Source organism: Pipistrellus kuhlii, unplaced genomic scaffold (assembly GCF_014108245.1).
Source record: "Pipistrellus kuhlii isolate mPipKuh1 unplaced genomic scaffold, mPipKuh1.p scaffold_m20_p_3, whole genome shotgun sequence".
Taxonomy (NCBI): domain Eukaryota; kingdom Metazoa; phylum Chordata; class Mammalia; order Chiroptera; family Vespertilionidae; genus Pipistrellus; species Pipistrellus kuhlii.
In genome coordinates, this window is record NW_023425529.1 from 67,559,204 (window position 1) to 68,537,663 (window position 978,460).

Sequence of the window (978,460 nt, forward strand, 5' to 3'; positions counted from 1 at the left end):
CAATACATTAATCTTTCTAAATTTGACATAAAATTTTGCACAAAATAAAGGCATATTAAGAAATAGACAATACACCCCCATATTCATAGCAGCACAATTTACCATAGCTAAGATTTGGAAACAGCCTAAGTGCCCTTCAGCAGATGAGTGGATTAAAAAAACGGTGGTACATCTACACAATGGGATACTATGCTGCTGTAGGAAAGAAGGAATTCTTACCATTTGCAACAGCATGGATGAAGCTGGAGAGCATTATGCTAAGCAAAATAAGTCAGCCAGAGAAAGATAAATTTTACATGATCTCACTTATTTGTGAAATATAATGAACAACATAAACTGATTAACAAAAACAGATCCAAAGACAGAGAAGCATTGATCAGATAATGAAACCACAAAGGGAATGTAGAGGAGGGTGGGGGTAAGGGGAAGAAATCAACCAAAGGACTTGTATACATGCATATAAGTCTAACCAATGGACACAGACACCAGGGGGATGAGGGCATGAGTGGGGAGGATAGGGTGGTTGGGGGGTTAAGGACATATATGTAATACCTTAATCAATAAAGAAAAAAATTAAAAAGAAAAAACACAGAAAAAGATAATGAGAATAAAAGGAGAATTTTACAAACATTTCATATGGGGAAGAACTAAGAGTTTAATTAGAACTCTCTGAACCTTTTGCTCAAATTTTCTGTAAACTGCTCTTTCACTTATGTTTATTTTATTTTTTAATTAAAATTTTTGGGTAACAATCTATAATAATAAAAGTATAATATGCTAATTAGACCAGACATTCTTCCAGATGACCTTCCAGATGAAGCCTGGGTTTCGAGGGAAGCCCAGGGCCTGGGTGCCAGAGGGAAGCTGGTGCCAGAAGCCGGGAGAAGGAAGGCCTGCTCTTGCACAAATTTCGCCCATTGGGCCTCATAGTTAGTAAGATTACATAGGCTCTAAGTGGACAATTCTATGATGCATTGTCAGTATACTGCATTGTGTGCCCATGACCCAAAAGTCAAATCATATTCTACCGTCATCTATTTGACCACCTTTCTCTTTTCCTATCCCCATCACCATCCTTTCCTTCGTTAAACATCATACTGTTGTCTGTGTCTATGAATAAAACTGTTCCTTTAAAAAGTCTGTTAACAAAACATTTGAGAGGATGTATTTTTAAAAGAAAAAAGTTATTTTGAATTTTTAAAAAATGTATAATAAATACAGAATGCAGATGATGGAAAATAAACATATCTATTGCTCAATAGTTAATCATATCAATGTTTGTAACATCACAATAAATCTAAAAATCCAGGAAGAATTGTAGTAAATGGTAGTTTTTCTTCAGCAAGTACATAAACCTGTGGAATATAGGTTTGGTTTGAGGGCTAAAATAAGTAAAATATCAACTTTTAAAAATAAACCAAAAACAAGGGATGAACAGGGGCAATTAGAGAAAAATAAACTTTTATAAAGATAGATTTATATTACATAATTCAAACAAATTAGTTAAGAAACTAAAAACATCAAGAAATAGCACTTATAGCTGACAAGCATATGAAAATTATACATTTTCTGTTACTTAAGAATATTCAATTCTACCATCCAGAATAGAGGAGAAAAAAAGGGCAATAGATGAAACTAAATATAAAAGCAAATATCTTGGAAAACATGTGAAACACAGATAAAATAGGTGTAACCTATGCTTGTCAAGACAGGAAGGAATTGATTAAGCATCCAATCATCACATATATCTGAAACACCCAATATTCTGGAAGTCATATATTGAACACTCCTAGCTGCCCAACAGATTATAGGTAAACTATACCCTTCGAGCAAAGATGTGTCATTAGAGATCAAATCTAAAATCAACTACACCCTCATATTCCCAATTACTATGTCCGAATGTGAAAGCAGTGAAGGAAGAAAAAAATTAATTCATTTGAGATATGGTGTTAGAGGAAGGCTCTATGGATACCCTGGACCACAAGAAAGGAAAACAAGTGGGTCTGAGAGCAAATTAAGCCTGAAACATTTATGGAAGCAAAAACAACAAAACTAAAGTTGCCCTCCTTCAGGCACATCATGAGAAGGCGGGTTTCTTAGAAAAGACAATAATTCTGGGAACAAAAGAAGGCAGCAGGAAAAGAGGAAGAACAGATATGAGATGTATTGATTCCATTAAAGAAGCCATAGGAATGAGTCAGCAGGAGCTGAGCAAGACTGGTGAGATCAGATCACTGTAGACATCACTCATTCACAGAGTCTCCAGGAGTCAGAGCTTTTGATTAGGAGTATGTAGCATTGGCTTCAGACTCCTTCCATCTGCGGAAACCCCCCCTTCCAGTCTTTGTGACCATTGTAAATGGCATAGACTAAGGGCGAAGGGAGAAAAAACAAGATACATGAGCATTGTATAACTCAAGACTTATTTATATGATTTCTCTACCCAACGTTTGCCCTATCTTAAATAGGCTCAACTACTCCATCTTTTTCCTTTTGCTTCTTTTTTAAATTTTATTTTTATTTATTTTTTAATCTTCGTTGTTAAAAGTATTACATATGTCCCACTTTTCCCCCCATTGACCTCTTCTAACCTGCCTCTCTCTCACTGCCCCTGGCTTTCCCCATCCTATTGCCTGTGTCCATGGGTTATGCATACATGCATACACATTCTTTGGTTGATCCATTCCCATCCATCTACCTCCTCCTCCACGCCCCCCAATCCTCCACCCTTCCTACTGAGATTTCATAGTCTGATCCATGCTTCTATGTCTATGGATCTATTTTGTTTGTCAGTTTATTTTGTTCATTAGATTCCACATATGAGTAAGATCATGTAATATTTGTCTTTCTCTGACTGGCTTATTTTGCGTTGCATAATACTCTTAAGGTCTTGCCTTGCTGTCTTACTGTATGTATTTTAAATAATGAAGTAAAGCGTGAATTTCAAGCATTTTGATGAGAACATCAGTTCTGTGACTTCTGGGACTGACTGCCTGTACATGGCAGTGTACATGGAACACACCATTGCATCATTATTTCCCAATGGCACAGTACGCAGGTCCAAATATCAGCCGACAGCTATCAACAGTACCTCTCTTAGTCACTCTAGTAGAAAAATGTAACTTGCCCTTCAGGTGAGTAAATAAATACTCAAAGGTCCTCTAAATTAGTTTATCCTAGATTTTTTTTTCACTGAGGATTATTATTTTATTGGTTAGTAAAAGGAGGCTCAGAATAATTACTTTGTGATTATAGGAAAAAGAATTTAGTTTATAAACATGTGACCTTGGGCAAGTAGATTAATCTCTCTTTGCTTTGCTATTCTCTCTTTAAAATAAAGATAACTATATATAGCACAGTTGGTAAAACATAAGGCTATGCGATCACTCCTTTTAAGCATTTCAGGGCCTGCTACATTTTCTTTTCAGTTAAATAATGGCTACTGGTTTACAAAATAAGATATTTATATATATTTTTATCTATATTCTAAAAGCACCAATTATTTAAGTTATATTGTCAAATATCTTAAATCTCATAATGGTTTATACTTAAGTACTGAAAAATTAAAACTCTACTTATATGCTTTAATAAAAATATCACAATTATGTTGCAAAATTACAGAGCAAGGCTTTATCAACTACTCATAGCCCAGATCATGAAATCAGAGAAGCTGAAACTTAACATGATTCTTTTTGTGTGACTAGTGATTTGTAAAACATATAATGCATATACTTGCAAAGCTCCAGGTTATATGCAATTAAATATATTAGAACTTTTGGTACTTTTCTACCACTTAATATTATCAAAACTGACATCTATTGTTTGAAGGCAAAAATGTCTAAGCTTCTGAAAAAGTGTAAAATGTGTGTGTCCATCTGATTAAACAACTTTTTTTCCAAACTGGTAGAAAAACTTTTTATGGAATAAATGTGTTTGTACAGTGGTGACTATTTGTCACAGTAGGCTCTGACATTGGCATTAAAGCACCAACTATTTTAGACAATATGTCATAACCAGCCAGTTGGAGAGCAGTAACAAAATACTTGGCTAACCATTCTATACTAGAGACATCTGTTTAGCTTATCAAGTTAGTAACACCAGACACTACTATAATTCAGATTATCTAAATATCACAATTCATTTAGTTCTTAAAAGATATAAACAACAGTAAAAAATCATTTTATACATCTTAGATGTTTTAAACATTTGTAGCATAAAATGTTTATTTAATATATTAAGTGACAGAGCCAAACTATAATATTATATTTATATTACATTATATTTATATTTACATTTTAAATCCTATAATACAAAATTTATATTTTATTTATATTATATCACCTAACATTTTTGTTCATATTGTAAGCAAAAAACATGCAGAGTTTGATTTAATGAAGCAACATGTTGATGGGTGGTTTTTTTCTTTTCTTCAATCAAAAGTTTAATAATAGAGTATTTGCTGTGCTAACACTGTCTATTAAATGCTTCATTGACATTTTTAATCTTTAAAACAACCTTATAAGTAATAGTATTTCCACTTTATGGGTTGGTTAATTGAGATTTAGAGAAGTAATATAACTTGGCTAAGGTCAACTATTAGCAAGTGGCAAAACTGAACCTAAAATTTGGATTTAACACCAAACCCTGCATTTGTAATCACTGTAAGTTTTGTAAATAAGAAGTTTACATTAAATGTTCTGCATTCTGCTCATAGTTCTTGTTTGTGAATGGCATCTATTCTGTTTTTCTGGGAAGGAGGGTGATTTGCCTGATATTCTCTCAGTTTTAGAGCACAGGGCGAGCCTCAGGGCACCCATCCTAAGCAAACCTGTGGCAGTTGGTAACCCACCAGGAAGTAACACTTACCCTGAAACATTCTACTGGTTCACACATTTTACTCTCAAAATTCATAAACCTGAGTGAAAAGTAGGGGAGTATGGGGAATTATGAAGAGGACTTCATTTCTTAAGCACCAAGGACTGTATCTCAGGTAGAAGAGCATTCACTGTCTCCTTCCCTGGAAATTATGTCTAGAAACTTAGAAATGAGCGGTAGCCTCTTTAAGTAGCATTTTGCAGCAATACCATCAACTACCGGTAAATACAGGTTTTTGTGGCAGTCACATTCTACTCTTGATTGGGAGGGAATTAGGGGTGAGAGCAAAATATGTATTTCATGGAAGCTCTGAAGAGCAGCCTGCTGGTTCCTCCGTGAAACTAGTGATTTATATCATCGCCTAATTTCTTCGGAACTGTTTTTAAAGGGCTGCTCCACGGCATCCTCATTTCTCCGTATCACTTCTCATGGCCACCATCTGGAGATTGCAAAATCCATGAGATTCTGGCTTTAAAATCTTTCCTTTTCCTCTGCTTGGTTAGTGCTCCTCCCCCAGCTCCTCTGAAGTAACTGGCATGCTCTGTAGGTCTAAGTGCAAACCTATTTTTACCACAGTGTTTGGGAATCTCTGGGCACAAACTCTCTGCCCATTAGGTAAGTTACAGGTGCACAGGTTCTTGTTACTCATTTAGCTACCACCAGTTCAAAGCATTAATCTGACTCTTCTGAATTTTCCCTTTCAGGCAGCGGGGCTGCCTTCACCTGCTGTTGAAACACTCACTGCCTTCCTAGTTGATCCTTTCTCTATCAGCATAGTGGACTAGGTTCTTCTCATTTTCTTTTTCTCCTCTCCCAAGCCCCTTCTTTATTCTACCCTTTTCTCCTCTATTTTTTTTCAATATTGGAATGTTATGTGGGTCTAAGTGCAAACCTATTTTTACCACAGTATTTGGAAATCTCTGGGCACAAACTGTCTGCAGATTAGGTAAATTGCAGTATCATCATTTTCCTGTCTGTCCCCCAGTCCTACTTTCTCAGCTATAACTGAAACTGCTTTCATTGAACACAACTATGCAACAATATAGTCATATCCCTTAGACTTAACCCACAAAAATATCTTCGCCAGTTGATATAACAAGCCCTCATCCATGTCCATTTACTCCTTGAGCTTCCTCTTACAGTCATCTTCTCAATCTCCAGGTTTGCTATGAAGCTTCAACTTTGCTCCCTAGAAATACCAACCCAACATCTCAGCAACTTCTCTCTCCAGTCATTCTTTCCCAAGCTCCCCATTCATGACAAACTCTTCATGGTTCTAGACTTATGTAGAACCAAATTCCTTTCTATTCCCAGCTCAGTTATTTCATTGTATGATTTTTAAATTAATGTCTGTCCTCCATGAAAATATGTTAAGGGTAAAATATGTGAAACACTATGATTTAAGGTCATTAGTTTCAATATTTCCATTTCCATTATATAACATTAACAAATAAATCCCTAACTTTATTTTAAACATCAGTGTCAGTGGGAATTTGACGTGTTAGAATTGATTAAACTCTCACAGGCCCAAATGATTAAAATCTAGGCCATTCATCCCCAGTTCCAGGACTATTTCTCTTCCACACACTGTTTTTATATTGTTGTCAATTTCACCTTCCCTTCTACATTCAAACTCCACAAGAAAAGTGATCATTTTTTACTTTTTACCCATAGTATCCAGGACACTGTCTGGGACCCCAAAAATGTTGAATAAATGAATTTCAGTTATTATTATCTTAGTAATCTTTGCAACTATGCTATGTGATTATATTGGTTAAACACTCCATTTTAAGTTATTTTTACATTGTAAAATGCCGCATAAAAGTGTGGTTAACAGCACAGGATAACTTCCATAATGGGTGTTTGTCCTGCGTTGGTGGAGTTTCCAATCTGCAGCCTTAACTGCTGACATTACTGCAACCACGGCACTGGCGGAAATAGGAGAAACTGTCACAAAATACAGATCTTATTATTGTTTTTCTTACCTATGCTCTCTGCTTTTCCAAAAAAAATGATTCATTCTCAAATTTGATAAGGAATTATTCGGCTGAACAACAACAAAAACAGCCCCAAATGTCAACCTAACACCTATGGCTCAAAATAAAGAGACTGAAGAATTATCTTTTGAATAAGCGACTTGGCTGGAAAATGTAGCTAGTTCCTACATTGTCTGACCATTGATTCCTGGCATTGTCTTCACTCTATTCATTTTTAAAAAAATGAAGTCATATTGAACATAGCCTATAATTATCACTGCTTGGTTTCTATCTGGTTTTTCAGGCACTGACTATACAGGCCCGAACCAAAGATGATTCTCATTTCAAAGGCCACTTACAGGTGGCGTGGGTCCTTCCGGAACTCTAAGGAGAAAAAGAAAGGAAAGGAAAGGAACAAAGAGGAAAGAAAAAAAGAGGAAGGAAAGAATACAGTAACAAATGAAAAAAAAATAGCAAAAGAACAGAAGCGGCTCTGCAATAGAGCATTCGTAAGAAATGGTCTGAGCCCAAGCATAGCCTTGTGCACTAATGCTTATCAAGCAGTTAATATAGGCTACAGGCTTCACATGCCTATCATGTGATCAAACCCTCACCAGAATTCTGTTAAGCAACTGCAATTATCTTGAAGAAATTGAGATCTAACGCTTACCTAGGCACACATAAATAGAAATGAACTAAGCCAGGACTTCAAGGGAGTCCTTCGAATCTAGGGCCTCTTCAATTCATATCGTACTGCCTTCCAGCCACCATACTTGTGTGCATTGGACCATAGGGAAGCAGTAATCAAAGTTCTATTGCTTTGCTTGTGCTTCAGCATCTGCCTTGCCCATCTGACTCCTAGGAAACAACTGATTTGGAGTCAATGGACATCGAGCACACCAATGCAAAAGCTGTGTAGAACAGGAGCCATAACAGAGGCACCTTAGAGTGGGGGCCACAATGAGTCTTGAAACATCGTCTAGTTTTAGTGAAAGTCTCGTTTCCACGAAAAACTGTCTTTAAACAGTTTATTACATCTACTGCATTCACATCCTCTGCTCCACCCCTTACCTCATAGGTACTGCTGTGCCACCATAGAGGGTCAGATTTTAGTTGCCACCCCTCAAAAAAAAAAAAAAAAAAAAAAAAAGGATAGCAAAGGAAGGAATCTGAGCACCTTCCAACCCCCCCTCCAGCTCCCAAAAAACGATCTGACTGCCTTATTAAAAGAGAAGAAAGAGATTTACCTGCTGCTACTGAGGCTGCAGCCTGAAAGTCATGCAAACCCTTTGAAGGACTGTAATGGTTTTAACCACAGGAATAGCATCTTTTTGACAGACAGGAGAGAAAAGAACTGAACCACTCTGCAAATACTAACCAGGCTATTTTGGAGCAATGGCCATTGCCTTTGAAATCTTTCATCATGGAACTATACTTAGAATTCAGATGAGCCTGGGGGAGGGGAAAGGGGCAGTGTTAATCCCCAGTTGTTTTGAAGTTGTACTGTAAGCAGGTTAGCATTTGAACTGCCCTCCAAATGGAAGCACTGGACTCTGTGTTTAAATGGTAGTTTTTCTCTCCGTGAATTTTGTTTCAACCTGTTCTGCATATAGATCGTCACATCAGGCTGGGGGTGACACTTCTCAGTTTTCTTTTCAAACTAGATGTTCTCAGGAGCACTGGCGGTGACCACATTGGGAGACTGATGCTCCATGACAGCTAAAAGTTGGATTGAGTTTCAGGAGCTACTATATATAAAGCTGGGGTGACTTATGTCACCGCACTAATTAAATGCCATCTGGGTGGTTCCTCTGGGTTTTTGAGCCCATCACCCGGTTCAGACTGAGTCAGAGGCCAAGGAGGCGAACATGATGATGGACCTTTTCGAAACTGGCTCCTATTTCTTTTACTTGGACGGGGAAAACGTTACCCTGCAGCCATTAGAAGTGGCAGAGGGCTCTCCTCTGTATCCAGGGAGCGATGGTACCCTATCCCCCTGCCAGGACCAAATGCCCCCGGAAGCTGGGAGCGACAGCAGCGGAGAGGAACACGTCCTGGCGCCCCCAGGCCTGCAGCCTCCCCACTGTCCCGGCCAGTGCCTCATCTGGGCTTGTAAGACCTGCAAGAGAAAATCTGCCCCCACCGACCGGCGGAAAGCCGCCACCCTGCGCGAGAGGAGGCGACTGAAGAAAATCAACGAGGCCTTCGAGGCTCTGAAGAGGAGGACCGTGGCCAACCCCAACCAGAGGCTGCCCAAGGTGGAGATCCTGCGGAGCGCCATCAGCTACATTGAGCGGCTGCAGGACCTGCTGCACCGGCTGGACCAGCAAGAGAAAATGCAGGAGCTGGGGGTGGACCCCTTCAACTACAGACCCAAACAGGAGAATGTAAGGCCAGATGCAGCCCAAGCAGGGGAATGACATCCAGAGTCTGATTAGATGCTTTCTTTCCCCTGGGGCTTTACCATCCAGCTGCTTGGTCTCTTTCCCGGCCCCTTCCCCGCCCGCCCCTCCAGCCCCCTCTCTAATGAACCCCTGGTGACCCCTGGATGCGGGGTGCCCGACACAGGCAGGAAATGCGCACCAGGCCAGGCTCGAGGAAGCTGGGGAGACGTCCCCACAAAGCCACCCCCATCCCCCAAACCGGTGTTTATTTTCTAATCTGCCGCCTTGGTTTTTCCCCAGCTCGAGGGTGCGGATTTCCTGCGCACCTGCAGCTCCCAGTGGCCCAGCGTTTCGGATCATTCCAGGGGGCTGGTGATCACTGCCAAGGAAGGTAAGGAAAAGCGGGGAGCTGGCTGCGCTGAGCTGGGGGACACCCCGGGAGGGGAGGGGCTGGCTGCTCGCGCCGGGCGGACCGGGCTCAGGGCCACCGTGGGGACGCGCCCGCGGAGAGGCGAGCTTTTCCTGCACGGGGACCCTGTGCTCCCTGAGTTGCCTGAGGCCTGGAGCTGCTATGCCTGTGTGTTTTCTATGCTCAGGAGGGGCAAGCATTGATTCCTCAGCCTCGAGCAGCCTTCGGTGCCTTTCCTCCATCGTGGACAGCATCTCCTCAGAGGAGCGCAAACTCCCCTGCTCGGAGGAGGTGGTGGAGAAGTAACGTGGAGCCCGCGTTTGGAATGCTCACCGGGGCAGGAAGATCATCCCACCCTCTCTCTTTTGACGGACCCTTTGGGTTCCTTCCCATGACATCCGTGGGCAGGGGCCCAGACTGCAGAAGTTGAAGAAAGGGAATGAGGCACAAAGAAACTTCTCTGGCACTGTCGTGGGCGCTCCTCAGGTGCCTTTGGCTTTGCGCTTTAATTGTTTGGAGCGGCGAGTGGCTTAGGTCTAGCAGCCTTCCTCGGCTTACTGTTTGGTTGGTTTTATAATATATTTACTTTGATGGCGGTGATTCTTTTTGTGCCATGACCCGAAGAAGTTCATTCCTGTCTGAAAACAAAGTGGGAACGCTGCATCTAAATGTTAGGGGTATCGAATGTATATTTTGTAAATAATCTTAGTACTTTCATTTTATATGTAAACAAACCTAAGAAATATATATTGTAAAGTAACAGACATATTGTATATACAATGTGAGAGGATCCTGGTATTGTAATATTAAAAAAAAAAGAGTTTCTGTATGAATAAAGTTGGTCCTATTTTGATTCAGCAGGGGAAAAATATATGCTTGAGGAAGATAGAGAGCCCTATGCTAATTTAGACATCACACCAGCCCATTTATCTGGGTGATTTCTTAAAGGCTGACTTAAAGGGAGGAAAATGGGTTGTTTTTCTATGTCTGAACTAAACTGTTTCCTTTCCTATACATGAGGAATATCCAGGAGGAAATTATCTTTTTTATTATTAATATATATATATATATATATATATATATATATATATATATATTTCTGTATCAGCATACTTTCTCTTTCTTTTTCTGTCCTGTACCTGGAGCTCTAGGTAAGATTTGCTTACCCAAAGTTAACAACTGACTTTTCAGTCCAGTGAAATCTCATTGTTGCAAGAAATTACGACATAAAAACATTTTGCTTATTTTTCTAAAAGATCTTCAGCTAATTTAGACCAAATGACTTTCCCTCTTTGACTTTCTCCAGCCCCGGCCCTTGAATAAAAAGCATTGACCCGGAGTCCCCCAGAGGCTGCACTGCCAGGCCTCAGGGGCCCTCCCCAATTTTCCTCAACTAGTTGGTGGCAAGAAGGCTGGACTACCCTCAAGGCCTTGTGCGGCCTGGGTTAGTTTTCCAACAGAAAGAGAAAAGGAGACAGTCTGTTGAGGTGGGGTGGGTTTTGTAGAGGAAGAGAGGGAAGGGTTAAATGCTGAGGGCAAAGGACAACAACAACACACATGAAACCTCTTAGCTGGGCCAAACAGCAAAGCCCCAGAGAGGCTCGCATCCCCAGGAGCTCCTCAGGGTGAGGATTTTACAACGTGTGCCAGGTTTGTTTACCCTGTAACCTCAGGAAGGAGCGACCACCAAGAATCGCAGTGGGAAGTAAAGCAGAGGAGAGGGGTGAGCTATTTCTTTGGAATCACGACTTTTCTCCTGCATTCTGTAAATGGCAGCTTCCAGTGGACTCCCCTTCCCCACTCCTCTTTTCCCTCTCTATCCTAACAGCTAGTCAGTCCTCAGTTCGAAAATGTGAAAATCAAGTTGAATTCAGTACTTCCCAACCCAACCTTGCTTCCTAACACGCCATGTTGGACCTTCCTGCTGCACAACACAGTTTCAGACACCGCTACGGGCAGCGCCCCCTTCAGGCCTTGAGCAGGAATTGCCCATTTTCCACCTCAAAAGGAGCACTGAGGGTAACAGTCACTTTTGTTTTCTGAGCCTCTACTTTCTCCTAGAATGCTTTTAAAATGTGGAAAGTTTCACAGTGGAAACCGACATTAATGTGTAATCCCTCCCAAAGGTTTAAGAAGAGCAGGCAGGAGTGTTAGTGGGTGTAAGCGGCCTTGGCCTCTGTGGGTGCTGACAAACTTGACTGAATCCAGGCTGCTACTGGATAGCCTTGGGCTGTAATTGCTGCTCTCTGTGTCCATTTCTTCATGTGTAAAATAATGGGGACAATAACAGTACTCAACTCATGGAGTTGTCAGGATTTACTGATAGCGCACGTAAGTTGCTTAGGGGAAAAAAAACACACAAAAAAACGAGTGCACAGTAAAAACACTCAATGCCAACTCCCTTTGATTTTCATTTGTAAATATAAATTGATCATCAGGAGGCATTTCTTCCATCAAAAGCCACCCTTCGGATCCAGCCTTTGTAGGGGAAAGTGTCAATAACAATGAGACCAAGAGCAACATGAATGAGCCATTTGTAGCGTTTTACATTTCAGCTCATATCATCTTACAACAAGCTGCAAGACAAGTACGATTGTCACATCTAGTTTAGAGAAAAGGACTCTTTGGGACAGAGCGGTTCTTGTAAATAGAGAACCAGGACTCAGAGCCAGCTGCTATCAAAGGCTTGTTCTCCCAATCACCATGCACCCCAAAAAAGAAGCCTTGAGAAATAAGAAGGAACGCTTATTGTCTGTAGAATAAGTAGGCTCTCTTTAGCAATTATTCACCAAAACTTTGTCTTAAGAAAGATTATCTAGTAAACTCTACCTTAGAGTAATAATTTAATTTAAAAAGAAGTGGGAAAGCATTTCAAACGATCCAATCAGGACATGTGTGACTATGTCTGGGTGGTGTGTAGAACCATTGATCATCTTTGTTAGGTATCCATTATTTTTTCCTGAGGATCAATAAGATTTTTCCCTGAAATGTTTTTAAAAAAATCAAGTTCATGCCATTGTGAAGTCAAATATTATAATTGACCAAGTGGACTAATTTATGATTGCACACATATTTATAAAATTTGCATTTTAAACTGCTCAGTAGCAGAATGCTTTTTTCAGTTCATAGACTTTACTTGCTGATAGATGTGATTCAGTCTTTGCAAACCAAATCCTCTCTATCTCTCCTCGTTGGGTAATTTGAGAAATTGTTTAGGGTAAGTTTGCCCATAGAAGTCTCTTCGTTAAATAGAGCAAATATTTCCCAAAGGCTTCTTGTGACCTCCATTGCTATATAGTTAACATGTTAGGCTTTCCAATGAAATCCTTGGTGTGTTTGCAATTAAAGTGTTTTTATTGGCCACTAATGATGACAATCTTCATTAAGGCCAAAGCCAAAACAAATAGAGCCAGGGAAGCAAAAAAATCAAGATGTAATAACTTGGTAAAGATAAGTAATTGGGAATTAAACTGAGCCTCTTCTCAGAGACAGGCATAAAATTATCAAGTATGAAATAATGAGTGATTTTCTGTTTTATATTACTACAGAAATAATTTGTAAAATATGAACTGTCAGCTTTCTCTATCTTTAATTATCAGACCTGAATCATTGACTTCAAAGCCTGAAGGTCATAGAAATCCACTTGTCTAATATAATCTTTTTTCTTCTCTTCTTTTTTTTTTTTTTTTTTTTTTTTTTTTTTTTTACTTTTTCACGTTTGGGCCACTGTGGGAGTTGGTGCTGAAATTCAGTGTTCCCAACTACTCTTGTGACTGCCAGAGAAGTCTTGAGTTGCTAAAGTAATTTTTAACCTAAAAGTATTTTTTATTTAAAGTTACAACGTATTTATTTGTACTTTCTCTAAGTAATATTTTATCCCATTTACTTATCTCGAAATCACCCTCCCAGAAAATCATAGCTAAAATATTTTAAAAGTTTTAATTTGAACTTTGAATATATCATTTCCTGATTTAATGCATCAGTAAATTAGCAATAACACGGTTTTTCCTCAAAGAGCCAGCCCATCAAGACATTCATCCAACAGACCCCTGAGTGATTTTCTTAAACTCAAAAGAAGTGTTAGAAAAGATGACCCTTGGTCCTAGAAGTTTTATTCTGAAAAAAAAAAAAAAGCAGTTTTGTAAGCCTTGGTCAGAGTCAGCTGATGAGATGGAATGGCTATCCTTGTTGTTGGAACCAAGATAATGTTGCCAGAACTGGCTACTTTCTCTACTCTCAAGGCTGCTGAAAGTCCTTACTTAGGCCTTTGATCTCTCCTGGGAGCCTTCGAATTCAAGCAGAGGCCAATGTCTTCCTCAGCTGTCTTCTCCACAAACTTTTCCAGCAGCTTTGGCAGGTACTAATGTGTTTACTTAGGTGTTCCTGGTTCCCAGAGCGAAGAGCAGTTTGAAATTGTTTAGCACATTGTAAACTCATATATAATAAGCAAAAATTTCTGGAACAACTCCTTTTGTCCAAGAGTTGATCATTGTCTCAAGTAGAGGCAGAAGTGGATTGAAATGGATGTATGTCTCTGGGTATGTCTTCTCCAGCTAAGAGAAGTATGTAGCATTCCTAAGGGAGGCAAATTTTACTAGTAAAGGAAGCTCTGGGCATCATTTTGCTGGTGTTGTATGTCCATCAACACTAAGATTGTTGCCGTAATGCTTCAACCAAAATAGGTTACCTTAAAACACACACACACACACACACACACCCCAAAAACAAAACAAAACAGGTTGATTATTACTTAAAGGTCTATGCAATTAAAACCTTTAAGTCTAACTTGTAAGAAAATCAAACGTGATTATTTTCATGAAGAACATAAAATGTAAAAATTAAGTCATCTCTTTACTTCACCAGGACCCTGGTGGGCTTTCATTTATAACCCGTTGTCTGCCTTTTCTGAGGCTTCCCTAGCTATGCTGGCATATCCATCCTAACAACCTGATTGCTTAATTAAATACATGCGCGTTTTCTCCACTTGTCAGAGGTCCACTTCTCTGGAGAAATGGTGGAAAATAGTTCGTATTTTTATTATTTTCTATGAGGAACAAAAGCCAGAATCTAATGTGACTTTGACTAAAAGAGAATACCCGAATACCCAGCAGAGATTTTTAAGTGATTTTTAACTTTTTCATATTTCTCTGTTCAACTTCTCCACTCAGAAGATTTTTTTTTTCCTCTGGATTGCTCACCCAGCTTCCCATTTTCCTCTCACAGGTTTTCCCCTAGGAAAAAAGCAGTGGGGCCTCTCCTGAATTTGGGAGCCCTAGGCATCTTGGAGGTGCTGGCTTCCTTTGTATACTGCCTCCTGTTTTTTGTTTTTTGTGTGTTTTTTTCTTTCTTTTTTTTTTTTCTTTTTCCTCTGGCCCCTGACAGAGTTAAAAGTTCTCTTCTCTTCTCTTCTCTCTCTCTCTCTCTCTCTCTCTCTCTCTCTCTCTCTCTCTCTCTCTCTCTCTCTCTCTCTCTCTCTCTCTCCCCCTCCCCCCGCCCCCCCTTTGGCGCTCTGAGATCCTATTTTCAGCACTTGAATCCCAAGAGTCCTTAAACCAGGACCCTGTCACCCGCCTAGCAAGTCCCATTAAGCCACCAGACTCGTGTTTTCTTGGACTCTTTAGTTCCACTCGCCAGCCGCACTCTGGTCAATGTCTTTTGAGATCACCTTACCCAAGACAGCACTAACTTCTGAGAACTACCGCTACTGACAGAGCCTTCCTTCGGGGCCACAGCTCCTCCTCGGACCGGACCGAGTGCAGGGAAAGAAGTTCCCGCTGCGAGTTTCTGCTGCGCAGCGCAAAGCAGGCGCGCTGTGCCTGAGTGGGGAGAAAAAGAAAACAAACACTTTTCACCTTTAGAAGCCCAAGTTAGACAAAGGGATGCCTCGTTGCCAATACTCTGTGGCCTGTGGCTAATTACTACCTCCAAGTTGAACTTTGGTTACCCTCTTTAAAAAGGGAATCTAAAAACAAGTACTTGCCGTGGTATCATTGGAAGAAGTAGATGGATGAACACATACATGGATAGGGTTGAGAACGTGCCTTGGCGAACAGAAAAGTCTTCATAATGGTTTGCTACAAATATCCCACGCGGAGGGGTTGGGACAAAGCCCATTAGGTGCCTTGAGGAAAGAAAACAGCTGGAAGGCTTGCAGGAGCCTAACGTCCATCTCCCACCTAAAAGTTAAGAGCACATTTGTTTTTGCCCGAATCATAAACCTGCATGATAACTCTGTGGAGCTGAGGCCAGGGTGCTAACATCTGAGCTCCATCGCCAAAGGAGGTGCTGGCATTGCTTCCGGCCAGAACCTGTGGGATCTGGCTTAGAATTCCTGGGTGAGAGTCTCTCCCCACTGCAGTATCTCAGAGGCAGCCACGTGCACAGAAGGGAATGCTTTTACCTGGGAGGATACAGCCTTCATTCCCCCTGAGTCCTTTAGGAAACGGACTGTTATCTGGTATGACCCTGCGTGCTGTATTCCTTTCAAAGGCATCCACTTGCTAACAGTCCTGAATAAGGTGCGGCCGGATTTCCCACAGGCCAGACAATTAAGCAGCCCATCGGTGGGTGGGAAAGGGAGCTGGGTGTTCACGGTGTGGGTGTGGTGGTAGCGGTGTCTTTGCCTTAGGGACCACAAAACCTGGGCGGGGAGACTGCTACGAGCGCCCCCGTAGCAAACCTTAGTGACTGACACCCTCCCACGCCTGGTTTCGCTGCCCTCGTTCTGGAAAGCAGATCTCACCCTGAGAAGTTAGCACTTCTCTGGCCCCTGCGGACATGGGATCAGCCAGTCAGGGTTGCTTTAGGAAAATGATTTTAGGAAAAGTAGCGGGAAGGAAAGCACCACACTACCCCAAGTACCTTCGGAGCCACAACACTTAACTGTACTGGATGACTGTCGATCCCGGGAGAGAACAATCCCTCCTGTTTTAACAGGGACTGCAAGCTCTGATCCCAAGCCCCGGCTCCTTAAGCCTGTTTGTGTAAACCCTAATCAATTGTTTTCCCTACCGATAAGCAGCACCCCGAGCCCTAGGGATCTGGACATGGGCTAAGGCCAGAGGAGGGTTGGCAAAAGCTGATGAATAGATTTATTCTTGCTTGAAGGACAGCCCTCCCCTCTCCCGAAGTTTCAAAGGCCCCCTTACGATGGCTTTGCTGGGAGGCTTTTATCCCCGGGAGTGTGTGAAGTTACTCAGGGTTTGAGCTGGAAATTGTACACGAGCTGAGAGGGATCGCTGTCCCGGCAGCTGGGATGCATCTGTAACGGTGTTCGTTTGCCTGAAAGCAGAAAATTAGCGACCCCAAAGCTCAGCTTGGCTGTTTAGTCTGTGGCAAGGACCGGGCGGGGCGGGAGGAGAGGGAGAAAGGGGCCGCGCCCCAGGAGAGGGGGTTCACCTTCTAAAACAGCGGCTCTTCTAATGCAAATCCAAGAGGCGCGGCTGTGAGGCCCGCAGGCCCGATCGGGGTCTGGGGAAGGCCTGGCGGTGGAGGCCCTGGGAAAACGCATGCGGAAAAAAAGAAAGGAAGGAAGACTTTCCCCACCGCCTGGCGCTGGAGCACGCCTCCTGTCAGAGGGCACACTCAGAGGACACAGAGCTCCCGTCTGTCCTCAGTCCGCACAGGACTTAGACATGACAGCCTGACCCAAAAGCAAAATGGATATTGCAAACCACCCAAACTTAGCCCACGCCTGAAAGTGTCCATTTACGTTCTTAGCAACTGTTATTCCGGGCCACTGACAAAAAAAGAAACCCCGAGATAACTAAAGTTCCTTAAAAAGAGGAAAAAACGCTTAACAATAAGGTGATTCCTTTCATCCAGGCTGTGGGCAGGCAGGTGGGCTTTTTGCATTTCTCACGTTGGTGCGAGCCATGGCCAAGGGTTGGGATCCCTTCCCTCCTTTTGTCTGCCACACTCTGGATGCGAATCCATCTAGGGAGTGCAAGTGAATGGGCTGGGGGGCCGCTCCCCCAATTCCCCCTCTGCCCGCCCTGCAGAAAGGCAGTAAAACCATTAGCGTCTGTCCGAGGGGCAGTAACAGCGCGCTGTCTCCAGAGGGTAGGCGGGGGTTTGCCCAGACGGCCCAGAGGCAGGGGTTGCGGTGGGATATGCTAATAGAGCCTGGCCGCTGGGGCCGGCCTCCCTCCCTCAAGAATATATAAAGAGCCCTAACCCCAGCCTGGCCAACCCGGGCCGCCAGGCGCCTGCCTTTGCTAATTACCAGAGCGACCGACCAGGGAGCTGCACCGGGTGTGCGGTGTGCGGGGCCCCAGCCTCCAGGTCCTCCTCATCCCTCCTCGCTGCTTACTGTGCAGGGGCACCGCCTGCGCGGCCCCTGGGGATGGACGTGATGGAAGGCTGCCAGTTCTCGCCTTCTGAGTATTTCTACGACGGCTCCTGCATCCCATCCCCCGAGGAGGGCGACTTCGGGGACGAGTTTGAGCCTCCCGTGGCCACCTTCGGGGCGCACAGAGCGGAGCTGCCGGGCTCTGACGAGGACGAGCACGTGCGAGCACCCTCGGGCCACCACCAGGCCGGCCACTGCCTCCTGTGGGCCTGCAAGGCGTGCAAGAGGAAGGCCACCACCATGGACCGGCGGAAGGCGGCCACCATGCGCGAGCGGAGGCGCCTCAAGAAGGTCAACCAGGCCTTCGAGACGCTCAAGAGGTGCACCACCACCAACCCCAACCAGAGGCTGCCCAAGGTGGAGATCCTCAGGAACGCCATCCGCTACATCGAGAGCCTGCAGGAGCTGCTGCGGGAGCAGGTGGAGAACTACTACGGCATGGGCATGCCGGGACAGAGCTGCTCCGAGCCCGCCAGCCCCACCTCCAACTGCTCCGACGGCATGGTAAGGACATCCCTGGTACCCACCTGGGCACACCCCTATCTTTCCCCAAACTCCTCATGTGTCATTTAAACCAGGTGTGGCAACTAGATGTTCAGGGACCATTTGGTTGGCAGGTAGGGGTGGGATGGCAGTGGCTGTAAGAGAAGAGAGATGCGGCGTTTGGAAAGATGCCAGGAAACAGCTGTTGAATGGGACTTGCCTTTGACCTCTCACCAGGTTCTAGCTCCTGTGCATTGCAGGAGAGAGAGTTGTCCCGTGACCTAGGTGGCCGTGAATGATCAATCGCATATTTCACCGTCACTCAGTTGATTTCCAAAGTTAGTATACCCTGTCGTATACTAACATCTATAGAGACGTCTCCTCCAAGCTCCCACGGCCCCCAATGTTTGTAACTTAATGAGGAGACGGAAAGAAACGGATGGGCTGCCGTCCCTGCTCTGCAGAGGCCTGGCTGGAAGGAGATGTTGACGCATTCCTTACAGAGGGCGTCTGCTCCAGCACTGCCAGGTTTTAATGTGTTTTTGCCCTGGGAAAGTGTTCTCTCCCCGAATTAGTGTGGCTTCCTTCTCCTCCAATCCATTTTGCATGGTTAACCCAATGCACATGGCTGCTGAATTCCACCCCCTCTCCCCTTCTCTGCTGCTTTTCTCCTCTCCAAGCGCAGAGATTGACCTCCGTGCCCTGCAGTTTGGCGGGGCTAACCCTCCCTAAATCAAGGCAATGACGGTGATTGACAGTGGTCACTTTAGGGAGCATGGTGGGCAAGCACTGCCTTCCTCTAGAGCAGAGAATCTTTTGCCAAGACCTGAAAACAAACTTCCTTTTTTGTCTTATGTTGCAGCCTGAATGTAACAGCCCCGTCTGGTCCAGAAAGAGCAGCAGTTTTGACCGCATCTACTGTCCTGATATACCAAATGGTAAGAATCGATGGCTTTGGAAGAGTTTAAAGACAAGTTCACCTTCCCAGTTAGAACCTGTCAAAGCAGTCCTTCCTTCCACATAGCATCCAGGAAGGGAATAGATTGATGGTTCTTTTGCAGAGTTATTGGCAGAGCAAAAGAGACACACACGCAAACACACACGCAAACACACACACACACACACACACACTTATACACACACACTTTTTAAAAATAAAAAATCCACCTAACAGATACAAACATGTGCACTTTTGCTTGCAATAGTATTAGATGGACTTTTCACTCCCTTCATTTACTGCAGATGAATTGCTAAGTATTTGTTGAAGATTTCTACATCAGGCTTTCTGAGACCAGCTGACCCCTTGGGGTCAAAAGAGCTAAATTATGGCTTAAAAGGGCAACAGCATAAGCAAGGCTATATATTTGGGAATTTCTTTTTAATGATTTTCTCTTTGTATCCATAGTGTATGCCACAGATAAAAGCTCCTTATCCAGCCTGGATTGCTTATCCAGCATAGTGGATCGGATCACCAACTCAGAGCAACCTGGATTGCCTCTGCAGCACCCGGCTTCTCTCTCCCCAATTGCCAGCACTGATTCACAGCCTGCAACCCCAGGGGCGTCTAGTTCAAGGCTAATCTATCATGTCCTATGAACTAAAAGTCTAGTTTCCATCAGTTCTGCCAGGAGGACCTACAGAAAGACAGATGCCCAAAGAGTCCAAAAGCAAGTCAACTCACATATAAAATATTTCCCTTCCGTTGTAAATTTGTACATATTATCTTGCCACTTTATAAGAAATGTATTTAACTAAAAAGTGACCATTGCCATTAATACTTCTTTCTTTTTTCATCCTTCCTCTCCCCCCACCCCCCTTCTCTTTTATTCTTATTCTTTGCTTTAGATACTTAGTTCCAATAATATTATTTCTGATAGGGAGCAATTTATTGAAGGTAGCTTATTGCAATGCTTAAATTATATTTCTTATTAATATCGCTTATCAAAATATTACCTTTGGTGTTTAGATCTTTATTTTTTTCTTCCAAACATTAGAACAGCTGGAAAAGTTAGTTATAGAAAAATTTAAACATATTTAACTTTTTTCTCTTTAATTTTTTGGTTATATTGTATTAAATAAAAATATAATAATACTGTCTAATGGTATATATTTTATCTTTTCTTATGAGAAATACATCTTTTTAATGTAAGCACAAAATAGTACTTTGTGGATAATTTCAAGATTCAAGACATTTTGAAAATTCCACCATAAATAAAATTGTTTAAATGAAGAAATATTTTGCTTCATTTTTTGAAAAAATACCCCTAATGGAATTAGCAGTCATTGACATAAAACCTTTAAGGTAGGACCGAAAATAACAAAGCAGTTGGTTTAGATGATAAACCTGAATATTTACCATCTCATGACTCAGTTTATGTCCTGTTGATGTCACAAATTTAAAAAAAGCATGTTTCCATTTTAATAATATTTCAAGGGAGCCTGCTAAATAAAATTGTCCCTTTAAATGTTGTACCATTAATGTAAGTTTGTCTGTGTGTGTGGAGGAAGATAGAAATTATTCAGGACAACAATATATGCTTAAAATAAACAAAAAATTACACTATTTTAATACCTATAGTATCATAAATTATGAGTTAGGTAATATTTACTTTATCTATTTGCCTGAAAAAAGTATCCACTTGATATATTAATGTGTTAATGTTTTCAATAAAATATTTGAAAGTATTGAGCTGATTTTTTTTGTATCATGAAAGTGCTGCTTTTAAGAAACCATACACAAACTATATAATAAAGTGAACCAAACTGCAGTTGAATTCCTTTTTTTCACAGCTTTTTTGATGTTATTAATCATTGTGTGTGTGTGTGTGTGTGTGTGTGTGTGTGTGTGTGATGGGCATAGATCTTTTATTAGTCATCACTTAAGATAAAAAAAAATAGAACAATTATGTGGAAAGTTAGGCTGAGATTATTATTGGGATAATTTTCACAAGTTTATCATTGAGAGAGAGAAACACGCAATATTGTTGAAGCATCTAAAGTAACTGTGCACAGAGAGCACTACAAATCATTGTTTCATCTTCTAACTTGGACATTTAAAGTTGCCAAGGGTTTACAGTTATATTTGTTAACCAAGCAAAGTGGCCAGACTCTGCTACAGCTCGCCAATCATACTCTTCTCAGGAAGGTTTTTCCCTTCTTTCTGATGTGATTTTTTTTTCCTTGAGCTTATCCAGTTATAAGATTCAAAAGAATAGAAATTATTCTATAAAGGGAGGGAGAGGAGAGGGGCTGAATACAAAAATAATGTAGCCACTGTCACACTGTTAGCATCTGCTCTAGTAGGGAATACTGACTTTTAGCACACAGGCAAATCTTTTTTGTCCGTGATTTGGGAGTGTGAGGAGAATTTAAGAGAAAATGATAGAGATTCACATGTAGTTGCAATATAAGTTTGAGTTATTCACTTTTTTTAGACACTGTGTTAGGTACATTTTTCTCCTTTCTACATTTCCATAGCAGAGGTGGGGAACCTTTTTTTTTTTTTTTTTTTTTTTTTTGCCAATGGTCACTTGGATATTTATAACATTCACAGGCCATACAAAATGATCAACTTAAGGTTTGACAACCTTATTTGGTCAAACATTTAATTAACTCACACCCGGTGCCTTGGCAGGAGCAGACCCAATGATTTCTTGGGCCTTAGGGCTCAGGGGCTGGATGTTCCTCACCTTTGTTCTATGGAGAGGTTGCAGTTTTGCTGTTGTTCTTAGTAGAATTAGAATAAAAAGAACTATCCAAAGACCGGCTTGTTTTTTTAAAGTTCAGATGTAAAACACATTATCATCCTGAGTTCTATTTAATAAAAGTGAGCAGAGAGTATTAGGTGACTTTTAATTCAAGTGAATAAAAATTAACTTTCTTACCAAACCCCAGCTACTTCTATAACTGGTAGATGTGTTTGCTATTCTCAGTGGATATTATCATGCCTAAAAATATTTAATTAGAGTTTTCCAGCAGTCTGGATTTAATACAGGTATGATCAATGCATCAACAAAGACAATATTCTCCCTGCCAGCTTGCTCAGTTCATCTCATTTTCGGTGCAGTAACATTGAAGGCTGGTGTCTACTGGCAATCAGCTCAGCACAGCATGTCATTTGCAGTCATGCACACTATTCTGACATGGGGACTTCAGAAACTGGTTCTCTGGTAGCCCAGACACAAAAGAAGCATTTCCTTCTCCAAGAAAGTAGGGGGTGGGGGAAGGAGTGATATTGGGAAAGTATTCAGGTAAGGACAGGATTTTGTCTCCCATAAATTCATGAAGTCTATAACTGGGTTGCCACTGGCCCCTTATCAGACCAACTCACCTCATCTGATGGAAAAATATAACCAACAGTCAAATTTCTAGGAGCAACTAGGTAAATGTTCTCTTTACTATCTATAAACCTGATGAGAAGGGGGTTCTTAGGAAATAAGAGTGGGAAAAGATTCCTTTCTCCTCGTGTCTGGAAATGCAAGCTCATTGGGTTACACAGGAAACTGTCCAGTGAGGTTATGGAAATGGCGAAGTACTATTTGGAAGCTAGTGGCTTTAGTTATAGTTAAGGTGTATTGAGTGCTCCTATTTTTTTTTTTTTCTCATTTGAAAGATGCAAGTCAGAATAAATTAATGGCTGTATTATATGCATAAGTTCTTTAAGGTGGCATTTTTACAAATATTTTATCTGGGAATGGTGTTCCTTGAAAATTTTTCTTTGGGTTATAACAATTACTAGATTAAAGTAGTAATTAAAAATATCTGCCTTTCAGAGATGGTATTTCTGGGAATGATGCTAGAGTAAAGCTATTTGTAACTTCAGAAAAGTCCTACTCAAAAGGCAAAGTACTTCCGAAATATCACCACTGAATGTTCCCACAGTGTTGCAAAAAAACAAAAACAACTCTAAACGTCAAACATATTGCCTTTAAGAATTCTAATTAGATATTTTAGTTGACTACTGATTTAATTGTTTAATAATATGGTACATTTGCTGAGCAGAGATCTAGGATTTAATCCAAAGTCTAAACTATGTTTAAAATTAATAATGTATTGTACTTTTTCATTTTACTTGCCACATCTTTAAAATGGGTTAAATGACAGCTTATAATAAGATTATAGTTACCACTAAAATTATTATATTGTATTAAAATATAAAAATTATCTTTTGTAAAGAAAAGTAAACCTTATTTCCACTTACGATAATTTATTTCATTCAAAACTAAGTGGGAAATAATGATAAAACAGCAACTAGCCATATTGAGTACTTATAATGCAAACTAGAGGTGGGGGGTGGGTATGGTCCCTCAGACCAGCCTGATCTCTCACACAATCTGGAACTGCTGGCTCCTAACTGCTCGCCTGCCTGCCTGCCTGATTGTTCCTAAATGCCTCTGCTTTAGCCCCTGCCACCAAGGCTTCATCTAGAATGATGACCAGAAGGACAATTGGAAGGTCATTTGGATGTCCCATCTACAATAATTAGCACATTACACTTTTATTATTATAGATAAGAACATTGAGGCTTAAGAGCTTAATAATTTGTCCAAGAGCACATTATTTGGGCTGGCTATTTGGGCTTATTCACAGCACATGTTCCAGGAGGCTCAGATATAAATTATCGATACAAAGCTTCTTATGAAGTAATATTGGAAGTCCCAGAATATTGCATCTGCATTATTCTTCTGGTCAAGCAAATAACTAAAGCCAATCCAGAATCACTGAGAAGCACATTAAACTTCACTTTTCAATGGGAGAAATAGTAATTAATTTGTAGCCACATCTAATCTATCACAATAGCTAGTATATCTGTGCTGTCTCTATTTCCTTATCTTTCACATGTTCCACCCATTCACCAAATCTGGCTCTGCCTTTGTCACCATCCATGGTCAAGAAACCTTCAAATCCATGAACTGTTCCTGTGCTGGGCAAGTTTACATCTTCAGCCCAGATGCCTTCCTTGATCTTTAGACCTTTATGTCCAGCTGATCTTTAGACCTCAATGGCACCTCCAATTAAATGTGTTTTAAATTAAGTTAAACTCATGCAGTTCTGCCTGTCTCCCCTATCTTTTAACGTGGCTCCTTTTCAGTGTTGACTCTTCAGTGAATGATGTCACCAGTAATGTAAACATGAAACTTAGGACACACTTCTGATACTTCAATTTTCTTAACATCTTGTCTAATTCATTATAAAATTCTATGTATTTACTCTCCTAAATCTCTACTCTCAATATAAACAGTGGTTATCTCTATCCAGGAGTATCATAATATCCTCTTATCCTGGCCCCTTTTATTTTCTCTGGATCTCCCACTTCTGGAGACAACACCTAGTTTTCCTTTTCTCAGGCCATGTGATTCAGGTGGCATTGACTGTATTTCCTGGCTCCAGAAAAGAGCAAGTCAACAGGCCTGACCTTGAGTATGTCCTCTTCCTTGGCCATAATAGTTGTTTCATAGTCATGTGATCAAGTTGTTCCTTAAGTGATAGTCCCTGGTGATAATATGTGGTATTTTTTACTCTAGGTTGCCAGCTTGCATTTTATCTCTAAGAGAAGAGATTCTGCCTAAATATAAAGTCAACACAGTGGAAAGCTGAGCTGTAATGCAGAGAGTTGTATTTCTGAAAATGTAATTAAGTATCTGTATCCTAAAATGCCTGAATATCTGCTCTTGACCATGCTTTCCAATTTTAAAGTCAATAAATAATTTTTGTTCTTAATCCAGTGTAAGTGGGAACTTTGTTAATTGAAACTGAAGGAATCATGCCTAATACCACTCTGATCTTTTCTGCCTATTCTAGCCAGAGAAATCAACTCAAAATATTTATCTGATCATGTCAATGACCCACTTTCCTCTTATTTATTTCATATAAGTTAATGATAGACAAAACTTAATGTGACCTTTCAGTTTCTGCATGTCTATCTCTTATCTCTCTCTCTAGCATTATCTCTTTCTAGCGGTAATGTCAAGACCTTGCTCTCTTCTCTCTGAACAAGAAGGGACTTATTATCTGTCACCACATTCTCTCTTGCCAAAGGAGCTTTACAAATTCTCTCCATTTAGTCCTCTCCACCCTTTAATTCATCTAGTCAATTCCCAACCTCCTTTTAGATCTCAACTCAAGCATTAATTCTAAGGCAAATTTTCCTTGAACTCTTTCACAGGATCCAATCTTCTTATTCTATTATCTCAAAATACTGTATACCTCTTTTATGTTGTATATTTCATAATTGCAATTATTCAGTAATTCGTGTGATAATTAATATTTATTTTCTCTACCATGAAAAGCAAGGACCTATTCTTATTCAACCCTGTGTTTCCTGGACTATCATAGGATATTTTGTGTATGTATATGAAGGAATTCATATTGTCCAAGCATTTTTTATGAAAAGTACTCTCATTTTCCAAACTTTCTCCTTAGTAGACTTCCTTAGTACTATTTTCTACTTTTATACCAGTTCCCTATTTTCTGTTTTATGTCAATTTCTTGTACTGACATTTCTTATTCTGGCCAATCTTTGTATATTTGTTTCTTAGGGTTTCATTGTGTGGCCTCTTTTCTTTTTGGTCTTCTATGGACCTTTTCTGCTTTCATAGCTTTACCTCATATGGTAAAGATTTTTCTATCATTGCTTCATCGATACCTTTTCTAAGAGACACTGCTCCCTCACACAACTTCTGATTAGCATGATTGATCTTTTCATTAACTGTTAATCAGTTAGAGATGGATATCTGAGTGGAGGACAACAAATCCATAGATTGACCAACATGTATGAGATGCATAGTTTAATTGCAATGCATGAATTGAGATGAACAAATTCCTTTTACCAGAAGTTCAGACTCATAGAAGTAAATTACTATTTAATGTGGAAACTGAACTGAAAGGAGGGGTTGATAGGTCATGCATAGACTGAAATTATGTGGTAATATACAAGTTAGGTAAACCAAAAAGCCCATTGGTAGAGGGATAGAGTGAATTGAGCACCCACTATGTGTGCACTATTTGTAGTAGATCTCAAGCCTGGACAAAAGTTGAAGTTGCTTCCCACTAATTCACCACTAATTAGCTGAGGGAACTTAGTTAAGTTTCTGAAATTCTCAAAAGCTGTTTTCTTAACTGTAAATGTGGATAATAATACAATATAAATTATAGAATTTGTGAAGATTGCATGATATAAGGCATATATATGATATCTGTAGCTCAGTGCCTAATACATAACAAATACTCAAAAATTACAATTAATGAAAGGAAGAATAATGGTTGAGACTTCATCATTTAGGATGAAGATTCATAAGTGCCCAGTGTGGGGGATCTTTGGAACTATCCTGATTGCAAGACATCTACCTGGTGCTTGGGCCAAACAGATTCTTTATTACTCCAATGAATCCTATATATGAGATACTTAAGTGTAGTTGTAACTAAAAGAATCACATTAACCATCCTCCAAATATTAATCAGCAAGATTTCTTTAAGAAGGCCATTCAAAATTTAGTGGGCAACTGAACCTTTCTACCTTAATGGCAATCTCAACATGAACAAGATTGAACTCATCTTCTACATTCCCACTTTTGTGACATCATATGCATATGTGAGCATGCAAATTTAAAATATTTTTTTTATTTCTCTCATTTTCCCTCAAAGCAATTAATCTAGTTTTTCAGGAACATAACACAAAAAGAATTGTAAAAATGATAGTATTAATACCAATAGAAGCAATTTGTATTTTCTTAATAAGCATAATTTTCCACACTATAATTTATGGAATTAGACTAATTTCTATAGTTTTGCCTACATTTAATGGGATATGGTTTCTTTTCTACTTAAAAGAGTTGTTTTAAATTGAGCATTTTATAACCAATGGAATTTTAGGGTCAAGAATGTTGACCCTAAGCAAATGTTAAGAAAGGACATTTATTAAATACTACTTTTATATTAGGAACTGGGTTTTACATGTATTATTGATTTTGATCGCTAATAGATAAAAATAATTACTTCTTCTCATGGAGTGACTGATATCCCTGAAATGGTTTTCAGAGCCTCATATGCATAATATCATATATAACTAAGCATATAAACAGTTCAATGATATGGGCACTATCTACTCCAGACTAGAACTGGTGAAGAGCTTACAGACAGAAAGTAATGTAACGTGATTAATTTCTAAGTGAGGTCCTTGTAAACCCTCCACTTACGGATCTATGCAGCAACTATAGAATTCAGTGAAAAATTGAAACAAGGGAAGTATCTTAGGGAGCATCTAAAATCTTAAAAATTGGATGTATTTTAGAGGGAGAGAGTGGGTGAGGAAGTAAGGGGTTAACAAAAGAACTTATATGCATACAATAGTCTGGGGAGGGGTGAGAGTAGAGTGGAGGGGGGCTCAATAGGGGAGTGGGGAAGGGACATTTGTAATTCTTTCAACAATAAAGATAGTTTTAAAAAAATAGTTGTTATAATATTTCAGTATTTTGGAAATTGGAGAGGGGAGAGTTAGGAGGACTAATTAAGAGAATATTTGTAATGGCCTATATATGAGGTGACACTGTCCTTTAACCCCTGCTGAGTTATGCAGCACAAGGGCGGTGGGGTGTTTCTCAATGAAAGTTGTTGACTGATTGAACCACTGAGGTTGTGTCTGCATGATGCCAGACATCTGGATTTAGAGTAAAATCCAGTCACCCAGATGTGTCGGTTACATGATATGTTGCCATCAAACATTTAGAACTTTCTGACTGCCTTTACTTTTTCATCCATCAGAATAGCATTAAGCTAGCTCAGCTTGAGCATGTACCAATTGCTATTCCTTGAATTTTTACCAGGGACTGGTCATTAGGTTGCCAGGGTGGATGAATCACTAGAATGTGAATAGTAGTATAGCGGGCAGGTGAATATTGAAAAAAGTGAGAACTGGTAAAAGATGAAGAAAATGAATGCTTCATATGATCAGAAATGCATTTTAAACAATATTTGTTGTGTTTTTTCTTTTTTTACTCAAAGAATTTTCATTGGGTTGGGTGTCTCAAGCTTACAGCATTACAGTTCTCTAAGTAACTATTATTTTTTCACATCAAAGCTAACGCCTTGGAAATATTTCACAGATAATTAAATGTTAACACTTTCCTTCTGTGCACAGTTAAATGTGATATAAAAGTAAAGCACTAGAATACCCTATTGAGTTCACTAAAAGTAAATTTTATCCTCCTCAACAACTATACTGCACCTAGCAATGTATTTAAAAATCTAATTCTTTTAAAACTATATACTGCTGCAATCAAGTAATATGGTGGTAACATAAAATAAACAATACCTTTAATTTTTGAAAAAAATTGTCTCCAAAGCAAAATATATAACTTAGACATAAGAATATATTAATTTATCATTGAAGCTAATAGCATTAATCAAATTCATCCTATGCCCATATGCTAACCTGATTTGTTGAGAAGTAAAAGTTCGAGTAAAACAACTGGTTAACTGGATGCTTTGTGAGCATGGAAATAAGGAGATTAGCTGCTATGGGGTTGGCCTTTTTATTCTTGACTCGCTTACTTGGCTTTACACTCTGTGCATAAGGATAATATTACCTGGAAGATGAGCTATCTACACAGGATCATGACAAGGAGAATTAATGTAATTTCCTGGATAACTAAGACTCCATCAACTTTATTAGTATATTTTGGGAGGAACATGAGTTCTTTGCTAAAAAATATTAAAAGTGTGTGTTTTTTCTCACTAAGGAGGCTTTGAAGTTCCTTGAATGCAGAACCATTCTCTGTCTCCCTGATACATAGTCTTGCTTTAGACACATAAAGTGGATAAATAAATGGTCATTGAATACATTTCTATTCTCCTATCAATGTGTATACACACGTAGAATATCTATTGGAAGAATTCAAACTTTTTCCATCTCTAATTGCAGATCAGAACATCCATCCTATTTGTAATGTTTTAATCTCTTTCAGAAAGACAAGATATATGATAGGAATGGTCTCATACAAATTTAGAATCAATTCAACATGAAGAAATGAGTATCTGTAATTGCATCAAAAATGGTCTGCCAACATTTGAATGGCAGTAAAAAATTTTTAAGGTACATGAAGAATTTTGAAAGTCTTTCAGGCTTGCTATACTGGAGGGATAAATGTCTTTTACAATGACATGCTGCCAATTTAAAGCATCTAAAAATCCTTTCAGAATTACACATGAACAAGACTCATTTCACCCACCTCTGGGCTGGAATGTGACAGCTGGTTAAAGTAAGCATAGCAACCCCACACAACAATGTCAAACAGGATGAGTGGCTTAACCAATCAAAAATAGAGCATCAAAGTAAAACTGCTCAAATTGGATTTCTGCCCACGACAGAAAGGTTAAATGTTCTGTGCTAGTATAAGGTTCCTAGAATCCATGATACCACAAAGATCATGATAGTGAAGCCAACCGAATTCAAGATGTTACTAAACAGCTCAAAAGTTGTTTCATCTCACATAGGGACTTTTTGTGGTTTTCTGATACAATGAAGAAGATATAGAAAGCTATGTGGCCGAAACCGGTTTGGCCCAGTGGTAGAGCATCGGTCTGCGGACTGAAAGGACCTGGGTTCGATTCCGGTCAAGGGCATGTACCTTGGTTGTGGGCACATCCCCAGTAGGGGGTGTGCAAGAGGCAGCTGATCAATGTTCATCTCTCATCGATGTTTCTAACTCTCTATCCTTCTCTCTTCCTCTCTGTAAAAAATCAATAAAATATATTTTAAAAAAAGAAAGAAAGAAAGAAAGCTATGTGTATAGTAGTTAAGTGAATGAGCTATGATGTAAAAGAGACCTTGGTCAAGTCACAGGTTCCATTTTATAAATTAACAAGACTTTTCCTCTCTGTACTTTATTTTTCTCAGTCTTAACAGAATTCTTAATCACCTCTGCAAGTTGTTTTTAGTTGTGTATCAAGCTCTGAAATCAATTGCTAGTACATAGAACATATGCCATATCTGGATATAATTAATTTTACCTATTAGTAGTCTGAAAAATTTATATAAAATGCTGGGGAGGGGATTTTGAGGAATATTTCCCAATAAACTCAACTATTCTTGACCTGGGGATCTGACAAGTGGTTGGCCCATAGTCCAGTTTATTTTAAGGTTTTTTAACAATAGTGTTTGGTGGGATGTTGTTGAAGCACAAAGGCACCAAAAATACATTCCTTTGTTTTCCCTCTCTCCCTCTAAATCCCTTTTTAGAGATTAAATATCATAACCAAAACTTATGTTTTAGGTACAACTAGAGAAAATACAAACATATTAATTTTTCCTTTTTCATTTATTTCTGCATAGTAATAAATATTTCATCAAAATTTCAAAATTAATTGTTTCAAACTCATTTAACAAACTCTAGAATTTTCAGATATTAATCTTTATATAGAAATTTATATATTCACTGATATTAAAGTTATTTAAATAAATTACCTAAAATTATTATTTCTTTTATTTTCGTTAATTTACATGTTTTATTAAAATATTACTTTCAACACCAAAGACTATATGTTTCCAACCCATCTCCTTCCTGAAATTTGGTTTTCATTCTTTAAATTAGTAAATGAAGATATGATTTTATTATGTTTTCACAATATAAATTAAATTCTGAGATATTAATAAGTATATATGAGAATATAAAATAACTATGAAAACTGCTTTGTAGTAATTTTCAGAGAAAAATTTCTGAGTTACACTTTGAAATCACATTCTAGTGATTGGTATACTTGATCTACAATCATATTAAAATACAGTGTTCTTCAATCTATCTGGGTTTATATGGTTATTTCAGCACATGAGGAAAGATAATTTTTAATTCTTTCTGGAGTGTGGTAAACAAATTCATCTTTTTCTTTTTTTTAATTAATGTATAACAAAATTAGAATGGCAAGACATAGCTCACCAAAACTTAAATGCATAGGATTCTAATTGTTAATCTAATCCTCTCTGGAGGTTAATTCTTAAAAAATCATGGCTATTAAGTTTCATGTGTTATATTTATGGTGGCTCTTGGGAACATTGACAAAGGATTGAGTATCTCTGTTATGTCCATTCTAGCTTTACTCGGTGAGCAATATCACTTACTGGTAAGTTATACGAAAGACTTCTATTCTTATGGTGATAAGTTTTTCAATTACTTTACATGTTAGCTTTGAGTAAATGTTTAGTCAAAAGTAATGACGTTTTCTAAACTGTTGCAAAGACTGTCTGCAGTACTTGAACTACACATTCCTCACTATTGATGGACAAAGATTGACAGTACATTTGGATGAAAGGACTAGGGATATAATTGCCTCATTATTTTTACTTTTTTTCCAAATGGACACTTTATAAAAAAAAAAAGCAAAACAGTCCATAACAATTTATATAAACTCTATTTATATAATCACTAGAGGCCTGGTGAAAGAAATTTGTGCACACTGTGGAGGGTGGAGGTGTCCCTCAGCCCAGCCTGCACCATCTCCAATCTGGGACCCCTCAAGGGATGTTAAATTGCCCGTTTAGACCCAGTGGGATTAGGTCTAAACAGGCACTTGGACATCTCCCTCATAATCCAGGACTGCTGGCTCCCAACTGCTCACCTGCCTGCCTTCCTGTTTGCCCCTAACCACTTCCCTGCCAGCCTGATTGATGTCTAACTGCTCCCCTGTCAATCTGTTCTCTCCGAACTTCTCTCCTCTGCTGGCCTGCCACCCTTAACTGCCCTCCCCTGCAGACCTGGTCCCTCTCAACTGCCCTCCCCTGCTGACCATCTTATGGTAGCCATCTTGTCTCCACATAGGGGCAGGATCTTTGACCACATGGGAGCAGCCATTTTGTGTGTTGGAATGCTTATACACTTAGCATGCTTACACAGAAACCTTTGTGAAAGCTAACCTGAGAGTGTCTCTTTCCCTACTGCCCCAGGGATCCTGCAGACCATCCCCTAGGGCATTGTCCCATCCCTCACATTATTTGTGCTCAGGATATCTTCAAGAAGGAATGATGTTAATTTAAAGACACAGAAAAAATATTGATTTCAATTAAAAATGTATTTCAAGTCTATTTCATGGTACTAATAATCATAACTTTAGCATCTCTTTTAGCTTCTATGCAAATACTGGTTTTAGTTTACTGTAGTATGATAGCTTTTGTTGGTCCTCTTTGCATAATTTTAATTTTTATTAACTTTTTGTAATATTATGACAGATTGATTCAATATCCAAGGATCTAATCAATATTCAAATGTAGGTGTATTATCAGTGTATTTCTAGTATTTTTTTTTAAAACAAAGCTATCTCTCCCTGTATAAACAGGTTCTTAGAATCATTTGAAGAATATTTCAGAAGTCTTATGAAAATATTAGTCTATACTGAAGGCTAGAAATGTGTGAATAAAATCCACAAAATAACACAAGGACACACCCTTCATGTGAATTTTCTAATAGAATTACAGAAATTTTTCTTTCTAATGAAAATGATAGTCTGAGTGTAAGTGATGAAGAGAAGCTAAATGAAGAAAATGTTTTGGTGGGATGTTGCAGAAGCCCAGTGGCACCTGAAACACATTCCTTTATTTCCCCACTCTCCCTCTAAACCCATTTCTAGGTTTTGGCTCTTGTTTTTATTATAGTGGCATATACCTTCATGCTTGAAATATTCTCCCAGTGCATTTTGAACCCTAAATAACTGTGAGTAATGTCTGTAATGCTTGCCTCCTGAAGGACTTAAGCTGGGCTGCATAGTTTATAGATGATAAACTGGGAGTCAATCTTTCACTGCCATGATGTATTCACTGCACTGAGAACCATCTCCCTTGTAAATTAATTCTTGAAACGTTGGGCCATAAATGTCATCAGTCTCATTACCCAATCTGCTTCCAGAAGCAGCGACTCTGTCATTCTGCTGCAGGTGCTAGCTTCTAAAAGCAAGGTGCTCTGAACCAAACACATTAAACCATGACTCCGTTCTTAAGGGCAACTCCGTTCAAAGGCCTCTCTCCTTTATGCTGCTTGGCAAAGAGATTAATGGGTGCCATTTCTGATGCAACTGGCTTTAAGGTTTTCCTTTTGCCCTTTTAGAAGGAGGCACCCTTGAGTGCCTCTTACAAATATATTTCCCAAATGCTCCTTCTTTAGAAGAATATGCTAGGTCAGTCAGAATTCATCCTCTTCATTCCTCTGTTTGGAATATATGGACTTAAAATATAACCAGTTGTCAGGTCTTTCTGGAGTCGCCAGTGTGCAGAGAATTTACCTGGGATTATGTGCCGGGGTAAAAGGACTAGACAATCCCGAGCTGCCCTTGAGTAGCTTAGCTTTATGTAGGATGAGAAACGATCCTATCACGCTGAATCAGGGAACAAATAAGAAGTGAAACAAGTTTCAGCTGTTAGTTACTTGGGGCCCTCATCATACATTTTTTCAGTGTTTATTGGGGGGGAAATGTTCTTGGGGAAATAAGAGTAACATACTGGTTTAAATCCTTGACATTCATTTTGTTGAATGTACAGTGTTCTGCTCCTTTAAGCATATGATTAAATCTCAGTCTTGTGGTTGGAATTATGTCCTTGGGCTGTGACCTTCACAAATGCTTATCTTTCTTTATTTTCTTTCCCCTCAGGTGAAACAGCTAGAGGAGGTTAGAATTGGGTAATTGCTCTTCAGCCTACAGGACAAGACTTTAGAAACTTATTTTTCACTGAGGAGTAAGCCTTTGCATAAGTAGATGTCAAGCATTGAGGGGCACAAGTTTGCCACTCGTAACTTAAAGTAGTTGAGCACAAATTTAAAATTATTCAGTCTGACTTTTGCTTTCAGGTGAATGGCATCTGATACGTCCCTACTGACCACTTAAGAAGCAGGACATTATTTTAGTGTCCTTATTTTTGCTTCTTTATTGTCATACTTTCCTAAGAGCTCCTTCTGAAACGGAGATTGAGCCTCTGCACCTCTGTCAGCTGTCCTCTGAAGCTGTCCAATCTGTCTCTCTGGTTTCTCCTCATCTTTGGTTTTCTGCATTTTGAACATGGTATGTCTAGATGTTGAAAGCCTAAGCTATTGTACTTGGATCTGGGTTTTGGTGTCGGTCAGTAATTTTGGGAAAGTTTTTGGCTATTACTACTTCAAATATTTCTTGTGTTCACCTCTCCTTTTTTTCTCATTTTGAAATAATTCTGGTATTTCAATTACTAGTATGTTATACCTTTTGAAATTGTCACACAGTTCTCAGACAATCTGCTCTTTTATTACTATAAATTTATAATTATTTTATAATGACAGGAGGGACAAATTAAGAATATTCTTTTGTAAATTATCTGCATCACCTCTACCCATGAATTGGAGTACTGTTATTTGAAATATAATTAGGTTAGTCATAAATGTACTAGTGGCCTGGTGCATGAAATTCATGCAACATTAAAAGGGAATTAATTAGAGGAAATAATTTAATATTGCTATATGCCCTTTCCCTATAATTGAAGTGTCCAGCTGGTCCCACCCCCATTGGGCAACACCAAAACCCAGCTGACCACAACTCCATCAAGCCCTGTCTCACTTCCTGGTGCTGGGGTGGAGGTGGGGGTAGGGGGAATGGCCTCAGGTCCCCTGGCCCTGACCCATGCCATGCAGCCTCATCCAGGCCCACTACATCACAGTAACAAAACCCCAGACCTGCCATGCCATGAGACCCATCAAAGCACCTCAGTCGTTTGGTCATTACAGATGAAAATAAAGTCATGCAATTAAGCATGCACATTCATTTTCAATGTCTGATTTGTCTATTCTCTAAATTGCAAAATAAATAAGATCTTCAGCCAGATAGCATCATAATGCCAACTTCTTTATATAATGACACATACCATTCTCTCCACTCAGTATGCTCTATTTGAATAGATTACATGTATGTGGCTCATATGAAAGGCACTGCTGCTTGCTCTTAATAGAGGAACCATTAGCTCATTACCCAATGCCATAAAGCGGTTTAAATGGCATATACTGACTTGAAGAGCAGAAGGAAAAATACACACACACACACACACACACAAACGTTCAGTGCTGTGGAAGGCAGGATCCTCTCCCTTCCCCTTTCCTTTCCCCTCCCTCCTTCCCCCCCCCCCTCCTTTTCCCATGAACCTATTTGCGCTCTGCCTCAAAATCAACACATAAGACAAAATCAGATGCTATGATCTTCATTTTATAGTGCCATTTAACACACCTTTGCTTGGTGCTGTCAGGCTTCAGGGCTGGGGCAGGAAACACGCCAGGCATTGCTGGAAAGAATCAGCTCTCCTCTCTACATAGCAGAAGTCTTTTCATTATACAATGCAAAGCAGCAGCCCTTTTCCATTTCCCCCATCCCCATCCTCCCCACCCAGGGGCATAGGAAGGGGCTGAGAGGATATTTACTCTCAGCTCTTTGATTTCTCTTATGTAATTGAGCCAGGGGACAACGCCAACCAGTCAGGGCTAGCCGTACCTGGAAGGCAAGCGGCAGAGCTGACCAGGGGCTTTGACCAAACCCAAACTGGGCTTGGGATTTCCGGAAGCTGAAGGAGAAGGTTTAGGAAACTAGGGTGTGGTGGTCCCCAGCACGCTGTGTCGCATGGCAGCGGTTGGCTTCCCTCCACCCCTTCAGCTGGGGAGAGTTGAGGCTGGGAGTTGGTGAAACTCACTCACCCGTGGAAACCCGGACTTGGGCAGGGAGCAGGGCCTGGCGGCCAGAGGACATGGGTCACAGCAACCTCACAGGCAGCTCTTCCCTCACCCGGACTCCACAGTCAGGGGGGCAAGTGTGGGGACTGCTCCCAAAGACTCTAGGCCCCGCCCAGCTCCGCACCCCAGCTACCTGTTCTCCCCCTTTCACCCACAGGCACCAGCGTGGTGTGCCCCAAGGCTTGGTGTGCACATGCCAGGGTTGCAGGTTCAGGATGCTCTGCCTCCTCCTGGCACTTTGAGCCATAAGCACAGGCAGGTGCTTTCCACTCGGTCTTGGTCTTTGGTCACTGCTGAGGTTTTTGGAACTCTGTAGGCCACGGACAGCCAGGACCTTTGCTTCTGACCGAGTTGCACCTGCAGTCTGCCTGGGGTCTCCCAGCCCCGGGAAATCATGGGGGGCATGGCCGGCCTGGGCGAGCGGCAGGGGGTGGGGGGAGTTGGCTAGCCACCCCATCCTCAATTGGGGTGGGAGAGGCTGACCAGGGGTGGGACCAGGGGAGGGGCTGAGCTCGCTGATGCCTTAGGACACACTGTGCATGCAGCCCTGCCCACACCTCGCTGCTCTCACAGCCTTGGTGCTGCCCCTCAGCGCTCACCTCAGGGCTACGGGTCCACACTCCGCTTCCTGGGCATCTTCCCCTTGTTCCCTGCCAGGCCGACCTGACCCGCATCTTGGGGCGACTACAGAACCTTGTTCTCTGCCCACCAGCCCCTGCCCTGGCTGGAGCCCCCTCTGATGCACCCCGCCTCACCTCTGCACTCTTTGGGCTGCCCGCCTCCTGGCCAGCCACTTCACCAAAACCCAAAGTTGCAGCCAACAGGTGGAGGCCTGTCCATGCTCCCGGCCTTGCCCCCACCCGGATGCTGCAAGACCCTGCCCACCCACGCCTGCTGCAATTGGTCACTATGTGGCGAATTGCATATTATTAACTGACAATTTGTATATTATTATGTAGGATATTGCAATTTTTAGGACAATGACTAAATTTGTATAGTTGATATGCTTTTTAAATAAAGTAAAATTAATATCAAAAGAAAAAAATGAAAAACTGCAAATATAAATTCATGCGTAAAAGTAAACATTTGTTTAGAATGAGAACAACAAATTATGCAAAAATCTGACAAATACCATAAATATCACTAAATCAGAAAAATAAAACTATTTCTACCAATTAATTATCTTATGCATTTTATAATACCCTTTCCTGACATGTCTTTGCCTGCGTACATTTTCATCCTCTTCTCATTTGTCAATAAGTTTGTAAAACCAGTATCTATAGAGAAAATAGAAAAATAATTCAGTCTTTCTTCTATTATAGCTAATAGACTTCTTTATTAATTGATTGCAGAGGTGCCTGAAAGCTATGACCTTATACACGCAGACGAACTCACTTGTTATAGTGTGACTAAGTAGTATCTTTCAACATAGGGATTCTGTTAAAATTTTGTTATATTTATTTTAAAATGCATTATGTATTTTTAAATTGTATATAATGTATTATATTTTTTCCTTACATGAGAGAACTTCTGTTTTGACTAGGTCTCGATGGGAATTGAATCCTTCCTGACAAGTTTGTTGATCCAATGTGTAAAATAATGTTCCACACCATATATTTCTAACTTTGTTCCCACTCCATGATCTGTATACTTCCTCTGTGGGGACATCTTGGAGAGCTCACTAACTGTATGTCATGATAATTGAACCCTTGGCCTTAAGCCTTTATGTGACTGTGCCAAGTAATTTGGCACAATAAAAGCCTATATGGGGATAGTAAACAATAATGGAACTATCTCCCAATCCAAAATTAAGCATATTTCCAACTCAAATTCCCATTAGCTAGATCATAAAATTATCAGTAGATATTCCAACATACCCAACAGGAAGGGCAGTGTGATACTGTAAACTTCAAAATAGAGACAGCAATCTTTTTTTTTTAAATATATTTTATTGATTTTGTACAAAGAGGAAGGGAGAGAGAGATAGAGAGTTAGAAACATCAATGAGAGAGAGTCATCGATCAGCTGCCTCTTGCACACCCCCTACTGGGGATATGCCCGCAACCAAGGTACATGCCCTTGACCGGAATCGAAACCGGGACCCTTCAGTCCCTAAGCCAACACTCTATCCATTGAGCCAAACCGGTTTTGGCAAGACAGCAATCTTAATGAATAGTAGTTAAAATGTTTTAATTTTGCAAGTGACCATGTGAACACATTGTAATGGCACCTTCTAAGACCTTCTAAGGGACTTAGAAGTTCTTGCTTGATTTTTCCCATATTCTCTTTTCTTCAAAATTACAATCTATTGTCATGTCTGACAATTCCTCCTCTGAAATTTTTCTTGCAGAGCAACTCTTATATCTACAGGTTCTAGTATATAACCCTCTTTATGATCTGTCTCCTTGGTGTAGCAGCCCAATTTCCCAGGGCCCAGTATTCTCCTAATCCTAGGTATCTTTTAGTCTTTAGCTGGGCTAACAAAAAAGTCTGGAAAATTCTTAGAGGCCAGAAGCAAAGTAAGAATCAAAACCCACAGAATTCGCACGTGACTGAAGAGTATGTGGTGCTCATTTCAGTATTGCATAGAAGAGAGAACAATCTGATAAGAGAATGAGCGAATCAAAACAGGGAAGAGGAAAAATCCAAGAAAGCATGCAACTTCAGACTGAGCTCTAGTACCAGCTAGACCCCACAGGGAGCTCTGGAGTGTAAATCCTATCTCAGGATTTGTCCCTATGAAGACAAAATAATTTATCTTTCAGTCAGTCACAGCGCTAAAGAACTTTCCTGCTCTCTGCATTTGCAGGCAAAGTGGCTCCTGCCAAAGTCAGCAATTTACAAAGTAACAAGACACACTGAACCTGACATGGACCCACAGATAAGATCAAAAGAATGTGATGGGAATTTTCTCTCAGTTGGAGACAATGCTAGAAAAAGAGCCAGCTAGGTCTTTCAGAGAGGTAAAGTGGACATAACAGGATGGTTTCCAGGAGCTAATCCCTGCCTTCCCATACATATATACAATCAATACTACACAGCCATAAGAAAAGATGAACTACTGCCATTTGTGACAACATGGATGGATCTTGAGAATATTATGCTAAGCGAAGTAAGTCAGAAAAAGCTAAGAACTAAATCATTTCAACCATATGTGGGATATAAAACTGAAACTCAGAGATCCATACAACAGTGAGGTGGTTACCAGAGGGAGGAGGGTAGAGAGGGCCTAATATACAGTAAGGGAAGATGGTTTGAATTTGGGTGGTAGGCACACAGAACAATATTCAGATCTTGTATCATAGAAATGTACACTTGAAACCTATATATCTTATTAACCAATGTCACACAAAAATTAAAAAATAAAATTGGAAATAAAGCTAGAGATTTTAGAGCTATATCATTATAGATTTCTTCATTTTGTTTATTGTTACATGGATGAAATGACTTTGGCATGCCCATTCTATTGCATAAATATGATTTGATTAAATTGTACTCTATAAAATTTAAGAAGGAATTCTGGCATAATTAAGAGAGCAGGGGAGGATATAAAGATAATACACCAGTCTGTATTCCCACCAGCAGTGGATAAAGGTTTCTTTTTATCTGCATTCTCTCCAGCACTTGTTTGTTGATGATAGCCATTCTGATAGGTGTGAGATGGTGCCTCATTGTAGTTTTGATTTGCATCTCTCAGATAATCAGTGACTTTGAGCATGTTTTCATGCCTTTTAGCCTTCTATATGTCCTCTTTTGAAGAGTATTTATTTAGGTCCATTGCCCATTTTTTGATTGGGTTGTTTATCCTCCTTTGTTAAGTTGTATGAGTTCTCTGTAAATTTTGGAGATTAAACCCTTATTGGAGATAACACTGGCAACTATGTTCTTCCATATAGTGGACTTTTGTATTGTTCTGTTGATGGTTTCTTTTGCTGTGCAGAAGCTTTTTATTTTGATGCAGTCCCATTTGTTTATTTTCTCTTTAGTTTCCTTTGCCCTTGGAGCTGTATTGATAAACATGTCTGATACTTTGCTGCCTATAGAGACTGGTGCAGCCATTGTGAAGAACAATATGGTGTTTTCTCAAAAAATTAAAAATGGAACTGCCATTTGACCCAGTGATCCCACTTCTAGGAATGTATCCCAAGAAAACAGAAACACCAATCAGAAAGAATATGTGCACTCCTATGTTCATAGCAGCACAATTTACAATAGCTAAGATTTCAAAATAGCCTAAGTGCCCATCAGTAGATGAGTGGATTAGAAAACTGTGGTACATCTACATAGTGTAATGCTATGCTGCAATAAAAAAGAAGGAATTCTTATTGTTTACAACAGCTTGAATGGAACCGGAGAGCATTATACTAAGCAAAATAAGCCAGTCAGAGAAAGATAAATATCACATGATCTCACTCATTTGTGGAATATAATGAACAACATAAACTGATTAACAAAAATAGAACCAGAGACATAGAAGCATTAAACAGACTGTACAACCTATGAGGGAAGGCGGGGGATATGAGGGTAAGAGATTAACAAAAGACTTGTATGCATGCATATGATCAAACCAATGGACAGTCAGTAGGGGGTGAGGTGTGAGGGCTTGTATTTGGGGGTGGGGATGGTGGGGGAGAGGTCAAATGGGGGAGAAAGGAGACTCATGTAATGTTTTAAACAATAAAGGATTTTTTTAAAAACTGGGAATGAATATTTAAATTTTTATTTGACTAATCCTAGAAAAGAAATCCACCGTCAACAAGTTCTGCCTATGTAGAAAAAGCTTCTGATCAGCTTTTAAAACTGAGCTTTTAGAGGAATCCAAGATGGCTGAACAGGTAAACACCTAGCTGCAGCCGCACACAACAATTTCAATAAAATACAACTAAAATATAAAATGGACATTACCCAGAACTACAGGAAAGTCGACTGACTGGAAATTCTACAATGAGAAGCAAGGAGAAAACCAGAAGGAAGCGCGGAGGAGCTGTAAAAGCCCAAGGTACGGAGACAAGCGGCACGCGGAGAGGATGGAGCCGGAGAGGAGGGAGGACGAGTGCCCGGCTGGCGGTCCCAAACGGGAAGGAGAGAAAAGCTCCGACTGTGCTGGGCCCAGCTCCAACTGCTCTGAACCCCAATTCTAGGCCAGACCCTGGGGACCCAGGCTCAAACAGAGGGAGCTGGGCTGTAAGGCGGAACCCCGGGGGAGCGGCGAAAGGAGGTCCCAGAGGTGCTGCGGGATTGCCCTCACGGGAAGGAGACAGGGGCTCCAGACTGCTCTGAACACCACCTCCAACTCCACTTCCAACTGAACTGAACCCCAATACCGGGCTCAGTGGGGGAGAGCCTAGACTGTTTGCTAGCAGGCGAAAATCGAGGGCACCTTTCTCTCAGAGGCACTTGCAGCGAGTACTGAAGGACCCTGAGATGCAGGAGCTGCATAGGGTGGGGCTGATGGAAGCCAAAGCTGTAGGCTCCACCCTGAAACCTTGCCCCATCAGGGAAGCTGCGAAAATGCAGAGATGAAATAGATCACAAATGAAAGAAATGGAGGACAAAAAGCGACTAGATATAGAGTTCAAATCTACGCTTATAAGGTTTTTCAAGAATTTCCTAGAAAAGATCGATAAGACCTATGAGGATATGAAAAGGGATCAACTAGAATTAATAACGAATAAACAAGAAATGATAAGAGATCAACAAGAAATAAAGAATACATTGTCTGAAATAAAAAATATTATACAAAGTCCTAAAAACAGAATGGAAGATTGCAAGAATCAAGTCAAAGATTTGGAACATAAAGAGCCAGAAGACACTCCTCCGCAGAAAGCTAGAAGGCAAGAGAATCCAGAAAATTGAAGATAATGTAAGAAACCTCTGGGACAACTTCAAGCGAACCAACATCAGAATTATGGGGGTCCCAGAAGATGAGAGAGAGCAAGATATCAAAAACATACTGAAAGAAATAGTGGCAGAAAACTTCCCCCACCTGGTGAAAGAATTAGACTTACAAGTCCAGGAAGCACACAGAACTCCAAACAAAAGGAATCTAAAGAGGATCATAATTCAAATTCCAAGAACAAAAGACAAAGAGAGAATATTAAAAGCAGCAAGAGCAAAGCAGGTAGTTACCTATAAAGGAGCACCTATATGATTGTCAGCTGATTTCTCAACAGAAACCATGCAGGCCAGATGGGAATCGCAAGAAATATTCAAGGTGATGAATAGTAAGAACCTACAGCCAAAGATAATCTATCCAGCAAAGCTATCACTCAGAATCGAAGGTCAGATAAAGAGCTTCACTAATAAAAAAAAGCTAAAGGAGTTCATCAACACCAAACCAGAATTATATGAATTGCTGAAGGGGGTTCTTTCAGAAGAGAAAGTAAATAAAGATAAAAATTATGAACAACAAATATGTAACTATCAACAAGTGAATCTAGAAACCAAGGAAATTTAAAAAAAAATCTGATGAACAATATTAACTGTTGAATATAATAGAATCAGAGGTATGGAAGGGGAGTGAACTGGCGATTCTTGGGAAAAAGGGGAGAGGGGGATGTGGGAAGAGACTGAACATAAACTGTGCACCTATGGATGAGGACAATGGGGGGATGGGGAAAGGGCAGAAGGTGGGGTGGGAACCTGGTGGAGAAGAGCAATGGAGGGGGGGAAAAAGGAACATTTGTAATAATATGAACAATAAAAACTTATTTTAAAAAAATGAAACTTTTAAATAAGAGCCAACAACCAACAATCAGCAGATGTATGTGAAAGAAACCAAAATAAATAGAAAATAAAATTTTGAAGAAAATAGACTATGCAGAAAGAATAAAAATCTATAAAAATATCCCCAGAGAGATACATTTAACAAGTATCTGAGAGCCTAGCATGTGTCAGAAACAAGGGATTTAGTAGTAAATAGAAAAGACAAAAAGCTTAGCCCTTTAAAAAAAATATATATATATATATATATATATATATATATATATATATATATATTATTGATTTTTTTACAGAGAGGAAGGGAGAGGGATAGAGAGCTAGAAACATCGATGAGAGAGAAACATCGACCAGCTGCCTCCTGCACACCCCCTACCAGTTATGTACCCGCAACCAATGTACATACCCTTGACCGGAATCGAACCTGGGACCTTTCAGTCCACAGGCCGACACTCTATCGACTGAGCCAAACCGGTTCTGGCAAAGCTCAGCCCTTTTGATATTTAAAAATTACATTATTGTGAAATAAGAAATGATTTTAGGAAAAAAAATAAAACATTTGGAGAACAAAAAGGAGCTCATGGAAAAGAAAAAAGAAAAATGAAATATTCAAGGGTAAAGTTCCAGATACTTCTCAGAAAATACAAAAGAGGGAGCAAATAGTGGAGAAAGATTAGACATTTTATTGGATTAGTCTAAGTGGTTTAACATCCAAATAATAGGAGTTCTAAGACAGGAAAATAAAAAAAGCAGTGCAAAGGAATAATTTTTAAAAAATCAAAACATCTCTTAAAAGTTAAGAACAAGGCTTGTCAGATTAAATGTGTACATTGACTGCCCAACACAGTGGGTCAATACCGACTCAAACCAAGTAACATTAATATGCAATTTCAAAAGATTGAGGACAAAGATTCTAAAACCTTCCAGAGAGAAGAACACAGATTTTATACACATGGCCAAGATCAGAAAGGCAATGAATATCGATAGAGCAATACTCAAAGATAGAAGGGGGAAAAACAATGTCTTTATAATAGTGTGAAAATTATTTTTGATCTAGACTTTCTTTCAATTAACTGTGAAGGTAGATTTTTTTTACCACCCAGAAAGTTACTAGAGGATATATCATATTTCACCAGTAGGGGAGAGTTTACAGAACGAGTGAGACATAAACTCCATGAAACAAGAGAGCAAACAGAGGTGATGGTGAATTTTAAAGGGGCAGCTATTCAGCCATCCAATTAGGTGGGACAAGACAGAAGTGTCCACAAGAAACATCGCCAGGAAAAGAAGACTGAATATTATCTTTTATTTTTAAATGTATCAAGAAGAGAGTAACAAAACATTGGAGAGAGTTTGGAGATGCATTTAATGTAAATGTACAAAAATACTAAACAAAGAAAATAAAACAAAAATTAGTTCTATGGGGGGAAAAGGTTGTGCAGGAAGAAAAGAATAACCCATATAATGCATGCCCCCTCAGTGAGTAACATTTACAGAACCCTAAGACCCAAGACTGGGAGTCATCTGGAGTGAGGATGACATCATAGGCTGGTTGGTGGATTTTAATTCAGATGCCCGAAGTCAGTCAGTTATCAACTTAATCTGCTCACAAAATCTCAAAGGCTAATTATTTGATTGGGTGGACTAAAAAACTATGGCCACAATATTTTGCTGCATATCAGTCGTGGGCTGAGCTTGAGGCTTGCTTTGGCAAATAAAATGTTGTGTAAGTCATATTTACAGGTTCTTGAACCTAGGACTCCAGAAGCTGATAGCTGTTAGCTTCGTGCACTTTGAACTCTGAGACCATCATGCTGTAAAGCTCATCCACACCTCCTTGAGGGCAAAAGAGTACACAGAAAAAGACCTTGTCCTTCCAGCTGCCCCAGCTGAACACATACATCCCCAACCAGCAGACCAGCCGAATGTAAGCCCACAAGAAAGCTCAAATGAAACCAGGAGGATAGCCCCCAACCAACCCACAGGACCATGAAAAATCATAAATTGTTTTCAGCTATTAAAAATTGGGGCACATTGCTATGCAGTGATAGATAATTAATAGTATACTTTATTTATTTATTTATTTATTTATTTAATAGAGGCTCTGTGCACAAAATTCATGCATTTGTGGGGGAGGGGGAATCCCTCAGCCAGGCCTGTGCCCTCTTGCAGTCCAGAAGCTCTTGGGGGATGTCCAACTGATGGCTTAGGCCGGCTCCCTGCCTAAGCGGGCAGTCGGACATCCTGAGCTCTGCCACAGAGGCTGAAGAGGCTTCTGCCACCACCGCTACACTTGCCAGCCATGAGCCCAGCTTCTGGCTGAGTGGCACTCCCCCTGTGGGAGCACACTGACCACCAGGGGGCAGCTCCTGCATTGAGCATTTCCCCCTGTGATAATGGCCAATCATTCCACTGTTCAGTCGATTTGTTTATTAGCCTTTTATTATATAGGAAGATCTGGCCTCTGACGTTATTTCTGGCCATTAGCCCATTCCATTGCTTGACCTAGTTGCAGTCCTCCAATTGTGGCATTTACCTCTGTCTCTTAGTCTTGAAGACACTTTCCCTCTCTCTGGGAATAATCTTTCTTCCTAATCAGCCTGGCAAGTGCTTACCTAGACATATTGTAATACTGCTATTTCCTTGCAAAGTTTGGAATTTGCAATGTGGATCCCCTGTGACCAGGTCTTACTTGTTTTTGCTCAGCATATTTAAAACTTTTTTACCTTCCTCTCCCACTAGAATCTGTGCTTCTTATGCTGTGTTTCTGCATTAATTCACAAAACCTTCCCTTTTTTCTGGGCACAAGCTCCCTGACTGCTCCCACTGCCCTTGGCTGTGCTGTTTTTTAGGCTGGCGAAAACAGCACACTTAGGAAGGTGTTCACCTGGTCTCCACATTTGCTCAGCTGCAGGATCTCCTTCAGTGGATTTCTGAACTGACTGCCATATCTGGTTGGTTATTGAAATGTTGAAGCTTGTGCTCCAGGGTCCAGTAAAGAGCAATACCTCTGCTATGTGCTTGATAAGACCCTGTCTTCCTGAAGCTTTCAGACTTTTCTTGTGCATGTTTTTTGTTGTTGTTTTCTTTCTTTTTTTTTTTTTTTTACAGAGTTATGTTCTTTATTTCCCTTTGATATTCCCCTACTTATTTTAGAAATGTTCAATTCAGCTTTAATAGTTTATCCAATTCTCAAATTGCTCCCTTTTCTAGTGTAGATGGATGGCACCAGCACTATTTGCCATGTTGTTGTTTTCTTAATCCTTATCTGAGAATACCCAATGATATTTTATTGACTTTTACAGAGGGGGGGAGAGAGAGAAATATCTTATCTATGTGATAGAGAAACATTGATCAGTTGCCCAGCAAAGGTGCTCTAACCGGGATCAAAATGATAACCACAGCCTTTTGATGAGTAGGATGATGACACTGTAACCAAATGAAACCACCTGGTCAGAGCTATTTGCTGAATATAAATGTCTTTTTCTTTGTTTTCTGGTTCATACTTTATTTTTCTTACATTTTTCTCTAGATTTTGTGTTATTGGGGTCTGCCAGAGACAGAAGAAATATGAAGTTTATGGGACTGCTGAAAGCTCCCACAATGCAAACCAATTGTGTCCACTTTTACTTCTTCTGGGTCAGCTTGCCTCACCCAAAGCTAATCTTCCACTGGACAAACATTCAGATCAGGCATTCTGTTACTGTTCTGCCTGGCTTCCTTTAGGATGTCTCATCATGTCTGTACTTCCCCCTGGATTCATGTCAAAACTTCCTCTAGAATGTTTCTTCAAGGATCTGGCACTATATATGCAAGCCTGTTGACAATAACTGTCACTTTAAAGTTCACCAAGTAATTCTTGATATCTTTCTCAATCTTCTCAGTTTTCTTTTCTCAAGATCCAAATTTTCTATATTAACCTGCCTTATATAGCTGTCCTTTTTTTCAAGGGGATTTCCCACATGTGCTCACATTGACTCTGCAGCTTTTTTTAAAAAATATATTTTTATTGATTTTTTTTTTTTTAGAGTGAAAGAAGGGAGAGGAAGAGAGAGAGAGAAACATTGATGAGAGAGAAACATCAATCAGCTGTCTCCTGTATGCCCCATCCTGGGGATCGAGCCTGAAACTTGGACATGTGCCCTCACCAGGAATCGAACTGGTGACCTCTTGCTTTATGGGTTGGTGCTCAACTACTGCACCATGCTGGCTGGGAAACATTTGCAACTTTACTTGAACTAACTGCATGGTTCACAGTCAGTAACTTTCTGAATCTTGATTTTTGTGGAGCAGGCATTATAATCTGATTTTAAGATCTTCCTTTATTAGAAGATATTGAACCTTACTTATACTTTATGAATAATTGAACGAATTCATCTATCTATAATAATAAAAGCATAATATGCTAATTAGACCAGATGTTCTTCCAGACGACCTTATTGACGAAGCCAGGGATGTGAGGGAAGCCTGAGTCTGGGTGCCTGTTGGTGGCTGGAGGGAAGCCCTGGTCCTGGGTGCTGGAGGGAAGCCCAGATCCGGGTGCCAGAGGGAAGATGGTACCGGCATCCAAAGGAAGGAAGGACTACACTTGCATGAATTTCAGGCATCGGGCCTCTAATCTATATAATAAAAGCCTAAGCAACCACTATGACAGAACGACCAGTCGCTGTGATGTGCACTGATCACCAGGGGCGGACACTCAACACAAGTGTCAGTGCGCTCCCACAGGGGGAGCGGCCACTCAGCCACAGGTGGATTCACAACTGGTGAGCACAGCGGTGGTGGCAGGAGCCTCTCCTACCTCTGCAGCAATGCTAAGGAACAGTGAGCAGCTGAGTGGTAAGGAGCCTGCCACTAAGGAGCAGTGAGCAGTGTGATAAGGAGTGAGGGATCCCAGATTGTGAGAGGGATGTCTGCCTGCCAGCTTAGGCCCAATACTAGGGATCCCAGATTGAGAGAGGGTGCAGGCCGGACTGAGAGTCCCCCCATCCAGTGCGTGAATTTTGTGTACTGGGCCTCTAGTTTTGTTGTTTTGTTTTTTGAAATTTAGCTGGCCTTTATTTTTCTTTTGACTCCTCTGACATAAGCTACTCCTTAGCTTAACACCAGGGGCTGATGGCATTTGTTTTATTTTACATAGAACAAGACATAACCTTTGTTACCCATATATAACTGAAAACATGTTACTTTCCCACCTATTTAAGACACCCATTGCATAGTAGATTAGATTCTGACCAATCATTGTTCTTCCAACTAGATTATCTCTGTTAGTATAATGCAAATATTTGTGTGTGGTTTATATAATAATATTCTAGACATTGTTCTGAATATAATTTGCCTCACACAATTGTGTGTTTATTTTAATTTTCTTTATTGATTAAAATATTACATATGTTTCCTTATCCCCCCACTCAGGCCCTCACCTCCCTGGTGTCTGTGTCCATTGGTTAGGCTTATATGCATGCATACAATCCTTTGGTTGATCTCTACTCCTTACCCCCACCCTCCATTACCTTCCCTCTGAGGTTTGATGGTCTACTTGATGCTTCACTGTCTCTGGATCTGTTTTTCTTCATTAGTTTATATTGTTCATTATATTCCACAAATGACTAAAATCATATGATATTTATCTTTCTCTGACTGGCTTATTTCACATGGCATAATACTCTTCAGGTCCATCCATGCTATTGCAAATGGTAAGATCCCTTCTTTTTTATAGCAGCATAGAATTCCATTGTGTAGATGCACCACAGTTTTCTAATCCACTCATTAGGCTGTTTTCAAATCTTAGCTATTATCAATTCTGCTGCTATGAATGTAGGGCTGCACATATCCTTTCTGATTGGTGTTTCTAATTTCTTGGGATATATTCCTAGAAGTAGGGTCACTGGATCAAATGGTAGTTCCATTTTTAGTTTTTTGAGGAAACTCCATACTGTTCTCCACAGTGGCTGTACCAGTTTGCATTCCCACCAGCAGTGAACAAAGGCATCTTCGCCCGTATTTGTCATTTGTTGATTTGTGATGATAGCCATTCTGACAGGTGTGAGATGGTACCTCATCATCATTGTGATTTGCATCTCTCATATGATTAGTGACTTTGAGCATATTTTCATATGTTTCTTGGCCTCCTGTATGTCCTCTTTCGAAAAGTATCTATTTAAGTCCATTGTCCATTTTTTTTTTGATAGGGTTGTTTATCTTTCTTTTGTTAAGTTGTATGAGTTCCCTGTAAATGTTGGAGATTAAACCCTTTTCAGAGATAACATTGGCAAATATCTTCTCCCATGCAGTGGAAATTGCATGGGAGAACATATAATTTTGTTGTTTTGTTGATGGTTTCTTTTGCTGTGCGGAAGCTTTTTATTTTGATGTAGTTCCATTTTTTTATTTTCTCTTTAGTTTTCATTGCCTTAGGACCATGGTCAGCAAACTGTGGCTCGTGAGCCATATATGTCTCTTTGGCCCCTTGAATGTGGCTCTTCCACAAAATACCACAACCTGGGCGAGTCTATTTTGAAGAAGTGGCTTTAGAAGAAGTTTAAGTTTAAAAAATTTGGCTCTCAAAATAAATTTAAATTATTGTACTGTTGATATTTGGCTCTTGTTGACTAATGAGTTTGCAGGCCACTGCCCTAGGAGATATATGGGTGAAGATATTACTACAGCATATATCTGAGATTTTGCTGCCTGTGGATTCCTTTTTTTATGTTTTTCTGTCTTATGTTTAAATCCTTTATCCATTTCAGTTTATTTTTGTGTATGATGTAATTTGGTGGTCTAGTTTCATTTTTTTTTGCATGTATCTGTCTAATTTTCCCAACACCATTTATTGATGAGACTGACTGAAGACCTCTAGTTTTATATATTCTCTTTCATATCTGGAAGAAGCATTTTCTTGTTTTTTTCTTTATATCTGTTGACTGTGGCTTTGATGATCTAAAGTTTTTTTCTCTTCATATCTGTCTAATATATAATGTATGATATTAAAATTAAAAATGCTTTCTTTTCCTTAAGTTTAATTATTTGCTTTCCTTTATTTTTATTCTTATCCTGATCCTTTAGGAGAATATGGCTGAAACTTATTTTTTTCAAACAATTTCTTGATTTCCTTGAAACTGATTCTAAGAAGCATGTTTGCTGTTCCAGACATAGAGCTCTTTAATTAATTTCACAGTCTTTAGTTTTGCCAGTTTCATTGGGTTGTTTCTCTGTCTCCAAACAAGCAGAAGGAATATCCTCTTTATGTTAAAGAACTACATACTTTTATTTTTTCTAATTAGCAAAATTGACCATCCTAACATAAGCAAAATCATAGTCCGGATCTCTGAAATGAAAAGCTCTGATCAGAAGTTGTGTAGTGAAGAAAGCCGAAGCCATTTTGGGACCATGCGGTGATGGCAGAAAAGAGGATACATGTATGAACATGTGGACAGGGCTCATGAATCAAAAGATGTGAGAGCTCTTTGCAAAAGAATGCAGTTGAAGACAACAAAAAGAGGAATAAAATTTCAGGCAGCTGATCTTGCTTTGTCTGCTTAGGCCTGGCACTAATAATTCAAGGTTTGAAACTCACTACTGGAGTCTACTTGGAACTTAACAGCCTGTGCTGTTCAAAGTCCCGATCTGAAAGCCTGGCTCAAAAACAGCATAAGCAGCAAATATCTGTTTCTCTGGCAATGTTCAAAGGGAATGAATACATTTTTCTTTCTCTTCTGCAGGGCCAAGTCAGGATATAGTTTACCATCAAGCAACAACAGCTCGCATTCTAGAGCCCAAGCCGCTGACACATGCCAAGGTCACTGAGGCCCATTTTTTGCTGAGATTCAGTCAATTGCCCTAGGATAAAGAAACCATGAGCTGTGATGATCTGTTAAGATCAAAATAACCACGTAGCTTGCATTTACAAAACCTCTAGTCCGAAAGCCACTTACCTAAATCATGCCATTTTAAAGTGAACTACAGAACCTTAAAAGCATACCAATTAATACAATTTTGACCATCAATCTATTTTTAAAAAATAAACGTTTGATTATGGAAACCATCACCAAACTTTAAACTGTAGATAATATGTTTTCAGAAGCCCTAGACTAGACAATAATATCTATTTTCTCTGGAGGCAAAGAGACTCCTAAGGGAATTCATAAGGTGTTGGGCCTTGCATACTTAGTCCCTCCCTCCACATTCTCCAAACACCTGTCACTCCTCCTTAATAAGAAGCCTGGAATTTTTTGATTATACCACAAGTTCTCAATTTTGCTCCCAGTGACAATGTTTGGGAAAATTTTTGGTTGTCATAATCAGAGGGATGTTACTGGCATCTAGTGGGCGAAATCCGGGGGTGACATTAAACATCCTACAAAGAATAGGAGAGCTTCTACAACAAAAACATCTCTGGCTCACGATGTCAGTAGTGCTGAAGCTGAGAAAAACTGCTCCAAATAGAAATATAAAAGTTGAAAAATATTTTTCCTTAAATCCTAGATTTGCCATCTCACCAAAATTACATATGAAGGAGGTAAACATGATACTCCATAGAATAGCAGTGTTGGTAAAGAAGGGGGGAAATGCTAGAGGATAAAATGACAAATAACCTTTTCAAAATGATGTGTGTGTGTGTGTGTGTGTGTGTGTGTGTATTTGGAATGGTTAAGAGTAAACTGTCACCCTGGTTGGTGAGGCCCAGCTGGTTAGTGGCATCCCATGCACCTAGAGGTTGTCTGTTTGATTCCCATTCAGGGCATATGACCAAGTTGTGGCTTGATCCTCAATAGGAGGAGTGCAGGAGGCTTTTCATGGCTATTTTTCTCTTCCTATTCCTCTCTCTCTCTCTCTCTCTCTCTCTCTCTCTCTCTCTCTCTCTTTTTCTCTCTCTCTCTCTCTCAAATTAATAAAAACATATTTGAAAAAAATAATAAAAATAAATATGCATTATCTTTAAAAAGAAGAGTAACTGTCTACATGGCAGTATTTTAGGTGATTTTCATTTAAAAGTTTCCTTTTGATTTATATTGTGATGTTTTATCAATGGCTAGTTAATATATCTATAGTGATACATTTTAAGGAGAAAATAATTTCCTTTATTTGAGACATCCAGTCTGATGTCAAGTTGGGGGGAAGGTAATACATCCTATGACATGATTCTCAGCTTCCCAAAGACAGCAGGGAGCCTGTGTCTCCCAGTTGCAATATTAACAAAAAAAAGAGTACTTCAGATCCTGACAGTCCTGCTGGGAGTAAGGCAGAACTTGTTACAATTATTATTATTTATCTTTCATGCATCAAGGGAATTCTTACTGCTCCCTGAACAGAAAGGAACACATGACTCGGCAAATTCCTCATCATGAGTTCGCTGGCGCTTGTTCTCTGTCCCCTTTTGTGTCACATAATGGGGAAGACAGAGTTGCTTGGCTCTTACCATATTATTAATTCTAAATCACATCTGAAATGGGAGCACTGCAAAGGAGGATTTAGATAACAGCACATCAAAGAAGGAAAAAAAATGCAATCTAAAAATATTTGGTTTAAAACCTCATTCACCATGTGCCAAGTATTATTTTCTTTGACATGCTCTCTTGCCTGCCTTTGCAAAAACTATAATTAGAATAATTTCCCAGTCGTATTCAGTGTGAGAGAGCATGGTGATTTTGTGACCCAGCTGGCAAATTTATAGAAATTGAGGGAAGTCTAGTTCAAAGAAAGCTAGCATCATAAAATTCTGGAGTGAAAAGATAATCATGATCATTCAAATTAACTTCCCCCATTTTAAAAAACATAAACTGAGACTCCCAAATAGAGGTATATCTTGCTAAAAACTACGGAGTATGTTAATAAAAAGCTAGATGTCTTAACTCCTATAATAGTCCTTCCTCTTCTCTGTGACACTTTCTCATCTACTGCAGTATCCTTTCATCAAATATTCATTGAACATTCATTATAGGCCCTTTCGTAACACCCCCCTTCTGCAAAAAAAAAAAAAAAAAAAAAAAAAGCAGAGAACTCTTAAGGGGCTAGCAGTTGAGTAGCCGAAAGGACTTGTATGTTGATATTTACAAGAACAGACAATAAGTGATACATGACTTCAAAGAGATATAGCACCTATAGAAAAAGTAAGAGAAGTGAAATTCAAACTACTATTGAAACTAGAGAGATCATGTAAATAAGTGATAGAGGCTGTGTGTGATTGAAGGGATGAGTGAGGCCTGGGGCAGAGAGAGAATCCAGAGGCTGTACACGGTCGGCTCTAGCTACTTATCATTAAGAAGGAATGCAGGTTCATTTTTTTCCAAAAGCAACTATGACTCTCAACTTTTATCTGAAATCGCTACAATTTTGAACAGTGTCAATTGAAATTGTTTTAAAGTTTGTATGTGTATTGTGAAGAAAAGGGCAGGGGATGGAGATGATGAGGAGAAGAAAGTAAAGAGATAGACTGGAAAGATGATAAGAAACTTTGGGGTTGAGATGGCCATCAATGTAGAATGCCCAATGTCTAGTAGGTTTGTGACTGACAATCTCACCCCTTAGGGTTCTGTTATATTTTATATGATTTTTTTGGTTTGGTTTTAGAGTGAGGTAATTATTGAATAATCTACTTTGTATGTCTTTTCATTATCTCGATAACTGGGACCTCTTCCGAAACTAACAGGTTTTGTATGTGCCCTGGGTTCTTCCATTTGCATTTTTTCTTATAGATTGAGATGTGAAATATCTCTGCTGCTTTTGTGCTTCTCCTTTGAATTTCAATAGGCAGTGAATCTCTTTTGTGACAAGTTTGTATTGAAGCTACAAAACAGATGGGAGTTGGCTGGACATCATAAAGCATAGAGAAAAGCCAGCCATGAATTATGATTGCCAAGAAATCACCCAAAGTTATTCTATATTAACTAGCATGGAGTATACTGAAAGACCCAGAATATTGAAGGGCTAACACAGCTCATTGTGGGTTTTTTTTGTTTTTTGTTTTGTTTTTTTTTTGCCAAAGAGTAGCGAAAGCTTTTTGATAAATTTTAAGCACCTGCATTTCTTCTCCTCAGAGAGGAGGAAGAGGATTTCCTCTCTGAGCTGGACTGGTTTGGTTACAGAACAGGGAAATGGCTGGTTCTCAGGTCTTTCACCACCCTCAGCAGGAGTTGTCGTGCCACTAAAAGAGTAAGTGCTGTGCAATAGAATGGAAGACATGGATTCTGTCTTTTAAGGTACTTAAAATACAACATGTGTAGGAATGCATCCTATTTCATCCATGTATTGGTATAATAGGAGAGATTATATTGTTCTTAGCTCAAGGAAGGAAAGCACAGAGCGACTCATTATGGATAATTTTTCTAGTTTCCATAATTACTCTGTTTATCATTTGGGGAAAAAACACAACTAGGGTAAACATTTATTGGGCACTAGCTCTGTGCAGGGCAATGTCTCCTGCTGGGATTTGTCAGATGAACAATGTAGCTATTAAGGTATGTCATACTCTATTTTAGTTTCTAAGCCTGGGGATTGCCATTGCTTCTTTCTGAAATGCAATTCCCCTCTACTCATTCTTCAGATCTCAGCTTGAAAGTTTCTTCTGTCCAAAGCCTTTCCAGACTTTGGAAGGCTGAATTAAGAGCTCTTCCATGCATATAAGCCTAACCAATGAACACAGACAACAGGGGGGTGAGAGCATGAGTGGGAGGGTTGGAGGATAATGTGGGGGAGGGGGGTAAGGACACATATGTAATACCTTAATCAATAAGGAATTTTTTTTTAAAAGAGCTCTTCCAATGTACTTTCCTAAAAGTCTGTGTACATTTCAATCTGAACTCTAGATCTCTTGTCTCGTCGTCTAGCCTAACATGGAAACAGAGTTTTATTCAATCTTATAGCTTCAGTAGTTCTCAAAGTGCTTAGTACTGACTATATTGCACACACTCAATGAATGTTGTGTGAATGAACTAACGAATGAATAAACAAATGGATAAATGAATAGGTGGATGAATAAAATATACTCCCAAATAGAACGTAAAGGGAGTGATTACTTTCATCTGAACAAATCAGGAAGTACTTTACAGAGAAAGTAGAAATATTTGTTGGGACTTTAAAGTTTCTTTAATTAACTTTGTAAAGCTTTTTTAAGGATCTTGTCAATACCATATGCTTTTTCAGATAATAAAAACACAGTCCAGATCAAAACTTTTGAGGTCTCCACTCTCAGCCTTAGAGGATAGGGCTAGTGAAAATATAAACAACAAACAAACTAATAACTAATAAATTAATTAATAAGAACATTTTAGATAATGATAAGTGCTATGATGAATGTAAAACAGCATTATATAAAAGGGTGTGAATAAAGGCAAAAAAGAAATACAACTTTTCCAGAGTTAAGCTTAACCAAAACTATTTTTTAAATAAATCTTTATTGTTCAGATTATTATAGATGTTCCTATTTTCCCTCCCATAGCTCCCCTCCACCTGGTTCCCATCCCACCCCATACCCATACCCCTGCACTGTCCTCATCCATAGGTGTAAGATTTTTGTCCAACAACTATTAATACATACCTATCAACAAGTGAATCTAAAAATCAAGTGAATAAAAAATCTGATGAACAGAATAAAATGGTGAATATAATAGAATAAGGGGCATAGAAAAGGAGTGGACTGACAATTCTCAGGGGGAAGGGATGTGGGGAGTGTGGGAAAAGCTTGTTCATAATTTTTGTCTTTACCTTTTTCTTCTTCCTCTTCTTAAAGCATTCTCTTCAGCATTTCATATAATACTAGTTTGGTGGTGATGAACTCCTTTAGCTTTTTTCTTGTCTGTGAAGCTCTTTATTTGACCTTCAATTCTAAATGATATCTTTTCTGGATAGAGTAATCTTGGTTGTAGGTTCTTGCTATTCATCATTTTGAATATTTCTTAATCAAAACTCTTTATAATTTTAGGAACTAATTCTGTTCAACTTTTAAACTTCTTGCTATGAGAGGTGTCAAAGCTGTCTTCTCGAAGGCACACAGCACTAGCTGGGCAAAATCTTCAGTGTTTTGCTGCTCATTCCTCTCCACACTTCAATCCTTCTGCCCTATTACATTGTACACTCAATAAGATCCCTTCCTTCTGATCATGTAAGTTCAAAACTAAATTACAAATCTCTTAGCAAACAGCCTGTATTCATTTTTTTTTCTCACTAGCTAAGTTATACAGGAGAATACAAGGAAATAAGAAAGAAACCCAGGTGTTTTGTTTGGACTTAGAGTGCATGCACTAGGTTTTGGGGGTGGGCAGAGGTCAGCAGGCATGGAAGTGAAAAGCCTTCCTTCCAGATGGGAAGGACAACACTGTGGAACTGTCTTGTCTTTGAGCTTTCCTCATGGATGTGAAATAAATCTTTGACTAGCATGAGATGAATCCTGCAAACCCATTTCACTAATAAGAAAAGAATCTAGATACTGGTCAACCTAGGATACATATTAGAATTTAAAAATATCCAGCGGAAGCATTGAAGTGTCAACAGAGTTGTCAAAATCATCTCTTTGATCGAATGTGAGTATATCCAATTCAGGCATTTCATAACTCATACCCATAGGCATTGTGGCTATGTTCTATAAAAATCCCAAATTTCATTAGAACTATGTATGTTTAATGAGTCAAATCCCACTCTCATGCATTGCTTAATAAGCTGTACTCTTCCATTAGCAATACATAGATATTAGATACTAAGGCTAACAACAGGTCACGTTTGTTGCCTAAAACAATCACTAAGCATGAATTATAGTATCCATTATTCTAGCATCTGTATCACTAAGGCAAAAATCCAGTTTCATAGTAAAATTTAAGATGCCTATATTCCAGGCAGAGCTTCTCAATATAACTTGAGGCTTCCAAATTGAGCTTTTTCACTGAAAATAAGCAGTTAGGAAAATTGCCCTATTCCTTTAGGACCTAGTCACAGTACTTTCTATTCATTGATTCATTCAACATATATAAATGAAAGCTTACTCCATAACATGGCATTGCACTAATCGCTGGCATGCAAAGGGAGTGTACTTTTGAAGTAGAAAGATATTACGATAACCAAATAATTATGAAGATAAAAGATAAATTACAAATAATCTAATAATTACAAAATAAATACGTATGGTGTTTTAACAACAAGTGATAGGGACCCTGATACAGTTTAGAGAGTCAGGGAAGGCTTCTCCTAGGAAGAAGTAAATATTGTGAGCTTTAAGGGAGTTAACTGGGTGAATGTAGGGTGGATGGGCAGTGGGGTTGGGGAAAACAGTTCCAAGCAGATGTACACAAAGTCCCTGCACTGAACAAGGGTTCAGTCAAAAGGAATAAAGATAATTGTTTTGAGATGAAACTAGAAAGGTGGGCTGAGGCCAGACTTTGTAGAGACAGCTGGCCATTTTAGATATTTGGTCTTTATCTTAAGAGCAGCAGGAAGCCCTTGAGGAATTTGAAGCAGAAGAATGATATGTCAGGCATGTGTCATGTTTGAAATCAATTTTGTTAAGTATGCCTCATCCCACATTTAGTAAATATAAACCTATCTTGCGGTGCTTAAAGGTGGAAAGAAAGCTGTTCTACCAAGTGTTCCTTTGCTTGTAAGTATATTTTCTCACTAGGTGTTAAAGTCATAAATATGTTCTTTCCATTTTGGGCAAGCATACAGCATCTGGCTCAAAGGAGCTAAACACCTGTGGTGCCTCAGATATATAAATATACTTTGAAAAGTAAAGAGATTTCTGTTATATATTCATGATGAGTGACATAACTTGAAAAAAAATCTAATCAATGACACAATGGCTTATGGGACTTTGGGTCTAACTGATCAGTAGGCGGTTGATAGAACCAATTGAATGTGAGGCACTTTCAGAGTGCCCCAGTTTCCCAGTCAGCACAGAGGCCTGCTGGCCAGACTGGGAGGCACACTGACTCCCTCTGTCCCTGAGTGCAGAGAATGCAGAGCTGGCTGCACATAGCCACATGCAAACCATTAGGTCGCTGGTACCTACCTATACCAATAAGCAGACGAGAGAAGAAAAAGATGATGGGGTGTGCCGGGGACAGTGATAATAGAAGAGAAGGACATTACACTGACTGATGCTGATGGTGGCATGAGTTAAGAAACATAAGTAACCCAACTCCTGGCACTTGGGGTTCTCAAAATAACCACACAAACCAACAAGAATCATTCTTGCTACAGGGTGGAGAATGACTTGCAAGGGAGTCAGAGCCCTTGTGGTATTAATCCATTGTGATTGACTAGGTGAGATACATGGTAGATTGAAGCAAAGATGGAAAGAAATGAATACATTTGAAGAAGCTAGGGAGGTACAAATTCATAAGATTTGATGCTGCATTGGTTATTGGATGAAATGTAGGGAGGTTTTAAAAATAATCTAGGTTTCTGCTTCTGCTGTTATTTATTATTCACTAAAAAATGAAGTATTAGTATAGGAATTTCTTTATAATTTTTGGTTTAGTTGTACATTTGTAATTTTGGTCATCTAAATAAAGTACTTTCAGATAGTAATGTTCATAAAGCTAACACCACAATATTTTTCTTTTGACAGATACTTAAATTTTGTTTTTAAGGAATTAATAATTCTTATTTTCTAATTCATTTTAACCTCAGATAATAAAATCAATTAAAATGAGTCCAGTTAGCTCTTCAGATTATGTAAAGTTACTAGTTTTAAAAAATTAATCTCTAAAGCTTTGAGGTTTTGTACTTTGAAAAGCATTGCTTAAACAAATTGAAGTAGTGACAAATTAAGAGCAGAAAGTCTGATAACATAAAATAAAACCCAAAGCAATTATTTGCAGTTGGCTGAGGTCAATTTAGTTGAAGCATCTTGCAAGAGATAAGCACACACAAATTTAAAATGAAATTTAAAAGTAAGTATATCTATGTATTGAAATTAATCATTCCTGTTCCTGTTTTTCTCTTGTGCTCTGTAACTTTATGATAACACTTATCATCTTGTGCAGTGAATTATAATCATTGGTGTTGCATGTCTTTGTCTCCTATCCAATTACTAGAGGCCTGGTGCACAAAATTCATGCACTGTGGTGGGGTCCCTCAGCCCCGCCTATTCCCTTTCGCAGTCCAGACCCCTCACTCCTTACTGCCTGCCTGCTCATTGTTCGCTGCTCCTTAGCAATCGGCTGGCTGCTCCTTAGCACTGCCGCAGAAGTGGGAGAGGCTCCCACCACCGCAGAGCACTTTCCAACAATGAGCCCAGCTTCTAGCTAAGAGGCACCCCCCTTGTGGGAACACACTGACCACCAGGGGATAACTCCTATGTTTAGTGTCTGCCCCATGGTGGTCAGTGTGCATCATAGCGACCAGTTGTTCTGGTCACTGCTAGAACAGTCACTTGGGCTTTTATTATATAGATAACCTTTTCCTGGACAAAGACCTTGTCTCATTTTCTGTTTTGTCACTCACATTGCTTAGTGCTACTGTTCACTAGACATATGTTTGTTGTATTTAGTTACTTTTAAATAATAAATTTTAGCTTCTGCTTGCACTTTTTTTTTTTTAAATACCCTGGATCTAAACCAGTTTCCCAAAGAAAATTACTTACAAGCATCAGCGTATTTTGATGAACTTGATTGCTAGATGCTGAGTCACTGTAAAAGCTGTACTTATGTACCTTCTGAAACACCACTGAAAAAAATTGCCATGTTATTTTCTTTCTGATTCCTCACCCCCATTCTTATTATTTTTGTCCTGACCTAATTATATGCAGAGGTAATGATATGATTATTGTGTTTCAGCATCTCCTCCTGGTGTCTGAAAAGCAACAAGTAGGTAAGAAATTATTATACAAGTCTGTGGTAACAGAGGCTTGATTTTTGTCAATCTATATAATAAAAGCCTAAGTGAACATTAGGGCAGAATGACCAGTACAACCAGTCACTATAATGCACACTGACCACCAAGGGGCAGATGCTCAACACAGGAGCTGCTCCCTGGTGGTCCGTGTGCTCCCACAGGGGGAGTGCCCCTCAGCTAGAAGTTGAGCTCTCACTGGTAAGCACAGTGGAGATGGCAGGAGCCTCTCCCACCGCTGTGGCAGCACTAAAGACCAGTGATCCAAGCAGTAAGGAACAGTGAGCAGGAAGCAGGAAGGAGTAAGGGTTCCTAGACTGTGAAAGGGATATCCTACTGCCTTCAGACATCACCCAAGGACTCCCAGATTGCAAGAGGGCACAGGCTGGGCTGAGTGATTCCCCCACCACCACCACTACCACCAGTGCATGAATTTTGTGCACTGGGCCTCTAGTCTCATATAAAAGAAAAAACAAGTACATTTGTATGTGTAAGTACTTAGACAGTGATCAATAAACCTTCAATGTATCTTTATTCTTGTCTATACACTTTTCTCCTCCCACTCAAATATTCACCAAGTATTTGTTGTATATTGTAGGTAATTGGGACACATCAATGAATAAAAATTGCTGCCCTCGTGGAGCTTATATTCAAGTGGAGAGAAATAGACAACATAAAATAAGCAGCATAAAAGATGGAATGATAGAGAAAGTATAGAGAAGGGGAGAGAGAGAAATGAGATAAGTTGTTGGAAGGTGATGAGAACTAAGGAACACAAGATTAAGTAAAACAGGGTAATATGGGTTGGGAATGTGAAGGGTGTGAACAGACAGGTTTCAATATCTGCAGGAATTAGTTAAACAATTGTCTTGGGGAGAGTATTCTGGGTAGAAAGAAGAGCTAGCTCAAAGGCCTGATGGAGGACAGACCTGGTATTTCTGAGGAATAGCACAGAAGCCAATGTGATTGGAGGGAAGTGAGATAAATGAAATTGGTAAGACACAAGGCAGAGAAGTGAGAGCTGGGTCACAGAAATCCTTAAAGGGCATTGTATAAACCTTGATTTTTAGTCTAAGGGAAGAGTCATGACAGAATACTGAGCAGAGGAGAGAAACAATCTAAGGTATTTTTAAAGAATCTGGCTGCTGTGTTGAGCACAGACTGGGGGTGAGGGTGTGAAGTAAGGGAGATCAATCAGGAAAATCATTACAAGAATTCAAGTGAGAGATGATGGCTGAGACCTAAGATAATGGCAATGGAATTAGTGAAATGTGGTCAGCTTTTGGATATATTTTGAAGGCTGAGCAATAGAATTTCCTGACACACTGTGCAATATAAGAGAAATTGTGGAACTGGAGGCCATGCCAATGAATATGGCTTAAAAGCCTGCCAGGGGGAGCTGCCATCAAGTGAGATGGGAGGGTGCCAAAGTAAGGGTGGGGTGGTCAGGAGTTAAGTTTGAGATGTCTATTAATCATTTCACAAATTATCCTAGCATTTGTTAATTGAGAAAGAGCTTTGAGACTACAGTAAGTATAATATTTGCCTGTATAGTCAGTAACATCTCTTTACAAAACAAGAGGCATTTGTGGAAAGGATTGGTTGACATGCACAGGCTATTTAGAATGGCAATTACTGTCATATGAGTGTTTTTTAAGTGCAGTCCCAGGCATTAAATCATAGAGAAGCTCAGAATCTTCTGGTCCATTTAACAGAAAGCCTACCAAGGGTAATGATTCCAGTCACCTGAGAAGAGGCTAATAAGAAACCTTTCTTGCCAAAACGAATTTGGCTCAGTGGATAGAGCGTCAGCCTGCAGATTGAAAGGTCGCAGGTTCGATTTCGGTCAAGGGCATGTACCTTGGTTGCAGGCACATCCCCAGTAGGGGGTGTGCAAGAGGCAGCTGATCGATGTTTCTCTCTCATCGACGTTTCTAACTCTCTATCTCTCTCTCTTCCTCTCTGTAAAAAAAATCAATAAAATACATTTTTAAAAAAGAAACTTTTCTTGTAATGAAGATATACAACTAACAGTCATTAAGAGTTTGCATCATGTCAGACACTGTCCCATGACCTTACTTAAGGGTCACAGCAGCCCCATGAACTAGGTCTTATAACTATTTCCCCCATTTTGCACAAGAGGAAAAGAAGCCACACAGAGGATGAGCAATTTGCTAGCAAGAGGCAGAGCTGGGGTTTAAACCCAACAACTTGACTTCTGAGTCTAAAGTTCTGTATCTTGTCCCTTCAGCTTACCCATTCAAGCCCCAAAATTGCAGCCAGTTCTTGGAAGGATAACTCTGAAAGCCAATCACTATATCTTTGTGGTAATTACTGTAAGATCATGACAGCAGCTGTTGTGAGAGAGAGGAAACAGTCATGTGTATACGTGGCAACCAGGAAAGACAGGATCTGGCAGAACAGAGTATGTAATGTTTAAAGAATGGGAGGGAGAAGATTAGAATTCCCAAATTTCAAAGTCAACTTTTCCTGCTTAAGTCTGTCTAAGAATAATTACCCCTTGGAACAAGCCTTTTTAAATAAAAAGCCAGAGAGGGCTTTTATTACATTGTTATTAGTTTAAATTAAAGTAATGGTACATATCATCTTGATCTTGTGTATTAAATGATGATCTGCTTAAACTTGCCTAAAAATAAAATTTTATACTGCAATTCTTTTGATTTTACAGGTTATGGGCTGGAGTTCAATTTAAAATGTGCCGATGACACTTTAAAAAAAATGCAATCTTATTTGAGCAATATGGATGGACCTAGATGCCATTATGTAAGTAAAATAAATCAGACAGAGAAAGACAAATACCATATGATTTTACTTATATGTAGAATCTAAGGAATAAAATAATAAACAAAATAGAAACAGACTCATAGAGACAATGGACAAACTGACGGTTTCTAGATTGGTGGGGACAGGGGACTGGGTGAAAAAGACTCCTCCTCCATTGCATGAATTTTCATGCACTGGGCCTTGTACAGAATATAATCAATAATATTGTAATGACCATGATGGTGACAGTTGGGTACTAGAAGTATCAGGGGAATCACTTCATAAATTATATCATTGTCCAATCAATATATTGTACACCTGAGACAAATACAATATTTGTCTCAGGTGTACAATATATTTGTCTCAGGTGTACAAAATTTTCCGGTGACTAAACTCTTTTTTTTTTAAACATATTTTTATTGATTTTTTACAGAGAGGAAGAGAGATTGCTAGAGAGTTAGAAACATCGATGAGAGAGAGTCATCGATTAGCTGCCTCTTGCACACCCCCCATTGGGGGTGGGCCCGCAACCAAGGTACATGCCCTTGACCAGAATCGAACCCGGGACCCTCCAGTCCGCAGGCCGATGCTCTGTCCACAGAGCCAAACTGGCTTCGGCTAAACTCTTTATTGACACTTACAAGCTCAGATCAATTGAAAACTCACTTGCTTTTTTACAGCTAGCTTTGCTATGACTACAGAGAACATCTAGGAAAGTCTGTATCATAGATTAACTATGGTGATGTCTTACAATGTTCTCTTTCTTTATACTTGTCAAATAATTGTAGAAAGTGGGCAGGATACATGTGTAATCTTTACTTTCATTTGTTCTTGCTCACTTTCAGGAAGAAGAGACACTTGTCTTCTCAGTCCAAACCCACAAAGTCGTTGACAGTTGATAAAACTAAAGAATCATTGTGTTTATCAATACAATTTATGTCTTTGGCTTTATTTATGTGCCTTTTGTGGTAAGTTTTGACATTTTCATGTCTAAGTGATTGAAGATCCTTTCTTTAAAGGCATTTGTCTGCTACCTGGTGGTCATATTGAAAATTACACTTCCAAGCACTGGAAAACCATATATAATTTCCCGGCCACATTAAAAAATAATAGTCTTTCAAAATTGCATTCAGAAGTCCAGCATCTCTCTTTTAGCAGGTGTATCAGGTATTAGGTTAAATAATTGTTTTGTTAATTTCACTGAGGCTTCAAATGTCCCTTTTATAACCTAAATATTCTAACTTATATCCAGAGAAATTTCTATTTGTTGAATTTCTATTGTACAAAGCTATAGTCTTGGAGGTCAGTTGTTAGGAAACAACTAAAATGAGAGAAAGCAAGATTAAAGATTGTTCTGGAACTGAGAGGGAGACTGGTGTTTCACAAGATGCTTCTGAATTCCTAGAGTGGTAGAGTGGTAAGACTATGGCTTTCCTCTGCTTCCTCGTCTATTTTTGTCTAACGCACACGCACACACACACACGAAAAATAGGGTAGGCTTCCCTTGGTAGTAATTATTCACTTTTTATAGTTTGCCATTTTGATACCCCAGCCCAGAGCAGTATGGCTGCTGTTCAATCTAACCCAGGATGTCTGGGAGAAGACTGCATCAGTTTCCCTCTTTAGTTTTTCTCTCCTGCACACTAAGTCCCCAGATCCTTAAAACACATGCATTCCCAACCAGAGGAAACTTAAACCTACCCATCTGCAATTAACTCTGAATGAGCCGTAAGCTTTGGACCCCTCACTTCCAAAGCCCTGAGAGAGGCCCAAGCAAATGTTTCACATTATCATATGTTTTTATACAATTTACAAAAAATAAATAAATAATAAAGAAAGGAAGAAAAGGAAGGAAGGAAGGAAGGAAGGAAGGAAGGAAGGAAGGAAGGAAGGAAGGAAGGAGGGAAAGAAGGAAGGAAGGAAAGAAGGAAAAAGGAAGGAAGGAAGAAAGGAAGAAAGAGAAAAGAAGGAAAAAAGAAAGAGAGAAAGAAAGAGAGAAAGAAAGAAAGAAAGAAAAGAAAGAAAGAAAGAAAGAAGAAAGAAAGAAAAAGGACATTTTAATTTAACATTTTTCACTGTGACTGGCCCAATTCATACTCCCTTCTACAGTGGCCTTTGGCACTTAAGGGCACATTGAGTTGCAGGTACTCCATTTTAGTTGTAATTTAGAAAGATAGAGTGTTTTAATAAAATAAGTGAGGAATGATAAAATCTTGATGTGACTATATATGGACTTTCTTGCCATTTTAATATATATTTACTGCCAAAACCGGTTTGGCTCAGTGGATAGAGCATCGGCCTGTGGACTGAAGGGTCCCGGGTTCGATTCCGGTCAAGGGCATGTACCTTGACTGCGGGCACATACCCAGTAGGAGGTGTGCAAGAGGCAGCTGATCGATGTTTCTCTCTCATCAATGTTTCTAAGTCTCTATCCCTCTCTCTTCCTCTCTGTAAAAAATCAATAAAAATATTTAAAAAAATATATATATATTTACTGAGCTGAAAGAACTTTCAAATTCAAAGGAGTGAAATATAAAAATGTCACATAATGAGTGATAAATTGATAGAAATTAATCTTATATTATAACAACAACAACAAAATGAGATTCTTCCAAAAAAGAGTAAATAATTAAGAGGAAAAGAAAAGCTGGAATGAAAGTCTGAATGGGCCCTTGGCTTGATATATAATCTAATCAGAAGAGAGTATTTTACATGAACAAAATGGGAAAAGTTGTAAATTTCTTGCTTATTGGACAAGAAATACTGACAGAAATAAATTTAAAAACATTCATAATGAACTACTACTTCAATGAGGAATTCAGTAATAAGGTGTTTAAAGAGATGGAAGATGCTGACGACGCCTCAGCATACCAGCAGACAGCAGCTGCGGGTTGCTGAAGGATGCCCAGGACCAAACCAGAGACAGGCAGACCTGCATTACCGCCATTTGTCCACCAACCAGATCTGAAATATCATGGCTGGCATGTACACATAAGGAACTATCTGGCATTGAAATCAGGACGCAAAAGAACTGTTGGCCCAGAAAGGAACTCACTACAGACTGATTCATTTGCCTCTCAGCATAACCATTATGGCTTGTTTCAGTTTAGGTTCTTACAAGGGTATTTCTTGGATCGCATGATCTCACACATCTAGAGGAAATAATGAACAACACAAACAGACCCAGAGAAAGAGAACCAGCGATCAGACTCTCAAACCTCAGAGGGAAAATAAGGGGAGATGGGGGTAAGGGGAAGAGATCAACCAAAGGACTTGTGTGCATACATATGGGCCTAGCCAGTGGCCATGGACAATGGGGGGGGGGGGGGGGAGTTGAGGCATATCTAGGGAGGGGTTTGGGATGGGAATGGGGGAATAAGGACAATTATGTGAGACCATAATCAATAAAAAAAAAAAAAAAGAGTATTCAAGCCCTGGCCAAATAGCCTGTTGATTAGAGCACTGTCCTGATACACCAGGTTTCAGGTTCAATCCCTGGTCAGAGCACATATAAGAATCAACATATGAATGCATAAATAAGTGGAACAATAAATTGATGTTTCTCTCTCTCTTTTTTCCTCTCTCTCTCTAACATCAATACAAGGAGTACTGTCAATTCAAAGAGAATTAATATGAAGATAAGTTGCTGAGCAAAAATTGCCCTAAGAACTTACGTGTTATATATGACAGTGAGCTATCCACTGTTTAAAAAATTAATTTGACATTCCAAATAGCAGGTTATAACATTATTACAAAAAAAAAATCTTATAAACTACCAAAAATAAAAAACGAATTTTGATTGACCAGTTTAGAGAAAACTGCATAATTATTGTTCAATTCTCTCCTCATTTTTATAGTTTACTAGAAAAACTTAGTAAAAATGTTACGTAGCTTTTCAGGTCATTAAAATAATAAAATTATATAGCACTCCTAGATTTTATGGTATTTGTCAACTTCCCAAAATTTATAATTTCTTGTGATTTCTATTCTAAGTAAATATTCATTTTCACACCTTTGTAAGAAATTGCCTTTGTAATTTTTTTTTTTAAGTCTCAAAGTTAGGTCAAAACCAGAATTTACCCCTATGCATACTTTACTGTGGCTGTTACCATTTGTGGGTCTCTTCACAATTCTTACAAAGCAAGATCTTTCACGCAGTAGTGATTCAATTTTCTCTAAAAATAAAGTATGAGTAATGGCTTTATATTTAACTAAAAGTCCGCTCTTTTACATTTTATCCCCAGGTGCTTTTGTTAGCATAGGCAGCTACTTAGCAAAAGAGAAAGGAGCTGGATTGACTGTGCCTGTTTGAGTCTGGAAGCTGTACTTAATCAGTCTTAGGTCTGGAAGTTACAGCTTCAGATACCCAGGGGATAGCCACATCCCTACCATGGGGATTAACATCCCTCTCCCTGCCTCTCCCACCCCCAGCAGGGAGAAAGGACCCACTTTCCATTCTCCCCAGGTAACCACTGGTTTGTTCCCTGCAGAATACAAGGGAGATGAAGAACTAGTAAAGGGAAAATTCCTCTGCTGGGTGCATCCGCAGTAGAAACCAGACAGGGCAGCAGAACTTGGAGGCCTGGACAGTAAGAGTCAAGATGGTGACCATAAAGGGTAGGTCTCTCACTGGGGAAAATCTGGGGAATGAATCCAGTTGGAGCAAGGTGCAGAACCACAAGAGGTCCAGGAGAGGGATTGGCTAGGGGGAGGGCCTAACACAAGCCCAGGAAGAATTAGGAAGAAGGTTTCACAGTTTGAAAGGCAGGCTCCCTCCAAACAAGCAAATATATGAAGGGTTGTCATGAATCTCGGGGCAGTTGCTGCTAGAGCCTGCCCCTTGTCTACCTTTCTGAGGACCTATAATTTCCCTTCACTCCAATCAATCTTGCCACTACACTTAAATTTCTCTAGAATGTGTGCCCTCTGAAACTCATTCCTCAAAACACCTCAAGAACCCATTTTCACTAGCAACAAATTTTTGTCTATATCTCTGGTGGGAGAGAGACCTGCTTAAACCTTTAAAATTTGATACTCTTTATGTCTTTACCATTACCATTGTGGAACAGACAAAAAAGATCCAAACAGCCTTAGAACCCCATGTTCCTCCCCAGTATTTTGTAGGTAATGACAATTCTCATTTAATTTACTGTGCTTCCCATGATTGAAGTCAGCTATTAAGATATAAGTATTTGCCACGTCCAGTTTGGCTCAGTGGATAGAGCGTCGGCCTGCAGACTGAAAGGTCCCGGGTTCGATTCTGGTCAGGGGCATGTACCTTGGTCGCAGGCACATCCCCAGCAAGGGTGTGCAAGAGGCAGCTGATCAATGATTCTCATCGATGTTTCTAACTCTCTATCCCTCTCTGTAAAAAATCAATAAAATATATTTAAAATATATATATAAGTATTATACTATGAGCACTGGCCAGAGAAAGGTTAACCACTAGTTTCTACATATCAGGCATGTAATTTTGTGGAAAAAGAAATATGTGTTAGACCAGTGGTCGGCAAACTAGTTAATTAACAAAGCAGCAAACCACGGCTCACAAGCCACCGTTTGCAGACCACTGTACAGTTAGACCGTGTTCAATAATTTCTAGTCAGGGTGTATATGCTAATATCTTTACACTGTGGTGTACTTCTGTAAATATCTAAGTAGTACAAATTTCATAATGATATGTTGAGTATGATCACTCCCTAAATTTACATTTGAAATGAAAATTGTAAATTCAAAAACTTGCTTAAACACAGTAGGCGATTTTTTTTTAACATATAAATTTGTGCAACGTTTTGAACATATAACAATAGTAAATGGGCTTCTGTAATCCATCTCCAGCACGGTGGGCTTTTGATGGAACCAAATGCTGAATTTTTCACTTGGCAAACAATGTAGGGAGGGGAGAAGAGGAACTGTGGGCGTGGAAACCATGGTGGAACATCATGGTGGAAACCTCAGAGGTGCCTGCCTCCACTAGACAGGGGAAGTGGAAGCAACTAGAAAAACTAGAAAAGGCCTCAGCCCACAGCCCATTTTTTTTTTTTAAATGACCCAGTGGGAGATAATAAGTCCTAAGTGACGTATGAGGAAATGGGCGACCCCGTAGTACTCAGCCAATGAGGAACAAGGGGAGGGAATGAACAAATGGCTGTGTTTACTGCCCCAGGTGTACCTGTACAATCAAATGGACACCCACTCTCGAGAACTTATTAAAAGCCTTGTGTTCGCCACACTTTTGTCTCTCAGACCGTTACTTGAATTTGGACAGGTGAGCATTTCTCACATAACTACAACAGGCTTCTACGTGTTGGCTTATCCAGTTTCTTTAGTACGTTTGAAAAAAGCAAACTTCTTTTAGAGGTTTGCATGCTTCTTTCTGACCTGAACTAGGCATTTATGTAAACAGTACAGAAGGTGAGAAAACAGAACTAATAGTTTTCATTTTAGATTCAGGAAACACAGCATAAACGTTAACTGTGCTGATGCCTTGCAGTTGGGATTCTGACAAACCAGATACAAATTGGAGGTCCCAAAGGTCCCCATCTTGGATTCCATTACTTTGTCAGAGTTGCTGACAGAACTCAGAGAAACATGTTACTTATTAGATTACTGGGTTATTATAAAAGGAACAGCCAGATGGAAGAGACACATAGGGCAAGTTATCAGGAGAGGGCAGGAGCTCCCATGCCCTCCCAGAGAGCACCTCAGATCTCCATGTATTCACTATCTGGAAATTCTCTGAACCCTGGTCTGAGGTTTTATGGAGGCTCCAGTATGTAAACCTGATGGATGATTAGATCATTGGCCATTGGTGACTGAGCTCCATCTGCAGCCCCTCTCCTCTCTTGGGAGGTCTAGAGGGTGGGACCACCCCTCTAATCACAAGGCTGGCTTCACTAGCTACCAGCCTTCATCCTTAGTTAATCAAGAGGTTTTCCAAAATCCACTTTATTAACATAACAAAAGTCATCATTTCACTCTTTCCCCTGGAAATTCTAAGGGTTTTAGGAGCTTTGTGTCAGGAAAGGAGTGGAAGACCAAATCTTTGTTATTGTAAATCACAGTATTACACGGGCTGTTACCTTGATTGGTTAAATTTTGAAGCAAGACTATTCCTGAGATTGGACCTTATTCAAATGTAAGCACTCACAAAAGGATAAAATAAGTTTAAAATTAGACTTGTTATATAAATAGGTTTATTGAAGAAAATCTATACCTTGTGGTGTAAATTATGTTTTCTTGCTTTTATACAAAAAATCACTTTTTTTTAAAGGAACATTTTGTTGAACTTCTAGTCATGCAGAAACTACTGCACATTTCTTTCATGACCCTTTCTCCTTTCTGTCCATTCACTCCCTTCCTTAATCATTAAGCCCTTAGGACATCAGATTCTGGTCAGCACCGAACTAAAGAAAACTCAGCACCAAGCTAAAGATAACATCTTGATTTCAGTTCTGTTTCATCCCCAGGCCCATGAAAATGGAATCACCCTACAGACCAAATCCTCACAAAAGCAGACAGAACAACATCATGGCTGACATCAGAACCTGATACAAGGATCAAACAACCAATCAGTAGATCCCAGGACTTCAACTCCTTTAGCCAATATGTCTAATGATTTTTCCTCATTTCTTGGAAGCCATCAGGGAGCCAGGTCTTTGAGCATTAGCTTACCTGAGACTCCAGGTTTAATACCATTTCCTCAGTGAACAAGCCCTTACTTTAAATTGACTTCAAATTTCTGCTTGAGTTTGATGAGGCTTTGAGGCATAAAGGCAAATGGGTCCCTTTATGGTTTGGGAATGTCACCAGAAAGGCCTGGAGAGAGTCAAATGTGTGGGTTCTTAACTACATGCTAAAAATATTTCAGAAGATTTTGAGAGTATGTTACTTAAAGCTAGGTCTGTGAGGTAAAGGAAAGGCTTAGGCTAGAAGAAGCAATAGGACAGAGGCTAGGAGGGACTGCTTTGGCCCCCTAGAAACATTCTAGGAAAGAAGTGAGCTATGCCGGGCTGTAGGGACTCACTGAAAAGTAAACGTCACAGTAACAGAAGTGAACCAAGACATTGCTAGAAAGTCAGAGAAAAGGGGGCTTTGGTTACAGTGTTAGGGGGTTAGCCCAGGATGAGCTGCCACTGCTCACTGCTTTTTTGGTTGCAAGTCTTGTATGACCCTTAGAGTTTAGGAGAAAGAGAGAGCAAATGTATACACCCAGGAAAAAGAAGGGGAATGGGCATGCTCTAAGGAGAACATGAACAGGTGTTTTTATCTTGAGGGCTATTGTCTGTTTTATAAAGGCAAGAATTTCAGGGGAAATCTCAGAAGAGGGTCTCAGTAGAATTTTCTTTTATATTGTAAATCAGTGAGCTTAACAGAAGATGCCTTAGTGAGCCAATAAATTAGGAGTCTTTATTATGCAGGCAGACTCAGAGGAATATGTCTCTCAAATTCTGAGTAAAAACATGGGAGAAGCTTTTCCCTTTTATATCTTTCTAGCCCTTTGTCTGTCAAATATTGGAGTTCCAGTCCCTTTTGCAAGTTGTCAAAGAACCTATGTATGCTGAGTAGATATCTTGCAAGAAGCCTGTAACCTTGAGTACGACACAGTTCTATTTTATCCAAATGGCTAAAACACCTGGCATGAGAGTATGGGAGTATTGGTCCCTAGCCTACAAGATCAGACAGCTAAGTTTATATTTTTCATTATTGAAGCAAGCTAAAAAGCCAAGTTAATTTACAGAATAAGATACCATCTAAAAATAACAGCATTTTAAATAGCAGTTTTACAAAATAGAGATGTTTATGCTTCAATTCATCAGCTTTTCAGGTGTGTCCTTCAATGTTGATTCATCAACATGATCTTATAGAGTGATCAGGGTCATTCTCTGGTCAGTTTCACCTTCAAAAATTGTCACTGAAAGGGGACCAGGACCAAGGCAGGTCTGCCCCGTGTTCTGGAAAGTGTGCTCCTAAATGTCCTTGGTTAGAGAAGATAAGACCTCATGATGTACTATCTTGCTTAACCAGTTTGTTCAGCTATCTGTCTCAGTTTTCCTATTCCAGTGGCCTAGCTTCTTACTAACCTGCCTCATTAAAAAATCCACACCCTCCCCCCCCCTCCACCTTACAATCCTTTGTGATAATATCATGGAAAACTTTGAGTTTCTTATGTTTGTTGAAATTAAATCCAGTTCTATTTAAAATGGAATTCTTTATATTTGATTCAAAGTTCTCCAGAGTGTGCATTCGCTGTGCTATTCAAAGTGTGGCAAATAGATTTTCTGACCCATGAATATGCTACCAAAGAAAAAAAGTTTGTACACCTTGTGTTGACAGATCCAAACACTAGAAATCAAGAATTGCAGTGGATAAATATTAAGTATTTTATTATTAATGGTGCCATCCAGGAGAATGAGATGCTAATGCTCAAGCCCAAAATCTTGATGGAGTATGGACTACAGATTATGTAGGACAAAATGACAAGATACATGTGTTAGGAGGTTTGGGTTATGCTGGGAGCTGATTGGAGATGCGGTAAGGGTATGAGTCATTTCTTCAGGTCTTAAGGAAAGCTCTGAGGTCTGTTCTAACTTTTCCTGTCTGGTTTCTTAAGAAAATAACCAGGGAATTGTTTCACTTTAGGGCTTAGGAGCTGAAACATAGTTTATGGCAAGATACTATCTTTAGCCTGCCAGAGGTTCCAACTTTGCAATCATTAGTCAGATCTGGCTACTGTCTTCTGCTGCAGAGTGTTGCTGATTATCTGGGGGAAAGGCTTGGTCTCTGAGGGATACATACATAGAAAAATATTATTTCTAGAGCCAGGACTTAAAGATAAATTTATTCAAAGCCATAAAGACACTTGGTTTTCAAATGGTATGCTACTGGTCAAAGGTAAATTAAATTAAGTGAGAATAAGCATTTAGAAGTTCGTATAGTAACCTGACATTGATGTAGTGCCCACGCCTATCTCAGTTCCTTATCTAAGTAATATACTTCAACACATGGGCCCAAGCGCGTGGCTGAGACACTCTGCTGTGAACCCTGAGAGCCACAGGGAATTTAAATGAAATGGCCATTGGTCCCCATCTTCTTCCCGGGACCACATTCCCTTTAAGCCCTGCTGTCACAGGCCCTGCAAGAAGCTTTCCATCTTTATTCTTTTTGCTCATGTTATACCCTCACACCTCAAAGGACATGTTCCAAAGCTCTCCAGAAACCTCCCCATTGCACTCAGCTACAGAAGCAATGACACCATTTAGGAATGATAGATTTATGTTGTTTAACAAGCATTCAGCTAAGGAGTGAGTTTCTAATCTTATATAATAAAGAGGTGATTTGCAAATTGACCATCATGCCCTCACAAGATAGCTGCCTATGACCAGGCAGGCAGGGGGTTAGTGAGGGATGACCAAATGTCTGAACAGCAGGCTGTGTGGAGTGACCAGGCCAACAGGGGTGAAGGAATGTGAGGGGCAACCAGGTTGGTGGGGTGGGGGCAGTTGGGGGCAACCAGGCTATGGGGGGGGGCAGTAAGAGGCAACCAGGCCAGTGGGGGGTTGCAGTTGGGGGTTACCAGGCTGGCAGGGAGGCAGTTGGGGGCAATTAGACTGGTAGGGGGACAGGGAAGGGCAACTAGGCTGAGAGGGGAGCAGTTGGTGGCAGAGGGCAGGGGTGGTAGGTGGGAGTGACCAGGCTGTCAGGGGGGGGAGCAGTTAGAAGCAACCAGGCCAGCAGGGAGGGGGTCGTTGGGGGCAATCAGGCAGGTGAGCGATTAGGAGCCAGCGGTCCTGGATTGTGAGAGGGATGTCCGACTGCCAGTTTAGGTTCGATCCTAGGGATCAGAACTAAACTGGCAGTCAGACATCACCTGAGGGGTTTTCAATTGGAGAGGGTGCAGGCTGGGCCTCTAAAATATATATATATATATATATATATATATATATATATATATATATATATATATATATATATATATAATTTTATCCTCACCAAAGAATATTTTTTCCCATTGACTTCTAGGGAGAGTGGAAGGGAGAGAAAAAGGGGGAGAGAGACACATCAATGTGTGAGAGACACATTGATTGATTTTCTCCCAAACTTGCCTCTACTGGGGGGCCAGGGAACCTACAACTGAAATACATGCCCTTGACTGGGAATCGAACCTGAGAACCTTTGGGCCACAGGCTGATACTCTAACCACTGAGAAAACTGGCTAAGGCTAGTAATGTTTTCTTATAGTTATCCCTACATCTTTCTGCAAGATGATCTTAAAGCTCCCCTCTCTCACATGCTTCAGCTGGATGAAGTTGAGATGGAAAACTTTCTCTCCAAAAAGCTGCATTCCCTATACCTCTTTCACTCCTCTCTCATATAAATCTGTCTTTGTTTCTCAATTTACTTCTATCTCTCACTGCAGTTTTAATTCTTAGTTGGAGGGGAGGGGTTGGAGAGAGTGAGGCCAACTGTATTACCTTTTAGAAATTCCAAGGCTTTCTTTAGATTATGGAAATATATAGTTCTTATTTCAGCTTCTGTTCTTAGCCATAATTCTGTCCAATAGAAAAAAAAAATTTCTCTCAACATTATATCTGCGTTAGTAGTTACATTCTGTTTGGGAGAATAGGATTGAAACTATCTGTGATGGTTAATTTTTTGTGTCAACTTGTCTGGGCTAAGAGATGACCAGATATCTGCTAAAACATTATTTCTGCGTGTGTCTGTGATGATGTTTCTGGAAGGATTTAGCAGTAGACAAGAAAATAAAGATCACCCTCATTAATGTAGATGGGCAACTTCCACTTCAGTAAGGGCCAGCATTGAACAAAAAGGCAGAGGAACGGTGAATTTTCTCCCTTTAATTAATCTAGACATTCATCTTTCCTGAGCCTGGTTCTAGGGAGGCCTCAAGGGCTCAAACATGGACTAAATTACATTACTAGCTTTTCTGGTTCTTCAGTTTGCAGATGGCAAGTTGTGGGATTTCTTCACTTCCATAGTCTCATAAGTCAATTCCTATAATAAATCTCCTCCTATATATCTATATCAAGACCCTGGATCTGGCCTGCTTTGGCAGTATTTATTTATTTATTTATTTATTTATTTATTTATTGCTTTTTACTCAAGCTCTATTGAATTTTGGTTTAGGTATTTACAACAAAAAGAATGCTTCCAATTATCTGGTGAAGTGAGGAAGGTTAATATGAACCATCATCCCAGTGCTTTATCACTTCTAGTCAGGTTGACACTATAATATGTTGTCTAAATTAAGGTACTTTTAAAATATATATATTTTTTATTGATTTCAGAGAGGAAAAGAGACTGCAGCTTCAATGATGAGAGAGAATCATTGATTGGCTGCCTCCTGCACATTCCTTCCTGGGGATCGAGCCCACCACCTGGGCACGTGCCCTTGACCAGAATCGAACCCTTCAGTCCACAGGCCAACACTCTATTCACTGAGCCAAACTGGCCAGGGCTAAATTAAGGTACTTCTGAAAGCAAAGAGGGTGCTATTAATAATTACTCTGATAAGACTTTCCCCAGGTTTCCTAGAAAAAAAAACAAGCAAGCTTGTCTTTATAAGGCTAAGACCCAGATGCTGGGAAGTTATAATTAAAAAAATCCAAGTACAGACCCTCTATGGGTCTCCTGTGGGAGCTTGTCAACCTCTCACTCTTGCAGTCTTTTTAGACACAACAATGCAGTTAATAAATGAACACCCACGGGAACCAAGTTTTATTCGACAGGTTGCAATTAGACTCTGAAATTGTGTTGTGTTCATGTAGAATAATTCTTGAAGTTCTATTTGTAATTACTTTAACTTAAAGAATGAAAAAAGTGCATCTTAGTTCATTTGTGGGAATTTTCCGTTAGGATGTTGTGTTTCCTATCCTTGTGGGGGTTGGAGGGAGAATTAATACCATATTTATGTTAGATGTTGAATTTGTTTGGTTTATAAATATCACATTTTTATCTTTATTTTTTGTTTAAAATCATAATATTCCACAATTCAAGCTCTTTTTGCCTCTAAAAATATCTAGTGTTGAGTTCTCTATTCAAATGAACTTCTTGTGTGAGCTACAGAGAACTGAGATAGATCCTAAAATAACCATAAGCCATTCTGTGAAGTTGACAAGTGAAAGGTAGTTCCATTTAGAAATATTAAGCACTCATTCCATGCATAATTAATTACTGCAGGGGAACTGATGAATGTAAAGATACAAATGGGTATACTATAAGACAAGCTAAGAAAAAGACCTAAAGAAAGGCTAAAATATCACAATGGGAATTGATGATGGGTTAGATAACATCAGCCCTGGAAAAATTAGAAAAAGCTTCTTGGAAGAGGTATCATTGGAAATTGGCTTTTAAAATTGAAGATATTTTTCAGGCAGACATAAGGTAAGGAAAGAGGCATTACAGAAATAATCAAAACCTCAGGAGCAGGAAATTTGGGGCAGTTTTCAGGAATAGATAGTGGCCACCTTAAACTGCAAGATAGAACAGGAAGGCTAAAAGAGCAATGCTATGTAGAAGAAAAATACACATCATAAACTATACCTTTTCCTAATGTTAGCACATTTGCCTATCCCCACATATTCACACACCCTTCTCCTCCCTGCTACCCCCCACACACCAAGCAAATACTTTGGAGTTGGTGGGTTATAATCAGATGCAGTTTTGGTAGATATCTTCACCATACGACACTGTTATTCTCTCATAGTATTTAATTTCTTCAACTTGTGACATTTTCAGTGTCATGGAATCTCATGATAGGTATTTCACAGTCCAATGACCAGATTTTAATAGCATCACATTTCCTGTTCTGTATGTTGTACTTGTGGATAGGACACTATAATGTCCCCAATACCATACTAGTGTTTTGGTTCAGAGAATCTTGACTAAGAATCTGATGTGTGTAAAGGAATAGCTTTAGGGGGATTTATCTAGCATGAATATGTAGGAAAAACAAAGAGAAATGATGTAATTAGGAAAATAGATAAAAACTCACAAGAATTCTAGTAGGGTGCAGAACTAGTGAAATGAATAAGAGAATACAGTTTCAAGAGACTTTGTCAAGATAAAATGTAAAGAATCTAAGAATTGATGTGAATGAAAGTGAGAAGGAAGACTACATTTGTGCAGAGAATGGTAATATCTGTGGAAATAAAGTTGTCAAAAGGGAGACAGAGAGAAGTCAACAAGTATGATTTTTAAACATAGGCATTTTAATTTATCCTCTAGTGTATAAATTCCTAAAACATTAACTATTAGAAGGGTCTAATTGGTAGTAGGAAAGAATGGGATAAAAAGTTATCTTAAGACTACTCCTTGCTTCCTCCAATATGCAACAGCATTTAAGTTGCATCACATGCCCATTTAACTGAGAGGGGCAAAGAGAGAACAAATTTAAATAATGCATGCAATTCCTCTTTATGAGTCAATGATAGGGAACCATGAGTTTATATTTCCCACAAAAGGTATCATTTCCTGCTAGCCTCTGGAAGTATGGACATTGATGTACTAAATTGTAGTCAGGCCAACCTGAAGTTTGATTTTCATATTGGCTTCAGAACCTAACCACTCAATAGTATGACCCCACGCTATGGTTTGGAATAGAGAAACACATTGGATACGAAACTTGGTGTCCAGGTGCCTTCAGCATCTAAAAATCCTTTTACATCTATGCTTTAAAAGAAATTAAAGTCATTTGACAATGAAGACAGTACTTCCAGTCTAGTGTTTAATATTTTTACTTCCCAGCAGCATAATACCACTTTGGTCAGGTTGAACCACCGCACATTTTTGCAGCTCTTTCAGAAAAATAATAAAAACAATTGGAAAGACACAATCACATGCAATGGTGAGAAAATAGTACTACTGCCCATCTTTCCCTATAAATATGAACTATCCTTGGTTCTTCTTCACACTGTGTATTTATTATAAACCCTTGTAGCAAGGGATTTTGTTTCTTTCAGGGTTTTTTTTTTTTGTTTGTTTTTGTTTTTGTTTTTTTTTGTAGCACCAAATAGACACAGTAGCTAACAACCAATAATTCTAAAAAATCATTAGAATATTTTTAGTTTTCTGAACCTGTACTTTTATCCACTACCCTGGCTTGAAGTGTTCATGAGAGGAAGCTACACCATAAGATTGCGTTTTGTTTCTGCCACTTACATGGTTTGTTGACTCTAAATACTTTACAAATATCTTTTTGTATACTACTTTACAATTTCAAAATATTTTATATACAGTGACTCGTTTATTTTAATGTAAAGGTGTCCCCCAAACCACAGATTATGGTTAGATACATGAGCTCCTGTGTTACAGTGTATGGGTTCAAATCCTAATTCCACCTGCTAGTTGTGCGACCTTGAATAAGTCACATACTGTGCTTCAGTTTTCTTGTCTATAAAATGGAACCTACTTAATAGAATTGTTGAAGGGATTCAATAGAAAGTTTATGAAACTACTGAGCACAGTAGAACCCAGTAGGAGCTAAATGTTAGTTCTGAGTAAATTATACTTACATACCTCATTGGCATATTGGGATGGTGTATGGATAAACTAAGCAGCATTTTGAGTGGTGTGTTTAGAAAACCCAGCTCAGGAATACGTGCACGAAGTATTCATGATTTGCATGAGGTTAGGGATTTTAGTTTCTTTATCAAGGAACCTGATGAATAGGAAACTCTAGTTATTGCTAGTGTAAGTGTTGAGTAGTTCCTCACAGTAAGCTCCATGAGGGCACTGTGTCTGTCTTATTAGCCACGTATTTCCAGTATCAACTACATATTAATTACACAATGGACATTTGGTAAGTAAATAAACACATGAAAAAGTCTTAATAGTTGTGTGATTAATCTTAAATTCAGGTACATTCTAGAAACCAAATATGAGAGTGATCTTGTGAAAGCAAGACAAGATTTAGGGATGGTAACATCACTTACTATGAACTCCTTAGAAAAAAGTTAATAAATATCAAAGGGGATATTGACAATATGTTTGATGATGTAACTTTTCTTATTTTTTTAAAATAAAAACATATGTTTTATAAAATTTATTAATGAAATTCCATGTTTAGATTATCCTTGCTAAGGTTCTTTCATAAAGAACTAGAAAGGTTGAATTTTACTCATTATAAAAACTCTGAGTCCCCAAATCATTTGAGTCCTCAAATACTTAATGCCTTCAAAGTAATTGATTCCCATCTCATATATCTGGAAAATATTTATGAAGAGTCAATTCTAATTATCACTATGAAATTCTTAAATTATAGTGTTAATTTGTGTAAGTTGGTAAACATTTTCAAGTGATCAGAGGAAAATTTATTTATTTGTGTATTCACCTGTTCTGTCATTCATTCATTCAATGAATATTGATTGCCTACATTGTGCCAGACCTTATATATCAGATGCCAGGAATAAGGCAGTCCACAAGACAGTGACAGTCCTTTCTCATTGAGTCCTTGATCGAGAAGAGTCGAGATGGGTAGGACTATCCCAAGATTGGGGAGATGTTGCCTTAAGTTGGCCTCCTGAATCCTAGAGTGTTGATTTTCACTCTGCAATGCTTTCTACAGCTGGTCTAACCGGCTGAGTCTGTAGGATAAACACAAACTAGCTAGAAGTTGAGAAATTCAGGTATTATTCACATACCCACAAACATCTATAGATGTTTAAAATAATGTCCACAAAACATAACAATGTCTTAGAGTCCTACAGACACTACTGAGTTAAATAAACTGTTGTCAGACCCGTTTGATTTGTCCTGGTTGAAAACTGAATTTGTAAACTGGTGTGATTCATCTCTAAGCAAGTTCTTTAGAGCCAGCTTTGAAGTCCCAACTTTTTGTATTTAAATCTTAGCATTGTCTTACAAAATTCACATAGAGAATTTCCTATTGATTACATGAAGCATGGAAAGTCTTTTATTCTTTCCAAAGTCAATTGTAATTTGAACTCATTAACTCCCCAAGGATGTTCTATTTCAATTTCAAATGGTATCAGAATTAAAACATAAATGCCCCGTGAAAAAGTTTGGGTACATGTACTTGCTTTCAAAGTAAAAACAAACAAACAAACAAAAAAAGAGTTTAGAAAAATCCAGCCACCAACCTAACCGAGAGAAAGAACTAAAATTCACTGGGATCACTGATGAATAGTAACAACAGATCCCCTACTCCCTTAACTTTTAATATCTAATTTGTTTATTATATTAGAAACTGAGCTTCAAGTAAGAGTAACTATTATATCTTTAATATGATTTTGGACATAAGAATAGTGATTAACATGATCATTAATAATAAAGAGAATTAAGACAAGTTGTCATTTTTTCCATTCCCTATAGGTTCAGGGAGACTTTAGAGAACCACAAGTGTTCTAAGTCTTTTGCTTTTTAATAACATGTTTTTATTGATTTTAGAGAGAAAGGGAGAGGAACAGAGAGACAGAGACACTGATGAGAGAGAAACATCAATCAGCTGCCTCCTGCATGTCCCCAACTGGGGATAAAACCCTTAACCTGGACCTGTGCCCTGACCAGGAATCAAACTGATGATCTCTTGGTTCATGGATTGATGCTCAACCACTGAAACACACCGGTTGAGCTTTTATTTTTCCCCTCCCCTCTTTAAGTCTTGGGCGTAGTTACTTTTGACTAAAACTTTAGGGGAAGATTTACATTTCAACAACTAGATTTTACTAAAGAAATGTGTCCATTTGATTGGACACTTGTATGCAGGAACACTGGGATATGTACTTTGTTCTTAAATGTCTTACGTGTGATGGATTGCCCATCCACTGTGACAAAGGGCCTGGCAAAAATGTATTAGCATTTATCTTTATGCAAATGAAGCACAAAAATACAAAAACTTCTAGAAAACACAAATGTAAGGTATCTGCTCATTTGTTAATTGTTCTGTAACTCCATGAAAATATGTATATTGATGTTAAAACATGATAATTTAACATTAACCAAATACAGCTAAATAAAAACATACCTTAAGCTCCAAATTTATACAATGTATTAAAATGTGTTGAAATGACCATTTCCTCATTACAAAGGTTCAATGACTTCTCTTTCTGAGAATCAGTGGCATTGCCTGAATACCTTTAATATTTCTTTGTTAAATGATAACTAAAATATATGTTTTATTAAACTTTTCCTATAAAAATGAGAACTATCTCTTTCAAACTGAATAATACTCAAGTGGTCTCCATTTGTTCTCTTTAGTCATGCTTATTTCTTTTGCAAACCTATTTTACACAATATTCAGAGTCCTTAGCCTTGCCCTCCACCCAGCTCTGTCTAGTAAAAAATGATGTTTTTAAGCCTGAGAATCTGTTACTACAGCAGAATCTTGTTGAAGTTGGTATAACTCCTAGTTTCTTTGCTGTTTATCCTCTGTTGGGTGATGGGCTATGAAGAGTAGGCAGAACTTGGCATTGAGGACATCGTCACCTGACAGGGCAAACTAAAATGTGTGGGGTAATCCTGATTTGTTTATCTTCTTGAAAACAGTTCCTAAACTGAGCTTTATAGATTTTTGATTTGGAGGGCTGTCTAAAATGTGAGAATTCTATTTTACCTTTGGTGATCAATTTCTGCATTTGAGAAGAGGGGATATTCAAATACTTGCCTCAGTTTTAATGATCTACCTAGAATACTTCTACTGGATATTTATTCTTTTTTCAGGTACCCTTGTGTGCTTAAGATATTTAAATGCCCAAATAATTATTGCTCCCTATTCATTCCATAGAGTAAAACCAGACTTATGTGCCTAGGTTTACCATAAGCTAAAAAGTTATAACCTGTACATGTGGCTCTAACAGGTCATTTTCCAGTAAATTATAGATTCTGAAAGATGATTACCTCATTGTCTATTTACTTACATGAATTGTGGAATGAAGGCGGTATCTTTACCCCCTAGAAGCAGCAGTGTCTTTTCATTCACAATATTAGTATCACTGGTTCGCATATGCCTAATTTTAGAAGGGATAATACTTTGGATCATAGATTGCCAAAAATCTCCATTTTATAATTGAAGAAATTTATGTAAACTTTGTATGACATACATATTTGTTTATATATACACGCACACGTATTATAATTTAGTTTTTGTTAAAGCTGTAAGCTTTAAAATATCAAATAGACTTCTATTACAGCACATCAATGTAGGCAGAAAGAGTGTAGATTTCTCTAGAGCCTATCAATCAAAAATATAAAACCAAAAAATAATATTGAGGGCAGGGTTATATATAAATATCATATGAGGATCAGTTCATGAAACCAGGTCCTTTGCTAATAATATTCTCTTACCAGATTCATAATATTTGGTAAGGAAAGACCTAAGTTTGTAACAAATACACTCTAATAATATATATTTTGTGGAATAAATATACATTATATTCTGCTGAATTAATAATAGCTACAAGCAATGCTTAAATTAAAAAAAAATTACAGTACTAGATTTTTCTATCCTTGCTTCTAGCAAACTAAAGGTTAAGCTATATCAGCCTACTCTATTAATGCATAATAAAATTCAAGGAAACAAAATAAAAAGCCAATTGCTTCAAGAACCTGAAGAGTGTATAAATATAGTATAATCACTTGTTTTCAAGAAGGGCAAAAGATGTTGACTTTGCAATTAACTGAATTTCTAATTCTGACAGCTCAGCAATATGGACGTGAAACAGGTCAGGGTAAGGGGCAATGTGTAGGTTTTAAGTGGTGACAATATTGAACTGATGCAGTTTGAACTATAGCTTAATGAGGGTTTTGTTCATCTCTGGGAAAACTATAGACCCAAGGTTTACTTAATCCTGGCCCTGGTGATTAATCTGAAAGTCATGGACTTTATTTTTACACTATTTCAGTCTGCAGACGGGAAAACCTCTCCATGGCACACAGAGGATTCCCACTGCAGTGAACGGAAGGTCTGTGTGTGTGAAGAGCAGCAGGCAGCCCGGGTGCAGCCCAGATAAAGAAGGTGTCGAGGTGCCTTGGTAAAGAATTTACACACCACGCGTTCACAGCTTCTTGACAGGTATAATGATCAGTGTTGTCTTCTCTTTTTACTATGTGCTGGGATTCAGACGTATGGTTTCAAATTTGTGACTATCGGATGTTTGATCAAGTAGCTTTACTTCAAGTACCTGAAAGAGGAAAAAGAGTGAAGAGAAATTGGTGATTAACATTCATTTAACAATTTGCTAAAAATATCAATAGAGCATGTTCTCTTTGAGAACAGCGAGGATTATTTTGGGTTCTATCATTCATACACAATCCTCCATATATGAAAACAAAAACAAAAAACAAACACTGATGTTTGCAAAGGAAGTAATTGCTGAATGAGGATGGAAAAGACACTAGTTGTTCCCTAAAATGAAATAAAGAACACCAATTTGGAAACATCTTAAATGTAAAACATTTCTTCCTCCCAATTCCAGGTAGCTGGTTTTGTTGTTGTTGTTTGTTTGTTTTTCATGAAGGCAAAGAATAGTTAAGCTTTATATGACTCTGAGGGGCAGTTAGAGGTGTTCTCCGAAGCAGGTACGTATTAGGTCTGTTTCTTCTCCCACAAGACCAGCCTGACATCAGCTACAACAGAGTGAGCAGCTGCCCATATGGTCAGGTTTGGGGGAGCAGCCTCCCCAAACACTCCTGAGACCTATCACTCTTCCACCTTGATGAGACATTTCCTTCAGAGAGAACACTGGTTTTCAACCTTTGATTTTAAAGCTGCAAATATTTTTATTTCTATGAATGCAGAGCACAATATACAAAACATATGTTAACAAGTTGTTCTGGTTGATGTGAAAGTGTGTGTGTGTGTGTGTGTGTGTGTGTGTGTGTGTGAGTGTGTGTGCGCGCATCTATGGGTGTGGGGGGGGGTGTAGTGGAGAGGGGTACATGCACTCTCTAACTGCCATGCCTTTCAGTGATGTGGCTCAAAACCCGAGGGCTCACACAGTGGAACTGAAACCAAGCATGAGGCCACTGTGCTTCTTTAGAAGACACCTAGTAAGACATTACCTATGACATCACCTCCAACACGGGTGACTGTGATGACTACTACTACTAGGGTGCTCACTTACTAGGTGTACTAGTTACTAATGCAGATTTTTTTCAATAGATGGAGTTACACATATGTTGATATATATGTGATTTAATATGCATGCTATTTTGTTGTATTGACAGCAAGCTTCAAAACTTCATGTCAAATTTGCTGAAGGTGTTAACATCATAGATATTTTTATGCTTAAAAATGTTGATTTTTGTGCCAAAAAAAGAGCATTTGCAGGAAGTTTTAATTCATAGAAAAAGTTGTTTTATACTTTGGGAAGCTTGTAGTGAACATGCTCCATCTCAAGATACTTGTCAACACTGGTTTAAACACTTTGAAAGTGATGATTTTGATGTGAAAGATAAAGAACATGCAGGTCAACCGAAAAAGTTTGAAGACCAAAAATTACAAGCACTGTTGGATGATGATGCATGTCAAACTAAAAAACAACTTGCAGAAAGATTAAACATTGCTCAGCAAACAATTTCTGATCATTTACAAGCAATGGGAAAGATTTTAAAAGAAGGAAAATGGGTGCCACATTAACTGAATGAAAGACAAATGGAAAACCAAAGAGTCATCAGTGAAATGTTGCTTCAATGGCACCAAAGAAAGTCTTTTTTGGATCTAATTATGACTGTGATGAAGAGTAGATTTATTTTGAGAATCCCATACATGCAAAATCACGGGTTGATCCAGGTCAACCATCAATATCAAGGCCAAATCGCTTCGGAAAGAAGACAATGCTCTGAGTTTGGTGGGATCAAAAAGATGTGGTGTATTATGAGTTTCTAAAACAAGGTTAAATCATTAATACTGATCACTACCAACAACAAATAATCAATTTTGAACCAGGCTTTGATCATGAAACTACCAGAATGTGCCAGAAGACATGGCAAAGTAATTTTGCTTCATGATGATGCACCATTACATACTTCAAAACCAGTTAAAGACACATTAAAAAATCTTGCCTGGGAAGTATTAACCCACCCACTGTATTCACCAGACCTTGCTCCTTCAGATTACCACTTGTTCCGATCCATGGCACTTTCTGAACAGCACTTCAGAAGGTACGAAGAAGTGGAAAATTGGGTCTCTGAATCGTTAGCCTCAATACAAGACAAGTGCTATTGGGACGGTATCCACAAATTACTAAAAGATGGGGTAAATGTGTAGCTAGCAATGGGCATTGCTTTGAATAAAGCACTTTGATGTTTCTCTTGAAATTATCGTGTTTTCTTTGATTACAAAATCCGCATTAGTAACCTAGTACTTGCCACATGTTTTGGTAAGAGTTTTACATGCTTATGCTTATTTAATCTCCACAACAGACTGTTTTACTGAAACTTGGATTAAATAATGACCTGTGAGTCCCAAGTGACAGAAATTTAGAGATTCTGTTTTTAATAAATTTATCATACATATATTTACATGTCCCAAGGGAATGGATCTCAGAACAAGTACATTTTAAGAGTCTTGGATCTCCTCATCCATCAAAAAGGGGAGTGGGCCTGTGGGACATGCTGGAAGCTGAAAGAACTCTGTGCACCCATGATGTGGGCCACTGTAGTGTCCAAGGAGAAGAACCATCTGCCCCAAGTCTGCTCATATTTTCCTCTTTCCCAAGATTTATAATTCAATAGGTTAGTGTTTTTCCCCATATTAGTTTAAATTCCATTGATTAATTTGCCTTGCTAACTTTTATTTTTTTTAATATAATTTTATTGATTTCAGAGAGGAAGGGAGAGAGTGGAAGAGATAGAAACATCAGTGATGAGAGAGAATCATTGATTGGCTGCCTCCTGAATAACCCATGCTGGGGATGGAGCTCACAACCTGAGCATGTGCCCTGACTGGGAACCCAACTGTGACCTTTTTGTTCATAGGTTGACACTCAACCACTGAGGCATGCCAACCAGGCAGTTTGCTAACTTTTAAATGGGCCATTGTGGTAAGTAGAATAATGGACCCTAGAACCAGTGAGTATGTTATATGTTAGATTTCATGGTAAAGAGAAATTGAGGCTGTAGATGGAATGAACGTTGCTAAGCAGCTGATGTTTAAATAAATAGTCAGGTTACCCTATCTTAACCTGGATTGTCCAGGTAGGCCCCATATAATGAAAAGTGAAGAGGGCGTGAGAAGAGAGTCAGGGAAGGGGATGTGATGATGGACATAGAATTCAGAAAGATGCAGTGCACAATGCAGAGCAGTTCTCTGTCGCCATGCTGGTTTGAAAGATGGATGATGGGATCACAAGGCATGGAATGCAAGAAGCCTCTGGGAACTGGACAAGGCAAGGAAATGAATTCCACCCAGAGCCTCCTAGAACCCAGTGAGACTACGTTGGACTTCTGTCCTACAGAGGTACAAGATAATTAATTTGTGTCCTTTTAAGTAACAAAATCTGTGGTAATTTTTTTAGGGCAATCATGGGAAACTAATAGGCGGTGATAATGAAGTACTTTGAAGTATGGGGCACTGCTTTGAAAGTAAGTGGTGAGGGTGAGTTGGATAGCTCCAACTCCAATTAGTGTGAGAATGAATTTCCGGAAAGCCCATGGGAATGTGTCTGTGAGGAGAGACAGGAATCTGAGGGCAGGTGCCACTGAAGAAAGAGGCCAAGTAGCACAGAAGCTCTGAAGCCCATGTTTGTGGGTTTGAATCATTGCCCTATTGCTTACAAACTTCGAAAAACATTCTGTCAATTTTTTAAATCCAACCTGACTCGTTTCCTTCTTTAAAATGTGATTAAAAACAGTACCTACTGTGTTTCCCTGAAAATAAGACATCCTCCGAAAATAAGACCTATTTACAGGTTTCCTTCTGAGTGAAATATAATGCATCCCCCTAAAATAAGGCCCCCTGAGGTTAAACATGAGAGATTTGGTCCACTGATTCTGAAAGAAATGGGGTCACAAGAAATTCACCAGGAAATTCAGAAATTGGATTGTTATGATGATGTTCCAGAAGATGATGACATGATTATCATTGAATAAATGAGTAAATTCTTGATACTGTAGGATTCACAGTTTATCTGGTTTGTGTTGACAACTACCGTACTACCATACCATATACAGGTAATAAATTTCCTTTATTTTCATTTAACAATAAATGTGGTCTTCGCCAAAACTGGTTTGGCTCAGTGGATAAAGCGTCGGCCTATGGACTGAAGGGTCCCGGGTTCGATTCTGGTCAAGGGCATGTACCTTGGGTGCGGGCACATCCCCAGTAGGGGGTGTGCAAGAGGCAGCTGATCGATGTTTCTCTCTCATCGATGTTTCTGACTCTCTATCTCTCTACCTTCCTCTCTGTAAAAAATCAATAAAATATATATATATATTTAAAAAAAAGTGTACCGTATTCTTCTTCTTGAAAAAATAAGACATCCCTTGAAAGTAAGACCTAGCGCATCTTTGGGAGCAAAAATTAATATAAGACACTGTCTTATTTTCGGAAAACAGGGTACTATTCATAGAATTATTGTGAAAATTAAACCATTTAATTTATGTGACATTCTTTCTTTTTTCCTTCCTTCCTTCCTTCCTTCCTTCCTTCCTTCCTTCCTTCCTTCCTTCCTTCCTTCCTTTCTCTTCCTTTCTCTCTCTCTCTCTCTCTCTCTCTCTCTCTCTCTCTCTCTCTCTCTCTCTCTCTCTCTCTTTCTGGTTAATTTTCACCCAAAGATATATATCCCATTGGTTTTTAGAAACAATGGAAGGGAGGAGGAGGAGACAGAAGCATTGATATGAGAGAGACACATTGATCAGTTACCTCCTGCCCAGGCCCTGATTGAGCCTGAACCGAGGTAGGTACCCTTGACTGGAATCCAACCCAAGACCCTTCAGTTCCCAGGCCAACACTCTGACCACTGAGCAAAACCGGCCAGGACATATATGAAGTTCTTGCATCCAGCATTATGATGGTTATTTCTGGTCCAGTTTTTTGGTTTGGTTACTTTGGGTTCCTTGGATTTAGTTTTATTGGTCATCCTCTGAGACCTGGTCCTCCCAGTGAGCGGCTGGTAGCTCTGGCATGTTCCCTGGATCAGGCCAACCAGCCATGGCTGAGGCCAATGCTGGAAGGTATAGAACATTCAGTAGTGGACAAAATAAGGAAATGAGAGCCTGAATAGCAGGAGGACACAGAAAGAGTTGGTGAGGCCTCTGGCAAATGCCTCCTGCTTTTTGTACATCTGCTAAGATCCTGCCTGATTTTGAATGTAAATGAATTCTTCATCCTTGTTCCAGCAATAGAAGGTCAGAGAAATAAAAAAGGCTTGTGGCCTAGACTTCCTCATAATGCTGACATCTCTAGAAGTACTCCTCTTTCTTTCTATTGTTATTATTTGGAATCTAGGTAAAATATAAAGTATATATTTTCATATTTTATAGATGTATATAAAGTCAGTCTTTAAAAAATAAGATGTTTAAAGCTGAATTAATGTAATATTTCAAACACACTAATTCAAAAGAATATATGGATCTCTATGTTTATTACAGCAATATTTACAAAAGCCATGAATGGAAGCAACCCAAGTGCCCATCAATAAACTATTGGATACAATAGACTATTATTTGACCATTAAAGAGAATGAAATTTTACCATTTATGACAGCTTGGATGGACCTACAGGGTATTCTACTAAGTGAAATAAGTCAGACCAAAATAAATACCATATGATTTCACTTATATATGAAATCTAAAAAGCAAAGTAAACAAACAAAACAGAAACAGACTCAGTAACATAGAACAGATTGATGGTTACCAGAGGGGAGGAGGGTTGGGGGAAAGAGTGGGGGAAAGTGAAGGGATTAAGAATACACATTGGTAGTTACAGAACAATCATGGGGATGTAAAGTACAGCAGAGGAAATATAGTCAATGATGTTGCAACAATTACCTATGGTGCCAGGTGGGTACTTGCACTATTGGGGGGACCATTTTATAAAGGACATGATTGTCTAACCACTATGCTATATACTTGAAACTAATACAAAATAACATTTAATGTAAACTGTAATTAAAAAATAAAATTTTGAAAAGTGAATATAGATTTTAAACACACTAATTCAAAAGAATACATGGATCATACATTCTGTTTAAGATTCTATGATATAATTGTATAGTGATCATATCTACTACATTTTAGAAAATGTAATCTATTCTTTCTTATTAGCAAACATGGAAGCTGGAGAAAAAAACAACTGCATTTACTTAAATGGAGTTTAACATTAGAAATAGGTATAAGGGACATTCTCTCCATACAATCTGCATGCAACATATTTTTCCATTTGTATTTACCAGTTACCATGCTAATTACTCCATAATTCATAGCATCTCAGATTTTTTAAAAAGTTATTTCTAGAGAATAGAAATTATATTTTGTGGTATAAGCAGCAAGGTAATATCTGACAGGTCTTTTGCTTTAGCTAATCTTTTCTTGATTTGTCATACTTAAAAAATATCAGAGATCTGTTCAAAGTAAATATGTCACATTAGCTTCAAATGTCTTTGCAAAAGCCACCATAGCATGAGTTAGCAAGTGTAGCAAATCTCATTTAATCCTTAAAAATCTTAATTAATTAAAAGTTGAGTAAGAGCTAATGTAGGTCTCTGACTATAAATTCACCATAAAATCCCTGAATTACACTGGGTAGTTTTATTCTGCTTGTGCTTGAAATGGTCACCACATTTTTATGTCAAGGGTCCATGCCTGTGTAAGATTGAAAGTGTTGTCTTGGCGAGTATATATTTTTATATAAATGTAATGTTCACTTGAATAGAGCTTTACCACATCATGTGCAAAGAAAAAACATCGTTTGTAATTGCCTTTTATTACAAATGTTAGTCTTTGGTGGTGAGGCAGTAGGAAATTCTGAAGTGGTTTAATGAAGGCTGATAGAACAGAGAAATGATGTTGAGTTTATGGCCCAGCAAATATTTATGGCCAAGTTGTATACTTCCAAAGATGATTGAGTGAGCATAATGCTTTAAGTTTTTAGTCAGACATCAAAAGTCAGAATGGTAACATATTTCTTTCAAAATACTTCAGAAAAAAATTAACTGTGTTAACACTGGTGGTCCTGATCCAGCATCTAGAAGGGTTCATGAACCTGGAGAAGGCACTGTGCATAAATTAAATAAGAATCCAGAGACCAACATAAACATAATTTTGAAAGTCATTGGGGGGGGGGGAGGGCAGAGAAGCATGCTGAAGAAATCAAGTTCTCCTTGACTCAGGATCCCTTGCTTTTATTGACACAATTTGTCCTAAGGCAAGGTGGAGATATACACATCAAAGGGTAGGGTTAGGTACAGAATCCATTGTCAGATTGGGGAATAACCAATCAGATGTTTGGCCAGTAGGAGGCAATAGTATGTAGATTAAGGTGCCTTAGCTGTCTGGCAGCAAGCAATCAATATATGCATCCCTTTCAAGTTTGGGGAAATGCCTTTCAGTCATTCCCAGCAGGTGATAACATATGTGACTCAGCCCTTGTTGAGTCCCCAAGTTTCATCAACCTTTCGATGAAACTCTTGCAATTACGACATGCTGGAACTGGCTTCCGGCACTGTGGGCCAGTGGCATATCAATGAGAAGAATTGGTACAAGTCTATAATATGAGGATGGAAGAAAATGAGTTAGTGAAATGAGTGTCAATGCTTGACTAAAAAATAGTGAATTGTTACTAGCAAAGAGACGTTTAAAAGGATTTGAAAGTATAAATGTAAAAGAATGTAAAGTACCTTTACATTCGGAATGGATGAGAGAGAAGGATATGGACAAAATAACTTGTCCATGTGCATCCATGGCATTCCCTCTTGGTGATATCATCCTATTTCAAACCACCACATCACTTGTCTAGACGACTAACTATTAGCCTCCTAATTGGTCTCTGTTCTCACTCTTACCCTGCAATAATCTATTCTCTTGATAGCAGCCAGAGTTATCATGTTTAATACCTAAATCAGATCATGTCACTCCCCTCCTTAAGTACCTTGAGTGGCTTCAATTGCAATAAAATCTAACTTCCCTCAGTGATTTATAAAGCTTTCTGTGACCTGGCCCCCATCTGTTTCACTGTCTTCTCATTATTCCCTTGCCATCCTGGCTTTCTTTCTGTTTCTCAAATATCAAGTAGCTCATGTTAGCCTTAGAACTACTACACTGTTTTTTTCCTTCTCTTCTGCTCTTTCCTGGCTTCTCCTAATCAATTTCAAGTTTAATGTCACCTCCTTTGAGAAGTTTTCCCTGATCACCTAATTGAAAGTCGTGATCTAACCAGTTTCTAATTTTAACTCTGCAAAATACTGGCCCCTCTAGGATATTTTAGTTTACTTTTTTTTTATTAACTATCTCTTCTAATCAGGATGTAAGCACCAAGAGAGCGAGAATTTTTCTTAGCTCGTGCTGGTTCTTCAGCCCATTGAACAGTACCTTGCCCATCGTAGTGCTAAATAAAATTCATTGTTGAATAAATGTAGCTTTTAGAATGGAATGGAGGTTTAGATAAAGACACCAAAATAAGATATATATAAGATTAAAAGGCTATAAAAACAAGATAGATTGTTGAATTCCCAACTCTCTGAGGAAAAATCCCATACTTTTGACTTCTCCATGCAGCTTCTGCTTTTCATAATTGTCACAAAAAATTGAAAGTCTCATGTCATATCCAATGTTTCTGATTGTGCAAATAATAATCTGACATTGAAAGAGTTAAAATCACCAGTACCCCTTGTCATTTTTCTAAGAGCATTTGAACCTCATTTCAAACAAATATTTTCAGATGTCATAGTGTAGGGATATCCAACGATATAAGCTGTGGCCTCCAAAAGATAGCAAGATAAATTTATATGACTCCAGAATACCTGATGTTAGCAGATGAAATACCTGGTAGAGCAAAAAGTAAAACAATTCTGTGCTACTTGTAACTATGGTTGTGGGGACTCCACTGAAATTACTGGAGCTTCATCTAAAAAAAGTGGGCTTTCATGATACATTAAAGAGTTCTTTTGAGGGTGAGGAATAACATGTGAGAAGGGCCTAGCACATAGCAGATACTTCAAAGACTCTTAAGATTTTTTCCTTGAATTTTCTTAAGCTATATAGAAAAATATGAGTATTCTTTGCCACAAAGTGGAATATAGGAAAAGGCAGATGCATCTTAGGCACATTCTAAATGAACATCTAAAGATACTTTCAAAATCTTTCCTAGCATGGACAATGGCAAGTCTCTACTTCTTTCTTTTCAGTGAAACAGTTTCCTAACCAGTTGTATTTCAATATTCCAAAGAGGGTCTTCCTAGCCTCAGCACTAAAGGTTGTTTAGTCTGTGCGCTTTGCCTTAGTCTGTTACTGGCCATGGGAGTAAGCCGGGAGCTGGATTTCAGCCTCCACCATAGTCATCTGGCTTTGTGCCTGAGGATCTGGGTTTGCAGAGAGGCTGAATTTTCCTAATTTGTAAAAAGGTATCAAGTGCCTGTACCCGGTCCTCCCAAAGTATATTATTTTCCAAAATACCTTGCATTTACAAAGAATGTGGCTGAATGACACACTAAGCAGCATCTGTTGTGTTTACATTTTCTGAGATTATTGTTATTTGCTTGACTATATTTTTAATTATTAAATATAATAATTTTATCCCAGCTAAGAAACCATATTAAAACACACACACACACACACACACACACACACACACACACACACACACTAGCCCAGGTGGTGTGTCTCAGTTGTTGAGCATTGACTATGAATCAGGAGATCTCTCTTCCATTCCTAGTCAGGGCACATGCCCAGGTTGTAGGCTAGATCCCCTGCAGGGGCATGCACAGGAGGCAGCTGATCAATGTTTCTCTCTCATCATTGATGTTTCTATTTCTCTTTCCCTCTCCCTTCTTCTCTGAAATCAATCAAAATACATTAAACAAACAAACAAACAAACACTGGAATATGCAATGGACTTTCCCTGCACAGAGGAAGGCTCTTCTCACCTATGACATGTGGTTTTGCTGTGCTTGTTGCTGCTGCTGCTGTTGCTGCTGCTGAATTAGCAGTTGCTGCTGCTGCCGACGCCGTGCTGTCCGAAGCTTCTCAAAGCGAGCCTCCATTTCCTCCAGGACCTTCGGGGTATATCGCACCACCAGCTTGACGCTGTCCTTAGCAGCCTTGAGTAGTTCCACAGCTTTCTCATGATGTTCACCTTCTACACTCTGAAAAGACAGTGACATTTCTTAAAGTGGAGAATTTCCATGTTCATTTTCTTGAGTGACAAATCTGAAATTAGTATCATATTAAAATATAAACATTTGAAATTTTGAGAAGCCATGGCAAATAGGATTTATTGCCATCATCATTATTATTTAGTACTTTTCAGTTGAACTATAATCAGGTTAAGATTCACTAGGTCCGTGGTCGGCAAACTCATTAGTCAACTGAGCCAAATATCAACAGTACAACGACTTAAATTTCTTTTGAAAGAGACAAATTTTTTAAACTTAAACTTCTCCTAATGCCACTTCTTCAAAATAGACTCACCCAAGCCGTGGTATTTTATGGAAGAGCCACTCAAGGGGCCAAAGAACCGCAAGTGGCTCATGAGCCGCAGTTTGCCGACCACGGCACTAGGGAACAGAATAGATTGGGTGGGGCTTCAAGTGAAGAGGGTGAGAAATAATGACCTAAAATATAATGCTAACATTTAGAATGGCATTTCTAAATTTTATTTGGAAGAGTAACTGTACTAGTCAGGAAAATTTTGAAAAATTAAGAAATAGTAATAAAGGATGGCTTTCCTACCAGATATCAGTATTTATTAAGTATTTATTCACATGGGTGAAGTCGAGTGTTATTGGTGTATTGAGAGGCAGAACAGAGTCTAGAAGCAGACTCTGTCAATTTTATTATATGAAAAACATGGAATTTAGATCAAAGGGGAAAAGGATTATTAAATAATGATGCTGGAACAAGTAATAATTAAATGACCCCAAGCTCACAGTCAATGCTAAATATAACAAATTGATTAAATTTTAAATGTAAAAATAAAACCATAAAACAACTAAAATGTAACATAAGGGAACAGTTATCATCTTGCGTGAAAAAAATAATTCTTAAATAAAAATACCAAAGATAAAAAATTCACAAAATCAGATTTTAAAATTGTAAGTTTCAATTTCTCACACACCATAAAAAGGTAAAAAATAAACCAGAAACATATTTTCCATATGCAACAGTCAATTAGTTAGTATTCTTCAAATGAAAAACTCTCTTACAAGTCAATAAAGATCTAGCAAAATGGGCAAATTAATTGATGACAACTAATAATTTAAAAATTCAGATGTACCATAAATTTATGGAACAATGTTCAAATTCCCTAGTAATCAAACAAATATAGATTATACACAAAATATTTCATTTTTAATTTAAAAACCATAAATATATATTTCAAATGTAGTGTATTAACAAGAATGTAGGAAAATGGGATTCTCATACACTAGCAATAATTTCAAAAATTGGCATAATTTTTTGGAGGTCACTCTTATTATATGTCAAATATTTTATAATAAATAATTTTATTATCAGTGGAATGTATGAAGAATATAATCAAAGATGCACACATCCCTATAAAGTAGTTATAACAAAATGCAAAAAATAAAATTAATTCTTGGCTTTTGAGTTTCAAAGTAATCACTTGAACACAATGGCATAGATAATAGTTGGAGAAACTATCTTTACTAGTAGTAAAAACACAGAGAGACTTTTCCCAGACATGCTAAAGCTTCTCTGTGTTGGAATTAGGCAGAAGCAAGGCAAGGAGAGTTGTAAGCAGACATTTTAAAGGAGACAGTGCCCTTCCCTCTCAGCTATTCCCAAGGACAGATTATATAACCACCAATTTACAGGAAAGAAGTACGAAGGCCTGATTTGCTTGCTTTTGCTCAGAGAAGAAACTTCTATCTGATGAGACAAATAGGGCTGAAAGATGGTCAGCACACCTGAGAGTGGCACTGAAGTGGCAGAGAAGGTCGCTCTAAACAGGTTGAGCTTACATTTTAACCCAAGTAAAGGGGAAACTAAATATGGATCTCATACTGAGTGCATTTCAAACCCACTTCAGTTGTATCTTGTGATTCATATTCCTACTATTATTGTACAGATTAGATCAGGAGATTTAAGAGGTTGTGTTCCATTCTGTCATCTGCTTCAGCAAGGTGGATGTGGACTGAGATAAAAAAAAGGTTTGAATTTAGCAATGAGGCATTCAGAGACCCTTACGAACACTGCTTCAATCATTAGTCAGGAAACAGGCAGATATTAAGAGTTTAAGAAATGACCATTTTGTGAGCCCTGGGGGCAACTTATATAACCGCTCCTTCGCCAAATCTGGGTTACACAGAGAGCAAGGGTTATAAATAACTGATAGGCAGGATGAATTTTTATCCCTGGCTGAAGCTTAGAAAAATAGCCTTGTTCATTGACTAATCATTCTTTTCATTATTCACTCAATCATTGACTTGGTCACTCAGAGGTGTTTATTAAGCATTTATATATTTTTACTAGTTATAGTTCTTTAAAAGAACATAAAGGACAAAAGAAACTTTGTACAATACAAACTCTATTTTCAGTGTGCATGTAACTTCTTTGTAATTTGCCTCCACGTGACTTGTTCATGTATGGAATTCTCCTTTAAAAGGGAAACTGTGTGATTTGGTTATCCATTCCCTTCTCTCATTTATTTTTTAATATTAAAACTTAGGTGTTTATATGTTTCCCTAACAATGGTTCACTATTCTCTAGGCCCAGAATACTTTCTGGCTTTTGTTCTATTAGTTTTCATTTAATAGGGTTGGAAATTCTAGGCCAGACCTGGAGAGGCCCATTATCCCAGTGTAGGCCCTATGCCTGCAGTTTAGAGTTGCCACAAGAGGGCTGTGGGACCATTAGGCTCTCACCACAGTGAACAGCTGAGCCACACATGGCTGGTGTGCGATCCCATCCCTGCAGCACTTCAGGCTTACCCTCTCCCATCCCTGCTCTGCTGTCCCCAAGCACAGTTAGCTTATGAACAGCAGAATCCATGGTCTTTGAATAAAACATTTTTGCCTTGAAGCTCTATCTCTGGTTTCAACAATGACTCGGATTCTTTCCGGCTTCGCAGAGTTAACAGGTCTCCTGGTTTAATCTACCTTTTACTTTGTTCTCTTCATCAGTGCACAGAACCATTGCCTCAGATCCAGGCAGTGTCATACTTCTTCATTTATACTACTAACAGTGCTTAGTTAAAATAATATAAATTACACAATTGAACAGTATAATGGAAAATAAGAGGTACTGCTTACAGAGAGATCTGTAGAAATAGAAGAATGTTTGTAGAATGTATTATTTCAAACATTCCTTAAATTTGTTTTTAATTGTTTTCCAAAAAAATTCTTAACCCTTATCTCAAAAATTGTTCAGGGTCTCTCTTTGTCTCTCTTAAGGATATTTTGAGTGCTTATGCTAGTCTCCTTAACCTATTATTGATCACTGGAGTGCTTTTAGTCCCTTGGGATAACTTCTTAATAAGAATAAGGCAGTTTTATCTCTTCTTACTTTCTCTTTTAAGATAAGAACAAAAAAACAGACTGCTTTCCCATGGAGTTCTTGTTCCATGCAGGGTATCCACATTGACATACAAACACTTGTTAATAGGAATTCCTTTAGCCCTGAAAGTTTATAATTTATTCCTACTTTGGACTGAGTCTATATTTCTTTCTTAATACAAGTATGTCCACAGATCATGCATATATGCATGTAAGTTCTTTGGTTAATTTCTGACAGCATCCCTTCCCCCTTCCCTCTGAGCTCCATCCGTGCCCTGTTTCCTTGCCTCTGGCTTTTAGAGTTTTGTTTTTTAGATTGAAACTTGAGGAAGTCATCGACATGGATTAATTTAATAAGACTTTTCAACAAGCATCTATCTGGTTAAAGCTGGATGTAATTAAGGAGGTAAGGGCTGGCAAAGAAGGCAGAGGGATATGAGCATTCTCTAAAATACATTAAAATATACTAAGAATAGACATCCCTATCCTGAAAATATTTCTATCTTTTCCTGCTATTTTTTTTAAAAAAGGATACTCATAGAAATCAATATGGAAAGGAGGATCCAAATAATTTTATTACCACTTCCAAATGCATAAATAAAATACTAAAATGGCATAAAACTATAAAAATGGAAACTTCTGTAATGATGCCATATAGTAAAGGGATATATTTTTATTCAGAAAGCTGGGAAGAAAATAGTTCACTAAATAACCAGATACATATTTGTTTTGTTAGCAGTCCCATGCAGTAGTAAGCCTAGGGAGCTTTAAAGTTAGTTAATTTAATGGAAATTTAGCAACTCAGTGGCTGGTGAGTTAAACATGGCTGCATTCTGATTATTGAGTTGTTTTTCTATCCCCACCCATTATGAGATATCAAAATTGATAGCATTTTTGGTATGTCCAATTTTATGGTTGATTACAAATCCTCTTTAAGAGAGAATCTTGGCTTGCACTGCATACATGAATTTGCTCATGATATGTGCTCTATCCCCTGTGATAGTTGCTAAATTATGACCCTTGCAAGACTGCAAATGGAAGAAATGCCTGCCCTGGGGAGGAATATAGTTATCTGTGCATAATCACTGCACAATGGCCTATACCCAAGTCTATATGAAAGTCTTTCTCTGTGAGGTTTACATGAACATAATCCTGACCCAGCTTGCTGATAAATTGCTTAAACACTTTGTTGGATAACCGAGAGTTGGCTATGCCTATCAGTTATTCTAGGCTTATCTAGTCTAGGTTTCCACATAGGCTCCTAAATGACACATAATTCCTTTAGATTAAGGGCCAAATGGTGTTATCAGGGAATAAATGTTATCAATGGTATTAGATTATAATATATTTTAGTGCAAATAAGTTGCTCAGAAACTCAGATCATTATACTTGTAAAATCCCTTAGAAATAATCTTGTTATTTCCTTGTTGCTTAATGTATAAGGAAACAAATACCAAGAATGGCTGTGCCCTGTTCATATTGTAAATTTGTTAGTTGTACAGCTGGATTAGAACTCATGATTCTTGATGCCTGCCTTCTCAACAACCTCGTTCTGCCTTTCTAGATTAATTAACGTAGACCCTGGTAGACTGGTTTTTATGTGATGTAGAAGGATAAGAATTAGTGACCAAGATAAGATCTGTCAATTCTTAGCTCTAAACCTCACAGAGAATAAGTTGTGCAGTGAGAGAGCTGTGTGAGGCTACATGAAGAGCCCACTGTTAGTAGTTATGATCCTCAGCTTGGAAAGGTTCAAAAGAGTCAAAGACTGATGCACTTCTTTCCCACAAAGATTATGGTGGTTGATCATTATGATAGAGTTGCTCTTATTCAACGAAGGTGTTCTGATATTATGTTAAGTATGTGTGTCTAAAGTTATAAACGTGTGTGTACTTTAATGTTATTGAGCACTTATTAAGTGCTAAGCACTGCTAGCAGCCATATGTACATTATATCTAATCCTCACAACAACTCTATAGGAAATTTATCCTAGGTCCTCGGGTAGTAAGTAGAACAGATGGACAAGAACTGGAGACTAGGCTCTTACCTACCAATCCACAGGCTTAAAAAAGATAAGAAAGAGAAAGTAAATATCATTTGGTGGCTTTCTCTATTCATGTCTTTTTGAGAGCAGAAAGAGGGCTGGCTTAGGTAAGAAAATCTTATAATTGTGGCTTAGTATAGCTCCATAGTCAGCATTTTGGGTCATTTGAAAAGTTTATATTAATTGGGTTAATTAAGAATGAACTATTTCCGCACAAGCTACAGGATATTTAGAAAAAAAAACTTTTATGACTTTAATACTTTCCTTTCTCAAATATGTTAATTTCCTGTTCTAAATGTACTGCTGAAGAAAAGTGGCAAGTGTATAAAAAGCACCACACATATCCCTTGGGAAAAATATGCTAATGCTCTCTCATAGTACTTTCTTCCTGCCTAAATATTAATATCTGTTTCAGTGTACAGTAATTTATCAGTTTATAATCATTCTGCTGTCACTAGACTGTCCAAGGGCAGGGTGACCCTTATTATTGTATGCTCAGTAAATAGTCAATGAATAAACCCTATCTATCTATTTATCTATCTATCTATCATCTATCATCTGGTTAAGTAGCCAGTACTGAGTTTGAATTTGAGCTTCTGCACTTATCAGCTTTGTGAGTAAAACAAGGAACATAGTATCTCTAAGCCTGAATTTGCTCATCTGTAAAATGGGTATCACAGAGTATCTACTTAATAGGACCATTATGAGCATTAAATTTAATATACATAAAGCACTTTGGAAGAGCATCTGGCTCTTGAAGAGATCCAACAAATACTAATTCTTTGTTGGACAATTTCCTCTGTGATAACCTTGCTGCAGTGCTTCAAGTACTTAAAGACAACAGCAACAACAAAATCTAATTTGCCTTTGCAGGAGGTAGAAGTTTCTTTTATGTTATCTAGGAAGCAAACATTTACAAAATAAATTAATAGTGTACAGAGTTCATTGGAAGAATGTTTAAAACTACTTAGGCAAGTCAACTGCTTCTGATCACATTCAAGTAACATAGAAGCATCATTTCCATACATACAATTGATATTCTAATTACAAATGATCATTATTTGTTTGTGAAAAACGGTTGGTCTCAGTCTCTCCACAGTGTCACACTCAGTTAAGGTAAGGATCTTGTACAAGAGATTCACTTGATAGGTCATACTGTGTGAGCGAACCTGCAAGGGGAAAGTCATCAAATAACCAAACACTGCCAAAGAGCAAAGAGGTTAAAAGGGGGAAAGCACATATAATTACACATATTTTTATCCTGTGAGAGTAGTTATAAATATAAAAGTTTGGGAGAAACCAAGATGGCGGCATAGGGTAGACACCTAAATGCAGCATACCACAACAAATTTGAATTTAGAACTGGAAAACAGGGGAAACATCGCATTGAAGTGCCGGACGGCTGGCTGAGAGGAGGCTCTACCATCTGGGAAGGAAAGAGAAGGCACGCTGAACCTCAGGAACTGTGAAGATACAGAGAACTGTGTGCGTGCGAAAAGGCAGCTGCCTGACTTTGCTGCTGGCTTATTTGCAAAGTGCGAAGAGGGCTAGCCGAGTTCGCTACTGACTTACTCCCTGCACGCAGTGGCTAGCTTTCTTGTTCGGGAAGAAAACAGAACCACCCTATTGCTCTGATAGACGGCCCCAGACAGGGAGAGGCCAGACTGTCAGGCAATGGTGGTGAAGCCAGCGGCCATTAATGCGGGACTCAGAAACCAGACCCTCGTAGGGAGGGGCTGAATAAAACTTGTCTGCACCACCCGAGACTCGGTCCCATCCAAATGGAGCACAGAAGCCCTTCCAGTGGCTAGCTTTCTCGTTCGCTGCAAATAGGACTCTCCTAGGGAGGGACAGACAGGAATCCAAAGCTTGTCTGCGCCTATACCAAAGAGGTGCACGCACCTGCAACCAATCTTGCGAGATTCACCAAAGCTTGGCTGTGCCACCCCGAGACTCCGCCCCATCCAAGTGGAATACAGAAACCCTCCTAATTGAGACACTTCTGATCCTCATAGCCAATTGGCTTGGAGATCAACACTTCCCAGTGATACCAACAACAACAAGGCTTAACAACAAGACTGCACACACAGCCCACAAAGGGCTACACCAAGACTGTCCACCTCAGGTAACTGGGAGGCTGACCCACTCAACCATATAGGACACCTTAGCACACAAAGCCACCCTGCCAACTCAGGGAAGCTGTGAAAATGCCTAGACAAGGAAGCAAATCACAAACAAAAGAAATGGAGGGCAAGAAGTGACTGAATATAGAGTTCAAAACCATGGTTATAAGGTTTTTCAAGAATTTCCTAGAAAAGGCCAATTAAAATAAATGAGACCTATGAGTAGATGAAAAGAGATCAACTAAAAATAAAGAATACATTGTCTGAGGAAAAAAAAATTATACAGAGTCCTAAAAACAGAATGGAAGATCGCAAGAATCAAGTCAAAGATTTGGAACACAAAGAGCCAGAGGACACTCCTCCACAGAAGCAAGAAGATAACAGAATTCAGATAGTTGAAGATAGTGTAAGAAACCTCTGGGACAATTTCAAACGAACCAACATCAGAATTATGGGGGTCCTAGAAGAAGAGAAAGAGCAAGATACCGAAGGAATACTGGAAGAAATAGTAACAGAAAACTTCCCCCACCTGGGGAAAGAAATAGACTTACAAGTCCAGGAAGCACACAGAACTCCAAACAAAAAGAATCCAAAGAGGACCACACTAAGACACATCATAATTAAAATTCCAAGAGCAAAAGACAAAGAGAGAATATTAAAAGCAGCGGACTGACGATTGTAGGGGAAAAGGGGAGTGGGGAGTGAGGGAAGAGCCTGAACAAAAACTGTGCACCTATGGATGAGGACAATGGGGGGTGGGGAAAGAGCAGAGGGTGGGGTGGGAACCTGGTGGAGGGGAGCAATGGAGGGGGGGAAAATGAGGAACATTTGTAATAATCTGAACAATAAAGATTTATTTAAAAAAAAAAAGAAAGAAAGAAAGAAAAAAAATATATAAAAAGTTTGGCATGTGAATGTGAAGAGCAGCAGGCCCAAGGACAGAAAACCTGAAGGGAGCAACAGCTTAAAGAAAAAATCAGTGGCAGAAATTATATATTACCAATTGGTTGATCTCAAGCCCACCTTTCAGATCTGTAGACTAAAATTGGAAACAGATGCAGGTACTACATCTCAAGTTTTAATGCTTTATGGTAACTCTGCTCAACTCCTGCTGTTCTAGCACCAAAAGACTGAAAAAAACAATTCTGATGGTTGTTGGGATAAATATTAAACACATCCGCATCCACACACAATTGTACACAAACACATATATACTCATGCACACACACTAACCACACACACGTATGCACATGTACACACATACATATGTCTATATGCATACACACATGCTTTACATATATACATACAATATATACTTATACGCATACACACACACAACCATTGTCAATAATACAAATGTGAGCACTTTGAAAACAGAACAAAGCTGTGTGGGAAAGTATTCCTAGAAAATGAGATCTTTAGATCAGTCTGTTAATGTTTGAGTGGCAGGTTTTATCTAGAAAGTCAAGATTAGAGGGAACTCTTCCCAGTCATGATTCAGACTGATCTGTGCCTCCAAAACACATGTTGTGCCTGCCCACAATCTCCCAGCCACCGCACTTGGTGATACTAAATCCCCCAGGGGCAAGGCCTCCTGCAAATGTTCGGAAGCAGGAGGGTCTTGTTTGGCACAAGGGAGGAGTCGGGAGATGTGATCACCACCATCCCCCACATGCCCACCAAGAACTGCCTCTCGTACTAGCCACTTTTACAGCTCACTGAGAGATGCAAATATGTCTCAGCAATTAAGTTTAGTGTCACTTCTTAATCAAATCAATCCTCAAACCGACCCTTAGTACAGCCAAGTGACAGGGCAGAATGGCCAGTGATTGGGGTCCGCAGATCTTGGTGGGAATAGTAGACAAATCCCTGAGGAGAACTATGACCTCGAGAGCCTGGCCTCTCCTCTGTGCCTCAGTTCCCAAGGAGAGACAGTGCCAGTTTTAGGAGTGAAAGTCCCAGGAAATGCCTCCGTCCCAGGCAAACCGAGACAGGTGGTCACCTATGAAGACACAGGAAGATGCTGCAAAGATTAAAGAGTGAGGAGTAGTGTCTCTGGTACATGATATTTGTTTTTGTGTTTGTTTTTGAAGTCAGCAGCCCTTGGGGAATTTGAATTTTCAGTGGTCAGAAAGGGTAGCAATTTTATCAAAAGAAGCATGGGCCCTGGCTGGCATGGCTCAATTAGTTGGAACATCGTCTGATGCACTGAAAGATCATGAGTTTGATTCCCAGTCACAGTACTCAAATTTCAGGTTCAATGCCACTGATCCATGTATATCTCTCACATCAATGTTTGTCTCTCTCCCCCTGCCCGTTGAACACAAAAGGACATGAGGAAGAGGAAGGCAAGTAGAGATCTGAGTTAAGAGAAAGGTTAGAAAAAGTAGCTTTGAGGCCACCCATGTCATTTTCGCTCTCTGCAATTCTGCCAAGACCCCAAGGCAGACCTGGCACCATGGAGCATGATCGCCTGCCACTGCAGAATCCCAAGGATGATGGAGCTGGACTTAGAATGGCAACGCTAATTTAGAAGAAGTTCCCAGACTCAGGGGAGAGTTTTTACATGTTGATGAGCCAGTGCTGCAAACCTGGACCCTGGCTGCTATCCCTGAGGACCAATACCAAAGCCCACCCTTCAAGTAGTCCCCACTGACTTTTATGGCAGGTGGGTTGTTATTGTGGTGGGGACAGGGCTAATGCTGCAAGGTTCTATGACATTTTTTTCAACTTACAAAAACCCACATGCGAGGTTATAAGATTGTGGGAAACCTTATTTTACTAATAAGCATGGAATTCATCATCCTATCTTCTATCTAGATATGACAGCATGCATTATGCTGCAGGACCCAGAATTTTGTCAGCCAGAATAGCTGATGTTTTTTTTCTCCCTTCAGCATCTTATTCTAGTGATCTCACAGAGACCATAATTTTCCAAGGGGTGTCACAGAGACAATAATAGGTTCCTGAAATTATTCAAAGGATACACTCCATTATTCAACCTGTTTCAGAATCCTAGGTGCTCAATTAATATATAGCAGATGGGAGAAACCCCACAAATCTAAATAGAAGTTGTCTGAGTCCAGAGCTGTCAAATATATTTCCTGTGAAGTGTAAAGCAGCCGGGACCTTTATGTTGCTGTGTGCCATAAATAAAACACGTTAATCATAGCTATAACATCTAATTAAATTGCAGAGACTCAACAATGCAGATGCCTTCTTGCAGGAGAAGTGGAAACTAAAAAAAAAAAAAAAAAATCAGGCTTACTGTCCAATATCTCTCAGGCTCTGCATATAAATGACTTTTCCAATTAAAAGCACACCCACAGAATATTCTTGGAATTTGTCACCAGTGACTTGTGCTAAGATTTTCAGGTAGGTCTACCAAATAAAACTTACTTATTTAAAATGCTCTAACTGGATCTAACCTCCAAAGATTCTTGTCTCCCCTTCTTTCTGGTTCCTGCTATCACCAGCCATGCAGTCACCCCAACTTAATACCCCAAGGACATCTTTTTTAGTAACTCTCCCTTCAATCCACCGCCAATTAGTTATCATTCAGGTTGATAGTTAACCCCCATTTACCATCTCATCCTTGCAATTTCTTGTCTGGGTTATAGAATAACCATTAGCTTCTCTCTCTCTCATATAAACTCTTCTCCAGATTTTGGTCTGAATCACACAGTCTCTCCAAGCTCTGGTTTATAATACAGTGAAGAGTGGAAAGGACACAGCTGTGGTGGATGCTGTCATTGGTGGGACTGCGCTGCCTTGGTTGTTTCTCCCCTGGACCCAGCACAGTGCATAGTCCCTCCCAGCACTTATTAGTTCAGGGAAACCTGGCTTTGAGGCTTATGCCCGAAGGTCACCAACTGTATGATTCAGGACAAGTTATTTCATCTCCCTGAACCTGTCACCACACATACTAAACAGTGGAGTAACATTTTCTTCAAAGATGTCCTTTAAGATTTAACGAAATCCTTATGTAAAGTACTAAGACTAAATCTGGCTCACAGAATGCACCCAGTAAATGCAGGTACCCTCATTTTCCAAAAATGAAAATGAAAATGCCCTATAGCATGCAACACTTCCTTAAAGAGGCAGACCCAATTCTGTTTTTTATATTTATCTGCAGTATATGAGCAACACCATGCTTTTGATTTTACCACATATCTTCATTTTTCCATTATTTTTTATTTGTGTGTTTTTTATCCTCACTCAAGGATATGCTTATTGATTTTGAGAGAGAGAGAGAGAGAGAGAGAGAGAGAGAGAGAGAGAGAGAGAGAGAGAGAGAGAGAGAGAGAGAAGAGAAACGAAACATTGATTGGTTCTCTCCCCTAAATATCCCAACCAGGCATTGAACCCACAACCTAGGTATGTGCCCTGAATGGGAATTTAACTCGCAACCTTTGTGGTATATGAAGAAGCTCCAACAAACTGAACCAACCAGCTGGGGCCATACTTTGTTTATTCCCTTAGCCTAGAAAATCCTTTCTCCATTCTGCTGTCTTAGTAAACCACCACCACCCCCTCCTCATCATTCCAAGTTCACTCCAAATAGCACATATCCTCTAATATGTAATTTTCCTGCCCAAAATAAAGTGCTAATACCTTATAATGGCCTACAAGACCTTCACTCTCTATTCCCAACCTGCCTTTCCAACTTCATTTTCTAAGACTTTCTCTCTCATTCATATCCAAAATCACACTGGAGGTTTTGTTGCTGTTGTTGTTGTTGTTTGGTATTGTACATGCCTGGGTCATTCCTGCCAGGATTTTGTATCACTAGTTCCCTCTCACAAAGTCCTCAGGTAAAAGAAGATCAACTTTACCTTTAGTTAGGGAGGTGCAAATGAAAACCAGAATGAAATAAAAATGAGTCATTTACTTAAAAAAAATGGTAATGCATTGTCAAGGATTTGGTGAGACATGTATGGAAATACAATATGGAAGTAGAAATTGGAGGTCAATTTGGCAGTATCTGCTAAATGAATTTATGCCCATATCCTCTTAACCTAGCTTACCACATAGCAGTATTCACCACCCAAAATAGTTATTCATATACATAAAAATTTTCATTGAGGCCATGTTCATAATCACAAAAAAACCAATTGGGTAACAAACTCAATATCTATTAGTAGGAGAATGTTTAAATTAACTAGGGTATCCACATACTGTAGAATACAATACAGCAGATTGCAAAACCTAAGTAAGTACTGACAAGGCTCAATATCCAAGAAGTACTTCTAACTAAGAAAGCAAGTCATAAAGTAAGTATATGAAAATACTGGTGTAGAGGGAATAATGGGGGGATATGGATACATATGTAATACCTTAATCAATAAAGAAAAAAATAAAACATTGGTGTACTAGTATTTGTTTTACAACTTACATATAATAATGATGATGATGATGATAACAACAACTAAAATTCCTTGAGATATTCTCTTATCTGCGTTAAATTTATCAAAATAGTTACACTCCCTAACAACCTGGTGGGGGGTGTGATGTTATCACTCCATTTTTGTAGATGAGGAAAATGAGGCACAGTAAATTTCAATGGGCACACCATTAACGGTTTCCAAGTTTGGCCTTTTAGCCACTGCAGTATCGTGAGTTTATCTCTAGGAATTAATAAAATAACTGTACGTTTGTGTGCTAGTGTGCATGTGCACTTGGGTGCAAGGGAAATGTGTGGATGAAAGCACATCACCAGAGTGGTTCTTCGTGGGGGAGAGAAAGGAACCGGAGTGGAGGGAAGTAGAGGTGAGTGGTTAAAGGGACTTTTCAATCTGATTTCAGTCTTTTCACCAGGAATTATTTACAGATCTCCTAAGCACACAGTCCCATTCTTCTGGTACAATTTGTTTTAATGCATTAGTGCAGCAGCATCATGAGGAAAATGAAAATGAGAGGAAACGTCATCTTAGCACAAACTAGAGAAGGTGAGGCAAAGGGTAATTTTCTTTAAAAAGTGCTTTGAGACACAGCTTTGAAGTGATTTGAGCAAAAATCAACTGTGACTGAAACTGCCTGGGTAATTTAGGTGAAATGAAGGCATTTTTAGCTGCATTACCTCAGAAATTATGAATGTAGAAATGTGGTCTGCGGCTGCTTCAAAGCCCCAATTATAAGGGGTTGCCACCAAAATTCTGCTGAAAGGACCGGGATGGAATGCTTTTTCTCCTGATACCCTTCATGTGTTGAAACCTGACTTTTTTTTCCTTCCATTTCTCCTCGGCTGTTTATTTATCCGTGCTAGCATTACAGTGATATGGCCTGGTAGATCATTCATGCTTAAGTGTGAGTGCTATAAATCCAGGCTTTCACGGAATCGTGTCCGACTGGGAAATGAGGAGAAAGAATATGAAATACTGCATGTTTAAATTTTTGCTTTTCATCTAATGGCTCCTAAGATGAAAAACTGCAGTGGCTTTGAGCTTGATAGATGTAAAATCCCAGAGAGAGTTACAAATCAGTCAACTTAGCAATGTTTTTGAAAATGAAATGAGTTGGCTTTCTATTTCTCCTTTGCTATGGTTATTATTGATCCTCTCCTTCCTTTCCCCCAAATAAGTGTGTTATAACAAACAAACAGCTATTCCCTGCATAATGAGGTCTGTTCCCTCTTGTAGATGTAACATTGGTTTCCTTGCCTCTAATTCTGGCCCCTTCTAAGCCACTCTTCACATAGCAATCACAGCATTCATCCTAAAATGCAAATTGATCAAGTCACTCTCCTGCTTAAAATCCTTCTGAGTCCCCGTATTGCTCAGATACAGCTCAAAGTCTTCAGCTCAGTGTGCCTCATTACAAGCTGGCCCCTGCTTATATTTTCAGCCTCATTTGCCAACTCTGAACTCTCCAAACAGAAAAATAGGCAATTTTCTCTAGTGTCTGGACTCTAATATTGTTCTCTCTTAATATGGCGCTTTCACACACACACACCCCACAACCCCCACCGCCTCCAATCACCTACCCAATACCTACTTGTCTATGAGCTTTTCTCCACAGGAGGAACTGCCTCTGACCCTCCTATACGTGGGGTTAATGCCCCTTCTATGATCTCTGAGGGAACCCCATACTTTTCATTATTTATAAAATAACTCATGTTGTAAAGATGATCTTCCTTGCCTATTTCCTCCCCATTCCTATAAGCATGAAATCAGGGGTATTTATTTTTTATTTCATTAGTGACTAAATGCCAGGCCCAATAATATTTTGCCAAATGAATGACTAAATAAGTATTTAAGTTTTATGGATTGGTTAATGTTTGTTCAACAAATTTGTGACTTAACTATGTTATCACTTCTCTGAGAAAACAATGATCTCTTGTTTAAACCAATGACTGACGCCTCAATATTGAACTAGCAGCAATTATCACAACACTAATTTAGTACTCATTATGTGTTAGGAACTATGTTGTATCATAAAAACAAGGTAGCCACTAATATAAGGTAACCAGATGGCCCGCTTTTGGCAAGACAGTCCCGATTTTTAATAATTTGTCCCACAGAGTTTTAAAACAGTCCCGATTTTTGGAAAGAATGCACGACAAGCTAGGGAACGGCGGGAAAATGGGAAGGGAATATACGGTTTTAGGCGGCCATGTGGGCTATTTACCCAGAATATGAGTTTTACATTATTTTTGTTAATTTTATAATGTTAAACTTTAATAATAACAAATAATTGTTGAGAACTGATTATAGAGAACTGCTTATCAAAGTTCGCATTGTTGATCAGTTATTAGAATTTGACCACCATTGTTTGGACTTAATGAACAATGGCATTTTTTGGGATTGGCAACGACAAAACGTTTTGTAACTGTCTCTCAGATGATACACATCGTACTGCGTGCTAGTAAGCTAGTTAAATAAGTGATGTTATTACAAATCAGCTATTCAGATAATTTAGGTATGTAATTTATTTATTTATTTCATAAATACATAAATTTTCTTGAATTTAGCAGAAGTGACACTTATGACTATACATATTTTTTTATTTATTCTATTTGTAAATTGTACTTACGTTGAAATTAAAAATATATATATTATAATACTATTTTTGCATTCTATGAAAATTTTTATGGCTCCATATAGACCAAATTTTTAATCAAGAATTACCCCCCCCCCCCCCTTGTCAATGGTGTCCCGCTTTACCAATGTTAAAATCTGGTCACCTTACACTAATACCATCTCTTAGCAATGTGGAAACTAAATTTTAGAGAAGTTACCAAATTACTCCTCCAACTCCATAAATCACAAGGAATTAATCTGTGAGAATTAAATGGCCCAGTGCACTCAATGCTTAGCAAATGCCTGGCCTGTTAGCTGTCAACACAAAGCTTTTCTGTTCCTTTTGTTATCAATTTTTCACTACATTTGGGGAACTGCCTCCTTTATTTCTAAACCTAGTGTGTGGGGATTTTTAAGTACCATTTTAATGTAACTTAAGTAGAAAATATACTTTTAAAAGTTGTAATTTTTTAATTAGCAAAAACTTTAATTTTTTTTTCAGTGAGGTTCTATCACTTCACTCATGTCTAGCTTCCTTGTTGCTGCTCCAATCTGCCAATGCTTTTCCATCCAAAGACTTGGACTCTTTCCTCTGGGTGGAATATTCTTCCCTAGATACTCAGGTGGCTCACCCCCTTACCTCCTTTAATCCACTCTGCAAATATCACCTTCTCACTTAGGCTACTCTGCCGAGGCACTTTCATACCCTAGCACTTCCTGTCCTCCTTACTCTCTCTCTCTCTCTCTCTCTCTCTCTCTCTCTCTCTCTCTCTCTCTCTCTCTCTCTCTCTCTCTCTTCTTTAGTAGTTGCTTTCATCTAACAGTAAATGTATTTACTTATTTGTTTTGCTTATTGCTTATCTACCCTACTGAAATATAGACTCCATGGAGGAAAAAAAAAAATCTTTCTTTTATTTTTCTCTATCAGAGAATCCTGACTGCTTCAAATAGTGCCTGGTATGCTATAGATGCTTAGTAAATACTCTTTGAATGAATAAGTGAATATGAAGACTGTGTCCAGGAAATGTTATCTAAACTTGTTTGGACACATATATGCTATAGACACACAGGTCATTGATGAATACTTTGTCAGCTTTCTGTCCTATTTAATATCTCTCAAACTAAGGGATTGGTGGGATAACTGCAGCTAATCTGTTAGAGAAAGCAAAAAACCATGCGGAGATCTAGGTCAAGTAATCCAACAAGGGTAGTTCAAGTTACAAATCTGACTCAAGTCCCTGCATACCTACAAATAATTACAAGTGCATAACAGGAATTCTTGATGATTCTATTTGATTTGTTTTATTCATAGAATAATCAAACATGCCTACTAAAAGTTGCACATAATTAAATGCTTGATGGTTTTCCTTAACAAATAAATACATTTATTAAAGACCACACAGGTTTAAAATGATTGGGCTTCTTTGTGGAACACGCAAAATATGTCAAATTATAGTCAATACAACCAGAGGACTGCCCTGGTAGTTCCCTTTCCTTTATCTCACATCCAATCCATTATTACCTCCAAAATAGTTTTCAAATCTCTACCTTTCTCTCCATCCCAATTCCTCTACTTCCAGTTAAGACCTTCACCACATCCCTCCAAAACTCCTAAGAGAATCCTAGTTGGTCTTGCCACCTTCAGATTTCCCCCACTTCTACACTCCCGCAAGCTGGCACTCGCCAGAACAAAGCCATGCTCTGTTTGCCACTTCCTGCCACCTTCAAATGGCAAGACCAGGCTCCTTCTCATGGCTTAGGGGACTTGTCCTCTCCAACCCCCATACCACCACACCTTGCCTTACTCGTCAGTCACACAGCATGCTGTTTCTTATATGTTACTGCATATGTGGTCCACATTGCCTGCAGTATTTTTTAAAAATATATATTTTATTGATTTTTCCCAGAGAGAAAGAGAGAGGGATAGAGAGTTAGAAAAATCAATGAGAGATTGATTTTGCTGCCTCTTGCGCACCCCCCACTGGGGATGTGCCCACAACCAAGGTACATGCCCTTGACCGGAATCGAACCCGGGACCCTTCAGTCCCCAGGCTGACGCTCTACCCACTGAGCCAAACCGGTCCTGGCTGCCTGAAGTATTTTTGCACCAACCCACTCACTCTGACATTTCCCTGGGTGACTAGTATTCTAGTATTTAACCTATAAGGTCCTACATATCTTCTATAAAACCAGAAGGTTTTTGTGTTGTTGTTGTTGTTGTTGTTGTTTTTAATTCTGAATTATCTGCCAACACTGTTGGCTTTCCCCAATGGCAATAACTGGCTGGAACTGCAAGGCAGCATTTCCTGTTGAGATGGACACAATTTCCACTTGGTCATCTCCACTGTTTTGTATAATCTCCTCTTGGACACACAGTAGTCAAATTTATCACTCCTACTTCAAGGAGAGCCCTTTGCAAAACCAAATTCAGTGCAACCTCATGCTTCCTTGGCTCTCAGAGGTAGAAGCTCAGAGACAGTATAGGATCCTCAACTTTTCTAATATCACATCTTATTATATTTCTGAATATATAATGACTAGTGCATATGTGGCAATGAGCTCAGAATGAAAAAGCTAAGCTGAGATTCTGGTACTGGGTGATGAACCAGGCTAAGCAAGTGCTAGGAGATCAAATCTGGTACATACCAGCTTTGCAGTTATTTAAATTAAAAAAAATAATGACAACATATGCATATTTTAACTCCAGGAGGTAAAGTCTCCGCCTGGGTTTGTATTGAAAGTTACATTCTTAAAACTTAAGTTGGTGATAATAGTCACACACATAGGAATAGAAATATAACTTCTTTTGAGAAGAGTTTAGGTGCCACTGGAGGGATGCAATGCAATTTACATTTTAGAGTAAAGTCGACAGTGATAAAAATTACCAACTAATGACTCTGTGTCTACAAGAAAACAGAGCAAACAAAGAAGGGAAGGCCTGTGGTTCAAAATGACATACCAAGCAACTTCTTTTTCTTTTTTAAACTTTGATTTAGATTTTATTATTTTTAAATAAGATGTTTTTATTCATTTGAATCTTTATTATCAATATATATGTGTGTATATTCTTAAATTGAAATGTTAGCTTGTATCAGTACTATAAAACTTCTTAAAACTGGCCATACCCTTTGGCTGAACTAAGAAAGGTGAGGTTCTGCACCACAACTGTCAAAACTCTCTTGCTGCATTTCCCACATCTGAGGCCCAGCTCCTTACAGCTGAGTTAGAATTTGAGCATCTCACATGAATCTCCCAGGAAGCACACTTAATTTATGACATATTCTTTGAGTTCCCTTTGTATTAGTCTCTTTTCTTCTTTGAGAAAAATCAAGAAGACAATGAGATCGAAATCCATTATAAATAACTGTGTGCACTCAGGTTTAATTTGGTTTGCATCTCATTAGGTATACTTATGCAGCTGTGGCAAATTAACAGCATTCTAGCTCTGCTTTAGGTGGGTGCTGGCAGTCCATAGACTTACGCTGAATAAGTTAGAAGAATGATCCTTCTCAATCAAGTTAGGCATCAAATGAATCATAAAGCATAGCTTTTCGGCAATAGAAATTGGATTCTCCACCAATGGTTGAAACAGTAACTGGTAATTGGGTTTGGTAAGTTCCACAAAGCATGAATGGTGCCAGAACTTGACCTAGCACAGAATTTAAAGGCAAACTCTGTGTTCTCCTGAGATGAACCACATATTTCTCAGCCAATATTAAAAGGATGACTCCTGCAGTACTTAGATTTTCTGCTTTTGTACATTGAGACTTCGTCACAATAGTAAATATGGGAAGACCCGTCTAGGAGTGTAATTTGAAAAAAAAAAAAAAGCTGTTTAATAATAATATACAGGAATGTAGAATGTGTTTTGTGGAAAGATAAGGTCTTATTTTTACCAGTGTTATACTTATTAATTCTCTCTTTTATCCTGTTCTGAAAAATAGATAGAACAGGTGTTACATCAGTTTTGCAGATGTACAGATGCCAAAAAAATCCAAGGACTTGTCAATACCTTCTGATACACTTATTCAACTGCTTCTGAATTAGAATAGTCAATGGGGGACTTTTACTGTCTCCTGAAGTTAAACAGAGAGCAGAGGAAATAACTTAGTCTGAGTTGAGAATGAGAAGTCTATTTGCAGAAATTATAAGATAGAAGGAGGATATTATATGCCTTAAAGCAGTGTTTCCCAAAGTGTGGTACACATACCTCCAGGGGTACGGAAGAGTTTGATGGGGGTATGTGTTGCACCAGAGTTTGGTGGGGATATGCACTGCACCGTGCTTAGCTGCACCTAATTCTACATTCTCATGAGTACGAGGGGTACTCTGCGTTATGAAAATTATAGAAGGGGTACACATATGTCAAAAGTTTGGGAAACACTGCCTTAAAGGAAAGGAATTTATATTAACAGTTACTAATAATAATAATATTGTAAATAGTTAATAGTAATGAACAGATATTGTATTTTTAAATAGTACCCATCATAGTGGCAGATACTTTCACATACTTTCAATTAATCTGCAGAGCAGCACTTTGAAAAAGGTATTGTTATTTCTTCTTTATGGACAATGAAACAAGTCTCAGAAAGTAACTGATCATATTATGGTTAGAATATCTTAAATTTCTCAGAAACTAGAAGAACTCAAAATGCAATGTTTCACTTGAAATGTTGAAAATATCAATTGACAATAAAGTAAAAGTTTTCCAATGTCTATTAAACGTATCAATAGAAAGACAAAATGGCTCTTAAAGTTATTGTCAGAACTTAGTGACATGGTTTAGAGTACATAAAAACTATAATATGGAAATAATAATTACTGAAACAGAGAAAAACATTTTTTCTTTCTTAATGAACAGTCATAAAGATATTAAAAATCCTTAATGTTTCACTAGATTTAAAAGTTGGACAAATTAACATTCTTTTTGTACTTAAAACAAAATAGACATTTTTGTAGCTCCTCTATTACTGGGCCACATCTGGCTCCCAACCAACTCTTTAGCTATCTTATCCGACTCTCCATGCCCCGTCATTCTGTTCTTCATTCAGCTGCTCCTACAAGGCAAGTCATGAACTTCCTTATCTGGGAACCTTCTCACAAGCTCTTTCTTCTGATGATGACTGACGCTTCCTGGCCCCCAGCCTCAGGTTCAATGTCACCACTCAGAAAGGCCACACCTAACACTGTTATGATAGTGCCTCTTATTCTCTTACATGACGCCTTATTTTCTTCCCCCTCTTCCCCTTTAACACTTGTCATAGCATTTAATTATAAGACAGTGTTATATCCTGAAGTATAAATCTGTATTCTTTGTGTATTTCCCCTCCCCCATTGCTTCCTTCAGCCCACACCTGGAGTAAAAAAAAAAAGACTCAAAATTAGTTGAACGCCTTTAGCTGTAAGGTAGAAAGAAATTTTTTCACCATCCAAAGACTTGACAGGGTTTGGGGCTGGGAGAAGGAAGGCAATGAGGCGGAGGGGCTTCATTGAGTATAAAAGATAAAAGTACCCAAAGTGGGAGGGAAGAAGGAACGTGCCCAGGATCTGTGGACAACTGGTCCCTGTACCTTGTCCTGGACACGTGTAAACCCTCTGGATTTAGGATCTAAACATATTTAGAATGCTGGATAATGGCCCTCAAAGACATCAAATCTTATTCCCTGGAACTGTCATTGTTGCCTTAGGTGGAAAAGGGGTCTTTGCGGACGTGATTAAGTTAAGGCTTTGGGGATATTATTCTGCATTATCTTGGTGGGCCCTAAATGCAAGCACAAGGGTGCCCACAAGGGGGAAGTAGAGGAACATTTCACACAGAAGAGAAAATAATGTTCCCATGGAAGCAGAGATCTGAGGCAGCCGCGAGTCAAGGAGTGCAGGCTGCCGCCAGTGGCTGGAAGAAGCGAGAAAGGGAGTCTCCTCCGGAGCCTTTGGAGGGAGCACAGTCCCGCCCACCTTGGGTGTGGGTCTCTCTAGCTGATTTCTGACTTCTGTCCTCCAGAGCCAAGAGACAACATTTTTTTAAATTATTGTTTAAGCCCAATTTGTGGTAATTTGTCACAACAGCCATAAGAAACTTAATACACATGAGGAGTAAAAACCTCATTATTTGACCAATTAGAACTGAACTGAATCACTGGGGGAATTTCCTTTAAGGTGGGACACAGGGTGGATATATCACCAGTTACATATACACGTATATGCATATATTTATTATTATCATCATCATTTCTTTCCTTCTACCAGGCAGAAAGTTCCAAGAGAATTGTAACTTTTTCTGCTTTGTTTACCATATATATCCAGGGCTTAGCTCAGCTATCACAAAATAACTACTCTACAAATAATTGTTGAATGAACAAAAAACATTGTGAAAATAGTATGTGAGGAAAACACAAACAACAAATGGTAAGAAAATGATGGCATTAACTATGAAAAAGACTGTACCAGCAACTAAATTGAGTAGTCAACTATCTACTATCAGCCATCTAAATGGAGATTTAGGTCAGTCTGACCCCATGTGTGGGAATGCTCTCTAGCACCTGGAGATGTATGCTTTTAAACTGGCTAGATGTGAGTGTGTTCTTCCACTGATACATTTTCAATCAATTTTATCAACACAATCTCAGGGTATTGCTCAAAGATCAAGTTGGTCTGACAGTGTCTGAGAGTTAATCTGAGAAGTAATATACCTGGTGCTCATTCAGGCTGCTGAAATCACAGGGCAGGGTGAAAATGTAGCACTTTTGGCTGGTGAGCTCTTGTTACTTGTTCTTTTAGGATAGCACAATACCTCCCTGTTCCACTTTCTAAATGAAAAGGACTCTTGTCATGAGCCAACTCAGAATGAAGGGGACTCAATGCCACCTGCTTAGTGTTGCAAAATATACTGGATTACCCTGCCTTGTTTGTGCCATTCCAAAGGTGAATGCAATAAAACAACCTAATTGTACTTGTCTTGGCTCCTTCACAATTGTGAATGGAGTATCACATGTTGCCATTCAATGAACAAAAATGTTCAACATTTACCTGAAATTCCAGTCTTCACTTCTATTTAATTATAACCCCAAAATCTCCCACTCAGATACCAAAAAAGGTAAAGAATCTGTAAATGACTGCTAGGCAGAGAGAGGATGTGAGAATTGCTTTACTTGAGGCCTTAGCCTAGAACTGAGGTGGGGCTGCTCAGCCCAGGCCTCTGGGGCAGCCCAGGCTGAGGCTCTGCCTCCCCCTCTTTCTGTCTGCCTGTGCTCCCCTCTAAGTCAAGGGGATGTGCAGAATGAGTGTGCATCAAGCGCTACACAGGCTGTTCAGGCCACACTCTGATTCCTGGCACAAAGTGGAGTGATGAGTTAGGCAGGTATGGGACAGTTCAAATCTCCATTCCCTTTCCGTATTCTGAGCCATTTGAATTCAAGTAATCTCCTTCTCTCAAGATGTGACTATTTTTAAGTTGTCAATTTTTTTAAGGTCATAGGTTCTTAGGAGAATTTGAGAAAAGCAATAGACCCTCTCCCTGCCAAAAAAAAAAAAAAAAAAATGCTCTGATGTAAACCCATAAAGATGAAGACTCCTTGATCTTTCCTATACCATATATGAAAATACTAATTGAGCAATGACTAAGATGCTTATTTACCCTTCAATTATCATGAATAAGGCCAGATGCCTGGGTAAGAATTCCCAGCTGTCATTCAGAAGCTGAGTGACCTTGGACAAGTTACTTGGTCTCTCTCTTCCTCAGTTTCCTCATCTGTAAAATGAGAGCGCTAATAATAGCACCTACTGCAAAAGATAATTATGGGGAAATCATAAAGTCATTATGTAAAGTGCTTACAGTGGTGCCTTGAGCTTTTTTGTTTGTTTTTAAATGCATATGGTGCTTCCATTGCATTTCAGGGACTGTTCTAAGACTAAATACAAGGCAATGAACAAAAAATTACTGCTGACAATGGGGCAGGCATTTTAAAATGGAGCTTACATTCTCACAGAAATCTTAGTTTTTCAGAGCAATTTAAAAATCTTTTTATTTGTGTTTTCTCTTTGTTTAGATAACAGAGAAATAAGATTTTAATACACATTTCCTCTTGATGTGCTGTAGCTTCAAATCCAGAGTTTTAACTTTTTGGTGGGTTTTTTTTTTTTTTTTTTTTTCCATCCTCATTCCACACCTGACAGTTTTCCTGCATAAATAATTTGAGCTGTGAGTACTCACTCTTAACTTGGCATAGATATTTATAAAATGGAAAAAGGCAAGATTCCAGGAAAACAATTTTTTCTGTTCCACCCCTAAATTTTTGCTCATTCATCTGTTATGCTTAAAAATCAATTAGCACTGTGCATACACTGTATTGATGGCTTTATTTAGGATTAACTAAAGAGCTGGGTGGATTTAACTACAAATTTCTTACCAATGATGCTCTAAAAGTATGCTTGGATTTCAGATGCTAATGAAGGCCTCCTTTCTCTATGACATATTTTTAAAGTTCTTGTGATTTTATTTTATCTTTTTGTCCTTTGCTTCCTGCTTCCCACCTGCTTTTTTTTCCCTCAGTGCCAGTAGGATATCATACGCAGGTTGATTCTTTTAGACATTCTCCTTTTAAAATACTAAGTAAATAAAAATATAATAGGTATTATATTGTAGTACATTTATACTTTTTCTATTTTCTGTTCAGGAAAAATGTCTCAGTTGTGTGCATAGAGACTAGGTGGAGCCTGCTTACCTGTATAAGGAGATGTGTGAATGTGTATGTATGTGTAGGATTATATGGCAGTATAGACAAAAATCTCATCTGAAGACACAGAATCAGATTCACAGGGTTAGAATGAACTTTGAGCCGCCTGTTCTAGCTCTACACAGTGCAGAAATTTTGAAATATTCTTGCCATGGCCATATAATCTCTGATTAGAACATCAAATGAGGGACACATACTATTTCATGACTTCAGTCTTTCTCTGTTTATAGAGCTCTAAGTGTTTAAAAGCTCTGTTCTAATAAGCTGAAATCTGCCTTCCTTGTGACTTATCCACTGGTCTTGGCTCTGCCATCTGGTGCCTCACACAGTGCAGTAAGACTGAAGACAGACATCATTCCCTTAATGTTTTCTTCTCTATCCTAATAGCTCAAGTCCTTCTTTAACTTGTTATTGTGCAGGACTGCCAATTTCTGAACTAGCTTATTATTCTTTATAAGGATGGAACCAGGATTGGGCAGCCCAATGAGCTATGAGCTGAACAGCATATTCAAGAACTGGACTAATATCGCATATCTGTGTACAATATTTGTAGTCATGGCCCCTACAATCACATTAACATGTTTTTGTTTTTCCCAACTTGCCTCATATTTTTTTAAAAGCAATGGAAATCCCCCAGGCCTTTCGTGTTTTTTTCCAGGTTATGATGTTTAGCCATTTCTCCTTAATTCTGCACACAGGTAGCTAGTTTTCTGGGTATAGGAGCAGGACTTCATGTAGATTCTTAGTCAGTTAGGCCTATTGTGCCATGCTATTGAGATTTATATATATATATATATATATATGTCTGGACTCTCTCACTAAATTTATCTACTGGCTCCACCTCAGCTGTTGCCTTTATAAAAATCCTTTAGTCTTTTCTCAAAATTGCTGATGAAACACTTGGGCATAAAAGGGTGAACAGGAGATCATTAAATAGCTATAAATTCTATCTACAACATTTTTACTTCCTGTTAATGTTAAATTTTTATTGAGAATTCAGCTTTAAGTTTTTACCGAGAGTTGACTTTAGCAGCAGCCATACACAAAAGGCCTCTGTATTTTCTATAAAAATGCATTAGATGATTCAATGTCTCATTAGTAAAAATCTCATAGGAAATTTCTTTTGGAGCTCAGGGATAGTAAAAATAAAAATTCTTCTAATGAAAGCTGAGCTGGTATGAGTTTCCTTCTTTTGGACTTCTAAGATGCTTTATCTTTTCAAATGTTTAAAGATCTATGGAATAATTTCTTTACTTTCTAAGTAGGGCACTAGGAAATTTCCCCTAGAGTCCTGAGTGGTTGTCAGTCCTACCAATCATGCTGTTCCAGAATGTGCTCTCAGTTTAGAATGGCAAGTTCTGAAAATGTTCCATATTAATTTCCCCAAATGGTTCTTTAAGTGTACATAGTAATATTTGATCATTTGCTAATATTTTCTCTCTTTTTCTTTTTTGGCCCTTTCAATATAGAGTAAATTTTTTAAATTAAATATTTCCATTTGACTGCAATTATATTAAAAAGACTTCTGGATGAGTGTTATTAGCAAAAATACGGCAGAAGTGCGTTCTCATTGGTGAAATGAGTGACTCATTATCAAGCACACTGTACGGAACTTTGCCTTGGATTAACCAGTCTCTGTGTGACTGTGGGAAACCCACTGGGCCGTGCAGTTTCTCACTGACAGAAGGAAAACCAGCTCTTGATGAACATTTGATAAATATTAGACACTGTTAAGATGTATATAAGTTACTTTTAAATATTTTAAAATAGGTCATTTATAATGTATGGCTTAATTATATGGATGTACAATATCTTAAACACCAAATTTAGAAGCTTTTTTAATCAATCCAAGGTGGTCAGATGGCATTATATCAGAAAGGCAAACACTTTAGAGGATGGCTTCTATAAAAGCATTTGTTATATCTATTTCAATGAACAAATAATGTTTTGCTTATTAGCAAAAATATGGCAGAAGTGCGTTCTCATTGGCAAAATTAGTGGCGTAAACCTTCCTATGATTTCACCAAACTTATTAAAGAGGTTGCATGAATCTATTAAGCTTTTTTTTTTTTTTTTTTTTGCTAATAAATGTTTGCTAAAATATGGCTGTAAGTTTAGTAAAAGTTGGTTTAAGGCTTACTTTTAACACAAGTACATTAGTATGATAATAGGAGAATTGCTAACATTCTTCAACCTGCATTGGTAACCACCCTTTTCTATCAAAGATGTGTGTGACCAAATGATCACTGGACACTTCTCAACAGATATTTTGTCTTATTTTAATCTTCATCAGCACCCTTCGAGTCACTACTCCCCTTATCCATATTAGGAAATTCAAGGTTAGGGGACATTAATCCATAATCATATAGATACTGGTTGGCAGAATCTTATGTGTCTGATTTCATTCCTCTAATCCCCTCACCCACCACTCCCACTCCCACCTGGTTATTGCCAGGAATGAATGAGTAATTATTAAAAGCTTACAGGTGTGTTCTCTGCAGGTGTATAGGTTAAATAAAGACTTTTTAGCTCACCTTGACAGATAGTTATAAGTCAAGAACCTATTAAAGTGATTTCATATGTATTTATTGTTGCTTTATATAATTTCAATTACTATTAAAATATTTTTTGTTTCTTTTTTGTACTTTTCATGTTTTAAAACCCATACCTTCTTTTTATCTACCCGATATACTCAGAGAAATTATGAATTCATACTCTGAGGCACAGATTAATTACTTTGTGACATAATTACATGACCAAGCTCTTGAGTAGTTTACTAGAGTTTGACTCTGAAATTATCAGTTGAAACAGGTTTTGAAAAAGTCACAGTTATCTAAACGTCAATAAAAAGCTCATCTCAAAGCATTGCTACATAGAGAAAAGTAAATGAAATGATAATTTTAGAATTCAAATGCTGAAATGATATATAATATCCATGGGCTGATGATTTGAAGCACATCAGAAACCAGCAGAGTTGAATGGTTTTGGGATCTATAAAACTACTAGTCAGGCTAAAAATTAAAAAAAAGAAATAAAACACAAGATATAAATACAGAATAATTCCCTTCTTAGTTACCAATAAAATATTACATTTTAAAATGAATTTTATTTTAGATAGTCTAAGCAGAAATCATGTGTCCACAGAAAAGCTCACAAATTGATTTTATTTATTAAAATCTTAAGTTCTTAATAAAAAGATCTTAGATTAATAGAAAAATAATCATTGACATGTTCCTATTTATTCTTCTGAAATGTGTATTTTTAGTTTATTTATTTTTGATGTAGGTAAAAGTTATGGGGATAAAATTATTCATTTTAGAGTAAGCTATTTTTTTAGCAACTCATTATTACTTGGAAGTATTGGTATCCAAAAAAAAAAAGTATGTTTTTACTTCTTTTATTTTAAAATATTACTTACTTTAGTTTACTCTAATTTCATGTAAAAATGAATAAATAAATATATAAAAAATAGATAATATAATCAAATATTCAGAGGCTGGCATATTTTTATTATACTATTGTTGCAAACTTGGCTTAAAGAATTACCTGTGCATTACCTTTTCCCATATATATTATTATGTATATGAAAATTATCCTTCCTCTTTAATTAAAATTAAAAATTTAGGGTGAAGAGTTTTATCTTTATTTTTAAAATGTATTTGCTTATAGTAAATTGAATAAAGAGAAATTATTATGTTCTTTATTAAGTCAATTAAAGTATATATGGGAGAAATTCTACGATTTGGGATGATTTTCCAAGTAGTTCATATACATCACATCTGGACAAAATGAAATGAGACATAAAAACTGTAAAATCAGGAGAAACCAAGATGGCAGCATAGGTAAACACCTGAACTCGCTACCTTGCATAACCACTTCAAAATTCAACTAAAAGACAAAACAGATATCATCCAGAACCATGGAAAGGTTGGCTGAATGAAAATTCTACAACTAGAAGGAAAGAGAAAAGCACACTGAGACTCAGAGGAGGTGCAGAGGTGTGGAAGTGAAGTGCAAAGGTATGGAGGCATGCTCGGGCGGAAAAGGGCTGGCAACTGAGTATGCTGTTGTCTTTTTCAATCGGGAGGGAGACACAAACTCCCAATTGCTCTGAACTCCAGTTCTGGGCGAGTCTGGGGACCCAGACTCATACAGGGAGAAACTGGACTGTCTGGCATCAGGTGGGACTCGAGGGAGGCTTTCTCTCAGAGGTACTTGCAGCAATCATTGTTCCTGCATGGTGCCGCGAGACACAGAGACATGGAACCTCTTCCAGGCAGGGCTGACAGTCAGCCATTACTGTTTGCTCCACCCTGGTGATTCCCTGAGACCCCATCCCACCCAATTTACAACCCCACCCAAGCTGTGCACAGAGGCTTTTTCATATGAATGGACTGGCCTTTTGCAATTTAAATAACCTAACAAACTGTAGCTGGGTCAGAGAGTCCCAGAGCTTCCAAAAGAAGGCCCAAGGCTTCAGAGCAGCTTGCATTGCTTCAAAGATGGGCCTCATCTGGGCACCTTCAAACCCCAAACAAAGAGAAGGAATCTGTAGATATCTCTGTAGCTCCTGCTAGGTGGCCTGAGGCAGTGGCTGACTTTGCACCTCCTTGGAGATCCAAGAGTCAGTGTACCCAGTGGTCATAGTGAGGCCATCCAGATTACAACTCTTCAGATCCATAAGAGACACACTCAAGGGGCAGACTCTGTGAGCACCAGTGCCCCACTGAAGCAAGCCTTGCTCCATAAGGTGTCTCTAGCACAGAAGTTCTTCCATTGTAGATACAGCTGAACCTCACAGCCAATATTCCTGAAGGTCAATTTCTCCCAGTGAGACCAACAACAATAAAGGTTTAACAACAATAAGACTATGCACACAGCCCACAAAGGGTTGCACCAAGAGTGTCCACCTCAGGTTAGTGGGCCCTATAGGACACCTAGCATGCAAAGCCACTCTATCAAGTCAGGGAAGCAGCAAAAATGTGGAGACAAAGAAACAGGTCATAAAAGAAATGGAGGAAAGCAAACTATTGGATAGAGTTCAAAACCACGGTTATAAGGTTACTTAAGAATCTTCTAGAAACCTCTGAGAAATTTAGTGAGATCCTCAAGGATATGAAAAAGCACCAACAAGAAATTAAGCATACACTGACTGAAATAAAGAATAATGTATAGAGATCCAACAGCAGACTAGAAGATCCCAAAATCAAGTGAAAGATTTGAAATACAGTTATGAAGAAGCAAAAAGCACCCAACCAGAAAAGCAAAAAGGATCTAAAAACATGAAGATAGTGTAAGGAGCTTCTGGAACAACTTCAAGCATACCGACATAAGAATTATGGGGGTGCCAGAAGAAGAGAGAGCAAAATACTAAAAACCTATTTAAAGAAATAAAGACAGAAAACTTCCCCAACCTGGTGAAAGAAATAGACTTACTGTATTTTTCCGGCGTATAAGACGACCCCCTAATTTTACAGTTAAAACATAGGTTTAGGCCTATATTCTCTGTATAAGACTACCCCCTACTTCCGAGGCAACACCAGTTCTTTTTTTAATAGACCGCCTCTCTGACTCTGGCCAATCTGAGCAGGCTTTTTACTAGAACACAGTGTAGCTTCGGGTACAGAACATGTATAATTTGCATGCATAAAAGCCTGCTTGGATTGGCTAAGTTTTTGAGCCGGTCTATTAAAAAAAGAACTGGTGTTGCCTCGGAAGTGGGGGGTAGTCTTATACAGCGAATATAAGCCTAAACCTACATTTTAACTGTAAAATTTGGGGGTCGTCCTATACCCCAGAAAATACGGTACAAGACCAGGAAGAGCAGAGAACCCCAAACAAAAGGAATCCAAAGAGGAGTACACTAACACACATCATAATGAAAATGCCAAGGACAAAAGACAAAGAGAAAATCTTATAAGCAGCAAGAGAAAAATGGTTAGTTACCTACAAGGGAGTACTCATACAATTGTCAGCTGATTTTTCAACAGAAACTATGCAGTCCAGAAAGGAGTGGCAAGAAATATTCAAATTGATGAACAGAAAGAACCTATAACCAAGATTATTCTACCCAACAAAGCTATCATTCAGAATTGAAGGTCAGATAAAGAGCTTCATAGACAAGAAAAAGTTAAAGGAGGTCAACACCACCAAACCAGTATTATATGAAATGCTGAAGGGTATTCTTTACGAAGAGGAAGAAGAAAAATATAAAGATAAAAATGATGAATAACAAATACAAACCTATCAATAAGTGAATCTAAAAATCAAGTGAATAAAAAATCTAATGAACAGAATAAACTGGTGAATATAATAGAATCAGAGGCATAGAAAGGGAGTGGACTGACAGTTCTCGGGGAAGGGAGTGTGGGGGTGTGAGGGTGCGGAAAGAGACTAGACAAAAATTGTACACCTATGGATGAAGACAGTGGCAGGGGGTAAGGGCATGGGGTGAGGTGGGGAATCAGATGGAGAGGAGCTATGGGTGGGGGGGGGGGAAGAGGAGCAACTGTAATAATCTGAACAATAAAGATTTATTTTTTTTAAAAAGGTAAACAAAATATGTTTAAAACCTGTAAAATCACTATTTTTGCTAGTTTAATATCCATCAATACTTAGAAAGCTGTTTGGATACAAGATTATGATTTGTTCCAGGGTTTCAACACTGACTCCAGTAACAGCAGTGCTGGGGGGCAGGGGAAGAGGAGGAGAAAGGGAGAGAGAATGTGCTTAAAGAGAAAACTTCTGGTTATGTTATGAACATACCACTCCATTCACTGATAGCAGCTGGTCTCCTCTTTTGAGGCCTCCGTGTCTTTCTGCCACCCCTCCAGGAATGATGCGAGAGATATAAATGGGGGAATTTTGCTCCTTTCCTCCCATCACGTTAAAACCAAGGCCTTCATCAGTCTTTGGCAGTTCGACTACCCGAGGGTGGGAGTGGCCTTCACTAGCAGCAAAAGCTGCAACTGTTGCCTGGAAGACAAGATGGTAATTTGGTAGTAGAAGGAAGGAAGGAAGGAAGGCTAACCCTATATTTTGCAGTGGGTAGGTCAGGCAACTCCTCATATTTTCATAACATTTTTTCCTGTGAAGGAAAGAGCACAAAACGGAGAGGCTTTCTTCATTTAGATGTCATTTTTGATTCCTTTCCCTTGGTAAAGACAAGTTCAGCTATTTCCAGCTTTCTAGACATTATCCATAATGATAATAATTTGCCTTGTACAGAAATATCTTTCCCAATTACCTCATATGGAATACCTCCTATTCTTGCATTCCAGAAAGGATTGGTCCATATGCTACCTACATATGGCACATATACTATAATTATTATGTATGTATGGTGACTATGGGCACCTGAAGGGCAGAGTTTGTGACTTCCACTTCTTTGTATGACACTAGTCTAACCTGGTGCTTGCACACAAATCTTCATAAATATTTATTCATTACACTGAGGAACACTTAAATGTATAAAGTTGGTAAATATATCTATAATTTTGCTATTGGAAGACTGCCTTAGCAAATTTGGTGTTTTTGTGGGGATATCTAAAAAAATAAAAGCTATAGTGAAATAATAGATTCAAACAGATTATTTCTCATCAATATTTCATAAAATGCATGCACATGGGGGTGGGGTCCCTCAGCCCAGCCTGTGTGCTCTTGCAATCCAGGAGCTCTCGTGGGGAGGGCCTAAGCCATCAGTTGGACATTCTTAGTAATGTCATGGGTGTGGGAGAGGCTCCCGCCACCTCCACTCACTGACTTTGAGCCTGGCTTCTGGCTGAGCAGTGCTCCCACTGTGGGAATGCACTGACCACCAGGGGGAGCTTTTGCATTGAGCATCTGCCCCCTGGTGGTCAGTGCATGTCATAGCGACGGGTCATTCTGCCATTTGGTTGATTTGCATATTAGCCTTCTATTATATAGGATTATTTTGAGAGGTCCTCTTCTCTGGCACAGGTTTTATCCCCTGACATTTTACATTAATATTTCAACTACTGTATTAGCAATGTAGGCACAATGAAAAGTCTATGGTATTATACCTAGCTGTACAAAATATCATTTAATATGGATATTATCATATTTTTTAATTCATTACTATTAATTTTTGAAAATAAGTTGAAGGAAACAACTTACCATTAGTTCCAACCCTTCATGGAAATAAAATTAGAGCAATGATGTAGTTCCTAACAAGAAAAGATTCTCTGCCTGCTTATTTTCCACCTCCATTAACCTTTCTTAAGCATAGTTGATTCGATGCCTACTATAAGTGATTCACTCAACACTATAAAAATATTGATTTGCAACTACTGTACATTCTTTTCCACACACAGCATTATCACATCAATTCAGCATTATGCTACTGTCTGCATTTAGTGAAAGATAGTGAATGATATGGAAATAATGTTTTTAGCTTCATGCATTTGCTCATGCAAACCTTGTTGTCATGCATAGATTTAATGGCTGACATGGATGCAATGCAGACAGCCCAGAAACAACCAGAAAATATTGGCTATTGCAACATTATGCTGCTATCCTGCTGTTCTACATGAATAAGAAATGAGAATGGTAAAACATTACATAATTCACTTTCCCCTTAATTAAACCATAGAGGGATCATTTTTTCTGTGTGTGTTCCACTTCAGTACAAGCAAAGCATGATGTAATGATAATAGTATCCTCTTTTTGTTTGGGTTAAAAAAACAAACAAACACACTGACAAATCTATCGTGTTCAGTTACAAAAAGGAAATCAAATAAGAGGTGATGTAACACAAAAAAATTTAAATGAAAAATTCTAATTTTTTCACCAGTTCTTCTTACACACGATTAAAAACAGAAAAGCTTTTAAAAAGCAAGTGTGTATGCATTGCAATATTCCTGTATTTGAAACTAAGAACTGCATTAGTGATTTTAGTTTTTAACTATCATTTCCTAATGATTTATTTTCCAGATAATTTCCTGATTCTATTGCTATAACATTTCCATTAGTAGGGCCTCTGCAATATCTGGATTCAAGTTTTTACAGAGCAAATGTGGTGACTACCACAAAAGGTGACAGGCCTTCCCTTTAGGTCAGCATCACATTCTTTCAGCTTCCCACTGCCCAGCTGAATACATGGACGAATCCTACATCGTTGGTTATCAGGTGGGTTCTCTCAATGATTAACTTAAGTCAGATCTTCATACTTGATTAAATAAATCTTCTTGCACTGAACAAGGAGCAGGTTCTTTTGGATCAGAGGAATGTGTTAGAAAACCAGGTATTATTTCATACAACAAGTGAGTAGATTTGCTTGTGCCAAATGGACATTTAGTGAGTTTAATTAAATCATTCTCCTTTCTTAAGCTACAGAAGCAGCAGAAACGTTCAATTTTTCCATTAGGATTTTTACCTGGGAAGTAGTACTGGTTCTAGACTCTGGGCTGCCACTGATGTCTAAATTCTCTTACAGTGTACACACGAGAATACCTGAAACACACACGCGCACAATCAATTACTAGATCACTGGGGTTAAGTATATTTTTAAAATTACTCAAGCCTTACCTTTGCTGTGGCCCTGGCACGGAATTCGGGACAGCCATTAACAGTTATCGTTTCATGCATATATTGATACACCTAAAATGTTCACATAATAAAAGAATGTGTAAGAACATTAAGAATAGTAATTCTTTCATTGCAGACAATATGATACATTTTCATTTCAGTACAAAAGTTCCCTATCACAAAGTAAAATAGGTCTGAATCAATTATCCTGATGCCTTGGGCCAAAAATCCCTCCTATTTTTATTTTATTTTTTTGGGAGGGGAGGGTTAGGGGGTAGAGAATGGAGTTTGGGGCAGAGGAGGCAATCACTTTTATTCATAGGTTTTATATTTGGCTATCCATATTTACCAAATATAGAAACTCACATTTATTCTTCTATATATTATAAAAATTACTTTGTTGGTAAAGATATTTTACCATTATATATAGCTCTATCAGTAAAATATGTGATAAAAATGTACTTCTTGAATCTATGTAACACTTTCAAAATAGTTTTCCAAATCAATATTCCACAAAACCAGGACAACTATCTTTTCTTTGCGTGTTGGCAGGTATGTTATTATTCTTGACACACTCAGAATTCATAGACAAAAATGTATTCAGAAGGAAGACAAGTATAGTAAGAGGTCTTTAAAACTAGTAACGTAGAGCAAAGTGCCAACTATGGGCTCAAATTACCATTTCTTTTTAAGGTGAAATAGTAAGAAGGGAGTAGAATCTGGATGCAAATGATGCTGAAGAAAGAATAAAGGTTATGCTGACTAATAGATCTATGTTTAAGCCTTACATTAATATAATTGGGATAATTATTATTATTATTATTTAATGTTTTCTACATTATTTGGCACTGATATTTTGGGAAGAAATTTCCTAGGACATGAAGTTCATCCACACTTCATGAAAAGAATTGATGGGCCGGCTGATGTGATTCAGTGGTTGAACATTGATCCATGAAACAAGAGGTCACTGGTTCGATTCCTCGTCAGGTCACATGTCCGGGTTGCATGCTCAGTCCCCAGTAGGGAGCATGCAGGAGGCAGCAGATTAATGGTTCTCTCTCATCATTGATGTTTCTGTCTCTCTCTCCCTCTCCCTTCCTCTCTGAAATAAATAAAAATATATTAAAGAAATTTTTAAAATTGCTGTTGTGAGGAAGACACTAGATAGGCCCTCCTAACCCAAACTGCTCTGTTGAGCATTGCTGGCTCATGACCCAGTTCTGTCCAATGAAAATTCAACTGAAAGTAGAGGAGAGACTTCTGTGAAAGTTTTGCTCTCTTAGTACAAGTTCTGTTCTCTTCCCTTCTCTACTTCTTGTCCTAAGTGTGGATATAATGAATCCTGGCAAGTAGCTGCTTTTCTCTCAACTTGCAACCAGGAAAAATAGTCCTATATTTAAGTTACTAAAGTTCAACTTTTTACTAATTTCAGCCAAGAGAATTCCTAATTGTTATAGTATTCAAATAAATCATATATAGAAATATGTTGTCTTTCAAGTTGGATATCTTCTATCCCTATCAGATTCCAAAACTTACGTTATAATTTGTTCATTAGGAATTGGTGCAGATTGTTAACCTGAGGGCTTAGAAACTGATAAAGGATAAACTAAAATTGAAGTTTAATAAAAGGGGTGTAGAGACTAACTCTTTGAAAAACAAAAGACAAATTGACAGGGAGAAAATAATTGCAAAACACATAGCTGATAAAAGTCTCATATCCAGAACACATAAAGAATTCTCCAAGGTCAATAATAAGAAAACAACCTGATTAAAAATTGGGTAATGTGTTTGAACAGGCATGTCATCAAGGAAGATATATGGGTGACTAATATAAAAAGATATTCAACATAGTCACTAGGGAAAAACTGAAATTAAAACAATAACTAAGTACATCTACACACTTATTAGAATGTCTAGTTTAAAAAATACTGACAATACCTAATAAGTACGAGAATGTTGAACAACTAGAACTCTCAAATGTTGCTGACTGGAATGGAAAATGGCACAGCTACCTGAGAAAATAAGATAACAGTTTTCTACAAAGTTAAATCTGCACTTACTATAGGGTTCAGTTATCTACTTCTAGCTACTTATCTAAGATAAATGTAAATGTATGTTCATTAGCCATGGTCATGTCATTACAGTGTCGGCCTGAAAGTCTGACTCTCAAAGGCATGTACCTGGGTTGTACGTCCCAACCTTGGCTCTGGTTGGGGTGCAGGCAGGAGGCAACCAATCGATGGCTTTTTCTCAGATTATGTTTTTTTTTTCTCTCTCTCTCTTCTCTGTCCCTATTCCCCTCCTTCCCTCTTTTCCACTCCTGAATAGCAATGGGAAAAAAATATATATCCTCAGGCAATAATTAACAAAAACATTTAAAAAAAAGTGTATGTTCATTAAAAAAAATTAGATATAAACATATATAGTAGCTTTACTTATCATTGCCACAAACTGGAAATAACTCAGATAGCTTTCAACTGTGAATGAATATTTAAATGCAAGTATATCAATTAATACAATAGGTATTGGTGATGGTTACGTGATAGTAGGTGATTATCAAAACTTTTAGAACTATATGCTGAAAAGGGGAAATGTTAATTATACTCCATGTTAATTATACTTCAATAAACCTGACTTTTTAAAAGTGAAAATATTCAAAACTTAATCATAATTTTGGAAACTAAAAATAAGAGCTTTGAAACACAAAGACCTATATATATTTAAGAAAGTTTTAATATAACAAAACGATGAGATTAGCCCTCGATGTTCAAAATTTGTAAATGTGCAAAGCAACAGATATATTTAAATGGTTGGTTATATGTCTTTCAAATATAGGATACTCCAGATTTTGTGCTACTTCATTATGAATAGGCTGGCTGCTAAAATGTCAACAGAATTACAATTAGGATTAAATAAATCCTTCTATATCAGTGACTGGCAAAAATAAATAAATAAATAAATAAATAAACTTTTTAACAACATTGTTAAAAATGAAAATGATATTAGACCAAGTTACTTCAAGGGAGAGAAAAAAAAAGACATTATCAAAATTATTAGAGAAAATTAATAAAAAACAAAATCCAAATGGGAAAATTATATTGCCCAAGTCCTACCATATTATCATTGGGAAAAGTATATAGCCTAAGTCCTACCATATTATCATCTTCATTAAGGCTTACTAAATGGATAGATCCTATAAAAAAAGCAAGCAAGCCCTGGCAAGGTGTTTTGGTTTGTTGCAGTGTTGTCTCCATGAACCAGAGTTGTGGGTTCAATCCCCAGTGAGGAAACATACAAGACTCACCAATAAATGCATAAATAAGTGAAACAACCAAATTGATGTTTCTCTCTCTCTCTCTCTCTCTCTCTCTCTCTCTCTCTCTCTCTCTCTATATATATATATATATATATATATATATATATATATAATAAAAGGCTAATATGCAAATAGTCTGAATGGTAGAACAACTGGAACCGAACAACTGGTCGCTATGACATGCGATGGCCACCAGGGGAATGCATGGAACATGCAGGCATCAGCTGTGGTGGGATGGTGTAGCAGATGAGTAGGGTACCAGACCAAGATGGTTTTCCAGTAGTTGTCATCAGATCGAGCTTCTGGTGAATACTAAAAATTCTTTGCTCCCATATGCTGCTGGCACCAGAACCACCACTCACACCGGCTGCTGGTACCCGGCACCAGTCCTAATCGCTTTGCGCCATCAGTGGGTGCATGTGGCAATGTTGGCCCTCATCTCTCCTGAGGGCTTCTCCACCTAACCTTGCTCTTGAGGGTCGATTGGGGCCACAGCTGCTGCTCAAACCCGCTGCTAGTGCTGGCCCCAATTGTGCTTTCAGCAGGTGTGAGCAGTGCCATCAGTATGTGGGAGTCGAGGCAGCGGGAGTGGGGCTGCAGGCAGACAGGTTTGATTGGGGACATGTTGGGAAGAGCTGGGTGGGGGCATGGATGATGGGCCAAGACTCGCCCCTGTACCTACCACAGCCTTGCAACCTCACAGCCCACAGTTCCTTTCAAGGTGCATGAATTCATGCATTGGGCTCCTAATAGATAGATAGATAGATAGATAGATAGATAGATAGATAGATAGATAGATAGATAGATAGATATAGATATAGATATAGATATAGATATAGATATAGATATATAGATATAGCAAGCAAGGGTGATAAGCTTATCTTTAATAAGGGCCTAATAACCAGGAAGGCTTGGCTCAGTGATTGAGCATGGACCTATGAACCAGGAGGTAACAGTTTGATTCCTGGTCAAGGCACATGCCCAGGTTGCAGGTTTGATTCCCAGTAGGGGGCATGCAGGAGGCAGACGATCAGTAATTCTCTCATCATGTTTTTATTAATGTTTCTATTTCTCTCTCCCTCTCATTTCCTCTCTGAAATCAATAAAGAAGTATATTTTTTAAAAAGCAAGCAAGATTGTACTTTTTGCTAATAAAAAACAATGTAAATAGTAAGACTGATATTTACATCTATACTTAGCTATAATTTCAAGTGGGCTTATTGTTTTTCAGTTTGGAGACTTGGAAAAGAGTTAAAAAAAAAAGTCATTTGATGGAGTATCTAACTTTATTTTATTTTATTTTTTAAGATTTTTTTTCATTTATTTTTTATTAAGGTATTATATGAGTGCATATCTTACCATTGTGCCCCCCTCCCCCATACATTCTCTCCATCACCACAGTTTTTCATCCATTGGTTATGCTTATATACATGCATACAAGTATCTAAAAATTTAAATATTTTCATAACAAAAGTAAAGATTTAGTCCCTCCTCATCTTTTTATAATTACAGTCAACCTGAATGTTTGGACAACATCATTTACAATATTATACCACTACATTTTTTTACCATAATACTAGAGGCCTGGTGCATGAAATTCATGCACTGGGGTGGAAAGGTAGTCCCTCAGCCCAGCTTGCACCCTCTCCAATCTGGGACCCCTCAATGGATATTTGACTGCCAGTTTAGGCCCAATTCCTGTCAGTTGGACATCCCTCTCACAATCCAGGACTGCTAGCTCCTAACTGCTCATCTGTCTGCCAGCCTGATCACCCCTTGACCACTCCCCCACCAGCCTGATCAATTCCATGCCAACCCAATCTCCCCCAATTGTCCTCCCCTGCTGGCCCGATCACCCCCTACTGACCTCCCCTGCTGGCCTGGTTGCTCCTAACTGCCCTTTCCTGCTGGCCTGATCATCCACAACTACCCTTCACTGCTGGCCATCTTATGGTGGCCATCTTTGACCACATGGGGACAGCCATCTTGTGTGAGGGCATGAGGGCCAATTTGCATATTACCTCTTTATTATATAGGATAATAAAAATGACAAGTTTTCTGAAAGCAGGTTTTAGGACAAAAAGGGTATCTAAAATAAATCTTTGCCTCTAAATTCCATTGTACTTAGTGGAGTGAAAACCAGTTATGCAAAAATCAAGTACTCTGAAGTGAAGTACTGCATTTGATATGGCTGGAATAAAATAGAAATAGAGCTTACATCACTGAATACATAATCTACTTATTTTAGGAAGTTTTGTAGAAATCCAGATCAATCAAAAATTGGTTTATCTACTAAGAAAAATATATTCCCCAAACACCTAATTTCTGCCTTGAGTTTTCCTTCCATTTTGGGAAAACAGCAGCCATAAAAATATTTATATGTTCAAATAAATAAATAAATAAATAAATAAATAAATAAATAAATAAAATCATATATAGTTTCCATATGCTTTTGTGACTATGGAATGTTTCAAAAGTGCCATGCTTGAATTCCTGTAAACTAAATAATTTAGGATATAAAATTTAATGTTTAGAACCAATGATTATTTGTGAGAGAAAAAATTAAATGGCACACTGGTTACAAATCAAATCTGCTACAGTAAGACCATCAAGGATCAAATCAATCCTGTGAAAATCGAAGAAGGTAAAATTTCCAGAGCAATGTATTTGTCTGCATCTCTTTATATGGCCATCAACTTTGATGGCAACATGCCACCCACTGGACAAGAAAAATATTGATGGGTATGAAGAAGACAAGGACAATACGTCTCTATTAGGTTGAAAGGATTTACAAAAAAGGATTTGGTCATTAAAGCAGACGTTTGATGATATTACTGGTAAAATCAATATGGCGACTGGCATTCCTTCCAGAAATGGGGCATGGACTTGAAGAGGAAGCATTTCTCCTGTGTTCAGTGACAACAGTGCCATGGAAGTTCTCTTTATTACCTCAAACTGGGAAGGGAAACACAAAAAGACTCTTGTAGATTTTAGTCACAAAGCACCCCAAAGGACCTTCTTTCTGAAAGTATGTTTCATTACTTCATTGCTATTGTTTTCACGCATGCTGATACAGAACACAGTAAATGCCTTTGACCAGACAGAACTTCCTTTAGTACTGAAGAAGACACTCTCAGTTAACACTTATTGATACAAGTATTGTCTTCAATAAATAAATTTGGCCTTCATACAGTGTCCTACTTCAGTTGTATCCATACAGAATACATCTGGTAAGCAAGTCATCATAATAAAATAGCATGATTTTTAAAAACATTTTTAAATTTATTACTCTAAATATTTTTTTTAATTTTTCAATTACAATTCATATACAGTATTATATTAGTTTCAGGTGTACAATCCAGTGATTAGACATCATATAATTTACTAAGTGATCACCCTGATAAATCTAGTCCCCATCTGGCACCACACATAGTTATTACAATATTATTATTTTTTTTAGATTCCACCTAAGTGAAATCATATGACATTTGTCTTCCTATGTCTGGCTTTTTACTCAGCATGATACCCTCTAGCTCCTGCCATGCTGTTGCGATGGCAACATTTCATTCTTTTTTTTGTGTGCGTGTGGCTGAGTCATACTCTATTGACTATATGCACCATTCTTCTTTATCCATCCATCCATCAATGGGCACTTAAGTTGCTTCCATACCTTGGCTTTTGTAAATAATGCTGCAATCAATACATGAATGCATATGTGTTTACAATTTAATGTATGGGCTTTCTTTGGATAAATACTCAGACATGGAGTTGCTGGGTCCTTCTTTGTTTCTTGCTATATAGCTTTTGTTTTAAAGCCTATTTTGTCTGGTCTAAGTATTACTATCCCAACATTTTTATTTGTTTGCTTCCATCTTCATGTAAATCTTTTTCCATTCCTTTATTTTCATTCTGTATGTGTCTTTCAATCTGAAGTGAGTCTCCTGTAGACAGCATTTGTAAGAGTCTTGCTTTGTTATCCATTCAGAGGGCAGCGTTACTTGTCATTAAAAACAGACAAACAAAAACACACCACTGAATCTTGAAGACTGAAAACAAATGTGACATGCTGGCTCTCCCACTGACATGTTAGCCTCTGCACACCTGCTTACGTACTGCACCAACACCCTGGTCAGTACCCAGGACCTGCATGAGCCACAGTTTACTCATGGCTAAGAATTCAGGTGGGGGTTACCTGCTTTGCAGCAGATGGTCCTCTCATTTTATCTTCCACCTTCTTAGACCAAAAACAACAACAACAACACATCTCAGATTCAGACTGGAGGAAAAGGAGTGGGAGAGGAGAGGTCCACTGAGACATCTGAGCCCAGACTGCATTCTCTAACGGTTAACCTATATTTTACCAGATAAAGTTTCAGTAGACAGGATTTGTGTGCGTCCCATGCTAAAACAAAGTTGGTCATTTGTTTCCTATTTGGTATGGTCCTTTCACCTGGCTTCCTTGGTTGGTAACGCCCTGAGAATGAAGGAGGAAATGAAGAAAAGGATTTGAGCATGCCTGGACCTCTGGCTATGGTACCAACATTTTTATAATGGTATTTTATTTCTTTTTATTAAATTTATTGGTTGGTATTGGTTAATAAGATTATATATGTGTCAAATTTACATTTCTATGATACATGATCTTCATATTGCACTGTGTAGCCACCACCCAAAGTCAAATCCTCTCCCATCGCCATGAATTTGACTCTCTTTACCTTTTACAAAGCCCCCAACCCATTTTCCCTCTGCTAACCACTAGGCTGTATCTATGAGTTGTTTTGTTTTACTTTTTCTTTTCATTTGTTGCTTTCAGTTTTATATTCTACATATTAGTGAAATCGTATAGTTCTTAACTTTTTCTTTCTGATTATTTCACTTAGCATCATATTCTCAAGGTCCAACCATGTTGTCACAAATGGCAGTATTCATCTTTTCTTATAACTGAGTAGTATTCCATTGTATATATGTTCATGTCTTCTTTACCAGTTTACTAAATTCTAGTATTTTAAAGAAATAGAAAGAAAAATTGTCAGATTTGAATGAAGCTACAGAAAACACTGAATAGTCAAGCAATCCTGAGGGAAAAAAACACAAATTGGGAGATTTTACATTCCTTGAAATCACACAGAGACAATAATTTAAAAAAAAAACAAAAAAAACAAACAAACAAAAACCACCACACATCAGCATGTTATTGTCATAAAAAAAAAAAAAAAACCCAGACACACAGACCAATGAAACAGAATTGAGCCTAGAAAAAAACCAACGGGTATGGGCAAATAATTTTTGATAAAGGAGCCAAAAACATAAAATGAAGAAAAAGCCACTTCACTAAGTGGCGCTGGGAAAATTGGAATGGAAATAGGCTGTTGTTTGTATCCATGTAAAAAAATTAATTCAAAATAGATCAAATGAGATTACATAAAAGAAAACATAGATACTAAACTTATGAATCTTAGTTGTGGAGAAGATTTTATGAATTTAACCCCACAGGCAAGGGAAGTGAAGGCAAAAACAAATGAATAGAATTATACCAAACTAAAAAGATTTTTGCACAGCAAAAGAAACCAATAACACAAAAAGTCAACCTACTGAATGGGAGATGATATTTGCAAACAACAGTTCCAAGAAGGGGTTGATATCCAAAATATACAAAGAACTCATACAACTCAACAACAAACAAACAATGCAATACAAATGGGCAGAGGACCTGAACAAACACTTCTCTCAAGAAGATATATGAAAAGATGCTCAAATTCTCTAACTATTAGAGAAATGCAAATCAAAATTACAATGATATATCATTACCTCAGGCCTTTTAGAAAGCCTATTATCAATGAGACAAGTGTTGGAGAGGTTGTGAAGAAAAAGGAACCCTCATTCACTACTGCTAGGAATGTAAACTGGAAAACCACTATGGGAAAACAGTATGAAGGCTTCTCAGAAAATTGAGAATAGAGTTTCACATGACCCAGCAATCCCTGTCCTGGATATATAACCCCCAGATATGAAAACATTTCTTTGTGAAAACTTACCAACCCCTATGTTCATTGCAGCATTATTCATGGTGGTTAAGACATGAAAACAATCAGTGTCCTTTGATACATTTTTTAAAATGTAAATTCTTTAAAGTATTACACATGGCTTCTTTTCCCCCCATTGACCTCTCCTCGGTCATTCCCACCACCCCAGCACATGCCCGTTACCCCCCTACTGACTGTGTCAACAGGTTATGCTCATATGCATGCATAAAAGACCTTTGGTTGATCTTTTACCTCCCCACACCAGCCCCCCTACCTACCACCCCATTCCCTCCCTTGCCTTCCCTCTGAAGTTTGGAGGTTTGTTCAATGCTTTTATATCTCTGGACCTATTTTTGTTTATGTTGTTCACTAGAGGCCTGGTGCAAAAATGTATGCATTGGGGGTGAGGGGTGTGTCCCCCAGCCCAGCCTGCACCCTCTTCAATCTGGGACTCCTCCAAGGATGTTCAACTGCCCCTTTCGGCCTGATCCTGGAAGAATGAGGCCTAAATGGGCAGTCAGGCATCCCTCTCACAATCCAGGACTGCTGGCTCCCAACTGCTCGCCTGCCTGCCTTCCTGATTGCCCCTAACCACTTCTGCCTGTCAGCCAGATCACCCTCTAACCACTCCCCTGCCAACCTGATTGCCTGCAACTGCTCTTCCCTGCAGTCCCAGTCACCCCCAAATTCCCTCCTCTGTCAGCCTGGTCACCTCTAACTGTCCTCCCCTGCAGACCCAGTCCCTGACCTCCTGGCCATATTGTGGTGGCCATCTTGTGTCCACATGGGGGCAGCATTCCTGTGTGTTGGGGTGATGGTCAATTTGCATATTACTCTTTTATTAGATAGGATAGAGGCCTGGTGCATGGGTGGGGGCAGGCTGATTTGCCATGAAGAATGTCCCAGATCAGGGCAGGGGTTCCCTTGGGGCCTGTGGTGGTTTGCAGGCTGGCCATGCCCCCCAGAGACCCACGTTGAGGCCTAGTGTCTGGGATTTATTTATTTTCTATAATTAAAACTTTGTAGCCTTGAGTGAAGGCCTGGTTGAGTAGAAAGCTTGGCTTCCTCCATCATCAGAGAAACCCAAGCTTCCTGCTCACTCTGTGACTGCAGCCATCTTGGTTGGGTTAATTTGCATACCCAGTCCTGATTGGCTGGTGTGTGTGGTTTCTGGCGTAGCAGATGTATGGTTAATTTGCATATTACTCTTTTATTAGATAGGATTATATTTCATAAATGAGTGAGGTCTTATGATATATCTCTTTCTCAGACTGGTTTATTTCACTTAGCATAATTCTCTCCAGGTCCATCCATGGTGTTGCAAATGGTAAAAGTTCCTTCTTTTTTATAGCAGCATAGTATTCCTTTGTGTATATGTACTGCAGTTTTCTAATCCACTCATCTGCTGATGGGCACTTAGGCTGTTTCCAAATCTTAGATATTTTAAATTACACTGCTATGAACATGGGGGTGCATATATCCTTTCTGATCAGTGTTTCTTATTTCTTTGGATATATTCCTAGAAGTGGGATTACTGGGTCAACTAGGAGTTCCACTTTTAATTTTTTGAGGAAATTCTATACTGTTTTCCACAGTCGATACACCAGACTGCATTCCCACCAGCAGTGCACAAGGTCTCCTTTTTATCCACATCCTCAGCAGCACTTGTGATTTGATGACAGCCATTCTGACAGGTGCGAGATGGTACCTCGTTGTCATTTTGATTTACGTCTTTCAGATTATTAGTGACTTTGAGCATGTTTTCATATGTCTCTTGACCTTCTGTATTTCCACTTTTAAAAAAGTGTCTATTTAGGTCCTTTTCTCATTTTTGATTGGATTATCTTCTTTTTGTTAAATTGTATGAGTTCCTATAAATTTTGGAGATTAAACCATTATCAGAGATAACATTGGCAAATATGTTCTCCCATGCAGTGAGCTTTCTTGTTTTGTTGATGGTTTGTTTTGTGTGTGTGTTTTTTTTGTTGTTGTTGTTTGTTTGTTTTGTTTTTTTGCTGTGCAGAAGCTTTGTATTTTGATGTAGTCCCATTAGTTTATTTTTCTCTTAGTTTTCATTGCCCTAGGAGCTGTATTAGTAAAGATATTGCTACCTATGGATTCTTATAAGATTTTTATGGTTTCTCATCTTATGTTTACATCCTTTATCCATTTTGAGTTTTTTTGTGTATATGGTGTTAAGTTGGTGGTCTAGTTTCATTTTTTTGCAAGTAAATGTCCAATTTTCCCAACATCATTTATTGAAGAGACTGTCTTGACTCCATAGTATGATCTTGCCTCCTTTGTCAAATATTGATGACTATAATGGGTTGGGTCTATTTCTGGGTTCTCTGTTCTGTTCCATTGGTCTATATGTCTGTTCTTGTGCCAGTACCAGACAGTTTTGAGAACAGTGGCTTTGCAATATAGCTTGATATCTGGTATTGTGATCCCTCCAACTTTGTTCTTTATCAGGATTGCTGTGGCTATTCAGGGTCTTTTTTTATTCCAGATTAATTTTTGGAGAGTTTGTTCTAGGCCTGTGAAATATGCCATTGGTATTTTAATGGGGATTGCATTTGATCTATAGATTGCTTTAGGTAGTATAGACATTTTAAAGTTGTTGAGTCTACCAATCCATGAGCACAGTATATTCTTCAATTTGTTATGTCTTCCTCTTTCTCTTTTTTCAAAATTCTGTAGTTTTTGGAGTATAGGTCCTATAGTTTTCTCAGTAATCTCCTTAGTTAAGTTTATTCCTAGGTATCTTAATTTTTTTGTTGCAATCCCCATTAAGCATTAAGTTCTCTATTTATTTTAATAACTGGCTTATATTACCTAGTGGTAAATGGAATTGTTTTTTTAGTTTCTCTTTCTATGAGTTCATTATTGGTGTATAAAAAGGCCATAGATTTCTGGGTGTTAATTTGTATCCTTCTAGACTGACAAATTTATTTATTAAGTTTAGTAGTTTTTTATGGAATCTTTAAGACTTTCTTTCTAAGACTTTTATGGAATCTTTAAAACTTTAGTAGTTTTTTATGGAATCTTTAAGACTTTAAGACAATATCATGTACCTTCTTTTTAAAAATATATTTTTATTGATTTCAGAGAGGAAGGGAGAGGGAGAGAGAGAGAGAGAAGCATCAATGATGATGAGAGAGAATCATCGATCCACTGCTTTGGTCATGCCCCCTCCCGGGGATAGAGCCCACAACCCCAGTATGTATCCCTGATAGGAATCGAACCTGGGACCCTTCTGTCTAAGGGCCGAGGCTCTATACATTGAGCCAAATTGGCTAGGGCCATGTACCTTCTTAATAGCATTGAAAACTCAAACTATTTCTCACAGCTCACACATTTATTTCCAAGATTAATTACATGAATCAGATTTCCTGCTCCAATTTGATAAATGCCATTTATGATTTGCTTTAAAGGATATTAAGTAAGTTACAGTAATAGATAAGTTAAATTGAAAGGGTCTGTGATTTTTACCAGTCTTGTGTCTTACAGTGAATTTATGTGAAAATGTTATTACTAGATTGAAAAAATATAGTCTCAAATTACAAGTGATCTTCAATGCTTAGATTTAGATCAATTTGAGATGAAGAACATTTTGGACAGAGTAATGCCTTTAAATATCTTCCCATCTGCCTAGCCAAGTTACAAAGGAACTGGGATTGTTTCTGAAATGTTGTTTATAGCTTAATTCTAATGAGTAGGACTCATGAAAAAAGTTATTTATTATTCTACCTTCTAAATGATGGAAGAGGGATCAGAGGATCTTTAAGGAAGGTCTTTTGGAAGCACTTAACAAAGTGGATTTAATGCTCCCTCCTGAGTGACAGTAAATTTCACATTCTTTAATTTGTTTTTGGCTCTGTAGGAACTCATTAGGGAAGCATCAGGGCTATTGATATGTTACATAACACAGTCCTTAGAATTTCTATCAATTTTGAAATTTCCAGAAGTTATTTATATCACTTGTTTTAAATGAATTGAAATGACTATGCCATGCACTTCATTTTCCAAAGGGAACAGAAAATACTTTGTTCAGTTTCATAATTTCACAACTAAATATTCTATTACATAAAAGCAGAAAAATTTATTTGTGGAGTCATAAAACTAAAGAATTACTATAATTTTTTAAGTGGTGCTATTAAGCATTAAGTTCTCTATTTATTTTATAACTTGCTTATATTACCTAGTGGGTTAACACATTTAGCTTTCATAGGGTAGTACAAACTAAGTATTTTGTGAAAATCGTTTAATAACTGCAAGGAAAAAGTGAGATTACAAATAACTGAGCATTTCCACAGGGTCCACATGGCAATTGGCCAGGCCACCAGGGAGGAATCTCTTTCCTTATGGTTCACTAAAAAAAAGTATTTCCTTAAGGCAGCTGTTCTGGTTCTGTCCTTGTTACACAACCAGAGTCCCCTGTTATAGGAGATGTCTGAGCAAATTTTGGGGGAAATGTCATTTCCAATTAGGATAGCACCATTCAAAGAGATTGGATCTGTATTTTCTTATTTTAAAATGTAAAACTCAAACAAAGTTCGGGGCCTAAATCAGAGTCCTTTTACTGATTGAATTAGGACAATGGGAAATCTCATTAAGGATCCCAATGCACTAGGACACTGGTCGGCTAACTCATTAGTCAACAGAGCCAAATATCAACAGTACGATTGAGATTTCTTTAGAGAGCCAAATTTTCTAGACTTAAACTTCTTCTAACTCTAGTTCTTTAAAATAGACTCATCCAAGACATGGTATTTTGTGGGAGAGCCACACTCAAGGGGCCAAAGGGCCACATGTGGCTCGCGGGCCTCAATTTGCCCACCCCGGTGCTAGGATATTGGCTCAGCAGGCTTGAGATGACCGGTGTAGCTAAAAGTTTTCAAGAGTTGTAAAATCAGTCCCTATTTCTTAAAATAAGTCTTTATCTGGAAAATAAATTAATCATTTTGGACCAATTAGGTTAATGTTATTGTCATATTGGCCATATCAGCTAAACCATGAACACTAAAGAAAAAAAAATTAGCTCACATATTAAGAAGCAACCTCAATATTCCAGTGATTGAATTAAAATTACTATAGCTAACAATAAAATTAACAGAGGTAGCACTAAAAATACAGAATGTGCAACTAAATTTAAATTTCAGAGAAACAATGATAAATTTTTGGACTTCATAAACAGATTATGGTTGGAGGGAAACTATTTTAGTTTGGTGGGCAGGAAAGGTTAGATACAAATCAGAGCAGAATAGTGAGTTCAATTAAGGAGTAAATTGAACAGAATTCGGTGATGGTAAGCTTTGAGTGAGAACAGATAAGAAGGGTTTCAGTTTGGTCATGTGAGCAGAATAGGGGATAATAAGTTTGACTTAGCTAATGTTATTTGAGTTGTCTTGTGATCTCTAAGAGATGTTCAGTATTCAGCTAAATACATATTATTTAGTTGGAAAATGAAGCCCTTGGTGTCTATGTTATCCTCTAGAAGAAATTTAGACTGAGTGGTAGAGATTTTTGATGGGTTCCAAAATCTACTTAGGCAACCTATAAACAAAGCCTTTGTCTTGTTTAACCTCTAGAGGTAAGGCATAGTATTTTAAATTTAAATAACTCACATATACTCTTTTTAAAATGATATATATTCAGGAGAAAGGAAATACGAAGAAATAAATGTTTAAGTGATTTGACAATAAAGTAATTTATATATATGTTACAGAAAATCTGTATAATAGATAACTATACAAGCAATAAATTTTAAAAATTATATAATTCTATACCAGGATGCAGCCACTGTTAACATTTTGGGGGACATATTCCTAGTCTGTCTTATTTATTGACTTAAAAAATAAATTTCTACTTACTCATGATATACTTTTTAATAATTTGATTTTCACTTAAATATTGGATATAGTTTCCCTATGTATTAAATACTCTTTTTCATTATCTTAATGGTGCTATCATATTTGATCTTATGTGCTATAACGTATTTATAAAAATATGTTTGAAAAATGAGGGTGCTCAGTGGGTGACTCAAATTTTTCACAACTCTGCAAATTAAATAATGACTACAAAATAAAATTAGGAAGTAGGTGAATTCACAAATATAGAATTCATGAATAATGAGGATCAATTGTATAAGGATAATTCATAGAAGAAACTACAAAAGAATATCAGAACTGGCTCCTCTTTCCTGGCTCATTATTATGAAAACACCAGACTATACACTTTATGGAGAGGAGTTTTCCATTTCATCTTTTCTCATGTGTTCTAATAAATTCAACTTATGTTCAAGGCATTAGACTTGGCTCTGTATAATGAATTTCATAAAGTGCATGTTATGACTATAAAACAGTCGCTAAGTTCTAATTAGGGACCAAAGATAACCCTTAGGTTTTAAAATGCACAGGTTTGATAAAAAGAAAGAAGGAGAAACGAAAGGGGATTTAAAAACTGCTGGCATTAAGACAGACTTCTGTTAGAGTTTTATTTCAAGTTCATTCATTCAAGGACTAAGTGGACACTAAGAAATAATGACTTTGTTCTCTGTTTTCTTAAGATTAAAGAGGTAACTGAAATAGAGCAAGTAAATAAACGTAATTTTTGTTTATCAAGGTAAAGCCTAAAAATATTCCAAGGCTGGTCATACAAAAGAGTAGTCAATGTATCTTCTCAAAGATAAGAGAGAACAAAATCACCTATCCGTTAAGTGTACATAAACTGCTGTAAGGACAGGTTATTTTTGCCTTAAATTATCCAGATTATTTCCTTCTCCATTTTTGGTGAGCTGTTTACTTACATGACCTAACACCTATGAAGGCACAGTCTCCCAAGTACGAGAGAAGGGAGGCTCATAATAACCCTCATGAAGTAAATACGTTTTGAAAGTAAGAATATTTTGATGTGGCCCATCTGATGTGGCATTTGACTTATTCCTCTGAACACATATAAATACATTAAAACACCACTGTTTCACAAACAAGCAATGGGTACAACAAAACATGTCTTATCTTCACTCTGTTTTGTACCCATCTGGAGGTGTGGGTCAGGCTTGTTGTGAAGCTCATGAATAAGGTGGTCATGCTTGGTGCTTAAGAAGAAGGTATGTGAGGGAATGTAAATACAGCATAGGGGATATAGTCAATAATATTGTGATAAATGTGTATGGTGCCAGGTGGTTACTGAAATATCGGGGGGAACACTTTGCAAAATATATGATTGTCTAGCCACTGTGCTGTCTACCTAAAAAAGATGCAAAATGATATTGGAAGTTAAAGAGAAAAGAATAGGGTAAGTGCTAATATATCTTCAAGACCCTGATTTCAATCCTTTTGCATAAATAGCCAGAAGTTTCCTTAAATTTAGGAAAGTCCATACTGCTTTCCATAGCAGCTGCATTCCTACCAAGGGTGTAAGGGTTCCAATATCTCACATCATCACCAACACTTGTCCTTTGTTTATGCTAGTCACAGAGAAGCAAATACTGCATCATTCCATCCAAATGAGTCACAAATAGGAGTAAGTTCACAAATACAGAATCCATGAATAATGAGGATGGATTGTATAATGATAATTCATTTAAGAAGGTACAGAATGAGGAATATCAGAGCAGGCTCCACTTTCCTGACATTGTCCTGGCATTGTTACGGAAACACTAGATGATGAAAAGGAGTTTTCCATTTCATCTTTTTTCATGTGTTCTGCTAAATAATTCAAACTAATAGAATCAAGGAGTGGAATGGTGGTTACTCGGAGTTGGAGCAATCGGAAAACGGACAATTACTAAACAATAGCCATAAAGTTTCAGCTAAGCAAGCTGAACAAATCTTAGAGTTCTGTACCTATATTCAACAACATTATACATTGCATACTTTAAAATTATATCTCATGTTAAGTATTTTTATTACAATGTACTAAAGGTTAGAGTAAGTACATTCTTGTTCAGATCAATTAGAAATTCTTTTTTTTTTTTAATATATATAGCTACCAGTGATTGGTAAAAGGCTTGTTTTTGAAGCACACTAAGCAAACATTCTCCTAAACCCCAAAATATATCTAGAGTTTAGTTTTGCAAAAATCACAGCGGCATTTTTCCCCAAAACTTCACATTAATAAAATGATTTGTTACATATGTCAATAATACCACAACTTTAAAAATATTTATTAAGTATTATTTCCACAGATCTTTCATTATTTCCATGCATAGAAACCTCAAAAGACAAAAATTACACTCAGAAGTTTAAGGGAATAATAGTTATAGCAACTGTATTTAATTATTTTTGTTGTTGTTGTTGAAACCAATTCAACTTCTCTAGACATAAGGTTCAAGATGACATAGCAAGTCAAATTCAAGAGTCACTTTATAAGGCTTGACCCCTCTACTCTAATCATAACCCCAGGGCACTGAAAATCCCAGCTCCCCGTGGATCTGCTTAAGATTTTGTTCAAGTTGGTTTTATCTCAAGACCAGGAAAAAAAGAAGCCAAAGGAAAGGGTCACTTTTCTGCTGTAACAGAAAACAGCCAAAACTATGTGAAGAAAATAATGGACTATTTACATTTGCCATCTAAGGATGAAAGCATTTGATTTTTTTTTTTTTTTCAGTAATGATTTTTTTTTATTTGCCAGGAAACAGGCTTGTGTTTTCATCAGGGGTATTGTTGGAAGATCCCCACAAAGAAAAACATCTGCATCATTATCACAACTGTCAGAAAAATCATCTGGCAGGCAAAGCTGTAAATGCCACTTGTCAGAGGAGATGCTAACTCATTAAAAAGCCCAAACCTGAAAATGAACTAAACTTCATTTAACTTTTGAAAGTGATATGCCAGGTTTAATTATAGAATGCAAGAAGTAAGATATATTAAAAAATGCAACACTTTTATATGAAAACATTTCACATGACCTTTTTCTCTCTGGAAGAAAAAATAGGTCAGTTTTATCAACATGGAAGATAATGTGAACCTGAATGTATTATTAATCTGCCCTCAGGCATGACAAAAGTCTGCCTTGTATTTCCATATCCTTCACATACAATCTTATAAGAGCCCAAGTTTTGAAGGTGTGGGAGGGGAGCTTAGAAAGTTTTAATTAGGTTGAGGTGTTTCATTACTATCAACCATCAGTCAGGTAAGTGCTCTCAATTCAGACGGATGCAAAGACTCTCTCTCAGCCAGTGATTATTCCTGTCACCTTGCCCATTCATTTTAATCAGAGATAATTGTCAACATAACTCGTTTAAAACACACACACACACACACACAAAAAAAAAAAAAAAAAAAAAAAAAAAACCCCACAATAATCTTGCCAGGCTAGTGTCGCTCAGTGGCTGAGCATTGGCCTATGAACCAGGAGGTCATGATTCGATTCCCAGTCAAGGTACATGCCCAGGTTGTGGGCTCAATCCCCAGTTTGGGTGTGCAGAAATAGCTAACCAATGATTCCTCTCATCATTGATGTTTCTATCTCTCTTTCCCTTTCTTCTCCTCTCTGAAATTATATATATATATATAATGTATATTTTAAAAATCTTCTTATTGCTTGCCTCTTTCTAAGTCAATAGTGTCCTCTTTGTATACTTACTGCCTATATAAATGCATATTTCTAATCTTTTATTTAAAGAACAAGATTGGGTAGTCACTTTTCTCATCTGTTAAGCAGATTACCTGTCTGTATTATAATATTAAGGAAACTACACACTGATATGCCAGTGAAATGCAAAGCCCATTCATTAATTTCCCAGGCTTGTTTTTTTTGTTGTTGTTGTTGTTGTTGCTGTTGTTTTTGTGTGTGTGTATTTTTTTTAAATATATTTTATTGATTTTTTTTACAGAGGAAGGAAGAGAGAGTTAGAAACATAGATGAGAGAGAAACATCTGATCAACTGCCTCCTGCACAACCCCTACTGGAAATGTGCCAGCAACCAAGGTACATGCCCTTGTCCGGAATCAAACCTGGGATCCTTCAGTCCACAGGCTAATGCTCTATCCACTGAGCCAAACATAAGCTTGTTTTTTTTTTTAAACTGAATGGCATATCCTGCTGTCTATGAGACTAGGTATGGGTAGCATCTATCCGGCTTTTATCACCTTGCTTGAAGACAAAGTAGGAAATGAAAGTCCCGTCCAACAAGTATGCAGTGAAGAGGAATGGGATCAAGGAGATGTGTGAGCTATGGAGAACATTTCCCCCAAAACTAAAAGTTGTTTTTCCCCCAGCAGCTGTCACATCAGATCATGATGTAGTGTGATCACAGACAGTGTCCTATTTTAGGGTACCAAAACATCCCCTCTTGAACTGTAAGGTGACACTGAGGTTATCAGCAAGATTTGAGTCCACTGCACTGTATTTTATGGAAGTGTGACCAGAAAAGGCACTGCCCTCTGGCTCTGAGATAAGGGGATGAGTAGGTGACTTGCCACTCTGTGATGACTACCTTGAAGAGGTAGAGGAAGAGGCCACTTCTCAAAATAAGCATAGAAAATGTTCCTTCTATAAATTGATTGTCATAGAATTGTTGCCAGGATTCAGAGCGATTGGGTTTGTTGCCCGTGTCTCCTGTGTGGAGTATAAAGTCGCTAAGGGCTCTTTCTTAGCTCAGCGATTTTTCAACCAGTGTGTCACAGCAGGCACACCCGTGTGCCCCAAGATTTCTTAAAACATGCAGCACCTGAGTGTTTAGACAGGGGCACTGACCTCTTTTCCCTTACTGTCAAATGGTTTTAAAATGACAATAGACAATGCAATAGCCATCTGTTGTGAATGAATGAAAATTACCCCTACTTTTTGGGTTTTTTTTGTTTTTTTGTCAGATTGGCAAAAACTTATAGTTTTTGGTGGAACTTTAGATATTAGTAGTGCCGTGAGATAAAAAGGTTGCAAATCAGTTTTAGATGGTTTCCTAAATTCAATCCTACAATAATCATGAACCAGGCAAGAAGTTACAATATGACAGGGTCTTAATCTATGATTCACCAGTAGTTTAAAAAAAACAAACAACATTTTGTGTGTGTGTGTGGGGGGGGGGTGTGAATGTGTGTGTGTGTGTGTGTGTGTGTGTGTGTTTGGGAGGACTTGCCACAGCTGACACAGATAATAAATCTCCCCTTCTTGATATTATTGTAAGATAGAAACCAATCTTTGTTTCTATTATGTCCACACTATCTTCAAAGAGCAAATTTTATAAAGATGGAAAGGTTGTTTCACTTTTAATTACCTTACATAAATTAAATTTCAGATAATTAAACAGATACAAAGCTTTATAAAAGGAAATAATCAGTAAGACTACCAAGAATAGTAAGTACTTGATTGCATTTGAATATCATTCAATTAGATTGCTAAGTAACTGACTTGGAGTTCCTTCTGAAAACTATTAAAGCATTTTTCTGACACTATTGTTTCTGGGTTGTTGTTTTGTAACCCAGTGCAGCTACTCATACCAATAATGGTATTGTTTTTGTTTTTTGTTTGTTTGCTTGTTTTTTGTGTGTGTGTGTGTGTTTTGTGTTTTTTGTTTTTTTGTTTTTTTGTTTTTTTTTTACTTTAAATAATGTTGTTTCAGATAGGAAGCACTCAGATGGAAATAACAAAAGATAAAATTCAAAATGGCCCAGACCAGATGGCTCGCAAATGTTGCTGCATAATGGAATCACCTGGGGACCCTTCAAAAACACTGATGTCTGGCTCCCACCCAACATTCTGATCAAATTGCAAATGGGTGAGAGCTGGGCAGCAGGATTTTAAAAGCCCTCTGGGGTGCAGTCAAGTTTGGGAACCACTGGCTCAAGCACTGAGGATGCCTAATCACAAGAAAATTCAAGGTAAAGTGAATCCAGAGAATTCGATTAAAGACTTAATCTTGTCATCAAGGCCCCAGGTTTTTCCTCCTCGGAAAGGCTTAGGAAGTCAGCTTTGTCTTTGGAGGCTTGTTCTTTTGTGGCCCTCAAAGACTCTCAGGGTCCCACAAATCCTTTAAAATAGCTCTTATATGCCCAAGCCAGTTTGGCTCAGTGGATAGAGCGTCAGCCTACGAACTGAAAGGTCCCAGGTTCGATTCTGGTCAAGGGCACATACCCAGGTTGTGGGCTTGATCCCCAGTGAGGGACTTGCAGGAGACAACCAAACCATGATTCTCTCTCATCATGGATGTTTCTATCTCTCTCTCTCTCTCTCTCTCTCTCTATCTTCCTTCCTCTCTGAAATCAATAAAAATATAATAAATAAATAAGTAAATAAATAAATAGCTATCACGTATTTCTCAGAAACTGTCACTGGGACATCCACTCAGGCTACATTGGCAAGACCACCCTGGGAATAAATCACTCACTGGGACTGACACTCTAAAACCAATCAGATTTAGCCAAGCTTGGGGTCACCCTTCCCTGAGTCATGTGGAGTGTAGGGATGAAGAGGTAGGGGGTGTACCATATTTTCCGGCTTATAAGACGACGACCCCCTAATTTTTAGTTAAAACATAGGTTTAGGCCTATATTTGCTGTATAAGACTACCCCCCACTTCCGAGGCAACACCAGTTCTTTTTTTAATAGACCACCTCTCTGACTTTGGCCAATCTAAGCGGGCTTTTTACTAGAACAGTGTAACACTGTAGAATATACAGCGAATATACGCCAAAACCTATGTTTTAACTGTAAAATTAGGGGTCGTCTTATACGCCGGAAAATACGGTAGGCACCTGAATAAAATCATATTTTCTCCCTGTAAGAAAAAGTGAAAGAAGCAGTTTGGTAGGAAAGCCAGAATATCTATCTGCTCTCTCCTTTTCTCCACGTTCTACTCCATTCACAGCTTGCCATCTATTTGGATAGGTTCCCCCTTCCGCAAGGCTTCCATGATTTTTTTTTTTTTTTTACACACCTATCTTCATATGAACATTATGCTCCATAAAAATGAGCCATCATGGCGACATCAGGGCTCAGAGGAATATCAACTGAAAACAACCGCATTCTCAAAGCATGTCTTAGCGGTAAGGGCTTATAGTAAACATTGATTATTTTTAATTGATACTTTGCTAGTATTTGCAGCCCATCCTCCGCAGGCCTAGAAATGTGTAAAAAATTTCTTCAGCAATTTTTAAAAATTTATCTTTATTGTTGAAAGTATTACAGATGCCTGGTTTATTTGCTTGTTTGTTTGTTTTTCCGTATTGACTCCCACCCTGGTAATAGATGTCTTCACCATGGTGGACAAGTGTTTCATATTACCAATGTAATATGCCCAGAGTGTTTCTATTTACATTTAAGGACTTACAATCCACATAAAAATATGTACCCCTGAAGTGTTACTACACTGACAGCAAAGCAAAGAGAGAGCCGGAAGCAGCTAGATTAGGCCTCTTGCAGCGAAATAATGGATGGATGGTTAGCAACCCGGAGGCACGAAGGCACGTTGGTGGCATTTCTTCTCTCCAATAGTGCTGACGTTGCCCCCAGGAGAGTGCAACAGTAATTATGGAGGCCATCTGCCTAGCGCCAGGGTAATCACTCACAAAGTTCCTCCAGCATGTCAGGGTTCGCCTACCCAAGGATGAAGAGACAGTGTGCTGGTCAGACAGGAAAGAACTTGACGGGATTACACCTTTCTTCACAGCTGTGTGTTATGTGTCTTCTGGTATAATTTAGGTCTACGTTCCCAGGAACTAAATAATTCAGAAACCAGGAGGTGGCGAGTATCTCATTTAACTGTCCCCTGAATAAAGATCTGAAATGCTGCCTGCCAAGCTGCTCAGCAGACCTGAGGCTCAGCTTTAGTGAACTAAGTGAGCATATTCTGGTGCAGCCTGCTGGATAAGATCACGAAGGCCGGCATTTGCCTCTGGGCCGGTTAACCCAGGGGTTCCCATAAGGCATAATCACTATCAGTAGCACGGCACACTCATACTTGAGGAAAACCGAGAGCAGGGATTGTTCTTCAGTGTCAAAAACCAGAACCCCTGCATCTTAGCTGCACTGCACTTGACACTTAAGGAGGATGGACAGCGATGTGATGCCCAATCTAAACAAAGACACAATTGCCAGCAAGAAGCTGCAAGGTGAAGCAGAAGGCGAAGTTAAGGTGGCCCAAGTCTGGGCTTAGATGGAGAAAAGGCATTGGCATTTATCTGTTTAAACCAAGGTATATTAAGCTTTACAAAGAAAAATGACATGTAGTTCATGAGACAAATGAGCAGAAGCCTACAAAGCTCAAGGCTTCATGGGAAGGGATTTAATATTAAAGATGCATATGGTTTTCTGGTCACACATAAATGGAGCATTTCAATCAGAATTAGAGAATTTCTCAGGGGGGTGGGGGCGGTCTGGGAACAGTGGAATATGCCTATCCCTCCTACCCAACTCAAACGGCTTGAGTAGACTGCGTAGTGGCTGGATGTAACTGATCTTCAGGCAATGGGCGCTGCATTTCATCAGAGCACTGTGGGATAAGCTCGGCAAAAGTCCGCAGAGGTTTGGGCTGAAAATGGTTACTACTGGCACCCTCTGACCTTTTTTATTTATTGTATCACAGGTATACTTAGAATGGATATATCCTTAATTGTAAAAGTGTTGGAAATTATTTCACTAAATAACATCTATTTTTGAAGATTCTAAGAAGTAGATTGCTATATATATATATATATATATATATATATATATATATATGTATATATATATAGTTAAATTACTATATAGCTACTAAAAGCATAACTAAATTGAATAATGTCTAAATGTCTAAGTTAATAGTTTTTTGCAAATTGTCTTCTTTTCAGTCTAAGAGAACACTACACTTGAATGCTTTCAAATCTGGCCCAGGGGGTACTGAATTATATAACAGTATTGCATGTAAACCAACATTATCTATATGTAAAATGCCAATATGCTAGTGTCTAACCATCCAACCAGTCACTATGATACACACTGACCACTGAGGGCAGACACTCAATGCAGGAGCTGCCAAGTTGTAGTGACTGGGCAGGGGCAATTCTCGGGTGATGCACCCCAGAACCAGAGAGAAGGGTGTCTGATTTCCTCGTGGGGCTGAGGGATCCCACTTTCTGCCATGGGTTATGCTGTTGCTGGGGCACTGTTGGCCCCAAATCTGGTTTCCTGCACACTTGCATATGCATTCTACACCCTATATGACAGCAACTTTGCAGAGTGCCCTCTCGTACTCTGGGACCCCTCAGCGAATGTCAGAGAACTGGTTTCATCCTGATCCCCACAGGCCAGGCCGAGGGACCCCACCTGCCGAAGGGACCCTGTTCACTCCACAGATGGCAGAGAGGGACCATGGGAGGTTGGCTTCAGGGTGTGTCCAGTCTGTCTCACTCAGTCATGTCCCACAGGCCACCTTCTAATTAATTTCCTTTCAATGTGTATGAATCTGCACTGAGTCACTAGTAAAATATAAAATGATAGAATCAAGTATTTCCAGTAAGCATTGCTTATGAACTTTGGGATGTGTTAAGAGGTACCCAGATGACTGAAAGAATGGGAAACTACTCTTTATGAAGGAAATGAAAAGATATGAGGATAATTAAGTCAGAAAGAGAAAACTTTTTAAGTTGTAAGGCTCCAGAAACTTTTGCTAACTCCTAATAGATTTGGGATTTCTCTTATAATTTCAATGTATAAAATATTGCCCCTTAGTTATAAATGCACAAACTGACAAAGAATATGCCATGGGAATCCAGTCCTGTACTTAGCACAACTGGTGCCTCTGTGCATGTTAGAAAAAAATTGGTCATTCCTCAAGACACAGCCATCTGTCAGGAAACTAATGATAAATATTCAAATCCAGATGAGCATGAAAATAAATGGAGTCCCTAAAGTGTACAGGGCAGTCTTGCCTGGTGCCTTTGAGGAGTTCCAGAGGAATTGCTAAAGTAAGCACATTCTCTTCATCGATAAGGAGCAAGGTAAATCCTGCCAGTCCAGGTGATCAGGACTGATGCTATACACAAATACCAGACAAGTCCTGGGTGGAAGCCAAGCCGCTGCTGCCAAATAAACAGAGGTGGGGAGCTCAGCAGGCATAGAGGAATGAGGAAAGGTTCCAATGATGCACTAAATCACAACAAACACCTAAGTGTTTGGCACCATCATCTATGGCTTACTGGGAGATCACAGAGGAAGACAATCTTGTAACTAGACATTATGAGGAGAAAAGTTATTGAGCCAAGCCTAGGGCCAGACTATGTATGTCAGAGACACGCACTTCCCAAAGAGCTCCTCCAGGTGCTGGCTGCCCATTGAAAATTAATATTTATTTGTATAGGAAAGATTTATTTATTTAAAAAATATTTTTATTGATTTCAGAGAAAAAGGGAGAGGGAGAGAGAGACAGGAACACCAATGATGAGAGAGAATCATTGATTGGCTACCTCCTGCATGCCCCCTGTTGAGGATCAAACCCACAACAGAGGCCTGGAATGAAACTGTGACCTCATGGTTCGTACGTTGATGCAAAATTAATTTGCATAGACAACCAGAAAAAATATTTTTTGTTGCACTATCATAGGTACACTCAGATTCACTCATGTGGGACATAATTTACCATCTAAATAAAGACTACATGTATGATATGTTTGCATTATGTTTAGCAGCAAATAGGATTCTAAAAAGTTATTCTGTGTGTGTACTTTAGAAAAGGTCAATGGAAATTTCTGCTTTGGAAAAAGCATTTGCAGAAAAATAATCTAAGCCCCCAGGTCATTTAACTAGTAAATGCTACATTTTTTTTTTTTTTTAAAGAACCAATATCATAGACAGAATTAAACAAGCTCAGGCTAAAAATAGTGGGGTAAGTGCATCCATCTCATTCTCCTTCTTCCAGACACATCCTATCTAATAAGAGCAATATACAAATTGACAGCACCTTCACTACACCCACAAGCTGCACCCACCAGCCATGCCCACCAGCCAATCAGGAGTGAATATGCAAATAAAACCAACCAAGATGGCTGAGGCCTTGGAGAGCAGGAGGGAGGCTTGGGTTTCCCCTGCAATGGAGGAAGCCAAGCTTTCCACCTGCCCTTGCCGGTAAAGCCCTCCACTTAAGGCTACAAAGTTTCAATTATAGAAGGTAAATAAATCCCAATAGAAATGGCTGCTGCACAGAGCAAGCAGAAGGCTTGACTCCACTCCAAGCTACAAAGTTTCAATTATAGAATATACATAAATCCCAGATACCAGAGCCTCTGCTTGGGTCACCAGGAGGCATGGCCGGCCTGCAAACCACCACAAGCCCCTCACTCAGGCCGCCTCACACCCAAAGGGAACCCCCACCCTGATCCAGGACACCCTTCAAGAAAAACCAGTTGGGCCCCACCCATAAACCAGGCTATTCTATCTAATAAAAGAGTAATATGCAGCCAAAACCAATTTGGTTCAGTGGATAGAGCATTGGCCTGCAGACTGAAAGGTCCCAGGTTCGATTCTGGTTAAAGGCATGTACCTTGGTTGCGGGCACATCCCCAGTAGGGGGTGGGCAAGAGGCAGCTGATCAACGTTTCTCTCTCATCGATGTTTCTAACTATATCCCTCTCCCTTCCTCTCTGTAAAAAATCAATAAAATATATTGGGGAAAAATGGTAATATGCAGACTGACCATCACTCCAACACACAAAATGGCTGCCCCCATGTGGACACAAGATGACCAGCAGTAGAGGGCAGTTGGTAGGGACCAGGCCTGCAAGAAAGGGCAGTTGTCTGTGATCAGGCCAGCAGGGGAAATCAGCTGGGAGGGAACAGGCCTTCAGAGAAGGGCAGTTGGGGAGGACCCAGGCCTGCAGGGGAGAGCAGTTGGGGCAGACCAGGCCTGTAGGGGAGAGCAGTTAAGAGTGACCAGGCCTGCAAGGGAGGGCAGTTAGGGAAAAATAGGCTGGCAGGGGAGCAGTTAGGCATCAATCAGGCTGGCAGGGGAGTAGTTAGGGGGTGATCAGGCTGGCATGCAGAAGCAGTTAAGGGCAATCAGGAAGGCAGACAGGTGAGCAGTTGGAACCAGTAGTCCTGGATTGTGAGAGGGATGTCATCCTTCAAGGGGTCCCAAATTGGAGAGGGTGCAGGCTTGGCTGAAGGACATGTCCCTCTCCACCCCACTCCACACCCCATGCAAGAATTTCATGCACCAGGCCTCTAGTTAGAAAATAAAGGCAGTGGGATAAAAACAGGTAAAGAGAAGATATCAGTGGTTACTTAGTTTTTAATATCCACATGAAAGAGAAGGTGAGGGAGAAGGGTGGGAAACAGGAAATGTCTCTTAGAGAGCACACAACATAGAGAGAATTTTCTTTCCTAAATAACTTACATTAAAATAAAATTGCATATATTGAATTGCAGTGTGTGAAACAATATCTCTAACAGTTTATCTCTATTAGCAGAGCAAATCAATAAGCTTAATTACAATGCAACTCTTTTTAAATCCATTGAAACATGTTATATATTCAAATTAGATATTGTATATATATATATATACTCTCCTTTTACCCTGATTTTTAGCTGCCAATATGTTCATGAATACCTAATACACTAAAATATGGCTCAATAAGCATATGTTTTTTTAATAATTATAAATACTGCCTTTTGAAAAGGAAATCAGTATTTGTAAATACCTGACCATTGGCAGTGAATAAACAAAGTAACCAAATCCATGATTAACTTATGAATACTTTGCTTATAAGTTCATGTTTAATTAATCATCACTATGAAATATCTTTCAAAATTAAATGCATTTGATGGTCAAATACCTTCTACAATCTTTTAATAAACATACAATGTAAAACTTCTTATCACTGGGAATTGAATGAGAGCAAATCATCATTTTATATTCTACAAAATGAAAATGTTCTTTAAAAAGATCACATTATTCAATATTTCTTTTTCTCATTAGCAGATCATTATAACTATTTAGTTAACTAAATTAAAAACAGAATAAATATTTTGAGATTATTTTTATAAAGCTATAACTTAACAAGACCCAATTTTCATTACATAGAAATTCAATTTGAGGAAAACTCATTTGCATAGTCACATGTTCAAATATGCATATACTTCAATTTGTCTTTGCATTTGTTAATGCAAATATTATAAAGCCATAGTTATAAGTCAATTTCATTTTTTTTATTTTATACCATGATGATTAAATTAATATTTTAAGTGGATTCTTTCTTGCCGAAGTTCATTCTTTCTAAAATGAAAATATGGGTATTAATTTTATTCAGTGATTCTATTACTTTCAGTCCATAAGTCCACATTTCTCCCTCCGCTGTAATAGTGGGCCAAAATTAATTAAGGCAAACGAACTTTCTAAATGACTCTTCCTCTGAACTGTTGTTGGAATAGTTGCTTATGCTTGACAAGGTATTTTGCATGAACTATCAACAATGTGATTTAAATCACACTCATAATTGTAAAATTTTGAAGCACAATAATGAATAAATCATTGTCCTCTCATAGACCTATCTTCAAAGATTTAAAGTATTTATTGTTGAAAAGTTTTTTTGAACTACTATGGTGTCTTTATAATTTTCTGAGACTTTGACTTCTTCCAATATTGTCTGGCTATTTTAATTTTTATTGAAGTATAATTAACACAAATATTTGTCATATCTAAAGGAAGGACATATTTTATAGCTTGTTTAGGAATGTCTAATTTACTTAGCAATCACAATTCTCTGAATGTGTAGTGGCAGTTGGTTATTATCTGTCCTGGACACTGAAGTAATTACTGTCCCATCTGTGAGGAAATCAAATGATTTTCAATGAAATGTTAATAGACTCCAATTATAACTCACTTTCTGGAAGACAATGTCACAGATACCTGATAGTCAAGCAGGTGCCATTGAGGAGATTGAAAGGAATCTTTTCCATCAGGAACCCCAGGAGATAAGATTCTTTAATGTTGTTGTACTGTCAGTAACCTTTCCCACACTGACTCCCTATGGGTTTATATTCCTTGAAATAGTTAGCCCTGAAAATTCTTTAGAAATATGTGTGTGGCACTGTCATCCTTGTATGCCAATTGATATTCGGGTAGAACCTGAAAATTATTTAGAAGAGTATGAGAAGAAAATGATGTCAAGGAAATCAGCAAAAAAAAAAAAAAAAAAAAAAAAAGGAAATCTATTCTATTGGGTGTTGGAGAAAGACTAATTTCCCTCTCCTTTCTTGACCTAAAAGAAAAAGGAACATTGACAATTAGCATGGAAAATACACATCTTCTTATTGTCATCAAGTAATGCTTCTGTTGGCTATCCTCCATGCCATCCTTATCACCTGTGTCCCTGGGCACTGGTCCCATCTTTCCAGAAGCAAGTCTGAGGGGAGGAGGAGCATCTACCTCTGCTGGCCCCTAATCCCTCTCTCAATGACTCTAAGGTAAATGGGGTTTTGTGTTGTTTTTGTTGTTGCTTGTTGGTTCTTTCTTTGATTTTTCTATTTGCTTATTTCTTTGCATAACCCCTGAACAACTTGGAAAGATGCTTTTCATAATAATTGCTGTCTCTTGCCCGTCAACTGATAGGTCTAGGTGTTCTGACTGTACCTCCACGTGCTAGCAAATGGGGAATAGATAAGTAAGTAATTTGGGGCTGGACTTTAGGCAGCAGGGCAAGTCTGGGCTGGACCACTGCTAACCTAGGGAAACAGCAGCATGGAGAAAATGTAGTTCAAAAGTTTCCAAGTGTCAGGCTTAATAAATATTTGGGGTCCCTTTTATGGTCAATAAGAAGACATGAAAAGACAAGATAGTTTGAGAAGACAAGGGTACATGTAACATCGCTTCTATTTTTATCTAGAAGAGCAGGGCTTCTCATTAACATTGTGGTTATGGGTTTAACAAAAATTAAACAATGTGATTTGACTCTAATGCTCACTTACTAAGAAAAGGACTATAGGTACTTTTGAATAGACATGCATATTTGTGACAGATCCTAAAACACACTTGCTAAAGTTTGGTCTTAAAAATACTAGATATTCCAGAAGGGGTTGAAATTTTCTGAAACTGCCATAACGTGTTTTGATTATATAATTCCAATTATATAATAATTAGTAACTCATTTTTCACATTCCCTCCTGGAAATTTGAATAACAAATATATGAGAGAATATATTACTAAACCACAAAGCATTGTCATGTGTTAAATGAGGCAAAGAAACAACTAGAGGCAAAAATTCAAAATAATGCTGTTGGTACACACATGGGACACAGATATGAATAAGAATTATGAAAATGGGAATCGTGATGCAATTTCCCAATTATTTTAGTTTAGTGCTGATAAGTAGTGAAACGATGTTTCATTGTTTTTACATTTCAGAATGTTCTGGTTTTGCCACTGATCATAGCAAGTGGAACTAGAACTAGATCAAGATTCAGGAGACTTTGTTCTGGTACTAACTCAGGCACTCACTGGTTTGAAAAACAGCTGATGCTTTCCAGATCTTACTTTCTCATCTGCATATTAAGAGGATTTAACAGGTCAAGGTACCAAATGGATCAATTTCAGGGCTTCACTAACCGACTAGTGACATGTACATAATCCCTGAAAACAGAACAAAATTTAATCATCAAATTCACGAGGAAGTTTATGACATTCTAAAGGCTAAGAACCACAGGACTGGGTACTTTCTAAGGTTTCTATTTCACCCTGTACATATTACAAAATTCATACATTTACTAAATGAAAATGCACAAATTTGCACATTCATACCAATATATACAATACCTTGAAAGTTCGATTCTAATTACAGATCAATTGTCAAGGTTAGGGACAATTTTTATTTTTTAATTGTATTTTTATTGTTGCCACTATTACAGCTGTCCTCATTTCCCTCACTTTTGCCTACCTCCACACAGCCCACCATCCCCTCTGGCTATCACCCCACTGGGGTCTGTGTCTATGAGTTATGCATGTATGATCTTCAGTCAATCTCCTCACCTTCTTTAATCAAGTCCACATACCTCTGTCCCCTTTACATTTTTAATAAAGTTTTTATTATAATTACATATCACCTTTCAAGGTTAGAAGCTATTTTAATGTGAGTAAAATCTTATTCTGAACTAGAGGTATAATCATGTTTTATCTGGAATTTGTATAAGCTCACTTAAAATTCAAGCCTTATGAAAAAAAATATATGTTTGTGTACTTATGAGAATGAACCACCCCTTAATGAATTTCTTCATGCATCCAACAAATATTTATTAAATGCTCATTATTTGGCAGACACAATGCTAGGTGCTAATTTTGCTGTGATGATTGAAAAACTGCCTTCAGTCAAGTAAGATAGATGACTTGACTTAAAATATTAATTAACCTTGATGAAAGAAATTAAAAGAGACTCACAAATCATGAATGCGGAACTATTCCCTGTTTGAAATCATTAGACTATGTTCTTTTTTTTTTTTTCTTTCCCCATTGGACCTCAGGTGCAAGAAACAGAATTGGAATTATCATAATCTTTAGTTATGGCATATATTCATCATTGTCCATTAATTCATGGATGGCTTGTTTTTATTAATTTACTTTAACACAGACAAACACACACACACATACACACACACACACACACACACACACACAAACACACACACAATACACACCTCCTACTGAAACAAAAGCTTAGGTTCACAATGAGCTAGGATTAAAACTATGCCCTGCCCCACTCAAAACTGATTCTCTTGGCTCTCCCAAATGATATAAGTAGGGTGATAATGAAGGAATAAGTTGAACAATTTGTCAGAAAATCCTAAAACAGATCCACGTGTATTGTCTTTGGTGTATGTTAATGTGACAGATCAGGGAGGATATTATGGATTAGTCAATAAACAAAGTTCAAATAGTTACCCTTATAGATAAAAGTAAAAATGGAATCCCTATTTCATACTATTTACAAAAATCAACTCCAGGTGAATTAAGAAAAAACTATCCAAAATAAAGTTTTTACTTTTCGAATAAAATATAGGTGAATATCTTTGAGATATTAAGTAATATACCAGAAAAGTATTATTTTAAAAAATGAACAATGTGAATATTTAAAATTAAGAATTGTATTCATGAAATACATCTTAAAAACAGGTTACAGCCGAAACCGGTTTGGCTCAATGGATAGAGTGTTGGCTTGGGGACTGAAGGGATCCGGGTTCGATTCCAGTCAAGGGCATGTACCTTGGTTGCGGGCATATCCCCAGTAGGGGGTGTGCAAGAGGCAGCTGATCGATGACTCTCTCTCATTGATGTTTCTAACTCTCTATCTCTCTCCCTTCCTCTCTGTATAAAATCAATAAAATATATTTAAAAAAACAAAACAAAACAAAAAAACAAGTTACAAAGGAGAGCATATTTACTACACTACCAGTAAAATAATTAGTAACAATAACATATAAAAGTGTATCTAAGAGCACAAATCAGTAGAAAAATATGTGACTATATGTTTCACAGAAAGAGAAAGATATATGAACAATAATTACAATATATTCAACAATTTGATGGTCACTTAAATGTAAATGATGACTACAATAAGATACCATTTTAGTATATTCAGTTGGTAAAAGATTAAATTTCTCAGATGCCAAGTTTTAGAGGTAATGTGGATATACAATTTCTACCATATTGCTTATTGGAGTATAAAATGGAGTGGTCCAGTTTGACAATGATTTTACAGTATCTCTTAAAGTTCTTAAAGCTGAAAATTTTTACACCTAATGATCCAGAAATTCCACTTCTAGATATATACCCAAAAGAAGTCTCAGTCATCTAAGAAGAAACTCGTGTCTCTTTTTTTAAAATCCTTACTCAAGGACATGCCTAAAGAGAGAGAAAGAGAGAGAGAGAGAGAGAGAGAGAAAGGAACATCAATGTGAGAGAGAAACATTGATTAGTTGCTTTTCATATGTTCCTGAAATGCAGGTATGTGCCCTGACCAAGATTTGAACCAGCAGCCTTTTGGTGCACAGGATGATACTCAACCAACCGAGCTTTCCAGCTGGGAGGAAATGCATGTATAATATTTTACTAATAGCTCTGATAACCATAGTGCAAACCTGGAAATAACTCAAATGCTTGTCCGGGAGAATGAATTTAAACTGTGGTATATTTACACAATGAAATATCACCCAACAGTATAACAAATGAACTACAGCAACAAGAACAACAACAAAGAAATGATTGAATCTTAGCAGTATGATATTAAATGTAAAAATATGTCCACAAAGATTTCATCAGCATGATCTAATCTAATAAAAGGGTAATATACAAATTAACAGTCACTCTGCAACAAAGATGGAGGTGACCCTAGCAGCTGGGGCAGGACTCAGAGGGAGGGAGCACTGTAGACACAACATGGGGCTGCTGGGCAGGGGCTGCCCTCAGTGGCTGCTGTGTGGCTCAGGGCACGCTCCTAGTCCAGCAGATAGAGCCCAGCAGACAGAAACCCAGTGGACACAAAGCAGGGGACCCTCTGCGCATTAGCTGCAGAAGAAACACCTTTTCTGACTGCTCATTGGCTAAGTTCCCTGTACGCTGCCATTAACAGTGTTCTTGGTAACTTGGGTAATAAGAATCCAAGAAGGTGATCTAAGGTTTTTCCACCACACTCCTGGAGAAAAATACTAAGGTCCGCTGCTGGAGGGCTAAGAAATGTCATATCCTGCCCTAGCCAGTTTGGCTCAGTGGATAGAGCTTCAGCCTGCCGACCGCAGGGTCTGGCTTTGATTCTGATCAAGGGCGTGTACCTAAGTTGCAGGCTTCTCCCTGGCCAGTCAAGGCTCATGCAGGAGGCAACCAATTAAAGTGTCTCTTTCACATTGATGTTTCTCTCTGTCTTTCCTCTCTCTTCCAAGCACTCTAAAAATCAATGGAAATATATCCTCAGGCGAAGATAAAAAAAGAAAGAAAGAAATGTCATATCCTATGAAAGACACATCTTGAAAATGCCTAAAGAAAGTTGTCACTTTTTGTGGTGAAGAGACTGGAGTCCGTGTTGATGAAAACATCGTGGCAGCTGCAGCAGTGGCAGCAGCAGTAGGGTGATGGGACTGGCACTGTCACCAGCCCTGTCACCTCCCACAGGGGAAGGCCAGAGTGTGGCTTAGGTACGCTCCCTATGTTGAGCGGGCCTAAGCCGTCAGTAGGACATCCTCTGAGGGCTCCCAGTCTGTGAGAGGAGGCAGGTTGGGCTGAGAGACACCCACCTCCAGTGCACGAATTTCATGCACCAGGCTTCTAGTACCTTTTATAACATTCTAAACAAATTAAATTAAAATAGTATAATATTTGAGGAAAATATACAAGCACACAGACTATATAAAAAGCAAGGAAAAAATGATTACAGATATAGTGGTCAGTTTTCAGCCCTAAATCTTGTATGAAGGAAGGCAGAAAGGTAAAAAGTTAATAATTGCCTTGCATATGTTTGAGTTATGAATGACACTAATTTCATTTCCTTTTCTATACGCAAATCATACTGAAGGTTAACAGCACACCTGATAAAAAGGCCTTTTTTTTAACTTAAGATTCGTTTTAGAGGGCTTGTGCAAATGGACTTGTCTCTACATATGTTGGCAATACCGAATAAAGAAAAGGTTAAATGACTTGTTCACTGGGGGGCAGTGGTTAAGGGTGGGGGGTGGGGGGGGGGAGACAAAAACAGTTGTTGTGCATGTGCCAAAAATAGAAATTCTGATTTCCAGTTCCATGATGTAAACAGAAGGAAGAACATTCACTCTATCTGGTTGATAAAAATTCAACTACTTTGTGAACTCTATTATTTCAAACTGTAGTGTAAGTATATGTAATTACAAGCTTCTGGAAAGAAGTACTGTTTATTTTATCATTTGAATAGCAAATTGAAAAACTTGAGTGGAGTTTTTACCCAACAGAGTCATTAAGACTATTTGTGAAGGTCTGTTTACATATCTTTCAGATCAATGACCCATTAGTGCAATTATAGTCTAGGATGGTTCCTGCCATCAGACTCTGTTCTTGCTACCAGACAGTAGCATGTTGACTATATAAACATGCCTCAAATAGTAAAAATATGTCTTTTCTCTGAAAAAGTATAGAAATTCTTTTTTTCAGTGATATAGTCATTTTGTTTTTACAGTTTCTTTTAATAAAATTTTAGATTATATTCTGCAAAAGCTCAATAAAATGACATTTATTTTTTATTATTTTATCAGTTTAAAATATTAATAGTAGCTGTCTTCCCTTCCTATTCATATAGTCTCACATAATCACATATTCCTACCACCCATACATGCCAGTCTTACATAATGCCATATAATTTACATGAAAAAAAATGGATTACTTGCTACGTAACTATAGATTGATGGAATTGAAAGGACCTTAAAGAAAGAAACTAACTATTCAAGTAATCTTTCTCAACTGATAGCTGAATCCCATAGTAGAGAGTAGTCTTCATTTTGAGGGTTAAGAGTGGGAATGGGAGAAGATATCTTAGACTCTTTTGAGAATCTAATGATGTTATACTGTTATTCCAAGAAAAACACACTCATGTCTCAATATTCATGACATATTTTTGCCTTAGACATTGACTTATTACTTTTTTTAATAGAAATTAATGACTGTTTTCTGTAAAAAAAAAAAATCCAAATGAACTAAACCATATAAAAAGAAAAGTCTGCCTGTTTAAAATATATTTCAGTGAGAAGGCTGTTAAATTTGGCTTGGAAGAAATTAAAATTTGGAATTATCCTTTACATGGAAATATTAATGTCATTTTTAGTGCTCAATCAATTTTGAGTCTCTTTCAATAACAGCAACTGTTCAAAGTTGTAACTCACATCAAACAGAATTAAATTTCCTATCAGAGCAGAGTAGACTTGGGTCAAGACACCTGTGCTTTCTCCACGACACTTCAAGTTGAATTGAAATTCTGTAAAAAGTCAAATGAAGTTATTTTTGGAAAGGTTGGCATCAACAATGCAGCCTGTGTCAGCAAGGAAAGATGTTTGAATCCTTTTTTCAATTTTAAGTCATCTAAGCAGAAGTAACATTTAAAAGAGTTTTACAGTCTTTCCAGAGGTAGCTATTCCCCATGAATAAATTGACAAGGCTTTCTCCTTTTCCACTCCCTCTCCTTTGTAGATATCCACCTTTCAACATGGGAAATGTCACACATTTTGGGGTCTAATCTCTTCCTCCAAAATGGCAGGTGTTTCCAGCAGCACCAGACATGTTCGGGAAATCTGGAATCTAACCACTACCCTCCTAAGTCTACAAGAAGGTCAAACCACTGATAAACTTCTTTAAGATATTGTTATCAAATTGTTCTAAGATATACAAATATACAACAATCCTTTACTTAAAATAAAAATTAACAGTAAAAAGAACACATTTTGCTCCATTTCTAAATAAAAATGTGAAAATACAGGTTCCAGGCTCTGGCTATAAAATTATTGGATGACTTTTCATGAAGGAGAAAGGCGTTCTTCAGGATAATCTTCAGAGTCTTTGACATTAATGCGTGCTGGAAGTAATAAGTCTGTATAAAAAGTAGAACCTATGTCTTCACCAGAATAATCAAGCTGGATGTTTGACCCAGAAATTCCATATGCACCTCATATGTACATATCCTATGCACTTCACATGTACATATAGTATCAAGATTACTCTTACATTAGGAATTTTGCTTGACAAAGATAATTCGTTGTTAGAACAACTTGGATCTTAAAAATATACATAGAGTTGGTCTCTTCTCTCTCTCTCTCTCTCTCTCTCTCTCTCTCTCTCTCACACACACACACACACACACACACACACACATGCAAGCACGCACATGCACACACATATGCACACAATAGGACATCAACATTCATCCTATCTAATAAAGTGGAAATATGCTAAATGGCCCTCATGCCATTGCAAAGATGGAGGCATGCACAGCCAATAAGGAGGGAATATGCTAATTGACTGTCACACCCTTAAAGATGGTGGTGCCCACAGCTACAAGATGGTGGCGCCCAGGCCCCTCAGCCCAGTTGGACTGAGCCTTGCTGCGTGCCTGCCTCTGGAATCCCCCAGCCCCCCAGCTGCTCAGAACTGGCCCAAGTCCCAGGCAAGCCTCAGATGTGGGTTGCCCAGCCACAGGTAACCAGGGCCAGCCGAGGCTTGCACTGTCAGCAGTGGCAGCAGCAGAGGTGTGATGGAGGCATCACCTTCATCTGATCGCCAGGTCACCTCCCACTCTAAGGGCTCCAAGATTGTGAGAGGGGGCAGGCCAGGCTGAGGGACCCCCCCACTCCAGTGCATGAATTTTCATGCACCAGGTCTCTAGTATGATAGATAAAAATCAGAGTTTTACTGAAACAATCACTTTTTTTCATCAAATAGCATGCCAAGTGGGAATGGCACAGCTGTTATTTTGACAAATAGCTTCAAAACATTAGCAAAATGTCAGAGTTCAGAAGTAGGTTATATCAAGTGAACAGAGGAACTCTTTTATTTTTGTTTTGTTGTTGCCCTGAACAACCAACCATCTCAAACATTTCTATAGTACATAATTTAATAAAGTTTTCTCCACTTTTTTATGGTACCTTTTGCTTGGAAAAATCTCAAGACACGTTCGGGCAATTGTAAGTTGTGATAAACTTCTAGTCTTTTAAAATTGGACTTTTGCTCCAGAAAATAAAAATTCTATATAGTGTAATATATTTTCTGGATTCTCAGAAATAAGCTTCTTTGATTTCTTGTTGGCAGGAAACTTAGCACACAAGAAACAGTCTAGCTTTTGTGTCCAATCACATTTAGCAATGCAAATAAAACCTAGGGAAATGAAGAGCCAGCAAATTTTATTTCCTTTGTCATTCCCCAACTTAAGCTAAGTTCAATATGAATAGAAAGAGCTATACAAAAACATAATGTCTGATATTATTGTTTCTTCTGATGACAGTAACGCTATTCTGGATGTCATTATATAACAAAGATGATAAGTTTACATAATGGATTCATGCTACTCTATTCATGTTGAAAGTAAAACATTCAAAGCATATGTTGCCATAAAAATATTCTGCACACAAAGAAAAACAAACAAACAAAAATAAAGCAAATATACATTTGCTTTGAAATCAAAACTCTTACTCTTAGGAGGTTATTCTACCTGGAACAAAGAATAAAAGGACACAAAACTATGACAGGAGCAGGACATTACAACCTTTTCTTAGGTAAGGGTACTCTACACTTAAACATCACATACAGGCTAAAGGAGGTAATAGCATTGAAAAAGGGGAACAAAACAATAGCCACTGCAATTCATAAAGGAACTCACAGTATAAATAAGGATATTTTGTGACAACAGAAACATAAAAGGGAGTAAAGATCTGAATTTGCAAAGGGAGGTGAAAATTAGATGCATGCAGAACAAAGCCGCTGTATATGTGAAACTCTTTTATATAAACCTAATAACTGCACACATACAAAATTGATACATGTAACTTTTAAAAAAAGAGGAAACATCTGTAATACTTTCAACAATAAAAAAGTGGAGGATTCTGGAGATGGTGGCTGATAGGACTGCAGGAGGGAGATAGTGTGACAGAGTAAAGAAGCAAGAGGAGCATATATGGACGTGTGTGGTGTGTGGGTTGGTGAGTGAGGAGCAGATAGGTATCTCGGGAGTCCCAGGGACTGACAGATTGGCTTGCCTAGATGGGGAGCCCCTGCTTCCGCAGTGGGCACCCCCTCACCAGCTTGGCTTTGATGCAGAAAACATGCTATCCTGTAGAGGGGAGCAAAGGAAGTCAAGAGTGCTGCCACATGGACTGACCTCAGATAGCACCCCCAGACCTGGGCTGGGAGCTGCTTGCCAGCTATAACCTTTGTGGAGACACCACTTTGCTCTGGCAGTGAGCAATGCAATGTGGGTCCCAGACGTCTCCAGGAAGAGCACATCAGCCAGACCTCTGGAGCTGAGCCTCCTAACCAGAGCCCCAAACCAGCATCCCCAGGTCCCACACTGTAGGTTATAGCGCTGTGAATAGAAGCCATGGGTTCCCCACTCCACGCTCCATCCCAGATCCCAATACAGAACCTCAGCTGGCTGTGTGCTACCCGCCTCCCCAGAGAGAGTCTTAGCCAGGCGAGCATCTGCCTCTGATACAGACCGAGCACACTCCAGCTTAGGCAGAGTGAGTGCCCTGCTCCTTGCAACTGAGCACGCTCCGTCATCAGCTTAGGTAGAGCCCTTGCAGGGTGAGAACTCCACCTCTGGCACAGACAGGGCCAGCACCCAGCCACCAGCATAGACTGAGTATGTTCTGCCTGCAGACAGAGCCCTCACTGAGGGAGTGCCCCACTCCCAGACAAAGACAGAGCGCACTCGGCCAGTACAAACAGACCCTTTGGTTGGGGCGCACCTCAGTCTAACATAGAACTGCTGCCCAGTGTGTGCTACACACTTGGCAGAGGCAGAGCCTTGAGCCAGTGGGTGATCTGCCATCAGCACAGACAGACCTGTCACCTGGCACATGCCCTACTCACAGCTCAGGTCAGAGCTGCTGGTAAGAACTGGTGTTCCAAGCACCAGATCACAAGTCCATACTGCAAGTGCAGGGCCAGAGAGACCTAGGGCACCATCTTGCCTTAGGGGCTGGAGCAGCACAACAAACTGCATGCCACAGGACAGGTAGCAGAATTAAATGAAACAGAGAACAAAAAGCCTATACAAAAAATTAATGCAACAGAGAGCTGGTTCTTTGAAAAGATTAATAAAATGTACAAAACTCTGGCTAGACTCACTGAGGGGGAAAAAAAAAAGAACTCATATAAAGAAAATCAGAAATTTAAAAAAGGAGTTATCACAGGCATCAATGGGAATACAAAGAATCAGACAAGAATAATACTATGAAAGAATGTATACCTCCAAATGTAATAACCTGGAAGAAACGAAAAAGTTTTAGGAAAGTATAGCCCTTCTGTACTGAATCATGAAGAACTGGAAATCTAAATACTACCCTGTTTCCCCGAAAATAAGACAGTGTCTTATATTAATTTTTGCTCCCAAAGATGCGCTAGGTCTTATTTTCAGGGATGTCTTATTGTTCAATGAAGAAAAATACGGTACACATTTATTGTTAAATGAAAATAAAGGAAATTTATTACCTGTATACGGTACGGTAGTACGGTAGTTGTCAACACAAACCAGACAAACTGTGAATCCTACCGTATCAAGAATTTATTCATTTATTCAATGACAATCATGTCATCATCTTCTGGAACATCATCATAACAATACAATTCCTGAATTTCCTGGTGAATTTCTTGTGGCTCCATTTTTTTCAGAATCAGTGGACCAAATCTCTCATGTTTAGCAATAGCACTGTCTTTAAATGAGTACTTCTTGTCAAGGTAGCCTGCTCGCAGTGCATTTGCAATGCAACTGTCAGTGATTTTCTCCCATGAATCCTTCACCCAAGTCACAACTTCTTGCAGTTTAGGTTTCACAAAGTTTCCACACTGATTTCTCTCCATTCTATTTTCAATGTAGTCATTAATTTCCATGCACAAATTGTCTTTAAATGGCTTGTTTATTGCAATATCAAGAGTCTGGAGATAAGCCGTCATTCCTGAGGGAATCATTATCTGATCTATTTTTTTTTTTCCTGAAGAAATGTCTTCATGTCTTTAGTGTGGTGAGTGCTGGCTGCATCCTAGACTAGCAGACCTCTTTGGCTCCCTCGCATAACAAGCAGCAGCATTAAGTCGACCCACTTCCTTATAACTGCTTATGTGGCCCAGACTTTTTCAGTTTCAAGAATAAAAATGCCCAAAACACATTCAATCTTTTCCTTCTTGCCCTTAGAAATGATTAAAGGTGGGATTTTAGTGCCATCCAGACGAATTGCCAAAATACAGGAAACGTGCACTTTCGTAAGCAGTGGAGGGAATGTACATTAAGGAGGCACCCTTCTGTTCAATTGTTGTTTGAGATGATTGGCTCATAAACACTGCAGTTTCATCCATAGCAATCATGTTGGAAAGATTGTATTTAGAAAAGTCAGCATCATCAAAAAAGGACTTGAATGCAAGTGCTCGCTTAATAACTTGAGTATCTTCCAACCTAAACAATGTTGTACCGGTAGATCTTCTTAAAGACAGTTCACTTTGCTGAAGGAAATTATCCAGCCAGTGTTGTGATGCTTTGAAGTCTTCGGGGGCTATGTCAAACTGCGGTGCCATTACAAGGGCAAATTCTTGAATCTGAGCCCTATTCACAAGCAAAGCCTTTGCTCTCCTGTCAACAACCCATTCACAGATCAGGTCTTCCAGCTCAGAAAATAATGGTTGCCAACCTGATCCACACTTGCACTTTTTAGCATTTCCCTTGTCCACTTGTTCAATGAGGTTACCATACTCTGCTCGCCATTTTCAGACCAATCGGATACTCAACATCTTCTATTTGCTGAAAGCAGTAAGATTTTGGCCCCAAGAGTCTTCCATGATTCCTTTCTTGTACTCCACAAAGTAGCTTTTTCTTTTTGCACTCATTTCTAGGGGTAAAAAAAAAAAAGGAATTGGGGTATCAAGGTGGGGGGAGGGGGATCACTTAAAATGACACAGGGGGGATCAAAAGGGGGAATCAAAATGGCACAGGAGAATCAGATGTGGGATTACCATTTTAGTAACCCCTTTTGATCCTCCTGTGTCATTTTGATTGCCCCCTCTGATCCTCCTGTGTCATTTTAAGTGATCCCCCTCCCCCCACCTCTGTGCCATTGAACACCTTCACCAGACATCCCCCCTACCCCTTTATCAGACATTTACCCCCTGGGGCCTGCCTGTGGACTGTCACTGGGCTTGATGGGGCCTGGATCTGGGCTGGAGCAGGGTCTGCCACTGACTGAGAACCTTAAGTCATCATGAGGGCAGCCGCAAGCATCAGGTAGTGTCACCAGAGACAGACAGGCACTCACCACCTTGGCCGCATCCCATCTGCTCTAATCCTCCTGTTCTTCTACACACATCTGCAAAAGTCTCCTCCTCTCTTCGGCCCCAATCTCATTGCTCACTCCGACCTCCGCTCCGCCTCCACACATCAGTGACATCAGGACTTTGCATATTGTCACTGGTTGCTAGATGCCAGTCGGGGCGGCCCTAGCGACCAGTTTACGATAAATTAATTTTCATTCTGAGACAGAGCCTAGGGGGCGCCTTATTTTCGGGGGGCCTTATTTTCGGGGGGATGCCTTATATTTCACTCAGAAAGAAACCTGTAAGTAGGTCTTATTTTCGGAGGATGCTTTATTTTCGGGGAAACACAGTAGTAGACTTATCAACAGTGAGGGAGTTGAAACAATCAAAAACTTCCCAACAGCCTGGCCAGCATGGCTCAGTGGTTGAGCATGGATCTATGAACCAGGAGGTCACAGTGGGGTTCCTGGTCAGGGCACATGCCTGTGTTGTGGGCTCCATCCCCAGTGTGGGACTTGTAGGAGGCAGCAATCAGTGATTCTTTCTCATCATTGATGTTTCAATATCTCCTTTTCCTTTCCTCTCTGAAATCAATAAAAGATATATTAAAACAAACAAGCAAACAAACAAAAAAAAAACCAACAAAAAAAACCTCCCAACAAATAAATGTCCAAGACCTGATGGCTTTACTAGTGAAGGCTACCAAACATTCAAACTCTTCCAAAAATTGAAGAAGAGTCAATACTTCCAAATATATTTTATGAGGCCAACATAACCCTGATACTAAAATCTGACACCATAAAATAAAACCACAAAACAATATATCCAATGAAAACAGATGCAAAATTCTGAAACAAAACACTAGCAAATCGAATACAAAAATACGTTAAACAAATAATACATCATGATCAAGTGGGGTTCATTCCAGGGGCTTAAGGATGGTTTGACATATACAAATTAATTGATGTAATATACCACATTAACAAAATGAAGACTAAAAGTCATATGATCTTATCAATAGAGAAAAGGCATTTGATAAGATACAACACCTATTTATGCGTACAACACTCAATAAAATGGATATAAAAGGAAAGTACCTCAACATAATGAAGGCCATAGATGACACACCATCAGCTATTGTCATACTCAATGGTGAAAAATGAGAAGCTTTTCCTCTAAGATCAGGAACCAGGCAAGGATTTCCACTCTTACCATAGTAGTGGAAGTCCTAGGCAACTACTAGTAAAAGAAATAAAAGGTATCCAAATTGGGAATGAAGAAGTAAAATTGTCCCTTTTTGCCAATGACATGATTTTGTACATAGAGAACCCAAAAGATTCTACCAAAAGACCATTTGAAACATCAACGAATACGGTAAAGTTGCAGGATACAAAAATCAATGTACAAAAATCCACTGCTTTCCTATACGCTGAGAATAAAATTTCAGAAAAATAAATGCAAAAAACAATTCCTTTTGCAATTGCAAAAGAATAATATACCTAGGAATAAACTTAACAAAGGATGTGAAGGAGATATATATATACATACATATATATATATATATATATGTATATATATATATATATATATATACACACACACACACACACACACAATGATCATAGGCAGCTGAAGAGGTAGGAAAACTTGATGATTTAGATAAATAAATGCAAAAAACAATTCCTTTTGCAATTGCAAAAGAATAATATACCTAGGAATAAACTTAACAAAGGATGTGAAGGAGATATATACATATATATATATATATATATATATATATATATATATATATATAATGATCATAGGCAGCTGAAGAGGTAGGAAAACTTGTTGATTTAACAAGTTTTAAAAACAATGAAATGGAAAAATATTCTGCATTCATGGGGAACAATCTCCATAATTAAAATGTCCATATTACCCAAAGCAATATACAGATTTAATGCAATCCCCATAAATATCCAAATGACTTTTTTAAAGAAATAAAACAAAAAAAAATCTAATTTATATGGAACCACAAAAGAACCTGAATAGCCAGAGCAAACCTAAGGTAAAAAGAACAATGCTGGAGGTATCACACTCCCAGACTCCTGGCTTCAAATTATACTACAAAGTGATAATAACCAAAAAGAGCATCATATTGGCAGAAAAACAGACACCCTACCCAACTGAACAGTACTGAGAATCCAGACACAAGACCACATGTATATGAGCAAATAATTTTCAATAAAGAAGTAAAAAAATAGAAGAAATCCTCTTCTATAAATTGTGCTGGGAAAGGGTTGTCAGGTTCAGAACTGACAATAAAGGAAAGAAATCATCTTCAATAAATTGTGCTTAGAAAGTTGGAAAACCACATGCAAAGGAATGAAACGAGACCAGCAATATTCACCTCGTGTGCTGCTGCACACTGATGTGCCGCAAGAATTTTTAAAACATGCAATACTGACTATTTAGTCAGGGATACTAACATCTTTTCTCTTAGACTTTCAAATAAAATTACAACAGCTAACACAACAATAGTCATCCAGTGTGAATAAATCAAAAATTGTGCCTTTTTTTCTGTCATATCAGCAGAAATTATATTTTTTGGTGTGCCAAGGATTTTTAATAATTAGTTTATGTGTGCCATGAGATGAAAAAAGTTGAAAATTGCTGAACTGTTTGTCCCCATAAACAAATATTAACTCAAAATGGATCAAAGATAAATATAAGTTCTGAAACAATAAGTTACAAAGAAGAAAACATAGGCACTAAGCTAATGGACCTTGGTCACAGAAAATGTTTATGAATTTGATCTCAAAGGCAAGAGAAGTACAGTGGAATCTCAGTTCTCAAACCTGACTTTTGTTCCAGAAAACTGTTCAAGAAGTGATTTGTTTGAAAACCACATCATTTTTTCCCCATTAGAAATAATGCAAATTGAATTAATTCATTCTAGACCCCCAAATGATTCCCATTTTAACCTGCTTTCTGTACAGTACATGTTTAATGTACTGCTTAATCTATAAACAAAACACTCCTTTCCTTAAATTTATCAAACCACCCTCTGCTAGCCATAAAGGTATCATTTTCAGCACTCATTCCAGGGGTGTCTTCCAGGAAGTCAGTACCCAGCATCTTTGCTTTTTCACATATTGCAGCCTTCTAAATGCTGTCACCAGCTAACTGCTTTTTGCTTATCTAAATCAACAAGTTTTCCTACCTCTTCAGCTGCCTATGATCATTATTTCTTTCACACCCTTAGCAACATTAGCATTCTTTTTTAAAATACAAATTCTTACTGGACTTCAGAGAGAGGAAGGGAGATGGAGAAACAGAAATGTCAGTAATGAGAGAGAATCATTGATTAGCTGCTTCCTGCTTGCCCTAATCTGGGGATAGAGTCCTCAACTGCAAGGTGTGCCCGTAACTTCCTTGTTCATAGGTCTAAGCTCAACTACTGAGCCACACCAGGTGGGCATCACTGGCATACTTGACACCCTCTTTGTGTTCTAAAATTGTGCTGATCATCTACTTCACCAGCAAAACAACAACAACAAAAACAAAACAACAAAACAAAACCCACATGAAAATATTCACAGCACAATTTGCTGAGATATTATCAGTAAACTGACTTGCATTCTCTCCTTTGTTTGTGGCCTGAGAGACACTTTCTGTCATGCTGAAACATCTGCATGAAAGGATTGTCAGGTCCAGAACTGAAGTTTTGTTCCACATTTGAGACATTTTTTCCATGAACAACTTTTTTGAGATGGGAGATGTTTGAGAACTGAGACTTTAAAGGTAAAAATAAATGAATGGGACTATTTCAAACTAAAAGCTTCTGTACAGTAAAAGAACCAACAGTGAAACAAAAAGGCAACCAGCCAAATGGGAGAAGATATTTGCAAACAACGTCTCTGACAAGGGGTTAATATCGAAACTATATAAAGAACTCATTTTTCAACACCAAACGAACAACCCAATTTAAAAAAATGGGCAGAGGACCTGAACAGGCACTTACCCCACAAAGAAATACAAATGGCCAACAGATACATAAAAACATGTTCAACTTCACTAGCTATGCAAATCAAACAAAATGAGCTACCACCTCACACCTGTTTGAGGCCTATTATCAACAAGAGAAATGATAAAAGTACTGGAGAGTTTATGGAGAAAAAGAAACCCTCATTCACTGCTGGAGGAAAGGTGAGCTAGTATGTCACTATGGGAAACAGTGTGGAGGCTCCTCAAAAAATTAAGAATGTGCCAAAAGTGGTTTGGCTCAGCAGACAGAGCGTCAACCTGCGGACCGAAAGGTGCCGGGTTCCATTCCAGTCAAGGGCATGTACCTTGGCTGCCGACACATCCCCAGTAGGGGGTGTGCAGAAGGCAGCTGATCGATGATTCTCTCTCATCAATGTTTCTGGGTCTCTATCCCTCTCCCTCCCTCTCTGTAAAAAATCAATAATATATATTAGGAATGGAATTACCAGCAACCCCTCTTGTGGGTATCTACCCCCAAAATTTGAAAACATTTATTTGGTCATTGCAGCATTATTCACGGTGGCCAAGAAATGGAAACAACTGAAGTGTCCTTTGCTAGGTGATTGGATAAAGAAGATGTGGTGCATATATGCAAATGAATACTACTCAAAAACATAAGAAAAAATGAAATACTGCATTGGTACAACATGGATAGACATGAGACTCTCATGCAAAGTGAAATAAGTCAGACCGAAGAAATTAAGAGCTATATGATTTCACTCATATGTGGAATACAAAACTGAAAGTAACAAATAACAAACTAACAAACAAAAAACATACAAAGTCTTATAGACACAGACAACAGAATGGTGGTTACCAGAGGGAAAGGGGGGCTAGTAATGGAAGAGCAAAGGTGGTCAAATAAAAAAAAGGCAGTGATAAAAGATGATTTGACTTTGGGTGGTGGGCCCACAGTCTAATATACAGTTGATGTATCATAGAATTGTACACTTGAAACCTATATAATTTTATTGACCATTGTCACTCCAATTAGTTTAATTAAAAAATAAGAGGGATTAAAAAAAAAACCCACAACTCTTGCTCTAAACTAGTGATCTGACATACAAAGATCTAGCCTCTACTGTAGTTATAGGAACTTCCTACATTACCAATGAAATCATTGTTTGGTACTGGTAGTTATCTTTAGTTACCTGTGTTCTTCTATGTATCATCCAGTGGTCTAGCCCAGTGGTCAGAAAACTGTGGCTCTGTTGACTGATGAGTTTGCTGGCCACTGGTCTAGCCTAGTTACTTCCCTCTTTCATTATCCTACCAAATAGCAAATGACAAGCATCATGTTAAACACAACTTTCCTCTTTTTGTGGCTAAATATTACCAAGTCCTTAATTCCTTGTCTTATGACATGTTATTCTTACTATTTTGAGTGCCTTAAAATAAGACCATTCCATATTGTCAACATATTATTAAAGTTTGGAACCTCATTGGAAAGAAAAAACTGGGAATAGGAACAAATGGGACATAATCTAGAAGCAAACACAATCTATGATACAAATGTCTCAAATTTTAAAAAAAGCATGGACCACCTAATGGGCATGGGTATTTACATTGGTTACCAATTTCATATAGTGTTAAGAAGGTTTATCACAGCTTACTAAACATACGACATAATTGTTTAAAATTAATTTTGTTTTACCACAGTAGCTAAAGGGATGAAGCTGCATATATCCTTTATTCGAAGTATATTTGACTTAGTGGTTGTGCATTAGCAGTCAGAATAACTTGGGTTATTCTATGGTACAATAACTCTAATATCTTGGAGGCTTAGGTTAACAGAGGTTACTTCTTATGCAGGTAGCACGTTAGTGACAGGTTGGCTAAAAGCCTATACTTCTCATTTTCTCACTTTGCAACCCAGGCTGATGGACATTTATCTTCTAAAACATCACTAGTCACTTGGCAAAGGGAAAGACATAGCAAATCATGCACTGATTCAAAGGCTTCTATGAGAAGTGGCACAGATCACTTCCACTCGCATCTCCTTAGCAAAAGCAGCTGTCATGGCCAGCTCTAGCTGAAGGAGAAGAGAACTGGACTATTTTTCAGCAGCCCTACTATCACAAAATGATAGATTCCATGCGGAGTCGGTTTATTTTCTTATTCTTCAGTTCTACTTCATTAGGAAACACTAAAATACGCTGGTCACTGCCCACGGACGGCAGTTTATGATGACTGTTATTTAGTTCTGCATTTTTGGGTCAAATGTGCATATGACAGTCATAAGCGTGGGAGTAAGTCCTTACCCCAACCTCTCTAAGCAGCACCTCACTCGCCAGGTCAATGAGCACATCGCCCGGGAGAGCAGGAAGCCTAGATGTTTTAAAGTTTGAAAATTATGGTGGTAAATAGATTGCCAGTTCTGTTCTGATTATTGTCGTTTTAGAAAGAACTCCTTTGTATTCTGTTGCAGAAATTGGATGTCTTCTGAAAATATGACCACTCATATACTATTGATTTGTTTTCCCCCTCTAAGGCCCAAAGAATATAAAGTGTTGGGGGAAAGTCCATCTCTTGGCAATAGCTATTTGAACAGCAATTCAATTTTCTTAAAAAATTATTTTATCTAAAAGCAGTATTTTATAATATGTATGTTTCAACCCTTAAATTTCTTTATGTTTAATGTATAAGTTTAGATCATTCAAGCTAATTAATACAGCAATGAACAAAAATTTAAGGAAGCCACTTAAAATCACAGAAATGGTTTTCATTGGGACTATCGGTACCATAAGTTTTGTTTTATTCTCACTCAAGGATATGTTCATTTATGAGAGAGGGAGAAAGAGAGAGAAGAAGGAACATTAATGTGTGAGAGAGAAACACTGGTTGCCTTCCATACATGCTCTAACAGGGGGTCAAACCCACAACCCAGGTATGTGCCCTGGTTGGAAATTGTACCAGTAACTTTTCACTGAAGAGAGGATGCTCCAACCAGCTCAGCACACTGGCCAAAGCAGTACCATGAAATTTACAACTTTATGTTTCATTCAAAAATGTGCATGAACTTTCTCCTGTCAGTCATCACCTCTTATGATGGAAAAGCAGCATTGTGTGCCAGCCCATTTATCTGTCCTGTTCTCTGAAATTTCCTATACAGAATAGATGCAATTTAATTATTAATTAGGTCCTTTCCAGGTCCTTCAGTAATAAAACACAAGCAAAGTAAGTATCGCCTACTATTATCAGTATTCTATGAATAAATCTTTATGTGGATTGGCTTTCAACTGAAAGATATTTATTAATAAACCAATGCCTTTCTTAGTTATATATACAGATGGTCGTATTTCAGTACTGATGTACCCAAGACGTACAGATTACAGAAAAATAGTTAAGGAGACAAAACATCTAATCACTTTTAATCATCCATTTTTAGGCCCAGCCAGTGTTGCTCAGTGTTTGAGCCTGGATCCATGCCCCAAGAGGTCACTGGTTTGATTCCTGGTCAGGGCACATGCCTGGGTTGTAGACTCTATCCTCACTAGGAGGTGTACAGGAAGCAGCTGACTGCTTTTTCTCTCTCATTGATGTTTCTATCTCTCTTTCCCTTTACCTTCCTCTCTATGAAATCAGTAAAAACATATTTAAAAAAAATTTAATCATCCACTTTCAGTAAAAAAAACTAAATGAAATTTCATTTAACTATTCTTCAGCTGATTGGTATCTCTCTCTTTGATGTTTCTAACTCTCCTTTTTCCTTCCTCTCTCTAAAAATCAACAAAAATATATTTAAAAAAAACATTTTAATCAACCATTTTCAATAAAAAAAACAAAATTTCATTAAACTATTCTTCCCTGATAAGAGCTGCACATATACCAAAAGCTGATTAAGAGGTTTAATCAAAATGTAAAACAAAATATGGGATTGCTTCAGTGTGTAACAATATCTACTGTTATGCTTGTGTAAGGCAATTAAAAATTTGGCATTTATTGCCCTACTTTCTTTTTGAGTGTAATGTGGATTTTATAGTCATGTTGACAATGACATGACCTGTCCTGTTTTTGCTCTGACAAATGCAACTAAGAATAAAACCACTGTACTTTTTGTTCTCTTTCTCTACCAGTCATGAAAAAAACTGTAACTTTTATACTGGAAAGGATTAACCAGCAAATATTTCTCAAAACTCAAATAATGTAACCACAAAAATTTTAAGCATTATTTGAATAAGAAACCAAAGCTTCTCATGCCAACATAGCGGTCAATACCCTACAGACAAAGAATGAAAGGATTCTTGGATCAGTAAAATTTAATTTTTAGATATTCACCATTGTAATTTTGAGATTATTCATCATACTTCCTACTTGCACTTTTCTTTTTTTATTTTTAAATTTTCATTGAATTTATTGTGGTAACATTGCTTAATAAAATTATATAGTTTTCAAAATACAGTTTTAAAATAAATGACAGCAAACCTTTCAAGAGTTTTGACCAGACTTAATTAGATTTCTACTGGTCTCTGTGCCTGGCCGGCGTGGTGCAGTTTTTGAGCATCAATTTAGGAACCAAGAGGTCATGCGGCCATGGTTTGATTCCTGGTCAGGGCACATGCCTGGGTTAAGGGTTCAATCCCCAGTGGGGCATGCAGTAGGCAACCGATGAATGATTTTCTTTCATCATTGATGTTTCTATCTCTCTCCCTCCTTTCCTCTCTGAAATCAATAAAAAAAGAAATTGTAATAAAAAGTCTCTGACTGTTGTGAAAAAACAGATGTGTATTTGCAGGAGTAGAAATAAGGGAATTCAGCAATAAAAGAAAGAATAGATCAAGTGAGAAATGAGAATATGGCAGAGAAGAAGAGAGTGAGAGAGATATTAGGTGTAGTAATAATTAATGTCGTTTTCTAATACTTTTTTAAAATCTAATTTATTTAAACAATACAACAAAATTTAATCAACAATATAGTTGCCGTTGTTTTCTACTACTTGTGCCCAACGCTCAGGAAGCATATTAATCCCTCTGTGGTAAAATTCTTGTGATTTTGATGCGAAAAATTTGGTCAATGCATTTTTGAGGCATTCTTCATTATTAAATTTTTTTCCAAGAAGAAAGTTTTGCAAAGAACGAAACAAATGGTAATTGGAAGGGGCAATATCAGGAGAATATGCAGGTTGAGGGAGAACTTCCCATTCCAACTGGCACAGTTTTTCAGCAGTGATTCTTGCCGTATGCGGTCGTGCGTTATCGTGGTGAAGAATTACGCCCTTCCGATTAATCAGCGCGGGTTCTTTTTCTCTTAAAGCTTGGGCTAACCTTTCCAATTGGGCACTATACACTGCACTTGTAATGGTTTGGTTAGATGGTAAAAGTTCATAATGAAGAATTCCTTTAAAATTCCACCAAACACACAACATCACTTTTTTCGCATGCAAGTCAGGTTTTGGCGTGGGCTGCGGAGCCTCATTTTTGTGCAACCATTGAGGCCGCCTTTTCAAATTAACATCCAGCACCCATTTTCCATCTCCGGTAACAATTTGCTCTAAAAATGGCAAACGGTTTTGACAAGAGAGGAGCGAACTGCAAATTGTGACTCTTTGATTACGGTTGTTGTCGGTCAACTCATGAGGAACCCATTTTCCAAACTTTTGGACTTTGCCAAGTGCACGCAATTGATTGGAAATTGTTTTTTGTGAACAATTTAAAGTTGTCGCAAGCTCTTGTTGGGTAATTTGAGGATTTTGCACCAAAAGAGCTTGAAGAGCTTCTTGATCAAAATTGGACACACGGCCTCGACCACTCTTGTCATCTAACGAAAAATTTCCCTCGCGAAATTTCTCAAACCAACGCTGGCATTTTCTGGCGCTAACTGCATCTTGACCAAGAGCACTAACAGATGTTTTTTTGCAGCCTCACTTGCTTTTTTTCCTAATTGGAACTCGTAAAGCATGCAGTGCCGAATATGCTCTTCATCCGCCATCTTCTTAGCCCTAGTTTTGCAACAAAAACCAAACCAAACACAAACTTTTTCAAGCAAAACTTGTTAATTGCACTTCACACGTTCTGTATATACCACGTGTTTGACGGTTATGTCAATACAAGTCAACGCCAAGCAAGATTTTAAACGAATGTTAAAAAACGACATTAATTATTACTATACCCGATAGAAACACCGTGATGAGGGAGAATCATTGATCGGCTGCCTCTTGTATGCCCCACACTTGGGATGGAGCCCACCAGCTGGGCATGTGCCATGATAAGGAATTGAACCATGACCTCCTGGTTCATAGATCCACACTCAACCACTGAGCCCACGCCAGCCATGCCCTGCCTCTGGTTTTGCAGTTGTGGCTTCCTGTGACCCAAACGCTACACTACCTCCAACCCCTTGATATATATGACTCATTCCATTACTTTTAACGGGTTATTTTTGTATCATTCTAACTTAGGGAATAGTGCCTTAATCCTACTCCCTTAATCCTTTTTTCTTTATCTCTATAGTTTTGTCACTCTCTGACATTGTACTGCATATTTATCATCATTTTCTCACTGGAATATAAGTTCCATGAACGTAGGGACTTTGCATTGATCACAAGTCAAGTTCCATATATATATATCTGATGTGCTATATCCTTTAGTTAGTCCTGTGGAATGTTAAAAAAGTGATAGAATATCTAAAAATGAAAAGTTAGCCGCCGAATCTCAGGGAAGTAGGACTCTGTGAAGGAAGAAAAGGACGTATAGGCGATTTAACCTTGGTATACTCTACACTACAGAGTGACTGCAGGAGTTTAAACAAGAGGAGGCCCATGGGGTTTCTCATATCTTTTCTCACTGAGCAGCTGGTGTCCACGAATTCCTCACTGAGAAATTTCCTTGCAGCTTTTGGTCAAATTTATACATTAAAACTTGGAGATAAAATTATGGGTATTTACTCAAGCTGTGGTCATTATAAACAAAAATGCAATAGTCAACAACTTTGTAGATAAAGATTTAGCACAAGTACACTCTAAATCAAAGCTCAGCAAAATCCAAATGTAACCACATTGGGTAGGCTGCACTTTAAATCTATAGTGACAGAGGTGTTGTATGTCTCTACCTTAGTCACCTGGATTGTTCCCACCTAGGGACTACACATAGTTAGGATTGTTGCAGTAAAAATAAATAAACAAATAAACAAACAAATAAATAAATAAATAAATAAATAAATAAATAAAATGTACATTGCCTTGGCAAAGTGGCTTGTTGGTTGAAGCATCATCCCATGTATCAGAACATTGCAGGGTTAATTCCTGGTCAAGGTACATACCTAGGTTGAGGGTTTGATCACCTGTTGGAGGCGGAGGCAGCCAATTGATGGTTTCCTCTCTCTCTCTCTCTCTCTCTCTCTCTCTCTCTCTCTCTCTCTCTCTCTCCTTCCCTCCCTCCCTATCTCTCTCCCTCCCTCCCTCCTTTCCTCTTTATCTCTTCTTTCCTCTCTTAAAAATCAATGAAAACATTGAGTGAGGATTAAATAAATAAATAAATAATTTAAAATGTGCATAGCCACATGCAGAGTTGCAAAGAGGGAGGTGTATGACTTCTGCTACAGCAATCTCTCTAGGTAGTCATTGGGTTCCACTCTTTGGGGAAGATGTAAGGTACTTGATTATTAGGAACTTTTACCAAGGCATATATGCTGGATTTATGGACTTTAGGCTCTAATTAAAAAATCATCACTTAGTACCTGATGGGGAAGGGGTGATAGGTTTACTGAATATATTTTCATTTAAAAAGCAACATAGCATATGTCTCTCAAGTGAACTTGTAAACAATTAAATTCATTAGTTTACAAGTCAATTCTACCACAAGTCAATACACTATTCAGATGATCATTATAACACATTTTGTTTTGTTTTGTTTTGTTTTGTTTTTTTCACTTTAGGAATCCTAAAACCATTAGCCAGAAGAGCATTACAAAGTTTTGTTAGAAGGTCATGGCAGCCTGTTTAGAGATTTTCCATTATTGCACCAGACCAGCAATTTTCAACTGATGTGCCACAAAAATGTTTAAAATAAAACACCTGACTATTTAGTCAGGAGCACTGACCTCTTTTCTCTTAGATTTTCAAATACAAAAATGACAACAACCAACACAATAATAGCCATCCGGTATGAATTCCCTGTCTGGAATGGTAAATTATAGGTCATATAACAAAGTTGCATCTTATTGGTCAACTCTCATAATAAGGTTGTGTCTGTTTGGTTAATTCTTGGTACCAGAAATTCCTATATACAAGTATAGGCACCTGCTTTTTTTAAAGTAACTTTGGGACAAAAAGGGTAGACAATTACTATTATTATTTTTTACAAATCTATCAAATTATACTTATTTTTTGTCAGATTGGCAAAAACCATATATTTTGGATTGCCAAAGAATTAAGTAATTACCTTATGCCATGAGACGTACTAGTAAAAGGTTGACAATCACTGTACTAGCAATGTTTGGATAACTATTACTTTAATCAATAGGCTATTACTCTTTCAGATTTGCCTGTGAAAGACTTAGTTGAATATTCTTTCTTTTTAATATATTTTATTGATTATTTACAGTGAGGAAGAGAGAGGGATATAGAGTTAGAAACATCAATGAAAGAGAATCATCGATTAGTTGCCTCTTGCATAACCCTACTGGGGATGTGCCCGCAACCAAGGTACATGCCCTTGACTGGAACCGAACCCGGGACCCTTCAGTCTGCAGGCCGACGCTCTATCCACTGAGCCAAACCAGTTTCGGTTTAGTTGAATATTCTTTAAAGAAAATCTCAGCCCTCATTAATTATGGCTATTTCTAACTGAATTTCCAGATAACTTCATATGACTGCTAAATAGTTTACATGTAATAGTTAACCTGCAAAGGTAGTCACTTTATTGGTACCATAAGATAAACATTGGGTTTTATATGACCATATAAATCCTGACTGAATCTAAATAAAGAATTTAACAGATTAAGTTATATTTTATCATCTGTCCAAGGAGCTAAAAATGGAAGGCAAAGATGTAGTTCTCATCTTAACTATTTCAACTGTTTGTGTGGAAAAGATATGTCTTCCATTCAGAACACATATGGCTGAACATAGTTATAGAATCTTAGTGTCATACCTCTCGAATAGCAGTACAGAACTCACTCTGAAGCACTTTCTTAAGGGATTGTAGCTTGTGCACTGGGACTTCTCCGGATTCCTGTAGTTTTTCCAATAATTCAATTGCTCTGGCAACATCTGAATTAAAAAAAAATGAAGTGAAAAGATCTAGAGTAACTGTGTCTCATCAGCAAAGTACCATCATTCCAACTGAATAGCCATGACAAAAATTAAGTGGAATTAACTGCAAAATCAGAATTTACAATTCATAGCTTATTGATCTAATCTTTTGATTAAAAAGTCATTTAAATCTGTTCCACACAATTTGTCACTGAATACATTTTCTTTGATGTCATTTCATGTATAATATCTGTCACACAAATCAGTTTGAATATTCTTTCAGAAAAAGAGCAGGAAACATGTCTTATTTATTCTGATACCCCTATAACCAAATGAGTTCTGTCAATTTTCTTTCTGAGATGGTTTCTCAGTTTGACTTTTCCTTAATCACACCACATTTATCACATCTGCAGTTTTACCTTTATTAGTATAATGATTTGATTAAAATGCATCTCTTACACTTGTCTATAAATTCCTAGGTGGTAGGAATTTATCTGGTTTGGTCATCACTGCATCCCCAGAGTCTGGTATAATTCAGTGAATAAATATTTGATAATGAATGAATTAGTTGATGGCCTCTCTTCATTTTACCGCCATTGCTTTATTCCAGGCCTTTACCATCATCTCTTTTCTGTCAAACTTGAATCTTTTTTTTTCTCCTCCAGCCTCTTTATACGGTTCACAAAGTAATCTTTCTAAAATAAAAATCTGATCATGTACCCACCTATCAGCTTTTAGGACAGTACCAAGCAAAAATGTTTTAATAACAATTAATTTAAATGTTCCTCTTTCACTGAACAATATCCAAGGTTACTCTGTCAAGAAACATAGCATTTTATGGTCATAGCTTTAAAATTCCCAGGTTGGTTTTGCATTGCCAAGAGAAAATGCTATGATAAAAGGCCATTTAGTAATGCCTACCGTGGTCTCTTCTGCTTCTGTTGCTATATGTAAAAAGTCACTGAAAAGTCACTTAGGTGTTTATGTATAGAATCGAGGTTTTTCTCCCTGGTTGGCTGCTAAGTGGTTAGAGCCTCAGCCCTCAGACCAGAGGGTCATGAGTTCAATTCCCAGTCAAGGGCATGTACCGGGTTGCAGTTTGGATCCCTGGTCTCTCTCTGTCTCTCTGTGCCTCTCTCTTTCTCTCTCTTTCTGAACTCACTATCAAATGAGAATGGAATATTACAGCATAGCTACCTAAAATAAAATCATTATCACCTCAGAATTCGGGTGGGATTTTCATAGGTGTATGTATCTAACCAAAAAATTTAACCAATAAGTTATTTAAATGAAAAATTTTTCCTTGACATATTGCCAAATGGTTTGGCAATGGTCGTCCAAAGAAGTACAAATCATGAAATCAATGTGACACTGCCTTTTCAAAAGTCAACATAGTCAATTGGACAATACCAGCCACATCCACAGTCAATAAGTTACAATCTAAGAATTTTATGCATTTCTAATTGCACAAGAGTCTCTACACCTATATGTCCTCAGATAGATGAAACTATCAACCTGTTTAAAAATGAGCTTTAAAAAACAAAATCCTGGAACTAGCTCTTCTCTGCTTATACTCCATATTTCCAAACCCACCCTGTCTTCTAAGCGAGGCCATGGCATTGTCTCTCACATTCACCCCCACAAGCAGTTAGTCAGTAAGTGCTATAGATTTTATCTCAAAAATGCTTTTTGAACAGAGCCCCTCTGATTCATTACTTCAGGGAAGCCTTTGTTATTTTTTGCCAATAGTACTAAAACTAACTGTTCTTTAAATCAATCTTTTCTTTCTCAGTCCATCTCCCACACTGCTTCCAGAACGATTGTTCTGGTTGATAAACCTCATTATTCTACTCCCCCATATAAACCTCCTCTGGCTTCCTACTGCCTCCAAGATGAAGTCAAGACCACTTAGGGTTACACACAAGCCCCTTAACAACTGCCTCTTCTGACTCACCTCTAGAGACCTCCTCCTGCCCATCTTATACATGGGCCACCCAAAAGTTCTGTTATTCTAGGATCTGTCACAGAATTGCATGCTTCTATGGCTCTGTACATAGCAGCCCCTGTTCTTGGAATGTAATTTATTTATTCATCTGGGAGTGTTAGGAACTGTGCTGTGCGAACGGCACACAGTGGTAAAGGAGTCAGCCCATTGCTCTTGATTTCATGGAATTTACAAACCTGAGGGGTCATAGACATGCAATAAAGAGAGTGTGTGCTATGAAAGAATTCCTGCAAGTTAGTGCATGGACGTATAATAAAAACATTTATCCTCATCCATGAGGTCAGACCTCTTTGTGGCAGTAACAGCAGCTAAGCAGAGTCTAGGTAGGAAGTGCAGGTGGGGAAAGGGGGAAGAATGTTCCAGGAAAATAAATGCAAATTGAAGTATTGTCAAGAGAGTGTTGGGCATTCAAAGAACTGAGAGGACTTAGACATGTCTTCCCTGTTTTTCCAAGGCAGATTTAGGGGCTACCATATCTGTATTCCTACAGGTCTTTGTTCACTCATCCATTGTAATAATTTTCTCCACAATACCTGTTTGAAAAAAACAAAACAAAGCAAAACAAAAAAGATACCCTTGCAAATCTATAAGCCTCTTGAGTTATTAGGAATAATACTGTATTTGTCATTGTATCCATAGTTTAGTGCAGATTACTTAACAAATATTAGGTGTTTAGTACACATTTGTTGAATGAATGACAAATTAATAAATGAGACTGGTTCAGAAAGGCAAGGATTAGAGATTTATGTTTAGGTGGACATGTAAATTCTCATGAGACCATCCCTGTCAGCCTTGGTCTAAACTGGCTTGGAGCCAGTGTGGGGAAAGCCTGAATCTGTAGACTAAAGGGTATTAAGTAAGTACTCTTGGGGAAGTTCACAACCTGATAGTCATCAGTTTTTAACCTTGGTTGCACTCTAAAATGATCTGGAGTGCATTTAAAAATGATTAATGCCTAAGACCCACCCCAAACAAACTGAACCAGAATATTCAGAACAGTGTGTTCTCCCCTTGGCTGTAGATTGGTATCACATGAGAAGCTTTAAAAACTACAGATCCCTTGGGTACCTCTTCCCTGCCCCGGAGGGTTCTGATGTGATTGGCTCAGGGTAGAGTCTGGACATGAGGCTTTTAAAAGGCCTCCAGGTGATGCGAAGGTTCAGCCAAGGTTGAGAACCCCTGGCCTAGTTGCATGGCTATTTTTATAGCCCCGGCGTGATTCTAATGCACAGTCAGGGCTGAGAAGCTCTGGTACAGATTAATGGTTCTAAATCATGAATGTGCCCAAGAATAATCTAGGCGAACCTATTAAAATGGGTTCCTGATGCCTCAGCTCCACTTTAGAGAGATTGATTCAGGAGGTGTGAGGATGAGGCTCAACATTTTGCCTTTTAAGCAGATGCTTGGTGATTCTGAAGTTGTGGGTTCACAGATCCCATTAGCAGAGAACATAAACAAAATGAACTCTCAGCCCCAGCACTACAGGAACTCTTCTTGCATTTTCTGTTATTCTTTAATACCCTATGCTACAGGATACTGAATAGGATTCTTCCAGGAGAATAATTAAAAGCCCGTGAATAAAAGTAATTAGTGCTAGTTATCATCCATATTCGCAACCAGTATTCCTTAGCAAAGGCTGCTCATTAGAATCAGTTGTGGAATTTTTAAACCAGCCTGCTGCTCCAGACCAATTAAATAAAAATTTCTGAAAGTGGGATCTAGTCATCAGTTATTTTTTATAGCTTCCAGATGATTCCTATGACCATCCAAATTTGAAAAATATCAGTTCAAAAAGAGCCATCAAGGAAACCAGACACATCCCATTAAGACTTATTAAAAGCTGAGCCAGCCCTGCTACATTATACCATAGGCCTTTTCCAGTCCTTATAAACACATAATTGTGAGATGAAAGAAAATTCATGGGGATTTGCTAAGTCATCAACTTATATAGCATACTAGGTCTTTTGCTTCCCTTCTAGCAACAAAATGAGAAGTGTTCCACCAGAACCCACTGTAGCCATTGAGGGTGCCTGCAAGAAGGGAGACAAGGATCTCTTTCCTGGTTGCACAGGCAATGGACTTGATCTGCCTCCCTCTCTGCCCATCTGATCGGAGGCACAGAACTGAGGAGCAGCGCTCACGTGGACCTGAACCAGCTTGCTCATTCCCACCCAAGGGTTATGGGATAGGCAGCAGTTGCTAAAAGGCCAAAATAAGTCTGAAAACCAAAAGTGATGTTTAGGTCCCCCAAGCCCAGACCTGGCTGGTGCTGCAAACAAAGAGGTGGGGATGACAAGCAGGATAGGAGTTCTGATTCCCTTTAGGTCCCTAAAAGCGCCAGAAATCTGCCTGGACCTGGAAGGCAGCAAAAGAAGCCTTTGAATCAGCAAAGTACTTGTTCTTAAACGACTGCGATAAAGAGTGTGGAGTTTATTTGTGAGTTCCCTGAAGGTTCTTTTTCAGAACTTCCTTACACTTATTTTATGAAGCTATCAAATCTGGTTACTGGCATATAAGTCTGGGTTTACTAGCACAGCTCAGATTGAAAGAAATATTAGGGAGACTGATTTACAAAACAACAGAGCATGAAGTTCTCAGAAACCAAACTCCTCTTGTCTGCCAATTCTCGGGTTCATACCTCTGCCATTTATCCCATTATTTAAGCAAGATACTTAGCTATTACCCTTGACTCCTCACTCTTTCTTACACTCGGCATTCCATTAATCCTCACTTCTAAAAGCAACAACAATACACTTTTATTTAATGTCTATGAAGCAAGGGTCATTGTATGCTAAAAGCTTTACATCTTTTAACCCATTTTATCCTTAAAAACCCCATGTTATGCAATGAAAGAAAAGTGAGGTTTATAGAGAATTTAAGTATCTCAATAATAAATAGGAGATCTGGGTTTGGAATCTGAATCTAAGTGATTCAAAACCATGTGCCTTTTATTTTTATTCCAATCACAGTTTTTCTTTTAGCAGCCTTTCCCTTCAGCATTCAGTACTTTTATAACAGCTCTGTGCTCTGCAGGCTTTTGGTCAGAGGCTGAGCTCTTAATCCTTCTTCCCTCAATAATGATTAATCCCTAGTCCATTCACTGATACAGGCATACCTCAGAGATATTGAGGTTTAGGTTCCAGACCCCTGCAATAAAGCAAGTATCCCAACAAAATGAGGCATAATCTTTTTGTTGATGGAAGTCCTTGTCTTCAATTTGTAAAAATGCCAGCTTCTTTATGTGCAAAAACTGAAGTGCAGGAGAACAAGAGGTATCTGTACACCCTTCTCAGTTGGTACTCCCTGGTCATCAGAATCACCTGGAGAGTTCTCAAATGAAATTGAGGAACAGCTCTCAGCTTTGTCTATCCACTGGGGTAACCTGGGAGCACTGGGGAATTACAAATGAAAAACAAATACCTAGATCCTTCCCACATATATATTTCTGACCTCATTTTCCTGGACTACGGCCTGGACATTAAAATTTTCAGAGCTTCTCATGTTCATAAAGTGTGGTGCTGTTGAGACTCACTCATATGGACTCTCAAAGCACATCCTGGAGACACTAACAGCAATGCTACCCATAATACTAATTGCTGACACACGTAGTGTTTAGTAGGACTTTGATCTAAACATCTTCTTTCTCTTAACAGCACTATGAAGTCGGTATTATTATTATCCCCATTTTATGTAAAAGGAAAATGAGACACATGGAGTTAAAATTACTTCTCCAAGGAAAAAGCCAGTAAGTTGTACAGTTAGGATTTGAATTTTGGCATTATGGCTCTAGAATCCGGGCTGTATTTGAGATGTGCCTCAGGAATCCATATCCTTAAAATCATCCCCAGCACCTGTTCCCCAAGGTTATACACAGAGATTAAGTAAATCTGATCAACAAATCTTTGCTTGAAGGCTGAAAATAGTGGTTCTCAAATTTTTGTCAACATAAAAATTTAACTCTGGACCATTTACTGAAAATTGAGATTTGGATAATAATAATAATAATAATAATAATAATAATAAGAAGAAGAAGAAGAAGAAGAAGAAGAAGAAGAAGAAGCAGAAGCGGCGGCGGCGGCGGCGGCGGCGGCGGCGGCGGCGGCGGCGGCGGCGGCGGCGGCGGAGGAGGAGGAGGAGGAGGAGGAGGAGGAGGAGGTAGAGGAGGTAAAGGAGGAGGAGGAGGAGGAGGAGGAGGAGGAGGAGGAGGAGGAGGAGGAGGAGGAAGAGGAGGAGGAGGAGGAGGAGGAGGAGGAGGAGAAGACGATGATGAAGAAGAAGAAGGGGAGGAGGAGGAGGGGGGAGGAAGGGAGAAGGAGGAGGGGGAGGAGGAGGCAGCCGCCACTGCCCTGGCTGGTGTGGCCCAGTTTATTGAAAGTCATTGCATGCACCAAAAGTTTGCAGGTTCCAGGTCAGGGCACAAGCCTAGGTTGCAGCTTCAGTCTTCTGATTGGGGCATGTGTGAGAGGCAATCAATCCATGTTTATCTCTCACATCAAAATCTCTCTCTCTCTCTCTCTCTCTCTCTCTCTCTCTCTCTCTCTCTCTCTCTCTCTCTCTCTCTCTCATCAATAAACACATCCTTGGGTGAAAGTTTTAAAAAGAGGTAGAAGAAGCTAAGCACGGAGCTTGAAGTCTGCCTTTACTAGTGATCTCAGGTGGTTCTGATGCAGGAAGTGGCTCACAAATGCATGTTACAGGGTACTGACAGTTTATTATGTGACCCAGAACAAAGGAAGTTGATGGCTATCATTTATTCAGTACTCACTTGCCTTATTTAGATCATGTTATTAAGTTCTCACGAGTGTATGAAAGGATTTCTACTGTTTCCACTTTATAGTTAAAGTAATAAATAAAAATAACAACAAAGAAGTCTCAGAAAGATGAATTATCTGCCCCAAGGCTATACATCTAGTAAATAACAGGGCCAGGTCTCAAAACCAGATGTGTTTGACTCCAATGCCCATGTTTTTATTTATTTATCTATTCTGTCTCAGAGAAAAGATTAAAGATCAAACGATATAGATATGGCAAATTAATTTTTTAAATATAGCATCATGGTCATTGTAAGGAGGGGAAAACAGTCATAATAGTGACCAAAGTCCCCAAAGGTAACTCTTCAACACCTTTTGTTATCACATTGAAAAATCATCAATCATCATCAATTGCCTATGATGATAAGGTAATATGTTTTGGAAATTTTTTCTTCAAAACAGGTTGAACACTCTAACTAGAAACAACAACAAAATACTGCAACTTAAATGTGTGATGAACTCCAGTTATCAGGAATAGTCCAATTATCATCTCTTTCCTTAATGATGAATTTTAATTAAGTTGGTTGACATTTTGACTGCCAAATTGAATCCGTGATTTATTAGAATGTGGAATTTGGATGAAGATGGAGCTGGTCACTTAAAGCATATTGTTCACTATTTTCATTTAAAAATGTTTAGATACAATATAAGTTATTTGACCCAAAGCCAAAGAAAACCAGGGTATTCCTTGCTTTCTTCTACTGCAAAAGCTAGAAAGCAAACATACTTCTCTTTCTAGACTCTTGCAATTTGGCCAAGTTGTTACAAGTGTAAAATGTCATTGGGTATGGTTTCCAGGAAAGCTTTTCGTTTTCTTTTTTCATTGAATTTATTGGGGTGACCTTAGTTAATAAAATTATATAATTTCAGATATTCACCTGAATAGTCTCCTTCCAAGAAAACTTTTTAAATGGACAAACTGCTGGCCTATGCCTTCAACATTTCAGTCTTTGCACCCTTCCTGTGTCCCTATTCTCTTGCCAGCTACGACATCTTAAAGTGCCCAGAGGTGAAAGAGCCATTTTGTGGTTATGACAATGATTTTTACATGCTAAGAAAGGTGGGGCAGGAAGAAGGAAGTTCCTTAATGTAATCACTGAGCTGGTATACTAGCCTTGAACTGTGCAACCCCATGATTCTTATCTATGTGACAAATACGTGCTTTACTATTTGATTTTTCTGTGGCTTGCAACCAAATACAAGCTGGCACAAGAGCACATGACTTTAAAAGCACTACTTTAGGCAGCGGTGATACAGTTTATGCTCTAAGAAACTAGTCACCAATGGTGGTCCTTTAATTAAATAGCCATGGGGAGCATCTTGAGAAGGTAACATTTGGATTTAGACTTGCATGTTGGAAAGGAGCCAGAGTCATAGGACAGTCCAAAGGAGAATGACCCAAAGAGAATAGCAAGGCCAGAGACTCCACAGTGAGAGGAGCAAGCTTGGTTGTTAGAAGAATAGACAAAACCAGGGTCAGTGGAACATGGTGCGTAAGGCAGAGAGCAATAGCAACAGTGTCATGCTGGTAAATGATTAACAATCAGCTCTCCTAAATAAATATTTACAAAAAAGCAAAAAAGCTCTGATTTGTAGTATTTGCTGATTTCAGTAATGTGAATACTCCCACCGTTGTCTGTTTCAAGCTACCAACATGATATCGCTAGCTTGCAAAATTCCTGACTATTTGACAATAAGTTCTTAAAACAAGAAGGCACCAGCCCCAGCACTCCACTAGCTAGAAGGCAAAGTCTGAGAAGTAAACAGGGCCAGGTTTGGTGTCAATATTTCGTAAGAGATTACAGTTTAGTGCACTTTGCTAAAGAAAGCCATTGAAGAGATTTTACCAGAGGGATGACATCATCTTATTCACATTTTATAAATATCAGCATGACTTTTGTTTGGAACATGAATTAAAGTGGACCAGTGGTATACACAGGAGGCCAGCTGGGAAGAAGGTTATTACACTGGCCTTGGCAAAAGGTGGTGAAGCCAGACTGGCATGGTGGCAGTGGGGAGGGTAACGGATGAACAGCACAGGTGGGCAGAAGAAGAATCATCACCCTGAGGGTGCACAGCTATATGATGAGGTCTCAACAGGATGCTTCTTAAGCAGAAAAGGATTATTAGTAATACAGTCACATGCCTTAATATTTCATCAGTAATTGTGGCTGTTGCTTTAATTATACTCAAATGATGGCAACAACTTTATTGTTGACACTACTATAGACGTCCTTTCCCGCCCCCCCTTTAACTGCCTCCTCTTCCCTAGCCCTGGCCCCTCTTCCCTCTAGCCATCACCACACTGTTGACCGTGTCTAAGGGTTACACATATATATTCTTTGGCTAAATTTAATAAGTTGCAAGAATAATCATCACCCTGAAGACAAAATTATTTTTTAAAAATAATAAGAGGGTAGTACTTTCCCCTGTTTCCCGCCCCCTGTCCATATAAAATCCATTCATTCAGAGTCAGTACAGGGTTACGTATGTTTTATCACTGTGACAAATAGTTGAATAATATGGGATAAACCTGAAAGTCAGAGAGACCTGGGAAATAAAATGTAGCAACACTGACTTCATATAGTCACCATAAGGTCTAAATGAGAATGTAGTTTAATGAGATTTTAATAGAGTGCCTGGCATCCTATATAATAAAAAGCTAATATGCAAATTGACTGAACCGGTGGATCGACCAGTCACTATGATGTGCACTGACCACCAGAGGGAAGACACCCAATGCAGGAGCTGCCCCCTGGTGGTCAGTGTGCCCCCTCTATCAGAAGCCTGGCTCCTGGCTGGTGAGCACAGCAGCGGTGGCAGTAGCCTCTCCCACCTCCATGGCAGCGGGCCTACGCCATCAGTTGGACTTCCCCCGAGGGCTCCTGAGAGGGCACAGGCTGGGCTGCGGGACTCCCCCAAATGCAAGAATTTTTGTGCACGGGGCCTATGATATAAGATCTAGCTCATCTTTTCTCCTAAGCCTTTCTCACTCCTAATCCTTGCTGAGTGTTTACTTTTCATTCTATTTGTGATAATGTTTTAAGAGAAAATGTAAAATTATGGACAGAAAATTATGCTATCCAAATTTCTTTGATAAGGTAATTAGATGTCCTTTTTTAAAAGACATACTCTTGAAATAAAATTCTTTCAATTACAATCTACATTTAATGTTATTTTGTATTAGTTTCAGGTGTACAGCATAGTGATCAGACAATTACATACTTTATAAAGTGTTCCCCATGATATTAATATTTTCAATACCCACCTGGCACCATGCATGTTTTTAAAATATTATGGACTGTATTTCCTATGCTGTATTTTATATTTGCATAACTATTTTGTAACTACCCATCTGTACTGCTCATTCCCTTTACCTTTTTCACCCAGTTCCCCAACCGCATTCCTTTCTGGCAACCATAAACCTGCTCTCTGTATCTATAAGTCTATTTCCATTTTTTTTTGTTTATATTGTTCTTTACATTTCATATATAAGTGAAGTTACATGTTATTTGTCTTTCTCTGATTGACATATTTCACTTAACATAATACCCTCTAGGTCCATCCATGTGTTGCAAATGGTAAAATTTCATTAAAAGACATACTCGTATTTGAGCAGTTAAGTAAAATGGCTATAAACACTATATCTAGCCTTAAGTCAGTATTTCATGCACAGTATTATAGAAGCTATTATTAAGACTACAGTTTAAATGGTGTATGTAAAATACTGGCTTATCACTAGCTTCATCTAAAAATTGGGCCAAAGAATACCCAGTTTAAAAATCTAATGCTGTACAACAGAGAATGTGTACCAACAAAATAAAATAAATGGCCAATAATGCTCTGTACCTCCATTGCTGTGATATGAAAGGAAACTGTCAATTTACAAGTTACTAATGAGACATAACCATCAGAGTGTCCCTATCCTCAGAAATTCATCTCTGCTTTAATCTGACAACAACTTGCCATGTTCCTTAAATGCAGACTAACTGGTAAATCCTCCAATTGAGGAGTGACACAATTTAAATGTGCTCAAATTAAAAAACTTTACTCATTATGCTGTTAAAATTATCCCAATTTATACTTATAAAATGCCAAGTGACCTTCCCTTCATGGGATTTGGGACGACATTTATGTATATCACAGAAAAGTTTGATAATACTAGAATTTTTAAATTAGAAATTTATAGAATGACAAAATCCTGTCCCAGGCTCAGCTTCCAAATGAAAGGCTGTAGCAGCTAAGAGATTCTCTCAAATGGAAGGTAGCTATTTCGTTTGAAAGTGATAGGCAATAAACAAACCTTTGGGTAGGCAAAGCTTAAGCTATGGCTTTCTTTGTTAAACAATCTCTGTTATGTGGCTTTGATGAATAATGTGTTCCCAGTGTTTCTAGTAACTCTGTTCAGCATTTTGTTCTTTTACTTTTCTTTTTCTTCCTTTCTTTAAAAAAAAAAATCATCTAATTTTCCCAAATAGCTAAAATTGAGGCTTGATTTGCCTACCATTACCAGATCTCAGGAAACCAAAAGTCCCACTTTCATTTTTGTTTGAGCTTTCTCTTATCTCTATTGTGTTTGATGTCTTTCATTTTCTTCTATAATTTTACCTCACTTTTCTATTTAATCTTGCATATATGTCTTTATATAATAATAGCCAACTACAATCTTCCTAATCACATTCAAGTTAACTCATTTCATTTTCACTTATTTCTAGCCTCATGGCATCCATGCAAATTGATTATGTTTTATGAGTCTATGAGGGATTAGACCTGGCCAATCAGTTTTTGCGTGGCTCAAAGAAGCTCAACAAACTACTGACCTTTTTTTTTCTTCTAAATACTAAATCACCTGTATTCTATTAATTTTTATATATATTTTTATTGATTTTAGAGAAGAAGAAAGAGGGAGAGAGAGATAGAAACAACAACTCACGCATGTGCCTGATCTGGAATCGAACTATGACCTCCTAGTTCACAGGTCAACTCAACACTCAACTATTGAGCCCTGCCAGCCGGGCATCTATTAATTTTTATATATGCCATTGTATCCCACACATAATAATGACAACTGTAGGTACTTAAAAATTGTTTACCCAATATAATTAATTGTACGAAATTATATTTTCTCATTATATTTATATAAGTATTTGTATTCACTAGCTAACAAAGATATTTGTGTTAACCTCTATTTGACAAGATTTAGATTTCTTACAAAATGTAAATTATGAGTGAGAATTTAAGGGACTGAACTCCATCTTTCTGTAATGCTCAAATTTTATTTATAAATGGGAGAAGAACTAATAAGTACGACTTGAAAGTGGAGCAGAGGTCATTTTAGCACTTGTGAATATTTTTAAGGCAATCTTATTTTTAAGCTCTCTGGGCAGTTGTTTTGTTTTTGTTTTTGTTTTTATCCTCATTTGAGGATATTTTCCCATTGATTTTTAGAAAGAGTGGAAGGGAAGGGGAAAGACACATGCTCTGACTAGGTCCAGGGATTGAGCCTACATCCTAGGTACGTGCCCTTGACCGGAATAAAATCCAGGCTGATTTGCCTACCATTACCAGACCTCAGGAAATCTGAGCCAAACTGGCTAGGGCTTTGGGCAGTTGTTTTAAAGTGCATTGCCCAAACTATAATTTCTATGCAGACAAATTGTTTCTGAAGTTTCTTGGGGGGAAAATGCATTTAATGTGCAGTTATTCATTAGCTCGTTAAGTACACTGGAGATATTTCTGTAGAAACAGACTAGCAATATGACACCACCAGCTATAAGGAGGCCTGCACATCCACACTATTCCTTGTTTACATTTCATCTATGACCTCACTTCATTTTAGATGCAGCAGGATAAAAAACCAGACACCATGCACAGAGCTTTCAGTTTAAATTGAAGTCTCTATATTTTACCTTTCCTTCCATAATTCCCTATTTAAAAGATTATTAAAAATTCCAAGTACAAATCAGGAAATTTCCTAATTCACTCAAGGTTAGTTAAATAATTATTGTCAGGCATCCTAAAACACTAGACATAAAAAGATGCATACCTTTCGGCTCCATGAGTTGCAATATTTCCCTAGCTTACAAACACCAAGCTTTTATATAGGTACTGATCCCATCTGTGCATATCATAAAAATGAGAGTTTTTCCTTGTAATTATTATTAACAAATCCCAATTCCCTTTTCCATAGAGCTCAGGAAGTTGGAAGGGAGAGGTTTTATCAGGAAATTGCTGGAGAGACACCCAATCAAATGGGGTTTTTCAGAGAGCTTGTTGTGAAGAAACCTTACAAATTTAACTTTTCATGCCCTCAAATATCTCCTATACTAGAAAAACAGATGAATGTTTTTATCTAAGCTGACACTTTGATATATTATTCTGCTATCAGGCTCCTTAATAATATGTTTCCTCTTTTACCTTATCACTACTATATCATACTGTCATCAGTTTCTTAGTTACTTGGAAAATTGTATGGTGAAGTTAGTGTGGTGCCATCCACATCTTTTAAAGATGCTGAGAGGACAAAATGAAGCATGGTGTTTGTATAAACCGTTATGGTGAATAGTTTATGTATTTTGTTGAGAGCATGATTACTATCAAGTTGAATAAAAGATTATTAAAAATTCCAAGTACAAATCATAAAATGATGAGTTTTTCCTGATTATGTTAAATTCCTAAGGGCTTTCTCAGATTTTCTATTGATGTTTCTTTTTATAAACCAAACACTGGAATAGAAAAGGAGGAAAACGCAGGCCAATCTGGCTCAGTTGATCATCATCCAGTACACCAGAGCATCGGGGTCAGATTCCTGGTCAGGGCACACACCCAGGTTGCAGGTTGGATCCCTGGTTGTACAAGAGGCAATCGATGTTTCTCTCTCACATTGATGTTTTCTCTCTCCACATCTTCCTCTCAAATCATTAAAAACATATGCTCCAGGAGAATTTTTTTTGAAAATGGAGAAAAAGGCATCTGCATTGTAAGCTATTAGTGACTAATTAAGTGTTATTTTGTCATAAGTATAGTTATTTGATGGATTGAATAATTTAAAGATCATCAAACTTGAGTGCTTTTTTAAAATTAAAAAATAAACTCCATCTTGCTGAATTTATAGAGTAAGTATGAATCCTAGTCCTATGCTTTAGATATATTTTATTTGCTTAAAAATCATCTAACACATTATGTATGTTATAAAGACTATTATTAATCATTATTTTTCTAAATTTAAAATAAAAGCTTTCAAAGATTATGCACAATGATTTAACAAATGAATTATTTTAGCTTAAAATAGAAGTAGTTATTTTACTTAATTTTCTCTAAGCCTCAAAATTCATTATTTTACTAAGAATTATAATCACCGCCGAAACTGGTTTGGCTCAGTGGTAGAGCGTTGGTCTGCGGACTGAAAGGTTCCAGGTTCGATTCCCGTCAGGGGCATGTATGTTGGTTGCGGGCACATCCCCAGTAGGGGGTGTGCAGGAGGCAGCTGGTTGATGTTTCTCTCTCATTGACGTTTCTAGCTCTCTATCTCTCTCCCTTCCTCTCTGTAAAGAAATCAATAAAATATATTTTTTTTAAAAAGAATTATAATCATGCATGTATGATAATTCCATTTCTTTAAAATTTTCATTTTGTGAGAATCATTCTCTCTGTTATCAAATCATTCTTTATATTCAAAGTAATAGAATTCTGACTCACCTACTGAGTTACCAAATATTTTTCTATTAATTTTAACATATGCTCTGGAATAGTACAAATATTTTAGAAGTGTCTATTGTTTAAACACCAGGTCACTGTAAACTCATCTGCACCAGGGTCTTTGTTAGGTATTTAGCTTTTCTTGCCAACATTTGTTATTGGGCTTTCCCTGTCCTCCAACATTTCAGACTCAACATTTTTTTTTTAATATTTTAAATTGATTCTTTAAAGAGAGAAGAAGGGGCAGAGAGAGGGGAGGAGAAGGGAGATGGAAGGGGAGAGGAGAGGGGAGGGGATACATTGATTGGCTGCCTCCTGTATCCTCCTCTACCAGGAATCAAGCCTGCAACCAAGCCATGTCTTGACCAGGAATCAACATTTCGGAGTATGGGATGGTGCTCCAGCCCACTGAACCACCTGACCAGCAAATCAAAACATGTACTCTGCTTGCTCTATTAATTCTATTTTCTTTGTGATAATTTTTGAGATAGATACCTTTTAAAAGCTGCTCATTCTCAAAAAGTTGGTGATTTTTTTGTTTTCATTTAATATTTATACTATTTAAACTGTATGATTCCACAATCTAATAGGTATTCTCATCCAGCTGTCAGTAGGTACAGTTTCCAATATCGAAGACTAAAAGGTATGCAAGTGGCAGAGGAAAAGCCACTTCGGCAAGGAGGAATAAAGAGATGGTTTGCACTGGGTGGGATGGTTCAGTCACTCCTAGTCTTGAACATTTCTTAGTCGCCTGAAATATCAATCATGAAGCCAGAACTAAAACTAAGATACTCTGAATCCCAGGCCAGATCTTTTTCCACTACATTATTCAATGATTAACTGATATTGTTGAGACTTGCATTACATTTGGCTACAATTAAAAATAGCTTGCTGTATACACAAATATGTGCCAATTATTATTCCAGCATATTAAAAATCCACATTCATATATATATATATATATATATATATATATATTAGATCCATGTTTATATTTTTATGAAATCAATTACACCAGTATGTTATAAGAGTTACAATAAAACCATGGGTCTTGACCAGAAATCAACCTGATTAGAGAAAGACTAATGAAAATTATAAAAATAAATGCTATATGCCGAAACCGGTTTAGCTCAGTGGATAAAGCGTCGGACTGAAAACTGAAAAGTCCCGGGTTCGATTCTAGTCAAAGGCATGTACCTTGTCTGCAGACACATCTCCAGTAGGGGGTGGGCAGGAGGCAACTGATTGAAGTTTCTCTGTCATCAATGTTTCTAACTCTCTATCCCTCTCCCTTCCTCTCTGTAAAAAAAAAAAAAATCAATAAAATATATATTTTTATAAAATGCTATAGTTGTAATACCCTTTTTCCCCAAAAATAAGACAGTGTCTTATATTAATTTTTGCTCCCAAAGATGCACTACGTCTTATTTTCAGGGGCTGTCTTATTTTTTCACGAAGAAGAATATGGTACACATTAATTGTTAAATGAAAATAAAGGAAATTTATTACCTATATACGGTATGGTAGTACGGTAGTTGTCAACACAACCAGACAAACTGTGAATCCTACAGTATCAAGAATTTACTCATTTATTCAATGACAATCATGTCATCATCTTCTGGAACATCATCATAACAATCCAATTCCTGAATTTCCTGGTGAATTTCTTGTGACTCCATTTCTTTCAGAATCAGTGGACCAAATCTCTCATGTTTAGCCTAGTGGGGGCCTTATTTTTTGGGGGGATGCCTTATATTTCACTCAGAAGGAAACCTGTAAGTAGGTCTTATTTTCAGAGGATGTCTTATTTTCGGAGAACACGGTATGCACAGTTGTATATGGAGGTGATTCACCAGAATATATATCTGTATGCACCTACTGATGCCATAGATGGGTTAAATGTAAATGAAGAATGCTAATTTTGCTTGATTTTTATCAAAAAGTTATCAAATGTAGGAGAGAGACTAGTATCACAGAGTTGGAAGGAACTTCATGTTCCAGCCTCTACTTCTTAAGTATAAGGAAACTGAGGACAAAGGACATCAAATGATTGGCCTGAGATTTTGATCATAGAGATAATTTGCAAGGATGAATGTTTATTATCAAATGGAAACTAATTACTGGAGAGAGAAGACTGAAGGCACTGAGACTAGGTAACAGATTGTGCATGAGGAAAGAGCCATTTCTAAGCTGTTCTGTACTTGAGACAATAGTGACTCAGAGTCAAGTTTCCTTAAAAAAAATCACACACAGGAATGAGCCCTTTAAAAAACATTCTGGTAAAGATATTGTGGAGTATTTTTAATTTTATTTTCCATAAAGGTTAATGGTTATGGATATATTTTCATATACTTATTTACCATCTATACATTTTTGGTGGAGTGTCTATTCAAATGTATTTTATTTTTTATTTTTTAAAAGTATTTTATTTTATTTTATTATATATATATATATATATATATATATATATATATATATTTTTTTTTTTTTTTTTTTACTGATTTTTTTTACATATATTTTATTGATTTTTCACAGAGAGGAAGAGAGAGGAATAGAGAGTTAGAAACATCAATGAGAGAGAATCATCGATCAGCTGCCTCCTGCACACCCCCCACTGGGGATGTGCCTGCAACCAAGGTACATGCCCTTGCCCAGAATCGAACCCAGGACCTTTCAGTCCACAGGCCGATGCTCTATCCACTGAGCCAAACCGGTCCCGGCTGTATTTTATTTTTTAATTGGGTCATTTATTTTGTTTAATTATTGCGTTTTATGAGTTCTTCATGCATTCTAGATTCTTTATCAGATGCTTTATAAATACTTTATTCTAATCCTTGTCTTGTCTTCTAAATTTCTTAACAATAAATTTCAAAGACAAATAATTTTAAATTTATGATCATTTTTTTATTATTGTTCTTGCTTTTTACATTCAATCTAAGAAATATTGGATTAACTCAAGGTCTCAAAGATTTTCTTTTATAGAGATACTTTCTTTTAAAAGAATATACTTTTAGGACTTACCTTTAGATTTATAACCCATTTTGAGTTGATTTTTGAGTATGTTGTGGTTCAATATTTTAGCATATGGGTGTCTAATTTTAATAGTAGTATTTATTGAAAGGATTTGCTTTTCTCCATTGAGTTTCCTTAACATAATTGTTGAATATCAATGGCTACATATCTATGGGCTTATTTCTGAACTCTATTCTGTTTTATTGATCTACATATCAATATACTAATATCACACTCTTTTGATTACTATGTTTATACTAAGTTTTGAAATATAGTACTCTAAACCCTCCAACTTTGTTCTTGTTTTTCAATTTTGCTATTCTATATTCTCTGCATTTTCATATAAATTTTGCAATTAACTTGTCAATTACTACCAAAACAAACAAACAAAAAGGCTGCTGACTTTGTAACTGAGATAGTGTTTAGTCTATGTAACAATTTGGGGAAAATAACATCTTTACAATACTGAGTCTTCTGATCTCATATAGTATACCATCCCATTTATCTAGATCTGTAATTCCTCTCTTCAATGTTTTATACGTTTCAGTATACAATTCTTACACATCTTTTGCAAAATTTAACTCTAAGTATCCCATCCTACCTAATAAATGAGTATTATGCAAATAAACCATCACTCCACTACACCCACAAGCCATGCCCACCAGCCAAACAAGAGCAAGTATGCAAATTAACCCAACCAAAATGGCTAAGGCCATGGAGCAAGCAGGAGGCTTGGGTTTCCCCACCAATGGAGGAAGCCAAGCTTTCTGCCTGCCCTGGCTAGCCCAGGCCTCCACTTAAGGTTACAAAGTTTCAATTATAGAAGATAAATAAATCCCAACAAAAATGGCGGCATCTATGGAGCTGGAGAGAGCAGGAGACTTGGGTTGCCCCCAATGATGGAGGAAGCCAAGCTCTGCCAGCCCTGGCCTGCTTGGCCTCTACTACAAAGTTTCAATTATAGAAGATAAATAAATCCCAACAAAAATGGCTGAAGCCATGGAGCAAGCAGGAGGCTTGGCTCCACTCAAGGTTACCAGGACCTCCACTTGCATCGCGGGGGGGGGGGGGGGGGGGGGGGGGTCGGGAGGGGCATGGAAGGCCTGCAAACCACCACAGGCCCCTCACCCAAGCTGCCCCATACCCCAAGAGAACCCTCACCCTGATCCAGGACACCCTTCAGGGCAACCCAGCCGGCCCCCATCCATGCAGCAGGCCTCTATCTTATCTAATAAAAAAGTAACATGTAGATTGACCTCCAACACACAAGATGGCTGCCTCCATGTGGCCAAAGATGGCTGCACTCATGTGGATACAAGATGGCCACCACAAAGTAGCCAGCAGGGGAAGGCAGTTGGGAGGGACTAGGCTTGCAAGGGAGGGCAGTTGGGGCAATCAAGCCTGTAGGCGAGGGCAGTTAGAGGTGACCAGGCTGGCAAAGGAGGGAAGTTGGGGGCAAACAGGCTGGCAGGGGAGCAGTTAGGCGTCTATCAGGCTGGCAGGGGAGTGGTTAGGGGGTGATCAGGCTGGCAGGCATAAGTGGTTAGGGGCAATCAGGAAGGCAGGCAGGCGAGCAGTTGGGAGCCAGCATCTCTGGATTGTGAGAGGGATCCTACTGGGATCAGGCCTAAACTGGCAGTCGGACATCCCTTGAGGGGTCCCAGATTGGAGAGGGTGCAGGTTGGGCTGAGGGACACATACCCCTGTGCACGAATTTCATGCACTGGGCCTCTAGTGATTTTATAAATATTATAAATATTGCTATTTTTTAATTTAGTTTCCAATTGTTCATTGCTATTATATAGAAGTACAATTTATATTTTTATTTAACCTTGTGTCTTCTCACCTCACTAAAGTCACTTATTAGTTTTAGTAGCTTTTTGGTAAATTTTAAAATATTTTTACATAGACATTTATCTATAATAATAAAAAGGTAATATGCTAATTAGGCCTGACATCCTTCTGGATGAAGTCAGCTTCAGAGGAAAGCCACCCGGGTCCTGGGTACCAGAGGGAGGCTGGTGCTGGCAGCTGGAGGAAGAAATTTTGTGCACCCGGCCTCTAGTTTTATGAATAAAGATCAATCACTCCAGCTTCCTCTGGCACCATGTTCTATTTTAAATTCTTATTACAGTCTCATTCTTTTTTTCTGTCATGTTCAATCTTGACATAAAGCCTTGTTTTTCTTTTTGTCTGAGACCTTTTTCCTACACTCTCTATCAACTAAATGCTTATTCATGCTTCAGATCTCAAGTCAAATATGACTTCCTCAGGGAAGCTTTCTCTAGAACAACTCTCCATGTTATCCTTTTCATTGTTAGTTTTCATTAATCCAGCTAACAAATATTAACTGCCTACTATTAAATGCCTACTATTGCCATGATTCTTTCATAGTACCATATAGTTTTACTTTTTACTCTTTATTATTATTGTAATTTTACATTTATCTCCATAATTATTTGTCTTTCCTATAGATTGTAAGCTTCATGAGAACAGACCATGATTATTTTTGGTTCTCCTTTGATGTCCACAAAATATGGCAGGCACTCATTAAATATTTATTGAATAAATAATGAGCCAAAAGAAAATACCAGTCCAGAAGATGAAGGAAGTGTTTTGGGATAGGGTTCTCTGGCTCAAAGTTATTGAACACACACATCTCAAATGATTGTTTACTACTTTATAGTAATAATTCAATCTATATACATAAAAATGTATCAGAATTATTTTTAAATGTGATTTTAAAAAAATGTAAGAGTGAAGTTTGAAGGTTGGGCTATAGACTCTATAAATGAGGAAATTTAAAATTTACAAATAAAGCATTTATTTATGTAAAAACATGCTAGGACCTCATATTAGATTTAAAAATAATTTTATATTTTCCTGTCAGATAAAAATTATTTAAGCCCATAGAGTACTAATTGTCCCAAAATTATAATTGTAACTTTTCTAGTTCATGAGTCATTAGGATCAAATTGACTCAAAATAAACAGGCAAATGCAATAAACTTTAAATGACTTGTTCAACAAAGCCTTGAATTTATAGTAAATGATTTGGTTTTGTACTATTTTGGAGACGAATAAATAAAATAAGCTTAGCTTTGTTTTATCTTTCAAACATGAAAAACACGATCTGAATGCTCTGATCTGAGTATAATATCACATTTTTTAACACAAGACAAATTACTCAGACATAAACAAGTTTAATTTGAAAGGCATTATTTTTCAAGTGGTTTTAACATAAACCACTCCTGCCATAATTTACTGAGTAGTTTTATCTTATCTTTAATTACACATTCACTGAATACCTCATCTCAGGTGCAAAGTAATTCATCACATTTTACTCTTGCTTTAAACACATTTACTCTTCTGTTACATTTATCAAGGGTATCTCTAACAGATACGAGAAAAAATTAATATGTCTCTCTATGGAATCCCTTTTCTTGTGCATGAATCTCAATGTCAACACTTATTAATGAATATAAACAATGCAAAAGAAAGAAGAAATTATCGTGCTGATTTATAAGCACTGATTGAAGAAGCCTTATCGTTTTTTCTGACACTTCAAGAAGAGAGTGCCAGTTCAAGTGTCATAGAAGTCCGAAAGCAGGGAGTGAAAAAAGTATATCGTTTACCTGAAAAATCATTGTTTATTTAAAGGCATTGTTCTCATGTATGAGGCTAGATGATGTACCTAACATATGACTATTATATTCAAGGAACACTTTAAACTGAATTAAATATGAAATAAATATGACTTCTGATAATGAATCATAGATCTTTCAAAAATATTTATAGAAAATTTGTAAAATTCATATTTTTAAATTAAACAAATGCTAAAAATTACTCAAGCCAGTGTCCTTAAAAATGCAAAAAGAAAGCCTGTATGTGAATTGAACCATTCATTACAATTGCATTTCTATTATCACACCACCCAATAAATTATAAAATTAAGATAACTAAGAATCCCAAAATATGAATGTGTTATTGCATCCCAAGAAAAAAACATGGTGGGCTTTTATGAAAAAAAAAAATCAAGATTTATTGTTTTTATTTGCAATTAAAATGTCAAATGCAAGAATTCACGTGTCAGGGGAGAGTTGAAGAAAACATAGGTACTTAATTCACAAGCTACAAAAAACAGTATAAAGGCGACCATCTGGGGAGAGCTGGCTGACTTCATTTTCCTATGAATTTACTGTCTGCTCCATATTTATCCTCCAAACTCTATATTCTGACCTTGAAAATGCATCTACATGTTTTGTTACATGGATTTCCTTATGAACATAAATGCATGCAGACCTAATTATGAAAAGAATATTAATACGAAAAAGGACATATTGTGTTGTATTTTACTTAATCTCAGTTTGACAATTTTTTTTTTCAGTTTTTGTTTCAGGTGGCGGTGCCTTTTCAGCCTTTCCACTGTTCTGTAAATTCTTACATTTTCCCTGATGCACCTGCATGTGCTGACAAGCACAGTTCTAACAAACGAAGGTTTCTCTGAGAACACGGGGCTTGCAATAAAGCCCTGAAGGTAGATCTCTGAGAATGTCAAGGACAGGAGATGTAAATCTAGGATTATAATCCTTATGTGGAAACAGTGGATCATCATGAAGTAATACTCACAGGAGGAATGACAAAGCTAAACAGGGATGAATCCCTGCTTGTCAGAAAACACTGATTGCCCACTGACTATGTCAAGATTTCTGAAGGATGCATTGTTCTTTCCTGCCATGGTGAATTAATATGCTGAACAGAAAAAAATATATATTTTACATCACTTTTCTTTTTATATCTTAGCCTGAATAGTGAAAATTATGCTATTCACACTAATAAAAAAAAAAGTACTTATTTTCAAGTACTTGTTGCTGTATCTTTTCTAAAACTAGTCTTTTGCTTGATTCCTGCAATTTTTATCAAGAAATCTGTAGCTATTATTCTTCAATATCCTCAATTTATGCTCTAACCATTTCAAGATTATTCTTCAGCACTATAGACAAGTGTCTGTGCTTCTGAAACTTGTTTCCAGCCTTAAATACTGTTCCCAGATCAAAGCACCCTGATTTTTACTTGTTCATTCCCCCTGCATTCTAAAGTTCATTGTGTAAGCTAAACTCATCAACTTTTTGAAGCAATATGTTTTCCTTTTGATTTTTTTCTTTGCTTATTTTCTCACCTACTAGTCAATAAGGCATGCCTATAGTTATCTTTTTCTTCTTTTCCATTCCCACAATCCCTCTGAAGTCCAGGTCAGGTCATCCAGATTATAACAATACAATACATAATTGTCAAACCATTCCAAGAAAAGTAGGGTCCCTTAAACAAAGAGTACCATATTCCACAGGATTTGGATATTCAAAAAGTATAGCAAGGCTACAGTAAAGGAATATCTTTAAGTTTGTTTAACCCAATGTTGGGAAACCCATATTTTCCTAATTCATTTACCATAGATTTTTTTTTCAAGAAGCACCCAATAAAATACCCCAGAATAATATTTTTAAACACTGATTTTCCCCATCCACTCAATTCTATAATCAATATTTTCATATTAGATAGTAGATATATAACTCATATCATTTCCCTTTTCTGCTCAAATTTTTCAAACACTCTCAATTATCCATCAAAGAAAGCTAAGCACCCCTATCTATCTGAAACCTACATGTTTCATCTGATCTTTCATGGCTTCATCTCTGTAGTTAGCCAGAATTCAAGCTTAGGATATCATGTTGTACTACAACTGCTCATCTTCATATCAAATAAATGTGCTGCCTCAAATAGATGCATACCAACACTTAGCAATGAATCAAACTTTCACACACAACTATGGTACTATAGACATCTCTTTAAAGACTTAATGATTTCCTGATGCTCACCAAACTTAAATCAGTCTACTTTGCTGAAGAAAAAGACACTTACTTTATTTTCTCCATTGTTTGAAAAACGCTGCTATACATAATTAAAGCAACCTGTTATGAATATTTTTAGCACATTAATTTGCATATTTCAGGTTTTTCTGAAATAAAGACAGTATGCAGTGCTTAGCATAAATGAGTCAGCAGAGAAACTGGTAAGTACAATAGATGTGGAATGATCATATTACCCACAATCACTTCCTGCTTTCACCAGCGTCAAAAAACATATTCTTGCTGAATTTCTTTTAAAGTAACATTTGTTGAAAATATTTCTAAGCCATAACAAATTTCAGGTTATAATTTTATCAGAAATAGTACTTATTTGTTCAAGAAATATTTCATTGCTCATATGCTTTGGGTCAAGCATTCTACTCTGCAAAAAGCAGTCAACAAGATGGACATAGTTGTTACCACATATATTGAAGTTCTTACTATTCTTACACACACAGGAGTTTCAAGCATGTTGAGCATTGTATTTCTCCCCAGCTACCTTACTATTTCTCTACTCCCTTTGAAAGCCAAAGTTCTTGGAAAAGTTGTTAATACTGTCTCTAAATATCTGTGTCTATCTCCTGCGAAAACTGCTCCAATAAAGCTTTCGCCTGCTATTTCAACAAAGTGTCAAAGACACCAGGGACCTCCACAGCTAGACACCATGACATCAATTGCCAGAGGACATCTTACCTCACTCCTAGCATTTCACCCAGATAATCCTTCCCATCTTCTTCAAAGTTTCTGATCACCACTCTATTTTGGTTTTTCTCCCTGGCTAGTGCATGCTTATCTTATCTATCTTTAAATGTTAGAATTACCCAGAGCTGATTCATCAAATATCATGTCTTTTTATCCTCCAGATGGCTTTAAATGCCATCTATATGTTGATAATTCCCCTATTTATATCTCCATCCTGGACTTTTCTCTTGAGTTCCAGAATTTTATCTACAGCTGCCAACTCAAACTCTTTATGTGGGTATTTGATATCTTAACGTGACCAAAATCTATAATCCTCCTAGACTAGCCCCTTCCCCTATGTTTTTCTATAACCTTCCCAATCTCAGTAGAGTTAAGCTTCACCTTTTCAGATACTCAGGCCAGACACTATCATCGACTGCTTTGTTTCTCTCAAACCCTATTTTCAATCTTTCATCAAATCCTGCTGGTTATGTCTCCCAAATGCACCCAGAATTTGACCATTTATCATGACCTTTCCTGCTACTACTACCCAGATCCCAACCACCTCCACCTCTGATCTGGATTCTTTTCATAACTTTGTAACTAATCTCCTTGTCTACCCTTTACCCCTTGGTCAACATAGCAGAAAGAGTCTGCTCAAACTAAAATCCCTCTTGTGGTTTTAATATTTTAGCTTAAGAGCCAAAGTGTTTAAAATAGCAAGCTCCAGCCTTATCCAGTCCGTGGGTGGAGTTTCCTACCTCCAGTGCTCAGTTCAGCTCCACAGGAATATCCACACAGCCGTGTAGGAGGCCCTGAGCTGGCTCTCAGCAGCCCATCTTGACTTCTGGAGGCGGGCTAGCCACAGCTTCTGTGTGGTGACCTCACTGCGTGGGGTCCTCCCTGCCCGGACTACCACAGCAGTACGGAAAAGAGCTGGTGCTGATCTTCTACTGGGACGGCTGGGCTGGACCCAGCTCCCGGCTGTGGCCCTCATTTCTGAAAGTCACAGGTGCCGCGTGTTGCCCCCTCTCAGCTGTTCCTGGGCTGCACCTCCAGGACTGGGGGTTCCTAGGGCTATCCTGCCTAAGCCTGCAACCTGACCCTTGCCCTCTCCACTGTCGATCCCATTGAGGACTGAAAACTAAAATGACATCACTTTTAAAAAAAAAAAAACACACAAGTTTTTAAAAAATCTCTCTTTGACTTCATCTGTTACTACTACCTACCATTTCCTTGTTCACTCCACCCAGCCACACTGGGCTCATTCCTGTTCCTATACACCTTTAGAGATTTACTGATTTTGACATTTACTAGTATACTTGCTGTTTCCTTTGACACAGGTCTTCCCAGTTTTCATCCAGCCAATCCTTCAGTTCCTTACAATGTCTCTTTTAAAACATCTAATACAAGCCTGGCTGGTGTGGCTCAATGACTGAGTATAAGCCGATGAACCAGGAGGTCATGGTTCGATTCCTGTCTGGTTTGTGGGCTCAATCTCTTTGGGGGAGGGCATGCAGGAGGCAGCCAATCAATGATACTCTCTCATCACTGATGTTTCTATCTTTTTCCCTCTCTCTTCCTCTCTGAAATCAAACAAAATACATTTAAAAATAAAAACAAAAGATAAAAATTAAAACAAACAAAAAACACCCTTAATTTAATACTTAACAACTTCCCGGGTCCTCCATGTATAAGGGCAGACCCTTATTTCCTTGGCTCTCTCTTCCCATAATCCTGCTTCATGTTTTCTTACTCTCCTATGATTATATGAAGTGCTGTATACGTGTTTATTTACTTCTTGTCTGCCCTCCTCCCCTGCCCACCAGAATATTAGCTTCATGAGAATTGAGATCACATCTGCTGCGTTCACTCCTGCATCCTCAGGGCCTAGAACAGGGGTTGGAACATAGTGGGCACTCCATAACTATTCGTTGAGTGAGTCATTGAAGGAATTTGAAAAAGAACATTATAAGGTGCTGAAGAAACATAAAACAAAGGAATCCAACCTAGGCTGAGGGAACAAGAAAAGATTTCAGGAATCAGAAACGTGAATGCTAAGAAGACAAGTAGGCGTTTCCCAGGATAAAGTGGAAATGAAGAGCTTCTCACAAAGAGAACAATATTGCCAAGACCTTGAGTTTATTTGTTCATTCGACAAATATTCACTAGGCACCTATCATGTACCAGGGTATGGTCTAGGCATTTCAAACATCAGAAGTAAAGAGGAAAGGCCATATATACAAGTTAAAAAAAAAAAATGTGGATGTGGTCAGTTAAAAAAATGCTATGAAAACAAATCTGGGATGGAAAATAAAAAATGATGAAAGTAGGGAAAGAAGACTGCTTAAATATGGGTAATACTTCCCAGGAAGTAAAGCTTGATCAGAGACTGAATGAAGCTCATTATTAATATCTGAGGAAATAGCATCTCAGGCAAAGGAATAGCAAATTCAGGAGAGCATGTTTACAAATGGAAGGAACTCTGAAACAGTGGCCATACAGAGTGGTAAGAGGGAGGCTGGAGGACAAAACTCTGGAATCCCATTCTAGAAAATGCAGCTGGCCAGCTGTGCTAAGACTCCTGGATAGCAGGAAGCCACTGAAGAGTTTAATGCGCTGAATGGCACCATCAGATTCATGTCTCAGAAAAATCAAAACTAAAGGCAACCCTCATAAATAGTTCCTGGGTATTTAAATACTTAACCCACAATAGCTTCCTTTCAGGTTCAACAATCATTTCTAGTATAAGTCTATAGCATCAGATAAAGTGAAAATAGTGCTATTTAAGTGATTTTTTTCTTGTATGTAATGATCTTATTAATAAATGTGTTTTTTTTAATTTGTTAAAACTTTAAAAATTTAATGTCATTTTATTTTTCAAAAATTTTTAGCATTCTTGCCCTAACCAGTTTGGCTCAGTGGATAGTGTCGGCCTGCGGACTCAAGGGTCCCAGGTTCTAGTCCGGTCAAGGGCATGTACCTTGGTTGCGGCACATCCCCAGTGGAGGACGTGCAGGAGGCAGCTGATTGATGTTTCTATCTCATCGATGTTTCTAACTCTCTCTCCCTCTTCCTTCCTCTCTGTAAAAAAAAAAAAAAAAAAAAAAAAAAAAAAAAAAAAAAAAAATCAATAAAATATATTTAAAAAAAAAGATTTTTAGCATTCTTTCCCCATATTTTGCAATAATCTATTTTTAAAAATCACCTATTTTTGGTGTCACGTTCTTTTCTTATAGTTTCTATTCTCTTGAAATATATTTTTAATAATTATAAATGTGCTTATTTTATAGTCTCTTTCTTCTGTCAAGCTTTTTTTGTTTTTCAGACACTTTCTGCTCTCTGAATTTCTCTTCCTTCTGCCAGAAACACAAGGCTCATTTACATTCTAGTCTGTTGTGACCACTCCAATGTTTTATTGCTTTCTGTTGCTACTGTGTAATTAACTGTGAGCATGCCTGTGTCAGAGATTGTATAGTCTATGAGAAACCAATGGAGCTAGAAGTTTCTGAAGAGTGCTGTCTTTCATTTTACTTGCTTTGATCTGTCCGAGCTTAGGACTCATTTTATGTATGTTTCTTGGGAGAAACTTTCCTTAACCAATTCTGTGGTGTATATTCAGACTCCAAGCTAAGCAATGCAGACTGGGGAGTGGTAATGGTGCAGATCTCACCCCATGGTCTTGCAATGCCCCAGCCATGGGCTTATTGCTAAGTCTGGGACCATTTGGCACCCTTTATTTTCCCCTCCCTCACTTTTACTAAAGTGTCAGGTCAATATCACTATGGTTCCAGTCTTCACTTCCCTTTTCAGTTCTGGAACCTAGGGGTGACACTTTTTCATTTGCAATCTAAAGCTATAGATAGTCTTTTAATTGTTAAGTTTTATCTAGCACATCTCGGTGTTTGTAATAAGGGAGGTTCTGTGTTAGCTCAGCTTGTCATGTTACAGATTCATTCAAATTAGTCTCTAAATTGGAATTTAATTTGGAATATGAGCAACAACATAAAGACAGTCTGCCTGACCAAATAGTTGCTCAGATGAGCAAATAAGTAGCAAAAATTAGCCAGGCTGCAAAATGCTTTCAAAATCTGTCTTCCCAACTGGGAATAAAATGTCTTACTCAACTAGGTTAGTGTGAATCATACAGCTCACACAGGATGAGTTAATTTTGCGAAAACAGTAAAGCATATAAAAACCCGTCCTAGCAGAGCATGGGCAGAAGAGGTGTCATACAAGTTGGTAGGAGGAATTCAGCTAAAATTTAAAACAAATGGATGAAAGCTCAAATGTGAGCAAGTATGAGAGTATAGGAACTCTGTGGGTAGTACTGGCGGAGTTTTCTCCACAGACTTTCACTGAGAGCTCAAAGACTGGAAGTAAAGACCATTACAAGTGGGAGAAAGTCAAAGCAAATCCTTAGTGGTTCTCAACCTTTCCAATGCCGCGGCCCTTTAATACAGTGCCTCATGTTGTGGTGACCCTCAACCATAAAATTATTTCCATTGCTACTTCATAACTGTAATTTTGCTACTGTTAATGAATGGTAATGTAAATATCTGTGTTTTCCGATGATCTTAGGCTCTACAGCTAGCAGGGTCGCCTAAGACCATCGGAAAACACACATATTTACATTATGATTCATTAACATGAGAAACTATATTAAACCGCTAGCAGGGTGGCAGCATTAAAAAGATTGAGAACCACTGCAAAGACAGTGAAGTCAGAAAGCAGACCTATTTCCAGGATCCTATACCAATACTATTTATTAGCGGCCCCCCACCACTGGGTAGGGAACTCCCCCATACAAGACCCTCCAACCAGGACAGTTTGGTCTAGTACACCCAAGAGAGCCAGAATCACTAAGAAAGCCCGTCTTGTACGCAGGCACAGGGCCTTCCTGAGGCTGAGGCTGGGGTAGGACAACAGAGAGGCGCCTTGGTCTCCCAGCATCAGGCTAGTAAGGACCAAATAATAAGCAACAATAGCCTACCTTTGGGGGAGGTAGAGAGCAGAGAGAGCACTCTGGGACACAGGTACTCAGGGAAGATTGGACGCTGAGCATGGAGCTCCTCAAATAGTTAAAGGTAAATAGAAAAGACATTTCCTCTTCTCATTTTTAATGCTCTAAAAGCAGAGGTTGGTCAGTATTTTCTCTGAGTCAGAAAGTACAGAGTTTAAGCTTTACAGACCAAATGGTCTCTGTTGCAACTTGCCATTACAGCATAAAAGCAGCCATAGACAATATATAAATTAATAAGCATGACTATATTCCAGTAAAACTTTACTTATGGACATTGAAATTTGAATTTAATATAATTTTCACATTTCACATAGTTTTTCAAACATTTAAAAATATAAAAAGCATTCTTAGCTCACAGGCTGGATTTGGCCTGTGGGTTATAGCTCATGACCTCTGGTTAAAAGCAAATTAGTAACAATGAATTATAGGTTTATAGACTGCATAAAAAAAATAGTACGAGTGATGAGAGGAAGCAAGTGGAAGTTTATTGATGGATATAAACAATGCTATTTGAAGGGAGAATGTGACAAATTAAACATATATATTGTCAACCCTATGGCCACCACTACAAACAAAACAAACAAAAAAATACATAGCAAGATTAACAAAGTTCACCATCATTTTTAGATGAGTAAAGTATTATCTAGCCAGTGTGGCTCAGTGGTTGAGCATCGATCTAGGAACCAAGGGGTCACCAGTGTCCTCCTTTTAAGACTAAGTTTTTAAGAATGTCTTAAAAAGCAGACATTCTCACAGTTCTGGAAGCTGAGAAATCCAAGATTAAGGAGCCAGTAGATTCAGTTTCTGAGGAAAACATTGTCCTGAATTATAGACTTCTGCTCTCTGGAAGTGTCTTGCAATAATGGAAAGAGAGTTTGTTCTAGTTTCTTCTTTGTCTAAGGACATTAACCTCATCACAAGGGCCCACCCTTATGACCTCATTCTAAAGGCTCAACCTCCAAAGTTTATCATATTGGGACTTGGTGCTTCAACACACGGATTTTGGAGGGGAAAGATAGGGGAGACACAAACATTCAGCCCATAGCATACACCCAGTCTTAACACTCTAATTCCCAGTTATCATTTGGATGCTAAACTGGCAATACTTAGAAACTATGTGATATCAGAAGAAATAAGTGTCTGCATGGCCAGAGAATACTTCATTTATCTAGAGGCATCTTATCTGTCAACCTCAACGAACTGAAGTAGGTCTGAGAAGCTGGAGTGATACAGAATTTCCCTATGAGCAATCAAAATAAACATCTCGGCATGGCTTCTGTGACATGCATGAGATTTTACTGCCTTATTTGGCTTAATGTCCACTATCCCTTTACAAAACCCCATTTACTAGAGAACATATGCCATACCAGAGAAGGAAATGAATCGTCTATTTTTAGGTTAAAATGTTTTTAAATTAATAAATTTTGGCTTAAAGGAGTCAGCTTGTAAATTTTACTTAAGTAGAACATGCCTTATACATTTAATGTTAGACAAATACGGGATTACTTGATCCAGTGAAATATATATTAAATCTCAAGACATATATTTTAATGATGATGGGTAAGCAGAAAGTGTTTATGCCCTTCAGGACATTTAGAACTAATCTTTTCTTTTTTTTCTTTTTTTTTAATCCTCAGTGGTTTAAAAAACCAAGCATGTTTTTATTAATTTTCAGAGAGAGGAAGGGAGAGAAAGAAAGAGGGGGAAATATCAATGTGAGAGAGAAACATTGCCTCCTGTACTTGCCCTGGCCTGGATCAAACCCACAACCTAGGTATGTGCCCTGACCAGGATTGAACTCACAATCTTCTGGCGTACAGGACAACACTGCAACCAACTGAGCAACCCGACCAGGGCAAGAGCTAATCTTGAAGGGAAAACAGAAATCTCTTCATGCTGCTATGTTCTCCAGTCCCTCTCACTTACCTTAACTGAGGGCAAGGATTGTTGGGAAAGGGGCTTTGGGGCACTATTTTCACAGTCCAGGTCTGTGGAGAAGCTCTGCCCCTGCATTACAGATCACGGAAAGGTAACCTGAATGTCACAGCCATCACCTCTTGGGTCCCTGGCACAGCATGGGAAGAAGGAATGAAATACCGCTGGCACTTTCTTACAATTCTATCTATGGGCATTTTGATTTTTAGGTTTAAGAGATTAATAGCTGCCATGAATAATAAGCACAACCATTTATTAAACACCTGCTGTTTTCGCCGAAACCGGTTTGGCTCAGTGGATAGAGCGTCGGCCTGCGGACTGAAGGGTCCCGGGTTCGATTCGGGTCAAGGGCATGTACATTCATTGCTGGCACATTCCCCTGAGTGGGTTGTGCAGGAGGCAGCTGATCGATGATTCTCTCTCATCGATGTTTCTAGCTCTCTATCCCTCTCCATTCCTCTCTGTGAAAAATCAATAAAAAAATATATTAAAAAACAAACAAACCAAAAAAAAAAAAAAAACACCTGCTGTTTTCTAATAATTCTACTAGACTTTTCAAATACATCACTTAAATTATATTAAAAAAATTATTCTTTACCAACATTTAATTTACATTCTTTTTGTAAGAATTGGACAAAGTTCTTGCCCTTTTGTCCTTGGCTACTGCTGTCCCCGTGTGCCTCCTACCTGTCTGCCTGCTCTTTGAAGCCTTTGCAAGCACTTCTGTGTTGGTGCCCTTACAAGTCCAAGTTCTCCAAGGCTTGTTACAGACCCTGTTACAGACCTATGTACTTGCTCTCCCCGGTGTAGTATGGTGATTAAGCTCAAGGCCTCAAGAACCAACCAACCTGAGCTCCTATTGCTTGCCTCTGTTGCTTTATTTAGCCTCTTTATGCCTCAATTCCCACATCTTCCAAACACTAACGGCATCTGCCTCAAAGGCCTCTTGTGAGGACTAATTGAAATGAAACATGAAAAGCCGGAAGCACAATGCCTGGCATGTTGTAAACGCTCATTATGTGTGAGCTGTTGCTAAAATACTCAAACTATGTTATCATAAGTTAACTGTCTGATGTCTATCTTCCCTAGACTGCAAGCTTTCCCCTAAGCCCTTGGTTTGGGACCTGTCACAGACGAAATTCTCATTCACTTCTCCTTGAATGGCTAATTGAAGGAAGAACCAAGGGAGTATATCGCCATGCAACGTGGGTGTCTTTATTCCCATACTAAGAATGAAGAAAAATGAGTTGAGTGTAAGCAATACTCTCAGCTTCCCTAGATAGTAAGTGGCAGAATTGCAATTCATCCCCATATCTGTCTACTGCACTTCCCATTTATTGCACTGGGAAACGTGCAGGCTCTGGGGAGAAGTGGGGAGGATAATCACTCATTACTGAGCACTTACTATGGACCTGGCAGAGCTCCTGGCACTTGCATATGTTTTCTCGGTTAATTTTTACAGCAACCTGAAGAGGGACGGAGCATTATTACATTCAGTTCCACAGTTGAAAATGAAAGTAGAGAGAAGATAGTGACAGGCCAAGGTTACATAGCTGGGAAGAGGCAGGAAGAGGGAGGGTTTGTATCCAGATGTCTAGACCCAGAGCGCACACCCTGACTGGCACATGTTTGCCTACTTTAGTGTCTCGTGATGCTTTCTAATCAGATAGCACTGAAAAGGAATTAAAAAAAAAAAAAAAAAGTCGCTCTTAGTTATATTTTCCCCAGTCAACTATTTAATACACTTTTGATATCTTCATATAAATAGAATAAAAACATTGAACATCGACAAAAAGTCTAATCCCTATCCTAAACAATTACTGAATCTTAAATTCTGTTTGTAACAACTCTCCCAATTTGTCATTCCATTTTTACCTATATATTTCCAGTAATCCAGTAATAGGATGTACACTAATTCCCAGGAGAGAATAAATTTTGAAGAGAATAAATGTAGGGACTTTCTTTTTGAATAAAAAATCTGCATCTTGTATCTCTGCTCGCTTACCTAGTTTAAACCCTGAAATGATGCAGCACTTAAAGACAAACCTCTAATATAGTCAGCACACATTTGAGCACTTACATTTCAGGCACCTATGTAGGCAATGGGTACACAAACTTGTGTGTAAATAACTTATGGTGACAGCAGCGTAAAAGAAAAATTTAACTTTGTGTAGTAAGTGCTCTCCCAGGATTATGTAAAAAAGTATTATTGGAGCATCAAGAAAGTAGTGATTTGGGGGAAGAGTGGATTGGCAGATTAGATGAGTAGGAACCTTTTTGTTTTGACCTGCAGGCAGATCCAAATGCTCCCTGCTTCTACAGAATACTAAAATACTAGTAAGCAGGCCCCCTTCCTGTTCGTATGTGTGTAGGCAACAAGCATTATCTGTCCCTGCGCCTGGCAGCGGGGTGGGTGTATATGTCTTCTAGGACTCAGGGAAGAAATAATTTTCATTGTTGAGAAGTTAACACGTCAAGCCTGTTCTGAGTACTTTCTATGTATTAACTTATTTAAAGCCTGCTTCCTGTGAGGTCTGTCCTATTTTTATTATTTGCCATTTTACAAATAAGAACACAGATTGGAAAGCCGTCTAGTGTTTCCAATCCCGGCAGGCTGCTCTGGAGTGCCTGTTTGCCATTCTAAGCCTCCTCTGCCCCAGCCCAGACTGTCCCGATGGCCTGACCTAGGCCCTGGCCCTGCAGGAGGGCTCCAATGTGCTTGAATGGAGTCCTGCGGGGTGGTGTTCAAGGGGCAGGACAAACAGGAAAAGTGAATAGCCTGGGCTGGCTCCCTTTTGCTGATGAACTAATGAATGAATGAATGAAAATCACATTTCATCTCCACTATATTTTATCTCTTTTATTGTAACCTGTTGTTACACACACACACACACACACACACACACACACACACCAAAATGGAGGCGCTATTGCTAAGCTATGTCAACAAACAAAAACTTAATAACTTAATAAGTAACCTGATTGCAGTTTCAGCCTCTCCCAGGACTGGAATTCTAAACCAATCAATCTGGAATTTCCTGATCAACACTGGTGGGGTCATCTGCCTGGTTAAACCCCCATCCTTTCCTTAAAGGAAGCTGTCCCTGCCTAAAGTAATCTACATTTTTAACTTCTTTCTCACCCTCTTTCTGCTTACAAACAGCTGCCATTTTGCCCAGCTCGTAAATGTGTCTTTCTGGTAGCTACATGGGATGCTGCCAGATTCAAGAATAATTGATAAAGCCACTTAGATTCTTAAATGTTCCTGGTTGGATTTTGTTCTTTAACACTGTCATTCAAGCTAGGTAGAATTTTAGAACAGTGATATGGTTGGTTGAAGCGTTTGCTATTCCGTCCAGTTCTAGGTCACCTGTAAAAATCGTCTGTTACCCTAGTACAAGATATTGATAACAGTGCTGCATAAGACAGAGAAGGAAACTGCCTTGGTTTAGTGTTTCAACCACTTGAAACTCAAGGGAGCAACCATCCCCTTCACACACCTCCACATTCTCCACCAGAATTGTGATGTCATGAGTATGGTATGGTTATGGCACATGCTTATAATTTTGACAAGATCTATCCTTAGTGATCCCATGTAAGCTCTGTGGGATTACCACTTTTTTTTCTAAATGCCAGTATCCCACTCTGATATGAACATGCTTTAGATTTTTCTGACAGGTAGATTGGATTACAGTGTCCTTCTCACATTTTTGGAAGCCAAAATATTTGTCTGTGAACAATTACTGCTCTTCTCCAATAGTTTTCCAAAACCACTTCCAGTGGTCTCTCTGCCATTCTCTAAAACTCAGCTGTCTTTTTATTTATTTTTTCCCATCTACTTTGGGCATTTAAATCTTATTGCAATTCTGAGATCCCATTATTCTATCCTTTTTGTTTAAAGATAATTCTTTGATAGAAAAAATTATATTATGCCAAAATATATTAAATATTAACACACAATGCAAGTAAACAAAAATAGCAAAACCAGTTGGACTTGAAGTAGCTATAGTGTTTTTAGGAGGAAGTTACGACCAGTTTAAGTTATAAGTTCTAGTTTTCTGTCCAAAAAAGGTAACTATCTAAATATAACAGCAAAATAATTCTCAATCAACATAATTACTAAGTTGTCCTTGACCATATATATTGTTATTAGCAAGTCTTCAAATTCAGCCAGCATACTACTTAGTAAGCTCAATGATATGTATGACCTTAAGGCTATGCTTACATTTGCAAATACAGAGTGATTTCAAATTAAATTCACATTAACTTGCTTATCAGGACATAACTTTATCATTCATCCATTTGTAGTTAAAAAATAAATAAGATGAAACAGAGTATCTTGTGTATTGTGTATGTGGGGGGTGGGGAGATTCCGCTGGGGCCCCACCCACTCACCTTATTTTTAAACCTTTTCAGTTGTGTCCTGGCATTAAGTTGCTGGATTTACTAACAAGTTAAGACAGCATGCATATTCAAGCAATGGAAGTAGAGCTACAAACACAAACACCAACACCAACGCTTCACCTCTTCTTTTAGCCCTGGAAAGCTTTCCACTTTTAGGAGTCTGCTACACACACAGAGGCAAGGTAACAACCTAAGACAGGTTGGAAGGCTTTCTTTCCCATTAAGAATGACTCAGAATACTGGGCCCAACTAAATCAACTTCATTCATTCCTTCATCCAAAAGACAAATGTTGAGTATGCCACTTATATGCCACAAATGTGTTGGGTTCTACACCTCTGATCTGATGAAAACTATATCCTAACAGAAAATATTAAGGCTTAAAATAAAAATTAAAAAAGAAAAACCTCTAAGCGGCACTGGCTTTATACCTAATACAATCCCTAATATCTAGTACACATATCCTCACTTGATAGTCCCCTTTCCCTAGTTGTGATTCCTGGGGGGGAAAAAAAAAAAAAACACTCTAAAAGCAAAATCATTAATTTCGTAACTGAGCAGAGCACACCAAATCCATCTTAGGGCTTAGATAGCTGACACACCACATTAGAAGGCACTCACCACATTCATATTTCTTTTTCTGGAAGCTCTGTCATTAATTTCTCAATTTCTTTTCCATTTCAAAGCTGTGTACAAGACTCCCATTAAATGCAAAATACCTTTCTCTAATAATGAAATTGGAAATTTGGGTCCTTCTCTTTCTAACTTTTCATTATCAAAAAGGAAAGAAAAGGTAAATGTGACAGAATTCTGACTCCTGGATAATGGCCTAGAACTACATAGTGAAAAAATAAACACTCAAATATTGATTTGCTATTTTTAAAAAGTTCAATAACTTTTAATGTTTAGTGACACCTACAGAAAACACGAGAAGGCAAGCAAGCAAGCACTTAATGTTTGCAGACTAAAACATATCTGACTGCTGATGTGAGAAGGCTTTAGGACAAGAGGCATACATATAATCAGCCCCTCTCTCTTTCCTTCCCATCACAATTACTGGGTGAAATATTTTTAAAGCAACATAAGAACTAACTTACAAGGAGAGAGAGGGGAGAAAGGGCAAGTCCTTTTGGACTGTGAGCAAAAGCAATTTCCAGGCAAATACAGATCTTATAAAAACTGGTGAATACAGCTTATTAGAAAAGCTATGGGCTTGCCCCAAGGCTTGAATCTGGATATACATAAAGTAATAAGCTCTGCATGTGTTGAAAAGTGAAAGGAAGAGAGAAAATTTTTAATATATCACAAATGTTATGAAAAGTGTAGGGCCATGAGATTTTCGTTTGCATTCAATTCTTGCTCTCATATTATTTTTCTCCATAAGGTCGAAACCTACAACATAAAAGTTCTTGGTTTTCGAATTTTTAAAGGATAAAAAATGTAAAGTGGAAACACATCATGAGTTGTTTAATCAATATTTTGATGTAGGACATTTTAGAAGCCAAGAAATCAAGATTTCCGTTTACACTTAACGCAAATTATCCAAGTTGAATTTAATTCACGGAAAAGTTATTGTAGATGATGGTTGACGACAACATTTTCTCTTACATAAACACCAAATGAAGATTGTAAGCTTCTAGTCATTTCATAAAGTCTCAAGTATTTAAGCTAGCACAATATTAATTACTCCTCAAAATTGTCTTAATTATCCATTTCTCTCCACAAATTGGCTTTGTATTATTTTTATAAGCCATTATTTTTAAGCCATTCTGTTGAAAATTAGAGAGAAATGGTAGAAGTGAAATTTTGAAAAATTCTATCTTTACTTTTTTCTGACCTTGAAATAGAAAGTGAAAAGAGTGTCGGAGCAACTGGACTTAAGAAAGTGCTTGAGTCCATGAAATCTTTTACATAGTGACCGACTGCCATGTTCTTTGTTATGAAGGTGTTGAGTGTCAAGGCTGGTACCTTGTTTTGTTCCCTTGAGTGTAACTGAAGGTCATTTCTGATTTTAGAGACTGAAATCTGGGTAAACTAACCTCTGCTGTAGGGAAGAATTGCTGTGAATGCTTTAAATTCTAGAAGAGAAGATCCACACTAATCTCCTTATCAGCATCTTTTGAGTGCTACTTTCTACATCACTGTCTAGTATTAAATACTACAGGCCTGGTACATAAAAATTCATGCACTGGAGTGGGGGTTTCCTCAGACCGGCATGCCACCTCTCCCAGTCTGGGAGCCCTCAGAGGCAGAAGGCAATCAGGGGAAGGTGACACTCCCTCACACCTCTGCTGCTGCCACTGCTGGCAGCACAAGCTTCAGCCAGCCCTCGTTACCTGGGCCTTGGGTGGCCCTGGGTGGCTGGGCAGCCGACACCTGAATCCTGCCTGTGCCTCAGGCCGGTGCTAGGCAGCTGGGAGGCTGAGGGAACTGGAGGACTCTGGAGGCAGGCGCACAGAGTGGATAGGCCTGCCTAGGGGCAGGCCGGACCTTGTCAAATGCCTGCCACCCTGATGGGGTTGAGGGGACTGGGCACTACTATCTTGTGGCTGTGGGCACCACCATCTTTGAGGGCATGGTAGTCAATTAGCATATTCCCTCCTTATTGGCTGTGGGTGCCACCATCTTTGAGGGCAGGGCAGGCAATTAGGATATTCCCTCCTTATTGGCTGTGGGAGCTGCCATCTTTGTGAAGGCATGAGGGTCAATTAGCATAATTCCCTCTTTATTAGACAGGATTAAAATGAAAATGAATATATGGCATATTATGACTCCTTAGATTTCACATGTAAATTTATGCATAGTGATACCTATTTAATTTACATTTGAAAATCTAGTTATAACATATGATGCTTTAGATTAGGAAAAAGAAGCAAAACACAGATCTATAGATTTTCTTGGTATACTTATAACCAAGAAAGGATACATAGAGTGTTATTATTTCTTGGGAATATTTTTTAATCATTTGATTGGTTATAGATGTATTAAAGAGATAATAGCTGAGTTGTACATATATAACTGCTCCTATGTGTCTTCTTCCCTCTTTCCAGAACACGTGTTTTCCTAAGGATCTTGTTAATACATCAGAACTGTTTAAATGCTGCTTTCTCAGTGAGCCTTCCTTAACCAACACTGTCCAAATAGGTCCTTCCCTACTTTCCTCTATCCTTATGCCATGTTATTTGCCTTATGAACACTTCATATTTTCAATTAATCTAAAATCCTATGTATAAGTTACATCATTTAGCTCCTGGCTATCAACTCCTCACATCCCAGTTTCTATGACTCTCCGCTGTGCTCACATCTTCTCAGCAATTCCCTTGATGGTCCCAGGGTGCACACGGGAGGTTCTCCTCCAGAGCACAGCTGCACAGTTCGCTCCTACGTTTCATCAGGTCTCTTCAATGTCACCAGCCCAGAGGGCCTTCCTTGACTATCATACTTCAATCAGCAGCCCCCACTACTCTCTCGGATGCAGTCTTATTTTTCCCACTGGCAAGTATGGTTGTATATGTATGGGTTCAATGTGCAACTTCTTCATTAGCATGTACACTCCATTAGAACTTTATCTGCTTTGTTCTTTAGTACTACCACATTGCTTAAAACTGTGCTTGCCATAGGCTGTCACTCAACACTTATTTGTTGAATTAATTAATTCCTTACTTATTATTTGTTTCTCCCACTAGACTCTTAAGGGCCATAAAAGCAGGAACATTGTTTCTGATATTCCTATAGCATCTTGTATAGATTAAGTTATAAATAAATGATGAATGGTTTGCTTATGTGTGCATTTGTGTGTGTGTGTGTGTGTGTGTGTGTGTGTGTGTGTTTAATCTTTCTCTCTGGGTGGATTCTAATTACAACAAAGATGAATTATGTCTGTTTAGCTCACCATGCATGCCAATCCCATAGTGGGGTCTCACACATAGTAGACATACAATAAATAAATGAAAAGTCATCAGGACTGGGACCAGAATGAATAGGAACCTATTGTGCCAATAGCTACCCAGAGGCCTCCACCAAGTTACTATGAGGTGTTAATAGCAGGTGGAAAAGAGTCTAGAACATGCACAGATAAGTGAAGACCTTAAACTGTCCTTTCAGGGACCAGCCTGGTCCTAGCAAAGGCTTGCTTCCCAGACAAGACCCAAGAAGCTACATACTCTGAGTGTCTTCCTTTCAGATACTTTTATATTCTGGGAGGAGTAAATCTTAATTTCAATCCATAGCTTTGATCAGTTTGCTTAAAACTTTTGCTATGAAGATTCCAGATAAATCAATTTATGGTGCCAAAGGGCATCAAATAAGAAAGAAAGAAAAATTAGATTGTAACGTAAAGTCTGCCAGTACCTAGAATAGTATCCTGTCCTTTCTTGCATGTTTTTCATTTGAAAAAATGAAGATGATAAAAAAGAACTGGCTCTGAAATTATGGACATGGATTCCGGTTTGCTGAGGTATCCTTGGAGATTTTGTCAAACATCTTCCTCCCTCTCCCTTTGCCCACCAGCTACAATCCCCCATGGCTAATAATCACAGCCTCGGTGAGCTATGGTAACTGATAGTAATTGTCAAGCATGTAGGGAAAAAACAAAACGTTAAACTGCCAGCCTATGTTCTCCCTGCCATCCTTTCCAGGGCCAAAATGTTGTGAATCTATAAACGGTGCTTCAGTTCACTACCAAATCCCTATGTTTAACAGTGATTAAGTTACTGCAGTCCTTCGTTCACTTAGACTAATGTGTGATTTTTCTACTGTGATCAGGGACAAGGTCAGACACTAAGAACACAAAGATGAGTTTAGAAATGGTCTCTTCCTTGAAGGAGCTCTCTTCAATGAGGAGCAAGATGCAACAGCCTGAGAAATGTTTTGATGGAGCCAAAGCAGCAGGTGACTTCAGCGCACATCAAAGGACATCAAAACAACCTGGGCAACTGGGGTGAGCTTGAAAAGTCTTCCAGTGGGTGACCAGAAACTGAGTCCCAATGTTAATGAATCAAATTAAAGCTGCACAGTGTCAGAATCATCGCAGCCAAACTCCTTATGTTGCGCAGTGGAAACCTGATGCCCGGAGAGGCTGACTAACTCATCCAAAGTATCAGAGTTACAACTATAATAGTATTTGGCTTCCCTCTTTTAAGAGTCTTTCTTTCTTTCTTTCTTTCTTTCTTTCTTTCTTTCTTTCTTTCTTTCAGAATTCCTTATTTCATCAGTTTAATGATGAAATTAGTTGATTAATTATATTTTAATGACAGAGATAAAAATACTTTTATATAACGGTTTCATGCACAGCAATCCTACCAATAGCCCATCATCCGTAAATTATAGACTTTGCACTGAGCTGTTGGTGAATTAATTTATTCAGCTGCAACCACTGTCTCTCCCAGATTGCCTCTTGAGCTGCTTTCTGCATGAAACTAATCACACTGGGAAGGACAGGGACAGCCTGGCTGTGAACAAGAACAAACTTTAAGGAGAGATCTTGGTCCGATTGCATTTCCTCTCCACAACTGAGGGAGGCATCTAAAGGCTAAGGTAAAACCGAAAAGTGAAACATTTTCAGTAGTATGTAGTAGTATATAAATTGCTCAGGTATACAATTTTCTTGGAATTTTTCTTTTTTCTCCTTCTGTAGTCGATTTACTTGAGCTATTTAAAGACTGATTAAGTAATGAGACTATATAAGAGCTCATTACATTAAAACAGAAATACTTAGAAAATACATAATTTCTCGTAGCTTGCCATCTGTGTGGCTCTTAGTGGCAATGGATTTATCCTGCTTAGTGCAGATGATTATATTGGAGTGAAATCATGGGTTATACAATGGATTTCTGAGTTCTTTTACTACTGTTATTAATTTACAAGTTTGCAAATTAACATTTCCCAAAAATAAAAATAAAAAATTTTCAACTTTTAGCCCCCAAGCCAAGTTGCTATGGGCACCAAATAAGATCTGTTCTGGCGCCAACAGATTGCCCTAACGTCACCCACAATCTCTCCAAATTAAAAACCTCCCTGGCTTTTCCACTGTACTCGCAGCAGGATGCTCTTTTTGCCTTGTCCCACAGTCCAGTTTAAGCCGCTACAAAGAATATTTTCAGAGGCACATCAAACTCAATCATTTTCCCTCTGAACACACCATTTCCAAACGGCCACCCAGGGTCCTAAGCCCGGCTTCTGCGGAGGGGGACAGGCAGGTGTCCTCCTCTGCAGGGTCGCCGGTCTGGGGCGCCTTCACAACCGGACAGGGGACGCCAGCAGGAAAACCCAGCCTCGGTGACAGGTATCACCCCTCCCGGGTGCAGCAGAGAAGCCCGATCCGAGCGGCTGCCTTTCCCCTCAGGCTTGAGGAGGACTTGGAGAGAAAGCAAACACCGCTTCCCCATCAAATCAGGGCGCCCAGGGTGGGTGGCAGGTCAGAAGTTGAATTTCCATCCCATCTGCGCTGCGTCCTGGCGCATCCCGCAGCCCGGGCACGGCGGCGGGCGGATCCGGGTGGGAGAGGACCGGGCTGGCGGGGCAGGGGAAACTGAGGGCTGCCGCTGCCGCGGCCGGGGAGCACCGGGCGGCGGGGCAGATGCGCCCCCCTCCACCTCCGGAGCCAGGAATAAGCGGACTCGGCTGCAGGGACGATGCGCCCCCGGCCAGGGGACCGCGCTGCCCAAGCTCCGATTGCCCTTTTGGCCCAGAAACTCCCGCCGCAGCAGCCCCGCGCCCGGGCACCGCTGCTCCGGGGAAGCTGCCCGGGCACCGGGAGCCGGACCTTCCATCGCCCCGGGCGCAGGGACAAACTTCCTCCTCCCGGGTCCCCCCGGCCGCGCTCTCCGGGTCCCGGGCTGCAGGCGCCCCTGCCCGCCGGGCACCGCACGGAGAGCCGCCCCCGGCGCCTCCGCAGCCCCGAGCCCCGAGCCCCGAGCCCCGGGCGCCGCGCATCCCGCAGCCGCTCCGACAAAGCCGGGCCCGCGGCGCCCGGGCGAGGGGCTGGGGGCGGCGGCGCGGGCTCCGGGGCCGGGGGGCGCCCCTCGGCCGGCCCGGCGGGGCGCGGCGGGCAGGGGAACGGGGAGAAAGTCTCCCGCTCCCGGCGCGATCGCCTCGCCTTCTCCGCCGTCCTCGCTCGCTCGCTCTGCTCCCCCCGCCGAGCCGGTCCGCCCGTCCCGGCGGCAGTCGGCGGGGACCTGGGCGCGGGCGGAGGGGAGGCGGGGGCCTGGCGGCGGGTCGCCCCCTTACCTCGGTCCAGGGTGAGCGGCTGGACCGCTGTCAGGGTCGCCATGTCTGCGGTGCGAACCCAAGTGACGCTCGGCTCCGGCGGCAGCAGCAGCGGTAGCAGCAGCCGTTTTTAGTGAGAAAAAGAGGAGGAGATTGGGGGCGGGGGTGGGGAGGGAAGCCGGAGAGGAAGGGAAGGAGGGGAGGGGGAAGGAGGGGAGGTGGCGGCGGTGGAGGAGAAGGAAGCTTGGGTGGGTTGGCAGCCAGATGGAGACACAACTGTCGGGCTGCGGACAGACCTTCAGGCTCCGCGAGAGGCGGAGCAGGTACCAGCTCCTGTGCCGCCGGCTCCGGGAGGAGGGCTCAGCCGGGGAACTTCGGGGTGCCAGCCCAGGGAGCTCACAGGGGTGCAGCTGGGGTGCTGCTTTCTTTCAACTTTCCAGTGAGATGAGGTGGTCAGAGGATGCGTGCCCCAGGGGGGAGGGAGAAGGGTGGAGAGGGATGGGGGCAGGGAGGTAGAGAGGTGATTTTTTATTTTTATTTTTTTTTTCCAGATGAAGAGTATTTGTCAAACCTGTAATCCCATCCCCTGGGGAGAAAATGCTTCTAGTTCAGAAATGTTGGGATCTGTATGTAGTTGCTGTTAATTTCTGTTATTTTTTTATTTATTTATTTATTTTTGGAATGTTGGCTTATAACAGCATCAAGATAACGGACTTAAGGCCAGGGTTCTATCACTATGTCTTCATGGAAGGCCTGAGTGTATTGCCTAGAAAAGAACTTATCTTAAAAGCAAACTTCTTAAAAATGGTTTTAAATAAAAAATAAAAAACAACACCTAGAGAAGTTCCATGACTAAGTTTGTAAAACATGTCTTTAGCAGGTTTCCAGGTTGATCTATGTAGCCAGGGGCTATTCAGTTGTCATTTACGAACATGTATGTCAGGAACAGAGCTAGGAGTGTTACGTGCCATGTGCCCTGGCCTGACTTAGGAATTGAATACAGTTCCTACTTTCCTGTGGCTTATGATCTAGTGGGATGGGATGTTATTGAAAGGGTGAATTAGAGTTGATCAGAATTCAATTGCTAAAACCTTCAGGTACTGGCTATGACTGCTTCAACTGCTTTCACTATATTGCCACCACAGGGACTCATTTCCTGGTAAAGAAATCAGTGTATAGAAATCTTATATAAGCATAATGGTGATGGCCCTGGGTTTAGGATTGGAAAGGACAAAGCTGCCTCCATTCCCTTCCCTAGAACAGAGCAGAATTGTTTTTGGCCAGCAATATGTTCTGTTTTAAAGCAAAATATTTGTATATGATCCATATCATTGTCTTCTAATGACAAAAATGGATGATTTATGAAGATCTTTTGCATCCATGGCCTACATTTTTATTTATTTTACTTATTTTAATATATTTTTATTGATTTCAGAGAGGAAGAGAAAGATAGAACACCATTGATGACAGAGAATCATTGATCAGTTGCCTCCTGTACACCCTCTATGGGGATTGAGCCCACAAGCCAGGCATGTGCCCTGGGAATTGAACCATCATCTTCTGGTTCATAGACTGATGCTCAACTGCTGAGCCACACTGGCTAGGACATTGGTCTACATTTTTTTAAAAAGGAAACAAGACTTCACCAATGATTTGAGAAAGTAAAAAATGGCCATACATCCAACAGACCCTAAAAACATCCCTGAAATAGTTCCATGTGCCTACATTTTCACTGAGTGTTTTAGAAAGAATGTGATCTTGAAATTCAAGTCTTAGCTATCTCTTCTCTAGAAATCACATGACTCCTCACTGATCCCCAGTTTCCTCATCTGTCAAACATGGGAATAACCTTCACTCTCACTGAGAGTCTGTAAAAGAGGAAACTAATTCTGCCTTTCAATCTTGCTGAGCTTTGTGAGGGTCTGCATGTGCTTTGAAAGAGTAAGGCATATATAAATTTATACATACAGCAAACACACGTCCCACCTGAACTGTGTGGCAAGCACTCTGCTAGGCCCTAGCCTTGCAGAGATTAATGAGATGTCGCCCTGTCCCTGGACAGGGCTGGGTCCAGGCTGGGAGACAAATGAGCAAGCTATGCATGCAGCCAGGGCTCTAAGCATCACAGAAAGGAAGCACTATGGGACTGAGGAAGAAGCAACAATTCTGCTTGATTTTCATTATTCACATCCCCTAAATCAAACAGCAGAGAGAAGTTGAGTTGTGCACAATAAAAGCATAGTATGCGCCAAGGCCTTGCACGAAATGTCAACCCTCATTCAATAATTGAGGATGAAAAGAACACACAAATCCCCTGGCTACTAATGAAGGTCTTTAAGAACATACTTTATTATGAATACATATTTGAGCAGCTTCATTCATAACTCTAAAAGCCATAATTGTTCCTATTTCAACACAAATCTGAGATTGTAAGGCCCATGATGGATTTTTATCTTCATTTTCTAAGGTCTCCCCAACACCAAACATTTAATAGTATGTTTCTAGACTTATGCCTTGAGCTCCCTAATTGAAAATTTGTTCTATCATTCTTACTGCATTGACAATGTAGGGTTTTTGTAGAGACTGAAAGGGAAAGCAAGAGGAAGCATGAATAACCATACATTAATTGGTTGTTATTTCTAATAGTGAGAACTTCAATGCCTTTAGCTGGTGCCTATGCAGGTATAGAAAATGAGTAATAATCATTATCTGTTAGGATTTATTTTTTAATGAAGAGTGAATAACTAACTACTATCTCTCCAATAACATAATATGTGAATTTCTATTTAAGACATCACAAGAAAATTCCTATAATCTCTTCTTTTGCTTGGGTAGATATGACCATACTTAGGTCTCTTGAATAATTGCTTGGACCACTCCTGTGCCACCCATAGTGTCTCAAGGTCAATGTACTTGATCTATTCATATTTATGCTGCTCTGTTTGTGTATTAATCATGGAATTGTTAAAACATACATGATTATACTTTTAGCTATTTGGTTATGCAATCATTAATTACTATTTTTCATTAGTAATTTAGTTCATTGGCACCTGTGTTTTTAATGGAATTCATTCATTCAAAATATACCTATTAAGCACTTTATATGTACCAGGCATCATGCTAGGCTGTTTTCTCTTTCCTCCTCTTTTCAACCCAGAAAAAGTAGTGTTGTTATTTCATTTTATAGATAAGCAAAACTGAGACTCAGAGGTTAAGCAGTTTAGCTCAGAGGTTAAGTAACCCCTGTTTAATAGTGTCTATGATGTTCATTAAGAAAAAGACTTTAGCCCAGCCAGGTGTAGTCAGTGGCTGAGTATTGACCCGGGAACTAGGAGGTCACCAGTTCAATTCCCGGTCAGGGCACAACATGCCCGGGTTTCGGGCTCTATCCCCAATGGAGAGCATGCAAGAAGCAGCCGATCAATGATTTTCTCCTGTCACTGATGTTTCTCTCTCTCTCTCTCCCTCTCCCTTCCTCTCTGACATCAATAAAAATATATTTTAAAAAGAAAGAACAAGACTTTGGCCTGGCCCAAGTGGTTCAGGGGATTGAGCATCACCCTCTGTCCTCCACACTGAGAGGTTGCTGCTGCCCAGGTTGCAGGCTAGATCTCCAGCGGGAGGTGGACAGGTAGGCGGCATCTGAGTCACTTTTCTATCTTTTTCTCTCTCCCTTGACCTCCCTCTCTCTTTAAAGTCAATGAAAATACATTTAAAAATAATAATAAAAATTAAAAAAAACCTTTATTTTGTACTTTTGAAGATTTCCTGATTTCAGCATTGTATTTCAGAGTTTCTTTCTCTTTTGTTATGTCTGAGATATATTTAAAAGAGGGAGAATGCATATAGGAAATTTAAGCTAAAGTAAAAAAAAAACCTATGATACAGGTTTTATTTTATATAGGTTAATATTAAAATTACTATCTACTTCGAAATATAAAATCTCTTGTTTTTAAAAAAGCATTCAAAGCTACATTAAGGTCCTTTTTTACTTCACTGAATCTTTTTTAATTATATGTGACAAAATCAAGAGGTTTGCATAAAATGCTAGCATACCAAAAAGATGCGTTTAGTTAGATTATAAATGGAGTGTAACAAGCACAGTTACATATGAGGAAAATAACACCTTCAAACTGGAATTCTTTCAGTCTTTGGTGTTAGAAATTATTTTTGACTGATTCAAAATATCACGTTGTCTTCCTTACCAGTAATTCTCACAGCTTTGTCAAAATAACACTAGATTAAGCTGAAGTGCCAACCTATACTTTGGAACACAAATGGATATATAGGTGGTTATTTTTTAAACCATTACCTATAGAGAATTTTACTATATTTACTTTATCCTTAGGTTTGTTTGATAACTATTTTTTTCCTGCTCATTCAACAAATACTTAATGTACTTACCATCTATGCACTGTTTTAGGCACTGGGATTTCAGTGAACAAGAAAAAGGCCCTGATTGTGCTGGGGTGAAAGAGACGGTAAACAAAGTAATAAACAAACAATAAAGAGAGTAATGAGTGAGGAAGTACTATGCAAAGAATGAACAATTTGGGATTTGAATTGGGTCTAGAATAATGTCAGAAACACAAAAGACAGAGCTAAGGAGAAGGGCATACCCAGGAGTAGGAGAATAAAGCCAGGGACAGGAGAGCAGGCATGTTGCATGTTGCAAGTTTGAGTAGTTAAATTTGGAGTATAAGGGGGAAAAAACAAAAAAACCTAAGGGCGGACATTGAGAGTCAGATTATAATAGTATAATTAATAGAAATAGAATGAACTTGTTCCTTAATAACTTTGTGTCTACCATAGAAGGAAATGTACAAGTACAATCTGGTTTGAGAGGAAAAAAACAAAAAAACTGTTGCAGCATCTGCATTAAAAATTACTAACAGAATAAAATGAGGAGTTACTAATTCAGAGTTGGATTAGAAAATTGAAGATGAAATGTAAATATTAACTGCAAATTCTAATTACTTTTACTTCTTTCAAAAGAAATAGAAAAGAGCCTTGAGAGAAGAAAATCTGTCATCTGAATAATTCCTCAGTTGTAGGGTTTTATTTGCATTATTTTATACTAGAGGCTCGGTGCATGAAAATTCATGCACAGGGGGGGTTCCCTCAGCTGGGACTGCCCCCTGTCACAGTCCAGGAGCCCTCAGGGGCGAGAGGTGACCCGGCAATCAGGGGAAGGTGACGCCCCATCACACCTCTGCTGCTGCCACTGCCAGGAGCACAAACTGTGGCAGGTCCTGGTTACCTGAGCATCAGGTGGCCCATTTATATACATATAAATGTATATGTGTTAAAGGTATAGAGGAAAGAAGGAAAGTCTGGATTCTGTGAAGGCTTGCTGGAGGCCCTTTACATTCACTTCCAGGAGAAACTTGGAGATATTTCTTTCCTGTATGTAGATTATAAAATATTAAACCTTTGAGCAGAAAGCCACTCTTTTGCAATTTTGAATTAAAAGATTGCTAACTGGTGAACCAGAATCTTCAAAGACATTTCGTGAAAAACTAAAGAAAAATGAGGGATATGATCATTATAATTAAGTATCTGTTTTGCTATTACCTTGACCTTGGGAAAAATCACATTGCTCATTTGGGACTTTAGCTTCATTTACAATATGGATTAAGTGGCTTTTTTTCTTAAATCACCTCAATTCCTGACTTTATATTTTTAATCCAGCTAAACTTATTTATTTATAATTCTAGTACTATGAAAATGATTAAGGATATTCAGCAGAAATAGATGAAAAGGCCACCTTCGAACTCTTCCCAGATTAAGACAGCGCAGGACAGGAATTAAGGCTAGTAACAGAATTTAGTTGTGCTGAAAAACATGCATGTCAGTAATTAGCAAGTTGAAGAGCAAAATGCATCATTAGTATGGACAGCACATTCAAAAGAGGCTTCCAAACTCTTATTTTTGTCTTCTGATGCTCTAATTTAAAGCAAAGATCACTACAATTTTAATTAGTTTGCATTTAAGTCTGATATGCTGGGCCCAACCTGAAGCATAAATTATCTTTTTCTTAAAACTTATCAGTGGGATCAAATTATGCTTTTAAAATAAGTTCATCACTCTCGGGTTCTCTGCCTTCCCTGCCTGTTGGCCCTTAACTCCTTGTACATGTAGGTGGGACTTTCTGATGCTTATTATCTTACTTTGCCATTCCCCAAGTCTGCCCTTTGGCAGTGCATTGTCTCTGAAAAGTTTCCTCTTTGAAAGATTTCTTAATTTTACTTCTTGCTCAAAGCATTTACTTACATAATCAATAACATTATGGCTTCATTTTGGCCTCTTAAGAATTTTACTAGGATGAGAAAAATTGAGACAAATAAGGATGGCTTTTATTCTGAATATCTTCAGGTTCCTGTCACCTGGATTTTGCATAGATCAGTAGTGGTTAATTAAGCCAAACACATGTTTTTATTTAAACCCCAAATCAAAGCAATCTCAAACAAATGAAGAAAGCAAGCTAACCTCTCGCCATTTTTATTTAGGATAGGCAAGTAAAGTATTCTATTTAATATTTGATATACTGTATGTGTTCTCTTTTTAACAGGATTTTGTTTAGATATTTTAAGTGTAAAATAATGCACATGGATAAAAACTCCCAAAGACCCACTCATCACATGAAACCAATGTTAATAGGGTTATTTTTGTGTGTGTATTCTTTCATAAAATTCATACACACACACACACACACACACACACACACACACACACATCTTTTCAAAAATTCAGATAGCATTACTATACATAGTATTTTACATCTTGGTTATTGTATCTAATGATATCTTCATATCAACACATATAGATTAAATCATCCTTCTTAGCTTCATAAAATTCCATTCAAATTGTTTCATGTGGATGCACTTTAAAGTGTTTTTAGATCTTCCCCATCTCAAACAGTGCTATAAATGAAACATTTTTCTTGTATATATCATATTTAAAAGCATGAATTCCATTCATTTATGGCCTTGTACTTTTGTATAATATGGCCATTTTCAGTAATATGATTCCAGGTTATAATACCTGTGGCCATTTTATTTTTGCTTCATTGTAGGCATTTTATCACATGTCAATTGATAGCTCAATAGCAATGTGATATTTAATTGAGTTTCTAAAACCAAAATGACAAAGTGATTGGGAAAACAACTAGTTGCCATTGACCATTAATTCTGTTTAAAATATGTAGTATGATACAGATTCCAGCAATTTAGTAAGTCAACAATGATTACCATATTTTTCAACTAGGAAACTACCAGCATATATGTCTAAAGCAAGTTAAAAAAAATTTAAAGCAAAAATCTAAAAAAAAAAAAATCTACTTTTAGATATTTGATTGTCTTTTATTTTCACCAAATAAAATGTGATAGGAACACAACAAAAGCACAAGGAAATGTTTAAGTACTTTATTTTTCAAACAAAATAGCACATTGATTCTCGTTGGTGAAAAATATAAGTAAAAATTAAAATGAGAAACATTTTTTTCACTCAATGTTTTTATTAGTTAGTACTTGAAAGAATATTTTATAAGTGCATGTAGTGCTCTCTACTGGTCTTATCTTTATTGCAACTAAATCAATGCCAAATTTGTATATGTAGGGGGCTCCATGAAAATCATCTCTACCACAAAAGACTACTAGTTCTTCTATTTTTATTTCTATTTGGCTTCCACTTTAAATGCATGTATGTGTGCAGGTGTGTGCACGTGCACGCAAGTATTTATCCTCAGTTTTTATACTGAACTCAGTATTGAACTCTGCAAATGAATTGTTGCAATGCACTATGACAAATTATATATTAAAGGCTAAGTGATCCATCGTATGTCCATTTGACCGTCTGACTGACTGACCGGCCGGTACATATGACACTAGTACTATGAAAATGATTAAGGATATTCAGCAGAAATAGATGAAAAGGCCACCTTCGAACTCTTCCCAGATTAAGACAGTGGAGGACAGGAATTGAGGCTAGTAACAGAATTTAGTTGTGCTGAAAAACATGCATGTCAGTAATTAGCAAGTTGAAGAGCAAAATGCATCATTAGTATGGACAGCACATTCAAAAGAGGCTTCCAAACTCTTATTTTTGTTTTCTGATGCTCTAATTCAGTGTTTTTCAACCTTTTTTGGGCAAAGGCACACTTGTTTCATGAAAAAAATCACGAGGCACACCACCATTAGAAAATGTTAAAAAATTTAACTCTGTGCCTATATTGACTATATATAAAGTAATTCTCTTGAATAGGAATCAAATAAACACAAAGAAAGTATTTTATAATTACTTTATTATGAAATATTAAGTAAACAAAATAGTGAAAAATTATAAAATTCTTGTCTTGTCTGCACCTACGGCACACCAGGCAACATCTCGCGGCACACTAGTGTGCTGCGGAACAGCGGTTGAAAAACGCTGCTCTAATTTAAAGCAAAGATCACTACAATTTTAATTAGTTTGCATTTAAGTCTGATATGCTGGGCCCAACCTGAAGCATAAATTATCTTTTTCTTAAAACTTATTTATAAATAAACATTGGCAATTTATAAATAAACATTGACTTGTGCAAGCATGATACATATAAAGCTCTCACTGGTGCCAATCACACACAATGCCAGATGTATCTGAAGACCGAGTATTGGCACTTTGTTGTTGTTATATTATGTTGTTATTTATTAATCAATTCATCAATCATTTTTATCAATGTTATTTTCATATCATGCTGTTATTTTTATATCATGTCTTTGTTGTTTTTATATCATGTTGTTATTGTTAATTTATTAATCAAATTATATATTATTTTCATATACATTTTACTAATTTTCTTTTACCTCTGACACGTCTATTATAGAGAAAGGGCAAATAGCGATATTAAAATATTTTGTATTTTAATTTTATAATACTATATTATATATACTATTTTGACATGTAATTTTTTGCAATAAAGTACTTACTGCACGAATCTTTCTTCTAATTAATTTCCTTTCAATGTGCACGAATCTGTGCACCAGGTCACTAGTTACATAATAAAGTGATAATACAAGATGGTTGTAGATCTTTAATGTAAGGCATAATGTTCTCCCATTCAGGTAACAAGCAGTGGCTGCGTGTAAGGTTCTGCTTCCCGTGGGCCCTGTAGATGACTGGTGAAGCCTACCAGGAGGAGAATGGGCGGCTACATACTCTGCCATGCTTAGGAGACAGTGACTACCATCATGGGCCCTCTCCTTTTTCCTCTCTGCCACTCCTTCCTGTACCACACTCCAAATAATAACAAATCACCTACTGCTGCTGCTGTTTTTAAAGCTAAGCAGGAAATTTTGTTACCAATAGTTAAGAAAGTCATTTGTTTTAGAATAGTCTGTGTGGGTGGGGAAAGGAGGGAAGGAGGGAGGGAGGGGGGAAGGGAGAAAGAAAGGTAGAATACAGGTTCCTATACATTCATTTTTTCATTATATGGTTTCACGTCAAGTGGCTACTATGTACCAAGTACTATATTTACTAAGCACTAAAGATAAAAGATTATTCAAGACCATCAGTACCTTACTGCAGTTATTGGTAATTGTGGAATTATTTCTAAATTAAAATAGTTATAAACACTATGAAGGAAAGTTCATGATGCATAATCAAGGTGTTTCAACTAACCTGGGAATTCCGAACATACTTCTCCAAAGATGGGCAGTTTATGGTGTGCCAAGGAAACTTGAGCATCTTTACATCCTGGGAAGAAGCAGCTAGCAGAGACGGAGGGTTGAAGATATAGTAGAAGCAGAAAGAGATAGCATATGGTTACCAGGAAGGCAGGTGAGGGTAAGAGGGATCTGGAGAATAGGTGGCAAGATAGGCCTTGGTGAGAGAAAAATACTTCCTTCCATGGAACCTGAAGAAGAGATGATGGGCACCGTTGCAGGTAGGTTTGTAGAATGTGTGAAGAGATTGAGGGAGATTCCGTTGGAAAGCTTCCACAATTTTGATAATGGCCTACGTGTGCTAGAACCAAAGAACATCTGAGAAGAACAGAGAGGTTTTGAAATAACTACCGAATAGGGTTCACAAAAGTGGATTAAAGTCCATGTTTAGTCAGTCTTTCAGGGATTTTTCTCCTCCTGGGATAATTGATAATGCTTGGGTCATGCAATTCCTGCTCTGGAATCCCTTACATAATGAACTATGGACTCTGTGAGTGACTTTGTGAATAATTCTCTTTAATATTTATCAAAGAAAAATGACACTCTATACTTTAGCCATTATTTAGTGTCTTCGCTTTCTTCTGAGAGCACTGAATTTATTAGAGGAAAGTGCTCTTCGCCATCATGAGAGCCTGACTGAGTAAAACATGGGTGGAGAGAGGACTTACAACTCTGGGATTTTCCAATATGGTTAGCATTTACCCGAAGCAGAGATTTTCCACTGGTGGGCCCCAGTACACTGATGTGCCACAAGAATTTTTAAAACATGCAATACCTAACTGTTTATGTCTGCCAGAAGATGAAAAAAGGTTGGCAGTTGCTTATCTAAAGCAATGCCTACTCTTCGTGTTTTTTACTATTAACTTTTGGTAAATTATGCTAGGCCTACTAAAATACTTGTTTAGAGCTTATTTCTATTTCTTTATGACTGTTCTATAATTACTTAGCAAATATTTACATGCATGTATTTGGTTTGTGGGCAAAAAAAACCAAAAAAAAAAACCAACAGCATTGATATTGATATTATTGAATAAGTTGCATCCAATCAAATAATGATTTTTCTAGGAGCTAAAACTGAAGCCCAGGCCACAATCAGCCAGTGCTTTATATATTACACAATATTATAATACTAGATTGTAAATTTCATGAGCAAAGTGACAATGTTTAGTTTGCCACTATATACTCATTGCCTGGCATATAATTGATGTTTAGTAAATATTAACAAATTAAAGAATAATTAAATAACCATATCACCTAGCATTTTATAAAGGAAAATTTGTTCAACTATATTTATTGACTACTTGCTTTATACAAGCATATTTGTATATTCTTTTGAGATATACTATATATATATATATATATATATATATATATATATATATATATATATAAAAGCCTAAGTGACCAGACAGTAGCTATGATGCACACTGACCACTAGGGGGCAAACACTCAATGCAGGAGCTGCTTCCTGGTGGTCAGTACACTCCCACAGCCAACCTCCCATGGCCAGCCAACCTTCTTCTGTCCCTCCTGTCCAGCTGGCCAGTCCCAAGTGGCCCAATCACCAGCCAGGCTGAGGGACCCCACCGGTGCATGAATTCATGCACTGGACCTCTAGTTTATAATAAAAGGATAAATAAAATTTAGACCCAAACCTGCATGAATTATTTTTCTGTATGATATTTTATTTTATTATTTTTATTAATATATTGATTAAGGTATCACATATTTGTCCTCAACCCCCCATTCCAATCCCCCCCACACTCATGCCCTACATGAATTTATTATCTGCAAATGAGGGTAAGCATGTTAAATACCATGACATACAGACTTATGAACAAAGTATTAACATGGGATATAGAAGTCATCATGAAAAAGTTAGCATATGCTGAGTCTAAAAACCGGAGAATGTTTTTAGGGAAAGGTAGGGTTGAAAGACATTTCAGTTGCACTGAAGGGAATGTGCAAATGTATGGAGTCAGGAAACAATGATTTTTACTTTATTTTTGAAAGAGTCCTCTTGATTGAAAAATGGAAAACATGAGGGAAGTAATAAAATATGAACACTAGAAATGCCTGGGAACCAGGAACAGGGAACCAAAACCTAGCATTGTCACTGGAGATAAAATGTAAAAAGAGCTAGCTGACCTTGATGGCTCTGAATGGTCAGAGGTATTAACTCATTGTATAGTTGAGATAGTGGTGATTGAGGCAACTTTAATTTGTTAATCATATGTAAATGTAAGTTGATTTTCTGCTGTTGGAACTTCCTCCTTAAGAAATGTCTTTCTTTGTTTCAGAATCTCAATAAAAGGAATGGTAAAAGGCTAGAGAGCGGTTAGTCTTCCCACTAGAGGTAGACTTCCCGCCTGGCCCCCATTTTCCCAAATTAACTCTTTTCCAGTCTCTCTCTTCATTTTAGTGTGGGGCCTTCTCCAGAAACCGGACCCTGAGTGGGCCCTGAACCACGCGGGTCGTGTTAAGGGATCCCACATAGAAAGAAGCTGGTAAAAAAAAAGAGGGGGGGCGGGGATAGTGACTACTGTAGGAGGCTTAGGATCCACATTAACAGAGTTTCGAATTTATTCAGAAGACTTTCCAAACTTTCTGGGCTGGAAGGTGATGTGAGATTCTTTTAGAAATAGCACATTAAAATCTATTCTAGAAAAATTATTGCAAGTTTCAAATAAATATTAATAGAAGGTCAAAATTATTCATTTCATCTGATGATGTTCTTGTCACATCTGAAGAGAACAATCCAGTCTGAGGCCATAGAGACAGGCCTTCACATCAAAGGCTTGGCTCATTGTTTGCAGGCACCTTTCTCTTCAATGTTTATCATGGTAGATAAGAGAACACATATTACTTTTTTGAGGGCTTGTGATTTGGGCTGTAAAAGAATTGTTTGCATACAAAGATAAAATACAGTGACTTAAGTTTGAAATCCTGAGGACTTGAGCTTTCTTAACAGCCACATTCTTCTTAACATGTCAAGTAGATGCCCTCCAATAGCTCTGCTCATTTCTGAAATAATAATCATAGTATCTTACCCATATTTTATCCCTAAACAGTATAAAAAGAGCAACACTCATATAATGGGGAAGAGAAGAGAGATTGTTATGCAACTAGGATATAAACAAACACTGGTATTACTTAAAGGATGACATGCCCATTAGGGAAGGCTTTCAGAAATTATTGAGAAAACCTCTTCATTTCAAGATGAGTTTTGAAATAATGATTATTAGTTAATTAGGTTGAAATGTTTTAAAGAACATGAACTAGAGAGAAGAGAGTAGCTACAGAGATTTAAAAGGTGGTGCGCTGAGTCATTCATGCCATTTCTGTTATAAGCATTAGTAGCAGCAATTTTAAAATTAAAGATGAAGCTTGGGGAAAATGGAAAATGTCACTGAGCCTATAGTAATTATACAGGGTGGTTGGCAAACGTAGGTTTACAGTTGTGAGTAGAAGAAACACATCATTTATTCTTATATTATTACTCATTATTTATTGCCTTATTTGTGTTACAACTGTAGACCTACTTTTGCCCAGCCTGTATTATCAGGCAAAAGTATCTTTCTCTCCTTACCTCAGGCCTTAATGCGGACAACATTCCCACCATACATTTTTAGCATCGTAATGTGTTTATACATAGTGACTGGTATTTTTATTCAGACTAGTGGATATGTAAGACAACAACTCAAGTATGTATAAGACATTTTAATCATAGATATGAGATTTATCTTTCGTGTTCATATGGGATGTATATAAATATTCTAGCTGTTAAGCCAAAGTATTTGCATTTGATGTCAGTGGAACTTTCACGTTAGCAGATGAGATAAAATATTTAGGGAATAGGAGAGATGGTAAATGAGCAAGTTAACAATTTCATGTTATGTGCAGCTCATAATTGTAGCTCTGTGAAGAGCTCCCACTGAGCCAATGAAAAGTGTGCGTAGAGGTTAGTGCCATGTTAATTGTTGCATTCAACATCATTCAGGAGAAAAAGTGGAGCTAAAATTGCAGCATTTATATTTCTGCCCTTCAGTTTTCCTTCATCTCTATACTTGTTATATTTTCTTCACTGGTTATTATTTATATACCATGTCTTATTTTTTTCCCTCCCCTGACTCCTTGGGTTATTGAAGAAATATATATTGTAAGTTGACTTCCAAGGCATTTTAAAAATAAAAAAACTACCATTCATCTCTTCATTTTCAGTATAAAATAAGAAATATAGTTTCTTATGGAACTATATTACCAAGTAACCTCATTGAAATATAGATTTTTGTGAGGAAAGAGGCACTTTACTAGATGTCTTCATTGCATGCTAGAGATTGTGGTACACCACCAATGCTAAACCTACAGGTAATTTTAATTATCACCTGACAGGTCATTTTTCTTTTTTAGTAGTTTCCCAGTCCTTTGGGAACCACCTAGTCATTGACTATAAAAATTGGTTGTGATTTTTTTTTTCTTTCTCTGTAAGAAAAGAACTTCTGACTCCAAATATGCAGCTTCAATAATTTAGCTTTTATATTCCCCTGGGTCCTCATCTTTACAATGTGATTTAGATGTGGGATACAGGTTAATAATGTGTCAAGGTTACTACTACCTATCATCAACTCCTTGTTTAAATTCTCTTTACATTTGAGGCTTCAGAATACTATCATCACTGTTTTAGTAGTGTATTAATTCAGAAAGTTAATATTTGTAAATTAAAAAGTGCCTGTATTTTGATTTTCATCTACTAATATATTCTTTTCTTCATGCTCTAATTTTTCAAATTTTCTACTCCTGCATTGGCTTTTACTTTCATCCTTTATATAAATATAAATATTGTCTTTCCAATTATTTTATTTTTTGCTAAATTTGGAAAGCATTTACACAAATCACAAGGGAACTGAAGGTAGCAAGGAGAAATATAAAACAACCTTCTGTGGATTGTAAATCATCTTATTAAATGAAAAATTCCTGCCGAAACCGGTTTGGCTCAATGGATAGAGCGTGGGGACTGAAAGGTCCCAGGTTCGATTCCAGTCAAGGGCATGTACCTTGGTTGCAGGCATATCCTCAGTAGGGGGTGTGCAAGAGGCAGCTGATGGATGACTCTCTCTCATCGATGTTTCTAACTCTCTCTCTACCTTCCTCTCTGTACAAAATCAATAAAATATATATTTAAAAAAAAAGAAAAAGAAAAATTCCTTTTTTTAAAGGGGAATAAATAAAACTTTTCTCTTTTGTTTTCATCTTTCAAATAGAGTTCTAGAAAACAACCTTCATCAGGTTACACATTTTATTGTATAGTTTAGTGAAACAATTACAAATTAAATTTGTAAGCTTTTGAATCACATGTAAGTTTAAAATTGTGGGCAAAAGTGGAGATGGGGATAGTGTAACCACATGTGTCAAACACAAGGCCCGCGGGCAAAATCCGTCCCGCCAGGCCTTGCAATGTGGCCCGCACCGCGCTGTCATCACTGCACTCCGCTGCGTTTCCATCACAATGACAGTTTATGACTGTTCAGTAAACCATTCGGCACGCGATTTAGGCTGGATTTTAGATTTTGGCCCCTTCTCTGATTGAGTTTGACACCCCTAGTGTAAACAATAAAAATAAAGTAAACAAAAAACTTTAAAATTGTCATTGCCTGGCTTTAAAAAATCAAGTAATATTGTCTTTTAATTTTTACAAACACAAGTGCATTCTATGTTAGAAAGGCTTATATATTTATGTTGTTCACAGGCTTATTTATGGTTTTGATTTTTCCTCCCATTTATATGGAAACCATGACTCAGACATTCATTTTCCTGGGCATACAAAATACATGATTTATAAAATATAAACTAATTACAACATGTTAAGATGTCCTTCTAAAACTTGGCAACATCTTTATCTCCATCAGATAAACTCTTCACAATGGGCATCACCTTAATGCCCTGAGGGAATAGAAATGTTTCCTCCAGAATGAGAGGTAGATTGAGCTTCTTCATCTTCTTGGTCTGGAATCTCTACCTCCTACAATAGTCATCGAATAATATCCTGATGTTACTCATGACTTAGACATTGTTATTTAGATACAATAGTACTTAGCCATCAAACCATTGTGTAATTCCATTTGTATCATTGGATCATTTAAAAGTTAAAGTTGGGAACTCTTTTAAAGAAAATATTAAATGTGGAGATATAAAAATAGTATATATGCCGAAGCCGGTTTAGCTCAGTGGTAGACTGTCGGTCTGCGGACTGAAAGGTCCCAGGTTCGATTCCGGGCAAGGGCATGTACTTTGGTTGCGGGCACATTCCTGGTAGGGGGTGTGCAAGAGGCAGCTGGTCAATGTTTCTCTCTCATTGACGTTTCTAGCTCTCTATCTCTCTCCCTTCCTCTCTGTAAAAAATCAATAAAATATATATTTTTTAAAAATAGTATATAGCCAAGACTGGTTTGGCTCAATGGATAGAGTGCTGGCTTGGGAACTGAAGGGTCCCGGGTTCGATTCCGGTCAAGGGCATGTACCTTGGTTGCAGGCATATCCCCAGTAGGGGGTATGCAAGAGGCAGCTGATCGATGACTCTCTCTCATCGATGTTTCTAACTCTCTATCTCTCTCCCTTCCTCTCTGAACAAAATCAATAAAATATATATATTTTTTAAAATAGTATATAGACCACTGAAATTTAGTCCCCAGCTTTTATCTAGCAGCAAAAGAAAGTTTCACATCCACCAGAGTGGCTCAGTTCTTGTGCATCGAAAGAATGCCTGTTCAATCCCTGATCAGGATAGGACATATGCGGATTTGGGTACATATGGAAGGCAAATGATCAATCAATATCTCTCTCTCACATGATCTCTCTTTCTCTCTCTTCCTTTCTCTCTCTCTTTCTCTCTCTCTCTCTCTCTCTCTCTCTCTCTCTCTCTCTCTCTCTCTCTCTCTCTCTCTCCCTCTCTTTTTCTTCTCTTCCCCCACCTTCCTCTCTAAGCATGATCTCTGGTGAGGATTAGAAAAAATGAAAGTTTCACAATGACAAACAAATGCATTTACCAAATTCAAATAAGACTTTTATAAACCTCATCTTGTATTCATTAAAGTTCTAAAGTGTAAATATCAAGACATAATTCTATACATCTAAAATGTTTTCTATGGATTTAGGCAAAAGACATAGTTTTACTAATAATATTGGGCCTGTTGCTGAGAGTTAAACCAATACTGGGAAATATAGACATTTCCTTACTCATTTAAAGGACAAAAACTGAACATGGACAAGACTATATTTGGGTTTTGCTTTTATCTTTTGTCCCCACATCTAGCACATAAGAGTGGGTAAATAATGAATAAATGAAAGAAGGAAGGGAAATAGGAAATGGACAAATAAATGAATTTATGAAAAATTATTAAGGCTTATCTGAATAGGCAACAATACTGATATAATTATGTTTCTAAGTACATATTTATTTTATATCTTAAACTAGAGGCTCAGTGCATGAAAATCATGCACTGGAGGTGAGGGTCCCCAGACCCGGCCTGCCTTCTCTCACAGTCTGGGAGCCCTAAGGGGTGGGAAGCAACCCAGAAATCAGGTGAAGGTGACACCCCATCACACTTCTGCTGCTGCCACTGCCAGCAGCACCAGCCTTGACTGGCCCTGGTTACTTGAGCCTTGGGTGCCTGTGCCTCGGACTATCTCTGAGCAGCTTGGGGGCTGAAGGGACTGGGGCACTCCAGAGGCAGGCATGTGGAGCAGCCAGGCCCACCTAGGTGCAGACCTGGCCTTGCCTTGCACCTGCCACCCCAGTGGGGTTGAGGAGATTGGGTGCCACCATCTTATGGCTGTGGGCATTGCCATTTTTAGGGTGGGGCAATCAATTAGCATATTTCCTCCTTATTGGCTGTGTGTGTCACCATCTTTAAGACAGTGTGAGGGTAATTAGCATATTCCCTCATTATTAGATAGGATTGTGTGTACTAACAGCACTACAGCAGGCAGACAAGTCTTACCTAAAGCTTCTGAGACCTAATAAATAGGTAAGTTATCTGTATTTGGCACATTCAAGCACCCTGCTAGGGAGGGTGGACTTCTACTTACATTGTCTCTGCTTTACAGGCTGGCTGTAATTTGCAGGTGAGACTGCTTCTTCCCAGGGTTAAGTTCTAAGGCATCTGGTAAGGCAAAATTGCCCTTGAAATCCTTTATATCACTCATAAAACTTGATTTAGGGTATATACTTATATATAGTAATTTGCAAGTGCATTAAAATTTGAAGAGACCTATGCTAAACTTAAAACAAAGTCTAAACCCTTGGCAGGGAATGACCCAGTGCTCAGTGACAGGATGGCTTAGAGGTTAGGAGTACCTGCTTTGAAATCAGTCTGTGAACATGGGATGCTAGATCCATTGCTTACTATCTGTGTGGCCTTGGCCAAAGGACTTAATGTCTCTTGCTCTGTTTCCACAGCTGTAAAACTGGACTACAATTGTACTGACGGAATAGGCTGTTGCGAAGATCAAATGAGAGAATCTGTGTCTGGATTACAGTACTTGTATTTGCTATTCCTCCTGACTTTATGTTGACTATAAAGTTCCTAGTAGAGAACAAATGATGGATGAGAATTGTATCAATAAAATGTTTCTGTTTGCCTGAAGGATTTACTCTAATCTGCTTTAATAAATCAGCTTATATAACTTAATAAATATAAATAAATTGTCCACTGGGAGGAGGTAATGAGGTAAAGTGTCCCCTGGCACACAGTAGGTAATGCATGCTGGGTTTCCATCTAAATTATGTGTGAGCAGATGGACGTGCATACTATTCTTGGAAAAAATATAGAAGTGACCTTGACTTCCTGCATCTATTTTTTTAGTCTGCCAGTATATTTTGAGGCCTCACTGAACAGGAGTCAGTCTCATGTTCTTTAGTATTAGTTGAATATCAAATGGGGGGTTAGGTTATAAATCCATCTGAAAAGTTAAATGTATATATAATATACATCCACTGCACTGAGATCTACCAGTTTACATCTACTGCATAAAATGTTTTCACTACTTGGCCAAAAAGAAACCTCCCTGACCATTGTACCTAACCAAGTTTCAATCACATATCCTCACATATCCAACCCAGATAAGCTAGAATTCCCAAAAGAATGGTTTCTCTAGGTGCTTTGCCTTAAAACCACTAGTTCTGTTATCTGCACACACATAGATAAACCCTCACCACACACACACCACACACCACATCTTCTGTAAGTTCAATTACTTACACTTGACCTCTTTGCTGCCAGCCCCTCCACTGAACTTTTGTTGAGTAGAGACATCAGCTATGGGATTGACCAACTCTCTGTTGTATATGGGCAAGTTGTGTCCTTTCCTACTGAAAAGTGCTGGCAGATAGGTTCCTCGCATACTCAGTTTAAATATATCAATTATTCAACCAATATTTATTCAGCGAGTCTGAGATTATGTAGTGCCCTTAGGATGCTAATAGGTGAAGATACACTGATTTCATCACACTTCTGGGTTGGCAGAAAATTATACTAATGAAAATATAAGTCACCAATGCAATTCTGTAGCTAACTTGCCTTTGTAGGATGGCCAGACCAGAATGCTTCCTCTATAATGTGAAAGACTAGTGAGCATTCAGGCATATATACTATTTGTATATGAGTGTCAAATACAGTTATTTGAAAAACAATCAGGTTTTGGTTTTTTATTTTTCTGTTCTGCTTTTCATCTGTGAAGGAGAAAAGAAACAAAGAGCATGACATTTTTTTTCTTAATTTTTCTCATTCTACAGCAGTTGTATGATCTCATTTGACGTTAATCTTTCATTTTTACTTTAAATTAGACAATGAGGATAACACTATTTCATAGGCACTGCATCTGTGTGCCATGTTTAGGTAAATATTATAAATTTTAATTACCTTTTCTCAAAGTTTATTACAATGATTTATAAGTATCTGGACATTGTATAATGTCACAACAATGTTTCTTCTCTTGATGCTTTTCATTTTTATTACATAAAGTAAAATTCTATAATCACAAGTAGAACAATAGATACTGTAATTGAGGGCCTATTATGTGCCAGGTACACTCAGAGTATTTACTAACATTTTAAAATTTAATCTTCCCTTCATCTTTATGAAGAAGATATTATTACTCTCTATTTACAGATAAATAATTCAATACACAGAGAAGCTAAGGAATATAACCACTCCCTCTAACAAGCCTGATTTCAAAGCCACTTCCCTTTTACTCTGCCCTACTCATACCTCTCAAAAAACCACATTTAAAAACCCACCATGGACCATATCAGCTTTTCATCCACTGTTCAAAAGCTAACTCATCTCGCACTAGCCCCATCTATTCCTTATTGGTAGTTCTGATATTATTTTTCAAGGTTGGCAATTGTTTAAATGTCATTGGGCCAATATCACTTCTTTGAATAAGACTCTAATGTGGACAAAGCAAGATGAGAGAATATAATTACATAAAACAAGAGAATCAATGAGAAGATTGATTTCTTTGATGCTAAAATGGATTTCTTATAAAAACTAACACACCCAAAATGCTTGCTGTAGCTTTTCTTGCAAATACATTTAATTTGCCCTTAGAATTGAGTCATGATTTGAATGGATCACAAATATGAAGTAAAATGTTTCTTTTTCAATTTAAATCTCCTTACTTTTTTCATACAACCTGTGCACATCCCTAGCTCCTCTTGAAAATCCTTGAAGCATTCTCAAGGCACAGGATCAATGTCTTAAAAACTATTTGTCTTTTGGATTTGGCTATTTCGATGACTATGAAGCGCTCTCTTTAGTTCTTTCTGTCTTAATGCTTTGTCCTGTTATCCAAATGCCTCTGAAAAGTTTAGTAGTTTGGGAAACAAAAAAGAACCATATGCTTTAATCTTCTTAGCTGGCAGCTTTTCGCTTAATAGTATTTCCTGACTGCTTTAAAAGTAACTTTTGAAAATCTGTGTTCTCTAACATGAGAACTTTAAGCCAGGGAGAACCAGGAATATTATGTAATGCCTCTAGGATGTTCCCTGCAATCATTTCCTCATTGCATCCTGGATCCCATATCTCTCCTACCTTATTTTTATATTCATTTTTAAAATTGTATTCTGTAATTTTATTATTGCTGTGGATGCACTGTCTCTCCAAAATTTATGTGTTGAAATCCAAACCCCCCAATCTGATGGCATTTGGATTTGGGCCTTTGGGAAATGATTCTGTGATGAGATGGAGCCCTCCTGAGTGAGATTAGTGCCCTTAGAGAAGAGAGCCTGGAGAGCTCCCTCCCCCCTCCCACCGTGTGCAAGAACAGAGCAGGAAGAACCAGGAAGCAGACCCTGGCCACACACAGAATCTTTGGGTGCCTTGACCTTGGACTTCCCAGCCTCCAGAACTGTGGGGAATATATTTCTGTTGTTATTAAGTCACCCAGTCTATGGTATTCTTAGCATCCTGAAATAAGACAATTATAAAACTTCCTATTTCTCAACATATTTAAAATAGTGACAGAAAACTTTTTTAACTTGTGTCCAAAATTATTAAACACCAAACATTCAGGATTATTATTCTACCTTTTTTGTTTTTAACAACTTTACTGAGATAATTCACATACCAAAACTTCATCCATTTAAAGCACACAATTAAGTATATTTACAGCCATTACTGCTATATAATTTTATTATATTATCATCATCCCTAAAGAAAACACCATACACTATAGCAGTCATTTCTCATTTCAGCTTCCTCAAATTCCTAGCAGCCATTAATCTTCTATTTCTATAAATTGCATATTCTGGAAATTTAATATAAATTTAGTGTCTGCATTTTTTATTTTTGTCCACTTACCATGATGTATTAAGGTTCATCTATATTATAGCAAATGTCAATACTACATTTCTTTATATGGACAAATAATAGTCCCTGTATAGATATATTTTTTATCCATTCTTTAGCTGTTTTGGGTGTTTCTGCTTTGTTGCTATATGATTAAGGTTGCTGCAAATATTCATGTATGAATTTTTTGTGTGGACACAGGTTTTTATTTCTTTTAGGCATATACCTTTGGAGTGGAATTGCTGGATCTTCTGGTAAATTCATACTTAACAATTTTAGGATCTGCTAAAGTGTTTCTAAAATGGCTGCACTGCTTTAAAATCCCTCCAGCAAAGTGATTTTCTTGGACTAATTCAGTGTTTCTTTGTTGTGGACAGCTAGTGAAGTAGCTTCTCAGTTAACGTACGGATCAGCTAATGATTAGACAGAGATTTTCTCAAAGGCCCTGAACCAATAAGTCTCCCAGTGTTTGCTGAGGGTCCTGCTTGAAAATTAGGGTGCGCCTTCAATGCTCCAGCACACAATCAAACTCCAACTTAGTCTTCTACTTGGGCACAGCATTAGCCAAAAGTGATAAATTAGGGCCTTCTCAAGTCATTCCAGGCCATATGCATAACCCTGCATATGTATATGACCTTCTACACTTTCAGGAATAAACCGGACCTTTACAAATCCCCACGTGGATATCTCATTCTCCAATTTCCCTTTCCAAGATTTTTTTTTTTTTTTATCAGCCTCTTATTAGGTGCAGCTAGTATACCTGCTTTAGGTAGCTGCAATGTTGGACAATTACCACTAGCTGTTTTCTACAAATACACTAGCAATATGACACACAAGGCAGTTTTGAGTTAGGTCAAATAAAGGCAAGTCCTAAAAATGTAGCTTGACTTTTAGCAGCTGCTAAGTTCAAATAATAGCACTTCTCTGGAGATGGGGCCTTGGGAAACTTCAAACCCACTCTGTCCCATCCAGTGGCTGCTAGGCTGTTGCTGTTGCAGCTGTAGAGTTGTGAGCCTGGTGTTTTCAATGCTGCTATGGAGCTAGGAAGAGGGTGACATACGCAAGGCAGGTGGAAATGCCACCGAGCTCATTGTTCTTACTGAGATTTAGCCATTTTTCTTTCATAAAATATTCTGTCCTTGTTGCAAGCTTTGGTTAATTTCCAGGGTAAAAAAATGTTGATTTGAATAATTATTGTTAGTATTTTCATTGTTTTTGTAGGGAGCGGATTTTCAGATATTCTTACTCTTCCATTCTGATAGTGGGTCATCCCTTCTTGAATGGCTCAGTTATATCCCAAAGTCAGCATTTCTCCTCTACATCATCTTTCTCCACATTTTAATCTTCTTTTCTACTTTGTTTTAATGAATAGCCCCAAGACCCTTCAGGTTGCACTAGTCAAAAATTCAGTGGCTAATTTTTATACAAGTTTCTCTTTCTTTTATCTCCCATCACCAAGTTTAGTGCATATTGCTTCCTAAATGGCTCTCAAATTTATCTACCTTTTATCATCTTTAGGGGGGAAAAATCAATCATCAAAAACTGACTCCTATATTTTATAATAATTCTTTAACTAATCAACCTGCATCCAGGCCAGACCTACCTGATCATGTATCTATATAATAGACTGCATGACACTTTTTAAATACAAAAGTAGTTATATCACTTTTGGTTAAAATCCTTCAATACTTTCCTGTGCTCTTAAGATAAAAGCAAGCATTCTTACTATGATCTTCAAAGTTCATACATGGTCAAAACCATGTTCCACCTTAATGTAGTATCATATATTCTTCCTTCTACCTGAGAAATTCTGCGTCTTCTATTGGTCTAGTGAACTTTTCTTTATTCTTTACTAGTAGATCTGGTCTCAAGTGTTACTCTCAGAGAAGCTTTATACAACTTTTGCTAAATCACATAGCACCACGCACTTGTTCTCCCCAGAAATTTCTACAAGAGCAGTTTCACATTTGTTTATATGATTATTGAATATGTGTCCCTTCTATCAGCTTATAAGTTTTTGAGGACAGAGATCCTTTCTGATTTTGCTCATGGTTTTATCTCCAGAGTTTTAGTACAATGCCTGATGCAAATTTGATCAATAAACTTTGCTAAATATAAATGAATCTTGATAAATGATCTGAGTTAAATATATAATGGGAAAAGCAAAATTAATTCCTTACCTTTTAGCCAAGACAGTAGGTAGTATAACTATCAAGCAATCAAAGGAATCGGTCTGTCTGTTTCAACTTTAATGTTTTACTCTTCATTAAAATAAATATTAGTTGCTTTGGAAAAATATTCAAACTATAGACAACAGACCAAAGCAAACATGTGCAGAATTTATATACTCAACTTGGAGTTAATTGATATAATCAGATTATAGCACATTGTATAGATTTCTATATTTAAGCATTAACATAGAGTACCAATAAGCTAATAATTTTTTTCTATTTAACAGATATTCTTTGATTTAGCATCATAGAATAGATTAAATTATTATATTAATTGTTTGAGAACTGTCTGTTTAAAAATTATTTACTGGGCAAGGGTAGGGTGATCCTTAATATTCTTTTAAATTATATCAGGGTAAGTCATTGAAATAATTGACTTGTGGTTAACTCATTTGCAAAAATATGTCTGTTGAAGGGAATATCATCAGTCTCCTGAAATACTGCATTGCTTCCTTAAATTTAAGTATTGATAGATTGAAAAATATATTTCCTGGAGATTAAATCAGGGTTTATTAATTTGCTTCTAGAATCAGAGGCCCAGTGTATCAATGATAACTTACTCCAACATGACCTAACCTAGCCCTTATGAAATATCAGTTTCTCTTTCAGAAAGATTGCCAGTATGGCTTAATTTGGCTTAGAATCATCATTTATAACTATGCATGCCATCACAAATTTAAAATGTTTCTGATGACAGCTTTGAATTTATTTGCTTAACTTTTTAAAGCATTCAAACTTGAATGATTTCTAGAATAAATGGTGTGTCAACTTTAGTTTCTTTTTGGCATAGACTTGCCCTTGCAGTATAAGCTGCACATTTTTCTACCTGAGAAATTCGAAAAAACCTGGGGACTTTTATTACTTAGGGAAATATATTGGAGGGTTAGCGTATTTTTTCCCTCGAATGACAGAAAAACTTGTTTTCTTTCTTAGTATGTTGATTTTCCCTTCTAACTATACAATGAACTGCCATTCTATTGTATTAATCACTCTAATTTCCCAAATGCTGTGCTAAATCTTACTGTTTTGGGATAGTTTACAAAATACAATGCCTGAATTAAATATGTCTCCAGTAGATTTTACCATTTAACTGTATCCTTCTATCCTTTGTACTGCTATTACATATAACATCTGAATGACTTTATTATATTTCAGAGCATGACTGTTACTTCCTGCTATTTTGTCTTTTCTACTTGAAATAGAGTTTCTTATTTCTCTAGTATTTTTAGGATCAAAGCCTATTAGTTACAAATTCAAAAGCTGAATCAATCTTCAAGTAAAAGTACAGTATATTACTGTAAAAAGGGAATATATACATTTGGAGCTCTTTTGTTCATTTTAGTCTGCTTGTTAGATCTATATGGCGAAATAATTTCTACATCTAAATGTGTAAGATATGGCCATCTAAATATAATAACTGTTCCCTACCAAATCTTTCACTAAATATTTTATTTTAGAATCATTTTCTATTTACAGAAAAATTATTAAAATAGAACAGATAGTTCATATACCCTGAGTGGCCAGATTATTATGACCACCTGACTTTTGTAGGCAAATTAGCCGTACACTGCATTGTATGAGATATGGAAGCCAAAGGCCTGTTCAAACACCTTTGCTGTCTGCAGTTACCAAGATAAAACATCTCCAATTCTCACAGGAAAACAAGAATTAGACAGTCAAACACTGGAAAAGTCATGTGGTCTGATAAATCACGTTTCCAGTTGTATCAATCAGATAGCAGTGTGACGATTTCGCAGAAACAGCATGAAAGCATGCACCCCACATGCATAAGTACAATCCTTCAAGCTGGTGAGGGCAGTGTTAGGGTTTTGGGCATGTTTTCCTGGTATTATTTGGGCCCTTTAATTCATGTGGAACAAGGTCTAAATAGCACAACATATCATGTTGATGCTGTATCCCAATGGAGTTGCCTCTTTCAACAAGACAATGTGCCATGCCACAGTGCTCATATTGTGCAGCAGTGATTTCTAGAACATGAGGGAGAGTTTACCTTGCTTAGGTGGTCCCCATAATCACCAGATCTCAACCCAATAGAGCATTTGTGGGACGAAATTAAAAGAGCCACCAGGCAGCTGGTTCCACAACTATCAAATCTCACAGAACTTGACAGTGCTATTCATCAGGCATGGTGTCAGATTTCTCCCATCACCTTTCAATATCTCATGGAATCAATGCCAAGAAGAATCACCATAGTATTGAAGGCAAAAGGTGGCCCAAATGAAGTACTGATGGGGTGATCATAATAATCTGGAAACTTAAACAGTTTCCCATATTATTTACAGCTTACATTTCCATATTGGTTATAATAAATATGGCAACAATATTGATACTAAAATCATATTTCCTCAATTTTCACCTATTATGGCAACAATATTGATACTATAAATATGGCAACAATATTGATTCACTTATTATGCTTTTTCTGTTCCAAAATTTCTTCCAGCAAATCACTTTATATTTGGTAGTTATGTCTTCTTAGCTTCCTTTTGTCTGTTAAGGTTTCTCAGATTCCCCTTTTGTTCTGATGATTTCAAGGAGTACTGGTCAGATATTTGTAGAATGCTCCTCAGTTGTGTTTGTTTTTACATTTTTCTCATGCTTAAACCTAGTTTACATATTTTGTAAAGGAAGATCACAAAGTAGCTTTCTCACCCCATCATATCAGAGTGCATTCTCTCAACCTGACTTATCACTCTTGATGTTAGCCATGACCAGCTGGCACAGGTAGTGTTTGTCAGTTTCTCTACTATGAAGTTACTCTTTTTCCCTATTTTTCATACTGTATTTTTTAAGGAAGTCACTATGCACAACCAAACTTAAGGAGTGCACTGGTATATTTCACATCCTTGAGGGCAGAATATCTATAAAAAGTATTTGGAATTTTTACTGGAGAGTTTTCTATTATTTTCTGTTATTTATTTACTAGAGGCCCAGTGCATGAAATTCATGCAAGGAGGTGTGGAGGGGTGTCCCTCAGCCTAGCCTGTACACTCTCTAATCTGGGACCCCTAGAAGGATGTCCAACTGCCTGTTTAAACCCAATCAGTGGGATCAGGCCTAAACAGGCAGTCGGACATCCCTCTCACAATCCAGGACTGCTGGCTCCCAACTGCTTACCTGCCTGCCTTCCTGATTGTCATTAACCACTTCTGCCTGCCAGCTTGATCATCCCCTAATCACTCCTATGCCAGCCTGATTGATGTCTAACTGCTCCCCTGCCAGCCTGTTTGCCCCCAACTTCCCTCCTCTCCCAGCCTGGTCACCCATAACTGCCCTCCCCTGCAGGCTTCATTGCCCCAAACTGCCCTCCTTTGCAGGCCTGGTCCCTCCCAACTGCCCTCCCCTGCTGGCCATCTTGTGGTGGTCATCTTGTGTCCACATTGGGGCAGGATCTTTGACCGCATAGGGGCAGTCATATTGTGTGTTGGAGTGATGGTCAATGTGCATATTACTCTTTTATTAGAAAGGATAGAGGCCTGGTGCATTGGTCGGGGCCAGCTGGTTTTCCCTGAAGGGTGTCCTGGATCAGGGTGGGGGTTACTTTGGAGCCTGTGGTAGTTTGCAGGCCAGCCACACCCCCTGGTGACCCAAGCAGAGGCCCTGGTATCTGGTATTTATTTACCTTCTACAATTGAAACTTTGTAGCCTGGAGCAGAGCCAAGCCTCCTGCTTGCTCCATGGCTGCCACCATTTCTGTTTAGATTTGTTTACCTTCTATAATTAAAACTTTGTAGACCTGAGTGGAGGCCTGAGCCCACCAGGGTGTTCAGAAAGCTTTGCTTCTTCCATTGCTGGGGGAAACCCTAGCCTCCTGCTCTTTCCAGCTTCGTGGCTGCTGCCATTTCTGTTTGGATTTATTTTCTATCATTAAAACTTTGTAGTCTTGAGTGGAGGCTTAGGCCTGCAAGGGCAGGCAGAAAGCTTGGCTTCTTCCATTACCTGGGAAACCCAAGTGTCCCTCCTGCTCTCTGTAGCTGTAGCTGTAGGTTGAGTTTATTTGCATACTTGCTCTGATTGGCTGGTGGGCATGGCTGGTGGGTGTGGCTGGTGGGCATGGCTTGTAGGTATAGCAGAGTGATGGTTAATTTGCACATTACTCTTTTATTAGGTAGAATTTATTAGGTAGGATTCAATCAGATATGCATGACCTCATGGAGATTTATTTTGGATTTAGAGTTATAATCCAGTACAATTACTTATTTATTCACATTGTTTCAGCTTTAGCCATCAGGAATACCTTCATTTCTTGTTGTTGTGTTTTTGTTTTTTTAGCACTTCTTTACTTTCTAGCACTATAGATGCTTCAGGCACATTATGTACATTTTCTTCCCCAGCCATAAAATGAACCATTTCTCCAAGGAGTCCTGGGTTCCTTTTTGCTTAAGAAGAGTATTAGAAACCAAGATCTGGGCACTAGATGTTCTGTTATATTTTTTCAAGCTAAAGGGATGGAGCTAGTATTTCTTGAGCTTCTACTATAATCTAAGTCAGAGATTACCAAATGCTTTCTGTAAAGGATGGAGAGTAAAAATTTTAGGTATTGAAACTATATGGTCTCTGCCTTTGATGTGAAAAAGCAGCCATAGACAATATGTAAGTAAATAGGTATTGTTTACCAATAAAACTTTATTTATAAAAATAGGCTAAATATATGCATATGTGTATCTGTAGTATATGGAGGAGGTCTAACAGAGGAGAAAAAGAGAGAGAGAGAGAGAGAGAGAGAGAGAGAGAGAGAGAGAGAGCTAGGAATTAAATGAATTAATTCTTAGAGGGAAAGAGTCAGGAATTGAGCCCAAGTGGTGTGATTATAAAGCCGGTGTTATTTTTATTTCACCTTAGTGTCTTTCAGTTGACTCTGCAAATTCTAGCCCTGCAGTTCTTTGTGTTTTCTTTTTCCAGCTTTCGGAAAGTAGTAGACTGTTTCATGCATAGACTAATCAGATGTCAGAAGCGATGTAACTGTAACAAAGAGGTTGGTTCTACATGCTGTACTTGGATGTTAATCTCATTTACTTTTGGTCGCATGTTGTACACTTATAAACTCCAGGTTATTAATAAATAGATCAACCCTGGACACAAAGCCGTTTGCTGAAATATGCTGTTTAAAAGGGTCATTCAAAGTAAAGACATATTCCGGCTAATATGGTATTTGGCCAGTTAGGTATCACTGTAACTGTCTAATGAGGAGCTGCTTGTTTGCCAGTAAAAACCAGTATGTGAAGATAACAAATTCAACAATAGTCCTCTCCAGAGATTAGCAGAGGAAACAATAAGGAAAGATGGATATGATAATTTCAAGATGGACTTAAAACTGCCAAAGAAAGGTAAGAAAGAGAACCAAAGAAAAATGAAGACACCCTAATGTGAGCCAAATTGATTTCTTAGAACATTGTAAATCCATAGCCTCGCCAGATACTTTCCCTGTATATGTTATGCCATTTCCAGACCATTTTTCAAATTATTCCTCAGTGGGAAACCCTCACATTCACAAATCCTTTTATGAATTCATAATTCTAGATGCAACATTCCTCTTACCAAGGCGGTCAAGCTCCTGGAAATCAACAGCATTTACTTCAGCTGTGGAATGACCTAGTCTGCAGTGCATATTTACTCCCTCAAGCTATTATAAGTCACGAGTAATCAATAAGGAACTGGAGAAATATAATGTATTAAAGGCAAATCACACAATACTTCTAGATGCATTAGCCTTATGCAGGACATAAAAATTCTCCTATTATTGATTATACATTTTTCTAATTGTTCAAAAGTTGTTCTCCAAAATACCAATGATTTTTCTTAGACTACTATAAAATGAAACAAATTTCTCCTCCCATTAGGCCATTAATCAGTGATAGATATAAATCTATAGTGGTGTATTTAAATGAGACACCAGCTCATATAACTATTGAGCATTCATTATATATATATATCTCTGGGTCAAGGACAAAGTCTATGGGGAGAAAAAACTAGAATAGGGGATTAGAAAAGATGCATAGGAAGGTCACATGGTTAGAATTTTTTTGTTACTAGATAATGTTTCAGAGAACTGACATTAGTAATATAATAAAACATAATATCATAACATATGATAAAATAGTAATAGTTGTATTCAGTAGTCAGAAAAGCACAAACCACTCTAGGTATTTCAAATGCAAAGCAATTTGTGCATTGAATTAGTTACAAAGTTGTAATGGAGGAATGAACAAAACTCAAAGGTTTACCCATTGATCCAGAGTTGGTGCCACTCCTGCGCTGATACCCATCCTTGCCATTACTTTGTTAGAAGCTCTGTGTCTGGAGATATTGCAATTGATTGGGAGCCTGGGCACATTCCCACAGAAAGCTTGCATGACACTGCTGCTGCCACTTCCGCTGAAGGCATCTCCAAGAGCTCCTCTCTTCCTCTTGTTTTACAGTCTTCTGAACCCAACTAGCAAGGAAAATACAGTTTGCAGGCTACCACTCCTGCAATTCAAAAGTGGGTATAGAAAGGCAAATCTGGAGCTATGCCCACAGAAAATAACCAAGATGCATACAATATGATATGCAACAATTTAAGTATTTTAGATAGATGATGGATAGATAGATAGATAGATAGATGATAGATAGATAGATCGATTATAGATATATACCTATTTCACCACTGAAGAAACTGAGGCATAAAGAAGCAAAATAATATCAAATTCATATAACTATTAAGAAATGAAATTTAGATTTGAACCTAGGTAATATAATTCTAGAATTCATACCTGCCATCATTCTATTACAAACCAGCAAGCAAGGTGCATTGGGCCCTCATTCATTTGCCCAAGGAAAATAAACCAGTTTTTCCCCAGGGGCCCCTTTCTGAGTATTTCTGAAACATACCAGTCTAGGTATCACATATGACCCGGTCTTCATGTACCATTGACATCATCTAAACTTGATCTATATAGCCCTCCCTCTTTCTTTAACCAACAGTCTCAATGACAAGTTATTTCAGATGGTTTTCTTGTCAGTTCACCTTCCCTTGAGCACCTGCTACCACTTCATTGGCTTCCGCATGAGGGAAAACTCTGCTCCTTGCCTTTCTCCTACTTGACATGAATGCCTCACCCAAACATGGAGCAGTTCCTCTCTTTAATTTCCCACAACAAAGCTAACAATGAGACTACCATTTGGCAGGATTTTATTGTAAACGGGATATAAAAGCTATCAGAACACAGGATAAATTACAATTACCATGAAATGAGACTGCTTTTGGAGTGGACTAGTACAGGCCTATCCTTAGAGTCCGGCCACAGGGAATGCCCTGGCCTGGTTTCTGACCTGCCTCTCAACAGCCAGGAACAAGTTATTCTTACCACATGGTGTGTTTCTGAGTCTATCTCTGTTCATCAGAGTCCTGGCCCACTGCCTAAGCTCCAGTTAGAGAAGGAGTCCCTTTCTCACCCAAATTTAAGATGGAATTTGCCAGATTTTATTTCCCTTCCCTTAATAAGAAAAGATATCCAAAACTTAGGATGCAAAGAAATAACTATATGGCCTTCCTAGATCATAGTCTAACACAGTCCAATGTGTCTGTGCAAAACTTACCTAATTCTCTAAGATGATTCAATTTATTTGATTTACTGTTGATAAGGTTTCATTCTCTGTGCAGTTAGATGTTAACCTTTAGAAAATTGTTAAATTGCAAATAAATTTTGTCCAGTTTAGACACAAATGATTTCTGTCTGATAGAAAAGATAACCCCAAAGGTTATGTTTTATGGTCTTGGAAGATATTTAGTATTTCATCTAACAATGCCATATCAGCATTTTTCTCCCTTTCTGTTCCTATACATACTTTGGCCTTTTCTATACTCTATTGGACCAGTTTAACCTCTGGCTTAATCTTTAAATTAGGTTTTTAAAATGAGCTTACTTCATATGTTTGTGAGTTTTGCTTGCTTTGGCAGCACATATACTCTTTTCCATGAGTCATATTTTCAACTTTTAGAATATTATATTTCCATACCCTTATTGGTTTCTAACAGTATTAGTAAAAATAGAAGTGCCCACTTTCTTTACCAATTATTAAGACAAATTCTTAATAATTTGGGCTTTCTAATGCAAGTTGCAGACTAATTAACTTCATTTAACAAGAAAATGGTTTGGTGTAATATTTGTTTTCTTTTGTTGTTTTGTTTTTTGTTGTTGTTTTTTATCACTAATGAATTTAATTCCAATTTAGGGTTACTACAACAGCAAAACAGAAGTGTAGCTCCAGGAGGCAAAACCGCTGCCGCAGCCGCCGCCCCCTTCTTCTTCTTCTTCTTCTTCTTCTTCTTCTTCTTCTTCTTCTTCTTCTTCTTCTTCTTCTTCTTTTTATTGATTATGGTCTCACATAATTGTCCTTATTCCCCCATTCCCATCCCAAACCCCTCCCTAGATATGCCCCTCCTCCCCATCTCCCTCCCCACCCCCCCAGTTGTCCATGGCCACTGACTAGGCCCATATGTATGCACACAAGTCCTTTGGTTGATCTCTTCCCCTTATCCCCATTCCCCCTTATTTTCCCTCTGAGGTGTGAGAGTCTGATCGCTGGTTCTCTTTCTCTGGGTCTGTTTATGTTGTTCATTATTTCCTCTAGATGTGTGAGATCATGTGATCCAAGAAATACCCTTGTAAGAACCTAAACTGCAACAAGCCATAATGGTTATGCTGAGAGGCAAATGAATCAGTCTGTATTCAGTCCTTTAGTGTCCCAATTTCAATGCCAGATAGTTCCTTATGTGTACATGCCAGCCATGATATTTCAGATCTGGTTGGTGGACAAATGGCGGTAATGCAGGTCCCCCTGTTTCTGGTTTGGTCCTGGGCATCCTTCAGCAACCTGCAGCTGCTGTCTGCTGGTATGCTGAGGCATTGTCAGCATCTTCCATCTCTGAATTGTGTCTCTTCTGTCTTCATTGGTGTAATATTTGGATCTGTGAAATACAGAAATTCTGCAAAAGTTTCCCTAAACAGAGCAAGATATTTCTCAGCACTCCTTGAGCTTAGAGAGTGGTTTCATTATTTACTTCTTACTGGAGAACCTCTTTGTTTATCTTAACTCCCCTACTGTGTCTTGTTTTAACAGCATGTGAAACCTGTATCCCTCTCAAGTGTTGCACCTACTATTTAATTCCTGGTTAAAGATTAGATACTCATAATCATAAGTGACTTTTTACTTATGAGTAACTTCCCAAAGAAGAATACATAACCTTTATAAAGGCAAATACTTGGCAATTTGATGGCATCCTTTGTGACTATACAGAGAGAGCGAGAGGGAGAGAGGGAAGACATTTTGGACAAAGGAACACATATTTAAATAGGGCTCAAAAGGTCCAAATAGTTTCCAAAGTCTCTGTCAAGAATAAAGAAGAGGCAGAGTACTTGCTTTGTTTATAATTAACTAAATAGCTTAATGTGTTCCCACTTTCCAATAAAGTGGCCTGTGCAAGGACTATCTGAATTCCACCATTTTCCCCCAAGTTCCTTTCTAAGCCTGTTTTTCTAATTTCCTCTGATCTCAGAATACAAGTGACATTTTTTCAAAATTGAGATCTAAAATGGCTAACAAGTATTTTTCAAGAACTTTTATTGATGTAAGCTTAATTTACAGTGCATCTGTTTCATCCCAACCACTGTTCTAGTTGCTGGGAGCAAAAGTGCACACACAATTCATGCTTTTGGTCTTTTAAAGGATGCATGCAATTGTCTGGCTCATTTATTTGTCCAAGTGAAAATATTTCTGTAGGCAAGGTGCCTTGGGACAACAGGATAAAGATCTATCAGACAAGCAGGCAGAGTATCCATTCCCAGTGCTATTTCTCCAGAGTAATGAGAATTAAATTCAATTCCCAATATTAATCTACATTCATTTTCAGACTGGTCATGACCTCGAAACCATGAATAGCCACAATTTAACTGGTGGGCTGAAGAACCCAGCTGGGACTCCCCTCCAAAGATATACTAAAGCCATAAAAAAAATAAATTCAACCCAGTTGCAGCCACATTTTTTTCAATCACCACAACTGCCCCCACCCATTGCACACAGCATAGCTTATTCTGCTTGAGGGATCAATGGATTATCTGTTGTTTCTAATAACTTGCATCGTTGCTCCTCTCTATTGTGGATAAAATGGAGGGCTGAAAATAGCACAATTAAGGCTGAAGATAACGCAATGGCTTTTAGAAATCAACATGAAGGATATAATTTGTTAACTCTAGATAGCCATCGACTTAACTGCTTATAGTTGTAGCACATGGTAGAAAGGTGTAGGTGTGTTTCTGAGGTTAGCAAACAGGCCAGAAAATATGCCAGTGAGTGCTGGCCCATGAGGAGTTACTAGAGTTATCAAAAATAATAAAGTCAAAAGGAAAAAAAATCAGTAGCTCTTATTCTAAATAACCTGAGTCAGAGGATGTGATAAATCACTGATTCTTATATTGAAAATATATAGAATATGTTTATGACATTTTATTTAAATTAAAGTTTAAAATGTTATTAAAAACCATTGTACAGTTCCTAAAAAACAATTAATGTTAGCCAAATTTTAATTTGTATGTAACATATTTCTATTATTTAAAGTCTTTCTATATATAGTCTTTCAAGTAACCCAGAGCATACTCACATATATTATCCCATTTATCTTCATAATAGTCCCTATGAGATAGCAAGCAGGGGTTATTATTATCACCAGCTTGAAAATGGGAAAGTGAAGGGACAATAGGTTAAATGAATAGAAGCAGGCATCAATTGAGCATCAAAGCTTCAAAGCCCTGCAAAATAAAACCATGCTTACCGTAGTTTACAATTTATTTATTTTTAATTATGGTTTCCCAGGTGTTTTAAAGGCAGTATTCATTACCTTAGACTTTATCTGGTAATTGTAAAATGCAGTGGTTTTTCAATTACCCTACAGGCTCATATTTTATTTCTAGAGTGATAGTTCACATAAGAAAAAAAATACCTGAATAATGTGCATCTAAACATTCATAAGATTTTTGGTCAATAGTTAATATATGAAGAAAATTCAACAATTTTTATTTATGCACCAATGCTTGCATAATTAATTTATGGATAAATGTTAAAATGCAATTCACATTTTCTTGTTTGGGCTTTCCTTTTTTTTTTTTCTTTTTCTTTTTTTTCACATGTGGGAGCCAATCTCTGATGCAGGAAAGGTTAGAGAGAGATCTTGTCATCAAGCCTTTCCTAGCTCCTATATAATATATGTGGCAGAGTCAGGCCCATTTGGGCTTTCCTACTCTAAATATACCTCAGATGATTATTCACTTTCAAATGTGTCATATTGAGAGATTTCAATCAGGATGCAAAATGGCTAATTCAGATCACTTTTATAACCTTGGTTCAAATTAAAATTTGGGGGAAGGTCTAATATACGTTAGTCACAAAAAAGAACAACTAAATCCAGACAATAAGAATCTCTAAACCTTGCCTTAATATTCGTCTGCTATTGTGCATCAACCATGGGGAATGGCTTAATTTATGTTCTTGCCTGAGGGGGTACTCCACAGAGGCATTCAACCTGTGTTCCACTATTTGACTCTTCCCTTCATCTCCTTCCTGTATTTACATTATCTTTTCTTTGCTGATCTTACCATATAAAAAATCTTTTATAAAAACAGAGGCAAGAGGTTAGAATTCTTTATTTACTTTCTTTTCTATTTTTTTTTTTTAGTGAAAGGTGTTATGTATGTACAATTCAAATATGATTATAGCATAGCATCGAATATGGTTATACCATTTCCTGAATAACAGTTTCTAGAAGGGGATTCAGTAAATGGCACCTTTAGCCATTTATCAACTTGTATGTACTGCTTTTCTGAGAATATGCACACTGCTCTCTTGCACTGATAACTATACTTAGAGCAATGGGGCCTCTGCGTCCATGTCCTGGTAAATGCTGCAGAATGACTTGAACAGAGCTGAGGACTGTGTAACAGGTCAGAGGTTGTTGCCCTGGTGAAATATTCCAAATGGAAATGAAGGGCACCTGGAACAAGGAAATTCACATAAAGGAGCCAGCACATTGCCTGGGCAGCCATCAAAGACACTAAGGAAACCCTGGTTACCTGTCTTCCTTCCTTTTCAGATTGTAGGTGGCAGCTAAGCCACTGACCAGTTTATGGAAATCTGTGTGTGTGAAAATCTCAGGTGGATAATTTTTAGATTACTGTGCACAATAATGGCCTTTCTAGGTGACAGTGGAACACTTAAATCAACTGTGCATTTAGTTGTGTTGACCACTTAACTATGTACTAGTACCATGCCTGGCAAAGTGAGGCTCACAAGCCACATGTGGCTTTTTGGCCCCTTGAGTCTGGCTCTTCCACAAAATATCATGGCCTGGGCAAGTCTATTTTGAAGAAGTGGCATTAGAAGTTTAAGTTTAAAAAATTTGGCTCTCAAAAGAAATTTCAATCGTTGTGTTGCTATTTGGCTCTGTTGACTAATGAGTTTGCCGACCACTGCACCAGTAGCTTCTCTAAATGACTATTTCATTTGCTGCCAACAAAGAACAAAATGTCCTTGGTTCTTCAAGGCACTTGAACTTCTAATGGACCCTTTTTGAAATTTCATGTTGATAAGAATAATTCTATTTTTTTCACATATGTCAATAAAAGCACTGTGATAAAAATAAGCCCGTTTAATGAATACAATAGTGATGATTTTCCAGTGCTGAGATGCATTGGCTCTGCAGCTCTTCATGCCTGGAGCCAAATGCAGAAAGTCAGATGGTGATGTGATTCACCATATTCATAAACCCGAATTACTCTGATGTTTGGGCTGGATTTCGACGAGGTCTGGGGACGGGGGTTATGATGTGAGCGGCAAAACAGGGGGAGTTGATCAGGTCTTCTGAAGTCAATCTGATCACCTTCCTCCCCAAGTTCACTAATACCTTTGAGGGCAATTACTACTTTCTGCTACTTTTGTTTTCATTTTGCACAGCGTCCAAGGCAGTGTGAGCTCACCCGGAAGAGCACACTGTGCTCACACTAATAAAATAAGGAGTCTCCCCTGATCACCTACCGTATTTTTCGGACCATAAGACGCACTTTTTTCCCCCCAGAAGTGGGGGGGAAAAGTCCCTGCGTCTTATGGTCCAAATATAGCCTACACATATACTTTAAAAAAAAAGTTTTTTTACTTGCCTGGCTCTGTGTGGTCTCTGTGTGCTTGCCCGGCTCTAAAATGGTTCTAAATGCTGCTGTTTACTTTACAGGGTTGATTACATGTGTTTATGACTGTGATGTTGGGTTTTAATGCACATAAAATATTTTAGGACACTATTTGTTTCAGAATCTTTTTTTCTTCATTTCCCTTCTCTAAAAACTGGTGCGTCTTATGGTCTGGAGCATCTTATGGTCCGAAAAATATGGTAATCTTAGAGTGACCCGCGTCCTAGGCACTGCATAACCCAGAGCCCTGTTTAATTTTATTTGCAGCCCTTATCACTAACTGGCATGTAGGAAACTGCCTGAACTATTATCTTCACAAAGTAAAATTCTGTTCAATGAATACATAACTGAAGAATAATAAGGTCTTTAAGGTTTTCCTCATCAGAAAAGCAATTATTATTGGCAGACTGACCTGTTTAATTTTGTGTAGAGCTATAGACACATGCCTGGGAAATAATGAGACAGTTTTGCTCTTATCACTCTGAATTCCCTGAAATGAGAAAAAGCAAACCAGAATGATCCAGCCTTCTACATTTCTTAACATCTATGAGTACCATGAAACCAAAGGTGTCATAACTCAGGCTGGAACTGAGTTCAAATTACTACTAATAGCAATTATTTTGAAGAAGTAGAACTTATTTGTAAGAAGAGTACTGGACTAGGGAAGGATTGAGTCATTAGAATCTACCTTTTATCATATAAAAGTCAAAATAGATAGAAATAATGGATGTTCTCCTTGTCATAGCTGTGACTCAATTCTTCCCTAATCCAGAACCCCTCTTACGAGTAAGTTCTACCACCTGAAAATAATTATTAATGGTATGTCTACTAAGTTCTCTTTTTCAGTGGTCTAGTTGATGTAACAGGATCTTTTATTGAACTAAAGAAGTGATCTTTCCATGTGTATAAAGAAAATGGGTGTCTATTATTCAGAATATGCAATGTTATGTTGCAGTAGTAAAAACACTAAAATTGTAGTCATTTAAAATACCTTTTCCTACTTACTTATACGTGAACATGAGTTAGCCTAAGAGCTGAGTATAACATGAGGATTCAAACTGAGAGACATTCTGCTAGCTTACAAGTCAAGTCACCCTTATAATGTGATCTTCCCCGTTTGCTTTGGCAGGGAAGAAGAGTGCAAATATTTGCTCCTCACTCTGAAAAGCTTCTATCCAAAAGAAACAAAGACAGTCATTACAGTTGCTCACATTTAATGTACTGAGAGTCATATGGGCATTCCTAACTTTAAGAAGATATATTTTCTTCTTGTCCATTCCAGAAAGCTCTAGTTATCTATAATAATCTATAATAATAAAAGCATAATATGCAAAGCTACCAAATGACTCAACAGCAGAACAATGGGCTGGACTACTTTCCAATGACCACACTGTGACACCCACTGGTGCTAGGCCAGCCAAGATGGATGTGATGCAATTGGTTGGGAGCTGGGCCATCACCCCATGTTTGCCCTGCAGAGGGTGGCCCAGGCCACCAACAGGCAGATTGCAATGGATGGTCAGGGCCTCTCTCTTCAGGGGTGATCCATCATAGAGCCCCAGATGGGTAGGTAGGGGCCTACTTCTTTGGGGTGATTGATCACAGGGCTCCATGACAGTAAGAGGGAACAGATTTCATGCACTGAAGCTCTAGTCTATATATATAAAAGGTTAATATGCAAAGTGACCCCTTGGGAGTTGGACTGGGAGACAGGGAGTTCAATTGCTTGCTATGATGTGCACTGACCACCAGAGGCAGGTGTGGAATGAAGGAAGACCCCAGCCAGTGGTGGCAGCTGGGGAAAGGAGGCCCAAGCTGGCAGCAGGAAGGCACCAATCAGCCCTGATGGCAGGCCAGACCCTACCCATGCAAGGATTTCATGCACTGGGCCTCTAGTATCTTCCATAATAGCTTTTAGCATATAAGAATGATTACAATAGAAACTGGTTGTAGCAGGGCAATGAAAAAAGATATGGAGAAAAAGAAACCTTCAGCAGAAAACAATTCAGAGAAATAGGCAGCAAGAAAATGAAAAATGGGTATGTTGCAGTCAGTAAAAATGAGAAGTGTTATTTGCAACCCTTCTTTCCTTTTGCTTTCTTCCCCTTTCCTTGTTTCTCTCCTTCCTTCTCTCTTCTTTCCCTCTTTCTCTCTTTCTCTCTCTCCATTTCCTTTTGCCTCTCTTTTTCTCTTTCTTTTCTTTTATCTTTCCCTCAATGTCTGGTATGGGACAAAAATATTGCTAGTAATTTGTGGTATATAACCAAAAACAAGATAGCGCATTACTAATGCCTCAGATGATACACCTCACTCCATACCTGTCTTGGGTTCTTTTATTTTTTAGGATGACAATGATATGATATAATCACATAAACTAACTTTTAGTTTAAGAATGTGAGACCACTTTAGCATTGGCTCTCACTGAGGTCACACGGCATGACTTTCCTAACAGAAGAACTAGGAATTAGATGTGTATTTGGAGAGTCTGGGAGTCCCCACTGTATCACCTTCCTCCTGTCAGTGTAGAGATGGCATCTTCATCAGCACACTGTGGCAGCCAGCAGAGCAGGTAAAGTGTTGGTGTGGTTCCATCACACTGTCCCCAAATGGAGGCCTACTACCTGTTAAGTAGCTGAGTGACTGAAATCATGGATCCTTTCTGTCATTCAGAGATGCTCAGCTGGTTCATTTCAATTCTTTGCAATCAATCACACTAAATGCAAACCAACATGTATACCATCACAAAATGTATTTTTATTTTAGGGTCTAAAAACTTTAAATTTTCTCACTTCCCAACTAGAGAGTTTCAACAACAGGTAAATATTAACCTAGAATAGTCCCAGGATTTTTTTCTGGCATAAGCACACACACTATGTAGAGAATCTTACCTAATAACAGAGAAACATGTAAATTGACCGTACCTCTGCTACTGCCCACAGCCAATCAGAGTGAGTAAGCAAATTAACCCATCAAAGTTGGCAGTTAATTTGCATACAAACGTGGGTCCTGGCAGCCTCCTTGGCACCCAGGTCACTCCCAGCTGGCCATTGGAGGGGGGTGGGCACCCTTCCCAAGTCTGTGATCAGAGGAGCGGGGCAGGAGTGGGGGCACTTCCCAAGCTTAAAGCCTGGAGCAGAGACTTTAGGCTTGAGAAGGGGCCGAGCCTGCGACCAAATGCAGACCATCAGGAAGTCAGCATTGGTGTAGCCTGGTGTCCCAACACTGACTGCCCAGGTGGCTGAGACCCAGAAAATGAGTCAGGGTCTGATCTACAGCCTCAGTGGAAGCTATTGATCAGTGTACTTACCTCTCTCTTTCTCTCCCTTTTTCTTTCTGATCTTCACCAGCAGCCAGGCTTTTCTTTCTCTCCCAGCCTCCTTAGGGCCTGCTGTTATGCCCTGCCTCTTTGATCAGGCCCAGAGATAGGCCTGGAGATGCTGACTGGCATGGGAACAGACCAATCAGAACCAAAGGTGGGTGCTGTGGGGAACCAATGGCAGCCTAGGAGATGAAGCTTTTGATGCTGGCATAGGAACTGACCAATCAGAACCAAATTGGCCAGCAGAAGAGGGCAGTTGGGGGCAACATGAGGCCTGCAGGAGAGAGCAGTTAGGGGTGATCAGGCTGGCAGGCAGAGGCAGTTAGGGGCATTCAGGCAGGCAGGCAGGTGAGCAGTTAGGAGCCAGTGGTCCCAGATTGAGAGAGGAATGTCTGACTGCCAGTTTAGGCCTGATCCCTAGGATCAGGCTTAAATGGCAGTCAGACGTCCTGCAAGGGATCCCCAATTGGAGAGGGTGCAGGCTGAGTTGAGGAGATCTCCCCCCCTTTGTGCATGAATTTTGTGTACCAGGCCTTTAATTTACAATATAAAAGGTAGAACAATAAAAAAAATGAAAAATTATAATAAAAATAAAGTTATAGCCAAAACCGGTTTGGCTCAGTGGATAGAGCGTCAGCCTGCAGACTGAGAGGTCCCAGGATTGATTCTGGTCAAGGGCATGTACCTTGGTTGCGGGCACATCCCCAGTAGGGAGTGTGCAAGAGGCAGCTGATTGATGATTCTCTCCCATCGATGTTTCTAACTTTCTATCTCTTTCCCTTCCTCTCTGTAAAAATCAATAAAATATATTTTTAAAATAAATAAATAAATAAATAAAAATAAAGTTATAAAGTGCTAAGTTCATATATTTGTATAATTCTTAATAATACAAGTAAAAAAATAATAGCTACCATTTTGATGAGCATTCCCATGTGCTAGGCATTCTATCAAGTCTTTTACAAGAACAATTTTATTTAATATTCACAACACATCAATGATGGAGGCAGACTTGCTAACACAATGATGCAAGAATCAGTGAGAGTAGAGACAAAGTTCTGTCCAAGTCTTCCTGAAGAAATCAAACCAACAAAGCCTTCTTCACACATGTGATGTTTGGAGGCAAGACTTGAAGAATAATTAGAAGTTTGTCATACATATAAGCATTCCAGGCAGTGGGGAAAACAAATTGGATAAAGATAAAATATGAAGAATCACAAATGTCCTTTGAACCATGCTAAAAAGTATACATTGCATAGTGTAGAAAACCATCAAAAAATTATGAACAAAGGTATTATTTGTTTATGTCAAACATCCAGAACTGAAATATCATTGCTGACATGTACACATAATAACTGTTTGACATAGAAATTGAGACTCAAAAGAACTGTTGGCCCAGAAAGAAACTCACTTACAGACTGATTCATTTGCCTCTCAGCATAACCATTATTGCTTGACTCATTTTAGTTCTTATAAGTGTACTTCTAGTATCACATGAGCTCACTCATCTAGGGGAAATGATGAACAACATAGACTGATGAACAAGAACAGCATCAATCAGACTGTCGGATCTCAGAGGTAAGGTAGGGGAAAGTGAGGATAAGGGAGAGAGATCAACCAAAGGACTTGTGTGCATGCATATGAACCTAACCAGTAGTCACAGATAACGGGGGGGTAGGGGCATGTGTGGGGAGGGGTTTAGGATGGGAATGGGGGGTATGAGGACAAATATGTGATAACTTAATCAATAATGTAATTAAAACACACACACACACACACACACACACACACACACACCACCACCACCACCACCACCACCCTGTGGTAATAGAGGACAGATTGAAATAATACAGAAGGGAATTACAAACTCCTTTAATATATGCAGAAATATAAATCACAAAATTGATTGCCAAATAAAAAAAGATGGCCATGACTGGTTTGGCTCAGTGGATAGAGTGTCAGCCTGCAGACTGAAGGGTCCCAGGTTTGATTCCAGTCAAGGGCATGTACCTTGGTTGCAGGCACATCCCCAGTAAGGGGTGTGATGTTTCTCTCTCATCAATGTTTCTAACTCTCTATCCCTCTTCCTCTCTGTAAAAAATCAATAAAATATATATATTTTTTAAAAGATGAACTTCAGGGCCACACAGAACTGGTAGCTATAAAATTACATAAATGGATTCTTCATTTTTTGAAATTGCTGAGTCTCAGGAAGCTAGCAGTGAACCTGAGGTCTACAGTGTTTTGTTTTTTTTTCTTCTTTTTTTTTTTTTTTCTGACCTTTACTCTTCCAACATACCCAAAAGTTTTCTAAGATTCTAGTTCCTTGTATTAAATCTCATCCTTCTTAGATTATTTAGAATATTTTTTTCCTACCTACCAACTCTGTAATCATGGGAACATTATTCACCCTTTTGAGTCTGATTCTTCATCAATGAAATGGAAACAATACTTACCTCATATACCTGTTTAATGATTTAATAAGATAATGAGTATAAACACTTTAACTTAATGCCTTAAACATAGTATGCACTAAGAATTGTTAACTCTTATTATCATGTAAAATGCATCATACAGTATCTGACACATAGTTTGTTATCAGAAATGGTAGACTTTGCATGTGTATTTAGAGACATCAACATTTCTATCAATCTGTCTACATGTCTCGGTTATAGAAACAGAATGTACTATAAAAAATGGGCAACTTAGTGAAACCAACATGAACAGAAAATAATACTTAGGCAGCTCTTTTTCTAAGTTGAAAAATAGAAACTATTTTCTACATGCACTCTCACAAAGACTCAGCGCTCCAAAAAACAACAGAGAAGATCCCACAATTGTCTATGATGAGACATCTGGTGAAAGCAGAAAGAAATTTTGTGGGCTGTGGTTCTGCAAAGATAGAAAATAGAGTCCATTATGCCGGCACTGAGACAGTGATTTTCAGCAAGAACCACAAGTGCAAGACTTTGTCTTTTGTAGGTATCCCAGGTAAAGCTACAGCAGTACCAAAGCAAGGAAGATGGCAGCATGAGAAAGCTGCTTGTAATAGTTGTTACAAAACAAAGTTTCTTAAATGTGTGAATACAATTTTGATTCCACAGTACTTGAAAATATGTGTGTGGCATATCCCTGAATATAAATATATCAGTAAAAATTTTTAAATATATTTTAATTCATTTTGGAGAGAAAGGGCAAAGGAGACAGAGATGGAAACATCAATTATGAGAGAGAATCATCTATCAGCTGCCTCCTGCACCCACTACACTGGGAACCTAACCCACAAAGAGTGCATGTGCCCCCACCGGTAATCGAACCCTGACCTCCCAGTTCATTGGTCAATGCTCAACCACTGAGCCACAACTGCCAGGCTATATCATTAAGCTTTAATAAGAGGAAAAAAATATTCTAAATAATCTAAGAAGGATGAGATTTAATACAAGGAACTAGAATCTTAGAAAACTTTTGGGTATGTTGGAAGAGTAAAGGTCAGGAAAAAAAACAAGAAAAAAAAAACACTGTAGACCTCAGGTTCACTGCTAGCTTCCTGAGACTCAGCAATTTCAAAAAATGAAGAATCCATTTATGTAATTTTATAGCTACCTGTAGCCCCAAGGTGGAAAATCTGCAGGGTGGATAATTCTCAGAGGCTTCACTTCTGAGAATTGCTGGTGCTCATGTCTATCTCACTATTGATTCAGGAGCAATGCTTTTCATTTCTCACATGAGTGCTTTTTATTGGTAAATCTAGGCCATAATCCTGTTGGCAAGGGAAACAGACAGAGAATGGAATGATTCAGGAATGGTGCTAGGTTAGCAACAATTAGACATAATAATGGAAAATAATTTTTATATTGGTTTAGTATGTTTATTCATACTTACGTTTTAGAGATGAATAACAAACAAATAGAAATGCTAGCTATAGACATCAATAAGTTGGATAATTTTTTCAACAAACAGTGCTGGGAAACTGGATATCTACAATTTTTAAAAAATGAAGTTGAACCCCTACCATATACCATATATAAAAATCAACTCAAAATGGAGCCAAGACATAAATGTAATAATTAAAACTATAAAACTCTTAGAGTACAAAAGTAAATCTTTATGAATTTGGATTAGATAATAGTCTCTTAAATATGATACCAAAAGTACAAGTAGCAAAAACAAGAATAGATACATTCATATTAATCAAATTAAAAACTTTTTGTTTCAAAAGACAGCATCAATAAGCAAAAACAAAACACACACACACACACACACACACACACAAAATAAATAACAACAAAACACCTAAAGAAAAAAAAGATACTTACAAATCATATATCTGAAAAGAGACTTGTATCCAGAATATACATAGAACCCTTGTAATTCAATAATAAAAAACAAGTGGTCTTATTGTAAAGTGGCCAAAACATTTGAATAAAGATATTCCCAAAGAAGATATACAAATGGAAACCTTGCAACTTTAACACCACATATTATCTTTTTCCATTACTTTCAGTAAGTAAACAGAAAATAGTATCCAATTTTGTCTAAATTTATATTAATTTGATTACTAATAAAATTGAACCCTCTATAATAAAAGCCTAATATGCTAAGTCACTTGTGTCAAACACAAGGCCCGTGGGCCAAATCCGTCCCGCCAGGCCTTGCAATGTGGCCCGCACCGCGCTGTCATCACTGCACTCCGCTGCATTTCCATCACAATGACAGTTTATGACTGTTCAGTAAACCATTCGGCCCGCGATTTAGGCTGGATTTTAGATTTTGGCCCCTTCTCTGATTGAGTTCGACACCCCTACGCTAAGTGTCCAATTGTCCAGTCGACCATTCAACCAATCAAAGCATAATATGCTAATGATACACTAAGGTTGCTCAACTGCTTACTATGATGTGCACTGACCACCAGGGGGCAGAAACTTCGACTAGTAGGTTAGCTTGTTTCTGGCGTTCAGCCAATCAGGACTAAGCAAGATGGGCAGGACATGCCCTGGAGCCCTTCCATGGTCCATCCCTGGCTGGCCAACTCCTGAGTGCCTCCCCTGCCTGATTGTGTGCCAGTGGGGTCCCTTGGCCTGGCCTGCACCTTCTCGCAATCCAGGACCTTTCGGGGATGTCAGAGCCAGTTTCCACCTGACAGAGTTGACTGACTGGTCGCTGTGACGCTCACTGACCACTGGGGGGCAGATGCTCAACACAGGAACTGGCCCCCAGTGCTCAGCGCACTCCCACAGCAGGAGTGCTGCTCAGTGGCAGCCACTTATTCCCTCAGTAGTCTTGTAGGTCCAATCTCTGGAGAACAGACAGTGCAACAATAGACCAACATTGCCAGCATGATCCTGACAGTGCTTCTGGCCTCCTGGAAGTCGGCCTCAGGCACTGTGGCCACTTCTCCTCCCTAAACACTCCAGTAAGGAAGAAACAACATAGAAACTAGAAAGGTAAGTAATATCCTGATTTGGATAAAGTAATAGAATATGGGATCTTTCCTCAAGGAGAGAGTGATCACACCTGCAATTGAATAAGAAATAATTGGAATATGTTAGATTTTTTTAAAATATATTTTATTGATTTTTTTACAGAGAGGAAAGGAGAGGGATAGAGAGTTAGAAACATCAACATTGATCAGCTGCCTCCTACACAACCCCTACTGGAGATGTGCCCGCAATCAAGGAACATGCCCTTGACGGGAATCAAACCTGGGACCCTTCAGTCCGCAGGCCAACGCTCTATCCACTGAGCCAAACTGGTTTTGGCTGCAATATGTTAGATTTAAGAATGTTATTTTATTGTTTTAACTGTTGTTTTTAAACTAGAGGCCCATTGCATGAAGATTCCTGCAATAGGCCTTCCTTCACCTGGCTGCCAGCATTGGTTTTCCTCCAACACCTGGGACACAGGCCTTCACTCTGGCCTCCACCTTCTGCCTTTGCTTTGGCCAGAGTCTTTGATCTGGCTAGAGCCTTTGCTGACTCCTGCCAGACTCTGCAGGCTTCTCACTGACTCCAGCCAGAGCAGCCAGAGTCTGGAGTCTTCACTTCGCTCTGCTGGAGCACCACTCCTGTACCTACCTTTGCCCCTCACCCTCCCCTTCCTACCAGGCGTCCTGCCCCTCCCTTCTGCTCCTAACCTGGAGCAGCTGGGGGCAGGACTGCCACTATCTTTGTTATGCTAATTTGCATATTCCCTCTTTATTGGCTAATGGGTGTCATGGAGGTATGGTCAATTTACATATTTCTCTTTTATTAGTGTAGATTTAAATTCAGGTAGTCAGTCTACAAGGTTGCTGAATGAGCAAAGGAGTGGCTGCATTGCATATTATTTTTTCTAGAGCAACCAGCACGCAAATGTATTTCCTTTTCTCGGTGTCCTCATATCACAGTGACCGCAAGTTTAGAAAATACATTTCCAAGAATTTTTTTGCCAGCATGCTTCTGGTTTAGAGTTTGCCAAGCAGAGGCCACAGAATTTGAAAGAAGCAGAAACAATTATTCTTTGTCCAGTAAGGATAATGCATGACTTTCAACAGATGCAAACGCTTTGCAGCTCCTTATGCCCTGGCACTTGTCCATCTGTGTACTGCTGGCTGCACGCATTAGTGGAAGTTTCCTGAATTCCTGGAACATCCTCATCTTCTCAGGCTGGTGATAAAACTGAGAAATGGTGAGTAATCATTAGTGCTTTCTCTAATTGCTCTCTTCTCACTCTAACTGTATATGTGTAAGCCACTAGTTCACAGTATTAAATTTCTTTCTGCTTGAACTCCCAAAGTGGCTGCTTTATTTTTCTGATTCCTAGCTGATACCATAAAGTTGTTTAAATCAATCACGAACATTGGAGATTTGCCATGACTGCTTATTTTAGCCTGAGCTTTTTCAATGAAAATGTGATGAGCTCCTACCACACTGAGCAGTATTCTTAAATAGGCATTACAGAATAAGAAATAAGAACCTGCCCGAACTGGTTTGGCTCAGTGGATAGTGCATTGGCCTGTGAACTGAAAGGTCCCAGGTTCAAGGGCACATGCTTGGGTTGTGGGCTTGACCCCGAGTAGGCGGTGTGCAGGAGGCAGCCGATCAATGATTCTCATCATGGATGTTTCTATCTCTCTTTCCTTCCCCCTTCCTCTCTGAAATCAATAAAATATATATTAAAAAGTTTAAAAAAATAAGAATCTATTAATTTGAGGAAAAGGATATCATAAATCTCTGATAGTGTATAACAATTAATTTGAGCTAATATTTCTTGAATGCTCATCTTGTGCTAGACTCTGTTCTGAGAACTTTCTGTATCTTATTTCACTTAATTCTTACAACTCTATAAGGAGGCACTATCATTACCCCTACTTTAAAGATATAAAAGCAGAAGTTCAGTGAGGCAACTCACCTGACATTGCCCAGCTCAAAAAATGCTAAAGATTGCTTTTGCATCCAGGCATTCTGACTCCAATGACTTTATTCTTAAACATTACAATGTGCTGCTTTGTAATGCAATAAGTAAAGGTCAATAAAAAGCACACATAGTCAATAAAAGTGGTTAAAATGAATAAAGTAGATGAGCATAGGTTTTCTATAAATTACAATGTTTTCATAGGCTGCATGTGTAACATAAATATGCTCCTTTCCTCACCTATCTGTCTGTGCTTCCCAGTGCCCACTGCTATTCTGATATTGGGTACTCATTAGAAATGTGATGATGTGTATACTAATAGCTAACATTTATTGACCAGATATTGGCCAGGCATGGTGCCAAACATTTCACAAATGTATTTCATCCACTCCCCACCAGAATCTTATTATTGCTCACATTTTACAGGCTGGAAAGTTGAGGCCTACATGATTAAATGATTTTTCCATGCAGTGATAATATAAATAAGAACCTAGCCTATTCACCCCAGAACCTGGCACTTAGCCACCAGGCAGTCATGTTTCGGAAGCTGGTACTATGAAGAAAATGCATTCATGGTCCATAGAGAGAGTCTTGATATCTTGAAGGCATTGGAGAAATTCAAATCTAAACTTCTCTGTCTTTTCTTCTCCTCTCTATAAATATCTCTGTGAAAATAAACTCATGCGTAAGACCTAAATTAAATGAAAGTGGCAAAGAAAATGAGGCCACTATTTTCTAAAAGAAAATCTACTTCTTGTTTTGTGGGAAGCAGATTTGAATAGGCCTTTGCTTCTGATGGAGAATTCTGGACCGATTTCCTGAATGTTGAAAATTTTGTTCTCTTAGTTTAAAAGAAAATGGAACTAACAAGGAGAAGAAAAGGCTGTGCACATGTAAGGCAACATTTTGGAGATATCTTGATGTTTGAAGCAACCAGAAGACATTTAGTTACCTTTTTATCACTCTCTTTCTCAGGAGACATAAACATCTACTTCAGACTGGTAAGGGGATGAAACCTGGATCCAAGGCCTTTGAGGGTTCAGACTCTAGAACTCCAAGAAGAAACAAGGACTGATAAGCATTCTGATGCCAGAAGACTGGCACCCCACCCTTTTTCCTGTGCTTCAGTTTGATCTGCATGAAGCACATCAGCTTGAGAATAGCCCAGTGCCCATCAGCTGCCAGACTGATCCAAATCTCATCTCTAACACACCCCTGAACAATGCTTTACTTCTCTAGAGGCCATTGCTTGCCAGGTATCTCCTTTTGTATTCTTTTAACATCTTATTAAACTTTGTGGCACTAAACACAATGATGATATATTTGTAAAATTATTCCTTTTATACTTGTCTTCCTCTCTGGCCTGGGGATTATGTCATATTATAGACTAACTAGAGGCCCGAAGCACGAATTCATGTATCACTGGGGCCCCTTGGCCTGGTCTGTGGGATCATGCTGAAACTGGCTCTCTGACATACCCTGAGGGGTCCTGAATCACGAGAAGGCACCCCACCAGTGAAGTGCCTGATCAGGGCAGGGGAGGGATGTGTGGGTTGGCCATCTGGGGAGGGACCACGGGAGGCTTCAGGGTGTGTCTGGCCCATCTCACTCAGTTCCGATTGGTCGGAGCTCAGAAGCAAGCTAACCTACCAGTTGGAGTGTCTGCCCCTGTTGGTCAGTGCATGTCATAGTAAGCAGTTGAGCAGCCTTAGCATATCATTAGCATATTACACGTTGTTGAATGGCCGACTGGCTGATCAAACACTTAGCATATTAGGCTTTAATTACCGTATTTTTCGGACCATAAGACACACTTTTTCCCCCCCAGAAGTGGGGGGAAAAAGTCCCTGCGTCTTATGGTCCAAATATAGCCTACACATATACTTTAAAAAAAAAGTTTTTTTACTTGCCCGGCTCTGTGTGGTCTCTGTGTGCTTGCCCGGCTCTAAAATGGTTCTAAATGCTGCTGTTTACTTTACAAGGTTGATTACATGTGTTTATGACTGTGATGTTGGGTTTTAATGCACATAAAATATTTTAGGACACCATTTGTTTCAGAATCTTTTTTTCTTCATTTCCCTTCTCTAAAAACTGGTGCGTCTTATGGTCCGGAGTGTCTTATGGTCCGAAAAATACGGTATATAGGAAGAGGTTGGCTTAGTTGTAATTGTTGTATATTAATCAAAGGCTATAGCCACATAGTTTAAAGAAAATAGGGAGAAGAACATTTTCAGGAGATAAACTAGTGAATGTAGTTTTATGTTTTAGGATTTGGATGGATATATCACTGAGCAGGAAAATAAAATAAATTTTTAAAAAAAAAATATATTTTATTGATTTTTCACAGAGAGGAAGAGAGAGATAGAGAGTTAGAAACATCGATGAGAGAGAATCATCAATCAGCTGCCTCTTGCACACCCCATACTGGGGATGTGCCTGCAACCAAGGTACATGCCCTTGCCCGAATCGAACCCGGGACCTTTCAGTCCGCAGGCCGACGCTCTATCCACTGAGCCAAACCGGTCCCGGCAAATAAAATTTTTTTTAAAAACCCCTCAGGTTTGGAGCACGCTTTGTTAATAAATCTAATTCTGTTGTTACATGGATATTTGGGCAGGAAACTGTCAAAACACTAGGTTAAAGATAAATTTAGTTTGGAGACACTTAACATATGCATATTTAATGGTGATATAAATAATCAATCCAAATAATACTCAAATACCTAATTTTGCACAAAAAAGGGTAAATGCTAAGTCACACAATTATTTTATTTCAAAACCTTGATTAAACAAGCATATTCTAATCAAGATTAGCAGTACCCTTTCCAGATAATGGAAGATATTACTACGTTTCATAAATATATGTCAACCAATGAGTGCCCTCTGTTGTGAATAATAAAAATGAACTCTGGTTAACTTTAGCAAAAAAAAAATTAGATCTACAGAAAAAATTCAGGAATTCTGAAATAAAATCTCTACAAATCAGACTTCCATTGGACAGATTTTGGTCAGAACTCCACAAGCTTTTTTACTACAGTGAGCTCTCCAGACTGCAGGGGCACTGTGGCATACTGGGAACTAACTGGACTTGCTTTTACCAATTCCCTGAAAGGTCTGGGCAAGTTATGTAGGTAACTAGGCACGAGTCACTTTAGGAACGCAAGTAATTAGGCAGATGTCAGCTGGGTGAGGTAACACACTGAATCAGCATCCATGGGAGGTGTGCTCTTATTGATACCTGCAGCCCAGTTTCACTCCCTCTTTTGTGGAGCAGCCTTATCATCTATTTCCACTCATGTTCTTACACGTTTACAGACATATCAAAGTTTTGAAATTCGTTGAGCCTGTAGGAACCATGTTGATAAGTGCTTCTAATTGGAAGCCTGGAGATCATGAAGGATGAACCACTGTCTATGAAGGAAATTGGCTTAACTGTTTACGTAATACTCTCATGAAAGAAAGTTATAATGTTTTAAGGTTGGTGGGACTGGAGAATTAGGTATTTCAAGTCTTCCCAAATCTCATCAGTATAGTCATCACTATTTTGTCCTCACTCTTTTTCAACAAATGCCTTAATGTGTAAGCCAGAAATGCATCTTATACAACTTAATTTTTTCTAGTATCACATTTTTAAAAGTCAAAAGAATTAGATGAAATTAATTTTTATCATTGATTTAACCCAATACACCCAAATATATTATATTTTGTCATATAAATAACATATAAAATAATAATCATATATTTTACACTCTTAAAAAAAGCACTAAGTATTTAATATCCAGGGTTTATTTAGCTATATGGAGCTAGTGGTACCATAATGAACAGCACAGGTCTTGTTCTCTTTCTTTAAGCTTTCCAGTTATCCCACCCTACAGTCTTGAATTCCTCATGCCTGCATATATTTGTTGCCAGATTTCTACCTGTGAATAGCAAGAGGAGATTTTACTCCCATTTAGCAGTTTTTAGGCCATAACCAATCCAAGAATCCTCATTTCTCTAAGTATCCGCTATCTACAATCTACTTCCCAGAAACGATTTCTTCACCAGTGCTTTTGTCATGTGCAAAAACACCAACTCTGGAGAACTTAAGAAGAAGAAAACTTTAAAGACTCCATCAAAAAACTACTAGACTTAATAAATGAATTTGTCAACCTAGCAGGATACAAAATTAACACCGAGAAATCTATGGCTTTTTTTATACACCAATAATGAACTAAAAAAAAAAAGAAACTAAACAAAAAAGCCCATTTACCATTGCAACACAAGAATTAAGGTATCTAAGAATAAACTTAACCACGTAGGTAAATTTCTTATACTCAGAAAACTACAGGATGTTGAAAAAAGAGACAGAGGAAGATATAAACAAGTGGAAGAATATACTAGTACCATGTTTATAGATTGGTAGAATCAACGTCATTAAAAAGTTCCTCCTACCCAAAGCAATCCATAAATACAATGCAATCCTTATTAAAATGCCAATGGCATATTTCAGAGATATAAAACAAGTACTCTAAAAATGTATATGGAACCAAAAAAGACCCCCCAAAAACTGCAGCAATCTTGAGGGGGAAAAAAGAACAAAGGTGGAGGGATCACAATACCAGATATCAAGTTATTCTACAAAATCACCATAATCAAAATATACTGGTACTGGCACAAGAACAGGCATATAGATCAATGGAACAGAATTCAGACTGCAGAAATTGACCAAAGCCATTATGCTCAATTAATATTTGACAAAGGAGGCAAGAGCAAACAGAGAGTCAAGACCATCTCTTCAATAAATGGTGTTGATACATGCAAAAAAAATTGTGTTGATACATGAAGCTAGACCACCAAATTACACCATACACAAGAATAAACTCAAAATGAATAAAAGACTTAAATGTAAGTCATAAAACCATAAAAATCTTAGAAGAAACCATAGGCAGAAAAATCTCAGACATCTCTGTCTGAGTGTATTTTCTTGTTTATGGCAAAGAAATTTATGACTCATAAATATGCTGAATAAAAACTAAGGGTCCTTCTCTCCTGCATGGCTAGTGCTGCAAGGAAAGGGACAGACCCACTTTGGTAAAAGGACAGGGAAACGCTGTAGTAGTAAAGACAGGCTTATAGTTTATTTTGTGTTTTTTTTTAAATAAATACACTTTACATTAAAGAAAACCTAAGGATTTACTAAATAATTCAAAGTGAGAGTTTATTATTTTGTGATCAAATTTATATTACATATTTTAAATTTCAAAAAGTAATATTTCTGGTTTTAACAAGTCAAAAAAATTTTTAAAGGTAAAAATCTGTTCTAAGATAGCCATTATTAATAGTTTGAAGGATGTTTTCAGTACCAGGAGTGACATTTCAGAGCCTTCACTGACTAAAGTATTTTGAAATGATAAGAAAAAGCCTCCATCAACAACTTAACCCTCTTAATTTTGATGTCAATGCATTAAAGTATCTAAGAAAGGAAATCACTTAGTTCTGAGAACAGCTTTTAAAAATCATAAAAAATATTTGTTATAGTGTCAAGGCAGTAGTATTCAACCTTCATTTTTAATAGAGGAGGAAGACCATCACCGCAGTCACTATTTGCATTACTTTTAATATTACTATACTCAGACGCAAGAGGGATTTTTGTTGCTATTTGACTTGTCATCAGTTTCAAAGGTTAGAAAAATGATGTACACTGTGCCCCAATCCTGCCTGTCTTTCATTTTCTCAAAATAATGAAATGAGAAAATGGCAAAGACAGGGAACTCTCTGGGATCAGGGGACTGTGTTAAACCTCATCGCAGCCAACCAATAAAGCCTCCTAATGAAGAGGAATGTGTGCAGGGCACAGCCCAGCTGAGTCGTGATCCCAAAGCTGGCAGACACATCGCAATGGAGAACTACAGAAATTTAAAAATAAGGTGCAATCTAATCTTGACTGACTCTAGTGGGAGAATGACACAAGAAAATTCAGTGCTGAATGTTATAAGTTTCAGGCTATTTTTCTTAATTTTCTCAGCAAATACCTCAGTATACTGGTTAGATTTTAGACTTATCAAAAACATTCATTGATAACTAACAGAATTTATGGCTAGTACACTATTACAGAGTTGGAATGTAAAAATATATCTAATATTACCAAAATTTTTCAGCTGTGATTTTACTTTTTCTATTTTCACCTCAATATGTAGTAATATTTTTATTAAGTGCCTATGATGAGCACATTCAGAATACCTAATATTAAGCCATATAACTAGGTAATTAAGGCAACTTCTTTATAATGATTTGGAATGCCAATTTAACAAATGTGTCCTGGCCGATTATATTGGAAGCAATTTGATGTAATCAGCCAGCTAAGTGACTTATCTCCACCTGGCATATTGCTACTTCCTTCATCCTACATTAGGCACTAGTGCCAAAATGAGCGATGATTGCAGCTGCTTTGATATTGATATCCATAGCTACTCAGTCATAGAATCCTTTGCTCCATTAGACACTTAGAAGCACCTTAACTGGTAGAGAAACCAGCTATATTGGAAGTCTTTATTTCCCAGAGTACTATGTATGCCAGCCAGAAGACTGGGGAGAAAAACAAAAGAGACAAAGCTGTCTGTAGTGTTTTACATGCAGAGTGGTCTTGGCACTGAAAAGCCAGACACAATGAGGATGCTAAATGAGACAGCATCTGAGGGGAAATGGAGAGGCAACCTACCACCAACACATCTGGTTCAGTTTTCTAGCTTCACAATATTCCAACCACTCACAACGCATTGTAAACATGAATCCAGAGTACTGAGAACTTCTTTCTTATTTCCTATCTCAAGATCCTGCCAGATATTATGGCTCTATACAATTTTGTATTACAAGGGAGTACAGAAACTCACATATACTGACTTTTGTTGTCAAATTTTACTAAAAATATTAAACAGCATCTATATACAGTATATAAAAAGCCATCGACCAGAACACTGTAATGTCCAGAACAACTGGTCAGAGAACCAACCCGATTGGCGCCCACCACCCCATGGGCCCACAGCCCCTCTCCCCAGCCAGCCCCATCCCATATCGCCCCCCCCCCCCCACACCTCGATCAGGGGCAGGGCCTCCAGCCAACTGCCTGTGGCCCCTTCTCCTAGCCAGCTCTGCCCCAGATAGACTCCCGACCCTCTCACACTGATTAGGAGCAGGGCAGGGCCTGCCGGCCAACTATCCATGGCCCCAGGTCCCTGGTCATCCCCCTAACCCCATTTGGGGGAGGGATGGCCAGCCCACCACTCACAGACCCTCCTCATGGTTGGCCCCACCCTCAATCATCCCCCACCAACCCAATTGGCTCTCAGCCCAGCCAGTTCCTCCCCTGATTGGCACTCCCACCCCATTTGAGGGTGGGGCCAGCCAGCCTATTGCCCACAGCCCCTCCCCACAGCCAGCCCTGCCCCCAATCAGCTCCCTCCCCACGTCTGGCCAGTCCCTGATCAGGCCCCAATCAGGGCAGGCCACTGACCAACCTCCCACCATCTCCTCCTCCCAACAGGCCCAGCCCTGATCCCCCTTTTGGGGATCAGGGCTGGGCCTGTTGGGAGGCCTATTGGGTCTGGGCCAGCCAGACCCTACCCATGCATGAATTCCTGCACTGGGCCTCTAATATTATATAATATAATTAAACAGTTTATTCAAAAACATCCTCCATTATTTCCTGTAACAACTGCATTTATATGTCTTTGCTTACAATGTCCTTATCATTTTGGATTTTGCTATTTGTTTATTCAAACGGTATTTATTGAGAACCTAGAACCTTCCAGGAATAATTTTGGTAACAGTGATTAGAGCATGAACAAGAGCATTAGCATCTTTGACATCATAAAGTTTAAATTTTAGAGAAGGGAGACAGACCACAAACAAATAATAAAATATAAAATATCAGAGGGTAATAAATGTTCCAGCAAATAGTTAGGTTCGAGGCAGAGAACATTGGAGGAGTATTTTTAAACAGAATGGCCAGGGAAGGCCTTGCCAAAAAGTTAACATTTTAGTTACGACCTGAAAGAAGAGAATGATCAAACAATTAAGTTATTAATAATGAAATGGTTTGTACGACTGAAGATGAATTACATAAAATGCAATAATGTAGGTATACAACAATAACCACAGTGTTATTGTCATATTTTGACAGAAGTATTCATTTTACTCTTTGAAGCAGATGCCATATAGCAGCTCTAAACTATTAATCAAAGAACTCTGAATTAAAACTGTGAAATAAGAGTGTAAAAAAACCCACAATATGCTGAGTTCAAAATTGTATCTAAAATTAACCAAGCAGAAGGTATCAACATTTAAAGGTAATAATGTAGAATAGTTCAAATATACATGCAGTATAGTATTATTAGACAGGTTAGTCCTTAATATAAATATACCACTAGAATTAGCCGAAACCAGTTTGGCTCAATGAATAGAGCATCGGCTTGGGGACTAAAAGGTCCCGGGTTCGATTCCGGTCAAGGGCATGTACCTTGGTTGAGGGCATATCCCCAGTAGGGGGTGTGCAAGAGGCAGCTGATCGATGACTCTCTCTCTCATCAATGTTTCTAACTCTCTATCCCTCTCTCTTCCTCTCTGTACAAAATCAATAAAATATATATATAAAAATAAAAAATATATACCACTAGAATTATTTGAGACAGTTTTGTTAGTTGGAGGAGAAACTATACAGCTGTGATAAATATAAGTTTAAATATAGAAGGCTGATATATAGCTTGGATAAGAGTGGGTCAATCTTGTATATTGATCATTATTTATAGCTTAAAATAAAATAAAAACATGAAAATTAGAAACCTGATAATAATTTTAATTGAGCTATATTTTATACCTACAATAATAGTTATTAATTTCCTTCCTCATTTAATAAAATGAATAGCATTTCATATACAATTTTGATTTGACCATATTCATAATCAGACCAATCTCATAAAAACATCAAAGGTCATATGAATAATAAAATTTATAATAAAAAATAGGTCATTCCAGTGATTTACATAGTTTTCTAAATATTAAAGATATTCAAGAGAGCTCACTGTGTTTTTCTTTGGATTCATTTTATTTTTATCATTATCCACCAAAGTACTTTGTAATCCAGCTACAACTGTTAGTACAATTCCCTAGGTGTAAACTCAACTTAGCTTTTAAAATGTTAATCACACATTCTTTGAATAGACACAGGATGCCTGAACATTAATTAACCTAAAGTTAGATTAGTTGATGAAAATTTTTAATTTAACATTAACTTTAGTAGTGATTAGATGCTATAAAAAGTATATCAATATATTTAATGAGCAGAGATTTTAGTGGAGAGAAAAAATCCATTCTGTCATAGCAGATTTATTAAGTCACTATAAATATTTTATAAATTCAGTTCCAAAAAAGGAGCAATGGCTTATTATTTATCTTCTCATTGCTCTCCTAGAAACAATATAAAAAATCAAGGGGAGTGAGAAAAGGAAAATTCAAACACTCTATGTTCTACAAAACTAGAAAGTGTGGAAATTCTGAAAGCTATCATTCTATCTAATAAAAGAGTAATATGCAAATTGACCATACATCCGCTACACCCACAAGCCATGCCCACCAGCCCATCAGAGCTAGTATACAAATAAATCCAACCAAGATGGCTACAGCCACAGAGAACAGGAGGGAGCTTGGGTTTTCCCAGCAGTGGAGGAAGCCAAGCTTTCTGCCTGCCCTTGCCAGCCTAAGCCTCCACTCAAGGTTACAAAGTTTCAATTATAGAAGGTAAGCAAATCCAAACAGAAATGGCTGCAGCCATGGAGCAAGCAAGAGGCTTGGCTCTGCTCTAGGCTACAAAGTTTCAATTGTAGAATATACATAAATCCCAGATACCAGGGCCTCTCCTTGGGTCGCCAGGGTGCTTGGCTGGCCTGAAAACCACCACAGGCCCCTCACCCAGGCCACCCCATACTCCAAGGGAACCCCCACCCTGATCTGGGACACCCTTTAGAGCAGGGGTCTTCAAACTACGGCCCGCGGGCCACATGCGGCCCGCAGAGGAGTCTGATCCGGCCCGCCAGGTTTTTTGGGCAGTGAGCGCAGCCGAGGTGTTACAGTAGGAATTAGTAGTTCATATAGTCCGGCCCTCCAGCTCTCTGAGGGACCGTGATCTGGCCCCCACTTTAAAAAGTTTGAGGACGCCTGCTTTAGAGCAAACCAGCTGGTCCCTACCCATGCACTAGGTCTCTATCCTATCTAATAAAAGAGTTACAGCAGTATATGCAGATTGACCATCACTCAAACATACAAGATGGCTACCCACATGTGGTCAAAGATCCTGCCCTTATGTGGACACAAGATAGCCACCACAAGATGTCTAGCAGGGGAGTGCAGTTGAGGTGATCAGGCCTGCAAGGGAGGGCAGTTAGGGGTGATCAGGCCTGCAAGGGAGGGCAGTTAGGGGTGATCAGGCCTAAAAGGGAGGGCAGTTGGGGGCAATCAAGCCTGCAAGGAAGGGCAGTTAGGGGTGACCAGGCCAGAGGAGGAGGGAAGTTGGGGGGGGACCAGGCCTGCAGGGGAGGGTAGTTAGGGCCAAACAAGCTGACAGGGGAGCAGTTAGGCATCAACCAGGCTGGCAGCAGAGTGGTTAGGGGGTGATCAAGCTGGCAGGCAGAAGTGGTTAGGGGAAATCAGGAAGGCTGGCAGGTGAGCAGTTGGGAGCCAGCAGTCCTGCATGGTGAGAGGGATATATGACTGCCCATTTAGGCTAGATCCTAAATGGGCAGTCAGACATCCCAAGAGGGATCCCAGATTGGAGAGGGTGCAAGTTGGGCTGAGGGATACCCCCTCTCCATGCATGAATTTCATGTACCTGGCCTCTAGTATATAATAAAAGGCTTATATGCAAATAGGCTGAACGGTGGAACAACCAGAACAACTGAACTACCAGTCACTGTGACGTGCACTGACCACCAGGGGGCTTGTGTGGAACATGACAGGCATTGGCCGCGGAGGGATTGTGGAGCAGGCGATCAAGGGTGCCAGAAGAAGGCAGGGCACCAGTTACTCTCATCATGGGGAGCCTCTAGTAGTTACTGAAATTATTTGCTCCTGCATGCCAAGGTCGTGCCTGGAGCTCACACCCACTGCCAGCACCGGCCCCACTTGCACCTGCAGCTGGTGCCAGAGCCATTGCTGGCACCGGCTGCCAGTGCCCAGCGCAGATTAGAATCACTTAGCCCCATCAGCAGATGAGAGGGGCAGCTGCCAGCCCTGCTCGCCCCTGAGGGCTTCTCCACTTCCCCCTGCTCCTGTGGGATGACCAGGGCAGCAGCTGCTACTCACACCTGCTGACAGTGACGGCCCCATTTGCACCTGGGTGCTGCTGGTGCTGGCCTTAATCACTCTGTGCTGTCAAAGGTGTGAGCGGGGCTGGCACCATCAGTGTGTGGGAGCTGCAGCTGCAGAAGCAGGGCTGCAGGCAGACAGGGGAGGGGCCGGGTGGAGAGCAGAGAATGGCTGAGACCCACCCCTGTGCCCACCACAGCCTCATGGCTCACAGTTCCTTTCAAGGTGCATGAATTTTTGCACTGGGCCCCTAATATGCACATAAAACAAAAACATATCAACCCATGGAACTTGCAGGAGAAACTGTCATCAAAGGATGTCAGAGAAAACTGGGGCCTTATTATGGGCAAGTACCAGACATTAATGGTAAATAATCTTTCTCAGAGGAGGATCAAAGGATTCTATTCTATGCATGAGAAGTTTATATTCTAGTTTTGAAAATTAAGGTAATTAAAATACAGAATAGAGAGTTTAGGATTGTAGTAAATTTTTGTCCTTACAAAAAAACAAAACAAAAAAAAAAAAAAAAACACAAACAAAAAACAAAACAAAGAAGCAAACAAAAAATTCATACAACAGTTCCAGAATATTTCCAATAATTTTTTCTTGCAGGCCATAGACTATACCATATGCCAGAAAAGTGCATGTTAATGGTTTTTAAGTTGTATTTTGTCTGGAAAATAAAGGTAGTAATAGTCAAACATATTATACCATGATGGTGTTTAAGTCTCTAAACAAAAGGCAATTACTTGGGCGCTTCAGGCAGCAACAAAAGGAAACCATAACTCTGTCAAGGAAAACAGTTGGTTATTCAGAATTTCTGTTTCTATAAAAGAAGGTCTCATTCACTCTCTAAATACTGTTTAAATTTAAGTTAAATTTCTGGAGAGTACTGGTAATCTTTTGTCAGAATTTTCAATTGCCAGGAAAAACAGAATAGAATTCATTAAACAATAATTGGAAAAATAAAGTTGGAGATTGAGGTAACTGGTCCAAAAGTACATTTTAATGTTAATTAATTACAAACATGGATTTTGAAAAAACAATTATTGAGCACTGCCTTGTACAAGCTCTTGTGATGTGCAATGAGAAGAATGAAGAAAGAAACAAGATCAGTCTGCCCAATTGTCTTCAACATTTCTTGAAATGCAGATCTCTGAGATGAATTCTATCAGTATGGGCTTATCTAAAAAAAATGTATTTTATCTTTATTGTTAACTAATATTTATGCAAGACATCGATTTCTGATTTCTATTAATACATTAATAGTGTCATTTCATGTTATTTTTTATTTTCCTAGTGAGAAATCAGTCCACTTAATTTATATTGTTGTTTCCCTAAATGCAATATATCTTTTTCCCCCTCTTACTATTATACTTAAGACACTGTTTGTCATTGATATTGATTTGTGTTTTGATTAGGTTTTCCCTCAGTGTACTTTCTTAGTATTTATTCTGTGTGGCATTTAGCTGAATTTCTTGTTATTTACCAAATTTGTAAAAAATTTCTACAAATGTTTTATGCTCTATTCTCTCTTCTCTTTTTTTTAGAACTCTAGTGACCTGTATGCCACACCACTTTTTTTCTTTAAATCTCAGTTTACTAAATGTCTGCTCATTCTTTTTTGCAAGTTTTTCTCTGTCTTCAGATTGGACAATTTCAACTGATATATGTAAAAGTTCACTGATACACTTCTATTGTCTCCAGTCTCTTGTTTACCCCACCGAACAAGTGTCCTGACAATGAGTCATGCTCCTGTTTCTGTTAAGTCTAGTACTTTTTATTACGTGTTAGACATTGTGAGCAAAATTTGTAGAAAATGTGCACTCTGCTATTTTCCTCTGAAAGTGTTTTTTTGTTATTGTTCTAACAGTTAAATTACTGGTCATTCTTCTTAACCTTGTGGAGGTTTGGTTTAATACTTTTGCTCCATAGTTTTAACATCTGAAATTTATTATTTTCATAACTGATATTTTACTAAATCTAGCTGAGATGTGCCTGGGAGTAAATATAATGAGAACAAAAAAAAAAAAACACACTAATTAATTCAAACATAGATTTAAACAGTAAGAGAGAAGAAGAAAGCCAGCTTGCCTTACCATTGCCCATAGGATAAATGCAATATCCTGAGATTGAAACACATTTCTCTTTCACAGTAAAATCCCAGATGAATTTACCAGTTTTCTCCTTTCTGCTATATTCTATTAATGCCCAGCAGTAGAATCAGACTCAGCACAAGACTCAGAGCTTTTTGCAAATGCTGTTTTCTACACCAGGGATACTGTATAGCTAATATATTTTAAGTACTGTTCATATGTTACTCAGAAAACCTGTCCTAATTCTATTAGGCAAGATTAGGTTCTGCTTCCTGAGACCTCCCACAATACTTCATTTCAAGTCCCAATTACAGATTCTATCTCTGCATATCACTTCTCTAGAGGATTTTTTCTTGAGTAGCCTTTCATTTATTCAACAACAGCTATTCTGCACAGAAGAGGTGCCAGGAATTGGTTTGGATGCTCAGGATGAAGTAATAAATATAATACAAATGATTTGGGGCTCAGAGTTTAGTGGATGTTGTATCTGGGTTTTATCTTGAGAAACATACTGGACAGTGATTAAAGGAAAGGACTTTGGAACTAGATTGTATTGTCTGATGCCCATCTCTACCACTTATGAGCTATGTGCCCTTCAATATGTTACTTAACTTCTCTGCATCTCATTTTCACCATTTGCTAACTATAGATAATATATCATAAGTTTCCTGGGAACACAAAATTAATTAAAATGTTTAAAATATTTAGAATTGTACCTGGCATATAAGAACTCAATAAATATTTGATATTATGTTTGCCTTTCATACCTAGTGTGATGTCTAAAAATAATTAAGTATAAAGCACATACTGTTGAATGAATAATAAATGAATGGATATCTATGCTTCTGGATTAAAAATATATCAGATATTAAAGACATTTTTACATTGCTTTTCTCTTTTCTAACTATGTTTTACATAAAAAGCCCTGGCTAAGAAATGTTCTAAGGATTAAAGAAATGTTCTAAGGATTAAAGCTCTGAGTCTTGTGCTGAGTCTGATTCTACTGCTGGGCATTAATAGAATATAGCAGAAAGGAGAAAACTGGTAAATTCATCTGGGATTTTACCGTGAAAGAGAAATGTGTTTCAATCTCTATTTGCACCTCCCCTACAGCTACTTCCATTTGCTCATTCATTCCTTCTAATTAATTAAAAACAAGTAATGTGACATTCCTTTTCCTTAGGCATTACAAGCTAGATGGAAAAATAATATGTATTTAATTACATATAATAAAATGCAATACACAATGAGTACATGGGGGAATTAAATAAATCACTAATTTGAAAGCATACACTAACTGGTTGCCAAATGTTAATTTGAGTTATATAAAATTACTAGTATTTTGATGGCTTTCATTATTCAAGTGGAAAATTTCTATGGCTCAAAATAATAGCAGATAATAAAAATATATATTCCATATATGCAAATAATGTCATTTCAGAGGAAGGGAAACCTTTTAATCAGGATGACCATATAAAATTTTAGAAAAATAGGCAAATATAATTTGAAAAAAAGGTAGAAAAGAATCAAGTGTTTCAAAATAGTGATTCTCAAAATTTGGTCTCACAATTTTACATAAGCATAGAAATCAATGATCAAAACACAATTAATCTGAAAGAAGAATAGCTATGTATTTTTTTAAAATAGTTCTTTCATTTCAATTACTTTATTCTTCACATATATATTTTTTCTGAAGTTGGAAGGTTGAGAAAAAATTGTTCAAAAAGAATATTGTTCTATCTCTAATAAATATTCTTATAATTACATTTTACAGATATAATTTCATATATCTAATAATTTCAAACATCTATATACAATATGATAATACCTCCCCCAAGTATTTTTACTCCTTATAACTTTTAAAGTAATAGACTAAGCTGTTTTTCAATTCTCTATTGTGTAGCACTAACATATTTTCCGTTAAGAAATAAATAAATAAATTGTTCTCCTTAGATGTTTACTTAATGAAATGCAAGAACATGCATTTCCAGGCATCAGCTCTTTGTTCAAAAGAATGTATTGAATGAATAGAAGGAGGCCAGAACTAAACACTGTGTCAATTTAAAAGAATAATTTTCAGTAAACTTTCATATTTTAAAAACTGTAAGTAATTTAAACTCAAATAAAAGATACACTGTTTATATCTCTTACTTGAAGTCTTGAGTTTGTACTTTTTTAAGAAGAAATTTTCTGCCCAGCCAGTGTTGCTCAGTGGTTGAGCATCAACCTATAAACCAGGAGGTCAAGGTTTGATTCACCGTCAGGGTACATGCCTATGTTGTGGACTCAATTCCCAGGAGGGGGAATGCAGGAGGCAGCCAATCAATGATTCCTTTTCATCATTGATGTTTTCCTCCCTCTCCCTGCCTTTCTGAAATCAATATATATATATATATATATACATTTTTTAAAAAGAAGAAATTTTCAAATGATGTGTGTCCATTATTTATGATAATGCCAATTATCCAAGGAAGAATTTTGAGTAGATTTCATATAAATTTTTATGGTTTTATATACTGATAATATTATTTCACTACCTTCAAATGACATAAAAGTAAACAAAATAGCTATTTAGGTTTTGGAACAAAATATTATACTAAAACAATGTGTTTTGTCTAAAGTACTTATTCAAAAATTAATATGCTAACTAATTCAAACATTATTCTTTTATAGATCTCAGTTTCATTCCTGAAATAAAAGCAAATATGTAAGAAAACAATGGCATTTTACTAGTAATGTTGTGGAATCTCCTCTGATTTAGATCTGAGTTGCCATTTAGCTCTTTGTTCATCACCACCTGGGGAGTGAGAAAAATTAGACTGTCTTTATCAGCTCTAAGGTTCACGGTATTAATATTAAAGTCACAAAAAATTCTGAAACTACTGTAACATTGACTTAATAGAAAATGCAAAAGATTTGCCAGAAGATAAGCTATGTGTCTTATCTGTGTCTTTTACATAGTTTAATCTTAGTCTGTATACATCTCTTGTGTTTAGGGAAAAAAATCTCTTATACACATAAAAGACATATTAGTTTACCAGAAACCCTTCCCAAGACAGCAGAAAAGAAATATAACTCTCCTCAGCATTTAAATAACCTGTGTGAAAGGATTAAAAATGTAGTCTTTAACTTTGACCAAAGTATTTATTTTTCAGTTACTCCCACTTGTAAAATAAATATGATTTATAGAACCAACCTTAAGCAAATCTGTGAAGAATCTCTAGGAGGACATCTTCCTGCAGCCCCCACACTTAATCTTCCTGCTGGGCTCCTCCTTCCATTATTCTGATTGTCTTTCCTACCTGTGGTAGCTGTTTCCCACCAGCACTGAGACTAGTTTTCAACTGACTCTTCTCTTTATGGCAGGCAGGCTCTTCTCTTTATGGCAGGCAGGCAGCAGTTTAAGGTTTATCTACATACAAAACATACAAACACATAGATAATGTTTATGAGTTTATTTGAGCCAAACTGATAACAATGGCCAGGAAGCAAAGTTTCAATGGATTAAGAAAGTGCTCTAGAGAATGGCAGGTGTACAGTTTATTTTATACATGACAATGAAAGGAGGAGAATAGAGAAGGTTACCTAAAATCCATTGGTGGTAGATTAAAGGGGAAATCTCTGGAACTGAATAAAAGTAAAGCAGAGAGACACGCCTTTTTCACATTGGTGGGTATAGGATAGTTAATGATTTAACACTGACAGCACAGAGAGAGGACATGCGGGAACAAGATAACAATGAAAGGCTCTCTGGTGAATGTGCCATGAGGGGTGGGGAAGAGGAGTGTACTCTCACAATAAGGAATGATGCAAAAAGAGTGGACGGGCTCACTTAAGATAAAGATTGAAACTTGTCAAGGAAGCTGCAGGTCTAGGACATAGCTACCCACCACTGACCTGCGTGTAGTTACAAATCTTTATGTTCAAACCATCATATGTGACTACTTTTGATATGGAAAATGGGAGGCCCATCATGCTGTCCTCCCTTGAGCTTGCCAGGTTTAGTATGTGGCACCTTTTTTATCCACAGGTATGATGCTACCCAGTGAAAAATATGTAGATTTTAACACTGAGGACCCAAACAAGTGAATACCTAAATGATGAACTCTGCTTAAATACACAATATCATTGAGGTATTTAAGCAGAGTTCTCAGTGGTTGTGAATTGACCTATGAACCAAAAGGTCACAGTTTGATTCCCGGTCAGGGCACATGTCCAGGTTGTGGGCTTGATTCCTGGTTGGGGCAGGCAGGAGACAGCTAGTCAATGATTCTCTCTCATCATTGATATTTCTCTCTTTCTCTTCCTCTCTGAAACCAATAAAAATATATTTTAAAAAAGAAATTGAATCAGTAACTTAAAATATTCACAAAGAAATAAAATACCAGCCTTTACTGGTAAGTTCTTCTAAAAGTATTAGGAAGAAGTAATACCAATTAAAATAAAACTTCTTTGGAATATAAAAAGAGGGACTACTTCCTAATGTGTGAGGACAGATAAATAGAATATTGTTGCCAGAGAATTGAATGGGTAGAATTTCTCCATTACTCATGTGAGTAGGATTCTTGTGATATCTTGAGAAAAATAATTTTCTAATTATATGGGGAAATTGGTGGGTTTTTATTTGTATAGAGTTATATTATTCGGTTTACAAAGTCTCAGGTCTTTTTTTTTAATATATTTTTATTGATTTCAGAGAGGAAGGAAGAGGTAGAGGGAGATAGAAACATCAATGATGAGAGAGAATCATTGATCATCTGCCTCCTGCATGCCCCCTACTGAAGACTGAGCCTGCAACCTGGTCATGTGCCCTTGACCAGAATCGAACCAAGGACCCTTCAGTCCGCAGGCTTATGCTCCATCCACTGAGCCAAACCGGCTAGGCCAAGTCTCATGTCTTATAAAACAGTACTGGAAAAGGTTTGGCTGGGGCCTTCAGCAGAGTTTCTATTCCATGGTGGAGTTGAGTCTGGCAGAGCATTAGGCTAGATTCAGGCCATTAGTCCATTGTGTGGGTCCCACATGGCCATGAGCCACGTGGGCAAATGCAGGGGAGTGTAGTCGCTGCCACAAGAGTCCCAAGAGAGCAAGAGGACCAAGAACACAAGAGAGCAAGAAAGGCACCCCCTATGTTTAGGAGTTTAAGTAGCTCATCTTTATGAGTTTGCAGTGGCCACACCTCTTTTGTCCCCTGACTTGTTCCCAGGTATGATTGACAAATAAGCATCTTTCCATGTCATCCAGACCTCCCTGGGCATGGATCTGATGTCCAGTCCCTTCCCCCAGCAATCTACTGGAAACAAATCTAAAGAGTGTTAGTCTAGCATTCTGGCAAAGCTGTACCAAATGGCATGCCTTTCCTTCATTTCTTTTCTGTTCATTAATAACCAGATTATTACAATTATATCAGTATTAAAACCTGACAAGGATAATATAAAAAAGAAAAATTACAGGCCAATATCTCTCATGACATGCAAGCAAAACACTTAAATAAAATTAGCAAATTAAATAAAGTATGATATAAAATAATATATTATGTATTATCATGGTGAAGAGTAATTTATTTCAGTAAAGTATGGTTGGTTTAATATTAGAAAAGTTATCAATATAAATAAACACATTAAAAGAATAAAATATACTCATGTTAATATATGCAGAAAAAGAATTTGATAATATTCAATACTCAGTCAGATAAACAAACAAAAACTCTTCATAAATTGCAATGGAAGGGAAGTAAACCTACTCAATTGGGAAATACAGTTTCAAAAAAAAAAGCACAGCATCATACTTAGTGGTGAATTTAACATTTTTCCCCTTAGGTCAGGAATAAAACAAGAATGGCACTATTACCACTTCTATTAAACTTTGTACTATATGTTCTTTCTCATAAAATAAGCATGAAAAAAGTATAACAACTGGGGGAAGAGAATTAGCTAACATGATTTTGTATGTATAAAATCTAGTAATATTTACAGATAAACTAGTAAAAGTACCTGTGTACATTTAGCAAGATTGCTGAATTCAAAGTTAATATGCAAGAGCACTTTTATTTCTATATGTTTAAAATAGGAATTAAAAAATAATACTAACATATAATGATAAAATACATAATTCTTAAGAAAAAAATCTTCCAGTGGATGTGCTAAACCTCTGAAAAGAAAACTACAAAATATGGCTGAGAAAATTTGAAAATGGCATAAATAGAGAGACTATAATGTTCATGGGTTGGAATATTGACTACTTCATACTGTGTAAAACTTAAAAATGAGCCCTAAAGATTCTCACTTTTCCATAATCTCCTCCTCATAACTGAGTAGGACCTTTAACTTGCTTCTCCTTCAGACTATGTCAAAGGTGAAGGAATTTCACAGATATAATTAAGGTCCCTAATTTGTTTAAGGTAAGAAAAGGGCAATTATCCTAGGTGGGTCCAAATATTCACATGAGCCCTTCAAAGAGGGGCTCATTAGAAGCAAAGAAGGAAGAAATCAGAAATTATTTCCTCTGATCTTAAAGAAGTAAGCTGCTCCCTGTTCTACATAATCAAAGAACAAATACTGATTTCTGACCTCTGACCCAGGCCTCAGGTTAATTGGATACAAGTCACATAACCAGTGAGCTGGTAAGGATATTCATGGCACTTAGCATGTTTGATGCAGCAGTCAAGGTGAAGTTATACCCACAATGATCCAAGCCACAGCCAACTCCAGGATTCACCTTACACCAATAGTCCCGGAGACCCCAGAGCTCCTCAAGAACATCGAGGCGGATGACTGCATCCGGTTCCACCTGTTGCGTGCCTCTGACCCCTGTCTGTCAGCCCCTCTGACAATCAGGCCGTGGTCTGCCAGCTACTCCATCAGTCACACCTTCTGTCTTCCTGGAAGTCAATATTGTTCCCCAGGTATTTCTATTGGCAACACAGAAGGCAAACCCTGTGTAAACTTCACCACAGGCATTGGTGGATCAATCCCATTTACCCCCAGTGTCAAGCCTTCAGCAACACAAAAGGAATCAAGGAGAAAATCTCAGTCCAAGCCTACAAAATACAAACACCTTTGAGTTTATCCAGAATGATGACACAGACAGGGGCCAGTTTCTCACCTGCACAAGCTGTAGGTGGAGCCAGCTTGATTAGGTGTGCCTGACCTTGGGCCAGGACTCACCCAAGGGGAAAGCCGGTGTTGATGAACTTTTGGTCAAAACGTCATTGTAGTACATCCCCACCCACCTTGCTCACTCATACACTCCCCTAAGAACAGGGCCAGGTGGTAAAGAAGAGCCAGCAGGAATCTGGTTCTCTCTTTCTCCCAATCTCTCCATCTTCTTATCTCTTCCACCTTAGAGGGTATCTAGGTTGTCTTGTACCATTTATTTCACTATTCCTCCCTCCGGGCCTGATTTACCAAATGCAGATTTTAAAAATCTTCATCAGGTTTTACCTGCCAGAAGTGTTTAATTTAGGGCTGCCTTCCCCAAATAGTATATATTTCTTCTTGCTCTAACTTCCTTTCCTCCTTCTCACTCTCCTCTTCAGCTGTCTCTTCAACTTCCCTTTTCTGTCTCACATCCCTTTTCCTAGCCCTCAATTTATTTTACATCTGGAACAGGACATAGTCAATTTGTTGTGCTACCATGATTTTCACAACAATTAGTCAAAGTGATTTATGCAGAAAGAAAAAAGGAACAAACACTTGGAAGCAAACCCTGAGCTTCAGATCAGATATAAGTCCCTGCCAATAGTTTGACTGCAACCTTGTGAGCCCTGGCTCTGGGCAGAGAACCCAAAAATACCATGCCCAGCCTTGGGACTTTAGAAAATTAGATAATTAATGTGTTGTTTTAATTCCCTAAGTTTGTGGTAATTTGTTATGCAGCGATAGAAAACTAAAACACTAAAGGTCTTACACCCATCCAAATTAAATTATCAATTGAACAAAATCCCAATAAAAATTTGAGCATATTTTTAAATGAAAATTAACAAGCTAATTATAAAATTTATAAGAAAATGCAAAAGATTTATATGAGTCGAGGAAATTTTGAAGAAGAATAAAAATTGATTACTTATATTACTATATATTAGACATATAAATGTGAATTTGTGATATTGTCACAAAGATAGACATGTAGATTAAGGAAACATAATAGAGTTCAGAGATAGATTCCCACATATTTACTCATCAGTTTTGTGATAAGAGCAACATTGGAGTTTGTGATATAAAGATGGTCTTTCCAATGAGTGCTGCTAGGTCAGCTGGATATTTATAATTAACTAGAGGCCCAGTGCACAAAATTCGTGCATGAGGGGGTGTCCCTCAGCCCAGCCTGCACCCTCTCCATCTGGGACCCCTTGGGGAATATCCAAATGCTGATTTAGGCCTGATCCCACTAAATCAGCATTTGGACATCACTCTTGCAATCCGGGACTGTTGGCTCCTAACTGTTTACCTGCCTGCCTGATTTCCCCTAACCACTCTGCCTGCTTGCCTGCTCAGCCCCTAATGCCCCCTGCCAGCATTCTCGCCCTAACCGCCTCTGCCTCAGCCTCACTACCATGGCTTTGTCCGTAAGGATGTCCAGAAGGTCTCCCAGTCTAATTATCATATTACCATTTTATTAGTATAGATACTAGAGACCAGGTGCATGAAATTGTGCATGGGGAGTCCTTCAACCTGGCCTGCATCCTCTCCAATCAGGGACCTCTCGGGGGATGTCCAACTGCTGGTTTAGTCACAATCCCTGCTAGATCAGGCCTAAAACGACAGTTGGAGATCCTTCTCACAATCCTGGACCCCTGACTCCCTAACCACTCACCTGTCTGTCAGCCTGGTCAAACCCAACTGTCCCCCTGCCGGCCTGATTGCTCCTAACTGTCCATAAGAAAATCAGACATCTGGAAGATGTCCGGTCACCTGGTCTAATTAGCATATTACTCTTTTATTAGTATAGATGAGTGAAACTTGATGCAAAAAAATAATTTAAGATAGATTATAGATATAAATATAAAAGGTGAAATAAAGCTTCCAGGATAAAGTATAGGAGAATGTCTTTATATACTTGAGGTATGCAAAGATTCCTGAAACAGTTCACAAAAAGCAAACTATAAAATAAAAGATTGATAAGTTGATTTTTATGAAATTAAAGATAGCTATTTTATAAAGGGCACAGTTATAAACCAGTGACTATACTAATTTACATACAACTAATTTACATACATCCACCAGAAAAATTATCTTTTGAATTTTTGCATAGCCTCAAAGTATCTTCCTTTCCAAATATCTATATATATAAAAGCCTAAGTGACTATTACAACCAGTTGACTGAATGACCGGTTGCTATGATGCACACTGACCACCAGGGTGCAGACACTCAAAGTAGGAGCTGCCCCCTGGTGATCAGTGCACTCCCATAGCCAACCTCCTGTGGCTGGTCAACCTCTTGTGGTCCCTCCCCCCAGCTAGCCAGCCCTGATTGGCCCCAATCAGCTCTGATTTTAGGCCAGGCCGAGAGACCCCACCAGTGCATGGAGTTTATTAATATTTAAGGGAAAAACAGTAACATTATATTGGAGAAACATGTCAGGCACTACCTTAACCAAGTGACCAAGGTTAGCATCCCAATAACAGACAGAGCAACATCATGCATATAATGATATGATCCACTGAGTAGGGCAAATAACCTCTGTGGTAAACTTCCCCAAGACCCATAGCTCAGACCTAATCATGAGAAAATATTAGACAAACCAAAATTGGGAGAGATTCTACAGCATACCTGACAATTACTCTTCAAAAACAATAAGGAAATATCATCTCACACCTGTCAGAATGGCTCTCATCAACAAAGGACAAGTGCTGGCAAGGATGCAGAGAAAAAGGAATCCTTGTGCACTGCTGGTAGGAATGCAGACTGGTGCAGCCACTGTAGAAAACAGTATGGAGTTTCCTCAAAAAACTAAAATGGAACTTTTATTTGACCAAATAATCTCACTCCTAGGAATATATCCCAAGAAATCAGAAACACCAATCAGAAAGAACATATGTACCCTTATGTTCATAGCAGCACATTTTACAATAGCTAAGATTTGAAAACAGTCTAAGTGCCCATCAGCAGATGAGTGGATTAAAAAAGCTGTGGTACATCTACACGATGGAATACCACGCTGCTATAGGAAGGAAGAAACTCCTACCATTTGCAACAGCATGGATGGACCTGGAGAGCATTATTCTAAGCGAAATAAGTCAGAAAGATAAATATCACATGATCTCAGGCATTTGTGGATTACAATGAACAACATAAACTGATGAACAAAAACAGATCCAGATACAGAGAAGCATTGATCAGACTATCAAACCTCAGAGGAAAGGTGGGGAAGGGTGAGGATAAGAAGGAGAGATCAACCAAAGGACTTATATGCATGTATATAAGCCTAACCAATGGACACAGACACCAGAGGGGTGAGGGCATGAACAGGTTTGGGGTGAGGGGGCAATGGGGGATAAAGACACATGTAATACTTTAATCAAATTAAAAAAAAAAACCAGTGGTACATTTACACAATGCAATGCTATGCTGCTGTATAAAAGAAAGGATTCTTACCATTTACAACAGCATGGATGGGCCTGGAGAGCATTATGAAAAGCAAAATAAGCCAGTCAGAGAAGGATAAGTATTATGTGATCTCACTCATTTGTGAAATATAATGAACAACATAAACTGAGGAACAAAATTAGATCCAGAGACATAGAAGCATCGAAAAAAACCTCAAACCTCAGAGGGAAGGCAGGGGAGGGGTTGGGATGGGGGGAGACTTGAGGGGAAGAGACCAACCAAAGAACTTGTATGCATGTAGCTTATAGCTCTCTGTGTCAATATTTACAGTGGAAATTATAGATACTAACTGGTTAGCTTCTTGAAATAATTCTGTGGAGAGAAAGATCAAACATGCTAAGAAGAGAGAAAGAGCATTGACAGTTTCTGATGGGAGCTCAGAGTGTCAGTTGCTCTCTAATGAAAAACACATGAAGAACTACCTATTGACACTGTGTCCAGGGAAACGATGATTATACTTCTGAGTATGAGTCCTGAGTTGTTTTTGTTTTGCTTTCTTTCTATATTCGCTATCACATCTTTTTTTTTTTTGTGAAAGAATAAGGATAATGACAGAATAAGGATAATGACAGAATACTTCCACACAGCAATATTTTATTACTGCAGTATTCTGTAAGGCTTGCTAATTAATCTGGTCTGCCCTCCGAGTATAAGAATCTTAACTACAATTTCTGATAGAAGCTCTTATTCCCAGAATAATGTTAGGAAGATTTCTTGGACTCAAAACACGAAAAATTGAATGAGAATAATTCAGCTCACACTACAGAGAAAACCAAGTGTACCAGGCAGTTAAACACAATTAAGTAACTATAAATAATTCACAAATTTTCCATTTTCATAGCGAAGGCACTTCCTCGGACCCTTAGACACAAAGTGAAGGAACTGTCTCTTTTTCTTTGTACAGCCTCTGCTGGTTTCTGTATGCCCCCATGTCCTCCACTTCCACCAAGCACTGATACAATGCTCCTCCCTTCCATCAGGGAGATTATTACTCATAGCAAAAACTGATCAGTGTGTGATAGATTTAATCCTTCTCCCTTCTTTCCTCCATTTTCCTCCTTTTCCTCCTTCTTTTATCCTATGGGATTCTAACTCCTGGATATACGTAAGTGAATCATTTATAGACATTTAACCCTCGCTGGGCCAATCAGATTCCCTCTTCCAGGAATGTGAAACAATGATTCAGAAAGAGGTGAGCAGTCTTTGTGTGTACGTAAATATGAAGCTGTAGTCTCAGAAGACCCATGCTAGTTGAAGAGCTCTAGATTTATCACTTAGTAGTGATGTGTGTGTGTATACGTGTGTGCATGTGTATTGGGGATGGCAACATAAGCATTCTTTCTTGTGGTGATCTATTTAAACTACAAAAATAACCCCTTGAAGCATAGATTTCTATCAGAGAGATTTATTGAAGGAGTCACCATAATGTGTGCTACTACATGAAGGAACCTAACAGTCCTTCACAAGGAATGTCATCATTTGAGGATGAAGAGAGTTAATGCATATAAAAAGTTTAGAACAGTCTCTGGGAAATAATAATGACTCAATAAATTTTACCTATTACTATAATTATGAAAAGCTGGGTTTGGTGAAGCAACAGAATGTCTTAGAATTAAAAGAGGTGTGGGAAAAGGGAGAACAAAAAAAAAGAGGAAAGACAAGTTTATCAGAATATGTGAAAACTGTCTTGCGAGTTCAGGAGTGTAGTCAGAATAGAAAATAAAACTATACAGTGGCTCAGTTCTGAAGAGGATACTTGAGTAACTGTGCAATGAGGAGTTTTAAGCTCTTTAATTTCATGAAATAAGTTTCTGAAAAATCATCCATTTTCTTTCAATCCTTTAAAGTATCCAGCCAAAATTGATGCATTTGAAAGTGTATCACAAAATAGATGCAATGAACTAAGAAAAAACTAGTGACGTTTTTGTTGCCAAATCAACCATTACTGGATGATTAATTTAAGTTAAAAATATTTTTTCATGTAAAAACTGAGGTAGGGCATGAGCAAAAAATGTTTGAAATCAAATTATATGACTTGGCTCTCTATACAGGCAAATTCAGCACATAAAATAACAGCAGTCCAATCTAGTCCTGTCCTTTAGAAAAATTATTCCCAAGATACTATATATAATCTTGCATTATATTTCATTTTTCCTGCTAATAAAATCATCAAATGAAATGAAAACAAAGTAGTAAAAGTATTAGAATAATCTTACCTAATGTTTATGTATCTTTTATTTTGTGTCAGAAGCTCTGGTTGGTGTGTTACAGAGATTATTTCTTTCAATTTTTCTTTACCACCCTATCAGGCAAGCTGCAGGAGACATTGATTCTGGCATCCCCAGCCACTATTCCTGTCTTTTCCTCATTGTGAAGTTACTACGTGATCTGTTTCAGATTGAGTCTACCTTTAGATCAACACATTGGCCTAAGTTGGCAAGAGTACTCCTCCCTACTCTTTGAGTTAAAAATAATTTTAAAGGGTAGGCATGGGCACCTAAGCTAATTAAGTCTGGATGAAGCTTGAAGAGCTTGTATCTGATGGTTATGAGAAGAGAAAGACCCTCTTATTCTGGCGTGAGTAGTGTGAGATGGGAAGCTTACAACTGAAGCAGCCATTTGTTACCCCAAAGTAAGCCAACATTGGCACAAAACTCAGAAAAATGGAGCCAAAACTTTGAGCAAAGCATACCTGAAACCTCTGAACTCTTAATTTATGTGAGCCACTAAATTTTGGTTTTTAAGTTTGTTTTGAGTAGTTTTTTAAAACTTACAGCCAAGCATCCTAAATGAGTCATACGCACATTATTATCCCCATTAAAGGGGGAAAGTTAAATTCAGAAATGTTATCCTCATTTCATGGGCTAAATTATGCAAATATGTATTAAAAATAATTACTTTGCAAGACTGTTATCATTAATACTTTTTATTATTACATAGTATTTAGTAGTCATACTCAATCAAAAGGTCAACAGAAACTTGTAAATATTCTGCTAAATAATACACTATAATACTTTTTCCCCCCAGTGCAGTAACATTACAATAATCCTTGTTTCCTTTAGTCATATAATTTTGCAAACTGGCAAATAAATGAAAATGTAAACACCCAAGAAAATATTTTTTTAGTACTAGGATTTTGATTCTCAAAGTCAAAACTCCAGAGTCATGATGTTTAACTGATTCCTAAATGATGAATGGAAACATTGCATTCACTAACAGCACATTTAAGGATGGCTGGCTGGAAGTGACCTGGGTGCCCAGGAAGTTCCTGGGAGCCAGGTATATATGCAAATTAACTGTCATCTTTGTTGGGTTAATTTGCATACTCACTCTGCAAATTGGCTGTGGGCATAGTGAAAGTACAGTCAATTTACATGTTTCTCTATCATTAGGTAAGACTAGAAGCCCAGTGCACAACGTTCATGCACTGGGGCGGGAGGGGTCGTCCTTCAGTCCAGATTGTGCCCTCTCATAGTCTGGGAGCCCCATGATTGATCACCCTAAAGAGATAGGCCCTGCACACCTGGCTGGGGCTCTGCAATGTATCACCCCCATAGAGGGACACCTTCCCTCCCCCTCCCACACAACCCACTGGCCAGTGCCCTGGGCCTCCCTCGTTGGGGCAATCATGGAGGCCCCTGATTGATCACCCTGCCAGCCAGTGACCTGGGCCTTCTTCTGCAGGGTAATCATAGAGGAATGGCTGAACCCCCAACCAATCTCATCGCACCTGCCTTGGCTGGTTGGTGTCAGAGCATAGTCATCAGAAGGTTGTCTGGATGGTCATTCTGCTGTCTGGTCAATTTGCATATTACACTTTTATTATAGATATACTAATTACCATGTGCATGAATCTGTGTGCCAGTAGCTCTCTGTGGGGCTCTCTGTGGCCTGCAAAATACTTGTCTTGTCACCAGGGCAATGACGCAAGTGTTCTGCAACCCAGTCTGCCCAGAGGCCATCCACAGCAGGGGTGGAACACTTGCCTTGTCGCTGCAGCAATGAAGCCAAGCATTCTGCCAGGCTGCTCATGCTGCCCATTCCAACTGACTGCCCTTCTCCCCCCTCCCCCCAGGACTGGGGCACTCAGACAGGGCTGAGAGGACTGGGCACCACCATCTTGTGGCTATGAGCACCACCATCTTTGTGACAGAGTGATGGTTAATTTGCATATTACCCTTTTATTAAATAGGATTGGAATTTTTAACCTGAAAAGCATGAATAATTACTTTAGTTCTCTATTTTTCATGTGCTTCATAGATCATAAAATCCATATTTAAATTTCACTCCTTTAAATTAACTTTGCTTGCATCCCAATAGACTAGCACTGCAGAGCATAGATTAAATGTGTTTTTAAAAATTGCTTTATAATGCATTATCTTCACCAAAGTAAATTAAGGGTCTCTTTCAAAGAAAAAGAATGCATGTATAGTATGCTAATAAGTTAAATGTTTATTTTTATGATGTCCCATTTCTATTACAAATAACAATGGCTTTTAAAAAATAATAAAGAAAAAGAAAAAAGAAAAAAAAGCAGAACAAATTAATAGTCTAAAATAAAATCTGAGCCGAAACCGGTTTGGCTCAGTGGATAGAGCATTGGCCTGCAGACTGAAAGGTCCCTGGTTCAAGTTTGGTCAAGGGCATGTACCTTGGTTGCGGGCACAACCCCAATATGAGGTGTGCAGGAGGCAGCTGATTGATGCTTCTGTCTCATTGATGTTTCTAACTCTCTATCCCTTTCTATTCCTCTCTATAAAAAAATCAATAAAAATATATTTAAAAATAAATAAATAAATAAATAAAATCTGAACAAGTGCAGAATAAGGCAGTATTTGGGGTAGGGGAATGGCAATTACTGCCTTTGGGTATTTGCTGCTTATATGTTTAGTATGTGTACAATGCCTGTAGATTAATTTATACAAAGTAAACCAGATCAGAAGTACAAGCCTCTCTAAAAGAGATGTACAGTGGTGCCTCGCATAAAGAACGCCTCGCACAGCGAACGCTGCACACAACGAACTTCATTTCATGATTCATACAACGAACTTCGTTTTACACAACGAAGTCGCCCGAGCTTCCACGACCGCTTTGCCCGAGCTTCCACGACTGCTTCGCCCAAGCTTCCACGATCGCTGCCATTGTATTGCATCCTTCCGCGCAGGCACTGCAGGCAGTCGTTAGTCACTGCGCTTAACTTAAGCACGTATCGCGGCAATCATTCTTCCTTACGAATTAAATCACGCACGTATCACGGCAGTCGTCCTTTTAAGTTAAACTCAATATTTTTTTTATATCATGGCTTCTAAAAAAAGCAGGAAGGTGATTTCTGTTGAAATGAAACAGGAAATAATTAGAAGGAGTGAATGTGGGGTAAAACAGTGTGACCTCGTCAAAGAGTTTGGCCTCAGCAAGACCAGCATTTTCACCATTTTGACAAATAAGGATGCAATCAAATCAGCCAAAGTAGCCAAAGGAGTATCAAAACTATTTCATGAAAAACATAGGTCTTCAATCCACGAGGAAATGGAGAGGCTATTAGCGATTTGGATTAAGGACAGGCAGGTGAAAGGTGACGTAACAACCCAAGATATTATCTGTCACAAAGCCAAGAGAATTTATGATCTAAAGAAAAACGTCCCTGGAAGTAGCAGCAATCAAGATAATGAAGAAGAATTCAAAGCCAGCAGGGGGTGGTTTTTTAGATTTAAGAAAAGGTGTGGAATCCACAGCGTTACTATGTACGGTGAGGCTGGCAGTGCTGACAAGAAAGAAGCAGAAAAGTTCTCTATTAACTTTCAAAAATGTATTAAGGATGAAGGATACTGCCCACAACAAGTGTTCAATGCCGATGAATCGGGTCTTTTCTGGAAAAGAATGCCGAGCAGAACCTTCATTACAAAAGAGGAGAAGAAATTGCCAGGACACAAAGCCATGAAGGACAGACTTACCCTTATGTTTTCGTCTAATGCCAGCGGAGACCTCAAGATCAAACCTCTATTGGTTTATCACTCTGAAAATCCAAGAATTTTCAAGAAAAATAACGTTATTAAGTCCAAACTGCCCGTCCATTGGAAGTCCAATCAAAAAGCCTGGGTGACCCAAGTTATCTTCAACGAATGGATTCTGGAAACCTTTGCTCCTGCCGTGAAGAAATTCTTGCTGGAAAAAGAACTGCCGCTCAAAGCCCTTCTGATACTTGACAATGCCCCTTCTCACCCAAAAGACCTAGAGGAAATATTGCAGGAAAATTATCCTTTTATCAAGGTGCAGTATTTGCCACCAAACACCACATCCATTCTTCAGCCAATGGATCAGCAAGTTATTGCGAACTTTAAAAAACTCTACACTAGAGCCCTCTTTAATAAGGTGTTTGAAGAATGTGAGTTTGGTGGAGACAATATGACTGTCCGAAAGTTTTGGAAGGAGAAATTTGATGTCCTTATGGCAATACGACTTATACAGAAGGCCTGGGAAGAAGTGTCACAAAGGACCCTCATTTCTGCTTGGAAGATGCTTGTGCCTTCGTGGACCCAGGAAGAAGCAGTAGTTGATGACACAGAAGTGGTGAAGGACATCATCACAGTGGCCCAAAGGTTGGAATTAGAGGTAGAGGAAGAGGATGTAGAGGAGCTTATTGAGGAACACGAAGAAGAGCTGACAACTGAAGAGCTCCAAGCACTTCTGGTCCAGCAACAGGACAATGCTCAAAGGGAAGCGTCATCTGATAACGAGGAGCAACAATCAAACAATCAACCAATCCCAACTGCTGACATCAAGAACATCCTGGTCAAATGGAAAGCAGTTCAGGAGTTTACCAATGCCCACTATCCGGATTCAGCTGAAGCAAACAGGATCAATGATCTTTACTCCGATACTCTTGTCCGTTATTTCTGGCAGATGTTGGAGAAAAGAGAAAAACAAACGACTTTGGACAGGTTTTTCATGAAACCATCGGCCAAAAAGCAGAAAATGGATGAAGATGTGCAAGATTCGGTAGACTCTACTTAGTCTGTCTTAAAATTAAAAAAATGTGTGTGTGTTTTTTTAAAAAAAATTATGTTTTTAGATGTATCTAAATAAAAATAATAACAAAAAATTTATCTTTTTTTATGTCATCTTAGCATATTTTATGCTACAGAACGAATTATTTTTTTTAACATGTATTGTTATGGGAAAACGCGTTTCACATAACGAACTTTTCGCATAACAAACTTGCTCCTGGAACGAATTAAGTTCGTTGTGTGAGGCACCACTATATATTGTGTATGAACTATCTATCATCTTGTGCCCCCGAAATTGGTTCTAACAAGGGGCCATATTAGTATGCAGGCACTTGTGTTATATCCCTTTTCCAGTTTTTGTTCTTGGAATGAGGTATCCCCATAAAACTCATTAAACCTCCTATTTCTGCAGCTGACAATCCACTCAGGTATGAATAATCTAAGCGGTAAACAGAAAGTTGATATAAATATGCAGGCATTTGTGATGCATCATTAAATAATAGGTAACTAAATAATTGAAAGTGAATCATCAACACAAATTTCTTTTTCACTTCTATTATGTTTAGTTATGAGAAACTCTAATCTGGGTTTTAAACACTGAAATGTATGTTAAAATTAAAATTGTCAAGTATTCATACAGACCTAAGATATTATTAGTATTATGACTACTTAAAGCATGGTGATGAGAACATTCAAATGAATAATGGTAAGTTTCTTTTTCTTGATTATCTTTAAGATCATGTCTTAGATACCAGGCAAGAATGGGAGGAAAGGGTCATTATTTAATAAGTTCTTTGTGCATATTTGATTATCAGTCAGAAAGAAATAATCTGGGATTTACAAATCATGCAAACTCAGAAAACAGATCACCACTTTGAATAAGTCATTATGTAATATATCCCAAGTAAACAAACTGAAAGAAAAAATATCTTTGTAAAATTACTACTGATAGAGCAATTAACATTAATCAGATTGGTGCAAATTAATATTTGATGACATTCATAGGAATGTAGAACTCAGACTTCATTGGTGATAGTGTCAACTTGAAAATGTCCTTAGAAAAATAATTTGGCAATAGCTAATGAGTAAAAAAATGAGCACACCCTGTACTCCAGTACCTGCTCTTTTAGGTGCCACACCTGCCTTTGAGCACCAGGATGCCATTTGCAGTATTGTTTGTATTAGTGAAAAACTGGTTTCCATATGATTATCAAAATACTAATTGGAACCATACCTCACATCATAACTCATAAAATCGAGTCCACATGGATTAAAGACTCAATTATAAGAGCAAAACTTTATAAAATGCTGAAGAATATATAGGACATTTATGTTTCTTATTGGGACAGGAGAGAAAAAAACCACAAAAACATTAACACCTCAGGCATATGTAAAAAATTGTTGAAAAATACACTACATAAAAATGTCAAGTTTTGTTTCAAAAAGAGAACACTGACATTGAAAATAAATAAATAAAATTCTGGAATTTAAAATAGGATACTTAAACATGCATATAGCAGAGTAGTGGTTTTCAGAATAGGTGAAAGAATTATTATGATCAAGCCCTGGCCTATAGGCAATGGTTAGAGCGCCAAACCTCATACCAAGAGCACATACTTGGGTTTTGGGTTTGATCCCACCCTTAGTCAGGACAAGTGTGGAAGACAATTAATCTATGTGTCTTTCTCACATTGATGTCTCTCTCTGTCTCTCTCCCTTTGTTTTTCTTTCACTCCATTCCCCTCCCTTATACTTTTTTTAAAAATCAATGGAAAAAATCCTCTGGTGAGGATTAACAAAAAAGAAGGCGAAGGAGGAGAAGAGGAGGAAGTGAAGAAAGAGGAGGAGGAGGAGGAAAAAGAGGAGGAGGAGGAGGAGGAGGAGGAGGAGGAGGAGGAGGAGGAATTATTATCAATACTATCAGTGAGAAAAAAAAAACAATGCAGAAGAAAATAGGTAAAGGATGTAAGTAGGTAATTCAGAAAAAAATATGATAAAAATCATATTTAAAACTCTAAACTTCATTAGTAATCACAGAGATAAAAATGTAAATGTTTTTATACAATTTCACACAAAATAGACTGGCAAAATTGTAACAGTCTGACCATAAATATGTGGATGGTATAAGAGAATTGTTGAATCTCCTAACATATTGGTGTGAATGTAAACTAGCATAACTATTCTAGATAACAACTTGGCAATATTTAGTCAATTTAAAGATGTGCACACACTTTGATAAAGCAATTTTATATCTAGGCATATACCTCAGTGAAACTCTAGCACATATGTTCCAAGTTATAGGCACAAAATATTCATAAGAGCATTTAAATAATAAAACGTTTTTTTTTTTTTAAATTCTGTTATCCCATTTCTGAATTTTTGAAGACTGATTTTATGTGGTATTTTTATGCGTTTATTTCTTATGTGATTTTCTTGATACTTTTATCTCATTCTGAGATAGTAGGTAAGGTTTTAATATATATTTATTTGTCTACCTATCTATTTAGAGGATGACTTTTCTGAGGTCTTTTCATTGTATGGGTGTGCTTTTGTTCTTTAGTCTCTTTTTACTTACGAATATGGGATTCAGCCTTAATATTTTTTGCATGCTTATTTTTGTGTGAAATTCATTTTCCCAACCTTTCAAGGGAAGACTTGACTCAGATATGTTTTCTAATTTCACGGAGCTTCCTCTTCTGTGGCTTTTTATAGCAACCTGCTTCCCGATATTCCTGGCTCTGCTCTCTGCTCCGCCTTTTACCCAGAGAGACCTTTTGTTTCCCTCTGTCACCTATGCCATGCTTAGTCTGAATTCCATTGCCAACACCTACTCCCTGTGATCCTGCCCTGAAAATTGGCCTTGGCAGGGCATGTTTGAACCTTATTAGCATATTCCTACTCCTTTAAGCTTCCTTAATGCAGGCCCTGGCATTTACCTCCATTTGGAATGTGCCAAAACTCCACCTCCTGACTCCACCTCTCACAGTGCTTCCTAGTGAACATCTGTTGGCTGCTCCAGTTTTCTATTTTCACACCGACGCCTGTGCATCTATTGTTTTATTTCCTACTCTTTGTGGCTCTCTGTGTATTTGGCATTATCTCTCTCATAGAGTCCTTGCTGTGGAAGAAGCAAGCTGCCATATTGTACGTTGCCCTATGGAGAGGCCCATCTGGCACGGGCGGGAGGAAGGCCTCCAGCCAACAGAGCGTGAAATGGAACACACATAATGCTACTTTAAGAAAGGATAAAGGGTGCCTTTTGTGCACTGATATGAAAATAAAATCAATTTATTGTACGTTTTAAAAAGCAATGTGCATACAGTGCATACATGGCATAATTTATTTATACATCTAAGACATTTCAGGAAGGCTACACAAGAAGCTAGTCACCATGGGTACCTATTTTTGGTGGCTGAGGTGGGTGGATGGAAACTAGGTGGCTAAAGTACAGAGGTGGGAAGGAGTCTTTAAATTCTCTAAGTAGTGCTTCATGCATATGGACTTTGGTGGCATCTGAATGGATTACTTATTCCACAAGTGAGTTAATTGTTTGAATGCTTAAAGGAGAAAATAAAATATATACCAGAAATGCATGTGCTTTATTGAAAACAAAACATAATGTTGATTAAAAGAAGCAAATTTAATTCCATGTGGTATATATATGTGTGTTTTTAAACAGGCAAATCAATTATATATAGCTTATTGATATTTGCTTATCCTATGTAATAAAGAGGTATATGCAAACTGGTCAGTATCCGAGTCACTATCAGTCAACAGGTTGCCCACTCACAGGAGCTGGGGGGGCGGGGCGGGGGATGTGGATTTCCACCCCCAAAGCTAATGTCATCTGCCTGCTTGAGTCCCTGCCCAGCGCTGAGGTGAAGCTGCATGAGGGCTGGGCTTGACAGGGGACCTCAGGTCACACCCCCTGCCCCATGGGGCTTGACCAGACACCTTAGGCCATGCCCTCCCCTTTCCCCACCTCCCCCGCCACCCTGATGCCAGGCTGTGAGACTTCAGGCCCCGCCCCCTGCCCAACAGGGCTTGACAGAGACCTCAGGCCACACCCCTTACCTGGCAGAGTTTGACTGGGGACCTCAGGCTGCACCCCAGCTCCGGCTCCTCCGGCTCCGGGCCAGGAGACTTCAGGCCATGCCCCCTGCCCTGGGACCAGGTTGGGAGGCCTCAGACCGTACCTCTCACCCCAGCACTAAGCCAGGGGTCTTCAGGCTGTGACCCTGCCTAGTGGGGCTTGACAGGGACATCAGGCCACACTCCTCACCGGCGGGGCTTGATGGGGGACCTCATGCTGTGACCCTCGCCCTGGCTTCAGGCTGGGAGACCTTGGGCTATGCCTCCTTCCCAGCGCTTGACCAGAGGACCTGAGGCTGCACACCCGGCCTGGCAGTTTTGACAGGAACCTGAGGCTGTGCCCCTCACCAGGCACCGGGCTGGGGGACCTGAGGCTGCGCCCCTGCCTGGAGGGGTTTGTCAGGGCTGGGGCCAGCCGAGTCTGGGTCTCACCCAATGGGGGTGGGGCTGGCCGGGGCTGGGTATCCTCGTTTTGGAAGAGCGTGTGGGTGGTGGGTGGCGACATAACTCTAGGTCCTGTGGCAAGCCCCAGACTCTGACAGGAGGGAAATTTTCATATACATTTTACTAATTTTCTTTCATCTCTGACACTTCTAGTATAGAGAAAGGGCAAATAGCAATATTAAAATATTCTAATTAATTTCCTTTTAATGTACATGAATTTTGTGCCCCGGGCAACTAGTCTGTAATAATAAAAGGGTAATATGTTAATTAGACCAGATGTCTTCCAGACATCATTTCAGATGTCCTTCCTAACCAAGCCAGGGCCAGAGGAAAGCCAGCCCAGATCCTGTGTGCCTGCAGCTGGGGGAAGGAAGGCCTACTCTTGCTCAAATTTTCATGCAGCGGGCCTCTAGGATAGTAATAATTCAAAAACATGCATAGGAATGATACGGTCCAAATTGTAGCTAATGTTTATTTCTGGAAAGAGAAAGAGGTGAAAAGAATTGGGGAAGGGATCCTTCTTGGTGGCTCAGTTGGTTGGAGTGTCATCCTGTACACCAAAAGGTTGTGGGTTCAATCCCCAGTAGGAGTGTGTATGGGAGGCAAGGGAGGCAATGGATCGGAAAGCAACCAATCTCTCTCTCTCTCCCCTAATCTTTTCCTTTCCCTTCCTCTCTCTTTAAAATCCATAAAAACATATCATCATGTAAAGATTTAAAAATAATAATAAACTTAAAATTGGAAAAGGGGAAGTCAGGTAACTTCAACTGTATTTTTAACACAGTCATTCACATTAGGTCATATAGATTTGAAAAATATAGAGATGGGCAGAAACATGGAAATTCATGGTGTTTTAAGTAAAGGAACTATTTTAGAAAAGTCATAAATATATTTTAATGATATTAACATTAACTGGGATTCTGTAAAAAATGTACAAAATTTAATTGAATAGTCTTTGGACCTGTTAAGAAGATTCAAATGGGAACAAAAGCTCATGTATCTATCTTTAACATTGGGAACTATAAAAATGCTTTTATTAATAATGCCTATTGATTACTAATTATTTTACCAAGTCAACTTCATTTTGCATTCTTAACAACCAGTCAATCTGTAACATAGCTGAAGTTTACTTTTTTTTTTAATATATATTTTATTGATTTTGTACAGAGAAGGGAGAGAGATAGTTAGAAACATCGATGAGAGAGAGTCATTGATCAGCTGCCTCTTGCACAACCCCCACTGGGGATGTGCCCGCAATCAAGGTACATGTCCTTGACCGGAATCAAACCCAGGACCCTTCAGTCCCCAAGCCAATGCTCTATCCATTGAGCCAAACTGGTTTCGGCTGAAGTTTACTTTGAAAAGCAAATCATTGTAAGCTCACTGCAACAGTAAAAACCAAACCACAATAAAACAAATATTGTATTTCAAAGAAAGCAAAGCCATTTACATCGAAGATGAATAATTTTTATAACATCAACTTTTCTGGAATTTAGAGGTCTTCTAGTTCAACCTATTAACCCAATGTAATCTCTTGGAAGGATGGAATTTCAGTTTGTATTTTTATCCAATTGGTCCTAATATACTCTCAAAAGCAATGCAGATCAAACTCAAATTCTCACTGCATCAAATCTTTCAAATATTTGGAAATTGTTTAAAATATATCTTAAGTCTACCATTTCTAAGCTGTACATTCATAATTCCTTCAAGTGTTTTTAATTACAAATAATCCAGACCTTGGTAAATTAATTTTTAAGTGCTTCAGTTTGTCAAATTCCTTTTAAATTTGATCCTCAAAACTTACTGCATTACTACTCGAGATGCATAATTTGAATCAAAATGTCAACTCCTTACCAGAAGTAGGAAGATAAATCAGGCTTGATGGATATCATGGTGAACCAGATTGCCTACCACTGTCTAAAGTGGGTGTATTAGTCAGCTTTGGTTAAATGATGTGATAAATAATCCCCAAATTCCTATGGTTTATAACAACAAAGGTTTCTTTACTGCTTATGTTACAGTGAAGATTAGCATGGGTACTCTACTCCAGGTAGTAGTTCAGGGATCCAGGCTTCTTCCAGGCAGTGCCTCCGTCATCTCTTTTGACCTTGAAGTCTTCCAACCATCTCCTCTGTACAGTCAGACATACAGGTAAGAACTTGAGCATTGAGAATCATATATAGACAACTTTTTCAATAGTCATGCCTTGAAGTGACATAAATAACTTTTAACTACATTTGATTTATTTAACTCGATCAAAATATAAACCTAATTTATTGAGAAATATGACTTAGTTGTATGCTCAGAAAAAGAAAGGAAGGAAGGAAGGAAAAGAGAGAGAGAGAATGAGAGAGAGAGAATGAGAGAGAGGGGGGGGGAAGGAAGGAAGGGAGGAAGGAAGGAAGGGAGGGAGGAAGGAAAGAAGGAAGGAAGGAAGGAAGGAAGGAAGGAAGGAAGGAAGGAAGGAAGGAAGGAAGGAAGGAAGGAAAAGGAAGAGAGGGAGAGAGGAAGGGAAAGAAAAAAGGAAAGAAGATTGATTTCGTGAACACATAGCATTGTCTCTTCCAAACAGATGACAGATACGGTACTCAACTCATGCCTATTAATAACATGTGAGCATGTTGAACCAAGTTGTCAGACCTTTGAATTTTCAGGAGAACCTAGAAATTTAGTTTCTTTGTTTTTTTAACATAACATCTCCTAATTTTTAAATGTTGACTACTAAATCACTCTTTTAATGACCTTGTATGAACCAAAAATATATATCTAAAACTAGATGCAGTCTGTAGGCCAACAATCTGCAAACTTTGACTCTATTAAAATATCATATGCACTGAAACCGGTTTGGCTCAGTGGATAGAGCATCGTTATGCCAACTGAAAGGTCGCAGGTTCGATTCCAGTCAAGGGCATGTACATTGGTTGCGGGCACATCCCCGGTAGAGTGTGTGCAGAAGGCAGCTGATCGATGTCTCTCTCATTGGTGTTTCTAACTCTCTATCCCTCTCTCTTCCTCTCTGTAAAAAATCAATAAAATATATTTTTAAAATACATCATATGATTGAACACTGAGAGGATCAAAATTCAAGATTTCTTCTCCTGAGCATCATGGCTACAATTGGCACTCATAAGAAGAGCTGGTGTGTGATTCTATTGGAGGCAGGAGGTGGGATGAATTTTTGTAGATTGTGTGTAACAAGGTAATACCCAGTAAACCAGGATGAAGACTCAAAGGCCATTTGATCTAGCAAATCACAAACCAGAGCCAGGTGAAGCCAGTAGTAAAGTTGTGCTCCATGGCCTCTTGAAATCTGCAATGCAGGTACAGAAAGACCACACACAAACATAAGTCAGTGACTGCAATACAAAGCAAGCTGGGATTTGTGGTTTGACTGAATACATCACAATTCAAAGAGCTAACTCATCATTCTGAGGTAGGGAATCTAAGAAAAGGTTTGTGAGATAGGGAAGATTTGACATAGAACATGACCGATTTAATATTGAAGAACTTGAGAATATTCACGTAGTAAGTGCAAATGTGGTAAAGAAGAAATAGGAATTCTAAAGAGCTGAATTAACTTTAAAGTTAATTATCGATAGCTTCATGAGTGGTGGAAGGTGCTAATTATCTCCTAATTACTCTTCTCCCTTTCTTCTCAATTTTTACCTGAGCACACAACTTCCTTGCCTTTAGGTTTGATTATGTGTCTCAATTTTAGCTAATGAATATAAGGAGAGCAGGGTGTGCAACTTCTAGAAAATGCTCTCAACGAACATCCTTTTCATCTGCCCCTCCTGGTCGCTGTTTAGAAGGAACATCTAAATGCTAAAACTACAGGAGCTCCCACAGGACCATGAGGTGGCCTTGGGAATGGAAGCCCTTTAACGTGTCAACAAGACAGAAGGCTGGGCTGGAAATCTTTGGGCTCATACGGGAGAGAGAGAAAAATGGTCTCATTTCTATCACAGGTATTCTTTTTTGTTCATTATGGTTTTATCTTAATTTTTGCTTCTCCCCCAAATACTCAAATTTGAACATATTTTACCTCCTTGAGCTGGAATTTCCTTCAAACGAGGGAAGTAAATTTATCAAACGGTTCTCTTGACATCTTCATATTTTAACATACATTGATTTAGGAGGAATTTTTTAAACAATCCATTTAAAAAATCATACCATGTCACAATTTGCATCAGCATGTATAGAAATGTGACAAATTTAGTCATGTACTCAAGTTTTTTTTAAATGTACAGGGATTTCTCTTTGAGAAAAATGCACGATGCTTTCCAATAGAAATTGGAATAGAAAAATATTCCAAATCTTCACATTCATTAATATGGCACACAAAACAGAAACATACACCATTAATGATAGTATTGAAATTTTTATAATTGATTTTTGAAATAAATGGTTACCATTAGCTTCTATTAGGCCAACATTCCCTAAGTACATTTGGTAGAATGTAAACCTTCAGAAGAACTCAACAACAGATGTATGCTGGGGTGACATCACAGTTCACACTGCTTTCATCCATATTTCCTTTTGAGGCATTCACCCAACATTAGAATAGGAAAAGCTCTGGGCCATCTCAACCAAGCAGATAAACAAAAACATTTATCTTTGTTTAATCAGTTACTGCATTTCTATAACACATTTGACCACAACAATATTTTTCTTCAGAAGAGGGCATGGGAAACAGTTCTAGAAGGCATTCTTTGCCAGAATTCTCTCTGTATACCCCGCTGCTTCCCCATTTAGGGAAGTAAACAAAGCCCCAAGGTAGCAGATAAGTTGAAATCCATTTGCTAGTTCACAGCACATTCTGCTAGAAAGCTGTTTGTAAACCACAGCTTGAGGTTCTCAGAGAAAAACAAGAACGATCAGGGAGCTCAGTTTAGAAATTGCACATATATTTTGCCTTATGGGCTGTGCCTTTAGTAGCAAAACAGCGTTGATTCTGAAGACTCATTATCATGTTATGAGAATAGTCAGGCATTTGACATACAACCTGGACTTTATGTCCTTGGAAAGAGAGTTTAAGAAGAGAATTTTAGTGCTCGTTTCTAGGCCTTTGCTTGGTCATAAACCTTATAGTTCATGTGGGCAATAAATATTTGAGTTTTTTAATATTGGTAAAAGTGGAAGCAGGGGACTAACTTCGATGAGAAAAGTACAATACAAAACTAAACAGCTAGGACTTGGAAGCATCTCCATTTTTGGTGCAGATTAATTTTTTGTTGTTCTTTCAAATGTTTTGTCTATGAAGAGAACAGACATCTTCTACAAGGACTAGGGGATGCCATCTGGTGATTTTACACAATTTTACTATTTAAAAAGCTCTACTTTTCCCAATTGTAAAATATCTAAAGACTCATTCTTTTTAGTTTTTGTGATTATGCCAAGGTAAACAAATTTTTCTTTCATTTCCTTTTAGCATTAAAAAAAAAAAAGCTAAAAGCTATTTTCATTATTTAAAACACCTCCATAAATTTTCCATAGAAAAGTAAGAAATGGGAAGAAAAACTGATACATATCAATAGTAAATTGATAAGGATGCTGAGAGTCCAAAATACATATTTTGAGAATGCTGTCAAAAGTTATCTTAATATATTTCTCCTGAAATCATAACTATTAAAAGGCTACTGAGGACCATGTTATAAACATCTGGATTTGGAATAACAGAACAGATGACAGGTTTTTATTTTACTCAATTGCTTTATAAATGGATGAATCAAACATTCGGTAGAATTTTTATTTCTATTTCATTTGCACTTATAGATATAATTACATAAAATGGGGTGCTAAGAACAGTAACAGAAGAGTTTTATAGAAATATAATGATAATGTAGGATTAGTTATTTAAAACTGCCATTCCTGAGGAACACTCAGAAATCAGGAAATGGCAAGTAAAATATGAAACTTTTGCTCAGAAACAATTGTCACCTTTACATTTCAAAACATAGAGATGACCTGCATAGCTGTTTTGGGTAGTGATTAGCACTGATGTATGTTGACAGGTTAAAACAAAAGGTAGATTGTATAGGGAAGAAAGAACATCTGTAAGAGATCAGACAGCAGACTGAGAATTTTGTTTTTTAGCCAGACTGAATTTCACTGGGTTGTTAATAACTTGATTGGAGGTGACCATTGTGCTTATTTTTGGAACCTATGCATTTTGTAGGATAACAAAATGTGATAGTGCATATATAACGCAGACTGAAAAATACGTTCAGTCATAGACCTGAGCATTTTATTTTCAAGTTTGATTGAAATGTTGACCTGCCCACAAGAGTATTTCATGAGGTCCTTGAACTTATGAACCCATGCCATCCTACATGGCTGCTTTAACATGGGTAATGTTTGATTGTTTTCTCTAACCACTGACATTAATTTGTGTACATAATTCATGATATTCTACTTTGAAACCCTGCATAATATTTCGTTTCAATTTAAAATCTAGTCCTCTAGGGAGGACAGAGACCATTAAATTTTCAAAGCTTCTCAATGCTATTCCTGTATCTAATAGAAATATCCAACTGAACATAACCAATGTGATTTCTCCTGGGAATCTTGCTGTACCTTATTACACAATGCCCGTTTTCTGAAACATAATGTAATTGTAATTAATCTCCAGCTATTACATTGCTGTTCTGGCCTTTAGAGATGACTATTTTTATGAGAATAAATTCTAAAAGTTTCTCAAGAAACAGAGAGACAATGACTTATTATTAATGCCATTCCTGCTGTGATTGTAAAATGAATTGCTTCAATAAATGAATTACTTATAATTTTTTTCTTTAAGTATCAAAGGGAATATTTTCAACAATATGTATTTTAAGCTATAATCCTACTAAAGAGAAAATTTAAAAAATCTTACTAAAATAAAAACACTTACCTACTTATTTTCAGAAACAAAATATCAAGCATAATTTGACTCTTAACATTTCAGAGTCATTTTCATTATCACCAATTTAATCCATGGCTTTAGTATGGTTATTTTTCTATGTCTTCCCTTACTATTATTTACTTATACATCATTTTAGTTTGCTGAGCACATGGGAAGTTTAAAGAAGATATTTGCAAAATGAATGCATGCATTCTCAAATGAAGCTTTCAATTCTACTCTTTCTGATTTTATGTGGACAGAGAAATAAAATAGCAAAACTTGTTGGAAAAGTGCATTCATTTCATTAATGTTAAATCATAGATCTAGCCAATAAAAAAGATTGATGGATCTTAGAATACCAAATATTTCAAAGGATCAGAACTTTATCCACTTATTATCAGGTTCTCAGAATTGTTACAGATGTTGAAGTTGCCAAAAGATTGTCCATTACAAAAATAATAACAATAATAATAATAATAATAATGTTATTATCAATGAGAAAATAACAGATAATAATGCATTGTGTTCTTGGTCAATACTATTATATTAATAAATTTAAGTATTGTCTTAAGAAGTTTTTATATCCTATATAATAAAAGGCTAATATGACCGAACAACAAACAACTGGTTGCTATGATGTACATTGACCACCAGGGGGCAGGTGCTCAATGTAGGAGCTGCCCCTTGGTGGTCAGTGCACTCCCATGGGCGAGCACTGCTCAGCCATAAGCCAGGCTCATGGCTGGCAAATACAGCAGTGGTGGCAGGAACCTCTTTTCCCTCCTGAGTAGTGCTCAGGACACCTTGGGGGGTGTCCAATTTAGGTGGGGAGCGGGTCTAAGCTGTCAGACATCCCCTGAGGGGTCCCAGACTGTGAGAGGGTACAGGCCAGGCTGAGGGACGCCTCCCCCCCAGTGCACAAATGTCGTACACCGGGCCTCTAGTTTATAATATAGATGAAAAGTCTCATATAAACTTCAGAATCTACTGACTTTGCCACAATCAGTCGTAAATAATAGTATTTTCAGAAAATAATAATTGAAAACTGCAAATTAGTGAGCACTCCCTTACGAATTCTCCAAATTATGTTATATAATCCCAAACTTTAATCTCTGATTTTATTCTTACCAATATTACCTGAGTTGACTATATTGATACTTTGTTATATCTACATTATAGAGAACTAAGATTGTCTCTAAAATTCATTTGTTTTCACATACTAAAAGCCTCTTCCCAGCCCCCAATGATGTTGAATTGATTAGGTCAGTGATAAATTAGAGAATGGTGATCAAACAGAAACAAAGAAAGATTATCTATCTCATTAGATAATCATTTTTAGAGATTATCTAGATACTGGGGCAATAGTCTTTACATCCAGATTGTTGAAGTCCTTATAAAAATAATATAATCACATTGGTACAATTATTATATTTTTTGTGTGTTTTTTCTTTTCTTCTAGTTTTGATAATTTATTCTGTAATAAAGTTTTAAATAATTGATACTAAAGGACTAAAAAGTTTTAAATTTTAACCTATGATGCTGATGTTAATAATTTTAATTTTATTTCATTATTTTTCCTGAAATTTTTAAGTAAAATGAAATGGGTATATATTTTTTATTTTTAAGTAGATCTCAGTGAAATATGTTTTATGAAGTATAATATAGACATTCTGTGGTGCTGATATAATCTCCAGTTGACAGACTATCTTGGATTTATACAGTACCTGTCCAAGAGCTAGAAAGCATAGTTTCTAGAACCTCATTTTGTTTCCAATCTCTTCCTCAGCCCCCCAAATTTGAGGATGTTTCAACCTTTTTTACAAAATCTGCCCTTGGGCCAAAACTGGTTTGGCTCAATGGAAAGAGCGTCGGCTTGCGGACTGAGAGGTCTCAGGTTCGATTCTGGTCAAGGGCATGTACATTGGTTGCGGGCACATCCCCAGTAGGGGATGTGCAGGAGGCAGCTGGTCGATGTTTCTCTCTCATCGATGTTTCTAGCTCTCTATCCCTCTCCCTTCCTCTCTGTAAGAAATAAATAAATAAATAAATAAATAAATAAATAAATAAATAAAATATTTTAAAAAATCTGTGCTTGGGGGGAGGCAACTGGAGGGGGTTAATGGAGAAAAGAAGGGACATATGTAATACTTTCAACAACAAAGATTTTTTAAAAATCTATGCTTCATTCTGTGTATGGGTGCTGAGTGTTGATTTGCTTAATAGTCTTCAGTTCAACAACTAATACCCAAGACCAAGAAAAAAGGAGGATCAGTTCCCCACATTCTAAAGAATCCTAAGAATAATTAAGAAGTCTTGAAATCCCTGACAGTTTATTACAATGCAAATAACTCAGCCATCCCAGATCATTGCCTGGTGTCTATCCCAACATCAAGTCTTTTAAAGTGGAAACTTAGAGAGTAGGGAGAGCCAGAATTGATCCAAGTTATGAATTAACTCAGGGAAGAAACTGTGGTTTTTCACTTTTTGGCTTTAAGAGTAAAGAAATAGTGCTCACCAAATCCAAGAGAGAAGGCCTGAGGAAGTGCCACCCCCAGAAATTAAAGAAGTCAGCAGGGTATCTTATACAACACTTACTGATGTATTCCTAGCTGTTCAGGCACAAGATAATTAGATTATTGAAACAAATTGAATTGATCTATTAAAACTTTCTTATAACTATATACTTAATAGGCATTTTTTTCTGAATTGAACTATTTCAATATGATATACAATTAATCATAAACAACATATTCAATGAATGTTATCCCAAAAACTAAAAGTAAACTTTTATTATAAATTAAAATGTTTATTAGAAATGAATCTGCTAATGAGGTTAAACTATTTTAAAATATTAATATATGCAAAGACATATAATACTTAATGTTAGACTGCAACAAGTTCAGGATCTCCTCTATTTTGATTTTTCATTTTATAATTGTACAGACAAAAAAATTGGTTTCATTAATATATTGATAGGAATGAGTGTATTTTTAATATAACTCAATTACTTGAATTTTTCCTATTAGAAGTAAACTCATAGTAATCTATCATCAAAAATCAATATTAACAACCTATTTACACCCAGCTGACATGGCTCAGTGGTTAAGCGCTGACCTATGAACCAGGAAGTCATGATTCGATTTCCAGTTGGAGTGCATGGGTTGTGGTCTTGATCCCCAGTAGGAAGTATGCAGAAGGCAGCAGAACAATGATACCCTCTCATCATTGATTTTTCTATCCCTCCCTCTCCCTACCTCTCTGAAGTCAATAAAGATATATTTTTGAAACAAAACAAAACAAAACCTATTTACTAGTATATCAACTAGGTCCTCCTTCAGTTTTATTAAAAGCAAATAATTTGAAAACCATTAACTTCAAAAGAATTTGTTAGCTAGTGGGCAAAATCATTTACTTTTTCTATTTCTGGGAAGTACTTTGCAATGGCTTTTCCAAGGTTTATTACACAACTATTATCTGTAACTGTTACTCTCATTAATGGCACCTAGTTTAATTGAACAAGAGCTAAGAATTCTACAGTATAACCCTCACCTTTGCCAGGCACCATTTGTCCTAAGAACTTTATTAGTTTGACCATGTGAAACCACTGTCTCTAGAGGTTAAAAATGGTTGAACATGGAAACTTTATTCAGTTTAAACTACCTATTAACTACTCAATCCTCATCACAACTTTAGGTCCCGTTGATATCCCAATTTAAGGATGAAAAATCAAAGTATGGGTAGGTTCAGTCACTTACCTAAAATCTCTTGGCTAGAAACTAGTGAATTCAGGATTTGAATTCAAGTTTTAGTGCTCTGGGTTGTTCTCTTATCTACTAAATTACAGCTGCCCCTCCCCTCACCCCCATATACTCAGGAAGCTTTGAAAAATAAAAATTCTTAATTTTAACACACATTTTCCAATATATTTTTAATAATAGGTTTCAATCTTGCCAAGTGCTTTAAATAAAATTTATAAAACTTTGGAGTTGCAGATTTATCTATATTTAATTACGAGGCAATTGTCAAGCCAAAAAAGCCATTAATGAAAATACTTTCTGACAAGGAAAATCTAACTTCATTTTTTAATTTAAATAAGAATTCTAGTACTCATTTTGAAAAGCATTTAAAAAACCACTGAGAAATACGATACAGAACATGTCTCCTTAATAAGAGGATATAATAAGTCCTCTTAATCAAGACCTCATTAATTCATATAATTTATAATAGCCTATAAAACAAAATTATAAATCGATATGGTATTTATTATTACTTACTAGAGGCCCAGATTCATCCCTCAGCCTGGCCTGCGGGAATCAGGCCAAAACTGGGTCTCCAACATCCTCAGAGGAGTCCCAGATTGCAAGAGGGCACAGGCCAGGCCGAAGAATCCCACTGGTGCATGATGGGGGCCAGGGAGGGACAGCACAAGGGCTGAAGGATGTATCTGGCCCCAGGGTGTGTCTGACCTGTCTTGCCCAGTCTCCATCAGCTAGACCCCAGCAGCAAGCTAACTTACCAGTTAAAGCATCTGCCCCCTGATGGTCAGTGCACATCATAGCTACCAGTCGAATAGTTGGATGCTTGAACAGTTGCTTAGGATTTTTTATATAAAGATTTTTAATAAAGTAATGAAATATGTAATTCAAGTCATAAATTATTTATTGACCCAGAAATAATTTTCTGGTTAAATGAGTGTACATTCATGTATCAAAAACTCTGATGCTTGGCCACTGAGAGCAACTAAATTAAAATCTATAATAATAAAAGGGTGATATGCTAATTAGACTAGACATCCTTCCAGATGAAGCCGGGTCTGGAGGGAAGCTTGGGTCTCAGGTACCAGAGGGAAGCCAGTGCTGGCAGCTGGGGGTAGGAAGGCCTGCTCTTGCACCAATTTCTTGTGTCGGGCCTCTAGTAATATATTACAAAGACAGAAAGAACTCTATGAGTTTTATTAGCCATGGTGATTAAATTTTCTTGTATCTAAATAAAGAGAAACTTTTCTATTGCTCAAAACTGAGCAGTCTGGCAGCTAGCGAGCACACACACACACACACACACACACACACACACACACACACATATATATATATATATATATATATATATATATATATATATATATTTAAATATATATTTAATGATTTCAGAATGGAAGGGAGAGGGAAAGAGAGATAGAAACATCAATGATGAAAAAGAATCATTGATTGGCTGCCTCCTGCATGCCCCCAATTGGGGATTGAGCCCACAACCCAGGAATGTGTCCTTGACTTGAATCGAACCTGGGAGCCTTCAGTACACAGCTGATGCTATATTCACTGAGCCAAACCAAAGGGCAATGTATTTTTATTTTTATTAATAACATGTAGAGAATATAGTCATTTTATAAGACAGAATAAGAGGAAGGTTAAGTAATTAGAGTAAATATTTCATGATGTGACTTGATACAATTTCTTAACTACTTTATTGAATAATACATACCAATTCAGAAAGAAATTATAAAAATTTTATCTATAGGTTTTATCCAATGTCTCTTGAAAATTTTTGGAAGTCTCAAAATATATTCTAATTATAGTAAAAGTGATGTAATTTATTAACCTACTAGGTATACTGCTTCAACTCTTCAAAGTTGTTCTTTTTTCCCCAGATAATGACAAGTTCCAGCGATGTGTGCTGAGAAAAGCTGAAAGGAACTGCTTATCTATATCCTATATATATAAAAGCCTAAATGACCCTTATGCGGGGTCGACCGAACAATTAGTCGACTGGTTGCTATGACTCACACTGACCACCATGGGGCAAATGCTCAATGCAGGAACTGCCCCCTGGTGGTCAGTGAACCCCACAACCAACCTTCTATGGCCCCTCCCCCTGGCCTGCAGGCCCTGATTGGCCCCCATCAGGACTGGTAGAGAGAAGCCCCAATCAGCCCTGATTGCCAGGCAGTCTGAGGGATTCCACCCATGCACCAGACCTCTAGCATTTAAATAAAACTTAAGTTCATGTATAAATCTGTTTCCAGAAAATATATTTCTTTTTTTTTAAAGTATATTTTATTGATTTTTTTACAGAGAGGAAGGGAGAGAGATAGAGAGCTAGAAATATCGATGAGAGAGAAACATCGACCAGCTGCCTTCTGCACCCCCCCCACTGGGGATGTGCCCATAACCAATGTACATGTCCTTGACCGGAATCGAACCTGGGACCTTTCAGTCCGCAGACCACTGAGCCAAACCGCTTCGGCCAGAAAATATATTTCTTAATTATATGTTATTTGTTTTGCTATTGTGGAACTCCCTCAAAATTGATGCATTCTTTGACAATAGTGGGGAGCTGGAAGAGGTGAGATCTTTAAACCACAATTATCAATTATCCATCTGTTTTAAATGCCAGTTTACCTTTAACAGAAATATCTATTAGACTAAAAAAGACACAAGTCCTAAGATGATTTATGCTTCCTTGGTTATTTATTGACAGTGATTTGTTTTCTTGCACTGATATTCTGAAGTCACTTTGATGTTCAGAGAGATTTTTGAGGTGAGACTTTTGTGAAGCAGGATAGAAGAGATTGGGAGGGGGGGGAAAGGGGGGAATCTGCTTTTAAATTTCTTTCACAGATTTACTCTCAGGAAAGAACACATAGGAAATTGAGTAAATGGATACTGATACTCTTTAAGCTGTCATTGCAACTTTATTTCTTTTAAAGTCTTGATGTTATTGTATAATGGTTTGCATACCTAGGTTTAAAGACTGCTCCAAAGATTATTGTAAAGGCAAAATTTAGAGAAAACTAAAACTCTCTGCATGTACCCAGCCAAGTCCACACCCTTCAATAACCAAATTAATAGTTGGATAAATAAGTGTGCATGTGCACATTTTACATAATCTAATATTCTTTTATAATCATGCTACATTTAAATTAAGCATGCCTTGTAATTTCTATATAAGCTGTTTATGGTTTTATTAGGCCAAAATATGACATAATAAGACTGTTCTTTCATTAATTGTATATTTCCCAACCTTGGATTGGGAAACTGTATCTGTGGGTCCCTAAGGGTCTGAGAAATTCTGATTAAGAGATTTAGTCATTAAGATCTTAGGCCATCAAGTCTATCTTACCTGGTTTAAATTACAGCTTCCCACTTGCTAGCTGTGGATCCTTGGGCAAGTTCCCTTCCTTCTCTGAATTCCAATTTTCTCATCTGTAAAATAAAAAATATAATGTAATCCAAAATGCTCACTTCTTCTTAGGTCGAATTAATTAAGAGAAACACTTCATTCACCCCTAAAATCAGTAAGCAAAAATGTTATTTCAAAATAACAGAGACTCCTTGTAATTCTGATGTTTGGATTCTGGGTGTAATTCAATAAAAATAATGTATAATACTTTCAAAATAATTATAAATACTTTTGTTGGGTCATCATGATCTAACATTTTCTATGCATTTGAGGAATGAGAAACTTTATATTGCTAAAAACTAATTAGTCTAGTAGCTAGAATATAATTTTGGTTTTTAAAATAGAAAGCAAAAAATATGTTATTTTATAAGGTGAAATACAACGGGGATTAATTCTAATTGGAATGGTATCACAAACTTTATTCTTTTTACTCGAGATTACTAAGGTTATTTGGGGTCTTTTGTTGTTGTTGTTATTCCATATATGTTTTTGGAATATTTGCTCTAGATCTGTGAAGTATGTCATTGGTATTTTAATTGGAATTGCAAAGAATTTATAGTTTGCTTGGGATAGTATGGACATTTTAATGATGTTAATTCTTCCAATCCATGAACATGGTATATGCTTCCACTTATTTGTGTCTTTCTCAATTTCTTTCTTCAGTATCTATAATTTCCTGAATATAGGCCCTTTACTTCCTTGGTTAAATTTGTTCCTATGTACATTTTATTTATTTATTTATTTTGCTATAGTAGTGACAAAATCTTTATATCTTTATGGGTAGACTATCACACAGCATTCTTATCTTTTTTTTCCTGCATGCTCTTGAGGGTTATTGTTGTGTGTTTTTTTTTATTTTATTTCTGTATGTTTTGTCATATGCACTCACTCATTAAGGCAATTGACACATCAGATACAGTCTCCACCAAATATTTATTTATTTATTTATTTATTTATTTATTTATTTTAATTTTTAATTTTTTTCTATCACTACTTGTTCCCTCTATACCCTCTTTCACCTCCACCAACCCCTGTCCCTTGTATTCACCACATGGTTGCCTGTGTCAATGAGTTCTTTCTCTTTCTTTTCTCTTTTTTTGGCTCATCCCTCCACCAAATATCTATTAAAAGCCTACTATGTAACAGTACTCTGCTAGATATCATGGGTACAAAGGTAAGTCAGATCCTTACACTCACAAGTTGAAGTATAGGATAAAGTATGATATGTGTTAAGTGAAAGAACATACACAGAGACACCTACTTACTATATTTATTAAAAAATTTCCAGGCAATGCAAAGTGCCAGTAACTATTTGAAGGTTGTAGAGGAACTGTCCAAGCAAATAAGTAAAGAATCCTCTAGCAATGTGAAAATAATGTCTATAAGCAGAGGGAAGTGATAACCAGTCATAAAGAGAATGACTAGAGATGAAAAAGAGAAAAGCACACCCATATGAATCTCTGGGGGGGAAAAAAAAAGCCATTTTGTATGCTGTTTTCTCTGTTTGGAACACTCTTCTACCTTCTTTCTTGCCCAAGCCCTGTCTATTCCTGCATTTCTAAGTTTAAAATGCTTCTCCTCTGAAAAGCTTTCTCTTGCTCACCTCCCTTCTCCACCCTTTTTACAGTACTTTCTTATCATTAACTAGTGACCTGGTCCACCGTTTCCTGCACATTGAAAGGAAATTAATTAGAAGATGGCTGGCTGGGTGGGACTGGGTGAGATGGGCCGAACACACCCTGAAGTCAACCTCCCACAGTCCCTCCCTGGCTGGTCGCACCTGAGATGGCGCTGTGGCTTGAAGGGCATCTGCGGAATGAGTGGGCTCTTGGGCCTGGCTTGTGGGGATCCAGGGCCTGGCTTGTGGGGATCCAGCTGAAATCAGCAGTCTGACATCCTCTGAGGGTCCCAGAGTGTGAAGGGGCACTCTGCAAAGTTGCTGTTGCTCAGTAGATCCTGCATTGGGCATCTGTCCCCTAGTGGTCATTGTGTGTCATAGCTACCGATCTGATGGTCAGGAGGTCATATAGTCACTTAGCCATATAATATCTATCTATCTATCTATCTATCTATCTATCTATCTATCTATAGTTATTTGTTATTGTTCTCTCCTTTTTGTTTTTATTTTTTTAAATATATTTTATTGATTTTTTTACAGAGAGGAAGGGAGAGGGATAGAGAGCCAGAAATGTCAATGAGAGAGAAACATCGACCAGCTGCCTCTTGCACACCCCCCACTGGGGATGCGCCCGCAACCAACGTACATGCCCTTGACCAGAATCGAACCTGGGACCTTTCAGTCTGCAGGCCGACGCTCTACCACTGAGCCAAACTGGTTTCAGCTGTTCTCCCCTTTTCAATAAACTATAAGTTCTACCACAAAAGTCTTGTTCTTGTTGTGTTTCTATTAGCCAACAGAATGCCTGGCATATACTTGGTGTCTAATGTATATGTTGAATAAATGAATGAAAATGACCACCTGTTTAATGCCAAGTATGCATAAAGCACTATACCAAGTACTTTATATGCATTATCTCACCTACTTTTCCCAGTGGTATTTCCATTTTACACATGAGGAAACTGAGACCAGTGATGAGAGATTTGCCCCAAATCACACAGCTAATAAGAGGCAGAGGACTAAAATCAAGAATTGTCTGACTCATAAGCCTGAATTCCTAACCTCTGTATTGTAATAATTTCTTCCTGGTCCTCCCTATGGTGTTACTCTTTTTTTTTTTCTTTTTTCTTTTTTTTTATAAATGATCTGGGGTTTATAATTTGTTTGGCCCACATGAAATGTTATAATAGTGAGTGGGGGAAAAAATCATACAACTTTAAATGGTCTTATGTTTCCTTTATTTCTCACATGTGCTTTGACCAGGTGAAATTTCTAAGTGTTGTTGATTTGAACGTATGGTTAAATATAATTTTTTTTTAATTTTGACAATATAAGGGAAAAGAGGTCAGTGTCCTTGATAACTAGTCAGGTATTGCATGTTTTAAAACTTCTTGTGGCATACCAGTTGAAAATCGTAGAGCTATAACAAAGACCAGAATAGAAGGGTTAAAACTTTAAAACTTTATAAGCATAAATCAAATATCACTTTTGTTTTTGAAATTCATTTAATCTCTGTGTTTAGAGTAAAATCTAAACTCCTTTCCAGCTGAAACCGGTTTGGCTCAGTGGATAGAGTGTCATTCCGGTCAAGGGCATGTACCTTGGTTGCAGGCATATCCCCAGTAGGGGGTGTGCAAGAGGCAGCTGATCGATAACTCTCATCTATGTTTCTAACTCTCTATCTCTCTCCCTTCCTCTCTGTACAAAATCAATAAAATATATTTTTAAAAAATAATAATAAGCCGGGACCGGTTTGGCTCAATGGATAGAGCGTCGGCTTGGGGACTGAAGGGTCCCGGGTTCGATTCCAGTCAAGGGCATGTACCTTGGTTGCGGGCATATCCCCAGTAGGAGGTGTGCAAGAGGCAGCTGATAGATGACTCTCATCGATGTTTCTAACTCTCTATCTCTCTCCCTTCCTCTCTGTATAAAATCAATAAAATATATTTTAAAAATAATTTAATTTAAAAAATAAAATAATAATAATAATAATAATAATAATAAACTTCCTTTCCATAGACTATAAGGTCCTTAATGATCTATTAATAGTTCCTCCTCTCATTCTAAATCTCTCAACCTTTTAATTTCTTTAACATTACTGGTCAACTTTCTAACTCCCATATATGGTAAGCTGGTCCCAACCACTGAGACCCTGCATTTGTTGGCCTCTCTGTTCTTCTATCTAAAGTTCTCTTCTGCCAAAACCGGTTTGGCTCAGTGGATAGAGCATTGGCCTGCGGACTGTAAGGTCCCAGGTTTAATTCTGGTCAAAGGTATGTACCTTGGTTGTGGGCACATTCCCAGTAGGGGGTGTGCAAGAGGCAGCTGGTCGATGATTCTCTCTCATCAATGTTTCTAACTCTCTATCCCTCTTTCTTACTTCCTATAAAAATTCAATAAAATATAAAAAATAAAAAATAAATTATGTTCCCACTGGAATTCACGTGGTAATTTCCCCCCATAATTCAGTTCTTAGTTTTAATATCACTTCTTAAGGATGTTACTCACCCTTTACTTCTTTAATTTTCATCATAGGCCACATCCTTATGTAAAATATTATTTATCTATTGTTATAATGTGTTAGGATATAAACATTTATTTTTAAAAGTTTTTCTGAGGTGTGAGCTATTATTATATGAAGGCGGATTTCCACCTTAACAAGAACCAATGGAACAAGCAGAGTCTGGGTTAAAACAGAGCAAATCAAGCTTTCACATTGTGCAATAACTCTTAAAAAGCACACTTCTATACATACACATTCCACATAGAGACAGTATGCCACTAGTTTGATTACTCACTCAAGTAACTTGTATTATATTAAGACATGTTTACTATGTGTGGGGACTGCGTAAAATATTAGATTAAACTAAGATTATAAAACCTAGTTGTGCAAAGGGTTAACAGCCTTCTGCGGGAGAAGGGTTGGTAAAGGAATAATCACCGCAGTATAATAGAGCTATAACAACGATATGAATAAGGGAGAGGGAAGCAAGGGCTCATCTGCTTAATGTGATCAGGGAATGCATCCAGGAGATGAAGATATTTGTACAAAATCCTGAAGCGAGTGTTTGAAAGCTTGCCAAGGCGAAGAAGGCACTGGAGCCAGAAGGAAGATTTGTGGGGATCAAAAGGAATTTCATTTTACAGGGAACTGGGAGAAGCCAGACACACATAGAGCACAGATGTGTACAAGTTAAAAAAAGACAGTGTACGCAAAGTGTAGAAAGGCTATTTGGCAACACTGTTAGTAACTTGATGATGGACTGCAATTCTTTATTGTGCAATTCTTTATTTAGCAAGACTCTTGCTAGCAGCAATCTCCAGTCATGACAAACGAAAAGTATCCAAGCTGGTCGCCAGTCATCCAGCCTCTTGCTATTCACACCCTCGTATAATCTCCTCCTACATTACACAAGAGTTTGTCTGTGTGACCAACAGCATAAAACAGAAATGGTAATTTGCCATTTAGAGACTGCATTATAAAATATTCTGGAGTCCCTTGGTCTCTCTCTCTCTCTCTCTCTCTCTCTCTCTCTCTCTCTCTCTCTCTCTCTCTCTCTCTCTCTCTCTCACAGACACACACACACACACACACACACACACACACACACACACACACACACACACCCTCAACCACTCATGTCACTCTAGGCTCTAGGAAATGCAAGGGGTCTGGAACTAAAGGCTCCTGCCAACAGCCAGATTCTCCTGCCCATGAACCAGATTCTCCTGCTCATTCTGATGACAGTTAATTCTGACCAATAGCCTGGCTGTTCTCATTAGAGCCAGAACCACTAGCTAACCATTCTGATTCCTGATCCACAGAAGTTCATGTGAGACAACGAACAAACAAACATGTTGTTTTAAGCTGCTAAATTAGGCTATATACTACTTGTCAGACAGTAGTATATAGCAATACACTACTCACTTCCAAATGCCCCCTAGGGGAGTAGTGCAGATACCAAGTGAAACCAAAGGTCTATGCTAAGGGCTCTGGACTTTCCCCTAGAGGAGGTGGGGAGTTGGGGATACATTTTAAGCAAGAGATGTTGATTTATGTTTTAGAATGACTCCCTTTGCCTTGAACACAGTGTCTTCCATTCCATTCTTTGGTCCTTGGCTACTGCATTTTCACCTACCTCTTAAAAGGCTTAACAAACTACATGGTAATTGTCTATTTGTTTTACTCCTGCCTAGATCTTGAGCTTCCTGCAAACAGAGTTGGTTCTTAGTTGATTATTAACCATCTTTTGTGTCCCTGGAAACCTGCCTGATGAGCATGTTGAGAAGCACTTAGTATTTACTTGTGATTAATTGAATGATGGAGGGTAGGTAAACCTGCAGAAAGGGAGTTGGGTTAGCAGGCTATTATATTAATTCACGGGAGAAGTGATAAAGAAATGTATTTTAGAGGTTGTAAAGAATAAGAAATTAGTCATTTAACATAAACACACACACACACACACACACATTTACAGTAAGTTTTGCAGGTGTAATCTTCTATCAAAATACCTAAACCTTTGTACTATTTGTGTTGTTATAGCTCTTAAGCAGAGATAAAATGAGGAGATACCAGTAGCTAAAATAGAAGAGCTTAGTAATATTACTTGAAGTTTGTTGTTATAAAACAACAATACAAAAAAGGATGAAAAATGAAATTAAATAGCCAATACATTTTTGTGCTTTTTCAATTGTGATGAGTTGATTTGCTAGTATACCAGGCTGATACAAGTTTCAGTGGGAATAAGCAATATAATGTTTTACATAAGTAGACTCTATATCCACATAGAGTTATACTTATAAGTACATTAGAGGCAAGAAATTTGTGCGAGAGTAGGCCTTCCTTCCCCAGGCTGCCAGCACTGACTTCCCTCTGGCTCCCGGGACCCGGGCTTCCCTCACAGCCCAACTTCATCTGGAAGGTTGTCTGTTCTAATTAGCACATTGTGTTTTATTATGATAGGAGCTATAAAGAAAGAAGCCTTATATTCACATCAAGATAAAGGAGAATCTGAATGAAACAAAAAGAAAGTTCAAGCAAATAACAAAGAGATGTCAATTAGAATTGCCTTATACTAAAAATTCTGAATACATTCTAAAGCACTGGATAAATTGTACAAAAATCCCCTTTAAAGTAAATATCCCAAGCAAGTGTAAATTTGTTTTTGTTCAAATATAAAATCAGTTAGGAAATGCTATCAACAGATAAAACAGAAAGGTACCACAGGAGTCATCTAAGCATCTCATCATTCAAAATAATGGTTGCAAAAAGGTGTTAAAATAACCAATACATATTCCATGCTTTTCTCTCTCTCTCTCTCCCTCTCTCTCTCTCTCTCTCTCTCTCTCTCTCTCTCTCTCTCTCTCTCTCTCTTTCTCTCTCTCTCTCTCTCCCTCTTTTATCTTCAGTGCTTGAAATAAATAAATGAGACACCTGGCTTCATGATCTACCTAAAGTCTTGTCTTTATCTCTATATTTCATTCCATTTTACACTAGTACTTCAGTTGAGGTCATTGTTTTGTCTTACAACCCCAAAATTAATAACCACTTCCTTGTTACATAAGAGTAGCTCTTATTTTGGCAAACTGGCCTTGAGTTTCATTTTCTAGTTTAATTTTATATCCTCCCACCACACACACACACACACACACACACACACACACACACGCACAACTGGCAACTTAATGTGATGTTAACAATCAATTACACTTTATGAAAAATATTATTATAAAGGATATTTTTCCTTTTCATTGTTTTTCCCTAACAAAATCATTTGCTATACTTAAAGTTTTTCAGGTGTAATCCTCTGTTATTATAAATATTTAAATGCCACATGTTGGTTTTAGTTTAGAAATATGAAAGAGAAAAGGGGGAATTTCTTAGGAATTATCTATGCAGAATAATTAAAGTGATCTCTCAAGGATTTGTATGATCTGATTAAAATATTAGTAATTTATTGGATTTTTTTTTCATCACAACTGTAATGATGAGATATTTTTTCCTCAATTGCTAAGCAGATGAAGAGATAAAAAAACCAAGAATTTGAAAACATGATTGGAAATCTTTGCCTAGGTTGTTCCTGTCCAGTTTTCTTTTTCCTTGCAAAATAGAATCAACTAAATACTTTTTGTTAGCTAGAAATAAATTTTGGTTACATTTTTTAAAATCAGAAATAACAATAAACCTGATGGATGAATCCCATACCTTATTTTATTTGGTTGTTAGAATAAACTGGAGTTGTACAGAGTCTTCCCTTCGATTGGAATGTTATTCATTTCATTAAAACAATTTTTTATACACATGCAATTCAATTTATTTACTTTACATCTTATAATTCTAAAGGCTTAACTTGTTTGTTGTTATAACAGCTTCAAAACATCACTTGTTCTAACCCATCAGATGATGCAACATAATTTGGCCCTTTCTTGTAGCTGGAACTCAGTCCTTTGTTTCATTCCAGTGATTTCTGGGACTCTCTTGGATTTCAGTGCCTCCTGCTTAGCTATGGTATGTTGTGTTTATAACTTGCTATACATGACTTCACAGTCCTCCTTTCTCTTCAACATATAAACCATGTTGAAAGGATATTCTTATATTCAGCATACTTATTATTATAGTTCTTATTTCTGGAGGGCCAGACAACTTGGGGATAAAGAGAGCTCTCCAGACAACCTACCCTATTTCCCCCAAAATAAGACAGTGTCTTATATTAAATTTTACTCCCAAAGATGTGCTAGGTCTTATTTTCAGGGGATGTCTTATTTTTCCATGAAGAAGAATATGGTACACATTTATTGTTAAATGAAAATAAAGGAAATTTATTACCTGTATACAGTACTGTAGTTGTCAACACAAACTAAATAAACTGTGAATCCTACAGTATCAAGAATTTACTCATTTATTCAATGACAATCATGTCTTCATCTTCAGGAACATCATCATAACAATCCAATTCCTGAATTTCCTGGTGAATTTCTTGTGACTCCATTTCTTTCAGAATCAGTGGGCCACATCTCTCATCTTTAGCAATAGCATTCTGAGACAGAGCCTAGGGGGGCCTTATTCTCGGGGGGGGGGGGGTGGCTTATGTGTCACTCAGAAGGAAACCTGTAAGTAGGTCTTATTTTAGGAGGATGTTTTATTTTTGGGGAAACACGGTAGTTGCTTTGTAAGCTTCATGATAAAACCTTTCTTTAGAACTCAGACTACTGACTTCTTCAAAGGGCCACTCCTCCCCATACTCTTCCTCTTCCACCTCACTGTCACTTGAATCATCTGGATTGGAAGAACAATGTTTCCAGACAGCATTTTTCTTCAAAAATGCTGTCTTAGCATTTAAAAATATGGTTCAGGCCTGGTTACCTGCGTTGAATATTTGATTCCTGGACTTTTTCCTTGATCTGTTTGTTGCACAGTGATGGCTCTTCATTTACCAAGGGCATTTGCTCAGGGGATTTTTCAAGCTCTGCCTCTGGCACCAGCTATGATCACACTGGGTGCCTTCTTCAACTTCATTAAACTGGGTCAACTGGGCGGCCCACTTCCTCTTCATACACTTTCCCAGGGAATAGTCTTCACTGTCACAAGGGTTATCAAGTACACTCCTACTTCCACATGAACTCTGTTGTGAAATTCCATTGTGCTGCACCTGCTGAAGTTCAGTTTGAGACCCTTGGGTTCTGATCTTTCTCCATAGGCACTACAGTCCCAGATCACAATACATAGGATATAGGTCTTCAGTGAGGTGTAGTGGGCCATGGGGATTGAGATACTGGGAAGGCCCGGTACTCATTGGGAACCAGTAAACATGGAAAATACAGATTTATATTTCTGACTCTTGCCCTAGGAAATGAGAATGGCTTATAGGCAGGATTCTGGTACCAGAAACTTGGGGAAGGCTGCTGGGCCATGCAATAAAGAGATCTGGAGTTATTTTCCTCAGAATGTGCATTTTCTTCTCACAGTTCGTTTTCTAAGCTCTTCTAGTTTGAAATCTGCAACTGGGAGTGCCTACAGTGGCACAGCAACTGTACTTTAGAAGTTTTAAAAATATGTTTTAGACTATGAACATCAGCATAGTTCCCAAAAACCCTTTGCTAAATCGGGATGTTTCTGAAGCCTCAAATTTCAGCTCAGCTTGCCTTTGCTGCAGAGATAAAATACTTTGTGCAAACACTTCCATGTTTACTTGACAAACTTTCACACTAACCAAGAAATTGGGTATATAGGAACATTCTTTTTTTTTTTGTCATAAGCAAAAATCTCAATAGCTCTAATATTTACCTACTTACCCAAAGTCAGACATTTGACTTTTCACAAATTTATGTGAAAATATGAATTATATGGCTAGCACAGCACATGAACAGGGAAATCTACCATTCTCTTTAAATTGTGTTTGCTTTAAAAACTTTTCCTCTCTGGCAAGTTTTGCTTGTACTAGGGAGGGCAAAATGTAGCCAAAAATTGTAAAGTGGAGTAAATGACTTGTAAAATTTCTGTGTCTTTTTTTCCCTTTCAATTCTAACTTTGCTCTGCTTTCCTTCTGTTTTATTATTAGCATTTTTAACATCTTTCTTTTAGGCATTACTAAGTATTCTGACTTCAGGTTCCTCTATTCTTCTCATTTTTTATAAAGCAGACTTTATATGCTATACTCTAATTTTTTCTGCACCCTCTCCATAATTATGCTTTCTCTATGTACTAGAAAGCTCTTCTTGGATAATCTGATTAATTCATCTTTGTTTAAAGCAGTGGTTCTCAACCTTTCTAATGCTACAAGCCTTTAATACAGTTCCTCATGTTGTGGTGACCCTAATCATAAAATTATTTTCATTGCTACTTTATAACTGTAATTTTGCTACTGTTAATGAATTGTAATGTAAATATTTGTGTTTTTGATGGTCTTAGGCAACCCTGCTAGTGGTTCTCAACGGCTGCTGTAGATAATTTCTAAATTAAAATAATTTCTTTAAAAAATATCTGATTGTACAATTTTAAGTATGGTAATAAAGAATGAGCTTTTTGGTTTTATTTTTTTGGATTGATTGGTTATTCACAGGCTTTGCTGCTGTCCTAAATTAGTTTGATTTGCTACTACCAGATGTTAAACACATATCTAAACTTAAGAATACAGTTACTAAAATTACAGTGTAGGAATTAATATTTTATTTTAATTTTTGTTAATTATCACTGAGGATATTTTTTTCATTGTTCTTTTTTTTTAATTAATAAATCTTTACTGTTCAGACTATTACAATTGTTCCTTCCCCCACCCCCCCATAGCTTCACTCCACCCAGTTCCCATCCCACCATCTGCCCTTACCTCCCACACACTGTCCTAATCCATGAGTGAACAATTTTTGTCCAGTTTCTTCTCGCACCCCACATCCCTTCCCCCGAGAAATGTCAGTAAACTTCCTTTCTATGCCCCTGATTCTATTATATTCACCAGTTTATTCTGTTCATTAGATTTTTTTTATTCACTTTATTTTTAGGTTTACTCGTTGATAGATATGTATTTGTTGTTCATAATTTTTATCTTTACCTTTTTCTTTTTCCCCCCCTCTTCTTAAAGAATACCCTTTAGCCTTTCATATAATACTGGTTTGGTGGTGATGAACTCCTTTAGCTTTTTCTTATTTGTAAAGCTCTTTATCTGCCCTTCAATTCTGAATGACAGCTTTGCTGGGTAGAGTAATCTTAATTGTAGGTTCTTGCTATTCGTCACTTTGAATATTTTTTGCCACTCCCATCTGGCCTGCATAGTTTTTGTTGAGAAATTAGCTGACAATCGTATGAGTGCTCCCCTGTAGGTAACTAACTGTTTTTCTCTTGCTGCTTTTAATATTCTCTCTTTGTCTTCTGCTCTTAGCATTTTAATTATGATGTGTCTTGGTGTGGTCCTCTTTGGATCCCTTTTGTTTGGGGATCTCTGCGCTTCTTGGATTTGTAAGTCTATTTCTTTCACCAGATGGGAAAAGTTTTCAGTCATTATTTCCTCAAATAGGTTTTCAGTATCTTGCTCTCTTTCTTCTTCTGGCACCCCCCATAATTCTAATGTTGGTATGCTTGAAGTTGTCCTAAAGGCTCCTTACACTTATCTTCATATTTTTTTATTCTTTTTGCTTCTTCTGATTGAGTGTTTTTTGCTTCTTTGTATTTCAAATTTTTTACTTGATTCTTGCAATCCTCTAGTCTGCTATTAGATCTCTGTACAATATTTTTTATTTCAGTCAGTGTATGCTTAATTTCTAGTTGTTCCTTTTTTCATATCCTTGGGGGTCTCACTAAATTTATCAGCCTTTTCTAGAAAATTATTGAAAAACCTTTTAACTGCTGTTTTGAACTCTATATCCAATTGTTTACTTTCTTCCATTTCTTTTATTTGTTACCTGTTTCTTTGTCTCCACATTTTTGCTGCTGAGATAATAGAGTGGCTTTGTGTGCTAGGTGTCCTAGCAAGGCCCAGTGACTCAGCCTCCCAGTTATCTGAGGTAGACATTCTTGGTCCACCCCTTTGTGGGCTGTGTGCACAGTCTTATTGTAGTTAAGCCTTGATTGTTGTTGGTATCACTGAGGGGAGTTCACCTCCAGGCCAATTAGCTGTGAGAATCAGCTGTGTCTATGCTAGGAGAACTTCTGTGCTGGAAACACCCTTATGAGACAAGACTTGCAAAAGCCTCTGTGCTCAGCTTGGATGGAGTGGAGTCACAGGGTGGAGCAGACAGCAATGGTTATGGTTTCCCATCAGCCCTGCTCTAATAGGCCCCTGTATCTCAGTGTCCCATGGTAATCACTGCAAGCACCTCTGAGAGAAAGCTGCCATTGAGTTCTGCCTGCTGCCAGATAGTCCACTTTCTCCCTGAATGAGTCTGGGTCCCCAGACTTTCAACTGGAACTGGAGTTCAGCACAGTCAGAAACTTTAGTCTCTCTCCCGCTTGAGAAAGCCAGCCACACACTCAGTTGCCAGGCTTCTCTATGCGTGTTCCAGTACCTCTGCCTCCTGCAGCTCCTCCTCTGAGTCTCAGTGTGCTTTTCTCTTTCCATCTAGTTGTAGAATTTTCACTCAGCTAGCCTTCCTGTGGTTCTGGATGATGTCCGTTTTGCCTTTTAGTTGTAGTTTTGAAATTGTTGTACAAGGCAACAGTTTAAGTGTTTAACTATGATGTCATCTTAGTTTTCCCTCTCCATTGCTCTTTATTTATTTATTTATTTATTTATTTATATTTATTTATTTATTTATTTATTTTGCTTTAAAATGAAGCTTTTATACACAGTTATACATATATGTACAAGCAGCTCTGAAGACCAGACAAATAACTCACATTTTGGAACCTTGGAGGCTCTACAAATTACACTGGGTTTCAACTAGTCATTAAACCTTAGGTAACAGCATCTAGAGCCTTGGCCTTAGAAAGAAGAAAAAACAAAACAAAACAAAACAAAAAAAAAACCAGTGGCAAAACACGACACTCCTGGACTGTGGGAAATAAAATTGTGGGAGGGACATGATTGGAAGGAAACCACTAAAATTCCACTCATTCCAGGTTCCTCAAATTGGTACCAATGGCAGCCACCTCTGGGTCGGTCACCTGTCCTCTCATAAAAGCTTGACGGAGAAGGAAGAGCAGCCTTTCTCGGCCTGAGGGTTGTTCAGCACTTGAAATGAGCTCCGGATCAGCTCTTGGCAGAAGTCCACATGGGCCCCTTTCACGAAGGCCAAGCTATCAGAGTCAACCACCACTCATGCCCCTCCCTGTTCAAATACCCTGTCATCGGGGTTGATCCCTGTATCCAGTGAAAATCTGTACTGGAATCCGGAGCATCCACCTCCCTCCACCTCCAGCCTGAGGAATTCTGCCCCTTGGGTGATTTCCAGGAGCCTCTGGAAGCAGCTGTTGGTGAGGTGGATCTGCCCTTCGCCAGCCTCGGGGTCGGTGGATGCCGCGAAGAACCTGCTCCTCCACCAGGGGGTGGCCTCTCGCAGGGCCGCCGCCTTTAGGGACAAGCCCCTGGGGGCCGCCATCTTCCTCTCCATTGCTCTTTAGAGAGAGTGGAAGGGAGGGAGGGAAAGGGTGAGGGCTGTGGGGGTATAGTGAGAGAAAAATATTAGTGTGAGAATGATATATGCATTGGTCACCTCCCGCATACACCCAGACTGGGGGCCAGAGATCAAACCTGTAACCCAGGTACATGCCCTTTACCGGGAATAAAAACTGAGACCCTTCAGTGTATTGGGCTGACACTCTAACCACTGAGCAATACCTGCCAGGGCAGTGTAGGGAATTAATGTATTTCCCAAGTTTCCCCACTTATTAGATACTAGGATTCAAATTGAGACTCAATTGAGATTCATATGCTTAGTGATCAGTCTGACCAAATGACAGAATGACCAAAATGACTGATCAACCACTAGCTATGATGAGCACTGAGTACCAGGGAGCAGTCACTCAATGCAGGAGCTTCCCCCTGGTGGTCAGTGTGCTCCCATGGTATGAATACTACTCAGCTGACCATGATGAGTGGCTGCTCCTGCAGCAGGCCAATCCTCACAGGCCACTCCCCACCCCCACCAGTGCACAAATTCCATTCACTGGCCTTTAGTCTTAATATAAAGGCCAATGATCTACCCTTAGGCCCTGGACTGCATTTGACACTATTTCAGATTTCCTTTTCTAGCTCCAGTAAATATTTTTATTGCTACTGTCCACTCCTGCTCCACCCGTACACTACATCCTAGCCTTTGTTGGACTGTGCCTTCACTCATGCTCTCTCCTTGACCTGTAATGGAACTTACATTAATAGTCTATTCTGTACAATTACTCAAAACAAGACAATGGACAGTTGACACCCCCCCCCCCACTCCCACCCCATCTGTGGTTTCACTTTCTGCAGTCTGTTACCCATGGTCAACCGTAGCCAAAGAACTATTATTTGGGAAATTACATAAATGAACAATTCATAGCTTTTCCATTATGAGCTGTTTTGATGAACTTTCACACTGTCCCAGCTCCATCCTGCCTGGAATATGCATCATCTCTTTGTCCAGAGTATCCAAGCTGTACACATGCTTCCTGCCTGTCACTCATTCACTTGCCATCTTGGTTATCAGGATTGTCTTGATATTGTGGTGCTTGTGTTCAAGTAACCTTCACTTTATTTAATAATGGCTCCAAAGTAGAAGAGCAGTGATTCTGGCAATTTGAAGAGAAGCTAGAAAAGTGCTTCCTTTAAGTGAAAAGGCATGTATGTATAGCAAAAATATCACATATATAGGTTTCAGTACTATCTAAGTTTTCAGGCATCACCTGTAGACTATTGTACTGTTGAGCCCAGAGAAGATGGTTTCATCTGTCTATGTGGGGGTCTACCTTCACCTTACACAATCTTTTAATTAATCCTTTAGTTTTTAACCCCTTTAACCTCCAGTTTGAACCTTGACAGGAACCCCAGGCCTCCAAACCATGAGAAAATCGTTTTCTCCTATAAAAGCAGTTAAATTCAGCACTCAACCCTCCTTTTAAGTCGTAGACAAAAAAATCCACCTTTCTTTTCCATTCTCCCATTTGGTTTATTCTCTTCTGTTCTCTCTCTCTCTCTCTCTTTGTGTGTGTGTGTGTGTGTGTGTGTGTGTGTTTTAATCCTTTTTCAGTAGGGTCTCTAGATGAAGAAAAACACATCTGGGCATTCAATTTGTCATATTTTATTGGAAGTCTAATTTTAAAAAATATATTCTATTGATTTTTTACAGAGAGGAAGGGAGAGGGATAGAAAGTCAGAAACATTGAAGAGAGAGACATTGATCAGTCACCTCCTGTACATCCCCCACTGGGGATCTGACCACAACCAAAGTACATGCCCTTGACCTGAATCAAACCTGGGGTCCTTCAGTCCCCAAGCAGATGCTCTATCCCACATGTGTCAAACACAAGGCCCGCGGGCCAAATCCGTCCCGCCAGGCCTTGCAATGTGGCCCACACCGCGCTGTCATCACTGCACTCCGCTGCGTTTCCATCACAATGACAGTTTATGACTGTTCAGTAAACCATTCGGCCGGCGATTTAGGCTGGATTTTAGATTTTGGCCCCTTCTCTGATTGAGTTCGACACCCCTACTCCACTGAGCCAAACTGGTTTTGGCTGGAAGTCTAATTTTTTAAGATAAAAAGAAAATTAGCCTGATGGTAAAATCCTGGACTTTAGAATCAGATTCCCCATCTTACCAAAGTCAGGGACCTCAGAGGAAATGGTTGTGTTTGTGTAGTGTGCTGGGGTAAGGTCAGAACTGAAGCTGACGGTCCCTGTGCAAGCCCTCCACCTTGAGACAAGGGTGGTCCATCTCAGGGCACACATGCCTCACTAGGTGGTTGGGTTGCTCTGAGCATCAGCAAGGTTTGACTCCTGTTTGGTTTGGTAGCTGCATGGCCTTGAGCAGGTTAACCTCTATTTGTAAAAGTGGGGGTGGGGGTTATAATTCCCACTTCTTAGTGCTCCTTTGAGAATTGGAGAGGCTAACATATTTGAAAGTGGGAATGCCCTATATACACACAGTAGGTCAACGATTGTCTGCATCCTTTCTTCACAGCTCCTCCAATCAACCTTACCTCACTGTGCAGGTGCTCACATACACGTATTTGTTAAGCAAATGCTAACGTGGACACCACTGTAATACAACAGAGAATACTTTGGGGCCAGGGGATCTTGTATGCCAGAGAGCAGCATTAAGCAACTGAGCAGAGGAAAGAAGGGAGCCAGGAGGTTAAATAGCTTTGATTCAAATGGTGACAAATGTCTTCATTATTGGAAATCATTTTGATTTGAGGCCAATAGAAGGAATAAAGCACTCTGCAGGAGTCAGGGAAGTCTAGTGCCTTCTTTCTCAGCTGAAAGGAAATAGCCCAGGTGGCTAGAGATTCTTGTTTGTGTGCTTTGCAATAGATTTATCTCTGTTCTGCTTAACCCTTATCTTTTCCTGCAGAATAATCTGTTTACAACTTCTCAGGTTTACAATCCTTCCTAGGGCCAGGGCATTCCACTATTTCTCACCTCAGATTTGGAAATGCACATCTTTCATTTAAAACAGAAAATATTACCACTCCAAAATGGAACTTGCTTGGCAAACTCCTAAGGCAAATGAGATCGCACATGAATTTCACTAACATGTGAAAAAATAAAACAGGAAAGGAGCTTGAAGAATGGTGAACCCAGATACTAATTCTTATCGCCTTTCTCTTTTAATTGTCTTCAGCTTCTTCTTTCCTCACATCTTCATTCCCCGCCCCGCACCCCCCCCCCCCCCCCCCCTTCGCCCAATCAATAAAAGGCCCACAGAAACTCCAAAGAGACAAATTGTTAGGGAGGAAATGTAACAAGTCCATTCTTTTCTTTTGCTTCTAGTCGGTTGGGAAGTCCAGCCAGCCAGCAAGTGAAGCCCTTATCTCATGGGGTTATCTACCCAGGGGCCAGTCTTTGATCCCCAGAAAGCATTTCCCAATTCTGACCACAAAACCTCTCACCACTCCTCCTCCTCCCTCAGCTGCCAGGAAATCCTGGAGCAGTCTTTGCCCCGGAGCCGCTGGTGTTTTTAATAAGCAGGGGTTGAGTTGAGTTGAAACTACACATCAATTAAACGCACACTTCAGGGGCCTCGCCGCACACCCCGGGGTGCTGGCATCCGCTGAGGCCCAAGGGCCAGGCCGCCTTCACCCCCAGCTGGCTCTCCAGAGATTTGCCCGGGGAGGTGATCACACTCGCTTTTGCCTGAGAACTGAGTGAGATGGGCCCGTAGGCTTCACCCCGGGGCTGTGTGTGAGGGAAGGGAGGCCGTGCTGCAGCTTGAGGGCGCTCTTCCTGGGGACCTCGAGGTGGGCAGTGCACGGATCGGTTGGATTTCTTGCAGGACCTCCCTCACCGCGTGCAGAGCAATGGGACGCCTCCCCCTCCCCCCTCCTGCCTCCCTCTCCCCCAACTCCAGCCTGTTGCTTCCTCTGCGGCTCCAGGTCGGTTTTTCCCGGCGACTCTAGTGTGACTTCCAAACTCCGAGGCTGCGACTCGCCCCGCAATTAGCGCCCGCCTCCCGCCTGCTGCCCGCGCGCCCCTGGAAGCCTCCTGCACCCCAACCCAACCGCCGCCCGAGGGGTGCGCTCCGGGGGCCGCCGATCGCAGGTCCTGCAGGCGGTGGGGGGCCGCTGGCGGCGATGAAGCCGTCCTGGCTGCAGTGCCGGAAAGTCACGGGCGCCGGGGGGCTCGGGGGCCCCCTGCCCGGGCCCCCCCAGGCCAGGGGAGCCGGCCCGGCCCGCAGGGCCTACGTGGCCCCGGGCCCGCGGGGCGCGCTCGGGGGCCGCGGCTGCCGCGCTCTGTCCGTGGGCGGCGGCGGCGAGTACCGGACCCACTTCGCGGCCTCGGTGGCCGACCCCGAGCGGTTCTGGGGCAAAGCCGCGGAGCAGATCAGCTGGTACAGGCCCTGGACCAAGACGCTGGAGAACAGGCACCCTTCCACCAGCTGGTGAGTGACCCCTCCGCCCGCCCTCCCCGTCCCCGGCCTCGACGCCCCCTGCTCGCGAGGGAGCCCGGGGTTCCATGGGGAATGGGAATGGAGACTGCAGATGTCAGTGTGTGTTTCAGTTCAGTTTCACAGCTTTTCTTGCCTTCTCTTGAGGAAGTCGGGAGCCCAGTTTCCCGTAGGCTGATGTACCTGGATTGCAGGGCTCTGCGCGGCCCTGGGATGTTAAACTGATGAAATCGAGGGCCTGTCTCCAGGAACAGCACAGCCCAACGTGGGAAGAAGCCCTGTAAACAAATGCAAGCACTCTATTAAACCAGGGAAATATGGCCCAGAGGCCTTGGGGAAGAAGGGGATAGAGGAAAGACTTCAGTAAGTTCACACCCAAGTAGGGTTGGGGTGGGTGAGTGTGTCTTCTCAAAGTACTCAAGTACCTAAGTCTTTGAGACCGGGAGCTGGAAATCCGGTTGGAATTTGATTGTTTCTGATTGTGTTTTAACCGGAGAGGTGGGAGAGGGGCTGTCCATCATGGCTGGGCCCGGAAGGGTTTTTATATGTCATGGTAAGGAGCTCCAAGGCCCTGTTCTGTGTAGAAGCCGGAGTATGAGAATGCCCAGAAAGAATGCACACAGTGGTGCTAGAAACCACGGTAGGAGCAAAGGCTTTTCTTCTAGAGCAGCAATTATAAGTAGCTAGAAACACTTTTTATATTACAACAGTCAGAGATCCATGACAGCAACTTGCTAGAACAGTAAGGGTGAGACACAGTCCGTGAGAAAGAACTCAGAGTTGTGGCTACTTTTTGGGACACGCGCTTCACAGGTATGACTGTGGTTGCTCGCTCTCATCTGCCAGCCATCAGGGAGCAATGTTTCCTGAGAAAGTTTTAGAAGCACTGCAAGAAGCTTTCCCACTCCCGAGTTCCCAGCAGTGAGATGGTCAGGTTTGCATCTGACAAACGTCCCCTGTTGAAGGCAGGGAACTTGGAGCGGGGAAGGGTAGATGGACCAGAGCTGATCTGTGTTGCCACCCTCCCCTGCCCTGTCCTGTTTGAAAATGTTGGCATGGTTTTCCCTTGAGAATCTGAGGGCCTTTCCCCTCCCACTTCTTATTTTGACAGCAGTGTTTGACTCATCCTCTTTACATGCCTGGCAATGACCCAAGTACTAGGCATACACCAATGAGTAATATATGGCCCCTGGTTTTTGGGAATCATGATGATTGAGAGCTGGAACCAGAATATTGGGCTGGAGTCCTGGCTTTTGCAGTTACTGGTTGTGTGTTCACAGGCATGTTACTTAATCTTTCTGTGCTTCAGTTTTCATATATATATATATACAATATATATATATATTGTATATATATATATATGTAGAAGTAATATAAAGATTAATTAAATAAAGAAGTAAGACCACAGCTTGAATGAAATAGGCCCTGTAAATGTTAAAGGAAGAATATGTATAATATTTTGCACTCTCATACCACAATTATTTTAGGAGCAGGAAACCCTCGTAGTGTTTCTTAGAAAAAACACAGATTATTTCCTCTCCCAAGGGTGTGTTCTCAAAGTTCTCTGCCCACATGTCTGTCATCAAGTATGGTACTGAAATGACTTATGTGACTATCTCTTCCAATACACTGTGCAAAGAACTCAAGAAGTCACTGGGCTAGTCCAAACTAAAAACGATGGCCAAACATAAGGCAGTGGCCAAGTATACATGGAGGAGAAAGGATAACAACTGAATGATGTTATTTAGTCAAATATTATTCTAACAATACTATTCAGTCAAACACTACTGGAAAGAATAGAATCTTGAGGAAATCTTTAAAATGGGTTCAAAATGAATAATAAGGATTAGAAGTGAGAAGAGGTTCGGAAGATCATTCCAGACAATGAAAACAGCATTTGCAAAGGTCTTGAATTGTACGGTAGCTCAGTAAGTTCTATAAACTGAAAGCAGGCCATTATGGCTGAAGCTTAAGGAATGACAGGAAAATTATCAAGAAATGGAAGAAGAGAACATATTTTGAGTGGTCTTAGAAGTCGTGCTAAGGATTTGAACATTTTTTTCCTCCCACATAACACATGCCATACGACATGTTTAAAACATGAGTGTCCTACTCTTTTTGCACTGGAACAAGACAGCTGTTAGTTCAACCCTGCTACCAGACTAAATGGGTCTATTTGGGCACATTTAAGTGCAATCAAACACATGAGGAGTTTGCAGCCAAGAAAGTATTAGTTGAGAAAATGGTGCCAAGCTTGGAGTCTCAGGTAAACTAACTTTCAAAAGTCTGGCTTCCCAGTGGCTTCCAGGGCATGGGTGAGATAGGGGGAAGTCATTAATTGTGGAGGTTAAAGGAGTTGGGATCCTGGGTTCTTCTGATGGGTTGGGATCAGGAAAGGGAGGAGATGATCTTTGTATCAGGTGCTGATGTCAGCCAGAGCTCTGTTCTGCCTGGTTTCCTGAGGTGGTGGGCCAGATAGGGGAGAGTCTTTCTGCTTTCATGGGCCTGGGACTGAAACTCAATGAAGACTAGATGCTATATCTTTACTGTGAAGGAAACTCTGTTTTGTGGTCAACAGACCTGAGGTTTTGTTCTTAAGACACATTGATAATGAACACAATCTGAAGTCCTAAGGACTTAATGATTAAGGAAGGGAGTGGACTCTGACAGACAGAGAAAAGTCCAAAGGAGAAAGGACCACGTTAAAGAAATGGAGTTTCTGTGTAGTTACAACCCCTGCTCTGCCACTTACCTTGAACTATCTTCAGTATTTTCATGATGTTAGTATCAATTTCTTAGGATTGTATGTGGGGGAGGGAACTTATGAAATGTCCAGGACAGTGCCTGGCACACAGTACTAGGTATTCATGTTTCTAGACTATGGGAGAGATAGTCTCATAAACTAATGTGGTTCAGGAAGTTTTCAGAGTAATGGTAGCTTTTGAACTGATCATAAAGTGGGACTTAGGAAAAAAGAAAAACTTTTTTTTTTTCTTTAATGTGGGGAACAAACATGGCAAAGGCATGGAGATATGAAAGAACAAAGTGTGCTTGGAGTATATATAGTATTACAAAACAGTTGGCTTGTAGTGGTTATTTTGAAGTACTGGTAATGGAATTCAGAAGGTAGTTTCAGGATGGTTTAAGAAGACTCAGCATGCTAAGGAGTTTGCATTCATTCTGCAGGCTACCAGTCACAATCGGACAGACTGCAGAAAGGTTTTGTTTGATCCAGATGCTGGGTGTTTTTTTGTTTGTTTATAAAAATTATCAGTATTTAAACATTGGAAGATCTCATCTAAAATTTAAGTTTCCTTTAACAAGTCACATTTTGGACTTCTCCTGAAAAGAAAACAAAAAGTGGACCATCTGTCAGCAGTGGGTCAGCATTCTTCTGTGGTAACACTTGGCTGGAACTGAGTAGCTGCTGTTCCAGGCAAAATTAGACATAGTGACTGGCTGGCTAGGGTGCAGGGAAGAAAAGAAGTTGTGGTGACTGCAAGAATATGAGTCAAAAGTCCAAGTGGAGGAATTGGTTGCAGAATTAAAGATGATAGTTTGAAAATGTGAGAGGGAATTAATGTAGAATTATGGTTTTGACTATAAGTTGCAAAGAGATGAGAGTTAAAGCCTGGTGGATGTTGAGTGTAGGGAGACAAAAAGGAGGAAGAAAAAAAACTGTGGAATGGTTGGGACTTGTTTAAAGAAATAGAAGCAAGAGTAGGGTATTTTTGTGTCATGGAGTATGAGAAAGAGGAGAGGTAAAAGCAGGGAAGTCCATAGAGGTCATGGACTCTAGAGATCTTTTGAGGCTTTTGAGGACTGAAAGGTCAGTTTTGACTCGGAACTCATCAGTGACTTTTAATAATGTGATATCAATGGAGAGATGAAGGTTAAAGCCCGAACAATGCATTTCAGAGGGAACTGATGGTAGGTAAACACGTGGATCTATTTGGCAGTGACCGAGGGAAGGGGGATAGGATGACAGCAAGTGAAGGTGCCTAGGTTGCCTGAAAGATAGTTTCCTCACTCTCTGTACTTTTCTCCTCTGCCCCACTTAGGAGGAACCCGTTTAAAGGCAGAAGTGAAAAAAAATCTTTGAAACAGGAATAAAGGGAATCTTGCTTATTTGAAACTATTCCTCATCAGCGGGGCTCCCTGTTTTTGCAAGTTGAACTTTGTGGCTTATTATTATATTTTTCTTTAGATACTAGAATGAAAGAAACAAGATGGAAGTTTAAAAGATGGAATGAAGAGCAGATCTATATGCTCCTTTTATAGACTATTCAGCTAGATAGCTAAACATTTGATTGTGAGATGGACAGGGAACTAGGGAGTGGGAAAGGGATGAAATAATATTTGTTCAGTTTTTTTAAGGTTGTCAGGCAACAGGTCAGTAAGTTGTTCAGAGGGGAAAACGTCTTTATCTTGTACTTGGGACTTTTCTATGAGTTTGACATTGTTTAAAAGGAAAACAAATAAGGAAAGTATAATGTGAATTTTATATAATCAGAAAGTAATTTAATTCCCCTACTCAATTTTGGTTCTTTGGCAGTTAGTTAGGCACATTCAACTGTTAAGGAAATTCAGTCTTTTTTAAAGCCTTATTAAGATTCTCTGAAATTCCCTTTATGTGTTTCAGAATTTAATATTTAATTCTTTTGAAGGTCAGACTTTTATCTAAGAATGAAAAATTTGCCCCCTTTTGACAAACTCTAAAGGAAATGATTTTATTCATAATATTGTGTACAGTATACAGTATAGGTATACCTAAACTTAAATATAACATTTTTTTCTAAATATAAACATTTTTAGAAGACACAGGGTCAGCATGAAAATGGCCCGTTGGAAATACAGTACTCATAAAAAAGCCAGTTGTATAAGATGGGCCTCACTTTGTTTCTGAAGGTCAGCAGCTTGGTGCTGTGCTGTATCTACTTTTCTCAGTGTGTCCTGCAACTGAGCCTTCAGGACAGAACAGAGCGAACTGCAGGAATGCTGCAATTACATAAGCAAGGGTGGATTGCCTGGCAGAGGGCATCATCAATGGACAATGGAAATTCAAGCAGCTGCTACCAGTCCACTAGCAGGTGTGGGGGAAAGCCAAGCTCTGAGCACCTCCTGGAAGGTGGCTTACTTTTCCTTTGTTCATGCCACATACTGTCATTGAGATAGAAATCCAGTGGTTTGAGTCATTTGCTCCCTCTCCTTCTCCTCTTCCTCCTTAAAAAATGAATAAATAAATAAAATTCCACTTTCATAAGCAAAAAGCAGCAACTTCATGGAGAGCATTACTTTTCATTGTGGTGTTACATTTGCAAGAGAAATATGTGGGAAACCAAGACATCTTTGTGGTTTTATATATATATATATATATATATATATATATATATATATATATATATATATATATATAAAATATATAAAATATATGTGTATTGTATATATAAAATATATATATAAACATATATATGTTGTAATAACTCCTTAAAATTATGGTTTTAGGAAGCATATCTGAATGTGGAACTCAAATTCTTTAAACTATGTATAGAGAATTTGTTATAAAAGGTTTAATTATATTTGCTTTCACTGGCATTGTGGCTAACTGATGTAAGAGACAGTGTATAACAAGGAGAGGTACTATTATATCTAGGGAAGTTGAAGTTGAAGTTTTGAGTTTTAAATAGTCCAGTTGACAGTCTTAGGATGGCTAAAAAAAAATCTTTCAAATTTTAAGTTAGTGTTTCATTTATGACTTTTAAGTATTAAATAGTGAATTTTACTAATTTAAAAAACAAATTGCTCTAAATGGGAGAAGAGCAACTAGTCTTGTAGGTGTTTGACTTAAGACTAATTCTGAACAATAGGCACACCTTCTCCTTAGGTTTTGAAGAATAACAACGTTTCCCAAGTATAATCTTTTAAGATTTCTCTCCTAAATGAATAAATCAATTGAGTAAAATAAACTTGGGAAGATTAAAAAAAAAAAGAAAGAATGCTAAGTATCTACTGTGGATATGACCAATATAGATATTTGCAAAAAAAAATTTAGTATGATAGATTGATTTAAAAAAAAATTAGTAGCTAAAGCAACATAAAATCAGTATTATTGACTACTAGAGGCCTGGTACACAAATTCCTGCATGGCCTGGAGAGAGATCGAGGGTGTTTGGCCAGTCCTGACACCTGGTCAAACTCCTGGTTGAACTTCCAGTTGAGGGTACAATTTGCATATTAGCCTTTTATTATATAGGACTGGAGAGAGGCCAGGTGAACAAAATTCGTGCACAGGGAATGGGGGTGTGTCTCTTAGTCCAGCCTGCACCCTCTCCAATCTGGGACCCCTCGAGGGATGTCCAGGTAGGATTGGGCCTACATGGGCAGTTGGACATCCCTCACAGTACAGGACTGCTGGCTCCAAACTGCTCGTCTGCCTGCCTGATTGCCCCTAACCATTCCCCTGCCAGCCTGATCAATGCCTAACTGCTCTCCTGCTGGCCCAATTACCCCTAACTGCCCTCTCCTATACGCTTGGTTGTCTCCAACTGCCCTCCCTTGCTGGCCCAGGTAACCCCTAACTGCCCTCCCTTGCTAGCCCGGTCACCTCTAAACGCCCTCCCCTGAAGGCCAGGTCCCCCCAACTGCCCTTCCCTGCAAGCCTGGTCCCTCCCAACTGCCCTCCTCTGCAGGCCTTGTCCCTTCCCTCATTGGCTGTGGGCACGGCCATTTTTACAGCAAAGTGACAGTTAATTTGCATGTTACTCTTTTATTAAATTAGCTAAATAACTGAGTGAAAGTATTGGAGCTTAGAAAAGTCTACTTTTGCACTAATCTCACTTTGCTTTCTCTACACTTTTTCTTATTTTTATAGAGCTTCATTGATTCTCAATTGAGAGTTAAGTGCTTTTCTAAACCACAAATGCCCTGATTCAGCCTTCCTCCCAACTCACCCCTTAATCAAGGCTGAATGAAGTTTGCCACTGTCACCAATGGAAATTTATCAGAGAGCCTATTTTGGTGAGTGAAGGGAAAAGTTGAGGATTGTTATTTGTGGAGAAAACAATCTGATTCTGATTTGTGGTTAAAATGTTGTCTCCACTCTTTGAACTGCACCTCGCCTCAAACTATCATATAAAGGATTGTAAAATCCAGGCTGCAATGGGTATTATTGTTCAGCAATATCTGTTCTCCTCTACTTTTGAGCGCAGGAGAAGAGAGAATCTCCCCATGTCAGCGTGGTTATGTGATTAGCTTAGCTATGGCCGTTAGAGGAGTAAGGCGTGTCAGTGTTTCAAAGCTTTGTGCCCTCTGGTCTGTCACAGTCATTGTGGAAGCACATGTAGCATAGCAGTAGTCTGGATTGCTGAGCAGAAATGCATAGATGACAGTGCTTTGGGAGTCCGCTTGAAACTGCAGTGAAGCGTAAATGAGAAATAAACATTTATTCTTTACGAGTTACAGAAAGTTTACGGTTATTGTAGCGAATCTAGCCCATCCTTATTGATTGAGAAGAAATAACAACTGTATAGGGTATTTAAAATGAGTAAGAGTGCTAATGTACAGAAGTAGTGTCTAGCATATAGTTAAAACAGCTAAGCTTTAGTTGTATTCATGCTATGAGCCAGGTACAGTGCTAAATGCTTTAATTTATTTAATATTTATAACAATCCTGTCAATTTAAAAAAATATATATTTTACTGATTTTTTACAGAGAGGAAGGGAGAGGGATAGAGAACTAGAAATATTGATGAGAGGAAAACATCGACCAGCTGCCTCCTGCACATCCCCCATCGGGGATGTGCCCGCAAGCAATGTACATGCCCTTGACCGGAATCGAACCTGGGATCTTTCAGTCCACAGACCTATGCTCTACCACTGAGCCAAACCGGTTTCGGCAACCCTGTCAATTTTTATTCTCATGTAATGGGAGTAAAAATAGAGATGCAAAGACTTTAGGCTACTTGCCTAAGCCTATAAAACTATTGAATAGCAGATCTGCTGAAACCGGTTTGGCTTAGTGGTAGAGCGTCGGTCTGCAGACTGAGGGGTCCCAGGTTCGATTCCAGTCAAGGGCATGTACATTGGTTGCAAACAAAAAAAACTATTGAGTAGCAGATCTAAGATATCAACTCAGGTAGCTTGAATTTAATATCTAGATTCTAAGTACTACATTATATTGTGCTATAACAATAGTCTCAGTTAATTTTAGTTTTTCTTTCTTTTCTTATCCTTTCTCCATTGAAACCACTAAAAGCAACTTTAAGAATCTAAATCTACATCTTTGTAACATTGGGAAATATCACTATTAAATATAGAATGAGATGCTTATGTTTTTTTTTTTTTGTTTTTTTGGGGGGGGAACTATATTTTATACATAAAATATTTAAAATATGTAAAATAGTCCCAAAGGGGAGGGGAGGGGAGGAAGGCTCTATACTAATTGTTACCTACTTTAGAAATATTTCCTGGACAGTAGAAAATAATATTATTCTCCTCTAGTAAAAATGCTCTGTTGGTCCTAACCAGTTTGGCTCAGTGGATGGAGCCTAGGCCTGCAAACTGAAGGGTCCCAGGTTTTATTCTGGTCAAGGGCATGTACCTTGGTTGCGGGCACATCCCCAGTAGGGGGTGTGCAGGAGGCAGCTGATCAATGTTTCTCTCGTTGATGTTTCTAGCTCTCTATCCATCTCCCTTTCTCTCTTGGGGGATGTCGGACTGCCAGTTTAGGCCCAATCCTGCAGGCATCCCTTAAGATTGGACCTAAACTGGCAGTGAGACATCCCTCTCGAAAACCTGGACTGCTGCCGAAGCCCGTTTGGCTCAGTGGTAGAGTGTCGGTCTGCAGACTGAAAGGTCCCAGGTTTGATTCCGGTCAAGGGCATGTACATTGGTTGCGGGCACATCCCCAGTAGGGGGTGTGCAAGAGGCAGCTGGTCGATGTTTCTCTCTCATTGACGTTTCTAGCTCTCTATCTCTCCCCCTTCCTCTTTGTAAAAAATCAATAAAATATATTAAAAAAGAAAAAAAAAGAAAAAAAAAAAAGAAAACCTGGACTGCTGGCTCCTAACCACTCTCTTGCCTGCCTACCTGATCATCCCTAACCACTTGCCTGCCTGCTTCATCTCCCCTAACCTCTCACCTGCCTGCCTGATTGCCCCTAACTGCTTGCATGCCTGCCTGATCACCCCTCACTGCCTCTGCCTGCTTGCCTGATTGCCCCTAACCATTTGCTGCCTACTTGATTGCCCTAACCACTCTGTATTCCTGCCTGACTACCCCTAACCCCTGTTGCCCCAGCTTCATTCTGAAAGAAGTCAGGAAGGTCATTCACCTGTCTGGTCTAATTATCATATTATGCTTTTATTATTATAGATGTGTCTTCCACTCTCCTCTCATTTTACAGGGATATATCTTCATTGTTTTCCCAGAGTCAACTTGCACATGTCTTCTTGACAAATACCTCTTTCTTAAAAAGCACATCACCTTGAATCTTATTTCCCTTTAAGCTACTTTGGCAAAGAATGCTCAATATTTATCTCCTTTTGTCACTATACATTCACTGTAAATGCTCACATTCTACAATGCTTAGGTTTTACCAGTAATTTATCAAATCACCAAGAGGTCATGGAAGGGCAGGGATCAGGTCTCAGTCACCTCTGTTATCTCCATAGTGGAATGAACATAATTGTGTATAAAAACTTTAACATATGCAGATTAACCTTTTTTCCCTTTGCACTCCGAACCATTCTGGACATTGGCTACCAGCTACTTGACGCTACTTTGCGGCGGAAATGTGCGTTGAATTAACTCAATTCCCCGTAATCACTAATAAACTGCAATGTCCCCCCTGAGAGGGGACATCCAAGTGATGTGCTAGAATTCCGATGTCCCCTGAGAGGGGACAGCGGAGTGCAAAGGGTTAAAAAAAATATTTTTACTGATTTCAGAGAGGAAGGGAGAGGGAGAAAGAGATAGAAACATCAATGATGAGAGAGAATCATCGATCAGCTATCTCCTGCATGCCCCCTACTGGAGATTGATCCCACAACCCAGGCATGTGCCCTGACCAGGAATCAAACCCTGACCTCCTGGTTCATAGGTCTACATTCAGATTAACCTTTTTTATCCATCTTTTAATCTTGATTGAGATGGATAAATACATAAATTGCATCTAGATATCACTTGAATTATCCATCCTACCAGAACCCAAAATGACCCATGAATGAAAGCATCAAAGAGTTGGAAATTCTCTTCATGGCTCTAAGTTTTATTACAAGGCAATTGGATGCCTTTGCTCCTCTTTAGCTCATTTATATTTAAGTTGTAGTAGAGAATATTTTACATTGGCATAGGTTTCTTAGTCATCAAGCCAAAGAAACTTATATTGCAAGGAGGGAAATACTTTACTTCTGTGATATACCAAGTACCCATGTGAGTATAGATTGGGAAAGTTGTCTCTTTGGCACATATCAGACTCTTAAGTATTTCAGATTTAAGAGCTGGATCAATATTATGTTACTAGATTGTTATTATGTAGTACATATGTTAACCAAATATATCAAATTTTAATGACCAAGTTAAAATTGGTGAATAAAAGTGTTAAAAGGAAGACAAATACCATATGACTTCACTTGTATGTTGGATCTAAAAAATGAACCAAAGCAAACACACACACACACACACACACACACACACACACACCCCAAACAAGTTTACAGATATAGAGAACTGATTGGTGATTGCCAGAAGGGAAGAAAGGGATCTGGGTTGGGTGAATTAGCTGAAGGGGTCAAAAGGTTCAAACTTCTAGTTATAAAATAATTAGCCATGGGAATGTAATATATAACATGATGATCATATTTGGAAGTTGCTAAGAGAGTAAATCATCACAGGAAAGAAAATTATAAGGAGGTATGATGATGGATAGTAACTAGACTTATTGTGGTGATGATTTAGCAATTATACCAATATTAAATCATTATTTTTCACACCTGAAACTAATATAATATTACTAAAGGTCTGGTGCATGAATTCATGCACAGGTGGGGCTGCTGGCCCTCCCCGATGGGGGCTTATTGCGGGAAGTGCTGGCTGTGGGGTGGGACCATGGTTGGCCAGGGGGAGGGGCAATGGTAGGTTGGGGGTCAATTGGAGCCCTGATCGGACCAGTTGGCCACCACATTGTGAGTCATAGTGACTGTTCCGATGCTTTCGTAGCTCTGGTTGCTTGGCTTTTATATATAGGGATATGCAAACTGTTCTTCAATGAAAAAGAGAAAAATGGGTTAGCAATCAGATAATAAAAATATTACTTCTTTTAGGACACATTTTATGGAACTGCCAAAAATGACAACACTCTAACATTTACGTTATTTGGAACAAAATCTGATTTTATTCTGATGAAAGCTTGAATTTAAAAAAATGTATATATACAGCTGATTTTATTGTCAGTTTAAAATATTGGGCCCTGATTGTTCAAGATCTTGTACATATGTCTACTATAAACATTCTTTTTAAAAAATATATATTTTATTAATTTTTTACAGAGAGGAAGAGAGAGGAATAGAGAGTAAGAAACATCGATGAGAGAGAAACATTCACCAGCTGCCTCTTGCACACCCCCCACCGGGGATGTGCCCGCAACCAATGTACATGCCCTTGACCAGAATCAAACCCGGGACCTTTCAGTCCGCAGACCGACGCTCTACCACTGAGCCAAACTGGTTTCGGCTATAACCATTCTTTAAATAGTTTAAGAGCTGTTTGACATATGATTGTAATTATAGGCTTAGCAGATCTAATTTGATAATAATTGTATTTTAATTTAAGTTATAAAAGGATTAATGTTCATGTTAATATAAAAATTTAATATAAAATTTATAATTAATAAAAATACCTTTAATCAGGAAGTTTTTCTCCCAAAGTATCTAATTATTTGAAAAACTGATCAATGTTTCTCTCTCATTGATGTTTCTAACTCTATCCATCTCCCTTCCTCTCTTGGGGGATGTCGGACTGCTGGTTTAGGCCCGATTCCTCAGGCATCCCTGTGAGATTGGGCCTAAACCGACAGTCAGACATCCCTCTCACAGTCCTGGACTGCTGGCTCCAAGATTGTATGGAAGTAATAATACAGTTGCATTAAAATCTCTTAAATTCTAAAGGATGATCATACTTTATATGTATTGTGTGTGTGTGCATATGTGTGTGTGAGTGTGTGTAAGGTGTTATAGGAGACAAAACATATGATAATAATAACTACAATAATATCCTTTAACATAGTTTTTTAAACTTTTCAAGAACATAATTCCTTTAAATTTTTTATTTTATTTTTAATCCTCTGAGGATATGTTTTTATTGATTTAGAGAGAAAGGAAGGCAGAGGGGCAGAGAGAGAGAAAAAGAAAAAGAGAGAAATGAATGTGTGAGAGAAATATCAATCAGTTGCCTCTAGTAAGCACCCTGACTGGGGATCGAACCCCAAACCTGGGTATGTGCATGGACCTTTTGGTGCATGGACAATACTCTAACCAACTGATCCACACTGGCCAGGGCAAGAACTTACTTTCTTAAAGAAGAATTTACGGAAGGTTAAGTAACTTGTTCGTGTTCACTTGGCATGCAGGTGGCAGATTTGGCATGAAAAAACAGATCTGTTAGACTTCGGAGTGCATAATCTTCTAATTGTGTCGTATTTCCTCTCTAATTAATCTTGTTTTGTCCTCATAATACCAGTGTTACAGATTAAAGTCAATACATGCATATCTATTTGTTGACCTGTTATAAAAGGTTTTTTGGTTTTAAAATTTATTCATTCATTAACTCATTTGTTCCCTCATGTATTCTTTCCTTCTTTCTCTTGTTCATTCAGAGAAAGGTTTATTAAATGTCTTCTGTGAGCCAGGCACTAATCCAGGCATTGAATGAGAGTCTATATAGTGTATAACTTTGAAGAACAATGTCATATATCAAAGGAAAAAAAGTGTTTCTGCTTTTAATAACAGTTTTCATTTGCCTGTTTAATAAAAGCAGAGTAATCATGAGTGGTATGGACCATTTAGTTGGTGAATAGCAGCCGTTCTCTAACTAATGAATACTTTAACAGATACTAGTAAAAGACGCCGAGTTTAATTTTATCCCTTTGTGTAGCCTCTCATTTGTCTCTTAGATGAGAAAAAGACAAGTAAGAAACAAAAAGAGAATAAAAGGAACTGATGGGCTTGGTTAATATTAGCTAGATAATGAACTTCTGGATATTTGAGCAGGCTTCAATGTATTCAAGTTTCAAATTATTGAATGTTAATGGACAATTGTCTATTTACGAATGTGTAGATAGTGGGGTAGTTGTCAAAGAGAACAAAGATGTAGTTTGTGACATAGTTCTCGGATTATTTTGAGGATAAGGCTAGGAAAAAAATCAGAATAAATTTTTTTTGTCTACTTGCCTTAACATTTTAATTTATGCTCAATAATATCTAGTTAGTTATGTTAGGTTTATCTTTGTAGGTATGTCTATGCTATGTTTGTTTCTGTGTGTCAGGCTGTTTTGGTGAGACGTGAAGGTTGGAAGTCGGATGAAAGATATAGTGTATTCAGAGGTTTATGAAGATATGGTTTGAGACCTAGGTTTGACTAATTACTTGTTTTTAAAAAAAATGTATTTTATTGATTTTTTTTTACAGAGAGGAAGGGAGAAGGATAGAGAGTTAGAAACATAGAATGAAAGAGAAACATCAATCAGCTGTCTCCTGCACACCCCACACTGGGGATATGCCCTTAACTGGTATTGAAGCTGGTAGAACCCTTCAGTTCGCAGGCAGACACTCTAGCCACTGAACCAAACCGGTTAGGACTTGACTAATTACTTTTCATTGATATTTCTTTATTCAAAAATAATTCTGATTGAAATTTAGGTTTATGTTTTCTTATGTTTCACAAAGAAGTATTACTTTACATTTTATTTAAACTTAGAAAAGCCAAAAATGATGGGAAAATCAGCTATAGTTCAATATCTAAATATATTCCCAGTTTGTATCTCAGTATATTTCCATTCAATCTTTCATTTCTTTCTTTTAAAATTTTTATTTTGGAATAATTAAAGACTCACAGAAGTTTCAAAAGTAGTACAGAGAAGTCCTTTGTACTCATCACTCAGCTTCCCCCAACGGTAACGTCTTATATAACCATAGGTCCTTATCAAAACCAAACTTGATATTGGCAATACAGTTCACTAGACTACAACCCTTGTTGAGATTTACCATTTTTTGATTGCTCTCATATTTTTGCATGTGTACATGTTTGTCGTTTTGAAAACTATAATCTATGCATGTTTGTCAGTCTGGGCTCTATGTTTCTTCTTACAAAAAATATAATTATATTACCCATACTACTTGTTGTCTCCTTTTTTCAGTTATAGTAAGTTGTGATTTTTTTCATTCCTCTATTCTATTTCATTATTTTCAATGTATGCAGAATATTTTAACTTACTGTTTGGTTATAAATGTAAATTTATTTCACAATCCCATTATGTTGATATTTAAGTGGTTTCCCTTTTTTTTTGCCATTATGAATAGGCAGATATACTTGCATCTTTGGACAGAATTCCAAAGATTTCTCTCTCACTGTCTGTCTCTTCCTCTCTCTTTCTTTTCTTCCTTTCTACTGAAGAATTGTTAGATTTCTGAGTCAAAGGAATTTATATATCAATACTTTCTGATGTACCGTATTTTCCGGCGTATAAGACGACACTGTGTTCTAGTAAAAAGCCTGCTCAGATTGGCCAGAATCAGAGAGGCAGTCTATTAAAAAAAGAACTGGTGTTGCCTCGGAAGTGGGGGGTAGTCTTTACAGTGAATATAGGCCTAAACCTGTTTTAACTGTAAAATTAGGGGGTCGTCTTATACGCCAGAAAATACGGTACATTGTCAAATTTTTCTCAGAAAAGATCAGTTAATGTTGTGAATAAGGTCCCAGAGCCTTTTTCCTTACGAAATATTTAGAGAATAAATAAAGGTAATAGTTTAGTAGACACTGAATACTAGGCTCTGTAAAATCTCAAAATTGTGTCATGTTGGCTTCAGATTTTTTTATTTAAGCAATAAAACAAAATTGATGCTCCCTTTGTATTTTCCCCAATTGCATAGTCTTTATAGAAATAATCTCTGAAGCATTTAAAAGGCTCAATGAGAAGAACAATTTCTTCTTCGATATTCTAAAATGATTGATGGTGTTCCTCCTCTTTAATAAGAGCTTGCATTACACACCTCTCTGTGGACAGGAGCTGTGTTGTGCAGAATGAGTTAATGAATGGGGTGTTGGCCTTCTGGGGCTGTCTGCCGCAGGAGTTTCATCAGAACGAAGTGTGCCATCATGCATGAGTTACGGCCTTAAAGAGAAATAAAAGGACAGGTAAGGCAACGATACAATGTGGAAACAGAAAAACACGCAGTCCTACAGTCCTAAGGTTTAGAACATGTTAGTTTCAGTCTTGACACATTTCTCCCCTCTCTTCTTTCCTTTCCTCCTTGACCAGTGTGAGATAACACCATGTCAGAAAGTTGGCTTCCTCCTCCCTGCATGGTGCTAGGCTGCAATCTCTTCTCCTCTCTCCCCGTTGCCTTTGTATTTTTGTCCTTTCTCCATCACTTCATTATTACTGTCATCAGTATTAAGTGCTGAGAGACATGCATCTCCTCTTCTCTCCAACAAATACTCGTTGATAATGGAGAATGTGCCTCGTCTCTGCCCCCTCCTGGTGCTCTGGATAGCTTTGAGGTTTGCAGGTTACTTTCTTGGGCCTCTGTGTGCATCCTGGTCTGTAGGTGTGGTTTTCTGAGAATCTGCACTGATTTGAAGTTTGTTTCCTTATCATGACTTATTTTTTAATTCATTCTTGAGGACTACTGCCCCTAAGAGTGTGTTAAGTGCTCTCTTGAAAAGGGCTGTCCAATGAAGTTTACTTTCCTTGAAAATGTACTTTTAAGTTTATATGCCTTTAGGATTATATTTAAATGTTAATAAATTTATGCTTTGAATTTTAAAGGTGTTTTGAGCTTATCTTTTACATTGACCTTTATTATTAATTTAATTACAATTTTATCTTTTTCTTTTTTTTAAAAATATATTTTATTGATTTTGTACAGAGAGAAAGGGAGAGAGATAGAGAGTTAGAAACATCGATGAGAGAGAGTCATTGACCAACTGCCTCCTGCACACTCCCTACTGGGGATATGCCCGCAACCAAGGTACATGCCCTTGACTGGAATCGAACCCGGGACCCTTCAGTCCCCAAGCCAACGCTCTATCCATTGAGCCAAACCGGTCTCGGCAATTTTATCTTTTTCTTTTCTTGTAATAAACCAAGTCTTATTTCCTTTTCCTTCATTTCTCCGTTTCCTGCATTCTCTCTAGAATAAAAATAAAACAAGGCAAAAGGGTGTCCCCACCTTCTGTTTGGGATTTAACTGTCAAGCCTGACTCACAGCCGGAGGATCTTTAAGATTATTCATTTATGCCTTCTCTCTTCATTGACAGTGGATCCAGTTCAGATGACAGGGATTGATTTCTTGAAAGCCTTTCTTTCCATTCTTGTTCCTGTTGGCTGCGTGCCTCACCCTTGGCAGTTGACGCAGTTTTAATCCGAGATGATCTGGCCCCGGCGCAGGTGTCCCGGCTGTCCTTTCATGTCCAGATGGGGCAATCGGTGGCCAGAGCTGGTGGGATGGGGCCAGTGCTGAGTGTGTGTATTCATGGATGCAGGATCAATAGGGCTACAGAAGTCTCTCTCTTTGTGTTTAGGTTTCTGTTAAAATAATTGGTCCTATAGTGATAGGTGCTTTCCAAGTACTTTCTCAAAAACAATATCCCTAGTGGTTAAATTACCATAAGGTTATAATGCTGCCCAAGTAGGCAATTTCCCAATTTGGAGGGTTTCCTGGAACAGTCAGTTGATACTGCTGAAGGCCAAGTGTCTCATTTAGATGGGATGTCACTGTGTGGCTAAGGCAATAGGATGCCCTCTAAAAAATGCTTAAAGCCTTCTCTGTTTTGAGCTAGTCATTGTTTCTGCTGAGCATTTACCTCATGAGACTTTTTCTTATTTGTGTTAATGTGTCAGAAGAGTACTACTTCCATTCACATTCATTCACATCTGAAGACACCTATTTAAAAATAATTATTGACCATTTGTTGTGTGCCTTTAATGAGGTAGCTCATGGTATCTGGCCACAGGATCTAGTGTCTAGTGAAAGTACAAGAATTACTCAAAAAGCCCACCGTCATATAAAATCAGAGATTCATTACATTTCTCTTGGAGTTAGTTAGCACTAGGTTCCAGTCTGCCATGTGTATGTTGTATAATTCCGGGAAGTTACTTGACTATGCTGAGCTTCATTTCTTATATGTAAAATGGGAGTAACATTGTTTTCTTCAAGGGATGGTGAGGAAATTGAACGATTTGATGTATGTGAATAACAAAACTCAGAATCTGGCACATTATTGGTGATTAAAAAATGTTAGCTAGCCCTCCTACTTTAAAACTATTTTTTTTTCTTATTTGAAATTTCCCTTAAGGAGAACATATATTTGGCACTCAGAGATGAAAAAACAAAACAAAACAAAAAAACCCTTCCATTTCCTTTGACAGCATCCTTCCTCCTACTTCTAGTTCCTTTTGATTTGATTTGTTTCTACAATAGTACTCTCCCCCACCATGTCCTTACTTACCATTACATCCGAGGCTTCTCAATAGTTATTGATTCCATTTCCTCATTTGCCTCTCAGATGTCTCTCAAGTCTGACCTGAAGTCTATGTCTGAGCAAGACATTCCCCTGCTCAAAATCCTTCCATGGCCTGCCCTTAACAAGGCATTCAAGGCTTAGAAGACAAAGCTCGCACTGATCTTTCATGCCTTAGCTCATGTTATGCTCTCACCCCACATACACATCTCTTGTTTCAGCAGCACTCATGAACCTGTACTTCCAAAACAGAACCTGAACTTTGCCTTACTTTGGCACTTGTCTCAATTGTCATTGCCATGGAAGAAACAAATAATGTTCTCATTAATTTACCACCCGTCTCCCGTTAGCTACCTACACTTTTCATCCTTTTAATAGAGCAGTTGAAAGATTTGTACAAGCTAAAGAGAATTCAGAGCATCTTCCTTCTCTTTCTTTCTTTTTAAAAATATTGTTTATATTGATTTTAGAAACAGAGAGAGGGAGAAAGAAAAAGATCTATGTGAGAGAGAAACATCTATTGGCACGCCCTTTATTTGGGGATCAATCAAAAATCCTGGGCAGAATTGGATTGGTGGCCTATTGTTGCATGGGACTACCTCCAACCATTGAGCCACACTCCTCTTTCTATCCTAACTTCTTGGCTGTGTTATCTATTCTCCAGGTCCTCCTCTCCCTTATACTTCTGCGTCCACTGCAAGGAGGGGCTAGTCCTCATTGCTCTATCCCAATTGCTCTCCCAAAGATCATTGATACCTATTTGTTGCTTAACTCAATGGATTGACTTGAGTCCTTACCTTAATTCATCTCTCTTTAGTATTTGACTCTGTAGACCACCTTTGTGTCTTCGAAATTCCTTAAATTGCACTCACTGTCCAGTATGTGGCTATTGAAATTTAAATTTAAGTCAGTGAGAATTAAATAAAATTTAAAATTGAGTTCTGCAGTCACATTAGTCAAATGTGGCTATTGAACACTTGAAAGGTGGCTAGTGTGATTGAGGAGCTAAATTTCAAATTGTATTTACTTTCAATTAATTTAAACTTACATTTAGCCAGCCATCTGTAGCTTGTGGCTACCCTATTAAGTGTGGAAATAGAGAACATTTCCATGATCACAGAAATTTCTATTGGGCAGTCCTTATTTGCTAAAGTTTTTAAGTGGCCAAATAGTAAATAATTTTGGCTTTATGATCTAATAGGTTCCATTGCAGCCTCTCAATTCTACTGTTGTAGCAGCCACAGACAATATGTAAACAATTGAGTGTGACTGTGTTTCCATAGAACTTTTCTTTTTCTTTTTTAAAAAAAATATACTTTATTGATTTTTTTACAGAAAGAAAGGGAAAAGAAGAGGGATAGAGAGTTAGGAACACCGATGAGAGAGAAACATCCATCAGCTGCCTCCTGCACACTCCCTACTGGGGATGTGCCTGCAACCAAGGTACATGCCCTTGACCGGAATCGAACCTGGGACCCTTCAGTCTGCAGGCTGACTCTCTATCCACTGAGTCAAACCACTTAGGGCCCATAGAATGTTTCTTACGTACATAGGGGACCAGATTTGTCATGTATCTGTAATTTGCTGACCCCTTTTAGAGTCCTGGTTTCTTCATATATATCTTTTAAAATTTCTTCCTACTTTTCTCTAAAATTTTCCTTTTTCAGTCCTCCTCTATTTCTCAAATCCCTCCCTCCTTTTCACCTTTATCACAACTTTATTGGGGAAAAAATTTCTAAATAGTCACCCTCTCTGTGTGTCATGCTCCTGTCCATCATACACATTGCCACACAACTGTACTTTCATAACTTGTCTAAGCCAGTTTCCTCATTCCCTAAATAGGGATGTCTTGACTGCCTGTTTAGGCCCCATTCCCAGGATTATATTTATTACAAATTAGTCTACATTTTAAATGTGTCTAAAATGTAGGTATAAAGTACTCTCATGTTATGAAAACAGAGTAGTGGTTGAGACTTGAAGCCTGACTACTTGACATCCAATCCCAGCTTGTGACACATCAGTGTGCATCTTGGGTAAGCCACTAACCTCTTTGTACCTCAGTTTCCTCATTGGTACAATAAGGATCCTGTTAGCAGACATGCAGATTTGTTATGAGAATTAAATTAATTAATCTGTGTTAAATGCTTTTAGCATTGTTTTGGTGCAAAGTGTTGTGTTGTTTATTTTATTTTATTTTATTTTCCTGGTTTTAAAGATGAGGGAGAAAGACCTGGACATGTTAATTTGCCTGCAATCATGCAGCTAGTAAATTACATGTCTGAAATTTGAACACTGGTCCTTTGACCTTAAAGCTCAGGCCTTTACACTCTATTACATCCCTTTCAACATCTACTGGCTCCTTACCGTATTCCATTAGAATTAATCTCTTTTTTGCTCTGTGCTTTCATTAATTTGTTGGAATTAATCTCTTTTTTGCTCTGTGCTTTCATTATACTCAGTTTACATCTGTACAAGGAAAATTGCCACATTTTACTTTGTATTATAGTTATTACAAATTAGTCTGCCTTTTGAGAGTGAAGAACATGTTCCCAGTTATATTTTTTTTCATTCCTTCACAGTCTCAAGTCTAATCAGCAACAAATTATTATTAAATTTGTTTAGTAGAAACACTTTGAAAGAGAAAATTATTATAGATAGAAACTTCATCAATGGCCTGGGATTCCTGATTCCCAGTGCATTCACACTAAGAGCCAGTGACTGCAATTTTTGGCACATGCACACACAGGAACCCTGAGAAAATTATTATGGATAGAAAATTTATCAATATATAGGTGGTTGAAGTCTTCTGATAAAATAATGAATTGTTTCTTATAAAGACTCCTAGAGGCCTGGTGCACAAAATTCATGCATAGCGGGGGTCCCCTCAGCCCAGCCTGCACTCTCTCCAATCTGGGACCCCTTGGGGGATGTAGGACTGCCTGTTTAGGTTTGATCCTCAGGATCTGGCCTAAACAGGCAGTTGGACAGCCCTCTCAAAATCCAGGACCACTGGATCCTAACTCCTTACCTGCCTGCCTGATCACCCCTAACTGCCCAGCCCCCCCCCCCCCCCCCCATCCCATGGCCTGGTCACCCCCAACTGCCCCCCTTGCTGGTCTAGTCATGCCCAACTATCCTCCCCGTGCTGGCCTGGTTGCCTTATGCAATGTGCTGCTCAGTCATTTGGTCACCCCTCACTAACCCCATTGCTGGCCTAGTCGCTCCACACAGCCTGTTCAGTCATCTGTTCAGTTGTGATGGTTGCTTAGGCTTTTATATATATAGACTAGTAGCCCTGCACACAAATTTGTGCACCAGTAGCTCTCTGCTAGGCCTGGCCGCTCCTTGCCTGCTCCCCAGAGGCTCTCCGCAGCCTAGAGGCCCATCCGCAGCCAGGTAATGAAGCAAGCATTCCCCCAGGCTGTTCACACTACCTGCTCTACCTGCTCTCAGCAACTGCCCCTGCTCCCCTCCCCGGGACTGGGGGAGTCCGTCAGGACTGTGAGGACTGGCACTGCCATCTTTGTGATGCAGTGATGGTTAATTTGCATATTACCCTTTTATTAGATAGGATATATTTATCACTAGTATGTGGATTTAGTATTTTATTATATAGATAATCAAATGCACTCATCATCTTTTTATTTATTTATTTATTAAATTGTGAAAAATAATGTGACTTTTAAAAATGAAATTGTGATTAAATGAAGACCCAAATAGGAGATCATAAAAGAAGGAAATTGTAATATGATCCAAAGAAGGAAGATAGTATCAGAAGGTTAATTTGGAGTTGGACTTTGCAGTTATTTAACAAGGAATATATGCAGACTACAGAAGTCAGTAGCTGAGCATCAGGTTGCTGTGACATTGTGACTACTAAATGAGGTTGTGCTGGAGGAAGCTTTAACAGTTATTCTATGCAAATTGCAATATGACCCTTTCTGAGTTATATGGGTCACATTGTTGGAAGTACATTACATTTTATTCTTGAAGTGGGTGGAAGTGGTTGAGAGCAACATTTTAGATTTTATTAATTCAACTTTCCATAGCTGGGTAAATCAAATTCACAGACTAAATGCTATCAATTTTCCCCTCTAAAAGAAGTAATGTTTTTTTTTAGTATCAGGTTTTATTTCATTTTATAATGTTTAAAAATTGATTTCATAAATGCATGCTTAAATGACAAAATTTTAGCTCTCATCAAAGGGTAAGTTAGTTGGTGGTAATCTCTGGGAACTGATGGGGCCCAGAGGCCAAGACTGTGGAACTTGTCAGGCTCCCAGCCTCTTAAAAATCCTTCAGACATCTACCACATTCATTGGCCTAGCCCGTTGTGTAGGCCAAATACACACTCCAGTGGGACATTTGATGAGCAAGGCCAAAGTGAAACACAGAATGGGCTAAAGTCTGGTATTAGGTACTCTGAAGTCTGATTCTGGTTAGGCTGCAGCAAGGAAGAAAATAAGTCAAATTGAAACAAGATTCCCTTCCCTCCAAAGAGCTGGGTCTAAGTTTTTGTTTGTTTGTTTTTAAATATACTTTATTGATTTTTTACAGAGAGGAAGGGAGAGGGATAGAGAGTTAGAAACATTGATGAGAGAGACACATTGATCAGCTGCCTCCTGCACACCTCCTACTGGAGATGTGTCTGCAACCAAGGTTCATGCCCGTGATTGGAATTGAACCTGGGACCCTTCAGTCCACAGTCTGAGGCTCTAGCCACTGAGCCAAACAGGTCAGGGTCCAAGAAAGTTTTTATGCTAGATATTAGCTAGTAGGGGTTAGTGAAGAAAAGGCAGGGGAAAATAGAAAAGTATGTGCAAGAACAAATTCATAAGGAGTTTCAAGAACTTTCTTTTTTCCAAGCTCCTTCTCAAGACCCTCAGCAATGCCTTTGTCAGTTCAGACATTGACAGCACAGCTTGACTTCTAACATTACTGTAGTGACTATATAATTATACTAGTTGAGGTTCCTTGTATTTTGGTTGCCTTGGGTTGTATCCTATTGCTTCAAATTATAAAATATGACAATTTTAAAGTTTGTTTCAATTTTCCGAAATTAATGAATCTTGACTTTTTATGAGTCCGGCTACACGAGATTTTGCTGCAGGAATGAACAACCCTCAAATCTCCCTGGGTTAAAAAGCCCAGGTATGTGTCACTCATATGAGTTTATCTTAGGTTACCTGGGAGATTTGCTCCATGCCATCCATCCTCACTCAAGGATACCAGTCAATAGTTACCACTTGGACTGTCACTTGTTCTTGTGGCTGAAAGAAAGAAGGAACTTGGTAAACATACATTGGATCTTAAAAACTTCCTTGATTACTTCTGTGGCCATAGCAGACTTTATGGCCATACCTCATTTTAAGTGGGTGTGAAAGGGCAGTCTTGTAAGTGGCTAGAATGAGGGCAACCACAATCATAGTGGACAGCAGGAACAACGATGTCAAATTTATAGCAAATCTATGTGATTTGAAGTTCTGTGTAACCATTTATTATGACTGCTCAGCTACCTGAGGTTGATTTTGATAACAAAAATAAATAAAAAGAAGGAACAAAAAAGTTTATGACCCAATTTTAGTTTCTTAAACCCAAGTTTAGATGTTGTCATAAGAAATGTTCCTTTTTAATAGATTAAGTTGAAAAGAGGTGCTTTTATTTCATTAAAACATTTTTTATTAATGTTAATATTACTGATTATAAAGTTGATGATTCAATAAGACTAAAGCCAAGCAATCTTGACTGCTTTAATTTATATTTTTATTGAAATGTACTTAAATAATCCATTCAATACATAAATACATGTTCATAAAAATTAACACAAAAGTATTTATTAGATAAAAATATAGACTACCTCTTCTCCATACTGTCCCTCAATTTTTTTCTTGCCCCAAATTTACCACTATTAGCATTATCTTGTCTATTTTTCTAGACTCTTTCTTGTTCTGTTATGCAGTACAGAGAGGAACATAAGCAACTTGCTTTGAAAAGTACATTTGGAGATATATATTACTTCCTAAATTGTTGAACTAATTTATTTGGTCATCAACATTATATAAGAATGCCAGTTTCTCTTTACTCTCACCAACACTATTTATTATACCTTTATATTAATCCAGTGGTGGAAAATGGCATTTCATTGTTTTAATGTTCATTTCCTGATTGTTGGTATATTTATTATTGGCCATTATTGACTTTCTTTCTGTGGATAATATGCTGAGATTTTTTGCCATTAGGTTTTAATTTTTTTCTCATTGATTTTTAGGTACACTTTAAGTATTGAAGTTGCAAATATATCTTTCCCCTTGTTATTTGTGTTGAAAATATGTTGTCTTTCACTTCATATCTCTCTCTCTCTCTACCTCTATCTGTCTCCATCTATATCTCTATATGTGTATATATCTCTATCTCTATTATCTATCTATCTACCTATACACACACATACACTCTTCTGAGTTCAAGATGTAGGTAGCTGAGTGGAGTAGAATTCAGAATCCAAGAAAAGATCCCCTTCACTTGTTAATTAATTCAGATTTTGATTTCTGGAGTCCTTCTTCCTATGACCCAATTTCCAGGGATTGTTTAAGAGAGAAGAGAGGATTTTTAGGTGGCAATGGTGTGGAGGGTTTTTAGGTCCTCTAGAAGTAATACAGAAGTAATAAAATCTGTTTCTGTTCTGCAGATTTTAAAAAAACTAGAGCATCCATGCAGAAGCTCTCCCTATTTCAGAAATTTAGACTCTAGGCTGTTAACCATTTGTCTGATGTGTTATGTGTGTATGTATGTGTGTGTAGGCAGATGGTTTCTTTTGTCTTAACTAGAGGCCTGGTGCATGAAATTGGTGCAGGGAGGCGGTGTCTCTCAGTCCGACCTGAATCCTCTCCAATCTGGGACTCCTCAGCGGATGTCCAACTGCTGGCATCAGACATTCCTCTCATAGTCTGGGACTGCTGGCTCCTAACTGCTCACCTGCCTGCTTGTCTGATCACCCCTATCTACTCTGCCTACCTGCCTGATGCACCTAACTGCTCCCCTGCTGGCCTGATCATCCCTAACTGCCTCTATCTTAGCCCCCCCCCCCCCCCCCCCCCGCTACCATCGCTTTGTCCAGAAGGATGTCAAGAAGATGTCCTGTCTATGTGGTCTAATTAACATGTTACCCTTTTTGTACCTGCCTCTGATTTTGAATTTAGTTCAAGTTTTATTGAGTGATTTTTTATTTTGTTTTGGTGAGTCTTATTACATGCTTAGCTAATGTTTATAGGTTTCTTGTGAATGTAATATATGGCTTTGGTTGTGTAAATTCTTCTATATTTTTCTTTCTTTTCCTAAATATATATATTTTTTATTTCAGAGAGGAAGGGAGAGGGAGGGAGACACAAAAACATCAATGATGAGAGAGAATCATTGATCAGCTGCCTCCTTCATGCCCCACATTGGGGATCGAGCCTGCAACTTGGGCATGTGCCCTGACCAGGAGTTGAACAATGACCTTCTAGTTCATAATTCAATACTCAACCTATGAGCCAAGTCAGCCAGGCTATATCTTTATTTTCTTTTTTTTTTATTTTGACTTAACAGTGAATAACATGGTACAGAATTCTTTCTGTGTTAGTGCACTCAGATCTATCATGTTTCTCCTGATATTTGGACTTACTCATTCCACTCTTTCTGCTTCATATATTTCAAAAATTGCCACTGTTCTGACCAGTGGTAGGACCATTGCTAGTGGTTCCACTGTTGTCAATTTAATTTTATGGTGGCTTTTCCCCCTGTTTTTCAAGTAGTCTATAGGGTACACTTCAGATTACTTAAATTTTTCTGCATAAGGGATATGGGGCAGGAGTGGGGTAAAGAATATGAAATTATTTTGTTTCTTTTCTCAGTGGAACTACAAGCTGAGTTTAAATAGCTAGTCACAAGACTCTATTGACAGCACATTCCAGTGGTTATATCTAAAAACTATCTAGCCCTCACAAAGACTCTCATCCATCTATCTATCTCTCTATCATTCATCTATCTGTCATCTATCATTTATGCATATATAATGCAAATACATATAGAAAGAATGAAGTATAATAAACGAATGAGGACAGTAAAGGATAAGTTAAAAAATGATGCTAGAAAAATTGACTATTGATAAGTAAAAAATATAATTGTACTGCTGCATCACAATATGTATGCAAACACATACCAAATAATACATATGTGTAATATATAATATGTAACATGTTGCATATATAATATGTACATACACAAATAAATTATTGATGTATTTAAGATTAATAAAAAAAGAAACAAGAAGAGTAGAATTAATTATCTTAGAGGAAAAACTTGCAAAAGAAAATAATGAGTTTGACTACCTAAAAATTATAAAATTTTTAATGTCTTAAACACCATGGATTAAAATTAGTGAAAAATTTTAGAAAACAATTTGTTACAACATCAGACTTAAGTTCAATGTCCTATATAAAGTGCTTTAAAAACATTGAAAAGATATTGTACTAAATAGTAGTAACCAAAGAAATCAAAACCATTTTTACTTCTCAAATTGTAGGTTGAGAATAATCTGTGCTTAGGTTTGGGCTCTCATTTGTGAAGAATCTAAGCAATGGGTGGGCTTGAGTAGTAAATTACAAAAAACAAAAGAAAGACAGTAGCCAGATATGTTTCTATAGGTTTCCCAGCCTGGACTTCTCTGACTCTGGTGATAAGGCTATTTCTCTCAGTCTCCAGGTCTGGGGAAGCACCTTTCATAGGGGAGATCTATTCTTGCTTCCAGGAAACAAAGGATGGTTAAGGTGTCCTTATATTCACTGCTTTTCAATTAACTTTAATTCTAAATAACCGATATGCCAATGTGCTTGCCTTATGCCTCAACATTCCTAAATTCTGATGTGACCTGGTATATCATCAGTCATAATTCCAGCTATCTTTTCATAATCGGTATATTACAGAAATAACAGATATTTTTGTCAATTTATTTTTGAAAAACTATATTTTTATTGATTTTAGAGGGGAAGGGAGAGGAATAGAGAGGTAGAAGCATCACTGAGAGAGAAACATCAATAGGCTGCCTCCTGCACACCATCTACTGGGGATGGAGCCTGAAACCTGGGCATATGCTCTTACTGGGAATCCAATTATGACCTCTTGGTTCATGGGCTGATGCTCAACCACTGGGCTTCTTTGTCAATTTATTTGTGATGACTCTCATCTATCTTTAAAAATGGGCATTTTTAAGTTTTGTTATTTATAGACAGTTACTATTTTACTGTGATGCTTCATCTTTAGAGGAATTCATGGAAAGGACTCTGACAAATACTTTAGAATACAAGTCTCTGATGACTTTCAGGTCATACCTCTGAATTTCATTTAAGGAAATTTTTCTCTTAAGCTATGTGTGACTTAAAAGCAATTTGATAAAATAATCTTTATGATAAAAAATGAAACAATAACTTTTCACTCTACCTTATCCCCCATGGAATTCAGAAATTCAATTAGTATTCTTATTTTCATAGCAATGCTGTTATTTGAATGAGTTCTGGAAGCATCTGCTCTCCTTGCAGACAGGCTACTGCCTTTATTTTATTTTATTTTTTATTTTATTTTTTTTAGCTAAAATTCTATTACATAAAAGTATCCCTGCAATAGGGAACCTCTCTCTAACTTCACAATGACTGGAGCACTCCTTTTAACAGGTCTATGATGTCTGGCTGGCTCTACAACAGTTTCACTGTGCCTACTCCCTTCAAACCCTTACTTTAGTCAAATTTCATTATCATAACTCTGTTATCTGGGTCCCATAAGGATTTATTTTCACTTGTACTTGGCAGAAAAGTCTGTGGTGAAATTGCTTAAATTATTACCTACTGGAAGTTACTGCACAGTTGGATTACTGGTTGCATCTATTTCATTACGTAGTCAATCAGAGACTTAGGATTGGTCATCACCCTTAAATTTACATCACAGAACAAAATGAAAATTGCCAGATGATGTCTCTGATAATAAAGAAATAAGATTCTTGAGAATTTTATTTCAATGATGGTGTATTGGCATAAATGGACAGAAATTTGCTAAAATATTAGGACTTTAGGGGATGTTGCTGAATCTATCAACCAAAACCATGGCTGCTCTAGAGGTCACTACCTCTGTGCTTGAATAAATTTTTCAGGATAAATTGAAACACAGTCTCAAAAAATCAGAGAATAAGGCCATTGGTTATAGGTGCCTCTAGAAAGCTTTTGGTCTTTTGACCTGTTTAAAAGGGATAGCCTCATGGTTTAGAATTATTCTATTTGGAATTTGTGTCCTGTTGTTAATTTTAAGAATAATTGCTATTATTAAACTTATATCTACTATCTTTAAGATAAGAACTCCACAAGAATAATGGTAACACAACATTTTGAATTGATTTTTAATCCACATAGGATCTTAGATGGACAATTAAAGGACAAGATTGAAAATGATTTGACTGTCTATGCTGAACTCTGCTAGCTTTTATTTCATAGGACTGGATGACTAGCCTTCCTCAGCTTTGGCACACCTATTGTTCAAGTGTGGTCTACAGGCTCCAAAGAAAACCAATTTCTCTCTTACATGAATATGACATACCAGGAATGAACATTCCTAGTGACAGGAGATCACAATGTGAACACATGAGGAAACTGAGAAAATACACTCCAATGGTTAATCTGTGATCCTTTTGAAAAAATATCTTGATCAGAAGGGGGAAATGTGAAAGTTGACATAAGTGGAGCCATTTTAAAATGGAGCTGGAACAGCCATTGCAGAGGAACTGTCTTGTATGGCCTGCTTTATGAACTTTGAATGGAACCAAACCACCCACATTTTATGTCAGCAGGAGTGAGAATTTCTTGTTGACAGGATTGACAAAAGTGAAATTTTACCTATTGATCATTTCACTTGACCAATCAATGAAGTACAAATCTAGCTTTGTTAGTACCAATGAACTCCTTTAAAACCAACTTATCTCATCTTCTTTCCTTTTGACATACCTCCGCTATGCCCACTAGCCAATCTTGAGTATGCGAATTAACCCAACCAATATGGCTACGGTTACAGAGCTGGAGCTAGTGGGAAGTTTGGGTTTACCCTGGTGATGGATGAAGCCAAGTTCCCACCCACCCTGCCTGGCTCTGGCCTCCACTCAAGGCAACAAAGTTTCAACTGTAGAAGATAAATAAATCCCAACCAAGATGGCGGCGGTCATCGAACTGGAGCAAGTAGGAGGCTTGGGTTTTCCCTGGCAATGGAGGAAGCAAAGCTTCTCACCTGCCCTGGCAGGCCCTGGCCTTCACTCAAGGCTAAAAAGTTTCAATTATAGAAGATAAGTAAACCCTAGATACTTGCTTTCAGATGGCTCTACCTTCCGCTCAAGGAGCTGCTGAAAATAAATAAATAAATAAATAAATAAATAAATAAATAAATAAAGGAGGAGCTGGGAGCTTGGGTCGCAAGGGGGCATGGCCAGCCTGCAAATAGCCACCAGCCCCTCACCCAGGCTGACCAAGCCTTACCCCCCTAGTGGGGACCCTTACCCTATGGAGGTGTGGTTGGCCTGCAAACCACCACAGGCCCCTTGCCCAGGCTGCCCCATGCTCCAAGGGAACTCCCACCCTAATCCGCGACACCCAGCCAGCCTCCACCCATGCACTAGGCCTCTATCTAATAATAGGGTAATATGCTAATCAGACTGGGAGACCTTCCAGGAGACCTTCCAGATGTTCCTCTGGATAAAGCCATGGTGGCTGGGCTGAGATAGAGGCAGATAGAGGCCAAGAGGGGAGGGCAGTTGTAGGTGATCAGGCCGGTGGGGGTGGGGCTGTTGGGGGTAAGCAGACCAGCAGGGGGGCCATTAGGGGGTGAGCAGGCCATCAGTGGAGGTCAATTCGAGGTGATCAGGACAATAGGGGTGGCAGTTTGGAGTGAGCAGGACAGCAGGTGGGCAATTAGGGGCAAGCAGGCTAGTGGGAAGGGGATGTGGGGGTGAGCAGGACAGCAGTCAGGGCCATTGGGGGTGAGCAGGCTGGCAGTGGAAGCAGTTGGGGGCTAGCACACTGGCACGGAAGGCAGTTGGGGGTGATCAGGCTGGTGGAGCAGCATTTGGGGTGAACAGGCCCGGCAGGCAGAGTGGTTAGGGGCAATCAGGCAGGCAGGTGAGCAGTTAGGAGCCAGCAGTCCTGGATTGCAAGAGGGATTTCCGATTGCCAATTTAGGCCTGATCCCTGTAAACTGCAGTAGGACATCCTTCCAGGGGTCCCAGATTGGAGAGAGTGCAGGCCGGGCTGAGAGACCCCTCCCTTTGCTATGCATACATTTCGTGCATTGGGCCACTAATGTGTGTGTGTGTGTGTGTGTGTGTGTGTGTGTGTGTGTGTGTGTATAAACCCTAACCTAAAAATATTTTGTTTCTATTGACATTTAGAGAGAGACAGAAACATTGATGTGAGAGAGACACATTGATTGGTTGCCTCCCACACACTCCCCAACCTGGGCGGGGATCAGGCCTCAACTGACATATATGCCCTTGACTGGAATTGAACCCACAATCCTTCAGTCCAAAGGCCTGAGTTCTAACCACTGAGAAAACTGGCTAGGTCAGTATTTTTGAACAAGTATTGTAGTGCTCACACTTGATAATTCAGAACGATTATATTAATCACTTCCTGTGCTGTGCTATAAGGTAGTAAAATTCAGTATTATTGGAGCATTTAGCATTTTTTGATTGTGATGAAATGATCCCTCCTACTGCTACATTCTGAACCTGCTCCTTTGTAATGCTGTCACTGAATCTGTAGCTATTCTTAATTCCCTGCTTCATTTCACCCAAGGCTCTTTGAGTGAAGACTTGAAGGTGATACTCAACTATTTAACAGGACTTTTTCTTGTTGCTTCACTATTTCCCCCCTGTTATTTGGCATTGTTATAATGTTTGCTGGTCTGACAAATGGAGCATTTTTTTGTGCTTGTATTTTTTATTTTAATCCCCTCCTCCTCAAAAAGTGGTAAATAGCCTTTTTAAAAAATGAATTGTATTTTCTTAAAAAGTATCTTCATCTATACATGATGTCTGCATTTTCATAGGAAGACATTGATCAACTATGAGGTGAAAAGTACTTCATTGCAAAAGTGTTTAAAAATTAAAATTTTATGTGCATGCCCATTTTTTATTCAAATGATGAAGCATTTCCAACATGTGGAAGGAACTCACCTATTTTTTATGCAATTGGAGATATATTTAATTGAAACTAATGTTCTACCTATCTATCTATCATCTAAATAGCTTTCAAAGTAGACTTGAGTTTTCCAGTAAGCTTGTTTTTTTAGTCTGTACCCAGTCTTTAGTCATACATCAACCATTTGTTTCCTCAGCCTACTGTGTCTGCACTTATATACAATTTATTTTATCAATGTAGATTATTTTATTGCTCTATACTCTAGTTTCATCCTAAGCAATACAATCCACAAAAAATATCACCTAGAAGCACGAGGTATTTTTTTAGTCCACATCAAAATAAATACACAATCATTAAAATAAAATAAAAATGCCACTCTATCATCTTATATATCCAGTTTATAGCTTTCATTACCTAGCATAACATGAGCAGGAAAGCAGTGTTTTTAGGGCAATTCTACCAAACTAGAAATATACGAAGCTAATTAAGCAACAATACCTTTTGAAAAGAGTCATTTACTTTTACTTTCCAATTATTTTTCAGGTTTGTGGAAGGCATGCTTAACATTTGTTATAATGCCATTGATCGTCATATTGAAAATGGCAAAGGAGATAAGATTGCTATCATCTACGACAGTCCTGTTACAAACACTAAAGCAACCATTACCTATAAAGAAGTCCTGGAGCAGGTAATATCATAAATTTTCTGTATGTTATTTAGAAGTCACAGGGAAATTATTCAAATAGCATACATGATCACTGTATACCCTTTACTAAATCCATTGACATGTTGCCATATTTTTCTTTTGATGCACAGTGGACTTAGAGATGTGTTGACTCTTTCAAAGTGTTTTTATCCTTTAAAGTTGTATTTTACGGAACTGGAAATCCCTAAAAATATGTTTTAAACCTCTCTGGTCTTTGTTTTCCATCTCCACTGTCATCACCTCCATCCAGCTATTCTAATTCTAGCTTTTCTACTACGGAGGCTGTCTCCTAACTTCCTTATTACCACGTCTGCTCATGTCAGATCTTCACCTAAACCAACACCAGAGATTTTTTTTCTTCTAAGAAACAACCTATTTCTTTACTCCACTTAGAATTTTTCCCCTAAAGATTATTGTTACCCAGGAAGTAAAATATGGACTGCTGTGATGTATCAGATATGTTGGATTCTGATCACAGCATCCCTCAGAGTTTTATTTCCCAACGTTTGTGGCCATGAACACAACTGTATTTTCACCCTGGGTGTCCTCTTCCTCCCTCCGGCACTCCTGGCCTTTTCCAGCTCTTTGCCTGCGCTCATTCCTTTCCCCTATTGATTCTTTTGTAGTTTTTCCCACCTGTGTAGTTCTTAGATGAATCGTGATATTGACAGATGAGTTCTGAGACTCTCTTTGAACATTAGGGTAGAGATGAGGTTTCAAAGGCAATCATAACAGTGTCTGGGTATTGTGGACTGAGGGAGAGTTATTTTAGCTCTGTGGGGCATTTATTTATATCTGATTTAAAGGGAAATAGTGGTGTAGGGCAGGGTACCTCAATCTTGACACTATTGACATTTTAGACCAGATAATTCTTTGTGTGGGTGCTGTTATGGACATTGTAGGATGTTTAGCATCCCATTTTCTACTCATTAGATGTCAGCAGCACCGCTCGCCTGCTATGATGATCATGAAGAACTCCAAATGCTGCTAAATGTCCGCTGGCTGGCAAAATCACCACTAGTTAACAATTACTGGTTGAACAGTCTGTTATGCCAGGGTTTTCAAGCATTTATTTTAAATTAAGGCTCTTTGAATCACATTTTCTTCTTTTGCCTTTTTTTTTTTTTTTTTTTTAACCTATTTAGGGTTTCCATTCAGTTTTTAGAAAGTTTGCTCAACTTTCCCTGACTCTGAAATTACATCCTTTTGTGTCCACAATGTTCCTGTGTAGCCTTCTAAAAGAATTCAAGAAAGGCAACTGATACAAAACAATGAACTCCCCATTCTGACTTGTTGCTAACCGGCAAGAGAAAATAAACAGAAGCCAGTTTTGCTCAGTCTGGGTGACAATCCCAGCTTCAACTGATTTAAAAAACATGGAGGCATTCATTGAAAGGGAAGAACCAGACACAGAAAAATGACACACCGAAAGGTAGAAGGGGGCAGCATGGAGAGTTGAGAGCCCACAAATTGTCTAGAAATTAGAGTTGCTTACTTCAATTAATTTCCTTCTGGACTGACAGAGTAGGAATTGGGGCCCTGCCTCCCTTTAGTACTCATACGTGGGGAATTCCAATCTGATAAGAAGTGATAGCCCAAGACAGAACAAACAAAATAGTTCTGAAAATACACTATTGGATACTTTAGATTGGTCTCTAAGCTGGGACTGTGTATTTTCTGAATAAATTATACAGAGAAAGAGCTTCTCTCAGGGCTGAGGAGGATATGCATGCCATTACCAAATGACTTCGTTATTACATGAGGCCCTGCCTTAACAATTCAGCATCAGTTTCCTGATAACCTGTTATATTTCATATTTTATTTTAGGTTTTCATTTTTAGCTTATAGAGAAGGTTTATTCTTTGTCTCAAAACTTATTCCTCTTTAGGCATATTGCCACACTCCCGTTTTATATTATTAGGCCTTACATACTAGTAAATCTTAATTGGTATACAGATTAGAAAACTAATTTACATATTAGAAAAAATGTTATCTATATCAACATATTATAATTGATATTTAGCCAAACATCAGAGTCAAAGAAAAAGCTTCAGAGAAACCTAAAAACAGAAGAGTTAAATAATGGTGATGGTTCTTCTCATTTTCTGTTTTCTTTTTAACCAGTGACTACATGTGTATGATGAATACTTGTCCACATTTGTCTTAGAAGCTGTTTTGCTCACTCATCTTGATTTTCTAATATGAAGTGTAGCTTCAGACCCTTCTGCGGTTTGTACTGGTTTATTGGTTTCAGTTCAGCTTGTCATCGAGTACTTAAAAGGTCTGTTTCTGTCTCCTGCTGACAGCCTCTGAGTCCCCAGGCTTTGTTTCTCCAAACACTGAAGGAGGATCTGCTAGGCAAGAGGGACACATTATGCTGCATTGCTGATCACCAGTTCCTGGTTGCCCGAGGCCTTTATTTCATTAAGTAGAGCAAACAAAGAAGGATTTAATGGGTAATGCCCTTGCGAACAAACGAAAAGAAGAGCCTTTGCATTCTACTTGTTTTAATCTCCCCTCTCATTTCTACTGGGAGCTTCTGGCTAGGTAAAACTGTACCTAGTATTTCTTATTTAATTAGTGAACCAAATAATTTAAGGCTAAATTGGTTTAGTGACATGAAAGAACTGAAGATTTTACAGAATGGTTTAGCATTAGAGCTTCTTCCAAAATTGCCATCTTTATGTAGATCTGATAATGTAAATAATCCTTTTAAGATATTTATAGAGAGATTTGAGCCTGGTTTAAGATTCAATATTTATTCAACAAATATTTATTTTATATACCAAACCCTGTTAGGAGCATACAATACCAGGTAAATGGACCCGTTCCTTATTTTCAAGGAGTTACAATAGCATGTAAACATAGTAAAGCATATGATGGGGGTAGTGTTATATTCTGTGGGAACACATGGGAAAACCCTCAGCTCAGCCAGGAATTCATAGTGTTGGTATGGCAAGAACAGCACCAGGTGTGAGACCAGTGGGGTAAGATAGGACCTGGGTTCAGCAACCTCATTACTTGAGTTCTGGCTAAGAAAGAATTCAGAGCCAAGACCCAAACTATAGAAGATTTATTTAAAATATCACATAAGTGGGAGAAATGAGTGGTAGAAGAAATGAGCTCAGGAAACAAGTGACAGAGGCAAAAGAAGGGTCCTTGGGGCTTATGAGAGAGGAAAGTAAAGGTAACGTGCCTGGGGGGAGTTGAAGGGGATTAGGAGGGGAAATGCCTGGGGTGGGGCAGCTCCTGGGAGGAGAGAGTACTAGGTCCTCTGTCCTAAGGGTTTTGAGGGTGAGATTTTAGGGGAGGTCCCGGGAGAGAATCTCAATAGAATATACAGCAATTTTCCAAGTGTGTCCCTTCAGGATCGGGGTCTCCACTGATTGGTCAGCACCAGGGCAGGGGGTCATTATTCATTACAGCTGGTCCTAATCTTAGCCTTGGGGTCCCTTGTCTGGGGGTCATTATTCATTACAGCTGGTCCTGATCTTAGCCTTGGGGTCCCTTGTCTGGGTTTGTTGCTTTTCTGGCTCTGTAACTGAAACACAACTGAGGCCTATCTGTTATCTCTAGGAAAGAAAGGTCAGAGGATCCAAACCCCATGACCAGCGATATGCTAGGGGAGGGAAGGTTAACCAGGGGGTGAGGTTCTTGTTTTTCCAGTTTTGCCCGTTGCTTGGCCCCCAGGGCTTTCCGCCCTGGTGATGTTCTGTACCTGGCCCATCATCCGTGCTCAGCTTATGTCTAACTGCCTACCATAATAGGACACAGAAATGCTTTCTGAAAGAGTCAATACCTAACATTAGCACAGAGGACCAAAAGTGGGAAGGGAGAACTTGGGGAGGAGTTCTTGCAGCTGAAGGAGCAGGACACACAAGGATACTCAGGGCAGAGAAAGCCTGGTGCCCACCGTGGATTTGGTGGAAAGTGCAGCTCAAGTGATTTTAGGGAGAGAGAAGCCTGGAGTGAGCCAGACTGGAGGACTGAGAGTACCACACTCTGAATTTGCACTTTATCCTGAGGGCAGTGGAGAGAAAAGAACAAAATCCAACTCTGTGACCTGTGGTTCATTGTGACCTGGATCCTGTGGCCACTCACTCCTGTGGCCATCACGCTGTACTGCACTGCCCAGCTGCCCTGCTTCCTACTGCCAGCTCTTCTGGCCGGCTGCATTCCCCCTGAGCGCCTTTGTACTTCCCTGCCATCTGCTGGAAGTAGGTGAGTGTCATTTTCTCTTTTAGGATGTAAGTTCCATGAGGGCAGGGATTTTTGTCTTGTTCACAGGAACAGTGCTTGGTACATTGTAAACATTTGTTGAATGATGAAGGAATGGAAGAATGAAATACCATTTGAGATTTCTAAGTGACTCTAGTTTCCATTATTGCAGAAACTTCTTATCTTTAAATTGTATCAGTAATAGAACTTGATCTTTTCAAGTAAATACTAACTTCTTAATATCTGAAAAAGATTTAGTTTTTTTTTTAAATATTTGGCTTAGAAATTCAGGAGGAATATTTCCTCTCGGTATTCCAGGAGATGGATAAATGTTTGTTCTGTCCTTTTCCTAACTCTGTTCAAGTTAGTAGCTATATCAACTCTCAGTAAAATAAAAGGTGTGAGTGTGTGAAAGTTTCTTTGTATGTATTTGCATATTTCATATATAGTGTTTATCATGTTTAGAAATTCCTACATTGAATTTAATTTGTTCAACTCTAATTTTATTTCAAATTTACCTTTGTACCTGGTAAAAATTTTTTTATTTATAGCAATACAATTGTACATTTTTTACACTTTTATTCACTAAAGAACACAATCCCCTAAAGGGCATTTGATATTTAAAAAAAAAAAAAAATGTATGCAGGAGAATTTGATAAAGCCCAGTGTGTGCTAAATTTTCCTGATTTAATTTAATCTGAAAGTGTCTGCTATCTCACTGAAAGTAATTTTTGGAAATATAATTACAGCAGTGGTTGAATTATGAAGGTTGAATAATTTAGAGGAGACAATTACTCTGAAATCTAGGCTCATGTCCCATGAGAAGTCCTCCTTCCAATCTCTGCCCTTTGGGATTCTCTCTTCAAAGTGTGGATTCCATTGTCTCAGAAATATGTCAGGGTGAGGTGATATCATAGCCTTTTGTCTGTCACAGCATCAGTACTTCCTCAAGTAAAAACCTAAAACACAAAATCTAGACAATGCAGAAAATCAGTCCTGCTGGTGGTTGCCTTGTTGAGGGGATAGGACACAACAGTGCCCATTACCAGTTTCCTTTCCTTAAACTTCCTAAAAAAGTAATAACAACTTCATTTGTGTAACTGTCAGCTCCACTGAAAACTATCTCTGTACGGTAAATCACCCTTTTTATGCTTGGCATATAGGTGGGTGACGCTAGTGTAAAACTGAACTCTTGGAGTGGTTAATGCATGATTTTTCCTAACATGTGATTTGTAAAAACCTTTTATTGAAATGTAACATACATTCAGATTAGTGCATAGATTATAAGGGCAAAGCTTATAGATTTTCACAAATAAAACATGTGCATGCAAGGAGATCTGTCACATAACCAGAGACAGAATATGCCCAGCCCCCTAGAATCCCTTATCATGCTTCCCCTTAGTCATTCCCCCCTCACACCCTCACATGATTATATCTAGACATTAAAAGACCATCTATGATGAGGCTTACCTGTTTTGAACTTTTGAATCTATATATATAAAAGACTAATATTCAAAGTGTCCCCTTGGGAGTTGAACTGGGGGACTGGGGATTCAATCACTTGCTATGAAGGGTGCTGACCACCAGGGGCAGCACAGAACATGGTTGGCAATTGGCAGTGGTGGTGGGTGCTGAGGGAGCGAGGGATGCAGGAGATGGGGAACTGTGCGGTGGCAGTGTGTGGGTGGAGAGGGAAGGAGGAGGTGGGGAACCTGATCAACCCTGATTGCTGGCCAGGCCTAGGGACCCTACCCTTGCACAAATTCAATGCATTGGGCCTCTAGTAAATTGAATAATAGAACATGCTTTTTTGCATCTGGCTTTTTTTCACTCAACAATTTGTTTATGAGATCCTTTTATCTCATTGCAAGGGGTTGTAGTTTGGTCATTTGGGTAGTGACTAGTTTTGGGCTATGACAAATGCTGCTGCTGTATATATGTTTGTGCACTGACTTTTGTGATGAAATGTATGTATTTGTTTGGGACTGTCCTCAGGAGTTAGATGGCTGGTTGATGGAATGTGTATGTGTTCAGTTTGAGTAGATAGTGTCTTAACAGTCTTCCAGAGTGGTTGTACATCCCACTTCTGGTATATGAGCATGCTGGTTGTCACACTTAGCATTTGGAATCCCAAGTCTTAATTTTGGCCTTCCTGATGAATGTGTAGTGATATTGCATTATGTTATTACTAGCGGCCTGGTACACTAATTTGGTCCCTCAGCCAGGCATGCAGGATTGCGCCAAAACCGGTTCTCCTACATCCCCTGAGGGGTCTTGGATTGTGAGAGGACACAGGCCAGGCCAAGGGACCCCATCAGTGCATGGTCAGGGCTGGAGAGGCTCTGACCAGTAGGTTAGCTTGCTTCTGGGATTGGGAAAATTGGGACTTCAGCGTGTCTGGCCTGTCATGCTCAGTCCCAATCGTCCCGATTTCAGAAACAAGCTAACCTACCAGTCAGAGCGTCTACCCCCTGGTGGTCAGTGCATGTCATAGCAAATGATTGAACAAAGTTAGCATATCATTAGAATATTATGCTTTGATTGGTTGAATGGATGACTGGACACTTAGCATATTAGGTTTTATTATATAGGATTTTTTAAAGAATATTTCGTTGATTTTCAGAGAGAGTGAAAGGGAGAGGAAGAACAAAACATCAATGAGAGCTAACATCCACCTGTTGCCTCCTGCATGCTACATACATGGGATAGAGCCTGCAATCAGGGCTCTTCATCAAGAGTCAAACCAGAAACCCCTGGTGCACTGGACTGTGCTCAGTCAACTGAACCACATTAACCAGGGCTGTGTTGTGGTTTTAAATTGCTTTTCCCTAATGTCTAGTGAACTTGAGCTCCATTCCCTTTGCTGCTTGGCCATTTTTGTTGCACTTTTCTCCAGAGCCTATTCAGATATTTTGACTATTCATTCTTCTGTGGCATTATCACCATCTTATCACCATCTGTGCAAAGCTGTGGTGGCACAATCCTCTTCCGCCTCTGCAGCAGCACTACAGAGCAGTGGCAGCAGGCACAGCAGGGCAGGGATGAATGGGAATGGGGCAGTGCCTGGCCCAGGCTGGAGCTCCTCTCCGGCCACCTGCCACTTTGCACACTACTACATCCTTCAGGGGATATCGGACTGCCAGCCCCAAACCAGCAGTCCGACATCCCCCAAGGGGTCCCAGATTGCGAGAGGATGCAGGCCTGGCCGAAGGACCCCACTGGTGCACAAAGCCATGCACTGGGCCTCTAGTATAATATAAGTGAAAATACAATGTAATCAAAGAAAAATATTAAGGTTAGCGAGTGATGTGGGCTGCCATGTTATCTAAGTTTGTAGAACACTTCTTGTCTCTGAGGAGAAGAGACAGTGACATAGTGATGCCTGGAGAGAACCATGTGAAGATCTGAGTGAATGGCCTGTCAGGCAGAAGTCTGGAAGCAAGAATAGACAGGTCACTGAGGAGAACCAGGAGGTTGGCTGTGGGAGGAGAGTGGCGGAAGATGAGGTAGGGAGAGTGTCCAGGAGAAGGGTCATGTTGGGCCTTGCAGGCCATGGTAAAGATTATACCTCATTCTAGATATAGTGGAAAGCTCCATGTTGTTAAATAAATCATTTTGGCTTCTCTGAAGAAAAAAAAAAAGACTGTAGTGGGCAAGATTGGGAACCAGGAGATAACTAAGGTCCAGGAGAAAAACAAATAGGCATTACTTAGTTTAAACCCCCCTAACAATAGCCACATTTGCTGATCTGTAGGCAATTAAAGAGTAGGGTGTGGCTTGTGCCATGTGGGAGCTATTTCATGTATGTATGCTACCTGGCATCTCTGACTGCACCTACTGGGTTTGAAAAGAGTCTGATTCTCCCTGTCATAGAGCAGCCACTGTAAATGCCCTACTTGCTCCCTGTCTTTCGAGGTGTTTCTCATGTTGCACTCCAAGGAAAGGTTTCTACATAATTTTTACAAATAATCCTGGGAAAAGTGCTTTAGTTCTCTTTTTTTCAGTTATACTACATAGTAAAGAGGAAATATGCTAATTGACTCTCATACCATCACAAAGATTGTGGCGCCCACAGCTAATAAGGAGGGAATATGCTAATTGACTGCACTGCCCTCAAAGATGGCAGCACCCATCACCAATAAAGAGGGAATATGCTAATTGACTGCCATGCCCTTAAAGATGGCGGTGCCCACAGCCACAAGATGACAGTGCCTAGTCCCCTCAGCCCCGCCAGGGTGGCAGGTGTGCAACAAGTCCTGTGCACCTGCCTGCGGAGTCTGCAGTTCCCTCAGTCCCCAAGCTGCCCAGGGCTGGCTCAAGGTGCAGGTAAGTCTTGTATATTGGCTTCCCTGTCACCCAGGGCAGGCCTGAGGCTCAGGTAACCAGGGCCAGCAGAAGTTTGCATTGCTGGCAGTGGCAGCAGCAGAGATGTGAAGGGGCATCGCCTTCCCCTGCTCACTGAGTTGCCTCCCACCTCTGAGGGCTTCTGGGCTGTGAAGGGGAAGGCTGGCCTGAGGGACCCCCACTCCAGTGCATGAGTTTTCTTGCACTGGGCCTCTAGTATTACATAAAAAATCTACTTGGGTGATTTTCATAGTTTAAAATTGCCCAATAACTGACATCATTTAAAAAAAAAATCTTAGCCGGGACCGGTTTGGCTCAGTGGATAGAGCGTCGGCCTGCGGACTGAGGGGTCCCGGGTTTGATTCCGGTCAAGGGCATGTACCTTGGTTGCGGGCACATCCCCGGTGGGGGGTGTGCAGGAGGCAGCTGATCGATGATTCTCTCTCATCGATGTTTCTAACTCTCTGTCCCTCTCAATTCCTCTCTGTGTAAAATCAATAAAATATATTAAAAAAAAAAATCTTAAATGTTAAGGTGAAGGCTAAGCTGCTAAAACAAAAATACCCAATAGTATAGAAGCTAACATTTTTTAAAAAGCATTTCTCCTGCAAAGATGACGAGGGTCAGTTTGGCATGACCCAGATAAAATCTTATTGTCCCTTCATCCCCAAGTTCATTGCCATCATCTTCATTTTTGAAGCTGAGACAAAGTTATGGATCTCCCAGCACTTGGGATAGCAGAGGATGATGCAAAGAATCTGACATGCTGTTTTAAGGCCTTTATGATGTCCTGGCACATCCCATTTGGCCATTGTCTACAAGAAAAACTGAGATATCTAGTCAAGTTAGAGAAAATTTGATGGACAATTAGGCGTTTCTGCCACAACTATTTTTTACATTTTTTAAAAATACATATTTTATTGATTTTTTACAGAGAGGAAGGGAGAGGGATAGAGTTAGAAACATCAATGAGAGAGAAGGATCGATCTGCTGCTTCCTGTTCACCCCTTACTGAAGATGTGCCCGCAACCAAGTACATGCCCTTGACGTGAATCGAACCTGGGACCCTTCAGTCCCCAGGCTGCCACTATCTCCAGTGAGCCATACTGGCCAGGGCCTATTTTTTTTACGTTTTTTTAAGGCAAAATATATACCAGGTCTTATTTATAAACTAGAGGCCCTGTGCACAAAATTCATGTATGCAGGTGGTGGTGGGGGGGTGGGTCCCTCAGCCCAGCCTGCACCTTCTCTTATCTGGAGTCTCTCACAATTCAAGTCTGCTGGCACCCAAATGCTCACCTGCTTGCCTTCCTGAATGCCCCCAACCTCTTCTGCCTGCCATCCTGTTCACCTCTAACTACTCCCCTGACAGCCTGATTGCCCCTAACTGCCCTCCCCTGACAGCCTGGTCACCCATAACTGCCCTCTCCTGCAGGCCTCGTCACCCCCAACTTTCCTCTTCTGGTGGCCTGGTCACCACTAACTGCCCTCCCCTGCCAGCCTGGTCACTCCCAAATTCCCTCCCCTGCTGGCCTGGATCCCTCAACTGCCCTCCCCTGCAGGCCTGGTCCACTCAACTACCCTCTTCTGTAGGCCTGGTTCCCTCTAACTGCTCCCTGCTGCTGTCCTGGTTGCCCCCAACTGCCAACCCCTGCAGGCCTGGGACCCTCCCCAACTCTCCTCCCCTGCAGACCTGGTCCCTCTCAAATGCTCTCCCCTGCTGGTTGTATTGTGGTGGCCATCTTTGACCACATGTGGGTGGCATCTTGTGTGTTGGAGTGATGGTCAATTTGCATATTACCTCTTTATTATATAGAATGAGTGTAACCCATTAATGTCAATATATATTGAGCTCAAGGAAACAACTAGAAGTTAAAAATAAAGTCTCATTCGGTAGTGTGCTAGACATAAAGAAGACTATCTATCTTTGGTGATATGTACTCCTCACTCACATATTGAATGTCTGTGGTGTATCATTTCTTTAGTAGGCAGTGGGGTCAGAAAGATGAGTAAGATAATTTTCATCTGGTGAAAAGACAAGACCAATCCTATATAATAAAAGGCTAATATGCACTCGGTCCCCTTGGGAGTTTGATCGACTGGGAGTTTGACTGCTTGCTACAATGTGCGCTGACCGCCAGAGGGCGCTGTGGAACAAAGGAGGGCCCTGGCCAGGAACCAGCAGTTGGGGAAAGGAAGGCCCTGATTGGTCCTGATCACTGGCTAGGCCTAGGGACCTTACCCATGCATGAATTTCATGCACCAGGCCTCTAGTTGTATGATAAAGTAGCAAGAAAGCTTTGAGCATTTGTAGCACAGAAGAAGGAACCAACCTGGCCCTAGCAGGTCACAGAAGGCTCTGCTGAGGTAGTGATATATTAGCTAAGTCATGATAGAAAGATAGAAATATCTGCTGTGGACATATCTGCCAACAGGTGTCTCTGGAGGACTGCTGCAGGTGTCAAGAGTTGGAGCTGACATCCTTAATGATTAAGTTGTGCACTCTGAAGACAAAACTGATTGTCTCTGCTTGTCGAAATTCTCGGCCAGCAAGATGAATTAAAGGGGAAACAAAACAAAAAGATTATTGAAAGGTAAAGAGGGGAGACAGGCAGTTTTCTTTTCCAGAATAGGAAAAGAAAAAAATTCTTTCTACAATTGGAAATGGGAGGAATTAATAACATTTATTTTCTTATGTATTGACTACCATATCTGCCCCTAAAATATAGTCAGCAACGTGAGGACAGTGGAATGCATCAACACTTTTAGTGCCTGACCTTTGCATGAAACTGTGAAATAATTTGACTTGACATAATTTTTATAGCAAGTAGAAAATAAAACTAATTAACATAAATTGAAGACATCTAGTGGCTTGAGTGATGCAATAAGATATAAGGATATATTCATATTTTGAGTCTATGAAACATAAAATTTTTATGTAAAACTTTGAAATCAATAAATATGTAGATACGAGAAGTGATAGTGTTAACATTTTATTTCATTTGGCAGTTTTATGCTCACATATGTGCATTTATAATAATTAAGTAAAATAAATTTGAATAAATCAATGGAAGGTTCCATTCAGTAGAATTATTCTCAAGATTAGAGAACTTGGGGAAATTGATTATTTATTTTCTCATGCCATACTTGATTTAAGATAATTTTGTTTCCATTACAAGACTGAATTACATTAACTTTATCATATATAGTTTTTATGGGAAATTTGATCCATTTTTATATGTATTTATGATAAAATCTTGGCATATGTGATGAACTATGTTTGCTTTGTTTATTAGTTACTAGTGAATGGGGGAATTTTTCATTTTTAAAAGATGTATGGCTCCTTTTGTTGAGTGATGTTAATGCTATTGGGCAGACCCAGCTATTGCAGTGATCTCACGTCCTTCACCCCGAGGGTATTTCACAAGTTCTCTCTGAGCCCTTGGTCTATATTGATTGACTTTCAGGATGTATTGATCAACAAAACATAAAGGTTAACAGGAACATAGACGAATGCTAGGAAGTGTGGTTGATGCAGCCCGGGTAGTTGTCATGTTTTACATACTGTCTGTAAAAATGCCAGAGGTGTTTGCTTAATTAAAGCTTTGATTAAATAATCAGTGCAGGGTTGATGCAAATGGTGCAAGGTCCCTGTTCACATCTTGTGCTTTTTCATGTTTTTCTTACTTTGTGAGGAAAAACGCAAAGAAACCATGTTTTTCTCAAGATTGTGAGATATCCAAATACTGTATAAATGAAAAATATTCTTACATAGGTTTTGTAATGGCTTATATTATTTTTATTTTAAGTTAAAACTAGGCATTGATATTCTTTTTTACTAGTAAACTTTATACATATACAAAGCATATCTGACTTATGAACAGGATAAAAACAAATCTAGATAGTCTCAGTCAAGTTCAAATTGACAATATTAATCTCATTGTAGTGAGTGATGTTTTGCAGGAACTAAATGACTTATTGCAAGGTGCTTATGGTTCTGAGTGCTGCACCCCTAATGCTTTAAGTTTGGCCACATTTTTCCTGTGATGTCTTAATTCTCTTTTCATAGTAGTAGTTATAAAGTCTTCTATTTCACAACTATATAGTAGCCCGGTGTAACAAATTTGTGCATGGGGAGGAGGAGTGTTTCCTCAGCCCAGCCTGCACCCTCTCCATTCAGGGACCCCTAGGGGGATGTTTGACTGCTGGTTTAGGATGGATCTGTGACCGCAGACTCTTAATTGCTCACCTGCCTGGCTGCCTGCTCACCCCTAACTGCCTCTGCCTGACTGCCTGATTGTCCCTAACCCCTCTGCTTGCCTGCCTGATAGCCCCTAAGATCTCTGCCTGCCTGCCTGATCGCCCCTAACTGCCCTCCCCTGCCAGCTTGATCTCACCCACAATTGCCCTCCCCAGTTGGCCTGATCTCATCCTCAACTATTTTCCCCTGCTGGCCGGATCTCATCCCCAACTGCTCTCCCCTGTCAGCCTGATCACCCCAACTGTCTCTGCCTGCCTGATTGCCACTAACTGCCCTCCTTTGACAGCCTGATCTCACTTCCAACTGCCCTCCGCTGCCAGCCTGATCTCACCCGCAGTGGCCCGCCTCTGCCATCCTGAACTCTCCCCCTACTGCACTCTTTACCTTGACCCCCACCACCATGGCTTTGTCTGGAAGGAAGTCAGATATCCAGGAGATGGCCAGTCAATCTGGTATAATTAGCATATTACCCTTTTATCATTATAGATAGATTATATAGGATAGGATTGCTTAAATGGGAGGTGGGGGATTTTTTTCAGCAGGAGGAGATGCTCTTGGCAGACAAAAATATATAATTCCTAAATCTGGATTGATAGCCAGCAATATGCACTATACTGCCAAACTGGTCATTGAAAAATTGAACTGCTTTCTTACACAAAATCTAATCCGCAACCTCCCTTACAAGCATGTAGGGAAATATTAATTACTACAGCCTTTATGTTTATTGAAGGAATATAGCCATATCTGGTTGATTTACATAAATTTGTACTAAATTGAATGCTCTTTATTAATAATATATAGTATATTCAATAACTTTTTAAACATACATTTGGAAAAATTTGCATGTTAACCAGATTATGCTAATTTTTTCAGATATCTGTATAAAGATATTTGAATGCAAAATTGTGAAAGTGACTTTTCTATTAGTTGAACATTGTGTTTCATTTTAGTCCAGGCGGACTACATTTTTAAAAATGTAATAAAATTTGCGTCAGGACTTGGAATATTTTCTTCTGAAACTCCCCAGGAGACATACAGAAAGTAATCAACTTTGAAATGAGCTAAATTTAAAACATTCATTTGAGAAATGTTAAATTAGAATTTGCACTGTATTCCCCCATCTATTTATGAATAGTACTTTTCTGAGTGGTGCTTGGGTTCTAATCTAGCCACCAACGTGCTTAACACATCATATAGCCGAAATAGAGTGCATTCTCAGTGAGAACAATAATAAAGTTAATATCCTTGCAATGCTCATAAGTAAGGGACAGAAATAAAATGTATACAAATTAAAAAGTTTTGGAAAATTGGTGCTAGAGAAAACCAGGTTTAATTAGAGGAACGTGAAGAGTCCAATAGGAAGTTTGGAGAGTTAAAGATATTGATGTTCCTGTGAAAGAGATGAGTGGAGGTGATCTGTGCCATGAGATGCTTTAAGCTGAGCTATGGGGTGAACAGTGGAGGGGAAGGGAAATATAGTAGAATTTCCCCAGGACAATAGGAGGTTATGTGAGGTTCAGCTAGACACAGATGCATAAAACAACCCTGGAGTTAGACCTTTTTGGTAGATGGGGGTGGAGGGGAAGAGTAAGGACATATGTAAATTGGAGTTTAACACTTTCAGAGTATGTATCTACTTTAAAATTCTGGTATTCTTACATAATGTAACAAAAACACATTTTCAGAAAATTGGCAATTTTAGACACAATTTCCATGTAAATACTAAATGGTTCTGACTTTGTATAGTCACCCACTAAGGGTCCCTTCTGTTTTCCTTCCCTACTTACACTGTTAGATTCTAAAGTTTTACTGTTACAGAAGACCAAAGAAATACCACGCACATTTCCTAGAGAAAGGGAGGGACCCCGTTTATTAACTCCTGTGGACTCCGGGAATAATTTCCAAATCAGAGGGAAGAAACATGCAGAGAGCCTGTCCACGCATATCCCACTGGGGTCCTTGACTTGCTGATATGGTTCCGCCCCCTTCGTGGTCCTGCAAGAAGGCCCCAAGGCGTCAGGCCACATAGATGGTCAGTCCTGGCACCAGCACAACAACCCTCCCCTCCCAGGGCAGTGCATTATTCACAGTTCCTTGGCCTCTGCATTTAGATAACAAGTTCTGCCAGACCAGTTTCCTCCTCATTCCCCGCCCCCCTTGTCCACAGCTTCTTTTAGCCTGTGGAGCAACGGATCCGCAGGGGGTGTTTCTGGTATCCAGGTGTTCAGTCCTGCAACCTTGAGAGCGGTAGGGGTGGTCAGGGTATGTGGTACCCTCCAGGTAGGAGTCATTCCTTGGGTGGTCTTTACCCAAACAGAGTCACCACGTTGGAAGGGATGGACCGGATCAGAAGGTTGTCTTGGCTGTGCTTCTGGATTTTTCTGAGTAGACTGTAAAGCCTGTAAGAACTTGAGTAAAAATTAGTCATGGATTTCAGCCTTTTCCCACCAGAATCTATACAGGCCCCACTGGTTTCCAGGGCAGCCTTTCAGCCCGGTTCCCTGTTGCCTCTGTGGAGTCCCCGTGCCCTGCAACTGCACTCGGCATGTGAGCTGTTGCAATCTCATACCCGCCATCAGCACAAATTGTCACTGATTCTTCTCTTGCCACCAGAGAACCTGAATAAGGGCAATCAACTCGGCTTTCTGTGCCGAAGTCCTGTGGGTGAGCGCCTGAGATCAGATGGTTCCGTCCAAAGCAGCCACCCCCTGGCCCCGCATACCTGATTCCTCCCTGAACAGAACTGCTCCTGCCCATGAATAGTCCTGTTACAGAAAACCGAAGAACAAAGCAATACTTAGAGAGATAGAGTTACATTTATTATGCGCGGGTCCAGAGGAAAATGTCTTAAATTCTGGGCCCCAACATGCAAGAATTTTCCCTATTTATATGTTTTTACCTTCTTTGTCTCCCAAATATGGGGTGTTTCTGGTCCCTTTTGCAAGCTCTTAAAGAGCCCGTATGTGCTGGGCCTTGAGACCTCAACCAGAGACATGGCCTGGCACCCACACTGATAACTTCATCCAGGGAAGGTTTAATGGCCTTTCTGAAGTGGGAGTAGTCTCAGCAAGCAAGGATTTACAGAAGCCAAATAGCAGGGTTAAAATTTCAAGCAGCAGTTTTTATATGAGATGGGTGCTTCCGTACCTCATCTGTTGATGCCAGTGGGGTGTCAGTGAGGCCCAGGTGGGCTGTCTTTGCAAAGTCGTCGACCTCTAAACAGTTATGTAGAGGTCCTTAGGGTCATCATCAGGAAGGAGGCTGGTAGCAGAAGAGCCTGATACTGGATGACTCGAACATTTGACATCCAGCGCTCCTGTGTGCTCCCAAACAAAGCCTCAACTACAGAGCTGTGGCTGTTACCGCCCAGAGGCAAGCAGGCTAACCAGATGCAACAGGGTTGAGTCTCTTGGACATATCCACTGTCACTCGTATCTTATGATAAGTTTGGCCAGATGAATTAAGACTTTCTAGTCTTTTATTATCCAGAAGCTCTAATTTTTTTCTTCTGGGCAGTTAGTAATTTCACCCACTCCTCTAGTTAGACAATATTTATCTAAAATACGCATCTAGATTAGATCCATATATAATACTACCAGGGGAATTATTAGCAAGGTGATCTTAGAGCCAAAGATGGGTCCTTTATGATAAATATAATGAGAAAAAATGTACTAAAGCTGATATTGACAGAAGAAGGAGACCTGTGGGTGGCCAACAAAACATTAACTTCATTGTCATAGCTTAGAATCAGAATGTTACTGCCCAGTAGGTAGGAAAGATTATCAGGTACCTAAGTTTTATCATATCTAATAAAGGAGGGTGGTCTAGAGAGGCAGATACTGTTTCCACTAGGAAACCATAAGGAGGATAATAACAATATAAACATTTTTAAAAATACATTCAATCAATAACAATTAGGTGATAGAAGAACAAGGTTTAAGTAGCATCATTTTGTGAACATATAAACCTTGTTGACATCTAGGGAAAGTGGCAGTCAGAGCAAAGTTTTGAGGGACATTGTGTAATGGGTTGAAGTGTGCTGCTTATGGGTTGAGCTCCATGAGAATCTCAGCCCTTGAGTCGCATTCAACCCTTTTATGTGCCTCAGTTTCTCTCCCAGCTTTTAGTTAGAACGTTTTCATTTCAAGCCATCCTTTGTGGTTACTTTAGGTCTCTGAGTTTGCAAGGCTGTCACATAGGCCTTCCCTAAGCTATGGTTAAAATGTCATAATATGGTGAATCTTCTTAGAGAAAAAAAAAAATCACATAACTCCAGATATTATAAATTTTTTTAATATTACTATAAATTCATGGTTCTCAGTATCCACTGGGATTTCAATGCTGCATTTTCATCTTTTCTTTAGCATGTCTTTAATATGTTTTGTGTCTGCTCTCCAAAGTCTACTTTAAACTTCTGACCTTTCCACCTCCATGCTTTAAGCTTGTCAGGGAACATTAATTCAAACCAAGGAACCAACATTCTGAATGGCATCACTTTCTAACCAACCAGTTACTAAAACCAAAAACCTGGACCCATTCTTAAACTTCCCTTCCACTTCCTCCTCTGTATCCATCAATCACCAATACACCCTACCCTAAGTATTTCTCAAATTGTATCATTTATTTTTATCTCTATTGTCACAATCCTATTTCTTGAAACAATCATTCCATTGTAAAAATATGGAAAGTGCCTAATTCTAAAGAGGATTTAACACTTTCAAATTTTTACTGTGTTCTTACGCTAATTCTATACTTACCTGGGCTAAATAGAGTTCAAAATGATATGATATTGAATCTCTGTATCTCTTCAGTCCTTCTCACTACTCACTTCACCCTAAATTCTTGCTCTATCCTTTCTGAATATCTTTTACTTTCTCAGGCAAATACCTGATTTAAATGACAAGTGCCATGAAATTTAAGAATTTGACAGAAACTAGCAAGTGAGTAAAAGCAGGTGGAAGTAATTATTATTTGGCCATTAATGCCTAGAATAGAAAGATGTAAAATGGTAAAAAAAAAAAAAAAAAAAAAAGGAAGGCAATCTTTAACTACTTTCTATCCCTTTTTATTACATATACTGAACTATTGTCATGTGTTAATAATAAGCATCAATTACATTCTTCATTTCCATTTTTTTAGACCTTGGACTTCTCCTTGAAATAGGATTATTTTCTTGGTCAACAATAGCCAAATTGTTAAATAGAAGTACATTTTAAAAAATTAACAAGATGTCCCTTTCAAGATGTGATAAATTCTGATGACTTATTTATAAATCACAGCATGTGAATATTATAGAAATAGAAGAGTACATTCTTTATCAAGCCTCTGAGCTCATATGCACAGAGAAATGTTGGATTGAACTAATTTTGAATGAAATATAGTCTAAAAATCACATTAGTATTGAAAGCATACAGATTATTGAAATTGTGGTTATTTTGAGCCAGAACTAAATGGATTAAACAATTCACTTTCATTTTGCTTGCAAATACATAGTCTTAAAATGACTAAATATTGCTTGAAACCCCCTTGAAGAAAATGGAAATGAGAAAAATGATTATTCTGAGTAAAGATATTTATTCCTTCATTTGGAGAAAATTAGTTGAGAAGTATGTTAGTAAATGTATTCTAACGCAATGGCAAATAACTGTTTTGAACATAAGATTTTACAATTTTTCTTTCAAAACTTCATAGAATTCCATTTTTAAATATAAAATATATTTTTCACTGTGGTGTCGATGGTGATAATAAGAATTTTCTGAGACTTACATGGGAGAATGAGTGGTTTTTATTTGTGTGGAATTATATTGCTGGGTTTCCAAAGTCTCATTTCCCTTCATTCGGTCCTGGAAGAAGTATAACTGGGGCTTCAGCAGAGCTAAAAACAAAGCCAGTGTCCAGAGTTTCCTTTCCATGTTGGAGCTGGTCCAGTTCAGCATCTGGCTAGTGCAGTCAGTCCATCAGTCCATTGTAGGTGGGATCCACATGGCTGTGGACCATGTGGGAATATGCAGGGGAGCCAGGAGAGCATGCCCCCTGCAACAGGAGTCCAAAGAGTCCTGAAAACAGAACAGCAAACTTCTATTTTTTTTATATATATATTTTATTGATTTTGTACAGAGAGGAAGGGAGAGAGATAGAGAGTTAGAAACATCGATGAGAGAGAGTCATCGATCAGATGCCTCTTGCACACCCCCTACTGGTGATATGCCCGCAACCAAGGTACATGCCCTTGACCGGAATCGAACCCGAGACCCTTCAGTCCCCAAGCCGACGCTCTATCCATTGAGCCAAACTGGTCTCGGCAGAACAGCAAGCTTCTATTTAGGGGATTAAATCTTCCAAATCTTCCCATGCTAGCAGTGGCTATGCCTACTCTGGCCAATGACCTGTTTCCACATGTGACTGACAGACAAGTACCTTCCCTATTTCACTCGGACTTTACAGGGCATCTATTCTCCCCCTGTCAATGCCTTTACCCAGCGATCTGTGGAGAGCTGACCTGGGAGTGTTAAACTGCAGCTTTTCCTGGCCAAGCTGCACAAATGACATGCCTCTCGCATGTGGCTTTCCCTTTGCTCCTTTCTTGTTATTAACAAGATAATTACAATGGTATCAGATTCACTATAAAATTTTATCTTCTGTAATGTGTGTCCAAGCTGAAAAATCAAAACATGCGTATGATATGTGTGTGTGTGTGTGTATACATGATTGACTTAATATATTTAAAAGTAAAATGCAAGCACTTTAGGTAATCATCCTTTTCTGTAGGAAATTCTATAATTCTGAAGAACAGCTCATTTATCCCTAATTTTAGTAAACTGTTTTTTCAGATATTGTTATTGGTTTTTAAATTAGTTCAATTTCCTGTGATTAGACCAGGGTTGCAATGCGACATCATTGCAGCTTGAAAACATGCTTTCTCTTGTCTTCTCTTTGTATGGTTTTCTTTACATGGTTCTGAGTTGCCACTGATGGCTGCCTGTTTACTATATTTTGGACACCAACACTATCTTTGTCACATACACATGATTTTCTTTCAATGGACACATGGGCTGTTTGTGAAGCAAGTGCTAATATACTCTTTAGAACACAGTATTGGGTCGGTTTCCCTAATGTTTATATTTGGGTTATGGGCATTTGCTCATGAAATTATACTAATCCACAGACTGCTTTTGAATGAAGATTTTGCAGAGTGAATAAAAAAAAAACTTTATTGAAATCTTCATTACTTGTACTAGTATGCTTTCACTTTATAATTCTCTAGAGGCCCGATGGGTGGGATTTGTGTAAGAGTAGGCCTTCGCAGCCCTGGCTGCCTCGGTCCTTGTGGCCCAGGCTTTGTCCCGAAGGTGGTCCAGAGGGTTGTTCCACTGTTTGGCTGTTCGGTCCATTTGCATATTATGCTTTAATTATTATAGAAAATTTAAAGTTTTACTTTGCAGGTAAAACAAATATATGTTTTATATTATGTTATGTTACATGAATATCTGCTGTTGCATTTTTCAACAAGAATGATCAGTAATTTTATAATTGCTATTTATGTATGCTATTGTCAACATCAGAAACATCCAAACCTGCAAGAATTTTTGAGTTTATTTGAGGCAAACTCACAATAGTTGCCATGAAACAAGATGTCAAGGGATTGAGAAAATGCTCCCTGGAATGGCAGTTTCACTGCTTACTTTATACATTAGAATCAAAGGAGGCCGCCTAAGGCGGGCTACATGAAATTCACTGGGGATAGATAAGGGAGGTGGGAGAAGGCAAAATAGGGAAATACCCATTTTGATTGATTACCCACTTGACTTGCTTTTAGGTAGGACATTTTAATTTCAGATCATCTGTCTGGTTACTTCAGGCCTCTGAGATTCCAAGGCCACCATGCGGGCCTCTCCTGAGTTTGTCAGGTTGAATATGTGGCCCACTATTTTTTCCTGGACTCTGAATTTATTTGCTTTAATGGCCATGTCTTTCTTATTTTTGCATCTGCAGACTTGACTTCGTATAGGACACAGAGCAGATATTATACACAGAATTGCATCAGTGACAGGATACTTCATATACTCTTAGTGGAAAGAAGTGAGCAATGTCGTATCTAAATGAATATATCCGTGTGTTTTGTGTCTCCAGCCTTCCCTTCACAGCTGTTATCCTCATTCTGGCAGAGGAGCACGGCGTGGCCATGATTGCAAGGGATATGCATTGTCTTCGATGTCGGCATAAAAAACAAATTTAGTGGTGTGTGCCTGATGTGAAGCTATTACCGTATTTTTCGGACCATAAGACGCACTTTTTCCCCCCCAGAAGTGGGGGGAAAAAGTCCCTGTGTCTTATGGTCCAAATATAGCCTACACATATACTTTAAAAAAAAAGTTTTTTTACTTGCCCGGCTCTGTGTGGTCTCTGTGTGCTTGCCCGGCTCTAAAATGGTTCTTAATGCTGCTGTTTACTTTACAGGGTTGATTACATGTGTTTATGACTGTGATGTTGGGTTTTAATGCACATAAAATATTTTAGGACACTATTTGTTTCAGAATCTTTTTTTCTTCATTTCCCTTCTCTAAAAACTGGTGCGTCTTATGGTCCGGTGCATCTTATGGTCCGAAAAATACGGTAAGTTGTTGATAAATTAAAACACATTTTTAAGAAGGTACAAAGATGAATATGGATAGGATGAATTGCAGATGATTTAACTTTTTCCTCAGTTGAAAAACAATATGCTATACAAGATATATGTAAACATATTTTACCTTTGGAAAAATAATAAAAATTATCTCTATACTGAGTCATTTATGGTAAGATAAGAATATAGATACCATTCAATAAAAATAATATTCATTTTTCTTCTCTTGATAATTCTTTAATTTGAAGGTCAGTAAAAACAAGGTGAACCCTGAAATAGCAATCATCAAATTGCCCTTTGTGTTAAAATGTCATAGCACTTTATTTAAGTTATTGTCAACTCTTGAGTGACTAGGATTTCTAGATTTTTCCCTCATATCCCTCACTGTAGTCTACACTTACCTTCAAAATGATTTTGTTTGCATCTGAGACATGACTATTAAATATTTTGCTCTGGGGCTCACATTAACCAACTCTTGATTTAATATTCATAAGAAATATTTTAATGAAATATTAAATATTTTAATATTAAATCAATTTTCATTTATTTTTTTTTCTTGCTGTGAGCTAGTGTTTTATTTTTCATAAGCCTATTTACCAGAAGTCTCACCAGAAACATATTTTCCCTTTCATTTTCTCATATATATACACATATATGTTTTAAATTTAAAAGTTACAATAGATAATTTTACTGGAGTGACATTTATCCCTAGCAAGAACTACAAAATAACTTTTCTCTATTGATTATATGAAACTTTTGTCTTTAGGGCATCTGTGATGTGGTTAGCAAAATATCAAAACTCTGAAGAGTAGCTGCAAAAAGCAAGTTACTAGTAAACTAGGCCAAATGACCGCCCTCTAGCGGTTATAGAGATCTGGTGCAGCCTAATTTGACAACTGTCTTCTGGGCAGTGATTAACAAACAACTCATGTTTACATGAGCTAAGCAGATAACATAAATGGAAGAAGTGGGTGGGAGAAAAATCAATTATTGGCATGTATCTTATTCTGTGGTTATGAAAGTATGGTGTAAGCACATAACATAAACAGGAGTAGAAAATACATTTTAAATTCAGAATGGAAAGAAAAATGCAAGCTCCTTGATAAGTAGATCCAGGGAATGGCACACTGAGCAGCTAGCTGATCACAGGTTCAATTGATTGTTGTCATTCAAGAACAGGAACCCATTGCTGTTAGACCTTCCAGTTTCTCTAGAGAAACTAGAAAGCTGGATTTGTATATATAACCGTCTAATTTTTTAACATGTTGACTCACATGTATTTTGGAATAACATTTGGCCAGTTTTAAACCTTTGTTTCAAAAAAGGTCTTAAATTTATTCATTTATTTGTTTGTTTATTTGTTTGCTTGTTTGTTTATTTTGTTAATCCTCACCTGAGAGTATTTTCCCATTGATGTCTAGAGAGAATAGAAGGGAGAGGGAGAGACACATAGAGAGAAACATCAATGTGAGAGACACATTAATTGGTTGCCTCCCAACCCTGCCTGGACCAGGGCCAGGGATTCAGCCTGCAACCTAGGCAGATGCTTTTGACCAGAATCAAACCTGGGACCCTTCAGTCCCAGGGCAGAAGCGCTATTCACTGAGCCAATCTGGCTAAGGCAGTCTTGAATTTATTTATTTTACTTGGTTTAGAGAACGGAAAAAAAATTTGGCATCTTTCAACAACATCATGAAGTAGAACTGGAACATAAAGTTGCTGAATTATGGAGTCTTGTTGAATATTATATTTTATTTTATATTATATTTTATTCACCAACAGACACTGTGGAGATGCCGAGGTTATACAGAGATTGCACACAGATGTGTGGATATGACTTTTCAGTGTTTACCTTGGTTCTGAACTCCGCACAGAATTTAAGTGCATAATTTATATTATTTTCATGTGTCCTTCTTGTAACTTTCTATAGAACAGCTTTGAGTTCTTAAAAAGTTGCACTGAATTTAGATAGTTTGCAACGTAGGGGAGAGTAAGATGCTTACATAGTTGTTACTTTCTTTCACCAACATTCTTAATCTTGACCACATCTTTCCCCATTTGAACAGAGGAAGTGAATCAAAAGGAAAAATAATTAAGAATGATCAGGATTCTGATCCTTTAAACTTGTTCAGCTCAGCCGGGTGTAGCTCAGCAGTTGAGCATCGACCCAGCAACCAAGAGGTCACTGGTTTGATTCCCAGTCAGGACATTTGCCCAGGTTGCGGGCTCAGTCTCCAGTTGGGGGTATGCAGGAAGCAGCCGATCAATGATTCTCTCTCATCATTGATGTTTCTCTCTCTCTCTCCCTCTCTCTCTGAAATCAATAAAAATACATTAAGAAAAAAACCAAAAAAAAACAAAAATAAACTTATTCAGAAAGTAAGAGCAGCAGAGTGAAGTGAAACGAACCTCAAAAAGCCATGTGACCTACTTCCTTCTTTCAGGCCTTCTCTGTTCATTATCTGGAACAGTCATATTTAAAGGCAAGGCAGATTCCTTCCAGTCACCCACCAGATCCCTGCAGGCCCTTTTAGCTGTCTGACCTGATCTACAACCATATTTTTACCCCCCCCCCCCCCCTGGTTCCAGATCCTCTAGTCTCCCTGCTGTTCCCTTTTGTCATAACATCTGATCCCCCTGACACCTTTGTATGGGTATTCTCTCTGCCTGAAATAGTAGACTCCCAGATACACACTTATTCTCAACCTGCCACATGTCTTGGCTAAAATGTCACTTTCTAAGCGAGGCCTGTTCTGAAAATTATACCCCCTGCACTTCCAATCCCGTCTACTTTGCTCTACTTCCCCCTGCTCAATAGCACTGATTACCTTTAATATAATGCATAATTTACTTATGTTTATTATAAAGGAGAGGCCAAGTGCACAAAATTCATGCAAGAAGAGGGGGAGATCCCTCTCAGCCCAGCTGGCACTTTCTCCAATACGGGACTCCGAGAGGAATATCCAACTGCTGGGGGATGTCCTAAACCAGCATACGGACTCCCTCTCACAATCCGGGACTGCAGGCTCCTAATCACTTACCTGCCTGCCTGCCTGGTCACCACTAACTGTCCACCCCCCAACGCCAGCCTGATCACTCCTCACTGCCTCTGCATGCTGGCCTGATTGCCCCCAACTGCCCCCCTGCCATCTTGGTCATCCCACACAGCCTGCTTAATTTAGTTGTTTGCTCATCCCTCACTAACTCCCCTGCTCTGCCGGCCTGGTCCTAGGCAGCTGTCTTGTGAGGGTGTGATGATCAATTTGCATATTACCTCTTTATTATATAGGAAGATATTTCTTTTGCTAAGATATAAGCACTCTGGGGATAGAGACCTTTATATGATTTTGTTTACTGATGTTTCAAAAAACAGTTGTCTGGCATATACAGATACTCAATATATATTTTTAAAATGAAGGAAGGGTGAATGTCTTATTCACTTAGGTCTGGGCATACCTCCCACAGGAGGTAATTGCCCAGGGAAATGTTTTTTGCAATAAATTATATCATGTATGGACTTATGATCTATTTTGTTTTTATTACTAGAAATTGCAAAAACACATGTTAAGAGAATAAAGACATTTGTATATTTGGTCTCAGTATAGAAGGCAGTCACTTTGTATAGGTAGTTAGCATAAAAACTATGAAGAAAAATAATTGACTTGAGGCAGAGAGCATGAAGTCAAAAGAACTGTGATGGTATCTTGGCTATAGCAGTTTTTAGCTCTCTCACCTCTGATTAGCTATTTATTATCTCTGAGCCTCAGTTACCTTATTTGTAAAACAGAAATAATAATATACTTTGTCTTTTTACCTTATTAGTGTATAAGTGATTTGTTTTCTTTCATACTTGCCTTCTTCAATAGTTAACCCAACATATATCTAAATCCATAATCATTTTAATTTTTCATTCATGTGACTGATTTACCTTTAGAATAAAAACTCCACCGGAACAAGTCTGTCTTTGCTTTTCAATATTGTGTTCCCAACTATACAAACAACATATGATATGTAATAGTTGCTCAGAAAACATGTTGTTATATGAATAACTAAGCCATTCAAGCCATGAAGTTCATATGGTCTGCTAATAGTAATCTGTTTGTAGTCATTTGTTATAATATCTGTTATTATTGTCACTATCCAAACCATCATTATCATCATCATCAAATATGGTCTCAGGCTTCTTTAATTCACTACCAAGGTGGCGGTCATCTTCTTGTGTTACCTACTTAACATTTTAGTGAAAGAACACAGAAAAGACTTTGCTCATCTAATGATTTTGTTACAGGTCTCTAAGCTGGCTGGTGTTTTGGTCAAGCATGGTGTCCAGAAAGGTGACACTGTGGTCATCTACATGCCCATGATCCCTCAGGCAATCTATACCATGCTGGCATGCGCCCGGATAGGAGCCATCCACAGCCTTATATTTGGGGGATTTGCATCCAAAGAACTGAGTACCCGCATTGATCATGCAAGGGTAAGTGCTTTCTTTGGGGAAATCAAGCAGTAGTATGTACAGTACAGCCATATCTGTGGATGAATCATCCAAGAGTGCTCTGTACTTATTAGATCCTCCTTTAATACAGGGTACTTAAAGTTTACTGTTTCTTTGGCATATATCTGTTAATCAAACATTTATTTTTGCATCAGTAGTACATGAAAGGCACCTTGCTAGGTGCAGTGAGGAATATAAAATATAAGTTCATCTGATGTATATTTGAGTGTATAAGACAAGTAAAATAACAAATTTATTTATTCACCATATATGTAGTAAGCTTCCACTATGTGTTTGGCGCTATCATTGGAACAGGATAGTAAATGATTCTTATCAAATAGTGGGACACATAACTAGTTTTATACTCTACATGCTCCCAGAAATGGTGGGGTAGCACAGAGGATAAGAGGGGGTGTCAGTGAGGAGCAGGGTTGCAAGTTTAAATTGGATGCTAAATAAACTTGAGAAGGGTACCTGACATGGAGGACTCATAAAATAAAGTTAGCTATTATTATTTTATTAATTTAGAGCCTTGATTAGAAAATATTTTTGTATGTTACAGAGGGTAAACATTTTAAGCACATGGGTTACATGGTTTCTGTTGCAACTACTGAGCTGTTCTGTCATAGCACAAAAGCAGTCTTAAATGCTACATAGAAAAACTCATAGCAGTTGGCAAGGTGTGGCTCTCAACCATAGTTTGCAGACCTCTATTTTAGTTGGATGGTCAAAGAAGTGAGATTTCTTTTAGTTGGATGGACAAAGAAGTGAGATTTCTTTTAGTTGGTGGTCAAAGGAAGTGAGATTGTACTTAGATCTTTGCTACAATTCAGCTAGTTGAAGAGAATGACCTCACAGGATCCAAAAGGAGAGAAAAACAATATACCGTATTTTTTGGACCATAAGACGCACCAGTTTTTAGAGAAGGGAAATGAAGAAAAAAAGATTCTGAAACAAATAGTGTCCTAAAATATTTTATGTGCATTAAAACCCAACATCACAGTCATAAACACATGTAATCAACCCTGTAAAGTAAACAGCAGCATTTAGAACCATTTTAGAGCCGGGCAAGCACACAGAGACCACACAGAGCCGGGCAAGTAAAAAAACTTTTTTTTTAAAGTATATGTGTAGGCTATATTTGGACCATAAGACGCAGGGACTTTTCCCCCCCACTTCTGGGGGGAAAAAGTGCGTCTTATGGTCCGAAAAGTACGGTAAGTCTAGCATTAGAGATGAGAAAGGGTAAACTTCATTTGGAGGCTAGTGAATAGACCAGTGTGACTGAAGAGGGACAGAAGGTGACCTTGCAAAGGCAGTTTCTGTCTGAACTGGATCCTGTAGACCTTATCTAATCAGAGGTTTTGAGCAATCACGTGTCCTGTTTTAAGCAATGTTAAGAGGAGGCAAGTCTTCCCATATGATGAGTGGGACAGAGGGGAAAGGCTAGAATAAGAACCTTCAGTAGGTGGTCTGTTTGTGAAGCCATTGGTGATGTACAGGAGAGTACTAGCAGTGGAGAGCTGAAGAAAGGAAGGTTGTTTGTTATAGGAGTAAGAGATGATTGTCCTGGCTCATGTGCTTGGGCATTGCCCCAGGGACCAGGAGGTTGTCAGTTCCATTCCTGGTCAAGGGTGCGTGCCCAGGTTTTGGGCTCAATCTCCAGTGTGGAGTGTGTGGGAGAGAGCAGATTGTTGTTTCACTCTTATATAGATGTTTCACTCGCTCTCTCTCCCTTTCTCTCTCTCTAAAAGCCAATAAACTATTTTTTTAAATAAAGAGTAAAAGATGATTTACCTTAGAGTTTTAAAATCCCAGGATCAGACACTCCTTAACAGGGAAGGAACTAATGTATACACACAATGTCTGTAGATTCTATTACATTTTGAAAATTAAATGTCTTTTAATAGCTATTGCCTTTATAATTATCCAAAGTATGTATACACTTTTGAAATACTCTGTATATTGAAGGTCCCCTGAGTGCCAGGCATACAGTGAAGTTTTGCATGTCTGACTTCATTTGGAATAGATCATTTATTAGAACTAGAAGCTGGTTTATGGATTTACTGGCTGGATTTCTCTCTCTCTCTCTCTCTCTCTCTCTCTCTCTCTCTCTCTCTCTCTCTCTCTCTCTCTCTCTCTCTCTCTTTTCTCTAAAGCATGTTGAGTTAGTGCTTCTGAAGGAAAATCTAGAGGGAAATATCAGTCAATCATTGACCTGCAGATCAGTGGGCAGTGGGGACTTCTCTGAGGAAGGTATAGACTCCAGTTTTTTACCTGCAGAAGTCTAAACACCATTTGGATAAAGGTATGAGATGTATTCTTTCCTTCTTGTGAAATTTCATATGATGTGAGGAAACTGAGATATATAAAAAATAAGTATTTATAAAATATATGCTGTACCAGTGAAGTTGTTATCTAACACACACACACACACACACACACACACACAATTTTAAGAAGTTTATTCAATAAGTGCATTATTTTATGGGCAAGACTTTTAATCATGTCAAATTAAAAGCAATAAGATGGAAATAGAGATGTATAGCTGGGGTATTTTGATACAAGTATTAGTTGAAATCAGAGATGATTTTGATGTCATGGTTTTCAAATAAATAGGCTGAAGAAAAAGCTATATTTTAAACAGAAGATGGAAAAATATATTGTAATAAGTCAGTCAAGACTAAATAAAACTGTTAGTAACTCTCAGTTCTTGAGTTTGGCAAAGAAAGAATTTAAAATCCTCGTTCAGGAAGAAGTTTATTTAGCATGCAGAGCAAAAGTATTCTGGAAGAGAAGATTAGAACGGGTTGCTCAGAGAGATGCGTTGGCCTTTTAGAAAGAAAGTCACAGAGGCAGAAGAAGTGGCCTCAGGAAACAAGTAACAGAGACAAAAGGGCAGTTCCTTGGAGATAGGTTCAGGGGATTAGCCCTGGATAAGCTGCCACTACTCACTACTTCCCTGCTTGAAAGTCTCTGGGGAGCCCTTATCACTTAGGAGAAGGAAAGCAAAGATACAAACCTGGAGAAAGAAGGTGCAGCCATGTTCAAGAGAGCAAGTGCCCACTGGGTCCTTTGTTTTAGTTTTTTAATCTACTTTCTGAAGACTGAAATTTTAGGGAGCTCTCAAGTGAGGATCTCAATAGACTACTCATCAGCTTTCCACAGAGTCTCCTTTAATATGCTGAGTCATCAAAATGAGTGTATCAGAGTCATTCTCTGGTCAGTTTCACCTTAAAAAAATGTCACTAAAGAGGGACCAGGACTGAGGGAAGTCTGCCCTTGCAATTTATTATCTGGCTGTAAATTGCTTGGCCAGTTCAGCTATTTGTCTCCGTTTCCCCATTCCACTTGCCAAGGAATTTTCATAGTTTCTTACTATCCTGCCTCAAAACCTCCAATAGTAGACTAATAGAAATGTGAAAAAGGATTATTTTTGTAATTTTGACATTATTAAATTATTCAAGTTTTTATATATTCTAGATATTTTTAATTTGATATGTAATTTTTATTTATTCAGAATTCTAATCTTTGGGAATGTTATCTAGAATTATTTTTGTAAGAATTAAAGATATTAAAATGTGAATTATAGTCAAATGTCTGACCTTTAAAATAGGATAAAAGGAAATAAGACTAACCTTTTTTTTTTTTTTGTCCTTTTAAAAGGCAGCTTGATCTAGGAACAGAGATATTTCTGTAATCAGACAGAAATGGCCTCTTTCTCATTTCACCACTTCTGACCTGGGGCAAGCTATGTAGCTGCATGGAGCCTCAGCTCTGTGAATATTAAATGATATTCAAGAAGCAGAAAGTACTGTATATGCATATATTTGCCATAATATAAACCTTCTCTAGATGAAATGTGTTGTAACCAGAAATTAGAATTCAGGGATAGATGCACTATCTCTGATTGATTATCTGCCTCCTGAATAATTTATTATCTATTTGCTTTGGATTTCTTGGTGAAGAAATAGTGTATGTAAAAGAATAATGATGTGTTTATTTTTGCAAATTAAGGAGAATTTTGGTTCAGCTCCACAAATACTTATTCAGAGCTTATGGTATGGCAAGCATGGTGCCAGAGGTAGCAGACGTGGAGGTGAAAGGGAGAGCTCCATGTGCAGTGGTGGGGATGAAGGAACACTGACATCTGGGGACATCTGAGGCTTGCCCAGAGCGCACTGAGGGAGGGAGATTAACCTAACTTCTTCTGCCTCTTCCAGGAGTGCCTTTTGGCACCGTCCGTGTACACCTTCAGTAACTAGTTGTCAGGTGAAGAAAAGTGTTGAGTGTGTCTCAGGGACAGAGGCAGGTCCAGGCTTCGTGGGGTTCGAAGCCTAAATCATTTACGGGCTCTTTTAAGAAAAAACTATGAAAAAATTACAAATATTTATAGAAAATGAATATGTATTTAGAGTGAAAAAAGAATCATAAAAGAATTATTAGAGATTTGGGTTCCTTCCTTCTGTAGTCTCTAGGCATTTAAGCGGAGATGCTTACATAAAAACAAAACAAAATAAAACAAAGCCAAACCAGTTAAAAATACTTCCTGATAGCAACTGGGCTCCCCCCACCTAGCCCCCTCCACCTAAGAAAATGCTTCAACTTCAGCACAGCCAACTGTTACGGGGCCTCGGCCAGTGAGGGGGCCCTTGGTTCATTTTACTGGTTCATGGCAAATCCGCTGGCCTAATGATTTCTTCAGAAAGAATTTTTTTGCAGCTCATTCTAAGTAGCTGAAAGCATGTTGACATGTAATTTTGAACTGGTAAGTGAGATTTATGTGGGAAGTGGTTAGGTTTATAACATTTAAAAAGGGATTATTGGTTTTTAGGTCATTTATTTAGTCAATAGAGAACAAAATTATTCAGGCATTTGTTTAAAAATGCTAAACTGTTTGTCTGCACTTGAAATACTGTGATCATCTTAAATAGGGTTGTTAAGCTTTCTCATTTTTTATTTTTAATTGTAGCCCAAGGTGGTGGTTACAGCATCCTTTGGCATTGAACCTGGAAGGAAGGTAGAATACATGCCACTTCTAGAAGAAGCGCTGAGAATTGGACAACACAAACCAGATAAAGTTCTCATTTATAATCGTCCAAATATGGTAATCTGAATATTGAATTTGTGCTAAGGATGATTCTTGTTTTGACCGTTTAACACAAACCCTTAATTTATGAACTATTAAATATACTTCCTGAATATGCTTTCTATTTTTGGCAAAAAAAAAAAAAAGATATGAGTGTTACTTTCTCTCTTTATAAAAAAACAAACTAGCTTAAAATAAAAAGATGGAAACACAGAAATAGCTATATTATTAATGAGTTGATTATCTTTATAGTTTATTGCAGTGGTCGGCAAACTCATTAGTCAATAGAGCCAAATATCAAAAGTACAACGATTGAAATTTCTTTTGAGAGCCAAATATTTTAAACATAAACTTCTTCTAATGCCACTTCTTCAAAATAGACTCTCTCAGGCCATGGTATTGTGGAAGAGCCACACTCGAGGGGCCAAAGAGCCGTATGTGGCTCGTGAGCTGCAGTTTGCCAACCATGGGTCTTTTGGGATATCATTTATTAGTATAAATTATTGCCATAATAATAGTGCTAGTAACACTTGCTGACTGCCCACCATATGATTTTTAAGACATTCTACTAGTGAATCATTTTAAAAATCCTCTGGGTAACTGAGACCTAGGTGATAGCATTATTCTTATTTTAAAGAAAAGGAATTGGAAGAAGAGAGGGAAACTTACCCAGCTAGTGTCAGGGTCATGACCTGAACACATGCACTCTGATTGCCTGCTTACTCCCTAAGCTATCTTGCCTTGTGGAAAGGTATGATTATTATGTATGTAAGTTTTTTTTTGTTTTTTTTTTTTTAATTTAGAACGGTTTTTAGCCCTTAAGTAAAAGTTATATTTAGGAAAACAATATTTGAATATTCTAAACAGATACCTTACTCTGTGATCCATGAAGGGAAAAAAAGCAGTATAATACATCAATGAATATATTGTATATTACAATTGCTTTTCTTAGTAAATTGGACCTTCTTTTTGCATTCAAGCACATATTCAGATATTTATAGTAGGACCAACTTGGATTTCTAGCAGATTAAATTTTTTTTGCATAAGAAAAATTACCAGAGTGTAAATGATCCTGTATAATTTTGTGGAACTCTTGAGAGCTTATCTGCAAAAAAATGCTTAAATGATAAGATATAAGAACAGAGAGCAGTAAAAATTATGTCATTTTGATTACCACCTAGCAATTCTCTTCACCACATTAAATTCATATGTAAAGTTTTACCAGTTGTCTGTGACTCATGAACTGTTGCACTCAGTGATTTTAATATTCTTACTATGTCAAAGAAGAATTTTAAGTTTCTTTCAGATGACCTCCAGCATATTTTTAAAAAAGGTTTGTTGCTCTTAAATCAGGGAATGCAATGTCAGCAATAAAGAAGTCTTTGAGTGAGAGAAGGTTAGAGAAGGGAAGGAACACACACACACCCACACAAGCATTTATGTGGGTATGTGTGTGCTATTCACACATGTATGAATTCATGTAGAATTTATAAAGATCTTATGCCAGGTCTGATGCTGGGTACTTTCAAATACTTCTTATTTAATTCTCATGAACCCATAAAATAAATGCTATTACTAGCCTCATTTTGCAGATGAAGCAAGTGAGTCATGGAGACATCATAGCCCAGAGTCATACCTAGTAAGGTGGTGGAGTCAAGTTTTGAATTCTAGTTAAGTAACTTTTAACCAACATATTTATTTTATTTTATAACACACCAGTGATAGATATGAATGTTTCCTAGTAAGATTTTTCTAGTGCAAATCTCTTCTCTTTCCTCTTAATGAGTAGAGACACATTCTTCCTCCACCTCTCCCAAACCTCTACCTCTCCCTTACATAACATCCATTTCTCTTCCTTTCCCTTTGTTTTAAAGACCTTCCTTCTATTTTGACATAGCTTTATTTTACAATAGATGAAGGCTTTGGGTGTGTCTTGTTCTTCATTTTAGAACTGCTGTACAAGCAGTAATTAAGCCCAATGGACTGATGTTACTTTGGCTTTAGAGAGACACAAATTGAAGCTTAGTGGAATCTTTCATTAACCAGATTTGCTTTTTGCCAGAGGAGATAAAAATCTGGCTGACCCTCCTAAGCCTCAGGCAGTCGAATTAAAAGAATATCCTATCAGTCAGTTCTACTGTTGCCCCAATTATTGCCTTTTAAGGATGTTAACAACTAAGAAGGACTTGTGTATAGAGGTAAATGTATATATGTAAAAACTAGTGTTGAATTTTTCCTTTCTTCCTTTGATCACATCTGTTTTACACACATGCCTGTGTTTCTGAGCCTGAAAAATAACCTCTCATTCAAGTCATCATTTCACTTGATTTACAATTATTTTTATGATGACTCAGTTGGCATTTTTAATTGTGCATTGTGATTTTATTTAAAGTTCTATAATATGATGTCAAAGGCTTGATAATTTAAAATTAGTTATGTTTGTCTGATGAATAAAAACAAATGAAAAAATATATAATTTGGTCACTTAATTATTTTCACTTATGTAAGTGGTATACTGGGGTTTTTCAAAATGAGGCTGGAGATGCCTCAAACTTCGCCTTCAATTTAAATTGTTTATTATCAGTGTGTTTATTCATATAGGCATTGCAATTGCGATGTTATATTGCAGTGTTAATTTGTAAATGTTTGCATTTAAAAATAGGACCAATTTAACAACACTAAGGAGCCCCCCAAAACAAAAAATGGTTGGCTTTTCTAAATCTTCCATAGTTTCTGGGTTTAGCCTCACCTTTATGAATGATGATTACCTATATTCTTACTAACTTTCACCAAGGAATTCATAGCCTTGCCTTGTGCCTATATTAACAAGTTTACCAACTGTAAGCTTCCTGATCTTGAGTTTAGTTATCATTTCAGAAAATAACTCGACATGTACTGGGTCTTAAAACTACTTAAATAGATGTAACTCTCCATGAGGATAATTTTTCCATTAGCCACTTCCTTTCTCTTTACCTATCTGGCCTATTTCACTAGCACAAGTTGTAAAGAGGTCTGTCTACATTCTTTTAAGGTATATGGGTCTAACTCATGACTCTATTATCATAAAGTTTACAACAGAGCTTGGTTGTAAGAACAAAAATAAAAACATTTCTACTATGTGAATCAATGACATGATGGAGCAAAATCTGCATAGCATTTTAGATATGTCACATACCCTCATTAATTTTCAAAACCGATTTTTCTTCTTGTAAAAGCAAAAGCAGATTTCCCCCCTACCCTTGAAAATGATTTAATATACTCCCATTTTGACAGACAGCCACAATATTATTCCTAAATGACCCTTGTATAAAAATAAATCTTAATGGGTTAGTTGACTTTTGATTATAAAGATGATAGTTCCAAAGGAAAATAAATTGGTTATAAAAAAGAAAAATTAGTTAATAAAGTTAGTAATGAAAATACATTTATGAAAACATGAAACTCAGTTAAGCTTTGTTGATGAAAACATGACTGTATCACATTGAGTTTCTTAAGGTTAGCCACAGATTCGAAGCCAATGTCAACTGTTGGACTTTTTATGAACAATTATCTGAGATATTTATAAATATGATATTTAGTGCTATATAGATAGCCTAGATTGTAAGTCAGATGCTCAGACTAACATTCTTCTCTGATTTTAATCTTTGTTCAATGCCTTTTCCTAAATTTTTGCTTCCTAGGAGACAGTTCCTTTGGCTCCAGGTCGTGACCTTGATTGGGATGAAGAGATGGCAAAAGCACAGTCACACGATTGTGTTCCTGTTCTTTCAGAACATCCACTATATATTCTTTACACATCTGGAACAACAGGTTTGCCCAAGGTATTCACTCTCTTAGGGATAAGTATATAGTGGCAGACTTCTTTTACCCAGAAAATATTTGTTTACAAGCTGACAGTGCTTGCAGACTATACCTTGAAGTTTAGACTTAGGTACTTTATAGTTTAAAGAAATGTTGTGTTTAAAAACAGAAAAGTCCTACTTAATAAAAAGATAATATACAAATTGTCCCCTTGACCTTGACCGGGAGTTTGACTAGGGGGCGGGGCTGGCTGGCCAAACACCCAAGCCCCTCCCCCTGGCCAGCCCCAATCGGCCCCTCCCCTCACAATCTGGGTGGGCTGGCTGGGCCCCACCTGTGCATGAATTTGTGTAGCAGGTCTCTAGTATGAATTATATTTAAGGTCAAGGATTTTGCCCCATTTCCCCCCCCAAACTTTTTACTTATATCAGTGATATACAATTGCTTAAGCTATTAACATTAATAGAGATTTGACTGAATATCAGTTGGTTTAATAAAATTTTATAAAAATATAGTTTAAGTGAACTATTTTTTATTGTTTTTAATATATTTTATTGATTTTTCACAGAGATGAGGGGAGAGAGATAGAGAGCCAGAAACGTCGATGAGAGAGAAACATTGACCAGCTGCCTCTTGTACACCCCCTACTGGGGATGTGCCTGCAACCAAGGTACATGCCCTTGACCGGAATCGAACCTGGTACCTTTCAGTCCGCAGACTGACGCTCTACCGCTGAGTCAAACCGTTTCAGCAGAGTGAACTATTTTTTAAATTTAGGTATAACTTTTATACAGAATGGGATTGATTTTTGATTTAGGGGAGTGTAATTTTTTGTTATAAATACAAGTTCAAGAATTGGTGTAGACAGTGTGAACAACAAGCAATTTATCCTGAGTATTGAACCCTTTGATTTTTAGTACTGAAGACACTCAGGATTTTTAAATCTGCTTACCATGAAAGGTGTCTTCACAAAACAAAGTTAAAAGCATCAATATTTATGAAGATGTCAGATAACAAATCCCACTTCTGCCTGGTATTGCCAAACAATACTGTTTCTGTGTACAATTTCATAATGGCTTGCAATATCATCTTCCTATTCATCTCTATTAGAGGGTTCAACACTCATTGAGTCATAGAATTTTGGTGGGGGAAGGATTTTTACAATCACTCACATCTGAGAGGACAGTGGTCTTTTGGTTAATATTAGTTTTCTATAGCATCAGAGTTTTAAAAACATAAATGGTTAATAATCTTAAGAAAGGAAATTAAGATGTTCCATATAAACACACTTGCTATGAATAAGAAAACAGTTCATAGGGGAATATAATCTCACTGAGGAGAGAGACCATGCTTTGTGACATTTTAGTCTACCATTGTGTGCTTTGTATGTAGTTGGCATTCATAAATGTCTGTTGAGTGCATAAATAAATAAATAAATAAGGGCATACACATAAAGTTATTTGTGTCATTGTAGGATCAAAGCCTAAGCATTCTTTTGGAAAACAACTTGGGTCTTTAGAAAAATATTTGTTATACTGAATAGTCTTAAGCCCTGTTCAAGTCATCTGCTGGACAAAATCTTTACCTTTCACTTTTTGCAGTTTTACATTATGTGCCAATCACATGGCATCCCATTGAATGCTTGGCTTTAAAACAAAAGCAAGTTTTAATCTAATATAAAATTTTCAACATGAAAGAAACCTAACCAAAAACAAAACAAAAAGAAACAGAAAGAAAGTCATTTTAGCTCCTTAAAAGCCACAGGAAGGTGTGTGCAGGAGGCCACTGATGGATGATTCTCTCTTATTATTGAGAGAATAACTCTCTCTTCCTGCCTTACTCTCTCTGAAACAATAGGAACATATTTTAAAAAAAATATATTTTACTGATTTTTTTACAGAGAGGAAGGGAGAGAGATAAAGAGCTAGAAACGTCGATGAGAGAGAAACATTGACCAGCTGCCTCTTACACATCCATGTGCCCGCAACTCAGGTACATGCCCTTGACCAGAATCGAACCTGGGACATTTCAGTCCACAGACCGACGCTCTACCACTGAGCCATACCGGTTTCGGCTAGGAACATATTTTTTAAAATAAAATAAAATAAAAGCCTGAAAGAATCTTATAAGAGCATTTATATCACCTCAATATTTTACATTACTCTGAAATTTAATGTGACCTGGATGAGGGGACCTTTATGGGAGGACTCACAAAGGAACTCAGAACAGACTCAGCCAGTGTAGTAGAAAGAAAATAAAACAGTATGGAGAGTGTTAAATCTAACACGTGGTGGTTCCAAATAAGGACATATATATCCAAATAAGGACAAATCCTAGTTATTACAGGATTACAGGGTTTCTCTGGGTCAAGAATTTCTCTTCTAGAATTCTAGATATTCAAACGGAAGATCATTTGAGGTTCTAATTATTCTCATTTACTCTGTTGTTGCCATAAGGAAGTTAATCTGTTTCAGTGACTGGCAAAGGCTTGAATTATTTGGTGATCTTTAGTCACATTGAATTTAGCTCAATTAGTATACATTCATTGAGTTTTCATTCTGGGCTAAACAAGATAAAAATATGAGTAAACCATAGTCCCTTCAGTCTAGTGAGGTTGAAAAAAAAAATATATATATATATACACACAGATAATGCAAGATGGGCTGTTTTTTTGTTTTTGTTTTTTAGGAAATACCTTTATTTTTTTAGAGAAAGAGGGAGTGAGCGAGAGAGAAACATCAATTTGTTATTCCACTTATTAATACATTCACTAGAGGCCCAGTGCATGAAATTCTTGCACTGGGGTTGGGGGGTCCTCTCAGTCCAACATGCACTCTTTCGCAGTCCTGGAACCCTCAGGGGATGTCCCACAGAAGGATTAGTTGTCAGTCGGACATCCTTAGCACTGCTGCAGAGTCAGGAGAGTTTCCCACGTCTGCTGCTGCGCTCGCCAGCTCTGAGTCCGGCTTCTGGCTGAGCAGTGCTCTCCCTGTAGGAGTGCACTGACCATCAGGGCACAGCCCTTACATTGAGCATTTGCCCCTTGGTAACAGTGTGCTTAATAGCAACCCGTCATTCCACCGTTCAGTCGATTTGCATATTAGGCTTTTATTATATAGGACTGGTTAATTCTTGTATGTGCCCTGACCAGAGATCAAATTCACTACCTGGGCATATTGGACAATACTCTAACCAACTGAGCTATTCAACCAGGGCTGAATGGTGCTCTTGCTCTGAGAGGGCAAAGCTGTTTCTCTTCAGTAAAACATGAAATTCAATGGCACCTGAAGGATTATATTCAATTTATTCATCAAATATTATTGAGACACACATAGGTGTCTGACTCTCCTTTTAGAAGTGTATATTCTCTAAATATAGAGACATAGGCGCCAAATAACTAAAGAGCTCTGCAGTATAAGTGCTATGAAGAAACATTAAGTGGGGTAAGGGGGCAGAGTGATGGGAGAAGCGGGAGTACATTTCTATCAGAGAAAGCTCTTGATAAGGTGACATGGAAGGATGAATAGAAGTTCAGAGAGTGACATCACAGCGGGGAGGGCGTCCAGGCAGAGTGGGCCGGCATAAGCAGAGGCAGGAGTGTGTCAGGGAGCTTTCAGGATGGAGAGTGCGGGCGGTGCGAGGGAAGAAGTAATCGCTGGATACAGGTGAGAGCCAAACACTCTTGGAGTAAGAAGTTTAGGTTTATATTCTGTATGTAAGGGATGGAGGGCACTAGTATTTTTTAAGCAGGAGAAAAAACATGAAGGAAGGTAACCCTGGCAACATTTTATTGGAAATATAAGCACATATAAACAACAGAGGCAAGGATATTTCAGGTTGTTTCATTAGTTTAGGACTTTATTTAGGACAGCTCACTTAATAGAGAGGAATCAAATTTGGTTCAAGGATAGGACGGAGGCAGAGGAGGAGTCCAAGACTTTGAACTTGAGAACATGGGAGAACTTTTGAACATTTCCTGAGCTAGAAACACAGGAGGAAGAATTAGGGCTGGAGAAACCTAGAGTTGTGTGTGTGTGTGTGTGTGTGTGTGTGTGTGTGTGTGTTTGTGTAACATATTGAGTGTGATGTGTCAAATTTAACATAAAGATGCCTAGTCAGTAGTTGGAGGTGAATAACTGAGTCCAAGAAATACATCTGGGTTTGTAGACACTGGTAGACCCTGTGATCAGTGTGAGGTTCGATGTTTACATCAGGGGAGTCGGTAAATTTTGGAAAGTAGGATGCATAGGATGGCAAGAGAAACTAATCATCTCTCAAGATCACTAAAAAACAGTCCTCTCATCTCCTTAGTGATTTTGAATGCCCGGAGATTATACATTGCCCAAAGTCATTTCTTAAATGATCTCTTACTCCTGCAGTTAGCTCCCAGCATCTTTTTTCTTCATAAGAGTCTCACTTCACTTTCAGTAGGTATAATCAGGATTAATGGGATCTGAAAATTTAATTTTTGAGTTCTCAGAATAGAAGTACAGGAAAGATGAGCCCACATTCATTTGTGCAGCATTTAGATATAAATTTTATGTCATCATATAGTTTGATTTCTCAATCTTTAATCTTCATGAGGAAAAATAATGTTAGCCTATCCTGCTTAAAAATGCTCATTTCTCCTAGGCATATAGAAGATACACATAAGACAGTCTGTTCTTTGGTTAGAATTTGCAGTTATATTTAGGGCATATTTGCATCTCTGCCTCTGCCAGCCCTGAATTTGTCAGGTTGCTCTATGACAGGTTAATCTGTTAGCTGCTGCGAATATTCCGGCAGCCACAGCCATGCTGCTTTGCATACATTTCTGTCTTGTGGGCCTCTATCCTGTTTGGTTAGGTTGCCAGCATTCAAGATACTTCAAAGAGCTTCATCATAGAATTCCTCATCTGGGTGGGGTGCCCTTTGGGAAGTGGGAGATTTAGTGACAGTGGTATTTATCTTCTTTTTGCTTGATATCACGGAGGGATAGTGAAACCTATTCTATACACACCCATCCCCACACAAAAAAAGTAAGGAATAAATTCAGTACCAAAGGAGAACATGGGAAAAGAAACCAAAAGGAGAAGCTTGAAAGGAAGGCATGCCAGGAAGGAGTAGATAAAGGTTTTCCTCCTGATGTGCATTTATACAGCTTATGTTACTTTATTCCTGCACATTAGGGGACTTATTCATATTCCCTACACACACACACACACACACACACACACACACACCAAAAAATAAAATAAAAATTAAAAATTAAAAAGTCAAATATAAAAGCAGTGAAGTTTCTTATCTGTGCTACAGCTCCTGTAGTTAAAATGCTGGATTTGTTTCACAGTCCATTGCCCATTACCTCACAGTTGTTCAGATCAATAAAAATGTCTACTGCTCATAGATGAGGCACCAGAGCTTGTAGCAAGGGATTTTATGTTTGCTGAAATATCCTAAATGGAACCATTCCATTTCTGCTGATGTGATTCACTAAGTTCTACAAGTTTCAAAGGTTTTCTCTGAACCAAGAAGACTATTTTTAAAAAGATTTTTCATACATGTGCTCCTTCAGTTAACATTCAGTCATTAAATCTGTGGACAAATGTGTTGAAATACTATTCTATGCCAGACACTGTGGAAAGACAAAGGCATCACCTCACAACATCAGCGTAGTGTAGACCTAGCGCTGGGTCTGGCATTCAGTGCTCGGAGGAGGTGTGCAGGCCATGGGGCACGGGGCCATGGAGGAGAATGGGACGCAGTTACTGCAGGATTCTGGACAATGTCCAGCAGAGGTGGCAGCACCTCTTCTTTTTGCTTGATATCATGGAGGGATAGTGATGGGCTTTACGGCTTGTGTGATTTCAGAAGAGGGGTGGGGGTGGAAATTTACCCTAGGAAGAGGGAATATCATCCACTTAGCCATTAAAAGAAAAGAATAATGTCGATGTATTGAATTTTTTTAAGTTATCAGAACCATACCTTTTTTCTTCTCAATTTGCCAACTTCAACCATTGCTTAGTGATGGATTTTCCTTCTTCAGGCAAAATGTTTTTCTTCTTTCTTCTTGCTTTATTTTTTTCCTCCACTTGTCAGGATGAAATTACTAATATATGAAATAGATATAAACATGCATAAGTAAAGCGTATGTAAACACGCAATACATGTAGATAGATACACACACTTACATACGTGTGTGTGAATAAAAATACACTGAGTGCCCAGATTATTATGATCTCTGAATGCATAATAATCTGACCACTCAGTGTGTGTGTGTGTGTGTGCGTGTGTGTATGTATGTATGTTTATTAGAGGCCTGATGCATGAATTTTGCATGGGTGGAGTCCAGAGGGAGGGGACATGGGCAGTTGGCCGGCCTGCCTTCTGGTCAAACTCCTAGTCAAAAGGACAATTTGCATATTAGCCTTTTATTATATAGGTTATACACTGAATGGCCAGGTTGTATGCATTTAGAGATCATAATAATCTGGCCACTCAGTGTATATATCTCATGTATGTAAACATGTACATTTTCCTTGTATAAGCCTTCATCACAGACTTGGGTCACAGAGGGGATCAATTTAGGAAACAGTTTTGTCACATATTCCAGAATTCTATCCTGAGTTTTTTGAGATTTTCCTCTTATTTTTATAGATCAATTTAAAACATGTTTAGGATGAAGAATTTCAATCTCTTTTTCTTATCTAACACCTCAGTCTTCCTTCCTCTTCTGCCACAGCTCATATTGTCCTAACTGTTTTAACTCGCAACAATCAAAACTGCATAACACTTGATATTTACCTGGTTTCTGTTTTACTTTAACGGTGGTCCTATTTATGGTGTTTTATGGCTGTCCTTGTCTTCAAAGACAGCTCATTAAATTGTGCACCACCGGGAGCTATCTGTGACAATTCTCTGGTCCCATTCCTGGGTAATTAATGGTTAGCCTTTCAATTTATTTGTACAGATTGAATTTTTTAAAATACCCTTATATTGAAAATGGGTTTTATGATTTTTTTCTTTTTTCTTTTCTTTTTTAAAAGAGCACATTCTCATTGTATCCTTTCCTGTTTCTGAGGTAGAATTCATTTTTATGTCTTTATTTGTGGAATGTAGTGTTATTCCCACCTGGCTATCTTTCAAGTTCTGCAGAAGACTAAGTATAATGGCCACTTCCACAGAAAGCAGAGCAGTACATTGGCAGGTTACGGAGCTTTTCTGAGAATATATTAGGTCATCTACTGTCTTTTAAGGTATATAGAGTGCAAATACAAAAAAAGTAATAGCAGAGACTCAAAAGAGTAAAATGCAGTGTGCTTATGTTTCAGGGTTAAGCATTGATATTAAATAAGTATTTTTACCTCATACTCAAGTTTCAAATATATGTTCAGATACCATTGTTAGTTTTTAATCTATTTGATGTACTTAAAATATGATGATTTTTTAAAAACATGATTTATATGTTTTCAAAGGCTCAACAAGTTTGCTCTTTTGCATTTTAATTATCATTTCCTATAAAGTTGGATTATAAACAAGAAACAAAAATACTTTCTTTTTAGTCACATGTTAATAGCAATACTATAATAAACTTTTTTAACATAAGCTTTTAATTTTTTTAAACTTTTAACCTTCTTGTAAAAGATCTGCATGGAGAATATGAAATGATGCACTTCTCTTTTCTGCACCTTATTAAATACTCAGAAAATTGTAAACTATTATCTGCATATTTTGGAGGCAATACTAAATTTCAGATCTAGAGTCTAAATTAATGAACAACAAAGTGATACTTGATGGAAATTATTTCACTCATCCCTTAACAAAATAAAAGTAAGTGGATATCAAAGACCAATAAAAAGCAAATATGGATTTTTCTCTCTCCTATAGCTCCATTTTAATTGCTTTTAATGAGAATCTTTGATGGTAACCTATATTTTGACATTTCTACTTTTTGGGTGGGATTAGCATAGGGAGAAATAAAAATCAATAATTGCTAGAACTAAGGAAATAATTTTGTTAATAAGAGTTTAAAATATAGCTATTACACTTTTTAATGCTTTTCCGTGCATGATCTCATTTTAAGACTCACTTTTTTGAGGGGCCAAATGTACAATTTTACAAGCAGAGTAGCGTTGGCAAATATACTTTAAAAAGTAATCACTTGAGAGGTAAATAGAATTTTTATAACCTATCCTTTAAGTTTTCATCTAAATTTCCCAAATGAATTTCTACTTATTTATGTCATCCCAGGCTTTTGATTCCTTTTTATCACTTCCAGTTGATTAACCTTACCCTCTATACTACGTAATCTAAAATTGGACCCCTTATAATATTTATGTCATTGATACAAATGAGCTCTGAATGCAGAGACAGGAGGTGGAGAAAAAATTCTAAAACATTTTGAGTGAAATCATTACTGACATTATCCCTGTTTACTGTAATATATGAATAACTTACTTTCTATTAAAAAAGTTCACTTTTCCCTCCCATGAAATGAATACAGTTTTTTAGAAAAGAGCTTTTGCAAGTTGATTACCATCAAATTCATCAAGCTATTCTATTAAACCATAGGAAACGGCCTTCTCAATAGGACAAAGGAATCAGCAAAATACATGAAAGATAATACAGAATAAATTGAGGAAAGAGCTGCCCAGCTTACATGGAGAGATGCTTAAGATTTCTAATTCTCCCAAGGTGATCACAAGAGCCAGCTGCATGCTAACTATGGCATACAACCCAGAAAGTAGCTGTCAGATGTCAACAGAGTGATATTTGCTAAGAGACCTGGTGTTGCTGCTAGTAGATAAAATGTGTTCCACGGGTTGGTGCCAATGTTTTATTAGTGGTACCGGGGAGAGCAGAAATTTTAGTAACTGACAGAAAGTCAATTTCTTTTGTATTCACTCATTTATGTGTGTGCGTTACAGTTGCAGAACTAAGCCAAAGCGGTGCAATTAGGTACACTAGGACCACATGTGCCCTTTGAGTAAAATAATTATTTTCTGCTCAGTGTAATTATTGTTGATCTACTAGAAATGCTTCATATTGCATTTGAGTGAAATATTGAATATTTCTTAGCAAGCATTCACCTTCCTGCTTTAAATAGTAATAACAGGTCTTTTTTTTTTTTTTTTTTTTTTTTTTTTTTTTTTCAGCCAATGATGATTAATGTTTAGAGTGAAGCAGTAAACAAAATCAATTATTAAATTTACCATCAGTTCTTATTTATCATGATACTTTGCTCAGTTTCAAGTATGACTCTGTATAAAAGTTGCATATGTTCAATGTTGTGGATAGCTGCTAGAAGCTGGTTCAATCCCTACTATAGCACAAAATGTAATATAAGGCAAATCTGTCAGCCTTATATCCAACCCACCAGGGTTGATTCCTCAGAGTTCCAGAATTCAGCACTAAAGAATTGCTCAGCTCAGTACTAGCATGAGCCTCAGTGCAGCATTGTAATGAGGCTCTGGTTAGAATATGTCTTTTTCTTCTTCTAAGCATACTAAAATGTAATAACATTAGGGGATAGACATCTTATGTTAGTCTTTAGTTTAGACACACAGCTACCTTTGGTCTTTCTGTGTCCTTGATTTTGAGTTTCCATTTTTGTTCTGGAAATATACCTGAAAATGTAATGTTGTAAATTTATGTTACCACTAGAATACATTTTTATTGCATGTGATTCTGTGAAATCATAAGTTTTTCTTTAGAAGGTCAAGAATGATCTGTGAGAATGGACTCTGCAAGTGGACTGATGTGGACAATTTATTCTGTGTTTGTTATTGGAGGAGCCAAAGAAGAAATGATTCAGATACAATTATATAAAAGCCAAAGTGATTTGTAGCTTAAGAAAGATGAAATACTTTGAACAGAAACTTTTTTTAGGTAGATACTAGGAAGACTGAGACTCTTTTAACACATTATTAATTTTAATTTTATTTCTTCTCATTTAGGGTGTGGTTAGGCCCACTGGAGGTTATGCTGTAATGCTAAACTGGACAATGTCTTCCATCTATGGACTTCAACCTGGAGAGGTAATCATGGATGTAAATTTACTTTACATGACATTTCTCTGAGTAAGATACATGCATTTTATTATGTTATATATTTTCAGGTGTGGTGGGCAGCTTCTGACTTAGGCTGGGTTGTTGGACATTCCTATATCTGTTATGGACCTCTTCTTCATGGGAACACAACAGTTTTATATGAGGTAATAAAATGAAATTAATGCAACATATCTAATATTGTTTTACTGAAACATTTTGGGAAGTAGTTCTATGTAAGAGTAGGAAAATTAGAATTGGGATAGGGGACATTTTTATATCTTTATTTGTGGGACAATGCCATAAAAAAATAAATTCTGAAAAACATACACTAAAAACCTGATGTCTATCCCTAATTGATTTCTAGAAAATATTATATTAATACTGACTTTAGAATCTTAAGAAAGAAAATAGCTATCCTAAAACAAGCAACAAAGATTCACCTTTTCTAATAGGATTAATGGGTTTCCAAATGTATGATGTTTTGGTTTTAGGTAGATGTTTTCACTGTTTGCTTTAAGATTCTGTTGCATAGATTAATGTCACCCAGGAATAAGATTTCTGTGTTTATATTAGAAAAATTTTGCTCATATGATCATTATGTTTAATTTTATCTGTGCCTTTTATAAATACTTAAAACACATATTTAGAGCTTCAGGAGGGCAAATTTTAGAGGAATAGCCAAATGGTAGTTTACTAAATCAGTGTTGAAATGAAATTGGACTTTTGGTACAAAAAGCACAAGATAGGAAAATATGAAAATCTTTATCTTAGTTTTATATTAAAAATAATTGCAGAAATGAAATATGAGAAACTTGAGTTGGTTGCAGTTTATGTGGTTAAGTCCTTGTGCATTATAATTGTCCATAATTCAAAGGAAAGCAGTTGGTAGGATTGCTTTTTAAAAATGCCATATATAATGTTATGGTCTTATTTTATTCTTTCACATTTGGAAATTTGTGTTCAGGTTAATGGGTAGGAGAAAAAATAATTAATTTATTAGAAAGCATCTGGAGCCCTAGCCAGTGTGGTTCAGTGATTAGAGCATCAGCCCTAGGATGGAAGGGTCCCGGGTTCAATTCCTTGTCAAGGGCACATACCTGGTTGCAGGTTTGATCACCTGTGGGGTGTGTGCGGGAGGCAACCAATCAATGTGTCTCTCTCACATCGATCTCTGTCTCTCTCCATTCCCACTCCCTTCCATTCTCTAAAAAAAAAAAAAAACAAACAAACAAAAAAAAACAAACACACACACACACACACAAACAAACAAAAATATCAATGGAAAATATTCTTGGGTGAGAATTAACAAAATAAACAAGTGAACAAAAAACATCTGAAAGAAGGGGACTAGGATGAAAATAACGTCAGATGAGAAAGAAATAAAGGAATTGTGAAAGATCAGTTTGAAAGATAAAATATTTAGGGTGTTTACTAGTATATGTTCAGTATCTTTTGATATTCAAAGAATTGCTATACATAAAGGAAATAGTGTAGTAATGCAGAGTTACAGAGGCCAATATTTTGGGAATAATTAGAGATAAATTTGATTGTCCAGAAGTAGAATAGACACCTTCTTAAATAAAAGGTTCTCTTTTATGTAAAGTCTCTCAATATCAGACGAGGAACGTGGAGGAGGGAATTTTATATGTGGGATATGGATAATAGTATTAGACCATGTCAAGGTTCTTTACAACCTTAAAATACTGCATGCAATGATTCTGAAAAAAATTAGAGACTATTTTTTATAATTGTGGAATCCTTACAGTCATCACTTGAAGATATTAGTGTTCCTTAATTTTTACCTTGCGGGTTTTCTAAATGGTTGGGGGGGTAAGTCAGATTTTGACCCATTAAACCACCTCTAAAAGGGTTTTGGTTGTTTGTCTTTATTTAGATAATGTGTTCAAGAACAGTGTAGATGCTCTATAAATACTTGTTTTTGCAGAAGAGTGAGTAAAATAAGCTACATTTTTAAAACTTTTCTCTGCACTCTGGTTTCTTTCCTATGACTTGTAAACATATTCAGTTCTCTGTAATAACAAAACTAAGCCTTTTAGATAATTTCCCACTTCTAGCTAGCCTATCTTTATTTTCTTCTGCACTAAGATCCTTGAAAAAACACTCTACCCACACTGTCTGAACATATTCTTCATTCCATGGGAGTCCAAGTTCTGTCCACATCACTTCATTGAAGCTGCTATATAACAGAAGCCAACAGTGACTTCGTAAGTGAAAGGGCCTCTTTGATCTGATTTTATTTTTCTCTCAGTGGCATCAACCCTGACAGCTCCTTGCAGTACATTCTCTCTCCCTCTCTCCACTCTTGTGCTCCATGCCCTTTTCTGTTCATGCTGTTTCTTTGGCCTGGCATGACTTTCCCTCTGATTTTCTCATATCTTGTTAATTCCTACGAACCTTGAAGACTGCTTATGTGTTATCATCTCTCCAGAGGCTCCTCTCACAGTCTTTGGCTGTACTCAGTGCCTCGTTCCATGGTTCTCTTGTTCATTGAGCATATGTCTTTCACTGAGATGACCACATTGCACTGAAACGATCTGTTTATACCCGTATAGTCTGAAACCCTTAAAAACCAGTCTCTTGGCACAATGCATAGCATGCATAGAAGTACTCAATAAATGCTTACGGAACCAAACAGAGCTCTACTTTTTCTAACTTTTTGACAGTTTGTCCTTTTGCTGTTTTAGTTTCTCTTACATTGATCATTAATATGGGGATTTAGTAGGGTCTTGTTCTTTCTCTAGTTTTTGAGGTGTAAAATTGGTTTGTTTGTTTAATATCGCTTTTTAAAATGTCAGCTTTTGTCACTATAAACTTTCCTCTTACTATTGCTTTTGTTGCATTCCCTAATTTTGGTATGTTGTGTTTTCATTTTTATCTGTCTTGAGATACTTTAAAATTTTTTCCTGTGATTTCCTTTTGAACCCAGTCCTTATTAAAGAGTTTTTTTGTTTAATTTTCATATATTTATGATTTTTTCTGTTTTCTTACTATTACTGGTTTATTGTTTCATTCCATTGTGGTCAGAAAAGATATTTGGAATGATTTCTTATTTCTTAAATTTAAGACTTGTTTTGTGACCTGACATATAAGCTGTCCTGGAAAATATTTCATATGCTCTTGATAAGAATGTGTATTTTTCTGCTGTTGGGTAGAAAGATGTTAGCCAAAAGGTACAAAATATTAGTTATTTATTGTGAATAGATTCTGGAGATGTAACGTACAGTAGTGCTGTATAGTTAATTATAATGTATTGTATACTTGAAATTTGCTAAGAAGGTAGATTGTGTTTTCACCACAAAAAAAGAAAAAAGAAAAAAAAAAGAAAAGAACAAAGGAAAGGAAAGAAAAAAGAAAAGAATGGTAACTATGTGAGGTAGTGACTATATTAATTAGCTTGATTGCAGTGATTATTTCACAATGTACACATGTATCTAAACATCAAGTAGTTCAGCCCAAATACAGCCAGTTTTTATTTGTTCATTATACTTCAGTAAAACTTGGGGGAAATGATGTAAAACTGCACATATATCAAATGACACAAAAATATATTTTATCTTAAATTTAAAAAAAGAAATCAGTGTACTCTTTTTGGGCTTAGTGATACTTAGAATAGATTATTAGTTATTCGACACCTTAATCTAGGTTGGCATTACATCATTAATTGGTTGGCATACTTGATCTTGATATGGCAAATGTCATGTTTGTGTGATAGCATTCTCTTTGGAAGTTTTCAAGGAATGGAAGCTTGCTCTGATTGTACATTAGCTTGCATTTCACAAATTGTTAACTTCAAGCAGCAAACTACTTTGATAATCTCTTCAGAGTATGCTCACTAGATTAGCCAGGGCAGATGGTTGTCTGTTAATAATTAAATAATTAACTTTGAAGATATGTACTACATTTGCCTACTCAGGCAATGAATTAGTTAGAAGAAGTAGAGGACGTAAGATTCTGAACTGTGATGTGGGAGCATAGTCACTTGTCTGGAAACGCGAATATCTGTGTTATTCGTCTTTCTCTGCCTTTATTTGCCTCTATAACCTTACGTGAACTAACTCAACCTCTTCTAGAATCCACTTCTTCATCATTAAAACAGAGGGTGAACACATGTTCTCTCAATTCTATACATCTGTGGATCTGCTCCAAGGTCATTGTTTTTCTTTTTCTATAATAAGTATATTTTTTGATAGCATGTTTTAATGTGTATGTCTCTGGAATTCCAATTTATATTCATAGTGAGTAAAGCTGACTCTTCAAATGCATTTAGTGAAGAAAGGTTTCATTTTAAATTAGTTAAAGATTTTAGTGTTTGAGAGGAAGCATACTATGATTCCTGAAATGTGTACAAATTGTTTGGCTTCAGACAAGTTACTTAACTGCTCTTAGCCTCAATTCTCTCCTGTATAAATATAAATATTAATTGTGCTTTCCTTATGTGGCATTAAATTGGTGAATCCATGAAAAGGCCTTAGAATAGTTGCCAGGATATAATAATACAATAAAATGCTATCATAAGCTACTGTTGTTATTTAGAAATATGAATTTGTTCTTTCCCAGAATAGAATTATACAATATAAATGCCAATCTTTCATTCCCATGTGAGACAGTCACTGTAATGTTTGAATTTTCAGATACTCAGTATTTCTTCTTTCAGTCTGTTTGTCCTCACAACTGAAGCAGTCATCACAGCACTAAAGCAACTCCCTCGGAGCCCATTAATTCTCTCTAAGCGCCCTGCAAAGGAATCAGCACACAGGATGTGTTGATCCTGCTACCAACAACTTTGAAGAATGAGAGGCAGATGCGGAAAATAACCCAGTGGTCTCTCCCTTCAAGAGTCTGTTCTTTTAGAGTAGAATTTGTGAGAGAAATAAGAGTGGCCTTGAAGTCTTTCATCTGTGAATAATGCAGTTCATGGTTTACCATTAGCCATACATTTATAATCTTTCATTTTTATTTTTGTTGAGCTTTATCATTACTAATTTTACACTGTGTATATAAATATGTACATACAGATACATATATATGTGTGTATATATTATATATATATATATATATATATATTTATACTTCAGAATATTAAGTTTGATATCTTATTGAATGTTCTTTTTCTGAATGCATAGGAGGAAGAAATAGTTTAAATAATCTTGTCTTTTTCTCTTTATAAATGATTACTGTAAAAATGAGCTCTACTCTCCTTTATTTGTATAGGAATCAAATAAGATAATGTATGTGAAATGAGTTTGAAGTCCTCAATTAATATGATATATTTGTATACTATATATAGTAAGATATAACAGCATTACTTATATACACATTTTTCAAAATATTAATAACTATTACTGCTGTATATTCATGGACAGAACTTTAAACCTTTTCTAAGTTTGAACATTTTATATTTTAAATACAGAGGATAAAAACTACTTCCAGATGGCTTTTGCATTGAACACCCTTGTGAAATCATCCCCAGTGTATCTTTCATGCATATGTCATCTACTTCTGTCAATGCTGCTCTGGACCCATAGTCTTCGTAAAGTCATCCTATAGTGTATTTTCCTCAAATGGACCCTCCGATTTAAACATTATAATTTTACCTGTATTTATTGTAGTTATCTTCTTTTTATAAGAACTTTGCCATTTCATGTTAATGTTTGTCTAATTTTATTATCCCTATTTCAGGGAGAGAGATCTGCTTCATTCAGGCAGAGGGATATGTTACTTCATTTAAGAATAGTAGACACAGTGTTGCTAACTAGTGCACTCAGTAGGCACACATCATAGTCCTTTGTTTTCCCCAGAAAGTAATGGAAAATGATAGTCTTTTAATGTAGTATATCACCAATGTCCCTCTCTGTATCTGTGGAATGAGAAAAAATAGTGACTCTGATTCAGGCCATATAATGTGATTTTCTCAATTGGGAAAGATTGTGAAGCTGATGCCAGCATCTTTTAGATTTCTCTCTCACTCAACCAAGTTGTACAAAGTTATTTATTGTTTAGCTTATTTTTCTTTATGTGCGCCTGTGTTTTATGTTGGCGTAAGCAAGTTCAGCTATTGTCATAGCTCCATCAGTAATATTTACTTACTGGTGCCTATCTTGCTAGGGACTGATAGGGAAACAGAATAAAAATCAAGTGCACTCCTTGCACTGAAAATCCAGACATACATATATATATATATATATATATATATATATATATATATATATGTATGTATAATTTATTTATTTATTTATTTATTTATTTTTTTGTCTGGATTATAAAGAGGACAATATAGAGGACGGAAAGCAAACAAATCAGGACTAAAACCTTTTTTACTCTATGTAATAGGTAAAAGATATGAAAAATTTTCAGAAACTACAATGAGCCATGGCTTGTGATAAATTCTCTATATTTAATTCTTGTACCTGTTTGGGTGCAGTTTTTGATGATTGAACTAAATGAAGATCAAAGAAAGTAAATAACTTGCTTTAGGTCACATAGCTTGTCAATGGCAGAGTTGGGATGCCACTCTGACTGAAAAATACATCCACCAGCCCCTTAAAGGAAGTTTATAGACTATACTAGACAGAGAAAACTGTGGATAAGACAATACAAATCATAATAGGAGCTACTATTGATTGAATGTTGGGTAATAGGAACTCTTCTAAGCACTTATATACAAGGCCTTAATTAATTCTCTCTCTACAAACCCATGGGGCAAATATTTGGAGCTCCTGTTTACAGCAGAAACTGAGGATCAAAGACATTAAATAACCAGATGGAGCTAGGATTTAAAACAAGGTTTTCTGGCTCCAGGTTTAGTGCTCTCTTGCTACATTTTAGAGACAAATAATTGGGAAGCCGTTAAGAAGCGCAAACTCTGTGGCCAGAACCAGTGAATGGTCTGAACATTAAAAAGGCAGGATGATGGGGATTCGGGTGGATATTACAAGAAAGAAGTAAACAGGACGTTGAACATAGCTGTGATGTCTTCAGTTAGGACAACTTACAGAATGGCAATTATCGACTGAAATACTGCAGTGGAGTCACGACTATTGTGCTGGGGAATGGTACCTTCGCTTTTGGTAATGTTGAGTTTAAAGGTGCTATTCAGACATTTGCATGCTGCCGGGAACCAGGTTCGAAGCTCAGAAAAACTTTCAGAATTACAGATGTAGAAAAGTTAGTAATTTAATCTCTAAGGTGATGAAGATACTCAGAGAAGTGAAGTTTAGAAAGGGTCACGATGCAAATTGAGAATGAAAAATGGGAGAGGCTGTAGGAGAATAAGAAAAGCAAGGTGTCCTGGAGCCCAGTGGAGGGGAGGTTTTTCAGAAGGTAAGGCCTCAGCAGTGTCAGTGGTGCAGAGAGAGGTCTGTCCAGGCAGCAGCTGAAGAGAGTTTTGGAGATCAGGTGTCATTAACCACCTTGATGAGAGCAATTTTATAGGAAGGTTGATTGTGTTTATTTTGTTTATTTTGCTTTTTAACATGGGAACATAGGTGCACGTTTGAGGACTTTTTTATGTAAAGGAGGAGCCAGGCTCTGTACAACCGCAGGTTGAATGGCAGTATATATGCGTATGGAATAGCCACCCTTTATTTTTCTGGGCAGAAAGCTGGAAGTGTAATAAAGCAAGATGCCATTTATTTTCTCTGCTTACAGCAAAGTCTCACTATTCACTATAAATAAAAAGAAAACCACCTTAATTGGTCCCTCTAGTGCAGAACAGCAGAGTGATTGTACATCAGCATGGAAGAATTCAGAGATGAAAGCTAGAAGTCACGAGTCACCAGCTCTCCTAGTGATAAATGCTCCCTGTGACTGCTGAGAATGGTAAATATGTCAGAGTCCCTAATTAGCTCAGTGCTGGTCCTGCAAGATTACCAGTTCCAGTGCTCTGCTTTGTTTACCTGGCATCAATACTTTAGAGTTAAGCATCTTTTTAGTGAGACAGGTAGATTCTTATGGCTTACGTGGAAGCAATGGCCTGTTCACTGGCTCAACATGGCCAACTCTCAGAGCTGGGAGAAGGCAGGGGAAGAACCAAACCAAAAGGGACAGATAAATTTTTCTTAACTTAAAAAAAAAAAGAAGACATTATTAAGGTATAATTGACAAAAAATGGTAGGATACTTAAGGTGTGCATTGTGATGATTTTAAACACGTGTAAATTGTGATAGCATTGCTCCTACCTAGTTAATTAAATCATCAATCACCTCATTTATTTATCTGTGTGTTTATTTTGGGTAAGAATATTTAAGTTCTACTCTTGAAAGTTTTAGTTATATAATACAAATCTTATAGCTGAAAGTTTGTACAAAAGAGATAGATTTAGGTAGGATCAGGCCTAAATGGGCAGTCGGACATCCTCTCACGATCCAGGCCTCTGGCTCCCAACTGCTCACCTGCCTGCCTTCCCAATTGACCCTAATTGCTTCTGCCTGCCAGCCTGATCACCCCCTAACCACTGCCCTGCCAGCCTGATTGATGTCTAACTGCTCTCCTACCAGCCTTCTTTCCCTGTAGTCTTGATCATCCCCAACTTCCTTCCCTTGCAGTCTTGGGTTCCCCCCAACTGCTTTTCCCTGCAGGCCTGGTTGCTCCCAACTTCCCTCCTCTGCCAGCCTGGTCACCCCTAACTGCCCTTCCCTGCGGGCTTGATTGCCCCCAACTGCCCTCCCTTGTAGGCCTGGTCCTTCCCAACTACCCTCCCCTGCTGGCCATCTTGTGGTGGCTATCTTGTGTTCACATGGGGGCAGCCATCCTGTGTGTCGGAGTGACAGTCAATTTGCATATTACTCTTTTATTAGATAGACTTTCTCTGAAAGGATCTTGGAGCCATGGCCTTGGAAAAATCTTACCTATTGGGTCTGGAAGCCAAAGCACATTCTTAACTAAAGAAAGGGAGGACTCAACATGAGGAATTACAACTCTGTGGTATCTACAGAAGACAATAAAGAGAGATTGTCAAAGTAGAAAGCTTATGAAAAGTATTAATTCAAACCATGTAACATTGCTAATATTTGACTGGCTTTGTTTTACAGAAATGACAGTTTCATATTATCAACTAATAGGAGTGCCATGAAGACAGGCTGGTTGAGGATCTCAGATTGGCATAGGTTTTTGGTTTTTGAGTCTATCTGTAGCCCTTTGATGGAGGTGGGTTAAAAGGATTGTATAAAGGGACATCCATCCTGTGGAGAAGAAAATGAACAGATGTTATGGTCTACCTACCTATCCATCTGATTCTAGCATCATTCAAGCTAAACACTGGCTCTCATATACCTAGAAAACCTGAGTTTTTGCATTCCTTTCCAGATCTGACAAAAGCTCTTAACTTCTATCACTAGGAAAATGACAATGTACACATTCAAATTTTTTTTTCTAAATATTCATGAACTTCCCTGAAATCCAGATCAAGAACCCTTCATCTAGATAAATTAAGATAAAATCCTCCTGAGCAGTGCAAACTAAAATCTCTGATGACAAGGTTAGCTGTAAAAGGTCTCCGGGCAACACAGAATGAGCTGCTGGGCTAGGCAAAGATGTAAAGGTTATTACATTTTTGGAAAAATAGATGCTAGGTCTACAATTCATGAAATGTATGTCCAGTCTAGAGTCTTGTTTATAGATCAAGGCATAAAGAATGTGAAACAATGAAGTACTTCTCCCAAATTACTTTCTCAGTATGTGACCCCAGTAATCAAATTGCAATTATTAGTACATTACTTTATTAATATTCAGATTGGCTCATTTATTTATAACAGATAGAAGCAGCAAAGGCTGGTATTAGATTCTAGGCTTCTCCACTAGGGCAACCAGGCAGGCAGGTATTCACGAATAATGTGGTGTAGGCAGTGCCTACAGTCTAAGGACACACTGGTTCTCAATCCTGGCTACAGGCTAGAATCACTTAGGGCTTGCATAAACCGAAACAATGCCCAGTCCTAACTCAAAGCCAGTTAAGTTCAGATCTCTGGGAGTGGGGATTAGGTACTGATACTTTCAAAGGCATTCTAAGAAGTTCTAATGTACTTTCAGGGTTGATCATCACTGGATTAGTTGTTGGTATGGGTAAGATAAAGGAGGGTGATGCTGATGAAATGATGGAAAGTTTCTAGAAAATAACCAAGCAAGTTAATCTGATAGAAATTCTTAATCATCATATTGTATTTATAAATAAAATTTTCCCCCTTAAAAGGGAGCCTGCTTTAGTAACAAATTCTATGTCTGGGAGTCCCAAGGCTTGGGGCAATAATCCCTTGTAGCTTTAAAGCAGCAATAACGTTTTCAACATTAGGAAAGTTCATGTGAATTATAGAATAAAGAATTTTAGGGTGAAAAAGGCCCATTTTTGAAAAGGTTATATACTCATTTGGTTCATATTTCAAAACCCACAAGAGTATAGAGTTCAAATCTCACTTTCTAGTTTCTAGATATTCAATTTCTCTCACTGGGAAGCACTGAATCTTAAATGTACAGTGGTTAATTTATGTATAAAATATCTTTTCTCCTTCTTTATACAAATGGCATTGTACAGTTGGTATGTACAATATTTGCATTTTCCTTTTTTCACTAAGCAATAAATCCTCAAGTTAGATGTATACCCAAACTCCCATCATTGATACAGGCAGGATGCATGTAGTAGGACTCAGCAAATGCCATTGCCAATTCCATTCATTACTCCCCCAAAATAAACAAGGCAACACTGCTACACCTGTCTACTGAAATGAAATTTAGGACTAGTCCATAAGGATGGTGCTGTCTTCACCTTAGAAATGCTATAGAAAATGCCTTTGCTAACAGTCTCAGAAGTGTCCTAAAAAACGACCAGGTATGTTTTTAATCCTACCACAAAAAGAGCCAAAACTGCAGTTGACTCAAAAGTTTTTTAAAAAAATATATATATTTTATTGATTTTTTCACAGAGAGGAAGGGAGAGGGATAGAGAGCCAGAAACATCGATGAGAGAGATACATCGACCAGCTGCCTTCTGCACACCCCCTACCGGGGATGTGCCCGCAACCAATGTACATGCCCTTGACGGAATCGAACCCGGGACCTTTCAGTCCACAAGCGCACTCTATCCACTTAGCCAAACGGTTTCGGCAGACTCAAAAGTTTTCAAAATTTGAGAAAACACAAGTAGCTTTGAGTTCAAGCTGTAGATAAATTGAAATCATTAATAAAGTGATTTTTTTTCTCCTGAAAGGTTTAGCTCTAGTGTTTTATATCTTTGTTTTGCTAAGTTGCTATATTCTACTACTGTCCTATGTTGAAAATGTAACCTCATTGGGAATTATGTGAGAAGGTAAGACATTACCTGTTTTTTTTAACTCAGGACCTGTCATTTGTGGCCCATAAATATTAATACATTAAATCATAAGTAGTAGAAACTTATAAGTGCAGATTAATTTCAAGATATTTGGTAACTGTCTTGTTTCAGTGCTTTGTAACTAACCACTTTAATAATATGGGCAATTGATCATCTATGAACCTCTGATGTAAAAATTTCATGATTTATAACATCTGGAAGCTTATAACCTCTGCTCCGCCACTATAGGGATTGCTTTTTGCCTTTGTTTTCTGGGCAGCTACTAACAGGGTACACTTTAGGTTAGGGGAAGGAAATAAAAGCAAATGGCAAGGACATAGATTTGAGTTTTGAAGAATTTTTAAATTACTTTCACCTTTTAGGCACATTGCTGCTTTTGGTGTGTATGTTGTTTGTTAAAAATTCCTACAGTCTTAGAATTTTCTCATTTTAAATTTGAATAGTAGTTAGGCTCCTGCCTCTTACTGAATACAAGTTCTGAAATTAGCGCCATTTTTTCTCTCCAGTAGTTCAGCATAATTAGTGTGTTACTGGTTACTTTAAAGGGATGATATTGTCTATTTGTGCATATGTGTGTGTGTGTGTGTGTGTGTGTGTGTGTCCGTGCGCACGCACGCGCGTGCGCGCATGTGTATGTGCAGAAGGGCAGGAGAGAATAGTATTCAATAAAATCATTAAGTTCCTGAGTCACTTTCATTTAGAGCTCATAATGAAAGTGGCTTACAGGCTTTGCTTCATTTTTCTAAAGCTCTAGTAGTGATAGTTGTTAAGAACGTATGGGTCCTATATTTATTACTTTATTCTTTCCCTTTATTAGACACAAATAGTTTGTACCATCTGCTGTGTAATTTTTAATAATATTATGTCACACAAACACCCATAATTACCAGAATATAAATCATATTAGAGCAGAACCGTACCGTTTGTTCATAAAATTATTTCTAGCATTTAGAACAGTGTGTAGCCCATAGTAGGTGCTCAATAAATGTTCATTAAGTGAATAAATATATTAGCACTATCTAATTTAGTATGACTTGTTTTTATGTGGATGACTAGAGGCCTGGTGCTTGAAATTTGTGCACTGGGGTGGGGGGTCCCTCAGCCGAGCCTGCACCCTTTCTAATATAGGACATCCCTCTCATAATCCAGGATGGCTGGCTCTCAACCACTTGCCAGATCACCCCATAACCATTTCCCTGTCAGCCTGATTGACTCCTAACTGCTCCCCTGCTGGCCCTATTGCCCTTGACTGCCCTCTCTTGCAGTCTTGATCGTTCCCAAATGCCATCCCCTGTAGGCCCAGTCACCCCTAACTGCCCTCCCCAGCAGGCCTGGTCACCACAACTGTCCTCCCCTGCCAGCCATCTTGTGGCAGCCATCTTTGACCACATTTGACAGTGTGAGGGTCAATTTACACATTGCCTCTTTATTATACAGGATGTTTTCTGATGCAAGATCTTGCTCAGTATTGTATAGTATTACCTAAAGTGTTTACATCATTCAGAACCTAATGTTTGTATTAATTCACAGTTGTTTTGGGGAACAATAAGTACTTTACTATAGCATAATATGTTTTTTTTAAAAGTAAATCTTTATTGTTCAGATTATTACAAATGTTCCTCATTTTTTCCCCCTCAATTGTTCCCCGCCACCAGGTTCCCACCGTACCCTCTGCCCTTTCCCCACCCCCCATTGTCCTCATCCCTAGGTGCACAGTTTATGTTCAGTCTCTTCCCACCCCACCCCACCGCCCACTCCCCTTCCATACCTCCGATTCTATTATATTCACCAATTAATATTGTTCATCAGATTTTTTTACAATAAATTCCCTTGGCTTTTAGATTCACTTGTTGATAGTAACATATTTGTTGTTTATAATTTTTATCTTTATTTTCTTCCTCTTCATAGAGAACCCCCTTCAGCAATTCATATAATTCTGGTTTGGCGGTGATGAACTCCTTTAGCTTTTTTTTATTTGTGAAGCTCTTTATCTGGCCTTCGATTCTGAGTGATAACTTTGCTGGATAGAGTATTTTTGGCTGTAGGTTCTTGCTATTCATCACCTTGACTATTTCTTGCAATTCCCGTCTGGCCTGCATGGTTTCTGTTGAGAAATCAGCTGACAATCGTATGGATGCTCCTTTATAAGTAACTACCTTCTTTTCTCTTGCTACTTTTAAGATTCTCTCTTTGTCGTTTGCTCTTGGAATTTTAATTATGATGTGTCTTGGTGTGGTCCTCTTTGGATTCCTTTTGTTTGGGGTTCTGTGTGCTTCCTGGACTTGTAAGTCTAATTCTTTCACCAGGTGGGGGAAGTTTCCAGTATGTTTTCGGTATCTTGCTCTCTCTCTTCTTCTGGGATACCCATAATTCTGATGTTGGTTCGCTTGAAGTTGTCCCAGAGGTTTTTTACATTATCTTCAACTTTCTAGATTCTCTTGTCATCTTGCTTCTGCGGAGGAGTGTCTTCTGACTCTTTATGTTCCAAATCTTTGACTTGATTCTTGTGATCTTCCATTCTATTTTTAGGACTCTGTATAATATTTTTTATTTAAGACGATGTATTCTTTATTTCTAGTTGATCCCTTTTTATTTCTAGTTGATCCCTTTTCATATCCTCATAGATCTCATTTATTTTATTGGCCTTTTCTAGGAAATTCTTGAAAAACTTTATAAGCGTGGTCTTGAATTCTATATCCAGTCGCTTTTTGTCCTCTATTTCTTTCTTTTGTGATCTGTTTCCTTGTCTCGGCATTTCGCTGCTTCCCTGAGTTGGTAGGGTGGCTTTGTGTGCTAAGATGTCCTATGTGGTTCAGAGGGTCAGCCTCCCAGTTACCTGAGGTGGACACTCTTGGTGCCCCCTTTTGTGGACTGTGTGTACAGCCTTGTTGTAGTTAAGTCTTGATTGTTGTTGGTATCACTGGGAGGAACTAACCTCCAGGCCAATTGGCTGTGAGGATCAGCTGTGTCTATGCCAGGAGAAAACCTTATTCTACTAGACTTGGAAAATTGCAATAGCCTCTGCTCAGTTTGGATGGGTTGGAGTTTCAGGGTGGAGCCTACAGCCTTGGCTTTCATCAGCCCTGCGCTATGAGGTTTCTGTGTCTCAGTGTTCCTCAGGGTCCTTTGGTACTCTCTGAGAGAAAGGTACCCTCAAGTTTCGCCTGCTATCAAACAGTCTAGGCTCTCCCCCAATGAGCCCTGGAACTGGGGTTCAGTGCAGTTGAAAGTGGGGTTGGAAGTGAGGTTCAGAGCAGCCTGGAGCTTTTGTCTCCTTCCCGCTAGGGCAATCCAGCTGCACAGTCTCTGTGCACAATGTGCTCTCCTCTGGGACTTCCTTTTGCCGCTCCCCTGAGTTTCTGCCTTATAGCCCAGACTCCCTCCATATGAGCCTGGGTCCCCAGGGTCTCGCCCAGAACTGGAGTTCATTGCTCTCAGAACTGGGGTTCAGCACAGTCCAGAGGTTTTATCTCCTTCCCACTAGGGAATGCCAGCCAGGCACTTAGCCGCCCCCTCCTCTTCAGCTCTGCCCTCTCAATGCGCGCAGCGTGTCTCCGTACCTTAGGCTTTTACAGCTCCTCTGATTTTCCTTCTGGTTTTCTCTTTCTTTCTAGTTGTAGAATTTCCAGTCAGTCAACTTTCTTGTAGTTCTGGATAATGTCCATTTTGTATTTTAGTTGTATTTTTTTTGAAATTGTTGTGTGAGGTTGCAGTTAGGTGTTTACCTAGGCCACCATGTTGGTTTCCTATGTGTTTTACTTAAGATTTGAGATAAAATGGAAATCCATAAGAAAATAAAATGTTAAAATATATAAATAGTAAAGCAATTCTAAAATAAGGAAGCATCATATTCATAGCCTTGAATGATCTGGGAATGGACAATAAAATGCAAAGTAACTGAACAAATTGAGATCAACAAAAAACATTGTAAACTTTTATGTATCTCTCTTTCAGTGTTCTAATAATAATGGTATGTTATCTCATTTTTAGACTTGGTAAATATAATACTAATGAAAATTTGGCAGTGTCAGAATTGCAACAATCATTATAATTTTATATTATTTATAAAAGAATGGCAATGTTTCTAACTAATATTTTTAATACTTTAATCATTATTGTTATCTTTAGACATAATTAATTAAAGGCATTGTAAACTACATCAAATTGTGCCCTCTATGTAGATAGTCATTATGGGATAGCATTTTCATTATGATGCTCATATCATCTTTTAGTAATGAACTTCAGTTGGATGTAAAATATCTTACTTAAGTGGAGGTCAAACTACTTTAAAATATTATCTCAGTGCTTTTAGCTTATTGAGGAAATATTAGATCAGTGATTTATTCTGATTTAGCAGGCAAGAAAATGTCAAGTCAATTGCATAAGGTCATCTGACAAATCATTCCTTATGAGGTTAAGATCAAGTTTCCCAAAGTCACAATCTACTGCACAAGGAGCTGATCAGTGCCTAAGACAGATCAAAGAAGTAAAAGTCAAGTGTTTACCTTGTTTGGTTAGAAAGGATAAAGTTGCTGACTCATTTTTAGACCACTGTGATTAAGGCTTCAAAATGTGTTAGTCAAATTATGTACATGAGTTGCCAGGTTGTATACTGTGTCAATGTTAATCTACATGGAGTGGTGATGAAATAAAATGCAATCAAGTCTTTTGGGATAGCTGAGATAATAAAAAATAAATTTCTAGTTGCAATAATACTTTCTTTCGTATTTAAAGAGCAAGAGAGCCTAGCTGGTATGATTGAGTGGTTGAGCATCGACCTAAGAACTAGGAGGTCATGGTTTGATTCCCAATCAGGGCACGTGCCCAGGTTGTGAACTCGATCCTCAGTAGGGCCATGCAGGGGGCAGCCGATCTATGATTCTCTCTCATCACTGATACTTCTATCTTTGTCTCCCTCTCCCTTCTTCTCTAAAATCAATTAAACTATATTTTAAAAAAGGAGCAAGAAAAAAAGCAATAGAACATAAGGAAGTCCTAAAGAACTTTTTAAATTAATGTAATTTTCATTAAAGAATAATAAAAACAACTATGAAAAAAAAAAGTAAAGTCGAAGCCATGCCCTATCAATGAGAAGTGAATAGTAAATCTATATTATTGAACAGTTATGGTCTACCTTATATTATCATCTTTCACTTATTATTCTCTGTGAGGAGATCTCTTAGTTTACTGCCAGCAAACTATTCCCTTCTTCTACCTTAGTTCAGTGTTTCCCAAGTATGTTTTCCCAAAAGATCCTTGGAGTGTTCAGATTGGATATGTAGTCAAAGTTTAAGAAATGGTACACGTATTAACATGCCAGGCACGTGGATATAGAAACACAGAAGCAGCAGCACAGATGAGAATGGATTGAAGAATAAAGGGTATGGCAGAGCCAAGATAGATTTTTGTGGGCCATTTCAACTTTTTGCGGAATTATTTATTGGTTTAAATGACATACTCACTTTCCACACTGCAGAAACATCAGTTAAAAATGCTTTGTGTTCTTTTTAATTGCATCATTTGTCATAATTGTTAGATTTTTATGCATGAATTTTGACTGGACATGTATAATGTCATGTTGAGGCTGTAGAAAACATGCATTTTGGGATGTCTTATTGAATTTTTAAAAAATTCATAGAATTTGCTATCCTTGAAGAGAGACATTTAATTGAAAAGATCATTGCTCAGAAATCACTGTGATTCAGATTTTTATCTCTTCTCAGATATTTTAAGATTTATTATTGTCACTTGTAATAGTGATCATGAAGAAAAAAGATAAGTTAGCAGTTGCTTATACCTAAATTTCTCCTTCAGCCTACCATACAAAACCATAGATTTAATTTCTTATAAAATAAGATACTATTAGTTTACATTACAAACTCAAAAAAAAAAATCGGAGTTTGAAAAGCTTTTAGGTTGTTGTAATGGGACAAACGACCTCTGTGATGCCTGGGTATTTGGTTTGCTTTATTTATGATGGAACATGGGAATATTTTTAAAGTAAGATTCGTTGAGAGTCCCAGTTTATTAACATTTCTGTGCTAAATGTATAAGTATGGACCCGCCAATGAAATATGAGGCATTGTACCCAGTGACATTTCAAATTGATCTCGTTGCAGGGGAAGCCTGTGGGGACGCCGGATGCTGGCGCCTATTTCCGCGTGCTGGCGGAGCACGGCGTGGCTGCCTTGTTCACAGCGCCCACGGCAATCAGAGCAATTCGCCAGCAGGACCCGGGGGCAGCCCTGGGGAAGCAGTACTCACTAACAAGGTGATGGGATGAGCAAGGCAAATTACATCAAAAACTGCAATCTGGATGAATGACTGAGCATTTGATTTTTTTCTGGCATTGCAATATCTTCTGTGGAGAGGGCCAAAACATTCTGAATGATATTAAGAATGATTGTTCTAAACATATCTTTGAAACACCTGGGATTATTTTAATTACACCATGGATATTTTTAAATACCACACCATGCTTATTTCAGTGCAAATATTACCAAAATATTTTTAAAACTACTCTGCTTATATTTTTCTTAAAGTAAAATGCTGACTATAAATTAAAATGCATACATACAAAAAATAAAATAAAATGCATGTATACTTGCATTTTATATAGATATATACTTATATAATCTATCTCTAACTCTGTATATACTTGTCTTTTGAAAATAAAATAATGGTTTTAATAGAAGAAAAATATTGTTCTATTTTACATATACAGATAAAATATGAATTTTATAGCTCAAATTACCTTTGTTGAAAGAATGAAGGAACTTATTTTTATTATTTTATAATAATATGCTGTGAATAGTTTAGATACTTTTGTGCTGGCTTATTGATATCCTCTTTAGCTTAATGATATATGTATCTAAAGATAATTATAGCAATTTGTGTTTTTAAGGCAGTTTCCAGCATTGATTCTCATTGAACTTCTTTGAAATAGGTCACTGCTATCATAAACTAAAGGAAGAGATTTTATTGTTTACTCAAGTCAGAAACTGTGTTTGCATGAAGTTGGTTTGAATTTTTTAAGTTAAAAACCAAATGTTCTTAATTTTGTGTTGCTATGGCCCAAAGAAGGAATTAAAAATAGATAACACACACCCATTGCAGATGTAAGCAATCAGTTTGTGCAGGGTCAGTGGTTTCATTTGTTTCCTTTTCCTTTTTTATTTTATGAAAAAGTAGATCTGTGTTTACATCAAATTTACTTATCATCCAAAGAGTACTTTCTTATTAAATTAAAAGGTATTCATAAAATGAGTCCTCTATTATAATATTTATACTAACCCTCTGTTTATTCACTCAATTGTGACATTTCAATTAGGTTTCCCTCATTTTAGTCAAAAGGATAGAAATATAAACTTTGTAAATGCATTTGAGGCTGTGTATAATCTTCACATCTTAAGACAATTCCAGGGCTTTTGATTGTGGTTTCTTGCAGTGTCTCTTTACTGACAAATGCATTCTGATTGCAGGGCATTCGTTGTGTGACCAGCAAACTAAGGTTGCTCATTTGCTGCATCGTCTTCTTTTCCTGTTTGTATGTGGTTTTAGATGCCATCTTTTTTGTGAAGGCAGGAACTGTTTCTAATCGCTTAATGTTTAAATCATCAAACAGTCCCAAATGGCTATTAAGTAATCGTTTTTCCAAAGGATACATAAAGATATGGAGTCAGATTTTAGCGTAAAAGAAATTGCAGTAAGTTCCTCCTCCTTTGTCTTTAGGCACCTAAATTATTTATGATGATGTGCACGTTTCTAATAGGTATTTAGGAATGAAGACTCTGCAAACACACTCAATTATTCAAGTTACTACCACTAATAAGTGCAAATATTCAAAATCTCCTATGTGCTAGGCATAAGCAGTTTATTTTTATCTTGCTTTGTCATAATAAAAAGGAATTGTGGTTATCTTCATCATACAAATGAGTAACATTGGTCCCAGAGTGTTTAAGTAACTATTTAGAAAGAAAATAATTCAGGCAGTTTGACTAGGCCCCACATTTCTAACTACATACCACAAACTTTTTTTTTTCATGAGAGGTAAAGTAAGAAACTTAATAAAGCCTAAAGATTTTTATCTCCTGTGGGACAAAAGCAACTTTTACTTTTCATATATTTTTAATCTATTCAGATATAATACCTTCACTGAACTACTTTAATGGATTCTCATTTGTGGACTAAGAGAATGTTAGAAACAGAAGGGATTTCAGAAATCCAACTATCTCATTTTAAAAACAAGGAAGCTGAGGTCCAAAAAAGGTTAAATTTAGTTTAGAAACAGAATAAATACCAAAATTCAACTCTTCTCATACTTTTATACTTATGCTCAAGACCTTTTGTACTTACGTAACCAGAACTATATATTCGTTTTATCATAGTGGACTAGAGTTTGGAAAAATAGATTAGAAGTGGTCTAATGTAACCATTTCATTTTACAGTTGAGAAAACGTTGTCATAGAGAGGAGAAATAGCATCCTTTGGATTTCTCAACTACTATGGGGCAAAGCTGGAACCAGGCAGTACAGTATGGTAGTTAAGATTCTGACTCTGGAGTTAGACTAGCTGGTTCAATCTACCATTCCTGGCTGTGTGAGACCTAGCCTCCCTCCCCTACTTTATTCCTTGTAAAGAGTAATAAATAGAATATTATGAAAATAAAAGGTATCTAAGTCATGAAAAGCACTTGTAACAGTTCTTAACATAGAATAAGTCTTAGCTATTATTATCTTCTGCTTTCTAATTCATTTGCCTTTTATATCACATCATAGTAGTTTATTTTCCTATGGTTTTCTAGTTCAATCTTAATCAAGTTAGTAAATACAGGAGTGGGCAAAAGTAGGTTTACAATTGTGTTTGATTATAGCAAGTAGTCTATAAGAATGTGTAAATAATGAAGGCCTGCAATTGGAGCATTTATGAGATTATACATAAGTGTACTTCGCCATTGTGACATTCCTTTGAGTTAATAAAGCTATTGTAATAATCATAACCTGAATGTGTTTTCCCATATGAACAACTGTAAACCTACTTTGCCCAGTCCTGTATTCAGTGCTGGGATTTCCATTCAAGATATCACAGTACCTCATACTTCATACAGTCTTTCTTTTCCAATTACTTAGCAATGAGAGCTAATTCAAAAGAGAAAAAAACCTAGCATCAGAGATGGCTAAAAAACAAAACAAAAAAAATTCTATAGACTGGAAATGACTGGATTAGAAAGTGGTAAGGCTGGTTGTATTCAGATGGATCTCAGGTGGAAGTGCCATCCAAGTACTAAGCAGGTCAGATATAAGTAAATTCTCATTGGACATGCCATTTGGAGGTTGTAAAACGTAAGTTGAGGCTATAGATAAAATCTATAACCTACAGAGAGAATCAACAGAACACCAAAAAGGAAAATCAAACTGATGCTAATAGATTTCAAGCAACAATTGTGAAAGATCTTCAAAGTGCTGAGGGAGAATTGTCAAACTAATTTTTTTTTTTAATTAAAGACTGAGGGCAAAATAGACAAATGTTCATATGGACAAAGCTAAAAGAACTTAAAATCTGAAGACTTCCATAAAAGGAAAAATACACATGGGGAAATGGTATGGGTTTAAAAAATAAGTAACTGCTAAAACCAATAAAATATTTTGTTGAATTTATATATTTGGCATAATAATTATGATGGGATATTGGTGTTTAAACAGAAGCCAAAATTAATGTGGTAAATAATGGTAACAAAATGGTGGAGAGTTTTTTTTTTTTTAAAGTACTTTGAGTTTTCTCTTGAAAAAGTAATTTTCTTCTCCTGAGGAAATAGAATAAAGGAATGAGGGGGGTAACTACAGGAACACTGATGGCTAAAAGTCATGATGTTTACCATGTGAACTAGGAGTTGATGAGGCATCACTGAAAATTATTAAAAAAAAAATAATCTATTTTTATTTAACTTTTTTGGCATAAGAAAAGAGTAATTTTCACTGGTTTGGTAGTTTATGGACCTTGAATGAGATATTCATTTTAGTTTTTTTCTGTCCCTACTTTATTACCTGCAAATTCTTCACTAGAATTTATCTTTTAGCTCTTTATTCATTTTAGTGCCGCTTCCTATCCATTTTGACTAAAATTAATTTGATAACACTAACATTTTTCTCTTTCCTTTTTGCTTAATTTTCAACTTTGTTTTAATCTAGAATTTTACTCAGTTTTACATAAAGTTAGGGGAAGGCATATAGGTCTCCTTTCCATTAATGCCCACCCCTCCTTTTTCCTACTCTGCATATTGCATATTATCTTCTTTGCTTACATTTTTAGTATTATAAATTTGGAAGTAGATTCATTTTTTGTGTGTGTTACCATCGGAATATCATCCAGATAATTAATCTATTATTGTAGAAGCCTAAGCAACTGAAAGCCTGGTCGCTATGACGTGCACTGACCACCAGGGGGCAGATGCTCAATGCAAGAGCTGCCTCTTGGTGATCAGTGTGCTCCCACAGCAGGCTTACTGAGTAGCTGCAGAGCCAGCAGGGCCAGGATGAGCAGGAGTAGTGCAGCTCTCCACTGGGCTTGGGCTCCTCCCCGGCTACTGCTACTTCACGCACTACTACATCCCTTGGGGAATGTCAGACTGCCCACCCGATCCCTGAAGCCGTCAGGCTGACATCCCCCAACGGGTACTGGATTTCAAGAGTGTGCAGGCCAGGTTGAGGGACCCTACCGATGCACGAATCCATGCACCAGGCCTCTAGTTAGTCTATAATTATCAAGGGTAGCACTACCTAATAAAACTGAGCTCTATAATAAGGTAGGCACTAGCCCCATTCACTACTGTACTGCTAAAAAAATGATAGTTTTAGTTTTTAAAAATTTTAATTGATTTAAGTTTTAAATAACCACAGGTGAATGATAGTTTGTAATGTATCCAGGGAAAGGAAGTGTCTATACTAATTTTACATTTTTCTAAATCACCAATGATTTCAAATTTTTTTCTTATCTTGATTTTAATGGAAATAAAGGATTCTCTATCTTGCAATGAAGCTAGCTGTCACTTTTACCATTTAAAAAAATACATATATTTTATTGATTTTTTTACAGAGAGGAAAGAAGAGGGATAGAGAGTTAGAAACATTGATGAGAGAGAAACATTGATCAGCTGCCTCCTGCACACCTCCTACTGGGAATGTGCCTGCAACCAAGGTACATGCCCTTGACCAGAAATGAACTTGGGACCTTTCAGTCTGCAGGCTGACACTTTATCCACTGAGCCAAACTGGTTAGGGCACTTTTATCATTTTTTATTGAATATCAAATATTTCTGTATTGCTTTAGTGCCAGCATAAAGATTACTACCATAATATTAATGTAATTCAAATCTAAGGAAAGAAAAAGAATAGAATTGTAGTAGACAACCATAACAATAAATACTAAGTTTTAAGATATGTAATGTTAAAATTTTCCATCAGATAAGAATTCATTGCTAGTGCATGGCTTATTATTATAATAATCTAATTATTTAATTGTAATTTACTTGGCAGGGATGTAATGCCAAAATTAATTAAACAAAAATTATGATACAACTTGTAAAAATGCTGGAATATTAAGTTATTGTTTCTTCATCAGCCAAAAATTATTTTGTGCCAACAGTTTTAATTGACAATGTTTAGCATCATTTTTATTAATAAATACTTTTGAGGTTCTAGACTTCAGTTTTATTGTATATAGAAACTAAACATATAACTCTGGGACATCCAGAGCTCTTAGAAGTAATCTATGGTTTGACAGATGGTAAAAATGTGGCCTTTTATAACTATAAATCTCTTCCTTTTTTTCTTTATTTATATTATTGGCATCAGCCAAACCGTCATATTATATATTTTATTACAAATGATCAAGATGCATAATATCCTTTTTAAAAAAAATATGTTTTTATTGATTTCAGAGAGAGGTAGGGAGAGTAGAGAGAGATATAAATATTAATGATGAGAGTAATATCATCAGTTAGCTGCCCCTTGCAAGCCCCCTCTGAGTATTGACTGAGCCTGAAACCCAGGCATGCCCCTGACCTTCTGGTTCATGAGTCCACGCTCAACCACTGAACAACACCAGCCAGGTGAATATTGTTTATTTTTTCAAACAGCAAACTATTAAAAAAGTTTCAGACTAATAAAGACACATGTATTATTAAAATATATTTTTATTGATTTCAGAGAGGAAGGGAAAGGGAGAGAGAGAAACATCAATGATGAGAGAGAATCATTGATCAGCTGCCTCCCACATGCTCCCCACTGGGGATCCAGCCCAAAACCTGGGCATGTGCCCTGATTGGAATTGAATAGTGACCTCCTGGTTCATAGGTCGATGCTCAGCTACTGTGCCACCCTGGCTAGGCTACACTTGTATTATTGATGAAAAAGGAGGCAAAAAAGATAAAATATGTTCTAGAAAATAGTTACATTTTCTTTCCTTTTATTACATTTTAAATGAAATACAAAGAATAGTTCTTTGATCAATTGGAAAACTATGTTTGAATCCTCCTGCAGTCATAAATGGCAAAATTACAATAAAACCCTAATATATACAATAACATGTGTGTATTCTTTTCATTGCTCAAATTTCCTGTGATATACAAAACCAATATGATACTTTTAACTTAATCTAAATTTTAAATCATGTATCAATTGTCTGTCTCAAAAGTATGTGTGACACAACTTGAAGCAGCACAAAAACAATGGAACTACATTTTCATTCAGTCTTTTCTGCTTTTGTCATGATTACCTGTGTTTGCCTCCCAATTATGTTTTCTTACATTTTACTTTTATTTAGGATTAAGTATTTGAGAGTTTTTTGTTGTTGTTGTCTTGTTTATATGTTGGTTTTCTTCTTTCAGTAACATACAATGTATTCTAAAAGGATTTTAAAGGAAATGAGAATTGTCTTGTAGAGATAATAAGTCTCTTTGCTCATACCGGAATAGTTCCATGTCTGCCTCCTCTAGAGCTTCCTAAAGCAAAAATCTCCCTGTGCCATTCTCCTGTTTAAAATTGTTAATTGCCTTTAATTAGCTTCTCGCTTCCTTCATGATGAAACCTAAATTTATTAGACTGCTCTAAACCCCTTCACGATGAGGCCTAGGCCTGACTAGTGGCTAAGTAATTGGAAAATATGCCACTAGGCAACTACTGAAACATTAGTTTTTAAATATATATATATATATATATATTATTGATTTCAGAGAGGAAGGGAGAGGGAGAGAGAGAAGCATCAATGATGAGAGAGAATCATTGATCTGCTGCTTCCTGCATACCCCCTACTGGGGATCCAACCAAAAACTCAGGCATGTGTCCTGGTCAGGAATGGAACCATGACCTCCTAGTTCATTGGTGGATGCTCAGCCACTGAGCCACACCAGCCAGGTTCAAACATTATTTTTGGCAGTGTCTTGCACCATTATATGAAGTCCTGTAACTATGACAAGTTATTGAGCCAAACCAAACCAAACGCAAAATTTTGCAAAGCTGTTGTGATGACAGTCTTCTTATAGAATCGTTAAATAACAGGTTATCATTTGTCTTTGCTGCATTTATTGTCACTTGTACACTCACACAGGTAAATGCACTCAGATACAAGTAGGAAAAAATATTGACATAATGGTTTGAGGAGGAATTGTATATATAGTGTTAACTAAAAAGAATTATCATCCTGGTGAATGTAGGAATTCTGCTTCTTCTTCAGGAAGTCATGTTCTAACTGCATTATTCTATTTGGTGGCCACTAGCTATTGTGGCTGTTGAGCGTCTGAAATGTCCACATTGAGACTCTTGAGGCCAAACTGCACCTTTAGGGTCATGATTATTTATAACAGTTAAGGAAGATATTAAAGTTGACCTCATGGGAGTTTCATCCTTCTGTTCTTTTAATCGCTCATCTTCTATATTATAGCTCTTGCAATTTATGTAATCCTCTCTTCTCTTCAGAGCTCTCTTCAGCAACTTTAGTCAACAAGCCATGGACTTTCTCTCTCCTCTTGACTGTTACCACCCTTGAGTGATTTTTAATATCTTGAGGATAAATTTCTCTATGAATATACTTGATTTAACCAGTATTCTCTCTGCTACCATGAAATTCCCCTCTCACAACTAGGTCCTCTTTTTTTTCTGATTCTACAGTGCATTTGTGTTAATTGATTTTTTTAAAAATTTATTCTGTGACCTCACTGTTATTTCTTCCTTTCTCTTATCCCCCTATTTTTCCTAGTAATTTTCTCCATCATGGTTATTCCTACCTTGTTTCCCCATTTCTCTTGCCTTGCTTAGATTTCCAAACATTGATTTGCCATCCCTTCTTTTCTGTATTACACCCAACCTGTGCTATGTCAACTTAGACTCTTATGTTACTGATTGAGTTACCAAGAAGTTGCTCTTTAGTTCTTTCACTTTTATGTAATACATTTAAAATTCCCCAAAATAACCAAGACTTTTCTTTCTTCCAGCCATTGTTCCTTTGTCAATTTCCATGCTCTTACAAAACAACATGCCTCCTCTTTTACTTAATAGAATGAGTCAAGCTGACATAAACTTTGCCAACTCCCCACTGTACTTCGTCTTTCTAAGCTTCTAGAAATGTTTCAGTCTCTATGCCGAAACCGGTTTGGCTCAGTGGATGGAGCATCGATCTGTGGACTGAAAGGTTCTGGGCTCAATTCCGGTCAAGGGCATGTACCTTGGTTAAGGGCACATTCTCAGTAGGAGGTGTGCAGGAGGCAGCTGGTCGATGTTTCTCTCTCATTGATGTTTCTAACTCTCTATCCCTCTCCCTTCCTCTCTGTAAAAAGAATAAATCAGTAAAATATATTTTAAAAAATGTTTCAGTATCTAAAATTCCCAAGTATTTTGACTGGTGTTGAGGGATAAAGATAACTGTTCCTAAGGGGCTCACAGTGCACTGTGGGGAATAGATAAGAAACAAATAATTATAGAATGAAATGTGTTTATAGCAGAGACAGGAAATGCATGTTGTTAGAAAGTAAAGAGAATATTTGAATCTCCATGAATCTTCATGAGATGATATAAGTTTAGGGAATGGCAATAAATCTTCTGTGGCTGTGTTACATTGGGTAGGCAGGTTTTCATTTATCTGATTGTTCTTTTACTTTGATGATATAAATTAACTCTTCATGCACACATCCCTTTTCTTGACAGGTCATAGACATTGAGAATGGAAGAAAAGTAGTCATTCTCTCAATGAACCAGCAATAGTGTCAAACCAATTCTATTTTTCTATTTCATTCTTTTTATTTTGTGGCATAGGGGCTTCCTGCCAAAGATTCTTCATTTCTCAGTAGCCATGTATTCCTTTCCATAAGAGCCTTTTTAAACTTTGGAGGCCATAATGGCATTTACTTTATACATCCTTGGAATAGGGGAAATATGTGCTTGAAATCAGAGTACTCGTTACCAAATGAACTGATAAGAAAGAAGCACATGCATCATATTTATGAGCATAATTGTTGTTTTAGCTGAAACTTGAGAGTGTATTTTGTGTGTAGACCTAAATAGAACATAGCAATCAAAGTTGTAGCTTCAGTTAGCAGAGATAATGTCAAGGGGGAAGAGAGGTTTTCATCATTAAGCATTAGATGAAGATGACAGATTATGATAGAGATCAACTTGGTTGCTCTTTTCAAAGCTGAGAAGCTAGCCAAGACCGGTTTGGCTCAATGGATAGAGCATCGGCTTGGGGACTGAAGGGTCTTGGGTTCGATTCCGGTGAAGGGCATGTACCTTGGTTGCGGACATATCCCCAACTGCCTCAGTGCAAGAGGCAGCTGATCGATGACTCTCTCTCATCGATGTTTCTAACTCTGTATCTCTCTCCCTTCCTCTCTGTACAAAATCAGTAAAATATATTAAAAAAAAAAAAAGCTGAGAAGCTGTAGCTGTGATTAGTACTTTTGAAATACCTCTCTCCAATGCCATGATGTGTATTAAGTTCCATTTGGCTCAAAACAAATCATGCCTCTCACCATTTTGCGGTATGATATACTGGTAATATGGCTGCTTTCTTCAGAAAAAAAATTAATGTGGTTAGGTTGTATAATGTTTAAAAGAATGTAGATGAACTTATTTAGATTTATTTTCAAGGAGTAATTTGAATTCACTTTCTCTCTTATATTTAGGTTTAAAACATTATTTGTGGCTGGAGAACGATGTGATGTTGAGACTCTGGAATGGTCCAAAAAGGTCTTCAGAGTACCCGTCTTAGACCACTGGTGGCAAACTGGTGAGCATTTTCTAAATATGTACATAGACATTGCAGAAATGCTAAAAAAAAAAAAACCAAAAAAAACCCAAACAAACAAACAAAAAAAAAAAAAAACCACTGCAAGAATTGGAGGAAATTCTGAACTTCGACCATCAAGCACAAACTCAGCATTCAGATGGTTCTGATTTCAGCAGAAATAAGCAATTGTTTGATTATTCTATTGCTAAAAATGTCTTCAATAAATTACATTGGTGCCACCATTCTCTTGGTCCTCAGGTGAAAAGTACCAAACACCTCTTTTGCTTCTCCTTCTCTTTATTTTCTATATCCAGTAAGTCACTAAACTTCAGATTTTTCTTTGAAGTGTCTGTTGCCTTCATCCTTCCTACCTTCAGTACTCCCATTGTCTTTGTGCTGTGGAAGCCTCATTATCATCTGCCCTGATTTAAATTACTCTCATCACTCATCTCAGTTCTCTCTGCTTTCCTGAGCTCCCTGCCCACTGCTCTAAGAGGTTTTTTGTGTGTTTTTCTTATAAGCACTGTTTCTCTCATAGGATTTCCTGTGGTTGTCTGGCTCTCTTCTTGTGCTCTATAAAACTGAATATTTCTGCTTAACATTCAAGGCAGAAAAATGTGTTTTTCTTCAACACACACACACACACACACACATATTTTATATAATTATTTATTAACTTAATTGATTTATTCTCAATATTCCTCCCCCTAAGTGACCCTTGAAAAACAAACTGTCATATTAAACAGATAGAATATAAGCTTTGGTACAAATAAAACACACACACACACCTTTCTGCTGCTTCTTCTGAGGAAAAATTGTGTACATATGTGAAAGTCAGTAGATTATTTGGAATCCGCTCTGCTCCTCATTGAGTGTAGGAATTTTGTTGGGTTTCCCTCTGAGCTACTGAGAGTAACTATGACCTATGAGAACCTTGTAGCTTTCATATGTACATATTTCAGTTCAATTCTACTTAAACCAGTACAACAGATCAAACCCTTTTATACTAGTGTTTATAGAATATCCATCTTATGAGCAACTAGGGAAGAGTATCAAATTTGGATTAAACATTAATCAAGTTTCTTTGCAAAAATTACATCTGATTTTAAAAGTTTATAATCTAAAGATCAAGTGAGTGACTAAAACTGAAGTTCAGTGTTTGTCATTTTAGAACTCTGCTTCTGACAAACTGTAGCTTTTATATTATCTTTTTTGATACTACTCTTAGGGGGGAAAAAGTGTGTTTTCTATATGTCTAATACTAATGTAAAATAAATTATCATAGCAGAAAAGTTGTCCCTTAAATAAAATGAGAATCAGAGTTTCTATTCCCTTTAGTTTGATTTGTTAACTAAAAGAGGAACTTCTTCTTTTTTTTTTTTAATATATTTTATTGATTTTTTACAGAGAGGAAGGGAGAGAGATGGAGAGCTAGAAACGTCGATGAGAGAGACATATCGACCAGCTGCCTCCTGCACACTTCCCACCGGGGATGTGCCTGCAACCAATGTACATGCCCTTGACAGGAATCGAACCTGAAACCTTTCAGTCCGCAGACCAAGGCTCTATCACTGAGCCAAACCGGTTTTGGCTAAAAGAGGAACTTCTTATGTAAATTTGTAACTATTAAGGAAATAAAAAGATAACATTGAATTCTATACAATGCTATGTGTATAATAGAAACACATAAAAACAAGTGAAGAATTATTGCCTCTCTAAGGAAGAGTGCTTATTGAATTGGTGCACCTCCTGCTTACCAGGAGAGTTTAGCATCATTATCCTAAGCCGAAAGAGAACAATACCCTGTCACCTTTGAGATGGTTGCCCTTTGGTCTAATGGAAGTGTTGTTCCCAACACTGAAGTGACTGACTTTACACAGATGCTTGCAAACAGGTTTCTGTTTTTATTTTTTCCTCCTGAAAGTTGACTATTCCAAAGCTTGCTGAAGGAAAGCAACACATTAACAAATATAATTATAATTCTTTTACTTTTTATTGATAGATTTGTGTATAACAGCCTGTGCAGATATATGTAGTTAGAGCATTCAGGCATACAGGAAAGCTCACTGAAGCCTGAGAAATAAGCATATGAGGTCCCTGGTGGGTATTGAGTTTCATGTGAATTCCAAATTTTTCTTTAATGTATTGTTCAGAGGGAATTAATAGCCACATTATGTCAGTGTGCTATCACTTTAATCAAGTTTGAATGGCTGCTCATTACTGTGAAAAACAGAGTGGATCTCTGCTAATAATGACTGATTCTTTCCATTCCTCCCATTCAACTGCACAGCATTTGATATTGTGTCCAATTAAAGCACACAAATACTTGCATATGGACAGTATGTAGGTAGCTTGCTAGCTAACTATGTAATTTTATACTTTATAAAAGAAATTCTCCTGAGGTGATGTAGATGTCAGCTACTAACAAAATGTAGTTAGAATCTTTTCTCATTTGCATGGAAAAGAAATTATTATTTTCCAAGTTTTATGTTTTGGTAAATAACGGTGGAGTGACACTAAAGTTTACCATTTGCAACCATTCACCTCTCCTAAGGTGATATCAAATTTATCTTAGGTGACTTTAACTTAATGTTAAATCACCAGGGGGAAAAGACAAATACTTGTGGATTACACTTAACTCTTAGGAAAAGGAAAGAAAAATTCAACATTTCTAGCATATATATGAATTTGCTAAAGTTTTACATGCCAAATAGATGGTAGAACACTTCTGTAAGAGATATTCCAGTAAAAATTGGATAACAGGTGAGGGAATGTTAAGCTTTTCCCAAAGGAATACTTTTCTTCATTTCAAATTTCAAGTTTTTCACTAGGTCTCTATCTTGTTATTGACATAGAAAATGATTTTTTAATATAATTGTGTAATTTATGAGCCTTCCATATGATGTATAATTTATGAATTTGCTCTCTGATTACATTAATATGTGTGTACACATGAGTTGTTTAGAAACTTGGGTGTGTAATTGGAATTAGTAAAGGATATGTTAAGTAACTAAAATGTATGAATAAAAATCGATTTATTTCTGTGACTTGGATTATAAGAAGGCACACACAGTCAATCCACTTTATTACCATGTAGGTTTTGTTACACGTGAAATCTGTATTAGCAACAGCACATTTCCAGTGACTAACATCCCCTTTTGGCCCACTAACACCGACTTTGAGATCTGATTTGAATAATATCTAAGATTCTAAACTGAGAACTAATCATGGAAAATTCAAGAGCAGATCAATTTTTCATAGGAGCATTTAAATAAATAATTGTCTCAGTTCAGCACCACTGAGGCATTAAGCTCTTGTTTTGGATGCTAACGACGTAAGCGTTTCATGCTTTCATGAAGGAAACTGGTCTTGCAGTGTGTAGAAAGGTGAGTTGTATCTGTTTGATTCATGAATCTGGATAAAAGATAAATTGTTGTCACTCACCTAGGTGTTTCATCTTCATGATAACTTATAGATAAGGTGATTGAAAGCCTCTGGATTATTGAAAAGATTTTTCTTTTTTGTTTTTTACAAACATATAGAAACAGGGATGCTATGACCATAATTTAAAAAGGGAACATTAAGAGAACAGATAATTGTTCCATCAAGATATGGCAATTTGTATGCCAAAAAATAAAGGGACAGAATGTCATTATCCTCAGGAGTGCAATGTTCTGTTATAGATCATTTTTAGTTCTAAGAGCAGCTTTTCCACAAATCAGACAGGAAGCACAGCTTTAGAAGAAAAAACTGTCAGTTCAGTGCACAGTGTTCTTCAAAAGGATTTTGTTTCTTATTCAAGATGACTATTAAGGAATTGTTTTTCTTATGAGTGAATGACCAAGTTCAAATAAGAATTAAATTTCAGAGACTGACTATGAAACCCAAAACATATTAGAATTCATTCCTTTTTGAGGTTTTAGTTTTCTTCCTTTCTCCCTTTCTCCCTTACCCTCCCCTTCCCTCCCTCCCCCTTCCCTCCCTCCTTTCCTTCCCCTCCCTTTCCCTTCCCCTTCCCTCCCCCCCTTCCCTCCCTTTCCTTTCCCTCCCCTCCTTCCTCCCCCCCCCTCTTTCCTCCCCTCCCCTTCCCTTCCCTCTCCAGTTTATTATACAACCCCAGGGGCCTAGCACATGAAATTCATCTTCCCCAGCTGCCTGCAGTCAGCCCCACCCCACACCTCCACCTACCCCTGGTTTCCAGTTTGCCATCTGGTTACCGGCGCCTGCTGTCCGGGAGAAAGGGACCAAGAGGTGGTCAGTGCACCTCATAGTGACTGGTCCAGCAGTCATCCTGGTCATTCTGCCGTTAGGGAATTGCATATTACTCTTTTATTATATAGAATAGAGGCCTGGTGCATGGGTGGGGGCTGGCTTGTCTTCCCTGAAGGAGGCCCCAGATCAGGGTGGGGGGTCCCCATTGGGGGGCAGGGCAGGCCTAGGCAAGGGCCTGTGGGCAGTTTGCAGGCCAACCACACCCTAGCTTTGTCAGGAAGTACATCCGGAATGACTTTGATCTATCTAGTCTAAATTAGCCAAGACCGGTTTGGCTCAATGGATAGAGCATCGGCTTGGGGACTGAAAGGTCCCGGGTTCGATTCTGGTCAAGGGCATGTACCTTGGTTGCGGGCATATCCCCAGTAGGGGGTATCTAAATTAGCATGTTAGTCTTTTATTAGTATAGATGACACTGGTTTAGAAATGGTAGTTTGACATCCCACTTTTAAAAAAATATATATGTTTTTATTGATTTTTAGAAAGAGAGGAAGGAAGAGGGAGAAAGATATAAATATTGATGTGAGAGAAACATTATCCTGCACACCCCAGCCCATAACCCAGCCATGTGCCCTGACCAGGAATCGAACTGGTGACCTCGTGGTTCATGGGTCGATGCTCAACCACTGCGCCATATCATCTGAGCTGACTTCTCACTTTTTAATGCTATTTAATCCTAGGTAGCAACACTTTATTCCTTCACTTGCTATCAATTAATCAAAGACAATAGCTACAAAGTTAGAATATTCAAGTTCCATAATGGTGTTTATAAGGGGCAACTTGGTAAATGCCTTAGATCAAAAGAATCCATGATTCTTTCTACCTGCTGGCAGGACATATTAATACTGTGTGTTCCCATGAGGAGATATAGAGCTTATGTTGAAAGTGTTTCAAGTATCCTTAGGTCCAGCAACTTGAGCCGCACTGTGTGATTTTGTGGCTCCTTTATTTGTTTTGTTTCTGTCACTTCAATGGAGGACTAAACTTTTTCACAGAATTTTTAAAACCCCATGGAGGGATTTCAGTGGGAAAACAGTCACCTAATGGATTGAGACACTGGTGACGATTAAGGTTATTGATCTTACTTTATCTGCCTTGAGCCTTCTTTGCTGAGTTCCTACATCTTGCAGTAATCACAGTATTTCTCGCCCTGTTTGATTGACCTGCTGCAGTTTTAATTGCGACTGCTAGTTCTGAAGTAACCATATTCTATATATAGCCTAAATCCTCCTCCTTTGAGGAGGAATCTGATAATTCTGGATTTTATTAAAGTGGACCCAAAGGCTCCAGCAAATTCAATCATGCCAGTTTTAAATCAAAATCGTTGATCCTCAAAGCACACACATCCTCATACTGTGTTATTAAAATGTGTCAAGGTTACTTGATGTGATAATCCTTATTTTTGCAGTTTGGTAAGACATATTTCCTGAGAAATGACAACTGGGACAATAGTTGTGAACTCAAAAATTGGTTAGGCTGGCTCAATTTGGTCCTCATACTTTGGTTTATCTGGAAAGATCCATTAACTCAGGATTTAAAAAAAAAAGACAGTAATATATTTTGCTTACAAGAATCAAAAACACAAAATGGAGTAAGTCTCTATAAGTTTAATGGTAATTATCCTGGGGAGAGATTTCTATGAGACAGTACAGACTCAAATATAGCACTGACTCATTCCTTCTAAGTAGACTAATTGTGAATACAGCCAGGATTTGAAAATTTTATAGGTAGGGTATCAAAGTTTAAGTCACTTTTTTTTTTTTCTGAGTCATTCTTTTCCTTTGTTACCCTTGTATTATCTAACATTTCACTTTTGTGCATTAGGTTTGATGTACTTATTGCAGAAAGGTTTAAATCTGTCAGTCTGTAGTTCTAAGTTCAGCTGATAATGGGTAATTTTCTCCATGTCTGGAATTCAGCACCGGAAGCTCTATGACACTTGTTATTTCTACCTTTTCAAGAACATTTTACAACTATGGGCTAGATATGAATGCTTTTCTTCTAATGAATACATACCTAGCTTGTGCCCCCTGCAAAATCCTGTATATTTTTTCTGCAAAATTTCTTCCCAGGGTGAACACATATGACTGACAAGACAATGAATGAGGAAAACATCTTGTGACATTACCTGGAAGACTCAATCTTTAACGATTTAAAATCTTTACTCTATGGTTTGGGAACCAGTAGTCCCAATGCTCCTCTGGCAGCAGATCTTGGAGTAAAATATTACTTGTTCAATCAAATGCTGTCTTCCTAGGTTTTACTTTACAACTTTCTGTGATTCCTTACTTCTGGGTTTTACTTAACTTCCGAGCCCATCAGATTTGGGCTATGGTGAAAAGGTTTCATTAAAGTACATTTTTGGATTTTCAAATGGGTTGAAGCAGACTCTGGCATGCTCACTGTGGACATCCAAGGGCTGGGTTGGCCTGAACTGGCAGTGCCATTGCCCCATGGACTGGGTTGTTCAGTGTATACTTCATGCTGCTTTCTAATAGTACAATGCAATCTTTGGTAGTAGGAATGAATCACTGCCCCATTTTTCCTTTTCTCGATGTAATGGTCAAAAAGAAATGTATATCTTTTTTTTCCATTCATGGAAAAGAAAATGTATATAATTTAGCATGCAAAGTTGTTATTGAGGGGAAAACGGTTACATGGACACAATGCCATCTCAGCAATGTTCAGCTAGTGATGCTGACGGTATCCATCTGGTGAGAGAGAAAAAAGAAAAAGAAAAAAAAAAGACCTGATGTTTGTTATCTGTGTTGCCTGGCAACCACATTTTTTTTTTTTTTTTCCCATTTGGAGCAGTCTTTACTTTAACGCAGGTAATTTTTACTGATAATTTGAGAAGCAGGAGCTTAGAGGTAAACTATGTGAATTTGGTTTGTAGAGGGAATAATCTTTTGCCAAATGTTAGCTGGGCTTGATGAGACTTTTTCTTTTGAAGGTGAATCACTGTTTACAAATTGTTAATCCATCTGAAAATAATGCCCCAAGACAAATAGCGGTCATTGAATCAGACATTTTCATCTTTATAGCATTAAACATAGAAATAACTTCATGTCAGGTATTTTTCAAATGTGATTACTATACATGAAGCAGTTAGAGTAGGTAGAATTGCTTTTAAGAATCTCTATTTGTGTTCATTATTACATCAGACAAGATACTAAACACTGGGAAATCGATTAATAATACAAAGTTGGTTTGGTCTTTGAAATATCATCTATTCTAGATCTGCCCTTGGCAAGAATCACACTTATTCTGATTTAGAAAGGTGAAATATGTCAAGTGTTTGTAGATCTTTATCAAGAAAACTCCTTCTTAAACCCTTCCTTGACAAACCTTACAGCCTGAAAATTTGCATTTAAACTCCTGCACTGGGGGTCTGTCGGCCGCACAATATACCTCCTGATTCTTCTTTTGCTGTTAGTTCTTATTTGGAAAACAACATGATTCTTCTTGGGAAAGTGAAAAGGCAGTGAAAAGTGATGTGGAACCCTAACAGCACTGTGTTTAAATCCTGGTTCAATAACTTGGATGGTAGCTTCAGGCAAGTCCAAGGTCTGCTCAGGCTTTTTCACAGGGGCCTGTAGAACGCTTGACATGAAGTGAAATATATACAAACAGTGCAGCAGAGTTGCTGGTGCACAGTAACGCTCACTAATATTTTTCTTTTCTTTATTCTCCATAAATAACCCTTCATGAATGTAAAGGCTGTTTTAGTTCCATGCCCTGTCCACAATCCAGACTCAAGAACACTTGGAACATAAGAGTTCAATTTATAGATGAGGAGAGCAATCACAGATAAATTTTCCAAAGTCTACTTGCTAGTTACGATTAGAACTGGAACTCTCATTGTTCTGTGTTGTCCAGACTTCTCTCTCCATATGTCTTATTTTACACCTTCACTAAATCTGTATTCTTATCTAATTCAACTGCAGGTTATTTATGAGTTTCTCCACAGTCAGAGGCAGCGTGCTGGTAAGGGTGTGGGATAAGACCAGTGTCTCACAGTTTGAATTAATGGGCTGCCTCCAGTAGGAAAAGGTAGGCCGCTTTGAATTAAGTATTTTAAACTTTATCCTACCATCTCGCTGACACAAGGATTAAATTGATTTTCTTTCACGGGTACGTCTCATTTTTTTGCTTTCTTTCCGATACCACCATTCAAGTTATTTATGGCTCAGTGTATAGATTCACAGGTGGAGAGAAGAGTTTCTTTAGACATTGCTTCTATGCCCATCACGATGCTGTGATTCATATGCCTCCGTGGTACTAGGCTGCTGAATTAGTTTAGTTCCAGGACTTCAGTTCTCTGCATGGGCCAGCAGCTTCTCAAGCCGTATTGCTTAAATGTAGTGTTCCTAGAACCACAGTGGAGGCAGGACAGCAGGGTTCCGGATGCCCAGGAGAGCTTATGTGCAGAGCTGGATGTGCAAACTGGCCACCGTGTTCTTAACCCTCACTCATATCTACTCTTAATTCTTACTTGTGAAGCAAATCCTGGGGCTGTCTTCTCCCACCCCTCCCCCCAACAATCACCAAGAGCTTTTGTTTGATCCTGATTATGCCTCAAATTTAGTCTCATCTTCCAGGACATTAGAGCAGCAACATCTAGCTGATTTCCTGCTCCGGGTTGGGATTGTTGGTGCAGTGCTCTACTTTGCTACTGAAGAGGTTTTTGTAAAATGCAATTCTGAGCAAATTGCTTCTGCTACCCCCCCCCCCCCCCCCCCCGTCTCCCAGTGTTCCTGGACTTATCCAGATTCCTTAACATTGCATAAAAAACATGTCAGGATCTGCCTCTGCTCATCTATCTCATTTGTTTCTTATTATCGCTTGTCCACCCACCATCCGCAAGCTTTGCTCTGATGAACAACTAGCAGGCATTCCCTACCTGGTCTAATTTCTCTACCTTGGCACACCATGTCTGTTTCTGTTTACCATGTCTTTTCACCCTGGATGCTCCCTTTCCCCAAAAAAATACCTTTCACTGAGTGGTATATATTTAATAAATATGTATTGAAGGACTGACTTTTAATTATCATTCTTGGAATAAGAAAAGATTGCAACAGAAGTATAGCTGTAACACACAAAATATTTTTCTTTTTTCCCTGAGTCCTCTGTTTCTTCTGTCCTTTTGTTCATTATGGGATTGCATTCTGTGATTTGCGCTTTTTTTTTTTTTTTTTTAAGTATTCCAATCTCAATAATGGGAACTGAAGCCTAAAATCATGTAAAAATATGCATTTACTTATCAGCAAACAGTTCCTGAGGATGAAATGTCCAGGACTGGACTGTGTTTGGTCCTGCTGACACAGTGATTTTCAAGCACACAGACAATATCTGATTTCAACTGTCACAGGCTAGGAGAATGTTTCATATAATTATGTGCACAATTCTTTTTAAGAACTCCACTCACTCTCTTTTGAAAGATTTTGTGGTATTTTTAGTGGCAAATGTTCTAAGAATCTATTATTTTCTAAAAAAGAAAAAAAACCTAGTGGCCTAAAACAACAACCATGTATCTTGGTTTTGTGTCACAGCTAGGGGCAGAGATCAGCAAGGGAGTTTGTGCTCAGGGTGCTGTTGGTTGAGACAACTTAGAGGTACTTAGTGATGAATTGGCCGGAATGGTGGGTCCAAGAACACTTCATTCCCCTGCCTGGGAATGGCTGGAGATTGTTGATAGAAACACCTGCCCATGGCATTTTTAAAAAAATTATTTTTATTGATTTCAGAGAGGAAGGAAGAGGGAGAGAGAGATAGAAACGTCAATGATGAGAGAGAATCATTGATTGGCTGCCTTCTGCATACCTCCCACTGGCGATTGAGCCTGCAACCCAGGCATGTGCCCTGACCTGGTATAGAACCCCAGCCTCCTGGTTCATAGGACAGTGCTCAACCACTAAGCCACACCTGCTGGGCTGCCAGTGACATTTTTATCTTGAAGGATTTAGAGTAGGAGGCCATCTTACATGATACTCAGGTTCCAGAAACAGTGTTCTAAAATTCTGAAGTCCTGTGCCTGGAAACAAGGTATCATTTCCTCCCCCCCACCCCCCTGCTATTTGTCAGATCCTTCAAAAGGTGACCCAAATTAAAAAAGAGAAGACCTGGGTCCTATGTGTTAAGAGGGGTAGCAAATAAATTGCAGCCCCTTTTATCCCCACTGTGGACAAATGCCAATGTTTTGGATAGAATTTTTAAAAATATATATTTTATTGATTTTTTTTAACAGAGAGGAAGGGAGAAGGATAGAGAGTTAGGAACATCGATGAGAGAAACACCAATTAGCTGCCTCCTGCATACCCCCTCCTGGGGATGTGCCCACAACCAAGGTACATGCCCTTTACTGGAATTGAACCTGGGATCCTTGAGTTTGCAGGCCAATGCTCTATCCCACATGTGTCAAACACAAGGCCCGCGGGCCAAATCCGTCCCGCCAGGCCTTGCAATGTGGCCCGCACCTCGCTGTCATCACTGCACTCCGCTGCGTTTCCATCACAATGACAGTTTATGACTGTTCAGTAAACCATTCGGCCTGCGATTTAGGCTGGATTTTAGATTTTGGCCCCTTCTCTGATTGAGTTTGACACCCCTACTATCCACTGAGCCAAACTGGTTTCAGCTGGATGGACTCTTTTGAACTCTTCAACATAATATCCCTTTTGTTCACTATTCAGAAGTAACTTCTGTTAAAATGTTAATGTGTCTTGCCCAGATGTTTATTTTTGCTCAGTGTATATTACAGTATTTTTAAAAAAGATTATATTGGGTTTTCTGTCTTACAAATTTTCTAAACAACATTTTGTGGGAATTATTTCCAATCAGACATATTTTAGGGTGTGTGAATGGCTTTGCATTACTACTTGATATAAACTATTCATATTTTTGGATAATCTTCTAAACTTTAATATAAATAATATGTGATGAATGTCATTGTTGCTTAATATTTGTGAACTTCTCCAAATATTTTCTTGTATTTATCCCTTACCTGGAACAACTGGGTTAAAGGGTATTTGCATTTTTAAGGATTTTTTAAATTGACAAATTGCTACTTCAGAAATGTTGTATTCATCTATATACACACCAACACTTACATAACAAAAGTGATCATCTTGCCCTCGCTGGTTTGGCTCAGTGGATAGAGTGTAGGCCTGTGCGGACTGAAGGGTCTTGGGTTTGATTCTAGTCAAGGGCATGTACCTAGGTTGCAGGTGCAATCCCTGGCCCTGGTCAGGGTGGGTGCAGGAGGCAATCAACTGATGTGTCTCTCTTAGACTGATGCTCTCTCTCTCTCTTTGTCTCTTCCCCTTCCTTTGAGTCTCTCTGAAAATCAATGGAAAAATGTCCTCGGCAGAGGATTAACAACAACAAAAGTTATCATTGTTGGTTTGTGTGGGCCATTTTTCATATACCAGGCAGGTAGGCCTTAGCATTTCTGTAAGTCTAGTGAATTCTTCTGTGAATTGGTTCCTGATGCTGAGAAAGCCACAGGAATCTCTACCATTAACCAGCTATTCTCATAGCTTATGTCTGCCCATGTACTTCTTCCCATACATCTCTCTCAAAACCCCAAACAAAATTAACTTGTTAATTAACCCTAAATGATGTGCAAATATGTAAGTAAATCTTATTTGCATTGTTGTTCAAAAGCCCTCATTAGCTTATAGCATCACCCAGACTTAAAGCTTAAAGTCTTATAAGGACTTTGAAGTAGTTGTTTTGAACATGTTTGTATTGATTTCAGAGAGGAAGGGAGAGGGGGAGAGAGAGAGAGAAACGTCAGTGATGAGAGAGAATCATTGATCAGTTGCCTCCTGCACACCCCTACTGAGGACCGAGCCTGCAACCCGGGATGTGCCCTGACTGAGAATTGCACTGTGCCTCCTGGTTCAGCCCCTGAGCCATGCTGGCCAGGCTGAAGTTGTCTTTATGATCTGTCTCCTCATTTACCTCTCTTGAGCTTCTTTTCTATTAATACTTTCCTCATGTATATATCCTCAGTTCTAAGGACAGATCCACACCTATAATAGTTGCTCAATAAATATTTGCTAATAGGTGATACATACCACCATTGTTTCCATTGCAAATGTGAGAGACGGGGTTCACACTCTGTCACAGGGATTTTTGTTCCTCTGAAAACGCAGTGTGTGTGATTTCTCTTCCCCTCTGTTTCCCCTCAGAGACTCGCAGGAGGAACCTTGTCTGTTTCATTCTTCTTCTCTGAAAGAACTGTGCACACCAAGTACATTTTCTTGGTTGGGCCTCAGTATATTTTTGCATGTATGCACACATACATAAACACACAAGCATTAGCATGGTACACAGCATAGCTTCCCTTTGAAAATATAATGTACATTACCTCTCTTTCCTCCCTTTAGAGCAGGGGTGGGGAACCGTTTTGTTTTTTTTCTGCCAAGGGCCAATTGGATATTCATAACATCATTTGTGGGCCATATAAAATATCGACTTAAAAATTAGCCTTATTAGGCTAAATTAGCCAAATTAGGCTATATTTGGTCAAATATTTAACTAGCTCAGCCCTAAAATGATTTCTTGGGCCTTATGTGGCCCACTGGCTGGATGTTCCCCAGCCCTGCTTTAGAGTGACAAGTGTTAAGGAGAATTCATTTAGGTAACAGCTCACTAATGCAGCAGGGTAGAGTGAGGCAGTAAAGACTCATACAAAACAGTGAAGTGTCTGTATTAGCTTCTAGCGCAGTATGCATATAAACGTGCCAAGGTAACTTATCCTTCACATTCTTCAATTCCCTGCCATCTTCTTCCTGGTTGTCTCTCATCTAAAGGAATTGTGCTGTTGAATTGCTAAGCATTGTGTGTTTCTAAGTTAGGGGTCTTTGAAAAGATTGCTCCAAATGAAGTACTGAATTCTCTTTTTCAAAGAAAATGTTCTGTATTGTTTAATGCAGCTGTTTCTCAGTCACAGTGTCACGCCTGGATTTCCTGACTCCCTCGATAACTGCTCACCTGTTCACTGTAGCCTGTATAGTGTGAAGCAGAGGTTTTTAGAACATCGTTAAAATGGGTCTTGAGGAGGCCATCGGAGTTTGGTTAAGGGCTGCAGCACGCCTGGGGGCTTTCCTTAACCAGAGCCTATTCTGCACATGTACCAGCCTGAGAGCCAGGTGGTTATGAGGTTTGTGCCCACACATATGCGTGCTGGCTCTACGGGTGGTTCAGTTTTAGGGCCTCAGGAAATTCAGAGATATAAATGTTCTGTACAACCATTATGGTCTTTCTCATCCCACTTTTGTCCTAAGTATGATTCCTTATTATGCTTAGAGTCCTAGGAACTCTCACTTGTCTGATTGCATCCTTTTAATGTAACTACCTTCCATGTGTCTGTTTTCTTTTCTTTCTAATCCTCTAAATGAATACCACAATAAGGTTAATGAGATACTTAAAATGCTAATGTTCAAGGTATAAAGTAATATCATATAGTTTAAGTCACTGCCCTTAAAATTAATTGAAAATAGCCGAAACCGGTTTGGCTCAGTGGATAGAGCATCCGTCTGCGGACTGAAAGGTCCCAGGTTAGAATCCAAACAAGGGCATGTGCCTTGGTTATGGGCATATCCCTGGTGGGGGGTGTGCAGAAGGCAGCTGATCGATGTTTCTCTCTCATTGATGTTTCTAACTCTCTATCCCTCTCCCTTCTTCTCTGTAAAAAAAATCAATAAAATATATTTTAAAAAATAAAATTAATTGAAAATAATCATTTAAAAATATGCTTTTCATAGTCCTCTTACAAATATGAACTGTAACAAAACAGTTGAAGGTTAAAAGGTTATAAATATGTAATCACTATACAAAGATGCTTAAGAATCTCAGGAAGTATCCTATACAGTAAAGAGGTAATATTCAAATTGACCATCACTCTAACACACAAGATGGCCACCCCTCTGGGGTCAAAGATAGCTGCCCCCATGTGGACACAAGATGGCCACCACAAGATGGCCATCAGGGGAGGGCATTTGGGAGGAATCAGGCCTGCAGAGTAGGACAGTTGGAGGGGACCCAGGCCTGCAGGGGAGGGCAGTTGGGGGGGACCAAGCCTGCAGGGGAGGGCAGTTGGGGGGGGACCAGGTCTGCAGGGGAGAGCAGTTAGGGGCAATCTGGCTGGCAGGGGAGCAGTTAGGTGTTGATCAGGCTAGCAGGAGAGTGGTTAGGGGGTGATCAGACTGGCATACAGAAACATTTAGGGGCAATCAGGCAGATGCAGGCAAGTGGTTGGAAGCCAGATTGTGAGAGGGATCCCAGATTGGAGAGGGTGCAGGCTGGGCTGTGGGACACCCCCTCACAGCCCTGAGCACGAATTTGGTGCACTGGAACTCTAGTGTATAACGTTAGCTTATTTAGGCAGTGCTTCACTGATCCTTCCTTATGTCCTTATTTAAGACGAGGTTGTATTCTTGCCTCCTCTTCCACACTCACTGATCTTACAGGAAGAGCAGAGTGCTGGTGTCTCCTATAGGAAACCACAGTGAGATGAGTTGAAGTGGGGTGCAGTTAGGGTTTGAATGTAGTGATCCTTTGTTTTCTTTTAGGTGGCATGAACTAGAGCCCTTAGAAGGTACTGTGTAGGGTCTTCAGCCATCTGTTGACAAGTTGCTGAGAAGCCTTATGTTGTTAAGAAATGTGGTGAGTTTGAAATTCAGATGATTGGACTACCCCTGTTGACAAACTAAACTTGATAAGATTTCCTTTATTTTTATTATTTTTAAAAATATTTTTTTTATTGCCGACACCGGTTTGGCTCAGTGGATAGAGCGTCAGCCTGCGGACTGAAAGGTCCCGGGTTTGATTCTGGTCAAGGGCATGTACCTTGGTTGCGAGCACATCCCCAGTAGGGGGTGTGCAAGAGGCAGCTGGTCGATGTTTCTCTCTCATCGACTTTTCTAATCTCTATCCCTCTCAATTCCTCTCTGTGTAAAATCAATAAAATATATTAATATATATATATATATATATATATATATATATATATATATATATATATATTATTGATTTCAGAGCGGAAGGAAGAAGAGAGATAGAAACATCATTGATGAGAGAGAATCATTACTGGGTGGCTCCTGCACGTCCCGCACTGGGAATGGAGCTTACAACCTAGGCACGTGCCCTGATCTGGAGCTGAACTGTGACCTCCTGGTTCATAGATGGACGCTCGTCCATTGAGCCATGCCAGCTGGGCAAGATTTCAAACAGCAGGTTTACATTAGCAGCTGCTTCCCACAAGGGTGGGAGGGGGAACAGTGGCATTTGAAGGCGGGTATCTCCTTTCCCAGTGTGCCCCAGCATCTCTGTTTCCTATGTCGCCTGCTCTGTCTGTGCACCTGCCTTTCAGAACCTCACTCCACGGGGCTGCTTCCTGTATCACTGCTGCCCTTGTCTCTCCCATCAGTTTTGGGGGACAGCTGAAGTGAGCACTTAGTTGTTGAAAGCAAAGGGGGAAATGCTGTGGACCCTTCTAATCCCGTGGATCTCCTCCCCTGCTTTGGCTGCACTGGAGGAAGAGTGGCCAGGAAGCGGCATGGCGGATGGGTCCCATTTCATAAGATACACCCCCACTTTCTGTCTTGCTGTGAAAAGAGACCCGAGAATTCTTTGCGAAACATCAAAAACGTCTGCTCTGGGTACTTGCTGCCCCTCCTCAGCGGTGGCCATATGGCTTAGCACCGTGAGCACCGGGCTGTGACTTAGGGACTGTGTCTTAATGTTCAAGAGTCCATCTTCCGTTATTGATGCCACCCAGCTGAGCCACCATCCGCAAAACGTGAATAATAAACTGAATGATGCCGGAAAGTAAAGAATAGTAATAAATTCTTCCCGTCACCATAAAGTGATACAAAACGGTGTGATAAATTATGATAGGGCCCATCTTGGAAGGAAAACATTCTGCATACTTAGGAAGGCAGAAGATTACTTTGGACTTGACTGGGTTGGCAACTAGTCCCTGGGGTGTATGCATGTGTATGATGTTAAGCGAGTAGTTCTGAAAATGTTCACTATCAATCCCCTCTTATCCTACTCCTTCACAGATACAAAGCTCATACCTAAAAGATTCTGTTTAAGTTTAAACTTGTATTTACTAATAATAACAAATGAACGCTTCATAAAACTAATCACTTTCAGAGCTAAGTTATAATGTAAGCACTGCTATTTTTCTGAGTGTTACCATCGGAGCTAAAGAAATTTAACATTTTTGCTTTTCAGTGCAGGCTAATTGTCTCTGGCCTTGCTGAAATAAGCAGCATAGTATTGATATCTTTCTTCCCATGTTTCAGGCCTTCTAGAAGCCCGGGGAACACAGACCCAGAGCACTTTGATACAGCATTGGTAAATTTATAATAGCTTCAGATGCCAGTGTTTCCAGGCAAAGGCAGTTCTTCAAAATATTAGAGTATGATATTCATATAGTTTTAAAAAATGGTTGGGTTATGTATTCCAGAGACGAAGCTATAAATAACAGAAATATTTTGCACGTTACTCTGATAAAATGAGAAAATACAATAACTCTCGGTGAGTTAAGAGCATCTTTTCTAGAGATCTTTTCACTCCTAACATGTGTTGTAAACCTCTCCCAGTCACACAATTCTCCATTCTTGGCACCTGCCATTCACAGCCGAAAACACATGTGAGGACTTTCTTTCTCTTAAAAGAAGCACTATTACATGCGTTATTCTGTGTCTTCAATTTTTAAAATGTCGATATAGCAAAATTAATGGACTTTTTCATTTTTAAATAATGCGTTGGCACTATTGATCTTCTCATGCATTTAAATTCTTGGTGACAAACTTGGTGGAGAAGGACAGAGAACACACTGAAGAAATCATGATCTCAAATTGAAACATTAAACAATAAATATTTCTTTTTCCAGAAACTGGATCTCCAATTACAGCGTCATGCATTGGATTAGGCAATTCGAAAACACCTCCTCCAGGGCAAGCAGGAAAGTGTGTGCCAGGATACAATGGTGAGAAATGCCCCTGATTTTTAAAAGTATCTGAGGTTAAAAATTTTGCCATTTTCTTGTGAATAGTGAGTCATATTGCATGAAACATGTTAGGTGCTTAGTAATGAATGAATACCTGTATTTATAAGGAATGCCTTAATTTTTATTAGCCAATTTGATCATAAATAAGATGATAAACTTCCAATAACATGTTCTAAATGGCATTTTAACCAAGAAAATAGCATAATTTATAAGACGTGTTGAAGATATGGATGTGATACAAAGAACAGACTGATAATTGCCAGAAGGGAGGAAGGTTGGGGGACTGGATGAAAAAGGTGAAGGGATTAAAATGTACAATTGATTGTTATAAAATATTGATTGGGATGTGAAGTACAGCATAGGGAATATAATCAATAATATTCTGATAGCTATGTATGATGCCAGCTAGGTATTAGGAATATCAGGGGAACACTTGGTAAAGTATATAATTGTCCAACCACTGTCTAACCACTTTGCTGTACATCTGAAACTAATAAAAATAATATTGAATATAAACTGTAATTGAAAAATAAGTTTCCAATTTAAAAATATAATATAAGGATGTAAAATTACTATGTTATGAAACCTGCTAGGTACTCAGTACTTTATATACATTATTTTATTTCATGCTGAAGTATATTTAATTCAGAGATATTAGGACCATTTTAAAGATGAACTAACTGGTGCCCAGAAAGACTAAACAGCTTTCCAAAGATAACATAGCTGATTAGCTCCTGAAGACAATGCAAATCATTGTGTTTTACTTATTTTTGTTTATTTGTTTGTTTTTGTGACAAAAGCTGCAGTTGCGTGTGTTGTTGTTTTTTGTTTTTTTCCCCATTATGCTACTTTTTTAAAATTTAGGAGAGATGATAAGGCTTTTGAACCGTCTGGCTCGTGATAAATATAAAGAGTAAGGACTCTAAAATCAAAAATCTTCTCATCCACAATATCCTTCAGTATTTGTTGTTAAATTGTTGGTAGTGATTATAACAGTTCAGTACATTCCCTCGGGCTCCATTCCCTAGCTGCATAATTAGGAGCGTCATCTAACTTTTCAAACCTTCCTTTCCTTACTCCGCCTGCTTCAGAGGGCTGCCGTGCTGTGATGGCACAAGGAAGCTTTAGCACAGGTCTGCACGCAGTCTAAGCTGGGAAGGGCCTGACATCTCAGAGCAGCCAGGTGGACTGACTCGATGCAGACTCAGACATTCATTTTTCAAACAAAGAAAATGAGGCGCCCAAGTTGGCATTTGCATAAGGTCACACAATTTAGTTTAAATAGGTTTGTGAGGAAATCCAGCTTTGTGGAAGAGTATGATTCCTGCATATAATTCCTATTTGCACGCAAATTATAAAATTGAAAGATTTGTCTTCTGTTTCTCCAACATGAAAACATTCTATTTTCCTGCTAGGACAATGACTAGTTAAAGTAATGTGGATCATTTGGTTTAACCCAGCAGGTATATTTATAAAAAGACACGTAAGATATTTTTTTTAAAGGGCAGAAATAGGTATTCTGTGAAATCCAGGCTTGGAAAGGCGAATCCAGTGTTAGTGAAACCCTCCCTTTAAACAGTTCTGTCATCCTTACTCCTTTTGTCAGAAAAATTGCTGTAGTGCTGAGCCATCTATAGACACTGAAGATGTGGGAGATGTTGAGCACATTTCCCTTCAGTAGTTTCAGTGCCGTTTTCTTATCCAGCAGAAAGGATGAGTTAAGCTTTGATGCCTCATGGAATTTCAGTACAGACATTTTTTATTGTCTGAAAGCCATTACAGGTTACACATTAGAACTAAAATATTCATAACCAAGGAAATAGTGACTTTATGACTCACGATCTTTATATGTTTGATGGCTTTTCAGAGATTCAGAAGAATAATGTAACATTCAATATTAGAATAAAAAGCAGCACTTATTTGAGAAAGGAAAAAATACAACTTTTTTGTATGTGTGAAAAACATTCAGTATAACATTCATTGAATATCTTGTACAAGTGTGTCACTTTATTTCCACCCCCAAATAATTCTTATACCAACACCACGAGAAAAGAATCACCCTCCCTTTTTGGACGGGAAAATGAAGGGGTAAAAGGCTGTGCGCAGGGACACATAGCAAACAGCCGCTGTTCTGGGATTCCGGGACACAAAGATGAAGTAGGCTTGGCCTCTACCCTTCACGAACTCACAGTCTAGTGAGAGACAGATAGCTGCCCTGCTAATAACTGTCAGAATGGAATTTTAAAACAAAGTGCTCTGGGCACACAAAGAAGGGAGCCATTAATTTTTTTTCTGGGGAGAATGCCCTTCTTTTCTCATAGCTTCTTCCAGTGGAATAACCTGGATGGATGAAGCTACATAAAGAATCTATTAAAGCTTAAAACATGATGATACATCCTCATTTCCAGGTTCTACTAAGGTTACTGAAAGTGGATAATGCTTTGATCTAACATCATTCAGGATTTTAACAGTATAACACAGAAAGCACTGGCATAATATTTGGGAAGGTTAAATTGACCTGTAAGGCTTGTAAGTAGATATGAAGTCTTACATCAGAAAAATAGGGTTTCCAGGCTTTTCAGTGCTTTATGTTTAGTGCTTGAAATATTTTTTTGGTATATTTTAAAACTTTACTTGTTTCCTTTAATTTTTGAAAAGCTGAACATATTTTTAATGTTTTTTTTTTTAGTAGAATAGAAGGATATGTTTAAATGGATATGAACATAGATTGTGAAATTACTAGTTTGTTTGAAATATAATGTCTTTATGGAAAATTCTAAGGAGAATTCATGGTCTTGTTAGAAATCAAAAGCATGTATTCTACATTTTTTTGTGAGACATTTTCATTTACACACACACTCACACACACACACACACACATATAAATAAACTAGTGCCCTGGTGCATGAAATTCATGCACATTAAAAGAGAATTAATTAGAGGAAATATTTTAATATTATTATTTTCCCTTTCTCTATAATATAAGTGTCAGAGATGAAAGAAAAGTCATAAAATATATATGAAAATCTCCCTCCTGTCAGAGTCTGGGACGTGCCGCAGGACCCAGAGTCAAGTCCCTGCCCACCAGTGCACACCTCGAAATTGCAAGAGACCAAGACCCTGGTGGCTCCATCCCTGTCAAGCCCTGCAGGGTGAGGGGTGTGACCTCAGGTCCCCCAGCCCCCTGTGAGAGTGCGAGGGTGTGATGACCATTTGCATATTAGCTCTTTATTATATAGGATGGTCTTACAGGAATTAAAAGATGCCTCTTTTTAAGCTACAGTTTTGAGTGTTGAATATAGAAAATAGGGAAACATTTATGCTTTAAGGTCATGCATTTTTAGTCAGAGTATTTATTTGTATTTTATTTTGCAGTTATGATTTTGGACGACAACATGCAAAAACTAAAGGCTCGGTGTTTAGGAAATATTGTGGTAAAGTAAGTAAAATTGCAATACTACTATTTATAAGAGCAAGAACATATATTAATAATAAAAGGGTATTATGCTAATTAGACCTCATATCTTCAAACGTCATTCTGGACATCCTTCCTGACAAAACCAGGGTTGAAGGGAAGCCGGCCAGGGTCCCAGGTGCCTGTGGGTGGCCTGGGGGAAGCTGGCCAGGGTACTGGGTGCCTGCGGGCAGCCCAAGGGAAGCCGGCCTGTGTCCTGGGGGCCTGCGGGGAGCCGGAGGAGGGAAGCAGCCTGAGTGCCTGCTGTTGGCCAGAGGAGGGAAGCCCGGGTCCCGGGTGCCAGAGGTAAGCGGGTGTCTGAGGTAAGCCAGTCTGGCAGCCTCGGGAAGGAAGGCCTACTCTCACAAATTTTGTGCATTGGGGCTTTGGTTGATATATAATTTTAAGAAAATGAAATGCTTGCAATGAATGATATTATTAGTGAGGAGGTTACAGAATGAGCTTGAATACTGTTTGCAAATACAGAGTGCCAATACTTACAATGTATTCATGTAAGTCCCATAAATTAGAACAAATTTAGATACAAACTTTAAAAATTGTATCTAAAATTTTTATATATATGTATATATAATATATGTATAATATATATATGTATATATAATACACACACACACACACACACACACACACACACACACATATATATATATATATATATATATATATATATATATATATATGTATGACTTTCCTCTTTTTGACAAATATTTTAGGTTGTTGAACCAATTTGGTTTATTGTTGTGCATCGCTGTTTTTCCTTAACCCTGTTTTATTAGCATTTTAACTTTCTCTGCTTAAAAATGTTTACCCCATTCTAAGCCTCTTAGTTGTTTTTTCAAAACTTATGTTCATAAATAATTCTGAATGAATATCTTTGTCTTGCCCTTTCTCCCTTTCTGATAATTACTATAGTACTGAATAGTGTTCTAAAAGTGTAATTATTGAGTCAAACACTAGCACAATATAAAATTCCTGACTCATCAAGTATAATTTGCTGTTAACATTTTTTGTCATTGTTCATTTGATAGACAAAGTGCTAAAATTTTAAAATATTTAAATGTGCCTTGATTAAATCCATACTTTAAAATTACCTTGCTGATGGAAGCTGAAGTAAAAATTGACTAAGCTGGGAGACACATAGAATGTATCATTGTCTTTTCTTTCTTTATAAACAAATTTTTACCCGGGACCGATTTGGCTCAATGGATAGAGCATCGGCTTGGGGACTGAAGGGTCCCGGGTTCGATTCCGGTCAAGGGCATGTACCTTGGTTGTGGGCATATCCCCAGTACTGGGTGTGCAAGAGGCAGCTGATCGATGACTCTCTCTCATCGATGTTTCTAACTCTCTATCTCTCTCCCTTCCTCTCTGTACAAAATCAATAAAATATATTAAAAAAAAGACAATTAAAAAATATATATAAACAAATTTTTAAATTGCTACCGAGAATATGATTTTGTTGATTTAAAAAAATACATATTTTATTGATTTTTTTTACAGAGAGGAAAGGAGAGTGATAGAGATTTAGAAACATCAGTGAAAGGGAAACATTGATCAGCTGCCTCCTGCACACCCCCTTCTAGGGATGTGCCTGCAACCAAGGTACATGCCCTTGACTGGGATCGAACCTGGGGCCTGTCCACAGACCGATGCTCTATCCACTGAACCAAACAGTTAGGGCTGTTTTTATTGATTTTTGAGAGAGAGAGAGAGAGAGAGATTGGTTGCCTCCCTTTCACCCTCTGACCAGGACTGAACCTGCAACCAAGGTATGGGCTCTGAGCAAGATTTGAGCCCACCACCTTTTGGTTTGTAGGATGATGTTCCAACCAACTGAGCAACCTGTGTAGGACAGAACGTGTCGTTTAATAACTGACACTATTCAACGTGCTTCATTAGTTGCTTTAGTGCTTCTGACTTTGGAATTTCCACTGAATGGTTTAGTAAAATTTACTGATATGGTTTGAGTAGAATGAGCTGCTATAAATAAAGAACATTGCATGTCAAGTCTTCTAACAGGTTTGTTTTCCCATTTATTTGGAATAGTTTTTTGTTGTTTTTTTACTTGGCATTCTCATATTGGTAGCAGATTGTCTCTGGTTAATAAAACATTTTAAATTCTGTGAAAAGTAAATGAAAAATAGTAATTTAAAAAATATTTCTTCATGTAGAAGTACTTTAATTTTACACAACCCTAATAAAGGAGATACACATTCTGATTCTTACGTTATCAGTAAACATATAAGCATTTATCACTTTTATTACAAGTTTAAATTTTAAAACATTTTTTTTGTAAGTGGAAAAGTTAAATGTTGAATATGCTAATTGTTCTCATATTTTTCTGAATCAGGATGCATATAAACATAAGGCTAGTTGAAAATTGACCTGTACGGGGGAAAATGTTGTGGATTGCAGGAGGGCTTGCTAAAGAATTAATCGAACATGGTTTTGAGAGCCTTTAAAAGCACTCCAGCAGCATACATTTTTATATAATCTCCCAACTGTAAGCGAGTCACCTATTTCATAAAGCAACTGTTGCAAGATCTCAGTGGTGGCACTTGATACCAGCACAACTTTAAAGCCCTCATGTGCTTGCCCTCTAATTATCAGTGGCTTTGCTCCATATCCATTCAAAAATAATATCCTCCTATATAATAAAAGCCTAATATGCAAATTGTCTTGACTGGGAGTTCAACCACTCATTGTGATGTGTGCTGACCACCAGGGGGTGGCGCAGACCGTGGTGGGTGTCGGTGATGCTGCACTAGCAGAGGGCGGCAGTGGAGGTGCTTCCAGTCCTGATGGGCCCAGATGAGAGCAGGACCACAGCGGGATGGTGGAGCAGGTGGTGCCAGATCAAGGCCAGTGTGAGCTGGACCAATTGTCCCTCTAGTCGCCCTTCCAATTGCCCTGCAGACAGTGATGGGGGCAGGGCTACTGCTTGGCTCTCAAGAGCTGAGTGCCTGGCCCCAATTGATCCCCCTGTAGACAGGATGGTGGAGCAGGTGAGGGGGTGGCACTAACACTTCCATTACAGAGCAAGGGCAAATAGTAATATTAAAATATTTCTTCTAATTATTTTCCTTTCTATGTGCATTAATCCATGCACCTGGACACTAGTAATATACTAACACCCCACAGAAACTATAATTACTTTTTCTTGAAGCCATTAGTATTACTTCAACTAATTGAAGTAACATGACTACTGCCAAAAGCATTCTAGGTTTAGATTGCTGCCAATTCAGACTGATTTTCCTATCTCTCTATTCATAAACAGGGAATTTTATTGTTCATATCTGGGATTTTTGAGATTTCATTATAAATTATTTGAGGATACAATGTATAATGACATGCAGTAGACTTTGATTCTTAAGTTAATAGTGAAACGAGGTATTTGGAAATTTGATCTAATATATATATATGTGTGTGTGTGTGTGTGTGTGTGTGTGTCTGTGTGTGTGTGTAATAACTTTTTCTGAATATTTTTACTTTACTTTCTAAATATAATTATACACACACACACACATATATATACACACACACATATATATATATAATTATATTTTAAAAGTAAAGTAAAAATATTCAGAAAAAAAGTTATTACCAATATCTTTTTTTTTTATCCTTTGTTCTCCTTTCTTTTTTTAAAATTTCTTTATTGATTATGGTATCACATAATTGTCCTCATCCCCACATTCCCATCCCAAACCCCTTCCCACATATGCCCCTACCTTCTGTTGTCCATGACCACTGGTTAGGCTTAAAAGCATGCATACAAGTCCTTTGGTTGATCTCTTCCCTCTTCCCCCCACCCTCTCCTACCTTCCCTCTGAAGTTTTACAATCTGATCTATGCTTCCCTGTCTCCAGGTCTGTTTTTGTTCATCAGTTTATGTTGTTCATTATTTCCCCTAGATGTGTGAGATCATGTGTTATAAGCAATACACTTATAAGAACCGAAAATGAGACAAGCCATAATGGTCCTGGTGAGAGGCAAATGAATTAGTCTGTAGTGAGTTTCTTTCTGGGCCAACAGTTATTTTGAGTCCCGATTTCAATGTCAAACAGTTTCTTACGTGTACATGTCAGCAATGATATTTTAGTTCTGGAGGGTGGACAAATGGTGGTGATAGAACAGTTTTTGAAACATTATTTCAGGAATTCATTTTTGTCTGTGTGAGCAAGGATCTCCTTTTTAAACTCACACATCCAGTATCCCGATCTACCTCCTTGACCTAACAATTATTCCTGCATTCCAATGGCTGCTTGTAGTACTCATAAGATGTTCTCATATTTAGCATCTAATCTATCAAGAAGAATTGTTTGCGTCAGTCCATGTATTGTCTGGTGTGCCTTTTCTAGAATGGAAAAAGGCCAATGAATTATTTTTAAAGCACATAATAAATAAATGCTAAATTGAATTAAATGAAAAAAGCACACCTTCTTAACTTAGTAAAAATTATTGTGATGTTTAAAAAACACAATGTAATGTAGAGATAATCATTCTTTGTCTGTGGACCACACTTTATTTTTTTAATTAATTAATTTTTCTTTGTAGAGAACATTTTAAAGAACATGTATTATCTGGAAGCAGAGTCCTTTCCAGAGACCAGCTATATTACTGCTGAGTCCCCTGGTGTCCTGTAAATGGTGTTTGATTAGGGATTATATACAGTGTCCAAGGTCCACAAAATATCTGAGATTCTAAACTCTAAGAAATGCATAGATCCCCAAATTTCAGAAATACATAATCAACATGTTTAATTAAATATCTATAAAATTTTACATTATAACAACTTCACAGTCAATTTAGTCTTCATATTTTTTATTTTATTTGCAAATAATTTTTAGGCTGTACTTTCTCACTTCTCATGATTCTCATATATGTACAATGGTAGCTGGGAAATAATAACCAATGACATTTGAAACTTCAAATGATTTCAAAAGCAAATTTACAACTTACTAATTTTTAGAAAATGTTCCAGTTCATATGGTACATTATTATATTTTATTTTATTTTCATGGATGAGGGGCAAGGCCACTAGTAATAAAAAGGATTAAGTCCATGAAGGGCTTAAAACTGCTGGCATCAAAAGCTACTATTTGGCATGCTCTGTATAATAATTAAGGGGAATAGCCTTTGAAAGAGAAACATTTTCTAATGCTATTTATGTTCACTAATTATACTTACAGTGATTAGGAAGAATAGAGGGGAAAATTTGCATGGAAGATTTGAAAAATATGGGGTTCAAACTACATTAAAATAAGTCAATAAAAGTAATGACACTGTTTTAATCTTAACTTTTTTTGCTTTTTGTAAATATTCTTGTTTTACAATAAAAGCTATTGTAAATAGTATAAAAAAGATGGAAACTATTTCTGGCACTCTCTTTAAAATTTGCAGCTATAGTAATATTTCCATACTTCATAAGATACTAAATGTAATAATTCACTTTATTATATTAAGAATAGAGGCATGGTACACGAATTAGTGCACAGATAGGGTCTGGCCGGCCTTCCCAGATAGGGGCTGATCCCAGCCAGAGGGAGAGGACATAGGAAGTTGGCTGGCCCTCCCCATCCCTGATTGGGGTGGGTCTGCTGGGGGGAGAGGCCGCAGGAGGTTGACTGGCTGGCCCTGCCCCCATTGGGCTGGTTGGGTGGCTAGCCACAGTGCACATCATAGCGATCGGTCTTTCCCATCATTCCTGTTGTTTTGGTCACTTGGCTTTTATATATATAGATGACTCATCCTAAATCACAAAAGTGATATGTAGTCATTTTGAGAAAAGTGCTTGATCCCCTTTGGTATTTCAAACTCCTTTGTTAAGGCTTTCTAGAAATCTCAGCTTTACTCTCCTGGGGATTCCTTCACTGGAAGGCAGGCATTTTAGTGATTTCTAAGCCATTGCAGAGTTTAGAATCCTGCAGTTTTCATAGATTACTTGCACTCACAGGATTAACCTTTCTCATAGAAAATGACATTTCTGCACAGTTATTAGAAAATTCTTTTGATTTTAAAACTTACTCCAGGCAGTTAATTTAGTAGGAAAGTTAGGATATCTGAATTACTATGAATACAAAATGTTCATAAATTTTAGAAGGTGCCCCTGCAATTGCATCTAGTACTCTAAATTGAGAAATAAAAATAGGAGTCAGTAATTTCCAGTCAACACAAAGCGGAGCATGGGGGAGCATTTTAACCATAATTGCCTTCCTCAGTACCACAGCGCTCACTGTTATTAAAGCCATAGGTCTCTGGCTCTTCCTCTTTCCTGGGCAGACATTTTCTCCAACTAGATCCAGTGGTTGCTATTGGAAGTGTGGCTTGTTTGCCTCCTGCTGTTTCCATGCCCTGTGCCCTGAAGGCAGTGACGGGTTGTGAGAGAGCTATATGACACCATCCCACTGCCTTTTACTCTGCTGTCTGCCAATTTCTCAGCCTCCAAATATTGAACTGTGGGCCCTTAATGATGTTAGTTTCCATCTTTACAGCTTAGAAGGGTGATTTAGTCATTGTGTTGCTGTCTTGGGGGAGGGTCAAAACAGCTTCTTTTTATCAGTGTATCTTTTGAGCAAAATCAAGAATGTTATATAATTCTAATGCTCTTCTTTCCTAAATCTCATTTACAGATTTCAGTATAATAATTTAAAGCCTATAACAACACTGTTATGTGGGCAGTGGGGTAGGCATTATCCTCATTTTAAACCCAGGAATCTAAATATCATTAGTAGTTACATAGCTAAAACTCACATTTATTACCTTCTCATTTGTCTGCCCAGAGAGAAAGAAGCTATGGCCTCGTTAATTTCTTCTGAGAAGATAAAAAGCAGCTTCATATGAAAACCCTGAGTAAAGCCTACAGAAACCATAGGAAATATTGGCAATACTTCAGATTCTCTAGGGAACAGGAGTTATATGTTCAGTTTACTTCTGTTACCACCTGGGTTCCTGATGGAGCAATGACTTCAGACCATCTTTTATCTGGCATTGATGGCTGCTGCTTGTATTGGGTTAGGAAGAGCCCAGGGGAGGCCCAGCTGTAAAGCAAGGCAGGCTGGTGCTAGTGCCAGGTCTTGGGCCTTTGATTGATAGGTTTGAGGCATGCTGACTTCAGCTACTGCTTGTTTGGGAGATTTTAGTAAAGTCTGAAGCCTGAGCCAGGACAGGCAGTTCAGATGGAAAAGCAGCTGCAAACAGCCTGGTTGGGCCTGTAAATTAGATGGGTGGGATCTCGGAGAATCACCAGGGTGGAGGGAACAATGTGAGCTAGGCTGATGGAAACTCAGACTTGACAGCTTGTCAGCTTAGGGATAAGGTGGGGTCTCAGCATTGACCCACAAGAGCAGCCCTGTCTTAGAGAAAGCTGCCACCAAGTTCTTGCTTTGATGCCAGACAATCCAGTTCCTCCCTGTATGTCCCTGTATCTCCCTGAGTCTTTGTCCCAAAGCTGGAACTTAGAGGGAGCATATTCATGTAAGTTCATCTGCTGGCCCTTTATGAGGAATTTCCTGGGTTTCTGTCAGGCTCCCTGTCATTCAGCCACAATCCCTGCTGTGTTTTACAGCCTGGAGTTATGGGGACTTCTTTTCCCAGCTCTGGCACCCATGAGCTGGAGGTCTGGTGTGTGACTGTGACCCCTTTCTCCTCACAGGACACCTCCACAGCCAAGATATTTCTGCAGGTTAAAATAAGTCACATGTGGGTGTTGGACCAGCCTGTTCCTTACCTCCTACCAGTCTCAATGTGCTCTTTTTTACTTGTCTAGTTGTAGGACTTCAATTCAGCCAGCTTTCAGGTGGTTCTGATTGATGGTTGTTCTGCATTTTAGTTGTAATTTTGATTTGGTGTGAAAGCCTGTGACAACCAACGTTTACCTACACCACCATCTTGGTTCTCAAAAGATTGGTCTCTTTGGGAAAGGACATTCTCTAAGAGGAACTCCTGATTCATAACTTGAGAGAGTTTGTAACAAAACTTCCCTTTTCACTCTACTTGGAATATTGGAAGAGTTGGGGAAAATATCACAGGGTGGTAACATTTGATTTGGGGTTTGATGGATGAGTATAGGCAACAACCAGCATATATCTTAGTATTTTCATAAGTTTTCCTTCCGTATGCCACTCTAATGTATTTTTGTTATTAAAATCACACACACACACACACACACACACACACACACACACGTCCTTTTTCTATCACTTCAGAAAAAGAGCCCCAGTGTAGACTCTATTCCAGAAGGAAGACCTGAATGTAATATAAAATGATGATTAGGATAGCAATGAGGAAAGTGATCATTTGGAATATCTAAAAAAGTTCTGTTCTCTGTGCTCTATAGCTCATACACACATCACTTCTGTCTGGAGGTTATTGCTTCTCTTATTTTTTTTTATTATTTATTTATTTTTTTTACTTCATTGATATATATTCACAAATTCTGGAACCCTCTCTTTTCTACTTTTCTTAAGGACTTCTAAAGTGCATCTTCCAAGATTCTTTCTTTAGAGTCCCTTTTTTAATATTCAGATAACAACATCTGAATTTTTAAAGACACCAGAGTTTATTAGCGAAGAACATAGAGCATTTGTTTATTTTATACTAGTAATTACCAAATGCAATTTCTCATCTTGCCTTTTAGCATGTTCCTCAATTATATCTGGCAATAATGAAGTAGTTTTCTGGGAGAATCTGAAAAATGGCTTGTGATAGATACTTAATGCCATTTCCAACAGCTCTGTACCTTGGCTAGTGTTAAAAATCTTTTCTTCTAAGTAAATCTAGCAGGATAGGGTTTAACCACTTGCTGTTGAACTTCCCTGACAAACATCTTAAATGTGTACATATTGTTGTTATTTAATTTACTTGATGGACAGACATCATTCATGACAGCCTCCCTACTGTATTCAAAAGAACACTCATTTCTTGTAGTGCACAATAATGCCAGGATCTTCTTGAGTCTGAAGCCAGAGTTTACATCTTTGTATCCTCAGAGTCTAACACTGTGACTGAGGAACAAGCACCCACCATTATTGATTGAATCAAGAAAATAAATGCATGGGTTAATGCATGCATACATGATAAATGAATAAATTAATAAATGAATGAACAACACAATTGAATAATCCCTCTGCTGTTTTCTTCTCTAACTTCAGAATTTTCATCCTTTTCACATTGGCCAATTCTATTCAAATCTTTGTCATCCTAAATCAGCCTCTCTACATTAAACCACTGATTCATATCTCTCCTTCCAGTGACCCACACTTTTAAATAGTATAGTCTGACTTCACTGCCTCCACTTAGGTACTTCCTGTTTACTCCTTAATTACTTTAGTATTGCCTCCTTCACTCTATTTAAATGGAAATCCTAAGGATACCCAAAAATACCTTAATTACTGATTCCATGACTCTGTTGAATTAACTTTCAAACATGTGCACTTCATTTAACCATGTTGAACACTCAGTCAATATGAACACTCTGCTCTGGTGATTCCAAAGATACTATTTCTCTTAGTTCTCATACATCTCTTATTTTTACTTTACTTTGTTCAATGTTTTTATTTATTTATTTTTTTAATACTGATCTTAAAGACAAAGGAAGGGCGACAGAGAGTGAGAGAGACATTGATCAGCTATCTCCTGCACATCTCCTATTGGGGATCCAGTCTGAAGCCTAGGCAGGTGCCCTAACTAGGAATTGAACCAGTGTCCTCTTGGTGCATGGGATGACATTCAAACAACTGAGCCACACCTGAGGTCAATAGTCTTCTTCTTTTGGTTCTTCTTTAACACTAGTATTTGATCTTGAATTTCTCCTTATTCTGCATTCTCTCCCTAGAACTACCCTTGACACATTATTCTTAATTTTCAAGGTCTATAGATATAATATTCTTATGTAGACTTCTCTCACAGGAAAGAGAGATAGTATAAAAATACATACTGTTTCTGTTCTTCAGAAAATTTATGCAGATATTTAAAGTTTTGTGAACCAGCTAAGATTATCAGGGATCTTTGAAGAATAGAGACGGTAAATGTATTCAACTTCTGGGAAGTGTAAGATATTCCCTTTCTTGCCAATAACATTTGTATTGAAAAATGTGAAACTCTTGGTCCCATATATACTCATTGAATTAGGTACATATTAAACCACCAGGGAATATTCAGTACACTACATATTAACTCGTTTGGATAATTATTGTAAACATTTAGGTATCTCCATTTACAGTGACAAAATAGTGTCTAGATGCTGGTGGAACAAATCTTGAATTTAGAGAGATAAAATGACAGAGATGCTTTTTAATAGTCTGTCCTTTTATATGCATCATGCTTAGTAAGGGCAATGATATGTGCTTAAGAATTTGGATCAGAATATCTGTATATCACCAATCATGTGGGAACTAAAAAACAGCTGCTCTCATTAAACCTGACATGTGCATTCTAATGTGCCTCAGACCCCACTACTCTCTATTGTCCCCAATCCAGCCTGAATGTCAGTTGTCACACTTTGTTATAGTTACCTTTTACTTTTCTTATTGTAGGGAAATATGTTCTTATACCGCTGTGTGTGTGTTTTTTTTTTTTTTTACCGTATTTTCCAGCGTATAAGGAGACCCCTAATTTTACAGTTAAAACATATGTTTAGGCCTATATTCGCTGTATAAGACTACCCCCCACTTCCGAGGCAACACCAGTTCTTTTTTTTTAATAGACCCCCTCTCTGACTCTGGCCAATCTGAGCAGGCTTTTTACTAGAACACAGTGTCGTCTTATAAGCTGGAAAATACGGTAAATGTTACCATGCCCTGGCTGATTTGGCTCAGTGAATGTGGTGCTGGCCTGTGAACTAAAGGGTCCTGAGTTCAATTCCGGTAGGGGGCACATGCTCAGGTTGTGGGCTTGGTCCCCAGTGGGGGCCATGTGGGAAGCAGCCACTCAATGATTCTCTCTCATCATTCATGTTTCTGTCTCTCTTCCTCTTCCTTCCTCTCTGAAATCAATAAAACTATACATATTTTTTAAAAGTCACCAAAAATGAAAGAATGAACTATGCATCATATTTAGAATGGTCTCCAAAAATGTATACACACTTAACAGTTGATAGCTCAATTGATGTTTCTTTCTTTTCAGATTTAACACATTGGAATTAATAATTATTCAAAGTATATATATATTGGGATATACTGTATTTCTTGGAAACAACTGAAAATTACTTGTCATTTAATGTGCAAGCAGAATGCCTCTCCATAGGTTTATTGTTGCTGTTTACATTTAGTTGGCTTTACTCATGAATTATATTTCTTTTGGTCCCTATTGGATTTTGATTGCATTTTGATTCATCATCTTTTCTTAGTGTCCCCTTTACTTCTTTATCCTTGAAAATGTTGCTAGTACATTTAGAATGATTTTTAGTGGTTGCCATTGTCCATTTTCAGTTGAATATTTAATCTTATCAAATAAAGAGGGAATATGCTAATTGACCATCACACCCTCAAAAAATGGCGGTCCCCACAGACAATAAGGAGGGAATATGCTACGCCCTCAAAGATGGCTTTGCCCACAGCCACAAGATGGTGGTGCCCAGTCCTCTCAGCCCCGCTGGGGCAACAGACAATTGGCATGCCTGGGCCCATTCCCAGGCAGGTCTGGCTGCTCCGAGTGCCTGCCTCTGGAGTTCCCCAGTTCCCTCAGCACCCCCAGCTGCCCAGGGCTAGCCCAAGGTGCAAGCAAGCATTGGATGTCTGCCGGCATCGGATAGCGGCTTCCCAAGTGCCCAGGGCCGTACAAGGCTCAGGTAACAGGGCCAGCCGAAGCTTGCCCTGTTAGCAGTGGCAACAGCAGATGTGTGATGGGGGCATTGCCTTCCCCTGATCACTGGTTTGCCTCCCACCCCTGAGGGCTCCTGTACTGTGAGAGAGGGCAGGGTGGGCTGAGGAATGCCCCCCTCTAGTGCTCATTCACTCATTAAGGAATATTTGGATTGTTTCTAGCTTTAGGCAATTATAAATAATGCCAATATATATATATATATATATATATATATATATATATATATATATATATATATATGTATTCAAGTATAGGGTTTTTTTTTTTTTTGGTGCAAAAATTACTTTTTTACTTATCCTGCCAAAAGCAATTTGAATTTTCATGCACTGTGCCTCTAGTAATTAATAATTTCACACTGGGTTATAGAATATTAACATGGAAAACTGATGAAATAAAATTATTTACTTGACGGTTTAGAAGGATTAACATAACAAAATTAATAAGAAGGACCTGAGGGGATTACCTGCTTTCTGCTGAGTTTCTTCACGAACAGTAATAGTAACAAAGGCAACAGCAACAACATAGCGACATCTCTGGAGTTTTTTTGTTTTGTTTTTGTTTTTTTAACAAATCACAAAATACTTTCACATACATTTTAAAATATTATAAGAAGTAAACCTAAGAAGGGAGATCCTAATGGGAGGGTGGACGTGGTGGTAATGGGCAATTGCAGCTGGATCCCACTTGTAACCTGTTCTCATTTTTTGCTTGACAGAAAATGAGATTACAATTCAGTGCTTCCCATTTCTAAGGGTGGGGTGGAGGGTGCATGAAGTTGCTTCATGTGAGCAACTTCGTGTTCAATTTTCTGTCTACTTCATGTTCAGTTTTCTGAGCATCAGCCCTGTGAAGTAATAGTTTCACTTAGTATTTTACATAGGCGGCTATGTTTTTGAAAATCCTTAAGTTTTACAGCATCTAAACTTCCAAACTATAAAACATCTCAAATGTTTCTGCATCCAGAAAACACATTGGGTGATGATTTTTGTTAGGTGGCACTTCCTATAGGGAACTGATATAAGAATCTATTAATTTATTTGTAAACTATTGCACAAAGATTCATGCAATAGGCCTTCCTTCCCCTGGCTGCCAGCACCGGTTTTCCTCCGCAACTCAGGACCGAGGCCCTCACTCTGGCTGCCACCTTCCATCTTTGCTCTGGCCAGGGTGCTGCTCTTGTAGCTCTCTTCATCCCCACCCTCCCACTCATAGCAGGTGTCCCGCTCCATTGGTGCCTATGTATGCAAATTAGCCCACTATCTTTGTTGGGTTAATTTGCATACTCACTTCTGATTGCTTATGGGAATCATGGAGGTATGGTCAATTTGCATATTTATCTTTTATTAGTGTAGATAGATGGTAAATAAATAGATGATAGGTAATAGATAGATAGATAGATAGATAGATAGATAGATAGGATATTAAGCACTTGCTATGTATATAACACCTGTTTGGTCATATGGAGGAAAGAAGGAAATATAAGAGTGTTATTGATGGAAATGGGGTTCTTAGAATGCTGCTGGAGTAAGAATTTCTGGAGTCCTCCATGGGAGGGTGAGGTATGATAGAAAGTTTTGTTTCTGTGTAATTACACCCCTGAATTCCCAAGGTCCCATTTCCCTCAGTCCCATCATAGAAGAAGTGCAACTGTGGTTTCAGCAGAGCTAGAATCAAAGCTAGAGTCCAGAGTTTCTGCTCCATATTGTAGCATGCATCCAGTCCAGTATCAGGCTAGCTTAGTTGTGTTCCCCAGTGGAGTTCATCAGCCCATTGCATGTGGGGTCTGCAGAGCTGCGGGGCCACAGGGGAACACAGGCAGGAGCAAAGCCACAGTGACCAGAGAGCTAACAAAGTGGTGAGCCAAGAGCCAAGAAGCCACAGAAGCCACACAAGAGAACAAATTCCTTTGTCTAGGGCCGTGTTCGGCAAACTGCTGCTCTTTCGCCACCTGTGGCTCTTTCGCCCCTTGAATGTGGCTCTTCCACAAAATACCATGGCCTGGGAGAGACTATTTTTGAAGAAGTGGTGTTAGAAGAAGTTTAAGTTTAAAAAATTTGGCTCTCAAAAGAAATTTCAATTGTTGTACTGTTGATATTTGGCTCTGTTGACTGATGAGTTTGCCAACCACTGGGATAGGAGATTATATATTTCCAAATTCCCATGGACTTGTAGTGGCCCTGCCCCTCTAGCCAAAATCTGTGTTCTAAGGTTTGACTGACATGCATCTTCCCTATGTCAATGACTCACAGTGCATGCACTCACCTCGCCTTTGGGGGACCCTTTCTCCAGTGATCTGCAGGGAATGGGCCTGTGGCTCCCTGGGAAGTGTGAAATTGCAGCTTCCTGGTAGAGCTGCCCAAATGACATGCTTATAATATTTGGCCTTCCTTTTGCTCCTTTCCTCTTTAATAACTGGCTAATTACAATGGTATCAAGAGGAAACTAATTGGAAAAAAGAGATATATACTCCCTAGGTTTGCATGGTCATGAAAAGAAATAATTGAAGGGAGAGGAGTGAGAGAATTCACAGATTGGGGAGGCACATTGCTTGTGAACAAGATTGTTTATGGGATGTTTAATTGGCCTGTTCAAGATAACTAAGAAAGAAGTGAATTTATTTGACCACGATAGAAGGCTATTTTTCTTAAAAAGTAATTTAGTGATGCATTTTTGGCTTTTTAAATAAATGTTATACTTCTTTTTGAAACAGTGGTTGCTGCTAATAATGACTCAATGCCAAATGTGTGCCCTTCCCAGAAACCTCAGCCATCCCTCAATGACTCTGCTAAGTAGAGGTCAACTATTTCAGCTTCAATTAGATATGATCTATCCAGCAGATTTAAGGGTTACATCTTAATTATAGGACTTGAATTGTAATAGTCTATCACACTAGAACATTATTAGTTCTAATCTTTTACTGCTTTTTTTTTTTTTTTTACTACTTTTATAATAATTCTAACTGCTCTGTTTTTATTTAAGGTTGCCATTACCACCTGGGGCTTTTTCAGGACTCTGGAAGAATCAGGAAGCGTTCAAGCACTTATACTTTGAAAAATTTCCTGTAAGAACTTTATTATACTTTCTTTTCATCTTCTTATAGACTTCTCTATAGTTCTTGGCAACTTGCTCCTTAAGAATGTAAATGACAAAGCAACTTTGAAAAGATGTCTGGACCAGATTCCAGATTTCAGGGATAATAATGCCCAAACTACATAAGTAAGTCACTTTTATATTTATTTTTATTACTCTCCAGACATAAATTTTCTCAGTTTGTTTTAGCAACTTCTCCTGGAATTTAACAGCCCTTCTGTGTCGAAAAGTTTTTGTGAGAGTAAAACTTAGTTGTGCTCTCTATATTATTTCCTCCATTGGACTCCGTCTGAGATTGAAAGCACCTGATCAGAATTGTACACTGTCATTAAGACCCCTTGACCACTTCTGCTCCTGGTTATTGAGCAAAAAACAATTGACTTGTCAGAAGTTGTATCTTTCCATCTCTTTTTGTATTTTTGACATTCTTTTCTGTGTATTCTCTGAGTTATTTATTTTAAAATCACATTTAAAAATACAGATACAGGATAAAGACAGTGTTCTCAACAACCAGCACCCAGTGAACTGGATAACAAATAATGTCGTCCTGTTTTCTGTTTTACAATGAACCTGCTCCTCTGTGCCATGGTCATGTGTTTTATGTCTGTTACAGAACTTTATTGATAATACACATCAGGTCCCACAGTCATCTTTTTGCTATCATCTCATTTCTATTTCCTCCCTTGAGAGAGATACGTGGTCTTCACTATGCACTAGGTAAAGAGAATGTTCACAGTTTCATTAAAAGGAAAAAGTAAATCAAAGTATTTAGCATTCTATCTTTTTTATTTGTGAGGGAAGGACAGCTAACTTAATCAACTATACAAATGACAAAAATTAAAATAGCTTCCTTTAGAAAGAGACCTCACAGGTAAATGGCCTCAGTGGCCAAGATTAAACATAGTCCTGAGGGACTGGCGAGGAAGATTTGTTAGTATAGTGGACATTAGTCCAGTAGATCAGACCAGTCCTCAGAATACTGGCATGATTAATTACAACCTGCCAAAAGCAAATACTCCATGCATGTAGTTTTAACATGATCACCTTTAACACTGAAAGCTTTTTCAATGTCCCAGTTTATGTTTAAACTATAAGTAGTTTAAACATAACTGTACTCTGTCTTGTTATCCTGATCTCAAATTGCTCATCTAAGGGGTTAATAGCAGAGGATTGAGTGACTTGACCATAGCTTAGAAGTAACAGAGCTTATATTTGAACCCCTGTAATCTGGCTCCAGAGTCCACGCTCTTGAACTAATACCTCACTTTCCTTCTCTAATAGTAATTGCAGTCCTTATTGCAATTAGTGCCAATTATTGAGGACTCATGATGCACCAGGGTCTTTCCTCTTTACATGGACCATCTCCTTTATGGCTCAAAAAGCCTTAAAAGATGAGCATACTGAGCGTGAGGAAGATTCAGAAACAGAAATAGTGACTCACTGGGCTCAGTTCCAAAGCCCATGCTCCCAGACATAGGTGTCAAGATAACTCAGAGGCATTAGCTACAGAATATTTATTTATTTTTTAAAAAATATATATTTTATTGATTTTGTACAGAGAGGAAGGGAGATATAGAGTTAGAAACATCGATGAGAGAGAGTCATCGATCAGCTGCCTCTTGCACACCCCCTACTGGGGATATGCCTGCAACCAAGGTACATGCCCTTGACCAGAATTGAACTCGGGACCTTTCAGTCTCCAAGCCGAGGCTCTATCCATTGAGCCAAACCGGTTTCGGCATTTTCTTTATACTTACTCTTGATTCTTCATTCTACAATATATGACTTTTGGACCAGTGAAGAGGTACTGCTCCCTGGAGCTGATTAAAAAATTTAATTTCATACTGACTACTTTATTATGTTTCACTGGAGCGAGATTTCAATCCTAATCCATGTTAATAAACTGTGCTCTGTTTTATAATTATTCATAGAGAGATTTAAAGCTTTTAATTATTAGCACAATTAGAGAATAAATCTGCCAAAGAATTACTTGGCAATACCAAATTGGAAATGTTGAGCTATTACTTTTCACTTTAAAAAAAGAAATTTATTCATAAGCTTTACAACTCTAAGACCAAAAGCTTAATTCAAAATACATATAAGAACATTTTAATTTATTCTCGGTTATTAGTGAAGCAAAGAGTTTCTATTAAGCTTTCAATAATCAAAAGTAATTTAATTTCATAGGTTAGTTATAAAAAAAAGTCAAATGCATACAATAAATTAATTTTGAGACATTTTATACATTTTATCAACCTTGAAATGATTTTATTACCCAATAGTATATGCTAATTAGAGATTTTTTTATTCTGATTTTCAGGGATATTATGACACCATGGATGCTGGTTATATGGATGAGGAAGGTTATTTGTATGTTATGTCACGAGTTGATGACGTGATAAATGTTGCAGGTCACAGGATTTCTGCAGGTGCCATTGAAGAGGTATTGATGAATATTGATCTTCTATGCTGGGTACTGTTTTGGAACAGAGCTGAGCCAAAGTCAGTACTGAGTTTAAATTATTCAACCTGGAAAATCACCACACCCTTCATTTCAAGGAGAGGCTAGGTTACTCTGCTATCTTACCTTCTCCTGTGGTTATTCATGTTCTCTATACACTCCACCATTTCTGTCCTAGTGATAGTACGAAATTTTTATGTATATGTTATTTATGGGGCGGTTTATATACACTTGTCTTTTGATACTTGCTCCTTGATTGCTTCTAGCTTCTTGATTTTTCTCCTGCTTCATAACCAGGTTTGTTCATAGTCTTAAAGTGGTGTAAATTTAAACATTTTATTATACTATTAAATCATGAGAATTTTTTGCCAATATATTTTACACAAAGTCCTGAGAAGAGATTTTTAAAATGTTTTTAATTTTTTACATTTACATAAAGTAAAATTCACTTTTTTGTTGTATAATAATACAGGGGTTTTTTTGTTTTGTTTTTTTGTTTGTTTTTTACTTATATATATTTTATAACCATCACCATAGAAGGGATACAGAAAAATTTCAACACTATCAAAGAATTCCCTCATGTCATTTTCATTCTCTGACCCTCTCTATTTCTAACCCCTGAATTTTTTGTTTCCTTGTTTACATTCTCTAGAATGTCCTATAAAGAAATAACACAGTACTAGTACGTAACTTTTTGAAACTGGGTTATTTCACTCAGGAAAATACATTTGAGGCCATGCCAGTAACTGTGTATATCAGTAATCTGTCCTTTCTTTCATATTACTGTGCAGTATTCCATCTATGGCTGTGCCAACCAGTTAATGTACCCATTAAGCTGTGTTTTTCAACCTTTTTTGGGCAAAGGCACACTTGTTTCATGAAAAAAATCACGAGGCACACCACCATTAGAAAATGTTAAAAAATTTAACTCTGTGCCTATATTGACTATATATAAAGTAATTCTCTTGAATAGGAATCAAATAAACACAAAGAAAGTATTTTATAATTACTTTATTATGAAATATTAAGTAAACAAAATAGTGAAAAATTATAAAATTCTTGTCTTGTCTGCACCTACGGCACACCAGGCAACATCGTGCCGCGGAACAGCGGTTGAAAAACGCTGCATTAAGGGATATTTGGATTGTTTCTAGCTTGAGGCAATTATAAATAATGCTGGGGGGAGGGGCTGTAAGGGGCGGCTAGGTCAGTGGGTGGGGCAGTATGAGGCTACCAGGTTGACAAAGCAGGGGCAGTTAGGGATGACCAGGCCAGCAGAGGGGAACAGTTGGGGGCGACCAGGCCGGCAGGGGGGCTGTTCAGCTTTTCATTGCTGGGATAAACCTCACTTAGTTGCAGTGCATTATTGTTTTCGTATGCTGATTTAAAAAAGGGTAATATTCATTGTTCTGAAGTTAGTTTTGTGTGATAATTATAAAGCAACTTTATATTTTATGGATAATATTTATAGAATATTGTCATCTCTTTTCCATTCTTTCATTTAGAATCTATCTGGATATTTATGCTTTCTGTGGATTTCCTGTAGATATGAAATAGTAATAGTTGAATCTTGTTTTTATCTTTATCCACTTTTTATATCATTTACATTTTAATTAATTATTGATATATTTATGTCTACTAGTTTATTAGCTGTTTTGTTTGTTTGTTTTGTCTTTTCTTTTTTCACTTGCCGCATATCAGCTTTTCTCTCTTCTTTTAAGTCATTTTTGTAAATTTAGTTTTTTTCCCTAAGAAATTTTGTTTCCATTTATTCTAAAAGTGTTTGCCCATACTTCTTGGACCATTTGTTAATTTTATCCTGAATGTGCAAAGATGTGCTCTGGATAATAGACAGATTTCTTAATAATAAGTGTGTCATCACCTTCTTACCCCAGATCTTAATCCTAGGTAACCCATGAGAGCTGATGGGAAATGTCCCTACACAGTAGCCAGACACTACCTAGATGAGAAATAAGGAAAAAGATTTTTCTCTGCTGATAAAGAGGAAGGAGGCAGCTACCTTTTCACCTCCTGGAAGAGCCTTGTTGAAAATCTAAGGGCCTGAATCAAACTTCAACTCTTTGATATGTAAATAAAATCTCTCCTGGAGCAAGATAACCCTTTGTCTTCAAGCTTTGCAACCTAGAAATGTTTCTGAGGCTTCATCTTTTTGACATGTAAATATCTAGGAAGAGAGTGAACCAGTCTCCCTAGAACCTTGGGAGTTTAATCTAGGGGTTAAGCAATAATCATTTGGTCCTCTCAGGGAAACTAGAAAAAGTGTATTATCCTGTTAGATCAGAGCAATTAACTAGACAAATATCTGCAACTCTGATTCTCATGGGTATTTTAAAATTCTCAGGAGGCCACAATTAAAATATATATATATTATTGATTATTTTACAGAAAGGGAGAGGGACAGAGAGCTAGAAACATCAATGAGAGAGAAACACCAACCAGCTGCCTCCTACACACCCCTTATAGGGGATGTGCCCACAACCAAGGTTGCCCTTGACCAGGAATCAAAACTGAAACCTTTCAGTTTGCAGGCCTACGCTCTATTCACTGAGCTAAATAGGTTTCGGTGGCCAGTTTTTTTTTTTTTTTAACAGAGAAATTCATGCAAATTTTATTCCCCCACTGTTGTAAAAGCTGCATTAAAATATTTGTCTGGTGATTCTAATATTTGGGTCATCTTGGGTTTGCATGTGCTCATTGTCTTTTTCTTAAGCAGTATTTAGTTTTTCTCATTTTTTTCGTTTTCTTTGATTTAAAATTTTTCCATATTTTTTTAATTATTAATTTTCCTCGTTTTGTTTTTTTGTTTTTTTAATGTCCAGTAATTTTAGATTTATATCCTGAATATTTTGAACATTGCATTATGAGATTCTGGATTCTGTATAAACTATCTGAATTTGTGTTTTTACAATTTTTTTTTTTTTAGCAAGAGGTCAAGATCATACCATATCTCCTTACCCACTTTCTGTGGACTGTGCTTTCAGCATCAGTTTAGTCTTCAAAGCCTTTGCAGTGCTACTCTAGTTCATCTCATACGTGTCTCTCCCAAAGGTCAATCTGAAAGTTAAGTGTTCAGAATCTTCTCTGTGCTGACTCTGTTCCTGAACTAAAGGGGGCTGCTTGCCTGTGCGCATCAAAGGTCAAGCAAATGTGAACAGGAGTTTGCAGCCAAGAAAGTAAAGTTTTATTTTTAAGGAACTGGTGCCATACTGAGTCACAGGTGAGCTCCTGCTCAAAGACCTCTTTTGATGGCTTCCATGGGATGGTTACATAGGGGGAAAGCATTAATCATGGTGACTAAGGGAGTTAGGGTCATGGTCAGGGTCATGGTCTCTACTGTTTGGGCTGTGCTAGGGTTGGGGGTAGCTGATCAGTGCATTTAGTCTTGATGTCAGCCATGGGTAGCTTCATCTGGTGTTGTAAGAATGTGATCATTCCACTTTTCTGGCTCTGGAGCTGAGACACAGTGAAGCCTAGATGTTATATTTAATTTTATTGAAACTTGTCTTGGTGGTCAATAGCCCAAGGCTTTGTTCCTAAGACTGTTTGATGCTGACCAGGGTCTCATTGTCCTGAGGGCCTTACTGAGGAAGGGAGTGGTCCTGCAGGAGGAGACAGCTAAGTCAGGATCCTGGATGAGGCCACTTTGAGTCACAAGGAAAGCAAGGAGAAAAGGTCCTATTAAAGAAATGAAGTTTCTGCCAGTTACAATAAAATATCCTTTTCTCTAGCTCCTGCCTCTACACAATCCATTCCTCAGTCTCTGATTCCCAAGGCTCCTCTTTCTGCTCTTTTGTAAAGAGAGCTAGGGCTTTAGTGCTCAGTTCTGCAAGGTCTGTCTGTACAGTGACTGTGGGGAGAGAGAGGGACTCTGTGCCCTTGCCTGCACTCACTGGGTAGAGAGCAAGGCAAGTCAACAGGGATCGGCTCTCAGGGACTGGATGGCTGCCGGTGGCAGGGCAGGTGGTACCAAATATCCCCAGGCTTGGTCCAGGGTGTGTGGAGACAACATACTTGCTGCAGTTCTGTAGGGAGAAAGAGGGCGCTTCGTTGCTGATGTTCATCGGGAGTAGGGAGGATAAAAGTAAAGATATGTGTCCCAACGTCTCTGCTTTCTTTTCCTGGATCTCTGGATAGACACAGCATGCGTTTCTTGGGGCTTTTTTGTCTGTATTCATAGCACATTTGGGATTACTCTGGCACCCAGGCCAGAATATATTGGAGGCAAACCCTACCAACAAACAAACCACAAAAATGTAAAACCCTCCAAGCCAACCAAGCAACCAATAAAACCACCAAACTAAACAGGAGCCTCACCATCAGGCTGTATGTCATGTTTTGGTAGAATTATCTGATCTGTAATTTACACCAGAGATTTTTCATTGTAATTAGTGTAAGCGATAAGGTGGGATGTGTTTATTCTGTCTTCTCTAGAACCAAACAGAGGATAGTTCAGACAGAGTGGGGCAAACTAGTTTAAATGAAAGCAAATATCTAAAGTAGCGTGATTAAAATGCAGTGGGGTCAGAGTATGCAGAATCCAAAGTTTAGTTCCCTTCCTATGATTAAGAGATGATCACCTTATTTGAAGGAGGTATTATCTTCAGCCTAAATTTAATAGCGTAACACTGCCTGTCAAGTGACTTTTTAAAAAAGTGACAATGAGAAGTTACAGTGAAATAATGGACTAATTCTGGCGAGGGGGTATCCATTAAAGCCAAAACTCTATTATTATATATAATGGAGCAGGTTTTCTGAATGCATATGTTAAAAAATTGATAGCTTAGTTAGTTTACCTGTTTTTACTTATATAGACACTTTTGTGTTACTAAAATTAAGTATGTATGAAATTTTTAATTCCACAGGAAAGTTTCCTATACGTATTATAGTAATTTTAAATTTATACTGAATAGGACTAGTATATATGTGCTTTCTCTGGTCCCTCTGAGTAAACAAATGCACACGTCTGGGGTGTGGCATGGGAACGTCAATGAGCAGTGTTAAAACTGCTGCAGAAAACCATGCCGTGTGACAACAGAACCAATTACCTCTCACAGTGCGGTGTGACCACGTGCCCATCATTCACTGGACATTGTTTACAAGTGGTGACTCTTGGGTTTAAATTTGCAGACTACGGTTGTAGATATGAAATATTTATGTTGGAGAAATTACTGCAGTGGTTTTTTTTCCCCCTAACATATGGCCTATTTACTAAAATTTGTTACAAATAACTGAATTAATAACAAAAAAAGTAACCTGTTAATTTGATTATTAGCAAATTTTGGTTAACAGAGTTTTAAAATTAACAGGGTCTTAATTTTCACATATGACATAATGGAGCAAAAATATTGTCTGTTAAATCTAAAGACCATTAAATAGAGGTCCACAGAATTGAGGATTTACTGTATTTGAGTAAAAGGAAAGCATTTTAGAAAATGGCTTAGAATATGTGACCTTTATGTGCATACACAATATTATCTTGTTTTTAACTGACTCTGGATTTTGTGATAACTTGAAATTGAAATTTACGCCTTGAGTATTTTAGTGTGATGGCAAAAGGTGGTTCTGGTTCTATGAACTTTTAATTTCTTGCTTGTAGGAGATTACTTCCAGTATTTACTTTCATTTATGGCTGACTCAGCTAATCAAAGTATGAGATTACATATGCACAGATCTTAATATCAATCAAACTTCTTTGTTCTGTTTTTAGAATGAAAGGAGAGGGATCAACTTATTTAAATATATATTATACTTTAATATGTTTCTGCTGACATTTTTATCACAATATGTAACAGCAGAACGAGCCAGGCGAAAGGTAGCCAGTTAAAATTGAAAAGCTGTGCTGGAATCAATGGCATTTAACAGTACTGTTGTCACCGAGTCTTGGAATTCTTACAGCACATAACAGGACATCTCTCAGCCTTCAAGCTTTTTATGAATTAAATGGTTAACTCTTTAATTCATATTGATGTCTAATAAGAAAGTATCTCAGTTCCCATCAGGTTTGTCTTTTCTTGGGATCCATTGGAGAGAGTTGTAAACTAGCGTGCTTTATTGGCCTTTTTTTTTTTTTTTTTTTTTTTTTGTTCAGCTCCTAACACAAATGCTTAATACAGTGACAGTTAAGATGTATGTGAAATGTTTACAACATTGATGCTATAACCAGCATTTATGAAAGTGCTCAAACCTTACCGGATATATACCGGTAAATACTTTTCCAGAATTCTCAGTAGTGAATGCTAGATTTCATTTTGCCTGCATAAAATAAGACTTGAGGGTTTTAATCTCTTGGAAGTCTCATTTGTAGAAATTAAAAGTGAACAGCGTGTTGTTTCATATATGGTGAAAATATCTGTGCTTTTCCATCTTCTCAAAATAAAAATAAGACTTACTCAAACAGAAATTCTATTAAAATTGTTAATATCCAAAACATTTCAGGAAACCCTATGTTAATTTCTGTTTTCATCATAAGAAAGTAGAGTCCTAAGAGAGATTTTATAAATTTAAGAGGACATTTTCCTTGAAGATACCAATGTGTGTGAGGTCTTCTGTAACTGTTAAGTAATAATCACATCTATTTGAACAGTTGATTAATATTTAAAAGCCTAGCATCCAGCTGGGTTTTGGGGACACTTCAGTGGAAGCTCAAGGTTTTTTTTAAGGAAATTGGATCTGAAATCTAGTAGTTCAGGTCTTCTGAGCCAAAATTACTAGCTTCAATGTGGTGCTTCGTGCTTGGTTCTCTTCCACAGTGTGAGCAGATCTTTTCATGCAGACATATCTCCGGGGAACACATTGGGCTTCCTGTTTCATTCTTTCTCTGGTTGCTTAGGTTCCAGTTTATTAAATGTATCTAGTAGTATCTTGGGGAACTTGGAAATCTGGTGTTAAAATATTGCTTTTAGAGCCCAGGGCAGTGTTCACATATAATTTGCCTTTTGATTGTTGTTCCCACCAAGTTAGCTATCTTGTTCACTGTTTCAGGAATGATTTCTTCAAGATTGAATAAAGTGCATATTCAACAAAGAGGCCATTAAATTTCACTTCTATACAGCATTAACTAATTCCTGAATTTACATAAATATAAAATAGCTGAATATTTTCCTTAGTATAGCAATATGATTATTGATGAAGATGTGGAATCTGGAGATTTTCTAGGTGACTCCAATGTCAGAGGAAATGAAGAAACATTCCTCTTCTTCAGCTCCTCACATCTTATGGGGTGCATGATTTAAATAATGTTTTATTAAATGAAAATACTCATTGAAGTATTGAAAAGCTGATGTAATATAGCTGATTAAAGGTGCAACCATTCAGTTCATTAAAATTCACACAAAAGTTGGCAGTCACCTGTAACAATGAATAACAGACATTTATCAGACCTATTGCCATCACCTATTGATATACTTACTTTTGGTGAGTATATTTAAGTTGTATCTTTTTAAAAATATATATTTTATTGATTTTTTTACAGAGAGAAAGAGAGAGATAGAGAGTTAGAAACATTGATGAGAGTCATCGATCAGCTGCCTCTTGCACGCTCCCTACTGGGGACATGCCTGCAACCAAGGTACATGCCCTTGACTGAATGGAACTCAGGACCCTTCTGTCAATGCTCTATCCACTGAGCCAAATCAGTTTCAACTTAAGTTGTATCTTTAAATTACCATTTAAGTTGTATCTTTAGAGGGGATTTGTTTATTAACCACAGATTTGTCATAGAATTTAGTTAATTATTTGTTTTATTTATTTCACAGTCACTTTCTTTTTAAAAAATTATCTTTATTGTTGAAAGTATTAGAGATGCCCACTCTCTGTCCTTTCATTGATCCCCTCTACCCCACACCTGCCCCTCCCAAGCCTTCATCACACTATCGTCTGTGTCCATGGGTATGCATATATGCATATAAGTTTCTCAGTTACTCTCCCCACTGTTGGGTTTCTTGTCCCAGCATTATGAAGGGTTCAACAATCTGGAGAAAGGCTGTGCATAGATTCAATAAGGAGTCCAAAAATGAAAGATAGTTTTGAAAGACATTGGTGGTCAGAGGAGCTTCAGCTGAAGGAGCTAAAGACTTCCCTTGACTCAGGACCCATGCTTTTTATTAACACAATTTGTCCTAAGGCAAGGAGGAGATAATACATTTCAAAGGGTATGGTTTCAAAGAGTAGGGTTTACAGAAGCATTGTCAGATTGGAGAATTCAGGTGTTTCAACAACAGGAGGCAATAACATGTAGATTAAGATGCCCTGAGCTGTCTGGCAGCAAGCAATTATCCTATTCAGGTTTGGGAGAGATGCTTTTTAGCCATTCCAACAGATGATTACATATATGACTCAGCTCTTGTTGAGCCAGGAAGTTTCATCAACCTCTCGATGAAACTCTTATAATTATGACATGCTGGAATTGGCTTCCAACACCCCACCACCCCACCACCACCCCCCAACCCTGTCTTCCCTCTCAGATTCCTCAGTCTATTCCATGCTTCTATGTCTTTGGATCTATTATATTTTATCCATCATTTTTTTTGTTTTTGCTTTTGTTCATTCCATTCCATATATGAGTGAGATCATGTGACCTTTGTCTTTGTCAGACTGGCTTATTTCACTAGCATAATACTCTCCAGGTCCCTCCATGCTATCTCAAAATGTAAGAGATTCTTCTTTTTTACAGCTGCACCATAGAATTGATACAAAGGGAATGTACAAACGTGGCTTTTGATTGTTTTTCCTCACAGGACATTTGGCTCACCCCTGTCCCTCAAATGTTGGCAAGGCATATTTTGATATTTTCTTTTATAATGACTCAATTGTTGAAATCATTATTTGGCATGTCAGTATGGTTGGTGGGGCCAAAATAGAAAATTGGTTGGCTCCCTTCCTTTATGGTATCTTTTTAACACTGACAGGTCAATATAATATTTTATCCACAATAATAGTGAACCTCATTTACAGATGGCATGCAATTATGGAAAGAGATAATCTCTCACAGATTTTTAAGAATTTATGCACAGTTAGAAAAAAATGGGAAACTTTGAAATTATAGAGAACTGTGTTATGTATTACTTCTGATTTTAAAATACTCTCTGCCCTTATAGAAAACCGGTCAAAATTTCCCTACCTACGGTACTTTTAAAAACACTAAGATTGCCCTAACCGGTTTGGTTCAGTGGATAAAGCATTGGCCTGAGGACTGAAGGGTCCCAGGTTCAATTCTAGTCAAGGGTATGCAATAGGGGGCGCGCAGGAGGCAGCTGAGGGGTGTTTCTCTCTCATCTATGTTTCTAACACTATATCCTTCTCCCTTCCTCTCTGTAAAAAATTTAATAAGATATATTAAAAAACAAAACAAAACCCACTAAGATTGAGGAAGGCAAAATGTTGAGCTTAAAATAACAATGTGAAAGAATAACAAATTGGAAGTTCTGCTGTTTAATTTAGTTAAAATTACAGTCATATAGGTTAAGTGACAAAATATCTGAATGATGCTTTTTTTTTTTTTTTTTTTTCACTGAGTTGAACTGATATCTTGGCATTTCAAAAACTTAGATACAGAGGCTCATGGCACCAATGAACACTGTAATAAGTGTTTGTTGTTGTTGTTGTTTTTTGTGTGTGTGGTTTGTTTTTTGTTTTTTGACACTTTTAACTCTGATTAGCCAAATAAAATTGTTTTTCTCTATTCATAAAAATAGGAATAGTAAATCAGAATTATAGAATTGACCCCATCCCATCTCTATCCTACCTGCCACAGACAAAGTAATCTCCTCCATGAACTGGTGACTACCCAAACAAATCCATGGGAGTAAAATTTGTTTCTACTCTCAACACACAAGTCTAAAAAGTAAATAAGACCTTAACAAATGGGAAAGCTGCTGGAAGCATCTGAGAGTTCAAATTGAAGCAGAGGGAGAACATGGCATTGCATTGTTGAGTATGTGCTTTAGTCAGGCCCAGCTAATGGAAGGAGGGCATGGGTGTATTTACCTTAGCAATGAAGCTAATAAAACATGAAGCACAGAAACTATTTATTTAACAAGTTCTACCCTCAACAATATAGAAGTCAAAACCTGTGTGGATGTGCATCCTTGCAACTCAAAATTTCAAAGGATGCTAACGATAGGATAGAGGAGAAAGGTTGACCTGTATGTTTAATTAGGGCTGTGTGAGGTAGCACACCAGTTTTATACCAAAGCATCTAGCAGTTCACTGAGTTTTCCAGTAGCTTGAAGGAGAGAATGTTAATTTTTTATTTGGCTCAATCAAAAGAGAAAACGTTTCTTTATTGAAGGTTTGGGAGTTGAAAGTGAAATGTCCCAGACTCTGTTGATTTCTCTCCTACCTGTCTGATTGTGCCTTTTTAGTCAAGTTTATCAGCTTCTTTTTTTTCATATAGCCATTAGCTGTTGCAGTTCCTTAAGGCTTTCACTCTTTTTCTCTCACTGCTTTCTCCCGAATTTGTCCATGTCCACAGCCTTCATTAGCATCTAATATTAATGCTGTTCAAATATGCATCTCCAGGTTGAGCCTTTCCTCAGCTCCAACTGCTTTGGCCTGGATGTCCCAGCACTCCTTAGTAAGTTTCCAAGACTAATCAAACGATCTTTCTTCTCAGGCCTAGTTTTCAGTAGCATTTTCTTGCTTAGAAAATGACATCACTACCCAACTAGCTGCTCAACCGAATCATTCTTAACTCTTCGCTTCTTTGTGTTCTATATCCAATTTATCACCTGTATCCGTTTTACTTCTAAATAAACGCTAGAATCTTCAGTCCCACTGCCATATCCTTGATCTATTCCAGGAGCCTCTTAGGTGGTTTCTCTGCACAAACTGTGATACTCACTCATCAATCTGCTACTTACCCTCCACATGCGAAACAAGCTTGTGTTTTTCAAAATCCTCTCGGAGGTAAAGAAGCTAATCTGAAAAGGCTGTCTACTGTTATGTCCAACTACAGGACATTCTGGAAAAGGACTTTGGAGACAGTGAAAAGATCACTGGTTGCCAAGGATTAGGGGGAAGTGAGGGATAAATAGGCAGAGCACATTTATTTATTTTTAATTTTTTTAGGGCAATGATGCCATTCTGAAAAATACCGTAATGGTGGATACATGTCTTAAAAACACATGGAATATAAACCAAGAGTGAACTCTAAAGTAAACTATGGATGAGGGTCATGATGTGTCAATGTTGGTTCATCACTTTAACAAATATACCATGTGGTGAGGAGTTTTGATGGTGGAGAAAGCTGTTCGTATACAGGAGCAGGAGGTGTATGGGAACTTCCTGTACTTATGCTGTTTTCTGTGAACCTAAAACTACTCTAAATTATAAAGTTAATATTAAGAACCCATCTGATCTTGCATCTCTTCCTCAACTCCTGAAAGTGCTTTATTACTATCCCAATGCTGCCACAACTGCAGTTGGAAGTCTTTGCACAGCCTCTCTTTACCTCTGCAGCTTCATCTTCTCAGCCTTGCGCCTGCTTTCCAGCCACGCTGGTTTCTTTCAGGTGTGACTGTACATGTATAGTCCTTCCTCAGGGCTCCCTCCTCTGCCTAATCCATGTCCACTAATCCTTTAGACTGGAGCTTATTGTCCCTTCCTAAGGGAAGGCTTCTTTGACATCCGTATCCTTCAGCCAACTTGGTCACTTTTGCTCTATTTCACATATAAAAACAGATTAATGCCCCAAAGCCCTTACACTTTTATATTTAGACATTTATGGTAACCAAATATTTATGCTAGATCATTAGTATTGCTCTCCCCTACTAGGCCATAGGCATCATGAGACTGTGCTCTGCCTGACTTTGCTCACCATTGAATCTAGTGCGCTGGCTGGAACACAGGAAGTATTTAGTCAATCTTTGTTGAATGACTGACTGGAAGAAAGAATAGAACTTCTAAATGAACTGTTGGTATCTTGTTCACTGTTTTGTCTAGTCATTGGAGATTTGCAGTCACTGAAATATGTATTACTTTTTCAGAAAATAGCTTTTTGGATATTCACTTTAAGACCCTGAGAGCTTCAGGTGAGCATATGAAAATGGTTCCTGGACAATGTGATCTCTTGATCTCAGGGCTTCACTCCATGTCCAGTCTCTTGTTTTGGAAAGTCTTCTCTGGTTGGGTGGTCACTCAAGAAAAGAAATACTCTAGTCTTTGCTTAGTAACAGATGCAAAAATACAAGCACTCTGTCGCTAGTCCTGGGGCTGCCATGGACTCCTGGTAGGTGAGCTTTTGGTTGCCAACACTAAAGCCAAATCACCATGAGGCTGTCTTTTTGGTTGCAATTAGTTAACCTGTGGTGTCTCCAACATATTTTCCCTGACTTCACTAATAAACAATTGAGATGAAGAAACAAATTTCTTACTTTCCAGGTAAACTAAGCAATTTGTCTTAATTACTGTCAGTCTTTGTGAATGACTACTCTGAGGATCCTAACCATTCACACCAGTAGTAAGATATGAATTGTGAATTAGTAGTAATTTTCACACAGACAGGTATGTGTTTTTTGAGTTATCTGACATGTACTTAGTTTCCCAGTTAAAAGAATTTACACACACACACACACACACACACACACACACACTTTAAATGAATGCCTTTCCTTATTACAGTCAGTCCTTTCCCATGGCACCGTGGCTGACTGCGCTGTTGTTGGCAAGGAAGACCCTTTGAAAGGGCATGTCCCCTTAGCCCTCTGCGTGTTGAAAAAAGGTGAGAGCTTTGTCCTCCCTGACTATTTGGGTCCTGAATGATTAACTAAGGTGAATTCACTGCTGCCCATCTGACCCTCTCCCTAGGTATCAATACAACTGAGGAACAAGTGTTGGAAGAAATTGTGAAGCACGTTAGACAGAGCATTGGCCCTGTGGCTGCTTTCCGAAATGCAGTTTTTGTCAAACAGTTACCCAAAACTAGATCGGGCAAAATTCCACGGTCAGCTCTGTCTGCCCTTGTCAATGGCAAGCCTTATAAGGTAAATTTTCAATAATGTTCGATGCTGAGTTTTGAAATGGTTTATCCCCATTTCTTTGGCATCAGCAAAGTTCTTTAAAATGGTCTCAAGCATGCATTGCATCCCTAAAATACACATCATAGCACTTTTTTAAATGTTAAGTGAGAAATTGCATAACCACTCTGTAGGGATCATGGCTTTGGAGAACCACAGATTAATTAAGATCATATGTTTTGAGAATATAAGAATCAGTGTGTGAAAATATTACTATTGGTAAGTATGTTAGTTAAATCCAATCAAACTTATGGAAATGCAATTTTTATTGAATTACATTTTCCTTCATTGTATTCATTAATGGCTGTTAGTGAGAAAGCAAGTAATCAAGGCTGGCTACACATGTTTAAACTCTTTGCATTAATGAATATGCTAATTGTATTGAGTGAAAATTATTATAGGAAACTTTAGGCTGATCCAAGCATATGTATTTTAAAATTTGTCTGCATAGTATACCTACTGAGATATGCATATTTTAATAGTAGAGTAGTGCATGAGCAAATGCAAAATTTTTTATTTTTATTTTATAGAGGAATATAGAAAGTCTCAAGAGGAATTCTGTAGAAAGTAGATTGAGGACCATTAGTTTTGCTTACAAGACAGTTTGTTTTGTCATTCTGCAGAGCTGAGGGACATTTTTAAATATTAGGTTCAATGTTCCCTATTTTTGAGCATTTACGTATGAGTATTAAAGATAATGGGGAATCCAACATTGCATGTAATTAATTATAGAATGTATGAAAGGGCTTCAAGGATATGCACTCATACCTCTACTTCCTTTTTCAGGTAACGCCTACGATCGAAGACCCCAGCATTTTTAGGCACATAGAGGATGTGCTCAAACAGGGATCATGACCTTTTTGAGTCAGTTTTCTAATTGGAGTCAAGTTTTTTGAATTATTTCATAGAAATAACTATTTACATCGAAATTACTTACAAGCTGAAATGTGAATTGTGAAGTGTGGTCTTTAAAAAAAATGCACTGGAAGACTAGTGATTACACCCAATTAGCATTGTTATGGATTACTGTTAACACGACTCATTATAGGTTGTCTAGCCCTTTAGTTTTAGAAAAAACATATCTAATGAATGATTTTTAAAAATTGTACCTTCCCAAAAGCATTTTGATTCAAAGTGACATTAATATAGAGCCACTTCCTCAAAATAGGCATCTGCAGCTTTGACCCAAAACCTAAAATTCAAGTTGAAGTGAAAAAAATGACTACAACTTTTTTTAATGGAAATTTGGAATATTTTTTAATGTTATTGAGTTGCCCACATGCATGGTAACTGTATAATCGGTGATTTCCTAGGTAGCTGGATCTGTCTTGTCATTTTCTGAGGGAAGGCTGGCTTTCTGGATGCAGCTCTGGGTCAGGTCATTTGTAACTTAGTTAAGGGAATCCTGTGCCTGGCCACAGGTCTGCAGGTCATTTAACCCTTTCTCTGTCATGGAGATGAGGGTCTTTTGGAGCCCCTCCCCTTGTTTTGGTTCTCAGTGGACTGTACCTAGTGATTTCAGCTTATGGAAACAAGGAAGTGCTATGAAATGGGGTATACTGGCAAAAAGAAAGCTCTTCAGGAAGAAATGTAGAAGTTTTTACATTACATAAAGAGAAACAAAAATAAAAGATTTTTATGTAAAATCTCTAGTTTTTAAATAACCCATTAAAAGTATTGTGACATCCAAACACATCTTTGCATTTAAACTTCTATAAAACCATTGATATATTTTTTAAAACATTGAAAATGAATCTTTGTTAATAAGCTTATGATAATGTTACAATTAATCAGAGTAGACAATATGGGTAATTAATATTTGATTTACATAGAGTTGGACATGTTATCTGTAATCAAAGAATTCATTTAAACACAAAAATATACCATGCCATTGCGTCTTTGATAGTACTCAAAGTATTCCTTAATCTTTCAGTCCATCAAGAACATTATTATGAAGAACAGCTGCTGTCCTAATATGATAGTCTGGGTACATGAAATATATGTCAGAGATATTAGATAAAGAAAATATTTACTTTTCTGTTTTATAAAATTGCTTACAAACTGTATAAAGACATTTTTAAAATGTGTGCTTTTTACTTGGACCATAGACTATTCAAATAAATGACTTCTTCAAGTATATTTCTATTTGCTTAAATTGGCTTTTTGATGGTTACATTTGGAAAAACTATATTCATCTAGCTGTTTTTGTTAATTATTTTAGTAGCCTTAATTAAACCAACTAGACAGACATTCAGTTTATAATTTGAAACTGTTGAGTTTCTTAAAGTGTAGCTTATATTGGGTACAAATAGACCATTTGTTATGTCTTAGCATTTAATTGTATTACCTTACTTTTTCATGTGAGATTCAGTTAATTTGAGATGGAATTCTTTATCTGAAACTGTATCATTTGCAGGGAATAATAAATTCAAGGTATATTACACAGATGCAAAAAGTGTGTAAAGGGTTACAACTTTGATCTCTTGCACATTTTCCTTGGTAATTGGAAGGGACACTTCAGAAGCAAGCTGGAGCTATTTTCTAGTTGAGTGAAACTAAAACAATGCACAAGACTTTTCTGGTGTCTGGGAAAGTAGCTTTTTCTTGTGTCTGGTTGAGGAAATATATCTCCTTTGGAGGGTCAGAGGATGTCACGTTTACACTAATAATTATGGGACCAGAAAGGCACTCAAGTCATCAGATTGCTTAAAATTTGGGGTGGGGGTTGTGGGTTCTATGTTAATACTTATATCATAAAGCACTTTTACTACCTAAAATATTCCAAATTAAATGTACCTTTAAAAATAACAATATGTTACTAAAAATGCAATCATATTTAAATTTGATTAAATAAATTCTGTATGATCTTTCATATTTTCATAATTTTTTACTGTAAGACATTGGAAAAATTAAATATTTTCTTTTAAAATCTATAGAAGTGTTTTTCAAGTTATTTTGCTCATGAAAATATATTGGATATATATAATTAAGACCTGTTTTTCATTTAAAAAGCAGTTTGATTTATATAAAATTGTATTTGTAAAGACTTAGATTATTATGTGAAAATCTATAATATTGCTAGATGGTCATTAAATGGATTTTAAGTGGATTAAATGGATTTTAGAATCTGACATTTATTATCCTATAAATTAAAAAGTATTTTATGCTTGTATGAGGCACATAGCTGGATCTATTTTTATCCCTATGTATTTGAGTCTGTTATAAATGATTACTGTTTCTTGTTTCTGACCTCTAAAGGGGAGAAATTTCTGTGATTAAATCCTGTATAAAGAGTAGATACAAATGTAGTTTATATTGTTATAATATAGTTTTTATATTATATTTCACTTCTGGGAGTCAGCATCCTCATGTTCAGATGAGTTGAAAGCTCTTTTCCATTGTTTCTGCCCAGGCAACATTTTTCAGAAAATTGTAAAATCACTCTCATAAGCAAGTTTAGTACTCCCCCTTGTGGCTGACTCACTTTTGAGGAGATTCCCTACTACAAGAATGATTTTCAGTAAATTGTTCAACTTTACGTGACTAGAAAACAAAGCTTAAACAGAGGATTGGAAGTATTCTTTTTTATTGACAATGGAGAGGGCTTTTGTTACCATTACTTCATGACTGAATCTGTTTAAACAAAAACAGACATCAAAACAAATGTAATGTACGTGCAAACATAGCAAATTAAATACAAAAATGAAATTACTCATGACAGGTCTTGCACTTAATAAGATCAAACAGCAGAAAATCAGCAGATAGATAAATGTTTTCTTAAATAGGTTTTACTCTGAAATCTCCCATATAAACAAAGAATAAACAACAGCAACACCACCAAATAAAGCCACAGGGAAGAGATTACTCTTCTATACTTTATACACTGTATATGTTAATCATTCTGTCTTCCATTTATTTCCTCTGATAAGACTGACTTCAGGGAAGTCGAAACAAGGCCATCTCGGCTGAAAGCTTATGACATTGGATAGGACTGGCTATCGCCCTGATACACTGACAGGGGAGGGCTGCGGGGTTTGCTTTCTTCCAGCGGAAACGAGCCTGGGACTTAGCAGTGGTTGGCCTTCACTGAACAGTTCTTGCTGGCAGTTCAAGGTATTTGAATGGACATGTGGTTCTTAGTAAAGAAAAAAAAATTATTGGTCCACAGGTAACAAGAGAAGAATGTTTTTGTCTTTATAAATCTTTTCAAATATTTTTTTTTGACTCTTGTAAACAGTTTGGTTTTGTCTTGTATTGAAAAGGAGATCGAGCCGTCACAGTGCTATATCTAAAGAGAAGAGGACATCCCTGATTGCCTTGAAAGGTCTATTTTTGGCTCCAGTTCCAGGTTAAATCATTCCTTTGTACATGATCAGAGGCAGGTTTTCAGCTTTAAGTATTGACAGACTTTGAAGGTGAAACATGTGGAGGCATGAAACATGCTTCCAGGAAACATACCAATTTGACCGTTATAATTCAAAAACTGTAAAAATGGTGGAATGGTAAAATACAAACAGTACTTGGTATTGTCAAATGTTTGCACTTGAGACTCCATGAACCATATATTTTATTTTTAAAAAAATCATATTTATATCCATTTACATAAGACTTACACAGTTAAAAAGAAATACATACACAGTAATACATAAATGCCTAGTATATTACAATAAAACATGAAAAAACAAGTGGCTCCATTTCATAAAAGCATCTGTTGTACAGAAGTTATGATGTGGATGATGTTTATTATTCAAATGACTTAAGCATTTTCTTACAACTGTAGTGAACTAATCAAACATAATATCTGACTCCCCCCAAAATCACATTTTCAGTTTAATAAACCATTACATGTGGTTATTTCCTTAGAATTCAGTTTTCACAAAGGTGTTCACTGCTCGTCTTCTTGGATGGTAGTGCACTTTAGGTAGGGTAGACCGAAAAGACGACATCTAGAATGTTCAATGGACAGTGTTAGTTTACTGTTAGTTAGGTCCCAGGCCGAAAAGTCCCCTTCCCCGTTACACCTGCTGCCGCCATGCAGCCTGCCTCCTTCTATCCTAAGAGACAATGAACAGGATATCATCTAGGATGTAACCAACAGCTGTATGTAATGAACATTTGCTCTCCTCCAATTCTGTGCAGGCAAGCTTAATAAATAACATTTGCTCAATTCTGTGGAAAGTATGATGGGAATATATATTAAAAAAAATGTTCAAAGAAAATGTCAGCAGCCCCTTTGAAATATTTACAGCTTGCTTAATAATAGGGCATAGTTGACATATTCCTTGGAATAGATTTGTATTCTAGCTCATATATTTTAGAGCTCTTTTGGAGATATGTTGGTTTAATTATGACAATAATATAATGATGATAAATTTTAAAGGATCTGGGTCAGGGATATAGCATCATTGATTTTTCCCCCCGTCATAATATTTTTAGGAAAAGTCCACAATTACTATTCCTGACAGAAAATAATAATGTATTCTAAATTATTTTAATGACAAAATTGCTAATGTGTCAAAATAAAAATTGGTTGTCCTAGATTAACCTATTGTAAATAAGAAGCTTTTTCCCATTGAATGGTAAAAACTAAAAAATATGAACTTGAATGCCATGCACAAAATACAGATCGCAAATAGTTGAAGAGTCATCCAACCCATCAGTCAAGAGTTAAGAAGCAAGCACTACTCAACATATTAAGTAGACATTTGTGACTTAGTGAAGTATTCATTTCTTGGAAAATTATGTTATATATAGAAGCTATTCCAAACAGTATTTTAAAAAGCTTCTCATTTAGCCAAATTAGCCAAATTATTATATACTTTAGATCATGCCCAATTAGATGCCAAATTGCATGCTGCAATTAAAATTTTAATGTTAGGGTTTTATATTCTGCAATTAAATCTCTTATCTGAAGGCTTTTTGTTTTATTAGCAGCAGCTTCAAATAGTGACCTAAATAAGGCAACATATCAGCTCCCAAATTAGGCCCCAAAGACCAGCAATAAGTTGTGTGGAGCTTTGTGTTCAAGGCAATGAACAAACAGCACAAGATGAGCTGTTCCTCTGCCTATAACTGCTTCCTCTCCCTTCTTCGTGCATACATTTTCTTCTAATTATTGCTCTACAAAGTGTTTTTCCAAGATATTAATTTATTGTGAATGGTAAAGTATTTTGGTAAAGTACAGTTGTAGGTTAAAAAATGTTTTGTGAGCACTTGACATTTATAATCTAGGAAGCCACAGTTTTTTCTAAGACTGCGAATGAAACTCCATTTTGGTATAGATTTGCATGTCAATTCCACCAAGTAATATCTCTGTAAATATACATGCCTTACCCCTTATGATTACATTTCACGGTTTTCTGTTAGTCCTGTCCACAATTCTTACAAAGTAATTTAACTTTGTTCCTATGCTTTAAGCCCGAGATACTTAAAATTCATATTTAATTTCAACAAATATAAATCATAGTGGTGAAAAATAACATACTAGAAGTTCAAAATTCTCAGTTATGTTTTCGTTTTTAATATGAAATCATCTCCAGATCATTTTCCTGTCTCTGCCACTATTTGGCTCTGAAAAATCACTCCCTGTGTATTTCAGCTTCCCCTATTAAAATATTCACTTAAAAGTATTTTTCTGTAAGCGCCAAACTCTCATCAATTATTGCTATAGTGTCAATATAATATGCTACTATAAAGTAGAGGACTGTGGTAGCAACCCATTGGTGTGTACGAAGATAGTGACAGGCCTCCGACAGACAAACAGACCTTGACCCACAGCAGACAGATGGTGATAGAAAATCCTAGATGAAGAGTTAAAATATAGAGTCCTTTCCACCCTCTAGCAATTCAAAGGGGTTATCTCACCTCTGTTCTGCTAGGCCATACCAAAGAGTATTGTGTATAGTTACTAGACTATGTAGGTTCCATTTTTGTGGTGGTTTGGTTTTTGTCAGCCAGGGAAAACTACTCACAGCAAGTCAGTGCTGCCTCCTTTGAGTGGCTTGTCAACATGAGTATGTGCGAACAGTGGAGTTGTCTAACCTCTGCAGTCTTGAAGAGGCAACTGCAAATGGAGAAAAGGGCTTTAGAGGGACTTGGACGATTGAGCACAAAATTTCAGATGAGAAAGATTTCTTTTGCCTGCATAAAGGGAGCCTGACCTTATCAGTAGACACTCTTTCTCTCAGATGTAAGCCACTCACATTCCTTTTCTCTAGACCAAGTTACTAATGAAAATGTATTCCAGTGTGGTTCAACTGAGCTTTCAAGCTGTGCATTCTCCTGAGGTGAAATCTGCAACAAGAGCAGCTCCCTGGGGCCCGTCTGCTTTTGCAGCAAAGATGGCTCGTGGAGAATGTAGTAGGGCGAGTGTTTTCCCTGCAGAGTATTGAAGGGGTTCTACACTGACTTTAATTATGTTAAATCACTCATAAATTTTGCTAGCTTGTTCCATAATATTAACAAGTTAGAAAACATGTGTCTCAGAGGTCATAGTTCATGTGGGAATGAATTTTAAAGGCCATGGTAACTGTCAACTTGGGAAGAAACAGTTCTAGGTGATTGCCGAACTAGAGTGGGGCTATTTGCCTTTTAATGCTTATCAAACAGAAATAACATTGTGACTACATGCCTAGTTGTCTCTCCTCCTGAATAGTGTGTGTGTGTGTATGTATGTATATATATATATATATATATATATATATATATTTTTTTTTTTTAAGTAAATAACACAATTCTCATGTCCATAGAAGAAAATGCTCATTGGGAAATGACTGTTGGTTTTGTGTTTAATTCTATTCTCATGCTTGTGCTTGTTTATTTATGGCCTTCTACCTTGGTCAAAGGTGAGAGTATCTGATGAGTCTGAGTTCCTAAGGTAACATAAAACTTGAAATATTTGAATATGTGGATGATAATGGAGTTAATTTCCATTTACTACCTCTAATTAAGCACATTATTTATCTGAGGAATAGAAGAGTAAAGAAACACAAATCATGCTGATGCTTATTATTCTTCCTAGATGTGAACATTAGCCAACATTGTTCTTTTTAGGACATTATAAATCATTGTTTAAATGTGAATAAGGTGCCATGAGCTCATGCATTAGCAGTTTGCAAAAGAGTCTGTTCTGATGAAAGCAAAGCAAACTTCAAGCAGAGCAAACCAACTTAAAACAATTCCAAAAAGCTATGCAAGGTCAAAGAACGATATTAGCATTTGCTAAACAAGCTTTTCACTTTATAAGCAGAAATGCAAAACATCTGTACCATCCGTCGCCATTTTCCTTGACTGCCCAGACGTTGTGGTTAACCTAAATCCGGCTGGTAATGTTTCTGAGGACCCAGGCATCATGCTGATCCCATGTACTTCACGGGGAGGAAACTGCCTTCTCCAGGTTGATCCACGCCTGAAATTCTTGTCATCTGTCTGCCAGTACAGAGTTAAAACATGGAACATTGATTATTTACATTCAGCCCATCAAGTATCCTATATAATAAAAGCCTAATATGCTAAGTGTCTGGTCATCCGTTCAATCAATAAAAACATAATATGTTAATGATAAGCTAAGGCCACTCAATTGCTGGCTATGACATCCACTGATCACCTGGGGGCAGACAGTCGACTGCTCAACCAGTTGTTTTGATGTGCACTGACCACCAGTGGGCAGGTGGTCAACACAGGAGCTGCCCCCTGGTGGTCAGTGTGCTCTCACATGGGGAGCACCTCTCAGCCAGAAGCCAGGCTCACAGCTGGTGAGCACAAAAGCGGTGGCAGGAGCCTCTCCCATTTCCACAGCAGAGCTAAAGATGTCTGACTGATGGCTTAGGCCTGGTCCCCAAGGGAGCTCCCAGACTGCAAGAGGGTGAAGGCCGGGCTGAGGAATGCCTCCCTGCTCCTCGAGTGCATGGATTTCTTGTAATGCTTTATTTTGATTATAAAATGAAAATGCAGGAAATTTGAAACAAATGTTTTTATAAAGTTTTCATATGATTTCAAATCCAGTGTTTGTCATCTATAAAAGGAAACATCTTTGAAAACCTAAAGTAAAACCCCAACATTTTCCTCAAAATTATACTGTGTTGCACTTTATGCCAACAGGTTTTTTGTACAATATACTTAGTAAAATAAGTGTTGGCTCATATACTGGAATAATTATTTTAAAATATTGTTTTTATGTGTATAATATATATATGTTATAGGAATCTATATTTGACATAGCCTGGCTCATATTGGATACTATAATATAACCCATATTCTATGTAAAAAACTCCGTTTGTCACTTGTTAGATTTTAGCAGATATAGAATTAATTTTTTATTTGTTGAAAAACCTGTGCAGCCTGGGCAACATCCTATATAATAAAGAGGTAATATGCAAATTGGCCATCACTCCAACATACAACATGGCCATCCCAATGTGGTCAAAGATGGCTGGCCCAATGTGGACACAAATGACTGCAAGATAGTTGGCAGGAGAGGGCAGTTGAGAGGGATTAGGCCTAAAAGGGAGGGCATTTGTGGGTGATCAGTCCTGGAGGGGAGGGCAGTTATGGGTGACTGGGCCAACAGAGGAGGACAGTTAGGGGGAACCAGGGCAGCAGGGGAATGCAGTTGGGGGGGGGGGGGAGGCAGGCCTGCAGGGGAGGGCAGTTGGGAGTGACAGGCCTGCAGGGAGGGCAGTTGGGGGTGACCAGGCTGGCAAGGGAGGGAAGTTAGGGGTGACAGGGCCAGCAGGGGAGGGCAGTTAGAGGTAACCAGGCCTGCAGGGCAAGGCAGTTGGGGGGGGGACCAGGCCTGCAGGGGAGGGCAGTTAAGGGCAATCAGGCTGGCAGGGGAGCAGTTAGGGGATGATCAGGCTGGCAGGGGAGCAGTTAGGGGGTGATCAGACTGGCAGGGGAGCAGTTAGGGGGTGATCAGGCTGGCAGGCAGAAGCAGGGGCAATCAGTCAGGTAGGCTGGTGAGCAGTTGGGAGCCAACAGTTCTGGATTGTGAGAGGGGTCTCAAATTGGAGAGGGTGCAGGCTGGGCTGAGTGACAACCCTTCTCCGCCCCCTGTGAACAAATTTTGTGCACTGGGCCTCCGTCATTATAATAAATGCATGTTCCCTTTAGATGCCACTAAAAGCATAATGTAACTCTGGCTGCTGATTCTATTATTATATAAGGATGACACTTTTTCCCCCTCTCTGTGCATACACAAAGTTCCTGCACAGACACAATTCTTTTCTCTACATTGATTAGCACCAATATGTAATTTAGCATTTAATTAATATCATTCTTTTATCTAATTCTAAGGAAAATATTAGTCTCCAACATAGATCTTATCTTCTTATATTACTAAATTTCTCATCTAGGGAAGGACTGTGTATTCCTTGAAGTTATAGCTAAGAAAGCATGCTTGAACCAGTAACTCAGGTGACTTCATTTTAACATATGGAATGATTGACATTCAGCTGAAATCACCACTGTTATATTGATAAATAAATAACACTAAATGGGATTTTTCATCACTGATTGTGAATTTAATTAAATGACACACAAGGTCACTTGTAATTAATATATCCACTGTTCTCTTAGAATTCTTATTATTAACATCAAAATTTTGCTTAGAGTTGGTAAACATTTTACAGTTTGAGAAATGTCTGCAACTCCTCCTCTGTTTGGTTTTACATTGACCTAATCTCCAAATGTTCACAGATGTAGCTAAGAAGCAACATTTCACAGATGTGGTCTCTCTGACTTCTTGAGTCTTGGAGAAGTTGTTGCATCAACACAGATATTCTTCAGTTCTGCATAACACCAGTTTCCATTGTAGGAATAATAACTCTGATAATGTATGAGTGAAGGGCTCAAAACTAAGCCATCCATTTAAGAATTTAAATCATGATTCTTGACTTCTCTTTCCACATAGTGTTACTGCAGAAAGTTAATGGGAACAATAAAGTGGCTACATCATGGGAAAAATCCATGAGATGAGGTTAAAATATATCCTCTCATTGAAGTCAGAGTCTGTGGAAACACATGAGTTCTCAAATTATTTCAGTGAATCTGAATGTGATCAACCCCACAAACAAGTACACTCTGGTTGTAGGCAAGCTGTTTAGTTCATTTGTTTATACTCAAAAAGAACAGAAAGGAGAGAGAGAGAGAGAGAGAGAGAGAGAGAGAGAGAGAGAGAGAGAGAGAGAGAGAGAGAGACGGAGAGAGAGAGGGAAATAGGACAGAAGAGAATAGAGGGTTTGAATGATAAAATCATTTGCTGTGTCTTTAACAATAATAAGCAGCAGCTATATGATTTAAAGGCAAATAACCACATCTGATTGAGGACATTCCTCTTGTGACTTTCAGGAATCAGCTCTATCAATCACCCAGGCTATATCCCTACCAGACAGCTCCTTCAGCTCAGTCTGCATTTTAAAATGCAGCAGCAACATGGCAGGCCCTTAATACTTTTTATTACAATGTTTCTGAAAATTTTAAGCAAGAAGAATATTGTATTTAAAAGTGTGTATGGGTGTATGCAGACTATCTTTTATCCAGCAATTAATAAGGATTTAAAAGATTAGCAATCTACTTAGCCAATTAAATATTAACTGGCTTTAAAAAATGTTACTCATTATCCTGATTGGACAGGAGTATGAATTTATAGGGCGTTAGCTGAGGTCAGAACTGTAGAGTTTACCAGCCTGCAACCTCCTCCACAAAGGCCGTTTGGGGTTAATAATACCAGCGTTATCGGCCTGTCCATTTAGATGTGGAATCATTGCATCATGTTAGAGTTTTTTTGGTTCATTCACAAAACTATTTTAATCAGCTTTTCTTTGTAGCCAAGAAAGAGCTGCAGCTTGTGACACACAATTACGCATCTCTTCAAGCTCAGTTTCCTCACTGCTTCCTAAGAGACCGTGTAAAACTCAGGGCTATTAAAGTCCACAGTGACTATCAGCAGAGTCTGCTAATGTCACTTTTCTTTCTTTCTTTTATTTTAAAAAAAATACACTTTCTTTTTTTTAAATAAATATATTTTATTGATTTATTTTACAGAGAGAAAGGGAGAGAGATGGAGAGTTAGAAACATCAATGAGAGAGAAACCTCGATCAGCTGCCTCTTGCACACCCCTACTGAGGAATGTGCCTGCAACCAAGGTACATGCCCTTGACAGGAATCGAACCTGGGATCTTTCATTCCACAGGCTGACGCTCTATCCACTGAGCCAAACCGGTTTCAGCTATACTTTCTTTTTAATGTACTGATTTGAGAGAGAGAGACATAAATGAGAGAAAGACATAAATTTGTTGTTCCACTTATTTATGAATTTATTGGCTTATTGTATGTGCCCTGACCAGGGATCAAACCTGCAAGGTTGACATTTCGGGATGACACTCTACCTACTGAGCTATTCTGCCAGGTCCCTTGTATTTCTTCATCTTAGAAGGCTACTTAGTTGTTTATTATTTTTCAAATTGTTTAAACATGCATATATGATGTATAGGGATTCTTACACTCAGATCCTACAACTGGTAAAATGTTATTCGTATATTTTTAAGGAAGACTCAATATTGCTATGTATAAAAAAAAATTCCCCATTTATTCAAAGATGTTCTCTTCATTTTAATATCCTAAAGTTTTCTGTGAAGATATTCTGATATTTAAGATATAAGCACATTTTTTATTAAAAGCTAAATTTATTAGAATTGGTGCTATCATTATTTATAATTTTTAAAAGATGTTGCTTAATGTTATTTTGCATTCACAGCTCATGAAAAGCAGTCTTGTTTTGAATTGCATCTTAGTGTTCCTAACTGTAGATATGATATTCATGACTTCATGAAGTTCTTTCAAAAATAAAATGAGTAATAAAATGTAATATTTGGGAACAATGCTGGGAGAAGTTCTAGATCCTATCCATGGAGCATCTGATTAATTTAGCGTACTATTCCTGGAGAGCCGTTTTGCTTGTACTCACAGGATCCTTTTGAATGACAGATAAGGACTTACCTCATCCAGCCGGCGCTCGGTGCCCAGAGCCAGGAGGTTATTGTATTCCCTTTCCAGAATCTGCCTCGCCTGTTGACATCAAATAACAGTCACCAACACTGAAGTCACATTGCATTTAAAAAAAAATAGACATTCTATTTATCTGAGAAAGCATTACAAACCCTGCTGCATTTATGGTGTCTTAAGTTTTTATTCATCCATATCTATTTACAAGCCATTATAAATTTAACCTATAAATAAAAGGTAGGGCAACTTGCTTGCATCTATGAACAGTAGAGAAATAGCCTCACACAAATGTCCTCCCTTGGCTACTTTATTGAAACGGAAACTTTTCTATAGAATTTGAAAGACATAAAAACAAAATAAAAAGTGAAGTTAGTGTGCCAAATTTTGGACAAGTCCATGCAGGAAGTTCTCAAACCTGGTCAATGATTACCATTTGAGGAAACTTTAGGTAAGATTCTTGTGACTAATCTCTTTGATACCTGATTTATTAGGCCTGTAATATAGGCTATAGGATTTACTTTAAAATGTTAAGGAATTCCGGTGATTCAAACAATTATCCCGATTTGGGAATCCATGGCATCCCCAATGCTAAGTGCCTGTATAACCCAGATATGTAAATAGAAATGACTGCCTTGCAGGGAGGCAGAGACCCAGGCCATCTGTCAGGGACACTGTTTTGGGGAATCTGGCATTCAGAGGCCAGGTTGGACCACATAACCTCCAAATGCCTTCCAGCTTAATTGTATGATAATGTTTTGGATAGAAATTCAGTAAGTTGAAATGAAAGCCCCAGTGACATATTTCAAGGGTTGAGCTGTCTCCTTAGGAATCATTAAATCCTTCCCCTCCCTTAAGTTTTGCTTGCTGTGATGTAAATGAGGCACTGCCTGCAGCTCGGAGGGCTTGCCTGGGTGTTCTGTGTTGGAATCTGCAGTAACAAAGCCATGCTGCTGTAGTCAAAGTTCTCGTCCAGGGCGATCAGTGATCCATGCACGCCACTCTCAAGGATATTATTTGCATATTCTCGAAGGCCAATTGCTTGGATCCAGCGAATAACTCGGTCATTGCTCCATACCAACACATCTAGGAACAGAGGTGCATCATTTTAGGCTGCAATATTTTGCATAATAAACAAAATTACTGGCTGAAATGGGCCACCGGCATTCTGGCCAACTCAGCATTTATGCTGATTTCTCTGTCCACTCCCAACCTGACTGGACCCTTTAGGTTGCATGTATTTACTTTTCTAACAATGAAGCGTTTGCACGTTTAACCTATAAAAAATTGTCACTTTTAAGAGTTTATTGTCACTAATATGAGAGCCCTTCCATCACATGGAACACAAGGTCTGTGTGTCTTGTTTTCACTTAGAAGCTCCAGGGTCTGTCTGAAGTTCAGTATTTTTTCCACCAGATGGGGATATTTCTTGATACACAGCTTCAGTAAAGAGAGCAAACCGAGAACCTAGAAAGGGTCTTCATCAGAGTTTTTTAACCACTACGCAAACATTTCCTATAGACTAGAAGACACTTCTTTTTTCTCACCCGAAGTAATAAATCAGAGACCAGAACAGTAATATAAAACAAGAACTCACTAGTTTGATACTTCCCTGCTAATCTGGCAATTCATTATTTAAAATCACATACTAATGCAAAAATCAATCACTCAGTCAAATCACAAGTTGATTTTCCTATTAGCTTAAAAAGTTGTATTTTACTGAGGTATGAAACACAGTAAATTTTATTTTCTGAAACTAAAACCTTCAGGGAAAAATATCATAAATCCTTTTTTTAAGAGGAAAACATATAAAGGTGTATTTTTTTTCCATTTCTTTCCATTATGAGTTGACAAAATGCTATCAATGACCAAAATAGAAAGAATAGATTGTTCCATAGGAAAAAAATGTAAGGAACTTAAGAGGAAATTAGAAAAAGGAATGGAAACATTTTCCTAAATCCTATAGAAAGGCAAGTGAAATTCATAAATTATTATTACAGTAAAAGTACATTTTTCTGTTCATTTTTTTCTAAATGAAATGTACACCTTTTAGAAAAAGTTTATACTTTTTCTAAAAAGGTATTTTGAAAATTAGTTTTCAATGTATCCCATTTAAAAAAGCAAGGTAGTATTTTTTGAAGGGAAGGTGAGAAAGTGTATTTATATACAACATTTTTCAAAGGCATTACTAATTTGTCTTAATGTATTCATTTAACCAAGTGAGGTTTTCTTGTGTATAATATTAAAGCCATAAAATGATAGTGATGCCTTGGTTTCACAGAGGTTCTTTCATCTCAATTAGGTTCAAATTTTTTTGTTAATCCTCACCTGGAGATATTTTTCCCATTGATTTTTAGAAAGAATGGAAGGGAGAGGGAAAGACACACAGAGAGAAACATCAATGAGAGAAAGACACATCAATTGGTTGCCTCCCCCATATGCCCCAGTGGGGATGAAGCCTGCTACCTGGGACCCTTCAGTCCAAGGGCCGATGCTATAACCACTGTGTACTGGCTAGGGCTAGGTTCAAATTTTTAAAAATATATATATTTTATTGATTTTTTACAGAGAGGAAGGGAGAGGGATAGTCACAAACATTGATGAGAGAGAAACATCGATCAGCTGCCTCCTGCACACCCCCCACCGGGGATGTGCCAGCAACCAAGGTACATGCCCTTGACCTGAATTGAACCTGAGACCTTTCAGTTCGCAGGCCGACGCTCTATCCACTGAGCCAAACCGGTTTCGGCTAGGCTCAAATTTTTAAACATATTTTTCCAAATCTCCCATATCTTTAATAACAGATTTGATCAATTTCTCATATTTTTAGTCTCTCCCACTATGATTAGGAAAAGCACTGTTTAGAATTCTGTATCTAACAGATTGCTTGTCCCCATTTGTTTAATTCTTTTTCTACTTCTATGTTTAGATCTGTCTGATTTTGCTTTTCCTATTTTAAGTCTATTTATCACATGCATATAAACTTGCCACATCTTCCCTTTTATTATAAAATACCCATTTTATATTTAGTAATGCTTCCTGCCTTAAATTCTATCTTCTGATATTAGAAAAACCACAACAGTTTTCCTTAGTGCTTGCTTATCACCTTTCCTATGAAATTATATTTATGGTTGGAAAGAGCATATAATTGTTTTAATTTTTTCAATGGTTTCTTTAATCAAATTAGTTAATTCCCTTTCACTTGATATTATTGTTCAGATATTTGAGTTTAAGTATACTATATTTCAATTTGCCTTACCTGTCTTTTGTTCTTTTTCTCTCCTTCCTTGCCTTTTTACAAGCTAAGTCATTTAAAATTTATTTTATTCTACCACTTCATTAGCTTTTAAAGCCTGTAATATGCATCATTGATTTGTAATCTACTATAAATCAGTACTTTTATCACTCCTACATAATGAAAAGAACAATTTAGTTTAATTTATTCCCTTCTTGCCTTTTGCATTATAGTTGTTATAATATCTATTATTTCTATATGAAATTCAAATTCCATATACATTACTATTTATTGCTTTTATTATCATTATTAAAATTTCCCATTCATTGCTTCCTTATATTTCAAATTGTGAATTTGATTCTTGGCTTTATCTACTCTATTATTGATTCCTAATACATTATTTTTCATCTTAGCTAGCATATCCTTCATTTATGACTGGTCCTTTTTATGCTGTTGAGGTTCTTACTGTGTTCATTGAGCATCCTGAAAAGCACTGTTTTGAACTCTGCATCTAATAGATTGCTTGTCCCCAAGTTTTTAGTTCTTTTTCTATAGTTTTATTCTGTTCTTTCATTTGGGGTATGTTTCTTTGTCTCCTCATTTTCACAGTCTCCCTGTGTTTGCGTTTATGTATTAGGGAGAGCTTTACAGAGTGGCCTAAGGTAGTAGGTGTCCTGCACAGTCCAGTGGCACTACCTCCCAGATCACCCCAGCTGGGTACTCGAAGTGCATCCCCCATGAGGGCTGTGTTCACTGTCCTCTTGTAGTTAAGCCTTGATTGCTGTTGGCAAGTCAGTGGGAGGGATTTATTCCCAGGCCATTCATTTGCAAGGACTGGCTATGATCCCTGACCTCTGGCCAGCAAATAGGATGTAGGTTGGTTAGCGTTATACTTTGGTTATATTAATCTGCTACTGTTGATAGCAACTGATCAGTTCTAACGCTGAGTACAGTTGCACTTCAAAAAGTTGGGCAGATATGTACAGCTGACAGCAATGGTTATCTGGTTGTTTTCACTAAAAGCAACATTTTTAAAAACTCACAGGATAATAGTTTTCTCAAGAAAACAACAAAACTGTCCAGGTTTCTTTCTACTAAATGGATTGTAAATAGGAAGAGTTTGTTCTTTTTTAGAGCCGGGTTTATATTTTGATTGTCTAAGAAATATTAAACAGTCACCATTTTTTTAATCAAATATATTGAGATAGAGTATGTTGTGAAATGGCTGTAACCCATAAGGGCTGCCAAGATTATCTCAGAGATAGTAAGACCCCACCCCCAACAGATTTATGGTTTAGAACCAGCTCAATCCAAAACAAGTGACTAATTCCACCCTGTGGTAACCCTAGCCTCACTATTTGCTCATTGCAATACATTAACATACTAAAAGGCATACTATAGTGATAGGAAGCAGAAAGCCCATATAGGCACAGAATGGCCAACTGTGCTCTTCCAAAAAGTCTCCACCCTTTCCCAGAAATTTTCTGAATATTTCTCCCCCTTATTGAATGTCCTGCCTCTCGCTTAAATGAGCCTCAATGAATGAAGTAAATCTTACTGGGGGCAAGGGGAAATATGTTCCCTCTGTGAAGTAGCCTTCTGACTATCTCACTGCTTCACTAATAAGCTCTCTTCCCCTTTAAACTCCACACTGGCTAGCCTTTGAATTCTTTCCTGCGGGGAAACCAAGCACCCACACTGGGTGATGGACCTTTGGGTTCTGGGACCCCTGAACACCTGTGTCAATATGTCTAGTCAAAAATTCCATCTCCGCAACTGTAGTTAAGAGTCATCAAGTATATAAAATAAGCCACTTATTTATAGGTTGAAAACAAATAATTTAAACTCTTCTTCTTCAGAACAGCAATATATCTTTTTTTCCCCATTTTATAAATCAAATCCTTTTATATAAATCTGTTTCTAAGCAAAATTTATGTCCTGTCTTTAAATCTTTTTAGAGACCCTCCTGGACCTAAACAATAAATGGCCAGAGATCAGAGCTGACTGTTTCTTAGCAACAAATTAAATGTTAGTATTATACATTCTTGATATTCACGTGGTCTCTTCACTTTTGAAAGCTGTTTATTAAGGTCAAGGTTAATTAACACTTCAGATAATAACAGAGATCCCCTAGTCACAGTCAAGAGTTATTCTTGTAAATGTCATCAGATCAGTTACAGGAAATAGGGGCTATTTATAATCTCACTCACAGCTACTTATCATAGGAAGTTGAATGTGTTTAATCTTAATGAATTATGGAAGTTTATTTTCCTCAGAGCTACACTCTAAACAGCAACTGTCAAATACTAATACAATATTTGATGTAGTGCCAAATGGGTAATTCTTCTTCTTTATGTCTATCTATATATGAATATTCCATGTGGTGGGACCAAGCATAAATAAAATTTACTAGGAAAATATACTTCAGAAAGAAAACTAGAAAGTGGTATCCCTTAAATTCAAATGATAGAAACCAAAGATGAATTACAAAAAATAAATTATATACAATATTTCTCTGAATCATAATGAGAATGTTCTATTAAAAGTTTAACAAAAATATATGGAGGCACCTTTAGAAAAAACCCCAGAATGTATAATTAATAAGTTCAGAGGAATAAATTTCAATTTAAAAGATCATTTGAGATATTTACCAAATGAGATATTTACCTTGCAAAGATATGATATTCTTTTCTGTATTTTAATCAGAAAACTAATGAAAAAGAAATAATGATGACACAATTCTAGCCAAACACTTAGGTTACTTAATGATCATTGTAAAACACACAGCATTTTAGGTTTATAAAAGTGAAAGCTAACCACCTTCTCCCAAAAAGGCATCTGAGATGAAAGAAAGTATATTACCTTTTATTTCATGTTGGCTTGCTTCTCGTCTTCTTTCCAGTTCTTTTCTGTCATAATTCAACCTTTTCAAGCACATAATCCCATACTGTAAACTTGTTCTGTTATTTTTTAAAGTAAAAACATGTTAAATATCTCAGCAGATGAAGAATGTTCCTTGATTAAGCAGAGTCAACAGTGTGCACTACTTTTAGGACAACTGGTTAATACACTACATCTGTAATTAAATTATTTAGTATTGCGGGAAAATAAAATTATAGTTATCTAACTAAGCACACAGTGTTTTTAAAGAGAAAAAATACTTGCAAAATGAGAACAGTACAGTCATGAAAATAATTATGGATTATGTCATTTATTCATATGCTTTTGTCTTCCATTAGGCTATATTGACAAGTGAACATGTCACTCTTTTGAAAATAATTTGAAGAGTCACTATTATGGAGTCAGAAAAGAATATATATGAAATTTATATTCTCTTTTAAAGTTAATGAGGACAGAATTATAAAAATATCAATAAGTGAAGTGATGAGATAACCAAATACTAAGATGAACAGCCACCAACTCTAAGTGATACAGAAAGTATGTGAAAGGAACAAATCGGCAGATATTCGAACTCTGGAATAAAGAGCAGAAGCTTAACTGATCCTTAAAGAATCAGGTGCAAAAAAAGAGTTATTAAAGAAAATGGAGCATCATGATCATGGGGCTGCAGATGAAAGTTTAAATGCCTGGTGATACTCAGGTACACTATCTGGGGTTAAAATCCACGGTAGGAAGCCAAGAGAAATAATATTATATAGAGAGAGTGGAGTTCTATTAAGGAAAGCTTTGCATGTAGTGTAAGTGTGGAATACACCCAGATGCTACAGATTTTATTAGGAGGAAAAAATTTTCTGGTTTAAGAAAGAATAATCTGGTAGCAAAATAGAAGATGAGAAAAAGAAATAAACCTAGGAGACAAGGAACTCAATTAAGGTGCCAGTGATGCCAAAATAATGGTCATAGTAATACAGTTGCCACGGGCATGAAAAGTAAGCCCAGAAACCAGAAATGTCTAGAGAGAAGAAAGGAAGAGATCCGGAAATAGCAGATATAAAGGATGTGGAGGACTGTACTAAATAGGAATCTTCAAGTTTCAAGAGGAAAGAACATTGATCATTAGTGATCTCTTAGGTGTTTGGAAATACACACAAATTTTATACCTACACATTGGCCAGGTTACCTAAATGTAATGGTCATAATTAGGATGCAATCCTAAGCTCTGCACTTTAATAAAGACAATGTGGAGCTCAAAATATTTCACAATTAGAAAATGAAATCTGTACTGGGTACCATAGGCTGAATTATGTTCCCCCAAATTTATATGTAAGTCCTAATACCCAGTAGTACTTCAGAATGTGGCTGTATTTGGAGATAGAGTCTTAAACGAGGCAATTAAGTTAAAACACAGCCTTTAGAGTAAGCCTCATTCCAGTCTGACTAATGATGTCTTCACAGGAAGAGGGAATTTGGGCAGACAGACAGGAATGATGCAGGTGCACATGCAGAGCAGAGACAATGCGAGGACACAGGAGAAGGCGGCCATCTGTGATGTAAGGGGAAACCAATCCTGCTGGCACCTTGATCCCAGATCTTATGATTCCAGAATTGTGAGAAAATAAAGGTCTGCTGTTGAAGCCACCCAGTCTGTAGGATTTTATTATGGCAGCCCTAGCAAATTAACTCAGTGGGCTACTATAAAATGTCAATATAATAAACATCATAGACATCAGGCTGCTTGAAGTTAAATCAATGGCTCTTGGCAAGTTTCTGGCAACATTTTATATGTAATATAAGGTTGTGCTATAAAAAGGATATATCTTATTAAAACAGTGTCTGACAGACTGTCATCCATGGGCTAAGATCATGAGATGCAATATGCAGTTAGGTATTACCTGCTATACATCAGACCTAAGCACAGAATGAAGATGAAGCTTGTGTATTTACTGTCTGGAACAAACCAGAACCCTGCCATTTGAGTAACTTTTAATTTTTAAAAAAAGAAAACTTGATTATTATAATAATTATTTCTACCATAATAATAAAGTGATTAAAAGTCCATCTAAAAAAAAGTAGATCTAGTAAAGAATTGGAAGAAATACAAGTGTGTCATCAAATATTCTAGTATGCAAGGATCTAATGCAACTAGGCAACATGTGAGGGCCTAACTGCTCAGTGACAGGGAACTCATTATCTCACAATGTGTATGCTGCAGGGCAACTGAGAGTGATCCAAAGTTTCTATTGCACACAAATCACTCAGCTTAGTACCTACACCTACATGTTCAACAGAACAAATATGATTCTACTATCACATATTCAAGCATAGAGAACTTATCTGAAGTCTTGCCATATCCAAGTTAAATGTCTTAAATTTCTTCAACCTTTCCACCAGACTTTTATCACTTTATCAAGAATAATTTAATTGTAAATTATATTTAATTTGTAAATTAATACAATTTGTCATTGTCATCTCACCATATGGTAGGACTACTCTTATGCCTGCCAATAAACACAATCTGAATACGCCCTGGCGAGTCATTAACCCAAACTGAGGTATTTGTGTCAACTACAAGTCACATATCTTTCTCACTTGAACTGTTTTTAAATCATGGATTTCCTATCCAATATTTTAATGATTTTAAAAAACTATGTTATGTCCCTTGAAGGTAGCTCAGTTAGTTAAAGCTTTATCCCATATGCCAAGACTGCAGGATTGATCCCTGGTGTGGGCACATACAATATTCAATCAATGAATACATAAATAAGTGGAGCAACAATATCTTTTTTTAAAATATATTTTTTATTGATTTTTTACAGAGAGGAAGGGAGAGAGAGAGAGAGCTAGAAACATCGATGAGAGAGAAACACCAACCAGCTGCCTCTTGCACACCCCCCACCGGGGATGTGCTCACAACCAAGGTACATGCCCCTGACCGGAGTCGAACCTGGGACCTTTCAGTCTGCAGACCAATACTCTACCACTGAGCCAAACTGGTTTCAGCAGCAACAAGATCTTTATCTCTCTCTCTCTCTCTCTCTCTCTCTCTCTCTCTCTCTCTCTCTCTCTCTCTCTTTCATCAATAAATACAAAAGTGTTATATTTATCTGTACCTCATTTAATCCATCAGTGTTAATAACTCTATTAATATTCAAAGTATTTGCATACCTTTGATTAAAGAGTCCCAATTATTATCTTTTTATACTAACTAGATGTCATCATATATGATTTTGAAATTTTTTTAAAGAGAGAAAGGAAAATGAGAAACACTCATGTGGGATAGAAGCATTGATCAGCTACACCCTGCCTGGGATTGAACCCCCAGCCTAGCTTTGTTTCTTGACCAGGAATCAAACCTGAAACCTTTGTGGGGTATGGGATTATACTCCAGCCAACTGAGCCACCTGGGCAGGGCTGTGTATCTGATTTTTATATCATTTTCCTTTTAGTCCCTAGTTTACTGTTGGACAGGATGTGACCAAATACTTTCCAAAGCTAAATTCATCTATATTTATGTTTATTAATTTACCATTTTAATCAACCACACATAAGACACATAATCCAACTGACATTTTTCACATAACCCTTAAATGTAAAATGTTTATGACATGCTATTATAGCAAGCCTGTTTTTACTGCCTCGATGGCAAACAACTTGAAAAAGAAATGTATTTTATTCATCTGTGTCCTCACAGCTGTCTCATAATCCATTCAGGATTTTTCCCCCTGAAAATTAATGTACAAATGAGTAAAAGCACTAAAAGATTTATACAAAAGCAAAAACACTAAGTGTTTTTTACAGAATCAATTTTTTTTCTAGTATATCCCTAAGTTATGTAATTTGTAACCACATATATTTATAGTTAAAACTAAATTAATTTTATTCTTTGTAAATAATTTTATAATATAAAAACATACATAGGCAAAATCACAAACATGAGGTTTCCAAAGATAACTAAAAATTATGCTGTATAATTTTATAACATATAGTTTGATAAGCTTTGGGCACATAATATGCACCCAGTGGTACATTAGATAGGCCCTGTAATTTTGCTGCATGAAAATATTTTGTCAACTAGATGTTCACAGAATAACAAATATCTTTATTTCCTAAATATTTCTTTTTGACTTAGTTACATCTCTTTTTGATTTAAGCAGTCATGCACTGCTTCAATATGTACATTATTTATTGTTTTACTTTAATGACTCTTTGGAAGAAACCTACCGATGGAAACTATCCACCATTTTTAAATGGACACGGAGATCCTTTTTTGTTAGATGATCTAACATTCTTGCATCTACCAAGCACTCCATAAAGTAACTTCTGTACTGAGGTAACCCCAGGCTGGGAAGCCATTCATTTCCAATCCACTCGTGGTTCATATCTCCATATGCCAGGGTCTGTAGGAAAACCGGACACTAGAATTGTTTTATAGCAGTCAAGTTTCTTAGCCAATAAAATGAGATGGTAATTGGGGGGTACTATCTACTATTATTGCTGATATTTAATTACTCTGATATATGGAAACAAGGCTGAAATAATATTTAACCTCTAAGATGCGATTTACTTTGATACAAAGTGGAACTCCGTGTACATGTAACAAGGCACTTGTCTATAGAAAATGATGTTTTTCATTTTGTATTCTCAAAAGGAATTACATTTTATACAAATGTGCATTTTTAAATGAAAATTAGAATTAATGATAGAATACAAATGCTGAGCTTAAGGGCTCTTTATATACATAGGTTTAGTTAATTTATTTTATTTGACAAATTAGCTAATACTCCACCATTTGCTTCTCTTTGATGATGTGACATTGCTATGGTATAATGGCAAATCATTTTGATGTGAAAGAGAAAACAGTACATGAATAAGAAAGGAGCAACAAGGCTAGAGAGACAGAATGCTGAAGTTTTAGGTGGACAATTGTCATTACCTAGTGAAGCATGAGCCGTATTTCATAAATATGATTGGAAAGAACCAGTCTTTTTTTTTTTTTTTTTTAAGAAATCAATCTATATAGACTCTTTCTTAAAGAAGTAGGGCATTTTCAAAAACTAAAAATGGTAATCCAATTCTTAAATATAATAAGATGAACTGATCTTATCAAATGGTGTTTGTAAGAGCCAAAATGAAAAGTAGAAGCAAACATCACCTCTAAACCAATTTTTAGTAAAGATTATTAATCTCTTAATTTTATAGTGTTTGTCCTTATCACATGACAACTGGAATTGTATATTTCTAACAAAAATCTAGGTGCTTCTTTTTTTTAGTGTATTCTTAAAAATGATTACATTCTTATCAAATCAAAACCTAATGCAGTGCTAATTTACTGAATGTTTAAATGTAGTTCTTAATAATAACTACTGAAGTTTTCCTTATAGTTAAGGTTTGAATCTCATTAAATAAAACACACATTATACAGCTTGATAGTGAGGATAGGTTCTGTGAAGTATGACCTTGGGTGATTTCATCATTTTGGGAACATCCCAGTGCGTACTTACACAAACCTGGAGGGTACAGTCTACCGCACACCTAGGCCATGCTGTAAAAGCAGCCGTTCACTGACCAAAATGTTGGTACATGACTGAAATTCTTTCAGCTATACAGCATGTGGAATGCTAGGAAATGCACAAATTCCTTGTGAACATGCTTGCTCAAAGTGAATATGTGTGTCTTCTATTGCCATCCTAATAAATGGGAAAAGCTTTTGACTTGCAATTGCAATGCTGACAGAATCCCCACCACCACCCCAATCTTCCCACACTTCCCACTATTCTTGAAAGTAAATCACATCTAATATCCCCCACCCTTATATCCAACTTGAATGATCCCTGATTAAATATATTCACAGGTAATTTCAGAGAAATTTAAGTTACAGTTGAATCTTTTGAAGAATAAATGAGAGTTCCCTTTAAAAAGAGGCCAGGTGTAAAATGATAATCATCCTCTTTGCAAAATATGGTGATCTAAAAGGATATATATAATTAAGCATAATAAGTATAAATGCACGTTAGCCTAATTTTAGGCGAAGGGAAGATTTAGAATATTGTGTTATAAAACAGTTTCTTACTTTATATCCTCACAGGGAACTAGTGATACTGTTTTAAAGCATTTGAGTTTCCTACCTGGGCCCAGCTTCCTTCCTCAGATTCTTTCTGTGTTAGCAGCAGAGAGTGATTAATAAAGCAGATAAGTGTAAATTAATTTCAAATTATTATAGTGAAATTTCTAAAAAGCAAAACTGTTATTGAAAGTGCTAATTATGACAGAGGAAGCTAAAGACAGATTCTTATCCAGATCACAGCAATCAATTTGGCAGTTCAAAAGCAACTACTAATTATTAGTTTCTAATTAATTCTAATTAAATATATATGACACATGGAATTTTCATGATACATTTGATCTGGTAATTCTAAACGCTTTTTAATTTTTAAAAGTGTGTACTTTCACAAATGTAATGAATTAGAATAAAAAATTCTGATTATATACATAGAAACATAATACACAAATGTGGACATATACACATATATTATAAAATATACGTTATAAATGTATAGCCTGCTATACTTCTTTGCAGTCCATTGTTTTAGACACACACACACACACACACACACACACACACACTTATACAAGCATACACTCACATATATGATGGATAAATCTTATATGAAGTAAATTAATGAAGTGGAAAAATAACTGCATCCCTCTAAGGAATTTTTGTGATAATCAAATAGATTTTTGCAACAGCTAAAACAAGAAAAATTAAAAAAAGACAAAACTAACACAACAAACTAATCCAAAAATAGAATTAGTATTGAGCACTGGCATTTTTATCCACCATAAATAGGATAATACATTTTTAAAATAGGGATAAAACTGAAAGAAGATTCAAATTGTTAAAAAGTTGGTAAGAATAAAATGCATGCTGTGTTCAACTTTAAGTTTTAAAAATAACCATATGTAATATATTTTTAAAAGTAGACAATCACAATCAGTGTCACCAAGAATTTTTTAAGCCTGTTTTTTGAATACTAAATAACAGAACATTTTTTTTTTTTTGGAGGGGGGAAGGAGGATAGGGTAAAGTGCTCTCTTTGAAATGCTAAAATACAAGAAATAAAATGATTGCATTAAAAATTAGTATTCAATCTAAATTTTTCTATTACAAGTTTTATTGGGTTTGGTGATATGTATTAAATGTGAATGTGCCCAATACTAAGTGATATTTGTTACCAATGTTGCAAAATGGATACATAAGTTGGTACTGAGTGGTGTTTGCATATTACAGATGCTTATGACATTAACCACATCATCACAGTCTAGCACTGCTTCACTGAAAAATGTCAAAGTGCAGAAAAACTAAACCCATAACAAAAATGCTGGTTATTATTACATTACACCGCAGAACCATACCCCATTATGTCAAGCCTTCGTGAACAAAACAGTTTTATCATCCCAATAGCTGCAAAGTAACTTGTCTTCATGTTCAACAGAGCCATATGGACTAACCGTTTTCGCTGGAGCTGCAAGAGTTTCCATTTCTTCATGGGTCACCCAAACGTTGCCTGAAGGCTGCAGTGAGGCCCCGAGGGAAGCAGTGGAACCAGGGAGCGAAGCATGCAAAGAAGAAAGGCAGAGCCACAGTAAGTCAACACCACAGCAGGCCTAGCGCTCCTGCCGCTATGCACGAGAGCATCGCTGGTTTGCTCGTGGCTCCCCTTTTCTTCTGCTTAAAGGGATTAAAAGAGGTTTCTGTGAAGCTCCTGCAAGACAGATTTAAAATAATACTTTTGTGTTTATTAATTTGGAAAATGGCTTAATCAAAACTTCCCTTTCAAAGATATGTGGCTATTGTAGCCACAGAGAATGGAATGAATTTGAACTGTAGAAGAGTGTATTTTTTTTCTTCTTCAGAAAACAAAGGCATATACGTTTTGATTCCATTCACAGAGTTTTGATTCTTCAATGTCCTTGGAAAGAGAAAATTGGTTGTCAATGAAAAGCTAAAAGCACTCTTATAACCTGTCTGAAAACCAAAGTCAACTTTTTCCAAATGTATTCTTCCTTTTACAATTCAGTAAATGTGTTGTTTCCCTCTATTCTTATAGAAGAAAAGGAAGTGGAATGCTATTTTTATTTAATAGAAGGTATTTTCCAGCTTTACTATATACTGTTAGAAATTACAAAATCTATTTCCTAATTTTTCATCAGTGTCCTCTATCATTATAGAGAACATGATGTAAAAGAAAATCTTCTGTCCAGCAGGCACTATTCTACTATAACACATAATTTACTTTCCAAATAAAACAACCCATGATGTTTGTTCTATACACTGAATAATGTACAATTTCTAAACCAAAGTCCACTTAGTAACACAAAGGACCGGGCATATCGCTGATGGTAACGGCCACTGGGAACCACTTTTCATGAAATTCCACCCGTTTCACCGGGAAACATCTCCAAACATTGCAAGGTCATCCAAGTTACAATGGAATTTATATTTTACCCATTGCTTGTTACTTGCATAGAATGGGTTTAGTTTTAAAGAATTGGAAATAGAAAAGTTGATATCCCGACATGTCACCCACATAATTCTCTCTAGTCTAGCCTTTGCAAGCATTCGCATAAGTACCATGTTTGAATTTCCTTCTACTATAAATAATACAATTTAAAATAATTTTAAAAATAACTACATATAAACTAAAATGATGTATATAATTCAATATGAGAAATTTCACATATAAAAATTACACATAATTGAGTAACAAAGGAGAGTTGAGTAGTAAATACTCATAATTACAAGTAAATCATATGGGCATAAAAACAACCCTGAACAGTCATCATATATATGTTCAGAATTCTCATTTCTCTATCATTTGGAAATTGGAGTATATCTGATTATTTCTATGGGATGCAACTGTACACACCTGTAAAGTATACTTAGAATACAAGAGCCATCCCTGTCATTAAAACCCTCTCTCCTTTACCCCTCAATTTCTGGGAATGATCTTAATTTAAACATTATGGACCTCATGATGAGTATTATGCTAAAAAGAACTTCCCACTCATCTGTCACATGCCCTTTGTACCCAGTGGTCACAGAGCTCTGCCCAAGTGCCTGTGCTGTCTTCAAACTGAGCTTCAGTGATCACCTGATGGGAAACTCATTTAAGCCCATCTGTATTTACCATGATTTCTGCAGCCTCCACCTTGACTGTGAATTCAAATAATGATCTCCCTCCCCATCTAAGGAACCTAAAATGCATACATGTATAATCTAGCAGGCTATCTTAAAGTTTATATTTGCCAATCTGTTACCAAGTTCTTGGATGGGCCAAGTGCTGTAAGCCATGGTTTGAATCTGTACCTCTATATGCAACATGAGAATATGTCTAGAGCAATTTTCTACGTATGGTTGGCAAACCTTCTGAAATTATATGTTACTCATTCATCTTTGATCTTTAGTTCTACTAGTGAGGAACACTGCCTGCTCTAGAATCTTATAAAGTTACTCACACAATAGCCTCTATACAGCTCAATCAATTATCCATTAGTCGGGGTTTTAACAAGTTTATTTTATAAGGAAGTCCAGATGTAGCAAGATGTTCAGACTTCTTTCTTTTGCTACCAACTTAAGGGATGGAATTTACATGTAGGTAATTAATAAAGGGTTGAAGCAGAGCATGAGAGTTTCAGCAGAGAGCTTATCTTAGTGAACAGCTAGAGTAAGAGGCTTTGAGCAACCCTAGATAATGTGGACACTGGTGCCTTGGTCCAAGGACAGAGTACAAAAATGAGGCTGGAAAGGCATAAAGGAGAAGCATCCCATCGTTGGTTGTGGTTCTTTGAGCGTCACTGAAGATCATCCACTCCCTGCCCTTGGAGCTGGAGAATGCAAACCAGTAGTCATTTATTTTTCTGTGATGTTAATACCATCTGAGTCTAACAAGTGATTGATTTGATTTCAATTACAATTTGTGAAATTATCTGGTAATTTAACAAATTATAATCAGGAAGCTTGCATTCTACAAATTCCACTTCTCAAGTAACTACCATAGGACATTTCCTAAACCTCTCTAAATTTTAGACTCTACTTCTGTTAAGTGGCTAAAACCACATGCTTCATACTAGAAAAACACTGAAAAGTTTACATTATAATGTAATATATTCTGATACATGCTGGGACTATGATGATGCAGGTGAGATGCTGAATGAACTTAATTTAAGGAAGTCTCACTTTCAGGGGTTTGCAAGTGCAGGGTCAGCAGCTGATAGTGAGTGCCTCCTTAAATTTTGTGTTTGAGATGACCCCTGACTCAATTAGGTCCAGATGGATTGAATATTTCGACAGTATTATCAAATAAAAACTAAGAGAAAAATTCCTAAAATATGTTCAGGATTAAAGGACTTGTCAAATAAAATCATTCAGAAGGAAATTATGACATAAAAATAAATGTCAAAGTGAGCTTAAGAAATAAATCATAAACATTAATTAGGGTTAAGTAATGTATTCTCTTGATGTCAGAAGAATAACATTAGTAAAGCAGCCAGAACCTCAGAATAAACCGTAACCTGACCTAGTTGGAAGTAACTTCTGTTACTATTTATGTCATTCGAAGTATTTTTTAGTTTTTGATTGTACTAGAGTTTTGTTGCATGAAATCGGTGCACTGGCAGGGTCCCTAGGCCTGGCCAGTGATTAGGGTCAATCTGTGTGGTGACCTGGGACCTGCACTCACACCCATCTTGGCCTGGAACCACCCACTCACCTGCTTCACCGTCCTGCCATGGTCCCATTCTTGTTGGGACCCATTGGGGCAGGCAGTGCCTTCACTGCCACCCACTGCCAGCACCTAGTTGCTGACACCTGCCTTGTTCAGCATTGCCCCTGGTGGACAGCGCACATCTAACTCCCCTCGAACTCCCACCCTTGGGGACAATTTGAACATTAACCTTTTATTATATAGGATTCCAAAGTACATTGACTTGAAATTTACTTTCACATTCAAAATGGCCTAGATCCACATTTTTCTTATTTCTGAATTTATGTTTTTCATAAGAAAAAAACATATTTTCCATTATAATCAGTATACCTCATCTTATTCACATTAAAGATTGAGTTTTATGAGGTTAATAGTAATGAAAGGGGGAACTGAAGCAGATTGGATGGATGCTATAAAAGAGAAGAAAAACTGGTGGAGTACAGGAAGCAGGAGATGCACTTGTTAGGATCATAGATTCTGGGGGAAAACCACATAGGAGTGTGCCCTTGGAAAGTCACTTAACTCTCGATACATCAGTTTTCCCATCTGAAAAACAGATGCAACAAAAGGACCTACCTTCCCAGTGTTGTCGTGTGGTATTATTACATTTAAAACACTTAGAATAGGGGCTGACACTTAATGTCAGATATTAGTACAATATCATTAGAAATCTTGTTAAGCAATCTGTGCCCAGACACATGTTTAGTTTAATAAATGATCTGTCTTCCCCCTGTACTTTGTGCTGATTGATGCCTATCTTATGCCTTACATATCTGATCAAACTTGATGAATTATATTTTTACCAAAGATCATTTGTATTTGCTCACAATCCTATTTATTTCCATTGCACTTTTTAAAAATTAGGTGACTTAAATATAACATAAAGTAAAAAATAAAGAAATTTGGCCTATGTATAAGTTGAATTATTTGAAAAGCCTAGATAAAGGCAAATCTTAAAACACATTATCAATGAGATACAACTTGGTCAAAGTTGGGGAAGAAATTGTAAATATCTAGGAGGATTTTGCACTCAAATAGCGTTTTGAGTATAATAAAGTTATCACTTTAAAAAGAAACTCAAACTTGTGAAATTGATGATGCTTTATGGATGAGGTTATGAAAGAGGGATAATGTGGAATTCCAGGCAATGGAATCATACATACTCAAAGAAAGTATCAGGTGTTTCATCTCAATTTGAGAGTTGTGAACATTTACATATTTTTACTTAAGAAAAAATATTTAAAGATTGTAACTTATTCTTTATGACATACTTTAAAATAAAATATTCATTGAAATTAATGATGGTGATGTCAATTAACTGACATCTGCATGCCTATTCTATTAGGTAAAAGGCCTTCTACAGTAATACCAGGTTAGAAAGAAAGAGAACTGGAAGATTAGGACTGGAGAAAGGAAATAATCAACGTAAACTTTAGATTTTCCTTTTGATGGTTTAGTCCATTTTATCTGTACAAAAAGGAGGTAGAATCAGGCAGGAAGTTCTATTCAGCTGGAAAAGAGTTCCTTGTCATTTCCTCCTGAGCATTTGAGTGAACAAACAAGATACACCTGGCTGAGGAATCCAAACTCAAACCTAAACCTACAGAACTTGAATGATCTGGAATACTGGATTAATTGTAGTTTTCTGAACGACATTAAAATATTTATTAAAAAACAACAACACTGTTTTCATGTTTACTTGATGCAGCGAATTCATTACTAGAAGTTTAGAAGTTTAGTTTTAGTTTTTTTTCTTCTTGAAAAGCAAATCATATTTGATATATATTAGAAATGAGTAACTACCTCCATGTAGATGAAATAGAAGAAAAAAGAGCACTCAGTAGATCATTTTAAAAACAAATAGAAATTAACTTTATCTCATGTAACTTGAGCTAATATTTGGCAAAGGGCATATATCTCCTGTGAATAAAGAACTTTTAGACATTAGTAAAAAGATGAAAATTTCTACAATCCTACAGAAAAATGGAAAATATTATAAATAGGAAATTCATTAAATACTAAATCAATAAGCATATAAAATTTTTTACTTCACTAATAATTTAAAAAATATAAATTTAAGTAATGTTAATAAAAGGGAATGTTAACAAAAGGGAAATGAAAGGCCTATACAATACAATTTGGCAACTAAGGGCTAAAAATAATAAGAATATAAATGCTCTATACTCAAATATTGCTTTGTCAATAACCACAGCTTATGCACCAACATAACTATATATATATATATCCACTATGGTATTGTAAACACAATGAAATTTTTAAATAAGCAGAACATCCACTATTAGGGATTTGGTTAAATAAGTTATGGTATTTCCATGAAGGAGATGTATAGCAATTAAAATTTATATCAGAATTGCATATTTATTAAATTGAGGAAAATGTTTATGCTATATTAATAAGTTTTAAACAAAAATAAAAATAATTCATTTTTATCAAAATGTAAAGAAAACAGACTGAAAAGTTCTTTGTCCAAAGTTAAGAGTGACAAAAATGTTTAAGATTAATTAACAAACCTGGTAGAGGGGAGCTATGGAGGAAAAAAAAGAGGAACAATGGTAATAATCTGAACAATAAAGATTTATTAAATTTTTAAAAATTAATTAACAATATATGACTAGTCTTTCAAGTGCTGATTCCTCTTCGAAGCTTATTCAAGCAGACGTGCTTTCTCCTTCCATGGAATCCCATAGCATTTTGCTTCTATCTCACTTTTAGAAATTAAAATATTTCATCTCCTGCTATAACCTACTCGTAAGCATGTCTTACTTTCCTCGCCATAGCTGCCCTCTGTGAAGTCAGGGCCATACACATTTCAGTCCCTCTGTAATGGTGGGTAGGGTGACTTGTGAAGCATCATTTTTAAGAAGGATACTTACTGATTCTCCACAATTTGCCAGGCACTGAGTTAAGGCTTGGGGGCTATGGGTAATCTGATAATATTTTTGCTTGGCTTAGTGTAGGATGAATCAAGGAGAGAAAATGATAAAATGGTTTTTCTAAATACCCAGATGGAAACTCAGGAAGAAAACCAGAGCCGGGTGTGGAAGCTAGCGGGAGCTTTGTATAATAGAAACGGGACATCCAGGAATCACTAGATAAAGGTGAGCTGGAGAAGGATGGTAATCCTGGATGGGAAGATGAAAGACCAATTACAAACACCATTAATCAACCAAGAGCACAAAAGCTTAGGAAACTGACAGAAGTTCTGTGTTGTTGGGACCTGATCTAAGGAAATAAAGTTTTTGGGTGAACTGAGGCTAGAGTATGAAGTCTCATACGCTCTTTTCACACTTGATTGTTGGTTGAACAACCTAGCATCCACTCACCTTTAATAGTTTTTACATTCCTTTAGTTTGCTTAGGTCTTTTTAGAGAAATAGTGCTTAATTATTCTATTTTCCACTAAGAATTAAACAGGATGCTAAACAGAAAGGATAAAGTATATTCTATTTTCTGTCTTGAAGCTGGAACTGCAAATGCTCTTCATTTTGCAAGGCTAGAAATTTTTAGTAATTTGGTATGCAGTTGCTCTTGGGAGGAGAGTGTTGATATAAACCAGCTGTGATGCTTCTTTCTCAGTTAGAAATTGTTGAGGAAACCCTTAGATTTGTTTATTATTTGGTTTATAATAACTTTACTTTAATGGCCTGCTCAGTTTTTGTTTTGGATTATTTTGTAACTGGAGTAGCACTTCAGCTATAGTATACAGCATTTATATATAGTTGAAAATATGTTATGTATAAGTTTTTAAAATTATATATTTTCCACAGGTAATTTAAGAGGAAGTTAAAATGGAATTATGAAAGAAAGACAGAAAGGTTTTTAAATTTTAGGTATTTCTGGCACTAGAATCTAGTACACTGGGAAAGAATATAAAGGTAGATACAGTAAAAATGAAGCAAATTCTCTAAAACCACTTAAGACCACATATAAAAACTGCATCAACATAATATCCCTTTACTATCTTTTATCCACCACTGAAATTTACTTTCTTCTTTCATAAAATATTATTCTGTATAAGAAATGGGGCCAGAGAAGTCCAGTTAACATTAGAAACCACATCCTTTATTAACAAAATATATAATTCAGGACTAGACAAAGGAAGAATATCATTGAGAGTTTGTCTAAGTATTTAAATTCATCAGCTTGTGTGCATATTTTTAGACATTTTTTTATTTCCTAACTTTAGGATATGGTAAAATTGTGAGAAGAACAGGGATTTATAAATGAGAAGCTAATAGAGTTTGAAGGGAAGTATCCCACTTGGTATTTATAAAACATCAAATAGTTTTGTACTTTCATAAATATGAAAATTGCATCAGAAGCTGAGCATTAAATATTGTATCTTCAGAAAACACTAATGCCAACAGCTAGTCACCCGAGGTGTTGAATTACATTAAAAAAGGGGACATCCTGAAAATGAGTTTGCTTTGGGTCTAGTTACATAGGAGGAAAAAGGAAAAACAAACAAACATGTTAGTCTAGAGACCAGTTCAAAAGTCTATCTCGGTTGCAGCCTTCAAATCTGATAGCAATCACAGCTCCGCAGTTGAAAACCTATTGAAAGGAGCAGCAAGGTTAATGAAGAGCAAGCTGAATCTCTCCAGAATAATTTAGACTGACGTGGAAATGTGTGCTGCCCCCATTCTGCTCTGGGGACTCAGAGATGCTGTTATTCACCCAGCCCTCTGAGGGGGAAGGAGCACAAACTGACTCACAGTTCGGGATGTTGGAGGAGCGGAAGGACTTGTTAGGGAAACCATCTCCTGGATTGCTAGTCGGAGCTTTAAGCGATGCAGGGGATTGCTGATTCCAATTTCCCTCTGGATCTCAGTGTCTGACAAAGCAGACATGATGGCACCGCTCTTCACATTGGCTCGGCAGGCTGCCACGTACCAGGCAGGCATTCCCAACCAGAGCTGTTGGATAGAACAAAATACATACCAGATTACAATAATAATTAAAATGTTAGTGTCTCTTATGTGCCAGGCACTGTTCTAAGTACTTTCCATGCACAAACTCTCTTGTTTCTACCATCCCGTGAGATAGATGCTATTATTTTCCCCAGAAGAGACAGATGAACAAAGACATTAAGTAACTTATTTTAAAACTTCAGGTACACAGTGATGGAGATGAAGATTTGAAATTGAGTTTCTGGAGTCTGCAATGTAACAACTAAGTTTTATTATTTGGGATAAAATTAATAGTTGTGCAACACAAAATCCTCCCTTGGAGTTAGAACAAGAACAGCTACAAGCTGCATTTGGTAAAGGCTCAATCAGTGTTTGTTGAATGACTGACTTCAATTTATATTTCTCCTTTGGAATTTTGAGTGTGAGAAATTCTGTCACAGAAAGAGCCAGCTACCAGCTCCAGGCCCATAATTTTGATCAAAACCTGTCATGTAGCTAAGCTACATTTATCACGCATCAACCTACACGATGTAATGCTTGTGTGAAATCAATTAGATGTTCTATATGAACAAACTCATGGAGAATGAAATGTGCTAATAAAAGACACTAAATTTATAAATATCTGGAAACCTTTAACAAAAGAGAGTAACAACATGAATAATGAATTAGAAATTAGGGATTTCAATTTTTCAAGTTTGCTATAATGTTCTTCAGAGATTTGGAGATTTGAATCAGTAGTGCAATGAGCATAGCACAGTGATTGACATGCCTGAGAATTGGTGTCCATGCCTGAGAATTGGTGTCCATCCAGTAAGCCCTGGATGGACACCAATTCTCAGGCATGTTATTGCATCTGAATTACATATACTTAGAAAATGAATGTTCCCTACACTTTCCCTCATCTTGAGTTATGGGTAAAAAGCCATGCTTTTACTTAACTCTGAGGAAGAAGCAAAGCACATGCAAATGAACAGTTTAAACCTTGCTTTTTTCAATAGCCAAAATACTAAGTTTAGAGGGCTGTTTATTTGTTGATAGGAACAAATAGAGCAAAAGGAGAGAATGAGAGTGAGAAAAGTAAGAGGAAGACAGAAAACAATAAATCAGCAAAATGCAATGCCAAGAATCAGAAAGCCTGGGCTCTATCTAATTCTGTCCCTGTTATCAGTGAGTCATGTGACCCTCTAAACCTCAGCCTTATTTTTCTCATTTGTAAAGTGAAGGAATTCAGCCTCATTACTCTAAGGCAGTGTTTCCCAAACTTCTCTCATGATGAGAATCACCTGGTGGAGTTGTTAAAATACAGATTCCTGAATCCCAACTAAGAAGTGCTAAACTAGAATTTTTGGGAACATTTGTTCCCAAATGGCTAGCAAGATACTGCATTGGGATTCAGGGATCTGTATTTTAACAACTCCACCAGGTGATTCTCATTATGAGAGAAGATTGGGAAACACTGCTCTAAGGCATTGTGTTGGGCAGCTTCTAAGATGAATCCCATTGTTAGCTCCTCTTTCTAACATTCCTGCCCTTGTATAATCTTGTTCCTTTGTGTTTTTAAGAAACAGACAATGATAAAAGTGAAGAGATGGTGCTCTCCAGATTAGGTTATAAAAAGATCAAGGTTCCATTCTCCACCTCTTTCCTCTCAGAGCTCTTGTTCTGCAGGAAGCCAGCTTCCATGTTGTGAGAAGCCCCATGAAGATGCCCACATGGCAAAGAACAGATGTTTCTGGACAATGGCTAGCAAGATACTGCATCATGACGGTGAAAACCCGAGTCAGCTTGAAAGTGTATTCTCCCCAATCCAGCCTTGAGAACTCTGCTGCACTGGTGGTGAGAGACTGAAGAGAGGTCATAGCTAAGCCATGTCCAGATTCCTGACCCACAGAAGTCATGAGGAAAAATAAATGCTCAGTCAGGAGGTAAGTTGTTACATGGTAATAGGTAACTAATACAGATATCATTTATTTAAAAAAAAGTTTGCCACATTGAAAGGCTTTTTTCTATAAGGGAAACAAAAAGCCCAAGTCTTTGAGTCAATGTGGGTTAGGCTGTGATTGAAATAAAGAGAAAGGAGAGAGGGGATCTAGTATAGTGCTTAACTGAATCTTTTATATACTCTTCCAGCAGGTTAGGCCAATGAATTGACCTCACCTAGACAGATATGATTAGATATGACCGAAGTTGGTACTTGACCTCTTAGTTTATAAACACAGGTTGTTCAAGATAACTAAACATCTCCATATACCTTCGCTGGACCCTAGTTATTTTCCACTTCCTCTCTTTTAAGTAAGATATTTGGATTTCAAAACTTCGCCAAAACAAAACAAAAACAAACAAAACAAAAAACAGAACAACTTGTGGAAATGTTTGGATTTATCCAAAGGCTTGCCAATACACTGTTATCAATGTAATCCATGATTACACTTTTAAAAGTTTTGGTGTGGATAAATGGTGTATGAAGCCTCAGGCTTACTTCTCCGCATCATTCTTAGCTGGCTGTATGCACAGGAGGAGCTAATGGAGGTGAGAGTTGGGAGCTCTCATTCAGTGGATCACCCTGCTCATTTATCTTACTTATTCCATTTTATAACCCAAGTCACTTTAAGAAGCACATTATGGGCAATTTCAGTATGCTCAGATATGTTTAATTAGCACAAACTTTACTGCCTGTCCTTTCCTAGCCCTTTAGAGTCAGTAAATCTGTTTATTTTATTTTATTAAAAGGATTGCTTTCTTCACTTGCCAAAATAGCAGCTAACTCTATGTCAAAGCATAGCTCATTTTATTGGAATGAAGCTGATCAAAGAAAGGCTATAAAATTTGAGGGGTGCTTCCTTAAGCATTTTGTTGTATAAATTATTTCTAAAATATAAAAACTTTAAAGACATGTTTCGAAGAAACAGCTCGATTACTGACATGCTGAAAATCCCCTGGTAGGAGAGAGTAAAATAAAACAAGACAGAACTTCTTTCTTCCGGGCCAAAAAAAAAGTTTTCATTTTTTAAAACTCATAGGGGTTTTCATTTTTTCTCATTGATCAACTCTTCTGCTCTGTGTATGATATGCTAATGAGTGTGGGTAACTTTATAATCCCAAACCACTGGAAACAATGAGCTCTAATCGCCTCCGGCAGGCAGGAAAAGCCTGTGTTCCTCTTTGCCCTGATGCTGGCCTATCCCAGAAGCCCACTCTACTGAGCTAAATAGAAGGGGCAGCGAACACTCCAGATAAGTAGCACGAGGGACCCCTTGTGGTCAAATATGTATTTCCGGAATTGTCCTACTTGGCTCCTGATGCCCTTCACCCTGCTCAGGTTTTACTGAATTTTCCCAGGCCCCTGTGTTGTGCAGGGAATGCTGACTGTAGTGCTTGTTTCATCATGACATTCAGTTTAGACACAGAGAAAAAAGGAGGGGAGGGGGACATCTTCTGTTTCATTCCAAGTTGTTAAATCTAGCTGGTCCCTAGGCGTTAGAGAATTGGGCTCAGGAATTATACTATTAGCAAAGGAACAGTTCTCTGCAGTTAGGTGGCCACGGTATCTCTAGGGAGAATGTCAAAAATGGCTCTTCTTTGTAAACTGCTGATGAGAAAGGACCCTGGACTGATGGGGTGGGACCGATGTTTTCTTGCAACAACAAAAGTGTGGCTCAAAAGCTGATTATTCCCTTACTCTAGACATTAAGAGGGTGGAATTTAGAGAAATTCCCTTTTATCCACTGGGTATATCCTTCTGCCTCAAGCACAAGAAAGCAATACAGTTAAATTGCAATGTTCACAAGTCCCTAGAAAAAGCAAATATTTCTTTTCTGAGATGTTACAGCCTATTGAAAAGCTACTTCAAAACCTGCCTTAACCTCTCTCTCTAAAAAAAACAATAAAAACAACTACCACATGAGTGATTGAATCAAGAGCCCTCTGGTTTAATCCTCTTACCTCTAGCCATGCAACCACTGTGGGCCCATCCCACTGGGCGAAAGGCAAGCCCTTCCTTCGAGCTTCCTCTAGAAGTTCATGCCTGAAGTGTATGACAGATATTAGTCAGATAACATGGCAAAAGGTGGCTGTGGTTATTTTAAATTACATTATTTTTAAGTAAATTAAATAATCCTTTATAAGTTTTTTTTATGAGATAATATAGAATAACAGAATTCCTCAGAGTAATCCATGCAAACCACTCTTTGATTTTATTGGAAATTAAACAGTGACATCTAAAAATAATTTTCCTAATATTTAGTCACTAAAATTCAACCATTAAATGTTAATGCACTAAGAAGCTGAATTATATTATCAGCAGATATCTTATCCCTTTAACAAGAAAATGGCCCACATAAGCATATTCAAGTATACATTGTGGGCTCTAAATGTGGTTTCTCCCATCTGCCTTGCTCGTTTTCCCTTATTATTTCAATGGTAGAGGAGGTGCCTGTATATAGAGGCAGAAGATAAATTTGGTCATTTAGCTGCATTCTAAAGATGTGCTTAGTTTTAGAATTCTCTCTTTGATCCAGGTGGCCATCTTAGAAGTTAGTTCTTTGATTAGACTACAAAGTTACTTCTCATTTGAAGAGAAATCTAAAGTAAATTGACTTCTATCACAACAAAGAATGAAACTCAATAATATACTCTTTTCCATTTATAACCACTTCCATTTCTAATGAAAGCAAAACACTTCAATAACAACAAATGTTTGTTTCTGACAATGAAAAGTTGTAAAGAGTCTTGACAAAAGCATCTATAATCACGGTCCCTACTCCTGAGCCTTTAGAATTGACATCCATTTACAATACCAATTTGCGTTTGCTTATTATAGACATAGCAAGTCTGTTTTCTTGCTATATATATCTGGCCAGAACTATATTAAAAAATGTATGCTCTGTTCCTTAGTATGCTTTGATCTTATACACAAATAAAAAAATATATAATAATTGGGTTTTTTTTGAATGTGTATATTTTGTGCTTAGGAATCTATAATTAATATCATATATCAACTCCAAAATAAAATATTTATTTTCTGTCAATTAATTAATTGCTTATTATAGTGGACTATAATATGCTAAAATACATGATCCAAAATGAGTTCCAACAGGAGAGCTTTTTGTGTTTGCAAAGGATGCTATCAAAAAGTATGTATTGTGGAAAATAAGCAAGAAGACAAAACAATATTGAAGTTATAGTGGCTGAAGAGACACATAAACCAACTGTTGTTTCAGTTGATGGGATAGCAAGAAAAGCATGGGTACATTCTGCAAGTAAGCTATGCAGCACCTGGCAAAGGCAAACAGCAACACGGATGCCCTGAATCCCCAAAGCTACCAAGGGCCTCCTCACCTGGCTTGCTCTGCCATCACCCATTCCCTTAGGCTTCCTCATGCCATCCCTTCATTGAAAACCAGATTCAAATAGCCTAGTCTCCCTGTGACCGGTATATTGAGAGAAATGGGTTGAAGTGGGTCAGACAACCAACCATCAGGTACTTATTGAACATCTGAGGAAATAGACATGGACTCAGTTTTCCAGGAGGTCTCTGGTTAGATAAAAAAGTAAACACACAGAACTGTCTGAAAACATAATGAAATACACAAGTAGGTGTTAAAAATCAGTAATGCATATTGTGAGTGTGAGGATTTAATAAAGGGGGCTAATAGCCTGGGAAACAACTGGTGAAGTCTTTCTGGTAACTAAGCTTCGAAAGGCAGGCAGAAAGGAGATGGGGATCGTGTTCCAGGCAGGACAAGCAGTAAGGGCGGAGAGGCAGAGGCAGGACTGAGCGTGGAATATGTGCAAGGACATTTAGAGAAGTCCTCCTTTAGAGCAGACCTCCACAGAGGTGACGAGCATTAGTAAGAGTTGTAATTTATAGTACATACATTATGGAAAGGAACATTTTCACTTATGTGACAGGTGAATGTCATTAAAGTGGAAGTAACAAGCATACATTTATAATAGTCTTTTCTACATTCAATAAAAGAAAAAAAAATATGCACTCAACACTTAGAAAGCACATAACATTTTCACATGCGAATTATATGAGTTGTCTAAAAGCCATTTTTAAAGGTTAGAAAACTTTAATTGTGAAAGTTCTGTCTAGTTTCCTAATAAAATTACACCACACAAGATAAGAGTTGAAACTTAAGTCAGGTAGTGTAATCTCTACTCATAAATTTTCAATTACTTCCTGTATTACTGAGAATAAAAGCCAAAGAGGCTCAAAGAATCTACCCTACTCTCTTCATCTTTTTGGCTCATATCACCTGATGACACTGGTGTCTTTGCTGTTACCTGAAAACAGCCCAGGCCTCTTTCTGCCTCAGGACATTTGCACCTGCTATTCCCTTTGTCTGAAATTCTTGTCTTCTTTATATCTACATGGAGATACTTCCCTATACCTACCTGAAGTCTTTACTCAAACGTCACCTTCTCTCTGAATGTCTCTTACCTTCCCTCCTATAATAACCAACAGGCACTTCTTATCCCTATTCCTTGCTTTATTATTTTTATTTTCTAACTTAAAGTGCCATTTATTCCTCTCTGTCCTATCCCAATAGAAAATAAGTTGAAAGAAAAGTGAGGTTTTATATATTCTGTTGGGAGGTAAATTTGAAGCATCTAAAACAAGGTCAGGCACAAAAGAGGTACTTAGTAAATAATTGTGAATGTTGAATATGTAGACAAAACCTTCCAGTAAGGTACTTTTGTTTCAGTAAACTGCATCCCATAATGTATTTTTGTAGTTCAATTTTTGAGCCACTTTGTCAGAATAGTATCCATTCCGGATGATTTCAAAAGTTTGACCTGGTTTGGGATTCGTGATGAAAATCTGGTTAAGAGTCAATCCAGTGTGCTTAATAATTATTTTCTCTTTCTGAACAGATATTTTACCATACAATTTTTTTGAAAAATCATTGGACAATGTGGCCCTTCAAAAGTTCTTTTTGTTTTGTTTGTTGTGTTTAAATCGTATGCTCTCATAACTTCAGTAAGAGTATGCACTTCAGTTTTTCTTTTAACATCTGTATGCTGAAAATGTATATCTTAACATAATTATTCCAAACAGAAATATATCATAAACCTCAATCAGTTGCCTTAGATTATTGATTAGCTAAATCTACATATTTAGCTCCATAAAATGAAGAGCTTCGAATTCAACATTAACATATTTGACTTGATTTGGGAAGCACAGCACACTGTGATTTTGTGTGTGTGTGCAATTATATGTTTTTATTGTATATTGTATTATGGTGCATTTTTACATGCAGTGCATATAAAAGTTCATTACATATTTAAGCAGTGTTTGATTTAGAGTCTAGGAACACAAGCTAGGTTGTTCAGACTGAAGTGATTTGATTACATTAAAACCAGAGTTCACTCATATTGAAGACTTTTTTCTTCAAGTTGCTTTGAAATGGAAGGCATAGTCTCTGACAGCACAATGAATTTATGTGTGAATTTGAGTTGGGATTTACATAATTTCTTTCTTCACTTGATTTTAAATGTAAGGAAAACCATGAAACACACACACACACACACACACACACACACACACACACACACGATGGCACAATACAATTACTCATGCTGTTACTGAAAACTAGAGGGGCTTGCATTACCTTCCATTAACCATTTTCATGTGTTCTGTTCTCCCAATTGGGGACTTACTAGAGGAACATTGGTAAATTTTCAGGTTATTTGCATACCATTTAGACTAGATTACTTTAGTACTTCATTTAATTTAAGCCCTCTTTAACTCCAGTTTGAAGTTTCCAGTTTCTATACTGCTGATGTTATTCATATTTTCTCATGATGTGAGAGTTAAAAAGTGAGAGTAATATTGGTGAGTACAGAGCACATACCTAGGTCACCTTAGTCACTCAAGGGAATGCAGGAATTAAGTGGGAAAGTTGGGGCTTAAATTCTTGTTTTCTGACTCCTAATTCAATGTTGTTTCCACCTCAAAATTTTGCGCAACATTGTTTATTCTATCTTCTCCTCTCATTTTAGCCACCTAAGCTTCCTTTTAGCAACTGTACTAAGGAAACTATTTTGATATCAAAAATGTTTAAATTTCAGGAGCATGTGTGAGACAAGAAACTGCATTTTAGAATTAAGGCAATTATATTGATTCCTTAAGGTCCATAAATGACAACACCTTATTCATTCATTATTCTTAAAATTTCATTCAAAAGATATACAGAAATGAAGTTTTATTTCTTGGGATTATTTTCCTTATGAAACTTAGAAATCATTAAAACATGGAAGATTAAGTGATAACATGAAAATAATGCTTTAAAATTCATTGTCAAAGTATTTATTAATTTGAAAATGTAAGTTCGTACAACTTGCATTAGGCCAACATAGCTACCAACACTCTAACCGTAGCTTGTCTTGCATTTTTAAGAATACCTATTAGAGTTTTCATTAGTATTATGATTTCCCAACTGGAGTAAATATTGCATTGTTTAAAAAGTAGTAGAATAACTACAATTTGAAATTGTAGAAGAAAATAAAAAAAATGTAAGCCATGCTAGTGAACTAAGTAATATTATAAAGCACATGACCTTATATCAGTACCAAAAATATCCATATAGCCAATTACTAAAACTCTCCACAGCTTCCTGGATAATTGCATCTCATAGGAGCTATTTTATTTTACCCCCCCCCCCCCAACTTTTGGCTTTGAATTTAAGAGCAATATGTCTCCCCATCTAAAGTGTTAAATAGCTCCCCAGGTTACCAATGCAAAGTTCACACCAATGTAAATATTTTATAAAATTATAAATAATTTGTTTTACTTTGAAGCCCAATTTGTTTTAGGAATAACTAGTATACACTAATTCAAAAGGTAAAATTTGAAACTGTAATCTGGATAGTATAAATGTTTAAAACCTTAAAAATTAACCCATGTATAGGAAACAATGGAAAGAACACAAAATGAAATGGTTCAACCAAAAATAAGATTGACTTTGGAACCTGAGTGTAAAGGTGCCACTAGGGGAGATCTAGCATTTCCCCTCTTTGTGTAAGTGCAATTGTAGTGATTGACAAAAATTCTCTCTTGACTACAATGTCAATGCAGAACCACAGAGCACCGGGAAACACACAGGTGGAGTTAGTCATGCAGCACAGTTGAAAATACCCCAACAGCTTGCAACTATTAATATTACTTAGGTCTCACTGAATGCCACAGTAACTCGCAGAGAATGACTTGGGAACTAAAGGAGATGATGTCTGGATATCTGTAGACGTGTCTAAAAGAACCAAAACACAGTTGCCTGGAAGGCCAACATAATTAATTCAAATATGAACATTTCTCTGAACCAATGATTCCTTTGATGTAGAAATAAATACAGTTCCCAATTTTTGTTTTTGGTCAGAGGCAGTGCAGCTTGTGTTACAACTGAAAAGAGAAATACTAAAGATAAAACAAAAAAGAGGATGATGCTGAAAATAAACATGTTCACCAGCCATGGTGATTCAACTTACCCAGATGTGCTTTTCATGAGATGGAGAAGGATGGATGGAAAAGAAAAGCACACAAATGTTAATGCATACATTTCAATTCAAAGAAAGCCGTGGAATAAAATAGGAGCATTATTTCAGATGTGTGAAAGCTCAAATATGAGAAAGATATGGTGTCTTATTGTTATTTCACCATGACACACATACTCACTGCGTCCAAAAGCATGACCAGCCTGAGGGGAGTTCTAATAGTTGACCAGTAAATCTGTCTCTCAAAAATGAGCCACTCTGAAACATGCTTGACCACATTTTCCCCAGCCTCTAGTACACCCTGGGAGAAAATCAGGCACCTGTCAAAGGACATTCTTTGCCTTAGTGCACTCCTGGGCTATTTTACAAGTAGAAGCAAATAGCTCACTGCATGGCTTATACAGCCATATAAGCCTACTGTTAGAGCTCCAGAAGTACAGAAGACTTTGGAAGAGGCAGCAACTTGAAGAAAGAACTGGTTTGAGCACCAGAAGGTCTGTGTTCTAGTTCTCACACATGATTAGGTCAAAATTACTAGAAAGTTCTGATTTTGAATTTCCTCAGTTTGGAGCAAAAATACATTTGTGCATTCCAGGTCAATACTTTTATTATACTATCAATTTCTATAATAATCAGTATTTTTTATATTTGTATATAGATATGTGCTAGTTAGTAATCAGAACATGAAAAAGTATAAAATAATTATATTATTCTTTGCTTGCCACACTACTTCTTCATTTATCTGAACTGGCAGAATAGTGTGCCAATTGAATCCCTTTCAATAGAAACATTTATTTGAGCAGATCTTTATAAATATTGTTATGAGGAAAAATAATGAATGAGACTGGTTCATCAATATCAGAACTCACCCCAAAAACAACATTGACTTAAATGTAGTGTTTGAAGGTGCCCACCTGTTCCCTGGATATAGTAGAGACATTGGGAAAATATGGAATTTAAATAATTCAACAAAAAGCCATGGAAATATTATTTTAAATTTTCTAGACAAGCATACTATACTAAATATTAGAAAAAGAAAACTTTACTACAACTCATAAAACATATTCAATGTAACAAAATATGAAGAAGAAGTTCCTATCTCAGAAATAAGGCAAATCAGAGTTTTCTTGCTTATTGCATTATCATTATAAAGAAAACTTATCATGGCAATGGAACACCCTGCACGTGCCTCCTTAAACGCATTCATTCAGAGAAACCATGTGTTACTTTATTAAATGGGCATCACAAGAAATATATATTCTTTGACCTCTAAGTTTTCAAAGAAACAAAAATAATTGTCCAAACAAGTTGGCACCACAATGTCCTAAGCAAGTAAAGTAATACTTTTTACATCATCCACACAACAAAGAAAATTAAAACAAAAAAGAAATAGCTTCTAAGTGATTAAGGTGATTTTCCTATCAACAAGCCTGTGAACTTTTTCATGAGCTTTGAAAACAAGGCAATTTCTGAGTTTACACAAAAACTGGCAACAAAATTTGGGCCACTTATTATCATGGACAAAATTATCTTCCATAGCCTACCAGTTATCTAGAAATTACTCTCCATTAAAACAAGCAGGTTAAATCTGCACAAAGTAGAAGATTAATATTCCTCACATCTTCATTTATCACTTTTGAAAAAAGAAAATTTGTGCCAATAAAAATACCTTAAATATAAAACATGAGAAATAATGAAAACAAGTGGAAACACAAATAAAAAATATCGCTTTAAGTTCTACTATATATATTTCTTACCAATTTGTGTAAGTTATCTGTTTTCTTATAGTTTTTATAAACTTTCATCACCTCCATAGTCAATTAATTTAAGAGTCACTTTGAACAGGTATCTCACTTGAGAATATTAGGTATTTTAACTCATGACTTTCTAAAATATATCTTTTGCAAAAAACAGAAAGCTAATAGTCATAAGTAACTCAGATATTTTTGTGGTAATAAATTATAAATTTATATCAAATATATATATGCGAAGATAGTGTTTAATTTCTGCTATAAAATTAATACATTATTTCCTAGAAGCAGTTATTTGCAGTTACATATAACCTCAGTATTCTCCACTCCAGATTTCCAAGGTTATGATAATAGCAAGAGAGATTCTGTCAAGAATAAATGTTCTTTAGTTAAATTTATTTAGTCCAATAAATTTTAATTGACATACAAAAGAGCCCGTTAAGTTACCATCTAATGAATAAGATCAAATCCAATTATTGGCATAATGTTTTCCTTGGGAACATCAGCACAACAAGAAGACATTACCAGCTAACACATGTGTTATATTTCAGAACAGGCACTTTACACGTCAGTTGTCTTATTTTCTCTTTCTAGATCACCTATTAAATGAATGGGCTTTCACCTGTTCATGAACAAGTTAACTTTGGATGTAAAATAATTCACATTTCCCATGAAATAATTTACTAAATAAGCTTTACATGTATAATTTAATTGCCTCTGGCTTTTGAAGGGTCAAGTTGATAAGTTAGAAATATTTTTAAATCAATTATTAGCGCCAGATTGAAGAGTGAATGGGTAATAACTGGAGTGAAAAGTGGAATGAAGAAAAGATTTTTTTTTTTTAATAGAGTAAACTTGAGAATGTTTGAATGGTGATGGCCATACATAGAAGAGAATAGAATTTGAAGATCTAAAAGCAAGTAGTAATAGGCTCAACATAACTGAGAAAAAGGGAAGGGCTCGTCTTAAGTAAGAAGACAGAAGTCTAGTTTCCTGTAATAATAATAATAATAATAATAATAATAATAATAATAAAGCATTAGGGCAAATGTTAGTGTGCATTATACAGTAAATAAATCAGAGTACTCAGCTGTCCTCTTTATACTCTCTTTCTAAGGTAGAATGTGAGCTCATTTGCAGAAGTTGCGCATTTAAGCATAGTGGAAGACTCTAACAAAAGTTGCAGAGAGTAGAATTGGTGAGAGGAACATATCAAGATTACTGGGCAGCACTGAAATCCTAAATGAAGCTGGCGCAAGTTTCTGTTTCCTTACTGTAATTTTCTCCAGAAGCACAAAGGAGCCCAAATATAGACATGGAGAATAAAAATTCAATTGTGGCTGTGTTTATGACACATGGATATGAGCAAAGGAAAGAGAAGTAAAAAAAAAAAAAAAAAGGAATATTTAGTTGTGTTGAAATTATGGACATGGTATCTGAGCTGAAAAGGGAAAGAGGAGAGGACAGAGAGGGGCTAATGCAGTGTGCAGGAATAGAAGTCTATAAATACAATAGTGGAAGAAGTCCATAAAGCATGTTGAAAGGAGAAGACTCCAGTTTGAGAAGAATGATATATTTAAATCAGTACTTCTGTAACAGAATGACTCGGGATAATGACGAGATTTGGAATATGACCATGGGGAGCTGGAGGAGAGAATAATATTGAAAGTGATGAAGCTCTGAAGCTTAAAGGCCAGGCAGTGACGGGTTGAGCTTTGTGGATAAGAGCACCCCAGGCTAATGGCAGGAATGGCTTTATATAGCAAGTCAGAATGACAGGATACAGATAAAAATAGATAGCCAAGCACATTTCTTCTAATCCTTGTATATGAAAGCAAATGGTTCAGAGGTTTTACGTTTGGTTCATCGTGACACTACTTTAGTATTTTCTTTAAAGTTAACACTGACTTCAAATAGCTTTTGGAGATATTTTTAAAAGAGGTTAAGAATCTTTATTCTTCTAAGAATATTGTTATTCATTTGCCTAGCAAACTTAACTCAGTGAAGCCCAAAATAAAACATTTGATAATATAGAATTAGAAAGAAGCATATTTAATGGTATGTTTTTATGTACATAACAATAAAATATACATATACATATATATTTTTTGAAAGAAATGTATTGGTAAAGACTTTTTGAAATAAAACCCTAGCAATAGGACACGAAGGCTCATTACTCTTCTTAGAAATGTGAAGACAAGGAAAAGAAACTTGCTTCATGAATGGCTAATTTTAAATAAATATTGAAACCATATCTTCAGTGACTTTTTGAAAAATAGAATACAGAGCTAATGCAACATTATATATTTTTAGAAACGAATATGGAGAATTCTTTCTAAATTAAGATGTCAGCAGTTATGTAAATGTACCTTAATTAGTAGCAGTTTTTCTTTTTAGAAAAGGAATTAAATCATCCTTATAATTAGACACTGACTTTGTAAGCTTTACTGGAATAAATAATGTTAGATTGATTTAAGCACACATTTACATTTTATGTTGCTTATTTATTAGTGATAATTACTATTGTTATATTAAGCTTTGGAATATTATGTGGGGTTAATTATATCAGAAAAAGACAGTTATATTCATGGCTAAATCTTGTGTTTTGAAATTACCTATCTTTGTCTTGGTTTAAATATATCTCTTGATCATTTTAAAGGAGGGGATGAAGTTGGGTAAAAAACTATTCTATAGAGGAAAATATATGTTACTTTTTTAGAGTATAAAGAGAATGAGGGACTTTTTTATTCCTTAATAGACTATTTTAAATTATATAGAGATTTAAGGTCCAGATAAAAGACTGGACTACATATTCTTTAAATTGTGGCCTTATCCTACCTAATTCAGATATAATCTAGGCTCAGGAGATCTGCACTTTTGTGAACCACAGTGTCTGGAAATATATATAATAATAAAAGCATGTGTGGAAGGGAATAGCAGTTTCTACCTCAAAGGCATTGTAAAAATTAAGATGTAATACAACCTAAAATGTATAGAATAATAACTGGTGTATTATAACTGCTCTATGTGATTATTAAGTATTTAATACATATAAAATATATTACTATCATTACTATACAAAGAATGAGGAGGAAAAATGGAACAGAATACATATGTACTAGGGTATAGGAGTAATCATAACAAGAACTAGATATTAAGCATATTAAGACCATAGCATGCCTGATTGGAAATAGAGGCAACAGAGATGGTGAGATAAATAGGGACTAGATAATGTAGAAATTTATGGTCTACATAAAGGCATTTGGGATGTATCCTACGGCTGCTAAGGAATGGTTGGGAAATTTAGGTAGGCTATAAAATATGACTTAGAGCTCTTTAGCAGAAGTGCGAGGAATAGATTACGGAAGGCAAAACTGAAAATATAAAGACTGTTTTAAATGGTATGAGAAAGAGAAGAAAAAAATCAACATGCTTGAGAGATTTTTTTTTAGAGAGCTAGTATATGGAGTGATGGTACATGAAGGTGATAGGAAGACAGAGGTGAGAGTGACTGGTAGTATACAACAGAGGTGAGAGTAATAGTGGTACATGCAGGTGCATAGAGGGAGAAGGAAAAGGGAGAATAGGGATGAAACCCAGGTTTCTGGCTTGGTCTTCTATGTAAAGGTCACTGCCCTAGTCCTGTTCTATTTTCTTAGATTTTCTTCTTTCCCACACAGCTTCTAATCACATTTAGTTATTCAGAAACTATAATTTGATTGCCTACAATATGCAGCACTGCAAGTGTTTTAAAAAAGCAGAGGTTCTGAGTTCAGTTCTCCAAATTATATAGAATATAACAAACCCCAAAGCAAGGACAATTTAAAGAGCTTAGAACCCAATCTCACAGCTGAAATTGGAATCTTCTTTATCATAATCTTACTACATACACATGCTTGGCAGGTCCATATTGGACAGAAATGTGAGAAATAACTCCAGGTGGTCAATTCTTTCTTCTCAGATCTGTGATCGCTATCAGTTCTCATTTAGACTTAACTCAAATTTGTTTGTAATAAACTCTGCTTTTGGCTCAAGATTTTATCACTAAGCCTTAAAGAAAACGTCTGATTACTTGTCTGCTTGGCAGCATTTGGATATTTGCTGTCTACACTCCACATATTCCTAGTTATTTACTAGAATAACACTTTGTGGAGAAATAGTTTGGTGTAATTTTGCTATAATGATCAATACCTCTGAATATATGCTGCCTCAAATACATCTGTTTTCAAGCTTATTTCCCAGAAATTAACACAATACCTGGCTATGATCTGGTCAGTAAATAGATTTTTGGCCTTATTAATTACTTTATGGATATTGAACGTCATAAACTTCTTTGCCAGACATTGCTAATTTATAATTTTTGCAAAAAATTTTTCTTAGGAACTGAGGTAACTTTTTACACATCCTCTTACACACAAATAATATGTATAGTAATGAAATGGATATAGAATTATATAATTGCCTTTATTAAACTTCATCACATTAGATTTGGATCTCTTTATAAAGGCCTTCCTTAAATGAAAATATTTATATAAAAAACTTGACTATATCTTCTAGCCTTAAGAATAACAAAAATAAATCATTTATAAAAGTGCTGAGTTGGCCACTTATTATTTCACTCAGTCATCATCAGTTAATTTATTGTCGCTCTGATTACAACTACCCATCAGTTATAAGGGCATTTTACTAATCTCATTCCATGTTTAGAAGTATCTTTTAAAAAGTATATGGAATACCTTGCTGAACTCAACACATAGTGTTTCTACAGCATTTTTCCTCATCTGCATGTATAGAAAATGTTGAAAATTTTAAGGACACAGCTTAGAGTTAAGAAACTCCATTTATTCTTGGTGATGATCTGATAAATGTTTAATCTTTAGTTTGAAAGCTAACAGTGAGGTGAACCAATCTTTAACTTGGAGAACATCTTTTAAATAAGAACATTAGGTGGTTTTAGGCTTGTGGTATTTTTCTTATCATGTTGGAAGACCAGGGACTTAGAGAAGGGATCATGCCCCCTGAAATACTTAGTATAATCATTATCTTCATGTCTGTCTCTAATATCAAACAAGCAGACAATATAAATTTATTTAGAAAAGGCCTCCCTTCCAGTATATATAGCTATCTTGAGTTTTAATTTCTTATCACTAATTCTTATTTTATATTTTCTATAGACAGAAAATATGAAGAGTTTCTAGGGCTTCTGTTCTATTTCCTCTGTAATCTCTCCCTATATAAAAGCCTAAGTAACTGGCCTATCATCTGACCATTCAACTGTCTGACCAGTAACTATGATGCACACTGACCACTAGGGGGCAGATGCTCCATGCAGGATTAGAAACCACAGATATGGAAACATAGAACAGACTGATTAATCTCAGAGGGAAGGTGGGAGGGGCAAGGTGAGAAGAGATTAATCAAAGATTTTATGTGCATACTAGAGGCCTGTGCACCAGTGAGATCCCTTTAGCTGGCCTGTGTCCTCTCGCAATCCAGGACCCCTCAGGGCCATGGTTGGCAAACTGTAGCTCGCAAACCACATGAGGCTCTTTGGCCCTTTGAGTGTGGCTCTTCCACAAAATACCATGGCCAGGGTGAGTCTATTTTGAAGAAGTGGCATTAGAAGAAGTTCAAGTTTTAAAAATTTGGCTCTCAAAAGAAATTTCAATTGTTGTATTGTTGATATTTGGCTCTGCTGACTAATGAGTTTGTCCACCACTACCTCAGGAGAGCTGGTTTCGGCCAATCTCCACAGGCCAGGTGGAGGGACTCCAATGGTGCATGGATTCCTGCACTGTGCCTCTAGTCTATTAATATTGTACTGTGGATTCAAAACAGCAACTCCATTCTTACTGTATGTTTTTTCTTCCTAAGTAGATAAAATATATAGAGAGAGCACTTGGTTTCCTTAGCTTTATTTTTTTAAAAGAAATTTCAATGCATATGAGCCTTTATCCTTTGGTTGTTACTACTTTTTAGGTTCCAGGGGATTCTTACACTGCCCTTGTTTGGAGCCAGGCAGGACTCTCCATGATCAGATGGCAAGGCCATGATTGTCTAGGTTAGTGCAGGTAGAGAAGACACACTCCTAGAGTTCCAACTAGGAAGTCGGGACACATTTTCTAAGAGAGAACCTTGTCTTTAGGTTCTGAAAAATTCTACGTTATTAGATCCTTTTGAGTCAGTTGCCCAAGAGTGTTCTCCTATAGCCATGTCTGTGACTAAATGAATCCTTGACTATAGTTAACTGACTATATTTACAGATGCTTCTCCTAGGAAATTATAAATGTGAAATAGAAGTTATGAGTATTGACAGCACTCTAGAGAAATATTTCATACTTTGCTATTGTTAAAATTTTGAAGATGTCCTGATTCTGTTGTTTCTGCAATCTCTGAAATCTCTAATGCCCTACCAGAGGACTCCCCTTTTTGCTTAATCTCACAAGTTTAAGTTCCTTTACCATGCTTACAAAATAGACATTTGTGGGGCAAGTGAAGACATTTACCTTCCATATATACAGCACGACTTAGGCGGGAAAATGCATTCAAAGCCTCGAAGACACGTCTTACAAAGTAACCTCTAAGCACAGCCTGTTTTTAAATTTAACTTGGCAGATTGGCCCTTAATAAATATTTATTAAGTGAAAGACTGTCGTGGAATTTCTGTGATACCTTTATGAATATTTTCAGTGACATTTGTTTTGCTCAGAGATAGCTAATCTCGGAACCTTCCAAATACCAAAAGATTAAAAGTGTGGAGTCTCAAACACATTATTGATTATGCACTGAAGAAGACCCTTAGGATTGCAACAGAAATAAATTAACTAAATCTACAGAGCTTCACTTTTATGTCTTTGAAGCTCTAACATAAAGATTCATTGATAATGATTAACTGTGACTGCCATGCTCCAAGGATAAACTCTTCTTGAGAATACTGCTGATAGCTAGGTTGGAATGTTAATTTTTTTTACTGATGTTGAAAAATTGATTTCAAATATAAGACCTATTTTTATTTACTATGTTCAGAAGAACATAGCAAATAAAACATATAATAATATGTTATCTATATTATAACTAAAGATTAAAAATGATAAATTAGTCAATATATTAATATTCATTTGCTATCTGTATATGAATTCATCTCAAGATACCAATTTTAGCATGAATATATGTTTTTGTGAAAAATTGTACAGTGTTAAAATGTAGTGGGAAAATGATAGTAGATAAAAAATAGATATAAAATTTTCAGAATTGATATTTCTGGAGATCAGTAACCATCCACTGGATATATATGAATTTTAATGTGTTCACTGCCTGTCAAGGACTGTCCGAGTGCTAAAAAGGTGTAATGCTATGAAACAGACAAATTCATCTTCAATGCCGTAGTATCTGTAAAAATTAGTTTCTTGGAAACAAAGTTGAATCTTTATGTCAATATGTGTCTAATAAATCTCCAGATTAAAAGTATAAATTAGAAAAATTAAACATAAAAAACTTTTGATTATAAATATACTTAAAGCATTTCTGAACCCCAAAGATAAAGAGAAAAATCTTAAACTTTCAGAGAGAGAAAGAGTGTATAAAGAAACCCTACATGTTAAATAGGAAAGAATGACAAGCAATTGTCAGTGGACAAAACTGGAAGCAAGAAGAGTAATACTTTCAAAGTTTTGAGGGAAAACTATTTTAAATCAATAGTTTTACACCTTGGGCAATTACCAACTAATTTTAGATGTAAAACTTATTTTCAGAACTCTAAGTATTTAGGGAGTTTGCCACACATCCTATCATCACATTCTCAGAAAGGTGATATGGATAATTGGCGGTTAAATATATTCCAGGAGAGAAGAGTGAGGTAAGAAATCTGGTGAGACATTCATACAAACACATTTGACATTGGTATTTCAAAAAGTTCTTCCTAAGGCAAAGATGCTAATGACATAAAATTTCATCTCCTTCCTTATGAGTTTATGGTCCTTGATTCCAGATTAATGGATTGATGGACTCAGTATATTGTAGATGCTATTCTATAGGCGTGGGCAACACTTGCGCATGTTGGAAGCCTGTGACTATCTAGCTCTTTCAGTGTCAAGTAAGTTTATCAAATTTGGGGATTCAGTGTTAGGAAACTCTTTTTTTCCATATACTTAAGTCATGTTCTAACAGCTCTTTCAGCAATAAAGCTGGTATTGTGATCTCTAATTGTTTGATTCCTTTCTCCAGCATGAAATAGACTCTAAACTTTAGTCAAAGAGCAGAGCTTCTATTTACTGAGTCCTAAAACACCACATCTATGTTCTAAGTGAAATTCAGGGATTCATGGAGTCAAAGAACATTCAGAAATTGAGGTTTTTGATGTGACAGACCATGTAAGCTTTTGTCCCTTCAGTAGGGCCTATTATATCATGCAGTTATTTTTTGTAGCTGTGGTTGACCAGCTTGAACAACTTTACGTGTTAGCCTAAAACATTGCTGGAGAGGTAAGAAAGAGAAATACGTCCCTGAAGATCGGGTGACAGGTATAAAAGGAAAGAGGACAAGTTCTTAGGTCCTGTTGTTTGTAATGTGAACCTCAGAAATAGAAGGGATGTTTAGTTTGTGTTAAATCAGAAAAGTGCTTATAGTCCAATTAAATCAAACAGAAGCTCGTGGACAAGATCTCAGAGAGTAGTGACCCTAGAGAGTAGTGACCCTCCAGTATTGATCAAAGTACTTTGTTCTGGAATCATTACATTTTTGGCCACTACTTGATATCAAGAAAATTGTGAGAAATCATATTTCTAATACTGAGATCTATAATAAGAATAAGTGACTAAATCCTTAAAGATTAGGAGCTATACCATGTTGGCTACAGAAAAAATTGGACACATTTTAAGGGTGAAGGCCAGAAAAATTAATGTAAAGTACTCAAAGCAGTGCTGTCAGTTTGACACAATTATTATTGATATTAGCAGCACTCTACATAAACCTGCTGGAAAAAAATTAAGGAATTTAAGTTTTAAAGGAAATTATAGCAGAAATAAGGCATAGTAAATGTGAACCTTAAGAATAATAATAGATTGACTTAGGCTAGGTTAGATGTTCTGATGAAAGAATAGCACCTGTGTGATCATACCCAACTCAGAAAGGTGAAGGTTGATAAGATGTTTTGAATAGTGGGTGCTTTAGCAGATCCAGTATTGTTGATTTTCTATTTCTCATCATTGGACAATAGCTAGAAACATAAGAAAAACAAATGCCTGTACCATAAAGAAAAGTTAAACTATAATAAAGTAGGAACACAGATCTAGTAAGCTTTTCTAAATCTTGTGTGCTCAATTTGCTGGATGGTAAATGTACCTCAAATTAGACTTTTCTTTGGGACTGGCAACATTACAAATTTCTGAACTTTGCAAAAATTCGGAATGTCTTGAATATTGCTCTATGAACGTATGGTTTTTAAAAATGTGCCATAACTAACATCTTTAAAGAAAATTATTCCCAATTAAATTAAAAATCACAGATTATTCATCCTAAAAACCTGATGTCCTAGGAAAGTTAAAAATAAAAAATTTTCTCCAGATTGGCCAATTCCTTCAGAGACTAATGGATCTGTAATAGCAATTTTGGGACAATAAATATTGATCAAAGTACTTTGTTCTGGAATCATTACATTTTTGGCCAAAGACGAGAATAAAAAAATTGTTAGGAAAACATGGTCATAGCTACTAAAATGTACAACTCATAGTGTTCAACTTTTTGAAAGAAAGTTCCATTTTATGGTTTTGTTTATCTTTCTAATAAAATGTACTTGAATTATTTTCCATCCTGAAAGAAGATTAATTCACATGAAAATTTAACACAGAAAATTGTATTCCTTGAAGCACATTTAAAAAGGACAGAGGATCTTTAGAAAAAAAGAACAATGGAATTTTAAATAAAATTTTAAATACTTCAGAAAATTTAAGAATGATTTAACTTGTCTATCTTAAATAACTCATTACATGAAAACACTTCACCCTTTAGAAACCCAGAAGCCACAGTATAGTGTCATACAAGTCCTGAATAAGTGTTAGCACTATATATACTCTCACACATCCTGGTTATATATTTATGGTCAAAGGGTTCTTGCTATGGGATAAACAATAATAAAAGAAATACTATCTTCCATTGATTAACTTTGTTGGATTCACTTCAATCCAAGTACTATTACTCAATAGAAAATTTACTAATACATTTTAACTTGTATTATATTAAGTAATGCTTCCAATATTATTCTTATATTAGTGACAATATTCTATTTAATACATTTTAAAATCATATTTTGCTTAAACATATTGCAAATTAAACTCAAAACTCTTAATTTTCAAACTCAATCCAGAACTAAAATCAGCTTCTGCTATGAGGGTATATAGGATTTGAAAAATAACTCCATAACATTAATATCAAATCAATCCAACAGTATGTAAAGTTAATAGTATATAATAATAATATATATTTTTAAGATCATTGCATAATTGGGATATTTAACTTTAGTAGCCATCAAAAGAGACATTTAACTTGTTCCCATAAAAAAAACAATGAACTATGTAATGCATGCCTCAATATCAGCCTTGTATGCAATGTGAAAGGTGGCCAGATTTCCATTATATGTAAGTATTTCATTGAGAGAAAAATAAAATATAACTTTAAAAATATATATATACCTTCATTGATTTCAGAAAGGAAGGGAGAGGAAGAGAAAGAGAGAGAGAAAGAGAGAGAGAGAGAGAGAGAGAGAGAGAGAGAGAGAGAGAGAGAGAGACATCAATGATGAGAAGGAATCATTGACTGACTGCCTCCTGCACATTGGACCAAGCCCACAACCCAGGCATGTGCTCTTGACTGGAATCAAACCTGGGACCCTTAGGTCCACAGGCCAATGCTCTATCCACTGAGTAATACAGACTAGGGGGAAAAAAAACTTTTAAGAGAAGTAAAGGAGGTCTATTAGCCAGACTGGGTTTTGACTCTTCTTATTCCTTTAGATGTAAAGTAATTTTCAGAGAATAAAGTTAAAAAACCTTTAAACTTGAAATAAATTTTAAAGAATCTATCAAAGAAGATTTTTAATTTTTCTCTCTCAATATATAACCTTAAATTTGAATATAACAATCCTTGATAGGAATAAATAAAAATAAGAGATTTCAAGCATATTATAGTATTGTTTAAATATGCATTTTGAAGTATAATTAACGAAAGAAAATGTTTGCTAGTATAGAATGCTACTGAACATTTCATTGTATTTTTAAAATATGTTTTCCATGTTACTTTTATTTTCTTCACAGTATTTCTACTGAATTTGGATAAATACCTAATTTTTATAAATAGAAAATTAATGAAACAACTTGGCTAGTGAGTTGTTCTGCAACTTTTAAGTACATATTTCCTCCTTCTTAGTAAACATCTGCAATGCAAGTGAGCTGGCAACATATGAAGTAAGCTGATTAGTCTGAATGTTATAACCATGAGAGCATCTATGTTAGAATCTCTGTTACAATGATGACTAGAGCCATGAACTGCTGCAGAGTAACCAGCCAATAGATTCTGGAATAAAGAGAAATTCTTTAGCTTTTAAAAATATATTCTAAAAGTGCTGTTTCCTCACTGAAAAATGTTATTATGTATCAAAAAAATGTTATTTATGGATCTACTTGCTTTCCAATTGCTGGTGGGACTCAAAATTTGCCAATTTTGCAAGTTACTTAAATGTTCCATATTATATGTGAATGAAAAGATGTACTATCAGTTTCCTGACAGATGCAAAACAATCTGCTGTAAGTTTAAAATTAGTTTATATTCAATCATTCAGAGGAATTTCTCCTTTTAAATATTCCATCTTAAGAGGAGCTACTTTGTCATGAGAAGAAACACAAAGATGAATGAGATACTCTCTCATTTTATCATACTAATACAGCACAGTACTGAATGTCACATCAAACAGACTATTACATTATTTGTAAGGCTGCATTTACATATTTTAATATACCTGTGTTTAGAAATAACACAACTATATTTAGAGAAATGTTATTTCAAACTCTAGCCTATTAGAACAAGGAAACTCAAGACCTGAATAGTTTTAGGAAAAACCAGGGCAATATCCATCCGTCGGTTGTTTTCTTCTAACTAATCTCTTTTTTAAATACCCTATAAGCTATGCAAAAGTGTAAATTAAAGTTTAAGAAAGGAGAGGAAAAACATCTCCAAACCTACTTTTTCTTCAGTCTTCTATCCTTCTCAGCTTGAGTTCCGAGTTTGCCTAACCCCAGGGACTCCTGGGCCGCAGCTTCCGTCTCCATGAAGCCTCCTGTGAAGAAGTAACTATACACGTTAGATTAAACATATTGGGTCAATTCTGCAATGAAGTTCTTAAAAATTTATTTGAGCAACTGTTTACGATCACATTTTCTCCTCACTCCCACACACATTTTTGAAAGTGTTTCTATTTCCAAACCAATATGCATAAACATACACTGAGAGAATTGGAAAAAAAAAATAGTACCTACTGTTAAAACTATTCAGTGGTAACTCAGAGCAACATAAAACATGTGGCCTGTATACTTATAAACACATGAATATATAATTTGAAAGTCTTGTGATCTCCTTTTAATGAAATAAGAGCAAATATTTGTGGAGTATTGAGTTTTTCAACATTTAAAACTTTTAAAAATGTTTTTATTGATGTCAGAGAGGAAGGGAGAGGGGGAGAGAGATAGAAGAATCAATGATGAGAGAGAATCATTGATTGGCTGCCTCCTGCATGAACCACACTGGGATCAAGCCTGCAACCCAGGCATGTGCCCTGACCAGGAATCGAACCATGTGACCTTCTGGTTCACAGGTCAAGGCTAAATCACGGAGTATGGTGGCCAGGCAACATTTAAAACTTTTAAAAGACTTCTTATTTAATTGGGTTAATTGATAGTCCAGTGAGTAGAAACTCGGGAGTGTCTTCAATTCCAAGTAAACAGAATGGAGAGGCATTGCCTGATTTCTAAAAGCTTTTCATTTCTAGTTTCTGGAATCCTCTTTTGCTCACTTGCATGATTCCTATACCCTGTAGCTTTATAGGGATTTGGCCTAAACTGGCAATTGGACATGCCTCTCACAATCCAGGACTGCTTGCTCCTAGCTGCTTACCTGACTGCCTGCCTGATTGCCCCTCACTGCTTCCATGCCAGCCTGATTTCCCTTAACCACTTGCATGCTTGCCTGATCCCCTCTAATCACCTCTGCCCCAGCCCCACACTCGGGACCTGGGATTCCCTTTGGCTAGCCCCAGGGACCTGGGACCCAGGACGGCTTTTCCTGGGACAGCCACAGAGGACAGTGGGCAGGTGGCTTCTCCTTCCCCTAGGCCACAGCAGCAGCTGCTGGCACCCCCGGCACCACTGGCAGGCAGCTTCATCTGGACATGGCTTTGTCAGAAAGGACGTCCAGATGGCTGTCTGGAAGACATCTGCCTAATTAGCATATTACCCTTTTATTAGTATAGACTAGAGGCCAAGTGTATGAAATTCATGCCGGGGGGGGCGGGGGGGGTGGGGATCCTCAGTCCAGCCTGCACCCTCTTCAATCTGGGACCCTTCGAGGGATGTCCAACTGCCCGTTTAGGCCTGATCCTGGTAGAATCAGGCCTAAACAGGCAGTCAGACAACCCTCTCACAATCCAGGACAGCTGTTTTCCAACCGCTCTCCTGCCTGCCTTCCTGATTGCCCCTAACCACTTCTGCCTGCCAACTTGATTACCCCCTAACCACTTCCCTGTCAGCCTGATTGATGTCTAACTGCTCCCTTCACAGCCTTTTGCCCCTGACTTCCCTCCTCTGCCAGCCTCCTCACCCCTAACTGCTCTCCTCTGCTGGCCATCGTGTGGTGGCCATCTTGTATCCACATGGGGGCAGGATCTTTGACCACATGGGGGCGACCATCTTGTGTGTTGGAGTGATGGTCAATCTGCATATTACTTCTTTATTAGATAGGATAGAGGCCTGGTGCATGTGTGGGGGGAGCTGGTTTGCCCTGAAGGGTGTCCCGGATCAGGGTGGGGGTTCACTTTGGGCATGGGGCAGCCTGAGTGAGGGTACTGTGGTGGTTTGCTGGTCTGCCATGCCCCCTGGCGACCCAAGCAGAGGCCCTGGTATCTGGGATTTATTTATCCTCTACAATTAAAACTTTGTAGCCTTAAGTGGAGGCCTGGGCCAGCCAGGGAGTGCAAAAAGCTTGGCTTCCTCCATCACCAGGGAAACCCAAGCCTCCTTCCTGCTGTTTCCATGGTCACAGCCATATTGGTTGGGTTTATTTGCATCCTTGCTCCTGATTGGCTGGTGGGCTTGGCTTGCGAGTGTAGCATAATGATGGTTAATGTGCATATTACTATTTTATTAGATAGGATTATAAGAGAAAGTTTATTTAGAAAATTACAGAGATCTTAGAAGTGAGCCAGCAAGCTCAGGAAACAAGTTACAGAAGCCAAAGGGCCTCTAGAGCAGAGGAGAGTTGAAGGCAAAGGTAAGGAGTCTGGGGGAAGAAGAGAGGGAAGGGAAAGGCATGGCTGTGCTCCTCGGATAGAGCTCTTTTTACTCATTTTTCACAGCTTTGCTATATTAGGCTCTACTTTCTAATTCTCCATTCTTGAAGATATTTTTGTTCTTAATTATGGCTCCTTTTCTTGCAATGTCTGTCAATGGCTTCTAGTCTTTATCCTCACTATTAACATCAGCTAGGCTTAGCCATGAGTTTTCTGTTCTTCTTTTTTTTTTTTTTTTGTAGTCATTATTATTAGGGCTCTCTGCAGACCTGGGAGAATTGTGTTTCCCAGGTAGTAAACTAATGAATGTTAAGATCCTATGGAGCAGATGATTCCCCCAGAAGCAATAAATGCTTTAACATCTCTACCTTGTCTTCACATGCTATCACCATTTTCATAAGCTTTAGGTTAACTGCTTCTTAGCAAGGTACTTGATTGCTCTAACTCCTAGCCTCCTACTTGACCCTGGAGTTTAGATAATTTAATTTGTGTGTGTGTTTCTGCTTCAAATTGTTGTCTTTAGAGCTCTGTATTTCCAATCTCTCCAGTTAGGTGACTTTATCTTTAGTCCAACCATTTCCTTTGTTTGATAATTTGGTTTCCCATTCCTGACCCCAGCCAATAACCCACTTCCTGACTAACCACAGAAAACACCGAAGTTGTTTCTAGCACACTCCCTTTAGAGTTTTTTTTTCTTCCATGTCACTTCAGTACCCTTTCTCAGGTATCAGTTGTATTTGAAACTCTAGCTGTATACCTTTTCAATTCTGTAGAAAAATTTCATTATATTTTCTTAGTAGAATCAAATGTATCTAGGGAGAGAAAATTAATAATCTGAACTCCTTTCTTACATTATGTCAGTATCTTTAATAAAAAACATATACTGTATTCTATGATGTCTGTTACCTTGAATTAATTTTTAATTTTTATTCACTTATGTTCAATATCCTCAAAAAGTTATAAATTTGATGAAATAGTCATGTTTTTAATTTCACTAAGTTACTAAACTTGTTCCATGGTATTAGGAGCTCAATGAGGTAGGTACTTCTTATTAAAATGGTTCCAAGGGTATATTGTCTGGAGCACTAGACTAGGTAGTAAGAGCTGGGAACTAATACCTTTAACCATTATTAAACTCATCTCTTTTTTTACATAATATGGAGTGTGGAACATTACATGATCTTAGATATTGTCTAACTCTGAAAGTCTGTAATTTTAAAAATACACATGCATTTTATAGTTAACAATTAATAGTATATGTTTTGTTAAAAAAAAAAAAAAGGTTGTTTGATATAGGCTTAAATGTTGGAGTGTCATAGATTCAGTATTACTAGATTTGAAGTAGATCTTAGAAGTCATCCAGTCAAACTATCTTTCCAATGCTTGGATCCCCTCCACAACACATCTTCCTAGTATTTACCCAGCTTTTGCTTTATAATTTACCTAGTTTTCAGTAGCCAAGAAGGCCTTATCTCAAAAGCCAGCTCTTTGGATATAATTCTGACACTTCTTACACTGAGATGAAGATAATCTTTGACTAACACTTTGGTTCTAGTTTTGTACACTCACTTAACAATGGAAAAGCCAACAGCTCTTCCATATAATAGCCCTTCAAATATTTGCAATCAGCCATACTTTTGTGTCAGCAAGAAGAATAAACACATTCATCTATGTGTCTATTCCTCACATGAGTTCAATCCTGTACATGAGTTTAATCTTCCCCTCTAACCTTCCTCCAAGGTTATGATATGCCTCTAAGAGTGCAGTAAACAGAATGGATACTATTCCTTGGCTATTATCTTATCACAGTGGAGTAGCATAGAAAAGTCTTTCATCCCAATGCTATGTCTATTAATGTGGCCTATCTTTATTGACTAATATATTGACTTTAGAGTTACTTGAAATTTCTGAATTTTTCTTAGAATAATGTTTAGAATCAAATATTTATGAGCTCCCATATTTTACACTTTAGACAGTATTTATGAATAAGTTTATTTCTTAAATTTTATTATTCATAACCATATTAGCAATCCATAAATCAGATATCTGTGTTGTTGAAATGTTCATGTCTAAGCAATTAGGGGATGTGCTGAATGAGGAGCAAAGAGTCATAACCAACCCATGAGAGACGTTGAGCTATGTGGCATCACTATATTAATTGGCATTATTACAGCAGTGTTCCTCAACCAATTATAACTGCCACATATTTTTTCCATCATCCACACCCCATTTTGACATCTTGTCCACTACCTTTCCTGTTCTGTTACAGAACAACTTTGTCAATGAAACAAACAAGGTTTGTTTGACATGGCTATTTTTAACACAGCTTAATTTGCTTTGTTTCAAAATAGATTAATGCTTTCTGATAAAATTAAAAATCAAGTCAGTCAGGTTTCTAATTACTGATGCATAATCCTGAATCTTGAGTTTCAGAGCCCCTGATAGTAGCTGTTTGGACAGGATAAACACAGAATATAGCAGGCAAACGTTCCTGGGCCAGAAACATGCAGAAACAGGGGTGCCATTAGGGGCAATCTACATTGACTGGTCGGAAGTTTACCTTATTAACCTGTTACATTGACTGATCTGAAGTTTACCTTTTTAACCTGGATTTTCAAATTGTTACATAAGGCAAATAACACCCCTTTACAAATATTCTCTATGAATTACTAAGAATTCCTTCCTTGTCGTTTATTATTTCTTATGGAACCAAGTGAACATTTTTATAGTTTTATTTTGACAGTTTTATTTCTCCACACTATCAGCATAGCTATGCTCAGGCTAATTTGTATTTCTCTTCTTGTATGAGATAAACTACTCAATCAACAGTTCCAAATCTTAGGATATGATTCAAAATTTTGACATGGTTCTTGGACATTATCATTCCTCAACACATTGCTTTCCATGCCATCCTTTCTTATCTTCCATTGTCATTGGTAGACAAAGAAAAACAAAAGAGAAAACTGAGAAATAGAATGAAATAAAAAACAGATGGACACTCAGCAGTGACTGTAGTGAGTAGCAGTAGAAAGTCAAGCACACATACTTACGGAGCTGCCCAAGCCGAGCTTTTTCCTTTTTACCAAACAAGCGTCCTATCGAAGACTTGATGCCCTTCTTCTTCGGGGCCTTGTGAAGAGAGTCTTGGCTGCTGTTGGCACTGCCAAGCCCGAGGCTGTCTGGCTCCAGGGAGGCAGCTAAACTACTGCAAACCACAAAGGAGGGCAAATGCTCATTTTAATGCAACATCCACAAGATACTTAGACAAGACTTGCTTCCTTTATAAATGTATGAAAGGAGAAACACATGGACTTCTGAAGTTTTCTCCCTTTCTGCCCACCTTTCCTCTTAATCAAACTGAAGTATGGTTTCACATCCTAGGGCCCCGAGCCACCAAATTTTCTCTAAAAAAATTTATTTTTGTTCCAAATGATATTTTCCCTTCTTTTTTTTTTTTTTGTACAATCTCAAGCTAATCAGGAAACATAGGTGCCTTTATTAACTACATGTTAAATGACCTATTATTTAGCACTTGACCCTTTACCTATTTTTTTTTCTCTGAGTGCTTTTAAAATCTTAAATTTAATAACATATGATAATAAATTTAAATATATCCAACAATGAAGTTTAATGGATGGTTTCACTGAATTTTCATCAAGCATTCTTTTTCTCAGTTTTGGATCCCAATTCACTCAATTTAATATCATCTGAATGGGATTCAGAACTAACAAATCATATACCCTAGTGATTGTTGTATACTTTTTCTTGTAGTCCTAAGGTATTCTTTGATGTACATGATGAGCTGAAATGACAATCAAACAGTTGGTCTAGGTTCCAATCCTGGTCAGTGTATTTGACACTGTATTAATAGGAGAGGTTCAATAGATATTGCCCTCATTTTTTTTTATACAGCTATTCAGTTGACAATGACATAATACATTATTTAACATTACTTACTCATTTTAATTAATTTGAGTTCACAATCCCTAAAATCTATTGCTTTTCTTATGTGACAATATAATTCATGTTTTTGACAGTGAAGGAAGTATCTATTTTGAAGCATCAGAAATTAAAAATAAGCACAACAGAAATAGTGCTTGCCAAAACAAAAAGCTCTGTTTTCAAAAATATTTGTTGTAAAACCTATACTATTTAGAAGGCAGATTCTTGAAGTTTTAATCATTATTATGTTCACTTACGTCAATTAGGTATCTAGAGATGTTGCAATTATTGACAGAAAAAGGACATTGCAGTTAAGATTAAATTGCATGCTTACATTTATTTATGTCATTAATGATTATATAGCTCTGCTTGCAATTTTTTAGGTAGATGGAAAGGACAATATAAAATGTCATTATGACAGATGGTATATTTCCCGATATCTTTTCCTTTAATATTTTGTAGAATTTGTGTGTGTGTTGTGTTTCTTTCTAGGAACTTTCTGCCTGAGGAGCAGCAGCACCCAAAGGGTGGTGTGCCTAGTCTGCTAAAGGGAAATGGGGCATAATCATGGACTTTTCAAACCTTAATTACTATTACACTCCAAGGCAAATGTATAGTCTTGTCCTTGATGGGAGCAGAATATGCCACCTTGGGAAGTACCACTTTGGCCTGCGGATTATTTTAAGCTGAAGACAGCCGGAGTCCAGCACTCCCAGGAGAAGCTTTATACCTCCCCCATAGCTACCCAAAAGAAATTAGGTCAGGGCCTGTACCAGTAAGAGAGCTATTAAGTGAGAAAACTTCTTTTATCAGAAGGACTTATCTTCTTCTTAGCTCAGGCTAGTATGTAAGCCTCAATATAAGACAGACTGCCAGGGAATCTCTTAATTTTATGGGGCTCCCATATGAATGAAATATGTTGTTTTATCCTGTTAATCTGCCTAATGTCAATTTAATTTAGAGCAGCCAAAAAACCTAAAAGGAAAGAGGTAGAAAGTTTTCTGCCCTTACATCCTAGAATCCCTGTAGTTTTTGTTACTCTTCCTAATAAGTTCCTCATAGAGCCCGATTCTATTTCAATAGAAAATATACACCAAAAATAGGAGAACTATTCGTTTTCTTCTGTTAAATTTATTGCAGTGACATTGGTCAATATGATCATATAAGTTTCAGGTGTGGGTTTCTATATTACAAGACCTGTATAACACCAAACAAAGTCAAATCTTCTCCTGCCACCATATATTAGAATCCCCTTCTCCCCTGTCTCCTTCCCTCTGGCGACCACCGCACTGCTGTTTGTATTCACTAGTTTCAGTTTTATATCCCACATTTGAGAGAAGAGCTATTCTTACAAATATTGGCTAATAACAGGACCACAAATGTAAAGTTAATTTTAAAACTAAAAAATTGATCTCAGAATGAAAATTTATTCTTTTCACAAATATTGTGAAAATTGTGATTTTGTTTCTATTTATTTCACAAGTTGAAATATATATATTTTATATATAAGCGACAATCAAAACTGAACGGATGATGGAACAGGTTATGTGGGGCGACTAGGCCAGCAGGGGGGTTAGTGAGGGGCAACCAAATGACGAAACAGCAGACTACATGGGGTGATCAGGCCAGCAGGGGGGGTTAGTGAGGGACAACCAAATGACCAAACAGCAGACTACATGGGGTGATCAAGTCAGCAGGAGGGTTAGTGAGGGACAACCAAATGACCAAACAGCAGACTACATGGGGTGATCAGGTCAGCAGGAGGGTTAGTGAGGGACAACCAAATGACCAAACAGCAGACTACATGGGGTGATCAGGCCAGCAGGGGGTTAGTGAGGGGCGAACAGATGCGTGGGGCAACCAGGCCCACTGGGTAGGCAGTTGGGAGGGACCACGCCAGCATGGAGGGCAGTAAAGGGTGAACTGGCCAGTAGGGGAGGGCAATTAGGGGCAACCAGACCTGTGGGGGGGCAGTTGGGGGTGGCCAGGCTGGCAGGGGGGACAGTAAGAGGCAACCAGGCCAGCAGGTGGGAAAGTTGGGTTTGACTAGGCTGGCAGGGGGGGCATTTGGGGGTGACCAGGCCAGCAAGGGTGCCATTAGGGGTGATGAGGCAGGCAGGCAGGTGAGCAGTTAGGAGCCAGTGGTCCCGAATTGGTGAGGGGGATATTCATTTGCAGTCGGACATTCCCTAAGGGTCCCAGATTGGAGAGGACTGGAAAGGGTGCAGGCTGGACTGAGGAGACTGCCCCCTTCCACAAATTTCCTGCACCAGGCCTCTAGTGTTACATAAAATTTTAAGCAGTCTATCTGACCACACTGAAAGGAAGAGGAATGTTTTCAGGAGGAGCGTGGGCACTGTGTTCTGTGCTGGGAGAGCCATACCTTCTGGCCTCATTGTGGTAGGAAGAAGGGAGGGTGTGAGTCATCCTGATGGTCCTAGGGGTCGGGGGAGGGGAAGTTTCACATTTAATTGTTGCTTTATCCTCCCGACCGTCTTCTTCCACCACTGCAATCTACAAGCAAAAACAATACATTCAGGTGAACTTTTTAAATTTCAACTGAAATGAAAAAAAATGGAGAAACATCAAAGCAAGGCTATCTGAGAGAATCTAACACAAAAACAATAAAATAAAAAAAACCTTGTGGCATATAGGTTTTACATATATAAATTCACATTATTAAAGAGTATTAATTTAATAACTCTTTAAGAGTGTAGACAATCCAGTTACAGTAAATATGGACCTACTACAAAAAAATCCTTAAGAGTAAATAAATACCAAAGATCAATATACAGGTGTTATGGTCATAAGTAGCTAGTCAGTATTAATAATAGGAAAGGAGCAAAGAGGAGGCCACACATTATAAGCATGGTCACCTGGGCAGCTTTACCAGGAAGCTGCACCTTCACGCTCCCCAGGGAACCACCTGTCCATTCCCTGCAGTTCACTGGGGGAAAGGATCCAACAAAGGGGAAGATGGTTGCTTGTGCAGTGAGTGAAGTCAGCGTGACATAGCTTGCTGTCTATCTAACCTGAGAAAAATTACTGGCTAGAGATAGAAGCACTGCAAACACATGAAATTCTGAAGGGTTAATGGCTAAGCTACCAGGTATAATCTTCTCTGTTGTCCTCTTGCCAGCTCTTGAGCTCTCTCACTAGGTGACCCACACTCACCTGTGTGCTAGCCTGCCATCTGGCCTGAAGCAGCACCATGGCCCACCCATGTGGACCCCACATGCAATGGACTGCAGCTGGGAACACAAGCTATGCTAGCCAGATCCCGGACTGGACTGTGCTTGAATATGGAGCAGAAACTCTGGGCAGTGGCTCTAATCCTAGCCCTGCTGGAGGCAAGACTGGACCTTTTCCATGGCAAGAGAGAAAAATGGAACCTGGGAAACAAGCCTAGGTGCTTTAATCCCTAGGAGCGTTATTTTGGAATCTATTTTCATACACCAGAATATAAATAAGTTACTAAAATTAGAGCAAATTTACTAAAAAATGCATAGTCAGGCTATCATAGCATGGACAACTTTTCAGTGGGGGACTTTTGAAGTGAGAACACAAGCTGTCAAAAAATAACTTTATCAGATTATGTTTTAAATTGCTCACACTAAAGAAATGTATTCAGAGTGTTTAAAAATGAGTTACAGTTTAAATAAAAATACTTTATTTTTAAAAGGACGATAATAAAAGGTTGAAACATAATCCTTGCAAATTGTTTCATCTCACTACTTGCCATGAGAAAATTGGCAAAGGCAGACAGAAACCCCTAAGAAGATGAGGTGGAAGGGATTTCCTTAAAAAACACTGTATTTCAGAATCCAGAACAAATCCTGATTGCATACATTTTGACAGAGATAGAGATATAGAGCTGTATTAAAATAAGACTTTTCAATAATCAAGCTATTTGCAAAGCTATGTTCCCCCCCCAATAATGCCATATTTACTCCATAGCATCATTGTGCATTAAAAATACACGTGGTGATAGAAAAACTGTGGAAAGCATAGCTTAAAGAAATAGTTGTGAAAGTTCTGATGAAAAAAATTCTAAATATGGCTATAGCAAAAGTTTTAAAGCTGTGTTCTCTTTTTATGTCTATGCAATGTCTTGCTTGTTTCTACGTTAAGTTATTTTGCTTAAATGTGCTTATATATGATGGAGACCTCATGTTTTGGAGAAACTTAATGAAATTGTTTTTCAGTGCTTTTGTCATCCAACCTCTCAACAGTTTAGGCAGGTATCTTCATATAATTTTTTCTCTCCATTTCAGCTAACAGTGTCACCCAAAGAACCTGTGTTAAGAACTATTTCCAGCATTATATCAATGCTATGGAAAACACTTTCTGAACTCACATTCCATTTCAACCCATGAAGTGTGTTTCCATACTCTTCCTAACATGTATTTATGGTTCACAGTCCATGATCTAACCACCATTGTTTTCCACTTTGTTTCTGCTAAGCATGATGATTTCTGCTCCCAGGTTTTCTCCCGAAACACATTGTTATAAAATAGCCTCCTCTCTTCGATCTGCCAGTCAAACTATGCTGACTTTTTGAATACCAGCTTTTAAGAACCCTGTACACAAGATGTTTCTCTGAATAATGCTGAGCGCTCACACCATATAAACAAAATTGAAGAGAAAGGCTTTGAAATCAGAGCTGGATTTGAATCCTGGCTTCTTCTTTGAGGTAATTACGTACTACATGTTCTAACTAAGAATAAATGTCTTCATCGATAACATGGAGGTGATGATTCTTAATTTAATGTTTTCTTTTGAAGTGTAAATGAAATCATGCAGGTAACTCCTTACCCTGATATGCAACAATTTTTAGCTTGTAGTCTTTCTATAACTTACCTTTCTTACCAATCAATCACCTGTTCTCTGAATTCCCTGAGGCTGAGTTTCTAAAAAGGATCTTGCTTTGTAATTTTTCTTTCTTTACCCACTGAAATTTTACTCGGATTTTTTTTTTCTATGTTCCCAGCGCTGGAGTCCATTTTATTCCCTATTTCAATATTTATACTCTTGATCTTGTTCTGAACAGGAAAGCAGTGTATTAACTTCATTTGTATATTTTCTATATTCTTGATGCTCTGGCACCTGGGGCCATCCTGAGCCAGGAGAGATTGCCTTTCACAGGGCTAGCTCAATCTCAGAGAAAGCAAACCACTTCCCTGGAGTGGGCCTTCCACATGAAAATCAATCAATCCAGATATGAATCCCACACCATCTTACCTATCTGCTCTTACACTCCAGGAAGCAACATTCCTCGGCCGTAATCATCTGGGTCAGGCATTAAACAACTAGAGACAGCCTCTCTTCCAAGAGCCCACCAAAATTATTCAAAACAGCCGATCCTAACCCTACTCACCTTCTCTTTCCCATAGAAACCATAACAAAGCCTCCTGCCCATGCTTTCCCCCACTCTCTCTGTCTCCTGACCCACACTGGCTCCCCTGGGCCCTACATCCATGGTGAGCCCATCCTCTTTGAAAAATTAACAAGTCACCTTTCATTGCAGTTGTCTCCTGACCTGCTGGCCTCACCATCCCTGTATAATAGTAAAACCTATATTTGCTATTGTTCTAGTAGAGATAGTAAACTATATATTTTTTTGTACCAACAGTGCTCTACGTCTTCTGTAGAAAATCAGGATACTTAGTCCACATAATCTAATGATTGACCCAAAAAAGCATGAGAATTTTTTTTTTAAGACATTTGCTCTTATGGTCATGTTTAAATAATTCAATAATGCTAAAATGCTTTTACTATTTCTTTTTGATGTTACTATAGTATTTAAACTACAAGGAATATAACTTTAAAGCTTTCATAGGAAAAAAACAATATTCAACTAGCAGTCAAAGGAAAGTGTTTACAGTACCTTTCTCCGGTGTTTCCTTAGATCGCTTGGCTGTGATGGGTAGTAATAAAAGCAACATAAAACACAACTAGTTAATGATTATCATTTAACCGTTTACACGTTTAAATAGTATCTATAATTTGACTTTGTTTTTTTATTCCATATTTTCCTAGATAAACTTGTTAATATTTACTTGTTAAAATCATTATAAGAGCACTCCTCTCGGAGGACACTATAGAGAGGGAACTTCCTGGGTGGCATGGGTAGGGCCTGTCACCTGTGCACAGGCATCAGCTAGGAGACATGGGCCCCGGAAGCATAAAGCACAAATAAAGAGAGCGAGCGAGCCAGAAATAAATATGGAACTAAACCCTTCCCGTAAAATAGAAACGGCTATGTCAAGATTGTGCGTAAACACATATTCAGTCCCTATACATAGAGTTTACAAACACTGCCTTTTGCCCCATCTGAGCAGAGCCTTTGGCCTCCCTGGGGCAGGCGGGCTGATCCTGAGGGAGCTCAGTCTTCCTGGACTCTGACGCATCCCCCTTCCAAGCGCCACAAGCTCAGTATAACATGTTTCTGGAGCTGCTATTTTCTTGTCAATGTCATAAAGAATTAGTTTTAGGATATTTTATAAAGCTAATTCTTTATGATTCCATATGAACCTTATTCACCTATCTTTGTTGCCTTTTCTAATGAAAATAAAATGATTTTTTGTTAAATGATTCCATTATACTTTACATTTTATTTGTTATTAGAAAATGGGTAGGTTTACCCCACCCAGTGCTCTAATTAGATATTGCTAACATGTCATTTATGCTTTTGTATTAGTAGTGAGGTAAAAGTGGATACACTAACAAAAATAAATGCAACAAAAAAAATAAACATGATTGCAAAACATATAAACATAGACAACACAATTACAATGTATTTGCAATCTACATTCTGTCCCTAAAATTTCTAATGTTTCTCTGAATATTTAAATATAAATTATACTCAACAATATATATTTTCCTCCAAATATTTACATTTTCTACATGTAAAAGAAAATCTGTTTCACTATTGTTATTTGATGACGAAGTTTCAGGAAGTAAAAAGGACTTTCTGGATTTCATTTCTTGTTTATCTGGGTCAGATATTCAACATTGTTAACCCTCAGAAAATGTTCTAAGTAATTTTAAGTACTGAAATTATAGTGTGATAATGTTCACTTACCACTGATTTATTTATAAATGACTACTCAAGAAAATTCATGAGAGCACTGGTACCCTTGTCAAACACACAAATGCCACATCTAAATATTAAAAAATATTTTATCTTATTACTATAAAAATAATAACACTATCAAGGATTGTAATACTAATGTTCATGAAAATACTTAAAAGTTCAAAACACTATGTCGTAAAAATATAAGTAAATAATAGTAGTACAGAAACAACCAGTTTCCTTGCCTTGAATGCTGACTAAATTATGTTCTTTATTACTTAACTGTAGTTGACAAGAAGGTCATCGATATGCAGCATGTACTAACAGGCAAAAACTAAGCCAGAGACAATGTCATTCTAGTTAATAAAATCACAGGGATGTCTAGATTTTTAAAATAAGTAGATCATAATGTAGCTCAGTTACTGCCTTAGTATATCTTAGTACATTGGCTACAATTTTGCTCTGTATCTGGTTGGAGTTGGTTCTGATTGGTTAGTCTTTTTTTCTGAATGGCTATTGTCTGTGCTTCTGTTTTTAATATTAAGCATATAAGTCAGCAGAGATTAGAGGATTCACTGCCTTAATATCTTAAGGAGACAAATGTTTCCCTTTTTTTTAAAAAAAAAAAAATTCACCATTTCTCTTCTATAGATTTTATTTCAAGGAAGTCCCATAAATACAAAGTTTGGTGTGGGCAATATTGCCTCACCATATAAATAGTTTTCTATCTAAGTTCTCAATTGCATAATCAAAGAAAGAGATACCTACATTTATATACATTACAGAAATGTCATCAAGGTAAAATGAAAACTTAAAAATCAATTATTTATAAGGTAGTTTTCATCTATATAATTCATTAGCCATATCGCAAATGATTGCAACATATTTATTTAAAAATGTCATTAGAAAGTGAATTAAACATCGTGGCAATATATTACACACACACACACACACACACACACACACACACACACACACATTGTGGACTTTTATAGAAGTTTCACAACCTTATCAGAAACACAGTATACATTTCAGATTTTTCTGTAGTGTGATTAATTTATCCTCCATTAATTCAGCTTGTGCTGGATTTTACAGTGTATCAACTATTAATTTGCCTATTTGTCTTTTAATTAACCTGTTCTATTTACTTACTATATAACCTAGGGCAAATTACATCTATGTAGATTACACATCCTCATCTCATAATGGGATTAATAACTGTCTCTACCACATAGATTGTTGTAAAAAGAAGAAACCTTAAAGTACACAGAAAGCCCTTAGCCCAGTCAGTATCAACTAATGTATCATTAATCCTAGTGGCAGCAAAGGTTCTCTGGACGCGTCAGCATACCAGTGTCATGACTCCCATCCGATCCATTTCCCTGGCAGGGCTTCGCGGGGTGAGCTTTGGCGTTGAATGTCCACTGGGGGGCGACGAGCTGGCCAGTGAGGACGCGGTGACGGAGGCAGTGATGGAGGTCCCTGGGTGGACTCGTGCTAAATTCAGGCCTTCCAGACTCACACTAGCTACTCTGTTCTCAATTTCTTCAGCACGTAACTCTGTAGATTCTTTTTCTTCCTGAATGAGCCTGAAAGATACAGTTTAATTTTGATCCATTATATGCCCTGATAATGCTAATGAGTCAATAAAAATTCTGTGAATATCTTATGTCAAATCTACTAGTTTCATCTTTTTCCCCCCCTCTCTCTAGGGAAGATAATTTTCATTAAATCCAAGGGCTTCCTGGCTGAAATTTAGAATATCACTTTTTAAGTGACACATAATTCCTCTCCACTTCTATATTATTTAGCCTGAAAAACTCCTTGCCTGCATAACTAATTTATGCCATTAATCCTAAACTTACATTTGAACTCCTGCACTGATAAGTGAGTCTTAGAAACTCAGATTCCAACGAAGTTATTAAATCTTACCTCCAACCCAATAACAAAGTGTAATTGGTAAAATCCTAAATAAATGGTCATTCATCATTTTCATTTGGACAAATAAATGACCAAGCCATTTTTCAAACATTAATGTTTAATCTTTAAATAAACACCATGCAATTTAATAATGTGGAGATGTCCCTAACTGGTTTGGCTCAGTTGATAGAGCATTGGCCTGCAGACTGAAGGGTCCGAGGAAGTTTGATTCCAGTCAAGGGCATATGTCCGGGTTGCGCGCTCGATCCCCAGTAGGGGGCGTGCAGGAGGCAGTCAATCAATGCTTTTCTTTCATCATTGATGTTTCTCTCTCTTCCTCTCTGAAATCAAAAATATATTTTTTAAAAATGTGGAGATGACAGATGTTAGATAACTATAAAATTAAACTATTGCTATAGATCCTTTTGAAATGACAAAGCTTAAATAGAAACAAGCTTCAAGAAGGTATATATATTAGCTGTACAAAAACAAAAAAGAAAGAGCTTCTGCTAGGTTGAATAAGTTCCTATTCAAGTTGAACCTATACATATTTTACATATTGTTATAATGAAACCATGTACTAGTCTAGCTTGTTTGAAAAAAATGGGGACAGAAACCTCCTGAGAAATTTCCTTTTACCTACAAATGGCTTATTGGGATCTCCAATGACATATAATCTTTAACCTCAAAGTTATGATCATTGAAAGTTTTCAGAAAACAGTTTGGCAGTTCCTTATAAAATTTTACATAACCTTATAATTTGATTCAGTAATCATGCTCCTTAGTATTTTCTCAAATAAGTTGAAAATTTATGTCCATATTAAAACCTATACATGGATATTTAGAGTGTCTTTATTTAAAATTTCTAAAACTTTGAGGCAACCAAGATGTCCTTCAATAGTGAATGTATAAACTGGAATATTAGTCAGCACTAAAAAAATGAGTTATCAAGGCATGAAAAGACATAGAAGAGCATTAAATACATATGACTAAATGCAAGAAGCCAATATGAAAAGGCTACATATTATATGATTACAACAATATATGGTACTCTGGAAAAGGCAAAACTATGGAGACAGTAAAAAGAGCCATGGTTGCCAGGATTTGGGATGGGGAGAAGGATAAATGGGCAGAACACAGCAGATTTTAAGGCAGTGAAAATATTCTTTGATACTATATTGATAGGTAGATGTCATTATACATTCTTCCAAACACATAGAATGCACAATAACAAGAATAAGCCATAACTTAAACTATGGGCTTCAGGTGAATATGATGTGTCAATTTAGGTTCATCAGTTGTAAGAAACATACTACTGTGATGTAGGGTGTTGATTATGGGGAAGAACATGCATGTATGGAGTTAGAGGAAATATGGGAAAATCTCAGTACTTCCCCTCAGTTAAATTTGCTGTGAATCCTAAACTGCTCTAAACAAATTTAGTCCAATAAAAATATTAAAAAGCAAATTTTACCTTAGTTATGTTTTACTTACATAAAAAATTAACTTCTGCTACTTTGAAGTTTATTTTCATGGGTGCACTTTACCTTGAGTCAAAGATCAGAATCTAAAATAAAGGCTTTATCAAGTATCAGACTATAGCATCATTAATGCATTAAACACAAGCCAATGGAAAAACTTATTCCTCTTAAAAAAATGAATTGTTTTGTACATTAAAAATGATGGTGGATAATGACTCCAGAAAAATCTGGTGATGTGATTCTGTTGTTCAAAGAATTTGTAGTTATTAATGCTAGTATTCTATTAATTGTAAAGGAAAGTCAAACCTAAAGAAATAAGTCGAGTAAGAGGTACATCAAAGTTTAGTCAAACAGAAAATCGAATGTTGCCTTGATGTTCAATTTATTTGGAAAAAAAATACATGTCAATTCATTGATCTTTCTAATCCTGATGTAAATGTGGAAAGCAAATGAAATAACTAAATAGATTCTCTTTAAAATGTCCTAGAGTGTTGGAAAGGGAATCTCATAGGAACCATAGACAAGCTGAATGAATAAATAAAACAACAAAAGTAAATTGGACCAATAGTAGCTAACTATAGATGAACAGATTAATGATGGTTGCAATGATAAATGAGTTTTAAGTGATTTGATCTCTTTCTTTAAGAGAATCAATGAGTCCAGCAGATGAGTCTCAGTGGTTGAGCACTGAGTTAGATTTCTGGTCAGGGCACATGCCCAGTTTGCAGGCTTGATCCCCAGTAAGGGGGCATGCAGGAGGCAGCCCATCAATGATTCTCTCTCATCATTAATGTTTCTATCTCTTTCTTTTTATTCCTTCTTCTCTGACATCAATAAAAATATATATTTAAAACATAAAATTAAAAAAAGAGAATCAGTGAACTGAAAGAAGCCAGAGAAAAGGATTTAAAAGAAAAATATTTTGTGAAATAATTAATTTGTGAAATAAGAAAAATTCTAACCAGAGATACATTCCAATTACTCTTAACATAATACCACAGTTTATATTAAGGTGCCTATTTCTTTTAAATGTTGCTATGTACTCAAATTTTATGTATTTCTTAATGTCTTACAAGCAGCAGCTATAATATTTTACTCTACATTAAGGGGGACAGGGATGAACATATTAAAAGACAATAGTTTGAATTCATTATTTGGGTATCAACTTAATTAGTCTAGGCCATGATTGTTGCTGGGGATTTCTACGCTAATGCAAGAAAGTTGAGTCCCTGGAGTAACATCACCTGCCATTGGGAGTGTGTATTTTTTTTTTTTTTTTTTTGGTGTGTGTGTGTGTGTGTGTGAAAACAAATATCACAAGGATGCATACTTGATTTTTAATCTATTTAGTGAATTCAACCATTAGCTGCAAAGCATCAGGAAGTGTTATTTATTTAGAACTCATGATTTTTCTATTTTTCTATTTATAATAATCAAATATTTATGAAGCACTTTCTATTTATCAAGCAAAGTGGTAAGTTTTGGAAATAAAACAGTGAGCAAAACCAGATATACCTCCTAGCTCATATATAACAAACATATGATCTAGTGAAAACAAAGAACTGAAGGATAGAAAAGTGAACTGAAGGACAGAAGTGATGGTGAGATGTTCATGGTGAGTAGTATAAAGTGGGTAAAGAGTTAGGGTAGAACAGTGTGGATGGAGGAGAATATTCCAGAAGAAAAGAATAGTCACAAAAAAGGGAATAGATGGAACATTTAAAGAACAGAAAGTCATGTATAATGGAACATGGACCAGGACAGGTGAAGGGAAGAGAATGTTGAAGTAGATGGGGCATTGCAGACCATCAAAGAATTTTGATCTTTACCTTAAGAGAAACTGAATGGCTTAAAAGAGGAAAGTACCTCAGTACATTTGGGTTTTAAAAAGTCTGCTCTGACTGCAGTATCAATTTGACACTAGCTTGGAACTCCAAATACTACAAAGAAACCAGGTAAAACTATTATTGTCATCCATATGAGAAACTACTATAATGTACAATATGGTGATGATAGTGGGGAACGAGGTAAATTTGAATCAAAGTAGGAGGTCAACAGATTAAAGTGGAGTCAGAAAGAGCAAATAAAGGCATTGTTCAAACTAGTAAAAAAAATGCTCATCAGTTGTAAAAACAAATTAAGAATAGTTTTCTAGTTTGAAGGAAAACAAATCCACTTGACACAGTAGGGCTCTTCACTGGGATTAGTCAATAATAGAAACAGACCACGGATGACATCGGAATTCAAGAAAATGCATAAGTTAAAATTTAAATGATCACAGTGACATTTCTCAATACTTGAATGTTAAATTGTACAATTTCTACTCTACTCTTTAAAAATCATCCATTATCTATATAGCTTTTTAAATATCTTTTTTGAAATAATTCAGTCATGGTTAATTTCATACCAATGTCTACTTTTAAGGAGTCAGGAGCACATGAATTTGCATGCTATTTCATACCTTTACATCAGTGTTAGATGTACCTTGGTAATGTATGTTATCACCACCAATACCATTTAAATAGTAAAATTTTAAAAATATATTTTATTGAATTTTTACAGAGAGTAAAGGAGAGGGACAGAGAGCTAGAAACATCAATGATAGAGGAATATCGACCAGCTGCCTCCTGCATAACCCCTACAGGGGATTGCCCGCAACCAAGGTACATGCCCTTGACCGGAATCGAACCTGGGACCTTTCAATCCCCAGGCTGACGTTCTATCCACTGAGCCAAACTGGTTTTGGCAGTAAATCAAATTTAAAGAGTGCTTTAAAATTCATTGGAGAAGATTTAATATTTACCTTATTCTTTCATACCCCCTCATATCATGTCTGTATGTTTCATGTATGTTCCTTACAAAAGCTACCCTAATTTTATATAGGATATATATAGACATCCAGGGAATGGTGTGAAAATGCATATTCTGAAGTGAGGTATGAAATTCTGCAGTTCCAATATCTTCCCAGTTGAAGCCAATGCTTTTGATATAATGATCATATTTTTAATGTCCAGGTCTCCTAATTATTACCGCCAGAATAACTAAACTCACCTGATTTCTTTGTTGATAGCATCCAATTGTTCCTGAAGCATCATAGCTAGAGTCTGGGCATCAGAATGACCACTTGGAGAGAGAAGATCCATTGAGCTAAAAATTGTTTCTCTGTCATCATCATCAATATCAGATATTTCTGTGTCACTTTCAAAAGGGTGGCTGCTTAGCACTCCGATTTGTTGAGTTCTATTCCACTCATGATCTCCAAGAGATTTTACCTGAATGATGAACAATTATAGTATTGATAACATTATTCATTTTCAAAGCAATATTTTAAAAAACAACACAAAAGCACACATGCTTTTATATATTACTTGGCAAAAGCTGAACTGATTATTAACATTCTAATGAATTAGTTCAATAAAATAACTCCTTGGCATTTTATATATGAGAGGTAGTGTCTGCATTTTAATATAAATAAAAATAATAAATGTAAAACTTCTCCATGATTTCTAGCTCAACCCCAAACTGACGTACGAATTACTTTAAAGCATTTGTGCTTGTAACGTTTCTCTCTCTCTCTTTTTTTTTTTTTTTTACAAATTAACCCTTTCTATTGACATGTACTCAAGCATTCCCATTTCTTGTACTAATTCATCTTATCTACACTTTTGTATTATAGACTCAGAATACTAATATTATCACACAGAAAATTATACATAAATTCTCTCCCCAACAGTCATTTACATAAATTGAAATAAATATTATTAAAAATTTTGCAAAGTAATTTTATTTCATTTCCATTGCTCTCCTACTCAAATGCCTGATTAATTTTTTTAAGCTCAAGGCATACCAACATTTTAACTGATATAATAAGAGCTCATGTGAAGGAAAGTCCCGAGTAACCAATAGACCAACGTTTTTGAAGCTGTAATCTCAAAGTATGAGAGGTTTAGGAGTAAAAGTGAGATCCTATAGTTTTCTGCTGTTTTAAAAATTTTTTTTCAATCTTGTGATGATATAATGATATTGCCTTGAGCATTTATTTAAGATTTAAAAACCTGAATTAGCTTTTATTTCACAAATTGTTTTGGTACAAAGTATTGATAGTATTAATTTATTTTTCATTAAAATGAGAAAAGAACTAAGATGACCTTAATTTATTCTTCTATTGTTTATTTATCTATCCATTCCACAGATACTGATTGCCTTTTATGAGGCATGAATTTGTACGTGACATATAGGTACTAATTAAAAAACAAAGTGTTAAAAAAGAAAAAGAAATAAAGGGTTTGTATAAATAAAGACAAGTAGTTATGTAGTGTTTTGGACACATGTAGAGGGCCACCTGGGAAGGCACATGGGCAATTTTCCTTAATTATCGTCAGTTGAACTCAAGGCGTAGGCAGAGCCATGCCCTGGGAACATATTTCCCCAAGATGGTAGAATGTTGTCAACTTGGCCTTCATATCAGCCCAGGTATTGGCAGGGGTGGGACCAGGCATGCTAGGGCCTACTTAAGAATGCAAATAAGTTGGTGAAAACTTCCTGGTATTGGGGTATAAAATAAATGTACTGGGAGGGGTCACCACTGTCGCCTTCCTGCCTCTCCAGCAGACAGGATGGCGGCCCACCCAGCTCCCAGCTTAAAATCTCTCTCTGTGTCTTCTCTGTTTATTTCTAATATTTCTCAATCCCTGTCGGCCTCCACTTAGAACTGGTTTGTCCATCTCTCTTTCCATGCAGGACACGGAAAAGGAAGATCCCCGCCATGTCTGGCCCCCGCTGCATTTGGCCCCAGCAGACACATACAAATGGTTGGGAAGAACAAATATACTTAGGGCACTGAAGAATTATGTTCTCTATCAAATGCAACTACATACTTACTGAACACGCATAGCTTACAAAGTTGAAGTTATTGAGTGAATGTAAGGCTAGCACTGCAGTTGATCTTGGACAATTCTCTGCAAACACCTTTGATACTCTGTGTACATTTTACTCAAAGTGCTTTTACAGTACTAATTACAATTAAAATATTTAATTAATTTTAATCAACAGTATGAATGCTATTGCCTAGGTTCCCAAGCAACCAAAAAATACAATTGCCAAAATAGCATAATGGATAGAAGCATGGGATTTAAAATAATGCAAACATAAGCTCATGTTTTGAATCTATTACTTTACTGGCTGTGTAATTGAATACAAAATTTCTGAACTTCAATATTTTCATATCTTAAATTAACATAAATATGGTACTCAATTCATAATATTATGTAGATAAATACATGGGAAATGCTTAGTTGAACTTCTGGCATACAGTAGGGGTTTCAGGTTTGTTATTTTTTTAAAACATAGCATATGTCACACTAATAAGAATGTTAGCATTTTTTATCTTCCAAGTATTAAAATTCTGTCCAAAATGAAATAACGTATTTACTTAAAACCATCAGAGACTCGAAATAAAAAGTTTAACCTTTGGCTCATCTCTTCTCACACCCATGCGGCCTCTCCGTGGTCTTCTTATTACTTTGGTGGTTCTGTAGTCAGACTGGCTGTCCACGAGGGAGCCAACAGAATAGCGCAACTCAGCTGAGGGGTCCAGGTGAGTCCTGGAAAAAATGGGAAATGTGAAACATAGTCAGTCACAGTTAAACTTATCAGCAAATCACTATCCACTTCTTAACTGGCAATAAAGCCTCAAGGAAATAGACTTAAAGAAAGAAAACTGATGAATTGCTCTGACCCTCTGAGTTCACTCCAGAGGTTTATGTTTTCACTTGTGAATCTCCTGTGACTCTTGCACATTATCACACAAAAGGCATCCATAAATAATTTAAATATGAATTTTCTTAGAGTAAGCCAGAAATCCATCCCTCTGCTTCTAGAATGTCCTCCATTATCCTAATTATCCACATCTTACCCTTTCTTCAGAGTTCAGCCAAATCAGGTTGTCTCCAGACACTCTGAAACTTATTTTACTTTCTTTTCAAATGAAATACTAGAAGTGAATATCAGTTACTAATATTCACTAACTTTAGCTCATTTCATCCTACCTCCTCAACTGGATAATCAAACATGAGTCAATGAAGTTATCATGCACCATCTGTTTTCTTTATTGTTTCTTTCTTAATTACATGCACTCAAAAGCATGGAGGTCCAACAAATAATTGCTATTTAATAAATATTTAGTTATACTGTAACTTACTACAAATGCCATCAGTTTAGCTTAGTAATTCCTATTATACTTTATACTTTTGATGTGATTTACTGTACACAAAATCCCTTTGATTACTTCTCATTTTATCTGCAAAGTAAGCTTATGGGATAGTCATAAAAACAGTATTTTATATGTAACTCATGTAAAATATATACACAATTAGAATCTTATTAAGAAAATGGGTTTTTCAAAATCAAACAGATAATAATTATATATCTGAAACCTAAGAATGCTTGGTGTAGTGTTATTTCTACTACAGTCTGCTGCATAGAGGAAAGTTGTACTGTGCCGTTCTGTAATTGTGAATAAATGTCACATTGCTAGATGGCCCATGATGATTCACTGTGGCAGTGAACTTTTAGACAACACCTCTAGAACTCTGCATTCCTGAGATTGAAAGTAAAACAATGAAATGACCATTGGATCCTATTAAAATACATTTAATTTGTTAATTTAATAATATTCATTCATTGCTATTTTATCAGCTCTTTTTTTCTCTTCTCTGTCATCATAATCACTATCACCATGTGAATTAATTTCAGTTCATAGTCAGAATACTTTCTTTAAAATAAGCATGATTTTTCTAAAGTAAAGACCTACCTATTTAAAAAAAATTGGATGTATTTATGTTTGAAGAAAAACATAAAATACTGAATGTTTCATCAGAACTTACACTGAAAAATATAAGCTCCTTCAGAATTATTTTTTAATTCAGATTTTTCATCAGAACATCTGAAAAATGCTTTATCAGATATTCAATTATTCAACAATACTGATTGAGAGCACACTGTATGGCAGTTTTTTTGTTTGTTTTTAAATATATTTTATTGATTTTTTTTACAGAGAGGAAGGGATATGGAAAGAGAGTTAGAAACACTGATGAAAGAGAAACATTGATCAGCTGCCTCCTGCACACTACCTACATGCCTTTGATTGAAATCAAACCTGGGACCCTTGAGTCCACAGGCAGATAATCTACCCACTGAGCCAAACCTGTTAGGGCAATATATGACCATTTTTTAAAGTCCTGAGATTATAGTAATTAAAAACAAAAATATTAAGAATATTAGCTTTAGCCCTCATGAAACTAATGTTCTTAACATAAGCATATGACCATGAAACATGAACATCTAGAAATCTGTGGTGTCAAAAGTTTCAAATAGCTGATGTCATTGTATTCCTCAATAAATAAATGTTAAATGAGTGAGCGCTTCTAGAGTTTCTTATAGAATTTGAATAAAAGGCTCTAAGCAAAAAAGAAACTTATATCGATATATTAATTATTGAATTCTATCTAGAGAGAAACAATTGTCTCATTGCTTCTTTTTAAAGATTAGGTATTGAGTCAAAGTAGTTAAGTAAAGCTAAATCAACTTGAATTCTTTAGCAAATATAATTTTGCTTTTCCTTTTTATGTGAAACCAGAGGCCCGATGCACAAAGATTTGTGCAAGAACGGGACTTCCTTCCCCTGGCTGCCATAACCACCAGCCACCTTTCTGCCTTCCCATGCTGCCCAGAGGCCTGGAGCAGCGAGGGTAGTGCAAAATGCCTCCGTGGTTATCATGGCAATGATGCAAGCATCCCACCCCACCTACAGCTGCATGACTGTGTATGCAAATTAACCTGCCATCTTTGTTGGGTTAATTTGCATACTCACTTCTGATTGGCTGGAGGGTGTCATGAAGGCATGATCAATTAGCATGTTGCTCTTTTATTAGTGTAGATTACTTTACCAAAATAGTTATATACTCTTTGACTATAAATGACCATAATCAATGAGATTTCTTCAGTAACATTTCTGCATGTAGAAAAAGAGCTGATACTTCTTCACATAATAAGATGCAATCTACCATACAGTTCATTTTTCATTTAACACTAGAGGCCCCATGCACGAAATTCATGCAAGGGGCTTGACCCTCCCAGCCCCAGCTGCCTCTGCTGGCCCTCACAGTATCAGCTTCATTTGGAAGGTTGTCTGAACGATTTTTCTGTTGTCTGGCCTAATTAGCATTTTAGTTCTTTATTATATAGGATTCTTTTTATATCTTCTATCTATATAATTAAATGCAGAATATGAAAGGTAGTGATTTCAACTTTTATTGCATATCTGCAGAAAGGATTTCTAAATTATACAATTATTTTTGAATGTAGAAACTAAATTGGTGAGGAGTCAAAATAAGGCAGATACATGTACTTGTCTATTTTATTTAAGAATATATTAACCACAAGGAGATTCATATTGGTTTTTAGTCAATTGCAGATAAGCTTTTAATTTAATGTTACCTTGATATTGTGGGTTCAATTAAAGAGCCAGTTCTCATTTTCAATTGGTCAAGTTCAGATCTCAGCTTTTCAATTTCTTCTGCTAATCTTTCCTAAAAATCAAAGAAGTGTTACTCAAATGATATGCAAATACCAATAATACCAAAACTCAATTATAATAAACCAAGCCAGCCAGCCACCAAGTTTAGTGGCTTTTTAAAAATGGAAAAACTAATGGATATAATTTTATTAAAAATACTCATGAAATTAAAGCATGCCTGAATTTTCTCCTTGTAATGAAAATGTGAACAGCAGAAATCAGCAAAATGCTATCTACAGTTACTGGAATTCATCAATTTTTAATTAAACACACACATACACACACACACACACACACACACACAAACAGGCATACTAAGATTGTGACCAGCTATGTTTACATCACTTAAAAATATAGAGTAGAAACCATAGCTGGATTAAAAAATAAGAAAAGATCCTATTTATGCAGTCAATGAAGGATTTCTATTATTCTGTAAGGGTAGGAGGACATATGAGTGAAAGAGAAAGAGGACTGAATTAAAAGAATGAGAAAAAAAATGAGTTAAATTATCAGTTTGATAATAGTACAATTATTTGTGCAACTGATAATTTTCTCAGATTGGCATTATCAGTTTCAAACTAAAAATTTATCAAGAGTTGTCTTATAGCCTTTAAGTGCTCATGTAAGCACTTAATTTTGTTTTCATAATTATAAATTTTATAATATAAACTAAAGGCCTGGTGTACAAAATTTGTGCACTGGGGAGGGGTCCCTCAGCTTAGTCTGTGCCCACTCACAGTCTGGGACCTCTTGCTCCTTGCTGCCTGCCTATTCACTGCTCCTTAATTTTTGGCTCACTGCTCCTTAGTGCTGCCCGTGGAGGCAAGAGAGGCTCCCGCCATTGTTGCTGCCCTCACCAGCCGTGAGCCCAGCTTCTGGCTGAGCAGCACTCCCCCTATGGGAGCTCAATGGCAATCAAGGGGCAGGTCCTGCGTTAAGCGTCTGCCCCTTGGTGGCCAGTGTGCATCATAGTGACAAGGCAAGTCATTCTGGTTGTTCCACCATAAAGATCGCTTAGGCTTTTATTATACAGGTGTTTAAATGTGTCCTTCTTGATTTTCTATTGCTGTTTTTTCCCCTCTCTAAGTGGCCTGTGTTTGCCATTTTACTCGACTCATACTTTTTTCTCATTGCATTATTTTTTTGTCAGTGTGAATTTTGTAAAGCTTCTCATATCTATTATTTTCAATCTTACTACCACCATTCTACCCTACATCCTTTTTATTACTTGTCTGAATATTTTACCAGCTTCCACGGAGGTGATGCTCCCTTCAATCTTTTCCCCACATATTCTTCTGTTAATTGTATCATTCAAAAAATGATGTATAATTAGATCAATACTTTAAAAAATATTAAACAGTTTCTTATTATACTTATTAATCAGTTTGTTATTTCCACTATTATGCATTAAGAACCTCTTGTGTATAGGCCCCTAGGGTACAGTAATAAACTAACAAATGTCCTGCTCTCATGTAATTTATAATTTGGCAGAAAACACAATAAAATAATATTGTTTTAAGGATGTTGGTATGAAGGAGAAAATAGGAGAAACATGGAAAGGCTATTCAATAAAGTGATATTTGAGTAAGAACTAAAGAAAGGGAGACAATTATAAACACTGGAAAAGACATGGCAGAGAGAAGGAACAACAAGTACAAATGCCTCTTAGTGGGATTATATTTAGTGAGCAAAGAGGCTAGCAGAGCTGGATTGGGGAGGTTAACAACAAAGGCAGGCATGCAAAATGTAGAAAGTAGAATTACAAGGTTTGAGAAGAGTGGTCCTGAATGGCCTTGTAAACCATTAAAGCTTTTGGCTTTACTGAGTGAGACAGGAAATTACGAGAGGATTTTTGAGTTGAGAAGTGGCATGACCATTTGGATGGCTATAAAATGAACTTGAACTGATTGGGAGGAAAGGAAGAAATGCAATTATTAGTGTTCTTCCAAAAACATAGGCAGGAGAATTATGGCTTGGACAACAATGGTGTTATGGAGAGTATGGCTGTTTGGTCATATTTTGAAAATAGAACAAAATTTGCTATTAGACTGAATGTGATTAAGAATACTCATAGGCTTTTAACCTGAGTAACTAAGAGAAAGAAGTGATTTACCTAGAAGATTGCTGATACTGGTGGTCAGATTAAATGGTGATGTAAGGGATTAACCTGTTAAATTTGAGTTGTCTATGTCTCTAAATAAAGATATTAAGTAGACTCTTTTTTAAAAAAGTAGATCCTTGCATATATGAACTCCTTCAGGGTAGGAAACCCAGTAGGAGATCTAAATTTTGAAGTACTCAATTCATAAATAGTATTTAAACCCATAAATTCGAATGAGTTCACCAGGGACTAAACAGAGAAGAAATCCAAGGACAGTCCTAAGAACTTCAAATTTAAGAGATCAGAATAAAGAAGAGAAAAATGGAGAGAAGTGGTTGTGTACACAGGGGATTTTGTTGGATAATGCACTATTGAGAATTGAGTAGGAATATCAAGCATTATAGAAAATATGGTTAGATTAGAAAGTGTGCTTGACTATATGAGATAATATTCAGAAATGAAGTATTACATGAATTTGCTTCTTCTGGCAATTGACATGAACAAGGATGTGAAGCATGGAGTGATTGGTACTGCTGGTTGCTTAGGCAGACTGTTGATGCTAAAACGCTGAGGTAGGTTGGTGGTGAGGGAGTGGGTTCTGAATATCTTGCCAGGAACACACAGAGTTTTGGATAACATAATACTGCATAACAGGATCAAGTCCAAAATTTACAATCTGGTCAAAATCTAATTCTTTTTCACACATACCAGTCTCAGCAAACTTCTGATGATACAGCAAATCAACCATCTTTGTTTTCTCTGTGCTATTACATAGGCTCTCTTCGCTGTCCTACCCTTCTCTATATGAGAATATATCTGCCTTCTAGAGCCTGAAGAAACGTCATTTCCCTCTATGTAGACATTCTCAACTACTTCAAAGAGAATCGATGCTATCTTCTAAGCATCATATTATACTGCTCTAGTAGATCTATCTTTTGGGAGATTGTGTACACATTGACTGTGAGACCGAAAAGTTGTTTTCTTTTTTTAAAGTATTACATATAGTATTATATATGTCTCCCTTTTCCCCAAATGACCTCCCCCAGTCCACTCCCACCCCCAATATGTGAAAGGGAGCAGACTGGGCTGAGGATCTCCCCTCTCCCACCCTCAGTGCACAAATGTTGTGCACGGGCCTCAAGTATGTACATAAGTTCACTGTTTAATCTCTTTGTTCACTATTATCTTTATTCTTTTAAGTTTTCAAATACCTTTCATATGTTACACTTGTCTGTCCTTCCTTCTCATTTCATTCATTCCTCTTTCCCTCCCTCTCTCTCTCCCTTCTCTCTTTCTATTCCAACTTTTTTTCAACACACATTTATAGATCATTGCATAAGTTAGTAATTTTATACTATTTTATTTGCTTCTGTCAAATAATAAAATAAAATTAGGACAAAATTGCTAACAAGAATCTTACAGGCTAATGGAGACTAAAGATATATTACCAATCACAACGTTGTGTGTTTTTTTTGTTTTGTTTTGTTTTTACATTTCGTAATGTGGCTCTCATCTTCCTCTTCTGCCACATATCGTACAATTGAAGTAATGATTCCAGCTGAACCATTATGCCCATTATTATTTAAGATATCAAATTCACTGCTCACACACTCCCCCACCAAGCACCTGCAAGCATGCTACATGTATTGTATTTGAAAAGCTTGCAACACAGTACTACCTTTTCTTAAAGTTTTAGTCAAGTCCCAGTTCCCTAAAGACTTCTTTATAGCAGGAATGTATGGCTATCTTTCCTGCCTGTAGTAATTATTGTCTATTTTACTAATTTGACACTCAGTATCTGCTAATTTGCAGCCCATTGCTTTGTCAAAGGTGTGTTCTCTCTCCTCAATTAAAATTTTCAGCTACTTGGAACTAGAGTCATGTTTGAAAATATATCTTATAATTCATATGCATAATAGGTATTTAATACATTTCTTCTAAAATGATAGACACAAAATTGTGTACATTTTTATTCCATTTATAAAAAGCACAAACAAGTCAAAAATCAATTTTTTTCTTTAAGAAGTCAAGATAGTGATTACCCTTTAGTATTTCAGTAGTGATTGTATATTAATGGGAGGGGGGGCTTCCAGAATGATGATTTTTAGTGTGTTTAGTTTGTAAAAATTCATCAAGCTTTCCCAATATATATAAACTCTTTGTATGTATAATATAACATTTAAAATTCTTTTAAAAAGAAGACATCCTAAAATATTTCTATTGAGACTTACTTTATAAAACATTCACCAATGTGAAATAGAAAAATAGGTAAAATGTAAGTTTTCATAATACCTTATCATGTAGAGATTCTTCTAGATTCTTCCTGAAAGTTTCTGATTCTTGAATTAAAACATTCTACAGAAGAAGAAAGAAAAATAGAAATAATTAACAAACTAAACAGAAAATAGTTAAATATATAAACTATTTTTATCCCTCAAGAATCTTATTCATCATTTTTTTCTGCATTTACTTATTGATTTTCTTGAAAACCAAGTTTTAATGGAATCTTTAAACATTGCACCTTAACATTCTGAGAAATACATACTTTAAATGGAATACTTTTTTGGTAACATTTGAATTGACAAATGGACTTAATATATCTTTATATTTCTGTGTGCCTCCTCTCAGTCACTATAAAATTTGAGATAACTAGGTTACTCTTAAATAAGAAAAAGGTCAATATTGTCCAGAGGTATTGTTGATAAAGAATTCAGATTGTTTTTATTATCTGAAAAAAGAAGCAAAGATAAGATCATATTTTTATTTATTTATTTTAACATATTTTTATTATTGATAGTATTACAAATATCTCCCATTTCTGTGCCTTTCCCCCACTCCTCCCAGTACTTATTTTTAAATGCTCAATTTCTGGAATTCTATTTCAAATACAAAATTATCAATTTATATGATAGTTAATTTTATAGAGAAATAAAAGTAAAATTTAATGATTTTAAAAAACAATGTTATACATCATAACATGTGAACATACTGTAAGTTGCATTATAAATATTTTTAAAAAATCCTTCCCATAAAAGTATTATATTATTGTTGTAAGCTTTATAATGTTCTTATAGTACTATAAAGTGTGATTTAAAACCATGCATTGTTTACAAGTTTACAGTTAAATTAAACTAAGAGTGTAGTAATTGGCATGGTCCATTCATTTGGAGTTGAATGAGAAGAAGGCACACCATATGAACCCCTAATGGGTAAATTAATCAAAATACTTTAACATTTTATTGAAACCTGTTTTTTTTCTATTTTGGTTTATTGGATGATGCAGGGGGGAATGTATACCTCAACTAGGGACTGGCACTCAATCTAAATTTCCAAAATGATTTGTGCATCTAAGTTTTATCCCCTATTTTTGTTTATACCTTGGAATTGGAAACCAGCTCATATAACTCTTGCTTGTTTGGAAGCTGCCTGCTGTCAATGACACATATGTAAATGTGAATGAAATTGCAGGCTGTACAGAAGCACTTTAAATACAACAACAATGCAGCTAGAAATATTGCATGCCTAAATTCTGTACTGAGATTGACATTAAGCTCACCCACAGTCTGGCTTTTTTCCAGTGATAGATTCGGTTATTTAAAACATTTGAATAATTCAAGACAAGCCTCCTTGTACACCCCAACGTATTTATTTTTGTCTTACCAGTCTTCTTCTTTGCATACCAGACAAAGGACAAATGAAATATTTTTAACACAAAAGTGCAGCACATTTAACACAATTGTCTCAGATGATCATGTTAATATGCAAGATTTATGTAATAAAATACTTGATATTTATTTAAAAATTGATCTTATAAAAAATAAATAAAAATAAAAATTTATTTTTTACATTATTACAGAAACAGTTCATTCACTTCTAAGAACAATCTTTTTTTTAATTAAGGAAAACCAATAACTCCTCTGATCAATATAATGACTCCAGCTGTATAACAAAGGTGAGCACAAGAACACTATGAAATGTTCACATGATTCTGCTCTGCTGCCATGTTACCTTCTCCTCTAGAGCAGCCATTCTCTCCTTTAAGTGTAGCTGTAAGCGTTCATTGGACTCAGTCAGAAGTCTGTCCACAGTGTCGGATAACCTTTTGTTGTGTTCCTCATTCATTTTCTCTCTTTGCCTAGCCTTATATTCAAGAAAAAAAAATACATTTGACATAAAATCATTAAATAAGTACCTGGATTTGTTTTTACATTTCCTCTAGTTTAAAAATGGATTTAATTTTATGTTGATTTTAATTAAATTGCTAAAAACTTAATTTATTTAAAGTGTACAGGGCATATCCACAACTTTTTAAATACAACTCATGATCAAGAAAAACGTTCATTTTTTTGTATATAGCATATAAACCCATAAACTGATAATTTGAGGTAGAGGTGCTTAGCAGACATACTCTTTGAAGTTCTTGATTTTTCTCTTCAAGTTGACATTCCAGATGTCTCATACGTTCTTCAATATTTCCATGTCTCTCTTCAGCCTGTTAAGAAATATGAAGAATGCACCTGACATGCAAGTCTTGATGAACACATTTCCTCTAAATAAACTGAAATAAAATGTAAAGCAAGCTACTACCAACCGCAAATGTAGTTTTCAAAAATAAACTTTCATTAAACAGGCAGCTGAACAGCATTGCTTGAAATGTGTCAGCTACAAAGGCCTGTTACATCCAAGCATCAGCAAAACATCGGAGTTATTTATGAGCAATGAAATCAGCCAAATGTAACATGCAGACTGTGCATGGTTTGAACACAAACCTGCCATTGTCCAATCTTAAGCTCCTGAAGCACTGAACTGCACAGATGGTCGATTATCAATAAATAAAAGTAACATAATTTTAATAAATGAAAAGAAAAACTTAGATGGATTCTATTTAGCAATAGAAAGTAAAGTCCAGTAGGACTACCTTCCTACGTATGGAGATCATTTCTTGTAGTTTAGCTTCCATAACATATTGATAATCATCAGATGAGGTAGAAGAGGTTGGATCAGACTAACAAGTCAAGGAAAAGGAGAGGGACAAAATAGAAAAATCAGAACTAAAGACACTGACACCAAACAGAACACAGCACAGAATGCTTAAAAGAAAAGTGTGACAGCAAATTTAATATTTTAATAGACAGAATTTTATGTGGAAAGATCTACACTGATATCTGGTGAACATAATGCAGTTGATGGTTATAATTGAAAAACAATGGTATGTTTAAATAAAAAGCTACCAACCTAAGGTATGAAAGGTTAGTGATGGCTGGCGATGACAGACTACTACAGAATGAATTAAAGCAACTCTGAAAGAGTCATGTAATAATTGGAATTATGAGAAACCAAACACTAGAATATATCTCAATAGATTTGTTAAAAGATTTGTATTTTTGGTTTGCTTATCATATTACTTAAAAATGGAAACAATGTATCTCAATGTTGAGGAATATGCCAAGTCAATGACTCAGATAAAATAAATTTGGAATAAAATTTATTATAAGCTCAACTCTGTAGAAATCAGAGAAAAGCTAAGCCCCAAGGTTAATTGTTAGTAGTATTGTCAATTCAAGCAGGATTGGGTTTCCTCAGCAACAGCAACAAAATGAATTGTGTTCTCTAAATACACCTTATGTCTGTATGTCCTCAGAGATATTCTTAATTTGAACTTTTAAATGAGTATTATTAAATCTTCAAATTATCGAGGTGACAATATAATGCTGAGAGGACAAGAAAAATTATTTGTGAACTCTCCTGAATGGAACTAGTGACTACTCCAAAACTGTTTCTGCATTGATTTGTTGCTATGGAAACAAAATAGCGTCCTAATATTATAAGTAGCATCTTGCCTTTGCGAGCTGAAGTTTCCCCAGTGCCAAGGTTAGTTACATGTCTTAGAGGTGATTGCCAGGTTACCACAGATGCAGACTGTTTAACACATGTGACATTGCTGATAGCTGAGTTGTATTAGTATGTTAGACACAGGTTACATGTAAAGGTACATCAACATGTTCATGATAATTACAAATTAAATAATTATAACCTCAAGAGTATTCTATGTCAGGACAACAAAATTCAACTATAGACCATATTTTATTATATTTTATATATTTATTCTAAAACAGTGAAACTTACTGTATGCAAATATAGGGCTATATGTAAGTATATCATTCAGTACCTGAAAAGAAATAGTCACCTATTCATGTATTGGTTCACATGCATATGTACTATTGTGTATAACAAGTTCCAATTTAATCTATCAAATAACATTTAACATTTAACTGGAGTGCATACACAAGTTATAGTTCAACATTTACAGTTTTTAATTTTCCTTCTGATACTCTTATTTTATAAATATGAGAAATAATAAAGAAATAACAATAACCATATTTTTTCCTTCAAATTCTAAGCAGAAGCAAAACAGAAAGCTATCATAGTCTCCAAATGTCATAAATGGTTTTATAACAGCATTTACCACTTAGAATTAAGTCAAGAATACATTTAGTGAGTCAAAATGTTATTGAAATTATATAATCTAAATTCATAAAAGTATTTGTAATTAAAAAAATATAATTTAACAGATAGTGGTATGAAAATTAATCATACCACTGATTCAAAATAGTCAAGACATAAACATTTCAATTTCCAAAACTGTATCTTCAAAAATACAAGTCTAGTAGCCTTTCAAGGTACTTAAAGGTTTTACCTATATCTATCTTAAATAAGGAAAATACATCAAAACACTATAAAAATTCACTTCAGAGATGAATGAGAATTCTGTCACGTTTAAATATCTATGTCATTGCCGATCTTTTTACTTGCACTAAAATGAATAAAATACTTTGTGGAATTAAGATGAATTATGTACTTACTGAAGAAATATGCATTATAATTAAAGAAATAAACATCATAAATAACAAAATTGGGAGACCAACGTATTTATTAGTTAATTGTGTTTATACTCACAAAAGCCAAATTTTAAGTTTTATCCATAGTTCTACTTCTGATATTCTAAAAATCTTAAATGAGGTTTACCTCTTCCCTCACACACACACAGAGAGAGAGAGAGAGAGAGAGAGAGAGAGAGAGAGAGAGAGAGAGAGAGAGAGAGAGATACCCTTATCAACCAAAGAATAGATTTGGACATCATTTCTGAACAAACACTGGGATCAACTTCAACCGCTGTTGATTTATGTTCACCTTCTCCTTATAAAGACTGCAGCTTAAGCAATTACTGTAAACACCAGCATCACACAAGAACAATCTGATATTTTTTACATTCTTTGATGAGATATAGAACTTATCTTGTGTTCACTCTTATGTGGCACAGGACAATTCCAAATCAGCTACTCAGGGGGGAAAATCACATAGGCAGAAGTAGTTTTGGGAAGAGTGTGGATATATTTGGAAATGAAGAAGAATTGACAGTTATAGAAAGGAGAACCAAAGAGAAGGGGGGAAAAATAGGCAGCTAATAATAAAAGTAGAAAAATACATAGGCCAAATAAAATGTCTGTGGGTTGTTAAGAATACCATTCAAAAGATAGGAGCGAGGAGCCTAGGTTTAAAATAGTCAAAAATATTTTATTTTTGTCAATAGTCAAAAATATTAAGAACTAGAAAAAGACTATGATGATCAATAATAGCGAGATAAGAAAAACAAATTGCCATTCAAAAATAAATAAATAAAGCAAAGTCTAGAGACATCCCCTAATGGCCTTGAGAACAGAGGGCAAGAAAAAGTATCAGCAGTGACACTTTTTTGTTGTGGCCATAAAACTTGGGGGAACATATGAAAGAATGATTTTCAAATATTATAAAAATGTTACCGAGGGAGTGTTTTGATGACAAAAAAATCTCAGCACTAAAGAAGCATGTATGATGAATTAAATGCAGCAATCATCTGAAAATGGTATATCTGAAATATTGATATAGAGTCAGCCAGAAGAGAAATCAGTAAGAAGGAGCAGCAGAGTAAATTATACAATTTAAATACTTTTTAAGAAGAATAACATTTTACTGTAAAAAGAAGAAATCAAAAAGGTCCAGATAGGAGTAAACTGAGAACATTATTTGGGTACACAAGTGAATATATGAATAAAAAATAAGAGCCCAAGAGAATAAAAAGAAAGGCAAAAAAGTGAGATATAAAGTTCAAGTTAAAAACTATTCTAAATTAAGAATTCTCATGAATATTCAATTTAAAGTTTCATATGTAAAGTATTGCCTTTTAAATTATGTTTTATTTTCAGTCTATCAGAGGTAAATTTGGGTCAATTTTATGATGTATTTTAAATTGTGTTTGATTAGAAAAGATTCCAAACTTTCTTGTATTTTATGCAGTAAATATTGATGATTATTTTACACTAAAGTTTTACAAAAGTTTTTTTTTAATTATTATCTAGCCACTTAGTTGCCACTAACATAATTCAATTCAATAAAATAACTCTTTATAAAAGCTTCTTGAGTTCCTCAGATAAAAAGACTAATTGTACATGTCTCAGTCCATAATACAGTAATTGAAAATATCTTCACAAAAAATAGAATGCTACTAATATATTTGCACATTTTGACATAATTTAGAAAGGATATTTAAATTAAATGATAAACTTATCTATATATTAGAAATCACACATTTCTGGAATTGCCAGAGGAATTTATGGCAATGCTATGTGACTATGGAAGGATCGGATTGGAACATTACCCTAACCACCTAATGTTTAATTCAGCTAGTTCCTCCAATACTTTATAGATAACTAACTATTCCAATATTTGCTAACTCTGCAATACATTGCCAAATTTTTGCCTATTTTCTACCCGATTGACTTCCCTATTTTAATTAATAGGTATCAGTTTACTGTTCTTCTTTAATTATTTACTTTTGCAGGAAATCAAATATGTGTACCTACTCTTATATTGCAACATCGAGAGCTTTGAATAATCCCTAATGACAGAATTTGTAATTTGTAGTTTACCCATTTCCTTGCAGTGAAGGAAACAACTTAGCACACAGTAATGATTGTGAAAACCTCTAAAATATGCATATATTTTCAATTGATGTTAAAAGTCAAGCATGCTTTTAGTAAAAAATACGGACTTTTATTTTCGTGATATGCATATGTACTTTGAAGCAATGGCATTTCGTTTGACAGTGAAAGATAATAGTTTTTTAAAGGTTACAATGGTTGCAGAATTCTAAAATATGAAGATAATTGCAGAATCTAATGGCTATAACACAGCAGAAAATATGAACATTCTTCAGAATACTATGGATTTTATTTAATTTTACTTTTTAATATTTGTCTTTTATTTTTATTTTTTTAATTTATTGGGGTGACATTGGTCCACATGATCATATAGATCCCAGGTATGAGTTTCTATGTTACAGGATCTAGATTTTGCACCATGTGTCCATCACCCAAAGTCAAATCTCTTGTCACCATAACCCCTTATTCTCTCATTACCTTCCCTTTGGCAAATCACGATTACAGTGAGATACCACCTTACACCTGTTAAAGTGGACATTATCAATAAGACAAGCAATAACAAGTGTTGGAGAGGTTGTGGAAAAAAAGGGAATCCTCATGTGAATTTAGACTGGTACAATTACTATGAAAAGTAGGATGGCAATTCCTCAAAAAATTAAGAGTAGAGCTACCATACAACCCAGGATCCCCTTTCCTGGGGATATACCTGAAAAACTTGAAAACATGTATTTGCAAATATATATATGCACCCCTATGTTCATTGAAGCATTATTCACTAGATAAAGAAGATGTGGTACATATACACAATGGGATACTATTCAGCTATACGAAAGGATAAAATACTGCCATTTGCAACAATATGAATGGAACTTGAGAATATTATGCTAAGTGAAATAAGTCAGTCAAAAAAAGCAAAGAACTATATCATTTCATGCAAATATGAGATATAATACTATGGATTTTAATTGGTTCAGAAGATATTGTATCCACTAAAACCACTTTTTGACTATTTAATGGCTGGAGACCTTAGACTGCTATAAATCTAACTTCCAACTCCTAAACATTTTTTTCTTACTATAATCAGAAATGAATCAACTGCTTAGATATTTCCTACATTTATTGTATCAATTTATGTTCAGCATATTAAAATATGTATACACATATTAAACATCATGTATATACATGTTAACTATCTTCATTATGTATTTATATTGTGATTATTCTGATGCACAAATATTGCCATGGGAAATTACTATAAGGACATGAAATTTTATTTTTGTTAATGTTTAAGTAGACAAGGGAGTCATCACAGTCATATATTAATCATTCATGTCAGTATAAATAAGATATACATAGTATAAAAAATTCACCTAGATATAAAACCAATGTAATAAATATTAGATGAACTTAATTTTCATAAAGACTGAAAAAAAATCTTTACCGATCCCATTTCGATCACTAGTCATTTCAAGGAGCACACCTAAGCTGACCGAGTGTTATATTGCAGTACCTTTGTCAGGGCTGCAATTCTCTGAGCCAGCTCAGCCTCGACTTCAGGCAAGGTCTCAGCTTTTCTCATGGTCTGCTGCAGCTTCTGCTCAGCGAGCTCAAGCCGTTCTTGTAACTGTCTGTTCTTCTCTTCCATCTGAAACAGGGGAGGGAGAGAGACACTTAAAGGGTCACCGTTAGTATAGCAGACCCCATTCACTGGGGGGTTTGGACTTCAGCCATTATCCTAGACTTAAAATCAGCTGCCACATTTACCGTGCAAAAAGATCATTGCCCACGTGTTTTTAATAAATATATTACTCAACCACATTCCTTAATAAAATTTAGCGCATTAAAACATTTAGAAAAGCCCTTACCAATGGCGGCAAAAAGAAAGGAAGTTAACAGTGAATAATACTTGGACAAATGGAATACAAATCAGTACTTACACTTCTGATGTACCATATTAGCATAATATTGGAAATCAGATAATTAGCTGGAGAGGGAGAAGTAATTGCTATAATGGTTTGGTTCAAAAGATGGGATTGGCAAAGATTTTTTTCTGTTGAAGGGCCAGGTAGTAATTATTTTAGGCTTTGTGTATCATAAAGTTTCTGTTCAAACTTTTTGATTCTACTGTAGTAGCACAAAAGCAGCCATAGATAATGATTAAATAATGGGTATGACTATGTTTCAATAAAGCTTTATTTATAAAACAGAGCTATAGTTTTGTCACAGAGGATAGAGCTTGCCCACTCCTGCTCTGGAGTGGAGTAGATTAGTTTCCATCACAGACTCTGGCAACTACCAGCTGTGGGACCTTGAGAAAATGTTCACGTCCCTGAGCCGTACTGTCGGCAGAATAATAACTGTGCTCACTTCACAGGTGGTGGTTAGATTTAAGTGAGGTAATACATGTCAACTACTTAGCACAGTTTCTGGTTCATGTTTATTGATAGATCCAAAGAAAATTTTCGTCATTATTTTTATTATTATTAAGAACAGTTTCTAAATTACCTACTGAAAACCACGTGTTTGGTTCACACCATTCTAAATTTTAGAGAATGATTTGATTGTGAAGAAACAATTGTTGCCTATTTAATTTACTCAGCATCTTGTGAGAATGGTGGGAACACACACATGGACCAGAACAACAACACAGAGATACTGAACCTGCCGGAGGATGGCCTCTTTATTTGCTAACTCGTTTTCTAGTTTATCATTCATATCGTGTATGGAGGTAGATTCTCTCTGAGCACTGAGGTAACGCTTCTCCAGGGTTGTGATCCTTTCTTCCATATCTTCCTTCTGTGCCATGGCCTACAATTAAAATAATTTAAAAAAAGTTCAAATCAGATTCTCAGATAGTTTAACTTAATGTCTTTGTTATTTAAATAAAAGACTAAGCCCTGGAAACCATTGCTTTATTGAAGTAAATATTAATTTATTTCATTTCACTAGAGGAATGTAAGAGTTCATGTGAGTTTTCCCTAATTATCTGTCTGAATTCTTCTTACATCTTGGGTTAACTGAAAGCTTTCTTTCTCTGAGAATGCAATTGTGTACATATATCTACCATGAAACTCATGTTGTCCTTAGTCACCCTGCCTACCCACAAATCAGCTCTTCTGGAATTATTTGGCTTTGGAATGACACCAATCTCCCTAGGGATTTAGGATCATTCTTGAAAATTTCTTCACCCTAGCTCTCACTTTAATTAATTAATTGGTTAATTAGTTAATTGAATGTGTCTTTGTTGAAAGTATTACAGATGGCTCCCTTTTTGCTACCTCATTGACTCCCTCTACCCCACTCCTGCCCAGCCCATTCCCCAAACCTTCACTATCTCTCCATAGGATATGCATATAGCCGAAACCGGTTTGGCTCAGTAGTAGAGCGTCGGTTTGCAGACTGAAAGGTCCCAGGTTCGATCCGGTCAAGGGCATGTACATTGGTTGCGGGCACATTCCTGGTGGGGGGTGTGCAAGAGGCAGCTGGTCGATGTTTCTCTCTCATCGACGTTTCTAGCTCTCTATCTCTCTCCCTTCCTTCTCTCTGTAAAATATCAATAAAATATATTTTAAAAAAAGGATATGCATATACATCCCACCATCCTCCCCTCACCCTTTCCCTCTGAGATTTGTCAGTGTGTTACATGCTCCAGTGTCTGGATCTATTCTGTTCATCAGGTTTTTCGTTCATTAGATTCCACATATAAGTGAGATCATATGATATTTATCTTTCTCTGATTGGCTTATTCCACTTAGCATGATATTCTCACTTTAATAGCCTAACCTACCATCTTGCTATTGGTCTTTTTCCTGCTTACCGATTCTCCACCCAACTGACCAAGAGACATTTCTAAATGCCAATCTGGTCATATTGTGCTCCATCTTTAATGTAAAATCTGAGCTACAAAGTTTAGAAAAGAAGTAGCTTTATGACCTGACACTCCTCTGGCTCTGTGTATTGGAATGAATCATGTTCTCCTTATAAGCCCTCCTAAATTCATATCCATCCACAAGGACCTGTGAATTTGACATTATTTGTAAATAAGGTTTTGCAGAAGTAATCAAACTAAGATGAAGTCATACAACATTAGTGTGGACCTTAAATCCAATGACTTGTGTTCTAATGAGAAGAGGGAGATCTGGGGACACAGAGACATACAGAGAAAAGGGCAGTATTCAGAAGGAGGCAGAGATTGTACCAGCTAAGAACACCAAGGAATCTCAGCAACCACCAGAGGCTACAAGTGGCAAATCAAGATTCTTCTCTAGATAGAGCCTTCAGAGGTAATATGGCCCTACAGAAACTGAACTTATAGCCTCTAAAACTGTGAGAGAATGAATTACTGTTGTTTTAAGTCACCCAGTTTGTGGTAATTGTTACCACAGCCTCAGGAAATTAATCAACCCTGTGATTTCGTTTCCGCCTGGAATTCATTTTTGTTGATTTCTCTGTCTAGCTCAGTTCTGCTGACCTTCAAAGCCCAATTAAAGACTGCTTGTTAATTATGTGAATATTAAATTCAAATGCATAAAATCCAAGTAATCCATCAAGTTTGCAAAAACATCTAGATTATATTTTTTGACATTAGGTACACAACCTTAGATTTTAGCCATCCCAAACAACAGTTACTATTTATAAAACTTTTAGTTTAAATTTTGACTCTTTTAATATAATTTTAGTCCAATGATGGCAGGGTATCCCTTCAGAGCACATACAATTGTTAATATTGAATCCTTTTAATTTCATTCAGAACTCTGAGATATCTTGCTAATGTTTTAGCTCAAAGACAAAATTCTGAAATTACTGTGCACATATAAAATTTGCACTAAACTTAATGAGAATAAATTCAGTAAAAGGCATAAGTATGCTTCTTCAGAACATGGATCCTATAGTAGTACATACTTGCTGTAAATTCTAGTTTTTGATTCATATTACCTTTGTTATCAGGTAAATAGTGCAATGTTGCGTAACCTCCCTTTTTTTGGGCATGTGTGTGAAATATTGGTACTTACTATATAAAGTTGTTGTAGTATGTTTGCTGTGATGTTGAAATATTTTGCATGGTGTCTCATGAAGAAAACACACTCAATAAATAATCCATAACTTTTATTATTAACTGGTATTATGCCTATAATTAACTGACATGGTTGTGCCATACATTAAATGCAGGAATCATTTTATGTGGCTTTGGTTTTACATTTTGGGTCAGTGATTCATGTGGGAGATTCCATTTTTAACTGTAGGCTGTGTTGGCAAAAATAAATTTTGAATTTACAAGTTCAAGAAATATCTTTTCTCTGTGTGTCACTCGGTGGAATTTCTAAAAAAGAAAGCTTTTCCTCATCTCTGAAAACACTATCTAAAAAAGGAGAAAGATTAAATTTATCTCTTGACCTGAAGTTTATTATATCAAATAAAAATAATTCCATAAATCTAGCAAAGTGAAGAATACAATTCCATATTTCAGATAATAGAAAAGACAAAATTTATTTAATCACTTAGCAACCTTTTGAAGAGCTTTTATAGAAAGTTGGAAATGTAAGCTGATTTTATTTGCAAAATAAAATATAATTTAAAGACTTCACAAAAAATTCTAACTCTTTGCATATCAACATATCTAATGTGATATTATATTCAATGCCTGATTAATAGCTTACTGATGAAAAAGTGCAGAGCTAAGCTTCTGTCATGAGATTGTTTACTTTTTTTTTCTGTTTTTTACTTTTGAAAACTAAGGCTTTTACAGATAACTCCCCTACTCTTTTGCATATTAGTAGATTTCTTGATTTGTTCTGAACATTGTATTTTCAAACATTGCAGGAAAAGTAGGTTTTAGCTGAACTTTCAGTTGTTCTTTTGGATCAAACACCTGAAGATAACCAATAGTAGTTGCTCCTAAAAACATTTTCCCAACACTTTTGATGAAGCAGTCTGTGTTTTCCAAACGTATGCTATGCCTAGACTTGATCCAGTCCCCCTACTTTAGTAGGTCACAATCAATTTGTCAAACAACTAAAACTGAACTTCAAGTCAAAATAAATTTAGATAGACTTATTTCTTGATAAAGAATTACAAAACAATTTGAAAGCAGTAATGAAGCATACTAAAATAATTCATTTCAGATATATTTGATTGTTCTCACATGCAAAGCAAAATACACTTCAGTTTTCATTATATGGTTAATTTTTCTTATTATATAATTTTTTTTAAATTTGATAACTATTTATTGTTTATTCAATACTAGTGGCCCGGTGGACAAAATTTGTGCATGGGGTGGAGGGGCATCCCCTCGCCCAGCCTGCAACATCTCACAACCCAGGATCGCTGGTTTCTAACTGCTCATCTGCCTGCCTGCCTGATCACCCCTAACTGCCCCCTTGTGACCCTGATCATCCCTAACCACCTCTGCCTATTGTCTTGATCACCTTTAACTGCCCCCCCCCTTCTGCCAGCCTGGTCACCACCAATTGCACCCCTGGTCGCCCCACACAGCCTGCTATTCAGTTATTTGGTCATCCATCACTAACCCCCCTCCTGGCCTGGTCACCCGACACAGCTTGCTGTTCATTTGTTTGGTTGCCCCTAACTGGCTCCCTTGCCAGTCTGGTTGCTGCCAACTGCTCCCTGCCAGCCTGTCATCCCACACAGCCTGCTGTTCAGTCATTTGGTTGCCCTTACTGCCCCCCTGCCAGCCTGATCGCTCCACATAGCCTGCTAGTCAGTCGTTTGGTCGTCCCCCATTAACTCCCCACCCCCCCACCCCCCCGCCAGCCTTGTCACCCCACACAGCCTGTTGTTCGGTCATTACTGTGAGGGTATCCTGACCAATTTGCATATTACCCTTTTATTAGTATAGATGTAAATCATACTGTGCTAGCAGAGGTAGCAAGATAAATCACCTTAACTTTTTTTCTACTAAAATATTTGCAATCTAGTAGATTTTGTGTGATCACAGTTCAAGAATGCATTATTATTCAGGAAAATAAAAGCTAAGTCTGGAGCTATGAGTGTGAGTAAATGATTCCTTTTTAAGTATGGGCTTTGTATATCTTCATGCTTATTGAGAAAAATGATCAAAAGAATGATCATTTAGGGATAGTTATATTGTGTTTGAATTTTTAGGACAGTTTCTATCACTGAAGTAAAAAATAATGCCTGCATCTCACTGATTTTGAAAGCTAATCAAAGTGTAAGAACCACAGGCTTTGAAGTCAGGCTTGTCCTATGTCTTCCTGGTACTGCGGCCTGAGGGTGTGGGGAGGTCAGTGCATAGGCCTTGGACAAGTCACTTCATCTCACTAAAACCTTAGATTATTCACCTGAGAAAAGAGGGGTAATGACAAGTATCTTCTAAAATGTATATTTTATTGATTTTTTTAGAGAGAGGAAGGGAGAGAGATAGAGAGCTAGAAACGTCGACGCGAGAGAAACATCGACCAGTTGCCTCTTGCACACCCCCTACCGGGGATATGCCCACAACCAACGTACATGCCCCTGACCGGAATCGAACCTGGGACCCTCCAGTCCGCAGACCGAGAGAGGCTCTATCCACTGAGCCAAACTGGTTTCAGCAACAAGTACCTTCTATATTGCTTAGATATAATGCACCTAAATTATTTTTCCTGTTGGTCCTCAAGAAATTCATAGCAGCAAACCAGAAGACTATGGCCTGTGACATGAATCTGAAAATATTTTATTTGATCTTCAGTGTCTTCACACACACACACACATACACACACACACACACACGTGATGCATGCGAGCAGAGTGTAGGCTCCTTGTCCAGGTTTCATTCACTCTGTTACCTTCTACTATCCAGCACCTGGCCCTTCATACAGTTACACTGCCTGTCTGGCTCTGAAAGCATTAGTGTTTGCAACTTCCCTTCAAAGGTGAAATAAGGCAGACATTCCTTTCTTATGAAACTCTTCTAAAGTACAACTACATAAAAATTGTAGAGTTGATAAGAATAGTTATATTTTAAAATAATTCATCTGAAGGCAGAACAGCTTACATATTAATAGAAGGGATTTCCAATAAAAGAACACCTGGCACCAAATAATTGAAAATATTTTTTGTCACCTACATTCAAAGACTTTTAGAATCAAGGAACTATTTTTACATCAGCAATAAGAAAGGGGGAGCTGGTGATGCTGGGGTCTACCTGTGACACTGGATTAAATAAGCGTGAATAAAATAGATGAGTGTTAAATGAAAGGAAAACAGCTAAATCTCTAGGACTAAGAAAATAAAAAAACAACAACAGAATTTTCCTCAAGAAATTGTCTTGGTAGTGTATTGGCCAGAAATCTCAGTATTCTTTAACAGTGATATAGAAGAGAGGTTAATTCATTTACTTTATAAATTCTTTGAGTTTGGGTTGTGAGGAGGAGTTAAGATAAGAGACATATCTATAGACTGTTAATTAATATAAGGGTATAGAGCTCTCAGTATCTTTATTAGTGCAGTGGTAGAGCAATCTACCACTTCTTGGGACATGTATCTTTTTCTGAGAAAGTAGACATTGTTTTAGGACTTTAATTCTGGTCTTATCCATGCCTTTTGATGTGGACATCAAACATCTATAAATATTCATCATCTCCATAAAGGTGTTTGTCTATCATATGCTCAATAGTTATGTAAGTGATTCGAATGGAGCAGTAAAACAAAACAAGACAAAACAAAAAAAAATTACATCCCTTATAAATTTTTATGCCTAGTTGAAAGGCATATGATAAACAAGTAAATCAGTAAAATATAAAATATTTCTGATGCAGTAATGCTGTGAGACTAAAAATGAGAGAAGGGGGTGGGTATGTATGTGTAAATAGCATGGATAGGGAACACTTCACTGAGAAAACATTTTAGCGAAAGGAAGAGAGATAGGAAATGTAAAAGAAAAGGCCTGGCTTGTTTAAGAGGCCCCTTAACTGAACAGATGGGGATAAAATGAAAGATTAGAAGGTGAGTTCTAAGAGGTCAGACAGTACATAGCTTGTAGGTACTGCAAGTTTTTTGATTGCAATGTAAACAGAAGAGGTATCAAGGACAACTCCAAGGATTTTAGCCTGAGCAACAGGAATAGGGTTGTCACAGGTTCAGATGTGTAGGACTTCGAGTAAGCCTGGCTTCCTAGGGGAATAGCAGAAAAACAATATTGAGAAATCTAATTTTGAGAGACCCATTGGAAATTTAGACACAGGCATCAGGTTTCAGGAGAGAAGGATAAGCTGGAGATATAGAGATTCATAAGTCATTAGCTGGTTTTTGGAGCCATGAGACTGCATGCACTTACTCAGGGAGTAAAGGTAGACTGAGAAAGGATAGCTCTCCATGAATGGGCAGGAAGCTGAGCCAGAAAAGGCGGCTGGCATGGGAGAGTAAGCAGGCTGGAGGAAAATCAGGCAGGTTCAGTGTGCTATTAGCCAAGTGAAAAGAGTGCTCCAGGGAGTGAGAACTGGATCAAGTGCTTCAGAGAACTGAGAAGTGGTCCCTAGATTCAACAATAGGGAGGTCAAGGACAATGTAAGAACAGTTTGAATAGGACAGTATGAATAAAATAAAATGAAGATAAAATGGTAAGAAAAAAAAACCTGGCTACACAGAGTAGGTTAAACTTCAATAAAAATAGTTAAATATATACTGAGTGGCCAGATTATTATGATCGGTGAAACCTAGCACATGAATTCGTGCATGGGTGGGGTCCTTCCAGCCTGGCCAAGGGGTGGGGACATGGCAGTTGGCTGGCCTGCCTGCTGGTTGAATTCATGATTGAGGGGACAATTTACATTTTAGCCATTTATTATACAGAATATACACTGAATAGCCAGAATATCATGCATTCAGAGATCATAATAATCTGGCCACTCTGTATACAAAAGATATAAATTGTCTAAAATATATTATTTAAATGAATATGTAAAAATGGAAACAGAAAGTCACAAAATAAAATTTTCATAAATATAATCTTTTTGAATAGAGTGAGAAAGTGAAAAACTTCTAAACTTTTCACCTTAGCTAATAAGATGATTTGAAAATGTTATAAATAAATAATATCATTGTGTCTTTTGTAATAACTTTCCAGTATTCTCTTTTAAAGAGTAGATAATATGATGTCAAGTCTAGTGAGAACTGGATGTATAGAAAAAGGACAATTAGCACATACAAACATACACATTCACATTCATAGACACAAATCCAAAAACGAGAGGGGAAATTTTTATGAGACTGACTCGCTACTTACTGCGCTAACGAGGCACCTAGAGAGGGGAAATTTTTAAAATGTCTTTGAGTAGTCCCATATCTAAGAGCCGAACAACTCACAATACATATTTATATCAATGGTAGTTTAAAATGAACAGCTCCACAATTTTTAAAAAATCTTTAAAAACTGTAAACAATTTTTTTATTATATCTGAGACTTGATATCAAAATTTCTTTCTACATGTATTTAAAGGAATGCTGAAGTAAACAATATTTACCTTATTGAATAAGTTTCATAACTAACACAATACATCCCAGATTATGGTGTTTTGAGATGAAAAGAGTATTACCACAGAGAATATTATAGAAAAAGCACCTCAAAGATAGCATTCAGGAAGTAAAGACTGAAAGTGTTATTAATCACTCACCTCCCTGATGTCCCTCTGATATTTAGTGTTCATTTCTTCCGTTTTAATGAGATCCTTTCTTGCTGTCTCTGCTTCTTGTTCTACCTCTCCCACTCGGGAAGAAAGTGCTGCTAAACGTTCTTTCATTTGGGCCATTTCATAGTTTTGCTTTTCAAGCAATTCCTGTAGTTCCACTATTTGACTAGTGTCATCAGTTGAGTCTATAGAACCATTGGACAAACGCTGCAGGAAAAGGAAAGACATAGTGCATAGGATTATTTCATCTTCAATTTACAATTCATAAACTTAAATAATGAAATGGATACAGCTTTTACACTGAGAAATAGTAAAAGAGTTAATTTAGGAGGAAAACTAAGTCTCTAACAAGAACTCTTAATTGACAACAAAGAGGTAATATGCGAACTGATCCTCATGTCCATGTTGTCACAAGATGGCTACCACCGTGTCGTCACAAAATGACCCTCGCATATCATCAGAAGATGGCCACCACAAGATGGCTGCCCATATTATCACAAGATGGCCACTTGCACATTGTCACAAGATAGCCACCAAAATATGGCTGCCCCCATGTCATTACAAGATGGCCAACAGAGGAGAGTAGTTGGGGGAGACCAGACCTGCAAGGGAGGGCAGTTGGGAGTGATTGGGCTATAAGAGAGCAGTTAGGTGTCAATCATGCTGGCAGGGGAGCGGTTAGGTGTGAATCAGACTGGCAGGAGAGTGATTAGGGGGCTATCAGGCTGGCAGGCAGAGTGGTTAGGGGCAATCAGGAAGCCAGGCAGGTAAATGGTTAGGAGCCAGCAGTCCTGAATTGTGAGAGGAATATTCAGTTTATGCCCAATTCCAGATTGGAGAGGTTGCAGGCTGGGCTGAGGGACACCACCCCCAGCACACAAATTTTGTGCACTAGATCTCTAGACTACATATAAAAGCTTAAGTGACTGGATGACCAGACAACCAGACAGCCAGATGGTAGTTATGATGTGCACTGACCACTAGGGGGAAAACACTCAATGCAGGAGCTGCCCCTTGGTGGTCAGTGCACTCCCACAGCAGGAATGCCATTCAGCTGACTGATGGGCACCAGCTGGCAAGCGCAGCTGCAGCAGGCAATAGGCTTTCCCATGGACACTCATCCTGTGCGCCCAAGCAGCAAGTGTAGTGGGGCCAGCATGAATGGAATTGATACCCAGCCCGGGCCCAGGCTCTTCCCTGGCTGCCTGCCGCTTCATGCACTACTACATCCCCCAAGCAGTCCCAGATTACAAGAGGTTCACGATTCCCTGCACCAGGCTCCTATTTAGAATACAAAGGTAAATCAGTGATTTTCAAACAGGGTAACAGAGGCATTGGAACTGAAAGGTATTATATATTTACTAGAGGCCTGGTGCATGAAAATTCATGCACTGGAGGGGGGTCTCTCAGTCAGGCCTATCCCCTCTCACAATCCAGGAGCCCTCAGGGGCTGGAGGTGACCTGGCAATCAGGGGAACGTGATGCCTCCATCACACTTCTACTGCTGCCACTGCCAGCAGTGCAAACCTCAGCCAGCCCTGGTCACCTGAGCCTTGGTGGCCCTGGGCAGTTTGGCAGCTGGCATCAAGGCTTGCCTGTGCCTCAGGCCGGCCCTGGGTGGCTGGGGAGCTGAGGGGACTAGGGGACTCCAGAGGCAGGCACATAGAGTGGCCAGATTTGTCAGGAGGTAGGCCTGGCCCTGCCGTGTGCCTGCTGCCCAAGTGGGGCTGAGGGGACTGGACACTGCCATCTTATGGCTGTGGGCACCACCATCTTTGTGAGGGCCAGATGGTCAACTAGCATATTTCCTATTTATTATATGGGAGTAGAGGCAATGGCCTGCAGGGATTGGCTGAAACTAGGAGTCCTACATCCCTGAGGTCTATATTAGTGCATGAAGTAGTGCAGATGGCCTGGGAGGAGCCCAAGCCTGAGCTGGGCATCCTCCTCCTCCCTCTCATTCCTGCCCCGCTGTGCCTGCCACTGCCACCACTCAATAGCACTGCTGCAGAGGCAGGAGAGGCTTGTACCACTGCAGCTGCACTTGCCAGCAGTGAGTCCCCAGCCAGCTCGCGTCTTGGCAGCAGCTTGTCAGTCCCCAGCCAACTCGCGTCTTGGGGCTACTGCAGAATCTCAATCTCCACAGGTGAGAAAGATCCCCGCCCACCAGACCCCTGCCCCAGCCCAAGCCCTCTGTGGTGCACTCCACCCGGCGCTACTCTGTGCCCCTTGGGCCACCCGCCCCCTAGCTGGCCACTTCACTGAAGCCACACTGCTTGCCTGGGAGCCTCCTTTCTGTGTGCCTGTGGACCTCCAGGCTGCAGCTCCTATCTGGCTGCTTCACTGAAGCTTCCTCTTCCTTCAGGTGCTCTCCTCAGACCCCGGGGAGCTTGACTCTGGTGGCCTTGCCCCTCCATGGCTCCCTGCAGCCTCCCCCCGCACTGGGTTCTCCCAGGCCGCCCCACCTGTCAGGTTGCTGCCAGGGAACCCTGCTGTGGACAGGGGGTAAGGGATGGGGAGTAGCTCCAGTAAAGTTTAGTAAAAACCCCAGAATAGTGTTGGTATTTGGCTGTGGGCCGCAGGGGTGTCTGCTTGAGTGGGACAAAATTGTGCTTAGACCCGGAGTGCTGCCCCCAGCCTCACAGCCCCGCCCACCCTGTGAACGGTCATGATATAATGGCATCCTGTGTAAATATAGATAGATAGATAGATAGATAGATAGATAGATAGATAGATTATATATAAGATCCTATATATTAAAAGGCTAATATGCAAATCCACATAAGGACTGGTGGAAGGACCAGATGGTATGACACACACTGACTACCGAGGGCAGATATTCAATTCAGGAGCTGCCCTCTGATGGTTAGTGTGCTCCCACAGGGGGAGTGCCACTCAGCCAGAAGCCCTGAGCAAGGCTCATGGCTGGTGAGCTCAGTGGCGTGGTGGGAGGCTCTCTCACCTCCACAGCAGTGCTAAGGATGTCTGACTATTGGCTTAGGCCTGCTCCCCATGCTCAAATTTGTGCTCCCCCGAGTGCACAAATTTCATTCACTAGGCCTCTACTATATTATAAGTAATATTACATTTATGTAACAGTATATTATCTATATATATAAAAGCCTAATGTGCTAAGTGTCCAACTAATTGGTCGACCACTTGGTTGACTGCTATACCAGTCACTGTGATGTGTGCTGACCACCAGAGGGCAGGTACTTCGACTAGTAGTTTAGCTTACTGCTGGGGTCCAGCCAATTGGGACTGGGTGAAGTGAGCTGGACATGCCCTGGAACCCTCCCCTTGGTCCCTCTCCAGCCTCTAAAATATTTATTCTAATTAATTTCCTTTCAGTGTGCATGGATTCATGCACTGGGCCTCTAGTTATTAAATAATAAATAAGGGGATAGAAAACATGTAATATTTTCTATTTTTACTCAAGATCCTGTGTGCAACTGCAAGTTTCATTTTCAATTCAGTGACACTGGGATGAAGAACTAATACAACATTTTCTTTTAAAGAATGTTGTCCCCCACTGTGAATGTGACTTAGCTGGAACAAGTCTTGATCTCTATATTGCTATCAAAATAAAAGTTATAAGTGCACAAAAATCTATGGAAAGAAGACTGAAAAGAATTAAGTACTTTGAAATTGACTTTTCCCTTTCTGAAGTGGCTGCTAGAGTGACCCATGTCTTCAAAAGCATGCCTACAGCCACATTGAAAAAGTTTTGTGGTAAAGACAGTACAACAATTAGACAGAAATGGTGCTAAGAGAAAAAGAGCCCAACCAAATTGAACTAAAATGAGAAACAAGAAAAAAGTACAATCAATTCCACTATAATGCTTGTTTGGAAAATATAAGTTTGTTCCAACACAATAGATATATTAAGAAATAATCTGAACATAGGTAAATTTTGTGTCCTCTTACACATTGTTTCATCTCTGAGAATCACTGGCTAAATATAGAAAACTGCATCTACCCAAACCAATCAATGTAGAAACACAAAATACACACCTGCACCTTTCCCAAACATCTAGCACTGACCTCAGTTCACTGTTTGCTGAGAGACAAACCATCTGCATCTGTGTTATAAATTTCTGTCTGATTTCGGATAGCCCTCCTTCCACCATCACACATAACTCACAGCTATAACTTTTTTGTCAACAATTCCATCAGCAAACTTCAGGTCTTTTTCAAGGTAAAGAGTCCTATTTATCAAAGCGTTTATGCTATTCTTGACCATGTGACATATGTAAAAATGCTACCATTTTTTATTAGTTTTATATCTCTTTTTTAAGTCACTGGTAAGGTTTTTAATGTGTGCTGCAAATCCCTTTTACTCCTTAGCCCTGTGATTTTTATTTTGCAATTTTGCACAGTTCATGAAATCATTCAGGAATGAGCAAAGAGTCCACTGAATGTCTATACATTATTTCTTTGAACCACATGTGAATCTACATGATCTCAAAATAAAAAGTTTAATTAAAAGTAAAGTTATGTCCCTGGCTGGGTAGCTCAGTTGATTAGAGTGTCATCCTGATACAACAAGACTGTGGGTTCTGTCCCCAGTCAAGGCACAAACATGAAACAACCAACAAATGCATAAATAAGCAGAACAACAAATCTGTAATTCTAAATCTGTAATTCTAATTCTATCATCTCTCTCTTTCTCTTCTCTCTCTCTCTCTCTCTCTCTCTCTCTCTCTCTCTCTCTCTCTCTCTCTCATCAATTAAAAAAAAAAAAGAGCAACTGACTACAGGAAAAAAGGGGAGAGCAAAAACAGAAAGCAACATAAAAACAGTGAGAAAGCCCTAGCCAGTTTTGCTCAGTGGATAGAGCATCAGCCTGCAGATCGAAGGTTCCCAGGTTTGATGTGGTCAGGGGCACATACTCCAGTTGCAGACTCAATTCTCATTAGGGAGCATGCAGGAGGCAGCCAATCAATGATTCTCTCTCACCATGAATGTTTCTATCTGTCCCTCTCCCTTCCTCTCTGAAATTAATAAAAATGTATTTTAAAAAGAGTGAGAAAAATGGGCAAAAAAAAAAAAGATGGAGTCAGACTTAAAATAGTATTTTAAGATGTCAGTCAGATCTACAAACCTAATACTTTGAAAATACTTCGATAGTATTTTAAGATGTCAGATCTACAAACCTAATACTTTGAACTTTAGTTTTGCAGATACTGAACCTCTGATTATCTAATGAAATGATAAGAGATATTAGAACATTGTAATAAGAGATATTAGAACAACTACATAAGAATGTTGTCCTTACTACATAAGGACACTGTAGTAGGTTGTCAGATCCTTCTTTAACATCTTTATTCTCCTCTCTGGTGAGATTGTTACCAGCTGAGGGATTGGGGCTGAGAATGTCCCCAGGAATTGCTCTCAGGGGAAGGGGACCGCCATTCCTAAATTGTGCCCCTCGCCCTAGGTGTGCATTAGTACATACAATGCAGTGCTGCATTATTGGGAAACTAATGAGAAACAAACTTAAACAGCTTTTATGGACACAGCATGCGAAAACATTGATAGTGACCTTTATGCAGCTCACAACTAACTACACATTGAACTGGAAAAGCCAGTTTCTGATCACTAGGCAGCAGTTGAGAACTGGTTTAGGAAAGAAGGTGAGAGCCAATTTCCAGTCAGTTATGTCCAAATTTGTGATAACTAAGGAGAGAGAGAAACATCAGTGTATGAGAGAAACATGAGAAAAAGGTGGGGCCAAAGAGTAGAACTTAATAATTCATCTTCCTGATGCCAAAATTTCTGTTGGACTTCATTGTATCACAAAATTGAAGAGTTCATGGGCATAGATGGTAAGCAGAAGCAAAGTTGATTGAGAGTAGAATGACTCCTTGTAGCAAGCAGGGAGCAGGCCCAAAGTGGGTTGCCTGTTAAGCTTCTTTGTCTAGGCATAGATATATACTTTGCTAGCTTTTAATTGGTTCTTTCAAATAATTCTGCCTTAGCAACATCTTTAGTTTTGCTTATATGCCTCACTGCCTTGTGACTGGTTATCTGCAAGCTGCCTGCCTTAATAACATCCATATATTATAAAGGTCAAATCTCCAGTTACCCTTCTTTTCCTGCCTTCCCGGGTTGCCTTAGCACCTCAACTGCCATCTCTGCCTTGGCCCTGCCACCATGGCTTTGTCCGGAAGGACATCCAGAAGGTCTCCTGGTCTAATTTGCATATTATCCTTTTATTAGTGTAGGTGAGCATCAGCAATGTATCAGGGTGAAAGAAATGTATATATATATGCCGAAACCGGTTTGGCTCAGTGGATTGAGAGTCAGCCTGTGGACTGAAAGGTTCCCAGGTTCGATTCTGGTCAAGGGCATGTACCTTGGTTGCAGGTACATCTCCAGTGGGGGAGGGGGGGTTTGCAAGAGGCAACTGATCGATAATTCTCTCTTATAGATGTTTCTAACTATCTATCCCTCTCTCTTCCTCTTTGTAAAAAATAAATAAAATATATTTTAAAAAGGAAATGTATATATATATATATATATATATATATATATATATATATAATTAGGGGCCAAATCAATTAGGGATTCCATAGGCCAATAATAAAGTCTAATTGTGAATATATGAATGAGTCCTAAACCAGGCATTGAACTAGGGAAGAACTTTGGAACATTCTGCCAATATGATGCGCTAACAAATATTTCCTTTCATTCTAAGAGATTGTTATGCTCCTTATTTTACTTCAAATCCTTAAATTTGAATTTACCTCCAAATCCCCAAATAAGATTATATCATTCATTAGAATAATTCCAAGTAACAATATTAGCTATTATTTATTGAGTACTTGCTTATCCAAGAATACATTGCTGGTAATTTTTTGTCTATCAGTATGCATGGGTTTTTACATTACTCCATTTTGTTAACATTTATTAAGTTCTGACTATGTTTTAGGCACTGTTCTAAGTGTATTATGTGTATAAACTATTTTATCTCTATGACAACCTATTGAATACACAAAAGGAAATCTAATCACAGAGTGTACTTTGTTTAATGTAAAACTACTTAAAAAAGTAATTTGGTTAAGATCTGAACCCAGGCATTCTTATTCCAGTGTCACATTACCAAGACTCTGTTCTTTCTCTTTTCCTTCCACTCTCCTTTCTCCTTTCTTTTGTCCATTCATGGTTTCATTTATCCTTTCTTTGATTCAATCACCAAAACGTTACTATCTGTTTTGCCTCTACCATATGTCACCAGGTTGGAGGCTTAGAATATGAAATTTCTTGCCTTAAAATAGCATAGTGTGGGGAAAGAAAGAATAAACCAAATCAAATAACCAAACAATTAACAACAAAGATAAAGTTGACAAAGCATTTAAGCACTGGCTAATCCAAAGGATTCAAAGCTATGACTTTGGGGCATTTTGGCTCATCTATACTGTGTTTGTTAATCTCCACCTTGCTTTTCAGCTCTCAAAAATCAAACCTGGCCTCAGACTTTAAATCTTTACCTACAGATAGATTCTCAAGTACAGAATTCACAACTGTTGCTTTTAATTCCCCATCGACTTAAATCTGTTTCTTCATATATAAACTATCTATTTACAGCCCCTGCAAATCTAAAACCTAGAGGAAAGCAGAAATTATATTTGTACTCCATACCAGTTATTCTCAGCCATGACCACACATTTGAATCCTTGGCAGAATGAATAAAATTACCGAATGGATGCTACTCTAGACCATATCTGTGGGTGAGGTCAAGACATATACTTGATTTTACTCTCTAAGTAATTATAATGCTTAGTTGGGGTTAAGAACCATAGATCTATATTATCCAGGTACTTTTCTAACTACTGTTTCTAATTTAGTCATAAAAACCTGAAAAATTGTCTGACATTAAAAGGGAAAGAGTAAAAATAAATCATAAAATGAGTAATGAAATGGTTGTAATAAAAAATATGATAATAGAACCCCAAATTAGTATTTATTCTAGTATTAACTAGTTTAAATATTTAGTATTTAAAATTAAAAACAAAACTTGAATTCATTCTTTATTTCTGAAAAATGAGAAGGATCAACCTTTTAAGAAAGTTGACCATGTCTTGGCTACTGTGAATAATGCTGCAAAGAACACAAAAGTGCGTATGTCTTTGCAATAAATGTTTTCAAAATTTTCAGGCAGATAACCAGGAGAGTGGTTGCTGGGTCATATGACAACTCTATTCTTAATATTTTGCAGAACCTACATATGGTTTTTCATAGTGGCTGTACCAGTTTTCATTCCTTCCAGCAGTGAATGAAGGCTCCTTTTCTCTACAGCCTCTTCAACACTTGTTATTACTTGCCTTGTTGATAGGAGCCATTCTAGCAGGTGAGAGGTGATGTCTTATTGTAGTTTTGATTTGCGTTTCTCTAATAGCTAGTAATGTTGAGCATCTTTTCACACATCTGTTGGCTATTTGTACCCCTATGTTCATTACAGCATTATTCATGGCCAAGACACAGAAACAACGGAAGTGTTTTTTGATAGATGATTAGAATAGAAGATGTGATACATATGTACAGTGGAATACTACTCAGCCATAAGAAATATAAAATATTGCTATTTGCAACAGCATGGGTGGGCTGTGATAACATCATTTTAACCAAAATAAGTCAGACAGAAAAAGTTAAGATCCACATGATTTCACTTATATAGGTTCCAAGTATACATTTCTGTGATACATGGTCTGTATATTGCATTGTGTGCCCACTCCCCAAAGTCTAATCATCATCTATCAACATGTATTTGATGCCCTTTACCCTTTACTACCCCAGCCCTCTGGTAATCACCATACCATTGTCTGTACCCAAAAGTTTTTGTTTATTTTTCTTGTTTGTTTATTTGTTGTTTTCAGTTTTGTGAACAAGTATAAAATTTTTTATTTTTTCAAATTATAAGCCATTTTTAATTACCACCAAATTTAAAAGTAAATATATTTTGCCGGGACCGGTTTGGCTCAATGGATAGAGCGTCGGCTTGGGGACTGAAGGGACCCGGGTTCGATTCCGGTCAAGGGCATGTACCTTGGTTGCGGGCATATCCCCAGTGGGGGGTGTGCAAGAGGCAGCTGATCGATGACTCTCTCTCATCGATCTTTCTAACTCTCTATCTCCCTCCCTTCCACTCTGTATAAAATCAATAAAAAATATATTAAAAAAAATAAAAAAAAATAAAAGTAAATATATTTTTATCAGAGGAAAAGCTGTTATTTTGAAGTTCTGATATTCTCATAATGTTTAAATGAAAATATAATTCATTTTCTATATCCCTTGTATATGGCTTGATGGAAATATATTCCATTTTATGGTATCCTAACTCTAAATAAAATATGAGTAATTTTTATTCAATGTTAATGTTTATGTTAATTTTGATTAATGATCAATGTTAATACTCAGAAATGTAATAATAACAAAATATTTTTATATTATAACATGAAGTGAACATATTAAAGATTTCAATAAATAAATAAATAAATAAATAAAGATTTCATGTGGAAAATATTCCCCTGTCACATGTTAATGATCAATATAGTTAGAAGATATAAGGAGGTGAAGTACGTATAATGAAGAATTATTTGTTTTATTTTTGTTTTCAATTACAAATCTTTAAATGTCTCTTTGTTCAGCTATAGAATAAAGGAGTAACACCGGAGAAGATCTCTTTTCTTCCTGAAAGAATCGCTAAGCAGTCCTTTTTGATATGCACATACGTATAAGATAAATAGGTACCCCTGACCCAGAGGAAGAAAATTTCATGAAACCTGACAAAATGTCTCTTGCACTGCGTCTTCACATGAGAGGAGAGGAGGAGGATACTTCTCTTAATTACCAAAAGCCCTCAGGAGAGAGAGGGAAACAAACCAACAAAAGACTGGTCTCCATTCAGGTGTGAAGTTCAAAGTTATTCTGAATTCTACAGATGAAGACATTTGGCTGGATCAGAAAGTTCTCCAAGAGTTCACAAGGAGAACTTACCAGGCAGAAAGTAGGACTATGGACTGGGACCAGTGTCCAATGCCTGGCCTTTGGTTCCAGCCCAGGTGTGTGTGTGAGTGAGGAAGACTTTCCTGGATCAGTCATCTTGATGAGTTTGGGAACCTAATTGGAACCAAGGCTCAAACTGGCATAACGTGAAGAAGGCGAAATCCTCCCTGCATGACCAGTCTAATAGGGGATGACACCACTGCTGTTGGAACTTGAAAACTGGGTCAGTGACTGGTCGGGCATAGTTTTATCTAGACTAGGGGTGTCGAACTCAATCAGAGAAGGGGCCAAAATCTAAAATCCAGCCTAAATCGCGGGCCGAATGGTTTACTGAACAGTCATAAACTGTCATTGTGATGGAAATGCAGCGGAGTGCAGTGATGACAGCGCAGTGCGGGCCACATTGCAAGGCCTGGCGGGACGGATTTAGCCCGCGGGCCTTGTGTTTGACACATGTGATCTAGACCATGACACATGAGTGGTGGGCCATTGTAATGACACAGGAATGGTGTTTGACTTTGAGGAGCCCCTATTTTCAAAATGATTCTTTGAAGACTCAAAAGAAGCAACTTCAGTTTAAAATATGGGTGCTCAGCATTTACATTATCACATTTGCAAGGTCTTTTTTCACAAAATGGGGGGCGGGGAACAGATGCTCTGACTAGTAGGTTTGCTTGCTGCTGGGGTCTGGCTGATAGAGACAGGCTGGGCATGCCCTGGAGCTTTCCCAAAGGGGACAGATGCAATGAGCAGGTGGGTGGTAGGAATGAGGGATTCCAGACTGCAAGAGGGTGCAGACCAAGCTAAAGGACCCCCGCCCCCTCACCAGTGCATGAATTTTGTGCACTGGGCCTCTAGTTTATTATATAGGCCCATACAAACCCTGAAGATCAGCTAAGTTATGTTTGGTCAGAAAGTGTTGGCTTCCAAGTACCTATCACATGGTAACAAGGGGTATATGTATCAACCATGGATATGTAATTTCCTTTGTTCCCATGAACTTCTTACCTCGCAGAGAAGAGCACATGTGGCTAAAGCAAGATTCCATAAGCTGTGGCCCCAGAGCATGGCTCTTGCTCAGTTGTAAGAGCCATATTTATAGTGCTCAAACATTTTGAATGCCACCAATTTGGAGAATTGGTTCAGAGTAAAATTAATTAAAGAAGTTGTGGGAAAAAGTAAAGAATTTTCTTAAAAAGCATATTCTTGTATGTAATAAAATAATCAACTTCAGGAAACAAGTAAATATGTATAATTATGAAATATTAAATGACTGCAAACAATCAGATTGGGTTAGAGACATTTTTTAAATCATCAAAACACCTAGAGAAATCAACCTGTTATGAGGGAATGTAAGAGCACACTATTGTCTGGAAGTGAGAATACAAGGGTCCTATAGAATTAATATCTATAAAATTAATAAAAGAAAATACCTACTTTGGAAATCTAATATGTGAAAAAATGAAAAATCCACATAAAATTGTAATGCAACTGATTGCCCCAAAAGTATTTAATCAGGATGCTTCCATGTTTTAAATACTACTGTGTGTTCCTATTGTTTTGAGGATAAAATCAATCTCCTTGCCTGGCTGGCATGGCTCAGTGGTTAAGCATCCAGCTATGAAACAGGAGGTCGTGGTTCGATTTTTGATCAGGGCACATGCCCAGGTTGCAGGCTCGATCCCCAGTGTGGGGTATGCAGGAGGAAGACGATGAATGATTCTCTCTCATCATTGACTTTTCTCTCTCTCCCTCTCCCTTCCTCTCTGAAATCAATAAAAATATATTTTAAAACATTGGGCTCCTCACCGCAGCCTACAAGGACTTACTCACTGCTGTTCTGTCTCCTGCTGCTCTCTCCCCATCCATTAGGCTTCAGTTACCTTGTCGCCTTTCCTTCCAGAGAATGTGTCCAAGAAGCTCTTTCACACTGCGCTTCCTTTGCCTCGGAACCTCTCAGTTTAAAGTGCCAGGTGAAACCCCAGCTTGGTCCTAACGGATGTCCTTCCTTGTCATGACTATGTAACATTATCCCCACACCTCCCCTCCTTGGTTCACATTCACTGCTTTTTAAAAAACATTTTTTTCTTTTGACCTTTTGACCCCCTTTCACCACTTATATGCATTTAATTGTTGCCAGTGTCCTCATCTGTCTTGCTCATTACTCTGACCTACCTAGACCAGGACCTCTTTCCAGGCACCTTTAATAAGATCGTCACAAAACACTTGTTAAAAAATGAGTGCACATGAAAGCCCATGGTATGAAATACTAAAGTTACACTATTTAATGCTTGTAATCAATGTGCCAAGATTTTTTTCACTCATTGCTAGTGTTTCTATTCCTTGCAACAAAGCTGTCAGTTAGGCGTATTTCCCTGCAACTGATGCGCAGGGAGGCGGGAGCCTACCGTCACGCACACACAGCTGGTAATTGGCAGAAATGGAATTCGCATCCAGGTCCGAACAAATCAGTGTTCCACTCTGTCTCTCTGACACCCCCAAACAGAAATAACTGATCTCTTCTTTAAACTGTAGTATGTATCATTTTGAAGCCACTTTATCAACTTCTGTAATATTTTTTGGGGGGAGGGGCATATTTATGTCTCCTTCTAGTTTCCTGGTGAATTTATTACTGGGACTATGTCTCCAGATTCTCCATCGCTGTCTAGCATTCTGCTTATCCACATCACTTAACATTTACAGCAGGAAAAAGTAGTTGGAACTGCAGATTATACGATACAGGATACAGGAGTGTTATCATCTCTACAAGAGTAGCATGTTTATTGAATAAACAAACAAACAAAAAAACAGCAACAGAAAAAACAACCACCTGACAAATTAACCGTCTTCTAGAAAGCAACAGAATGAAAGCTCTTGAGCTCAGCTCTGAACTCCTAATGAGGTAAAATTTTTGTGTTCTGAAAATTTTTATTACCCAAGAATATTTATACTCTTTTAGAACAACAAATTAAAAACATTTGAACTTGTTTCAGTTCAGCTTATATTTTCTTTTCACTTTTTGTTTTGAAAATGTTAATGATTCCACAACATTTCTACGAATCATAGGCCTGTTTCAGAGTGTGGTCTTATAAGACTATTTTTATCAGCTATTTTGTCAGCAGGGTTCTCAAGCCACAGACATAAAATATCTCCTGTGGTTAATAACCCAGACAGACTAGTAACGTAATTACTAGTAACTTAATTAGATTGTAACTTAGTTACAATTTAAGTAACTTGACTGCCCTAAACAGAGTAATCCATGTGACTAGGATTCACAAGTCACCTTCTGACTGTTCCATACTACCTCACTTTAGTTTGTCATTTTTCCCCCAACAACCATTTTGCAATTTATACATGAATGCAACAATTATCCTACACTGATAAATTTCATTATGTAGATACTCCCTCAAAATAACATGCTCTTTTTCTTTGTTTGAATATACCTTTGGAGCAGTTCTAAGTAAAAACTGTTAGGATTTAAATGACAATGCTATAATATTTGTTATTCAATAATATTAATGTAGTTTAAATAATCAAATTATAGCAGATAATTTTGAAAAGAAAAGATACTTTACAATCTTATATTTGTGCAATTGAGGAGTATTTACTTAAGGATGATAAAGTAAAAATTAGGATATTGTTTCATATTTTATTAAGAAATGTCAGGCCGAAACCGGTTTGGCTCAGTGGATAGAGCGTCAGCCTGCGGACTGAAAGGTCCCGGGTTCGATTCCCGTCAAGGGCATGTACCTTGGTTGCGGGCACATCCCCGGTGCGGGGTGTGCAGGAGGCAGCTGATCGATGATTCTCTCTCATCGATGTTTCTAATTCTCTATCTCTCTCTCTTCTTTTCTGTAAAAAATCAATAAAATATATTAAAAAAAAAAAAAAAGAAATGTCAGAAATTAGGAAATGAATAAGTTCTGAGGATCTAATATACAACATGGCGATTATAGTTAACAATAATATTAGTATATTGTATGCTTGAAAATTGCTAAAAGAATAGATCTTAAATATCCTCATCTCCTTTTCTACACAAAAGATAACTATGTGAGGTAGTGAATGTGTTAACTCACCTTATTGGAGTCATTTTATGGTTTATCCATTTACCAAATCATTACATGTACATCTTAAATGTACACAATGTTATACACAATGTTAAATGTACACAAAATTATATCACAACAAAGATGAGAAAATGTCAGGCAAGGAATTGTGATATAAATAAATCTTTCGGAGAGCTTTCTTGAATCATCTCAGGTATCATATAAACTAAAACACAGTTTACTTTTAAATTTAAAAATTATGTATACATGACATATTTTAGCTTCACTTGGAGGATAGGGATATGATATATTAAACAATATTAGTATATTATTATCCCAAAGCATTTAGAAATTATCCTTCTACCCAGCCAGCATGGCTCAGTGGTTGAGTGTCAACCTATGAACCAAGAGATTACAATTTGATTCCAGGCCAAGGTCATAGCCAATCAATGATTCTTTCTCATCATTTAAGTTTTTATATCTTTCTCCCTCTCTTCTGAAATCAATAAAAATATTAAAAAATAAAATAATTTTTAAAAAGATTGAGTGACTTTATTTCTGGGTTCTCTACAGCCCAAGTGTCCATCAGTAGAAGAATGGATAAAATAGCTATGGTATATGTACACCAGGGGTGTCGAACTCAATCAGAGAAGGGGCCAAAATTTAAAATCCAGCCTAAATCGCGGGCCGAATGGTTTACTGAACAGTTATAAACTGACAATGTTAACCAGAAATGTGAATTTAAAATGAGTGGAACAATCTTTTCCTTAACAGTGCTGTTAACCAACTCACATGCTATCAAGCAAAACAGTAATATTGGTATCAAGCAAAACAGTAATATTGGAATGTACCTAAAATGCTCATTGTTTTGTTTTCTGGCTAGATGTCTGACACCGTTTTCCCCGGATCAATGAGTCAATGTTCGGTTTTATTTCTTGGGCTGTAGCAACCCGCAAAACAGCATGGAGGTTGTCATCGGTAATACGTGATCTGTGCTTGTTTTTGTTCAGATTCATTATTGAAAACATCTGTTCACAAAGATAGGTGCTCCCGAACATGGATAGAATACGGGCAGCATGAAGTTGGAGCTCTGGCATTGAGTCAGGGGGCAGTAGAGGGTAGAAGTCCTCAATTTCACATCCTGAAACCTTGATTTCAGGCCACTGTCAGACTGAAGCTCGATTATCTCCATCTGAAGGTGATGGGGCACATTGTTGACATCAACTGAAAAAGGATTGGCAAAGATGTCAAAGCCTGAGTGCTGTGTTCTAAAGTCAGAGAAGCGCCGCTCAAATTCACTTAGTAAACGGCTAACTTTGGTAGCCAGCCGACTGCAAGGAAAAGTACCAGAAATAGTGGTTGAGATACTCAAACAAACGGAAAAGTGGGCAAGATTGTCCTGTTCCAGTTGGGACTTCCATAGTTGAAGTTTACGCTGGAATGCTGTGATCATGTCAGACATCTTCGTGATGACTTGTTTGCGTCCCTGCAGCTTCAGATTCAGTTGAGCGAGATGCTCGCATATGTCACACATCATAGCAAAATCACATAGCCAGGCGGGATCCGACAGTTCAGGCAAGGGCTTTCCTTTACTTTCCATGAAAAGAGCAGTTTGTTCTCTGAGCTCAAAAAATCTTTTGAGGACTGCGCTCTTGCTCAGCCATCTTACTTCTGTGTGGTATGGCACATCTCCATGCTCTGCACCCACCTCCTGTAAAAACTGCTGGAACTGGCGATGACTCAGGCCACGTGCCCGTATAAAGTTAATAGTTTTAATGACTGTGGTCATTATGTCATTCATGTCCAGAACTTTTCCACACATAGCCTCTTGGTGGATAATGCAATGATAAGTAATCAAGGGTGTGTGGCAGTGACTTTTTTTGCATTCTTTCCTTCATTAGTCCAACCAAGCCTTTCTTTTCTCCGCACATTGAAGGTGCGCCATCGGTAGTTAGCCCCACCAACTTTTCCCAGGGTAATTTAAAATTATTTATAGATTTCTCCACAGCCTCAAATATATCTCTACCAGTCGTCGTCCCATGCATGGCAGCTACATCCAAAAGTTCCTCAGTGACAGAGAGGTCGGTCTTTGTAGCACGTATAAAGATGGACAGCTGCGCTGTATCAGTGTTGTCTGTGCTTTCATCGATAGCAAGTGAAAAAGCGAGATAACTGCATGCCTGTTTGGCCAGCTGTGATGATAGATTTCCTGAGAGTTCTTGAACTCTATCTGCAATGGTGTTTCTTGACAAACTGACATTTTGAAAACTCTGTATCTGGTCTGGGCATACTTGCTCACACACTTTTAGCATGCATTGCTTCAAAAAGGCACCCTCTGAAAAACACCTTGAAGTATGGGCAATTTCTTCAGCCACTATAAAGCTTGCTTTCACTGCAGCATCATTTTTCGCTGTAGCCTTTGTAAACATTTGCTGCTGTGATTGTAGTTTGCCTTTTAGTTCTTTAACAATTTTATGCTTTTCTTCCAAAGTATATTTGCCATACTTAACATTATGTTTGGTGTCAAAATGACGACGTATATTGTACTCTTTCATCACTGACACTGTCTCATAACACAATATACACACTGGTTTGCCCTCTCTAAGCACAAACATGTATTCATTTTCCCATTTGTCATTAAATTGTCTGCCTTCACCGTCAACATTTCTTTTCCTGGACATTTTGGGATCAATATTGGCAGTAAAAGATGTAGTTTATTGGAAATCTGCGTTAGAAGGAAAAAGTTGAAAACTGCACAGGGATAGCTTGATTTGGCAGATGGAGTGGAGAAAAAAAAAGTCAGTCAATAAATGCCTGGCTGGGTACAGATAGCAGATTCTGTTGCGATTTTTATGCCTGCACTTTATGCCAGGAACTGGCAGCTTCTGCTGTGTATTTTTTATGCCCGCACACTCACTCTCTCCTCTGCTCTGCCACCCGCACAACCACATCGGATGCCGGACTATAGGTCACGCCTCCTGAATCTCGCGTGACTTGTTATCTATGCGCATGCGTAATAGATAGCAAGTATGGCTGCCGGTGAGGCGGCTGGCGAGATCACAAGCCTCCTATGTCACCGCGCGTCATTGTGATGGAACGCAGCGGAGTGCAGTGATGACAGCGCGGTGTGTTCCACATTGCAAGGCCTGGTGGGCCGGATTTGGCCCGCGGGCCTTGTGTTTGACATGTGTGATGTACACAATGGAATACTACTTGGCCATTAGAAGGAAGAAAATGTTACCCTTTGCAACAGCATCGATGGACTTGTAAAACATTATACTCAGTGAAAAAAGCCAGTCAAAGAAAGACAAGCACTGTATGGTTTCACACATATATGGAATTTAATGAACAAACTGGTCTGCCTGGCAAAATTGAAACAGACTCACAGATAGAGAGCGGGCAGACAGTTCTAGTTGGCGGGGGATTGTTAGGGAAGGTGGAGGGATTGAGCAAAAAGGGGAAAAAAGGGACAAGACTCATGGAAATAGGCAACACTATGGTGATTGTGGGTGGGGGGAAAGATAAGGATATGAAAGAGGGCATAGAAGTGATAAATGGTAATGGAAAAAATGAAATAAGAACTAAATAAGAACTAATGGACAGGGACAATTGTATGGTGAGTGCAGGGGGCTTGGAGGTGCACAGGAGTATAGTTGGGATAAATAGTGTTGAAAAAAATAAAGAAAGAGGGGGGAAAAAGCATGGGCGAGAAGCAATATCACAGAATTTCTCTACACTGGTTGAAATGCCTTCACAAAAAAAACTGGAAGGCAAAGAAAGTTAAAGACAGGTATTCAGAATCTTATATATATATACTCCTCTACCCATGGAGTTCATAAGATAAACATCAGTTATACATAAATCCTTGTCTTATTTCTGTAATGAATTTCTGAAACTTAATCTGACATGAATTCTTACATTCTATAATGCTTGGATATTTAGGATTTATATCTTAAACAATATTTGATGCTGAAGAAGTACTAGAAGAATTCTTCAGCATCAAACAGTTTTATTTTAGTAGACAAGATGTCAAGGTTTTATGTCTTTGAAAGGCATCTTTCTCTAATTCTATTCTAGATGATTATAAATATAGCATTGTTACAGAAGACAATATTTTATAGACTTCTAAAAAAAGACTAGATGACTATAAAGTCCATTTTTATATCCAAATGAGTGTGATTCTATGATTCTCTGAGGAAAGGGATAGCACTGTATTACTGATGACATAATTAAAATAAAGCAGCAATAAATAAAATACATATAAGTAAATATAGTATTCATAAAATAAAATTAAATAGTAATAGAAAATTACATGTTAGTTTTCTAAATTTAGTTTCATGTGCAAATGCCTTATTCTAAAGATCTTGGTGATTTATTTACTGAATTAGTGTCAGTTCATTTATCTGAAGAAAAGATAGATAATATTATTCAGATTTGAGATACAGCTTATAAAATCTATAATTTTATTTTAATATTTATTTTAAGATCTGTAAAATACATGAATAAAGCTTAAAATAATGAAACCTTAAATAAAGGGCTGTTTTCTTCGTAGCCACAAGACATGATGGTGGTCTCAGAAATCAGTCCAGTTTATTAGGCTTCCTTTGCTTTTTGACCCAAATTTGTAAACATAAGAAGTCCTTCCATTTATTTCAACTGGGTAAGTCTGGAAGTGCTCAGTTTATCTTCTAGTAAAAAGTCTAGTGCTATTTGTTCTGTGGCTTCTTAATCTCTATGTTTTAAAACCCCTTGACATTTGCAATAACACCAATTTATCTACTTGATTCATGTGATTTTGATGATTAAAGAGTTCTACCCAATGATAAAACTCCTTGAAGACAAATATCAGGAGACTGCCTGAACCTTGTACACAGGATGTGAACAGGCACCTGATTCCAGACCTACCAGCCATAAACCTTCTTCCTCTTGAGCTGGATACAAGTGGTTCAGCACTGAAAAGGGCCAAACAGACTTCTGGGTTCCTTGGCCTGGGTCTAAGCCCCACCTAGAGAATCACTCCCTTCCAAAAAAAGCAGTGAAAATCCCATGACTTAGATATTATTTTGTGCAATTTATCATAAATTGATAAGGTCTCCTCAAACATAAAAAAGTAAAATAAGAAATTATCAAAAAGTTTTTGTAGTGATAAAGCACAGATTTTTGACAACTGTACATAATACCATTTATAAACCAAAGTTATTGTTCTTGTACTTTAAAAAGTCCTAATACATAGAGAGCCAGGGTCTGTAATATCTAAAACGACTGAACAGACTTGAACACCAGGCTGTGTGTGGGCTCAGCTGGGCAGGACTGGCGAGCAGGCTGAACTGCTGACCTCTTGGTCCCCGCTGGGTCACAGGTGCCATGGTGACCCAGCACTGACTACAGCCACCAAGGCAGGTGTGATGTGATTGGTTGCGCCCCCCCCCCCTCACCCCACGATTGCCCTGCCCACCGCCACTGCCCAGCTCCCTCTGCTGGGCAATCAATCATGGAAGACTGAGAGAGGGCTCAGGCTGCGATGAAAGAAACGCCCCCCTCACCAAAGTACATGAATTTCATGCACTGGTCCTCTAGTTACATATCGATATGACTGAATTATTTTTAAGATAATCAAATTAATAGTAAGTAATGAGAAATTCATATATGTATAAGCATAAACACACATATTTTTGAAAAATCCTCAGTTAAAGATATTTTTATTGACTTTTAGAGAGAGGAAGAGAGAGAGGGAGAAACATAGATGTGAGAGAAAAACACCAGTTCATTGATCCGATGCCTCCTGTACTCTCCCCGATAAGGGACTGAAGCCGAAACCTGGGTATGTGCCTTGACCAGGAATTGAACCAACCACCTTTTAGTATACTGGATCATGCTCCAATCAAGTGAGCTACACTTAGCCAGGCATAAACACACATATTTTTAAGAGAATCAAATTGAGAGCAATAAATGAAAAGGAATCATCATGAACTTTTGACAAACAAATAAAAATATAACAATTACATGGATTTTATATTCCTGTCAAATGATGTATAGCAAGTAAGCATTTCCATGTAAGAGCATGCTATATAGGTCATACCTTTTCATGAACTTTCTGGCCAGGTTCCATCCCTTCAAGATGTTCTGACTCTGTGGATCCCTCACTTGATGCCATTTTCCTTTGTATATGAACATTTTGTTCACGCAAGGCAACAATCTGTAAAATAAAATGACAAGCTTTTAAAATCCAAAGTAGAACATAAACTATAAAAATTTTGAATTTTCTTGAATGTGATTAAGATCTAATGAATGCAAACAATCAGAAAATAAACATTGTTTTACTCATTATTATTTCAAAAATATTTCCAAAGATGATTAGCATTTTGAATAACATTTGTAATATTTATAGGAATGTGAAAATTTTCTTTAAAAAGTGTCTACTTGGAAAATGTATCTATCAGGTTGGAAATGTACCTAAATAAGAAGTATGATCCATGTGTTGTTAAATCAGAAATTAACTTCAAAAATTAATTTATGAAATGTGATAAAATTTGTATTGGTCTATATTTTTGAAGTATATAAGAAATATAAATAAAAAGATTGAAAGCTGAAGACTAATTATTAGCACAATCATTAACCCTAATAAATAATGTATCTGCAATTTGAAAACTAACAAACAAATAAGCTGGACTTAAATACTTGTAGCACTGTCATAAGTACTTAGAATTAAATTGGTCTCACTGTCTTATTTTAGTGACCATTGTCGTAGCACAGCTAGTCCAAATATAGCAGTTAATTAAGGAAAATCACTAACCAATAATCATCAAATAAACAAAAGACATAAATTAGTTGGGTGTTCGCACTGCTACCTGCCCCAGCTTCAGTGCCCAGATGGACTGTGATGTGTTCACAAGATCAAGTGAACTTGCACATGCACTCCAGCACTTGCAAATATGGCATGTCATTTTCTAGGGGCATCATCACACCATGAATAACTATGTAAACGCCATTTCTTCAAGTACTGAAATCACTAAATGACTAGCCCCCTTGCTCCCATTCTTGCTCATCTACAATCTGTCTTTCACAAAGCAGCCATATTTACATTAATATTGTGTCATTTCTCAGCTTTCTAAAGAATCTCAATGTCTTCCCAACTTATTGAGTCTGCATTGAAATTTCTTAACAAGGTCTCTAACTTCCAACATAATCCCTTTGGCCACAATTACCTCCTTTCTGTCCCCTAAACAAACCAGACTCTTCCTTACCAGGAACTGAGAAACATGATCTTCCTGCCTGAATATCCTTCCCCAGCTCAGAATAGCCAGCACCATCCCAGCCTTCCCAACTCAGCTGACACACCACCCACCCCTCAGAGAAAACACGCCTTGATGTCAAACACTTATTACAATCTCCCTGTCTATTTCTGTGGGTGTTTCACTTATTAAAATGTAATATTTCATTCCCTATTTACTCACTTTGCTTTTTTATTTAATTAACAGAAGAACTAATAATATTTCATGCGAAAATAATTTTCAAAGGAATGTCTTATTGGGAACATTTTTATATGAAGCATCAATCATATTATTATGTGCATAGTACTCTATAAAAATGTGTTCAGTTACATAATGAATGAATATGGAAAAACAATGAGTGTAAAACCAACTCACCTGGAAATAACAAAAGATAAAGATTTAAAGTGTTTGAGAACTCCTTCAGAGATATCCTTTCATGTTAGTGTAGAAATGGATTAAATAAAAAGGAAAACCAAAATGAATTAGCCCTGCACATATCATTCTTATATAGGCAAGTTGTGCATTCATTTTCATCCACTGAAGGCCCATGGAAATGTAGTCAGGAGACATTTCCACAATCATTTTAGCTGATCAACCAGGACTTGTCAAGTGTTCATTGACATTTGTTTCTAAATGTCCACCATCCCTTCATATTCCTTTTGGTAACATCTCACATTTCTATTAGAGAATTTCCTGATTTCCCTTTCAGCTCTGATCCTAGAGGGACTGTCACTCAAGGGGTCAGAGCTGATGGCTAATAGCTGGGCACATGATCCAAGTCAGGGCAATTAGCATGTTCCTTGAGATGCTTCTGGCAGAGGTATGGGGGGAGATTCTCTCTGCTCTGGAAGAAAAGCTGGTAGTAGATGATCAGGGAGCTGTTTGCCATTATTGTAGTTCTGTCTTGTGGAGAAAGCAGGGGGCTGAGATAGAGTCCTGATGAATTTTTCTGTTTCTGATTCCAGCTTGTTGTTATTATGGTTTTTTTTTTTTTTTTAACTTCTTTTGCCATTTTTTAAAGATCATCCATGGTTTCTCCTGACTTCTTTTTAAATTTTATTTTTCAATTACAATTTACATTCAATATTATTTTGTATTAGTTTTAGGCATACAGACACTATAGTGGTTAGATAATCATATGCTTTTTGTAAAGTGTTCTTCTGATATTTCCAGTACCCACCTGGTAACATATATTGTTATTACAATAGTATTGACTATATTTATCTTTACATCTGGCATTTCAGCATAAAAGCCAAAAATTTCCCCTTTGTGTTCAAAGTAGTTTGGATAGTTTTCTGTCCCTTGCAACTAAAAGTGTCCTTGCCATGTATCTTTCTTGCAGGCTTGATCCCCTACCCCAGTCCAGGGTGAGTTCCAGAGGCCATCAATTAATGTCTCTCTCTCATCGATGTCTCTCTCTCTCTCTCTCTCTCTCTCTCTCTCTCTCTCTCTCTCTCTCTCTCTTTCTCTCTTTCTTTCTCGTCCACATTCACCTCCCTTCCCTCCATTCTTTCTAAAAATATCAATGGAAAAAATATCCTTAGATGAGGACTAAAATGATAATAATAATAATAATAATAATAATAATAATAATAATAAAAGTGTCCTGCAAATATAGTAGGAAGCATGGAAGACAACACAGCCTATGGAATTGCTAAGAGGAGATTTTGGAAAATTCTAATAATTTACCAGGCACAATGGGAGAAACTTTTTCTTATATAAGAGCTCTATATATTCCTAGTACTACAGGTTCACTGTTTTTGTCCAAAATATATCTGGAGGAAGATGGAATTAAGACAGGAGACTAGAAAAATAAAGCACTTCAACTAAAGCTCTGGCCTCTGCATGCTTCTATCTTTCTGGCATTCTGCTTGAGAAGCTCTGAGCCCATACAATGGACTTCTGGTGGTCTTTCAAGTCTGAAAAACTCCCTAGCTCTCATTCTTTGTTTCTACCAAACTCTCTCTGGGATTCTACAGATGCTCTCCTATCCCCTTGTCTTTGAACAACTGTTTTCCCTGCCAACCTGGAGAGATTCATTTACTTCACAAATTTTCATTGAGCACAGGCATTGGGGGAAAACAAATCAAGAGGAAAGAAGAAATTCTAGCCTTAACAAAACTTTAATTCTTGTCAGAAGAGAGAAACTATAAACAAAAATAAATAGCATACATTTTAAATGGTGATAATTGCAGACTGTAAATGAAAGCATGGGAAAGGTGCTGTGAGATGCAGTTTCCTTAGGAATTGGGTGCTTCGTGGGTGTAGACCTGAGGACATGGGACAAAGACAGCAATGTGGATATCAGGCAGAGGGTGGGGAAGATGTAAATCCTTATTGAAATCAGAGTTTGAGATTCATGCAAATGTTTCATTGAGTTCTTCAAATAATGTAAAATGTCCTTTTCAAAAGGAAACTAAATACCAGTGAAAATTGATGCTTTAGAACTTGAGGTGTGAGGAAATATACAGAAACATGTGATTTTTTTTAAAGTGATTTTGGAGAAAATACAATTTATATTCCTAAATTCTGAAATTTCTCGAGTTTAAGATGTATTAATCCATTTATTTAACAAATACTCATTAATCACTGTTCCAGTATCAGACACCACTGAGAAAAAGATAGATCAAGCAATGAAATTGCATTCTAGCAACAATAACAATAAAAAAAACATAAAAAACAGTAAGGTAACAAAATAGCAATGAATTGTCAAGCTCTTAAATGTGTTTGAGATTGTGCTAAACACATTATAGAAATTTGCATCTTTAAAACAACTGTTTACCTCTACTGTGCTTTCTAACCAAGTTTGAGATTTCTTCAAAGCAGATTTTGAGACAAGTAATAATGAGCATGTAGTTTATTTATCCCTAAATAATCTTGGTTGAGTCCTGATCTTTTTAGGTGTAACTGGCAATATGACCTTGTTCATATTACTTAAACTCAAGTTCTTGCTCCTTTTCTACGAGGGATAATGATACTGTTTAGTTTTGTACTGTAAAGTACTTAGTCAACTTTGGTGTACATTAAAAGTTTATTACATAATGACAAAGACCCCCATTCACCTCTTCAACTTTATCTTCCTATCCACACTTTGTGTTCTGGCTTATTGAAGGTATTGCTTTCACACACATAGGAAATGTCATCTTGACTGGGTTTTTATTCATTTGGATTACCCTTGGTGAGATGATAGAAAAAAATATACATATATTGGTCTCTGCCTCTAATATCTGGCATAAAATCCCTAAGACCTTTGTAAAGTCCTACATGATTAAGGGCAGTAGGAGCATCTTTTGTTTTATTGAGATGACTCTGGGTGTGTTTCTGGATGGAGGCTGGTCACCAGAAGACCTAAGCTATGACTGGAAGCTTGACAGTTTCAGTCCCATCCTCCATCCTCCAGAGAGGGGAGAGGGACAGGAAGTGGAGTTGTTTGATCATGCCTATGTAATGACGCCTCCATAAAAATCTCCGAAGTGCAGGTGTCAGAGAACTTTCAGGGTGCTGATGAATCCAGGTACTGGAAGGATGATGCACCCCAATTTCACAGGGACAGAAGCTTTTGCATCCAGGATGCTTCCAGATATTGCCATATGTATCTCTTCATTTGTATCATTTAACATATCCTTTAATAACATGTAAACATAGTTGGAGCTATTTTCCCAAGTTCTGTGAGCTGCTCTAACATATTCATCAAACCCAAGGAGGTTGAAAGAACCTCTGATTTAAAGCCAATTAGTCAGAAGCACAGGTGATAATTTGCACTTGCCATCGGCATCTAAAAATGTGATGGTAGCAATCTTATGGGACTGAGCCCTGAGAGATCTGACACTATCTCCAAGTGCATAGTGTGAGAATTGAGTTCAATTGTAGGACACCAAGTAGTTGTCTCAGTGAATTGCGTGGTGGAGGACAAACTCCCACGTACCTGGTATCAGAAGTGCTGTGGATGTGGTAGCAGTGCAAGAGTAAAGGAGAAACATAGGAGGTAGACTAGGGTTTTCTCTACACACCCTTCCTCTTTTTAACTGCCTTTTAGTCACCTTTTAGTTCTTAGTTTATATGATACTCACTTTGGGATGGGTTCTGAGACCATCCTACCTTCCAGGGATTTAAGTTATGTCATCCCTTAGTATTCTCCAATGACTCATGTCAGCCAAACATCACTCTGTATCACAGTTGGCTGTTAGTTTTCTTACTGCCCATCTTGGCACTGAGAGCCTTGAGATCAGAAGCTGTATCTGATTACTTATTCCCAGTCCTTAGGATAATGGCTGACAAATAAGAAGCACTCTAGAAATGTTATGAAGTTTTAAATGACAGCAAACCATGTGAATGAAAAAGAACTGTAGGGAGTTGGATAAATTGAATGGAAAAGTAATCAAGTATTTATGCATGGAGAAAAAAAAATTAGTCATCCATATAAAAAACTATGTAAACTTAAAGTATTTCCCAGAGTTTATATTACATGATTCAGGGTTAAAAAAGAATCTTCAACATAGAAGAATTGATTGGGGAAATTAAGAAAGAAAAGAACATAGACTTGTAGTATCATGGCAAAACAGCTTAATGAAAGTCAGAAAGAGATAGGATGGAAATATAAAGTAGTGGGCAATTTCATCATGTCTTAAAATCCTTACAAGTATACTGCAGCCTAGTTAATGTGTTTCAGGTGCATTGAACTACATGCTGTGTTTATACACATTAGATATAGAGTCAATTGACAACAGATGGAAAAATGAAATTACAAGGGTGTCTAGGAATTTACTTATATTAACATAATTCTTAAAGTAGGAAAAGAAAATAAATGTAAAATAATTTAGTTTTTACTCCCTCCCCCATCTTCATTTTTGAAAATATTAATGTACAGGATATTTTCTGAAGTTAAGGAAAAAAGAAAAATAAGAGACAGGAACTTTGAAGGTAAATTTGTAATTAAGAACTACTTGTAATAATAATGGCTGCTATTTCTTGAACATCTATGATATGCCACCTACGTGCAAAGTAGTTTGCATATAATATCTCATTTAATCATCTCAATAACCTTATAAATTGTATATTATTGTTTTTATTTTAAAAAGCATAGAGGAAATTCCTAGCATAGAGGAAATGAGCAATATACTTGAGGTCATAAGAAAAAGAAACTGCATAGACAGATCTCCAAACCAAATCTGATACCTTCAAAGTTTATATTTATAAGCATTATTCTATAATGACATTTAAAAATAATAAAATAATTCACAGGATACACAATCCAAATATTTATCTAGTTGCTACTGTTCTGTGGGCTGATAGCAGGGCAACTGACTTGCCCTGATTTGGCAAAATAATTTGGATACAGTTAGAAGATGTCTCCCATGATACCTAGGAATTAAAATCATGCTGTTTACATTACTTATCATTTTAAATTATAAATCTATGTGTCACAGGCATTTCAATTTACCTTGAAAATTTTCCAGCTACTTTGAAAAATAAATCATGTCTAGGCCTCATGTTAATTCTCCAGGGATCTGGATTCTGAGGTCTTCAAGTTCATGGTTGCCTTTACCTACTTAATGACTTTCAGACAGTGCTTGCATTTAATTAACAAAGATTATTTTCATCTATTTTTACCCCAAGCTCAATTAACAATTTCAAGAGTGAGACTCACAGAAGTCTCACCACACCAACACATAATTTGCTTCTGCACACATACTTATTTTAATTAAGCTGAATTCTATGCTTAGATTACACTGAGGTTGCAATATAAAAACAAAAACAACAAAAAAAGCAACTATAAGAACAGAAGGGGTTTACAATTTCCACTTAAGTAACACTCCAGCCACAATAGTTTGGATTTGTGTTCTTATATTATATATTAATTAAGAAACTATAAAAATGGAGAAGTAAGGTGCTCTTTGGCAGGGGATACTCCTTGCTTTATGCCATTAGGCTTAGGAAAGCTTCCATAGGAATGCTCTGCTCTGGAATGGGGTAGGGGGAATCTGTAAGAGTCTTTTCGGCTCCTATCCTCGAGTGGTGGTGAGGACTACTTTCGTTTTGACTCTGCTGGATATGAATCAATTTTTGTTCAAATAAACTCTTAAAAATTTTATTATGCCTCAGTTTAACTTGTAACATGTCTCACAGTGGGGAAAAATAGGACTTACCAAAGGTATGGGTTATTATAAATGACACTTTGGCATAGAATAGAGGGTTCCCTCATGATGTTCCCACTGTCACTCCCCCAGGCCTCTAACCCTCTAATGTGACTTGGCCTTCACCTCAGGACAGAACAACTGACTACAGTAATTATCTCCCCCCTCAAAACAAACAAACAAAAAAACCCCAAACAAATAAAACCCCAAAACAGCAAGAATAAGGAGTCCAAATTGATCAAAGAAGAGAGTCACAGCAAACTTAATAGTCCAAAGGGTCCAGAACTAAGCAGTTCAGAGTAGCTCTGTGAATGAGTCCTTCATTAAAGTTTCAATAAATGTTTATTTTTTATGAAATATCAATATCTTAAGATAGGAATAAAAGTTTCTACTTTCATTGCTTTATATATACTCAAAAGTATTAAAATGCTTTGAGAAAATGCAGAGTATGAAATTAATAAGGTAAACTTATGTAATACTAATCACGTCTCTGTCATCTGCTTATTCAAGTGAGATTTATCCACTGTCAGGAACTTTTGGATGTTTTACAATGAAAGTTCTGCTTTCAAAATTCAAATATGCTACATTTCTATCAATAAATATTGTACTTTTTTTTTAAAGTCTCCTTTAATTTAATCTCTCTTATCTGAGCATTAACCATGTCCTACCCTTCTTTGCCTCTGAGATCAGACAATAAATTTGGTGCATTCAGGGGATTTGAGGTGATGGGGAAATCAAGTTCTTGCTCAATTATATCGTTTCAGTTATGTGAGATGAATGAATTTGAGGGATTTCCTATACAACATGTTGATAGTGCCTACAGTTAACAAAAAATAAGAAGAACAAATCAACAAAAGAACACAACATTTTTGGAGGTGAAGGATATGTTTAGTACTTTGTGGTGTGCATGCACAAACTAAAAAAAATGCACATTACATATGTGCAATGTTGTATATCAATTATATCTCAATATCACTTATAAAAAGAGATGGCCAAGCATATTAAACAATAAATAAAATTAATCTCTTTGAAGATGGAACAGATTCCCCTTTCAGCACCTACATGAGATTTAACCTCCTCAGCCAGGCATGGCTAACACTATAAGTATACACTTCAGGGTTTTTTTGTATGTGTTTTTTTCCCCAGTCAGAGCTGAAGTGACAAAATTATAGGCTGTGTCTTAGAACAATTCTCTTTAGCTTTAAATGAGTCTCAAGGCGGGGGGTTGGGGGGGAAGGATTTCAAAGTGCTTGAATTATACTTGAGAAAATACAGAAGGTGGAAACAATATCCATTAGTCATTCTTGCATATAAAACAGCAAGCTAGGGCAAGAGAAAGAATTTACCCATTTAGTGCGTTCCTTAAAATAACAAAAGCACAGTAAACCCATTATTCTGAACAATTCCTTTAAAAGTAATCCATTTGCTTGGGCTTTAATGGAATTAATCATATGTTGTATTCTTTTGGGTGCATTTCAATTTTATTTTTATGTGATTTTTAAATGTGAACATATTTAAAAAAATGTCAGCTTGTAAAGGGAACAGAACTTATGTGGTCTTTATGCTTTATTTTTATAGGTAAAGAAAATGAAGCTTACAGAAAATGAATGAATGATAAATCTCTCCCTGTCCCCAACAAATTTCCACGTCATCAGTCCCAATGTAGGACACACATTCCACCTCTTACATGCCAGTTCAGTCATCTTTAAAATGAGTTGGACAGTATCATGGCTAAAAACATCAGCATCAACATCAATAACAGTAATATTTACTCTTTGCTAAGCACAGTCTTAAGCACTTGGCATGTAAAAACTCACTTATACCTCACAACAACCTCACCAGATAAGTCCTATTATTAGAATGGAGGTAATTGAGGCAGAGAGGATGTCAGGAAATTGCCTGTAGTCACAGAGCTAGCAAATGGGAAAACCACTTCAGAGAAATAAACCCCCCCAGGCTGGAGACCACAGCTCTGGTCCACTGTGTGTCTGCTCCTTTCCTTTCTTGACCTCAGCCATCTTCTCTCAGCCAGGGCAGAATATCTTCACAGCACCCAATTAAGTATTCTGTATAAATGAAGGTTTAATACTTGAAACTTTCACCCACTTGCCCATATTACCTCCTAACTACTCCTTGCTGTTCATACAAAATGATGTATTCTTTTGCTCCTTCTTATTTCTATTGTGATCCTTACCTCACTGCTTTGTAATCTCCTGTTTATGGGTAATATACTCTATGTCTTATTTGGGTCAAGGTTCTTAGTAGCAGTTCACAGTCACTTTCATCAAAATCACCTACAATACTTGTTAAAAGTATGGAATCCATTTAATGAATCTAAATTTTAAGATGCTTCCAGGTGACCCTTATACACCCTTTAGTCTGAGGACTAACACATGAATTCTTCAAGTGCAGTTTTTCTCCTGTCCCTTTACTGGAGGCAGAGGCAGCAGCCCAGCGAAAGGCTGCTGATGGCCGGTGACAGATTGGGCTCTAGGGCGTGACCTGTGTGATCACCCAGTGCAAGGGGGATCCGCTTCAGGCTCCTATTTTTGTCAGGCCTGCAAGCTAAAAATGGTTGTGCATTTTTGAATGACTGAAAATCATCAAAAGAAAGAGAATACTCTGTGACACATAAAAATTATAAGAAGTTTTGTTTCCAGTGTCCACAAACTCATTTTTATTAGAACGTGGCCCGGCTCACTTTTCACATAATTGTGTATGATTGCTTTCACTCACCAATGGTAGAGGAGTCTTGATAGAGACCATTTGGCCATTGAACCTAAAATATTTATTAGCCCTTCAGAGTTTATGTGCATTCTTAAAAAAAAAGAAAAGAAGAAGAAAGAAAACTGTTCAAATGAACCCAGTGAAAGTCAGAACTATGACTCTTACTCCTGATTTTTAGATTTATGCCCTCTTGTTCACTTAAACACATTATTTCTAATATCATTTACCGTATTTTCTGGCGTATAAGACAACCCCCTAATTTTACAGTTAAAACATAGGTTTAGGCCTATATTTGCTGTATAAGACTATCCCCCACTTCCGAGGCAACACCAGTTCTTTTTTTAATAGACCGCCTCTCTGACTCTGGCCAACACAGCTACACTGTGTTCTAGTAAAAAGCCTGCTCAGATTGGCCAGAGTCAGAGAGGTGGTCTATTAAAAAAAGAACTGGTGTTGCCTCGGAAGTGGGGGGTTGTCTTATACAGCGAATATAGGACTAAACCTATGTTTTAACTGTAAAATTAGGGAGTCTTCTTATACGCCGGAAAATACAGTAAATCAGAAGAAACATTGGATAACTTGATAATGGAACTGAAATACTGAACTTAGTGAATGTATTTTTCATATATGATTTGGTATACTTGTGTCTGAAAGAGGAATATTTTGGCTAACATGATGAATTAGTTAATCATAGAATGACCAGAATGATTGGTTGACCAGTTGCTATAATGTGCACTGACCACCAGGGAACAGATCCTCAATGCAGGAGATGCTCCTGGTGGTCAGTGCCCTCCCACAGCCAACCTCCCACAGCCCCTCCAGCATTAGGCCTGGTCTCGATGGGCCTTGAAGAGGGGTGAAGCTGGCAAGCCAACTTCCCTTGGCCCCTCCACCTTGCGGGGCTGGCACTTATTGGCCCTGATGGCTGGCCAGGCTAAGGGACCCCACCCATGCACAAATTCACACACTGGGTCTCTAGTTTTAAAAATAAGTGTGGATAACATTTTCAATATTCTACCCATAGTTTTGTAAATTTTTTCACAGACTTTATCACTAAAATTATTTTTAAATTTATATTTCTAATATTAGTTCTTTGAGGGCTGGGGTTCTTTCTTTTTCTTTTTTTAAATCTTTATTGTTGAAAGTATTACATATGACCTCCTTTCCCCTCATTGACCTCTTCTAGCCTGCTCTGGTCCCAGGCCCTCACCATCCTATTGTCTGTGTCCATGGGTTATGCATATATGCATGCAAGGTCTTTGGTTGTTTCTGACTTGGTTACCTATATGCCATCAAGGCTCCAAACAGTGCTTAGTACTGTCCAGTAGATAATACAGAGCACTGATTAACAGCATGAACTATGAAGTAGAATTGTGGTTCCACTACTTTTTGACAGTGTGGACTTAAGTTATTTTTCATCTATTGTATATGCCTCAGATTCTTTCCCCATCCTCTCTCTTCCTCTATCAATGCTGACATTTGTAACATCAATCTCAAAGGTTACTAATGTGAAGATAAAATTAAATAAAATGTATAAAACACTTAGAAGAGGGGCTCCTATGCTTTAGGTAACTTGTAAGTGCTGGTGATTGTTTTACTAAATGTTTACTGAATGATTATTGTTTCTGCTAAATATAAGTATGATATTGAAATATTACCTTTCTATACATTTTATAAAGTTTTTTCATTGTCTAGTTTTTTTAAATTTTTATTTCTACTTATTTACTGCTGGTATGGGCATGCAATTGATATTTGTGTCTAAATTTTACAAAACTTTATTAAATTTACTAATAAATTCCAAGCACTCTTTTTCTGGAGTTAATTTTTCATGTTCTTTGAGCTATAATTTTCAAATAAAATTGTAAGTCTTTAAAGTATTAAAGTGATGTTTTGATATATATGTACATTGTGATCAAGCATTCTTTATATTCTGTGTTCTAGATGTTATTTGTTGAACTTCAATATTCATTCTCTTACTCGTTAGCAATAGTAATCCTTCATATGGCCATGTAAATACATGGTTGTACTTGCTGGTCTCTTTTATAGCTTAGAGTGATTGTGAAACAAGTTTTATTAAATGAAAGCAAAAATCATTGGTACTACTTCCTTATCGTGCCTCTAAAAGTTATGTTATCCCTCTATGTTTCTTGATCTGCTTGCATATCCTGTTGGCTAGAAGTGGTAGGCATTTCAACCCAAACAATTATGGCAAGCACTTCAATTGAAAGATACAAGTCATGTGTGTGTGTGCTCCTGTGTGTGTGTGTGTGTGTGTGTGTGTGTGTGTGTAAAGCCAATAAAAATTGTGATAAACTCTATTAGTAAGAAAAGATAAAAGAAAGTTACACAAATGGATCTTATGATATAGAACCACCTACATAGTTTGGAAACACCATACTGAGTTTGTGAACAGTTAAATTAGTTACTTTAGCTGTTCCAGAAAGTATATCTAAGATGATTTACTCTACCAGTGATATGAATAATTATGATATAAATAGAATGTTCTTTCTTACATTTCAAGGGGTCATGGTCCTCAGCAATAAATTCAATAACCATAGGTTTTCTACCATCATGGTAGGAAGTATGAAAAGATAACTGTGCACCTGGTCTGAGCACCATTTTGGACTCGGGTGATTACTATGAGGTGATCCGATGGACAGATGGAGTTTAATATTCTACTGCAAATACCAAGTAAGACAAGGTGATGTAGAGTTGGATATTAGCTAAGACATGCATGAGACATATATTCAAGTCCCTTGGAGAACTGGGTTACGATCTGAATGACTAAGGCCAGGAAAGGGGATCAGCGTATAAGTTGGTGATCATTAGTGTCCTCTTGTAGCAAATCCAGGACTCAATCTTGGCCTCATAGGTTCTTCCACATTGAGCTTAAAGGTGTCACCCCCTGAACCTTATGTTTAATACCTGGAAAACTGTTTTGAGTATGTTAGTTTCATTTCTGGCTAACAGTCCTACATTTCAAAGCATATTCCAAAAGTTCTAAATAATGTTGGGCAAAAAGCTTCTGAACACTTACATGATATTTTAATCACAATTTCATGGGAAAATTTTATGTGTCTCCCAACTTATTTTCATTAGAGAAGTAGGAATCATCAGCACAATTTTTATCATTAGCATGCTATTTATCATTTACTCATTGTGCTAGACTTTTTTTTAATTTTGCATTATTTAATTGCTACAAAAGACTTTCAAGTAGGTATTGATCTCATCCAATTTTTACAGATAGATATTTACAGGTTTGAAATGAAAAATGGCTTATCTAAAGTCACATAGCTTACATATGGCAGGCCAGGGAGTCAAACCCATGTCTGTCTGCTTCAAAGCCCATGGTTTTCTCTACCAAGTTTCCCATCTGGTTCTCATTTATAGGCTCAAATAAGAATCAATTATATAAGTTTTTTATTTTTTATTTTGTTGAGTTCAGATAGTTTGGATACATTTGAATTTTTTCAATTGTTTATATATGACATATACTTCTATGTCTCTTCTTTGGTGACAGGTTTCTATGCATCAGAAAGAAATTTTTAAAGCACATCATACAGCAGATTGCTCTACTTCTATCTAATTTATATATATGAAAGCCTAAGCAACCACGTGACCAGCCAGTAGCTATGATGTACACTGACCACCAGGGGGGAGTTACTCAATGCAGGAGCTGCCCCCTAGTGGTCAGTGCGCTCCCACAGTGGGGGCACTGCTCAGCTGACTGACGGCATCAGATGCCAGGCTGATGACTGGCAGACACAGCTGCAGTGATGGGAACCTCTACCACAGACACTGCTCCTGTGCACCGCTGCTGCTCAGGTGCAGTGGGGCCCAGATGAGCGGGAGTGGTGCAGTGCCCAACCTGAGCTTGGGCTCCTCCCTGGGTACCTGCTGCTTCACCCACTACTTTGTGCTGTGCAGGATCGACATTGACAGTGGGCTGGAGCCCAATGAGCTGGCAGATAAGGCCGGGCTGCAGTGGCATGGAGGTTCACTGATCCCCACAGGACAGGCCGAGAGACCCCACCAGTGCATGAATCCATGTACTGGGCCTCTAGTCTTATATAATAAAAGCCTAATATGCAAATCAACCAAACAGTGGGGCGACTGGTTGCTATAATGTGTACTGACCACCAGGGGGCAGACATTCAACGCAGGAGCTGCACCCAGTGTGCTCCCACAGGGGGAGTGCTGCTTGGGCAGAGCTGGGTTCACAGCTGACGAGCACAGCAGCAATGGTGGGAGCCTCTTCTGCCTCCCCATCAGTGCTATGGAGCAGCTAACCTAGCATTAAGGAGCAGTGAGCAGGCAGGTGGTAAAGAGGAAGGAGTCCTGGACTACAAGAGGGATGTGGACTGATAGAGGATGCAGAGGCAGTTACGGGCCATCAGGCAGGCAGGGGAGCAATTAGGATCATCAGGCTGGCATGCAGAGTGGTTAAGGACCATCAGGCAGACAGGCAGGTGAGTGGTTAGGAACCAGCAGTCCTGGATTGTGAGAGGGATGTCTGACTCTGGGATTGGGCCTAAACCAGCAGTTGGACATCCCTCGAGGGGTCCCAAATTGGAGAGGGTGCAGGCTGAGCTGAGGGACATCCCCCTTCCCCGGGCATGAATTTCGTGCACCAGACCTTTAGTATTAAAATAATAGCTTATTTTCCTCCCCAGCCCTTCTGTTCTGGATACAACAGAAAAATCAGTGAGGATACAAATTTATCCAATCCCTTGAAAAGATAACGCCTGTATTTATGGGAATCAGTGGATCATAATGCAAACTTCGTGAAGATATTTAAAAAGGAGAAATTCAAAGAAATGAATAGTATACAGACAAGGGCAGTGGCTCAGTCATTCACTAGCTGTGCATTTTGGGTGAGTTGCTTCAAGCTTTAGAACTGCGTTTTCTGCATGTTTAAAATGGTGATAGTACTTTCTGCTTTATAAACTCTCTGTTAGTAACAGTAATTATCTCATGATGTGGGGGTCCGTAGACCTGAAGGGGAGGAGAGGTAAGTGATTGAAGCTGCCTGGCAGAATTCAAAAAGGCAGCATTTCAGTAGTGCTTGATTTGGCCCAGCATCTCAAAAGCATAAGCTCTCCCAGAGATATTGCTATCGCACTATACTCTAACTGTATTGCATTTTTTTTCTTAAAAACTATATATATATTTCCTCTCCTCTTTCCTCTTCCTCCTTTCCTTTAAAAAACAAAACAAAGAGGATTTTTAAAAATTTTCTTAACACATATTATGATTTTATTTGCAGATCTTCCTTATTTCACATAGTGCTTTTTTTTTGGTGTAAAATAACATGTTGGTTCTATCAACATATTATGAAAAAGAAGATATTATCAATGGTAAGTGTTCTTAAAAATACTCAACTAAGATATAAAGTTATGATGATTGATAGCTGTATAATAAATAATTTGGCTCTGCCCAAACAGAGGCCAGGTCTCTGTCCTCAGCTTTTGGGAAGTAATCTATCAATATGTTACACCTGCTAGAAATAGCTTTGTTTGGTGTGGAGTCTAGATCTTAGGATGGGGCTGGCCACACTTAATAGTGTTACCTTAGGTGTAGGTTATGCCAGGATGACCTTACCATATGATTTAGGAGGCTTCAAATCTTGAACTGGAGGCTGAGACCAATGACAGGGACTAACAGTTAATGATTCTTCTACAATGAAACCTCAGTAAAAACTCGGGACACTCAGAGCTTTGGTGAGCCTCCTGGGTTGGCAGTGCTCTGTGTGTATTATCACATATCAGTTCTAGGAGAGAAATGCATTCAAGTACAATGGACATTTGAAACCCTCCCAGACTCTGCCCTATGTGCTTCTTTCTTTAGCTAATTTTGGTTTATAACATTTCCCTATAATAAACCATGACCAGGGCCTATGGACACAGATAATGGGGCAGTGAGGGCCAGGGGTGGGAGGCCAGGGTGGGCTGGAGGGGGGCCAATTGGGAGAAAACGGGGACATATGTAATACTTTCAACAATAAATAATTATTTAAAAGATAAAATGAAAACAATAAAAAGAAAATAAGCCATGACTGTGAGTATATTAGCTTTCAGTGAGTTCTGTGCAGTCTTCCTGATGAACTACTGAACCTGAGAGTACATTTGGGAATGCCTTGTATGCAGCTGGTGCCAGAAGTGCGGCCAGTCTTGTGAAGGATTGTGCCCTCAGACTTGGCAGGTTGGCTCAGCATGGTAGTGGTGTTATGGATTGAATGTTCCTGTCCCCTCAGTATTCGTATGTTGGATCCTAACACCAATGTGATTGTGGTAGGAGATGGGGCCTTTGGAGTGTGATTAGCTAATGAGGGTGGAGCCCACCTGAGGTGGATTTAGTGTCCTTACCAAGGAGACCCGAGAGGTGCCTCTCGCTCATTCTGTATGCGAAGACACAAAGAGAATGCATCATCTGTGAACCAGGAAGCAGGCTCTCACCAGACACTGACTTTGTCAGCACCTCGATATTTGACTTATCAGCTCCCAGACTGCGAGAAATAAGTGTTTGTTGTTTAAGCCAACCAGACTATGCTAGTTTGTTGAAGCAACACTTTCCCCAAAAGGCTAAGACAAATAAATTACATATGTTATGTACCAGGTGATGAAATATGTGATGTTTTCTGCTACAAAGTTTTTAAAAACTAAAATCGTGAACAATCAAATTACTATTTACAAAAAATAATAAAACAACAGCAACTACAACAAACAGATTAAAGCAATCCATTCATCCTTTTGATAATCATTTCCTTTCAGTGTCCCAAATGTTTGATTATTTGGAACTTTCAAATTTCTCAACATTTGAGATTCATTGTTCTTCCCCTTTAATAATGAAATGGAAATAAAGCCATGCTGCAGAAATCCTCTCATCTTATTTAATGTAACTTGAAGTCTCACATTTTCTACACTGAAAACAATGACCAATACAATGCTCTTATGCCATGAACTTAAGAAAACTAGCCAGAGCCACTGAAATCTATACCAAATAAAAACATTTAGCTGCAAGGTTTAAAATCCAGTAATCCAATTCATCCAAATAACTTCACACACTAGATGTTTTAATGTGTGTGTTTTTCTACAGAGTATAGTGTTTAATTTCAACCCAATATTTGGCAGTTTAAAGGTATGTTAATTTTTGATTAACTTAGACAACATCTGTTTTGTTTTGTTTTCCTCTGTCAATATAATAAAGCTATGAACCTTGAAGTAATCCATGGAAATATAACAATATAGAGATGTCATGATGAACTTAAATAACTGGTAGAAGAAAAACTGTGAATTTAGGGAACACAGTTTTCATATATACATATTTTATTTTATTTTTTATTAAGAGAAAGGCCAAGCATTCCAGTGGCAACTGTTAAATATTCTAATTTAGAGCAAGACATTCTGGCTTTCAATTATTTCTAACTAGGGATAACATCTGTAATATTTCACTTAGTTCCCCTAAGCCTCAGTTTCCTCATTTACAAAGTGCTAGTAGTAATTATGCTTTCCACATATAAGTGAAAAATGTATGTGCCTATATGCATGTTTGGGGGAAGTGTTTTATAATACTTAGCATAGCGCCATGCATAGAATAATCTCCTCCTCAAAATTGTAGATGCTTTTACTATCAATATTAACAATTGCATAAATAAGTGAATTGCAAGTCATTTCTAAAATTCAGGTAGTGGTATAGAATCTTTCTATTAACAAATATGGTACAGTATTTATTTACCCAACAAAAGAAAATTTAGGCCTGGGTATAAAATAAAATAATAGTATTTTGTTTATCCCCAAATTTAAATTGTCAATTGAAAAGAAATTTTATCTACTTGACTACTAACTAGCTGATGTTGAACTTTGAGCATAATACTAGTAATACAACTTTAGTACATAAAGTTTACAATATACTTTCTTGTATATTATTTCATCCAAAGGTCATGAAATTTGAAAGACCATTCCAAAATTTGTTCATATTACATTTCACAGATGAGAAAACTGAGGTACATAAAGGTTAAATAAATTACTAGGTGTTACATAATTAATAAGTGATAAAGGACCCAAACTAGACTCTTTTGACTTCAATTTAAGCATTCTTTTATTTTTTACTTTGAAACTTGTTTTTTAATGAATTTCATGAAAATGTATTACACTTAATTTTAAAAAAATACTTCATCTGTCTCATAAGAATACTTTGTAAACACATGGGTAAAATAAATGGGCCAATTAATGAGGTTTATGATCAAAGCATTAATATAAAACATAATCTTGTTATTTATATGAAGAGAAAAAAAGCAGTTTAAATCTCCATGGGAAAAATAAAACAACCAGAAGAAGATAAAAATAAAACTATCACAAGAAGAACACATCCTAAGCTTTTATCAAAAAAGATATCTATTCAAAACAGAGGAGTCTGAAAAGACTGCAAACAGACTTCAAATTTCTTACATACAACAGGAGATATTTTTAACCTATATTTTAAACAATTGCTTGGCAATTGTAAAAATAGTGGAAATGGAAAATAGTAATTTCTTTAGCTCTCTTTTCATTGTTAGGTTTTAACATAGTTATCATAAGGCATCTTGATTTTCTTTTATTTGGACCTTGAGAGCTTGTTTGGAGGTTCTAGCAGGGGAGCGTAGCTATTCGTATACCTTGACCAAAGACCCGTCCTCTCCTCTTGGGGGAAAGTGGTCCTCTTCGACCGAGCGCGCAGCTTCGGGAGGGACGCACATGCATCGGTGAGGGAGGAAGGGGACACCCTCCTAGCCAGCCAGATCAGCCGAATCAACCCTGGCGATCAATGGGGTGACAGATGTCACAGCCAGATCGCCCTCACATCTGATTTTCTTTTATTTGGAAAAAGAATCTTTGTACTGGAACAGTAAAATTATCAATGGCAAAAAAATACATTTTCTATTGATAATAATAATGTGGGTAATTTCGTTTCTATAACTATCTTTACAATGCAATATTATTATAAAGGATAATCTCTAGAGATATAATAAGAAATCATAGGCATTTGTGAATAACTGCTAGTTTGTGCAGAAAGCAATATAAAGCAAAAAGGACATCATTCAACTACCATTAAACTCTTCCATGAAATAAAAACAATTAAGAACTATATAATTTTCTACCCCCAAATAATACAATTCCAATAGGGAAAATTGGTTCCACTAAGTGAATCCTTTGGAAACTCCTAACAGTTGCAGGCAAACTAAAAACATCACATCGGAGAATTTTATCGATACATTAACTTCTAGAGCTGCAAGGACAGCAGTACCTTATGCAAATACTGTTGTCATTAAACAAATGCTATTTCTTGGTAAGTTTAGCCATGGTGATTTGCTTCAAATGCTAATCAAACAAAAAACTTGGTTCTGACTAATGGAATTTACTAATAATGAAAATAGTTTTATACACTTACTAATCATGAAAATAAATAACTCAGCTGAGTTAGGATATTAGTATATGTTAGAAAGTTGTAAGAGTAGTTGTTATTATAAATACAGTGATAAACAAAACTATGTCTGCTTTTAACTCAAAGAAAAAATAGAATTAAAAGAACAGAAAAAGAAAATGAGCAATTGGCACAGGGTCTATCAAGACAAATAGCATCAATTTTAGGATTCTGAAATAATTTAATAACTTCAGAATAATACTGTTATCAGTTACTCCAGTTCTTTAATAAGTATTGCTCAACAACTCCCCCACATTCCACATTATTTTGGGGGATTATATTAGCCATTAAATTCCTTTCTGTCTACATATAGCTGAGTTACTTATGGATTTCAGAAGCATCCTGATTTTTACCTGTTAAGTTTCAGGGCAACATTTCACCTCTGGATTTATTCCAGTGACTAAAGTCATCTGAGACAACTTTAACTTCATATTTGTATCTCTTTCTTTCAAATTATTATGAATAACACAACTTCATAAGTTTAGACAAGGAAATACTGTGGTGGAATTGTAATAGATTGTGTTGTGGAAACATAATGAATTTCCGTTACACATCCCCTTCCCCTTTCCCCATTTCTCAGAGGAAGCGGTTCTGTTACTTATTACTGGTTTGAAATCATGCTTATCCTCTATTATGTTGCCCATTAATAACACCTTTCCTTTGAATGTTCCATCTTTCTTTCTCTTGGCTATAAGCATTTTCAATAGGCTGTCTCTTATTATTGCTTTCATATTGAGGCTTTAATTTCCACTTTTCTGTTTTGCAAACTTCTTACAAGAGTATAGCGTCTCACGTTTAAAAATTTCAGACTCAATTTCCTTTTATCACAGCTATTCTCCTTGCATTGCAGTTACTGAAACTGTCTTTGCAAGCATTTCTAGTGAATGCTTCTAATGGTAAATCTCATTGCCTCATATTAGACATAATCCTATATGCCTTCATGAAACTTTTGATACTGTTGCTCACCTCCAATCCCTATACATAAAACTCTTTTGTTTTTCTTTCTCTCTCCCTTCCTTCCCCCCTCCCCCCCACCCCCACTACGTTTACTTGCTTCAAAGACTCTGAGTCACTTGAGTTTCCAGGTTTCATTTCTCCTTCCCAGCTTCTTATTGGCTTTTTAAGGTACGGTAAGTCCACTTTTTCTCCTATTTATTCACCTTTTCCATTCCTTTCCATAAATTCAACAGAATACTCATTTTTAAACCAACTCCAAAAATTGTTGTGACCATTAAATGGTGAGATGAATTTAAAGCAATAGCCATGCTCCATGCATGGATTTATTAACCTCTCAAACATGCGTGTTGCCTCAACCTCCTCCCACTGTTCTGATCCAATATTCTTCTGAATGTAAATGGTACTTTATTTGCCCATGAAAGTTCCTTATTTTTTAAATAAGTGTTTATTGCTGAAAGTATTACATTGCCAACCCCCTGTCCTCTCCCTCTCTGCCCGCTCAAGCCTTCAGCACCCTATTTTCTATGTCTATGGGTTATGCATATACGTTTATGAGTTCATTGGTTGGTCTTCCCCCCACCTCCTATCCCTGTACCTCCCCTACCTTCCCTCTGAGGTCTGACAGTTTGTTCAATGTTGTTATGTCTCTGGGTCTATTTTTGTTTATCAATTTATATTGTTCATTAGATACCACATATGAGTGAGATCACGTGATACTTGTCTTTCTTTGACTGGCTTATTTCGATTTTCTGAAGAAATAGAACTTCAGGGATAAGGCTGCTTATAGATAAGGTAAAATTGAATGTCAATCTCTTTAAGAAAATTCTAATTGAAAGTTATTAAATTAAATGGTTGGAATAAACAGAATATACAACATATAATTCAGCCTGTAATTATGTATCAATTCTTTTTTATGTATAATGCTATCATGTAGAAAAGCTTTTAAAATAAGCACATCTGTGTATCACTGAAAATTAGTCTGTCAATTAAATTTTTCTATAGTTTCAGAATAATCCATGTGTCTACTTTAGTTAAATAATTTAAAAAGCATACAGACTTCTTCTAAAGGAGAATGCATAATTTTAGAATGTAATCTATTTAGTCTTCTTTTCACTTGCTTTGATTTTACTTTGTTGTAGTTTCCAATTTTAAGCAGTAACAAAAATATAATCAGCATGTGTGGGCTATTGAAAGAGGCAAAAAATAAAAGCAAATTTCACTATTGCTTTTTTTCATCTATATCTATATTTTCCAGCACTGTAAGGACATAAGCAATGATAGACAGGTGTAATGCTTCTGTTCTACACAGTTTAGTATTTTCTCACACTAGCCCCTCATTTCTTTAAAAAATTTTCTTTCAAAAAATCTGAACTATAAGCATTGTACATTTACTATCATATATATTTTTACCCTTAATTTTTATAGGTACAATTGGTCTGCAAAATTAAAAATATGTTCATATCTCTTCCCTCCTTACAAACTCTGTTGGCTCACCATTTTCTGCAGGAGAGAGCCCGGTCCAGCCATTCCTAACTCAGATCTGCCTGTCACTGCGGCTTCTTCCCCTTCCTTCCTGCCGGCTTTCTCTTCCTCCAATTCCATTTGGTGAGTGCTCTATAGTCACCCTTCAAATCGAAGGTAACTTTATTCTGCTGGAATATTTTTAAAAATACGTTTCCAGCTCTACTGAGATGCAACTAACAAATTAACAAATACCATTGTGTAAGCTTAAGGTGCAAAATGTGGTGATTTGATATATGTATGTATTTAGAAATGATTATCACAAAAAGGTTAAATAACACAGCTATTATTATTATTATTATTATTATTATTATTATTATTGGTGGTAAGAACATTGAAGCTCTACTCTCATCAAATTTTAAGTATGCAATATAGTACTGGTGACTATAGTCATCATGTTATATATTAGATATCCTAATCTTATTCATCTTGTAAGGGAAAACTTGTATCCTTTGGCCAATGTCTCCCCATTTCCCTCAACCCCTCAATCCCTGGAAACTACTAATCTACTCTGTTATTATGAGTTTGACATTCTTACATTCTACATGAAAGTAAGGTCAGACAGTATTTGTCTTTCTTTGTCTGTCTGACTTATTTCACATAATATAAGGTCCTTAAGATTCATTCATGCTCTTGAAAATGGCATGATTTCTCTAGGACTTTTTTTTAACCCCTTCTGCTTTTCTTCATCCATGACCATATAATTAACTACTCTCTTTTGTAATACTAAAAAAAGTAAGTAAACTTTGTACTTATTAAACCTTGCACTTACCTTAATTTTTACATTAGTCATACTATATTATAATTAATTTTTTGTGGTAAAGTGTACATAACATAAAATTTAATATTTTAAACATTTTAAATGTACAATTCAGTGGTGTTATGGACATTCAGATTGTTTTGCAAACATCACCATCATCCATCTTCATAACTTTTCTCGTCTTCCCAACTTGAAACTCTGCTCATTAAATAAGACACCATTATAATTAATTCTTATCATGTTTATCTCCCATACTAAAAAGAATAATTGCTTTATTAATATTTAAGTTTTATTATTATATATTTTGATCCCAAGTAGTGAACATACAGCCTGATTAACAGAATATGCCAATCAAATGTTTGCTGAATTGAAATGTTATTATCAAAATCACATATCAGATCATTACATCAAGTTATATCAGACTAGAGGCCTGGTGCATGAAATTTGTGCATAGGAGGGTGCCCAGCCTGCACCCTCTCCAATCTGGGACCCCCTGGGGGACCTGATCCTACAGATTGGGCCAAAACTGGCAATTGGATATCCCTCTAACAATCCGAGACCACTGGTTCCTAACAGTTCACTTGCCTGCCAGCCTGATCACCCCTAACTGCCTCTGCCTGCCAGCCTGATTGCCCTAACTGCCTCCCTGCACTGGCCTGGTTGCCTCCAACTGTCCTCTGCCAGCCTGGTCATCCCAACCAGCCTGCTATTCATTTGTTTAGTTGTCCCTTGCTAACCCCCCTGCTGGCCTTGTCACCCCATGCAGCCTGCTGTTCAGTTGTTACTGTGAGAGCATTGTGACCAATTTGCATATTACCTTTTTATTAGTATAGATTATATCAACTCTCCAGTTCTCACCTAACACTTAAACACACACACACACACACACACACACACACACACACACACAACACATCCTTTTAGTAATATTCCTTTTACAAAATAAAAACAAATAAAATCAAAACTATATCTTCAGTGCTTTCTCATTTTATAAAATATGAATTCCAAACTGTGATCATGTCATCCAGGCACTCTAAAATCTGAGTTTTATCAGTCTCTCCACCCTCCCATCTACATATTTTCACAACTTAATTCTTACTAACACATTATGCATAATTATAGAAGCAACCAATTTCAGGTTCTCTTAATCATACTGGCTGCTCAGCCTCAAATGTTTTCTATCACTTTTGAAGCTAAATCTTAGACTTTCTTCATAGGTGAGACTTGTCTAATCAGAATAAATATGCTTCTCCTCTCTGCTCTTCTGGACTTCTAGCTTTGCACTAAATTACATTTTACCAATATGTTTATATGCGCATCTCCATCACTTGAGAGCAAATTACATGCAAATTTGCATATTTTTTTACTTATTTTAATTTTTCCTACTCCTTTTCTGTCAGAGACTCAGATGATTTTCTGCATATGGTAGTTGCTCAATAATTATATTTTGAAGGAAAAAATCTTACTAATTTGATGTACATGATCAATGCATTGGTGTTTATTGAGCATGCTTAAAGTTATTAAGACTCTCTACTAAGGAAATAGCTAAGGAACAATGTGAGAACACTGGTTACCACACACTCTATACAATGAAATTTGACAAATATATATTGACCACAAGGGTCATATCATTGTACTGAGTGAAACAAATAAAAATGAGCAACATGCAGTCCATTTTCTCAGGGAACTAACAACCTGACTTATTCAGGCATATAATTAACCCTAATTCTTGGAGAGCAGTCCTAGTAAGTGCTGAAGCAATAAGCTTTAGCAATTTAAATTAAGGAGCAAAGGCTGCTGGCAAGAAACCATAAAATATTTCATCAAAATTGTGATGATGTCTGAACTTGAGTTTCAATGGGGAACTATAATTTCAGTGGGTGAATTAGAGTTGTGGAGGCATTCCAAGAGAGACATTAGCATAAGATTTAGAGGAAGCAAAATTGTGGGCTGCTTTCAGAAACAATGAATACAATGATTGAACAAGACCTTAGTAGAGGCAGTAAGGATAGTGGAAGTTAGAGCTGGATTTAAAGGTTAGGGCCATTGAAAAGGTGCTTGATGGTATATTAAAGGTCTATGTAATACATATCATTATATATTAATATAGTACACTATATAATTATGTTATTAATATATTAATATAGCACACATATGTAAGTTTATATTATATATTGAAATATGTTATAAAAATAATCATTATGATTGGATTTTGCTTAATAGGTTTAACTGTGAAGAATTATATAGCAGAAAGGGATAGGGGATGAGCAGCAGAAATCCTATATAATAAAAGGCTAATATGCAAATTGACCAAATGGAGGAACGACAGATCATTATGACGTGCACTGACCACCAGGGGGCAAATGCTCAACACAGGAGCTTCTTCCTGGTGGTCAGTGTGCTCCCACAGTTGGAGCTCTGCTCAGCCAGAAGCTGACTCACACCTAGCAAGCACAGTGGTGATGGTAGGAATCTTTCCTGCCTCCAAAGTGGTGCTAAGAAGCAGTGAGCAGTGAGAAGTCAGGGGTCCCGGACTGTGAGAGGGTGCAGGCTAGGTTGAGGGATGTTCCCCATTCCGCCCCAGTGCACGAATGTTGTGCATCAGGCCTCTAGTCTATTATAAAAGCCCAGGTGTGAAATAATAAATATTTAAATTATGGTGGCTTTAATGTATGTGGAAGATGATGAGAGTAAATAGATTGGGAAGGGTAGATTATGAAACAATTAAATATATGGATTGGAACTTCCTCAATATAGAGAGTTATGACAAATGCAAAGACAAGCACATTTTCAAATCAGAGAGAAGTGTCACATTAAGAGCTCATCTGTAGTATAGTATTATATAACTCCTAGTATTATTCTGCTCATATAAATGTACTTAGCATAGTGCTTAGAGGTTTAAAGTACTCAATAAATATTAGCTATTATTATTAAGTGATCAATAAAACAATCAAGTATGGAAAATGACATCTTACTCTAAAATATGTTTATTGTTTTATTTGTTTATAATAAAAAGTAATTAAAATTCAAATGCTTCAAACACATAGAGTACATATACTTGCAAACACAAGAAACAACTAATAATAACAATTTGGTATATATACCTAATTTTTTCTATGCTCACAGTAACATATTTTCATTATTATTATTATTATTATTATTATTTGTATTTATACAAAATTAGGATCATTCTAAGCAACTTCTTCCTTTTAGTAAAATAAAATGTTTTTGAACTCTTTCTAGAACAGAACATATATAGTTGTCTCATATTCTCTTTAATAATGCTACTTATTTCATTGCATTCAAGTGCCATAGAGAATTTAAAGGACATGGTAAACTAGGTGGAAATTATGGCTCAATAGTGCATATGGTGCCTTTGTATGTATTAGAAAATCAATCTCTGTAGGTAATTACAGCCCTGAAGGTGCATATCTTGATTAGCACATCCTGAACTCTTCAGTTGCCATTTCTGGAGCAAAGTTTCAGAGCCTCACTTGAATGTACAGAACATTTTTATTTCGGGGTTAATTCCAAGTGGTCCCACTACGCCTTTGTTTATAACAAATAGAAACTTTACCATTGCCACATTAAGCAAGACTTTCAAATTAGTAGTCACCAAACCTTTTGTTTGCTTACCCTTATTAATAGAATATTTGATTCACCCAAGATAAACATAAACGAAAATCAAAACTAACAGTGACAAAATAGATACACTTAACATTTTCTTCCTGCACACTCTAGGAATTAGCACACATATCATCTCTCCTGAAAGGACCGAGTTCTTGTCATTACCCATTATCTTAGGGGTTCTTTTCTCCATCCAGTTTGCTAAGCTTTCTGGTTGCTAAAAAGCTTTTTCTTTATATATTTTAAACTCTTGTTCCACCGTTTATGCTTTTTAACACTGTTAGTGTTTCATTCACATGGAACTTATTCTTCCTGAAATTAAAAGTCCATTACTTCTGATATTTAAATTGTTAAACATGGAACAAACAAAAGGATATGTAAACTTCCTCAATTGCCTCAGCTTATTTTAAAAAGCAGGGAGTTTGTATTAGATTTTTAGCCTGATTTGGAAATGTGTGAATTTGTTTGTGTGTGTAGTGTAAATGTGAATATTATTTTCTTACACATTTTTTGATAATACATAATTAATTACATTAACCTCCCAATTTTTTACTGGTTTATTAAACAATTCAATAATTGTTGAATTATTTTATTGTGCCCACTACTAGTAATAACAATATTGACAGTATAAGAATAAAGTTCTAAGAAAAAATCCTCATTAATAAAGTGTATATGTGTGAGAGTGTGTGTGTGTGTGTGTGTGTGTGTGTGTGTGTGTGTATATAAGAGAGTGGGAAGAAAAGAGAGCAATAGAGCTATTAAGCTGTATACACAGATTAAATTTGTTATTGGTACTTATACATTTATTATATAGTCTAATGACCCAAGTTCACTTGTGCACTAATAACCAAGAGGTAAAATCTTCTAAAAAAAAAAAAAAAAAAAAGCTATGTAATACATTCAACAATAAAGATAAATTTTAAATAAATATCTCTAATGTTAAAAAAAAAAAAAAGGAAAAGAAAAAACAGCTCTTTAAATCTGAGATGATTACAAAATACTTTCTTAAAGTCATGGATTAGATTAAATGAAATGGATTCAATGATGCCACTAAACATGGGCACAACGTTTTTTAGGAGATAAGAAAAATAAGGTCCCGAGGGAAAATATATTTATATCTCTAAAGAATTAATTTCATTTGCAACATTATCTAAGTTTAACAGAAAATTTTCATGTTTTTCAATTTTGGAGCCAAGTTTTGCTTCTCAGAAGGACCGGCATTCTGATTGCAGTCTTTCTCAATCCTCATCTCACTAGTTCATCTCACTAGTTCGCATGTCACTAGCTCTTGCAAAGACTCCTTTCATCTCTCAGTGACAGATCTGAATCACCGGAAATGAGAAAACAAGACTGGCAACCAGTTTCAACAGGCCTTGTTCAGTGGCAGATACAGAATGTAATTTATTCTGTGTGACAGTTTTAATAAATGTGACATAAAACACAAGGGATATCATGTTAGCAATATTGCACCTCAGAAGAGGAGAAAGTTTGGTATGTTACCTCCTGATTAGCAGCAGCTAGTTCTTCTTCCAGTGCAGAGACTCTTTCTAAAGAAACCCTCAGTCGCTCCCTTACCTGGAAGAAAAACCAAAAATGTGCCGTAATGTACATCTCATACATGGTAAACTGCTAATCTGTTACTAACATCATCAAAGGCAGTCACAGTTAGCTGTTTTCCCACTATTTATAGTCCTAAGCACTTGGGAATATGATGAATACATTGTCACCTCATAGTGCCACTGTGTCAAAAGAGATTTCCTTCTAACTAAGTCCTTTTAGTGTTCAGAGAATAGATTTTCCGGTGGGTTTGGAGATTGACCCATCTTGCTCTCAATTCTGATTCATAGTAAGTGAAGGCCAAATTTAAAAGTTTAGTAAGATTTAATGAGGAATATAGGTTAGATAATATATGAAATAGATAAAAACCTACAAAACAATTTTATTTTATTTGTAAATGTGTTTTTGAGAGAGAGAGAGAGAGAAAGAGAGAGAGAGAGAGAGAGAAAGAGAGAGAGAAATAAAGGGAGAGGGAGAAAGAGAAACATCAGTGAGACAGAACCATCCATTAGCTGCCTCCTGCATGCCTCCCACTGGGGATCAAGCAGCAACCCAGGCAACTGCCCTGACCAGGAATGGAACCGACAACCTCTCAGGTCATGGGATGATGCTCAACCAACTGAGCCACCTGGCCAGGGCCATAAAGAGCAATTTTTAAGTTGCAGTTAAAACATTCTTTTCTAATTAGCAAACAAACAAAAAGTACTGGTGCCCTATAAATATAAAATCTAATTTGAAATTTACAAAAATCTCAATATACTTTCATACTGTACTAGTGGCCCGGTACACAAAAATTGTGCACATTAAAAGGGGATTAATTACTGGAAATAATTTAATATTGCTATTTTCCCTTTCTCTATAATAGAAGTGTCAGAAATGAAAGAAAATTAGTAAAATGTATATGAAAACCTTCCTCCTGTCAGAGTCTGGGGTGCACCAAGGGACCCAGAGTCAAGTCCCCACCCACCCACATGCACTTCAAAATCGTGTGAGACCCAGATCCAGCCACTCCCTGCCTCATTGGGCTAGAACCATACCCAGCCAGTTCCACCCTTGTCAAGCCCTGCCAGGCAGGGAATGTAGCTCAGGTCCCCTGGCCCAGCACCAGGATGGGGGAGGGTAGAAAGGTGGCCTGAGGTCTCCCTGCCCAGACCAGGGTGGGGGGGGGGGCATGCCTTGAGGTCCTTTGTCAAGCCCCACCAGGTGGGGGATACAGCCTGAGATTCCCTATCAAGCCCCACCTGGGCGGGGGAGGGTGTAACCTCAGGTCCCTGCTGATTGCTTGTTAAGGCTCCTTATGGGAACTTGGTCTCAGCTGTGGGTGCAGCCATCTTTGTGATGGAGTGATGGTCAGTTAGCATATTCCCTCTTTATTATGATAGATAGGATACTGTTATCTGATTTATATTCAGGTGACAACTATGCTTAAATCCTAAAATAATCTTAAGTAATAGATAATAAGTAGGCGAAACCGGTTTGGCTTAGTGGATAGAGCATCAGCCTGTGGACTGAAAGGTCCCAGATTCGATTCAGTCAAGTTCATGTACCTTGGTTGTGGGCACATCTCCAGTAGGGGCTGTGCTGGAGGCAGTTGATTGACGTTTCTCTCTTATCAATGTTTATCACTCTCTAACCCTCTCTCTTCCTCTTTGTAAAAAATCAATAAAATATATTTTTAAAAAGAATAAGTATATGAGTGGAGATCAACATTAGTTATTTTCATTATGCTCAAATTCTCTGCAAATTGCTAATACATATACATAAAAATGGATATTTAATAACAAAGACAATTATGCAGATACTTCATGATATCTAGGCATACTAGATGGACTGCCAGGTATCAATTGTTCATATGAACATATCCAATTGTTCATAAAAATGTTATGCTGGTTTGGCTCGGTGAATAGAGCATCAGATCTGTAGAACGAAGATCCTGGGTTCAATTCTAGTCAAGGGCACATGCCAGGGTTGTAGACTTGACCTTCAGAAGGGGGTGTGCAGGAGGCAGCCAATCAATGATACTCTCTCATCATTGATGTTTCTGTCTCTCTCTCCCTCCCTCTTGCTCTCTGAAATCAATAAAATATATATATTTTAAAATGCATAAAACTTATTCTGATTAATAACTGAACAAGAGATACTTGGAAGAAACTTTTTTATGATCTAACTTAGGAAATACTTTTGTATGAACATCTTAGAAAGATTCCAAAAAAGCAAATATTCCCCAGGCATGAAAATAGGAGGACATTGATATGTGTAATGCAGATATGAATAAAGAATTTTAGTAGTTGTAATTGGTGTTTAACAAGGATGATTGTAAAGTTTTATGCCTACTTCCTAAAATACTGCTATGAAGAGGTTAAGGTACCATATTTTAAAAGATATATTAATACATTGGAATGATTCTAAAAGAGTCATCTGAGTCATATAAGAGTGCTGAAACCAGGCTATCTTATAGGTTAAATATTTATATTTCCATTATACTGAGCCTTCAAGAAAACAACATCACCCCTCAATAAATTTAGAACAGCATTAAAACTTGATATTATATTATTCATAAAGTAATGAATCTGAAGCTGTCTTTACAAGAAAATAATTTCTGAATATATTTTGAATTAGTGTTCCAAATGTAAACACTGCTGATATAAATATCAATACATTAGATGAAGTTTTACTCACATTTATATTAAGATGATTTGTTCTCTGTATATAATTCACCAAGCACTAATACTAATTTCTTTTAAACTTAGTAAAGAAACAATATGTAGGACAAAAGGGTAACTTTTCCAGGGTTTAAAGTTCACTAACATTTTACCTTGTGCGCATAGGTAGAACTCCATTGATAAGAAAAAAAATAGAATATCTGACAAGCCTTTCGCCTTTTTGCTCTGCTCTGAGCATAGCACCAACAGGATGCCATAATTACCTTAATTATTTTTGTTGTATTTGGTGTTCTTTTTCCCCCCTAAATATAAGTACACAATTTATAGCCTTGGTTCTAAGCTTAACTTTATTATTATTTTTTACTAATTGACTTTGTTCCATTAATCAATTCCTGCATAGTCTTTACATTAAGATATATTGATTGCTTATTTAGATTGGTATAGTATAACCCTCAAAATATATACTTTATGTATGTATAGAATAGCTGATATATAATCTCATTTGTTACATCTGTATTCTTCATAATGCTATAAAATAATTATGTGGGGGTTTTTCCTTCCCAGACGATGTTTCAAAGTCACAGAAATTGTATCCCTGGAAATTAAAATAAAATAAATCCCTAAATACAGCAAATGTGTTTCAGAATGAAAAGAAATTTTGGTGGGATAAACATACATTTAAATAAGTATAAAGTCATGGCAGGATTTCATTTTGGAATTATCCATCTTGTAACAACACCATTGTGAGGAAATCTTCAAATAGCAAAAGTTCAAACCCAGTTTTGGTACTGTTATATTAGATCACAGAAATTAATGGGGAATGCATATATATTTGATATTTTTGCTATAGTTGCCATATATTCATTGATCTTAGCTAAATGTAAAAATCCTACCTTACAACTTAGTGGATGTATGAATAAGGACATTAGTAATGAATACTGCCAGTCATTGTAATTGTCCATAGCATACCCAAGCTTTTATTTAGTGCTTCAGATGTTCTAAACCCTATATGATAAAGTTGGTAGTTTCTTGCTCTCAAGATATGGTTAATTGCATATTTGATCTTCTATTTGTATTTTAATATAATGCTCATAAATTAAATTGAAATATTGTACTTTTTTATGTCTGTTTCTGCAGGTAGTCCTATCATCATGAGAAGATTTGACCTATTCTTAGAAAAATTATCTATCAAGGTGCTTAGGCACATATTAATTCCTCAAAAGCTAAATGAAACATTTATTTTTAAAATATATTTTACTGATTTTAGAGAAAGGAAGGGAGAGAGATAGAGATAGAAGCATTGATGAGAGAGAAACACCAGCCAGTTTTCTGCATGCCCCCTACTGAGGATGCAGCCAGCAACCAAAGTACGTACCCTTGACCAGAATCGAACCCAGGACCCTTCAGTCCATGGGCCAGCACTCTATCCACTGAGCCAAATCGGTTAGGGCTGAAATACTATTGAAAACAGCACGAAGATCAACAGTGATATCTTTATATAGTTTTAAAGTTTTGTCAAAAGCTGAAACTTACTCATGTTAATATCGATAGTAATATTCATTCAACACTCACTGAGCATTTGACACATACTGAGTATGAGCTAAGAACTTTGCATGTCAGATCATACCCAATCTTCATGATAACTCTCTGAGGTAAGTGCTATTATTCTTTCCTCAAAAAAAGAAGATGCTTAGAGTTGACACGTGTGCATGTCTGTCCAACATCAGAGCCCAAAGTCATCATAGTTTTCCTTTAGGCTGCTGAGTATTATTTAGTTGATAATCAGTTCAGTTGTCCCTAAACTTACTAATATACAAGACACACATATTGAGTTATTATATCATATTATGCTTCGGGGGCCATGTCATAAAATACTTTAATTATACTGAATTCACTGAACTGATAGTAAATTATTTCTATATTCTAGGTTGTACAGCAATCATTTTCTTCTAAAATGTATGCACATCTATCAGATAATTTGTTTTAAAAGCTGTTTATTGATTCCTATTTATTCCTTCATAAAAGTATGCCTCACTTAAATGATGTAGGATGCTTCTAGAGAGCATCCCAAACCACACATTCTCAAGAACCTTTATTCAAGTTAGGTTAAATTTTCTCTGAGCAGGGCATGTTCTTTGTATACCTCTGGGATATATTATATATTGGCCATAGTGTTTAAAGTATCTTTATTTCTCTGCTTAAAAAACCCTGACACATTTTTAATACTCAGATCAAATGTTATCCCCTCTATGAATATATTCATGTCTTCCTTGTCACTTTCTCAAGCAGAATAAGTCACAATTCTTTCTGTGACTCCTTATCGCATTATGTACATCTTAGTAGTGCCTGTTATTGACATGTGAATCTGCAGTACTAATTTTAAACTCCTCAGCTGTAAGAAGAATGTATTATTTATCTTTTTGTGCCAAATATCTGCAAGGAGTCTGACACATAACAGATATTCTATAAAGTCCTGCAAATTCTTAACAATTTACTTTTGTAATAAGAAAAGGGATACAATATGAAACAACATTAAATATATTAAATGATGATTTGATAAGCAATATTTGTTGAAATTATGATTATAAAGAATCATTATATAATTTTCATTTTGTTTTATTCAATATTCATATAAGTCACCTCTCAGAGCTAAAATGAAAAATAAAATAATGTATTTCTAATTAACTGGAAAATAGAACTATAGTTATTATTATGAATATATTCCACATAATCCCCAGCTCAGAGAACATCTGAAAGACCAATGATAAAAATATATATGTATATAAATATTAAATAGAGCAAGAAGGACTGCATGTCAAAAACTAGATATAACTGGGTAAGAATCCCTAGTTTGGATTTTAATGCTCAGAACTTTTCTGATAGCTTACAATGAAGTGACCTAATTTCCACTTAATAAAATCCTAAAGCTTTATTAATTTTAAATGTTCATTCTTTAAAATTTACAAAATGGAAACTATGTCATAAACCTTACTAATCTGCAAAGGATATTATCATCATATTGGCTTATGTCAGGAGAATTTATCTGAGGAACAGCTGAAATGTATGGCTACTTAAAAAAAAAAAAAAAAGACCTAAAGTAGATTTTCTAATAATACATTATGCTATTATATTCAGAGGCTTAAGAATGTATTTTCAGAACTATGATATTAGAGACCTATAAATATTGTACGGTTACAATATATACCTCAAGATATGCTTAGTTGCCAATTAGTTGTCTCTAATGTTGGCATCAATATATATATATGCATTTCAGAGAGAGGTGGGGCAAGAGGAAATGAAAAAGAGAGAGAAAGAAAAGCTGAATGATAATATTAAATTTCAACTGGCAATAGGGAGTTGAACCATAATGTAGCGTAACAGAAGCCTATATATATCCAGTGACATTAAAAACATCCACATAGTTATGAATATTACCAATAATGCACAGTAATCCTGTTGCATTTATTGAAACTAATTTTCTTATAACTCAAAGTTATTCCTCTGAACAGACTGTTAAGGAATCAGGAGTGTCATGGGATGAAGAGAAGGAGCACAGTTGCTGCAATCCTCAGCAAAAGCACAGTTAAGCTGAAATCTTTTGCCATTACTATACTTTGTATTTTTAGTAAAGTTTGTTTCTTTTTTAATATAGAAGTAAAGTTGACATGTAAAATTGTAAGAATCCTTTTCCAATACTGTACCTTTTCATCCAAGGCCTTGTGGTGCTCAAACAAAGATTTCAGTGCCTTGAGAACCTCAACTTCACTGGAAACTCCCGAGGGGGACTGGGCTTGCCGTTTTACCACCGTCATTCTCAGTGACCTTTCGTGTCGTGACACAAGGCACTCCAAATGCTCCAGTAACAGCTGTTGAGTTTAACAGAAAATAGAATTATTTTATAGTTTTGAGTCATTAATCCTTAAAAATGACTTCTACCTTAAAAGATTGCAGGTTTACATAATATCTAGTGATAACCTCAGGTTATAATACAAGCAAGTGGCAAAAAGTGCAAACCTGAGTCCACACCAGTCTTCATAAAATACATTAAAATGAAATAGCATTGCAAGAGGGCATAGAGGAGATAAAAGGTGATGGGGGGGGGGGAAATAAACTAAATTGCATTTTTATTATATTAAAAATTACTAAATTTAAAAATATAATGTAAATTGCATACGTTCTTTAGGAAAATCTAACCATTTGAGTATGGATTCAGTAGAACACAACATAATATGTGTGACTTACTATGAAAATTATTAAAGAACATTGCACAATGCATGATGGCTTTGTTAATAATGTTTAAAGTCAAAATTAATTCCGTTTATATTTGGTTATTTAAAAGTTTTTATTTGAAGGAAATGTGCATAATAACCACATGGCTTTAAATGTGATTGTAATGATAATCACATGTTGTATAGTGATTACAGTAATAATCACAATTACAAGTTGCTATAGTAATTATATAGTGATAATCACTAATAATTTTATGTACAATTAATTTTTAAACTATATCATAAAAATGTATGCTATCAACTGGAACAGAGTAACTAAAATTTGCAATAGTCATTTTGGAAAAAGAGGTTAAAGGACAATTTTTAAAATCATTTTTTAATTACAGTTGACATGTAATATATACTGTATATTAGTTTCAGACATAAATAATTTTAAACTGAATAGTCTAGAACCTTCATTTACCAGTGTGGCCTCTGGAGCCATGATAGAGGTCAGGGATAGATAGAAGTCGGGTTGTTTCAGTATGTTACAGACTCTATGCTTTGATTTTTTTCTAGATAAAATTTGCTTTAAATGTTTCGTGACTTAGAATATCACCTTTACTTTATTTTATAAGGGAGTTCTGCCACTAAAAGCAGATATACATGAGAAGAAAATTAAAAAAAAAACTACTGGGTTATCAGTTATTGAAATGTTACTATTGAAGAATAACACATGACCAGTCGGTTTTATAGGAGAGCATTTCAGGATGATGATGGAAGTGTAGGCTAAAAAAACGGTGTCTGTGCAAAAGTAAAGCAGAAGTTACTCAAACAGGATGAAAAAGCAAATAGAAGATACTGGGGTGGAATTAAAAATCCCAGGATTTTTTCCGAAAACTCACACAGTAATGGAAATTTTTGATTTTTATAATGTCATTAGACTCAGTGACACATATTAGTATCATATTTCTTAATGTTTAAAAAGTTAACTTCTCTACATTTACTGTTTCTAATTATGGTCAGTGTCAGAAAACATTGCCATGCCACTGACATAAAGAAACATAAAATCCTGAGATTCTAAACATATACAAATCAGTAGTTAGAGGTCATATTTAAGGGTCAAAATAATAGTAATAGAAATTCTGTATGAAGATGATACAAATATTGATATTTCAATGTTTTTCTTTTATTTATTCTATAGATACATGCCAGAATGTATTAAATCCAATCAGTTTCAGGTAGGTTATGTAGCATTTTATGCACTTAACCTGCCTGTTTCTCCAACATCATCCGGTGTTCATCTTTCCCTGGCAAAGCATGCTCTAACCACATGTGCCTACTTTGGGATCCTCGATATGCTGGGCCTTTGCGTATGTTGAAACTTCTGCCTGGAATACTTTTCCTTTGGCTCATCACGTGACCAGCCTTTTCTCATTCTTTATTCTCAATTTAAACATCACCCTCGTAAAGAAACACTTGCTTGATACTCTATGTAAAGTAGGTCTTTCCTCTTCCCAGCCTCCATAATCCTCTATCTGAATCGCTTGCCTATTTTCTTCATAACATATCATGCTGTGTAATTTCTCAAGAACAATTTCACTAAATTTTATTCTATTTCCTCATTAAAATATAAACTCCACGAGTATGGGTACTGTTTATCTCGATTTACTTGATCTCGGTATTTGAATATTGGCTTATCGATAGTTCCTGACATTTATGGTAGTAGATACACAGTATTTGTTGAGTGGATACATGTCGGTAATACTGTTGTTTAGAATTTTAATATGGAAAAGGAGCTAATAAAAGTTAGATTGTACTGTAGACGTGACAATTGTGGTTGCCCCAAATCTTATGAACAAACCTTGCATATTTAATAGTTGCCCACATTCTGAATGTGTGTCTCAGTAACATAGGATCCAAAAAACATTTCCCAGTCATGGCTACCACTAGGTGGCAGATATGTGACTTAAGAGTCAGCTAGCCAGAGCCACCACATGCACAGGAGGGATTCTGAGGGGTGAGATGAGGAAACGTGATGGGCAGGGCATCTGTTTTGCTGGCCCAGGTAGTAGCCAAGGGTGCATGTTACTGGAACTGGGGTGTGAGGAAAATTTACAAGACTAAGAAATGTGGTCCTAGAACTTGTGCCTGGAAGCTCAGTTTAGAAGTTTTTATATACCTTAATTACTAGTTATTTCTCCTTGATTAAAACAGCTAAGCTGTACTCTTATGTGCAACTAGAAACTCTCATCTATAATAATAAAACCAAATGTATTATTATTAATATAAAACAGACTCCTTACATGCTTAAATGAACTTATCCTGAATACTCTTCAATACCTAGGAAAATATCCTACATAATGTATTCTTAGTACTTGATGATTTAAATTAATGACAAATATAAATTATCTAGCCTAGATAATGTGGCTACAGATATTCTAATATAGCATGTATCTATGAATTTTAAGCTTACAAATGAAAATAAATTAAAAATAAAAACAACTTATCCAAGATACCGCTAAAACTCTGCTAATTGCACCTTTTCTTGAAGCCACACTTTCATATAATACTTAACAAAGCTTGCAGAGGTACTAAGAAAATTTTCAGGGACTATATGAATGGCCATTAATCCTATATTGGAGTTCACTTTAAATGACCACAGCATATATATGTATACAAAGGAGGAACATGTCATATGTGCATGCACACATATGGAACCATTAGAAATTTTTGAATTAAATTTCTAAAACTATACATATTCATATTAATATCTGAATTTGATGTAACATTGTGCACATTTTCAATCACAAGTGTCATTGAAGTAGAAAGCACCCATATATGCATACACATGTATCTTCACCTGCTTTTCACTGCTAGGGTCTTCTTTTTTCTCAGTTGGATTGTATTTTATAGACATTGAGAAAATGTCTTTGGAGGAAGTTTATTAACTTTTTCAGGAATGGAAAGCTTTTCTTTGGTAGTGGCAGGTGTCTGTATTTGAACATTTATATAATTCCTTTAGATAAAAATAAAAGGGCATAGTAAGAATTTATTCAAATTAGATGTTTAATTTGAATTAAGGACAATTTGGTCTTAGTTTTAGTTTATGACCCATGAGATGAAATTCCAGATTTATTATTTCTGACTTTTGAAAACAAAGCTTTCTTTTCAAAGTTATGCAATCATTACAACCATCCTTTGAGATCTTCAGCCACAAAAACAGTTGAAACAGTTCCAAAGCAACAACAAAAATTCTCCACTCTGAGCCCAGCTGGCATGGCTCAGTGGTTGAGCGTAGACCTATACACCAGCAGGTCAAAGCTTGATTCTCAGTCAGGGCACATGCCCAGGCTGCAGACTGGATTTCTAGTATGGGGTGTGCAGGATACAGCCAATCAATGATTCTCATCATTAATGTTTCTATCTCTCTCTCCTTCTCCCCACCTCTCTGAAATCAATAAGAACATATTTTTTAAAATTCTCCACTCTGATATTAAGAGATAGTAGCTATATCAACATTTTTTTTTGTTTTCCTTTATCTCTCCATTAATTCAGATAATTTTAAAAAGCCATGTAAATTTTAGTAATCAAGTTGAGTAAGTTGAAATAACATCAGGAATAAATTATTTTCTCTAAATATAATTTTGTCTAAGTATGATCAGAGTTTAAAGAATGACAAGTTTTGTTTAATCACCTTTTTCTATATTTTATTAGTATTGAAATATTAATCAATAAGGCTTGTATAATAGTTTCTGTAAATACTTGCTATAATATTTGTACAATCAAGTATAACATTAGGATGCTTTTATTTGGATGTCCTCAATTCAATTACTTGAGGCAGTGGGATTTAAGAGCAACTCTAGTGATTACTTTGATTTCTTTCATTCACTCATATTTCTTTCATTCACTCATAAACCAGTTGTTTCTGTAGTGACAATGTGATATATAGCCACAACTTTCAGCTTGGACATCACAATAAATGCCTAGTATATTATTGTTTTTCTAAAATAAATTACTGAACAGATTAGGAATCAATTACGAAAAAAACCAAAACAAAAAAACAAACAAACAAAAACCCAAAACACACACACACACACACACACAAAAAAAAAACAAACACAAAAAAACCCTCTGCTCTTCCCTAAACACAATTTGTCATAGCACTTACGATTTGTGAATGACATAGGAATATGATTTCTTAGATACATAATAGCCAGTGGTTAAGCTAAGCAGTGGATTCCCTGGGTATGTCACCTAGCAGTTACTTATTATGTTAGTTTTCCCATCAGTTAAGGGGGGAAAGTGGGATTGCCAAAAGGTAAAGTGTGTTAGACATGTGAAACCCTTAGAAAAACATTTTGTATTTAATTAATTTAGCTATTATATTATTATCATTTTTATTACTTGATGTATTAAATAAACTTTATTCATTCAACTCCATTTAAACCTTCCATTTTCTATTTGAAAGGAGGTATACTTCATCCAAATATCAAACGGAGGGCCCCTTCTGCTCTATTTTTTATGATACCCAAAAATAACACAAATAACTCTATCCATTTATGAGTTATCTTTGTAACTGTCTTTTTGTGTTATTTCAATCCATATGTTAACTACTCAAGATAAAAGGACAAGTTTATGAGAACCATGGAAATTAACCAGGCAATTCTACTTTAAACTTTCTCACAATCTAACACTAATCAAAATTTTTTGCAGGTATGAGAAGAAAATACTAGCTTGTTTCTTTCTCTAAATGACCAATAAGTAGGTGTTTATAACAAGGGGAAAAACACAACATGTAGAAGAAAAATGATTACATAAAATCTATAAAACTGTTAAATTTAGCAACACTTAATAGGGCATTATGAAAGAAGAAAGAGCTATGGCTAGTTTTCAGCCATTTATATTTTTTGTGAGATGAAGAAGGTCAGAGGTGGTTATGTAACTTATATAGTTGTCATATAATCAATACTTTACACAAGGAAGACTTCATAAATTCATTTTTCTTTGACATAATCAACAACAAAAAAATCCTCTGTACAACTGATTTTAAGAAAAGTAGAAAAATTTTTTCTAGGTGGAGGATAGGTGAAAAGTAAAAGAGATTAAGAAGTGCAAATCACCAATTATAAAAAAAAAGTCAAAGGGCTGTAGGGGATATATATATATATATATATATATATATATATATATATATATATATATATAGGATATATGGCTAATAAGCTAAGTGTCTGTGTGACTGGTTGATATGATATACACTGACCACTAGGGGGCAGACGCTCAGCACAGGAGCTGTTGTGACATGCACTGACCATTTACAGAGAAATGACACCATGGACCTGCGCCCACAAAGCAACACTTGGCTTCCCCCAAGTGAGACACAGGCCCGCCACCACTCTGGAGCCACAGCTCACCAAATTGTAGCCAACTCTGCCAAGACCCTATGGCGCTAAATGTGACCCCCAGTCCAGCCCAGCCCAGAGACAGTGGTTGTGGGTGCCGAGTAATGTAGCAACTCTTGGCTTCCTCTCCCTCAAGACTAGCCTCCTGGGAGTTTCTTCAGCCCAGAACATGACTTGCTTTATAGCCAGGTGAAAACACTTTACACTGTAACCAAATGTCTGTGAAGTATTTTCCCATCCCTCATCTCATTTGATCCTCACAGAAGCCCTCTAGTAGGTAGATAGGAAAATCAGTGGAATCCTATTTTTTTTTTTTTCATTAGCTGGAAAATGGAGATTTACTAGTAGAAAGCTTAGAAACTTGACCCAACTGAAAAAAAAGTAAGAAATGGTGGACTTTGGAAATAACTTCACGTTTCCTCACTGTGCAGAATACAGTCAAACACTGCTGCAGTTAAATATTTAACCCTGTCTCTCCCTGCGCGATCTACAATAATAATCTGCTCCATGTTGATATTTACTGTTGTGTTGCTGACAATTACCTGAAGGAGAAATTGGGCTACCTCACTAGGCTGGAAAAAGTTTAGCTAAATCAAAAGCAGGTCTAATTAAGCAAGTTTATTCTATCTATAATAATAAAAGTGTAATAAGCTAATTAGACCAGACAGCCAAATGACCTTCCAGTCGTCCTTCTGGATGACCTTGAAGAAGTTGGGCTATGAGATCCGAGGAAAGCCACTGTGGCTGCAAGGGCTGAGTCAAGCCGCCCAGTTGAGAGGGCTGAGCCCCTTGCATGAATTTCGTGTATCAGGCCTCTAGTATAGTCAATAATACTGCACTAACTATGAATGGTGGCAGATGAATACTAGACAGATTCTAGTGATGACTTCTTAAGGTACATAAATGGCTAATCACTAATTTGTACACCTGAAATTATTATTTGTATGTCAAAATAATTTTAAAAGAAAGAAAAGAAAAACATTCTTCAGGTCTATCCATGTTTTCAAAGTAACTATTATTCATGTTTAAAATTAATGACTTCAATTTCTGCTGTCCTAATGGAACTTAATACTTGTATTTTGCTCACATTGACTCCTGAATAGGTATTTCAAATATAGTTTGCCTTAGTTCTTTTATTATCCAAGTTCCTTTGCAGATACAATAGTCACAGGTACTTTTGGGCCTCTTGGGATATAATATGGTGAAAACCGTGTGGATGCTGTCCCCAAACCTCCCAGTTCTCTGAAATTAGTCACAAGTAACCAGAACTGACACACTCCATACTATAGTGATTAATTCTTAGGCAATGTCTCATATAAGTTGTAGTAAACCTAGGAGTTTTTTCATGGATTTAACTTGAGTAATTATGTTGAAGGCATTGTGGCCATGGGTACAGCTCTGGAGTTATTCTGCTTAGTTTTCAAACCCCTTATCTGCTATTTATCACTGCATGACTTCTGGCAAGTTATCTTCCCTTTTCTGAGCTCAGCTGACTCATCTGTAAAATGGAGATAATTATAACATCTCCCACATAGGGCTGTGGAAAGGAGTCACAGTGATGTGGACAGAAAGCCTACATAAAGCAGAAATACATACACAACCAACAAGAGAGTTTCTGTGCATTTTAAAGATGAGAAATAGTTGAAAGCCACCTGGAGGTTTGCATCTCCCTCCATTTTCAGCTTCCGGCTCCTACTTTTACATTTGGGATATCTTGCTACATCAGGGAATGTAGCCAAAAGTGTTAAAATAGAGAGCAGTGAAAAAGGGCAGAATAAAGCTTGTGGCAGGAATAAACTTTAAATTTGGGTGGGAAAAATACAGTGTAACTTAAAAGTCAAGGGCAGGGCAACATATACAGGGAGAAAGAAAAAATTAACCTGACCCCTAAATAACATGATTTAAACTTCTCATTTTGTTCTATTTGGAGCAGTTAGTCCATGAGACTGGCTCATCAAAGTCGCAATAAAAAACAGTTTCTGTGTGCATACGTATAAAACAAGCCCCTGATGAATAAGGAGATAAACTGAATCTGATCATATAACCATTGTTTATGCAGCACTATCTCTCATTAGAGCACTAGCTCACTGTTTATGAAGCTATGATTTTTATATTGCTCTTAAGACCAAGCATAAAATGAACAAGTACATTAACTATACCTTGCTTTCTCAGACTTAATCTGTTAGAACTCTAACATTTAAAATACTTTTCACTTACTTTACATAAATTTGAACTATATCACACAAAAGTATTTTTTTCTCTATGTTTATTAGTAGAATAGCTGCTCTCATTTATGTAATTTATGTATTTTATTAAATTTAGTGACTTCATAACTAGAAAAGACGGCATCTTTAATCACATTTGGAACTTGAATGTTAAATGTCATGAGATTGAAATAATACATGGGTTTCCAAGAGGAGACTATAGTAATATTCCATCAGTTTCCAAAACTCAGAAATCAGAAATGTAAGTCTCCATGACAATCTTCTAAAACAGAAAAAGTTTGTCTCTTTTAACTTGGGGATTTCTGTTTCAGTGGTTTTACATTTTAAAACTTGAAAAAATATATAAGTAAATAATTTGCTCGGTGAGGTAAGGCCAGGGCCACAACACTCCCTCATATTACCTCATAATTGAAACTCACCCCCTACCCCCCCACCTTCCCCTGTGCCTATCTCCAGCCTCTGCGGCTTTGGGTCTCCCACTCCAGTATAACACTCTGAAAGTTGAAATTCTGTATTGAAACCCAGCCTTTCTTTTTAAAAATTGAAGAAAGCAAAAGGACAAGGGAAAAGGACATTTTCTAAGGCAATGTAGTGATTTAGTAGCCAAAACTCTAATTTAGGTTTCCTGTCTTCCTGTTTTGAGTTTTGTAGTATATTGTCCCTTACTTTAAATAACGGACTGTAAGTGATGCCTGCGTAAAGTCTTCCTGAAGTTTTCAAATATTTATTTTTTATGCACATTTGAGAGATAAAGCACTGAATTATATATAGAATCAATTTCAAGGAGAGGCAGTTTTGTACTTACTCTTGTGTTATTTCTTTCAGCTTTAAGTTCAGAAATTTCTTCTTCCTTTTCTAGAAGTTGTTCCCTACATGCATTTAATTCTTTTGTCAGTGCAGCAAATTCCTGAAAAGGGAATAAAACATATTTGAAGACACATTTCAGATTAAGAAAAAAAAAGAAAAAAAAGATTTCAACATACATTAAAAAAATCAAAGTCTAATCTTTTGAATGTAAAGAATGGAAAAAAAATGACTCAAATGATTAGCTCTATACACTAACAAAAAGAATAATATGCAAATTGACATGCATTCATCATGCCCACCAGCCAATCAGGAGTGAGTATGCAAATTAACACAACAGACTTGGATTGTTAATTTGCATATGCAGACATTAAGTAGCCAGGGGTGGGACACTTGCACTGTTGCCATGGAGATGACACAGCTATTCCACACTGCCTCAGCTGCTTCAGGCCTCTGGGCAACATGGGTAAGCAGAAAGGCGGCTCCAGGTCAGAGTGAAAAGGAAGCTCTGGCAAGAGCAAAGGAGGTGCCAGCTGCCAGGCGGAAAGAAGGCCCATTTTTGCATGAATCTTTGCATTTGGCCTCTGGTATCTAGTGTGTGTGTGTGTGTATTATTAAATTAACTTGATTCCAACATTCAAAGAATTTGAATCCATTATATTTAACATACACATTTTATTTTAGTATGATGCTTAGATGAATGGATAAAATATATTTCAAGATGTATCAGATATATCATACTGAACTTAACATTAGTATGATAATGTATTAATAATATAGAAATTTAAATTTGGCTAATTTTGTTAACCACTCAAAAAAATCTTACACTTTTATTCCTATAGTTATAGAGCAATGTTGTGACTGGATAATCAAAAAACACACAACAAAAATAACGCCACCAACACCAACCAAAAAATTCCTATTAACTGTGCTATTTAGACAATAAAAAGTTCATTTACCCATTAACAAGTTGAAGAAAGAAAATGTTCTACTTACAAAATAACAAGTGGACATAAGACTTGATAACATTATCTAATAGTCTCTTACTAATTTATATTAATACATAGCTTTCCTTCTTAATCGTAAGCTCCATATGAAATGGGACTTTGTCTGACTTCACTGCTACACTCCCAACATCTAAAACATAGTGAGTGCTTAATTAATATTTATTTTAATAAATAAAAATGGGTCACATTATGAAAATTTGGAAGTTTTAGAGTATTCCTCTGTGCAACAAATGACACTTTGAAGGAACCTTCAGTGTCTGCCTTCCCTCAAATTCAATCAGACAGTACAGGGTGGGGCAAAAGTAGGTTCAGATTTAGAGTCATGAGTACAGTACAGGAAACACAGAGTTCATTCTTGTATTATTACTTATTGATTATTGCATTATTTTTCATTCAAACAACTGTATGTTATATGAACAATTTTGCAACTAAGCAGTTTAGACAGAGTAAAAATTACTTTAAAAGGAGATCAATAAATCTAATTTGCCTATTCTGTTACTCTTTAAGTAGACATCATTTTAAAATATTTTTGAAAAATAATAAACAGATCGATATTATCATTAAATAATTTAGAGTGAGTCTTAGTAATAAAACTGGTTCTTGTCAAATATTTAAGTATTTGGAAAAACTTAGCTTCAGATTGAGAAGGCACTGTCAGAAGTTTAAAAAAAATGGGGGAAATAAGTTTGGTTAATGTAACCTCCACAAAGGCAAATTTAGTATAAAGTAAACGAATGTGCTGATTATACAAAGCACTGGGAAAGGTTGAGGGTTTATATTTTTGCTTGCATCAAACTGCTTATTTTGCTGAATTTTTCTGAGTGGCTTCAGCCCAAGTGAGCAGTTCGAAGCCATCAGAATAGAAGGAGAGGTTAGAATCAAGATGAAAGAGTCCCCTGTTCCATTTGGGCTGGCCTTACATATAAAGGCCCCCCCCCCCCATTACTGCTGCTTAAATGCTGTTGATATCCTCTGATATGTTATTTAACTGTAGAATGGAAATAAACAAGTAGAAAACAATAACATAATAAACATTCACATAAAAATTAAGCCTTTGTATAAACTGCATACTTTGATGGAGAAAAGAAGAAAGAAACCAAGGTCCTGTATTGTGCATTATTAACACACTAGAGGCCTGTTGCACAAAGATTCGTACAAGAATAGGCCTTCCTTCCCCTGGCTTCACTCCCAGCCACTCGGGAACCTGCAAGCTCTTGCTCCTGGCTGCCTGGGAGTTTGCAAGTCCTCACTTCTGGTGGAGTACCACTTTTGTGGCTCCCTCTGCCCCCTCCCTTTCCCCTCATAGCAGGCATCCTGCCCAGTCTGGCCGCTCTGCATGCCTGCTCATGCAAATTAACCTGCCTTCTTTGTTAGGTTAATTTGCATAGCCATTCTTGATTGGCACCATGGAGGTATGGTCAATTTGCATATTTCTCTTTTATTAGTGTAGATAGTCATTTAGCCCTTTCATGGTTTGGCTCAGTGGATGGAGTGTCAAGCCCCAGGACTCAAGGGGCCTGGATTTGATTCCAATCAAGGGCATGTAGCTCAGATGCAAGCTTGATCCCTGGCAACCAATCAATGTGTCGCTTTCACATGGATATTTCTCTCTGTCTCTTCCCCTCCCTTTAACTCTCTAAAAATCAATGAAAAAATATCCTCATGAGAGGATTAATAACAACAAAAAAGATGCAAATATATAGTCACTTAAATGTAATCCTATGCTCATGAATATTATGATAAAACAGAAATAAAACATAGCATTTTAAGAATCATATATTTGGGTAGATCTTTTTGGAGATTATCTTGCTATATACAGAAAGGTTAAAAAAACAAAACAAAAGAAATTGAATATTTCCAGGTAGTGAAATAATACATGATTTTTTTTATTTCTTCCTATGTATTTCTATTATCAAACTATCTGCAATGTAGAAATACACTTTTATGTATAAAAAATAAGAGAAAAATATAACTCTGCAAGTGCATTCAGGTATTCAAAATTGAGTGATGAAGTATCAATGTAGATTCATCAATTGTAAGAAATGTACCATGACAGAAATTAGTCAAGATGCTATTGGTGACAGATGGTTTTGCATTTTTTATTTATTATCATGGCACTGGTTATGAGTAAGTTATTTAGTGACTCCATGTATTAAAATTAGACTTACACTTATTGACTTCTTAAATATTTCAGGCACTACTTTCACATTCACTATCTCATCTTGCTCTCTAATAACCAGTGAGAGAGTCTCATTCCTATTTTATGGTGGAAGAAACTTGATTACTAAGAATTAAATTCAAGTTCACAAAGCAAGTCATAGAGAGTGAGTTAAGCCATGAACTTGGTTCTCCAGACTGTTTGTCCAGTGCTTTTCCACTATACCATTTTAACTTCAGTTGTTCATTGGGTTTATATGATTCAGATCTAGGGTGCATTTAGCAATACTTTTTTTCTTATCTGAAGAATTAGATAACCATTAATTACAATTACATTGCATGAACCTTCTTAATTAGTTCAAAGGGAGGGTGGGAAACTAGGAGACCCAAGGCAAGGTACTCCTTCCATGCAGAGGAACAATTATTAGACAGCATATTCTGCATATCTAGGACTGCTATAGATGCAAATACTTCACATGGAGTTAATTATCAAATGATTTTATACCTTTCCTCTGATTTTTTTCCCTACTCTACCTACTTTTCCATCCATACTGTGAATAATTAAGTTTTTATATAAACTTTTATGAAATAATATCAGAAAATACAATTAACATGGATTGATATGCCTGGAACTCTGCCAAGCAATTTATATAGATTATCTAATTCATCCTAATAAACCCCAGAAAAATACAATATCTCACTAAATAAAACTATATATTCTTATCAATCTCATATCCCCAAAGTTAGATACTTAGTAGCTGGACTTTGAACCCAAACAATCTATTTCATTCTAAGTGATGACAATACTAGTACATTGTTGTTGTTTTTTTCTTCCTGATCATGAGCATTCTCCTTCTAATTTGACCTTTCTGTCAATGTAAAAATTATATATTTTTTCAAGATCACAGAACTTTTCAGAGCTTCCTAGTTTTAAATACATAAAATTTAAACAGACTTTAAAGGATCCAGGGACATACAGGGAGGGACTAAATTATCTGGCATCAGAACATAAACTCGGGGAGAGGGACGCTTTCCCTTGGAAAGGGGTGCATCCTTATGGCTATCAGCTGATTTCTCAACAGAAACTTTGTAGACCAGAGGCGATTTGCAAGAAATAATCAAAGTGATGAAAAGCAAGGGCCTACAACCAATATTACTCTACCCAGCAAAGCTATCATTTAGAATTGAAGGTCGGATAAAGAGCTTCACAGTCAAGAAAAAGCTAAAGGAGTTCATCACCACCAAACCATGAAATGCTGAAGGGCCTTTTTTAATAAAAAGAAGCAGAAAATGAATATATATATATATATTATATTTCAAAAATATGAACAATAAAATGGCAATAAATACATATCTATCAACAATTGAGTCTAAAAATAAATAAGGAATCTAATGAATTAAATAAACTGATGAATAAAATAGAGCCAGAGGCATGGAAACATGGAACAGACTGATGAACTACAGAGGAAAGTGGGGAGGGGGAGGCAGGAAGATATTAATCAAAGATATTATATGCATACATACATTATCCAGGGACATAGACAATAAATAAGTTGATGAAGGCCTGGGGTGGGGTGGGATCTGAGTGGAGGGTATAATTGGGGAAGAGGAGATGGAAGAACATCTGTAATACTATCAATAATAAAGAGTTAAAAAAATAAAAGAATTTGGAATATCCAAATTTCCATCTACAATAAAATGGATGAATTAAGTAAACTAAATATATGTAATGGAATATTCTACAAAGATCAAAATAAGCAGGTGAGATCTTTATATAGCAACATGGAAAGATTAAAAAATATACTTTATGGTAAAATATAAAAAAGAAAGAGAACACAATGATAACAGAGTATTGGTAGAAGCTGAATACTGTGAAGAATAATGTGAGAAGAAAACTTCATTTTTACTTCACTATTTCTGATTTCAATGGTGCTGAGTTTGCTTTGAATCACTCAGATGGGAGTCATAGATCCGTTACCAACCACAAATTATACTCAACAACTTTTCAGACTAATCATTGTGTTCCCAAACATAGTCTGCCAAAATTCTTACTTGCCCAAGAACCAAAATTACTTTCCCTACTCTGTATTTTTCCTGGAATTTTAAGAAGCAATGAGGACACACAGTACTATATAAGTACCCACAGACCAAAGGGAATGTACTGTTCTTTCTCAGCATGTATTCATGCCCATCACACACACACACACACACACACACACACACACACACACACACATGCACTACCTATGTATTGGGCACTATTCTAAGTGCAAGGGAAAGGGTAGTCAAAGAAGCAAGTTAAAGCCCTTGCTCACGGTAAGGGTAAGGCACTCAGGCATTCACCAACCAAACATTTTACTCAGGAGTGCATCATTTTTAGCTACATCAATCCCCCTCTATGCTAGTTCAATTCATGATGTCTCTGAAGGTGTCATTTCTTATTTACCAACACAGTCATCTAATTTTCTTATGCTCCTAATTATAAATTACAAGTCTCTTAAATTACATAAAGTTGCTCATTTTCAGCTAAATTTCTAGTGTTACTGCCTTTCCTCATCCTTCTTGAAGTCTTATTTCTTGAGCATTTATTATAGGCTAGGGCTTTGTAGGAACTTTACATCTGTTACATGATTTAGTATCATGGCAGCCTTTTTAGCCTATAATACAGGTAACACAATTTGTATAAAAAGGTTTAACTCCAGCAAGGATCATGAAAGTATTTGGCAATGTCCATGCAGGTATCAACATCCCTCGGGCTCTTCAAACCCTAGAGCACAGGTAACCTTCCTTTTTATCTTAATGGTGGTTTCATCAGTGCATGCTGGCATCCAGCTAAGGGTGAACTTGAGTAATGTAAGTGGCTGAGCTGTTAATGTTTCAAATAATAGCTCTTCAACAGTGGGTTATTCTCAATCTGTTTCATGCAAACAATCTTCTCTTGTTTTGGTCCCACATGTGTTATTCTCAAAGTGAAAAATAAAAGGGCAAAATACATATTTACTCAGTTCCTGTGCCTACTTAGATTTCATGGAAGTAACCTGATCAGAAGAGTGTACAGAGTCAGAGCATCCTCTGTCATCCTCCTCCTTCTCTTCTCCTCATGCTCTTTCCACCCTGTAAATCACCACAGCCCACCAAGCTGCCCATCATTGGGCAAGTGCAGAACATTCTATTTTTATATTTTCATTGATTTCAGAGAGAAAGGGAGAGGAAGAGAGAAATAGAAACATCAATACTGAGAAAGAATCATTGATTGGCTGCCTGACAGCCCCCTCCCCAAGCCCCATCCCCCAAGGCTTGAGCCAACAATCCTGGCATGTACCCTGACCAGGAATTGAACTGTGACCTCCTGGTTCAAAGGTTGACACTCAACTACTGAGCAACATCAGCCAGGTGAACATTTAATTTTTATACATGTGTACCTTGAAGTCCATTTTTAAAATATTTAATATTAAACATAAGAGTACTGAAAAGAGACTGTTAACTTCCCTGACTCATTACAGAATGATGTGCTAACTCCAGGAGGTTTAGTTGCAGGGAGGGAGGTATATTTTCTCATTATTGAAATGTTTAAAAGGCCTTGGTTTAATAGGTGAGTCCTCACCTCAGTAAAGCAGGTCAGGAGATGCTGCATGGCAAGAGGGAAAGTCAACCTTTTAATTTCAAGTCATTGACAGAAGTCTGCAGAGCAATCTATGACAGTCCATTCATCACAATTACAGTTTAACATTCTTTACCTAGCAATAAAGCCTGCGTTCTCTAACCTTGTGGTTACTAAATGAGTGAACTGATAATGGCCTTATTCCTGCAGTTGTATATCTAAGTATAAACCAGTGTGAGAAAGAAGAGTAAAGTAAAGGATGAGTTGGAATTCAGCTTCACTGAGCACCACCAACACTCTCACCAACCACAAAAAAGCAATCTTTTAAGTTTATTCTCCAACCATCTAACATTTGTGCAAATCAAAACTAGCTCCGAGGGAAGCATATGGCCTGAAAGTATGCTGACTTGACCATCTAGCACTTAAATTAGACAAAACTAACTGCTTCAAAATGTTTTTATAATGACTTCCTTAGGCTATGCCCCCAATTTACTATATTTGGGTGTCTTCTCTTTTGGAAATTGAAAATTCTGCTAACAAATTCTATTTGTAATACTCTGTAGGAAGCTTTGGATTTTAAATATGTATATTTTTGGATGAAATTGCACATAAATTTACATATATAAAATACATCCTCCCCCACACCATAGACATAATTTTAGAACAAATTAATATCAGAAGTACTTCATTGGATAGATGAAACCAAACAATAAAATACCATATATTCCTTAAATTTCATATGTACACATATCTCTGAATATTGGTTATAAATTCACCAGACACTTTAGAAATTTACTTTAGAAACCATTTAGAAACACGCACATTTGTTTCATAGAAATCAATACCTCACCAATGTGTGTGTGTGTGATTTTTTCTATACTATGTTACATAATCAAACACAGTGTTAATGACCTCCGGTATTCTAATTGCCTCCTAGACTTGCAGGAGCTCAGGGTACGCTGTCATCCAAAATTATGTGTGACACAGCCTTGTCTCATGGTCAGCCCTGGGCTAGACAGCTTGAAGGCAGAACTTCCTACATAGCTAATACAATTTGACAGGCACAACAGGACTCCTAGAGTTTCACAGACATTGTTGAGTAAGGATGCTCAATTATAAAAAAAAAAAAAATGAGATTCAAACACCATGCAGATAATATGTTGTGCTTCCTTGATTTTTGTGTGTCCAATCTCCAATAAGAGAAACTTAACAAAACAACAAAAACTATTTTGTTTTTTCCTTAAAACTGAATAGTAGAAGATTTTTTTTTAATGCATTAATAGTGACCTGAGACATGCAAGTCTACTTAAAATCAAACATGCTATGACAGCTCTCTTATGTTATGTCGACTTAGGTATTAGGTAACTTTTGTTTTAAAAAATCCTTTAGTCAAGGCAATTGGCATCAAAAAGTCCAAAAAGTGGATGTTGGTCAAAATCAAATGTAGGTGCTGTCAGGCAGCCTCAGGCTGTCTGGATATCAGGCAGTGTTTCTACTCTGCTTCACTTACTACACTCCCACTGAGATGTGCCATCTTATACCTTATCTCTGCTTCACTTCCTGGACTGTAATTTAATATATGCATGGAGCTGCCCCAGGTATCAGGTGCTTTTTAACAGCAACTGGTAGAGAAGCTTCCTTTCAGTTGTTGAATCCTGGAGGGCAGGCCATGTTATCACAGGTTGGTTGGGAACATATTTAGAAGCAAGCTAGTTTTTTTTTTTTGTTTGTTTGTTTGTTTTTTTTCACTTCCCTCTAAATTGACATTATAACTTTAGTGGGTCCTAGGTACTTTTGCATTTGTAGGCCCATTTGTTCATAAAAAAATATTAAAAACTGTGTTTTATTACTCGGCATATAGAGAAATAAATATAATCCAGACTGGTTTATATTCATTTTTTCTTTTAGTTTTAAAGGTAATTGAAACATGTTCATGAAAAGTAAAAATTATTGTGAACTTTAAGCAGTGCTTTCACTGTACCTAATGGGTAAATTGGCTTTATACCCTGCCTGCTCCAGGGAGTCACTGTGCCATGGTCTACCCAGTACACAGGGCGAAACAGCTAGGCTCATATTGAGGTCCGATAGCCTCAGTTGTCTTTCTGGGAAATGCAGGTAGCATGCTTTCTTATGAGATGAGAAAGGTTAAAAAAATGAGACTATTCGTCCATATGATTCAGCAGCCATGCTTCTCGATATTTACCCAAAGGAAATGAAAACATATCTACAACAAACCCTGCACATGGATGTTACGGCAGCTTATTAATAGTTGCCCAAACCTGGAAGCAACCAAGATGTCCTTCAATAGGTGAGTGGATAAATAAACTGTGGTACATTTAGACAATAAATTATTAATCAGTGCTAAAAAGAAATGAGCTATCAAGCCATGAGAAGACATGGAAGAACCCAAAATGAATATTATTAAGTAAAAGGAGCCAATCATACATACTGCATAATTCCGACAATATGACATTGTGGAAAAGTTAAAACTATGGAGATAGTGGTTGTCAGCCGTTGAATCAAAGGGGGTTGGGATAAATAGGTGCAGCACAGTGGGTTTCAGGATGGTGAAAACACTCTGTAGAGTGCTATAATGACAGATTCATGTCATTATACATTTTCAGACCCATAGAATATGTAACACCAAGAGAGAACCATAATGTAAACTATGGACTTTGGATAATAATGATGTGTCAATGTAGGCACATAAATTGTAGGAAATGTGCCATCTGCTGTGGGGTATTGATAATGAGGGAAGCTACACATATGGTGGGGGGAATTGGTATATAGAAAAATCTATGTACCATCCTCTCAGTTTTGTTGTGAATCTAAACTGCTCTAAAAAATAAAGTGTTAACATAAAAAAAAAGGAGAGCCTTAGTACAAATATGACTAGCATAATTTCTGGTTGTAATAGATGTCCAATAAATTATATACTCTCAATAATTTTGGACCTACTTGTAGTTTTTTCATATACAATTTTGTTTTCTTCCAACACCAAATTTTCTATATCTAGATAGTATATTTCATTAGATGCTTCATGAAGTGCAAAAATCATGCAGTATTTTTTCATTAATGGTAGCTGAAATGTAACTTGAGTCATGTAACTGACTAAAATAAATAACTTAGATAAAGTTCACTGTTAAATATCCCTCATTTTTTTTTGGGGGGGGGATCCTAATATTACTCCTAATAATCAGAGACAGTATGACTTCTTTTAAGAGTTACAATAAAGGAGGGTCTCACTGTATCATTAGTAGACTAGCATATTAAAAATGATTGACATTAATATGATAAAGTAAAAATACCCAGCACATTTTTAAAATATATTTTATTGATTTTTTTATAGAGAGGAAGGAAGAGAGATAGAGTTAGAAACATTGATGAGAGAGAAACATTGATCAGCTGCCTCCTGCACACCCTGCCACTGGGGATGTGCCCACAACCCAGGTACATGCCCTTGACCAGAATTGAACCTGGGACCTTTCAGTCTGCAGGCTGATGCTTTGTCCACTGAGCAAACTGGTTTTGGCCCCAGCACATTTTTATGAGAGAAAATGGCTTATTGTACTCCTTTGTTTCTTTGTACTTAGTAAATTCTTGCTGATCAATTAATTCAGTTTTTATTATCTGGAGCACATCAAATAACACTCTATGTTCTCTTTTAAAAAGAGAACATCATGTTAATGTTTAAAAAGATGAAAACTATGAGAAAATTCTCTGGACATCATAAAACTGTTTTTAAAAGCCCCCTAGAACACATCTCTGAAGTTATCTATTATTCTCCCCACATTCTCTTATTGTCTCTATTACTACCCTGGGGCTCACACAACTCTCAAGATGTTGTCTGAAGAATGAAATACAATGACAGGATAAAAGGTATTTGAAGTCTCAGTGAACTCTTGTGTTGGTTGTTACGAGGTGCTGTTTGAGAGGAGTCCAGCTGTCTGCAAGTCTGGCCAGAATCCAGAAGTACAGCCTACTACACTGGTGAGAAGGTTGGACAAGGAAGACTCTGCTCCTTTGAGCGCTGGCTCTTTGTTTGCGTAGTTTCCCAAACCTAAATTTGAACAGCTGCTCTAATTTCAAAATCCTGTCCCTGTGTATGTTATTACTGGAATGAGAAACACAGACTCAATGGCCCAGAACCAATACCAAAGTTACCCACATCAAGTATCCTTCCCCTTTAACCTATTCCAGCTCCCCCTGTTCTTTTCTCCCAAATGTTATAGAAAAAGCTCTTTAGGCTTGATCTCATAGTATCAAACATCCTATATAATAAAAGCCTAATATGCAAATTGTCCCCTCGGACGGTCATTCAGGAATTCAATGGGGAGTTCGACCACTCGTTATGTTGTGCGCTGACCATGAGGGGGCATCAGCAACACAGCACTGGCAGCACATGGCAGTGAAAGCACTAGTGAGAGTGGGACCACAACAGGATGGTGGAGCAGGTGAGTGGGTGGAGCCAGGCCAAGGCAGGTGCGAGTGGGGGCCTAATCGCCCAGCAGATGGTGACCAGTAGCAGTGGGGCAGGGGGGCCAGGAGGGAGGCTGATAGATCACTGTGCAGACAAGATGGTGACGTTGGTGAGGGGGCAACACCAGGCCAAGGCAGGGTGCTAGGTGGGGCTGTGGGGCTGCAAGGCTGGAGGCATGAGCTGGGCTGTGAGGTTGGGAGCACAAGCTGGGACCTAATCGCCACAGGCCACCCTGTGGGACCCCACCTATGCACAAATTCATGCCCTGGGCCGCTAGTGTAAAATAAGAGAGAGTAGGACCATCAGAGACAAATCCTAACAGAGAAACCATGCCTTCTAGTTTCTTAACCCAATTCATGATCTCACCCTTAATCTTGACTTATCTTTATACGAAGAGAAGGAAAATATATTTTATCTCTACTGATTACCAAAGGATATTTTATTTATTTGATGCTTGAAACATTTGAAAATTTATTAAAACTCAGCATTCTAATATAATAGTAAAATCACCTGGGCCAATAAATATTGTAGCTAAAGCGTATCAGGGCTAAGTCATTGCCAACAGAAAATTCTATTGCCAGATGAGGCCAATTTTCAACAGCTTTCGCAGTGTAAAGCAGGAGGCATGTTTGACAAGATTCTACAGATTAATTTCAAAGGCTTTAGCATCTGGTTACATAACACCTGCTGTGGCGAACACTCTCAGGCACACAAAATAGCATCCAAACTGAATGTTTAACTCTCCCAACATGGCCCAACAAAGCTCAAACTCTAAACAAAACTAAATCATGTCTCTCTACCAATTAACAGTTATAATTATATAGCAAAAATATTTGGGCTATGACATTCTTGCTATTCACTAAGTTAAAATGGTGTAGTGGGCACCTGTTCAGTGTGACTCAGCTGGTTGGAACATTGTCCCATAAATCAAAAAGTTGCTGGTTTGATCCCCACTTGGGAGACAGCAAACCAAAGTTTCTCTCTCATATAAATGTTTTCTCTCTCTTTCTCTCTCTCTCTTTCTCTCTCTCAAAAAAAGGTGTAATAGGTGCTATCCTATATAATAAAAGCCTAATATGCACATTGTCTCCTCAACCAGGAGTTTGACTGGGTGGGAGGCTGGCCAGTGAACCTCTCAGGGTCCCCCCACCCCCGGCATGCCCAGCCTAGATCAGCCCTAATCAGGGCAGGCTGGCCGGATACCGCCCATGCATGAATTTGTGCACTGGGCCTCTATTAAAAGTTATAAGGTATATCTAAACATATTGCCCTTAGAGAATTGTACTGTGTGTAGCATTTATAAGAGTAGAACCTGGCTCAGAGAATAACATTTGTGTTCCATTATATTATTTGTCAACGAGAAGGGGAGAGGATGGCACCAAATAACAGAAAAGAAAGACCTAAATATCTAAACAATCTCAGTCTGAAAGGGAGTCCAGGCTCAAAGAGGATAGACATTTTGGAATAGGGATAGAAACAAGCATCTGTGTGTCCTGAAAGTGTCAGGACACACTAATGCAACATGTGTCATTGAATGTTGAGATAATGTCATAAGTTCTGAGTCCACGAATACCAAAAAAATGCTCTTAGAATAGGTAACTGAATTTTGTGTGTGTGATTTCCTTCAAGAAGAGATTTGCTCTTTTCAGACCAGTTTGGACAGCAGGTCTGCTTGACAATTCTATTTCTTTTTAAAAAATATATTTGTATTGATTTCAGAGAGGAAGGGAGAGAGAGAGAGAGAGATAAAAACATCAATGATGAGAGAGAATCATTGATCGGCTGCCTCCTGCAAGCCCCACACTGGGGATCGAACCCGCAACCCAGGCATGTGCCTTGACCAAAAATCGAACAATGATCTTCTGATTTATAGGTCAATGCTCAACCACTGAACCATGTCAGCCAAGCCTTATTGTAAATTAATAAACTGACATTTTGATCATTTGCTTCCTGACTCCATGAAATATTGAATGCTAATATGAAGAAGATCCTGTAATGTTTTCCGTCATTATAATGTGTATAATGGAGAAAAAGACAGGGTAAATGAAGGTAGCTGAAGCAATTACAATGCAATACAATAAATGTGTTAAACGGGCTATATCTAGGGTGCTCAGAAAGCACAGGCACAGTTCAAGTAATCTATGTAGAGGGTATGTGTAGGCAGGGAGCATCTAAGACAATATGTGAAAAATGAATAAGAATAAGTGAGGCAAAATATATGCTAAAAACAGTTTTTCCCCCCCAGATTTCCAGATCAAGGGGACAACAGCATGAATGATTTCTAAAGTAAAAAAATAAAAAATTAAATAAAATAAAAAAATCTAAGTACACTTAAATGATAATACTTTTACAAATAACCATAGGGGTAAGTCATAATTTTGGATTAGGCAATGTTTCTTAAATATATTAAAAGCCCAAACAACATAAGAAAAAATAGATAAATTGGACCCATCTGCTGTGGCCTGAATTGTGTTCTCTCAAATTCACATGTTTAAGCCCTGATGACCAATGTAATGGTATTTGGAGATGGGGCTTTGGGAGATAATACAGTTTAGATAGTGGTGGGGCCCTCATGATGTGATTATTGCCTTTATAAGTAGAGAAAGAGGCACCAGACTGCCCCTCTTTATTTCTCCTTCCCTCCCTCTTTCTCTTACATATGAGAACACAGCCAGAAAATAGCTGTGTATAATATAAGCCAGCAAGAGGACTTGGCCATGGTGGCACCCTGAACTCAGATTTTTCAGCCACTGGAACTGTGAGAAAACAAATCTGTTTAAGTCACCCAGACTCTAGTATTTTGGTGTGGCAGCCTGAGATGATTAATACAACATAAAAATTAATAACTTTTGCACTTCAATCATCTATATGTTTATCTATTATAACTCACTAATAAAAAGACAAGTAACCCAATTAAAATTGTGCAAAGGACCTGAATAGACAGTTCTCCAAAGATGTATAAGTGGCCAATAAGCAAAATAAAAGATTTTCAACATCACTAACCATCAGGAAAATACAAATTAAAATCACAATGAAATATGACTTCACACCCACCAGAAAGACTATAATCAAAAGATAAATAATAAGTGTTGGTAGAGATGTGGAGAAGCCTCCTACACTGCTGGCGGGAATGAAAAGTGATACAACTCCTTTGAATAAACGTCCATCAGTGTTTCAAACAGTAAAAACAGTTTTTATATGATGGAGCAATTTCACTATTAGGAATAAATCCAATAAAGTAGAAAACATGCCCACACAGAAACTTGTGTGGATATTTATGTCAGCATTATTCCTTAAAACTAAAAAATGGCAAGGACCCAAATGTCCAACAATTAAAGAATGGATTTGAAAATGTAGAAATAAGCTAGTCAGAGAAAGACAAGTACTATCACATGATCTCATTCATATATGAAATCTAATGACCAAAATAACCTGTTGAACAAAATAGATCCAGAGACACAGAAACATGGAACAGACTTTCAAATCTTAGAGGAAAGGTTGGGGAGGGTGAGGGGAGGAGAAGAGATCAATCAAAGAACTTGTATGCATGTATGCATAACCATGGACATAGACAGTAGGATGGTAAAGGCCTGTAATAGTGTGAGCAATAAAAACAAAACAAACAAACAAACAAAAACCCTTCCAGCTCAAGAGGCAGATGTGTTTGAATTGCAGGTCCATCTTTTTGAAGCTGTGTATCCTTGGGAAATTTACTTTTTTGCGTTTCAATTTATTCATCTTTAGAAAAAGGATAAATCACAGAACCAAACACAGTCTCATTAGGCTGCTATGAGACTTAATTAAGCTATTCATTAGACAAGTGTATTTGATAAGTATTAACTATTTATTATTATTTTTTTATTACTGGAAAAACTCACCACTCACATCTGTGAGGGAGGCTCATGTCACAGATGATTCTAGAAGTAAGTTGTATGTCTCCAAACCCCATCAATCCATTGGTACTGACATTGTTACATTCACCATGGGCTGCCATGGCTGGTATTTGACATCCATGCCCTCAAGTTCACCCACAGAATTCTATCCCAGTCAATTTCAGTTACTTCTGTTATAGCAAGAAAAACAACACAGTGCCATTTGGACCTAATGTCATGATGATGACAGCTGCCAGATAGTGTGGCTGATGTTTATAAAGAATCTGGACAGAGCTGGACACAAAGAATAATTTATATAAATGCCCATAAAAAACAAAAAATTAAAAAATAACATATACACAAATAATTTAGAATGTGTGAGATAAAATATATAATATATATATATATATATATATATATATATATATATATCATACTCGCAAAAAATTTAAAATGTATGAGAGGGTAATAAGTTCCATAATCTGATTTTATAGTTAACATTTCCATTTCCATTTCCATTTTTATTCATTTTAACATTTAAATTGGTGATTTAAAATAAATGTAATGGAGTTAATTACTTTGTGAGTATACTAATCATTACTGAGAATTCCAGCACTTAGCCAAAGAAAAGTTCTCTTATACAACAATACTATACAGAATAAATCAGAGCTTCAATGGTCTATCTTTCATTGTCTTTTCCTCTTGTTTTATTATTTTAGGTTTTTAAAAATATTTGTATTTGGAAAACAGGATAAGACAAATATACAACATACAGAGGATACAACCATATGAAGTCAGAATCCACTTTTTCACTAGTAAAATACACTATTTTGTCATCTGTTTCCTCTCATTACCACTATTTACAATTCTCATCTTTTGCCATTTTGCCATTTCAGAGCTGGGTGTTAAATATCTTGTGCCTTACCTACGTGCTCTATTACAACTGGGGATATCACTGAATTTACCACCAACACACACATATAAATGCAAATAAAGAGACAGAGACAGAAACAAAGATTTATCCTTGTCCGTCAAAATAGCCAATTAGATGATGTTTTGTCATTCAACATTTTTGTTCTCTTTTATATCTATTGACACTCTCCTTCACTACTGCTGTCTTAGTTAAGATCAGGCTTATTTTTTGCCCACACTCTTATCAACTTTTCCTGCACTTAGGGCCATTTCCCTCCACAAGGCAACCAAAGTGATCTTTCAAAAACTCAGTATCATCCTTAACTCCTCTGCTTAAAATCTCCGTGATCTGGCTCCTGTTAGCATTTAAGTAAGTGAGGACACTCTCGCAAAAGCCCACTGCCTTACAGTGTCTACCTAAGGCACTGTGAGCTCTGTTGTACCTTTTCCCTCTGCGCAGGTAGCTTTTGCTTGCCTTAATTACCTGGAAAACCCATCCTTATTCTCTAAGACTTAGATGGCATATCTTCTGTTCTAAGAAGCCTATCTTCTGCAGAAAGGACTTGGAAATCTGTCCTGAAGTTTCCCATAGACTAGAGTTATCTATTCACGGTGCTGTAATTATTTGTGCATTTGTCCAAAGACCCCCAGGAGATCACATGATTCTGCAGAGCACAGATTGTGGTATTTTTATTTTTGTATCCTTCTCACAACAAGGTAATTGAGCAGAGCAGGAACCCAATGTGTTTGAATGAACAAATTACCTAATGAGATAGAGGTATACAATGGGCACAGCACAACGGTTGTAAGATTGCAGAGTTCAGCCACATAAATAAGAATCTGTGCTATTTTCACAAATTGGTCAGATGAGATCACCAATGCCCAACTTTTCTTGAATCACATATATGGTTTACCATATTCTCAATGTATTTTAATTTGGTAACACTGACAGTTACAAAAATGATAAACTGTTATAGTCATAGGCATTGCTAATTAATCAGGTGGTTCATGAGTTTTTGGGTATTAAAAGTTTAAAGTATTAGAGAAACTTTCAAAAAACGGTTTCCTGGTAGCTCAGTATGCAAATACTGTATAGAGAAGTTATAAATAATTAACAGATTATAACATATAATTATTTTTAAAGTATTTTCCCAAATATTCTGTTTATTTGGATGTTTATGCCTGTAAATATTTTCAATCGCCAGTTTAAATCAATGAAAATAACACAAAGAAAAAACACCCTGCATTTCTTGAAATTTGCCAATGCATCATATTTAACAATTCAAAACATTGCATAAGTGGGGGTTGACAAAAATGTCTTTCTAATTCTTGCTGTATAACTTCCTATCTTTTAAAATTCATTTTGTATTTTACCACTATAGAGAAGGGTAATCAGATATTCCTCCAGTTAGAAATAAATAACCTCTCTTTCTCTCTCTCTTTCTTTCATCTATCTATCTATCTATCTATCTATCTATCTATCTATCATCTGTCTACTTATATATCATCGATCACATGTCTCATATCAATTGTTCTTACTATGATAGTCTTTCTTTTGTATATATGTCCAGGTTCCCCATGATAAGATCTTCCCTATTATAATATTTATCTTGGTTTCATGAATGAACACCTTAGCAGTGCTGAGCACATGCTTTAAAAAAAATTATGTAGAATTAAAGTAATTAAGTAGTTTGAAAATAAGCAGTTCAAACTTACAATGTCCACCAATTAACAAATGGTTCCACCTAAGGAATTTTAGCAGCTCTAAGGTCACCTTTTAGAAAATTCTTTTTTTATTGTTGTTTGTTAATTATTTCTATATTGCTTTGTAGGGGTTTTTTTCTAGAAATGCAATCCATTGAAAATTGGAAATGCAAACTCGGCATAAACATAAACACCTGCCTCAATAGAAGCTCATAATTGCCAAATAGAGAGAAATGCATCCAGGCCATCAGCATCTTTCGTTTCCATGGATGTCTCTACCACCATTTACCATCACTAATGCTTCTAAATGAGCAATATCCTATTTCTTCTAAATTGGATGTTTATATCTAAGAAAATGCAAAAGTAAGAGCACTACATGCAATTAGAGGTTTGCTGGAGTTTGAATATTTAGCTTCTATAGGAATTTCAGGTGTCAGGTTCACATTCATCAAATACAAATGCTGTTAAGTAGATTTGACTGTGCAGAGGGAAAAGCAGCAACAAAAGTTTCTTCAGCCTTCTAAGGCTGCCACACCATCAGATCCTCTATTTCAGTGCCCAGCTCTCCCTTTCTAATGTGCCATTTTCCCTCAGTCTCATCAGCCTCTTCCGGCTTTGTTCTCATTTTACACTGCTGCTCCTGGCACTGAAGCATTTGCTGGTACATGTTCCATTGATTTCCCTCATGTTTAACATTCCCAATCTGTCATTCAACTTGCTTTGAAGCATAAATCCTCTACTAAGTATCTTTCAATTAAAGAACATGACACCTTAATTTGTGGACCATAAGCCATTATCTGACTCCATTTGTTCAAGGTCTCAACTTTATTTCTGGCCTCATCTCCTGACATTTCCTACTTGAGCATAATGCCACTTTTACCTGTTCCTCTAACATAGGGGTGTCGAACTCAATCAGAGAAGGGGCCAAAATCTAAAATCCAGCCTAAATCGCGGGCCGAATGGTTTACTGAACAGTCATAAACTGTCATTGTGATGGAAACGCAGCGGAGTGCAGTGATGACAGAGCGGTGCGGGCCACATTGCAAGGCCTGGCGGGACGGATTTGGCCCGCGGGCCTTGTGTTTGACACATGTGCTCCATGTGCTCCATGTGTCAAACACATGTGCTCCATGTGTCAAACACATGTGCTCCATGTGCTCCATGTGTCAAACACATGTGCTCCATGTGTCAAACACAAGGCCCGCGGGCCAAATCCGTCCCGCCAGGCCTTGCAATGTGGCCCGCACCGCTCTGTCATCACTGCACTCCGCTGCGTTTCCATCACAATGACAGTTTATGACTGTTCAGTAAACCATTCGGCCCGCGATTTAGGCTGGATTTTAGATTTTGGCCCCTTCTCTGATTGAGTTCGACACCCCTACTAGAACACCAACTCTCACCTACAGAGGGACTTTGTGTTTGCTTTTCATTGACAGGAATGCTTTCCCTTCTTTTATACCATCTTCTGAGAGGGGGCTTCCCTTTTAACCTGTTGTAAGTTAGGTGTCTGCAACCCCTTCTTACCAGTGACTATCTCTCTCTAGTCTATCAGGCTTTAGGAAAATTACATTCTGATACTGTCCCTGAATTAGGCATTTCATTTTTAATCCCCACTCTACTGAAATTAACATCTACTGAAATGTTCATGTGGGTTCTCTACCTTTAGTTTTATGTTTAATTCATTTTACAGCTAGAATGCCACTTATCCCAAAGCCTTGTTTGGCCATGTTATTCTCCCATCCCAATCCCAACATATGTTACCACATTTGAAAATATCCACAACTAGAGAATAAAATAAAAAGTTCTTAGCTCTTTGTTCATGGAAGCATGCCACAGACTGGGGAGCCTCAGAGGGAAGGGAGAGGAAGGAAGAGATCAATAAAGAATTTATAGGTATATATACCTAACCCATGGACACAGATAATAGTGGGGTGAAGGTCTGGGGAGGGGACAGGAGTGGGAGGAGAGGGGCTATTGGGGATAAAAGGGGGGCATCTGTGATGCTTTCAACAATAAAGACAATTTAAAAAAAAAAAAATGGTCCTTAGCCCTTTATTCAAGGTCACCATGTGCTAGTCTCTACCCAGAGCTCCAAACCATAGCTTCTACTCCTTAAAAAGGCATGCTCTGCCTCAGGGAAAATGCATGTTTACATACAGTTCTGCCTGTTCAGTTTAGCTTCACATCACTTCTCTTGCCTGGAATATTCACTTATTCACCTTTATACACTTCTAAATCCTCTTTTTTAAAAACATATATTTTATTAATTTTTTTACAGAGAGGAAGAGAGAAATATAGTTGGAAAGACTGATGAGAGAGAAACATCATTGATCAGCTGCCTTCTGCACACACATCCCCACCCCCTCCACAGGAAATGTGCCCGCAACCAAGGTACCCGCCCCTGACCAGAATTAAAACCCTTCAGTCCATTGGCCGATGTTCCAGCCACTGAGCCAAATTGGCTAGGGCATCTCTCTCTCTCTCTCTCTCTCTCTCTCTCTCTCTCTCTCTCTCTCTCTCTCTCTCTCTCTCTCCCCTCCCCTCCCCCTCCCCCTCCCCCCCCTCTCTCTCTCTCTCTCCTCTCTCTCTCTCTCTCTCTCCCTCCCTCCCTCCCTCCCTCCCTCTCTCTCTCTCTTTCTCTCTCCCCTCTCTTTCTTTTCTCTATTTTTTAAGGTTTAAGTCAAGTTCCAGTACTTCAGTGAACACTTCTCCAGCTGTCCCAGGATTTAATGAAAATCCATTTTTCTTCAGATTTAAGTAGAAAGAGTTTTGTGTTCTTAATTATGAAGATTATTTCAAATTGTCTTAGAAATTGTTTTATGAAAAGAAGTATCATGTCACATGCTTATTATGTTTGACATAATAAAATCAATAGAAAAAAAAGGCCAGAAAATATATCAATGATCTCTTGTTAAAAATCATCTTTTTCATTCTTGCATTTCTTTAGTCATAAACATTGATAGACTTCCTAAAAGAGGATCAGGTGCTCTGCCAGAAAATGAAAATATAATAGACCCTATTCAGTCAAAACTGCCAAAATGCCTTACTATTACGGAGCTTGCTTCTTTGTAGAGATGGTGATGGGGGCTGGAAAGACATATAAATAAAGGAGACAAATTAGCAAATATAGATTATATTAGATGGTGGTAAGTGCTAAGGAATAAAACAAAATGGAAGAAGGATCTGAGTTTAGACAGGGTAGGCAGAAAACACTGAGGAGTATGACTAAAGGACTAAAGGCGTGACAAAGTAAGACTTAGATATCTGGTGGGTAGAGTGCTTTTGATATAATGGAAGATTGGTATTAATGTCAGAGTATTTGAGCAGATTGAGCAAGGAAAGGAGACCAACCTCCAGGGGTGACTTCAGACTCAAGTGTGAGGAACTCTCCCTATGCCATTGTAATGACTTGGCTTTTTTGAAACAATTAAAACATTGTGAGCAGGAAATCATGTGATCTAATTTCTGTGCTTATATAATCCTTTAGGCAGCTGCTGGAAAAGTGGGACAAAAGAGGAAGTAGAGAGATCAAGGAGAGAGCTATTACAAAAACCTGAACAAAGTAATAGTGACTTGAATCAGTGTTAGCCCTGGAAGACAACAGGGTATGTTGAAACATATATATGTGGGTGTGAGACAAAGAGGAAATTTAAGGATTATAGCCATGATTTAGAGAATTTTGTTTAAAGCAACTAGATGAAGATGATAGAGACTGAGAAAATTATAAGAAGAACAGGTTTGGGTCAGGGCCTGGAAGACAGGAGGTCAGTTTTTTATCTGATCAGTTAAATTAATTGAGATGCTTATCAGAAAATTAAGATGTATTTTTGAAGTCTGAAATTTAGGGGAGGAGTATAGGTTAAAGACATTAATTTGGGAGACATTACTTATCAAGTGGCACTTAAATTTATGATCCAGCCAAAATTACTAAAATATGAAATACAATGAATATAAAGAAGAGTATTCATAATGATTCTGGTGCATTCCTCACTGTTTGGATATTGGGGAGATAAGGAGGGATTCAATGAAATAAACTGAGAGAGAGGGAGAGAAAGCAGAGGAATATGTTACTAGAAGGCAGAAACATGTTTAAGGAGGGAATAATCAACTCTGCTAAATACCCCTGTCACTGGACTTGGCAACACAAAGATCACTGATGTTCTTGATCTTGATGTTTCACTGGCAAGATGGGGGCAGAATATGAAAGAATTAGAAGACAGAAATTGGAGAAAATCAGCAAGCACAATTTTTGAATCATATTGCTGTAAAGGAAATGAGAGAAATTGAAGTGACAGGTGTAACTAGAAGCACAAGTGGAAATGGATGGGGGGTGGGGGTTATTATGTATTATTATTAACATCAGAAAAATAACAGAATTTTGAACGTTAATGGAAAGGACCCAGTAGAAGAGGGGGATTGATCAAGGAGAAAGAGAGAGAATGTGTCCTAATTAATAGCCCTGAATCATAAAGGTCAAAGTAAATGTCCTCACCCATGCTTAGCTCCTCATGCATGCGAGTGGTTTGGCTGCAGTCCCACTTCTCTTGAGACAACCAAATGCTTTAGTCACCAGTGGCAGTTTTTATTACAGAAATAATCCTCTTAGAGCTTGTTCTTTGTGATTAATAAAAATGAGAAGAAGCAATTGCACCAAGGCCACATTTTCAGGTCATTTCATGATTATTTTTTTTGGCTCAACATATTGAAAATTAAAGATTAAAAAAAAATGAGATGCCTTTGAATTTCTAGATGGGACTAGTAATTTAGTATCTGGTCCTCCCAAGATTATTCGCAAATTAAGCTTTGTATTATTCTTTTCTTTATTAGATTGGAGGTTTCCTTATATGCTTTAGGAATGAGTTACATAACAAAACATAATGGAGATGAGCTATTAGAAGGGTCTTCTCCCTTTCCTCATCTTGATCTTGCATCTAAATAAGTTCCTATATTTCATAGGTAGGTCCCTTTTTGGTGCTCTTAAAAACAACCTAAAGTTCTAGTTCTAAACAATTTCCTTCACCTTCATTAAGGGAAAAGTGACAGCTGGGGCGCAAGGGGTGGGTAAGAGGGGAGACTGTATCCTAAATGCTGGTAAAACTAACAAAATCCTAATGGCTGCTGTTCTCACAAAGTTATGAAAGGTGACATGACTTGCAGGCACACTGTGCTATGTACCAAATAGCATTTTAAAATTTAGTTTGAGATAGTTTTAGATTTACAGAAGAGTTACAGAGATAGCACAAAGACTTCCCATATACCATTCACTAGCTTCACTTACTGTTAGTATCTGACATAACCACAGAACACTTATTAAAGCTAAGACAACATAGGTTCAAAACCATTAGCTAAGCCACTCATATTTCCAAAGTTTTTCCCACTAATATTCTTATTCTGTCACAAAATCATGTTGGATTTAGTCATCACATCTTCTTAGTCTTCTCTAAACTGTGAGTTTCTCAGTTTTCCATGATCTTGACATGTTTTATCAGTACTGACCACAGATTTTTGTATAATGGTCCTCGACTTGGGTTAATTTGATATTTCTCCAAGATTACACAGACATTGTAAGTTTTTGTTTAAAATACCACAGAGGTGAGGCACCCTTCTTATTGTGCCTTGTCGGGGTGCAGGTCATAGGCATTTGAAAATGCACATTTCTCTTGGGAAAAGTGAGGTAAAGAAAAGTAGTGGGCATCAAGTAATGGAGAAAAAAAATGATGAGACCCTCTGCTGGCATTTCTGGCCTGCTGACCATAAGCCAATGCTATAAGCTAGAAGGTAAAGGCTATAAGAATGCCTGTACTACTTTCTGTCAACCATTGCCACCGCTGACATCCTAGCAGTGAACTCATGGAACATTCTCCCTGCCAGGACATAACATCTGTCTCTGTACCATGTCTCTGTTCTGCCTCTTCCACGCATGCACCATTCCGCATCAACTGTTTATCTTCTGCTGTCAACTATGACAACTAGCAGGAGGCTGTGCCTATTATTCTTTCCTTTGTTTCCAACTAAGAAAATTTCTGAATTTCAAAAAAGGGCCATCAGACTCTTTCTCTATTTTATTTTATCTCTCATTTCTTTTATTCTACACCTGAGCAGAAAGGCTCAGCCTAAAGCTTCTTCTAAGGGAGTCTACCCTCATTCCTTGGTTAATTCTCACTTTGGAGGTAGAGGTTTAGTTAATAGTAATAATAGTAATAACAGAGAAAGAGGGAGAAGGGAAGACAAACCACCTGTTCATAGCATGCATTCCATCATATCCCTTAATCCCGAGAAGCCTGTGAAGTAACTATTATTACCCTATTCTATAGCAAGCAGAGTGAAGCTCAATAGGATTAAAATATTCAAAGTCAGCCAGGTAGTAAGGGGTAAAGACCTGGGATTATAGCATGCCCCCTTTCTTTCTCACCTGGACATAGAAATCACACACACACACACACACACACACACACACACACACACACACACTTTCTGAGTCTGTGGTTGAAAGACACACATCTTCCTGATATCACCAATGAAATCCCAATTCTGATCTCATTCTTTAGGGTAGTTTCCCTGGTAATTGCCCTGAGATCATTGGTAATGATATTTCTGTGCCTCTGACCTCTTTTGAAAATAAGAAATGATGTGAACAATAAGATCCACAGCACACAGGGTTTTGTAAAATTCTTATTCAATACTACTCAACTGTATATGGATTGGATCCTGCTGGAGGTGAAGAAGGTTTTTGTCTGTCTCCCTCATACAGCTTTCACATGGCTAGTCCTACTCTATTGCAAAGAAGTAGTTATAGATCATATAATCCTAAAGTACAAACAAAGCATGTTTCTCTGTTCCTGATGGCTCCTTGATCCACACTCAACAGAAACTAAGAATCCTTATAGGAATATAGCAAAATTAGAAGCAACTCAATGCAAAAACTCTAACCTTTATTCTTGGCTGTAATATCATATGTGCAAAGATCTTGAACTTGCAGAACAAATTTCTTCATGCACAAGGCTGTGAGATTCCTAGCAAAAATGAAAAGTCCACCTGGTAACATAATTCAGATGGAGACCTGGGCAGCCCAGTACTTCCCAAGCACTTCTCATTTCATGTGAGGTTCCATGCCTGAGTGGCTACTTGATAATCTCTCCAGATACAACTCATCCAATACCCTGCATTGCTGTTTCCAGCTCTTACCAGGAACCCTTAGAGCAGTGGTTCTCAACCTTTCTAATGTTGCGACCCTTTAATACAGTTCCTCATGTTGTGGTGACCCCCAACCATAAAATTATTGTTGTTGCTACTTCATAACTGTAATTTTGCTACTGTCATGAATCGTAATGTAAATATCTGTGTTTTCCAGTGGTCTTAGGCAACCCTGCTGGCGGTTCTCAACATGTGGTTGGGGGTCACCACAACATGAGGAACTGTATTAAAAGGTTGCAGCATTAGAAAGGTTGAGAACCACTGCCTTAGAGTAAAGGACTTAATCCTTGCACACTGATGGACTTCAGCCAAGTCAGCTGTGAGTTGTTTCTCAAAGCAGGTCGTCAATTAGAGCTGCACACAAATATTCCAGGTCTCCTTTCCTTTTCACAGATAGCAGCATCAACCTCCTTTCTCACATTGAAGTTAGCTGTGGCCATGCTTAAATCCCAATTCTTCCCTTTGCTACTTATGTGACTTGAACTAAGTTTCCTCACCTGCCAAAGGAGGAAGCACTTAATTCAGAGGGTTGTCATGAGGATGAAGCGAGCATATAAAGCACCTAGAAAAGACACCGCTAGGATTTTCTATTCATTTTTCTTCTCTCATTACTGTAAACAGAATCAACCTTTACCTCCTTTTAACTCTCACAGCATATAACTCACAGGCAGCTTTAGAGAACAAATATTCACATAGTATAACTTTGATTCTAACAAGTTGCTATCTGCCATCAGAGTGGAAAAAGTGGGCAAAGATTATTTCTTATAAAAGTTTGTGTTTTGAGTTCCTGCTTCAGCTCCAGAATATAGTACAAGAAAATGTGTATTAATTAAGTGACAGACAACAAATGAATGCATGAAAACTTAAACTAATTCTTCAAAACCCAGTCTATTTGCTCCCTAACCTATATAGGTGACATTTTGCTTTTATTCCCTCAGATATTTTTAGTGGTTATTTTTTTTTCTTGAAATCTATCATCTATGTGTCTATCTATATATAAATCTATTTTAAAATACGTAATGTTGCAAAACTTAGAGTTTGCTATCCTAACCTGTAAATAATTCAATTCAGACAAAAAGCAGCCACAGAGGAATCACTATGATTAACTGAGTCCTTATTATGTGCTTGGGTCTCCACTAAACACTTGATATAATTATTTCATTTAATCTTTCATCTGCCCTATGAAGCAGATACTGTGGTCGCCATTTACACTTGAGGAAACTGAAGTTTAGAAAGATGAAATTACTCAATATCACAAAGCTAGCAAGAAATGACTAGAATTCTCTTCTCTCTGGCCCAAAGCCTGACCTCACAATCACTGTAGAGACATGCTTTCTGAACTATGTACCTCTGTACCACCCACCCCTGCCCAGCCTCTGCTTGTAGCAAAGTGCTTAGAACACAATGAGTATTTCATCCATTTTGTCAAGTATGAATTAAATAATAATCATGAGCTTTTAGTCATTTTGAGTTCATTTACACGTTTTACCCAAATTCCTAAGCATTTCAGATTAGAAAACTTCAAGCTCAATGACTGCAACTCACACACGATGCTACTTTTGCCCAAAGCATCCAACATCTTGTCAATCTAACAACATACCTCCATTGATACATAATAGATGTTGCTCAATTTCTATTTTTAAGAAATATATGACTTAAATTAATATAATCAGATTTTATCTTACTTGGGTATTATGTAATATTAAATAACATTTAGGGTGTCAAATGCTCATTCATTCATTTGTGCTAAAGATTGTTCATATCTCAACCTGCTGTATGACCCATATCTTTAAACTGTGGATATTCTGAATTGTATCTGTTAATTTGACTCGGATTTCTCAACTGTTATTTCCATTTGTCTGTGGATTTAACTCTTGTGCTCCTGACCTCTACTTCTCATAATCAGATTAACACAGATAAAGCTGCTTCGGGGAAGGGGTCCAAGCCATGGCTAATAATAGTAGTTGCCCTACTTCAGTCTATTTTCAACACAGTAGCCGAGAGATCCTGCTCACACCAAAGCCAGGCCAGCCTCCAGTTGCTTCTTCCTCACTCACAGTAAAAGCCAAAGTCTTTGCTATTGCCACAACATCCCCTACTATCTGTACTCTTCTCTTCTGATTGTATTTATGGTTAATTTTATTCTAATACATTCTCTTATAGCACAGTGTCTTCTTTGCTCAAACATGACAGGATATTTCCACCTCAGGGCTTTTTCACTTGCTATTTCCTTGTCTTTTCCCAGATATTTTCCCCCCTCATCTGAGTTAAATCTTTATTCAAATGGCCCATTTTCATCAAGGAATTTTCTGGCCTCCTTAATTAAATTTGCATTATCCTGTCTTTGCTTTGTTTTCCACCAGCACATTTATCATTATCTAACATACTCTATATTTGCTTGTTTTGTTTATTAACTACTAGAGACCAGTGCATGAATTTGTGCACATTGAAAGAAAATTAATTAGAAGTTGGCCAGTGGGGCAGAACTGGGCTAAACTAGACACAACCTGGAGCCAAACTCGCATGGTCCCTTCCTGATGGCTGCGAAGTGAGTGGGGTCCCTTTGTCGGGGGGAGAGGGGGTCTCTCAGCCTGGCCTGCAGGGATCGGGCCAAAACCAGCTCTCCAATATACCCCAAGGGGTCTGGGAGTGCGAGAGGGCACTCTGCAAAGCTGCTGTCATACAGGTGTGGAATGCAAATACAAGTGTGCAGGAAACCAGTTTGGGGCCAACAGTGCCCCAGCAACAACATAATCCACAGCTGAAGGTGGAATCCTGTGGCCCCGTGAGGAATTGGGCTCCTTCCTCTCTGGTTTTGGGTTCATCACTCGAGAACTGCCACAGCTCAGCAACTCCTGCATTGAGCGTCTGCCTCCTGGTGGTCAGTGTGCATCATAGCGACCGGTCAGATGGTCAGACACTTAGCATATTAGCCTTTTGTGTATATAGATTCTCTCTGAACACTGTATGCTTCATGACAGAGGCACATTATTTTATTTTGAGTCTTGTTATATTATGAGGCCTAGAGAAGTACCTACTGCCTAATAGTTTCCCAAAACACATTTACCAAATGACAAGATAAATAAGTAAATATACTTCCCACTATTGGCTCCCACAAATGTTTGAGGCATGGATTATTATTACTAAATAGTACTAGCCAGCTTATAAAAGCTAATATCATGTGGTTGTATTTTGCTATCTCTTAATACATATTGTTAGAAGTGTATCAGCCATATTTTTATTTTTTTAATGAAAATTTTAAAAGAATATGCTAAAGGCAGTGTTATTTTCAAGGTGAAGTTCAGCTCTTAAGTATATGCAGTGTTCTTATTTTCATTTTCTGTTAAGTAGATCAAAGAACAAGAAAATGAAAGGCAAGATGCACAGGACTAGGACACCACTGTGGTTTTGAAGAGGAGCAGATCTGAGCCTGGGCACGAACAGAAAATTACACAATGAGCAACATTTCCTCAAAGGAAAAGGGATGAGCATTTCGGAGCACTTCTCTTTTCCAGTGGAATACCATATTTTAACGCAGGTCATGTTCTGACATGACTTGTAATTTTAAGAAAATAGATCAAATGACCTTTTCTCATGATGAACCAACCTTTCCATCTTTCTTAGCCTCACTCTTAGAGAATCTGAACTCAAATGAATCTAAATTTATTTTTTATTATTTATCTAAACTGTATCTAAGAGTTCGTAAAATTGGTCCACCATTTACTATCTAATACAACTCACACTGCTCCCTTTGTTTGGAATGTCTCCTCTAGCAGAAAGTACAGCCTCCATCAAAAGTCATCTGCCTACAGAAATTTTAAGAGAGAAATAGATGTGCAAGGGAGTAGAGAAAGGTAAAGAGAGAGACAGAGAAACAGAGATGAAGGCATAGAGGGAGAACAAATTTAATTTGAAACCAAAGAAGAGCTCTTCAATTATTTTGTGTGTGTGTGTGTGTGTGTGTGTGTGTGTGTGTGTGTGTTTTATCTCCAGGCTAAACATTCCCTCCTACCATAGCCAACACCTTTCTGATTAATCCTCTTCTCTCATTATCTCCCTCCCATTGCCACTGCCCCGGTCCAGATCAATTCCTCTGGTAAGGATGGTGGCAGCAGCCTTTTAATTTCCTGCCATTTAGAATCTTTACTCTCCAGACAGTCTTTCAGAGTTCTAAAATCTATCCCTGAAACTCCGATCTGTCCATCAGAATGGGAAGAGAGAGAGAGAGAGAGAGAGAGAGAGAGAGAGAGAGAGAGAGAGGACAAGATATATTCATAGGAAATATCAAATAGTTTAACATGGCAATACCGAGTTTTCCACAACCTGAGTATGATCAAATTCTCCAGTGTAACTCTAGCTAGGCAAGTATAGATACACATATGACTACTCACTCATTGTTTCATAAAAAGAATAAGCTTTAATAAATGAAGAAGAAAATAAGAGATGCAAACCGTTTTTTGTCATTTAAGCACTTTTGACAACCTTATAAGTAAGATATGAGCCAAAATCTATAGTTTTTCTCAGAAATTAATTTTCCTGGGTACTGAAATGGAGTGGATTGTGCTTTTTCTCTCTATTTATAAATCCTACATTTTAAAAATTGACTTCAAATCTTAGTCAGTGGCTTTGCATACACATAAAAAAAAGTTATTTTAAGCAGAATCTATAATATATAGAAAACTGGGGCAAACTGCGAAGTTATTTTTGGTTTAAAACTCATTAAGGATAAAATCTTTTGGGTTGTTAACAAATAGCCTCTATTCACCCTAAGAGCAGACTACTTTAAGTGATATGCAACAGTTAGAATGAAGGCCTTACATCCAATAATAGTAATTCACATCTCGATTGCCAAATAATGACAAATGCCTGTAACTTCCCTTTTGCAATCCTCTGAGGAAATGACATTGTAAGTTAAGATGTTTTATTTTCATCCTTTAAAGAGTATTTTTATGAGCATTTTATCCATATAAAGTTAGGATCTTTTGGAGCTCTGTACTCTCTTACAATTTATTCCCATGTAAGTAAACACTTTATTAAGAGCATGCAATTAGGGGGAAAAATATTTAGAGAGGTACCATGGTATTCCTCTTTTTATTGAATTTATTGGGATGACACTGGTTAATAAAACTACAGTGGTTTCAAGTATACAATTCTATAATGCATCCTCCGTATATTGTGTCATATGTTCACCATCCAAAGTCAAGTCTCTTTTTACCACCGTTTATCTGTTCTTTACCTTCTTCTACCTTCCTCCACCCTCCCATAGCATGGTATTCTGATACAATTACATAATATATTATGGCACAGTTGAAAATTCAAAATAATTACTTTTATACAATAACAAATTTGGTTCTGTTTCTTAAAGTAAATATACCAACCTATTCTGCTTGATTTAGCTTTTCATTTTCTTCAATCCAATATCCTTTCCTTGATAATAGATTATAGAAAAAAAATGAACTCATTGGTTATTTTATGAAATTTTACCATTTAAGCTGTCACTTATTCTTTTATCGATATTATAAAGAAAAACCCTTGTGTGTTCTTGGTGCCTGTCTTCTGATACATTTGGTGTGCATTTCTTCAGTGTTCTTTCCTACTATTTACTTAATCACACATGTGCAAACTAAAAGGAATTTAATAAGAAAGTATAACATGTTCCTATTACTGACATCTCCATGAGTCTTATGTCACTGGTTTGCTTTTAAAACATTATAAAAATGACCTGACTATTAAAATCAGGCTTTATTTGTAATAAATAATATTTGGCACCTAAAAACTAAAAGATAATGCTAACTCAACAGTAATGAAATCTACGATAAGGCTACACTCCTCTTTCCTACCAGCTTGATGCACTGAATGTTTGGCATAGGATAAATCACAAGGAAATTTATTGTAGGATGAATTTTGTTTCTCAGAAATCTTGACAATTATCCAACATGTTTATAAACACTCTCTGATAATACAAAAATCCAAATGCATATTATTTATATTGATGAACATACCGTACTTACTAATTAAGTTAATAAAATGTAAATAGCAAATAATTCTTTAAAAAACACGCCACAGTTATTTCAGCTCCATCATCCATTTGTCTGATTCCTGATTCATGTTTGGATCTGGCTGCTCTTCAGCATTTACTCTGATGTGCAGTCCAGGCTTCTCCCATCAGCTCAGATTCTCATATTGGAACTTCTTAGTAAGTGCCCAGCATGTGGATGTTGCAAAATCAACTCAAACTCAGTGTCCTAAAAACTTACTCTCTGTATATCTTCTTCTTTTTTAATATTTTTCCATAGTCATGTGAATGTGTTTTTATGACTGACCTCTTTTTTCAAATCAGAAATATAGTAGTTATTCCAAACTCATTTTCCCCCCTCAGCATTAACATCCAATGAGTCATCAAGACACACATTCTACTTCAGATATATTTCTGGGATCTCATTCCTTCTCTCCTTGCCCACTGCTCTCATCATCTCTTACCAAAACTCTTACCAAGTTTCCATTGCATGTACCTAGGAAAGTTCTTAAATTCCGAGCATACCAAATTTTCTGTTCTTCATGATTGAAATAGTTATTATAAAATTGTTTTTAGAAAATAGTCCTTACAATATAACTATTTTCTTGGCAGTGAAAAATCAAGGAAAATATTTCCTAGATTTATAATTCTTTTTAAAAAATATATTTTATTGATTTTTTACAGAGAGGAGAGAGGGATAGAGAGTTAGAAACATTGATGCCAGAGAAACATTGATCAGCTGCCTCATGCACACCCGCTACTGGGGATGTGCCTGAAACCAAGGTGCATGCCCTTGACCGGAATCGAACCTGGGACCCTTTAGTCAGCAGGCTGACGCTCTATTCACTGAACCAAACCGGTTTCAGCAGATTTGTAATTCTTACGTAGTTTTTCTTTTGGGGGAAAACAGTGTAGAAGAGTGGAAAAGTACATTGGATTCATTTCAAATAGATTTGTTTTAGAATTCCAGAGATCAAATACTGTCTTTATGCTTGTTTATATTCAGTCAAATTATGCAACTACCCACAGATAGTCTGCTCACTGCTAAAATGAGGATATTTCCTGGTAGAGTTGTTGTTGAGATTAAATAAGTAAAATAGATACAATGTAAAATCTTCTGGTCTCTATTTGTCAACTCTACCAAACACTTAACTTCCAGTTACCAGATATTTATATATCCATTTGGTTGTCCAGGGTTGAATTATGTTCCCCTACAACTGATGAAGTCTTAACCCCCAGTACCTGTGTATGGCCTTATTTGGGAATAAGAGCTTTACAGATGATCCCATTCAGCTGAGGTTATTTGGTTTGGGTCTTAACTCAATATAATTGTGTCCTTATAAGTGGGGAAAATTTGAACATACAGATAGACACATACCTGCAAAACAATGTCAATACACAGGAAAACACTATCTATAAGGAATCCCTGAGGCAATCAGAGGGAGGCAAGAGGCATGGGACAGATTCTCCCTCATGACTCTCCAAAGGAATCTATCCCGCCAACAACTAGATTTCAGACTGAGCATCCACAACTGTGAGACGATCAATTTCTGTTACTGAAACCGCTCATTTTGTAATACTTTGTTACAGCAGCTGTAAGAAGTGAATAAAGTTGTTCTATGTAAATTTGTCTATTGTTGTATTAACTGTTGTAGAAAGTTAAGGAAAGACATGCAGCTGAAATATGTAGATCGCTTGTCTGAACATTTAGTAAAGTACCATGAGTATCTAGATACAATAAAAGATATTGATAATACCAGACACAAAATTCTATTGAACTCAGAGGAAAACACATTAAATAAATTATCCTTATTTGGAAGGCTACATGGGCAAAAGAGAAGCTAAATTAAATCATTTATGTGACATTTGTCCATAACTTCTCCTTGTCTGTCTACCAAGTGGAATTCCATGTAGCTCTGAGTAACTGTTCGGTATTGTTCAGATTCTATTAGAGAAATGGAATTTCATTCTAGCTGGTGGGGGATTTGTCAGAGCATATTAAATGGCTGAAGGAGATCACATAGTTAGTAATGAATTCCACAGAACAGGGATCCAGGGAACTGCTCTCCTCCCCAGTCAGAAAGTCTCCAGCCTCTAGCCTCCAGCCTCCAGCATTCTGCCACAGCCAGGAAAATAAGTAATGGCAGCACCAGAACCACAGTTTATTGCTCCAGTGAGATCTCATGCGGCCTCGCAGAGAAGTAGACAGGATGCTGAGGCCTCTGGAAGGCTGCCACAGAAGCCCACTCACTCCTCTGTGTGCTGCCATCCAGTAGAGAAGAAGCCACAGAAAGCTTTCTGGGAGAACATGAAACTGGCTGAGCCTAAATCACATCGGGAGCTGTAACTGCAAGAGAATCTTGAGAATGTAGGTTATAGCTTTCCACATTCTGCTATTCAAGGCCCACTAGAAAGGGGGTGGGATGTTTTGAATACCCTCCTTACCCACCAGATAAACCAGTAAGGTTGGTTTCTTATGGAAGTGCCTTAGGTGCCCAGTGAAATTTTTAATATAGCCGCCTACTCTTCATTGTCATTTCCAAACGATTTCCTTCCTGAAACTCCCACTTTTGAAGTCCTGTCAGAGACAGCTTGAGCACTGCACAACACTGCTTTTCTAAGTTGCTTTGCATTCCTATATTCTTCTAAGTTCCCCCCACTACTCCAGGACAGCTTCCTTCCCGAGTCCTGCCCGCAGTACTGACAGTTGGGAACTCAGTCCTAGTTACAGGGGTCGGGCCTTAGCCCCTCTGCCTGGGGCAGGACCTCCTAGAAGGCTGTCCTAGACGGAGAAGCCATGAGAAGTTGTGGGTGTATAAGAATGAGTCTTTATTGCAAAAGCCAGTGGCCGGAAGTCATTAGACAAAACAGTTCTTTACAGCAAAGTTCCATATATGTAGCCACACATAGGCTGGTAAATGCATATCTTTCCTACAAAGTAGCATTAATCTCTGTGCTCACAGCCATTATCTGAGCAGCCACACACTACCTCTAAACTCACCGCCTCACATCTGCAGCTCCTCCTGTCTCCTCTGCCTAGCACACTCAAGCAGGGGTCCTCAAACTTTTTAAAGTGGGGGCCAGATCACGATCTCTCAGAGAGCTGGAGGACCGGACTATATGAACTACTAATTCCTACTGTAACACCTCGGCTGCGCTCACTGCCCAAAAAACCTGGCGGGCCTGATCAGACTCCTCTGCGGGCCGCATGTGGCCCGCGGGCCGTAGTTTGAAGACACCTGGTTAACATAGTAGCTGTACCTGAGCTCTCTAGGAGCTCTTAGCCTTACAATGCAGCAGTACCAGCTCTCAGCTCTGTCTCTCCAGCTTTGTCTGAGCTCTCCATCCTTAGTGACATACTTTTAATCCTACTTATACAAAAGAGGCTAGTTGCCAACAGAGACATCAATTATTTTGGCTACAGAAGGGCACAGTGTACCACGAGATCGGTGTGGCCTTGCACCTGCTTATGGTATCTTAGCCTAGGCGCAGAGTGGCCTTAGACATTCGGTGTATTAACAAGGCCTCTGTGCTTTAATTGGCCTTGACTACCAGGCATCTCTGGCATGGTTCCCATAAGTCCAAACTCTCAGACTACACTGCCTGCCACCTTTCTTCATTGCAGTAATTTAAAGACATAATTCAATTTGTTTCATTCATTCCTTAAAGATTTTAATACCTGGTTTACCACAGCTTTTGTTTTTCCAGTTAGAATTTTTGATGATTCAATATTCATGCAAAACAATTTTTTTTTCACTTTCAAAGTTAAATAATGTCCTGCTAATAACAATAGCTACACCCTGATGCCCATAATCTATTTTAAACATATTTCCTATGTACTGTCTTCTCATTTCTAACTACTCTCTCACCCAAAATTCAATACTACTTCAAAGCTAGAAGGACTCGTATCTGCTGCATATCATCTCTTCATTCTTTCTCATGTCCTCACATCTCTAGCTATCTTAGATACTCTCAACCATCATTACAATCATCATAATAATTTTGCAAATTTCTTCACCCTTTCAAGTATCTCTTTCTCTTCCTGGACACTCTCAAAACTACTTTTCCTGCCTTGTAACTTTCCATAACATCTATCATCCATCTATCATCTATCCATCTATCTATCTATCTATCTATCTATCTATCTATCTATCATCATCTATTATCATCTAGCTAGCTAGCTGCCTCTTTCCCTACTTGACTATAATTTCCATGATGTCATAGACACTTTTGTTCACTACTATTGTCACAGAATGGACAACAGAGTCTGGTATATAGTAAGAGCTCAATAAATATTTTCTGAGTAAATTAATGACATAATCATTTTGTAATAATTCCTTTGTTTAACTAGAATACTGACTGCCATGTTATAGGTGCTCAAATGTTGTGTTGAATAAATAAATCATACATATTCCAATTCTAAATGAAGCAAATCCTTAAAATTCTACTTGGACTATCCAAGAAATTTAAATGGAAAAGTTCATTTTGTAAATGACATATAAGAAATACAAAAGCATTCTATTCTTTTTGCTATAAATCATGAAAATTGAATATTTTTGAAATTTCTCCTTTTTTATTTTTTCCTTATAAAATCTCCCACATTTTTTATGATAATTAAGCTAAAGTAACAATATAATTTTTGAACATTAAAAATATGTGTGATAATTAATTGAATAAATTCTTAAATTAGTCAATTAATTTTATTAATGTTTTAAAACTATTATTCTCTTCAAATTGATTCTACTCTCTTCAATCTGTCTTTCAGAAAGAAAATTAAATAGCTTGAATATTTAAAGATTCATTTTAGTGATGCCTTTTAGCAGTCATAATGTAGTTCCCAAGTTGTTAATTACATCAGTCAAATCAACCATGAGAATCTATTAATAAGAAATGGAGAAGAAAATGAAATTAGTAAAAATGTTTTAAATTGATTAGCTACTTATAAAGATCCACACTGCACAAGCATAAAATGGAGAGCCTTCTCAGTATGCTAACAGGCATCTATCTTTGACTGTGAATAGCAATGCTGCTTTCGTTGCTATAATGCACCATTCAGAGCTCTATAGTATGTCAAACTGAATGAAATAGTACAATTAAAGAGATGTTTCAAATCCTGTGTAATTAACATGCTCCTAAGACCTGCAGTCTTTAATTGTAGAAGCTTATATCACATAAAATTCTGTTTAGAGCTTATCATAATAATATGATGGGTTAGTTTTAAAATGAAATTATCTGGGTTTATGTATTTGTAACTCCACACAGTGTGCAATAAAAAGTGCAAAAGACAATTACAATTTTCTTCTGCTTTTCCTTTCCTTCTTTCTTTCTTTCCTTCCTCCAACAAATATTTTTTTGTCACCTACTATGTGCCTGGCACTTGGACAGGTTTGGAAGGATAACAAATAGTGAGACAGACAAGGTAACAGATCTGAAAGAGAGGAAGCAGTCCACCAAGAGGAGAGCTGTAGGAAGGAGGCCAGGGGTTAGTGCTTGTCCTCCTGGAGAGCAACCACAGCTTTTCTCTGTTGGGAAAAGCACTGCCTGTTCTAAAGTCCAGTGTGCTGGGAACAGAATGCCTGACAGTGGGTGTGTTGAGAAGAGAGAGTATAGATAGGTAGGCAGGATTGATATCATGCAGTGCCTGGAAGCCTGGGGAGGGAGTTGGGTTTATAATGCTTTTTGGGGAGGAAGGGAGGTGGAAAAGAATCAAATTATTTAGAAACCATTTTTTAAAAATATATGTTACTCTAGTTTATAATGCTAGAAAATAATATAAATAAAATAATATAATACATTTTTTAAAAGAGTAGTGCTAAATACCCATATAAGAATTATCAAAGTATAACCAAGTGAATAGCATTAATAGAAAAAAAATATGTTTGACACCTAGAAATTTAAGGAGTCACAAGAAAGAGTGCTCTAATGATTACTAACAAAAGATCAAAGTGGGTTTAGAGTCTCTTGCATACCCGAGATAACAGCCCTTAATAAATGCTGCTTAATACAATAACTCTGTGATTGGCAATTTGACATATTAATAATCTAATTGAGTGGATGGAGGTTTATTCTTTACTAATCACTAATTCATTGAAAAAGAGCTAAAATAGTGAAAGCACCTTTAATAATCCACAAAAGTAGTGCAGTCCATATGTGGTCAGTGCTTATCCTGTTTTCTTAATTGAATAGTAATAGATTATCTAAATGGAGAGGTTTTGAAATGCTAATGCACTTTCATTCAAATCATTGCACATTTTTATGTACAAGCCAATTTTATTGTATTATAAAGATGTTAAATTGCATCCAGCACTGCCTGATTTTGTACAAGGTTTTCATTGTAGATTGTTGTATAAAGATTAGAGGCCCGGTACATGGATTGCTCCAAAACAGGCTCTCTGACATCCTCTGAGGGATCCTGGATTGCAAGAGGGCACAGGTCAGGCCAAGGGACCCCACAGGTGCATGATTGGGCCAGGGAGGGACCATAGGAGGACTCCAGGGCATGTCCAACTGTCTTACCCATTCCTAATCAGCTGGACCTCAGCAGCAAGCTAACCTATGGATCAGAGCATCTGCACTTTGGTGGTCAGTGTGTGTCATATCGATTAGTCAAACGGTCAGGCATTTAGCATATTAGGCTTTTAGATGATAGATAGGTGATAGATAGATAGATAGGTAGATAGATAGATGATAGATGGATAAGAGCAAGGATCAGTTTTTGCAATAGTTCTTCTTTCAACCAAATATCAGGGAACTTATCTAGGAGAATAAATTAAGATAAATAAAGGAAAATAGTAATCTATGGCTTTTATTATACATTTGTTCTATAATAGCTTTTTGAAAATATTAAATTCATAAATTTGAAAAATGAAAAAATGTGAACGGGACCACAGACATTCTTTAGTGGCTTCAAAATAACTTGTTGCAGTGTACTTTTCTCTTGATTCCACTTCATACACCTTCCCAAGGAATAAGTACCATCAGATGTGCACAGATTCCTTATTTTTAGAAATATGCATCTACCATCTTCTGTGGATTCTATACATAGAATACAATATAAGACAATTCAATGTAACTCTATCTGTCTTACGTGTTCAGAAACATGATACATTAAAATAGAGTGTTATAGCTATCTGAAGGTTAGCTCTCTGAATAAGTGTTTTAGAAGTCCTTATGCAACATTCTTTTGATATAAAACTTGAGTCAATCAGCACTACATCTCTTTAAGTCTACAATAGACATACTTCTGAATAGGAAATCACACAAGCTTTCTGCCTCCAGGCCTCCACTTGTTCAGTATTACCATCCTTTCCACACAGTGATGCATGATTTAATCTTTATAAAAGTTACATCACTTCATCATTTTATTCCACTTTTTTTTCTTCTATAATTTTTCCTCAAAAGTCATTTTCCATGATAAATAACTCTTATTTAGTTAAATTCTTCCCAAAAGCCTTTCCATCTGCCTGCTTTGAATGAAACCAAACTTTACTGAGAATATTTCACTCTCCCTTATTCATAAAAATAATATTTTCTATTAGTTAAGGTAATGGTAGTTTCTATTAACAGAGAAACTCTTAAATCTTAATAGAAGCTTTTCTAATTAGCAACCTGGAGAAATTTGCTCCACATATTATTTCAAGGATCCAGGCTGATGGAGGTTCTATGGTCTTTACCATGCTGTTTCTAATATGCATGGGGAATCAACATCCATCTATAGAGAATTACATGAGATTTTATAGGCCAGACTGGAAACTGGTGTGTGCTCTTGTGGTCACCATTTCATCAGCCATAAATCTGTCATAAGGCTGCTCCTATGAGCAAAGGAAGATGGGAAATATACTGTAACCCAGTGCCCTAAGGAAAGAGAAATAGTATTACAATATAGCTAACAGTTTTACAATATAGCTAACCAGTCTCTCACAGTTTTCCATTTTTCAGGTTAGTAAATAGCTCTTTATTCCTTGAGACACATATAGAAATCACACCTTCTTAGAAATGACCACCTTCTATATTCATATCAATGTGAGAAGCTTTAGTCATCATGCGGCTTTATTTTGTATTTTAAAGTTATTTCAATATTCTGCTTCTCATATCCATGGACACTCAACCTTCATTGCTCTACACATGTTTGTCACTCAACATTTGAATTATTTGGTAAATTGCTACTTAAAAGAAAGTTTTTCCTGACCTTCCCTCCGCTAACCTGGGAGTAATATCTATACTCTGTGTTGACAGAGAACCTAGAGTTTAACTTTATATTATAAAGGATACTAAAAAGATTTAAAAACAAAACAAAACACTAACTTAAGCAAGACCTTAGTTTGGCCTTTCCACCCACATCTCGCTAAACCCATATTTACCCATTAAAAACTGTTAAACCATGGCCTAATTCTGATCTCTTTACATCTAGTTCCACGATTAAAGCGACAGCCATTTCCACATACTCTCCAAAATTATGGAAAATGAATAATTCTCAAAACAAAATTGAACTTTGATAGTCCTTTATCAATTTATCTTCTAAAATGTTAAGAATCTTAGTTCCCACAAAACTCACATCTTCAGCTGTTCATACATTGCAATGCTTTTTAAATATATATATATATATATATATATATATATATATATATACACACACACACACACACACACACACACACACACACACACTAGAGGCCTGGTGCACAAAATTTGTGCACAGGGTGCAGGGTGTCCCTCAGCCCAGCCTGCACCCTCTCTAATCTGGGACCCCTCAAAGGATGTCCAATTGCCCGGTTAGGCCCAATCCAGGTTAGCTTCCAATTGCTCGCCTGCCTGCCTTCCTGATTGCCCCTAACCACTTCTGCCTGCCAACCTGATCACCCCCTAACCACTCCCTTGTCAGCTTGATTGATGCCTAACTGCTCCCCTGCTAGCCCAATTGCCCCTAACTTCTCTCCCCTGCTGACCTGGTCGCCCCTAATTGCCCTCCCCTGCCAGCTTGGTCACCCCTAACTGCCCTCCCCTGCCAGCTTGGTCACCCCTAACTGCTCTCCTCTGCCAGCCTCATTGGCCCTAACTGCTTTCCCCTGCTAGTCTGGTTACCTCTAACTGCCCTCCCCTGCTAACCTGGTACCCGCAAACTGCCCTCCCCTGCATGCCTGGTCACCCCTAACTGCTCTCCCTGTAGGCCTGGGTCCCCCCCAACTTCCCTTTCCTGCAGGCTTGATCACCCTCAGCTGCCCTCCCTTGCAGGCCTGGTCCCTCCCAAATGCCCTCTCCTGTGGGCCATCTTGTGACAGCCATCTTTGACCACATGGGGGCAGCCAGTTTGTGTGCTGGAGTGACAATCAATTTGCATATTACTCTTTTATTAGATAGGATAGAGGCCTAGTGAACAGGTGGGGGCCAGCTGGTTTGCTCTGGAGGGTGTCCCAGATTAGTGTGGGGGTTCCCTTGGGGGATGGGACAGCCTGGGTGAGGGGCCTGTGGTGGTTTGCAGGCCAGCCAAGTGCCCCTCTTTCCCCGCCCCCCCCCCTCCCCCCAGAAACCCAAGCATAGGCTGGAAACAGGTATCTGGGATTTATTTATCTTCTATAATTAAAACTTTGTAGCCTTGAGCGGAGGCCAGGGCAGGCCAGAGTGGGTGAAGCTTGGCTTCCTCTATCATAGGGGGTAACCCAAGCCTCCTGCTTGCTCCAGCTCCATGGCCTCTGCCTTCTTGGTTGGGTTAATTTGCATATTCTCTCCTGATTGACTGGTGGGCATGGCTTGTGGGTGTAGTGGAGATACAGTCAATTTGCATGTTTCTCTTTTATTAGATAGGATATATATATATATATATTTCTTTTTTTTTTTCTATTGACTTCAGAGAGAAAGGGAGAGAGAGATAGAAGCATCAATAATAAGAGAGAACAGCCTCTCCCATCAGGGATTGAGCCAATAAAGAAAAATAAAATAAAATAAAAAATAAGACTAGGTAAGATGCACCTTCTAGAGCAAAACTAGATAAAGCATCTGCATTCTGTTGAATAAGAAGATACCCACACACCCTTCATATATTCTGGAGACAATAACTTGTTTTGAGCATAGTTGGTTTACAAGTGGAAACGAGCACACATAACTTCTAGGTATGATGTGCAATAAAAAAAAGTTTCTGCCTTAGCTGGTTTGGTACAGTCAATAGAGCATCAGCCCTTGGATTGAACCACATTCGGTTCCAATCAATGGCATGAGCCTAGATTGCAGGCTTAATCCCTGGGCCCATGAAGGAGGCAACCAACTGATATTTCTCTCTCACATAGATGTTTCTCTCTGTGTGTCTCTCCTCTCCCTTCCACTCCTAAAATTCAATGTAAAAATATCCTCAGGTGAGGATTAACAAAAAACAAATAAATAAATACAAGGAGTTCCTAACAATGGAAGGGAATTTACATCCTACTCAAACTACTGAGCACTTATGTATTCAGCCCTATACAGTCTTGCTTTATACTTAACCAGAGGCCTACTGCATGAAAATTCATGCAAGAGTAGGCCTTCCTTGCCCTGGCTGCTGGCACTGGCTTCTCTCCAGCATCCAGGATCTGGGCTTCCCTCCTCCAGCTGCTGACAAGCACCCAGGACCGGTCTGGCTTCCCTCCGACCCCAGCTTCATCAGGAAGGACATCCAGAATGATGTTTGGAAGATGTCTGGGCTAATTAGCATATTGCCCTTTTATTATTATAGATTGTCTATGCCCACACTTAAGTTCACCAATAAATAAGTAAATAAAATGAAATATTACACTAATAACACAAGCTATAAAAACTGTCATTAAACATATTTCCTCAGCAACTTTAGAATAATTATCTCAATCATCAGCAACAGAAAAAAATGTGCTAAAGACAACTTTATTCTTCTCAGAGTCATGGGACTACAGTGCTCACCCACACAACAGAATAAGCAGCATGAACAATAAAAAAAGAAATTTCATATCACATATAAACAGTCACTCTAAGATTATATGTAAATCAATGGATACAAAAACATATTTTATAATTATTCTGAAAAGAGATAATTGTGATTTTTATTACCAGTAAAATGTATCATAACAACAAAATTGATAAGATATAATGAGAATCTGAAAATTAGAAAGAAACTTAGAGATCAACTGTCAGGTTTATGAAATCACTTCTGGAAATAACTGAAAACTAATTCAGTACATATTAACTAAATAAATGTAATGAACATATACTGAGTTAATTTCCTAAAAGGTTAGCATTATCTTTAGTACAATCTTCACAACCTTTGGCCACAGTTAGTTGGATCAAAATAGTCTTCTGAAATAAAAGCAGCCATGACATTAACCAGGGGAAATTTATGACTTGGGGGGGTCTGGCTTTAACAAATGAGTTAATCCAATCAAACAAGAGATTTAGGGGTTGTTATTAGTGAGCTTTACAGCAGGAAGATTGTGTGCTCTTAAGTTCTGGGGTGGATATTTTCAGGTTTTGCAAACTGATGACTAAGCCAATTTGTAGAGAAAGGAGGATGGAGAAGACATAAAAAACAACCGTGAGATAAGAATCGTGCAGAACCAGGATAGCTCAGCTCCCAAAGGCCTGCCAGTTCTCATAAAGTCAGGTAGTCCTTTCGCTCCTTTTTTGGATTTTGTGAGGCCTTCAAACCTTTATAATTAATAGCCCCTGTTCTTGATCTAATTCACATATGTCTGTTGCTTATAACTGAAGGAGCAGTGGGTGGGAAATGCAATAAATCAACAATAAAAGAAAACACAAATAAGAAACTACATAGTTAGAAATTTTACTCCATGTACAAAGAAAGGAAGGAAGGAAGGAAGGAAGGAAGGAAGGAAGGAAGGAAGGAAGGAAGGAAGGAAGGAAGGAAGGAAGAAAGGAAGAAAGGAAGAAAGAAAATAAAAGAAAAGAAGGAAAGAAAAGAAAAAAGAAAGCTATTTAGTTTTTCTGTAAATATCTAGTTACTGGAAGCTATCTCTTTTAGATACAGTCTATTCCATTTTTAGAATTTTAGGTATTAATTATTAGCAAGTTCTTAATATTATGATGAAATCTATCTTGATCTTTACTTATTACCATAGCAAATCCAGAATTGTACCTACTCTAGTTCTCCTCAAACCATAACTTCATTCTTTCTAGCAGATTGCCTAGGAATGCTTTTAAATTTGTTGTTTGCATCTCACTCCTTCTCAACATATTAACTGAAATAGTTTCTCATTCAGAAACAAAAGCCCCTTTATCTCAACCAATAACTTTTCTCCATTTGTCAAATAACACTTAAGAGTTTTCTATTAATAGTGTGTTCCTCATGTATCTGTTTTTCTTTTTATTTCTTTTTATTTTTTTCTAAAATTTAGCTGACATTCCAACTTTGTGTTATAACACTGATATGAATGCTGAGAAGGGGCACTTAGCCTTCTGAGCAAAGTAGGGTCCAGTTTCATATCCAATATCACCAATACCTGGCTGAAGAAAGGGATTTATATATTTAAGTGTTGTAAAAGTGATGAAAAGGAAACTGGTTAAAATGTTCAAAATGCTTTAAGGTATTCAAGTATGGAACTGTTATAAAATTTTCTATAAGGTTTTAATATAAAAGAACACTCCATAAAGGTACTAATTTTCTCCAAAGATCATTTATGATTCTAGGATCTACCAAATTTATACATATATTCTTTATATGGTGTTTACATTCAATACCCTTTTTATCCTACTCCTTATGCCAAAGTTATTTTTTTTAAGTGCTACTGAGAAGACCTCAAAATCTGTAAGAAATAATTGATGATAGGTTATGCTCAATTGCAGACTTTCCACAGTGATTTTCCATTGCTTATGAGCTTTTAAAACTTGTAGTTTTCGAATGGGAGGGAAATTGTTTGCAAAATTGCTCTGAATTAGAAATAGTTCTAGTGATAAATGTATTAGAAAAAAATGTATTAGAATTTACCAATGTTATGGCAAAGCTCCTCTTTAATTATGATGGTTCCTATATTCATATTTCTTTGCTTCAGGTAATTGCCCTAATCTAGCAACATTGTATAATGACGTCATATTTACCTTTAGATCATTACTACCTTGCTGGACTTTTTACCAAGTAAAAGAAGGGATACAACGAAGGAGGCCAATGTTTTGAAATATGCCAAATCAATTTTTTTCTTCTTGGAAATGAAGTTGTTTTCTTGTTACTTTTTATTCTTTTAGAATTATTATAGAGAAAGTCATTGTGGGGATGCCAAGGACCAAAAATTCATGATTGAACTTTGAGTTTCAAAATCAATAATTCATAGAAAGTCAGACTTTCAAAATAGAGTAAAAGCTTTTCTAGACACAACCAAAGCAGAGTTTAGAGTCTCTCAAGAACCAAAGTTAAAATGACAGACCATGAAGTCAGAAGTAAGAGCAGATAAAGTAACTAACATACAAATAAGTTTGGATGGACTGAACTAATTCAGGTAGATCAGAGAACTGATCATCTTGGGGATATTCCCTGCTTCACCCTGCGTAGCCCTAGAAAGCCCCCATGTTCTCAGAGAAGCACGTGATAGCAGGTGCAATGGCCAACAGGTAATGACTGAAGAAGCTGTCTAAATGAATAGACATGAGAAAGGCCTCAGGAGATCTGAAACACTCCAGCCTGGAATATGAAACATGTAGTTGAAATCTTCAGGGCAATGGGCACCATGGGCTATGTGGACATTCTGAGAGTGGTGTGGATTTCAGAAGGCCTGGTTTCAGGAGAAGAGAGTCTCACATCTTGGGAACTCTTGACTACAGGCAAAGGTTAGGTCTATAGTAATCAGCACTGGGCTCTGGAACAATACTTGTGAGATCAGATGCAGCCAACCACCCTTCAGGGGACAGCAGATCATGATGCCCAGATTTCTAGAAGGTAAAAATTTCACTGCAGATGATGACTGCCATGAGATCATGGTGAGACAACTAAATGGAAGAAATTTTAACTCAATACCACAAAAATACCTGTTTCCCCCTCCACCCTGATACTCTCTGTACGAGAAGGGAAGGGGGAAAGTTCATGAGCATGGATAGAAACACATCTCCCTCTCTACCCGCCCCCCCCCCCAAAAAATGGACCAATTTTATAAAATTAGACTATTTTAAGTTTAAAGAAACCGAGGTTTCATTTATGATAGTATCATACCTTCTTCATGTAAAACAATGAAAGCTCAAGAATAAAAATGTATTCATTGTAGAAAATAAGAATCTGTGAAGGATTTTTTTTTCTTAAACATAGGAATTGTATGAAATTTTTAGTTCCATTATAAGATTATTCTCTTGAAATACTTATTCATTCATATTGCCCTTGTTGCTGAATACAACTCCACCTTTTATATGTGAAACCAGAATAAAATACAATGTAAAAATTAGAAAATAAAACTTTATCAAATTGTGCTATTAGTTGCTACACTAAATTGGTCAAGTCATAAAATGCAAGCAAAACCAGATTTTCACATTTGTTCCCTAAATTCATTTTCACACATCATCAAAGCAAAGTCTTCAGTGAAAATATGAGTGCTATAAATATAGTCAGCTTCTCAGCATGCATAGAATGCACTAGAAGAATTAATTGTCATAGCACTTAAAATTCATCAATCCCAACAAAGCTGACAACAATTATTTACTTCCCCATCAGATTAGCTGAAGATAAACTCATAACAAGATAAATGTATCATCTTTTCTGAGTTATCAACACAGTTATCCTCACTGGCTCAGCAGAATTTCCAAATTTTACTCTAACGCATTCATGAATATTGCACATTGCATATAAACTGTAATTTTGTTGTTGTTAATTCTTACCCTAGGATATTTTTTCTATTGATTTTTAGAGAGTAAAAGGGAGGTAGAGAGACAGAGAGAAAGATCCATGTAAGAGACACTCATAAATTGGCTAACTCCTGCTTGTGCAGTGACCAGAGCGGGGGAGGTGGATGGAGCCTGCAATGGAGGGACGTGCCCTTTGACAGAAATGGAACCTGGGACCCTTCAGTCCACCGGCCGATCCTTTATCTACTGAGCCAAATCAGAGAGGGCACAAACTATAATTTTTACTTAAGAATTTTATTATGCTTAACAAACACAGCTTTTAGTTATATTTTCTAAACTATTTAAACACCATTCAAAAAAATATCAAAAACCTTATTTTAGATACCCGCTAAAGATATATTTCTTCATGAGTTTATCACAAGAAACCAAAAGTAGAAATGATCTTTTAATGTTCCCAAATTTTATATTGAAAAGAATAAAAGTATTCAATTCCCTAAGGAGTAATAAAAATATGCTAATGACATATCTGCTACTGCAGATCACCTAATTAATACTATTTGTTATGCAATATATTAAATGTGAAAGTCAAACATCTTTTAAAAGCCATGAATGGCTGACTGCCAGTGTCTGACAAACTCATGGTTTTCATGAGTAAATGTTAATTGATCCAGTATACTCTGTCAGTACAATACAGCCCTAAACCCTCAGGAGGAAGCAGAAGGGTAAAAAATGAAAAATATGTGTCTTCTATAAAACACTTAAATACATATTCATTTTATAGGTACAATCACAGAGAAACCAGGCAATAGAGGATTTATTTGCTGTGATATGAAATTAAAAAAAAAAAATCTCTCTGCTGGGACAATTACATAGAAAATAAAATCCAACATTAAAATATTTGACTTACTTGTTCCATTTTTTCAAAAATCCTCCCCATTAGCAATCTAGACACTGTACCCAAACTCCTCTCTCCCTAACTTATAAGAAAAACAAAAGAAAGAAAAGAAGCAAAAAAGAAAAGGGCAGGAGAAAGAAAAATATAGTGTGGCCTGAAGTAGAACCAAAGGCATCTAAGGACATATCAGCTCTTTCTCACTTCTGTGCCTTTGCCCACAGGATGTCCTGTTTTTGGATTCCCTCTCCGCTCTCCACCATGTTTTGTGGATAATTTACTCATTTAACCCAGATCCCTGAGATGCCTACCCAAACATCCTGGGAAATTCAGGTGCTCTTGATAGACCATTTATTCTGTCAATGTATCTTTACTAGAGTGCAGATCACACATTATTTTAAGAACCCCTTCCTCCCATTAGACTGTGAATGAGTTGTTTCACCAATGCTTTCCAGGGCCTGCCAGTGAAGAGATTTAATCAGAAGAGACTAGAGCTCTGAGGGAGAAGAGAGCTGACAGGCTAGCAGGGATCTCAAGGAGAGACATCACCTTACTGAATTTTCCCTAGATCAGTCTCCTCCCCACAGTCTTCCAGGGTTACATTTTTGATGTTGAATCCCACACTGAGTGAGTCGTCTTAAACAGAGACCCACAGCAACCATAGTCATAATCTGATGGTAAGCACAAGTCAATGAGTGAAGAGCAGGCATCACAGTACACTGGTTAAGGCTCCACATCTTAGATCAGGGTTTATTGAATCAATGTTGTCATCCCTACTAAATGGTAGTGTTAGAAAGTTACTATATCAAACTTAGCCTGCTTCCTCATTTGTAACATAAGCATAATAATGGCCACCTCAAAAGTTGGTTTTGTATATTAAAAGACATAGTAAGATTTATAGTAAGCTTGTTCACATCAAGCAGTAAATGTTGATATTATTGTGACCATAACTGAGACAAACAAGGAAGATCAAGTTGTGGGTCTTGATGACTAATTAATTCCTTCATTAAATATTCCTACTGAGTGCCAGACACTATTCTAGATGTTTAGATATATGCATATTCAAAACATTACTATAGAGTTTATATTCTGGTGGGGATGAACATACATTTTAAAATCAAATAAATATGTATTTTATATAATAAGGAGAGAAGATGATATGTATATTGGAGAAAATAATAGAGACTGTATAGGGAGTTCGGAAATACTGAGGCTAAAGGTTGAAGAGAGGGTTTTTAATTTTAAATGGGGAAGTCCCAGTAGGTCTGATTGAAATGTTATTTGAACAAAGGCTTGAAGGAGGTGAGCATGTGGGTGTCAGGTGTAAAAGCATTCTAATATAAACTCCAAGTACAAAGGTTCTGAGGTACACAGTCCTGCTGTGGGGGAGGGGGGGTAGAACGGAAGTCAGTATAGCCAGAGTGGAGTAAACTAGACAATGGACAGTGTGGGGTGAAGTTAGAATATAAAATTTTATTTGTAGGTCATTTAAGATTTTGATATTTTATTTGAAGTAAGATGGGGAGCTTTTGGAGTGTTTTGATCACAAAGAATATTAAGAATTGACAGTTTTAAGAATAGACTGTAAAGATTTGATACCATCCCAATAACTAATTTTGAGGGAAGTCATTTAATTTCTCAGAATCTTATCATGTTCAACAATAAGTATACACCCAGAACACCCCCTCCTGTAATCTCACCATAAGGGCTGAGATTAATATTTCATATTATGTGACAATGCTTTGTCAAACCAAAAACTCAGCAAAAATTAAGTTACTATTAAAATAGATGGAAGACATTATCTCTCATTAAAAGAAGAAACTTTTGAACTAGGAAAATTTATCAACTTTAATTTTAAATAAATATAGCTCTAACTATGGCTTTAAAAATATTTTTAAGGACAGATTGTATGTGTCTAAACATTCTTTTCTGTTATTATGGGTAAAACAGGGAATACTCAAAACAAAAATTTACATAATCAAATAATTATTCTTATTCATATGTTATCACAGTTTAAAATACCAAGGTATTGTGGTGCATTTCAATAAAATAACATATGGAAAAGTATAGAAATAATATGAAATACAATTTGTACCTATCAAGATTTAAGAGACATTTTATATCTCTGCATTAATTTTTATTTTCCCTTTCAAAAATATATTTTATAGGTGCAATTAAAGCTGTAACTCCTCACTAAATCCTTTATCTCTTTCTCCAAGGATATCCATGATCCTGAAGATGAAATATATTATTCCCATATGAATTCTTGCATATTATACATATATATACATTCATATAAAACACACAGTGTCATTCTGTTTAAGAATTTGCATATATAACTTGTTTTTTAACTTAATACTAAATTTTTAAAATTATAAGTATGTTTACATCTAGTTATAGTTCATTTGTTTAATTGCTAGTCTTTTATGATAAAGAAAAAAATAGTTTGTTTATTCTCTTACAGAAAATCTTATCAGCCAAGACTGGTTTGGCTCAGTGGATACAGCGTTGGCCTGCGGACTGAAAGGTCCTGGACTTGATTCCGGTCAAGGGTATGTACCTTGGTTGTGGGCACATCCCCAGTAGGGGGTGTGCAAGAGGCAGCTAATCGATGATTCTCTTTCATTGATGTTTCTAACTCTCTATCCCTCTCTCTTCCTCTCTGTAAAATATCAATAAAAAAAAGAAAGAAAACCTTATCAGTTCCAATTTTTCTTTCATTACAAACTTAATTGGCAGGCTTTTCCTTTTTAATAACTGCTATTCAAATGAATGCAGCTATAGGAAAGTGTTCATGGCATAGTCAAATCTGAGAATCCTTTTCAATAGTTGTGCATACTAATGCAAGATAATTTTATGAAAAAATTAATGTTATACAAGAAATTCCCATGAAATAAGTTGTCTTTTGTAGTGGAAAATCAAGTGCCAAAAGAAAATCACAACACTAAGAAGAAATATAGCAAAGTAAATCTCTTTTGGTAGTTCCCTATATGATCTAGATAGTATCTATGACATCTTGGAAAAGGGCTTATGTTCTTTTATGAAAACCATAACAATCTTGTGAAAACAATTGTTATTGCTCAACAAATAGCTCCCCTTCTTTATGTAAATGATATAGATTATATCTTTAAAGTGATCAGTAAACAAAGGACTAATAATTTCTTGGGTAGGACATCTGAGATCAGACTTCTGGGATAAAAATACACTTTTTCTTTCTTAATATATTTTTACTGATTTCAGAAAGGAAGAGAGAGATAGAAATATCAACGATGAGAGAGAATCATCAATTGGCTGCCCCCTTCATGCCCCCCCCCCACCGGAGACTGAGACCACAGCTGGGGCATGTGCCCTGAACTGGAATTGAACCTTGATCTCCTTTGTTCATATGTCAACTAAGCACTGAGCCACTACAACTGGGCAAAAGACACTTTTTCTTTAATCGAATTGCTTAGGAGTTGACTTGCTCCAGGCTACAAGGTAGCAATTTTGAAATTACTATATATCAGTGATTTTTAACCAGTGTGTGTTGGCACACTAATGTGCCAATAGAATTTTTAAAACATGTAATACCTGAGTATTTAGTCTGAGACACTGACATCTTTTGTTTTAGACTGGCAAATAAAAATATGACAACAGCCAGAACAACAATAGCCTTCTGGTGTGAATGAATCAGAATTATAGTGATTTTTTTTTTGTTCGATCAGCAAAAAAAAATATTTTTGGGTGGCCACAGAATTTTAGTAATTAGTTTATGTGTACCATGAGATGAACAAGGCTGAAAATTACTTGTATCCAATATCATAAAAGGCTAATATGCAAATCATCCCCTTGACCAGGAGTTCCACCAGGGGGCGGGGCAGGCCAACTGCCCATGGTCCCTCCTCCTGGCCAACTCTCCCCCCAATCAGCCCCTCCATCCTCACCCCCCACCCCCAATCGGGGCTGGGGCTGGCCAGTCAGTCAACAGCCCTTCCTCCCAGCAAGACCCACTCATGCACAAATTCCTACACCAGGCCTGTAGTAGATATATAATGGAATTGAAAAGTTAAGTAAATGGAAGGCTACTGATGGCTACAGAGAGCAAAATTAATTCATGCTTAGCTTGATATAAGTATAGAGAAACACTATATTGATCTGATTAATGACCCCTACAAACACTATATTGATCTAATTAATGGCCCCTTGGAACCTATAACTATTACCTTATATGGCAAAAGATTGAATAAATCACCTTATTAGGCAAAATATGTGATTAAATTGAAGAACTTGAGAGAAGCTAATCTAGTTTACCCTGGTGTAATCTTGATAAATGCAGTCGCATGTATCATTATAAAAGAAAGGCAGAAGAAACGTTGAGACAGAAGAGGAGGAGGCAATGAGACCACAGAAGCAGAAATTGAAGTGATGTGGCCAGAAACCAAGTGCTGCTGAGAATGACTTAAAGTTGGAAAAGACAAGAGATAGATTCTCCTCTAGAGCCTTGGGAAGGAGTGTGGCTCTGCCTACAACTCAATTTTGAAAACCTTGCCTCCAGATTATGAAAGAATATATTTGTATGTGTTTATCTCACCCAGTTTGTGGCAATTTTTTATAGCATCCACAAGAAACTAATACAGATCTGTCCATCTGTCTGTCTGTCTATCTATCTATCTATCTATCTATCTATCTATCTATCTATCTGTCTGTCTGTCTGTCTGTCTGTCTATCTATCTATCTATCTCCCTCCTATATATCATCTATCTATATTAGTATATACATATATTTGTATGTCAGCTGAGAGGGTCTAAAAAAACTCCAGTAGCAAAAGAATATTGACCAGACTCTATTTTATTTGAAGATTTTTTTGGAAAGCCCCATTACTAATGACTCAAGTTGCCAATATGTGATATGTTAATACCTCATCTGCCACATTCACAGAGATCATGCACATAAGTAGTAGCATCTAATTGATTATGTCTGGACATGCTTGTATAGTTACATATCAAAATACATGCCATTTATTATGAATTAACTTTCTTCTCCAGCTTTTTTGCACTCAGAATATTATATATTTTTTAAATTATGTATTTGTATGAATTTCACTTTAGGAAATATAAAAGAGCATCGCCTTGGGAAGCAGCACTGGATTTATTATAAGTCAGGGCTAGGGTCAGGGAAGTTTGAACACCATTAGTCCCTAGAGCTTCCCACCCCGTGACTGTTTTCTTCTCCACTGTGAAGAGTTAGCAGGTTGTGACTTCTCAGCTCCTAATCATGCCTGAAGGCTGGCAGTGAGAAGTGTGGCAGATGCTGGGGTGAGTGTGTCGATAGGGAAAAGAAAATAATAGTTTCCAGCACCTTGAATTTGGGGTTGGCAGCAAAATTATTTGTCCATGAAAAACTGCCCTTATCTTTTATGGAAATTGTGTTTATTTTATGGAATTATGTTCACTTTAAATTAACTACAAACCTAAGTTATATTATACAACTTGCATTTGAATTCCTATTTTATTACCAAAGATATGGTCAATTAGATATTCTTGAATGATAGTAAATCCAGAGATCAAAAATCTACCTCCGAGCCTCAGTCTAAAATAAAATTCTATATACTTCCCTTTATGGTAACTGGTAACTGGTTGACTAACTTGTAAATGGATCCATAATATATTTAATTGAAAAGCCAACAGAGAATTAGAGAAAGAACAAATATAATCACAGATTTGAGCTTAGTTCTACCATGATTTTCTATGTTCTTTCACAATATATATAAAGCCCAGGTGACTAATATTTTAATCAGAAAAATAGAAATAATAACTGATATCAAATTATTGCAATAATCATCCTACCTAATAGAAGAGTAATATGCAAATTAACCATCACTGCACTAAACCCACAAGCCATTCACACCAGCTACCCCCAGCAGCCAATCAGAGCGAGTATGCAAATAAACCCAACCAAGATGGCTAGAGCCACAGAGAGCAGTAGGGAGGCTTGGATTTCTCAGGCAATGGAAGAAGCCAAGCTTTCCACCTGCCCTTGCCGGCCTAGGCCTCTACTTAAGGCTACAAAGTTTCAATTATAGAGGGTAAACAAATCCAAACAGAAATGGCTGCTGGACATGGAGCAAGCAGAAGGCTTGGCTCCACTCCAGGCTACAAAGTTTCAATTGTAGAAGTTAAATAATTTCCAGATACCAGGGCCTCCACTTGGGTCACCAGGGGACATGGCTGGCCTGCAAACCACCACAGGCTCCTCACCCAGGCCGCCCCACGCCCCAAGGGAACACCCACCCTGATCCAAGACACCCTTCAGAGCAAACCAGCTGGCCCCCACCCATGCACCAGGCTTCTGTTGTATCTAATAAAAGAGTAATATGCAGATCTTGTGTCAACATGGGGGCAGCCATCTTTGACCACATGGGGGCAGCTATTGTGTGTTAGAGTGATGGTCAAAGATGGCTGCCCCCATGTTGACACAAGATCTGCATATTACTCTTTTATTAGATACAATAGAAGCCTGGTGCATGGGTGGGGGCCAGCTGGTTTGGGCAGTTAGGAGCCACCAGGCCTGCAAGGGAGGGAAGTTGGAGGTGATTAACCCTGCAGGGGAGGGCATTTAAAGGTGACCAGGCCAGCAGAGGAGGGAAGTTGGGGGCAAACAGGCTGGCAGGGGAGCAGTTAGGCATCAATCAGGCTGGCATGGGAGTGGTTAGGGGATGATCAGACTGGCAGGTGGAAGTGGTTAGGGGCAATTAGAAAGCCACGGCAGGCAAGCAGTTGGGAGCCAGCAGTCCTGCATTGTGAGGGGGATGTCCGACTGCCCGTTTAGACCCGATCCCACTAGGATCGGGTCTAAACGGGCAGTCGGACATCCCTCAAGGAGTCCCAGATTGGAGAGGTGCAAGCTGGGCTGAGGGACACCCTCCCTTCGGCCTCATGCACCGAATTTTGTGCACTGGGCCTCTAGTAAAATATAACTAGGAACCATGTAATAAGGAAAGGAAACAGAACTCTACTGAGATTTTTCTGGCAAAGGACTATTCTTACTTTTAAAAAGTGAGAAAAGAATTAAGATATTTACACACTTTTAGACAATGACAATATTAATTCATGACTCCTGTAGCTGCAGTTAGGAATTATGAGGATAGTCATTAAACTAATGTTACAGTAGGTACTATGATTTTACAAAAAGAGACTGCAGATATTTATTATGGAACTATAATACTAAATTTGCAAATAAAATATTTACATAATTCCAAAGCTTTAGTTGGTAAATTTAATTATCAAAAATAAAAGAGAGCTTAGTTTCTCAGAAAAAAAGTAATTGAAGTCAATTTTTTTAAGTCATAGCTTCCTTTTATGCCAGTAGTGAATCATACTTATCCATCTGTCCCAATCCAACTATATCTTTTAGTAACACATGCCTCTCTGAAAAGAGCATTGGTACATGCATTTATTATTGCTTTCATTTATATATAGTTCAAGCTATGCCTCTATTTTCCTAGAACCTTCTGTCCTTTAATGATGTCAAGAGAGATTTACATTATTGGAAAAATATCAGTCACTACCATTCATAATTGGAAATAGTATTTCAATTAACAAGTTGATAATTAATGTATATTCTGAGAAAAAAATCTACTTCTAATAAGATATCTAATGATGCTCATTGAAGACCCTACAGGAACTGATAGAAAATTTAGCTTCTATAAAAATATGATCTGGTTGCTAACAGAGGTCTCCTTTATTTTGATATTTAAATAATATTGACTGCTACTTGATCGATACTGTAGACTAGGGGTGTCGAACTCAATCAGAGAAGGGGCCAAAATCTAAAATCCAGCCTAAATCGCGGGCCGAATGGTTTACTGAACAGTCATAAACTGTCATTGTGATGGAAACGCAGTGAAGTGCAGTGATGACAGCGCGGTGCGGGCCACATTGCAAGGCCTGGAGGGACGGATTTGGCCCGCGGGCCTTGTGTTTGACACATGTGCTGTAGACCATCAGAGAGTACTGGGGAGTTTCCCCAATTGGCCAAGATGGTGCAGGGGAAAGTCCTTACCCTCAGAGTGCCAAAGACAAAACATTGAATGGGTAGGGCCCCAGCACACCAAAAGCTAGCAAGATAATTGGATAGAGAAAGAAGCCCTGTTTTCCCTATCCCTATAAGAACCACAGCTTGAGCAGGAAGAGTAGATGGTCTTTGAGATGGGAGTCCACCATTCTCCCAGGTCCTGGCACCTGAATAAACCTCTTTTCATTTCCACCAGCACGTGACTCACAAGTTTCAGTTTTTGTTGTGGCAGGCAGCCAAACACACTTGTTTAGTTTTATTACCTCCAAATCAGGTTTATGGGAAGCCTAATCCATTCCTCTTTGATGTTTCTAAAAATACAGGAGTGTTCATTCTCATAACATTCCCTTATCTCCAAAATTCTTGATTCACTGAATTTTTTTAATATAGCCCTTCCCCCTAAATATTTTCAAACTGTCATTCACATAAGGCATTTGCATATTTAACAGAAAATAAAAGTAACCTCAGAATTAATAATAGTAATTCATAATAACAGCATTATTAAAATAATAATCTGAATATAAAGCATTCTTTTTTAAAAATAGTTCTTTTTAGTCACCATTTCTTCACATTACTGTTAGTGCTGAACCATTCTGTCCAGATGAACCATTTTCCTGCTGGGGTCCCACACCCACATAGCCCAATTGATTTATTATATAAAGCAATTTAATTGTCTTTGTCTCTTAAAAAGCAACTCCAGAGCATGTATCTTAATTTATAAAAACAAGCTCATTGAGATACATTCCAATGCAAAAAACAATTTTCTTCCTCAGCAGAGTTTGTGAACTTAGATAAAAAATTTTTGTAGTCTAAAATTTATTTTTAATCTCAAGTAGATAGACTAATTAATTAGCACTAGAAAAAGGAGATATAAACAACAAAATTGTTGTTCTTTCAAAATTCACAGTCTAAGCAGAAAGATACACAAGTTTAAAAAGTTACATGCAATGCACTAACTACTATAATAGAGCTGTGTGAGGTGTTTAAGCAGCAGGAAAAATCCAGAGCATATAGAGCTCATGGCTAGGGAGCGGATTCACACATATAAGGCAGCAGCTTATCTGAGCTAAGTCTTTAAGGATGGTTAAGGATTTGCCAGCCACTTAGGAAATAATGCATTTTAGACCAAGGGGAGAACATTTGTACACAGAAGTAATTTATTTGGGGGGAAAAAAAAGTAATGAGATATCTCTGACAGGGCATATATAGGATGGTGTGATACAATTACACTGGAGGTAGTGTACTAAAGTGATATATTTTTTAAAGAGATTAGAGCAGCTGGGTGAAAAAGGCAAAGAGGTTGAGAAGTATAAACTGGTAGTTACAAAATAGTCACACTGATGTAGAGTACAGCATAGGGAATACAGTCAATAATATTATAATACCGTGCCAGGTGGGTACTTGAAATATTGGGAGGACCACTTTGTAAAATATATGATTATATACTTTCTATGATTTATATGATTATATAAAGTCTAATAACTATGCTGTTATTATATACTTTCTATGATTTATATAATTATATGATTTATATGATTATATAAAGTCTAATAACTATGCTGTACACCTGAAACTAATCTATTTATATATCAAAGGCTAATATGCAAAGTGTCCCCACAGGAGTTCAACCGGGAGACCAGGAGTTCTATTGCTTGCTAGGATGTGCTCTGACTACCAGGGGGCAGTATAGAATGAAGGGAGGCCCTGATTGCTGGCCAGGCCTAGGGATCCTACCTGTGTACAAATTTCATGCACCAGGACTCTAGTGTGAAATAATATTGAATGTAAACTGCAATAGAAATTATCAAAATAAATAGTTTACCTAGAAAGCCATCTCTGACCCATAGTCCAGTTGAGACTTCGCGTGACTCCAATCTCAACTGCTTTCCAACTGCAATGTCATAAGAGACTTCTAGTGAGAATCATCCAATCAACTTTCAGATAATAAGAAATAGTAATAAGTTATTGTTTTAAGCTACCATGTTTTGGAGTTTCTGTTCAGTAACAGTGGATAATTGAATTATAGAATGTGTGATATGGTAAGAGGTGGAGTTGGAACCTGATTAAGTATGGTCTTTATGACATTTTAAGATTTTGATTTGGACAAAATCTTAAATGAGCAGTGGAAAGACAGTAAAATTTTAATTGATTTGAAACATTTTTTTTTGTTATTGACTTGACACAATTTACAAGTTAAATATTGCAACTTAATTTTAAAAGGCTATCATGGAACCCAGTAGAATGGTGCTTTAATAACTGAAATGAAATAATGAGCCTGAACTAAAATAGCGCAGTGAGGAAGGTAGGATACAACTGGTGTTGAGATATATATAGGAGAAAGAACTGTATCAAGTTGGACTAAATCAGTTGGATGGGAGATATAATTTTCAGTACTCAAATAGTAAAAAAAAATTTTTTTAAATACAGCAATACAAATTAAATTGTCTTAAGCCAGCATGGGCCATATTTCTGGGATAGAGGGGCTACTCTTGGAACATAAAGATTGGCATGTGTCGGAGTCTCTGGGGCAACTGGAACTAGAAACCTTTCTTCTCTAGTCCCTAAACCTTTCATATTTTCCTTCTCTGTACAATGGCTTCTTTACATTTTTCTCATCTTAGTGGAAAAACATGGCCTCCAAACTGACGAACGTTTGCATTTAATAGTCCAAAATTTAACAGAAAGCCTACTTTCTCTTCCTCAGATCCAGGGGGGAAAAATGTTTAAGAAAATAGGAAGGTATTTGAGAAAGATTTCACTCCATAGTATTCATAGTCTCCTAAGTGGGAGTTTTTTTCTGGTGTGATGAACAGTCTTACAGAAGCAAATGATTATGTTCAAGTGAAAAGGTAATGGGTCAAGTATAAGTTATTAGTTTTTTTATTTAAAATAAAAATGTTTTCTGAATAAAAATTCGATACAATTTTTCAGCACAATAAGTGAAGACTGTTTGAAATGTATGTCAGGGTTTTTCTTGTTCAGTACCATGTAAATTCATTTCAAACACAGTGATAGGACTAGGTGGATAGTCTGGTAACTAAGCTTCTTTGAGTTTTTTTTTGGGTTTTTTTTTGTTTTTTGGGTAGAAGTTCATTTAAGAATAAAATCACAGGAAAAAGTTTGTGAGAAAATCTTGAAGTTTATTAGATTTAGTTCAGCAATTCCCAGAGTGCTCCTCTAATTATGGTCATATAAATTTTGGAAGTGTTATATGCTATGTCTGCCTATTAGGCATTCAATACATAGACTAGAAGTTTAAAAACTCTGAAAAAAGTATCTCTATATCTATATCTATACATAAAGTATTTAATAATGTATTTGACAATTATTTTCAAATAAGCATCCTAATATTCTGTACTACATGTTGTGGGAAATGCATATAAGATAATGGTGATTTAAAAATATATTTCTGTTATTTTATTTTACTTTTTAAATATTTTTATTGATTTTTTTTATAGAGAGAAAGAGAGAGGGATAGTTAGAAACATCGATGAAAGAGAGACCAATCAGCTGCCTCCTGCACACCCCCTACCTGGGCTGTGCCTGCAACCAAGGTACATGCCCTTGACCGGAATCAAACCTGGGACCTTTCAGTATGCAGGCCAACGCTCTATCCACTGAGCCAAACCGGTTTTGACTATTTCTGTTATTTTAAAGTTGAAAGCATTTAAATTACAATTAAGTCTATATGATGAGTGATGTAGTATTTTATAATATAATATTATGTATAAAATCATTATCATGTATATTATTAGCTAAATAAAATCTCATTAAATATGACAGATACAATTAAGGGATAATATTGGCAATCTCTTATCATTTTTCCAAACACATTTTTCCAAACGTGTTTAATCCTTATTCATCTGAGATTTTTTGGTTTAATAATCTATAAATTTTAATAGGCATGATTTTCAAATGGTGACAGACATTCATTAGGAGAAAACAAATACTACTTTAGAAATGAGTTTCTGTTATTTAATTTTTTACTGACATTTTGGATGGCAAAACATAAAACATTATAATTAATTACATAAAGGACATGAATAAGATTAGAGCACAAGTTAGTAAATCAGCAAATTGATGAAGTTGAGGTATTTTTCAAAACTAAATTTTAATTCCAACTGAAGAGAACATATCCAGAATCCCAAATCATGTATCCAGAACAAAGACCTTAAGGCTCAGAGATATACATACTATTATAGTTACACTTTCTCTGGGTGTTTGAGTAGATCCCTTACAAAATGTAATAGAACGTAGTCAAATTCAGTGGCTCCTGCACTTGTTGACCATCAGGATAATTCTAATAGTTTTTAGAAATAAATAACCCTGGGTGTAAATTGAAATATACTGAATACAAATGAATGAGAAGCTTTTGGCATGGGACCAAGAAATGTTTATGTTTAAAAACACCCCTGGTGATTCTGAGACCACTACTCTGTGACTAGCCATGAGAGGTGAGAATCACTGGACTGTACTCCTAAATCACCAGCTAACTATCAATATTTCCAAATACTCTGATAAGGTATCTTACATTTTCATACTTTCTCCTTATCATTACTGATTCATCATAATGAAAACTTACTGATTTGATCAAATATTTGAGGTGCTACTAGTCCAATAATTATTCATTGATAAGTGTGTGGTAATTATTTTAGCAAAATTAATCCATTGTATAAACAATAGCCCATGACTACTGTGGGGGAGAAACAAACGTTTCTCTAATCTCAAGATTTTTCTGGCTTGTCTAATAATCAAATAGACACGAGACAGACTTAATTCATACATATGTATGGGGACCCTGTGTACATGAGCTAACCAGAAACCCCACATGTACAAGAGGTTCAGAGATCAAAAGTGGGGTTGAGATATGGAAACCATTCTGAGCTAGCGATGAGGTAATATACTTTGGGGCTTCAAAGAGTTTGCAGGATGAAAGGAAGAGCAGATGCTTACTAAATGGAAGTTTGGTCTGCACTACAGATAGGTCAGAAGAAATTATCTTTGATAATCTCATTTTGTACAAGCCCCCTAATTCAAGTTCTTCTAGTTATTAAACAAGTGGATAGAAGTTTCTCTTGAATCTGAAACTAAAATTGCTTCTAGTTCAAAGTAATCTACATGCCAGGTCAGCAGGGGGAGCAGTAAGGACTGATCAGACTAAAGGGGAGGGCAGTTAGGAGTGACTAGGCCAGCAGGGAGGGGGCAGTTGGAGCAACCAGGTTGGCAGCACAGGACAGTCAGGGATGACCAGCTTGGCACACAGAGGCAGTGAGAAGTGATCAGGCTGGTAAAGGGGGAGGGGGGCAGTTAGGGGGGACCAGGCAGGCAGGCAGGTGAGAGATTAGGAGTCAGTGGTCCAGGATTATGAGAGGGATGTCCAACTGCCAGTTAAGGCCCAATCCTAGGGATCAGGACTAAACCAGCAGTCGGTCATCCCCTGAGGGCTCCCAGATTGGAGAGGGTGCAGGTTGGGCTGAGGTGACCCCCCCATCCCTGCACAATATAGTGCACCGAGTCTCTAGTGTAATTATATTTACCTATGAGAAGCATTTCTGTCCCTCCTCACATTGAAGGAAAGTCATTCTTCCATGCTTTCACAGAACTATATATCTTTCCTTGATCTATAGCAACACATTACGTAAAGTGATTACTTGGTTCATATTTGTCTGTCACCTGGACTGAAAGCTCCATGAGTGGAGGGATCAGGTGTGCTTTCATTTATCATGATATTCCCAGATCAGTAGTTTCTTACACAGGATAGATTTTCACAGTTCCCAATCCCCCAAACCTTAAAGAACATTTAAAATCACTTCTGCTAGAGGCACACATCAAACTCACTCTTTTTTAGAATTCCTGTGCATTTTATTTCTGCTTACCACAGAAGAATCTTTAAAATTGATCAACACTTAAGATTCAAATAATTGTTAGAGTTAATGCTTTCTTATTCAAAGATCTTATCATAAAGGCTACAATTGTTCTGGGAATAAGCATTATTTCAGCGATTTCTACTAGCTATCCTTAAAGTTACTCCTTGCATAGGTGAATAGCTATAGTAATTTCCTTTCTCTATTACGTATTTAAGTTCATTGCTGAAAATATAGTAAGTCTAGGCCATTACTCAGAGTTAAGTAATTTCAGATCATAACTGAACCATTTCAAATTAAATAGCATTTAGCTCGCTAAATGGGAAATTTACTTAGAGTATTAATGGTCTAAGAGAATTAATGCTTAAGCTAAATGTGCTTACAAACTCCCTGGCTGTATATTATATCTCTATTAGCTGAGACTCAGGAAAGGTTTCTATAGGAAAGCCATGGCCTAACTTGTATAAATGTTTATAGGAACAATTTATAAATTCACTAACCCTTAGCCATTGAAATTTGATTAGCATATTATGTTTCTCAATTGCCAAATGAATTATTGTAGGAAAAGGGATCAGCAAGGTCCTTGAAGAATGGTGGGTTTCTAGTTACAGGTCATGTGCTTGGGAATCAATGGCGATGGATGTTCTTTAAAATTATTAATACATCTAATTTCATTAATTAGATCTAAGTAATATGGTTGGGTGAAAGGTATATTTTCTTTCACTTCATGTGAGATAAAACATTTTAATTATACTATTTAAAAATATATTCAGCCCTGGCTGGTGTGGCTCAGTTGGCTGGAGTATTGTCCCATATATCAAAAGGTTTTTGGGTTTGATCCTTGGTCAGGGCGAGTGTGGAAGGTGATCAATCAATGTTTCTCTCTTACATAGATTTTTTTTCTCTCCTTTCCTCTCTCTAATATAAATTTAAAAATATGTTCAAATGTTTCATGTGTGCTTTTAAGAATTCTACATAGCTAATAGAAACAAAATATAATGTACATCCTGTTTTTCTAACTTATTAGCCCAAAGATGGTAAAAAAAATTTGTGTGTTTCTGTTCTTTAAAATCTGAGATGTAAGAATATGGAATTGTTCCTGATTCAAATTTCATGGCAGCCATTACATAGTTCTCTCTTAATTGAATAATTTGTTATCTTAATCATCATAATTCAAATTTGTTAAAGCATTAATATATAGTAATATAATACCACAATGTATTTTTAATAATGGTCTTCACTGGATTAAAATATATATCTTTAATTATTTGACACATCTAAATTTATCTAGATTTAAAAATTATCAGTATTAGAATAAAAATTTGCAAAAGATGAAGCAAAGCAAAAAAGGAAAAACAACAAGGACGATGGTATGGTGATTACTAGAGGGAAAGGGAGCTGGGGGAGGCAGAAGGGGATAAAGAGGGGTAAATGGTGAAGAAAGGAGACTTGACTTGGGGTGGTGATGTATCATAGAATTGTATACTTGTATACTTGAAACCTTTATAATTTTATTAATCAATGTCACCCCCAATTTTTACTCAAAAAATTGTTGCACATTTTATTGATGCTATCTGATATAACAAAAAAATGAGCAATATCCTATTTAACAAGAGAGGAATATGCTAATTATCTGCTATGCCTTTAGGTGTAACAACCAGCTCAGGGATCTGCAGGAGGGTGGGGCAGCGAACTACAAGTAGGTGGTGAAAAGCTACAGGAAGGGACAGGACAGCAAGCTATGAAGAGGGGGAAAGGGGAAGGAGGGCGAGGGGAGCTACAGGAGGGCGGGGCAGCGGGGGAGAGCTATAGGAGGGCAGCAGAGACTATGGGCACATGGATTTGTGCGCAGGATGACTATAATAGTTTTAATATAAAATCAACCTGTATTTTTGAAATAGTGAGAAGGAATGTAATGCTTCACTTAGATATACATTGTAGAATAAAGAAAAAAAGTTGTAGAAACTAACTCACACTCACAAGAAATGTATATATTTTGGCAAACTAAAGAACTTTTTAACCTGTTAACCGAGCAGGACATATAAATACGTCAAATGTAAACAATATCGGGAACAGGTAGGACATATGAATACGTCCTGGAAATATACGTTGCGCCCTGAGAGGGACGGTATATATTTTTTGTAATCTTTATAATTGTTAGTAAAATTTATAATTTTTTAATTCGATGTTTCCATTTTTTTGTTGGTATTCTTTTCTATTTTTTTGTAATTTTGTATTTTCCTTTGTGCTTTATATATAAATAAATGAAAAAATATATATGATTTATTTTAATTAAGTATAAATTTTTTTAAAAATATGAAATTACGGCCTCCGGATGTGACGTCAACTGACACGTCCTAGTGAAAGAGTACGCGCCCATTACAGGTTGTGTAATTAAAAAGGGAACTCCCTGGTCAACAGGTTAAATCAGAGCCACAGATGGAACAATAGAGTTCTCCCTAGGACTGATACCTTTGTAATATCTGGTTATTATTTCACCGAGAAGGAGTGAAAGGGGAGACCAAAAAATATAGGCATACCATTAATACAGCTTTGCTCCAAAGCTCCATTTAACATTATCCAAGTTGGTTCCCCACAGATTGATGGGGGAGGGGACTAGACAAAGGCAGTTTCAACATATGCCCACTTCTGAGTGACATGAAAAAATGATTGCCCATCAGGCACACCTGGAAACAGGTCATTGGCCAGGATAGGTGTGGCCACTGGAAGCACTTGAAATCTATATTAACTTTAAAACAAAGGTCTAGCCCTTCTTCTCTCTCTTGGCTCCAGGGCACCAGGCCCTCTTGGGACTTCTGCTGAGGGGGCTGCTCTCACCTGCTCCGCATGGAGAACGACCATATGAGGCTCCATACATGGGCTAATGGACTTTAATCTGAAATGAATGCTGAGCCACGCCCGGCTGCAACGTGGAACAGAAGCTCTGACACTGGGCTTGTTTCTGACTTTCCTGAGCTCCCAGTTGCACCGTTTCCAGGACTGGCTTACGGGGCAGGGGCCTTTGGAGCCTGAGAAGTGTAACTCCGCGCCAGTAAAGCCTTCTTCTACAATACATTCCACCCTCCCACGCAAGTCTTACAAAACTCATTTTCTGAAGATATCGAAAGAGCCACACTCCCACTCATGTCTGGGAAGTCTGGCCCATTAGTTTCTCCAGCATTAGCTCTAGGCAGTGTTGTTTGAAATCTGCCATTCTAATATGAATAATAATGTTTAAAAAGTTTTTGACTCATGAGCTTTCTATTCCAAATATATCCTATTTATACACAAATCACCATAAAAAGATGAGATTTTACTGGGTATAGCAAATGTAGTTTCTTGGGATACATAGATTGTGGTTTATTTCTCAAAGGAAATATTTGATTCACTCCACCTTGTATGTACTAAATATTTCTGTACCATGCCTGATTGTTCTCATGGCTAAGTTGAAATATATAAAGAAACATATTTAGTTTTCCATATGTTCTCTGCACTTCTCAGCAGGTGGAACTTGGAACTTCAACCAATGTTTAGAAGGAATGGAAGGTTAATTTATAGTTACTACAATGGATATTTCCTTGCCCTAATACAAATAGATTTTCATATATAGTTTGATATAAGCTCACTGAGAAAAATTAGGAAATAACATATAGATAAGCAAAATACAAATAAATCACCAATAATTGCACCACCCAGAAAGAGTGCTCTCACATTTTGGCATGGAATGTAGCATGGCCCTGGCATACAGTGGCCTGTATGATTGCAGAGCTGTAGAACAATGCACATCAAAAAGGCCACCAGCATAGTCAATTAAAATAACAGCAGCTCAAAGGACTTGTATAGAAAGACCTCTGAGACATTTCTGGAGACTTGTAAAATATTATACTTAGAGATATGGCCAGCCTTTTGCTAAGTATTTAAAATTCTGCAATGCCAAGTGTAGTCTAATTAGTGAAAATGGGGTTACACTATCCTTGCCCACTCACACTCTAGTTAGAGTGCACTGGGGAAACACACACTGTAACATAGGTGATGGGTATACACATGTTTCTATTCTATGTCAATGGAGTTAGTGCTATTTCTAGATAAATATGGTGTATATTTAAAAAGCCAAAATATGGGCCTTTCTTCACTAGACAACACATGTAAGTTGTTATTCTAAATTCTTAAATTACAATATAGGGCAATTTGGCTAGCTTAATCTCATTTTTAACTTCATCCAGGAATTAAGTCTTTAAAATTAAAAAAATTTTTTGAAGATTTTGAAAACAATATAGTTAATGCTATAGTTGAAAATATAAAACTTGCCATCACAGAAAAAATGCCATCCTTTATTTGTCTAAAGAAGTCAAGAATTGCTTCAGGATACTTGAACTTGTACAAAACTCGGATAATAACAGATAAGTACACTTCAAAAGTAAGTGTTAAAGAACTATGTTCCTCTTAAATAAAAATTAAAAAAGGAATGAGGGCATGGTGTCAGCTGTGTGTGTGTGTGTGTGTGTGTGTGTGTGTGTGTGTGTGTACACACATATTTTAAGTGGTAAGGAAATTAGAGGGCAAGAAAAGATGATACAGGATTAGAATTCCATGGAGTTGTGTGTTATGGGTTCTCCAATGTTTGATTGGAAAATTATTTTTCTTCCAAAGTTAAATTAGTATTTTCTTATGGCAACCTAAAGGAATTTTGTGTATATATAAATATAATATATACCCAAGATGACATTAAACTTTTTCCTAGGGCAAAGTAATTCCAGAGTTAAGAATGTTAACTATGTGCTACTATATCAGATAGCTCAAAAGAACATCACAAAAATCTCCATATTTAGGTGGGCTGTTGTAAATATCTTTAAATTGCAATGTAAAGATAATTATTAAATAACTTTACATTTCATTTATTTCTCTTATCCAGTGCCTTCCATGATGCTAATTTCCTTTGCAGTCTTCTGGCTCATGCTTTTCCACAGATTGATGTTGACATACATCTGCTCAAATTATGTAACATCCTATCTCAGTAGACTCATTTGGCCTGAATAAAAAGTTCAAAGGCTAATTTATGGTCTGACCTATGTGACCTCCTTCATAAAAAATTGAACACATGGCATTATTATATTTCACATTAACAGAAGCAGAAGTGCTGTGAACCTTGTTTCTTGTTCTTATCTTTTTTAACTGACATTTATTGGGCTATACCTGAGATCCTCAGGAACACAAGTACCAGAGGCCAGTATGCAAGAAGGCAAAATATGGTTGAAGTGGTACAGAATCTAGAGGTAGTTGGTTAAAGATATTTAATGTAGTTTCAAAAATATTGGCATTTCTTTCTTTAAAAACAAAATGTGTGTGTGTGTGTGTGTGTGTGTGTGTGTGTGTGTGTGTATAAGGGAGAGAGAGATCAAGAGACAGAAAGACAGATAAAGAGGCAGAGAGAGAATCCTTTAGTATTAGATGTTGAATTATATGTAAAAAGCAATATGTGATCAACATGTAATAAGCAGTATTATCTGATATTACCTCACTACTTGAGTGTTCTTATAAAATATTAACAGATAATCATATGTATTTTGAAAAAGATCTAGAAGATTTATCAGAAGTCTTAGTTCATTCCTAAATAAAATGGGGTTGATTTACTTAAAAGCCTTCTATTTGCCAGGCAGAAAACTGTGCTTTCTCTCACAGAAAACTTCTTCAGATCTAAATTTATAGTTCTAAATACCAATTTAGCTTAATCATGTAAATTTTTGCTTTAACTATGTTTTAACATCATGAAACCTTATATTTGCAAGCAAGAGAAATCATAGGATAGGAAAAAGAGGTCATATTTGGAATCACAAAGACCAAAATTTAAATTCCAGCTCCAGTACGGTGCCTCAGGTTCTACTAGTATGGGAATGATTTCTTGGTGAACATAGAAGCTTAAACTTAGAAAATTTAACAAAATGGTGGGTGATCAGAATAAAGTTAGTACATTTAACCTATTGAGACTTCCAATCAGGGGAGAATAGATATCAATAAACCTTTTATGAAAAGAAATTCTGCATAAATTATGATAAATGAGCTTTGATTCTAAATGAAAAGCTAATTGCTTATTTCTATATATATCTTAGTTATTTTTCAGCACTGACTTACTGAATTCAATAATACATTTAAGATTGTAATAACATGTCAAAATTATTTCTATGATCCATTTAAGATGATAATATGTTTCTGTTGTGACTTACACAGGAAGAAGGACATACACAGACTATATATCACATGAGATGGCAAAGAGCAAAATGCATGAGCATAATATAATATGCCTTTTTGTTTGTTTGTTTGGTTTGTGGGTACACAGCCACAAGCACAGAAACATTTGTTACTATCTGTGACTACTTTTGTACTCTTTTTTTAAGTATACATTTTATTGATTTTTAACAGAGAGGAAGGGAGAGGGATAGAAAGCTAGAAACATCAATGAGAGAGAAACATCAACCAGCTGCCTCCTGCACACCCCCTACCGGGGATGTGCTAGCAACAAATGTACATGCCCTTGACCGGAGTCGAACCTGGAACCTTTCAATCTGCAGTCCGATGTTCTATCCACTGAGCTAAATCAGTTTCGCTAATATGTTGTCTTTATGTCCAACTTTCCCCTTTTGATACTGAAACTAATTTGATGTCACTACTTTGAGACATAACATGCCAAGCAGGCTACAATAATAATTCCTAAAATAGTTTTGGGTGCCTACTATGTGACAGGCAACCACAACAGAAAAAGCAAGAACAAATTAGACACAGTTTATGCTTCAAAAATTTTACCATTTCTCTGGCAGAACAAGTAAAAATAATAATTAATGAGATAAGTTCTGAGATTGAGATGTATAGATAGTCATATAGGAGTGACAAGAAAAATGCTTAATTGAATCTATTGTCCAGTGGCTTGTTCAGCCACCAACCCATTCCTTGCCCTCCTTTGAATAGCTACCTTCCTTTTAGTTCTTGACTTCCTCAAGGGAAGTTTCTTGGAACCTCATCCCCTTACTCTATAGCCATTAACATTTTTATATTTATATTTAAGTATTTCATAAATGTGTGCTTTTTATTAGACAAGAGGCTCTAAGACAGCTATATTTTGTCTACTTTATCTCATCATAAGTAGTTTCTCAATAGAAAAACACTTGGCGTATGAATGAAGAAAGAGGAGAAATCTAAAGAATTGTGAAAGGTTAAGTAGAGTTTTCCTGGTGAAGGTGCAATAAAGTCAGCAAACACATAGGAAGAAGAAACAGATTGTAAAGTGTAGTGGAACTAAATAAACATAAATTGCAATAAAACAGCAAGAAATGATGCCAAAAACATCCTCAGAAGTCAGCCTCCAGGGTCTTTTGAACTGTGTTAGAAAGGATAGACTTTTTAATCAAAATTAAAAGCCACTGAGGGGTTTTAATTTGAAAAGTATGAAAAAAGCAAGTTTTGCTTCGCAAATAGTCACCTCTGGCAACTTCTATAAGATCAATTATATAGGCAGGCTAGGTTTCATGTAGAAATGACCAAATTGAAAGATGGAAATAACAGCTCTTAAGAAAAAAAGTCATCCTAAATGCTGCAACACAAAAATAATTACTGTTAATGCTTTGGTGTTGACACCTTATAATTATGAGATATGCATTTTAGCATTCTTAAAATTTCCAAATTATTATATTCCTTAGTTCACAAACTGGCACAGAAAACTGGTTAATTTTATATAAAAATGACATCTTTGGATGACTGACAATTTTACAAATATACTACTAAATTTATGGTATGATTGATGATGCACACAGGAGAGATATGGATTATTGAAATGCGGTGCAGGAGAAAACTGCTAGTGTAGAAAGATTGCTGAAGACAAGGCTGGCTGGTGTCTTTCCATGGTTGAGCATTGGTCCATGACCCAAAAGCTCGCTGGCTCAATTCCTGATCAGGGCACAAGACTGGGTTGTGGGCTCAATCCCTAGTAGGGGGGGATATAAAATGCAGCAAATTGATGTTTTTCTCTCATTCATCTTTCTATCTCACTATCCCTTTCCCTTCCTCTCTCCCTCCCTGAAAAAAAGAATCATCAATTAAAAAAAAAAAAAAAAGCAAACTTACATAGAACAAAATTTTGTCTTCTGTTGAATACTTTTTATATTCTCTGGAGCACTAACATAGTTTAGTGAATCACTTTGTCTCAATTACCACACATAGTTTTAATTAAATTGGTAATAGATGAAAGCTATCAACTTTTGTTTTCTAAGTAAAAGCCATTACTTTCCAAAACTTCTCCACTTTCTTTTCAAAATGTGTGTGTGTGTGTGTGTGTGTGTGTGTGTGTGTGTGTATATATATATATATATATATATATATATATATATATATATATACCTAAGTGATCATTGCAACCAGTTGACCATTGATGGGTCGACCAGGTGGTATCGTGACATAGTGACCACCAGGGGGCAGATGCTCAATGCAGGAGCTGCTCCCTGGTGGTCAGTGCGCTCCCACAGCCAACCTTCCTCAGCTGGCCAACCTCCCAAGGTCCCTCGTCCCAGCCAGCCAGCCAGACCACATTGGCCCCGATTAGCCCCATTGCTGACCAGGCTGAAGGACCCCACCCATGCATGAATTCATGCACCAGGCCTCTAGTTTATTATAAAACATAACGAAACATCACCCATTTAGTGCATGGTTTGGTTAACATCAAGTAAACATTTCTGCCTTAAGATAGTTATGTACTTCATCAAAAGGAGATTTTGTGTTTACTGAGCATCTAAAAGAAATTAGTTATTGTATAGGTTCTATCTAATTTAATGTTTGCATTAACATTTTTGAGGTAGATAGTAGAAGATTGCACATGGAGTTCAAGGAAAGGAGACTACAGTATGGGGGATATCCAGAGATGACTCAGAGTGGAAGTGAGAAGATGTAGAATTCACATAAGTGGGTGAAGTGAGAGGAAATGAGGGGTTTGATAGTATAGAGAAGTTTCCCACCAAGGCTGGAAAAGGTGCTCTCTATGTTAAGTGTGAAGTCAGCAGTCTGATTAAAATAAAGTTCCATATGGGTTTTTTTCAACAATTAAAAATTAATAAATATGGTCACACATTATAGTTTAAAGAAGAAGTTAAAGATATCTATTCTTCTGATCACATCTACACTAATAAAAGAGAAATATGAAAATTGACCATCACTTCGCACCAGCCAGTCAGGAGTGAGTATGCAAATGAACCCAACAAAGATGGATATGAGGAGGAGGGAGGGGAGCAGAGGAAGCTACAGGATCAGCACTCCAACTAGAGCTAAGACTAAAGGCTCCAGCCAGGGCGAAGGCCTGTGTCCCGGGAGCCAGAGGAAATCCAGTGCTAGCAGCCAGGGAAAAGAAGGCCTAGTACATGAATCTTCATGCAACTGTCCTCTAGTCTATATATATAAAAAACTAAGCTACCATCGCAACTGAAACAACTGAATGGATGACCGAACAGGCTACATGAGGCAATCAGGCCCGCAGGGGGGTTAGTGAGGACAGACCAAACGACTGAGCAGTGGGCTGCTTGGGGCAACCAGGTCAGCAGGAGGCTTAGTGAGGGCTGACCAAATGACTGAGCAGCGGGCTGTATGGGGTGACCAAGCGGGCAGGGGAAGCAATGAAGGGTGACCAGGCAGGCAGGCAGGTGGACAGTCAGGAGCCAGTGGTCCCAGGTTGTGAGAGAGATATCTGACTGCCTGTGGGATCAGGCCTAAACTGGCAGTTGGACATCCCCCAAGGGGCCCTGGATTGGAGAGGATGCAGGTTAGGCTGAGAGGACCATCCCCCCATGCACAAATTTTGTGCACCAGGCCTCTGGTATATAAATTAAAAAGCGCCAAAACCTGTTTGGTTCAGTGGATAGAGCATCAATCTGCGAACTGAAAGGTCCCAGGTTCCATTCCAGTCAAGGGCATTTACACTGGCTGAGGGCAGTAATATTCAGCATTCAGTGACAGCCTTTTATGTCCAGTGAATTATGGCTAGACTTTCTTTTAACTGTAACAAATACTCTGTGTCCACATTTTTTTTTACCAGTGACAGAAAACAGGAATATTATCAAAGATAAAAATCATTTAATAAGTTAATATCGACAGAACTTCTTTAATTCTAAAGTTTTCTTATCTCTTAAGAAAAGAATGGTCTTGCATGTTTTTCAGACCTAATTTTATAGCATTTGTCTGTTGCCCAGCATTGCAGAAAGATAAATATAAGTTATGGGCTACAAAAAAAAATGAAAACCCAGTGAAAGAAACATAAAAATTGAATGAATCTAAAAGTGATAAATTACTAAGAAAAATGTATACTCACCTAAATCATTTACAAATATTATTTACATAGAGGTTTTCTGATCATAAACTCATAATGTAAGTAAACAGTAATTAATCCAGCATATAAAATAAAAATGATTCAGAGGATGTTTTTATTGCTGATCAAGAATTTGTTTTCCTTATGCAGATAGTTATAGTGAAAATACTATTAGGAAAAGCAGTGAAAATTCTTAAGACCAAATGTGATAGCTGATGAATATTTCAAGAGTGCGTAGGCCCTGGCTGGGTAGCTCAGTTGTTAGATTGTTATCCTGATACATCAAGGTTTCAGGTTCAATTCCTGGTCAGGGTACATATAAGAAATAACCAAGGAATGCATAAATAAGTGAAACAACAGTTGATGTGTGTGTTTTCTCTCTTTCTTTGTAAAAAAAAAAGCAATTAAAAAATCTTTACAAAAGAGTGTGCAGTCATTAAATTTGCATTGACTCTATAATAACTACTTGCTCTGGAGAATTCCTATATGGGAATATAAATTTTACTGTAGGGCCGTGTCAGCAAACTGTGGCTCGTGAGTGTGGCCCCTTGAGTGTGGCTCTTCCACAAAATACCACGGCCTGGGCAAGTCTATTTTGAAGAAGTAGCATAGAAGAAGTGTTAAATTTAAAAAATTTGGCTCTCAAAAGAAATTTCAATAGTTGTACTGTTGATATTTGGCTCTGTTGACTAATGTGTTTGTCGACCACTGCTGTAGGGTATTAGGCATGAAGAGATATTCTTGTAAGTCATTATACTTGGCAGTACTCAAAGCCTCCACGTTCTGTCTTTCTCATTTAGAAATTAATTTTTTCATCTTGTCCTCTTTTAAAAAATGCATTCATTTTATTTTTAAATGATTTTTTCCAAAGATCTGAGCCATTTATTTCTTTCCAAAGATATGCTTGCCTCTGCCATTACTTTTGTCTTGCACTTCTCTGCTGAGTCACTCCACCACTCTCCTGGGAATCTTTCTCCCCTAGTATCTCTTCTAGATCCTTCTGCATGACTGCCAAACATTATATAACACTGATATATTTAAGAATTTATAACACTGCCTTTAATGTATGTACAACCTCTATTCTACTGCCTTAGATTTCTCCTTTTACATCTTTGCTTAAGGGGTCTCACTTCACTGCTTCCATTGGTTTTAATTTGTACATTGCAATCTGGCTTAATTACCATTATTCAAGTGGTACTTCAAAGACAGATGATTTGAAATGAGAAAACTTACAAAACTTGTAGACTATTAAAGGTGAAGGGAACTTAGAGATCATTTGTTCAAAACTCATTCTTTTACAAAGAAGGAACTAACTCTCTGGAAGACAGAATGCATAGGGGCAGCACTGAGTTAGAAGCCAGGATGCTCTGCACCAAAGGATCTTTTTACAAAAAGGCAAATTGACCACCATGATCACCCTACACAGTGAAGCTCACACATCCTTTTCTGAACTATTTATAATGGTCTAAAGAAAAAATATTTTAATAAATATTACATGTGTTTCCTCACCCCCTCGTTTAGTCCAATTATAAAATAACAGACCAACTCCTGAATATAGGGTTAGACTCTTCTGTAACCTTCAAATGGATATTACTTAACATAGCTAATAGGGTGTTGTCCTAAAAAAGAATGAGGAAGTCATATTCCACAAATGTCTCCTATACCTTATAAAATATTACAATCTGAGCCTCAAAAAATGTCATTAAAAAATGCGATAGCCCTTTTATCTGTCATGTGATCATGTCATTTTAGGGTAAATATACAACTATTTCCTTCATTTTGAAAAATTAGTTGTTAAAGGCACACCCGTATCTGAAACCTGCCTCAAACCTCTCATACATAAATGTTTACAAGAAAATCACATTTTCTCTCCAGAGAGTTAACTTTTTAAAGTCACTTCATAAAGGCAAAAATCAATTTATCCAAAATTGCTCTCGACAATCCCTCAGGGAGACACAGAACTGCCCATCTGCGTACTATGTCCAACTAAGCACACTCCAGGCAATTTTCTCCCCCAAGTCAGCACATCTCTCTCCTGCTGGGCAAGGATACCAAAGGCTGACCTACCGTGACATAAGGACTTTCCTGTATGAGAAACAGTGTGCACTCTCTAATGTCTGAGAAGTAGCCTTAAACACTGGGATTGCACTCAGCATTCTGAGGTGCTCAGCACCGTGAAAAGCAACAGGAACAGCTTCACAAATTGTTCGGGTTTCCCACCTCACACTCACTTGGTGGGGATATGCTCACTGCATGGAGTCTTCTGTGATATTTAAATGGTGTTTGTGTCCCTTGTTTTGGTGTTGCAGTATAGGCATACTTGAATTCAATGTTATCTATGCAAGTGAAGTACCACTCCACTTCAATATATACTTTCTCATTTATATGAGATAACTGTATTCACACTTATATGCATAAAATACATATTTATATAAGTACTCAACTATACACATATACATAGTATAAGAAACGTTTTGATGGCATGAAAGTTTGTCTCAGGAAACTATTGAATTTTGTTAAAATAAAATTCTAACAATAACAACTCAAATATGTAAACTACCTTATATTATAAAGAGGTAATTTGCAAATTGGCCATCATGCCATCACAAGATGGTGGCGCCCACAGTGGGGCCGCGGAGCCGGCTCCTCTGTGTGCCTGCTGCGGAAGTTCCGTCAGCCCTGCTGGAGGCCTCAGGTCCTCCTGCACCCACTACTGACTGAGGCTCAGGGAAGTAGGGCTGCCCAGGCTCTTCCAACGAGCTGAAGCCTGACTACGGTGTCCAACAAATTGGAAGTTATAACTCGTGTCATTGAGAGTATCCTCCTCCTTTCCTCAGCTGGGGCTGGCTGCTCTGGCACTTGCCTTTGAGTCCCCTCAGCCCCACCGGGAGCCTCGAGTCTTCCTACACTCCCCATTGGCTAAGGCTCAAGCAAGTAGGGCCAGCCGAGGCATAGGCAAGCCCCAGATGGCGGCTGCCCAGCCACCAGGGCCGGCCGAGGCTCAAGTAACCAGGGCTGGCCAAAGCTTGCGCTGCTGGCAGTAGCAGCAGCAGAGATGTGATGGGGGCGTTGCCTTCCCTTGATTGCCAGGTCACCTCCCACCGTGAGGGATCCCAGATTGTGAGAGGGGGCAGGCTGGGCAGAGGGCCTCTAGCTGTATAATAAAGAATTTGGTTTTTATCCCAGTTTCTAGGAAGGAGCTTCTAAACCCTTGGAATGTCCCCAGTGCTAAAGAGTCTCTATTATTCCTGGGGGGTCCTTTAGACCACACTATGAGGTGACTCATGGTAGGCTCTCTGAAAGTTTCAGAATAGAGTCTGAGCAAGCCAGAAAGATCAACCATGTGGTTAGAAGGTTAGGGCTTTGAGTCATGTGAAGTCAGCCTGACCTCTTGACTTCCAGTGAGTGGAGAGGACTAAAGGTGGACTTCAATCATTCGGCCAATGATTCAACTGACCATACAGGTATAATAAAACCCCAACAAGAACTCCGAACATCTGAAGCTTGATAAACTTCCTGGTTGGTAACACACATCAATGTGCTGGAAGGGTTAAGCATCCTGATAACAGGGAAGCTTTACATTTGCAACCCTCCCAGATCTCATCCTGTGTCCCTACATTTTTATTGTCCTGACTTGTATCTATTGTAGTGAAACTTAATTTAAGTACAGCCTCTCTATGAGTTTTGAAATTTTACTAAATGATCAAACCTGCGCAGGTAGTGGGAAGCGTCAAATTTATAACCAGTTGTTTAGAAGTTTGGGTGACTAGGGAACCCCAAAGCTTGCATCTGGTGTGTTTTGTGGAGGACTCTGCCCTCAATCTGTGAAAGCTGTGCAAACGCTGGGTAGTCAGTGTCAGAATTGCAGTGCAATACCATGTCATAACTGTGATTAACACTATGTTTGAAGGTACAGAGTGAATTGTTTGTTCAATCTGGAATTAATCTAATCTGGGTAAAAGATAAAAAATTAACTTAATCCACATCTGATCATTTAAACACTTCCTTTAGGTTAATCTTTAATCACCAAGACATCTATATCTGGTGCCCTGATTTCTCTCTCTGAGATGACAGCTCAGAGTGGTGGGGCTTATAGAGACTTCCATAAAAAGGACAAGAATCAAGGACCTCAAAGGACACAGTCCTTTACTTCTTTAAGTCCCTTATCTGACTGGTAGTGGGTCTTAATTTTTTATATTCAAAAACTATTTGTGGTTAATATAACTTGAAATCTCTGTGAAAGCCTTATCACCATTGTCAGGCAGCTTATTCTTACCTCAGCCCCAGGTTCCACAGAGTTTTCTCGAATGCGTGGTCCACCCCTCTGCCTTGACTGCTGAACCAAAATGTTGCTTTGCATTGCTAGTCCAATTGCAAGCCCACGGGTTCTCAAATCAGCTGCCTGTAGCATGTCCTTTCAGGAAGACTTAACCTGAGAAAGCACAGGCCTGTACATCCTACAGGGGAAACAGGGAGCCTAGAAAACTAAAATCTAGTCCTGGGTGAGAGAGGCTCACCTCAGGGTACCAAACAGTAATCCGTTACGGTCAAATCTTCTGTCTGCCTTACATATCTCTACTCTATCTCATACTAAAGGCCTGGTGCACAGATTCGTGCACTGGTGGGGTCTCTTGATGTGACCTGTGGAGATCAGGTGGAAATTGACAGTCCAATGCCACACAAAAGCATTCATTCAAAAACACTTATACTAATAGAATCATACCGTGCATGGAACATTATCATGTTTTTATTTAACGTCAAGTGACAAACTCAGAATTAGAAGAGTGAACAAGTTTAGAGTATGTTTATTGTGAAACTAAGGATAAATTTAAATAATAAGATCAATCTTCCACTCACTGTCCTCTAATGAATATAAGAATTGTGCAAAAAGTTTTATATACACTATCTTATTTAATGTGAAAAATCTATAAGTAGGACATTATTATTATTTCTTTTATATGTTTGAAGAGGGGAAATCAATCACCCAAGGTTACATAGCTTGCAAGAAGTAGCAAAGGTGTTAAAGTCAAGTCTATCTGTAATACAAACTCCATGTCTAAATTTGGAGTTTAAATTGTATTCCCTATTAATATAGATCACTATACAGTTATCCAAAAACTGTTTCACACTCAGCAAAGCAACTGTTCACCCTTTTTCCTTCTTCTTTGTTTTCAACCTATTCCTATCACTGCTTCCTATTTCTCAAATACCCTGTGATTTCCTATATGGTTAACATCAGGAGCCAAAAGTAACCTGTCAAAGGACAAGACTTTTTTTGACTATATAGAGTAAAAATGCGATGAGAGATGCTATTTTTTAACTCCACAACTGCATTTAATATTGGTTTGAATACTACTCCAAAAATGGTAAAATTTTAGAGGAGAATTTTTTTTTATATATATTTTATTGATTTTTTACAGAGAGGAAGAGAGAGGGATAGAAAGCTAGAAACATCAATGAGAGATAATCATCGATCAGCTGCCTCTTGCACACCCCCTACTGGGGATGTGCCCGCAACCAAGGTACATGCCCTTGACCAGACTTGAACCCGGGACCTTTCAGTCCACAGGCCGAAGCTCTATCCACTGAGCCAAACCGGTTTCGGCAGGAAATTTTTCAAAACTCGTAGGCCCCACTGATTTCTTGCAAATTCCATACAAGGTTTTGTGGGTTTCTTTCCTTTTTTTTTTTTTCTCCATTTCTTGCCAACTTAAATTTAGAGAAAGACAACTGCTGTTGCCAAATCGTGAAATGTGTTTAGGCAGGGTGATGGGAGTTGGATTATGAGCAATGAGAGATGCTGCTATTTTTGACAAGACAAATATAGTATGCATGACTCATTAAAAATAATTTATTTTGTACTTTTATGCTGTCTTGTTTTGTTTTCAAAAAACGTATTTATTCTTTAACACCCATGAAAATATAGACACTTTTGTTTGAAAGAAGGAGAAACTGTTGACCCATTCAGTTGAAAAGATTATAATATAAAGCCCTGACCAGTATGGCTCAAGTTGGTTGTGGGTCATTCGTGTATCAAAAGATGGCAGGTTCGCCGGGACCGGTTTGGCTCAATGGATAGAGCGTCGGCTTGGGGACTGAGAGGTCTCGGGTTCGATTCCGGTCAAGGGCATGTACCTTGGTTGCGGGCATATCCCCGGTAGGGGGTGTGCAAGAGGCAGCTGATCGATGACTCTCTCTCATCGATGTTTCTAACTCTCTATCTCTCCCTTCCTCTCTGTACAAAATCAATAAAATATAAAAAAAAAAAAAAAAAAAAAAAAAAAAAAAAAAAAGATGGCAGGTTCGGTTCCTGCTCAGGACATATGCCCAGGTTGAGAACTCCATCCCTGGCAGGGGGCATGCAGGAAGTAGTCTATCTATGTTTCTTATTCACTCTTACATCAATAATTCTCTCTCCCTTTCTCTATCCTTAAAAATTAATAATAAAACAAAGCTTCTTTAGGGTATCCCAAAAAATGTATACACAATGTAACAGCTGATAACTCACTTAATTTTCACTCCTTTTTCAGTTTTAACTGATGTGAAATAATGGGTGAAGCCAGACTAAGCTTTGAAAAAAGAAAATTTACCCTAAAGTGCCATTAGACTTTTTTTTTTAATGGGGATACAAACAATATGGTTAAAGTTTATAGTACAAAACCATTAGCAGTCAACAAATTGAGGGCACAAATATAAAGGAAAGGATTCTCAATGTTTGCGATTTCATTGCTGTAGGTTATCAGCAGTGCTTGGATCAGAACAGTCTTCAATTTGAAGACAGGCATTGACAAAAAAGTGATTCATTTCTGTAGATTATTTCAAATTTTGAAAATAAACTGTATGTTAGTAAACACTTACTTTATAATCATTTAGAATGTGTACACATCTTTTGAGGACAACCTTCTATAGTAATGTATTATAATTTAAAGAAAGAAAAGTCATTTGTTAATTGCACCATAGTAAACTGCAATGCAGATTGTAAAAATAACCATAATGCCTAGCAGGAGATATCATTTCATCATAGAAAAATAGTTTTAAAATCACTAAAGATAAGTTTTCCTAATGCTTTTTATTATTATAAAATGTTTACTACTCTACAATATATCGATAGATTCACAAAGTATTACATACATAGCCAAGCTTAAGTTGCCTCCTACAGTAAAAAAATTCTTCTAGAACACTTATTGTATCAATTACAAAAAAACATTCTTTGTGTTTCATTTTACACTGAGAATTTAATTTTCCACTCAGCTATTCTGTACTTACACAAACTACCTACGATACCAGCATTCACAGAACTTAATTAGTGCATGTCTATATTGAGGATGACTCCAAGATTGAAAATTCTTTGGATAAAAAGATACAACAAATAAGGTACAAAAATGTTGAATCACTATATTGTACACCTGAAACTAATATAACCATTACAGGATTGTATACCAACTATAGGTAAACAAAAACTTTAGTTAAAAGCAATTTTTAAGTAACACTTTTTGATAAAACTGGGGGGGTGGGGGAAAGACACAACATATTCGTTCATACAACCCCAGATTTAGAGTCTTGTGTATTGATCAACTACTGTAATTAACATCTCTGAACTATATTCTGAGCATTGAACAAGGCATTGTGGTAGAGAAAGATAAAGGGAAATCCTACCTAATGAAAGAATAATATGCAAATTAACCATCACTCCACTACACCCACCATCCACACCCACTAGCCATGCCCACCAGCCAATCAGAGTGAGTATGCAAATTAATCCCAACCAAGATGGCTACAGCCACAGACAGCAGGAGAGAGACTTGGGTTTCCCCAGCAATGGAGGAAGCAAAGCTTTCCACACACCCTGGCTGGCCTAAGCCTCCACTCAAGGATAAAAACTTTCATTTATAGAAGCTAAATCCCAAGAAAAATGGCGGCAGCCATAGAGCTGGAGAGAACAGGCTAGGGTTGCCCCCAGCAATGAAGGAACCTAAGCTTTCCACCTGCCCTGGCTGGCCTACAAAGTTTCAATTATAGAAGATACATAAAACCAAACAGAAATGGCAGCAGACACGGAGTGAGCAGGGGGCTTGGCTCCTCTCCAGGCTACAAAGTTTCAATTGTAGAAGGTAAATAAATCCCAGATACCAGGACCTCCTCTTGGGTCACCAGGGGGTGTGGCTGGCCTGCAAACCACCACAGGCCCCTTTCCCAGGCCACCACACTGCAAGAAAACCCCCACCCTGATCTGGGACATCCTTCAGGGTAAACCAGCTGGCCCCCACCTGTGCACCAGGCCTCTATCCTATTTAATAAAAGAGTAATGTGCAGATTGACTATCACTCCAACACACAAGATCAAGATAGCTGCCCCCATGTGGTCAAAGATCCTGCCCCTATGTGGACACAAGATGGCCTCCCCAGCAGGGGAGGGCAGTTGGAGGCAATCAACCCTACAGGGGAAGGCAATTAGGGGTGACCAGACCAGTAGAGGAGGGAAGTTGGGGGCAAACAGGCTGGCAGGGAGCAGTTAGACATCAATCAGGTTGGCATGGGAGTGGTTAGGGGGTGATCAGGCTGGCAGGCAGAAGTGGTTAGGGGCAATCAGGAAGGCAGGCAGGCGAAAAGTTGGGAGACAGCAGTCCTGCATGTGAGAGAGATATCCGACTGCCCATTTATACCCTATCCCACCAGGTGTAAACATCCCTCAAGGGGTTGAACATCCCTCAAGGAGTCCCAGATTGGAGACGGTTCAGGGTTCAGGCTGGGCTGAGGGACACCCCCTTCCCATGCACGAATTTTGTGCACCAGGCCTCTAGTATCTAATAACATAGTAAACACAAAAAACTTAGAAGGAAAAAAATATATTTTTAGGAACCTGAATTATTTATTTTTTAATCTTTATTGTTGAAAGTATTACACATGTCACCACTTTTCCTCCATTACCCCTTCTATCTCCCAACCCACCCCAGGCCTTCAGCACCCTGTCTGTGTCCATAGGTTATGCATATATGCATACAAGTTCTTTGGTTGATCTCTTCCCATCATCCACCCTCCTTTGCCTTTCTTCTGAGATTCTATGTCTGTTCCATGCTTCTATGTCCCTGGATCTATTTTTTTTTTATCAGTTTATTTTGTTCATTAGATTCCATATATGAGATCATGTGATACTTATCTTTCTCTAGTTGGCTTATTTCGCTTAATATGATACTCTCAAGGTTCCTCCAATTGCCTCAAATGGTAAAAGATCCTTCTTTTTACTGCTGCATACTATTCCATGGTATAAATGTACCACAGCTTTTTTATTCACTCATCTACTGATGGACACTTGTGCTGTTTCTAAATTTTAGCTATTGTAAGTTGTGCTGCTGTGAACATACGGGTGCACACATTCTTTTTGATTGGTGTTTTAGGTCTCTTATGATATATTCCTAGAAGTGGGATCACTGGGTCAAATGACAGTTTCATATTTAAATTTCTTAGGAAATTCCATACTGTTTTCCATAATGGTTGTACCAGTTTGCAGTCCCACTAGCAGTGTACTAGGCTTCCCTTTTCTCTACATCATTGCCAGAAATTGTCATATTTTGATTTGTTGATGGTAGCCATTCTGACAAGTGTGAAGTGATACCTCATTGTCTTTTAATTTGCCTCTCTCTGATGATCAATGATTTTGAGTATTTTTTTATATTTCTCTTGGCTACCTGTATGTCCACTTTAAAGAAGTACCTATTTAGGTCACACAAATAATGAACTCACAGAAAGAGAAACTAAAGAAATAATCCTATTTACCATTGCAACAAAAAATTAAGATTCTTAGGATAAACTTAACCAAGGAGGTAAGGCTTGTATTCAGAAAATTATAGGATGTTGAAAAAAGAAAGAGAGGGAAAGTATTCTGTGATCATGGAATTAGTAAAATAAACATCATTAAAATGTCCATACTACCCAAAGCAATCTATAGATTCATTGCAATCCCTTTTAAAATACCAATGGCATATTTCACAGATCTAGAACAAATACTCCAAAAATTTATATGGAACCAAAAAAAAAACCAAATAGCCACAGCAATCTTGAGAAAGAATAAGGTTGGAGGAACCACAATAACAGTTATTAAATTATACTGCAAAGCCTCTGTAATCAAAACAGCCTGGTACTGGCATAAGAATAGGCATATAGACCAATGGAACAAAACAGAGACACCAGAAATTAATCCAAGCAGTTCCACTCAATTAATATTTTACAACGGAGGGCAAGAACATACTGTACAATGAACTAAAGTCAGTCTCTTCAATAAATGGTGCTGGGAAAATTGGATAGATACATGCAAAAAAAAAAAAATGAAACTAGGTCACCAACTTACACCATACATAAGAATAAACTCCAAATGGATAAAAGACTTAAATGTAAGCTGAGGAACCATAGAAATCCAAGAAGCCATAGGCAGCAAAATCTCAGACTTCTCTCATAGCAATATATTTGTGGATACATCTCCTAGGGAAAGGGAAACTAATCAGAAAATAAACAAATGGGACTACATCAAAATAAAAAGCTTCTGCATGGAAAAAGAAACCATCAACAAAACAAAAAGGGAGCCTACTGTATAGGAGAACATATTTGACAATGATACATTTGATAAAGAGTTAACATCCAAAATATATAAGGAACTCATGCAAGTTAACGAAAGGAAGACAATCCAGTTTAAAAATGCGGAGAAAAATATCTATATGTACTGTCAACTTTCTCTCTCTCTTTCTCTGCTTTACTTGGCAACCAGCAACAGAGCAGGCCTGCTTACTTACAGAAAGTCCAGCACATTGGTTCAAGGACTCAGAAGCAGGCAGCTTAGGTTGAAATCACAGCTCTTCCAACGTACTAGCTGTATGGCCATAAGCAAGTTACTCATGAGAGAATAGAATAATAACACTACCTACAGCACTGGATTATTATAAAGGTCAACTAGTTAGCATGTGAGTGAACAACTTTAGACAGATCACAGGTTGTACACTCTTTATGTGTATGGAAAACAAAATTACCTGGTTCCCTGTGCTTAATAACTCATGATAATTATATAAATTTAATAGTTTAGTCACTCACTTATTCTAAAAATATTTAGAGAATACTGTATTTCCTAGGCTTAGAACATTTTTGTTCAAGATTATATGAAACAATATATATTGATGCACTGTAGGTATTAATACATTAACAAAAGGGAAGTGCAATGTGTTCTATCCACTTCCACATATGAAAGTGGCATTCCAATAAAAAATTATCTAATTGTTTTATCTCAGCCAATGTGGACTCTGAGTCTTGATAGGGAAGCTAAAGAACGAACCCCTTTTAAAACATCCCTCAGAACATGCCAGATACGCCGTCCTGTGACCCTATGAGCACTCTGGCTCCTGCCACACTAGCCTCTGCTTCTTTAGGATTCACCAAACAATCTTCCACTTCAGACTTACCTTTGCTTCTCTTTCTATGCAGAGCACTCTCCATCTCAACGCTGTCTCTACCCATAAGACACAACCTTTCATACAACATATAACAGGAGCTAATATAGCTTGATTAGTATCACAAGAAGGTGAAAATACATTTAATTAACAAACAAATAAATAAACTAACAATAAGTTTAATTAAATATTGTGCTCCAAAGGTCAATATGACTATGTTGAGATTTTTTAAATTATCTTGGAGATCGGTGGAAAGGAAAAGCACAGGTATACTTGATCCAAAGTTTCAATTTATATGGTGATTGTTACAGAACTTAAGAAAAAAAGGGACCACACAAACATAGAATATGTTGGCCTTCTGTGTCCTTATCCATTCATACTCTAAAGGACCAGTACAACTGCCATCACATTCTCTGCTAATAACAACACATAAGTGTTTTTTGTTTTTTTTAAATAAATTTTTATTGTTCATATTATTACAAATGTTCCTTCCCCCCCCCACCACCACCATTGCTCTCCTCTACCAGGTTCCCACCCCACCCTCTGCCCTTTCCCCACTCCCCATTGTCCTCATCCTCATGTTCAGTCTCTTCCCACATCCCCCTCTCCCCTTTACCCCAAGAATCATCAGTTCACTCCGCTTCCATACCTCTGATTCTATTATATTCAACAGTTAATATTGTTCATCAGATTTTTTTTTAAATTTCCTTGGTTTTTAGATTCACTTGTTGATAGTTACGTATTTGTTGTTCATAATTTTTATCTTTATTTATTTTCTCTTCTGAAAGAACCCCCTTCAGCAATTCATATAATTCTGGTTTGGTGTTGATGAACTCCTTTAGCTTTTTTTTATTAGTGAAGCTCTTTATCTGATCTTCGATTCTGAGTGATAGCTTTGCTGGATAGATTACCTTTGGCTGTAGGTTCTTACTATTCATCACCTTGAATATTTCTTGCCATTCCCTTCTGGCCTGCATGGTTTCTGTTGAGAAGTCAGCTGACAATCGTATAGGTGCTCCTTTATAGGTAACTACCTTCTTTGCTCTTGCTGCTTTTAATATTCTCTCTTTGTCTTTTGCTCTTGGAATTTTAATTATGATGTGTCTTGGTGTGGTCGTCTTTGGATTCCTTTTGTTTGGAGTTCTGTGCGCTTCCTGGACTTGTAAATCTAATTCTTTCACCAGGTGGGGGAAGTTTTCTGTCACTATTTCTTTCAGTATGTTTTCGATATCTTGCTCTCTCTCATCTTCTGGGACCCCCATAATTCTGATGTTGGTTCATTTGAGTTGTCCCAGAGGTTTCTTACGTTATCTTCAATTTTCTGGATTCTCTTGCCTTCTAGCTTCTGTGGAGGAGTATCTTCTGGCTCTTTATGTTCCAAATCTTTGACTTGATTCTTGCGATCTTCCATTCTGTTTTTAGGACTCTGTATAATAATTTTTTATTTCAGACAATGTATTCTTCATTTCTTGTTGATCCCTTATCATTTCTTGTTGATCCCTTATCATTTCTTGTTGATCCCTTATCATTTCTTGTTGATTCCTTATTAATTCTAGTTGATCTCTTTTCATATCCTCATAGGTCTTATCGATCTTTTCTAAGAAATTCTTGAAAAACCTTATAAGCGTAGATTTGAACTCTATATCCTGTCGCTTTTTGTCCTCCATTTCTTTCGTTTGTGATCTATTTTGTTGTTTCATTTTGCAGCTACAGATGGGGCGGAGTTTCAGGGTGGAGCCTACAGCCTTGGCTTCCGTCAGCCCTGCCCTATGCGGTTCCTGGGTCTCAGTAATCCCCAGGGTCCTTTAGTACTCATTGCAAGCGCCTCTGAGAGAAAGGTGCCCTCGATTTTCGCCTGCTACCAAACAGTTTAGGCTTTCCCCCAATGAGCCTGGTATTGGGGTTCAGTTCAGTTGGAAGTGGAGTTAGAGGTGGCATTCAGAGCAGTCTGGAGCCCCAGTCTCCTTCCCGCCAGGGCAATCCCGCGGCACAGCCAACCTTATGTCACCATTTTGGAATGTTAACAGTCTTTGCATGCTTATTTAGAAAACATTGACCAACATCTATCCTTCTAATTCTTGAACCACATATGGCATTATCAAGACTGCATCTTCAGAGTGGGGACAGCCTAATAAGCTCTGCTTGGGTAAAGTTGAATCCCCATATTTCACTCTCTGCCTCTGATTCACCAGGTGGTTCTGAGCTTGTCTTGGGTCTGACAACCACAATCACAGGTCTTTCTTTACCTCCCCATCTAAGGATTTGTAACTTCCCTTAGGGAAATAACAGTTCAAAACTGTTATTTAAAACTAGAGGCCAGTGCAGTGTACGAAAATTGTGCATGGGGGAAGGGGGACCCTCAGCCCAGCCTGCAGCCTCTTCAATTCGGGACCCCTTGGGGGATGTTCAACCGCTGGTTTAGGCCCAAACAGGCAGTTGTACATCCCTCTCACAATCTGGTACTGCTGGTTCATAACTCCATGCCTGCCTGCTTGTCCTTAACCACTCTTCTTGCCAGCCTGATTCCCCTAACTGCTCTCTTGTCAACCTGATCTCTCCTAACTGCCTCTGCCTGCTGATCTGATAGCCCTGCCCTTAACTGCTCCCCTGCTGACCTGATCACCCTAACTGCTTCTCTGCTGTCCTAATTGTTCATAACCACTTCTGCCTGATGGCCTGATTACCCCTAACTGCTCTCCTACAGACCTGATTGTCCCTAATTGCTCCCCTGCCAGCCTGATTGCCCCTAATCACCTCTGTCTGCCTCCCTGATCTCATCCCTAACTGCTTGCTTTCCTGCAGGCCTGATTGCCCCTAACCACCTCTGCCTTGGCCCCCGCCACTGTGGCTTTGCCCAAAAAGATGTCGGATGTCTGGAATACTTCCGGTCAATCTGGTCTAATTAGTATATTATTCTTATTAGTATAGATGTTCCTTTGGAAGAGCAATGAACTATTTTCCTTAACTATGTTAAATTATTTTTGAATATTTCTTGCTGTTAAAGAAGTATTGGTTGACCCTAAGGTCATAGAGAGGTTACTATTTCTTTCTAATTTAGAAAACACTCTACTAACTAAAAAAGAACCACACACAGCAATCCAATATGTCCTAGGCTGAAAACATTCTCAGAAAGACTTGTATCTCTTCCTCTCTTCCTCTCATTAGAGCTTTACTTAATTAATATGTCAGCTCTGTGATCATGATTTTGACTTGCAACTAGACAGATGGTATTCAATTGCATGTTTAATGTTACATTTTCTAATATCACAGTACAGAAAAATAGTTATCATGGGCTACATAACCGTTTTCTGTAGACACCCAGGAAAAATAACTTTTACATTTCCTCATTTATCATCAACTTCTGTGCAGCCAGAAGCTTGCAAGCCACGCCTTACAATCTGTTGATGTATTGCTTCTTAATATATTTTTGTCTTAATCATGGAATTAATGGAAAATTCTGAATAAAAGAACATTTTGTTAATAGCAATGATAGGTTTTTAAAGAATTAGAATGTATCTAAACACAAAACTACAGTGACCATTACTGTTTTCTCAATATTTCAAAAGGCCCATCAGAATTTTAAAATTCCTTATATTAAAAAAAAAAAAAAGACTTTTATAAACACCTTTAAATAGAAAATGGTCAGAATTAGAGCAGGCAAGTCTTACTACTATATCACAATATTCAGCCTCCCGGGGCTAAAATTTTTCATTAAAATTAAATTAATGCAATGATAACTTGCACAACCCATCAATTACCTTTTAGCCACCTAATCCCTAAAATACCCTTTGACTTTACTGTTGCCATGAACAAATATGTGCAAATGTTTCTAATTACCACGATATTCCTCTATGTTCCCTAATTACCACGATATTCCTATATGTCTTCTATTTTCTTGGAAAAAGCCTCCGCTGTCTCAGGTGGGCTTGCATTCAGTGAATCACATGTCCATTTACAGAAACAAAGCCCTAACTTAATTGGTTCTTTTGTGGTTCACACTGCTCTTACATCTGCAAAGCTAATTGTTTGCTGTGGTGAGGCTTTGTGTTACCGGAGGTTACAAGACATGCAACCGAAAGATTTTGATATTTTCATGGAATTAATTAAGACTAATCTGAATGCTAAATAAATGGTTTCCTTGATTGTGAAAACTGACAGAATACTCTATAATGAAGCAAAAAAGATTCATATACATGTATCTAAATTTCTTCAACTTTTATAGGAAGTTAAAGAATAATCATTTCAAAGGGATGTCCTTTAAATTTAAAATTGCAATATTTGTGGGATCGTGGATTTTAAAAATCACCTTAAGACTACCGAATTTCTAACTTGCTAATAGATTTTTCAACATGCACTTAATAATTACTTTTCAATACTTCCATATCCATAATGGAAATAGTTCCTGAAATTAAAGAGAAATGTAAGAAAAATACCTAAAACTGTGGATTTTATCACAGAATATTGAGAACAGTCCAAAATAGAGAGTATTTCTCACATTACTCCTCTCACCAATTAAGTCTCATAACAAAGTAAATAGTTATAAATCAATTACTCTTGTACTGCTAAACAGACAATCTGAAAATAAACATTATTCACAGTATTTCATGAAGAATTTTAAGTCCTACTCAAGTTTATTAATCTCAGCTCTTACATATTGACTTTGTGTTCATCCCTTATAAAATAAATACTTATGAAATACTGACTTTGTGCACAGTAAAACAATAGATTTCAGTGAGTAACAGTGAGTAAAAATATATATGGGCCCTGATGTCTAGAGTTTCTATTAAAAAAAAAAGTCAGTATATATAAATGTATAATTCTATACTGAGATAACTAGTGAGAAACAAAAGCATATGATGTCATAAACCTATAAAACAGAGAAACTTGACTTTGTCTAATTGGTCAGCGAAATCTTTTATATTAGGACTAGAGGCCCAGTGCACAAAATTGGTGCAGAGAGGTGGGCGGGAGGGGGGGATCCCCAGCCCAGGGGGAGTCCTCAGCCCAGCCTGCACCCTCTCTAATATGGGACCCCTTGGGGGATATCTGACCACCGGTTTTGGGCCTAAGTGACCTGCAGGATTGGGCCTAAACCGGTGGTTAGACATCCCTCTAGCAATCCAGTACTGCTGGCTCCTAAATGCTCACCTGCCTGCCTGCCTGCCTGCCTGATCACCCTTAACCACTCTGAATACCAGCCTGCTCACCCCCAACTGATCCCCTCTATAAGCCTTCTCACCTCAAACAAACCACCTCACTGGCCTTCTTGCCCCCTACTGCCCCCCTTCAACTTCCTTCCTGCCAGCCTGTTTGCCCCCAACTGCCCCCCTACTGCCCTGATTGCCCTAACTGCCTCCCCCTGTTGGCCTGTTCACTCCCAACTGCCCCCCCTAACAGCCTGCTCACCCCTACTGCCCTTCCCTCCTGGCCTGATTGCCCCTAACTGCCTCTGCCTTGGCCCTGCCACCATGGCTTTGTCCAGAAGGACATGCGGAAGGTCTCCCAAGACTAATTAGCATATTACCCTTTTATTAGTATAAATGAGGAAACAAATAGGATATTTAAATTAGATTTGTGTTAATTATTATGATTGAGGTAAAGAAAAATTTTTATGGGATCTTAGCACACTGGTAGGTGAACCTAACTAGACACTATGAAACATTCATAGAAGACATAAATTTCACTGAACTCTAAAGAATTAGTGATATTTGGGTAAGGTGACCATATTTTAACATTGGTAAATTGGGACACCATTGACGGGAGGGGGTGGTTCTTGATTAAAAATTTGATCTATTTGGAACAACAAAAATTTTCATAGAACGCAAAAATAGCATTGCAATATTTTTTTTAATTTTAACATAAGCACAATTTACAAATATATTAAATTTTAAAAAAATTATGTAAAATTATGTATAGTCGTGTCACTTTCAAGGCTGGCGCTAGATTTTTTGCCGCCACTATAAAATATAAGTAATACAAGTACTGTCTGCTAAATTCAAGAAAATTTATGTATTTATGAAATAAATAAAGTACTTACCTAAATTATCTGAATAGCTGATTTGTAATGACATCACTTGTTTAACTAGCTTACTAGCACGCAGTATGATGTGTATCATCTGAGAGACAGTTACAAAATATTTTCGTCATTGTCAATCCCAAAAAATGCCATTGTTCATTAAGTCCAAACAATGGTGGTTGAATTCTAACAACTGATCAACAATGCAAACTTTGATAAGCAGTTCTCGATAATCAGTTCTCAACAATTATTTTTTATTATTAAAGTTTAACATTATAAAATTAACAAAAATAATATAAAACTTATTGTATATCCTGGCTAAATAGCCACATAGCCGCCAAAAACCGTATATTTCCTTTCTGTTCTCCCACCATTCCCTAGCTTGCCCTGCATTCTTTCCAAAAATTGGGAGTTTTTAAAACACTCCGGGATGCGGGACAAATTGTTAAAAATCGGGACTGTCCCGCCAAAAGCGGGTCGTCTGGTCACCTTATATTTGGTGCAAAAAGAAATTGAAAAGAGTATGGGGTATGAAGAAAGTTCTTGGAGCAGTGACGAATACAGAGATGAAATGAACACTTTCCTATGTCTTAAAGGAAGTCAAAATCTGTTGAATACCACAGTCTGTTTACAATAAATATCATTAAATTAAAATACTAAAGCTTTGAGACAGAGGTTAGGCAAACCAGTTAGACGGCAAGCAGATGACAGCACATTTATGATAAAAACTAGTCCATGTTGGGCCAACCAGATTTTCTCTCCCTTGAATGTAAATTTTGAGTAGTTGATGCCGGTAGTTAGCCTATCTGGTGACGGCATTGAAGAAACTACCCTTCAGCTCATTCTAGTACAGAGATGTAAAAAGCTGCTCTGATAACTTCAGGTCTTCATTCAGATAGTCTCTTCTTCAGGACAGCTTCCCTGCCCACATGGTTCAAACTACATATTCCAATTCTCCCCCATTTCCTATGGTCTATACTTCTCCTTAGCATTCAATATAATACTATATAGTGTCCTATTTACTTACTCTTCCATCCTGCTAGATTGTAAGCTTCATAGTTCAGTTGCTCACTATATATCCAGTGCATAGATCAGAACCTGGTACATAGTAGGCTGCATAAGTCCATAAGTTCCTGAATCCGTTTTTCTTTTGAAGTTTTCTATATTATGCTAGTACATTTTTCTTTTGAAAATCTAAAAAAAATTCTAAAAATTAAAGGGAAAGAAAGAGTGGAGCTCTGTCTAGGATGGTCACATAGGTAATATTCTCTTGGCCATTCATAGAATATGGATAGTATATATGGGTTGAAGATTAATTTTTTAAATTGTCTTGTGGAAGAGTTATTTTGAAGGTTCTTACTATTTTTTTTTCAAATAATATTCTTTCTTAAAGATACATTTGAAATTACCTGACTTTTTCAGCACAGCATCACTGAATTTTGAATGATACTATAATATTTATTGTTACCTATTACATGTTGAAATACTTGTTCCTTAAAAATATAGACCATATGTAAAGTAAGTTATTAATAGATATTTCCTGAATGTAAGAAGTGTGTATACAAATATTTGAATTGTATTATTTCATTGTTAAAACAGTTGATTCTTTATGCACATATTTTAACATCCTAAACAAAATGGTATTAAAACAAAACAGTTAAATAATATAGTATAATTCTTCAAATACAGTGAATTTTCATGTTTTATTTATGATAGCTTATATCTTTTAGAATTGCAAAGAAGCCTTTTTTTTTTTTTTTTTTTTTTGTAACATGAATCAAAATACTTTTGTGGCTCCCCATAGGTCTACTGTAACTTCAAAGATAAATCATCTTAGGAAAAGCAGATTAATGATGTACTAAATAAGAAAAACAAAAATACAGAATAAAAAGGAGCAGTATGCTATAAAACAGCATTACATGATCTTGTAGCTCAGAACTGTCACTTTCATTGATTTTATTGGTAGAAAACAAATATTGTTTTCTATGACTTCTGTATTTTTTCCCTTACCCAACTAAAATGGTGAATATTTAAGCCATAAGAACTAGGTTATGCTCAGTTTTAAAATGATATTGTTGTTTTTCATTTAATTTTCATTTAACTTCTGCTTTGTGATAAACTCAAAATATCATTTTGTGATATTCTTTAAAAACATTATACACTTTTAACATTGTTAAAATGCCTAATAATTTTTGAGATGCTCAGTAATTCTCATACAGTTCTCTTGCGAATAGCACCAAATCTAGTTGACTGTCAGTAATGTACATACTTTAAATCTTTACACACTGTACAGAGCACCCAGAACACAACATGAACTAGCCTCTTTTAATTTGCAGATATTTTAAATTGTACACAAAATTGCAAATTTCATAAAAAGGTGATTTTAAATTTGCTTTTGTATGTATGTAAAGCTTGAGATGATAATAAAAGTAATAATGAAGATACAAAGTAAACTTAAAAATAAATTTTAAAATACAAGATAAGTATTTATAAAAGAAATCCAAATATACATTTAAAAGGATACTTAAATCAATATCAATAAACTCTGAAAGTTTATATTTTATAAGCACAAAATATTTTATATAAAATTAAGATATTTAATTTGATTACATATATTTTAATAAACTTTTTACGTATAAAGTATTTAAAATGAAGTATTTAAGATGGTGAATATGCTCTCAAGGTTTTCTTTTCTAAATTAAGAATAAGCTAAAACAAAACCATCATTTGTGAAATAAATTATGCTATTATTTAAAAAGCAAATTAATCACTAAGATAGTACTCATCTTATTTAAAATATATTTTTATTGACTTTAGAGAGAAGAAAGGAGAGGGAGAGATAGAAACATCAATGAGAGAGAAACATTGCTCTGCTGCTTCTTGCACGTGCTCATAGTAGGGATCAAGCCTACAACCCAGGCATGTGTCCTGACTAGCAATTGAACCGGCAACCTCCTGGTGCATGGGAGGACACTTAACCAACTGAGTCACACTTATGGGCAACATAAGCTAATCCTTATTGGAAGAAAACACTTTATACATGATTTCACGAATAATCCTTTTAAAGTTCATAATGAGCTCATGGCCTAGTCTTATTCCTTTGCATTAATCAAGGAAAGTGAAAATTCAGAAATAATTCCACTAGTTCATAGCTACACTCTCATTTTAAAGCATATGTTCAACTCCACTATGCATTATTGTTATTATTATATTATTGTTACCACTAGGATAACAGTGGAAAAGTTAACTGTAAACTAGAATGAAAAGTGGATTTGAAAATAAACTTATTCAATTAAAGTTACCACATATAATAACAATATATATATGTACCTTTAAAATCAACCCAAATAATGTGCTATTGTATCTTTTAAGTTATTTTCCTTGAGTTAATTCAAAGATTTTTAAGTGCAAAACCCAGGTGTTTTTGTTCACTATTGCTAAAGTCTGGCATAATGGGGATACTCAACAGGATTTGTTGAATGGCTTAACAAATTAACAATAGATAATTCATTTTAGGCAATCTTCAACTAAACACGAATTCATTCACTCAACCTAAAAGCATGGGCTTCTATTTGATAGGCATTGGGCTAGATGTCAATAAACAAATAAATAAAAGTTCACAAATGAGTGGTAAAGAAAGATATGTGGAAAACCAAATGGAGTATAATAAACAGTACAATGGACACACTAATTGTTTTATTGAAGCATAAGGACTAGAGGATTTAACTTGAATTAAGGAACAGAGATGACATTCTTGGAGGGAGTTGAAAGGAAGCTAGCTTTCAAAACACATTTACAAAATAAATATCTAACTTGAATTAGGTTCAGGGTAAATATTCAAAGGAGGGGAGATAAGGAAAGAGCTTCCAAAATATGTTTGCAAATGGACCAAGCACACATGCTCAAAATGATAATTCTGGGTACATCAATGTGTCCAAGGATTTCATGTCCCACCCCACCTGCCCCATTCTCCTCATTCTATGGCAAGGTCATTTTATCCATTTCTATAGCATTCCCTCCCCTGTAAACAGATGCCTCACACATTTACATTTACTACTCACAGGCCTCTCTCCAGAGAGCCAAACCTGTGTTTCCAACTGTCTACTCAATCTGTCCAAATCTGAACTCAGTATATTGTTTTCCGAAGCTACTCCTCCTCCACATTCCTCTCCCCCTCACTAGAAACTTCAGAGGTTATCTAGCCTTTTTCTTCTTTGTGTCCTTTATTCAGTGAGTTAATACCTCTTTTGAACGTACCTCTTAACTTCTCTCTCGTTCTTAACTCTTCTTGCTCACATTCTTGCCACCTCTATCATGGTCTATAGAGCCCAACTCTGGCTGCTTCCGGTGCTGCAGCAGCTGCTTACTGAGCTCTTACTCACCACCAGACCCTGGGCTCAGTGCATAAAATGCTTTATCTTCAGAGTCTCTTAAATCATTTCCCCATATGCACTTTCCCTTCCTTTGAGGCATGACCTGAAATTCAGCGCTATTTTAGCTAGGCATAGGTGAGTTATATGTGTGGACCTCAGCCTGGGAATGGTACAACCATTGATGTGTTCCTAGGGGAAGGTCATTTTAAATCAGAATATCATCAGTGTCTAGCAAGATATTCTTATTTCCTAGGGGAAGGTCATTTTAACTCAGAATATCCTCAATGCCTAGCAAGATATTTTTATTTTCAATTTTCAATTCGATGCAATACATATTTCCTAATCATGGCTATGTGTCAGGCACTGTGCTTGATGCTACTGATTTAACAGTAAAAAAGGAACCAGTACCTGTCCTCACAGACATATAGCCTAGTGGGTTTCTCTTAAGCAGAAACCTCTGCAGTTGCAACAGTTATCCTTTCCTACTCAGCAACTTCTAGTGTAAACCTCACTTACATAAAGAGTGTTATTAAATTAACAAAGCTGTGTATTTAAGAAAGGCTTTCCCCCTCAATTTTCATTTTTGTCTTTCAGTATATTCACAGGATACAAGTTTATTGATAATTCAGTTACTATAAAAAATGTATTTCCAACTAGGAGAATATTGTATCAGCAAAGACAGAATGGAGAGGTGTAACTAAATGAAAGCCTAAAGTTTAAAAACCTAACGAGTCTTTACAATGCTTTGAAGTGGTGGAGCCAAATTTGTATAAATTTCAGAATGAATGGATAATTGAGATTAGAAATTATATAGCTGGGAATATTTTCGCTGCTGTGTTCTACCACAAACACTTTAGCCAGTGGATTATAGAAGAAAGAGCATGGACTTTTGGGTTCTATAATCTTGGGTTCAGAAAGGAGCTACTTTATTTACTCTCTGCATTATAAACAACTACCTGGGTATCTTTTGTGAGCATCAGGTGTGTTTTTGTTGTTTCATCTGTAAAGCAGAGAAATCATGGCAATTCATCTGGATAGAATAGAAAGCTATGAATTTGTTCTTTCTGCTCTAGTCCGCCATCCAACAGAGGCGCAATCCAGTATTCTAACTAAACGGAAATACTAGCCTGTCAGTCCTCACTGACAATCCTTAAGTCTCAAGTCCAATATCCTGTGAATTACATTTACATTTATCTCTATATTCTGGAGTTTGAGTTTTTTTATTTTTAGTCATTTACTATCTCCAACCTATGCTCCAGTTATATTAAATGCTGTCTTTTTCCATACACCAGTAAGTAACTTTGAACATGCTGGTCCACTTGCTGCAAACACCTCTGGTGTATCTCTGATACTATGGCTATAAGGAGACAGAGAAAAACCTTGGGTCTCTCATTTAACTGGGGACTGTGGCCTGTATTACTATGAAATCCTAGAGCAAAGGGCTCTGCCTTAGCAACTGTGCCTTCATCCTTCTAAAAAACAATATAAGTGAAAAATGTCCCAAACATTCTGCTAGACATTTCCAATGCATTTAAAAATGATTAAGAAGTCATAATGTGCCCCAAATAATCCTATCTAATAAAAGAGTAATATGCAAATTATCACTCCACTCCACCCACCAGCCACGCCCACCAGCCAATCAAAGAGAGTATGCAAATAAACCCAACCAAGATGGCTACCAGAAGGGAGGCTTGGGTTTCCCCGGCAATGGAGGAAGCAAAGCTTTCCATACATTCTGGTAGGCCCAGGCCTCCACTCAAGGATACAAAGTTTCAATTATAGAAATGGCAGTGGCCTCAGTCGGAGCAGGAGGCTTGGCTCCGCTCCAGGCTACAAAGTTTCAATTGTAGAAGGTAAATAAATCCCAGTTACCAGGACCTCCGCTTGGGTCTGCAGGAAGCGTGGCCGGCCTGCAAACCACCACAGGCTCCTCACCCAGGCCGCCCCACTCCCCAAGGGAACCCCCACCCTGATCCAGGACACCCTTCAGGGCAAACCAGCTGGCCCCCACCCATGCACCAGGCCTCTATCCTATCTAACAAAAAAAGAGTAATATGCAGATTGACCATCACTCCAACACACAATATGGCTGCCCCCATGTTCTCACAAGATGGCCACCAGAAGATGGCCTGCAGGGAGGGCAGTTGGAGGTGATCAACCCTGAAGGGAAGGCAGTTAGGGATAACCAGGCTGGCAGAGGAGGGAAGTTGGGGGCAAACAGGCTGGCAGGGGAGCAGTCAGACATCAATCAGGCTGGTATGGGAGTGGATGGCTACAGGGACTGCCTGTTTAGGCCCGATCCCACCAGCAAACAGGCAGTCGGACATTTCTCAAGGGGTCCCAGGTTGGAGAGGGTGCAAGCTGGGCTTAGGGACACTCCCACGCGCCTGTGCATGAATTTCATGCACCGGGCCTCTAGTGTAAAAATAATGGTGGATTTCTAATAGTGCCAAAATGACAAAATCTAAAAAAGTCTGGTTCTTTGGTGAACAAACAGATTACCTCAATCTCATTTGCTTACAAAGATATGGTTTCACCCTGATTACCAGTCATACCTTTTGAGTGAAATCTTTCATGCAATTGAGACTTCCAGCTTGCCTATTAGTGGTCTAAATATTTTCAAGTGCTAATTATACCTTTAAATCACAAAGTTTAATCAAATTTTAAATATCTCGAGTAAAATGTAAAAAATACCAATTAATAAGGAACGGTAAAGAGATATAAAAGAAAATTTCTCAAAAAAGGTTTTTGTCTATCTGTCACAGAAATATACATTTAAAATTTTTAAAATTTATTTTTATTAGTTTTTCAATTGCAGTTTACCTCCCATATTATTTTGTATTAGTGTCATGTTGTAGCATTGTGATTAGACAAGTATATATTTTACAAGGTGTTCCCCCTGATATTTCCAGTACCCAGCTGGCACCAGACATAGTTATTACACTATTATTGACTTTATTTCTTATGCTGTACTCACATCCTCATGACTATTTTGTAACTACCAATCTGTACTTTTCAAGCTAGAAATATATTTTTAAAATAATAAAATTAAAACATTTTATTGATTACTCAGGGAACCTTTACCTATTTTGGTACAATCATGGTACACAAAAGCTGAGTATTAAACAAATTTACCTTGCTATATCTTTAGGCATTTTCTTTAATAATATGTGGTTATCCCTCACAACCTGCCCATATAGTTAAAAGAAAAAAGAATGTATGGCCTATTGTGTTAAATGTTCATATTAATCACTTAACTTTTAAATAAATGTCCCCATCTTATTAAACAGAGATACTGGGGGTATTAACGGGATAGAGACAGATTGATAAAATGTTCTCAGAAATTAAATCAAAACGTAAGTGCGTTGATGGTGGCAGGAACAGGCAAAGGATCAAGGAAGAGTCATTTACTAAGGCATGCAGAAATGAGGTGAATGAATGAAGGCTTCTGGGTGGAGGTGGCATTTAAGACGTGTCTTTAGTAAAAACAGTATCCCAATGGGCAGGCAGTGACGAGGCAAAGACATCAGAAGCACAGGGGCCACTTCCTGGGAAAGCACAGGAAAGCAGTGTGCTGCATGTGACCCAGACCACAAAGGGCTTTTCATGCCAAGCTAGGGCAATGAACTTGATTCCTTAAGGACCAGGGATAATAGATAAAAGTGCTCCTGTCGGGAATGAATTTCTTTGGTTTAAAAAGTGGTTTGCAAATGTGTTTTTGATATAGCACACTACTTATTATTGTTGTTGCTCATAAAAGCTTGCATGGAGCAGGTAAGTGTAGAATAGGGAAACATTTAGGGCTTCGGAAGGATGTATTCCTCTTCCCTACTGTGTCTACCAAAACCCGACAAACTCCCATGAAACCTCAGGGCTGTGCAGACAGTTTGAAAATGAATAGATGGAGATATTTAATCTCTGGGAAATGGGGGTGTTAGTCACCAATACCTCTGGGAAGGTTAAACATTACGTGATAATTAACCAACCTAGAGGTTTAGTAAAGCATGTAAATGTTTTCATTTGGGAAAATAGAACTAAATGGGAAAGCATGTAGGGACATCATTATTTGGGACATAAAATTAAGGAGAAGTTACTGCATTCATATATACTAAATTATACACGTATATACATTTGATTTGATTTTAAAGTGGGTTTCCCAAGTATTTGAGCCCCATAAATTGATTATTCTCATGCATACATATATTACAATTAATCTTTTCTCATAGTAGCATGCAATCCTAATTGTTGTCAATCAGGGGCATTCTAGACAACTATACTCCAGAACCTAATTTTGTAATTCACTAAACATATAGTGTAAACTGGGCATTAACATCATTGATGGATAAAATGTTCTGAACAGAAAAAAAATGCTGACAAAAGTATATTTTTCGTAATATAGCTGTGAGATCTCACACAAAAGGAAATTAATTTACAGTAAGCTTTAGATGAATTATTAAAAGATCATTTGCACGTGTCCCTTTGAAAATAAAAGCACAGTCAACTTTTACAAACCTTTACCTTCATGCTTGTTATAACCATCATTGCCTAAATTAAAATGCAATAAAAAAGAAAATCTTTTAACTCCAATATCCCTCAACTTTTTTTTTTTTTAAATATATTTTATTGATTTTTTTTTACAGAGAGGAAGAGAGAGGAATAGAGAGTTAGAAACATCGATCAGCTGCCTCTTGCACAACCCCTACTGGAGATGTGCCTGCAACCAAGGTACATGCCCTTGACAGGAATCGAACCTCGGACCTTTCAGTCCGCAGACCAACGCTCTATCCACTGAACCAAACCGGTTTCTGCTCCTTCAACTTCTTATTTGTTGTCCTTTTACCTTAAAACTACTTTGGTGAAATGCATTCTAAATATTACTCTTAAAATTTGGTATGTACAATTTCATCAAAAATGACAGGATAGTTTGAATATTTAATGATAAGACGAAACTAAAACTCGATTTTATTCATGCTAAACTATCTTCAATGTTTTTTTGCATATGTTAATTCTTGTGCTAAAATAATTTTGAGAAAATAAGCATTAAAATCTCAACTCCTTGATGCCAAATCACTTCAGAAATGCAATTATGCCATCCCATAATGAGAACCACTTTTGAAAATTTAATCATTTTTGCAGGATAAATTCTTGAGAATGATTTATTTTTATAGCATCTCATCTCTTGTAACAGTATTTCAAACAAAGAAAATATATTACCTTAAAATAGGTTAAGGTATATAAATAAGAAATATGATCATGTTTAAGTCTGTCCCTTTGAAAATAAAAGCAGAGTCAACTTTTATAAACCTTTACCTTCATGCTTGTTAAAATCACCTTTCTTCCTTTTCTTCCACCAAAAACTAACAATAGCAACTAAAAGTTAAGCACATTTCCTGTTATCATAAATGTCAAGATCAACTACTATTTTATGAAGTAAAAATGTAGGATAGAGTTTACAATTGCCAACATTTTTAATTTATCTGAAATCATAGAGTTTTTGCACAAATTGTTATAATATCAACAAAATAACAGGGTGCTTAAAAATCATTCCAGGGTCTTTTCAAGAAAATCACCTGCTAGGAAAGGTGTCAGCAAGATCTTTACTAAAGGAATTGTAGAAAGTGTATGTCATGATTGAGCATATGGAATTCACTGACCCTTATACTTTAAGATGTTGAAATAGAAAATCTAATGTCAAAAGCTGCCTCAAAGAGCCAGCTACGGGATATTGTAAAGAATGTTATGCCTCAGTCTACGAAGAAGAAGGAAAAAAAGTAACGATTTTGTAGAACAGCCCCAGGGCACTTGCATTTTGAGTCACTGCCACAATAAGGATATCGCCACTGGGAAGCAAATACATTCTGTAACAGCACAGACTTGCACTATCAGTAGACATCAGTGTAAAGCAGGAGAGGCGACAGGATTAAAAATAGAAGTATAAAGCGGCAGAGAGAGAGAGGAAAAGAGAGAGAAAGAGAGAGAGAGAGAGAGAGAGAGAGAGAGAGAGAGAGAGAGAGAGAGAGAGAGAGAGAAAGATTATATCTACTGCTTATAGTTTGCAAAGGTAAGAGATTTTAATAAATAAGATATGCATTTATTCAGAGCCACCTTTTAAAGAACTCAGACTACCTCTACTATATTAATTCTCTAGATCTTTATAGTTTGTTTCAGAACATTATAATTATGTTGCTAAGATAATTAAATGCCAGGATGTTTATATTCCCATAATGGAAATTGTACAGAGAAACGAGGTTCATGATTCCTTTTCACATAATGATGACATGACTGAATAACAAAGTAAGGCTCATGATTGAAAGATGCAATTTAAGGTTAAAAAAATGAGGTAGAATCCGATTTAGTTTAGACTTAACCATTTTCTGGATGGATGACTGATTTATTCTCTGGCAGTTGAAATAGATTTAGTAGGTAACAGCTTTGTAACACACCATTACAACATATATATTATAAATCATTTTTACTTTTTGATAACACCCAAAATCTTCCATCTTAATGAGTTTCTACTTTACCTCAAATTGAAAAGCATATTAAATTTGATATTTATTCTTTCTGTATTGCTAATTGCTCATATATTGCACACATAAAATTTTTAAAAATAGAAATTATATTATTATGCATATGAAATGCCAAATTTTTTTTTCTAAGCCCAGAGGACATAGTTTGCAAAGTCCCATAAAATGTAATTTAATTCTACTCTCTGTGATATATATGGGAAGTAAATCTATAATGTTCACGTTATCATAGCCATGAATAACAATATCAGGAGACACATCTCATAAGCCCTCAAGGATGATACTGTAGAAATTTAAAAATCCCTGTGAAAATGAATTACTCACTATTTTACTTGAATTCCCAAATAATCCTAATACCATCTTATTTCCATATTTAAAACATAAATTAAACTGACTTGCATGTTATTCATTCTCAGATCCTCTTTAATACTTTCACACTTTGCAGTTTTTCTTTCCTTATTTTCTCTTTATTATAAGTTTGACTATATATTAACTTCTTAAGTAGTGAAGTTATTTAAAGCACACTTACTTGAAAAGTGTAAAACCGGGTCCCATTAGGAGGATGCACTTTAGGGGAGCCAGAAACGGTGTTCATATCCGAGAAAATCATTTCTGATCACAGAGACAATATAATCCACAAGGAGCTACAGATGCAGAGCAGAGAGCTTAGCGTACAGACAAATCCGTGCATGCATTGAGGGAGGCTAGAGGGTAAAATGAAATCTGCCCCATCCTTCACAGATACAGAGTGATAGCATTTTGAATCTTTCTCCTACATTTGAAATCGAAGCTGAAAGGTCATCAGCCACTGACCTTTTGTGTAGCTAGTTCTTTAGAACAGAGAATGTTTTTTAAAAAATATTTTAAACACAGAAAGAAGAAAGCAAGAAGCAACAGTAAATGGAGCTTGTGCAGAATCTGGCAGTGCTCTGGACCTGCCCATCTGTTCTCAGTGATAATCACCTCCCTCCACCACAGTCTAGCAGAGTGATTATGCTAAATATCCTGGTTAACCAATAACAAACAGTTTCATTTCAGGGAAGCGTGCACAGTGTAATTCAGAGGACCTCTTCTGACTAACCTGAGGCATGTTTCACGCTGTATGTAGTAACAAATTATTGTTCCATCGCTCTTATTTCTGTATGTTTCCAAATCTCTTTGTCACTCCCAGTATTTTCAACAAGGTTTTCCATTTTTGTGCAAAGCCCTTTATGTAAAAGTAAAGATTCTTTTTAAATTTGTAAATCAAAGCCTATTATAGCTGGCTAGGACGCCAAGCCCTGGGCATATAACTCAGTAAGGCTATATAATATTAGGATTATTATAAAATAAAATGCACTAATTATTTCTATTTTTCTGAACTTCTTAAAGAACATCAGAATATGAGCATAATCATTATTGTATTTCCCCACCTTAACTAAAAATTATTAAATTTCACAATCAATGAAAAAAGCACATTTTAAAAAAAGCACATTTTAAAAAATCATACTTTATCTCATCTATAAAAAACAATATATATTTCAGATGCATAGAATTTTGACACAAGATCCAAAAATATTCATTGCAAACCATCTAGGCTACATTGCAAAGCATGATTTATTCTTCTGCCTTTTAACACAAATTATTCAGTTTGTATAAAAGATCATATTCAGATGACTTTACACTTTTTAGAGGTAAAAATAATGCTCCATTTACACATGATTCCAAGGTGGAGACTTTAGGAGGACACAGACAGAATGAGCCAAAAGTAGTATCTTAAAATTAACTTATTACTCATTTGTACTTAGCTTCTCCAATAATGATTCAAATTTATAATATCAATGAGGAGGAAGCAGAAAAAAACAATTTTCAGTTCTTCAGATGAGATTCTTACAGTTTGGTAAATTATGAGAGTAGGTAATAGTTTAAAACTACTCCATAAACTAGAAGATAATTTTTAAATAAATGCTTAATTTGGGTTTAATTTTAGATTTATAGTAAGGTTGCAAAGATAGTACAGAAAGTTCCTATAAATTTGTCACCCAGTTTCCCCAATTAGCATCTTACATTACTATGGTACATTTATCATATAAGGAACTGATATTGGTACATTATCATTAACTAAACTCTAGACTTTATTTGTATTTCACTAATCTTTCTATTGATGTCCCCTTTCTGTTCCAGGTTGCAACCCAGGGTACCACATTTAATTTGTTTTCCACATTTCCCAGTTTCATTTGGTCTGTGAAAGCTTCTTACCTTTTGTTTGTTTTTATCTTTAGATTGAAATATCTTTAGTAGACTATCAAAAAGTACTGCCCACGCCCTAGCTGGTTTGGCTCAGTTGATGGAGCATCCGCCTGCGGACTAAGTGTCCCAGGTTCGATTTCAGCCAAAGTCACCTGCCCAGGTTGCGGGCTCAATCCCCAGTAGGAGGTATGCAGGAGACAGCTCATCAATGATTCTCTCGCATCATTGATGTTTCTTTCTCTTTCTCTCCTTCTCCTTTCCTCTCAGAAATCAATTTTAAAAAATGCAATTAAAAAAAAAAGTACTGCAGAAGTATTCTGTAGGTCCCTGCTCTGATGCATATGTTAATTTTGCTTAATGATTTCCTCATGCTAGACAAGAGCCATGAATTTGGGGGAAGAATACCACCGAGGCAAAATGTCTTCATCACATCATCACATCAGTGCAGTGACCTCATCATATCATATTGGGGTACTGATGTCCACATATCACTACTGATACTAGCCTTCACTTGCTTAAGATACTCTACTCCAAAGTTATTGTTTTTCTCTAGCCATACTTTATTTTTTTTTAATATATCTTTATTGATTTTTTACAGAGAAGAAGGGTGAGGGATAGAGAGTGAGAAACATCAATGAGAGAGAAACATCGATTAGCTGCCTCCTGCACACACACATCCCCCACCACCACCACTGGGGATGTGCCCGCAACCAAGGTACATGCCCTTGACTGGAATCAGACCTGGGACCCTTCAGTTTGCAGGACGACACTCTATCCACTGAGCCAAACCAGTTAGGGCACATACTCTATTTCTTGGAGGTTAGTCACTAATTTAGTGTACCCTCAATGAGGTGATAGGGAGGGGTGAAATTAAGATTTACTTAATTTACTTAATTTACTTAAATTATAGCAACCCAAGAGACAGCTGAACACCAGGAGAAACTGGGGGGCCGCTTACAAGGGTGCCCCTCACAGGGAAGCACCCACACGGGGCGAGGTCCCTTCCCGGAGCTGCCTACCGGCTTGGACTGGGAAATCTGGCCATCTTGAGAGGAAGATTGGATCATGTCAGAGGCCTGAATAACCACAGCCACAGCAACCACCAAGCAGCTGTGACCCCCAGAACGCAGATCCCAGGCAGCACGAACACTTGGGCTCACAGGAGTGCCCCACTGCATGGCAAAAAGGTCAGATTTCGCGGCGAGAGGGTGAGTGAGCGCTCACGGCGAAGACAAAAGCCTGTGCACACAGGGCATGCAGAAACTGGAGGACAGGGGTGATGACTACAAGTAGAAGTCCCGGCTGTTGGGCGGGTGTCACCCATTTGGACGGGGCTCCTAACAGGGGAGATATCTGAGGAGCAACACATTTGGATCTGGCTCGGAGGGATATCGGAGAATTACAGGAGATTACAGTTGGCTTGGACTTGCCCCCTCCCCTCCTCCATAAATCAGTGCCACAGAGAAGGGGGAAAAAAAAAAAGCTGGAGAGGCTTTTTAGAGCCTGGGAAGTCAACCTAGAAACACTGCCACCCAGAGGCTAATCCACAAATTGACTCTAGTGCAATAAAAGCAAGAACTGCTTAAAAATCAGGACTGGATTACATACAATAGAGGAAGCGAATGACCTGCATCCCTGCAAATTTTATTTAAATTTTTAATTTTTTTTTAAATTTTAAAATTTTTGATTTTTATTTTTGTTGTCATTATTTGCAACGTTTACTGAAGAAACTATTTTTTTCTCTTTTTCCTAACTTGATTTTACCTTTATAATTATTACATTATATATGTAATGTTGATTACATACCATTTTACCTTTTTTATCTTATTTTCTTTTGTTTATTTTTATTATTCTTATTTTATTTTTATATTTCGGGATTATTGTTCTACAGTCTATATCTATCTTTCCTCCTCCAATGCTTTATTCTATCTCAACCCTACCTTTATACTTTCACTATCTTTCTAACCTTTTCCTTTGGTTCCCTGTTTATCTTAACCCTTTCCTGCTCTAGATTTTCCCCATTCTTTCTGTTTACCCCCTCCTAAAATTTCACCCTACTTGTGTATATCTAATTTCGAACCCCCTGCTCCAAGCCAAATCACACCTCCCTCGTCACTGTCCAAAAAACAAACAAACAAGAAACAAAACAAAACAAAACAGTCTTTCTCTCTATCTCTTTGTAGTTGTATGTTGAATGTTAACTATATTGAAGTTTTATGCTTTTTTTTATACGATTGATCTGCCTATTCTTTTTGTTTGATTGTATGTTTTTGTTAGCTGGGTTCTAGTCACCTTTATTGAAGGTTATTAATATTGGAAACACATTTCTATTCAGTGCCTTGTGTGTTGTACCTGGTTGTGTTGTATTTTGTGCCTTTAAATCAAAGCAGGAGAGAGAGTACTACACAGCCAGACATCCTAAAAAAAGAGATCATGGGGAGACAAAGAAACAGCCTGCATATGAAAGAAAAGCAGGCATCACCAGAAAAGGAAGTAAATGAGCTAGAGGCAAGCAATCTACCAGAGCAAGAATTCAGAGTAATGATCATAAGATGGCTAAAAAGAATGGAAGACAAATTTGACAATATGAGTAAGAACCAAGAGGAAATGAAGAAGAAACAAGAAGAAATGAAAAATGACATCGCTACTATAAAGAACTCAATAGAAAACATCAAGAGTAGTCTAGAAGAAGCAGAGGACTGCATCAGTGAGCTAGAAAACAAGATGGAAAGAAATACCCAATTAGAGCAGCTTCTGAAAAAAAATTAAAAAGCAGGAGGAGAGTCTAAGGGAACTTTGGGACAATACAAAACAAAACAATATTAGAATAATAGGGGTTCCAGAAGGAAAGGAAACTGAAGAAGACATGGAAAACGTATTTCAAGAAATAATGACAGAAAACTTTCCTGAGATAGAGAAGAAAAACCCCACACAAATCCAAGATGCTCCCAGAGTCCCAAGCAAAATGAACCCCAGAAGACCAACCCCAAGGCACATTATAATTAAACTGGCAAACACCAACTTCAAAAAAAGAATTTTAAAAGCAGCCAGAGAGAGACAGAAAGTTACATGTAAAGGAACCCCCATCAGACTAGCAACTGATTTCTCCACAGAAACTTATCAGGCCAGAAGGGAATGGGATGAAATATACAAAGTCATGCAAAGGAAGGGTCTGAATCCAAGAATACTGTACCCAGCAAGGCTATCAATCGAAATTGAAGGGGAAATCAGGAGCTTCACAGACAAAAATAGACTAAGGGAATTTATCTCCACCAAACCAGCATGCAAGAAATGCTAAAGGGTCTACTGTAAAATTAAAGAAATAGAAAGCGAAGAAGGAACACAGGGGCATAGAATAAAAATGGCATCAAATAAGTACCTATCAATAATAATTTTAAATGTAAATGGATTAAATGCTCCAATCAAAAAACATAGGGTAACGGATTGGATAAGAAAATAAGACCCATATATCTGTTGTCCACAAGAAGCCCACTTCAGAAAAAAAGATGCATACAGACTGAGGGTGAAGGGATGGAAAAAGGTTTTCCAGGCGAATGGAAATGAAAAAAAAAAAAAAAGCTGGGGTAGCAATACTTATATCTGACAAATTAGATCTCAGAGTGAAGGACATAACAAGAGATAATGAAGGCCACTTCATAATACTAAAGGGAGCAATCCAACAAGAAGAAATAACCCTGGTAAATATATATGCACCCAATATGGGAGCACCCAAATACATAAAAAAACAACAAACTGCTGGATGACATTAAGGGAGAGATTAATAGCAATACAATCATGGTAGGAGATTTTAATACACCACTGTCACCTTTGGACAAATCACCTAAACAAAAAATCAGCAAAGAAATATCAATCCTAAATGACTCACTAGACCAGATGGAATTAATTAACATCTTCAGAACATTCCACCCAAAGCCACAGAATATACATTCTTCTCAAGTTCACATGGGACATTCTCAAAGATGGACCACATGTTGAGACATAGGCAAAGTCTCTTCAAATTCAAGAAGATAGAAATCATATCAAGCATCTTCTCAGATCATAGTGGCATAAAACTTGAAATTAACTACAATAAAAGTAATCCAAAGAAATCAAACACATGGAGACTAAACAGCATGCTATTAAACAAGGACTGGGTTACCAGAGAAATCAAGGAAAAAATTAAAAACATCCTGGAAACAAATGAAAACACAACAATCCAAAATCTATGGGACACAGAAAAAGCAGTTTTAAGAGGGAAGTTCATATCCCTACAAGCCTATTGCAAAAAAAACAAGAAAAAATGGTAACAAATGATCTAACTCTACAACTCAAAGAGTTAGAAAAAGAGCGACAAGAAAAGCCCAGTGTAAGCAGAAGGAAGGAAATAATAAAAATCAGAGCGGAGATATACGATACAGAGACCAAAGAAACAATACATAAGATCAACAAAACCAAGAGCTGGTTCTTTGAAAGGATAAACAAGATTGATGAACCTCTAGCCAGGCTAACCAAGAAACAAAGAGAGAGGACCCAAATAAACAAAATCAGAAACAAAAGAGGTGAAATAACAACAGACCCCGTCGAAAAACAGAGGATTGTTACAAAATACTATGAACAACTCTATTCCTACAAACTGAACAACCTGGAGAAAATGGACATATTCCTAGAGAAATACAACCTTCCAAAACTCAATCAGGAAGAATCCAAAAATCTCAACTGACCACTGACTTGGGAAGAAATTGAAACAGTCATCAAAAAGCTTCCAGCAAACAAAAGCCCAGGGCCAGATGGCTTCACAGGAGAGTTTTACCAAACATTCTAGGAAGAACTAAAACCTATCCTCCTCAGACTATTCAAAAAAATTCAAGAGGAAGGAACACTTCCAAACTCCTTCTATGAAGCCAGCATCTCCCTAATACCAAAACCAGATAAAGACAACTCAATGAAAGAGAATTACAGGCCAATATCCCTCATGAACATAGATGCCGAAATCCTCAACAAAATTCTAGCAAATCGGCTCCAGCAGAACATCAGAAAGATCATACACCACGACCAAGTAGGATTTATTCCAGGAATGTAAGGATGGTACAATATCCGCAAATCAATAAACATGATACATCACATAAACAAATTGAAAGATAAAAATCATATATTCATATCAATTGATGCATAAAAAGCATTTGATAAAATCCAACACCCTTTTCTGATGAAAACTCTCAACAAGGTGGGAGTACAAGGATCATACCTCAACATAATAAAAGCTATATATGATAAACCCACAGCCAACATCATACTCAATGGGCAAAAACTAAAACCATTCCCTCTAAGAACAGGAACAAGACAGGGATGCCCACTTTGACATAGTACTGTAAGTACTAGTCATTACAATTAGACAAGAAGAGGAAATAAAAGGCATCCAAACTGGAAAAGAAGAAGTAAAGTTATCCTTATTTGCAGATGACATGATATTGTACATAAAAAAATCAAGACTCCATTAAAAAACTAATTGACTTAATAAATGAATTTGGCAATGTAGCAGGATACAAAATTAACGCCAAGAAATCTATGGCATTTCTATACACCAATAGTGAACCTGCAGAAGCAGAGACTAAAAAGGCAATCCCATTTACCATCGCACCAAAAAAATTAAGATACCTAGGAATAAATTTAACTAAGGAAGTAAAGGACCTATATGCGGAAAACTACACCACACTGAAAAAAGAGATAGAGGAAGATGTAAACAGATGGAAGAACATACCATGTTCATGGATCGGTAGAATCAACATCATCAAAATGTCCATACTTCCCAAAGCAATCTATAGGTTCAATGCACTCCCCATTAAAATACCAATGGCATATTTCACTGACCTAGAAAGAACTATCCAAAAATTAATTTGGAACAATAAAAGACCCCAAATAGCCACAGCAATCCTGAGAAAGAAGAGTAAAGTAGGAGGGATCTCAATACCAGATTTCAAGCTGTATTACAAAGCCACTGTTCTCAAAACAGCCTGGTACTGGTACAAGAACAGACATATAGATCAATGGAATAGAATTGAGAACCCAGATATCAACCCAAATCACTATGCTCAATTAATATTTGACAAAGGAGGCAAAAATATACAATGGAGTCAATACAGTCTCTTCAATAAATGGTGTTGGGAAAATTGGACAGATACATGCAAAAGAATGAAACTAGATCACCAACTTACACCATACACAAAAATAAACTCAAAATGGATACAGGACTTAAACATAAAGCGGAAAACCATAAAAATACTAGAGACATCTACAGGCAGCAAAATATCAGACATATGCCAAAAGAACTTCTTCACTGATATGGCCCCTAGGGCAATGGAAGCTAAAGAGAAAATAAACAAATGGGACTACATCAAAATAAAAAGCTTTTTTATAGCTAAAGAAACCATCAACAAAACAACAAGAAAGCCCACTGTATGGGAGAACATATTTGCAAATGTTATCACTGATAAAGGTTTAATCTCCAACATCTATAGACAGCTTATACAACTAAATAAAAGGAAAATGAATGATCCAATTAGACTTTTGGGGATCTGTGTAGTTTTCTCAGTAAAAATTTGGTCTTTTTGTGTGTGCTAAAAAAAAAAAAAAAAAAAAAAAATGGGCAATGGATCTAAATAGAATATTTTCAAAAGAAGACAGAAGGAAGTCCAAGAGGCACATGAAAACATGCTCAAAGTCACTAATTATCCGAGAGATGCAAATCAAAACAACAATGCGGTACCATCTCACACCTGTCAGAATGGCCAGCATCAACAAATCAACAAACGACAAGTGTTGGCGAGGTTGTGGAGAAAAAGGAACACTCATGCACTGCTGGTGGGAATGCAGACAGGTGCAACCATTGTGGAGAACAGTGTGGAGTTTCCTCAAAAAACTGAAAATGGAACTCCCATTTGACCCAGTAATCCCACTCCTAGGAATATATCCCAAGAAACTAGAAACACCAATCAGAAAGGATATATGCACCCCTATGTTCATAGCAGCACAATCTACAATAGCTAGGATTTGGAAGCAGCCTAGGTGCCCGTCAGCAGATGAATGGATCAAAAAACTATGGTATATCTACACAATGGAATACTATGCTGCCATAAAAAAGAAGGAAATCTCATCATTTGCAACCACCTGGATGGAACTAGAGAACATCATGCTGAGTGAAATAAGCCAGTCCATGAAAGAGAAACACCACATGACCTCACTCATTTATGGTTAATAAAGAACATTATAAACTGATGAACCAAAAGATAGATATAGAGACAGTAAAGTAACAAGCAGACTGTCAAATTACAGTGGAGAAGGGAGGGAGATCTGGGAGAGATAAGAGATCAACCGAAGGACTTGTATACTTGCATATAAGTACAACCAATGGACACAAAACTCTGGGGAGGATGGGTATGTATGGGAGGTGGGACGCAATGGTAAAATACGTACACAGATAATAATTTAATTAAAAAATTAAAAAAAAATAACCAACTGCAACATATAAGAAAGAATAAACAAACAAACAAAAAAAAAGTTTTACCTCCTGGAGGAGGGGTTAGTATCTACATATATTAAATAGAATTTTTTTTTTTTTGTATAGAAAATTTGTATAAAAAATTTGCCTCTTCTCCTCCAATTATTTTTAATCAGTTATCCATATCAATATATACTATGGCATATTTATTGTATATTTTAAGTGATAATACAATACAATATAATATATTTTGATACTCAAATTGTTGCTCCTGTTCCCCTTTGACAATGCTTCCATTCTTCTTTGTTGTTGAGCACACAGATGATTATTTTTTAGATGTTTATTTTCTCCATTCTAGACTGAAAATCTGTGCCCCTGTGGCTAGTATGGTGACATGAGTAATCAGCCAATTGGTTAGGTCAAAGCCTGGGCAGAACCTCACCCAGTGGGGGCCTGCCCTCCGAACGATTGTAGTGCCAAGCAGGACTAAAGGCGGGTTCCAGCGATCCAGGCAGAGCTGAGGCCTTTGAAGGAGGGGAGTACCCAGTCTCCCTTCTAGAAAGCCCCAATTCAAGTCTGTTTAAACTAACCTGGCCAGATACACTCACAGAGCCCAGTTTCACGTGGGAAAATAGAGCAAATAAAAACAGGGACATTCAAAGAGCAAGACCTGAGGCAGACCCAACCTCGGGGATACAGATGCTTCACCTACTGGATTACTTGGGACTCTGCCCTGCCCTGCTTCAGTCAGGTTGCACAGGGCCAGGCAGGGACCCTGACTCACATTGTTTTCCACCAGAGAACCTCCCAGGATACCTAGGATGGACACAACAAGGTGCCAGATCCAATAACATCAGAGCAAATTCAGCGAGCTTCACAAAAAGCAGATCCAAAGGTTGTTTTCATTTTCCTCTTTTTTTTCTTTCATATCTCTTATGCTCTCTATTCTTTTGTTATTTTATTTTTTTCTCTTTCTCTTTTCTTTATTTTTAATTTTACTTTTCTCTTTACCTATTTTATATTTTATTTACTATTATTACATTTTTAAAAATTATTGTCATTTCCTTTCTTCTTTCATTTTAAACTTATTTTGTTTTATTTCTATTCATTTTTTTCTTTTATATTATCATTTTTCAGGGATTCTTTTTTTTTCTCCCCCAATTCTCTTGGTCTTGTGTTTTTCTTTTTTTCTCTTTTTTAGTCTTTTTTTTGTAATTATTGTGTGTGTGTGTGTGTGTGTGTGTGTGTGTGTGTGTGTATGTATTATTTTTGGTGTGGTCTTATGTCTGTTCTGTTCTGTCAATACCTGCATAACAGTATTGATGATGTAGTCAGAGTTAAACCTCATAGTCAGCCAGCCTGTACTGTGCCAACCCATGAGTAGGACAATAGCAGTCAAGAGCCAAATTCAACAGGAGGGTCACATAACCCCACAAGGGATATGCCTACAGCACCAAGCTCAGAAGATCAAGAAGACTATACCACTGTGTCCCACAAGAAATCCACCTCACCAAGACTGGGAGGCATATCAGTGTTATACAATGCACAGACAAACATAAAGAAAGAAAAATAGGGAAAACAAACAGGCCCAAAAGGAATCTCTAGAAAAAGAATTAAATGAAATGGAGGCAAGCAATTTATCAGAAACACAGTATAAAGTTATAATTTTTAGCATACTCAACAGCATGAAAAGGGATATAGAATCCACATAAAACAACCAGTCAAAAACAAAGTATGATATAGCTAAAATGAAGGATAAACTGAAAGGAATTAACAGCAAGTTAGAAGAATCAGAGGATTGAATCAGTAAATTAGAAGGAAAGATAGAAACAAATTACTCAATCAGAGCAGCAGAGTGAAAAATACTTAAGAGGTATAAGGACAGTTTAAGGGAACTTTGGGACAACATGAAACAGAACAACATCCATATCATAGGAGTACTAGAAGGAATATAAAGTAAGTGAGGGATAGAGACTCTGAAAAAAAATGACAGAAAACTTCTTTAATCTGGTAAAGGAAAAAGTCATACAGTTTATGAAGCTAAGACAGTCCCAAACAAAATTAACCCAAAGAGAACCACTCTAAGACACAGCATAATTAAAATGACAAACATTAAATAAGAGAGAATCTTGAAGGCAGCAATAGAGAGATAGTTACCAACAAGGGAGCTGATTTCTCTATAGAAACTCTATAAGCCAGAAGAGAATGGCATGAAGTATTCAAAGTAATGAAAAGCAATGATCTGAAACCAAGAATATTCTATCCAGCAAGGCTTGCATTCAAAATTAAAGGTGAAGCCAGGCCAGTATTGCTCAGTCATTAAGTGTCAACCTATGAACCAGGAGGCCACAGTTTGATTTCTGGTTGGGGAATATGTGCAGGTTTCAAGCTCAATCCCCGTTGTGGAACATGCAGGTGGTAGCCAATCGATGATTCTCTTTCCTCATTGATGCTTTTATCTCTCACTCCCTCTTCCTTCAACTCTGAAATCAATAAAAATATGCCAAAATAGAAGCTGAAATAAAGAGCTTTCAAGATCACAAAAAGGCTAAAAGAGTATTTAACCAGTGAACCACCATTGTAAGAAATGTTAAAGGAACTCTGTGAGAAGAGAAAGTAGAGAGAAAGAGAAAGGAACATAGGCATAAATTATAAAATTGTCAGTAAATAAGTACCTATCAATAATAACTTCAAATGTAAATGAATTAAATGTTCCAATCAAACAACATAAGGTAGAAAATAGATAAGAAATCATGACCCATGCATATGTTGTCTATCAGAGACCCACCTCCGAATAAAATATACAAAATATTAGCAAATTGGATCCAGAAACATATTAAAAATACCATACACCATCACCAAGTGGGATTTATTCCTAGAATGTAAGACTGGCACAATATTTGCAAATCAATAAATGTGATACATAATATAAACAAATTGGAAGATAAAAATCACATGATCATATCAATAGACCTTGAAAAATTATCTAAAATAATCCAGGACCCACTTTTGATAAAAAATTTCAGCAAAGTGGGACTAGAGGGATGATATCTCATCTTATTAATAATAAATTATATATAAGACACAAGTACAGCTCACATCATACTCAATGGGCAAAAACAAAAAGCTTTTTTCCTTAACATTAGGGATGTCCACTTTCACCACCCTTTTTCAACATAGAGACAAGAAGAAAATAGACAAGAAGAAAAAATAAAAGGCATCCAAATTGGAAAGGAGGAAGTAAAACTGTCATTATTCACAGATGATATGATGTTGTATATAGAATATACTAAAGATTCCACCAAAATACTGCTTGACATAATAAATGAATTTGTCTAAGTAGCAGGATACAAAATTAACATCCAGAAATCGGTGGCATTTTTATACAACAAAAGAAACTATTTTAAAAATCCCATTTACCGATGCAATAATATATACTAGGAATAAGCCAAAGAGGTAAAGACCTAGGACTTAGAAAAAACAAATAGAGGAAGATGTAAACAAGTGGAAGCATATACCTTTTTCATGGATTGGAAGAAATAACATCTATAAAATGTCCATACTACCCAAAGCAATATATAGATTCATGGCAATCCCTGTTAATATACCAATGGCATTTTTCACAGATCTAGAACAAATACTCAAAAATTCATATGGAACCCAAAAATACCCCAAATAGCTTCAGCAATCTTGAGAAAGAACAAATTTGGAGGGATCACAATACCGAATATCAACTATACTACAAAGCTATTGTAATTAAAACATCCTTGTACTGGCACAATAACAGGTATATAGATCAATGGAACAGAACAGAGAACCCAGGAATTGACCCCTGGCATTATGGTCAATTAATATTTGACAGAAGAGGCAAGAGCATACAATGGAGAAAAGACAGTCTCTTCAATAAGTGGTATTGGGAAAATTAGACAGATACATGCAAAAAAATGAAACCAGGCCACCAATTCACACCACACATAAAATAACTCAAACTGGATAAAAGACTTCAATGCAAGTTGTGAAACCATAAAAATCCTAGAAGAAACCATAGGCAGCAAAATCTCAGGAAGTTAAAGGCTTTCCAAAGAGAAGGATCAATGTGTAAAAAGATATAAGATGGCATTCACTCACTCAGGTATTCAAGAAATCCTTACTGAGAAGTAATGTTGTGCCAGACACCTGGTACAGTTAGGACAGAAATGAAGAACAAATGAACCTAGTAATAAACACTTTGCATTTTGTAGGAAAGCTCCATCCAACAGGTGTAATCCATCTTAGCAGTGAACTTTTTTTTCTTGGGGCACCCAAACAAGCAAATAAGCAAATAAACAGGGAAAAAACAAAGAATTCCTTTGTCATTTTCTTCTAAATTCAAGTGATTTCTTTGTTAGCAAACTATTCATTAAGATGTCCCAAATAAATGAAGGTGATATTTAGAATTCATTGGGAACCCTCAAGATTTATACCCATTTGGCCAAAAAAATTTTGAGCATATTAAAATTTAAATTTATAAACTTTATAATAAGAAAAATATTAAATTTGGCTTTAATTCACATCTTGAACAGAACATGTTTTTTAACATAATTTATGTGTGTGCATTTAGGCATGTATGTAGATGTATGCATATATTGTATTTGTGTATGCATTATTCACATATACAAACATGTATATGTATGTGTGTTTGCACATGTACATGCATATATACATATATACATAGTTACATATATATTAGTTGGAAGCTTCCCATTACCTTCACTAGCAGAGAGGTGTGAAAAAGGAACCAGGAAGGCTGGTTAACCTTAAAGGCTCTGAAAGGTCAGAGCCAAGCACTCACTGTCTAGTTGAGAGGAAGGGAGCTGAAGCAACTTCCACCTTTTAGTCCTATGTAAATCCTTACTGATGGGCTATCATTGGAATTGCCTGCCTAAAGGCTATGGATCTATCCTAAAACCTGAATGAAAGGGAACAGGGCAAAGAGGAGTCCTTCCTCCTGAGCTGGGCTCCTGCCTGGCCCTCAATATTTCTAAATTAATATTTTCTAAGTCTCTTTCATTTGCATGCTGCCTCCTCCAGATCCCAAACCCTGAACCTGAACCCTGAACCATGTGGGACGTGGGGGGACACTCACATATACTGTCTTCAAAACTGAAATTAGAAAAATTTTAAATAGTATCTTATTTCCACATTCCTTTTTTTTCATTTACTTTAGTTTCTCTCTGCTTAAAGCACATTTTCCATAAATATTTACATGTTTTAGGATAGCCCAGGAACATCTTTATGTAAATGAAAAATATTAAATTGTATGAAATGCAGGGTTGAATTCTGTTTTGTTCCTTTAAAAATATTAGTTTATTACAACTCTGTAATTTTACAACTGAAAAATGTTATTATATTTTGTTAAGTTTATTTCATGGTTTTTTTGTGTTTTTTTTTTGTTTTTTTAAAATATATTTTATTGATTTTATACAGAGAAGAAGGGAGAGAGATAGTTAGAAACATCGATGAGAGAGAGTCATCGATCAGCTGCCTCTTGCACCCCCCCCACTGGGGATATGCCCGCAACCAAGGTACATGCCCTTGACCGGAATCAAACCCGGGACCCTTCAGTCCCCAAGCCGACGCTCTATCCATTGAGCCAAACCGGTCCCGGCTATTTCATGTTTTGAAATATGTAATCAGCCTGGTTTTACCAAAATTATATAAAAGAATGTTATTTGCTCATCTACCACTCTGAATACCAGATGTTCACATTAGTTGAGAAATATTGGATCCATTCTATGGTATGAAAACTTCATATAGAACATTAGTATATGTTGAACTTAAACTTGGATATGCCCTACATGCTCTAGTGTTTCTCTTTTATTAGGTTTGAAGTTAAGTTTCACTCTTCCTCTGGAATTCCTAGTCACTTGTGGCCAAAGAAAATATTTCTACTATGGATAAGTCTATATTCTTTACTTTATTTAATCTCCAGTTTCCATGTATGTTATCTGACACTTTGCACTAGAATTGTTGTATCAGGATACAAAGAATGCTCAGTCACTCATACAGAATTTGGATTTTATTTTTTTATAAGGAAACAAAATTTCTAGCTAATGTTTGACCTGAAATATGCTTTTTTAGGGCAAAAGTCATGCCTTATATGAAACTTCTTGTCTATCACTAACAATGATCAGCACAATGCATGGCATAGAACAGCAATCACTAAATATTTGAGAAATGCTTGCAACATCTTCCTCTGGCTGTGTTGCTTCTTTCTTTTCTTGGATTACATTGTAATATTAATTATCTCATTTTGACTTGCTGACTAGTCCTAAGAATTCAAAAATTTATATTCTTTAACTTTTTTTAAAGTTAATATGTGGTATTTACAGGGTGTCCCCAAAAATGTATATAGCTAATTGCTCAATTTTGAAAATGAAATGTATTTTAATAAACACTGCCTTTATAATTATTCAGCATTTTTGTATACATTTTTGGGACACCTTATGTTTAACATTCAAATTTTGGGCTGGGTATATTGCTTGGTACATGATAAGAAATACTTGATTAAAGAATGAAAAAAATGAATAAACAAATCCAGATGCTCAGAATATTAACCATATTGTTTTATTATATAATGCTGCCTAAGTGATTTAGAAAATAGATTTTTAAAAATATTCAGACACATAACCTTCCAAACTTATTTGCATTCATCAACCCAAATGCACACACAGCTAAATTCATCTCCATGCACACATTCACAGAGCATTGAAAGAAATATAGGGGGAAAGGTATATTCCAAGCAAACAAAGCAGATGTTCTAATGTTTTTATCTAATTCACTTTATTCTAAACACTTTGTTTATATCATTCCAGAGAAATTAGATTTAACTGATAGGATGAGAGAAAAAGAATCATGATTGTAACTAATTCTATGCAAGGGCTTTTAGGGTAACAGGACCATGGTTAGCTTGAAATAATAGAAATAATTTAAGAAAAATTTAATTTATAAATATGGACACTCCATAATGGTACTAAGTTTAAGAATAATTAAAAAAAAAAAGATTGCAAGGTTATAGGAATAAGGGCAATATTTAGCAAAAGTAGTACTTTTTAAAACTGATGCAGTTGCCATAGTAGCAAGTACATTATTTTCTCCTTAATTTCACTTTTTCCAAGAATGTTCTTTAGTAGACAAAGCCAATCACTATCCTATTTTATTTTTTATTAAGAACAAGAACAGTGGCTCAATAATTACCATTTATTGAATAATATTTTATGGCAGCCATAGTGCTGCATTTAAGCCCACTAAAGAAGGTATTATTCCTCAGTTATAAAAAACAAAACAAAACAAAACAAAAAAACCCTGAGTCTTAGGTAAATTGTAACTTGTCTAAAATCACATAACTGATAAGTGGAAAAGTCTCAACATTTGAAATCAGGTCTGTCTGATTTCAAAGCCACACTACAAATCAAAATTACATTTTGGCACTGCTTTATTTGCCAATGACTTTAATTCAATGCAGAATATGAAGAAAGTGTTAATAACTATCTGATTGATTGATTGACTTCACACATAAAAACAATTTTAGGTGACTATTTATTGAAATATGTATTTTTATTTTTTGGACATATTCCGATTTTTCTGATAGATCAGACATGAGCTGTGAAAAGCAGAAAGGAACACAGAACAACTGAAAGGTCATTAATCTGAGCAGTTGTTGAAGTTTTCGACCTGAACAGGGTAAGGATGAAATTGCCACCAAATGAGATGGAGAAGACTGCAAGAGAAGCAGGCTTGGGATAAATTCAGTTGCTCAGTTATGTACATGTTTAGTTCAAGGTCTCTATTACTAGTCAAAAAGGGATGTTATATTGGCAGTTGAATTTACAAATCTAAAGACCGTGTTAGCATACAAACTAAAAATAAAAATACAAAACCTGAAATGAAGTTATTAGGAAGTGAAAGCAAATAGATAGAGGTCCAAGTTCATGCCCTAGTGCACAATAAGGGTTCTGGGAGACAGTGAAAGACAACAAGTAGGAACAATTCATGGGGGAGGGAGAAGACCAAGAGAAAGATGTGCCCTTAAAGTTTAGTGATTAACAAGCATTAAGTAGGCAAAAGTGATCATGGTTATCAAACACTGCTGAGAATTTAGAGGTGAGGACTGAGAACAGGCCACTGGATTTAGCAATGTAAAGGTTGGTTTCAGTGGATGTTTGGGAGAAAACTGGACTGAAGTCACTTTATGATGAAATGGGAGGGGAAATTTTGGGAAAATCTGTTAGAACAGTCTTAAAGCATATTCTTGCAAAGGGCACCAAAGAAATGAGAAGGTGGCTGGCAAGGAAAAGAGAGAGAAATAAGAACAAGTTATTGTCCTGAGGAAAGGCTCTATGAGAAGATGAAGAATTGATGAGGTAGATGGAGAGACAAATTTCTGGAGGAATGTCCTTCATTAGGTGAAAGGAGGTAGAATCTAGGAGAGAAGAGATTGGCTTTAGAGAGGAAGAGGACACATTTTTGATAACAGGTGGGAAGGCAGAGCATGTGGGTCCCATGCTGGTCAGTGTGGAGATGGGAGCTTGTGCCAGTTGTCAGGAACTGAAGGCGTATGGAAACCAACTGAGAGGAAGGTTGGGGGAGAGTGCTGTGAATGAGCAGTGAGGGAGCAGTACAGAACAGGTATGTAAGAGAAAGGGAGAATGTAAAAAATATACTATATTAAAGAACATACCTTAGATATGCAAGCAAATCAGTTGACTTTACATCCTTAAATAAAAGGCTTTGGCAGTCGATGAGTGCGTTACAAAAAACTACAAAGTGTTTTCCAGCATGGCAGAAAGCAGTGTAGAATGCATGCTCTCTGGAAAGATGGCTACCAATGGGACTGCAGGCTGCTAGATAGTGTGAGAGTGAAAGAACGAAAAGAGAGTGCATGGATGTGCGGGGAGTGTCAGTATGTGAGAGTGAGGGACAGCTATCCTCCAAGGGACTGTTGGGGACTGACGATCGGCCCCCCGAAGCAGGCAGCCTCTACTGCAGCTGAAATCTCTCCCGGAGCAGCTGGCTCTGCCACAGAGGCTGCACCACCTAGAAGGGGAGAAGGCTGTGATCTGAGACTGACTGCGACTGGAACCCCAGCTTTACCTTCAACCGGGGAGATCTCAGATACCTCTCGGGACCTTACAACCACCCCAGGAACCAGTTACCTCAGCTGCAAATCCACAAATGCAGGAACTTCAACCTCCCTGACCACAGGTGTCTGTTCAGGGGGAGACAAATGGTGGGAATTAGTGGATGGGCCCTCGCCTTCTCACTGAGCAGAAGGAACAGCTGAATCAAAGAGCATCCACCCAGAACTGGCATATTAAACACAAACTGGCATGGCCTAAAGAAAGGTGAAATTTGGGGTCCAGGCTGGAGGGAGAAAGGCAGGCAGTGGGAACTAGAGCCTCAGAGAAAGACTGCCCCACCCCCCAAAAAAATCGCAGATGTTGGGGTCAGTGTAGCCCTGGAATGTGGAAGGAGGCCTTCAGGGCAGCTGGCAGAAGGGGATTCTAGATATTAACCCATAGCTGGACTGGACCCAGAAAGGCAGCTGAAGTACTGTACCGGCTGCACAGAGTCGCCCACAGAATTGCTTGCAGAGCCAGATTAGGGGGTCCTTTTTGCCCTGGATATGAAGACAGAAACACTGCCTGCCACCCAGGGGCTGTAGCAGAAAGTGACTCGTGTGTAAATACAACTAAGGAGAGGCTGAGAACCAAAGAAAGCAGAGAAATCCCACCTGCTTGAAAATAGGGTTTTGGCCGAAACTGGTTGGGCTCAGTGGATAGGGCATCGGTCTGCAGACTGAAAGGTCCCAGGTTGGATTCTGGTCAAGGGCATGCACCTTGGTTGTGGGCACATCCCCAGTAGGGGGTGTGCAGGAGGCAGCTGTTCGATGATTCTCTCATCGATGTTTCTAACTCTCTATCCCTCTCTCTTCCTCTCTGTAAAAAATCAATAAAATATATAAAAAGAAAAAAGAAAATAGGGTTGTGGCTTATGACACAGAGGAGTAGTGAATCGCAGGAAGCTTCAATACTGTGCTGACTACCCAAAAGGAAAAAGACGCGCCGAGCAGAACAGTGGAGGAAGTGAACGACCTTCACCACTTTACATTTTTATTTTTTATCTTTTACTTAAGAAACTAATTTTTTTCCTCTCACTCGATTTTACCTTTTTTGTTATATTTTTATTTTTAACTATTAGTATCAATACTATTATTTTACCCTTTATGTTATTTTTTCTTTATTTTATTTTATTTTATTTTATTTTATTTTATTTTATTTGGGGATTAGTGTTATACATTCTATTTTGATTTTCCCTTTAGCAATATTTTACTCTATCGCAATTTTTCCTTTATACCAACACTCTCTTCATCACTTTCCACTTTTTTGGTCTTGTTTCTCTTACCCTGTTCCTGCTTTAGTTTTTCTCTACCCTTTCTTTTTACTTCCTGTTAAAAATTGATCTTACTCATATATCTAATTTCTATCCCTTGCTTCAAACCCGTACATGTCTGTCTTCTCTTTCTGCGCTATCCAAAGTCTTTTTCTATTTTGTTTTTTGCCTTTTTCTTTCTATCTTGTTTTTGTTTAATTATTGGTTAGTTATTTTTGTTTGTTTGTTTTTGCCTCTCTTTTTCCTTTTCTCTCTTGTACTCTTCTTCTACTAATAGCTTAACTAATTCTAATCACCAGCTAAGGCCTATCTACTCTCGATCTTCCTTTTCCAATAGTAAACAAATATATAGATAGATAGATTAAAGAAGGAGGAAATTATATATATTCTTTTATATATATTTTAATATATATATATTTTCTCTTTTTTGTATTTTGTTTTTTACTTTTCTTCTTATACACCCATTCTCTTTCTACCTCCTCTATATTGAATTGTGGCTATTTCCCCATTCGTTCAACTCCTTGACCTTACCTGTTGGAAATAAGCTCTGTCTCCTTGGATTCATCTGGGTGTTTGTTGTTTGAATTTTTTAGATTAGTTGTTCTTTGTAGTTTGGATTCTTCTCTGGGTATTGGTTGTTTACATTTTTTGGATCAGTTGTTATTTTATTTGAGTTTTCTTCCCATATATACATTACACCCTTCTTTTTTTTTTTCTTCTCTTTCTTTTCTCTCTTATATTTTTTTCTTTTCTCAATATCATTTTTTGTACTCTATTCTATTCCCTAATTTTATTTTCTCTGGTGGTCACCTTTATTTAGGGGTATTAGTATTGTGAATATGTGTTTGGAGCCCTGTGCATTGTGTCTTGTTTGTATTATATTTTGTCTCCATCAATCAATGCAGGAGAGAGAGCTACATAACCAGAAACTTTGAGAAGAGTGATCATGGGGAGACAAAGAAATAGCCTACATACAAAAGTAAAGGAGGAATCACCAGAAAAGGAAGTAAGTGAAATGAAGGCAAGGAATATGAAAGAGAAAGAATTCAGAACAATGGTTATAAAGTCACTAAGGATAGAAGACAAATTCAACAATATGTGTAAGAACCGAGAGGAAATGAAGAAGAACCAAGAAGAAATGAAAAATGATATTGCTGTAATAAAGAACTCTATAGAAGGCATCAACAGTAGACTATTAGAAGCAGAGGACTGCATCAGTGAGCTAGAAGACAAGGTAGAAAAAAAAATACCCAAGCAGAACAGCATCTAGAAAAAAAAATTTAAAAACAGGATGAGAGCCTAAGGGAACTTTAGGACAGCATGAAATGAAACAACATCTATATAATAGGGGTGCCAGAAGGAGAGGAAACTGAGCAAGGAATAGAAAACCTGTTTGAAAAAATAATGACAGAAAACTTCCCTGATATCAGGAATAAAAAACTCACACAAGTCCAAGAAGCTCGCAGAGTCCCATATAAGATGAACCCCAAAAGATCAACAACAAGACACATTATAATTAAATTGGCAAACACCAACAACACAGAAAGTTACTTACAAAGGATCTCCCATCAGACTATCAACTGATTTCTCAACAGAAACACATCAGGCCAGAAGGGAATGGAATTAAATATACAAAGTCATGCAAAACAAGGATCTAAATCCAAGAATACTATAGCCATCAAGGCTATTAATAAAAATTGAGGGTAAAATCTGGAGCTTCACAGACATATAAGGACTACGGGAGTTTATTACCACCAAACCAGCAATGCCAGAAATGCTAAAGGATCTGCTATAAAAAGACAAAATAGGAAAGAAGGAACACAGGCATAACGAATTAAAATGGCAACAAACAAATACCTATCAATAATAACTTTAAATGTAAATAGATTAAATACCCGAATCAAAAAACATAGGGTAGCTGAGTGGATAAAAAAACATGAAAAATATATCTGCTGTCTATAGGAAACCCTCCTTAGAACAAAGGACTCACACAGACTGATGGTGAAGGGATGGAAAAAGTTTTCCAAGCGAATGGGGGGGTGGTGGGGGGAAGCTGGGGTCACATAACTTATATCTGACAAATTAGATCTCAAAATGAAGGCCATAACAAGAGATAAGGAAAGCCACTTCATAATACTAAATGGAGCAATTCAACAAGAAGATATAACTCAGGTAAACATATATGCACTCAATAAAGGAGAGCCCAAGTACATAAAAAAACCTTCTGGAAGTTGTCAAGGGAGATGATGATAGCAATACAGTCACAGTAGGAGAATTTAATATCCCACTAACACCACTGGACAAATCCTCTATACAGAATATCAGCATAGAAACATCAATCCTAAATGACTCACTACATCAGATGGAATTAAATGACATCTTCAGAACATTTCACCCCAAAGCCACAGACTATACATTCTTCTCACACGCACATGGGTTATTTTCAAAAATAGATCACATATTGGGGCACAGGAAATTTCTTTTCAAATTAAAGAAGATAAATCATATCAAGCATCTTCTCAGATCACAATGGCATAAAATTAGAAATCAACTACAATAAAAACAATGAAAATAAATAAAGCACTTGGAGGCTAAATGGCATCATATTAAAAAATGATTCAGTTACCAAAGAGATCAAAGAAGAAACAAAAAGCATCATGACAACAAATGACAATGAAAACACAACAATCCAAAATCTATGGGACACAGCGAAAGCAGTCTTGAGAGGGAAGTTCATAGCTCTGCAGGATTATCGCAAAAACAAAACAAAAAAGATGGTAATAAATTATCTAACCCTACAACTCAGAGTTAGAAAGAGAGCAACAAGAAAATCCCAGCGTAAGTATTTTTTCATAATCATTTGTATTTCTATGGGATTGGTTGTTCACCTCTTTCATTTCTGATTTTGTTTATTTGGGTCCTCTTTCTTTGCTTCTTGGTGAGCCTGGCTAGAGGTTCAATAATCTTGTTTATCCATTCAAAGAACCAGCTCTTGGTTTTGTTGATCTTTTGTATTGTTTTTTGTTTGGTTGGTTGGTTTTTTTTTTTTTTTTTTGTTTTGTTTTGTTTTGTTTTTTGCTACTCTTTGTAATACTTTAAGCAATATAACAAAATTAAAAAGAATGCATTCTTTCTGGAGGCAGGCACTTCCATACAGGGATAATAAGGGAAACAAGGTATGAGCCACACATATCCAGTTTATTCTCTCAAACTCTCTTATTAAGGAAACCATTTCTTTCCGGGGTGGGGGGTTATGTAAACTGTATATGTCCATAATTCACCATGACATAATAAAATCTTAATTGTGTGTCTTTATATTCGACACATAACTAAAAATCATATGGTCTATTGTTTTTTCCATTCTCTTGGAAATACCCTCATCCTAATTTCCTAATATATTTTGACCCATTCAGTAAAAAATTGCATTAATCCAATTTTCCAGATTCTCTGCTACAACCTGAGTTCCTATATGCTGTTGGCTTACATCAGACATCCTCAACCCCAACATGCCTCTACACTGCCTGGCCCTCTTTCACTCCCACACTCTTTTCACAGAAGCTCAATAAGCCTTTTCCCAGTCTGTTTACAACCTCTCTCCCATGGCTGTTCACTCACGCTCCACAGATGAGCAGTTCACAGTTTTATACTGAAATTCTTTTTCTCACAAACTTACATGTATTTGCTCCTCTTATTTCTTTTCCCTTTTATCTCAAAGTCTGATATTTCCACTTGACTTTTGTCACAAAGAAAAAAGAAGCTTCCCAGCAAGTTTAAGTTCACATGGTATCTTGTTATGCTTCCTTCGCAATGGTTTACATTCCCTTTTCTGGAACAGTCTCTTCCATGACTTTTCCTTGAGTTCCTCTTTAAAACAGTGACATATTCATTCTCCAAATTTAGATTGCTATAGAATATCCCTTGCCATTAATTAAAGTCCCAGATGGTTAGTGTTATAGAAGATCCTGGAGATCATCTAGCTCTTTAAAACACCAGTGTTTAGGCTTCACCTCTAGTGATTTTGTTTTAATTAGTTTAAGTGTGTCAAATGAGTACTTTTCTAAATCTCCCCAGGTGTTTCTCAATGTGTACAGAGAATGGAGGGGTCACTAATGTAGTGCAATTCTTTTATTTTATAGTGAAACTGAACATAAGGGAGATAAAATGTCCTGCTCTTCTTGGTCAAACAATGAATCATTCTGAGCTAACTGGGGCAGAGCCTTCCAACCAGTGTTGCAAGTAGGTTACAGGCGTGCTGAAACATCAGTCTCTCCGCTTCAGTGACTCCTTACATCCTGGGACTTCCTGAGCTCCTGTGGCAGTCAACTCTAGGTTTGAGCATTCTCCCCTCTCTTCATTGCTGTGGAGCCAAAATATAATGATTTTCATTCATGCCAAAATGTGAAAAAGTTTCAGGAATATTGATCTGGTGTATTTTTATCCTCAAAATATCTCTGGTTAATATTTCTTCTTTGAGAAGTTTATCTTTTCATGTTTTTCTCCATTAAATTCCATTTCTAAACGTTGACCCTCTCTTCTAAGTCCAGGTCATGTGACCATTAGTAGTTCTGTATCATTAGTATATTCTTCAGTCCAATAGCTAAACAAGGAATAAAAGGTTAAATAGCATTATGGAATGACTACAGCAAAAGTTCATTTTGGACATATTGATAGTGAGCTATTAAAAATGGCCTGGGTCACAGCCTCTCAGATCGAAATGTATTGATAGATTCCTAAATAGTTATGGTTGAGCCACAGTTTTACAGCTTGTTGATTAGGAGGCCATGTAGAGACACATGAGTTTATTATGACATGATAAATTATGGACATACATTCATTTCTTCAATTTATCTGCCTTGTACTTGACATTCACTAAACATAAATAAATAAAAGGAAACATAAATATTAATATATCATAACAAAGGCAGAAATTCTTATGATAATTACTTTCCTTTAATATCAAAAGACACATAATCAGTAACATGATTACAGTGCCTAGGACAGCATTATGTACACTGACATCTCCAGTCACACAAAATAAATATTAATTAGATCAAGCTGATTAGATACACAAAATTAAATCTTGATTTAAATTCTGGTTGTATTATTATTAAATCATCAACTCGGTACATGGGCTCTAGTGTCAAAGACATCCAAGTTCAAACCCCCATGCTTCTACTTTCTTGATGAAAAAAAGCTTTGATTTAGCTTCTCCAAGCCTCAGTTTTCTTCTCTGATAAGTGAGGATCAAAATAGCTTTTAACTTATTGGGGTGTTGTGAAAACTAAGTCAGATAATATGGTAAAACACAGTCATTGTCACGACCTTAATAACTCAGAGTCAAATTTAGTTTCTAAATTTATTTTCTTTTCACCAATAGAATGTGTTGCATTTATCCCTTTCTCAATTGTTTTGTTGCTCATAATTCTCTTTTTACTCACACTCAAGATCCAGTTCTAGTGACCCCTCTTCTATAAATTCTCCCCAGTCCACAATCTTTTTATGCTCACACAGCCCCTCTGTATATCAGCTGTAGCTCTTATTGAGGTGTGCAGTAGGTGAGTTTCAGTAACAGTGCACCTGTCCACTCACCTGGGTGCTCCTAGAGATTATGAATTGTATCCTCCACACAACAGCCTATAAGATTGATAAATAAATGTGTAAATCATACAATTTCACACTCTTACTCTCAACCCTCCAATAGCTTTCTATCACACTTTGGAGAAAATCCAAAGTCCTTTCCATGTCTTAAAAAGCCATAGAGTTTTTTTCCCTAGACCTCTATGTCATCACTTTTTATCACATTGTTCACTGACCACACAATCTCCTTGAAGTTCCTAAAATATAACGTCAGTCAATACAGTGGGGATTTATTGAGCATCAACTATAAGCTAGCTGCTATTCTAGGCATTTAGGATTCATTGGTGAACACGCTAGATAAGCATGCTTCCTTGCAAAGCTTTCACTCCAGAGGGAAAAAGTGCAGAAACCAACAATGCTATAGTAAGTGCTAGGCAGAGAAGCTAAGCCAGGAAGTGGGACAGGAACTAGGGCAAAGGAAAAGGTTCAGTGAGTTGTGAATTCAAATCTCATATTAAGCATGTTCTTCCCTTTACATACGCAATCGCTGTTGTTTGCCTGGCTTTCTCCCAGCCAAGCCGACAGTCACATGATTCCTGCCATCAGTTATTTAGATGTCTGCCCAAAGGTCAACACTTTTGAAAAATCCTTAACTGAATGGAGTGCAAAATGTTTGTCTCCACTTTCAAGGGTGCAACTCTCTATTCTTTTGATAAGCTTTATTTTCCTCATTGTATTTTCCACTTTATATAATATTTAATCATTTTATGAAGGAAGATATTTTTTTCTATTTTATTAATTTGCATTCCCAGGGCTTGGGACAATGTTTGGCATAAAGTTTGAATAAGTATTATTGACTAAGAAATACAGGTAACAATTAACTTCAGCTGATGGCTATTGAACACAAGTAGAGCCAAGAAAACTGAAATTTTTAAAAACATATTTTTATTGATTTCAGAGAGGAAGGGAAAAGAAGAGGGAGACAGTAACATCAATGATGAGAGAAAATTATTGATTGGCCTCCTCCTGCATGCTCCTAGTCCCAGCTATGTGCCCTTAACTGTAATCAAACTTGGGACCCTCATTCAGCAGGCTGATACTATATCCACTGAGCAAAACCAGTTAGGCTAAAATTTAACAAACAATATATTATTTCTCAATAATTGGGAAAATTTTTCATGTTTCAAAATTCTACTTTTGATGCCCATGGCACTTCTATAGATAACAACGATTTGCCAAAACCTATCTAAATGAGACAACCATTCATTTACTCAACAGTTATCAATTGAGCCGAGACCGGTTTGGCTCAGTGGATAGAGTGTCGGCCTGCGGACTGAAAGGTCCTGGGTTCGATTCCAGTCAAGGGCATGTACCTTGGTTTCGGGCACATCCCCAGTAAGGGGTGTGCAAGAGGCAGCTGGTCGATATTTCTCTCTCATTGACGTTTCTAACTCTCTATCCCTCTCAATTCCTCTCTGTGTAAAATCAATAAAATTAAAAAAAAAACACCAGTTATCAATTGAGTGCTTATAATGTTCTAAATTTTGTATTATGGATTGGGGATACATTCAAAACCTGAATATAGTTATGTTTAAGTGGCATATCTAATTATTAAAAACTAATTATTATTATATATTCTTATAAAAATTAAAACACAAAGATTGTTTGTGAAGTTCACAACACCAATTTTTTTGAATTAAATCATGTCAATGATAGTCATAGAAGCCTGATTTTTTTTTTCTGACATGCTACTTACTATATTCTTATATTTGTCCTTAGAGTAAAGCAAAATCTCTCCCTAATAAAGGACTAGAAGAATCTGAATTGGTTTATGCTTCTTCTAGTCTTAGGAGCTTTGGTCCTGATGATAATGATGCTTAAAGAGTTAGTGAAACAGATGTGTAAGCCTAGTTAATAATGTGCTGGATTATGTATAATTTTTAATAATACATATAATTAAAATATGTAACTTTATAATCCCAGGTGGTCACAGATTTCAGCAAAGCAGTCCACTGAAAGGCTGTAGGATGAGGTCACCAGTTGTTTTTTTCTCACCCTTGAAATTTCTACCTGGATATGGCCTGGTTTAAGAAAAAAATATACATGTCTTTGAAAGGTGAATGACCTAGTTAATATCCTGACTTGATATAAAATTACTGTAAGATATTAAGAAAATGTTACTTACTTTTTAGAATTGGCAAAAAATATATATTTTTTTCTGTAACTAGAAATTTGAGTAAGATCTTTATTATTCTTGCAACTCAAACATTGAACTACTTTTCCGGCAGTTGTAGAGTTGCTCCCATAGGATCAAAGGCAAACACATTATAAAAATCCATGTTTTATTTAATGAGTTGTTAAAGTTTAATATTCACAATATAAAATATAATTTCCCTTATGGCCACTAGAAAAATAAAGCTGTTTAAAAAAACTGCTCAATGATAAAGATAAATATTGATTAGATCAATGCAAATTCTTTATCAATAGAAGATAAAACAGAAACACATCAAAAGTAAAATATCTTGCTGAAACCGGTTTGGCTCAGTGGTAGAGCATTGGTCTGCGGACTGAGGGGTCCTGGGTTCGATTCCGGTCAAGCGCATGTACAGTGGTTGCGGGCACATCCCCGGTAGGGGGTGTGCAAGAAGCAGCTGGTCGATGTTTCTCTCTCATCGATGTTTCTAGCTCTCTATCCCTCTCTCCTCCTCTCTGTAAAAAGTCAATAAAATATATATTTTTAAAAGTAAAATATCTAACAACTAAATGTATAATAAATATTTCAAAGGAAAAACATTTATTCATGAAAACTCCAAAGAGGAAAGGTTCACATGGTTCACTTTTGTTCTCTGGATCCAAAATAGATATAGAAACAATCAAAACTACCCAAATAATTTTCAAAATCTATAAGGTTAATGTACCAACTGTTGTAGTTTGATATACTATAACTAAAACCTAGAACTATAAAAGTATAAACAAATATCCAAAGCTTCAGGTAAGAGATAGCAAGAAAGACATAATTCAAGGCAAAGGATAGTAAATAAATTTTATGAACCATTGTATCTAGTGTTTTCTGTTTGGCAATATAATCTTTTGTTATGTTAAAATCATCCCTTAAAACCTTCACTAATGACAACTTGGGGAAGAAAAGTGCTGAGGCTGCATCCATGCATGAGCCAAAGAAGTTTAGGCTGGGATAGAATCTGTTAGGAGGGTTTGCGAGTGCCTGAGGTGCTTGGAATAAGGCATGCAGCAAGAATCAGAAGTAAGAAGATTGAGGCAAATGCCAGGCAAATTTAAAACCCCCTTTGGCATCTTCAGAAATATTGAAGGCACTGAAACACCCATAATAAAATACAATGTCAACAATTGAATCTAAAAATCAAAATAAATGAACAAGGAATCTAATGAACAAAGTGAACTGATGAATAAAATAGAACCAGAGGCATGGAAACATGGAACAAAGTGATAAATCTCAGAGGGAAGGGCAGGAGAGAAATATTAACCAAAGATTTTATATGCATGTATGCATTACCTATGAACTAAAACAATAGGGTGGTGGAGACCTGGGAGGAATAGGTACCAGGAAGAGACTGTGGGGATGAAGAAGAGGAAATCTATGTAATACTCTCAACAATAAATAGTGACATAATTAAATGATTGAACAATAATTTTAGAATATCATTCTGGCCTCTGGATTGAGGATAAAGCATGGGGAGGGTTGGTTAGATGGGAAAAAGGGAAACAAGCTAAAGTCTATGCAGGTGAATGCTAGAGAGAGCTCAGACCAAAGTGGTAGTGGTGAAGGTGACATAGCTGGACAACTAAAAATATTTTGAAGGTATAATTGAATATGAGGAAATAGTAAACAAGCAGAAGTCCAAGAATCTTACCTACACAGAGGAAGGATGAAGTCTTGATGATAAATGCTTTTTCTGCATTGATATGATTATATAGTTTTTATCTCTCAGTTTATGTGGTGTATCACATTTATTGATTTGTGAATATTATACCATCCTTGCACCCCCAGAATAAATCCCACTTGGTCATGGTGTATGATCTTTCTAATGTTATGCTCGATTCAATTTGCTAGAATTTTGTTGTGGATTTGGGCATCTATGTTCATGGCCTGTAATTCTCTTTCTTTGTAGTGTCTTTATCTGGTTTTGGGGTTAGGATAATGCTGGCTTTATAGAAAGAGGTTGGAAGTGTTCCTTCCTCTTGAATTTTTTGGACAAATTGAATTTTAGTCTAAGAAAGGTTTTATTTCTTCTTTGAATGTTTGATAAAACTTCCCTGTGAAGTCATTTGGTCCAGGGCTTTTGTTTGTTGGAAGTTGATTACTGCTTTAATTTCCTCCATAGTTATCACCTTATTCAGATTTTTTTATTCCTCCTGGTTGAGTTTTGGAAGGTCGTATTTTTTTAGGAATATGTCTATTTCTTTTAGATTGTCTTAGTTTGTTGGAATAAAGTTGTTCATAGTATTTTTAAGCAATTCTTTGTATTTCTGTGGGATCTGTTGTTATTTCATCTCTTTTGTTTCTGATTTTGTTTATTTGGGTCCTCTCTCTTTGCTTCTTGGTGGGCCTGGCTAGGAGTTCATCAGTCTTTTTTATCCTTTCTAAGAACTAGCTCTTGGTTTTATTGATCTTTTGTATTGTTGTTTTTTGTTTGTTTGTTTGTTTGTTTGGTCTCTATGTCATTTATTTCTGCTCTGATCTATATTATTTCCTTCCTTCTGATTACACTGGGATTTTCTTGATTTTATTTCTAATTATTCAAGTTACAGAGTTAGATGGCTTATCGCTAGTTTTTCTTGTTGTTTTTTTGTGGTAGGCCTGTAATGCTATAAACTTCCCTCTCTGATTTCTTTCACTGTGTCCCAAAGATTTTGGATTGCTGTGTTTTCATTGTCATTTGTTTCCAGAATGTTTTTTTTTATTTCTTCTTTAATCTTTTTTGGTAACCCACTCGTTGTTTAATAGTATGCTATTCAGTCTCCAAGTATTTAAATTTTGTGATTATTTTTACTATAGTTGATTTCCGGTTTTATGCCATTGTTATCTGAGAAGATGCTTGATATGATTTCAATCCTCTTAAATTTGGAGAGATTTTAATGTTATAATACTATATTATATATACTATTTTGACATATAATTTTTTGCAGTAATGTAATTACCACACAAATCTTTCTACTAATGAATTTCCTTTTAATGTGCATGAATCCATGCACTGGGCAACTAGTTTTAAATAACATATAATTTATAAAAGCGAAAATTTATCATTTAGAAGACAATTAAACTGACATGACTAAGAATACATGTATACAGCAAGATTTATCCATTTCAGAAATAAAACATTAACTCTAAGGTTAGGGGTTAAGAAGATGCTTTTAAAGGTGTGTGTGTGTGTGTGTGTGTGTGTGTGTGTGTGTGTGTGTTTAAAGAAACAAAAAAAAAGCTTTTATTTAAGAGCTATTTTTCTTTTTCTTTTTCATTGTTGACACTATTACAGATGTACCACATTTAAGAACAAGAGAATGAATATGCTTCTTTATGACTACCTTGGGGAAAAAAGAGTTGCACTGAAGAGCAGACATGATAATGAGCCTATAATTGCATCCAATATAAATCTACTTTGACCAAATGGGAGATTAGCCCTCCATCCAGCTGTAGGTGGAAGTGAGAATAGAAAAGCAAACTTGTGGGGTCCCTCAAAAGGATTTCTAGTTTATTTAGAGATGTGAGACTTTCAGGCGATATTCAAAACAGTGAAAATAGAGATGATCAAAATGTATGAAACTATTTTAAAAGAGTAGATAAATGCCATTAGAAATACAAATGGGTATTTATAAATTCTCATTAAAATGATTAGTATCTATCTCAGTCAGCATGGCTCACTGGTTGAGCACCGACCTGTGAACCTGGAGGTCACAGTTCGATTTCTGGTCAGAGCACATGCCTGGGTTGCAAGCTTGATCCCAGTAGGGGACGTGCAGGAGGCAGCCAAATCAATGATTCTCTCTGTTCATTGATGTTTCTATCTGCCTCTCCCTCTCCCTTCCTCTCTGAAATCAATAAAAGTATATATATATATATATATATATATATATATATATATATATATATATATATAAATGATTAATATCTAAGGCAATTAAATGACCTACAATGATATAATAGTGTCTTTAACTTCATCAATCTACTATATGGAATTTAAACATTAATTTTTCTGTATAAGGCTGAAAGGCGCATCACTAGTTTACAAATGTGAGCAGTTAAATAATCTGCCAAAGATGTCAGTCTCACATTTACAATATAAGACTTCCACTCCCACCTGTCTTCAGATTGCATATGCATTATGTCCATGATTGAGTCCTGTGGATGTGCGGGTACAGCTCCTAAAGCCAGACACTCAAAAGAACAAATGTCCTAATGATCTAAATACACCCTGGATCTTTTCTTATACAAATCCAGTACAGAACACACTAGACCTGGAATGAAACTAAATCGTTTTTTCCTCCTTCTAGAATTATGTAAATTCTACAATGGCAGGGGATTTTGTTTTGCACACTGCTGTGACTTCAGTGCGTAGACAGTGCTTCACATAAAATAGCTAATTGATGAAAAATTTTTGAAAGAATGAACACCAGTTACCATAGACAAAGCCAAAGTGCAACACTGTTCCCAGGACTGGTGGGTAAAACGTCCACTTGAAACAAGCTCCTTTGCATAGTAGAATTACAGACTTGAATAGGAAGGAGACCCAAAAATGTACATTCACCTTTTAGAAGAAAACATTAGTTATTCCCCAATTATAGAAAATACACTGTGGTTTGGGTCGAAATAAAAACGTAACAATATTTGGTAATTGAAACAAACTTGAGAATTAAGGAATTTATTTTTCTAACTTTACTTAAGCCAATAATCATCAAGGTGATTAGGGAAGGAGAAAGTCTTAGAAACTGGTCATGTGGCATTAGGTTTTTCCACTCAGATTAAAAGTGCAAAAGAGCAGATTAAAATAAAATAAAGCAAAAAAACTTACAAGCAAAAGTAATCATAGGGTAGTTAAAACCCAGTTTGTAGGTAACTCCATAAATAAATATTTAACTTTGAATTCTTTTTGTTATTATTGTTAATCTTCATCTGAGGATATTTTTACATTGATTTCCAGAGAGAGTAGAAGGGAAGGAGAGAGAGAGAGAGAGAGAGAGAGAGAGAGAGAGAGAGAGAGAGAGAGAGAGAGAGAGAGAGAAAGTGAGAGAAACATCTATGTGAGCCTCCTACATGATCCCCAGCAAGATCAAGCCTGCAATCAAGGTACGCAGGCCGATGCTCTATACTCTGAGCCACACTGGCTAGGGCTAACTTTGAATTCTTAAAAGGGCTGTGTGTATGCAAGGGTATGCAAGATGGGAGAGAGACAAGGAAAATTTTGCATTCTAAATAACTCAATTTATATCATAGTTGCAATCAATCCCTATGTGATTACCATGTAATTAAAATTTGTGAAAATACAAATGTTCATGTAATAATTATTTATTCTTCTTCTGAAACCTTCAGCCATGATGGTATAATTTCTCCCTCTAACATATTCCTAGATGATTCAGTTAATAGTTTCATTAGAAGGGTTATAATTGCATTTCTTACATTGTATACTTTTCTCTGTCAATTAACTGTAATTCTCTTATAATGCACGAATAATTGCTTAACTTTCAGCACTAATATATATATTTGAATTATAAAATATGGCAATATATCTAAATTATTTTTTCTTCTTCTATAAATTGATACTTTAAGCCACATGAGAGTAAGGACACTCACAACTATATAGTCTATGCCTAGGAGGAAGTACAGTAATATTTATTAACTGGTTCACTATAAAAATTTATATTTTTGCATTGTTATAGAGAATCATAGTCATTGGGACATATAGTATGTGATGCAATGATACATAGTTAAAAGAACTTCTGCAAGCTTATTTAAATAATTAGATTCCAAGTTATATAAATCAGGACATCAGAAAGATTTTAAATGAAAATTATGTGGTAGCTAAAGATATCATGTTTTTGCATTTGGAGTTTATTTTGAATAGAGAAGTATTAATCACATCATTATTCACCTAAGATATGCTAAAGGTAAGATTGCGATTGGGGTCAAAAAGGAAAATTTACTTAGTACTCTTTGTATTTCCTTGTAAAACAAAGCAGCTACATTGGGCCGCTGCTCAAATAGCTGCATAAAAAGAAAAACACATATATTCCAAAAACTAAAATTCACTATTTTTTAAATCAGAACATACACTTTGATAGTGAATCACCTGTCATTTTATTTTGTGCTAATTGGTTGCTATGATTGATCTACCCTGCCCTTGCCAAGGGAAAAGATTCCTTGTGAAATGGTGAATAGGACGAAACAAGTGGATTGGAAAATGGATTTTCACATTTTCAAGCACTTGTACACTCTTCTTAGATTAACTGACAATCATATGCCAACTTGAAAATCCAGGAAAATATAGAGTAGATGAATGCTTGCTAATTTCTATGTACCCCATGCCTTAATTATTAACTCGTGAGGTTCAGGGTGAGGCTGCTCCAATAATCTGTACATTGCTTTAGCATTTGTCCCAGGACAAAATTTAATATATAATATATAATCATGATAAGTATGATTGAATCAATTAAGATTAGCCTCTATACCTTTTAACAAAGACATTAACCATACTCTTTTACTGGTTTTGGTCTTTCTCAGAATTTTGATATAAGTAACTACTTCTCAGTTACAGGTTACATACATTTTAAAATATTTCCATATGTTAAATAGTACATAATTTTCAGAAGTAAAGAAAGTTAGGCTATTCTGCAACTAACCATGCTATTAAAAATTTTTTAGAATAACTTAAATTGTCCAATAGAATGTGAATCATTTTGCAAATTTCATGTATAATATTAACCCCTCTGTATTAATATTTGTTAATACAGAGGTATTAATCAGTTTTACTCTCTCAAGTGGTACTAGAATTTACCCTATGTTCAATACTCTGTTGAAAAGAGTTGTCCTTAGTTGTAGGGGGACTTGGCTCAAAAATATGATTATTTAAGTAAAATTTTATGACAGTCTAAGATATGTCACTACCATTACTAAAATAAAGTAACTATCACTGTGATTTTATTTTTCTAAGAATGAAGACTATACAGTATAAATATACTATATATTATATACAATTATGCTCTACATAAAGAGTAAGAGGCTTCTGGGATATGAGAAACGTATTATTCAACTCATGAGTATTATATACAAACTATACAGATTAATGACCAGTTTCTAACTTGTGCACTTACACACTTTAATTAGGCTCATAGTTGGGGCCCAACCTTATCAATCTCATTAATTCTGATATTTCAAGGTTGGATCATGCATGGTTGGGGCCTAACCTTTTAAATCTCATTAATTCTAATTGACAGGGTTGTCTATAATATGTCCAACTTGTATGGATATTTCCTAAACACTTGGAAAGAGCTGTGAATGAAGAATTCAAAGCCTATCCAGGCAGTCCTCTGGTTACATCAGAGACCCGTTCCTATGGCATAATGTAACATGGTTTTTGCCTTAAGTGGGAACCCACCTACATAAGCACCTACGTCACTCACATGGAGCACATACACAGCAGTAATGAAGTGAAGCAGTAAAAAAATTTAAAAGAAAGATAACAATTCCTGACCTTTACTTGTGGTAAATAAATAATAAAAAACATAAAGTACATATGTACATACGTTGAAATGATGGAACTTTTTTTTTAATAAATACTGTAAATGGGAGATGGGAACGTAACCATGAAACAATGTAAGTCGTTATGCAGAGAAGTGGCATCTACCTCTTGATTATACTTTTAAAGTCAGGGTTTCCAGGGCTGTAAACAAGCTATAATAACACATACCTAAGTGTGTCCTTATGAAGATTACATTTAGAGATATTTTTTGAAAATAATGGTAGTTAAATAAAATATTTATTAATTTCATTTATGACATTTCTATTATACTTTTGCATTTTTCTAAACATTATTGCTATTTTCTGATTTTTCTCCTATCTTCTACTTTTACACCCCCTAATTATTTTATGTATATTACTTACATGTCTGTGATAAAAAGAAAAAGTCACAGAAAGTGGGACCATTAATTCTCAATAGCAATCATAATTAGATTTTATTTTAAAGCCCAACCACAGAGCCATACTTAGTTAATAGACATGTTCAGTTTCCAGCGTAGAATATGTAAAGCTAGTTTTCGGTACTCATTTCCTGAGCATCATCTCATGTTGATATCATTTATAGCAAGGTTATCAATGTAATTTACACATCATCCTCTACTTACTGAAACATCAAAGGAAGGAGAGAGAACTCATCCGAGGTCAAAAAGGACTTTAAAACTACCTGGGAGAAATTTTCTTCATAAGAAGCTCCTCTGGAGCTTCTTTCAATGCACATCAAAGGGATATTTCCTCCTAATGGAGCGATTTTGACTCATGTAAAATCTCAAATTAAAGCTAATTACATGATCTGAGGAACCACCTAAAATGTAATTCTATAAATATTTAATCCAGTATTATATTTACATCCTTAGTAAATTTAAAATGGTATAATACTAACCATTTAGGCCTGTTACAAAATATACACAATGTCAGGTATAAATAGAAATGATCTCTTGAGCTGTTTGAGTCACCCTGCAGTATGTCTGGTAGAATGGCCAGAGCCCTGCAAACAATAATGAAATTAATAAAACTGGAATCGTGTGCTGAACACTGTGTTCTTGGCAGGAATTAAGGTGATGTTATCATAAAGGACACCTGCTTCCAGAAATTCAATTGGAAGACTCTATTGCATTATTTCCCTAAGAAGAAAAGAAGCATTTTAGAATACATGCATCGTTTGGGGAATTGTTAGGGGTGGGAGTTTAGGGTGGGCAGAGATTTTGAAGCGATCAACATGTCAAAACATTCTTTATCATCTAAATACTTTGTCCTCTTTGATTCAGTAAAATGTAATCATTTTATGCTCCATTACCTTCAGTCATAGGGGTGGAGACAAATTAGTAATCAATCTAATTTTATCTTTTAGAAGAGATCTTAATTTATAAGGGTTCCTTTGTCCCCTTCAGTCTTATGTGCTTGAAAGCAGGTAATTGGCATTACCAGTGATTAGGCAAGGGTCATTAAGACTCATGGCAGTCTATAAAAAAATGGGTCATTTTGATCATTGAAATATTGTCACTATCCTAGGACAGTATTGATATTACGATTGTTTTTCAAAATATTGTTACTACAAACAAGTAATCGTATTCCTGTGTCACACGTGGGGTGTATGTATCTACTAATAGCTGTCAGCATCACAACCTACAGGAAAATTTAGAGCTTAATTTGTCTAAGTTTAGAACAATATTAAGTACTATGTAGTGAAAATGGACCCCTTTCATCTATTCTAACAATAATGCTAAATTAATTATCAAAGATACCATATAACATCTACGTATTAAATCCTTTAAAATTTTCCTTGGAATTTCAATTATTTTCATATATTGCCCTCTTGTGGCCATATTTAATGCTACTAATGACAATGTTTCTTTTTATTTTTCTATTAGTAAATCCTTTCAGGGTTTATTATTTTAACATTCACTTTTTAATATTTCAATATGAAATCCTCATGAATATTGTTCAATGTGAATTGTAAGCAAAATCTTTATTTCTGAAAATTCAATATTGATTCCAATATAGTTATTAAAGACATACTATAAAAAGAGAATGTAGGTTCACTATGGTTATTTATTTGTTTTAGGCCATGGACATTCATTGACCTATAAAACCAACATAATAATTTATTTAAAAAAATAAAGTTCTAGAACTCCTTTAATATAATTTTTAGCATAAAGAGAAATTTTAGGCTATAATATTGAGTATTAGAAAAGAACTAGTATTAGTATTAGAAGTGGCTTTCTTTTTAGTTACTTAACATACTTAAAAAGCTAAGCTCTTTTATTTTCAAAGATTGTTTAAGAAATAAAACAAATACAATCATACATCTCAGCTGTTAAAAGTTATTGACCCTGAGCTATCTAAGTTTTGTAAACCTCGCTTTCCTCATTTGTAAAATGAGAAGTTTGAGCCAGGTGGTCTTAATATTCATTTTAGATGTGTCCTATTAGCAAGAACTAACAATTTATTGCTTCATTCTTGTTTTTTGTTTGTTTGTTTGTTTGTTTTTACTTTCTGTACCTGATTTCTAGAATATAAATCAAAAGATCTACTTAAGTCCTCTGTTTTTGAAGTTCTGCCTCCACATCACATTTGCAAGTTTCAGAAATAGTTCTTTTTAGAGCAAAGGGACACAGTGACACATGATGTTTGTAGTCTTCTGTTGTTTTCAGTGTAAGAATAGCAAGCAGAGAGGGGTGACCCAGAGCCAATAGAATGGAAGAAAAGGACCACAAGCAGAGAGCTGCTGAGTAAGCTTCCCTGGGTAAACTAAATTAGTTGACCTTTCTCCCTCTTCCAGAGGGATATATGCCAAGAAAAAAGGTAAAGCAAGCTCTGTAAGTCACCATCACAATAATAAATTAGATCATGCAAGCTTTGTAAATGTTTATGTACCATAGATCTGAGGATATATATTTTTTATTGTATACTGTAGTGATTATATTAATAAATTTTATATTGAATTGTGTGAGCTTTGACAGTATGATTTAGTTAGATAGCCACTTAAAATATAGGAGTTATATAAAATACAGGGTTGTGCAAAAGTAGGTTTATAGTTTTTGATATGGAAAATAATACAATCCTATATAATAAAAGGCTAACATGCAAATGGACTGAACGGCGGAACAACCGATTGTTATGATGTGCATTGACCACCAGTGGACAGACACTTAATGCAGGAGCTGCCCCCTGGTGGTCAGTGCACTCCCACAGGGGGAGTACCACTCATCCAGGAACGGGGCTCATGGCTGGTGAGCACAGCCCTGGCTGAGGGATCCCCCCAAGTGTACAAATTTCATGCACCAGGCCTCTAGTTAATAAATAATACAAGAATAAAGTTTCGCATACTCACAACTGTAAGCCTACTTCTGCCTCATCCTGTATGTTATAGATGAAAAGTCTTTAACATTAAAAATAACTAGTTAACTGAAACAGGTTTGGCTCAGTGGTAGAGCATTGGTCTGCGGACTGAAGGGTCCCGGGTTCGATTCGGGTCAAGGGCATGTAAGTTGGTTGTGGGCACATCCCCGGTGGAGGATGTGCAGGAGGAGGCTGGTTGATGTTTCTCTCTCATCGACGTTTCTGGCTCTCTATCTCTCTCCCTTCCTCTCTGTAAAAAATCATTAAATATATATATTTTTAAAAATAACTAGTTAGTCAATACATTTATTCAATAAGTCAATGATTTTTTTTTTTGAAAAGCTGGAAACTCTGTTTTGTTTTGTTTTGTTCTGTTTTGTTTTTTGGTGTGTTTTTATTGTTATTTTTGCCTCGACTCTTATCATGTATATCATCTATTCCCTCTAGATGATCTGCATTTATCCCTCTCTTCCATAAAGTCAGGGTTCTCATTATCTTAAGCAACAAAAAAGAATGTATGAAAAGGATATTTAATAGCTCATAGACCCACAAAAAGTCTGAGGCACCTGCCACCTGAAAAAATACAAAGAGAATGTTTGAGAGTAACTGGGATCACACCAAATATTAAACTTCCACTCCCGGAAACATCAGATGAGGACACTGCTGTCACAGAACATGGAATGCCACTAAACTAACAGTTTCCACTGGGCTCCAGCTGTCCTCTCTAGGTCACTGTTGCTCCTACAGAATAAATATTGCTGCTTCTGGTGAGTCACCAGAAAGGATTCTTGTGGTAGGGTGGATAATGGCTGCCCCAAAATGTCCACATCTCAATGACTAAAATGGGTGAATATATTGCCTCACATGACAAAAGGGCTTTACAGATATGATTAATTCAAGAATCTTAAAATGAAAAGATTATTCTGGGTCTTTCAATAGTCCAAAATACAATCATTTTGTCCTTAAAAGAGGGAGTTGGAGTGCAAGGGTGTGAGGGTGATTTGAACACAGTTGGCTTGGAGATGGAGAAAGGAGCTGTGAGCCAAGGAATGCAGGTGGACTCTAAACACTAGAAAATACAAAAAAATAAAAAATAAAAAGATTCTTCCTTAGAAGTTCCAGAAATGAATACAAACTGGCTGACACCTTGGTTTTAGCTCAGTGAGACCAATTTCAGACTTCTGACATCTAGAAAGGTAAGATAATAATATATTTTTAATGTTTTAACTTACCAAATCTGTAGTAATTTGTTACAGTAGTAGAAAATAGATAATTATATGTTTGATTCCCCAATTGCAGATTCTAATTTGATCATCTTTCAATTCCAACCCTGGTTGGGTACATCAGACTTACCAGGTCCAGGAGGGAGCCCAATTCCAGGATGTGTCACTGAGAACTTATCTCTTGCAATCTGGGACTCCTCAGGGGATGTCAAAGAGCAGGTTTTGGCCTGATTCCTGCAGGCCAGGTCAAAGGACTCCACTGGTGCACAAATCCATGCACTGAGCCTCTTGTAAAATTATAAAGTGGTTTTGTAAAAATACTGAGGCAAAAGGCAAATTTCAAAATTAAGGTTTTCATTCTTTATCAACTTTTTTTCTGGTGATAAATACAGATCTTGCTCATGAATTGCTTAGTCTTAAATTTGGAAGATACCATCCAACCAAGTTACAACATAATTATCACATGTGTACTATTCAGTGTTTATGCTTATGTGAACACTTTCACCCCAATATTGCTTTACAGTGACTCCTAAGCATGTAAGACAGATAGAATTGTGTTGAAGAGTAAAGCCTTGATTCCAAACAGACCTAACTTCCAGTTTTGGCTCTAACTTGTTGTAGGTACAATCTCCAAACAAGTGTCTTCGTGTGCAAAATAGTAGTAATCATAGAACTTTACCTCATATGTTAGTAATGTGACTTAGAGGCATGACATAATGCCTCAGTGACCTGGCACAAAATAACTACTCAGTACATGTTAGTTGTTAACATCAGTAATGATAAGTCAAGAACAAGTCAAATGTGTACTGAGTGAATATTATCTGTGTCCATTCTTAAGGACACATACTATATTCACTTAGATCACAGGTTTCTACTACTGTAAACCATTAAAATGTATAAAAGTAGGTGTTTACAACAAATTTCACTATATGTGTGTGTAACTATCTATAACTAAAGGTCCGATGCATGAAATTCATGCAAGGGCCTTGGCCCTGGCACCTGCCCATTGTGGCTGCAGCCAGGGGCCTGTGCTGCCTCTGCTGTAGCTGGGTGGCTGAGGGCCTCTGCTGCCTCTGCTTTGGCCCTGGCTTGCTGCAGCTTTGTTCAGAAGGAAGGATGTCCAGAAGAATGTTCAGTCTAATTAGCATATTATGCTTTTATTAAAAAGCATAATTAGCATATTACACAGGGGCTGAGAGGGAAGCCCAGGTCCTGAGTGCCTGCCTATGGCTGGAATAAGCCCAGGTTCCAGATGCCAGAGAGAAGCTGGTGCCAGCAGTTGGAGAAAGGAAGGCCTACTCCTGCATGAATTTAGTAATTTCATGCACTGGGCCTCTAAAATATATATATATATATATATATATATATATATATATATATATATATATCTATATATCTATATCCTATCTAATAAAAGAGTAATATGCAAATTAACCATCACTCTGCGACAAAAATGGTGGCGTCCATAGCCACAAGATAGCAGCCCCCAGTCCTCTTAGTCCCGCTAGAGTCTCCAATCTGCCCAGCAACAGCAGTTCAGGGTGTCTAACTGGGAGGCACCCGCCACCCACTCAGCGATCCCCGCCCAGTGGCGGCAGCCTGGGGTGTCCAGCTGGGAGGCACCAGCCCTCTGCATGACCCCCGGCCAGCAGCAGAAGCTTGTCCTGTGGTCTCAGGCTAGCAGGGCCTTGCAGCTAAGTTTCACAATCCCCTGACCACAGCGGCAGACCTGGGCTGGGGTCTCAGACCATCAGGGTCACGCACCAGCACCACATGATCTCCCAGCCACAGTGACATCTTGGGCTGGGGTCTCAGGCCAGCAGAGCCTCACACCCAAGGTGCAATCCCCTGGAGGCAGCCTGTGCTGGGTTCTCAGGTCATCAGGGCCTTGCAGCTAAGCTGCAGGATCCCCTGGCCACAGTGGCAGCCTGGCCTGGGATCTCAGGCAGGCAGAGCCACACACCCCTGCCATGCAATCTTCAGGACAGTGGTGGCAGTCTGGGCTAGGGACACACACCCCCACCTCGCGATCCCAGACCAGGCTGAGATGGCTGCCTGGGCTGGGGAATCCGCCTGGCCAGGGTGTGATCCTCTTCCAGCAGTGGCAGCCTGGGGTCTCAACCATTGAGTCACACCAGCCAGGCAGATATGGAGGAATCTTAAATGTTCCATATATATATATATATATATATATATATATTATTGATTTTTTTACAGAGCGGAAGGGAAAGAGATAGAGAGCTAGAAACATCTGTGAGAGAGAAACATCTATCAGTTGCCTCCTGCACACTCCTCACTGGGTATGTGCTCCCAACCAAGGTTCATGCTCTTGACTGGAATGGAACCTGGGACCCTTGAGTCTGCAGGCCAATGCTCCATCCTCTGAGCCAAATCAGCTAGGGTTGTCCGATATGCTAAAGGAAAAACTCTATCTAATAAAGAGGGAATATGCAAGGGAGGGCATTTTGGGGGTGACCAGAGTGTCAGAGGAGGGCAGTTAGGGATGATTGAGCATGTAGGGGAGCGGTTAGGTGTCAATTAGTCTGGCAGGGGAGTGGTTAGGGGGTGATCAGGCTGGCAGGCAGAAGCAGTTAGGGGCAATCAGAAAGGCAGGCAGGCGAGTAGTTGGGAGCCAACAGTCCTAGACTGTGAAAGGGATGTCTGACTGCCTATTTAAACCTGATCCCATGGATCAGACTTAAAAAGGTAGTCGGACATCCACCAAGGGGTCCCAGATTGGAGAGGGTGCAGGTTGGGCTGAGGGACACTCCCAACTCCCCCCCTGCACAAATTTCGTGCACCAGGCCCCTCTAGTGTGTGTGTGTGTGTATATATATATATATATACATACACACGCGCACACACACACACACACACAGATGCACCGGGCATGCATGCGTGTGTGTTTGTGTGTGTGTGTGTGTATACATACACACACACACTAGAGGGGCCTGGTGCATGAAATTTGTGCAGGGGGGGTGTGTCCCTCAGCCAAGCCTGCATCCTCTCCTATCTGGGACCCTTCAAGAGATGTCCAACTGCCCATTTAGACCTGATCCTGGTGGGCAGTCGGACATCCCTCTCACAATCCAGGACTGCTGGCTCCCTACTGCTCACCTACCTGCCTTCCTGATTGCCCCTGACTGCTTCTGCCTGCCAGCCTGATCACCCCCTAACCACTCCCATGCCAGCCTGATTGATGCCTAACTGCTGCCTTGTCAGCCTGATTGCCCTCAACTTCCCTCCTCTGCCAGCCTGGTCACCCCTAACTGCCCTTGCCTCCAGGCTTGATCACCCCCAATTACCCTCCTTTGCAGGCCTGGTCCCTCCCAACTGCCCTCCCCTGCTGGCCATCTTGTGGTGGCCATTTTGTATCCACATGGGGGGGCAGGATCTTTGACCACATAGGGGCAGCCATCTTGTGTGTTGGAGTGATGTTCAATCTGCATATTACTCTTTTATTAGATAGGATAGAGGCCTGGTGCATGGGTGGGGACCAGCTGGTTTGCCCTGAAGGGTTTCCTGGATCAGAGTGGGGGTTCCCTTGGGGCATGGGGTGGCCTGAGCGAGGGGCCTGTGATGGCAAAATGAAAGAATGCTGGACTCTGGCAAAGTTTGGAAGTAAAAAAAAAATCTACTTAATGGTACTGTCAGTGTTAAGCTGCTGTTCACTTCAAAATATAAGCAAAATGTTATTATTTTATTATTTCAGTAAAGCTGAAATATGTCCTGTCACACCAATTACGGATGCAAAATAAAAGTTGGAGATGCTTTTATTTCTAGAAAAGTCTGTAACCTTTGCAATAGCAAGTTTTATTCTCATAAGCTGCTCTCTATAAACTGTTGGTTTGAAGGTTGGCATCTTTTTTATAACTTACAATACAAATTTATAGCAAAGGTTTAAAGTTGTGGATAAGGCAAGAAGCCATTATTCTTTCTTTGAATGTTTCTGCTTACAACTGAATAGTCCCATTTTTCATAAACCAGGATTAATTTGGTAAGCTTACCCTGTGGGATGAAAATAAATGGTTAAGCTCCATATTCGTTAGGGCAGGGGGCACATTTCCGGCCCTCAGGTGAGTTAATGAAGTGGCCCAGTCCAATTGTAATTGTGCTGTTGACCAGAGCTGGCAAGGCTGTTAATAACTTTATGAAATTGAGTCAATTTCAAGTCTTACACATTAATTCTCCATGGATCCTTCCCCTTGAGGCTTTTTCATTACCCTCTTGTGAAGGAAAGTGGATTACCATTTTTCCTTGAAGGAACATGCTGCGCATTATAGTACAATTTTCATAGACAATGCTTGTCATTATAATTAGTTTTGAGAACCACATTAGACAGTGTAATAACGTTTGTTTCAACCATTAAACATAATTTTGAAAACCCAAGAGGAGAAGAAAAGACTATTTTTTTAATCTTTCTGTTTTTTTCTTTCTTCCTGATATTCTAAGTTTCCTTCTTTTATTATTTCCTTTCCATTTAGAGAATTTTCTTTTGGCATTCTTTTGGAGTCGGTCCCTGGGTGCCAAATTCTCTTATTTTGCTCTCAAATGAGAATGTCATAATTATCCCTCCCTTGCATTTTAAAGGATATTTTCACTGGATATAAGTCTGTGTTGATAATTCTTTTCTCTCTGCACTTCCAAAGTTTTTGATAAAATTCTTACTGTCATTTGTATTGGTTTTCTCCTATAGATAATGTGTCATTTCTCTCTGGTTGCTTTTAAGATTTTTTTTTTTTCTTTGTCTTTAGAAATTTTACTATGATGTGTCTTGGTGAGGACTTGCTTAAATTTATCCCTTTTGGGATTTGGTCAAAAATGGAAAAATTTCAGCCACTATTTCTAAGAATATTTTTCCAGCTCACCCTCTTTTGCCTTTTCTTCTTGAGCTCAACATAAATAAAAGAGATTTTGTTTCAGTTCCATATGTGTATGAGACTCTGTTTACTTTGTTTTAGTTTATTTACTCTTTGTCTTTCAGATTAGGTAATCTCTTTTATTTTTTTAGGTTTTTAAAATGACATTTATTTTTTAAAGTTAACATGTGTATAAAATAGGAAACTGAAAAACACAAGAAGCGAAGAACAAAATCATCCATAATCACAAGCATTTTACAAATTGACATGTTCTTCTGAGTCCCCTGTGTGTATTTTCACAACTAAGCTTCCATTTTTATGTAATTAAGGTCATACATATATGTATCAGGCTTTTCCACACAAGATGGATATTTACTATTTTAAAGTCCCGAAGCTATTTTTGTCACCAGCTTCAATGATTCTTTTCTCTGCCTTCTCCATTCTGATATTGAGCTCAGCCATTGAGTTTTTATTTTTGTTTATATACATTTTGGTTCCAAAATTTCATTTGGTTCCCTTTATAGCTTTGGTCACTTTATTGGAACTCTCATTTTCTCCTGTATATATTTTTTTACTTATTCATCCTTTTATTATTCTATTTTATTGAATTTATTTAGATTAAACTGATTAATACAATTACAGATTTCAGTTGCAGGATTCTATAACACAGTATCTGTATATTGCATTGTGTGTTCACTACCCCAAGTCACATCTTAGTCCATCCCCATTTGCCTGCCCTCCCATACTCTATTCAACTTCTCTCCACCCAGCAATCACCACACTGTTGTCCGTGTCTTTGAGTTCTCTCTTTCTCTCTTTTTTCTTTTTTTTTTGTTTTTTTCCCCTAAATCTTTCCACCCACCCCAGTAGCTGTCAGCCTGCTCTCTATGACTGTCTCTATTTAGCTTGTTAAATCATTTTGCTAGTGAGAGTCTACATATGAGTACACTGTATGGTGCTTATCTTTCTCTGACTAGCTTATTTCACATAGCAGCATGCTCTCCAGGTCTATCCAGGCTATTGCAAAGGTATAGTTTAAAGATTAGATTGATGAAAATTGGAGATTAAATTGATGAAAGCTGACTATGGATGTATGTTTCAGGAAAAGGAAGATTTAAGAATGATATTCAAATTCTGAACTGGAGCACCTATCTTGGTAGTTGACCAAGTGTCATCCCAACAAATTCAATAAAAAAAATAAAACAGCCGAAACTGGTTTGGCTCAATGGATAGAGCGTCGGCTTGGGGACTGAAAGGTCCCAGGTTCGATTCCGGTCAAGGGCATGTACCTTGGTTGCGGGCACATCTCCAGTAGGAGGTGTGCAAGAGGCAGCTGATCGATGACTCTCTCTCATCGATGTTTCTAACTCTCTATCTCTCTCCCTTCCTCTCTGTACAAAATCAATAAAATATATTTAAAAAAAAAATAAAAAAAAAATAAAACAATAAAAAAGAAAAATAAATAAATAAAATATAATATACAGGAGAAAAAATAAGGGCAACACTGAATTTGAACTTCAAATGCTTATATGACACCCAAATTATAAAGTGGATCTAGAACTCAGGAAAACACAATAAGTAGAGGTTTCTGTATGTTAAAAGATAAATTTATCTTTATAGTGACAGATCATTTTTATAGCTATACTAAAGGCCTGGTGCACGAAATTCATGTAGGGAGGGGGGTGTCCCTCGCCCAGCCTGCACCTTCTCCAATCTGAGACACCTCAAGGGATTCTGATTGCCCAGTTAGGCCCAATCCAGGATTGGGCCAAAATGGGCAGTCGGACATCCCTCTCACAGCACTGGCTCCCAACTGCTCACCTGCCAGCCTTCCTGATTGCCCCTAATCACTTCTGCCTCCCAGCCTGATCACCCCCTAACCACTCCCATGCTAGCCTGATTGATGTCTAACTGCTCCCTGCCAGCATTTTTGCCCCTAACTTTCCTCCTCTGCCAGCCTGGTCACCCCTAATTGCCCTCCCTTCAGGGTATATCACCTCCAACTGCCCTACCTTGCAGACCTGGTCCCTCAACTGCCCTTCCTTGCAGGGCTGGTCCCTCCCAACTGCCCTCCCTTGCTGGCCATCTTGTGATGGCCATCTTGTGTCCACATGTGGGCAGCCATCTTGTGTGTTGGAGTGATGTTCAATCTGCATATTACTCTTTTATTAGATAGGATAGAGGCCTGGTGCATGGGTGGGGGCCAGCTGATTTGCCCTGAAGGGTGTCCTGGATCAGGGTTCCCTTGGGGTATGGGGCGGTCTGGCCGAAGGGCCCCTGATTGTTTGCAGGCTGGCCATGCCCCCCAGCAACCCAAGCGGAGGCCCTGGTATCTGGAATTTATTTATCTTCTACAATTGAAACTTTGTAGCCTGGAGAAGAGCCAAGCCTTCTGCTCCCTACCTGGTGGCAGCCACTTCTGTTGGAATTTATATATTTTCTATAATTGAAACTTTGAAGCCTGGAGTGGAGGCCTAGGATAGCCAGGGCTGCAGAAGTTTGGCTTCCTCCATTGCCCAGGACAACTCTAGCCTCTTGCTCTTCCCAGCTCCATGGCTGCCTCCATTTCTGTTGGAATTAATTTACCTTCTATAATTGAAACTTTGTACCCTTGAGTGGAAGCCTGGGATTGCCAGGATGTGTGGAAAGCTTGGCTTTCTCCATTGCCAGGGAAACCCAAGCCTCCTTCATGTTCACTCTGTGACCACAGCCATCTTGGTTGGGGTTAATCTGCATACTTGCTCTGATTGGCTGGGGGTGTGGTTGGTGGGCATAGCTTGTGGGTGTAGCGGAGTGATGGTTAAATTGCATATTACTCTTTTATTAGATAGGATTTTCAGTTGTAAGTTTGCATGATTTTCTATAGAGAGATAGTAGTAAACTATGGATTATTCTTAGAGCAATATTTGTTTAGTTGATTTTATACACATAAGATCTATGTAGCCGAAACCAGTTTGGCTCAGTGGATAAGCATCGGCCTGCGGGTTGAAAGGTCCCAGGTTCGATTCCGGTCAAAGGCATGTACCTTGGTTGCAGGCACACCCCCACTAGAGGGTGTGCAGGGGGCAGCTAATAGATGTTTCTCTTTCATCAATGTTTCCAGCTCTCTATCCCTCTTCCTTCCTCTCTGTGAAAAATCAATAATATGTATATATATTTTTTAAAAAGGTCTATGTAGCATGATAATCATTTTATAAATCTGAGTCTCTATACAAGAATTTCTTAAAGTTCCATATTTAATATAGTAAAATGGAGACAGCAATTCCAGTATTCTCTTTTATGCCTTAAATTTTCTTTCCCACCTGAATGTATTTTTTTTTGGGGGGGGGGGGGAACTCCTTTCCATATTTCTTCTCTAGTTTCCTGTTGCTGGTCTCTTATCTCCTTTCAAGGAAATACTTGTTACTAAGGGAATTGTCAAAGCCCTTGGTATTTCAAATATGAAAGCCAGCAATCCTGTTCATCACTCAATATCTGCCTCATGTAGAAATAAAATATAACTACAAAAGCAAAAACAACTACCAGATGAGTAGTGTAGGAGTATGTTTGACTGGTACAAATGTCCCAAACTTTTTTTCCTATTAAAACATGTTCCTCTGGATCCAATTTCCAAATACAACCTGCAACAAAAATAAGATTTGGAGCATCTCTGACAAAAAGAAAATAGAAGATACAATATAGCATTCACTCACAAGACTTGAAATATCCCCACTATATCAAAATATGGCCTGCAGCTGGAAAAATAAAATATAATCACCCACATCCCCTGTCACCTTCAGCATGACTGAACCACACACATTCCCCTTAACCACACTTATAAAGACTGTCTACTCAGTTGAAAAATTTAGTTTTCCTAAGTCAGCAATAAGATATAATATGCAGTCAAACATGTTCTACTGAAATGTTTTTTTAACTTAAACTAAGAGTTAAAACATATGTGTTTCACACATTGGCTGTAAAAATTTTTTCTTAATTGATGAACAAGAACATCCTTCACATAATATTTGCTAAGGAACTGTCTACTAAACAGAACTGAAAAATATTGTATATAATTCATAAAGAATTCACACTAATTTCATGATATTCAATCATAAAACCCAGGCTTACATTGCTGATAATCTGAGCAATCCTCTGTCCTACAGTAAGCCATTAAAAAGAAATGAATGTCAGATTGCTTTGGAAGGAACCAGATGATTCTATGGTGTCCCATCTCAGTGGTAATTAATTATAATCAACGTTAGTTATCTGATAGTGCTAAGTTTATACCGCTAATAGTTTTTGTCATTTTTTTTAATAGTTGAGTTTAGAAGAAACTAAGCTATGATTAATGATCCTTGAATGTGAACATGATTACATATACCTGTATATATAATAAAGGTATAATATGAAAATCGACCAAATGACTGAACAGCAGAACGAACATCCAAACGACTTTCTGGATAACCTTGCTATGACACGCGCTGGTGCCAGGCCAGCCAAGGTGGGTGTGATACGATTGGTCAGGGGGCTCCAGGATCGATCTCCCAGAAGAGGGAGGACCAGCCACCCTCTGCATGGTGATTGATCACGGAGCCCTGGCTGGGTGGCTGGGCCTCCCTCTGCTGGGCGATTGATTATGGAGCTTCGCGATCAATCGCCCCCCAGGGGGAGGCCCAGATACCTAGCCAACGGCACTGCAGCAGGTGGGCAGAGCCTCCCTCTGTGAAGCCATGATCACAGAGCCCCGCAATCGATGGCCCCACAGAGGGAGGCCCAGGCCACCCAGCTGGCAGCGCTGTGGTGTGTGGGCAGGGCCTCCTCTATGGGGCAATCAATCGGGGGCCCTGTGATTGATCACCCCACAGAGAGAGATCCAGACTACTGGCCAGCAGTGCTGTGGTTGGTGTGTGGGGCCAGCCAGCAATCACCCTGCAGAGGGAGGCACAGGCACAGAGGGAGACGACAACTGGTGGGCTAGGGAGGACAAGGCCATACAGATGGCAAGCAGTGGCAGCCAGGGGAAGGGGAGTCCCAATAGGCCCTGATCGCTGGCCAAGCCTAGGGGTTCTACCCAAAGGGTCCCAGATTGTGAGAGGGTGCAGAATGGGCTGAGGGATACCCAATAAGTCTGTCATCTTTAGTTCTTTGGAGTCAGATTTGTATTCGATATAATAAATTATTCATGAACACAGCCATAAGTACAAGATTCATTTGGATTATATGTAGTTATAAGAATAAAGAGATAAATATTACTAAAGCCCAATAATCCTGGTGGGTCTAATTCCCTGAGCTGAGGCTCTTGGAGGAAAGATAAGGACATGAAGGCTGGATGGCGTCTTGTGAGATGGTTTCTATAAGAAGGAATGACTGGTTGGGTGTCACCTGAGTGTAGGGTTACTAGAAGCAAAACTCCAAATTTTTATTATTAAATTACTTATCCTTTATAATTCACTGTTGTATATGAAGATGCAAAGGTACATTTATAAATTATATTTATCACTTAAACTTAGAGAAACAAGAAGCAAAGAACAAAACCTGGATACATAAAGATTCCAACAACCTGGAAGAATCAAAGCCAGATTGCTTCACCTGATTGGAGGTAATTGCCCAACTCAAACATGTTAGAAGAATCTGGGGAAAATCTGACTTAAGAAAATTCCATCCTTAAACAATAAACAATTACAAAAGCAAACAATATAACATATTTTTTTTCTTTAATTTCAATATAGAACCATGATATAATTTGTTATTGAAAAGTAGTATGGTAATTTAGCATTCCAAAATATAACTGCAGTGTTTAGTTTTGCAAGATGAAGAAACTTACATCCTTTTTATATTTGGGAGGAGGACTACTTTCTAGCTCTGGGCTCCCCAGTGTAAGAGGAATATCAGCAAACTTTAGTCCAACCTTTAAAAGTTAGTTGGGATGAAACAATGTAAAATATGGAACTTTAAAAAAAGAAATAGTAACAATTTAACCATAAAAATGTTGATTTTTTTCACTTTATTTTTTATTTTTATTTTTTAAAATATATTTTATTGATTTTTCACAGAGAGGAAGGGAGAGAGATAGAGAGCCAGAAACGTCGAAGAGAGAGAAACATTGACCAGCTGCCTCTTGCACACCCCCTACTGGGGATGTGCCCGCAACCAAGGTACATGCCCTTGACCGGAATCGAACCTGGGACCTTTCAGTCCGCAGACCGACGCTCTACCACTGAGCCAAACCGGCTTCGGCTGATTTTTTTCACTTTAAATTCCATGAAACATTAGATGCATTTATTTTCTGCAAATATTTTCTTTAAGCAGACAATAGTATATGTTGTGTATTGTTCTATTATGATAACAAAATTTACTTTTGATAAATAATTTATTCCCCAATTTAAGACAATGAAACATTGCTATATCCTAATGTCTGACAATTGATTAAAAACTAGTCAGATAAACAGGAATGATGTTTCTATGAATATATTTAACCTATCATTGGTCATACATAATTAAGTGGACACACTAAATACACCCTCAGTTTTGGTTTCCTTTTTTCTTTAATTTTATTGTTTAAAGTATTACAACTAGTAGTACATATGTCTCCTTTGTTTTCCCCATTGAACTTTCTCCAGTCTCCCCTACACCCCAGCACATGCCCTCACCCCCGCTTCCCACCAGTGTCTTGTGTCCTTTGGTTATGCTTATATGCGTGCAGGTTAAGTAAGGCTATTTTTTAAAAATTAGGCAATAGTAGTCATTTATTAAAATGCTAATTATTTTCCTATACCAAAAATTATTTTTAACAGAATGTTTGTATAAAAGTAATAATTAAAAATCACAATTTTATAGGGGATTTTTTATTGTTTCATAAAATATGAAAAAACTAACATGATTATACAATGAAAAATTATAATTCTATATTCCTGTTTTGTATTCTTCTTAGGAAAAGGTATGATGTTTTCCATCTATACTAATAATTTGATATAGTATAAATTAAAAGTATTTTAAAATGAATTATTATCCCTTTAAGATTCCTGTCTTCCATTTCATACAAGCATGTATTCCCACAAGGTGGTGCTCTTTATTTAAAAATCACAGCAGAAAGCAGTTTTGTTCTATAGTATATTTGATGACATGATAGCATCAGCGTATCGTAAATGATCAAATGATTACTGAAAGTGCTATGTCACTTAAATTTTATCTTTATTGATCATGCCATTTCACTTATTGGGTTACAGTTAGGATTAATTTTATAAATGCCAAATGTACAAATAAGTTTTGGTAGCAATACAGTCACTGAAAATATAGAAGTTTTCAAAATGCAGTGCTAACATCTAAATAGGGAAATACATCCTATGTATAAGGAAAACATAGAATAAAAGACAGTAGGAAGATAAGCTTGTCTGGGAGAGTTGTTCTTTGGAAACAGGGAAACTAGAAGAGCACAGAAAGAAGGAAATAAAATTAAAGAAGAAATAATGATAGTAATTTTTATCCACCATTTCTTTCAAGGATATAATTTCCTGAGTATGAAGAGGGAAGGTTGAGTCTGCTATTTCTTCAACATTCTATGTTCCCTCAAGTCTCAGAATTTGCACTTCACCTACCTGAAGCCCATTCTAATATTCAAAATTTTACATTATTTGGTTCATATCACCTCTCAGCACAAGCCAAAGAGTTCATCTAGTAACCAACCAAAATAAGAAGAGTATATTCTTCTTTTATGTAATACTGGAAAAAAATAAATTAGATGAGCATACTGGAAAAAAATAAATTACATCAGCAGTGCTATTTCAACACTTAGGATATAGAAAATGTTGAGAGATCATTTTCCCATGCTAGCAATGAAAAAGAACCAGGTAATCTAAAAAACATAATTTTTTATTTAATAGAGAGCTGAAGGTGAAAGATATCCAGAAGACCCAAGCTTCCAAGGTGACAAGCCTATCTGAGGAAAGACAGTATACACAATCTGTTTAATTATTGGCAAGATGCAGTGTGAGAAATTGCCCACTGTCTTCACTGGCAGAGAGGTGTGGACAAGGAACCCAGAAGGCTGGAGACCTTGAGCTCTGGCAAAGGTCAGAGCCATACACACCCACTGTCTAGTTGAGACAAAGGGAGCTGAAGCAACTTCCACCTTTTAGTCTCATGTAAATCCTTGCTGATAGGTTATCATTGAGCTATTACTGGAATTCCCTGCCAAAGGGCTATGGGCATATCCCAAAACTGAATAAAAGGGACGGTGAGGCCAGAGCAAAGTGGAGTCCTTCCTTGGGCTTCCGCCGGGTCCCCAATTTCCAAATTATTATTTCTTGTCTAGTCTCTTTCATTAGTGCAGAGACTCCTCCAGAGCCCGAACCCAAACCCAAACCCTGACCCTGAACCCTGAACCACATGGGACGTGGGGCACTCACAAAGTATGGGATACAACTGAAAGCAGCCATAAAAGAAAGAAATAAGCTTACATTTTAACAAATGACTTAAAGCTTCGTGTGGGCTTTTATGAGATCAGACTTCCTGGGAGCTCCTTGACCAAGGGATGTCTGCCCCTGTCTGACTAACAGCTCTTTTGAAAGTTGGTCTCACCGACTGCGTGGGGACAAGCATGAAAAGAGGAAAAGATATCTGCCACTGGGGTAAGGGCAGGAATTCTTACGGCATCAAACACCTGGTTCTGCTTTGATAAGAAATGCCATCTGTCTGTAAGAGAGGAAGGATCCCTTCCATAGATCCCAGGCAAAGGCTGGCTGCCACTAGGGAGGGCACAGAGGCTCCCCTCACCCCTTAGTCCCAAGCAAAGGTCAGTTTGGCACTAAGGGGTGAGAGGATTCTCTGTGGGAGTAGAATAGAAATCCACTTCCTCTAACTAGAGCTCATCATAGGTTAAAAATAAAAATAATAATGTCTGCCATTAGGAGAGGAGTGAAAACCCAGGGCTCTGCAATTACTGTAAATAAGAGGTCTTTTGTGGGAGAAGGGCTTGTAGAAACACCCACTGATTCCAGACAGAAAGCTGCTACTTTGGAGGAAATGTAGGAAACTCTAAATCCACTGGTGAAGGCCAGGAAAATGGAGAAAGGCCAAAATCACACTCAACTACTACCAACTCAATCCCCTAAATTAATGACCAGATAAAGACAATTATTTATGAAATAATTTACTTCAGTTTTTCCCCACACACAATGTTTGGTATTTAAGCATAACTGCAAGATATAGAAAAAGAAGAATCAAACACAGAGAAATGCAAGTTGTTCAAATGATGGAACTTTCAGAAAGAAATGAACTAACTCACAGTTCTGGAGACCTGAAGTCTGAAACCAAGCTGTCAGGCAGGTTTGGTTCTTTAGGGGACTCTGAAGGAGAGAGACCCTGTTCCATGTGCCTCCCCAGCTTCTGGTGGTCCTTAGCAATCTTTGGTGCTGTTTGACATGCAAGTGAGTGATCCGATATGTCCCCACTTTCACATTGCATTCTCCTCTGAGCATCTCTCCTGTCCTACGCTGTTCTTGTGAAGACATTCGGTCATTGGATTTAAAGCCCAAATCCAGGATGATTTGATCTCAAGATCTTAAACGAATTATATCTATAGAGACTGTATTTTCAAATAAAGTCGCATTCCAAGATTCTGGATAAACATGAATTTGGGGTGCACACCATTTAACTTACTACACTCCTCGTGTTATGACATCTGCCTAAATTATTTGTCATCTCCTCTCCAAATGGTTATCTTTTTGAAGTCACTTCCTCAGGGAGAGCCTCTTTGACCATGTCTTCCACTCTTAATAATAGTTCTCCATTGTTTTTTCACACCAAATGTGTATAACTTCAATGGCTTATTTTATTACTTTCATTTTTTCCCCAGTAGCATATGATAATAGATATAGATATATGGAGAATAAATTCCTAAACATAAGAAAAAACATAGTAACGTATGTGTGTCTGTATGCACAACACATACTCGGTGATCTAAGAACATAGTGATTTAACTTTGTCATGGCATGTACTTAAAGAAAGTTAGCAAGTACTCAAGTGAAGCATTTAAGGAATGGAGAAAAATAATAAAATCACCTGAAGAATGAAGAGTACAAGTGAGGAAGAAAAGAAAATGAACATAAACATCCATAAATATAAATAGGTATTGATGATAAAATATGAGAAAACAATGGAAAGGGAAAAGGAAGGCACAAGGCAATGGCACTTTGTTTTATATAAGCTGTTGAGAAAAAAAATCCAATGTTCTAAAAAATTAAATAGAAAACTGTGCATCTTTTATTTGGAGTGTAAGAATTATAAAGTTCTCTGATAGGATGAGCATTGTACCTATAGAGATTGTATTTTCAAATAAGGTCACATTCTAAGATTCTGTATGCACATGAATTTGAGGTGCATACCATTTAACTCACTAGCCAGAGGCAAAAGCATCTTTTTTTTTTTTTTAATATATGTTATTGGTTTTGTACAGAGAGGAAGAGAGAGAGATAGAGAGCTAGAAACATCAATAAGAGAGAGTCATCGGTCAGCTGCCTCTTGCGCACACCCTACTGGGGATATGCCCGCAACCAAGGTACATGCCCTTGACCGGAATCGAACCCTGGTCCCTTCAGTCCCCAAGCCGACGCTCTATCCATTGAGAGAGGCAAAACCATCTTAAGTGAAAAGGAAGGAAAGCAGTCCTCTCAGCCATTCTTATAACTCCAATCTTGATTAGCAGAGGGGATAGTTAATGACTAGCTATGGATACCCTACTTGATTTGATATCTAAATAAAAACTTTCAAACCTAACAAAACCTGTATATTTATAGTTATACTTTAGAAATACAGTGTAATTTGAATCCTTAGAAAATCTTCAACATTAATATTAGTGAAACTTCTTTTCAAGTATCTGCTGCAATCTTTCTTACTATATCTTGAAAATGGAAATTCTTTATGTCCAAATACACACTTATAAATTTTAATAGCATTAATAATGTGCACATAATGCCTTGACAAATTTAAAATTATATTTCTTAAGGGCTAGAACATGACATTTTCTGATATTCAACATCATCTAGTTTCTATAAGCAATCAGGATGGCTGTATAATCCAATCCAAAGAGTTGATTAGTGCTTCAAAAGAAATTGGTCCATAAGAAATTTTTTGGTGATTTGTTTTTAGAACTAAAGTTCTGCCCAGAGTAGCAAAATAAAATATATATATATATATTCGTTTTTAAATCTTAATTCTGGAGATGGTTATTTTTCTATATAATGAGCATAACACTTTTTTTATACATTTCCATAATATTTTTTAAAGTACAAAATATATAATACATTAATTTCTTCAGAAATTTCCATATTCCTAATATCTGGGAAGTATATTATATAATTTATTTATAATAATCTAACTTCTTTTCACTTTTAAAAAATTCAAACTAGGATGAAAGCCACATTTTCTTAAAGATTTTTCATTTTGTTAATTTACTATCATTGGCCAAAAAATAAGTGTATATAGTTTAGCTATTATAAGGGACTAATTAGATAAATTTTGAAAATTAGATATAACTCTAGCTGTTAAATATGGAAAGACCTGAAAGAGCTATTATGTTTGGTTAAATAAAAAGGAAAGAAGAGTGAAAATGTATATCTATATAAGTGAAAATGTATATCTATACTCAAAATGTACTCTACACCTATTAAAATGTATATCTATATTTACTTATAGATTTATTTATATAGAAATACATTTTAATAAGTGTAGAGTACATTTTGAGTACTTTTGATGTATAAGTACTTTGATGTATAAATAACTTAATAAGTAGAGAGTAGTCTTCTCTGTATAATGAATCTATATGGAGAGCTGCCAATATTTTAAAAGAAGAGATCCTCATGAGTGCGTATGAATGGGGAAAACAGAGTTCCTGGCAAATGTTACTTAATAAATATTTAGATAAAACTTTACTTCTGTTTCTAGAATGTAGAAATATCATTAAAATAATTATTGTGTCAATAGCTAATGATACTAAATTACTACATAATTTTAATCATTATATGACCAATCCTTTATAATAGAGTTAATATGCAAATGGCCGTAGCGCCCTCGCGCCCTCCCATCCTTGTGCCCTTGCACCTTCGCTCAGCGCCAGGCGACCTGAGACTATGCCCCCACCCACTGCACTGGAGAAGGTGAGGCCAGAGGCTCCCAACTGCACCAGGCTTTGGGATAGGACAAGGTTTGCGGAGCTAGCTCTTTGTTGTTGTTTTGTTTGTTTGTTATTTTTGATTATGGTATCACATAATTGTCCTCATCCCCCATTCCCACCGTAAACCCCTCCCCACGTATGCCCCAATCCCCTGTTGTCCGTGACCTCTGGTGGCGCTAGCTCTTTGGACACCGGAAGTGCTGTCACCCCAGCAGTTACAGGGCTGCCCTGGAAGTCCTCTGCGGGCCTCCCATCTGCGCAAACATGGCAGTGGTCTCAGCGATGGAACTGCTATTCTTAGATACTTTTAAACACTCCAGCCCTGAGGTAAGACTTTGCTTCTAGATTCTGACTGTGGGACCTGTACAAAATATCCTTAGGCATGCTTCACTTTCCTCCTGCCGGTGGCCTTAAATTCTGCACATACACACCCCCTCCGCCCAGCTGGGTGTGGGCACCATGTCTGCAGGAGAGCATCTGTGGCCAGGACATTTCTCTGCGTCATCTTAGGCTCTTGCGTCTTTGGTTGAGTTGGCTGTCCTGCTTACTGTTCTCCCATGCTGCCTTATCCCCGTCAACTTTGGGTCTTGACAATATCTTGGATCCCAGGTTTAGCTCAGGTGGTGTTGGGGAGGGTCTCAGACTGCCTGTGTTTGACAGCAGTTCCGGAGACCAAGCAGGTCACGATGGCTTTGTGATTCCTAAATCCCTCCTCCCAGGTCATTTTTCTAACAGGAGTTAGGTGGCCCAGATGTGACACCCATTCTGTTTAGGATTCACCTGTAAGGACATGACATATTTGCATGGAATGGCTTTTGTGTGGAGGACACCTGCGAGGAGGAGAATCAACAGTGAAAGGAACCAATAGCGGATTTGGAACCCCCAGACAGGGAACCTCGCTCACTCCCTGCATGTCTCCCCACTGCACCCCTGAATGTCTCCCTCAGCGGCCGCCTGGGTATGCAGGTGGCTTGGCTTCCTTCGTCGCACGACGATGAAAGAAGCTAAGCCTCCCACCCATTTGCACTAACTCGGTGTCTCTGGCTGACACTGCCATCTTTGTGGCTATGGGCCCTGATATTTTGTCATAGAGTGGTGGTTAATTTGCATATTAACCTTTAATTATATAGGATACTTATTATAATATATCTAAAAACCAGTTTAAATTTTATAGTCTAAATAACTTTGGCAATTAAATTATACAAAACATACTATAAATAAGTGGCAGCAGCCAGCTTTATTAGTTGCCAAAGCTTACAGGATTGTACTATTGGATAGCAGGGGAAGAAAGAATCTTGATTTCCTTTTATTCAAAATAAAGATTTTAATTTGATGCAGATTAATTCAAGGCCTGATTCAACATTCACCTTTTAAAATAAGTCTTTCCAGAAAATAAATAAAATCTCCCCCAATATAATTATCATCATTTCCCTATAACACAAAAATAATTATTTATCTGCATACTTTTTTTTTACACTTATGAATCATGTTTAAAAAAAAACAACAATTTTTACCCAGTTAGAGGCAAATATTTATAGCACTGAGTTATATTTTATTTTTTCTAAAGTATCCAGAATATTGTGCTAAGTACACAATAGGCAAATAAACCTTCAATTTTACTTTATATTTTTCATGTTAATGAGCAATTTTATGTATAAAGCTGTGTTCATCTATCCTTTTTCCTCATAAACATCCTATATTCTATGCCTCTTTGATCAAGAATAAAAATAGTCCCACTTTATTGTGTTAGATAAGTACAGTCTAATTAGAAAATGCCCTTTTGTTTAGTTAGGACTCAAGAAACTAAAATATCTTTTTTTCAAAGAAGAAATACATGAAAATATATATATGTGCTTATAGAAGCCCGGTGCACAAAATTTGTGTACTGGGGCTGGGGGGGAGTGGTGGTGGGGTGGTGGTGGGGGTGGTGGTGTCCCTCAGCTCTGCCTGCACCTTCTCCAATTGGGACATCCTTCTCGAAAGCCAGAACTTCTGACTTGCAACCACTCGTCTGCCTGATTGTCTCTAACTGCTTCTGCCTGCCAGCCTGATCACCCCTAACCACTACCCTGCCAGCCTGACTGATGACTAACTGCTCCCCTGCCTTCCCCAACTGCCCTCCCCTGCAGGCCTGGTCCCCACAACTACCCTCCCCTGAAAGCCTGCTCTCTCCAACTGCCCTCCAGTTCAGGCTTGGTCCCCCCTAACTGCATTACCCTCCAAGCCTGGTTGCCCCAACTGCCCTCCCCTGCAGGCCTGGCCCCACCCAAATGCCTTACCCTCCAAGCCTGGTCCTCTCCAATTGCCCTCCCCTGCAGGCCTGGTCACACCTAATACCTCCCCTGTCAACCCTGTCACCCAAACTGCCCTCCATTGCAGGCCTGCCTCCCCCCAACTGTCCTCCGCTGCTGGCCTGACCATCCACAACTTCCCTCCCCTGCCAGTCATCTTGTGCAATGAAGTGATGGTCAATTTGCATATTACCTCTTTATTATATAGGATATATGTTTTACAAATATTTGTATATAAAAAATTTATATAAAAATGAATCTTTATATAATAAAATTAAACAGAAAGAGAAAATAAGATAGAAAAGAAGAACAAAATACAAATATGAACAATATCTGTAGTTGAAAATATGTTATTATTTTGGCCTAAATTATGATAAATATTTGGGGGAGCAAAAAGAGGCAAATTAAAATAATTCATATTCCACTTTAAATTATATAACCAGAAAACTAAGTGTATCTTAATATATATTTCAATGTTTTAGTATTAACAAAATTAATATATCTTTGCAATAATTCAAGTTTCTGATTTATTTTATCTTTTTTCATTAACATATTAGTTTTCCTTAAAAAATTTTTCAAGTACCTTTGACATTTAACTGTAATAACATGTAAATATATTTTCAGTAAGGAGTTGTTTTATTACCCTCAGCTTCCCAAATAACTTCACAATACTGAAAAAATTTCTAAAATGTTTTCTATCATATTAACCACTAGTAAAACAATTGCTGGAAGATACAGAAATGCTTCCAAAATTCAATGTTATTCTAAAACCAATTTTCAAGTGTTAGTCTGTAAATTCACATATTTTGCCAGGCCAGTGTTGCTTAGTGGTTGAGCTTTGGCCCCATGAACCAGGAGGTCACCAGTGTGATTCCCGGTCAGGGCGCATGCCACAGGGTTTCAGCCTAGATCCCCAGGGAGGAACGGGTATGCAGCAGGGCAGTTGATGGATGTTTCTCTCTCATCAATGTTTCTATTGCTCTATCTTTCTCCCTTCCTCTCTCTAAAATCAATAAAAAACATATTTTTAAAAAATCACATATCTTGCTCACTTTCATATTTATTTTTTAATATAGAAACCCACATTCTAATGTGCCCTCTGATTAAGCAGTTCAGTTGTGTTGAACTATAGATGTTTAAACAGTTATAATCAGTAATGCACTAATGAGTAGGATATTTCCAATAATGGAGATCTTTTTTTTAATATATATATATATTTTTTTTCAATATTTTATTGATTTTTTACAGAGAGGAAGAGAGAGGGATAGAGAATTAGAAACATCGATGCAAGAGAATCATCGACCAGCTGCCTCTTGCACACCCCCTACTGGGGATGTGCTCGGAACCCAGGTACATGCCCGTGACCGGAATCGAACCCAAGACCCTTCAGTCCGCAGGCTGATGCTCTATCCACTGAGCCACACCATTTTTGGCCAATAATGGAGATCTTTAGACACCTCATATACTAAGCATCACATCCCTCATGATAAAATCCCTGCATATGAACAATCTTTCATTATTTTGAGTAGATATTCATGTCACCATCATTTTAAATACCTATCCTGATAAACTGAAATATTAATAAATAGATTAATTAAAATGTTGTTGATTTCTTTCTTTCCTATCCCCTAGCCTCACTAGCATATAGAAATTGAGGACAATTTTATTCATGTCCTCAAGCACCAAGGGAGGCACATTAATTCCTTCCTGCCTTCTATTCCATGGAATTACATGCTGATTTAGCTGCTGAATAAATATCCAAATTCAGAGACCATCTATGAGTCCTTGCTTTGGCTTTGGAGAAGCACAACGTTGTCTCACAAGTAAAAGCCCTGCACAACTCTCCTACAAGCTGAAATTCTGCTAATGAATCCCTTCTGGTCTTGTTTTAGAGAGACTAAATGTGGTGCTTTACACTTGCTGGACTGTTACTACTGCAGTTAAGTCTGTAGTGAGTATGCTAGCACTTCTCCATAGAACATGGGGATACTTATTACCAATGTAACAATGTTTTGTGTCTTTAAATAAAATTCTGAATCAACAATGGAAGTTCTATTTCACACCTATTATTCTCTTATTTATTGAAGTTTGCAACAGTTCATCCACATTTTGTCTGAAGATGTATTATCAAGTATTAGTATTATATTATCAAGCTTGGTTCATTTATTTGCTCATTGAACATTTATTTAAGGCCTACTATGTGTCAAATATGTGCAGAGCATTGAGGATGCAGCTATAAGCCAGCCAGAAATTCCTGCTTTCAAGAGGCTAAGACCTAGTTATATTGAACATGATGGATAAATAAGACATACAACATTCAAACACTTTCCACTAATTCACCTATGGTTTACCTAGTTTCCTCACAATCCATCATGCTAGGTAAATTTTCTCCATATTTCTTAAACATCTGATCCCATCATCTCCCCTGTCACTGTCAGCTAATTCGCTTTTTAAAAAACTTGTGGGGAAAATAAAAGCCATTAAGTGGAAACTCTCAACTTTGTAAGATCCCTATCTGCAAATATGTTTGCATCAGCTCCCATCCTTTTTTCTACTCTCATTTCAAATTTGAAGAGATATTGCTCTTTCTATATTGCATGCCCTGGAGTCCATTCTTTTTGGCCCTAATTCTCCTCCCTCTTTACATGCTTTCCACATATTTCAACACACTCAAATTTTCTTTTTTTTTTTTTTTTTTTAATAATTGCCTCACAACCTCATGTTCTTTCATTATTTCCTCCCACTTTTTTCATAATTAAGCACTTTGAAATTGTTTTCTATGGCCACTGAGTCCAATTATTATCTTCCATTTAATCTTTCAGGTCAATGGAAATTTGATTGCACCTGAATTACTCCACTAAAATTACTTTCACCAAATCATCTTCTATCTTCTTACTGCTAAATTTCACTGAGTAATTTGTCTTTAAATTCTCAACATCATGAAACTGCTAATAAATAATTTTTGCCACCCTCTTTTGACCTTGGCATTCATGATTCCACATCTTCCTGGTGTTCCTTTCTTCTACCCATCTCTGTATTTTCTTTTCCTTTTTCTTTCTTTCTTTTCAACACTTTGTTTTCAGAGAACTCTCTTATCTTCCCACACAGAGTACATTTGGAGGGGGAGAGGTGATTTCATACTCCAATAGCTCCAATTCACTACTGAATATGTCCAAAGAAAAGGCTATAAATGAGATATCACCTGTAAATTCCAAAGGCATTTAAGTATTGCCAAATCAGTCAGCTTAATTTAATGTGTCCACAACTGAACTCATCATCACCCTTCCAAAAATTCTGTAGCTCATGGGATTCTTATTCTTAGTTATGATGACTCCAGCCACTCAGTTGTCAAACTAGAAAGTTCGAATTCAGCCTTGACTTTGAAATAAGCTTCATTCTTCTCCTTCCAAACAACCTCCAATTCCTGTGTATTCATTATGTCCTTAACATCTCATGAATCAGTCCATTCCTCTCCATTCTCACTGTTACTCTAGAGGCTTATATTAATATTATAACTTAGTGTTTTACTCAAAGTAAAATGGTGACTTTCTCCCGAGATATTACCCTCAGTTCATTTTATAATATAGTGGGATAGACACTCTAAAAAGTTACCATCATCATTTTTATCATCTCTGCTTTGCATCACTATAAGAACCTTTTCACTGGCTCCCTGCTTTAGCCTTTACTTTAACTCACTCTCTAACCAGAGCCAAGAAAATGTTTCTAAAGGAGAGAGCTGATTAAATGATTCGCCTGTTTAAAAAATTGTAATGGATCCTCATGATCCTTAATTTAGAGTTCAAATTCCTTTCATGAAATGTCTTATTTCTTGCCCTGACAACCTCCAACTTCCTATCCTCTACCTTATTTCTTAATCTATCCGTATTAAGTTATTTTCTTATTTCTTGACCTATGCAGACACTATTTGTTCTGCTTAAAATACCATACACCAGCTTCTTCAGCTGGCAAACTCCAACTCATCCTGCAATTATCAAGTTATTTCTTTTTCCTTTACCTTCCTTGATTTTCCAGCCCCTTTTTATTTCCACCAATTGGATTACATAACCCTTTTACTTTTATCTCATCCTTTGCTTACAGTATATTGTAATTGGTTTTTATTAACCTCCCTACTTCACTATATCGTAAGATTATGAAATATAAAACTATTTTGCCTTTGTATTTCTAAAATCTAACCAAATGTCTAGCACATAGTATACACTGAAATATACACCAAATTCAAACTAAAAATAGGAGAATAAAAGTAAGTAATGTAGCAACATAATATTCAGATTAAAATATATTAAATTAGATCATGATTTAGATTCACCTCTTTTATTCTTTGAAGCAGATGAGTAGAACATTGGCATTTTTTTTTGAGTAATCAAATTAAAATTAGTTTGGGAGACTTTTAAAATTTAAAATCATCTACAGTTTGAAAGATACATAACCTGGTCTAAACAGCATTCTCAGGAAATTAAATTTGTTTCCAATTCTGTGGAGTATTTATTTACATTGTTGAGAACCAACAGAAAGACCATTAAATTGAGAACAAAAAGTACAAAAACATGGAATGTATAATTCTGGTTCCTCAGTTGGGAAAAAAGTTAATAGAGCTGTAAAATGTTCAAGACATTGTGCATATCAAACCCAAGGATAGGAATTAGATAGAGAATTCGTTTTTTAATCACATTTTAGAAATAAAGAGAACCATTAGCATTTGGATAAAGGAAACTTAAAACAATTAAAAAGTACCAAGTTTTGAAGGAAGCAAATTTATATATCTTATTACTCTACAGGTAAAAAATAGAAAGAAAAACAAGAGAATTGCATACCCCAAGTGGCAATCTTGCTATAAATTCCAGATGAAGCAAGGGGATGAAATTAATTCAAACACCCATAAAAGTACTCTGAAATAGCACATTCCCACCTTTGACCAATGTGTTCAGGAGTGTTTCATGTCATCTAAGATTTGGCCCACATTCCTTCTTATTAAATTTTGTCTCAATTAACCTTTAAAACAAATCAGAAATTATAAAAAAATAAATAGCTACTTAATAATCAGAATGTATCTTAAACCAAATGAAATTCAGGTCCTCTGCCCATTTTTTGTTTTAGTTGTTATATGAGTTTTTTACATAATTTGGACATCAGCTTCTCATTAGAGGTATTGATATTATTTGCAAGTATTTTTCTCTCATTCAGATAGTTGTCTTTTTTAATTTATTGATCGTATCTTGAAACATTTCTTCCAAGAAGACACAGAAAGAACAACAATACATGAAAATATACTCAATTCCATTAACCATAAGGGAAATGAAAATCAAAGCCACCGTGAGATTCTACCTCATACATGTTAGAATGGTATAATCTGTTATCGAGTGTTGGAAGTAACAAGTATTGGAGAGACTATGGACAAAATGAATCCCTCATACTTTGCTGGTGGGAATGAAAATTGTACAGCCATTATGGAAAACAGTACAGAATTTTCTCAAAAATAAAAAATAAAAAATAGAGCTACCATATGATTCAGCAATCCCTTTTTGGGTATCTGCCTTAAAAACTGAAGATATCTATGAGTAAAAATATATGTACTCCCTATGTTCACTGAAGCATTATTCATGGTGATCCTTTAGTGGATGTTTGGATAAAGATGTGGTACATACATACAAAAGAATTCTGCTTAGCCATAGAAAAGATGAAATACTGCCATTTGGGACAACATGAATGGATCTTGAGAATATCATGATAAGTTAAATAAGACAGGGGGAAAAAAAAAGACAAGAACCTTATGATTTCACTCATGTAAGAATATAAAACAAAAAACAGCAAACAAACAAAAAACTCATAAACAAAGACAACAGTATGATGGTTATCAGAGTATGGGGTGGGAGGGAGGCAGAAGAGGGTGAAGTCGGTCAAATATATTGTGATGAAAGGAGACTTGAATTTAGGTCGTCAATACACAATGTGATATATAAATGATGTATTATAGAGTTGCTGTTGAAACTTACATAATCTCATTTAACAATGTCAACCCAATACATTTAACAAAATTAAATTTTAAGAAACCTCTTTTCATTGTGTATGTTAGTCTGTTTGGGTCTACATGAAGAAATGTAATATTTGTGAACAAGCTGAGCTACTAAATCCCACCTTAAATCTTGCCCAGTCTGGGAAAAATCCTGATTCCTGTCTAGGGGCTGGCTTACACCTCTAGGTCACTGGCTCACTGGCCCAAGACAGGAAAACAATCTGTCACACTGCTGGTTCCACGTGGAACGGCATAGCCACAGCTCTCCAGATGCCAGTACAGCGGGTACAGTGGAGTGAATGTTCATACCCTGTACCCAGAGCTTCAGTATCCAGAATCCTCTTGGCCATATGCAGCTAAGCTGCTTAGACCTTACCCTGGCTTCTGAAAGGCTGGATGACAATCATGTGAAACACTAGCTCACAAGTTAATATTGTTAATATTTAAAATTGAAAACACTATGGAAATTATTTTTTAAAGTTCTATTTAGTAATATTTTACCCCTTAGGTTTTAATTATCTATTTTCTTTCCCTTAATTTTTATATATAAATGAATACTGTTTTTATACTGGATTATTCTGTAAACCAACTTTTGTTAATGAAAATCATGTCAAATGTAGAATATCTAATAGAATATTTCAAATAAAATTCTAAGTTAACATTTAACAGATAATATTATTCTTTCTGATAGAATTTATTTTCTATAATAACTATGTGATTTAGAAAAATTTGCAAGTTCCTTTTGCTGCAGCAACTAATTTCCAGGGTCTGAATTTAAAAACATGCTTTTTAAAATCCTTTTCAGAAGAAGACCATTAGGAAAACTTGAATTGCCCCCTGAAAGCATGAATGACTGATTCTTTCATTATTAGCATTAAAACTGAGACTAATTGAAGTTTTAAAATACCTACTTAGCCTTAATTAATGCAAACTATATTTGTGGAGTTCCTCAAATTTATTCTTATTACCACACAAATTTATTTATAACATTTGCAAAATTTGACACAACTTTTATACCAGTGTGGTATTTTAAAAAGTGCAAAATTCACTTTTTCCTTATGCTTCAGGGATAGTGTCTACCCACAGAAAAATTTGCAATTTTTAAATATAACATTTAAAGATACATTTGGGACTTCATTATACTGATAAAGAAATAAGTCCACAGCTATGCATTCTTTCAGCACATTAAATATTCTATTCAAGAAATGAAAAAATCAGAGAACCTTCATTTTTTTACCAATGAAAATTTCATCATAGAAAGGATTTAGAAATTTATTATAAATTTTTATCCAAAATACACAATTTTAAAAATGGATAATAGAGATTTAAATGACTATTTAATTTAACCTGACTTCAGTTTTCTGACTTGGGGGCAAAAATAATAGCTTCATTAAAAGCCTTATTTTTAAATGATTGAAGTGACTCCTAGAACACTACCATCATTTCAACTTCTTACTTAAGACTACTTTATATAAGCTTTAGGGGAGACTAAAAATTATTTCATTATATAGCTCCTGGTAATATACTCCAGCTTGTTCTTTAACCATGGGAGACACTAAAGTTATGTGTACTTTTACTACCCCACCCCCAGATTGCCTAGACTCTTGTGTACTCTGAAATATGCATTATGTTCTCCACTCTACAAACGTTATAAAGGAAGCACAACCACTGAATTTCAGTCGTTGTAGGCAGCAGTATAAAATATCCATTATCATAGTAGGACATAGCAAACAGAGAACCTGTATCTTCACAATATTATAAATTACGTCTAAAGAAAAAAAACATATATATGTTTAAACATACATACACATATGCACTTCACATTTAGTGAATGGGAATGAAGTTGGTTAAGTTTGAGTTCAGAACACCATCCTGCCTGCCTGTGACCTTTCCCCTGGAAGGGGCTTCCAATAATTAAGCTTTATGCTCACTCAATCACTTATGCTTGGAAATATGTTTTTTGTGTGTTTTTGTTGTTGCTGTTAATATGCTTTTATTGATTTCAGGGAGAAAGAGAAACATCAATGATGAGAAAGAATCATTGATTGGCTGTCTCCTGGGTGCCCTCGACTTGGGATCACGCCCGCAACCTGGGCATGTGCCCTGACCAGGAATCAAACCTTGACTCCTGTTCAACACTCATAGTTCAACACTCAACCACTGAACCACACCAGCCAGGCAGAAAGATGCTTTCCTAACAGGACATGATAAGCCAAATTATTTTAACATGTAAATAATGGATAAGAGTTCTATCACTATTTGCCAAAGTTAGGTGGTTAGTTTTGTTTTGAACAAGAGAAAAATCGTTTTAAAACTGATTGATCTTAATTGTATACTTCTTTCCAGAATCAATGCACAGGTAAGAAAGGAAACACATTTATTTTTCTTTTCTTTTTTTAGAATCCTTTTTATTTATTTATCTTTATTGTTGAAAGTATTACAGATGTCCCCTTTGTTTGGAAATGAGTGTCCAATGCATGGGAGAACATATTTGGCAATGATGCATCTGATAAAGGGTTAATATCCAAAATTATATAAGGAATTCATACAACTTAACTAAAGGAAGATAAACAATCCCATTTAACAATGGGCAAAGGACATAAATAGACACTCCTCCAAAGTGGTCATACAGAAAGCCAAGAGACATGAAAAATGCTCACTCAGTAATCATCCCAGAGATGCAAATTAAAGGGCAATGAGGTATCACCTCACATCTGTCAGAATGGCTATCATCAACAAATGACAAGTGCTGGTGAGGATGTGGGGAAAAGGAAACTCTAGTACACTGCTGGGAATGCAGACTGGTACAGCTACTATGGAAAACAGTATGGAGTTTCCTAAAAAAGTTAAAAATGGAACTCCCATTTGACCCAGTGATCCCACTTTTTAAAATATTTATTGTTGAAAGTATTACAAATGTCCCCTCCACCTCCTCCTTTCACATCTTCTAGCCCACCCCAGGCCTTCACCACCCTATTGTCTGTGTCCATGGGTTATGCATATATGCATACAAGATCTTTGGGTGATCTCTTTCCATCCACCCATGCACCCCACTTTCCTCCTGAGATTGCACAGTCTATTCCTTACTTCTATGTCTGTGGATCAATTTTGTTCCTCAGTTTATTTTGTTCATTAGATTATGTACAAACACTATGCAAGACAGCAGGGTGAAATTATATCACATAAGCAGTGATCTATACTACTTACATATAAAGTTGGCCCTAAATCCTGTCACAATATATTTCCTGTGCTAGCTTACATTTCACCTTGTCTTACACTGAAATCTAATAGGTTCAGGAACTAAATATAAGCAACTATCTGAAGACAATACATTTTTTAAAATTCCTGAATTTTGATGCAGATTAGATAACATGAGAGAGAGACAGAAAAGCTACAACTAAATGTTTTCTTTTTAACAGCTCACTGGTGTTTCATTGTAATAACGTTCTTCACCTGGATGCCTACATGCAGTCCAGCTAAAAACTGTTAACTTTGGTTTCTGTTTGTTCCACGTTAAATCTTAAAATGCTAAGTAAAAAAGCAAATGGTGAGAATGTTACTGCACTGACTGCTGAAATAAATTGAATCTTATTACTTTAGACATACAGCATGAGTTCATGTTTGTACTTCAAACATGAAATCACAGGAATGTTATATTAATTAATGTTTTCTGAAATCAGACATCACAGAAAAAAACCAAAATGTTCCAAAATTAGACTACTGAGCAAAAATGATAATTCTCTCACCCTGGCTCATTTCGCTCAGTGGTTACTAGGTCAGCCTGCGCACTAAAGGATCAAAGGTTCAATTCCCATTCCTCTCACATCCTTTCACCTCTCTCTCTCTCTCCCTCCCTCCCTCTCTCCATTCCTCCCTCCCTTTCACTTTTTTTTCCAATGGAAAAAACAACAACAAAAACAACAAAATTATTTATTTAAAACTTTTGAACACTTTTTCTAAATTTCTAGAGGCTTCCTAAGTAAAGTAAAAAAAAAACAAAAAACAGCAATATCATGAATCAATACTGTTGATTAAATAGGCTGAAAGAATAATTAGAAACTATATTGCAACCAAAATCATACACTCATATTTGGAAAGGTGAATTCTCAAGTTCCAAAAGATTTTAACTTTTGGTATAATCCATTAGCAGGACATAAAGTCATTTACATATTTTAATGAATCTTTTATTCTTATTTGTAGAGTCAATACATGGAGAAGAATTTTATGGGTTATTAAAACTTTTTAAAACACCAAATGACACCACAAGACAAGTTCACACTTTTGTATTAAGTTACTGCAATAGCTATATACTCCAAAAAGTTACCTCTATGACCATTGTATGCAAGTGATCATCTGATGATCTGGTGTGGACATAATTCAATTTGTTAACAGTTAAATTTAATGAAGAAGCTAACTTACCGGTGGATCAGCCCCCTTAGAACCAGTCAGACCTCCTGTTAGGGATTCGAGATCCTGAAAAGGGGAGAGGTGTTGATTGTAAAATGCTACTCAACAGCATGGAGAACTTCCCAGTCCCACAGTGCAGAATTTTCTTTAAGCTACAAACTTAGTAACTCAGTTACATTTGTTTTGTTTTTAGACCATCTTGCTATACAAATTCTATACAAATAGCCTGTATCTAAAAATGTAGATTTGTTTCCAACTCTGTACAATCTGTAAAAACAAAAAATATAAATAGACGAAGTATTCCTGACTATACAGAAAAAGGCTCTAGGTGGGAGAGCAGATGTTTTGTTCTCTGAGGAGCTGAAGGAAGTGCAGAAAGGAAATGAAAAAAAAATTAATGAAACTTCAATATAATATGTCATTTGCAAGAATACTAATCTCATGGAAAATGCTGACCCTACAGATATGACTCAATCACCCATAGTCTGTCTTATAAAATAGGGGTATAAGGGTAGTATTAAATAGGATTGCTTTTTCTCTCTCCTCTTCCTTTATCTTTCCTTTCCGTTCCCTTTATTAACAGGATGTGTAAGTAATTGATTCATCAACTGTATGCGTTTAGTCTTATGTTCTGGCTAAGATTTTGTTGTAGTTCCCGGTTGGCCAGACAAGAACCGAGATTTTTAATCCAACCCTGGATTTACACGCCTGGCCACCAGGAATGCCGAGACTGATGTATTAGGTCTCAGAAACCCTGGGATGATACACACCCGGTCACCCTTTGACCGGTCTCAGAACACTGGCCACCCTGCCCTGAGGACAGTAATGAAGACATTCATCAAGACCCAGGACCCCTATAGGGACTCAAATTTCAGGACTGCAGTTCACCAGAATCCTGCTCTACATTCCTTACCCATTCTCTCTTCCCGACTCCCCTATAAAAGCTTATTTCTAACAAGTTTAAGGGGAAGATGGATGTTAAGGTTTTCACCAGTCACCTTTCCAGATTTCCAGTGTCTGATATTAAGCGTATTTATAATCTAATCCCTCTCTCTGCGTGTTGACTGGATAGTGACGGTAGTAGCATGAGCACTGGACTCCGGTTTCATACACAGACGAAACTATAAACAGATATGGATAGATTAGCTCATCTTGAATCAGTCACCACAGCGGATCACGCCTGAGTAGACCGATTGTCAGAGTCATTGCCAGCGGAGAACCCAGTGGTGCTGTGACACACTGGAGAATATGCTCAGTGCAGGGACAAGCAGGGCTCTGCCTGCTCATTGCAGGGCTTTGCTTCCAGGTCTTCTAGTCACAGGACTTTTCCAAAAGAAGCTAAACGTCCACAGTTTTGAGTAAAATCTCTCAGGATGTGAATGTTTGCAAGTGTTTTAATTTTAAAATCATGGTCCCACACCTCCAAAATGAAAAAGCAAATAAACGAAAACTGTCTGCTCAAAGGCTGTCAGTTAGGAGTTTGGGGTTATCTTGAAAAGTTACATTATTTGCTAAAAGTTTCTTTTGTGTGATCCTGGTCACTTCTTAAATGTTTGCATCTCGTACATTCAGGATTGAGGAGCCTGGGGGAATATTGTTGTATTAAAAAAAGAAATCAAATGAAAGATAATTGAATAAAGATAGAAAGAAGAAAATAGATACCTATGATCCGAGAAAAGGCCAACACTTTGATATCAGGAAGATTTATGTTACTAGTTCATTGGAACTTCATCTCAGCATTTCCCTGATTATCTCAAAAAAAAAAAAAAAAAAAAAAAGAGGAATCTTTACAACAAATATGGAGCTCAAAAGAGCATGTGAAGAAAACACTGAAGGCAGGGGAGAGGGAAGGGATGGTGCAATGCAAGCTTCCATTAGGAGGAGCTGACTTTAAATGGGAACTCACTGGGTGATGAATTTCTACATGCATATTTTATTAGGGCCATAAATGACAAGAAAAGCACAAGGGATGCTAGCCAAAAAATATTAAGCTGTCTTCTCTGTAATGGATATATTGTATATAATATGTGTTCATATCCAGCATTTCTTTGGGGAGCCCTCCTGCTCACTGACTTCAGCTCCACAAAAAGGCTTATAAAAATTGCTTCAAATGTAGGAGCCTGCCAGAGAATTAAGGCAATTTTGGTTCTGGAAGATCTAATGGTATAGTCTAAGTCCTCAATTTTATTGTTTGAGCAATGTTTGATACTAAATGTTCTCCCGGCCTTCAAATTTTAGATTGTTTCTGGCTCTCAAAACCTAAAAGATCCTAATTAATAATTCCACATTGTTCTGTTTTTAAAATGTTCCCCCTCTCCATCTTGTTAAAATTCTTTATTCCAATACCATGCACAATATAAGCAACCAAATCACCTACATTATTAGATCTTGCATAATCTTTAACATTTCTGTTACGGAGCAAGTCCCCAAGAGATGGACCACCGAAGCCAATTTGATTAAGCCAGCAAGAATTTATTACAGATTCGAATCCTGGCTCAAACCGTGGCTGATGCAGCAGTTGGCAAATACCCAGGTAAGAGCCCGGATGGAGGGGCAGTCCCTCCTCTTATACCTCCCTTCCCATTCCACGGCTGGTTTGTCACTCCCTGATTGGCCCCTCAGGACAAAGAACTGGCCTTATCTCTTGGGCTGGCTAGGCCGACTGTCACAGTCACAATTTCTATTAAGTCATCTGTAAATTATGACCTTAAAAGTAAAGTATAAAACATATTCATAAGTTGCCAAATAAAATTAATATTCCTTATAAATCCAAAGATAACATAATTTTTTTTAAATGTTTCAGAATTTTAAGGCATGGACTGAGACGAATTGGTAGTAAAATGGCTAAACTATGGGGTGAACAGAAAAACACACAATCCATTTTCTTATTATGACCGTGACTAAAAAAAATTTCCAAATTATATTCCTATGAAAGGTTTATTACATTTACAATGAAAGAATATTATGTTAAGTACATTTTGAGTTAATACCTTTTGTTCTTCATAGAAAGGAATATAACTTAAATTAACAGTAGAATTGCTGATGGTATTACCAGGAATAATAGAGAAATTGATTCATTTTTCAAAAGTATTTTAGCCATTTGCTGCATTTTGTCCTAGTATTAAAAGTTCTATCACGAATTTCTTGTTATCATAGATAAACTGGGAAAATTTTTCAGGCTTCCCAAATCTTAAGCTTTTCATGATAGTCATGGTCCTGAGAAAAATAAAGCGAAGGAGAATTTAGAAAATAAATAGAAATGCATTGACATTTATGGTTTTTAACATGTTGAATTAAAGCAAACTCTGAACTGTGGCTGTAAACAGAGTATAGATGTACATTTCTATTCCATCCACTTGTTTAATTGAAAAACGTTTTTGACCTTATGTTCTACTTTGAGCATAAGTTGAAAAAGAGTGTCCTACTTGGACAGATAGCCCTGTTAATCACTTTTCCTCTCTCAAAAAAAAAAAATTCAGGTATGAATAAGCATAAGTATGTATAAATGCTTTTTTGTGGTAAAATTAATAGTTAAATAAATAATTATTTTGAGATGCTCTGAACATAATTAAAAGTGAGTAAATCTTTTTTATGGTTATTAAATATTTTACCTATAAAAGAAACCCTTGACAAATGTATTTTTTAAAATCTATTTTTATATAGATAGCAAGCAAAGGGGACATCAAAAAGTAAATACATTGATATCCTAGAAAATTTTTAAACTAACTAGTAATATTTGATTAAAAAAATTAAAACAAACTTTGACTTTTTATTGTTACAGAATTTATTAACTCGATTATACTTCGTGCTTTAGATCTAATAGCTAATAAACTAGCTACCACTTACTGAACATTTACATTCCAGGCACTCTCTTTAAATGTTTTATCACATTATAAGCAGCCTTATATGTGTGGACGAAAAGGGCCCACATGCTAACCTGACAAGCTCAGGGAGGGCCTGCGGAGTGGCCTTGCAAACTCAGAGACATAAAGTAACCACAAAGGATATCTGATATTAAAACTTTCTTACTTAAAAAGCAGTCTATGGTAGGTAGTCATATTCTAGGCTGGTACCTTCCCTGAGAAAGATCAATCTTGACCTAACTGAGCCTATTGTCTTTTTTTGCATCTACTAAAATATAACTTTGGAATGTCAGGGTAACTTCCCTTTTTCTGGACCCTTCAAGGCACAATCAATGCCCTGGGGCAGAAACCACAAATTCCCCCATTGCTAATGTCATCTGCTGTTGTTATTGTGTTAAATGTTGACTGTTAACTATCCTGTATCCACTTACATAAAATAAGTAGAGTCTATCCTTTTACTTTTTATCCAATCCCAGAGGTTTCTACCCCCTTTGCTTTTTTCCACCTCCCTAATCTATCACCAGTGGATTTCATGTAACCCACTTACATCTCTTTTTTTTTTATTGTAATATATAAAATAAGGCAAAACTGCTATTCCCAGGAGCCTTATCTCCATTCCTTCTGAGTCTGTTTCCCAGCAATTGTCAACAGTTTGGTTCAAATAAACTTGCACAAATTCTTCACAGATTTGAATGTTTCTTGTGTTAACACTAGTGGCCCAGTACATGGAATTTGTGCTCGGGGTGGGGAGGTGTCCCTCAGCCCAGCCTACACCCTCTCCAATCTGGGACCTCTCAGGGGATGTCCAACTGCCAGTTTAGGCCCAATCCCACAGAATCACAATCTGCTGGCTCCTAACTGCTCACCTGCCTGCCTGCCTGCCTTATCGCCCCTTACCATTCTGCCTGTCAGCCTGCTCACCCCCAACTGCCCTTCCCTCCTGGCCTGATCAGCCCTAACTATCTCTGCCTCTGCCCCACCACCATAGCTTTGTTTGGAAGGATGTCCAGAAGGTCTTCTGGTCTAATTAGGATATTAACCTTTTATTATTATATATGTTAGTTATTTCTTTTCTCACTTAACAAGGTAAGAGTTTATATAGTATACCAGGTATCACACAGCTACTTGCATGATGCCAAACCTGTGTTTTTAATACTAGTTGTAAAGGAACAGCTTCTCCCTGGCATCCTGGTGATTTCGCACATATCCACAAAGGCAACGCTATTCCATAGGCTGGTGGAATCCCCTGTGAGCCACCCAAGAACATGACAAGGTAGATGGTCTTATGAAAAGCCCCCACATGGCTGTTTATCATTCTCCTCCCTGGCACCAAGGAGGCATGGTACTGGCCACCTCACTTTTCTCCAAACCAGATCCATTTGCAGTCTATAAAACTGCCTGGGTGAAATATGGAAATAGCTCTTGCCAACAGAGCAACTCCCCTGCTCATATTGTTTACATCTGATCCATCCAATTCAGAGGAGTGCTGTGGAACTAGGGACCAGGGCCAGAATTAGAGAGAGGCAAGTGATGTGCTGAAGGTGTAAAATTTAAGGAGGCACTCATTCTAAGTGTCATACAAGTGCTGACCCTGCACTTGCAGGACCCTGAGATTTACTATCTCCTTAAACGTTGTGTTCGAGCAATCTCATTCTTAGAGTCCTGTAAGAACCGGTTTGGCAGTTACACAATACTGGAAAGTGAGGGACTCCTTAAACTTTGTGTCCTAAGTCCTTTACTTGGCTCACCCTTGTCCTACCTCTTCTAAGGACATGGAGAGCTGATGCCACCATGACTTTGTTTATGCTGTATGTGCAATAAAATATTTAAAAATCTATTTGGACTCGTTGTCTCCTTTATAAAAGTCAAATTTATAGACGTGTAAAAAGACAACCTGGCACTTGCCTGCATGCTCACAGACTGCTTGCTGCTTAGTACCAGTAAAATAGAGCCTCTGCTGTATGACTTGTGATCAGCTGCAGAGAAACAAACAAACAAACTAGAACCTATTAATTATATAATCAACTTTATTTCTTGAAAATAAACTTCAGGTAATGGAAGTTTCACTTCTTTCTTCCAAGGTGTCAAATACCTATGTGAGCTCGTTAGCCAGCCCTTGACACAAACTGTGTAGAGTCCGTCTCTTTTATCATTGGGCAGCTCTGTTCCCAGGATGGAAACCTGGTAATCCGAGGCTGACCTGTGAGTCAGAAGTCTTAAAGCTTTGGAAGGTTGACCCACAGATGGAGTGAGGCAATCAGTGTCAGAGCTACAAGTAGAGTGAGATTTGAGAGCATCGTGGGGCCTGGGTAACACCTCCCCACAGGTTTAAAATAAACTCCACATTATGCTGAACTGATGCTTTGGTTTTTCCATCCACACCCCCTCCCTATGATCCGTGTGCCAATAGTTAACATATTTTTCCCTTGACAGACAATCTGAGTGATGGAGCTATGGGAATTAATCATGTGGTTTTCAGTGCAAGTCATTAAATTTAGATGTAAGTCCTGCTTCTTCTGTGTAGAGGTGGGAAGAGGATATTGGAATTTGAGAGGTGGGAAGAGGATATTGGAATCTTTTAAGGCTATTGCTGGATCCTTATTTTTATTTCTGAGGAGTTATGGTCAAGAAAAATGTGTTAAAATAGTTTGGATGTCAAATACATTTAAAATTATGAAAATAAGATTATAAATAGTCAATTGAATTTGACATTACACTTGCCACAAGACCCAGAACATCTATATATAAAAGCCTAATATGCAAATTGTCCCCTTGGGAATTTGACCAGGAGACGGGGAGTTCAATCACTCTCTATGACGTGTGCTGACCACTAGGGGGTGGCGCAGAATGAAGGAAGGCCCCTGCTGGCAACCAGAAGGCCCCGATGGGCACTGATCGCTGGCCAGGCCTAGGAACCTTACCTATGCACGAATTTTATACACCAAGCCTCTAGTCTTTATTGTAAACCTGATAGTCAATTTAAACTTTATATCAAGTTTTCAAGAATTACTCTTCCAAAAAAATAACTTTATATAATATGAAGATATTTGAAGCATAACAATTTTGCTACCAGCTATGAGTATTTAAAATTTGCCTTTGCATATTTATAATTTGGGACTATTTTAGAAATTCTTTAGAGGAAAGTGATTATATTTTAATATAAAGTACATTTTAGTGTATTAGACATTCTATGAAAGTATATTAGTACATTGTTTAAAATAGTAAATATCAATCATTTTTTATTGAATTTTTGTTTTCAAAATTTGTTTCAAAGCCTTTAAATTTATTTAAAGAGATTTTATGTTTGAAGATAAGTTTTCACAATTCATATACTCAAAATATCAAAATTAAGCATTTCTCTCATCCCTTTTGTTGAAAATTTCCTGAAACTATTCCTCATCTCCCATTTCTCTTGAAGCAGTTTGCTGTTCCCACTACATCATTGCAACCTGTTTTATCAAGGTTGCCAATGATACTGAGTTGACTGAATAAATTGTCACTGCATCATTATAATTTTCCTCGATCTCTAAGCCACATTTGACACAGTGGGCCACTCCATTCTTCCTGAAATACTTTTTTTCTCTTGGTTTCAACTTAGCTTCACCCTCTATATCAATTTTTTAAATATCATGTATGTTGATGAATTGTGAATTCATTTCAGTCTTAACTTCTCCTGTGAGGTCCACAATGCCAACTCCAATCTTTACTTGCAAAATCAAACTTGATATCCACCTGCATATCTCCTCTAAATTAGGCTCTTATCCCACTGCTGTCCATCTTGACATCATCACTCACTTAGTTTCTCAGTTGCAAATTCATCAGCAAATCCTGCCAATTTTATCTCTAAAATATGCCTTGAATTTGACTATTTCTTATCACCTATATTCACATCATCCTAATCCCTTGTGATTTCAGAGAGGAATCAGGGAGAGGGAGAGAGATATGGAAACATTATTGATGAGAGAGAAGAATTGATTGTTTGCCTCCTGCACATCTCCCACTGGGAATCGAGCCCACAACCCAGGCATATGCCCCAACCAGAACTTGAACCTCAACCTCTTGGTTCATAGGTCCACATTTAACTACTGAGCTTCACCAGCCATGCCCCATTATTCTTAAAATAAAATACAAGCTTATTACTATGTCTAGCAATGCCTTTTGGTGATCTGGCATTGGCCATAACATTGATTTCTTTTTCACCATTAACCCTCTCACTTCATGCCACCAGTATCACTGGCTGCATTGCTGTTTCACAAACAGTCCAAATATGGTTCCTATCTCAGGGCCTTTGCACATGCTTTTCCTGCTGTTTAGGATGCTTATTCCTTAGATAGCCTTCTAGTTAACTCACTTCATTCAGATTTCTAAGTTTAAGTATCAAAATCTCAGACAAATTTTCCCTAACGAGCTGTCTAAATCAGTGAAGGTTTCACCCAGAAATAAATTGCACTCAAAAATCATTAAAAAGAAGGTTTAATAAAAGTATATTTTATAGAAGTATGGATGGCTTAGTGAATTGAGAAGAAAGTTGAGGTCCATGGGCTATTAACAGCAGGAGATCATAACTACCCATAAGCCCAAAGAAGTAATAAGGCAAAAGAACAATATTGTAAGGAGTCCAACAAAGGGGGAACAACAGCCTCTAGAACAGCTTGCCACATAGTGAAAGCTCAATAAATACTTGAATGAATGAATGAATGAATGAATGAAGCACAAATTAACATTTTTATACATAAAAAGCTGAGAAGGCTCAAATTATGTAAATGATTAAGTATTTCTCATTTTTGTATAAATGCATCATTTTGAAAGCATAGCTCAAGGCTATAGTGTTTGCACAACAATTCTTTATAGAATGTCTGAATGAACAGACTAATGAATGACTTACCCAGGAACACATAACTGGGGAATGCTGAAAAGAGTCTTTAAAATCCCAAGTGGTCTAACCTCAAGCCCGGTGTGCTTTCTATTTCATTATGCTTCACTAATAAGATATCCTACTAAAGGAAAATGCACTCAACTCTGTATTGTCTCCTTTGGAGGAAATACATTTTATATATCCCAAAATTTCCACTTCATTAGAAGGAAAACGTACAAAATAATTCAATAGGCAATAAACAATACATTACATTTATTTTTCTGGCAAAATGCTATTATTACTACAGATTGAAGACCTGATACCTTAACCATTATACAATGAATAAATCAATGCTTAAAAACTTTGTGCTTAGTATTGATAAAGAGTTCAAATAGCCGAAAATGCTTTGGCTCAGTGGATAGAGCATCAGTCTGTGGACTGAAAGGTCCAAGGTTCGATTCCAGTCAAGGGCATGTGCCGTGGTTGTGGGCACATCCCTAGTTGGGGGTGTGCAGGAGGCAGTTGATCGATGATTCTCTCCCATCGATGTTTCTAACTCTCTATCCCTTTCTCTTCCTCTCTGTAAAAAATCAATAAAATATATTTTTTACAAAAAGAGTTCAAATATATTAAACTAAAGGTCACTACTTTATTCTTATGTAACATCTCATGTAAGTAGTTTCACAGCACTGGGAATGAGTAACAGTCAGAAGACAATATTTTTTTTTTAATCATTCAGTTTTTTTCACACATTGCTTAATAGAAACTGTCTTTCATCACAGCTCCTTGAGGCAAGCATCCAAATAATAAAACTGAGTTTGTTGATGAGGCATCTTTCTACTCTACCAGATTTAAGCTGCTAGTGTTGCCTTGGCGACTTTACAGGGAGGCAAAGAAATAGGAGGAAGCACACACAACCAATTTTAGAAATCATCTTTCCTATGGAAGCCAGAAGGAGCCCTATTTAGTCATTAGTTATGTGTTGTTGTTTTTTTTAATGACTAGACTTTTACTTTGAGCATATTCCAGCTCAAATCTGAATTTTTCTTGAACCACATAATTAATGCCTTCAAAAAAAGAATGATTGAGTCTCTGTTATGACTGAGGCACTGCTGGACACTGAGAACACGATGATGAATAAGTCAAGAACAAAGCTTTCAGAGTTCAGATTTTAGTACAGACTCAGAATGGCAAAGACAATATAGTCAACAAGCATATAGCGAATACATAATAAGTGCAAGTTGCACACCCAATCTGGTGCATGGAATCCAGACTTTATGACATGCTCTCTGACTTCAGGGATCTTTCATCTTAGAGTATGTCCATCTGCAGAACAACATGAGGAAGAATTTTGAGAAATAAGTGTTAAAATTATAACAGGGGCTGTGAGGGCTACGTTTTATAGAGTGAAACCACATTTGCGTACTTCATGTTGCCAGACTTTTCATTTTTTAATGCATATTGGGTAAGTTTGTCCTATGAACTTGGCTGGGTAACATAATAACTAACATTTATTGAGTATTTACTGTACTAGTCATCACACTGAACTCTACGGCCTCATTAAATAGCATCCTAGCTCTTTTACCTGGTATTCTTCTCACCATTTTTAAGATGTGAAACTGAATCTTTAAGAGTTTAAATAATTTGACCAAGATCATACAGTTAATAGGTGTTCAAATGTAGACAGGCTGACTCCACAGGCAATCATTTTTAACAATGTGCTCTCTTGCATAAGTTGAGGTATATAAAAGGGGGGATTTCTTGACATGCCACATAGTGACTTGAGAGAAAACATACTCATTTAATATTTGTATATGAATAAAATTGCAATGGTATTTTCAAGACACAGATATTTTTTTCTGATAGAAAAGAAAATATCCTTGTCTGATCTATGGATATGAGAGTTAATACTATCAGATTTAGCAAAAAAGTAAAATTCCAAGGATTTTTTTTATATATTTCTAATTTCTAAATATTCACCTCAAAATCAAATCTAAACAGGCAATATAATATGTATCAAAGACACAATTATGTCAGTGAACCATGGAATAGGGTTGTCTGAAGAAAGTGCCAGATTTAAGGCTCATTTTTATTTCCATGAAGTGCTCTCTTTGAAGCACTTTCTTTTATGAAATTTTTGAACTGAGTTTATCTTGTCTACTAGAGGCCCGGTGCATGAAATTTGTGCACAAGGGGGCATCCTTCAGCTCAGCTTGCACCCTCTCCAACCTGGGACCCCTTGAGGGATGTCCAACTGCCCATTTAGGCCCAATCCAGGACTGCTGGCTCCCAACTGCTCACCTGCCTGATTTCCTGATTGCCCCTAATCATTTCTGCCTGCCAGCCTGATTGCCACCTAACCACTCCCATGCCAACCTGATTGATGTATAACTGCTCCCCTGCCAGCTGGTTTGCCCCCAACTTCCCTTCACTGACAGCCTGGTCACCCCTAACTGCCCTCCCCTACAGGGTTGATTGCCTCCAACTGTCCTCCCTTGTAGGCCTGATCCCTCCCAACTGCCCTCCCCTGCTGGCCATCTTGTGGTGCCATCTTGTGTCCACATGGGGGCAGGATCTTTGACCACATGAGGGCAGCCATATTGTGTGTTGGAGTGATGGTCAATCTGCATATTACTTTTATTAGATAGTATTTTCTTCCATGACTATTTTGTCCCATATGGCTGATAAAGGCAACTTTTTGCTAAATCCTGACTTAGTCTCATTCAGTTCCTCCAACTTTCACACATCAATGTTTCCTTATTATCTCAAACTCCATATGTCAAAATCAGACATCATCTCTTCTCCTCTGCCATTCTATGGCCAACTGTTCCCATTTGATTTAATTATTCAACACTTTTCCCTGTTGGTATTTATCTTAGAATAAATCCCCCCCCCCTTTTTTTTTCAATAACCACTGCATTCACTACCTTAGTTCAAAGCCTCTTCTTGTTTTTCCCCATCCCTCCCTAATTTTCTTCAAAATAATGTCTTTTGTGAGTTATTTTTGAGTTATTTTTTTCCACTCTCACACCTAAACTGGAGGACAGTAGCATTAGTGTCACTGGAAACATAGAAATGCTATATAGCATTGGTTTTGGGTGTATTGCTTAGTGGTTATGCAGTTAGGCAATGATATACTTTCCCCCAATATTTGCTTATTCCAGAAACTGTTTAACAAGTCCTTCAAATGAGTCTGATGTAGGTTGAAGTTTGAGAACCACTGCTCCAGAATGTTGTATTTCAAATGCAAATATGTATAGATTACTTCTTAATAAGGTCCTCATTCTTCTTAGGAAGAAAAAAATAGCAAGATCTTTCATTATAAAGTTCGCAACTACTTTTCTCATTTCACCCTCAACACTTCCTAAAAGAGATATTATACTCCTCTCATAATACACTTTATTCCTCCTCTTTGTGTTTTTTGTTTGCTTTTGTTTTAGTATTATGCTTTTGCACCACAGCTCCTTCTTCCTAGAAAGTCATCTCTCTCTTCCAGCTACATCTTACTCACCCTTTGAGACCTATCCCAGGCTTTACCACCTCTTAGGAGACTTTCTTGAGTCCTCAGGTGAGGGTAATTGTTCTACTTACTGTTACTTCCAGGGGATCTTGAACTTAACTCTGTCATGACTCTTAGTCCACCATTTTATAATTTTCATTTTACTCATTTATCTTTCTCAAGCACTTAAGGGTTAAACAACTCAATGGTGCACTTATCATCTCTTATCCTCAGAAGTTATCACAAAGAATGACCAAAAATAGTTAAAGGAATTAAATCAATGTTGAATTTAGCTTCCCTTGAAATCCTTCTAGAGGGAAAGAATGAACTGATTTGGCTGACATTGGTAGTTGGGACCACTTTGAAATGTGCTTTATTCTATATGAACAGATTTGAATTATGTTTATATTTGGTTTTGTTATTGTAAACCAGCCACTGAGAAGCTGATTATCTTTGAGTTTACTTTAGAAATTGAAATTCTGAATGGCAAGACCACTGATTATATATTTTTTTCAAAATAGCATAAGCACTGTCCCAAGAGACCCTGCCAGAGGGTTAGCTAGCAGCACTTCAATTCTGCTCAAATCTGTAAGATGCAACAAATGCAAGAAAAAATATCATAGAGATCAAGAGAATAGGACCAAGCCTGGCCTCACTAGTTATTAACTGTGTGACCTTGGGCAATTTTGTTCTTCATCTAAAATAAATTAATCTTCAGGCGTCTTTAAACTACGGCCCGCGGGCCACATGTGGACCGCCAGGTTTTTTGGGCAGTGAGCGCAGCTGAGGTGTTACAGTAGGAATTAGTAGTTCATATAGTCCGGCCCTCCAGCTCTCTGAGGGACCGTGATCTGGCCCCCACTTTAAAAAGTTTGAGGACCCCTGAGTCCTAGTAGGTACTAGGAGGATCTTAAGAGGATCTTAGAATATTATGAAAGTACATGGAAAGCTAATATTGATAGCTTATAGTAAATTTTAAATTAATATTAGCTATTATTATCCATGGAATCATGCACTGGCATAAACTGGGTTACACATGAATAAAATTAAGATAGGTTATGGGACCGAAACCGGTTTGGCTCAGTGGATAGAGCGTCGGCCTGAGGACTGAAAGGTCTCAAGTTCGATTCTGGTCAAGGGCATGTACCTTGGTTGCAGGCATATCCCCAGGAGGGGGGTGTGCAGGAGGCAGCTGATCGATGTTTCTCTCTCATCGATGTTTCTAACTCTCTATATCTCTCCCTTCCTTTCTGTAAAAAATCAATAAAATATTTTTTTTAAAAAGATAGGTTATGGGTACATATTATAGGATATGTGTTTAAACATTCATGCATTAGAATGGATGTACATAATTCCCAGATATAAAGTTTGGCTATAATCCCCATTAGATTTCTGTGTTTTGCCTGAAAGGCAAGAGATTCTGTTTTGTATTTTACCTCCTCAATTAGCCCTGTAATTTTCATGTATTTCTATGACATTGTTATAAGTTTTACACTATCATTTAAAAATATATCATTTTTATTATTTCTTTTAAAAATTGAGCCATTGTTTTGCTCTAGAGCAAGAATTATTTATTGGATAAAATCCATAACAGGAACCTATACACATTTTATTCCTCTTTCATTGAGTATCTGGCATCACCTGGTTATGGACCATGGTGGACGGCTTTGAACCTGTCTGAAATGTTCTCTAGCAACTGAGAGGAAGCATCTAACACTTAAAAGAGAATATCAGAGTATAACCCTAGATACACATAATTTATGGGAGTTTTATCTATCAGCCTTTGCTGGTTGAGAGTCAGAGAGGCTTAATTACTGTGATCTTAGTTTACAGTGAAATCTGCAATTAATTAATAATGCTTGATCTTTCCCTTTCTAACACAAAACACAAGTATATAACAAGGGGGGGAAATGAAATACCCTAGACTACTTTTAAAAATCAGGTTTTATTTATGAATCATTAAATAATGACTTAAAATATTCACTTGGTTAAAAAAAAATGAGATTAACACTGGCAGGCTGCTCAGTGGTTAGAATGTCTGCCTGCTCACTGAAGGGTTCAATTCCCAGTCAAGGGTGCTTACCTAGTGAGAGGAATTGCAGAGACAGGAAAGGCAGTCCAAGGGGGAGGAAGACATACCTAACAGGTGGACATAGCTCCAAGCCAGATTGCTTATTTTACATTCATAGAGGACAGAGGAATGCTACAGGATAAGGGGGAGGAGAAGAGGGAGGCACCCAGGAGAGCCTTCAAACTTTGGAACTGATACCCTATAAGGACAGAGAGGGCAAGTAGGCAGTTAGGAGAGCACAGGGGACATGAATTAAGGAAGGGTTCAATTAGAAAGTGAGATGTTCAGACAAAGAAGCTACCAGCATGTACAAAGCCTAAGATAAAGGGACTTAAAAGGACTGCTCTTGCCAAAACCGGTTTGGCTCAGTGGATAGAGCGTTGGCCTGCGGACTGAAAGGGCCCACATTCGATTCTGGTCAAGGGCATGTACACTGGTTGCTGCAGACACATCCTTGATAGGGGGTGTGCAGGAGGCAGCTGGTTGATGTTTCTGGCTTTCTATCCCTCTCCCTTCCAACCTGTAGAAAACCAATAAAATCTATTTTAAAAAAAAGAAAAGAAAAGAAAAGAAAAGAAAAGAAAAGAAAAGAAAAGAAAAGACTGCTCTTTTCCCATTTTAGAGGAAGAGAGAGGCTTTCTCCATTTGGAGACCCCCTTTGGGAGGTTTGTATACACTTACAATAATCTTCACATTTTTACTAAAAAGCTTTTTGGTTTGCAAATTTTATTATTCACACTTCGCAGGACAAGAACCCACAAGGAGAGTCAGCTCACCAAATTCCCATCTCAGTAGGTTGTAGGTTTGATCCAGGGCCCTATTGGGTGAATACAGGCAGCAAACAATTGATGTGTCTCTCTCACATCAATGTTTCTTTCTCTCTCCCTGTCCCTCCCTCTTCCACTCTCTCTAAAATTCAGTGGGAAAAAATACCTTCACGTGAAGATTAACAAAAAAATAAAGGAGATTTTCCTAATGCCATATTGTAATAGGAGAATAAAAAATGTCTGTCTTTTTCAACTGCTATTATCTGCAGTTCCACTGAATATTACACCTTACGGCCATTTATCATTTTGCTTTTTAAATAAAAGGAAAATTGCTTTAACTAAAAACAAAATCAGAGCAAATATCATATATTTATATGTGATATTTCTAATAAATATTATCTATCTAACTCTTACTAGATTTTAGGCATTAGGCCAATTCACATAAATATATTTATTTATGTATATGTATATGTATATGTATATGTATATGTATATGTATATTTATATTTATATTTATTGTTGAAAGTATTACAGATGTCTATAATACTTGACCCCCACCACATTGCACCTGCCCCTCCCCACCTTCACTGCACTATTTTCTGTGTCCATGGTTATGCATATATGCACATAAGTTCTGTAATTAATCTCTTATTTTCTAATGTAGTCATGGAAGGTGGTAAAAAACAAACAAAATATTTTAAATTCATTAACTTTACACTTTCAGATAAATTTGGTATGAGATTTTTCACCTAAATATTAAGTATTTCATGTCCATGCCTTCATTTTAGAAATACTAGCCCTGCAGAAATCAGATGGAACTTGGGGAAAAGATGGGAAGTAGGAAAAAACAGCAATGAGTAGCACTATCTAAAAACAGACTTGCAAAAATTTCATAAAGAAGTCTAACTTTAATGTAAGTGATGTGCAAACTAATTCCCTTTGCATTGCTTTTTTCTTTGGGGTAAAATTTACCACATTTAAAACCACAGAAAGTATGTTTAAAATTCATTTCCTGTATTTAAATGATTAATGAAGATTATAATGGTAACCAGAAATAGCAATAAGACATAATTTATCTATTTTTCTTCTGGGTAGTTCCATTTGAATTTATGCTACCAGGATTCTGATATGAATCAATGCAATATCAACATAACATTCTCAAAATACTATTAAATGAAAGAAAATGAAACTGACTAAAACATATAATAAAATGAACTGATATTATGCTACTAAACTAATTGAGACTATAGCCTAATTTGAGAATCTTCCAAACTGGAAATTTAGTCAATGGCAGAATGTTCAATAGTCAATATATGTTGTATAAACAGTATTGCTTTCTTTTATTCATCTGATTAACTTTTTAGGAAATCAAACAAATCTCTATTTATGCATTCATTGTTTGACTCTTTCATGTTCCCTGACCAGGGATTGAACCCACAATCTTGGCATATCAGGATAGCGCTCTAACCAACTGAATTACAGTTACTTTTTAATAGTAGGGCAGCAATTACTTTTTAATAGTATACTAGTTTTATTCTTTTGCCTCTAGCATCCCCAAAACTAAATTGTGAATTCTGAATGAATAATACAGTAGCTATATATAACCTAATATTGAAACTAGAAACTTTCTCTAATTTAGTTTGGCCCAAAGGTCAAAAACTAAGCTATGGTGACAAGTATCCCTACATTCTCAAGGAAGGAGCCACACAAGACCATGCTAAAATCTTACCTAATAATAGGCAAACATGTAAATTGACCGTACCTCTGTTATGCCACCAACCAATGAGGAGTAATATGCCAATTAACCAAACAAAGATGGCAGCTAATTTACATACACAGGCACCAAGTGACAGGGGGATGCTTGTGTCATCACCATGGCAATGACAAAAGCGTTCTGCCCTACCTCCAGTCTCTCAGGGCCTCTGGGCAGCATGGGAAGGCAGGGCCGGAGCAGAAAGAGGCGGTTCCAGAGCCTGAGCAGAAAAGGGGTTGGGCTGGAGTGGAAAGGCGGTGCAGGCAGCCAGGGAAAGGAAAGCACCAATCTTTGTGCATCAGGCTATATAAAAGGTTCTAGAAGAATTAATAAGTTGGTATAGTGGGTAAGAAATATCCTAATATATATAAAAACCTAGGGTCCGTAACAACCAAAGGCTCAACTGAACACCAGAAGTCAGTCCTGCAGTCTAGATTGCCAAGGTGACCCAGCACTGACTGCCACTGCTGCAGGCATCCTGACCCAGCACTGACTGCTGAGGGGGCTGCAGATCAGGCCCAGAGAGAGGTCTGGAGAGAGAAGGAGGGTCTGACCCATAGCCTCCATGGCATCTGTTGATCAGCCTTTGCCTCTCTCTTTCCCTCCGGGCCTGGCCAGCAGCCACACCTCTTCTTCTCTCTGGGCCTCCAGCGAGGGCTGCTGATCAGGCCCCACTTCTCTGATCAGGCCTGGAGATAGGCCCAGAGATGCTAACTGGAATAGAAACCAACCAATCTGAACCAAATCTGGGTGAACTGTGAGGAGCCAATGGCAGCCAGGAGGCGGAGCTTCTGACACTGACGGGCATAGAAACTGACTAATCAGAACCTAATCTGGGTGAACTGCAAAGGCAGAACCTAAGGTGGGTGCTGAGGAGGGCTTTTAAGGGCAACAGCTGTTTATTGTAAGGTTTAAGAAAGCAGTTCAATTTTTTATTGATCAGTTTGGCAGTGTAGTACACATGGCTGTGTGTGTGTGAGTACATTCCACATTTTCTTTACCCTTTCATCCATTTGAGTCTTACCTATATCTCAGCTGTTATGAATGGTGCTGCAATAAACATAGATATACTAATACCTGTTTGAGATCCTGATTTTAATTCTTATAAATAAATACCCAGAAGTGGAATTGCTGGATGATATGGTACATCTATTTTTAATTATTTTGAGCAATCACCATATTGTTTTCCATAGAAGTTCCAGCATTTTGCATTCCTACCAACAGTGAATCAGGAATCCAATTTCTTCACATCTTCACCAATAAAAAAATAATATTGCCTTATATTATAATCTTTTGTGATTTTTTTCCATATAAACTATAACACCGTTAGCCAACATTTATCTACAACTCACTGTATTTGTAGTCTCTAAGTAATTATGTTGATTCAAAAACACCCCAAACCATGGAAATATGCATGAAGTAGGCAGTTGGAGTTTTCTGACTGGTGGAAGTAAGGCCTTCGTAAGGCCTATGCCAAAAAGTATTCCCTTTCAAGTCCGAGAATCCGAAATTTTCCCATTATACATTCTTCTTCTTTTCTGTCATTGAAGCCTTAGGCATTATTAAAACACTTATTGTAATTAGTCACTAACACTAACTAAATCATTTCAACAGAGTCTACCCAATCTTAAGCACCTCCAGTATAAATTCATTGGGAGGAAGTACATTAAGTTACTCATTCTTTTATTGTCTGCTTTGCATTTGCCAAATGTTTTGCACATAAAATAAGGTAACTTCAGTAAATGCCTGTTGATAGAGAATAGCTCAAAGCAAACTTTAATGAATCATGGAAAGAAAATTTTAATTTCAGACCAGAGATAGCACCCAGTGAGACATTCTATAAGAATGAAAATTATCAAAAAGAAAAGAAAAAGATAACATCTTGTTTATTTTACAATATTGTTTAAGATGCTTTGGAAACTCTGATTGGAAGACTCTCAATGATTTCATCTCTTGGAATTTATGCCCTTGTGTAATATTCTCCCCTTGTGTGTGGGCTGGACCTAATTAAAATATGCCAAAAATATTGAGATGTCATTTCTGAGATTAGATTACAAAAACCTGTGACATCTCTATATTGTTCTCTGTCAGAACCCTCTGGATAAGCTGATACATTGTGAATATCCCTATGGGGAGGTCCATGTGGCAGGAAATGAATGTCTCAGGTCCACCACTAGCCAGGAACTGAAGCTTGCTGAGCTCATGTATGTGAACTTAGAAGCCCTTCCTCCCATATTTGAGCCTGAGATGACCACAGCCTGAGCTAATACTTATTAGTAGATTGAAGCTTTGTAAGAGATCTTGAGTCAGAGAACCCAGATAAACTGCACCAAATCCCTATCCACATATGTTCTAAGGTAATAAATGCTGTTGTTTTAAGCCAGTAAGTTCTGAGATTTACAAAACTATATACTTGTTTACAAAAAAAGAATAATTAAAACAAACAACTAAACTCAAATTTTATACATTTCTAATTTATCATTCAATTTTATATATTCACCATATAAGAGCTTTATATAAAATTAAAATATTTCACGGTATTAAATTTCTTTACCAATATAATCCATAAAAATAAACATTTTCCCTATTCATAGTTTTATGCATTTGTACAACTCTATATTTCTAAAAGAGAAGCAATTTTGAGGCAACATATAAAGTGACCAATTGATTGTCTGCATTGTTGATAATTATCAGTATGGATTATTTAAAAGTATAACTCACAATATAGTTTCTTACACACACACACACACACACACACACATTTAAATCACAATATAGTTTCTTACACACACACACACTTACACGTACACACACATTTCTATTTTTACAACTCTATATTTCTAAAAGAGAAGCAATGTTGAGGCAAAATATGAAGTGACCAATTCCAATTGATTGTCTGCATTGTTGATAATTATCAGTATGAATTATTTACACACACACAAACACACATATACACACACGTACACATTTCTGTTGTCTTGGCCATTTCTGAATATTTAAAGATCCTTACATATCTAAGAAAATATTTTTTGTAATGATTACTATGAGATTGAGTTTTGATACCTAAAAGTCATATAATCACCAGTTATTATGTGAAATCCTATTTTTTTAAAAAAGCAATTTCTTTTCAATTATCTATGAATAACTTGGTAAAATTGACACAGAAGAATGTTTTAAAAGCACTTTGATTTTTAGCTGCTGAATATACCATGATAGCAGATGACTCATACTTTATTTTTAACCTGAGATATTTTACAACATAGATTAAAACACCCTTATTCAGTGTGGACCACATAATAAAAATACGAACATATGTATCCAATTCATTTCTACCTAGTGCTTTAGTAATAAATAAGGTAATTTAAAAGTATCTGTTTTAGGAGCCACTATAAGGTATATAAAATATTCTTAAAATTCCTTATAAAGAATTTCCCATTTATTTGAACATTCATGAATGATCCTGCCTCACTCTATATGTGCACACATATGCACATACATACTCGACACACCAATGATCGCCACTATATTATCAATAGATTTCTGCTCCTTCTAATTGGTTTTGTATTTTATATTACCCAACTTTGATTTCCTTAGGCAAATCTCTGACCTCATTCCTAATTCCCAGTGCTGTTATACAACTGTCTGAACAAGCAGTGTCTCCAACAATGAGAGAAAGGAATTTATCCAGAATTTGAGAATCAGAAAAACATCAAGGAAGCTAACTTCATTTCAACATATAGTGGTTGTGTCCTGTAGTTTAGTGTTAGTATTAATACCTGGGCTGTAAAACTTAATTAAAACCGGAGCTTTAGAGACAGGGTTCTTTAGGTTTGAATCCTGACTTTGCCACTGATTAGATAGGTAAACTTAGGCTAGTTACTTAACATTTCTATGCTTATTGTATCTTCTATAAAACTTGTATAATAATAGTACATATGTCAGATGGTTGTTGGGAGAGTAATTGTCTACACATAGCAGATGCAAACAAAGATTAGCTCATAGAAGCGAAGTAGCAATAGTAATTATTTCAATTTTCTCTTGATTTGCTTTACTTTAAATTTTAAATTAATCTGGCTTTTCAGTTTTTCTACCAGGTGTATGGCCTACTGGCTCTTCACCCACATAATCCAATCACAAAGGATGCTGTAGCCCGGTTTCATCAGCAGACACTGTGAATTAGTGAACAGTAAGGGAAAACTCTGGTATCTTGCACATTTGTCTCTTTAAACCTTGAATATTTGACTTAAAAAACCATGAAGCAAACATACTTCTCTTCTAAAGGAAAGATATAAACCAAGGTTAACAGATCTTATAATATTTTTACAGGTTTAATAGGAGCCTATTAATAAGCAGGACCTCTTTCAAGTATGTATAGATATATATAATGATTTCAGCAAAAATTTTCATTTATAATATATGTTACTATACTTCCATTTTTAAGAGTTTATTTTTTATCAAGATCAAGCAATTTTTCAAGGCATATCATGAGCTCTTCTTTCAGGAAAGGAATTAAAGATTTTATGGACATTTCTTTAAAAATGGGACCCAATTGTGCTCGCTTCGGCAGCACATATACTAAAAATGGGACCCAATTAGTCCTGTTTGATTTGATCTCCTGCTATGTTTTTCTTACTAGATGAAAAGATATTCTTTTATCCTTAAACCTCATACACTTAAAAGGAAATAAAGTTCTACCTTTGACCTTGGTTTTTGTCTCTTGAGAAATAAAAATATTTTGCAAGTTAAAGTAAAAGATTTCAATTTTATATCTGGGTTTATTATGAACTTAGCATCATTTTGTTGTTGAAATGAATCATGGATAGACATTACTTAATGAGAAAAGTGGAAGGCTTACATAGGAAATAATGGTTTTCCTCAAATTTATAAATTTAATGAATATCTTTCAATTATACAGTAAATTAAATATAAAAAGAAAGATATATTTCCCTGTCTTTCTCAGTTGGGCAATCTTATCAGAAAGTATACACTCCAAATGAAGTGATTACTTAGTAATTATTTTTAAAACCTTAGGCTATTCCAATTCACTAAATGTTATGCCATACAATGCTACAAAAAATTACACTAAATTATTTAAAAACATTTACAAAATATAATTATTTACTCTAGCTACAGTTCTTTTTCCTTGCAACCACCACTCAACTCATAGTAGAAACATATATTCAATTAGCTGGGGAAGGGGAGGGGAGGGGAGGGAAGAGGAGGGAAGGGAAAGGGGAAGAGAAAGGGGAAGGGGAAGAGGAAAGGGGAGGGGAAAGGGAAAGGCGGAGGGGGAAGGGAAAGGGGAAGGGAAGGGAAGGGGAAAGGGAAGGGGGAGGGAAAAGGGGAAGGGGGAGGAGGAAGGGGAAGGGGAAGGGGAAGGGAAGGGGAAGGGGAAGGGGAAGGGAAGGGAAGACAAAGCAGGGAAATTAAATAATTAATATTTCATCACCACCCTCCAATTGCATTCCCCTCTCTCTGCCCTCTGGCACCTGTCTTGGCTGATCTGGCGCCACCCACTCACCCCACACACACTGGTCATTCTGCTGGTTCAGTTGATTTGCATATTAGATTTTTATTATATAGGATTATTGACTACAGATTTACATTATCTAGAGGAGGAAAATTTATACCACTTTTTATCAAAAACATTAATTCAGAAACTGCAAAAAAACATGAGTTCTCTTTAGTGAAATGAAAATTAATCAATAGAGAAACTTCTAAAATGTTACAAATACACTTATGTTGTTTCTTTCCCCCTATAATCCAGCATATTTCCTCAAGGCCAAGACTTCGCTTTGTTCACCACTCAATTTCCAGGCACCTGGATCAATGTCTACATATGACAGGCACTCAACAAACAATTGAATGACTGGGTGAACAAGCTCTTTCAACTCAAATCAGGCAATAATGAAAAATCAAGCAAGTAGTTGACATTATAATTTTTTTATTTATATATGGTGTTTGGAATCTGAAATACAGAATACTATAACCAATGTGATAAAAACAAGTCTATTCAAATAAATTTGTTGGGCAACATTGTTAAAGTCACATAAAAATATCTACCTGAATGTTACCAGGAAAAAAAAATATGAAGATAACAAACATGCATATTCCAGGCCTTATTCTGAGAGTTTCTGATTTAGTAAACCAAGAATTGAAAATATTTATTTCTAAGAAAGGAGGCCTTCTAATATAGAATGGCTGTGGATAAAGTATCAAAAAAGGAATATGAAGATATAGGAACTGAAGGGAAACAGTTTGTTTATGATTTGAGACAATCCTTTTTAAATTTAATGAATTAATTGACATTAATTTGTACAACTTTTATCATTCCCTGTGCTTGTGGAGAGTGTATGTAATGTGCATTTTAGATATGTTATTAATGTCCACTTACCTAGTCCTTTTCATATATATTATATATATGTATTAAACAATTTCATATATGTGAAATTGTACAATATATACAAATACACAGACACATACACATATACACAGAGAGTTAGTGGAAACATTCACTAATTTTCACCTTTAAAGTAGTGGCTTTGAATATACCGACTATAAGTTACCTGTTGCATGTTCCATGACAATGACCATATATTATAATAAAGTATATTTGAGCACAAGGGACTTTATTACAAATATTGACAGAGCTAAGATATTTGCTATTCATGAGAAAATTCATCCAGAAACACCTTTAGATAATATATTCTACTATCAAAGGATATGTAGAATCAGGCAATAGTCCTATAATGAAACCATGGAAAGACTTCAGAAATAAAACATTATAGAATTTAAGAATTACTAAAGGTGGTATATGTATATAGGGTACAAAGTCACTACTCAATTGATTTTGCTTTAGCTTGTATTAATGTTTAAATAGCGACTTGAATTTGACTTGCTTCAAAAGCAGTTTAAAAATTGTTGGTGTTCAGCACTCTTTGCTCTGGTATTCATTATTAATATATATATATATATATATATATATATATATATATATATATATATGTTTAAAGTAAGCATAATATTTGAACATTATTTTTAATGGTTTTAAGGTTGGATAAACATGAGTTTTGCAGAACTATTTCCTTGACTTAAAGCTTTTTAAAACATTATGGCTATTTCATGTTAGAAAAATTGTGCAGTGGCAAAATTACTTTTTTATAGTAGTATTATAAGCACCTGTCAAGAATATGTTACCTTAAAAATATGAAATATACCCTAAAAGTTAGCCTTTTTTTTGAATATTAGAAATGATGTAGGTTAAAGGTAAACAAAAGAAAAAATATATAAATTATTGGAATAAATGATGATTCCATATGTAAAAGTTTTATTTTAGTGGATTTTATTTCCATATTTTCTCTCATAACTTTAAACAATATTGGTTGTGAATATGCATTTCTTAGCCCTGGTTCATCCTCCAGATAGGTCTCTGTCTCTCCTCTTTTTAATCTACCTTCTAGAAGAAGTAACATACATTTTCCTCTCTCCATATTTTTACTTATCTTATAATTCCAGACCTGTTTCTGCTTCCACAATTCTATTGAATTCTATCTTGCCAAGGGCACAATGATCTCAATATGTTGTTAAATTAAATTCCTATTAGCTATCAATACTAGTGTACCATAATAGGGTTGAATACTCACTTCTTGAAATTTTAATCCATAAAACTGTCTTCCATGAAATATTGGACTTTCTCTTAGTTCTACTACTATTCCTCTTTAACCACTCTTTAGATTTACTTTTTTAAAATTTTATTATATTTATTGGGTTGTCAAAATTATACAAGTTTCAAGGGTATGATTTTTATAGTACATCATTGGTATATTGTGTTGTATGTTATGGCTATCTCTTTATCTGAGCTCTCCTGACACTGGTATTTCTTGGGGTTCAACCCTTGACCCATTCTTATTCTGGATGCCTTTAGATGATCTCAACCATTCATAGAGTTACAACCAGCATCAATAACCTACAGGGTGTGGCAAATGTAGGTTTATAGTTGTGAGTACAACAAAATAAAATAATCTTGTATTATTATTTATTAAGTATTGTATTATTTTCTACAGGAACAACTGTAAACCTACTTTTACCCCATCCTATATACTGATGATTCCTAAATCTTTATCTGTCCTGGTGCTTATTGTCTCTGAGAAATCTCAAACATAGTGTACCCCAAAGTCCTTACTTTTCTTCTCAACTGTACCTCATACCTCCATTAATGACACCATTCATCATGCAGATCACACTTTGAGAAATCCCTGAATGATTCTTTTCTCCATCACACCTATTTCATCTCCTGCTCATTTTACCTCTTAAGTAAATGTCAAATTTCTGTGCACACACATAACTTGCAAAGCTGATAAAAATGCAGATCCCAAACCTCATCTAAAGTTTCTGATTCAGTGTGTCTGGGAATAAACATTTGCACTTCTTTCAAAGGAGGTTTGTTTTTGTAGGATGAGCAAGGTCTGCGTATATTTATAAACTGTATGTAGGCTATGGAGAAGGCATCACCAAAGAAGAAAATAGGGAACTAATACAGTTGTTAGGCATGGAGACATTCCTTTGTTGTAAAATTTTTCCTGTAACATTTGGTAATACACTGTGAGATGGTTGTTGGGACTGGAGAATGTACAAAGCTTAAAGATTCCATTTCTTTTTTTTCACTCTATCTAGTCTTCTTAGTTATATGAATCAGAAAAAATACCTTTATTTGCTTCTTTTTGAAAGTTTATTGTTATATTTTATATTGTGTTAGAAAAAAAAATGATATTCTTTGTTAAAAGGATCCTGCAGTATCTTTCCTTAGATATCCAGAGGTTAGATATCAATAAAATGTCACCTACCAAATTGGGATAAAACTATTTTAGCCCTAACAGGTTTGGTTCAGTGGATAGAGGGTTGGCCTGTGGACTGAAGGGTTCCGGGTTTGATTCAGGTCAAGGGCACCTATTTGGGTTGCAGGCTTCCCCCAACCAGGGGCCCTGGTTGGGCTCCTGCAGGAGGCAATCAATTAATGTAGTATTTCTCTCACATCAATATTTCTCTGTCTTTCACTCTCTCTAAAATCAATAGAAAAAATACCTTCGGGTGAGAATTAAAAAAAAAAAAAGGATTTGGGATATAAAGCAGAGGTGAAATATGAAAAAGTAGCTAAACTGCACACAAATTTTTAAACTAGTAAAAGTGTTCAAGATTTTGAGATTGACAGCCTAGACTCTGGAGTAATGTTGTCTCCTCCTGCACTTATGGGCAAATTACCCAGCCACTGTGAAGCTTGTTTTCCTCATTCCTGAGATGAGGATCATCATGCACAGTGTTGTTGGGAAGATTAAATAAAGTGCTACAAGTAAATTAGTTGGCACAGTGCCTGGCATTTAGTCACCCAACCAAGAGCGCAGGTCATCTCTTAAGTGAGGCTGTGGTAGCTGCTGCTATTACTACTCCTTATATGTTAGTTAAAGACATAGTGCCCTCCTTTAGGACCTTGGGTCAAACTGAGCAATGTGTTTAGAGGAAGTTAGAAGGACATCAACCCAAAGGAATCGTATGATGCTGTATCTCTATTAGGACATCATCCACACCATTTATTTGGTGCTCCTGGCAGTAGAATTTAGGGTTTAGCTTAGGCTCTGTTGTCACACTACTTGGGTTCAAATACTGTTTCCAGGACTTTCAAAATGCCTGATCTTAATTGAGTTACCTCACTTCTTTACCTATATCGTGAGAGATAAATAATAATAGCTGACCGTATGAGTTGTGTGAAATTTATTGTACATTTCACATAAAATACTTATAGTTTGTGAATCATGGTTAGTGCTCAGTAAATATATATCAGTTACTAATATTCTACCATTCTCTCATTCAGTATATTGTAAAAAATGGTAATGTGGTTCTCCATTAAAACTATCTCAACAGGCCGAAACCGGTTTGGCTCAGCGGATAGAGCGTCTACCTGCGGACTGAAAGGTCCCGGGTTCGAGTCCGGTCAAGGGCATGTACCTTGGTTGCGGGCACATCCCCGGTGGGGGGTGTGCAGGAGGCAGCTGGTCGATGTATCTCTTCATCGATGTTTCTAGCTATCTCTCTCCCTTCCTCTCTGTGAAAAATCAATAAAATATATATTTAAAAAAAAAACTATCTCAACAGAGGCTTGTTACATATACTTCATTTTATTGGTCACATGACTGTTCTGATAAAACCCAAACTAAACTATTATTTTATTTCAGTTTACATTATAAGATGAGCATTAATATGGGAAGATAATAAGAGTAAAAAGAAAGTATCTGGAAGTTGAGATTTGCAAGAGTTGGGTCAGAAAGGAAAGGAAAAGAACAGCAGACTCACAGCTGGAGAAAGTGAGAGAAAGTGTGGGGGGTAAGCAAGAAGTCCCTTTCACTTGGTCCTAAGAGCTGGTTGCTAGATAAGAACAGTGGGGTTAGTTCAAGTGCTGAGGGGAGGGAAGCGTCTAGGGCAGTGGTTCTCAACCTTCCTAATGCTGCGACCCTTTAATACAGTTCTTCATGTTGTGGTGACCCCCAACCATCAAATTATTTTTATTGCTACTTCATAACTGTAATTTTGCTACTGTTAATGAATCATAATATAAATATCTGTGTTTTTAGATGTTCTTAGGCTCTACAGCAAAGGTTGAGAACCGCTGCCCACAAGTTGAGAACCGCTAACATGATCGCCTAAGACCATCGGAAAACACAGATATTTACGATTCATAACAGTAGCAAAATTATAGTTATAAAGTAGCAATGAAAATAATTTTATGGTTGGGGGTCACCACAACATGAGGAACTGTGTTAAAGGATCACAGCATCAGAAAGTTGAGAACCACTGAGTTAGGGGGATCAGGCCATCAGGCAGGTGAATGGTTAGGAGCCAGCAGTCCTGAGGGGTCCCAGATTGGAGAAGGTGCAGGCTGAGCTGAGGGACTCCCCCCCATGCACAAATTTTGTGCACTGGGCCTCTAGCATTTTATAATTTTAATTAAACATGAAAAGATTCTACAATATTGTGCTGCTCTAATGGAAAGTTTCATAACCAGCTTTATTTTTTAAATGAGGCTATTTATTGTGTTATTTCTGTTATTTCTACAACCCTAGAAAATCAACTTACAAAAATTCTTTATTTTTCAGATTCATGTATAACACCCTTAACCTGAATCTACTGATTTCCAATAGAATTTTTTATATATTAAAACTAATGATGAAATCAAACTATGAACATCAGGTAGAAATGTACATAGCAACATATTCATTAATTATCTTTACTTTTTTAATTTTAAGAAATATAAAAGCACAGAAGATGACAACATAATCTGGAATCAAATTGAAAATGTCTTTAAATGGGAAATACCCTGTTTCCCCAAAAATAAGACAGTGTCTTATATTAATTTTTGCTCCCAAAGATGCGCTAGGTCTTATTTTCAGGGGATGTCTTATTTTTCCATGAAGAAGTATACGGTACACATTTATTGTTAAATGAAAATAAAAGAAATTTATTACCTGTATATGGTACGGTAGTACGGTAGTTGTCAACACAAACCAGACATAATGTGAATCCTACAGTATCAAGAATTTACTCATTTATTCAATGACAATCATGTCCTCATCTTCTGGAACATCATCATAACAATCCAATTCCTGAATTTCCTGGTGAATTTCTTATGACTCCATTTCTTTCAGAATCAGTGGACCAAATCTCTCATGTTTAGCTTGGGGGGGCCTTATTTTCGGGGAAACATAGTACCTATTTATTAAAACTAAAGACTTTGGGATTCATTGACAATTTGCTGAAAATTTAAGAAAAATACCTTTAGAAATTTCTTGTAAGTCAATGAACCTCATATAAAAAATTTTAAAGTAATTTTGATAAAATTATTTATTATATAAAATTACATCTAATATTTATTTAGCTGAGTTAACATGAAGCAATAATGGTATTCAATAACATTGAACTAATCACATAGTTCCACTAATTTCTGTGAAGTGTCTTAAAATAAAAAGGATTGTTACTCTACTGTGTTAATATAAAAGACTCAGTTTATAGCATTCTTTAAATGACTGGGAATAACACAGCTATTAAAATGCATGAGATTACACAGTAATAGCATTTTGTCCCTAAAAAAAAATCAGGCTGCAAATACTAATAAACATAATCACTGGGGCCTTAATGGAAGATTTCTGCTAATTTTGAAAGTTTTACAATTAACTGTATTCAATGAACCAGATTACCAACTGATAGGGAAGGCAGGCAGTGTTCTTTTAGGAAGTCAATACTAAAGATTCTATCTGAATTTTTACTCTTTAAGGCAAGGTAATTTTAAAAATAAAATTGTTTTAAACCAGCCCAATGTGCTCACTGGTTAAAGAATCTATGCACACACCAAAGGGTTGTAGGTTTGATTCTCCATCTAGGGTGCATACCTTGTTTGCAAGTTCCATTCCCTGCCCTCATCTGGGTGTGTACAGGAGGCGACCAATGGATGTGTTTCTCTCACATTAATGTTTCTCTCTCTCGGTCTCTCTTACCCTTCCCATCCTTTCTTCCACTCTCTCTAAAAATAATAATAATAAAACAAAACAAACAAACAAACAAACAAACAAAACAGTGGAATAAATATCCTCAGAAGAGGATTAACAAAAAAAATTAAATTGTTTTATTATTTTTATAACTATAAGTCCTGCTTAATTCATTCATTGCACTAAAATTACTTTATTTATGTATTTATTTATGTATTTATTTATTTATTTATTTATGTATTTATACTAATGAAGCACCAGGGCCCTTACACTACTAACATCTCAGACTCCTTTTTTCACTCCCCTTCTCTCTGCTCAGGTCCCTCTATCGCATAGGTCTTCATCCTGCTCCAGCCCTGCAACCCTCCTCTGGTCTGATAATCTTCGTTCATGCTGTTCCCTATCCCTAGAAGACCATGTTCCTCAGTGGCCCCACAACTAATTTTATATTTTCATTTAGATCTCAGTTCAAGCATTACTATTTCAAAGGCATCTTTCCAAAGTTCCCCTTCTAAGTGCTCATTTTTCCCCTTAATGCAAAAATTATTCCCTCCGTTCTCTCAGAACAGCCGTCAAATTTGAAAGTATCTTGTTAATTTATGTGCATATTATTTATTGTTGGACTTTCCTCTGTGGATCATACACCCAGCAGAGCAGAGACCCATTTGCCATTTACAAACTACCATTAGCAGACTGATGGTTTGCATATTGTTTCAAAGTCCATAAGCATACCTCTGCAACATATATTTTAAGGGTTATAGGGTAGTCCACCATTTGAATATACCAGACTTGGTTATCAAATCCTCTATTGTTGGATACGTATAGTAGCACCATTTTATACTATTATAAATAATATTTTTATTCATATCCTTGTACTTAGATATTTGATCACTTGCCTGATTGCTTCCTCCAGATATTTCCCTAAGTTAAATTGCTAATTAAATTAAAATATACACATTTAAAAATGTACCTCATATTGCCATACTGTTCGCAAAAATGTTGTACTGGTTTCTACTTATATCAACATTTAGTAGAAGTGACAATTTCGCCATGCTCTCCTTAGCAATACTGAAATTATTGAATACTTGCCAGTTCAATAGGATAGGATATATTATTCCTTTTTGAATAAATTATTTATTGTCTTTGGTATGTTTTCCTATTAGAAAGCGTATGCTTTAAATTGATTTCTAAGATCTATTAATTTATTTAAAATACTTAATACAAGTAGTCAAATAATTCAGTTGCAAATGTTTTTCCAATATTTCATATGCATGTTATCTTTTACATATTTAGCTGTTTTAACTCAGAATTTTTATTTTTAGTATCAAATTTTAAAAGGTCCCACTTTGCCTGGCCTGTGTTCTCAGTGGTTGAGCATTGACTCATAAACTAAGAGGTCACCAGTTTAATTCCCTGTCAGGGCACATGCCCAGGATGTGGACTCGATCCCCTGTGGGGGTGTGTAGGAGGCAGCCTATCAATGTTTCTATCTCTCTTTCCTTCTCCCTTCTTCTCTCTTTAGAATCAATAAAAAACATTTTTTTTAATAAAAAAGTCCCATTTTATCCAAAGTGAAAATTAAACACACGTGTATATAAAATGTGCATACCTTATACTACATATCACACATTTACATGTTATTATATTGGCCTCACTTTTATCTTTAATATTTTAAAAAATCTATAAGTGATATCAGAGAAATGACTTTGTAAGTTTGAATGTGTTGAGGCTTATATAAAAGTGCAATTATAATAGTTTGATACAAAGTGCTTAATATTTTCTATTGATAGATCTCAAAGAGAACTTCCCAAATAATATTGTTTTTATGGAATAAAAAAAAATTGCTGAAACCCCATAATTGCTCATGTGTCTTTCCCAACTGACTTTAATTTGAGTTTATAAAAACGTTCCTTAGAAGCAGGATGACTCAACTTCTAAGTGTACTTAGAAGCTTAGAGTAGGGGTGTAATAAGTTAGAATCAGTTATAGAGATTTCATGATTCTAGGTTGCATTTCAGTATCACACAATGTTTTCAGTTCTGACTAATGAACAACTCACTCTCAAATATATTCTGAAAGTAGACACAGTTTGTTGAAAAATGCTTTAACAGGTGGCTTACTGGGTGACTCAACCTCTTCACTCTGACTCTCACCATAAAACAGAGACTTTTTTAGTGGAGTGTAACTTTTTTTATACTTCCAATTGAGTCTTTAACTTGCATCACAGAGATGCCATCCTGTCAGTAGCTTCAGACTTCCTTAAATGTTTTGATTTTTCAACCACATTGCCAAGAGAGATGATGAAGTGATGGTGTGACTAAAGTCCCACTGAGTATATCAAGTTTGCTTTTATCAAAAGCTCATTATTCTCAAGGCAAGAACTGGAGCCCACTTTTGGAAGTCTAAAATACTCTGGCTAACTTTGTTCATTTTCTTGCTCTTTTCTGTGCATAATGGAACTTAGTAGGTAAGACTTCACCAGTGTGTAACATAACCATGATTAGTATTTCTAGGGTTCCCTTGAGTATTATAGTACAAATTTATTAAAAACTATTATAAACAATAAGTATTTTGAGTATTGACTATATACCAATAGCTTCAAGGGTATTAATTCATTTAATCTTCATAGCAATATTATAAAGAGATAGAGGAAGATATAAATAAATGGAAGAACATACCATGTTCATGGATTGGTAGAATCAACATCGTTAAAATGTCCATACCACCCAAAGCAATCTACAGATTTAATGCAATCCCCATTAAAATCCCAATGGCATACTTCAAAGATCTGGAACAAACTCTCCAAAAATTCATCTGAAATAAACAAAGAGCCTGAATACCCACAGCAATCCTAAGAAAGAAGAACAAAGTTGGAGGGATCACAATACCAGATATCAAGCTATATTACCAAGTCATGTTTCTCAAAACTGCCTGGTACTGGCACAATAACAGACATACAGACCAGTGGAACAGAACAGAAAACACAGAAATCAACACAAGCCATTATAATAAATTAATATTTGGCAAAGGAGGCAAGAGCATACAATGGAGTCAAGACAATCTCTTCAATAAATGGTGCCGGGAAATTTGGTCAGATACATACCAAAAAAAAAAAAAAAAAAAAAAAAAAAAAAAGAAACTAGATCACCAACTTACACCATACACAAAAACAAACCCAAAATGGCTAAAGGACTTAAATGTAAAATGGGAAACCATAAAAATCCTACAAGAATCCACAAGGCAGCAAAATAGCAGACATGTGTCGTAGCAATAACTTTACCAACACAGTTCCTAGGGAAATGGAGACTAAGGAAAAAATAAAAAATGGGACTACTACATCAAAATAAAAAGTTTATGCACAGCAAAAGAAACCATCAATAAACAACAAGAAAATATACTACATGTGAGAACATATTTGCCAATGATATTTCAGATAAGAGTTTAATCTCTAAAATTTACAGAAAATTCATACAACTTAACAAAAGGAAATAAAGGATCCAATCAAAAAATGGGCAAAGGACCTAAATAGACACTTTTCGAAAGAGCACATACAGAAGGCCCAGATACATGTGAAAACATGCTCAAAGTCACTAATCATCTGAGAGATACAAATCAAAACAATGAGATACCATATCACCCCTGTCAGAATGGCTATCATCAACTAATCAATAAACCATAAGTGCCGGTGTGGATGTGGAGATAAAGGAACCCTCCTGCACTGCTGGTGGGAATGCAGACAGGTGCAGCCACTGTAGAAAACAGTATGGAGTTTCCTGAAAAAGTTAAAAATGAAACTATTATTTAACCCAGAAATCTCACTTCTAGGACTATATCCCAAGAAGCCAGAAACAACAATCAGAAAGGATATATGTACCCCTATGTTCATAGCAGCCCCGTTTACAATAGCTAAGATTTAGATACATCCTAAGAGCCCATCAGCAGATGAGTGGATTAAAAACTGTGGTACATCTACACAATGGAATACTATGCTGCTGTAAAAAAGAAGGAACTTTTACCATTTGCAACAGCATGGATGGAACTGGAGAGCATTATACTAAGCGAAATAAGCCAGCTGGAGAAAGATAAATATCACATGATCTCATTCATATGTGAGATATAATCAATATAATTTGATAACAGGAATAGATCCAGAGACAAATGTTAGTGAGAGCAACCAAAGGTCTTGTAGTTATGCATATTAAAGCATAACCAATGGACACAGACACTGGGGTGGCAAGGGTTTGTCCAGGGTGGGAATGGCTGGGGGGCTGGGGGGAATCAAGCGGGAAAAGGGGACATATACATAAAACTTTAGAAAATAAAAAACAAACAAAAAGACAAACAAAAAACAATGTCAAGGAGTAATTCCCTAAGTTTTCTTTTAGGAGTAATGCAATTTCAGATTGTACTTAAGTTTTTTATCCATTTTGAGTTAATTTTTGTGGCACAAGATAAGGGTACATTTCATTCTTCTCTATTTGAATACCCAGCTTTATTAACAATATTTATTGAAGAGAAGATTTTTTCACCTACTGTTTATCCTTAGCTTCCTTGTCAAATATTATTGACCATATATGTACAGGTCTACTTTTGGGGTCTCAATTCTGTTGCATTTGTCTATGTGTCTTTTTTTTTTATGCCAGCATCATGCTGTTTTGATCACCATAACTTTGAAATATAGGTTGAAATTAGGAGTGTGATTCTTCCATTTTGTTATCATTCTCAAGATTGTTTAGATTATTTGGATTCCGGATTCACTGGTGAATTCTACCAAACACTCAAAAAATAATTAATGTCAATCCTCAAACTCATCCTAGAAACTGAAACAGAGAGAACACTCTCAAATTCATTTTATGAGTCCATAATTACCCTTTTATGAGGGCCAGATGAGGACACTACAAGAAAAGAAAACTACAGGCCAATATTGCTGATGTGCAAACATGCAAAATTCTCAAAAAATTCCAGCGAACCAAATTCTATAGCACACTGAAAGGATCAAACACATTGATAAAGTGGGACTCATCCTTAGGATGCAAGGATGGTTCACCTTACACAATAAATGTCATACTAATCTGGCCAGTGTGGCTCAGTGGTGAAGCATTGTCTGGTACAGCGAAAGGGCTCAGGTGGATTATGGATCAGGACAAATACCCAGGATGCAGGTTTAATCCTGGGTCAGGATGTGTATGGGAGGCAAACAATTGATGTTTCTCTCTTTCATTGATACTTCTCTTTCTCTCTCTCCCCCTCTCCTTTGCTATCTCTCTAAAAAAATAAAAAAAAAATAAAATATCCTCAGTGAGGATCAAAAATAAATAAATGAATAAATAAGTAAACATAAATAAATAAATACTTTTAAAAATAAATAAATGTGATGTACCATCTTAATAAAATAAAGGGTAAAAATCAAGAGATAAAGCTAAAAAAAAAAAAAAAAAAAAAAAAAAAGTAAGGATACTCACTTTCACCACTCCTACTCAATATAACACTAAAAATCCTAGCCAGAGCAATGTGTCAAAAACCGAAATAAAGTCATCGAAATTGAAAAGGAAGAAATAAAGTTGTCTCTGTTTGCAAAAGACATGGAATTGTATATGGAAAACCCTCAAGGCTCCATCACAAAACAATTACAGCTAACAAATGAACTAGATAAAGGTGTAGGATACAAAATCAACATAAGGGAATCAATTGCATTTTTATAAACAGTAAACTGTTTGAAAATAAAGAAAATAATCACATTTACAATAGAATCAAAACCAATAAAATACTAAGAAACAAATTTAACGAGGGAGGTGTAAGGTCTCTGCACTAACTATGAGATACAGATGAAAGAAATTGAACACATAAATAAATGGGAAGATATACAGTGCTCATGGATCACTGTGTTAGAAAAGAGGATCTACAGTAATATACAGATTCAGCAGAGCCTCCATCAAAATTCCAAAGTATTTTTCAGAGATAAAAAACACAGTTTTTAAATTTCTATGGAAGTAATAAATTTTAACTTACAATTCAGTTAAAAGCTTTAGAAAGAACCAGAAATTTTTTCTTTAATAAATCAGATTTATTAAGTAAATAAAGTAATAATATTTAACATTTATATAGTTCCCAAATATTTTAGTGTTGATTATCATGACTTTAATTGATTGTCATGACCTTAATTTTCATTACCTTAATTTTACCATTCAGTTTCCTGTATATACAATCAAGTTTCATAAATATTAAAATGTAATATGAATTTGTAGCATAATATATATTTTCTTCTAGAATATGAACAAAAGTTATTTACTTAAATTATATTGGTTTTATATTCTCTGTTGCTTTATTCTCTATGCAAACAAAGAGCAGGACTAATAAGATATGTCACTAAATTGAAGTTTTGTGTCCAGAGAAATGCATAAAGCTAATTTGCCTAAGCAGAAAATAAGCTTATCCTTTTCAACTCATTAGAGCTATGGTCTAACTGCTAACCAAGATAACTAAATCATAACACAGTTGTTATAACTGCCAAGATATTAATTTTTATTGTTTTTATTGGCTTTCAGGGAGAGAGATAGAGAGATAGAAACATCAATGAGAGAGAGACATTGACTGGCTGCCTCCTGCATGCTCCCGACTGGGAACTGAGCCCTTAACCAGGCTTGTGCCTGACCAAGAATCAAATTGGGGATCTCTTGGCTCATGGGTCAATGCTCACCCACTGAGCCACACCAGCCAGGTGAAATTCACTTTTTATATCAAGTGTAATCCATGATTATTGTTTTAAATTTTACTTTTTACCTAACAGATCTTCAACTAGATAATAAACTGCCTCTTAGTTGGAAAGCACCAACACACACACACAGACACACAAGCATTCTCTCCTCTGTACACTGTTTGTAAGGGAGAGGGGAGACCTGTTCTCTAAGCAATGCATGTTGAAGGAATGCTGCTAAGAGTAGTTTCTTCTGAAATAAAAGATTTTAAGATGTGCACCTGCTAAATCATAAAGAACTCTTAGAAAAAAAATTGCCATAAGTGGGATTATTTTGTTACATTTTTGCGTATTTTATTCATTTTTCTTGTTTTTGTTAGCAAGACCTATGCCAGGGCTGTTTTTCTGAGTAAGACAGCAAATGTACTCAGAGTTGTGGATCTTTGGATAACTAAGAAAGATTACTAGTTGGACAAGTAGGAGCTGGCAACCAGGGGAAAATTAACTTCCCATCAGGAAACAGAAATTTGTTCTAAAATGAAGAGGTCAGAAAATGATGACATGGCAAGGCATGGCCTCATAAACCTTGATCTTCTAAAGACATTTCATGATCTGAAGTGATGCTTCTAAGAATCCAAAGATAGTGGGACAAATTGGGAATTTAAATCTGGGGTCAGCAAACTTCTTTTGCAATGGATCAGATAGAAAAATTTTAGGCTTTGAAGGTCATACACAGGTTAACAGTTGTGAGTACACAGAATAGAGTTTATTCTTGTATTATTATTTATTTATTCATTTATTTATTTGTCAATATATTATTAGCCTACTTTTGCTCACCCTGATATGCAGCCTCTGTTGCAGCTACTAAGAAATGCTGCCTTTGTAGCATGGAAGCAAACATAGGCAATACATAAATCAATGATCATGGCTGTGCTTCAATATAACTTTAGTCATAAACACTGGAATTTAAATATAGTTCCCATGTACCATGGCTTAATAGTTTTCTTTTTATCTTTTTCAATGATTTAAAAATGTGAAAGCCTTCTTATTTTGTGAGCTACACCAAAGAGGTTTTGGCCCACAGAATTTAGGACATAGTTTATTAATCTTTAGCCTAAATCATTATAGAACTGGCAGAAAATCCACTGTTGGTTAACAAAATATTTAGGTTAATGATCCTCTATTTGATTGAATTTTAAGATGCTTGCAAGTGAGAAGGGTGAAACTGGTAGAGGGAATGGTTATTTGTTTGTTTGTCTTTATTCAGTGCAGAATGAGCACTCAAATAACCTAGAGTGTTGCTCTATGTAAATAATTAGAGCCCTCAAGACTAACATGGCTATTCAAAATAATTTAAGCACCTACATATGTCAGGCACTCTCCTGGTGCCGGAAATATAAAGGAAACTCATTGTCTAACCTCAGGGAGCTTATATCCCAGAGGTGCCTTGGGTCAAGTTCCATAGACACAGAGCCTGAGGTGTGAATTCTTGAGCAAGCAATCCAACAGTAAAGTGCTTTCAAAAGAAAATAAATGGAGAAAGCATAATTTGGCAGGAGAGGTGAGATCTAGGCAATAATTCAGACTTCACTGAAGACAGGCTTCAAATTGAGAAAATGTGAAGTAGTAACTGTAGCGCAGTGGGCTGTCCTGTGAGGGAAGGGGCTAGACTTGTGTACTCCTGGTGTGGGACAGCATGGTCTCATTGAAAGGCAGCTCCTGTTTGGCCTGAGGACAATATCCCCAAGCTAGGAAGACAGAAACACTTGGGAGTGGTCAGTAGAGGAATCCAGACAAGGAACAGACATTATTCATTACCAGAGGGAGATAAAATTAAGCCCATAAACATTTAATATTTCAGGTGGCGACTTGGCTATGTGGGTGGAGAATGACATTGGTAGAGAAATTGCTCTTTTAGATACAGTGGACAAGGAAGGCATCTCTGATAAGCTTGAGAAGAGACCTGAGGAAATTAGGAATCCTGGTTCTACAGTTATCTAAGAGAAGAGAGAGTTTAAATCAATACAGAACTAGCAATGGGATATTCTAGGTGTGAGATTCTCCCTCCCCACAACTGGTAGGCGGAGTAATGACATTACTGGCATCTGCAACAAAGACATCCCCAAGACATTGAACCACGAATCAACATGTGCCAAAGTGCCCTGGAGCCCATCCCTTCCTGTTCTACCCTGGGTCTAACCCTTTCCTGTTCCTCCCCTTAAAAAGACCCCCAGACCAGCCACATGTTGCTTCTCTTCATCGCCATCTATGGTGGCAGCCCGACTCCTTTCTCCCCTCCCGACTCCTTTCTCCCCTCCCGACTCCTTCAATTCTGATTTCTCTACCTCCATAATGAGTCCCGTTCATTACTGGGGAATTAACTACTTTAACCTGTCTTGGTGGTCAGTTTTCTGCGCCTCAAACCTTACACTAGGCAGATTGAAAAGGTAGGTGTGGCTGAAGTGTGGATAATGAGGAATAAAGAAGTAGGAGCTGAGGCTGGAAATGAAAAGGGTAGTGAGAGAGCCTTGAAGATCACTGTATGGTGTTGAACTCTTAGACAACAAAACAACAACAACAAAAATGGCCAGGCCAGTGTTACACAGTGGATGAGCGTCAACCCATGAACCAGAAGGTCATCATTTGATTCTTAGTCATGGAACATGCACACCCGTGCAGGCTTGATCATCAGTAGGGGGCATGTAGGAGCCAGCTAATCCATGATTCTCTCTTATCATTGATGTTTTTGTCTTCTCTTCTTCCCCCTTCCTCTCTTTGAAATCTATACAAAAATATTTTATTTAAAAAATACCAAGTTCCACAAGTATCTTTATCATAGTTTTAGCACCAGGAGGCTCTCAAATGCCATCTGGTCTAACTCCTCAATTTTAAAGCATTTCTACAATGGAAAAATTTACATTGAAGCAGAGGACAAAGATAGAACTCTAAAATGTATCAAAAGTGACTTCCCATTGAATACATTTGAAAGAAAATCTGCTAGAAATTTTTGAACAGTTTCTGCATATTAGGTTCCATGTGTTTAAGTCCCAAATCTTAATGTCATCCAATCAATGGCAAAACTGTGAGAGAATAAGAGCTAGCTGGCTGATGTGCAGGGAATGCATGCTCACAGTCTGGCATTGGCTTGGCATTTATTCTAGCTGTAATTTCACCACCTTGGGGTAAGAGAAATAGTGATAACTGTTTTTCAACAAGTGAGCCATATTTTTCCTTACATGAAACTGCCAGGATGACTATCCTCCACAAATTGTGAATCCCAACTAGGGCCAATGCAAAGAATTTTATGTTCAAGTCAATGAAGGGAGAACAGCAGACTATCCTCGAAGGATAATCAGTAAGTAGTCATAAAGAAATCTGAAAATTACTACCCATGAATACCAATAACACTAATGATATCCTATTATCTTTATTGGCTTAAAAGAAATATTCCATTTATAGAAATGCTTACTAATGGCTGCAACCCTCTGTTGTTGATGTTTTGATTTAGTGAAGAGTAACTATTTCCAATATCTCTATTAAATAATAATATTTTTATATTCTCCAACACAAAGCCATAGATGTTTATTTTTTTAATAAACAAGTTTCTGGTTTTACCTTAAAGACCCCATATCTTACTATGATGAAAATTCTCCTACATAAAATTTTCTAACCCCAATACTGCTTCCTAATTATTTGGCATTCAAATAAATTACCCTTTACTGAGAAGATAAACTTGAAATAGAAATCTAATTTTCATCTCTGTGTCACACTTCCTCCATTTTTAAAATGTGCTGAGATACCAGTGATATAAAAAAGAAACCAAAGTCCACATTGACATCAATGGATAGATCTTCCAGAAGAAAATCAACAAGAAAACAGTGGCCTTAACAGACAGATTAGATCAGATGGATTTAATTGATATCTTCTGAACATTTCACACCAAAATACCAGAATATACATTCTTTTCAAGTGCATATGGAACCTTTTCTAGGATAGATCACATACTAAACCACAAAACAAGTTTCAATAAATTTATAAAGATTGAAATCACATTAAGCATCTACTTTAACTATGATGGTCTGAAACTAGAAATTAATTACAAAAATATTTGAAAAACACACAAAGACATGGAGGTTAAATAACATGTTACTATACAATGATTTTTTCCTTTTGATCGAAGAAGACATCAAAAGATACATTTAAACAAATGAAAACCAAAACATAACAACACAAAATCTATAAGACACAGCAAAAGCAGTCCTAAGAGGATAATTCATAGCATTACAAGCCTATATTAAAAAGGAAAAAAAAAAATCTCAAGTAAACAACACAACTTTATACTTAAAGGAATTGAAAAAAAGAACAACAAACAAAACCCAAAGTGAGTTGAAGGAAGAAAATTAAATAGAGTCTAAAAAATACAAAGTATCGATGAAAACAAGAGCTGGTATTTGAAAAGACTGACAAACCTTTAACCAGACTCAGCAAGAAAAAAAAAAAAAAAATGACCCAAATAAATAAAATCAGAAATGAAGAGAACAATTGACCCAAAGAAATAAGATTGGCAAACAACTATATGCCAACAAATCAGACAATTTGGACAAAATGGATAAATTCCTAGAAATGTACTCTCTTCCAAAACTGAATCAGAAAGAATCAGAAAATCTAAATAGACAAATTACAACTAATGAAATCAAGGTTGTAATTTAGAAAAACTCACAGGAAATAAAAGTCCTGGACCAGACAGCTTTCACAGGTGAATTTTATCAAACATTCAAAGAGAAACTAAACATCTATCTTCTTCAATTTATTTCAAAAATTCAAAAGGAGGGAAGACTCCCAAGTTCATTTTATAAGGTCAGCATTATCCTAATTCCAAATCAGGTAAAAACACTACAAAAAAATATGTCATAAGCCAATATCCCTAATGAACATAGATTCTAAAATCCTCAACAAAATATAAGCAAACCAGATATAGCAATATATTAAAAGATCATATGCCATAATCAAGTGGGATTTATTTTGAGGATGCAAGGTTAGATGCTAATTAATAAATGTGATACATCCCATAAACAAAATGAATGATAAAAACCACATGATCATATTGGTGAATGCAAAAAAAGCATTTGATAAAACCCAGCACCCATCCTATATATAATAAAGACAGAATATAAATTGACCGTCACTTCGTGACAAATATGGTGGCACCCACAGCCAATAAGGAAGGAATATGCAAATTGACTCAACAAAGATGGCGGGGGCTGGGCTGGGAGGCTTTCCCAGGCATTCTGCGAAGGCAAAGGCAGCTCTGGGCTAGAGTAAAGGTGGAAGGCAGCAGCCAGAGTGAAGGCCCGGGTCCCCAGCCAAAGGAAGAAAGACCTATTCTTGCATTAATCTTTGTGCATCAGGCCTCTAGTTTATGATAAAACTCTTAGCAAAGTGGGAATATATGGAACATAATTCAACATAATAAAGGTAATATATGACAAACCCAAAGACAATATCATACTCAATGGGCAAAAACTGAAAGTGTTTCCCTAAAGATCAGGAACAAGATAGGGATGTCTGCTTCCATCACTCTTATTCAATATAATAGTGGAAGTCCTAGTCAGAAAAGTCAGACAAGAATAAATAAAAGGCATTCAAATTGGAAAGGAAGAAGTAAACCTGTCATTATTTGCAGATGACATGATACTGTCTATCGAGAACTCAAAATATTCCACAAAAAAAAAAAAACTACTAGAACTAGATAAATGAATTTAGTAAAGTATTGTAGCAGGATACAAAATAAATATCCAGAAATCAGTTGCATTTAAAAAATATTTTAATTTATTTTTATTAGAAAGACAGAGAGAGAAAAAGAGAGAGAGAGAAAAACACTGATTTGCTCTTCCACTTATTTGTGAATTCATTAATTGAGTCCTATAATTGCCCTGACCAGGGATCTGACCTGCAACTGTGGAGTATCAGGACAACATTCTAAACATCTAAGCTACCCAGCCATGGCTCAGAAATCATTTGCATTTTTATACACTAATAATGAACTATCACAAAGGAAAACTAAGAAAACAATAGCATTTACAATATTAAAGAATGAAAGATAAAATACCTAGGAATAAGTTTAACCAAGGAGGTAAAATACCTTGTACTTAGGAAATTATAAAACACCAAAAAAAGAAACTGAAGAAGATACAAATAAGTGGATGCATATACCATGTTAATGGGTAGGAAGAATTATCATTAAAATGTCCATACACTCTAAAGCAAACTATAAATTCAACACAACTTCTATCAAGACACCAATGTCATATTTGACAGGATTATAACAAATATCCCAAAAATGTATATGGAGCCACAAAAGACCCCAATAGCTACAGCAATCTTGAGAAATAAGAAGAAAATTTGAGGAATCATGCTTTCTGATGTCAAACTATACTACAAGGCCATAGTAATCAAAACATGATGGTATTGGCATAAAAACATATATATAGATCAATGATACAAAATAGAAAACTCAGAAATAAACCCATGCCTTTATGGCCAATTAATATTTGACAAAGGAAGCAAAAACATACAATTGAATAAAAATAGTCTATGTTGGAAAAATTGGACTAATACATGCCAAAAAATGAAACTATACCATTTTCTTACACCATAAACAATAATAAACTAAAAATGGACTAAAGACTTAATGTTAGATTCAAAACCATAAAAATCCCAGAAGTAAACATAGGCAGTAAAATTTCAGACATTTAGCAGTTTTTTTTTTCTGATATATATCCTCAGGCAAGGGAAAGAAAAGAAAAAAATAAACAGGTAGGACTACATCAAACTAAAAAGTTTTGCACAGCAAAAAAAAATCTTCAAAAAGGAAAAGAAGAAGAAAAAAAAAACACTGAATGGGAGAACATACATTCCAATGATACATAAGATTAGGAGTTAATATCCAAAATTTATTTTAAAAAACTCATACAACTCAGCACCAAAACAAACAAAAATGAACAACCAATCCAATAAAAAATGGGCAGAAGGCCTAAATAGACCCTTCTCCAAAGTGGACATACATATGGTCAATAGACATATAATATGACGCTAAAAGTCACTAATAATCAGAGAAATGTAAATTAAAACCACAATGAGATATCACCTCACACCTGATTCCACTTCTGATAGTATATCCTAAGAAACCCAAAACACCATTGAAAAGAATATATACATTCCTATATTCATTGCAGTATTATTTATAATAGCCATGATTGGGAGCAGCCCAAATACCCATCAGTACAAAATTATATAAAACAACTATGGTACACTTACAGAATGAAATACTACTCATCTGTAAAAAAGAAGGACATTTTGCCTTTTGTGACAACATGGATGGACGTGGAGAGTGTTATGCTGTGAAGTAACCAGTCAGAGAAAGGTAAGTACTATATGATTTCACTTATATATGAATCTAAAGAAAATAAGCTAACAAACAAAATAGAAACAAACTCATAGATACAGAAAACAAACTGACAGCTGTCAGAGGGGAAGAGAGTAGGGGAGGGGTAAAAAAGGTGAAGGGATTAAGTAAAGAAAAAACCACATAGACACAGACAATAGCATAAAGATTAGCAGCGGAGAACAGGAGTGGGGTTAGGTAGAAGAAGGTAAAGAGGGATAGTAAATAGTGATAGCAGGAGACTTGACTTGGGCTGGTGTACACACAATATAATAAACAGATGATGTATTATAGAATTGTACACCTGAAACATATGTGTAATTTTATTAAGCAATGTCACCCCAATAAATTCAGTAAAAAATTATAAAAATATACATAAATAGCAAAAAAGGAAATCTAAATGATACATTTAGAAGAGGTAGAGCTCTAGCTGAACATCTTTATGTAAGTTTAATAAAATTTATATTTAAAACAGCATTCAAACACAGATCTTAAAAGGGTCACTTAGTAAAACTTTATTTCTTTTCTACAATTATATATATTATAATATATATTTATTTATTTTCATGCCATAGCATAGTGGGACAAAGTCATTTCTAAATACTGTGTATCACTACTGACTTTTACAATAAGATATTTCTGAAAAATAACATCATGGTATACTTAGCCTAATATACTTTAAAACTCTTGGTTTAAACATCGACTATTTGAGTCTGAAAGAGCACTTATTTCATTTGCTTATAGTTAAAAAGTGATGTTTTATTGACAAATTTTATCCATTCTAAATGTATCTAGAGTTAGCAAGTCTCTAGAAAACCCAATGCAATTTTAAAATAGTCTAGCATTTCTCCACTTTAAGAGGTCAAGTATTCTAAGAAATAATCCATGCTATAACTGGTGAGGAAGCATGGCCTACATATGCCCACATGTTATATTTCAAATAAAATCAAATCCCTAATTGTTCTTTCTTCTATATAGACAGAATTTGCTCTCAACAGAATTCTTTAATTAGGAAGAGAAATGCTTGTGTGTTTTTTTTAAACACTTCACTGATTATAGATTTGGGAAAGGTATTGATTGAATTTACTGGCACTAAATACATTTAGGTCTTCATGTCAAATTTATATACATCATTCTTGTATGGCCTAGAGCTATACACATATCAAAGCACCTAAAATGGGAAGAATTTGAGATTTGTCATTGTATTGGTTTTCTTGTACAGCATTTATTCCTCCTTGTATTAATGAGACCTCAACTTCTTTGGAACAATATTTCTTCCCATTGCAATAGAATTGTCAATTGAAGTACTGCTCTCCTCTGGTGAAGTATGGGCTTTCACTAAACTGAGGCTGCTTCAAATCTCTTACCTCAGAATATCAATTCTAAATAAAATGTTAGGAAGGCTGGAAAAATTTGGAGGTGATTCAGCTCATATGCAAACAGCCCATTGATGGCCTTTTGTTCCTGCTCACTTCCCTGTATTTTGCTTGGTTACTATTCTTTCTGAGGCCTACTTTTCCCTTCTGAGACTCTGAGCTGCCTTATCCTATCTAATAAAGAGGGAATTTGCTAATTGACCCTCACGCCATCGCAAAGATGGCAACACCCACAGCCAATAAAGAGGGAATATACTAATTGACTGGCATGCCCTCAAAGATGGCAGCGCCCAGTCCCCTCAGCCCCGCCTGGGCAACAGGCACACAGCAAGGCTGGGCCCACCCCCAGGCAGGCCCGGGCACTCCATATGCCTGCTTCCAGAATCCCCCAGGCTGACCAGGGCCAGTTTGAGGTGCAGGCACAGGTAACCAGGGCCGGCTGAGGCTTGTGCTCTGGCAGTGGCAGCAGTAGAGGTATGATAGAACGTCACCTTCCCCTGATCGCCGAGTTGCCTCCTGCCCCTGAGGGCTCCCAGACTGTGAGAGGAGGCAGGCTGGGCTGAGGAAACCCCCCCTCCAACGCATGAATTTTCATGCACCAGGCTGTTAGTATTTTTATAATAAATTTATGTTTGTATTTAGTTAGCAAGAATCAACTTATGTTACTTCAAAAGATTCCTGACCAATGAAACCTCATAAAAATGATAAAATATTATATGTTCAGAAAAATGAAATGTTTCTGTGTGGGAATAATACCACGTAAATTATAATTGACATATAAAATGTACCTTAAATTTCAAGTTGGAAAAGGCAGCAGACAGGGAAGTTATTATGTAATGGATAAAATGTAACACTCTAGCAAGACAAAAAAAAATGAGTTTTTATTACCTAGCTACAGCTATTAGAAGTTGCATTAGTACTACAATAAAGGGGGGGAAGCGTAGGGCTTCTAATGAAATGGATAAGCAGGTGTAAATGAGGCCAAGATTGGTGATTCTTTCATGTTGACCCCAAGATTTTCCTAGAAAAATTCCCCTGCTTAACTATGGTCTGGTCTCAAGGACTGTATATTTTGCTCTGCATGTGTTCTAATATGTATTGAATTGCTCAATGTATTTATTATATAAGCTCCAATTGGACAGGACTTATGGCTACTATGTTTTCTATATCTAGTAAAGTGAATTGTGCAGAATATTTATTTTATTAATACATGTTGACTTTATTCCAGTTAACAAGTGAATGAACACACACACACACACACACACACACACACACACACACACCTACTTGGACCATCAATGACTATGTAGCTGCTATTGGAACATGACTTCAAATGAACTGGGGTGTCTCAGAAAACTTATTTCCCAAGATTTTACCACTAAAAAAAAAAAAAATACTACTTCCCTCTAAGTCCTTTTGAAAAGTAACTCTAGCTCTTTTCCTTTTTTTTAATACCATACTATAGCTCTGGTGTCTTATCATCCACATATTTTTTAGTTCCATAAACTTCATACACTTAAAGAGAACACAGATGAACTATAGACACTCTAATACACTTCCATAGATATCTATTTAAATCCTTTATAAGAAAATGTGTGCCTATTTAAAAACATAGATCTTTACACAACCACAGAAGAGATTTTAACATAATAGTTGAGTAAAATACCCTATGAAGACTTCGACATGCCTATAAAGGAATGCACACAATAAAATCGTGAACTATAAAGATTAAAACTCAATACCAAAGGGAAAAAGTATTTTACCATTTAGTCTCAAAGATAGTTCTAAATATCCTGGTGATCAAAACGGAGAGGAGGACATAATGACTTACAATCAGAGTAACAACTCCCATGAGCACAAACAACTGGAACAGCCCTACTGAAATGTGCCTAAAGAGCAATTGCTGTTCAGCTGAAATTCATTGCTTCTATGAAGAAATGCAAACTCTCTAGTCACCAGATGACCCAAGTTTTAAGAGAAACTGGAATTATAGACTTTATGTAATATATACCAAATTTAAAATTAAATCATAGTTGGGAGATTAAAAAATAATTATGTCTTCAATCAGACTGCCTGAGTTGATATCCTGGTTTCATCACTTACTGTTGTTTGACCTTGGATATAACAATCACTCTCTCAATGCCTCACCTGAAAACAAACTAATAATATAATAGTATTTACCTCAGAAGGGTTTTGTGAGGATTTCAATGGGACTACAGAATGTCTGATGTAAGTACTAAGTAAATATTAGCTATTATTTCTATTTAAAACAATGAGTTGTAAAACCAAAAATATAACTGTAGTGACATGTGTAGGTCAGTAGTTTGGACCTGTGATTTATAATTGTTCCTATTGTCTAGAAAGAAAAGCCCATCCATTTTTCAGAGAAAACTTTTCCTATAGTACTTATCTCTAAAATAACATTTTTCATTAAAAACCTTATATATTGTAGATTATGCAATATATGGAGCTGTATAACCCAGACAGAGTTCTTCAGTATGACATATTCTTTTGTCTCCCTCACCTTCCACTTTCCAGACGAGTTTAATCTTAACAAAAAATCAAGTGGTTTTGAGCCATGCAACAATAGAAGACTGTGTATAACAACCATCTATAAGAACCTGCCTATCAACCTGCCTCTGATATAAATTTTTCTCTAAATAAGATACAGTCCATCAAATCATGTTTTATGATAATTCTATTGATGTACATATCACGCATAACTTCTTCTCAAATCTACATTAACTGGAAATAGACCTAATAGATCTGAGACTGGCCTTTGTGATGTATTTTTACAGGTAACAATGCCTATGTCATTTCCTTCAAATATTTTTTTTTAATAATTCCTCATTTATCAGCAAAGAATCGCCTAACATCACAGAAAGTACACCTGTCTCCCTTCCTACAGTAAGCTTCAGCTGCCCACAGTAAAGTCCCCTGAGGAAGAGTTTATGTATTTCCTTTCCCCTGTCCTCTTGCTTGCAAGTCAGAACACCCCCTCAGGCAGGCTTCAGCTTCCACATGGGAAGTTTTTTATCATTCAAAATTCAGGTTTTAATATTGATTTTCCACATCACTTCATTCTAACCTTCCTAATGAAGATCCCTATTTTCAAAAAAAAGAAAAAAAAACTTGTCCAATTGAGGCCTATTTAAACTGGTCTTGCTGTCTTGCTATGACATGATTTACTTTCAAATTTCTCTTCTGAGATTTCCTGAAGGTGTCAAGCATAAAAATATACTAATTACCTCTTCAATGTTTCAGTCTCTGAAATACATAAACCACACACCAATTGGCAATAAATAACAGCAAACTAACTGCCTGAGATATAACCTCTGTCATCTATGCTTAGCCTCAATTAAGTTTAGTTGCACATGTGTACAGGTTTAAGCACATAGGCAAACATGTTCAGGAACAAAAAGGTTATGAATATACTGGGTCTTTATTTCACCGCCTCAATTTCACTGCTCTGCTAACTCCATGCAACTCCTTTGAAACCCATAATTAACATCTCAAAATACTGCCTAGTTCACTACACTTTCTCTGCTTGCAGTTGAACACAAAACATAAAGAGGACATGCTTTGTCAGTCTACAGAGATTGCACAGCCAAGGCTGTACAAGCTGCCTCATAGTGTATGGAGACAATTAATTGAAATAACAGGATATACCTATAATTGTTTTAAATATATAATGTTAAAAAATGTAAATAAATAGAAAGTTAATATTTTTTAGTTTCTTGAAAACAGTGAACAAAGAAAGGTTATCATTCTGTAGAAAACTGTCTATATTGAGGTACTTTGGGAATCAATGAGATATAATGTTACATATCATAATAGTCATCTATTCTGTCCTAGGTATTCTAATTCTAACATATACCCCAGGTGTCCAAGAAAATAATTACTCTTCTACATAAGAAAAGAAGCATGACATCACTTCACAGAATACAATTCCCTGTACACACTGAAAAGCTTTCAGTTGAGTACATTAAGTTCTTGCAAATAACATCTATTATAATGCAAATTATGAAATATAAAGATACGCTATAATTTCTGTCTATAAAGCAAGCTCATTGAGAAAGTTCTGCATATTACAATGGGATAATTTCCCTACTTAAGGTGCTTTATTTCTGAAAGCACAAATTAGAGGGTAAAATTAATAGACATTTCTCCTTCAAGACTGTAAATGAGATAAATTATGTGACATTTTCTGTTAATTTTATCTGAATTGTCAACTAAAATGTTTGAAACTGAAGCACATTTTAAAGAATTTCAAACTATTATTACTTTTCTTACCTTAAATAATGGAGTTACCTGCTAAGGGGAAAAACAGAAAATGTCACTACTTCATGTGAGAGTATTTCCAGTCATCTTTTGGCTTGACTGCAACTGCTTATTTCTAAATTTGAATGTTAAAAATAGCATTAAAAGATTCATAGAATATCTTCTATAAATAAGTTGATTTGACATTTTTAATAGCGATTGTTAATTGTTCTATTCATTATAAGTTTCAAAATGCCATTATGTTATGCCTGGCTGATAATTTGAAAGCTCTATAATTATAAGGAATGACAAAATGTTATTAAATTGCCTTTATAATTAATTCAGGGTTTTTTTCAGTTCATGTGAGATCAAGTAAACAAAATTAAATAACAATTTAGAAGAAGTTAATAACATAATAATATATGTCTACCTGAAATGTGCATTAAATTCTATAAATTAAATACAAAAAATAAAGTTTTTTCCCTAACTGTTTTAGAAAGTTCAAAACTTTTATCATATTAAAACATAAGAAAATCAATAATTTGGAAGTAGAGGCCACAATTTATCATCACAATTTATAAAAATAGAAATACTAATAAAATTAGAAAATAAACCCCCCAAATCCTTTTAAAACTTTTTAAACATTTTTTTAATTGCAGAATATTTTAAACACAGCATGTCAGAACCTATTGGAAAGAAACCAAAACAGTTTGGGGTCTGGGGGTATGTCTTTAATATCCATATTAATACAAAAAAATCAGATTAAATATCCAAGTCACAAAGTAAGAAAAATAAGATAAACCTACAGAATCTAGGATAAAATCTTTTTAAATGATAAAAAATAAATTGATAAATACGGAAACAAATATTAAAGTGCTATAAATCAAATATAAGTCCATAAATTGAAAACAAAACAAACAAAACAAAATGGACCACCTTTTGAGTATTCTAATCAACATAAAAAGGGAAGGGACAAACATGGGTACACAAAATGGAAAGAAAAAAAAAAAGGTAAAGTAATAGCTACTTTAACAAACCTAACAGAATCCTTCACGCTTTCCAGCAATCATATTCCACATCTAATTCATTTTTCTTTCACTCTCTTAGAAAACTATTTTACCTCTCTTCTATCCTCCCACTTCTCTCCCATATCAATTTCAACTGATGCCCATGCTCCCTACTGCACTGAAAATTAAAGTAACAGGCTCCCTAATCACATCAGTCCACTCACCAGCACCTCTGCTGACATCCTTTAACATCTCAGATCCTACTCAGAAAAAAAAAACTGTGTATTTTCTTACTGCAGCTATTGCCAGTACTTTCCCTGTCAACCTCCTCAACAACCTAATTCCAGGAAATCTCCCCTCTTTGTACACCCCACAAATGTATAAATTATTCATATCAGCATCCGTAAGAATATCCTGTTATTCTATCTAAAAGAAAGAAGAAAAATATCTTTATTTACTTTGCCCATCAGCTACCATCTATTTATATTTTCCTGTTTATAGCAAAATTCCTTGAAACATCTCTTAAATATTTAAAATCTCTAATTCTACTCAACTCAATTTCTCTTAAATTTACTGAAACTGCCTTTGCCTATTCTGCTTCACCAAAACTGTGCAAAAAAAAATAAAAAAGTTACAATATCTTAGATAGTGTAGTGTTGGGCACACTCAAAATTTAATTAGATAGAAGCTTTGCTTCTGAGAAGTTTCTAATGTAAAATAGTCATACTTTCCTGAGGATTACAAACAATTAAGATAAGAAATAGATACCATCAGTTACATAAAGATTAAAAAGGAAAGTGAAAATTTTAAGGATTCAAATAGTACTCCTTAGTGATAGCAAAAAAGAGTCAATAATGTTTGCTTACCCATACATTTCTGTGCCTCCTGACATCCTGATATTGCAACTCTGGTTGCAACTATCACCACTTCCATACGTTGTCAGCACTGCTACTAACTTCAGTTGAAATTCAACCTTTTCCATAGCGAGGCCATGAGTCTTTTTGTTTTGTTTTGTTTGGAAACAGCTCCTTTATTTGGGGACAGTACCCAGGCCAATGCCAAGCTGAGGGTCTGGAGGGGGCCCGCAAGGATGACATAGGAGACAAGAGGTGGTTGAAGTATGCTCTGGACTGCAGGTATTGACAGTGAGACTGCTTGGTGCCTTCAGGGACCAAAAATTGGTGGCTAGAGTTTTTGTTATCCCCAGTGCACCCAAGGGACCCAAGAGAGCAGCCTTTGTCCTCCTTCCCCTCAGTGGGCAACCCAGGCCTGAGGAGGTCAAATAGTATCTGGTAGGTGTTGTCCTTGGCCTTGAGGAAGCGCTTTGTCCCCCTCCACACAATGCTCACAGAGCTAAAGCTGCTTTCAGGTCCCTCAGACAGCTGGCCAGATGTTCATTTGGGGGGGACTCCCTGCCCAAGGCCTTGAGCTCCTTTATCAGCCACAATGAGCTGGTCACACAGGAGGAGGCAGCAACAGCCACCACAGAGTGGAGCCTATAAGGCTTGGTGTCCCAGCAAGGCATGGAAGCAGGGTGGGGGCGTCGGCAGAGAGCTGGTGTGGCAGGTCCCTTCTGGACTCCACCAGGGTGTGGATGCTGCTTTGACGCCCCACCCAGTGTTGGCTGCTCAAAAAATGTTTTCTCACCCCACTGATTTAGTATGTTGAGTGTTGACCCATGCACCAACAGGTCACTGGTTTGATTCCCAGTCAGGGCACACCTATGGGTTGCCAGCTGGATCCCCAGTGGAGGGCATGCAAGAGGTAGCTGATTGAGATGGATGTTTCTCCCTTATTGATGTTTCTATCTCTTTCTCCCTCTCCCTTTCTCTCTCTCTAAAAATCAACAAAAACATTTTTTTTTAAATGTTTTCTCACCCTAACTGGTTTGGCTCAGTGGATAGAGCATTGACTTGAGAACTCAAGGGTCCCAGGTTCAAGTCTGGTCAAGGGCATGTACCTTGGTTGTGGGCACATCCCCAGTAGGAGGTGTGGAGGAGGTAGCTGACTGATGTTTCTCATCGATGTTTCTAACTTTCTCTCTCCCTCTCCCTTCCTCTCGGTAAAAAAAAAATCAATAAAATATTTTAAAAATTATATATATATATATATTTTTTTTTCTCCTTTTTCATCCTCTTTTCTTCTTTTCTTATCTGTCTAGGAGGATTGAGATTGGAACTGAAACTTCCCATTGCATCTTTCCACTTCCTTCTCTAACAATGTGAAATACTTGAATCTGTGGATTAAGTGTTTTCTTTTTGCTGATTCAAGCATGAAGACCCTTTGGCATGGAGAGGCTCAAAGTTGATGTAACTTGAAATATAAACATCAAATTTCACAGGCAGTGCTTTTTCTTTGTACTTCAAGACCATATGTTTTGGATAAAAATCTTGTATAAAAGTTTCTAAAAATAAATATTAATTCATGTTAACACAGAAGGGTAAGTTCAGTATGAGAAAATAGTAAAAAGAGAGAAGTGCTACATTCTTCCTCTTCATAGTCTATACAAAAGTGATGCAATTATTTTCCTAATTTTGCTATAAAATAATATAGATAATTTTTAGAAAGAAAACACAATACACTAATTTGTATTTCTTACATATATTGCAGGAAGAAAAGCAAACAAAGCCAGTTAACTGTGAAAGCAAAAAAGCAAAGGCAATATCAAAGAAGAAAAAAAAGAACAATTAGTGACATGATATATGAGAAGATCAATATATAAATTTTAATTTTGAGAAAAGTATCTCTCCCTTAGTATAGCCAGTGATAAAAATCTACTAAAATTGACCTCCATGTAATTGTAGATATAAATATCTGAACATGTAATGCAAAGCACAAAAAAGCAAATTAAGACAACTCCCAAGAACAGGCAAAAATTGAACAAGGTCAGTATGTGACTCAAAGTGGAAAATCAGCAAAATATATGTTGTAAACTGTTGAAAATCAGCTCATAGCATCAGAAAAAAATTATCTTAGTTATGTCTGGTCTTATGTTTTTGACAAATCTTTTAGTGAGGAGATTCCTTAAAGTAAAACAGCAAGCCCTTTGTAGTCTCTATATAAATATACATTATATTTAAGTTTATAATTATAAAATACATATAATTCCAGTTCTAACATGTGAGTTATCATTTTTAAGAATCTTTTTCTTTAAGTTTCAGGTTAAATAATTCCCCCAGAAATATTGCCCTAGCTGGTTTGGCTCAGTGGATAGAGTGTTGGCCTATGGACTGAAAGGTCCCAGGTTCGATTCTGGTCAAGGGCATGTACCTTGGTTGCGAGCACATCCCAGTAGGAGATGTGCAGGAGGCAGCTGATTAATGTTTCTCTCTCATTGATGTTTCTTACTCTCTCTCCCTCTCCCTTCCTCTCCGTAAAAAATCAATAAAACATTTTTTTTTTTTAAAAAGAAATGTAAAACAACTAGTAAGTATCACATGTTTAATACTGTTCTTGACTCTCTTTGACTGCCTTTGATGCTATCATGTTAAGTGCTTTAAGAGAAGCTATATTTCAAAAGTGTAATGGTATAAAGTTTCAGTTTATAAGATGAATAAGTTCTGGAGATGTGCTGTACAACACACTTTGTGCCTATAGTTAATAATACTGTGTATTGTGCGCTTAAAATATTTAAGAGGATAAATTTCATGTTAAGTATTCCTACCACAAGAATGATAATTTTTAAAAAATAAGATAAATCAGGGGAATTTGTATTTAAATCCTGCTTCTCACACCAATAATGTTAGAGTAGAAAACAAATTTTTCTGAGACTTTGTCTTACTACTAGAAGCCCGGTGCACAAAATTCATGCATGGTTGTCCCTCAGCCCAGCCTGCATCCTCTCCAATCCAGGACTGCTGGCTCCCAACTGCTCACCTTCCTGACTTCCTGATTGCCCGTGACTGCTTCTGACTGCTAGCCTGATCACCCCTTAACCACTCCCCTGCAGCCTGAAAGATGTCTAACTGTTCCCCTGCCAGCCTGTTTGCCCCCAAATTCCCTCCTCTGCCAGCCTAGTCACCCCAACTGTCCTTCCCTGAAGGCTTGATAGCCCCCAACTGCCGTCTCTTATAGGCCTGGTCCCTTCCAATTGCCCTCCTCTGCTGGCCAGATCGCCCATAACAGCCCTCCCTTATAGGCCATTTTGTGGTGGCCATCTTGTGTCCACATGGGGGAAGGATCTTTGACCACATAGGGGCAGCCATCTTGTGTTTTGGAATGATGGTCAATCTGCATATTACTCTTTTATTAGATAGGATAGAGGCCTGGTGCATGGGTGGGGGCCAACTGGTTTTCCCTGAAGGGTGTCCCGGATCAGGGTGGGGGTTCCTTTGGGATGTGGGGTGGCCTGAACAAGGGACCTGTGGTGGTTTGCAGGCTGGCCATGCCCCCTGGCAACTCAAATGGAGGCCCTGGTATCTGGGATTTATTTATCTTCTACAATTGAAACTTTGTAGCCTGGAGCGGAGCCAAGCCTCTGCTTGCTCGGTGGAGGCAGCCATTTTTGTTGGAATTTATTTATCTTCTATAATTGAAACTTTGTATAATAGCCTTAAGTGGAGGTGAAAGCAGGCCAGGGCTGCAGAAGCTTGTCTTTCTCCATTGTGCGGGGCAACCCTATTCTCCTGCTCACTCCAACTCCACAGCTGCCGCCATTTCTGTTGGAATTTATGTATCTTCAATAATTGAAACTTTGTAGCCTTAAATGGAGGCCTGGGCCAGTCAGGATATATGGAAATCCAAGCCTCCTTCCTGCTCTCTCTGTGGCTCCAGCCATCTTGCTTGGGTTAATTGCATACTTGCTCCTGATTGGCTGGTGGGTGTGGTTGGTGGGTGTAGAGGAGTGATGGTTAATTTGCATATTGATCTTTTATTAGATAGGATATATAAAATATGATTAAAGGGATTGAATTCTGGACCTCAAGGAGAGTAAACTATGTGTATGAGTCATCTAATGTAGTACTTGGGAGTAGTATAATACATGATGAACAGATGTTTCTCCTCTTCTACCATTCTACTACTGCGCACTATTCATTATCTGCCTACTTCCATCATTGTCATGCTTCTACCACATAACACCATAAATATAGGTTTACTCTTCAGTCACCTCAAATAAGCTAAGCATTTCTAGATGGAGAGGTATTTTTCATTTTTCTTTTCAATTTCTGTAAGCCCAGTACAATGAACCCCTGTCCATTTTATGTGTTCCCATGCTAGTAGTCACATACCTGTCTAGTACATAACGATTATATACGGTGTGGCAAAATTAGGCCTACAATTGTGAGTACAAAAAATGCAGTTTATTCTTGTTTCATTATTAATTTTTGCATTATTTTCCATAAAAACAACTATAAACCTACTTTTGCCCCACCCAGTATTATAATTTTCTGATTAGAATTTGTGTCTTCTGAAAATATGTAAAATCATTGAGAGTAGAAATGCAGGTTAAAGATAATCAATTCATGTTCTAGATAAAACCATGCTCTCATGTCACCACCATTTCCTATTTGAGGGGTGAATATAGTGCCCAAATCTGAGAACACTCTGTTGAAAATTATGAATGTTCTCCCTGGGACTGTGGAGCTCATAATTTGAGTTTCTCTGAATTCAGGTGAACCCTTAAAATAGCTAATAATTGTTAATTGCAAATAAAGCCAGGCTCAGGACTGTATTAGTAGTTTGGGGGGACATAAGATAATATATCTATATTCTCAGAGTTTTTATTTCATTTGGAGAAAAAAATGCATGAAATGACATTGAGCAGGACAGCATTAATAAGGAAGTTTAGACATGTATCTTAATTTATGAGCCAGAGAGTGAAAGAAAATGAGGTGGGAGAGGCAGATTAGAGGTCAGATTCTAGAGATATAGTAAGAACGTAATGATTTATATTCCAGGTTAGTGCTTTCCAAATCTATGTCAATTATCCTAGGTAATTGTTAAAAGTATGATAAAAATCTCTAGAGATGTTGTCATTATCAAGAAGCACTATGAGTGATTCCTATCTTCATTCAAGTTTGGGAAAACTGTTTTAGATGACTGGGAGCCATGAAAAAGTTTCTTTTTAAAGATCTTAATTGATAATTTAAATACCATAAAATTCATCTGCTTTAAATGTACAATGGCCTGATATTAATAAATTCATAGTGTTATGCAATCATTGCTACAATACCATTTTAGAATGTTTATATCACCCCAAAGAGATCCTAGTCCTCACTGCAGTCACTTCATATTCCCCCTTCTACCCTCGAAACTATTCATATACTTTCCATCACTATATCTTTGCTTTTCTACATATTTCATATGAATAAAATCCTATCATTTGTGACTGGCTCCTTTCACTTAGGATAATGCCTTTGAGTAGTTTATTATTGATATTGCTGAAAAGCATACCATCGCATGAATATACACTATTTTGTTTATTAATTTGGCAGTTCAAAAATGTTTATGCTGCTACCATTTTGGATATCATGAATAATGCTACTATAAACATTTATAAACAGGTTATATGTGAACATATGTTTTCATTTCTCTTGGGTAGATTTCTAAGAATGGATTTTATGCTTTACTATTTAGAAAACTGCCACTAAATTTTCATGGTGATTGTACCATATTACATGCCAATTAGCAATTTATGGAAGTTATAGGATCTTTACAATACCATTAACAATTGGTACTGGGTGTTTTTTTATTTATAAATGTGAAGTGTGCTTTTAATTTGAATTCATAATGACTAAATGTGTTGAGTGCTTACACGTGCTTACTGACATCCATTTATCATTAGTGATAAAACATCAATTCAAATCATTTTCCCGGATGTAAGGGCGATCTGGCTGCGACATCTGTCACCTCATTGATCGCCAGGGTTGATTCGGCTGATCTGGCTGGCTAGGCGGGTGTCCCCCTCCTCCCTCACCGATCCATGTGCGTCCCTCCCGAAGCTGTGCGCTCGGACCAAGAGGATGACTTTCCTCTAAGAGGAGAGGACCGGTCTTCGGTCAAGGATATACGAGTAGCTGCGCTCCCCTGCTAGGACCTCCAAACAAGCTCTCAAGTCATTTTCCCATTTTTTAATGTTCCAATATTTTAATTTTTTTTCTAGTTTTATTGTGATATAATTGACATATAACACTGTGTAGGTTTAAGGTGTACCACAGGATGATTTGATACACTCAGACATTACAAAATGATTCCCACAGTAGGGTTAGTTACAGCTCCATGACCACAAATAATTATTGTTTTTTGTTGTGATGAGAACATTTAATCTATTCTCTTAGCAACTTCCAAGTAAACAATATGGTATTATTAACTACTGGAGGCCCAGTGCACAAAATTAGTGCACAAAAGGGAGTGTCCCTCAGCGCAGCCTGCACCCTCTCCAATCTGGGACCCTTTGAGGGATGTCTGACTGCCCACTTAGGCCGGATCACAATCCAGGACTGCTGGTTCCCAACTGCTTGCCTGCCTGCCTGATTGCCAATAACCATTTCTACCTGCCAGACTGATCACCCCCTAACCACTCTCCTACCAGCCTGATCAATGACTAACTGCTCCCCTGCCAGCCTGATTGCCACTAACTGCCCTCCTCTGCAGGCCTAGTCCCTCCCAACTGCTTTCCACTGCAGGTTTGGTTCTTCCTTCCCCTGCATGCCTGGTTCCTGCCTAACTGTCCTCCCCTGCAGGCCTGGTTGCCCCCAACTACCCTCCCCTGCAGTCCTGATGGCCCCCAACTGCCGTCCTCTGCAGGCCTTGTGCCCATCAACTTCCGTCTCCTGCAGGCCTGGGTTTCCCCCAACTGCCCTCCCCTGCCGGCCATCTTGTGGTGGCCATCTTGTGTCCAAATAGGAACAGCTATCTCTGACCACATAGGGGCGGCCATCTTGTGTGTTGGAATGATGGTCAATTTGCATATTGTCTCTTTATTATATAGGCTAGGCATTATGCTGTGCATTAGATCCTCAGAAATTATTTATCTTATATCTCAAAGTTTGTATCTTTGAAACAATATCTCCCCAACATCCCTCACATATCCCCTACTCCCCAGGCCCTAGCAACAACCATTCTACAATCTATTTCTATGATTTTTACTTTTTTAGATTCCGATATAAGTAATATCATGCAGTGTTTGTCTTTCTATGTCTGACTTAGTTCACTTAGCATAATGCTCTCAATATCTATCCATGCTTTTGCAAGTGTCAGGATTTCCTTCTTATCATGACTAAATAATATTTCATTGTATATTATGCTTTCATCCATTGGCACACACTTAGGTATTTTCTATATCTTGGCTATTGTAATTCTGCATTTGCAGATATCTTTTCTAGGTCCTGATTTCATTTGCTTTAAAAATATGCCCAGAAGTGAATTGCTGGATCATATGATAGTTCTATTTTTACTTTTTTGAGGGCCCTCCATACTCCTCCATAGTGACTGTGCCAATTTTGTTGATGCTCCAACTTCACTGAAAACCTGAACTTCCAGAAAGGCTTTCTCGATCAGGGGTATCTGCCTGACATTATTCTCTATGAGTTCCTGGTCTTCAGTTACCACAGACTAGATCCATTGCAGAGTTAAAACTCGAACCCAGGTCAATATGTCTATTACCTGCACACAGTTGAGTGATACTCCTCCTGGGTCCCTTTGCATATAGTGCTGGATCCCACAGCTCCCACAAAAACACTTTGCCATGAAAAGATGTCAAATTGTTGTTTAGTGGAGAATAGGAGTGTGGGACTATTATTCAGCTCTGTTCCTGACATGACGATCTGTTTACCAAGATTTTAACTGAGTTGTTTTCTTATTCAATTGTGAGAGTTTTTTTATATATTCTGAATACAAGTCTTTTATTAGATTAGCGATTTGGAAATATTTTCTCTAGGCGTCTCTTTTTATTTTCTTGACAGTGCCTTTTGAAGTATAAAAGTTTTTTACTTTGGTAAAGTTCAATTTATTACTTTTTCTCATGAATCATGTGCCATGTATCTGCCTAATTCAAGGTCTCAAAGATCTTATTCTTTTCTTCTAAGATGTATATAGTTTTTCTGTTGCATTTAGTTCTCTGGGCCATTGGGGTTGATTTTTATGGATAGTGCATGGTAAAGACCTAAATTAATCTTTTTGCATATGTGAATATCCATTCATCCCAACATCATTTATTGAAAAGACTATTTTTTCTACATTGAACACTTTTAATATAGTTGTTAAATCAATTGACCATAAAATCTTAGAGTTTAGTTTTGTACTCTATTGTTTTCCATTTTCTAGTCTAATGTCTATTTTTAAGCTATGTTAAGAATATGCTGTCTTTAGCCTTTAATAATCACTGCACTTTTAAATAAGTAGTAAAATCAGTAATTTAAGTTTTTCAACTTTGTTATTAATTTTCAACATTGTTTTGGCTATTTTGTTCTTTTTTGCTTTTATAAATTTTAGAATCACCTTCTCCCTTGCTAAAAGAGAGCCACCTAACATTTTGATAGGACTTGTGCTCAGTCTATAGATAAATTAGTCCATATAGGCTCTCTTAATTATTTTGAGTCTTCCAAAACATGAACATGGACTATCTCTCCATCTGTTTAGAATCTTTCATTTTTCTTTGTAACATTTTGTTATTTTCAGGACATAAGCCTTGCATGCATTTTGTTAAATTTAATCTTAATTATTTTACTATTTTTGGTGCTATTTTGGATGAAATTATTTTCTTAATTTCAATTTTTAAAAAACATGCACTATCTTATTATTTAATCAGGGCATTGACCTCTTTTGCCTTAGGCTAGGGGTGTCGAACTCAATCAGAGAAGGGGCCAAAATCTAAAATCCAGCCTAAATCGCGGGCCGAATGGTTTACTGAACAGTCATAAAGTGTCATTGTGATGGAAACGCAGCGGAGTGCAGTGATGACAGCGCGGTGCGGGCCACATTGCAAGGCCTGGCGGGAAGGATTTGGCCCGCGGGCCTTGTGTTTGACACATGTGCCTTAGGCTGTCAAATAAAAAGTGACAACAGCCATTATTGATCACTTTTAGATACTATATAGAAACAATCAATATTTTTTATATGCACCTTTTATTCTATGACCTTGCTGAATTAGTTTATTGGTTCTAGTAGTTTTGGGTGATTTTTTTTTCCTTCTTGTGAACATGGAAGCATTTTAAGAAAGGGAGCAGCATCGTCAAATTTGCATTTTAAATAGATAATTTTGCAGCTGCAAGAAGGATGTATTTGAAAGAGGAAGTGCTAGAGAAAGAAGATTATTTTTTAACACAGTTGAAACAGTTATTGACATCAGAATCCTAGCAGGAATATTTAACAAGAGTAGGAGTTGGCCAGAAAATGAATTACGAAATATAATTGCTTTTTTTCCCCACAGAAATTGACCTGTTTATCTTAAGAAAATTGCTTTAAGATGTCTTTTGAATTAATTACATTCATTGTACTCATTAAAGCTTATAAACTTCTGCTTCTAGTAATGGAAGACTGTGCATGATGGACCAGCTCTGTTTATTTAGAAAATCACAAATGTTAACATTTTTATTTACTTATGACCTAATTCAAAAAGAAGGATAGATAAGAATTAAGAGTTTGGAATAGGAGAAAAGTTAGGTCTCAGACATTAATATCTGCTTATTCCCCTAGTTTTAGAGGGGCTAAGTCAGTATATTTGGCAAGTTCATTGGTCTAGACTAGAGCAGCAATTTTCAACCAGTGTGCCAAATTTTTTAAAACATGGACTACCTGACTATTTAGTCAGGGCACTGACCTCTTTTCCCTTAGGCTGTCAAATAAAAAGTGACAACAGCCAACACAAAAGCCATCTGGTGTGAATGAATCAAAATTAAACTTTTTTTTTTTTAAATCAGATCTGCAAAAAATATATTTTTGATTTTTTGTCATCTCATTTTATTTGTAAAATTGTTAGTGGAAGTCATTTTAGTTTCAGGATTATATTATCTTCTTCCAGAGAAAATATCTGTTTGTCCTGGCCATGTGTCTGAGAAAATAGCAATCCTCAATAACTTCTGTCCAAACAATTCCTGGAAAGATCTATCATTAAGGGATTATTTCTTCTAGACTTCAGAGTCTCAGCTCCAAATGAGGAGGATTTGCCCAAGACACACCATTTTTCTACAAGAAAAGATCCTAATAGATATGTTTCTTCTAACTCTATCAATGTCAACTCCCAGGAATTATTTTATACAGATTGAATATAGCTTATGGGACCATATTCTAGTCCTATACAATAAAAGCTCAGTGACCAAATGGCAGAACAACCAGAACTATCAGTTGACTAGTCAACCAGTCACTATGACGCACACTGACCACCAGAGAGCAGATGCTCAATGCAGGAGCTGTCCCCTGGTGGTCAGTGAGTTCCCACAGTGGGTGTGGCATTCCCACAGCAGGCCTCGTCCTTCCACCAGTGCATGAATCCCATGCACCAGGCTTCAAGTGACAGTATATGAGGCAACTGGCTATTAGACTTTTTAAATGACATTTTATGCATATTGTTAAATAATATTTCTCATATATAAAATTAACAGATACAATAATCTTGGTAATATTTGAAAGTAATGTATTTCCTTTATCTTAGAAATAAATCACTAGGTAAGACCATCATGAAAAATTTTCAAATAACAAGTATTATTTTTTAAGCTTGGTTCATTAAAAATCCTATCTAATAAAAGAATAATATGCAAATTGACTGTCACTCCAACATACAAGATGGCCACCTCCATGTGGACAAAGATGGCCACCCATGTGGATGTAAGATGGCTGCCACAAGATGGCTGGCAGGGGAGGGCAATTGGGGGCAATCAAGCCAGCAGGGGAAGGCAGTTGGGAGACACCAGGCCTGCAAGGGAGGGCAGTTGGAGGTGATCAGGCCTGCAGAGAGGGCAGTTAGGGGTGACTAGGCCAGCAGAGGAGAGCAGTTGGGGGCAAACAGGCTGGCAGGTGAGGGCAGTTAGGGTCAATTGGGCTGGCAGGGGAGCAATTAGGCATTGATCAAGCTAGCATGGGAGTGGTTAGGGTGTGATCAGGCTGGCAATCAGAAGTGGTTAGGGGCAATCAGGCAGGCAGGCAGGTGAGCATTTGGGAGCCAGCAGTCCTGGATTGTGAGAGGAATGTCCAGATTAGAGGGGGTGCAGGCTGGGCTGAGGGACACACACATACACACACACGTGCACTAATTTTGTATATAATAAGTCACCACAATATGTAACTTCTAAACTCTCACTAGTATTGATAAAATTTTGAGCCAATATATTATATATCCTAATTGAAGCAGATTACACAGCTATTGGGCATTAAAAAAAAAAAAAAAAAAGAATCATAAGTCAGAATAATCAAGAAAATTAATTTACTATAGAAAAATGTATCAAATTCCAATCACATCCATTCTTAAACAATTTCCTCTAATTAGCATCAAAATTAACATGGGTCTTTGGGAACACTTCAAAATAAATGAATCATCTATATGCTAATATTAAGTATAAGAAATCACTCTGTGAAATTCTGTGGAAAACAGGTTAAACACTCATCTAGTGGCCATTTTCCTATTGATATAATTCCTTCTGAGAGAAAGAGAAAGAGCAAGTAAAAAAATCAATGATTACAGCAAACTGATTCAAAAATTAAAAAACAACCAAAACAGTATTCTACTTTTGTCCTTCTATAAAATGAAAGTCAGACATAGTTATCATATAGTGCTTGTAGTATTATAACATCACAAAATAATTCATATCATTTATTTTTTTTAAAAAAAAACACTCCTTAGTAAAAAAAAAAAAAAAAAAAAAAAACAACAACAACAACAACAACAACAAAAGAACAACAAAAAAAAAAGATTGGAATTTGAATTTTAGAAGTCTTGGATCTATATCCTTTATGCATATTTTCAAAGCAAGTAATTCACATCCTGATCTTCTTTGATCTGATTCATAAAATATTCAAAATGCCTCCACCTCTTGATATAAAACCCACTTCATTCTAGAGGGGCTTTGAGGTACAATATTAACACCATCCTTTTTATGCTATGACTTTAGTATAGTATAAAGCTCTATAAGTTGTATTTGTTTCCTGTTTTATCCAGATACTGAATATATTCTAATTATCAGACTATATGACTTGCCAATTAAGCACAGAGGAAATATCATGAAATATGTTCAACATGCAAAATAATTATTTTTATTTTTGTTTTATTACTTAGTATTTTTGAACAATAATCAAATGCCAGATACTGTTATAGGTAGAAAATACAGCTGTAAACCATTGGGAAAAATCCTCTGGCTTCACAGAACAGAATCTAGTAGAGGGAGAAAGAGTTAATAAACAGGACAAAGAAATATAATATACACTGTGTTGGATGATTGTTTGCTATGGAGTGAAAGCTGAGAATAGAGATTGGGAATAATTAAGTAGGGGCTATTACAATTTTAAATAGGATGATCAGGCCTAGCCTCACTGAGGAGGTGAGAGCTGAGTAAAGCCTTGAATAAGTTGAGAAAGCAAGTCAAATGGTAAGAGGACAACTTTCCCAGGCATAGGAAATAGCCAGTGCAAAATCTCTAAGGCAACTAACTGCCTGAAATGTTGAACAGCAAGAATACCTGGTGGTGGGATAGAGTGAATGAGCTAGAAAACTACAGATGAGATCAGACAGATAAAAAGAAGGAGACAGATGTTATACCTCACCCATTTTAAAACTTAGGCTTGTACTTTGAGATGGGCATTTCAGAGATTTGAGCAGATATAAAACTAACATGACTTACCTTTTCTCAAAATCAGAATATCATTTGCTATTCCTGGTGAGATACAAAGACCCAAGCAAGGAGACTATTTAGGAAAATCCTATCTAATCCCCAGGTCTGAGATGAAGACTAATTAGGATCAAATTGTAGAGTTGATTATAGTGATTCAGTTCTACATATACTTTTGAAGATAAAATGAAGAGTCTTAACTGCTAGATTAAATACAGAAAGGAAACAAAATAAGACTACACTTCTGGGCCAGGCCAATGGAAAATTGGCATTTTTATTAATTGAGATGCAGTAGAGTAAATTAAGATCATGAACTCAGTTTGGACATATTAAATTTCTGATGTGACAATATGAGTTTGCACATCAAAGAAAATGTCTAGATGAGAAATATACATTGGCATCATCAACGTTTCCTGATGTGTAAAGCCAGGAGATGAAAGAGATCGTTAATGGTGTCAGTCGAGACTTGAGAAAAGATATAGGAACTAAACCCTGGAGGATGAGGCATAACCAATAATAAAGACTGAGGAGTGAGCAATGAAGTAGGAGAAAAACCAGACAAGTGAGATGCCCTAGAACCTAATGAAAATATTTACAGAAGGGAGAAATCTACTATACATATTTATAAACAAGAATGAAGGCAGAGAATTGATCATTACATTTAGCAATATGGAGGGTATAGATAATGTTCACAAGAGCAATTAAAGTTGATTGAGTAAATACCTAACAAATGGATTCAAGAGAAATTATTAAAAAATAAGTGAACATAATTTAAAAAATACTTTTGCTGTACTGGAAAAGAAAAAAGAGGTGGAAACTTGGTAGGGCAGCATCATTAATAGATTTCTTAAATGGGATAAATATAAGACTATTTAATGCTCTTGGCTATAATCCATTAGAGACAGAAACATTGATGATGTAGAAAACAGAGAGAAATGTCTTATCCTGGAATAGCAAGAGAGGATGAGATCCAGAACACTTGAGAGGTAGCTGGCTTTTTCCATGAACATGGACAGTTCATAACAGTATTTAATCAGGATGCTTCCATGTTTAAAACACTACTATGTGTTCCCAATGCTCTGAGGATAAAATTGGGCTCCTTGCCTGACCAGTGGGGCTCAGTGGTTGAGGATCAACCTATGAAGCAGGAGTTCACAGTTCTATCCCTGGTCAGGAAACATGCTGGGGTTTCAGGCTTGATTCCCCAGGGGGGAGTAATGGGGGGATAGGGGGGGTGTAGGAGGCAGCTGATCAATGATTCTTCCTCATCATTGATATTTCTATCTCTCTCTCTCCCTTTCTCTTCCTCTCTGAAATCAATAAAAATATATTTACATATATATATATATATATATATATATATATATATATAGTTAGTTAGTTAGTTAGTTAGTTAGTTAGTTAGTTAGTTAGTTAGTTAGTTAGTGACCCTCCTTTTGGAGTATATTTGTGGCTTTCCCAAGTAGAAACGGTTCTTTCCCAGTTTTACATGACTTGTTCTCAGTCTCTTCTCTGGTACCAATCATCCAATCCTCTCTTAAATTGTTCACTATTTAGGTACCTGGGCTTCTAACAAGGTACTTACTCTATAGGTTTACACAAAAATAATCCTAAGCAAGCTCCTCCCTCCTTTTAAAATACGTTTTTATTAATTTCAGAGATTTCAGAAGAGAGGAAGGAAGAGGGACAGAAGCACTGATGAGATGGAATATCAAACGGCTGCCTCCTGCAAGCCTCCTACTGTGGACTGAGCCACAACTGGGCATGTGCCCTGACCAGGAATGGAACAAGCAATCTCTTGCTGCAAGGGACTATACTCAACCAACTAAGCTGAACCAGCTGGGCCAAGCTCCCCTTTTGAGGGCCCCATTGGCTCTTCAAAAAATCACCAACTTTTGCATTGACATTGAAGTTCTTACAACTTGCCTGATATATGACTCTTTAACCTACCCTGGAGGCAGGATATCTCAAGCTACATCTGGCTTCCTTCATCTCCATCTCGAAGGAAACAAACATCAAGCTCTCTGAATGTTTTCCCTGAAGACCTTCTCACTTAGTTACATTGAACAGGAACCACTCCGCCCTCATACATGGATGGTAGATTATACACAGCAAAGCAACAGCTCTCCAAGAAAACCCCATCCCTTTGAACTTTACCATCTCAAACTTTGGAATCTTAAAATGGAGTCTGAGCTAATGCTGGACTTATTAGTAGGACTATATCTTAGCAAACCCTGCAAGTAAAGTCTTTCATCTCACTTATTTAGCCTCCTCTCAATAGAAAGATTCCCATTTTAATATGTGGATACTTAAATGAAACATTGCTTGGCATTGTGGGAGCATTCAGAAATGTTAGCTATTACTATTATCTTATTTAACATTTAAAGAGTGGCTAGATGAGGAGTTACACATATAAAAAAATTAGAGAAAGAAATCAAAATGATTTAAAACAGTTTGGTATCACAAAAATAAAGAGAGTAGGTGTTTTGTTGTTTTGTTGAGAAGGTAACAATCACAGTGTCAAATTTTATGGTGAATTTTAATAAAACAAAACAACCTCACTCATTAATTGGTTAATGGAGACTTAATTTTGAGCAGTGAGTTAGTGGGAAAGCCAAACTGCATTTGCTCAAAGAGTATATAGAAGGTAAGGACAGACAAGTTGGGAAATAAGTTTATAGGAAAAGAAAAGTTAGTTTGGGGAGACTGTTTTGTCTTTGTTTTTATTATTTGTATTGTACTCGTCATCATTTTACTTTTAAATAATAGCTTTTAATGTTACCCCCAAAAGCTAGAGCCAGTTGTGTGTGTGTGTGTGTGTGTGTGTGTGTGTGTGTGTGTGTGTGAGAGAGAGAGAGAGAGAGAGAGAGAGAGAGAGAGAGAGAGAGAGAGAGAGAGAGAGATGGAGAGAGAGAGAGAGAGAGGATGAAGATGCTAGAGACAGGAAAAAAAATAATTGGAGGAGATGAGTAGGAGGGATCAAGGATTTAGAGTAAAGTATTAGTCTTAAGCAGAAAAGGCAATGCTTAATATTAGAGGATATAGGAAATAAAGACAATTATGGGTGTAAATAAGTGTATAGTGGTATGTGAGAAAAGTGTGTATATTGAAGGACAACAAACCAAGTAGCCTAGAAAAGAAATGGTTATAGAGAAATAAGGACATTAGAATTTCAAGATAAAAATAATTAATAGCATTGCTTGGCACAAAGATGCAAGGGGCATGGAGAAAGAAAGAGGATTGATAAATTTTAAAAATGCGTCCATTGACAGCATACTGAAATGCAGTTTTAGAAGAATGGTGATAATGGAAGTCTTATTATGAAGGTTAAAAAAAGAGATAGAAATAATGAAAAATAAAAGCTTCAAGTGAATATACCATTTCAGTTGCCTGGGCGGGAAAGTGCCAACTGGTAGAAATAGCCATCAAGAAAATAGAATGACTGCGATAAGAGGTAGTGAAAAAGGCAGCATCTTTCTCTGACAGGAGCAAGGGATAAAACTGGCCTATTGCTTAGTGTGGTGGCATTAGGTTTCCCTGAAAAGCTCAAAGCTCAACCCAGATTTAATCTTCTCAGCACAATAGGAAAGAAAGTTGTTTGACTTAATCAAGAAACACATAAGAGTGGCTTTTGAGGAAGTGGAGAATTTGGGAAAACTATTTAGAAGAGGGTAGTTAAGATTTAAAAAACAAAAACAAAAAACAAACAACAACAAAAATACACCCACACAAATTAATAAAAGGACTTGCAAAATTAGATTAAGATTTTGGACAGTACGGATTTTAGTGCTTTCACTGTGTGCCAGTGTTCATCATTACCCAGTAAAATTGTGCAGTTAAGGTTGGCTAATAATGATGATAACACCTATGGTAATAATAACAGCAGCAATAGTGGCTTTTAACATTTATTGAGCATATACTATCTATGAGGCATTGAATTGGTCATTTGACATGTTCCAGCTCATTTATTTATCATAATGACCCTATAAGGCAGGTTCTATCATTATTTGAATGAACTACTTTGACCAAAGTTATTGAGCTAGTAACTAGCAAGCCAAAAAGTAGGTAGTGTGCCTCCAGAATAAAAGTAACTTCTGTCACTCTCTGCAAGTTTTATTTAAATATTTTGCATTTTAAAATGTTGAAACACAAACTGGAGATTATTATGCTAAGTGAAATAAACAAATCAGAGAAAGACAAATACCATATGATCTCACTTATATCTGGGATCTAAAGAACAAAATAAACTGTTGAACAAAATAGAATCAAAGGCATGGATGCATAGAACAGATTGACAGCTATCAGAAGGAGGGCATTGGGGGAGTGGATGAAGGAAGGTGAAAGAATTAGCCAAAGAACATATATGCACAAACCATAGACACAGACTACAGTCCAGTGATGGCCAGAGGGGATGGGGAGTGGGGATTGGATAGAGGTGGGCAAAGGAGGAAATGGGCACATCTCTAATTAGTGTCAACATTAAATATAAAGTTAAGTAAATAAAATGTCAAAATAAAAACATATCTCTTTTCCACAAGTAGCTTCTTTTAATTTAATTCATCTTCAGAGAATATATGAGTATATGAGAATATATGAGTTTATGAAAAATACCTCCTGACATTTTATAATGTTCAGGGTTTCCAAAGCACATAAACACAGCTCTTTTCAACCACTCCTGAGAGAAGATATCATCCCTTCTTCCAATTAAGGAAACAGAGTTTCAGAGAAGTCAAGTTAGGTACCAGTGGTTCCTCAGCTAGAATGTGGAAGGACTCCAATTCAAATTCAAATCTTCCGCCTGGCCTGCATGGCTCAGTGGTTTTCCATTGACCTATGAACCAGGGGGTCATGGTTCGATTTCCAGTCAGAGCACATGCCTGGGTTGTGGACTTGATCCCCAGTGAGGGGTGTGCAGGAGGCAGCTTATCAATGACTCTCTCTCATCATTGATGCTCCTATCTTTCTCTCATTCTCCCTTCCTCTCTGAAAGCAATGAAATATATTTTAAATAAATAAATAATCAAATCTTCCAACTCAAGTCCAAAGCCTTGGCCATTCAGTTCATTACTAGTTCTTGTTTCTTTTTTCTCCTCAATATTCTTTCCATTTGTATTGTTTCTATCAAATTCAAGGTTCACAATCCTATTTTAAATTCCTACACTTCACCAAAACTGACATATTACTATGATAATATTTCCCTAACATGATGATTACCTAAGCAACTCTTTTAGCATAGATTACACAGCATTATTTTAGCAAAAGATGAATTGCTCTTATGGTCCCTGCTTCGTCCCTCCCTGCAGTTTTTCCATGTAATTTTGTATTGCTTTCCACTTGGTCTCTGGTCTAGGCCAAGTGATATTAGCAAAATATACCCAAGAAGAAGCTTACAGAGCACTTGATTGTTTATGTTTTACTCATACTCCTTTGCCATGACCATGAATAATCTGGCCTATTGCAGGATTAAACACATGCATAGAGCTGAGTGACCCCAGTTGGTCTAGCTGAGGCCATCTATATCAGACAATGGCCAGTATAACTAACCATGCCAACCTTTAGCTAACTAGTGGCATAAGTGAGCACAGCAAAAATCAACCAATCCAAGTTAAGATAACCTGAATTTCATAAACCAATATTTTTGCAAGACATTGAGCTTTTGTGTTGTTTGTCACACCGCATTTTAGCAAGATAGCTAATACATGAATAGTACGCAATCTATCCTAATACAAACATCAGAATAATATTTCTTCATTATTACCTTATCATATCACCAGTTCATTCATAATTTTACTAATCATCCTGTAGACAAACTCCTATTTTTAGCTGTCACCACACATATGAACAGGCCACACTCCTCCACTGACACTATAAAAAATTTCATTCCTACCCTACAACCCTTCAATAAACAAATCTGTTGTTATTTTCCTTATTTAATTCCTAGTCTTCTCAAAGCAAAAAAAAAAAAAAAAAGATACTGTGAATATTAGGAAACCCAAAGCCTAACCCTGAAAGCAGAGTATAGGCTGAATTTCTACCCCCCAAAATGTCCTTGAACAGAGGCCTATGCAAAACTCTACTACTTCACATGAAATACCCTTGAGTTATTTCCAACCTTTTCCTAAAAATAACTCTCTAAAATTGCTTTCCACATGAAACTTTCTGCTGTTAATGACAATCAATATTATATCTCAAATATTTCCAGTACCTCTATAATCTTTTACCATATTAATTTTGATCCACTTTACATATTTTTGCTAAGCAACTCTATCTCCTAAATTCTCTGGAAGCCAAATTGTATTCCTTTTTTTCTAGTCCTTTTACAAGCCTATGTAACCATTTAATAATATACAGAAGGCCTTCAATAAATGTTAAATAAAATGATAAAAATTAATTTTAAACTTTATATATAATTTTTACAGTAGAAATCTCACTGTCTTTAATTTTTCTTTAAATATTATTAATAAGCATATTAGTAATTAACAAATATTTATCCTGATTTCAAAAATGTTAAACTGTTTATCAATATTCCTATCAAGTTGTTCTAATTCCCATTGACATACATATGTAGAAATTAGTTTATCTTTTGGCATTCTGGATAACAGATGCAATCACTTTTTATATAATGCTTTACAAATTAATTAATTTTTACTTACATTATTACTTACATACTTTTCTTTAATCATCATAAACTATTACTTGAGGTATTTGTATTAACCACTTTTTGTAATATGGAAATCTGAAGTCCTGACTCAAGTTATGATGTATGGTAGAGTCACAATACCAACCAAATCTTCCCATTTCAAATGTATTGCTCTTTCTACATTAAACCATATACATTTAGTTCTCATTTTACCTTGAAAGTACTTGCTACTATTACTCTACTGGTTGAGAGGATTGTAGATGATTGACATATGTGCCTGCTCTCAAGGAGTCTACAATCTAGTCACCTAATCAATATATCTTAATGATAATATGGTAAATAATAAGGGTAAGGAACACAGAGGAAATATACTTGGGCTTTCAGAGAAAGCTTCTGGGAAGATATAAAGGCTAGGCTGGGATGAGAAGTGACTCAAAGATATTGAGGAGAACACTATAGGCCAGCTGCAGAAAACCAGAAAATACAGAGAGACTGAGAATTACTTAAGAGATTTAAAACAGTATGGCCCAAAGAGCACTAAATTCAGAGCTGAGGGAGAAGACTTCATCTATGTGTATTCTCAGGTGTCTGGGTGAGGAATTCAAGCAAATTAGGATGAGAAAACAAGAGACAGATGATGACTGAGTTTGAGGCACATTGAAACTGAGGTTCTGTGGAACATGTGAATTTCTAGAAAATTGAGTGGGTAGTTCAGAAACATCAGGCCTCGAGTTGTGGAATACTTTTAAATTATGAGTATTATTAAACACATTTATATCCACTCATATGTGAAGAACTAATCATTGATGCATTGTTCATAAAAGAATGATGAGAGAAAGTAACTAAAGCAAAACACCAAGTTATCAATACCTAAAAGTATCAATATTAGATAGGCAATTTTTACAATGACGTGTCATAAAGTTTGACTCTGCTTTGAATTTTCTCCCATATTTGCTAAAATAATTTTTCTTGATGTATTTATAGTAATTTTCCATTTTACATGCTTTATTTCTGCTTTAAAACTCACATTTATGGTAATAATTTTCTCTATCAAGATAAATGTCAAATGCAGTGCCACCAAACATTGCAGGTGCATTGCTTACAAAATATTGAAAAAGATTCAAAGATAGCAATTAAAGAATACTCTTCTATTAGGAAACCTATAGCCCTTAAAGTACAGAATAGGTAATTAAAATGACAGGACTATCATTTAAGAACCTGTGGATTACTAGGAGTATTTGATATTTATAACTCTAAACTGCAAAACAATATTAAAGAAATGTGTCAAAGTATTTGTAGATCAGATTGAAACTATGTGCATTTAAATGTATAGGTTCATAATGCCTAGTATGTAATTCTCAAACCTATGCACTCTATAAACTCATATTTTGTTGTATGTTGCAGACTTGATTGGTGGCAAAACCAAGCCTGAACTAACATGAGACATTTATAGTTTTTATTTTTTCCATACCATAGAAATATTCATAGAATTATCTTCAGATATGTAAATGTATATTTATGGGATTCTATCCAGAATTCATCTGCAGGAGTATTCCATAATATTTATTACATATATACAAAGCACTAAGGAAAATTCTGACTTCTAAAACACCTGGCCCCAAAGTGTTTGGATAAGAGATTGACTAAAATTCAAAACTTGAAATTTTAGGTCATGTTATAAACCAGATATTCAATACAATCGAATTTCTAGAATTAAAATTTTTCATTCTTGTACCTTTAAGAATAGATTTATCTAAACAATATTATTTATATGAAAACATTTTCAGTTTTCTTTTCCCCCAAAAAAATATTGTTGTAGTACTTTCTATTTTCAGCATTCTTATGAAATAATCTCTCATTTTGATAAAGATAGAAAAAAAAATTCAAAAACCCAAATTATTCTTAGAATCACTTTGATAGAGTTAGGATCCAAATCAATACCATCAGGCTTGAATAAAATACGAAAAGATAAATATAGAAGAGGTACATGCATATTCGTACACTTAGGACCAAAGGGTCAACTTCCAAAAGGAGTAGGGAAAATGGGAACACAGGTAACACTTATGCAATTCAGTTATAAGTTGACTGTCCCAGGACATACTAAAAGTATGTTGAAGCTGCTCCCAAATATAATACAGTCCTATGCTTCTCATAATGAAACACTCTATTCAGAAAAAGAAATGATTATCCCAGTCTACAACTTGTCACAGAAGATGATGAATGTTTGGTTCAGGGACCACTCTTTAACAGCAGCATTGACCAACTCAAATAGCCCTAGTGAGGAGTAAGCATGATGTGATCACTCTAGAAATTACCTTGTGAAGAACAATTGCAAAGACTGAAATGTCTAGCTTTAAGAATAAAATTATTGATGAAGTTTTTTAAATGAATCAACTCATCCTGTGTAATTAGACACACCAGGTACCTACAGGTGAGAGTTACTGGAAATATAATAGTATCTCAAAGCAAGACAAGCTGACTATAAATGAAAAGTCTAGGACAAGTATTATCTATATAGAGTTATGGGATTACATAATGGGGTGTGAAAAAGGTTCTAGGTGGTCCTTTTTATTCTGATAATGATCAGTACTTCCACACCACAGTGCAAGTTAATAATACAGCTGGGTTTAGGATTTCATCCACCTTCATTATATACATTTTAATATTTATGAAAGCATAATATTTACAAGATATAACTTCACAGAGAGAAGTAAACTCTTCAACATTAGCTATATTGTATGTAAAGCACAGGACCAATTTTTTTTATATTATACAAAAATATACTACATATTGGTAGTGATTATTAAAAATCTCGTTCACTTTTTATGCTTTTTCCATACTTCAAATAAATACACATATGCTACTCTTAAATAAAAAAATTAACTTTCACTACTAACTTTGTATATAAATAATCTGGGAATCCTTAAAATTTTATATTTTTTATAAAATTATATTCTTGACAAAAATATTCTAAAAAATAACTCATCTAACAATTTTAAGTTTGTGAGACTAAGTGCTGAACTTTGCCTTTTTTCTAAATTCCAAAATAGTTTATTCAAAGAAACTGGTTGAGATATTTTTGAGTGGAGAAGGCAATACATCAATAACTCCCAGAATTTTTAAGCAGGTGGTAGGCATTTTAAAAGAAATATTCCTAACACTGTCTAAATAAAAATAATTAGTAGTTTTCCAAACTATTATCCCTTCCAAAGATAGAGCACACAACTGAAAGCGAAAAGTACATGCTTCCAAATGTCATGATTGTCTTTAAAAAAGGAAGGAAATCAACTGTTCCCATATTCTGATGATCAACAGGTGATTTTCCGCCCCCACCAAAACATACAGATTAACTTAAAAAAAGAAAAAGAAAAAGAAAAGACCAGGTAGAAACTCATGCTCCACACTTCCCATCACCAACATACCGCAATTTTCTTTGAGGCAAGGTTTTATGTGAATTAGTATCTATTCCTATTTTTTTTTTCTCTCACCAAAACATACACACCATATATTATAAAGGGAAACATAATTATAAGAATGGAAATAAAACAAAGCTTACTTAAGCCTTATCATATTTTCAACTGCAGTCGGAAGGACAAATGCTACCAGGAAGCATACCTGCGGCAGGGCTGAGTTGAGCTGTCTCTGGAGCGAATCTCTGTCGTAGATGACATCCTGCAGTCTTTGCTGGGCAAGGGAAAGACTTTCTTGGGTCTCACGTAGGGTGTCTAGAAGACGGTCCCTTTCATCAAGCATATTCACCATCAGCTGCTCAAAATGGGAGTCCGAGTCCGAGCCACTGCTTTGGGACCCCCTTTGGCTCATGGGGGTGTCCTCATTAATCGTGGGCATCACTTCACACATCATTGCTTAAAGAAAGTAAAGGGGAGGGAAGTCTTAGTAAAGAAATGTTTTCCAATAATGCTGCCCAGGCCTCAACCCAGCAAATGCTGTGCAGCTCCTTAGCCAATTGTCTCTTTTCCCCTTATTCCAAGCAAACTAAATATTTTTATCTCAAAGGAAAGTGATTTTTTTTCATGAATTATTCCACCTAATTCAATTTTTAGTAACATGTCACTACATTTGTTAACTGATCACCTTTTTTCCCCTATAAATTTACAAATCCCTTATTGCTAATACCTTCATGTTATCTTTATTTGTTATATATTGTTAACAACAAGCAGTGTCTGCCACTTAATGGGTGGGCAGTAAATTATTTTTAAATGACAAGTAATTCAATGAATTAATGTTCACTCTTTTATTCAGGAAATTTTACAAGTAAGAGAGTATTCTGTTTATACAATAAACAGTTTTTACTTTTTTTATTTTATCAACACTTTTTTCACACCAATTTAAAGCTTTTTTACTTCAAAACTCCCATTTTATTATTTTTACATGATCTCTCCCTAAATTCCTGAAGTAGACTACAAGGTAAAGTGCCAATTAAATATAACCTTTATGAAATAGAGTGAGGTACATACATTTGTTTAGATTAATATACTACTAATTGCGCTAAATATTCCTTTGTTTCCTATGAGCTGCATTGTCTGGTTTTCATCCAAACAATACAAATTAACACTTTCGAATGGTCCACAAAACTGATACCATAAATTACATTGGTCAATGCAGTAACTTCACATCTCAGCTGCTAATCAGAGGCTACCAGTCATGAAATAAATTAACTACACAGGATAGTTAAAAATAATAATTTATTGATTTATTTTAAAATAGACAACACAGACATTGAGATGCAACATTGATCTAGTTTGTGGCATTTTAATAATCAGAAAGTATCTCTTTTTCTCATTTATGCTCTGTCTTACATTTTTAAAAGAATCAAACACATCTCAGCTTCAGCTGTTGTCCCAAGGCCAGGAGCTATTAATTAGACTTAGAGGGCTTGGTTTTGCAGAAGGCTGATGTGGAGAAAGGCTGGTTTGGCTGTTGATCCTGAAGCATTCTTTGGTTTTATAATGCAAGGTCAATTCATTTTTCTGCCTACATGTTCCTGTCCTTGGGGAAAATGTTTATGATGATATTTTCAAATAAAATGTCAAGCCTTAACAGCTCAATAGTTAATTATTTTTATGTAATTCTTTCTACAAATTGAGTTATTGAGGAGAGAAATTCAATGATCTGTAAATGATTTGATCAGGGCTCTCTGAAAGCTAGGAGAAACTTTCAGAAAGATAAGAGCAAAGTACTCTTGTCGCTGATACCCTATGTAAAAAACATTAAGGAGGGTGATTTTTAGAATAATTCAAGATAATGCTTTGAATTATTGCTTGTCATTCAAAACAGTGGGCTACCTGTAGGTAAGAATTTGACTTGTTCAATTTCTTATTCACCCTAAAATAAATAACAAGGTAGATACACAGGATGTATTAATGCACAGATGTGTGAACACAGGCACAAACACATGCACGCACACACACACACAGTTATTATTGTTAGGTACTTAATGATACAAATAAAATATTATTTGTATTTTTTTATTTTGAATTTTATTCAAACACTATCACAAAGATGGAATAAAAATACTCCTAAATTTACAAATTGTCTTTACCTTGATTGAAAGAAAATTGCAAAACAAAAAAGTGTTCCAACACATTTGAATATTTAAAACAATTAGCTTACTTGCCATGCATGACATACATACTGAACAGCTGTGTCATTCTGAGAAATCATTACCAGGAGCCAATGTAGAATTTTTGTGTGTGTGTGTGTTTTGTTTGTTTGTTTGATATGTACAGTTACAACAAAATACTGGAAGAGAAAATGGTAGCATTGTGACAATTTGTGTCAAAACACTTGCGAGGTTTAAATTTTAGAATTACTTAAACATTATTAAATCTGTATTTTAAATTATATCCTTCTTGAAAGAAAGCCACTAGCCCATCTTCACTTTAAATTCCAATGAAAAACACAACTTTATTGATTAACTCTGTTATAATTTTCTCCTGAAGATACTACCCTACTTCTAACATAGACTTGTCACCAGGCTCTTAAATGGCTATAGAAGCTGGGTTTTGAGTAAGTCGAAAGATGCTATGATGAGAAGAAGCACCTTGGGGACTTCAGAAAGTCTATTAATATTAAATCTACACTCCAGAGAACTGGATTCAATTTCACTCCTGTAGCATGTGAACCAGGGAAAGTCACTGCACCTATCAAAACTTCTGTAAAGTCAGGTTAATAATCTATGCTTTTAAAAAAGTGTTCTAGCCTAGACCGGTTTGGCTCAATGAATAGAGCGTCGGCTTAGGGACTGAAGGGTCCCGGGTTCGATTTCAGTCAAGGGCATGTACCTTGGTTGCGGGCATATCCCCAGTAGGGGGTGTGCAAGAGGCAGCTGATCGATGATTCTCTCTCATCGATGTTTCTAACTCTCTACCTCTCCCCCTTCCTCTCTGTACAAAATCAATAAAATATATATTTTTTTAAAAAGTGTTCTAACACTCTAATTGTATACCTGACTGAGATTACACAGTAAAATAATAAGGGGCTTTTACAAATTCAAGTATTCTTTTTATTATAAAACATTCATCTTTTCAGAAAGAATATTTTGGTTTTTGATTCATATTTCTATGCCTAAAGATTTAATTTCATTGAGTACTCTGAACTCTCCACATTCAACTTAAAAAATCAAACTATGCAAGATTATCTAAGAAATAAGATACATACATTATGCTTTTCTTAACCAGCAGTCAACCCAAATAAATACATCTGAACTCTTCTCAACAAAACTGAGAGGGGGGGAGATGATCTTTCTACAAAAAATAAGACACTTTCATGAACTACTTTAGCTTCTTGAAATAGAACTCAGATTCTAATATAAATTACAAAATGTTTGTATAATCCTTAAAATATAACATAACCTATTTCTTAAATGCACATTTTAGGAATTAAAAGCAATTAAAAATAGATATTCAGTGTAAGATTAAACACCCTCTCATAGAATAGATGACATCTGAAGCAAGTTGGACAGTCCAGAAGTCTATGCTTATTCAACCACTAGTACATTTCATCTTTATATACCACCTTTAACTTTTCTGATCATTTTCAAAATCGCAACTGCCTTGCATAGCATAATTCCTGAAATACCAGGAAGGGGTTACTAACACTTTGCTTTGATATTTGCCTTTTCATCTTCTCCTCTCCAAAGTCAATGGGATACACGGATTACGTTACCCTCTTCTAGATGTGTATGCCTTGTTCATTAAATTACTGAAGGTCTCAAGACTGAGTAGAGATTATTGTATTTTAAAAGGAAAAAACAACAACAATACACTTGTTTTGTTTAATTATCTCAAATTTAGCTTGAATAATTTTATACAAGGAAAACCAACTCCCTTATTCTTAGCACATAACCTTGACTGTCTCCTAAATCGCTCAGATTTCAAAATAAAAGTTAGAATGCCCACCGGCGTCAGTACCCAAAAGCTTCAAGATCCAATGTGTTTCTTAGCAATATATGCCATTTAAGCAATACCCACACAGATATGATAGTGCTACAAAAGGCTTTTTTTTTCCTCCTTCCTGTCAGTGAATCACTTTATACAGGCAGATCAACTAGGACCTTAGTAGAAGCAACAATTAAATTATCTTTGGTAGTTAGTTTCTTCTGCAAAGATTGAGTTTTAAGAACTAACCCAGCTCCATCTCAGCTAACACACACACACACACACACACACACACACACACACACACACAAAAGTAGTTCCTTGAGAGAAATCCTAGCTATTGTCTGATTACGTTACATGAATATTCCTCCTCCTATTTAACTCTGAAATCCCCTGTCCTCTGGAAATAATACCATCCTCCTCTAAGGAAGCATTTTGCACTTTCTTGACCCCAGCGCCTCTACCGCTGGCCAAGGAGCCAGATCATCTCCCAGGGCTGGACAGCTGTCTCTGGGCCACACCCCCGCCCCCTGAAGAAGTTGACTTCATCCTTTCCACACTTAGCATTCTTCATTCTGCCCAACGGGAGGGAACCGAGCAGGGAGAGATAGGAGGAGGGATGGGAGTGAGACCTGTGGGAAGCCAAAGGTACCCAGCAGTCGGTAATTGGCAAGGAGGAATTTGCATCTCATCTTCCCTGGGGGCGGGGTGGGGCCGGGTGGGAAGGGAGTTAAAAAATAAATGAATAAATAAATAAAGCGGTAGGGGAGACTCAAATACAGTCATTGTACCTAATGCCGGTAATCTCGGGTCCCGCTTCTTCAATGGATCAATGACCACCGCAGCCTCGGGCTGGCCGGGAGGGGAGGCTCACGCCCGGCGCCCCGGGACCCTGCCCCCGGCGCGGGGGGGAGACAGGCCGCTCAGCCCCGCGCGCCCCGCGCCCCCCGGAGCCCCCCGCGCCCTCCGGGCGGCCCGGCAGCGGCTCCGCATCCTCCCGCGGCCCCGTCAGCGGCCAAAGGGGGAAGCGTCCATCGGAAAAATGGCATATTACAAATTTTGCTTTGGGAAGCAGAGCTCGGTTCAGACCATTGTCAGAGGCAGGAGAGGGGGAGGCGGCTCTTAAAGCAGCCGCAGCCCCTTTGCCAGCCCCGCGCGCGCCGCCGCCGGACACCGGCGCCGGGAGCCGGGAGCCGGGAGCCGGAGCCGGGGGCTGGCGGGACCTGTGGAAACTTAATCCGGGGGCACTGCTCCCCCTCCAGGGCCAAGACACCAGCAGGGCATCTCCCCAAACGTGAGCTTGCGGGGGGGAGGGGGGGGATGCTGAGTAACTGGCAGGGAAGTTCTCCACCTCATCCCCCCTCCGGGAGCCCCTCCGGAGTTCACCGCTGACGCCCCAAGTAGGGAAGCTACAGGGAAGCGGTTCCCCGGGGATGCGGGAGGCAGGACAGGTGCCCTCCTGGCTCCCAGCCTATTTCCGCGCCACGGTGTCTGCTTACACACACAAAATAAATAAATAAATAAATAAAAATTTAAAAAAAGGCATTTCTTCTCTGGAAAGGCAAGCAGTCAGGCAGTCAACCCCGCACACACACACCCAGTGTCTCTTCCCAGCCTCTTTGCAATGCCAGCCTCCCCGCCGGCATCCCCGGGCCGCGAGGACCAACCTGCCGGGAGCCGCTCTGATGCTACAGCATCTCCTTACTCGCCTCTCGCTGTGGCCGCCGCCGCTCCTCCTCCGCCTCTCCCCCTCCTCCTCCTCCTCCTCCTGGGCAGCAGCCGCCTCCTCTTCCTCTGGAACAAGGGCTTCCCCTGGAAGCTGCTGCAGTGGTTTCCACCGGCCCTTAAATAAATTCTGAAGTAATCACGTCTCCGCTCTCTCCTCCCCACGCACACGCGCCCGCGGATCCACACGGCTGCCCCGGAGCCGCCGCCGGGCTGCCGGGCCCGCGCGGGTCCCAGTGCCCCCGGCGGGGCGGGAGCTGGGGATGGGCAGGTGTGGGGAGGGAGGAGGCTCTTCCTCGCCGAGCTCCCCACCACCACACACGCACACACACACAATGGTCTTTGCAGGAAGCCGCGTGTCTGCCCGCGCTGCTGGGGAGGGAATGGGCTTGGGCACCTTCTGGCTCTCGGATCTCCTGTGCTCATTTCTTTAAGCCGCTTCCTTCTCCCAGGACGAGGGCATGACAGTCACGGTTGTGAAGACCTGAGTCAATCCGGGTGTGGCGGCATCTGTCACTTCTCTTCTCATCACCTCCCCGGTTCTTCTCCATTCATGGCCTTGGCGATGAGGATTGTGTGTGAAGTACTCCCTGCCCTAGGAAATGTCAGCTCTGGGCAAAGTCTGATCTCCATGGCTTCTAGATTCTCTAGACCTACATGTCCCTTTACCCATTCTCCTTCCCTTCTTCATTCATACAAACCCATCTCATCAGGGGCAGGGAGAAAGCAGAAGACAAAACCAATACCTACTCTCAGCAAGATAGAAAACGCTTCAGTGTAGGAAATCCACATATCCTAGTTTCCATAAAAATTTTTTAAAAAGGGAAAAAGGGGGGTGTGCAGAAGGGAATTGGGAAGAGGCTTAAACATTAGGAATAATGTTGGGGTTAGTGCAAGTACTTTCAGGACATAGTGCAATAAATCTATAAGGTATGTTTTAGTTTGTTTAAAGCCAAGAGTCACAAGCTAACTAATGAAATAATATCTAAATTTCAGCTTTCTACATACAATATTCAAGATACAGATTCTTCATTTTGAGGGTAGCATTTAATTCACTTAGTGACTCCACCGTGAAATGGGAAGTCAAGTACCCCCTTCCCAGTCTCTTCTAGATTGTTATTCAAATTCTGAATCATAAGATCATTCTGTAAAAATTAACTATAGAATAATATGAAGATTCACTATATGTCAATTGGGACACTTTCCCAAATTTAATGTGCATGTAGACCATTCATGGATCTTACTAAATTTCAGATTATGATTCACTAGGATTGGGATGGACCCTGAGTTTCTGCATTTCTAACAACTCCCAGATGGGACCACACTGTGAGCAGCAAAGTTCTAAACCACCCTATCACGTCATCCTTTGCTGTGACTTAAATACTCTTAACCATAAGAAACCCATTAACATACAAGGTAGCCCAGTCCATTTTCAAATACATGTGATTAACTAATAGCTTTATCATATTAATCAGATATCAGTGCTCATAACTCTCACTCTCTAGAACTCCCCAGAAGACATAAAATGTCCTTTACATGATAGATCTTCACATTTTAAAAGACAGTTAATATGTCTCTGTGTCTGAGAACGCCTTCCTTCTTAAACTGTGGTTCCAATTTCTTTGGTAGTAAACATTTTTCAAATACAGGGTCATTTCCAGCAAAAGTCTTCATTTGCCTGACTCCCATTCACATATCAAATAAAAGTTGTAGTTCTAAGTATAAACCCTACACATTCAGTTGACATAACTGAGTTGAAAGACTAGTCCACGGATGGTATCACAGAATGGAAGAATTTGATAATGGAAGGCAGAGAATAGTTGTGAAGTAAAAGGTTTTTAATTAAGAAGATATAGTCTTTATGGATACTCTCAGCTTAGAAACTATACATCCTAATGTTATCACTTCCAACTTTATGGTCTAGAGTATAAGTAACATTTTCTATCAAACTGAGAGGCTTTATTAAGGAGCAACTTTGCAGAAAACATCAGGTAAACCAATCAACATGAAAAAAAGTCACTCCTTACACCAGTTATTCAAGTTTCATGACCCTCTAACTTAGCATGCAAGAGAATGTCCAAAGGGCTTGTTACAATACAGATTTCTAACAGGTTTCAATTCAGATTTCTAAACAGGTCCCAGTTTTGTACTCAGTAAGTCTGTGGATTGGCCAGAGATTTTGCATTCCTAATAAATTCCTAAGCAATGTTAGTAATAGTGCTAGGTTAGAAATCCAACTTTGAGAGCTGCTGATTAAATTAATCAGAAAAATTAACCTGAACAAAAAAAAATTTCTTGTTTTGTATAATAAGTACTTATTATATAGAACAAGAAAAACAACTCATAAATATTTTTCATTCAAGACAAAAATCTCTCATACAAATATAAAACCAATTATTATGCTGACTTTATCATCTACTCCTACTATTGTAGTTTTTGATAGATAACAATCAATAATTCTTACCTACTAAATAGGCAACTATTTGCTACTTCTTTCATTAGTCTTAGTACCTAACATCAATGAAATGAATTAGTCTATAGGCATACAATATTGTCAGCCATACTAATTCTTTTACCTCATTTTATTTCAAATATGAGTATTCTTGTCTATATACTCTTTTAAGTACAACCACTCATTTTTACTATGATGGCTAGTCTTTCCATCTCTTTAGATATTCTACATTTTGCATGTTCTGTTCATAGTAAAAATGATTCTATATAATAAAAGCCTAATATGCTAAGTGTTGGATCATCTGTTCAACCAATCAAAGCACAATATGCTAATGATATACTAAGGCCATTCAACTGCTCTCTATGATGTGCACTGACCACCAGGGGACAGATGTTCCAACCAGTAGGTTAGCCTGTGGCAGATCAGAACTGAGCAAGGTGGACTGGACATGCCCTGGAGTGCTCACCCCTTCTCTCCCTCCTGCAGTCCTTCCTGGCTGGCCAACCTCCCGCATCCCTCCCCAACCCTGATAGTGCACCAGTGTGTCCATTGGTCTGGCATGCGCCCTCTCACAATCCAGAACCCCTTGGGAATATTGGAGAGCCAGTTTCAGCCCAATTCCACAGGTCAGGCTGAGGGACCCCACCGGTGCATGAATTACCAAAGAAAATTAAGCATGGGCCATGACAATAATAACAATTTAGTAAACGGCAGTAATTTTCTTTTAAGTAAAAGGATAATTTTCATGCAAAATGAAAACAAGTAATATTAGTTGTAACAGATATGATGATATTAATATCACCTCATTTCAACTATATAGCTACCCATTTATGAAAATACTTCACCTATATTCACAATAGTTTACATTAACATTATTAAAACAATTACATGACATTATGTATTTTATTTATATTACACATCACTCTTCTTATTTGTCTAAAGAAGCAAACTACAGAATATGAAAGCTATACTAAGCACACACTTGCTGACTATTGTGCCTTCAATAAGTGTATAAGTATTAATTCTCACAAAATAAATTGTTGTGAAAGGTTACATTAATCAACCTTTATCTATGCATTTATATAGGAATACTGTAAAATGTAGCAATTTGACAAATAGTCACAGAGATTTCAACTCATAACTAAGAATGTCTTAGTGTTATAAAAGAGCAAAAACTGTTAGTTGTTTTTTGAAGTCAAGTTGTAATAAGAGAAAACAAGTTTTAAAGTTTTGTTGTTGTTTTTGGTTTTGGTTTTTGCTATTAGACATCAATCTAAGAGTAATATAAAGGGCTCTAAAATAAGTTAAATAGTGATGGCTTTTGGAATATTTTTTATTCCTTTCAAAGGACAAAATAACATTGTAGAAAATATATTTTTTAATCCCTGAGATAAAATATTAAAAGGGAAAAAACATTCTAATTATATTCTCTAATTGTTTTTACTTAGAGAGATTTATTCTAACATAAACCCAAGTAATAAAGGTTTTCATTTCTGCCTTTGCTCCAATTCAGGCAACCTCACTTTGTAATTAAAGAATTATGGGATATTATGCTGGGAGTTCTAATCTAATTCCAGTTTTACAGATGAATAAAATAAAAGTCAGTAGAATTAATTCCTGGGTTTCAAATGAAGTATCTGAAGAAGCTAGACAGGTACTTTTTAAGTTCTAGTGAACACAAATCTTCCAGAATTTGATTTTTATTAATCAAAAATTATAAATAAAAAATTATTAATAAAAATTATTAATGATTACCTAATTATTGACATCATTGATACAAATCCAGTATTTCTTTGTTTAAATTGGCAACACAAATAAAGTGGATGAAGTTGAGATAAGTGAGTATTGCTGTTCTTCAGATTAGAAATCATTGTGGGGGGAAAAGTCACCAACATAAAAATAAGCTTTTGCCGAAACTGGTTTGGCTCAATGGATAGGGCATCGGCTTGGGAACTGAAAGGTCCCAGGTTCGATTCGTACCTTGGTTGCGGGTATATCCCCAGTAGGGGGTGTATCTCTCTCCCTTCCTCTCTGTACAAAATCAATAAAATCTATTTAAAAATAAATAAATAAATAAATAAATAAAAATAATAAGCTATTCCTTTGTTTTCACCATTCAAAGACATGTAAGCAGTCATAGATAGTAAATTAAACAATAAAAGTAAAATGATAATGTGTGGCTGGTGTTGTTCAGTGGTTGAGTGTGAACCCACGAACCAGGAGGTTATAGTTAGATTCCAGATCAAGGCACATGGCCAGGTTGTAGGTTCAATCCCCAGGATGCGGTAGGCAGGAGAAGCTGATCAATGATTCCCTCACATCACTGATGTTTTTATCTATCTCCCTTCCTCTCTGAAATCAATAAAAGTATCTTTTAAAAAAATAACTTACATGGATAATCCTTATTGAATGCAGTTTAAAGATTCATAGAACAAGCAATGAGGAATACAATTGTATTCTTTATAAAGACTGTAAATAGAAGACAGCATCTTCAATAAAAAATTGTGAAGAACTAGAGGCCTGGTGCACAAAATTTGTGCATGGGGGAGTGAGTGTCCCTCAGCCCACTGAGATTGGGCCTAAACAGGCAGTCGAACATCCCTCTCACAATCCAGGACTGCTGCCTCCCAACTGCTCACCTGCCTGCTTGCCTGATTGTCCCTAATTGCTTCTGCCTGCCAGCCTGATCACCCCCTAGCCACTCCCCTGCCAGTCTGATTGATGCTTAATTGCTCCCCTGATGGCCCAATTGCCTCTAACTGCCCTCCCCTACTAGCCTGGTCACCCCTAACTGCCCTCCCTTGCCAGCCTGGTCATCCCTAACTGCCCTTCCCTGTTGGCCTGGTCATCTACAACTGCCCTTCCTTGGTGGCCTGGTTGCCTCCAAGTGCCCTCCCCTGCAGGCCTGGTCCTCCCCTCCTCCCCCCCGCCACTGCCCTCTCCTGCAGGCCTGGGTCCCTCCCAATTATCCTCCCCTGCAGGCCTGGTTGCCCCCAACTTCCCTGCTGGCCCAATCACCCCTAACTGCCCTTCCCTGTAGGCATGGTCCCCTTCAACTTCCCTCCTCTGCAGGCATGGTCCCCTCCAACTGCCCTTCCCTGGAGGCCTGTTTGCTCCCAAGTGTCGTCCCCTGCAGGACTGGTCCCCCCACCCCCCAACTTCCCTCCTCTGAAGGCCTGGGTCCTCCCCAACACTCAGATATCCTCCCCTGCAAGCCTGGTTGCCCCCAACTGCCCTCCCTTGCAGGCCTAGTCCCTCCCAACTGCCCTCCCCTGCTGGCCATCTTGTGGTGGCCATCTTTGACCACATGGAGGCGGCCATCTTATGTGTTGGAGTGGTGGTCAACTTGTACATTACCTCTATTATATAGGATAATTCCTAGACAGTTGATGTTGTGTAAAAAACTTTTTTCAAAATTATTGTTATATATGTCTTTAGTAACTGGCTCTTGTCTTACATTCAGTTTTGAATGAGGTGGACTCAAATTTATATCTCATGAGTACAGAGAAGTAAGATGTGGAAGGGCAGTCAAGTCTAAGTGTTCTAGCATGTATTTAAAAAATTATTTCCAAATTTAGTAGTTTAAAACAACAATCATTTTTTATTTATCATAGTATTAGTGGGCAGGAATTTGATCATAGCTCACCTAGGTAGTTCTGGCTTGGAATCTCTCATGGGATGCAGTAGAACAGTGGCTAGGTGCTGAAAGAGTGGAAGTGGGGACGCTAAAGCAGCTAGGGCTGACTTAGAGAGATAGGGCTCTCTCTCTCTCTCTCTCTTCTTTTGACTTCTCCATGTGGTATTGCTAAATGGGATAGTTTGGGCTTCAGCACAGCACAGCAGCTGAAGGGCAGTCAAACATGTCAGCAGAAGCTGCTTCACATTTCATGACCTAGCTTTGAAAGTCACAGTGTCACTTCCACCGTACTCTGTCTTAGATCATAGTAACAAGCTCTCTTGATTTCAAAGGGAAAAAACAACCACCCCACACTCCTCTTGGTGTGAAGAGCATCAAAATCACATGATAATAAGAATATTATTGAAGCCAATTTAGCAAATACAATCAACCACAGCAGCCTATCTTTCTAAAATGCCTATTTATTATTAAAAATTCAATTGTATTAGATTAATAGGTTTTAAAAACGTAGGCAAAGTCTTTTAAGAATAAGAATATATAAGTAGCAGCCAAAACCAGTTTGGCTCAGTGGTAGAGTGTCGGTCTGCAAACCGAAAGGTCCCAGGTTCGATTCGGTCAAGGGCATGTATGTTGGTTGCGGTCGATGTTTCTCTCTCATCAACGTTTCTAGCTCTCTCTCTCCTTTCCTCTCTGTAAAAAATCAATAAAATATATTTTTTTAAAAAGAATATATAAGTAGCTGATAAGCAAAATGTTTGTTAGAGATGGGCAGAATTCATAGGAATTAAGTATGAGAAAGCAGATCACCTGTGTGTCAAACATAGAAAGAAGTGGAAAGATATGAGATACCAAATATTAATGAGACACCTAGGTACTATTATATATGTTTATAATATGTATGTATGCCTAAGAATAAATCTACAAGAGCTTGTAGGTGTTCAGATAACACTAGATATGCCAAAAAAAAAAAAAAAAACATTCTCAAATCTTTTTTGGCCATCCTTTGGTGACCTCAATTACAGCACCATATGTTTTCTGCTAAGTAATACAAATGAAGCTCATGACTGTTCATTCAGTTAATTGGAGAGCTCCATCTCTCAGCCAGGTATAATTGTTCCTGCATCTCACTAGTAGGACAAGGATGTATTGTTGCCCCAGAGTGTCTTCTGCCTGCGAGCTCAAACTTCAACTCTGGCCCTTGAAACCATACCATTAGTGTGGAAGTTTAGTGCAATAGAGAGAAGAACAGGCCATTTGAACATTACATGCCCCAGAATTCAGATGGTGTTGTCCTTCTACACTGTACCTTATCATAGGTATGTTAATTTATCCTAGCTCTTTTCTTCATTGTGTTTTCAATAGATTTGATAAAATGTGTGATTTCAGTAATTGGTTCTGTGAGCTTTTCTATTTCATGACCACTGGTATGGCTTGCTGATAATATATTTGGAGGCCACAATTATATCAAGTTGATGTCCCATATGACAATTTATTTTGACAAGAGGCAAACTGGGTACTTTATAACCCCAAATATTTTTCCAGTGTTATCTCCATGGATTACGCCCAAAATAAAACAAATAAAAAAAAACTGAAATCAACCAACCAGATGTCAACCAACTGGATATCCTATGAATTCCCATTCAGCCACAGAACCTAAAATAATCTTATAGATATGTAAGTTATCACCAAGTGGTGCCAAACTGCCAACAGCAGTTGAGTAGGGCAAATGGAATACATGTGAGGTTTACTCAGAGACATGAGCAGAGTTCCAGACCTTGCAAGAGCAAGCAAGGACACTGGCCCAAAGTAAGGGAATAAAACGATTTCTTGAAAGTATTAATTAAGCAGACTACCCAGCTTCAAATCCTATCATATGCTAGCTAACCTTAAGCAGATTATTTAAATTTTCTGTATTTCCCATTTCATTATGTATAAAATAGAGATAAAGTAGTATCTGCATCATAGAATTAAAGAGATCATTTATATACAGAGCTAAATAAATGCCAGCTATTATTAGCATCAGTATTTCCAGATCTGAAAAACCAGGCAAAACCTAGTATTTGCAGTGAGATAAAAATTAGAGGTAACTGTAGATCAAATTTATATAAGCAGATGAAAGTCAGGGATGTTCCTAACAGATACCTTGCCTTATTCTTTGAATTCTGAGGTTTCATCTAGAGAATATATAACTAAATTATATAAAATTTATGTTAATATTATGGCCTGGTGCATGGATTTGTGCACAGGTGGGGTCCTTCAGGCTGGCCTGTGCCTTCTGGCAATCTGGAACCCCTCAGTAAGACTGCCGGTTTCAGCCCAATCCCTGCAGGCCAAGCCAAAACCAGCAATCAGTATCCCCCAAGGGATGTAGCAATGCCAAAGCAGCAGGCAACTGGGGAGGAGCCTGAGACAGGGCCAGGTCCAGTCCCACAGCTCCCTGTGACCCTCAGCACCTGCCACGGAGGTGGGAGAGGCTCCAGCTGCTGCAGCTGCACTCACCAGCCAGGAGCCTGGCTTCTGGCAGAGCAGCGCTCCCACTGTGGGAGTGCACTGACCATCAAGGGAAGGTTCTGCATTAAGTGTCTGCCCCCTAGTGGTCAGTGTGCATCATAGTGACTGGTCAACTGGTCGTTCTGGTCATAACAGTCGCTTGGGCTTTTACTAGTATATCTATAGATTTATGCCAACAACATACCATTTAGTTTATTAGTTTCAGATATTATTCTTTGACAAGGCTATATGAGAGCTCATTTTAAAAAATAAGAACACATGGTAAAACATTAATAATACAACTATTTTAGGATTACATGTGTTTTAGATCAATAGAAAATATCCCTGTGTTTAAAAGAGTAAATTATTAATTAATTCAACAAATATTTATTGTGCCAGACACAGTAGATAGGATAAATCTGACATATTTTTTTTGAGCATTTACTATAATGTTAAATTCAGATGAGCAAGCAGTCAAAACAAGCAATAAATATCTACTTAAACTGTTCTAAGGCAGCAATTTCCAACCTTTTTACCTTGTGGTACACATGAAGTCATAACTAAAATTCTGAGGCACCCCCAAAACATTTTTTTTTGCCAACCTATAGAAAAAGTAATAAAACTTTCACTCATTCACATTGGCCAGTTATTGTTGTGTTGGCTACTCTCAGTTTTTAATTTAAAAATCTAAGGGGAAAGAAGTCAACGTCCTGACTAAATAGTCAGGTATTGCATGTTTTTAAAAATTCTTGCAACATACCAGTATGCATGCCATGGAACAAGGTTGAAATTTGCTGTTCTAAGATATTGATTTTACTTTTAAAAGGTAAAGAGTTGTATGTGCTTCAATGCACTTGAATTAGTAGCTGACACACTGGACTTACTCAAGAAAAGAAAATATTTTTTTAAAATTTTAAAATAAATCTTATTGTTCAGATTATTACAGATGTTCCTCTTTTTCCCCCCATAGATTCCCTCCACCTAATCCCCCACCCCCACTCCATGCTCTTACCCCCCACCACTGTCTTCATCCATAGATGTAAGATTTTGTCAATCTCTTCCAGCACCCCGCATGCCTTCTTTCTCCCAAGGAATTGTCAGTCTGATCCCTTTCTATCCTCCTGATTCTATTATATTCACCAGTTTATTCTGTTCATCAGATTTTTTATTGACTTGATTTTTAGATTCACCTGTTTAGAAATGTGTATTTATTGTCACTTTGTTGTTTATAGTTTTTGTCTTTACCTTTTTCTTCTCCTTCCTCTTAAGATATTCTTCCTCAAAAAATACCCTTGAGCATTTCATATAATCCTTGGTTTGGTGGTGATGAACTCCTTTAGCTTCTTCTTATCTGTGAAGCACTTTATCTGACCTTCAATTCTAAATGATAGCTTTGCTGGGTAGAGTAATTTGGTTGTAGGTTCTTGCTGTTCATCACTTTAAATATTTCTTGCCACTCCCTTCTGGCCTGCATAGTTTCTGTTGAGAAATCAGTTGATAGTCATATGGGTACTCCCTTGTAGATAACTAATTGTTTTTCTCTTGCTGCTTTCAAGATTCTCTCTTTGTCTATTGCCCTTGGCATTTTAATTATGATGTGTCTTGGTGTGATCCTCTTTGGATTCCTTTTGTTTTAGGTTTTGTGAACTTCCTGGACTTGTAAATCTATTTCTTTCACCAGGTAGGGAAAGTTTTCTGTCATTATTTTTTCTAATAGGTTTTCAATATTTTGCTCTCTCTCTTCTTCTGGCACCCCCATAATTCAGATGTTGGTACGCTTGAAGTTGTCCCAGAGGCTCCTTACACTATCTTCATATTTTTGGATTCTTTTTTATTTTTGTTTTCCTGGTTGGGTGTTTTTTGCTTCCTCATATTTTAAATCTTTGGTTTTATTCTTGGGGTCCTCTAGTCTACTGTTGGATTTCTGTATATTATTCTTTATTTCAGACAGTGTATGCTTAATTTCTGAATGGTCCTTTTCCACTTTTTGGCATTCTCATTAAGATCCTTGAAGGTCTCACTAGGTTCCTCAGAGATGTCACTAAGTTTCTCAGCGGTTTCTAGAAGATTCTTGAGTAACCTTATAACTGTGGTTTTGAACTCTATATCCAGTAGTTTGCTTTCCTCCATTTTTTTTTCATTTGTGACATATGTTTCTTTGTCTCCACATTTTGTATGTTTCCCTGTGTTGGTGGAGTGGCTTTATGTGGTAGGTGACCTATCAGGCCCAGTGGCTCAGCCTCCCTAACCACCTGAGGTGGACACTCTTGGTGCACCCCTTTGTGGGCTGTGTGCACAGACTTGTTGTGGTTAAGCCTTGATTGGTGTTGGTACACTTGGAGGAATTGACCTCTAGGCCAGTTGGCTGTGAGGATCAGCTATGTCTATAATGGAAGACCTGCTTTGTTGTAGACACCCTATGGGGAAGAACTTGCTTCCATTGGGCTTTGGTGCTAACTGAGTCTGCCTCTTGAGTATGTCAATTATGTATGTGAGGAGTTGAAATCTGGGTGTCATCTCACACTGAACTCTAGGTATACCGGTTCCTGGATCTCTAAGGAGGTACAAGTCAGCTACTGTCTGAGGCCACCCAGCAGGAGCTACAGGGAGATTTTCAGATTCCTCCTTTTTGCTTGGGGTTTGGAACTTTTGGAACTGTCTGACCTAGATGCAATTTGTTATGTTAAGCTGCAAAAGGACAGCCTATTCATATGCAAAAACCACTGCACACAGCTCAGGCTTGTTTGTAAATTGGGTGGGGCAGGGTCTCAGGGAATCACTAGGGAATGGCAAACAACAATGGCTATCAGTCAGCCCTCTCTGCATATTGCGTTTCTGTATCCCCATGTCCCATGCCCCAGTGCAGTAAACAATCATTCCTGCACACACCTCTGTGAAAAAGCCACCCTCACTTTCCAACCCAATACCAGACAGTCCAGTTTCTCCATGTATGAGTCTGCGACCCCAAAACTCACTGGAAACTGGAGTTCAGAGCAGTCAGGAGCTTGTATCTCCCTTCCAATTAAAATAAATAAATAAATAAAGTGCACCTAGTAGCCAGCCCAATTCGCACACACCTTTTGCCTCTGCCTTTCCAAGCCTCTGCACCTCCTACACAGTCTCAGTGAGCTTCTTTCTTTCCTTCTAGTTGTAGAACTTCTACTACACCAGCTTTCCCATGGTTGATAGTCATTTTGCCTTTTAGTTGTTGTTTTGGCATGGTTGTGAGAGGCAGCATGTACAGGTGTATATCTTAAGACGCCACCTTGGTTTCCCAACATTTAATTTTTTAAATATTAAACTAAAATATGCAAAGACATCATTCACTCAAATAACTTTTTCTACATCAAATACAATTTTTTTTATCCCTTCTACATTACAATATGTTGCCAAGCTAACTTCTGATATCATCATGTATAGTAGTTATGAGTAGACATCTTATTCTGTCTTTCTTTTAAGGCCCACTTTTATTCCATCATTTTATAACATTTAATGAATACCATAGTGGCTCTAAGCTTACTTTAAAATTTTTCCTAAGTTCTGCCATGAAGAGAAATTAAGGTAGTAGGCTGACAAGTCAGGATGTAGCATAAAAGACTCAGGACAAAGAAAATGTGAGGATCTCTAAATAGGAATTCTTTGTTGATTTGCAACATCTGGGAAGGCTTATCCAAAGTTCTGATAAGGCTTCAGGAAGAAGGATGAATTCTGCCAGTGCAAGAAACCATTTTCAAAATCTTAAATAAAATGTGGGCTACAAAAAATAATTACTGTATTTTTCGGACCATAAGATGCACTTTTTTTCCCCGAGAAGTGGGGGGGAAAAGTCCCTGCGTCTTATGGTCCAAATATAGCCTACACATATACTTTTTAAAAAAAGTTTTTTTACTTGCCCGGCTCTATGTGGTCTCTGTGTGCTTGCCCGGCTCTAAAATGGTTCTAAATGCTGTTGTTTTCTTTACAGGGTTGATTACAAGTGTTTATGACTGTGATGTTGGGTTTTAATGCACATAAAATATTTTTGGACACTATTTGTTTCAGAATCTTTTTTTCTTCATTTCCCTTCTCTAAAAACTGGTGCGTCTTATGGTCCGGAGCGTCTTATGGTCTGAAAAATATGGTACCTCCCAGATATTATTTTTATGGTAAAATAAGACAAAATTTCCAAATAGAAGGCATATTGCAGGAAATTCTTTTAAGCACTATAAGGTAATTTGAATATTTGGGTGCATGTTATAAAAAAACCTGAATATTAAAGTTGTATTTGGATTAAAACAGAGTTCTTTTATAATATGGGAAAATATAATTTAATTAAATTTCTTTATTTTTACTTTAAGTATAAACTTGATACTTCTGTCAGTGTTTAAGAATCTTATATATAAAAGCCTAATATGCAAATTGTCCCTGTGGGAGTTTGACTGGGAGACCTATCCCTTGCTATGACATGCACTGACCACCAGGTGGTGACGTGGAATGAAGGAAGGCCCTGGCCAGCAGCCAGAAGGCACTGATTGGCCCTGATCACTGGCCAAGCCTAGGGACCCTGCCCATCCATGCATTTTGTGTACCAGGCCTGTAGTATTAGTATATCTTGTTATGTGTACTGCCATAAACATTATATTTTATGAATTTAAATGTATAATTTATGCTTTGGTTCATTTTAGAAGACATTACTTTATACTTATATCTGAAGCTCTAATTTTAACAAATAACTCATTATATTCCATATAAATGTATTCTAAAAATAAATTCAAGCTGTACAGAAGGATTATGCACTTAAAATTGGCAAAATACTTGAAGATATAACTAATGAAATAGGTACTGTCAAAACATTGTAAAATGAGCATGTAACTAAGAATATTTGTCATTTATTGGTACCATCTGCATGAAATATTTGATGCCCAGTCATTCCGTAAACAATGACTGTTCTAACAGTCTTTCTTCTTTCCTTCTTACCCTTCTTCCTTCTTTCTTTCCTTCATTTATTATTTACATTTATTTGAATAAGATGCTATTAATTTCATGAACTTGTACATTAGGTATTTACATTTTAATCTTACATTATGTTATTTTACAAACCTACATTAGTTGAAAAAAATCTCAAATTACATTTGTACTTATTTATTTTCTTGTCTTTTACTGAAATAATGTAAATGCCATGTAAAATAAAGGCCACATCTTTACCTAAAAGTCCTTTGAATGGTTTGATTAATTACTTTTCTGTGTCCTGAAGATATCTTTAACTTATTCAAGTGGAAAGACTATTCAAGGCTTAAGGGTTATCTATTTTAAAAACTTTAGGAAAACCTATATTTAGTGAAAGAATGGCACATTTTAGAAAGGACTAACCACATTGGCCAATTGGAAAAGATTAATAAAGCACCACTTGTGAAGATGGCTGCTCGGGTAGGCACCTAGCCGCAGCCGCACGCAACAATTTCAATAAGATACAACTAAAATATAAAATGGACATTACCCATAACTACAGGAAAGTCAACTGACTGGAAATTCTACAACGAGAAGCAAGGAGAAAACCAGAAGGAGGCGCGGAGGAGCTGGAAAAGCCCAAGGTACAGAGACGCGGTGCGCGGAGAGGATGGAGCCTGAGAGGAGGGAGGCCGAGTGCCTGGCGGGCATTCCCTAGCGGAAAGGAGATAAACACTCCAACTGTGCTGGGCCCCCAACTGCTCTGAACCCCAGTTCTAAGCTAGACCCCGGGGACCCAGGCTCATCCACAGGGAGCTGGGCTGTAAGGCGAAACCCGGGGAGCGGCGAAAGGAGGTCCCAGAGGCGTGCACACTGCTCACAGAGAAGGGATGGTCGGCTGTGCCGCGGGATTGCCCTGACGGGAAGGAGACAGGGGCTCCAGACTGCTCTGAAGGCCACCTCCAACTCCACTTCCAACTGAACTGAACCCCAGTTTCGGGCCCATTGCGGGAGAGCCTACACTGTTTGGTAGCAGGCGAAAATCGAGGGCACCTTTCTCTCAGAGGCGCTTGCAACTAGGACTGAAGGACCCTGAGTCTCAGGAGTCGCATAGGGCGGGGCTGACAGAAGCCAAAGCTGTAGGCTCCACCCTGAAACCCCGCCCCATCAGAAAAGCTGCCTGCGAAAATGCCTAAACCAAATAGATCACAAACGAAAGAAATGGAGGATAAAAAGCGACTGGATATAGAGTTCAAAACCACACTTATAAGGTTTTTCAAGAGTTTCCTAGAAAAGGCCGATAAAATAAATGAGACCTATGAGGACATGAAAAGGGATCAACAAGAAATAAAGAATACATTGTCTGAAATAAAAAATATTATACAGAGTCCTAAAAACAGAATAGAAGATCGCAAGAATCAAGTCAAAGATTTGGAACATAAAGAGGCAGAAGACATTCCTCTGCAGAAGCTAGAAGGCAAGAGAATCCAGAAAATTGAAGATAATGTAAGAAACCTCTGGGACAACTTCAAACAATCCAACATCAGAATCATGGTGGTCCCAGATGAGAGAGAGCAAGATATCGAAAACATATTGAAAGAAATAGTGACAGAAAACTTCCCCCATCTGGGGAAAGAACTGGACTTACAAGTCCAGGAAGCACACAGAACTCCAAATAAGAGGAATCCAAAGAGGACCACACCAAGACAAATCATAATTAAGATTCCAAGAGCAAAGGACAAAGAGAGAATATCAAAAGCAGCAAGAGCTAAGCAGGTGGTTACCTATAAAGGAGCACCTATACGACTGTCAGCTGATTTCTCAACAGAAACCATGCAGGCCAGATGGGAATGGCAAGAAATATTCAAGGTGATGAATAGCAAGAACCTACAGCCAAAAATACTCTACCCAGAAAAGCTATCACTCAGAATCGAAGGTCAGATAAAGAGCTTCACTAATAAAAAAAAGCTAAAGGAGTTCATCACCACCAAACCAGAATTATATGAATTGCTGAAGGGGGTTCTCTCAGAAGAGAAAGTAAATAAAGATAAAAATTATGAACAACAAATACGTAACTATCAACAAGTGAATTTAAAAACCAAGGGAATTAAAAAAAAAAATCTGATGAACAATATTAACTGTTGAATATAATAGAATCAGAGGTATGGAAGGGGAGTGAACTGTTTATTCTTGGGGAAAAGGGGAGAGGGGGATGTGGGAAGAGACTGAACATAAACTGTGCACCTATGGATGAGGACAATGGGGAGTTGGGAAAGGGCAGAGGGTGGGGTGGGAAGTGGGGGGAAAGGAACACTTGTAATAATATGAACAATAAAAATTTATTAAAAATAAAATAAAATAAAATAAAGCACCACTTGTTTAGTAGGCATATATGTTATGGATCAGGCACCATGTGAATATCAGCAAAAGTAATCTAATATTTCCTTCATTGTCATTTGCCTATCATGTGACAAAAGCACTCCCCAGATACACAAGGTGATTTAGTGTAGACTAATTTACAGTTATTATTTTGTGATCAGGTGTTAAAAGAAGTGGTTTGTTCTTTAAAAATTAGATCAAGATGTTCAGGATAACCTTCAGATGGTGACCTTTGTTCTTTGACAACTTTAGCTAATTATAGGTCTTGATTTCAAGGTTAATGATGTGATATCCATTTATGCTGTCAGTTTTCTGAAATAAATCTGTTCTTAAACGATATCCCTATTGTAAAAGTTTTTCGTATTAGGAACTATTATAGCCAAGCAGTTCACAATTTAATTATTATGAAAGGAAAGTATATTAAAATCTTAAATGACACCTTTAAAATAAGTGCTAACACTACCCTTTGATTCAGATCATTGAAAGTAAAGTCACTTTAAAAGCTAATGTAAAAAGGCAAAAAGAAACAAAGTAAAACAAATCATTTGCTTATCTTTGTGTGATACAAATATATATATATGGAAGATAATAACATTAATTATATTACATTTCTCCAAAGAATTTAAAATATGGTCAGATCAAATGGTAAATAGAAGGTATGGTGAGTAGGGTTTAAAATACATTTTTAATGTTCTAATTCCACTTTGTACTGGTAATGAATTCATATTTAAGAAACCTGAGAATCATATATGATTTCCATAGTAAGACCAATTCCTGTCTATCATTATATATGACACCATTCTGTGAACTAAAAAGAAATCAATTCCTAATAATAATATTAATACTATTAATAATAAAACTATTTTTACAAGAAGATCAGGCCACAATGTACACAGAAACTGAGGCAGAGGGGGCTTGCCCGGGGAGGGCATGGCTGGGGGGGGGGGGATATCAATTGGGGGGAAAAGAGACATATGTAAAACTTTAGACAATTTAATTAATTAATTTAAAAAGAAAATCAGACCATAAATACTGAATATTGTCTTTTTTTTTCTTTTTAATACAGTGTTTTAGAATCAAAGCTAAAACTAAATAAAATAATTATTCCTGTCATCTTCCTCTCTGATTAGTTAGAAAATGTCTTCTAATACCAGACCATAAAAAATTAATATGGAAAGTTCATAATAGCTCAACAAAAGTCATGAAAATTGAAAAGAAAAAAAACACACAACTGACATTCTAAGATCTATTTCAACAATTTATCTTAGTGGGTCATTAATCACCATTATGATTTATCATTTTAAAGAATATTTACAAGTTTGGTTTTTTAATCTGCCAAAACCCAAATAGGAACTTTGATGTAGCATTCTAAAAAGTGAAATAGGAGTTTTTTGTTTATTTGAACATAATTTGATGAAGCTCAGGGCAAAATTCTAAAAACAAAAAAAAAATTATTTTCTATGCCCATCAATGTTTGGCTAACAGGTCAAAGGAATGTTAATTTATTGTCTTTGAAGGTTTTGCTCTGGGAGCTTTTAAACTTAAACTTCACATTATAACAATTAATTTAATAAATTATGTCACAGGCCTATTGATCAATATAAATTTATAATGTAACTTCAAGAACACATAAAATTGTTCAATATTATTTACCAAAGAAGATAATGTCTCTTGTCACTTTACACCTTTTAAAGAACATTTACTCTCTCCTAATTACAAAAAAAGATAAAAACATATGAAGCTAGTGTGTACCTTGAAATTTCCTCACCACTAGCAAATTAAAAGCATATTTTGTAATTTGCATCTTCAACATATTTCCCACTGGTACGCCCTCTTTCTTTTCTTTGCAACCTGACAATGAAAATATCTACAACAGATGCATAAGTCATAAGTCTATTGATTGTAGCCATCCATTTTAGACAACATTTTAGAGACCATATTATTTGAACAATAAATTTATTGGCAAGGAATTCTGCAAAATGATCCCTGCTCTTGAGTAGCAACTGTAATCACAACAATCCAGCATTGGTATTGACAGTTTGCCTTAATGTTTCATCATGCACTTCATTCTTCACAATAAATTGAAGTTTAAATTAGAGGCATAGCTTTGGCATAATAATTCATATTACCTTTGTTAAATTAAGATATATATATATATATATATATATATATATATATATATTCACATAAAAGCTCAGCTATCTTTCTTTTGTATTATATTCTATCATTTTACATTTCAATTATCCTGATATCAAAAAGTCCTGCTGTTTTGCCTTTATCCACTAGAATAGGGAACTAACAATAGAAATGTTCAATGATGAAACCATGGTTACACTAGAAGAAATTGTGCATTAGTCAGAGCTTCTATTAATTTGTGTTATGTCCATCATTTGAGGCATATTTTAGTATTTTAAGCCAGCCTCTATTATTGAGGGAAGTACTGTAAGAGACAGGATTTTAAAATATCAACTACTTATATTAAACAATATCAAAAGCTTCTAAGTAAAACAGAACTAAAGTATATACTCTTTCATTGAGCAAATGTATAAAATAGCATTTTGCAGATAAAAATCATCATTATATATTTATAATATTCAAAACTGAAAAAAACAAACAAAAAAACAACAAGTAATCATCATTCCTAAGGAACTACTTAAGCAAATTAAGGTTTGAAACACAATTGATATTCCGTAATGTTTTGAAAAGAATATAACACAAGGAGAATGTTTTGGACACTGTCAGTTTGGATCTCCAGATTCACTCCTGACCTCTCTCTGCTAAGCTTGGGCTATCAGACATGGATTTATTTTTTTATGATTAACTGAAGTCACACGTTAAAATTTCTTTGAATAATCACATTTTCCATATGCATGCAGACATGGTGTCTTTCATGTGCTTTCTTTCACTACATGACAAAAATACTAGTTTCTAAGCCATATTATAAGCTTTTCACCACTCCAAATAAAAATCTGTTAAATTATTTTTACTTACTCTGATAGCAAGTGAGCTATTTAATTATAAATATTTGAAAATATAGGGTGAAATAAGTGGTAACACTAAACAGATATATCATTAATAATCATAGCATTGCTAAAATGCTATGGAAGAAAAGATAACTGTGTCTGTGAAATTTGTCCTATTATAATATATAGAAAGTTATCTCATTTTGTTTCTCTTGCAAAAATTAAATATGAAAAGAGATAGAATGATTTTATATTGTTAGACAATGAGAAAGTCATATTCCTATAATAGAATATAGGTTTTTTCATTTTAAGTTTTTATTAGCCACTCTATCATATACCTTAATAATAAAGAAACTTTATTTTTATCAGTGATAGCATATAAACAGATATTGATTTTTTTCTAGGAGTGGCATATATAATGAAAAGATAGAATGATATAGCTAAATGTAGACAATAAATTAAACCTTAACAAGTTACATTGCTATGTGAGAAGTGATGTAATGACTGAATTGAACCAAATTTTTTAAACAGGGGAATTATTTAATTACTAGAGTCCCGATGCATGAAGATTCATGCAAGAATGGGCCTTCCTTCCTCTGGCTGACAGCACCACCTTCACTCCAGCTGGAGCTGCCTTTCTGCTTTCCCATGCTGCCCAGTGGCCCAGGAACACCTGCATCGTTGCCATGGCGAGGACACAAGTATCCCATCCCTGGCAACTCAGCACCTGTGTATGCAAATTAAGCCAACATCTTTGTTGGATTAATTTGTGTACTCACTCCTGATTGGCTGGTGGGTATTGCAAAGGTACGGCCAATTTGCATATTTCTCTTTTTTTAGTGTAGATATTTATACATAGCAGTTTCACTGGTTTTCAACTCTTCAAAAAAATGTTTTGCAACGTTAGAAGAATTTCAGACATTCTCATCTGGAAACTTAAAAAATTATTATATAGAATTTGGAGCTAACCTTTATTGACATTCTGGAAGATAAATGAAAGCTTATTATTTTGAACCAAATTACACTTATCTGAAACTTTACCAACATCCTTGTTAAAAGTTCCATGAATATTTTACATCTATAAAGATGATCACTCAATCTCCACTTGAAAAATCTGACCTAATTATTCAGCATTTAAAAAAACCTTAAAACTCATTATTGCCATGATACCTTCTTAATATTTTCTCATTTATTTAATGCAGTTTAAAGTGAAATTCATTTCAAATTACTGAAGACTTTGTCTTCATAACTTATTATTTTATCCTCTCTTAATAAGTGCACTTTTTTTCTGTTCTTTCCGTTGAATCTAATTCACTTTAGGTTTGCTTCACACAATTACAAGCAAACTTTTTATAGCATGTTCAGAGTTCATTTAAATTGGCTTTAAATATACCCCTGTGCTCTGGAGCTCTCTCCATGTTTTATTCTATTGATCTATCTCTCTCTCTCTTTTTTTTATTTTATTATCAACCTCTCTTTTGGCTCCTCATTATTGCAAACATACAAACCTATTCAATCCTCATCTATCTTTTAAATCCCTCCTAGGGCCTATCTACCCTACTATCCTATCTAATAAAAGAGTAATATGCAGATTGACCATCACTCCAACATATAAGATGGCTGTCCCCATGTGGTCAAAGATCCTGCCCCCATGTGGACACAAGATGGCCACTATAAGATGGCCAACAGGGGAGGGCAATTAGGAGGGACCAGGCCTGCAAAGGGAGGCAGTTGTGGGCAATCAGGCAAGCAGGGGAGGGCAATTGTGAGGCACCAGGCCTACAAGGAAGGGCAGTTGGGGGCAATCAATCCTGCAAGTGGGGGGGGCAATTAGGGGTGACCAGGCCAGCAGAGGAGGAAAGTTGGGGGCAAACAGGCTGTCAGGGGAGCAGTTAGACATCAATCAAGTTGGCATGGGAGTAGTTAGAAGGTGATCAGGCTGGCAGGCAGAAGTGGTTAGGGACAATCAGGAAGGCAAGCAGGCAAGCAGTTGGGAGCCAGCAGTTCTGGATTGTGAGAGGGATGTCTGACTGCTCATTTAGGCCTGATCCTGGTTGTGGAGAGGCATAAAGAGGTAGTCAGATATCCCTCGAGGGGTCCCAGATTGGAAAGGGTGCAGGCTGGCTGAGGGGCACCACCTTCCCTGTGCATGAATTTCATGCACAGGGCCTCTAGTCAATTAATAATCTAGATCTCTTCCCTTTATAGCTGAAACAGAAATTTTAGGGGGATATAGGCAGGTTTAGGAAATTTTTAGAGTGGGGGTCCATGGGGGGGGGGGCGCAGGGGAAATAGGGCAGGTTGTGAGAAGGTAAATTTCCATACACAAGGAAGCCAGGTGCAGCTATATTTTCACAAGACAAGGAAACTAGAAGTAGCCAAAAAAAAAAAAAAAAAATGTCTATGTTTACAAAATAAAGAAGGAAGAAAGTACGGAAGGAATGGAAGGACTATGAGGGGAAAAGGCCTCAGGAAACACTATAGTAACCAATTCAAAAGGGATTGTAGAATGATTAGAGGGGATGAATATCAGGACACATGAATTGCAGCCTTTATAAAACATGGAAACAGGAAGTCTGTGGGACTCTCCTCCTCCCTGTTACAGAATTTACCAGGTGACCAAAAAACACACAAGAGTACTTGGAGGTCCAGGATAAACCCATTTATTTTCAGATGTTTCACATGTAATAGTACAGTGACTCAGGACGGTCAGTTCTCCAAATCCTGAGTAAGCCAACATGGAGGAAGCTTTCTCTTTATACCCTTCAATTTCTTTGCTTTCTATCTGTTTCCTAACTAGCATGTTTTTGGGTGGGCTTTCACAGCCCCTCCTGAATCAGTTAGAATGGGGAAGTTAGATTGTATCTAAATGCCTAGTCTGGGTAGTATCAGTGACCTTCCCTGTAGCTAAACTGTTACATTCTCTGTTTATGGCCCCTTTGTAAATTGGGAGCCATCAGGAAAACAGGTCCCGCCATACCAGATTGTGGAGAAAGGGGTAGTGACGTAAGTACAGGCTACCTAGAATGTACATCAAGTTACTGGCACAGATTCAAATTGTGAGCCCCCCAAAAATGTCCCACTTTCCCCATCATCCCCACATGGGAGTCCATTCTGTAGGACTCTTTCCCTCTCCCCACCTGGGAGTCTGTGCCTGTTCTTCAATAAATCTCTACCTTTGCTATATACTACCTGCTGTCTATGGATTCATTCCTCAACTCTGGTGGAAAAAGAATTGGGTTCCAGTCCAAAAATTCCGTATTAGAGACAATCTTCTTGACATATTCACCCATAATCTCTCCATTTCATGAGCTCCCACTCATTCTACAACACACAACAATATTCTCTAACAAAGGTGTGAAAGAAAAGAGCCACATGCTAACTGGACAAGCTCAGGGAAGGCCTGTGTGGCAGTCTTGCAAACTCAGAGACCTAAAATAACCACAAAAGATGGTTTGAAAATTAAATATCTAACTACAAACAGGTTATAGTGGGTAGTCATGTCCCAGATATTTCACCTGACAAAGATGAATTTAGATCTTCTTTACTGAGCCCATCTGCCTTCCTGCCTCTAAGATAACATATCTGTGAGATGTCTGAGTAACTTGTAACTTCCTTTTTGCCCCAAATGGCCTTGAGAAATTCCCTCATTGTTATTGTTATCAAGTTAATTGTCAACTGTTAATTAGAGTATCCTGTATCCATCTCTGTAAAAGAAGCTCATGTCCATCATTTCACCTCTTACCCTATCCCAGAGGTTTCTTACCCTACCCCCCTCCTACACCCGCTTCACTGTTCCACCTCCCTAATCTATCACCAATGAATTTCATGTAACTCACCTACATCCATTTCCTTTGATTGCAATGCATAAATATAGAAATGTAACCCGCCATTCTCTGGAGCATTATCTCAATCCGTTGAGGTTCTGTTTTCCAGCATATGTCGACAGTTTGGCTCAAATAAACTCACAAAAATTCTTTACAAGTTTCAATGTGTTTTTTTGTTGTTGTTGTTGTTGTTTTTCTTTTCGTTAACAAAGGTCAACTTTGAACTTCATGCTATTACACTAAATAAGCATTTTCCAGGCTTCGTCTTACATGAGCTCTCAGAAACATCAGGCAATGCTGACAGCCCTGTTTCTCAAAACTCTTTCTTTAGCTTTCCTGAAACCATATTTCCTGATTTTACTCCTAACCATAATGGCAACATTTCTTGTTCTGCTCAAGAGAAGCTTGGGTCATGCTTACTGTTATGGTGCCATTTTCATTTTTATATTTGCCCAAGATTTTTCATTTTTTCATAAAATTTTACTAGTAACTGTTGCATTAAGTATGGCAAGACGCACTTGGTAAACTGCTACTTCAAAATGTCCAGCTTCTCCAGTAATGTTACCAAGCATGTGAAAAACTTGAGCAATACACAGAATCCTCATTTTAATAATAGTTTTTGTTGTGGGGTTGAACCCTGGGTTCAAAATAAGACCACCAGAGGCTGATTAATTAATTTAAAAAAGCAGGCAAGGATTTATTGAACTGGCCAGGACAGCCACAAGAGCACCACACACAGGTGGACTCCAAATGACTGCACCGTTTCAGGGTTGGCAGTCCCTTTTAAAGGTTCAAACCACAGGAATTTTCCTTTGTTCTAAATTCTAAATCCTAAAGACTAAATTCTAAAGACTGGGGACAGCCCACAGGGTCTGTTCCCAGTCACATCCTGCTGGACATTGGAATGTGGCCCTATCTTGTGATAGTGATAACACAGAAGCAGAGCTCAGCGGTTAGTCCACATGTGTCAAACACAAGGCCCGCGGGCCAAATCCGTCCCGCCAGGCCTTGCAATGTGGCCCGCACCGCGCTGTCATCACTGCACTCCGCTGCGTTTCCATCACTATGACAGTTTATGACTGTTCAGTAAACCATTCAGCCCTCGATTTAGGCTGGATTTTAGATTTTGGCCCCTTCTCTGATTGAGTTCGACACCCCTAGGTTAGTCTCTAAAGGTTATCTACAGTTTCTATCCCTGAAGCTACTGAGTCAGTGGAAATCAGTCTCCTATGGTCCTGGTCCCAGGCAAGGGAAAATTGCCTTAGCCTCCAGGTCTTCACCTGGAAGCTGAGGTAAGTACCCTGTGTTTTAATCAGGTGCAGGGGCCAAACTAGAAGGGTTAAAATTCAAATAGCAGTTTTTACCAAAGTATGGTTGCCACTATATTTCAGTTTTAACATTAGTATTATAATATTTTCATTAAAAGATCTCATTTAGACTGTAGAATTTACACTCACAATATATTTTAACAGAGCAGAAGTTAGAGATAGCATGATTAATTTCATTATTATTCCTGGCCTTTCCCAAATAGAATGCTTAAACTTTTAGAAAATATAGTATTAAGTGCATACACACAATCATTGCTTTGAAATACACAATCTTTTACAGCACTTAAACATTTTATTTCCAATGTTTGTTTATCTGAACTTTCTATCTATACTAGGTGCTTTTCTTTTCCTCCTACACACACACACACACACACACACACACACACACACTCACACAGTAAAGGCTCTCCTACTATTTGATTTCTTTGGGACTTATTCTTTACCAATAGATTCCTACAGCTGAAAAGTGGACTCTCATACACTCAGGGCACATGCTTTAAAAATGATACATTTCCTTTGTCAGAAACACTGGTAGATAGGATGCAATGTTCACCACTCACTTTCATTACAATTGATAATGAGCAGTACGTGTTTTTCAACTTGGGCATTTGTCCTTGAACACACTATGTTTAAGTGGCACTTTTAATACTCATAGATTACTTTCTGTTCTCAATGTTTGAGTTTAGAGTACTGAAGACTTCAATCCCTTTCTCTGAAGACTTATATACTCATACTGAAACAGTAATTTTAGGGGGATATAGGCAGGCTTAGGGAAATTTTAGAATTGGAGTCCATGGAAAAACACAGGGCTACAGATCAGAAGAAGGTACATCTCCATAACACAAGGAAGCCAGGTGCAGGGAGCATTTACATAAGACAAGGGAGCTGGAAATAGCCAAAAGGGTCTATATTTACAAAATAAAGGAGGAAGAAGGCCAGAAAGAAAAGAATAATGAGGGAGGAGGGCATCACACATCCCTTGTGGTTTTTGACTTTTGAGCCCAGGAGTTACTATAGTAACCAGTCTAAGGGAATTGTGACCAATCAGAGAGGATATTAGGCACCAGGATCTGCAGCCTTTGTAAGCCACAGGGAAAAGGAACTCACTGGGGCCATTTCCCCCTCCCTACCTGGTAGTCCATTCTATGGGACTCTCTCCCTCTCTCCACGTGGGAGTCTGTATTTGTTCTTCAATAAATCTCCACCTTTGCTATACTATCCTCTGTCTGTGGATTCATTCTTCTGGATTCATTCTTTGGTTCCAGCGGACAAAGAATCTGGGTGGGGTAAAGGGGATCATGTTACTCTTTTTCTATTGCTCATCATCTTTAATGTCCTATTTCAAACAATTCATTTTGGTTTTTTAAACAAAAGCCATGTTCTTCACACTTCCATTTCCTTTCCTACCAGGAGACATAATTATTCTGACCAAACTTCTCATATTTCTATTCATCAATGTTTAAAGTGATTTTAAAATAGGGGACATTTTAAATTTAATTCATAGACTATCTTCCAATAATGTGAATATTATGCAATTTTTGAGACAAATATACTATAAGGTATTTAAAAATTTAGTAGAGAAGCTAGCCAATAATGCTTAAGATTTATGTGATTTCACTATGACAACTCCAAAGTACTAAGCCAATATAGGATAAGAGAGTTATTATTATTATTATTCTAGTGGGCAGTACAATTGCTTTAATCTTTCCTATATGTAGGAGGCCAAGAGTGAAGGGAAGATGAGAAGTTTATAAGAAAGCAAATCCTGAGGTGCTTTCTGAGGATATTACATCTTTGTGAAATGGTCTTGATAAAGCCCTATGTGCCCGCCCTCAGCTCTGCAGTTAAGCTACCTGCTTCCATTGCCACAGCTGCTTTGGCCCTGTTTTATTAAATTCAACACTAGCACCAGGCTGTGGACTTGCTAGGGAAATAATTTGGAAAGATACTTATACATAGCTGCAATTGGTTTTCTCTGGACTAATAGGCAGCACAATGCAATTGAATTCATTTCAAGTCAACGATGCTACCAATCTATCTGTGGGGGGAAAATTATGCTTACTATATCTCTGCTTAACATTTGGTGAGCGAATTACCTCGTTGTGCTGCTTGCTCCTCTCAGTCTTTAAAGGCTGTTAATCCCAAGGTAAACAGACTTATCTGTACAATTCCATCCTCTACATTGTTACATTTTTGAAATAGCTTTGTAGTCTCCTGTAGCCACTTCTAGTGTCTTGCGGCAACTGCTGTCAAGAGGACGTGCCCAAGACAGAGCTTCCACAGTGGTTCTTGGCTCAGAAAAGGTCGCTGGCTTATGAATGTCATGGAGTCTTTCACATGGGCTCCTAAAATTCTCTAGCAATGATAATCCTGATCAACAATTTAGCAAAATCACATACTGTATTTGTAATAATGGGTGTGTGTGTGTTTGTGTGTAAAATGTATCTTCAGCCCTAGCTGGTTTGGCTCAGTGGATAGAGTGGGCCCACAGATTGAAGGGCCATAGGTTCGATTCTGGTCAAGGGCATGTACCTCATGGTCAAGGGTACATACCTTGGTTGCAGGCTCCACCATGATAGGGACTGAGCTGGAGCCAACCATTTCTTGTGTCTCTCTCACATCGATGTTGCTCTCTCTCTATCTCTCCCCCTCCTTTCCACCCTCTCTAAAAATCAATGGAAAAATATCCTCTGGTGAGGATTAACCAAAAAAAAGTATCTTCCAATTATATTCTAAGCTACTGAGGACAGAGACCTTGAATTTTACTTTTGACATCTAGCTATCACTTAAGTCACATCTCTTAATGTCCTAATAACATTATATGTCTCATATCTTTAATTACACCACACATCCTTCTAGGTATTGTTATCACCATCTTATAATAGGAAAACCAAGTGACAGAGAAACATGTGACTTGTGTTTAAGTCCATGCTGCTGAGTAAGTGACAAAACCACGATTCAATCCGAAGACCCTGGGCTCCAAAGCCCTCTTTCTACACACCACAACATGCTACCTTCTAATAAGTTATGTTTGTTCTTAATATCTGACCTCAAGGAAACAAATAATCCATAAGAGGATGGGTGCTGGATAAAAGAAAAACTACTGTTTTACTGGATTATTAGAGAAGGGCAGAAGAAGCAAAATGAAGGCTCATGAAGCAGATGGCAGGAAACACATCCATGCTGCTACTTTATGACATATTTTCACATTCAGGCAAATAAACATAAATAGTAATAGTAACAAGCCTGGCTTTTTAATATTTAATATTTATTTATTTATTTATTTTAAATAGGTTTTTATTGGTTTTTAGAGAAAGAGAGAAAGGGAGCAGCATAGAGAGATAGAAACACCTATGAGAGAGAAACTATTGATTAGCTGTCTCCCACATGCCTCCTTCTGGAGGACAAGTCCACAGCCCGGGCATGTGCCCTGACTGGAATCAGGCTGCATCTCTTGCTTCCAGGGTTGATGCTCTACTACTGAGCAGTACTGGCCAGGCACAATCTTTCCCTTTTTAAACACCAATTTGTAAGGCAATTGAGGAGAAAAGACAACACGCACACAAAGAGAATTGACACCTGATCATTAACATTCCCTCCAAGCAAATGAAAGAAGTAAAATAATCTTTAGGCCATTTCATTGAATGTCCATACAACACAAAGAAGGCACTCAACAAATACTCCATACAAGTCCATTAAACGTCTTGCTTTATTTCATGTGTAATCCTTTTTTTAAATCCCTTTATCCAACTGGCAACAGAATATAAATCTTATTTTTGTTCTAGAAGGTTGTGTACATTAATTTTTTAATTAACAAAAAGAGTCTTTTAGTATTCAGCTTCTGTGTTACCTAATCAGCCTTTGGCAGTCAATGACAAAAAGTGAATTCTTTTGATATAAGACACTACACAATGACAAAAAGTGAATTCTTTTGATATAAGACACTACACAAAAGTTCTATACCATTTTACAAAACATAGGAATTACCAGCCTCTAAAGTTTATGACTGAAAATCTCTGTTGAAAGTGTCAATAAAAAAATCCCATCTGAACTCTAGCACGGGCACTCAGCTTCCCTACAGAAACCATCTTACCCCTCCCACCCCAGGGCATTGGCATTCCTCCCCACTAGATCAGTTCTCACCAATTCTAACTTTAGCAGTATGGAGGGCCTTTGTGAGTGTACATGTGACATGAATTTTACATGCATACAAAATGGTTTGAGTCTTAAAATTATTTTGATGGGAATTATATGGGAAAGCCTTTCTTTTATAGAAAGGATGGCAGGAATTATCTGTAGGGGAAGTAATTCAGTGAATTTTATTAATTTCTAATACTATAAGAAATTACATAATCTAGCAGAAAATGAATTTTAGTGATACACTGTAATAAAATATGGTTTTTAAACATAAGTAATAACATTAATAGTATTGTCTGAGGGTATAGCATTTTTTTCCCCAAAAAGAAATGTCAACATGAAAAGTAGGCAATTATTACTATTCATTTTTGCTGGTATATATTTTCCTGGACACACTAAAATCACATTTCTCTAAAATAATATAATTGAGATGAAAAAAAACCCCAAAGACATGGCTAAAGCTTGTCAAATATGACAAAATCTGCTTTGTAACTACAATATGGCAAGTGGCTGTCTGTTACCAATGCAAATCTGATTTAAAAATATGAATACGATGTAGCAAAGAAAAAATTGTAATTTTCAAAGATGAGCTCAATTCAGATATAATATCACTAAGAGAACTATAGTTGGAAATACAATATCATTTTATTTGTTATAAATGTATTGCTAAAAGATTATATACATTTTCCTATTGTTACCTGAAAAAACTTAAAAAGCAGCACGAATTATACTGTGCGGATGTAAGTTGGAACTATGGGTAATGCAAGTGTGATGGGTCCTCTAGATCAGCATCTCACTTCTCTGTGCCCATTCTGAATAAGAACCCCTTGCACACCCTCCAGCAAAGTAAATGCAATTCTAGAAAGCAACAGCTTTACATGTATATTTTACTGAAAATGGAGATTTGTTGCAATCATGTAACATAATTTAAGAAAATTTCTTGAAGTTCCTTCATTCCATTCCCCTCCTCTAGCTCTCTCCAGCCTTCAACCTCTGGAATCTGCCCTCAGGGTTTCTCCATTTCACTTGTTTCTTCATCACCAGGATTCAGTTATCCCTTCAACTTCTAAATCTTGCAAATGTCCTTATTCTTATCACCTCATTCAGTAAGCAAAGCACCCTATTTAATAAAAGTCTAATATGCAAATTATCCCCTTTGGAGGTCATTCAACCAGGAGTTCAACCAGGAGACCGGGAGTTCGACCAGTCACCATGATGTGTGCTGACCACCAGGGGGTAGCACAGAACATGGCAGGCATTGGCGACACAGTGCTGGCAGTGGGCAGCAGTGGAGGTGCTGCTGGCCCCGATGGGCCCTGACAAGAGTGGGGCCACAACAGGATGGTGGAGCAAGGTGAAGCCAGGCCAAGGTGGGTGTGAGCAGGGCCCAATTGCCCTGCTGATCACCCTGCAGATGGTGACCAGCAGCGGCAACGAGGGGCAGGGCCACTGCCGGACTCCTAGGCACTGAGGTAGCTGAGTGGGGAGCCCGGCCTTGATCCATTGTCCCACAAGCAAGATGGTGGAGCAGGTGAGGGGGCAGAACTAGGCCAAGGCAGGGTGCCAGCTGCGGGGCTGGAAGGCTGGGGGCGTGAGCTGGGGCCTGATCTCCACAGGCCACCCTAATGGACTCCACCCATGCTCAAATTTGTGCACCAGGCCTCTAGTGGTTCTTATAAAGTTTTGGGGACTTAAAATATTAAATCTTTTTTCTGTCACAAATAATGTGGGGTTTTTTCTTTATTCATTAAGTATTATGTATGTGTCCTTATCCCCCCCATCACCCTCCCTCCCCCTCCCCCTGGCTCATTCCCTCACGCCCCTGGTGTCTATGTCCATTGGTTAGGCTTATATGCATGCATACAAGTCCTTTGATTGATCTCTCCCCTTTGCCCCCTCCCTCCCCTACCTTCCCTCTGAGATTTGAGCATCCGACTGATGCTTCTCTGTGTCTGGATCTGTTTTGTTCATCAGTTTATGTTGTTCATTACAATCCACAAATGAATGAGATCATGTGATATTTATCTTTCTCTGACTGACTTATTTCACTTAACATAATGCTCTTCAGTTTCATCCATATGTTGCAAATGGTAGGCGTTCCTTCCTTTTTATAGCAGCATAGTGTTCCATTGTGAAGATGTACCACAGTTTTTAATCCACTCATCTGCTGATGACAAATAATGTTTTTATTCAAAAGTAAAATAGATATATAAAAATAAAAGATATTCAAGGATTGAAACAAGAGAGTAAAAGAAATTTATAGGAATTTATGGCATAAATTTGTTAAATAGACCACCTAAGGGGGCTGGGATACTAATGAAACAGAGCAATAGTCTTATAGAAATTTTGTTAGGTTATGTTGCATGGTGATGATGTCTCTTTATTTGCAATAAAATTTTATTAAAATATTTATCAAAAGACACTAAAGAGTATAAAGTCAAGCTTCAGAGAGATAAGAATTGTAATACTTATATCTAAAGAGAACTTATGTTCAGGATATTTTAAATTCAAACAGTCCCCAAATACAAAGATAGATGACCCATAAGAAAAAATAAACATCTAACTTGGCCAAGCAATTCAAGGATAAGAAACCCTTCTTTTTCACAACTGCATAGTATTGCATAGTGTAAATGTACCACAGCTTTTTTATCCACACATCTTCATATTTCAAATCAATACTTTGGAGATAAAAAAAAGCACATACAGAGACAAAGTGAAGGGCTATTTCTATCTTCAACATTTGTGATTAATATGCAACTTTTAGGATAGAGGCATCAAGGAGAGAAAATGTATCAAATTCCATTTTGTTTTATTGAAAATATTGAAATGTGATGGGAGTCATGAAAATGATGAAAAATAGACCTACTTATTGTACAAAATCATAGCTCTTCTCCACCCAGGTAGTATATTAAGCCTCTGTTCATGACCGGGAAGGAAACATCATTAAAACTCCTTGAAGAAGCCTGGCCGGTGTGTCTCAGTGGTTGAGCATCAACCAGGAGATAATGGTTTGATTCCCAGTTAGGGCACAGGCCCAGGTTTTGGGCTCGATCTCCAGTGGGGAGTGTGCAGAAGGCAGCCGATCAATGATTCTATCTCATCATTTATATTTCTATCTCCCTCTCCTTCCCTTTCTGAAGTCAATAAAAATGTATTTTTTTTAAAAGAGACAGAGATCAGGGCTGGCTTTAGCTCAGTGGTTTCTTTGGCTAAAAGAGACAGAGATCATATTTTATTTATTTATTTATTTTTAAAATATATTTTATTGATTTTTTACAGAGAGGAAGAGAGAGGGATAGAGAGTTAGAAACATCGATGAGAGAGAATCATCAATCAGCTGCCTCTTGCACACCCACTACTGGGGATGTGCCCGTAACCAAGGTACATGCCCTTGACTGGAATCAAACCTGGGACCTTTCAGTCTGGAGGCCAGCGCTCTATCCACTGAGCCAAACCAGTTTTGGCATAAAAATGTATTTTTAAAACTCTGAGAAGGAGCACATAGCATTTGCTGAGGATGTATAGTTGTCAGGTTTGTCCGAAGTAGAGACTTAGGAAAGACATAGAAGGGTCCATGATCAAGGAGACAGACTGGACTCGGGGCCTAAAAGACCTAAGTAAAATGGTCATTAAGGATACTATACAGTACTTTTCTTTTTTTTTTCTTTTTTTTTAAGTGAGGAAGCTATTTAATGACCATGGGAGTGAAAGTCTTAGACCTGAACTTTAGGATAACAATGGTGATGTTAAAAGATAACTTGGTTGGAATAAAAAAAAAAGACTAAACTTAAATATTATTTTACAAAGAGGGAAAAAAAGTATAATTTTCTACCCAAAATAACCCTACCTTTAAAAAAAAAATACCACAGCTCTTTCAAAGCAGATTCACTTGAAAATATATATCCTTATACTTCATATACTGAGAATAATTATTTAACGACAGAATATTTTGGTTGATACTTTCTAAGACTATAGCATGTGGCAATTAAAAACCTAATTTCTAATTTTAAGAAGATCGTATGGGGAGTTTAAAGAGCCTGTTAAAGGAGTTGGAGCATTAATATCACTAGTATACATGATTGTTACGAGGTTTATTTCAAAGACTAAAAAAAGTTTTGTCCCCAAACTACCAAAATCTTTTCAACTCTCACTTACCATGGTGGACAGCTCCTTATTTCTTGACACACTGAAGACAGTTCTTTACAGCCATCCATGAAAATGAAGATTTTGTTATTAGCAAAGGATATTTAACTTATATATGAAATTGATGCCATATGTATTTTAATAATACAAATATATATTAAACCAAAATCCTCCTCATGGCAGAAGAGGAAGAATAAGTACTCAAATGGAAGTGATAAAGTGATCCTGCCAAAGGATAAAATTCCTTTGTATTATCATGCTTTATCTATTGCAATAAAAATGTATGATATTTTTAATATTCTACTGCACAGTACAACATTTCTTTTAACATGCACTTTAATAGTCTATATTACTTAAATTTGTAATATGTTTTAAATTTCTTAAAATTGATGCCACAAAAGACTCAGGTGTTGCCCCCACAATCATGACTTGTCCTTTCTCTTACAGCACTATTCTGTTGTTTGTAATAGCAATTTACCTATTACAAATATTCACTATGCCAGACCTTCTCCCAATCAGGGAAGGCCATGTGACCATTTCAATTCAATGTACTATAAGTTAATGTACATTAGTTGGGAATTCTGGCAAAGCCATTGTTTTTCCAAAAAACAAAAAGTGGGGAGAGCATCGGCTGTAATAAATGTAGTTCTTGCTTTTTTCCTTTCTCCTTCCTGTAGCATTGAATGAGGCCTGGAGGTGGAGTCATCCCTTTGAGCTGTGGACTCATGGGTAAGTACATATAATGAATAACCTAGTCAGAACCTAGAAGGAGCCTGAGAGTCACTAGCCCTGTGATGGCCCAGCTCTCCAGTGCTGTCCAATAGAACTTTCTATGTGTCGAATGCTGCGCACTAGTCATATGTAGTTATAGAGCATTTGAAATACAGCTATGAGATTGAAGGACACATTTTTAATTTAAATAGCCACATGTAACTAGAAGTCTCTATATTGGACAGTACAACTAGACCTAACCTTTGTTTAGCAGGTTTCTTTAAGGGGCGATTGATTGCCACTCTTAGATAAATATACTGCGGCTTCATGCACACACCCACACACCTACTCTGAAAACCTTTTCCTGAAATCACTATCTGATCATACTTTGGTGGGATTTACTTACAGATAGCTGAGAATTTCTTTATAGTGGAGCACAGGATGAAGTAAAACAATGGAAACATGGAATACTGAAAAGAGATGGATTTAACACAGGCAAACTCCAAACATAATCAAAGTTCTTCATTTCTCAATGCAGGCAAAAAACTGGGTAGAAGGATATGTGTTTCTGGTGAGTTTAGCCTTTCCTTCTTCATGAAAACTGGGTTCTGTTTCCTGCAAAAGATAATGTCACATTCTGCATGTTCTGCTGCTCTGACTTCTTTCATTTCATAGTCTGACATGGTACCTCTTTTGACATGGGATTGTTTTTTGCATCGGGGCAGAAGAGGATAATGAGTCAGCAGAAAGCCCTGATTGATGGTAACAATACATATATGTTAATTTCTTGTTTCCAGACCATTCACATAGATCAGAGGATGAACAGGGATCAATGTGACACCCCCTCCCCCCTTCCCAGGAAGGAATAGAAGGCTAACTTTGGACAACTGAAAGGATTAGCTACTGCTGCCATCCTGTAAGCAAGAAACAATGTAAAAATAATAATAATAATAAAAGTGTTTCTTTGAGAACACTGAAAGGAGAAGGATCTGAGTCCTGGTGAAAGGAGTTTTTAGGGGTAAAGTGGGCAGGTTTAGGGAGTTTTAGGAGTTAGGGGGTTCCTTGGAGGAGGAAGACATGGTTGGGAACTTGGAGCTAGCAAAAGGCGCCACAAAATAAGGGGAGAGGAAGACACCCATTCACAGAAGATAGGGGGAACCACAGGGAATAGAGAAGTGAAAGGGAGAAAGAGGAAAACAGATTTGCACAGGGGATAGAGAATTCTACCACTGAAGAGAGAGGGAAGGAGGGGGACCCCACGTGGAGTTTGAGCTTTGGAGCTGCTATAGTGACCAACCAGAAGGGAATATCCGGACACAAAAGCCTTTATAAACCTTGTGGGGGGGGGGGGGAGGACAGCTTAGGGGGCTACCTTCTTTGGGACCCACTCCCTACATGAGATTCTGTACTTGTTTCCAGTAAATTTCCACCTTTGCGTGTACCACCTTTTGTCCATGGCTTCATTCTTCAAATCTATCTGGACAAGAACTTGGGAAAGACATCACCTTTGCATCTTACTTAGAAGAAACCATGCGTTTCAGTTTGATTTCCACATTTCACTGGCATTCCAATCAGAGCCATAAAGAAAACTCCATGAACACAAAGTATTAAAGATTAAGCTGTGGTGGTGATTTTCACCCAACATTGCTTATATAGCTCAATTGTGTTTCAAACAGAGAAATTGTTGGGCATCCTTTGGGGGGGGGGGGAAGCTTTAGTGTATTTATGAAATGAATTATTACTGTCTTTCATTTCATTCTAGCTATGGCCTTAATGTCTATTTGATACTAACTGAAGCCATGGTATTAAATTGGAATTGCTTATTTTCTTTTAAAAAAATATATTTTTTATTGATTTTTTTACAGAGAAGAAGGGAGACGGATAGAGACTTAGAAACATCGATGAAAGAGAATCATCAATCAGCTGCCTCTTGCACACCCCCTACTAGGGATGTGCCCGCAACCAAGGTATATGCCCTTGATCAGAATTGAACCCGGGACCTTTCAGTTCGCAGGCCAACGCTCTATCCACTGAGCCAAACCGGTTTAGGCTGGAATTGCTTATTTTCAATCAGCACGTTTTCATTCTATATACACATTGTATAAGAAAAACCAGAGCATAAAAACATTTTAAAGGTTTAAAAAAAATTTTTTTCCAAGTAGAAATTATGGTAAACAGTCAAAAGCAAACTTATAAGAGCACATTTATTTCCAGAAAATGCAGTTCTGGATGTGACCAACTCACTGCAGCATTCACCAAAGGAACTTAAATAGATGAAGAAAAACGCACTGCTCTCTGATATGTCAATTCTAATCATACTGAGATATAAATTATACTGGAAATAACAGTGAGTGGATATAATAAACCCACAGAAAATATAAGCCTTAAAAAAATCAAGATAAATAATTTACTTTAAAATCTTCCTTGGCTAGTAAGTAATTACCAGCTCACTTGGAATCTATAAGTCACTTAATAAATAAGGATAGGGCCGAAACTGGTTTGGCTTAGCAGTAGAGCGTCGGTCTGTGGACTGAAAGGTTCCAGGTTTGATTCCGGTCAAGGGCATGTACATTGGTTGCGGGCACATCCCCACTAGGGGGTGTGCAGGAGGCAGCTGGTCCATGTTTCTCATCGACGTTTCTAGCTCTCTATCTCTCGCCCTTCCTCTCTGTAAAAAATCAATAAAATATATTTAAAAATAAATAAATTAATAAATAAAGATAGGAAAGACTTGTGAGCACCTACTATGTGCCAGACACTCAGTGTCTGGCACATAGTAGGTGCTCACAAGTCTGAGCCAAACCGTTTACTCTTCTAATGAATTGTTATAAAATTGAATGAGATCTAGGCAACATTTATTAGCTTTATAAAGAATTTACATTATGTCATAGTTCAGCAAAAATATATATTATACCAGTTTGTCATTATTACCTGTAAAATGAGTAATAGCCTTCATTGAGGTAATGAGTATATTAGTATGATTTTTAAAGTGTTAACCAGTAAGATTAATATCCTTACCCTAACTTAGGGATCTACCACTGATTCATCAGGTATATGGCTGTATAGGGGCAAGCTACTGAAATGATGCCTAACAATAGGCCTTGTGAGTTTTGAGAAACTGTTTCAAGTAAATACAAAATAATAACTGAATGAGGAGGAAGGAACAAATAGAAGGTAGGCCTGAACCAAAAGGTTTTGAGTAAAACAAACAAACAAGCAATAAGAACAGGACTTTGCTATGTGAGTTTCCTAAAGATAATGAAGAAGCAGGAACGGGGAATGGTTCAGAAGCTTTCCAGAGTCAATATAGCTTTTATCTGAGTTTCATGTGGGAAAACATAGCAGCTAAGTCAGGGTAGATGAAAATGACAAAACCAAATGTTAAGAGAAGAAAACCTAATTGGAATCAACTTATAACCACTTATGTGACTCACAATTGCCCCACTGCACTGGGTTCTATGAAGAGAAATAGATAGGAAGAAGTACAAAGTGAGAAATAGGCAGAACTCTCCCATCAGCTTGCCTGAAATCATGTACTTCCAGAACAGTTCTCAGGGAGGCGGGGTGAAATAAGGTGTTACAAGCCTGTAACTCATCATAGTTTGTGTGGTATTAGAATTCTTAAATCAGCTTATGGCTTTTGTCTTACAGTGGTGACTAACACTTCTCAGTGTTTGACTCACCCACCTGCTCTGCTTTCTCCTCAAATTACCCCTGAAATCACAAGTGTCTGTGTTTCCATGGCTCTATAGCAGCAATTTTCAACCAGCGTGCCTCAAAAAAATTTAAAACATGCAATACCTGACTACTTAGTCAGGGGTACTGACCTCTTTTCCTTTATATTGCCAAATAAAAAAATGACAACAGAGGAGAAACCAAGATGGCGGCATAGGGTAGACACCCGAATGCAGCCTACCACAACAAATTTGAATTTAGAACTGAAAAACAGGGGAGGCATTGCCCTGAAGCGCCAGACGGCTGGCTGAGAGGAGACTCTGCCATCTGGGAAGGAGAGAGAAGGCACGCTGAACCTCAGGAACTGTGAAGGTACGGAGAACTGTGTGCGCGAAAAGGCGCTGGCTTAATCCCGGTGCGGAGAGGAAGGGCCGGGCTGAGTTTGCTGCTGGCTTACTCCTGGTGTGGAGAGGGCGAACAGCTAACGCGGCTGGCTTTCTTGTCCGAGAGGAAAACAGAATCACCCTATTGCTCTGATAAACGGCCCTAGACAGGGAGAGGCCAGACTGTCAGGCAGTGGGCAGAGATCTCTTGGAGGTGTGTGAAGCCAGAGGCCATTACTGCGGGACTTGGGGAGGAGCCAAAGGGAAAACAAAGTTTGTCTGCACCAACCCGAGACTCCGCCCTACCTGTGGCTGAGCACAGAAGCTCTCCCAGGGGCTGGCTTTCTCTAAGGAGGGACTTGCAGGAATCCAAAGCTTGTCTGCGCCTTTACCAAAGAGGTGCACACTCGAGCCTGCAACCAATCTTCCAAAACTCTCCACGAACAGGACTTTTCTAAGGCGAGACTGACAGGGAACCAAAGATTGTCTGCGCCACCCTGAGACCCCGCCCTATTCAAGCAGAGTACGGAAACCCTCCTAGCTGAGACACTGCTGATCCTTACAGCCAATTGGCTTGGAGATCAACGCTTCCCAGTGATACCAACAATAAGCAAGGCTTAACAACAAGACTGCACACACAGCCCACAAAGGGCTACACCAAGACTGTCCACTGCAGGTAACTGGGAAGGCTGTGCTACTGGGCTCTACCAGAACACCTAGCACACAAAGCTATTCCATTAAATCAGGGAAACAACTAAAATGCAGACAAGAAGAAGGACACAAAGGAAGGAGATGGAGGAAAAGAAAAGATTGGACATTGAGTTCAAAACTACAGTTATAAGCTTATTCAACAATATCCTAAAAAAGGCTGATAAAATAAATGAGACCTATGAGGATATGAAAAGGGAGCAACTAGAAATAATAAGGGATCAACAAGAAATGAAGAAAACATTGTCTGAAATAAAAAAAAATATTATACAAAGTCCTAAAAACAGACTGGAAGATCGCAAGAATCAAGACAAAGATTTAGAACACAAAGAGCCAGAGGACACTCCTCTGCCGAAGGGAGAAGATAAAAGAATCCAGAAAGTTGAAGATAGTGTAAGAAACCTCTGGGACAATTTCAAGCGAACCAACATCAGAATTATGGGGATTCCAGAAGAGAGAGAGCAAGATACCGAAAGAGTACTAGAAGAAATAGTGACAGAAAACTTCCCCCACCTGGGGAAAGAAATAGACTTACAAGTCCAGGAAGCCCGCAGAACCCCAAACAAAAGGAATCCAAGGAGGACCACACCAAGACACATCATAATTAAAATTCCAAGAGCAAAAGACAAAGAGAGAATATTAAAAGCAGCAAGAGAAAAGCAGGTAGTGACCTATAAAGGAGCACTCATAAGATTGTCAGCTGATTTCTCAACAGAAACCATGCAGGCCAGACGAGAATGGCAAGAAATATTCAAAGTGATGAATAACAAGAACCTACAGCCAAAAATAATCTACCCAGCAAAGCTATCACTCAGAATCAAAGGACAGATAAAGAGCTTCACAAATAAAAAAAAGCTAAAAGAGTTCATCACCACCAAACCAGAATTATATGAATTGCTGAAGGAGGTTATTTAGGAAGAGGAAGAAGATAAAGATAAAAATTATGATCAACAAATACATAGCTATCAACAAGTGAATCTAAAAACCAAGGGAATTTAAAAATCTGATGAACAATATTAACTGGTGAATATAATAGAATCAGAGGTATGGAAGGGGAGTGGACTGACGATTCTCAGAGAAAAGGGGAGTGGGGGTGCGGGAAGAGACTGAACAAAAACTGTGCACCTATGGATGAGGACAATGGGGGATGGGGAAAGGACAGAGGGTGGGGTGGGAACCTGGTGAAGGGGAGCAATTGAGGGGGGGAAGAGGATCACATTTGTAATAATCTGAACAATAAAGATTTATTTATAAATAAATAAATAAATAAATAAATAACAACAGTCAATATAGCAATAGCTGTCCAGCATGAACAAATCAAAAGTATACATATTTTTGATCGGTTGGTAAAAAATATATTTCTTGGTGTATGGCAGAATTTTAATAATTATGGTATGTGTGCCATGAGATGAAAGAGGTTGAAAATCACCTCCCTAGAGAGAGTACTAACTCTGATTTGCTACATTCAGCAAGGAATTCCTCCTGCTACACAGCAGATATGTCAGATTCTGCAAATGCTCAGAGCTGCTCTATTCTTTGACTAGTGAAACAAACATGACCACGTGGGAAAGTCATGAGCATGAGGTTCAGAGATGGTCACATGGTGCAATGAGAGCCATTGGAAAGACAAGATCCACATTAAAACTCTGAATCTTTCTTCACTTTCAGGTGCTCCCTTTATACTTTCAGCATTTGCCCTGGAGTCTAAAGAACCCAGTAATGTAGCTTGGCCAGGTGAGAACATTTCCAAACAGGGAAACCAGCCCCCGGGGATGTATACACTACTGTACCTGAGGCAGTCATTCTGAGGCTGGCAAAAGAACTACCATTTCTTTCAAAATGTCTAAGCCCTAGGGAAAAGAATCCTATCCTTTAGAGTTGGAAGCACAGGCAAAATGAGAGTCACATCATTCTTAAGACATGCAGAACCATACTGGCTAAAAGCTGTCAAGCAGTGAAAATTTGGCTAAGATTTTGCAGCTTAAAATCTGAGTGTTCTGGTAGCACACAGATGGAACGGGGATTTCAAGAGAAAAATGTGCATCTTGTCTGTGCTGAGCTGCAAACTACTGGAATAGAGCAGTCATTATTCAAGAATAAGAAAACTGGAAGAGGGCATAGAGGGAAATAAATGGTGATAGAAAAAGTAATAAAATAATAAAAGTGGAATAAAAGACTAAAGAAACCGGAGAAAGTTTAAAACAGAGGAAATGGCCTCAGGCTAATGAAAAGACTTAATGGGAACATTGCCTTAAAAATGTAGCATAAAGTTGACTCCACAAATGTAATACAAGAAAAGTAAGAAAATGTTAAGATGCCCTTAATATGTGCAGTCACTAAAATGTAAGAAACACATATGCTATCTCAAATAAGAGAAAAAAAAGGCGAAATAAAATGGAGACAGACCAGCGTGATGATAACCATACCTCATTTAGAGCTTGATTGCTTGCTTTCAAATGTGGCTTTATCGCCTCACTTACCAAGTCTGACTTTAGTTTGTTATTTAGCTTTATGGAGTCAAAAAGTTCCTTGCAAACAATAAAAGAACTAAAATAATGCTAAAATGTATAAAATAAATAAAAAGATAAAAGTGTAGGATAATATCTACTGAAAGGCCCAAAGTTTTACTACCCTGAAGATACCTTTCTGGGGTATGGATTTTGAGCCATCTATTAGAGAAACGGAAGACTCAGAAAGAACTTTTGACTCTCCTTTATTTCCCATCTAAGAGATTCAGAGAGAGAAACTTGCTTCAGGAAGATCTAGGGGTATTTGCTATAGGCTAGTTTGAATTAAGTATGGGACATAGAGGGCGTCTGGCAGAAAGATCCCAAGCCTGTTAGCTAGATATCCCATTGTTTCTGAGTTGTGTAGCAAGAATTTTCCTGCCACTTATGCTCTGGCTGTTCCTCAACAATCTGTAATACCCCATTCTCTCTCTTTCTCCTTTGTCCAAAATGTCTACTTATCCAGTGTTGCCTTGCTGACTTTGGGATGTTCATGCCTATGTGAACTCCCCGTGCCTGTATTGAAACTTTCTCTTGTTAATCTGTCTCTGTTAATTTCCTTATTCATCCAACCAGAAGAACTTAGAAGCCAGAATAATTTTTAAAAAGTAGAAGAAAAGTAAATAAATGTTTTATCCTCCATATTGGTTTAAGAGCTCTAATAAAAACTACAAGAATAGCCCTGGTTGGTGTAGCTCAGTTGATTAATCATCATTCCCATACACTGAAAGGTCACTCATTTAATTCCCAGTTAGAGCACATGGCCAGGTTACAGGCTGGTCCTAAGTTGGGGTGTGTATGGGACAGGAGGAAACCCATCAGTGTTTTCTCTCTTTCCCTCTCCCTTGCTCTTTCTAAAATCAATAAAAATGTATTTTGAAAATACTACTAAGAATAAATAAGTATAGGATACAGCTAGATATTTTTTGCTGTTTGAGAAAAAAAAAGTTATATTTAACCTTACATTATCCTATATAATAAAGAAGTAATATGCAAATTAACCCTCACACCCTCACAAGATGGCTACCTATGACCAAGCTGGAAGAGGGATTAGTGAGGAATGACCAAATGACTGAACAAGCAGGCTTCATGGAGCAACAGGCCAGTAAGGGGTTATGAGGGGCAACCAGGTCAACAGAGGGGGCAGTTGGGGGTGACCAAGCTGGCAGAGGGGCAGTTGGGGGTGATTAGGCTAACAGGGGGGGAATTGAGGGGCAAGTAGGTTGGAGAGGGACAATTGGGGGTGCTGAGGCTGGCAGGGAGTGGCAGTTAGGGGCAACCAGGCCAGCAGGGGGGGGGGCAGTTGGGGAAAAGACAGCTGGCAGGGCGGCATTTGGGGACAATTAGGCTGGTGATGAGGGGGCAGTTGGGAGCAACCAGGCTGGCAGAGGGGGGAAGTTGGGGACAACCACACTGGCATGGAGGGGGCTGTTGGGGGTGACCTGGCCTGCAGTGGGGGGCAGTTAGGGGTGACCAGGGAGGCAGGCAGGTGAGCAAATAGGATCGAGTGCTTCAGGATTGTAAGAGGGATGTTCAACTGCCTAAACTGGCAGTTGGACATCCCCCAAGGGGTCCTGGATTGGAGAAGATGCAGGCTGGGCTCAGGAAACCCCCCCCCCCCACCCTGGTGCATGAATTTTGTGCACTGGGCCACTAGTATACGATAGTAGGCCAACCAGTTTGAAGAATTATATGTGAAACATACACTTGCAAATAGATAAGATGGATATATAGATGATCGTGTGTATGTGATATAGGGGAAAAAATAATAAAGGTTTTCTATCACAAAATTATGAGTAAATCATAAAGGAAAAATTAATTTGAATATTATTATTAGGTATGTTAACACATTGTGGACCAGTAGTTTTATTGCTAGCTTTGCTCAGTGGCCAGATAAGTTTCTATTGAATGAGTACAAAAAATATTTTACATAAATGTTAAAAACACACTTTAAAATTAAATATCCATTGCATTTTGAAGTTATTTATTACATGTTCTTACAAGCTAATATCTTTTTAAAGTATGATACTTTGTAAAATATTGTGTAATATGAAGTGGAACAAAACAAAAGTAGCAAATGTAATGCATTTCTCTTCACTTACCATTACTTTTGCATTCTTTGCAAACTTCAGTAGGATATTTCTTTTTATATAAAGTTTCTGCAATTGAAACACTGTTGTAATAGTTATCTTGGTATATGTGATGTCCCAACTCCAGATATGGCCAAAGTAGTGACAAAAGAGTCAATCAATTTTTTTCCTTCAACTGTGTAAATTTTCATATTGCAAATATACCCATATTGCTCTCACATACCATTATTACAAGTAAACTATCCTATCTAATAAAATAGTAATATGCAAGTTAGCAATCAATCAGCTATACCCACAAGCTACACCCACCAGCTAATCAGGAGAAAGTACGCAAATTAACCCCAACCAAGATGGCTGTGGCCTTGGAGCAAGCAGGAGGGAAGCTTGGGTTTCCCTAGCAATGGAGGAAGCCAAACTTTCCACACACTCAGGTGGGCCCAGGCCTCCACTTAAGGCTACAAAGTTTTAATTATAGAAGATTAAATCCCAACAGAAATGGCTGCTGCCACTGAGCAAGCAGGAGGCTTGGTTATGCTCCAGTCTACAAAATTTTAATTGTAGAAGGTAAATAAATTCCAGATACCAGGGTCTCCTCTTGGGTTGCCAGGGGGCATGGCCGGCCTGCAAACCACCACAGGCCATTTGCCCAGGCCACCCCAAGCCCAAGGGAACCCCCACCCTGATCTGGGACACCCTTCAGGGCAAACCAGCTGACCCCAACCCATGCACCAGGCCTCTATCCTATCTAATAAAAGAGTAATATGCAGATTGATCATCACTCCAACACAGAAGATGGCTGCCCCCAGGTGTTCAAAGATCCTGCCCCCATGTGGACACAAGATGACCACCACAAGATGGCCAGCAGGGAAGGGCAGATGGGAGGGACCAGGCCTGCAGGGGAGGGCAGTTAGGGGTGACCACACCAGCAGAGGAGGGAATTTGGGGGCAACTGGGCCTGCAGGGAAGGGCAGTTAGGGGTGAGCAGACTTACAGCAATAAGGGGCAAACAGGCTGGCAAGGGAGCAGTTAGGCATCAATCAGGCTGGCAGGGAAGTTGATCAAGCCCCCTGAGATTGGGTCTAAATAGGTAGTCAGACATCCCTCGAGGGGTCCCAGGTTGTAGAGGGTGCAGGCTAGGCTGAGGAACACCCCCCTGCCCCCGCCTCCGTGCATGAATTTTATGCACCAGGTTTCTAGTATTTAATAATTTTAGCTGGGTTGTAAGTTCAAAACAGAAGATGTCCCTTCGAGGGAATCATATCTTCATCTAATAAAAATTCTCATATATTATATATTGTTTAAAATTTACTAATATAGTGGTTGAGTACAAATTGAATTTTAAATACCTGGATGAAGATTTAGTCATGTCTGCATTGTCATTGAAATGCCAATAAATCCACATTTGTTCAAAACTATTTTGACTTATCATCTGAGGAAATCTTGTAACAGCTAGAACTGGATTTGTAGACCAATATGCTTTCCAAGTATCCATATGAGTACTCCCCATTAGCATTATAAGTCCTAAATTTTTTTTATATCTGTTGGAGTAACAGGAGACCACTTTGTTGCTTTCAAAATGTTGTGCTTTCCTAAGTTTTGGTTATAATATACACTTGATTGATGACAAAATAGTTCAAACAGATCATCGTCAAAAATCAAGTTGGTGCCAAAACTGGTTTGGCTCAGTGGATAGAGCGTAGGCCTGCGAACTGAAAGGTCCCAGGTTCAATTCCGGTCAAGGGCATGTACCTTGGTTGTGGGCACATCCCTGGTAGGGGTTGTGCAAGAGGCAACTGGTCGATGTTTCTCTCTCATCGATGTTTTTGGCTCTCTATCTCTCTCCCTTCCTCTCTGTAAAAATCAATAAAATATATTTTAAAAAAATCAAGTTGGTGACTTCAATGATGTTCTTTGATTCAAACGATATAGCTGTAACCCCCAAATTACCTTCAAATTTTTCCAAATTAGGTTGAAAGTCCTTTTTTGACCAGTCATTATCTTGGCAACCAAGACACAAACTACACTCAAAATCATGTGTGGAATTGTTCAACTTTCCAGGTTCAGAATCACTTAAAATTACTATTTTTTGCCTTTTTGAAGGAATAACTATACCACTGCCACTGTCAAAGTTTTCATCACTTTCACTTGGAATATCTGATAAATTGTCAGCAAATATATCCAGAATTTTATCAAGTTCTTCATCACTATCTATGGTTATTGAGCACTTAAAAAATATAAAATTGATATAAAAAGTTATTTTTATTATTAACAACAAGAGACTAACCACTTTAATTCTTTTTGTGATTTTTAACTTCAATGAATGCATCATTCATTACACTATTTCTAAATCACAATGAAAAGCAGAGAATTGTGATTGGCCACAATCCTTAGAACAGGAAACAGGAGAATTCTTGTGATCCATCCACAATGTTAGAAAGGAGCTAATGCCCAAAATGGAGTTACTTGTGCTAAATCCCATGCCACCAAAATGAGACATAATACTTAATTACATTTTCAGCCTCTTCCAGGGGTAGAATGGCTAAAAGATAGGAGAAGATCTTATCTCCCTCAGTTGCTGCTGGGGGTGAAGTTCTTGTGATATCCCAAGAAAATTAATTCTCTGAGACTCACCTGGGAAAATGAATGACTTTTGTGCAGAATAAAATCCCTGAACTTCCAAAGTTCCATTTTCTTTAGTCCAGTCATAGAAGTGTAGCTGGGGTTTCAGTAGGAGCTAAAATCAGAGCCGGTGTCCAGAGTTTCCTTTCCATGTTGGAGCCAGTTCCAGTCCAGCACCAGCCTAGCTTAACTTGTGTTCCCCACTGCAGTCTATCAGTAAGTTGCATGTGTGGATCCACATGGCCATAATCACATGGGTAAAAGCAAACAACAAAAAACAAAAACAAAAAACCACACACACACAAAAATAAGAGAGCACACCCTTAGCAACAAGAACCATGAGTCCCAAGAGCAACAAGAGTTTCAAGAGAGAAAATTACTTTGTTTAGGAATATGTATTCCCAAATTTGGGCATACTTGTAATGGCCACACCTATTCTGGCCAACCATCTCTGTCCCCGGGGTTTGATTGACAGACAGGTACCTTCCCTGCTCCACCCAACTTTTCTGGGCATGTGTCTATCTTCCTTTGTTGGATTCTTTTCCGCAATATTTTGTAGGGAATAGACAGGTGTCCCCTGGGGAGTGTGAAATTGTAGCTTCCTAGCGAAGCTGCGTAAATGACATGCCTATAATATTTGGCCTTTCCTTTGCTCCTTTTCTATCTATATATATAAAAGCCTAAGCAACCCTTAAGACTGGACAACCGATGGTAGCTATAACACACACTGACCACCAGGGGGCAGACACTCAAACTCCCACAGTCCCTCTCCCTTGGCCCACTGGCCCTGATCAGGACTGAGAGAGACAGCCCTAATCACCCCAATCACTGGGCAGGCAAAGGGATTTCACCTGGGCATGAATTCATTCACTGGGTCTCTAGTTATTAATAGCTAACTAGCTAATTACAATGGTATGAGAATATTAAACTAGTCAACCTAAAATTACCTGGTTAGCACTAGTAAGGTAATTTACCCCTTAATAAAGGTGGCCTTGACACAAACAAGCTGCTCTTTGCTAGCATAGCTCCTTTTCCACCCAGTCTATTTTGCATGGCTCTTTGAATGGGAAGTTGCCCAGTTCATAAATTATTGAATAAAGGCAATAAGATCTTTTAAATTTACCACATAATTTTGTTTTTTAAGACATAATTACCTATTAAAGACATCAAAAGCATCATAAACAAAATAATAAGCAAAATTTAAGCAGAGGAAATATAACATGTGAGAACCCAAAAGATATTTCCCACAAATTAATTTCTAAAATTCCATCAATAGCTCCAGTTTTTATTTTAAAAAGATATACATAGACAATGCATAGAAAAAATATGAATAGATAATAAACATACAACAATTTTCAACCTCAATGTTAATTAGGTAAGTTAATATTCTACTTTACCTATTAAATTCACAAGGAATGATAATGTGGGGAAAAGTGCACAAATTGGGCACTCTTACTTCTGCTGGAAGTACAATAAGTCCCAGAACAACATTTTTGGGAAGCAATCTCATGTATTAGAAAAAGAAAAACCTTTTAAAAATATTGCATACCATTTGACCTAATGTGCTACTTTCTACTATTTTTATCTAGAGGTAATAGAAATTCTGACTAAGATTAATGTACAGTTATATTCATTGCAGCATTACTGTTAATAGCAAGATATTGGGGGAAATTTTACATGTTCAACTTTTGGAAAATAATTAAAATATGGGTATATCCATCTATTGTTGGGTTACTAGGTAGACATAGATCCAAGTCCTGTTTCTCTCTATTCTCTACATCTGCCTGTTTCTGTTAGTTATCTTACACTTCGTTTCCTCAATTGCAAACTGGGTTAATAATACCTGTTCCTGGGTATTCATGTCAAGAGTAAATATTATGATACATTAAAATTGTCCTGCAATATGGAACAGTGAAATGTTGTTCTTGAGAAGAGTTATCAAAATAATGTTTGTGCAAATCAAAGTGTGTGAATTGTTCCGAGTGCTTTTGAAGAAAATTCATACATAAAATTCAGAATATATTTTTGTTTGCTTCTGGCATGCTTGTGCTGGCTGATTTGCTCCTTTCTGATACTTGACCTGAATTTTAGCCTAACTAGATTCTAAGCTGAGAGCCAATAGGTATTTGCTTGGGAGCTATCAGGCAAACAAAGCTCCTTTTCTAAAAGTGGAAACAATTTTGCACACAAGTGCAGGTCTGGGGATGTTGCCTTCAGGGAAGCTTTCAGAATTAGAAGCCTCTTTGGTGATCAGGCACTGTGACAGGAGTTGAGGAAATGGGCCACTTAATAGGGGATTTTCCCCACTGGTTTAGGCGACAGTGTTTGGTGTGAATTGTGTGACAAGTAGGGTGTGACAGATTGGAAGATATTTATAGAAACACAACATCAAACTATTCAAGATTCCTCTACCCACAAGTAAACAAATACAACTCCACAACTGAAAAAGTGGTAATTAAGAAGATGGAAAGCAATTCTCCCATAAATAACATTAAAATTTACTGAGCTTCTAGGTACTTAAGTCATCCATGTGACTTGGTTCTATTAGGAAAACAATTTTATAAATGAATAAACTGAGACATGGAGATGATAAATGACTTATCCAGGATCATGAGAAGGCTAAAAGGGCTAATTCCAATTTAACCTTGATATTTGGAGGCTAGTGATCTTAATCCATGTCAGCAAGCTCAGTGTACATTCTTTTTAAAAAAAAAAATATATATATACTTCATTGATTTCTTACAGAGAGGAAGAGAGAGGGACAGATAGTTAGAAACATTGATGAGAAAGAATCATCGATCAGCTGCCTCTTGCACACCCCCTACTGGGGATGTGCCTGCAACCAAGATACATGCCCTTGACTGGAATCGAACCCAGGACCTTTCAGTCCACAGGCTGATGCTCTATCCACTGAGCCAAGCCGGTTTCGGCTCAGTGTACATTCTTGATAACCTATAATTAAGTCACTACATCCTTCCCAGATACTATTCTTGCAGAACCTGTTATGTGAACAGTGCACTACCCTGGAGGAAGGGTTATTAACGTTGGTGCCAGGGCAAGCTGTTACGCCCAGACTTCGTGATCCTCAAGGACCACCAGGAAGCCGAGTCCGATGCAATAAACAAAAGAGCCTTTTCCATGCTAGCATGGGCTCCTCCCACCCACACCGGCAGCATGGCGGAAGAGAGAGTGAATTTCGCCCAGTCCAGGGGTTTTACTCCGGTCAGTTGTGATGTCACTGCCTCGGCTAACCCTGAGTGGTTGGGTGAGGGCTAGGGATAACTCCGCCCTGAAGGACAGAGTCGGGAGCTCATCCTCACCCAGTCCTGCCCTCAAAAAGCCAGACCATGGGATATGGCCTGGAGACCCCCCAACAACTGGGGCCTTCTTACAAGGCCTGCGAATAGGACTGGAAGCATAATCTATCTTTGTGGGACAAAGACCACAGGGAGATATAAAGGGAATGTATGTTCCTTCACTCAGATTTGGAAGGCTGTTCCTTGAGTCTGCCGGTGTATTAAACAGTATCACTCCTCTTTTTTGAAATGTTGCTTGGTTTTCTTTGGTCTTCTCCAGCAATCATACACCTAATATTTGTCTGATTTCTAGGGACTCTGACTTCAGAATCTGAGCTCCTCATCAATATATGCAACTGCCATTCATTAATAACTTTGTTATTAATAGTAAAACAAAGAAATGCCACTTTTTAATGTATGCTATGCACTAGGCTCTGTATTTAGTATTTTATAAAGTGTATCTCCTTTAATCCTTGCATAACAAACGCATGCATTGTATTTCTAGCACAACTTGTGACATTCTAAGAACAAGTTGGGAGCCAGGATGACTGAACTGCTAAGATTACCTTTTGAATTAAAAAACTTTACCTTTATCTAGTTACCTGGTGCAAAATTTGAAACCTCATACACTGCACATAGAATGTAAAATGTTAACTGCTTTGAAAACAATCTAGTAGTTCTTCAAAAGATTAAACATACAGTTACTACATGACTTGGTAATTCTAGTCCTAGGTGTGTAGCCAAAAAAAGCTAAAATATGTCCACACAAAAACATGCATATGAATGCTCATAGCTGCATCTGATTTACAATAGGCAAGAATAAAAACAAATCAAATGTCAATAAATAGATGTATATACATTTGATGGAATATGATGTGGAAATAAATGAAATGAAGTACTGATGAATTTTCCAACATGGATGAACCTTGAAAGCGTTAGGTTAAGTGAAAGAAGCAAATCACAAAGAATCACATATTATATGATTCCATTTTTATTAAATGGTTGGTATAGGCACATCCACGGAGAAAGCAACTTAATTGGTGGTTGGCGAGGACTGGAAGTGAAGGAATTTGGGAGAAAGTGAAGAAAGATTGCTAATGAGTATAAGGATTCTTTTGGGGATGATGAAAACGTATGTTCTAAAATTGATTGTGGCAACTGTTGTGAGTTGAGTAGTTTTCTCCTGAGCAGGATGCAAGGATGGTTTCTTTCCCAAGTTCTTGTCCAGGTGGATTCAAAGAATTAAGTCATGGGTAAAAGGTGGTAGATGAAAAGGGTGGAAGTTTATTGGAAGCAAGTACAGACTCTCATGTAGGGAGGGAGTACAATGGGGTAACCCACTAAGCTCCTTTTTTCTAAGTTTATAAAGGCTGCAGGCTTTTGTTTCTTCATATTGCCTTCCAATTGGTAGACTATCAGTTTCAAAATCCACATGGTGTGCCCCTCTTTTTTCTTTTCTTTCAGGGATAGAATTCTCTATCTCCTGTGAAATTTTGTTTTTCTCTTTCTCCCATTTGTCTATCCTCTGTGAATGTTTGTTTCCTGTTTCCCCCCATACCCTGTGGCTTTTCCCTCTCTTCTGTGAATGGATGTCCTCCTCTACCCTTATCTTATGGCACCTCTTTTTTCTTGTCTGTGGATGTATGCTTTTGGTAGCTCCAAGCTATTTCTACGCCATATATATAGCCGTGCACCTGTACAGCATTTTTATAATTTATATAGTAATCATAGTGGGACTTATGTTGGGCTCTCATTTGGAAATGTCAAGGGAAACAAGACTCTGTATTTTGTAATTCTGGCTTTTCAACACGCCTGTTAGCCCTGCCCGTGCCTCCCTGTAAATAGGAAAACTAAGCCTGCCCTGGGCTGTGGCCCTCTTTGCACTCTACAGATTGGATCCTTGTACCTGTATTGATTGTATTTTTTTTTAACTGGCTGTGGGAAGGGAAAAATGAAGATGATCAACGCCCCCCCCCCCACACACACACACAAAAAAGATAACCAAGTCAATGTTTCCCATAAAGCATAATACACAGAAAGTGCTCATTCCTATAAAAACACTATTAAATTTACCAAATAAGCAACACTGCATGGACTGATTCTACTTCTGAAATAATAAATTTGTCTAACTTTTAAAAGTTCAAGAGGGGTGCGGGGGAACAAAAGCCACATGATTTTTTTTTTATAACTACATTGGAAAAATAATTGCAAATGCCTGGCTCAATTAAAATAAGCTACAGTTCTGATTTGAAACACCAAAAATAAAGGGAGAAGTACAGGTATATTTTCATGTGTACGTACAGTTAACTCATTATTTTAATAAAGACATCAGTATATCCCCCTAAGGATCAATTCAAAGAAGGACTGACTAGCCAACAGGTTAAACACCAGCCCCTCTCCTCACCCAGTCAAGCCAACCATGCACACTGATGGTACAAACTGCAGCACAACAAGGGCTGGGAAGTTAATGAAGTCAACCTAACACAGCACCAAAGCAAATGTTTTTGTTAAGGGATCCCACAGAATAGAGAAAGCAAGCATAGGGAAAAAGTTCAGAAGAAAGAACTGAGATGGAACAGGCCCTAAAAGATATTAAAACATACTACAATAGAAGACCACAGTTATCAAAATAGTATGCTAAAAGAGAACAGAAAGGAAAAAAGGGGTGGAAGGGTGAGGAGACAAATAAAACCAAGTATGACAGCAGCAACAAACACCTCCTGAGCACGTGGGGGAGTGGCAGAAGCCATAGCACCTTCAGTAGAGCAGACCACAGCTGTTCCTCTGCTGAAATTCACAGGAAGGACAGCGGTTCCTAGGGGCTGCCCAGACCACGTCTCCGACACACTCACGCTCCTTCCTTCTCACATGTTCCCTCACATACATACACACACCCTCATGCACACTCACACTCAATGCACATTCACAGTCACTCACATAAGCTATAAGGATAACCAAGCCAGCACAAGAGAGAAAAGGGTGCTTGAATTCCCATTGGAAAGTATTTGCTCTTCTATGAAGCAAGCTTTCAGGTTATTATCATACGTTTTGAAAGTCTGAAAATATGATGAATATTTTTACAAACATTTTAAATCTTTTCCTGATGTGGGTATTTCTGTAGGATAATGACTAGGCCAAAGGGTAAACATAGTGTTGTGCTTCTTTAAAAAAAAAATAATTTTATTGATTTCACAGAGGAAGGAAGTGGGAGAGAGAGACAGAAACATTGATAATGAGAAAAATCATTGATTAGCTGCCTCCCACACCTGCAGCCTACAACCTGGACATATGCCCTTAATTGGAATCAAACCTGGGACTCTTCAGTTCACAGAGATGCCTTCTTTATGAAATTTTAGCAGGGACTGTATCTGGACTATTTTATTCAATTAATCCATCTTGTTGCTTTTAGGCTATTGTCTTACTGGGTTTTATTTGCCTCCCCACCTACCACTGACACAGCCCCATTTTCCTTCCTGTTCTCTTTTAGGATACTGTTTTGATAAGTGTGGTCTTTTAGTATGTTTTAATATCTTTAAGGGCCTGTTCCATCTCAGTTCTTTCTTCTGAATTTTTTCCCTTATGCTTGCTTTCTCTATTCTGTGGGATCCCTTAACATGACCCGCGTGGTTCAGGGCTCACTCAGGGTCTGGTTTCTGGAGAAGGACACACACTGAAATAAAGAGAAACTGGAAAAGAGTTAATTTGGAAAAATAGGAGGTCAGGCGAGAGTCAGCGTATAGTGGGAAGATTACCACTAGGCTCTGGCCTTGCTAACCCTTTTATTGAGGCTGCTATGTGATCCACAAATTACCCTTAAGCAGCTTTGGGAAACACCCATAGCCCTTAGGCAGGTAATAATCGGGTTAATCATATCAGTAAGGATTTAAATTACAAGATGAGGAAGTTGCCTCAGTTACCCTTGTTTCAATCAGATAGGGAGTAGTTGACTCTGACCTTTCAGAGCTTCAAGGTTAACCAGCCTTTTAGATCTTTCTATTAGTGAGACAATGATTGGTTTCCAGCACTATACCTCCACATGAGTTTTAGAATTGTCTTGCCAATGTCCATAACTTCTCCTCTGGTGGGGGATGTCCTAGGTCTTTAATTGACCTATAGGTCTTTAATTCCCCCATAGCTAAGGTTCATCTAATTCCCCCATAGCTAACGTTCATCTTTTGGTGGGTCAATCCTGATATTTAACAATTTCTCCTGCATCCCACGGTGTTTTAAAAAAGTCCCGATTTTTTTAAAGAATGCACGACAAGCTAGGAAACAATGGGAGAATGGGAAGGGAATATAAGGTTTTCAGAGGCCATGTAGCTATTTAGCCAGATATGAGCTTTATATTATTTTTGTTAATTTTATAATGTCAAACTTGAATAATAACAAATAATTGTTGAGAACTGATTATCGAGAACTGCTTATCAACATTCTCATTGTTGATCAGTTAGAATTCCACCACCATTGTTTGGACTTAATGAACAATGGCAGTTTTGGGGATTGGCAAGGACGAAAACATTTTGTAACTGTCTCTCACACGAAACACCTCGTGTGCTAGTAAGCTAGTTAAACGAGTGATGTCATTACAAATCAGATAGTCAGATAATTTACTTTATTTATTTATTTCATGAATACAAAAACTTTCTAGAATTTAGCAGAAAGGACTCGTATTATTTATATTTTATTGTGGCAGCAAAAAGTCTAGTTCCTGCCTTGAAAGTGACACATACGACTATACATAATTTTTATTTATTTATTATATTTGTAAATTGTACTTATGTCGAAATTTAAAAAAATACATTACAATACTATTTTTGCGTTCTAAGAAAATTTTTGTTGCTCCAAATAGATCAAATTTTTAATCAAGACCCCCGCTCGACCCATAAATGGCGTCCCGCTTTACCAATGTTCAAATCTGGTCACCTTATTTGTAACACTTGTGTGTGAGTCAGACTAGCTTGATCAGATAGAGTCCTCTGAGCAAGGGGGGAGGGTAAGAACAGCCCCAAAAATAAGCCCCAAAGTCAGATTTCTAAGCCTGAGGACAGGATCTAATCCACTCTAGGAGGGGGCTGCAATAATAGGCTTAGGGAGTCCCGCCCTAAGGAGGAGCTGGGCTGAGTACATATAAAAAGGCTCACATACTGCAGTGAACACTGTCTCCTGGCTCATTCTGGCTTCTCCTTCCTCAGAGAGCAGCTCTTCCAGATCGCAGCCTCCCAAGGCCTGCTGGACCCAGACTCCAAGGAGAACAGGAGGGAGAGGACTTCAGCCTCTTGGAAGATGGTCAGAGCTACCAGGGCTCCTTGGCCTGAGGCGGAAACGGCCCAGCCCAACCCAGATGAATACGTGGGAGGCATCACCAGTCAACAGCCCCCCACAGATGGAAAAGGAAAAGAGCCCAACAAAGGTAAGTGCCGCTCATCCAACCCCAACGGGTCTCCTGTGGGCACCCCAAGAGACATCAGGCTGATCCCCCGCCTTTCTCCATGACCTTTGTTGTTTGTTTGGCCAGGTGGTGCGGGGACCACTGAAACCAAGATTGAGCTTCAGCCATACCACTCCACCGCCACCCAGAGGGAGGAGCCCACCCACGTCAAAGACCCCTGGGACCTGCCCGAGCTTCAGCCCGAGGGGACCAAGTGGTCGGAGAGAGACGCCAAAGGGAAGGTTCTGTCCATCCTGAAAGGGGTCGGGAGGTTCCTTCTCCTCCTGGGCTTCCTCTACCTGTTTGTGTGCTCCTTGGATGTTCTGAGCAGCGCCTTCCAGCTGGTTGGAGGGAAAATGGCCGGGAAGTTCTTCAGCAACAACTCCATCATGTCCAACCCCCTGGCGGGCCTGATGATCGGGGTGCTGGTGACCGCCTTGGTGCAGAGCTCGAGCACGTCCACCTCCATCCTCGTCAGCATGGTGGCCTCCTCACTGCTGTCGGTGCGGACTGCCATCCCCTTCGTCATGGGGGCCAACATCGGGACCTCCATCACCAACACCCTGGTGGCGCTCATGCAGGTCGGAGACCGGGATGTGTTCAGAAGGGCTTTCGCAGGGGCCACCGTCCACGACTTCTTCAACTGGCTCTCCGTGCTGGTGCTCCTGCCCGTGGAGGTCTCCACCCACTACCTGGAGGCCCTGACCAACCTGATGGTGGACTCCTTCAACTTCCAAAGTGGAGAAGATGCCCCGGAACTGCTGAAGGTTATCACCAAACCCCTCACAAAGCTCATTATCCAGCTGGATAAGAAGGTTATCAACCACATTGCCATGAACGACCCAGCAGCTGAGAACAAGAGCCTGATCAAGATTTGGTGCAAGACGCTGACCCGCGTGACCCAGATGAATGTCACCGTCCCCTCGATTCAGAACTGCACCTCGCCCAACCTCTGTTGGACAGACGGCTTTCACACCTGGACCATGAAGAACGTGACCCGCCGGGAGAACATCGCCCAGTGCCAGCACCTCTTTGTGAATGCCAGCCTTCCAGACATTGTTGTGGGCATCCTCCTTCTGGTCACCTCCGTGCTGGTGCTCTGTGGCTGCCTGGTCATGATCGTCAAGCTCCTGTCCTCTGCGCTTAAGGGGCAAGTAGCCGTTGTCATCAAGAAGACCATCAACACGGATTTCCCTTTCCCCTTCTCCTGGCTGACCGGCTACCTGGCTATCTTAGTCGGGGCAGGCATGACCTTCGTCGTGCAGAGCAGCTCGGTGTTCACGTCCACTCTGACCCCACTGATCGCGGTGGGTGTGATCAGTGTGGAGAGGGCGTACCCGCTCACGCTGGGGGCCAACATCGGCACCACCACCACCGCTCTCATGGCCGCCTTGGCCAGTCCAGGCAAGACCTTGAAGAGCTCACTCCAGATCGCCCTGTGCCACTTTTTCTTCAACATCACGGGGATCCTTCTGTGGTACCCAGTCCCATTCAGCCGCCTGCCCATCCGCCTGGCCAAGGGCCTGGGCGACATCTCAGCCAAGTACCGCTGGTTTGCAGTTTTCTACCTGGTCACCTTGTTCTTCCTGTTCCCGCTGTCCGTGTTCGGCCTCTCGCTGGCTGGCTGGCCGTCACTGGTGGGCGTGGGGGCGCCCGTTGTCCTCGTGATCCTTCTGGTGCTGCTGCTCCAGCTCCTGCAGGCCCGCTGCCCCCGCGTCCTGCCAGAGGTGCTCCGGACCTGGAGCTTCCTGCCCCTGTGCCTGCGCTCCCTGCAGCCCTGGGACGCCGCCCTCTCCCTGGCTGCCAGCTGCTGCGTGAGGAGCTGCTGCAGCTGCAGCAAGTGCTGCCTGGTGCCAGAAGAGGAGGAGGACACCAGGATCCAGATGCCCGAGTCCTTTGGTACCATGTCCTTGGGCAGATTTTAACATTGGTAAATCCGGACACCATTGACATGGGGGAGAGGTTCTTGATTAAAAATTTGGTCTATATGGAGCAACAAAAATTGTCATAGACCGCAAAAATTGTATTGTTATATATATTTTTTAAATGTCAACCTTAGTACTGTTTACAAATATAAATAAATAGAAATTATTTTTATAGTATTTTATTCTTTGGCATATTTCTCATTTGAGTGAATTCTTTTTTAAGTAGATTGCTGTCGTTGTTTAAAAGGTCATGAAATTTTTCACAAGAATTTGTAAAATTATATCTCACATAAAATGGTTTTCAAAGTCTCAACACTTAGTTGTGATTTCTCTGATGTCCACACTTTATTTACCGTAGGAAAAAATACGTTCACTTGTAGCGTTAGTTCCTGGTAAGGACAGCGTGTATTCCACAATTCTAACAACTGATCAACAATACCAACTTTGATCAACAATAAAAAACTTTGTGATTATTTAAAGTTTAACATTACAAAATTAGCAAAATAATATGAAACTCATATCCTGGCTAAGTGGCACATGGCTGCCAAAAACACTATAATCCCTTCCTGTTCTCCCGCTGTTCCCTAGCTTGTCATGCATTCTTTCCAAAAATCGGGACTTTTTAAAAACTCTGTGGGACGCGGGGCAAATTGTTAAAAATGGGGGCTGTCCCACCAAAAGCGGGAAGTCTGATCACCTTACCCAAGTCCCAACAGGATACCCTGCACACAAACACCACCTCCAGCCTCACAGCCTTGTAGGGGCTGCCCTGAGGCAGGCGGAGGGGCCCCAAGTCTCCCTTGCTCCCTCCTTGGTTCTGCAAGGCCATTCTCCACTTTGCTGAGAAATGGCATCAATATCAGCTCTGACTCTAGTTCCCCTTTGCGAATGTGTCAGCCTCCCTGGTCGCTCTGGCTCTGCCCCAGCTCCCCGGTTCTCCCACTCCCCGGAAGGTGCAGAAAGAATTAGACAATGACACCTGGCTAGATAAGGATCCCCTCCACCCATCCACCCACTCCTGTCCACAGCAGGACCTATTCTCAGATGTAACCATCTTCTGAAGTCCCAAGGGAGGAATTCATGGAAGGTTCTCAAAGATGCCCACACCTATGCTTTTCTCATTGTGATAAAATTCTCCTTCACCAAAGCCTGGCTGCAACCCAGAGTGGCTGCCTGCCAGGCGTCCTCTCCCCAGAGCAGGCCAGTTCAGGGCAAGAGGCCTTGGAGGACACAGGCATGGGCCTTTCCCTCTTCCCAGTGCCCCGAAAGACCCCCTCCGCTGGACATGCCTGGCTACTCTGAGCATTTTACCTGCTGAGTCTTTTAGTTTGACCCACCTGTTGCCTCTTGAGATCAGGTGTCAGCAGAGTCCGTCTGTGTATCTGGGGGTCCAAGGGGTGTGCTCCTTCTTGCCCCTCAGGCTCTCTGTGCCTACTAGAGCTCCAGCTGTATTTACCCCTTTGCCCTCCACACTTCTCACCTCTAGTTCTCCCTGAAGAGGAAGCTTCAGCCAGGTTCAGGGAGGCAGAGCTATGCCACAGTGCATCTGTCATGACAGGCCGGGACAGGACGCCAAGCCCTCCTCTGGCCTTCCCCTGTGTAGATACCAGTTCCCTAAAGAAGAGGCATTTATATGCCATATTTACAGCCATGCACCTGTACAGCATTTTTTTAATTTATATAATAATGGTAGCAGGACTTGTGTGGGACTCTCATTTGGAAATGTCAAGGGATACAAGACTCTGTATTTTGTGATGCTGGATTTTCAACATGCCTCTGTTAGCCCTGCATGTGCCTCCCTGTGAATATGAAAGCTAAGTTCGCTAGGGGCTGCGGCTCTCTTTGCACTCTGCAGATTGGATGCTTGTACCTGTATTGATTGTATTTTTTTTAACTGGTTGTGGGAAGGGATCAATCTCTCCCCCTCAACCCCCTCCAAGAAAAGGTAACTAAGTCGATGTTTCCTCTAAAGCATAATATGCAGAAAGTCCTCTTTTCTATAAAAACACTGCTAAATTTACCAAATAAGCAGCACTGCAAGGACTGATTCTACTTCTGAAATAATAAATTTGTCTAACTTTTATTTTTTATTTTTATTTATTTATTTAATTCAATCTTTATTGTTCTTATTATTACAAAGGTTTCTCATATCTTCCCCCCTCCACCAGGTTCCCACCCCATCTACTGCCTACTCCCCACCTCCCATTGTCCTCATCCATAGGTGCACAATTTTTGTTCAGTCTCTTCCCATATCCACCACTCCTCCTTTCCCTGAGAACTGTCAGTCCACCCTCCTGCCATATCTCAGACTCTACTACAATCAACAGCTAATATTGTTCATCAGGTTTTTCAATCTCCTTTTTTGTTGTTGTTGTTGTTTTAATTAATAAACTTTTACACTTCTAAGAATAAATTTTAAAATCTAATAATTTTAAACCTTGTTTTTTTTTTCTGCCCAGGAAATTGAGAAGCAAACTTGCTTACATGTAAACTTGCCCTTAGGCTATCAAAAGGTGTAGCCATTCAAATGTAAATGAACACATTGTTTAAAGATAGCTGAGGGTTGGAATTGGATTACCTGCTCTGGGTGGGAAGGACTTGTCCTCACCTTTCTCCATTAAAATTAAGGTGTTAGCTTTAAAACCTCTTTTTGGCAAGAGACCTTAAACGTTCAGAGCTTTACATTTTTCAGATAGTACATCAGTTACTTAGCATTTTCTCAAATCAATAATACCTCCACATGCCCAAGGATACACTTCACACAAAAGACATTTCCAAATAGATCAACCAACCTCATCCAGACCCCACACAAGGCACTCACAGATCAACACCCCAGCGCTATACTAACTCAACACATCCAGATCTAAGCCTTCATCACTTGATTCAGCAGACCCTCAAGTTCCCCCTAAAGTTTCCAGCCATGTCTGAGAGGCAGCCCTGTGGCATGGGCAGGCGAGGAGCAAGCTGTTTCGGGCTTGGGCTACTCCGGGCCTGGCCTCTGTTGCTCTGGTCCACTTCACAACCAGCTGTTCCGGGTCTGGCCACTGCCGCTCCCAGCCTGGCTGCTGCTGGTTCAGGCCTGGCTGCTCCTGACCTGGCTGCTCTGGGCCTGGCCTCTCTAGGTCTGGCTGCTGCTGTTCTGGTCCCGGCTGCTCCCGGCTTGGCTGCTCCCAACCTGGCTTCTCTGGGCTTAGTTGCTGCTGCTCTGGACCTGGCTGCTCCGGACCCGGTTGCTCCGGGCCCATCCGCTAAGGGCCTGGTCGCTCCCAACCCGGCTTCTCTGGGCTTTGTTGCTACTGCTTTGGGCCTGGGTGCTCCCAACCCGGATGCTCTGGGCCCAGATGCTCTGGGCCTGGCCTCTGGTCCACTCCACAACCAGCTGTTCCGGGTCTGGCCACTGCCGCTCCCGGCCCGGCTGCTGTTCCAGGTGTGGCTGCTACTGACCCGGCTGCTCTGGGCCCGGTTGCTCCAGGCCCAGCTGCTCTGGGCCTGGCCACTCTAGGTCTGGCTGCTGCTGCTCCGGGCCTGGCTGCTCCTGACACTGCTTCTCTGGGCCCGGCTGCTATGGGTCCGGCCACTCCAGGCCTTGCCAATCCCAACCTGGCTGCTCCAGGCTTGGTTGCTGTTGCTCTGGACTTGGCTGCTCCCGACCCGGCTGCTCTGGGCCCTTGCCGCTCCGGGCCTGGCCGCTCCTGACCTGGCTTCTCCTGGCCTGGCTGCTCCCAACCCGGCTGCTATGGGCCTGGCCGCTCCAGGTCTGGCTGTTGCTGCTCTGGGCCTGGCCGCTCCTGGCATGGATGATCCGGGCTTGGCTGCTGCTGTTCTGGGCCTGTCTGCTCCTGACACAGCTACTCTGGGCCCGGCTGCTCCGGGCCTGGCCGCTCTGGGCATGGGTGCTCCTGTCCTGGCCACCCTGGTTGGCCCCAGGCCTGGCTGCCACTGCCCCAGGTCTGGCTGCTCCAGGCCTGGCTGCTGCTGCTCTGGTTATGGCTGCTGCTGCATGGGGGCCTGGATGCTGCTGCTTCGGGCCCGGCTGCCACTGCCTTGGGCCTGGCCACTCTGGGTCTGGCTGCCGCCATTCCAACATTCTGTCCTTTTTTTTTTTAAATGCATTTATGTTGCAATGTTGGCTGCTGAGTTGAGTTCTGTCTTAGTCTTCGATTTTTCAAGACCTTCTTTGTATTTTTTCTTAAGTAATTTTACTATCTTTTTCTATAACTTGATTTCTTCACATTGAAAACTTCTTCAGTTTCTTCCTTCTTGTCCTGGAAGCTCAGCAGGCTGGCCTGCAGGACCCCTTTGTTCTCTGTGGCCTCCTGCACAGCTTCAGCCTGTTGCTGGGGTCAGTTCTGCCCAGGAAGCAACCCCTGGCCTTGGCTCCGTGGCCCGAGAATGCGGTCGAGGGCCCAGTGGCACTCCCCCGGAGCCCCATCACCCGGCTCGTTGCCTGAGCCTGGCTGGCCGGTGTCCAGCAGCAGCTCCTGCTCCTCATCACGTTCCTCCCAGTCTGGAGCTTTTTTCTCCTTCCCGCTAGGGGAGTCTAGCATCAGAGTCAACACACTGTCCTCTGAGTGCAATGTGTGCAACTTCAGGGGCTCTGCCCCTCACCGTTCCCCTGGGATTCCGCCTCACAGCCCTATCTACCTTTGCTTGAGCCTGGGTCCCCAAGGATTGGCCTAGAACTGGGGTTCAGAGCAGTCGGAAATGGGGCTCAGCACAGCTGGAGGTTTTGTTTCCTTCCCGGCAGGGCAATCCAGCATCAGAGTCAACATTCTGTCCTCTGTGCGCAATGTGCACGACTCCAGGGGCTCCACTTTTCGCCGCTCCCCTAGGATTGTGCCTCACAGCCCTGTCTCCCCTGCCTGAGCCTGGGTCTCCAGGGTCTGGCCCAGAACTGGGGCTCAGCGCTACCGGTTCTGGGGTTCAGCCCAGTCTGGGGCTTTTATTTCCTTCCTACTAGGCAACGCCAGGCAGGCACCCAGTCTTCTCCTCCTCTCCGGCTCTGTCCTCTCTGCGCACACACGCAGCATGTCTCAGTACCTTAGGATTTTTCAGCTCCTCTGATTTTCCTTCTGGTTTTCTCTTTCCTTCTTGTTGTAGAATTTCCAGTCAGTCGACAACCTGTAGCTCTGGGCAATGTCCATTTTATATTTTAGTTGTATTCGGTTGAAATTGTTGTGTGCAGCTGCGGTTAGGTGTTTACCTGTGCAGCCATCTTGGATCCTCCTCTGATTCTAACTTTTATTATTTTATTTTTTATTTTTAAATATATTTTATTGATTTTTTACAGAGAGGAAGAAAGAGAGGTCGTTAGAAACATCAATGACAGAGAGTCATCGATCAGCTGCCTCTTGCATACCCCCTACTGGGGATATGCTCACAGCCAAGGTACATGCCCTTGACTGGAATTGAACCCGGGACCTTTCAGTCCCCAAGCCTACGCTCTATCCATTGAGCCAAACCGTTTTCGGCTTCTCTAACTTTTAAAAGTTCCAGGGGAAGTGGAGGAATAAAAGCCACATGATTTTTATTTTTTTTTCACTACATTGGAAGAATAATGCAAATACCAGGCTCAGTTAAAATGAGTTCCAGTTCTGATTTGAAACACCAGAAATAAAGGGAGAAGTACAGGTATATTTTCTTTTTTTTTAATATGTTATTGATTTTTATACAGAGAGGAAGAAAAAGAGATAGAGAGTTAGAAACATCGATGAGAGAGAGTCATTGATCAGCTGCCTCTTGCACACCCGCTACTGGGGTTTTCCCCCAACTAAGGTACATGCCCTTGACCGGAATCGAACCTAGGACCCTTCAGTCCCCAAGCAGACGGTCTATCAGGGGTGTCGAACTCAATCAGAGAAGGGGCCAAAATCTAAAATCCAGCCTAAATCGCGGGCCGAATGGTTTACTGAACAGTCATAAACTGACAATGTTAACCAGAAATGTGAATTTAAAATGAGTGGAACAATCTTTTCCTTAACAGTGCTGTTAACCAACTCACATGCTATCAATCAAAACAGTAATATTGGTATCAAGCAAAACAGTAATATTGGAATGTACCTAAAATGCTCATTGTTTTGTTTTCTGGCTAGATTTCTGACACCGTTTTCCCCGGATCAATGAGTCAATGTTCGGTTTTATTTCTTGGGCTGTAGCAACCCGCAAAACAGCATGGAGGTTGTCATCGGTAATGCGTGATCTGTGCTTGTTTTTGTTCAGATTCATTATTGAAATCATCTGTTCACAAAGATAGGTGCTCCCGAACATGGATAGAATACGGGCAGCATGAAGTCGGAGCTCTGGCATTGAGTCAGGGGGCAGTAGAGGGTAGAAGTCCTCAATTTCAACATCCTGAAACCTTGATTTCAGGCCACTGTCAGACTGAAGCTCGATTATCTCCATCTGAAGGTGATGGGGCACATTGTTGACATCAACTGTAAAAGGATTGGCAAAGATGTCCAAGCCTGAGTGCTGTGTTCTAAAGTCAGAGAAGCGCCGCTCAAATTCACTTAGTAAACGGCTAACTTTGGTAGCCAGCCGACTACAAGGAAAAGTACCAGAAATAGTGGTTGAGATACTCAAACAAACGGGAAAGTGGGCAAGATTGTCCTGTTCCAGTTGGGACTTCCATAGTTGAAGTTTACGCTGGAATGCTGTGATCATGTCAGACATCTTCGTGATGACTTGTTTGCATCCTTGCAGCTTCAGATTCAGTTGGGCGAGATGCTCGCATATGTCACACATCATAGCAAAATCACATAGCCAGGCGGGATCCGACAGTTCAGGCAAGGGCTTTCCTTTACTTTCCATGAAAAAAGCAATTTGTTCTCTGAGCTCAAAAAATCTTTTGAGGACTGCGCTCTTGCTCAGCCAACTTACTTCTGTGTGCTATGGCACGTCTCCATGCTCTGCACCCACCTCCTGTAAAAACTGCTGGAACTGGCGATGATTCAGGCCACGTGCCCGTATAAAGTTAATAGTTTTAATGACTGTGGTCATTATGTCATTCATGTCCAGAACTTTTCCACACATAGCCTCTTGGTGGATAATGCAATGATAAGTAATCAAGGGTGTGTGGCAGTGACTTTTTTGCATTCTTTCCTTCATTAGTCCAACCAAGCCTTTCTTTTCTCCGCACATTGAAGGTGCGCCATCGGTAGTTAGCCCCACCAACTTTTCCCAGGGTAATTTAAAATTATTTATAGATTTCTCCACAGCCTCAAATATATCTCTACCAGTCGTCGTCCCATGCATGGCAGCTACATCCAAAAGTTCCTCAGTGACAGAGAGGTCGGTCTTCGTAGCACGTACAAAGATGGACAGCTGCGCTGTATCAGTGTTGTCTGTGCTTTCATCGATAGCAAGTGAAAAAGCGAGATACCTGCATGCCTGTTCGGCCAGCTGTGATGATAGATTTCCTGAGAGTTCTTGAACTCTATCTGCAATGGTGTTTCTTGACAAACTGACATTTTGAAAACTCTGTATCTGGTCTGGGCATACTTGCTCACACACTTTTAGCATGCATTGCTTCAAAAAGGCACCCTCTGAAAAACACCTTGAAGTACGGGCAATTTCTTCAGCCACTATAAAGCTTGCTTTCACTGCAGCATCATTTTTCGCTGTAGCCTTTGTAAACATTTGCTGCTGTGATTGTAGTTTGCCTTTTAGTTCTTTAACAATTTTATGCTTTTCTTCCAAAGTATATTTGCCATACTTAACATTATGTTTGGTGTCAAAATGACGACGTATATTGTACTCTTTCATCACCGACACTGTCTCATAACACAATATACACACTGATTTGCCCTCTCTAAGCACAAACATGTATTCATTTTCCCATTTGTCATTAAATTGTCTGCCTTCAACGTCAACTTTTCTTTTCCTGGACATTTTGGGATCAATATTGGCAGTAAAAGATGCAGTTTATTGGAAATCTGCGTTAGAAGGAAAAAGTTGAAAACTGCACAGGGATAGCTTGATTTGGCAGATGGAGTGGAGAAAAAAAAGTCAGTCAATAAATGCCTGGCTGGGTACAGATAGCAGATTCTGTTGCGATTTTTATGCCTGCACTTTATGCCAGGAAATGGCAGCTTCTGCTGTGTATTTTTTATGCCTGCACACTCACTCTCTCCTCTGCTCTGCCACCCGCACAACCACATCGGATGCTGGACTATAGATCATGCCTCCTGAATCTCGCGTGACTTGTTATCTATGCGCATGCGTAATAGATAGCAAGTAGGGCGGCCGGCAAGGCAGCCGGCGAGATCAAAAGCCTCCTATGTTACCGCGAGTCATTGTGATGGAACGCAGCGGAGTGCAGTGATGACAGCGCGGTGCGGGCCACATTGCAAGGCCTGGCGGGCCAATTTGGCCCGTGGGCCTTGTGTTTGACATGTGTACTCTATCCATTGAGCCAAACCGGTCCCGGCAATACAGGTATATTTTCATGTGTACGTACAGTAACTCATTTTTATAATGAAGACATCAGTATATCCCCCTAAGGATCAATTCAATGCAGGACTGACTAGCCAGCAAGTTGAATACCAGCCAACCAGACCCTCTCCTCACCCAGTCAAGCCGGCCATGCACACTGATGGTACAAATTGCAGCACAACAAGGGCTGGGAAGTTAATGAAGTCAACCTAACACAGCACCAATAACAAACTTTTTCTGTTTTGTTTTGTTTTTTCAAATATATTTTATTGATTTTGTATAGAGAGAAAGGGAGAGAGATAGAGAGTTAGAAACATGGATGAGAGAGAGTCATCGATCAGCTGCCTCTTGCACACCCCCTACTGGGGATATGCCCGCAACTAAGGTACATGCCCTTGACCGGAATCGAACCCGGGACCTTTCAGTTCCCAAGCCGACGCTCTATCCATTGAGCCAAACTGGTCTCGGCAACAAACGTTTTTTGTTTGCTGTATTTTAATCATGAGATTGTGGATAGGAGACAAAATTCATACAATACATTTGTTTGGTTCTTGGTGCCAACCTCACTTTTAATTGCTCAATCATATGTTCCTGAATTTCAGAACTTTGTGAAGGAAGCATAAGACCCTCCTGGAAACTAGCAACCAGTACTACTACTACTATAGGATCCAAACCATTTTCATTTCCTTTTTGTGAATAATCTTATTACAGGAATCCAAGCACTTCTCAGATGTCTGGAGGGGAAAAAAAGAGAAAGAAAGGGAGACAGACAAAACAGATGGACGGACCAATGCCAAAGGCAATGGCAGCCACCAGCCAGAGACACATACATTATGTCCACCTTTGAAAGTCCCCACCCATGAGCTCTAAAACCCAAATGGGACACAGAACCAAAGCTCACATCCTGGCTGTGTGTCACACATCTGAGTGCAGAGGAAAGTTTGCACTAGGGAGAAGCTTGCAGGCAAACAGAAGGCTGGGCCACCCTATCCCATGATCATGAGGCTTAAGCTATAAAGAGACTGAGCTAGTGAGATGAAACCTGCATAGGATTCTGTTAAAAAGGTCACTACATAGCTTACCTAACACAATTGCCAAGAAAAGAGGTTTATATTCCTGTATTTTACTTTTCCCATCACTCAATTTCTTTGCTGGTATCCTTTAACCTTCCAGGAGGGTTGCAATTCATGATTAAAAACAAAACTATCTCCAAAACCGGTTTGGCTCATTGGTAGAGTGCCAGTCTGCGGACTGGAAGAACCCAGGTTCGATTCCGGTCAAGGGCATGTACATTGGTTGTGGGCACATCCCCGGTAGGGGGTGTGCAGGAGGCAGCTGGTCGATGTTTCTCTCTCACTGACATTTCTAGCTCTCTATCTCTCTCCCTTCCTCTCTATAAAAATTCAATAAAATATCTTTATAAAAGACAACAACAACTATATTTCATTTATTTAGATTGGGTT

General features: G+C 37.5%; 7 protein-coding genes, 3 long non-coding RNA genes, 1 other non-coding gene and 1 pseudogene across 35 annotated transcripts in view; 8 read left to right on the forward strand and 4 right to left on the reverse strand.

The window, feature by feature from the left end:
* The first annotated feature begins 8,462 nt into the window (after nucleotides 1-8,462).
* MYF6 (myogenic factor 6) lies at nucleotides 8,463-10,037 on the forward strand. The gene is made up of 3 exons (XM_036458649.2): nucleotides 8,463-9,238; nucleotides 9,536-9,626; nucleotides 9,832-10,037. The coding sequence occupies exons 1-3, from the start codon at nucleotides 8,720-8,722 to the stop codon at nucleotides 9,948-9,950; spliced, it is 729 nt and encodes a 242-aa protein (XP_036314542.1). The 5' UTR covers nucleotides 8,463-8,719; the 3' UTR covers nucleotides 9,951-10,037.
* A 7,701-nt stretch (nucleotides 10,038-17,738) lies between these two features.
* Nucleotides 17,739-21,020, forward strand: MYF5 (myogenic factor 5). Its single transcript, XM_036456915.2, has 3 exons — nucleotides 17,739-18,498; nucleotides 19,340-19,415; nucleotides 19,883-21,020. Exons 1-3 carry the CDS (start codon nucleotides 17,989-17,991, stop codon nucleotides 20,071-20,073), a joined length of 777 nt encoding a protein of 258 aa, XP_036312808.1. The 5' UTR covers nucleotides 17,739-17,988; the 3' UTR covers nucleotides 20,074-21,020.
* A 59,092-nt stretch (nucleotides 21,021-80,112) lies between these two features.
* On the reverse strand, nucleotides 80,113-225,545 carry LIN7A (lin-7 homolog A, crumbs cell polarity complex component). Of its 2 annotated transcripts, XM_036457796.2 has the most exons (6): nucleotides 224,807-225,269; nucleotides 182,007-182,125; nucleotides 126,630-126,701; nucleotides 123,849-124,058; nucleotides 92,579-92,797; nucleotides 80,113-82,678 (listed from the first exon to the last, which is right to left on the reverse strand). In XM_036457796.2, the coding sequence occupies exons 1-5, from the start codon at nucleotides 224,847-224,849 to the stop codon at nucleotides 92,579-92,581; spliced, it is 663 nt and encodes a 220-aa protein (XP_036313689.1). In that variant the 5' UTR covers nucleotides 224,850-225,269; the 3' UTR covers nucleotides 80,113-82,678. The 2 variants fall into 2 exon arrangements, with proteins under 2 accessions (XP_036313689.1, XP_036313690.1); XM_036457797.2 differs by lacking the exon at nucleotides 123,849-124,058 and having other exon boundaries at nucleotides 224,807-225,545.
* Nucleotides 108,354-120,973, forward strand: LOC118730090. The gene is made up of 3 exons (XR_004991368.2): nucleotides 108,354-108,364; nucleotides 115,689-115,692; nucleotides 120,903-120,973. It is a non-coding gene; the product is annotated as an uncharacterized LOC118730090 (long non-coding RNA).
* Nucleotides 225,546-259,744: 34,199 nt separating the features above from the next.
* LOC118731095 lies at nucleotides 259,745-259,892 on the reverse strand. Its single transcript, XR_004991789.1, has one exon. It is a non-coding gene; the product is annotated as a small nucleolar RNA SNORA12 (small nucleolar RNA).
* A 70,303-nt stretch (nucleotides 259,893-330,195) lies between these two features.
* On the forward strand, nucleotides 330,196-335,341 carry LOC123653210. The gene is made up of 3 exons (XR_006742881.1): nucleotides 330,196-330,208; nucleotides 330,882-330,884; nucleotides 335,225-335,341. It is a non-coding gene; the product is annotated as an uncharacterized LOC123653210 (long non-coding RNA).
* A 26-nt stretch (nucleotides 335,342-335,367) lies between these two features.
* Nucleotides 335,368-335,797, reverse strand: LOC118729527 (annotated as a pseudogene).
* A 3,897-nt stretch (nucleotides 335,798-339,694) lies between these two features.
* ACSS3 (acyl-CoA synthetase short chain family member 3) lies at nucleotides 339,695-498,298 on the forward strand. Its single transcript, XM_036456557.2, has 16 exons — nucleotides 339,695-340,271; nucleotides 371,759-371,903; nucleotides 397,656-397,844; nucleotides 402,835-402,969; nucleotides 406,632-406,772; nucleotides 416,688-416,768; nucleotides 416,849-416,944; nucleotides 434,241-434,392; nucleotides 444,293-444,396; nucleotides 461,582-461,677; nucleotides 465,074-465,137; nucleotides 479,976-480,057; nucleotides 482,407-482,529; nucleotides 495,187-495,286; nucleotides 495,373-495,548; nucleotides 496,368-498,298. The coding sequence occupies exons 1-16, from the start codon at nucleotides 339,964-339,966 to the stop codon at nucleotides 496,434-496,436; spliced, it is 2,061 nt and encodes a 686-aa protein (XP_036312450.1). The 5' UTR covers nucleotides 339,695-339,963; the 3' UTR covers nucleotides 496,437-498,298.
* LOC118729209 lies at nucleotides 342,405-344,781 on the forward strand. Its single transcript, XR_004991150.2, has 2 exons — nucleotides 342,405-342,543; nucleotides 344,485-344,781. It is a non-coding gene; the product is annotated as an uncharacterized LOC118729209 (long non-coding RNA).
* Nucleotides 498,299-499,150: 852 nt separating the features above from the next.
* PPFIA2 (PTPRF interacting protein alpha 2) lies at nucleotides 499,151-913,142 on the reverse strand. Of its 24 annotated transcripts, none has more exons than XM_045588288.1 (34): nucleotides 912,883-913,142; nucleotides 907,431-907,681; nucleotides 833,312-833,365; nucleotides 664,296-664,397; nucleotides 655,354-655,518; nucleotides 648,933-649,007; nucleotides 621,056-621,172; nucleotides 600,908-601,129; nucleotides 592,938-593,084; nucleotides 591,787-591,921; nucleotides 586,217-586,303; nucleotides 585,707-585,790; nucleotides 585,307-585,438; nucleotides 583,591-583,653; nucleotides 579,119-579,210; nucleotides 576,090-576,225; nucleotides 573,674-573,894; nucleotides 568,573-568,810; nucleotides 566,034-566,063; nucleotides 562,530-562,660; nucleotides 559,255-559,409; nucleotides 553,888-553,981; nucleotides 539,900-539,908; nucleotides 534,353-534,434; nucleotides 530,216-530,416; nucleotides 522,227-522,289; nucleotides 520,843-520,872; nucleotides 518,939-519,132; nucleotides 514,679-514,776; nucleotides 509,492-509,667; nucleotides 508,579-508,647; nucleotides 503,849-504,008; nucleotides 502,553-502,644; nucleotides 499,151-500,527 (listed from the first exon to the last, which is right to left on the reverse strand). In XM_045588288.1, exons 2-33 carry the CDS (start codon nucleotides 907,677-907,679, stop codon nucleotides 502,586-502,588), a joined length of 3,870 nt encoding a protein of 1,289 aa, XP_045444244.1. In that variant the 5' UTR covers nucleotides 907,680-907,681; nucleotides 912,883-913,142; the 3' UTR covers nucleotides 499,151-500,527; nucleotides 502,553-502,585. The 24 variants fall into 24 exon arrangements, with proteins under 24 accessions (XP_045444244.1, XP_045444247.1, XP_045444243.1 ...); XM_045588291.1 differs by lacking the exon at nucleotides 912,883-913,142 and adding an exon at nucleotides 912,007-912,157 and having other exon boundaries at nucleotides 518,939-519,114; XM_045588287.1 differs by lacking the exon at nucleotides 912,883-913,142 and adding an exon at nucleotides 912,007-912,157.
* Nucleotides 913,143-966,097: 52,955 nt separating this feature from the next.
* Nucleotides 966,098-969,584, forward strand: LOC118729528 (sodium-dependent phosphate transport protein 2B-like). The gene is made up of 4 exons (XM_036457042.2): nucleotides 966,098-966,141; nucleotides 966,404-966,621; nucleotides 966,727-968,538; nucleotides 969,246-969,584. The coding sequence occupies exons 1-4, from the start codon at nucleotides 966,098-966,100 to the stop codon at nucleotides 969,323-969,325; spliced, it is 2,154 nt and encodes a 717-aa protein (XP_036312935.1). The 3' UTR covers nucleotides 969,326-969,584.
* Nucleotides 969,585-972,357: 2,773 nt separating this feature from the next.
* The window catches only part of LOC118729529 (sodium-dependent phosphate transport protein 2B-like), a 9,445-nt gene continuing 3,342 nt past the window's right edge, over nucleotides 972,358-978,460 (forward strand). Inside the window, exon 1 of the mRNA XM_036457043.2 lies at nucleotides 972,358-972,480. Coding sequence (XP_036312936.1) covers nucleotides 972,358-972,480 — 123 coding nt within the window. The remainder of the gene's footprint in view (nucleotides 972,481-978,460) is intronic.

Excerpts from the sequence above, each read along its gene's own strand:
- MYF6 (XM_036458649.2), top strand. The coding sequence starts at position 8,720 with ATGATGATGGACCTTTTCGAAACTGGCTCCTATTTCTTTTACTTGGAC. Across the intron at positions 9,239-9,535 it reads ACAGACCCAAACAGGAGAAT|CTCGAGGGTGCGGATTTCCT; the intron begins GTAAGGCCAGAT and ends GTTTTTCCCCAG. Across the intron at positions 9,627-9,831 it reads GGTGATCACTGCCAAGGAAG|GAGGGGCAAGCATTGATTCC; the intron begins GTAAGGAAAAGC and ends TTCTATGCTCAG.
- MYF5 (XM_036456915.2), top strand. The coding sequence starts at position 17,989 with ATGGACGTGATGGAAGGCTGCCAGTTCTCGCCTTCTGAGTATTTCTAC. Across the intron at positions 18,499-19,339 it reads CCAACTGCTCCGACGGCATG|CCTGAATGTAACAGCCCCGT; the intron begins GTAAGGACATCC and ends CTTATGTTGCAG. Across the intron at positions 19,416-19,882 it reads CTGTCCTGATATACCAAATG|TGTATGCCACAGATAAAAGC; the intron begins GTAAGAATCGAT and ends TTGTATCCATAG.
- ACSS3 (XM_036456557.2), top strand. The coding sequence starts at position 339,964 with ATGAAGCCGTCCTGGCTGCAGTGCCGGAAAGTCACGGGCGCCGGGGGG. Across the intron at positions 416,769-416,848 it reads ATGGACTTCAACCTGGAGAG|GTGTGGTGGGCAGCTTCTGA; the intron begins GTAATCATGGAT and ends ATATATTTTCAG. Across the intron at positions 434,393-444,292 it reads AAGCAGTACTCACTAACAAG|GTTTAAAACATTATTTGTGG; the intron begins GTGATGGGATGA and ends TCTTATATTTAG.
- PPFIA2 (XM_045588288.1), bottom strand. The coding sequence starts at position 907,679 with ATGATGTGTGAAGTGATGCCCACGATTAATGAGGACACCCCCATGAGC. Across the intron at positions 553,982-559,254 it reads AGCTCGGCTTGGGCAGCTCC|GAGGCTTCATGGAGACGGAA; the intron begins GTAAGTATGTGT and ends ACTTCTTCACAG. Across the intron at positions 519,133-520,842 it reads AGGAAGGAAGCTGGGCCCAG|TGTCCGGTTTTCCTACAGAC; the intron begins GTAGGAAACTCA and ends AAACAATTCTAG.
- LOC118729528 (XM_036457042.2), top strand. The coding sequence starts at position 966,098 with ATGGCGTCCCGCTTTACCAATGTTCAAATCTGGTCACCTTATTT. Across the intron at positions 966,622-966,726 it reads AGGAAAAGAGCCCAACAAAG|GTGGTGCGGGGACCACTGAA; the intron begins GTAAGTGCCGCT and ends TTGTTTGGCCAG. Across the intron at positions 968,539-969,245 it reads CCAGATGCCCGAGTCCTTTG|CGGGAAGTCTGATCACCTTA; the intron begins GTACCATGTCCT and ends TCCCACCAAAAG.
- LIN7A (XM_036457796.2), bottom strand. The coding sequence starts at position 224,849 with ATGGCGACCCTGACAGCGGTCCAGCCGCTCACCCTGGACCGAG. Across the intron at positions 182,126-224,806 it reads GCCGCTCACCCTGGACCGAG|ATGTTGCCAGAGCAATTGAA; the intron begins GTAAGGGGGCGA and ends TTTTTAATTCAG. Across the intron at positions 92,798-123,848 it reads TGCTATCAGTGAATGGAGTG|AGTGTAGAAGGTGAACATCA; the intron begins GTATGTTCATAA and ends CTGTCTTTTCAG.